This window comes from Tamandua tetradactyla, chromosome 22 (assembly GCF_023851605.1).
Source record: "Tamandua tetradactyla isolate mTamTet1 chromosome 22, mTamTet1.pri, whole genome shotgun sequence".
NCBI classification, from domain to species: domain Eukaryota; kingdom Metazoa; phylum Chordata; class Mammalia; order Pilosa; family Myrmecophagidae; genus Tamandua; species Tamandua tetradactyla.
In genome coordinates, this window is record NC_135348.1 from 15,530,296 (window position 1) to 16,683,728 (window position 1,153,433).

Genomic DNA, 1,153,433 nt, shown 5'->3' on the forward strand with positions numbered 1-1,153,433 from the left:
GGTGCTGCTGAGAGTCCCACTGGGGCACTAGCAATTCCGCATGGAAGTTCCTTCTCTCAGTGTTAGGTCAGTGAGGGGGAGAGTGTGGGCACTGGGCAGGGCTCACAGCAGAACAAGCTGGCTCCAAAGGCACAGCTCTTAGCTTCCCTTCTTTCAGTCAGCATTCACTATCATTCTCCCAACGTGGGCCACCCAAGGTGCCAGGTACCTGAGTCAGTGGACTCTAGCATCGTTCGCTTCCCATGACCTAGGCCTTGGGTTGGGTCTTGGTCCCCAGTCCATTTTCCCTCCCCTGTGCCTAGTGCATTTCCTACATCAATCAGAGTCTCTGTGCAAAATAAGAAAACAGTCCTGTGCCTTTGACAATTCACTTAATGCACATTCCCATTTTTTTACCTGAATGAATGAAAACTTGAACTGTTTTCAATATGACTTGAGTGCATCTCCTAAACCAGGTTTGATCAGGTTGTCTGCCATGATGCCAAGTCTCTGGGCAGCTCATATGCTAGGAATTGTCAGCATACCCTGGAATATCTGCAAGTGTTTGCTCAGGAATCTGGCAAATGCTTAGGTCAGTTTATCAAAGCCAGTCTCTGCCCCTCTTCATGCACCATTTGGTAAAATTGGATAGACATTCATGGCAGCAAGTTAAATCTGAGTCTGGCTCATCATGGAGGATGAGTTAAAAGGCATATAAAAAAAATATGGGTGCTTGTGCCAGTTTTAAGCTGTTATGTACCCAAGAAAAGCCATGTCCTTTTCCCTGATCCAATCTTGTGGGAGCAGCCATGTTTCCTTTAATTCTGATTCAATATTGTGCTGTTTCCATGGAGATGTAACACACTCAGTTGTGGGTGGGACTTTCTGATTGGATTGTTGCCATGGAAATGTGACACACACAATTGTGGGTGGGACCCTTTGTGGAGATGGAGATGTGATTCCTCTTATTCAAGGTGGGTTTTGATTAGTTTACTGGAGTCCTTTAAAAGAGGAAATATTTTCGGAGAAAGCTTAGAGCTGACACAGTTGGAGACATTTGAAGATGCAGATAGAAAATGCCCCCAGGGAAGCTGTTTGAAACCAGAAGCCAAAGAACCAGGAGAAGCCAGTCCCATGCCTTCCCAGCTGACAGAGATATTTGGAGGCCATTGACCTTTCTTGAGCCAAGGAATCTGTTCTAGTTTGCTAGCTGCCGGAATGCAACATACTAGAGACAGATTGGCTTTTAATAAAAAGGGATTTATTTTGTTAGTTCTTCAGAGGAAAGGCAGCTAACTTTCATCTGAGGTTCTTTCTTATGTGGGGAGGCTCAGGGTAATCTCTGCTGGCCTTCTCTCCAGACCTCTGGGTTCCAACAACTTTCCCCGGGGTGATTCCTTTCTGCATCTCCAAAGGCTTGGGCTGAGCTGTGAGTGCTGAGATGAGGCATGCTGAGCTGCTTGGGCTGTGCTACGTGGAACTCTCTAGTTTAAGCACCAGCCAGTTAAGTCAAATGCCATTCATTGCAGCAGGCACACCTCCTAGCCGACTGCAGATGTAATGAGCAACAGACAAGGTTCACGTACCATTGGCTCATGCCCACAGCAACAGAACTAGGTGCCTTCACCCAGCCAAGTTGACAACTGAATCTAACTGCCACAGTATCTTTCTCTGGATGCCTTAGTTTAGAAATTATGTCCTTAGAACTATAAACTTGTAACTTAATAAATTCCCTTTATTAAAGCCAACTCATTTCTGGTATATTGTATTTCCTGCAACATTTAACAAACTAAAACAGGGCTTTTGGCATGAGGCTCTCTTCTGGACTCACTTCTTCCCCATCTGCTTAACCTAGGTCACAGCTCTGCATCTGATGCCCACAAACTCTGATAGTCTTTATTTATCATCTTTAAAAGGAAGTCTTCCCCTCAGCCACAAAGAACATGAAACCAGGCCCAGGTACAGCAGATGGGAAGGTGGGGTGGTCATATATCAGCAGAGCAGTGAAAGTGGAAATGATCACTCTATTAATGTGTATGCCTCATCAAGGTCCAATTTCTATACGTAAGCTCCTCAGGCAGACACAACCGAAGAACTGAGCTTGGAAACAAATGGACCCATGAGGAGAGAACAGTTGTCCAGAGACGCGGGGCTGTGTGCTGCTGGCCTCTACTTCTAAAAATGGAACAGAAAAGCAGTGAGTTATCCTGGAGTCAGAGAGAAAGTGAGAAAATCTGAGAATGTTGCTGAAAGAGAAGAGGCACCTGCAGCTTGCCTGCTTTAACTGCACCTCTCGCACATTTTACAACTGGCCCAGAACCTTCTTCAGTGGTAAGCAGCCCAGGGAAAAAGGAATGACTTGTGTTTGGTGCTTTTTCAGTGGTTTTTCTTAAAAGCAACATGAAACTGAATGTCTGAAATGCTTTTGGATTCACACCCACTGTCTGTAGAACAGCTTGAAGCTGACTAGATTAGCTCATTGAGACACCCGGGGGTGGGTATAGACTGCCCACACAGAAGAGACTGCCACCAGCCAAGCTCAAAGAAACCGGATTTTTGCAAACAGCTCCTTCTCCTTTGATTTCCCCTCCTCATGTCAGTTTGGCCTGCTCATTGCCTTCTTTATCCAGGTCTTGAAAGGAATTTTGTCCATTCTCACCCTCCCAGCTTCCAGGATAGGACAATGTTGCCCATTCTCGGCTTCTTTGGACGAGTCCTGGGAGTCACGCTCCTGTTCTCTCCCCTCCCCCTTGATTAAACATTGCTTGTGTTTTTACGTATCTGAACAGGCTGCTGCACAAGCTTCCCTCGCCTCGCTAGCTCGCTTCCCGCCAGCTCTTGTGTTTGCGCTCCCTCTTCTCTCTCTGATAACCAATCTCTCTGACAGAATGGGCCTTATGTAACACGCCTCCCCCTCACTCACAGCAAGAGGGGCTTCCAAGCCCTGGCTGAAGCACGAACATCTATATACTCCACCTGCAGGAACACGCTTCGGGCTGGGCTCCCTGGCTCAGCTCCAGGCTGTGAGAGCAGGAGAGGCACAGCTGAAGGAAGCACTGTCAGGCCCTGCACCCTGCTTGTCTCTACCTCCACTACCTGGTCAGAGATTACATGAGCAATTGTCACATAATTGCCATTTAATCTCTTCCCAGACATTTCAACTGCCTCCAAATTGTGTGGGCTAATAAAAACTAAGGAGATTTGCAAGAAACTCTAGAGGCATTTGAACGCTGGGGGATTGCGCGGCATGAAGGCAGATGAAACTTAATTCAAATAAACATAAGGTAATGCACATTGGCAAAAGTAATCTAAGCTGCAAGTGCACATCTGTGTGCTCCAAATTTGCAGCCGCCCTGAGAAAGGAGACCCGGAGTAGCTCATAATGGATGAAGTGGGCAGAGCAGCCGAAGAATGCCCCGGGGTCACTGCTTATTGGCCAAGAAAGCTGGATCTCATTTCAGGCAGACTCCATCAGTGACCTAAACTGGAACTTGTGGTTTGGTTCCATCCTGTCATGTCTTATCCTGCTTACTGGTGTGGACAGACAAAGACATCAAGCTGTAGTTCCCAGATTCAAATGATCTCCGTCTTCCCCCACAGCCCCAAAGCCCCCCATGTCATAAAGGAGAAAGGCAGACATTGCCACAAGTGATGGGGCAGGTCCATTTGGCCTCCCCATTGAGCTATGGCCCCAAATCGTTATCTGAAAGGCCAAACTGCGCAGGCCAGGGGTAGCTCTCAGTTGCACAGAGTATAATTTTTAGAAGCTCCAGTTGCATGAAAGCCAGTCACTGAAAATTAGTCTCAAGCACTGAACCCATCTCTCCTTGTCCTCAGTCAGTTCTGACTCTGCCCCAGGGTCCTCTCTCCCCTCTCTGACCATCAGAAGCCACTTTCCAATTCTCTGCCCTGGTGCCACTGAAACAAGCATGTCACTCCACCTTAGGCCTTTAAAAGGTGATTTATTCATAGCAACAGGAAATGGATTCATTCATTTATGCATCAAATACTTAATTCTAATCTATTCTATATAAAACAGTCTATGGAGCAGTGTAGCAGATAAAGATTTAGCAGCCAACTTGAAAAAAGAAACTGCACACAATTTGCAGTGTTTGCAAGAGCAACGAAACACATAAAATACTCAGAACAATTTGTCTTGAGATTAATACTAATCAGGAATTTTTCCTTAGAAGACCTAAGGAGGAGGGGGAACTGAGCAATATGATAAACAAAGAATTAATTGGTGCTTCCATCTTTAATGTACATGCAGATGGCTGGAGGAGGTGATGCAGAAGGTCTGGGGTGGGGCTTAAGAGTCTGCATGGCTCCCAAGCTCTCAGGCAATGCTGCTGCTGGTCTTTGACCACACTTTGAGTAGCCAGGCTCTTGACCCCATCCTGTTTCCACTGGGCTGTTTCTTATATGAGCATTTGTGTTTTAATGCTCTATACCCACATGCTGTAAAAGGACTATGGAAATAATTAGAATAAGCAAATTTATAGAATCAATATCTAGAAACTAGGCTACCAGGGGTTGAAGTTGGGAAGGGAATAGGAGTTAGTGTTTACGTTGTACAGAGTTCCTATTTGGGTTGATATTTAAAAATTCAGTCATGGATGATGGTGATGGTAGTACAACATGGTGAATATAATTACAGCGCTGAATTATATATATGAATGTGGTTAAAGGGGAAATTTTAGGCTGTACCTATATATTACTAAAATAAAAATTTTAATAAGACAGAACTATACTAAACATAGCAAACCTTATTGTACACAATGGACTATAGTTAATGGTGCCCATATTAAAATGTTCTTTCATGAATTGTAACAAAGGTCCCACATCAATGCAAGCTGTTAATAATAGGAGAGTAGATGGGAACCCTGTATCTTATGCATGGCTATTCTGTAGACTTACAACTTCTCTCACAACAACAACAAAAAATTTTTAATTTGAAAACAAGGGAGTATGGGCCAGTGATATCGCAATGAAGAGCAATTAAACCCTAGCGATGCAGGGGGAGGTTAATTAGACACACAGGTAATCATCTCCCAACCAACCTGGCTTGACCCAGGAAGAGTTTTCGGAGTATCTGCAAGAGTGGGCCCATTGAATACATATTTTTAATTCTTCTTAAATATTGTTTTTCTGAGTCTGACTTCTTGCAGTACTTGGTAGTTATAAACTCAGGATAGTTCCTCCCAACAAATGCCTGGAAGGCAGCTTGGAGGCCCCTAGGCTATAGACAGGCCCATCTGCCACAGTACACATCAGCCTCCCAAGAAGCTGAGGAACCTGGAGAGGTTATGGCCTCAATTAAGAAGGACAGGATGTCTGGTAGATGAGGAGGGGGAAAAAACTTTCCAGATGAAACATACAGCTTGCATAAATTCACAAAAGCAGGAGAAAGTATGTAGGATACACCAAAGCCACTGCTTACCTAGAATGCTCCCCGGACTGGAATATGCATGGCTCATTCCCTTCCTTATTGGGTTCTTCTCAGATATTGTCTCTTAAGTCCAAAAGAGCCTCTTGCATTCACCAGACTCGCTATCCCCTCACCCTGCTTTACTGCATTCATCACTACCAGATATCCAATCAGATGTCGAAGAAAATGCATTTTAAACAGAGGTTGCAGTAAATTCTGAGCCCTGAGCTAGGAACAAGCTGCTGGAGCACAGTTATTAAGGATGAGGGTCAGGAAGTGCCATCAGAAAGGATGCTAAAGACCTCGAGGGAGGCTGTGGCAAGGACTTTGCATTCTGCCTCCACCAGTTCTTGCTCACAGCTACTACAGATGCTTTGTGGCATGGAGTAGTATGCATTCTGTTTCTCACACCACATCTGTGGGTCAGTGGAGACAGGGCTCATCCATGTATTTCATTCTAGGGCAAGAGTGGGGGAAAAAAATCAGCTCCTGGGGTATGTTCTGCTCCTAGCAATGGCAAAAGTACAAGAGGACAACCCCAACAGGCACATCTAAAGCATCTTCTGGAGTCAGGCCCACCACCATCCCATTGGCCAAAGCACATGACATGACTAAGTCAACAGGTTCAGAACCTACCACAGCCAACCTGAGTCTGTGGCCACGGTGTGAGTTCTAAGGATGACGGGAAGCCACTGTGTGTGGAGAGGACAGTGGGAGACAGAGGAGTGACAAGACCAGATGTACAGGTTTTTAAGTTCTCAGTGGTTATTGCATGAAGAATGGCCTCTAAGGGGGCCTGGGTAGAAGCAGAGAGACCCTCAGAATTCACCAGTGATGAGAACCAGCTCCCCGAGGCCTGCTGCATGCCCAGCAGCTAAGGGAATTCAAGAGAAATGAAAAGACTCAAGCCTTGTCCACAAAGCTCCAAAAGCCAAGAGAAAAGGGAAGCATGTTTGAGTTTTATCCCCATGTTTCCTAGTTTCCTTGGGCTGTCATAACGAAGTACTACAATGTGGTGCTTATAACCACAGAAATTGATTATCTCACAGTTCTGTGGCTAATAAGTTTTTGAAACCAAGGTGTCAGAAGGGCCACACTCCCTCAGAAACCCATAGTGAGGGACTCCTTCCTTGCTTCTTTCCAGCTTCTGGTGGGTTGCCAGCGATCCTTGACATTCCTTGGCTTGTAACCGCATCATCCCAATCTCTGACTCCTCTCCTGTGTCAGCCTGTGTCCCTTTTCCTCTTCTTAGAAGGGCACCAATCCTATTTGATGACTGCCCCTATTCTGGTATGACCTCATCTTAACTAATTCCATAGCAACAATCCTATTTCCAAATAAGTTCGTATCCACAGGACCTGGAATTGGGATTTATTTTGGTTCATCTCATGGTGGGACAGATGTCTTTATCATTATGATACGTAATGACGAGAATGGCTAACATGTAGATAGAGTGCTGACTATGGGTCAGGCACCATTCCTAGCACTGAATAGATATTAATTTATCGAAGCTACTGAGGTAGGGACTATTATTATCCCCATTTTACAGACAAAGAGACAGAAGTTCAAAGAGGTTACTTAAGTAACTTGCCTAAATTACCTGTCTAGTAAGTGGCAATACTGGGATTCAGATGCAGACAATATGAAGACTTTCTCCAAGAAAGGTTAAGCTACCAGAATGCAATACACCAGAAATGGGTTTTCAATCCATAACACCATGGTACCTCCAGCACTAGCACAGATTGCCTAGATGGGGACAAAAAAAAATAGAAAAAGAAAGCCAGAGACTCTTGCAATAGCGCAAAGGCAACTGATGGAGGCTGCCATGAATGTCATGGGAATAGCCACTTGGACCAGATGTGAACAGAAAATCCTTAACAGTTCTAACTATATGTGCAGTGCTCAGAATGCAGGCAGAAAGGAAGGAGGACAATTTTGCCTCATTTCAGCTGTAAAAATAAGACAGCAGGATGGTGAGTCAAAAAGAAAAAAAAGCATTTTGGCTCCAGAAAGAAATAAAAGTGCTTCCCAACTCATCCCATCCCACTTAAACCCTGTGTATGTCACGTCTCAGATCTCCTGATAGAGAAGGCAAAATGAGATGCTCTCAGAAAGCAGTGTTTTGGAAAGCAGGCTGTTTCATAAAAGGAACAAACAGTAGCCAGGAGTTTTTAATCTCTGGAAAACTGAAGAAGCTTTCTATTAAGGAGCTTCAAGCAGAAGCTAAAGGAAATATTGGGGCACAGAAATTCCTGAATTGGGCAGGGGCAGAGGGGTTTGCTATCTCAGGAATCCTACAGGTCTGTTGGAGGTACCTCTGGATTCTGAACAACAGAATAAAACTAGTCAGCCTTCCAGCTGAACAAACAACAGCATTCATCAAACACCTTCTCTTTGCAGCATTATGGAGGTTTTCAAAAGAAGGAAAGGGTTTTAAGGTCCAAAAAAGGAAATCCATGTTATTCAAGATTGCATATTAACATAAATAGCAAAAAAAAAAAAAAAATGAACACACATAACCAGAAAGGAAATAAAAGGCATAAAATGCATCTGATCAAGTCATAAAATTTCTTTCAACTTTAGTTTCTTTTTTTTCATCCGCAGACTGGGGCATATGAAATTCTATGATCCATGAAAGAACATCTTGCAAGAAACTCCTAAGAACGTCAAAAACAAAAACAAGAAACTGAGGGCCTCATTGGAATGACCTGAGGAATGCAAAGAGGGATTGCATAGTTTGCCTTGTCCTGTACCAAGAAAGATGTCCACCCTTGAAATGGACAGGATGGGACAGTCAATAAAATGGTAGTGAATACTTAACTGACAAACCAGGTATCAATAAATCACCCAGATGGGGTGTGATCCACCTAGGAATTTCGAATGAATGCATGGGCAGAATTGTGGTGCTGTCAGCTATAAAGTGAAACCAGTTGTTGGAACAGCTGCTCTGTTAGAGGACAGGCAGGTTGCCAACACTAGCCTTCTTCTCAGTTACGGGAACCCACCGGCTGGCTGTCTCTCCCTTCCATGTTAGCCAAGCTGGTGGAATCTTTATAATTAAAGCACAGAATTGCAGAGCATTCCAATCAGCACAAGTCCACAAAGCTAAAGGCAGGATAGTTTCTGGCCGGAGGATTCGGGTCCGATTATCAGAGCTCTTTCTGCTGCGTGAAGAAGGGGGAGCAAGCCATTTCTTTAAACTTTGGAAGCTTCTTTGACAAGTGTCCACACCAAAACTAATTTACAAGCCCTACAAACCGTAGGGTTAAGGAACTCTTTGAAATTGGACAAAGAACTGGATTTTAACATATGAAAACCAGGGTAAGATTTGTTATTTCTTTGTCAAGAAGAAAGATTCTCAAAGATCAGGAGAAACTGGTCTAGGGGAATAATTTTATGAAGATATTTGTAGAATGAGGTGCACAGTGAAACTTTCGAGGTAGTAGATGACCCCAAGACCTTCGAAGAGATGAAATGACAGGTCGGGGTGGGGGTGGGGGGTAGAGCCTTTAGAGGCTAAGCAGAAAGTGATGCAGGAATTTCAGTGTGGGCAAGTTCAAGTTAAAGCACCTTGGGAACAAAACAGTTACAGAACAATAACCTAAGAGTCATCCATAAAGCCAAGAGGAGACCTTGGGAGTTACTTGCTTTCCTGAAAACACTGAGCCTAATGTAGGAGAATAGCATAAAAGACAGTAAAACACCAGGCACTTCATAAATATTTGTTTAATGAATGAAATGCTGAACCATCAGGAAGTCCCAAAATAGAAAATTTGTCCCAACCTTGAACAAAACGGTTCTCGGCAGCAGGATGCTAAAAAATGCGACTCTTCTGCTCTTGGTTACGGCTAAAGCATGAAAATAATAGCTGTGATTACCTTCCCAGACCAGACCATCACACAGGACTCATCAAAAAGTGATGGCTGATCATCTTAAAATGATACGTACTGCATGATTTCATTTATATCATTCATGAAATAACGTAATTACAGAGATGCAGAGCAGATGAGTGGTGCCTGGGTAGGGATGAGAGCAGAAAGGGGTGTAAAGGGGTAGTGCATGGAAGCTGCTGATGGTACAGTTAAGTGTCATGACCGTGGCACTGATGACATGAAGCTACACATATGGTGACATTGCAGAGAGCTACATAGCCACATGCATACAAATGTGTCCATGGATAACAGGAGAAATCTGAATAAGCTCTGTGGGTTGTACCAATGTCAGTTTCCTGGTTTTGATATTGCTCTACAGTTATGCAAGATGCTCCCACTGGTAGGGGCTGGTTGAAGGAGGCACGAGGCCTCCCTGTGCATTTCTTTGCAACCTCCTGTAAACCTATAATCGTTTCAAAATAAACAGTTCATCAGTGATGAAAAGAAAGGCACTATCAAGCTGCAAAAAGATATAGAGGAAACTTAAATGCATGGTGCTAAATTAAAGAAACCAGTTTGAGAAGGTTACTTACTATATGATTCCAACGATACTACATTCTGGAAAAGGCTGTACAGATAGTAAAAAGATCAGTGGTTGCCAGGCATTTGGGGAGGGATGATGGATGGAGCACAGGGCACTTTTAGGCCAATGAAGCTATTCTGTATACTGTGAAGGTGGGTACATCGCATTATGCATTTGTCAGACCTGTAGTAACTGTACAAAACGAAGAGTGGGTCCTAACCCAAATATAGGCTTTTGTTAATAGTCAATATTGGTAATAACATTGGTTCATCAATTTTAGTAAGTATACTACACTAATGCAAGATGTTAACAATAGGAGAAGCGAGGGGGAAGGAGGAATGAGGGCTAATATAGAAAATCTCTTGGCTTCCTGAACAATTTTTTATAAACGTAAAACTGCTCTAAAAAATAAAGTGCATTTTTTTTAAAAATGAGGGAGATGGCAAAATACCTGTTTCAACCCTCAGCTGACCACCTACTTCCAGGAGAAACCAAGAAAGGAGAGAGTGGAAGTTGAGAGAATACTTTCAAAGAAACTTCTAGGTGTGTTACGATTCTACTCCTATCTTTTGGGGGTACCACCTCTTATATTAAAATTAGTGCAGGGGCTTCAATAGCAATACCCTGAGAGCATGATCTGTGTCCCCTGCAGTTGAAGGATACATTAAGCTGTGTCTAACTCCCACCTGAGAAATTTCAAGAGCAGGAGTTGGGTTGGCCAACAGCTGACACAGAAGCCAAGAAGAGGAGGCTGTGCTGGCAGCCTACTTTCCTAGAATTTGTCAATGCAAAGAATAAGCAATTGCTTTCCATGAGCCAGATGTGGACCAAGTACAAGAGCCAACATAGGTCTTATCCAAAAAGGCTACCTGGAGAGATGAACAGACTTTAGCAGAGATAAGCCAGAGGTATTGCCGAATGCCCAGGTACTAAGGAAGGATTACCAATGAGCTGGAGAAGAGTGCATTGCCTACCTCAATGAACCACAGAGGAGAGGTCTACAGTGATGACAATGTGCAAAAAAATCCACAAAATAGAGAAGCCCACAAAAGACAAAAATGAAGTTTAAACACAACCCAGGCCCCAAGTGGGCAACACCTCACTCACCATCGTACCAAGCCAGTAAGAACTTTTCTGACCAATGCCATCCCTTCTCCCTCCCGTGCTCCATTCTGGAGGCGTCATAAATCACAGTTAACAAAATGGTGAAGGAAGATGAAAAAGCACAGCTGAACAAAGAGGAAAAAATGACTGCTATTCCCTTTCCATACTGCCAGCTTACCCATTCTGCAATTCTGCATTCCCTTTCCCACCTGCAAATGGGTCACAGTCAGGGAAGGATGAGAAAACCTACAATTGAACCAGTTCAAAGTGTTATCTACTACAGGGGATTGGACTTTTAAATCATTGATTGGAGAGCCTTGTATTATATGGGTGATCAGAAAACCAGCTTGATTTTTCATCTTGGTTCAATAGAAGAACTAAACGCATGCAGTAGATTTAAAGGGATAGTGGGAGACAAAACACTGAATTATGGCTATATACCAGAGTCTGGCTTGTTCAATGCAATGGTTACATTGAGCCTATACAGAGGTACTATGTGCAGTTATATTTTATCAAGAAAGTATCACAGAATTGAAGAGGGACAGCTGAAAAGGCCAAGGGCATAGGGTGGGGGGAGGGAGGTTTGGCATACAAGCAGAAATTTTGAAAGGTGATGACTTCAACATGAAGGCACAGGTTGAAATGGAATTTTTATAAAAATCCATAAAATCAGAAATGACATATATGAGGTCAATAAGGAATTATGCCAGACCCCAGAATATAATACCAGGAGGGCACCACTCAAGGTAAACAAAAGAAAAAATAAGGACAAATAAAAGTACTCTTAGGGAAGACATTAGTTCTCAAGAATTGGTATAGGTTAAAAACATAAATGTACATTTTGAGTCAAAATTCACTTGAATTTGAAAAATGAATATATTTCATACAACACATTTAGGGAAAGGAAAGAATTCAAAATCACATCCACAAGATGAAAAGCCATGAAATGCAACTAGAAGCACCCATACTATACTGATGTGTAATGTAGCTCAATAATTTACTTAAATATTCTAAAATACATCCCATGTGGCATTTTAAGGGAGCTGGAGGTATCTATGAATACAACTACACCAACTCGATTAAGAGGGACACCTTGAAGTGTCAATACCTACCATATGGATAAAAAAAAATGTACTTCATGGATAAGCAAAACATTCACTAATGGAATGTCACTCCTGTTCCTCAATGAATGTACATGGGCTATTTTTCACTTAATTGGAACAGACTACAAAGTGACTTTTAAAGGTTGTGGATCAGTGGTTCTTCCCCAAAGCGTGCATTGCATCATCCTGCCTGAGAAGGGAGCTGCTCCCTCTGCCAAGACATTCTTCCCACCCCAATCACACCCATGAGGATTCCTCAAAGTTCCCCTGCTCAGAAATACCTTTTTATTACCAGATTGAAAATTACCACCTTACCCATCAATACCTGAGAATATAGCCTTTATTTTTTGCTTATTTATTTTCTGTGTCTGTGCTGGAATGTCAGCTCCATAGAGCAGTAACTTCGATTTTCACTGCTGTATCCTCAGGACCTAGAACAGGGCTTGGCACATGGGCTATAGCAAAATCTTCCAGTTTCCCACCCAACATCCATGCTTCTGTTTCTTCTTGGTAACAGAGCCTCTATATTGTCAGGTCCAGCCCTTGTGCCCAGCTATAGAAGTGCATCTGGGGCGGGCCATGGTGGCTCAGCAGGCAGAGTTATCGTCTGCCGTGCCAGAGACCTGGGTTCACTTCACGGTGCCTGCCCATGCGAAAAAAGAAATTACATCTGCAGCCCCTCTTGTCTGTAGAAGTGGTCAAAGACATCTAAGCAGAAGTCATTGTGTGGAGCTCCTTAGAAAACAACTTTAAAGGAAGCTTTCTCTTTAAAGAGGGCCTGCCTTTTTGCTGTTGCCTCTTCCTTTTTCCTACTGTCTGAAACATGGAACATGATGGGTTGAGCTGAAAGAGCCATTTTTTTGTGACCATGAGGTAAGCTTATTTATGGAACAGAAGGGCCTGTGTCTGATATAATGTAGACATTGAACTAAATTGGGCATCCTGGCATCTCACCACTACATAAGACAATTTAGCAGTGCATAGAAGAGCTTGCTATGGTTAAATGTTTAGTTTGATAAATATGCACATCTCAGAAACTGCACACCTGGGATGGACTGAGTCAAAGGGAAAAACAATGTCTCAGGTCAATCTCATTTAAGTTGTAAGAAGACACTTGTCAGAGCTGCTGTCACAAATTGATTTTGGCTTAACAACAGGAATTTATCGGCTCATGGTTTTAAGGCTAGACGAAGTCCAAAATCAAGATAATGGTAAAGCTTGCTTTCTCCAAGAGTCTAGCATTCTGGTGCTGGCTGTGGCAGTCCTAGGGGCTCTTGGCATGTATCTCTGCCTTCCTTCACAGGGTGATTTCCTCTGCTTTCTGTTCTTCCTGTTTCCACTGACTTCCTGCTTCTCCCTGTGGCCCTCCACAACATCTGGCCTCTCTTATCTTCTGTTAATAAGGTCTCCGGGAATATGGATTAAGACCCATTCCCAGTTGGGCCATACCTCAGTTGTATCTTCAAGCGGTCCTCTTTACAATGGATCCAAACCCATAGGAATGCAGGTTAAGACAATGTCTAAATCCATAATTCAGTCTATCACAACTACTTATAGATTGCTCATCCTTCCGCAAGGGCTGGTTCGAAGATGATTTGCAGGCAGTCTCTTGCACCCCTCCTCAACCACAGCTCCCCCTGGGCACATCTTCTTCCTGGTTGAAGGTCTTGCTGGGGTTCAGAGTCCCATTCCCTCCTCTCTCCCACCCCCACAGGCCCAGGATTTGTGAGAGCACACCTCTGTTACTAGTTTCTGAGTGGCCCTTCATCCTTCCCTTGTTCCCCTATCTCCGCCCTCACTTCTGCAAGTCGCTTCCTTTAGAGAGGAAGTATATGATGTGCTGTTCTAGTTTGCTAGCTGCTGGAATGCAATATACCAGAATCAGAATGGCTTTTAAAAAGGGGACTTTAATAAGTTACTAGTTTACAGTTCTAAAGCCAAGAAAATGTCCCAAATAAAACAAGTCTATAGAAATGTCCAATCTAAGTCATCCAGGAAAAGATACCTTGGTTCAAGAAGGCTGATGAAGTTCAGAGTTTCTCTCTCAAGTGGAAGGGCACATGGCGAGCATGAGAAGTCAGGGCTTCTCTCTCATTTGGAAAGGCACATGGTGGACACGGTCAGGGTTCCTCTCTCAGCTGGAAGGGCACATGGTGAACACGGCATCATCTGCTAGCTTCTACCCTCCTGGCTTCCAGTTTCATGAAGCTCCCCAGGAGGCGTTTTCTTTCTTTGTCTCCAAAGGTCGCTGGCTCGTGGACTCTCTGCTTCATGGTCTTGCAGCATTCTCTGCTCTCTCCAAAGCTCCCATTCTCCAAAATGTTTCCTCTTTTATAGGACTCTAGTAAACCAATCAAGATCTGCCCAAATGGGTGGAGACATGTCGTCACCTAATCCAGTTTAACAACCATTCTTGACTAAATCACATCATCCAGGGAGATGATCTGATTAGAGTTTCAAACATACAGTATTGAATAGGGATTATTCTACCTTTACGAAATGGGATTTTGATTAAAACATGGCTTTTCTAGGGTCCACACTTCATTTCAAACCAGCACATGTGCCTATTGTCCTAAGGAGGCAAATAAACAAGTGGCTTCCTGGCTCTTCAGTTTACCGATAGCTTTACCACATGGACCCATGGTAACATTGGGCCTGTGTCACAACTCAGTGCTGGATGGGGGTCTCCTCTGACTCCTCAGCCAAGCCATAGAGCTTTGTCTCTGACCTAGAGCATCCTTGCCTTCGAACATGATGCTTTGGGCCAGGAAGAAGTATCTTTTATAGAAAATACCCTCTATAAAGGTGGCTAAATATGCTTCTAGATGGACCCTCACAGGACTTTTGTTTCTTTATTGACATTGATAAAATCTTATGAGATTCTCGATAGCTGAACTGAAGTCAGGTGTAAGTTTCCCTGTGACATCAACTCCAGGGGAAAGTACCACAGGAAATATTTTGAAGGTAATGCCATTGGTTCTAAGAGATGCTAGAGAATCCTGAATGCAGGTAAAAGGAAGGAGTCCTGTGTGGCATTGCTTTTGGAGAAATGTCAGCTGATGCAGTGACCAGTTCAGTAGAGTGAAACACATTTGGGCTTTGGAGTACGGACCTGGAATTGCACCTTGTCTCTAACCCTTAGGACTTGGAGGGCAAGGGAATGGGAGTGGGAAAGTTCATAATTTCTCTGATTTCTGTTTCCTCTTATGCAAAATAGGTTTATACCATGATATACCACGTGAAGGCTGGCACCAGGCCCAACGCAAAGTAGCATCTCAAATAAATTGCACCTACGGTTGTTGTGGGAAAGTGATTTTGTAGTTGAAATGGCACAAATAAGCATTGGCCTTTCAAAATGTCTTCTCTTTCTCTTAGACATTTTCATCGGCCCACTGTTGTGGGTGAATCTTGATGCCTCCCCATAAGGTATGTTCAGTTCCTAACTCCCAGTTCCTGTGAATGAGACCCTATTTGGAAACAGGATCTTTGAGGATGTGATTAGTTAAGATGAAGCCACACTGGATTAAGGAAGGTCCTAATCCAATATGACTATTGTCCTTATAAGAAGGGGAGAATTGGACACAGACAAACACAGGGGAGAAATCCACATGAAGATGAAGGAGGCAAGGCATTGTATCTTCAAACCAAGGAACACCGAAGGCCATCAGCAAATACCAGGAGCCAGAAGAGGCAAGGAAAGTTTCTGTCCTACAGATTTCAGAGGGAGTATGGTCCCACTGACACTTTGATTTTGGACTCCTAGCCTCTGGAACTGTGAGACAATAAATTTCTGTTCCTTTAAGCCATTCAGTTTGTGGTACTTTGTTATGACAGCTCTAGGAAACTAAAACAGGCATGAAAAATGCTTCATTGGTTGCTGTCTCAGAGTGAAATTGTGAAGACATCTACAGCTGAGTTTCTCCAGTTTTGATGCACACAACTCTGACATCTGGAAAGCTCATAAAACTGCAGATACCTGGACCCATCCCCAGACCTCAGGGCACATAGAACCTGGGACTCTGCATTTTAAACAAACTTTCCAGGTGAGTCTAACATGCAAAAGTAGGAGGATTTCTGGTCTATGTGCTCTGGGTTTTAGAATTCATTAAAATTCTAAACTTCTTTAGTGACTTCTTAAAGGCAGAATTAAAGAGGATGTAATTGTGGTGCTAATTATCTTACTCATAGCATAAATTAAGTTTCCCCCGGTCCCCAGTAGCAGGCAGGGATTGTTTTGATTCTCACAGTTCCCAGAAAAGATGCTCCCCAGCCTAGGAAAAAAATGACCACGTGGCAAGGGGGCCTTCCCAGATCTTAGGTTTCCTAAGATTTTGGAGATTTTCTGAAATCTAAAGTACTTTCTTTTTCTTGGCAATTTGTGAGGCTCACACTACATCAGCAAATTCTTATTGAATAAGAAAGAAACTAGACCAAGGACTGAGCGAAAGTGAGCCCATCTGTAAATAATTTATTTAAAACTTAGAAGTAGGTTGCAAGGTACCACCTGACTGTCCCTTGCCAAAAAGCAAAAGGTATAGAATACGATTTCATTACTTTATTTTAGATACTAGTCAGGAAACACCACAGTCTTGGTATTTTGTGAAATCCCTTCCCGTTCTTGCCTTCCTCGTTTTTTTCTTTCTTTGCCATTCACCCCCAACAATGCTGTGTGCCTTATGCTCTGGACATTAGGAAGCAAATGCTGTCTAAGGCTGTTCAGAACTGGTGTTCTCTCGTACGCAATTTCCCGGCATCTTCCCCACCTTGATTTCCCATCTGCTGTGTGTCCTACTTCTAACACGGAATAACAAGCAGCTTTCTCCTCTGGATGCCTATTTAACTGCCCTTGTCAAACTCATTCAACCACAAGCAACACAAAAGGGTCTTTGTGATCGGAGCCACCGGGATTTGAGAGCCCTATTCTTTGAAAGGACCAGACCTACATCTAACGGAAATGAAAAAATAAAAAGATTTCTTTTGCTGACATGTCTGTTACTATTTACCTGGGTAGCGCTATAAACAATTAATCTTTTAGTTCTTCCCTAATACCTGGCTAAAGTAGCTCATTGTGAGGGAAGCTGATTATAGGATTCAGCCTAAAGAGAGCTTCAAGTTGGCCCTTGGCAGGTGTGTGTCTACTGCCTAATAACGTCTCTTCTGGGTGATTCTAAGAACAATTGCTTCTTAAGTGACCCTTCTTTGGTTTCTTTGCTTTGTCTGAAAAAGAAAAACTGCATATGCTCAGGTAGTAGGGGAGAGTTACAGGTTGAATTATGTCCCCCCAAAAGATGTGTTGAAATCCTAACCCTTAGTAACTCAGAATGTGACCTTATTTTGAAACAGGGTCATTGTAGATCGCATTAGTTAAGATGAGGACATAGTGGAATAGGACAGGCCTTTTATCCAGTATGACTGGTGTCCTTATAAGAAGAGGAGAAAAGACATGGAAGAAACCCACACAAGGAAGAAGGCTGTGTGAAGACCTGATGCATCTACAAGCCAAGGCAGACCAAGGATGCCTAGGAACCACCAGAAGCAAAGAAGAAGCAAACAAGGGTTCCTCTCTAGAATCATCAGGGGGAACGTGGCCCTGCTAACATCTTGATTTCAAACTTCCAGCCTACAGAACTGTGAGAGAATCCATTTCTAGTATTCTAAGCCACCCAGTTCGTGGTGGCTCATTGCAGCAGCCCTACAAAACTAACACAAGCAACATCCCGTGAGGAGCTTGGTGATGAGGCTATGCATCTTCAGAGCTTTGAGTCGCAGCTGGTTGAGTGAGAAGAAGACAAGCTCCCTTCATACGAGCCCTTTGCTCTCACACATGTATATATCTGATGACAAAGGGAGCAGGAGAGAGAGGGATGGGTAACTCAGTCCATGTTCACTGATTCAACAAACAGCCACTGATTACCAATTCTGTGTTAGGTTCTCTGTGAAGCACTGAGGCTATGTGAGCATGGCACAATTCCTGCTCTCAGGAGCTTACAGGCTAAGGGGGAAGACAGACTAACACCTTATTCCCATGAAGTTTAAGTAGAGGAATGATCCAAATTCCTTGAGATGGAGTGAGGAGAATGCCAAAGAGCCTGAGGCAGCTCAGAGGACCAGTCAGGCTGCTGGACACAGAGCTGCAGAGACAGGTTCTATGGCTGATCAACAGAAAAGTATCAATGTAGAATAGTTGTTTGAGTGGCAGGGGAAGAAATAGTTGCTTGTTGCAGTATAAACCCCACCTCACGGCTTGACAGTATGGAGGTTTCGGCCTACTTGGTGCAGATAATTTCTTCCTGATGTGGAAAATTACGTTCCTGTGAATCACTCCACACCCCACAGCCACTAGTTTTCATCACATATGAGCTATTATTCCCAGCTGGGTGCTGACAAGACAAGACTGTTTCCTAATGCTTAAGTAATAGACTGGAAAATAGTTGACACAATATGAAAAGGTTGATTTTTATCATACAGACACTCTGTTAAAAACAAAACGTGTTTGAATAGATGAGTCATTCCTTACAAGCTTGTGAAGTGATTTAGTTAGTTAGTTGGTCATTGAACCGGTGAGTTTTAAAATGACTTTCTTGGTTTTAAACATGCATATTATAAAAAATTCAGGAAATGTACAAAAGCAAAATCATGGCATTACTCAAATCCCACTACCCCAAAATAACTGGTGAATTAATATATGGTAAATATGAATTTAGACATCTCTCTATGCAAATATAAAATTGAAGGGAAGAATGGACCATAATCACCTCATAAGAATGGATTCATATTATATTTCCTTTAAAAATAAAAATATTAAATTTAATTTTACCTGAATTTAATAGAAGACAAAAGAAAACTAAAATGTAAAGAAAGGAAATGCAAAAATTCATAGAACTTTCCTCAGTGACGTATTCATTCTTAAGAACTCACTCTATGGATAAAAGAAAAAGAACATGAAAATCATTAAGAGGCTGTTTTCCTAATTACTTATTTCAATGTTAGACTGTATGAATTGAAAGATTTTGCTATGAAAGATTAGGCAGCCACATGCTTATATTTCCTCCCACCTCTCCTCACGCCATCTGCTGATTTTTTTGTGTCCTTTATTTTGTTTACTTAGTCAGTGCTTTCCAGCAGTTATGTTACAATTCCTAAATTCTTCATTTTGGGTCATCTCTTAATGGAACGGATGTCTTTATCATTACGATACATAATAATGAGGGAGGCTAGCATGTAGATAGAGGGCCGACTACGGGTTGGGCGCCGTTCCAAGCACTGTATAGATATTAATTCATTGAATCTACACGAAAGACCTAATGAGGTAGGGGCTATTATTATCCCCACTTTACAGATGAAGAGACAAAAGTTCAAAGAGGTTAGTTAAGTAACTTGCCTAAATTACCTGGCTAGTTAAGTGGCAATGCTGGGATTCAGATCCACACAATGTGAAGCTTTCCACAAGAAGGGTTAAGCGACCAGAATGCAGCACACCAGAAATGGGCTTTTACAATGGGGATTTATTAACATAAAACGTACAGGTCTTAGGCTGTGAAAATGTCCCAACTCAAGACATCAACAGGACGATCCCATCTCTGAAGGCTGGACCCTGGCTCCCCTGTCACATGGTGACGTCTACTGGTCCTTCTCTCTGGGGTTTCATTCCTTCAGCTTCTGCCTTCTCCACGTGAAGCTTTTTCCCTCTCGGCTTCTGTAGGTGTTTCCTTGCTTCTCAGATTCTCTGGGGCTCCTCTGAGCTCTCTGGACTTGTTGTGGCTTTTATCCTTTCATAAAGGACTCCAGTAAAAGGATTAAGACCCACCTGGAATGGGGTAGATCACATCTCAATTGGATGAACTTAATCAAAAGATCCCATCTACAATAGGTCTGCACCTGCAGGAATGGATAAATAGGATGGCCTTTTCCAGCGTACATCGAAGCTTCAAACTAGTACAGGGACTATATTCTCTGAGCTTTCTTATGTTTGAGAATGAGCTCTTTGATGTCCTTACACATGCATAACAATTTGAATTAAAATATTCTAGATCATGGTTCTTTTCCTGAGTACACATCACCCCCACTGTTTTCCAGCATTGGGAGTTGGCAGGAAGAAGTCTCCAAACCCCCTTGATTTTTCTTCCTTCTGCTTTTTCTGCTGAATACCTGCAGAATTGTTTATCTTTGAGGTTGAATAGCTTAATCATGATACAACTCAAAGTTATTCATTCTATTATCAATTTTGCCCAGTATACAATTGATCTTTTTCAAACTGTCAAGTCAATTCTTTCATCACTTCAGGACAAATTTTCTGTATTATGTTTTCCAATATTTTTTCTATTCATTTGCTGGGTTCTTAGCTTCAGGAATATCAAATATCCTTATATTGCATTGTCTTTGAGTCCTTAACTATTATCTTATATAATTATTTTTTCTCCTGCATTTGCTATGATTATCTCATCTTTCCTTTGCATTCAGTATCATTTTTAGCTATGTCTGTTTTCTACTTCTATTTCTAACACTTACTTAGAATTTTATTTTGTTCCCTTCGTTCTTCTTCATCTTATTTTGATCTTTTGTTTTATTTATGTTCTTATTAAGTTCTTGTAGAGCAAAATGTACTTGCAAGGAATCTGCTTGCTATTTTGGCTTTGGTTTCTACCAGACAGAATTTTTCATGTGACTTTTTTCCATTGATATATTTGTACAGTGACTGTGCCATTTCTTTTTGTCTTATTTATGGCTGAAGGCAATTTTGACTAATTGTCTATTGCTTTGATAGAAGACACTGTGGGTGAATTTTCCTTGACACCTTCCTGGTCTTTTATAAGACCTTTTATTTTCCCCACTCTAAGCTGCAGCTTGAGTCCCAGTGTGATTTTCAGTCCCCTTTTTCATAGCTCAAGTGTGTGGGGAGAAGGAAGGAGAGTTCGTTCAGCTGGGCCCAGTGGAGTCTTTGCTAGAAGCCTGAAGTCTCAATTCTTTCTGAGATGCACTTAAGTATCTTTTTTACTGGAGTCCAGTCCATCTAGCAAGGCTGTAAGTCACTTCCTTGGACTTCAGATTGTTCCTGCAGCTCACACGGACCTGGAAACCCTTCTTGCCTCTAATAAAACCCCAGGGTCAAGCACTGAGGCTTCTTCTTTCAAAGATGTTTCCTGGAATTTTCCCAGAAGAATGTACTCACCTACCCCCACCCCTCAGTCTGCTCTCTTGAAGTTGGAGAATATTAGTGAGAATCCTCAGGATTTTGTTAATTGGCCATCTTTCATCTGTACTGCTTGGCAGGGATGGACAAGGAGTGAAATGAGGTGTCCTGCCCCATCTCTTTTTTGTGGCTATTACTTCTTGATGCTGATGGCATAAAGTTATTCCTCATTCCCTGTGTTTTTGGTACTGGCGAATTTTTCTTCTCTCTCTCTTTACACCTCCGCCCTCCACCCCCACCCCTTCTCTTGAATGCATGTATCATTTTCTGAACATTTTATTAGGCCTTAGGGAAAAAAGAAGCTGGGATTACTACTATAGTCTTTCATTTTTGTTAAGATTTTTAAAACAAAAGAAAACATCTGCCCAGTTCATTCTTTATTTTATTGTTAGTTCTATCAGATTGTGACACTGGTGTAGATTTATAAAACTCTGACCCCCCATTTCCCAAAATATTGCTCATATTGGTTCTTCTGCTAGCCTGACAAAGCCATTCTCTTTCCTCGTATATTTATTTGTTGAGTGAATCAATAAACATCTCTTGAGCACTTATTACAAGCCAGATTCTGATGAGGCATTGGGAGCAGAGGAGGAGAGGGTCCCTGTCTTCAAGTTACTCGTTGGAGAGTAGAAGAGACAGGCATTGTGTTAGTTTCCCATTGCCGCTGTAACATGACCATGAATTTAGTGGCTCAGCACAACACAAATTCATTATCTACAGTCCTTAAGGTTAGAGGTAGCACACAAGTCCCACTAGGCTAAAATCAAGGCATCAGCAGGGCTGCATTTCTTTATGGAGGCTCTAGGGACGAATCTGTTTCTTTTCCTTTTCTGCCTTCTAGAGGCTGCCTGCTAATCTTGACTCATGCTCCCTTCCGCCATCTTCAAAGCCAGCCATGTAGCCTGTCCCTGACCCTATTTCCATTATCTTTCTTTGATCATAGCCCGGAAAAGTTCTCTGCCTTTATGGATTTGTGTGATTAGGTTGTGCCTACCTGGATAATCCAAGATAACCTCCCCGTGTTGAAGCTCTTAACTTAGTTGCATCTACAGAGTTCCTTTCACCATGTAAGGTGACACATTCTGGGGTTTGTATTGGTATATTCTGGTAACAGTCTCTGGGGATTAGAGAGGGGACATCTTGGGGAGGAGACCATTATTCTGCCTACCCTAGGTGTGTAAACAAATAATAATAATTGTCAACATTTATGGGAGAGATTACGCTGCGCCAGGTACCCTTGTAAGAGTTTTACTTGAATTGCAAAATTCCTATGAGACAGAACTATTATTACCTCCATTTATAACTGAGGAAGATACTGAAGTGCATAAAAGTCAGAATGGCTGGTCTTCGGTCTTATAACCGGTAAGTTACAGAGCAAGGATTTTAACCCACCAATGTAACCCCAGAGTTTGTACTTTTAATTACTTCCTTATAAAAATTCCATAATTATAGTATAGGACACAGAGAAAGGATTCACCCAAGTGAAATAGAACTTTGCATCCAAGAAGAAGATGCTTGGACTGGGTTTTGAAGACTGGGTTTTGAGAAGTGAGCAGTTCAGCAGGTAAAAGGGCAAGGAAGAATTCACCAAAAATGCTGAAGGAGCACGCTCAAAAGCCTTGGGATATGAAATGCTGTAAGATATAATGGAGCAGGGGATGGGGCGTGGGTTGGCAGTGGTGGTGAGGACACTTGAGCTGCAGAGGTGGAGAGGGCAGGCTCCATTTGAAACTATGGTTTAACACACACACAGAGCACAAGCCGTTGACCATTAAAAGCATTCATAGAGGGCCATGGTGGCTCAGCAGGCAAGGATGCTTGCCTGCCATGCCAGAGGACCCAGGTTCGATTCCCGGTGTCTGCCCGTATGAAAAATAAAAATAAAAAAAGCAGTCGTAGAGTGCCCTGGCCTTACTTCATCTGTTCTAAATCTGTACTTCTTCCTTTCTGCTTTTGTGTCCAGACCTGACTCCTTGGCTTCAGCGAGCCCTGCTCCTGCCCTTTGGATGCAGAGTTTGAGAATGGTGACCAGGCTTGAGCCTGAGGACCTTCTGAGGGCCTGGACACAGAATTTGCCCGCTGCATCTTCAGGCCTCTGGCCATCCCTTGTGGAGGCCTAATCCTAGTTTGTGCCCAAGAAGCCAATTCATGAGACCACCTCCCTTCCTAGTATTCACCCGGACAGCAGGGTCTAGGAGGGGCAGCTAGAACCGAATGCAGGAACCTGATTGTAAAAAGTCTTTATCATGTAGAGCTGGGAGTCCCAACCTTAATAAGAAGAGGACTTCCTTTTAATGTTAACACTTTGTGAAGTTTGGCATGAGACTTATTGTTGACTTTGTATCTAGTCATTGATTGAGAAAATATGTAATAGCAAAAGGGTATGTTAAATACTGAAATTCATTTAATGAATTTAGCTCCTATTGATCCGTGTATTTGTACCTTTGAACTGAGATAGATCTACAATCCTTTATCTACAGTCTTTCATTCCGTGTAGCACTGAAAACTAGTTTATTTGTAAGTTCGTGACAAATCCATCTGGGGAGCAAAACCTAACCTGAGGCTATTTATGGTCTTTCTTTATTCCAACAGCAGAGCACACTCCTGCATTTAAGTGCAGAAATATTAATGTGTTTGATTACAGGGTGCTGCCCAGACTCTCTAGGAACATTAGTAATACATGGTACACACATCTTATTACCTTCCGAAAAACTGATATATCTGAATTCCAAAACCCATTTGGCTCAAAGGTTTGAAATACGTGATTGTGGACTTGGAGGAGATACATGCAGAAGGTATGTTATTTGGTTAGTCTATAATCAATATCTAGCGTACCGATGGATCCATTGGCACCTTGCAATAAGTTCAGTCAGGTGCACGCCAAGCATTCCTGGCCTGCTTTGCAATTTTATCCACAATTCTTTGTCCTAATTTAAGATGTCGGAGCTTCTGATACAGGAAATGTCTCATCACCTAGATGCTAGCTTCCCTCTGTTTAGAACGCATACCGTATATGACTCCAGTACATTTAAAGGAAATATTTCAAGATAATAAGAAGCTAATATGATATAACTTTAGGATGATATAGAGTGGCTTGTAATCACCGCATGGAATTACAGAGACGAATAAATCACTGCAGATTGTTTATTACAGCATGCTTTAAAGAGAATGACAGTCTCACTCCCCCGCTTAGAAAACTGTCCTAGAAATTCAGGATGTATAAAGCATGCAGAGTCGAAGACAGAAGAGTTCTGGCTCAAGGGACATGAATTCTGAATTCTAGTTCTGCCTCTGCCATCTCACGCTTAAGTGAAGAGTGAAGGCTCACAATTTGCTTTGCCTCTCTAGGCCTCCGTTTTTTGTCTGTGAAGGGCAGTGGGTTGGATTTACTCTGCTCTGCTAGATCCTATGATTCTAAGAGGTGCTCTTTTGGGAGGCAGATATGTGTCCAGGAATAGAACTTAGAACAGCATTCTAGCATCTCACTTTTAACCCATGTCAGCTTCCTGTGCATCTCACTTTTAACCCATGTCAGCTTCCTATTGGATAAAATGCATGCTTTAGATGGATAACATTTAATATTTGCATCGAGTAATGAAAAATATCCATTATGGGCACTTTGTAACTCATAAATAACCAAAGGACTCAACAATTTATCAAAGGTTCTTCTGGGGTCAGTGAGTGGACAGCAACCTCCCACCTCTCCAGGGCCTGGTTAAGGAGTCAGCTCAAGTCATTATTGACCTCAATGATGACCTCATTAATTCAGTACTTCCTGTGCTATGGGCACCTGGCTGAGGAATGGAGAGGGGGAGGAGAAACCTGTGTTTTCTGCGTTTATCAGTTTCGCTAGGTGCTGTGTTGGTATCTAGCTGTTACAGCATAATGATGTCCTTTCCCCCCAACAACCTCTCTTGGTTCTGATGAGAAGGGACCAAATTGTTGATTGACTCATCAGTTGATTCCCACCACTTTGTTTTGTTTTTTTTTTGTATGCTGTGTGATGGGGTCCCATTTCATTATTTTTCCATCTGAGTATCCTGCTATTGCAGCACCATTTGTTGAATTTTTGTTCGTTTTGCTTGCTTGCTTGTTTTTTTGGGAAGTGCGTGGATCAGGAATCGAACCCAGGTCTCCCGCATGGCAAGCAAGAATTCTACCGCTGAATCACTCTTGCACCCCTAATTCCCACCACTTTTTAAAAATGCATCCCAAATAATTAAGGTGTAATATTGATGGCAAGAGGCAGAGGATTGCTTTGGAAACAGGTCTTACTTGTTTATTTTTTTCCCTGACAGAATACTAATTTTTAAACTTAGCATCTAAGCACCTGAATCCAGGCAAACATCACACTGAGATGGCTTCTGCATAAAAAGAGGTGGGCAATGCCCAAGGGTTAAAGCATTAATGGTCAGACCTACTTGCTTGTGCACCTGGTAGCAAGCTCAGGACCTCTTTGCAAGCCAGGGGTGCCCGGGCCCTGATCTCCTTGGCACTAGGTGTGCCCTCCCTGAAATGAGATGCCAACACCAGCTGCCCCAGAACACGCTACAGGAATAACACTGGCACCCTCTGTGCCCACTCCACAACTGTAGAGGAGGGACCAGACAGATGTGATTTCAGCCACATCTACCCAACACACCCCTCTATGAGGCTCCCTCATTCAGAGGAGCAGATGGTGGGTGAGGCAGGCCGAGCTGCTGTCTGTCCTTCTCTCTGAACCTTGTAATTGCTGGTAAGCAGGGACGTGCATGGACCTGTGGGAATGTGCACCTGCTGAGCAGAAGACTAGCCTGCCAGGGCCCAAAGCGTGGAGCCTTTGCTACTGCCTCCCTCAAGGGCTGCCTCTTTCCCCTACTCTGACTTCCCGGGTAAGAGCAACAATGTGACTGGCTCCCAGTACCAGCCCTCTCTGCTAGAAATCTTTTACTGGAAGCTGGGTTGGAATTACCTGGAAAAATCAGGGACTCAGTCGATTTGAGAAGCAGGAAGCTTGCTAGTATGCTTAAGAAACACTCCAAGTACTCACTCCTGAGCCTGTGATTTTTGCTCCTTAGGCTTGGGCTGCTCTCCGAGGTCTGCACTGTAGAAACTTCTGCTGTAGGATCCTGTTACTCCTCTACTGATACTGATCAAAAGTGGGGGGTTCTCTGCCAAATGTGCCCAAATGACCAATTCCTGAGATACTGGGGCTTCAAAGAGAATTTATTGCTGGGTGTGAAGCAAGAGATCAGGTGGCATATTGGCCTAAAAATCTGTCTCACCATACTGTAGTAACTCTGAGAGGCAGGTTTTAGGATAATGAGCACAATGGCTGGAGATGATAAGGTTAGAGATGACCTAATTATAGGGCATGTGCAAACTGAATATAATAACCTGAATAAAGTTTAAGCTACTGCACAAACCAGGCAGACCAATTTTGGTTAGATCCGGTTCTGTTTAGCAAGATAGCTTTGGAATTGGGCTGCATTAGATCTGGGCTGAATAAAGCCCTTCATTAATAAATATTAGGGGCTGTCTTTAGTGATCATTAAACTCCTACATTGAAAAATAGGATAAGAGGTTACAAATAAGTGTAGGTTACACGGTTTTTACAATCACAAGATAAAGGCTAAATAGTTATACAATCATTATCAGAGATCAAGGCAGCTCAATTATAGTTCAGAAATTTCAGGTATTTCCCTCTGTCTATTCTAAACAGTAAAATGAAATATCTGATGCAGATTAGATAGGGGAGGAGAGAGGGGCAAGTGACCCCATAACAAAAGATTCAGCTCAACAATCCCTTATTAGCATAGCCAGAGGGGGAAAGGCCCCTCCAAGTCCTTATAATGCAAGGATCCCAGTCTCAGATGCTTCTCCCCCTTTGGAGAAGTCCCGCGCTCATCTTTGACCCCCTACCTTTGCTACATTCAAGTTTTGAGCTGTCATCACAATCATTTCTTAAATCCTAGGTTCTCAGTCACAGTACCTGTCACTGTCATCCAAGACCTACAACTTCAAACTGTCTCTCTATTCCTTATTTCAGGTCCCCTCTTCCCTCAGGAACCCTGGAATTCTGCCCCAAGAGTGAGCCTCTTGGAGAATTCATTCATTCACTGGAAGGTTAGGATGCCTCCATGCATTCTTCCTCTGAGGAAGATCTGCATTTTATGAGACCCAGGGGAAAGCCACAGCTTACCTCTAAGGAACAAACCACAAAAGGTGGCATTTTGCCTTCCAGAGATGTACCAAAGGGAAATTATTTTTAGATTTGTGCTGCCCTATCTTAAATCAGACCAGTGACAGCACTTTCTTCTCTTCTGCATAAGACTGCTTCTCATTTGCTTGCAAAGTGAGGCATACGGAAATGCAAGTTAAGCCTAAAGCCATTTCCTGCTCTGAGGCTGAGCTCCTGACTGGGTCCCTGAACCTCAATTCCTGTGGCCCTTGGACGTGGCAGTACCAGGTGACAGATCCTGGATTCAGAGAGCTGCCTCCTCCCTCTTCCCAGCACTTTCGCCCTCCATTGTGGCTACTCCAAGCCTGGTTCCTTCCCCTTGCAGTGGAGAGTGTGAGTGACAGAGGCTGGTGTGAAGGATGACTGGGAGGGGCGTGGCAGGGAAAAGCGAGGAGATAAGAGTGGAGAAGAGCTATAAACAGCATCCATTCCCTAGGTATTAGGTCGGTGAAGAGTACAGAGAGAACCCCAAAGAAGGTTCTCCTTCACAATGCCGATTAAAGGAAATCCTGAGCAGGATCTCGTCCCCTACATAGTATTGATAGCATTGAAAAGGTGGGAAATACGCTTTGCTTAGGCATGCCTCTTTTAGTGATTTTAACTAAAGGCAGTGAAACTGACAATGACACTGAGGAAGGCAGAGGCGCCCTGGGCACGTCTCTCTGCACCTCCGCCGCTCATGCTTTCCGCGTGGAAGAGGGCACAGGGGGATCTGGTCCCCATCATCAAGAACCTGACATTCTCTGTCTTTACCCTGGGCCCCCAATTATCCAGCTTGTTACAGAAACAGCCAGGGTCATTTCCTTGCCCCGGTCCCACAGGGGCTAGAGCTCAACGCGGAGCTGAGGGGAAGGGACAGGCAGTGCCCTCCCGGGGCTGAGAACAGTGCCAAGGGCAGACTTCTGTGTGGTGTTTTTGATGGTTTGTTTTCTGCAGGGCTTTTTTTCTCTTCCTATTCCTGTCTTTCCCTTTGTTAAAGGGAGTTATTTTCTGTACTGGATTTATTGTCTATATCTAGAATCTAATTTCTCCAAAGGCGTTGTCAGAGATGCCAGCTTTTCCATTCTATCCCGGGGGATAAAGAGATCTGCAACTGACAAGAAATGGAAGAAACTTAAAACCCAAGAGGGAATGGAGTGAGACGGTACAGGACATTCGTGTTCTTTCTGAATCAGACCTTTCCCACTGCTGGGGCGGCGCTGCGGCGGCGGAGAGAAGGATTTCTTTAATCAATTTCCCTCGCAGTCCTGCAGAAAACCTAATGAGCGAGTCTCTCTCTTATGGGTAATTTTGAAAAATTTCTCCCTCCTCTTTACATAATAGGTTCAGGCCATTTGCAGGAAATTCAACGCCATGTGTATATCAAGGTGGCAAATTTTAGATTTGTGTGATTCCTCTCATTCATTCGGTAAACCTTTTTATGTTCAGCCCTGGAGATATGGAGATGAATATTATGGCTTGCCTCTTGGGATTCGCAATCTAATGAGGTGACTGAACAAAAATCCGTCATATCCAATCCATCATCAAATCCAAAAATTAGCTCCCAAAATAACTCTCAAATCTGTCCATTTCTCTCTGTCTTCACTTAGATTACAATAATAGCCTCCTGCAGTGCACTGTGTTACCATCCATTAAGTATTTCATTTTCCTCCTTGCAGTGCAATGTCCCCTCTCTGTTGAACTCAGGAGTGGCCATATGACTTGATTTGGTCAACAAAATATGGGCAAAAATGATGGTGGGACATCTAGGCAGAGGTTTTGAGAGTTTTCCCAAATGGGTGGTTTCCTATGTCCCCATTCCTGCTATAGCAAACATCAGTGTTCAAGTTAGTTGGCGGCTTGCTCAGCCCAGGGCCTAGAGTGACTGAATGTGAGGTAGAGTCCCTAGCTGACCTGCAGTAGATATATAATATCAGTGAGAAATATAATTTTGTTCATATAAGCCATGAGACTTTGAGAGCTGTTTGTTGTTGTAGCATAACCTATCCTATCCTGACTGGTACACCTCCTCAATGATTTCCCTGTTTCTTCCTTGCCCCACTCCAATCTTCAAACAGCAAACTATCTTTTAAGAACAAACCAACTCGCTAGAAATATTTCAGTGTGTTTCCATGGCATTTACAATAAAATCTGAGCTCCTTAACATAGGTCTGCTCATTTTGGCCTTTGCCCATTTTTTCTATCCATCTTTTATGCCACTGGATGCTCTGCTCCTTTGCCCTTACTCTAGCCACCCACAACTCTCACTGCTCATTTGTTTCAGCTACACTGGCCTCTGTTCTAGTTTACTAGCTGCAGGAATGCAATATACCAGAAATGGAATGGCTTTTCAAAAGGGGAATTTAATAAGTTGCTAATTTACAGTTCTAAGGCTGAGAAAATGTCCCAATTAAAACAAGTCTATAGAAATGTCCAATCAAAGGCATCCAGGGAAAGATACCTTGGTTCAAGAAGCCTGAGAAAATTCAGGGTTTCTCTTTCAAGTGATAAGGCACATGGCAAATACAGTCAGGGTTCCTCTCTCATCTGGAAGGGCAAATGGTGAACACAGCGTCATCTGCTAGCTTCTTCTCCTGGCTTCCTGTTTCATGAAGCTCCCTGGGAGGCATGTTCCTTCTTCATCTCCAAAGGTCGCTGGCTGGTGGACTCTGCTTCTCGTGGCTATGTCGTTCTGCTCTGCTCTCTCTGAATCTCTTATTCTCCAAAATGTTTCTTCTTTTATAGGACTCCAGAAACTTATCAAGACCCACCCAAATGGGTGGAGACATGTCGGCACCTAATCCATCTTAACAACCACTCTTGATTGGGTTACATCTCCAGGGAGATGATCTAATTACAGATTCAAACATACAGTATTGAATAGGGATTATTCTGCTTTTTATGAAATGGGATTTTGATTAAAACATGGCTTTTCTAGGGAACAGACATCCTTTCAAACTATCAAAGCCTCCTTTCCAAATGTTCCTAGTAAGCCAGACTCCTTCTTATCTCTGGGCATTTCCACATGCCATTTCCACTCACTATAACACCGTTTTTTAACCTGGCTGGCTCCTTCTCATCCTTCTGACTTCACTGTAAATGTATTCTCCTCAGAGAGGTTTGCCTTGTTTACCCGATTAAAATTAAGCATCCCTGTTCTTGCCATTAATGTCATGTCTTTTCATTCATAGCACTTATTACAGTCTTTAATCATCTGTTTGCACATTTATTTACTTTTATACTATTCTTTCATCTCCACTGAGATATTAACTGCACGAGGTTAGGGCTCTCGCCTTGTTTGCTCATAATGGCATATCTCGCTCCTTTCACAGCACCAGGCACACACATGTTGAATGAATGAGTGAATGAATGACTACACAAATAGAAGAAGGTATATTTAAGAAAATAATATTTAATGAATACAGCACCGAACATATTTCATAGGACTTTATACAGATGCCCGATTTGCAATGGTGGCTGGGAGGGGAAGGTTCCCTCAATTACTACCCTGGTTTGCTAGGGCTGCTGTGAAAAATACCACACGATGGATTGGCTTTAACAGCAAGCATTTATTGCCTCATGGTTCTGAAGGCTGAAAGTCCAGCATCAGTTTATCTGCAAGGCATGCTTTCTCCGTGGGCCATTCCCCATCACACGGCAATCACCTTCTCCTCTCTGGCTTCTTCTGCCTTCTGCTTCTTCGCACGGACTTCCCTTACCGGCTGCATCCAAATTTCCTCTTCTTTGTAAGGTCTCCGCGTCATTCGGGTTAAGACCCGCCTTGATTCCATTTGGCCACACCTTAACTCATAGTAACATCTTCTAAAGAATGACCAGGAATAGAAAGAGGGTAGAGAATATGCAGATGATGCTTCGGGTGTACAGAATTTTTAAGATGGTTGATCATTATTGTTTGGAAATGGATAGAGGTGATGGCAGCACAATACGGTAATTAAAGCTGAGTGTGAGTGTGGTTGAAAGGGAAAGTCTAGGTTTGTGTACGTCAAGCCAGAGGATAAAACATGGGACATGGCAAAACCTGTTGTGGACAATGACTATGATTGAATGTACAAATGTAAGAAATTCTTACAATAACTAGAACAAAAGTACATCACTATTACAAGGTGTTAATAATAGGGTGGTATATGGGGAAAAATGCATTTAATGCAAACTAAGGACTACACTTGTAGTCACTAACTACAATACAGTAACACTATAATATTTTTTCATCAATTGTAACAAATGTACTATACTAAAGCTAAGCATCAATAATGGGGGCAGGGTTAGGGTATTAGATGTATTTTTTCCAGAGCAACGAGAAAGTTCTCAAATTAACCGTGGCAGTGAATATATAACCCTCTTATTATACCAAGAGCTATTGATTACTCACTTTGGATAGATTGTATGGTGTGGGAATAAAACTGTTAAAAATAAAATAAATAAAAATAATAGAAAAAAAGATCCTATTTACACATGGGTTTGCATCACAGGAACATGGATTAAGATTTGAACATTTCCTTTGTGGGGGGCATGATTCACTCCCAACACTTAACTTGTGATAGAATTTTGGAAAACCGATATACCCCCTCACACATTTTTAAGTTAATGTTTAAATTTTTCGTTAATAGTTTAAATAGTTGCAAACAATGTAATTTTGGGCAGATTGTAAATATTGACATTTCTAAAGAAAACTGTAGCATCACTCTTTGACATCTATCCAACGGAATCAAAATGGTATAATGGTTTGAAACCCTCCATTTTTAAAAGTACATAAATTTGGTGTCCTTTTACATGTTGAAAAGTTTCGTGTACAATAAATAATCCTTCTTGGAACTCATATTTTCATTTCACTTTACCTACTGATTTTAATGCCAATATGAACTTTTGTGCAATCAACTATCAATATATTATAAATCCTGACTAGATGATTATCAAACACACAGTAAAATTTTATTTAAAATGCATCTTTTAATGGGATAGATGAGGCTTTTTAATTAATTAGCTCATGAATTCATGGATGAACACCACTTTTTTGCTAGAATAAGACAGGGTCAGCAACAATTCTCTTTCTACTTATACTGCTTTAAAATGCAATCAACTGAGCTCTCTTCCTCACATAAATATATAGACATGGAAAGCAGATAGGTTTGTTTTAGCAATACCACTCAATTACTGATTTTTACACCAAAAATAACAAGGTGATCTATCATCGCAAATTATTTTTAATGCTTCAGAGCTGACAACTTAATTAGGCCCTCCTTAAATTTTATTGAAAGCAAGGAGTCGAAACCCACTTGATTTATAAAAGAATTTGTTACCCAGTCATTAGAATCATCTACTTTCTCACGTACTGAAAAGCATATGAAAAAGTTTCTGCTAAGACTTATCAAATGGCTATCATTTATACCTTTTACTCTTTTACTTGGGGCACCTTGTTTAAACTGGAATACTTATTGAGGGTTGGCAAATAAGTATTATTGCTAATTTCCAGAGATCTTTACCAATATAATGTTTTTTACTAAATGTTTTAATACAATTTCATGTTTAAGTATATTTAAAACAGCTTCCCTGGAGTTGCATATTTAACTCATTAATTAATGAAAAACTTCTGCCATATATATACTGTCCTATTTTCAAATCGGTCAGCCAAATCATGCTTACTTTCTGCCAGAACATATGTGACTTCATTCATTAATCCCTATAAATATGTTAATACATGCCCCCATGACAACCGTCTAGACAGATAAGACTCCAAGCCTTGCCATGAAGGAAGGCCCTGCCTTCATTATACCTTATTAAAAGTCATGGGGAATCTTTCACAATAAGGAATGTTTCCTTGGCAATACTGGAGTAGGAAAAGACAAAGTCCTAAAAAAAAAAAAGTACTGTGTTTTCAATTGTTGCTTTAACTGATGCCACAGAGGTTTGTACATGCTGGGCGAAGTATAATAGCATTATTTGAGATGGGTATAAAATAAATATTTTTTTCTTTTGTAAAGCAGGAGAAGGAAGACTGTAAAAGGGAACATGGGAAGGGAGAAATAGTCTTATTTTCAGACCACCCTGACTTAATTTTAGGAAAAAGTACATACGAATGTTGAGTATCTGGAAATGGCTCCCTAGAATCTATGCATCCCTGTGTTCCTCTTGGAAAGTCTGCACACCTCCAGATTTGAAGACAGGGACCCTGCTTAGGAAAGGTCCACCTGGGCCTGCAGACTGGACCCAAATTTTCCCCCGTGCTGAATCACAACATCTGGGGAGTTTGAGGGGTTGCAGAGGGTTCCCTCATCCATCTGCTTCTGGACCTGCTTCTCATCTCTCCAATTCCAGAATATCACCAGTGGCTGTAGGAGTGGGTAACGCTACAGTCCATTTACTGCTGCTTTCTTCTGATTTGGGGAGCAGTTTTTTCCGGTCTGATCCACCTTTTTGGGGATGGGTAAAAAGAGGAGCCTACTTGTTTCCTGGCACCTGTATTTTCAGCTCAATCTCGGCCCATGAGATTTTCTAATTTGATGTTCAATGACAGTCTGAATGAATCAAAGAGGTGTGCTTCAACATGTGATCACTTTTACCCAGAAACTAAATCAAAGTGGGGCACAAAACAGAATCCGTGTTTTTCATTTATTTATTCGCTTGTAACAAAGATGTTTTGATATGCCAAACACTTTGCATAATAATGCCATATAATCCTTACAGTAACCCAGCAAGGAAGCTATTATGGACCCTATCTGATAGTTGAGGAAACTGAGGCTCAACGAGGTTCAATATCTTGACCTGTGTCATGTGGCTACAAAGTGCAGGCTCAGAGTCACAAAACCTTGGCAGTGGTCACCATGTTCCGTCTCCTTTGCCCCCTGTTGTCCACAGTTCACAGGAAATACAATTTGAGTAATAGTAGGCAGTTGATAGATCTTTCTTTTCTGTGTTCTATGCCCATTTTCCAGGGCTATGAGTCATGTCCCAATTAACTGTAGACACTAGAAATTTAATATCACACAAAAATCTCCAAATCTCACTTTGGCCAATAATCTTAGCCTCTTCTCCAAAAGGACTTTTTTGAGAAGGGCTCCTATCAAATAGCAATATTTAATGGGTTCTATTTTCACTGCCTTGCTTTTTATCCCTACCCTTGGGTAGAGATAGTAGCATACAGAAGAGAGATTGGAAAGTTAAACAGCAGGAAGAAAGAGGGAAAAGAATCCAAGGGTTCATTAAATTGCATCTGCATATAAACAAGGTGGCTATTTTGATGGTTGTCTTCTCATCGTGTCTGCAAGTTTGTAAATGCCACACCGTTTTCAAGTTTCTCCAATAAACTGCATGGCCAAGAGATGGTTGGATTGCCTTGATCACCACCATGGGGTCTAAATCTCAAAATGCTGGGCACTAACTGAGTTCCAGATAATTGCGCCTCAGTCCACCTCTGACTTACTGTGGCTGCAGTGGACAGTCCCATGTAATCTCAGGCTCTCCTTGCTCTGTCAGTGTCCACCTCAAGTCTGTCCATGGGCTTTTCTGGGGACAGTGGTGAGCAGGACTGTCTAAGCCCACATGCAATTGCAACCTGGACGTGAGGGGACCCTGGTGCAACTTGCAATCAGTACGGTAGGGAGCCAGTGGATAAATGCTCATATCTCACATCCTTCAGAGGGACAATTCTGGGATGCATTCATAAAATTTTCTCATTGAGTCAAGCCTCCGTTGCTCATAGCATGATCTTCATAACACACATACATTGCCTTTTCCTCTTTCCCTATCAGTTTACTCCCTGTTTACTCACTCCTGCTCCCTGGGACCACCTCCCAAATAAACTACCTGCTCCCAAAACCTTGTCTCAAGCTCTGCTTTTGGAGAAACCCAAACTAAGACCAGGCATGATCACGTGTTATTTACTAATAGGCCATTTTCCATGGAAATAGCTAAACAAAACAGAAATTAAATCGCACAGCAGGTCATCCAATAAAGCAGTGATTTTTGACTCACAAGTAGGAAAGCAGAGATATGTTCTCCAGGAGAAGTGTACAGGAGTCGCTAAGGAGGCATTTCAAACTACATTCTAGGAATTCTGATCTATCTTTGTAAGGGACTGTCTAGTGTGTTCTCTCTGAAAGAATCATAGCCACATCCAGTCACTGTCTTGTCACTGTTTTGGATGAGGAAATGTGTAGAGCAGGAAAAGTAGGTTATTACAGTGACAGCTTTTTAGAAAAATATTATTTTAGATACAATCTGATAACTTAGTCAATATTCTTTGTGTTTGTTTATTGTTCTTGAAATTTATTTTTTATTAGAGAACTTGAAAGTTTACTGGAAAATCATGCAGAAAATACTGCATTCCCATATACCCCCACCACACATTTAGCTTTTCTTATTGGTAGTAATTTGCATTAATGTGCTACTTTCATCATAATTGATGAAACAACTTTAGTCTTTAGTTTACATTAGGATTCATCATTTGTATTGTCCAGTCCTATGTTATTTTTTAATTTTTTTATTCTAGTAAAATATATACAACTTAAAATTTTCTCCTTTTAATCACATTCACATATAAAATTCAGTGGTGTTCGTTACATTCAAAACGTTGGGCTACCATCACCACTATCCATTACCAAAACTTTTTCATCATTCCAGACAGAAACTTAAGTGATTAAGCATTGCCTCCCCATTCCCTACCCTCACTGCAGCCCCTGGTAAAAATGTAACTAGATTCTGACTTTATAAATTTCCTTGTTTCACGTCAGTGACATCATACAATATTTGTCCTTTTATTTCTGGCTTATTTCACTCAACATGATGTCTTCCAAGTTCACCCATATTGTGGAATCATCAGAATCTCATGTTTTTACAGTTGAATAATATTCCAATGTATATATATGTATACATTTTGTCTATCCATTCATTGATTGATGGACACTTGGGTTACTTCCATCTTTTGACAATTGTGAATAATACCACTATGAACATTAGTGTAAAAATACCTGTGCCAAGTCCTTGCTTTCAATTCTTTGGGGTATATATCTAGAAGTAGGATTGTTGAGTTATAAGGTAATTCTATATTTAACTTTCTGAGGAACTGCCAAACTGTCTTCCACAGCAGCAACACTATGTTACATCCCCACAATGATGAATGGATATTCCTATTCTTATGCATCCTTTCCAACACTTATTTTCCATTTTTTAAATAATAGTCATTTTAATGGGTGTGAAATGGTGTCTTATGATGGTTTTGACTTGCGTTTTCCTAATGGCTATACCTCGTCATGTGCTTTAGGGACACTCATATATCCCCTTTAGAGAAATGTCTATTCTAGTCTTCGTCCATTTTTAAATTGTATTGTCTTTTTATCATTGAGTTGTAGGATTTCTTTATGCGTTCTGGATACCAAACCCTTATCAGATATATGGTTTCCAATTATTTTCTCCCATTCTGTAGATGTCTTTATAGTTTCATGATGGAGTTATTTGATGCTCAAAAGTTTTTAATTTTGATGAAGTCCTATTTATCTACTTTTGTTGCTCATACTTTTTGTGTAAAGTCTGGGAAGCTACTACCTAACATGAGGTGCTGAAGATGCTTCCCTATGCTTTTTTCTAGGGGTTTTATGGATTTGGTCCTTATACTTAGATCTCTGATTCATTTTGCATTAATTTTTGTATATGATATCCACCTTCATTCTTTTGCATATGGAAATACAGTTTTCCCAGCACCACTTGTCAAAGAACTATTCTTTCCCCATTGACCCTTGTTAAAAATCAATTGACCATAGATGTAAGGGTCTATTCCTGAACTCTCAATTTGATTCCATTCATAAATTTGTCTGTCTGTGTTTCGATATCATGCTGTTTTTGTAACTGTAACTTTGTAGTAAGATTTAAAATTAGGAAGTGTGTCCTCCAACTTTGTTCTTCTCTTTCAGGATGACTGACTATTTGGAGCCTCTTACATTTCCATGTAAATCTGATGATTTGCTTTTCCATTCCTACAAAGAAGGCTATTGGGATTGGGATGGCATTGAATCTATAAATTGCCTTAAGTATAATTGATAATCTAATAATATTGTCTTCCAATGCAAAAAAGTGAAATGTCCTCCCATTTATCTGAGTCTTCTTTAACCTCTTTCAGCAATGCTTTGTAGTTTTCCATGTACAAGCCCTTTACATATGTATTAGTTTGTTAAGCTACTGGAATGCAATATTACAGAAATTGAATGGCTTTTAAGAAGGGAATTTATTATGTTACAAGTTTACAGTCATAAGGCCACAAATATGTCCTAAGACAACCAGAGAAAGATACCCTCAAAGGAAGGGTGATCTGGGAAGGCATGTGGCTGGTGTCTACTGGTCCTTGTCCCTGGTTCCCCTGCTTGCAGCTTCTGATGCCAGTGGTTTCCTCTCTAAGCATCTGTGGGCGTTCTCTTAGCTGCTCTGGGCCAAAACTCTGGGTTTCATCTCTTAGCTTAGCATTTGCCAGTGCCAAAGATTTCTGATCTTCAGATTCTGGCTATCTCCATGAGTCTTTGCTTAGCCCCTGAATTATTACTGTCTTGATCTCCAAATGTCTACATCGGCTCTTTCTGCCGGCTCTGAGCTCTCTCCAAAATGTTTCCTCTCTTAAAGGACTCCAGTAAACTACCTGGAATGGGTGGAGTCACAGCTCCATCTAATCAAAGGGTCACACCCACAATTGGGCATGTCACATCTCCATGGAGATAATCTGATCAAAAGGTTCTGACCTGCAATATTGAATCAGGATTAAAAGAAATGGTTGTCCCCATAAGATTGAATCAGGATTAAAACGTGGCTTTTCTGGGGTACATAATACTTTCAAACCAGCACAACATGCTTGGTTAAATTTATTCTTCAATATTTGATTATTTTAGTTGCTATTATATATGGAATTTTTTTCTTGATTTACTCTTCAGTTTATTTATTACTACTGTATAGAAACCTGCTGACTTTTGTATATTGATCTTTTACCCTGCTACTTTAATGAATTCATTTTTTAGCTCTAGTAATTTGTTGTGGTGTTTTTTGTTTATTTGTTTTTTTTTAGGAATTTCTACATAGGATCATATTATCTGCTAATAGGGAAAGTTTTAATTCTTCCTTTTCAATTTGGATACCTTCATTTCTTTTTCTTGCCTAACTGACTAGAACTTCCAATACAATGTTGAATAACACTGATGATAGTGGGCATCCTTTCCTTTCCCAGATCTTAGAGAGGAAGCTTTCAGTCTTTCACCATTGAGTATGATATTAGCTGTGGGTTTTCCCTATATGTCCTTTATTACATTGAGAAAGTTTCCTTCTACTCCTTGTGTTCTAAGAGCTTCTTTTAAGAAAGTATGTGGCTTTTTTCGAATGCCTGCTTCTGCATCAATTAATGAAGTGATGTTTTGTTTTTCCTCTTTTGTTCTTTTAATATGGTGTATTACATTAATTGATATTCTTATGTTGTACCAGTCTTGCATACCTGGGATAAATCCCACATAGTAATGATGTAGAATATTCTTAATGTCCTGTTGGATTATGCTTGCTAATATTTTGTTGAGTTTCACATCTATATTGATAAGGGATAATAGTATGTAATTTTCTTTTCTCGTGGTATCTCTATGTGGCTTTGGTGTTAGCTTTTCTCATCGTATGTTTGTGTGGCTTTGGTGTTAGGTTGATATTGGCCTCATAGAATGAGTTAGGTAGTGCTCATTCCTCTTCAGTGTTTTGGAAGGGTTTGAGGATGAGTGCTGTTCATTCTTCTTGTGATGTTTAGTGTAATTAGACATCTGGTCCTGGGCTTTTCTTTTTAAGGAGTTTTTGGATGACTGATTCAATCTCTTTACTTGTTATCAGTCTGTTAAGATCTTCTATTTCTGTTTGAGTCAGTGTTGATAGTTTGTGTGCTTTGGAATTTGTCCATTTAATCTATATTATCTAATCTGTTGTGTAATTATATGTGGTATTCAGTTAAAATCCTTTTTATTTCTGTGGAGTTGATAGTCATGTCCCTGTTTCATTTCTGATCTTAATTATTTATGAGTTCACTCTTCTTTACTTTGTCAGAGTAGCTAAAGTTTTGTCTATTTTATTGATCTTTTCAAAGAAACATTTTTTTGTTTTGTTGATCCTCTATTGTTTTTTATTCTGTATTTCATTTATCTCCATGTGTATCTTTGTTATTTCCTTCCATCTGCTCACTTTGAGTTTGGTTTATACTCTTTTTCTAGATTCTCCAGTTGTAAGGTTAGTTCTCGAATGTGAGATCTTTCTTCTTTTTCTTTTTTAACATAAGCATTTAGAGCTATGAATTTTCTTCTCAGTACTATCTTTGCTGCATCCCACAAATCTTTATATGTTGTATTTTCATTTTCGTTCATCTCAAGATATTTCCTAATTTTGCTTGCACTTTTTTCTTTGTCCTAATGGTTAAAGAGTGTGCTATTTAATTGCACATATTTGTGAAATTCCAGTTCTCCCTCAGTTATTGATTTCTAGCTTTATTGCATTGTGGTGGGAGAAGATACATTTTTAAAATTTATTGAGACTTGTTTTGTGCCTCAACGCATAATCTACCCTGAGGAATTACCCATGTGCACTATAGAAGAATGCATACTATGCTGCTTTTGGATGAATGTTCTATATATGCCTGTTAGTGCTGGTTGGTTTATAGCATCATTTAAGTTTTTTATTTCTTTATTGAACTTCTGTCTAGATGTTTTATCAATTATTGAATGTGATGTACTGAAATATCCTACTATTAATGTAGAAACACTGATTTCTCGTTCAAATCTGTCAATATTTGCTTCACATATTTGGGGGCTCTGTCATTAGCTGCATGGGTATTTATAATTGTTATGTCTTGTTGAATTAACCTCTGTATCACTATAATGAACTCCTTTTCCTTCATCACAATTTTTTACTTATAGTCTATTTTGTGTGATAATTGTGTAGCTATCTGAGGTCCCTTTTGATTACTGTCTACATGGTGTTTTTTCTATCCTTTCCCTTTCATCCTACCTGTGTCTTTGAATTTAAGGTGAGTCTCTCGTAAACAGTGTATAGTTGGGCAATAATTTTTTAACCATTTTGCCAATCTCTGCCTCTTGACTGGAGAGTTTAATCCATTTACATTTAAAGTAACTACTGATAATACAGGATTTTCTTCTGCCATTTTGCAATTTGATCCTTGCAAATTGTATACCTTTTTGTCCCTCAATTCTTCTGATAACATCTACTTTAACATTATTTTATTTTTTATTGTGAACTATTTTAAGTTCCTTCTCACTTCCCTCTGTATATATTTTTTCAGATATTTTCTTTGTGGTTACCACTGGAGCTTAAATTTAACACCTTAAATATACAGAAATCATGTTTTATTTGGTATAAATTAATTTCAATAGCATACACAAACACTGTTCCTATACCCCGCCCTCCTCTTACCTTTTTATTGTACTTGTTGCAAGTTAAATCTTTATTTATTGTATGTCCAAAACCATGGTTTATCATTACACTTTATGCATTTGCATTTTAGAACATGTAAGAAGTAAAAAGTGGAGTTACACACAAAAAAATACAATGCAATAGAACTGGAATTTATAATTACCCATACTTGGTTGACTTTACCAGAGGCCTTTATTTCTTTATGCCCTTTGATCCACTGCCTAGTGTCCTTTCCTTTTGATATGAATAACTCCCTTTAAAATGCCTTGTAGGGCATGTCTCATGGTCACCAACTTCCTCAGCTTTTGTTTATCTGGGAATGACTTTAATCTATCCTTCATTTTTGAAAGACAAAGTTACTGGATCTAAAATTCTTTATTGGCAATTGTTTTTGTTTTTGCTTTTCAATGCTTTAAATATTTCATTTCACTTGCCTCCATTGTTTCTGATGATAAACCAACACTTAATCTCATGGGGGCTCTCTTCTACATAACACATTGCTTTTTTCTTACACTTTCAGAACTCTCTCTTTGTCCTTGGCATGCAACAGTTTGTCCACTGTGTGGCTGCACATAGTTCCCTTTGAGTTTATCTGGTTTTGTGTTTGTTGAGTTTCTTGACTGTGTATATTCATGTCTTTCATTAAATTTGGGAATTGCTCTACCATCATTTCATTGAATATTCCCCCTTCTCTCTTTCTTCTCCTCTAGCATGCCCAAAATGCATATTTTGATGTATTTGATGGTGTTCCTTAAGTCTCTTAGGTTCTGTTCACTTTTTTCATTCTTTTTTCTTTCTGCTCTTCAACCCAAATTATTTCAATGATCTTATCTTCAAGTTTACTGATTCTTTCTTCTGCCAGTTCCAATCTACTATTGAAATCCTATAAGGAATTTTTCACTTCAGTTATTGTAGTCTTCAACTGCAGTATTTCTCTTTGGTTCCTTTTTAAAATTTCTGTCTCTTTATTGAGACTCACAAATTCTGCTTTCATTGTTTTCCTGATATCCTTTTGTTCCTTCTCCACATTTTCCTTTTTCTCCTTTAGCATATTGAAACCATCTTTTTTTTTTTTTTTTTAGCATGGGCAGGCACCAGGAATCGAACCCGGGTCTCCAGCATAGCAGGTGAGAACTCTGCCTGCTGAGCCACCGCGGCCCACCCTGAAAATCATTTTTAAAAGTCTTTCCTGGGACGTTCATAGTTAGTTCTTTTTGTTTGACGATTTCTGAATTTTTATGTTCCTTTGGATGGCCATCATTTTCCATTTCTTTGTCTTACAATCTTTTTTGCATACTGTACAATTTAATATTGTAATATATTAGCTCTGGGATTTAATCCCTGAGCTGTCTGTTCCTTTAGTTTGTATTCTGCCAGGGATATGACAGATTTCCTTGAGTGCCAGGGGCTAACAAGAACAAACCAATGCAAAAAAAACACTTTTCAAAGTCTTTGCAAATTGGATTTTCATTGACTGGTGCTTTCCTTAAGAGCTTAGCCCTCCTATCAAGAATATCAGCTTGAAATTAATGTGCAAGCTCCTCTCCCTCTTTTCCAAGTCTTCTTCTTGTCCTGGACTTTTAGGACTTCCTCAGTTTACAGGAACTTGAATGCCTTCTTCACTCCCCCATGGCCCTCTTGGGTGGTCAATTGTATGACTTAAAGCCTTTACTCCTTTGCTCCAGATTGCTTTAACTTAATTGTTTTGGACACTGCTTTAGCTGTCTGCAAACTGCTTCTGATCACAGGGCAAGTTCTGGAAGGGTGAGGCAAAGAGGAGTTTCTTGCTTCAGACGGCCACCCGATAGACTGGCATGTATGTACAGGCACTCCAGTATGCACATAGGGGTTACTCTGCCTGATCTGGAATAGGGGCCAGGTATCCACAATGGCAACACAGGCTGGCTTTACACTATGCTGGGAAGGAGTTGGGGGAAGGGTCAGCAAGGGTGCCATGAACTTCTCCTACAGTTTCTGTACTGGGATTTTTGTTTTGTTTTGTGTACATGGTCCAGGAATTGAACCTGAGTCTCCCACATGGAAGATGAGCATTCTACCACCGATCCATCCATATACCATATTCTCCTACTGTTTATAAAGTTGCATTTTCTTGATTTGGCACTTGCCCAGTTACTGCAACTCTTTAACTGTTTTCTGGAGTTCTGAGGAAGATAGCTCTGCCAGTTTTTGCTAATTGTTCAAATATTCTATGGGGGAACAGCACCCTGGAGCATCTTAAGCCACCATCTTAGTCAGCTGGAACTCAACTATTTTTAATAATGACTTCATTTAACTCTGGTTTTCTGGTCCCCATGTTTGGTTTGGTAAAACTAACTGAAGAGAAAGCCTATGCTTTTCTTCCTAGCATTTGTGTTCAACTTGGAAAGTCCTTTTTCCTCCCCCAGACCTGCCATGCTTTCTCAATGAATCAGAATTTAGCATGTCATATAACAGCTTTTCTACTCTGACAGTAAAAACTCATTACCTGTTTTTCCATTTTGTTCCTTAAAGAACAGCAAAAATCCCCAGCAACTTTCTAGTTAGAATTTGCCAACTAAGTGTAACTTGGAATTTGCATATAATTCTTTTAGCAACTCTCTGGAAACCTGCAAAATTTACAACTGTGCAAGTGAGATTCTCATAAGAAAAAATAAATTGCAGGGAACAATCATATCTCTACTCAGAATAAAATACCCTACACAATAAATTTAAATAAGGCTTTCTGGCATATGGATTTAAATTGGCTTCACAGTAGCCATACATTTCAAATATTTTAATTGAAAGCTAGTAGTTGGAGCAATTGCCTTATTTAAACTGAAAATAGTAAAACCTGGGACTGGCTATGTCTTCCACCAATGCCACAATAGTCATTATTAGTTTATCACAGCACTCTTTGTTAACTGAATCTGGTTGCAGTTTCTGCATTCTTCTAAGTAAAGCATTCTGGTAGACCAGTGTTCTTAGGCGAATGGAAAGACTTCAGAACAGACTTTATAAAAAGACTTTATAATTCTGATAAAGAATTATCAGAAGAGATAAATACAGGAAAACATAAAGATACAAAAATGAGCAAAAGAAAGCCTTTGCCCTTATATTACGGTTCTCTAGAGAACAGAACCAACAGACTATATCTGTAAATATGAGATTTATAAACGTGTCCCACTCAACTATAGGGACATAAAAGTCCAAAATCTGTAGGGCAGGCCACAAGCTGGCAGCTCCAGTGAAGGTCTTCAATGAACTCCCAAGAGAGGTTGGCTGGCTGAAGTGGAAAAAGAGATTATCTCTTCTGAAATCTCCTTAAAAGCCTTCAGGTGATTAGGTTAAGTATCACTCATTGCAGAACTCACTCCCCTTGGCTAACTACAGATGCAACCAGTTATGGATGCAACCAACATGCTCATGATTTAAGTCCATGAAATGTCCTCTCAGCAACACATAGGCCATGCTTGCTTGACCAGACAACTGGGCACCATCACCCGGCCAGGTTGACACATGGACCTGACCATTACAGCCCTCATGGAGCTAGTTTCTAGTGGGGAAAACATACAATAAACCCATAAGCAAATACAGATTTAGAATTTGGAGTAGATTTTGCTAGTTGCCTACTAAGTACCCGTTTTCTGCTTCTCTCTCAGATTAATAGGATAATGTTTTTTTACCTGTGTACCTGACCTTCCAGCTAAAAGACCATATTTCCCAACCACAGAACTAAGTTCTGACCAATGATACATAAGCAGAAATACTTTTTTGGACTTCCAGGAAGTGTCCTTAAGAAGGAGGAAGTACACCCTTCTTCCTGTTTTCTTCCACCCTGCTATTAGAAAACTGGGTGTGATGGTTAGAGACACAGCAGCCATTTCGAGCTTAGAGGATTTGATTCACAACCTGCTCATTGTGCTCTGTAAAGCTGGAATACCCCTTAATCCTCAATAACCATGGCACTACCATACTGGCCCTGGACTGTCCACCTCCAGACTTCTTTTGCTTAATAAAGAAATATATCTCTACCTTATGTAAGTCACTACTTTTCAGATTTCTGTTATTCATAACTAAACCTAATCCCAACTTAAAGATATACACACACATATACTATATATAATATTGAACTGGCAACATAATAGTGAAATAGATTTCCAAAAATGGGTACCAATTTGTCACAGAAGAAAGGCAGATTTCAGTGATCCAACTAGAATAAACAATTATAGATTCAAATGTTGACATTGGGCTGGAGTAAAGTATGTATTTTCTTCTGACGATGTAGATAGTATTTATGGGTGGCATCATTTCTGAAAAGTTGCAGTGTTCACACTGAGTGAATTAATGAACAGTTAAACTACTGCATTAAATTGAAGGATTGTTTTCTGTTTAAAAACAGTTTACAGAGCCATAAATTTCCCAATCGCACTGTATGGTCCAAGGTAATATGTTTCATCTGCATTCTAGCTCTTTATGTCTCCTTTCATTAAAGAAATCAGCACCATCGAAATAATACCAGTGCTGCAATCCTATCTTCCTGTTTTTTAAAGCACCAAAGCCATGCCGATTTGCATATTATTTGGCATAAATTTGAATATTAATTTCAATAGTCATTGACTCTAAATCCAGAAAATAAATATAGCCTGCTGCAATTATACAGATAACCAGTATTTAGGGCACATGAGTGCCTAACATTTAAAACCGGTGACATTTAATTACACTCAGATTATTCTTATACATATTCTCACACAAACTCACACATGCAGTGGTCGAATTACAGGGTGCAAACTTCACAATGAATTTATTCCCTTCAGTCCAAGTGTCCAGATGTGTAAGTCTCCAGTTTGAAAGAAATGATTATCCAATTTCAGGAATATATTGGTCAGGACCACAGTTAGTTAACAGCAACAGGAAACCAGTCTAAAATTGCTTTAAGCTACATTGCAAATTTATTGGCTCACTTAATTTGGAAGTCCGAGGAGTTGTCTAACTTCATGCACAACTGGACTGAGGTTCTGCTCGGCACTTTTTGCTTCATTCATTCGACATGTGGTAGGAAGATACCCCTGCCATCCCAAGCCACTATTGTCCTTGTATCTCATGATCGCAGAAAAATAGAGGATCTCTCTCTCCTTATCAATACCCAGAAAAGCATTGTTCCTGGCCATCCTCAATGAGTGCCCAGCCTTGGGATAAAGAAAACAGAGTCCCTTTGGTTGGCAGCCTTTCCAGAATTGCACACAGTTAGGAAGCAATAGCTCCCAAAAGGAAACAATAGGAGCAGACAGAAAAGGAATATGTGCCCTGAAAGGAAGCCTGATCATTCATTGACATTTGCTCAAAGAAGGAAGAGAGCTTTCTACTGGATTAGAAAAGCTGTGTCCCTTCTCAGCAAGTCCAGGCCACTATGGTGAAAAAAACACTAGGGAGATGAACCTCTGATTCAATAGGTCTGGGGAAGGCTGAAGATTGTACATTTACTACAAGCTCCCGGGTCATGCTGATTCTGCTGGTCCGCAGACCATCTTGTAAGTAGCAAAGGTAGGCTCTCGAGCATTCATGAAAGACTGACCCCAAGGGCACAGCTCTCTGTCTCTCCTCCGAGCTATTTCCACCATCTATACTTTAGCACAGCCTCAGTTCCCATGAATAAAGCTGTCTTTGCTGCTGGTATTTGGGACTGAAATGGTTAAAGTCCCCTCCTCTTTTTAATCCCTGGGAGCAGTTTTAATGGCTTCTGCATTGGGTGTAAAAGAGTCCCTGTTGGGCAAGCATCCTTCTCTGTGAGTGGCACCCTGTCGAAGCCAATGCACTGCGTTGAGCAATTAGACCTTGTCACTGCATGATGCCTTTCAGTTTGCATTCTCCTAAATTATGGAGAGTTTAGGAAAGCTGTATCACTTACCGCGCTTTCTGGACATGCAAAATTACTTGTTTGCATAATTTACAGCAAATTCATAAGTCTTACTCAGCACCTGGGTCTTCTTGTTCATTTAGCATGCAGGTGTATAAAAGATGTATAAGACCTTCGCCGGGAGGCTCTCCAGACATAATACTTCTCACTGCATCCTGAACAAACACGAATGTCATCTGGGCTTTTGAACAGGGACATGAGAATGTGAACAGCGAGTGGAAAGACATCATTTGGCTGAATGCATCACTTCTGTGCCTCCTCCCAGCCTTGTTCCAGACACAGGCTGACACGGCCCCACCCCCTCTTGCACCCTACACCCACATACACGCTTAGCCCACATCCCACACCCCACTCACTCTCTCCCTGAAGGGGAAAGAGCTAAAGGGAAAACCCAGCAGGACTTAAAAAAAAAATCACACAATGCACTTTTCTCCAGATTTTTTTTTTTTGCATGGGCAGGCACTGGGAATTGAACCAAGGTCTCTGGCCTGGCAGGCGAGAACTCTGTCACTGAGCCACTGTGGCAACACCCTCTCTAGCATTTTTAATAGGCAACTTCAGGTGAAAATGACCATGAAGGATAGCCTCAAAGGGGCGGAGAATTCCTGCACCGTGTGTGCTGAAGCTGAGAGAGGCAGTCCCACCCGTTTGACCTGGGAGATTCCAGAAATTCATAGGTCGGATGAGAGTGTGTAGATTTTGTCTGGTGAAGTCACCTTCTTCTCCTGGCTTGCTTCCCTCTCTGCATCACTGCCAGCAGAGGCAGCCATCCTGAAGAGAAAGGGGGAAAGGGAAGACCCAAGAACACAAGGAGTTTACATAAAACCAGCTGATTCCCTGCAGCACAGCGCCCTACCTCCAGCCCTCCAATTCAAAGATCCCTTTGCCACCCTTTTGCAAATGTGTCTCCCAGAGTCATAGCTCAGTACACACTGCCCAAGAAGATGGAAATGTCAGTCGAGTCAAGTGTTTGATTGCAAGCACTTGCTTGAGGTACAGAGCTCAATTTCCTGTGCAGGAAATATGCCATTCTGGGGAATCGAAAATTCATACCACATTTCGTATAAACCTGATGGGAAATTATGTCTGGGGAAATTTCCACAGCTTAAGTTATGCAAACTCTCCATTTGATTGTAATGCCAGCCCATGATCCACTGCTACTATCCTGCCTCTTATATGATGAGAGGCTATAAACACAAGTATATTAAAAACGTATCCACCAAAGAAAAATTAGTGCTCAGCAAGTGCCTATTTTTCTAGAATTTTATTTCTCAGATGGATTGGTAAAATTTTTAGTGGTACATGTTGCCAGCCTATAATAAATATATAAGCCCATCAAAACCTGATAGAAGAAAAGTGCATCTGATAATACACTGTGAACTAGGGATCAATTCAACACAAGCCTCAGGGGATGCATCTGGTGACCTAATAGAATGTTTCCAAATCTAATTTTTCTGATTCTGTGAAATCAATTTTTCTGTAAACTGTAACTAGTACATGAGTGTCTTGCAAAAACTAATCATATTGGTATAATAAGCGTGTCAAAGTGACAGCGTAATGGACATACTATTGTCCTTTTATTAGAACTAATAGTCTAGCACTAAAAGGAACAAAATACTAAAAATGCCAATGGTTTATGACTTTGATTTTTTTCTTGCCTTTTAAATTTGATAATATAGCATATTGGCTCTCAATATACTTTTATGGGTATTTGGAGTTTGACCCCTTTAAAAATGACACAGAAATGGCTAAGAAGAAGCATTTTCCCACTCTCTTACTCTCAGTAGTACAGTGAAGAAATAGCCGTGCTATGGCATCTTCATCTCCGTGGTTCATATGTCAGCTGCTGCTGCCGGAAAAGTTTAACGAGGAAGAAGAGTTACGAGGATAAGCCTCCTGCTTTGTGGTGTTGACAAATTAGCCCATCTCACCTCTTCGTTTCAAAAATACTTCCACCCAAGGAGAATGAGATGAAATTGGAGTTGGTCATGCCAACCCAGGATGACCTTGAATGAAATAGATCTCCCTGTTTACCAGGCATAGAGATTACAGAGGACTCATCAATCAGGAGGCCAGCAGTATTCTAGATGCCTTATTAATCTGACCCATGGGCATCGGAAACTAAACCTTTATTGCTCATTATTGTCATTGTTATTTAATGGGATATGGAAGACTTTCCTAAGACAGATGGACTTTCCTCTTTGACTTTTATCACAATTGCAGCTGATAATTAATTTTGTGATAATAGAGTCAATCCTTGACTCATCTGCGAGGTTATCAGTGCTATCATGTCAGAATTACATGACATGATAGAATGAGGTTGGTCATTCTAACCTCAAAGTACCTCAAAGTACCAGTTCCTAGCACACGTGCTTAATAAGTAGAGGGACTGGACTTTTCAGCAACAGTTTTTCCTATTGTCCTGGCACTGGCATAATTATTAAGATATACAGTCACTTTATTATTAAATAAATATTAGGTGGACGACTGGATGAACGAACACTTGGTCATGTATTGGAAAGCTCAGAGCCAAGAGAAACCACTCAGAGTTCTAGCTCTGCTCTGCATACGTTTTATGGCTTGGGCAAGTGACTTAAGTTCTCTGAAGCTAAGTGTCCTCACTGTGAAATGGGAAAACTACAGATCAAATGCAATGCTTATTAATTATAACTTCTCAATAAGTCTTGCCTTTATTCTCGTCTTCTTCATTTAAGGGTCCATTATCCAAGAGAACTTTCTGCGATGATGGAAATGTTCAAAACCTGTGCTGTCTGATGTCTTCACCAGCCACGTGTGAATATGGAGGACTTGAAATGGAACTAATACAACTAAGGATCTGAATTTTTAATTTCATGTCATTTTAAGTCATTTAAATTCAAACAGTCATGTATTACTAGTAGCTACCATAAGTTGTTTTTTTTGTTTTGTTTTGTTTTTTTGGCATGGGCAGGCACTGGGAAGCGAACCCGGGTCTCCGGCATGGCAGGTGAGAATTCTGCCCCTGAGCCCTACCATAGGTTTTTAAAGACCCAAAATGGGGTGGGGGTGGGGGAGTGTATATGCAAAGATCCATAAAAAATGAGTTTTAATACAGCTCACACTAACTGCCTGGGGCTGTCAGCATCTAGCCTGAATGAGTGCATTCCATTTACTTTTTGAATCAAATTCTGGGGCTGGCCAGTTTGCATTGTTTTAGTGAATAGTCACCCTTGGGTGCTCATTAACTTCTTTATAAGGTGGGACAGTTCTCATCAACATAACACACATTTGGTATGAATTGACTTGGCCTTCTTTTCACCCATGAAAGATCTATACCCACAGAACCCTCCCTGTGCTAAGGGGAACCATAATTTTACAAGACTCTTTGGCTCCCATCAAAATTATGAAGCCAACAAACGTTTCTTTTTTTTTTTTTTTTCAATTTATGAAATAAATAATTTGCAGTTCTTTGGACTTTTTCCTAGCTTTTGTGACTAATATTTTAAGCAATTTTGAATGCCAACCTTTTAAAATGCCCAGTATTTGGGAGTATGTTCTTTTCAGTTAAAACTTCACACTGTTGCATTAGTCCCTGAGTGATGGTTAATTGTATTCTTGCAGGCAGGTGGACAAATGAGGCAGGCAGAGTCGGGGGCTGGTACATTCGCATTGGGCTCCAGAAAAATTAAATGGAAGAGCTATTTTTGACACTGTACCTGGAAAGGGGATATCATTTAAAAACTCAGATGACTTTTCTCTGTAGTTACCTTTTAAACTTGTGCTCATGAGTCATTTGCTTAAAACACAATAGCAGACTGCCCTGCCAGCTATTTTTAAGGCAATTTGTATACATATTAATACCAGAGCCCATGATCACTGGGGAATCAGAGGGGTACTTGTTACAAAATGCTCAGCATTTGCAACTTCAGAAAGCTGAAAAGAGATTGAATATATATTTTTAATTTGTTTAAATGAATCTTAAAAACTGATTTCTCTGGAGATGAAGTAAGTTCTTTTTTCATTGCAACACTGTGAGAAAGGTCCAATAACACCTAATTTTACAGGTTTGCAGGTTGCTGCTCAAAGACAGCAGTATTTTGTCCATTTTGGGTTCCCTTATGCATGTTTTTTTGTTGTTGTTGTTGTTTTTTTAATACATGCCCAGAACGGACCTTTCACAATGTAGCTAGATGAGAAATTTGCTTTGAGTCACTGTCACCACATCTTTGGCTTGAAACCCAGCTCTGTCTCCGAGATCGAGACAAACGAAAAGTATTGGCTTTTAAAGACAAATCCAGTTTCTTATCTGGCTCTCTTCAGAAGCCATTGCACCTGGTTGCCGGGTTCTGGCTGATGGAAAGCCAAGCCAGGAAACCTTGCTAGTAGCTCAGCATACACCAACAGTTAATTATTACTCCAGTGGAGAGTGGTTCATGAGATTATATACAGTTACAGCATGATTAACTCTCTGCTCATCAATTCAGTATTTTTTTATCGGATATGTTGCCGCAAATGTGGCATAAATTTCCTGGGCACAGCATTCAGTTCCACCTTATTATGCAGCACAGCTTTCAGAGATATGAGGTACTACGGCTAATCCTAATTTAACTTTAGAGGAAGAAGTTAGCACTCAGGCTTGCTACAAGCTGAGTTCCATTTCTGATGTTATCCACAATTCTGAGACTTGCTAGAAATACCTGCAGGAATCATGGCACCAAAGAATAACCCTGAATCTAGAATGAAAATACAGAGTCTCAGAAATTTCCTGGCATGATCGAGTCTATACCTGCAACAAAGGTAGCTGGACTCAGCAGCACATTTTACACATGGCTATTGGCATATGTACAGCCCCGAAATCTACTAGTAACAGCGTCATTCCAATCTTCTAGCATCTCACAATTCCCACAACCAAGCCACTGGCCTTTCAGGAGAGAACTCAGCGTTCAGAGAAGTCCCTCTCTATTAGAGCAAATAAATAAGTTGATGCCTTTTTAATCCGAGCAGATGCATGGAATTTCCTATGGGGGATTCTCACAAGGATGTTTATACTTGAAGATTTTTCTGTAAGAGAGAAGGAAGAGCCTCGTGTCCTCCTGGATCAAAAGCACAGACTTTCCATTACCTTGTGATGAATATATATGTGTAAACTCCACATGTGCTTAAAGAGGCAGAAATTACCCTCCTGGCTTATAGGACCAGACAGGGACTATCAGTCTCACTGGTTCTTAACAACAGAGCCTCAATAACTCCATAATTGAAGACATTCTTCCAGGACCATGGACATTATTTAGCCTTTCTATTAGTAAAGAGCCTCACCAGGAAATCTATGTGCAGACACACATCAGATATTCTACTGGGTTTTATTTGCTGAATGTTGCTTGGAGAGAATTCCCACGGCATCAAAATTATGCTTGGAGAAAAATGGAAGTCTCAAAGTGAACCATGCTGCTTTTTGTAAGAACAAAGCAATATAAAAAATAAAGCCTTGTGATGAATTATTTTCCTCCCCACTGCCACTCTCTTATTGGCAGCATCTTCCTTCAGTTTGTTGGTCAGCCTTAGGGTGAAAAAATGCTTCTCAGGCTCACACTGTTACATTTTCTGCTTCTGGGGAATTTAAAAATATGCTGAATTAAAAAAAAAATCTAACTGCAGTAGACTGAATCATGTTCCCCACAAAGACATGTTCAAATCCTAACCCAGGATCCTATGGATGTTTGTAGACTCATTTGTAAACAGGACCTCTGAAGATCCTATTTTGGATGAGACCAAATTGAATCAGGGTGGGTCTTAATCCACAAGGCTGGACTCCCTATAAACAAAAGGAAATTTGAACACTGGAGTATATCACCATGTGAAGGACAGCTATCAGCAAGCTACCACTGGAATGCTGGAGACTTGGGAGAAGGCATGGCCTGGCACACCCATTCCTTGACTTGGGATTTCTAGCCTCCACACTATGAGCCAGTAAGTTTCTGTTGTTTCAGACAACCAATTTGTGGTGTTTGTCTGGCAGCCCTGGCAAAATAAGACATTAACACACAAAATGTCGATCCTAAAATGCATTCATCCAAAAGTCTTTATGTATATCCTTGTGAGTGAGTGTGTGTGTGTGTGTGTGTGTGTGTGTGTGTGTGTGTGTGTGTGTGTGTGTGTGTGCATGCCTGGGCACTGTGAAAATCTCACATAACAATTTTAGGTGGAAATAGCATTAAGGTCGAAGCATCTTAAATTAAAGCTGCCCTTCCACAATTTTAGAAACTCATTACCTAATGATCCAACTGCTTGTCTAGAAAAATAAATATTCATTCAAGGAGAGGTAAGAAAAAGAAAATTTGAAAGAATCAAGGAGAACTTGCTACATTCGATTTTTAAACTTACCATAAAGGTGCAATAAGTAAAACAATGAGGTGCCAGGATAATAATAAATGGCAAGAACGATGGAGCATAATAAAAGCTCACACACACATATGATAATGTTGGCATTGTATGATAGAGTAGAGAAAGTGTGGATTTTAGAATCAGACAAATACAAACCTGGATTTGAATTCCAGTTTGACCACTTACTAGCTGGGTGCTCTTGAGAAAGTTAATGCATTTACTGAATATTAATGACCTAAAATCTAATAGGAGTGGTGATTTGTGTCTTGAAAGGTTGTTGTGAGGATTTGAGAATCAAATGATATACTACATGTATCAATCAAAGTTTTTAGTTACAAGCAATGGAGACATAAAACAGGGAGAAAAAGGACTATATCGAAGGCTTTTGTGTTGCTTATAAAATTGCTGAGAAGCATGGAGAACAAGATTTGGGAAAAGGAGGAAAAAGGGAGCCTGGCAGTAGACAGGTTCACAGCAACTCATAATGCTAAAGAACGTACGAGGACTTCCAGCCCTACCACTGAACACTGGATGCCACAGCTAGTGCTGCCACATTTGCTCCTAGAAAGTGGGCGTGGCTCACATCACACCACAGAAGGGCTTTTCTGAGGTCTACCTTCTTTGGGTTGATAGATGTGGATGTTAAGTCTGGAGTAGGTCTGTTGATTGGTTGCATCTAGATCACATACCCCTAACCAAAGTGCAGAGGGAGTTGGGTAAATAAGTTCTTGCCATCTTCATATTTTATAGTCAAGATGAACTTTTCTTTCTGAGCAAGATTCATATGATAAGGAATTCACCAAAAAAAGGAACTTCAGATTCTGGGCCAGCTAAAAGACAGCACAAGTCCATTATAATACATATCAAAGAACCTAACACATAGCAAGCAGGGAGTCTAGTAACCATGAATGTTTTCACAAATCCATGGGCAAAAAGAACGATCTATTATTCAACCAGTGATGCTGGGACCATTAGTTATTTGGGGGGAAATCTATTATTTTCCTAGATATATTCCAATTGGATCAAAGATTAAAAAGAGAGCTCAATCTTGAAAAGCAATACATACACTGTGCCCATCACTGCCCTGGAAGGATGTTAATTTAAGTGCAGTAGGTTTTCTAATGGTGTGGTGTCTCCCCCAGGTCTGCAAACATGGGAGAATCTTACCTCCCTACTACTCAGAACCAGAGCCACATGCCTCAGTCTTGTTTTAACAATTGGAAACCCTCCACTTTTATTGACTGAAAATAAAACATTGAAATAATTTCTCATGTGCTTAACTTTCAGAAGCCTTCATTAAAGACAATGAAGACATTTTAGTGTCATTGGCAGCATAGCAGATGGAAGCACCAGGAGAGGTCTGGGAGCTCACAGACAAGGGTCTTACCTTCTGCACCTTGTGTCTGTCCTGCTGTATCTTGCACAATGCTTTGAACATAGGAGGCCCTCTATTCATGATTAAGGAAGGAAACAGAATTGGTGGTTGGGCTGGTTTGAAGTTATTATGGACCCCAGAAGAGCCATGTCCTTTAATCCTCATTCAATATTGCTAAGTAGGATCTTTTTTTGATTGTTTCCATGGAGATGTGACCCATCCAGTTGTGGGTAGTAACCTTTGATTAGATGGTTTCCATGGAGATGCGTCTCCACCCATTCAAGGGGAGGTTGCTTACTAGAGCCCTTTAAGAGGGAACCATTTTGGGAAAAGCGTTAGAGCCCCGAGAACCACCAGAACCAACAGAGCCCCAGGGAAGCCGTTGAAGAGAAAGCTAGCAGACATCACCATGTGCCTTTTCAACTGAGAGAGAAATCCTGAACACCATCAGCCTTCTTGAACTAAGGTATCTTTTCCTGTATGCTTTAGATTGGACAATTTCATAGCCTTACCTTAATTTGGACATTTTCACAGCCTTAGAACTGCAAACTTATAACTTAATAAATTCCCCTTTTTTAAAGCCATTCTGTTTCTGGTATATTGCATTCTGACAGCTTTCAAACTAAAACACTGGTTGACTTTTTGAAATGTCTGGTAATAGTTTCAGGCTTGAGCACTAACTCAGATAAAGTTAATCACTCTGATCCTCGATTTTCTTTCCTTCCCAAGAACGAGAACACTTGACATTGTCTTTAATATCCAAACTTCTCATAATATCAAATATTGATCATTTCAGACTCAATGAAACAATTCATAGGTGAGAGTTTTTAAGTTCATAGATAGTCAGTTCTCTGGAATATGGATTACTCTTTTTCCTCTGTCATCTATAATTCTTACTGTTTCCTGTTTCCATCTGCCACTCCTTTATCAATTTAAAAAAGACTAGAGGAAGAGGAAGTCTGTCAGAAATCTTTTTTCTTTCTAGCTGTATTTCTTATTGGCTACATTTATCCTCTTTAATTTACTGCTTTTCACTATTGTTAAAATAGATCTGTGATCTCAGACTTTAATTTTCTCATGACTGAGGTAATTCTTGCTTTTCCTTCAGCTTTCTAAAAGGTTCTGATATTATTGCTTTGAGAGCATTTTGAGATCATTGGATGCAAATAACTGTAAATATGTACATTCTTAATGTTGTTATTATAAAAAAGGGGAAAATTCCATTTCATATTTATAGTTTTTGCATTTTTAAATGTTGAGCAAAAGGACTGTCAGCCCGATACATCCCGAAATAACATATGAATAAAGACTGTCTCTGAAGGACCCTAATCAGTTCCAGGCCTGAAAAAGGGCTACTTGCCTGCTGTCTCCAATTCAGCTCCTAGAATGAAAAGGACCAAAAAAGTCAGTTCCCTTTAGCACAAGCTCCCTGTCATATTTTACTTGCTAATGTACAACTTATTTCTAACTTAAGAACAATGCTTATAAGAAAGGTTAAGAAGTTATTCACTCCAATCCATTAATAAGTCTGTTTTTGATTGAGATTTTAAATAACTTTTGATAAATAGTGCATCTTGCCATTCGGATTTCAAATAAGATGAAAGAATTCATTTTCTTTTTGGTTCAGAATTATGCTAGAATTCACCCAGTCAAGAGATTCTAAAGCTTCTCCCAACGAGACAAACACTTTGAAAAATTCCTTAATTCGCTGAAGGACGATAATGTCCTGATCACATATTTTCATCACCAAATTTCAAATGATCAAAGTGCTGAGACTACATTTGTGATTAGGTCAGGGGTCAGGCAATTTTTTCTTTAAGAGCCACATAGTAAATATTTTAGGCTTTGTGGGCCATGCACTTTATCACAACCTCTCACCTGTACCATATAACACAAAGGCAGCCATAGACACGTCAATGACAGCATGGCTATAGTCCAATAAAACTGTATTTATGAATGCAGAAAGTGGAATGTCATATGATTTTTATGTGACATGAAATATTACTCTTCTTTTGATTTTTTTTTAATGCAAAAACATTCTTAGCCTATGGGTCACATAAAAAACAGGCAGTGGAGTTGGGTGGTGCGACAGTGGCTCAGTGGCAGAGTTTTCTCCTGCCATGCCAAGACCTGGGTTCAATTCCCTAGTGCCTGCTCATGCAAAAAAAAAAAAAAAAAAAAAAAGGAGAGAGAGAAAAAAACAGGCAGCGGGCCAGGTTCAGCCAAAGGACTATAATTTGAAGACCCCTGCTTCAGGTAAGTTGGCTTTGGATTTATTGAGAAGTTCTCATTAAGTAGCATATAATATTGAAACCCAAGCATTGCCACATCGTCCAGCATTCAAGCCCAAATTTACGTTTCATTCATTAAAGGGAAGAATGCAGTCACACATATACAGATATTGGATGTTCCCCAGAGCATGCTAAGTATAGAATGAGTACAGTAGGCTGCATTTGTGTTTAAAATGGAAAACTGTATGTGTTTATATGGCTCTGTATACCAGAAATTTCTAGCAGTGGTTGTCTCCATAGAGGGGAATTAGAGGATGATGGGAGACTTACTTTTCACTCTATGCCATTTTGTGTCTTTTGACATTTGCACCATTTGCATGAAATGGTTTTTAAAATAACTTAATTTTTAAAAATCTCTTCAATGTATATTGAAGGGAATGACTAGAGGAATCCTGAAGTCGATACTTGTACTCTTCCAAATTAAAAGAGCAGGAGCCTGCATTGTCAGTTCTGGACACGTTTTATAAGAGGGCCTCTGGCTGAGGAAAGAAGCTTATAAAAACAGAATAACAGCCTGGATCGAAAGGATGAGAATCTTTACAAGTGTAGAGGATATATAGTATTTCAGAGACAAGAAATCTTTTTAAATAGAGAGGCGATGTTGACCTCAAACAAAATTTTAAAATCTCCTCACAACCTAAAGATTTTTTGTTAGTTTATCTCTATAAGTTTTTAAATTTTTTTATTGTGGTAAAAATATAGATCACATAAAGTTTGCCAATTTAACCTTTTTTTTTTTACATGGGCAGGCACCGGGAATCGAACCCGGGTCCTCGGGCATGGCAGGCAAGCACTCTTACCCACTGAGCCACCGTGGCCCACCCCCAATTTAACCATTTTTAATGTGTACAATTCAGTGGCATTAAAGACATGCACAGTATTGTACAACCATCACCACTATCTATCTCCAAAACTTTTTATCACCTCAAACAGAAACTATATCCAATTAAGCAATAACTCCCCTTTGTGTCTGGCTTATTTCACTCAGCATAGCATTTTCCCAGTTCATTTAGATTGTGGCATGTATCAGAACTTCATTGCTTTTTATGCCTGAATAATATCCTATTGCATGAATAAACCACTTTTTTTTAAATCTAGTCATTTACTGACAGACACTTGTACTGCTGGCTTCCACCTTTTGGCTTTTTAGCCCTTCCTGGGTAGAATAGTGCTGCTATGAAACTTGTTCCAATATCTGTTTGAGTCCCTGCTTTCAATTATTTGGAGAATGCACTTAGGGGTGGCATTGATGGGCCATATGGTAATTCTATATTTATTTATTCATTTGCATGGGGCAGGCGCTGGGAATCGAACCCTGGTCTCTGGCATGGTAGGCGGGAGCTCTGCCTGCTGGGCCACCGTGGCCCGCCCTCTGTTTAACTTTTTTTGAGGTACCGCTAAACTAAAGATTTTTTAAAAGGAAAAATATGCTCACAAACACGCAAAACCAGGCCCCGCAGCACTTCCCAAATCTTGTCATTAATGGGTGTTTGCATACCTGGCAACCATCGGATGAATAGGGCTAAAGAGAATAAAAGTGGCATGGGCTGTCTTGTGCGGATTTGTACGTGGATCTGCTAACATCTGTGGACCCCAAGCCAGAAGACAAATGAAGCCCGGCCTTGGGCCCCCCCGCCCTGCCCCCCACCCCAGCTCCCTGCAGCGCCCCCCGGGTGGGCACTCGTGCACGTGGCCACCACGACCTCACAGCCACAATCCACTCCCCACCCCCGCCCCCCACAGAGAACCTCACGACTCTGCGGAGGGAATATTTGTACATTTGGGGGCAGGGAATTCTGGAAGCTCAAAGCCCAAGAATTTGGAACTTGGTCTAGAAGAGGAGACACTGGACCCCAATGGGACACGTGCCTTTTGGGGAGGAGATTCCTCTAAATAACAGGGCACTGGGGCGGGACCTCTCGTTCTGATGGGACTGCCGGCACCTGAACCAAGTCAGAAGACCAAAGAAAATGGTAGAAAAATATAGTTCCTGTGCACTTGCTAAATAATAAGAAGAAGGAAATAGGTAAGTGAAAGAAAGAGGAAAGGGAGGAAGGTTGGAAAGTAGAGGGAGGGGGAGGAAAGGAAGGAGAAAGAGAAAAATGCTTTTCCAATTTTTCTACCCAAGTCCCCAAACAGCACATACAAAAAAAATATATAGCTTCAGGGGCTTGGGGCTAGGTCCAAAGCTAAATATTCAAAATGTCTTTTAAGTCTTATTTTATCTTAAAAATTTATGTGATTTTTTTCCCCATGCATTTCATAACGTATTTTCATATTTTAAAATATTTGAAATAAGCTTGATGGTTATATTAATTAAAATGTTGCCTAAAACCTTTCATTACAAGTGATGAGCCAGGAAGACACTCAGTTTATCATTTGGCGTCAGGTGCTGCCAGCATTCTATTAAGTCCCCTTGTTTAAAACTACAACGTGACAAGCTATGGCCCATAATGACATCGCACAGTCTCAACTCTGCCTCTTATTGACAGGGTCAGACTCACCTATGAAAATGGGCCACTGGTAACACTGGAGCACAGGACATGTGTGTGTTGTTTTTTTTTTTTTCTTTATTGTGGCTTTACAGAATATATATAAGGTTTTGGACAGGAAAAAAAAGTTAGCTTGTGTCTGTAGTGATTTTATTTAAGCCCCACCATGGCTATTTGATAGGAAAATAATCTTCACATAATGAAATATGACAATATATTTGAAAGTGCCTAGAAGAGTTCTTGGTTTATAGTTGGCTCTAAATGGATGGAGTCCTAATTTGAATCTAAAAGTCTAGAGAAGGACCTTTACCAATGAACATGTCTGTCTCTAGCAGGTTAGAACAGGGGATTGGCAAACCGTAACCCACAGACCAAATCATAGCCAAGGTGTGAGTGGTAAAAAAAAAAAAAGAAGGGAAGGGAAGGGGAAATGAAAAGAACAGAAAAGAAAAGAAGAGAAAGAAAGAAAAATGAGTACGGAACAGAGACCATAAGTGGGTCCACAAAGCCTAGAGTATTTACTATCTGATCCTTTACAAAGTCTGCCAACTCCTGATTTGGAACAACCATGAAGGTAAATGATACTTAGGGATCCAGACCCTGAAAGAAATCAGGTAGCCAACTAAGCGTGTATCAATTATTTATTGCCACAGTAATGCCGCATAACAAATCATCCCAGTGCTCAGTGGACTAAAACAATGACATATTCGTTTCCTATGGCTGATGTAACAAATTACGACCAATTTGGTGGCTTAAAGCAACAGAAATCTATCCTCTCACAGTTGTGGAGGTCAGAAGTCCAAAATCAATTATCACTGAACCAAAGTGTTGACAAGGCCACACGCCCCCATCTCTAGAGGAGAATCACTTCCTCACCACTTTCAGTTTCTGGTGGCTGCCAGCATTCCTTGACTGGGGACCACATCATTCCGATCTCTGCCCCTATGGTCGCATTGCCTCCTCTTCTATGTCTATCATATCTCACCCTGCCTGCTTTTTATGAGGATACATGGGATGTTATTTAAGGCCCACCTGGATCCAGATAATCCATGATGATCGCCCCATCTCAAGATCTTTAACTTAATCACATCTGCAAAGACCCTTTTTTCCAAATAAGGTAATATTTACAAGTTCCAGGGATTAGGACCTGATATCTCTGCAGCCACCACTTAGCCCACTGTAAACAATTTTGAAGCTCATGCGTTGGGAGGTCAGCTGGCCTCAGCTGGAATGACTGCTGATCTTGGCTGGACTCATGCATGCATCTGTGGGTCAGCTGAGGCCAGGTGAGGTGAGTTAATCTAGAATAGGTTAGGCTGGGGCATCTGCTCTACACTGCCAAGCTTGTGGTGAGGGTCTTCGCTAGTGTTTCTCAAACTCCTTGGATCAGTGGGACATCAAGATAGGCTCATCCCATGGCCGTTACAGAGGTCAAGAGAGTGGAAATATGCATGGCCTCTTAGAGGCTAGGCTTGGAGCTGTCACACTGTCACTTCTCCTGAATGCCATCAGCCAAAGCAATTCACATGGCTGAGCCCAAATTGAAGCTGCAGGGAAGTATTCTCCACCCACAGAGGAGCTGCTAGTTACATGACTATGAAGTGAATAAGACAGGTGGAAAACTGGAGCCAATAATGGAAACTGAAATTCAATTCAATACTTACTGAGCATCAACATGAACCAGGCACTCTTCCTGGTGCTGGGGATGCAGCAGCGAGCAAGACTTGCAGCCACCATTGCCCTGTGAGCTAAATTCTAGTGGGACGTGGAAGATTTAATAGTCAATGCTGCCCCTTTCCTAACCTGCTTTTTTCTGTTTGTCTGGGGCTGACTTTGTTGGCCTGTTGGCTCCTAGAATGCGGGGACCATCCAGCTTGGTCAGCCTTAGATTCCTCAGTATCCAACACAGAGCACTGAGCAAGGTAAGTGATCGATAGTAAATGAGTGAGTGAGTGAATGAGCGAGGCATTTTCTAGCTTTCCTTTCTGAGACTCCCTGAATTTCAATCAATTCACATACAGACGGGAAGGAGTGAAATGACAGAAATTCAGATCTCCAGATTAGCAGACTATGTGAAGCTGGGATGCAGAGCAAATGACAAGTGACAGTGAAACTGGATTTAAGAGAATTTGAATCATTTGGGCGAGAGAGTCTGCAGATGGCACAGGCTGTTCAGAGTAGGAAAGTGGGTCATTGCTCCAGACCAATTGCTATTTGGTCTGGAAGGCCTTTGAGAGGCTTTGTGCCGTGGGCTGGTCAGGGAAGGGTTTGGGCACCGTGGACTACACCCTTATGGCAGCACCCAGATGCCGTTGCATGGGAGGCAGACAAACAGGGACCCAGGTCCACAAGAGGTTGGCAAACAAACTCAAGAGGGAGTGCCGTGCTCCACGGGGTTCTTACCTTTAGCCCTCCCTGGGTAGGGCTACACGAGAAAAAAGACCTAGCATGGCTGGCCAGCGGGCACAGCACTGCTGCCACCGCAGTGCCTCGAAAGGATTCCAGTCCCCCATGCTGGGGTGGGCCTGCGTGGCCATGATCCCCTTGGATAGAGGGGAGACCTGCATTCCAGACCTAGTTGTGCCTCCTGGGAAAGGCTCCTTGGCCTTGGTTTCTTCATCTGAGAAATCGGGGTTGAGGACCCATAGCCAACTTCGGTGTAGGAGTCTAGAGAGGATTGAAAGAAATAGTAAAGGTAAAAATAACCCAGAACTGTTGGTCCTCAACCAAAATAAGGCTGACTCAGGAAAGAGGATTTGGTCTCATTTTGAGCAACCAAATGATGCTCTGTGTTTGGGGAGGGGGTGAAATGCATGGGGATTAAAGAAATGTTCAAAGTCATGAGAGTTTTTTTTTTTTTTCAAAGTTGAGAGGAAGCCATCCTTCGTGTTAGGAAAAAAATAACTAACTGGTGAGGAATGATTTTTTCAGAGCTGGAAGAGTGGACATTTCAGAGGCCCAACTCCTCTCAGGAGAGTAATAAATATGGGAGATAAATTACTGCTGAAGGTAATTGAAGCAGAATTGAATGCGTCCAAAATACACCTACATCCCTTTCCAATGACAGGGAACAGAGCACTTAAAAGAAAAAAAAAGGGGGGGGGGTATGAGGAGGCAAAGATCAATGTTAAAAAGGCAAATATGTTCTTTTTCTCAAATGACCATGATCTCGTAACAGGGGGTTAGCGCAGACAGGCATGTCCCCTGCCCAGTAATTCTCCCTCTTCTAACCTGTTAGGGGTGGTCTGCAAAGGAGCCAGTAATTGGAAAGAGCTCTGTGAGTTCTCCTCTAATTTCATCACCGCCCTCCCTAAGGCACTTCGACCCCTGCTTTTATTTCAAGCCCCCCTTGACCAGTGAGTGGGACCAGAGAAGGAAAGAGGGGTGCTCTTGTGATGTGGAAACAACTCTAAACCTCCACTGCGCTGAAAGCAACAGCCACAAAATGGATGTGATCCACGAAAGCACAGAACTGGGTAGTAAAACTGGATAAATCATCTCTCTTTTTAAAACAAACTCCAACCAACTGCCACCCAGATCATAACCTGAGGAGTGCAGCTCTTCACCTGGACGCACCTGCCCCCCTTAAAAATAAAGTACCTCCACTCCTGTGAGAAGTATGCAAGTGCGGGCAATATTTATACATCTGGGTGGTTCATCAAGTATCAGACGGCGTCTGCAGGCATGAGTTACAAGGTCTCTAAAAGCAATGACTCTTTTATGGGGTTTTAGATGATGGTGATTTTCCGTAAATCCTGCCCGAGTCACACAATAGGCCAGGAGCAATTAACATTAATTAAACAGTCCCCATAAAGAGGTTGCTGTACTGACACATTGATAACCTCCAAATGCACCTCCACCGCTAATATTCTTGCACTTGTTTCTTCTGATGTACCCAGGCCTCCACGCAGCCTCCCCCTGCCCTGGGCGGCTGCACACCCGTGTGTAACACCACTCCGCGTGAGCACAGTCCTGGGAACTGATGCTTCTCGCACTGTAATGAATGTATGCGAGTCACCGTCACCGGGGCCGCCTCCTGTCATAATGAGATTCTGAGTAGGGGCGTCTGGGGTGGAGCCTGAGAATCTACATGTCTCACAAGCTCCCAGGGAATGCTGCAACCACAGCGTGAGAAGCAAGGCTGCAGAAAAGCAATGCGAGTGGACACCAGGTGGGGGGGGGGGGGGTGGAAGGAAGAGACTGGAGAGCAATCCAGAACCTCGGGGTATTCCCGATGCACTGGCCTTTATCTCCTCCCCAGGGAATTACAGACAAAAAATAAGCACACGGTATTTTGTGTTAGGCACCCAGTTAACCCCAAAGTCACTCCAGATTCTGGAAGCCTATTCTCCTGGTGCAACCAGCAGACATAAAAAAAAAAAAAAACACCAACTTCTGAGAAAGTCAAGGGCAGCGATGCCTCCATGCCCGGGCCCTCCGTATTTTGCCTTGTAGAGAAATCACCTGGGAAAAGCCAAGCCCCGCCAGGAGGAGGGACTTTGGGGTGAGGATTTCTCAGGGATGGAAGGGATGGGAATCAGAAGATGCACCTCTTTCGTGCAGCCGAGAACCCCTACCCATAGGCAAAGACTCCCTTCTCTGTTTTATACACTGTGGGACACAAGGGAGGAAAGGAGTTTAAGGCTGGCAGGTGGCCAGAACTGAGGACTGGAGCCGGCAGGGGTGGCTGTCTCCAAGACCAGAAGTCCCTGTGGACCCGTGGGTGGCGGGTGCAGCAGGGAATGAACAGGCAGAGATCCAACAATAAAAAATAGCTCGAGGACCTCTGGCTGGGACAGGCTGGCGATGGAGTGGTGACAGGCTTGAGGAGCGGCCCCAAGTGGGGTAAGCAGCAGAAGGAAAGAGCACTGGGTCAGGGCTGGACCGAAAACTAAGAGGAAAAGAGGACAGATAGCAGGAGAGGAAAGTTGGGGAACTCTCAGGGCCCATCTCCGGGAGCAGATGTGAGGTTTGTAGCAGCCCTATAAAATCATAGGCCACTCATAAAATTATATTATGATATTATAACGATGTGGCTGCAGAAAGCATCAGTAACAATGTGCTGTCTGTGGAAGGTTTCCATTTTAATTGAGTAATTATGTGATTGAAATTAGATGCATGCCATGTTTCTGCAGAGAGGGGCTTGTGTACTTTTCTTAAAGTAACCACGCAGCCATTTCCAGATCCAACATAAATGCAAGCATGACAATATTTGGGAAGGAAAAGAGGAATGTTCATTTTGGTGGATGACATCTCAGGGGAAAAAAAGTATTAGGAGAGAAGTGGGGGCAGGGGGAGCCCCCCGGAGGCCTTGTTTTTCACTGACACTTCTTAAGATTCCGCAGACACTGGACTCATCTGACCAAGAAATTTGCCCTTGAGTCTCTGGCCTTTTCTTTTTCTTCTCCCTGACACCCTTGGTCTGTAGCCTTTTCAGCACAACTCAAGCCAAGCCGGCTATTTATAGTGCAAGAACAAGTTTACCGCGGGGCGTGGTGTTTCATTTAAAGTGAAGTGAGAGAGCGAGGGGCAGATGGCTGGGCAGGCGGCGGCCCCCCACAGCACAGCGACCTTGAGGGGGGTCACCCAAACCCTACTGGCGCAATCCTGCAGCTCCTGAAACGTGGTCTGAGCCGTGAACCCTGAACTGATCAAGTGCTAAGGTTGGCAGGATAAATTGATAAGCCAGGCAGCTGCTTATTAACTTCCCACGGATCTGTAGGTGGCTCGTGAAATGAGAAGAGTTATCATTTCTCCATTTGGGCCATCCTTTCTGGGAAGTTGTTACACTCGAAAAAACAATTGCATATCACAAGGTCACTTGGATTTGGAAGATACGGAAAGAGAGAAAGAGTGAGAGAGAGAGAGAAGAAGGGAAGGTGGGAGAAAAATTTTTTAAACTCTTCCTCCTCCATCTGTACTGAGGGAATAACCAATTGTTATTGCTCCCCCACCCCATTTTCCCATCCATTTATTGCAGACCACTCCTGTCCTGTGAACCCCCCTTTTCTTTAATTGGTTATACTGCAACATAGTTCAATTGCACATGCATTGAGCATTTGCTGTTATCTACCATACAGCCAGGTGTGGAGGTTAAGTATGGGTAAGACTGGCCCCCTGCCCTCAGGGACCCCACAATCTGTTGGAGAAGACTATTTATGAGTAATTTCCTTGGCTTTCCTCCCCACCCCCTGGCTGCAGAAGAAAGTTGAAAATATATTGATGTCAGTGATGCAAATGTTATAAAAAATGATCATGGTGATGAATACACAACTATGTGATGATATCATGAGCCACTGATTGTACACTATATATGGGAAGTATGTGTATGAAGATTTTTCAATAAAATATTAAGGAAACAAATTTTATATATATATATATTGATGCCCACACTCTGCCCCAGACCAATGAAACTAGAATCTCTGGGATGGGACCCGGCAACAGTATATTTTAATAGTTCTCAGGTGATTCTGCCATGTAACCATGATCAAAAAATCACAGACAAGGGAATGATTAATTCAGCCTGAGGAGACTTCACAAAAGTCATGACATTTCAGCTGGCCCAGGAAGAATGAGCAGTATTTTGCCAAACAGATGGGGCAGATGAAAGAGCATTAGCAAGGGAAGTAAGACAGAGAGGGTACAAAGAAGGAAGGCGTAATTGGAGATGGAGCTAAAATGGAGGGTTGGGCCCTAATTCTGATTTACTGCAAATGCCATGGCTATATAATATGGGGAATTACTGGAAAGTATGAAACAAGGAGTGACATGTCATATCTACATTTTAAAAAGACAACTCTGAAAGCTGCAGGGACAGGAAAGGAAAGACTCAAAGTGAAGGAGGACCAATTAGGACATACCTGTAAAAGCCCAGGCAAGAGCTGATGTGATCCTGGATTAGAAAAAAAAAAAAAAAGGATGGAGAGGTGCTGATAAGATTTAGAAAACAGGAGGAGAAACATTTTGTGGAGGACATAATAAGCTCAGTTTTGCCATTTAAATTTGAAATGTCACAGGGCATTTGCTTGGAGATGAAAAAAATTGCTTTCTGACCTTCAATAAAGAGATTTTGTTCTTGATAGATAAAGATTTATGAATAATCAGAAAGTAAATGATAATAGAATTAGTGGGAGTGGGTAAGATGAGGCAGGAGGGACATGAAGAGGACTGAAACCAGAAGCCTAGGATTTATAAGTGTTTAAAAGACAAGAGAGGTGGGGGAGTTGCCAAAGAAGGCTAAGAATGAGCAATCAATGAAATAAAAGGAGATCAGAGGAGAATTGTGTCATGGAAGCCATATCAGTCTGGATCCAATCAGAAGACAGAAACCACACATTTAAAAACAGGAGAGGGTTTACTCTGAAGAATTTTTAAGCGATAATAGAGTAACTATAAAGATAGAATTCAAAATGTACTGTAGGGCTGAAAGAGAGTATCCAAGGAAGGACAAAACTGGAAGTGGAGTTCAGCACTCATTGAAAACAAGTGTGGATAGGACAATAGATTCTTCCCATAGAGATAAAAGGGGAAGTATTTAATATCTGCCAAGCGATAATCTAATCTAAAATAAAAGGAGTGACTAATATTGTCAGATGCTTCAAAGATGTCAAGTAAATGGAGGTCAGAGAAGAGAAACTTGGCCATCTCAGGGGTGTGATGAATAATCTGAAACGTTCTATTTTTAAGGGCAATTTTATTGAGATATATTCACACACAAAATAATCCATCCAAAATATATACTGTGAGTCAACAGCTCACAGTATCATCATATAGTTGTGCATTCATCTCTATTTTGTTTTAAACTGGCTGTTAATGTATCATGGAGCAGAAAGAAAAGTTAGCATGAGTTTTAAAGATTAAGAGAATTCCCAGAAATGTTCTTGCAGGGTACATGAACAAAGATGAAGCACCCTGGGAGTTGCATTCTTCTCCTCCACCACTAGGGGCACTGTGTTGGAAATCTGTGCTAGGACATTCATTTGCACAAACTACACACTGAGTCTAATTTCCAAGCTAGGAATTTAGAACAATCATGATAGCCCAATGCCCCTGACCCTTTTTTTTTTTTTTTAAAGAAGTAAAATTTGGGAGGAAATATGGCATTTGACAAGGCTCATGTATCTTTAACTGCTTCCCAGGATTTCTTTTATTTCTTTAGAGAGAAATTACTCAATTAAAAACCTAAATAATTTTAAAGCAGAAGAAACGTACATCTGTTGACTGACTGAGGATTCTAGGTTCTCTCTTCAAGACCCTCCTGTGACTCTTCGATCTGTACTAACCAAGTAGGCTATGTCTAACAATATCCTCATTCTCTGAGGACTGAATATCCACTTAGTTCAAAATTGGCTCCTATCTTTTCAAGAGTGTTTTTCTCTACAAAACAAGTGTGATTTCATAACTTGTCACTTCTTCAACAAAAGGCCTGGAACATTCATGCAGCTCCAATGGACAGTAGTCATTGTTTTCCTCGCTGGGTTGGAGATGCTCTCTTAGGTTCTCTCTCCAAGGATCTCAGAATCTCTAAAGGGATTGCTAGAATGAATGCTGAGCCTTACCTTTTGTGACGGTTCATTGCATCAACGGTCCCTGATAAAACACCCCTCCTGGTATTCACAGCTCCCTATATTTGAGTGACTCCCCTTCCACTGAATCTGGGCCAAGTCTGTGACTTGCTTTAATCAAGAGAATGTGGCAGAAGCGGTGCTGTGCCTATTTAGGACTAAGCCTTAAGATGGCCTGGCACCTAGCTTCCTTGCTGGAGAGGGCATTTGGAGAAATCAAGGCTCTGAGATCGCAAGGAGAGAAAGAGAGAGAGAGAGAGATGCCCAGTCTTGCCAGCATCCCAGCTGAGCCCAGCCCACAGCTGTCCGGCTAGCTAAAGGCAGCCACACGAGTGACTGTTGGCAAGACCACAAAAGAGCCACCCAGTTGAGCTCAGCCCTAACTACAGAAACATGAGTAAATAAAAATGGTTGTTGTTTTAGGCCACCAAGTTCAGAGGTGGTTTGTTAAGTAGCAAAAGATAACAAAAAAACAAATACAATTATGATTATGTAAAACAGAGGTTGGCAAGGGTTGCATGAAATGCCCTTTTCCTTATGTGGATAATAAAACATGGACTTGCCATTTTCCCCAAACTATAACTTTAGTGAGTACAAATGACCAGGTCAAATCCTAGGGCCAGAGTGACTCTCAGAGATGACTGAGATGGGTGAGGCAGGAATGGTCAGGAAAGGCCATCTTGTAACATCATGCTGTTAAAAATAACAACTAGTATATTAGAATGTTTCTCATTAATCCCCAAAATAACTCTGTGAGATGGATTTTATCATCCTCATTATCTAGAAGTGAAAGTTAAGGCTCGGATTAAATAATATGCGGCCAAAAAGAAAAAAAATTAAAAATAAAATAAATGCAATAATAAATATGCCACCAGTAAGTGGAAGAACTAGAATTCAAACCCAGTTTTGCTTGAATCCAAAGCCAGACCTCTTCTCTTAAACTATCCCAACAACCTTTGCTAGGCTTACCATAGTTTGCCAGTTCTTCCTATATGTTGTGTAATATCTGTGTTAATTTTTTAACAAATGAGTTTTATCTATTTTAGTAACCTTTCCTGATTATAAAATTAAACATGATTCACTGACAATATGAAATGTAAAGAAGATATTTAAAGCACTCATACAAGTGCTCTGAGATAAACACTGTAAATATTTTGGTGCAGGCTCCTCCAGTCTTTTCTCCATGCATACATATATTCTACAAAACTGAGATTAAATGCACTCTCTCTTATAATCTATTTTCTTAACCCTAAAATGTACTGTGAGCATTTTACAATGCCATTAAATATTCTCTAAGATATGATTGTTTTGCGTTTTTTTAAAACTTTTTTTTGTGTGTAATATAACATATAAACAAAGCAAAGAAAGAGAAAAGCAATAATTTTCAGAGCACTCTTCAACAAGAAGTTCCAGGACAGATCCCAGAGTTTGTCATGGGCTACCATACCATCCTCTCAGATTTTTCCTTCTAGCTGCTCCAGAATATAGGAGGCTAGAAGGAATAAATATTTTTTTATCATTACAATTGACTTTTTTTTTCTTTTCTGTGAAAAATAACATAAATACAAAAAAGCAATACATTTCAAAACACAGTACAACAATTAGTTGTAGAACAGACTTCAGAGTTTGGTATGGGTTACAATTCCATAATTTTAGGTTTTTGCTTCTAGCTGCTCTAAGATACTGGAGACTAAAAGAAATATCAACAAACTGATTCAGTAATCATATTCATTTATTAAACCCTACTTTCTCTGTATAACTCCACCATCACCTTTGATCTTTCTCCCACTCTTTAGGGGTATTTGGGCTATGGTCATTTTGACTTTTTGATGTTGGAAGGGGCTATCAATCATATGGGGTAGGGAAATGGAAATAGCTAATGTTCTGGAGAGGCTGGCCCTTCGAAATTTCAGGGCCTATCTGGTCCAGGGACCCATCTGGACATTGTAGGTTTCTGGAAAGTTACTCTAGTGCATGGAACCTTTGTAGGATCTTATATAATGCCTTAGGTGTTCTTTAGGATTGGCTGAAATGGTTATGGTTGGGGTTCGGCAAGTCATGCTAGGTAGCAGTGTTTAACTGAAGTTTGTATAAGAGTGACCTCCAGAGTAGAATCTCAACTCTATTTGAACTCTCTCAGCCACTGATACTTTACTAGTTACATTTCTTTTTCCCCCTTTTGGTCAGGATAGATTTGTTGATCCTATGGTTCCAGGGCTGGATTCATCCCTGGGAGTCATCTCCCATGCTGCCAGGGAGACTTTTACCCCTGGATGTCATGTCCCATGTAGGGGGGAGGGCAATGATTTCACTTGCAGAGTTGAGCTTAGAAAGAGTGAAGCCACGTCTGAGCAACAGAAGAGGTCCTCCAGAAGTAACTCTTAGGCATACCTATAGGTAGGCTAAGCTTCTCCACTACCTACATAAGCTTCACAAGAGTAAGCCTCAAGATCAAGGGCTTGGCCTATTAATTTGGGTATCCCTAATGTTTGACACAGTATCAGGGGATTCCCTAGTGGTAAAGTTTAATAGTTCCATATTCTTTTTCCCATCCCTCAAGGGATTTTTGTCTATACCTTTTAAATATCTGCTTACTGTATTCTAGGATGTATCCAGGCATTACAGTAAACTATACAGGATTGAAGGCCCTCATTCTTATTCTGGGCTCCCTGTGTTTTATTTATTCAAATGAGCCATCTAGGATATTATTTAAAGGCTAATTGTTAGTTTCCAAGTTTATAAAACCTTTAGTAATTTATTAATCCTCCATTTATATTGTGTGAGTTATTCATAATATTTTGCTATTAAAAGTTATTTATAATATTTTGCTATTTTGTTATACATCCTTACATATAATTCTTTGTAAGAATCCCTGACTAAATCTTAGAATTCCTAGATGTAGAATTTTTGAGTCAAAAGATATGCACATTTTCAAAACTTTTGATAGTTATTTGTCAAATGTCCCTCCAGAGATCTTGTACCCATTTCCCCTTTACTCCAGAGTCCTTTCCTTTGTTATTAAATATAAATGACTTACTACTACAATTGTCTGTATGTGTGCATGCACCCATGCAACTAAAACACACACATAGGGTCCTTCCATGCTAAATATAAGCGAAGCTTAGTCTTTGATTAATATCTATAATTGGTAAATGAAAAAATCCTCAGACTTGAAGTCTTTATTCCAGAAGAGCAGTTTTGTTTACCAAAGTGAGTCACCAACCAAATAGTTGGGTGACTATTGTTTTTCAGCCATGCAGAACTGTGGCACATGCCTATCTATATTGCCTAAATGCCAGGTTTATGTGCATCCCTCAAAGTTATTTATATTGGAAAAAACCTGTGTATGGGAAATCTTAAGATAGAAGGCCAGCAAGCAGTGCATCTTACTTCAATAAAGGAGGAGTGTCTGGAAAAAAATGGCATTTTATTGGATTATTAAAAAATAGAGAAATACAGCCTCACACAATGCAAATGGAAAGCTACCTCACTCCCCTACATGTAAAGGCAAAAGGGATAGTTCCCTACCTGGTGTGAGCTAAGGTGTCCCCACCAGGCTCAGCCTTTCCCTGTGAGCCCAACATTCTGAGTTGTAACACCTTCAGCTTGAAGATGCAAACAGATGAACTGGAAGGGCTAACACCTTAAACCATTAGTGTCATTAACAACTTAGCTCAATTGAGCTTATCAAGTAGCAAGAGTCACCTAGGAAGGCCCCGAGGAAATGAGATTCCAGTAAGTGATACTACTCCTCGCCCAGGGTGACCTAGGGACAGGATAATGATTCTACTGGCAAAAGGGAGAACAGAAGAATGTTTTTTGAAGACCTTAAGGTGAGAGGCTTCAAGGGAAGTATTCAATGGGGTTCAGGCAATTTATTGAACTGACTGGACTAAAACCTCAAGTCTCATAACCACACTGGGTTCAAAGCAGAGGACATATGTGTGGTTTCTACTTGCTGCCACCAACAGAACTTCCAGCAAACAGATGACTCCCTGCAGTTACACCTCTTCCCTCTTCCTCCTGCAGAGGTGTACATGGTGAGTTTACCCAGGCAGGCCCTGCGCAGACCAGGTCATGTCCATTAACAAGGCACTGTTTAAATGGATGGCAACCCTGGGTAGATTTCTTTCTGCTGAAGGAAGGCACTAAATATAATAGCCTCTTAACTGGCACATTGTTATCAGTCTTATTATGGCTTCCTCTTCATGCCTGTCACTGGATTATGGTAATTTTTTTTCAGTCATGAGTTTTAATCAGAGTTGAAGTCTCTGAGTTACTGACAGCTCAGGAGAGCTGTAACTGCTCTAAGATTGACTTCACACTGTCACAAATCATAACACAAGCAGAAAGCTAGTGGCTCTCACAAGCCTCTTCCCGCCAATTAAAAACAAAGCGACTTTCTGAACAGCTGGCTTCATGCAAGAGGGGTGGGGGAGGCAGAGGGTGCTGTTTCTCCCTTCCTCCTTTCACCAAAGCTCAAAGCAAGAAACAGTGATCCTGTTAAAGGTGGTTCTAGAAGCAGATCTTGTAATTTAGCTAATGATATCTACAGGAAGTCAGAAACCATTCCTTGACATGCTGTGGTACTTAAACAGCATCCAGGCTTTGTTGAGTTCTCCTGACCTTACAGTACCACCCAACAAACGTTGCCTACAGTCACTGATTTGAATAGCTACAACAGACCTCAGAAAATGGGTCAACGTTAACACTCTGCTTTGGCACCTGAGGTGCCTCAGCCTTCGTCTTCTCATCATCACTTATAGTGAAGTTCCTCCCTGACCAATTGGGATCCCAGCTGCAAAGCATGTAGAGTCAGGCCATGTGTTAGGTAGAGACACTACATTTTTTTCTGTCCCTTGGAGAAGCCATAGGAGACCACAGTACAAATCCTAGATATATATATATTCCTTTTGCCTTCAAGGTCCTCCCATTTCCTCCATCTATAATGCTATCCCCCTTCCTAGCACCATTTTCCTCAGAAACCCCATAACCTGCAAAAGTCATTAAGATGTCTAACTTAGTCCTGACCTGTATGACCCTCCAAACCTTCATTTGCTGAATGTCTATCCTCAGGTAGCTATTTCAGGAAGAGAGAGACCTGAATGTGTCAGTCAGGATAGGCTAGGTTATGCTTCAGAGATAAACATCCCCCAAAATCTCAGTGGCCAAAACAAGGGTTTCTTGCCCATGTTGCATATCCATCCTAGGCTGTCGAGTGGCCTCTGCTCCTCAGAGTCACTCATTGAACCTGACCTCCAGCTCAGAAATTGCATCATCATCCCCAAGGAAAAGAGGGCCCTGGAGTCTTGGTTTGCCAATTAAATGGCTCAGAAATGATAAATCATACTTGCTTTCTCAAGTCATTGGCCAGGTTAGTCATAAAGCTCCATCCAACCAAAAAGGGGCCTGGAAGTTCATCTTCCTTTGCACATGAGAAGGTGCAGAGCCAGAAATATGTGGTGAATTGCATAAATGACTCACACACCAATACATTAATTGACATTTAGAAGAAAAATGAAGGTTCACTGACTAAAGAGTTACCCCTCCCAGTGGTTATCTGCCACTTTAGTGAAACTTATTATGTTCAGTTCTCTAGTGCAGGAATGACCAGATCATGGAACCCAAGAAAACATCTCCCCAAGTGCAGACTCTATGTTTGTTTCATTCTCTCAGAGTTCTCATAATAGTTTTCCAGGATGAACCCAAAATTATAAACGTATATGCTGAAGATGAAAAGACAGAAGTGAGAATGTGTACTAAAGAACATGTTAACCAATTTATATTTGGTAGGAGGAGGGATGAGGGCGGGAGAAAGAATTAGATGCCAAAACAGGAATCTAAAAGGGACAATGAGAGAACGAAAAAGAAATTAGATGAGGATAATTTTTGCTACTAGGTGCTGGCTTTCTGGAAGCAGCAGAAAAAAAAAGTTAGCCAGGATGAAGATTATTACATCAGTCTAAACATGAGGCAGTTAAAGCTTGGAGCAGGGTTTGAAGGAGAGAGACATGTGAGATTATGGTGGAGGAATAATTGATGCAATGAGGTAATGGTGTGGGGAAGAATGGAAAAGCGTGTTGTTTTGGATCCTGGAGCACTGCTGAGTATTAGCAGGAACTCAATGCAATGGCAGCAGGAAGCTAACTTTCAGAAACAAAAGGACAGCAGAATGATTTTCTTGTGCCCTATAAAATGTTCTATATGTGCCCAGGGCAAAAGCCAGGGCCCATAGAGAAAAAGCAAACCCCAAATATGACCAATGTTGTAGTATTAAGAACCCATCATCAAAGCCAAAGCAGGATGGAGGTGGACTCACAATGATCTCTCTGAGCTAAGGGGCAACTCCAGGGAAGTGGGGCTGTGGCGTGATCCCACACACAAAGTCGGCTAATTCAGTTGGCTCTACCTACAACCGACAAACCAAAATTGGAATGCATCTTACCACCTCCACCTGCCACCTTCCTCCAAGCCACTCTGATCCTTTGTCTGAAATTTCACAGTAGTATCCCAATCAGCCTCCTGCTTAAACCCTTATCTCCAAATTGTCCATTTTCCATGAAACAGCCAGAATGATTCTTGTGAAATGTAATAATTTCTCTGCCCAAAACTCTCCAATGTCTTCCCAACCTTCTTAGAAACCCAAGGCCTTCCCTTGACCTAGAAAGCCCTAAGGGGTCAGGCCCACCCAGACCTTCTTGGACTCCATCCCCTCGCCTTCTCCCCCCCCGTTGACTTCTGTCACACCAGTGATGCTAGTGTGTGACACCCTTCTCTGCCTTTGCACCAGCTCATCCTCTCTCCAGGATATCGGCACCCAGTCCCTTAGTCCCATGCGTCTTTGGGTCTCTGCTCAAGCGTTACCTTATCAATGAGAACTTTCTTATCCATCCTATTTAAAAGAGCAACCTCCAACTCTAGTCCTGAGGGCCCTCTCCCCCTTAAGCTATCTTTCCTTAACCAGTTTAATAGGAAATGCATTGTAACACCTAAAACCTTTTATAGTCCACCTGCCGACTTTTTGCATAAGTGAGCCCCAAGAGGGCAGAGGTTCTCATCTGACTTGTTCACTGCTGCAACCCCAGCACCTAGAGCAGGACCTGATACATAGTATGAATAATCATGTGTTGATAGAATAGATAGAAATTTATCCCAACCCCGCCACTGCTTGGATCTAAGAAGCCAAGGAGATAGTCAAAGGATATGGCATTCCTTACTCCTGAAATGCCTTGTGAGGACTCAGGGCCTCCTCCTACCTGATATCAGCTACTGTGGATTCGGGTTTCTTTGAGGGGTCAAGGATGGGACAGATGCTTTACATTAGCTTTTATGTCCTCCATAAAATTAACAACAAGCAAACCTTGAGTAACGGAGCTATAATTCTGTCTCGCAATTCTGATCCGATACAGACTGTAAGAGCTTGGCTCTCGAGGCTAAAAGCTGTTTCCAGAACCCTCAATGGAATTATACCTCTGTAATTCATTTACTGTTGTTCATCTTATATATGCTTACAGAGAGAGCCAAAAAATCACACAGCCAACAAAACCAAAGCAAAGAAGAAGAAGACAAAAAGATACCCAGTGATTTTCATTTTTAAATTACAGTCATTATGTATAAGACACAGTATTTTGCCACACTACAGCACTTCTAGGCTAAACACACTTAGTAGGTAAACATAATAAGATAGCTTTTTTTTAAAAGAATGGATATTACCTTGTTCTGTCTTCAGGGATGTTATTTTCAATAGCAATACCAATTCACAAAGAAAAGTCAAGAGAATAATTATGGCTTTTTAGCCAATGTGATGGATACATATAAACAAGATCAGTGAAAACTTTGGGTAATATGCTTCAGGGGCCTCTGAAGTCATTGTCTCACCATAGCTATTTCAACTACATGACCAAAAACAATCCAATAAGCCTTCACCATTTATATCCACTTGTCTAATGAAACAAACCTCATGAAAAATAAAGAATACAGATGGTCTTAGAGAGAACTGACATCAAATCTACCTTCTATCTTTCTTTATTTTAGTTGTTTTCATTTTAAAACCATTTAGGGTATCCCAAAGTGGCATGTCAGAAAGAAACACTGAAAACAAATGAAACATTCCGTGCACAAGACACAACCTAGATAATGAAAAGGCACATACTCTCCTCAGCCAATGAGCTACGACCTCATTTGAGGAGTGTCAAGCACCTAGAAGGTTCTCTTCTATTCACGGGACAACTGACCTTGATCAGATCAGACATAACCTTTCAAATACATAAAAACATACACAGGGGAAAACTGCCCACAAGACTTCTAGAAAAATTCAGCAGATTTACTTCACAGCTATTTTTTGAGCACCTACCACGTGCCAAGCACCAACCTCAGCACTGAGGACACAGTGGTGAAGAAAGATTAAAACTCTCTGCCTTGGTTCAGCTTCTATTCTAGTGCCTGGAGTTGGGGGGAACAGACAATAAATAAAACAAATTTCATATTTTTAAAGTGATAACTGCTATGGGCTGTAGAGGAAAATAAAGTGGGAAAGGGGGATGGGAAGCACCAGGGAAGGTGGGGGGCAGGCTGCAATTCTAACTAGAATTAGAGTAAACTTGACGAGGAGGGTGAGATTTAGGAAATTCTTGATGGATGCCAATATGTAGGAGAAGGACCTTCCAAGCAGAATAAAACAGCAAATGCACACGTGCCTGGGTGGAAGCATGTGTGGTGTGGTGTGTGACTGGAGCTGAATGAGCAAAGGAGAGCAGTGGGTAAAGTCCGGGAGAGAGTGGGCTGGTATCCCATAAAGGTTTTCCCCCACTGAGGGCAGCCATGGAGCAGGGTGCGTGACATGATATGGCCAATGGTTTCAAAGCAATGGGCTGGCTGCTTTGTTGAGAACAGCTGGGGGCTTGAGGGGAGGAGAAGGGAGTTGGGGGGGGGCAGGTTGGGGAAGGAGGGGAAAAAGTAACAGCAAGGAGATCAGTTAGAAGGCTATATAGCATCCATGCAAGCAAGCACAGAGGGAGGCGTGGGCCAAGGCGGTAGCAGCATGTGTGATGCGACGTGCTCAAAGTCTAAATGCATTTTGAAGACATGTGAAATAGATCAGGGACAGCAGAACTGGTCTACTCACAAGGGTTCCTATGACCACTTTCCGTGGACACCATGCTCTCCCAGCTAGGTCTGGGGCCCTGTTATTTACATCATCCACCCCCTCCTACCCAAACCTCACTGGCCTCAGTGAGCTCAGAAATGTAAATTTTGAGGGTAGATTAAGAGCCCACATTAGAATTAAGGGGCTCCTGAGTCAACACAAGGCTCATGACAACTACTGCTCCAAATGAGGATATGTGTAAAGGGGAGAGGATGCTTTTTCTCCCCCCCCACCTCCACCCCATCTCATTTTTCTTGCTGACTCATAACTGTGCTAGTGCTGCAAGCAATGGCTGCACATAACACTATTTCTATGCTCAACAACTCCCAGTCTGGCTGGGGAGGCATATGAAACGACCTCGTCCTTCCTTCGGCAGCTCTTTCCTCTCTCCGTTCTTCTCCTCTGCCTTTGCCCATGCCTGGTCTCCCTGGGGCTCTCCGGGCACCAAAGAAATGCTGTCTCACTCTCACAACAATGGTGGCCTCCAGAGAGACAACCCATTTCCCCCTATTTGCCCATCTGCGGTCTGATGTCCCCTTAAGCACAGCTTCCCTCTCAGGCGTGGCGTGACCTGGCACTGACTTTCTTCTGTGAGTCCCCTTGACTTTCTTCTATGTCTTCCTTTCGCCCCTAGTTGAGGTAAAGCCCCAACCCAAACCAGCCCCATAAACTCCGTGATCAACCTCAGATGATCGACAGTGTGACCTTCCATGTGGCCTTTAATTAGATGCTCAGGGGGCAGCTCCTACCAGGAAGGAGGCGCACTGAATTTTTCGTCTTTGAGTGGCGGTGTTCAGGCTTCCGGTTACTTGGACCTTTTAGGAAATGAGCTCTCCTAGGGCCAATGTCCTGCAGAAGGTCATCAAAGCTTTATTTCCTGATGCCTTTGAAAATAGAGCTAAGGTCTTGTACCGGATCCATGTGGGGCTAGGAAGCCTGGGCTTTACTGTGTACTTAGTTTGTAAACCGTGTCTTTTAAGCATATGCTGTGGCAGATGGCAGGTGCTACCACAGTGTGCTTAGTTAGATAGGCTCCTTGCTGAAGCTCACCTGGGTGAGCTGCATTGCCTAGAGGCCAGGACATTTGGGTACCTATACTAAGAAATCCAGCAACGTCAAGACTTTTGAACTGTTAGGTAATAGTAATGGGCCTGATCTGGGCATGTGCTCATGCAAATGCAGAGCTTCTCCACTCAGAGTGGAAAAAAACCACCTCGATCCCTAGCAGAGATCCTTCCAGCGAGGCTGTCAGCATGATCTGTGATGGCCTATCAAGATGAAATTGGAACCAAATGTACTTTATTCAGAACATCTGTGAGATAAAAAATATATATAATGCCCCTTTTCTATCTTTGTGACATTGTTCGCAAAGATGTGATTTGGCTGTTAAAACCAAACACTTGTACTGTATCTCAAGGCTAAGGCTGACAATGCAAATAAAAGCTCTCTCTCTCTCTCTTTGGTTTGTTATCTGAACTGCAGTTAGTTGTCACGGCTATTCTAAATACCAGGGCACTTGGGGAGGGGGAAAGGATTTGCCTGGTCTGCTTCGACAGCCCGCAGGACTCCACACCACTGCAAGAAGTCTCCTTGCTCTCCATTTAATTTCCTAAAGTTCTAAGAAGTTATTTTTTTATTTTATTTTATTTTTTTTATAATTACCTCAAACCCAGGTACAGTATTAAAAGATACACAATGATGTTTAATATTTAATAATTCTATTGTAGGCACTTTGTAGAAAATTTGGAATAGTCATAGCAATACCAAGAAGAAAATAGGATCTCACCATTTCAGATAAGCACTATCAACATCTCAATGCATTTCCTTCTGATCTTTTTTTCCGTGTGTGTGTGTGTGTGTATGTGTGCGTGCACACACGCATACCTTTGTTGGTTTGGTTTTGTTCTAAAGGAAGGGGAGTGAGTGAACAATTTCGTAAACCCCTCATTAGCAATGTATAACAAACCTTTTTTCTAGCAAACTTTCATTCTCGACAGATGTGGGAACACTACTTTTTGCCATCGTCAGTGATCTGCAAAGGAGAACACGGTTCCAAAGGAGTGTCACTCCAAATTGTCAGACATCACTTTAGAACCTTCATCGAAAGAAACACCTTGAAAGGTGTCTCTCTACCTCCAGAGATAAAATGTCAGAAACTCAGACTCTCACCCACGTTACTCAAACTTCCTTGCCCTTCTTACTCTAATTTGATTAAGCACTGTACCCTTGTTTGCTCAACCTCACTGAGCCTCTGAGAACCCAAGTCTGCCTCACAGTTGGGACCATCTTGGCTTGTAAAGGGCCCCCCACCAGATCTGCCCCTTCTGCCAAGCATGCCTCTGGATTTCTGCAACTCTTACAACTAAACTAAAGGGACTATTTCCTTATAAGAAGTCAACTTGCTACTGGATGCATTTGTATATTTTCGCTTGAAGACATTAGGTTACAGACTGAAAGTCCAGTAAAGGATTGTAGAGCTAAGGGGCTGGGCTGGGCTGGGTTGGGGGGAAGGTGGTATGGGAGATTGAATCATGTGCCCTACAAAAACAGGTTTAAGTCCTAACCCCTGTCCTGTGGGTGTGAACTTATTTGTAAATAGGATTTCTAAAGATCCTATTTGGATGAGGCCAAATTGAAACAGGGTCAGGCTTTAATCCAATATGACTAAAGTCCTTATAAACAAAGGAAATTTTGTACATGGAAGTAGAAGTATGGAGTAAAGAGAGACAGACTGTCGTGGAATTACCAGCAAGTCACCGCCTGAATACTAGAGACTTTGGAGAAAGCATGGCCTGCCATTGCCTTGATGTTGGACTTCTAGCCTCCCAAACTGTGAGACAATAAATACCTGTTGTTTAAGCTAACCAGTGCGTGGCATTTTTCATAGCAGCTCTGGCAAACTAAGAGAAGCAGGTAGGCTAAATCTGGGAAAAGAAACACTGAAAAGTCACTAATTGGGACCAACCATTGGCTGGCAGTTCTCTTAGCCCCCATATTTGATATTCATTGGGCTATTACTGCATCCTGACCATGGCACATTCCCATTGAAGGAAACTTCAGGGGACACTGTTCTGGTTCGAGGAGCAGCATGGCCTCCTTGAAAGAAATTTCACGCTTGGAACAAGAAAATGGTGGGCAGTGTACTACTTATCTTTTGTCCTCTGAACTGACCTTCCATCAAATTCAGACCAACTGGAACACTTGGCCGAGCTTCCCTTCTGGGAGGCACAGTGGGCAGGACTAGCCAGTGGCTACCACATTACTATAGGTGCCAGAAACCAATGCTCACTTGGAAATTGTAGGTAGAGAGATGCTTGCTTATTTTCTTTTTTCCACAGTCAACTTAGACATCTATTTTCAACCACATACAAAATTTTTTTTTTAACATTTTGAGAGGGGACAAAGAAAAAGTAAAGACACAATCGTACAGTGATGGTTTGATTTTTTTTTTTCAGAGCCAGGAACCACAATGTACCACAAAACGACCCTGAAATCTCAACTGTATCAGTAGAAGATGAAGAAACCCTGTTGCATTAAATTACTTCCTTTCCCTTTCCTGGGTGGTAGGTAGGAGAGAGAAGGGAGGGGCCATCAAACTTCATTTGGACATTTAGAAAAAGAATCCCGTTAAGAAGTGGCCAGCTATACCTCAATTATTGCTAATAGAAGTAATTGCCTATGTGTTAAATAAAATGCATAATTGTTTTCTTATTTATGGGCAATCAGGAGCCTGCAATGATTTTCCCACCTCCACCTATGGTTATTTTCCCCTGTTTCTTTAATCATTTTAAGCTATATATAGATAACTACTGCCATCCAATAGGCTAATGCCAAGCTTCTAAGCATCAAGATTAATATATTGCATTAGAACACACAATGGAGTAAACTCATTGATTGTATGGTTAAAAAATCCACAAGCACTAGGGGCAATCTCTTGGTCAATTGATTATTCTTTGGTATGCTAGTTTTCATGCTAAAATTAACTGAAGATACAAGTAAAAATGTCAATATGAGTCGTTGGAGGTGGGGTGGGGAGCTAGAATACATAGCTTCCAAATATAAAATACTGGCTTTCAAATCCAGCACAAAATGAGATAAAATATAAAGAGGATTTCATTTTTCACAGACTAGGTCAGGGCCAAGGCACTCTCACTAAAAATAATACTCTATAAACATGGAAATCAACCAGTGGTTCTCAGAAAATGTTGCTAGAGCTAGGAAGAAACTTGCAGGTGTTGCCATTTTCACTGTAACAAATTCTGACCACCAAAGGAAATAAATCAACAAATCCCTAGCCCAGAGAAAAAGAAAAGGGAAATCTATTAGAGAAAAAGACTCGCTGAGCAGGTCTTGGAAACTGAGAAAGGAGTGGAGGGATGATTGGGAAATTTAAGAAGGAAATCTTAGACTGAATATTTCCACCTGATGGTATGAGAAGGAAAGCAGCCAGGAGAATAGGAAAATGATATGAAACAAGACATCTCGTCCCTACTAATGCACATATTGGAGGGTATTTAAAGGATAATTCATTGAAGGGATTTGCCTGAGAAGCTAAATACAGCTTCACCTTGAGTGTAAGGCAGATTTTAAACTATTCATTGATGCATTTTCATTTCATAAAATCTGCACCTCTGGAAAATTGGGTTCCATAAATTGAGAGTTTTGTTACATTAAGCTTTACTGCTAACTTTCCAGCAGTTTTAGAGGGGCAATTTATCTTAACCATTCAGAAGTCTGGATCAATCTTGTGAGATAAAAATGAATCAAAAGTTTGAAAATTAATTGAATTAATCTATCTGATAAGTAGTCAAACAAACACTGATTTTTAATGAAAAATAAATTACAGATTAATTAATAAGTTTGCGATTAACTGTGGTCAACTTTCAATTATCAATGCTAATGGAGAAAAGGCACACATGAGAAAAAAGATCTGCAGAGAACTCTGAAAACCCTTTTCCATTTCCATCTTTTATCCCATTTCTATTTCAATCTTTTGAGTTTTAAAAGCCTCTCCGTTCTCCTTCTAGTCATTAAATAAATGTTTATCAAGAGCCTACTATGTGTCAAGCCCTTAGTAGGACATGCAGGAGAAAGAGACCAAAGCCACAAATTGGTTTCCATTTCCTTTTTTTTTTTTTTTTTTGCATGGGCAGGTGGCACTGGGAATCGAGGTTTCCATTTCCTTTTCTTCACTGAATGTGAAGTGTAAACTAAAACTAATAGAGAGAAAAAATGTCCTTAGTAAATAAAGTCATTTTTATTTCAATTCTTTTCTAAAATAGAGTGTTCCCCAGCAATCATTCTTAATCCTGAGCTATGTCTGAAGAAGAAATAGTAGCCAGTGGAAATGGCGAAAGAACAAACTATGCTGAAAGCAAGACGTTTAGAAAATTAAGACAAGAGTAGAAGAGCAAAAAGCATAATTCATTTATGAACAATATTGCAATTAATCCCAATTTTTCTTAGTAAATGAAAAGCTATAAAAATGGATTTCGAAATGTGAATATTATGATTGACAAGCTACAGAATTATGTGGTCAGGATAAGACAGAAATGATAATTCATTCCAACAAATAGTCAGGAAGAAAAGGCAGCCAGAGAAATCAGCAAGCAGGAAAGTTTGATCCAACCTCATTACTGGAAAGACCAGACAAGAAGGTCTAGGAAATAAGGAGCAGGTCAGGGCAACTGATAGTGAGCTCCTTCTACAAATCATTTTTATATTTACCATTCTGCAAATACTTGAGAAGCACCTACTGTGGAGTGAGTGGCCACGTGGCACGTCATTGAACCACAGGCTCAGGCACAAAAATGCAGCACATGATGGCTTTATTACTTACACAGCACGAAGGGTCCAAAAGAGCAGGGGAAGATCCCACTGTGGCCGGTCTCCCAGGAAGGCCAACTGCTCAGGGCAGGGTATGTGGATGGCAGCTCTGCAGGCCCCACTGCACACCTGAGGGGGGCGACACCTGTACTGTCTGAGGATGAGGTTATTATGCAATCCCAGGGGAGGGAGCCTTGCCACTGAGAGTCCCCACCCTCATAAGCAGCTGGGGCTGCTGGTTCCTGGTGTCTAGGTTTCAAGTATAGTCAGACCTTCTCATCAGACCTAATATCTTCCTCTGCTGCAGATGGAAACATCTTCACACAATAGAAAAGGAAGTGGAGGTAGGGCTGGGAGATGGCCACTGTAGGGGTAGGGCTGGAAGATGGCCACCAGGTGTGTCCACGACTTCCCCAGCACCTACCATGTGCCAGACACTCACAGCCTATCCTATTCATCAGTGTAGAATAAATATTTATTAAACTTGTGACTAAAAGAAGAAAATGATGAATGATAAGCCAAGGCCTCAGAAAGTCCACACGCTTTTCTTTCGTACCCACAGCCTCTGCTAGAAACTTCCTTTTCCTCGGCTCTTCTTGGAGTCTTTCTCATTTCAGTTGCCACGAGATCAAACTTTCACAGGTCATGCCAGCCAAGTGAACCCGAGTGAATCTGGTCTATGACTTTTTGAGGAATCCAAATAAAAGCAGGCTGTAGAATTCCAAGAAATATGATTAATGATCACATTCTTAATTCTGTCCCTCACAGGCAAATGAAAATATAAACATTAGGTTGCCAAATACTACAGAGACAGCAGACATCTTCCTTGGATCATTCTTATCTCTCATTCGGAGAAGTACCCTGAACTTGAGGCCTCATCCTCGATGCCACATCTTCCTTCCATAATAAAGCAGGTGGTAGCCAAACGATGTGAGCTCACGCATCCACGGGACTGGGTAGGAGGACAATTAACAACTTCTAGTAACACAACTGTCCCTGACTGTCTCATCACGCAGCACAGGCTCAGGCGAAAGTCAGACATTGGGTGCCAGGGGCCGAGAGGAGGGGATGGGAGAGGACTCCAGGCTGCAGAACCTTACTCAAACACAACCCAACAGAGATGGTGTGGCCCAAACTTGATGACAGAAATCCAAAAGGAATTCTTCCAGAATTCAGTGCCTGGGTCAATGCTGGTTCTGGAACCGGGGTTGGGTGGGGGGTGGGGGGAGTAAATATAAGTTCCTCTGTACTGACAGGTTTATTTTTTAAAGTTCCCCAGATGATTCTGATATGCAGAATCATCTGAGGATGATTCTGAGGTTGAGAACGACTGTCTTACCATCCCAAGATTCTAGTTCTTCTTTCACTCAGTTAGTTGCCTCCAAGCTGTTTAAATATAAATGACAGGTGTTTAAACATAAAAAAAAAAAAGTCACTAGATAAGAGGATCTGAGGGTGTCATATGTTTCATCCAGACTAAATGTCCGAGGAACATGTTTGAAATGAACAGGCGAAATCACAGAGTAAAGTTAAGTGGTTGACTGGTCAAAGCAGAGGGCGATGTGCTCCAAGCCTTAAAGAAGAGAATACCATGATCCCTTTGGGGCCCTTCTCCTAAGCTTTTTCCCCCTACAAGACTGTTTGATGGTCTGGAAAGCCCTCTGTGAACTCCCCGCCAAATTACTCTCTCCATGTCATTGACCTGTTTATTACTTCTTCCGCACTTGTCACTAAGTAACCTGTAATTACTTAGTATATTAGGAGAGATACTTTGAAAATTACTTAATCAGCTTTTCCTGTTTACTTTTGTATTAGTAAGCCAGAGTGTTCATCTCCCTGGGGGGAGATTAAAATTTGTTGAAGGAACAAAGAAAAAGGAGAATGATGCTCATTTCTGACATGCAAAATAGGATTATTTGTCAAAATAATAGCTTTATGATTGCCGTGAGGCTTAAATAAGCATGTGCTAAGTGCCTCAGACCTAAGAGGTGTGCTATTAAAATATTTTTCTATTCTTCCTTTCCAAAATTTATTTCCCATTACCACTGGCACAGCCCTAATTATTTTATGCTTTTCTAAAGTGTAATCGCAATATTATTGCTTTCCAGCTCTTCAACAAGCCAAGACCCTCTAAATTCCGAGTGCTTTGTCACATCATTTACATGGATTCAACTCTCCTTGTTGCACTGAATATACACTGCTTGTTGACCACAATTAAGAATCCCTCTATCATATTACCAGTGCTCTCATGTGTGTGTTTAGAAACTGAAAAGTTCAAAAGTACTTTGTACCATGATAATAGAGTTCTTCTATCAATGAGAATCTATCATTATAGCTACAAATCAAAATTTTGGTCCAAGCAATTGATATCACCCATTAAATGAATTGTGAGAATGAAGGCATTTTCAGAAACATTAGCAGCTTTTTATATACTATTTTATCAACAGAAGACTTTTCAATAAGTTCCATAGTTAATAAAATTACATGTGCAGAATTTTTTTAAAAAAATAGCTTTACAAAACCAGGTGTTTGTATCAAAAAGATTTTCTAAATTCCTCTAATATCTACTATTTTTAAGGCCCAGCATAGGAGCTCTTCTTTTCTGGTGAACAGCTATTCCTGGCTTGCTCAGACAGCAAAGCCTTGAGGCTTGTTGCTCAATGGAAAGATGTAATGCAGGAGAACTTAAAACAGAAATCAGCAAAAGCAAAAGTGTAGGGAAAACTTGTGGGTACATATCCAAAAGAAGTGAAAGCTGGGACTCAGATATTTTCCCACCAATGTTCATAGCGGCATTATTCACAATTGCCAAAGGATTGAAGTAACCCAAGTGCCCATCAACAGATGCATGGATAAGGAAAATGTGGTACATCCATACAGTGGAATATTATTCAGTCGTAAAAAAGAATGGATAGTGGTAATGGCAGCACAATATTGTGAATGTAATTAATACTGGATTGTATACTTGAAAGTGGTTAAAGTAGGAAATGTTGTGTTGTATACATCAAGTAAAATGATCACCTGCATTGAGTGTTGCATGAGGGACCCCTTTTTGAGAAAGGATTTTCCAGAAGACAAAAAACAATTGACCTGCAGGAAATTTCCAAAAAAAAAAAAAAAAAAACAATGGGACACACCCTACAGATGTAGGTGTATAGAACAACACCTGGCAATCAACCACTTTCAGTCCAGGAGAGAGAGCTTATCAGATTGGACGGACTATACTAGCCGATGTATATCTGCTCCCCATTCGGTACGCCCCCCCCCCCCCATGTAAAGTGGAAAATTCACATCAGCCTATCAGAGAACTGCCTCACCTGCTGCCACACTATCCTATAGAAGCTTCCCCTGTCCACTTGCTGGCTGGAGAGCACTACTACTTTCTCAATGGGATGCTGCCCCACCCATCAATTACTCAGTAAAGCTCTGAGATCCTGAACTGCATGAAACATTTTTCTTTTAACATATATATGTTACCACAATACATTTTTTAAAAAAAAAAAAGAAAAGAAAAAAATGCCTTGGGAAGAATGGCAGAATGAGGAGGAAAGTAGAGAAAAGGTCAGAGTTGGTAGACCAGCTTTGGACCAGAAGGCTGGGTGCTGTGGAAATATGAGGGTAGTGAGGGTAACACCAAGGTAAATGTGGGCTCTTGTCCCCTCCCTGTGTTTAAGTCTCTGGAAAAGACAACCCAACCTAAGGCAATAACTCAGCTTTTCTGAGCCACTCTCAGAAATAAATTCCGAGTTAAGAGCAAGGAAACTTGACATTTTAGTTATCCTGTGCAGCCTTTCTCGGATTCCTGTATCGTTTCTCTCAGGTTTATTGAACTATTGAAACCAGTTTTACAAAGTGAAGGCGAACTGTATGTACCCACTCCAGTTGACATCCCTCAAGATAAGGAATTCCAGACACCCAAGCAAGAGTCAGGGGCTCTTTGCTGACAAGCACTAGTATTTCCTCAACCCTCACCCCCCAAGCCATTAATTATGACCATGCACAGTTTGCTTATTTATTAATCAGCCACTATTTATTGAGTACCATGATGTACCAGACCCTGGGACATATAAAGCTGATATAGTAACTGGCCTCAGATAAACCTAGCTTATAGTAGCCCAGGAGGCAGGAGAGCTTCCACCGGGTGGGCACCCAGGGCGGGGAGCTCAGGTCCTCACACACAGGGGGAGGCTTTCTTTCTCCTTTCTGAGTGGCAAAGAAGAGGTGGGAGGCAATAGCTGCATGGAAGTTTCTAGCTCAGCCAGAACAACGTGGGAAGCCTGGAAAACATGCTTCCTCCTTAGAAAATGTGTTCAGCTACTGGAGAGGAAACCAGGCACCGGTGGACCAATATGGAACTCAACCTTAAGGTACAGGCAAGAAGTTTTCACATTGTATAGAAAAAGGAAATGAGAAATCAGTGACAAAGCCTGAAAACAGGAGAGGGAACAGGGGTTCTCCAAGCACCAGTGAGTTGCCTCAAGGGCCATAAGTAAAAGAGCCCAAGAAAATGAGGCATCAGGGAGCAATGTAAATTCATGATCTGTAGACGCAGTACAGCTGGCCACTAGTGCTCTGTGAAAAAAAAGAAAATGAACTGTTGCTCAATCTACTTCTCAATGAGACATTATCATCTTTATTATTGTTACTTCAACCAAGCTGACATTTTATCTACCACACTGATATTTTAAGAAAGGCTTTCTTAGTAGAAATGGTCTCCTATCTTCAGCTACTAGATTTTGAAAATAAATGCACAGCCCAGAGAATGTGTATTTGGAATTCCAAGGGCTTTTCTAGGTAAAATCTACTCTGCCATCTTTTAAAACAAATGGGTTTGGTTGCACAAATACATTCACCCCAAACCATTTCTCAAAGAAGTACACTTACACTCCATAGATCATATTTGAGTTTTTATTCCAATATTAGATGTTGTTATAAATCACAGAAAGAATAGGGATGAAAAAGCTTGAGCAATTGTCTCACAATGCAGGAAATGCGTTGGGTTTTTTTTTTCCTTCTAATTCCAGTTTACCAAGGTAGCATGCAGGATTTCAAGATACCGGTAGGAGGACACACGCAAAATTTTCTTAGTAAGACTATTGCTCAGCATCTTCAGTAAGTGGAAAAAAAACATTCTAACTGTCAATTTTTCAGAGACCATTTATCCAGGCTTGTCTTCTTCTCCCTGCTTTTGACTGAAGAGAGTCAAGGAGAGAAGCTGGGTGAGTCAGGAGCGTCCCAGGTCCTTCACAGTGCTTGCTTCTTAATATATTTGCATTTTAAGCTTTACCTCTATTTCAGAGTATTTCCTTCAGAAGGAGCTATTTTATGTGCTAAGGCTTAAAACTCAGTACCCAGTAAGCAACATTCTCCTTCTATTATGGGCAAGGTCTCTTCTGCAACCCCAGAAATAAGTGACATTTGAAGAAAAGTAGCAAAAAGGAAAATTTACATGCATTTAAGGACCCAAAGTCCAATAGCTGGTTATGATTAACATACATCCTTTTCCTAATGCTAATTCATTTGTTCATTTATTAGATTTTAAAATTGCACCCTATGCCCTCCAGCCTCGGCAAAGAAAGACATGATTTAAAACATCAAGACACAAATGTACCATTTGTTACTGTGTAAAAGAGGCATTATTACAGTGACTCATTTTTTTTTCTTTAGGAAACTAGCTCTTTTCAAGTTATTTACCATGTTGTCAATTATTAGCATCATTAATAACGAGAATGATAATCAGTGAGAACGAGCAATGCGCCGAGGGATAAATAGAGCACAGAGCTAATCATGGTGCCAACCCAAGGAAACAATGATGATTTTGTTTCACCACAGATTTCACAAAGTGGGGACAGCAGAACTCAGGAAAGCCCTTAACCATTATTCTCCCTCATCTTTTTTTGTTTCAAAACTCCCCTGCTTGCAATTCCTTGTGCACAGAGAGGGTTTGAATTCACATCAGCCTCTTATACATGACCTGGCACACTGGAAGCCCAGTCTTTGCAATTCTGCAGGCTGACACTAATCTCCAGCTTTCCGCCAGCTGACAGGGACTGGATGTTAGTACCACTGGATGCACTCAGTGGAATCTGTTACCAAGTCACAAGACAAAATGCCAGTCTGGCACTAGTCTACAAACTGGAAATACATGGGGAAAGCACAGACATTCCGTCTGACAATGAATAGCTAAGCTGTGAAGCTAATTGACTGGGCATCTATTAGAAATTAGCCTGTCAAAAGATAGAGCGTCGTGTGTCTGTGTGTCTGTCTGTCCATTTATTAGTATGCATGTGAATCTTTCAGCTTCCATAAATGCACATATTTTAGGAGAATAATAACTGAAATTCTAGGGCAGTCTCTTGCCTGGATTAATGTGTTCTGATAACATTCTGACTATAAATCTAAGTGAAACATTAGAGGTAAGACTAGAAATTGTATAATAGTTCTTTTTCTGAGGAGCAATCCCTTTGGAATAATTTATCCTCTCTATTTTTATGGAGGCCTAGAATGAAATATGTAATTTATTTTGATCAATTTATAGACAATACAAACTTGAAATTTCTCCCCACCCCCTGCCTCTCCAAATTGTTGTACTTTCCATTCCAAGATCCTGAGACTTAATTTTAAACATAAAGATTATAGTTATGGAAAAGAAGTAATGGCTCCTCTTATTCTCCTTCTGCTCTCTCTCGGCTCAGCTCTATAGAACAGGGATCAGAGTGCAAAATAAGCCAGAAGCAAAAGAACAATATGCCATGGTCTCTTTCAGAAAATACGTATAAGAAAATTGGATCCTAGATTGTAAGATCTTATTGCAGCTATACTTAGTCCAAAATTGCATCTCTAGATGCTGAGACACTAAGCTATATGTATATAAGCTGGTATCTCCTTGGAACTTTGAGTAACTCCGTGACACCTCAGATTCAGAGCTGGCATTCTGCAGCTCTGAAAGTCAGCATTGCTACATGCAGTAATAGTTAAAGTAATGGAAAAAGAGATGAGATTTCAACTAGGGATAAAAACAAAGTCGATCTGGTTGGTATTATGGTAAATCAGATTATGTAACAAAAGAAATGATAGTGAATGTACTCTAAAGCTTCACCTACCGCATGAGACCAAAGGCAGAGAGGTTCATGCCTAGAACCTAAATTTTCCGTAACACACAATCTAATCAACCTGTCTGAATAACTCATTTAGACAACCCAAACATATGGAGGCCAGAATGGGAACAAGGCCTTGTAATTCTGTATAGCTTAATACAATACCTGGAGACATCCCAGCCTATGGCAGGCTGGTAATTAAAACGTACTGGTAGAGTCCCTTGAGGAATTGGAAAGAAAATATGGAAATATAAAAGTTTCCCATCTTGGAAAGCCCTGGTGTTCTCTCAAACATTATGGACACCCAAGAACATAGGGCGAGCCCTTGATTTTGAGGCTTGCCCTTATGAAACTTATTTCTGTAGTGGAGAAGCTAAGACTACCTATAATTATGCCTAAGAATTGCTTCCAGAAAACCTCTTTGGTTGCTCAGATGTGGCCTCTTTCTCTAAGCCCAACTCTGCAAGGAAAATTATTACCCTCCCCGCTGTGTTGGTCATGACATTCAGGGATGAAACTCTCCCTGACAACAGGGGCATGACTCCTAGGGTTGAGTTTGACCCTGACACCTAGAGTTGACAATGCCTTCCAGACTAAAAACGGGAAAAGAAATGCAACAAAATAAGGTCTCAATAGCTGAGAGTTCATATGGAGTCAGGGGCGATTCTGGAGGCTATTCTTATGCAAGCTACAGCTATTGCTGTTAACTCTAGGGCTCTAACTGAGACTCCACAAAAGTTTCATGTACTAAGTTTACTTTCCTGAAATCTACAACCTCCAGAGCTGTTCTTAAGCCAGATAAAGCCTGAAACCCAGAGGGGCCAGCCTCTCCAAGAACATCAACTAGTCCCATCCCCCATCCTATATTGTTGACACCCATTTTCAATATGAAAAAGTTAGAATGGGCATAGCCCAAAGACCCCTATAGATTGGTATTAAGATCAAAGGAGAAGGAGAAATTATAACAGAGAAGATAGTATTTTTTAAAAAGTATGACTGCCGAATCATCATAATGATATTTCTGTACAGTCTCCACTGTTTTGGAACAGCTAGAAGAAAAAACCTGATAATGTGGAATGGCAACCCATGCCGAACTTTGAAATCTGTCCTGTAATTACTTGTTAAAATGTACTTTGAAAATTATTGGGGTTTTTTTTTGTACATATGTTATATTTCACAATAAAAAAGTTGTTTTCGTTTTTTAAAAGAGCAAGGATCAGAAAGAAAATTAAGAGATTTATTTTCTGGAAAAAGGATAATGGAAATGTGAGTGGGGGGAAGCCCTGTGGAAAGCACGCTGTTCGATGGCATTTCTATTTCATGGCCCTATTTCTTATTTGCCCCGTTTGCTGGCCATCTACAGAGAATCGAGCATTAGAAATGCCCCACCCTCAAAGGAACCCCTAAAATAAAAACTCTTCTGAATGCCACAGGGCAGTGTCATTTAACGAGAAAGAGAACTCATCCTCTTAGCCCTGATTTGTACCCAGTCATTCTGTTCTCCTAACCTCTCTCTCCATAGGCAGTGGACAGAGACACAGAAACTCAGCACATATACATACGCACTCTATATGGGTACAGAAAACATGCGTGCATGCTAGAAAGATCAACTTCTACCCTGAGAAAAACACACATCATTCTGCAATCCAAATACAGCCCTCAGTTTTGTGTAATTATCTCAGCAGGAGTTATCTATGTGAATCAAAGGGTGAAATTTGGTCTGGGTTAATTAAGTTTGCTTTCCTTTTATCACTTAGACAGTCGAGTGGTATTTCCAAAATACGTTCATCATGCTTTTAGGAAAGAATTTTTCTTGCATACAATTTTAAATTAAAAGTACTATAAGTGCCTAAAGTCAGGACTTAGCTGTAAATTCTTCACGGGTGCTGTAGACCTATATAAAACTTTTTTTTTTTTTGCCGAGGTTTTCTTTTAATTTTTAGAAGAAGGTGGAAAGAGGATTGAGCCTTTTATTTAAATGACCTGAGATTTGTGCCTTTAAACTTCCAATTACAGGGCACAGATTTCCTGCTGAACCCTCTATAAATGTATCAGTTAAGAGCTTGTGTGGTTTTATGGCATGCCACCTATAGCCTCTGATTAGCAAATTGCAGGCCAAGCTAAAACATTTAAGTGATGCCACTGCTTGTCTCATTTTGGAGGACTAGATCATTGCAGTTTAGTAATTTAGATAAATCCTTGCTGTCTATACTTCTTCCCTCTGTAGAGATCTGATGCTCAGATCTGGATAAGGTACTCCAGGCCAAATTACACACTACATTTCTTTATAAAAAAAAATATTCCAAGTAAATTTGCATTGATGGGATTTAAGAGGAGTTTATTGCATTCACTATCAAAAATTATCTTGTTCATTTGCTTCTTTTTTTTTTTTTTGGTTGTCTGTTCCTCTAAAATGTAAGCTCCATGAGATCACAGACCTCATCTGTCTTGTGCACTACTTTATCACAAGATCAGAGCTTGGAGCCCAACAAATATTTGTTGAATGAATAAATTTATTCATTCATGCATTCATCTATTCCTCAAGCATTACAGAAGAGAAAAATGAATCCCCTGAGTCTGACAGCTCACAATCTTTTAGAGGTGACACAGACCCTAAACCACTGTTACAAGTGTCTTCAACCTAGGGAAGGGAAGGAAACTGAAGATAAATAGTAGTCTTAAAAATAAGCTAGATGGCACCTTTATATTTCTATCTCAGATAGATATGAACACAGACATCCCCACTGTATTGCCTATCCACTGAATTCAACAAGTATTCATTGAGCCCCTAGGCAATGCTGCCATCCCCATATTTTGGGACTTTTAAAACATGAGGCTGACATCCTAGGGCAGACCCAGCTCAGAATCAAAGGCAAACTGGGGTAAAGTCAGAGCCAGTGAGGGACTTAGGAGGTCTCCATGGTCAAACTAGGCATCCGTTGGGTAAGCAGCTGGTATAGGGATATGTGAAGTCGATAAGTTCTCATTTTTTTTTTTTTTGTACAAATGGTAAGACCATGATGTCCAAAGTCATTTGGAGGTTCTCATGAATTCCGAGAGGCTGATTAAGAGATAACTCATCCTTCTTTCCTTTGTTGTATCTCTATTTGGGGCTTCTACCTCTTGGAATTGCAATAAGGACTTGACCCAGAGCCCCGGCACTAGAATGTCTTCAAATGTACTCATTCCAGCCACCCCTGTCTTCTTGACCTATGGGTCCAGGAACACAGGAACGGAGGTCTTTTAGACAATGAGCAATGGTAGCAAGACAGTTTATCTCTACTTAATAAACATTTATCATGTGCAAATTTATTTTAGCACACAAATTAAATTCCTTCTGTAACCTTATTTGGACTCTGAATGATGGCTCACTGCACAGTTGAAACAGTTGCTTTGTTGTTAAGTAGCTAATAACAATAATGACAGCTAACATTTATTGAGAACTTATGTACCAGAGACCTGTTCTAGAAATTTTCCATTTACTAACCTGTTTACTATTCACACCCCCCCCCCCTTATGCGGTAGCTATTCTTCTACCCCATCTTACAGATGAGGAAACAGACCCAGAGGTTGAGTAATGCGACCCAAATCATACAACTCATAAGTGGTGAGATGGGACTGAACCCAGACGTCCTGACTTCAGAGTCTGCAAACCTTACACTGTTAATAACTACCATTTACTAAATGCCAGCTATGCTACAGGTGCTTTACATTTATTTTTATTTGTAAGTCTGTTTCTTGCAGCAACACTGCAAGGTGGGCGTTATTTTCATTATTTTGTAGACAAGGACTTATGGGTGACCCAATAAATTCTGAAAGTAGGGAGTGAACCCTGTTCATCTGTCTCTAAGGCCTCTGCTCCATTCAACTGCCCAAGGCTTCCTCTGTGACCCAATGTGTCCCAGCAATCTGGCTACTACCTTACCCGATTCTTACTTTTCTATTCTTGCTTCATTTAGTTTTCCTTGGTCAAAAACAGCAACAACAAGTTCTAATTGAGTGTTCATTAAGTGGCTCTGAGAGTTATAAACTTTCACCTTCACGTATTTCCATATATCTTTCCAATAATGTTAATTTATATGCCCTTATTTGATTGTCACAACAACACTGAGCTATAAAAAGCAGGTATTATTGTCCTTTATTTCTCAGCTAAGTAAACCTCCCAACAGAGAGTGGATGACACGCCCAGGGGGGTTGCACCTGGTCCTGCTCTATTTCCATTTATTTGCCTTTGTTTCTATGTTATGTGAGCATCCTGAAGCAAAGTTTGATAGGTGGAAGAATCAAGCCAACAAAAGAAAATCTAGCTCTCACAGAGACCATGTGGATTTCTATAATAGCTTCCCTACCTGCAATAAAGATATCTGAAAAGAGGTCAAGGGGTTCCAGTTAAATGCAGAGGACTGGATACTTGTACTTACCATCACTTCTTCTTGAAACTATGTCAGCATGACAGAAAATGCATAAAACAGAGCATAAACCCACAATAATGAAGATATTGAGAGAGAAAATCAAGTCTAGGAGGCCTAATATCAGAATAGAAGGAAATCCAGAAAGACAGAACAAATCAGAGAATTACCAAGAGAACTAATCCAAATTTTTTTTTCCGAAATAGAAAGATACAAATTTTCAGATTGAGATGGTCAACAGAATATCCAGCTCCACAGATGAAAAACAGACCCACATGAAGAGACTTGGTTATAAAATGTCAGAAAGCTAGGAATAAAGAGAAGATCCTAAAAGCATCCAAGAGAGAAAAATAGGTGACATAAAAAGGACTGGGAAGCAAAATGGCACAGTACTTCTCTTTAGTAATATTGAAAACTAAAAGGAACAATGCCTTAAAACGTCTGGGGACAGAGAGGAGACAAAAAAGCATGGGAGAAATTATTTATTTCCAACCTAGAATGTTAAACCCACACATATTATTAATCAATTATGAGGTTAGAATAAAGATATTTTCATATATTCATCTAAAAAATATTTACTGCCAATATGTCCTTGCACAGGAAGCTACAGGAGAATGTGCATTACCAAAAAACAAGAGAACAAGCCAAGAGGGAAGCATAGGATGAGAAAAAGGAAATTGGAGATTCATCACATGAGAGAAGTGAAGGAAATCTCCAGGATGGTGATGATGAGATTGCTTGATGTGAGAGTTAGGTTTAGGTGTCAACTTGGCCAGGTGAAGGTGCCTAATTCTATTGCTGTGGACATGAGCCAATGGTATGTGAACCTCATCTGTTGCTGATTACATCCGCAGTTGGCCAGGAGGCGTGCCTGCTGCAATGAATGATGTTTGATTTAATTAGCTGGATGCTTAAATGAGAGAGCTCAACATAGCACAGCCCAAGCAGCTCAGCATACCTCATCTCAGCACTTGCAGCTCAGCCCATGCCTTTGGAGATGCAGAAAGGAATCACCCTGGGGGAAGTTGTTGGAACCCAGAGGCCTGGAGAGAAGGCCAGCAGAGATCGCCCTGTGCCTTCCTGCATAAGAGGAAACCTCAGTTGAAAGTTAGCTGCCTTTCCTCTGAAGAACTACACATTTTAATTAAATAAATCCCCTTTTATTAAAAGCCAATCCATGTCTGGGGTGGGCCGCGGTGGCTCAGCGGGCAAAGTGCTTGCCTGCTATGCCGGAGGACCTCGGTTCGATTCCCGGCCCCAGCCCATGTAACAAAAACGGAAAAACAAAATACAATAAAGCAAGAAAAACGTTTGGAAATGTTTCCCTTTCTTCCTTCCTTCCTTCCTTCTATCCTTCCTTCCTTCTCTCTGTCTTTCCTTTAAAAAAAAAAAAAAAAAAAAAAAAAAAAAGCCAATCCATGTCTGGTATGTTGTATTCTGGCAGCTAGCAAACTAGAACACTTGAGAAGACAGCTGTTACCAAGATCAAAGAGCAAACAGCCAGACTAAATAGAAAATAGAAGTTTTCAGAAGCATGTCTCCAAAACAAAGAAGCAAAACTTCAAAGAAAAAATTTAAATAGCTGCAATTATAGTCAGAGATATCAATACCTATCCCCAGTAATTGCTGGAACTAGTAGACATAAGAGTAGAGATCCAGAAGAGCTGGACAATGCTATACCTGCCAGCCTGACCTAATTGACTTTCATAAAACACACCACCCAGCAACAGCAAATACACATTCTTTTCAAGTGCTCTCAGAACATTTACCATCACAGACCACATTATGGCCATAAAACAAGTCTCAATAATTTTTAAAAAAATTCAAGTCAGACAAAGCTTGTTCTCTGATCACAAAAAAGTTAAAGCAACTTATTTATTTTAGAGAAAGATACCTGCAAATTCATCAATTATTTGGAAACTAAATATCATACTTTTTAATAACCCATCTATCAAACAAGAAATCAAAAGGGAAATTAGAAAGTATTTTGTACTAAATAAAAATAAAATATATCAAAATTTGCTGGATTCCACAAAAGTGGAATTTAGGGGAGAAATTTATAGTCCTAAATGTCAGCATTAGAAAAGAAGAAAGGTATAAAATTGATGACTTTGGCTTTCACTTTAAGACACTCCAAAAAAAGAGAAGAAAATTAAACCCAAAGTACCTAGAAGAAAATAAATAGGAAAGATCAGAGCAGAGATAAATGAAATAGAAAACAGAAAATATGTTAGAGAAAAATCAATGACACTGAAGCTGGTTCTTGCAGAAAAACAATAAAATTGATCATCTGCTAGCCAAAATCATCAGGAAAAAAGAGAGAAGACACAGATTACTAATATCAGGAATGAAAAGGGGGCTATTTTACTACAGACCATGAAAGGATAATAAGATTATAAGATGAACAACTTTTTATCAATAAATTTGACAAGTTAGATGAATTGAACAAATTCTCAGAAGGGGGCGCGCCACGGTGGCTCAGCAGGCAAGGACGCTTGCCTGACATGCCAGAGGACCCGGGTTCAATTCCCGGTGCCTGCCCATGTTAAAAAAACAAAAAAAAAACAAACAAAAAATTCCCAGAAGGATGCAAATTACCAAAGCTCACTCATGAAGAAATAGAAACTTGAATTGCCCTACATCTATTAAAGAGTTTGAATATATAATTTAAAACCTTCCCACAAAGACAATTCCAGGCCCATATGGCTTCACCGTGAATTTGACCAAACATTTCGGGAAGATATCCTTCCAATTCACCACAAACTCTTCCTGAAAATCAAAGTGGTGGGAATGTGTCCCAAATCATTCTGAAGTCAGCATTTCCTTAATACCAAACAAGGTAAAGACAATCCAAGAAAAGAAAACCACAGTTGAACATCCCTCATGAACACAGATGCAAAAATTTTAGACCAAATTTTAGCAAATTGAATCCAACAATATAAATAAAGAAAAATACATCTGGCCCAGGTGGGATTTACCCCAGTAATATACTTCTGGTTTAAAATTTTTGAAAACTCATCAATGTAAGTCATCATGCAAACAACTATAAAAGAAAACCCATATGACCTTTTCAGTAGATGAAAAAGAAAGTAAAAATTCAGCATATATTCCTGTTAAAATCACTCAGAAAACTAGGAATTTTAATTTTAAGGGAACTTTCTCAACTTGATAAAGGGTATCCATGAAAAACCTATAGCTGGCATCCTGCTCTCCAACTAAGACTAAGAACAAAACAAGAGCATGCACTCTCACCACCTGTATTCAACCTTGTCCTGGAGGTTCTAGTCAGTGAAATAAGTGAAGAAACAAACGTGTATTTGGATTGAAAAGAAAGAGGTAACACTGATCTTATTTGCATAGTCCATGCAGAAAATCTGGTGGAAACTACAAAAAGTTACTAGAATAAGTGAGTTTAGCAAGGTTATAGAATGTAAGATTGATATACAAAAAATCAGTTGTATTTCTATACATTAACAACAAATAATTAGCAGCTAAAATGTAAAAAATAACACCATATACAACAGCACCAAAAATATGACATCCCTAGGAATAAATCTAACAGACTATCCAAGACATTCACTGAAAACTACAAAACATTGCTGAGAGAAATTAAACAAGACACAATATTGTTAAGATGTCAGTTCTCCCCATAATTTGAATTTATCCATAGATTCAATGCAATCCCAATCAAGATTCTAGGAGGCTTTTTAAAAATAGAAATTGACAAGCTTATTCTAAAATATGTGTGGAAATTAGAAGAACCAGGAGTTGCTAAAACAACTTTGGGGTGGGGGGAGGAACAAAGTTGAGTGATGAACACTAACCAATTTCAAGGTTTATTAGAAAGCAATAATCATTAACCCAGGATGGTATTGGTGTAAAAGTAGATAATGAAATTAACAGAACAAAATATGTAATCCAGAAATAGAACCACACCACACACAGAAAACTAGTTTTTGACATTTGTGCAAAGGCATTTCAGTAGAGAAAGGACAGACTTTCCCATAAATGGTGCTGGAATGAATGTCCACAGGCCCCCCCCCCCAAAAAGAACCTTGATCCATACCTCACACTATATGAAAAAAATTTATGCAAAATATATCACAGACCTAAATGTAATATCTAAACCTATAATACTTCTAAAGGAAAACATACGAGAAAATCTGTGTGCCTCTATAGTGCAAAGCCCCCTTTGCACATGCAGGGTGACATCTGACTTTCATTGCATCCCCCTAGGCGGGGAGAATGGGATGTGGAGAACCCATGAGTTACAATAAATCTGCCTCTGATCTAGAGACCTCTTGCTTGCCTTCAGGACAACATAAATAAATAAATGCATACATAAAAAGAGTTTTAATCATATTATACATCCCCCCACCAACATGCCGAGTAGCCCCATCATTCTAGTAGTTTTAACCACCACTTATCTTCTGATGACTTCCATATCTATACTTCCAGTCCAGACTTCTCAGGTTTCAGGCCAGTATTTTCCAACTAGCTTTGCATGTTGACTTAGACGTCTCATGGACATCTCAAATTCAATGTGTTCAAAACTGCACTTAGCATCCTCTCCCACAAGCCTGCTTATTTTTCTATAGAAGAAATCATCTCCACTTAGTCTCCCGTGCTAGAAACCTGGTGGCCACCAAACACATGAGATTGAAGCAAGAATCATATATAATTTCAATGTCTATAGCCAGAATGGCTGAGAAAATGGGTTATCATCCACACAAAAAAATGTACAGGCAGAAATATGATGTTCAGGAAGGAAGATGCTGAGATTGTGGACGTGTTGATTTCAAGGTGCTGACAGGGCACCCGAGTGGAGATTTCCAGCAGTCAGTTGGAAATGCCACTGTACATGACAGATTGCTGATCTTGGTTACAGAAATGAAAGCTCAAGAGCTTTTCTGAAAAGTTTAAGCTGTAGTTTGACAGAAATCATACTGTTTCTAAGAGTGAAAACACTCAGAAGCATTCAACTGTGGAGGACGGATCATAAGGGAGAAAGAGGAAGAGAGGAGCATTAAGGAGAAGGAGGAGTGGCATTTCTGCTTTTCTGGCCAGTTAAAGCACAAGTCAGAAATTTGGGGAGGTAGGGCTTTTACTAGAAGGTCCTTAAATATATGACTTCTTTCTATTCTGTCTCACAAAATTTCTTCCATTTCCTGCTTTCTCTCTTGCCCCTACTATTTTTCTAGCCTAGAGGTTGCTGTGCAGGGAAGACAGAGGGTTTTACACTCCACTGCATTAGGAGAGCAAACAGGAAGCAAGAGGTTAGCAGGAAAAGTCTTGAGGCTCTGGCTGCCCTATTTGATTTGTGAATTAGTGCCGTGGACTTGACAGCCTGCCTGGGAGAGGCTGAAGGGATGTATGTTCTGCATGTCTGGAATGTATTCCTTTGGCTCTGTAAGATGTGACACTGCATAATGGCCATGAAGAAGTAATTCTGATCCTGTGAATATCTTGGCAAAAGCTCCAGAAAGACATATGGACATAACCTTCTGGACATTTTTAGAAGAGCTTCACTCTGGGTCTGACTTTGCAGGCTTGCTCTCACTTCTGCTTTTATGACTCTCACCTTAGCTTTATCCTGTTTTTGCTTAGGAGATAAAAAGCTAAATTGTATTCAATTGAAATAACTAAAAATATTAATGTAAGAGCAAGTTACCACCGTGTCACTTATCAATTTCTCACCTCTGAGACAGTGCACAGAGGCAGGGCTCTGGATATTAACCAGTAATGATTAGGGAAAATGATCATTAGAGAAAATCTAATTAGGGAAAATGATCTAGATACACAATGTGGATATAGGAGTTTTCACCAAGCCGACGTCTAGCAACTTCATTTGTACATTTACAAAGAGATGATATTTAAAAAGAAATCTTCCCAAGTATGATAACTTGCTTAAATATTACTGTGCAAAAAAACTGCTCTGTTATCTATAACCCTACATTTCAGGTATATTTTGAGGATTTCTTCATTCCTCATGGAACAGATTTCAATCTATGCATATTTTTATTTAAAAAAATATTGGACATAGCACATAAATCAGCTAAGTTTCTTCTATGTTTCCATGTGCAAGTTGGGAAATAATAACTTATTATTAAATTTAAACTTCATTAACGGGCGTTATTTAACCCTGATGCTGCTTTCTTTCCTTGAACTTAGTCTGACTAATATGGTTATAGAAAAATTCAGAAAATTCTGAAGCCCAGATCCTATTTCATGGGAATTGACTGTGTCCCCAAACTTGTCCTTTAAAACTAGCTCCCAGAAGAATGACAGTCAAGAGATCTGCCTGAAGTCAATCTTTATTCATTCACCAGCATTTTCTGAATCTTCTTTGGGAAAGTTCTTGGGAATTGTATTATTGGGAAAAGGAGAAAAAGACTGACACTATGTAGACAAGAGTCTCCCTGTGGTATGAGGTCTTCCACCCTATACCTCGGGAGCTTTTCCCTTGAGGAAGTACTCAAACAACCTTCCTATTGGAATACTGAAAAAGTTGCTTTGGCTGTTAGCTGGTCTTAAAGAGAGAGACCTCTAATTTCAGTGGCCACTATACTACTGAGGCCTAAACAAAGGACTGTTATATGAAGCTTGGCTAAGAAAAAAGAATACTCAAGGACTTTTCTGCATTTCCACACATATATTATCATAGATGATATCAGTCTTACAGAATCTGATTGTAGACTCAGAGAATTACAGATCTGGAAAATACTCAAGAGGTCATCTGATCCAACCTATTGAGCTTCATGGCCAATGGACAGTAAGTCACAGGTCGGCAGGAACACCAGTAGGGTATATCATCAGGGTCTTACATGGCATTTGGAGCACGTGCAAAAACCTCCTGTACATATCTGAGATGGGATGGAGGGATATGTGTGGTGCATGTCAACAGCTTTCTCTACAAGACTGGAAAAAAACTTTGCTGTTAGGTCCCCAGTTTTACCCAATTGGAAAAAAAAACTTTTTTTTTTCTCAGATCTGGTATAAATATATAAATAACCAAAGAAATGACTCCAATGGTTCTTACTCAGATCAGTCCTTTTTCCAAGACCTGGAAAACGACGGCTGTGTGTGTGAGGGAGGCAGGGAGCAGGGCTGGCTTCGTGACAAGCAGTCACCCAGGGCTCTTCACTTGAAAGGGCCCCATGTTTGGTTTAAAGCTTTGCTGTTGCAATCTTAAAAGTCTTAATTTTTGAAAAGGGACACCAGATTTTAAATTTGCACTGGACCCCACAAATTTGTAGCCAGACGTTGCACAGAGTACAATCTCAGCTTGGCAATTCCTAACATAGCCATGTGGATGGGGGCGGGTGGGGAAGGGAAAATAGTTCTCAGGAGCCATGGTTAGCTGATGGCCAATATAACTAGCATAGTTCTGAAAACTGAAAGGACATTGAAAGACAAAAGATAAAGTTCTCATCCTCAAGAATCTCACAGTCCAGACATATTTTCCTATCAAGAATTTGTTTCCCAAATACCTACATATCAAATGAATATACTCATCTTGCATATGAATGGAAATGTCCAACCACTGTGGAAAAGTGATGAATAGGAAAAAAAAAACAGAATATTCACCATTGCTTATAACATCACAAAGACTAGTGTGATGGTTTGGACTTGTATGTACCCCAAGAAAATCATGTTCTTTGGGCTAATCCATTCTTGTGGGTGTGAACCCATTGTAAGTATCTTTTGATGATGCTATTTCAGTTAACGTGTGACCCACCTTGTTCAGGGGTCCTTTATAAATGGAATGAACACAGACAGAGAAGGAGAAAGCTACAGAAGCAAAAAGCTGAAATCAACAAAACTCAGAAGAGAAGGGAGAGACCATTAGATGCCCTCATGTGTCTTGCCACGTGGCAGAGGAGCCAAGGAGAGTGGACAACCAGTCTTCAGGAAGAAAGTATCACCTTCATGATTTGTACATTTTCCCAGCCTCAAACTGCAAGCCAGTAAATTTCCATTGTTCAAGCCAAACCATTTTATGATATTTTCTTCCATCAGCCTAGGAAATGGAAACAACTAGTTTCTATAAAACCACAAGCTAGTCTATGATTACAGATGAAATTTAGTCTCTTGTACAACAAGAGTGACACCATTCTAGCACCAGTAACTTACTAGTACAAACTGTTAAAAATATATATATTTCTTTTACTGAGATCCACGAAGAATAGGACAAAGTAAGCCCTGGAATGGAGCCGGTAACCTAGAAAGGACTCAGTGAATAAATAAGAATAAAAAGGAGGAGGAAGTGGAATGATGAAGAAAAGGAAGAAATGGAGGGAAGAAAATTGACTATATTCAATTTTTTTTCTGAAGGAGTCAAGTTGTCCAGGAAGATGGTGGGCAAAAATCATAAAATAAGGTATAAGTCATATTTAGAGCAATAAATTTTATGAAATGTTAATTGGGTTTACTCTCAGAACTCTCCCTTTCATTATTATGTTTAATACCAAACACTAAAAAATTAATCAGGAAATTCCATCTGGCCAACAATTTTAATTTATGAAATTCCTTTTACTTCTGAAGATTAAAAGCAATCCTCTGAGTGAACTGAGCATTTAAACAGAGCCCTGAACAGCCAGAATAAAGACTCTGGAGTGTCATTTTCTTTCATACTGCAACATTTTAAAGTCACTTGCAATCTATAAATAAACTTGCATTTTACAGAAATCCCTTTACAAAAAGCAGCACCATGCTGGAATTTAATACTCAGACTATTTTTAAATGTGTTTTGATTTAAATAAAATAATCATAGGCCTTAGATAACATGGAAGTTATAACTTGGCTTATCCACGTTTATGTTACTTAACAACTCTTTAAAATAATCTTTAAGTGCAAGTCAAGATTAATTGAAGATTTTGTTGATTATGGCTGCTCTGACCGTAACGGGGAAAGTGGAATCAGCAATATTCTGAAACCAGTAACAAATATTATCTTAAAAAATATATTTGTTTCTCCTGATTTTAGTTTTCTTAGGTACAATATGAGAAGTTATCTGACACTGAAATGAATCTTTGAAACGTAAGTCCTTCTCTTGAAAATGGGGGAAATTTGGGGACAATGCTTATTTTGTTAAGAATCACGTTCAACTGTAAATCTATAAAACAGTAACATTAAGAAATAATGACCCTAGGGAGGTGTGACAGTGGCTCAGTGGCAGAATTCTCACCGGCCATGCCGGAGACCTGGGTTCAATTTCCGGTGCCTATCCATGCAAAAAAAAAAAAAAAAGAAAGAAAGAAATAATGAGCCTAGATATATGTGTTCACTTGAACTTGTTAGTTGATTCTTTATCAATGGCTAACAGAGAAAAGTCTCTGTGGATGAGACTTACATGAAACCACATGGGAAACATTATGCCTTTACCTGACACAAAAAGGCATATATAGTATGATATGGAATTTGTAATATTTGAAAACTTTAGGTCTCAGAAAATAACATACTAATTGTCTTTCCAAGAATATGAGGTTCAAAAGTATAGGAAGAGAAGAAGCTCTTCAAGGAAGAAATGTATTTTTGCCTCTGTCTAAATTGACAAGAATTAAATGCCTAAGTTCTATAGGGTTTTTGCTCTAGAAGAAAAATCTATGGGTGGTTTTCCCCTAAAAATTTTTTTGGAGAGGAGCAGGCATTAGCTCTGGTAACCAGAGACAGGACGGGGCTTTGGGTATATGACTCATATAACAGAAACTATGTGTTCTAGCTTGCTAGCTGCCAGAATGCAATATAGCAGAAATGGAATGGCTTTTAAAAAGGAGACTTTAATAAGTTGCTAGTTTATAGTTCTAAGGCCGAGAAAGTATCCCAATTAAAACAAATCTATAGAAATTTCCAATCTAAGGCATCCAGGGAAAGATACCTTGGTTCAAGAAGGCCAACAAAGTTTCTCTCTCAAGTGAGAAGGCAAATGATGAACACAGTCACGGTTTTGCTCTTAGCTGGAAGGGCACATGGCGAGCACGGCGTCATCTGCTAGCTTTCTCTCCTGGCTTCCTGTTTCATGAAGCTCTCTGGGAGGCATTTTCCTTCTTCATCTCCAAAGCACTGGCTAGTGGACTCTGCTTCACATGGCTATGTCATTCTGTTCTGCTCTCTCTCAGATCTCTCATTCTCCAAAATGTTTCCTCTTTTATAGGACTTCAGAAACTAATCAAGATCCACCCAAATGGGTAGAGACACATTTCCCAAATACAGCTTAACAACCACTCTTGACTGGGTTACATCTCCAGGGAGATGGTCTAATTACAGATTCAAACATACAGTATTGAATAGGGATTATTCTGCCTTTACAAAATGGGATTATATTAAAACATGGCTTTTCTAGAGGACATACATCCTTTCAAACCAGCACACTATGTAGTTGATTTTCTTGTAATTTAGCACAGGGTGAAAATTACCACGTCCAAGTTTATTGTTTGTTAGCAATTGAAAATGAATAACAGCATTTTTTTTAAAGAAGGAATAAACACATTTGACTCAATGGTGCTGTAGAAATCCAACCAAAAAATACATACTTAGTTTTATTTTTCAACTCCACAGACAACTTCTAATAACGTACATGGTGAGAAGCATGGTTTATTGGACTCACTGCACAATAGAACAATGGCAAAGGGATATTATCACTGTGAAATATGTAATGTTTTATATCTCTTTTGGATAAAGAGAATATAAGGACATAAGAATAAGTCCAGTAGAAGTTTCAAGAAAGAGGTATTAAAACATGTAGGCCAACAACAAAGTACTTTTGATCTCATTGGGGAAATGAGCTACTATTCTAGAAGGCAAAAGACTTGTAAGGATGATCGTTCATATCAGCTAATATTCTCTTGTCATATATTCTAAGAGAAAAGTCCCAGACACCTCACATGGTGGCTGGTTTAGAGAACTAAGTAAAATAAATATTTTCTTTTCAAAAATCAAGATTCTTCATTTTGACTCCTGCTAAGGACATTAAACTCTCAGAGATTGTGAAATGTCAAACTGACCTGCAAAAACTGAAAACATTTGATGAGATCGTGTGAGTTTGGGTGTGGTAAGTGAATGTAATGCATTTATTTAAATAAATTTATATACACTTCTAAAAATCATGGGCTCTGAGTCACTGGAAAATAATTCCAAAGATATTGTACTAAAGTACCTGGCAGCCAAAAAGAGCCAGAAATGTACTATATGTCATCAGGAAGGAGATACAAATTTTAAAAAGAAAAAAATAGGACACATTCTTTACAAACTCTAGAGTGATGGTCCAGTGGAATAATATATGCAGTTTGGAGGTTTGGTTAAAAAAATAAAGATAACAGCTTTAAAGAATGAACAAAGATAGAATATCTGAATAGATGGGCCCTTGTTCTTAGTTACAGTGGCATTTTATATATTCTTACTTTCTTCTGCCTTTTGAAAAACATGGTATCCAGTCTCATTCTTAATACCATTCCTTTTCATTTTTTACTATTTGTGAGAGGAGTGAAAATGCTTTTAGTAGCAAAGCTTATCTAAGTGTGGAATCAACATCAACTTGAATTCACTGTTGGGCCAAGTCACCAAATCTTATTGGTGAATTAGAATCTGGAGTCAGACTCCAAGGAGACGTGAATAATGTCTGTGCTGGTCTTTTCCTTCCTAATTAGTATTCATGGATTGCTGGGAGTATTTTTCTGTCTTTCTCTTTGCATTTATCTCAGTGGCTGTATCATTTGATTGCTAATGTATTTGAATTGAGCTGCTTGATTTTAATTCAACCTGGCACTTCTTCACAAACAGTAAATTTCTTCTCAGTGGCTATACATTAAACTGTGGTGAGCCCCAAAGGCTCTGCCACCAGCAAGATGTCTGCATTTATTGCTTTGTGCAGTCCATCCATTCTTGGTTCAAGGGCAGCCTGGATACAGAGATACCAGGTCAGATACCTGCAGGTAATGACACCGATTAACTGGCAGGATGTGTAAGATAAGCTTTTCTATTCTCTTCTGTACCACCCTGGAGGACTCTGACATATCTTCCCTTCAACTGTCAAGTAGGAATCCATTCGCTGAGAGAAAGCTGTCATCAAAGTTCACGTGTCTTGGTGGTGCTCTTTAACATCAGACTTTTACTCCTAAACACCTTAAATTTAAAAGCCAGCAGAACTATCTGTCAAATAAAAACATTACCTATTTTGAAACCCAAAAGCTCCTAACTATTACTTGTACCTGATCCTGAGATATGATACTGCCTAGATATATGTATACAAGTTTTCCAATTTGAAGGCCAAATACTCAATTATAAAATCAAGAGAGTGCTTCTTAGTGTACAGCAGGAATCTGACCACATGCTAAACAGAACTTATAGGAAGATGGAGTTTGGCAGGTCCACTGCCCATTACCTGCAACCCAGGAGTAACTTCTTTCAAATAAGTGGTGAGTCAAGGGGATGTATAGGATTGAGGAAGGGTTTCTTTCTTATGCATGACTCTTGCATGCTTTCTTGGATTCATCTGATTTCTAGATAAGAAGAAGCCTGGGAAAACAGAAAGTGGTCTCTTGAGATGGGTTAGAAGAGGAAAGACCATCGTGAGATTATAGTTTATGGGCCAGGCAAGCCTAATGGCAGCATTGCCCCAGCCTCGTCTTCCCCAGAAGCCACTTCATCTCCACAAAGACATTGGACAGGCTGTTCTGTTTCCTTGCTTTGGAAAGGAAGAAAAAGTTATAGATTTCTTTGCCTCAAAGCAATCTTCTAGAGAAAGCAATTGTTCCCTCCACACCAGTAATTTATCGGAATCAAGACTTTAATGGTAAAATAAAAGGAAATGAATCCTGTTCTCCCACTTGCCCAGCATGCATATATTCCCACTCTTTCTTTTCCCCCTAATGACACGTAACTGGGTCTTAAAATGTGCTTTTCCTAAGAAAGAATTTTATGTTTTCAGAACGCTGACGACTAAAACTCTTCTAGTTCTGATGTTCTTCCTATATCAAAACGATGGTGTCATTTTTTGTCAGATGTACATCATTTGAAGTTTTGTTTTTATTTTAAAAGATAACTTATACTAACCCAGCTGCCCTTCCTCCCTACACACATGGCATAAAATGTCAAAACAGCTGGCTGGGTTTTACAACCATTGACAGAGAGAAGTTAACAGTCCTACAGAGGGATTAGCTCCTAACTGTGATCTCATTGGAAATATGTTAAGAAATATTGACATAATCATCCACATCCAGCTCGCTTAGATTGCAAGGAGCATTTTGATTTATTAGTCTGCTAAATTTCATTAAAGCATTGTCTTCATTTCTACAGGACAAAAGTGATTAATCAAAGAATGGGCTAGTTAACACAATTCTAAGATTAAAAAATGTATACCAATAGATTTTGAGGTACATTGTCACAAGCATTATTAAAAGGAATAATGAAAACTATCTCTTTAATTTTACTTGAAATTTTAATGTTTCCATTAAAATTGCTCACTTCATTAAAAAAATGGAAACTTAGAACTACTTGCATTATTTCCTCAAATTGCCACGTTACCAAAGAAGTTATCATTTCTAGAACCCCATGTTTTCATATTACTTCCCCATCCCAAACCAGTGAAAAGGACGAGAAAGGAAGTGGGTGCAGTTAAACACAGCTTAGATTTGGGGGAAAAAAATGACTTGTGATCAGAAATCAATGTTTTTATATAGTTACTGGTGATTTTGACTCAAACCCAAAGGTGAGCCAGTCCATTCCAATTCTGACCTTTGAAGAGTCTGTGAAGAATTCTAAACCAAACCAAGCATGTTGCTTTAGAAATACTTTCTAACTCTTGCTGTTTCTAAGTAACAGCTCAAATTCTTCTCTGGCTTACATTCTTTTTAAAGACTTGCTCTAAATCTATTTGTATTGTGTGAACAAAGTGGATAAAATAAAAGCTGAGAAACCCATCCTAAGAAAATGTTTTTGCTAGGATCCCTGTCCTGCTACCTTCTGAGCTCCTTGAAGATGAAAATCTCTGTGTTTTCCAGATGACAGCCACCTTTTGGTAGAACTGAAATAGCTCTGTCAGCTAGAGAGCTGTCTGTCAGGAAGATTCCTGTCAGACAGCAGATTTGGCATGCAGGAGGAAGGCAGGAAATGGTGCCACTGAAGGAGGTTTGGTGGGAGCTCCTGGCTAACTAAGGAGCTAGGCAGTAGGGGTGTTGAAAAACAGTGCATTCATAAACATCAGACCAAGTAGAAAGAAATCCACAGGCATTTCTGAAAATGACAAATCTTCTTGGGAGAGGGGACAGCCAAGGAGATCGATGACAAGTCCCTGGCTCCACTATTAGCTCTTGTGGGATTTTAAAAGGACCATAACTACAAGTAAGATGGATCGAATTGGAAAGTTTCCATTTGTGAAAGGAATCAAATGGAAAAATTCTATGATTTTTTGCATGCATAGGATTTTCTCTCCCTCTAGTGGTGGGGTGGGGGCCTTTGAGGTGACACCTTATCACTGCACAACAGTGCTTCAATAGCAAAGATGAATTTCCAGTAGAGTGTACTTTGGCCATAAAGTTAGAATTTTCATTAGGCGTGCTGCTCTTTCTTACAGTTGTTTTCAAAACACTCCCAATGCTCCTTGTAAGGAAGCAAATTGCCTCCTAAGTAGCTGATTACCAACAGCAAGATAGCAAGGGTCTCCCTCTCCTTTTGGCAAGTGGGTGCCCATTCTCACTTTTGATACACAGGATTCCCCTCTTCATCATAGTGCTATTAAAGGTGAAACCATGCTCTGTTCAGACACAATTCTCCCGACCTCCAACCTCAGCCAGAACAACCCTTAGAACTAAACAAGAAAGCCAAGGGACAACTGCCGAAAGTGAAGGTGGGAAATAAGGGAAATTCAGAGGAGAGAAACTAATAAAGGATCTAAAGAGTTATTTGAACCTGATATAAAGAGGAATAGATAATAGGTTATAGCTATGTAATTGATAAGCTACTGATCAACAACTAAAACCTATCAGTATGAGGTATTCAGGGTATGCAGCTTTTCTCTCTGCTCTACACTCAAAGTTAGGCATCAGTGATGCCTACTTCACTTCTCCTCTTGTATATCTCCAAGGCAACCAAGCTCATGTTTTCCTGCAAGCTTGGCCCTTATTATTAAGATTTCGTGTTAATACATTTTTTATAATTGATGAAGTAATATTATTATAATTATACTCTTAATTATAATCCGTAGTTCACAATAGGGTTTACTATATTGTAGCCCTACGATGTTTTAAAGTTTTTTTATTCTAGTAACACATACACCACTTAAAATTTCCCCTTTCAAACACATCCAAATATATAATTTAATGCTATTATGCATTCACAATGGTGTGCTACCATCACCACCATCCATTATCAAAACTTTTCCATCACTCCAAACAGAAACTCTACTGATTAAGCATTACTTCCCCATTTTCTACCCACACTCTAGCCTCTGGCGAAATGTATTCTAATTTCTCAGTCTATGAATTTGCTTGTTCTAATGATTTCATGTCAGTGAGATCATACAACATTTGATTTGTTTGTCTGATTTATTTATCTTCAAGGTTCACATCCATGTTGCTGTATGTATCAGAATCTTATTCCATTTTACAGCTGAATAATATTCCATTGTATGTATATATACCACATTTTGCTTATCCATCCATTGACTGATGGACACAGTTGTTTACATCTTTTGGCAATTATAAATTATGTCGCTATGAACACTGCTGTGCAAACATCTGTTCAGATCCCTACTTTCTATTCTTTTGGGTATATACCTAGAAGTAGGATTGTTGAGTCATATGGTAATGCTATATTTAGCTTTCTGAGGAACTGTCAAACTCTTTCCCACAGCAACTGCACCATTTTACATTCCCTCCAACATTGAACATGTGTTCCTATATCTCCACATTCTCGCCAATTTTTTTTTTAACAGTAGGCATTCTAGTGGGTATGAAATGGTAACTCACTGTGGTTTTGAGTTGTCTTTCCCTAACGGCTAATGATGTTGAGCATCTTTTCATGCGTTTTTTTTGGCCATTTGAATATTTTATTTTGAGAAACAGCTATTCAAGTCTTTGGCCTATTTATTTTAATAGAGAAGTTGTAGGTTTAAAGAACAATCATGCACAAAATACAGGATTCCCACACCCCACCTGTTCTCATTTGCTAGCTGCTGGAATGCAATATACCAGAAATGGAATAGCTTTTTAAAAAGGGCAAGTTAATAAGTTGCTAGTTTATAGTTCTAAGGCTGAGAAAATGTCCAAATTAAAGCAAGTCTACAAAAATGTCCAAATTAAGGCACCAACAAGAGGTTACCTTCACTCAAGAAAGGCCAATGAAGTTCAGGGTTTCTTTTTCAACTAGAAAGGCACATGGAAAACATGGTGGCATCTGCTAACTTTCTCTCCAGGCTTCTTGTTTCATGAAGCTTTCTCAGGGGCCTTTTCCTTCCTCATCCCCAAAAGTGTCTGACTGGTGGACCTTCAGCCTCGTGGTCCTGCCGTGGTTCTGTGGCTCTCTCCTCATGCTGAAGCCTTTCCCAAAATGCTTATTTTTTTAAAGGTTTCCAGGAAACTAATCAAGACCCATGTGGAATGGGGGTGGAGTCACATCTCCCTCAATTGAAAAATTAATACCCATAAGTGGGTGAGTCATATCTCTGTGAGATAACCTAATCAAGTTTCCAACATATATTACTGAATAGGGATTAAAAGAAATGGTTGCTCCCACAAGATTGATTAGGATTAAAGTATGGCTTTTCTAGGGTACGTAAATCCTGTCAAACCAGCACCCCACCCCACCACCACCATCCTGCAGAGGTGTGGCTCGTCATTACAAGTGATGATAGCACGTTTTTACAACTGTACCATTAAAATGAATGGCTTAACTTAGGGCTCACAGTTTGTGTACCGCAGTTCCATGGATTTTGTTTTAACTTTAATTCTATTACCATATAAACAATCTAACATTTCCCCTTTTAATCTATATAGTTCACTTCTGTTAACTGCATTCACAATGTTGTGTTACCAGCACTATCTCTCATTATCAAAACATTTCCATCATTTCAAACTGGAACTCGGAACATTTTTAAATGGCCCATTTTAAAATTGGGTTTTGTTGTTGATGTTGTTGCTTTCAAATTGTAGAATTTCTTTGTGTATTCTCCATGCTAAACATTTATCAGATATTGTTTTCCAAACATTTTCTCCCATTCTGTAGATTGCCCTTTTACTCTCATGATATAGTTCTTCGATGCACAAATGTTTTTTTTTAATTATTTTGATGAAGTCCCATTTATTTTTTCTTTTGTTGCTCATGTTTTTGGTGTAAAGTCTAAGAAACCATAGCGTAACACAAGGTCTTGATGATGGTTTTCTACATTTTCTTGTAGTTTTATGGTTTGGGTGTTTTATATTTAGTTTTTTAAATCCATTTTGGGCTAATTTCAAGTTTGAAGCAGGAGTCTATCTTTATTCTTTTGCATATGGACATCCAGTTTTCCCCTGTTTCATTTGTTGAAGAGATTATTCTTTTCTCATTAAGCAGACTTAGCACCAATAAGAAAAATTAAAAAAAAATTTTTTTTAGGTGAATACTGTGGTGTAAAGACAGACAAGATCACCATCTTCATGGAGTTGTGGAGACAGAATATAAACATCAGATAATCATAAACACTGCACGGAGAATTAAAATAGGATGATCTAATATAGAATGGTTATTTTAGATTAGTGCTCAAAAACAAAAACTTAGGGGTATGAGTTTTGAAGGAAAGAAAAAAAAAAGTCCCCTGGGATGGTACCTGCCATGAAATAAGACTTTATTGCATATAAGTAAGGAGGGTAGCCAAGAACAAAAAGGAGAATAAGTAAAAATGCACCTGAACTTTCTATCTAGGACTGTTTGTCTCCAAGTACCTCTGCTTATGTTGCAGGCAGCCCCTGTTTGTTAAAGCCATGTCCTGTTGCAGCAGGCAGGCCCCTGTTTATTCAGGCCATTCTCTGTTTGAAAAATCTCTCAGGCCGTGAGGACGGTCCATAGGCAGGATGAGAGAAGTCCCTGTGAAGCCGCCTCCCCCCTAACTGCTCATCTGTTTCTGTAAAACCAGCTTGTACCCTTCCTGATTTAAACCAGCCAATCTTTACTTTGTCTTTTACATGTCATTCTGCCTATAAAAACTGATGTTAACCTTTTGTTTCGGGCTCAGACTGTCAGAGGCTACTCGGCTGAGCCCTATGGCCACAGATCCTAGAAAACCCTACTTCCTAAAACTTCAGAGCCTGGGCCTGGTGTGTTCTATTTCTGTGTAACATTCCAGGAGGCTTAAAGCCTTTGTCCCTTTTTCACACAACACTTAAATATAGCACCTACTAACTATACGAAAGTATCTTATTTGTGTTAACTTTGTTCTTTATTTTTCCTCTTCCTAGAATTTAAACTTCACGAGCTTAAAGGGCCCCGAGCGTATTCCTCATTGCTATATCCGCAGTGCCTTGAAAAACTGTGCCCGTCTTATAGCAAGCACGTGAATAAGTACTTGTTAAACTAATGTTCAAAGATATGTGTGACGAGGGCAAGTAAACGAAAATAATTGAGAGGGTTTGGACGTTCAAAAAAGTCTTCAAGGAGATGTCAAGGTCATTCACTTCAGCCCTCAAGGTTAACTGTGCTGTAGAATCCCAGTCGGGCTTCTCAGCATTGGAGCTAAGCACCAAGCGCACACACTCAAACTCACACACAGGTTCACAGTCACAAACCTCTCCAGGTCCCCGCTAGGAGGAGTCACACCTCCCGACCCAGAAAGCCTTCCTGCCTCTTTATTTCTCTTTCTCTCGGCTGTCCGCAAGAGTTCCGGTGCATCCAGGTCGCAATGCCCACCGGGAATAGTAGTCTTCCGGTCTGAGCCTAGAGAGTTGTTATATATTTCCAGAACTACGCTTCCCAGGGAGCCTCGAGGATGAGTGAGTCTGTGTCACCTGACCAGAACGCTGGAGGCGCAATGGCGGCGCCCGTGCTGCGCTGGCGCTGTACTGGAAGGCGTTGGACTTTAGCCTGCGTTGACCGCGTTTCCTGCCACGGAAGATGGGTTCCGACTGGGTCCACTTCCAGAGGGGTGAGGGGCCAGAGCTGTGTGGCTCAGCAGCCTCTTATCATGGCCCAGAAGCCGAAGAAAGGGTATAATATTTTATGCCATTACACCCCACCTAAGCGTAAGGTGTAACTGCGGAACTGGGGAGATGGTCGATTACAGCCGACCCTTTAGTATAAACGTTTTGGTGAATGGGACGGTGTTGGGCTATATCTGGGAGCCCCGAAATCTAAGGGAAAACAGAAAACAGGTCCGCTATTTGCCCCGCCCCTGCACATAAACCATTGTCTTGACTTAGACAGGCGTATGTAGGGGACCCGCGAAAGTAAAATACCCAAGTGTATTCTTGAATCGAAGGCCGCGAAGACAGAAGAGTGGATTCTGACGTTTTACTAATTAATTGCACCAGCGGCGCGTTCCGTGACACCTGAAGATAGGTCATATTTAGCTGATATTTATTTAGTCAGATGGGCAAGCAGTGTACTAAAAGTAGAAAAGGGACTCTTTACTTACAACCTCTGGATGGTGGTGGTTTAATGTCGTTAGTCAGAAAACACCAGCTGTTTATGGGCGTGCGTCTAGATCTAGGATATGGCAGCTAATGAAAGAGATTTGTCCTCTGATTATGTAAACAGTTTTGCTTATTTTGTTAGTTACCCTCTGAACGGTAGTTTTATGCTTCACTGTGTAAGACAAACATTTTCTTTTTAAATCAGAAACATGACGTTTCTAATATTTTTGTTTATCCTCTAAGAGAGTTAGGCATTATTTTTGCTTTTCAGTTGGAAGGACATAGTGAAAATGTCCAGAAACAGTCAGTTTCTGAGCTTTTCAACGTTATTAAATCATTTTACTGTGAATGAAAAGTATATATTTTTCTCCTGTAATGAAACTGCAAAATTATTTTTGAATAATACTTCAGTGAATACAGAATTTCTCATGAGCTCTTAGTTTAGTTCCTCTCAGTTACAGCCTGTGCTTCCACTCCTTAAAAAGAAAGAATTAATCTTGCAATATTATAGGCATAGAACTTCATGTGTTGAAATTATTGAAACAAAACTCAATACATGTATTTAAACAATCTAGATAATGCACAAAGTTGCTTGGGAAAAGAGCAGGGTAGTGCCAGACAAAATATGGAAATAGCGTGTGCAAATCGACCATCAGGAGATTGTTCAGTATACATGGGTTTCAGAGGGAGTAAGCAGACTTCTAAGAACCTGGAGATACCTTTGTTCAGATCCAACAGAGTAGGAGTGGCCAGACATGAGAAATTATTATAGCTCCTTAGATTTGATAGTAAATATGAACAAACAAGCAAAGAGTCTTCCATTAGAACTTAGGTGTGAATTATTTGGGGACCAAAAAAAACCAAACAAGCCATATCTGATGGTTTAATGCTTTCCTATGCACAGTATTCCCAGGAGGAGTATCATTGAATAGTGATCTAATGTATCTTTGTCACTCTGGTAGTTCTACTTGCAAGCCAGTATTATCAAACATGTATGTATTCACATGATTGAGAATTTCTTTTCCTTTTCTAAGATTGAGATCTAGAGCTATTTATTTACCGTTATTCCTCTAGTAATAGAATCCCAATGTTTATGTTAATTCTAAAAAATGTTTCTCAAGTTCTACTGTCTTCATTTACTAAATGATTAGTTGATAAGGTACAGTTAATTTAGGAAATGCTGCTTTCACTGAAGTCAGCCAAGTAGTTGGCACCTAATACTCATTTCTAAATTGTTTTAAAATGCCAAGTTGTTCCATTCTCTATGACCTTTCTGTTTGTACAGTGAACTCTCCCAGTGCCAAGTTGTAAATGAATTTTATTTTGCCAGTGTTGTTGCAAGGTATTCATAATGTGCTGGTTTTGATTTAGTCACTAATAAAATAGGACACTTTATAAATATAGGATATAAAATTTTAATAGGTAGGAAATTAATATTTGGGGTTTAGGCTCATAGAAATTCATGCATGATGATAGATCTGCTTCTTAACCATTGTATCTTTCTCTTTAGTGAACATGAATGGGCAGCTGTGGTAGGTTTGGAGATTCATGCCCAGATTTCTTCCAACTCTAAACTCTTTTCTGGATCTCAAGTCCACTTTGCAGCACCTCCAAATTCTTTGGTTTCTTTTTTTGATGCATCTCTGCCTGGAACTCTGCCGGTAAGGTTTTTATTTAATTCTATTTTCATTATTAAAATTTGTTTTATTAAATATGAATAATGATTTTCTTGTTTTAATATCCTGACACAGCTCTTAAGAAATACTTGTTTAGACAGTTTTGGATGAAGTGGAATGGACTAAATGATTTCTAAAGACTCATCCCTAAAATTCTGTTTCTATGTCTAAAAGCCATTCATTCATTCATTCATTCATTCATGCATTTATTATTTCACAAACATTTTAGAGTGCTTACTAATACCAGACACTGTACTATGAAATGGAACATAAAAGTGAGTGAAGATCCTTGCCTTTGAGGAATTCACAGAGTACTGGGGAAGGATTCACAGATTAGTCCTGTAAAGAAATAGGGTATATTGTAATTACTTTTGTGAAGGTAATATGCATCAGATGGTTTGGGAACCCAGAGGAGGGACTCCTAATTCAGTAAAGGCAAGGACTATTGTGGGAAATTGGGGGAGGATTAAGAAAGAGATGCTTAAAGAGGTGGTATCTGTGTTTTCTGAGAAGCCACACTGAAGTTAGGCAGTAAATGAAGCAGAAGAGGTCTCGTCAAAGGAAGCCTTGTGTGAAAAATCGCATAAAGTGGCTATTTGTTAGCCCAAACATTTACGTTGTCCCTTCCATCCTTTTCTTCAGAATTTAGCCAAATATATGAAATTATATGCTACAAAATCTTGCTAATAGGTACATTGGACCCAGGTACATTCCCTGCCTTCAAATGAAAATGAGTAGTGATTTTAACTCAGTGCATGTTGTGACTGACTTTTTCTCTCCATTATTGACCGCGTCTTAATTTTCAGTAACCATAATCATTGACCTTATACTGGAATATCGTATATGATCTTTGCTGCTTCCTTTGACAGGACCTCATAAATACAAAAAGCACAAGTATAGATTCAGGACCCATGGTCTCTATGGGATGTGAGATTTCTAGGCCATCCTTGGAGGGAATGTGTATGCATGGTGGTGAAAAGGGAGATAGGGTTGTCATGGCTGAATTCCATATTCTCTAATATTTAAATATAAATGAGAGTTTCCTGGCCCATGCACCCCCCAAATATGTATTTTCACATATGTATTTTATATATATGTAAAATTTGTTTTATTGAATATGAATAATGATATATATATATATACTTGAGAGGTGATTGAACTGAGCACTGGCAAGCTTGGACGGACAGGGATATATTCTCCCTGGAGTCAGTGCCTAGAATGGAAAGTTATGGGCAGTATCTTCAATATGTCTGCTGTATCTGGAGCTTTGCTTTTGGGGTAGCATCTTTGTCTCGTAACGTTTTCCTCACTTGTGCTTTTTTTGTCATGAAGGACTTCCACTCCTACAGGCCTTATCTGGGGTCACCTCTGGTTTGCCGTTGGGTCTTCCTAGGGGAATACAAGTGTAACCTTCTCTCTCTCTCTCTCTCTCTCTCTCTCTCTCTCTCACTCTCATTATCTGCGGAGATTATTTTTGGGAGAAGAGACAGTTTTTTCCATTATAAATCCTTGAGTTCTTTTTTGGGCAATGACTCAGATATAGCAGAAATAATATATATTCAGACAAATGAAATGGAAGGCAATTTATCACATACTTCTCCCTGTTTCCTTCTTTGTTCAAATCTTCCACTATCACCCCCAACTTGATTGTTCATTATCATGAGACTAGACATAAGCTTTGCACTTTTTATAGGTTCTTTTAGTTAGGACTGTGTTATCTAGCAGGATTTTATTGTAGGTCACACTTAGAAACAGACCCATCTGCAGATAGGCAAGTTTTCTGTAAATTTTTAGTTAAGCTTTGCTCAAATGGTCAGATATTAGAGACAATTTAAAATAACCAAATTGTCAACATACTTTGGAAGATTTCTTGTTACACACCAGTAAAGACGTACTTGCCCAGCAACAAGCACGTCAGTAAAGCATGGAGGATGAGTTGTGGAGATTTGAGTTCTGAGAACTTGGCTTACATTAATTGATAGTTACAGGCTACAGATCTGGTTTTTGCTTGAGCTAGGTTTGTTTTTCCTCTTCAGAGCCTACAGCACTTGTGGTTTAAGTAGCCCAAATGTTTTTTTCTCTAGGCAGAGCCCTCTTTTATAGAAACATTTCTGTTTTAAAGGACCTGGTCTAGTATTTGAGCTAAATTATACCAGAACCATTAGAATAAAACATCGTCACTCCCATAGCATTTCAAAACCCTGTAACTTACTTATATATGGATTTAAAATATATTGAAACAGGGTGGGCCACGGTAGCTCAGCAGGCATAATTCTTGCCTGCCATGCTAGAATCCTGGGTTTGATTCCCAGTGCCTGCCCGTGTTAAAAAAAAAAAAAAACTGACACATTTAAACAGTTATCCATCCTTTAGTCCTATGGAGAAGGTGTAAAGATCTCTGCTATCCTGACTCTGCATGTGGTAACTACTTGCAACAAAATCAATACTTTGAGAGTATGCCTCTGTTTCTGAGAATTTAGAGTAGAATATTATGTTACTATTTTGGTATCAGTTAAGCTAAGAAGATGTATGATTCGTGATGATGCTTAAAATTGTGTTTGCCCAAGGCTGTTATTCTCTTTTCACCTGCTCCTCCTACCTCTAATTTGCTGCTCCTCCTTCTCATTGACTGTTTTACCTAACCCAGCCCTAAAATGTGCTTTTTCCTGGTTCATTCCTTGGCTCATTTTTTGTTCCCTGTGTCCTCCTGGGTAATCATGTTCACCTTCAAATAAAACTCCTTTCTCTCTCCTAGGTAACAAATCTGTGCTTCTGATTTCCTACTGGGCATTTCCTTTTGAATAATTAATCAGTATCTCACATATGAAAGTTATAATATTGAGCCTATTATCTTTTTTCCCCTAAGTTTCACTGCCTCCTAACTAAAGAATAAACCAATAGATCAAGGGGGAAAAATAGTTTGCTCAGAGATAAATATAAGGAGAGAAAATATATGTATGTATGTATGTCACACACAGGCACATATATTAGAGAAAGAACAAAAATCAGCAGGAAAAGGATTATTTAATTCATGGTAGTGGGAAAGTGGTTACCTAATTGGAGAAAAATTATATTTAGGGTTCCTCTTATATGGCAAAACAAAATTCAAATATATATATCAAATTAAATATAAAAATTAAACCTGAAAAAACCCCAGAATATTCATTTGTCCTCAGGATGGGGGAGAATCTTTGTGAACATAAAAGCAAAAGAAAAAATTAATAAGGCAAAATGATGGAGATTTGGCTATTTAGACCAATGCAGGTTTATTGACCCACTAATTCTTCTAGTAATTTACCCAGTAAAATAATAAGAAATGTGGGCAAAGAGATATGCTGAGATGGCTATAGCAGGGATATTTATAATAGTGTAAAATTGAAAGCAGCCAGAATTCCCCAGTGATGTGGGCCTGGTTGAGTAAATTATGATACATCTGTACAGTGGAATATTATGAAGCCACTAATAATGCTTATAAATAATATACATTTCAGTGAGATGAATAGAAGCTTCATGTAGGTTACTTAACCCTCTTTTGTAAATGAGAATGTTCTAGTTTGCTAGCTGCCTGGATGCAATATACCAGGAACAGAATGGCATTTTAAAAGGGGAATTTAATAAGTTGCTAGTTTACAAGTCTAAGGCCGAGAAAATTTCCAATTAGAACAAGTCTGTAGAAATGTCCAAGCAAAGGTATTCAGGGAAAGATACCTTGCTTCAAGAAGGCTGATGAAGTTTAAGGTTTCTCTCTCAAGTGGAAGGGCACATGGCAGGCACAGTCAGAGTTTCTCTCTCATCTGGAAAGGCACACCGTGAATACGGCATCATCTGCTAGCTTCTCCTAGCTTCTGGTTTCATGAAGCTCCCTGGGAGGCGTTTTCTTTCTTCATCTCCAAAGGTCACTGGCTCATGGACTCTCTGCTTCGTGGTGCTGCAGCATTCTCTGCTCTTTCCGAATCTCTCGTCTCCAAAATATTTCTTTTATAGGACTTCAGAAATGAATCAAGACCCACCAGAATGGGTGGAGACATATTGTCACCTAATCCAGCTTAACGACCACTCTCGATTACATCACCTCTCCAGGGAGATGATCTAATTACGGTTTCAAACATCCAATGCTGAAAAGGGATTAGAAGAAACGGCTGCCTTCACAAAATGGGATTAGGATTAAACCATGGCTTTTCTAGGAGACACACATCCTTTCAAACCAGCACAGAGGATAATTTGATTCATTGGGTTTTTGTGAGAATTAAATTGATTAATACCTTTAAAACACTTAAAATAGTGATTGCATATAGTAAGCAGTCAGTAAATGTTACCTATTAGTGTAACTTGTAGTGACCGATGGTTTTCAGCTTTACGAAAGTTCTGAGTTATTGAGGACAGTTATGTCGCTAGTGACAGCAAAAGTAAATGTCATGCACAAACAGTCACTAACCTTGATTTCATTAGTTCAGTGACCTTCCCAACAAAAGAACCTACTGTTCTGTCATCTCAGAGATATGTGGAATATTGAGAGAGCGATACAAAGTTAGAAATAGTATAATAGATAAAATGATATCTGATTTAGAATTAATTGCTAAGTTTACAAAAGAAAAGACTAACGAGATTTGTTTTTAAAATTCATTCAATATGTGGAGGTTGTTTTGGTTCAGAAAATGGTGGCCATTTCTTTGTCAGGTACACCAATAAGAGGATAGAAAAAGGCAGTCAAAAGAATTTAGGTTATAATGTTAAGTGTCCTTCCAGTAACCAAATTTGACCTGAATTTAATTGTATTTGGAAATGTCTAAAGAGATTTCCATGATTGCAGAAGCACCAGATACTTACAAGAATGGTCATGTGTTAAAATGTCTCAAGATTAATCAACTGTAAATATTTATTGAATACCTTCAGTATACATGGTATTGCTTCTCGATTTAGAAAAAAAAATAGGATTATTACTTCAAGAAATTATGTCTTTTGAAAGGCATTTTATTCTCCCTGTGTCTCTCTTGGTTTTGTCTTCATTCATTCACTCAGTTGCTATTTATTATATACCTACCATGTGCCAGCCATCATACTAGCTCTAGTGATACAGCTTTGAATAAGATAGAAAATAGAAAGGGTCTTGCCTTTATAAAGCACAGATTATAAGCAGGTGATTGCAGTATCTTTTAATAAACGTGTTGATAGTGAAAATATAATGGGAGCTCATAGGAGGAGCGTTTAACAAAAAAATAGAGAATGGGGAAATTGGCCAAGTGAAAAGTGGATAAAATGTATAAAGACCAGAAGAAAAACATGACATGGCTTACTTCAAGAACTCAAAAGGAAATTCCATATGTCATAGCATAAAACTTGAATATGGTCATTTCAAGAGATGAGGCTGGAGGTGTAAGCATAACCCTTATCATATAAGCCATGCTGAGAAGTTTGTATCTCGCCAACTGGCTTTCAAGCAGCAGAGTGACTGGGTCCCACGTGCAAGGGTATGAGAAGGGATAAAGAGAGTGCAGGGTCAAGGAAACCAAGAGGGAGTGTTTTTTTGTTTTGTTTTGTTTTAATTGAGAAAATAGCATACACATATTCCATACATGGTGAACAATCAGTGGCTCACAATATCATCATGTAGTAGCATATTCATCATCCACATCATTTTTTAGAACATTTGTATCACCCCAGAAAAAGAAAAAGAAAAAATTCATACATACCATACTTCTTACCCCTCCCTCACATTGACCACTAGTATTTCCATCTACCCAATTTATTTTAACATTTGTTCCCACTATTATTTGTTTATTTTTTTATTCATATTTTTTACCATCTGTCCATACCCTAGATAAAGGGAACATCAGATACAAGGTTTTCACAGTCACACAGTCACATTGTAAATGTTATATCTTTATACAATCATCTTCAAGAAACAAGGCTACTAGAGTACAGCTCTACAGTTTCAGGTACTTCCCTTTAGCCACTCCAATACGCCATAAACTAAAAAGGAATATCTATATAATGTGTAAGAATAATCTCCAGGATAACCTCTCGACTCTCTTTGAAATCTCTTAACCACTGACACTTTATTTTGTCTCATTCTCTCTTCCCCCTTTCGATCAAGATTTTCTCAGTCCCTTGATGCTGAGTCCCATTCATTCTAGGATTTCTGTCCTGCATTGCCAGAGAGATTTACACCCCTGGGAGTCATATCCCATGTAGAGAGGAGGAGGGCAGTGAGTTTGTTTGCCATGTTGGCTGAGGGAGAGAGAGAGGCCACATCTGAGCAACAAAAGAGGTTCTTTGGGGTGACTCTTAGGCCTAATTTTAAGTAGACTTAGCCTATCCTTTGTGGGGATAAGTTTCATAGGCACAAACCCCAAGATTGAGCGCTCGGCCTGCTAATTTGGTTATCCCCATTGCTTACAAGAATATCAGGAATTCTCCAAATGGAGAAGTTGAATTTTCCACCTTTGTCCTCATTCCCCCAAGGGAACTTTGCAAATACTTCTTTATTCACTGTTTGGATCACTCTGGGATTTATCGGGATGTCACACTAACCTGACAGACTTATAAAATCTCATGCCCTATTCAAAGTTCCGTGTATTTATGGTGTTCGATTAAACTGTACATATATGTTAAATTAGGAAATACGCTAGTCAAAATGTAAATTTTGTGCTAAATAAACATTGCTTGCTTTACTCTCACACAGAAATTGATGTTTTAAAATACAAATGACCATCTGTTTTCAATACCCTGCAATATTGACATTCCTTTGTTCTTCCTCATGCAAAAACATTTTTTAATTTATGCATTTAGTTACTATCATTGTACACTCTAGTCATTCCTAGTTTATATCATCTTGGTCTTTATTGTCTGTCTTTCCTTCTGGTTTCATATGTGCCCCCAGCCCTCCTCCCCAAGAGAGAGTATTTTAAGAAAGAGAAAGTGCAATAGTATTATGAACCACTGAGAGGGCCAGCTGTCCCATCCCCATAGGAGTGTGGAACTGTAATAGCTGGAGAAATTCAGCTGATGACATATGTCCTCTTGGGCATGCCAGATACAGCAAAAGGTGCTGATAAGGTATCAGTGTCTGCATACTGAACTCTGGGGCCTGCGCAGTCCTTTTCCCTGCCGCTTTTCAGGAGCTTGAATGAACTAGTATGGCCATTCCTTCTTAAATCTGCAAGAACTTCTTTAAAGAAAATAGATGCATTGCTAGAGAGAAGAGCTTCAGATATTACCATTTTGCAGTCCCAATAAAAAGCTCTCTGGCTATCTAATTATCTTAAAGGGAAGCCCACCAATCAGCAAAGCCTGGACATTTACATAGAATGTAAAAATCACCAGGTATTTGAGGAAACCTCCAACATGATGGACAGGGAGTGAAATAGAGAACTATAGGGAATAGACAACAGATAATGCACAGGATAAAGGAATATTTAAAAAATTAAAAGCCTTTATAAGTGCGCTTAGAGAGATAAGAGAAAATATCTATATCCTTGAAATAAGAACTGGGTTCTTTTTTTTTTTAATGATCAGAACAAAAATGAACTCTTGGTATTTAAAATTATGGTGGTGGTGGTGGTGGTGAGGAATATCTAGAGGGATTAGAAGAGAAAGCCCAGAAATCTCCCAGAAAATAAAACAAACACATCGAATTAGACATTAGGAAGAAAAAATAAGAAAATGAGAGAATCGATCCAGGAAGTCCAACATCTGATTAATAGGAGTTCCAGAAAGAGAAAGATAAAAAAAAAAGACTAGTGGAAGCTGTCAAACAGGCAATACAAATTAATTTCCTAGAATGAAGGATACGAGACTCCAAATCAAAAGGGCCTGCCAAAAAGCCAGCACAAGGAAAATAATTTGTCTCATGTCCAGGTGCACCATCATGACGTTGATGACACCAGGGATAAAGATGTAATGATTCTAAAGCTTACAGAGAAGAAAAGAAAAGATAGATCACACACAAAGGGTTGGAATCAGAAAGGCATCAGACTTCTCAGTAGCAGCACTTAAAACAAGTAGAGAATGGACAGTTCCTTAAAAATTCTTAGGAAAAATCATTCTAAACTAGAATTCTGTACCCAGCAATATCAGTCAAGTGTGAAAGTAAAATACTGTTTTCAGACAAGCAGGGGATCAAAAAACTTGTCTTCTGTTATCCAAGGAACCTACTGGGGTAGTGGAGAAATCCCAGGATCCCAACTCTATAGCAGCCTAAGAGGGCCTGATGGAAAAGGAGGATGGGTGGCTCCAGAACAGAGAAGTTTCTAGAAAAAAGTGTAGACGTGGGAGTAGCAGATATCTGATATTTGTGTTGAAAAAGGATTTTGCATATAAAGGAGTCTTTGAGAAGAATGAGCAATAGGTACATTAAGAAAATGAAGCAAATGAAAAAAATGAAAGCCTTATCAACTCTAAGGAAAAGCAGAACATTCAAGAAAGGAAATGTGATCGTAGTATGCTTAATGGCTTAGAAAAACATTTAATAATAATGAAACATCAAATACTAATTTAACAAAAACTATGATAAAACTACGTTGGGGAATAAGAGAACTAAATCCTTAGCTAACATGATTGGAAGTCATGTTTCATATTCGAAAAGCAAGAAAAACCAGTATAACTCCTAAATGTCCTTTAGGAACATTTTTAACTCTAATTAGGGGAGGTCTCTTTTTCCTTTTCAGGCCTTAAGTTGGTCGATTTGTTGTTATTATTGTTATCTGATTTTTGGTTTTGTCTTTTATTTTATTTTTATTGTATTTGAACTTTCTATTGAAATAATTTCAGATTTACAGGATCTTTGCCAAATAATACAGCCCCCATACAGAGAAAACTCCAGCATACCCCCAACCTGAATACCAGAACTACCGATCTTAATATTTTGCTACATTTGCCAAATCATTCAGTCTATCCATCTATAAGTCCATCTGATTATCTATCTCTTGAGCTGTCTATTTATTTACTTTCTGAACAGTTGAGAATAGATTGTATACATCATGTTCTTTGAAGACATTATACCTCCATGTACATTTATTAAGAACGGGGGTATTCACTGTATTGCCACCTTAAGTGCAGTCATCAAATTCAAGAAATTTATCTTTGATATAAAGTTTATAATCTGTATTCCGTTTTTTTTTTCTTATGTCCCAATAATGTCCTTCTCAGCCTTTTCTCCTCCATTATTAGATCCCATCCAGGATCATTAATTCTGATTTCTCTTTAGTAGCTCTTTTATTTTTTTTTTTGCAATTGTGGAAACATGTATAACATGAACTTTCACATCTCAGCCACTCCCAGGCTTACTATTGAGTGGGATTATCAAATTCACAATGTTGTGTCTCCTCACCACCATCCATTTCTGAAATTTTACATTACCCCAAACAGAGACCCTAAACCTATTATGTATTAACGTATTAACTCCCCATTCTCCCTCTCTCTGCTAGACACCCCTAGCAACCTGTTCTCTACCTTCTGTTTCTGTGATTTACATATTCTCTGATATTTTCTTTTTGGTACCTGGGGCTTAAGTTGAACCTCCTTATCTATAACAGTCTTCTTTGCTTTGATACCAGCTTAACTTCAGTAGTGTACCTGTGCTCATTTGAAATGATGTGTATACCCTAGAAAAGCCATGTTTTAATCCTAATCCCATTTTATAAAGGCAGCCATTTCTTCTAATCCCTATTCAGTATTGAATGTTTGAAATTGTAATTAGATCATCTCCTTGGAGATGTGATTTAATCAACAGTGGTTGTTAAACTGGATTAAGTACAGGCATGTCTCCACCCATTTGGGTGGGTCTTGATTAGTTTCTGGAGTCCTATGAAAGAGGAAACATTTTGGAGAAAGAAAGAAAGAAAGAGATTCAGAGAGAGCAGAGCAGAATGACACAGCCACAAAAATCAGAGTCCACCACCAGCCGCCTGTGGAGATGAAGAAGGAAAATGCCTCCCAGGGAGCTTCATGAAACAGGAAGCCAGGAGAAGAAGCTAGCAGGTGACGCCGTGTTCACCATGTGCCCTTCCAGCTGAGAGAGAAACTCTGACTTTGTTTGCCATGTGCCCTTCCACTTGAGAGAGAAACCCTGAACTTCATCGGCCTTCTTGAAGCAAGGTATCTTTCCCTGGATGCCTTAGACATTTGGACATTTCTGTAGAGTTGTTTTAATTGGGGCATTTTCTCAGCCTTGGAACTATAAACTAGCAACTGATTAAATTCCCTTTTTTAAAGCCATTCCATTTCTGGTATATTGCATTCCAGCAGCTAGCAAACTAGAACAGTACACGAACTATATTCTTATACCCCTCCACCCTTCCACCTTTGAGTAGTTCTTGTCACAGATTACATATTTGTATATTATGAGTCCCAGGCCACTGATTTATCATTACTGTTTATGCATTTCCTTTTTAGAGCCTGTGGGAAGTAAAAAGTAGAATTACAAATAAAAAATATAACAGTAATGATTATATTTTCCCATGTCATTACTGCCGCTGAAGATTTTTATTTTTTCATGTGGCTTTGATCCATTGTTTATGACCTTTCCTTTTAACCTGCAGTACTTCTTTAGTATTTCTTATAGGGCTGGCCTAGTAGTGGCACACTTCCTCAGCTTTTGCTTATCTGGGAATACCTTAATTTCCCCCTCATTTTTTTTTTTTTTTTTTTGTATACTGTGTGGCAGGGGTCACGTTTCATTCTTTATCCATGTGAGTACCTTGTTATTGTAGTACCATAATTGAATTTTTGTTATTTTTGGTTTTTTGTTTGTTTGCGTCTTTGTTTGTTTTGGGAAGCACTTGGATCAGGAATTAAACTCGGGTCTCCTGTGTGGTAAACAAGAATTCTACCGCTGAACTACCCTTGCACCCCTTCTTCCTCATCTTCCTCATTGTTTTTTTTTGTTTTTTTTTTTGGGTGCATGGTCCAGGAATTGAATCCAGGACTCCCGCATGGAAGGTGAGCATTCTACTGCTGAACCACCTACCCCCTCATTTTTAAAAGACATTTTTGCCAGATACAGAAATCTTAGTTGGCAGTTTTTTGCTTTCAGCACTATGTCATCCCCCTGCCATCTTGCCTTCATGGTATGTGAGAAATCAGCAATTAATTGTATTGTGTCTCCCTTTTACATGACACATTGCTTGTCTCTTGCAAACTTCAGAATGCTCTTTTGTCTTTGGTTTTTAACAGTTTGATTATAATATGTTGTGATGTGTGTATTTTAGTTTATTCTGTTTAGAGTTTGAGGAGTGTCTTGGATGTATATATTCATGTCTTCCCTTAAATTTGGGATGTTTTCAGCCATTATTTCTTCAAATAGTCTCTCTACCCCTGTCTCTCTTTTCTCCTTCTGTGGCTCCCACTGTGTATTTTGGTATGTTGGGTGTGCCCCAGGTCCCTCAGGCTCTGTGCTCTTTTCTTCATGCTTTCTTCTTTCTGCTTCTCAGATGGAATGATTTCAATGGTTTTATCTTCAAATTCTCTGGTTCTCTCTTTGCCAGTTCCAATCTGCTTTTGAGCCCCTTTAGGGAATTTTTAATTTCTGTTACTGTGTCTTCAGACCTTTTTTGTTCCATCTCTTAATTTTTCTTTATTAATATTTCCTCTTTGTTCATATTAATGCCCTTTAGTTTGTTTACTTCTTTGTCCAGTTTTTCCTTTACGTTTTGAGTACATATAGGACCATTATAAAAAGTAAGTCTTTGTGTGGTATGACCCAGGTCTGGTCCTCCTTACTGATAGTTTCTAATGCTTTGATCTTCTCCACTGTGTGGGCCATAACTTCCTGTTTCTTCGTGTATTTTGTAACCTTATGGTGCCACCAGAACATTTTGATATTTTAAGGTTGTTGTTACTGGAATTTAGACTCCGAGATGTCTGTTTCTTAAGCTTGTATCCATCTAGTGTAACGGCAGAGATATCCTTGAATACCAGCAGCTAACAGAAAACAAAAAAGGAAATACATTTTCTAGCTCTGGCAGAGCAGTCTGTTGAGGTGTTCTGCTTTACAGCATAGCCATATAATGAGTTTAGAAAACAGCCTGTGGCAAAAGCATGAGGACTCTGGTCTTCTCTGCATGTGTCTTGTCCTGGGCATGTGCACATGGCCCTAGGCATTTCTCTGTTCGTGTGCAAACAAATGCTGTCATTCCCCTAAAGAAACTGTTTCTCCACAGTCCCAGGTTCTGCACTGTATGCCCCGTAGCTGGTACTCCTTTGCCCCAGACAGTTTGACCATTCTACAGTGTTCTGTGGGAGAGCTTTGTGAATCACTTCTTAAACACAGGGCAAGTTCTGAGAGTAATCCTGTGAGCTTGCAACAAGTAATCTGGTTCTGTGCTTTAGGCTGCCCCTAGACAGAATAGCACAGATAAACATGCACCTTGATATTACACAAAAGTTATTCTGTCCCTTGACCCAGTATCAGGGACCCACAGTCGGAGCCCATGCCAGCTGTGTGCCGAGCCGGTGTGGGCATGGGGGAGGAGCCAGCCAGGTGCCAGGAGAGCCTACCATTTTTAAGTTGTCTTTATTTTTTATTCAGTGCTTGTCCTGTTAACATAATCATTTAATTGTTTTTTAGAGCTTTATTTTTGCCCATTCTGCTTGTTCAACACTTTGTGGAAGGACTGAGCCTGTAGCATCTCACTCTGCCATCTTGATCAGGGTGGGGGTCCTGCAAACTCCATCTTTTATTTTTAAAGTAAGGCAATTAGTGAAAGATTTGCAGCTTCCCAGACAGATTATTTGTCAAAAGGGTTTCCAACAAGGTTTGGAATATATAATTATAAAATATATAATAATATATAAGATAATATTAAGTAATTATCACTTTACCTGTAGTGTCTAAGCCTTCTGCTGTTGAAATTTCTTTCTTTTTTGTTTTCAAAGTCTAACCAGTGAAGATACCTCTTTTCCTCTGATCTTGGGGGGAATAGACTCATCCACATTCTAAATTCATCCATACTTAAGCTTATGCATGTGATGGGGGTCACTGCTTACCCTGAGGTTGAAGTGACATATCTTCCTTATTAATTATATGTTACTGCTTTTCACTGTGCTACTGTGGTATACATTTGTAAGGTTGGTGAAAATATATATTTTTTAATACTTACGTGTGTGTCCTTGTGATATGTTAATGAATAAGTACAATTCCTTTGGGCAGTTAAAAATGTCAGTGTATTTTATTTTATTTATCTAGCTCAGGAATACTCTGCTTTTAGATATAATATAGTCCTGGAGTCTTTTAAAGCAAAATCCTTACTATAGACAGACATTTTCCTTCGTCTCCTTGCCTTCCTCAGAAGAAAATAATGAATGAACAGATTAAATGCTAATGAAGAATGTAAGTGTCAGATTGGCATGTAAATTTTTCTGGCATACGTAAGTCAACCTACCACAGGTACTGAAGAACAGACTTCAGGCAATGATGAGATATGTGAAGGCCCACAGTTTCAAATGGTTTCCTTTTGATAATGTCATATCTTTGTGAAGATGGGATTTTGACAATTGTTTTTTTTTGGCAATAAAAACAAATCATATGTGAAAATGAATATGGAAAAGAAAATGAGAGTGACAGTTTCCAGTCTGATTCCAAGATTTGAGAAGTTATGGGATATCCCAAAGGTGCTAAACTATGAGGGCCAAGGTGCCTTGGGGTGCCCCAGCATACTCAGGTGGGCATACATAAGTTATATTGTTCGTATTATAGTTTTTAAGTTATAGGATATCAAGTTTAAGAGTGAATATTACCCAAGGACTTGCATCCTATCTGGAGAGATTTAATGTGTTTCCGATTGTATGTAGGGCAGTTGAGTATTGTTTGGTGAGGGAAAAAACGTGTCTGTTATTGTTTCCTATTTAGAAATTAAGTATGGTTTAAAGTGATGTGTGTATAGCTGCCAAGGGGTGGACTGTGATGGTCAGGTTCATGTGTCAGCTTGGCCCGGTGATGGTGCCCAGTTGTTTGATCAAGCAAGCACCAGCCTATCTGTTGCTGTGAGGACATTTCATAGACTTAAATCATGAGCACATTGCTTGTATCCACATCTGATTACATCTCTAGTTGGCTGAGGAGAGTGTCTTCTGCAATGATTGATGCTTAATCTAATCACCCAAGGACTTTTAAGGAGAATTCAGAAGAGAGAATCTCTCCTTCCACTTCAGCCAGTCAGCCTCTCCTTGAGAGTTCATTAACAACCTTCAGTGGAGCTGCCAGCTTGCGGCCTGCCCTACAGATTTTGTACTCTTATATTCCTACGGTTGCATGAGACACTTTTATAAATCTCAAATTTACAGATGTCTCCTGTTGGTTCTGTTTCTCTAGAGAACCCTACCTAATACACCTTCCTTTTTCCTACCTGAGATGGGGAATTCTGTTACCCAATTTATTATTTGGGACACTTTAGGGTGGGCATATTTTTATTTTTGAATACCATAAAGATGCCAAGCATATGTGAATTCTTATGTCATAGAGTAAGATGTAAAAGTATTGAAAACTCTCTCATATTTATATTTTCTCACCTTGTAACATACACTTTCTCTTGGAAGTAGAATGAGCCAAGTCTTGTAGCACCCTGTTCTAGAAACAAGTATACTGTGCTGTTGTGCAGTTTATCAAGTCTGTCTTTTTTCGTAGATTAAAGAAGGATTGTCACATGGCAAATGGCCAATATGCCTTGGCCAGCAGGTGATGGATTTTCCAAAGGTCCCCTGGCACAGCACATTATATGAAAATAGGAAGATAAATACCTACTGGGACAGCTAGAAAATCTGAAAGTGGTTGCCTCCAGGGAACAGGACTAGGTGTACAAAGGGGTTGGAGCTAGGGAAGGGGGGCTGCTACTTTTCTTTATAAATTATTTTAAACTGCATGCATGTAATATAGTTTTTTTAAATTAAAAATTAGGCCTTGGGTGGGCAATGGTGGCTCAGTGGCCGAGTTTTTGCCTGCCATGCCGGAGACACGGGTTTGGTTCCCAGTGCCTGCCTATGCTAAAAGAAAAAAAAAATTAGGCCTTAAAAATAAAGATATAGGGAAAAGGGAATTGTTGCCAGAATCAAGGGCCTGACAAAGCAGGAGAAGATACCTCGAAAGTACAGAGAGAAAGGCAGCTAGCTCTGTAACCTGATGGACAGATTTGCTTTCTTCCCACTGTGAAGGTCAGTTTTTAGGTTTGGTCATGGAGTGTTGAGGAAGCTCCCAATGATGTTTTTCCTTTACTCCTAGACAGTGTTTCACTCCCCCTTTCTGGTGCTGTTTCCTTTCTGTTTTAGTGTCTCTTGTATCCTGGGTCTGTGGGTGGTAAATATGCTTAGTTTCTGTATGTTGCGTTTCTATTTCTCCCTCATTCTTGAATGCTAGTATAGAATTCTAAGTTGACAGTTATTTCCCCTCAGCACTGTGAGGACATTATCCATTATCCTCAGGCGTCTGTTATTGCCGATGAGAAGTCTACATTCTTTGTAGAGCTGTTTTTTCTCTCTGATAACTTTAGCCAGAATGTGCCGAGTTGTGTTTATTTATTCTCCTTGGTCCTCAGTGTGATTTTTCAACTTAAGAACTATGGCCTGGACTGTGGAGGTATCTCTATAGGCTGAATTGCTGGTAGCTTCTGCCAGGGCCCATTGGGCTTCATTAAATAAACCACTTTCTATGCTAATTTCTCTGCCCTTGACTGTCACACAGCTTGGATAGTGCCAGCATTCAGGCCCCATGCCCAAGCCAGGTACAGGACCAGGAGCTGTGATTTCTCAAGGCTCTCTTTTCATCGGTGGCCTCAGGTGGGTGGCCTATTCTATGGCAAGTTCTCCAGGTGGTGGCAGAAGATTTTCTGACTGGATCAGAAATGTTTTGGCTCCCAGCTCTATGCAGGGAGTCATTTCAGCTCCCCATTCTGCATGGGCTTTCAGCCTCCACTTCTACTCCTGAGATGTTTTAAATCACCAGTGTCTGATGTCTTTTCAACCTGGCTAATAATAACGATAGTAAAATCGGCTAACGTTTATCGAATGCTTATGATGTACTATTCTAAGTGCTCTCTATGTGTTAACTTATTTTAACTTCATAACCAACCTCATGAGACAGTTACCGTCATCATTCCAATTAGAAAGTAAGTGGTGAAGTCACAGTTCAAACCCAGTAGCCTGGCTTCAAGGTTCATACTCTAAACCCCTTTAGCAACTGTCCTGCTTCTTGATTACTCCTCCTGGGTAACTCCTGCAATCGTGGGGAGAATGTTTTTCTTGTTTTGGAGCCTCAGTCGCTAGTGTGCGTGTGTGTGTGTGTGCATTTGCCTATTAATATGTGCATGAAAATGTGCGTGATGTAATCATTTTTCTATTTCCATCTCCCCTCCCTCACCAGCGTGTCCACATGACTTAGTTGGTTCCTTGGCCAGTGGCTACACTGCCCTATTCTGATTAGCGACCCTGCTTTTAAATGTTTCTTACAATTACAGGCATTTTACCCTCTTATTTCACCTTTAGTTTTAAAATTATATGGAACCTCTTCATAAATCCTGAGACTGAAAAGGTCATTTAGTCCATTTTCCTGCTTACAGGCAGGATTATAGCAAAATTAAGGACAGCATTCTTTGTTTTTATTAGCAGGGTTCAGCCTCACTCATTATTTTGACTTAGCAAAACTTTTTTCTTACTCTGGTCTTGGGATCCCTTAATTTATGAAACAATGATTCTTCTTCAGAACTATAGACAGAATCCTAGGTTATTTTCTTCACGTTAGTTCTTTTCCTATTTGTCAGTGTCATCTCAATTTCTTTACTTGTCATAGTTTCATGTAGGTATGAAATGAGAAGAAAAACAGGCAAGAAGGAAATTATCTTTGATAAAATGTGAGGGTATTTACAAGTCTGTGTTTCCTAATTTGCTAAATAATATTTCAGTACTAATGGTGAGGTTTCAGCAAGCCATCAAGTTTGTTTGAAATGTATCCATGTGCAAGCCTGCATTTGTGCGTGCACACACACACACACTCACAAACTCTTTGTTATTTGAAATGCTTGTCCCCTCCTTGTGTCCATCCCCTGGGACAAGCGCAAGGGGACAGAACATTGTTGCTTCTGCTGCTGCCGGCTGATAGGAATGCTCAGCTGGGGCTCAGCAGATAACGTCTTCTGATAATCAGCCTGTGCCACAATTAGATGAATTAGAAACTGATGACTCTGCTCTTGTTTTGCTTGTCTGAAATCTCTTATCTGTACATAATACAGAGAACCCCTTGCAACTATGAATGCCTCTCATTTCCATAAAAGGGAAAGAGACTATAAGAGCTTTTCATACATGTTTGCAAGAACAATTTGCTCACTTCTCAGGGTCAGCCTAAGAAAGCATTTGGGGCTTTCTGTATTAGAAGTGTTGGGAATTGACCTTGGCAGCTATGTAATGGAAAACGCAACATTTCTTAGTTGTTTACCACATTTTGTAAATCTTTCTTTTATTCAGAAGAGCACATACTATTATTAACGAGGAGAAGGGGAATTCAGAGGGGAGGGTGAAAGAATAAATATGCTGTGATCCCTGCCTCTGGGAGCTAACAAACAATGCAGATACCCTGCTTTATGCTGGAGCTCTGTTCTTGAACACATGTAAGCAGACTGCACCACTATAGGAAACAATAATATGAAAGCTTCTGTAAAGTCTTTGTGGATTAATTCATTTTCAGAATTTCTCATGACAGATTTATGTAAAGCTAGGTAAATCTTCAATATTCTAGCTTTATGAATGTGGCAGATATTGGTAATAACTTTTGTCTTGGAGGACCTAATAGGCTTAGAAATATTTGACTAGTTCTAGAGATCATCGGGCTGAAATACTTTCCTGATCCTTAATTCTAAATGTAATTATAAAAGTTGTCTTTAATGCAAAACTTAGAAATGACTTAAAAATTCAAGAAAAAACGTTTAAATGCATACATTTATAATCAGATCTATAGTTGCCTCTCTGTCCATTCATACTTAGATGATGTTTAGTTTAGTTAAGACAAAATGTGACAGTTTTCTATTCATTTTTTTCCCATTTCAGTGATAGGCTTAAATGTCATGTAGAATTTGTAAGTACGTGGTGTTCTGCAGACTTTTCTCTAATCTTGCCGGCCACTCTAAAAGTCCCTTGTATAGTTGTCTTTCATTCCTTTCTGCACGATGTGTTCTAGGTGTGAGGTGTTTTGCCCTCTGATCCTTCCCCTATAAAAGAGGGTGAGTAAAAGAAAAAAAAAAAGGGAGTCTTTAAGCTCATGTGCACATGAATGGAAAGGTTCCTGTTTCAGCCCCTCAACTCTTCCTATGGTCCAAACCTGCTTATAATGTCATTAACTGGACGTGCCTCCTGAACCTAAGTGACTCACGGTGACTGGGCTTTCATGTTCCGGAGGCAGCATGAGGTCACCTCCCTTTGTGTGGGAAACATTTGACCCCTGCCCTATCATGTGTCTTCTTTTTCAAGATTTCAGTAGATTCTTGAAAGCCTTCTTCTTCACAGCCCTTTTCACTTCCCCCACCTCCCTGCCAGTCTCACATGTAATATTCCCTGCATGAAATCTGTTTTAGTACCCGATGCTTCCATTTTATATATAAAATATATTTGTTTCATACAGTTGATTGACCATTTTTTTATGTTTGTTGTTTATAGGGATTTCTGTGTTTGATTATGAGGTTCTGGAAAGCAGGGCATGAATCATTCCTGGACCACCTGACACCTTGCTTAGAGCATGTACATAACACTCTTAATAAATTTTTCTGCGTCCTTGCATATACTTACATGCCCATATAAAAGAATTTTCCAGGTGTATAAAACCCTTCTGATATTTTTGGACTTCTTTACAGGAATCTTTCCAAAACTCATTACATACTTCAGTCCATTTAATAGGATATATTGACCATAAGGTAACCTTTTCTTGATTAACCAAAGTTATCATTATCAACATTAGTTATTGCACAGTGTTGTAATAAAATGGTGCCTTTAGGCCTATTGAGGTGTGAAAAGCTATCTGATCCTACAGTAATGACTAAGCACAGCCATTCTGTTTAGGGTTTGTTTTATGGTCTCTTTCATACAGTCTTCTACATCCTTTCTCAAGCTACTCTCAGTATGTCTAAGAACCCCTTTTTGCCCACTTTACACTTCTCAATTATTATTTCTGATCTGCTCTCACCTTGAAAACCAGACTACCACATTTGTTAATGTAAATAAGAACAAGGTTCTGAGTAGAGCCCTATCCTACAAAATAAAGTCCACAAATGGTATGAAAGCTATTTGGTTTCTTGAAACTATAGACCTTGTGTATTTAAAGGTGGAGGAGAGCCTGGAAATCATTCGGGTCAGTCCTTTTAATTTATAAATGAAAGTGTTGTGACTTGTCCACTGTGATACAATTAATGTCCAGGTCAGATTAGTATCCATGTTTCTTACTCTTATTTTAATGCTCAGCTTCCAATTGGTGTTCCATTGTTGTTGGAGTCAATTTATGTAGGTGGTAGTATTTTCCAGGGATGCATATGTGTGAATATTTATCTCAAAACATTAATACCATTAGGGATGCATATGTTACATGTTAATAGATGTCCACATGCTGATATACACACAGAGGCATTGACTGTACAATATTGACACTGATTATACTGTACGTTCAGATATCCTCTGAGTGTGAGATCCAGACCAGGAGAGAGGAAAGAAAAGAAGAGAGCTGATTAAGGAGAAGAAATGGATAAGAGAAGATTGAACCTAATTAGTCACTGATTCAACTTTCCCATGTACTGGATTTTTCCAAACCTACCATTAAAGAGTAGCCCTCATTCTGAGAAGCTCTCAACTATAATATTGCCCTATGAATTGTAGACCCCATCCCCTTGGGTCCTTTTGGATTACTAGGCTATTTTCATTAATCACAGCTCTTTGGTTTACCATCCATAAATCTGGGTTCTAGACCTTGTACTTCTGTGGCAACCTGCTGCCAAAGCCTTCAGCCACAAAGCTTCTTTCATTATATAATAATAATAATAATAACAACAATTGTAATAGCTGTAACTTGTATTTCAAGATCCTTAAGTGCTTTATATACACCATATAATAGTAAAATAGATAAAATTTAGTGAATTTTTATTATGTGCCAGGCACTGCTCTGAGTACTTTACACGTCTTAGTTTATTTAATCCTCACAAAAGCCCCTAAAATAGTGTGCTAGTTTTAAAAGATTTATGTACCTTAGAAAAGCCATGTTTTAATCTTAATCGACTTTGTGGGAGCAATAGTTTCTTTTAATCCCTATTCAGTACTGAAAGTTGGAAACTTTAATTAGCTTATCTCCATGGAGATGTGACTCAGTCAATTGTGGGTATTAAACTCTATTAGATGGAGACATGTCTCCACCCATTCCATGTGGGTCTTGATTAGTTTACTATAAAAGAGAAGACATTTTTTGGAGAGAATGCCTTTTGAGAATAAGAAAGCCACAGCAGAGCTGAGAAGAGCCCCAAGGCCAAGAGAACCAGAGTCCACCAGCCAGTGACCTTTGGAGATTCTGAGAGAGCAGAGAATGCCACAGAACCATGAAGCAGAGAGTCCACCACCCAGCGACTTTTGGAGTGAAGATGGAAAATGCCTCCTGGGGAGGTGGAGCGGAAGTTAGCAGATGGTGCCATGTTTGCCATGTTCCTTTCCAGATGAGAGAGAAACCCTGACCGTGTTTGCCATGTGTCTTTCTACTTGAGAGAGAAACCCTCAACTTCATCAGCCTTCTTGAATTAAAGTATCTTTTCCTGGATGCCTTAGATTGGACATTTCTGTAGACTTGTTTTAATTGGGACATTTCCACAGCCTAAAACTGTTAACTTGCAACTTACTAAATTCCCCTTTTTAAAAAGGCGTTCCATTTCTGGTATATTGCATTCTGGCTACTAGCAAAATAGAACAAGTGAGTACTATTATTATCCTCAAATAATGAAAGAAGAAACTGAAAGACAGAAATTAAGTGACTTGTCCTGGGTACACAACCAGTAACTGACAGAGCTGGCATTTGGCACCAGGCAGTCTGGCATTGGAGCCTGTTCTCTTAACATACTGTCATATTTTCATCAGTCCTCACCATAGGCATGTGAGGTGGGTGCTATTGCTATCCCCATTTGCAGATGAAGAAACTGAAGCCTAGAAAAGTTAACTGAGTTGCTTGACGTTATAGAACTGGCAGGGAAAGGAGCTTGTACTCAAAACTAGGTCACCCTGATGATATCCATTGCATCTTTCTTAACTGATATCATATTGAGCCTCCAGTTGGGTTAACTACAGAGATTACTTTTCTCATCTTGTGGGATGCTGAAGAAAGCTCATATTCTTTGGATGTCTTCTTAGTTCACAGAACTTAAGATACACATGTGAATAGCTGCATCCTATTCCGTGGGGGGTGTTCTCCTTGTCTCAATTGATCATAATGTAAAATTCCTTTAGGACCTTCCATCTTGCTATATTCTGGATAATTTTCTCTACACTTTCTTCCAGTTCACTAATTCTCTCTTTGATAAGTCCACTCTGTTCTTTAACATGTCTGTTGAGTTTTTTATTTCACAGAGAGTATTTGTCATTTACAGAAATTCTGTTTGTTCTCTTTTTAAAAGCTCTCTTGTCTTTTGGGAAGTGCTTTGTTCCTTTTTCATAGATTCAGTGTTGTAGTTTTTAATAATTTTCACTTATAGACTATTCGGTAATTCTACCACCTGTGATTCTTGGGAGATCTTATTCTGCTTTATGTTGTGTCTGCTGATTTTAATGGTGGATGATGTTCTTGTGTAGTTGGATTATGAAGTCATGTTTGACAGGGATTAATGGGAATCTTGTGGCTAGGTTAAGATTGAGTTCTTCCAAAGATCTTCTTCAGTTACTTTTGCCAAATGCCACGAGCCAGGTCCATTTATCATGTTTATCTCTTAGCTTGGAGTTTCAGGACTGTAGCATCAGTAAATTCAAACCCCAAACCTACCTGAGAGTACACTTATGACTCTTAATTCTTAGGACAGACTTTTTTTTTTTAAACTTAAAATCTGGGCTAAACTAGCAAGTTTTGTTGTTTTCTTCTTTTTTCTGCAGAGATTTTTTTCCTAATCTCCTGCCTTACTAAGGGTGAAACCTTACAGGAGAGAACAAAGGGCATGGTCACATAGCTAATGCTGAGGCAGGAATATAGGTGACTCAGGATGGGGCAGGAAAGGCATCTTCATACCTCTCTCGGGGTTTCTTTCCTTCTGCCATTAAGAAATTCCTCCCTTCTCATCATGTTCTTTTATGTTGTTTTGTGTTTATTACAGTTCTTCTTGCCAGTTCAGGCAGAAATCTGTACCCATTCCGATTCAGCTTATCTGTCCTTGTTCTATTTTGTGAAAGCTGCTAGAACTCAATATACCAGAAATGGAGCAGCTTTTAAAAAGGGGAATTTATTAAGTTGTAAGTTTACAGTTCTAAGGCCCTGAAAATGTCCAAATTAAGGCATCCAGGAAAGATACTTTGGTTTAAAAGGCCAATTATGTTTGGCATTTCTCTGTCAGCTGAAAAGGCACATAGCAATGTCTGCTACCTTCCTCTCCAGGCTTCTTCAACAGCTCCCCCAGGGATGTTTTCTTTCTTTATCTTCAGTGGTCTCTGGCTTTGTGAGCTCTGTTGACGCTTAAGATTTTTCCGAAACAGTTCCCTCTTAAAGGGCTCCAGTAAGCAAACCTCACCTTGAACGGGTAGAGACACATCTCCATGGAAACCGTCTAATCAAAAGTTACCCCCCCCCCCCACCCCAGTTCAGTGGGTTACATCTCCATGAAAAAATCAGAAAGATGCCACCCAGCAATATCGAATGAGGATTAAAGGACATGGCTTTTCCGGGATACATAATAGCTTCAAACCAACATAGTCCTTTTCTCATAGACACAGATCAAGTGATTGATCTCTAATCTCTTTCCAGAGTCCTCTTAGATGTGCAAGGATACCCTTTTTCACTCTCTCCCCTCACCTTTAGAGATTATCATTTTCTAAAAAAAAGTCTTATCCTCAATGGATCATTCCCTTAACCTTTGCATTGAAATGATGATGCTATCTTATTCCTCTCAAGGAACAACAAAAAGCAGTACAGTAGGACTGAGAAGAGCAGGTGGCTCTAGTGGGAAGATTAAATGCGGAAATTGAGGTTTGTTTTTCCCACTCCACTCCAACCTTGGGGAACTCAAGGGACTCCATTTGGCTTTCTCCCTGGGTGAGTCTCCTGAGCCTGTACCTTCTCTCTGACCTGAAGGTGTTTCTTGGGAGCTGTGTGCCCCTTTCTTGGTAAGAGAACATCTCAGGCAGTGTACTCATCTCCCAAAGATTCATTCTCAAGCACGAAATCTTCAGTATTGTGTTTGGGAAGGGCCTTCTTGCATTTCCATGTCACCTTATGTTGGTTTGTTTCCACCTCAAAAATATGCATGTGAATGAGATATTGAGCAAGGTAACAAGAAGTCCTTGTCTGAGGAGGTAGCACTACACTTAGAACTTGTCACTGTTTAAAATGAATTTTGTATACTACTGTACCCCAGATTCTCTAATTGTAGGAAGTGGGGTAGACATAGAAAATAAAATGTAAATGCATTACCAAAAATGCCTGCAAGTGTGAAAGCTTAGGGGTCTTTTGTTGGTATAAATATATAGCAGTTAAAAAAGAATAATCTAACAGTGTTCTGTGACACTATTTTTATCTCTGACATTCGGGTAACTCCTATAGGCTTTGCTCTGGTGATTCATAGCAGAAGCCTTCAGTAAAAATGCAGACTGAAATCAGGTGGCTGCGCGCCATTCGTTTTTCTTCCATGGACAGTTCCAGAACTTTAAAAATTGCAGCAGACTTATAAAAGCTTTTCTCTCTCAGGAGTTACACACCATGATAGCTGCTCTCTTGGGTTTCTTCTGCATGATGGTGCCATTGGTGAAGCTGTTGGGGTTTCTAGATTGGGTCTGTGAGTGCTAGAAAAGAGTTTCCAAGAAGATATTATGAGGTCTTAGGGGATGAATAAAAATAACACCCCCTCTCCTTCCTGAGTTTAGAAACAAATTAAGAAGTGGGCATATAAGTCATTTAGACAGAGCTGGAAATACCAGCTTTATCACTGATAAAAGCTTGATTGAAGACTGCTTCTTGTAACATAACAAACAGGCTTCAGGTTCTTTCTTCCTGTGTTGAACTCAACTCCCCAAAGCTGCAGGCCTTCCACTTCTGGGACAGAGCCTGCTTCTGCAGAAAGCTTACCATGTGGATAGAAGCAGTAGAACTGGAACGTACCGTCTCTGTGGGTATGCAGTTCAGAAAGAGCCCTCGTACAAGCTTTGTTCTGATGTTTCTACTAGATGTCTGTGACCAGAAGGGGCCAACCCACATGGGCTCAGTTTCTTTTCCCAAAGTCACCAGTCAGAAAGATCACATTTCCTCCTCGTTTGTATACACAGGAGTATGAACTAGAGTGCAATTCCTGCCATCTAGAAACATGAGGACAGGGCAGTAAAGGTTGCCCAAGTTCAACTTTGAAAGTAGAAGGCTAGTTTTACTGTGTCCATATCATAATTGGAAGCAGATATGAGACACTCTTTATGGTTGGTGCGTTTTGTGGATTATTCTTCCAAATCAAAAGTATGTACACTTGTTTTCTGAGGCCTTTGAGGTGAACCTTTCTTATTTGTCTATTTGTATATGTATTTTCTGCTTCAGGTTTAGTATGGGTTGTGTGTTTTGTTGCCAGTGAAGGTATGGAGGCAGTTGGCCATCTTACATGGCAACTTCTTGGGATTTGTGGTTTCTCTATCTAAAATCTTGGCAAAGTTAGGAAGTCATTTTGCCATTGGCTTCCCAAAGATGACAAGCGTGGGCTTAGTGATTTTGAGATTATGTAGTCAGCTGGGCTGCTCTGAAGAGCATTCTGTTGCTCATGGTAAAAGCTTCTCCCTAGTGAGGCTTTGTGTTTCCCAGCCTTCAAACAGTGAGTGCATATATGCACAGAGTGGAGCTGAGGGAAGGGGAGTAAGGAGGAATGCAAAAACATTATTTCCTGAAGCCTTAAAAGTATTCTATTCCAAATCCTGATGCATCAGTCTCCTTTCACAAGTATAAAAGCAAGAGCCATCATCAGTCAGGAGTCTTTGCCATGCTCTGCAGCTTTCTTAGGGCATGCCCACAGACAGTATTATGTGATCGTCAATAGCATTTTGTATTTTCAGTGATGTTTGCCAACTCATTGGTCACCACAGTGAGCAAGGTCAGGGCCTCTAACCCCAAGTGATTGGGCTAGAAGCTAAGAGCCTCATTGACTTGACCAAGGACAGAGAGAGGTCAGGAGCCCTGATAAAAATAGGAGTGAGAATTGCTTTAACTTAAAGCACCAGACTGTGTTCTGTTCTGCAACATTTGCTAATTGTTCATTTCTGATAAACTATAACAAAATTTTTCCTTTATAGCTTCTTGTAAACATTTAAATGCCTATAGTCACTCATAATCTTTGTTTACTTTCACAGCCAGCTAGCTATCTTGCTTAACTTATTTCCTTATTCTCTTCCATTTTGGCATCTATGCAGGGAAGTTAATGCATATGAAAGCACTCCTTAAACTCCCAAGTGGCACATAAATGTTATTTGGTATTATTACGGTACTCATATCCTTAACTTTGCATCATTAAAATATAACTACAAATACTTCCCTTTCATAGTGGCCAGTAGGATGGGGTAGGGGATGAGAACTGATAAGTACTTGGGTAACATTCAGCTGAAATAACTTAATATGGTACATATTCACAGTGTGGACAACAATTAATATGAATTTTTGAATCATAGGTTTCTTTCGGAGAAACACAAATTGAGAAATGACCTGAACTTTCACATAGTGAGGCAACGAAATGGAAATATTAACAGAAAATAGGATACACATACAACTTTGGGGGAAGCCAAAGGTATTTTCAACTAGGAAAGATATAATTAGGCAACATTATTTTTCTGTAAGGTAAAAGAACAGGTCTTTCTTGCATATTCTTGTATGTATGGTATCCAAATGCAGAATTTATATCCTTACATACATATTGCGGAATTCTCTGTTAACAGGTCTTTCACGTTACTAAGAGGGTTGCACCACACTTTATTCAAAAGGGCCTTAATATGTCTCATAACTTAATTGAATCTATGTCATAGGAAAGTTTTACGTAGATAAATACAAGTTATAAAATGTTTTTTGTAACTTTTTCAGCAACTGAATGAAAGCTCAAGGTCCACTTATGGTTTACGAGTTAGCAGTCAGTTTACAGTTTCTGCCTTCTTTGGCTCTATCTTCCTGTTCTCTTCATAGTTAATATATTCCTCAGGTTTTTGTGGAGGAGGCATTTAACATTTCACCAAACTCTCAAGAGAATTCTCTCTCCGCTACCCCCACTTTTTATTTTGAAAAAATTCCAACTTAAAAGTGTAAAGAATAGTACAATGAATATCCTTCTTGTAACTAGCATTTTTTTCTCCTTTGTATGAGCCATGTAAATGAAGAAGTTGCACACACCATAACCCTTTATCTCTAAATACTTTAGCATCTATATCCTAGGAACAAAACCACTGTATAATTATCACACAACAGGAAAGCTAACATTGATATAATATTATTGTCTAAAATACAGTTCATATTCAAATTTCCACAGTTGCCCCAATATTTGTCCTTTGTTGATTTTCTCCCTATCCAGGATCCAATCAGAGATTACACATTGCATGTAATTTTCAGGTCCCTTTAGTCTAATTTTTTCTATTTAATGCATTTTCCCTTCCCTTTTTCTTCTTCCTTCCTTCCTCCCTTCCTCCCTCCCTCCCTCCCTACCTCCCTCCCTCCCTTCCTTCCTCCCTCTTTCCATGGCAATGACATTTTTTTAAAGTCCAGGCAGGTTTTTTTGTGTGTGAGTTTGTGATTTTTTTAACTTTTTTTTTTATTGTATAATATAAATATATACAAAACAAAGAAAGAAGAAAGCAATAGTTTTCAAAGTATTCTTCAACAAGTAGTTGCAGGACAGATCTGAGAGTTTGTCATGGGCTACCATATCACCATCTCAGAACATTGGAGGTTAGCAGGAATAAATATTTTTTATCATCATAATCAACTTTTTTCTTTTTTGTGAAAAATAACATATATACGAAAAAGCAATATATTTCAGAGCTACAGCACAACGATTAGTTGTAGAACAGGTTTCAGAGTTTGGCATGGGTTACAATTCCTCAATTTAGGTTTTTAGTTCTAGCTGCTCTAAGATACTGGAGACTAAAAGAAATATCAGTATAATGATTCAGCAATCATACTTGTTTGTTGAACTCTACCTTCTCTGTGTAGCTCTACCATCAACTTTGATCTTTCTCTCCCACTCTTCAGGGCATTTAGGCCATGCCCATTCTAAATTTTTCTTGTTGGAAGGGGTTGTAGTAATATGGGGTAGGGATATGGAACTGTCAATGTTCTGGAGAGGCTGGGCCCTCCAGGTTTCAGGACTGATCTGGTCCAGGGATCCATCTGGAGGTTGTAGGTTCTGGAAAGTTACCCTAGTGCATGGAACCTTTGTTGAATCTTATATATTGCCCTAGGTGTACTTCAGGATTGGCTGGAACAGGCACGTTGTTTTGTAGATATCTTATTGTCTACTGTAGAAGCAAACATAATTAAGAAATTGTGTGGTTTTTTCCTGTGAAAGCTTGGACTTTTTACTTTTAATCTCCATGATTTTATGGCTTGCCATGAAGCTGCTAATGAAATGCTATTGGATATGTAAAATTAAAAATTTTTTTTTCCCAAAAATCTTTGTCCTGATAGACTCTTCAGTGTTCCTGGAACTGATGACATAGCAGGTGCACTTTTGATACAATGGCACGTCTGTAGGAATTGCGTTTTTGTTCTGTTTTGTTTTGTTTTTAACTTTTTAAAGAAATATTTTTATTGACAAAACAACAAACTCAAACATTCCATACATGGGGTACAATCAATGACTCACAATATCATCACATAATTATATATTCATCACCATGATCATTTTTTAGAATATTCGCATCACTCCACAAAAAGAAAAAACTCATACATCCCATACCCCTTATCCCTCCCTCTCATTGACCACTAGTATTTCCGTCTACCCAATATATCTTAACCAGGAATTGCATTTTAATATGCACAGACCTCATTCCACCAAATTCCATATCCATCACCAATAGTGTGATGGATGGAATACCTAGAATATATTCACTCTAAAATTTCTTATTTAGAGTTTGGTTGATTCAAGCCAGTTGTGTAGTTTTCTCAGCATTAGCCAAATCTTTCAACTTAATACATCTACTATATGAAGATGAAAAGTAGATCTCATTCTGTTTGGTTAAAGCTTTTTATGCATTGCCTTGGTTTCCTGTACTGCCTTAACAAATTAACACAAACTGGGTAACTTAAAACAGCAAAAATGTAGTGTTTCACAGTTCTAGAGGCCAGAAGTCTAAATTCAAGAAGTTGAAAGGGCTGCACTCTCTCTAGGGGAGAATGCTCTTTAGGGGAGAATCTCTTCTTCACTTCTTCCATCTTCTGGTGGTTGTCAGCTTCTCAGCTTGTGGCAAAGCCTCTCTGCTCAGTTTTCTTATTGCCTTCTCCTCTTGTCCCTTATAAGGATACTAGTCATTGGATTTAGGACCTACCCAAGTAATCTACGATGATCTCATCTCAAGATCCCTAACCTAATTGTATCTGATAACTCACAGATCCCAGGGATAGACATGCACATATTTTTTGGTGGGGGCACCATTTAGTCACGACATTCATGAAAGTAATGTTTCTTATCACTATCACTGTATGCTCTTAAGGTTTCAGGAATATGAAATCATTGGTCATTCCATATGATCTACCCAGGTATAGAGTCACATGAGTGAATTTTAGGACAGGCCAAAAAAGGCTTGGCAGTTTTAGTATGGAGCCAAGTCTAAAATGAATAAGGCTGTGGATTTTAGCCTTTTTAATATAAATATGCTTTTCTTAAAATTTATGGACAGAAGAAAGACAAATATTCAAAGTAAATGTACTATAGAATTTTCATTAAGGATCCTGGCTCCATCTCAAAGTTTTATTCAAAAAGAGCAATGATTTTCTTTTTTTTTTTTTTCACTTGATCCCGTCATGCATCCCTTCTCCAACAGACTCTCATTGAATTTCAAAAGCAGCTACTAGAAGATAAGAAGTCAGATGTGTGGTGGGGAACATTGAGATGGCATAAAAGTTGGCTCAAGTAACTGGTTTATAACTGATCAGCTTGTTAGAAGTGAGTTTCTTTCACTTGAGAATGAAAGATTTTCCAGCCACAAGGCAAGCATACAGTGCTATACAGGAAATTTTTCTTTGCTATAGAACACATAAAATGAAGTAATATAAGCTTCCTGTGGCATTAAGAAATATGGTCTCCATTCCATTGAGGATGACAGACTAATTATCACAAAAGTTACTGGTTATCATACAAAGGGAAAATATTACGTTGACATAATACATAATGTTAGCATATTACTTTGGATTATAAATCCGACTAATGGATCTATGGAGCTGCTTAGACCGTTTTTCATTAGATTCCCTTACCTCCTAGAAAAGTTTGTATATGAAGGATTCAGTTGAGATGGACCCTTGGAATTTATTAATAATTCCATTCTGAAACTAGTATTTACTGAATGCCATCACTGCAGAGTTATTTTATATAATTCACAGAACAATCTACAGACTAACTCTTCACCTAACATTTAAGGACACTGAGACCTAGAGAAACTAGGTAATTTGCACAAGGTCACACAGCAAATAAGTAGTAGAGTTGAGATTCAGGTGCAGGTTAAGAATTCTGACTAAGTTTTGTCCCAGTTTGTCTTTTAGTAAAAGTCTCACCTGTGAGTAATGCCAGATTTCTAACAATTGGGAATGTTTTGGGAAAGAGGAATAGAAACTGGCTAATCTGCAAACCTAATCCTGTCATTTACTGGCTGCCAATCACTATATAACATTTCTGTCTAACTTGTCTAGTTGTATGAGCCGTATATGAGACTCCACAAATAAACACTATAATCATAGGGCCATTGGTCTCCAACCCCAAAGTGAAATCCAAGCAAACCAGGCTGTGTCTTATGAAAATTTTTGGCCTAGAGCTGATTCAGGCCAGGGCTTTTCCTTCCTTTTCCTAAAAGCTCAGATGTGAATCTCAGATCTCAGTGTTCCAGGGGTCCATAGAAAGGCGAGAGTTTGCTCCAGTGTCAAAGACCACACTGATCTGGGCTCTTATCTCTCTAGTGGTGACAGTGGGCCCGGGCCCTGGGCCATCTGAGTGTGCCAGAAGGCAGAGGCAGTAGGGAGAATGGAATCGCAGAGCAGGGGGAACAAACTTCTAAAACTTTGTGCCAAGGAAATATTTTTGCCTTTGATCCTGATTAGTCCTGGGGTGGAATTGAGGGAGAGGTCTGGGAATAGAGAGGAACACTAGATCTGAAGTTCAGCTTTAACTGCCAATGCACAATCCTCTTCTTAGGAACAGGAATTGTTTCCTATGAGATCACTAATTGTTTTCTCTCCTTTGTGAAAGACAGAAGTGAGATTGGAGTGTTCATTTTCTCCCTTTCCCTAGGCAGTGCAGATCTTGAAGCATAAAGAACATATGTATTATGTGTCTAGGTATATAAATGTTTCATATCTATGCACAAAACTTGTAACTTCCAATGGTAAAATTCCACTTTTTAAAAAACTCTTGTCTAAGTGGCCAATTTTAGCAGGCTTGATTGATTATCATAGCTCCAGCGTTTTTGTGTTTGTTTTGGGAGATGATTAGTGGGCTCAGTGGTGAGGAGGAGTGTGGGGGTGAGGAAATGGGGGAACAATTTACTTTACCATAATGAAAATTTATATGTGGCAACTTTGGCTTTGAATGTGAATCAGAGGGCTTTTATGCTTTGAGACAAAATCATGGTTAGCAGTAAGATAAAGGCTCATTTTACTGCCTCATATTTATTTAGTAAATCTTAATTACTATCTCATCATAAATTAAATCATTTACCATGCTATGTCCAAGAATTGGCATATATAGCATTGGTTTCACAGAGTAATTGCCATTTTGGCTTTCTGGGAAATACCACTTGATAGTTTTTGTTTTAATGCTCTAGAAGAACTGGTAACTGGGTTTTTAGTGAGTGCACTAGTCATACATTAAAGAAGATTTTTAAATCTTCCTTGATTTTTAGAGGAAGTACTGATATCATTGGACTAACTTTGAATCTTACAGCATCATGGACTCACTAGTTGAGAGTAAATAGAGGGGGTGAATATGATGTGAATTACAGGCTTTTTTTGAAATTTTATTCCTTTGAAGTGTATTACAAAATATTTCCCAGTGTAAGTCCCAGACACTGACTTTAATGAATAGATTTATTTATAATTAGAAGTTCACATAAATATGTTAAAATTCTAGAAACTATTCTATCAACTTTAAGAGGTTATGCAGTCTTGTTATTGCATTAATTTGCTTAGTGAATCCTTTCCTAACAGTTGATATAGTCTTAGAGTTTAGTTCAGTCCTGGTTGAGTTATCACAAGTGTTCCTTCTAAATTAGCAATATTTCCTAATTCTTGGTTCCTGATAATGGGAAAAAGGAGTCCACAAATGTTCAGATTTATGTTGGTTGGACAGTCTTGAGAGTAGCATCATTTAATTGATTAGCTATTTCCTTATCAAAAGAAGAAGACACAAAAATGAACATGAACACATTTATCTGCTGTGCCAGTTATGGCCTGCGTGGCCGCATCATTTCCCCTACTCTGCTCTGAATTAGGCTACAGTTCCTAGCGCTGGGTCAGATGTGTTCTTGTCAGCCAACAAGAGGCTCCGGTAGAGACTGATAGGTGGGAGGGAAAGAGCAACAGAGTATTTCTCCCTCCCTCCCTGCCCCTAGCAATGCCTCTGCTAGTGGCTGAGTCTTGTCCATGGCTTCCACTTCTGTAGGATAGCTTGCTCATTTCCAACTTCCTCCGGGTGACCCCCGGCCCTGGCTCTGTAATGCCACTGCTCCCCTCCCCTGTGTCCCTCCAGCCCTGGCATAGAAACTGTTTCCTGCTGTCAAGAATCCGTTGCCTCACTCTGCCCTCTTTGGCTGCTCAGCTCCTTTATTTGTGTAGTGAAGCCTCTGCATTAAATTTGTTCTAGTTTGCTTACCAAGAGTGGTTTCCTTTTCTTGACTGATGGATTTTATAGAACAATTGTGCTTTTGTTTCATAGTGTATGGTCTTCTGGGTGTTCATAAAGGGAATGTTAAATTATTGATTACCTCAGTCAATGTTTAATCAGTGGTGGGTTGAAACTGTATTACTCCGGAAAAACGTGCTTCAAATCTAATGCATTCTGGTGGGTTTAAACACATTGTAGGTAAGACCTTTTAATGAGGTTACTTCAGTTAAGGTGTGGCCCATCTCAATCAAGATTGGTCTTAATCCTATTACTGGAGTCCTTTACAAGAGAATGAAATTAGACACAGAGAGAGAAAGCTACAAGAAGCAAGAAGCTGAAATGGAACCCAGAAGAGAAGGGAGAGATCATGCCTGAGTCTCCTCACAAGTAGCTCCTGTGAGGAGACTCAGGCATCATTCCTTCTCTGAAACCTTCCCCTGATATCCATCACCTCTCCCCTCATTTGATTTCAATGCATATTAATTAAGCACCATTAATTTTCAGGGTCCATATTAGGTTTCAGTGATATAAGGGTGAAAAAACAATTCCCTTCCTCATGGAACTTACAGTCCACTATGATATAGGCACAAATGGAAGTGTGTAGAAGATCAGAAGTTATACATAAGAAGTACAGTATGGAAGGCTTCACAGAGGTGGTGGCATCTTAATACAGTTTTGAAGGGAATACAAATAGGTTGAGTCAAAAATATCAGCATGGCCTCTCTTCATGTGGACAGGGGGAATTGTTCAGGGGTTTTAGGGAACAGAATGCCTTAGGATTTGAATTTTAGCAGGATCACTGCAGCAGGCAAACGGAAGACGAATTTGAGAAGGAAGTTGATGATGATGGCAGCTTCATGTCACTACTGCAGATTCCTTGAGGTCAAAGACAGAGTCCTATTTGTCTTTGTATCCCTAATGTCTAGTCCATTAGAGACACTTAAGAAATTTTTTGGAATGAAAACAGCCTAAGTTGAATTTCCCAGTTCTGCATCCTATCTCAGAACATGCTGACCTGGACCTCCATCTGTCATGAGCAGCTTGACTAAAATCATCATAAATACTTTTTTCTTGGCATTCTTTTAACTGGCACTCTCTATTTACTAGCCCCAGCCCTGTTCAACTGTAGTGTAGCAATGATTGATGCTTATAATTCTGACCCTGAGCTGCTTCAAACCTTCTAAATCATAAAAAAAAAAAGATTAAAGTATATTCAATATCACTCGAATGTTTGTGTGTTTTATCACTTTCTCATTCTTTGGAAATTGCTGGTTTATCAAGTGCCTGTGGGCATGTGAGCATGGGCACTATGAGAGTCTGTGACCCACCCTGCTCTGCACTGGCTCACACAGGAGTCTGGCATAAACCCGGGGAGTTGATTAGTAATGTATGTTCAACAATGAACAAACAAAACAAACCTAGATTTCCTTCATGTACAGAGGAGGAAAGGAAGTTGGTCCCAAAGGGGTAGGTTGGACAGAAATGGTGGCTGGAAAAAGAGTGGGAGTGACAAAGTAAGAACTGGTACAGACAAGGCAGTCACAGGGCTTCCAGGCAGTCCCCCGCTGCAGCCCAGTCCCAGCGGGTAGCTCAGGCCAGGACACCAGCTCCACGTTCCTGTGAGCCTTGACCCAAATCGTCACACTTGGATTTGGCAGGATCCTCCATTGGCTTTATTTGTATTGCAGTAACAGCCGTGCAGTGTAATGCCAAACATTAGCAAGCAAAAACATCAATAATTAGAGCATCCTGTTCCCCGCGCATATCTTTTCATGAAAACCGTTAGGACTGCAGAGCTGACAAAATTATTAGGCCCAGAATGAAGAACTCAGAGTGGACAGTGTGAGACTGATTCCATTCTGTAACCTGAGTTCCATAAGAAGGGATGTGGTGGTGGTGTCCCTAGGAGGGAGATGTGCTGTTCAGATTTCTTTTAGCAGTAAGTAGAGATGCCTCTTAGATTTCATCGTACAAATTTGTTCTTAAAATCTGTCTGCTTGATCGAGCTATTCCTGTGCCAGGGCATCATTCACCACCCCAGCCTGGAGAGCCAGTCCCAAAATCGCAGGGGTTCCTGCTTGGCCACCCTCCAGGCAAGAGCAGGCGTGGGCATCAGAACTAGCTTTACCACTTGTCAACTCTGTGAATTTGGGTAAGTCTCTTAGAGTCTCTGGGTCTTCATTTTTTCTGTGTCTTAAATATTGGAATAACACAAATTCCTTTTTGTATGGGTTTGTGTGAGACTCAAATAAAATAGTGGATGTGAAAATGCTTAACTGGAGAGCCCCATATAAATAATAGTACACTAAATATGCTTTTTCTTGTGTTTAGAGTATCGTAAATAATTTAATAAAAAATAGAGATATGTTTCATCAGCAAGCATGACATCCCCCCCAAATGTCATCAAGGTAGAGTGGGAGTAGTGAGCTGTTCATTGACTCTCTACTTTAGGCGAGGCATTCTGAATGTTACTTTTTCTGCTCTAAGAGGTAGAGTTTCAGAGAAGAGGAAACTGAGGCTCCTAGACTAACAGCTAGGAGGCTCCTAGACTAATAATTCCACACTGAGCAGAAGTGGAATTTGGGCCTGTCAGACTCCAGGATTTATGTTCTGTCTTCCATACCATGTTATTTCTCTTTGTGTATTTTGTTTCCCAACCCCCAAAGTTCTTAAAAACTATTTCCTTCCTTTGGAGCTGGGAAGTTCGTTAGCCATTTCTTGGTCATTGCATCCTTCAAGGGAGGTAGGTTGGGTTCAGGATGATCTCCTGAGCTCCAGGTACCCTTGGTGAGGTCAGCAGCCCAGGGATAGTCAGGAATGGCTGGGCTCTCATCAGAGCTCACTTTTAGGGAATGGGCCATGCCCAGACTGAAAGCTAGGTAGATGTGCCACATATACCACTCCCTCAAGAGAACACCTGCAGCTACATAGTTTCCAGAAGTTCAAAGTGCAACAAGCCCCTTCAACCTCTTGGGTCCTGTGTGTGCCTTACCATTCCTACTTCATTGTGGTTCCTTTGGGGAATTTCCTCTTGGATCCTTCTCTTTCAGGAATCAGTGCCTCTTTGTGTTCACCAGTGAGCTCCTTATTCTGCCTGTAGTGGGAGTGAGATGAAGTTTATTCCACATAGTAGCCACTCCACCTTGCTTTTCTGGGACTCTTCCTGTCATCTTTGAAAACACATGTCAAGGAAAAGTTGCCTTGATATGGCTATTTATTAAGTGCCCAGCAGAACCCACGGCTGCATGTGTGTTCTTTTCTAAATGAAGTTTACCCATTTCACAAACAGTTGGCTTATAAACTTGAGCTGCCCACGCAGAGAACCAGAGATAATGCCCGTTGAAGGGCCAAATTGAATATTCACTGAGGCTGTCAGTATGTGGGTGGAGCATTTGCTAGACTGTGGATCTGAGAGGAGCTGTGTGTCATGTTTTTGTAGGTTCTCAACAGGAGATGTGTGGAAGCGGCAGTGATGACAGGCTTGGCACTAAACTGCCACATAAACAAGAAGTCCTTGTTTGACAGGAAGCACTACTTCTATGCGGATCTCCCTGTAAGTATGCTTTGTGATCTGCCCGGCTGTAAGTCCTTAGAGCTGGGCCAGTCCTGCTGTGGGGGGTGAGGGTGGGGGGAAGTGAAGTGAGGGAGGGGGCTGTGCCTCTCATGTTTCCATTCAGTGCTCTGTCCAGCGCAGCAGGAAGTTGTGCCAGGCCCTGATGAAGGCAGGTGCCCCCTGATGTTTACTAGATTGGATGCAGTTGTCCTGATTGCTGACTCTCTGCTTAGCCTCATGCTTCTGGTGGTTCTCTCCTAATTGCATAGAGAGTAGAAGAAGCCAATGTCCTCAGGCTTAGCCCAGCCTGGTGTTTGGTGCTTTATTGCCTGTTAGGACAAAAGCAAACTCTGTGGTTGATGCAATGGCAAATGCATATTGTGGCTCTGTAGACATAGCGAGAGCCTCTCTCTTTTTTTTTTTCTTTCTTTCTTTTTTTTTGTTAATTAAAGAAAAAAAGAAATTAACACAACATTTAGAAATCATTCCATTCTACATATGCAATCAGTAATTTTTAACATCATCACATAGATGCATGATCATCATTTCTTAGTACATTTGCATCGATTTAGGAAAAGAACTAGCAAAACAACAGAAAAAGATATAGAATGTTAATATAGAGAAAAAATGAAAATAATAATAATAGTAAAAAAAGACATAAACAAACAAACAGACAAACAAAAAAAAAAACCTATAGCTCAGATGCAGCTTCATTCAGTGTTTTTTTTTTGAACTTTTTTATTGTAGAGTATAATAATACAATATTGAATCTTTTTTTAATTCTTCTTATTTTTTTATTAATTAAAGAAAAAAAAGAAATTAACCCAACATTTAGAAATCATTCCATTCTACATATGCAATCAATAATTCTTAACATCATCACATAGATGCATGATCATCATTTCTTAGTACATTTGCATCGATTTAGAAGAAGTAGCAAAACAACAGAAAAAGATATAGAATGTTAATATAGAGAAAAAAATAAAAATAATAATAGTACAAAAAAAAAAGGACAAACAAACAAACAGACAAAAAAAAAAGACCTATAGCTCAGATGCAGCTTCATTCAGTGTTTTAACATGATTACTTTACAATTAGGTATTATTGTGCTGTCCATTGTTGAGTTTTTGTATCTAGTCCTGTTGCACAGTCTGTATCCCTTCAGGAGAGCCTCTCTCTTTTAAGCTGAAGTTCCCAATAACAGGAGTGTCTTCTCTGGAGACATTTCTGTCATCTCACTAGGAGCATGTAAGTGGATGATGGTAAGCAAAAGATATGAACCAGAAACCTCAACTAACAACAGTAATTGAGCAGTAAACCCACTATTAACCAGCTTTTCCCTTAAAAATTAGATATTTTTCCTCAAGTGAAGCCTGTTTGAACTAGAGCCAGTTTTTCATAATATTGAGCTGAAACAAAACTGAAATGTTGAATAGGTTTCCCAAAATAATGTTTCATTTGATCTGAACCTCTGATAGTAAATATGGATACCCTTCAGATTTAGGAAAATAATGTGATAGTGTTGCTTTACCCCATTCTCCTTGAACTGAAGAATAGGGTGAGCTGTTTTTTAGTGGGTAAGGACAGTAGAATTAAATAAAGAAATATAAATAGGACCTGAATTTTCCAAATGCTGCTTCTCTTTTCTCTGGCTACCAACTTTTTAGCAAATTTTACTGCTTGGTAGAGTGGAGTGTATTTTTCTTATTTTTTAAGAGTAGTAACCAGTTCAGTTAGCAGGATATGGGCTAAAATGAGATGTTTTGATTATGTATGGCCCAGTTAGCGCAGATAATCCAGAGTTATTTTGCCAAATATTACATGAAACACACTTATACTAAATAGATATATTCATTGTTTCTCCAAAATTCAAATTTAACTGGGTAACCTGTATTTTATCTCTGGTCACCCTAGAGTTTAATATTACAAATTGAAACTTCCTATCTCAACATAAAGAACCGGTTAACCTAGTGCAGAGGTTTTCAACATGTAGCCCTCAGTCTACTAGCATCAGCATCTCCTGGGAACTTGTTAGAGATTTCAATTTTCAGACCCCACCCCAGACCGACTGAATATTGGGACAGGGCCCAATCAATTATCAGTGTTTTAACAAGCCAGCCTAGGTGATTCTGATACAGCTTAAGTTTGAAAACCAGTGGCCTAGTGATTAGGAGCCCTGATGCTGGAGCCAGATCAATCAAGTTGGAATCTGACATCAGTACTTATTAGTCCTTTGGCTGTAGGCAAGGCCATAAACTCTTTGCCCCATACCTACCTCATAGGGTTGTCATGAGGATTGAATGAGGGTGAAGTACTGAGAACAGTGCCTTGGACCTGCGAGTGCTGTAAATGGGTTAGCTTTATTCTTTTTTTCTTCTCCAATTCTCCTGCCATCTCTATTTATTGTATGTTGATACATATGTGCATTTGAAGAAGTTTCTTCTTTTCTAGTTAGAAGGAGGTGAGGGAGTCCTCGCAACATTCCCCAGTATTTTAGTACTGTGAATTCAGTACTAAAATTAGCTGAATTGTGTGTCACAGTGGTTTTTGGCTGGAGGAGCAAAGGAAGTTGGGTCAGCGAGGCAGCTGGCACGATCGATTAGCTCAAAGAGCAGAAACAAACAAGCTTAAATGCACTAGCAACTGCTGTCTGTCCTGTTGAGAGTGGATGGTGAGATGCTTAGCCAGCATCTCCTAATAAGGAGGGTCTGTCAGAAGCCCAGTAATCAGATACAGAGTTTAGGCTAATGAGCTAAATGAAAACAATAAATTCTTTTCTTAGGAGCTCCTGACAATGAGATTATTGTTAGTCCTGAAAATGGCACTTTGCCAAGAAGATAGAATCTGTGTTGTTCATTGCCAGTCATCATTTGGGGTGGCCGAGGGGTGGGGGTGGGGGGGTCATGTATGGAAGGTTAAGAGGGGATGTGAAAGCCAGAAGAGGTCAGGCTAAATTTTGATGCAGTGTGTAAACTCATTTTTCTTTCTTTCTTATTTTTTTTTTTTTTTCTGTTTAGTAAGCCTACAGCTTTCTGATACTAAAAGGAATAGAAAACCAGATCCCAGCTCTTATTTTCAAGTCCACAGACGTGAAACAAACCTGTGTTTGTGTGCAGGCAGGCTACCAGATTACCCAGCAAAGGCTTCCAGTTGCTGTGAATGGGAGCTTGACATATGGCGTCTGTGTGGGGAATAAGCGGAGTCAGATGAGCACTAAGACAGTGAGGATCAAGCAGATCCAGTTGGAGCAAGACAGCGGCAAAAGCCTCCACGATGACCTGAGGTCCCAGACGCTCATTGACCTGAATAGGGCGGGTAGGCTTGGAGTGTTTTCGTTACTTTCCCTTCCTGCTCCTTCGGTTGTTAGGTTTTAGGCATCTCTCTTCTATTCCACTCTAGAGTTTTCCCAAACCAATGAGGAAACAGGCACATTTCCTGTGCCTGACAGATGGAGATCCAACTATCAGCATTACTGTTGGTGTAGTTGCTTAAAGGGCCTGAGACTGTGATTACTGTTGGGCTTGCCAATAATTCACACCTAAAATTAGACAAATGTAGCCACCTAGTTATGGACCCAACAGCTTACTATCTTAAGCAGACATCAAAAGAAGAAATGAACCAACATTAGATATCAAAAAGTGAGAGGAAACAGAAAATTCAGAAATTAGAATCACTTGGAGAGATCCTAAATAATGCAGAGTTTGGCTAAGACTTAAGCCTCGTTTATCTGCTGATCAGATGAGAAAGCTCCAGTCAGACTGACCATCTCTCTTTGCTAGGAGTTGGCCTTCTGGAAGTGGTCATGGAGCCTGACATGTCCTGTGGAGAAGAGGCAGCCACAGCTGTCAGGGAACTGCAGCTGATACTTCAAGCTCTGGGGACCAGCCAGGCTAATATGGCAGGTAGAAGCCTCAGAAACATTGCCCCTCCTTCTTTACCGTCTCCCTCTCTGCTTCTAGATCTCTTCTGACTTGATATCAACTACCTCCGGATTGTTTACATTCTTTTCTCAAACTTTAACACCCTGTTTTTGTTTTTCCTTAGAATTTTCCTTGGATGCTGTTCTAAGCCCCTAGCCAAAACCAAAACAAATCCACAAACAATAACAAATTTGAAGAGACATTGAACCCAATTGGGAGTCAAAGTACTGGACACTTTCTCCTGGTTCTTATCTTAAATGTTCTGAGGACTAATGAAATAATATGTCTGAGCAGTTAAATCTTTCTCAGAAGGAAGACACTGGGTTTATCAAGAATAGTTCTTAGAATTCTGTATAGCTTGCAAGGTTGCATTTAGTTGCTAGCTTCTGCCTTTACTTTGGGTCTCTTTTCTTTCTTTTGTAGCAGCACAGCTGAAGCCAAATTATATTGACTATAAACCAGGATTATGGTTTCACAAAACTTTGACTTTGAGATAAAACCCAAAGTTCCATAGGAATATAGTAGAAAGTTAAGCCAAATAAACGAACTAAAGAAACATATGTACCATTGGGACCAAGCAAGCTGTAAATTTTAAGTGTTTGCAAATTGGACATAGGGATTACACATTTTGGTCGAAGTTGTTTCTTCATGGCTCAACTCCCCTGGCCCCTGCCTAGTGCTGCTTTCCCCACCCTTAAATCCCTGAGGGCTTGTCTCTCCCATGGTTTTCCCCTGTTTTTTGTTCCCAGGGGCTTTTTAAAAAAATTCTGCCCCCAAGAGAGCACTCCTTGACAAGCAGAGAAAGGATACAGTATCCAGTTGCATTCTTCTGTAGCAAGGTACATGGTCATAGTGGGTGCCCAGTAAAAACCATTGATGGTGAAGAGTCATCTCCTTGCTGGGTCTTCATACTGATAATATTATTCACCAACATGATCATGTCACATAATATATCTGCATATTACAAAGGACTTCTGAGCTCGTAATGCCACATTTGTCACCTACAACATCTTACAAGCAGCAGATTGTAACATCAAATCCCCCGTTCAAGTCGTATCTTAAGAAAGAGCTTGCCTATGTACTGCCTTCTCTAAGCTGAAGACTAGAAAAACATAGCCACATGAGTGAGTGCCATAAAGGTTTGCTGCCAACAGCTTTGCTTTATAAAAATGTGGCTCCATTTTAGAGGAAGAGAATTTTTTGTGTGTATTTATCGTTCATGCTGCTTTTTAACTCATAGAACATAAATGAAATATGGGCAGGTTAGCTGGTTATCCATTTATGTGGTAAGTGTTGATATCCTATTGCTTTAAAAAAGTTGTTCTTATCCCATTCTTCCTCAAAATAACTGAGTTCTTCTAAACCTATGGAATAATAAGCAGGCCACCTGTTAGCTGAGAAATAGTCCCATCTGGGTACTTGCCAATAGATAAACCATATCAACAAGAACTCATCTACTCAGTGACAGCTGAGGAGGTTCATTAAATCTTATTTGTTGTGACAATTTTTATTTCTTTTAAATACAAATCCAATAACTTTGCTCACAAGCAAAGCAGCAGAGTGGCTGTGGTTGCTGGAAAGTGCTGTGTGGAGCTAAGGTCTGCCTAGGGTCTGCAGCAGTCCAGCTTCTTGAAGCTGTTGGTATTTTATCAGCCCCCAGACCTTAGCTCATTCCTCTGTCCCACCACCCTGTGACTCATTGGAGAAGCAGCTTGAGACCTCAGGGCCCCCTGGAGAGGTAGCACTAAGGACCGTCAGACGCCCAGGGTGCTTTTGTAATGAAGCATAAATTGTTCTGGCCTGTGATTACATGAGTTCCTGATAGTTTTACTAATGAGGGTGGACCAGCTTAGGCCTGGTTCCCAAAGTCATTTTCTTGTCTCAGTGGACCAGGTTTTGCCACTGCGGAGGAGATCCTCAAAGCAGGTTACTGAGTTGAATGTGTACAGAAGTAGACATACTAAATGCTTCGAATGACAATTACATCTACCAGTTTGAACATTTCACATATAGCTAGTCAGTTCACTAAGCATTTTTAAAAATTAATTTATCATCTGATTTATACTTTATGGCATTTCTGAGAGAGAGGTATTATTCTGCCTGTCATACAGGTGAGGACACTGAGGCTTAGAGAGTTCAGGTTGTCTCTCCCACGCTCACAAGAAGTGGCTGAACTGGGGATTTGAGGCCCTGCCTGACTCCAGAAGTCCTTTCTTTCAGCACTGTGTTGTACTGCTTCCTAGTGGCAGCCACGGCAGTGTTACAAGTGCTGTAAGAAAGAGAGACTGTGTAGCATAGCGTGGTTGCTGAGGGCTATGAAGTCCGGACTGGGTTGGAATCCTGTCCTAACACTTCTAGCTGCAGGAGCCTGAGCAAGTTATTTCCTTTCTCTGAGCCTCAGTTTCCTCACTTATAAAATGAACACCCAAATCATTGTGTGTGAAAAGTGAAAGGTGGAAATCAAGGGGGACTTCAAAGAAAATTGGGGCAATTGCACGAGGACTTACTGAGCTAGGGAAGATTAGGAGAGGAATGACTTTGTGGGAAGGAATTCAGAATTCCATTTTGGATACAGGTTTGAAATGTCTAAAGGATGTCTGTGTCACTTTGCTGTTGAAACTATATTGTAGAGAGTGAATATGATAATACATATAAAACTTAGCATAGCACCTGGCAGCTAGCCTGTGCTCAATAGAAGTTAGGTGCTTTGAGTAACAATAGTAAGCAGTATTACTATTACAGAATTTACCACTCATTTGGATGAATAAGCTTTGTGAAATATGTTGGATGAAATTTGGTCACGTTGTTTTTCATCATACTGTGTTATTTTATTCTAGAGAGTGTTCAGTGATCAGAATGAGATAGCTTAACAGACCTTCTTTCCAAATCCTCTGGCCCCTGCTGTTTACAAAACAGTTTTCTGTCCTGATGTTATATTTCAGATGTGTGAATGTGTTTTAGGGAAAAATATGTAACTGCACCATTACACTGTTCTCAGTGGTATAGGTTTTAGTTTCGCGATTACAAATCTCTACTTCTAGAGGGTAGAAATTGAGCTTGATATCATTTGTGTGATGTGTGAATGCTGCAGAATGCACGGAAGTCAACCTGACTGGTGAGGCTTTTGGGCGCTGGAGGCAATTTAACCTAATTTGTTTAAAAGGTACTTTGTCTTCACTGGATAGAATGTCTTCTGTTAATGTTTGATACTATATTTGAATCCAGGCTAGTGAATTCTCTTTCAACACTGCAGGATGCTAAATGACTCCTCTCAGACATTTATGAAGTTCTATCTTCTTTGGGAGAGACTAAAATTCATGCTTTTTATTCATATGCCAAATTAGAATTTTAAATTTTTGAAAAATGGTTTTGTTTTTAAAAGCAGGTGAGGTGCAATTCATGGTTTCCTGAGTTCAAAAAATGCTGCCTTCCAAGTGTTGAGATTTAGTTGAGCAGAGCTCAGCATACTTTGGAAGTTTTCCTTTGAGCTTGATGGGCCTTTCACATGATTCCAACTGCAGATTAGTTCTATTCAGACAGGATTTTATAATTTATCAGGAACCTACTCTGAGGCCGTCATTCTGCTTACTCATTGCTCAGTCAGTACAAAAGTTTTGGAATTCATCCATTCATTCACCAGGGTATTAATTTATTGAATAATTACCATGTGCTAGGCCCAGTTAGAGGTTCTGAATATAATCGTGAAACAGGCATCATTCTACCAAATGGAGCTCTTATTCATGAAAGATACAAATACATTAACAAATAAAACAAAAGAATTATGGTGATAAGTGCTTTGAGGAAATAAATAGTGCCATGATGTTGGACAGTGAAGATGCTGCTTCACGCCTACCTGGCGAGGTAACACTTATGTGAGACCTGAAGAATCATTCTGGGCCCCAGCCAGCATACAGTGAGGGGTTGGCCCTTCCAGCCAGCAGATAAAGCAGAGGTCTTGAGATGAGCTACAGCTTGGACTGTTTGAGGAGGTACTATAGACCACTGTGGGGAAAGCATGAGATAAGGCTGAAGAGGTAGGCAAGGGATAAATTACAGTTAATAGTATGAAGTTTAGATTTCATTTCAAGTGCAATGGGAAGTCATTGAAAGATTTTTAAGCAGGGGAATGATGTAGTCTGATTACTGTTTTAGAAAACCACTGTGACTGCTCTGTGGAAATAGATTTCAGAAAGGTAAGAGTAGAAGCTTGGAGACCAGTTGAGAGGCTTTTGCAATAGTTCAGATGGAAATTGAGACTTTTTTCAACAGGGCTGGTGGCAGTGAAGATGGGGAGATCAAGATAGATATGTTCAAAATGGTTTTCAGAAGAAATAACATGACTTGTTAATAGGCTGGTGTGAAAGTTAAGGGTTATAACGGAAGAAATCAAGAATGCCTTTAAGGAACTTTGAGGGGCTAAGTGGTAGTGCTACTTACTCAAATGGGACAGATGAGGGCAAGAATGGTTTTGTGGAGGGGAAAATCAGGATTTAGGTTTGGGAATTAAAATTCCCATGAAACCTCCAGGTAAAGGTATCAGATATTGCAGGTAAATGTGTGGCTCAGAGTAGGGGTCTATTCTAGAATGTGATATACCAAAAACAGAACAGCTTTTAAAAGGAATTTATTAAGTTGCAAGTTTACATGTTCTAAGGCCATGAAAATGTCCAAATTAAAGCAAAGCTATAGAACTATCTAATCTAAGGCATCCAGGGAAAGATACCTTGGTTCAAGAAGGCCGATGATGTTCCCAGTTTCTCTCTCAACTGGAAAGGCACATGGTGAACATGGGGACTCTGCTTGCTTTCTCTCCAGGCTTCTTGTTTTATAAAGCTCACCCAGGGCGTTTTCCTTCATCTCCAAAGGTCTTTGGCTGTGTGGGCTCTGAAGTTTTTTCTGAAATGGTTCCCTCTTAAAGGGCTTCAGTAAGCAACCCCACCTTGAATGGGTGGAGATACGTCTCCATGGAAACAATCTAATCAGAGGTTATCACCCACAATTGGGTGGGTCACATCTCCAGGGATAATCACAGTCTCCACCCAGCAGTATTGAGTGAGGATTAAAGGACGTGGCTTTTCTGGGGTACACCACAGATTCAAACCAGCACAAGGTCTAAGCTTAAGAGAGAAGTTTAGAGGAGTTATCAGCACATAGGTGTCATTTAAAAATCATGCACCTCTACAGAGAGAATATAAGTAAAGAAGAGGGTCCTGACTTCCGGAGAAGATGGCGGCTTAGTAAGACGCGCGGGTCTTAGTTCCTCCTCCAGAAAAGCAACTAAAGAAACAGAAACAATACGAAACAGCTCCCGGAGTCACAACAGAGACCAAAAAGACAGCGTACCCCATTCTGGAACGGCTGAACGGGCAGGGAGAATCTGCTGCGGTGAGATACCCGAAGGGCGCGCGTTTTCCCGGCTGGGGCGGCTGGCGACTGGGGTCCCCTCCACGCACGTGGCTCCCCGGTCTGACTGGGAACGTTGGATAGCGGGGCCCTCCCGTCACGCTTGGCGTTTCGGGCCAGCTGGGCAGTTTGGACCAGCACTCCCCCAAGCCGCGGCGGCCGGCGACCCCCCCCTCCACGTGCGGTTTCCCGGGCCGACTGCCGTGCAGACAGACGAGCGCCACGAGCGCCACCTACTGGGCAGGAAAAGAAAAACAGAGCCCAGAGATTTCACAGAAAAACCTTTCAACCAGCTGGGTCCCACACCCAGGGAAATCTGATCAAATGCCCAGACACCAGCAGAAAATAATGGATGACGCTCAGAAAATTGAAGATATGGCCCAGTCAAAGGAACAAACCAATAGTTCAAATGAGATACAGGAGCTGAGACAACTAATGCTGAATATACGAACAGAAATGGAAAAACTCTTCAAAAACCAAATCAATAAATTGAGGGAGGACATGAAGAAGACATGGGCTGAACAAAAAGAAGAAATAGAATATCTGAAAAAACAAATCACAGAACTTATGGGAGTGAAGGACAAAGAAGAAAAAATGGAAAAAACAATGGATACCTACAATGGTAGATCTAAAGAGACAGAAGCTACAATTAGTGAACTGGAGGATGGAACATCTGAATTCCAAAAAGAAACAGAAACTATAGGGAAAAGAATGGAAAAACTTGAGCAGGGGATCAGGGAACTGAATGACAATATGAAGCGCACAAATATACGTGTTGTGGGTGTCCCAGAAGGAGAAGAGAAGGGAAAAGGAGGAGAAAAACTAATGGAAGAAATTATCACTGAAAATTTCCCAACTCTTATGAAAGACCTAAATTTGCAGATCCAAGAAGTGCAGCGCACCCCAAAGAGAATAGACCCAAATAGGCGTTCTCCAAGACACTTACTAGTTAGAATGTCAGAGGTCAAAGAGAAAGAGAGGATCTTGAAAGCAGCAAGAGAAAAACAATCTGTCACATACAAGGGAAACCCAATAAGACTATGTGTAGATTTCTTAGCAGAAACCATGGAAGCTAGAAGACAGTGGGATGATATATTTAAACTACTAAAAGGGAAAAACTGCCAACCAAGACTCCTATATCCAGCAAAATTGTCCTTCAAAAATGAAGGAGAAATTAAAACATTTATAGACAAAAAGTCACTGAGAGAATTTGTGACCAAGAGTCCAGCTCTGCAAGAAATACTAAAGGGAGCACTAGAGTCAGAACCGAAAAGACAGAAGAGAGAGGTATGGAGTAAAGTGTAGAAAGAAGGAAAATCAGATATGATATATATAATACAAAAGCCAAAATGGTAGAGGAAAATATTATCCAAACAGTAATAATACTAAAAGTTAATGGACTGAATTTCCCAATCAAAAGACATAGAATGGCAGAATGGATTACGACCCAGCAATACCACTGCTAGGTATCTACTCAAAGGACTTAAGGGCAAAGACACAGACGGACATTTGCACACCAGTGTTTATAGCAGCATTATCTACAATTGCAAAGAGATGGAAACAGCCAAAATGTTCATCAACAGACGAGTGGCTAAACAAACTGTGGCGTATACCTACGATGGAATATTATGCAGCTTTAAGACAGACTAAACTTATGAAGCATGTAATAACATGGATGGACCTAGAGAACATTATGCTGAGTGAGTCTAGCCCAAAACTAAAGGACAAATACTGTAAGGTCCCACTGATGTGAACCGACATTCGAGAATCAGCTTGGAATATATCATTGGTAACAGAGACCAGCAGGAGTTAGAAACAGGGTAAGATAATGGGTAATTGGAGCTGAAGGGATACAGACTGTGCAACAGGACTAGATACAAAAACTCAAAAATGGACAGCACAATAATACCTAAGTGTAATGTAACTAGGTTGGAACACTGAATGAAGCTGCACCTGAAATATGTTTTTTTGTTTGTTTGTTTGTGTGTTTGTATCTTTTGTTTTTGTTTTTTCTTTTTCCTTTATATATATATATATTATTAGTATTATTATTTTAATTCTCTTCTCTATATTAACATTCTATATCTTTTTCTGCTGTTTTGCTAGTTCTTTTCCTAAATCGATACAAATGTACTAAGAAATGATGATCATACATCTATGTGATGATACTAAGAATTACTGAGTGCATTTGTAGAATGGAATGATTTCTAAATGTTGTGTTAATTTCTTTTCTTTTTTTGATTAATAAAAAAATTGAAAAAAAAATAAATAAATAAAGAACTGCTAACTATCAAAAAAAAAAAAAAAGAAGAGGGTCCTCAGTTTACATAAGAGAGAATCAGAAATAGAGTGTCAGGGAGGTAGGAGGAAAACCAAGAGAGTGACAGATCACAGAAACTGAGAGAGGAAACTATTTCAAGAAAGGATTAGTTGATAAGTCACATGCTGCTGAAGTGTCAAGTAAGATGAAGACAAAATGTGTCCTTTGGATTTGGCAATGAGAAGGTGGCTGGTGACTTTGATGAGGACAACTTAGAGAGGTGGGGATAGATGCCAGACTGTAGTGGGTGAGATAGCAGAGCTAATATGTGCAACATACACACGCAAATTCTTTGAGAAAATTTGTTGAAAAGAGAAACAGAGAATATAGCTGAATAACTGCTAGAGCGAGAATTGGGTTTAAGGGTGTAGGTTTTTCGTTTTTCGTTTTTTTTTAATAGAATCCTACTACATGTGTATATGTCAGAGAGAATACTGAGAAAGAGATATTAATGACTATCGTGGGAGAACGGAGATAAATGAGAGTGAGAAGGCAAAAGGGGTGGGGATTAAAAACCTGGGTCCAGTTCTCTGGGGCCTTTCATTCTAGGTGTTTTTTTTCTCTCTCTCTTTTTTTTCTTTATCTTTTCATTGTGGTAAAATATACTAACATAAACATCATTTTAACCATTTTTAAGTGTACAATTTTGTGACATTAACTACACTGACATTTTCACCACTATCTACTTCCGGAACATTTTCATCATCCCAAACAGAAACTTGTATACCAATAAGCAGTAACTCCTCATTCTCTTCACCTCCAGCCTCTGACAACCACTATTCTGCTTTCTGTCTCTATGAATTTGCTTATTAGTGTCTGGATTATTTCATTCAACCTGAAGTCTTCAAGGTTGTGGCATGTATCAGAGCTTCATTCCTTCTTTTACAGCTGAATAATGTTCTATTGCTTATATATAAATTTTGTTTATCCATCCATCTGTTGTTGGATACTTGGGTTGCTTCCACCTTTTGGCTCTTGTGAATAATGCTGCTGTGAACATCAGTGTATAATATCTGTTTGAGTTCCTGCTTTCAGTTCCTTTGGGTATATACCTAGAAATGGGATTACAGGTAATATGGTAATTCTATATTAAGTTTCTGAGGAGCTGCCAGACTGTTTTCCTTAGTGGTTGTACCATTGTACATTCCTACCAGTGTAGAAGAGTTCCTGTTTCTTCACATCCTCTCCAACACTTGTTTTTCTATATTTAATAATAATGGTTGTGAAGTGGTATCTTATTGTAGTTTTTGATTTGCATTTCTCTAATGACTAATTTGCATTTCTCTAATGACTGATGACCATTTTGTAGGTTGTCTGTTCACTTTCTTGGTAAATGTCCTTTAATGCACAAAAGTTTTTAGTTTTTATAAAGTCTGATTTACTTGTTTTTCTTTTGTTGGCTCATTTTTCAATTTATTATTTAGTTTTGTATAAAATATAAGAATTCATATCCTACTACAAGATCTTATAGTTATTTCTTATATTTACTTCTAAGATTTTTTATAGTTTTAGCTCTTATATTTTGGTCATTGATCCTTTTTTTTTTTCATGGGCAGGCACTGGGAAACGAACCTGGGTCCTTGGGCATGGCAGGTAAGCACTCTTACCTGCTGAGCCACTGTGGCCTGCCCGGTCATTGATCCATTTTGAATTAATTTTTGTATATGATAAGAGATAGGAGTTGAATTCATTCTTTTGCATGTGGATTTCTGTTGTCTCAGCACCACTTATTTAACAAAGTATATTTTCCGCATTGAATGACTTGGTGCAGTTGTCAAAATCAACTGGCCTCAGATTTGAGGGTTTATTTCTAGACTCTCAATTCTATTCCATTGGTCCATGTATCTGTCCTTATGCCAGTACCCCTACTGTTTTAATTATTGTAGCTTAGGTACTAAGTTTTGAAATCAGGAAGTTTGAGTACTCCTGCTTTGTTTCTTTTTCAGGATCATTTTGGTTATTTGGGGCCCTTTGCAATTCCATATGAATTTGAGGATCAACTTTTCCCTTTACACAAAAAAGGATTCTGGAATTTTGGTAGGGATTGCATTGAATTTGTAGATCAATTAAGCTAGTATTGACATCTTAACAGTATTAAATCCCCCAATCCATGAGCATGGACTGATGGACTGTGTTTATATTTTTTTAGTTTATCTTTAATTTCTTTCAGCAGTGTTTATTTATAGTCTACAGTGTACAAGACTTTTACCTCCTCAGTTAAATTTATTTCTAGGCTTTATTTATTTTTATTTGTTTAGATGCTTTTGTAAATAGAATTGCTTCCTTAATTTCCTTTCAGATTATTCATTACTGGTATAATAGAAACACAACTGATTTGAGGGTATTGAACTTTACCCCTGTAACTTTGCTGAATTCATTTATTAGCTCTAGTAGCTTTCTTGTGGATTCCTTCAGATTTTCTATATAAATGATCCTATCATATGCAAATAGGGATTGTTTTACTTCTTAACAATTTGGATGCCTTTTTATTTTTATTTTTACTTTTTTACTATATAACATATATATATACAAAACAAAGAAAGAAAAAAGAAATAGTTTTCAGAACACTCTTCAACAATTAGTTACATGACAGATCCCAGAGTTTGTCATGGGCTACCATACCATCCTCTCAGATTTTTCTTTCTAGCTGCTCCAGAATATAGGATGCTAGAAGAAATAAATATTTTTTTATCATCACAATAGACTTTTTTTTCTTTTTTGTGAAAAATACTAAAAAGCAAAAATTTCAAACCACAGCACAACAATTAGTTGTAGAACAAATTTCAGAGTTTGGTAAGGTCTACAACTCCATAATTTTAGGTTTTTACTTCCAGTTACTCTAAGGTACTGAAGACTAAAAGAAATATCAGTTTAAAGATTCAGCAATCATATGTGTTTGTTAACCCCTGTCTTCTCTGTATAACTCCACCGTCACCTTTGATCTTTCTATCCCTGTCTTTAGGGGTATTTGGAATATGTCCATTCTAACTTTTTCATGTTGGAAGGGGCTGTCATTAATGTGGGGTAGGGAGATAGAACTAGCTGATGTTCTGCAGAGGTTGGGCCCTCGAGGTTTCAGGACTTCTCTGGTCCAGGAGCCCATCTGGAGGTTGTAGGTTTCTGGAAAGTTACCATAGTGCTTGGAGCCTTTGTAGACTTTTATATATTGCCCTAGGTGCTCTTTAGGATTGACTGGAATGGTTTTGATTGGGGTTTGGAAAGTTATGATAGGTAGCAATGTCTAACTGTTGTGTAAGAGTAAATTCCAGAGTAGCCTCTCGACTCTATTTGAACTCTCTCTGCCACTGATATTTTATTAGTTACTCTTGTCCCCCTTTTGGTCAGGATGGATTTGTTGATTCCATGGTACCAGGGCCAGACTTATCCCTGGAAGTCATCCCCCATGCTACCAGGGAGACTTTCACCCCTGGATGTCATGTCCCATGTAGGGGAGAGGGCAATGATTTCACTTGCAGAGTTGGGCTTAGAGAGACTGAGGCCACATCTGAGCAACAAAAGAGGTCCTCCAGAAGTAACTCTTAGGCATGCCTATAGGTAGGCTCAGCTTCTGTACTACCTACATAAGCTTCAGAAGAGTGAGCCTCAAGATCAAGGGCTTGACCTATTGATTTGGGTATCCCTAAGTTTAATAATTCCATATTTTTTCTCCCATCCCTTAAGTGACTTTGCCAATACTTTTTGATTATCTGTTTACCATATTCTAGGATATATCCAGGCATTACATTAAGCTATACAGGATTAAAGGCCCTCATTCTTATTCTGGGCTCCTTGCATTTCAGTTGTTCAAATGATCTATCCGAACAGGTTGATTAGATTATGTGCTAAAGAAAATGTAGGTTCCAAACAAAATAACTTCCTTTGGTCTCAAAGAGTAGGTGTGGTTCTAAAATATAGACGATATCTTCCTTACCCCTGAATTATTTGATTCCATTGGTCAGTGCTTCTATCTTTGTGCCAGTACCATGCTGTTTTGACTGCTGTGGCTTTATAATAAGTTTTAAAGTCAGAAAGTGTTAATCCTCCTAATTCATTCTTCTTTTTTTAGGATGCTTTTAGCTATTCTGGGACTCTTTCCCTTCCAGATGAATTTGATAACTAGCTTTTCCAAGTCTTCAAGGTAGGTTGTTAGAATTTTGATTGGTACTGCATTGAATCTGCAAATCAGTTTGGGTAGAATTGACATCTTAACTATATTTAACTTGCCTATCCATGAGCAGGGAATTTCTTTCCACGTATTTAGATCTTCTTTGATTTCTTTTAGCAGTGTTACTTAGTTTCCTATGTGCAAGTCTTTTACGTGCCTAGTTAAGTTCATCCCTAAGTACTTGATTTTTTTAGTTGCTATTTTGAATGAAATTTTTTCCTTAACTGATTCCTCAGTTAGGTCATTGCTTGTGTATAGAAACGTTAACAGATTTTTGGACATTAATTTTATATCCTGCCGCCTTGCTGAATTTGTTTATTAGCTCAAGTAACTTTGTTGTAGATTTTTCAGGATTATCCAAGTATAGTATCATGTCAACTGCGAATAATGAAAGTTTTACTTCTTCCTTTCCAATTTGGATGCCTTTTTTATCTTTGTCCTGCCTGATTGCTGTAGCTAGAACTTGTAGCACAATGTTGAATAATAGTGCTGACAGTGGGCATTCTTGTCTTAATCTTAGAGGGAAAGTTTTCAGTCTTTCACTATGAAGTGTGGTATTTGCTGTGCTTTTTTTTTTCCCCATAAATGCCCTTTATCTTGTTGAGAAACTTCCCTTTTATTCCTAGTTTTCTGAGTGTTTGTATCAATAATGGATGTTGGATTTTGTCAAATACCTTTTCCTTTTCTGCATCAATGAAATTAGTATGTGGTTTCTATCCTTCATTCTCAATGTCGTGTTTTACATTGGTGTTCTTATGTTTAGTCACCTTTGATTCCTGAAATAGGATCCTAATTTGGCCATGGTGTATAATATCGTGTTTATATATAATTGTATATATAATATGCAAGTATATTTTAATATATGGTTGGATTTGGTTTGCCCATGTTTTGTTGAGAGTTTCTACATCTGTATTCATGAGGGTTACTGGTCTGTAATTTCCTTTTTTCATGCTGTCTTTATCTAGCTTTGCTACCAGGCAATTCGCACCTCATAAAATGAATTGACAAGGGTTACCGCTTCCATTTTTTGAAAGAATTTGAGAAGCATTTGTATTAAGCCTTCTTTAAATGCTTAGTAGCATTCAGTAGTGAAGGTATCTGGTCCTGAACTTTCTTTGTTCAAATGTTTTTAATTACGGATTCAATGTCTTTGTTTGTTATAGTTTGTTGTGATTGTTTATTTCTTCTTGAGTCAGTTTAAGTAATGTGTATGTTTCTAGGAACTTATCCATTTCAATAGGTTATCTGATTTGTTGGCATACAATTGTTCTTAGTATTCTCTTATAATCCTTTTTCTTTCTGTAAGGTTGGTGTGTTAATGTCCCTGCTTTTATTCCTGATTTAGTTATGTGTGCTTTTTCTTTTTTTTCTTGTCAGTCTAGTGAAAGGTTTGCCAACTTTATTGATCTTTTCAAAGAACCAGCTTTTGATTTTGTTGATTCTCTCCATTTTTTCTCATCTCAGTTTCATTTATCTCTGCTCTCATCTTTATATTTCCTTCCTTCTGCTCACTTTGGGTTTAATTTGCTCTTTTTTTTCTAGTTTCTCTCAGTGTGAAATTAGGTTATTGATTTGTGATCTGTCTTCTTTTTTAATGTAAGTATTTATAGCTATAAATTTTCTCTGAGCATGGCCTCTGTTTCCTTATAATCTTGTGTCTAGATAGTCTGTGAATTATTGAAAGTGGTATATTTAAATCTCTATTATTGTAGAACTATTTATTTCTTCTTTAATATATGCTTCATATGTTTTGGGGCTCTGTTGCTATGTTTTTGTAATTGTTTTATCTCCTTGTGGATTGAACCTTTTATCGATATATAATGCCCTTCTTTGCCTCCGGTAACCCTTTTTGACATGAGGCTTGTTTTCTCTGACTATATGGCTTTCTTTCACCTTCTAATTGCATGGATGATCCTTTTCCATACAATTATTTTCAACTTCTTCTTTGTGTTTTTTATCTAAAGTGAATCTGCTGTAGACAGCATATAAATGGACCATGGTTTTTCACCCAATCTGCCAATCTCTGCCCATTATAGAAGAGTTCAATCCTACATTTCAGGTAATAACTGAGAAGAAAGGACTTACTTCTACCATTTAGCTGTTTTCTGTATGTCTTGTATATCTTTCCTCTCAATTACTCCATGATTCCCTTTTTAATGTATTTAGTTGATTTTTCTAGTGTACCTTTTTGATTCCCTTCTTCTTTCCTTTATTACATGTTCTTTAGTTATTTCCTTGTGGTTAACTTCGTGATTACAATAAATATCTTAAACTAATAGCAACCTAGTTTGAATAATGCCAACTTTAGTTTCAGACATGTACAAATGCTCTACTCCTATACATCTCCATCACTCTCTCTGTATAATATTATTGTCTCAGAGGACATCTTTATACATTGTATGCCCTTTAACATATATTTTATTATTGTTTTTCACATTTGCCTTTTATGTCATAAAGGGGGAAAAAGGAGTTACAAACCAAAAGTACAATAATACAAGATTTTATATATACCAATGTAGTTAACTTTACCAGTCTTCTTTATTTCTCCTTATGTTTTGAGTTACTATCTAGTTTCCTTCTATTTCAGTCTGGAGGAATCCTTGTAGCATATCTTATAGGGCAGGTCTTCTGGTAATAAACTCCTTCAGCTTTTATTTATCTATAAATGTCTTAATTTCTCCTTCATTCTTTTTTTCTTTGGATGCTGTATGGTATGGGTCACATTTCATTCTTTTCCCATGTGGGTATCCCCTTATTGAAGTACCATGTGTTGGAATTTTTGTTTGTTTGCTTGCTTGCTTGTTTGTTTGCTAAGTGCATGGGCCAGGAATCAAACCCAGGTCTCCCACTTGGCAGGCAAGAATTCTGCCACCGAACAGTCCTTGCATCCCCCTCTTCTTCATTCTTGAAGGATAATTTTGCTGATACAGAATTCTTGGATGACAGTTTTTTTCTTTACTCTAATTATGTCCTTTCTCTGCCTTCTGGCCTCCATAGTTCCTGATGAAAAATTGGCTGTTAATATTTTTGAGGATCTCATATGTTTTAAGTCACTTTGCTTTTGCTGCTTCAGAATTCTCTCTTTGCCTTTGACTTTGGCAACTTCACCATAATGTGCCCTGGTGTGGATCTCCTTGAGTTTATCCTGCTTGGAGTTCATTGAGCTTCTTCGATGTGTATATTCATTTCTTTCATCAAATTTAAAAGTTTTATTCAAATAGTTTTTCCTTCTCTTTCTCTCTTGTCTTTCTGGGACTTTTATGATGCATATACTGCTGTGCTTTATGTTGTCCCACAGGTCCCTCAGACTGTTCATATTTTTTTTTCATTCTTTTTTCTTTCTGCTCCCCACACTTAGTAATTCCCATTGTCTTGTCTTCAAGTTCACTTATCCTTTCTTCTGCCTGCTCAAATCTTATGTTGAACCCGTTAGTGTTTCTTCCATTTCAATTATTATTCCTTTCAGCTCCAGAATTTCTGTTTGTTTCCTTTTTATAATATCTATCTCTTTATTATGTTCAGACAAGATTTAAAAATTCCCTGTGGTTCTTTGCCCATGTTTTACTTTAGGTTATTGAACATATTTAAGACACTTGATTTAGGAAACTCTGGGCAGTTAAACTAATACTTTTAACCTCACGGTTGGTTTCTGTCATATTTTTTACGTCCTATGAATGGGCAATACTTTCCTGTTTCGTAGTGTGTTTTGTAATTTTTAATTGAAAACTAGATCTTCTGATTATTAAGTTGTTGTAACTCTGAAAAGCTTATTCTTCCACCACTTTTTTACTCTTTGTTTGTTTTTTTTAATTTCTTATTGATAGCCATTAGTTTGTGACTTTTCCATACTACTTTTTTTTTTTTTTTTTTTTTTTTTTTTTTAAAGGAAAGACAGAGAGAAGGAAGGAAGGATAGAAGGAAGGAAGGAAGGAAGAAAGGGAAACATCTTTAAACATTTTCTTGTTTTATTGTATTTTGTTTTTCCGTTTTTTGTTACATGGGCTGGGGCCGGGAATCGAACCGAGGTCCTCCGGCATAGCAGGCAAGCACTTTGCCCGCTGAGCCACCGCGGCCCGCCCTCCATACTACTTTTGCTTCCAGTCAGGGAAAGAAAAGAAAGAGGAGAAAAATAAAGGTACTGTTTATTTAAGATTTCTCTGCCATTCTGCCTGTGATGTATTGAAGCAATGGCCATCCTTCTTGCCACATCCTCCAGTGATCAAAACAGTGATCAGCAGTCAGACCACAGCACCACAGAATTTTTGGAAGACAGGGTCCTTATTGCCCAGTGTGGTATCAGAAACCTGCACCAGCAACACTGGCTGCAGTTGCCATGGTCACCTGCCACATGGTTGGGGGATAGAGGATAGTAGCTGCAACAAGGAAGATGAAATTCACCAGCATTTATTAAAATATACCAGCTTCTTCATCCAGATCTTCCCTGAATGCTGCAAGTGTTTAACAAGACGCCAAAATAATTGATTCAGACAGTTCCTGCCAGTTCAATAGTTGTTTTTGGTAGAAGGGCTGATTTCCGGGTGTTTCCTACTCTGCCATCCTTCCATGCCTGAAGATAAGATTTATTTAAAATACTCTGTAACCATGTGCTAAAATCCAAGGTGTCGGTTGTGCATATTCTTACAGTTCAGAGGAGCCAGCAGTGGAGGCTAGCTTATTGATAAAGGTATCTAGCAAGAGTTAGTGGTAAGATGTATATGAGACCTTGAGGGATGAGCAGAGATTGAAGAGATGAAGGACAGTATCACTGAGAAAGAGAATGTACAGGAGCCAGCAGGTGGACAGGGAGTTGTATGGAGAAAGATCCCCTGATTGGAGAGAGCATTCTCAAGGAGTGAATAATAGAAAAATGTTGGTCATGTCCACTGACATGAGACCAGGCAGAAGAGATGAGATGAGACCAGATGAGGACTCATGAGCCACAGGCAGAAGAGATGAGATGATCTGACAGGAGCTGTTGATAGTCCTGAGTAAGGAACTGCGATAATGACAAGTACACTGCAGCAGGATGAAAGTGGTAGCCACACTGGACAAGGGTGTCTGCTGTGTTGAGATGGAGTTCTGAGACCTCAGGCAAGGCTGGTAGCTGTAGAAATGGAGAGGAAGTGACAGATGAGAGGAATGGGATGTCTGGGAGGAAGAATGTATAGCCTTTAGTTGACAGTTTGGAGATAAAGGGCAAAGAAAACAGAGAAGCAAAAGAGTCTGATAATATCAGGAATAGTCGGGTTTCTTGAGATTCATATAGGCACAGATTGTCTAAAAGGTGATTAAAAATAAGTGGCTACATGACAAGAATTAAGGGGAGGTTTGGATTTCCTATTTGGTGAGGGTGTGTTTATTGGTTATCTTTCTCGTGGGAACAGTGAAATTACCTTAAATTGAGAGTGTTGATTGACTGTGGACTTTGAGCGATATACATGATGCCTAATGAATTCAGGTGACTGAAGGATGCACTGACTGAGAAGTAGATTGGTGAACGATGGTGTAAACATATGGTCGAATGTTGTACTGCTACAAAAAGGAAATGAAGTCATGAGGCATGCAACGATGTGAATGAACATGTGGGACATTTGGTGAGGCAAAGTAGGCCAGAAACGAAAGAACAATTATTGTATGGACTCCATTAGAAAATGCTTGTGGAAAAAAGGGCCTGGATTGTGGGCTCTTGTAGCAGACACATTTAGTTCAAAGGGGTAATTATTATTTCTGGATTTTGAGAGGCTGTTTTATATATGTCTAAAACCTGGTATTCAGAGATAAAAATGAAGCTGATCAGGTTGGGATTGAGGTGATTCAGAACACAGGGGTGAGGAGGACATTGTCTATATTTTAGAACTGCACCTACTCTTGAGACCAAGGGAAGACCAAGGGAAGTTTTGTCCAGAACCTGGATTTTTTTGTAGCACATTTTCTAACTCAACCTTTCTGGATAGCTCTCTGAATAATTCAAGCGATCCCAGAGTAGGAATGAGGGCCTTTGATCCTGTATAGCTTAATGTAATGCCCGGATCCAATCTAGACTATATTAAGCAGATAATCAAAAAGTATTGGCAGAGTCCCTTGAGGGATGGAAGAAAAGATATGGAACTGTTAAAAACTTTACCATCAGGGAATCCTCTGATACTGTGTCAGACATTGAAATTGCCCAAATCAATGGGCCAGGCCCTTGATCTTGAGGCTTGCTGTTGTGGGAGCTTATGTGAATAGTGGAGAAACTTAGCCTACCTATAGGTATGCTAACAGTTACTTCTGGAGGACCTCTTTTGTTGCTCAGTTGTGGCCTCACTCTCTCTAATCCCAACTCTGCAAGTGAAATCATTGCCCTCCCCTCTCACATGGGATGTGACATCCATACCTGGTGGCATGGGAGATGACAGCCAAGGATGAGTTTGGCCCTGGCACCATGGGATCAACTATTCATCCTGACCAAAAGTGGGGAAAGAAGTGTAACTAATAAATTATCAGTGGCTGGGAGAATTCATATGGAGTCGAGAAGCTACTCTGGAGGTCACTTTGATGCAAGCTTCAGTTAGACATTGCTACCTGTCATGGCTTGCTGAATTCCAACCAAAACTATTCCAGTTAATCCTAAAGAACACCTAGGGCAATATATAAGATTCTATAAAGGTTCCATGCACTATGGTAATTTTCCAGAAACTTACAACCTCCAGATGGGCCCCTGGAGCAGAGAAGTCTTGAAACCTGGAGGGGCCAGCCCTCTCCGGAACATCAGCTAGTTCTATTTCTCTACCCCATTTTATTGACAGCCCCTTCCAACATGAAAAAGTTAGAATGGGCATAGCCCAAATACCCCTAAAGAGTGGGATAGAAAGATCAAAGGTGATGGTGGAGCTATACAGAGAAGGTAGGGTTAACAAACGAGTATAATTGCTGAATCACTGTATTGATATTTCCTTTAGTCTCCAGTATTTTAGAGCAGCTAGGAGTAAAAATCTAAAATTGTGGAACTGTAACCCATACCACCCTCTAAAATCTGTTCTACAACTAATTGTTGGCTGTACTTTGAGATTTATTGTTTTTTTTTTTTTTTGCATTTATGTTATTTTTCACAAAAGAGAGAGAAGTGATGATAAAAAAAATACATATTCCTTCTAGCCTCCAATATTCTGGAGCAGCTAGAAGGAAAAATCAGAGATGGTGGTATGGTGGTCCATGATATAGTCTGGGATGTGTCCTGTAACTACTTGTTAAAGAGTGCTTTGAAAACGTGCTTTTTTCTTTCTTTGCTTTGCATGTATGTTATATTATACAATAAGAAAAGTTTAAAAAAAAATAGGTTTTAAAATAAAGCTAAATATATGATGGGGAAAAACAATAAGTGGCTACAGGATTAAATGTTGATAAGCCAGTGATGGAGATATAGTTTGAATAATTTTTGAGTTGAAAGACCGCTCTTCCCTGGCCATCAGCCTAGGAGACAGTGGAGTTGTAAGGGTGGGTGAGCTTTTACCTTTTGCTGAGGGAATAAGAGGAGAGAAGGGCAAGCAGAGGCCTATCCACTGTCCTGAGCATGGTGGAGGATTGAACCCTGACAGCTCGGCAGTGGTGGAATGACAGAAAACCAGTTCCAAGGGTCTCACCACTTCTTGGCATGGAATTTACTTACGCTTTTTTCTTATATTTTTGCTGTGAAATCTTAGAAAATGAATTTCTCTATTTGGCTCATCAGAACACTCATGTTTGGCATATTACTGTTTTAAATTTAAGTAAAATCTAACTAGCAGCCAAGTGAATATCTGGGGGACGTGAATTCTAAGAGGGAACACCAAGCACAAATGGCCTGAGGTGAGCTAGGGTGTGTTTGAAGGCCATTGTGGCTGGTAGGAGAGAGTGAGGTGGAAGGTGTAAAGTGGTAGCCATAAAGAGATGTAGGTACAGGGTGTACAGGGAAGAATTCCTGTTGCCTGGAGCAATCAGGAGAAGTTCCTTGGAGTAGACAATTGAGCTGGCGTATCAGGCAAATTTCTAAAGAAAGCCTAACTAGGAAAATAAAAATACAGAATTTTGGCTGCTCTATTTTAGAGACTGAAAGACTACAAAATGTGGTTATTTGTTATCTCCATCTCTCTATCTGTCTTAGGGTTTTTACATTCTCTTTTCCTCCATAGTCTCTCAGTCCTCTCCACAAATCACCTGGTTGTTTGGGGGTTTTGCTCCTAATCTGAAGGGACTGTCTGGGCCAGAGAAGGTTCTTCCAGAATGGGGTCAGCCCACCGCAGAATCTCCACTTCATAATGGCAGTGTCTTTCTGCTGCAGCAAATCCTTACAGTATAAGAAGGATTCACAATGTTGTTTGTTGAAGGAAGAGATTATTACAGTACCTGGAGGAAGGAGGAGGGAAAAAGCCCAGGTTTCTGGCTCTTGCCCTTGAGCTGTAAATTCTCAAGGACTCTCTTATAAATCTCCCAGAATCACTGTTAGAAATACACATTCCATTGGAGAGCAGTGTAGGGCTATCAGATAATCATTTCTGAGGGCTTCCTACCATCCCAGCTCTGACTCATTGAAAAAACTTTCCGAGTAAAACTGCTGAGTAAATCTCCATTTTTAACAGCATAGTTTCTCTTTTTTAGCACAGAAGAAATTAGAGCCCCAACTGGTATATCTAAAATTTTCCCCCTGTTCTGCATGTGCACAGGTGCAAACATGTATAAACACATATATACATGTACACACCCCAAATGACTCGGGACTATAAGTTCCTTAAGTGGATATCCAGCCGTGTATTTCACAACCAACTGTGCCTTCTCTGAAGTTAGGTAGCTATAACTAAACAACAAGTAGGGTTAGATAGTGCTTACATGGACAGTCTCCTCCCTTAAGAAGACCATGTTGCTTCAAAGAATTTCTAAAGAGATGTCATTTTTTTTCCCTCTTTCCAGAGGGCCAGTTGAGAGTGGACGCCAATATATCTGTGCATCATCCTGGAGAGCCTTTGGGTGTTCGAACCGAAGTGAAGAATCTCAACAGCGCCAGGTTCTTGGCTAAAGCAATAGGTAAATTTCAGCTCTTACTCTTTTTTTTTTTTTTTTCAGCTCTTACTCTTAACATACTTTTTTTACATATATCAGTTGCCTATTGCTGTGTAACAAACTACCCCAAACTTAATATAATAACCAATTTAGTCTTCACAATTTGTGACTTGATTAGTTCTTCTGATAGGTCTTGTCTCTTGCCTGGGCTCACTCATTCGGCTGTATAAAACTAAAGGGACTGAGATGGCCTCACTGATATGTCTGTGCCTTGGTGCTGACCATCTGCTCGGTTTCTCCATCCACATGGTCTGTCTTTATTCATTTGTCTACCCTGGGCTTTCTTATCTGGCAGTTGAAGTGTTCCAGGACAATGAAGGTGGAAGTCTCAAGGCCTCTTGAGGCCTGAACTCTAAAACTTCCACGATGTCGCTTCCAAAGCATTCTATTCAAAGCAGATTGCATTCAAAGAAGATTTAAGGGGAGGAGAACGACATCCCTCTTTATGGGAGGATCTGAAATATATAATGGCCAGCTTTTTCCACTTACCTCATTCTTTCTGACCAGCCTGAGCTTTTAAAAGTTATCAGTTCATCATAGATCAGCCATTGTATTGCCTAATTGGACAATGTTTTTCTGTTTTTTTACTCATTCTACTAAAGGACTACATGGGCTTGTGTAATCAAGTATTGGTCTTATTGGATCATCAGCGATGCTAAATATTTAATAAATACATAATAACTGTATACTAATAATTAAAGTAGAACAGTTGAGTAAGATAAGCATCTGGGGCCATCACATAGAAGTTGATTACTGAATCTGAGGCGAGGACATCTCAGAGGTCTAAAAATATTTTGTCTAAACAAAGATCTCTAGAGAGGGAGAAAAAGCTAGAAGAGGGGTAGAGTTTAAAGAGCACCCTTTCTAGTGTACACAGAGAACAGGGAAGCTGAATGTGTTGCTGTAGCCAAAACGTGTAATGGACTCTTTGGCCTTCCCAAGAAAAATGTTAGAAACGGTGCAGGAAGGATGATTCTAGCCTCATATAAACCCATGATTCCCTTGAAATGATCAGCCAGCCTCAATGAGGACACTCTTGAGTCTACACATTTTCTGGTAAAAGACATTAAAATGGTTTAAAGACTCTCACTTCTGGGAAGGGAAGGGGAAGAGTTCCTGTATGAAGACAGACTAAAGAAGGCAGACTCTTCTGTCTCTAAAAGGGGGCACAATCCATATTTCTAAAGCTATGGAAGGTTTAAGTCACAGCAAACCCTTCATAGCCCAAATTTAAGAAGGAGAAGCTTGGAACAAAGGGAGTAACATTCCACTTTACCTTGTTGGTAGTAAGTGTTCTGGGACTCCTAATTTTAAGAGATAATAATTGTAAAGTAAAAAAAAAAATAGCAACAAGATTTTAGGTAGAGTCATCCCTGGTTAGTTATGAAGGGGACCCCTTCTCTTGTCCTGTGAACAACAGTCTCAGACAGAATTCCAGGCTTGATGGTCTTCTGGTCTAACTCAGGCTGCAAGAACCAAAGCTTTGCTATACGGGCTTAATTCTCCAGGCCTGCTATTTTTCCACTGCATTGGTCTCCCTATAGCAGGCCTTTTAGGCAGCATCTCAGGCCGATCAGAGAGAAAGCAGTGGAGGGGGTGCGGGGTGAGACGGGAAAATGACATATTCTGGTGTTGCTTTGCTGCTTTTTAGCATCTCAGATAAAAGAGTTTAGACTTGGGTTAGGTAAAGTGTTGCATGGTAGGGTAGAGGAGTTGAGGAGGAAGCTAAAGGTATTTTTGCAAAAAAACTTAGGAATCGGTTATGTTTTGATTATCATACCCTGCCTTGTTTTATGACAGAGGGTGGATGGCATGGAGCAGTGATTCTTAATCATTTTGTCATAGATCCCTTTGAAAATATAATGAGAAATGTGGACCCTTTTTTCCAAAAGATGTATATATACCAGTACCTACATTTGTATATAATTTCAGGAGGTGACAGTGTTATGTTTTTAAACGGTAGCCGACTGAAAAATCAGAGGAACTGAGTCCGAGTTTAAAATTTTATTGTCCCAGGGCGAGGTTCCCGGGTCCGGGTGCTCAGGGTGCGGGCTGGGGAAGTCGCGCCCCCCCCCCCCCCCAGGAGCGGCGGGGTTAGATGTAGGCTAGCTAGTGGGGGTGCTGACGATGCCCACCAGGCCTCCTGTGGTAGCTTAGGAGTTTCACTCGCTTTAGGGCGGGGGGAGCATAGCTACAGGCCTTGGCCGGAGGTGGGGGGTGGGGGGGCATAACTACTGGCGGTGTGCAGTGGGCATAGCTACAGGCCGTGTGCAGTGAGCATAGCTATGGGCCGTGTGCAGTGAGGGTCCTTTGTTTGTCACGCCAGGTCCTGATTGGCTGAGTTTGAACAGCTGTATGCCCGGATGTGCACTAGTTTTAGTTCAGGTGGGGGCCTTCCAGCCAGAGGCTACTGGGCCAGGCCTTACAGACAGAACCCCTCAAAGCCAATCCATGGCCAACAGTCCTAGATCTGGGGTCAGTAAACCTATATATTCATTCCAGCCAAGATGTTTAATCTCTCCAAATTTGAGTTTTCTGAAAAAATGAGGGAGTAGAACTGGGAGGATTCCTAAGGCCCTTTTCAGCATCATTATTCTATGATGGTGGTGAGAAGATAATACAGCATGTAAGAGAAGAGTTAGTATAAAACATCCTCTTCCTGATTAAAAGATTGAAAAAAAATTTGTAATTATTGCCTGACTGGATGAAAGGTATAATCAGACTTCCAAATATGATTCTAAATTACTGTGTTTTTCTTAGACTATGAAATTCAGAGGCAAATCAATGAACTTGAGAATGGAGGTGAAATCCTGAATGAAACGCGCTCCTTTGATTACAGGCTGGGGTGAGTTTGCTTTGAGAAGAATCATGAGGCCATGGGGGTCGGGGGGAGCTGGGGCCAGAGGGGCCGGGGCTCCAGCCTGGGCTTCACCACAGAGAAGCCCTGGACGTAAAGAAGAAACTGAGCTTCTCTGTACTTCGCAGTCTGTATTAGTAAAGTTAGGAAAATACTGTCTCCTACTGGCCTATAATGTACCCTCCAGGGATGTGGAGAGGTCTCATCTGTCTCTAAGTGCTTAGTCTTTGATTCTGAAGCTTCTCTTGCTCACATCTTATCTGACATTGTAGAGTACATACAGGAGTGAACCCCTATGAGTGTAAAGAATGGGGGAAATATTTCAGTAGGTGCATAGATCTCATTCAGCGGCAGAGACTCCACATAGGTGAGACACGTTATGAATGTGATGAGTGTGGGAAACCCTTCCAGGTCCTCGAGCCCGTATTCAACATCAGAGAGTTGAAATGGCAAACCAGCTCTATTAATATGGTGAGAGCATGAAAAACTCTTTATATATTTGGGCTTAATTAGCAGAGAATCTGCCTTAGGGATCTTATGAGTTCCCTGAATGTAGGCAAAGCTTCAATCTTTATTAAATTTTCTCTAGTACCAGAGAATCTACCTGAAAACAAACAAACAAAAAACCATTACAATCTAGTTTGCCTGTTTTGCTGCAAAAATTTTTATTTCTTAAATTATCTATTAGACCTCTACCAGCTTAAGCGAGAGGTAGAAGAGAGCTAAGGCGTGGTTATAGAGATACCTTTTTTGTTTGTTTAAATAACTTTGACCCTAATGTTCTGACTCTGAATTTTGAAGATTTTATGCTTTTAGCAGAAGACTGAATACAGCTTGAAAGGCTCCAGTTTCATCTGATTAAAACCTGGAAGCATTGAGGCAATTTTCCTTTTCTTGTTTTCAATTTCAGACATTTCTCTTTCCTTTCCTAAAGAATAATACATTTATTATTTTTTAAATGTATTCATATAAGTATCCCCCTTGGAAGGCTGAACAACTTGAGTGTGCCTGTGTCCTTTACAGGCAGGGGAAACCCCTCTGCATGTATGCTGGTCCCTGTTGTGTGCAATGTGTCTTTAATTTGTTCTCATTTAACTATTTCAGGTGCACCGTGCCAATGAGAGACAAAGAAGGAAAACAAGACTACAGGTAGGTCCTCCTCTTTTCAGAATACCATTACAATGTTGGAATTAGGGGTACATTTCAAATCTGCTGAAAGATCAACATAATGATCCTGGCTAGCTTTTAGGAGTCACTTCTATTTGTTGTTATTGCGTGATGAAAAATTTAGACTCTCTACTTAATGGGTGTACTGAGAGAAGTAACAGTTCCTTGAAGTTGGTAGCCTCAGAGTGGTTTGCTGGATTGGATCCAGTTGTTAGAAAATGCCTGTTCACTCACTTCCATGTCAGAGTTGTTTAAACTGAGCTAAAAGTTTGGCAGCTGAGGTTGGGGCCTAGGCTATTCTAATTCTTATATGCAGGAACTAATTCAGTAAATATGTTGAAGTTCCTTGGGAAGGAATGAGAAAAGAAATGTGTATATTCATAGGCGTTCCCTGCAAACCTCAGGTGATACTGTTTAATTGAGAAATGAATGAGACCCACGAATAAAGCAAATAATGAGGATAGTGTTGAGATTAGGACCCTTTTACCTCTTGGGTTTAGCAGAGGTAACAAAGTTGATGAGATCAGTCCACATTTCCTTTGTGAAGAGCAGGGAAATCTAAATGTAGCTATTGGTCTCAATGAGAAACAAAGGTAGCATGATTCTGTAGGAACAAAGTTCATAAATCATAGAGCGAACTGCACTTGGAAGTGTTCTCTCATGTGTTCTGTTAAGGTCAGGATTATTTCAATTATTGCAGTCTTTGAGATTCCAACTGTTCTTCCCAAGAACCTGCTTTGTTCTTCGGTGTTGCACCCTGCTTTTCTGGCTCCTGTCTTGCTGGGCTTGGAACTTTGCTTTTAATTCAGCCCGTGGCTTCAGCTGGATCCCTCAGGTTTTTAGGTGGTAGGTTTCAGTAAGCCTCACTTTGGTTTCCTTTGGCCTTCAGTGTCCAGCTGAGTCATGGCACAGATTTGACATTGAGGTGATGGGTTGCTTCTGAAACCTATTTCTTTGGAGCCTTTGTTTGTTCTGCATTGTCCTGCGTTTATAGAAGTTCTTTGACAAGCATATGCAGAGAGAAAACAGTAGTGCTGGAGCGGGGGCGGGGGGGACATCTTTGTTTCAGAATAAGATCATATGCAGTAGTGCAGCTTCCACATTTCATTTAGGCAAAATCCGTTTATTTCTGCCACATCTTAAGTAGGGCTGGTTTTTTTTCTTAGACTTTTCATTTATTACACAAACACTGCTATAAAATAGTAAAAGTCAAAATATGGGAAGAAATCAGCTTTCTTCCTAACAGGTGAATTGCTCTCATTTGGTGTGGTTATTTTCCAGCCAGTGTCTGTAAGACTATATATACTTCATCCACATTTATAAATCATAATGTGGTATCACCGCTTTGTTACACTTAGTACGCTCATCATTTCTTTATAAGGATAAGGTGTGGCAGAATTGGTGGCTATGCCCTGTAGAGTGTATCCTGGTGCAAAGTCTAGTTCCTGGAAAACGGGGAAAATTGTTAGTATAGGATATTAGAAATCTTTGCAAGGAAGATGGCTCTAAACACAGAACCATTCATGTTAATAACAGATTATTGTTCCTCACCAAACCAAACACTTCTGATTTGCCGTGGTCTCCTCTCTCTGCCCAGGTTTATGCCAGAACCCAACCTGCCCCCTCTGGTGCTGTATGATGCCACATCTCTGCCTGCAGGTGCAGACTCGCAGCAGGTAATCAACATTGACCAGATTCGGGAGCAGCTCCCGGAGCTCCCCAGCAAGACCCGAGAGAAGCTTATTGAACAGTATGGGATGCTGCCAGAGCACAGCTTCACCTTATTGGTAGGTGCATTGATCAGATGCTAAAATAAACCCAGCTCAACAGTTTGGCTAATGCTCTCCAGAGGCCCCATCACAAATAATTGGCATTTTCCTAGTTGTACCAGAGATGCTCCTGAGAAGAATACTGTGTAATAACCTTTGCTCACTACCCGTTAGGGTAAATGTTCCTCATAAAGCCAGAAGATGAAAAAGAAGTTCATGTTAGTCATTTCATCGGTGTATAAGTGAACAGCTGCTCACAGCAGCCGTTCAGGCTTCTTGAAGGCATTCCAGATGCCGTGGATGAGTATTTTCCCATGTGCCTGTTGGACAAAAGGAAATCAATGTATAGGTTTCTAGATGTCCAGCAGTATTGAACCATGACAGGATCTGGCATGATGTTAGGTTCTCAAAGCCAGTGGTTGTTTTACCGAGTGTAGAAGAAAGCATTTATTCACAGGAAATGCTGAAAACTGACTTAGAGGTATCAGTCCTTTGAGGCTTAAGTATGCATCTAAAGGGGCTGTTAGAGAGTCTAACATGACTGAGACCTGCTTAGGAATTTTCTGTCCTTTTCAAAGCTTCTTGGGGCTTTGTAGTTTTCTTTGTCATGGCAACATTAAAGTGATATGGAATCAGTGTGTGTAGCATTTTGTCACAGTTGTCTTCTAGTTGTCTCTCAGGAAGGAAGTAGAAACTTTTGCAGCTGTATCTTTCAGAGATCAGAAATATGCAGAATGTATAGAAGCTGAGTTTTTACATTTTAGATGAGTAGCAGTAGCTATAAAGGATTCTGTGTGTGTGTGTGTGTGTGTGTGTGTGTGTATGCAGGTCAAAACCAGCAACGTAGCACAGTTTCCAGGGCAAGATAGGTAATTAAATATTTCTTGAATGAATGATTCTCTCTCTCATTCTCTGGAAAATTAGCCAGAGAGTCTCAGTTGAAAACTCCTCTTTTATTGCCAATAATGATTGGGTATGATGCGGTATTTTCTAATACTTCAGGTTGAGTTGACCACCTCCTGTGGGATGTTGCTATATCTTATTCAGATCTCTGTAGTGATGATAGCACTGCATTTTAATTATTTATTAGTATATCTGGTTCAAGACACTAGAGCTCTCAGGACCTTGAAGGTCTGTCTCTGTAGTATATCAACTGTGCTTCATGCCAAATCTTTGAATGTATAAATAGTCATCTTCTTCCCATAAAACCACCTTTTACACTGCAGCCTCTTAGGACTTGTGTTTTTGCTAGGTCAGTTTACCAGGGCTGAGTTTTAGTCTTATAGTTTGTCTCCACAGTCTGGACCACTTGAATTTCCAGCCTACCTTAAATAATTACTAAATTCCAAACCTTCATTTTATTACATGTTGGCCAAATTAAATAAGGAGTGGGAGAATTGAGACTGAGGCTACTTCCCTCCAAGGCATCGGTTATCTACCTCTATTTGAAGTTCTGCCAGCTGGACAGAGGAAACCCTTTAAGACTGTGTCTGATGATCCAAGGTTTCTTGGCCATTTCTTTGCTCAAGACTGCAATTTCAGAGAAAAATCCCCTAAACATAACATTTTAAAAATTTTCGCATGTCAAGCTTTCTCCTAGGAAAAGTACAAGAACATTTCAGAGAGTGATTATTTCTCTTCAAGGCCCGGTCTGAATATATACAGGCACTCCCTTTGGAGCATGTCTCTGTAGAACAGTCATACTTGGCTTCTGATGAGCTGCCTCCTCTCTGAATGTAGTTCTGTTGCTCTGTGAGGGCAAGGACATTTTCATGTTCATGTTTGAATCGCAGCCTCCACTCACTGTTCTCTGCCATGCTGAGAACCAGGAGGCCTTAAATAAATGTTGAGGATTGGCAAATGAATGAGTCTATGTTGTAATAGTTTAAGGCCCCGTTTAGGGAAACCTGTTTTGATGGAATTCATTTCAGCACTTTTATTAATGTCTTATATTGTAGATACTGAGAGAGGAACAAAGGAAAAAAAGAAAAAGATGTTTTCTTTGCATTTTAAGAGTTTATCTCCTACAACACACTACAGCAAGCTAGCGAAGCCCACAGGGCGGATTGCTATGGATAGGGGTGTGTATGGATTCTGGTGGAAACCCAGAGGAAGCAATGATTAACTTTGACTGGAGCAAAAATGGAAAACTTTTAGAAGGAGGTGATTTTTTATCAGATTTACAGGGACTTATTTTTTGATACTTTAAAAAATCCTTATTTTTGTAACTTGCATGTAATATCTTAGGTGATTAGCTACTTTTTTTAAAAAGGCAAGTACTTGAGATTTCCTATTAGAGTGAGAATGGGAATAGAAAGAGAGTGATTCCGACAAATTGTTTTCCTGCAGTTAGGCAGCCTGGGCCCTTAAGATTTTGTAATCACTGGAAGCCAAGTTATGAGTAACATACCCGAAAATTATATCTTCGTGTTGTTTTCCTGCCTCCATCAGAAACACAACAGATTGCCGAGAAGGGCAGATGCACAAATCTAATGAACCATCTTTCAATCTAAAGAGTGCCCAGGAGGATTCATTAGATAAATAGCAGTGGTGGAGGTGTGTTTTGCAGAGCCTCGCCTCCATGCGCCATGTCTTTGGATTGCTTATTAAATCAAGCATTAGGCACATGTCCTGCTCCCACCCCACCCCACCCAACATGCTTTTTACCCACAGCTAATAAGAATTTCAGAATTTAACTCTAGGCTTTAATTTATCTTGTCATTTTATTGTGCAGAAAGCACTGATTTATATATTGCTGACATTATCTTTGATATTTGCATAACTCTGTATCTTGTGTATATCCCACACTGCCAGGCACACAGTAGGCATTCAGTGGATGTTTGTTCTGTGAATGGAGGACAGATATTTTTTTGGATGAGGCAGTATTACAATATACATTTAGGTTCTGGGGGAAGCAGGTATCCATGATAAAAGCAGCCATGTCTTTAATGATCAGCTTATGAATCACTGTTTTGACTTGGCAGCAAATCATGGGTGACCCAAGTGTCACTGAACTCTGGGTGGGAAGACCTGGACTGCTGTTTCGATTAGGCCATGTACTGTGAGCTTACGCAAGTCGTCTGATCTCTCTCTCACTCCTGTTTTCTCAACTGGTTTAGTTAGGACATTGAGTCAAATCTGCATCCTGATTTTCTCTCTTAAACCCTCTTGATGATCACCTCTCAAGAGAAAACCTCTATTATTATCTTTTCCTCTGGCCACATAAGAAATAACTTGCCCCACCTGAAACTTAGCCTCTTCAGCTAACTTTGCATTCCTATCGCATGTCAAATTTAGCCTTGATTTCTGATCTCATTTGTAAGAATTAAGGAACAGAAATGTGGAAGCTGAGCTCCAGGTATTAGGATTCTGAAAGCTGAGAGATTCTAAATTGTATAACAAATCCTCTGAGTCAATATATCCAAGCATATCTAGTAATTATTAGAATAATAAGGATTACATGCATATGGATTTTTCTTGGCAAAATAATCCCAGGCTGATTTCTATGGCGCATCACTTCCTAAACTTTGTATCTGTCTCTTGCCTGACTCAGGAATGCAAATTAATTTTAGCCATTTGCCTAAATAGCACATAAAAAACCTGTTCATGGGTGAGCCTGGGGACTCAGCAGGCAGAATTCTCACCTACCATGCCAGAGACCTGGGTTCAGTGCAAAAAACCTGCTCACTTACAGCATGCTCTGCAGTCCACAGCATAGCACTCTTTTTCCTTATAACAACTCTGTGAAGTAGGTCCTGTTCTCCTCACTTTACGGGTAAGGAAACTTAACTTGGTGTATGGTTTAAATATAAGATATTAAGCAACTTTCCTAAGCACATGGTAAAGCCAGATTCAGACTAATCTGACTCCAGTGCCCTGGCTCTTAGTTTTTCAGCCCTGCTGCCTGCTTGCGTATATAATGTGCCACAAAGCCAAATATTAATAATGCTTTGAATTTATTGCTGCTGGGATCATTTTAGTTTCATTGGTAGGGAAAATAAAGGTTCTACTTTATTATTGTTAATATCAGTGCTTTATACAGTTCCACTAATGCTTCATGAACACAAGTTCATTTAAAAACTTTTTACCATCTCTGTTGGTTTTCAAGATATCAGCCTGCCCTATTAGTAAACATAAAGTGCTCTCTACTAAATTGAATGAAAACCAGCCATCTCCAATGACAATCAGAAATGATCTCCATTTTCCAAGTTGAAAAAATTAAATCAAAGAGCAGAAAAGTGGTTTAAGCTTTCCTTTGTAACCTTATTTTGTTGCTTAAACCTTCTGCTGAAGGGCCTTCCAGCTGAATTGTTGAGAAGCGCGCTGGGTCGGGCAGAGTTGTGGGTTGTGTGGGGTGATGTGGCCTGGAGCCGCCCGGCGCGCACAGCAGCACTTGGTGAGGAATGTCAGGTGCAAGTTCACAGGGCAGCTGGCCAGGTAAGATATTGGTGGGAACAAAGATTTAAACCTTGTTTCTTCTGTCATGAGAGATCTCAGTGGAAGGATGATACAGCCTCCCCGATTTAGTGTGTTTTGAGGATCTACCATTACTCAGCAAGTTGTAAATATCTCTCAGCTTCATTTTTTCCATGTTGCTTTTAAGTCTCCTTAGCAGCCCTGCAGGGTGATGGATTAAAATACTAAGTAAGAGATAGACCTTCTTGATTCCAGATCTCACCTCTGACACTCAACAGCTGGGAGGGCTCTGAAGAAGTTGCCAGATTTATTAACCCTACGTCCTTGCCTCCCAGCTAAAAGAGGAGGGAAATGCTTCACTTACCCCAAAGATGATAGACACAAGCAGAATCTTGATGAATCTTAAAAAAACCTCCTAATGCAGCTGAACAGACTCCCAAGAAGATGCTGCAAGGGAGAAGAACACTGGCACCGAGCAGCTCCAAGACCACATAAGACAGAGGTTTATGGAAACTCCAGCACAGTCCCAGGGAGGCTGTAGAAAAAATGCAGTTGTGAACCCCTGAATCAGTACTCTCTTCTGCCGTATGCATCCGTCTGTATTCAACCTCAAGAAGTTTCATCTTATTTGAAAAATCACTTCATTTTTCCCAACTGGTTATTCCCCAATTTAAGTCATAATCTTTTGTTTCTGACATCATGGAAAAGGTTAGAGTATCTCCAAGGGACAAAGAAACAGAGGCGATATCATGGCTACAGTTAGTTGTTGAATTGTTTTTCAGAGTTTTCCTTTGAATTGCTAGTAAGCTTAAAAGGGCCTGACTTGCTTTCTGGATGAATTGCCTATCAAAGTAATTTCCTGTGATAAATATCTGTTGGTCCCCTATGTAATACTACTTTAAAGGTAAATAATTTGAAAAAGCATCTGAAACCATATTGACTGGCTTTAGACTGCCCAGACTTAACTGTGGTGCAAAGTACTAACCTCCTAACTACTGTTTAAGGAAAATCCATTTGGTCAACATTATCGTTCAACATATTTTCAGCTCTGTGCAATTTTCAAAATTGATTTTATTCTCCATTGTTTGCTTGCTTGAGGGTGCTTTTATAGTTAGTCTGTGCACTGAGGAAATAACCAATATTTTGTTCTGGTAAAGTTAAATGTAAAGATGCATCTTCTAAGTCTTAACCCCGTAAAACCAACAACGCATTTCTTCCACATGCAGTGACTAGGGGCTTTCAGAAGTGAGGCTCCTGGGCTCCAAGCGTCCCCACCACTCAGAGACCCGCCCGTTGGGGTGAAAGTGCAGGGAGGTGTAAAGTCCTGAGTGCCTGGCCATGGGGGTCTGAAGGGGTTCTGTCCCCAGCCCCTCGTGAAGCCTGATGTCCTGTTTGAGGAATGATTTCCCTTTTGGGACAATTTAAAGTGCATTATTCAAGTGTAAGTCAGCTTTTTGGAGTTGCTGAGCAAACCCACACTGACTTCAGGCATTGTTGATGCTTTCAAGCTCCAGCCAGAAAGCTCCTGTGGAGCAACAGAGGTTTTGGATGTTGAGAGTATTTGACAATGATGGTTTTAGGCATGTTGGGATGTGATTATAATCAGAATTCATTTTTAGACAGCACACTTTTTGTGTCCCATTCTAGCAGATGTAGTCTTCTAGCTATGCCTGTCTGCTGTAAACTTTTATTACCTGAATTCTTTGGATTTTGATTATCCAAGGGAAATTCTTATTCCCAAATTGGCTTCCCTCAATATCTCCTGGAGTTAATGTATCTCAGAGAACGTAAAGTCATTTTCACATTAGCCTAAGCCAACTGTAGGTGAGAAAACTCCCTGGAAAGAACTGGTATCCTGAGTTGAACTCAGACAATGTACATTACCTGGCTTTGCTGGGAATATGTCATAGGAAGAAATTGTTGGGACCAGAGTTTTGCTAAGATTTTAGGGGCCACTCTTTCCTTCTCCCCACTGAGGATGCCTCTTTCAAAGAGTACCTTTTCCACTTACTGGAGCATTTGTTGAAAGATTTTCACAGCCACCACCCTTTTCCATGAAAAGCAGAGGGAGGACTCACACCCATGGATCCAGGTCTCCATCCCACCGACTGATCTGGTCCTTTTTCTTGCCATTACTCCTGTTTTCATAACAGGATCATAAGTCCCTCCACTTACCTTCTGTTTCCATCTCCATCACCAGTGGTGTTGTTTTGGGGGGCATTTTTCACAAAGTTCTAGGATTTGTCACTTTATAAGAATGACCAAATTCAGCAGGAGAACGTGCACATAAGAGTCCCCCACTGCTGTGTAGGTTCTGGGCTCTCTTACGCTGTCTGCTGTGACATTCAGGAACTGCTTTGCCCAGCACCCCTGCCCCACAGGGAGTGCAGTTGCAGTTTGTGCCTCTGCAAGTAGAGGGATGATATGTGAGAGACCAGTTGAAACCACTGTAGTTCGGTCTGCAGATGTATGGGTCTCAGTACCGTGAGCTGTCTCTACCGCAGGCACAACCTGCTTAGTGAGGTACAGACACATTCCTCTTACCCACTGTGCTGGTTTAAAAATATTATGTATCCCAGAAAAGCCATGTTCTTTTAATCCTAATTCAATCTCATGGGGGTAGAGATATACCTATTGTTTGGGTGGGACCTTGTTTCCATGGATATGCGGCCTACCCAATTGTGGGTGTAATCTTTTGATTAGTTGGAGATGTGACTCTGCCCATTCAAGGTGTGTCTTAATTAGTTTACTGGAGTCCTTAAAAGAGCTCATGGATATAGAAAGAGCTCAGAGCCGACGACAGGAAGAGCAGAGAAATGAACCAAGACACAGATGTTTGGAGATGCTAAGCTAAGAGATGAAATCCAGACTTTGCCCCAGAGAAGCTAAGTGAAGACCCACAGATGCTTAGAGAGAAAGCCACTGGAAATCAGAAGCTGAAAGCAGCAAACTGGGAAGAAGGAGCAACTGATGCCAGCCGCATGTCTTCTAAGCAGACAGAGGTGTTCCAGATTCTGGCTGCCTTTCCTCCGAGAAGGTGTGCTCTTGTTGGTGCTTTAATTTGAACATTTTCACAGCCTTAGAATTATAACTTGTAACTTAATAAATCCCCTTTATAAAAGCCAGTCCATTTCTGGTATACTGCATTCCGTAGCTTTAGCAAGCTGAAACACCTATGTTAGAGACATTAGAATGCCGTAAGATAAAATATGGTATGCTTAATACCTGTGCCAGTTTGAAAGAATATATGTACCCTAGATAAGTCATGTTTTAATTCTAATCCTGTTTTGTAAAGGCAGCCATTTCTTCTAATCCTTCTAATTCAGTACTGTATGTTGGAAGCTTTAGTAAGATTATCTCCATGGAGATGTGACTCACTCAAGAGAATGTACACCCATTCCAGGTGGGTCTTGATTTACTTTCCTGGAATCCTGTGAAAGAGGAAGCATTTTGGAGAAAGGTAGAGATTCAGAAAGAGCAAAGAAGAATGACAGAGCTATGAGAAAGCCACAACAGAGAATGTCGCAGAACCATGAAGCAGAGAGTCCACCAGCCAGTGACTTTTGAAGATGAAGAAGGAAAATGCCTCCCAGGGAGCTGGAGAGGAAGCTAGCAGATGATGCTGTGTTCACCATGTGCCCTTCCAGCCAAAAGAGAAACCCTGACCATGTTCACCGTGTGCCTTTTTACTTGAGAGAGAAAACACTGAACTTCATCGGCCTTCTTGAATGAAGGTATCTTTCCCTGGATGCCTTAGATGGGACATTTCTGTAGACTTGGTTTAATTGGGGCAGTTGTATGGCCTAAAAACTGTTAACTTGCAACTTATTAAATTCCCCTTTTTAAAAGCTGTTCCGTTCCATTCTGATATATTGCATTCTGGCAGCTAACAAACTAGAACAATACTGAAATGATGTTAGAGGTGGTGGGGTTTGTTCTTAATGTCAGAAGGTACTTCAGAATTGTGCAGCCTTTTGGTTTGGGCATACTCAGTAAATTCTCTGAGGGGGGTGGGGATGCAGAATGGGGGGCCAGGGACTTCTGGCTGCCCTTCCATCCCCTGCTGTGGCCTGAGCAGTGGGCTTGGGAGGCCACAGTGCATCTTTACCCAGAGCTGGGCACAAATGTGTCTTGCCATGTGATTTAGGTGTACCCTGACAAAGGCAGAAAGTGAGCTGGCCATTTTCTCCTTCTAATTTCTAAGCTAATTGCTGGGGCATTTGTAACTTTTTATGTTAAAAACCTTTGCACAGCTGGCAACTATCAACTAAATGATGGAAGTGGTGAGGAAGACCTTCTTTCCATGAGCTAGTTCCTTCACGTTGTGCCTGGCATAGAGTAGGTGCTCAGTTGCAGCCTCCAAGAAGGCTGGGACCTGTGACCTTTTCTTAGTCAGAGACAGAGTTACACAGAGGTGCAGAGCACAGACTGCAGAGGTTCGCATCCTCCTCTGCCACTTTCTTGCTCTGTTACCTGAAACAAGTCCTTTAGCCTCCTAGCTCCTCAGTGCCCTCGTCAGTAGAAGAGTGGTAACAGTAGCTAACTTGTGGTGGTGGTGGTGTTGGAACTAATGAGTTGATGTAGAGAGGAGTCTTAGGACAGTGCCAGTACCCATCGTTGCTGCACTTCTGATTATTATTGCTGTGACCATTGTCATCATCGGCACCGTCAGCCGTATGCAGCCCCGAGTGGGCTGACTGCCGCCCGCCATCTCTCGCAGGCATTCAGTAAACACTCCTTGAGCCTTTTCACTAGCCCAGTGATGTTAGCCTGGGGTTCCTTATAGCTGCCAGCTCATTCCTGGCCGCAGAAGCAGCTGTTCCCCAACTTGCATTTTCTGGGCTTCTTTTTCTTCTCTAATTTCTGCCACTGGGCAGATAGCTGTCTGTATCAGGTTTCATTCTACTTATAAATATCTCCCAGACCCACTTGCGGCCTTTGCAGTGCCCTAATCAGCAGGATCACAGGACATGTGGCTCAGACAGAACCAGAATTGCAGTTGAGAAATCAGCCTTCATCCTATTCCGACTGGATAGGGTCCCTGTGTTTTATCATCTCTGAAAGAAGAATGCAAAAGGTGGCTTTGGAGCAGATAGCTTGGAGCAAGTAGCTTCAAGGGCACGATCAAGGGGAAATAGAGAATTCTTCCCAGGACAGGCAGTAAAGAGGAGGCGAGCCTTGGCTTGGCCTCACGCTGCATTGATAAACCAGTAAAGCCTTAGCAATGCAGGATTCCTGTTAACTTCTGAGAGCTTGATCTGGTATTAGCTCTAGGTATAAATTGAATGCTCTGGGAAATTTGATTAAAATGTGAAAAGATGTTTTCCTCAGTCATAGAGCTACGAAGACTGTCTAGTATTACACAGAAGATAGGACCAGTTGTCCCTGCTGCTTTAGCCGTCTCTGAAGGAAAGCCATAACCAGCCATGAAGCTTGATCACTGTGTAGCTGAAGCTGCAGTTCTGTCCCGTGCAGGGTAAATTAGTGCCGAGTTGAATGCTGGCTTATTGTCTTCAAGAAGGATGTTAAAGGTCCCTTTATGTAGTAGCCTTTCTGCATTGCTCTAAATATGATTTTTATGTAAGGGAATTACTGGCCCCCTGTTTTTCTGAGAACACCAGATGGCTGACACTGCCACGTTAACTAGGGACTTGTGAGATTTGTGCCAAGCTTATTAGCATTTTCCAGTCTCTTAGAAAACTAAGAAGACCTTCCCCAGAATGCCGCATTTTTTCCTGAAAAGCAGACTTTGCTCTGAAGACCCAGAGCAGGCAGCCCATGTACAACTTTTTTTTTTTTTTTTTACATGGGTCCTCTGGCATGGCAGGCAAGAGCTGAGCCACTGTGGCCCGCCCCCACGTGCAACTTTTATTGATCCATCATTCTCTGGGCAGCAGCTGCTCAGCCTCCTCCAGCCCTGCTCTCTGTAGCTCACCCCATCACAACCAGATTTTCATGTCTGCTTTAAATTGGGGACTGAAACCATGTATCCCCTAGCGGAGTACAGTTCCAGCTCAGAAAGGCTTCATCACAGTGCTGACATGAAAAGACAAACAGAAAACTGACTTGCCATGCTATCCATCCAATAAAAGAACCACCCAAGGGTAAAGGAATAGACATTCATCACATCCCAGCAACTCAGCCGGGCCTGTGTGTTCAAATGCAATATTTCTAGGTGGATTTAGAAAAACTTTCCTTAGCAAAGCCAAGAGAGCTCCTCCTTGACAGCTCGCTTCCCCAGTAGGCCAGCCTGTCTGGATGAGAACAAAGGGAATTCTGCCTGTCTGATTTGGGCCGGAGAGTGGTTTTCTCCTTCCCCAGTGATTTGTGTACCGTTATGGAAGTTGGAATACTTTTTCACAAGTTAAGCAGAACTTCCTCTTCATGTTGCTTGACTTTGCCTTTATCTTTAGTCAAGCTTTGGCTGCGTGGTGGACTTTTGCCCTAGTTCAGCATGAGCAGAATGATAGCACCGGCTTGAAAAGAGACTCAAGAGATGATTCTGGGCTAATTCAGCAGGCTTGTCACCAGAGAATTTATCTGTTATAAAAGGGCATGTGGGTTTTTTACTATGGAATTTCTAGTTTAGCGAACTTGTGCCTGTGTGTATATTACAGCATCTACAATAGCGAAACATCCATAGCCCTTTTGTTAGTATGCCTTGCTTCTTCCAGGCATCTTATTTAAGAAAGTTGTTTTGGTTAATGAAGGTTCTGTGCAAGGGGTGGGAGTGGGATCCTTTGCCAAAGTGTGAACTTAAGAGAGAATATTTCAAGGAAAGTGTGGTTTGGTTTGAACTCCAGCAGGCAGGGAAAATCTACTAGTTAAAACTCAGTCCCTGTGCATCTGGGAATTCCAGTCTTCCCTTATGAGAGTGGAACGTGTTTTTATATTTCTTAGTGAAAAACTAGGGAGTAGACTGCTAAATTTCTTGAGTTCTGCCAAATCAAATTGAGCTGGCATCTAGACATAGTTATAAGTTAATGAGTTCTTCAGGGGTTACTGCAATGTGCATTGTGGCAATTCCTATAATTAAAGGTGAACATGGTGTAATAAAGAATGAGAGCTCATATGGGATTCAAAACAGAAACCTGGTGGTGGGAGGCGTTAATTCCGCCCACCCACATTCCCCCAAGCCCAGCTCTGACTTAGGCTGCAGCTTTGGAGTGAAAGGAGAACACTGTGGCCTGTCTCAGGGAGCTCACAGTCCAGCGTGGGAGAAGCAGTCAGGTCTTCATCACACAAGTATCCTGGTGAGCCGGCCCAGCTGGTCCTTTGCAGAGGACTAGGAGCAGGACGAGAGGCCGGATCAGCTGGGCCGAGCAGCCCGTCAGGCCTGGAGACCACTCACCACCTCGGCAGCAAGGACCATGTGTGCCGTGCCCCTCCTCCTGTAAAAGCAGACGTCACCACCCTTCCTGTCTACCTCTTGGGACGATGTGACGACAAGCGCAGTTGCAACCCACTTTTGAGTTTTCAGAAGTAGAATATTCTGTTTGTTGCATCTTGATCTGCTTGCTTTCTCGTTTTCCTAGTCTACCAAACACTAGGATTTCGAGCAGAAGGATCCAGGTTGGAAGTGGCCAGGGTGAGACTGAGAAGACCAGACGAGGCGTTTGGCCATCCCTGGTGCTCAGAGTAGGGCTCTCTAAAGTACATTCACTCCTCTGAGAAAATGCCATTTAAATGCTTGTAGTAGGAGAAGTGGAGTATTTGTTGTTTACCGAAAGTGATCTGAATTTTCTAGTGACATCTCAGCATTTAGCAGAGAAACAGTGGATGTCTCAGTAGAGGCAAAGGGTGACAGTTTCAGACTTGCTTTCAGAATGCTGAGCTCTTGTTTTGGGGGAAGCTTTATATAATAATTTTGTTTGTTTGTTTTAACAGAATGAAGTTGGCCTACTAGAGTTCTTCCAAAATGTCATAAAAGAAACTAGGGCAGAACCAAAAAAGGTGACTAGTTGGGTCCTCAATACTTTTCTGGGTTATTTAAAGCAACAGAACCTTGCCGTCAGTGAGAGGTGAGTAAGATTTGGGGGTTTCTTTTTTTCTGTTATTTTGAACTCTGTATCCAGAATCAGTTAATATAGGGCACACCCAGTTTTTTACTATCCCTTTTCCACCTCAGGATATCCTGACAAAACAACCATCCCTTGTGAATTCCAAATTCTAAAGATTTCCTCTTTCCATATTCTAAAGATAAATGAATAGAAAACTCATTCATTTATTTAAATCTCTGACTGTACATTGTGTCCTTCATACTGTGCTGAGGACTAGGGGGGGCAGGAAGAGAAATAAGACAAGTTTATGCATTTGTGGGAGATGTGGACCAACAAAGAAACAGACCACACCTCCGTGTGACCTTGTCATGCTGGAGCCATGCATGGATGTCACACAAAGGAACCTGAGCTGAGACCAGGGAAATCAAGCAGTGTTTCCCTCAGAAGGTGACACTTGAACCAGACCTGAAGCCCTTGTGGGAGTGGGCAGGTGGTGGGAGGGCAGGGGCAATCCAGATAAAGGAAGCAGGACTCGGAGACTGGTGGGAGTGGAAGGCTCAGGAATCTAGAAACTCCAGGGTGGTCAGGTGGGCTGGCACTAATGAGGGGAGAAAGCTAGACTGATGCCCAGGAGCCACCGGAAGGCCTTGTATGCCTTTGTCAAAAGCCTTTGGAAGCCATAGGTCACACTCTTGTTTCAGTTGGGGGAAATGGGGAGAAAGAAGAGACTTGAGGCAGGGACACCAGCTGGGAGCCTCTTGCAGGAGTGTTAAACTGGCCCAGCCAGCAGGGCTGAAAGAAGTGGACCGAGGTGAGGGTACCTGGCCTCCCACCAGAGGACTTCCTGATGCTCGGGTGGCAGGGTGAAATGGAGGGCCATGCTTTTTCATCTAGTAGGAGGTAAAGGAAGAGGAATAAGTTTAGAGGGAAGTGGTGGAAGGATGAGGTTATATTCCATTTTGGCCATGCTGGGTTGAAGCTGCCTGTAGGCCAGGCTTCCTCCTCACGGGGACAGCCGGGAGGCAGTCAGTGTGTGGATGTGTAGCTTCCAAGAGGTACCTGGGAGTTAGAAATTAGAGAGTTTCCATTTGCTCCTTACTCAGCACATGTTTATCCAGACTTTGCTCTGTGCTGAGCACTGGGGATGCAGTCAACAAGGCAGACATAGTGCCTGCTCCCAGAGAGCTGACAGTTTAGAAGCTGATGGTTAGAAAGCAGGGAGAGAGGTGTTCTGAGAAGGGGGAGAAAGAGCAGCCAAGCTAAGACCTGAGTGGAGCCTGAGAAGGGTTAATCAGGTGAAGGACGAAGGGGGAGAGTTTTCCAGGCATAGGAACAGCTCATGTAAAACTCGAGGACAGACTGGAGTGGTGGGAGTGGATGGGAACTGGGAGGGAGGTTACAGGGTGATACATGGCTGAGGAGGGAGGTTGAGGCTCTCTAGCCCTTAACTAAGAAGTATGGGTCAAGAAGAAGTAAACTGAGAAGAAATGGCAGAGAAATAGGAGGAAGTAGTATCCCAGAAGCCAAAGGAAAGGAGTTTCAAAGAGGAAAAAAAAGCAGCAGCAGTTTCAGTCGTGGGGAATGGAGGAGAAAGACTTCTTTAGGGTCACAGAGGTGGTTGAGGGCCCAGTGAAAGCTGGAGGCCCTGTCTGGATGGGCATGTCATCACCTGAGCAGCATCCCACGGCTGCAGAGGGGTGCAGTGAGAAGATGACATCATATTCATATTCAAACAAAAAGTTTGGAAACTGAACGGTACCAGATTTCTGTTAGTTTTGACCTCAGTATAAATACGCATGTGCTTCTGTAGCTCTGTGGGGTCGGTCACTTCCTTACTTGGCTGCTTAGCAGTAGTGACCATGGTTGAGTTTCCCTCTCTGAACCTCAAGTTTCCTCACAGTGAAATGAAAATGACAGTACCTGCTTCAGAGGGCTTTTGAGAGAAAAATTCATAGTGCCTGGCCCAGAGTGAGCCCTCACGTTAGTTCCTGTCTCTTTGTCACGCTGGTATATTAAATATCAAAACAGTGGCTAGTACTGTATGTAAGTGAATATTTCTTAATAAAAATATTTTTTAAAAAAAAACAAAAAACAGTGACTGTCCTTAGTCTAAAGTGGCTGGACTCCTGAACTGGCATCTCCATCTGTTACTTTCTTGTCTTTCACTCAAGTCCTGCCAGGTTCAGCTTCTGCATTCAGAAACTTATCCAACTACTGTTTACACCCAAAATACTGTGGCCATTCAGTGACGGAAATGGAAGAGTTAGCAGAGGACATACAACTCTGCCTGAGCCTTAAAAAAGAGACAGGATACAGTGAGGGCAAGGGCTGGGTGATGCCAGTGGGGAGAGGATGCAAACCAAGAGCTGGGAAAGACAAAGAACCAGCTTGTTTTTGGAACAGGGAAAAGTATAGCTGGTTAGAGCAGAGAGTGGAAAGTGGCAGAGAAGTCAGGTTGGCTGCGTAAGTGGAGCAGAGACGGAATATGGGCTTCTGGAAAGTCACAGAGGAATTCAGCTGTGCATCCAGTGACTAGGTTAGAGCCCCACTCTGCAGTGGGCTTGTCGAGATGAACAGGAGGACGCAGTCCCAGCCCTCAAGAAGCTGTCAGTGCCCTGGGGAGGATTAGGCGTGTGCATCAGTATTATAATTCAAGTCAGAGAGGGCGCTTCTGGCCTTGGAACTACACACAGCGGGAGGAACAGAGAGGGGAGAGATTAACATCAGCAGAAGAATCCAAGAAGGTGGGCGGTTTGGGTTTCCGGAGGAAATATTAATCTCTTAATTATACATGTGTGGTTTCCACCTTGTTGCCTTTGGTTTATAGAATAGCTGAGTTTTGGACTTAGAAGTTTCAGCCCTTTCATTTATCAGAAGAGGAAGCAAACCCTAAGAGATTGGGTGACTTAGTTCAGGTTGCACAAGTGCTGCGACTAAAATCCAAGTCCCCTGTCTTTTGGTCAGTTTCCTTATACATTGGTCTTTAAAATTAGGGATTTGCCTGACGGCCACTTTAGTAGATTCTAAAGGAGTGAGGCTGATAGGACTGTTGAGTGAGCTTGGAGTCCCTGGTCTTTGCCTTCAAAATTCACAAACACTAGAGCTTTGAAGAACCCAAAGGGTATATCTAGTTCTAAGTAAAAATATTCCTGGTATTCCACAACCAGGGTGAAGAGGAAGCTAAGCAGCAGTTCTGTTTTACACTTTATGTAGAACAAGAGCCAAGGAGTCACAACCAAGTTATAGCAGCTCTTTTCCTACACAGTCCAAAGAGCTTTTACCCTCCTTGCGTATCCCAGCCTAAGGTGGAGCAAGCGGTGATTAACCAGCAACCTCAGCCTTCAGAGTGAAGGTTTTCATCTCTTAGAAGAGGTGACTACAGAGCTAGCAATAATCTCAGGGTGAAACCCAGGCCAGGAACATTCTAGAGATCAAATTGGCAGGGGCTGATTTCTCAAATTAGCATTCATCTTTAAGGGCCTCTCTGAGGACTGGCATTTAAAGGATCCAACCGGAAAAGCTCTTGCTGCACATGGCTTTTGAATTATTTTGAGTTTATTGCCTTGAAAGTTGCTTGTTATTGTTAACAGGTTATTCTAAATCACTGTTAGTAACAGGTTTGACTTTGTTAAGAAAATGGAAATTGCAGATTCCCTAGCCAAGCATTTCATGAAATTCCAGGCTAACTAAGGGGAAGCAGTTGCCAAGGCACTGGGTGGCCAGTGTAGTCTTTTGGGCAAAGAAGAGACATGATGGCGAAAGGAAGATTAGTCCGGCAGGGATTCCTGTGGGACAGCATCCATGAATGGGGGCGCAAGGGTCGGAGACTTGTTAGAAATCATTGTAGACATAGTCATGGCGATGTCAGAAACAATGGTATTGGGAACACAGAGGAAGGGAGGGCTCTAATTAATGTTTTGAAAGAAGGAAGATTTGAAGGAGCTTCATTTCCCTTCATCTTCAGACACCCTGGCCTTGGAAGATGGGAGGGGAGAGAGACAAGCACACAAAGCCTCAGCTTTAACCTGAGATGTCACAGTCATCTTTAATGAAACATTCACTATCCAGAAATCTGAAAGCAACAAGTTATACCTTGTGCCTCTGCTATCAGTATGTTCCCCTCTGAGGGTTTATGAAGCTGATGATTGGGGTCTTTGAGGATTGTTGTGGCAGGTGCTAACCCTTGTCATCCCGTCTTCCTGGGGGTTGGGCCCTGGCATAGCTGGAGTGAGTATATGCAGTAGAGCAGATGTTCCCGCTGGTGGGAGGAATTTAGTGCTGCAGGTATTATCGACCTACTGTGTATCAGACACTGTGGGAACAAAAAGGTGATTGAGAAATCCCAGGTGCTGTTAGGTTAGTAGAGGTGCTTTTTGATGTGCATTTATGACTTAACCAGTGAATTAAGGTCACTGGAAGAATTTCTTTAATGAAAAGTATTTTTAGTTACTTTGGGTTCATTTTCTGTCCTCCGCCCCTACCCCCTACCCCCAGTCCTCAGTGTCATCAGCTCATATGGAGTTGAGGACCCTTTTCTATAAATCCAGCCCAATCTCAGTGCTTGTTATGGCTCTGTGCACAGTCTGCTCTCTTAGATAATTGTCAACTGTATTTTCTAGGATTGCAGAACATTCAAACACCTTGAAAAGCTGATTCCTTATTACTCATTAGTAAGGTTGGAGGTTGAAAAAAAGGATATTAGTTTATAGTTTATTTCCCAACCTGCCACCCCTTCCTGTTTTGAACAGATGTTCAAAATACCAGTTTAATTCTCCAAACCTAATTTCCACTAGGAATTACCTTTTCCCCATATATTGGGATAAACAAACATTTTAAGCATGACAGTCTGCTTCAGTGTTTTGTCTGTTTTGAATGAAAACGCTAATGAAGCTTCACTGTACTGAACTGGAGTACATGGTAAGTCGTATCTTATTAGCTTGGACTCTCTCGGCTTGGGATTCCTGGGAATTGGCATGGGGCTAAGCAGCAGTTTCCATTTTATTATCTAAGGGCTGAGAAATTAATAGTGAGTGATGAGAACGGAGACTTAAAAAGAAGGTATTTTCAAGTGGCATTAGCATTTTAGAAACTTTCATTTACACAGACACACTCATGTGCTATTTATAAGCTGTTTCTATTTAAAACTTGTCATCTAATGGCCTCCGATGCACAGCATTGCTTTAGCCTCATTTCTGTATGTCTTTAGAAGTAATCAAACCACATATTTCAAAAGAAGTAGTCCATAATTCAGTCTTATCACTGATCTAGGCATGCACCCCCCTACCCCTCTCCCCAAATGTAAATTAATGATACTTTACTGTGTTGGGTTGCTCCTTGGCCTTTTATATCAGGGCTCCAATTAAGTCATGTCCTAGAAGTATCGAAACAATGTATTCTGTGTCCAGAATGTTGCTGTGAGCCTGCGGAAGAGAACGGAGCAGGTAAAGAGACCACACAGCCTGATGAAGACCTGAGAGCAATTGTGTTCTCTTAAAGAAAATCTCTTACAGCGAAAAGGAATTTATATTTGCACAAATACACTCAGAAAAATGGCCTTGCTAGCTATTTATTTGAAATAGTTTTTTTAGGCTGATCTTTCATAGAAAATATTTAATTACTGGATTTTTCTGGATTTTTTTTTCTTTCCTTGTCATGGTTCATAAATTTTGCAGCCATTTCCTTTTTTTTTTTTTGACTAATTAAACTGGGCAGTTGTCTGTTGCTACAGTTTCTGCCAAACAGCTGTTATTGTTAGGTTTGTAAAATAAAGAAAAAGCACTAGTCAGAACAATTTGTTATATCCCAAAATACAAAATAAATAATGAAAAGGGAGCCCGATCAGCCTGTCATTTTCATTCCTGGGTATGGATTTAATTATTTAAAGCAACCAAGTTGAGTGTTCTGATTCTGAATTACAATAAAGGGACACACTGACAACTCTGTCTTCTCTCCTTTGGGGCTGCTAGTCCTGTCACGCCTTCTGCACTTGCTGAGCTTCTCACCCTGCTGGACAGGAAGGTAATTTCTTCAGCAGCAGCTAAACAGGTATGTCCCATCTTCCCAAAGCTTCGGAATGCTTTGCCATCCCAGTTGGTTGTTACGTGAAACCCACATGTCATTGCTAAGTACATTTTGTAATTGAAGTAGTAAATGTAAGTGATATTCTTATGCTGAAAAGTAGACACATTTTCTTTAGCAAAGATAAAGATGATGCAATTTGCTTCTCATCTTTTCTGACTGGAGAAAATAGCTCATTGTCTGGCTCTGAAAGTTCCCCCAAACATTTGTGTCTGTATAAGGCTGGGCCCTGCAGCTCCTGGTGGCTGCCTGCTGCCTGCAGCATCCCTGGGCCTCGCCCAGCCAGCCCAGGGGGATGTCACTACTGTGTCACATGGTCGCCCTCTGAAAGTGTGTCCTGCACGGAGGAGCTTGAGGTCAGGCCTGCCGCCTATTGGTGGATAGAATTTTACACACACACCCAGTGTGTGTTGAAAACTCAGAAAAATAGCATCATCTGAGGTGTCCTCCACCTCCACCTGCTGGGCCTGGGGGACAGGAAGATTCCTGGAATCTAGAAAATTCTCTCACAAAAAAGTACTTAGAAACATAAAGAATACCACAGCAGCTGTCTGCTCTCAGCCTCAGCTATCCCAGCTGTCAATGCTTCAGCCAGAAATGTAATGTTATTTTAATGGTGCCTTTTGCATTTAATATTTATACACACTGACAGTAGTGGCAGGTTACAAAGTGAGACTTTGGAAAAGCCACTGCTTTTGGCTAATTATGAGCCACCACGGAGTACACACCAGGTTCTTTCTGTGCGGTGAAACTGGGGACACCAGGAACTAATAGAGGCTCTGTTTACCCACCAGCGAGTGATGCTACATTTGGGAAAGTTTTTTGGTTGCTTGGATGTCAGAGGAATACAAATGTTTATGACATTGCTCAACAGTAACAGAAAGATTCGATGGCCTGAGGGCAGAAAAAAATGACACATACATGTAAGAGCAGATGCATTGGAGCATTTGGAGGAGAAAAAAAATCTTTCTCTTCCTTACCCTTCCTGTCCTACCAAAAAAAAAAAAAGCCCTAAAGCAGTGAATAAGGTGGTTCCAGCATGAAGAAACGGAGGGTGCTGTAAAATGCTGACAGGTGGGTTCAGATATAGCAACACTTGGGATTTTGTCAACTTCTGACATATTTAAAGGAGGTGGGGTGAACTGTGGATTCTGTGAAGCTATCAAGCTGCCATGAAAACCTTATCAGGAAGGTGGTGTATGTGTATTGTATAAAGGAGTCTGTCTTACTTATCATTGCCTTGGGGTTTTAGTATTTTACTTTCTAGTTTTTGTTCCCAGCTTTTAAGAAAATCACTTAATTTTCTGGGGAAAGAAATGTCCATTATAAAGAATTTTATAATGAGAATTATTAAGTGTCCATATTCTAACCACCCAGAAATAACTGCCATTAATATTGGGTGAACATCATCCCAGGTTCCATCTAGGCATATACAGTTGGATGGATGGATGGATGGATGGATGGATGGATGGATGGATGGATGGATGGATGGATGGATGGATGGATGGATGGATGGATGGATGATGGACCGATGGACAGATGGGCAGATATAAGGTTAGAGAGAAAAAAATCTTTCAAAAAGAAGCAGTTGTGGTGTACTTTGTTTTTTTAAGTTCCAGAACATTCTCATCACCCCCCAGAGAAACTCTGTACCCATTAGCAGTGACTCCCTGCTCTGCCTTCCTCCAGCCCCTCATAACCCCTAATCTATTTTCTGTCTCTACGGATTTGCCTCTTCTGGGCATTTCATACTACTGGAATCATATAATATATGATCTTTTGTGTCTGGCTTCTTTCACTTAGCATAATTTTTCAAGGTTCATCCATGTTGTAGCCTGTATCAATATTCTATCCCTTTTTATAGCTGAATAATATTCCATTATATGGATATACCACATTTTGTGTGTCCGTCCATCAGTTGGTTGGATATTTGGTGGTTTCTACTTTTGGGATATTATGAATAATGTTGCATGAACTCGTGTGTAAGTTTCTGTGTGGACATGTTTTTGGTTTTCCTAAGACTGGAAATTGCTGGGTCATATGTTAATTCTATGTTTAACCTGTTGAAGAACTGCCAAGCCATTTTCCAAAGCAGCGACATCATCTTACATTCCTACCAGCAGTGGGTTAGGGTTTCAATTTTGCTTCATCCTCACCCATACTTGATAGTGTCTATTTTAATATAGCCATGCTCGTGGTGGGAGGTGGTATCTCATTGTGGTTTGGACTTACATTTTCCCTAATGGCAAATGATGCTGAGCATCTTTTCATGTCTTTTTAGTATGGTGTAGTTTTTTGGAAAAGAAACAGTTTTACACTTAATATTACTTGAATTTAACAGAAAGAATCCAAGTATGCCTTGGGTTTTGAAACCTCTTGCCAGAAGGGGCAAAGCAGAACATAAAGACTCTGAAACCACAGTCTTGTTGTGGGCGTTAACTCTGATGGAAACTGGAAGGGTTCCTCCGGTGGTTAGACGACCAGGGGTGAAGAAGAAAGCTGACTCCTGGGGATGACAGATATGCAGAAAGAATCATCTTGTCCTCATTTGTTCCAATTTGTTATTAATCGGTCTGTCTCTCCTTACCAGATTGCTCGCTGTTTTCACCCCTTACACATTTCACTGCACTTCCTCCCAAGTGATGTAGCAGCGCTTCTGAGATTTACAAGTGTCATCCCCTCAGCACCCTGGGGTGGGTAGGGGAAGAAAAGAGATTGCTGCCATGAAGCAGCCATTTTTCAGCAATGGAAATAGAAATTAAAAGATTATATAACATTGGGAGAAACCTCCTGGTAACTGTAAACAAAGCATCCTTGGTTTCTCACTGGTTCTCTCTATTGGAGTAGCAGGTGGCAGACCCCATCTCCTCCTTCTCCAAGGACAGGGCCAGCTTGGACACACCAGACTCCCACACTGCCAGTCACTGCTAACCTGCAGATTGCATCCCAGTGAACTCCCAGCCTCTGTTACTCGGACGTCATGGGTGTTTTCCAGACTGCTGGCCAAAGGCAAGGCTCAAGTGGAAATCGTGTGGGGCATGTTCCTATGTCCTTTGTGCATCCTGGAAATAGGTGCATATGATCCACTGTCTCCCCCAGTCTGTGCAGATGATGCTACCAGTGAGAATGGGCAGGAAATTGCACTTTAACATGCAAGTGTGCCATTGAACCAACTTTCTGTTGTCTACTTTGGGGTCTGCTTTAAAGAGAAATCACCGGAAGCCCTTTAATGGAGAAAGTATTATACAGATGATGCATTAAAACTGATAAAATGATTTGATGCCTCCCCCCACCTCCACCCCACGCTTTTAGTGCTATAATTCTTTGCACATTTTACTGTGTCCTGGTTCTTCTAGAGGCTTGGGTTGATGTGGTGCCTTTCCAGAAGAACAGTCTTCTGCCACACCTGCTTTTGATAAAAGAGGGGTCTCCCTTCTCTGTGGTCATTGTGGCTCCCTCTCTGAAATCTGATGCAAATAGGTCTGACCTTCCCACTCTGACCGTGATAGGCAGGAACAGGTTGGGGGGCCTGTGTGCTTGCTTTCCTTCCATATTTTCTGAGATACTTTAAAAATAGCTTTAGCTAGAGGAACAGGTGGGTAGCAGTCAAGAGGAGGGGGTGTGGTTCAGTCCCCACGGAATCATGGCTGCGTTTCTGCCCCATCAGTCAGAGCTGGCTCAAGTGGTTGGGGTGGAGTGTTACCCATACTTTGGCCATTTACTAATGCTGAGCATCCACACTCTGCTAGGAACCCCTTTTTGTGTATTCTTGTCTTGGGTAGGCGGCAGCAGGGCCTGGGAGCTGCGCTTCTGGACAGAAACAATCGCGCTTCCCTGGGTGGTGATTAGACACAAAAGCTGAGGATTTATGTTGTAGCACGAGGCTCAGCAACCACAGAAGCCATTCTGAGAGCATCAAGAGAGCCAGGGGAGCACTTGAGTGCCTGGCCTGGCCTCCACGTGTGCTGGCGGCATGTCCGGCTCCCATCAGGGACTCCTCCCCTGCTGGGCTGGCGCCCGGGCCGCGACTGCCGGCCCTCAGTAGGCAGCAGCAGAGGATCGGGCACCTGGAGTCCAACGTGTCAGCCAGGGAGCTGGGCCTGGCTGTAATACCAGTTCACTAATTTGTACAGTTTGTGAAGTTAATAATCTGATGTACTCCAGCTCTAGACGTCAGGAACACACCAGCCAGTGGTTGCCATTTGTTCCTGGAGGCTGCTGAAAAATGTTTTCTAGTGTTACTCTTCTGTGCCTGTCCCACCCCATCTTCACAGGGAGCGTTCTGGCGCTGCGCTCCTTTTCCTTTTGAGTGGTCTCATTGGCATTTGCCTTCCCTCTGGTTGTCACAGTGCACTATTTGGGTTGTTTGGACGCAGGCAAATCCAGCTATGACAAGCCCATCAGATCTCAGCCCTACTGGGCCCCCAGCAAAGGGGGACGCCCTTGTGAGCCTGCTCAGGGTCTGCTCTGTCCTTTCAGTGCACACAGCACCAGGGGCCAGGCTGGGGAAAAGCGCTTGTGTCTGTGAGTGTGAATGTGGCCGGTCAGGGGACTGCCAGGCCCAGGCTGTGAGGAGTGACCATCTACTCCACCTCCTTTAGCTGTGAGAAAAGCTGTGTAGATTCTTTTTTTTTTTTTTTTTATTAATTAACGGAAAAAAAAGAAATTAACCCAACATTTAGAAATCATACCATTCTACATATGCAATCAGTAATTCTTAACATCATCACATAGATGCATGATCATCGTTTCTTAGTACATTTGCATCGGTTTAGAAGAACTAGCAACACAACAGAAAAAGATACAGAATGTTAATATAGAGAAAAAAAATAAAAGTAATAATAATAGTTAAAAAAAAAAAACCTATAGCTCAGATGCAGCTTCATTCAGTGTTTTAACATGATTACTTTACAATTAGGTATTATTGTGCTGTCCATTTTTCAGTTTTTGTATCTAGTCCTGTTGCACAGTCTGTATCCCTTCAGCTCCCATTACCCATTATCTTACCCTGTTTCTAACTCCTGCTGGACTCTGTTACCAATGACATATTCCAAGTTTATTCTCGAATGTCGGTTCACATCAGTGGGACCATACAGTATTTGTCCTTTAGTTTTTGGCTAGACTCACTCAGCATAATGTTCTCTAGGTCCATCCATGTTATTACATGCTTCATAAGTTTATCCTGTCTTAAAGCTGCATAATATTCCATCGTATGTATATACCACAGTTTGTTTAGCCACTCTTCTGTTGATGGAGATTTTGGCTGTTTCCATCTCTTTGCAATTGTAAATAATGCTGCTATAAACATTGGTGTGCAAATGTCCATTTGTGTCTTTGCCCTTAAGTCCTTTGAGTAGATTCCCAGCAATGGTATTGCTGGGTCGTATGGCAATTCTATATTCAGCTTTTTGAGGAACCGCCAAACTGCCTTCCACAGTGGTTGCACCATTTGACATTCCCACCAACAGTGGATAAGTGTGCCTCTTTCACCGCATCCTCTCCAGCACTTGTCATTTTCTGTTTTGTTGATAATGGCCATTCTGGTGGGTGTGAGATGATATCTCATTGTGGTTTTGATTTGCATTTCTCTAATGGCCAGGGACATTGAGCATCTCTTCATGTGCCTTTTGGCCATTTGTATTTCCTCTTCTGGTAGGTGTCTGTTCAAGTCTTTTTCCCATTTTGTAATTGGGTTGGCTGTCTTTTTGTTGTTGAGTTGAACAATCTCTTTATAAATTCTGGATACTAGACCTTTATCTGATATGTCATTTCCAAATATGTCTCCCATTGTGTAGGCTGTCTTTCTGCTTTCTTGATGAAATTCTTTGATACACAAAAGTGTTTAATTTTGAGGAGCTCCCATTTATTTATTTCCTTCTTCAGTGCTCTTGCTTTAGGTTTAAGGTCCATAAAACCGCTTCCAATTGTAAGTTTCATAAGATATCTCCCTACATTTTCCTCTAACTGTTTTATGGTCTTAGACCTAATGTTTAGATCTTTGATCCATTTTGAGTTAACTTTTGTATAGGGTGTGAGATATGGGTCGTCTTTCATTCTTTTGCATATGGATATCCAGTTCTCTAGGCACCATTTATTGAAGAGACTGTTCTGTCCCAGGTGAGTTGGCTTGACTGCCTTATCAAAGATCAAATGTCCATAGATGAGAGGGTCTATATCTGAGCACTCTATTAGATTCCATTGGTCGATATATCTATCTTTATGCCAATACCATGCTGTTTTGACCACTGTGGCTTCATAATATGCCTTAAAGTCAGGCAGCGCGAGACCTCCAGCTTCATTTTTTTTCCTCAAGATGTTTTTAGCAATTCAGGGTACCCTGCCCTTCCAGATAAGTTTGCTTATTGGTTTTTCTATTTCTGAAAAATAAGTTGTTGGGATTTTGATTGGTATTGCATTGAATCTGTAAATCAATTTAGGTAGGATTGACATCTTAACTATATTTAGTCTTCCAATCCATGAACACGGTATGCCCTTCCATCTATTTAGGTCTTCTGTGATTTAACAGTTTTTTGTAGTTTTCTTTATATAGGTTTTTTGTCTCTTTAGTTAAATTTATTCCTAGGTATTTTATTCTTTTAGTTGCAATTGTAAATGGGATTTGTTTCTTGATTTCCCCCTCAGCTTGTTCATTACTAGTGTATAGAAATGCTACAGATTTTTGAATGTTGATCTTGTAACCTGCTACTTTGCTGTACTCATTTATTAGCTCTAGTAGTTTTGTTGTGGATTTTTCCGGGTTTTCGACGTATAGTATCATATCGTCTGCAAACAGTGATAGTTTTACTTCTTCCTTTCCAATTTTGATGCCTTGTATTTCTTTTTCTTGTCTAATTGCTCTGGCTAGAACCTCCAACACAATGTTGAATAATAGTGGTGATAGTGGACATCCTTGTCTTGTTCCTGATCTTAGGGGGAAAGTTTTCAATTTTTCCCCATTGAGGATGATATTAGCTGTGGGTTTTTCATATATTCCCTCTATCATTTTAAGGAAGTTCCCTTGTATTCCTATCTTTTGAAGTGTTTTCAACAGGAAAGGATGTTGAATCTTGTCAAATGCCTTCTCTGCATCAATTGAGATGATCATGTGATTTTTCTGCTTTGATTTGTTGATATGGTGTATTACATTAATTGATTTTCTTATGTTGAACCATCCTTGCATACCTGGGATGAATCCTACTTGGTCATGATGTATAATTCTTTCAATGTGTTGTTGGATACGATTTGCTAGAATTTTATTGAGGATTTTTACATCTATATTCATTAGAGAGATTGGTCTGTAGTTTTCTTTTTTTGTAATATCTTTGCCTGGTTTTGGTATGAGGGTGATGTTGGCTTCATAGAATGAATTAGGTAGTTTTCCCTCCACTTCGATTTTTTTGAAGAGTTTGAGGAGAGTTGGTACTAATTCTTTCTGGAATGTTTGGTAGGCTGTGTAGATTTTTGTGAGCAAGTCCTTGTAGGTGATTTGCTTTTGAGCCAGGGTTTGTAGTTTCTATGGAAGTTCTTCCTGAATGTTGGACATCTTCAACTAGGAACTTATTTAGGAGTCTCTGCAGATGAACAAAATACATACTGGAAGGAGTCTAAATATTTACCAGCAGGGAATAATTCAGTTAAATTATGATAAATACACTTGATGGCTATTAGATTTTTTTATTAATTTAAAAATTATTTAATAAGTGGAAAAAATAAGATGCAAATCATATATACACTATGATCACGGCTAAGTTTAAAAAGAAAAGAAAAGGGTACACAGCTGGTTCGGTCGTAGGATGTGGGAGACCCAGGTTCATTTCCAAGCCCATGCACGAAAAAAGGAAAAGATGGGGAGGAAAAACAACAAAATATTAACATTGGTTATCTTGAGGGGATGGGAATACTGAAGATTTATTTTTACCTTCTCCATATTTCCTTATTTTTACAGTGAACATATATTAACATTTTATGATTGAAAACAGTTAAGCCAGGAAAATTAAATATATGAGGGAAGGAAGCAGAGAAACTTTTCAGATCTGCTAATGGGGCTTCAGATTTGCTTATGGGGAAGCTCCCTGAGTATAAACCTCCCTAAACACTGTTCAGTTCAACTGTTCATGTGCTGCTGTCACTCCGTTAATAAGTGTGTTGAGAGTGATACTGGACAAAGGCAGTGGCGTCTCTGCCTGATGCTCTCAAATGACCAGTTCCTGAGACACAGGATTGTCCAGGGTTGCAGACAGAGAAAGAGTTTACTGCTAGGTATGAAGCAGGAGATCGGATTGGCTTACTGGCCTAAAAATCTGTCTCCCCAAACTGCAGTAATTTTGACAGTTTTATAGTATCAGAAGATGGGTAGGTTTTAGGATAATAAGCACGATGGCTCCAGATATATTTAGAGATGATTTAATTATTTAGCATGCACAGATTGATTACATGCTTAAGCACAGAACAAATGTAAGAAAATGGCAGCCCTTAATATGATGCTGGACATGATTTTTAGTATTATAATGAGGTATAGGTGACTTGTAAGTTAAAGTCTAAGGTACTGCGTATGTCAGGCAGGCCCATTGTGGTTAGATCCAGCTTCTGTTATCAAGAGAACTTTGGAATCGGCATGGGTTAGTTCTGGGCTTACCCAGTGCCCGTTATTAATAAACACTGGAGGCCATCTTTAGTGGTCATAAGACTCCAAAGTCAAAAAACAGGATAAAATGGGTACAAATGAGAGTCAATCACAAGGTTTTTACGATCATAGGGGCACAAGGTAAAGGCTGTCCAATCATTATCAGAGGTCAAGGCAGCTAGATTATTACAGTTCAAAGATTTCAGGTATTTTCCCTCTGTCTACTCTAATCTGCCAGAAAGTAAAATCGTCACTTAAATCCTAACCTTTTGGTTAGAAGGGCAGGGGAAGTTAACTGGCTTTTCACTCACTCCCTCTTTCAACGCTTTACTCATTGTCAGGTTAATATTAGATGAATTGAGCTAGAGGCATGTATTTTCATTATTTTCAGAGCATGGGCAGATTTCCCATGGGAAGCCAGGGCTCTGTGGCCAGGGGGGTCCCTATTGAGGAGTTCACACAGGATCCCTGCATACACATTTGACCACGTTCTCTGTCCATGTTCTGATGAGCTGAGTTGAAAACACAGTGCTTGGCATGTCCATAGCCTTGATAAATATCTCTGGTTTGTTTTGATTCAGATTGAAGGATACTCTGAGCCCCGCTGAGATGAGACTCAGTGTCTCTTCCCGTTTATTTGCTGTGCTGTATATGTTAACTAAGGAAGAGCTCTGTTTTTCTTAGAGGAATGGCTCCTGGTTGCCCATTCTCCGCCAGAATGACACTGAATGTTCAGTGTTGAGGAATGGCCACAGGCTGAGATGAAGGAGGTACCAGTAAGAAACTAGCAGATGGACCCGCCCCCCCATTCCACCTAACACTAGAATAACAATAGCAATGAGGAAAACAACCACTCTAGGAAATGCCCTTCCTAAAAATGTTTTCCTTTTCTCCAAGTTTGATCCGTTTTGAATTTGTTGTTAGAATTTTTTAAGTAGAAAAATATGCACACTACTAACCATTAATTATCCTAATTCGACTCAGGTCCAGCTCTACCTCTAGGGGCCCCTGTGGATTATAATTTCAGTTTTTAATTGTTTTTCATTTGTATCTTCATTGTGGGGCCACCTTCCTGCTCCCTGAAATAATGTTTCCCAGCAGGCAGTTTTCTAGACTTAATCTCCATGTGCTGATGTGGTCCCATGTGGCCCCATCCTTTACCAAACTGTCACCTCAGTCAACTCAGTGGACATGAGACAGATCTGTCACTGGCCCTCTGACTCCCGTCGGCAGGAGCCCTAAGAGTAGTCATCAGCCCTCACCTCCTGCCCCCTCTCATGTGGAGCAGCCCCCACAATCTGAGTCACCAAGTGGGGAGGAGTCACTTCTCCGCAGGGCCACGTGGGTGCCTGTCGATGAGAACCAGAGTCCTGTCCTCTTCTGGACTGAGAAGGTAGTTGGCATTCAGGAGAGACTCCTCTTATTTACATTCCATCTAGAGTAGCTTCATCCCCTGGCCTACCGTCAGGAATGCTGCAGGACAGTCAGGACACCCAACGGGCAGCAGGGGCTCTTTCCTGCGGGGGCAGGTGCGTGCAGATGGGTGTCAGTTCAGTCTGCTGATTCCTACCAAGGCACACATGACTGTGGTGGGAAGTGGGGCTGGCAGAAGGAGTGACTCCTGACTTCTCTTTCCTCGTCTCCTTCTTCTGGCCTATAGGTGTTTGAAGAATTGTGGAAAAATAAAGAGAAGACTCCAGGGCAGATTGTTTCAGAAAAGAAACTTGAGCTGATGCATGATCAAGAAGCACTGGAACAGCTCTGCCAAGCCGTACTGGAGGGACATCCTGAACTGGTGATTATTGTTGCAGGGTGGAAGAGGGTCTTCATATATACTGCAGGAGAGAGGGTCCACTCTCCTGGCCACCCAAGAGCCTTTCCACTGCTCCCTGTTGCAGCCCAGAGGCTCTTCTTAATAACGGCTGGCCCAGTTTCACAAATGCAGTATTTGTCAGCTTTTTAGTTAGGTCAAAAGAGATGAAATTAGGTGAGTGTTGGACAAATGTAACCTGTTTTCCTACTTCTGGATTTAATTACCATGGAGTTATAATTTAAAGGGGTGTTTATCAAGCTCACTTGATCCAAGTTTTGGCCTCCCAGGCATGTCCCAAGGCTGGCTGTTTGAATCTGTTTTAGTTAGCTCCATAAGGAGGACCTTTCAATAATATACCAGCAGGTGTGTCTGCAGAGGGGGGAAAAGACAGGGAAGCACTTCAGCTTTGTGCATTTACAAGGTGGGAAGAAAAGCAGAAAGGAAAATTATTTGTAAATTAGGGAGCAAATTCTTGATGGGAGCATGGCTGAAAACAAAGCTATTTTGTGTTCTGAGCATCACACAAAATAGAAAAGCTAAAATGAGTAGTACTGCTCCCTCTAATCATATTGTCGAGAGAATTTTTCAGTGGGGAAGAAAACTAGCTGTCTTTCAGAATGATACCCACCTACCCATCAACTTGCTGTGGACACTAACAGCTGTCTATAAAGAGCTCTTGATAAGGAAAATGAGCTTGCACTGGGTTTTGGCAATTTCCATTCTTCCTGCCTCATCTGTAGTGACTGATAAAGTAGTTTCTGACTCATTCTGTGGCACTTGACTGCAGATACCTCAGACGTTACTGCTGATCAAGATGCTGCAGAGCTGGAGGTCAGAGGCAGGTGGGCCCTCCCAATCAGTGGTTATTTGATAAGAATTCAACACCTTTTATCGTCATTCCCACCACATACATTGCACACTCCCCAACCAAACTGCTCTGGAGAAACTGCCATTTCTTTGATTTGTTTTCTAACAATGGATCTTATTGGCAGGGATGGGGTGGAGGAAAGCCATGCATTTCCATTGACTGCTGAAAACCATTGCTAGAGAATTAGAGCAGTATCCTCACTCTGATTAGACTTGATAATTCACCTCAGTGAGATTATTCACAGGGACGGCTCTGAGAAGCTCTGTGTCCTTATGTCATTGTGGCGCCCAGGAGGAGAGCACCCTTGTTCTTCCATGCCAGCTCCACTAACTGTAGGCAATCACTTGTCACACATCAGCGTCCCTGCTCGTTCATTTTAATCAGAAGGCAGAGTAGCAAAAATCTCCTTTGGCAGGAGCCTAGAAGCCTCCTAAGAAGTACCCCCCACCCCTTCCTCCCTCATCTTACATCTAGTACTAACAAAAGAAAATGAATTTAATTTTCAGTAAACTTAAACCTTAGTTTTGGGTTTTCAGGTAGGAATCTATTTTCTTCTCTTGATTTCTATTATTAAAGGTAATGAATGTGAAGAAGGGAAACCTCAAAACTGTAAATAAACTGATGGGATTGGCCCGGAAAGCAACTCTAAACCGGGCAGATCCAGCAGCGATAAGGAAAATACTGGAGAAGAAGCTGTCATCGTGAGATATTTGCAGCTCCTGTGCCCAAGTGAGAGAGAAGAGAGCAGCCATGATCGAGAGCTGGGGCCTGTGAAACCTGCTGTCCGTGTGCCTCTATCTGCCAGGGTCTCTTTTAATCCCTGCTCAAGCCAGGACCCGAAGGCCACACCTTCTCTGTTGTGACATTCTCACACATTCTTCACACATTCTTATCCTCTCAGAACCGGACAAGGGGTACCACCTCCACAGAAGACCAGGAGGCATGACCCTGTTTGCTTCATTGGCATCAGAATGGTTCATTGACTGCTTCAGCAGTGATTTACAAATAGCAAATTCTAATATTTAATAATTCTGAACTAAATCATGTTTCAGGTACTTCCATCATTTTTAAGAAAACTTCTCATTCAGCAATCCATCCAATAAGTATTTCTGAGCACTTTCTGGGGGCTGGGTATTGTTCTAGATCCTGGGGAATGGACAGACAGACTGTAATTTGGATACACTATGCTTTATGCCTAAAAACTGGTGTATGAGATGAGAAAACAAACTAGCATAAACACAGATTTGTTTAGGGAAATCTCATGAGGGCAAGGAAGAAAGTATTCATTGCAATTACCCATCTACCAGTCATACATGATATTGCCTGTTCTACTCTGTAGGGATCCTGGAAGGCATAGGGTTGATAATAAATGATTTTTTTTTTTTGCGTAAAAAGACCACAGACGTTTTCAAATAAATTTAATGGATAAAATATATATTGAAATATCACATAAGAAATTAAGTTATACTTCAAAGACTGTGCAATTTATAACCCGCCCCACTCATCCCATTCTTGAGCCAAAAAAGTTAAAACAACAAAAGCTATAACATTAAATTGATTTTATTTTTCCTAGAAAGAATAAGATTATAAACTAGTAATCAAAATCTTGACCTTTAACAACAATCATAGTGCAGTTAACAGTGTCATGTGGAAGGCCAGGCTGCTGCCTTCACTCCTGTTTTCATGACAATAATACTACTGTCCTCCTTTTGTACTGTGGGCCCCTTTGTTATCTCTGATTCAGATTCACAGCTTACTTTAAAGATGGATTTTACAAATGTTTCTTTCAAAGCATATGCCAAATAAATTATGATATAAGCAAGAGAACAGACTCTGAAGGCCCTGATTTTAAACCATGAATCCTCCAGTCCTCCCAGGAGAACAGGAAAACCTTCCTGTCTGTGGTTCACATTGCTCCAGCGGCACCAGAGGAACTGGAGAAAAGTGCCCCCTTCCACCCTGTCACCAGTTTAGTGGACCACTGCTTAGGGCTCCCCTAACTAAGGACAATGGAGAGGTGTCCCTCTTCCCCAACCAAAAAAGCCAAAACAGAAAGAAAATCACTTGTGTGGTTTATTTTAGACAAGAGTTAGGAAGTAGCCTTTTTAAAATGTTAAAAAAAAAATTTTAATTAGTGACTTAGAATTGTAGAAGAATACATCTCCCAGGAAGCCATGTGCCCCACGTTCTGTTGCAATCCTGAAAACTACTGGGCCTGAAAGTAAAAAGTGCTCTTGTTATTTTTTCTAAACCTTCTCAAGACAGATAAAGATGGAGTCAGTTCTCTTTCCTCCTTCCACAAGTTTCTGGATAGCAAACAGGCAAAGGTCTGAGATTGGAATCTGGAAGGGGCCTTTATTTTATAAGAAATAATAAGGTTCATTTTCACCAAAGAGACTGACCTCTTGGACAATCAAACCTTACAAAACACTGGAGAATTTCCCAGACAATTTTAAATCAACTGCTTACTTAAATGGTACAGCCAGATAAAAGACATTTTACCAAAACTACTATGTCAGGTGTAAACTATATTAGGAACTGCTCATTCCCCAGAGAAATATGCCATTGTTAAAATACTTGCTCCTTAAAAATGTAATTATTGTTCTGAATGCCATGTTCTAGAATCCTGAAAACCAAACTTTTTTATATTGATGTAATTGATACTAGAAAAAAATCAAAGCCATAGTAGCCCTGATATCTTACTTGGAACCCATCTTACTTGGAACCTAACTAGATCTTCGAAAGAGATGTTTATGTAACATCCTAAAGAAATTCACGAAGTATGGCTCCACTTATACATGGGCCTCAATTGAAATATAATTTTAAATATATGTTTTTTTTTAGTCTTGTTCTGTGTGTGTTATTCAGGAGAAAATCTCATTAAAATGTATGAGTAGCTGCGATAGTTTTTTGAAGCCACTGCCCGTCGTCTGTCATTGGAATCTACACACCTGTACACTCAGTGTGTGCCTGCTGAGGCTGTGACTGCGGGGGGAACGTGCGAGGAGAACCGACTCTTTTTTTCCCCCCAGGCCAGCCTGACTGAGCTCCAGCAGACCAGGCCCAAACCACGACTCTTGCATGAGTTGACAGTTGGTCAGTTTGCCCTGTTGAGAAGGGTAGGACTGTCAGCCCAGCACTTGGTACAGGGTATTCAGTAAAGTTTGTTTAATTTATAAAACAAAATTAATAGACGGCCTTCTGTGTGGCTGCTTTGTATGAGAAACTGGTGGGACCAACTACTAGGCTTTATATTCTGGGTCATTTGGGTCTGGGAAGGAGCTGCCTGTCTGTCCAGGCATATGCATCAAGGTGAAATTCTGTTCCTATGTTTCAAGGTGTTAGCTCTCTCAGAAAAAAGAACTTCAAGCATGATTACACCAAGGTAAGGATGTTTTAGCTGAGCACAAACCCACCTCCCCCAAACTTTCTTAGTTAAGTATTGCTAATCTGGAAGAAGTCCATGAAATTTCAAAAATATGCTACAGTTGTATGTACCCTTCCTCAGCTCTGATGCAGTTAAATTTAGTATATTGCTTTTGGCCATGGCACAATTTTTTTGTATTTCTCAATTCTATTAAATTTAGCTTCATTGTTGAATGACTACATAGTGACTTATTAAAACCACTAAATCTGTCTATAATGCCATGTTATTTATCAATTACCAAGTGCAGTGTGGAAGTGGTTACTATACTTCTTTGTAGCACATTATTGGATTATTTGTCAACAGAGCTGATAGACTGTAAGATGGAAAGCATTTGACTGAAACCCTCTCCCTTTGCCTCCCTTGATCAAATGACTTAGGAAAAATCATTTAAGTAAGCTAGTCATCACTAAATTTCCTCTCTTAAAATATCTGCAGGGCAAAAAGAGCCATGGCCACAGGTGGGCTTTGTATACTTGTTCCAATAAAAGTCAGCTGACATACTAAGGAGCACAGACATCTGCGTGAAATTTATAATCTGGCCTAAGAGATCCCATCACCCTGTCAGGTTCTGAAATGACAGAATAAATCTAAACTCCAAAAGATGCCTGAAATGCATATTGAACTCACAGTGAAAGAATCCTAGGTCTTGCTAACCTGTGCTGGTGACAGGTTTACTTACATCTTGCAAGACAGGAACTAAATTCACAGTGATCTGATGGGATAAGAAGGGTCAGTCCGAACTAAAAATCATGATCAGTTCTAGGACTCTAAGAGGCCGAAGAACTAAAGGTCCCCCCCACCCCCCACCTTGTCCTGCCCCATCTACTCACCACAGAACTTCAATGAAAATCGTTCACCAAGACCCTGATTATCCAGTTAATGAGCTGCCAGGATTATCGGTCCTCCCAAACAAGGAAGGCCTAATAAATGCCTGAATGCAGAGAGGATTTACTGAGGCGAAGCTGTCCTGAAAACAATTCTAAAGTCTTCCGAGAGCTCTTTTTCTAAAGCATTAGGTTTATGATGGTCATTCCAAAAAAAGAATCAATTCCATTCTCCTTTTTAAATGTTTCTTCTATGATGTGACTTAAGGGTGAGGTATAAACCTGTTTGACAGTGTTCTGTTTTAAGCAATTATTTGATGGAGAGTTAGTGTCATGTGATTTATAGTCTGACGGCTGAAGCAAGAAGTGGCATGGGAATATCACAATGACCTAAAGCGGATGAAGCCTCAGGGACAAGAGGACTGCTGTTCCCAGAAAGAGTGAATACAACAAAGCTGGCTGAAGTTTGTAGCAAACCACTGTATTTCCAGTGACTTGAAATGATATGTGCAATAATAGCTGTCCTGCTATAGAACATTTCATAAAAATGGCAAGCATGACACCATTTCAATAAATAACTCTTTAAATGAGATCTGGAGCATGTACAGTAGCACCAACAACTGCAGATGTTAGTATCACACCAATGACCCATTCCACCCCTTCTGGGCAGTGCTCCCTAATGAAAGCAGCCTAGACACGCTCCTCTAAACTCAGAATGGGCAGGAAGTCCACAACTCAAACCTCGGAAGAAATGGGGAAATCCACCCAAATGACTACTGCAGCAAAACTGTTTCAAGGCATGGAAAAAAACTCAACATGAGCACCACTGGCTGCCCAAACTGAATAGGCAACACAAATACTCACGTATCCCATTTCTAGATTCTATTATTAAAAGAATGTTTTCCTGACAACACCCTGGCCCCATGATGTCTTGGGAACAGAAAATCAATCAACAAAAGTAACTCGCTTGCTAAAGAAAGGGTTTTCCTGAGGACCTGTAATTGAACCAATTGCATCCCTCCTACACATGGCAGACACAAACTCCAACCTCAGTACAGCAGAGTATTTTCCAAAACAATAATAAAATGGGGGTCAATTCCACAATTCCTGTAAACTGTGGGAAAAGGAAGTATCTAATAAAGAAAATCACATCTCCAATTGGTTGCTCCTACATCCCCGTATCATGGCCAAGAAATTGTAATTCACTCCTTGAAACTATGTTTTAGACTGAACCTAACCTGAAATTTCTTTTTCTTTAATTCTTAAAATATTTACTTGGCCATTTTCAGAAATCATTTTTTAGGAATCCCAGTGTTCTCATATTCTTTGAACAACAAAATCCATTCAGTCTAGATCTTTAAATCAGACCATGAATTATGAGTTGAGGTTAGTGTTATGATACTCCAGGAACCCTTGATTAGCCTTCACTGCTCAGGACCAGTGAGTATGCTAGTCACAGTGACGCCAACCTATAGACTGTACCAAAGGGTTTGCACCACTGCTTCCTTCTTCCCTGTGTTCTCTCAAGTGACAGGAGCCTGTCACCTAGAAAAGCATCCACACTCTTGAAGCACATTTTCAAGAATGCCAAATGTCTTTCAAAAAAATTTTCCCCTTAACTCATTATTTTAAAAAGCTATGGCTGGGTGGTGCAACAGTAGCTCAGTGGCAAGAATTCTTGCCTGCCGAGGCAGAGACCCAGGTTCAATTCCTGGAGCCTGCCCATGCCAAAAAAAAAAAGCTATTGCTAAGGGCTCACCTGTTTACTTTAGGACTAGAATTCTACTCCATTACCATGTTCTTTCCCCCCCCCAAGGAGTTCCCATTGTCATTGACGATTGTACAGTATATCCTCATGCCTGCCTAAATCCCAAATCCTCTCAGGAATTTCTCTTGTCTTATTTACAGCCTCAAGTCTATGTTGTTTTTCCTTTGGCATGTCCATACCATACCATTCCCTGAACCATCCTTATCTAAACCACTCCTGGCTATTTCACTCAACCATAATGGGTTTTCCAGTTCCCTATTTCCAAGTTAGTTTGTTTTGCCTCCCTTTTAAAAAACTGAAGAGCACTCTGAAAGAAGCTGAAATATTCAGAAACATGAACCAGTTTCCAATTCTAAATAGGAAGTTAGGGAGGATTATGAGATGAATTTGCTACCAGCACCACCACCTCCTCCCATGGAAGGTTAAATTTTTCTGTCTCACCCCTGATACCATCATTTCTGTCCTTCTTTAAAGTAAATCTACCTCAATACTTGTTAACAATAATAGTAAGAAATACAAAATCAATCTCTTCCCTAAAAGCAAGGGAAAGGTCCCCTTCCACAAAGGGGACCACAGTGTTCTATTATAAAACAACATGGACTCAAGAAGAAGCTATACCACCACCACCACCAGAAAACAGAGGTGCAAATAAATCAAAACCTGAAGAATAGAGTTTCCAATGTTGCTTTAGCACTTTATGTTCTTGGTAAGTACAAACAGGTAGATAAATACTTGTGCAAAACAGAGGTAAAGGATAATAAATTACAACTGAAATTCCATCCTTAACTGTTCCTTTCTTTCTACCTTAAGCTACCTTCTTTTCCAGGGGAGACTTGTGGGCTATACAAATGCAACTAGGTACCGGAGAGCTAGAGGAGGCCAATCTGCTGACCTCACATTTTGGCTGCTGCACCACAGCTGGACAAACCATTTTTCAAGATAGACAAATCTGAAGTCAGATATACAATGAATTGGTATCTTTGGTTTCTTGCCTAGACTCAGAAATACTGCTAGGCTGGCTCCTTAGAACTCACGCAGCCCATGCCAGATCTCTTGGTGTCTCTATTCTATAGGCTAGCTCTTTCTCTATCAGTTTAAAGCTACTTCAACATTCCTGAAACACATCAGAACTTACTTCACTTCTGCTGTGTTTCAGATGTAATTCTTTTCCTCCACTCTCCTCCTGAAGTAAGGCCCCTAAGTGACATCAAACCAGTGTTCCTAAGGTACAATTCCGTGTGGCTCCAGAGCAGGTGGCCGTCAGTCACCTGACCTGTGGCTGCCCCCAGGTCTGAGCAGAAAACAGAACTGGGACTTCCAATTTCCCTCCTGAACAGGGAAGCACATCCTCATTACCTGCTTCTCACCTACAGAATTGGGCCCAAAAGAGAAGGGAGTGGAATTGAATATTCAAAAACATCAGTTGCTTAGGAGATCATTTTTAGCCCACAATTATTTTGTATTTCCCTCTCTTGGTGGTGACTGTGGCTCTAAGTATAATTATGCCTCTTGGTGCATGCTGAAAAGCAGCAGAAATGTACTAATGCATCATGTTGGGGCCTTCTAATGAACCCCATTACTCAGAAGGTGGAATTTCTGTATGGCTTTGCAGAGCTCCCTGCGACCTGTCTGCATTTGCTTCCCAGCTCCCAAAGTACTATACAGTACCTGTTTCTCTACAAGTGCAAAATATTAGCATAAGCAAACATAATTAAAAATAATTACCAGTGTTTTTACAGATTTCATTTCATTTACCTTTATCCTTTCTCCCCATTCTACTCCCACCCAAAAAAGCCCCACCACAAAATAGCTAAACAAGTTAATTTGTTGTGTTCATAAAGCACTTTAAAAATAACTATAGTTGTCTTCTTACAGAACTATATGACACCATGCTTTATCTGATCAAAGTCCTAAAAACCAAAGTAACTCTGCATAGGTATGTTTCATTTTGTGCAAATCACACTAAAATAAGGCCGTCTTCAGTGTTTAGGTAGTGATGATATACTAATTAAAGAAAATTCTCAAGCAATAAGAAAAATTCCCCAAATTTCAAATTATCTCCAAGACTACACTAACTGCCTACAACTCTCAGGCAGTTAAGTGAGACTAGCAGATTTGCCCGCACCTTAAGGCAATACATGTTGGGTAGAATCCAAGTCCTGGAAGTAAAATTCAAAGGGATATGTAATATGTGCTTGTATAATGAAGGCAAGAGGGGGCTGGGCTGTTTCTTTATTCTTCCCTTTTATAAAATAGAAGCCAAAATGCAGAAGGCAACAGGAGTTGTGGAAGCTGCAAATGTGCAATCCCACATGCTCCTGAAGAACCAGACTTCTGACATGGGCACTTCCAGAAATCACTGAGCCCTAACAGTCACTTGGTGCAATCTGAGCTTAAAGATGAGTGACGGGAAAGGGTAGGAAGAAAACGACCAAAAACTGTGGGGAAAAAAAGCTGAGCAAAGAAAAACCTGCCTAGGGAGCAATCAGCTTATAAGACTTACATTCTGTATAACAAGATGGAAAAGACCTGGCTATAGAGAGAGGAGATATAAAGAAAATCCACTCCCTCCCCAAATCAAGTATTGTCAGGAAATATCAAAGTAGAAATTTTTATAAGCAGCTTTGCATTTAGCATTCAGTCAAAACACTAAAATCTTATAAAACAAGAACCACTTTTAAAAAAAATAGCTAACTATAGGAGTCCTCAAAGTCACCCAGTATCTTGTAGCACAGAATGGAGTGTTCCTGTGCCAAGGCAGCCAGTTCCTTCAGAAACTCTGGGAAGAGGGCAGCGGCCAGCATGGTGTTCCTCACTGGCAGGGGCAGGTTTGGGGGCGCCCCAGCCACCTTGCCTCTGTTGGTCAGGGTGGGCTGAAGCACTCTTGGAGGACCTTCCACCAAAAGCTTCTTGCCACTTCCAGTCCAGGAAGCATCATGAATGGGACCTGAAAGCAGAAACAAGGACTGTCACTGTGACCTTCTGCCCTCTTAAATGAAGAGTGTGTGTGGTAGGGAGGGTTTCTAGTCATGGGTTCAGTTCCTACAACTGACTTAAGTCTGAAGACCTGGCCTTTGAGCATATACCTTATTTCATGTATTTGAAGATACCCTCTGGCACAGGGCATGTGATTTGAGAGTTTTATCCAATACCTCTATGAAGGAGCTCTGCAGAAACCAAGGCAAGAATGAAGGTTTATCAAGAATTCCTGATGCTCAGGATGTAGGATGGGAGAAAAAAAAAATGAAAAAGGCATCTCCTGCCACTGGCAGGAGTGATGACAGCTCACCAAGAAGCATATTTAGGGATGCCTAGTGGTACCACCTGATCCCCAACCTCCCAGTGTTGAGGTGACTGGTTTATCTTTGTTAATTAAGCGCTGGTCACATGGTGTAGCTACAGGAGGGAAGGTGGGTTAAACCAGCCGCATCCAATTCTGTACCATCAACTCTGCGCCTCTAGGGCTCCCTGGTGACCCATGGTTTCCTGGCCAGGGCCTTCAGCCTTTCACTGAGAAGAAAGTGGTAGAAGCCTTTGTTTTCTAATTTTCCCTGAAGTCTTTGATAGCTGGAAATAATGGAGAAGAAGCTATGTTGGACCAAACTGGGAACTTCTCACAGCCATGGAGCTATAGGGGCAGCAAATGGCTTAGATGCCTACATTTAATCAGGGTTTCCAGGGGTTTCAACCTTAATTTAAATAACAGCTCTACGATCATAGGAACCCAAATTTTAACATATTCAAGTGATTTACAGTGTCACATCAAATCAATTTTACTAATTAAAATGTTTGTTCTTCCCTGACTAATTCCTGAACATCTCCAGCACTCATTTATTTGTAGAAATTATCTGCCTTTTTCTGCCTCCTACCCAGTCTCATCATTCTTTAAATATCATTATATTTGAGGTCTTCATTACAGTGGCTGCTTTTTGTAATTCAGTCCTATTTTTCAACACTCTTCTGAGAGTGGGAATTCTTAACTACAGTACTAAAAGTTCTTGACACTTACAGTACTTTCCACATCTCACTACTACAGTCTTTAGTGTTTAAAAAAAAATCTTCCATTTTACTGCCTTAAATATCCCATTAGATTACCTACCACAGTTCATGCCATAAAGAACCAGAACAGACAATGAAAATGTGGTGCTACCACTCAGCAAAAAATCACAACATGCCTTGACAACAGGAGGAAAGAAGTGTTGACATCACTGAGGTACACTAGCAACCTTAGAGGTCACCCCCTTCACCCTGACCCTCAAGCCCTATAACTCTCCAAAGGACCCCCAACAAAGTTTACACAGGAGGTCGATATATATGGATAGCAATGGGGAATGGGATACTCCTGGGTACCAATCGCAGACCAAGGCCTGTGTTATCCATGCCAGCTCCACTGTCTATTCTTCTGCTGACTACACATCCCCTGTAGTTCTGCACACTTAAATCATACCAGCATAACAGGCACTAGGCACAGTGATTAAGAGCACAGATTTTGCCATGTACTGGCTGAGTGACCTTAGGCAGGTTGTTTTACCTCTCTGCACTTCAACTTTCTCTTCTGTCAAAAGCTCATAGAATTGTTGTAAGGATTAAATGAATGCAAAGATATCAAATAACAGACCTTTTGATAAGCATCAAGCCATCATCAACATCATCATCAGTCCACTGACTTTCCAAAGCATTTACTGTTTTCTGCTCCCGTTCTTGCCTCCAAACCCATTTTATCTACACCAACTAAAGCCTGCAGTGAACTTCAGCCTTACACTGTTTATTTGCTTTTTCTCGGTTCCTAGACTTCGGGCTTTCTGAGGGCTAAGGCCCTATCTGATAATGGGTCCTTCACAGCCTCTAGCACAGTTGTTTATTATTCATGGTAGAAGCTAATAAAACAGCTGCTGAACAAATGAGTGAAGGAACCAACCGACACAAGGTTTTTCCTGGAAATGTCTCATATTCCTCCTCATCATACTTCTCTTTCAAATTCACTCTTCCTCTCCCCGCAAAAAAAAAGGGGGTTTCTGTGGCTCCTTTTACTAGCTTGAATCCATTAATAAAGTGTCATCACTAAGGTTCATTTATCCAGCTTGACTCCTAGGATTTAAATTACCTTCACTAAGGTACCCGGAGACTGAGGGCTAGCAGGGGTAAATAATTCTTAAAGCAATTCCAACAGCAGCTGAGGCTTATCAATATGTGCTCACCTCTGGGATACTGGCCTTTCAATGTATCTTGAAGTACCGTCAAATGCAAAGCTAGGAGACCCAAGTTATGCTACCTACCTGGCAACCAGCTTATCAGCTTAACAGTTTCTCAGTTTCTTTTTCTATAAAACGGGATAATACCTGCCTGATCTTCCTTCCAAAATTAGAGATTACTGAGAGAATTCTGAATATAAGCAAATAGAAGTCGTTCTAAGGTTTGGAAGTATTTAAGGGGAAAAATTAAAACCTGGCATGTAGATGACATCAGAAACCAATAGTCTCAAGAATGACAATGTGACAGCTGGCACAGGAAGTCTGCCTACTCTGCAGCAGTGGTCATACAGACATTTCCTTCTGCAAGCACCTGAGTTACACCCATTATAAAAGGCTTCAACAAATGCACAAAGCATCTGAAGAAAAAGGCAGGAAGGAAGGGTATAAATAAGTGGCAGGGCACAGGAGTCATTGCCCTGGGTTTGAAAAACTATATCAGTGTTTTTAAGACTAACACTGGGAAGATTCTAGAAGACAGGAGAGAAATACACTATATACTCATCTTCCTGTCAGTAGTGCTAGGAAAAGGACATACAGACACTGAAAACCCAAATATCTGGCCCATTCATAATTGTAAAATTGCTCTGTGTCCCAGTGAAATGGGGCTCCCACATTCAACTCACCTCCAGCAGTCACATCTCACACCATGCTTCAGAAGTCAACTTTGTACAAGAGGATAGGACCCTTTCTTGTTCTGTTATTTTAAAGATTTTTTAAGTTGGATGGGGGTGCATGGTGTTACTTTGCTAAACTGAAAGAGGTTAGAAAGCTTAAAATGAGAAACTCAATTAAAAGTAAAGTTTTTTATCCTAAGAAAAGCTTCCTACAAGTCAAAATTCCCAGAGTGTCACAGATCTGAAAAGCACTGACTACAGTGGCAACCTTAAGAGGCAGAAACAAGTTCCTCTGGGCGTATATCTGGCAACCAGTCAGGCTGTCCAACCATGTGACCAAAAGCACAGGTGTGAGTGATTCCACCACTCCCCACCCATCATCCCTCACCCTAAAGGGCGCTGGTTAAGGTTCATGTGCAGTCCTGTCCAGGTTGGCTCTGGTCAACAGAATGCGGCAGGAACTGAGCCTGTGTGAGTTCTAAATCTGAGCCTCAAAAGATTTTAGATCCTTCTGCTCTCACTTCTGAAATCCTATACTGTGATATCGGCAAGCATGGGCTAACGTGCTGGATGATGAGAAACTATCATCCCCCACACCCAGATGACAGCCAGAGTGAGGCAATCCTAGACATTCAGCCACTTGCTGACGACAGACACTTAAGTGAGTCCAGACAAGATCAGCAGAATCTCTAGCTAACTGCACAGATTCATGAGCAATCATAAATGTTTTTGTTTTAAAGTCACAGAGTTTATGCAGCGGTCTGTTGTGCACAAAAGCTAACTGACACACCTTCTCTCATAGGGTAGGTTACACCACCATGCTTCCTGTTTAGGAGGTGCACAGCTAACAGACTATCATTGTGGTTAGGAGAGGCCACGTGGGGCCTACAAGTCCACCTTCCCACTGAGATATGGGACTTCTTTTTCTCCATGAATGACCATGCTGGCTCTTTTCAGAATCCAACAGCTTGAAGGCTGACCCCTCATTTTACCAGTGGCATAAAACCCAGCTTTCTTTCAAAATCTGTCTAGTAATACCCTACGGGCTCAGCACATCCAGAGTTCTAGAGTCAGAAAGGACTTGAAAGAAAGAAAACAAGTCTTAAAAGTGTCAAGGCATTTGTGAGGCTTGTGCTTGTAAAACTTATATATGTAATGGAGAACCTTAGCCTTAGGTATGCCTAAGAGTTACTTCTGGAGGACCTCTTTTGTTGCTCAGATGTGGCCTCACTCTCTCTAAGTTCAACTCTGCAAGTAAAATCATTGCCCTCCCCTCTATGTGGGACATGACCTCCAGGGTAAAAGTCTCCCTGGTGGTGCGGGAGATGACTCCCAGGGATGAGTCTGGCCTTGGCACCATGGGGATCAACAATTACATCCTGATCAAAAGGGGGTAAAAGCAGTGTAACAGATAAGGCATCAGTGGCTGAAAGAGTTCAAACAGAGTCAAGAGGCTACTCTGGAGGTCACTCTTATGCAAGCTTCAGTTAGACATTGCTACCTATCATATCTAGCCAAGCCCCAACCAAAACCATTCCTGCCCATCCTAAAGAACACCTAGGGCAATATATAAGATTCTACAGAGGTTCCATGCACTACAGTAACTTTCCAGAAACCTACAACCTTCAGATGGGCCCCTGGGCCAGAGAAGTCCTGAAACTTACAGGGGCCAGCCTCTCCAGAACACCAGTTAGTTCCATCTCCCTATCCCATATTAATGACAGCCCCTTCCAACATGAAAAAGTAAGAATGTATTCCTCAAAAACCCTTAAAGAGTGGGATAGAAAGATTTAAGGTCATGGTGGAGTGATACAGAGAAGGTAGATAGGGTTTAACAAACGAGTATGATAGCTGAATCATTCATTATACTTTTATTTCTTTTAGTCTCCAGTATCTTAGAGCAGCTAGGAGAAAAAACTGTAAGTTGTGGAACTGTAACCCATACCAAACTCTGAAATCTGTTCTACAACTAATTATTGTGCTGTGCTTTGAAATGCATTGCTTTTTTGTATATATGTTATTTTTCACAAAAAAGAAAAAAAAGTCTACTGTGATGATAAAAAAATATTTATTCCTTCTAGCCTCCAATGTTCTGGAGTGGCTAGAAGGAAAAATCTGATGATGGTATGGTAGCCCATGACAAACTCTGGGATCTGTACTGTAACTACTTGTTGAACTGTACTTCAAAAACTATTGCTTTTTTCTTTCTTTGCTTCATATATATGTTATATTATGCAACAAAAAACACTAAAAAAAAAAATAGTCAAGGCACCTGGGGCTCAGTGAGGGAGAGTGACTAAGATCTCACAGCTACAGAGAGGCAGGGTCAAGTCTTCAGATTTCTGGGTTCTTTCCAGCTTCTTTTAAAGGTTTGAAAATTGTCCCCAAGTAACATTTTTGTACCACAGGGGCTCTGCCTCCCACTTCCAATCTTGTTTCTGATTATCCCAGGACTGAGAGCCACAAACAAGCCTGAGGTGTCTGTGTGGAGATAAGTAAGAGTCAGGGCAATTTGGGGCATTGCCTAGTTTATGTTTCCCAAGGCCTAAGTCACATCTCAGAAGACAACTTGTCATCAACTCTGTCCAACCTGAGATCTGAGATGTAAGACAAAGCAACAGAATTTCCTGGGCCTGGCTGGTAACAGGACCATTCTCAGCAATCCCCGTCGGCACCAACATACTACCCCTGTCCACCTGCTTTTACAAGGTCCGGTTTAACCTCCTCCTCTATAGCTGATTAAATGGAAGTCTCAGGAATTTTAGGCTGAGCATAATCTTTACTTCTCCAAGACGAACCAAGAGGTTTTTACCTCCTAGAGTTCTAAAACACATTTATTTTTGGCCAGAGAACCTCTGAAAACATCATAAAAGAACAGATGCCCTCCTCAGGGTAGGACTGGCAAAAAAAAAAAATGGCTTGGGGTGTGCATATAATGCCTCTTTCTGGCCCATATGTGCCAGAGTTATTCACATTTAGCCTGACAACAATCCATACATGAGCTCCTTCCCTGAACCTTAGGAAAATAAATGCTCCACTTGTTCCTTCTGAGTAGGAACAGGCCAGATGTGGAAATGATAGAGAATTCTTTAGGTTTAAGAACACTGAGAAAAGGCCCCTCCCTGATAGGTAAAAATGAAAATAGGCTTAAGCGCTTCTAGGGCCTGGGAAGCAATGCAGCACCTGTGAACCCATACAGGTTACCTAAACCAGAAGGCCAGGAAAACGGAGGAGCAGCAGGTTAAGGAGAGATAGAGTGGAGAAACCTAGGTTACCTTTAGTTAGTGACCCAGGGGTCACACTGGACATGTCCACGCGGAAGAGCAGATATTGCTGGGCTTGTATGAGGAGTCCCGGGAAATCTCTCTCCACAGATGCAAACTGTTCAATTTTGTTTTTAACAGATGCAAGAACCTATCAAAACAACATTAATGATGTTAATGCTTCACAATGGAATTCCACCTTCAGTTATCAAAATATCTTTCAGGTACTTGCAGGAACTATTATGATATCAGACATTTGCTCATTTTTAATTGCTGGGGTTTTCTTGGTGGGGCATCCTTGAAGCATCAAACTAAACGAAGCTTTGCAATTTATCTAGAATAAGCTATACAACTAGCTTAGTAAAACAGGAAACGAAAGTAAATGAATTACAAAAGAGGGCTGAAACAAAAACAACAAAAATAACAAGGGCAAGGAAGATAGCAGTCCTTCAAATTCACATCCACAGAATCCGCAGGTATGAATGTGGGTCCGGCTAACATACCTGATAGAGAGAGCGCACACTGGGCTGGAAGACCATGTTGGTGTTGAGCAGAAAAGAGCGCAGGAGCGGCTGTGGGTAGCTGGCTAGCTGAGTAATGATCCCAATAAGCAGCAGATTGACATGCAAAGAGTTCTCCAGCATATTCTCCAGCTTTGACAGAACCACGCTGATAAATGGGCCTGTAGGAAGGACACAGGGCTTCAGGGCTTGTGGGCACGCAGGGGTAGCTTTCCTCAACAACTCAGGAGGCACTGCAGCGACAGCCTTCCAGGTACAGACTCAGACATGTCAAACACAGTCAGTTCTTCTCCTGACTCAAAACCAAAACGAAAAAGAAAGCACCACCATCACCAACACACACACACACGCACACACACACATGCACACACACATGCGCACACACACACAGCAGAAAAATTAGCCTGGGGACTAATATTTCTACTCCTCAAACACTGTTAACACTTGAAATTATAACAGACCTTCAAAAAAATCAGATCATAAATAATTTAATTTTAAAAATTAAAATATACTTCACACTGTTTCTGTATTTCTTGAAACTGCGGTGCTCAAAAACATGACACGCATCATCTCATATAGGGCCTCATACAAACATCAGAGGCCATAAAAAAAGAATAAAGATACAAAAATCTTTGTATTATTAAAGAATACCAACCGTATATAAGCAATATGTATCCAACAGCAACACTGTGAATAGGGACCGTCTACCTTGAACACACAGGTTGAGAAAGATTCTGCCTTGTCAAGTATCAAAATGTGGAAAAATAGAAAGAAGAGAAAGACAAGGGGTAAGTGAGACCCTGGGCTGTCACATGAGCAGCCCTGGGCAACGTGGTAACCATACTTTAATTTTAAGATAAAACAGAACGGACTCATTTTGGGGAGATAAAATTTGTGTGTCATAGGTTCCTTAAAAAAGAAAAATCCACATGACTATAAAAACAATTCATAAAAAATAGGCAAAAAGGAGCTTCTACTAATTGAGTCACTAGAACATTAATGTGCTTTATACGTGAGTTCACTGAAGGCAGGAAAAAATATGTGACATTAATAGAATTGCTTATAGATGTTTTAAATTTTTACTATAAAAGTGTTCCATCAAGCAAAACCACTGAGAATTTTGTATTTTCCCCAGTGGAGCTACTGATGACACTTCTAAATCACTGCATATTTATAACAAAAGCACTCAGCCCTTGATGAATAACATGCTTTATAAAGACTTCACTAATTCATTAATATGAATTTAACAAAAGCATACTTCATCACAAGAGGCTTCAATCAAAGCCCTAGTGGAATAAGAAAATAAAACCCTTTGCAGGAAAACAGAAGCTACCTGTGAGAATGGAAGCACCAAACTTAAACCTTTTACCAACTCAGAAAAGTAACAGAGTGATGGCACTATTCCTGCCTCTAGTGTAATACAGAGAATATCTCTAAGGGGTCTCAGAAAACATGAAAGGTACCATTCCCTGATATGTCAAGTCATCTGTTGAGCCTCAAATTCCCCATCCTTGGGATGGGTGGCAGAGCTCCTCAGTCACTTTCCATGACACAGGAGACCAATGAACTCTTCCAACAGAGAGCCCTTAGAGAAGCTAACAAAACAAAACGGAGAGTTTGCCAAATACATTCAGAAATTCTACATAGAACCCCAGTTTTAAAGCAACTAATGATTTTCCCATCAAGGACTCCAGAAATGCCACTGGTAACTCTTCTTAAGGCATCACAATACAACTCCGGCTTTCCAGTAGAGTTACTGAGAAAAGGATGCTTCCCCTCACCCTCCTCAAAACTAGACCTAGTCCCTCCCTATCCCCTCTTGCCCAGAGCAGTCCTGGCTCTGCATCTATTTCTTTCTGCTGGAGTTAAAGGCAGGTGAGTGAAGACATATCTAGGTTTGTAGAGTCTTCCACAAAACATATATCCCAAATGTGATCCCTCAACTTCCCTTCTACGTTTCCATACCACCTATGGCCTCATTCAGCCATCCTTCAAACATGAAAGCTGCTCATCATCAGGGACCAGAGGAGACCCCTGCAAAGGGAGGGGCGAACTTGAACCTGGCACTGTGAAGAATAAGGTCTTGTCATCCACTTCTCATTTCAATGACAGAACATTAGGTTGCAGTCAGCAGACCCTCACTATAATCTACTAATGACATTACAATTTCCTAGGCATGTGCAATAAAACACCTATTCAACTCTTTCAAATTGTTTTCTTAGTTGGTTTCTAGCATTTTAAAAAATCATTTAGCAAAAAGAAGTTGTTAAGGGAAACTGACAAGTAGCTGAAAATTGGAGAACTCAGCTACAACTCAGAAAGCCACAGGTGTATAGGTGGGATATAGGGTGTAGTTTTTTCCTCTTCTCCTGGGAGGACAGATAAACTCCCTACCCAGAAATTATTTAAATGTTAGAATGACTAAAATTATTTCCATCACCCCTCTCTGTCTTTCATTTCTCTTCTCTCCCCTTGGATGCCCCTTCCCCTGCCTGAATCAACCCACTCACTCCTCCTTGCTTTTCCTAACTCCCAGAAAGGAGTCCCTATCAATTCTGTTGCATGAAAACATCTTCTGGAATGCAGACTTTCACTGCCATCTTCCCTGCCAGCACTGCCTCAGGCCAGTCTTATCTTTTCTTGTCTGGACTCCAGCACCAGTTTTTCTGTTTTAATTGAGACTAAAACGATTAAGGAAAAATAATTTTGAAACAGTATAAAGGTGTTCAATGAAAAACAAGCCTCCTCATTGGAGGCAACCCTGTTAACCAATTCTAGTGTATTCTTCCAGAAATGTTTTATGTATATAATAAAATAGTAAATAACTGAATTATTATTGAAAATCTTTATTAAGCACTTACTATACGCCAGGCAGTGTTCTAAACACTTTTCACGGATCAACTCACGTAATACAATCCGAGGAAGCATGTTTATTACTTGTGTGCCATTTAAAGACGAGGCATAATGTTAAGTGCGCATAGCTAGTAAATGATGGAGGCAGAATTCAGACAATCTGTCTCCATCATTTGTGCTCTTAACCAACATACTATCTTGCTTCCTAGGTGTGTGTCTTTGAGTGTGCATGTGCACCCATCTCCTGGTACTTTTTTTAAAAAACAAATGACGACAATCTCTACACACTGTTCTGCACGATGCTTTTCCTCTTACTATATCCAGGAGAATGAGCACACAGCTGCCTCATTCGTCTCAGGGCCACAAAATATTAATCATTATGGGCACTACATAAGCTAAACAGTTTCCCCCTGGTGGAAATTTGGGTTATTTCCATTCTTCTTCCATTATAAACAATGCTGCAATGGACATTCTTATATATATATTCTGGCACATAAGTGTAAATACAGCTGTGAAATGTTCCTAAAACAAAACTAGTGGATCAAAGTATCAGTACACTTTGAAAGACTTGTCGTCTTACTGAAATTCATTTACTCTTCCTGGCACCAACCTCTCCCAGCCACAGTGCTCTGCACACTATACTGAGGCTCATTTTTACAAACAGGCTCCCTCACATCACTTCCCAACTTTTAACATTTCTGGGGTTTCTGAACTGCCAAGGGCACAAGGTCCCCATTTCTCAGCTTGGTCCAAAGGCCCCACATAAGCTGCCAAGCTTTCCAGCCTCATTTCCCTCATCTCTGCCCTACATGATCCATGCTTTCTGTCTTCCCCAAATACCCCATATCACTGTCAGACTCTTCTGTCTTCCCTCTTGTTTCCTCTGCCTCCACTATTATTCTCATTCACTTTTACCTGTGAACTTCTATTCACCGTCCATGCCCCTCCTCAGCAAACCTCTCCTGTTCCCTCCACTAGGCTCCCACAGGACCTGGCATACAATGACTAATATGCATTTCTCTCTAACGGAGTACAGTTCCTTGTTGATGTCTCCTTTGTAAGCCTGTGAATTCCTTCATTTTTGTGTCCTTAATGTCTAGCATAGAGGCAGCCAAATATTAGGAGATCAATAAAAGATTGCTGAATGCATAAGTAAATAAAACAAATTAAATAAAAGAATACTTTGATTTTGCTGGGAAGCAAATTCATCCAAGTGGAAATCAGGATTCCCTGGTGGGAAGGGAAGAGCTACAGAGCATACTTAGAAGTCTGGAAATTATAAAGCTCACAGAAATGGAAAAAAGAAAGGATGTTTCCTGAAGCTGTGTACAAGTTTCAAAGGAGGAAAAAAGTAAGGTTTTAGTTAAAAGTACCTCTGTGTATAAAATAATTCACATTACATTTTGCCATATTATGTTTTGCCAGTTCTCAGGCATATCATATGCAAATTATCGATGTTATTTTAAGATGTTACATTCGCTGTATTTTTTTTTTTGCCCTAAGCTATGCTTTTTGTCCTCAATTTACATACTTCCCAAGGATGAAGCTCCTTTATAAAAAAGGTGGCATTCTAGAGACTCACCTTCATCAGCCATGGGTGGCCCTAATATCCTCTAAGAACGTGGAGACAAAGCTTGGGATTTCCTGCTGTGTGGGAGTCCACCGGGCAGGCCTTAGGCAAACCTGTGCTGTGTGCTGGGTTGCTTCTGCCCCTTTGCCTCTGACTGAACACTCCAGCCCTCCTTCAGTCAGCCAGGGACCTTCTGTCCCCAACTTTTATCAAATTGGAAAAGTAAGATTATCTAATCCTTATTATGTACAATTGACTGACTGACTAAATTTTAATTAAAACTCATTCACACTGAAATGTTATCTCAACTACAACCTCAAGTCCTTTAATTGTGGAATTAAAAGCTTTCTCCCTATTTAAATACATTTTCAGGCATCAGTAAATAGATGAATAAATATTGCAGGAGGACAGTGCACGAGCCCCTTGAAACTATATTAGGCCCACTTGGCAGGACCAGAAGGTAATCTGATTTAATCTATTTTGGGTGGCCCAAGTTGGTGGGAGCTTGGTCCCTCCTCACCAAGCTGCTCTCTGCCTAAGGCTGCCTGAAATAACCATAATATGACTTCCACAGTACCTCATTCAGCCCCCACAGGAAAAACAGGGGGTCCACAGCCATGCGACTTAGCCAAAACTCACTCACAGGCCTAACGGCAAGGCCACTGCTGCCCCTTTGTATTGCTAGCTTCTTCCTTTGTTACCTGACCACCACCAAGGGGTCACCCCACAGCCTTCCCTGATCTTAATGAACCTTCTGTACCAATTCTCTCTGTACCAAGATTTGTAGACTTAGATATTTTGGCTAATATTTAGTGACATTTTCTGTCATAATTCCTCACTCCTACCCACTTGTCTGATTTCCTGGCCTACCTCTTTGCCTCTTACATGATTTGTACCTGTTATGGAGGTTTGTCACCGAACACACCTATTCTTTCATAGAGCTATGAGTTTATGTGGGTTTTCTCTACAAATTTTTGAATGAAGACTTTCTGGTTATAAGAAATGAGCTCTCAGACAAAGGCATAACTACCCCCATGGCATCTGATATAGGTATACAGTTATATTAATTCAAAAAGTATTAGTACCTCCTATATACTCTGTTCACTGTTGAGGCGCTGGGGACAGAACAGAGAAAAGAAAAAACCAATATCTTTGCCCTCATGAAACATATTCTAATGGAAGAGAAAGACAATTATCTTTTTAAAATACACGTAAAAATAAGCACCAAAGAAAAAATAAATTACACTAAAGGAAATGAGGCTACTAAATAATGGGACTGGATTGTTTATGTGGCTTAATCAGTCCTATTTATCACAGACATACTAAGGAAGTTACTAAATAGTAAAATTTGACCATAATTCGCTAAGAAACATTCACTGCAAGAATGACAAAATTAAATTAAATTAAAATTAAACCACTGCTCACTGCTCTTTACAAAATACTTTCACACCTCTGTTAGGTAAACTAATAATGTTCCTTATCCCACCTACCTCACTTTTCTGTTCCAATACAGTACAAGGACTTTGAAAAGCAGAAATTACAACATAATTTAAGATCATCACCTGTGAACGGGGTGCCCTGAGTCCTCACTTGATGATGACTGGTAAAAGTAGTCTCATCTCTTGCCCCAAATGGGGAAGGCACAGTTTCTACAGTAGGAGTTTCTGCTATAAAGGAGTCAAAGTAATCCTCATCCTCTTCTAGTTTCTTCTTTTCCTCCTTGTTTTCTTTCTTTGTTTCTTCTTTGTGCTCTTCTTCTTTCCCTTCTTCCTCTTTTGTAAGAAGCAAGGGATCAGGTGTGGGGAAATGCGGTCCTATTAAGCCTTCCGTGTCAGAATCCAGTTCTTTAATGATTTGGTTATACTGGGCAATAAAATCTTCACTCTCTGGGATAATAACCATTGGGTTTGAATTGTGCTCTGCCTCAGAGATAGGGGTTGTTAACTCTGAGTTTGATTCTGGGGCTACTTGAGGTTCATTTTCTTGTTTTGGTTCCTTAGATACAATTTCAAATGGCTCTGCCTTGCCTCTACTATGTTCCTCCTCTGAATCTGTTCCTGGTTGAGGACTGGGAAGGGAGCCGTTGTTCACAGAGGGACCCTGAACCTCGGTCTGGGCTTCAGTTGTTGACCCTGCAGTTTCCTCCTGTGAATTTCTAGTGTCCTCAGCGTCCTTCTCCGCACACAACCTGTACACCATCACATCATCCTGGAAGTCTGACTCTTCGATGTAGGATCCTTTGAAGAGCAGGATGGCATTCTTCTTCATCTCCTGGATGTGTTTGGGAGGATCAATTGGCACTGGGGGGCCTGAATTCTCCAGATCCTCGTAAGGCCCAGGGGAGTTCACGTCAGCTCCTGAGGAGATCCCAGTGTCATAGCTGTCATCCCATTCCAACTCTGTCTGGCTCTTCTCCTTTTTTGGAGCCAGCTGAGAGACCGTCTGACTGGGGAACTGCTGCCTGAACACAGGGTCGGCTGAGTTCATACTGCTCTCCTCTGTCAGACTCTGGAGAAGTGTCCCAGGGTCCGGGGACTCTCCATCGTACAGGGCAGACCACACACGGCAGTCCCTCATGCAGTGGAGGATGTTGGTGTGAGCCTCCCAGAGGTACTGCAGGTAGCTGATGTCCAGGGCTTTCCCACACTCCACAATGCAGGCTGATGGAGAGAGCACCTCGGGGAAAAGCTGGTCCATGGGCCCTGCAACAGAAGGCAGAAACAAGTCAGAGCAAGCCCTTTTCCTACACTTACGGGAGGTGTGGGCACAAATACAGTGGGCAGGGATGTGACTCAGACGGCTAAAACTTTGTCTCATCAGCCACATTAGTCCTAATAGTTTCTGATTAAATGATTTCTGAATAACAAAAATGGTTAGATTTTAAGAATAAAAGATAAGAACAGAAATTCTATCCTAACAGAAAATACAAGACCAATATAGGCAGTCAGATATTGGCTATGGTCAAGGCAAAACTATTATTTGGTATCAGTCAGAGAAATAAGAGCTAAAAATGACAAGCTCTCAGATTGATGAGAGGATTAAATTTGGTTAATATATGAAACATAGTACCTGCCATAGAGGAGATAATAATTAGCAAGTTTTTAAATTTGACTTTAAGGTAGAAGGTCAGTAAGCCATGAATAAACTCTGGGTTTTTAGAAAAGCCTATTAACTCAATATGCCTACCTGGGAACTATCAGGATATTGATAGGTATCAAATGGTGTCACAGTAAAGTCATATTCATTACCAAAATAGACCTTTTAATTTAAAAATGCTTCCTGTGCTACTATATCACACTCTGCCTTTGATGTGAAAAGTTCTCAACCTCCTTACTGAAAGAGGTGTTAAAATAGCTGCATTTAAGTTTATGTTTTCCCTCAAAAACACAACAAAAAAGACAAATAATACATATTCTACCATTTCTAAAACACCTACTACGTGGCCGGTGCTCAATTCTATCTAATTTAATTCTCTCAACAACTCTATGTAGTACATGTGTATTATTTTCCCCATTTACAGAAAAAGAAATTGAGACCCGAGATGAAACCTAACCTAACTACTGAGTGGCAGAGCCACAATTCAAACACAGGTTGTCTCATGCCAACTCCTCTGCTTTTTTTTTGATGCCACACCTTTACAAGCCTCTTGTCTCTTCATTACCTAAATCTCTACCAAACTGAATCAGATTCAAGCCTTAAAGAAATACATATTTTTAGGTCATTAGAGCGGACATAATTTTTACAGCTAACTATTAAAGGATTAATATTTACCCCTCAGCTACTAAAAAGCATCACATACTACAACATTTATTGGGCACTTGCTACATGCCAGCCAGTCTTCTTAGAGCTTTACATGTCTTAACTTACTTATCCTTGTAAGAACTCTTTGAGGAAGGGAGGTACTATTTTACAGATGAGAAGAAAAGGTTTAGAAAGGCTGAGTTACTTGCCCAAGAAAATAGCATACATAGCTCTAGCTCTTAACTACCGCACAATAATTATGTTATCCATCTATCCATCCATTAGGGTATTTATACTCTGTAAGGCAATCCCAGAGGCAGTTATAGTGGAAAGAATATGGAATTTAGAATCAGAGAACTTACAAATTATGCAACCTTGAACAAATAAATTCCTCTCTCTGAGTTTGTTTCTTCATCTGTAAAATGGGAATACTACCTTCTTTAACAGATTAAATGTGATAACACAGGGAAAGGACTTGGCAAGCTGCAGATGCTCAAGAATCATATGTTTAACTTAGATTTTGAACTTTAATATAAGGTCCATCATTCTTGAAGGAAGTTTTTTTTTTTTCGCATGGGCAGGAATCAAACCCAGGTCTCCAACACAGAAGGCGAGAATTCTGGCACTGAGCCACAGTCGCACCACCCTCTTGAAGGAACTTTTACAGTAAGTTCAAAAGATGATAACTTTTCAAATGTTTTTTTAAAAATAACAATTGGATAGGAAAATGTAAGATATTCACAATAGCTTCCTAAAATGAAAATACAGTTAAAATACAGCTTGTTATACTGCCATATAAAATAATTAACATCCATGCATACATCATATCTTTATAAAGATATACTGACAAACAATCAGTAAAACGATAATTTCTAAAAATTATACTTATGTCAAATATACTGGTATTTTTAGCCAAACAGCCAGTTTATGGATATTCTTTATGTAGTTGGGTGGACAGAACGACATCGGTTTTAGAATACAGATTGAAAACACTTGAAATCAATACCGGACTAGATCATTTCTACTGATCACAGGACAAACAGAATCTCCCTGAACTGAAACTGCCATCTGACCACCAAAGATACAGAAATGCCTCCTTGTTTTAGGTGCCTGCCAGGGGGCCAAGGTTGATAGAAATGGCCACTTAAATTTTACTTGTATTAGGGGAATTGCAGATGAGAACTAGCACACAAGTACTATGTCTCATATAAAGATAGAATAATTTATGAAAGCCCCCTCATTAGGCCAATCAAATGAACCAGATACTGCTGCTATAGCACAAATTTCAAATTTTATAACGATATATTATTGATAACCAAATAATTATAAAATAGGTCATTTGGAAATTAAAATAAGGGCTAATTCTATTTTAGCTGTAGCCATCTCTCTGTCCCTTCCCCACTTTGTTTTAGAAGACACTAGTACATGTCTTCATATTTGGATTCTGAGGATGCCACTAGAAAGCACACTTAAAATAAATGCGCAGGAGCACAACTAGGTAGCGGCTGAGCCCTTCAATGAACACTGATCACAAGTGTCCATAAAAACCTTACAAAGCAGAAAAGGACCCCCAAATAGTCATTCATTGAAGACATAGGACTCATTACATTATTTCTTACCTATCCAAATAGACAGTCATCCCAAGGAGGGATGGAATTTGGCATCTTTCTGTTTAAAAACAATCACCAACATGTTCCCACCTGAACTATCATGTGTGCACTTTGACCAGAGAATATAATCTCTCTCTTGGTTCCCAAGCGTCAGAGTGATCCCACTGGAGCAGCAGATGGGGGTCAGTGAGAGCAATTTGGCTGCAGAAACAGAGTAACAGTCTCTCTCCTTCACAGCCCACCTTTGACTCAGCATCATGTGATTGCAGGGGATCAAATACCTGGAACAAGAAAAAGAGCCTACATTTAGTCTCTACAACGACCTTTCACATTTAGCCACCTCCTAAACCGTGACCAGGACTAGTCATGGCCAGGACTAGACGCATACACTCTCTACTCTCCATCCATCCATCCCACCCAGCCACCAGGTTTCATTCCCCTGCTTAAAACCTTTCAATGGTTTCTTTGCAATGAAAGAACCACCCCCTTAGCAGAGTGCTTAAGGGCCTTCACAATTTAACCTCCACCAATTTCCTCATCTCTTAAACTATGTGCTATTTCTTTTTTGCCTCCATACCCTCCCAGTGTAACCTTTACCTGGAATGCCCTTTTCCCATTCTCTGCCAGACAAATAATCTCTCATCCTTCAAAATACAGCATCAGTATCACCTTCTCTGAGAATATTTCCCAACCCCCTGCTCCAAGACAGAGCTAATCTTTCACTCCACTATGCTCACAGTCCTCTAGTAAAGCATTATTGTTTTCTATCACATTTATTTCTGTTTCTGCCTCATCAAAAGAATGAGCTACAAGAGCAAGAACACTACTTCACTAGTTTTGTCTTATAATCCTAGAAACTCTGGCTCATAGTGTGCAATGAATGACAGCGGTTGCATGAAAAGGCAAAGAACCACTCCATACTGTAAACCTCCTCTCACAGTCTCATTAGGGTGATCATGAGAAAATATGGTGGTAACCTGACAAGCACTGGAACCCAAATTACAGTAAATACTTTTGATTAGTGGTCAAAAGCATCTTGGCATCATTTCTGACACACCTAGAGCACATCAGCTGGCTACATAGATAGAATAAACCATGTTTAAATGACTTACTTTCCTAAGAGCAAGAAGGACTATACTAGTCGTGACAGATTGAACTATATCCCCCAACCGAGACATGTTCTTAATCCTAATCAGCATTCCTGTGGTTGCGAAAGCACTGCAAATAGTTAAGGTATGGCCCAACTGAAAGAGGGTGGGTCTTAATCCATTTTACTGGAGGACTTAGAAAGAGAAAAAACTAGAAGCCACATGTCAACGGACACTGGAAGAACTGAAGAAAGAAGAGGACATTGTCATGTGATGGGAGGCAGAGATACAAACCAAGGAACCACAAGGACTCTCAGTAGCAGAAAGCTATAGATTCCAGGAGGAAGCAAGCTTGCCAATATCTTGATTTTGAGCTTCTTCTTGCCTCAAAACCATGGGCCAATAAATGCTTGTGGTTAAGCCAACCCATTGTGCGGTATTTGTTATTATAACCTGGAAAACTAAGACACCATTTATATAAACAAAGATGGAGCAAATGTGATGGATGTCTCATTGCCAGAGCTGGCCACCACATATCTGTGCAAGAGCTAATTTCTGAAAAGCTTAAACACTTACATGAACAACCACAAACTTCAATAAATTGGAATGCTTATGTTTCTGTATTCAGGTTTCCAAAGAGAGGTAGATCAGAGGAAAACAAGCTATGATTAAGAATTCTGTTAACAAGATAAAAAGTACAACTTTCAAGGTATGTCTTGAGGTGTGTAAACATAAAGACATCTCCCACAGCTCCTATGGATCTAACTGAAGAAATCTATTTTATATTAATGTCTGATCCCCTGCAAGGAGCCTGAGTCAAGGAGGAAAATACTGAATTCTTTTCATGGTACTTTACATTCAAGATTTTAACAACAGTTTCTAAGTATGAAATAACAAACTCATCATGTAACCTTCAGTTCTCAAAAACATCAAACATTTCTCAAGTACTTTGAATATCCAGATAGCTAGGGATGGGGTTCTAAATCTCCCCATCCCAAGCAAATAAACATATCTTAAGCATAATCTGCTATCACTAAGGTCCAGGCACATCCCACATGTCTGCTGTGTTGACATCTATTTTCATAAGTTCGATTTCATGAAAGTTGAAGGTTACAAGAACAGAAAGGAAAGACACAGGAGGACAGTATGGGAAAGGGAGCAGATCTGCTCTAATTCTTGGCTCGGCTTCAGGGACTTGTGTCTTAGCCCTATTGGATGTTGCAGGCAGAAAGTGAAGAAACTCTTTTCCATCAGGATCTCTGTAGAGATGCTTAGTTAACCAAGAATGATGCAGGGGAGAAAGGTATTCCCCCATCTCTCTCTAAACAGAACACCAGCTCTGGCCCAGCATGTACCAGGGAATACAGTGCTATGCCAGCAACTTGCTACCTCTGTATTCTCACGAGGTAGCCGGTCTGTGCAGAAGGGATAGAGGTAAGGCAGCACCAACAAAAGGGGCAACCAAAGCAGGTGAAGAGACCATGACAGATGCTGTTGCGGCATCTGTGGTGGGAGACAGACTTGTTCATGAATATATGTAAGACCCCTCAATTGGAGACCCTCAGGAATGATGGTTAAGGTCTTACATGAGGGGCTGGAGCAGAGCTAGGGAAATCTATCTTGTGGTATAGACATAAACTCTTCTGGAGTCAAGGCTGGTGAGGCCTGGAGAAATGCAGATTACACAGGATTTTCTGTATCCTTATTTTGATCATCAATTATTTCAGAAATAAATGACTTCAATGCTTTTATATACTGCAGGAACTCAAATGACTACTTAAAGCTCAAACCAAGCATATTTCATTATTTAAATTGATATAGATAGATTTCTACTCTTTGTTTAAAGAATTATAAAATGGAACACTGGATCAAACCTAATAAACCTATTTATCAAATATCACCAGTAGGTAGCTCCAAAATTATATTAGACTAAAGAGCTACTGGGAATCTGCAACTTTGCATATACATGCTTTCAACAGAAACTAAGAATTTTCTTCAGACTAAATCAAATGAAGGGAAATCCCCTGTCAGCTGAAGAAGAGGTTCCATGAAATTGGAAATGGGGAAATCAGTTCAAATGAATAACTCTTTCATATTCAGAGCAGTAGCTCTGCTGTGCCTTTAAAATTAAGGATCACCCCAGAGGGAAGAGTGGAAAAACTTTACATTGACCTTCTGTCTTTTCACCATTTATAGAGAAAGATTAGGAACAAATGAACACCAGAAGCTCCCTACTCCCAAAGTATCAAAACGAAGTGGCTGTCAAAAGCAGAAAAATCACTTAGGAATTTAACATGGGTAAATACGGTTAAACTATCTTTTAACTTATACAATTTTAATTTTAGGGGATAATTTATTTAAATTCAGAAGCAATAAAAATAATCAAGAGACTAATAAATGTCTGATTTTAAAGGCCCAGACCAAAGCCACCCCCATCATAGCAGGAAAAAGTATGTTGTCCTTTCCTTTTTCATTATTTCCCAAACCTTCTGCAATTCTGGGTCTGTTTTCTATTTTCCTGGATATCACTCATTAAAATAATTCAGTAACAATCAAATGATACCAAAGCACATATACTGCCTATTGCCGCACTGATATTAAAAACAAACAAAATAAAGCAACAAAGTACAATGAGGGAAGCAAGCTGCTTCATATTTATGAGATGACAATAATCCTAATAATGCACCAATAGGAAAAAACCCTAAAAATCTACAAATCAACATTAGTGAATTTTTTTAAAAGATTGTTTGTTTTCTAAATAACTTCTGGCCATATTTCTCCTATTCATCTTTCTCTAGGTTTGCTTGCTTTTTCTTTGCTCTCTTCCAGATACCCAGGTCCCATGCAAAATGGAAATGTTCCTGAAGTACAACTCACAGCTTTTCTTTAAGCAAAACAGCCTCTATCTGAACCCAACAGGCAATGCAGGTTTCATAAACCTGACAATGGACCAGCACTTCTGAAAAAAACAAAACAGAACACTAACCAGAATTTTTAGGAATGGCATTTAGGGTATTAAGCAATTAAGTTTTACCTACTCTGGGAGTGCCAGGAGCATGGGAGTGATTAGTCACTTCACTGTTTGTCATCATTTCCTCCCTACCTTTGGTCTATCATATGTAATGCCGCAGAAGCAGACAATTTTTCCTTGTCTTTTTGCACATTAAAATAGCTTCTCTTTTTGGGTCCTTTTTTCAACTTTTCTGATATTATGCCAAATGAAAGAAACTTGCATCTGTTACAAATGGATTATCACTTTGAAATATTAATATTTAAGAATATTTGGTTGCACAAAAATTGACATTTAATTATTATTTATCCATCAAATAATAACTTCATTAAGAGAATGCACATAATCATCACTGCTTTATTGCCTGTCAGTTCTACGAGTTTAATACGTATATTAGAATGACCACAGTGGCAACAACAAAAAGAATGGACTAGAAATCTACTTCATTTTCTCATGTTCAATAGAAAAAAAGCTTAAATGACAATAAGAATAACGATGTTTCATTGCCCATTGTGCTGGTTTGAAAAGGTTTACATACCCTAGAAATGCCATGTTTTAATCCTAATCAAACTTGAAGAAGCAACGGTTTCTTCTAACCCCTATTTAATACTGTATGTTGGAAACTTTAAATTAGCTTATCTCCATGGAAATGTGACTCAATCAGTGTGGGTATTAAACTTGATAGGTAGAGACATGTCTCTACCCATTCCAGGTGGGTCTTACTGGTATCCTATAAAAGAGAAAACATTTTGGAGAAAGTGGGAGATTCAGAGAGAGCAGAGAATGACACAGCCACGAGAAGCAGAGAGTCCACCAGCCAGTAACCTTTGGAGATGAAGAAGGAAAACACCTCCTGGGGAGCTTGATGAAACAGGAAGCCAAGAGAGAAAGCTAGCAGATAATGCCCTGTTCGCCATGTGCCCTTCCAGATGAGAGAGAAATCCTGTGTTTGCCATGTGCCTTTCTATTTGAGAGAGAAACCCTGAACCTTATTGAGCCAAGGTATCTTTCCCTGGATGCCTTAGATTGGACATTTCTATAGAGTTGTTTTAACTGGGACATTTTCTCGGCCTTAGAACTGTAAACTTGCAACTTATTATATTCCCCTTTTTAAAAGCCATTCTGTTTCTGGTATATTGCATTTCAGCAGCTAGCAAACTAGAACACCCAAGCGTTCAGTAAAAGATTCTAAATCAAGGAATATATAGTTTTCATTAGTGTGTATTTTCTGGAAAATTCCCATCCTTTAAATTTGTGTAGTACTATAAAATGTTTCAAAACATTTCCAAAGACAATTACCACATTTTATCCCCCTAGTCATCTGATAAGGTGGCAAATTCTAAAAGCAGAACAGGTCAAATCAAATTAGCAGTTAAGAAGGAGACCAGGAACTAGAGGTTTCTTGCATATCTATTATGGGCCTGACATTAAATCCTCTTGTCCACTCTTTTCATCAATTTCCCCCAGTCAGTATGGTAGATTAGAAATAAAGGAGACACTTAATAAAGGGCAACTGTGGCTATAGTCATTATCCTCACTAAAGAAGCAAGGAACAGATCAAAGAATCTAGGACAAGGAGGTTAAGGCTGTCTTCTAGCCTCAGGTTGGGCATTTTTTCCATTATTCCATTCAGAACTTGTAATAACATGTCATTCAGGCATTTTCCCAGGAAATTACTATCCTGATCCACCCTGGAAATGACTAGCTCCGACTTGAACATGTAAATCTCTTAGCTATGAGCTTATTTCCTCATCTTTACAAGGTACAGGGCTGGGTCTCAAAACTGTGTTAAAAACTGTCACTAAGGACTGTTTTTAACATAGCAGGTACTGCTTTATGAGTAGACAAAAGGTGCTCAGAGCTCACTTTGTAAAGGTCATTGAACAGCCACTGAATTCTCACCACCTGGGCTAAACGTGATCTAGTGACAGAACTGGGAAGCTCTATATCTTATGACCAAGGCCAGGCTTCCAGGTACACTAAAAAAAGACAGCTGCTGTTCATGCCATCAAAGAAGCAGTATTCAAGAATTTAACATGTGACCACAAATCAGGTTTTGCCCATGTTGAAGACAAAGCTGGCTTGCGGCAATAAAAAGGCTTTAACACCTTGCTTCAGGATTTAATTTAGGCCTTGCTAATGCATTCTGTCATATCAGTAGAGACTTGATGGGGAGCTAAAATAATCCTTTTAGGACAGATAACTAAGGCACTACTCAGAATACCCATGGTGTTCTTTGTGATCAGATTTGTTCTCTGCTAATGCCTAAAGATTAGTTACTGATGACCTGATCTAAACCTTTAAAAAGTTCAAAAACTCCTTTTAAATTTAAAAATTAATAGGTGTTACTCTCTCATAAAACTGTAACTCTGTAAAGCCCTCCACCATATACCATCACCAACTTTTCCTGCCTGTTTTTTTTTATCACTCCTTTTTGCAGGCTGCCCTACCTGCATGGATCCCTTAAACCAGGTGCTCTCAAATTTAGTTGGGCATCACAATCACACCACTTCCTGGGCCCCAATCCCAGAGTATCTGATTCACTGGGTCTAGGGTAAGAGTATGCATTTCTAATTAGTTTCCAGGTGATGCTGCTGCTCTTGGTCCCAGGACCACACTTAGATCCCTTTCTCTTTCCAACATCTACTGCTCTGGACATGCTATTCTATCCACCTGGAATGTCTTCTTGTTGGTAATTTCTACTCAAATCATGTCAAAACCCTAAAGTGGAATAGTGGAATTCCAAGTCTTCCTCCTTCCTCCCCTGCTCTCAGTTTTCCCAAGGAAGGGGTAAATGAGTCAGAAAGTCACCAAGGAAGGAGAAGGGTGATGTATGCCAGAGGACCCTGAGTGTGCCTTGTATTCACAAGCAATTTCTCTTTTTCCTTTTTGCTTCCAACCACCAGAGATGGGAGCGTAAGAGCACAAGCCCTAGCCAACTCTCCCTCTCGAGTATACTAGACCTTCACTTGTTCTCTCACCTTTGGGGCAACATTCTCCCTGGCTCCAGTTTCTGTAGTGCTGAGGTGCTATGCAAGAGCGGTTAATTCCAAGATTCAGGATTTCAGTTTAGCAAAAAGGAAGAATGAGAGGCATAACTGGGTCAAGGCAGGATTTGGTGGTCCTGAGTCCCCCAGCCAAATTGCCAAATTACTGTCATCTTAATAGCACTCCACTGTGACCTATCTTCAAAAACCAGACACTTCATGTAAATTTCCCCACCTGTACTTCTGAAGGACACACCTTTTCTACCTTGTATGTCTTTTTCAATTCCTCTACTCCATGCCTTACTTCTTTCTGAATTTTGCACAGAAATTACTCTTTAATATTTACTGAATTTAACTGAAATCATTCTTTAATATTTACTGAATTTAAATGAAACATACTCACAGGTCAAACAGTGCACACTGTATATGTAACCATTACCAACACAGGAATCAACAGCATCTCATACTTGGAAAATTTGTTTTTGATAACACAGGTCCCCTAAAAATACACTGCAGCAGAAACACATGAGCTATGGACCAGAAGAGCTTTCATAACACTTCTGAAAATTTCCAAAGATTTTAACTACTGTTTTCAGGAGTATATTTTGGATACATGGTGGTTTCGAGCTTTATGAACTCCAGAAAAACATTAAGTTGTAAACTTAATCCATTATTGTGGGTGTGAACCCATTGTAAGTAGGAATTTTTAATGAGGCTACTTCAGTTAAGGTGTGGCCCACTTCATTCAGGTTGGGCCTTAACCCTATTACTGTAGTCTGTTATAAGCAGGAATGAAATCATACAGATACGAGGAAAAGCCACAGGAAGCAAGAAGCTGAAATTCAATGGAACCTAGCAGAGAAGAGAAAGACCAGGAAATGCCACCATACGTATGCCTAGCCATGTGACAAGGACCCAAGGACCAAGGATAGCTAACAGCCAGCCCCAGAAACCCAGTCTTCAGGAAGAAAGCATTACCTTGATGACACCTTGATTTGGATTTTCTCTTAGCTTTCAAAACTGTGAACTAATAAATTTCCAATGTTTAAGCCAGCAATTACTATAAGTTGCATAATATTGTCCTAAGCAGCCAAGGAAGCTTACACAGAATATAATGCATATGACCAACTACAACTTTTAATATTAAAACTAAAATTAACCTTGGAAAACAGTGCAGAAATTAGATTCATGTTCTTGATGATTTTCTCCCTTAGAAGTATGGACACTACTTAGTGTATATTACAAGGTAAAAATAAAATAGCATTATATAGCGTGGGCTTTTTTTAAAAGGGAACAAAAATGGCAACTCACCTTAGAATTAGTTGTAACATCACATCTTCACAATGTAAACCAATGAGAGTTCTGAATAATGCCAGGGACACCACACAAAGCTGGGGAGCAATAAACACACATTGTATTTCAGATACTGGAATAATAGCAATATTCCCCACAGATGGTAAATACAAATCAGAATTACAAAACAAAATGGCCTCTTTTTCAGCAGTTCTGATAAAAAGCATGATGCTACCAGAGAGAATACGTATTCAGGCTATCAATTCTCCTAAAGGATTTGATTAGAAAGCCTATGCCTGGATTTCTGTTATTATGCAACATAACTCTCCTACAAAATGTCTATAATCATATTTCCAACTTTTAAAGATTCACATACCCACCACAACTCCTCAATACAAATAAATACACACACAAAGAAAGGATCCTTATCTTTTTATTTTTTTTACAATTTTAAAATATGATACCAGCTATAAAATATAGGGCTAACAGGCAGGCCACGGTGGCTCAGCGTTTTCGCCTGCCATGAAAGAGACTCAGATTCAAATCCCGGTGCCTGTCCATGCCAAAAAAAAAAAAAAAAGAAAAAAGAAAAATACAAGGCTAACAAAAAATTGCATATATCCTGACCAACTCTCCCTTTAGAGTTCTCAGTCCAAATCTCAGCCCCTCTTTTGGCTTTGGAACAAACATTCTTTTGTTTCATTTCCTATAGTGCTGAGAGTGTGCAAATACATTTTTTTGGGAAATAAATTCAATCTCTGATTCTACAAAAGGAAAGATAAACAACCAAACAGGGATGACATCCAAAATGTATATTATAAAATTATTGTATGCCATACCGGAGACCCAAGTTTGATTCCCGGAGCCCATGCCAAAAAAAAAGTAAAAATCATTGTACCCTTTTAGGAATAATCTCAGATCAATCTACCCTGCCAATTATGAAATTTAGGTTCTTGTTCTACATACAGAAAGTTAAATGCTAATCTGCCTCCTAATTAGGTTAGGTTTAAAATCCGGTAAGTGAAATCCATAATGGTGTCATAAAGAAATAGTTGTACTTGGTATGCCCCCAAACATCTCTGCTTGTTACACCTGTAATTATCCAGAAGCAACATGCGCTGTCCAGCCCAAGCCATTGTACATGTTTTTCCTTTGCTTAGAATGCTTCTTTCTGCCTCCTCCACAAGCTAACTCCTTTATTCTCAGAGACTTAGTTTAGGCATCACCTCATGTAGGAAATATTTCTGCTCTTTCTCCCAGACTTACAGCCCAACACCTCCTTCCTTCAGCCTCTGTTAGATGTCCTTCCTACATACTGTCATAATAACCTCTGCAAATCCCTGGTGAGGGTACCCAGCAAGGTGTATTTATCTTTCTATTACTGAGCTATATAAATTCGTTATTTTACATATAAATACTCTATTAGATGTATGATTTGCAAAAAGTTCCTCCTGTTTTGTGAACTGCCTTTTCAATTTCTTAATGGTGATCTTGAAGCATAACTGTTTTTCATTTTGATGATGTCTAATTTATCTATTTTTTATTTTGTTGTTCATACTTTTGGCATTATATCTAATAAAGCATTGCCAAGTCCAAGGCCATAAGTATTTGGCCCCTGTTTTCTTCTAAGACTTGTATAGTTTTAGTGCTTACATTTCAGTCTTTGAGTTAATTTTTGCATATGGTGTGAGCATGAGGTCCAGCTTCATTCTTTTGCATGTAGCTAAACATTTGTTCCAACATCATTTGTTGAAAAGACTATTCTTTTTCCACTGAACGGAATTGGCACCCTTGTTGAAAATTCACTGACCACAGACACAAGTGTTTATTTCTGGGTTCTCAATTGATTTCTATGTCTGTCCTTATGCCCATATTGCAGTCTGAATTACTGTAGCTTTGGGCTAAATATTGAAATAGGGGCATGTGGGTCCTTCAAATTCATTCTTCTTTTTCAAAGATTATTTTGGCTATTCTGGGACCCTTGCATTTCCTTATGAATTTTAAGATCAGCCTGTCAATTTCCGCAAAAATGGAGGCTGGGAGTTTGATCAGGATCATACTGATTCTGTAAATCAAATTGACAAGTATTGCTATATTAATATTAGACTTTGGATCTATGAACATGGGCATGTCTTTACATTTTTTAGGTCCTCTTTAATTTCTTTCAACAATGTGCATGTTTTGTTGAATTTATTCCAAAGCATTTTATTCCTTTTCATGCTATTGTAAATGGAAATTTTTCTTAATGTCATTTTCGGATTGTTCATTGCTACTGTACAGAAATACAACTGATTTTTGTATATTGATCTTGTATTCTGCAACAATGTAAAATTCATTTATTAGTTCCAAGAGCTTCTTAGCGGATTCCTTAGGCATTTCTATATAGATACGCTTATGTAATCTACAAACAGAATTGCTTCTATTTCCAATCTGGATGCCTTTTATTTCATTTTCTTGTCTAGTTGTCCTGACGAGAACACCAGTATCACACTGACTAGAAGTGGCTACAGTGGACATGCAGCTCTTGTTCCTGATCTTAGAGGGAAAGCTTTCATTACAGTCTTTCAACATTTGGTATCATATTAGTTGTGGAATTATGATAGATGCCCTTTATCAGATTGAGGAAGTTTTCTTCCATTCTGTTTGTTGAGTATTTTTACCATGAAAGGGTGTTGAATTTTGTTTTCTTCATCTTTTGAGATGACCAAATGATTTTTGCCCTTTAGTCTACTGATATGGCATATTATATTAATTGATTTTGCTATGTGAAACCAGACTTATATTCCTGGGATAAATCCCACTTGGTCATTTTACATAATTATTTTTACATATTGCTGGATTTGGTTTGCCAGTGTTTTGCTAAGGACTTTTGTATCTATATACACAAAAGATATTGGTCTTCTTGTTATATCTCTGTCTGGTATTGGTATTAGGGTAGTACTGCCTTCATGGAATCAGTTGGAAAGTATTCTTACCTCTTCTATTTTTTGGAAGAGTTTGTGAAGAATTCACATTAATTCTTCTTTAAATGTTTAATAGAAGTCACAAATGAAGTCATCTGGGCTGGCCTTTTTTATGTTATTGTTGGCAATTTTTAAGTTACTAATTCAATCTCTTTACTTGTTGAAAATCTGCTTAAATTTTCTGTTTCTACTTTCCCCCTAAGATCAGGAACAAGACAAGGATGTCCACTATCACCACTATTATTCAACATTGTGTTGGAAGTTCTAGTCAGAGCAATTAGGCAAGAAAAAGAAATACAAGGCATCAAAATTGGAAAGGAAGAAGTAAAACTATCACTGTTTGCAGACGATATGATACTATATGTAGAAAACCCAGAAAAATCCACAACAAAATTACTAGAGCTAATAAATGAGTACAGCAAAGTAGCAGGCTACAAGATCAACATTCAAAAATCTGTAGCTTTTCTATACACTAGTAATGCACAAGCTGAGGCGGAAATCAAGAAACGAATCCCATTTACAATCGCAACTTAAAGAATAAAATATCTAGGAATAAATTTAACCAAAGAGACAAAAAACCTATATAAAGAAAACTACAAAAAACTGTTAAAAGAAATCACAGAAGACCTAAATAGATGGAAGGGCATACCGTGTTCATGGATTGGAAGACTAAATATAGTTAAGATGTCAATCCTACCTAAATTGATTTACAGATTCAATGCAATACCAATCAAAATCCCAACAACTTATTTTTCAGAAATAGAAAAACCAATAAGCAAATTTATCTGGAAGGGCAGGGTGCCCCGAATTGCTAAAAACATCTTGAGGAAAAAAAACGAAGCTGGAGGTCTCGCGCTGCCTGACTTTAAGGCATATTATGAAGCCACAGTGGTCAAAACAGCATGGTACTGGCATAAAGATAGATATATCGACCAATGGAATCGAATAGAGTGCTCAGATATAGACCCTCTTATCTATGGACATTTGATCTTTGATAAGGCAGTCAAGCCAACTCACCTGGGACAGAACAGTCTCTTCAATAAATGGTGCCTAGAGAACTGGATATCCATATGCAAAAGAATGAAAGAAGACCCATCTCTCACACCCTATACAAAAGTTAACTCAAAATGGATCAAAGATCTAAACATTAGGTCTACGACCATAAAACAGTTAGAGGAAAATGTTGGGAGATATCTTATGGATCTTACAACTGGAGGTGGTTTTATGGACCTTAAACCTAAAGCAAGAACACTGAAGAAGGAAATAAATAAATGGGAGCTCCTCAAAATTAAACACTTTTGTGCATCAAAGAACTTCATCAAGAAAGTAGAAAGACAGCCTACACAATGGGAGACAATATTTGGAAACGACATATCAGATAAAGGTCTAATATCCAGAATTTATAAAGAGATTGTTCAACTCAACAACAAAAAGACAGCCAACACAATTACAAAATGGGAAAAAGACTTAAACAGACACCTACCAGAAGAAGAAATACGGATGGCCAAGAGGCACATGAAGAGATGCTCAATGTCCCTGGCCATTAGAGAAATGCAAATCAAAACCACAATGAGATATCATCTCACACCCACCAGAATGGCCATTATCAACAAAACAGAAAATGACAAGTGCTGGAGAGGATGCGGAGAAAGAGGCACACTTATCCACTGTTGGTGGGAATGTCAAAAGGTGCAACCACTGTGGAAGGCAGTTTGGCGGTTCCTCAAAAAGCTGAATATAGAATTGCCATACGACCCAGCAATACCATTGCTAGGTATCTACTCAAAGGACTTAAGGGCAAAGACACAAACGGACATTTGCACACCAATGTTTATAGCAGCGTTATTTACAATCGCAAAGAGAAGGAAACAGCCAAAATCTCCATCAACAGAAGAGTGGCTAAACAAACTGTGGTATATACATATGATGGAATATTATGCAGCTTTAAGACAAGATAAACTTATGAAGCATGTAATAACATGGATGGACCTAGAGAATATTATGCTGAGTGAATCTAGCCAAAAACTAAAGGACAAATACTGTATGGTCCCACTGATGTGAACGGACATTCGAGAATAAACTTGAAATATGTCATTGGTAACAGAGTTCAGCAGGAGTTAGAAACAGGGTAAGACAATGGGTAATTGAAGCTGATGGGATACAGACTGTGCAACAGGACTAGATACAAAAACTCAAAAATGGACAGCACAATAATACCTAATTGTAAAGTAATCATGTTAAAATACTGAATGAAGCTGCATCTGAGCTATAGGGATTTTTTTGTTTTTGTTTGCTTGTTGGTTTGTTTGTTGTTGTTGTTTTTTACTATTATTACTACTTTTATTTCTTTTCTTTATATTAACATTTTATCTTTTTCTGTTGTGTTGCTAGTTCCTCTAAACCGATGCAAATGTACTAAGAAACAATGATCATGCATCTATGTGATAATGTTAAGAATTACTGAGTGCATATGTAGAATGGTATGATTTCTAAATGTTGTGTTAATTTCTTTTTTTTTTTTCCTTTCCGTTAATAAAAAAAAAAAAAAAAAAAAATTTTCTGTTTCTTCTGAACCAGTTTCAGAGGTCTGTCTCTTTCTTTCTGGAATTTGTCCATTTCTTCTGAATAAATCTGATTTGTTGACATACAATTGTTCAAAGTATTCCCTTATAATCGTTTTTATTGCTGTAAGGTCAAAAATAATATCTCCTCTTTCATTCCTGATGTTAGTAATTTTATCTTTATCTTTTAAAAAAAAAAACCAACTTTGGTTTCATTGATTTTCCACTTTTCTACTGACTATTTCATTAATTTCTGCTCTAGTTCTTATTATTTTTCTCCCTTCTGCTTGCTTTGAGTTTGCGCTTCTTTTTTCCAATATCTTAGGATGGAAGGTTAGATTTTTTATTTGAGGTCTTTCTTTTATAATGTGGGTGTTTTACAACTATACATTTTTCTCTAAGCATTGCTTTCACTACATACCATAAGTTTTGCCACGGTGTCTTCATTCTCTTTCATCTCAAAGTATGTTCTCACTTCCCTGATGATTACTGTTTTGACCCATTACTTCTTTAGGAGTGTGCTGTTTAATTTCCATGTATTTGTGAATTTCACAAATTTATGTCTGATGTTAATTTTGTATTTCACCCCACTGTGATCAGGGAACATACTTATTATAATTTCAATTCTTTTAAATTAATTGAGGTTTGCTTTATGGCCTAACATATTGTGCTGGTTTGGAAGGATGTATGTCCCCTGGAAAGGTTATATTTTAATCTAAATTCCATTTCATAAAGGCAGAATAATCCCTATTCAATACTGTATGTTTGAAACTGTAATCAGATCATCTCCTTGGAGATGTGATTTAATCGAGAGCGGTTGTTAAGCTGGATTAGGTGATGACATGTCTCCACCCATTTGGGTGGGTCTTGATAAGTTTCTGGAATCCTATAAAAGAGAAAACATTTGGGGAATGAAAGAGATTCAGAGAGAGCAGAGCAGAATGATATAGCCACAAGAAGCAGAGTCTACCAGCAAGCGACCTTTGGAGATGAAGAAGGGAAAATGTCTCCCAGAGAGCTTCATGAAACAGGAAGCCAGGAGAAGAAGCTACCAGATGACGCCGTGTTTGCCATGTGCTCTTCCAGATGAGAGAGGGACCCTGACCGTGTTCACCATGTGCCTTTCCAGATGAGAGAGAACACTCTGACCGTGTTTGCCATGTGCCCTCCCACTTGAGAGAAAAACCCTGAACTTCATCTGCCTTCTTGAACCAAGGTATCTTTCCCTGGATGCCTTTGATTGGACATTTCTATAGAATTGTTTTAACTGGAACATTCTCTCGGCCTTAGAACTGTAAATTAGCAACTCATTAAATTCCCCCTTTTAAAAGTCATTCTGTTTCTGGTGTATTGCATTCCAGCAGCTAGCAAACTAGAACAGATTTTGGTACCTGAGGAGTGGGGTGCTGCTGCAGTTTGCAAATACCAAACATGTTGGAATGGCTTTTTAAATGGATAAGGGGAAGAGTCTGGAAGAGTTGTGGGAAGCTTGACAGAGAAGGCCTAGAATGCTCTGAAGAGACTGTTGGTAGAAATGTGGACCCTAAAGATACTTCTGATAAAGACTTAGACAGAAATGAGGCATGTGTTATTAAAGACTGGATGGAAGATGAACCTTGTTTTAAAATGGCAGATAATCTGGCCAAAAGTGGCTTTGGCTATAAGGCAGATTTTAAAAGCCATAAACTTGGATATTTAGCAGAAGAGATCTCCAAATTAAATGTGGAAAGTACAGCCTGGTTTCTCCTTGCAGCTTATAGTGAAATGCGGCAGGAAAGAGATAAGCTGAGAACTGAATTCTTGCGTACAAAGAAACCAGAAATTGATGTTCTGGAAATTTTAGGGCTTCCAGGAAGGGAGACCCCAGAGAATAATGCCCCACATGAGGTCTTGGCCAAACATGGAACTAGTCAGCCATTTCATAGAAAGCCAGGATTGTACACGGAGTTATCCAGGAAGGATTTGTGGAAACTCCTTATGTCTGATGGGCATGATCCAAAACTACTGCATAGAGAGCCAACGAGAGTGCTGTGGGACCTGTATAAATAGAGCTGCTGCCAGTCTGGACTGGGAGGCTCAGAGAAGGGACACACTGGAGGAAAAATAACTTCAGAGGCAAAACCAGGGAGGCTGAGGTCTGAAGTCAAGAAGTCTCGGGCCAGAAGAGCGGACCCACCCAAGCCCGTGAAGAGGGTGAGTTTGCCCCAGAGGCAGAGGATGGGCCTTCCACCTGCTTGCAGTGGAAGAGTCAAGCTGCCTCAGGCCTTGGAGAGGGTGAAGCACTTTCCTTGGGGTTGGGGAGAGCCTGGCTTCCATGACATGGAGGGGTTGAGTATGTGCCCGGAGATGACAGAGAGCCCAGGTGTAGCCCCAATGTTTGGAAAGGGTGGAGCTGAGAAAAAGACGGTCTCCCCAATGTCCCCCAAGGTTGCATTTGGAGAGAGGCAGGCCTCTGCATAGGCTTTTGGAAAGTGTGGGACTGCCACTTTCTAAAGCCCCAAAGATAAATTATTCTCAGACTCTGAAATCTAATGGACTTTGCCCTGAAGGTTTTCGAAACTGTATGAGTCCAGTGACCCCTGTGTTCCTTCCTCCCTATGGAAATGTATGTATGTATCCTATGACTGCTCCTCCTTTGTATGTTGGCAGCAAAAAACTTGTTATGAGTTTTCAAAGGTCCAAAGTCAGAGGATAATTTTGCCTTAGAACAGACCATACATGTAACTAACTTTGATAGGAGTTCGTATGTTTCTAACTTTGTGTTTCATGTATCTTGCTACTGAAATGGTTTAAGGATTTGTGATATTGTTATGAAACGAATGTATTTGTATACGGGGAACACATGTCTTTTTTAGAGTCCTGAGGGTGGAATGTGCTGGTTTGGAAGGATGCATGTCCCCTGGAAGAGCCATGTTTCCAATCTAAATCCCATTTCATAAAGGCAGAATAATCCCTATTCAATACTGTATGTTTGAAACTGCAATCAGATCATCTCCTTGGAGATGTGATTTAATCAAGAGTGGTTGTTAAGCTGGATTATGTGATGACATGTCTCCACCCATTTGGGTGGGTCTTGATAAGGTTCTGGAGTCCTATAAAAGAGGAAACATGTTGGAGAATGAAAGAGATTCAGAGAGAGCAGAGCAGAATGACATAGCCATGAGAAGCAGAGTCCACCAGCCAGCAATCTTTGGAGATGAAGAAGGAAAATGTCTCCCAGGGAGCTTCATGAAACAGGAAGCCAAGAGAAGAAGCTACCAGATGATGCCATGTTCACCATATATCCTTCCAGATGAGAGAGGAACCCTGACAGTGTTCACCATGTGCCTTTCCAGATGAGAGAGAAACTCTGACTGTGTTTGTCACGTGCCCTTCCACTTGAGAGAGAAACCCTGAATTTCATCAGCCTTCTTGAACCAAGGCATCTTTCTCTGGATGCCTTAGATTGGACATTCCTATAGACTTGTTTTAATTGGGACATTTTCTCGGCCTTGGAACTGTAAAATAGCAACTGATTAAATTCCCCTTTTTAAAAGCCACTCTGTTTCCGGTATATCATTCCAGCAGCCAGCAAACTAGAACACATATGATCTATTGTGGAAAATATTCCATAGGTATTTGAGAACACGTGAATTCTGCTGCTGTTAGGTGAAGTACTCCATCAATGTCTATTAGGTCTGGCTAGTTTATAGTGTTGTCCAAGTCCACTACTTCCTTTTTGATCTTTTGCCTAGTTATTTCATCCAATATTGAAAGTGAAGTATTGAAGTCTTCAACAATTACTGCTGACTTGCCTATTTCTCCCTTAAATATTGTCAGTTTTTGCTTTATACATTAGGGTTTTTTTTAATACATGTGTATATTTATTATTGTTATATCTTCCTGATGGATTGATCCTTTTATCATTATAAAGTGGTCCCTCTTTATCTCTACTGACACTTTGCTTTAAAATATTTTGTCTAATATCACTACAGCCATTCCAGTTATCTTATAGCTGCTATTTGCAAGATGTATCTTTGCTATCCTTTCACTTTCAACTATTTGTATATTTGAATCCAGACTGTCTCTTGGAGATAGCACATAGTTGGATGTTTTTTTAATCCAACCTGAAAATCTCTGTCTTCTGATTAGATTGTTTATCCATTCACATTTAGTGCTATTATTGATAAAGGTGGATTTACATCTGCCATTTTATTTACTGTTTTCTATGTATTTTATGTGTATTTTGTTCCTTTATTCTTGCTTTTCTGCTTTCATTTGCTTTAAGTGAAAATTTTCTGTGGTAGCATTTTAATTTCTTTAAAGACTTTTTCACTAAATATTTGAGTTATTTTCTTAGTGGCTGCTCTAGGGATACCATACATATCAGAATCTATAGCATATTAGTGTAGTTAGGCATAGAAATGTTAGTCTATTTAAATAGTTCTTTTCTTTCTCCGCCCACCTTTGTGTTATTATTGTTATAAATATTACATCTATATGTGTTCCACCTTTCATGATACATTGCTATAATTATTATTCTTTTGTTTTAGAACAATAATTTCAATTCAAGAGTGACAGCCAATGAGGAGGATGACCTGAAGGGTAACACCAATAACATAAAAGGATTTTCAACGTAAATCAAAGCTCCAAACTAAAGAATGGTTGCCTAAACTCACAACTTCCCAGACTTTCATTTCAAAATACTCATGGTCATAAATATGTCTCTAAAACCAGACTCGATACACTCTGTTTCCTTGGCTTGACCTGCACATACGCCCATATGTTCCTCTGCATATTGCCTCCTCAGAAGCACATTCTGCTAGTCCTACAGAACAAATTGCCATCCCAGATAAACTTAAAAAAAAAGTCCCATGAAAGGCAACAAATGTCACTTTCCTGCCAGGACTCCTAATAGCAAAACACACTATCAAGTTCATCTCTAACAAAATAGAAGAAAAGGTAACAGCTAAAAGAGAAAAACAAAGAAAGGGTGTATTTATAATTTCATTCCAAAAAGAAGTTCTCCTGCAATCTACTTTGAATTATGAATTCCCTTCCTCTAGAGCTCGCCTTACCCGAAATGGGGTGTTGATTCGGCTCGTGAGAGTGTCCAAAATGTGGACGTTTTCGTGCTGGTGCATCAGGATAAAACGGAGGAAGATCTCAAGCAGTGCTGGCTCAGAGATGCTACGCAGGAAAAGGTCCAAATAGGCAGTTGTGGTCATGACTTCCTCCACAGTTACCTGTGACCAGAGTGAACACAGGTGAGCATCTTCTCGATGCTATGAAACATGCCACCCCAGCGGTCCCCTGGTCTCTCACCACAATGACCCCATCAAAGGAAAAGCATACTTGCTATAAGAACACACTTAATAGCTTCATCTGAAGCCTATAACCTATTGCATTCCTTAATACCTCATACTGCTTCCACCCCTTAATTTAGTAAGTGAAAAGCAAAGGCATAAAGAAGCAAATTCAAGTATTCCAACAACTCTAATCATAAAATTCAGTTCAAATACCATAAAGATTTTAGTGTTTAATCTAAAAGGAGAAAAAAAGATAACAAAATATTTACATGTTCAGTCAAGAATTATTAGAAAGCTCAGTATAACTTGTTTCATTATTAGTCATTCAATAAACATTTATTGGGACCTGCCATGTACAAGGAATGGAAACATAATATGTTTTCTGTACATCAAGAGGATGCTCTATTATTACTAGAAAATAATAACATAATAAATGAGAAATGAGAACTATAGACAGGAAGCAGTGTAGATGTTCAGATGTATTTCTTAAGAGTTGCAAGTCAAATTTTTATAACTGAATAATATATATAAAGTATTATTTATAAAGTGCTATAAGAACTTGATGCTTATAAAGTAACTGTGATTTTTCAATAATACAAATTCATATCTTCTATTTAGTGGGATTTCCCTGCACAGTAAAATACCAATCTTACAGTGAAAAAGAATCTGAAGAGCCAAGTTTTTCAGAGGGCTGAGAACTAATTCCATTAAACATCAAATTTGTAATTTTAAATGTTTTTATTGGAAATATTTTAGGAGCTAGTATACACTTCCTTGTCCTCCTAAAAGGAGAATGCAACATCTTGTGATGAAAGGGGTCATTATCAGGGTCATTGATTGTCTTACTCTCTGTAAGAAACACCCAAACTCAGATGCATGAAAATCATCAGGAAACCAGTTTAAACTTTTATATTCCAACACTGCACCTTAGAAATCTTAGCAACACCCATTCCCTGTGAGTCAAATGCACTTGATACTAAATGAAACAGGTGACAAAACTTAGTGAATAATTATATCTCCTCATTCAATTTCCATCTTCTTTCTTCTTTCCCCTTAAAAGTGTCAGCACTGTTAATGGCTCATTCCTTTTATACTACATTCCTCTTTCCTTATAGTTTTCTCCCTTCAAAATTTCCAGATCAGTTTAGAAACCATATCTCCAAATCTTCTACATAAGTGCAGGTAGGCCCTGAGTAGATGCATCTGTGCATAAGTGTTTGGAGACATCTATTTTGGCTGCTTAAATTACTTTAAAAGAAAATTCTTGCTCGCAGCTATATTCTGGATAGATTTAGCTGAGGTGGGTTGAAGTGGATGAGCCTGGGTGGATAGATATTACCAAATAAGTTTTGTTTGTTTTCTTTATTCTAAGTAAGGCATGTTTATACAATAAATTTGAATCTACTCTCTCTTAGAATCTATTGAAAACTCACATAGCAGTGACCTGAATGGCGGGAGCACAGCATCAGAACACAAACACCCTCCCCCTCCAGTTTAGCACGAATGCTATGAGCCCTCAAACACTCAGCACACTACTGTGTCACCTGACCAATTTTAAAGGACTCTCTGTGCCCCAAATATAGTGAAGAGAAAGAGGCAAGCATTAACCATTTGGCAAATAAATGGCCTTGAGAAGAGTGTCCCTCATGGACTGGCCCTGCTTCTGAAACAAACTGCTCTGTCCTTGTGTTTTGTGGTGTTCTCAAGTCCTGTGCTCATGGCACTGTCCTGGGACACACACACTGTTTTTTTCTTTATTACCCAGTGTGGTATACAGGGACTGGCACATAGAAGGTTCTTAACGTTTCCTGAATAAATGACAGCTCCCAAGGATCTAGCAATTTACATTTTCCAGAGTTGAGCTTAACTTTCAATTCCTCCCTATCCTTCCACATGTGCTGGGAATGCCCCAGAGAATGAGGACTTTTTTTTTTTTAAATATATATAAAGACATATAAAATAACTGATGTCATCCAATACAGCTAAGGGGGAGGTAACTCACAAGCCCGAACATGTAGTTACACTAGCTTACATGCTTTCCACCTTGGCAATCTCAGGATCCTTTAACAGAAACTTAATCCAAAATGGCTTAGGTAAAGTCTATTTCCCTAGCAATCCTGATCACTAATCATTCTAAAAGGGCCATGTGTGTAGTTTCTGGAATTCCATATTTTAAACATATCTATTGAGTACTGCTGTGATGCGTCATGCAGAAATCTAGGAGCTGCGTTTGCACCAATAATGCAGCATCAGCTCCCTCCCTCTTTAAGTTACACATGACCTTAATAAGCTCAAAAGCATAGCGATACACTCTTTAGAATATAGGTCTTGGTCTTTGGGAGCTGACATGAAAGGAGGGCATTAAGCATCTATGGTTTACAACTCTTAGGTTGGATAAATGAAAAGATTTTATTTCTTTTTAGAAATCAGAACTGTCATTTATAAGTAAGAGGTTTTAAGAAAACCCTTGGAGGGGCAGCATTTACATAATGTACTATAAATATTAAAATTACAACTTAATTGAACATCAAGCTGAAGATTCTATAATCACAGTCACACTCACCTTAAATAAATATCAAAACCAGGAAAATTTGGTACCTTTCTCTTTCCCATTTCCGCCTTCCACCCTATCCTCTTAGCTCTTACAAGCCTTTTATCCCAGAAAATCTTTTTCCTGCCCCATTATCTTACTTTTTAGAAACTTCCTCTAACCCCCCCAAATAGGCAACCTTGTTAATGAAGATGAGACCAGAGCCTGCGATCATTTGAAAACAATGAACCACCAGAGAAAAGAAGTTCTATAGTGCAGAACATAAAACTGAAACTAACACCCCAAAGAAGCACTTGTAGAATAAGAAACTAGCATCCTGCTCATGATCCAAGTATGAGGGAACATCAGCTGTTAATTTAAGTAAGACATTTTGCTTTATAGATGATTGCCAATATTTCTTTTATCTTGTTCTATAAAGAATCACAGATAGCTATAAATTTCCATGGAAACAGTAAATGAGGTTCGACTTTACTACCATATCATACATAATAATCAAGTTTAAGAATACAAAAGAATGTTATTTCTTACTAAATGCAGAGCACAATGACCTTCATGACTACAAAGATTTAAGGAAGATTCAGTCCTTGCAAACAAATAATAATTCGTGACAAGGTAAGTATACCCATGACCCTGAAGTATATATCTCCTAGACATTCTGATGTGCTTACTTTTCAGTCAAAGTGCTGACATGGGTACTTGATTTTACTGCTATAAAGTCCAGTTCAGTTCACCCTTTGAAATAATCTCTTTCTTTGCCCACTTTCTCCACCTTCCACTAGCCTTACCTGGGTCTTTTCTTTGTGCCAAGCACACCCTTCACCAGTTCCTGAAACTGGTGTTTTTTCAAACAGTAGTTTAAGGCCCAATAATGGATAGTGAAACCAATTTTATTGTTTCACTACTGATTTAGACCAGATTCAAGTAGAAAATATCAAAGTACAACTGCATATAGTAAGGGTAAGTACTGTTTTGCAAAGTTTTTGCATACATATTTTGTTCAAATGATATATAATACAATATACTATATATATGTTTTGCTTATTAATCAGAAAATACATAAGCAAATATATAAGATTAATTTTTGACTGTGGGTTACAGTCAAAACATCTGAACAACACTACCCTAGCACTGAAATACCCCAAACAAACAATCCTTTCTGCCACCCTTTTGCCCACCCGTTCTCTTAACCAGTTTTTCTATATTTCAGGCTATTCTCCAGCTTGGTCTGGACTGAAAGAAGAGTAAGCATAGTTGAGATCAGTTCTCTGACAAGGATGCCAATCGAATTTACAGTCAATCTACTCCTTTTTATTTTAGCCTAAGAGCTCCAAAAGTGCATTTTTATTCTTTATTAAAATTTCAAGCTTCTCAGAAATGGACAAAATAGTCAGCTTTCTTTAAAAAAGGGGGAAGGTGGAAAGAGAGAAGGTGACACCACATGTCACATTCCACTTCTAAAAACTCAACACTCTGTAAACAAATGAAGACAAGAACCAAGCCCAGCCATAATACCCAAAATAGCAGCAGCACATTAACTTAATGCATAGTGTAGGAGTGAAATCGAGCATATAGACATTCTGACCTTTCAGTAATCACCTCTAATTGGGCAACTCCATTTGCATCTAAATTAGCACGTGAATCCCACCTGCAATGGTAGGTTTATGTGTGTCCTAAAATACAAATTTCACAATTAAATTGTTTTCTGGTGATCCAATCACATTGAACAGATGGATCCTACCTTCTGTTATTCACGCAGGTGGCAGGCAGTGGGGTGACAGGTGTACCCTCTCCAAGTTAGAAGACACCCTTCCTTGCCTTTCCCTTTGATATCAGAGGAGAAAGCTAGTTAAGCACGGGCTCATACAGGTCACCTCTGAGCCTAACTCCAGTTAGGAACAATGAGATTCAGGTGACTCCAGACCACTGCCAGCAGCAGTGGGGAAGAGAAATGACAGAACTAGATCACATGAAACAGGAATGAAAGGGCCCTTTCAGGAAACCCAGCTGCTAGAAAGAAACAAGCTGAGGGACAGACAGGCAGGACGCATGTCTACCAGAGTGCAGCAATTGGATGAACTCTTCACAGTCATCTTCCTTCAAGAGACACAAAGTGCAATGAAGAAAATCCAAGTACAGAAGGAAAGACAGATACCCTGGCTCTCTGTGAGCAGCCCTAACGCTTCAGCCAAAAATTCAGGACTGAAAACATTTAATACTCAAGGTCTGAAAATAACCTTCAGTTGATGACTCAGACTCCCTCCCTCCTGGTCCCTCTCATATCTCCCTTCTGCTCCTCAATCTCTAGGCCACATACTCCTCTGATACCACCCCCAGAGGCAGCTGGAGAGGTAAAAAGAGGTGACTGACATCCAAAGTCAATAAGTTTGGCTACTTACTCCAAAATATTTGAGGAAGAAGGAAATTAAAATCATGATTACAATAAGGATTTCCCCCAACATATTTTGGGGGAAAGATAAAAATGAAAGCCCATTTCTGTCCTTCTTTTCCAACTTTTCTTCAATGCATCTATAGTACTTTTATAATTAAATGTAATAAAACTGTACCTTCTGGGAGGAAAAGGAAAAGAGAAAAACAAATGGTTCACCTGAATGGTGAAGCGCTTTTCCATCTATCCAGCAGAAGGCGGGGTTGAGGTCTCCTGGGGAGAATGGCAGCCAAGCACCTGCGATAGGCTTGGGGAGAAGGTGCCACACTTGCTGCACAGGCACTGGTAACTATCACGGTAGCAAGGGGTCCTTGCCGAGCACTGCACCTTTATGCTGCTCCCAGTACACTCCGCTGGCCCAAAATCAAGGTGTGTGAACGAATATCTTCTTACAATAACCCCAAAATACACTTCATTTCAGATTCGGCTGATTTTTTATTTTATTTTTGATGCTGCTTTTCCCAGTTTCTCATTGTATAGATTACATGGTCATGAATAGTATCAACTATAACGGATGCTGCACCTTTCTAACTTTTCCTGCAGTTCCTGGCAATGGAAACCAATTAGAATCTGTGCTATCCAACAAACTTTTGTGAAAAGCACATGTGAAGCTCTGCACTAGATGGTGGGGATAAAAAGATGAGCAAGACATATTTCTGAATGTTTTGCTATTTTAAGTAGAAATCAAAAGTATTCAGTAATTCTAATTAAGACCTGAACATATGTGAGGTCCACAGCAGGAGTTACCATGTTAGCCTTGCAGAGAAGACGGTTGTCAGCACTGAGTAGAAAATGAGGCTTGGAGGAAGAAGAGAGACCTGTTTACAGAAAGAACACAGGCTTCGGAGCTAGACAGAGCTGAACTCAAGTGCTAGCATCTATTAGCTGTATGACCTTGACTGTGTTACTCAATCTCTCTGAGCTTTTTTCTTCCTCTGTAAAATGAGGATAATCCACAACCTTAAAAAAAAATGAGAAAATTAGAGGTAGTATGCATAAATCTTAATACATAGAAGAAATTCATTCAGGAAAGGGTAGTACTTATTTTCTGATATGGGGCATCCACCTTGAGCTAAATTGGGGCAAGAAAGGACTAAGATGTTGAGGGGAGTTGACTGGTGGTAAAAGAACAAAATGTACCCATCTGCAAATCTAGGGGGAAGTGGCGGGGGCAAAGTATAGTAAGTAACCCTCATAGAAAATGAGCCACCTCTTCTGCTTCTAACACCTCCCTACCCCCACCCCCACCCCACCCCTTGCCATTTCCTTTCCAAGTATTTTGCAGAATCAGAAGATGTTGAGGTGGTCACAAGAGATGGACTAGGCAAGCTTCAGAGAGTAAGTATATCTGAGGACAGGCTGGAGAAAGGGAGGGGACGCTGGAACTCTCTAAAACATTTGTTCTTTGGTAATTGCCAATGTCAGCCAGCTCAAAACTAGTTATAAACCCATAGGCTCAGGTGAACAGTATTTGAGAGCAGAAATAAAGCTGACACTGCCAAAAAGGAATTGTCGTATGTTCCGGGGGCCCATGCTGCAAATGGGTTGGCTAAATTGAAGGGTTACTGTGCTTATAACATCAACCTTCTTTTCTGTTGCCTATCATAAACCTTTCTCTGCTATGAGGATTCAGGAAATGGCTGTTTCTAAATTTGTAATATAACATCATTATAATTTATCGGAGTACAACTGAATATATGATATATATATGAATATATATGTGAACTTCATCCAATAGGGTTTAGTTACTGAAAATACTCCAAATATCACACAAGAAAGCTATTTCATAAAATGGCTCTGAGGTCAGAATTAACAGGGAAATTCAAGGATATTGGAGCTAAGAAGCAAAGATCTGGAGAGTATTTCAAAGATGACCTGATCCATCCATTTTCCTGTTTAATAACTGTTACAGAAAGATTCTTCCTTTTTGACTCAGTCAAGCTCATTAATTTCAAACCCCCAAATAATAATATTAGGAACAATAACAACAATAGCACTTACCAGTTATTGAGTATCTACTGTAAAGTTAAGGAAAGCAAATATATGTTTCAGCGCTGTAAATCCATCCTGTGTTATGAAATCCTACTCAAGATGAACTAAGCAGAAAAGATACTTATTTAAAGGACAATGGGGTGAGCTCACAGAGCCATCAGAAGGCTGGAGAAGCAGTCTTAGAAAATGGACAGAAATGAGGGAGAGCAGGAACAGCTAGGATCATGACCTGAACTATGCAACAGAATCTGTCTGGGAGGACACAGCTTGTACCACCATGGCTATCCCCACTGGATTCTACATGCTGCATCTGACATTGCAGCCACAGTCCATCCTATTACTTGGATGTTTCAGCCACTTGTTTCAATGCAACCTGAGGAATTCTCCACTGTTCCTGCTTCTTTGCGTCATGGGCTCCCAGGTTTAACTTACAGGCTAAGCCTAGGTCTCACAGCCATATTTCTGCTGCAAGAGAGGCTGGGAAAGTGAGTCCATGGCCTCTGCAGTTTTCAAGGTAAGGGTCATGTTCTACCTCCCCAGAACACACACCAGAGGAAAGGAGGTCCGATGCTGTGCAGGCAAAAACACAAACATATACTGCACCCTTCTAAATTTTCCAGATAAGGATTACAGATCTTCCTTTGGCAACACAGCTCAGTTGGTAGCTCACCAGCTTTTTTTTCCCCCACATGGGCAGGCACCAGGAATTGAACCTGGGCATAGCAGGTGAGAATTCTAACATTCAAGGGAGATTCCAGTTGTTACAATTTAAATTTAAATTGTGTCCCACCTTGTCCTCAAGAAGTGGTAATAAAAGAAATGTCACCCAGAAGTCAACTTACTTTCCTATTCTGAAATTCTTATTAAATCCCTCAGTTCCCACTTTTTAAAATCAGTTCCCTTTCTTGATTTTCTTAATGCATTGATCTGGCCTTTAAGATTGCATACTTACTGCAGAAAGGACGATGTCTGACCTACCAAGTGAATTCTCAGAGTACTTGGTGCACTGTCAGGTACACAAAAGCTAATCAAAAGATGTATCAAGGTGGAAACCAGCAGTCCTGTTAACACTCAGTTTTCACAGCCCATGTTGGATATGCCTTTATTAGTAGAGTAAGGTAGATTAATTTGACAATACCTCAACAGCAAAGATAATTTACCTTTTATAATGAATAACATTTCATTGACTGTACGGAATCTAACTCATACCATGTCCTTGAATTAGTGCAACCTAGAAAAGTGATCCATCAGGAGAAAATAAATATTTTCTCAGACTTGCCCCTATTCCTCATCTTGGTTAACTGAATTCTGATGAGACTGGCTTTAAACTAAACAGTAAAGGAAAAATGGATTATGCGCCAAAGTCTCAAACAGTAGCTTCTTTAGGATGAAATGTCAAGAATAGTAACAAGAAGAAAGCATTTAGTGCCACCCCTAACCCCAAATCAATCGGCCTTCTGGGTTAAATATATTATTTGATGGTAGAATTTTATGTGGAAACTAGTTTTCCTAGATACCAAAACTATAAGAAATGCAAGCTCTTGTGACAAAAGACAGGTTTCACACCTAATATATTTTCCACAAGAGATGGAAAGACCTCAACACAATGGGAAGACTCAGAAAACACACAGGTGTCTGTCTGAATGAATTCATTAATTCTACTCATTCTGGTCATTTTCTCTGTTATCCCAAACCTGCCTTTCCAGTAACAGGATATCCAGTGTCCAAACCTGGCACTGGATAATCACAGAGAAGCAACCTGCAAGAATTATTTCTTCTCTATGTCACCTGAAATGCAAGCCAGACATAAAAATGAGGAGAGAACAAGGCATTGAAAAAGTTAGTATAGAGAAAGAGAAAATTACACAAGAAGGTAAAATAAGCAGGGTAAAGTCCCTTTCTTCCTTGCTTTTTGGTTTTCTTATGACTACTTGAAAAAAAAGTTGCAGGACATTTGTTGCTAACCAGTTTTTAATGTTCTCAGATGAGTATAGGGAAAGAATAAAAGATTCACAAGTTTCAGTCCAGATGTTCCACTTCTCCACATTTGCTTCCAAAACAAATACCACCTTGGCTACATTAGATAAAGTGGAGTTTGTGTGAGTTGTTTTTTATATTTCTCTGTGTTGGGTCGGGGAAACCCTTCTTATCTTTTCATAATTCTGAAGCTTAAGAACTGAATCCTCTAGTAGAGCATTAGCTCCCTCATGTACTTACTGGAATTTTAAGAAAAAGAAAGGAGGAAAATTTAACTTGCCCATATCAGACCAGAAGTAAATGTAAGCTTAATTTATAACCCTAATATTCCTATCAAAAAAAGTGAGACAGATGGCATGAGATAGTATAGAAAGATCAGAGATGCAAGGGCAGCACCTGTACACTGGTTCAGACTCAAAAACTTGCTGTTTGTGTGTGTATGTGTATTTTGGGTGGATGGGGAAAGGCGGTATTTAGGGAGCGTATACTGTGATTCACTTGGAATTTGCTTGTGCCGACTTATCCACTCCACTTTACACCACCAAAAGTTACATTTTAACCTTTAAATTTAAAGAAAAACATCCACTGCAATTATTAATTGATATAATTCAAATAGGGTTAAATAATGTGCCTTCCCTTGAAGATACATATGCTCCTGAAGGTAACTGTATAATGAAGCACAAGAGGAAAAAATGCATGAGACTGGACCGACAATAATTCTTGCTTTAATTATATGTTGTTGATACTGAGCTTTGTATATTAAGACACACTGGTGATTTCTTTTCCATATTAGTAAGACAAGGAATGCAGTTTCGTCAGTTAACTTCCATAATTTTAAAAGTAGTAAAACTAGTTCAGAAGAGCTATATGAGAATGGGCAGATCCAAGAATGTCTACAATCAAAAATGGTTTTTAGGGTGGGCCATGGTGGCTCAGTGGCAGAGTTCTCGCCTACCATGCCAGAGACCCAGGTTCGATTCCTGGTGCCTGTCCATGTAAAAAAAAAAGGGGGGGGGGGGAGGTTTAATTAAGATCCCTTCTAGATTACTTGGGACCCAGACTTAGAATCAAAGCTAATCTGCAAATTAGCAAAATGGTTCTCCTGGGATTGTCACCACCCACTCCCCACCTAGGCCCACAGCTTGGTAAGGAGAGGGTTTAGTCAGAGCAGAAGATGCCTTTCTACAATCAGATAAAGGTGTCCCTTCCTTTGGGTGGACACAACCCTATGCCAGGATACATAGTCTGGCAAGCAGACTTTGAATTTCATCTCTCCTATTTGCCTCTCGGCAGAGCGTCCTTGTACAACTTTATGCAGAAGTCCTACCCAGCCTGTGCTTTTTCAATAACAACAAAAATTTCCAGCTTCCTATCAATTATATATTAATACATAATACGTGTTGATGTTTGTGGCAGGCACTGGTTAATTGCCTCCTCAATATTCATTCTCCCTTTCTTCCTTGGGAATAAATCCTAACTTTAAAGCCAAAACAAAAAACAAAAAAAACCTACATTTCCCAGTTTCCTTCTACCCAAGTGTGGCTCTACAACTATGTCCTGGCCAGAGGGCAGTAACCATAAGAGATGTACAGAATGGGGAAGGGGAGTATTCTGATCCAAATCAATACATGGTTTTCTCTGAAAAGAAGACCATGTTTTATAAATAAATTGTTATATAGATTTCATCTCAGTAATTAGAACAGTGCCTGGCAAATACTGGGTACTCAAAATAAATGTGTTGAATGAACGAATAAATAAATGTTTTACACCAAGAGAATTCTTGGTGTAAAAAAATATTATACAATTAATATTTGTAGTCCATGATAAAACAGAAATGTAATGTCATGAATACTCTCATAATTCATTTTCCAAACAATCCTCAAAAGCAACAGAAGTGTTTTTCAAACTTCTCAAAATGATGACCCATCATAAGGAATATATTTTACAATAATAGATAATACCATTACTCATTGCAATGCACTGATACTTTCAATTTTACTCTATTTTTAACTGCGATCCACCAAACTGGCTGTGCTGGTTTGAAAGGATGTATGTTCCCTAGAAAAGCCATGTTTTAATCTAAATCCCATTTCGTAAAGGCAGAATAATCTTTATTCAATACTGTATGTTTGAATCTGTAATAAGATCATCTCCCTGGACTTGTAACCTAATCAAGCGTGGTTGTTAAGCTGGATTGGGGGAAATGTGTCTCCACCCATTTGGGTGGGTCTTGATTAGTTTCTGAAGTCCTATAAAAGAGGGAACACTTTGGAGTATGAAAGATTCAGAGAGAGCAGAGAAGAATGACATAGCCACGAGAACCAGACAGCCCACAAGCCAGTAACCTTTGGAGATGAAGAAGGAAAATGCCTCCTGGGGAGCTTCATAAAACAGGAAGCCAGGAGAGAAAGTTAGCAGATGAGGCCTTGCTCACCACATGCCTTTCCAGATGAGAGAGAAATCCTGACCATGTTCGCCATGTGCATTTCCACTTGAGAGAAACCCTGAACTTCATCACCTTCCTGAATCAAGGTATCTTTCCCTGGATGCCTGTGATTGGACATTTCTATAGACATGTTTAATTGGGACATTTTCTCAGCCTTAGAACTGTAAATTAGCAACTTATTTCATTCCCCTTTCAAAAGCCATCCCGTTTCTGGTATACTGCATTTTGGCAGCTAGCAAACCAAAATGCTGGCTTAGGGATCTATCAATGTGACATGACTCGTTTGAAAACTCTGTTAAAAAAAAAAAATATATATATATATATATGCACTAGCATCTGATAACTAATAAATGAAGTCAATTCGAAAGTTCAATTTTTAATTAAAAATTTATATTTTAATTTAATTGAAAGAATAAGTGATAAAAATATTGAAAACACTGTGATTATTTCATCTTTGATACTTCTGTACTATAGTTAAATATGATGACGGTCTTGGTATCACCACAACATAAAACAAATAATGAAGCAGCACTGGGAAAACCTGCCTCGGACTTAGGGGGAGCCAAGGCCTGGCTAGTTGAGCTGTCTTCCTCCTTTATGAACACTCTTGCTTTCTGTTTCATGCTGGCAAAGGGCAGCATTCCCTCTCTGTATTAATCAGTCATGCTGTGCTTTCTCCAAACTTGATCCATAACTCTCCCCTGGGTGGCTAAGTACCTGTGTTAACTGTTCTTTCTCCCTGCTGATCAGGAAACCACAAGTGTTCTTTCTTTCTAAGCCGGAATTCTCTCAGGGTCTACAGATAACAATGTAAAGAAGTAGAAGACATCACAGGATAGTAAGAAATGGTCCGCATTGGGAATATAAGAACTTGCATCTTAATCCTTTATATCTAGTGACCTTGGACAAATCAAGTAATCTTTTGGTTTAGAGCCAACTACTGTAGCTCTAAAATAAGCATGGTGCCTCTGACTTGCATGCTATATAAACTATCATAGTAACTTTACATATGTCAATGAAAGAGGTTAGCAATGAGATTTGGTGAAAGCTTCTGTGAAAAGCGCTTTTCTTCAAGATTTTGGTGAGAACATAAAAAGAGGTTCTACAAGATACAGAAAAGCACACTGGAACATTTAGAGGACACTCTAATGCAAATATAATGCCTCCACATAAACCTTCTGTGAATAATCTAAAGTTAAAGAATTGTAAGATCATCCATCTGATATTCTCTTATTCTTCTCACAATATTAGGCTCACAGACTCTGAACATTTCTTTTCAAATCATACGCCTTTAGTTTTATCTAATTTAAAATGATGGTGAATCCTCTCAGCTCCAAAAACTGAGATTCTTTTATTCCATGTAAAACACATGAAACTAAGAGCTAATATCAGTTTTTTGTCATGATAATTTTATTTTCCAGCAACTAACACATAACTGTTCTAATTAAGTGATAAAGGTGATAGCCACTTTCTTTTTTAATCAATATATTTTATTGAGAAATATCCACATATGTACAGTAAAACCATATTAAACAATTAATGATTCACATCATCACATAGTTGTGTATTCTTCACCATTATCATTTTTAGAACATTTGCATCACTTCAGAAAAAGAAATAAAGAGAAAAAACCCAAAGAATTCATACATCCCATACCCCTTACCCATCCCTTTCATTGACTCATAGTATTTCAATCTACCCAATTTTTACCCTTTATTTCCCTCTATTATTTATTTATAACCCTTTTTTTTTTTTATTCATCTGTCCATATCCTGGATAAAAAGAGCATCAGACACATGGTTTAAACAATTACACAGTCACACTGTAAAAGCTCTACACTTACACAGTCTTCTGCCACTTTCTTTTGATTAATTTATTTGACCAACTGCATATCTACTGAGTGCTTTTCATGCATACATGACAATAGTAAGTGAATATATACAAATGAAGTATAAGAAACATCCTGTCCTTCCAGGTACTCACAGACCAGTTTACTGATAAAGAGTACATGATTAGAAGTGCTAAGCTACATGATACCAACTGAAATCTCAGTAGCAGTTTAGAGATGAGAGAAATCAATGTGTGCTTAAGCAAAAAGTGCAGCTTGTACTGGGACTTAATGGATGGATAGATTTTAGACAGGCAGACAAGAAGTAGGACAGCGCAGCAAGAATATGGGAAAAAGAATGGACTGTATAGCAGACAGTGAGAACAGTGATCTGATGTCAGATTTGCAATTGAAATCATGAAGTAAAGAAAGGTTAATAGGATGGAACCCAATTAGGAAGAGTTTTCAAAATCAGATACAGAAGCCTAGATTATCTTCTGCAAGTAATAGGGATTTTTTTTGAACCTTTTTTTTTTTTGAATAATAGACATAAAATGCAAAGCAAAGAAAGAAAAAAGCAATAGTTTCAAAGCTCTCTTCAAGTAGTTACAGGACAGATCCCAGAGTTTGTCATGGGCCAACATTCCATTATCTCTGTTTTCCTTCTAGCTCCTCCAGAACATTGAAGGCTAGAAAGAATAAATATTTTTTTATCATCACAATCGACTCTTTTTTCTTTTTTGTGAATAATGACATATATACAAAAAAGCAATAAATTTCAAAGCACAGCGCAACAATTACTTGTAGAACAGATTTCAGAGTTTGATATGGGTTATAATTCCACAATTTTAGGTTTTTATCTCTAGCTGCTGTAATATACTGGAGACTAAAAGAAATATCAACATATTCTGATCAATATATCCTATAAATAACAATTCAGCAATCATATTCGTTTGTTAAACCCTACCTTCTCTGTATAACTTCACCATAAATTCTGTTCTTTCTCCCACTCTTTAGGGGTATTTGGGCTATGTCCATTCTAACTTTTTCATGTTGGAAGGGACTATCAGTATATGGGGTAGGGAGATGGAACTAGTTGATGTTCTGGAGAGGACAGCCCCTCTAGGTTTCAAGACTTCTCTGGTCCAGGGACGTATCTGGAAGAAGCAGGTTTCTGGAAAGTTATCTAGTGCATGGAAGTTTTATAGAATCTTATATATTGCCCTAGGTGTTTTTTAGGATTTGCAGGATTGGTTTTGGTTGGGGTTTGGCAAATGATAATAGTTAGTAAAGTCTAACTGAAGCTTGCATAAGAGTGACCTCCAGAGCAGTCTCTTGACTCTATTTTAACTCTCTCAGCCACTGACACCTTATTTATTAGACTTCCCCTTTTTGGTAAGGATGGCATTGTTGATCCCATGGTGCCAGGGCCAGACTCATCCCTGAGAGTCATCTTCCACACTGCCAGGGAGACTTTTACTCCTGGGTATCATGCCCCACATACAGGAGAGGGCAATGACTTTACTTGTAGAGTTGGGCTTAGATAGAGTGAGGCCACATCTGAGCAACAAAAGAGGTCCTCCAGAAGTAACACTTAGGGATACCTATAGGTAGGCTAAACTTCTCTGCTACATACGTAAGCTTCACAAGAGCAAGCCTCAAGACCAAGGGCTTGGACTATTGATTTGAGTGTTCCTAATGTTTGACACAGTATCAAGGGTTTCCTTGGTATAAAGTTTAATAGTTCCATATTTTTTCTCCCATTCCTCAAGAGACTTTGACAATACTTTTTTATTATCTGCTTAATATATTCGAGGATGTATCCAGGCATTACATTTTAGGCTATAAAGGAGGATTAAAGGCCCTCATTCTTATTCTGAGCTCCCTGAGTTTCAACTGTTTAAATGAGCTATCCAGACAAGTTGAGTTTGATTGTGTGCTACAGGAAATTTAGGTTCTGGACAAAATAAACCTTTTTTTTTCTTTGATATCAAAGAGTAGGTGAGGTTCTAAAAATAGAGACAATTTCTTCCTTATCCCTGTGTTCTGAATTTTCTTAATCCTGACCTGATTGTCTTTGTTATTATCTCTAAATACCAGGTTATACACATATAAAACAGTCTCTCAAAATCTAGAAATAATAATTACCACTCTGGACTAAATGTGACTGCTATAACAGCTTACAATCTAGGCCCCTGCATTCTTGTGAGCATTTCTAAAGGAGACCATACAATAATTGCTCTTTTGTTTCTGGCTTATTTTGTCTCACTCAATGTCCGACAGGCTCATTCACAACGTTGCCTGCCTCACAACTTCACTCCTTTTTGTAGCAGCACAATATTTGATCATATGTATGCACCACTGCTTGCCAATCTACTTCTCAGTCAGTGCATCCTTCGGCTACCTGCATTCATTAGGCATCATGTATAATGCCCAAAGTCCAAAGTCCATCAACACTCTCAATTTTAGAAAATTTCATTGTTTCTAAGAGAAAGATAACCAATAAACACACCCTCACCAAACAGGAAATCTAAACCTCCCCTTAATGCTTGTCTCTACTCCATTATTTCCCCTTGGTGTTGCTGTGGTACTGCTCATGTATTCCTGTTAAACATAGCCCATAGCATGCAATAGCAGTTTTCCCTCTGTACCCTGAATTTAAACACTCTTTGTACAAGAATCATATTTTTGAAGTAGTTCATGCAAGAAATATTTTTTTTTTTACATTTGTAGTGTTAATCAGTGGGACACATAGGTCTATGCAACCCTTTTCAATCATGTTCACCTTCAATATGGTAATATTACTCATAGACCCACTAGTTAACAGTCTTCACTTCTATTTCCTTACATTTGAGTTCAACCAACTTAGCTAAACATTCAGCCATCTTTAGCTTCTATGTATCTCTAAGTTTCCTATACTCTGCACTATAAACCTCCGATTTTACCTTTAAAGTGGAGTCATACAGTATCTATCCTTTTCTGTCTGGCTTATTTCACTCAGCATTATGTCCTCAAAGGTCATTCATATTATCATGTGCTTCAGGATGTCATTTTGTCTTACTGCTGCATAATATTCCATCGTATGTATATACCACATTTTGTTAATCAACTTGTATGTTGATGGGCATTTGGATTGTTTCCATCTTTCGGAGACTGTGGATAATGCTGCTGTGAACATCAGTGTGCAAATGTCTGTTTGTGTCACTGCTTTCAGCTCTCCTGGGTATATACCAAGTAGTGCTACTGCTGGATCACAAGGCTACTTAATATGTAGTTTCCTAAGAAACTGCCAAAATGTCTTCCATAGTGGCTGCATCATTATACATTCCCACCAGCAGTGCATAAGTGTCCCAATTTCTTCACAACCTCTCTGATATTCATAGTTTCCTGTTTGTTTAATAGCAGCCATTCTTATAGGTATGAGTTGATATTTCATTGTAGTCTTGATCTGTATTTCCTTATAGCTAAAGAAAATGAGCATCTTTTCAGCTTTTTGGCCATCTGTATTTACTCTTCAGAAAAATGCCTATTCATATCTTTAGGCCATTTTATAATTGGGTTGTTTGTTCTTTTGCTGTTGTGTTGCATCATTTCTTTACAAAGTATGCAGGATATCAAACCGTTGTGCGACGTGTGATTTCCAAATACTTTCTCCCACTAAGTTGGCTGCCACTTCACCTTTTTGACAAAGTCTTTTGAGGTGCAGAAGTATCTGATTTTGAGGAATTCCCATTTATCTGTTTTATTTTGTTCCTTGTGCCTTGGGTATGAAGTTTAGGAAGGCACCTCCTATTACTAGGTCTTGAAGATACTTTCCTACATTGTCTTCTAGTACCTTTATATTTAGGTGATTAACTCTTATATTTAGGTGATTGAGTCACCTTGCATCAATCATCGTATAAGATGCAAAGTAAGGGTCGCCTTTCATTCTTCTGGCTACTGATAGCCAGTTCTCCCATGCCCATTTATTGAAAAGATTTTGTCCCAGTTTAGTGGATTTAGGAGCCTTGTCAAAAGTCAGTTGACCATAGATTTGGTGGCCTATTACTGCACTCTTGATTTTATTCCATTGGTCAATACTTCTACCTTGTGCCAGTATCATGCTGTTTGACAACTGTGGCTTTAAAGTAAGGTTTAAAATCAGGAAGTGTTAATTTTCCCATTTCATTCCTCCTTTTTAGGATGTTTTTAGCTATTTGGGGTTTTTCCCTTCCAGAAGAATTTGGTACCTAGCTTTTCCAAGTCTTCAAAGTAGGTTGTTGGAATTTTGATTGGTACTGCGTGGAATCTGTAGATCAATTTGGGTAGAATTGACAACTTAACTATATTTAACCTCCCTATCCATGAGCAGGGAATATCTTTCCACCTATTTAGATCTTTGATTTTTTTAGCAATGTTATATAGTTTTCTGTGTTCAGGTTCTTTACATCACTAGTTAAGTTCATTCCTAAGTACTTGATTCTTCTAGTTGCTATTTTGAATGGATTTTTTTTCCTTGACTGACTCCTCAGTAAAGTCATTGTTTGTGTATGGGAACATTACTGATTTTTGCACATTAATTTTATATCCTGCCACCCTGCTTAATTTATTTATTAGCGCAAGTAACTTTACTGCAGATTTCTCAGGATTTTCCAAGTATAGTATGACATCTGCAAATAATGAAAGTTTTACTTCCTTTCCAATTTGGATGCCTTTTATTTCTTTTTCCTGTCTGACTGCTCTTGCTAGAACTTCTAATACAATTTTGAGTAATAGTGGTGACAGAGGGCATCCTTGTCTCATTCCTGATCTTAGATGGAAAGATTTCAGTCTCCATTGAGTATGATGCTGGCTATTGGTTTTTCATATATGCCCTTTATCACACTGAAGAAGTTACCTTTAAGTCCCATCTTTCAAAGTGTTTTTATCAGAAAGGATGTTGAATTTTGTGGAATGTTTTTTCAGCATCAATCAAGATGATCATGCAATTTTTCCCTTTCAATTTGTTAATGTGCTGTATTACCCTAATTGACTTTCTTGGGTTGAGCCATCCTTGCATTCCTAGTATAAACCCTACTTGGTTGTGGCTTATAATTCTTCTAATGTGTTGTTGGATTCAATTGGCTAATATTTTGTTGAGAATTTTTGCATCTATGCTCATTAGGGAGACTAGCCTGTAGTTTACCTTTCTTATAGCATCCTTCCAGGTTTTGATATTAAAATGATGTTAGCATCATAAAATAAGTTAGGTAGTGTTTTTTTTTTTTTCTTCAATTTTTTGGAAAAGTTTGGGCAGGATTGGTGTTAGTTCTTTTTGGAATGTTTGATAAAATTCCCCTGTGAAGCCTTCTGGCCCTGGGCTTTTCTTTGTAGGAAGAGTTTTGATAACTAATTGACTCTCTTTACTTGTGATTATTTGTTGAGATCTTCTATATCTTCCTGAGTCAGTGTAGCTTGTTTGTGGGTTTCCAGGAATTTGTCCATTTCGTCTATGTTGTCTAGTTTGTTGGCATATAATTGTTCATAGTATTGTCTTATGATTTCTTTTATTTCTTCAGTGTCTGTGGTAACGCACCCCTTCTCAGTTCTTATTTGTTTATTTGCATCCTCTCTTTTTTTGTCAGCCTTGATAGTGGCCTATCAATTTTACTGATTTTCTCAAAAAAAAACAAACCTACTTTTGGTTTTACTGATTCTTTCCATTGTTCTTTTATTCTCCCATTCATTTAACTCTGCTTTTAATCTTTATTATTTCTCCCATTCATTTAACTCCACTTCAATCTTTGTTATTTCTCCTTTTCTATTTGCTTTATGGTTAGTTTGTTGTTCTGTCTCAAGTTCCTCCAAGTGAGCAGTTAAATCCTCGATTTTTGCTCTTTCTTGTTTTTTAATACAAGCATTTAGGGCAAAAAGTTCCCTCTCACCATAGCCTTTGCCACATTCCACAAATTCAGATATGTTGTATTCTCATTTTCATTCATCTCCAGATACTACCGATTTCTCTAGCAATTTCTTCTTTGACCCACAGGTTGTTTAAGAGTTTGTTGTTTGATCTCCATATATTTTTTACAGTTCTTGTTCTTTGGTGGTTATTGATATCCAGCTTCATTCCATTGTGACCAGAGAAGGTGCTTTGAATAACTTCAATGTTTTCAAATTTATAAAGATCTCAGCACATAATGTATCCTGGAGAATGTTCCATGAGCCCTGGAGAAGAATGTGCATCCTGGTGTTTTGAGGTGTAATGACCTATTGATGTCTGTTAGGTCTAATTCATTTATCAAGTTATTTAATTTCTCTATTTCCTTGTTGATCTTCTGTCCGGTGTTCTATCTATAGAGGAGAGTGGTGTATTGAAGTCTCCTACTATTACTGTTGACGTATCTATCACTTCTTTCAGTTTTGCCAATGTCTGTCTCATGTACTTTGGAGCTCTATGATTGGGAGCATAAACATTTATGATTGTTATATCTTCTTGGTGAATGGACCCTTTAATTAGTATGTAGTGTCATTCTTTGTCTCTTATGATGTCTTTACATTCAAAGTTTATTTTGTGTGGTACTAGTATAGCTACTCCTGCTTTCTTTTGGTTACAGCTTGCATGGAAAATCTTTTCCCATCCTTTCACTTTCAATCTATTTGTATCCTTGTGTATAAGATGAGTCTCTTGTAAGCAGCAGATAGCTGGATTATATTTCTTAATCCATTCTGCCAATCTGTATCTTTTAACTGGTAAGTTTAGTCTGTTAATATTCAAAGTTACTACTGAAAAGGCATTTCTCAAATCTACCATCTTATCTTTTGGATTTTACTTGTCAGATCTATATATTCTTTTCTTTCTCTTTTTATCCTTTAAGTTACCCTTACTGGTACTCTTCAATTCTGTGACCTCCTCTGGACCTCCCTCTTTTGTCTTTTTTCTTCAACTGACAGAACTTCCTTTAGTATTTTTTGTAGGGCTGGTCTCCTATTTGACAAATTCTTTCAGAATTTGTTTATCTGAAAATTTTAATCTCTCCCTCAGTTTTGAAGGACAATTTGGCTACGTACAGAATTCCTGGATGGAAATCTTGGTCTTTCAGGATCTTAAATATATCATACCCCTGCCTTCTCACCTCCATAGGGCCAGTTAAGTTGTCTGAACTCAGTCTTATGTGGTTTCCCTTTATGCAGTAGATTGTTTTTCTCTTGCTGCTTTCAGGATTTTCTCTTCTCTTCAACATTTGACAGACTGATTAGCCCTTCTTGGGGAAGACCTACTTGGTTTTGTTGTCTTTGGAGTTTGCTGGGCTTCTTTGATTTGCATTTTTATGTCCTTTATAAGGGTTAGGAAGTTTTCCCCCATTATATCCTCAAGTAATCTTCCTAGACCTTTACTCAGCTCTTCTCCTTCTGAGACACCATTGAGTGTTATATTTGTGCCCTTTGTTTTGTCCATCATTTCTTGAGATCCAATTCAAATTTTTCCATCCTTTTTGCTATTTGCTGTTTTGAGCATCTGAAGTAAATTTTTCTTCCTCTGGTTCACTTATCCTTTATTCTGCCTCTTCAAATCTGCTGTTGTGTGTCTCGAGTTTCTTTTTGATTTGGTCTACAGCATTTTTAATCTGTGTGATATCAGCTATTTTTCTACTTACTCTTTCAAATTCTTCTTTATGCTCTTCTAGTGTCTTCTTGATCTCCTTTATGTCATTAGCCATCCCACTTATTTTATTTAGTAGAGTTATATGAACATCTTTGACTGGTTGTTCCAAAGTCTGTATCTCCTCTCGTGTTTTAATTTGGTCATTAAGCTGGGCTATATCTGCCTGCATCATGATATACTTAGTGATTCTCTGTTGTCTTTGAGAACATGTAAATATCTTGGTAGGTTTATTTTAGACGTTGATTTCCTTTACTAGTCTAAAGCTCTGTATTTGCAGGATGCATATGGGGTGCAAGTCAGGGCAAAACTATATGGTGATGCATTGCAGAACAGGTATAGGCATATGTTGGGGATGTGATGCTGGTGTCTGTGAGCATGCAGAGTGGGTTGTGGGATTGTTGAGGTGTGGTGCAGGAGCTAAGGATATGCAGTACTGCTCAGGCAGAACTTGGAGTGTAGGAGCAGGATGTGGCATGGTAGCCACAAAGGTGGAGCATGGTGAGAGCAGGATATGGCATGGGGGCCACAGAGTTAGGGCATCGTGGGAGGCAAATGCAGAGGCTGTGTGGCTACACGGGGGCTGGTGTGCAAGTAGGATGTGTATGGGTGGATGGAGCAGGAGGGGTTGTAGATATCAGGGTGCAGCAGATGGTACAGAGGTCAGGACACGGGGTGGAGCAGGGCTGGGTGTGTTCTTGCGCATGGGGAGTGTGCACATTTGTGAGGCAGGTGGTTGGGGTGCAGGGGTCAAAAAGTCAGTGCATGAATATGGGTGCATGAGTCTGGGGGCAGGGGCCAGTGTGCACTGGTCTAGGGACTAGGACCCTTGTGTTCACATGTGCAAAGCTCAGGGGCTGTGGGTCGGGGTTGTGCCTGCATGGGCTGGGGGAGGGTGTGGCCCGGCTGTGAGGTCAGCGGTTGCCCAGAGCTGGGGGGCATGACTGGGGGCTGTGCACATGCATGGATCTGGAAGTGCCATAAACTGATGTACACGTGCATAGAGCTCAAGGGGTGTGGGGTGGGGTTACGTGACTATATAGACTGGGAACACGTGTAGCATGGGTATGAAGGTGAGCGTCCGCAGCCTTAAAGTGCTGGCGACCACCTAGAAGGGGCAGGGAAGGGAGGTGGGTCTTGGCAGGGGTGGGTAAGATTGCGCTTGCACAGGAGAGGTAGGTTAGGCTGGGGCAGGCATGGGCACATTTGGGGTGTGGTGTGGGTAAGAGCAGGGATGGGGGTAGAGGGGTAGGGGCACCTGGAGAGCAGGGAGTTTGGAGGGGTGATGAGGTTCAGGTGCACAGGGTGGGATGTGGGGTGGGTCAGCGGTTGTGGGGCTGCACTGGTGAGGGCAGCACATTCAAGGAACATGGCTTGGCTTACTTCCTAGTTTCTGTCTCCCCATCTCCCCATCTGTGCACTCCTAAGGGCCCTGGGCTTCTGTCTGGAAAGGCGCACTTTAGGCTGTTTGCACCAGCCAGACAGTCTCCAGTTCTCTCCATCTCAGTTCTTCAGCTTTTGCAACCAGGGTCTCCCTATGTGATACAGATAACCCTCTCAGGACTTACACCCTGGAACTGCCATCTCAATTGCATTCCTGTCCATTCTCTAGCTGTTCCTTTGAGCAGGGCTGAACTTGACCTATCCTATTCTGGTAATAAGGATCATTACAGGTTCTTAGGCATGGGAGTGACATTTAAACCACCCATTTGGTTATTAAATATGAATTATTACTTCCAAATTTGATTGTTTTCTAGGTTGCATTTTTCTAGAACTGATAGGAAAATCAAAATCTCCAATCCAAATGATTACTCTGACATGCAGAATCTCCTAGCAGAGTACTTTTGACCTCTCTTCTTCCCTGAGTAACTCTTCTCCAGAGGACAAGAATTAACTTGTCATTTTGATGAGAGGGGTTGAGCCTGCCCCTTCCCCAATCTCTTTTCACCTGAAGCCAGGCCACCAGCAAGTATATATTTCCTCTGCTTCTTTATGCCACAGGTTCTATAAGGGGAGGGCACAGAAGAATGAGTCTGTGATGGCCCAGTGCTGTGTCTGCGTGGTCTAATTCTGGGGTTCAGTATTAGGAAATCTTGTCCACAGGTATAAACCCTATTCTTTACTCCAGTTTTATTGGTAATAAAGGTGCTATTTTGGTCTTCCATCTGCCTCACTCAATTTTCTTATTTCTCAAGATGGGGAGGAGATTCCTTTTATATACAAATAAGATTACACTGACTTTTTTCTGAAACTGCATTACATGTCTCTCAGCTAAGCAGATTCAGCTGATGCTGATTCACAAAAATGCTTTACATTCCAGACCTAGCACTTCATTAAAACTGTACTTCAGCCACTGCCAACTTATGGTAAATAACAGCGGTGGCACCATGATAAACATATGGCAACACACACGTAATCGTAACAGGGAATGCTGCACAGCAATTCACAACTAAGGGCTGCTGTATTTGGGCCTTTATTAGCCTCTAGTCCCTCATCCTAGTGGCATCTCCTTTTCTCAGCTTCCCAGTGATCCAATGCTTTGTGGATATGTCCAAAGCCCAATCATTCCAAAGCACCAGGTGTGAGTGCTATCAAAGTAATCTGAGATTCCAAAATGTAAAATGGGGTTGGTATTGTACCCTATTCCTAAGTAAACATAAGATGAACCATCAGTGAAATTAACTCTTCTAGGAGTAATTACATTTTAAGGGATTACCATGTGATATGACTCCAAATTATAGCATGTCGATTATGAAGATGAAAATTCTGAGTATACCTTACCCAGCTGGACCTCTGGCAACACCCCTGTTATCCCCACATCTGGCACACCAGAAGGGCAAGGGGACACACAACCCATAAGCTTCCTTTATCCTAGGCACACTTCCAATTCCAAAAGAGAAAAAAAAATAATTTTTTACTATTATTATTATCATCACCATTCTCATTAATTACTACTACTAGTAACAGTAGTTTCCGAAATAGCCACCATTTACAGAGTCTTGGCTCTGGGCCAAGTATTATATTAGGTACTTTACAGTAATTACAACTGAGTTAATTAGGGTATTTTATTACAAATGAGAAACTGAGGCTCAAAAACTTGCCATAAAAGTACAAAATAAGTTGCAGAAATAAGATTCAACCCAGGCCTGCCTCATACCAAATTTCATGTTCTTCGTACTATTTTGAGAAGAACAGACCAAGGCAAGAATTCAAACAATTTCCTGACATTCTTGTCACCTGCCCTCTGAGGACAGAGCAGCAGTCCTTTGAAACTGAATATTTGCATTAACCAAGTGGACTTATTAAGGTCAAAGATATTGTCTCCCATTATAAGAGTTCAAGTTACTGCATTTTAGAGGATTTAAAACCTTCTCCCTGCCTTTTTACCAACAGTGAGGGTTAGGTTCTGGTGTCAAGTTGGCCAAATGACTATGCCCAGTTGTCTGGTCAAACAAGCACTGGCCTAACCATTGCTGCAAAGATACTTCATGGCTGGTTGATAAACCAGAAGGCTGCTGTGGTAGGTCATCAGTCATTTGATTGCATTTGTGGCAGATCACATCTGTGATCAACTAAGGCACACCTCCCACAATGAGATAATCCAATCAGCTGAAAGTTTTTAAGGAAGAAGAGAAACTCTTTCACTGCTTCTTCAGCCAGCAAGCCTCTCCTGCGGAGTTTGTTCAGAACGTTCATAAGAGCTACCAGGTTCACAGCCTGCCTGCCCTATGTAGTCTGGACTCTTCCATTACCATGGTTGAATGAGACACCTTTATAAATCCCATATTTACAGATCTTTTCTGTTGGTTCTGTTTCCCTAGAGAATCCTAACACACCATTCCATCTTTCCTCCAATCAATTCAACTGATTTCAGTGAGAGACCTGGACTCTACTTGAGAGAGCAGCTTCTCCAAAGAACTCACTGAGCACTTTGCTCCTGGAAACCACAGGAACATCTAAAAGTCATCATTAAACCAACAAGAGAAAGAACGCTTTAAGTGAGACACCAACTTTCCTACTGTCAATGGAACCAGAGACACCAATCAATGCTCTCGAATGAGGACAATTATAATAATACAATAAACCGCCACTCACAAAAGCATTAACTTCTGGCCCTCCATGAAAGTAACAAATCCTGCACTAAGACTGACCCCACCAGCACCTCCTAGAGAGGTAAAGATGGAGGGATTTAAATGCAATGGTAACCTTATTACTTCAAATACAATACTGTACATTTCCTGCTCCCAGCCTCAGAGAGAAAACTGACTATCAAATATGGATCTCCAATACCAGAATAATTAAGACCCTTAAAATAAACTTGGCACTACCTAACTTGTTTTGTAATCCAATGATGCACAACACATTTTTAAGGGAATTTAAGTGAAATACATTTTTCACTCCACAATGTTCTCAACCCTGGCTCCACTTGAGAATCACCTGGGAAGCTTTCAAAACATACCCATGGGCAGGCCACGGTGGCTCAGAAGGCAGAGTTCTCACCTGCCATGCTGGAGACCCGGGTTGGTTTCCCAGTGCCTGCTCATGATTTAAAAAAAAAAAAAAAAATACCCCCACTCATGCCCCACCCTAATTCCATTAAATGAGAACTTCCAGGGTTGGGGCCAGGCATCTCTTGATGATTCTGATGTGCACCAGAACTGCTATCATAAAATCTCCTGGTCATTATGAGTATATATTGTAACTATACTAAGCATGTACCAAAGTGCCATTTAAAATATTTCAGCTGATGGCGCAATCAAAGGATTGTTCCTTTGATTTTTACCGAGCTGTAATATTCTGATTCATATGAAGATGACCAATGTCACTCCTTCCATAGGAAACCTGGGCCTGGGAGGTCAACAGCCATTGTCAAAGTCAACAGTGAGATCTCCCTACCCCATGCAGCCAACTCAGTCATCCAGTTACCCTGCTTGACAGATACCACCTACCATCTGCCACATGAGATAAATATTTTGCAGAGATCATAAAAAGATTCAAAATCTCTACTAAAGGAAAACAAAGGAGTAATTTGGAAGCACCTAAAAGTTTCATTTATCCAATTAGGTAGCAAATACTGTACATTCTTGAATAAGTCAATTGCTCAAATGAGCACTAGAGGATTTCCCAGGAATTGACTGATTAGGATGGACTAACCCCCAACTCTGATGGGAAAGTCCATTACAGAGGAGCTAATATTTTGAATTAATGAGTAAAAACAATCCAAGCACTGGTTAAGAAAACAGGGTTGATATATTATCCAGCCCCACTCTCATTTCACCTTGAAAAGAAAAGAAGCATGACCAATCATGTGCCTTGTTTTCAGCACTGTGAAGTACAGTGACTCTACCAACATTCTCTGTGGAAAACCCCACTCTTATAAGAACAAAGGGTTGCACATAATAAACTGCAGATTAACTAAAAAGATTGTTTCTTTCTTCTTCTTAAAGTAAGTCCACTAAAAAATTAAACCTGAGAGTCTCTTAAATTCACTAGATGGTGCAAGCTCTTCTTTTGAGTTGACTCAACATAAAGAGAAACTCAAGAAGGACATTAAAAAATTAAGATAGGGATTGCCAATCAATCCCTGCATTGCAGAGGAGCCTCAAGAGGAAGAGGATTTAACTATTTCTATTTGCTGTTAACAAAAGCAAAGAGAATTTTTTCTAAATTTTGCATTGGGAGATAAACTTATGGCACAGAAGGAATCATGAAACTAGGGTTGACTTCAGAGGATGGTAATGCAAAGAGCATGATACTGAAGCCCCAGGCATCTGAGTTTGTCCAACGTTTACTAGTAATCAATTGTGTGAAATTGAGAAAGTCACATAGCATTTCTGCAAAGAAAGGAAGAGCTGGGACTAGACAATTTCTCAAATTATTTCTAATGCTAAGATTCTATGAATTTTGCTATGAAGTTTACTAATACTAAAATTCTATGTGCATAGCATATTCTGTTTCTATATCTACTTTAATCTTTCCATTTAGATTTGGCAAGAACTTTAAACAGAAAGATGTTTCATGAAATTCATCCAATCCATGAAATTTTAAAAACTGAGATTTTATTAATTCATTCACTGAAAATCATGGATACAGAACTTACTGGGTACCGGGCACTGGGCTAACTCTGCCACGTGATAAGAAGACAAATGAGAGTCCCTCACCTTTGCTCCACACATATCTCCTCTAAGAAATTACAATTTAATGGATTTCAAAGTTCTTAATGCCTAAATCCTGACAAAGAAAATAAGTGAACAGCTAAATCTACTAGTTCTATTAAAACATTTAACATAAATAAAAATAACACAACGCCCATCCAGATAGTTTAATGTCTTGATAAACAACCACAGCAATAACATATTGCCAATTATATTAAACTTGATATCTCACAGGCAACTCAAACTGAAAACATTAAAGAAAAGTTTGCCTACCTCATACAATTTCATTTCTACATACAGTGAGCACATTTCAAATAAGATTTTTAGAACCATCCTGATTCTTCAGTAATTTTTTGTTCATTTTCCTTCTGCTTTGTTCTAGAAAATTCTTAAATCTTCCTTTATATTTTTCTAGCAATATCTGTCTCAATCTGGTAATTTCTCTTCTGGACTTTCACAACAATTCAGAGTTGTCTTATTTTCAGCATTAGCCAGTTCTAGCCAATTCTCAATACCCCTCCCCTCAAAGCACCTCACTTCTCTCCCACTCCATGCCACCCCAGAATGCCACTATCAACCAAACATAAATTCATGAACCTGACTAAACACCAACACTTCTAAATGATTTAATCTCCCTTTAGCTTTCTCCTCTTATTTCCTCACATTTGCAACATTCACACACATGCTATATCCATATTCACACGTTCACTTATTTATTCAAGAAACATCCTAACACTCTTTATGTATGAGGCAGCACGCTAAATATGCTGTTATGATATTTGTTCAGCAAATGGATGAATAAACAAACAGATAACTGAAAAAATGGTCCCTATGCTTATGTTCATCACTTAGTAGAAGAGGTAAGACGTATTAAATCCATAATGATCATAGTTTATGGTAAAAGTACACTTTACATGCCATATGAGTGATACCAACCAAACTCTAGAGAAGTGAAGAGTGATTGCCTATGCCTGGCTTGATAATGGAAGACTTTCAGGAGAAGATGGCATAGTGGTCTGTACATAAAAGGAAATAATTATAACTGGAGGAGAACGGCATCTCATGTGGTGGGAAGGCATCAGCACAAGCATATAAATAGAAGGCTCAATTCACATTCAGGGTACAACAAATAGTCCAGGAGATCTGGATAAGTAAGTCATTGGGTAGAGAAGTGAAAGGAAATTTGGGATTAAGCTAGAGAAAAGATTAGAACATTTGGGCTATACCACGTCTACCTCTCAGTTATTTCTCCTAAACTACTTTGATGTTTACAGTTATCTAGCTACTTCCTCCTCGCAACATGCCAAATTTTATAAATTGCAGAACAAGGAAAGAGCTTTTTAGTTACCTAAAACTGATTTTCTAGCAACTATATAACAACAGAAACAACAGTTAATAGAAACTAAAACATAAGCTTTATTTTGTGCTAGGCACCATTTTAAAATATCAACTGTTTTAATCCTCAACAAATCTTACAAGGTAGGTATTATTATTATCATCCAATTTTACAATGAGGGAAATTGGCTCAGAGAGGTTAAGTGTTCTGTCCAAGGCAACATAGCTAGCAAGTGGCAGAGCTGTAATACCACCCTAGCAGTCTGACTCTGATGTCCATACCATATTAAATCCTTTGCAAATAATTTATTCACTGGATACTGCTATGGCTAGGACTATGTCAATGAATAAATGTGCCTTCTTCTTTGCACTCCAGTTTACATCTATTTATTTGGGGCAGTTTTTTTACTTGAAGTCTCCATGTGTACAAGATATTCAAAGATACAATACTTTATTAAGCTGGAAAATTAGCACAAGACCTCAGATATCAATTATATGATTTTATTTTTTTTACTGAAATGTTCCAATAGCATTTATTATAATCTATTTCCACATTCCCAGAGGCTTTCCACAATAAACAGAAGACAGTTTTTATATTCCATAGTTGGTCCAAAAGTAAACAGCTTTGGAATAAATGATGGACTCTCTTAGGTATTTCTATAAATTGAGACAAGGAGTAGTATAGTTGTATGTGGATCTAAGTGTTTGTATGCACAATCATTATCTTAGCAAATAATACTTCCTAGAATATAGGAAGTAAAAAAAAGTAATAATGATTAGATTCAATTGAAGAGACTCTTACAATCCTTTATGTAATGCAATCTCAAATTATAAGGAGCACTCATTTTTCCTTCTGCCACAGTACCAAGACATATGGAGGGATATAATACTATATCTTCTAATATTTTGTGATAAATATAGCATCAGCAAAATATACGTATATAAAACTTCACTGAGTAGCTGGTACTGCCATTCCCAAGCTAGTAATATTCCTATTTCAAAGGAGTTTTTATGATATTGACATCACTGTCCAGATAATTACACCACGCAGGAAAGCAGAGATGATATCATATAATAATAAACGAAACTGTCCATCATCCTGAACAATGGAAGGTACCTCTCTCTATCAAACACTATATATACATCAGGGGTAGAGACACATTCTTAGAACCTATACTTAAGAAAACAAGAATCTCATTTCTCTATTCACCTTTGACACTATTACTACTAAGTCCTGAAATTATGTAAAATAGTTTGATATAGTTGCCACTTTGATGGCTAAAAGAGCTCCATAGGAAAGCAGGGCAGACTTTATGCCCATTTTAATTCTTTCTCAAAAAACTTTTATCTACCTCATCATCTGATATTCACCAGTTCTATGAGGGTGACAGAAGGGTAATTACTATGGATAAAAAAAACTGGATCCCAGAAAGGTTAAACATTTGAGATTTCACATAAAACTAGAACACATGTCTTTTGACTCCTAGTCCAATGAAATAACATACAGAGGAAAACTATCAACAGAAGGGCATAGATCAGTATTGTCTCCAAGAGTGGCCCTCGGAACACCTGAGAGCTGGCTAAAGTACAAACTACTGGGCCTCAACCTAATCTATTAAATCAGAATCACTAGGACTCAGGAGTTTGCATTTAAAATACTCCCAGGTAACACTCTGCACAATTAAATTTGATAACCACTGGCACTGAGAAAAATGGGAAAATTCATAGAGAGGAAAACAAGTCTATGAACAACTAAAATGACATCACATTCTAAGAGAAATAAGGGAATCCAGTGCTGTGCTATATATGTTAAGGAAAAATAAGTATATTATCTAAAAATGGTATAAAATTCACTGGTTAGTAACATAGTTTCATGCAAAGAATGTCTCTGAAATCTCATTTTAGAGATTCAGCTGTTTAGGTTCATGAATAATAACAGGTAATGTTTATTTAATACTAAGTGCCAGAGACAATGATGAGCACTTTAAATGCATTATCTCATTTATTCTTTGCAAAAACCTGATGAAGCAGGAATTATTACCCAGAGAATATACATATACATAAATGAGTATCCTTGCCTACCATTCCATTGCTAGTCTGAGTTAAGAACATAAACTGAGGATTCTCTAACCTCAAAATCCATGTTTTGAGCTGCTAAGCTACAGACTACTTCCCAAAATTGTATTCATAGAATATAATGCACGAATTGAATATATTAAATGGTATACACTTTCACTTTTCAATTAATAAATCAAGTATTTCCAAATCAAAATCTCTTATAATTCTCACTAAAATCTAAGTTTATTCAATAGCTGGGTCTCAATGGATAGAGCAATGATTAATTTAGTCTGTCTGAAACTGGCCTGCTTAATATGATTTTTCAATCCAAGTTTAATAGCGCTACTGCTACTCCATGTTACATAGCTGCAGGCCCATGGCAGGACTAGGCTTTTTAATTACCTCGTTCAACTGCAATTACTAACTTACTACAGTAATCATTACATCTGGCCTCTCTGCTTCTAAGGTATTTTTCTATGAAGTCCAGAGAAACTGAGGAGGCAGAATGAACGTTTGTCTCCTTCCCCTAATCCTGGCTGAGCTAGGCTCCTTAATTATGTCATTCTTAGTCACAACTTGGATCTCCAGCTTCAGACAAGGACCACAGCACAGCATAACTTTGAGATGGCACCAGATACATCCAGTTTTCCTACTGAGTTCAAGCATGTGCAGCTTACATGGCTTCCCAAGTGCTAGAAGGCCATAAACAAACACCTCCCTGTCCTGGAGTCAGCTGAAGCGTGCCTGTGAGGATGTGGAGACGACAATGCAGCTACCAAGAGGAACAGACCATATCTCTTAGGACATTCTTAAGAGGCCTCCACTCTACACTTGACCAGGGGTCACTAGCCACAGTGGCACACAGATATGCTTTCAGCACAGTGGAGGACAGAATCATTTTTAGTAACTAGTTTATTCCAAGCACGGTAAGAAATAAAGTTCCATATGAACAAGCATAGCTCAATATTATGATAGGATGAGGAATGAGTAATTAGTAAAAATAAGGAAAGATGACATTCTGGAGCCTCAGTGATTATAAAAAAAATAAAGGTCAATATTGTAGAGAATAGGTTTTAGAAACTGAATTATTGAAATGTATAAGTATTAATATGATATGCTGGACAAAAAAATTCTCTCTATATAATTTTAGTATAGTTTGTAACAAGAGCACAGTTTAATTTGAAGGCTAGTTTGGGGCTCTTTAATTCAGGGGAAACTACAAAACATTTAGTAAAGAAACACAAAGTTTGATGAACAAAATCTCAAAATTCCAGGGCCAAGGTGACATTCGAAATTCATGCTTTCAGTTCCTTCTTTCTTCCAATTCTCCACGGAAAGGATGACCTAACCAATGAAAATCTATAGCATTATCGGAACTAGACTTAAAACTGCAAAGCATTTTTCCATTAGGAAGTAGCACAAATGACAAGAGTAATGAAGAGCACCAAAAGGCTAGTCATACAAAAATGCAGCAGGAAATCTGCAAAAAGAACAAGAAAGGGGACTTCTCTCCACCCTCATCCCACCCCAGCATCTGCTCTAGTCTCTCCCAGATTAATAAGGCATAAGTATGGATGGAAAGAAGAAATAGAGCTAAGTAATGGTGAAGTGACAGGCTGCTATGCAGATTACTCACCAGAGACAAAAAACACAATGACATAAAGGATCCGTGTACTCCTATAAACTCGGCACCCAATTATAGGTCATTAATATTTAATAATGGTGATAATAATTTGAAGATGGTAACTAATTGTTCTTCAAATCTTCAGTCATTAGTTTTACGGGGCATAAACGTCCAGAACATGCCCAGTCAGTGAGAGCCCAAGTGGGCTCTAATAGGTTCCCACTCTGCCCCACCACACAGACAATAACAGCAAGTGGATGACTCATAAGTTTTGCTGTTTCCAGACTTTCACAGTTTCCATTTTTTATTCTCTAGTTCCCCAAAAAAACTCCCATCCATCAACCTAAGTCAATAAGCCATGAGTTACTGAGCTTGCTGGATGCAAATCATGAATATGTATGTATGTGTGTGTTTGGAAGACAAGATTGTGAAACAAATGGGCTCCACAATAGCTTATATGAACCCAGCACACGTGCCTTTAAGGCTGAAATTATTCTACCCATGTATGTCGTTTAGCATGTCTTTAGCACACAAGAAATGGTAGGAAAAAAATCAGTTTTTCTGGTAGATATTTTCTTCTGTTTTTCTGAGTGCATTTTGCTTCTGTTTTTTTTTTTGTTTGTTTGTTTTTTTGAGAGCATTTGTATGGAACAATTTGCTGAATGAAAAGCTGACTGTTCTTTGCAAAAACCAAAGGTACAGGCTTTTTCATTTTTTTAATTATTGCCGGCTGCCTGCAGAAAACGATGGTGCATAATTATTTTCCCATCCCTTACTTCATCACACTCCCCACAAGGTCTGTGTCTTGACCCGCCCCAGACAGCCTCAAAATTCTGCCCTAATTTCCTAACAATTTCCAAATAAAGGAGCAAGAATAATCCACAAACCATAAATCCAATCTGGTTCACAAGGCACCTGTCAGAAACAACTGAGCCCAGAGTGCTATTTATACAACCCTATCCCTCCAAACACCCCGCCAGTTCCTTCTTTCTAATTCTGCTGGAACCAGGGCAAGATCTAGAGCCATCATTGGCTGCTACCAATGACTGTCTACTGGTCTCCCACCAGCCCAGGACCCCTAAACAGCACACCCAGACAAAGATTCTTTCAAGCTAATGATAAAGCAAGTCAGTCTGCCTCACTTCTGTCTTTGCTTACTCACCCTGATCACTGCATTAAAATAAAACTTAAAAATATTTGAAAATCCTTTCACTAGGCCATCTCTTTCTACCTGGGGACTTTCTTCTACTATAATCATCATCTTCAAACATGTATTGATCACTTTAAAATATACAGGGCTCTGTGCTACTCTCTAGAGCAGGGGTTGCCAAATCTTTTCTATAAACGGCCAGAGAGTAAATATTTTAGGCTTTGCAGACTACATACATTCAACGTGGTTATTTTCTTCCTTTCTTTTTTGCATTTTTTTAGAGGGGTACGAGAACTGAACCCAGATCTCCAGCATGGAAAGTGAGCAGTCTACCACTGAACCACTTGTGCAACCCTTCTTTTTTTTTAACAGGGCTGGACAGAAACAAGCTATAGGCCAGATCTGGCCCACAAGCTATAGTTTACCAAACATTGCTTTAGAGATACAAATCAGCACACATCATAGGCAAACCTCTTCAGTCCATGACACCTTCAGTGTATCAGTAATTTTTTCAAAGCACTCCAAAACCAAAACAAATAAACCATCCCATTGATTACTTAGGTCCAATACATAGTTAAGTGCTAACAACTTAGCACCTGTTGGGCACTCAAATCTCAGAATCAGATTAAAAACTGCCACTCTCATTCCCTGTCCCACCTTGATTTCCATGTGATACTTATTTTTTTAGCACAACACCCACCAAAAACCCAGTTTTGTAAAGGTACGACCACACTAAAAGGAATGCATGTGATTTATGTTGAAACTTTGACCTATCTCAAAACAGTGGTGTCTGAGAGGTATCATGGGTTTCCCTCATAAATTTAAAATAGTTTGGGAAGGGCAGACATAGACACTTCCAGGATGTGGGTGATAGAAAGGCTCAGCGGCAATATGGTGGTGACAAAATAAGGCAGCTCAATGCTGAATGACTGACATAGGCACTCAAAATCTAGAGAACAGAATTAGCCTTGAACCATCATCTCCCCCACCTCTAGTCAGGGAGGGTGCAGGCTTTAAGTTGGCCCTTAAAAGAAGGATAAGACCTGATAATGGAAGAAAAAGGAAAACAATAGTCTAATCAAAGAAAATAAACTGAATATAGGCAAGAATGTGGATGGCATGGAAGAGGGGGCTGTGGGAGATACAGCAATCTAAAGAGACTGTAGGAAATTAAGTTACTCAAGGTTTTAGAGGAAGGATAATGTACTTATAGAAGTGCTTAAAGTACTTAATCCAATAACTTGAAGAAAGTGATATATAAGACAACCTGAAGAAAGTAGTTGCAACAACAATACCTATTAGCCAAAAATAACCTTAGGGTGTGTAGAGAAGGCCTAAAGTGACACTGTTGGAGAAGAAACAAATGATCAGATTAAACAACCTTTATGAGAAGAATTTTCACACTATATAAGGAGAGAGTAAGAGAAATAATTTATGAATAATCAAGGCTTCTAGGCCAAGTACCCAGAAAAAAACAGTATATCATTCACTAAAAAGGAAGTTTACAGAGGATGAGTTGAGCTGACCTGGGAGAAAAATATTATGAGTTTGGTTTTTGATATCCTAAATTTGAGGGGCACACAGGTCATTTAGGCAAAGAGATCCAATTTGCAGTAAATACTCAAGCCCAGCTGATTTTCAGACTATCTGTGTGGAGTTCATAGTTCACCATGGGGGTTGACTGGCAGGGTACTAAGCCCTGGGGCATGCCCATACTGTGGTATCAAAAAGAGGTCAGGAAGAATGAGGACTAGGAAAACATTCACTTTTGACTACTAAGGCAGGTGAGCATTTATATTCACAGCAAACAGTTTCAGAACAGAGGAGAAAGTCAGATGTTAAGAGGCTCAAGGGCAATCATATTTGGTGACAAAATAAGGCAGTAATGTGTACTGGTATTTTGGGAAGTGTGGTGTGACACAAAGGAAAACTCATAAAGGAAGAAGGGTAGAGTTGAAGGGAAGGGAAAGGAGAATATACAGACAAAAGATATTAATGATTCAAAAGAGAAGGGATTTACCCACTCACCAGCCATAAATGCCTCCCAAACTACCTGTTTCTCCCTTATATACAACTTTCAGTTCTTTCCTCATCAGATCATTAAATGTATTAAAGGTTTGCTTAAATGCATTAGAATTTTAAAGAATCACTTTATTAACAAAAGAAATGCAAGACATGGACAAGTAAACTACACAAAAAGGTGAAATACCTTTTAAAAACCCTAAATAAATGGAAAGACATCCCATGTTCATGGATTGGAATATTCACTATTGTTAAAACAGCACCATCCCCCAAAAGCAATTTATGAATACACAGTCAATACACAGAATTAGGTAGGAACTATAAACTATAAAAAATTAGAATTTCATATATATATTTTTCTAGAAAATTTTAAACTGTTATTTACTTAAGCACTAAACCCAACACTCTATAGGTACCATCTGTACCTGCTAATTAATTAATGCTCTAAAATACTGATAATACCAGTAAATAAGTACCATGGCTTCAATAAGTACTGGATGGCTTTCATTAGCTCCTCCAGTATCTCTTCTATCCTGTGATTTGTATGGATCACTTCATGGCTCCCTTGCTCTATGGTTTCCATTTGGGTTCACTCAAAGGGATTCCAGCAGCAGACCGAAGCAAAGGAGGAGAATGAAGTTTGGTTATTTATTCCTCTGACTCCCTGTCTGAGGGGTTGCCTCATGCTGGCTGTGACTCACTACTGAAGTCCATGGCTCTTATCTGGTGGCCCTCTCCACAGAACTCTCTCTGACCCTCTACACACACATTCAGGTCTAGGGTTGGTAATCATGGTAACCCTGACCACTTACGGTGGATTAACATGGGCATAAATTCTTCTGACACTCTTCCCATCCACAGGTGTGTCTATGTCCTTTCCCTTTGAAGGTGAGTGAGCTCTGTGACTACTATGACCAGTAAAACACACAGAAGTGTCAGTGTTTCAGTTTCCAGGCCCAAGGCATAAGAAACTGGCAGATTCTACCTCCTATCTCTTGGAACACACTCTTGGAGAACTCACCCAACATGTAACAAGTCCACCACAAGTTGCCATGCTGCAAGAAAGCCTAATCTAGCCATTTACAGAAACTGGGGTGGGGGAGGGATCCAGCCCACTGGAATCTGTTCAGGTCCCATCATTGTAGTCATCACCCCAGCTGAGGCCCTAGATATCACAGAGCAGATATACTCTCTCCCCACTGTGCACTTTCCAAATTTGTGAACCAGAAAGTTGTATTTATACAAATAATAAATGGTTGCTTTAAGCCACCAAATTTTGGGGTAGTTTGTTACACAGCAATAGGTAACTGAAACGCCATTCTTGTAACTAGTCCACTTAGTAAACTCTCCTCACTAACCAATTTGCATACCATCTGTTCCTTCTGAGACCCTGACTAATAAATAAATATGACAGTCATTAGGGCTGATAACAAATACTTTAGACTTCTCTTCTTCTGGGAAAAAGGTGGAAATGCACTTCCCCCTAAAGTCAGATCTGACCTTGTAACCAACTTGGCTTAAGATGATGAAATTTGAGCATATATGGTATGCGTATCACTTCCAAACAAAAGCTACAAGAGCCAGTGGACCACGTACTATATTCTCTTTCTTCTCATATTATGACCAAAGATATCAGTTCCAGATACTAAACGGTCTATCAACCTGGAACCCTGAATGAGGGTAATATGAAGAAAATCTACCCACCTCCAAACTGTTCATCACACAAGCCAAGATGTACATGCAATATGAACAAGAAATAAATATTTGCTGCTTAGGCCACCGAAATTTTGTTGTTTGTGACTATGGCATGATTATTGTGACTGATACAATAAACTCCTTTTTTCAGGTCATTCCTGACTAAAATCTATGCATTAGGTATCAATTTGAACTTTGAATGTTCTGCATATGCAGGAGGTCTAAAAATTGAGAAATATATCAGTCCATCATTTTCATATCTACAACCAAAAAACAATTAAAACGGAAGACTTCCAGGAAGATGGTGGAATAGTATAGGCTGACCTCACCCCCGCTCCATGAAACAATAAGAGAAGAAATAGAAAAATGACTGGGACTACAGTTCCAGGCTGCAAACTGTACAGAGGGTCTGGACAAAAAAAGCAGAGAAATTGGGATGGAGAGAACACAGTGACTGTGCTTGGTCATGGCCCCACCATGCACAAGCGGCAGTTGTATGTTAGAAAATATGGGTCCTGAAAGAACAGGGTGTTCTTACACTCCAGCCTACCCCTGCAGCTACCCTGGGAGAACTTCCTTCACAGCTCCACAGCCAGGAGCTTCCGTGGGGAACCCAGAAACCAACAGAATTGGTTCTCCTGTTCCAGTGCAAAGTGGCTGCCTAACCCCTGAAACAGGCTGCTGTGGGGGCTCTTTCCCTGGTAGAAGTGGGGCATGTAGGGCCCCACAACCACTCCCCTTTCCCTAAAGAGGCCTGGAGACCCCAGATATGTAACAATCAGAGAGGAAGTGTGCCCAGCTATGTGCCCTATGACCAGCCACCAAACATTTCCGGGTTGGCTATGCATAGGGACAAATGAAATACCCAGTCCCATGGCCAAAAGTCATCCCCAGCAGGAGCCTGGGGGCCACCACACCCATCGGGACCAAAAGCAGAATCTCTGCCAAAGTGCACACTGCTCACCTCTCAGCCCAAGGGTGGCAGCTTTCAGCATGCACTGAGACCAGCGGTCCTGGCTGGGATGGCACCAGCTCTCCATCCAAATCAACCAGCTGCAGCAGTTAGGGAGAGGTGGGCCTGAGGAGAAGAGGTGGCTCAAAAGCGCCATCTGCTGGGAAGAAGCCAAAAGTGCAGTCTGGCAAACTGCCTATCTGCCTACCTTTTAAAAGATCCTTAAGTAGAGTCAGGTGCCCTGAATGAAGTCCAGGGCTTGATGTGGCGGTGAATTACTGACAAACCAAATGCAAAATGAAAATTTTAACGCAAACCCAAGTACATACAAAACCTTAACAAATGAAGGAATCCACTTTCAAAATAACCTTATCAAGATAATCAAATGCCCTAAAGGCAAGAGAAAATCACAAAGCAAAGAAGGTGTAGGCAGATATGGCCCAGCCAAAAGACCAAGTGAAAACATCAGAAGAGACACAGAATTTGGAACAACCAATCAAAGATGTTCAAACAAGTCTCCTAAATAAATAAATTGGGATGGCTAATGACACAGGCTATCAAGAAGACACTAAAAGAGCATGAAGAAGAATTTGAAAGAACAAATAGAAAAATAGCAGACCTCACAGAGATGAAAGATACTGTAGACCAATTAAAAATATACTAGAAACACACAGCAGCAGATTTGAAGAGGCAGGAGAAAGAATAAGTGAACTAGAGGACAGGACAATTGAATTCAAATGCAAAAAAGAACAATTGGCAAGAAAGATGGAAAAATTAGATCTGAGAGAAATGATGGACAACATGAAGGGCATAAATATAAGAATCACTGGCGTCCAAGAAGAAGAGAAAAGCAAAGGGCTAGGAAGATTAGTTGAAGAGATAATGGGGGAAATTTTACTAACCCTTATAAAAGACATAAATATGCAAAGCAAAGAAGCCCAATGAACCCCAAATAGAATGAATACAAATAGGCTTACTCCAAGACACAAATTCATCAGACTGCCAAGTGTTGAAGAGAAGCAGAAAGACCTGAAAGCAGCAAAAGAAAGCTATTCACCACACACAAGGTGTGCCAGTTTGAAGCTATTATGTATTCCAGAAAAGCCATATCCTTTAATACTCATTCAATATCGCTGGACAGGAGTTTTTTTATTGTTTCCATGGAGATGTGACCGACTCAATTGTGGGTGGTAATTTTTACAAGCTGATGGAATGCAATATACCAGAAATGAAGCAATTTTTATTAAGTTGCAAGTTTGCAGTTCAAGGGCTGTGAAAATGTCCAAATTAAGGCAAGGTTATGAAAATGTCCAATCTAAGGCATCCAGGGAAAGTCTTGGTTCAAGAAGGCCAAAGTTGTTCAGGGTTTCTATCTCAACTGGAAAGGCACGTGGCAAACATGATGACGTCTGCTAGCTTTTTCTCCAGGCTTCATGTTTCATGAAGCTCCCCCGGGGGCGTTTTCCTTCTTCACCTCCAAAGGTCTCTGGCTGTGTGGGCTCTCACGGCTCTCTCCAAAATGGTTCCCTCTTAAATGGCTCCAGGAAAAAAACTCCACCTTGAATGGATGGAGACACAACTCCATGGAAACCATCTATTCAAAAGTTATCACTCACAATTGGGTGGGTCACATCTCTGTGGAAACAATAAAAAAGCTCTCATCCAGAAATACTGAATGAGGATAAAAGGGCATTGCTTTTCTGGGGTACACAACAGATTCAAATCAGCACAGGAAGAAACGTCAATATACCACTCTCCTCTACACATAGAACAATCAGACAGAGGATCAACAAAGAAATAGAGAAATTACACAATGTGATAAATGAATTAGATCATATATATTAGACACATATATAGATCATTACACCCCAAAACACTAGAATAAACGTTCTTCTCTAGTGCTCATAAAACATTGTCTAGGGTTAGATCATATGCTGGGGCACAGTTCCCTGGTGAACTAGAGAAAGAACAGCACTTTAACCCCAAAGCAAGTAGAAGAGGAGAAAAAACAAAGACTAAAGAAGAAATAAATGAATTGGAGAAAAAAAATAGAAAGAATCAGTAAAGCCAAAATTTGATTATTTGAAAAAACCAATAAAATCAATTGACCCATGGCAAGGCTGTCAAAGAAAAAAAAAAGAGGATGCAAATAAACAAAATCACAAACGAGAGGGGGGTTGTTAACATGGACCCTGCAGAAATTTTTTAAAAAATCATTAAAAGAATACAATAAACAACCATATGCAAGAAAACAGGCAACTTAGATGAAATGGACAAATTTCTAGAAACACATAAACAACCTACACTGACTCAAGAAGAAACAGAAGATCTCAACAAACCAATTACAAGTAAAAACATTCAGTCAGTGTATTAGTTAGGGTTCTCTGGAGAAACAGAATCAACAGGGAACACTCACAAATATAAAATTTACAGTATCTCACGTGACCGCAGGAATGCAGAGTCCAAAATCCGCAGGGCAAGCTGTGAAGCTGAAGATTCCGACAGAGGGTCTGGACAAACTCCACAGGAGAGGCTCACCAGCCAAAACAGAAGAGCCTGTCTCTTCTGAATTCTCCTTAAAAGGCTTCCAGTGATCAGATTAAGCATTACTCATTGCAGAAGACACTTCCCTTTGGCTGATTACAAATGTAATCAGCTGTGGATATAGCTGACATGATCATGATTTAATTCTATGAAATGTTCTCATTGCAATAGATGGACCAGCACTTGTCCAACCAGACAAACAGGTACCATCACTTGGCCAAGTTGACACACGAACCTAACCATGACAGTCAGTGAAGAAAATCTTCCCACAAATAAAAGCTGAGGGCCCAGATGGTTTCACAGGGGAATTTTATCATACATTTCAAAAAGAACTCATACCAATCCTGCTCAAACTCTTCCAAAAAATGGAGGGAGAAAGAACACTACCTACCTCTTTTATATAGCTAATATCACTCTAATACCAAAACATGACAAAGATGCTATAAGAAAGGAACACTACAGATAAATCTCCTTGATGAACATAGATGCAAAAATTCTCAACAAAATACTACCAAACTGAATCCAACAACACTTTAAAAGAATACACATCATGACCAAGTAGGTTTTATACTAGGAATGCAAGGGTGGTATGCCAGTTTGAATCTGTTCTGTACCCTAGAAGAGCCATGTCCTTTAACCCTCAGTCAATATCGCAGGGTGGGAGCTTTTTGATTATCTATGGAGATGTGACCCACCAATTCTGGGTGGTAACTTCTGATTAGATGATTTCCATGGAGTTGTGTCTCCACCCATTCAAGGTGGGGTTGCTTACTGGAGCCCTTTAAGAGGGAACCATTTTGGAAAAAGCTTTAGAGCCCATGCAGCCAGAGACCTTTAGAGATGAAGAAGGAAAACACCCCTGGGGGAGCTCCATGAAACAACAAGCCTGGAGAGAAATCTGGCAGACATTCGCCATGCACCTTTCCAGTTGAGAGAGAAATCCTGAACGTTATCAACCTTCCAGAACACAGGTATCTTTCCCTGGATGCCTTAGAGTGGACATTTCTATAGTCTTGCTTTAATTTGGACATTTTCACAGTCTTAGAGCATGTAAACTTAAAACCTATTAAATTCCCCTTGTTAAAAGCTGTTCCATTTCTGGTATATAACATTCTGGCAGCTTTCAAACTAGAACAGGTGGTTTAACACAAGAAAATCCATCAAAGTAATCAGCACATTGACAAATCAAAAGGAAAAAATCACATGATAATCTCGATTGATATAGAAAAAGCATTCGACACAATTCAGCATTGTTTTCTGATAAAAACACTTCAAAAGGTAGGCATCGAAGGAAACTTCAATATCATAAAAATGACATTGAAAAACCCATACCCCAAAGGCTGGGGGGCAAGATGGCAGCTTAGTGACGTGTGGAATTAGTTCATCCTCCAGAGCAGCTAGTAAATAACCAGGAAAAGTACAGAACAACTGCTAGGGGCCATATCAGTGACTGGACACACAGCATACACCAGTCTGGACAAATTGGACTGGCTGAGATCCCACACAGAATTGCAGTCCCCCAAGCCACAGAGGCCAGTGCCCCTCCCCCACAGGATGGGCAAGCTGGTTCCCAGAGGGGAAAGGAAACAGACTTCACTAGCAGCAAGGGCTTAGCTCAGCCAAACTTCAATTGCAGAATTAATAAACAAATTCTGACTACTAAAAATAGGCCCTCAGTTCAGATGAACCTAGAATAAGAGCTAAAGGTACCAAGAGTTTTTGCCCCAGCAGAGTGGGGGCAGGGCTGACAGACCAAAAAAAAAAGAGGCTTTTGAAGTTGGTCAGCACAAAATACTTGAAAAGGGCTAGACCCTAGAAAAAGGGGACACACAGAGCCTGGAGATGTGTAGAGCAACATAACAATTTAAGCTCCTGACTGACAAACTGAGGAGTGTGGATCCTGCTCTGAAAAGGAATTTTTTTTTATTATTTCCACTCCGCGACAGCGCATTAGATAGAACTGGAAGGCTTTTCAGGCTCCAGCACTACCCCAGGCAAGGGTGGAATTAAGCTTGTCTAAGAGACAAAGTAACCAGTTGGATGAAAGGAGTTAATTTCCTAAAGATTGGACCATCCCTAAGAGAAAGGTGGGGCCCAGCTCAAGTGGAATCCCTCCCTCAAGGAATTCAGGGTCCAGGAACTGGAAAACTGAAGCAATTAATGCCAACCTACAACCTCCCCTCTGTCTCAACCACACCCTGGCAGGGAAAGTCTGCTGAAGTTAAAACCACTGTACCATTTTACACTGGTGGGAAGCCACAGGCAGACAAACATCACATGCTGGGCAATACAAGAAAAGCACAGAGTCTAGAGGCTTCACAGGAAAGTCTGTCAACCTACTGGGACTCACCCTCAGGGAAAACTGATGCAGGTGACTCTTTCCTCCTGAGAGGAGACCAATCCAGTCTGGGAAAATCTGATTGGGGTCTATAATATCTGGAGAGAACCTCCTCAAAAAAAAAAAAGGGGGGGGGGGGACTTCACAGAGGTAGGGCAAGAAGCAGAAAAACAAGAACTGAAAAATTCTGATCAAATAGAACCTATGCTAGAGGTTTAATATAGGCTGAACTAACTTTCAAAGAACAGATAGAGAACAAAGCGAAACAGCAAGAAAATCCCAGATGAAAGTGTGAAAACAAACTCCAGAATAAACTAATTAAGGGAATCAAATGCCTACATGCCAGCAAAAAACTGAGTCATACTAGGAAAATCAAAGATATGGCCCGGTTAAAGGAATAAATCAACAATTCAAATGAGGTAAAGGAGTTGAAACAACTAATTTAAGATGTTCGAACAGACATGAAAAATCTCATCAAAAATCAAATCAAAAGTTGAGGGAGGATATAAAGAAGGCACTGGGCAAACAAAAAGAGGAAATTGAAAGTTCAAACAAATCACAGAACTTCTGGGTATGAAAGGGCACAGCAGAAGATATGGAAAAAAAATCATGGAAATCTACAACAGTAGATTGGAAGAGGCAGAAGAAAGGATTAGTAACTAGAGGATTGGCCATCTGAAATCTGACACACAAAAGAAAATAAAGAAAAAAGAATGGAAAAATATGAGCAGGGTCTCAGAGAACTGAATGACAACATGAAGTGCATGAATAAACGTGTTTTGAGTGTCCCAGAAGAAGAAGAGAAGGGAAAAGGATGAGAAAGACTAATGGAGGAAATAATCACTGAAAATTTCCCATCTCTTATGAAAGACATAAAATTATATATCCAAGAAATGCAGCATACCTGAAACAGAACAGATCCAAACAGACATACTTGAAGACACTTAACTACTTAACACAACCTATCTCAGACGTTGTGGATGAAGTAATTCAGTATTGTCCTACTGATGCCAGACGTCTTCTCTACAAGACCATTGTCCTTCCTGGAGGTTCAACCATATTCAGGGACTTTGGACATTTTCAAAGAGATCTGAAAAGGACTGTAGGTGCTAGGCTGAAATTAAGTGAGGAATTGAGTGGTGGTAGATTGAAGCCAAAGCCTACTGATGTACAAGTGATTATACACCACATGCAGCAATATACTCTGGTCTGGGGAATCGATGCTGGCCTCCACACCTCAGTTCTACCAAGTATGCCACACCAAAAAGAATAATGAAGAAATTGGACCTAGCATTTGTTGTCACAAAACAGTGTTTAGACTCATTTAGTAAAATTGATTTCCAGTTATCAGGGATAGGGCGGTGAGGAAGAGATAATCTTTCTGATTATCTGTTTTGCCTGGATGGCTGGTTTGGAAGTTTTAAGCCTGATCTGATAATAATAAGACCAAATATAATTATACAAGAATATTTTAATAAGTATATCAACATGCAAATGTAGAAGAAAGCTAAAATGAATGCTTTTCTTTAGATTGACTATTTGACTCACGTGTAATAAAAAGTGGGTTTTAGTTTTTTCTGTGCCCTGATATTTTGTATATTATTGCGTTATCCAAGATTTGGCAGGATTTATTGGTATGTAAATAGATGTGCAATACTTGAATTGTACACATCTAAGTGTGCAGTGCAAGAGCTTGTTTGTATTTTATACTTTTTATATTTTTGAGGAAAAAGTCAAAGAAAAATTATAATATTTGAGGAAAAAAGTGACCAAGTAACAGATAAATTCTAAAAATGGCCTCATGAGACTTGACATACACACTCATGGGATTCCAGTTATCAGGAACTGGTTCCATCCCCTTCCATCTTCTCAATGATTTTCTTTGCAAGTACTTTTTGAACTAAGAAGCCAATATTTTGGATTAATTGATGCAATTAATCTTAATTAATTAAGAAATACACAAAAAATTGCTAGTGCTTTCTGATTATTTGCATTCTATTTCTTGTTTTAAAAGAAAAGTAAAGACAAGACTGTTGGGTCAATAAAAATAAATAAATGCACACATACATACATACATAACTCAAAGTGAATCAAAGACCTAAATATAAGAGCCAGTACCATAAAACTCTAGAAGAAAATATAGGGAAACATCTTCAAGACCTAGTATTAGGAGGTAGCTTCTTAAACTTTACACCCAAAGCACAAGAAACTAAAGAAAATACAGATGAAAGGGAACTTCTGAATATCAAATGCTTCAGTGCATCAAAGGACTCTCAAAAATATGAAGAGACAGCCAATTCAATGGGAGAAAATATTGGAAACCACGTATCAGATAAAGGTTTGATATCCTGTATACATAAAGAAATCATAAAACTCAACAACAAAAGAACAAACAACCCAATTATAAAATGGGCAAAAGATATGAACAGACATTTTTCCAAAGACCAAATACAAACAGATAAAAAGCATAAGAGATGCTCATCTTCATGAGCTATAAGTGAAATGCAAATTAAGATGACAGTGAGATATTACCTCACACCTATAAGAATGGCTACTATTAAAGAAATAGGAAACCACAAATATTGGAGAGAATGTGGAGAAACTGGAACACATATTCACTGTTGGTGAGACTGTATAATGGTATAGCCACTATGGAAGACAGTTTGGTGGTTCCTCACAAAACCAAATATCAAGTTGCCCTACAATACAACAATATCATACTGGTATATACCCATAAGAGCTGAAAGCAGTGTCATGAACAGACATTTGCATACCAATGTTCACTGTGGCATTATTCACAACTGACAAATGATGGAAGCAATCCAAATGCCTATCAACAAGCAAGCTGATAAACAAAATGTGCTATATACATATGCTGGAATATTATGCAACCTTAAGATGAAATCATGTCCTGAAGCATCACATGGATGAACTTTTGAGAACCTAATGCTGAGTAAAACCAGCCAGACCTAAAAGTACAGACACTGTATGATTTCGCTAATATGACCCTGGTAAACTCATAGGCTTATAATGAAGAATATAAGCCTAAATAGAGATACACAGAAACCCAAGATGGGTGAATGGTTACCTAATAAGGTTAAACTTAAATGTACGTGAAGGGATAGGAGTGACACCAGTTCATCAGTAGGTTTATAAGTAATATTGTCATACTGAAGGTGAGTATGATTGAAAGGGATTGTATAGAGCCATGTATCCCACTGATTAATACTACAAATATAAATAAGTTCTTGCATGAACTACTTCAAAGGTATCAATCTTGTACAAAGATTGAAGGGTATAGGGGGAAAATTATTGTATGCTGATTTAGTTTGCAAGCTGCTGGAGTGCAATAAACCAGAAATGGAAAGGCTTTTACAAAAGGAATTTATTACATTGTAAGTTTACAGTACTAAGGCCATGAAAATGTCCAAACTAAGGAACTGAGAGAAAGATATCTTAAATTCACAGAAAGGGCTGATTAAGTTTGAAGTTTCTCTCTTAGCTGGGAAGGCACATGGGGAGGTCTGCTGGCTTTCTCTCCTGACTACTTGTTTCGTGAAGCTCCCCTGAGAGCATTTTTCTTCTTCATCTCCAAAAGTCTCTCACTGTGTGAGCTCTGTTGGCTCTACAGATTTTTCCAGAAGCTTTTTTTTTTTTTAATTTTTTTATTAATCAAAAAAAAAGAAAAGAAATTAACACATTTAGAAATCATTCCATTCTACAAATGCACTCAGTAATTCTTAGTATCATCACATAGATGTATGATCATCATTTCTTAGTACATTTGTATCGATTTAGGAAAAGAACTAGCAAAACAGCAGAAAAAGATATAGAATCTTAATATAGAGAAGAGAATTAAAATAATAATACTCATAAAATATATATATATAAAAAGGAAAAAGAAAAAAAACAAAAACAAAAGATACAAACACACAAACAAACAAAAAAACCATATTTCAGGTGCAGCTTCATTCAGTGTTCCAACCTAGTTACATTACACTTAGGTATTATTGTGCTGTCCATTTTTGAGTTTTTGTATCTAGTCCTGTTGCACAGTCTGTATCCCTTCAGCTCCAATTACCCATTATCTTACCCTGTTTCTAACTCCTGCTGGTCTCTGTTACCAATGATATATTCCAAGCTGATTCTCGAATGTCGGTTCACATCAGTGGGACCTTACAGTATTTGTCCTTCAGTTTTGGGCTAGACTCACTCAGCATAATGTTCTCTAGGTCCATCCATGTTATTACATGCTTCATAAGTTTAGTCTGTCTTAAAGCTGCATAATATTCCATCGTAGGTATACGCCACAGTTTGTTTAGCCACTCATCGGTTGATGAACATTTTGGCTGTTTCCATCTCTTTGCAATTGTAGATAATGCTGCTATAAACACTGGTGTGCAAATGTCCGTCTGTGTCTTTGCCCTTAAGTCCTTTGAGTAGATACCTAGCAGTGGTATTGCTGGGTCGTAATCCATTCTGCCATTCTATGTCTTTTGATTGGGAAATTCGGTCCATTAACTTTTAGTATTATTACTGTTTGGATAATATTTTCCTCTACCATTTTGGCTTTTGTATTATATATATCATATCTGATTTTCCTTCTTTCTACACTTTACTCCATACCTCTCTCTTCTGTCTTTTTGTATCTGACTCTAGTGCTCCCTTTAGTATTTCTTGCAGAGCTGGACTCTTGGTCACAAATTCTCTCAGTGACTTTTTGTCTATAAATGTTTTAATTTCTCCTTCATTTTTGAAGGACAATTTTGCTGGATATAGGAGTCTTGGTTGGCAGTTTTTCTCTTTTAGTAATTTAAATATATCATCCCACTGTCTTCTAGCTTCCATGGTTTCTGCTGAGAAATCTACACATAGTCTTATTGGGTTTCCCTTGTATGTGACAGATTGTTTTTCTCTTGCTGCTTTCAAGATCCTCTCTTTCTCTTTGACCTCTGACATTCTAACTAGTAAGTGTCTTGGAGAATGCCTATTTGGGTCTATTCTCTTTGGGGTGCGCTGCACTTCTTGGATCTGCAAATTTAGGTCTTTCATAAGAGTTGGGAAATTTTCAGTGATAATTTCTTCCATTAGTTTTTCTCCTCCTTTTCCCTTCTCTTCTCCTTCTGGGATACCCACAACACGTATATTTGTGCGCTTCATATTGTCATTCAGTTCCCTGATCCCCTGCTCAAGTTTTTCCATTCTTTTCCCTATAGTTTCTGTTTCTTTTTGGAATTCAGATGTTCCATCCTCCAGTTCACTAATTGTAGCTTCTGTCTCTTTAGATCTACCATTGTAGGTATCCATTGTTTGTTCCATTTTTTCTTCTTTGTCCTTCACTCCCATAAGTTCTGTGATTTGTTTTTTCAGATTTTCTATTTCTTCTTTTTGTTCAGCCCATGTCTTCTTCATGTCCTCCCTCAATTTATTGATTTGGTTTTTGAAGAGTTTTTCCATTTCTGTTCGTATATTCAGCATTAGTTGTCTCAGCTTCTGTATCTCATTTGAATTATTGGTTTGTTCCTTTGACTGGGCCATATCTTCAATTTTCCGAGCGTCATCCATTATTTTCTGCTGGTGTCTGGGCATTTGATCAGATTTCCCTGGGTGTGGGACCCAGCTGGTTGAAAGGTTTTTCTGTGAAATCTCTGGGCTCCGTTTTTCTTTTCCTGCCCAGTAGGTGGCACTCGTGGCGCTCGTCTGTCTGCACGGCAGTCGGCCCCGGAAACCGCACGTGGAGGCGGGGGTCGCTGGCCACCGCGGCTTGGGAGAGTGCCGGTCCTAATTGCCCAGCTGGCCCGAAACGCCAAGCGTGACGGGAGGGCCCCGCTATCCAACGTTCCCAGTCAGACCGGGGAGCCACGTGCGTGGAGGGGACCCCAGTCGCCAGCCGCCCCGGCCGGGAAAACGCGCGCCCCTCGGGTTTCTCACCGCAGCAGATACTCCCTGCCCGTTCAGCTGTTCCAGAATGGGGTACGCTGTCTTTTTGGTCTCTGTCGTGACTCCGGGAGCTATTTCGTATTGTTTCTGTTTCTTTAGTTGCTTTTCTGGAGGAGGAACTAAGACCCGCGTCTCACTAAGCCGCCATCTTCTCTGGAAGTCCAGAAGCTTTTAAGGTTTCTTCTTAAAGGGTTCCAGTAAGTAACCCCAACTTGAATGGGTAAAGACACATCTCCATAGAAATCATCTAGTCAAAAGTTACCACCCACAATTGAGTCAGTCACATCTCCATGGAAGCAATCAAAAAGTTCCCACCCAACAATATTGAATGAGGATTAAAGAACATGGCTTTTCTGGGGTACATAATAGCTTCAAAACAGCACATACACTATGGCCTATAGGTAATAGGAAGACAACAACAGTACCACAGCAATACCAGGGGTACATAAATGGGGGGGGGGAGGACAAGAATTAAGGAGCGGTTTAGATTTGCTATTTAGTGAGGTTGTGTTTATCTGTTATTTTTCTCTTTGGACTAATTAAAATACTCTAAAATTGAGACTGCTGATGATTGTACAACTAAGTGAGGATACTGTGAGACATGGATTGCTTATTTTGGACATTATTCATGTCGCCCAATGGATGGAGGTGGCTGAAGGTACACTGACTGAAAAGTAGAAAGATGAACTGAGATCTATACATATGATAGAATATTGTGCGGCTACAGAAAGGAACTAAGTCGGCAAAGTCCTCTGAGGAAGGAGAAAAATATGGAACTATTAAACTTTCCCACCTGGGAAAGCCCTGATACTCTCTCTAATACGATGGACTCCCAAGAAAACAGACCAAGCCCCTGATCTTGAGGCTTCCTCTTACAAAACTTATTCTGAAACACAGAAGCTAAGCCTAGCTATAATACGCCTAAGAGTTACTTTCAGAAAACCTCTTTTGTTGCTCAGATGTGACCTCTCTCTCTCTAAGCCCAACTCTGCAAGGAAAATCATTACCTTTCCCCCTACATGAGACATGACATTCAGGGGTGAAAGTCTTCCTGACCATGGGGGATATGATTCCCAGGGATGGGCCTGGCCCTTGTACCAAGGGATCAACAATGCTTTCCTAACCAAAAGGGGAAAAAGAAACACAACAAAATAAGGTATCAGTGGCTAAGAGAGCTCAAATAGAGTCAAGAGGCTATTCTGGAGGCGCTTATGGAAGCTGCAGCTAGATATTGCTAATTGCCGTGGTTTACCAAACCCTAACCAACATTATTCCTGTTAATCCTAAAGAACACCTAGGGTTCAAAAAAGAACCACAACTTTTTTTTCTCCGCCGGCCCGCCACACGGCGCCCACGCCCCGCAGCAGCCGACCCGCCCACCCTCCTTCTCCCCTCTCTTTCTCCGCCGGCCCACCGCACGGCGCCCACGCCCCGCAGCAGCCAACCCGCCCGCCCTCCTTCTCCCCTCTCTTTCTCCGCCAGCCCGCCGCGCGGCGCCCACACCCCGCAGCAGCCGACCCGCCCGCCCTCCTTCTCCCCCCCCTTTCTCCGCCGGCCCGCCGCGCGGCACCCACGCCCCACAGCAGCTGACCTGCCCGCCCTCCTTCTCCCCCCTCTTTCTCCTCCTGCTCCGGCGGCTCTCCAACCACCACGGTGCCCTCTTCCCCCGCCTTCACCGGCTCCTCCGCCACCAGCCTCGACAGCCTTGCCGCCCTCACCTTTCCTCCTCCAGAACAGCTACTGGGGGAGTGGAGATAATACAGAGCAGCTCCAGGAGCCACGACGGAGATCAAAGGGACGGCGTACCCCATCCTGGAACGGTTGACTATCTGGGAGAACCAGCTCCGGTGAGATCACCAAGGGGCACGGGCTTTCCTGGGCGGGAGGGCAAGCGACCGGAGTCCCTCCCTTCCACCTTCCCAGGCCAGCTGGTAGAATTGGACAGGCAGTCCCCTTAGGCCGCGGCGGCTGGTGCCCCCACCACGCGAGGCCCCCCGGATCAACTGAGATAGTTGGGTCGGAAATCCCCAGACTGCGGAGAACAGTGACCGGGGGATCCCTTCCAAACACGTGACTCCCCCGTCCGGCTGGGAACAGTGCACTCTCCCGGGCTGCGACAGCTGGCGCCCTCCCGCCACGCTTGGCGCCCCGGGCCGACTAGCTAATTCGGCCGGACGCTCTCCCGTGCTGCGGCGGCCAGCGACCCTCCCCGCATTCGGAACCCCAGGCCGGCTGGCATTCCTCCAAGACGCTTCGGCTGCCGAACCTCCCCTACGGCGAGAATTTTCCAGAGTTAAAGGACCCACAGCAACTTTCACTGGTGGAACTCGTAGACAAACGTGTGCCACGAGCGCCACCTACTGGGCAGGATAAGAAAAACAGAACCCAGAGATTGCACAGAAAAATCTTTCAACCTGTTGCGTCCAACACCCAGGGAAATCTGACTAAATGCCCAGACGCCAGCAGAAGATAACGGATCACGCTCAGAAAATTGAAAATATGGCCCAGTCAAGGAACAAACCAATAGTTCAAATGAGACACAGGAGCTGAAACAACTAATGCTGAATATACGAACAGAAATGGAAAACCTCTTCAAAAACGAAATCGATAAATTGAGGGAGGACATGAAGAAGACATGGGCTGAACATAAAGAAGAAATAGAAAAACTGAAAAAACAAATCACAGAACTTATGGAAGTGAAGGACAAAGTAGAAAAGATGGAAAAAACAATGGATACCTACAATGACAGATTTAAAGAGACAGAAGACAGAATTAGTGATTTGGAGGATGAAACATCTGAATTCCAAAAAGAAACAGAAACTATCCGGAAAAGAACGGAAAAATTTGAACAAGGTATCAGGGAACTCAAGGACAATGTGAACCGTACAAATATACGTGTAGTGGGTGTCCCAGAAGGAGAAGAGAAGGAAAAAGGAGGAGAAAAAATAATGGAAGAAATTATCACTGAAAATTTCCCAACTCTTATGAAAGACCTAAAATTACAGATCCAAGAAGTGCAGCGCACCCCAAAGAGATTAGACACAAATAGGCGTTCCCCAAGACAGTTACTAGTTAGAATGTCAGAGGTCAAAGAGAAAGAGAGGATCTTGAAAGCAGCGAGAGAAAAACAACCCATCACATACAAGGGAAACCCAATAAGACTATGTGTAGATTTCTCAGCAGAAACCATGGAAGCTAGAAGACAGTGGGATGATATATTTAAATTACTAAAAGAGAAAAACTGCCAACCAAGACTCCTATATCCAGCAAAATTGTCCTTCAAAAATGAGGGAGAAATTAAAACATTCTCAGACAAAAAGTCACTGAGAATTTGTGACCAAGAGACCAGCTCTGCAAGAAATACTAAAGGGAGCACTAGAGTCAGATACAAAAAGACAGAAGAGAGAGGCATGGAGAAAAGTGTAGAAAGAAGGAAAGTTAGATATGATATATATAATACAAAAGGCAAAATGGTAGAGGAAAACATTATCCAAACAGTAATAACTCTAAATGTTAATGGACTGAATTTCCCAATCAAAAGACATAGACTGGCAGAATGGATTAAAAAACAGGATCCTGCTATATGCTGTCTACAGGAAACACATCTTAGACCCAAAGATAAATATAGGTTGAAAGTGAAAGGCTGGGAAAAGATATTTCATGCAAATAACAACCAGAAAAGAGCAGGAGTGGCTATACTAATATCCAACAAATTAGACTTCAAATGTAAAACAGTTAAAAGAGACAAAGAAGGACACTATATACTATTAAAAGGAACAATTAAGCAAGAAGACATAACAATCGTAAATATTTACGCACCGAACCAGAATGCCCCAAAATACGTGAGGAATACACTGCAAACACTGAAAAGGGAAATAGACACATATACCATAATAGTTGGAGACTTCAATTCCCCACTCTCATCAATGGACAGAACATCTAGACAGAGGATCAATAAAGAAATAGAGAACCTGAATATTACTATAAATGAACTTGACTTAACAGACATTTATAGGACATTACATCCCACAACAGCAGGATACACCTTTTTTTCAAGTGCTCATGGATCATTCTCAAAGATAGACCATATGCTGGGTCACAAAGCAAGTCTTAACAAATTTAAAAAGATTGAAATCATACACAACACTTTCTCGGATCATAAAGGAATGAAGTTGGAAATCAATAATAGGCGGAGTGCCAGAAAATTCATAAATACATGGAGGCTCAACAACACACTCTTAAACAACAAGTGGGTCAAAGAAGAAATTGCAAGAGAAATTAGTAAATACCTAGAGGCAAATGAAAATGAAGACACAACATATCAAAACTTATGGGACGCAGCAAAGGCAGTGCTAAGAGGGAAATTTATTGCCCTAAATGCCTTTATCAGAAAAGAAGAAAAGGCAAAAATGCAGGAATTAACTGTCCACTTGGAAGAACTGGAGAAAGAACAGCAAACTAATCCCAAAGCAAGCAAAAGGAAAGAAATAACAAAGATTAGAGCAGAAATAAATGAAATTGAAAACATGAAAACAACAGAGAAAATCAATAAGACCAGAAGTTGGTTCTATGAGAAAATCAACAAGATTGATGGGCCCTTAGCAAGATTGACAAAAAGAAGAAGAGAGAGTATGCAAATAAATAAGATTAGAAATGGAACAGGAGACATAACTACTGACCTCACAGAAATAAAGGAGGTAATAACAGGATACTATGAACAACTTTACGCTAATAAATACAACAATTTAGAGGAAATGGACGGGTTCCTGGAAAGACATGAACAACCAACTTTGACTCAAGAAGAAATAGACGACCTCAACAAACCAATCACAAGTAAAGAGATTGAATTAGTTATTCAAAAGCTCCCTAAAAAGAAAAGTCCAGGACCAGATGGCTTCACATGTGAATTCTATCAAACATTCCAGAAAGAATTAGTACCTACTCTCCTCAAACTCTTCAACATAATCAAAGTGGAGGGAAAACTACCTAATTCATTCTATGAAGCCAACATCACCCTCATACCAAACCAGGCAAAGATATTACAAAAAAAGAAAACTACAGACCAATCTCTCTAATGAATACAGATGCAAAAATCCTCAATAAAATTCTAGCAAATCGTATCCAACAACACATTAAAAGAATTATACATCATGACCAAGTAGGATTCATCCCAGGTATGCAAGGATGGTTCAACATAAGAAAATCAATTAATGTAATACACCATGTCAACAAATCAAAGCAGAAAAATCATATGATCATCTCAATTGATGCAGAGAAGGCATCTGACAAGATTCAACATCCTTTCCTGTTGAAAACACTTCAAAAGATAGGAATACAAGGGAACTTCCTTAAAATGATAGAGGGAATATATGAAAACCCAAAGTTAATATCATCCTCAATGGGGAAAAATTGAAAACGTTCCCCCTAAGATCAGGAACAAGACAAGGATGTCCACTATCACCACTATTATTCAACATTGTGTTGGAAGTTCTAGCCAGAGCAATTAGACAAGAAAAAGAAATACAAGGCATCAAAATTGGAAAGGAAGAAATAAAACTATCACTGTTTGCAGACGATATGATACTATACGTAAAAAACCCAGAAAAATCCACAACAAAATTACTAGAGCTAATAAATGAGTACAGCAAAGTAGCAGGCTACAAGATCAACATTCAAAAATCTGTAGCTTTTCTATACACTAGTAATGAACAAGCTGAGGCGGAAATCAAGAAACGAATCCCATTTACAATCGCAACTAAAAGAATATAATACCTAGGAATAAATTTAACCAAAGAGACAAAAAACCTATATAAATAAAACTACAAAAAACTGCTAAAAGAAATCACAGAAGACCTAAATAGATGGAAGGGCATACCGTGTTCATGGATTGGAAGACTAAATATAATTAAGATGTCAATCCTACCTAAACTCATCTACAGATTCAATGCAATACCAATCAAAATCCCAACAACTTATTTTTCAGAATTAGAAAAACCAATAAGCAAATTTATCTGGAAGGGCAAGTAGCCCCGAATTGCTAAAAACATCTTGAGGAAAAAAAACGAAGCTGGAGGTCTAGCGATGCCGGACTTTAAGGCATATTATGAAGCCACAGTGGTCAAAACAGCATGGTATTGGCATAAAGATAGATATATCGACCAATGGAATCGAATAGAGTGCTCAGATATAGACCCTCTCATCTATGGACATTTGATCTTTGATAAGGCAGTCAAGCCAACTCACCTGGGACAGAACAGTCTCTTCAATAAATGGTGCCTAGAGAACTGGATATCCATAAGTAAAAGAATGAAAGAAGACCCGTATCTCACAGCTTATACAAAAATTAACTCAAAATGGATCAAAGATCTAAACATTAGGTCTAAGACCATAAAACAGTTAGAGGAAAATGTAGGGAGATATCTGACGAATCTTACAACTGGAGGCAGTTTTATGGACCTTAAACCTAAAGCAAGAGCACTGAAGAAAGAAATAAATAAATGGGAGCTCCTCAAAATTAAACACTTTTGTGCATCAAAAAACTTCATCAAGAAAGTAGAAAGACAGCCTACACAATGGGAGACAATATTTGGAAACGACATATCAGATAAAGGTCTAGTATCCAGAATTTATAAAGAGATTGTTCAACTCAACAACAAAAAGACAGCCAACCCAATTACAAAATGGGAAAAAGACTTGAACAGACACCTACCAGAAGAAGAAATACGGATGGCCAAGAAGCACATGAAGAGATGCTCAATGTCCCTGGCCATTATAGAAATGCAAATCAAAACCAAAATGAGATATCATCTCACACCCACCAGAATGGCCATTATCCACAAAACAGAAAATGACAAGTGCTGGAGAGGATGAGGAGAAAGAGGCACACTTATCCACTGTTGGTGGGAATGTCAAAGGGTGCAACCACTGTGGAAGGCAGTTTGGCGGTTCCTCAAAAAGCTGAATATAGAACTGCCATACGACCCAGCAATACCATTGCTAGGTATCTACTCAAAGGACTTAAGGGCAAAGACACAAACGGACATTTGCACACCAATGTTTATAGCAGCGTTATTTACAATTGCAAAGAGATGGAAACAGCCAAAATCTCCATCAACAGAAGAGTGGCTAAACAAACTGTGGTATATACATACGATGGAATATTATGCAGCTTTAAGACAAGATAAACTTATGAACCATGTAATAACATGGATGGACCTAGAGAATATTATGCTGAGTGAATCCAGCCAAAAACTAAAGCACAAATACTGTATGGTCCCACTGATGTGAACGGACATTCGAGAATAAACTTGAAATATGTCATTGGTAACAGAGTTCAGCAGGAGTTAGAAACAGGGTAAGACAATGGGTAATTGAAGCTGAAGGGATACAGACTGTGCAACAGGACTAGATAAAAAACTCAAAAATGGACAGCACAATAATACCTAATTGTAAAGTAATCATGTTAAAACAGTGAATGAAACTGCATCTGAGCTATAGGGGTTTTTTTGTTTTTGTTTGCTTGTTTGTTTGTTTGTTGTTGTTTTTTACTATTATTACTACTTTTATTTCTTTTCTTTATATTAACATTTTATATCTTTTTCTGTTGTGTTGCTAGTTCCTCTAAACCGATGCAAATGTACTAAGAAACAATGATCATGCATCTATGTGATGATGTTAAGAATTACTGAGTGCATATGTAGAACGGTATGATTTCTAAATGTTGTGTTAATTTCTTTTTTTTTTCTTTCCGTTAATAAAAAATAAAAAATAAAAAAAATAAAAAAAATAAAAAAAAAGAACCACAAGAAAAGAAAATAAAATCATTAACGAATGTGATAGTCAGGTCCAGAACGTATCTCCAAAGAACGTAAATGACCTATGGCCCCTGCTACTATACTCCGCAATCCTCACAGCATTTAACAAACTTGACAACACTTCCCACAGGCTACACCCAGCCAATAACCGAGTACAGCAGGTTTACTAAGGCAGACCGGTTCCTGAGAGACACAGGTATCTTCCAATGGCTTTCTTTAAGCTGTAGACTACTTTTAAATCTAAAAGCAACACAAAAATCCTAGTCACACCAACTACCCTAATGGTTTTGGAAAACATGGTCATTATTTTCAAAGTACATAAATAGTAAGAAATGAACATGATGTTCTAAAGTAGAAAACCATCAGCATGTACAGCCAGGCTTCAAAGTTGCCACAATCAGGCATTCCTAGATTCTACAAAATGACAGCGCATGAGAACGGAACTTCCTGACTTAGAAAGGTGGGTATTTCACCAAAACAACATGTGGTAAGGTGCAACTTGCTTCTCTCCTTACCAGAGATGGCAATTACAATAATTCGACAAACTAAGAATCCTCAGAACTAAATACTATATATTTCTCTTTACTTAGTGAATGAAAAAGCTGCTTAAAATTAGAATTCTGTGCCCATGGGTATCTCCCCAATAGCTCACAATGCAAAAAATAGTTGATTTACTATATAAAATGAGCTTCATAAGGAATTCAGAGTGGGGCAGATGAGAAAGCTAATCTCTGCATGAACCTTAACCTGGTTTCACTTGACTCCTGTCACAAAATTCTTGTAATGAAAGAAGTTATGTTCTGCTACATGTAAGATACACAAAAAAGTGAATATCCTTGCTCTTAAGAAATAGACATGGCAGTATTAAGTGTTCAAGGAGCGTGATGTATACAATCTACACTCAAGTGTTCAGAAAATGGATTGGAAGTACATAGATAGACAAACAGCCAGAAGGATAGACTAAGATAAAGGGACTGTTGGACCGATGGATAGAATGATGTGGCAAAACGCTAAATTTGTGGAGTTGGGTATCTGGGAGAATATAAGTATGGCGGAGTTCTCTGTATGGGGTTTGTATTAATTTTGTACCTGTCCTATAAGTTTGAAAGTATTTCAAACTAAAAAGTTTAAAATTTTGTTTTTAAATTAGGTTCTATCAAAGAGATCATAAAACCAAGGACCTATGCTACCACTGCTCCTTACACTATCTACAACAGACCTTGCACTCTTGATGAAACACCTGGCCCCAGAGAACAGCTTAACAGAGAATTCCATGCCTCTACCCTTGGACTGAAATAGGTACAAGAATCAGAGTCTATTTGCCAACCCTAGTTTATACTACCTTACTTTACTTTGCAATGAGATATTCTGTGACACCAAATAAATCCATACCATCAGACTTAAGCTATGGTCATTGTTAAGACCTGTCTTTGATATTGGTAAGAAATATGAATAGAATGAAAAGAAAAATAAAGCTAAAGCCACCGTCAGGTCAATTCATTTTGTTCCCCTTCTGCAGTTTTCATCAGTTGTACTATAAACAGAAGATTACCATTAGCCAATTACTGACCTTATGGAGAGCAGGAGCCAAGACAGGTACCAAGAATCCATTGTAAATGTAATTGACAAGCTGATTGCGAATCAAGGGGTGAGCCACCTAAAATAGAAACAGGTAGTCATGAAAAAGACAAAGAGTTCAACATTTAAGTCTTCGTAAAGGCAAACATTTCAATGTACATTCTGATTTCAAAAGGGAAATCCAAATCTTGGTCATTTATTAAGTGGCTAAAAGAATAATTCAGATCTTAAACTGTTATTTTTTTCAGGTGGTGTACTCCAGTTTAAACAGGTTGGCTAAAATTAGCAAAAGTTGGACTTCCAAATGAAAATATTGGTAATTTTAAAGTTTCTGCTTGAAAAAAGACAATAAATAGATTCAATATGAAGGATTCATGAAAATTAATAAATCGAAAAATATAATTTTTGCCCCATAACTTAATCTAGGTCCTATATTAACTTGTGATTTAAAAAAAAAAATAGAGCTGTCAAAACAGACAATACATTTATTTTGTTAGCAGAAAGCAATTTCTCATTTTGAAGATGCATTTTTCTGATAATTATATGTACTGGGAAGGAAGGCATTCAGAAAATATTTTCATAAAAAATAAACAATTCAAAAGCAAAAAACTATCAGAGCTGCAACACTTTCTATATTTGATTTTCAAAACATGTTTAGCATGGGCAACTCTTTGCTAAAATCCTTTATAAGTAACTTTTTCAATAATACCTCCAAACAAAAACCTTTAAAAGTATATGGCTTCAATTTTCATTATATAGTATGAAATATATCATTTTCTTGTTCTTAACTATGTCCATTAGCTTTCACTTTCTTAAAAAAAAAATAAAGTCAAACAATACAGTAAAAAGCAATTTCTAATGATGTGAGGCTAGATCTTCAAATTACTGATAGTTTCTCTGTGTGTATAAGGGAAAGAACTAAGTAATTTCACATTTTCTTATTTTCATAGACTTCTGCAAGAAATGTTGGTATAAAAGAAAAAAATAACTTAAAATGTAATTCATTTTAAGCTAACCAAGATACCCACTGTGGGTAGTTATGATTTTTATATGCTAATTGCAAAAACAATTATATCTTTATATTTTCCTGAAATACCAAAATTTGAAAATGTTCAGTAACATGGGTCAATACTACAGCAACGTTGATATTTGTAATAACTTTCTGCTTGACACTTTGAGAATAGTCACAGTTTTGACAGCTAATCAAATGGCATTTAAGTTAGTTTAATATTTATAATTTAAGAAATTCTGCTATCTGTATTCGTAGATTTTTCCTTGCCTGCCTTAGTTTTAAACTGGTTTGTTATCCTTATGGTACAAACACAGGCTTTACAATGATTATTAAGATACTTTACTTAAATATGCCTATAGATAAACCAAGATATCCATATTTGGTGGTTCTAAGTGTACTGTCTATTTTCTTAAATAAAAAGATTTAAATTAAAAACATTTAAGGGCGGGCCACAGTGGCTCAGCAGGCAGAGTTCTTGCCTGCCGTGCCAGAGACCCGGGTTCATTTTCGGGTGCCTGCCCATGCAAAAAAAAAAAATAGTAACAAAAAATAAATAAAAACACTTAAAAATGTAGTTCATTTATCTTACATATAAATTACTTCCTTTGAATAAGCAAGAAAAATGAGATGAGAACTAAAGTATTTTACTTGCATATTTTTCCCAGAAGCTATTTCTTTATTTGGTAGATGAAAAGATTTTAACTAACCTTTTTCACCCCATAATTAGCATAAAGAAAATTTGATTTCTTAATAAATCCAAAATTAAGGTAATATTTATGCTGTATAGAAATAAAATCTTTTTGATGAAAACCTACTGTATTCTTAGATATATATAAAATCTGATTTTTATTGATAACAAAAACATTAATCTGAAGGTAAAAATCTAATCAAAAAGCCAAATATATAAGAGTTCAGTGGTTGTTTTTTCCCCAAGCAGGCCAATTACAAAGCAAATTTAATTTGTGTTGCTAAGAAGATATTTAACTTCTTCTAAATTCAATTTGGATAACAATATTCTTTATGTAGTATGCACCATTAAGCAAATAAAGTGTTTTCCTTTGTAGACTACCAAAAAGACCTTGGAGTATAAGTGATACAATTTGGAGAACTTGGATGCTAAAAATATCTACTTAATGAACCAGGCATTGAACTTATTCTTGATGGTTAAGTAGATAATCAAACCAAAATTAACACATTTTATGAAGATAAAGAAAATCTACTAATTTTTTTCTCAATTAAAACTTCCCAGAAAACTATAAACCTAATATTTTCACTCAGTCAAGGACATTCAGCATCCTTAAAGTGAAGTGCAAATATTTCATAACTTTGCTTGTGTCTGATGGTACCATAACAAAGGTTTCTCTTATTGTGATGTGATACCTGTATAACTGCATTGCAAAACTCCAGAGAATTCATGAACTGGACGAGAGAAGGGAGCAGGAGCCAATCATCTTTCAGAAGGCAGTGCCATTCCTCACCTTTCTCTTCTAGCTTTGTAGGTAGCGATGAGTAGAGACCACTGAGCCCAGTTGCAAGCACCTGTGTTCAGTAATAAAAACATAAACTGTTTTACAAAGTTCTTGACCCCCAACAAACAGCTTCCAGGTGATGCCAATGCCACTAGTCCAAACACTGCACTTTAAGCTGCAAGATACTAAAATTACAGGATATCAGCTAGATAGAAAGGAGTCGAGAGGTGGAGAGAATAGGAAAGGGCAATTCCAGCAGAAGGAAGAGCAGCACCCAAAGTATCTGGTGTATACACATGGTTGATATGGGCTGCTCATCTTCCTGTGCCAGGGCTGGGCTGTGCTGGGGATGGGAAGAGTGAGGAAGACATACATAAAGAGGAATAAAACATGACTCCTGACCCAAGGAGTTCAGGAGAGAGACAAAGTCATAAACAAACAATACTTTATAGTACAATACCAAGACTGCAAATACAGAGAAGGCACATACCCCAGTCTACAGGAGTAAGCCTCAGAGAAGTCCAAGACAGAAAGCCTCACCGGTAGGAACTGTGAGTAGCTTTATGAGGAAAAATCCTGGCAGCCATGTGTAAGACAGTACAGAAATTCACCATGGAGTATAAAGGGCAATGATAAATGAACCAGAACACTATAGCATTGGAGAAACCAAGGAATTATACATATTTCTCTGTTCTGTTTCCTGGTGACCTTAATCCACTCATTCGTTAGCTCACATTAAAATAAAAATTACTGAGCACCTACTTCGGGCCAGGCACTCTGTGAGGTGCAGGGCATGCAACAGTAAACAAATAGCACATTTATCTCTTTTTCAAAATCAGAGCATCTGTGATACAAAGGATAATGTCCCCTATTTAAAGTATTTAACTCCTTGTCAACATACCCAAACAAATCACTTTAATTCCAGTTATGAATGTGACCTGGGTGAGTCGCCTGTTATAAATTAGAAACCTCTGGCAAGAGAGAAGAGTGACAGAAAGTTCTCCTTGAAAAGAAATCTAATCTTGATGCCACATTTCAAAAATCAATTACATTTGCTAACTCATGCTAAATTAACCACAGAACAAAGACTTTAATTCTGCATACTCCTGATTCCTTAGCCACTTTTAAGGCTCTGAAGATGAATTCATAAAGACAGGCTTAATTTGTCTGACTGAAAAGCTGGGAATAACTGTTCAGTATATCAATATAATTACAGCAACATTAATTTTCAAATTACATACATCAGTGACAGTAATTAAAAATAACACATACCTAATATGCACTTTTTTTTCTAAGAGTATTCTGAAAAGGGCATGACTGCAATCTGAACAGAAGCCTGCTAGATTGCAGTCCTGCCATGTTCTTGCCCCTATAAAGTGGGGTTAGATGGTGTCTCTGCTGTCTTCTTCAGAATGGCAGAGAAATATGGAAGAAAACACTCTGCAGAATAGAATATTATATAGTCTTAAGAACAAGATTCCAAATCTTTTTACTGCTAAATATTTATATCCTCCCTTCCAAAGCTTTGATCAGAATTCAGATTCATTTACCCAGTTCACATATATTTCTAGAACACAGACTGCAGGCCAGGCACTACGTAAGGTAGGTGAACAAATCAGACCCAATAAAACAGAGAGGACAGACTATAAACTAACAGATGCAAAGAAAATGGTGGCTCCAAAAGGGACATAGAGAGTGCTGTAGGAAAATAACAAGGCAAAAAGACAGGCAATGAGGTGTGAGATGTTTAAGGAACTGAAAAATGACCAGCATGGCCTGAGAGAGGAGGAAATCTAGCTAAAGAGGTGGGCATGGGCCAGCTGCAGAGGACTCTGAGAGCCTTGTTGAGGACTCTGGACATTGCCCTAAAGGAAATCAGAGATAGTAAGAGAGTGACATGATGAGATTAGTATCAGATTGGGATTGAAGGGGCTCCTCAGGCTAAGAAAATCCAAAACCCCAATTCAGATGACAGAAGATTAAACCTAGTAGAGCACAGTAGTTGAATTTGGGAAATGACACACTCACTCTAAAATTTACATTCAGAGAAACTGTTAGGAAAAGCCTTTACTAGTTACTAAACACAAAACATCCTCAAGCGTTTAAAAACTACATTCCTCCTGGAAAAACCTAAATATGGACCATTTATAACAATTTTCCCCTTAAATTAAAAAAAAAAAATCTATCATTACCATTTATTTTGAAAATTAAAAACAACTCTACTCCTTCTTCCAAAGACAGAAAAAGAAAGAAAATATGTACATTGGAGGGAGAGGGAGGGACACAGGGGAAAAAAATAAATACTCATCGTATTCTATGGTAGGACAAAAGAGTAGAGTGAAATGACTTTCTATTGACAAGTAATTATCTGAGTTGAAATACAAATCTGATTCAGATCTAAAGTAGAAATCTACCTTGATGTAAAATGTTCACAAACTCTATATAAAACTTTAGAGAAAAACTTAATTCAGGAGGTTAACTATAATTTAAAACAATTAAACACTCTAACAATAAACCATTTATGTACTCCGAGAAAATATTTAATGGAAAAACCAGACCCTTGAGTATGGGCCCCAATTTTACAGACTAAAGCTTCTTGAAACAGAACTTCAGGTTCAAGCTCCACACTAAGCACAGCTCCCGATGCTTCATTTTCCAGTTTACACCTAGAAGTCATACATTCTTGGATAGCTGCAAATAAAAGTCATTCAGCTCTTCAGATTTCAGCTAAATCTGTCATCTTGTCATGTTAACTCCAAGATACATCAGGTTTGTAGATAATTTTTCCAGGTTCAATAGTTCTATGGCACAACTTATCTATTTACATTTAAATAAAACTTTTTTAACTTAAAAAAATTTCAAATATATCTATGTACTCAACAGCAAATTAAAAGTAAAATGTCCATCCAATAATTTAGCCCTTTAGTAATCGTAACCACAAAAAAAGTGGTTATAAAGCATTATATTCCAACACGTTAGGCATTAACCCAATATTTTTCATTTCTCGTCTTTCCAGAATTCCCTTAAAAGAAACTGATCACCATATAAAACTATACATATAACAACAGAAAAATAAAAAATTAAGAAAACACGTTTTCTGACAACAATACAGCATGGTAGCTGTCAAGCCATGGATTTTAGTATCAGGCTAACATGGTTTTGAATCCAGATTCCAGCCATGTAAAGGCCAGTTTAATTAAAGTTCTCTAATTCTCGGTTTCTTCAATATTATAAGGATTACAGAAAAATAATGCATGTTAAAAGATTAGAATATTGGTTTACAGGTGGCAACGATTCCAGTGAGAAAAAGAAAGATGAGGTGCATAGAGCACTGAACAAGTCAGGAAATGTAGAACTTTTAACTTTAAATAGCAAGCAGTACCCAGTTAGCTTCGGCAAAAACATAAAGATTTTTAGCAGATGGGCTTCAGTATTTAAGCTAGGAGCAAAACACCTGGTAGGGACCATTTGCAACAACTTGCCAAAATAAAAAGCCTCATAAATTTTGGAACTGGGATAAATAACTTTCTACCTGCGGCTGTGTACCTAAAAGTTACTTATTTCAATTTGCATTTCTTGATTTTTATATATGCTATCTTCTACTTTTGCCAATATATTACAATAGACAAGGGCTTAGTCATCAATATTTGGTTAAAAAAAAAAAAAAGAAGTAGTAAGATCAAATAGTCACCAACTATCTGTTGGCACCAAATTGTTCTCCTATTGCGGGAAAGCATATTTTGAGATGAGGGGCAGAGGAATCAGCAAGCTCTTCTATAAACCACAACAAAAGTTTCCAAAAGTGGTCCAATTTCCTGAAAGAGTCATTACTCTTCCAACAGCCTGATGTTAATACACTTTGACAATCACACTAATTAGAGAAAGGTTTTTGTCAATTGTGGTCCTTAGCTGGATGGTTAATAGAGTATGCTTTTATCTTCAACATAAAGAGGTCTTTCTAAAAAATTATGTTGTCAGATGTAATTATAGAAAACTGAGTACAAATGAGATTATGGGGTCTATCCTGAGGGGCAGCTTAATACAACAAAGCTCTGTGTTCCATTCTAGCAAATAAGGTCAGCTGAATATTCTGTTTTCCCTCCAATTTTAATGAACTGTTCAGTGTTTTAAAACACATTTTTATAAAGGCAGTAATTACTCAGTGAAATCTACTTGTAACATAATAAGTGAAAATCTAAACATTAAAAACATGCACCATTCTTATCCCAAATTTTTAAATTATGAAATATTTCAAATACAAAAAATAAATACAATAGAAGCCCATCCCCAAGATTTAACAGACATTAATATTTTTGTCACAATTTCTTCAGAGTGCTTTTTGTTTTTTCAGAAAATAAAGCATTATAAATAGAACTAAACCTACTGCAATCCCATCACCATCCCTTCTTAATTCACCATCAAAAGCACAGTCTTAAACTTGGAACATTTTATTCCTGTTCTTACTTTTATACTTTTAGTACATAGACATATATCCAAAATCAGCATATATTAAGGCTTTGTGTTTTAAAACTTTATGTAAATTTTATGTAAATATCAACAAGTTGTATGTAACCCTTAGCCATTTACACAAAATGTAAAAACAAAAATTTATTGATGTTCATACATGTAGATGTAGTTATATGCTAACACATGATTCCTTCATTTTGAATGCTGCATAGTAAGTATTCCACTGATGTATGAACAAACCAGTTTACTTGTCTTTCCCTTCATAAGCATTTCTATTTTTCTCTTCCTGAAATCACTGTTCTATTGAACATCTCTGAATATGTATCACTGTACACATGTGCCAGATTTCTCTGGTGCAGACATTTAAAAGTGAAGTTGCAAGATCACACAGTATACATTCAATTTTCCTAAGTATCATCACATTGTTTTCCTGAATTATTGTACCAATTTACATCCTCAATAGTTCCTGTCTTTCCACACTCTTGACAACACTTGTTTTTAGATATCTAAAGGTTAGCCAATCTGATTTGTATTATCCACTTTCTCACTTTAGGTTTAATATGACTTTCCCTTATTCTAAGGAAGATGAGCATATTTTCATATGTTTACTGGCTTTGGATGTCTCCTACGAAGTACATGTCCATATCCTGTGTCCATTTTTCTAAAGGGATTTTCATCTTTTTCTTATTAATTTGTAGCACTACAAATATTTTTATATATTCTGGATATCAATCATTTGTAGTTGCGTGCAATATAAATAACTTATCCAGCCTGTGTTTCTGTTCTTAATTCTAGTATTTCTTTATGGCTGGTGCTTTATATGAAGGCCTGATACATTGCTACTTTCATACCAGTTAGTGAGATCAGACTGCCCAGGTTCAAATCCTAGCTCTGTGATGTAAATTTCTAAAAATGATCATGGTGATGAATACACAACTATGTGATGATACTGTGATTGACTGTACACCACGTATGGAATATTTATGTATGATAATCCAGCAATAAAAATATCTTTTTTTTAAATCCTAGCTCTACCTCTTATGAGCCACATGAGCTTGTATAAATTTACTTAATGGCCTTGTGCTTCACTTTACTCATCTATAAAAAGGGAGCAACACTAGTACCTAGAGCTGTTGTGAGGATTAGATGAATTAAGATACGTAAAGCATTTAGAATAGCGCCTGGCACACAGTAATCTCTCAACAAATGTAAGATATCAATGTTACCATTACCCAAAATTATTAGCTATTCTTGGCCCTTTACACATTTTCATACAACTTTTAGGTCCGTGTCAAGTCCCATAAGCAGCACTCATTGGGATTTTCGTTTAAATTGCATTAACACCTCATAAATTACATCTGACAATTAATTACACATGGAAAATTGTACCTCTGCAAAGGAGAAATCTAGGGGTCACAACATTTACCAGTGATCAAACAACCTAACAAATGCCTCTTCATGTATTGCAATAAGAAATGAACGCATCACCTATAAAGTATTCTTGCCAGAAAGGCTTAACCTGCTATTAATCAAGGCTTTAGACCTAATTCTAATTTGCAGGAAATACAAAGGATAAAGATAAGTCAAACTATACCACATGAAAGTCAAACAAACTCAGGATGTGGGGCATTGAACAAGACAATACCTCCATTTCTTAAAAAGTCAATAATACCACAGAGAAGAAAAAGTGGCAGGGCTGTTCTAAATTAGTAGAGACTAAAGATATGACCACAAAATGTGTACCCTGCCTTGGACTCTAGTTTGGGAGAAAAAAACAGCTATTAAAGTCATTTTGGGCAAACTGGATCATATTAAGAAATTACTATGTTATTTGCTTAGGTATAACGGTTATTAGATTTTATGGTTATGTAGGAGAATGTTCTTATTCTTAGGAGATACATACTAAAGTATTTGATGCCTGCAACTTACTTTCAAATTCATAGCAAAAAAATATATATAAACATAGATAAATGATAGATATACCAAAGAATGACAAAGGTTAAAATTTGAATCTAGGTGTGGGTATGTACACAGTGTTCATTTTAGTATTCTTCCAATTTTCCTGATTTTACTTTTTGTTGATTAAAAAAAGGTTATAAAAAATAAATTACATTAACTTTATGGACTGATTGGGAGAAAAGTGCCATCCTTATAATATTCACAAATTATAAAGCTTTCCACTTATTTAGATATTCTCTTCAATAAGCTTTCATAATTTTTCTCAGTAATAGCCTTGCACATATTAGATGTATTCCAAGATACCTTATGATTGTGTTGCTTTTGTAAACATCAACTTTTAAAAACTGCCTTTTTAAACTGAATTTTGCATATTGATCTTATGCACTATCTATATTTGTGAACTACCTGAAAATTCTGAAGATTTGTTTCAATACCTATTCTCCTTCTTTAACAGAACTACCCAGAACAATTCAAATAAGCCAAAACCAAACTTCTAAATATGGTTCTCTCACAAACTGTTTTTTAACAAGCTTCTGCCTTCACAACATCACTCACATCCAGCTCCTCTTTTTCATTCTCATTCCTGCCAACATTTCTGCCAGAACCCTCATGTATCTCCCTACTTCCTTAGCATCTCCAAGCTCATCTATTTAATGTACCCAGAATAAACGTTCCCTCAAATTCTGATTTTGCTGTGTCCCTGCTCATATTCCTTCAAGAGCTCCCCAAACTTGCTACAAGCAACTGTGGTAGGCAGAATAGTGGCCACCCAAAGATGTCCACATCCTAATCCCTGGAACCTGTGACTACGTTACATTACACAGCAAAGGGAAATTAATATTGCAGATGGAATTAAGGTTGCTAACCAGAGATTTTAACATACAGATATTATAATTTTTTTGCTCTCATTTATTTCCAAAAAAAAAATGTTTAAAAACCTACTGGAAATAAGTATTTACCTATAAAAAGATCATAACCAAAAAAATAAGTAAACAAAAGAAGTCCCTGCTGTTGGCTGGAATTAGTAGATGGGAAAGCTTATTACATCATTACTAGCTCTGATCAGCAAGGACATAGGCCTTCCTTTATTTCATTTTATTATTTTTTTAGAATTTTTATTAATAGTCAGTGTTAGAAATGTGAAAGCCGTTGCTTGTGAAGTCACTGCATACTCAAGCTGCAGAGACGCAACATCTAGTTCATTGCTATATATAAGTACAGATTTCCCTCCTGGGTCGTATGTTTCGAGTTTGCTCTCTTTACTAGGGTCATGATAGTGGCCTCATACTGTATCTACCTTTTTGTGTCAGGCTTATTTCACTCAGCACTGTATCTTCTAGGTTCATCCATCTTGTCATATGCTTCAGGACATCATTCATCTTACTGCTGTATAATATTCCATCCTGTGTATATACCACATTTTGTTTACGTGCTCACTGATTGATGGGCACTTGGACTGTTTTCATTATACAGATATTATTCTGGATTATCTGGCTTGGCCCAATGTAATCACAGGATGCTTAAAAGTGTAAGAGTGAGGCAGAAGAGAAAAGTAAGAGGGAGATGTGACTAAAGAAGAATGGTCAGAGAGATGCAATATTTCTGACTTTTGAAGATGGAGGAAAGGGGCCAAGAACCAAGGAACACAAGTGGCCTCTAGAAGCTGGACAAGACAAGGAAACAGATTCACCCCTAAGAGCCTCTGGTAAGGAACATGGTCCAGTCAAGACATTGAGTTCGACCCAATGAAACCTGTTGGACTTCTAAGTTACAGAACCATGAAATAATAAATTTGTTCTGTTTTAAGCCTTTAAGTTTTGTTAATAGTTATAGCAGCAACAGGAAACTAAAACAGCATTATATTCCAAAAATGCTTAGATTCAGGATAAGAAGTCTCATTTTTGCCTAGCACGTTCTTTAAAAAGGGTTTATAAGAAACCCTGCAGGTTGAAGGAAATGAGGAGGTAGGTTTAATGTTCCAGCAAAGATTAATAAAATCAGTTCTCATATCGCATTTGGCTAGCAAAAAATCAGTTCTTTTCTCATCTGACTAGCAATCTTTAGGCAATTCCTTATCCCACTAGTGGACCCAGGGAAAAGGAAAGACACATAGCACTCTGAACCTCTTAAATGAAATTCTACTTTTCAAAATTTTTATTCAACTGTTTGCCCTAAAATAAATATTCACAAGACACTAGACAACCCTGTTCTATCAGTAAAAATAGAAATGCAGTACTATAAAGAAGATAACTGCTTTTGAATCTCAAAGTAAAATGCAATATGTTATATACAGGGTCAATATTGGCTTTTTGGGCAGGTCTATTCTTTGGTATGCAGGACTATCCCGCAAACTACTGGAAATTAACATCCCTGAACCCTGCACACGAAATGCCAAAGTTCTACACCACAGTCACCCTGTGTTCCTATCCCATACACATTTCTAAATACTCACCAGAGGGCACACCATCTCTGGTCCAGAACAGTAAATCTAATCTACCTGTGACAACTTGCCGGAACTGCTCCAACAAAACTCACTTAGTGGTCTAATACTCTATTCCAGCATAATCAGACATACTTAAGGCTATATAGTTTATTAACAAATATAATGGGATGAATAGCAAAAAAAAAAAAAAAAAAAAAAAACTATACACAATGGAAGAGGTTGGTTTGTTCACTGAGCTGGAGATATATAAAGAATTATTACCCAACATATCTAAACTACTGGAAAAATAAATTCATAGATCTATCATTTTAAATCCCCTTTCAAAAGAAGGCACTAACACCAAAAAAAAATTAGAGCCCTATGTCATCTTGTAGAGTCCCAGACTACTCCCATTACTTTCTGGAAATGTGATTAAGCCTGGGCATCAGCAAAGAACCTTGTACTTTATTTCTTACCATTAAGAAACTATACAACAGAGTAGAGTATTTCTTGCTACCTGAAGCTGCAAATGTGTATTTATTTTAAAAAGTGAAATCAATGAACTGGATCTACAACAAGCAGAAAAACAAACTAGTTTGTGAAACCAGTTGTGAGGGGTCTTACCACGCATCACCATTCACTGGCACAAAATCAACCTGTAAACTAGGAGTACAGAAAGTATAGGTTTTACCAATCTCTCAGGATATGCTCTTAGAAAAAAACTAAAACGGTCCCTAACAAAACAAAAATGAGCCAACAAATGATAAAACAAATAGTTTCCTCTGGTAGGTCATCTTAAGCTAGCACTGCTCAGCCAAACAATATGCCAACTTAGATTCCCATGTTCCCTCCAAACAAGTTCCTCTAAACATCTTTCCATGGAAGGTGCCAAACATAACCTGCTGAAAAGAAAGAAACAGAAAAGCATTTAGCATTAACATAGGAGGGGGAAAGAAGAGTAGGTGAGAAACATAACAATGAGAGGAACTCACAGGGCAGAAGTAGGTGTTCTCCACAATGTGATGAGCCACCATGCTGTTCTCAGCAGAGAGAGACATGATGAAAAGCAAAGCATCCCGGGCCTGCTGACCTACTGTCCCCTCCCGATGAATGAAGGGAATCAGGAGAGAGAAGATGAGAAAGTTGGCAGCCCCTTGGTCCTCACTAGTGTGGAAGAAGAGTTCCAGAATGGATGGATCTTTGGCAAGGATGGAACAGAGTTGATTGAGCAGGACAACTAACTTTCCCTCTACAACAGGGGTGGTTGTTCCAGAACAAGAACTGAGCAACATCATCAGAGGCTTCAGAATGGGCTTGTGGTGAAGCAGAGGCTGGTGTGATTGGGTGACCAACATTTCATACATCTTAAGCTGCTCAATTTTAGTCTCATCAGTAAATTCCCGTCTCAAGCTCCAAAGGAAGAGTTTCTCCATGATGTTCTCAGAGACCACAAATTCCAGAATTGGCCCCATTGCAGCATCCTTGGCTTGTTCTTCAATCAGCAAAAAAAGCATGTGCTCTACATAATTCTGCACAGCACTGGCCTCATCTGGAGGAATGGATCCATATTTTGCCTGGGTGTTCTTCAAGGGGTCATGCTTCTCTAAGATTTTCACCACCTGTAACCAAATCAAATATCTGTCAGCCATCTGATGTCTATCATAGTTATGAAAACACCTACCATGAATTTCACCAAAACTTCACTGAAAATGCAAGCGCCATGGCCCAAAACAAAATGTATGTATGTGAGCACTACGACTTTCTCCTTCAGAAGAATAAAATGAAAGTTTTTCCCGGGTCAACAGGGCTGTACCTCTATTGACTCAGTTAAAATTTACATTACATTACATTATAATAGTTACAAATTTTGGCAGCCTAAATATCAAAGAAAGTAGTGATTATGTAAATTAAACTACCTGCATTCCTTAGACCATTATATCCTAAAGAATAGTGACCAACACGAAAAATAGTGAACGACAGAAATTGAGATATTTAGATCCATAATCATTAGCTATGCCAAAAATACATATGTAAAAATATGCAAAAATAGTAATGTGTTGTGTTCAAAGTGGGGACATTTTCTTTTTAAAAAGTTTCTAAATTTTCAGTAATATATTGCTTTTTAATTTTAAAATACTTAAACAAAAGGAAACCTGATTACCTTTGTGTCCTCCTACAAACAGACCTTAGGAGTTATCTAGAGATTTCAGCAGGGGAGCACAGCTACTCAAATGCCCTTGACAGAACAATTATCTTTCCCATCTCTATTTGGATAAGCATCTTCTTCAACCAAGTACGCAGCATTAGGAAGGATCAAAGGACAGAGATCAAAAAGGGGCGTAGACTTTGTAAAAATCAACCCTAATGTATGGCATACGTTGTAGATATTAAAGTGAAGGGTTTGAACTCAGGGTTTCTTCAAACCACAAAAACTTCTGTGATAATCAGCTACAAAATAAATCCCTAAATGGTTCATGTCCACACTCTGGTCTGTTTCTCTCCCTTATCACTGCTGGCATTTGAATGCTTCCTACCTCTCTCTACCTTCTACTTTGGGATTTGGAAATTAAAACAATTTTATATCTCAACTTCCATTTAACTTTATGATGTGAAAAAAACAGTAGAAACCTTAATGTCCATTCCATTTGCTCTAAGATATACACATATGACAATTTTTTTAAAAAGCAAACATTTTATCAGTTGCTTATCTTTGTTTCTTTTTGTCTTTTTGAACTGCATGCTATCTGGGATACATGCACTACCTTCTTTTCCAGTCTTTTGCACTACCTTCCTGGCTCATTTCTGTGATGTGCTGTTACATGTTCTGTATTTGGTTTACAGAAGTTTTACAAGTCACTAGGGAGTTTGGCAAATGTACAACGCCATGTCAGCAAGCTTGAGTAGTGAGGGAAATTTCTCAGGGAAAGGTCTCCCCTGTCAGAAGCAGAGCAAAGGAACTTTTATAGACCAAAGAGGTATATCCCTACAGAATGAATAGATTTCCACAGACTATGATCTCTATTGACTTCCAGTATAAAAGTGATAATTCCATCGCAAAGGGAAAAAAATCACCCCCTCACCTCTGAGTTGACATTTTTAATGATAAGGACCTTCAGCTAGCAGCTACCCAGAGGCACATGGCCCATCGACTTATATCCTAGTGCTGACGCCAGACATTCTCTTTTGTGCTGCATGCCTGATTCAAGAATGCCCCACTATGCCACACCCTCTAACAAGCCCTGCAGAATTCCTTCCAGGCTTAACAACCTCACTGGCAGAAACCCTCAAATCTGGCTCTCCTCTATTACTTTGCCAATCTGGGCTTTGACATTTCACAGCATAGAATCACTGTACCAGACTTGTACAAAAGGGGCCCCCCAACCCAACAAAGCATGTTCTCCAGCCCCAAAAGCTCATAATTTCAAGGCTCCACATTCTGTAGAACAAATGAGCTACATACATACTTTATTACATGTATAATTTCAAAGCCCACACATAGAGCTTACTTATGAGAGGTATCTTCACAGCCTGGGGTAAAATATTATACTTTGGGTAAAAATATACTCTCCAGGGTGCAAGGGTAATTCAGTGGCAGAATTCTGGCTGCCATGCGAGAGACCTAAGATCGATTCCCAGTCCACGCACTTCCCAGAAAACAAACACGCAAAACAAAGAAATAAAATTCAACAAATGGTGTTGCAATAACTGGATACTCACATGGAAAAATGAAATGTGACCCCACCATACAACATACAAAAAAAAAAAAAAACTATATATATATATGTATATATACACACATATATAATTATACTCTCATATGTGTTCAGACTGTCTAAACTATCTAAAACTAAGATTGTGCCTTATATATTGATAGTGGTATGCTAAATTAGAACAATCTTTCTGGAAAGCCATCTGGCAATATGTAATAGAAGCCATGAAAAACATCCTGGCCCTTAGACTTACTCTCATTTTGAAGAATATATTGCAAAAGAATAACCCAAAAATCATTTGTTAAAAAATGTTCAAACCAGTATTTTGCAATAATGAAAAATAAAAACATTATTGGCCCAAATAATCAAAAATAAGGGAATTATAATAAAAATGTTACATCACCATACAAGAGCTATTTAAAATAACATTAAATATCGTGTGCAAATACATATATTAAACAACTTACCAAAACAAATACATAGATGAGTAGATGCGTGATTAGAAGTGAGTTTGGGAAGATGTCAATAAGATTATACTTTTAACCCTGTACGGCAGGGTCACATTTCACTATTTTTCCATGTGAATATCCCATTATTGCAGCGCCATTTGTTGAATTTTTGTTGGTCTGTTTTGCTTGTTTGTTTGATTGTTTTGGGAAGTGCATGGACCAGGAATTGAATCTGGGACTCTCTCGTGGCAGGCAAGAATTCTACTACTGAACTACCCTTGTACCTCTCCCCCTGTCAATAAGATTTTAAGGTTAGTTTTTCTTCCCTTTAAATTGATCTAAGTTTATAATTATAAATAAATAAAAATAGACAAAGTAATTTGTACTGATGCCTTAAATAAAAGAACAAACCACTGAGTTAAAAATAATAATTGGAAATCTCCTAATTTTCAGAAATTACTAATATAAATTTATATATATATGCATATGTATTTGTACTGTAGATGTAGATAATTTATGTATCTAATATATATATATGCAAAATATAATACAACTCTACATTATCACAATTTACATTTTTCTCATGAATTAACCTTCATTTGTATTATTTATCCCTGTACATTCTTTTGCAAACAGACCTACTTTTTCTGACTATGAAAAAACTTTAAAAAGAGAACAGAGATTTCTGTACAAAAAGCAAACTGTTTAACAGCTTTTTAACTGAAGCATCTATACCCTCTTTCTGGTAGCTCCTTTACACTGCCTTCCAAGTTAATTTTCAGAGAAACAAGAGAAGAGAGCTATAATACCCCACAGAGATGTAAGGTTTCCTGATCATCTGGAATGGAGTAAACACATTAAGAGTCCTTTACTTATTCCCAAGCCCCAGTTACTGCCTGGAAGATGGGTGATTTACAACCAGCACTGACTCCTGTGAGTCATGGAATACACAATGATAGGTAAAGTGCTGACTATTCCTGTGTTGTCACTTGTCCTTAAATTCTCTTCGGAGTGCCAGGTCTCTCCTAGGCCACCTCCCTTTTCCTTCCAGCCAAGACACACCTGTGACCTGCTTTTGCAAGCAGGTTCTGGGGACCCACACCCTAGGCCTGGTTCCCACCCTGGCAAGGAATGCCTAAGAAGCTTCTTGGCTAGAGCACAACTTGCATTAAAATGCCAAACAACTTCTGTTGTGTTGTCCCAAGTTTGCTGCCTAGACTGTATCATAGTTCTTTCATTTCTGTAGATTGATTCCTGATGTGGCCTGGAGTTTTTTTATTTTTCCCTTTTTTGCTGTCTGCACACATCTCTCTTACCAAACTCCAATATTCTTGTGTCTTTGACTTCTGTTGCTACCTAGTTTCAGCTGCTTAACAACTCTGACCTTCTAGCCCTATGGATGTCATGATTCCATGCTGCTCACAGTGGCTTCATCGGGCCTGGCCCACTCCTGTGATTTCCTGCTCCTTATACATTTCCCAAATCTGACTTCTCCTCACCTACCCACTCTCCATCTCAGGGACTCAGCTCAGAGAGGAAAAAAAACTAACGTAGGTAGAGAGATCTTAGCAGGGAAGAAGGTTAAAGCAAGCAAAATATGCTTTGTAAATATTTTCTTTACAAAACAAGCTCGCTTTTTCATGCTGAGAATACCATTTAATGAACTAATCAACCCCTGATGAGGCCTACAGTCATTAGGCAAACCAGCTGAGATCAGAGAGAGCAACTTAAATGTTATGCTGATCATACCAGTATTTGTTGATCTACAAAGCTTAACAAACACAGGTTGGAACCATGAACCCAGACCACACGTAGAGCCACATGTAGAAAACCACAATTCTTGAAACATACACACACACACACACACACACACACACACGCAAATCAACAGTGTGGACAATGGTGTTCAAATTATCATCAGATCAACATAGAAAATTTTTAACCAAACTTCAAAGCCATTTAACCTAAAACTGAGGATTTGGGAGCTAAATAAAATGAACAAATAGCACATTTCTTCCATTAGAGAATATCAGATACTCCTGTCCTTAGCCCTAATAATGGCCCCATATCAGCCAATGGCCCTGACTTTCAAGTTTTAACAAATTCTATATAGGAAGCTCAAATGTTTTCAGGATCAAAATTCTATATAAGTAGCATAATCACCCTCAAGCTAACAAATGGTTATCCTTCATGATAAACACAAGTGTTTGTCAGGAGATTAGCTTCATTTCTACTTTTGCTGACTTATTTATGTCTCACATATACACAAATACCAAGAGGTAATTATTATGTTACTTAATACTTATTTCAAGCAAGTCACAAGAGTATAACCTATACCGCCTAATCCTCTGGAATGTTAAAGTGGCATCATGGGGAAAAAACAAGTCACTAAACAACATTTTCCATCACACAGGTTTTCAAAATTTTTATTTCATTCTTTAAAAGAAAGGCAGGATTTAGCTGTCTTAAGCCAAATTCCACTTAATGTACCAAAACTGTTTCCATCCGGTCTTGCTATTAGTTAACAATTGTGTCTTTCAATCTAGGGTATTCCTTGCACACCTATTCCCATAGGACTCCTTTACCAATACATTTATTTTTATATTAAGATAACAGCCTTGTAGTATATGCACACTTGCACCAGTCGCTTAATGTCGACTCCAGTCCTGAACTCCAGTGACATTTTTAAATTTGGGATAAATCAGAATAAAGCAGGAGTTATATCTGCATGCATACCACCTTGGGACTAAAAGGAGTCTGGCAACTACTGCCACACAGACATGTGGTAGGGGTATTGGTCAATAAAATAATGTAATAAATCCCTTAAGTTTAGGTATACTTTTTTAAAAATTGGAATGCTACAAAAAGTACTAAAGAGTAATGATCTATGTAATAATATTCCAGAGAACACTATAATTTCAACTATAGCAAAAATCAGTCTTATCATTGGAAGAGTTCTGACATTTCAACATGCTCAACCTAACAGAAGCACAAGTTAATGACATTTGCTTTATCTTAAGAAGCATGGCTTTTGCTCTGTTATACTTTCTATGGTCAAGATTAGGGCTACTTGTAAAGGTGGGAATGGAAATACAAATTTTAAAAGTAAATAAGACACCAATTTACTAACATATTAAGAAGGCTAATCAGAGTTCTCTAATACTTTTCAAATCATCATCTCTTAAAGGTTTCTCTTAATTTTTCTCTATAATTTGGTCTATGACAAGACAAAGACCAAAATAATGAAGATGCACAGATCAAGGGAATGGGACATTTCAGTAAATGAAATATTGTCACCCAGTTTATGTCTATGTCACATTTCTTATCAGCCTTACAAGTTTTCTGGGATGCCCAAGAGAACCTAGGGGCTGCAGTCACAGTAACCATAGAAATTTCTATCAGATTTCAGTTCATTTCCCAGTCCTCTGCAACTGCTCTTCATCCACATCCAGCATGAACAACTCATAGTAAAACGCTAATGTATGAAGCTTCAGAACAAAAATATTATTTTTTATCAGCTAAAGGTCTCATTCCTATCAGCTGAAGGTCTCATTCAATGCCTCACACATGGCCTTTCTTTGCCTTACCCCTGACTTCCCCACCTTATTTTCACTACTCCAAAAAGCCCAAACTGACCGATTCTTCCAAATACCCCTTGTACTGGTTTGAAACTGTTATGTACCCCAGAAAAGCCATGCTTTTTAAATCCAATCTTGTGGATGCAGACTCATGGTAGGTGGGATCTTTTGATGAGATTATTCCCATGGATATGTGGCCCCACCCATTCAAGGTGGGTCTTAATTAGTTTATTGGAGTCCTTAAAAAGGCCAACACAAAGCACCGATGCCTAGATACAGACATTTGGAAAGGCCTGTAGAGCTAACATAGAAAGCCACTGGAATCAGAAGCTTAAAGCAACACAACCCAAGAGCAAAGGATCAGGGGATGCCAGCCACGTGCATTCCCACCCAACAGAGAAACCTCATACTTGAATGGCCTTTCCTGGTTGAAAGTATCCTCTTATTCATGCCTTAATTTGGACATTTTTATGGCCTTAGAACTGTAAATTGTAACTTAATAAATCCTCTTTGTAAAAGCCAACTTATTTCTTGTATATTGCATTCTGGCAGCTTTAGCAAATAGAAACACCACTGAACCAAATGTTATCTTCCTCTCTGTTCATATGTATCTTCTTTTTCTAGAGCCAAGCTAGCAAAATTGAACTTCCTCTAATTCCAAATCCATTTTACATTCATAAAAGTCCTCTCTCTTGACTTAATTCCTATAATCATTATTATTCATTTTGTAATCTATCTTGCAATGTCATCTCACTTAGCTTATACATTTTTTAAAAGCCCAAACTAAAGTTGATACATTACTATATCCCACCTGCAATGTCAACACTGAAGCACCTGGAGTGCGGGCTGAGTATCGCTCTGCTGAATAACAATCACTCTTAACACCTACAGGAATTACTTGAAGCTGTATTTTCATTCTTCAAGGAAATAAAAGAACCCCAACAGCATTCAGATGTGGAGAGAGTCTGAGGACCTTTTCCTGATTTATTTAATAGGAAAAGTGAAGACTTCTAGTCAACCAAGAGGGTGGCATAAGAAACTCCAGGGTACTATCACCCACAGAATTTTTGAACAACTAACAAAACTGGCAGAACTATTTACCTAGAAACTTTAGCAAACAGTTAAAGCATTGCAGTAACTGGGAAAGTGCCAAATCAAGAAAACAGAGCTTTAAAAATGGCAGGAGCATCTTGTGGCATCTTTGTTATTTTGCATCTACCACCTCCCAGGTGTGGTATGGAGCCGGTCCATACATCCAGTGTGATATAATCCGTCTTAGCATAGTGGGGTGCTTGTATGTCAGTGTCAATGTTTCTGATGGTTGCAGGAAAGCCTTAATCAGAAAATTCTTCTCTGGTATGTCCTTCCAGAACTTGCTCTTCAGGCAGAAGCAGCTTGTAGACAGCTAACATCATAAACATTTATATCACAACAGCCTGGGACAAAAAATAATTGGTTGTAAGACACACAAGAAAGTACAGGGAGAGGGGAAGAATCCATTTTATACGGAATAGAAGAGATATTCAGATTCCTGTAAAAATGGGTATTCCTGAGGCTATCAGGAAGCACAAGAAGCAAGCACAAGTCTGGCATGAGACAATGACTCAAAAAAGATGGCGAGGACCATAGATACTGCTATCACCTCAGGGTGACCATCTTGATTTAAGGGCTAACCTCTGAAGTGAACAGCAGCCAACACAGAGCCAATCTGCAAAGACTGTGAAAAGTATTTTTTTTATTTTAGCTCCTGGCAATCAAGGAAATCTCTGGCATATCCCTAGTTGTATACAAACTTTAAGAAACAGAGCTCAGAGATTAAATAGCAGAGTTAACACTTCAAAATATTAAAACATATAGTGTACAACAAAAGATTACAAGATAAAGAAAGAGGAAATGATGGCCCATCCAAAGGAACAAGATAACAATCAAGAAACCATTGATGGAGAAGACAAGCCTTTGAACAAAACAGACAAATGCTTTAAAAAAAAAAAAAGATCCTAAATATATTCAAGGAGATTAAGGAGAATGTGGGGAAAGATCTAAAGGATATCAGGAAAACAATGAATGAGCAATATGAGAACATCAATAAAGAGAGAAAAATTTAAAAGGAAACAAACAGATATACTGGAATTGAAGAAAACAATAACAAAAATGAGAAATTATCTGGAGGATTGCAACAGGAGATTGGGACTAGCAGAAGAAATAATGAGTGTACTTGAAGACAGATAACTGAAATTATGTAAGTTGAAGAGAAAAAGAAAATAGAATTATAAAAACAAACAGAGCCTTAGAGACTGATGGTATATCATCAAGCATGCCAAAATATGTTTTATGGGAATTCCAAAAGGAGAAGAAAGAGAGAAAGGGGCAGAAGGAATACTGAAGGAAATCATTTTTAAAGACTGGAACAGTACAACTTAGCAATATCTAAAGTGAACAACGATGGTGATTAAAAGTACAATTATAAGAATGTGTTTGTACAAAGAAGAACAAATGAATGTCAATATTGCAAGGTGCTGAAAATGGGATGGTGTACAAAGGAAAATACAATCAGTGCTTACTAGGGTCTACAATTAACGTAACATTGTAATATGCTTCCATTGAGAGTAACAAAGGCAGTATGCCAAAGAAAATGTCAATAAGTGGGGGTTACAGAGGAGGGATATGGGATTTTTTTGTGGAAGAAAAGTCCTCATTTAGATTGTGATGGTAAAGGCATGGCTGTGAACGATACTGGTAACCATTAATTTCTGACTTAGGTTAGACTGCATGACGTGTGAACAAAACTGTTTAAAAATGAACAGAGAGATACAAGTACGGGAGAAAATGTACACAGAGAAATGTAGCTATTCACTGTTGGTAGGGAAGTAGAGTGATGCAGTCCTTCTGGAGGGCAGCATGGTGGCTCCACAGGAGGCTAAGGGTGAGTTTGCCATATGATCTTGCAACCCTGTAGTTAGGTGTACAGTTGGAGAAACTGAGAGCGGGGATATGAATGGACATTTGCACACTGGTGTTCATGATGGCAGTGTTCGCAAATTACATGGATGGAGGTGACTCAAGGGTACATCTACTGAAAACTGGAAGAAGGAACTGTGGTGTTTACATAAAAAGACTCTAGCTTTGAGTCTCAGGTGTCATACAAATACCCCGAGTTCCATGGAAGTAACCAAAAGCTCAGCATCTCAGATTTTAGCAATAGCAGTTATAACTCTGAAATGGATGTGATTGCTGTAAGAGCTTACAATCTAGGAACCGTTACAAAAGGCCTTCACCTATAATCTCTTTTCTCAATTCAATTCTTAGGCGTTTCACATTATATTTTGTCCATATTAGGTAGGCATTATAATATTATTTGTCTTTTCATCTGGCTAATTTTACTCAGACTACTGAGTAGCTGCAGGAAGGAAATAAAGTCATGAGGCATGCAACTAGGTGAATCAACCTTGAGGACAGTAGATTGAGTAAAATTAGCCAGATGAAAAGACAAATAATATTATAATGCCTACCTAATATGGACAAAATATAATGTGAAACGCCTAAGAATTGAATTGAGAAAAGAGATTATAGGTGAAGGCCTTTTGTAACGGTTCCTAGATTGTAAGCTCTTACAGCAATCACATCCATTTCAGAGTTATAACTGCTATTGCTAAAATCTGAGATGCTGAGCTTTTGGTTACTTCCATGGAACTCGGGGTATTTGTATGACACCTGAGACTCAAAGCTAGAGTTTTACAGCTATGAAAGTCAGCCTTATCCCATAAAGCAACAGTAAAAAAGCTGAAAAAGTGATCAGACTTCAGTTAGGGATACGATGAAGCTGATCTGTGTAGGGACTTAGGTAAAGCAGACTAAAGGGTGAAGGATGGTATTAGCTGTATTTTAAAAATTTGGCGCAAAATTTCTATCTTTTTGCACAATATCTAATTTAACTTTTATGGTCAGCTTACTCAAACACCATAATTACATGGAACCAAGAATAGGGAGTGATATCTTGTTGGCTTGTACAGGCTGGTGTGATGCCCGATACATCCCAGAGTAAAATGGACAGAAGATTAAAAAGTCTTTGCAAAGTCCCCTTAAGGGACTGTGGGAAAAGGTAGAAATATTAAACTTTCCCATTTGGGGAAGATCTGATATTCTCACAAGCACTGGGGACTGCCAATTTGAGGGGACAGCCCTCAATCCTGGGACCTCCCCTTAATGAAACTTATTCCTGCAAAGGAGAAGCTTAATCTACTTTCAATTATGACTAAGAGTCACCACTAGAGAATCTCTGTTGTTGCTCAGATGTGGCCTCTCTATCTTTAAGCCAACTCTGCAGATGAACTCACTGCCCTCCCCGCCCCTCCCCTCTAAGTGGGACATGACTCCCAGGAGTGTAAATCTCCCTGGCAATGTGGGACAGGACTCCAAGGGATGAGCCTGTACATGGCATTGTCAGAATTAGAAAGCCTGCTTGATCAACAGTGGGAGGAAAAATGAAACAACATAAAGTTTCAGTGGCTGAGAAATTTCAAATATTCGAGTCAATAGGACTTTCTGGAGGTTATTAATTATAAAGTATACAGATATCCCGTTTCAGTTTTTGGTGTATTGGAGTAGCTAGAGGGAAATACCTGAAACCACTGAACTGTAATCCAATAGTCTCGATAAGTAAAGATGATTGAATAACAGTATAGCTTTTAAGGTATGAACATGTGAGTGTGAAAACCTTGTGACTGACACTTCCTTTATCCAGTGTATGGACAGATGAATAAGGAAAAAAAAGACTTAATAAATACACAATGGGGTGGGGGTGCCACTGCTGGGGGAGCAAGAGCAAGTGAAACACTCAGTCTCAAAGCAGGGGAACCGCTGCTGCTGGAGCAGAGGTGGCAGGGACAACCGGCACCAATCATGCTGAATAAAAAAAGCAAGATGGAGAAAGATTCACCAAAAGCAGGGAAAAGTGGAAAAAATTTTGAGAGAAGGAGAAAGAGAAGACTGTAGAATCAGAGATTCCCAGCAGGAAAAACAGTATTGCTGTTCCCCAGTCTGCAGTATCTAGTAAAAGAAAAGTCCCAGTCCTCAACTCATTGTGAAGAAAGATAACAAAATATGTCCAGGTTTAGAGCCAGGAATAATAGAGAACTTCAAAAATTACATCCTTAAAAGACTGATATGTTCATTCAACAAATATTCGAGGCCCCACTACAGATTAGGCCAGTTTTAGAGGCTGAGGATAAAATGGTGAACAAGACAACATCCTCTTTGAAAATTTATAATTAAGTATCCAGACTGATTAATTTAAGATATTCCTCCTGCTGATCAAGAGAAGCTTTTTATTCAGAAGTTATGTCAGTGTTGCGTCCTCTTTGACTTTGTTTCTGATCCACTCAGTGACCCAAAGTGGAAGGAAGTAGAATGAGCTGCTTTAAGTGAAATGGTAGACTACATCACACACATCAGAATGTGACCACAGAGCCTATTTACCCAGAAGTCATCCATGTGTTTGAAGTTAACATATTTCCAATATTACCACCTTCTTCCAATCCTACTAGAGCAGAGTTTAATCCAGAGGAAGATGAGCCAACATCAGAAGCACCTGGCCTCACCTAAAGCTTGTTTATGAATTTTTCTTAAGACTTTTAGAGTCCCCAGATTTCCAACCTAACATAGTGAAAAAAATATATCGATCAGACATTTGTATTGCAGCTTTTAGAACTCTTTGACAGTGAAGATCCTCCAGAGAGAGATTTTCTTAAAACTACCCTCCACAGAATCTATGGAAAATTCTTAGGCTTAAGAGTTTACATCAGAAAATAGATACATAATATTTTTATAGGTTGTTTTATGAAACAGAACATCACAATGGCATAGCAGAATTAGTGGAAATATTGAGAAGTATAATTAATGGACTTGCCTTGCCTCTAAAAGAACAGCACGAGATTTTCTTATTGAAGGTGTTATTACCATTGCACAAAGTAAATTTCCCTGAGTGTCTATGGCCCACAGCTGATGTACTGTGCAGTTAAGTTTTTAGAAAAGGACAGCACCCTTACCAAGCCAGCGGTAATGGCACTTCTCAAATACTGGCCAAAGACTCAAAGCCCAAAAGAAGTAATGTTCTTAAATGAATTAGAAGAAATTCTAGATGCTATTGAACCATCAGAATTTGTAAAGATCATGGAGCTCCTTTTCAGGCAATTGGCCAAATGCATTTTCAGTTCACATTTTCAGGTGACCAAGCAAGCCCTACACTATAGGAACAATGAGTGTATTATGAGCTTAATCAGTGACAACACAGTGAAGACTCTGCTCATCATGTTTCCATCCTTGTACTGCAACTCAAAGACCCACTGAAACAAGATGATAAATGGCTTGACATACAGTGCACTGAAACTTTTCATGGAGAAGAACCAGAAACTGTCTGATGGCTGTATCCAACAGTTCAAAGCAGAGAAATGGAAAGAGAAGCTAAAGATGAAAGGATGAGAAGGACATGGGTTAAAATAGAAAATCTAGCCAAAGCAAATCCCTAATTGGTCAGGAGAAAAGCACTATGAACCATACAAGTAAGGAAGGTGAAGAAAGTCAAGAAGTGGGAAGTGAAGCTTGTGATGGTCAAGACAAAATTAAAGACATCTGGCCCCTTAAGAAATTCCAATTCATACTGCCCTAAATTAAGAAGCAAAGTTTGTGTTCATTCCTTTAGACAGGAGGAACGCGTGCAGCCTGTGTGTGTCCATTCTGATGTTCTTTTCCGGTTTCCTGTTTACATCCAGCCTTCGAGATGTGCCAGTGTGCTGCCAGCTGCAGGCCCTGCCTCTCCAGGCCGCATCTCCTCCTGGGCTACCTCCTGCTGGTCTGCATCCTCCTAACCAGCCCCACATGTTAGCTGCCAAGCCCCCCACCGAGTGTCACTCATTCAGAGGCATCGTCTGCATGAAGTCTCATTCATTCCTGGCTCCTGTTTTACTGCTTCCCCCACCCCCCACCACTCATCATAGTTTGTAAAATTATTCTATGCTTTACACACAAATTTAAAATACCCGAGCAGGAAGGCTTAGATACCAGCTCTCACAATTTTTGCTCTTCCAGAAGCTCTGATGTCACGTTTGTTTTCTAAATTTGCTTTTATCGGCTCCACCTCCAAGGACTTTCACCATTACCTTTATTTATTAAAATGCTGTTTTCTTTTCTTTTGAATGAATGCCTGTTTCAGCCATAAATATTATATATTAAATATTTCAAGTATAAAAAAACAGTAGGGGGATAGAGGGCATGGGATGTTTTACGTGTTCTTTTATTTTTATTCTTATTTCTATTGTTTTTGGAGTAATCAAAATGTTCAAAACTATATTATTATAATGAATGCACAGCCATATGATGATACTGTGAATGACTGTACATACTGAATGATTGTATCTCAATTTTTAAAAATCACTGAAAAAAATAAAATGAAACATCCCAAATTTTATAAAAGACATGAGTATGCACATTTAAGAATCTCAATAAATCCCTAACAGGATAAACTCAAAGAGAACCTTTGAATTCTCTTTGATAGTCAAACTATCAAATAGAAAAGACAAAGAAAGGGTTCTGAGGCTACAAGAGAAAAACAAGAGAGCCCCAAAAAGATTAAGCAACTTTTTCTCATCAGAAACCATGGGAGCAAAAAGGCAGTGAGATGAAATATTTAATGTGCTGAAAGAAAACAACTGCCAACCAATGATTCCATATGTGGCTAAACTATCTTTGAAAATCAGAGAGAGGGTTTGCTTCCCAGTGCTTGCACATGCAAACAAACAAACAAACAAACAAAAAACAGAGAGATTAAGTCATTCCCAGAAAAAGAAAAGCTGAGGGAGTATGTCACCATTAGACTTACCCTACAAGCAATGCTAAACGAAGTTCTTCAGACTGAAACAAAAGGACACTAGACAGTGGTTCAAAATAGCATGAAGAAATAAAGACCTCCATTAGAGAGAACTATTTGAGTAATTATAAATGTCAGTACTATTGTATTATATTTTGTGGTATGTAAACCCACACATTACTTCTTACAGGTTCTAAAATGAAAATGCATAAAAATTAATTATAAATCTACAGTTTGGGACACACAATTTACTGGGTTATAATATATAACAAATACAACAAAAATGGGGGGGCAGAGGAATATAGGAACAGTGCGTGTGTATGTTATTGAAGTCAAGTTCGTATCAAATCAAATGGGATTGTTTTAGATCTAGGATGTTAAACGTAAGTCCAAAGGTAATCACAAAGAAAATATCTTAAAAATAGATACAGAATCAAATGAAGAGGAACGCAAAATATTACACTACAGAAGCAAATGAGGAGGAATGCAAAATATTACACTACAAAAAAAATCAAATAAACATGAAAGTAGGCATTAATGGAAGAATTGAGGAGAAAAAAGGTATAAGATTTGCAAAGACCAAATAATAAAATGAAGAAGAAAGTCCTGCACTATCAACAGACATGCTAAACATAAATGGATTAAACTCTATAGTCAAAAGGCAGAGACTGGAAGAATGGGCCAAAAAGCATGACCCAACTTCATGTTGTTTACAAGAAATTCACCTTAAATTAAAATACCCAAAAAGGTTGAAAGTGAAAGCATGGAAAAAAACATACCATGCAAAGAGTGACCAAAACAGAGCTGGGGTAGCTATACTAATATTAAATAAAATGGACTTTAAGTAAAAACTGTAACAAGGGACCAAAAAAAAGCACTATATACTGATGAAGAAGTTAATTCACAAGCAGATATAATGATTATAAACATATTTGCACCTAATACAAAGCCCAGAAATACAAGAAATAAATACTGAAAGATTTGAATAGATATTTCTATGCTAATAGTAGGAGATATAAACACACCATTTTCAATAAAGGATAGAATATCTAGAAAGGAAATCAGCAAGGAAATAGAAGACTTGAACAATATAATAAAAACCAACTAGAACTAACAGACATATGTAAAACATTTCACTCAATAGCAGAATACATATTCTTCTCTAGTGTACATGGATCGTTCTCCAGGACAGACCATATGTTAGGAAACAAAACAAGTCCCCCAAAATGATAAAACATTGAAATCATACTATGAATCTTCTCCAAATACAATGGAATGAAGCTAAAAATTAGTAACAGAGGGTGACCTGGAAAACTAAAAAGCATGTAGATACTAAATAAGACACTCTTAATCAATAAGTCAAAGAAGAAACCACAGGGGAAATCAGAAAATATAGTACACGAAAGGAAAACAAAACCCAGCATTTCAAAACATACAGGATTCAGCCAAGGCAGTGCTGAATTCCTCTCAGAGAATTTACACCCCTTTAAATGCTTCATTAAAAAAGAATATAAATCAGAGATATAATCTCACAAGTGGAGGATTTAGAAAAAGAAGCACAAACTAAACTCAAAGCAAGTAGAAGGAAGGAAATAAAGATTAGAGGGATGATAAATGAAATACAGGTCAAAAAATAGTAAAGGGAGCACCTAGAAGGAAAAATATGAGAGGTATTGTAGCCCATGACAAACTCTGGGATCTGTCCTGTAACTACTTGCTGAAGAGTGCCTTGAAAGCTACTGCTTTTTTATTTCTTTGCTTTGTATATATGTCATACTATACAATAAAAAAAAGTTAAAAATAAAAAAAAAGAAAAGAAAAAGCGATATGCATAGCCCAAATACCCCTGAAGAGCGGGAGAAAGATCAAAGGTGATGGTGGAGTTATACAGAGAAGGCTGGGTTTAACAAATGAGTATGATTGCTGAATCATTATGCTGATATTTCTTTTAGTCTCCAGTATCTCAGAGCAGCTATAAGTAAAAACCTGAAATTGGGGAATTCTAGCTCATACCAAACTCTGAACGCTGTTCTACAACTAATTATTGTGATGTACTTTGAAATTTATTCCTTTTATGTCTATATGTTACTTAAGGAGAAGGAGGAATATAGCAGAGACAATAGGATTTAACAAATGAATATGACTGCTGAGTCATTATATTGATATTTCTGTTGATTTCCAGTATCTTGGAACAGCTAGAAGAAAAAACAAAAAATCATGACTTCCGGAGAAGATGGCGGCTTAGTAAGACGCGCGGGTCTTAGTTCCTCCTCCAGAACAGCAACTAAAGAAACAGAAACAATACAAAACAGCTCCCGGAGCCACGACAGAGACCAAAAAGACAGTGTACCCCATTCTGGAACGGCTGAATGGGCAGAGAGAATCCGCTGTGCTGAGATACCCGAGGGGCACGCGTTTTCCCGGCCAGGGCGGCTGGCGACTGGGGTCCCCTCCACGCACGTGGCTTCCCGGTCTGACTGGGAACATTGGATAGCGGGGCCCTCCCGCCACGCTTGGCATCTCAAGCCAGCTGGGCAATTTGGACCGGCACTCCCCCAAGCCGCGGTGGCCGGCGACCCCCCCTCCACGCGCGGTTTCCCGGGCCGACTGCGAGATTCGGATTGGCAAGTTAAAGGAGCCACAGCATCTTTTACTGGTGGGCCCCGCAGACAGACGTGCGCCACGAGCGCCACCTACTGGGCAGGAAAAGAAAAACAGAGCCCAGAGATTTCACAGAAAAACCTTTCAACCAGCCGGGTCCCACACCCAGGGAAATCTGATCAAATGCCCAGACACCAGCAGAAAATAATGGATGATGCTCAGAAAATTGAAGATATGGCCCAGTCAAAGGAACAAACCAATAGTTCAAATGAGATACAGGAGCTGAGACAACTAATGCTGAATATACGAACAGAAATGGAAAAACTCTTCAAAAACCAAATCAATAAATTGAGGGAGGACATGAAGAAGACATGGGCTGAACAAAAAGAAGAAATAGAAAATCTGAAAAAACAAATCACAGAACTTATGGGAGTGAAGGACAAAGAAGAAAAAATGGAAAAAACAATGGATACCTACAATGGTAGATCTAAAGAGACAGAAGCTACAATTAGTGAACTGGAGGACGGAACATCTGAATTCCAAAAAGAAACAGAAACTATCGGGAAAAGAATGGAAAAACTTGAGCAGGGGATCAGGTAACTGAATGACAATATGAAGCGCACAAACATACGTGTTGTGGGTGTCCCAGAAGGAGAAGAGAAGGGAAAAGGAGGAGAAAAACTAATGGAAGAAATTATCACTGAAAATTTCCCAACTCTTATGAAAGACCTAAATTTACAGATCCAAGAAGAGCAGCGCACCCCAAAGAGAATAGACCCAAATAGGCGTTCTCCAAGACGCTTACTAGTTAGAATGTCAGAGGTCAAAGAGAAAGAGAGGATCTTGAAAGCAGCAAGAGAAAAACAATCTGTCACATACAAGGGAAACCCAATAAGACTATGTGTAGATTTCTCAGCAGAAACCATGGAAGCTAGAAGACAGTGGGATGATATATTTAAATTACTAAAAGAGAAAAACTGCCAACCAAGACTTCTATATCCAGCAAAATTGTCCTTCAAAAATGAAGGAGAAATTAAAACATTTATAGAGAAAAAGTCACTGAGAGAATTTGTGACCAAGAGACCAGCTCTGCAAGAAATACTAAAGGGAGCACTAGAGTCAGATACGAAAAGACAGAAGAGAGAGGTATGGAGTAAAGTGTAGAAAGAAGGAAAATCAGATATGATATATATAATACAAAAGCCAAAATGGTAGAGGAAAATATTATCCAAACAATAATAACACGAAAAGTTAATGGACTGAATTTCCCAATCAAAAGACATAGACTGGCAGAATGGATTATGACCCAGCAATACCACTGCTAGGTATCTCCTCAAAGGACTTAAGGGCAAAGACACAGACGGACATTTGCACACCAGTGTTTATAGCAGCATTATCTACAATTGCAAAGAGATGGAAACAGCCAAAATGTCCATCAACAGACGAGTGGCTAAACAAACTGTGGTGTATACCTACAATGGAATATTATGCAGCTTTAAGACAGACTAAACTTATGAAGCATGTAATAACATGGATGGACCTAGAGAACATTATGCTGAGTGAGTCTAGCCAAAAACTAAAGGACAAATACTGTATGGTCCCACTGATGTGAACGGACATTCGAGAATAAACTTGAAATATGTCCTTGGTAACAGAGTCCAGCAGGAGTTAGAAACAGGGTAAGATAATGGGTAATTGGAGCTGAAGGGATACAGACTGTGCAACAGGACTAGATACAAAAACTCAAAAATGGACAGCACAATAATACCTAAGTGTAATGTAACTATCTTGGAACACTGAATGAAGCTGCACCTGAAATATAGTTTTTTTTTTGTTTGTTTGTATCTTTTTTGTTTTTTTCTTTTTGCTTTTTATATATATATATATATTTTTATTAGTATTATTATTTTAATTCTTTTCTCTATATTAACATTCTATATCTTTTTCTGCTGTTTTGCTAGTTCTTTTCCTAAATCAATGCAAATGTCCTAAGAAATGATGATCATACATCTATGTGATGATACTAAGAATTACTGAGTGCATGTGTAGAATGGAATGATTTCTAAATGTTGTGTTAATTTCTTTTCTTTTTTTTGATTAATAAAAAAAAATTTAAAAAAAAAAATCATGGAACCATAACCCATATCAAACTTACAAATCTGTTCTACAACTACTTGTAAAATGTACCTGGAAATTTATTGTTTTTGCATATATGCTATATTTCACAATTAAAAACAACAACAACATTAAAAAAAAAGTTGATTGTGAGGATAAAAAAATATTTAAGCCTTTTAGCCTCCAATGTTCTGGAGCAGCTAAAAGGAAAAATCTGATGATGGTATGGTAGCCCATGATAAACTCTTTGAGGTGTGTCCTGCAACTACTTGTTGAAGACTGCTTTGAAAACTATTGCTTTTTTATTTTTTTGATTTGTATATATGATATACTGTACAATAAAAAATTAATATATATAAAAACAATAAAGAACAAAAAAACAAAACACGGTTCTTCAAAAAATCAAAATCAGCAAACCTTTAGTTAGACTAACCAATTAAAATTAAAAAGCAAGGAATCAAATAACTAAAGTCAGAAATGATATGGGGGCATTACTACCAACTTCACAGAAACAAAAAGGATTTTAATAGGAATACTATGAAAACCTGTATATAAACAAATTAGATTAACCTAAGTGAAATGGACAAATTCCTAGAAACACACAAACTGTCTACACTGGCTCAAAAAAGAAAGAAAAAAGATAAAGAAACCAATAACTACTAAAACAACTGATTCAGTAATCAAAAACCTCCCAACAAAAAAAAGCCCAGAACCACAAAGCTTCAAAGCGGAATTTGACTAACATTCTAAAAAGAATTAACACCAATCCTGCTCATATTCTTTCAAAAAAATCAAAGCAAAGGGAACATTTCCTAACTTATTCTATGAGAACAGCATCACCCTCATACCAAAGCCAGATAGTATAGCAGAAGAAGAAGAAATTATAGACCAATATCCCTTACGAATATAGATGCTAAACTCCTCAACAAAATATTAGTAAACTGAATCTAACCACCCATTAAAAGAATTGTAAAACATGAATAAATGGGATTTAGTCCAAGTATGCAAAGGTGTTCAATATAACAAAATGAGTTAATATAATACACCATATTAATAGAACAAAGGGGATAAACCACATGATCATCTCCACTGACAGAGAGGCATTTAACAAAACCAGTATCCCTTCTTGATAAAAACTTAGAAATCTAAATTCCTCAACTTGATAAGACAATATATAAAGAACCCACAGCTAAATTCATACTCAATGGTGAAAGACTGAAAGCTTTTCTCTAAAATCAGGAAGAAGACAAAGATGCCCACTGTCACCACCATTATTAAACACTGTACTGAGGCTAGCCAGAAATAATTAGGCAAGAAAAAGAAATAAAAGGCATCTAAATTGGAAAGAAAGAAAGAAAACTTTCCCTTTTTGCAGATGAAATGATATATATATATAAAATATATGTATAAATTATATACATATAAAAAACAAAAAATTCACAACAAAGCTACTAAAGGTTTGCTGATTTTACTGATTTTTTTCAAAGAACCATATTTAGTTCTTTATTGTTTTTATATTTTATATGTATATGAAAAATCCACAACAAAGCTACCAGAACTAATAACTGTGGCAGGGTACAAGATCAACATGCAAAAATCTCTAGTATTTCTATACACTAATATACACTAGAGTAAGAAACAATCTGAAGAGGAAATCAAAAGAAAAAAATGCATTTACAACAGTAACTAAAAGAATCAAATATCTATAAATAAAATCTAACCAAAGTCATAAAGGACTAATAAATGGAAAACTACAAAACACGGCTTACTGTAATCTTGGTGGTAATGTAAAATGGTACAGCCACTGTGGAAAACCTCAAATCACAAGCAAATAAAGCCAAGCCATTGCATTTGTATTTGCTTGAGCAGCCAAGAAAACTAAAACAGTTACAATCAGAAGGTACTGTACATAAACAAATAAATAAAATGGGGTCCTAGAGTAAAGAATATGTATTAGTGTGACAGATGTCATTAGCCAAGTGAAGTATCTAAGGCTAAAAATATCCAAAATTCAAAATTATCTGATTGTACATCCCTATCAGTTAGAAAATGAGAACTTTTTTCCAAAATTTGTATACTTACAAATAAATTAATAAACATATATGCACATTATAAACAAAATAGAAATTTTTAAAAGGTAAAGTAAAAAGGATAGAAACAGGCCTTTAAGATATTCTTTCCACACCCAATGGACAATTAGGCACAGCCCTTAGGGTTCACCACCCCACTTTGAAGTCACTGCTTTAAAATACTTCTAAAGTACAAAACCAAGGGTGCTTACTCTTAATTATCTGGAAAACTCCTGAATTACTTCTTTTTCCTTGCTAAAGAAGATGTGCCTTCACTGTCCAGAGCAAACCCATTAATATTCTAACAGTGAAAAGTCACAAAATGGGAAATGCACAAAAATCTTGGAAGCTTTGCATTGGATAGTGGCAAGAACCTACCACGTGTAAATGACCCAGAAGCACAACTGATTTTGTTCATTTTTTATCTAAACTGTTTCCCGTATAATTGCTAAGATTTACACACTCAGTGCTTTAACTCATGTGCTATTTCCAGCCACAGGAAGGAACTGAGTAGTCATTGGAAAACTGTCACATAAATAGCCACTTACCAGCTCATCTGGAGAATGCAATGTTGAGCAAGTAGTAAAGAATGCCAATTTTACTTACTTTACTACTTATAAACTCCCTGAGGAAAGGGTGGGCTAGTAAATTTTCTAAACATTCAACCTTAATTATCCACACAAGAAGATCAGAGGAGTCACAGAGAAGTCAAAATGAATAAACTAAAAAAATTTTATAATCAGCTTTCTAATGGAGACTACATATATTCAGAAATAGCTGAGCATCTTCTTTCCTTAAATTGCACAAAGACCACCAGCTCAAAATTAGTAAAGTACATCAGTTAAATGCATGGACTTGGTATCAAGCAGCTGGCTTGGTAACTCACTAGTCATATAACCTGAAGCAAGTTACTCATCTTTTTTTTCCAGGTCCTTATTTGAAAAATGAGCATGCTAATATTAACTACTTTATGGGTGTGTGGAGAAAATTAAATGATAAAAGGCATTGGAAATAGCCACTCAGCATACTCAGTAAATGTTTAATAAATATATATTTTAGTATCATTAGAATTCAAGGCCTGGTATGGAAATCAGCAGGGAGGAGGAGGAAAAGAAAGCATACTGCAAAGTGATATAAAAGTCACTTTAAAGCCAACTGCTGCTCTTTTAAGAATATTCAAGAAACATGCATGTCTCCTAACTACTTCTGAGAAGATAATGGCTTTTAATCAGATACCTATTCTAGCAAATCAAAAAGAGAAACTTGGTTTTCTTACCAGAAGAAAGGGTTCACTCCCTTTGTTCCCAGAAGTCTAGTTACCTGTCACAGAAGTAAGAAACCCTACTGTGATGAAGGTCACTGGGGCGACCAAGACCAGCAGAGAAGGTGAAACTCATACATTACCTGTGCCCAATGGTTTTTAAATACAATCATGCATGTTTCTGGGTCAACTCCCTGCAGACTAACTGCCTGCTGGAGTCTGCTTTCCGTGGCAACCGATGACATCATAAATTTCATAAATTAATGCTTCTAAGTCATATTTAATTTTCAAGAAAATTTGGTAAGCAGTTGCTAACTTTCAGGTTTCATATTAGAAATGTAACTTCTTCAAATTTCACTGTCACCTTCAGAAACCTGTAAAGACAATAATGAAAAATGCATCTCATTATGTTCTTATATAAAAAGGACACCAAGAAAAAAAAAAGGACAATTATTAAATTTATATCAAAGTATAGACATTTTCAAAGTCCAACACAGAATAAAGTATCTACAAAACTGATAATCCTACTCAATCTAAATGCTTTCTTATTTTCTCTCACCTTGCTATTAAAAATATAAAATAATATGCTACCAAACTACATACATAAACAATAAATGGGTTTATTTCCTTAAAAAACCACCCCCTAGATTATTATTCTAAACTACTCAAGTCTAGTTGCAACTAGACAGATACTAATATAATAGCAAATTGTAAAAAAGAGTTTCATAACGATCAGTAATCAAGCAAGAAACTAACATACCAATCTTTATGGAGTTTAAAAATAAAAACAGTAACAGGAAAGCCATTAGTAAATAATAACAAGCAAATGGCTTGATGCAAGTTAGGGGAGTTATAAACTTTCTGGACCCAATATTATTGAATAGTTTTAAAAAAAAAAAAATAAATGACTGTCATAATGGAATTGAAAACATTCTCATTTTGTGGGTACAAACTAAGTTAGGGTTTCAAGGAAGTTTGAAAAATAATAGAATTTCAAGTGACCCCAACAAATCAGAGAAAAAAATGATACATCAAAAACAATACAGTGTTTATTAGGTGTGAGTACAAGGTACCACACTTAAAAATGAAAAATGAATTATGTGGATAAAATATCAAGAAAGCCTAACTACAACAAAGCCAGTGGGGTGAAAAGATACTGAGGTCATAGAGCATACAGTGATTATGATCCAGCACTGTGGTGCTAACTCTCTAACAAAAGCAATTTGATAGTGGTATTATCTCACTAGTTTCATCAGTCAGTAAAAGGCCTGGGTACAGATGATTAAAATTATTACTATTATTTTCTTAATGTACTGGATAGGAAAGAGTGCAAAGAAAAATAATTACACGACAATTATACAAGTACTGAAAAACTTCATGATGAAGGTTTCCAGACTTATAGTGCCAAAAGGACAGAAAAAAGTATGAAGAAAGTAAACAGGCTTTTTTCAACTGCATGTATGAAGGGTATCACAAGGAGAACCCTCATTCACTATTCTTCTCTACAAACAATAAAATGTGAGAGACAGGGCTTAAGGTGATGATTCAGGTTAGATTTATGGATTAAGTTCTTTGTGGGGAGTGGGTGTAAACACTGGAAAAAAGTTAAGGAACATTCAAAATAAGTATTTTTGTTGAGGGGGGAGAGATCAGTTAATCAACATTAAAGGATCTTTAAAAAAATTTTGGACATATCAGAAAAGTAGCAAGAATTATTTCATAAAAGAAAATTGTTTAAGAAGAGTGGGAAAAGATAAAGTCATGTAGAAAGAGAAAGACCCATTAGAAGAAGGACAGCACATTACATACTTGAAGCAATAGCTTGTGTATCTCTTCTATGGCTGTATTTTAATATTACAATTGGTGAATTTCCCAACAAAGAACTCTTAATAATAAAAATTTATTTTTTTCAATAAAACATTGTCCATTACCACCTATGACCCTGTACCACTGAGAAGCATGTTTTACTAGGTCCACCTGGCATTTTAAAAATCAGGAATGGTCTCCTGACTTATACAGATTATACATTCTCCAGTCCCCACAATACCCACTGATCCCTATCACTTACTATAAGTAAGTGCCAGTCTCCTTACTTCATTTATATTCTCTGTTAGCCTTTACAGACATTACAGTGTGCAGCCCTGTTTTAAGTGATAAGAGATAAAATAAGATTCTGATACAAGATAAAACAAATTCTTCATTGTCTCAAATACTGTTTTTCTATGAAAATGTCAAAGATTTTTATTCAGATGATGTAATGAAAGTAATAAAAAAAATCAGAGAGTTCTAGTTTATCCCAAGGTTCCCAAGGTTGAAAAACTAAATACCCTTTAAAATCCCTTCCACTCCAGGAATCAAAGGTATGAGGGGAATATGTAATCATGTCAATTGCTTCTAAATCAAAATTAGAAACATACGCTGTTTAAGATCTTTATGTTAGTTCTCAAAGGGACCTTAAATATAATCTTATCAGATTATAAAACTGAAGTACAGAGAATAAAATTACAAGTCAGTTTTAATGGAAATCAAATGTAAATCTCTTGATTCCCAGTCCAATGCTCTTTCTAAGAAAGGATATTCTCCTTTCTACTGATTTTTATCCCTGGCCTTATTTTCTTAAGGAATCTGTATCTTCTCAGAGACATCTGAAGTGCATCTCATATGATTTATGCTTATCCAATCCAATACTTTGAGGTATATACCTGAAGAACAAAAATCTGTCATAAAAACAGAAACTACAACACAGAGAAAACCTGGGTAAGAAAAGAGTTTGGCGGCAAGTCAAGCTAGACAAGCGTGAGAAGGGAAAAGCTATGCCAAAAGATCCTATCAATGAAAATACTACCTAAAACATCCAGAGACCAAAGAGTTGGATTTTATAACCTCTCTCTCTCTCTCACTTATAAGCTAAAGTGCTAGCATGCCCAGAGGGCAATATAAAACTTGGAAGAGAGAGCTCCATATTTACGTGATTCTCCAAGGCCATATTTCCTCAAGCACCAAAGTTTTCAATACATTTTCAGCCTGTACTTTGTTTTTCTTTTTGTACCATTCCAAGCTTTTGATTTACCTACTCAGTTCCACAGTCCAGTGAAGAATAGAAGACAAAACTAAGTAAAAACCTCTGAGTAGGTAAAAGGCTACTATAGTCATTAAACTATGTAGCTTGTTTCATTAAGATGGCAATACCAGACATTTCTCTTTTCTAGCCCTCTAACCTCTTCAGCTTAAGAAATCTGAAGCTGGGAATGGTTAGAGCAAAGCTTGCCACTTTTACCACGTGTTCAGCCTGCTCATCCCCTAAATACGCATATACACATCAAATCGAATTCATGCCTAAGAGAGAGTTCTTATAAACTTGTTCAGACTCTCAATAGTGATTCTTTTCCCTTCAAAAAAAACTGCCCTCCACTGAATGAAGCTGAATGTGAGTATGGTTGAGGAGAAGGGCTGGAGGCACATAACACCAGAACAAAAGACAGAGGATAAAGACTGGGACAGTATAACTTAGGAATTTCTAGACTGGACAACAGTGGTGATTAAATGTAAAATATAAAAATGTTTTTGCATGGGGGACAACAAATGAATGTCAACACTGCATAGTGCTGAAAATGGGTAAACAGGGAAAAAATACATCAATCAAGCTAGGATCTACAGCCAACAAAAAACCACTCTCAGCAAAAAAATTTCAAAATGACTCTTTTCCTAACAGTAGTGGCATGTCCTTTTATTCTGTGGTTGTTGAGTTTTCTGATACAGGAGAGTAGAGAAGCAGGAAGAGCTGAGTTGTCAAAATGCATGTCTAAAAGACTGATATTTTCAGCACAGAGTTTATACTGCAAAGGTATGAAAATTGACACTATGATTTACAAAGATACTACTAAGGAGTTACAGTTTTTATTTCATTAAAATCATATATAGGGCGGGCCACGGTGGCTCAGCAGGTAAGAGTGCTTTCCTGCCATTCCCGAGGACCCGGGTTCGATTCCCGGTGCCGGCCTTTGTAAAAAAAATTTTTAAAAATTAAAAAATCATATATAAAACTATTCTCCATCAATGAGGAAATACAGATTGTATTGTACTGCTGGAGACAGAGAAAACAGACATAAGAATCACATGCATTCTTACCTTATATGCTCCCTTTTTTGAAAGTATGTCTTTTATCTGACTATGAAAAAAATAAAAGCACAGGCCTTCACATCACAGATTAAAAATAATACATAATCGTAAAAGTTTAGATTCTACACATCTAAGTTATACCTCCTTTCCAATGTAAAAGTGCTTCAACCTTATTTCCAAACAGATATCTTTATTAATTTCCGACTGTTTTTAGAAGGCTACAATCCTTCAGAAAGCTTTAAATGGATCAAAATCACATTTTTTCCTGAACTACCACTGATCATATTTTGACATAACTCACTTTCACAATCAGACTGTACTTACATTATAAACATTTTAGTATTTAATTATACTATCTCATACCATTCTTCATTGCTTTTATCTATTCAAATATAACATCTAATAATGGATTATAAAAAATTTCTTAAGGGCAAGAAATGGTTCGTTACTTTAAGGGAAAGCAGAGAAAATGAGCATTTTTACTAAAGGAAAAGTAATCTCATTTGCAAGTTTCATGGGAAGGAATCAATTGAATATGGAAAATTTTGAAGATACATGAAAAAAGATTTTGATGGAACAAGAAGAGGAGAAGATGAGGTCAAGAGCACAGGTAGTATTTCTTTTTCTGAATTGATGCAAACGTTCTGGGAAATGATCATAATGATGAATTTGCAACTATGTGATGATATTGTGAATTACTGAGTATATGTGCTGGGAATGTTTGTGTTTCTTTCTTGTAATTTTTTTTTTAATTAACAAAAAATTAAAAAAAAAAAAAAAAAAAGCACAGGTAGCAGTGTAAGCCAACTAGACCTAACAGACATATACAGAACACTTCATCCAACAAGAGCAGAGTATACATTCTTCCCAGGTGCATATGGGTCATTCTCTAGATTAAACGATATATTACTCACAAAACAAGCCTCGATACATTTCAAAAGTCTAAAATCATAAAAGTAGCTTCTCCAATCACAACAGAATGAAGTTAGAAATCAAAAACAGGGAACACTGTAAAATTTTTTCATATATGGAAATTAAACAATACACTCAAACAACCAATGGATCAAAGAAAAAAATCACAAGGGAAACTAGGGAATATCTTGAGATGAATTTAAACAAACACACAATATACAAAAACTTATGGAATGTGTGAAAGGCAGTGCTCAGAGGGAAATTTATAGGTAGGTATACATAATTATGTTAAAAAAGAAAAAACATCACAAATCAGTAACCTAACTTAATACCTGGAAGAACTGCAAAAAGAGGAGAAAACTCAACCAAAAGTAAGCAAATGGACAAATTCTTAGAAACACAAAAACTACCTAATCTGACTCAAGAAAAAATATGACCTCAACAGACCAATAACAAGAAAGGATATTGTTATCAGTAATCAAAAACTTCCAAACAACAACAAAAAAAGAGCCCCAACCTAGATGGTTTCACTGATGAATTTTATTAGGCATTCAAAGAATTTACACCAATCTGAATTCAGCAAAGTGGCAGGGTATAAGTTCAACATGTAAACATCAGTAGTAATTCTGTACACTAGCAATGAACAATCTGAAAAGGAAATCAAGTAAACAATTCCATTTACCATAGCAACTAAAGTATAAAATAATTAGGAATAAATTTAACCAAGGATGTAAAGGACTTGTACGTAGGAAAACTACAAAACATTGCTGAAAGAAACTTTAAAAAGCAAAATAAAAGGAAAGACATAATGTTTTCATGGATTGGAAGACTATTATTAGGATATAAATACATGGGGAAATATCTTCTGAAATGGATCGGGCAATGATTTTAAAACTTTATTATCAAAAGCATGTGCAACAAAAGAATAACAGATAAATTGGACTTTAAAAATATTTGCACAGCAAAGGATATTATCAAGTAAATGAACAGACAACCAACAAAATGGGATAAAATATTTGGAAATCATATATTTGATAACGGTTTAATGTCCAGAGTAAGAAAGAACTTGTAAAACTCAACAACAACAAGGTGAACCAATTTAAAAATGGGCTAAAAACCTGAATAGACATGTCTCCAGAGAAGATATACAATGGTCAATAAGCCTAGAAAAGATGCCCAACATCAATTAGCCATTAGAGAAATGAAAAAAAAAAAAAAACATAATGAAATACCACTTTGTTTTATTATTAAACAAAAATAAATAAACAACAAGTGTTGGCAAGAATGTGTAGAAATAGGAATCCTCATACACTGATGATGCAGCCGCTCTGGAAAACAATTCAGTAGTTACACCAGAAAGTGAAACATAGAACAACATATGTCCTGGCAATCTCACCTGCAGGAACATACCCAAAATAAGTGAAAGTAGGAAATAAAATAGGTATTTGTACACTACTGCTCATAACAGTATTATTCACAACAGTCAAAAAGGAGAGGCAATCCAAGTGTTTATCAATGGAAGAACAGACAGACAAAATATGGTGTGTCTACACACACACTCATAAACACACACATAATGGAATATTATTCAACTATAAAAACGAATGAAGTAAGGATACATGTAGTAACATGGATGAACCATGAAGACATCCTGTTGAGTGAAACAAACCAGACACAACAGGAGAGATATTATATGACTTCAACTGTAAAAATAACTAGAATATCCTAATTCATAGAGTCAGAAAGTAGAGTACACATTTCCAGTAGGCAAGGGAATGGGGAGCCAATACTTAATAGGTAGGTGCAGAACTTCTGTTTGGGGCAATGGATAAGGTTTGTTAATGGATGGTGGTGATAGCAGTACAACACTGTAAATGCCATTACACGCTTCAAAGTGGTCAAAATGGGAAATTTTATATTCTATACAGGTTACCACAATTTTTAAAAAAGGACACAGGTGGCTGAGTCCTAAAGATAAAAATGAAATAAAAATGAGTCTTTTCATATTCACTTATTAAATCAGAAGTAATCTTTCATTTCATAGAAAGACATGGCAATCTCCTTCAACCCTGTCCATTGTCCTTTTTTCCTCCTGATATTTCTCTGGTTGTTTTGTGGTAATGGTTAGAAAGTTAGGCGCCTTAGTTTTCTAGGAATGCAGTTACAAAGTACCACAAATTGGGTAGTTTAAAATCACAGAAACATACTGTCTCAGTTATGGAGGCTAGAAGTCCAAAATCAAGGTATTAGCAGGGCCTTGCTGCCTCTGAAATCTGCAGGATTCTAGCACTGGCTTGCCATCAGTCCATGGTTACTATGACTTGTGGCACAACTCAATCTCTGCCTCCGTCACATGGCTGATTTCCCTCTCTGTGTACAAATTTCCTCCTCTTATAAGACCACCAGTCATACTCAATTAGGACCCACCGTGATCCAGTTTGGCCTCATCTTAAATAACAGCATCCTTCAAAGATCCTCTGTCCAAACAAGATCACATTCACAGGTCTGGGGGTTAGGACTTGAACATATCTTTGTGGGGGACATACTTCAATCCATAACAAAAGGTAAGGGTTAGTAAGAGTTTTAGTTTAATCTTTGAAGCCTGAAAGTCCAACAACTTCAAGTCCCTCCTTGGGGACTTGAGCTTTGCACTGGGAGACCACATTCCAGTACTCTAGTTAGAGCTCTAATCCTGCTTAGAAAGTAATAAGGACTAAATGATTTCTTAGGTCTCCTTCAACTCAAAAGTCATTATTTATTTTATTAAAGAGATATTATAACATGACTAGAGACCAATGACTGCAGCTGAAATACAAGTTGGAGAGGAGAATAATCCTATAATCATTAAAGAAGAATAATGGCCTTTACACAAAAATCTTCGCAATGATTCCAGTTGTAAATGGGATTCTATCTGTATTCTTTTTACTATTAAAGTATATTTTATTTAAGGAATCCACAGCACAGGAATCTACCACTCAAATATAATTTCATGAGTTTTTTTATCTTTTTCTTTCTTTGCCTTTTTTTTTTTTTTTACCCTGAATTATTTTATAATATACTTTGGAATGTCCCGAATTGGGTACTACTAAATACATTTAAAAGTCTATCACTCAAAAAAAAAAAAAAAAAAAAAAGTCTATCACTGTAAATGTTCTTATCACATAAAATTCCATCTAAGGGTAAAAAATTCATATATTGGGAATACGTGAAGAGAGGGGAACCTTGTGCCCTCAACTATAACTAATAGCAGTGAAGGGGACTCATTTTGGGTCAAAGTACCTTAGACAATCTTTGTTAGGAGCCTAATAAAATCCTATTAAACCTGAATTCTTCCTGTGCCCTAATCCTCTCGCCCAGTTTCCTTTTCTCTCTTACCATCATAGCACATGGCAATATTCAGCTGTGAAAAATAAAGCACGGGTTCACAGGGCGGGGCCAAGATGACGGCTTAGTAAGGTACGTGCATCTTAGTTCCTCCTCCAAAGCAACTACTAGGTGAACTGAAACAGTGCAGAACAGCTCCTGGGGCTACGGCAGGGAATGGACACATAGCATACCCCAGTCTGGACTGGCTAGTCTGACTGCGAGACTCGGCTGCAGTGAGATCCCCGAGCAGCGCGCGATTTCCCGAGCAGCAGCAGCTGTGGCAGCCGGAGCTCCTCCCTCCCTCCTTCCCGGGCCGGCTGAGAGTCTCGGAGAGGCAAGTTAACATGATAAAAATCTACTGGTTTAAAGTAGTTTACCACTCAAATATATATATATATCATCACCACGAGTCAGTTTATTTTCAACATAAGACGTCATACTGATAATTAACAGCAGAATCTTCTAGAAGCACTGAAAAACTTCTAGGGAAGTTTTCAATTTCCCTAGATTTAACTCCGAATCTCTCCCTCTTGAGTGACAAATACATAAGCCTTAATAATATAGACTCAAGTTCAAGATTTATACCTATCAAGAGCTTAATGTTATGAGAAGCAAAAACAAACAGCACCTCATACCCCAGGTGGGAACATAAATGGGTGTTCTAAATATAGAGGGCAATTTGGCAACAGTTGGAAATTAAATTTGATGAGCAAAACCACTTCTGTGCATTTATCCTATGAACACATTCATCTTACTAGATGATAAACTGAATAATAGCAAGAGTTGCCATTCATAGATCTTTTGTGCCATTCTAAATCTTTACACTATTAACTCATTAAATCTTCTCAATCGCCTTTAGAACCAGGATTCTCCTCTTTTACAGATAAGGAAACCAAGGCACAGAGAAGTAAAAGGATTTGTCTAATCAAGGTCACGCAGGTATCATGAAGTCTAAATCAGAATGTCAAGTCAGACCTCAGAGCACGTCTTAACCAGTAGGTACTTAACTACAGTTATATCCTTAGGTGTATCATTTAGAAAGATTCTAAATATCCACTATCAATGGTCTGGTCATATATATTACGGTACTTCAACATAATAGAACACAATTGTCTCAGGGGAAAAAAAAAGGAGGCAGATCAAAATGTAATGATATGCAAAGGCTTCCAAAATATATACAGAAAAGTTTGTTAGTATTGTATGCCACCATTTGCATAAGACAAAAAGCAATGTAACGGGGTGCAAGGGTATGTCAGTAGAAGAATTCTTGCCTGCCATGCGGGAGACTCGGGTTCAATTCCCAGCCCTTGCTATTCCCAAACAAACAAAAAAGCAAGTAAGCAAACAAACAAAAACTCAAACAACAAAAATTCAACAAATGGTGCTGCAAAAAGGGACACTCACATGGAAAAAGAATGAAATGTGATCCCTACCATATTGCATACAAAAAAAAAAGCAGCAATATATTACTCTGTATGCTTGTAAATATACAGAATATCCCAAGAAGAGGGCAAGTAGGGTAGGACAGATTCACCCCTGCTCTGTAAAACAAGATAGGAAATGGGGAAAAAATGATCAGGACTGCAGTCCTGAGGGTTGAGTGACTGAAGAGAGTCTTCAATATTTCATATGAAGGAGAGAGAAAGGGAGAACGGGACTATAAGTACAGGGTAGGTATGATTGGCCATGTCCCCCACCAGGGGAGGATGGCAGCACTTTCCCTCTGTACCAGCATGCCACAGTTGCTGGCTGGAGAAACCTTCCCCATGCGGCTCTAAAGCCAGCAGCACCTGTGGATTGCCTGGAGGTGTGCCCAGCTGTTCATCACAAAAAGCCTTGCCCCCATGCACTGGGAACATTCACCTGGCGAGGCACAGCAAACAGCCATTCCATCAGGCATGGTGAATGGCAGTTCTACCAGGCACAAGGTGCTACAATCAGCTGTTCCCTTGGGCACTGTAATTGGCTCCACCCCACCCCACTGCTGTGCACCAGTAGCAGCCACTCCACCATGCACGCCATCTTCCCAGACAACTGCTACAGTTGAGGAGAGGCAGGCCTGAGGGGAGACGATGCCTCTGGAGCCCTATCTTCTGGAAAGTAGCAATAAATGCAGTCTGGCAAACTCCCTATCTGCCTAGGTTTTAAAAAAAAAAAAATTAATATAATTTTCTATATTTTTTATTAGTAATATTATTTATTTATTTATTTTTAAGTTTTCTCACTCTTCTAAGGGCACCAGTCTGAGTTCACTCCCAATATATCTTGGTATGTCTCCTTCTAATTTGGGGGCCTACTACTGCTTAGGTGTGTTGTTTTTTTTTTTTAATTATTTGGGGGAGTGAGTTGCATGGCCCAGGAATTGAGCAGGTAGGCATTCTGCCACTAAACTACCCATGCACTTCTACCAAACTTTTAATAGACCCTCAAGTAGAATTGTATCCCAAACATGAGATCCAGGCCTTCGTTTGGCAGGAATTACTAACAAAGCAAGTGCAAAAGGGAATCTGTGATGAAAAACCAAGTAAATATAAAACTTTAGAAGGAAACTAACTTGAAAATAACCTCATTAAGATAATCAAATGCCCAAACACAACAGAAAATTACAAAACACATGAAGATCCAAGCAGAAATGGCCCAACCAAAAGACGGAATCAAACCACCAGAGGGGACCCAGGATATGGAAAAACTACTCAAGGATATTCATACAGAAATAAAGGACTTAAGGAAAACACTAGAAGAGCATAAGGAATAATTAGAAATATTAAAAAGAAAAATGACAGACCTCACAGAGATGAAAGATACAGTAAGCCAAGGGAGAAATATACTGGAAACACATGATAGTAGACTCAAAGCAGCCTAAGGAAGAATAAGTAAGCTAAAACAGAACAACTGAACTAGAGCGCAAAAAAGAACAAACTGCAAGAAAGTCAGAAAAACTGGATCTGGATCTTGGGGAAATGATGGACAATAAAAGATGGACAAATATAAGAATTAGTGGTGCCCCAACAGAAGAAGAGTAAAGGGTTGGGAAGGTAAGTTGAAAATATAATTGGGGAAAACTTCCCAACCCTTATAAAAGACATAAATATGCAAATCAAAGAACAACAACAAACCCCAAATAAAATAAATCCAAATAGGTCTACTCCAGTACACATGCTAACTGAACTGTCAAATGTTGAAGAAAAGCATAAAGTTCTGAAAGCACCATGAGAAAAGTGTATACTACACACAAGGGAAAACACTTAAGACTGAGTTTGGACAACTCAATAGGCACTATGGAGGCAAGAAAGCAGTGCTATGATACATTTAAAATCCTGAAGGAGAAAGATGTCCTGCCAATAATTCTTTATCCAGCCTAGCTGTTCTTCAAAATTGAGGGACAGATTAAAATTTTCAAAGGCAAAGACTAAGATAACTAGTCAACAAGAAATATGCCCTACAAGAAATACTAAAGGGAGTTCTCTTGGCTGGGGAAAAAAAAAAAAAGACAGGACAGGAAGGTTAGGAGGAAGGCACGGAATTGAAGAATACTAGTAAGGGTAACAAAATATACACGGGGAGGGGGGAAAGAGTATACAGATCTGACACAAACTAAAAGATAAGACAGTACACTCAAGAACTGCTTTTACAGTAATAACTATGAATGTTAACAAACTGGAGGCACAATTAAAAGGTGCAGATTGGCAGAATGGACTAAGAAATATAATCCATCTATATAATGTTTACAAGAGACATATTTTAGACCCAAGGACACAAATAGACTGAAAGTGAAAGAATGGAAAAAGAGGCCCTAAGTGAGCTGTAATCAAAAAGTAGGAGAGGGCGGGCCGCGGTGGCTCAGCGGGCAAAGTGCTTGCCTGCTATGCCGGAGGACCTCGGTTCGATTCCCGGCCCCAGCCCATGTAACAAACAAACAAAATACAATAAAACAAGAAAATGTTTAAAGATGTTTCCCTTTCTTCCTCCCTTCCTTCCTTCCATCCTTCCTTCCTTCTCTCTGTCTTTCCTTCCCTTCCTCCCTCTTTAAAAAAAAAAAAAAAAAAAAAAAAAAAAAAAAGTAGGAGAAGCTATACTAATATGAGATAGAACAGACTTTAAATGTAAAGACACCATAAGAGTAAAAAAAAAAAAAAGGACACTAGATAATAAAAGGGACAAATCACCAAGAAGAAATAGCAATCATAAATGTTCATGTTCCCAATCAAAGAGCTCCAAAGTACATGGGGTAGATATTGGCAAAACCAAAGGCAGCTATACACACTTCAACAACAATAGTACGAGACTTCAACATACAATTCTCCCCTATTGATAGAACAACACCTCAGACAGGGGATCAAAAAGCAAACAGAGAACCCAATCAATGTGATAAATGACTCGGACCTAATGGACATATATAGATCATTACATCCCAAAACACCAGGGTATATAGGGAACCCAAAATAAGAATGAGGGTTTTTAATCCTGTATAGCTTAACATAATGCCTGGATACATCCTAGAATACACCAAGCAGATAATTAGAAAGTATTGGCAAAATCCCTTGAGGATGGGAGAAAAACATGGGACCATTCAACTTCACCATCAGGGAATCCCCTGATACTGTGTCAAACATTAGGGACACTAAAATCAAGCCCTTGATCTTGAGGCTTACTGTTTGTGAAGCTTATGTAGATAGCGGAAAAGCTTAGCCTACCTATAGGTACGCCTAAGAGTTACTTCTGGAGAACCCCTTTTGTTGCTCAGATGTGGCCTCACTCTCTCTAAGCCCAACTCTGTATGTGAAATCATTGCCCTCACCCCTACGTGGGACATGACATCCAGGGGTGAAACTCTCCCTGGAAGCTTGGGAGATGACTCTCAGGGATGAGTTCAGCCCTGGCACTATGGGATCAACAATTCCATCCTGATCAAAAGGAGGAAAAGCACTGTAACTAACTAAAAAAGTATCAGTGACTGAGAGAGCTCAAATAGAGTCGGGAGGCTACTCTGCAGGTTGCTCTTAAACACTAGCTTCAGTTAGGTATTGCTACCAATCATACTCTGTGAAACCCTAACCAGAACCATTCCAGCCAACCCTAAAGAACACCTAGGGCAATATATAAGAGTCTATAAAGGCTCCATTTCCTAGGGCAACTTTCCAGAAACCTACAGCCTCCAAATGGGTCCCTGGTCCAGGTAAGTCATAAAATCTAGAGGATCCAGCCTCTCCAGAACATTAGCTAGCTCCATTTCCCTAACCCATACTATTAGCAGCCCCTTCCAACATGAAAAAGTTAGAATGGACATAGACCAAATACCCCTAAAGAGTGGGACAAAAAGAGCAAAGGTCATGGTGAAGTTACACAGAGATGGTAGGGTTTAACAAACAAATATGAGTGCACAGAGCAGCGGCAGCTGCGGCGGCCGGAGCTACTTCCTCCCTCCTTCCCGGGCCGGCTGAGAGTCTTGGAGAGGCAAGTTTCCCAAGCCGAGGCGGCCGGCGCCCCTCTTTTGCGGGCGGCTTCGAGTCTCAGCTTCGAGTCCGCGGCTACGAGTCTCGGATCAGAGGGCTATCCAAGCTGCGGTGGCCCTCCCCCGCGGGGGGCTTTCTGGTCCGGCGGGGAATTCCACAGGCCGCGGCAGCCGGTGACCGACGCCCCTCCCCTGCGGGCGATTTCCTGGTCCGGTGGCGAATTCCCCCGGCCCGCTGCGGCCGGCGACCAGCCACAGGGTCCCCTTAAGCCGCGGAGGCTGACGCCCCCACCACGCGCGGCCCCCTGAACCAATGGAGAGAATTGGATCGGAAATCCCCAGGCCGCGGAGATCGGTGACTGGGGGGATCCATTCCAAACACGTGAGACAAACGTGTGCCACGAGCGCCACCTACTGGGCAGGATAAGAAAACAGAACCCAGAGATTTCACAGAAAAAACTTACAACCTTGTTGGGTCCGACACCCAGGGAAATCTGACTAAATGCCCAGACGCCAGCAGCAGAAGATAACGGTCCACGCTGAGAAGATTGAGAATATGGCCCCAGTCAAAGGAACAAACCAATAGTTCAAATGAGATACAAGAGCTGAGACAACTAATGCTGAATATACGTACAGAAATGGAAAACCTCCTCAAAAACAAAATCGATAAATTGAGGGAGGACATGAAGAGGACATGGGCTGAACATAAAGAAGAAATAGAAAAACTGAAAAAACAAATCACAGAACTTATGGGAGTGAAGGACAAAGAAGAAAAAATGGAAAAAACAATGGATACCTACAATGGTAGATCTAAAGAGACAGAAGCTACAATTAGTGAACTGGAGGATGGAACATCTGAATTCCAAAAAGAAACAGAAACTATAGGGAAAAGAATGGAAAAACTTGAGCAGGGGATCAGGGAACTGAATGACAATATGCAGCGCACAAATATACGTGTTGTGGGTGTCCCAGAAGGAGAAGAGAAGGGAAAAGGAGGAGAAAAAATAATGGAAGAAATTATCACTGAAAATTTCCCAACTCTTATGAAAGACCTAAAATTACAGATCCAAGAAGTGCAGTGCATCCCAAAGAGATTAGACCCAAATAGGCGTTCTCCAAGACACTTACTAGTTAGAATGTCAGAGGTCAAAGAGAAAGAGAGGATCTTGAAAGCAGTAAGAGAAAAACAATCCATCACATACAAGGGAAACCCAATAAGACTATGTGTAGATTTCTCAGCAGAAACCACGGAAGCTAGAAGACAGTGGGATGATATATTTAAATTACTAAAAGAGAAAAACTGCCAACCAAGACTCCTATATCCAGCAAAACTGTCCTTCAAAAATGAGGGAGAAATTAAAACATTCTCAGACAAAAAGTCACTGAGAGAATTTATGACCAAGAGACCAGCTCTGCAAGAGATATTAAAGGGAGCACTAGAGTCAGATAGGAAAAGACAGAATAGAGAGGTATGGAGAAGAGTGTAGAAAGAAGGAAAGTCAGATATGATATATATAATGTAAAAGGCAAAATGGTAGAGGAAAATATTATCCAAACAGTAACAACAGTAAATGTTAATGGACTGAATTCCCCAATCAAAAGACATAGACTGGCAGAATGGATTAAAAAACAGGATCCTTCCATATGCTGTCTACAGGAAACACATCTTAGACCCAAAGATAAACATAGGTTGAAAGTGAAAGGTTGGGAAAAGATATTGCATGCAAATAACAACCAGAAAAGAGCAGGAGTGGCTATACTAATATCCAACAAGTTAGACTTCCAATGTAAAACAGTCAAAAGAGACAAAGAAGGACACTATATACTAATAAAAGGAACAATTAAACAAGAAGACATAACAATCATAAATATTTACGCACCGAACCAGAATGCCCCAAAATACGTGAGGAATACACTGCAAACACTGAAAAGGGAAATAGACACATATACCATAACAGTGGGAGACTTCAATTCCCCACTCTCATCAATGGACAGAACATCTACACAGAGGATCAATAAAGAAATAGAGAATCTGAATATTACTATAAATGAGCTAGACTTAACAGACATTTATAGGACATTACATCCCACAACAGCAGGATACACCTTTTTCTCAAGTGCTCATGGATCATTCTCAAAGATAGACCATATGCTGGGTCACAAAGCAAGTCTTAACAAATTTAAAAAGACTGAAATCATACACAACACTTTCTCAGATCATAAAGGAATGAAGTTGGAAATCAATAATACGCGGAGGGCCAGAAAATTCACAAATACGTGGAGGCTCAACAACACACTCCTAAACAATGTGTGGGTCAAAGAAGAAATTGCAAGAGGAATTAGTAAATACCTCGAGGCGAAAGAAAATGAAAACACAACATATCAAAACTTATGGGATGCAGCAAAGGCAGTGCTAAGAGGGAAATTTATTGCCCTAAATGCCTATATCAGAAAAGAAGAAAAGGCAAAAATGCAGGAATTAACTGTCCACTTGGAAGAACTGGAGAAAGAACAGCAAACTAATCCCAAAGCAAGCAAAAGGAAAGAAATAACAAAGATTAGAGCAGAAATAAATGAAATTGAGAACATGAAAACAATAGAGAAAATCAATAAGACCAGAAGTTGGTTCTATGAGAAAATCAATAAGATTGATGGGCCCTTAGCAAGATTGACAAAAAGAAGAAGAGAGAGGATGCAAATAAATAAGATCAGAAATGGAAGAGGATAACTACTGACCTCACAGAAATAAAGGAGGTAATAACAGGATACTATGAACAACTTTACGCTCACAAATACAACAATTTAGAGGAAATGGACAGGTTCCTGGAAAGACATGAACAACCAACTTTGACTCAAGAAGACATAGATGACCTCAACAAACCAATCACAAGTAAAGAAATTGAATCAGTCATTCAAAAGCTTCCTAAAAAGAAAAGTCCAGGACCAGACGGCTTCACATCTGAATTCTATCAAACATTCCAGAAAGAATAAGTACCAACTCTCCTCAAACTCTTCAAAAAAATCGAAGCGGAGGGAAAACTACCTAATTCATTCTATGAAGCCAACATCACCCTCATACCAAAACCAGGCAAAGATATTACAAAAAAAGAAAACTACAGACCAATCTCTCTAATGAATATAGATGCAAAAATCCTCAATAAAATTCTAGCAAATCGTATCCAACAACACATTAAAAGAATTATACATCATGACCAAGTAGGATTCATCCCAGGTATGCAAGGATGGTTCAACATAAGAAAATCAATTAATGTAATAAACCACATCAACAAATCAAAGCAGAAAAATCACATGATCATCTCAACTGATGCAGAGAAGGCATTTGACAAGATTCAACATCCTTTCCTGTTAAAAACACTTCAAAGGATAGGAATACAAGGGAACTTCCTTAAAATGATAGAGGGAATATATGAAAAAACCCACAGCTAACATCATCCTCAATGGGGAAAAATTGAAAACTTTCCCCCTAAGATCAGGAACAAGACAAGGATGTCCACTATCACCACTATTATTCAACATTGTGTTGGAGGTTCTAGCCAGAGCAATTAGACAAGAAAAAGAAATACAAGGCATCAAAATTGGAAAGGAAGAAGTAAAACTATCACTGTTTGCAGATGATATGATACTATACGTCGAAAACCCAGAAAAATCCACAACAAAACTACTAGAGCTAATAAATGAGTACAGCAAAGTAGCAGGCTACAAGATCAACATTCAAAAATCTGTAGCATTTCTATACATTAGCAATGAACAAGCGGAGGGGGAAATCAAGAAACGAATCCCATTTACAATCGCAACTAAAAGAATAAAATACCTAGGAATAAATTTAACTAAAGACACAAAAAACCTATATAAAGAAAACTACAAAAAACTGCTAAAAGAAATCACAGAAGACCTAAATAGATGGAAGGGCATACCGTGTTCATGGATTGGAAGACTAAATATAGTTAAGATGTCAATCCTACCTAAATTGATTTACAGATTCAAGGCAATACCAATCAAAATCCCAACAACTTATTTTTCATAATTAGAAAAACCAATAAGCAAATTTATCTGGAACGGCAGGGTGCCCCGAATTGCTAAAAACATCTTGAGGGAAAAAAACGAAGCTGGAGGTCTTGCACTGCCTGACTTTAAGGCATATTATGAACCACAGTGGTCAAAACAGCATGGTATTGGCAAAAAGATAGATATATCGACCAATGGAATCGAATAGAGTGCTCAGATATAGACCCTTTCATCTATGGTCATTTGATCTTTGATAAGGCAGTCAAGCCAACTCACCTGGGACAGAACAGTCTCTTCAATAAATGGTGCCTAGAGAACTGGATATCTATATGCAAAAGAATGAAAGAAGACCCATATCTCACACCCTACACAAAAGTTAACTCAAAATGGATCAAAGATCTAAACATTAGGTCTAAGACCATAAAACAGTTAGAGGAAAATGTAGGGAGATATCTTATGAATCTTACAATTGGAGGCAGTTTTATGGACCTTAAACCTAAAGCAAGAGCACTGAAGAAGGAAATAAATAAATGGGAACTCCTTAAAATTAAACACTTTTGTGCATCAAAGAACTTCATCAAGGAAGTAGAAAGACAGCCTACACAATGGGAATCAATATTTGGAAACGACATATCAGATAAAGGTCTAGTATCCAGAATTTATAATGAGATTGTTCAACTCAACAACAAAAAGACAGTCAACCCAATTACAAAATGGGAAAAAGACTTGAATAGACACCTCTCAGAGGAGGAAATACAAATGGCCAAAAGGGACATGAAGAGATGCTCAATGTCCCTGGCCATTAGAGAAATGCAAATCAAAACCACAATGAGATATCATCTCACACCCACCAGAATGGCCATTATCAACAAAACAGAAAATGACAAGTGCTGGAGAGGATGCGGTGAAAGAGGCACACTTATCCACTGTTGGTGGGAATGTCAAAGGGTACAACCACTGTGGAAGGCAGTTTGGCGGTTCCTCAAAAAGCTGAATATAGAATTGCCATACGACCCAGCAATACCATTGCTGGGAATCTACTCAAAGGAATTAAGGGCAAAAACTCAAACGGACATTTGCACACCAATGTTTATAGCAGCGTTATTTACAATTGCAAAGAGATGGAAACAGCCAAAATGTCCATCAACAGACGAGTGGCTAAACAAACTGTGGTATATACATACGATGGAATATTATGCAGCTTTAAGACAGGATAAACTTATGAAGCATGTAGTAACATGGATGGACCTCGAGAACATTATGCTGAGTGAGTCTAGCCAAAAACTAAAGGACAAATACTGTATGGTCCCAATGATGTGAATCGACACTCGAGAATAAACTTGGAATATGTCATTGGTAACAGAGTTCAGCAGGAGTTAGAAACAGGGTAAGATAATGGGTACTTGGAGCTGATGGCATACAGACTGTGCAACAGGACTAGATACAAAAACTCAAAAATGGACAGCACAATAATACCTAATTGTAAAGTAATCATGTTAAAACACTGAATGAAGCTGCATCCGAGCTATAGGTTTTGTTTTGTTTTGTTTTGTTTTGTCCTTACTATTATTACTTTTATTTTTTTTCTCTATATTAACATTCTATATCTTTTTCTGTTGTGTTGCTAGTTCTTCTAAACCGATGCAAATGTACTAAGAAACGATGATCATGCATCTATGTGATGATGTTAAGAATTACTGATTGCATATGTAGAATGGTATGATTTCTAAAAAAAAAAAAAAAGGACAGCACAATACTACCTAATTGTAATGTAATTATGTTAAAACACTGAATGAAGCTGTATCTGAGCTATAGTTTTTTTTTCTTATATATTTTTGTATTTTTTATTTTTATTTTTTCTCTATATTATCATTTTATTTCTTTTTCTGTTGTCTTGCTATTTCTTTTTCTAAATCAATGCATATGTACTAAGAAATGATGATCATACATCTATGTGATGATATTAAGAATTACTGATTGCATATGTAGAATGGAATGATTTCTAAATGTGTTAGTTAATTTTTTTTAATTAATAAAAAAATGTAAAAAAAAAATATGACTGCATAATCATTAAATTGGTATTTCTTTTAGTTTCCAGTATCTTACAGCAGCTAGAAGTAAAAAAAACTAAATTAAACTAAACTAAATTTAAAACTAAATCTTTATAAACCTAAAATTGTGGAATTGTAACCCATACCAAACTTTGAAATCTGTCTACAACTCATTGTTGTGCTGTGGTTTGAAATTTACTTTTTTGTTTATATGTTATTTTTCACAAAAAAAGAAAGAAAATACATCAATTGTGATGATAAAAAAATATTTATTCCAGATGGACAATGGTGGTGCAGTGGCAAAGCTCTTGCCTGCCACGCCAGAGACCTTGGTTTGATTCTTGGTGCCTGCAAATGCAAAAAAAGAATTATTCCTTCTAGCCTCCTACATTTCTACATTCTGGAGCAGCTAGAAGAAAAATCTGAAATGATGGCATGGTAGCCCATGATAAACTCTGGGATCTGTCCTGTAACTAGTTTTTTTGGGGGGTTTTGCTGCTTTTTTTTTTTTTTTAACTTTTTTATTGTACATAAAAAAGTATAACATATATACAAAGAAAAGAAATAAAAAAGCAATAGTTTTCAAAGCACTCTTCAACAAGTAGTTACAGGACAGATCCCAGAGTTTGTCATGGGCTACCATACAATCCTCTCAGATTTTTCCTTCTAGCTGCTCCAGAATATAGAAGTCTAGAAGGCTTAAATTTTTTTTTCACCACAATAGACTTCTTTCTTTTTTGCGTGAAAAATAACACATATATAAAAAAAGAAATAAATTTCTAAGCACAGCACAACAATTAGTGGAAAACGTATTTCAGAGTTTGACATGGGTTACAATTCCACAATTCTAGATTTTTACTTGTGGCTGCTCTAAGATATTGGAGACTAAAAGAGATATCAATTTAATGATTCAGCAATCATACGCATCTGTTAAATCCTATCTTCTCTGTATAATTCCACCATCACCTTTGATCTTTCCATCCCTCTCTTTAGGGGTATTGGGGCTATGGCCATTTTAACTTTTTCATGTTGGAAGTGGCTGCCAATAATATGGGATAGGGAAATGGAGCTAGCTGATGTTCTGGAGAGCCTGGACCCTCTAGGGTTCAGGACTCACCTAGTCCAGGGACTCATCTGGAGGTTGTAGGTTTCTGGAAAGTTACACTAGTGCATATAACCCTTGTGGAATCTTATATATTGCCCAAGGTGTTCTTTAGGGTTGGCTGGAATGGTCCTGGTTAGGGTTTCACAAAGTATGATTGGTAGCAATACCTAACTGAAGCTAGCATTTAAGAACAACCTCCAGAGAAGCCTCTCGAACCTATCTGAACTCTCTCAGCCACTGATATTTATTAGTTACATTTCTTTTCCCCCTTTTGATCAGGATGGAATTGTTGCTCCCATGGTGCCGGGCGTAACTACTTGTTGAAGAGTATTGTGAACACTATTGCTTTTTTCTTTCTTTATATTGTATATATGTTATATTATACAATTTTAAAAACTTAAAACATAAAAAAAGAAAGAGATGATTTAAGCAAAAATAAATGAATAGGAGAAAAAACAGAAAGAATCAACAAAACCAAAAGTTTGTTCTTTGAGAAGATCGATAAAATTGATGGACCCATAGCTAGACGGACAAAGAAAAAAAGAGGATGCAAATAAAATCAGAAATGAAGGGGGGGGGGTTGTTACCATGGATTCTGAAGAAATTTTAAAAATCATAAGAGAAGACTATGAATACCTATATGCCAACAAACTTGAGAACTGAGATGAAATGAACAAATTCATAGAAACAAACAAACCTACACTGACTTGAGAAGAAATAGAAGATCTCAACAAACCAATTACAAGTAATGAAATTCAATTCAGTCATGAAAAATCTTCCCACAAAGAACAGTCCAGGACCAGACAGCTTCATAGGGGAATTATATCAAACATTTCAAAAAGAACTAACACCAATCCTGCTCAAAGTCTTCAAGAAAATGGAGGAAAAAGGAATGCTACCTAACTCATTTTATAAAGCTAACATCACTCTAATCCCAACCAGATAATGACGCTATAAGGAAAACTACAGGCCAATCTTCCTCATGAATATAGATGCAAAAATTCTCAAGAAAATACTAGCAAATCAATCCAATGACATATTAAAAGGATTATATATTACTACCAAGTGGGGTTTACCAAGAATGCAAGGATGGTTCAACACAAGAAAATCTATATAATACAGCACATTAACAAATTGAATAGGAAGAAATCATATGATCATATCAACTGAAACTGAAAAAAGCATATGACAAAATTCAGCAGCCTTTCCTAATAAAAACACTTCAAAAGGTAGGAATTGAAGGAAATTTCTTCAACTGCTTAACATCTCATGGTAATGTGTGCTGGGCTCCAAACATCCATGTCTCTGTTCTCCATGTGTCCTCATCTGTGTCACCTCTGCTGTGAAGTTTCTGTTGGCCCTAAGCCTTCTGTCATTTCTGACTCTCTCCAAAATTTCCCTCTTTTAAAGAATTCTATAAACTAATCAAGACCCACCTGGAATGGGCGGAGTCACATATCCATTTGATCAAACGGTTATACCCACAATTGGGTGTGTCACATCTCCATGGAAACAATCCAAAGTTTCCAACATATATTAATAAGTCAGGATTAAAAGAAACAGCTGCTCCCACAAGACTGGATCAGGATTAAAATATGACTTTTCCAGGCTACATAATACTTTTAAACTGGCACACTGTTAAGACACAGTTTGCTTATTTTGGACATTCTCCATGATGCTCAATAGATGGAGGGGACTGAAGGGTACAATGATTGAGAAGCAGAATGGAGAACTGTGACACATTTATATGATGGAATATGGTGCAGTTACAAACGGAAGGAAGTCAAGAAGTACACAATGAACTGGGGACAATATGTTGTGCAAAATAAGCCTGAACAAAAGAATAAATATGCTAAGGTCTCTTTCAGAAAATACTTAGAAGAAAATTGGAACCTAGATTGTAAGCACTTACAGCAGTCACCCAGGCATTGCCTAAAGATCCCTACAGAGTGGTAGAAGGATGGAAGAAGTTATGACAAAGGAAATAGGATTTAACAAATGAGTGTGACTACTGAATCACTATTTGATATTTCTTCTAGCCTCTAGGGTTTTAGAGCAGTTAGAAGGAAAAATCTGTAATAGTGGAATGGTAACCCATAACAAACCATGAAATCTGTTCTGCAACTACTTGTTGAAGTTGTTCTAGTTTGCAAGCTGCCAGAATGCAATATACCTGAAATGGAATGAATGGCTTTTAAAAAGGAGAATTTATTAAGTTGCAAGTTTATAGTCCTAAGGCTATGAAAATGTCCAAATTCAGGCACCAACAAGAGGTTACTGTCACTCAAGAAATGTCAATGAAGTCTCGGGTTTCCCTCTCAGCTGGGAGGGCATATGGTGACATCTGCTAGCTTTCTCTCCTGGCTTCTTGTTTCATAAAGCTCCCCCAGGGGCGTTTTCCTTCTGCATCTCCAAAGGTCTCTGGCTGTGTGGACTCTGTTAGTTCTGGTGGCTTTAAAGCTTTTTCTGAAATGGTTCCCATTTAAAGGGCTCCAGTATGCAACCCCACTGAGAATAAGGTGGAGACACAACACCCTGGAAACCATCTAATCAAAAACTACCACCTACAACTAGGTGGATCATATCTCCATGGAAACAATCAAAAAGCTCCCACACAGCAATTCTGAATGAAGATTAAAGGACTTGGCATTTCTGGGATACACAACAGATTCAAACTGGCACAGGAGTATACTTTGAAAATTGTGCTTTTTCTTTTCTTTGTATATTTATTTCACAATAAAAAAAAAGTTTAAAAAAATATAGAAAGAATACAGATTGCCAGGATACAGAATGAGACTAAAGAATGGGGGGTGGTTGCTTACTAAGTGCAGAATGCTTAACTAGGTTGAAATTCAACATTTGGAAATGAACAAAGGTGATGGTAGCATCTTATTGTAAGAACAATTAACAGTGCTGAATGCTGTGTGAATGTGGTGAAAGAGGGAAGTTTAGAGTTATGTGTGATACCAGAAGGACAGCCAGAAGTTAAAACATGGGAATATATAACACAGTGAACCTTGTGGTAGAAAATGACTGTAATTAACTGTACAAATATAAAAATAGTTATCTCATGAACTAGAACAAATGTATGACAGTATTACAAGAAATTAATAATAGAGGGGTACATGGGGAAAAATATACTTACTGCAAACTATGGACTATAGTCAACAGTAATATATATTATAATACTCTTTCATCAACAGTAACAAAGGTACTACACCATTACTATGGGTCAATAGTACGGGTGGATAAGGGGTATGAGAGGATTTGGGTTTTATTTTTTATTTTTATATATTTTCTGGAGAAATGAAAATGTTCTAAAATTGAATGTGATATGAGACTGTGAGCCAGTAATTGTATACTTCAGATGGTTTGTGTGGTGTGTGAATATATCTCAATAAAAATGCATTTTAAAAAAAAAGTATCTCCATGAGATACACGAACTTTAACTTGGCTGCCTCACCACAGGGACACTGGGTGGCTGGAGAAAGGTAAGGAAAGGACACTTACCTTTCACTTTTTGTCCTGTTTGACTTTTTGAATTTTGCACTAAGTATTGCACTACTTAATGAAAACATTTTCTTAATTTAACAAAATGAAATCAGAAGAACACCCTGAACAAAAGGAAATTACCTAAATCCCGCTTAAGTGTAGCAATTACAATGTACTGAAGTCTCTTCTTAGTCACAATATTGAAGGAGAGTGCGTGCACACTAATAACAGCCTCATAGATATGAGTAAGGATGACAGTACCTTAAGATAGATAATACTTGAATCAATTATAATGACCACAAATGTTGAAATTTAGTAAAAAAAAATAAAACATATTTTCCAAAAAGCTATAGAAATTTGTAAAGTTAATGTTCTGCTATAACTTTTGTCACAGTCAAAATCACTGGCTCTCAAAATGTACTCTATTGAACGCTGAGTGTTCCTAGGAACCTTTTCAGGGGCCTCTAAGGTCCTCAAAAATTTTACTCTGTTTAGTCTGCCAAAGCTGCCAGAATGCAACACAACAGAGATGGATTGGCTTTTAATAAAAGGGGATTTATTTCATTAAAATGTATAGTTCTTCAGAGGAAAGGCAGCTAACTTTCAACTGAGGTTCTTTCTTACGTGGAAGGCACAGGGTGATCTCTGCTGGCCTTCTCTCCAGGCCTCTGGGTTCCAACAACTTTCCCCAGGGTGATTCTTTTCTGCATCTCCAAAGGCCTATGCTGAGCTGCGAGTGCTGAGATGAGGCATGCTGCACTGCTTGGGCTGTGCTACATTGAGCTCTCTCATTTAAGCATCCAGCCAATTAAATCAAACATCATTCATTGCAGCAGGCATGCCTCCTAGTCGACTGCAGATGTAATCAGCAACAGACGAGGTTCACATGCCATTGCTCATGTCCACATCCAGAGAACTAGGCACCTTCACCTGGACAATTTGACACCTGAACCTAACTACCACAACCTCTTTTTAAGATAAAATACTGGTCAAAGTAAATATATACAGCTCACTATGAAGACTTCTCATATCCAAAAAAGCATCCTGCTTTTCAAATTAACTGTACTTATACTTGAGCAGTTTCACCACTATTTATCACTACTTTTTTAATTCAGTGACTTTTTTAATAGAATATTTTTTCTACTTGGACAAAGACTATTCTTTCAATAGGCTTTTATTGATCTTTTTCTGAAAACAAAACATCATTATGTATCTGTAAATAGGTTTCGTAAACCTTCTCTTTTAAAAATATTGCACTCATTAACAGCAGATCCCCATTTCTTGAAACCTTCTGCCATAAAGCATCACTGTGTGGAATTCTTAAACAGAACTTGGTAAGAGTGCTTACCCCTGAATGGAGCAGGGCTTTACCTCAATGAGGGGTATATCTTCTCTCTCTTCCTTGTGCATGGACACATATGCAGATTAAGCCTAGTGCTGCACACAGAGGTAAATACTAACCATTGGATGGTGGCTTTTCAAAGACCCTACAATAGAAAAAAGCAATTAACAAAGATTACTGGAAACTCTGTGCTATTAACAAAGAGCACTGGAAGCTCTAACTTCTGCTTGGGAGTCCAGAATTTAAGTTTACGACACTATCTTTCCAAGAAATAAAAGTAAAAGCTAAAATCACCTATAGTAAGCAATTCCTATGTTACAGAAAGGATGGCTTACTGACTAGATGGCTGCCCGATGCCCAAAAGTGACTCACAGAGAGGCTTTCCTCATGTGGAGGCAGGTATTTATTTATCCACAAATGTCCAGAAACAACTAGCAGATAACACTCCTGTATTCTACTTCAATTCTTCTATACTTGCCTCTAGAGTGACTGTCAGCACAGTGCTGGAGGATTTCTGGTGATCTATACTTTCTTAGTTAAAACTTTTCTCCACTAAATTAATACGTGTGTATCAATGTTCTTTGTACAGAGAGGAAAGAAAGAGAAAGCAAGTGGAGAAAAAAAAAAGACCATATTCATAATGAAGTTTTGCTTCAAATAAATTTTGCATTTGGCACTATTTTTCCCTACAGTTGACACTTCAAGTAGGAAATGATGAGCAAGAGTAGACAAAGAGGCATCCTGTACTTTAGAGTTAATTAGTTTCTAAAATCAAAGGAGTTGTCAAGAGGATACGGAAGTAAAAAAGGGGGGCCTGATTAGTTCCATATTTTGAAAAAAAATTATATAATAGTAACATTTATTATAATAATTCATTTCCTCTCTATGTCCTATGGAATTACCAAAACTGATGTATTCTAATCCAATATTATAGAGTGGAGCAGCATCTTATCTTCAGATTAGATTCCAACACCAGCATATAAGGCCAAAAAAGCATGTAGTCAAAATCAATGCTAAATGCCTCCTAGCAAGGCATTTTCTTTTTTGAAAACCACATACTTTTTCTAATTAAGCTAGAGTAAGTTGAATATCCAAGAAAGCAATGAGCAATGAATTGGACATCAGATTGAACAAAAAAATAATGTGTGTTTTCAAATGCAAGAAAAACTTTCAGCACAAAGTAGATTCACACAAGCAAGTCGGAACTGGGACTAAGCAAGAAAACATCAGATGTACACCTGTAATTCCTCAAGAATAAATTTAAAATTATCGGAATCTTTTCATATATTGTTCTCTTTCTTAGAATTTTTTTATTTTTTTAAGAAACAGATCTTTGGCAAAATGGATGAAGTGACTACGCAAAGTTGGCATTTTCTACAGAATAACTATCCTGGAGGAGCTTCACAAATGATTCTACACCAAAATCTGTACAAAGTCCCAAATAAATTATATTTCCTGCTTTCATGGTAAAGGAATCTAAATTCAGGTAAATAATCCAAGAGACAACTCAAGCAGAATTAAAGAAAGACTTTTCCACAGACTAAACATGTCTCTAATTCTGATTTTTTTTTTTTTATTTGTTTGTTTTTGCATGGGCAGGCACCGGGAATCAAACCAGAGTCTCCGGCATGGCAGGTGAGAACTCTGCCTGCTGAGCCAAGGTGGCCTGCTGAAATATTTTAAATTTACACTAGGAATATAGCATAGAAACACTGCCAGTAAGAAATCCAGTAATAAACACCATATACTCTATAGAAAGATTTCTCAGAAGTGAGGAAAAGGATTATAAGAGAATGGAAACCCAAAAAAATGTAGTCATTTGGTAGGTTTTAGGTATAACTGTTCACATTAACACATCAAATAAACTGGTAGGGAAATTAAGAGCAGTAACTTCTATCTCAACCATATAACTGTTAATTTCTAGATTCTCTGAGAAATTTGAGGAAATCTTTGAGTGTTAAATCTAACCATATTTAGTTCTGAGGGATCCAAAAACATGATTATTATCATTAAAATACACTTAAAATATGAGTATTTGCCTTAGCACTACAGAAACCTCACACATATTTATAAATTGTTTATTGAGAGAATAAAAAAGATTCTCTCCAAAAAGTTGCCACAACCTTTTTCTAATGTATGTCCTGGAAATTTAAGTCCTAGAGAAAGAAGAGTAAAGGTCTGCTATGGTGCTGAAGCTAAATTTTCTATTTGATTATATCACAATAACATCCCCTTTAGTCTAGCATAATCAGCATGCTATATTTGTTGCATGCACAAAACGATAATTACTTGCTGATTTGATCAAAATTACTAGTTGAATTGAGCAATTCAGTCTTCCAGCAGACTTCAGGCTAATTAGTCAAATCAACAGTCTATCAAAATGACTAATATGTTTCTGAATCATGGATTAGATTATCTACAAAAAATAAGGCAATTTTTACATTCAGTTACAAAATCTCAGTTCATCTTGTTTAGCTCCATGACTGCTTTTTCATAATTTAATTTATTTTGTAAACAGTTGAGAATTTTTTCTCACCTGCAAGGGAAAAAGGAAAGTGACAATAAAAGCCAAAGTCCAAAATTCAATGAAATCAGACACTCCTGCTTCAAAACAAAAGAGGAGGAGGAAGTGGTGTTTCTGTTATTAGGTGAGTATGGTAAGTATGGTCAAGGAGAGAGAAATAAAAATGGTTTCTTGCCAATCAAACCACCTCTCAGTACCTCAAATTCCAGTGAAGGCCACAATACTACTGATTTGATGCCAAATGCCTCTAATACGTTGTTACTCAAGGATAGTGTGTTTTGTTTTGTTCTGTTTTGAAAGAACAAGGAAAGCAATACATTTAAAGGCTGGAAAAAATATTCTTCCATTTACTTGGGTCAGTGAAACATCCATCACACAGAGGCACAAACACCTAACAGAATAAAAGATCAGAGGAGCTACACTAGCAGAAGACCAAAGAGTCAGTGCCCGTGGGGGAATCAAACAAGTCAGTGAACAAATCCCCCCATGATTTCTCTCCTAAATATAGCTGATGTGATTGCGGTTGGGGGTGGAGAATCACAAAGCAGAATAAACATGCTATTTCCCAAAGAAAATGTAATTTAAAAAATAATCAAATCTAGTTCAGCTCTTTCTCTGGAGAAAAAAATCTTAAAGTCATTAAACAGAATAACTATATAATTAAAGTTTTAAAAAAGCAAAGATGTTCAAATAATCTACACATACTAACTACAAACAAGCCTATAAAATTAGCATGTACTCAGCATAACAGCAGAGCCAGTACAAATGACCGTGTATTCAGTAAGTGGCTGCAAAAGTTTCAAAAGGAACTAGATGCATTTAACAGATGCCCTAACATCTACTTTGACCTGCTTGAGTTAAAGAGTACTTGTCCCCTTCTATCACATGTACAGTTCAAAAATCAAGTTCTCATTAAAAACTGATGGGGTTGGAATTTATAGGGGAAAAAATGTCCAGTATAATTTAGCAAACATTTTCACCATCCCCAAAACTTTTGTTGCCAAGATCAAAACAGTATGCTGAATACCTATTAAGTGCCTTCCTTAAACTTGTCCTATTTTTACATGTATCTCCTCTAAACCTCCTAGGTTAACTATGTCTCCCCTATGGCATTTACCACTTTCTGCTTCATGTGTAATTTTTACGTGAGAACCAGGCTTTGGTCTCCTTGAGGGAAGGGATCACATCTTATGTTATTAATGGGTTGATTCAATAAGCATCTACCTAACACCAAAGCTGTGCAAAATAGGGCATCTGAGTAAGATACAGTCCTGGTCTCAGGGAATATGCAATTCACTGAGGAAAGATGTCAACTAGGGCAAATAATAATAACAGCCCCCAGTAACAGGCTGCTATTTATTGGACACTTATGCTGTGTCAGGCACCACACTAAACTGTCTATTTAATTCTCACAGCCACCCAACAAGGTAGGGGCTATTATCCTCATTTTACAGATGAAGAAATTGGAGCTTAGGAAAAACTGACTGGTCATAGGGCTAGCAAGAAGCAGAACTGGAAAGACTATAGATGGAAAGGAGGAGGAGTCAATTTACAACCATAATCAGGAGAAGGGTTAGGAATGGCTTCACCAAAGAGGAGCTCCTTCATCAATACCATTTTGTATAGGAATATATTTGGAAGTAAACACAAGAAGGCAATTCACCTAAACAAATGGAGAAAAATGTGTTTGATAAAGATATGTGACTCCCTACATTCTAGGCCCTAATGAAATAGCTTCTTTGATTTGTTTGTTTTGCCCTAAGGTCACCAGAACACTGCTGTGGAACTTGTACATATTGCAAATCTAACTTTTAAGAAGATTAAAGGTTTGGGAACTGGCAACTGGCAATTCCTACAATCACAGTGAATTATTCCAACAGTCTAGAAAACTTGGAGTCTTATCCACTGTAGATACTGTTGCATCTCCCTGCTTAAGTAAGGTCTGGTTAAACAAATGAAGGCCGAGTGGTCAGTAAATCCAATACATGTGAGAAAGACAAAACTGATTATTATTTCATCAAAAAGAAGAAAAAAAAACAAAACCCACACTAAATGTTAACCATTTAATATATCCCAATTCAAAACTTTAGTTCTAAGAAAGAGGTGAGGAATAGTTAGTATATTATCATCCAATATTCTATTTCCCAATATACCTATTTGCAATATTATCCAAAATGCTGATTCAAAACATTTTTATATTTTCCTTTTCATCTGGCATGACTGATCAGTAATGTAAGGAATAGCCCATAAATTCAGTTGTATTTATATATTATTACTTATATACAATTATAATTAGCAAGTTAAGATAAAATTATATGTGCTTTTCTGGAATTGTTTATGAAATATAAAACCACACAATTTTTAAAATAAAAATTCAAGCCATTAATATCACATCAATAACCCCTTTAAGTTCCCACTGTGGGGCACTTCTACAATTTGGCTCCTTGTTTTATAAAATTTCTATAGACCATGGCCATCTTCCCCATGCAGCATGGTACCAGATTTTTCCAAGGATAATTATAATACAAAGCACATTGTTGTGCAAGTAATTTAAAGATCTATGATTTAGCCACATTTGGAATTTAATACTGAAATAAATCGCACCATGAATCAGGTAAAACATATAAGAAAAGTGGTTCTATTTTTATAGGGTTATGTGTCAAACCTTTCTAACACATACATATGGATACACACATGGGGGGGGAAATGGATTTGTTAATGGATTACATCACGTACAACTATGCACCTACCTTAAAACCACAGTCATCACACAAATTATCTGGTGACAATCTCTACACCGGTCCCCAACCTTTTACTAAATTTCAAGAGTTAACAGTATTAAATGCTGTGCCATTCCAGTGACTCTCAACTGCTAGGACTGCTGCTGGGAGAGCTTTAAGTCCTCTCCAGAAATTGCCCTCTGCTGAAGAAACCTACTTTGTCCAAGATCATACCCTCACCTTGAGGAAAGCTCATGTCCAATGCCAGAATAACTCCTAACTCTTTTAAGACAACTCAGAATGACTCTGAAGGGCCATCCAAACTACAGAGCTCCTTGTGGGATTGGCCCTGGCCTTTGTTGAGAATTCATCACAGGCTATCATCTAACTCTGCCCAATCCTACTTCCTTCTCTGCCCCAAGGTTGTTATTCAAAGAGTACCACCTAACAAATGTCTGCACACAAATCTCCATCTCAGAGTCTGTACCTTGTCTTTTACTCTGTACTTACGCTACCATCTTAAAAAGCATCTATCCCTAATATTAGGCTGGTAGGTGACTGGGCTAATGAAAGATAAAAGAAATACCAACAACCTAGAGTTCAAGTAATAAATTAATCCAGTTACTAACTTTTTTCTTTCAGAAATAAATACTATTCAAAGACTCTTCAAGTCTTCTGATTACAAGAGGTAGAAAGTTAGGGGGGGAGAGAAGAAGAGATTTTTTTCCTTCTACTTTAACATATGCTCATCATCTTTTCAAAAAGACTCTTTCTAGGTTATATGAAAAGGAGGACATGTTTCCTGTACTACATTTTGCTTTTAGGGAACTATGTTTCAAGGAGACTAGCTTACCTATTAAATATTTATCTGATATTACCAAAGCAACTGGCATATGGTGCAGTACAAAGAACAATGCACCAGGGATCAAAATACCTGGGTTCCAATTTCGGTGCTGGTACTGACCACAAATGTGAGCTCAGGTAGGTCACAATAACGTTCTGTGGCATCTAGTGATGAGATTCCACAAGATTGGTAATTAACGGCATTGACTTGTTAAATCAGGGAGACCCAGGTTCAAATCCTAGTCCCAATCACTTACAGGTGATCTTGAACAGATCACTGAAACCTAGTCTAGTGCCTCATCTGTCAAATGGGGATGATCATTAATGGTGCCTACCTCACAGAGGAGATTAAATGTGATCCTGTGGGTAAGTGCTCAACAAAATGTCTCTCTCATTGCAATCATTAAAATATGTGAGGCTATTACTATTAGCTATTTTCCACTCAGTGTCTGCTAGGCAGACCCAAGAGCTCTGAGATAGGTGATCTTGTAGCTTCAGCCTTAGCATCCTGTGAGTCTGTGTCCTGCTCCAAAGACTGGCTTATCTCACGGAGCTGCCATTTACACATTAGAGACAGGTGACCTGACAGTTTTCAGAGAGACTTCTTTCCAGTATACCACCAGCACTTCTCTCATATACAGGGTGCAGTTGGTGGCCCATAGTCCTTCATGACAACTCTTCAGGGAACAAGATATAGCCAAGCAATGGCACCATTGCCCAAAAACATGTCACAACCATTTTCTCCCAGTTTCTGGGTAGAAATAATCCACTCTAGTCAGAGCTGCCAGTCAACCTAGGGAAAGAATAACTATGTAGTTTTCAAACTAAAGGATCACTGGCAAGACAGAGAATGGCTGGAGCTGCTAAAGCCAATGACATGAAGATCAAAGAGAACGTCTTTCTGATTACAACCTGATACTTGAATTTTCCCCTGGCTCATGAGGCTTGACCACCAGGTGAAACAAACTCTAGGCTCTAAAACCTTCTTATTTTTGAGACAAGGACTCTCTTATCACACCTGAATATTTTCTTGGCCTTTATTCTTTAACATGTCATATGTCTATGTCCAAATTAACTGTCAAACCAAGCATCAACATCCCCACTTTCAAATGGCATTTCCAAATCTGACGACAGTAGGCATATTTTTTGATCCTCTGTAACTAAGATTTCTTCTCACACCACATACCTTGCCTTTGATGTTTTCACCACTAGAAGCTTTTCTGGAAGAACTTTTTTTTTGCCACACTAGACCATAAACTCCATGAAGACAAGGTCTACATTTTGTTCACTGCTTTATCCCCAATGTTCTTATAATGCATGCCATATATGAGTGAACCACTGAATGGGTAAACAAATGAACAAGTTAAAAAAAGGGAAAGCAGGCTATTGAGCCAAAAACTGAAGCAGCCATTTTTACCTGTCATTTCCATAGTGTTTAAACGAACTGGAATAAATTCATAAAAGAGTATAAGATAAATAGGACATAATTATCTTTTAAAAATTCCATTTCTAAGCTTCTCACACAAAAGTACTTCCATAATATGGAAGCATTCACCTTTTACCAAAGGTGAGAGGCTTTTCAAAGCAAATTTCCTTTCTGATTGCTTATTTTTAAAGGGAAATTTTAATTACTCAAGATATCTCTTGTAGTCAATTAATAATATCTTTTGTTCTTTGATAAAGATGGTGAGAAGTGGTATAGTGGTGGGTGACTCTGAGGTTAAGACATGTACGGAAGTTTGCTTTGGTAATCTTAACCAACCTTACTGGCAATAAAAGTGAGATTAACATGCATTTCCAGCCTTGAAGCAGTTAACCTTATTTTATAGCCTAATTATCACAATATCCAAAAGAAAATTTGAACTGCAAAGTCTTTTCATTTACTTTTCATTCATACTATAGCTATGCAACAACATTAATTCATGCTACCCACATCTTCCTAGGAAACCAAGTGCTGTTTAGGGAAATACAAAAATATTGAGGACAGGGAGGACTTCCACACTTCTGAACATGTAGAGAAAGGCTGCATTGTAATGAAGACTCAGAGAATCGATTCCAGGGGCAAGATTAAAATCAGGCTGAATCATCTTCCATGGATTCACCCTGACACCATACCTTTTTTCAACATCATGTTAGGAAAGGCAAAAGGTTACATAGCCAGACATTGCAACTACCACCTAAATCTCTAACACCCAAGGAAATCTATTTCCAAGCATAAAACATGGAACAACCTCACAGAGTCTGAGGGCTCTGACTTTGAGGGACAGGCCATATTTCAGGTCCCCATCTTCACAGTCCTTTCTTTTAATCTAAGTTAAATATCTTCACCTTGGGAGGCTCTAAGTAGGGTAAGGAAGAATTAAATGGTGACGAAACTGGACTGTCTGATTAAGTTAGAATACCTTTACCTTAGCCCCAAAGAATTGAAAACATTGATTATTTTGCTCTATGTTCATAAGCTATACCTCTAAATTTGGCCTGTTATAACTCATTGTAAGGGAAGTCATATGGATAGATTAAGGTAAATTAGAAACAGTGCGACAGTAAAAAATCAGTAAGTTTGAAAATCAGAAATCTGATCCCAGCTCTGCTCCAATCTAGCTTTATGAACTTGGACAAACTACTTAACCTCTCTGTGTCTCATTTTATCTTTGTTACCAGAAAAACGCAGTGGATTCTTCTGCTGGATGTGTTCATTAGGTTTTGTTTTTGTTTTGTCATGGGCAAGCTCTGGGAATCGAACCCGGGTCTCCAGCACGGCAGGTAAGAACTCTGCCACTGAGCCACCACTGCCCACCCCTGATGTGTTCAAATGACCAATTCCTGAGACCAGAATTTCAAAGAGAGAAAAAGTTTATTATTAAGTCACGGCAGGAGAGCAGATAAATGGCTTATTGGCCCCAAATCTGTCTCCCTGAACTGCACTAATTCTGATAGTTCTATAGAATAAAAAGATAGGCAGGTTTTAGGATAATGAGCACAGTGGCCCCAGATGGCATAATTAGAGGTGATCTAATTATCGAGCATGTGCAGACTGATTACACGCTTAGTCACAGAACGTTTATAAGAAAATAGCAGCCTTAACATGATGATGGGTGTGATTTTTAGTACTATAATGAGGTATAGGTGACTTGTAGGTTAAAGGCTAAGCTACTGCACATCTCAGGGGGCCCATTTTTATTAGATCCAGTCTCCGTAATCAAGATAAACTTTGGATTTGGGATGAGTTAGTTCTAGGCTGACCCAAGACCCTATGTTAATAAACATTAGGGGCTGTCTTTAGTGATTATAAGATTCTCAAGTTGAAAAACTGGATAAATGGGTACAAGTGAAAGTTAGTCACAAGGTTTTTAGAATCACAGGGACATAAGATAAAGGCTGTACAATCATTAACAGAGATCAAGGCAGCTGGATTGCAATTTAGAGATTTCAGGTATTTCCTCCTGTCTACTCCAATATACCAGAAAGCAAAAAGGAATATCTATATAATATTTCAGTAATCAAAATCATCCTTTAAATCCTAATTTCCCAATTACATCTCTAAAACATGGGGCTATCTTAAATGAGCTATACAGTCTCTTCCAGTTTCTAAATACTAGAATTCTACAAAGCCCATTAAATAACTACTGAAAAATCAAACAAATAAGTCCTTATGGAGCACCACGTGCTAATTTAATTAATACTATGGGAAGTGCTTTGGGTTCAATGCAATTCAAGCCAAGACCCTTACCCTAGATCATCTATCCCATTACCAAAGACTCATCAGGATATTAGCAGTCAGTGATGACATCAGTACAGTGAAACACCCTGGAGTTCCCCAAAAGAGTGAAAGCAATAAAACTGACACAATCTTTAGAAAGGCAATTTTGCATACATTCCAGAAGTCATTTTTTAAGGCCATAACTTTTGACCCATTTAATTACAGAAGTGTTATAGTTACTAAAAAGTGAAAGTAAACAATGTTAACTACACATTAATTAAACAATTAAATTTTTATTTTTGTTATAAAGTGGTGCCTTTGAATATATAATGACACAGCCAAGTACTCACATTATAATGTTAAACAAGAAAAGCCATTTACACAAGTGTATTCATAGTATGATAACTGTGTATAATGTGTGTATATGGCCCATATTATTATGTGCATATGTATAATATTTGTAAGATTAGGAGGAAAGACAATACCATGAGAATATGTTATCTCCAGATGTATTTTAATTTCTTCTTTGGTATTTCCATATATCGAATTTTCTTTTGTACACATAATAACTTTGTAATCAAAGGATTGCTTTATATATACAGAGCTAAACAATATAAAACAATAAGGGTTTTAGCCACCACTAACTTTATTCTGCCCATAACTGCATTATGTGTTCAGACAGAGATGTCATTATGGGTTGGAATTGTGGAGGAAAGTGTTCTTGAGGGAGTTTACTTAACATGGTCTTTACCACACAAGCTGAATACAGGCTTATAGCATAATGCTTAGGAACACTGCCTCTAGAACTGGATTTTCCAAGCTCAAATATAGCTCTTTCAGGAGCTGCATGAGTTTGAGAAAGTCACTCAAACTCTCTGAGCCTCAATTTTCTCATCTACAAAACAGATCTGATATCAGTTCTTTCCTCATAGAGTTCTTGCAAAGATTAAATAAGATATCATAGGTCAGGATTTTAGGGCACTGCCTTACACACAATAAGTACTACATAAGTACTAACATCATTATTAGAAGAGCATTTTAGGCAACATAAGATAATAAAAATAGCTCACCCTTTTTACATATTCATACTATGTGCCACATACATACACAACTCATATCACACAGCTCTGTGAAGTAAGGACTATCATTACGACTAGTTTATAGATGAGAAATCTACAGCACAGAGAGAGGTTAACGGCTTGTCATGGTCAAGTTCATGCATCAACTTGGACAGGTGGTGGTACCTGTTTGTTTGGTTGGGCAAGTGCTGGCCTGTCTGCTGCTTTGAGGACATTTCACAGAATTTAAATCATGATCACTTAGGCTGCATCCACAGCTGATTCCACTTGTAATCAGCCAAGGGAAGTGCCTTCTGCAATGAGTGATGCTTAATCTAATCACTGGAAGTCTTTTAAGAAGGGTTCAGAAGAGTCAGGCTCTCTTTCTGCTTCAGCCAGGGAGCCTGTCCTGTGGAGTTCATCCAAACCCTCCACAGGAGTTCTCAGCTTCACAGCCTGACCTATGGATTTTGAATTCTACGTTCCCACGGTTTCATGAGGCAGTTTTATAAATTTTATATTTACAGGTATTTCCTGTTGATTCTGTTTCTCTAGAGAACCCTAACTAATACGCTGCCCAAGGTAAGTAGCTGAAACAGAATTTGGTTCCAAGCAAATCTGATAACAGTGCCTATGCTCTTAACCACAGAGTCATCCTGTAGGGAATACTAAACAAGCTAACCCTGGGGCACTGGTTATTTTTGAGAAGTACAAAAACCATCACTGACAAAGTGCTCGGTCCTGGATAATGAAAGCCACACTAGAGTTCATTAGGTAATTGGGAGCTGATAAGAATTCCTGAGCAGTATAGTTAGTTGCAGGACAAAAGAGAAATGTAAGGAAAATTAGTTTGGCAGATAAGCATGGGATAAAAGTTGGCATAATACAAAAGGAGACTGCCACCAAAAAAAAAAAAGAGAAAGAGAAAGATTATAGACAAAGCTGGTGATGTGGGGACAGGATAAGGTAATAGCAAAGAGAATGGAGAGTAGGGAAAATAAAACAAAACCAAAAACAAACAAACAAATAAAAACATACTTTGTAGGACAAAATCAGAGAATTTAGGAACATGAATACCAGGGGGAAAAGTCACATCTGACAACTCGTAAAGGGCCAGTCCCAAAATGTTTGCTCTAATTTGGGTTTCTGTAAATTTTGTTAAATGTGGTTTTGTGCAATTACTTATTTTTTAAGACCTAACAGTAGATTTACATAAAACAAATCACCACTCAACATTGTACTCTGTACAAGCAATGTTTGGTGAATGGAAAGGAATACTGCATGCACTAAGTGACAAAAGTGATTAGTAAGGAATCAAAGAACATAAACACCAATTATGTAAAAGCAAGTAGCTATTTACAAAAGCAAGATAAAGAACCCACTAATGGCTAATACTGACAAAGAGCCCAGTTCTGATAATAACTCCCAGCACAAAAACAAGCTGACTTACCCCTTGTTTTAAAGAGGCAGCAATCGCTTGCCAGCAAAAATATGTGATTGATCTAATTAGCCTATCGAACTGAGAAAAATAGCATGCCAAAATTACATATACTCACAGATTACTCCTTCCAAGATGAAACAGTGTGACATAAAAGCCTATCCTTCAACTTAAATACTCATGCTCATTAAAAGGGACAAAACCCAGCAGTACCCAACATGCAAGAGCTTAATGAGCATTACTGGATGGTGATGACACAGACATAAGTCTCAAAAGAATAAGCTTTCATGGTGGGAAAGAGGAAGAAACATAAAAAGGACTGCACAAATAGTATGTGCTGTGGCTAAAGTCCAATTACCAGCTCAGGCCTGGCAATTTTACTACATTTGCCTACATTAATAGTCCCATTCTTGACTTAACAGTCTATTAATCAAACTGATAACTTCTCCCTTTGGTTTGGATTATTAGCAAATACAAGTGAAGTCTCTTGGGACTAGCAAAGTCATTCAATCAGCAACCATTCTTGGGCACTTACCAGGTGTAGGTAATAAATAGATTATGTTTTCCTCTGTTTTAATCCAGGAGAGGGTTTGAAAAACAGTTTGGTATGCTTAAAAAAAAACAAACAAATAACATTTAGTGGGCAGACATGAGCATCCTAGAGAAAAGAGAAGTGACAATGCAAGTTTCATTTAGTAGTCTGCTTATCACAAAGGGCAGGTGAATCATAGGTTACCTTTAGGGGAGGGGATATGTATATATCCAAACAGCAAATTTTCATCAGGGATGATAATATTCAACTGCCTCTCTTCTAGGCACTCTAGCCAAAGTTAATATATTGAAAAAATGTATGCAGTTGCTCATCCAAATTGTCTTGCCTGCTCTACCTTCAACTATCCGGAGGGAAACTTGGTCCAGGAATAGTAAAAGCTCATATTCCTAGAGCCCTGGGTAGGCTGGGTGTAACCTGAGCAACTAGGCAGCATGGTGAGGAAAGTGGGACTTGCCCAGAGAGGACAGTAGGAGAAGAACAGAATCAGCCATATAAACAGATTGTTAGTATTTTTATTTTCCAAACTCCTTACTTTCAGTGCTAAGATTTTTACCTAAAATTATATACCAGGTTTATATGTGGAATTAGGAAAGTTTATCATACCCAATTTTATGCACTAAAGTATTTTGAACTTGAAAAAGAAATCACCTAAATGGCGGCTTAGCAATGTGCGCGTTTTAGTTCGTCCTCCAGAACAACTACTAAATAACCAGAAACAGTACAGAACAGCTCCCGGAGCCACATCAGTGACTGGACACACAGCGTACCCCAGTCTGGGCCAGCAGGACCGGCTGAAAGCCTCCCCAAAACTGTGAGTTCCCCAAGCCACAGCAGCCAGCACCAGGCGCCTCTCCCCAACAGGCGGCTTTTCAGAGGGAAAGGAAAGTGACTTTAAGCCTGGTCAAGGTGGAGTTCACTCATTGGGCTCATGGAAAAAGAGGAAAGGGGAGGAAACAGAGGTTTTAGTGGCTGTGTTTCTACGGAGACTTGGCAGCCTCTGGATTCAGCGGCAGGACTACTCGGGCTGCAACTGCCCCAGGCATAGGCAGAAACAAATTGCTTTCAGGGCTGTCTCCACCTGTGCCTTCCCCAAGGGAGGGGTGAAGCCCAACTCAGGTGGAATCCCTCTCTCAAGGACTTCAGACCCCAGGGCTTGGCAATTTGAAGTCTTAAAACAAGCCTACAACCTCTCCTCCATCTCCACCATGCCCCCAGCAGGGAGAGTCTTCCAAAGTTAAAAGTGCTGCAACATCTTTTACTGGTGCGACCCGCAGGCAGACGTGCCACATACTGGGCAGCATAAGAAAAACAGAGCCCAGAGACTTCACAGGAAAGTCTTTTAACCTGCTGGGTCTCACCCTCAGGGAAAACTGATACAGGTGACTCCTTCCCCGACAGGAGGACAGTTTAGTGTGGGAAAACCCGGCAGAAGTCTATAATACCTACATAGACCCTCCTAAGGGTGGGGATGGAAAAGGCATCATAAAAGAAGGGCAAGAAACAAGAAAACAACAACTGAAAAATTATCCTCTGTTAAAGAAAACCTAAGCTGGAGGTCCAGAAAAAGCTGAACTGAAGGTCAAAGAACAGAGAGACAACAAATTCATCTAACAAGAAAACCGTAGGAAAGAGAAGTGAAAGCAATCTCCAGAATAAACTAATTCAGGTAATTAAAAGTCGAGATGCCAGCAAAAAATAACAACTCACACCAGGAAAATTGAAGATATGGCCCAGTCAAAGGAACAAACAAATAGTTCAAATGAGACACAAGAGCTGAAATAACTAATTCAGAATGTACGAACAGACATGGAAAACCTCATCAAAATCCAAATCAATGAATTGAGGGAGGAAATGAAGAAGGCAAGGAATGAACGAAAAGAGGAAATGAAAAGTCTGAAAAAACAAATCACAGAACTTATGGGAATGAAAGGTACAGTAGAAGAGATGAAAAAAACAATGGAAACCTACAATGGTAGATTTCAAGAGAAAGAGGTTAGGATTAGTGAACTGAAGGACAGAATATCTGAAATCTGACAGATACAGAACCTACAGGGAAAAAAATGGAAAAATATGAGCATGGACGCAGGGAACTGAATGATAATATAAAGGGCACAAATATACGTGTTGTGAGTGTCCCAGAAGGAGAAGAGAAGTGAAAAGGAGGACAAAAACTAATGGAAGAAATTATCACTGAAAATTTCCCAACTCTTATGAAAGACCTAAAATTACAGATCCAAAAAGTGCAGCATACCCCAAAGAGAATAGATCCAAATAGACATTCTCCAAGACACTTACTACTCAGAATGTCAGAGGTCAAAGAGAAAGAGGCTCTTGAAAGCAACAAGAGAAAACAAATCTATCACATACAAGGGTAACCAAATAAGACTATGCATAGATTTCTCACCAGAAACCAGGGAGGCAAGAAGACAGTGGGATGATATATTTAAATTACTAAAAGAGAAAACAGCCAACAAGAGAATTCTATATCCAGCAAAACTGTCCTTCCAAAATGAGGGAGAAATTAAAACATTTTCCGACAAAAAATCATTGAGAGAATTTGTGACCAAGAAACCACCTCTGCAAGAAATACTAAAGGGAGCACTGGAGACAGATACAAAAAGACAGAAGAGAGAGGTGTGGAGAAGAGTGTAGAAAGAAGGAAAATTAGATATGACATATAAAATACAAAAGGCAAAATGGTAGAGGAAAGTACTACCCAAACAGGAATAACACTAAATGTTAATGGATTGAACTCCCCAATCAAAACAAATAGACTGGCAGAATGGATTAAAAAACAGGATCCTTCTATATGCTATCTACAGGAAACACATCTTAGACCCAAAGATAAACATAGGTTGAAAGTGAAAGGTTGGGAAAAGATATTTCATGCAAATAACAACCAGAAAAGAGCTGGAGTAGCTATACTGATATCCAACAAATTAGACTTCAAATGTAAAACAGTTAAAAGAGACAAAGAACGGTACTATCTATTAATAAAAGGAACAATTCAACATGAAGACATAACAATCATAAATATTTATGCACCGAACCAGAACACCCCAAAATACATTAGGCAAACACTGCAAACACTGAAAAAGGAAATAGACACATATACCATAATAGTGGGAGACTTCAATTCCCCACTCTCATCAATGGACAGAACATCTAGACAGAGGATCAATAAAGAAACAGAGAATTTGAATATTACAATAAATGAGCTAGACTGAACAGACATTTATAGGACATTACACCCCACAACAGCAGGATACACCTTTTTCTCAAGTGCTCATGGATCATTCTCAAAGATAGACCATATGCTGGGTCACAAAGCAAGCCTCAACAAATTTAAAAAGATTGAAATCATACAAAACACTTTCTCGGATCATAAGGGAATGAAGTTGGAAATCAATAATAGGCAAAGCACCAGAAAATTCACAAATATGTGGAGGCTCAACAACACACTCTAAACACCAATGGATCAAGGAAGAAATTACAAGAGAAATCAGTAAATATCTCGAGGCAAATGAAAATGAAAACACAACATATCAAAACTTATGGGATGCAGCAAAGGCAGTGCTAAGAGGGAAATTTATTGCCCTAAATGTCTATATCAAAAAAGAAGAAAGGGCAAAAACACAGGAATTAACTGTCCACTTGGAAGAACTGGAGAAAGAACAGCAAACTAACCCCAAAGCAAGCAAAAGGAAAGAAATAACAAAGATTAGAGCAGAAATGAATGAAATTTAGAACATGAAAACAATGGAGAAAATCAATAAAACTAGATGTTGGTTTTATGAGAAAATCAGTAAGATTGATGGGCCTTTAGCAAGACGCAAAAAGAAGAAGAGAGAGGATGCAAATAAATAAGATCAGAAATGGAAGAGGAGACATAACTACTGACCCCACAGAAATAAAGGAGGTAATAACAGGTTACTATGAACAACTTTATGCCAACAAACAAAACAATGTAGATGAAATGGACAACTTCATAGAAAGGCATGAACAACCAACTTTAACCAAAGATGAATTAGATGACCTCAACAAACCAATCACAAGCAAAGAAATTGAATCAGTCATTAAAAAGCTTCCCAAAGAGGTTCTAGGAGGAACGTCTGGGATTGGTAAGAAATGGAGTCGTGGGAAGCGGCTGTGTAGTTTCTGTAGGATCAGAAGATTGAGCCTCTTCTCCTGGAACCACCAGCGTGAACCCTTCCTCTGTGATAGCCGAATCCTGAGAATCTGCTGGAAGCAGGTCACTCTTTGAGTTCTGGAACTGAATCTGTATTAATCTGGAGGTGACCAGAGAGCAGTGGTCTGGGTTCAAGAACCCAACAGTGATTTTAGAAGGAGCAATGTCTGCCGCTTTTCCTATCCATGTGTTCCAAAATATGTGAAATAGAAATGATGAACATCTTGGACCTGTTCTCAGAAAATGCGGCTCTCCAACCACCACCGTGCCCTCTTCCGCCCTCACCGGCTCCTCTGCCACCGTCCTCGACAGCCTTGCCATCCTCACCTTTCCTCCCCCAGAACAGCTACTAGGGGAGTAGAAACGATACAGAACAGCTCCCGGAGCCACGACAGAGATCAAAAAGACAGCGTACCCCATCCTGGACTGGCTGGGAGAACGCACTCCGGTGAGATCGCCGAAGGGCGCGGGCATCCCTGGGCGGAGCGGCAAGCGGCCGGAGTCCCTCCCATCCTGCTTCCCGGGCCAGCTGGCAGAATTGGGCAGGCGGTCCCCTCAAGCCGCAGCGGCTAGCGCCCCCACCACGCGCGGCCCCCCGGACCAACTGAGAGAACTGGATCGGATATCCCCAGGCCGCGGAGAACGGTGACCAGGGAGGGGGGGTGGTCCCTTACAAACACGTGACTCCCCGGTCCGGCTAGGAACGGTGCACTCTCTCGGGCCGCGGCGGTTGGCGCCCTCCTGCCACGCCTGGTGCCCCGGGCCGACTAGGAAATTCGGACGGGCGCTCTCCCGGGTTGCGGCGGCTGGCGACCCTCCCGGCGTTCGGACCGCTGGGCTGGCTGGCACTCTTCCAAGCCGCTTCGGCCGGCGAACCTCCCCCACGGCGAGAGTTTTCCAAAGTTAAAGGACCCACAGCACCTTTTACTGGTGGGACTGGCAGACAAACGTGTGCCACGAGTGCCACCTACTGGGCAGGATAAGAAAAACAGAACCCAGAGATTTCACAGAAAAATCTTTCAACCTGCTGAGTCCAACACCCAGGGAAATCTGACTAAATGCCCAGACGCCAGCAGAAGATAACGGATCATGCTCAGAAAATTGAAAATATGGCCCAGTCAAGGAACAAACCAATAGTTCAAATGAGATACAGGAGCTGAGACAACTAATGCTGAATATACGAACAGAAATGGAAAACTTCTTCAAAAACAAAATCGATAAATTGAGGGAGGACATGAAGAAGACATGGGCTGAACAAAAAGAAGAAATAGAAAAACAGAAAAAACAAATCACAGAACTTATGGAAGTGAACGATAAAGTAGAAAAGATGGAAAAAACAATGGATACCTACAATGACAGATTTAAAGAGACAGAAGATAGAATTAGTGATTTAGAAGATGGAACATCTGAATTCCAAAAAGAAACAGAAACTATCAGGAAAAGAATGGAAAAATTTGAACAGGGTATCAGGGAACTCAAGGACAATATGAATCGCACAAATAAACGTGTTGTGGGTGTCCCAGAAGGAGAAGAGAAGGGAAAAGGAGGAGAAAAAATAATGGAAGAAATTATCACTGAAAATTTCCCAACTCTTATGAAAGACCTAAAATTACAGATCCAAGAAGTGCAGCGCACCCCAAAGAGATTAGACGCAAATAGGCATTCTTCAAGACACTTACTAGTTAGAATGTCAGAGGTCAAAGAGAAAGAGAGGATCGTGAAAGCAGCAAGAGAAAAACAACCCATCACATACAAGGGAAACCCAATAAGACTAGTGTAGATTTCTCAGCAGAAACCATGGAAGCTGGAAGACAGTGGGATGATATATTTAAATTACTAAAAGAGAAAAACTGCCAACCAAGACTCCTATATCCAGCAAAATTGTCCTTCAACAATGAGGGAGAAATTAAAACATTCTCAGACAAAAAGTCACTGAGAGAATTTGTGACCAAGAGACCAGCTCTGCAAGAGATACTAAAGGGAGCACTAGAGTCAGATACAAAAAGACAGAGAGAGAGGTATGGAGAAGAGTGTAGAAAGAAGGAAAGTCAGATATGATATATATAATACAAAAGGCAAAATAGTAGAGGAAAATATTATCCAAACAGTAACAACAGTAAATGTTAATGGACTGAATTCCCCAATCAAAAGACATAGACTGGCAGAATGGATTAAAAAACAGGATCCTTCTATATGCTGTCTACAGGAAAAGAGCAGGAGTGGCTATACTAATATCCAACAAATTAGACTTCAAATGTAAAACAATTAAAAGAGACAAAGAAGGACACTATATACTAATAAAAGGAACAATTAAAAAAGAAGACATAACAACAATAAATATTTACACACCGAACCAGAATGCCCCAAAATACGTGAGGAACACACTGCAAACACTGAAAAGGGAAATAGACACATATACCATAATAGTGGGAGACTTCAATTCCCCACTCTCATCAATGGACAGAACATCTAGACAGAGGATCAATAAAGAAATAGAGAATCTGAATATTACTATAAATGAGCTAGACTTAACAGACATTTATAGGACATTACATCCCACAACAGCAGGATACACCTTCTTCTCAAGTGCTCATGGATCATTCTCAAAGATAGACCATATGCTGGGTCACAAAGCAAGTCTTAACAAATTTAAAAAGATTGAAATCATTCACAACACTTTCTTGGATCATAAAGGAATGAAGTTGGAAATCAATAATAGGCGGAGTGCCAGAAAATTCATAAATACATGGAGGCTCAACAACACACTCCTAAACAACGAGTGGGTCAAAGAAGAAACTGCAAGAGAAATTAGTAAATACCTCGAGGCAAATGAAAATGAAAACACAACATATCAAAACTTATGGGACACAGCAAAGGCAGTGCTAAGAAGGAAATTTATTGCCCTAAATGCCTTTATCAGAAAAGAAGAAAAGGCAAAAATGCAGGAATTAACTGTTCATTTGGAAGAACTGGAGAAAGAACAGCAAACTAATCCCAAAGCAAGCAAAAGGAAAGAAATAACAAAGATTAGAGCAGAAATAAATGAAATTGAGAACATGAAAACAATAGAGAAAATCAATAAGACCAGAAGTTGGTTCTATGAGAAAATCAATAAGATTGATGGGCCCTTAGCAAGATTGACAAAAAGAAGAAGAGAAAGGATGCAAATAAATAAGATCAGAAATGGAAGAGGAGACATAACTACTGACCTCACAGAAATAAAGGAGGTAATAACAGGATACTATGAACAACTTTACGCTAATAAATACAACAATTTAGATGAAATGGACGGGTTCCTGGAAAGACATGAACAACCAACTTTGACTCAAGAAGACATAGATGACCTCAACAAACCAATCACAAGTAAAGAAATTGAACCACTCATTCAAAAGCTTCCTAAAAAGAAAAGTCCAGGACCAGACGGCTTCACATGTGAATTCTACCAAACATTCCAGAAAGAATAAGTACCAACTCTCCTCAAACTCTTCAAAAAAATCAAAGTGGAGGGAAAACTACCTAATTCATTCTATGAAGCCAACATCACCCTCATACCAAAACCAGGCAAAGATATTACAAAAAAAGAAAACTACAGACCAATCTCTCTAATGAATATGGATGCAAAAATCCTCAATAAAATTCTAGCAAATCGTATCCAACAACACATTAAAAGAATTATACATCATGACCAAGTAGGATTCATCCCAGGTATGCAAGGATGGTTCAACATAAGAAAATCAATTAATGTAATAAACCACATCAACAAATCAAAGCAGAAAAATCACATGATCATCTCAATTGATGCAGAGAAGTCATCTGACAAGATTCAACATCCTTTCCTGTTGAAAACACTTCAAAAGATAGGAATACAAGGGAACTTCCTTAAAATGATAGAGGGAATATATGAAAAACCCACAGCTAATATCATCCTCAATGGGGAAAAATTGAAAACTTTCCCCCTAAGATCAGGAACAAGACAAGGATGCCCACTATCACCACTATTATTCAATATTGTGTTGGAGGTTCTAGCCAGAGCAATTAGACAAGAAAAAGAAATACAAGGCATCAAAATTGGAAAGGAAGAAGTAAAACTATCACTGTTTGCAGACGATATGATACTATACGTCGAAAACCCAGAAAAATCCACAACAAAACTACTAGAGCTAATAAATGAGTACAGCAAAGTAGCAGGCTACAAGATCAACATTCAAAAATCTGTAGATTTTCTATACACTAGTAATGAACAAGCTGAGGGGGAAATCAAGAAACGAATCCCATTTACAATCGCAACTCAAAGAATAAAATACCTAGGAATAAATTTAACCAAAGAGACAAAAAACCTATATAAAGAAAACTACAAAAAACTGCTAAAAGAAATCACAGAAGAACTAAATAGATGGAAGGGCATACCGTGTTCATGGATTGGAAGACTAAATATAATTAAGATGTCAATCCTACCTAAACTGATCTACAGATTCAGTGCAATACCAATCAAAATTCCAACAACTTATTTTTTAGAATTAGAAAAACCAATAAGCAAATTTATCTGGAAGGGCAGGTTGCCCCGATTGCTAAAAACATCTTGAGGAAAAAAAACGAAGCTGGAGGTCTCGCGCCGCCTGACTTTAAGGCATATTATGAAACCACAGTGGTCAAAACAGCATGGTATTGGCATAAAGATAGATATATCGACCAATGGAATCGAATAGAGTGCTCAGATATGGACCCTCTCATCTATGAACATTTGATCTTTGATAAGGCAGTCAAGCCAATTCACCTGGGACAGAACAGTCTCTTCAATAAATGGTGCCTAGAGAACTGGATATCCATATGTAAAAGAATGAAAGAAGACCCGCATCTCACACCTTATACAAAAGTTAACTCAAAATGGAACAAAGATCTAAACATTAGGTCTAAGACCATAAAACAGTTAGAGGAAAATGTAGGGAGATATCTAATGAATCTTACAACTGGAGGCGGTTTTATGGACCTTAAACCTAAAGCAAGAGCGCTGAAGAAGGAAATAAATAAATGGGAACTACTCAAAATTAAACACTTTTTTGCATCAAAGAACTTCATCAAGAAAGTAGAAAGACAGCCTTCACAATGGGAGATAATATTTGGAAATGACATATCAGATAAAGGTCTAGTATCCAGAATATATAAAGAGATTGTTCAACTCAACAACAAAAAGACAGCCAACACAATTACAAAATGGGAAAAAGACTTGAACAGACACCTACCAGAAGAGGAAATACAGATGGCCAAGAGGCACATGAAGAGATGCTCAATGTCCCTGGCCATTAGAGAAATGCAAATCAAAACCACAATGAGATATCATCTCACACCCACCAGAATGGCCATTATCAACAAAACAGAAAATGACAAGTGCTGGAGAGGATGCGGAGAAAGAGGCACACTTATCCACTGTTTGTGGGAATGCCAAATGGTGCAACCACTGTGGAAGGCAGTTTGGCGGTTCCTCAAAAAGCTGAATATAGAATTGCCATATGACCCAGCAATACCATTGCTGGGAATATACTCAAAGGACTTAAGGGCAAAGACACAAACGGACATTTGCACACCAATGTTTATAGCAGCGTTATTTACAATTGCAAAGAGATGGAAACAGCCAAAATGTCCATCAACAGAAGAATGGCTAAATAAACTGTGGTATATACATGCGATGGAATATTATGCAGCTTTAAGACAAGATAAACTTTTGAAGCATGTAATAACATGGATGGGCCTAGAGAATATTATGCTGAGTGAGTCCAGCCAAAAACTAAAGGACAAATACTGTATGGTCCCACTGATGTGAACCGACATTCGAGAATAAACTTGGAATATGTCATTGGTAACAGAGTCCAGCAGGTGTTAGAAACAGGGTAAGATAATGGGTAATTGGAGCTGAAGGGATACAGACTGTGCAACAGGACTAGATACAAAAACTCAAAAATGGACAGCACAATAATACCTAATTGTAAAGTAATCATGTTAAAACACTGAATGAAGCTGCATCTGAGCTATAGGTTTTTGTGGTTTTTTGTTTGTTTGTTTGTTTTTATTTTGTTTTTTTGTTTTTGTCTGTTTGGTTGTTTGTCTTTTTTTTTTACTATTGTTATTACTTTTATTATTTTTCTCTATATTAACATTCTATATCTTTTTCTGTTGTGTTGCTAGTTCTTCTAAACCAATGCAAATGTACTAAGAAACGATGATCATGCATCTATGTGATGATGTTAAGAATTACTGATTGCATATGTAGAATGGTATGATTTCTAAATGTTGGGTTAATTTCTTTTTTTTCTTTTTTCCGTTAATTAATAAAAAAAAAAAATCTGATGAATGCTATGGACTCTTTGCTTTGGAAAATGCACATTTGCTATGGAAAATGCACACTTGTATATGCTGTATACAATATGAGGGATAATAGATGACTTAAAGACCATCCCCAGGTGGTACCTCTTATCGTGGGGAGAAAGCTGAAAATGGATATGAGACCCAGGGAAAAAACTGAAGAGACAGAGACTCCTCCCCTTTTCTCACAAGGATTCATCCACATGTCTTAGGCTGGCATTCAAGGGCTCATTTTATTTTTCTCTTTGAATATCCCACCACATAACATTCCACTTCCTCATGCCCCCACCTTCCGCTCCAGGCAAGCAGGACAACTCACTGTTCCCTGAACACACACCACAGTCCTCCCTGCTTTTGCTGTCTGCTTGGGATGATCTTTGGATTCTTTTCTGCTAAAGAAAATCTTATTTTTGGAGACCTTCTTGATTCTTCTAACTCGATTCCATTTGATTTAACATTTATTTTGATCAAGTCCTTTCCACGTGCTGCATGCTGGGATACAGAAAGGAACAGGAAAGACAGGGCTCTGTGCTCACATGTCCAATAGACAAGTGGGGGAGCAGACAAGAATATAAGTATTTGCAGGTGTAATGAATGTTATAGTAATGAGAAAGCGAAAGCTGCTTTGGGTGCATGCAAAGTGGAGATTTAATTTTGTCTATAATAAAATTTCACAAACTTTGCTCATTTAAATCCCACCTTCACAGTTTTACTGTATCAGTATGCCATCTGTACTATTATTTACTTCTCATTGTTTTCCTTAAATAAACTTTAAATAAGCTCAAAAATATATATATATATTGACTCCAGTCCACAGACCTATTTTTTATTACTATTATCTTCATTTAGAGACCTTTAGGTATGGCAGTCATGTTCCATTTGCCATTGACCCCACCACTCCCTATGTTCTCACACTGCCTGAAAACAGTGAACATGACACTGAACAAATAGTTCCACAATAACCTGATTCTGTATAGAAACTTTAGTCTCTGTCAACACCAGGAGTGTTCTTTAAGGCATTCACCTTGTCAGAAGCACCCAACCACACAACTAAAGAAAGGTCAGAGAGCCATCAACCATGGAGAAACAGAAATAATTGTGAGTCTAAGATAACTGTTCAAAACCTTTAGGAGGCATGGAAGCCATGTGGGGACCTTGCTGAAAATTCTGATTCCTGAGCCCTACTCCTTAAGATTCTTATACAGTAGGATCTGGGAATGGAAATGGAGATATCTGCATTTTAACAAGTACCCACGGTGGTACTGATTCAAGGAGTTTAATAGCAGTAGTAGTAGTAGTAGTAGTAGCAGTAATAATACAACCATGAGCACTTGCCAAGCTATGCTCTGAGAACTTGACATGAAATGATTTAATTCTCAAAACCATCCTTTTAGTTAGGTACTATTATTATTCCCATTTTACAAATGAGAAAACTGAGGCTCTAAGAGATGAAGAAACATGCTTATGTTTATGCAACTAGTAAAGGAAAGAGCCAGGACAAAAACCCTGGCCACATGGCTCCAGCATTCACACTCAACCACCCTGCTGTGCTACACTACATTATTGGCATAAAGGAGCCTATGAAACATAAAACACAAACCCTCAAGATTTGCTGCTTATAACAGTGAAAAAAAAAAGTCTTATTCTTCTTTTAGGGGAATACTTTAGCCCCAAGAATCACCATTGCCATGCTCATCACCACCTTTCATGGAATAGATGATGAGTTCCTTTTACACGTTATAATTAGAGAAACTGTAGAAGAACTAGCAAAAGAGGCCATGACTAAGATAAATGAACAGGTTCAAATGCTCCCATTCTAAAACAAGTCTGCTTTAGAAACTAAAGGGAAATAAATGGGGGCCCTCACATTCTCCCAACTAAAAATAAGAGAAAGGGAAAAATAACAGTCTAGTTTTTAATAAAGCTAAGGATATAACACAACCCAAACACTACAGTTACCTCAAGTTGCAAACTTATGATCAAGATTCAAGGGTCCCTGAGAAATGAGTCAAATGTCCACAATGGTGAGGTCTCACAGACTTCAGCCTAAAACATAATCCATAAAAGGAAAAACTGATAAACTAAACTCAGCAAAATTAAAGACTGTTGTTCTATGAAACACCATATGAAGAAGCTGAAAAGACAAACTACAGACTGGCAGAAAATATTTGCAAACCACATGTCCAACAAAGAATTTGTATCTAGAATATAACTCACAAAACTCAACAGTGAAAAAACAACTCAATTAGAAGATACATAGATGACAAGCACATGAAAAGATGTACAGCATCATTAGTGATTAGAGAAAGGCAAATTAAAAACATAATTAGATATCACTGCACACCTATCAGAACAGCTAAAATAAAAAGTATTGGGCAGGCCACGGTGGTTCAGCAGGCAGAGTTCTTGCCTGCTATGTGGAGACCCAGGTTCACTTTCCAGTGCCTGCCCATGCAAAAAAAAAAAAGTATTGACAACACTAAATATTGGAGAGGATGCAGAGAAACTGAATCACTCATATATTGCCGGTTGGAATGTAAAGTGGTACAAGGACTCTGGAAAACAGTTTGGTAGTCTCATTAAAAACTAAACATTTACGGGCAGTGCGATGGTGGCTCAGTGGCAGAGTTCTCGCCTGCCATGCCGGGGACCTGGGTTCGATTCCCGGTGCCTGCCCATGTTAAAAAAAACTAAACATTTAACCATCATTTAACCCAGTAATTGCACTACTGGGCATTTATCCCAAAGAAATGAAAACTATGTTCACACAAAACCTATATACATATACTCACAGAAGCTTGATTTTCAATAGTCAAAAACTGAAATCAGCCCAAATTTCCTTCTACAAGGAATGGTTAAACAAACTTGATGCAACCATACTATGGAATACTATTCAATAAGAAGGAAAAATTACAATCAGCAACAACTTGGTGAATTTTCAGGGAGCTATGTTAAACGTAAAAAGCCAAAAGCCAATCCAAGAAGACTGCATACTGTTTGATTCCATTTATATAACATTTTTAAGATGACACAATTTTAGAAATGGAGGCTAGCTTAGTGGTTACCAGAGGTTAAATATGGGAGGATGGGGCAGGGATTTGGGAAGGAAGAGGGTTTGATTATAAAAGAGAAATAGGATGAATCTTTGACATGCTGAAACTATTCAGTATCTTGACAACTACACAGTTGATAAAGTTGTATAGAAATTAATTCCCATGCAAGTTAATCCAAGTAAAACTGACAAAGATCTCTGGGTTGTATCAGTAATCAACATACTGGTTGTGACATTATACAATAGTTTTGAAAAATGTTATCAATGGTGGAAACTGGGCAAAGTATAAAAGGGATTTTCTGCATTATTTCTTACAACAGCATGTGAATCTGCAATTATCTCAATAAAAACTTCAGTTAAAAAAATAAAGGTCCAAAAAAAAAAGAAAGAAAGAAAGGTCCATGTGCTCAAATACGGAGGTGAAATCAAGTGTTACATTCTCTTACTGGGAATCTAAAATGGCATAAATTTTCTGAAGGATATTTGGCAATGCTATCAAAAGTGAGAAACATACATATCCTTTGATCCAATAATTCTATGTTTTAATATTAAATGTATTGAGTAACTTATGATACGTCAAATACTTACACATTACAAGTTTACAAAAACTTTTATTTCAGCATTGATTATTAATAAAAACCATAAACAACTAAGTGTGTTACATACACACTATGAGATTCTATATCATCATCAAAATAATCTTTGGGCATAAAACAGCTGATCTAGATGAATGTTCAAGATATACCGAGTGTTCCACAAACTTTTTTCAATTCTTGCTACACATTAGGCACTTTCGTTGCACTGGGAACTTTCATGTGCCAAACAAGGCATGGTCTCTGGGCTCACTAAACTTACAGTCTGGTGGACTGTCCTCTACTGGAAAGTGAAGAAAATACGTGAGAAAGAACTATACATATATATCTAAGTGTGTGATTAAAAACACACACACATATACATGCACAAATATATATGTATATACAGTGTGAATTTTGGAAGGATATAGCCCAAAATATTAACAGCAGTTATTTCTGAGAAATGAGGTTGTGTTTGTTTTATTTAATTTTATTTGCTTGACTTATCTGTATATTCTAAATTTCCACAGCTAACGAATTTCAGTGGCATTAATTTTTTTAATTGTGGGGTAAAAAGGCTGGTCCCCAGACAAGGCATTTTTATTTCCTTTTTCATTTGTTTTATTTCCTATCTAGATACAGTTAGAGTAAAATTCTTCTAAATTCTAGTAAAAATGACTCTAAGACCTCTTCAATTAGAATGCAAACTAACCAAACTGGACTTCTTCAAGACAAGTGTACACATTCATAACAATCATACTTTCTCACAAATTCAGGTTTGTAAGCAATATCTGACCCTTACACTTAGCTATAGTTTCTGTTTCAGGAGGCTTTTACTGTTCACTTTTGTAAAGTTTTCCTTATCACAAAAATAATACAGACTCGTTTTTAAAAAATTTAATGCAGATGTATAACAAAATACCTGTAATACCACTCAATCAGACAAAAATACTATTTTAAGCTTAGGATATACTTTATATGTGTCTTTGCTGTTGTGGTGATACCAAGATGGGCTCACATAGAGCATACACTACTTCTAAACTGTATTTTTTGTTTTTTACTTAACAATACATGCCTTTTTAATGACATATTAAGCATTAATGTTTATATAGCCTATCTGCTAAGGGTTAGATATTTAGTTTGTTTCCAGGTTTTCAGGGTCATAAATAGTGCATAATGAACATCCTGATAATTAAACATTTGTGCATATCCTTGATTTTATCCTTCATTTAAAATCCCAGAAGTGGAAATTATAGCTCAAAGGGAATGCATATCTGAAGACTTTTGATGTAAATGGGCTCCCAAGAAGCTATAAAGATTTATTCTGCCAATACTGAAAGGGAGGGGGATAAAAGTGAGCTATATTATCTACACATAGCTAATGCTGCTAACCAACATTGAGGATTAATTCATTCTTGTATTCTCTAGAATTTCACTTTTGGAAAAAAAATTGTAACAACAAATAGAGGAATCATTTTGTTTTCAGTTAAATTCCAAAATATAATTTGTCAGTTTCACTTTAATTACTGAATTTTGTCAGATCCACTAAAGCAAATGAAAAATCATTGTTGGACTCTATATTCAATTCAATGATCTTTATTTAAATGATCATTGTGGATTCATATTTGACATATCCAAATCTTTAGTCTACAGAGAGCAGCCTCTCCACCAAAAACTCCCAGGCTAAGGGCAGAGGTGGCCTTTGCATAGTATTTACCTCATAGGAGTGATGGAATAAATTAGATTATGCAAGCATATTAAGTACTGTAGCCCAGTGCCTGGCACATGTTAAATGGTACAAAAATGTTGTTTACTATTAGTGTTCTAGTACAAGTAACATGTAACATAGGGGCTTAAGGACTGGCTATATTTCAATTCTTTTTTTTTATATAGCAAAGAAGAAACTGGGGTTCGTAAAGGTGGGCCTAGAACTCACATTTCCTTGATGCCAGTCTACCACTCTTTCTCTAATACTACTTTGCCTTTTTGGCAAGTTTTCTGTGTAGCAACTGGAGGCTAGGGACATCTTAATTCTCACAATTACACTAAATAAGAGCAATCTGCAATTTGAGATTTAAGTCTATACACTCAAAATACACTTGATTTACAGATATCTGTCTGGTTAAATAATTCTCTAAAGCAGATATTTTAAGTTGCAGGCTAAAAGTAAATGGGTTTATGTCTACCTCAGAAGATGATGAATGATTGATTATAAACCTCTATCCTGAAAGTAAGTTACTGATTGCATTAGACAGAGGGCATGAAGACTAATTAAAAACGCTCATACATTCATCAACGTTGATTGTGCATAAACCAATGCTAGTAAGTACAAGTGCAGCACCTTCTCAACTACAGAGAAAACAGATGAATTTCCACTCAGAATTCCCAGAGGCTATGATTTCAGGGTAATTGGGCTTTCTCTAATAACTTAAATCACAAACAGAATGACAATCTAAAAAAAAAGAAAAAGAACCTGAACTAAATTTTACTTGTCTATCTGTGCAGTGGGACTCACCAGGCCTGGTCACATGGTACATGATCAATAAATAATTACAGTTAGATTGGAAAACAGATCTACAGGTATACTTTTGGAATTTTCAAAACTAATTTTTCTATATAATTGGAAGTCACAAAGTGTGTTCCAATGAGCTAAAAGAAATAGATCCTATCTGCCATCCGAAAGAGCTCTTAAACAGGCTTCCTCACATACAGGCTCCAGCTCTATAGAATTATGATTATAACTGGCAGTCAAGAGTACATTCACCCAGGAAAATATCACCAAGGTAAAATTTTAATAGGTGCTTTCTAACAAGGAAAGAGAAGTCCTCACTTCCATCCCTTATGAAAATTGCCACTCAGCACAGCACAACCATAAACAAGTGACCCTGGGCTGAAACGAGAAAAATAAGAAGAGGCTGATCATCAGTCTGTGCCCACCTTCTCCTCATGAAATGCCTGCCCCAACACAACTCCATCCCAGAAGGCCACGACCACCAGCCTCCTCTTTGACATGACCCAGGAATGAGAATCTTTACCTAGCTTCAGGATGCAGGAATAGAAGAGTCACCCTGACTCAAAGTGACCCCCAGCTTAAGGAGCACTGACAAATCTTCCAGGAGGCCTCCGTAGTACCTCCCGATGTCTGCCAGCAGAGGAAGACAGAAGTGGGAGAAGGAACAGAATCAGGTCCACAGAATTTGGACAACAGAGGGAATTCAGAGAACTGCCTTAAAATTCAAAAATCTGTAGGACTAGCTTTTGACCCAACTGATAAATTAAGGACTTCACAAGTGAAAATGGATTAACAACTACATTAAGTGCATTAAGTGCAAGGAAAAGAGTTTTGAAATTAATGGTAACTTAGGCAACTCTAAGCCTAAAGTGGAAAAAAGGAAAAAAAATCAGACTTTGAGCTTGGTTTAAATAAACTAACAAAACCAAGGAAAGAGAACAGACTAAACAATAGCAAAATTGTTATGAAGCTGAATCCCTTTGCTTTTTGAAAACTATCAAATAGCACATATCCACATACTGTATGTACTTTCCATATGAATTATCAGCAAATAAAATTTATATTTTCTATTTTGTAACTTCTTATACATTCCTCTTTTTTTGTTGTTGATATTTTTTATTTCATTTCCTTCTTCATTACACATTTCTCACTGGACCCTGAAGATGCAGACTCTAGCCTAAGCTCAGTCCCTGCAGATACCAAAGAAATTTACCTAAGTGTCAGAGGGCCTCCATTTTCGCACTTTTTTATTCAACAAATTCTACTCTGTACCAAGTTCAGTGCTAGGAATAAGGAACACAAAACTGAACTAGTCAAATATATTCCCTGTCCTTATGGAACTCAGAGTCCATAAAATGAGGGGTTAGATATGAAATCAACAGTCCTTTTCAGTTTTCAAGCTTTTCACTTTACTAATCTCACTCTTCTGAATTTCATGGCACTAACTTCATGTTTTTCATTTACATTATTAACCAGCCTCAACATCCCCAAAGAGTGTTATATGAAAATTTTATTCTCTAACTAGAGATTTAGCCACACTGGATCACAAGGTAAGAAAAAAAAATGCAATAGAGACATTGCAAAAAATTCAAAACTTCAAATATTGTACAACCTCATGTTTTAGATGAACACAGAATGTGAGTAAAGGTTATGAAGAAAAATGTGCAGGGAAGAAGAGGTGATAATAAGCACAGCCTGCTCCTCTTTCTGTAAAATTGGAACGTGATGCACTAAAAGTATGGTCACTGGGTCATTCAATCCTTATTGCTTAATTAAAGTATACAAATCAACAGATATTATGCCTGGGCATTCCGAATGTCCCTAATTATGACCAAGTAGATGAAGGTCTTAAAAATATAACACTTCACCCTATTTGAAAGGGTTGCTGGCACATCATTAATTAAAATACCTCAACTCTCAACTACACTAGAAACATGAAAATTATATTCATATGGAATACAATGTGTAACACTTGAAATGTTTCAAACACAAGGAATATAAACCCAGTAGAATAAAAATTAAAAGACCATGCATTAAAGCTCTTATCCATTACTATTTTGCTGCCCCCCAAAGTTAAGAACTCTCTCCATTGTGAATAAGGAGCACTAATAGTCCTGAAAATGAAAAGCGGTAATATTGTGAATATTATTACAATATTAGCAGCATCAAACTTTCCTTCAGTTGTTACTATGCGGCACAGAATGTAAGTGCCTTTTACATGCTCCGAGCTCAGAAAGACTAACTTGCCAAAGGTCATCTACCAAGACATGTCAGAGGTGGAAACTGAACCCAGGTCTGTCTGGTTCCAAAACTATAATGTTAATTACTACACTGCCACCAAAGAGATAATGTCAAAAGAGGGGGAGAAGTTGACAATTGCAAAAATCTTTGTTTTCCCATAGTACAGTTTATGAGATTAGAAACAGAACCAGAGAAGTTGAATGTTGGACTACTAGGAAAACTCAAACAGAATTGCAACTCCCCAACTAGTGTCAGACATATACATTCTTTTCGGTTTTAGTTTCCTGGATGCTAAAACAAATACCATCCAATGGGTAGGCTTAACAATGGGAATATATTTGCTCATGGTTTTCAGGCTAGAAGTCCAAACCTGAGGTAACAGTAAGGCAGTGCTTTCTCTCCAACAATTGTGAGATTCTGAGACTGGCTACTAGCAATCCTTGGTCCTTAGCTTTTTTGTTACATGGCAATGCACATGGTGGCATCTTCTCCTTTCTCTTCCAGGTTCCACTGGTTTCTAGCTTCTGACTGCTCCCCATGGCTTCTTTTTCTGTGTCCAATATGCTTTGCTTATAAAGACTTCAGCCATGTTGCATTAAAGCTGACCCTTATTCAGTTTAGGCACAATTTAATAGTATCTTCAAAATTCCTATTTACAAATGTCTTTACACCCAAAGGACCAAGGATTGGGACCTGAACGTGCCTTTTGGGGGGAATAAGATTCAATCCCCAACATTTCCCAAGACTGGTAAAATTTAACCAAGAAATGATGAAGGTCATCAAGAAAATCCATCAAGAGGTACACAATGGTACCCATGTTTTACCCAATCACCAACAAACATGTACTGTATGGCTACTGTGTACTAATTGTTAAGTTGCCCCCATCTACACCCTCCAATATAGTCTCCAGCCTCCACGTGTTGGAAAGAAATCACACAACTTTAAATGAGAAAGATAACCTGTGAAGGGGAAACGCGCAGGACGGGTAAGTTTTATTTCAGGAATGCTTGTCCTCGACTGTTCCTCAATTCACATGAAGATTCTTGGAATCTAAAGTGCAAAGATTCCCAAAGCAAGACTTCTCCGGTTGAACACCTCCCAATCTCTAAACCTCAGCCGTACTACAATTAGAATAGTATTGACCCCAAAGCATTGAGGTTTTTTTTTTAGCATTGAGTTTTAACTATTCCTTTTGAATAACTGAAAAACTCAGGATCTTTCTTAGAAACTTTTCCTAAAGCTAGAAAAATGAGAAGCTAACCTGGAAAGAAAGACCATGTTAGGACAAAGTTCTCAGGCACTAAGAAATTACAGTACTGAAATTTTATAGCTTCAATCCTTCCAAGAACAAGTCAGGGCCAGCACTATTCATGAGGTTTCAATGTGGCCCTGTCTCATCTTTGAAGAACATCATGGCCTAGTGGAGTCAAATAAATCTGGCTTCAAATTCCAGCTCTGCCACCTACATAACTTTAAGCAAAGTACTTAATCTCTTTTGGTCCCAATTTTCTCAGTTTCAAAATGGGGATATTAACCTTCATATTACTGGTATCTGGTAAACATTTCACAAGGGTGAAATGCCCTTGTGAATGCCGTGGTGAATGCCCTGCCCACAGCCCCTTCTAAAAGGCAAACAGGTAATATCCCCAACCACTGCTTGGGGGAAGCCTTAGGCAATCATTCTCTGTATCAAAAGACATACACATTATCTACTGGATAGCCATATGAAACAAAATCTGACAAGATCAGAGGAGGGCATCTGATCTAAAAGCAGCCAATCCCTAGGTTGGCCACCAACATGTGACTTGGCTTGAGGTCAAGAGATGATGGCTAATTAGCATAGCCATTCAAATTTTCTCCCTAAAGGATCTGAACTAGGAAGTAAAGTTAGCTGGCAACAGGCAGTGTAGCAGATAAGTCCTCAAATAAGCAACTAAGAGGAGTACCGGGTTACAGTGATAGCAGACACCCAGAATAACGAACTACACTATCTGAGGCTCCTAGAACTGCTGGAGATTCAAACTATTCTGGTTCCAGCCTTTAGATGTCCTGTTCCCCTCAGCCCTTGCTCTTTCTGAATCCTAGCTGTTTTTTCCTAGATTCCCTTCCAAAGCATTCTCACAAATACTGCCTGAAATTACAGAGTGTATCTCTGTAGTTTGTAACCAGAGATAAGACTAGCAGGAAGTCTACATACATCTGTGAAATAGGCAATGAGGGCAAAGAATTATCCACCAAGCTGCTTTCTAGGACTTGACTCAACAAATTAGGAGGAAGAAATGACATCACCCATTCTGGTTAAGTTGGGCTCAAGAAGCTTCTTACAGCCCCAGGCCACCAGATGAAACAACTAGGGCAAAGAGGGGAGAGGGGGTGGGTGGTGGGGGTTAACACCGTGGTTATGATAGTGTATAATATCTTTCAGAATTTCCATGAATTAAAACACCCATTAAGTCCAGAAGCCTTCATACACTCACTACCATTTAAAGTCTTCTTTGAGGGGAAAACAAATACTACTCTAACATTTCTTGAGATTGAAACAAAGCGAAATGTTGCTGGTCTTCTCTTTCAGATGAATTTTCACTAAGGAATTAAAAATTAAAAAGATTATACAATCCTCCTGAAAACAAAACACAAAACAACAAAAAATAACTTTATAGCAAAGTCTCTCTCTGCCCTCCACCAAAATACATAATGGAGAAAACAACAGTCAAAATAACTAGTTGCATCAATCATGCAGGAGCCATTACCTGAAGCCTTCCCCCAATACCCATCTCCTCCCTAGCGTGGCCTCCAATACCATGCCAGCCTTCCAGAACACCTTTGGGGTCCCTTTCCATTTATAATTTATTTTACCACCTGACTTGCAACACAATTTGTTCTACTTCTAGTTTAAATATGTAAGTTCTATATTTCAACAGAATGGGCAATAGGACTTGGCAGACACCCTTGTACCTTTCATAGCTACCTTTTTCAGGGCATTCTCTCAAATCTGCATATAATATAGAAGATTTCTTTACTGTAAATTTAAAATAGGTAGTAGAAAAGCACTCCCGCATAAATCAAACCTAGGGAAGGAGATCAGATATTCTAGCAGGTCAAAGCATAATTTATCCAGATTTTCTTGTCATCAGACCATTATTCAGCAGAGCTTGAAAAGTGTTGTTTCTGATAAAATTTCCTTCATCTAGTAAAAGTACCAGGATCACAAGCAGCTACTATAGGGAGAAAGCATGTGCTTTTCACAGAGGTGACAGAAGAACCCAGATCTAAAGCCACTGGTCTGGATAGATCTAATATAAGACATCTCTGAGATAACAACAGTTAGACTCCTGTTTTGAGCTACAAGGTTTTTATTTTATTCTCTCACAAGAAGTTTTTATTCTATTCTCTCCCCAAACTGTTTTGAGCTACAAGATTCAATGCCTTCCTGGCAGTGAGTGGCAATAGCTCAAAGTGATAAGCAGTGAATCATAACAAACTTCATTGAGTGTTTTCTTGCAGCCTATAAATAAAAGCAGAATTTGTGAAGCTTTCGGTTGTTCATTTCTAAATCTCTTTGGAACAGGTATAAACACAATCAAAAGAAATGTGATTTATCATCAGCAAAATTTCTTAATAAATGAAAATCCAAGTTTTCATTTTCAGGTTATTATACTAAAGCACTGCAGACCTTTAACTTCTCACCTTCTTTGTGACAAAAAAAAAATCACATTCCAATAAATAATTCCTGAATTGAGGAATATAGAAGTGAGCAACAAAATACCAGCTTCAAGGAAAAGGCAGGATTATAAATTGTTCTATAAAATGAAACTCATGCAACGGATAGAATAAATTTAATTCCTCATTGAAACATAAAGAAATTTCAAAATATTTGTTACAAAAGAAAAACAATCTTTAGGAATTTGAGTAACAGAGTGGGGATTTTCAATTTGTTGGGGTATCTGTCCAGATCCTCTTCTCTGAGAAATATTCCCCAGTGTACCCAATTCAAGGGTGGGATCTGACAGCCATTTTGGCATTGCATGAGCCTGGCTGTCCGACCTCTCACTTTTGCCAACTGGACCAAGACAGACACCTAACCCAAACTGAAACGATCACACTTTCTCCCCCAAGGAATTCATAATCAGAACTGAGGTATGCTAAATCTGCTTTTCTAATTGCTTCAAAACTAGGACAAAAACTTTGAAACTACAGAGCAGCCCAGTTTAGTGACAGAAATTAAGAAAATAAGAGTACTGAGCTGGCATTCTAATACCTGGTTTGAGTCACTCCTGAGACCCAGCTGACCCTGAGTTCCATAGGACAACAAAATTCTTTCAATAAATTTCCCTTTTTATTTAATCTAGTAGGCTTCTCTTAATTTCAATCTATTTAAATTTGGGTTGGAATAGGCTAAGTATGGGAAGAAAAGAAATAAGGTTAGAATGATCCTTCAACAAGTGAAAATAAAACAATAAGAGAAACATCAAATAAATACAATAAAGCAATAAGAGAAACATCAATATTCAGAGTCAGAAAATCTATTTCAATCATAAGAGATGAAGCTTATGATAAGTGGACATGATCTACTTGAGTCTAACCTCTGTGAAAACAGGGACCATGTTCACTTTGCTCATGGTGTTCTCCTGTGATGGTTAAGTTCATGTATCAACCCGGCTAGGTCCAGCCATTGGGTCAAACACGCACTGGCCTGATTGTTACCGTGAAAAGATTTCATGGATCTTAAGTCAGTTGACTATATCTATGGTTGATTACATCTACAACCAAGCAAAGAAATTGCCTTCAACAGTGAGAGAAGTCTTATCCAATCAACTGAAGTCCCTAATGGAAGAGCAAATGATTTCAGCAGTCACAAAGAATAATTTCTATTTCTACTTCAGCCAAACAACTTCTCCTGGGAAATGCATCAAAACCTTCTCAGAGTTCCCAACTTGCAGCCTGCACTTCAGAATTTGGATTTGCCAATCCCAGTGGTTGCATGAGCCAATTCCTATCATAAATATCTTCATATTTGCATACACACTCACAAACATATAAAAAGTATATCTCGAACTTCCTGGAAGATGGCGGCTTAGTAAGACGCGCGGATCTTAGTTTCTTCTCCAGGACAGCTACTAGGGGAGTAGAAACGATACAGAAAGCGCCCAAAGCCACAACAGAGATAAAAAAGACAGCGTACCCCATCCTGGAACAGCTGGCTGGCTGAGAGAAGCAGCTCGGGTGAGATCGCCAAGGCGCGCGGGCCTCACCGTGCGGGGTGGCAAGCGGCCGGTGTCACTCCCTTCCCCCTTCCCGGGCCGACTGGGAGAATTGGAGAGGCGGTCCCCTGAAACCGTGGCGGCAGGCGCCCACACCACGCGCAGCCCCACAGACCAACTGAGAGAATTGGATTGGAAACCCCCAGGCCGCGGAGAACGGTGACGGGTGGGGGAGGCCCCTTCCAAACCCGTGACTCCCGGGGAACGTGCACTCTCCCGGGCGGGCTGCTGCCGCTGGCGCCCTCCCGCCACGCTTGTTGCCCCGGGCCGACTAGGAAATTCGGACGGGCTCTTTCCCGGGCTGCGGCGACCAGCAACCCTCCCTGCATTTGGACCCCGGGCCGCCTCAAGCCGCTTCGGCTAGCGAATCCCCCGGACGGTGAGAGTTTTCCAAAGTTTAAGGTCCCACACCACCTTTTACTGGTGGGACCCGCAGACAAACGTGTGCCACGAGCGCCACCTACTGGGCAGGATAAGAAAAACAGAACCCAGAGATTTCACAGGAAAATCTTCCAAACTTTTGGATCCAATACCCAGGGAAATCTGTCTAAATGCGCAGACGCCAACAGAAGATAACGGATCACGCTCAAATAATTGAAAATATGGCCCAGTCAAAGGAACAAACCAATAGTTCAAATGAGATACAGGAGCTGAGACAACTAATGCTAAATATACGAACAGAAATGGAAAACCTCTTCAAAAACGAAATCGATAAATTGAGGGAGGACATGAAGAAGACATGGGCTGAACATAAAGAAGAAATAGAAAAACTGAAAAAACAAATCACAGAACTTATGGAAGTGAAGGACAAAGTAGAAAAGATAGAAAAAACAATGGATACCTACAATGATAGATTCAAAGAGACAGAAGAGAGAATTAGTGATTTGGAGGATGGAACATCTGAATTCCAAAAACAAACAGAAACTATCGGGAAAAGAAAGGAAAAATTTGAACAGGGTATCAGGGAACTCAAGGACAATATGAACCGCACAAATATACGTGTTGTGGGTGTCCCAGAGGGAGAAGAGAAGGGAAAAGGAGGAGAAAAACTAATGGAAGAAATTATCACTGAAAATTTCCTAACTCTTATGAAAGACCTAAAATTACAGATCCAAGAAGTGCAGTGTACCCCAAAGAGATTAGACCCAAATAGGCGTTCTCCAAGACACTTACTAGTTAGAATGTCAGAGGTCAAAGAGAAAGAGAGGATCTTGAAAGCAGTAAGAGAAAAACAATCCATCACATACAAGGGAAACCCAATAAGACTATGTGTAGATTTCTCAGCAGAAACCATGGAGTCTAGAAGACAGTGGGATGATATATTTAAATTACTAAAAGAGAAAAACTGCCAACCAAGACTCCTATATCCAGCAAAATTGTCCTTCAAAAATGAGGGAGAAATTAAAACATTCTCAGACAAAAAGTCACTGAGAGAATTTGTGACCAAGAGACCAGCTCTGCAAGAAATACTAAAGGGAGTACTAGAGTCAGATACAAAAAGACAGAGAGAGAGGTATGGAGAAGAGTGTAGAAAGAAGGAAAGTCAGATATGATATATATAATACAAAAGGCAAAATGGTAGAGGAAAATATTATCCAAACAGTAACAACAGTAAATGTTAATGGACTGAATTCCTCAATCAAAAGACATAGACTGGCAGAATGGATTAAAAAACAGGATCCTTCTATATGCTGTCTACAGGAAACACATCTTAGACCCAAAGATAAACATAGGTTGAAAGTGAAAGGTTGGGAAAAGATATTTCATGCAAATAACAACCAGAAAATAGCAGGAGTGGCTATACTAATATCCAACAAGTTAGACTTCAAATGTAAAACAGTTAAAAGAGACAAAGAAGGACACTATATACTAATAAAAGGAACAATTAAACAAGAAGACATAACAATCATAAATATTTATGCACCGAACCAGAATGCCCCAAAATACGTGAGGAATACACTGCAAACACTGAAAAGGGAAATAGACACAAATACCATAATAGTTGGAGACTTCAATTCCCCACTCTCATCAATGGACAGAACATCTAGACAGAGGATCAATAAAGAAATAGAGAATCTGAATATTACTATAAATGAGCTAGACTTAACAGACATTTATAGGACATTACATCCCACAACAGCAGGATACACCTTTTTCTCAAGTGCTCATGGATCATTCTCAAAGATAGACCATATGCTGGGTCACAAAGCAAGTCTTAACAAATTTAAAAAGATTGAAATCATACACAACACTTTCTCGGATCATAAAGGAATGAAGTTGGAAATCAATAATACGCGGAGGGCCAGAAAACTCACAAATACGTGGAGGCTCAACAACACACTCCTAAACAACGAGTGGGTCAAAGAAGAAATTGCAAGAGAAATTAGTAAATACCTCGAGGCAAATGAAAATGAAAACACAACATATCAAAACTTATGGGATGCAGCAAAGGCAGTGCTAAGAGGGAAATTTATTGCCCTAAATGCCTATATCAGAAAAGAAGAAAAGGCAAAAATGCAGGAATTAACTGTTCAATTGGAAGAACTGGAGAAAGAACAGCAAACTAATCCCAAAGCAAGCAAAAGGAAAGAAATAACAAAGATCAGAGCAGAAATAAATGAAATTGAAAATATGAAAACAGTAGAGAAAATCAATAAGACCAGAAGTTGGTTCTATGAGAAAATCAATAAGATTGATGGGCCCCTATCAAGATTGACAAAAAGAAGAAGATAGAGGATGCAAATAAATAAGATCAGAAATGGAAGAGGAGACATAACTACTGACCTCACAGAAATAAAGGAGGTAATAACAGGATACTATGAACAACTTTACGCTCATAAATACAACAATTTAGATGAAATGGACGGGTTCCTGGAAAGACATGAACAACCAACTTTGACTCAAGAAGACATAGATGACCTCAACAAACCAATCACAAGTAAAGAAATTGAATCAGTCATTCAAAAGCTTCCTAAAAAGAAAAGTCCAGGACCAGATGGCTTCACATGTGAATTCTACCAAACGTTCCAGAAAGAATTAGTACCAATTCTCCTCAAACTCTTCAAAAAAATCGAAGTGGAGGGAAAACTGCCTAATTCATTCTATGAAGCCAACATCACCCTCATACCAAAACCAGGCAAAGATATTACAAAAAAAGAAAACTACAGACCAATCTCTCTAATGAATACGGATGCAAAAATCCTCAATAAAATTCTAGCAAATCGTATCCAACAACACATTAAAAGAATTATACATCATGACCAAGTAGAATTCATCCCAGGTATGCAAGGATGGTTCAACATAAGAAAATCAATTAATGTAATACACCATATCAACAAATCAAAGCAGAAAAATCACATGATCATCTCAATTGATGCAGAGAAGGCATTCGACAAGATTCAACATCCTTTCCTGTTGAAAACACTTCAAAAGATAGGAATACAAGGGAACTTCCTTAAAATGATAGAGGGAATATATGAAAAACCCACAGCTAATATCATCCTCAATGGGGAAAAATTGAAAACTTTCCCCCTAAGATCAGGAACAAGACAAGGATGCCCACTATCACCACTATTATTCAACATTGTGTTGGAGGTTCTAGCCAGAGCAATTAGACAAGAAAAAGAAATACAAGGCATCAAAATTGGAAAGGAAGAAGTAAAACTATCACTGTTTGCAGACGATATGATACTATACGTCGAAAACCCAGAAAAATCCACAACAAAACTACTAGAGCTAATAAATGAGTACAGCAAAGTAGCAGGTTACAAGATCAACATTCAAAAATCTGTAGCATTTCTATACACTGGTAATGAACAAGCTGAGGGGGAAATCAAGAAACGAATCCCATTTACAATTGCAACTAAAAGAATAAAATACCTAGGAATAAATTTAACCAAAGAGACAAAAAACCTATATAAAGAAAACTACAAAAAACTGCTAAAAGAAATCACAGAAGACCTAAATAGATGGAAGGGCATACCGTGTTCATGGAATGGAAGACTAAATATAGTTAAGATGTCAATCCTACCTAAATTGATTTACAGATTCAATGCAATACCAATCAAAATCCCAACAACTTATTTTTCAGAAATAGAAAAACCAATAAGCAAATTTATCTGGAAGGGCAGGTTGCCCCGAATTGCTAAAAGCATCTTGACGGAAAAAAACGAAGCTGGAGGTCTCGCACTGCCTGACTTTAAGGCATATTATGAAGCCACAGTGGTCAAAACAGCATGGTATTGGCATAAAGATAGATATATCGACCAATGGAATCAAATAGAGTGCTCAGATATAGACCCTCTCATCTATGGACATTTGATCTTTGATAAGGCAGTCAAGCCAACTCACCTGGGACAGAGCAGTCTCTTCAATAAATGGTGCCTACAGAACTGGATATCCATATGCAAAAGAATGAAAGAAGACCCATATCTCACACCCTACACAAAAGTTAACTCAAAATGGATCAAAGATCTAAACATTAGGTCTAAGACCATAAAACAGTTAGAGGAAAATGTTGGGAGATATCTTATGGATCTTACAACTGGAGGCGGTTTTATGGACCTTAAACCTAAAGCAAGAGCGCTGAAGAAGGAAATAAATAAATGGGAACTACTCAAAATTAAACACTTTTGTGCATCAAAAAACTTCATCAAGAAAGTAGAAAGACAGCCTTCACAATGGGAGACAATATTTGGAAATGATATATCAGATAAAGGTCTAGTATCCAGAATTTGTAAAGAGATTGTTCATCTCAACAACAAAAAGACAGCCAACCCAATTATAAAATGGGAAAAAGACTTGAACAGACACCTATCAGAAGAGGAAATACAAATGGCCAAAAGGCACATGAAGAGATGCTCAATGTCCCTGGCCATTAGAGAAATGCAAATCAAAACCACAATGAGATATCATCTCACACCCACCAGAATGGCCATTATCAACAAAACAGAAAATGACAAGTGCTGGAGAGGATGCGGAGAAAGAGGCACACTTATCCACTGTTGGTGGGAATGTCAAAGGGTGCAACCACTGTGGAAGGCAGTTTGGCGGTTCCTCAAAAAGCTGAATATAGAATTGCCATACGACCCAGCAATACCATTGCTAGGTATCTACTCAAAGGACTTAAGGGCAAAGACACAAACGGACATTTGCACACCAATGTTTATAGCAGCGTTATTTACAATTGCAAGGAGATGGAAACAGCCGAAATCTCCATCAACAGAAGAGTGGCTAAACAAACTGTGGTATATACATACGATGGAATACTATGCAGCTTTAAGACAGGATAAACTTATGAAGCATGTAATAACATGGATGGACCTAGAGAACATTATGCTGAGTGAGTCTAGCCAAAAACTAAAGGACAAATACTGTATGGTCCCACTGATGTGAACAGACATTCGAGAATAAATTTGGAATATGTCCTTGATAACAGAGTCCAGCAGGAGGTAGAAACAGGGTAAGATAATGGCCAATTGGAGTTGAAGAGATACAGACAGTGTAACAGGACTAGATACAAAAACTCAAAAATGGACAGCACAATTAATACCTAATTGTAAAGTAATCATGTTAAAACACTGAACGAAGCTGCATCTGAGCTATAGGTTTTTGTTTTGTTTTGTTTTGTTTTGTTTTGATTTTACTATTATTACTTTTACTTTTTTCTCTATATTAACATTCTATATCTTTTTCGGTTATGTTGCTAGTTCTTCTAAACCAATGCATATGTACTAAGAAATGATGATCATGCATCTATGTGATGATGTTAAGAATTAATGATTGCATATGTAGAATGGTATGATCTCTAAATGTTGGGTTAATTTCTTTTTTTCCGTTAATTAAAAAAAAAAAAAAAGAGAAGGGATAATTGGAGCTGAAGGGATACAGACTGTACAACAGGACTGGATATAAAAACTCAGAAATGGACAGCACAATACTACCCAATTGTAATGCAATTATGTTAAAACACTGAATGAAGCTGCATGTGAGGTATAGGTTTTTTGTTTTTGTTTTGTTTTTTTTTTCTTTCTATTATTGTTTTAATTCTTATTCTGTTGTCTTTTTATTTCTTTTTCTAAATCGATGCAAATGTACTAAGAAATGATGAATATGCAACTATGTGATGTTATTAAGAATTACTGATTGTACATGTAGATTGGAAGGATTTCTAATTGTTTTGTTAATTCTTTTTTTAATTAATAAAAAAAAAAAAAGTATATCTCCTTTCAGTTCTGCTTATCTGCAGAACCCTAACTCACACAACTCCCAACTCCTTAATGACTTGGGGTTGAACACTCAATAATATTTATTGAAAGAATATGTAAGCATAGTCTGTGCCTTTAAAGACGTATGATTAAAAATTGGGGAATAAAAGAAGAGAGAAAACATGTGCTCCTTTCCCTTCAGAATCCCTAATAAAAATGGTATCAATTTCACTCGTAGGGAGCCCTCCAAGAGATAACAGTGGGAAGAATGTAAATTTTACCCAATAAGCATTTTATACAATAAATGATCAAATTTCACCATGTTAGCAAGTAAACAAAACTGTCACTTAACTCATTCTCGGTGCTGAAACATTAGCTACAAATGAACCTTTTAAAAGAAAAGAATAACTCACTCCACAATGGTAAGCCCAAGAATTCTCAGAAATATATATTAATTTGCTTCAAATGTCACCTCTTCTTAAGTTAATTTTCACCTCTAACTGCCTCAACCACAGGCAATTATGTCACATGCTCCAGATCCATGGGGTCCAAATGACAAACAGCCACTTTAACCAAATGTATTACCATAGCAACCAAAGGACTGCATACGCCATTCTTTACCTACCATGGTCCAATCAATTATTTAGCATGCCTATACTACAGTAACACTGTATAAATGATAATGGTCATTAACAGCAAGAGTAAGCTCTAAGAATACCACAAATGCCAGATAGTAAAACTGATCACAAAACCAAACACTCCCTCAATGCGATGTGAAAAGATAACAATATAAGGAGAAGGAGGGAGGAGAACAAACTGTTCTTAATTCAAAGCTTCTACTTTAGAATTATATGAGCTTACAATTACCCTGATCTTATTTTTTTAAGAATGAAAATACATTAATTGATTTATACATATATAACATACACTATCAAAAGCTGCTGAAAACAGAAAGATTAGAGAACATATTAAAGAACCAAAGGATGGAATGCATCTTAAGCGTGTTTTATAGTTTTTGCTTTTGTTTTTGTTATGTTTCATTTTCTGGCTTATTTCTCATTTGGAGAATTTCCAGCGGTGGGGCTGGAAAATTGGATACTGAAGGGAATATAAGGTAGCCAGAAGCCAGCTATGACAGTCCCACTCACCCAACTTCTTTATTATCTCCACTGACTTCCTAACAGGAGATTCTTCAAAAGAGAATGGCTGAGGATGTTCACACTGGTTCCATGAGAGAGGAGAGCTTCATTCATCAACAATAATCACAGAATGAATTCAAACCAGGTGTCCTGTGATTCACTCTGCGATACACCTTAAACTTTTAAAGCCAATAAAAATAAAACCAACAATTCTATCAAATCGTCCCATGAGTTTACTCCAAGTACAGTCTGGGTTCGAGTAGTCCCCATGTCTCATATCCAAAATGATCCAGTGGCTGGATCAGCAATGAAGGCTGGAATCAGCATTGAAGGAGGAATGGAGTATAAATGGCTTTTTGTCTCTAATTTCTAGACACATGAAAAAGCAGGTATAAAAGTCTGAAGAACCCATTCTTACACAGAGTTCTTATGATATCATTCTAGGTCTATCTAGTTCCATCTTCCTGCTTTGCCAAAATCTAGCATACCACAATCTGCAGCTATCGAACCATGATTACAGACTGCAGAGATGACAAGAATTTATGAAAATTCTGTAGTTTTCTAAGACAATGGTACTTCCCAACACAGATACAAATTTTTATTATGATAAACTCAGACAGTCCTTAAAAGATTACTACATACAGATTCCACTTATATGAAACAGCTAGAAAATACAAACACAGGGAAACAGAAAGTAAAGTACAGGTTACCAGTGGTAGAAGGGAAAGGGTGTGGGGAAGTTCATTCATAATGGGTGTAGGGTTTCTGCATGGAGTGATGGGAAAATTCTGACAACGGATGGTGGTGAGGGTAGCGTAACATCGTGAATGGGATTAATCCCATTCACTGGTAAACCTGGGAGTGGCTGAAATTAGAAACTATATGTTGTACATGTATTTCCATAATTTAAAAAGAGCAAATGAAGAGACAATGGCAATTAAACGCAATGCATGATCCTGAGCAGAAAAGGTGCAAAAGAACATTAACAGGATCTATGAAAACACTGGAATACAGACTGTAAGCTTCATGTTAATGTTAAAGTTCCTGAACTTGATAACTAACTGTATTTAAGGTGATTACAGAAGTGATTATCTTTGTTCTTACAAAACGGAAATGGAAAATAATGTTTTCAAGGAGTATGATGTATATAATCTATTCTCAAATATTTAGAAAATAAATACATATATAAATAGAGAGACAGACTGATAGATTGTTAGATAGATTGTTAGATCTGGATAAACAGAACAATATAGTAAATGTGGCAAAATGTTATAATAGGCAGATTGGGGTCTTGGGGGTGGGGTATGTTGAAATCTCTGGATGGGTTTTATATTATTTTTGCAACAGTCCCATAAGTTTGAAATTATTTTTTTAAATGAAAATTAGACTTATATGTACCATCATAGACAAATTTCAAAATTGCTCATAAAAAAAAGTAATTTTCAAAAACATAAAAAAAGATTATTATATACAATTATTATTTCATTGTCCATATGGAAGAAAATCAAAGTTTTCAAAACAAGGAAAAAATATTAAATATTCATCTAAAATAACTATTTTCTCCTTGAAATCCATCTTCTCTAAGACAAATATCAGAAATACTTAAAATAAAAACTAGGGTGGTCTAAATATACTGCAAATTGCTCTTATGAGTGGATAAATAATCAGTAAAAAGGCTAAGCATTCACAAATACTTCACAGTGGTATAATTTTATTTCCATATTCACATTAAAAAAAAAAAGGAGGGAGGGGCATGTATCTTAGATCGAGAAAGCTTTCTTGACCAAAAGGGGGAAGACAGAAATGAGACAAAAAAGCGTCAGTGGCTGAGAGATTGCAAACAGAATGGAGAAGTTATCCTGGAGGTTTTTCTTATGTATTATTATACATAGCCCATTTTAGTTTATAGTGTATTGAAGTGGCTAGAGGGAAGTACCTGAAATTGTTGCGCTATGTTTCAGTAGCCTTGATTCTTGAAAACGAATGTATAACAATACAACTTTTAGAATGTGACAGTGTGATTGTGTCTGATGCTCCCTTTATCCAGGGTATGGACCAGATGAGTAAAAAATAAGGATAAACATAAATAGTAGGGGGGATAAATGGCAAAAAATTGGGTAGATTGAAATACTGGTGCTCAATGAAAGGGAGGGGTAAGTGATATGGGGCATATGATTCTCTTCTTTTTTATTTCTTTTTCTGGAGTGATGCAAATGTTCTAAAAATGATCATGGTGATGAATATACAACTATGTGATGATATTATGAGCCACTGATTATATACCATGCATGGACTGTAAGTGTGTGAAGATTTCTCAATAAAAACATAATTTTTAAAAAGTGTGCATCTTAAAGGGTTATTTACACAACTAGACATTTATATGCTGACTACCATACAAACAAAACAGAAAACCTCTCATATTTGATGGTACATAGGACATGAGTTACGATCATTGTTCAATTTCCTTAACTGAGTAAATGCTTTTAGACAATTGGTCAAATGTCTGTCTCTCATTTTTGGTCACTCGCATGCACACAAATATACATAACAACAGATTATGATACCCATGAAGAATTCAAGTTTTAATAAAGTCCTTTCGAAGATTTTAGTGTTTATACTTTTCTACTCTAATAACTTTGGTTGACAGTGTAATAGAAATAATCCATAAATGACATTTAGAAGCAAAGTGAATTTCCTTCTCCCACCTGATAAGGACTTCATGGCTGCTGGTCATAGTACTCATTCTACCTTTCTGCTAACAGCAGGTATTTCATTTGTCACAGAACCAAAAATCAGAATATATTCCGTAAAGCTAAACAATAATTTTACATGTGAACATATTTGTTTACAAATTATTTCTACCACACTTACAACTTAAGTAATGAAAGATTAAAACAAAATGAGTAGGGCGGGCCACGGTGGCTCAGCAGGCAAGAATGATTACCTGCCATGCCAGAGGACCCGGGTTCAATTCCCGGTGCCTACCCATGTATTAAAAAAAAAAAAAATGAGTAATGTGAATCGATAGTATTGTTTTTAATAGTAAAAATAATAACTGTTCAACAATGGCAAGGTGGCTCAGAAAATTCATCAATTTACAGCTATGAAAAACGGAGCAAGATAAATCAAAGGAGTGCAGCAACATAAAAAAAAAGATCAAAAAGTAGATCAATAGAACAGTACAGAGAACCCCAGAAATAGATCCTCTCTTATACAGTTATGATTTTCAACAAAGGCACCAAAACAATCCAATAGGGGAAAAAGGATTTTTTCAACAAATAGTGCTAGAATAAATGGATATTCACTTGGAAAAGAAATTAACCTTAACCCCTAACTCAAATCATTCACAAAAACTGATGTGAAATGAAATATATACACAAACATGAAAGTTAGAACCATAAAGCTTTTAGAGGAAAATAAAAGAGAATATCTTTATAGCTTGAGAGCGGGCAAAAGTTTTTTAGGTCACAGAAAATGATAATACAAATAAAAAATAAATATAATTTGGTTGAAATTTAAAGCTGCTCCTCAAAGACATGTTCAAAAATGAATAGGTAAGGGTGGGCCAGGGTGGCTCAGTGGCAGAGTTCTCACCTGCCATGCCTGAGACCTGGGTTCATTTCCCGGTGCCTACCCATGTGGAAAAAAAAAGCAAAAGAAAAATGAATAGGCAAGTCACAGTCTGGGAAAAAAAGATCTGCAAAGTATATATCTCAAAAAGAACTGGTACCTAGATAAATAAAAAAAAACTCCAACAACTTAATAAAAAGACAAACAACCTATTTTTTGTTAAATGGGCAAAAGATTTAAAATCACCTCACAAAAGAAGGCATACAAATGGCCAAAAGCACATGACAAGTGTTCTATACCATTACACCATTTATACAATGACCAAAATTAATGACTGACAATCCAAAGATATGGAACAACAAGAACGCTCATACATTATTGATGGAAATGTAAAAACAACTCAGTACAACCACTTTGGAAACAGATCTGGCAGTTTCCTATACAGGTGAACATATACCTATTATGATAAGACAATTCCACTCCTAGGTATTTACACCCAAAGAAACACATGTATATCCATAAAAAGATTTGCAGAAGAGTACTCACAACAACTTCATTTGTAATAGCTAAAAAACAGAAATAGCCCAGATGTCTACCAATTAAAGAATGGACAAATTGTGGTATATTCATACAACCGAATACTACCAAGCAATAGAAAGAAATGATCTACTAAAACATACAACATATATGAATCTCAAAAACATACTAAGTGAAAGAAGCACTAAGAAAGAAGTGCATGCTTCCTAGAACAGGCAAAATTAACCTATGATGGAAATAATTAAAACAGCGGTTGCTTCAGGAACGATAAGGGATGAAAACTGACTGGAAAGAGTGAGGAAATTTTCTAGGGTAAATGACAATGTTCTCTAATCTATGTTAAAATAGATTACACAGGTATATACATTTGTCAAAATTCAGCAAATATACATTTAAGATGTGTGTATTTCATTGGGTGCAAATTTTATACCAAAAGAAAAACTGTAAACAGGAATTGAATTCTAGTTAATAACAGGCAAGCTGAAGGGGAAATTTCCTAATATCTGCAACTTTGAAATGTATCAAAAATTAAGATGGGTTAATAAATAAAATGATAGATAAATGGATAGATATGTAATAAAGTACAGAAAAATATTAGTAGAATTTAGATAGTGGGTGCTGGATGTTTACTGTAAAATTCCCTCAACCTTACTGTATTTTCAAAAAGTTTTATGATAAAATGTTGAAACACAGGCTGTAAGAAGAATATGTAGTGATATGGACAATCAGTCGATATATATTGTTAATCATAAAAAGGATACAAAAATAGCATCATAAGATGATTTTATTTTAGTTTTTTGAAAAGGAAAAATATGCACAGAAAAATAACTCAAGCGATAACAATCAGCATGTTAGTATGTTTAATGACTATATTTTAATTCTTAAGTCATAAAGGAGCAGTGTATTATCCATTCATAAAATAACAAAGCACTGACCATCTCTTGAATTTACCTAGACCACCTTAATTGTCATTTTTTTAATTCACTGTCTTCAACAATCGCTCTTTCTAGTTGGAGTAGCCTAATCAAAATTTGTCAGATCAAGTTGGGTTTCAGGGGCTATTCCTAGGTGCTTCTACAGCACCCTTTATGTATCTCTACCAATGTATTTTCACATTGCATTGTAATTGTATATTTAAAGATCATAAGTTCCTTAAAAGCAAGGGCTACATATTGAAATTCAACTCGGTATCTTCAGAGATTAACACTGTATTTGGCACAGTTAATAAATGCTGAATAAATCAAAGAACAATAAAAGAATAAATAGCAATGTCAAAACCTCATAAAGGACTTGCAATTCAAAAATATCTCCTTCTGCCAGATTCAATTGTAGATAAAATTCAATCACTAGAAACTGTTACTTTTGGATTCATTATTGTTCTTACCAGAAAAAAAAAATGTTTTAAAATGTAAAAAATCGGGCAGGCCATGGTGGCTCAGCAGGTAGAGTTCTCACCTGCCATGCTGGAGACCCGGGTTCATTTCCCAGTACCTCCCCAAGCAAAAGAAAAAATGTAAAAAATCATGTGAGATAAAACTTCAAGTCACTAAAACCCACTACAAGATTGCTACTCCCTGAAGATAAAAGAAAGGCATCAAGTCATCACTGGATTCCTTAAAAGTCCCTAGCAAACAAGAGAAGTAAAGAAATAGATATCCTCAGTGGAAACTACTTATTCAATTCCTGACAGATTATACAAGAAGTTAACATTAGGGGAAGGTGGGTGAGAGGTACATGGGAACTCTCTGTACTATGTTTGCAATTTTTCTTTAATTTTAAAATTATTTCAAAATAAAAAGTCTTTTTAAAATGGTAACAGTTAGGATTCCAGGCCAAATGTGAAGGGAGGAAGCTAAAAGGAGCAAGAGGGATGCAAGAATGTAGGAAAGGGAAGGGCCAGAGCAGTGAAAACAAACCTCTCATCCCAGAGTTCACAACCTTGTCCTGGACCAGCCATGGTTTAATGATACTTCCAGCCATAAGAAAAATATTTAGGCCCCCCCAAGGGTTTATTCTTCCCAACAAAGAAAGACAAACCATTCCTCAAGAATGTGATGTTTCCAATCCAGAGCATAATAGATCAAGAGAGAGATATACAGTGGTTAAAAAAAAAAGCTCTAGGAGAAGATGGCAGCTTAGTAAGACGCGCGGATCTTAGTTTCTCCTTCAGGACAGCTACTAGGGGAGTAGAAACGATATAGAACAGCTCCCAAAGCCACGACAGAGATAAAAAAGACAGCGTACCCCATCCTGGAGTGGCTGGCTGGCTGGGAGAGCTCGCTCTGGTGAGGTCGCCGAGGGGCGCGGGCTTCGCCGGGCAGGGCGGTGGGCGGCAGGAGTCGCTCCCTTCCCCCTTCCCGGGACGGCTGGGAGAGTTGGACGGGCGGTCCCCTCAAACCGCTGCGGCTGGCGCCCGCTCCGCACATAGTCCCCCGGACCAACTGAGAGAGTTGGATAGGAGGTCCCCAGGCCGCAGAGAACGGTAACGGGGGGATGGCCCCTTCCGAACCCGTGACTCACCAGGAGCGTGCACTCTCCCGGGCGGGCCGCTGCCGCTGGTGCCCTCCCGCCGCGCTTGTCACCCCGGACCGACGAGGAAAATCGGACGGGCGCTTTCCCGGGCTGCGGTGGCCAGCGACCCTCCCCGCGTTCGGACCCCGGGCCGGCTTGCACTCGTCCAAGCCGCTTCAGCTAGTGAACCTCCCTGACGGCGAGAGTTTTCCAAAGTTAAAGGACCCACAGCAACTTTTACTGGTGGGACCCAGAGACAAACGTGTGCCACGAGCGCCACCTACTGGGCAGGATAAGAAAAAACAGAACCCAGAGATTTCACAGAAAAAACTTACAACCTTGTTGGGTCCGACACCGAGGGAAATCTGACTAATTGCCCAGATGCCAGCAGCAGAAGATAACGGTCCACGCTCAGAAGATTGAGAATATGGCCCAGCAAAGGAACAAACCAATAGTTCAAATGAGATACAGGAGCTGAGACAACTAATGCTGAATATACGAACAGAAATGAAAAACCTCTTCAAAAACGAAACCGATAAATTGAGGGAGGACATGAAGAAGACATGGGCTGAACATAAAGAAGAAATAGAAAAACTGAAAAAACAAATCGCAGAACTTATGGAAGTGAAGGACAAAGTAGAAAAGATAGAAAAAAACAATGGATACCTACAACCATAGATTCAAAGAGACAGAAGATAGAATTAGTGATTTGGAGGATGGAACATCTGAATTCCAAAAACAAACAGAAACTATCAGGAAAAGAATGGAAAAATTTGAACAGGGGATCTGGGAACTCAAGGACAATATGAACCGCACAAATATACGTGTTGTGGGTGTCCCAGAAGGAGAAGAGAAGGGAAAAGGAGGAGAAAAAATAATGGAAGAAATTTTCTCTGAAAATTTCTCAACTTTTATGAAAGACCTAAAATTACAGATCCAAGAAGTGCAGTGCACTCCAAAGAGATTAGACACAAATAGGTGTTCTCCAAGACACTTACTAGTTAGAATGTCAGAGGTCAAAGAGAAAGAGAGGATCTTGAAAGCAGCAAGAGAAAAACAATCCATCACATACAAGGGAAACCCAATAAGACTAGTGTAGATTTCTCAGCAGAAACCATGGAAGCTGGAAGACAGTGGGATGATATATTTAAATTACTAAAAGAGAAAACCTGCCAACCAAGACTCCTATATCCAGCAAAATTGTCCTTCAAAAATGAGGGAGAAATTAAAACATTCTCAGACAAAAAAGTCACTGAGAGAATTTGTGACCAAGAGACCAGCTCTGCAAGAAATACTAAATGGAGCACTAGAGTCAGATACGAAGAGACAGAAGAGAGAGGTATGGAGTAAAGTGTAGAAAGAAGGAAAATCAGATATGATATATATATAATACAAAAGGCAAAATGGTAGAGCAAAATATTATCCAAACAGGAATAACACTAAATGCTAATGGACTGAATTCCCCAATCAAAAGACATAGACTGGCAGAATGGATTAAAAAACAGGATCCTTCTATATGCTGTCTGCAGGAAACACATCTTAGACCCAAAGATAAACATAGGTTGAAAGTGAAAGGTTGGGAAAAGGTATTTCATGCAAATAACAACCAGAAAATAGCAGGAGTGGCTATACTAATATCCAACAAGTTAGACTTCCAATGTAAAACAGTCAAAAGAGACAAAGAAGGACACTATATACTAATAAAAGGAACAATTAAACAAGAAGACATAACAATCATAAATATTTACGCACCGAACGAGAATGCCCCAAAATACGTGAGGAATACACTGCAAACACTGAAAAGGGAAATAGACACATATACCATAATAGTTGGAGACTTCAATTCCCCACTCTCATCAATGGACAGAACATCTACACAGAGGATCAATAAAGAAATAGAGAATCTGAATATTACTATAAATGAGCTAGACTTAACAGACATTTATAGGACATTACATCCCACAACAGCAGGATACACCTTTTTCTCAAGTGCTCATGGATCATTCTCAAAGATAGACCATATGCTGGGTCACAAAGCAAGTCTTAACAAATTTAAAAAGATTGAAATCATACACAACACTTTCTCGGATCATAAAGGAATGAAGTTGGAAATCAATAATACGCGGAGGGCCAGAAAATTCACAAATACGTGGAGGCTCAACAACACACTCTTAAACAACGAGTGGGTCAAAGAAGAAATTGCAAGAGAAATTAGTAAATACCTTGAGGTGAATGAAAATGAAAACACAACATATCAAAACTTATGGGATGCAGCAAAGGCAGTGCTAAGAGGGAAATTTATTGCCCTAAATGCCTTTATCAGAAAAGAAGAAAAGGCAAAAATGCAGGAATTAACTGTTCACTTGGAAGAACTGGAGAAAGACAGCAAACTAATCCCAAAGCAAGCAAAAGGAAAGAAATAACAAAGATCAGAGCAGAAATAAATGAAATTGAGAACATGAAAACAATAGAGAAAATCAATAAGACCAGAAGTTGGTTCTATGAGAAAATCAATAAGATTGATGGGCCCTTAGCAAGATTGACAAAAAGAAGAAGAGAGGATGCAAATAAATAAGATCAGAAATGGAAAAGGAGACATAACTACTGACCTCACAGAAATAAAGGAGGTAATAACAGGATACTATGAACAACTTTATGCTAATAAATACAACAATTTAGATGAAATGGACGGGTTCCTGGAAAGACATGAACAACCAACTCTGACTCAAGAAGACATAGATGACCTCAACAAACCAATCACAAGTAAAGAAATTGAATCAGTCATTCAAAAGCTTCCTAAAAAGAAAAGTCCAGGACCAGACGGCTTCACATGTGAATTCTACCGAACGTTCCAGAAAGAATTAGTACCAACTCTCCTCAAACTCTTCAAAAAAATCAAAGTTGAGGGAAAACTACCTAATTCATTCTATGAAACCAACATCACCCTCATACCAAAACCAGGCAAAGATATCACAAAAAAAGAAAACTACAGACCAATCTCTCTAATGAATATGGATGCAAAAATCCTCAATAAAATTCTAGCAAATCGTATCCAACAACACATTAAAAGAATTATACATCATGACCAAGTAGGATTCATCCCAGGTATGCAAGGATGGTTCAACATAAGAAAATCAATTAAAGTAATACACCACATCAACAAATCAAAGCTGAAAAATCACATGATCATCTCAATTGATGCAGAGAAGGCATTTGACAAGATTCAACATCCTTTCCTGTTGAAAACACTTCAAAAGATAGGAATACAAGGGAACTTCCTTAAAATGATAGAGGGAATATATGAAAAACCCACAGCTAATATCATCCTCAATGGGGAAAAATTGAAAACTTTCCCCCTAAGATCAGGAACAAGACAAGGATGCCCACTATCACCACTATTATTCAACATTGTGTTGGAGGTTCTAGCCAGAGCAATTAGACAAGAAAAAGAAATACAAGGCATCAAAATTGGAAAGGAAGAAGTAAAACTATCACTGTTTGCAGACGATATGATACTATACGTCGAAAACCCAGAAAAATCCACAACAAAACTACTAGAGCTAATAAATGAGTACAGCAAAGTAGCAGGTTACAAGATCAACATTCAAAAATCTGTAGCATTTCTATACACTAGTAATGAACAAGCTGAGGGGGAACTCAAGAAACGAATCCCATTTACAATTGCAACTAAAAGAATAAAATACCTAGGAATAAATTTAACTAAAGAGACAAAAGACCTATACAAAGAAAACTACAAAAAACTGCTAAAAGAAATCACAGAAGACCTAAATAGATGGAAGGGCATACCGTGTTCATGGATTGGAAGACTAAATATAGTTAAGATGTCAATCCTACCTAAATTGATTTACAGATTCAGTGCAATACCAATCAAAATTCCAACAACTTATTTTTCAGAAATAGAAAAACCAATAAGCAAATTTATCTGGAAGGGCAGGTTGCCCCGAATTGCTAAAAACATCTTGAGGAAAAAAAACAAAGCTGGAGGTCTCGCGCTGCCTGCCTTTAAGGCATATTATGAAGCCACAGTGGTTAAAACAGCATGGTATTGGCATAAAGATAGATATATCGACCAATGGAATCGAATAGAGTGCTCAGATATAGACCCTCTCATCTATGGACATTTGATCTTTGATAAGGCAGTCAAGCCAATTCACCTGGGACAGAACAGTCTCTTCAATAAATGGTGCCTAGAGAACTGGATATCCATATGCAAAAGAATGAAAGAAGACCCATGTCTCACACCCTATACAAAAGTTAACTCAAAATGGATCAAAGATCTAAACATTAGGTCTAAGACCATAAAACACTTAGAGGAAAATGTTGGGAGATATCTTATGAATCTTACAACTGGAGGCGGTTTTATGGACCTTAAACCTAAAGCAAGAACACTGAAGAAGGAAATAAATAAATGGGAGCTCCTCAAAATTAAACACTTTTGTGCATCAAAGAACTTCATCAAGAAAGTAGAAAGACAGCCTACACAATGGGAGACAATATTTGGAAACGACATATTAGATAAAGGTCTAGTATCCAGAATTTATAAAGAGATTGTTCAACTCAACAACAAAAAGACAGCCAACACAATTACAAAATGGGAAAAAGACTTGAACAGACACCTATCAGAAGAGGAAATACAAATGGCCAAAAGGCACATGAAGAGATGCTCAATGTCCCTGGCCATTAGAGAAATGCAAATCAAAACCACAATGAGATATCATCTCACACCCACCAGAATGGCCATTATCAACAAAACAGAAAATGACAAGTGCTGGAGAGGATGCGGAGAAAGAGGCACACTTATCCACTGTTGGTGGGAATGTCAAATGGTGCAACCACTGTGGAAGGCAGTTTGGCGGTTCCTCAAAAAGCTGAATATAGAATTGCCATACGACCCAGCAATACCATTGCTGGGAATCTACTTAAAGGACTTAAGGGCAAAGACACAAACGGACATTTGCACACCAATGTTTATAGCAGCGTTATTTACAATTGCAATGAGATGGAAACAGCCAAAATCTCCATCAACAGAAGAGTGGCTAAACAAACTGTGGTATATACATACGATGGAATATTATGCAGCTTTAAGACAGGATAAACTTATGAAGCATGTAATAACATGGATGGACCTAGCGAACATTATGCTGAGTGAGTCTAGCCAAAAACTAAAGGACAAATACTGTGTGGTCCCACTGATGTGAACGGACATTCGAGAATAAATTTGGAATATGTCATTGGTAACAGAGTCCAGCAGGAGTTAGAAACAGGAAAGATAATGGGCAATTGGAGCTGAAGGGATACAGACTGTGCAACAGGACTAGATACAAAAACTCAAAAATGGACAGCACAATAATACCTAATTGTAAAGTAATCATGTTAAAACACTGAATGAAGCTGCATCTGAGCTATAGGTTCTTGTTTTGTTTTGTTTTGTTTTGTTTTTACTATTATTACTTTTATTTTTTCTGTATATTAACATTCTATATCTTTTTCAGTTGTGTTGCTAGTTCTTCTAAACTGATGTAAATGTACTAAGAAACGATGATCATGCATCTATGTGATGATGTTAAGAATTACTGATTGCATATGTAGAATGGTATGATTTCTAAATGTTGGGTTAATTTCTTTTTTTCCGTTAATTAAAAAAAAAAAAAAAAAGAGAAGGGGTAATTGGAGCTGAAGGGATACAGACTGTGCAACAGGACTGGATATAAAAACTCAGAAATGGACAGCACAATACTACCTAATTGTAATGCAATTATGTTAAAACATTGAATGAAGCTGCATGTGAGGTATAGGTTTTTTTTTCTCTCTATTAACGTTTTAATTCTTATTCTGTTGTCTTTTTATTTCTTTTTCTAAATCGATGCAAATGTACTAAGAAATGATGAATATGCAACTATGTGATGATATCAAGAATTACTGATTGTACATGTAGAATGGAATGATTTCTAAATGTTTTGTTAATTTTTTTTAATTAATAAAAAAAAAAGGAAAAAAAAAAAAAGCTCTAAATATATTTACACCTAAGGAGTAATTGTACCAAGTATAGTATTTGAAAAATACTCCCAGCAGCTCCATGTTTCAAAAGTACTTCCAGAAGCTCCATGGGAAAGGAAAAAAAAATGGAGTGAACAGAGGAAGAGCCTGTGGTGCAGTTTAGCTAAACGCTAGCTTTCAGTTGGTCACCTTATTCTTTGCCCCAACTACTATTCATTTGTCTGTCAGCTGAGAATGACAACAGAAATAAATTTTACAGAAGAATGAGCTCACAGATGGTGCCCTCGGTCTCCAAGGGCACAAGTCGCATCTGTTAATGTATTTTGTACCATCCATGGCTCAGTGCCTCAAGAGGTAAAGAGCTTAGTAAATGCTTCCATTGATGCTGATATCTGAAAGAATCAGTTTGCTTCCCAACTCATCTATTCTACTTGAATAATATTTATTAAGTATTCATTTGTATAAGGGTAACCCCATACTAGAGCTGTGCAGATACTTCTCAAATAATGACTCATACCTGCTCACAGAGAGGAATTTTACCTAAACCCAACCTGTTTTAGGGTATCCTAGCTTTAACTTGGGGCAGAAATTTTGAAAGGAATGTTCCTTCAAAGTTCTGGGTAGTTTTTAGGATGGAAAGATCTCAGAAGGCTGGCTAGGAGGTTTGGGGGGAGAAATATATAAAAGCTGCCTGGTTGGGGAAATGGGGTTTTGCAACCTCTGAATTACCCATTTGCTCTCCTCCGTCAAATCAAATCCCAAGAGACTGGCTTTACCTGGTTTTAGAATCAGTGGGTTCTACTTCCAAATTATCAGTTTTTTATTAGCCCTTACTCTTGCATGATTTTAAACCTTGCAAGAGTAATAAAGTCATACCTTAATCCTGAGAGCTTTTCCACACAAGCACACTGCTGAATTTTTCCTCAACTTTAATTTCAATGGAGGGCTCAAGTTGTGCTGCTGTTCACTCTTAAGGGTAAGGAGAATACAAACTATTCTTTCACACTGATCCTTTCTTCCAGAGTGGGGGCACGCACAGACACTAACTGAGGAACCCCTAGATGGCCAGATTCTGCTCCAAGGCTAACAACTCTCGAGCCAACAATTTGAAGTAACAACACTGACGTGGGGTCAGATCTCAGTACACATACCTCTGTGTAGAAAAGCAGTTCCCTAAAAGCTTTTTCCCTTAAATTACTGTCTTTCCTATATCTTAGTTCCCAAGAAGCCATTTTAACTTGTGAATGCTTCACCTCTACTAAGGATTACATAAAAATTGAGTTGCTCAAAAGAACAGAACTACATAAAATGATGTAATCCTGTTACATAATCCCTACTTCATTTGCCCGGTTCATTCTCTGTGCCTCTTCCAAACCTTTCATAAACCTGCTTGGGTAAGGCCTGCCTTGACTGCTCAGCCTTCCTTACCACCTCCTCCAGCCTTCATGTCAAAATGGCCTTTTCAGTTTTCATTTCGTATTCTGTTCCTCCAGACTTGAACAGCCTCAATAAAGAGACTCTAAATTCAGTACTACTAGGGCTTCCAGGATCAGCATCATTTACTTTCACAGTTTAAATAATATATAACAATCTCTCTGGTAAGTACCAGCCTATACCATTCTAATACAGCCCCCACTAATCTCTATTTCCATCAACGTTTCCAACTCTCTCCCAGAGGCAAAACTATGGGTCTCAAAGTGTTTAGATTCATCCTGGGGGAGGAGGAAGTAGTGGGCCTTTTCTAAAGGTTGTTATGACTTTGTTAGGTATACACACACATACATAATTAGATGCTCCTTGTTCAGTTAATAGCCTAAGAAAGCATTTCCTAAAAGATATGACAGATTTAAGACGTGCCACACAATTTGATAATGTATAATGATATGAAAATAAAACTCTATTAGTATTTGATAATTAAAGAGCTATCTAATAAATGCCCATATTGAATGGAAGGGGGTAATATGGAGGATTTGGGTTAAAAAATTTAATACATGTTTTTAGCATTTTAACCTTTTTTCTTTTCTTCTATAAGATCTTCACTTCTTCCATCTCACTCACTTCTGTCTTCCCTTGAAAAATTAGATACACCTATCACAGCATAAATAGAGGTACATTTGCTGAATTAAATGTACATATTGCTGAATTAAACAACGCTACTTTGGGTAGGATAGACTAGCTAGAAACAAGTACCTCTTGTTCAAGTCTCATTTTTGCTGTAAACATTAATGGAATGTTATATTTGAGTTCTTTTTTGAGGAGGTGAGAAGATTTGTCCTCTGTCCCAGAAGATAAATTTGGTTTGCTAATAAATTTAAGAAATAATTGCCCTAGTTCTTAATCACTTTTCATATTATATAATTGGTTTCATATTTTTTGTGTTCTGAAATTCAGCACTCATTTAAGGTATGTCTTTTTTCTTAATTTAGTTGAGACACTTCTCTAGGCAAAGGTCATAGAATACTCAGTGAAGCTTTGCAGTCATAGTAAATATTTTATTAACTATTCTGTCCAAAAAAGTCACTCCTATCTACAAAATCACCAGTTCACTTCCCTTCCCCACTTTCCATATACCATGTGAGTTTTACCCCTAAAATGTAAGTAGGTCCTGCCTTAGTTCAAAGAACATGGTTTATTAAGGGATATATACTAGAATCCGAAACCCAGTATTTGGCCTTTTGAGAAAACCATATGGCAAAACACCTTAAACAAAAGTCACTGACCAAGTCTTAGTAGACTATCAGTCTTTTGAATTTAGTGTAATCTGTCCTATTTTATCAAGACAGCTTTTCAAATCTGACCGCTGATTTTTCATACTTACCTCTAGGTAAATGGAACTGGTTTGCAGAAGATCTAGAGCTCAGAAGACAATTCAACTGTTTTACATTTTGGGAACCCCAAATTATCCAGTGCCAGCCATTAAGTACTAAAGCAGACTTTTGCTTGTGGACACCTGGTTTATAATTTAATCACCTTAAACAACATGTAATTTTGTCCTGAGTCCATGCCACCTTAAAACAACTGAAAACACCCTACCAGGTGCACACCAGGGAGTACTGGAGTTTTACCAATTCCCTATTTTAATGCGGTCAATACAAGGATAGCGTCTAGCCACATTTTCAATACAATTGAAAAATTTAAATGCCTCCTATACTGAGACATTATTTTACATTAACTTCATATTCTTGCTCTGAAATTGAACCGTACCCATTCTATTTCTCCAATATTCATCTTTACTTGCCCCTTATTTGTTTTTGAGGAAACAAGTAAAAGTCATAACTCTACTACAATCCCACAGATTTAAAAAAATGCTAAATTCCTTGGCATCCTTATCCTTTCCAGGTTCCATCTAGTTCAGTATACCAGGACAGCTAACAAGTTCCAAGAGCCTACTTGTTTTACTGTGACAACATCAGACTTTTTCCTGCCTCTGGGACTGCCTCTGGGCAGATCCTGACCACAAACCCTCTGTCCTCAGATCCCCAATCAATTCAGTTCATATCTTCTATCCTTCCCAATTAGAACTACACTCAGCTTTGCTCTGAAGGCAAAACAAATTTTGACTTGGTGATGAATTCCTCCTATAGGAATTTTTCCTACAGAGAAACTGAAGGTAAATGTCTTCCACACTGATTATTTGGTTATATATATTTTTATAAACTATAAAGAGTGAAGAGATGATTTCTGACACCAACTCAACCTCACAAAAAGTAACTCAAGATCACCTATTCTAAAACCAAAATGTTTAGTAAGTATATATCTTCCCACATTTATCTGGAATAAGATCTCTTAGGGGCAACCTTTACAATTCACTTATCCTAAAACAATTATCAGGGAAAAGCTGCAGTGCTTAAAAGCGGCCTTAAGTTCCTTCTACAGACATGATGGGTAATTAGTAATTCCAGCTTTGGAAAAATTCTGGGTTAGAATTAGCATGACTGTGCCCTTCAAGCATGGAACATTCAAATTCCAATGGTTCATTTAACCAGGTATTAAAGTGAAAATTCTAAAGAAAAAATCTTAGACTTTATTCTCAGATACTTCCTCAGACCATATATTAATCAAAATGTTTGAAATTACAAGTTACAGAAACCCAATTTGAACAAGCTTAGGCAAAACAGGAAATATTATATAAATAATGAAATTAGCTCATCTAGCCATGAAGAAATTCTGGATAGCGCATAGAATGGAAGAAAAAAATCAGAATCAGTACTCACTGCAGTCAGAAAACTTGTTTGCTCTCCCTTACCACCACCACCCATCCAGTCCTTGCTCATCTTGTCCCAAAACCTATTACGAAAATATCTGTTATGAGAGATAATAGAATTCCTCATTACTAAATTCAAAGAGTCAGAGTTTTCTGCCATTTTGATGTAACAGATTTGGTAAATACTCTCATTACCCAGAATGAATAGACTGGACATTCAATTGTTAATCAAAATAGTTGACTAATCAAGGGAATCATAAAAAATCATTAAAATATTCGTCTATTTTCATTTAAACATATGAATAATACATTCATTCACCAAACTTTTGATATAGGACCAAGTTCTTTTCTTTGCATAAGGGTCTTTCTGATTAGTATTACATATCTTCTTTCTTGTATAAACCATTCTATAATACATACCTTCAATTTCCCACAGTTGGTTTCCTTAATATAGATTAATAACTTAAAAACATTTTAAGCACTCTGAATTCAGAATCCTTATATTATTGGTATTTTTTACAACAGTTTACAGTCGTTTCACTTACACCCAATTCAAAAGCATTTTTTATAAGTATATCTCATCAAGTTTTTCCAAAGTACTCAAACTTCTCATAGAAATGTCTTTTTGCTCTCATATTTAATTGGCTTATGACATTTAATTAAATTATTTAATTACAATATTAAGTACAACTGACATAAATACACACAGCTGTCTATTGGCAAATTAAAAATTCAGCTGGAGAAAGCACAATGCACAGGTCTATTTAATCAGTCACTAGTTCTAGCATTCAGCATGCTGTGGACAGCAGTCACTTTGCTTCGCAGAGAGAATGGAAAGTTGAATTAATCATGAAATTTGGTTAATTAAAGGTCAATTAAGAAAATATCTACTTTAACCTAAGTTGTATCTCTAATTTAAGCCTAACCATCAGAGTTAAATACATCAACCTCACTGCTTTATCTCTTCAAAGTATCATTTCTCCTGAATTTTACTCTGACATTACACGCTTGGCTTGTACCAACCAACATTACAAGAAGCAGCTGTGTGAAAATCAATATTGTAATGATTACAGGGTAGTAGTTGAAAGACTACTGTCTCTCATGTACCTGGAGCCCTCTTCAAAGGACCCACACAAGGACTTTCTCTTGGGTCTAAATTCTTAAAAAAGGTCCTGGGTAACTAATATGTTTTTAAATCTCAAAGACACTATGTGAGTTGTAAATGATTGCACTAAAGGCATTTTGGGAATCTTCTGCACCCCAGCTACCTTCTCATCAATCTTCAGACAGGGCAGCAAACCCTTTGACCAGGAGCCCAACAAAAATTAAGTCTACATGGGGATCAGGGGACACCTGATCTAAGTGGGGGAGATATTTATTGGCTGCCCAGCAAATCATGACTTGGGTAGTCAGACTCAAAACATATGAATTGAACCGATGATTTCCTTCTCAGGTATTTGAAGTAAGACGAAAAGAGAAATCAGAAAGAGCAGTCAAAACTATGTCATACTGACAGAAGAAAACTGGGATGTAAGTCCTCACACTCCAGCAGCTGAGGTCTACACACACCATTTACCCAGAACCACCATTCCTGCCTCAATGAGGCTCAGCCTTTAGGACACCTGCTCTTAGCGCAATGTGAAGTTTTAACTTATGGCACCCTTTATTTGAGCCAACTGTTCCCTATGAAGCTCTTCTTCAAATTTATGGTCACATCTAATAACAGTAGAAGATCTCTTAAAACAGTTATTGCATACCCTGATTTTTACCTTGAGTGTTTCATCTTTCTTTCTTAACCTATATTTCTATTAACCACCTCCCTCTATTTTTTTTAGGAAAAGATGGGATATAAATAATATGAAAATTAAAATGAGGGTCATGTTCCCAATCTGTATGGAAAGTTAGCAATCCAACTAAAGATGTAATTGTAGTCCACCTCTGTGCAGGAGTGAGATGATCCACCATTTGGTAATAATATTTAAGACAAGTTCTTTAACTTTCCTCACAAAATATCAGCTCATTTTTCAATCAACAATAAAAAATTATGGCTCTTTTCAAAAAAATTATTGTAAAATTATCTACTATGCAGTTCCTTCCATAGACCAGGGAAAATTATTAATACTTGAAAGGATTAGCCTTATGATACAACTGTTTTCTCCATTTTTTGCATACTTTTACCCTTATAATAATGGTTTGCTTGTACGTCTATGTGTTTTACTGTTAGGTACAAATCCATTTTTATTTTAATGCAATGTTATTGATATATATTATATATTCACATACCATGTAATCATCCAAAGTGTACAAACAATGGTTCACAGTATCATCATATAGCTGTGAATTAATCACAATCAACTTTTTTTTCTTTTTTGTGGCAAATAACAATAATACAAAAAGCAATAAATTGCAAAGCACACAACAATTACTTGTAGAACAGATTTCAGAGTTTGGTTTGGGTTACAATTCCACAATTTTAGGTTTTTACTATCAAATCCATTTTTAAAATAAGCAGAGTTAAATAACTGGAAAATGAGTCAACTCAATGGCCAATGCTTCTTTCCTTTCTCCTTTTACATCCCCCTTTGCTAGTAGAAGCTCAATGTATATAATTTTTATCAGTGGGTGACAGAATCCTCCCTCCTTGCATCTTAGAAGATGTTTAACTGTATTTGCCAGTTTGAATCTACTGTGCACCCCAGAAAAGTCATGTCCTTTTAACCTCATCCAATATTACTGGGGGGTCACCAACTTCCAGGAAGATGGCGGAATAGGGCAGGTTGAGTTCACCCTTACTTTAAGAACAGCTACAGAAGGGAAAGAAAAAAAGACTTGGAGAGTGATTCCAGAGTGAAAGTAACCTAGGAGAGTCTTCTACACCACACAGGGGGGTCCTGGTTGAAAAAGCAGAAGAACTGAGATGAAGAGATTTGGAGACTGGCCAGCTAGTACAAACAGCCTAGTGTGTGCATTTCCAGATGGAGGTCCAAATCCGTCAAGAGTGCATGAGCAGGGATATGAGGACAAGGAAGCACCAGTGTAGAGCCTCCAATCCATGCATACACGTGCACCACAACCGTTCACCATGTTGTTGTGACCCTCCCAACACTCCATATCCTGCTCCATACCTTTCTCGCAAATACACAGCTTTAGATTACTGAAGGAAATCAACATTCAAAGTAGCCTATCAAGATAGTTCAATGCTGTGAAGACAACAGAAGATCACTAACCATATGAAGATGCAGACAGATACAACACAGTCTAATGACCAAATTAAATGATACACCAAAGGAGACACAGACTTGGAAATAATCAAAGATGCTCAAAATAACTTTACTAAATAAAATCAGTGGGACAGCTAATGACATAAAGGAGATCAAGAAGACACGAGAAGAGCATAAAGAGGAATCTGAAAGAATAAAAAAAAATAGATCTCACACAGATTAAAGATGCTACATACCTAATAAAAAATATACTACAGACACACAGATTTGATGAGACAGAAGAAAAACTAAGCGAACTAGAGGACAGGACAAGTTATTTTGAACATACAAAATGGCAAATGACAAAAAAACATGAAAACATTTGAATTGGATCTCAGGGAAATGATATACAAAACAAAGCACACAAATATAAGAATCATTAGTGTCCCAAAAGGAGAAGAGAAGAATAAAGGGCTAGGAAGATTAGTGGAGGATATAATGGGGGAAAACTTCCCAACCTCCACAAAAGACATAAACATACAAATCAAAGAAGTCCAAAAAACTTCAAACAGAATAAATTCAAACAGGCCTGCCCAAGATACATACTAATCAGTCTATCAAATGTTAAAGAAAAGCAGAAAATCCTGAAAGCAGCAAGAGAAAAACAATCTACTATATACAAGGGAAACCACATAAAACTGACTTTGGACTACTCAACTGGCACTATGGAGGCAAGAAGGCATGGGTATGATATATTTAGGATCCTGAAAGACAAAGACTTCCAGCCAAGAGTTCCATACCCAGTCAAACTGTCCTTCAAAACTGAGGGAGAGATTAAAATTTTCACAGACAAACAAAGGCTGAGAGAATACATCAACAACAGATCCGCTCTACAAGGAATCCTAAGGGAGTTCTGGCAGCTGAAAAACAAAAGACAGGAAACGGAGGTTTGGAGGAGGGCAGAGAACTAAAGAGCACCAATAAGGGTAACCTAAAAGATAAAAAGAGAAAGAGGGAAAAGAACATATAATCTGGCAAATAAAATCCAAAGGATAAGATGATGGATGCAAGAAATAGCTTTAAAGTAATAACTTTGAATATTAACAGACTAAACTTACCAATTAAAAGACACAGATTGGCAGAATAGATTAAGAAATATAATCCAACTGTATGCTGTTACAAGAGACTCATCTTAGACACAAGTATAAAAATAGACTGAAAGTGATGGATGGAAAAATATGTTTCACGTAAACTGTAACCAAAAGAAAGTAGGAATAGCTATACGAATATTAAACAAAATAGACTTTAAATGTAAAGACATCATAAGAGACAAAGGACACTATATATTAGTAAAAGAGAAAATTAAGCAGGAAAAAATAACAATCATAAATGTCTATGCTCCCAATCAAGGCACTCAAAAGTACACAAGACAGACACTGGCAAAACTGAAAGGGGCAACAGATGTTCAACATAATAACAGGAAACTTCAATATACTACTCTTTTCTACAGACAGAACAATCAGACAGAGGATCAACAAGGAAACAGATAACTTAAATAATTTGATAAATGAATTAGACCTAACAAATATATATATAGGTCATTACACCACAAAACACCAGGATATACATTCTTCTCTAGTGTTCATGGAACATTCTCCAGGATAGATCATATGCTGAGGAAAAAAACAGGTTTTATAAATTAAAAAACATTGAAATTATTCAAAGCACTTTCTCTGATCACAATGGAGTGAGGCTGGAAATCAATAACCACCAAAGAACAAGAACTTTCACAAATACATGGAGATTAAATAACACATTCCTAAACAATAAGTGGATCAAAGATGAAATTGCTAGAGAAATCAGTAGCTATCTGGAGAAAAATGAAAACGAGAATATAACATATCAGAACTTAAGGAATGTAGCAGAGGCTGTGCTAATTTATTACCCTAAATGCCTATTTAAAAAAAGAAGAAAGAGCAAAAATTGAGGACTTAACTGCTCACTTGGTGGAATTTGAGAAAGAATAGCAAACTAACCCCAAAGCAAATAGAAGAAGAGAAATATCAAAGATTAAAGCAAATTAATGAATGGAAGAACAAAAGAACAATAGAAAGAACCAATAAAACCAACAGTTGGTTCTTTGAGAAAATTGATGGGCCACTAGCAAGGTTGACAAAGAAAAAAAAGAGAGAGGATGCAAATAAACAAAATCAGAAATGAGAGGGGGATTATTACCACAGCCTTGAAGAAATAAAAAAATCATAAGAGGATACTATGAACAACTATTCTCCAAGAAATCAGACAATTTAGATGAAATGGACAAATTCCTCAAAACACACAAACAAGCTATGCTGACTTAAGAAGAAGCAGATCTCAACAAACTAATCACAAGTAAAGAGATTCAATCAGTGATCAAAATTCTTCCTAAAAAAAAAACCCCAGGGCCAGATGGGTTCGCAGGGGAACTTTATCAAACATTCCAAAAAGAACTAACACCAATCCTGCTTAAACTTTCCCAAAAAATGGAGGAAAAAGGAACACAACCAGTTCTAGTTTGCTAGTTGCTGGAATGCAATACACCAGAGACGGATTGGCTTTTAATAAAAGGGGATTTACTTTGTTAGTTCTTCAGAGGAAAGGCAGCTGGCTTTCATCTGAGGTTCTTTCTTACGTGGGAAGGCTAAAGGTAATCTCTGCTGGCCTTCTCTCCAGGCCTCTGGGTTCCAACAACTTTCCCTGGGGTGATTCCTCTCTGCATCTCCAAAGGCCTGGGCTGAGCTGAGAGATGAGGTATGCTGAGCTGCTTGGGGTGTGCTATGTTGCTCTCTCTCATTTAAGCACCAGCCAATTAAGTCAAACATCATTCACTGCAGCAGTGCCTCCTAGCCGACTGCAGATGTAATCAGCAACAGGTGAGGTTCATGTACCATTGGCTCATGTCCACAGCAACAGAACTAGGTGGCTTCACCTGGCCAAGTTGACAACTGAATCTAATTACCACACAACCTAATTCATTTTACGAAGCTAATATCACTTTAATACCAAAACCAAGCAAAGATGCTACAAGAAAGGAAAACTACTAGACCAATCTGCCTAAAGAACATAAATGCAAAGATTCTCAACAAAACACAAGCAAATTGAAAGCAACAACGCATTAAAAGAATTATATACTGTGGCAAAGTGGGGTTTATACCAGGAATGCAAGTGTGGTTCAACACAAGAACGTAATATAGCACATTAACAAATCAAAAGGGAAAAATCATACGATCATCTCGATTGATGCTGAAAAAGCATTTGACAAAATTCAATATCCTTTTCTGGTAAAAACACTTCAGAAGGTAGGAATCAAAGGTAATATTCTCAACATGATAAAAGGCATATATGAAAAACCCATAGCCAGGATCGTACTCAATGAGAGGCTGACAGCTTTCCCCCTAAGGTGGGGAACAAAACAAGGACGACCGCAATTACCACTATTATTCAACATTCTAGCACTGGAAGTTATAGCGAGAGCAATCAGGCAGGAAAAAGAAACAAAGGGCATCCAAATTGGGAAGGAAGAAGTAAAACTTTCATGAGTTGCAGATGGCATGATACGATACTTGGAAATTCTGAGAAAATCTACAATAAAGTTACTAGAGCTAAAAAAAAAAAAAAAATTCAGCAAGGTGGGAGGTTATAAAATTACTGCGCAAAAATCAGTAATGTTTCTATATATAAGCAATGACCTAACCAAGGAGTCAACTAAGGAAAAAATTCTATTCAAAATAGCAACTAAAAGAATCAAGTATCCAGGAATGAACTTAACTAGGGACGTAAAGCACTTGTACACAGAAAACGATATAACATTGTTAAAAGAAATCAAAGAATATCTAAATAGGTGGAAAGTCATCCCATACTCATGGATAGGGAGGTTAAATGTAGTTGCAATGTCAATTCTAACCAAACTGATCTATAGATTCAACACAGTAGCAATCAAACTTCCAACAACCTACTTTGAAGACTTGAAAAAGCTAGTTACCAAATTCACCTGGAAGGGACAGAGAACCTGAACAGCTAAAAGCATCCTAAAAAAGAAGGACGAAGTGGGAGGATTAACACTCTCTACTACTATTGCATGCTATGGGCTATGTTTAATAGGAAAACATCAATAGTACCACAGCAATTCCAGGGGTACATAATGGGTGGAATGACAAGAATTAGGGGGGAAGTTTGGATTTTCTATTTGGTGAGGGTGTGTTTATTGGCTATCATTGTCTTGGGAACAATGAAATTATCTAAAATGGGGAGTGTTGATGGACTGTTGACTTTGGACATTATACATAAGGCCCAGTAGACAGAGGCAGCTGAAAGATGCACTGATCAAAAAGTAGACTGGCAAATGATTGTGTAAATATGTGATCAAACAAGGTGCTGCTACAAAAAGGAATGAAGCTGTGAGGCATGGAACAATGTGAATGAATCTGTGGGACATTTGGTTAGGCAAAATAAGCCAGAAACAAAAGAGCAAATACTGTATGACCTCATCTAGAAAATAATTATAAGAAAACTGGAGCTTAGATTGTAAACTCTTATAGTAGTCACATTTAATCAGGAGTGGCAATTCTTACTTTTGGATTTTGAGGGGCTGTTTTATACATCTATTACCTGGTATTTAGAGATAAGAATGAAGATGATCGGGTAAGGATTAAGGTAACTGAGAATACAGAGGTAAGGAAGACATGGCCTATATTTTAGAATTTCACCTACTCTTTGAGACCAAAGGAAAAAAGTTTTATTATGTCCAGAACCTAGGTTTTCTGTAGCACATACTCTAACTCAACTTGTCTGGATAGATTATTTAAACAATCCAAATACAGGGAGCCCAGAATAAGAATGAAGTCCTTTAATCCTGTATAGCTTAATGTAATGTTTAGAAACACCCCAGAGTATATTAAGCAGATAATCAAAAAGTATTGGCAAAGTTCCTCAAGGGATGAGAGAAACATTATGAAACTATTAAAGTGCACACTGGGGAAACCTCAGATACTGTGCCAAATATTATGGACACCAAAATCAATAGGCCAAGCCATTGATCTTGAAGCTTGCTCTTGTGAAGTTTATGTATGTAATGAAGAAGCTTAGCCCACCTATAGCCATACCTAAGAGTCACTTCCGGAGGACCTCTTTTGTTACTCAGACGTGGCCTTTTTCTCTCTAAGCCCAACTCTACAAATGAAACTATTGCACTCCCTCCTACATGGAATGTGACATCCAGGGAGGAAGGTCTCCCTGGCAGCATAGGAGATGGGGATGAGCCTGGCCCTGTCACCATGGGATCAACAATGCTATCCAGACCAAAAGGGGGAAAAGAAGTGTAACAAATAAGGTATCAATGGCTGAAGAGAGTTCAAATAGAGTGGAGAGGCTACTCTTGAGGTCACTCTTATGCAAGCTTCAGTTAAAAACTGCTACCTATCATAACTTGCCAAACCCCAACCAAAACCATTCCTGCCAATCCTAAAGAATACCTAGGGCATTATATAAGATTCTACAAAGATTCCATGTATTAGGGTACCTCTCCAAAACCACAACCTCCAGATAGGTCCCTGGACTAGATACGTTCTGAAATGCAGAGAGGTTAGACCTTCCAAAACATCAACTAGCTCCATCCCCCTATCTCATATTATCAATAGCCCCTTCCAACATGTAAAAGTTAAAATGGGAATAACCCAAATACCCCTAAAAACTGAGAGAAAGATCAAAGGTGATGCTGGATTTATACAAAGAGGTTCAGGTTTAACAAATAAGTATGAGTGCTGAATCATTATACTGATATTTCTCTCAGCCTCCAGTACCTTAAAGCAGCTAGAAATAAAAACCTAAAATTGTGGAATTGTAACCCATACCAAACTCTGAAATCTGTTCTACAACTCACTGTTGTGATGTACTTTGAAATTTATTCCTTTTACGTATATATGTTATTTAAAGAAAAGGAGGAGCATAACAGAGAAGATAGGATTCAACAAATGAGCATGAATGTTGAATCAACATATGGATATTTCTGTTGGAGCAGCTAGAAACACAAAAAATCACTGAACTGTAATCTATACCAAACTTTAAATTCTGTTCTATAACTACTTGATAAAATGTACTTGGAAATATATTGCTTTTTTGTATATATGTTATATTTGTGTTTAAAATATTGCTGGGTGGAATCCTTTTTATTGTTTCCATGGAGATGTGACCCACCCAATTGTGGTTGGTCACTTTTGATTAGATGGTTTCCCTGGAGTTGTCTCTCTACTCCCTCAAGGTTGGGGTTGCTTACTGGAGCCTGTCAAGAGGGAACCATTTTGGAAAGAGCCACAAGAGTTCACGCAGCCAGAGAGACCTTTGGAGATGAAGAACAAAAATGCCCCTTGAGGAGCTTCATGAAACAAGAAGCCCAGAGAGAAAGCTAGCAGACATTGCCATGTTCACACATACCTTTCCAGTTGAGACAGAAGAATGTCATGGGCCTCCTTGAGCCAAGGTATCTTTCCCTAGATGCTGTAGATTGGACATTTCTATAGTATTGCTTTAATGTGGACATTTTCACAGCCTTAGAACATGTAAATTTGCAACTTAATAAATTTCCCTTTTTAAAATCCATTCTGTTTCTGGTATATTGTATTCCAGCAGCTTGTAAACTAGAACACTGTCCTAATGAACAAAAAAGCATGTGGTACAGAAGGATGAGAAGGAAGCTTGGATTCAGATGATCTGGGTTTGGCATTCTATTCTGTCACATACAATCTAAATGGCCCGGGGCAAGTCACTTAAGCTTATTTTATCATAACTTTTCCTATGGAATAACATCAAAGAATCAAATGAGATAAAAATGTGCAAACACACCAAATTATACTATTATCCCAAATTAGGAAGTACTAATTCACTGAACAGCAACAATGCTAAACTAAATGCCTCAACAGTCATCAAGATTTACTGAAATCAAGGCAACAGGTTTAATCTCAGAATAGGCTCCACATTCACACTGGAGTTCATGGAAACAAACTGCACCTTCACACCTAAGATGCACAGACAGTAGAGGTACTTGACACAAAATCCTAGAAAAATGACAAAAACTCAGCTCCTGCAAACAGACTGTATCTCTCACATACCACCCATGTACTTGACAATACTGCCATCCTATGCTTTTGAAGAAGCTGCATTTATTTTCCACTAAATGTTCTAGCAGACTGATTTAAGGGGAACATGTTTACATAGCCACCAACTTATTTAAAAAAAAAAAAATAGGATAAAAAAGACACCTACAAAAAAATGTATATTACTCATGGGATACATCACAGTTAATGATAATCAAACCTTGCCCCCTCATGTGGAAAGCCAGCCACATAAATTACTATATCAAGGATCAGTGGAGCATCTATTTCATCTATAAAATAAAAAAAAATCAACTGGTAGAATTCTGCTCAGATTTTCTGGTGCACTTAAAGAAAACCATTTTCAGAAAAAGGAATTGTATTTTTATTTAAGAAAAGTAAACCCATAATCTCCTAAATTTGTTTTCTACCATAATTAATGTTATTGTATATAGGTACAAACATTAACACAGATGCACTTAATTATAAGCACACAAAAAAATAACAGGCTGGAACCACAAAATATGAAGACAGAACTTTAGGAATTTCCTTTGTACCTTAAAGAAAGCAAATTTTATGTGGAAATGTTACTGTATATCTAACTACAATAACATACCTATACTTATAAAAATCGTCTAATCTTCTCTAATCATATTACTGAACAAAATGAGGGAAAACTGCCCCCTCCATAAATGGCCAGCCTATTCTATCAAATGACTTAAATGTGGGTATTTATACTGCTGATGTCACTGGAATTCAAACTATGTATATTTATTTCTCTATCCTCTCCAAAACTAAATTCATAGTTTTATACTGTTCAGCAAATTATTATTTACAGTGAAACTTGTATTTACCTAAGTGCCATTTTAACCAACATCCCTGATAGATACCCAGCTAGCAGCAGCAGCATTTTTCAATGCCTTGACAACTTCTGTCAGCTAAAAATACTTTAAAATAAAGGTATATGCTGATGTGTCCATGGTGAGTAACTTATTTGAAAAATACATTAACACTGCCAACAATTTCATCTATCTTTCTTTGATTTCAGGTATTTCAAAGAATTATGCTTAAACTCTTCTTTTTGGAAATGTCCGAACATAATTCCTCAAATGCCCTAAAAATATCCTTGCCTGAATTAGGTCATACTTCCAAGAATGCAATGAATACTACTAATAATAGCTAAGACTTCAACAGCAGTTACAATGTGGCTGGCACTGTTTTAAACACAATATATGTAAACTAATATATTCCTCACAGCAAACGTTTGAGGTACATATACTGCTATATTTTTCATTTAATACCTGAGGAAACTGAGGCACAGAAAGGTCAAGTAACCTGCCCCAGGTGACAAGGGCACTAAGAGGCAGAACCAGGATTCAAACCCAAGCAGGTTGTCTCCAGTTAGTACTTTCAAACATGCCACTATAATCAACAACAAAGAAAGAAGAGAGAATGCGCTGGACTTCAAAAAGTAACCATGATCACAGAATGGCCATAAAGTCCTTGAACGTGCTCCTTAGTGCATATCTCTGCATTCCTCCCATTCTCCACATTGCACTAGTTACAACAGGTTGTCCCTAGGAATATTAACTACTTTAAGCTTTCGCCCAGATTATACATATCTTCTTAGGGTATATGAGCATGTTTAAAGGAAAACTGGAAGGATTTTATGGGAAAAGAATGGCTTATCTCAATTCAACCAGAAAGATAGGAGATTTTTCTATGTCTACTAACTTAATAACAAATGATAAACTGGTAGGTTCTACCCCCATTACTTAATTTATAGTTGCCTTATTTTATTGAGTTGCTAGTACAATATGTCAAAATAATACATTGGAGGCCTAGAAATAAAAAGAGTGGCTACAAAGTCCCTATGCTGCTAATTTAAAATCTCTTTATGCACCTTTTCTTTCTCTGCACAAACTTTAAATTTTCCACATGTCCTTCTAGACATCATCTTTGTTGGCAATTATGTTATTAAAAGAGTCTCTGATCATGGTGGCCTAATAGTGGTCACAAAATCTCTATGCAATAGATTCCACCTGACAACAGTCAAAAAACCTACAAGCTGGGCCTGCTCTAATAATTTGCAATCATCGAAAGATTTACAGAAGAAAGCGGAAAAAAAAATTACTATCTGTGTGGAGAATGGAGGGGTGTACAGAGGTAAGTTCTAATATATATGCAAGGACTTTGTGACCATTTTTAAAGAACCTGGGCAGGCACAGAATGGTTAAGGAAAATTAAGGATGCAGAACAACCAAGACCATCAGTTGCAGTGGTTTGGCTAATCACTCAGTACAAGTCTAGTGGTCAGGCTAGACTTGCACTGCATAGGTCTGTCCACAGGAAAAGAAAAAAGTTCAGACCAGCAGGTAACCCACAGGATCTAGTGGATTCTGCCCAGAGAAGGAAGCTTTAATTACTATGAAAAGGTTGGCCACATGCCTCACTCTCTTTAAACCCAACTCTGGAAGTGAAATCATTGCTGTGTCCCCTATATGGGACATGACATTCAGGGTGAAAGTCTCCCTGGTAACGTGGGACATGACTCCCAGGGATGAATCCAGACCTGACACCATGGGATCAACAATTACATCCTGACCAAAAGGGGGAAAAGAAGTGTAATTAATAAAGTATCAGCGGGAGAGAGAGTTCAAATAAAGTTGAGAGGCTACTCTGGAGGACTGAAGGACTGCTTTAGATAAGATATAGAAAAACTTTTTTCTGTAAAGGGCCAGATAATAAATATATCAGGCTTTGCAGCATATCTACAATCTGTGTGCATAATCTTTGTTTTTCCCCAACAATTCAAAATTATGAAAACCAATCTCAGTTGGTGGGCTGTACAAAAAGAGGCAACAAACAGACTTTCAGGAAGATGGCCGACTAGAGCAGCTCGAGATAAGCCCTACTCCATGGAAAAGTTAGAGAAGGGACAGGAGGGTGACTGAGGTGGCAATTTGGGAGTGCGGCTGGCCGGGGAGAGCCTTCTGCACCACATGCAGGAGCCCTGGCTGGAGAGGCCAAGGAACTCAGAGGCAGAAAGCTGGAGCCTGTCACGGAGCCGCAGAGCCTGCAGGAGTGCATGGACAGGAGCACGGATCTAAGAAGTAAGCCAAGCCACATTCCTTGGGGGCATTACCTCACCAGGGCAGCTCTGTGACCAGGCACTTATCCATACCCCACATACCTGAACCGTATCACCCACTCACAATCCCTATGCTCCAGGTGCCCCCACCCCACCAGCCCCCAGTGCACATACCTGTCCCACGGCCCCACCCCAAGTGCAGCCCAACCCACCTCTCCTGCACCCCTCCCAAGCACTAAACACCCCCCTCACTCCATTTTCCCTGCAGACTGTTGTCAGCACATAAAGGTTGCAGGCACTAACCTTCATACCTAGGCTACCCCCGCCCCCCCACACACACATAGTGTCACACAGCCTCACCCTGCCCTCCCTGAGCTCAGAACATCCATCTATGGCACTCCTAGGTCCACGCACGCACACAGGCCCCCAATCACATCGTTCAGCTCTGGGAACCTCACTTTATAGCAGTTCTAGAACCGCACAAGTGCAAACCCTCAGTCTCACTTCCCAGCTCTGAGAAAGGGCCGACCTGTGAAGCCAGGTCATGTCTGACCCCAATTCACGAATGCATAATGCCAACCTGCTGTCATAGCTCTACTCATTTACACAAATGGCCCCGTGCCTTAGACAATCGCATACCAGGGTTACGCCCCACAAACCAGTGCACCCACACAGCTACATCCTCCCTGGCTACTGGGCACCCACGTTCACAAGCATCAGCATAACATCGCCAAACTGCACCCATACCAGCCCTGAAACAAATCACTGCATTGAGTGTCCACCCCATGCCCTGCTTCCTGCTGTACAATCATCCCGCAAACACAAGGCCTTAGGTTACTGAAAAAAAAAACAACTTCCAAAGTAAATCAATCCACATATTTATATGCAACAAAGGCAGGAGAAGATCACTAAGCATATCACAATGCAGACAGATACAGCCCTGCCTAAATGCCAAATTAAAACACCAAAGGAGATGCAGATGTTAGAACAACTAATCAAAAATGTTCATAGAACTCTACTTAATAAAATAAGTGGGGTAGCAAACAACATAAAGGAGACCAAGAAGACAGTAGAAGAGCACAAAGAGGAATTAGAAAGAATCGAAAAACAGTGGAAATCATTGAAATTAAATACCCTGTTGATCAAATAAAAAACATACTAGAGGCCCACAACACCAGATTTGAAGAGATAGAAGAAAGAATAAGTGATACAGAGGACAGGATAATTGACTTCAAAGACTCAAAACAGCAAATGACAAAAAAGATGGAAAAAACTGAATGGGAACTCAGGAAAATAATAGAAAAAAACAAGACACACAAATATAAGAATCACTGGTGTCCCAGAAGGAGAAGAGAGAAGTCAAGGGCTGGGAAGAAGAGCTGAGGATATAATGGGGGAAAAATTCCCAACCCTCATAAAGGACATAAACATACAAGTCAAAGAAGCCCAAGAACTCAAACAGAATAAATCCAAATAGGCCTTCCCTAAGGCAGATACTAATCAGTCTGTCAAATGTTGAACAGAAGCACAAAATCCTGAAAGCAGCAAGAGACAAACAATCTACTACATATAAGGGAAATCAAATAAGACTGAGTTCATACTACTCAACTAGCACTCTGGAGGCAAGAAGGCAGTGGTATGATATATCATACCACTGATATATTCACGATCCTGAAAGAGAAAGACTTCCAGCCAAGAATTCTGTACCCAGCAAAATTATCCTTCAAAATTGAAGGAGAGATTAATGTTTTCACAGACAAAGAAGTCCTGAAAGAATCTGTCAACAAGAGACCAGCCCTACAAGAAATACTAAAAGGAAATCTGCCAGGTGAAAAAAAGAGGAGAGGGAGGTCCAGAAGAAGGCACAGAATTGAAGAGTACCACTAAGGGTAATTTAAAGAATACAAAGAGAAAGAGGGAAAAGAATATGTAAATAAAATTTAAAAAAAAAGATAAGATGGTGGAATCAAGAAATATCTTTCCAGTAATCACTTTGAATATAAACGGACTAAACTCACCAATTAAAATACAGAGATTGGCAGAATGGATTAAGAAACATAACCCAGCTATATGCTGCCTACAAGAGACTCATATTAGACACAAGCCTACAAATAGATTGAAAGTGAAAGGATGGAAGAAGATTTTCATGGAAGTTGCAACCACAAGAAAGTAGGAACAGCTATACTAATATCGGACAAAATAGACTTTAAATGCAAAGATATCATAAGAGACAAAGAAGGACACTGTATACTAATTAAAGGGTCAATTCACTAAGATATAATGATCATAAATGTTTACGCTTCCAATCAGGGAGCTCCAAAGAACATGAGACAGACACTGGCAAAACTGAAGGGAGCGACAGATGTTTCAACAATAATAGTAGGAGACTTCAATACCATTCTCCTCTACAGACAGTACAACAAGACAGAAGATCAACAAGGAAATAGAGAAGTTAAATAACTTGATGAATGAATTAGACCTAACAGACATAAATAGGTTATTATACCCCAAGCACAAGGTTATACATTCATCTATAATGCTCATGGAACATTCTCCAGAATAGATCATACGATGGGGCACAAAACAGGTCTTTATAAATTTAAAAATACTGAAATAATTCAAAGTACTTTCTCTGATCACAAGGTGATGAAGCTGGATCTCAACAACCATCAAAGAACAAGAACATTCGCAAATACATGAAGATAAAACACACTTGTAAACAACCAGTGGGTCAAAGAAGAAATTGCTAGAGAAAAGAGTAGCTATCTGGAGATGAATGAAAATGAGAATACAACTTATCAGAACTTATTGGATGTGGCAAACGCTGTGCTGAGAGGGAAATTTATCGCCTTAACTACCTATATTAAAAAACAAGAAAGAGATAGTTGGTTGAATAACATAAGTACATGGAACCTTGGGTAGGACATTAGATTTTATTGGTTTGTCCAGAGTGATGCCCAGATGAATCCCAGAGTGATATGATCAGTGAGTGGAAAAGTATTTGCGAAGTCCCCTTTGGGGAATGGTGAGAACAGGGGAATATTCAACCTCCCCAAGTTGAATTCTTGATATTCGCACAAGCAGACAACCAAAGCTATAGGCTGAGCCCCCAGTCTTGGGGTTTGCTCACATAAAACTTAACCCCACAAAGGATAGGTCATGCCTACTTAAAATTAGCCCTAAGAGTCACCCCCAAGAGAGCATCTTTTGTTGCTCAGCTGTGGCCTCTGTCTCCAGCCAACACAACAAGCAAACTCACCATTCTCCCCCTGTCTACATGGGACATGACTCCCAGGGGTGTGGACCTTCCTGACAATGTGGGACAGAAATCCTAGAATGAGCTGAGACCCAGCATCAATGGATTGAGAAAACCTTCTCAACCAAAAGTGGGAAGAGTGAAATGAGACAAAGTGACAATGGCTGAGAGGTTCCAAACAGAGTTGAGAGGTTATTTTGGAGGTTATTCTTACGCATTAAGTAGATATCAACTCGTTATCCAAGATGTAATGGAGAGGCTGGAGGGAACTGCCTGACAATGTAGAGCTGTGTTCCAGTAGCCATGTTTCTTGAGGATGATTGTATAATGATATAGCTTTCACAATGTGACTGTGTGATTGTGAAAACCTTGTGTCTGATGCTCCTTATATCTACCTTGTCAACAGATGAGTAGAACATATGGAATAAAAATAAATAATAGGGGAAACAAATGTTAAAATAATTCAGTTTGAACCGACATTCGAGAATCAGCTTGGAATATATCATTGGTAACAGAGACCAGCAGGAGTTTGAAACAGGGTAAGATAATGGGTAATTGGAGCTGAAGGGATACAGACTGTGCAACAGGACTAGATACAAAAATTCAAAAATGGACAGCACAACAATACCTAAGTGTAATGTAACTAGGTTGGAACACTGAATGAAGCTGCACCTGAAATATGGTTTTTTTGTTCGTTTGTGTGTTTGTATCTTTTGTTTTTGTTTCTTTTCTTTTTCCTTTTTATATATATATCTATATTATTAGTATTATTTTAATTCTCTTCTCTATATTAACATTCTATATCTTTTTCTGCTGTTTTGCTAGTTCTTTTCCTAAATCGATGCAAATGTACTAAGAAATGATGATCATACATCTATGTGATGATACTAAGAATTACTGAGCGCATTTGTAGAATGGAATGATTTCTAAATGTTGTGTTAATTTCTTTTCTTTTTTTTGATTAATAAAAAAAATTTAAAACAAGTAAATAAAAAAAATAATTCAGTTTGAAATGTTAGTGATCAATGAAAGGGAGGGCTAAGGGGTACGGTATGTAAATTTTTTTCTTTTTCGGTTTTTGTTTTATTTTTCTGTTGTCTTTTATTTCTTTTTCTGAATTGATGCAAATGTTCTAAGAAATGATCATGACGATGAATATGCAACTATGTGATGATATTGTGAATTACTCATTATATATGTAGAACAGAATGAGCATATATTAAGGATGTTTACATTTCTTTCTTGTAATTTTTTTAATTAATAAAAAATAAAAAAAAAAATAAGAAAGAACAAAATTAAGGACTTAATGACAAACCTGGAGGAATTTGAGAAAGAACAGTAAACTAACCCCAAAGCAAACAGGAGAAGACAAATAACAAAGATTAAAGCAGAGATAAATGAATGGGAGAACAAAAGAACAAAAGAAAGAATAAAAAAAACCGAAAGTTGGTTCTTTGAGAAATTCAATAAAATTGATGGGCCACTAGCAAGAATGACAAAGAAAAAAAGAGGGAGGATGCAAATAAAATCAGAAATGAGAAGGGTGCATTACCACAGACCCTGAAGAAATAAAAAAAATCATAAGAGGATACGTTGAACAACTGCACACCAACAAACTAGACAATTTAGATGAAATGGACAAATTCCTGGAGACACACAAACGAGCTACACTGACTCAGGAAGATACAGAAGATCTCAACAAACCAATCACAAGTAAAGAGATTCAATCGGTCATCAAAAATCTTCCTACAAAGAAAAGTCCAAGTCCAGATGGTTTCACAGGGGAATTTTATCAAACATTCCAAAAGAATTAACACCAATCCTGTTCAAACTTTTCCAAACAACTGAGGAAAAAGGAATTCTACCTAAGTCATTTTATGAAGCTAATATCATTTTAATATCAAAACTAGGTAAAGATGCTATAAGAAAGGAAAACTACAGGCCAATCTCCCTAATGAACACAGATGCAAAAAGTCTCAATAAAATATTTGCAAATCAAATCCGAAAGCACATTAAAAGAATTATACACCATAACCAAGTGGGACTTATACCAGGAATTCAAGGATGGTTCAACATAACAAAATCAATTAATGTAATACAGTACATTGACAAATCAAAAGGGAAAAATCACATAATCATCTCGATTGATGCTGAAAAAAGCATTTAACAAAATTCAGCATCCTTTTCTGATAAAAACACTCCAAAAGATAGGAATCAAAGGAACTACCTGTCATGGTCAGGTTCATGTGTCAACTTGGCTAAGTTGTGGTACCTGTTTGTCTGGTTGGGCAAGCGCTGGTCTGTCTGTTGCAATGAGGACATTTCATAGAATTAGATCATGATCACATCAACTGCATCCACAGCTGATTCCATTTGTAATCAACCAAAGGGGAGTATCTTCTGCAATGAGTGATGCTTAACCTAATCACGGGAAGTCTTTTAAGGAGGATTCAGAAGAGACAGCTCTATTCCTGCTTTGGCTGGCAAACCTCTCCTGTGGGGTTCGTCCAGACCCTCCATCAGAGTCGTTGGCTTCACAGCCTGCCCTGTGGATTTTGGACTCTGCGTTCCCACAGTCATGTGAGACACTTTTATAAATTTTATATTTGCGAGTGTTCCCTGTTGATTTTGTTTCTCTAGAGAAACAAAACTAATTAACTAATACTACCTCAATATGATAAAGGGAATATATGAAAAACCAATAGCCAGCATTATACTCAATGGAGAGAGACTGAAAGCCTTTCCACAAAGACCAGGTACAAGACAAGGATACCCACTGTCACCATTATTCAACATTGTGCAGCAGTAAGACAAAATGACATCATGAAGCACCTGACAAGATGGTTGATCCTTGAGGACATAGTGCTGAGTGAAATTAGCCAGACACAAAAGGACAGATTCTGTATGATTTCACTTTTATGACCAGCATAAAGGTATAATCAGAATACAGGGAACTTAGAGATACAGAGAAGCTAGAGATGGTTGAACCGTTAGCTAATGAGGTTGAACTCCAATGTAAGAGAATAGATAGGAGTGAAGGTTATTCTCTAGTGGGTCTAGAACTAGTATTACCATAATGAAGATGAACAAGATTGAAAGGGTTGTACAGACCTAAATATCCCACTAACTCACACTAGAAATATGAATGAGTTCTTGTAAGAATTCCTTCAAAGATATGATTCTTGTATAAAGAGTGTTTAAGTCCAGAGTATGGGAGGAAATGCTATTGCATGCTATGACCTACATTCAAAAGGAAACCATAAGCACTAGCCAGGAACAGCAGTGGTGAATAATGGGGTAAGGGACAAGCATTAAGAGGAAGTTTAGATTTCCTATTTGGTGAGGGTGTGTTTATTGGTTTTCTGTCTCTTGGAAACAACGAAATTACCTAAAATTGAGAATGTTGATGGACTATGGACTTCGGGCTCTCTACGTGATGCCCAATGAATGCAGGTGGCTGAAGGATGCACTGACAGAGAAGTAGATTGACGAACAACGGTGTGTATTTATGAATGAAGGCTGTGCTGCTACAAAAATGAACAATGTGGTGAGGCATGCAACAATGTGACCATGGGACATTTGGTGAGACAAAATAAGCCAGAAACAAAAAAACAACAATGGTATGGTCATATTTTTAAAATGTTTATAAGAAAACAGGGGCCTAGATTGTAAGCTTTTACAGCAGACACATTAAGTTCAGAGTGGTGATTATTATTTCTGGATTTTGAGAGGCTGTTTTTTATATATAACTTGATATTTAGAGGTAAGAATGAAACCAAACAGTTTGGGGTTAAGGTAATTCAGAACATAGGGGTACGGAAGACAGTGTCTATATTTTACAAACACACATACTCTTTGAGACCAATGGAAGAAAGGTTTATTTGATCTGGAACTGAAATTTTCTGTAGTGCATAATCTAATTCAACCTATCTGTATAGCTCATTTGAACAACTGAAACACAGGAAGCACAGAATAAGAAAAAGGTCATTTAATCCTGCATAGACTATGTAATGTCTGGAAACATCCTAGAGTATATTAAGCAGATAATCAAAAAGTATTGGCAAAGTCCCCTGAGGAATGGGAGAAGGACTATGGAACTATTAAATCTTACCATCAGGGAATCCCCTAATACTGTGTCATACTTTAAGGATACCCAAATTAATAGGCCATACCCTCAATCATGAGGCTTACTCTTGTCCAGCTTATGTGGGTGGCAGAGAAGCTTAGACTACCTATAAGCACGCCTAAGAGTTATTTTTGGAGAACCTCTGTTGTTGCTCAGATGAGGCCTCAGTCTCTTTAAGCCCAACTCTGCAAATGAAATCATTGCCCTCCCTCCTACATGGGACATGAGATCCAGGGGTGAGCATCTCCCTTGGCGACATAGGAGAGGACTCCCAGGGATGAATCCAGACATGGCACTGTGGGATCAACAATTACATCCTGACCAAAAGGGGGGAAAGAAGTGTAATTAATAAAGTATCAGTGGCAGAGAGAGTTCACATAGGGTCGAGAGGCTACTCCGGATGTTGCTCTTACGCAAGCTTCAGGTAGAACTTCCTACCTATCACAATCTGCCAACCCCCAATCAGGACCATTCAAGACAATTCTAAAGAACACCTAGGGCAATATATAAAATTCCACAAGGATTATGGGCACTAGAGTAAGTTTCCAGAAACCTACAACCTCCAGATGGGTCTTGGTCCAGGAAGTCCTGAACCCTAGAGGGCTCAGCTCTCCAGAACATCAGATAGTTTCATCTCCCTACCCCATATTAGTGACAGACCCTTCTAAAAAATATCAAAAATTCAGAATTCCCATAGCACAAACAACCCCAAAGAGAGGTATGAAAAGATCAAAGGTGATGATGGAATTATACATAGAAGATATGATTTAACAAATAAATATGAATGCTGAATTATTAAATTGATATCTCTGTTAGTCTCCTGTATTTTAGAGCAACTAGAAGTAAAAACCTAAAATTGTGAAATTGTAATGCATATCAAACTTTAAATATGTTCTACAACCAATTGTGGTGTTGTGCTTTGAAATTTATAGCTTTTTTGTATATATGTTATTGTTCACAAAAAAAAGTCGATTGTGATGATGAAAAAGTATTTAAATCCTTTAGCCTCTTATACTCTGGAGCAGCTAGAAGTAAAAATATGTAGCCCATGACAAACTCCGAGATCTATCCTGTAACCACTTTTTGAACAGTGCTTTGAAAACTATTGCTTTTTTTATTTCTTTGCTTTGTATATATGCTATACTATACAATAAGAAAAGTTAAAAAAAAAACAGGCAACAGGTCAGAGTTGATCCACGGGCCATAGTGTATCAAATTCTGCTTTAGACTAAATATAATTTTTCAAACAGACACACTATATAGACAGGATTATATTTAATAAAATACCTATTTACTTTCAAACTATGATTAGAGTCTTAGTAACTTTCTATCAAAATTATTTCCTTAACTGAGGAATAAGATAATTAGAAGCAGAATCATGTAGGAGTCCACAGTATGTTTTTACATTAGAAAGGTACATTCGTACTCAAATAGCCTGGAGGAAACTTCTCTAAAATGTTCCCATAAATCTACCCGTTACCCTCTAAATATAAACCAACTTTGCATTCCTGTTCTAGGTCCCAAAATCCCAATTATGTTATTGACTTAGGGGTTTGTTTGCTTTGTTATTTTTTAAGCAGACATTATTAATATTTAATATGTTTTCCATACATTATATCCTAATCTAACATTCTGGAATGCATCTCTAAAATTAATCTATTCTAGTTAAACAGTTAAATATGAAAAAGGTCACTGCAACAACTTACTTCTTTAAGGGTCAGTTACATGGAACACGTTGTCCACAATCCTCTCAGCTTTTGCCTCTAGAAACAAAAATATTTAACAGGTTTACCTGGAACAATGACATGTTAAAAGTGACCCTATCACTACATAAAGGCTATGTATCACAATTCAGGGAAAGAATGGGGTGCTATTACAGCATGTAAGAAAAAGTATTTAACCCAAATTTTGGAAAGGTAAATAGGATCAGAGAAGGCTTTCCAAGACATATAACATTAAAATTGAGACATGAAAAAGAAGATGGTTGTTCTAGTTTGCTAGCTGTCAGAATGCAACACACCAGAGACAGATTGGCTTTTAATAAAAGGGAATTTATTTTGTTAGTTCTTCAAAGGAAAGGCAGCTAACTTTCATCTGAGGTTCTTTCTTACATGGGAAGGCTCAGGGTAATCTCTACTGGCCTTCTCTCCAGGCCTCTGGGCTCCAACAACTTTCCCCGGGGTGATTCCTTTCTGCATCTCCAAAGGCCTGGGCTGAGCTGTGAGTGCTGAGATGAGATGTGCTGAGCTGCTTGGGCTGGGCTACTTTGCCCTCTCTCATTTAAGCACCAGCCAATTAAGGCAAACGTCATTCATTGCAGTAGGCATGCCACCTAGCCGACTGCAGAGGTAACCAACAACAGATGACGTTCACATACCATTGGCTCATGTCCACAACAACAGAACTAGGTGCCTTCACCTGGCCAAGTTGACAACTGAATCTAACTACCACAATGGTAGTATTAGCCAGGCAAATAGGGCACTAGAGAAAGATTATTTCAGACAGAGACTAGCATATGAAAAGGCCCAGAGAAAGAAAAATATTATATACTGTAGAGAGTGAAAGTGGTTCAACGTGACTGAAGCACACAACAGGGTGGAAGTGAAGAGTCTTCATCCTAGCGCCTAACAAAACTAAAGATGCCATCCCTTTCTAGCCTAGACCAAATTGTTTTTGTTGTAAGAAAGTGAATGGCTTGGACAAGAGCACATGGCTAATGAACATGTCTAGAGCAGTTCTCATAATAACATGCATCCAAATCACCTGGAGGGCTTGTCAATACAAATTGCTGAACTCCACCCACAGAGTTTCTAGTTCAGTAGGTGTGAGGTAGGATCCAGTAAATTTACATTTCTAACAAGTTCCCAGGTGAGGCTGATGCTGCTCATCAGGACACCACGGGTCTCCTGAAAATCTACACTCTTTAGAGACATTTCCCTGAGTACATCAGTTCAATGTGGTCCTGTACCACTGAAGACCATATACATTTACCTAAGCTGTTCTGGTCACTTGCAAGAAACATAAAGAGTGGCAAAAGATCCAAACTAAGCTAAAATGAAATGATAAGGGTCATGGAACATATTAAGGGGCAAAAATGACGAATAAATAAAAAGACTAAATTCACAAAAAGGCACACATAGATTATTATTAAAATCTGTAAAATTATGAAAAGATGTGTGCAGAATGAACAAATTTCAGAATGTTAGATTTAGGTGCCTGATCTGATTATTCAACTATAGCAAGTCATTTTCAGGTATCTTTTTGTTGTTGTTATTTACTCAGAAATCCTAGTCCCAAACCAGTCTCAAGACTAGGTTTTCATTCAAAATCACTTTCGAAAATAGTTTCACACTGGTTCCACAAAAAGCCAGGGAAGACATAAAGAAACAGTCCTCATTTATCACTCCAATTCAGCATGACTCAGACATTACGTTAGAAAAGAAAGCATACTAATGCTGCTATAACTACTACTCTTTTCTCCTGCAGGCAGCTATTAACTCTGAAATATTACATTCAAATATATAATTCTCTCAACATCTCAAAATCTCTGTAATTGTCTACCAGCTATTTGTCTCACTGTTCTGAGAACACATCCGAAATCCCTAACAGGTAAATTCTACTGACAGCATTTCCTCAGGATGATCATACACATTTTACATTATATTGTCTCCACTGTTTAGACTCTGTTTTCGACCCCATTTTTCACTTGCGGTTCTTGCTGTGCTACCTTTAGTCTCTACTATTATTTCCTCCAAAGAAAGTAATATGCCTAAGTGTTTGATCCTTTGATTATTCAATTACTCCTAGGCTCACTTAAGCCGCTTCCATTCCCTTCTTAGTACCCTTGCCTAGGCCTCTCCCTTAATCAGTTATTTTACTTGCTTTTGTATTCAACACACACTAACCCCAATTCCCTCCTGCCCTCCCAAAAAATCACCTCACTACTAAGGGCACAAAACTGGCTTTTGACTTTTTCAAAACCACTAGAAGTATCATTCTGTCAACAACACATACTAATTTTTAGCTCTAAGAAGCCAGAAGGGGGTTCAAATAATTACTGTTACACAGAGAGATGAATGGTTTGAGCTAGCTATAGATTTTTCTCCAAGATTCACTATTGGCTATTCTTTATCATGACAATGTTGATTCACTAATGGCCTTTAAAAAGCTCCCTAAAACATCAGAGGACCTCTCATTGGTCAGAGTTAACTGGGAAAAGCCCTGTATAAAACCAAAACTCAGAGTTCACCAGAATCAAATTTTAAATTTAAAAAGTCACTGCCCACCAAATAACTAAGATAAAACATGAACATAGACTCTATGCCTAGCTACAACTGATAAATCTTAGTCTAAGGGAAGATTCAAATATATACATCATTCCTCAATATCCTTTTGTTTCCAACGTATCTTCTTAATTAGAAACAAAGCACTTTATGGGAATTCCTAGGTAGAAACAGCATAGATATTTATGAGTCTGCTTTTCTTATCCTTAACACTCTTTAAAAGCATAAGCTTAATGGAAAATTTCATACCAATAAATTAAATAGTTTACTAAGGAAACAAGAATCTGAAGTTAATAGCCTTAACTTATATAGTCACATTTTTATTTTACAAAAATATATTATCTTCCAATATTAGAATTGACAAAGTACTATAATACTATACATATAACTTTTAAAGTAAATGTATAACTTGTTTATATGGTTTAAAATAGCTAAAAAATAACATCCTATATCAAAAAAAATAAATGCATAAGAACAGTTTATTAAAGAATGTACATAGTAATGACATAACTTCATATTAAATGCCACTTCTCCATTTCATAATGATATACTCCCTTTCATATGGAGAATTCAAAGCACTTCACAGTATTTCAGGGCAACAGAGAAAAGTTTTGTCTACTAGAGCTATAAATTGTGCAGCAAAATCCTCATCACATTTACTGAAAAATGATAGACTGGATGTTAACTCTAGTGTAGCATAAAATCCAGGGAATTCCAATGCCTATGCATTCCTCTTTTCTTCAATTTGAATAAGATAACTAAGCTATCTTATGCAAGATTAAGTGATTTAATCTTGAATAAGTGATCTAAGATCACTTAGCATAATGTTTGCATTATGTACCATACATATGGTAGCATGCACCAACTTCATTCCTTTTTATGGCTGAATAATATTGCATTGTATGGATATATCATATTTGTTTACTCACACAGTTTTTCTGAATAGTCCTATCATTTTATTTTTTATTTTTTAAATATTTTTTGAGAAACCTTCACACACAGACAGTCCATCCATAGTATATGATCAATGGCGCATAATATCATCACATAAATTGCATATTCAGAGCCAGGATCATTTTCATAAGATTTGCATTACTCCAGAAAAAGAAAAAACTCATACATCCCATACCCTCCCTTTCACTGACCACTAGTATTGCAATAAACCCAATTTTTTACCCCTTATTCTCCCCACCCCATCATTTTCCCGCCTTATTTTTTTTAGTCATCTGTCCATGCCCTGGATAAAAGGAGTATCAAACACAGGTTTTAATAATCACACGGTCACACTGTAAAAGCTATATAGTTATACAGTATCTTCAAGAAGCAAGGCTACTGGGACACAGTTCAACAGTTTCAGGTACTTCCTTCTAGCCACCCCAATACACTATAAACTAACAAGGGATATTATATAATGCATAAGAACAACCTCCAGGATAACCTCTTGGCTCTGTTTAAGATCTGTCAGCCACTGAAACTCTGTATCATTTCTCTCTTCCTCTACTTGGTCAAGAAGGCTTTCTCAATTCCAAGATGTTAGGTGCCTACTCATCCCAAGAGTTCTGTTCCATGTTGTCAAGGAGATTCACACCCTGGGAGTCAGTCCCACATGGGGGGTGGGAGAGGGCAGTGAGTTCATCTACTAAGTTGGCTTAGAGACTGAGAGGTCATAGCTGAGCAACAAAAGAGGTTCTATGGGGGTGACTTTTAAGCATAATTATAAGTAGGCTTAGCTTTTCCTTTGAAGGCATAAATTTCATAGGGGCAAACTCCAAGATTAAGGGCTCAGCCTATTGCTTTGGTTGTCCCCACTGCTTGTCAGAATATCAGGAATTCCCCAGATGAGGAAATTTATTATTTCCTCCTTTCTCCCTAGTCCCCAAGGGGACTTTGCAAATACTTTTTTATTCTCTGCCCAAATTACTCTGGGAAATATTGGGGAATCACACCAACCTGGATAAACCAACACAATCTCATGCCCTATTCAAGATTCTATGTAATTTCAGTGTTCAAATCAAATGACCATACAAGTTAAATTGGATAATATGCTACCCAAAATACAAATTTTATACAAATAAACATCTCTCCTTTTGGTCTCACACAGATGTTGAAGTTTTAAAATCTGGACTATGTCATCCTTTACCCTGATTTCTGATTTACCTTATTCCTATCCAGATCTGCTTTACATCTCCGGTCGAAGTCGGATCACTTTTTCGACTTTTTTAACAGTTGCTGTATATTCATGCACTGCTGATGGACACTTGCTTTCTTTCCACTTTTTGGTTACCATGAATGACATTGCTATGAACAATGGTGTACAAGTATCTGTTTGCATTCCTGCTTCCAATTGTTTTGATACCTAGAAATGGAACTGTCAGGCCATATGGTAGTTTCATGTTTAACTTCTGAGGAAACACAAACTGTTTTCCACAATAGCTGCACCATTTTCCATTTCTACCAGCAATACATAAGGGTTCCTATTTTACCACATTCTCAACAACACTTGTCATTTTCCAGTTTTTTAATAAATCCATCTTAGTGAATGCAAGGTGGCATATCTCGTGGTTTAGATTTGCATTTTCCTAATGACTAATGATATTGAGCAACTTTTCATGTATTTCTTGGCCATTTGTATATCTTCTATGGAAATAATAAACTGCAAAAATCCAATATAAGTTCCTCTAGCTTTTCCCCCCTCTCATTTACCTCCATTTGTTGTATACTTTGCATTTGTATTTATCATAAAAAGATTATAAGCAAGGAGCAAATTTTATTCAGAAATCTGAATGCTAGCCAAAAATGAGGTACTCCCACTGGACAACAATTCTCCCATCTTCTAAAGAGACAGTAAGTAATTATATGCTTCTTTTAAAGATAAAAAAGGTGAAACCAAATAAATCCATATCTGTGGATCAACAGCATCGTATTAAGATAATGGTAACTTTCAAAAGCATTAAAATAGGAAATTATTTACTAATAATTTGTTTTTCATTGTTATCAGGTTTATAATAGATTACCAAAATAGACAATTATTAAAACAGCAAAGTGAAACAACAAATAACTTTTATGAACAACTATCAAAATACGTGGAATAGTCCCAAAATATTCCTGGTACCTCTGACCTTTCTAGAAACTGACAGCTGAATTGTTCAAGTTTTTCACCACTTTGGTCTTAATATCTATCTCATGTCGTCAGGCTTACCTTGAAAAGATAAGTTTCAAAGCACTAATTCATGGCTGAATGCCTACACTATACAACTAGCAAAACATGAGTTTAAAGACAGCAAACAAAGTGGGCTGGGAAATTATCCTACATGAGAGAAACACACGGAACAAAAGATAGAGATGTCCAAGAGAATAATAAGGGCATCTAAAATGACTAATCCCAAACATCTATAGAGGTACAGAAGACGGAAGCCAATATAAATGCTCAAACAAAACCACAAGAAGCCACTATCCAACATCATAATAGGCAGAGCCTTGATAAAATAAATGTACAAAGTGGAACCCATTTAAATGCCTACTAACTCCGGAATAGTTAAATAAATTTGCCACAACCATTTAACCATAGTTTCATCAGTCATTAAAAATGTTCAAGTTTATTATAAAATGGGAAAATAACTATTTATAACTTAAGAAAGAAAAAGTATGCTACAATATTGTGATTAAATATGATCACAACAGTTATTTTAAAAGCAAGAAACAAGATGCTACATGTTCTGTTACAGTTATAAATATTAAGTAAAATATTTCCCCATCTATGGGTTAAGATGGGTTAAGGTGAGCAATTCAAGTCTGAGATTAGTACAACAGACATGTCTTTTCAAAATCTCTGAATAACAAGGATTTTCCAAACACCAAAGAGTAAGCCATTCACTGATGTAATGTAACTGAGAAGGGTTTAAGAGAGGATTGTGATTACTGAATCATTATAGAGATAACCCCCTTTTTTTAGTTTCTGGTATCTTAGAGTAGACAGAGGAAAATACCTAAAATCTCTGAACTATAATCCAGCTGGCTTGACCTCTGATAATGACTGTATAGCCTTTGTCTTATGCCTTCTGATCATAAAAACCTTGTGACTGGGTGTGCAGGGGTAGTTCAGTGGTAGAATTCTCACCTGCCATCATGTGGGAGATCTGGGTTCATTTGCCAGCCCATGCACTTTCCAAACAAACAAAAAACCAACAAAAACAAATAAAAAATTCAACAAAATGGTGCTGCAATAATGGGATACTCACATGGAAAAAGAATCCGAGATACAGCATACCAAAAAAAAAAACCAACCTTGTGACTGACCTTCGCTAGTACACACTGTATCTGGTTTTTAGACTTTAGAGTCTTATAATCACTAAAGACAGCCCCTGATGTTTATTAATGAAGGGCTTGAGTCAGCCAAGAATCCACCCCAATTCCAAAACTATCTTGCTAAACTGAACTGGATCTAACCAAAACTGGTCTACCTGACATGCACAGTAGCTTAAACTTTGACCCTATCCCTCATTATAATACTAAAAATCATACCCATCATCATATTAGGTCTGCCATTTTTTTTACATACATTCTGTGACTAAGCATGTAATCAATCTGTGCATGCTCAATAACTAGATCACCTCTAATTACATCATCTGGAGCCACTATGCTCATTAACCTAAAACCTGCCCATCTTTTGATATTATAAAACCATCAGAGTTACTGCAATTCGGGGAGACACATTTTTAGGTTAATAGACCATATGATCTCCTGCTTTGTACCTAGCAAAAAACTATTCCTTTCTTTAAAACCCCAGTGTCACTGATGGGCTGTTTTGGAGATCAATCCAGTGGACAATCAACCACTTTCGTCCAGTATGAATAACAATTTTTCTGCAACAGTACAATTAAAAGTTGGTTTCCTAGACTCTGTGAATGTGAAAACCTTATGTCTGATGCTCCTTTTAGCTACTATAACAACAGAAGAGTAGAACATATGCAATAAAAATAAATAATAGGGGGAACAAATGTTAAAATAAATTCAGTTTGAAATAGTGGTAAATGAAAGCGAGGGGTAAGGGGTATGGTACGTATAGTTTTTTTTTCTCTATTATCATTTTATTTCTTTTTCTGTTGTCTTTTTATTTCTTTTTCTAAATCGATGCAAATGTACTAAGAAATGATAAATATGCAACTATGTGATGATATTAAGAATTACTGATTGTATATGTAGAATGGAATGATATCTAAATGTTTTGTTTGTTAATTTTTTTTAATTAATAAAAAAAAAGTTGGTTTCCTAGAAGTCACTGCAAGAGGTTTTTAGGTTTAGTTTCTGTTTGTTTGTTTGTTTTTCAACCTATAAACAACTGCAAAGGCTTGGACTGTAATAACCTTTTTTACAACAAATGTTTCATGAAACAAAAAAAAAAAAAATGAAAGGGAGTAATATGACCTAAATCTTCAAAAGGGGCACACTAGTGTAGTGACAGGGTACAATAAGAATGGAATTCTTAAATATAATATTTGTAAATATTAAATAAAGAATATTCTTAAACATAAAGAATTGAGTTTCACATGCAAATAAACTAATTCTTCAGATGAAAATTTCCTCAGCACCCTCAAGTCTGCTTTCTTCACTATAATCAATTAGTATCTATTATTAAGCATCTGGGACCTAGCAGTATAACCTCAGTCAAATCTCTGGGCATTTAATCATAAGAAGTTTCGCAAGTATCAAAATTATACTTCTTCCCAAACAGTTTTATCATCGTGTACTAGAGAGTTTAGGCTCTTCTGCTACATCTTAAGAATTACAGATTGTTTCCAGATGCTTTTCAGATGATTTCAAGCCTTTCCTCATTCTGAGACTTATGAATTACAAAAGGTCATCTGTAATTCATGAGAAACACTGCTCCCATATTAGTATCTATTACCATATATCCTCCTCTACACTCCACATTTTAGGTACATAAACATACACACACAAACACATGCTTTTATATAAGTAACAAGGCACTGATGTGCATCAATAAGGTTTTTACTGAGATCTACTCTTATGTGTATCAGGAAGGGTTTTACTATAATTTACTCTTACACTCTACCATAAAGATTGCCTGCAGCAATACTTCATGACTTCAAAAGAGGCAGAATCCTTTGACAGTGATTCAAAGAATGACATGGAAAGCAAGGGTAAACGGAACTCAAGTAAAGTGAAAGGACTCTTAAAAGTGACTGGGTTTTGATAATCCTCTTGGTTGTCACCTCATTTATAAACAAAAATACGTCTCCTGCTATTCTAGTTTGCTAGCTGCCAGAATGCAATATACCAGAAACAGAATGGCTTTTAAAAAGGGAATTTCATAAGTTGCTAGTGCACAGTTCTAAGGACGAGAAAATGTCCAAATTAAGCAAGTCTATAGAAATGTCCAATCACAGGCATGCAGGGAAAAGATCCCTTGATTCAAGAAGGCTGATGAAGTTCAGGGTTTCTCTCTCAAGTGAGAAGGCACATGGCGAACTTGATCAGGGTTTCTCTCTTGGCTGGAAGGGCACATGGCAAACAGTGTCATCTTTAGCTAGCTTTCTCTCCTGGCTTCTGGTTTCATGACACTCCCCAGGAGGTGTTTTCCTTCTTCATCTCCAAAGCGCTGGCTAGTGGACTCTCTGCTTCGTGGTACTGCAGCATCCTCAGCTCTCTCTGAATATTCTTCATTCTCTAAAATGTTTCCTCTTTTATAGGATGCCAGAAATTTATCAAGACCCACCTAAATGGGTGGAGTCATGTTGTCACCTAATCCAGCTTAACAACCACTCTTGATTAAATCACTTCTCCAGGGAGATGATATAACTACAGATTCAAACATACAGTATTGAATAGGGATTATTCTGCCTTTACAAAATGGGATTTGATTAAAACATGGCTTTTCTAGGGGACATACATCCTTTCAAAGCAGCATACCTGCTAAAAAAAGGGTGGTGGAGGGGGAGGTGTTGACAGTTAAGGAGCACTCAAACTCTCCCCACGCAAGTGCATTCCTTCTAACAAAACATTCTACCTTCACATAATTAAATCAAATTCAGGCTCACAATCCTTTTGTGTAATAGATATTGTACATCCCTAATTTCAACAGAGGAACAAACTTTTAAGCGAATTTCCAGATGACAAGTGAATTTAGACTTCTACTGTGCCTACTTCAGAAATTTGATAATCAGCAGAGCCTGCACAAAAAGCAGCAAAACTACCAAGTGAACACTATGTTCAGGGATAAGGCTAATTAATTTCTACATCATAGATTTCTGCCCATACCAGTGAAATAAATACAGAAGGTATGGATTTATCCATATACAGCATTAGCTAACATTGATTTAACCCACTGCTTTTCCTTTAAATAAGCCAAAGAAGATAGAAATCTAAAACAATTAAACAAATTTTCAAATACCTAAAGATGACTATGAGCTAATTATTGAATAATTTTATTCTCCAAAGGCTGTATGGTCTGGCTGCTGATCACTGCTTTTGATCAGCTACTTTAGATGCTGAGGGATGGTTTGGGCAAAAGCAGCAAAATAGTCTCAAAGGGAGCTTTATCTCTTTTCTCTTTTCATTGCTTGTTTAGAAGCAAAATCAGTTTATAAAAATCACAATTTGGAGGCTCGAGTCTCAACAACAACAACAACCAAAACTGAGCAATCCAAGAGAAGTGGGAGAATTAGGTTTACAGAGTCACAACAATATAATATTTAGAATGTCCAACTCTGAAAAAAAATTACAAAAAAACAAGATAGTATGGCCCAGTCACAGGAAAAAAAAAAAGAATCTGCCAAAACCATTCCTGAGGAAGACCACACATTGGAACTACTAATGAAAAGTTTTAAATCAACCTTCCTAACATGTTCAATGAACTAAAGGAATCCATATATAAACAAACAACACAAAATTAAGAAAATATTGTCTGAACAAAATTGAGACAGAAATATAAAAAGAAACCAAACAGAAATTTTGGAGCTGCAGAGTACCGTAACTGAAATGAACTCTCTACATATTCAACAGCTGATATGAATAGGCAAAAAAAAAAGATCACTAAAAATGAAGATAAAACTATTGAAATTAGTCAGTGTGAGGAGCAAAAAAAATTAAAATAAAAATGAACAGCATTTATATAACACTGTCAAGCATACTGTGCTGATTTGAAAGGATGTACGGACCCTAGAAAAACCATGTTTTAATCAAAATCCCATTTTGCAAATAATCCCCTTTCAATACTACATGTTTGAAACCGTAATCAGATCATCTCCCTGGAAATGTGATTTAAACAAGAGTGGTTGTTAAACTGGATTAGGTGACAACATGTCTCCACCCATTTGGATGGGTCTTGATAAATTTCTGGAGTTCTATAAAAGAGGAAACATTCTGGAGAATGAAGGAGATTCAGAAAGAGCAAAGCAGAACGACATAGCCACAAGAAGCAGAGTCCACCAGACAGCGATCTTCGAAGATGAAGAAAGAAATGCCTCTCAGGGGGTTTCATGAACAGGAAGTCAGGAGAAGAAGCTAGCAGATGATGCCATGTTTGCCATATGCCCTTCCAGATGAGCGAGGAACCCTGACCGTGTTCACCATGTGTCTTTTCACTTGAGAGAGAAACCCCGAACTTCATCAGCCTTCTTGAACCTAGGTATCTTTTCCCAGATGCCTTTGATGGGACATTTCTATAGACTTGCTTTAACTGGGACATTTTCTTGGCCTTAGGACTGTAAACTAGTAACTTATTAAATTTCCCTTTTTAAAAGCCATTCCATTTCTGGTATATTGTATTCCAGCAGCTAGCAAACTAGAACACATACCAACATATAAATCCTTGGCGTCCTGGAAGGATAAGAGAAAGAGAAAGGGGCAGAAGAGGTATTTAAAGAAATAATGGCTAAAAACTTGCCAAATCTGATGAAGGATATGAATATACAAATCCAGGAATCTCTATGAACTGCAAGCAAGAAATACTCTAAAAGATCAAAAGCAAGACATGTTTTAGGGAAATTTTCAAAGTCTAAAGACAAGATTTTTTTTCTTTTCTTTTTATTAATTTTTTAATTTTTAAAAAAATATAACAAAACACAAACATTCTTAACTTATGATCATTCCGTTCTACACATATAATCAGTAATTCACAATATCATCACATAGTTGCACATTCATCATCATGATCATCCTCTAGAACATTTGCATCAATTCAGAAAAAGAAATAAAAAGACAACAGAAAAAAATTCATACATACCATATTCCTTACCCACCCCTCTCACCGATCACAAGCATTTCAATCTAAATTGATTTTAACATTTGTTCCCCCTATTATCTATTTTTATTCCACATGTTTTACTCATCCGTTGATAAGGTAGATAAAAGGAGCATCAGACACAAGGTTTTCACAACCACATAGTCACATTGTGAAAGCTATATCATACAGTCATCTTCAAGAAACATGGCTACTGGAACACAGCTCTATATTTTCAGGCAGTTTCCTCCAGTCTCTCCATTACATCTTGACTAACAAGGTGATATCTATTTAATGCATAAGAACAACCTCCAAGATAACCTCTCAACTCTGTTTGGAATCTCTCAGCCATTGACACTTTATTTTGTCTCATTCTGAGGAGCATCCTCTTTTCCCAGATCAACATATAAGTGTCTTGTAAACTTTTCTTGATTATGCAGACTGCTGTGGAAAAGAAGATCTCTTTGCTTCCACATTAAATGGCCCCAGGACATTGGGGCTCCTGCCTTCCCCTAAATGCTTTCTTAACAGGCCAGCCCTGACCAGCTACCCTGCCAGCCTTCCTTTGAATCTGCTGCCCACTCCTTAGGGAGAGTTTGCAAAGACAGAATTTTGAAACCACAAGACAGAAGGGACTTTTTACATACATGGGATCCTCATTATGATTAACAGTAGATTTACCATAAGAACTCATGGAGGTTTGAAGACAGTAGATTGACATATTTAAAGCCCTTAAAGAAAAAAACTGTTACCCAAGGAGTCTTTATTCAGAAAAATTATCTTTTAGTTATGAAGGAGAGTATAAGATATTTACAAACAAACAAAAAGCTGAAAGAATTCATTACCAGAAAACTGCTCTACAAGTAATAGTAAAGGGACTACTTCAGGCTGAAATAAAAGGACACTACAGTAACTCAAAACCATAAGAATTAAAAAAGAACATTGGGGAAAGTGTAAATATAAAATCTTGTATTGTACTTTCAGTTTATAATTGATATGCATATATACACAGACTCCAAGACTTATAGGCAAGTGTGTAAAATAACATTTAATATCTATACTACTGGTGATAAGGGCCAAGATGTCGGCTTAGCTAGGTGTGGTGTAAGAATTCGAGAGTTTTGCCACACAAAGGAGGACTCCAAGAGACGTTCTCTCATGCAACACGCAAGGGGTTTATTTACCACACATGCGTGGGGCTCACTGAACACGCAGGAACAGAGAGCCCCGAGCCTGGGTTTGGGGAAACTTTTAAGGGGTAGGAGGAGGGGGGTGAGGGTCGAGCATGGGTCACAGGTGCTGCTTCATGCAAGAAGCAGATAACAAACATTTTGCAAGAAGCAGATAACAAACGTTTTGCAAGAAGCAGATAACAAACATTTTGCAAGAAGCAGATAACAAACATTATTTGCGCATGAGTCATGGGAGCTGCTTTATGCAAGAAGCAGTTGTCTCGTTGTGCAAAACTCCCTTACTCAACCTTCTCAGTTGCATTCTTAGATAAACTTCCTCCGGCAGTTACAACCTTGCATAACCAAGGCAGCAGATAACCGCCCCTGGGAAGTTCCGGGTTGTTTGTCTTAGCCTGATGGGGCCCATAACTCTTTTCTTTACAATTCTTAACTCACACCAAATGCACAGCAGTGAATATAAAATGACACAAATGCTTTTGCTGGATATTTCTATCATTCAGAAGCTAAAATATATGTAAATAGCTAAATTAAGCAGGAAAAATTAGCTATGTTAAGCTTTATAAAATCCTTCTTTACAGTGGGATTTAGTTCATCCTCCAGAGCAGCTAGTAAACAGCCAGGAACAGTATAGAACAACTGCTGGGGCCAGATCAGTCACCCAACACACAGCATCCACCAGTCTGGACCAGCTGGACTGGCTGTGAGCCCACCCAGAATTGTGAGTCCCCCAAGCCACAGAGCAGGCACCCCTCCCCCAAAGGCTGCTTTCCAGAAGGGAAAGGAAAGGGACATTACCAACAGCAAGGAGCTGAGCCCCAACCAAGCTCCAATTGTGGAATTAATAAACAAATTCTGACTATTAAAAATAGGTCCCCAGCTCAGCCTAACCTCGAGTAAAAGCTGAGGTTGCTAGTCGCTGCCCGGCACTGAGGGGCAAAGAAAAAAAAATGGAGGTTTTTTGGATCAGATAGCGCATTAAACTTGAAAGGGTCTGGGCCCTGAAGGAAAGGAGGGAATGTACAGGAGCTGGAGATACACAGAGCAACATACCAACTTAAGCTCTTGATTGGCAAATGGGAAGAACAGGGCTCCTGCTCTGAAAAGGATTTTTTTTTTCTTTTCTTTTTTTGTGGCTGTGTTTCTACTGCTTGACTACTCTTTGAATACAACTGCAGGGCTTCTAAACTTCCGACTGCCCCAGGCATAGGCAGGATTAAGCTTGTCTGAGTGTTTATCTGGAGCCTATGCCTTCCCCAGGACAGGTGTGGGACCCAGCTCAGGTGGGATTCCCACCTCAAGGAATTCAGACCCCAGGGTCTGGAAAAGTGAAGCGATTAAAGCCAGCCTAAAACCTCTCCTCTGTCTCCACAACACTCTCAGCAGGGAGAGTCTGCTGAAGTTAAAGGTACTGCATCTCCTTATGCTGGTGGAACCTGCACGCAGACAAGCGCCACGTACTGGCAGAATAGGAAAAACACAGAGTCCAGAGGATTCATAGGAAAGAAAGTCTTTCAACCTGCTGGGTTTCACCCTCAGGGAAAACTGATGCAGGCAACTCGTTCCCCAAGAGGAGGCCAATTTGGTTTGGGAAAATCAAGCTGGGGTCTATAATATCCAAGCAGACCCTCCTAGCGGCGGTGGGGGGGAAGGCACCATACAGGCAGGACAAGAAACAAGAAAACGAGAACTGAAAAATACTGATCTGCTAAATAAAACCTAAGCTAGAGGTCTAGAACAAGCTGAACTGAATGTCAAAGAACAGACAGACAACAAAGTCATCCAGCAAGAAAATCCTACGTAAAAAGAAGCAAAAATAATCTCCAGAATAAACTAATTAAGGAAATTAAATGCCTAGACACCAGCAAAAAACACAAATCATACTAGGAAAATTGACGATATGGCCCAAAGGAACAAACCAACAATTCAAATGAGATACAGGAGTTGAAACAATAATTCAGAATGTTCGAAAAGACATGGAAAACCTCATCAAAAATCAAATCAATGAATAGAGGGAGGATATAAAGAAGGCAAGGAATGAACAAAAAGAAGAAACTGAAGTCTAAAAAAACAAATCACAGAACTTATGGGAATGAAAGGCACAGCAAAAGAGGTGGAAAAAAAAAGGAAACCTACAATGTTAGATTTCAAGAGGCAGAAGATAGGATTAGTGAACTAGAGGATGGAACATCTGAAATCCAACAAGCAAAAGAAAACATAGGGAAAAAAATGGAAAAATATGAACAGGGACTCAGGGAATTGAATGACAACATGAAGCACACAAATATACGTGTTGTGGGTGTTCCAGAAGAAGAGAAGGGAAAAGGAAGAGAAAAACTAATGGAGGAAATTATCACTGAAAATTTCCCAATTCTTATGAAAGATTTGAAATTACAGATCCAAGAAATGCAGCACACCCCAAACAGAACAGATCCAAATAGACGTACTCCAAGACAATTACTAATCAGAATGTCAGATGGCAAAGAGAAAGAGAGAATTTTGAAAGCAGCAAGAGAGAAGCAATCCATCACATACAAGGGAAGCCCAATAAGACTATGCATAGATTTCTCACCAGAAACCATACAGACGAGAAGACAAGTGGTATGATACATTTAAGATACAAGAAAAACTGCCAACCAAGAATTCTACATTCAGCAAAACTGTCCTTCAAAACTGAGGGGGAAATTAAAACACTTTCAGTCAAAAAAATCACTGAGAGAATTTGTGACTAAGAGACCAGCTCTGAAAGAAATACTAAAGGGAGCAATTAGAGACAGACAGGAAAACACAGGAGAGAGGTGTGGAGAAGAGTGTAGAAATGAAAACTATCAGTAAAGGTAAAAGAAGAAAAATTAGATATGACATATAAAATCCAAAAGACAAAATGATAGAAGAAAGTACTGCCCTTACAGTAATAACACTAAATGTTAATGGATTAAACTCCCCAATCAAAAGATATAGACTGGCAGAATGGATTAAAAAATAGGACCCAATTATATGCTGTCTACAGGAGACATGTTTTAGATTCAAAGATAAACATAGGGTTGAAAGTGAAAGGTTGGGAAAAGATATTTCATACAAATAATCAGAAAAAAGCAGGAGTAGCTATATTAATACCTGACAAATTAGACTTCAAATGTAAAACTATTAAAAGAGCAAAGGACACTATGCATTAATAAAAGGAACAATTCAACAAGAAGACATAACAATCATAAATTTTTATGCACCAAGCTAGAGTGCTCCAAACTACATGAGGCAAACACCGAAAAGAGAAATAGACACATTTACCATAATAGTTGGAGACTTCAATTCCCCACCCTCATCAATGGACAGAACATCTAGACAAAGGATCAATAAAGAAACAGAGAATTTGAATAATACAATAAACAAACTAGACTTTACAGACATTTATAGAACACTACACCCCACAACAGCAGGATCCACTTTTTTCTCAAGTGCTCATGGATTTTTCTCAGGGATAGACCATATGCTGGGTCACAAAGCAAGTCTCAATAAATTTAAAAAGACTGAAATCATACAAAACACTTTCTCAGATCCTAAAGGAATGTAGTTGGAAATCAAAACAGACAGAGGGCCAGAAAATTCACAAATATATGGAGGCTCAATGACACACTCTTGAACAACCAGTGGGTCGAGGAAGAAGTTACAAGAGAAATCAGTAACTATGTTGAGGCAAATGAAAATGAAAACACAACATATCAAAACTCATGGGATGCAGCAAAGGCAGTACTAAGAGGGAAATTTACTGTCCTAAATGCCTATATCAAAAAAGAAGAAAGAGTAAAAATCAAGGAACTAACTGTTCACTTGGAAGAACTAGAGAAAGAACTGCAAACTAACCCCCAAGCAAGCAAAAGGAAAGAAATAATGAAGATTAGAGCAGAAATAAAAGAAGTTGAGAACATGAAAACAATTGAGAAAATTAACAAAACCAGAAGTTGGTTCTATGAGGAAGTTAATAAGATGGACCCTTAGCAAGGTTGAAGAAAAGAAGAGAGAGGATGCAAATAAATAAAATTAGAAATGGAAGAGGAGACATAACCACTGACCCTGCAGAAATAACAGAGGTAATGAGAGGATACTATGAACAACTTTATGCTAATAAACTAGGCAATGGAGATTAAATGAACAACTTCCTAGATAGGCATGGACAACCAACACTGACTCAAGAAGAAATAGATGACTTCAACAATCCAATCACAAGTAAAGAAATTAAATTAACTTCCTTAAGAAGCTCCCAAAAATGAAAAGTCCAGGACTAGATGGCTTCACATGTGAATTCTACCAAACATTCAAGAAAGAACTAGTACCAATCCTGCTCAAACTCTTCAAAAAACATTGAAGAGGACAGAAGGATACTCATTTTATGAAGCCAACATCACCCTCACATCAAAGCCAGGCAAAGATACAGACCAATCTGTAAAGAAAATTACAGACCATTCTCTCTAATGAATACAGATGCAAAAATCCTCAACAAAATTCTTGCAAATCAAATCTAGCAGCACATTAAAAGAATTATACACTATGCCCAAGTACGATTCAACCCAGGTATGCAAGGATGGTACAACATAAGAAAATCATTTTCTACATTTACTACATTTACATTCTACATTTACATTCTACATTACTACATTTAGTACATCATATCAACAAATCAAAGCAGAACACCCATATGATCATCGCAATTGATGCAGAAAAGGCATTTGACAAAATTCAACATCCTTTCTTGCTGAAAACACTTCAAAGGATAGGAACAGAAGGGAACTTCCTCAACATGATAAAGGGAATATATGAAAAACCCACAGCTAACATCATCCTTGATGGGAAAAAACTGAAAACTTTCCCCCTAAAATCAGGAACAAGACAAGGATGTCCACTATCATCATTGTCATTCAACATTGTGTTAGAAGTTCCAGCCAGAGCAATTAGACATAAAAACCAGAAATATAAGGCATCAAAATTGGAAAGAAAGAAGTAAAACTCTGTTTGCAGATGATATGATATGTTGAAAACCCTGAAAATCCACAGCAAAACTACCAGAACTAATAAATGAGTACAGCAAAGTGGCAGGTTACAAGGCCAAAAATCTGTAGTGTTTTTATACACTATTAATGAAGAAATCTGAGGGGAAATCAAGAAAAAAATTCCATTTACAATTGCAACCAAAAATCACAGAAGATCTAAATGAATAGAAGGGCATACCATGTTCATGGACTGGAAGACTAAATACAGTTAATATGTGAATTCTATCTAAATTGATTTACAGATTCAATGCAATACCAATTAAAATCCCAACAACTTACTCTTCAGAAATAGAAAAAACAATAACCAAATTTATCTGGAAGGGCAGGGTGCCTTGAATAGCTAAAAATATCCTAAGAAAGAAAAATGAAGTTAGAGGTCTCACACTACCTGACTTTAAGGTGTATTATGAAGCTACAGGGGTCAAAACAGCATGGTACTGGCATAAAGACAGATCTACTGACCAATGGAATTGAACAGAATGTTCAGATAAAGACCCTCTCATCTATGTACAATTGATCTCTAATAAGGCATCAAGCCAATTCACCTGGGACAGAACAGTCTCCTCAATAAATGGTGCCTAGAGAACTGGACAGTCACATGCAAAAGAATGAAAGAGAATGCATATCTCACACCTTATACAAAAACTAACTCAAAATGGATCAGAAACCTAAACATTAGATCTAAGGCCATAAGATTTTATAAGAAAATGTAGGGAACTACTTATAAATCTTATAATAGCAGGCAGTTTCCTAGATCTTACACCCAAAGCATTGAAGAAAGAAATAGATAAATGGGAGCTCCTCAAAATTAAACACTTTTGTGCATCAAAGAACTCTGTCAAGAAAGTAAAAAGACAGCCTACATGAGAGGCAACATTTGGAAACAATAGTATCCAGAATATATAAAGAGACTGTTCAACTCAACAACAAAAAGACAAACAACCCAATTACAAAATGGGCAAAAGACATGAACAGAAACTTCTCAGTAAAGGAAATACATATGGTCAAAAGGCATATGAAAAGATGCTCAACTTCACAGGCTATGAGGGAATTGCAAATTAAAACCACAATGAGATATTATCACATACCCACCAGAATGGCCATTATCAATAAAACAGAAAACAACAAGTGCTGGAAACGATGTGGAGAAAGAGGCACACTTATCCACTGCTGGTGGGAATGTAAAATGGTACAACCACTCTGGAAGGCAGTTTGGTGGTTCCTCCGGAAGCTAAGTATAGAAATGCCATATGATCTGGCAATACCATTTAGGTATCTATTCAGAAGACATGAGGGCAAGAACACAAACGGACATTTGCACACCAATGCTTATAGCAGCATTATTTATAATCACCAAGAGATGGTAACAGCCCAAATGTCCACTAACAGACAAGTGGCTAAACAAGCTATGGTATTTACATACAATGGCAGCTGTAAAACAGAATAAACTGCCAAACTGCCTTCCAGAGTGGTTGTACCATTTTACATTCCCACCAGCAGTGGATAAGTGTGCCTCTTTCTCCACATCGTTTCCAGCACTTGTTGTTTTCTGTTTTATTGATAATGGCCATTTTGGTGGGTATGTGATAATATCTCATTGTGGTTTTAATTTGCAATTCCCTCATAGCCTGTGATGAAGTGATGAAGTATGTAAAGACATGGATGGACCTTGAGGACATTATGCTGAGTGAGATTAGCCAGAAACAAAAGGATAAACACTGTATGGTCTCACTGATATGAACTAACATTAATGAATGAACTTGGAGAATTTCAGTTAAGAACAGAGACCAGCAGGAGATAGAAATAGGGTAGATACTGGGTAACTGGAGCTGTAGATTGTGGAACAGGACTGGTTGTAAAAATTCAGAAATGGATAATACAATATTACCTAACTGTAACACAATAATGTTAGTACACTGAATGGAGCTGAATGTGAGAATGACAGAGAGAAGAGGGCTGGGGGCACACATGAAACCTGAAAGAAAGACAATAAAGACTGAGATAGTATAATCTAGGAATGTCTAGAGTGTACAATGTTAGTTATTAAATGTACAAATTAAAAAATGTTTTTGTATGAGGAAGAACAAAGGAATGTAATTATTGCAGGTGTTGAAAACAGATGGTCATTCATATTTTAAAACTTCAAATTATGTGTGAGACTAAAGCAAAAATGTTTATTTGGTATAAAATTTGTATTTTGACTAGCGCATCTCCTAATGACTTATACGGACACTTTCACTGAACAACATAGGTACATGGAACCTTGAGGAGGGCATGAGATTTTGTAGGTTTGTCCAGAGTGATGCCCCGATTAATCCCAGAGTGATTTGAACAGTGAATAAAAAGGTATTTGCAAAGTTCCCTTGGGGGAATGGCAAGAAAGGAGGAAAATTCAACTTCCCCAAGTGGAGAATTCCTGATATTCCCATAAGTAGTGGGGACAACCAAAGCAATAGACCGAGCTCTCAATCTTGGGGTTTGTTCATATGAAACTTAACCCTGCAAAGGATATGCTACGCCTACTTAAAATTAGGCCTAAGAATCACCCCCAGAGAACCTCTTTTGGTGCTCAGATGTGGTCTCTCTCTCTCTCAGCCGACACAGCAAGCAAACTCACTGCCCTCCCCCTCTTTACACGGGACATGACTCCCAGGGGTGTAAAACTCCCTGGCAATGTGGGACAGAAATCCTAGAATGAGATGGGACTCAGCATCAAAGGATTGAGAAAATCTATTAGACTGAAAGGGGGAACAGAGAAATGAGACAAAATAGTCAGTGATTGAGAGATCTCAAATAGAGTCAAGAGGTTATCCTGGAGCTTACTCTTACACAGTGTGTTAGTTAGATTCAGTTGTCAACTTGGCCAGGTGAGCATACCTAGTCTTGTTGCTGCGGTCATAAGTCAATGGTACGTGAACCTCATCTGTTGCCAATTACATCTGCAGTCAGCTAGGAGGCATGTCTGCTGCAATGAGTGATGTTAGACTTAATTGGCTGGTGCTTAAATGAGAGATTGCAACGTAGCACTGCTAGCAGCTTGGCATTCCTCATCTCAGCACTAGCAGCTCAGCCCAGGCCTTTGGAGATGCAGAAAGTCACCCCGGGGAAAGTCTCTCCCGGGGGCCTGGAGAGAAGACCAGCAGAGACCATCTTGTGCCTTCCATGTAAGAAAGAACCTCAGTGGAAAGTAAGCTGCCTTTCCTCTGAAGAACCAACAAAATAAATCCTCTTTTATTAAAAGCCCATCCGTCTCTGGTGTGTTGCATTCCGGCAGCTAGCAAACTAGAACACACAGTATACAGATAACCCTTTTTTAGTTTAAGGTATATTAGAAAGGCCAGAGGGAAGTGCCTGAAACTGTAGAGCTGAGTTCCAGTAGCCATGTTTCTTGAAGATGATTGTATAATGATAAAGCTTTCACAAGTGAATGTGTGATTGTGAAAATCTTGTTCTGATGATATTTTTATCTACAATATGGACAAATGAGTAAAAAATATGGATTAAAAAATAAATAATAAGGGGAACAAATGTTAAAATAAATTGGGTAGAGGGAAATACTAGTGGTCAATGAGAGGAAAGGGTAAGGAGTATGGTATGTATGAGTTTTTTTCTTTTTTCTTTTTATTTCTTTTTCTGGAGTGATGTAAATGTTCTGAGAAATGATCATGGTGATGAATATACAACTATGTGATGATATTGTTAGCCACTGATTGCACACCAAGTATGGAATGTTCATATGTTAAAAATGTTCACATTGTATGTTGATTGATTTTATTAATAAAAATTAAAAAAAAGAAAAGAAGAGTATGGTAAACATCCTTGGCCAGAAAAGAGCATTTGCACAGGTCTCCGTTAGTATTTATTTACATATTTTTATACCCCCTGGAAGCTGTGATTCCTTAAAGGCAAGAACCCTTGCTAAATATCACCCTGGCCTGTCAGCCATCAAATTCAAATAACTGAATAAAAATCTCAAGTCAGTTAACCTTTCTTAAATTCTCTTGACAAAAAAATATTCATGGCTTTTATATTGTGCAAATTTTTCAAAATGTGAATAATACAAAAATAATACATGTCTTGAAATACATGTTTTTAATTATTAAGGCAAAGTCTAGTGGAGCTCTAGACAAAAGGTAGTATGTTTATACAATAAACTAATAATCCTTTAAATACACATGTATTTCCCATTCCTACAGATGTCTAGTGTCCTGCTCTAACGAGATGTGCAAGTAAACAACCTCAAAAAATTTATCAGGTGCCTGCCCATGTAAAAAAACATATATATATAAAGCCTACATATAGTTTCTGGGGACTGTTGATTAGCATGTCTTTGAGACTAAGATTTACCTTCTTTATTTCAGATTCTATAATACTAGGTTTCACCAGAGGAAGCCCAGATTCCTGAGTGGTTTTTTTTTTGCCTTGCGGGGGAAAAAAACACACTAAGGTTAAACAAAAAATGACACCAGGAGGGATCCAGTGTTAAAAGAAACTTAAGGGAAATGTGAGGCCTACTTTGGCTTCAGGCTGCCTCCCAAGAATTAAGTATATGAATCTCTTCTGCTCTTGCGGAAAACATAAAGACTACCACCACAGGATGGGGGGCTTATTGTAAGTGACTAGTTCCTGAATCAAGCACCTGCCCCACATCTCCCCTATTCTCCTTTGCATCTATACCTGTTTCTTCCCAAATACTAAGATTCCTCTGAGACTGAAATAAAATGTGACCTTGGGCATCATGCGCTGACTCTGAAAGGTCAAGCCCATGACAGCCAGCATCTGAGGCAATTATCATGACCACTGTCTCTGCCCCACAAATTAAAATCCTGGAGTAAAAACGCAATGTGGCCACATGCCAAAGGAAAGAAATGAAAATTTATGTAGAATTAAGCCACTGCTATTAATTACCCAGTCTAAACTCATAATACTGACACCAACGGCTAGAAGAATAACAGTGCTCTCACATAATCCTTTGGGTTTCACTACAATATAAGAAGGAAGGGGGGGGGTGCATCCCACTTTATTCTCATTATTGTCCAACAAATCACAGATGTCAAACCCTAAAATTATACCTCTCCCCCTCAAAAAAAATCTAAGCATTAATATGCATATTTGTGATAAAAGATGGGGTCACTTGCTAAGAGTTAATTAACATAATCAAAATGCTGATTTGCTGGCAGAAAAAACAGTCACCCCCTCAATAATGTCTTTTCTACCCATTCATCGTCAGTGAACTAAAATAAATGACTTGAATCCTGATATCTTTTCCAGTGACCCCACTGAAGTGAAAGAGTAATCCAAGTCAGAACAAGACTATAAGAAGTTTTCTAAGTACGCATATTCTTTTTGGAAAGTGCTCTGGGCCCAAGGCCTCAGCAAGGCACCTTTTTATATACCAGCCTGCCTTAACATGCATCTCATTATGGAATCACAGATACAATGCATTTGCAAAATAAAAGCAAATTAAATATACAGACATAAAGCTTTCTTTTCTATACTATTATGCAATAACCACAAATGGAATAAATTAAGGCACTGACCTCTGGCTTGAACACAAATGGAATTACCCTACCACGTATTATTTAAAAATGCAAAGCACAATCTCAAGTTAATTTGTCACTTGGAAAAATCATTGTGCTTTTATGATGTGAATTCACTTATGAGAAGCTCTTAGCACAGTTTCCCCCTTAACCTTCTCAATTTATCTTACATTTGCTATTCTCCTACAGCAAACTTTTATGTGCAATTTTAAGGCTGTGTAATATAAGTTACAAGGGCACAAGTCTTTGAAATCCAAAGAACAATCCAATGAAAATGAGGAGATATTACCAACTGCCAATGATATGCCCTCTCCTGACCCAAAGAGCTAAAAAATATGATCAGGTAGGATTTTTCTATGATTTCTGTGGAGAGAAGGAAAGTGCAAGGCTTTTTTTCGACTATGAAGTGGGGAGATACATAAATTCCCCTCACTGAGAACATAATTAGCAGCACTAAAATATAGAACCAAATGTAGTTAAAGGGGAAATGTTAGTTTATATATGTATATATAGTGTTAGAATACAAATTTTTAAAAAATACATGGGACTATACAACACAAACAAGTCCTAAGTTAAACCACAAACTATAGTTAATAGTCCAGTAATAAAAATGTGCTTTTGTCAATTGTAATATGATCACACCAATTCAGGGTATTAATAATAGGCAGTATATGGGAACCTAGAATTTTATTCATAATTGTTCTGTAAATCCACTACTTCTCTAATTAAAAGAAATAAAATTCTTCAAGTAAGGAACAAAAAAAAAGTAACCCACAATTTTAACATAATCCATTTCCTTTAGAGAGAACGATTGTAGGTGACAGAAAAATTAGTCCTTTTAGCCATAATTAACTTTTGAGACGTCTCTAAGTATCATTCAAGCTTATTTAGAAGTAACCAATGCATGGGGCTAGGAGGAGTATTCAATGCTGTCATATGATGCAAAAACCTAATGATACTGTTACACTATTTTCTCTAAGCTTCAGTGTCATCATCTGCGAACAGAGGTAATACCCTACTGTTCCATGTATGTCACAGAGTAATTATGGTATTGAATTTTAAAAAGAAGCTATAGGGATGCAAAATGGTACAGCTGATATGGAAATCACTTTGGCAGTTCCTTAAAAAAAGGAAAGCAAAGCACACCCATATAATCCAGCAATTCCATTCTAGGTTCATACTCAAAAGAACTAAAAACAGGAATTCAGATACTTGTGCATCAATATCCATAAAAGCACTAGTTACAATAGTGAAAAGGTGGAAACAACCCAAATGTTCATCAACAAATGAATGGATAATCAAAATGTGATACACAGTTTTTCCATTAGAGTGTACAATGGAATATTATTCAGCCCTGTAAAGGAATGAGGTTCTGATACATGCTATAACCTGGAAACATGATGCTGAGTGAAATTATTCAAGAATCTAAAGGACAAATATTGTATTATTCCACTTATATGAAGTATCTAGATTAGAAAAAGCATATTCAAAAAGACAAAGTTAATTAGTGGTTACAGAGGCTAGGGCCAGAGGGTCATCTGGATTTACTGGTTAATAAATACAGAGTTTCTCTGCGGGGTGATAAAGTTTTTGATAATGAATGGTGGTGACAGCACAACATAATGAACTTAATTCATAATGTACACATAGAAACTGAACTGTACACTTAAAAACTACAAAAATGTAATATTTTGTGGTATAAATACATATATATTATCACAATAAAATTTAAATTAAAAAGGAGAAAAATAATTCAAATATATAACTAACGGGGCTTGTCAATGTTCAAATGTGTGGGATGAGGGAAAGGGGAGAGGCAAAACAATATCAGAGTTTCTGGATGTTAGCAACTGAGAGGACAATCTTATGATTTATGGTAACAAAGAACACAGGTAAGCGAGCCAACTTAGATGGAGTCAAGAGAATGTGTTTTCTTTTGGACTAGTCATCTTGGATACATCTGTGTATAGCCTATAGGCAGATAGATATATATAAGCCTAAATCTCAGGAAAAATGTTTGGGCCAGAAATGAAATTTTTGTAAAGATGAGAGCACAGGAGGCCATACAAGGAAAACATGTGCTGTGATATAAGCCCTTCTGTCCTTAGTAGAACTAGAATGATACTAAGTTTAAGAAGCAATGGGGGTAGGGAGAAACTTGACCTGAAACTACTCAATAAACTGTCAGGTACTGTCCAAATGCATTATTGTTGTTCACAAACACGTCTATACTATTTCCCAGTACCAAAAACAAAAAAGCAGGACTGCACAAGTATATAACCAGAATTACTGCACTTAATATATATACTAACACTTGAGGAGAGCACACGATAGGATAAAACATGATTGCCCAGGCCTGGCCCCAATCATTATGGCAGAGTGATATATTTAGAGCTCCATACTACCCCAGAAGCTTTGAAAACCAGCAAGAATTCTCAGAAACATCTTTTTCAAAGTTTCAGAAAACAGTTCAAGGACTGCAATAACAGGGCAGGTGCCATAGCAAGGAAAAAACTACTTAAAAGCAGTGGGATCTCCAGGCACCCCAGGTAGCAGCCCCCACCTCCTGCCCAATAACCTCAGTTGCTTGGCATCCAGCCATCCCATGCTCCCAGTGAGGAACCCTGGTCCCAGTTCCAGAGGGGCATGGAGTACCCCTTGTGCACATATAAGCACATATGTCTGGCCGAATCTCTCTGGTGGTGGCCTAAAGGACCTGCTATGCCAAAACTTGTTCTGCATGTAGAAGGAAGTTCACAGAGCTCCCTACAGAATGCTGTGGGAGAGCAGTCAAGTTGTGGGGCTGGGAACAAGGGATTTCTGGCTGTAGGACATGCAGTACACTGCCCAGGACCATGAATAAACTGTTTCTTGGAGAAGGGGGCACATGAGTAATCACGTAAATGGAGGAATTCCTAGGGCCACACTGCATGCTCAAGACAACAGACATAGGCAAAAACAATCAAAGAGGCCCCTACACTTTAGCGTGGAGCTATTCTCTAAAGTCATTGTATGGATAAGCCTTGAAAGTGCACTCACACAGGTCAATCTGCAAAGACTGGAAAGACATCTCTGCTTTTTGTTTTGTTTTGTCTTTGCCTTGTTGTTGTTGTTGTTGTTAGCTCTGGACACTCAAGGAAAGCTCTACCATAATACTAGCTGGATACAAGTTTAAGAACAGATGTCTCAGAACTGAAATTAAAGTAATTATACATTAAAATATCAAAATGCTCATGTTTCAACAAAAGATTACAAAACATCCAAAAAACAGGAAACAATGGTCCAGGCAAGGACAAAATTAAAGCATTAACAAGCATCAATAAGTAGAACCAGACTTAGGACATACCAGACAAAGACTTTTTAAAAGGGTCCTAAATATGCCCAAAGAGCTAAAGGAATACACAAACAAAGGAGTAAAGGAAATCAGGAAAATGATGGATGAACACAAATAGTATATCAATAGAGAGATGAAAATTATGAAAAAGAAGATCACAGTAACAGAAATTTTAAAAATTACCCAGAGGAGTTCAACACTACATTGGAGCTGACAGAAGAAAGAATCAGTAAACTTGAAAATGAGAGGATTGAAATCATTAAGTTTGAGGAGCGGAAATTAGAAAGAATGAAGAAAAATGAACAGAGCCTGAGGAACCAGTGGGCCACCATCAAGTATATCAACATATGCACGGTTGGAGTCCCAGAAGGAGAAAAAAGAATGGGGCAGAGAAAATATTCACATAAATAACAGCTGAAAACTTCCCAAATTTAAAAAAGACATGACTGTACACATACAAGACACTTAACGAACTCCAAACAGGATAAACCTAAGTAAACCCACACTATGGCATATTACAATCAAACTGCTGAATGCCAAAGAAAGAGAATCTGAAAGCTGCAAACAAGAATGTGTCACATACAGGAGAGCCTCAATAACGCTAAGTGCCAATTTCCATCAAAAACCATGGAGTCAAGAAGGGAGCAGGGTGACATATTCAAAGCGCAGTGGGTGACATTTTGAAAAAGCCGAAAGCAAAAAATTGCCAACCAAAAATAGATCCAGCAAAACTGTTTTTCAAAAATGTAGAAGACATTTCCAGATAAGCTGAGGGAGTTCATCACCACTAGACTGGCCGTACAAGAGATGCTAAAGAGAGTTCTGAAGGTTGAAAGGAAAGGATAATAGATAATATTAAAGCCACATACAGAAATAATATTCTTGTTGAGAATAAATATAAATGCCAGTGCTTTATTTTTGGATTGTAACTCTACCTTTTACTTTCTACAGGATTTAAAAGGCAAATTCATTAAACGCAATGACAAATCAGTGGTTTTTATTTGAAATGTATAATCAGATCATTTATGATAAGAACTACAGAAAGGTGAGGAGATGAGAGGTATAGGAACATAGTTTGTATATCCTATTGAAGTCAAATTGATATCAAAGCAAACAAGATTATTATAAATTTAGGATGTTAAATTTAAGCCCCATCATAACTACAAAGAAAACACCACAAAATATACAAACTCATGGAAACAAAAATTAGAGTACAGGTTGCAAGGGGTGTTGGGAAAGGGGAATGAGGAGTTAGTGCATAAGGGGTACAAGGTTTCTGTTTGGGGAGATCAAGTTTTAGTGATAGAAAGTGATGAGGATACTGCAATATTGTGAATATGATTAAAACCATTCAAATGTATGCTTGGTAGTGGTTGGAACGGCAAATTTTAAGTTATATATATGTCCTCACAATTACAGAAAAAAAGAAAGCAGCTGAGAAACAATGACAATTAAATGAAATACATGATCATGGATGGCAACTAACAAGGAGGGAGAGAAAAGGCTCAAAGGGACATTACTGGAATATATTTTAAAACTGGAATATGAATTTCTTCAACTTATTAAGGTATTGCATAAATTGATATTGCTTAAGAACAATATTAAGAAATGTACATGGAAGTATTAGGTTTCAACTAATATTTCAGGTGTTCGACAACCAGGGTATACATAACTTAGAAGTGTTGAGAAAATGAAGATAAACAGAGTTGCCTTACAACCCAGCAATCCCACTACTCGGGATACACCCTGAAGATCTGAAAGTAGGGACTTACACAGACATTTGCACATCGATCTTCTTAGCAGTATTATTCACAATTGCCAAAAAATGGAAAAAAACTCAAGTGTCCATCAAGTGATGAATGGATAAACAAAATGTTAATACAAAATGTTAGTATTCATAAATGGAATACTATTCTGCAGTAAGAAGGAATGAAGTTCTGAAGCATGCAACAACATAGATGAACCTTGAGGACCTTATGTTAAGTAAAATATGTCAGGAACTAAAGGACAAATATTATTTGATCTCACTGATATGAACTAATTATAATAAGCAAACTCAGAGTTAGAAACTAGAATATAGGTTACCAGGGCATAAACTGGGGTTAGAGAATAGGTACTTGATGCTTGCTTTGTATAGGGAGTTTGGGGAATACAGATTCCTTCCAGAATCTGATGAAAGATCCTACCTCACAATTTAGGTTGATTGTAAAGGTTTGGAAATAGATGGTGGTGATGGTAGCATATTATTGTGAATGTAATTAATAGCACTGAATTATTTACGTGAATGTGGTTAAAGGGGAAACTTTACGTTGTCTGTTACTAGAATAAAAATTTTAAAATAAACCACAAAACTGTAAAACACAAGGAACCCTATTGTAGACAATGGACTATAGTTAATAATACAAGTAAAAGAATGTTCTTTCATGGATTATAACAAATGTACAACACTAATACTAGGTGTTAATAATAGGGTGATATCTGGCAAAAAAAAAAATACACCTAATGTAAACTATGGACAACAGTGCTATTTTAATAATCTTTCATCAATTGTAACAATGATAACTACTGTTAAAAACATAGTACAATTACAAAAAAGTGCTTTCATCAAATGTAACAAATGTTTCACACCAATGCAAGGAGGCAGTGGTGGGGTAGTGTATGGGAATCCTGCATTCTATGTATGACTGTTCTGTAAACCCACACCTTCTCTAACAAAGAAATTTTTTAAAAAATAATAATAATGAAGGAGAAAACTTCCAAAAGAACATTATTCGGACCAGTGGGAAAAATGGAATATAGACTATAAGCATCATATCAACATTAAATTTCTTAGAAAACAGATGTGGAAAATATACATGAAACTACCAGGTGTTTAAGAAACAAGATGAATACAACCAACTCTCAAATATTTAGACAATAGATGACAGATGATTAGATAGCTAGACAGCTAGACAGATAATCACATAACAAAATGTGGCAAAATGTTGAAAGTTAGTAAATCTGGGGATCTGGGCAAGGGATATATTGGAGTTCTCTGTATTGGTTTTGTTTTTTTTGCAACTGTCTTTAAGTCTGAAATTATTTCAAAACAAAGTGTTTTAAAAAAAGAATCTGATGAAAGGTATGGGACCTCCACTCATAAAAATTCATAACCACACCTATAAGCAACACTTATTTTTCTGGTATCAATGTTGTTCTTGTATCCCAGGTTAGAAATCCCCAGCTGTGACTGCTTAGTTAATGAGACAGACAAAAGAGAAATAGAATGGGTTTATACTGATAACTATTTACCCTAGATAAAGTGGTCAAGGGTACACAGGTACTGTACTTAGAAAATCCTGCATCAAATCCTCACTAGAGTCAGGAAACCAAATGGTCTGAGATTTTGGAGTTACCTCATCAGTACAGAAATAAATGATGCCCTAACATGTCAAGCAGAAAATGACTTCCTTTGATAAACAACTAGGTTTCCAACTAAGGTAAAATCTAAAAAATGGTGTTCATACAAATCCAGTGGCTGCTTCAGAATTTCCACATCAAAGGGGCTATAGGGAGTGGCAATATAGAGGCTTAAGTAGGCTATCTGTTTTGAAGCTAAAATTATTTAGGACTTCATATACGATTGAGAAAACAAAATTTTGTAGCAAAGCTAGAAGCATGCAATTGGAAGTGTTGGGAGGGGCAGGGCTAAAGCATCCTAGCCAATCCTTGGTACATCACTGGGTTCATCTACGTAGACTAGTGATTTTCCAAACTTTAACATGCAGCAGGCTTCTTAAATATCAATTGCTGTACTCCACTCAAAGTTTCTGATTCAATGTGTCTGCAGTGAAAGCCAAGAATTTGCATTTTTAATAAGTTTTAGGGCATGCTGATGATGTGACCAAATTTTAATAATCATTGATCTATACAATTAGAGCCTATCTTATCTAGGACATCCCAAATTCTTAAGCACTTTCATAGTGTCATACAGATACCATAATGATCATCAAATAAAAAAGCCATTATCACCACTCACCCACATCACCTGTGGTATCTATAGTGAGTGCCTTGGTAGGGATAAACATTTAGGATACACAATAGGCTTTCTTGAAGACTAGTGAGTGTCTGCAAGTAATTTAAACTATAAACAACTGAAGAACTTTCAGCAGCTTTGTTTTCAAATTTTACCCTCAGGAAGCAATAAAGAACAAATTGGTGCTAGGAAGATTTACATAAGACACAGTAATCCATCCAGTACTCTAAAGCAGTGGTTGTCAAATACAGCATCACAGAGCCGCCATGTTATACCTAAAGGGTTAGGGTTAGAGGGAAGTAGAGAAATGATAGAGGCTTTAGATTTCCCATTCCCCACCCTCTCTGAACAATTGCAGCTTTTCTCTGGAAGAAAAGTATGAAAACCATTGGATTTAATTACCTCAAGAATCCCTTAATTTCTCTGATTCTATTTTAATAATATGACAAAATGGTACATTACAAAAATAAAAATTTCAAATCGGACCAGGTGGCTGACATAAGGCTACAAATAGCATCAGAATGAGTGGTTAGAAGTCAGATCACATTTGTGTCTGGTATGAAAGTCTGGCTGTCATACACAGGCTCTTCCAATCTCACTGAAGGCAGCAATTGCATCTCTGTTGACGGAAAGTAAAAACCAAACTCCAGTGATAATTATCTTTACTTAAACTTGCCCTGTCAAGAAGACACCTTATAGGGCGGGCCACAGTGGCTCAGCAGGTAAGAGTGCTTGCCTGCCATACCCGAGGACGGTGCCTGCCCATGTTAAAAAAAAAGAAGACACCTTATAGAAACCAGACTCCTTTCAGTAAGTGTCATAGGGATACTGTGAGATGCCACATTCAGTTTTTTTTATTTCACACATTTATTTTATTTAGTTTATTGTCAATACAAACCAATTCCATAAAATGAGAAGCTATGAGGAATCAAAGCATCATTATGTAAATTCAAAATAGGTAGTCAACAACAAAAAAGCAAGCATAAAAGTGGGTTCGTTCGCACAAACAATTGCAGGAGATCCAACAGATCTTGTTTCAAGGGACGGCAAATACAAGCTTTCTTTCTCGAACACTGTGGCCACATCTAATATTAGTTTATCAGTGTGTGTTTATGGAACCAAAATTTGTTCCTAAAAGCTCACAAGTACCAAACTGGTAAAACTTCACTTTATGACACATATTTATAAGTTATCAAGCAAATCATTCATAAAGGACTAAGATCACTACTACAATCTAAAACTGGATCTCAGTCGAAAGGAACAAAGTGGGAGATGGGTATTAGATGCTTGAATTATAAGTTACTCATAATTCTAGTGTTCAAACTACCTGCAGGGATAAATGAGGAAACAGAATCTTCTAAGCAGCAGGCCATCCATTTCTGAGATGCCAAGATGATTCTAACTATGAAGGTGCATGATGTAATGACTAAGGTGCCTTGTCATGGTATAAACAATAGGATCAATATAAAAAAGAAAGGATAAAAAGAACATCATCAAAGCCACCAGGATCTCATACACATCATCATCTTACTTTCCATCAATCCCCATTGCTACCTTCTTTGTCTAGGATAGCACCTAGAGGCAGGAAGAAATGATATTCTCAGTAAGTCAGTAAATTGCAACCCAGTTGCCACAATCTAAACTATTCAGTAAAATTCATCTCTTCTAAACCTACGCAGCCAGAATATCTCCATATATCTGCTACAGGGACCATGAATAGGGTCGGGAAATATCAGGCAGAAGAGCTATGTATCCATCATTTCATTCACCAACAAATACTTTCAGAGCTCCTTTGACAATGACAAATAACACACAGTCCTGAATCTCAAAAAACTCACAAGGGCCCTAAAAGACCTACTTTCAGCCAACCAACACTGTGGAGTCATACCTAACAGGGCGGAGAACTGGGCTAGAAGAAAATCAAACTCAAAGTGGTAATTGAAAATGGTCAAAACCACCCTTGAAAAAAAAATCCCTTAAATTCCTCATAAAATATACTATATTGTCTCTTAGTAAATTCAAAATAACCAAGTTTTCCTGACTTTTGGAAGGACTGCTACTTCTCTAGGTGACCACAAGATGAAGTAGTTGTCTTGCATTTTATAGACCGCGTAGTTAAACCCAAAATGCTCACATTCTAAGAGGAAACAAAATCGCCAAATAGCAGGTTCACATCTCCCATCTGATGTTCACTCCAGAACTATGTTCATCATATTTCAATTATTTTTTGCCATTTTTTTCTTTTAGTCAAGTGCATTAGTTGAAGTTCCATGAGTAAAATATGTATATGACTCCACTGTAAATTACCATCTTAATATCTATCTAAAAACATGCAAAAAAAATGCCACCATGTCTTTTGGCTAACATAATGTGAAACCTGTTATATATTAATCCTTCCCTGAAAGAATAAATTATATTACCACATTAGCTCCAATTAGGTAGAGAGCCTAGAGACACCAGACAGTGAACAGGTTAAGTTTTGGTAAGTGGAGTAGGAAAAAAAAATCAAGGAAGATTCAGAATAGGAAATACATTCCTAGCAAAGGGATTGACAGAAAACAACGTGAACCCACAGTGCACCTCAGAAAGAGGACTAGAGGGAAGAAGTGGGGATTCTAACAATACATATTCAAAAGTGTTTCACGGCCAGTACTGCCCTCAACACATCACAAAGTGGATCCCATTCCCATAGTCATTCAGGTCAGGAATGAGTCAAGAAAAAGAAATGGTTCTGTAATGATACCCTGATTTAACGCAACTAGTCCCAAACTCCACTGCCTTCCACTATAGCTCCAAACACAATCTTGGAGGCTGATAAAATCGCCTACATTTTTTTCCATTTCTGTTCTCCATAGGTAGTCACAAGAATGAGTGCCATATCCACCATCCCACAGACTCAGCTGCTCAGCATCAACATAGTAAGCCTGCCCAATCTGCTGGGAAACCTGGCCCACTCCCAATCCCAAAGGCTCACGTATGCATTATTTCATCCAAGTGTTTTCTCAGAAAACAAGAATCTCTTCCTGCTTCTCCCTAAACTTCTCTTTACCATGCCTGCTTTATAGCCTTCTTTCCTTTATGTCCTACTGTATACTGTACTGGTATCACCTCCTTCATGTAAATCTTCATGGTTTCTCTTCCTTCATGTAAATCTCATACACATTTTCAACAACTACACAATTTAGGCCTTGTCCCATTCTCCTGGATACAAACACTTCAGAAATCCTCCCCTATCCCTCCACAACGGTCTAAAAATCATCTTTACATTTCTCTCCTTCGATGAATTTCCTGATATGCTTAGAACTTTTGATTGACCTCAGTCCCCACTTAATGCCCTTAAATTCTTCAACTATTTGGGAAATGAAAAATTTTAAGTAGGCAATTAAAAAAGACTTTAATAAACCCATTCTTGACAGGACTAGACTTAACTCTAATGAGACAGAATGACAAGTGCATGGCTTTCTGCCAAGGTATCATGAGCAGTTTAAGAATTGGATCCAAAGTAGCTAATAGAATCTGAAAGACAGAGTGACCTTCTCTATATCACTTTATCTCTTGCTTGGTTTACACTGTGTACAAAATACAAAACTTTAAAAATATTAAAATACCAGTTTAGGAAGAGACCATCAGTTTAAGATTGAGGAATAGATATGAGACAGAGTAGAGTAGGGGTTACAATACTACAGTACTAATTGGATGTGAGTAGCTATTTTTATCTGCAGCAAATATGAGATATATACTATGCAGTTTCCTAAATTTTAAGCTTTGAATCATTGCATTATTTTTTTCTGCCCTGGAGAATAAAATGATCATTTCTTTGCTAAAATACTTAAGACTCATATACAAATATTTTTAACTAATTATAGGAAGACCTTTAATAAAATGGAATCTTAAAAAATCTATTTCAATTTAGAACATATTAAAATCTATCCACATTTTAACAAATAGTATGTCAGCATCCATGTTTTCTTGATAATGCATTTTCAAATGTCATTTTTCACTAGATAACCACAATTTCAATAAGAAATGCTTTGTTTTCCTACTTGGGGACATGGGGTGGGAATTAAACACTTAAAACATGAAAAATTATAAGCACTCAAAAAAGCTGACTTAATATTCTATTTCATTTGTCCATAAAATTAAGAGCACTGATCTTGTGATATGAAAAAACGTAAAAGTTGAATTTCATGTTTAGTCCAAAATCTTTCCTTTATTCTCCTTCCCCACCCCCTACCTCAATCTTAAATTATGGTAAACAGTTACAGTTTTGGTAGCTTTACAACAATATTAATACTTTAAGCCATTCTAGCTTCAACCACTGTTCTTTCTTCTTGTTTCAGAAAGAAAACTGCAGCACACCTTACACTAGATAGAAATAACAGAGATTAAAGCAGTATTACCCTGAAGACACAATTAAAAGAGGCTGAAAGGCATCAACTAAACCTCAAACCATTTGCTCTTTCACAATAGGAAGCTGAAGACAGTCTTGTTTACTAAACATAAATCACTTGAGATTCGGCCAAATTTTTAAAAGGTATTTCAGATGAAAACATCACCAAGACATATGAACTGCTTATGGAACTGCTTACATAAGTATTTATTTCCAACTCTGAAAACAAACTGGACCAGTTTTTCTTGTTGCTTCTAGGAAAGCAATCATTTTAAACCAATGAAGCGATTCAACAGAAGAGGGCTTGCCTAGATCTACTCATGCTCTATTTTTGGTCCCACCCCTAGCCCCCACCCTTCTTCTACCAGTATTAGGTTTCTTTCAACTAAGTTTGCTTCCTTCTCCTTCGGTTTCTATTTAAAACTCTTTCCTCAGCAGGAAGTAAACCTCATTAATCAATCTTACCTTCTCATATACTTTTGTAGTATATTCAGATTTTTCAGGGAAAAAAAAGTCAAGGTGTGGTCCTTTAATCTTTTTCCTATATACATATACGAAAAATAGAAAACACTTTAAAAAAAAAATTCTCGACAGGGCTAGGTGAGGTTTATGTAGACAGGCCTCTCACAGAGGCTGCTGTGTTTCTTTAGGTTCATATTCACAGACAGCCAATTAGGAACAGTTTGGCTTCACTTTTTATTGCCTTTACTTTTTTTTGTCTTTACTTTTAACTGCCTTCTGTTAAAGTCACTTAGAGAGGCTTTGCAATAAGTCACTACATAACTTATTTGCTAACAGATACAATGTCAACAGTCGAAATTTTAATTTTGCTGGTTAATTCAATAAGTAAACATTTGTAAGGGTTTATAACCCTCATGGAAATGCCAACCATCCTGATAGAGATCTACTATGCCCCAGAAAAGCAAATCTGAGTCTTGTGGGTGAGTGCAGATTGAGATAACTAAACAAAAGACAGTGGAGAAAAGTCTGTCCCCTCCGCCCAGACTAAAACCACATTCCGTTTAAAGGGTATTATAATAGGAAGCCCTGTATGAAATCTCTCAGACCCCATAGGTTTTAGCTCTTTCATCCATAGCTCCAAGTAGTTCCCCACACACAGTTAAGAAGCCAAGGGTACGATATATCCTTACCTCTGCCAAAACCTAGTTTAAAAGTTCCAACTATACTTCCATTTATCTGATTTTCCACTCCTACACACTACACACATACACACCCACAAGCCCAACCAACCCCACATGCTTTCTGTACCTTGCAGGAACTATTACTTTCTTCATCCCCTACCAAGGTCATCTCTTTCCAAGGCACCTGATTAAGACTCTACTAGAGCCTGTCAACATTAGATCCAACAACAGACCTCATTCTGCTGTACCTTCTTCCTCTAGGACCAAGAAAACAGTCCTTTCTCCCAAGACTGGCAACAAAGCTGGCCAGAGCCATCACTCTGAATAATTTAACCACAGACTGACAATTTTCTTCCTTTCCAATGCAATTCAAATTTGGATTTTGAATTCATCCATTTCATTCAAAATAGCCTAAAATCAAAACATATTACAAAGCTCAAGACCCAGAGTCAGATAAACCTGGCTATGACTGTGCCACTTACTATTTGTGGTGGTCTGGAGCTATATGCACCCCAGAAAAGCATGTTCTTAAACTTAATCCATTCCTGTGAGTGTGAACCCATGGTAGATAGGATCTTTTGATGAGGTTACTTCAGTCAAGGTGTAGCCCAATTCAATCAAGATGAGTCTTAATCCTATCACTGGTGTCCTTTATAAGCGGAATGAAATTCAGACAGAGAGAGAGAAATGTACAGAAAGCAGGAAGCTGAAGGCCAATGGACCCTGGAAAAGAAGGGAGAGGCCATATACATGGCCATGTGACAGGAGCCCAGGACCAAGGTTCAGCAGCAGCAGCCACAGAATGCCAGTCTTTGAGAAGAAAGCATCACCTTGATGATGCCTTTAGACTATTATAGCCTCCAAACCATGAGCTGATAAATTCCTGTTGTTTAAGCCAACTCATTGCATGGTATTTGCTTTGGTAGCCAGGAAAAACCTAAACACCATCTCTGTGGCCTGAGAAAATAACTTCCCTAGCCTTGGTTTCATATCTGTGATCGGGATAGTAATAGTATCTACCCATATTGTAAAGACAGAATGAGAGAATTCCTGGTACATGATATACTCTCAATAGACGTTATCTACTTTATCATTATTATTATTATAGTTATCATTACTCTCTACTACTGTTACTAGTATAGGGATCATAAATGGTGGGTTCAAGCCAAACATAAGCTTTCTATTTTGCCATCACAACATATTTTTGGTTCTTGTTCTTATAATACTTACAGAGGTGCAAGCATTCTGCAGTCTGCCACAATCACTACCAATCTTCCCTAGAATCTTAATTCTAAAATACTGTATTTTCATTATACCTACCTGGCTCATGGCTCTCCCCCTCCTCACCAAAAAACAGAAGGTCTCCAGGGCATAAGAAGAACTTTTTTAAAAACAAAGACATTATAGAATTAGGGCAGCCAGACATTATATTAAAAACAATTCTTTTAAAAAAAAATTCCTTTTTTTAAAAACCGTATCAAGGAGCCACCAATTTTCAAGAAGGTTAATACCTCTCAATCAGTCAAAAGGCACATATGTGACAGGTGGGAAAAAGGAATAAAATCTACTTTGTAGTTTCATGGTCAGTAATAGCTTCTGGGACATGGAGAATTCATGAGGCTCTTCAAAAACACAGAATTGCACTGCTTCCATTCCTGGTTTGCCACAAAATGGATGAAGCAAAGATAATAATGGCAGAAAACGTACATCAGAAACCAGGGCTCTTTTCTAAGTGTAGAAGGCCATTGCACAGGTTCCAGATGAACCTGTCAATGATCAAGTTCTTAAATTTGTCAATTAGCTTCACATATATCAGAAAAAAAAGTTGTCTGACATTTAATATTTTTCTCTTCTAACTTAGCCCACATAAATTTTTCATTATGATACAAAAGACAACTAATAATTAAGAAACACACACATACTTTCTTGACAACAGACACCATTTCTGGAAAAATTTCATTATAAAAAATACCAAAAAAAGTAAACACTAGAAAACTACAAAGATATTTACCTATTTAGAAGCTTATTGGTATCATAAAGTTAACAACCAGAATCTCTTTAATTTATTAGAAAATCTGTCTCCTTATATCATTCCCCAAAGTCTATCCACTGAAAAGCATTTTCTTTAAAATAAGGTCATATGCTTTCAAAACTCTAAAAAGAAAACAAATGGGCTTTTTAAAAAAATGTTTATAAAAATTTTCAAAATAACTGCAAAGTAAAAGTTAAATAGGGTCAAAATTATCATCAGAACAACGAATCTTATATGAGCCCTATTCATTAATTCTTTATGGAATCTGTACACTCTAGTCTGAGAATACAAAGTAAATATAAAACCATTTGCACAATAGTAAAAAAGGGGGTGGAAGGACATATTCCACAATGTTAATAGTGGTTATTTCTAGTTGTTTGGATCATAAGTGATTTATTTTTCTTCTGTGGGTATTTTACGTGTTTTCCAAATCTCCTCTACAAAAGTGGACACTTTCACTATCAGAAAAATGTTTATATATTTTAACAACATTGTACCTAATCACCACTGGAAGATCAGGGTACATTTTCTAAAGGGCCTAAATGCTTAAGGAGTTGGAAGTGAATGTACAGAAAGTAGCTTGACCTAGTGTTCCTCATTTGCTTTCCTTTCATTTCTTCTGAGAGTTTTAACGAACAATTCTTCTCCTTAGTGTTCCACAGTACTTAATCTCTATCCACACGATGTAATTCTTTCTGGTGCCAGCTAGACATGTTCGCGAATGCTCAAGGCTTCTATAACTGCATATCAGATACTTTCAAACAGGAACTGTATTTTATATTTGTTTTATACACCTCTACACAGCTCACCCCAGCTCTCTCACATACAGCAGACTTTTGATATCTATTTGTTGAACATCAGTGAAACAACTAATCAATCAATTAATTAACAGCAAATAAATCCAGCCTTCTGTCTCTTTGCCTTTCGTAGCAGCTCTGTATCGTGTAATAACAAAGACTGAGATGTGGCCCCAGTGACAGATACCAGGACCACTGATGGGCAGGCTTTCAGAAAACACCCACATTAAAGGAAGAAAGTGGCTTCGGCCTGAGCTAGCTCTAAACTTTAGCCTGAGCTAACGAAGCAAACGTGGGGGTGACACATCAAGAAAACAACGAAATTGACTCCTGCTCCTTGTATTATTCCTTGGAAAACCATGTGATCCAGCTTTACTATTCCAACGAGAATTAAATAAGTAAAGAGTATGACTCCTGCCTTATTTAATGACAGCAGTGGTTAAATCAGTTTACAGAGCCTATGAAGCACTGGCAGGATTTTTATTCTTACACAAGGCACTATTATTATGGTGACACAAAACTGGCCAATAATAGAGGAAGCATTATTATATTCCAGGGCTAAAATAGCTTTAATTATATTTACTGTGAATTCTCAAAACAGTGTGCAAATTACATGAAAAAAGATAAATGTGGTAAATTTTTTTAAAATTAATTTTACTAGGTACGATAATGCTACTATTGATCCTTAAACATTGTGAACTTGTGATTGTTAAACAGAGCCAATTCAGGGTCAAATTACCATATATACAAACTGAAGTTCAAAATGGCAAAGGCAGACAGTGACTAGGGCTTGACCTACCAGTGAGACAGGATGGTACTGTTTGTTCCAAACCACAATAAAGAACAATTTTCATTTTACCATGGTAAGCCACAAAGAATCGCTATTGGGTGAGGAGAAATCCACATGGGTGGATGTCATGGTCAGGTTCATGTGTCAATTTGGCCAGGCGGTGGTACCTGTTTGTCTGGTTGGGCAAGTGCTGGTCTGTCTGTTGCTACGAGGACATTTCATAAAATTGAATCATGATCACACTGGCTGCATCCACAGCTGATTCCATTTGTAATCAGCCAAGGGGAGTGTCTTCTGCAATGAGTGATGCTTAATCTAATCAACAGAAGCCTTTTAAGGAAGATTCAGAAGAGACAGGCTCTCTTCCTGCTTTGGTCCAGGAGACTCTCCTGTGGAGTTTGTCCAGACCCTCCATCGGAGCCGTCAGCTTCACAGCCTCCTCTACGGGTTTTGGACTCTACATTCCCACAGTTACGTAAGACACTTCAATACATTTTATATTTACGGATATTTCCTGTTGATTCTGTTTCTCTAGAGAACCCTAACTAATACAGTGGGCAAGGAAAAAAACAAACTAACAATCTCTTTCATTTTCAATCTAAGATAAAAAATAAGGGCTATATTTAGAAATATCCCTAACTCAACCTCATGACTCTAATCTTTCAGGTGAAGGAAATGTAACATTTACAGCCAAATATACAACTCTTTTATGATTTCAAAAATACACTTTAGGGAAACATCTGTGCATTTCCCAGGCTTTTTGTGTTTTACAACATCCTCTACTTGAGATTTCTAAGACCTAATTTGCCCCAACCTTGCTTCAATTTCTCCATGGACTAATTTTTAGGTACATAACTCTTTTAAACAAATACAGCTGCAAACACTTAGGAATATGAAAAATTTAACCAGAGGGGAAAAAAAGCACAAACTTACTAGCCTCTTTATTTCTGCAAAAGAGCTATTACAGAGTCTCTGTAGTGGGAAATGACTGCATTTTGCCAGAACTAGCCCTGTGTCAAACAAGGAGACCCAAAGTTACCTATAAAAACAATATTCTTGGCTCAAACAGATGGTTCATGCTCCTAAGACAAAAAAAAAAATGGCTGCCAGGCTTTCACACCAATAACTCCAATGTTTTCTTGGGAGCTTCCAAGAAGATAAACCTGAATCAAGAGGTATATGAATCACAACCCTTGGTGAATCAATTCTCTTTGACTTATCCAAGTGATAATGAAAAAGCCATATTTTATAACCACCTTTCCACAATAAAACCAAAGGGCTGTGTATGATACCTGAAAACCTTAACACCTAGTAATACCATTTCCAAGAAATCATTCTAAGGAAATAGAATGTATACAAAGAATTATGCATAAAAATGGCTGTCACAGTACTATATGTAAAAAATCTGGGAGCAAATATCAAAAATTTACTATTGCACATCTATGTGATAGAATACCATGGAACAATTATAAATCCTGTTCTTTAATAAGAATAACACTAAGTGCACATTTGCAACACATCAGGTCTGTTCTAAGCACTAACATGAATTAATTTATTTAATGCTTACAATAAACTTGTAAAGCAGGTATTATTATCATTATTTCCATTACTATCCCCAACACAGATGAGAAAAGTTAGTCACAGAAAGACTGAGTAACTTGTCCAAAGTAGCACAGTTAAGGGGCAGATATTCATAGAATATTTAAATGCATGAGAAAATGCTTACACTACAAGAGTAATGAAAAATTAAAGCTGTATGAAGCCTAGGTCTAATTTTATAAATTAGCAATGTAAGTTTATGCATATGTATATGTTTCAGTGTCTGTAGGCATCCAAAAAAATAAAGAGAATACACCAAAATGCACCAGAAAGAAATACTCCAAAATTCAATGATAGCTATCTCTGACTGATGGCATTACGGTGTTTATTATTTTATTAAAATAAATTCTGTATATTCAAGATGTTCTAGTATAAATATGTATCACTTTTATAACCAGAAAAAAAGTTATTTAAAAAACTAAAAGCTTCACTATGGCCTGAAGACAGTGTCCACATTTTCTTTCACTGATATGCTTCTATAGTTCCCAAGCAGATATGTTTGTCTGTCAGAATATGCAACACTGAAAATCAAAGAATTTTTCAAATGAGCAGTGACAGAAGGCAACATCTTTAAGTTTTACAGTTGATAAAATCTCCTCAGAGAACTTTGCTAAGCAGTCCAATCTACTAATTTTCAGAAAGCTCATTAATAACAGAATCACTACTGCGGTTTGACTTGAAAAATACTTCTAATTTAAATAAGCACTTTATTATAAAAATGACCAAATATTATTTGAACGAATTTTATTGGAATTAATAGCGTAAATATATGTGTCACCTGCTAATTTTAGAAAATAACCATTCAACCACAGGTGGGTCAAAGGATCAGCCTGGAAAAGCTGGGCTCTTAGCTGTACTTTCTGGCTCAATATGCAAAGATTTGGGAGAAGTAGTACATTTTAGGAAGAAAGAAGAACAGAGTAAAGACCCAAAGACCATACACCAAAATAAATTTCTGAATGTTCAATATTTAAATGTTTAAAAGAAAGATAAGAATTCTAAAAATATTAGAAGAAATCAGAAATGGCTCAAACCCCAGAAAACATAAAGGAAAAGACCAATGCATATGACTACATAAAACTTTAAAACAAAAATAAGTAAAGTTAAAAAATAACCTGGGAAAATATCTGCAGTACACAAGGTAAATTTTTTAATGTAAAAAGAACACTAAAAAATCAGTAAGAAACTCTCTCTACATTTCCGCTGTGTGAGCTTCGTGGTGTGACTTGGGAGCTCAGCTGCTCTGGTCAGGCCTGCTGCAGGCCCTCAGCCCTGTCGCCATGTTGCAATTTTTCACCAGTTCTGACAGCAAGTCTGAGTCGTCTCTGTCCAGGCAGGAGCTGGTCACCAAACATGTTGCTGGTAACCACGGCAGACAGCCACTGCTGTTTGAGTGAAGATGAAGAAGATACCAAGAGGGTTGTCAGATGTGCCAAGGACAAGAGGTTCAAGCTGCTGACCAACCTTATCTGGACCATCCTGAATGCCATGAAGATTCGGGATGTTGTGAAGGACCTGGAAGAGTTTGAGCTCCTGGGGAAAGCATATGGGAAGGCCAAGAGTACTATGGACAAGTTCCCTCAATTCAATACCTGGATCCTAGCTGACCTGGAGGACTAGCTTAATGAGCTATAGGAAGATAAGGAAGGGAAAAAGAATAAAAACAATATGAAGGCGCTGAGCACCCTGCACCAGAAGATCCGGAAATATAACCAAGATTTTGAGTTCCAAATCACAAATTACAAGCAGATCCCTGAGCAGTCTGCAGATGAAAATGCTGAGAAGAATGAGGAGGATTCAGTAGGTTCTTTTGATAAGTATGAGGACGATAACAGAGTCAGTGCTGCAGCTTTCCTGAAAAAGAAATCAGAAGCTTCTTCTGGGGAGAGTTGCAAGTTCCTCAAAAAGATAGAGGCTGAAGATGAGGACTCAGAAGATTCAGAAATGATGAAGTCTGGGTCACAGGCCATACCTCTTCTGATTCAGACTCAGAGGAATAAGATGGGCAACAGACTGCACTAGCCTCAAAATTCCTTAGAAAGGCCCCCACTACATAGGGTGTAACAAATTAATATGATTGCTGAATCATTGAACTGATATTTCTTTTAGTCTCCAGTATCTTAGAGCAGCTAGAAGTAAAAACCTAAAATTGCATAATTGTAACCCATACCAAACTCTGAAATCTGTTCTAAAAATAGGTGTGCTGTGCTTTGAAATCTGTTGCTTTTTTGTATATATGTTATTTTTCACAAAGAAGAAAAAAAGTCAGTTATGATGCTAGAAAATATTTATTCTTTCTAGCCTCCTGTATTCTGGAGCAGCTAAAAGGAAAAATCTGAGATGATGTTATGATAGCCCATGACAAATTGTGGGATCTGTCCTGTAATACTTGTTGAAGAGTGCTTTGAAGACTATTGCTTTTCTTTCTTTCTTTGCTTTGTATATATGTTATATTATACAATAAAAAAAGTTTAAAACAAAAAAGGCCCCACCACAGAGGAGGACAAGAGGGCAGCAAAGAAGAAACATGAAGACAAAACCAAAAACAAGCATGATAGGAAATCTAAGAGCCTGACTGAGGAGGAGAAGCACAATGAAGGCGGGGAATGGGAACAAGTCCGGGGTGGAGTGCCCGGAGTGCCCCTTGTGAAGGAGAAACCTAAAATATTTGCAGAGAAAACTGAGATCATCCATGTTGTGGTCATCAAGAAATTGAATTAGATCCTGGAGGCAAGAGGCAAGAAGGGAACGGATCTTGCTGCCCAGATTGATGTGCTGGTTCAGAATGCTTCAGAAGACGACCTAGGAGAGGGGGTCACTGTCAAGATCAAATTCAATATCACTGTCTCTCTGTATGATTGCAACCCCAATCTGGCCACATAAATGAAGCCAGATATGTAGCAGAAGTGTCCAGACTGCATCAATGAGCTGATGGACATTCTCTTTGCAAACCCTAACATCTTTACGGGGGAGAACATTCTTGAAGAGAATAAGAACCTGCACAATCTTGACTGACCACCTCATGTTTGTTGCTGTATCCTAACTCTGGTGGAACAGATGGATGAAGAATTTACCAAAATAATGCAGAATACTGATCCTCCCAAGAGTTTATGGAGCACCTGAAGGATGAGGCACAGGTATGTGCTATCATTGAGCATAAGCAGCGCTACCTGGAGAAGAAGTACACGCAGGAGATCTGCCATGTCTACTTGAGATGCATCCTCCACATCTATTACAAGTTTGATCATAAGGCCCATCTGCAACAGCTTACCCTCCCCCACCCCCACCACCACTCCGCACTCCATGAAGAAGTCCATGAAAGCTCCTCAAAGTCTAGGCAAGACCAGTCAGAAAATAAGGGTAAGGACTCAGCTGTGCTGATGGAGAGACTGTGCAGGTACATCTATGCCAAGGACCACAGAGACAGAATCTACATGTGTGCCATCCTCTGCCACATTTACCACCATACACTGCATTCATGCTGGTACCAGGCCCCAGACCTCATGCTCATGAGTCACCTACAAAACAACATCCAGCATGCAGACCCATCCGTGCAAATCCTGTACAACCACACCATGGTGCAGCTCGGTATATGTGCCTTCTGCCAAGGCCTGACCAAGGTTGCACACAATGCCCCACTGGACATCCAGGCAAGTGGCTGGGCCAAGGAGCTTCTGGGCCAGGATGTGCTGCTGCGCAGCCTGCCAGAGCACAACCAGGAGCAAGAGAAGGTGGAGCGTCACTGGCAGGTGCCCTTCCACTTGCACATCAACCTAGAACTGCTCGAGTGTATATATCTCATATCTGCCATGCTTCTGAAGATTCCCTACATGGCCACCCATGAGAGCGACACCCAAGCAAGCAGTTCCAGCACCAGCTGTGGGTGGGTGAGCAATAGCCCTTGCTGGGTCCCCTAAAATCAATGAGGGAACATGTGGTCACTGCCTCCAAGGCCATGAAGATAGAGGACTGGAAAACCTGCAACAGCTTTATCATCAACAAGAAGATGAATGGCAAAGTGTGACACTTTTTCCCAGAGGCTGACAAAATCCACACCATGATGTTTAGGAAGATTCAGGAAGTCACTGAGGACCTACCTCTTCACCTACAGCAGTGTCTACAACTCCATCAGCATGGAGACATTGTCTGACATGTTTGAGTTAGACCTGTCCACTTTGCACTCCATCATCAGCAAGATGATCATTAATGAGGAGCTGATGGCCTCCCTGGATCAGCCGACACAGACAGTGGTGATACACCCTACACTGAGCCTGCTGGCCAGTAGAACCTGGCTCTGCAGCTGGCCGAGAAGCTGGACAGAATAATGAACGGGTGTTTGACCATAAGCAGGGTACCTCTGGTGGCTACTTCTGAGACCACAAGGATGGCTACCGCAAAAACAAGGGCTATATGCTCTGGGGTGGCTACTGCCAGTAGCAAATCTCAGACAGCTTACTGATCTCTCCACATCTGTTCCTAGGGTTTCAATCACTCAAACTTTAAGTCCTCACCCACACCCGAGTCACTAAAGGTCTATTTATTTAGAGTTGTTACAGTTAAAAAAAAAAAATTAGCAAGAAAAAAGATGAAAAACCTAAAGAATAAAAAACAGACAAAACGGTATAAACACCCCCAGAGAATTTCTTTTGTTGCTCAGATGTGGCCTCTCTCTCTCTAAGCCAACTCAGCAGGTGAACTCACTGCCCTCCCCCCTACATGGGACATGACTCCCAGAGGTGTAAATTTCCCTGGTGATGTGTGACAGAACTCCCAGAATGCAGTATCATGGTATTGAAAAAGCCTTCTTCGCCAAAAGGGGGAGGAGAGAAATGAGACAAAATAAGTATTCAGGGGCTGAGAGATTTCAGAGTTGAGAGGTTATACTGGAGGTTATTCTTAAACATTATATAGATAACCCTTTTTAGTTTATGGTATATTGGAGTGGCTAGAGGGAAGTACCTGCAACTGTTGAGCTGTGTTCTAATAGCCTTGATTCTTTAAGACAACTGTATAACAATACAGCTTTTACAATGTGACCGTGTTATTGTGAAAATCTTGTGTCTGATGTTCCTTTTATCTAGGGTTTGGACAAATGAGTAAAAAAATATGGATAAAAAAATAAATAAATAATAGGGGCTTAAGGGGTAAAATAAATTGGGTGGATTGAAATACTAGGGGTCAATGAGAGGGAGAGACAAGGGGTGTGGGATATATGAGGTTTTTTTTTTTCTTTTTATTTTTATTTCTTTTTCTGGAGTGACACAAATGTTCTAAAAATGATCATGGTGATGAATACAAAACTATGTGATGATATTGTGAGCCACTGACTGTATACCATGTATAGACTAGATTATATTATGTGAAGATATGTTAATAAAAATATTTTTTTAAAAAAGTGAACCAACTGTGGCAGCACGAAAGTGAGAGATGACTAGCAAAAGCTTCTGATGTGAATTTTGGTACCTCAGAGTCAAGTTTTTCCTCATTAGGACATTTCTGGGTTGAAGGGAATGTGGCTAGCAGATACTTCAGAACCTTCCTACTCACTGATCCACCACCCCTCACACACATACACACACACACACACACACAAACACAGCCCAATTAAGAATTCCCACTCCAGTTAAAGGTACAGCTAGGAAAAAAACCTACTTACAGATCTTTTTAAAATAATAGAGGAAATCCTCCCCAGTCCTTCATTCTGAATTACGAATAGGCTGCCAGACCTATAAGGAAAACTACCTAAATGGAAAGAAAAAAAAAAAAACTGACCCTGAGAAGAAACAGAGTTAATTCAGGAAACAGAAGAATGCTTTACAATTCAAAGAGACTCACACAGAGAATGCTACACAATTTAACAAGTCCAGAATACAGTAACAACAAAATGATTTCGAAACAATAAATAACTTCTTAAATATTTTTGAAAAATACGAATGCAAAAAAAAAAAATTCTGTAAGGTAACAGTAAGGAAATATTTCAGAATGTGTAACAAAAAGACCAAAGAATAAAAAACATTCAAGAACAGATTACAAAGAACCAATGCAGGAGGTACAGTACCTAATATTTGTAAGTCCTCCTTCATGTTAACCCCAGCAAATAACTGAACCTAACTTAGCTCTCTGTTTCAAGGAGAAGGAATCCACAGGCTAAATTAAATCAATCAAACTGATTGTTTTGAGGATTTGACTTACAAAAAATATAGGCTCTATGCTGGGCCCAAAATCAAAAGGTCATGTGGATACAGGTGTACAATATGTTGGCCAGTGTGAGAGAGCAGTAAATAGAGAAACAGAGAAAGGAAGAGACACGAAAGGAGGCAGTGTGACCATGTTCCTTGACTTGCTAGCCTCTGGTCCCTAATGGGTCCACTACTGTCACTGACTGTTAAATCCCATCCTTTTATTTAAGTTAATTTGAGTGGGCTTCTGTTCTCTGTAGCCAATAAACTCTGACTAAAACAGCAGGTATCAATTATCTAGAACTACACAGATACCAAAAGATACCACATTATGTGTGCTACAACATGGGAACACCCTGCCTTTCCCCTTGTCAATCAGCTGTGCAACACACTATATTCATTCCCACCACCTGCCATTCTGTCAGCATTCTACACAAATGGGAGCTGTGTGGTATTGTTGAACATTATGAAGATTACATGGGATCAAATACGCTTACTAATAAAAATGTCAAAATCCAAGAGTAACTACATAGCACATTCAATGAAACATTGAATAAAAACTTGAAATTGGGAAACAATTATGAAAAGGAGGAGAATGTTAACTTGCCTAACAATATGGAAGAGAGAACAAAAGTTCACAATTTAGAAAGAAAAGAACAAATTAATGTCTTTTGTATCCTCACTGAGTTCTTAAATCAACCTGAAAATTAAGGAAACCATGCAAAATGTATCCTTTGATAAACTGAATAAAGCTAATTTACTTAGAAAAGGTATGGAATGCTATCATCAAAATTAATCTCTACTGACAAAAAAAAATATTTGGAAGTTAAAAAAAAATGGAAGGAAACTCTCTTTTACATATGGAAGGTAACTTTCATGCATCTTTTATTTGGATAACTGGCATCAAAAACCAGCATGAGAATCTTAAGCCAATGTCTAAGAACTTGAGAAATGATCATTGGAATTGAGCAGGGAGTGAATGGCTACCAGGGTTAAGGTGATAATGTATGTATATGCTCCTGTGATTAACAACCACCAAGAATTTTCTTTTCCAGACTTTCTGATTACACAAACCAGCAAAATTACTTTAAAAACCATATATATATATCTGGGTAGACTGGCTTTCAAAAATGAGGAAGAGATTAAGTCATACCCAGATAAACAAAAACGGAGAGAGTTCATCACCACTAGACTTGCACTATAAGCAGTACTAAAGAGAATACTTCAAACTGAAAGAAAAGGACACTAGACAGTGGATCAAAGTGGCACAAAGAATTAAAGACCTCTGGTAGAGGTAACCATATGGGTAATTATAAATCACAATAAATTTATGTTATAGTCTTTGATATGCAACTTCACTTTTACTTCTTACAGGTCCCTTAACACAAGTGCATAAAAAGTAAGGATAAATCTATGGTCCTGAAAACACAATGTATAAAGATATAATCTGTAACAGGTAAAGCAAAAAGAGGAGGGATGCAGAGGTATAAGAATAGCATTTGTGTATGATGATGAAATTAAATTGCTATCAAATCAAATGTGATTGTTAGAGATTTAAAATGTTAAAGTTAAGCACCATGGTAATCACAAAAAATATATATAAATGAAAAATATATGCAGGAGGAAATGAGAAGGAACTCAAAACAGTACACTACAAAAATATCAAATAAATATGGAAGTAGGCATTAACACAAGAACTGAGGGACCAAAAAAGGTATAAGAAAATTAAAACTAAACAAGAAATGACAGAAAAAAGTCCTCCTTATCACTAGATACTTTAAATGTAGATTGAATGAACTTTCCAGTCAAAAGGCAGAGACTGGAAGAATGGATAAAAAAGCATGACCCAGTCATATACTGTTTACAAAAGGCTCACCTTAAATTCAAATAAACAGGCTGAAAGTGAAAGGATGAAAAAATATATACCATGCAAACTGTAACCAAAAGAGAGCTGGAATAGTCGGGTAACTATACTAATAAAAGATAAAACAGACTTTAAGGAAAAAAGAAATTTATGAGGAATAAGTTACTATATAAGATAAAGGGGTCAATTCAACAAGAAAGCATGACAATTATAAACACACATGCACCTAACAGCAGAGGTCAAAAATATATGAAGCAAATATTCAGATATTTGAAAGAAGAAATAGACAGTTTTACATTAATAGTAGCAGACTTCAATACATCACTTTCAATAATGTACAGATCACCTAGAGAGATCAATAAGGAAATAGAAGACTAAATGATACTAAAAAGCAAACTAGATCTAACAACATATGAGAAACACTTCACCTAATAGCAGCAGAATACACATTCTTCTCTAGTACGTGAGTCATTTTCAACAATAGAACATAGGTTAGAAAGCAAGTCTCAATAAATATAAAAATACTGAAATCACACTGCAAACCTTCTCTAATCACAATGGAATTAAGACAGAAACCAATAAGAGAGGGAGAAAGAGATAATACACAAATATGTGAAAATTAAACAACACACTCTTAAAAAACCAATGGGTCAAAGAAATCACAAGGGAAATACCTTGAGGTGAATGAAGCTGTAGTCAGAGCAACCAGGCAAGAAAAAGAAATAAAAACCATCCAAACTGGAAAAAAAGAAGTAAAACTTTCGTTATTTGCAGATGATAGGATCCTACATAGAAAAAATCCACAACAAAGCTACTAGAGCTAATAAACAAATTCAGCAAAGTGGTAAGATACAAGACCAACACAAAAATCAGCAGCGTTTCTATACACTAGTAAAAACATTTTGAAAAAGAAATCAACAAAAAATTCCACTTATAACAGCAAATAAAAGAATCAACTGTGTAGGAAAAAGTTTAACCAAGGATGCAAGAGATTTATACATGGAATACTATAAAACACTGCTAAAATAAATCGAAGAAGACCCAAATAAATGGAAAGATATTCCATGCTCATGGATTAGAAGACTAAATATTGTTAACATAACAATTCTACCCAAAGTAACCTAAAGATTCAATGACATCCCAACAAAATTCCAACAAATTCCAGCCTTCTTCGCAGAAATGGAAAAGCCAATCATCAATTTCATATGGAAGGGTAAGGAGTCAAATAGCCAAAATCATACTGAAAAAGAAGAAATTGGAGGACTCATACTCCCTGACTTTAAAGCTTAATACAAAACTAGAGCAATCAAAATAGCATGGTATTGGCACAAAAACAGACAAACAGACCGATGAAATCTAATTGACAGTTCAGAGATACCCTGTCACATCTATGATCAAGTGATTTTTCACAAGGGTGCCAAGTCCATTCAATTGGGAAAGAATAGTCTCTTCAGCAAATGGTGTTGGGAAAACTGGATGTCCATATGCAAAAGAATAATGATGGACCCCTGTATAAAAATCAACTTAATGTAAGAACAATAACTATAAAATTCCTAGAAAAAGACATACAGAAGAGTCTTCAGGACTTATGTTAGGGAGTGGTTTCTTAGACTTTATACTAAAAGCACAAGCAACACCCCAAAAAATAGATAAATGGGACCTTATGAGAACATAAAACTTTTATATATCAAAAGACTTTATCATGAAAGTAAAAAGAAACCTACTCACTGGTAGAAAATACTTGAAAACCACGTTTTAGTTTACTGGGTTGTTCAAGCAAATAACATGCACTGGATAGACATAAACAAAAAGAATTTACTAGCTCATGGTTTTAAAGCTAAAAGAAAGTTCAGATCAAGGCATGATTAAGGCAATGCTTTCTTCCTGAAGACTGGCATTCTGGGGCTGGCTGCTGGCAGTTCTTGGTCCTTGTCTCCTTTGTTACATGGGAATGCATATGTCAGCCTCTCTTTGCCTTTTCATTCTCTTCTGGGTTCTGTTGAATTTCAGACTCTGGCTTTCTCACCTTATCTGAATTTCACTCTGCTTATAAAGAACTTCAGTAATAAGATTAAATTCATCCTGATTGAACTGGGCCATACCTTGAATGAAGTAACCTCATTAAAAAGCCCTACTTACAATGGGCTCATACTCACAGGAATGGATTATGTTTAAAAACACGTTTTTCTGGGGTATATATAGCTCCAAATCACCACATCACATATCCCATGAGGGTTTAATATCCAGAGCATATAAATAAATCCTACAGTCCAACAATTGAAAAGACAAATTAATTTTTAAAACAGGCAAAAGATTTGAATGGACATTTCTCCAAAGATATGCAATGGCCAAAAAGCACATGAAAAGATGCTCAAAATCATTAACTATTAAGGGAATGCAAATCAAAACCACAATGAGATACTATTTCATACCCATTAGAATAGCTACTATTTAAAAAAAAATTAAGTGTTAGAGAGGATATAGAGAAATAGGAACCCTAGTACCTTGCTGGTAAGAATGTAAGATGGCACACCCACTGTAGAAAACAGCTGGCAGTTCCTCAGAAAGTTAAGTAGAGAATTATCATATGTCCCAGCAATCCCACTTCTAGATTATACCCAAAAAAATTGAAAGCAGGGACTCAAACAGATATTTACACACCTATGTTCATAATAGCACTATTCACAATTGCCAAAAAATGAAAGCAACTCAAGGGGTTATTATCAACTGACAAATGGATAAATAAAATGTGATATGTACATACAATGGAATGCTATTCAGCCATAAAAGCAGTGAAGTTCTGATACATGTGACAATATGGATGAATCTTGAAGACATCGTTTTGAGTGAAATAAGCCAAACACCAAAGGAAAAATATCATATGACCTTACTGATATGAAATAAGTAAAATAAGAAAATTCATAACCTAGAATATAGGTTACCGGGGGCCAGGGTAGAGGTAGGGAATAGAAGTTAATGTTTAGAATGTACATATTTTCTATTTGAGATGGTGGAAAAGTTTTGGTAATAAATGGTGTGATAGTAACATTGTGAACATAGTTAAAAGCACTGAATTATATATTTGAATGAGGTTAAAGAGAAGAGTTAAGGCTGTATAGTTGCTCCTAAAATAAAAATTAAAAAACATAAGACTGTACAACACAGTGTACCCTATTGTAAACAATGGACCATAGTTAATAATACAACTATAAAAATGTTCTTTCATGAACTGTAACAAATGTGCCACACTAATGCAAGGTGTTAATATCAAGGCGGTATATGGAAACTCTATTATTTTATGCATGATTTTTCTGTCAACTTCAACCTGGGAAAACAAAAGTTTTGGAGAGTGTGCCAGTTTGAGACTGTTGTGTACCCCCAGAAAAACCATGTTCTTTAATCTTCATTCAATATTTCTGGGTGGAATCTTTTTATTGTTTCCATGGAGATGTGACCCACCCAGTCGTGGATGGTATTTTTTGATTAGGTGGTTTCCAGGGAAATGCATCTCCAACCACATAAGGAGGGGTTGCTTACTGGAGTCCTTTAAGAGGGAACCCTTTTGGAAAAAGTTTTAGAGCCTCCAGGGCCTACAGAGCCCACACATCCAGAGACCTCTGGAGATGAAGAAGGAAAATGCCCCTGAGGGAGCCTCATGAAACAAAAAACCAGTAGAGAAACCTAGCAGATGTTGCTATGTGCCTTCCCAGCTGACAGAGATGTCCAGAAGTCAAAGACCCCAGCAGATGCCAGCCACGTGCCTTCCCAGGTAACAAAGGTGTCCCAAACAACATCCTTTCTTGAATGGAGGTAACTTCTTGTTGGTGCCTTAATTTGGACATTTTCAAGGTCTTAGAACTGTAAACTTGCAACTTATTAAGTCCCTTTTAAAAGTCATTCTATTTTTAGTATATCACATTCTGGCAGCTTTAACAAACCAAAACAGAAAGGATGTGAAAAGTAAGCATATTGATTCATTCTGTGTGGTAACATAAAATGGTTCAGCTGTTGTGGAAAACAGTTGAACAGTTCCTCAGAAAGTTAAGTACAGAATTACCATATGACCTGGCAATCCCACTTTTAGCAATATACCCATAAGAACAGATATTTGCACACTGATATTCATAGGGATCTTATTCACAACTGCCTAAAGATGGAAGCAAATCAAGTGTCCATCCACAGATGAGTGGATAAACAAAATGTGATATATACATACAATGGAACATTATTCAGCCATAAAAAGAATGAAATTCTAACACGTGATAATACAGATGAACCTAGAAGATATCCTGTAGAATGAGATAAGCCACACATGAAAGGACAAGTATTAAGTGATCTTACTGATATGAAATAATTAAAATAAGAGCAAATTCACAGAGTCTGAAACGAAATCACGGGTTACCAAGAGGCCAGGATGGGGGTAGGGAATAGGGAGTTAATGCTTAATAAAAATACACTAACTGTTTGGGATGACAGAAAAGTTTTGGTACTAGATGGTGGTGATGGTAGCACAACACTGTGAATATAATAAACACCACTGAATTATATATTTGAGTATGGTTAAAAGGGAAAATTGTAGGTTGTATATATCTTACTAGAATAAAAATTAAATAAACAGTACTGTACAACACAGTGAACTCTAATGTATAAATATATGTATACTATAACTAGATGTATAATATAAGATTGTTTCCATCAATTATAGCAAATGTACCACACTAAAGCAAAGTATTAATAACAGTTAAAACTGAATGCGGGGAAGGGAGTATATGGGTACTCCGTATTTTCTGCATGTTTTTTCTGTAAACAAACAACTACTCTAATAAATTTTAAAATACCAAAAAAAATATGCTTTAGAAAAAAAGATTATAATAAAGATTGATGCTAATCCACTATTAAAAAAACATTAAATGATGCTCAGAGAATGGATGAATTCTCCAGACTAATAAAGTGTTTGATTAATATTCTATCTTGTTCTAAAATTCTACCATTCCAGATCAAGCATTTTGACACAAGTAACATCAACTTTCTTGGTTAAGTAGGCAGCAAGATCAAAGAAGCACAGAACTGTTATGGCTTGAAGAGGTATCAAAGATCTCATCACCTTGGAAGGAGGACACAGTCATCTTCAGATGAGGAAATAAAGGCCCACAGAATTTCAGTAGCCTCACCTTAGAGCAAAAGAACACTGCAGGCAAACGCACAGTTCCAAAACTCTCTAGCTTTTTAGTGATGTCTACTTATATCAGCAGCCACTTCTGAGACCTCAATTCCTTTGGGGAGGGAGAAAATAAAAAATTACTTTTTAAAATTACATTAAACAAATGTCTTAAGCTATCTATATCAACAATAATAAAAACACTAAATATACATAGCAATTACTTTGTGCCAGGCACTATTCTGAATCCTTGTCATGAGTAATAAACCATTTAATTCTCACAATAACCCTATGCAGCAGTTCGACCCCAGAGTTGGTCATTTTAACACCATGCAACCCCTTCTAATTACCTACACATAGCTTTATAAACCATAATCTTCATCATTAATTAGGAAACTAAGTTCTAGGCTTTTCTTTTGGGTCTAAGAGAATTAGAACAAATGTGTATGTATGTTGGAAATGCAATTATTTAAGCTTCATTTGAACAAAATACACTCGAAGTAATAAAAATTTTAAACTATATATTATAATGCATATTAGGCTTAATAAATTGGTGTTTCATTAATTCAGCAAAGGATTCTTAAAGGTATATTTTCAACCACATACTACCTCAAAGAAACTCAAGACTCTAAAGTGAAGTTTTAAAATAATGAAATTATGATAAGGGTCGTTTTTGCTTTGTTTTGTTTTGTTGAATTAAACAAATCCTATGCTTTGGTTTTCAGGAAGGGAAGAGAGGGAGAGATATAATGAAAAAAATTGAACTGTTTCTCTAGCTGGTATGTTTCTAAGCATCTGATATTTAAAGTTTTACTATTAGAATCATCATATTTATTGATAATGTATAATGTGATAACTGATAAACTATTACATTTTTTAATTAAAAGAAAAAGCAAAGGCTCCTCCTTCTCAACACAATCAAATATAGATTTTGTGAATTTCATTATAAAATGGTGTTCCCAACTGTGTCTAAAATTGATGATCCTTCCCTTCAGTTAACTAGGTTCATTTTCATTCCAGTGGATTTCCCTATTAAAATGTTTTGACTGTGTGTCACATACCATTACAATTCACTGCATGGGTCTGTCCACATTCTTTAGTTGTATTGGAATATAATCATATAGAATAATAGTTGAATACATGGATCATTGGCTATGGCTCACAACCATTATATTACAAAGATTTTAGAAGTAATGTAATCTACATTACATAGTAGAAATGTTCTTCATTATTTATATACATAAATCTTAAAGCAACTTTCACTGATTAAATTGCTCTTCTCCAAACAAGCTTCTTTTTTCTATGAGAGAACAACTGATCTTTCTTATTGGAGCAAAGTTGAGAGATGCCAGACTCCCCATTAAGATACTACAGTACATACAGATTGGCAAAATACCATATATTGGCTCCTATATTCAGTATGCTTTTCCCATCCTTAGGAGTATCCTGTCTCACTGTATCATATTTTAAAACATACAACCCCTCTGACCATCAGCACATTTCAACCTTTACTGGCATACTGCTTATTTATTTCTCCTTAATTCACCATGAAAGGCCCAACATGGAGGCATTTTTGAATAGCCTATTAATATTGAATTCAGCCATTACTTGAGGACCAAATATGTGCAAGGAACTATGATAACACTACAAATATAAAGAGTGGCATTCTTGTCTTCAAAGAACTTTTAAACTAATAGGATAAGATGTGTGCCAATAGCTGTAGTCACAAAATACAATGAGATTCAGAAGAGAAATACCATAGACATTTACAGATGAGGGTAGGGCAAGGGAGAGAGGGAAGAAGAGGAGTAGAGAGAATGAACTAGAAAACTAACAAACCAGATGGTGGGGCCAAGATGGCGGCTTAGCAATGTGCACGTTTTAGTTCGTTCTCCAGAACAACTACTAAATAGCTAACAGAACAGCTCCTGGGGCCACGTTAGTGGCTGGACACACAGCACACCCCAGTCTGGACCAGCTGGATCGGCTGCGAGCCCCTCCAGAACCGTGAGTTCCCCAAGTCACGGTGGCCGGCGCCCATCCCCCACAGGCTGCTTCCCAGAGGGGAAAGGAAAGAGACTTTACAAGCAGCAGGGGCTGAGTCCAACCAAACCCGAATTGTGGAAGTAATTAATGAATTCTGACTACTAAAAATAGGCCCGCAGCTCAGGTGAACCTGGTAAAAGCAGAGGTCGCTCATTTTTGCCCCGGCGCCACAGGGGCAGGACTGACAGAAAAAGAATAAAAGAAAAGAAACAGACATTTTTGAGGCTGTGTTTCTATACAGGCTTGACTGCCTTTGGATACAGTGGCAGGACTTCTCAGGCTGCAACTGCCCCAGGCATAGGCAGAAGAAAGATCCTTTGAGGACTTGTCTGGAGCCTGTGCCTTCCCCAGGGGAGGAGTGAAGCCCAACTCAGTTGAAATCCCTCCCTCAAGGAATTCAGACACCAGGACTTGGTAATTTGAAGCCATTAAAACCAGCCTACAACCTCTCCTCTGTCTCCAACACACTCACAGGAGGGAGAGTCTGTCAAAGTTCAAGGTACCATATCACTTTATGCTGGTGGGACCTGCAGGCAGACAAGTACCACAAACTGGGCAGGATAAGAAAAACAGAGTCCACACACTTCACAGGAAAGTCTTTCAACATGCTGGGTCTCACCCTCAGGGAAAACCGACACAGGTGACTCTTTCCTCCTGACAGGAGGCCAGTTTGCTCTGGGAAAATCTGGCTGGGGTCTATAATACCTACGTACACCCTCCTAAGGGTGGGGAGGGAAAAGGCACCATACAAACAGGGCAAGAAACAAGAAAACAAGAACTGAAAAATTCTCCTCTGTTAAACAAAACCTAAGCTAGAGGTCCAGATAAAGCTGAACTGAATGGCAAAGAACAAATAGACAACAAATTCATCCAGCAAGAAAACCCTAGAAAAAAAAAAGTGAAAATAATCTCCAGAATAAACTAATTAAGGAAAGTAAATGCGTAGACACCAGCAAAAAATAACAACTCACACTAGGAAAACTGAAGCTATGGCCCAGTTAAAGGAACAAACCAACAATTCAAATGAGGATACAGGAGCTGAAACAATTAATTCAGAATATACGAACAGACATGGAAAACCTCATCAAAAACCAAATCAATGAATTGAGGGAGGATATAAAGAAGGCAAGTAATAAACAAAAAGAAGAAATCAAAAGTCTAAAAAAACAAATCACAGAACTTTTGGGAATGAAAGGAACGGTAGAAGAAATGAAAAAACAATGGAAACCTACAATTTTAGATTTCCAGAGGCAGAACACAGGATTAGTGAACTGGAGGACGGAACATCTGAACTCCGACAAGAAAAAGAAAATATAGGGAAAAAAATGGAAACATGTGAGCAAGGACTCGGGGAATTGAAAGACAATATGAAGCGCAAGGATGTCCTGGAAGGAGAAGAGAAGGGAAAAGGAGGAGAAAAACTAATGGAGGAAATTATCACTGAAAATTTCCCAACACTTATGAAAGACTAATTACAGACCCAAGAAGTGCAGCGTACCCCAAAGAGAACAGATCCAAACAGACATTCTCCAAGACACTTACTAATCAGAATGTCAGAGGTCAAAGAGAAAGAGAGAATCTTGAAAGCAGCAAGAGAAAAGCAGTCCATCACACACAAGGGAAGCCCAATAAGACTGTGTAGATTTCTCAGCAGAAACCATGAAGGCGAGAAGACAATAGGATGATATATTTAAATTACTAAGAGAGAAAAACTGCCAACCAAGAATTCTATATCCAGCAAAATTGTCCTTCAAAAATGAGAGAGAAATTAAAACATTTTCAGGCAAAAAATCACTGAGAGAATTTGTGACCAAGAGACCAGCTCTGCAAGAAATACTAAAGGGAGCACTAGAGACAGATACGAAAAGACAGATGAGAGGTGTGGAGAAGAGTGTAGAAAGGAAGACTATGAGTAAAGGTAAAAAGAAGGAAAATTAGATATGACATATAAAATCCAAAAGGAAAATGGTAGAAGAAAGTACCACCCGTACAGTAATAACACTAAATGTTAATGGATTGAACTCCCCAATCAAAAGACATAGACTGGCAGCATGGATTAAAAAACAGAACCCATCTATATGCTGTCTCTACTTAAAGGACATGAGGGCAAGGACACAAACGGACATTTGCACACCAATGTTTACAGCAGCATTATTTACAATTACCAAGAGACGGAAGCAGCCAAAATGTCCATCAACACACGGTTGGCTAAACAAACTGTAGCATATACATAAAAGGGAATATTATGCAGCTGTAACACAGAATAAAGTCATGAAGCATGTAACAACATGAATGGACCTTAAGGACATTATGCTGAGTGTGATTAGCCAGAAACAAAAGGACAAGTGAGTATGGTCTCACTGATATGAACTGACATTAGTGAATAAACTTGGAATATTTCGTTGGTAACAGGGACCATCAGAAGATAGAAATAAGGTAAGATATTGGGTAACTGGAGATGAAGGGATACAGATTGTACAACAGGTCTGAATATAAAAACTCAGAAATGGACAGCACAATATTACCTAACTGTAATACAATTATGTTAAAACACTGAATGAAGCTTCATGTGAAAATGATAGAGGACGGAGGGCTGGTATAATCTAGGAATGCCTAGAGTGTATAATGATAGTGACTAAATGTACAAATTTAAAAAATGTTTTTGTATGAGGAAGAACAAAAGAATGTCATTATTGCAGTGTGCTGAAAATAGATGGTAAATACTATTGTAAAATTTCAAAGTATGTGTGAGACTAAAGCAAAAAATGTTTATTTGGTACAAATTTATATTTTGACTACTGCATCTCCTAAATATAACTTATGCAGATAGTTGGTTGAACACCTTAAGTACATGGAACTTTGGGTAGGACACGAGATTTTGTTGGTTTGTCCAGAGTGATGCCCTGATGAATCCCAGAATGATATGATCAGTGAGTGGAAAAGAATTTGCAAAGTCCCCTTTGGGGAATGGTGAAACGGGGGAAAACTCAACTTCCCCAAGTTGAATTCTTGATATTCTCACAAGCAGCGTGGACAACCAAAGCTATAGGCTGAGCCCCCAGTCTTGGGGATTGTTCATATAAAACTTAACCCCACAGGGGATAGGTCAAGCCTATTTAAAATTAGGCCTAAGAGTCACCCTCATGAAAACCTCTTTTGTTGCTCAGATGTGGCCTCTCTCTCCAGCGAACACAGCAAGCAAACTCACCACCCTTCCCCTGTCTACATGGGACATGACTTCCAGGGGTGTGGATCTTCCTGGCAATGTGGGACAGAAATCCCAGAATAAGCTGAGATTCAGCACCAAGGGATTGAGAATCACTCTAGAATGAGCTGAGACCCAGCATCAAGGGATTGAGAAAACCTTCTTGACCAAAAGGGGGAAGAGTGAAATCAGACAAAGTGTCAATGGCTGAGAAATTCCAAACACAGTCGAGAGGTTATCCTGCAGGTTATTCTTATGCATTAAGTAGATATCACCTTGCAATTCAACATGCAATGGAGAGGCTGGAGGGGACTGCCTGAAAATGTAGAGCTGTGTTCCAGTAGCCATGTTTCTTGATGATGACTGTATAATTATATAGTTTTCACAATGTGACTGTGTGATTGTGAAAACCTGGTGTCTGATGCTCCTTTTATCTACCTTGTGGACAGATACATAGAACATATGGAATAAAAATAAATAATAAGGGGAACAAATGCTAAAATAAATTTAGTTTGAAATGCTAGTGATCAATGAAAGGGAAGGGTAAGGGGTATGGTATGTAAAATTTTTTTTGTTTTTGTTTTATTTTTCTGTTGTCTTTTTATTTCTTTTTCTGAAAATGTTCTGGGAAATGATCATGATGAGGAATATGCAACTATGTGATGATATTGTGAATTGCTGAGTGTATGTGTTAGGAATGTTTTTAAAAAACTTAAAAAAAAAAAAGAAGAAAGGGCAAAAATTCAGGAATTAACTGTTCACTTGAAAGAACTAGAGAAAGAACAGCAAACTAACCCCAAAGCAAGCAAAAGGAAAGAAATAACAAAGATTAGAGAAGAAATAAATGAAACTGAGAACATGAAAACAATTGAGAAAATCAATAAAACCAGAAGTTGTTTCTGTGAGAAAATCAGTAAGACTGATGGACCCTTAGTAAGACTGACAAAAAGAAGAAGAGAAAGGATGCAAATAAATAAGATCAGAAATGGAAGAGGTGACATAACCACTGACCCCACAGAAATAAAGGAAGTAATGACAGGATACTATGAAAACTTCATGTTAATAAATACAACAATGTAGATGAAATGGAAAACTTCCCAGAAAGGCATGAACAACCAACTTTGACGCGAGAAAAAATAGATGACCTCAACAAACTGATCACAAGTAAAGAAACTGAATCAGTCATTAAGAAGCTCCCCAAAAAGAAAGGTCCAGGACCAGATGGCTTCACATATGAATTCTACCAAACATTCCAGAAAGAATTAGTATCAATCCTGCTCAAACTCTTCCAAAAAACTGAAGAGGTGGGAAAGCTACCTAATTCATTCTACGAAGCAAACATCACCCTCATACCAAAGCCAGACAAAGACATTACAAAAAAAGAAAACTACAGACCAGTCTCTAATGAATATAGATGCAAAAATCCTCACCAAAATTCTAACACATCGAATCCAGCAACACATTAAAAGAATTATACATCATGACCAAGTAGGTTTCATCCCAGGTATGCAAGGATGGTTCAACATAAGAAAATCAATTAATGTAATACACCATATCAACAAATCAAAGCAGAAAAACCACATGATCATCTCGATTGATGCATAAAAGGCATTTGATAAAATTCAACATCCTTTCCTGTTGAAAACACTTCAAAGGATAGGAATAGAAGGGAACTTTCTCAACATGATAAAGGGAATATATGAAAAACCCACAGCTAATATCATCCTCAATAGGGAAAAACTGAAAACTTTCCCCCTAAGATCAGGAGCAAGACAAGGATGTCCACTATCACTGCTGCTATTCAACACTGTGTTGGAAGTTCTAGCCAGAGCAATTAGACAAGAAAAAGAAACATAAGGCATCAAAATTGGAAAGGAAGAAGTAAAACTCTCACTGTTTGCAGATGATATGATACTATATGTCAAAAACCCCGAAAAAGAGCAGAGCCACAGCCGCCACCAAGCGCCGCCACCACAGCCTCCTTTCGCTTCTTTCCCTTAGCAGGCCCTGCCAAACCATCCTCCCTGCGCCACCGCGTTCCCTCGCACCTCGCCATACCGCTCTACTCCATTACTGTAAAATGGGGAAAGGAGAAATTTGAAGGTGTAGAGTTGAATACTGATGAACCGCCAATGGTGTTCAAGGCTCAGCTTTTTGCACTGACTGGAGTCCAGCCAGCCAGACAGAAAGTTATGGTGAAAGGAGGAACGTTGAAGGATGATGACTGGGGAAACATCACAATAAAAAACGGAATTACTCTGTTAATGATGGGATCAGCAGATGCTCTACCTGAGGAACCATCAGCTAAAACTGTCTTTGTTGAAGACATGACAGAAGAACAATTAGCATCTGCTATGGAATTACCATGTGGACTGACAAATCTTGGTAACACTTGCTACGTGAATGCTACAGTTCAGTGTATCAGATCTGTGCCTGAACTCAAAGATGCCCTTAAAAGGTATGCAGGTGCCTTGAGAGCTTCAGGGGAAATGGCTTCAGCACAGTATATTACTGTAGCCCTTAGAGATTTGTTTGACTCCATGGATAAAACTTCTTCTAGTATTCCACCTATTATTCTACTGCAGTTTTTGCACATGGCTTTCCCTCAGTTTGCAGAGAAGGGTGAACAAGGACAATATCTTCAATAGGATGCAAATGAATGTTGGATACAAATGATGCGAGTATTACAACAGAAATTGGAAGCCTTAGAGGATGATTCTGTTAAAGAAACAGATTCTTCATCTGCATCAGCAGTGACACCTTCTAAAAAGAAAAGTTTAATTGATCAGTTCTTTGGTGTTGAGTTTGAAACCACCATGAAATGTACAGTATCTGAAGAAGAAGAAGTAACAAAAGGAAAAGAAAATCAGCTTCAGCTTAGCTGCTTTATCAATCAAGAAGTCAAGTATCTTTTTACAGGACTTAAATTGCGACTTCAGGAAGAAATCACTAAACAGTCTCCAACATTGTAAAGAAATGCTTTGTATATAAAATCGTCGAAAATAAGCCGGTTGCCTGCTTACTTGACTATTCAGATGGTTCGATTTTTTTATAAAGAGAAGGAATCTGTGAATGCCAAAGTTCTTAAGGATGTTAAATTTCCTCTTATGTTGGATGTATATGAACTGTGTACACCAGAACTTCAAGAGAAAATTATCTCTTTTCGATCAAAATTCAAAGATCTAGAAGATAAAAAAGTGAATCAGCCAAAGACAAGTGACAAAAATAGTAGTCCCCAGAAGGAAGTTAAGTATGAACCCTTTTCTTTTGCTGATGATACTGGCTCCAATAACTGTGGATACTATGACTTACAAGCAGTGCTAACACATCAAGGAAGGTCTAGCTCTTCAGGTCATTATTTATCATGGGTGAAAAGGAAACAAGATGAATGGATCAAGTTTGATGATGATAAGGTCAGCATCGTTACACCAGAAGATATTTTGCGGCTTTCTGGTGGTGGAGACTGGCATATAGCTTATGTTCTACTCTATGGGCCTCGCAGAGTTCAAATATTGGAAGAAGAAAGTGAACAGTAATCCTCATTTTAGCTATTTATGCTTAGGTGTGAAAATAAATGTTACTTGTTGATAATTTCTATAATCCAGAGCTTTAGAAGAAGATATTTAGGTGGTTTTTGTTTCCTCTCATGTGAAACAAAAGAGGGCAGAAGCCGACTTGAAAGTCACTCTGTGTATCAACCTAAAAAATTACAGAAAAGATAAAATTATCTTTGAACTGTGCTGCCCTGTATCAAGTGTCAGGAAGACATTTTTAAAAGGCTTATTTCTTGCATATTAAAAAAAAAAATTCTGGGTTGAAATATCTTTCAACCGTTACCTTCTATGACTTTTTCCCCTGCTTTTCTCAGCCCAAGATTCAGCACTCAGGTGTTTAATACACACCTGTTACCCTACTATTTGTTCTTGCATGGTTCAAACCACCATCCGTAGCTGCCATCCTTTCCCTTACCTAACAAAAATTTTGCCAGGAAAGTGGAATAGACAAGTGTTGCTCTCATTGTGTAAACTCCGTGCTGCTGTTCTACATCCCATGGAAACATGGGTACAATCAAGTATTTTTCCAGCCTGATCAGCTGACTCAGTCTGTTCTGTTGCTGGCTTTTTATGATGAAAATAAATTGTGATCAATAATAGTACATTTGATTATACATTTATTAAGCCTCTCTCTGATGTACTATGGTTTTGTAGTAATCAGCCTTAAAAAAAAATGTTGACAAGCTCTGGTTGCTTATTTTTTAGAAAATGAGGATCTTTAATAAAAAAAGAGGGAGTAACAACAACAAAAAAAAAAAACCCGAAAAATCCACAGGAAAACTACTAGAGCTAATAAATGAGTACAGCAAAGTAGCAGTTACACGATCAACACTCAAAAATCTGTAGTGTTTCTACACACTAGTAATGAACAATCTGAGGGGGAAATCAAGAAATGATTTCCATTTACAATTGCAACCAAAACAATAAAATATTTAGGAATAAATTTAACTAAAGAGACAAAAGACCTATACAAAGAAAACTACAAGAAATTGTTAAAAGAAAAGAAATCACAGAAGACCTAAATAGATGGAAGGGCATACTGTGTTCATGGACTGGAAGACTAAATATAGTTAAGATGTCAATTCTACCTAAATTGATTTACAGATTCAATGCAATACCAATCAAAATCCCAACAACTTACTTTCCAGAAATAGAAAAAGCAATAAGAAAATTTATCTGGAAGGGCAGGGTGCCCCGAATTGCTAAAAGTATCCCGAGAAAAAAAAATGAAGCCGGAGGTCTCACACTACCTGACTTTAAGGCATATTATGACGCTACAGTGGTCAAAACAGCATGGTACTGGCATAAAGACAGATATATTGACCAATGGAATAGAATAGAGTGTTCAGATATAGACCCTTTCATCAATGGACAATTGATCTTTGATAAGACAGTCAAGTCAACTCACCTGGGACAGTACAGTCTCTTCAATAAATGGTGACTAGAGAACTGGATATCCATATGCAAAAGAATGAAAGAGGACCCGTATCTCACACCCTATACAAAAGTTAACTCAAAATGGATCAAAGACCTAAACATTAGGTCTAAGACCAGAAAACAGTTAGAAAATGTAGGGAAATATCTTATAAATCTTACAATTGGAGGCGGTTTTATAGATCTTAGACCTAAAGCAAGAGCACTGAAGAAAGAAAGAAAGAAATGGGAGCTCCTCAAAATTAAACACTTTTGCGCATCAAAGAACTTCATCAAGAAAGTAAAAAGACAGCCTACACAATGGGAGACAATATTTGGAAACAACATATCAGATAAAGGTCTAGTATCCAGAATTTATAAAGAGATTGTTCAACTCAACAACAAAAAGACAGCCAACTCAATTACAAAATGGGAAAAAGACTTGAACAGACACTTCTCAGAAGAGGAAATACAAATGGCCAAAAGGCACATGAAGAGATGCTCAATGTCCCTGGCCATTAGAGAAATGCAAATCAAAACCACAATGAGATATCATCTCACACCCACCAGAATGGCCATTATCAACAAAACAGAAAATGACAAGTACTGGAGAGGATGTGGAGAAAGAGGCACACTTATTCACTGTTGGTAGGAATGTCAAATGGTGCAACCACTGTGGAAGGCAGTTTGGTGGTTCCTCAAAAAGCTGAATATAGAATTGCCACATGACCCAGCAATACCACTGCTAGGTATCTACTCAGAGGACTTAAGGGCAAAGACACAAACAGACACTTGCACACCAATGTTTATAGCAGCATTATTTACAATTGCAAAGAGATGGAAACAGCTAAAATGTCCATCAACAGACGAGTGGCTAAACAAACTGTGGTATATACATACGGTGGAATATCATGCAGCTCTAAGACAGAATAAAGTTATGAAGTATGCAACAACACGGATGGACCTTGAGGACATTATGCTGAGTGAGACTAGCCAACAACTAAAGGAAAAATACTGTATGATCTCACTGATATGAACTGACATTAGTGAATAAACTTGGAATATTTCGTTGATAACAGAGACCATCAGGAGACAGAAATAGGGTAAGATATTGGGTAATTGGAGCTGAAGGGATACAGACTGTGCAACAGACTGAATATAAAAACTCAGAAATGGACAGCACAATACTACCTAACTGTAATACAATTATGTTAAAACTCTGAATGAAGCTGCATGTGAGAATGATAGCGGGAGGAGGGCTAGGGGCATAAATGAAATCACAAAGAAAGATAGACGATAAAGATTGAGATGGTATAATCTAGGAATGTATAACAATAGTGACTAAATGTACAAATTTTAAAAATATTTTTGCATGAGAAAGAACAATGGAATGTCATTACTGCAGAGTGCTGAAAATAGATGGTAATTACTATTTTAAAATTTCACCTAGTGTGTGAGACTAAAGCAAAAAATGTTTATTTGGTACAAAATTTATATTTTGACTAGTACATTTCCTAATATAACTTACCTAGATAGCTTGATTGAACACCATAAGTACTTGGAATCTTGGGTAGGACCTGAGATTTTATTGGTTTGTCCAGAGTGGTGCCCCGATGAATCCCAGAGTGATTCGTTCAGTGAGTGGAAAAGTATTTGCAAAGTCCCCTTCGGGGAATGGTGAGAACAGGGAGAAATTCAACTTCCCCAAGTTGAATTCTTGATATTCTCACAAGCAGTGTGGACAACCAAAGCTATAGGCTGAGCCCCAGTCTTGGGGTTTGTTCATATGAAACTTAGCCACACAAAGGATAGGTCAAGCCTACTTAAAATTTAGGCCTAAGAGTCACCCCCAAGAGAGTCTCTTTCGTTGCTCAGATTCGGCCTCTCTCTCCATCCAACACAACAAGCAAACTCACCACCTTACCCCTATCTACGTCGGACATGAGTCGCAGGGGTGTGAACCTTCCTGGCAACGTGGGAGAGAAATCCTAGAATGAGCTGAGACTCAGCATCAAGAGATTGAGAAAACTTTCTCAACCAAAAGGGGGAAGAGTGAAATCAGACAAAGTGTCAATGGCTGAGAGATTCCAAACAGAGTCAAGAGGTTATCCTGGAGGTTATTCTTACGCATTAAGTAGATATCACCTTGTTATTCAATATGTAATGGAAAGGCTTGAGGGAACTGCCTGAAAATGTAGAGCTGTGTTCCAGTAGCCATGTTTCTTGATGATGACTGTATAATTATATAGCTTTCACAATGTGACTATGTGATTGTGAAAACCTGGTGTCTGATGCTCCTTTTATCTACCTTGTGGACAGATTCGTAGAACATATGGAATAAAAATAAATAATAAGGGGAACAAATGTTAAAACAAATTTAGTTTGAAATGCTAGTGATCAGTAAAGGCGAGGGGTAAGAGGTATGGTATGTATAATATCTTTTTTTCTGTTTTATTTCTTTTTCTATTGTCTTTTTATTTCTTTTTCTGAATTGATGCAAATGTTCTAAGAAATGATGAATATGCCACTATGTGATAATATTGTGAACTACTGATTATATATGTAGAACGGAATGATCATGTTAATGTTTTTGTTCGTTTACTGTTAAATTTTTTTTAATTAATGAATAAATAAATTTAAAAAAAAAAGAAAGAAAACTAACAAACCAGATTATAAAGAACCAGGAAGAACTCTATGGAAGATAAACATATTTTATGTCCACTTCCGGGATTTTTATTGCCTGGGAGGACAACGGTAAAATTCGGTATCACTGAAATCCGGACAAAACTCAAATGTAAACCCATCAAATGTGGTGTCTCTAAGAATGGGAAAAAGATTAATGTACCCATATTGCCCAAAAGGTATTTAAAATATCAATCTTAAAATAAGTAAGAAAAATGAGACCAAAAGGAAAGACAAACAGGAAAAGTAAGATGGATTGAGAAGTGAGATTAGTACACACTATGCTATGAAATCTTAGCCTCTTACTAGAAATGAGCCACAGATTTTGCTCTAAGCTTTGCTAGAACCAACATACAGAGGGAAACATGATCTGTTGAAAGATTCAGTGTCCGCAGGGTAAAAATAAACCAGTTGCTCAGAGAAAGAACAACTATTTTTTTTACATTGAGATCAGAAAAAAATTATCTTGTGACTGCTGATAGAGATACTGTTTGATGTAATAAAATCTTAAAAGTTTTTTTCTTTTTAATAAAAAACAGTGATAAGTATGAGAGGGTTGATTCTTTTAATATCTCAAAACATTAAGAGTAGCAAACAAACCAAAATTCTGTACAAACAGCGTTCTGGGGGGCCAAGTTAGTTTGGCCTATCCAGGAAAGACTTTGGAGTAGAAAACAGATGGACTGTGTGTGATCCTTTAGTCACTCCAGATACGCTATTTTTCTTTCAGCTACACTTCTAAAGGGTGTTAAGAAAAACCTTGAATATAACTGTTCTGCCCTATTAGAAAACAAGGGATTAGCCATCAGTGGAGCTGCAGTAGGACTGAGAAGCTCTAATGAAAACCAAGAAATATAACACAGATATAAGAAAGATGAGGAGGCCTGGTTCTAACACAACAGAAAACCTCACACCTATAGCATCCACAGAGATGATACTAAAGCATTACTGCTACATTTAGAATAACTGCATTTCTTTTTGTGGAATGAGATGGGATATAAATAAGTAAATACTACATATTATATAACCAAACCATTTTTTTCTTAAACAAATTAAATCACAAAGACATTGTGATGTCAAAATTTTGAAACTCCTTTATAATGGAAACTAGGACATCAGTCTGAAACAAACAAAAGTGATTTATATCTAGGAATTACAATTTTTAAAACAAAATTTCTCCCCAAAACCCATTTGTTGTTCATTTGATTTTACAAAGACTTTTGTAAATCCTTTTAAATTTATATTCATATCAGCACAAGTTCATATTCTACTCATTTTATAAGAACTGACAGGTTGGTCTGAAGGATGGATGGTACTGTGTTAAGTTTAAGACTGGAGGAAAACTTTTAATGGAGACTAAACAGGGCAAAGCCAATAATCACTGATATAATTATTTAATCATATATTAAATAATAATTTAATTAATTAATTAATAATATAATTTGGCTACTTTAATTTAAAAGACTTTCGTTATAAAGGAGTCCAATTCTTCATCTGGTCATGGAAAGCAAAGGTCTCTTCCTTCTGTAGAGGGGAGAAGAATAAATCTTTCTTTACACAAAGTATCTGGGAATGATTGGCAGGAAGACATCAGTTCTTTTTACCTAACCTAGTGAGGGACCTACTCATTACTCAACAGCAAACAACACACAAATATAATACAGTCTTCTAAGGCAGGACTGTTATAAACTGATTGGAAATAAAAGGACTTCTAGATCAGATTAGCTCAAATTCCAATGATTACCCCCAGGCCAATAACAACATCAACTCCAAGTTTCCAAATGAACTAACTATTAACATTTATCATGGCTGACGTAAAAAAACCCAATTCTTATTACAAAAGATTCATATACCTGGGGCCAATAATTGACCAAAAGACAGAGAAAATTGGATTGATGTGCAAATATTTACTCATAAACTTGGCTCTCACCATTGCATCATTTTCATTTAGTTTTATGTTTTGTGATTGTAGGTACCACTTACCTAAAAATTGATACTGATGAAAACAAAGAACATAGAGAACAAAGAGTATGTAAACTTAAAGTATAAGTCCTTATATATGTATACTGACCCAGAACATTCTAAATTATATCTCATTCATACAGTAAATAAAATTATGGCGTTATCTGCTTAGTCCTACCTTATCCTACAGAGAATTTGATATGGCTTGTGAAAATGTATTTATTAAAGAGGAAAAATAAAAATCATGATCAAGCAAAGTATAAGCTAGAAAAAAAAATGAAGACTGGGCCAGGTTAAGAGAAACCATACAGTAGAGCTCAAATATGGAAACCATAAAGTCCTAGACAATTACTAAAGTTGAACAGAGAATTTGATTCTGTGCTTCCTAGCAGCCTAAGTAAAAAAGCAAATGTAATTAGTTATATGATTTTCCATGAAGAGCAAAATTTTGAACTCCTCCAGGGAAGTGTATCTTTTCCTATCACTTACCATGAGAAGTTGCTCTAGGAGAAACTGAAAAATGTGATGGAAAATTTACTAATAGCATCTGTGTTAAGGTTCTCAGGAGACAGAGAACCAACAGAAGAGATCTGCAAATATGAGATTTATAAAGGTGTCTCATGAAACTGTGAGAATGGAAGAGTCCAAAATTCAGAGGGCAGGCTGTGAAGCTGGCAGCTCAAATGAAGGGTCTAGATAAACTCCGCAGGAGAGGCCTGCTGGCTGAAGAAGTGAAATTTCGAGTCTCTCTTCCTTCTTCCTTAAAAGCCTTCAACTAATTGGATTATCTCCTTGTGGGAGACATGTCTTAGTTACTCATGGATGCAATCACCTGACACCATCCTTTGGGTTTATCAACCAGCCACAAAATATTCTTGTAGCAACGGCCAGGCCAGTGCTTGCCTGACCAGACAACTGGGCATAATCATTTGGCCAAGTTGACATCAAAACCTAACCATCATAGCATCCCAATAGCAATGAGGTAAAAATGCTACTTTTCATGTCGTCTCTGAATAAAACCATATTCTGCAATGGAGTTACAATAGCATGGCCCAGGTACACAATTTTTCAGGAGATAAAGTTCCAGTCTGAGCCTGGAATGGAGGGCTGGAAATTCAATAGTGTAATCTGATTAAGAGATTATTGGCATAACAGTGTAAGAATAAAATAAATAGCCAAAATTATAAAGTTTCTAAATTTCCATCCTCAACTCCCTTCTCCCTTTGAACAAGTTCCTGGCTATGCTGATTTGAAACTGCTATGTACCTCAGAAAATCCATGTTCTTTAATCCTCATTCAATATTGTCTGGTGGGATCTTTTCAATTAAGTTGTTTCCCTGGAGATGTGACCCAATTGTGGGTGGGACCTTTTGATTAGGTAGTTTCCACGGAGATGTATCTCCACCCATTCCAGGTGGGGTCACTTACCAGAGTCCTTTAAGAGAGAATCATTTTGGAAAAAGCTGTAGGGCTGACAAAACTCCATGGCCAGAGACATTTGGAAAGATGCAGAAAGAAAATGCCCCAGGGGAAGCCATTTGAAGAAGCTGAGAGAGAAAGCTAGCAGATGTCACCATGTGCCTTCCCAGCTGAACTTCATAGGCCCTTTTTTGAGTCAAGGTATCTTTCCCTGGATGTCTTAAGTTTGGACATTTTCATAGCCTTAGAACTGTAAACTTGCAACTTAATAAACTCCCTTTTTAAAAACTATTCCATTCTACATATACCATTCTACATATACAATCAGTAATTCTTAATATCATCACACAGATGCATATTCATCATTTCTTAGTACATTTGCAACGATTCAGAAAAAGAAATAGAAAGACAACAGAAAAAGAAATAAAACGATAATAGAAAAAATAAAATAAAAAAATAAAAAATAAAAAAACTATTCCATTTCTGATATACTGCATTCTGGCAACTTTAACAAACTAAAACACTGGCCAATGTCATCTACCCCACAGCTTCTACTCCCAGGACAGTTTAATTATCACCTAATCTACATCCTCTAAGCCAGAGCTAAAATCCCATTTGCATTTAGTGGCTTTACACTTTTATTTCAAGGCCCCACCAGAACCATTAATTCCATAAGTCCCAAACTAATGAAGGAATCTGCTTTCCAAATTCATTTTTCCTTCTGCCTTCCCTAGTTTGTCAAATGGAAACTCTATTTTCCCAGTCATCTGGGTTTACATTCTTGGAGTCACATTTTTCTCCCTCTTCTCCATAACTTCCCACATCCAATCACTAATTGGCCTTACTCCTTCTACCTCCTCATCTTCCATTTGATCTCCACTCCAGCCCCAACCCACCATTCTAGATGACATCTCCATGATCTCAGGGCCATTGCAACAGCCTCCTGAGTTATCTCTCAGCCACCTCTCTCTCCCCACTCCAATTTATCTTATATACTACTGCAAAAATAATAATCCTAAAGCTATGATTTCATCAATTTACTCAAAAATCTCAGCAGTTTCCATCTGCTCATCTGATGCAAACCCATATGTGATGGTTAATTTTATGCGTCAACTTGGACAGGCTGTGGTACCCAGTTATTTAATCAAAAACTAATCCAGATATCACTGGGAAGGCATTTCAAAGATGTGGTTAACATCACAATCAGTTGGCTTTAAGAGAAATCATCCTTGATAACGTAGGTGGGCCTCATCCAATCAGCTAAAGGCCTTAGAGGTTTCCCGGGGGGAGAAGAAATTTTTCCCCAAAATTATAATAAAGCTTTGAGGCCAACATGAATTTCCAGTCTGCCAACCTGTCCTATGAATTTCAGATCTACCAACTCCCACAATCATGAGCCAAGACCCCACAATCACATGAACCAAGCCCTTAAAATAAACCTCTTTATATACATATAAATTTTATTGATCTATAATAAACACACATGCACACCCATCTGGTTCTGTGTCTCTGGAGAATCCCGATTGACTCACCACATTTCAGGCCCTAACCCTTACTGCCTTCTCTCTCACACAGTCATCCTCTAGCCTGTCCATATGTCTAGCCATTCCCAAAATGTGCTATATCTTTCCATTTGTGTTTATTTTACTATAACCATGGATGCCCTCATCTTTCCATGTTAAAAGATCAATTTTAAATATTACCTCACCCAAGAAACCTTCCCCAATTGTCTTGGTAACAAGTTGACCACTACTTCTCTCTCCTCAGTCTTAATAATTGACAAGGGGTATAATTCCATAAGTAATCATCATATCCTTTTATTAGTCTCTCTTCCATCAAAACTGACTTCAAACTGTGTCACAATCACCATCTTAAACACACATACTGGTTATGGTCATCTCTTAGTTTCCTCATGAAGGCACACAAGGCCCTTCACAGTCAACTTCACCCACAATACTTTTTTATACATCTATCACTGTACATATCACATCACACTTTAATTAGCATCTTATATGTCTGTCTCCTCCAGGGTAAGAAACAAGTATTACTTACCTAATATAAGTACCCAGTCACTCTATGCACATCATCTTATTTTAATTCTCTGCAGAGCCCATCTTTCTGGCTTAATTGTTTACTTATTGTCTGTCTCCTTCCCACTAGCATGCATACCAATGAGAATATGGATCCTGTTTGCTTTGTTCTCAACTATATTCGCAGAATCTAAAACAGTCCCTGGCATATAATAAGGTAAACAAAAGTTGACAATGAATCAATGAATATATGAATGATTCTCAGTGTATAACCCAGTTCTGGAATGAATTCTGTATTGTATAAAAGTTCTTTTTACACATGTTTTACAAGCTCTGACAGCTGGCAATCTTGATATCCTCCCTTGCACCTAGCATAGGGCTGTACACAAACTAGGTTTTTGATATACTGCTATTAAATTGAATTACTGGTTCAACAAAAGCCCAAATAATTTACTAATTTATCTTCTAAATCTGAGTTTGAGAACTCTGCCTTATTTCTTATGCCACATAATGCCTCCCTCCAAGAGGAAAGGCAACAGAGCAGTATTTAAGATCACCAGCTGGGTAGTCTAAGATGCCTGGGTTCAGATTTGTCATTTATTACCTATATGATTTGGGGCATATTATTCAACCTCTCTATGCCTCAGCTTCCTTCTTAAAAGAAGGTTATTAAACCTGCCATACAAAGCAACCTATTTACTTCACAGCTAAATGAATAGTCAGTCTTAAATCCTTTATTACCCTTCTTTACCAGTTTTAAATTATCCAGCTCATACCAGAATATTTTAATATATATTACCTGAACTTCAGTAGGTCATTATTTTAAATAGCAGGGGATTATGTTTACAAGGTATTAACTCTCCATTAACTTTTCATGATCTTATAGCATTTCAGTGCTCACCCAGTGAACACGGGTGACTTGAGCTCACTACTGCCAACATTCCTAAGAGTTCCTGGAGTTACAATAAAATAATGTCCCAGGATAACACTTTCTCACCAAGAAGAGTAATTCTTCCTTTAACACTCCACCCAGGAAACAGCCAGCCCAATAATCAAATAAGTGATGAGCATAAAAACTGGACCTATTAAATACATTACATAACATGACTCCAGCTGAAGAAGGGATTGTTTAAAAAAAATGGCAATAATAAAGGGCATAATACTAATATAAGTACATCTCAATCAAAGTGCATTTGACAGTATTCAAATCCCTCTGGGGGACAATTCTGTTTGGAGGTAGGGAGTGGATGGCCAGGGCTCACATGGATAAATGTCACTGACTGAGGTTAAGAGGTTGTGGCTCAGCTACAGACAGACTCCACTGAGATTAACACAGACAGTGTAACACAGTAAAAACACGGTAAGACTTCTGCACAAACACTGAAAGATCTTTCTCCACCAGACTTGTTTACCAAAAAGCAGCGACCTACCAAAGAAGATATTTAGCATAGAACTACTCTTTAAAAGACCAGATTCAAAAGCTCATTCTCTCACAAATCTGGGTATTATAAAAATACATTTGCATAAGTAAATACTGTCAGCACTGAGGCAGACTGAAATGTAAGCCTGTATTGGTGAGAAATAAAGCAAGCACAAAGCAAATTGAAAGACAGATCTCTGTGGCCCAGGTGCAAACAAGAACACTTGAGAATAAAAGGTCAATAGAACTTTTGTTACACCCACATAACCAAGGCTTACCAACAAAATTTTAGCTTACAGAGCTGTTTACTATTCTGAGAGCATCTATATCATGTTTAGTGAGGATACGTTCTTAGCTCTGTACTTGAAACTTGTTCACCTTTGAGAACATGTGAACAAGGTGAACAAGTTTCAAGTACAGAGCTAACAGTGACCTGAAAAGAGCTCTGGCAAATACCCTGCTGGAAGAAAAAATCTTCAATATCTGCTGTTATCAGTTCAGCATAACCAGACTTAAAGGCAAAGACATCTACGTTGAGATTTTAAACTCAGTTACTCCTGCTTAAAATCATTACTGATTTAAGCTACTGGAGAAAAGTGGGACATACAGCAACTTTCTTCCAAAATCAGGAGCTAAAAAGGCAGTACCTAGCACAAAAAAAATAAGTTACTTCAACAATAAAAATCTCTGAGACCTTTCAGTGAAGAAATGTGGTCCTGGTTGGGTGATCTTTCACACTAATGGAGAATTTTCCTAAACACAGAACTCAAAACCTGAGGAATTTAGATTACTTTAAGATTGCTAATGCAATTTCCTATTGCATTTCTTTTTAGTTAAAAAAAATTTTCAAGATTGATTTTGCCCAAGGAGAATGAAAAGCAGAGATGAAGTGAATGATTTAAGAAAGTAAACTATATTCCTCCACTTAACGACCAGAAGTAAAACTGGAACATTCTCAATGCATAAAGAGTGACATCATGAAAGATTTTGAAAGAAACATACCAAAACCCACACATTCACAGGAGTACTAGCTGCATTAAAAGCTACATGCTTACTACAAAAATGCCACCAATGCTCAAAGGAAAACTCTTTTAAGGTTGCCTTTCAGTATGTAACATTCTTTAGAATTTTTCAACTGCGGCAAATTTGGTTCTTTAAAGTAGAATTTGATATCTGTATATTGGAAGAACATTTAGAAAAAAAAGAGAATCGCCAGGCTGGATTTTTTTTTTTTTCATGGGCAGGCACCAGGAATTGAACTCACATCTCTGGCATGGCAGGCGAGAACTCTGCCTGCTGAGCTATTGTGGCCCACCCCTGGATATTATTTTTAATCAAAAGGATGACTGCTTTAATTATATGGCTTGTAAACTACTTGTAAAGATAATCATTTAGGATTGTTCCAAAATTCCTGTTTAACAACAGCAGCTATGTAATAAGCAGGGAATCTGCCCAGATGACCCTCTGACAGGCATATTTCACTCCATGACCTTGGTACAGGCATTGTGAGTACATTTAATCAACTGGACAACACCTAAATCTGATTCCATTTTCTTCAAGTTATTCAATCATTCAGTAAATACTTATGGTGCACCTAATATGTGCCAGGCACTGTGCAAAATGCTGGGGATATAATGGTGAGCAAAAACAGGCTCATGACTTGTCCTCATGGTGCATACAGTCAAATGGGAAGACAATTACATAAGCATAAATTACAACTGATAAGTTCAATGAAAAAAAGATACACGGTGACATAAATTCCTATAATAGTGAGACCCAATCAATGTACAGAGGCTTCCATAAGGACATGAGATTTGAGCTGAAGATAAACAGAAGTTAACTAACAAGGCAAAGGAGACTAAGGGGAGAAGTACAGAGATGGCAGGGATGCCGATGGGAGAGGAATGGTGTTTCAGGTAGACTAAGCATGGGCAAAAACTTCATGGCTGAAAAGGGTATATGGCACATTCAATGAACTGAAAGAAAGCCAGTGATGCCTAAGTACTGACAGTTGAGAGAGTGGTATGACATGAGGCTGGCGAGATACCTGAGACCAGATTCCACAGGACCTTGTACACATTAAAGCTCATTATTTACCTGATGAGAAGTCCCAAATGCATTTTAAACTGGGAGTAGGGGGAATAAAGGGAGAATGACAAAATGAGATCTATATTTAAGTATCACTAAAGTCAGGATAGAGAATCCATAGGAGAGTAACCAGCATAGACGCAGGAAGACCTATTAGGAGGATACTGTAATAATTTAGAAAAGAAAGTGGAGTTAGAAAATATAGAGAGAAATTAATGGACTTGAGGAATACTAAGGATATAAAATTTAAAAAGAATCAGATGGAGTTCTATATTCTTTACTTACTCAAAAGTAATGCTTTGGTTTTTTCTCTTTTGTGGCCATTGCTGAAGGCAGCAGCCAAAATGAAGTTCAATCCTTTCATAACTTCTGATCGGAGCAAGAACCATAAAAGGCATTTCAATGCACCTTCCCACATTCACAGGAAGATTATGCCCTCTTTCCAAGGAGCTGAGACAGAAATACAACGTTTGATCCATGCCTATCCAAAAAGATGATGAAGTTCAGATTGTGTGAGGACACTACAAAGGTCAGCAAATTGGCAAAGTAGTCCAGGTTTACAGGAAGAAATATGCCATCTAAACTGAACGGATGCAGTGGGAGAAGGCTAACGGCACCACTGTCCATGTGGGCATTCACCCCACAAGGTGGTTATCACTAGACTAAAATTGGACAGAGATCACAAAAAAACCCTCAAACATAAAGTCAAATCTCACCAAGTAGGAAAGGAAAAGGGTAAATATAAGAAAAAAACAATTGAGGACATGTAAGAATAAAAGAATCTTATATACAGTTTCCATTAAAAACTGCTAAAATGAAGGAAAATAAAGTAATGCTTTGGTTTTGTCTAAAAGCTCCTTATTTGTTAATTATTGGCAAGTTGAAAAAAATCACACAAATGTTAGGGTTCTTTTTAAATCAGCTTTCTGTATCATATTTATGGTATTTCTGTAGTATATCTGAGATAACAGAAAAAAATAGCAAAGAAAAAACAAAACTTTAAAAATACCTCATTTTATGTAAAAAGGTATGTCACTGAAAATCTGTGCTCCAGCTGGGTAATAAAAGAACCTATACCTTGAAGAATATTAGTGACTAAATCTTTCTTCCTTGCACTAAAGTATACACTAAAACATGCAAGTTATCACGATTCTATAGCAAGTGAAATGTAAGCCACTATCTTGATTATTTCTATACATCATTTCCCCTTTATTACAGGCAACATAAATTGGGTGATTTTACAACTGTAAAAAAGATGGCATGGCTCAGAAATTTAATAATCATCATCAAGTTTCATAACAAACCATTTACTAAGCAACTAGAATGCCCAAAAAGCTTGCAAGGATTTAGATCTATTCCTTCACACATGATTTTGCCCACAAGGAAACGTTATTTTTATCACTATATTACTACTGTATGCCTTCTCTTTCCCATACCCTCCAGATAAAATAGTTTTACTAAAAGCCTAAGTTAAATGTCATAGGAATGCAACAAGTTCAAAATGTAGTCAGCTTTATAGAGTATAGGAACACATACTCCACAAAAAAAAGTCTAATTTTGAACTGAATTGGCCACCTGTTTTTGTGTAGGACCAACAGAGACCCATTTGTCTCTATTGGCTCAGAACATACATAAAAGAGCTGGGTTTTATTAGTCTCATATATCAACAACAAATGTACCAGTTAATTCTGTGATCTATAAATAGACAGTCTAATTTTGACATTTTGCAACTAGAGTTTATTATTCTACCTCTTGTGCAGCTTTTGACTTGATAAGAAACAAATTCAATGTGAAAATTGCTAAGCAAAGAATATATAAGTACAGTATGTCCATAAACTGACTTACAAAGGCTAAATGCACTTTTAAATAAGATGATTTTGGCAATTTAAATTACAACCTAGACACTATCCAAACATCCTTCTTATGAATTTGTGTTCCTTCTTAAAAAAAATCATTAAGGTTTAACAGTGGAATGATTCAGTCATACTCATTTGTTGAATCCTATCTTCCTGTTACAACATCTCCTTTTCCTTTGATCCTTCTCCCAATCTTTTCGGATATTTGGGCAATGACCACTCTATCTTCTTCAGGTTGAAAAGGGGTGTTAACATTAAGGAGTAGGGGGATGCAACTGGTTAGGGCTCTTGGAGAGACTGCTAACTTATCTGGTGTAGGATAAAAAACTTAGTGAATGAAATTACAGTCTCAGATAGGGCCCTGGATATTCTTTAGGGTTTACAAGAATACCATTGGTTGGGGTTTGGCATACCATGGCAATTAGCAATATCCAGCTGAAGCATGCATAAGAGTTAACCTCCAGAACAGCCTCTCCATTTGAAATCTCTTAGCCACTGATACCTTATTTTGTTAGATTTCCTTTCCCCTTTTGGTCAGGTAGGCATTGTCAATCCCAGTGCCAGGACCAGGCTCATTCCTGGAAATCATGTCCCACGTTGCCAGGGAAACTTATACTCCAGTATATCATGTCCCACATAGGGGGGGTAGGGTAATGATCTTCCTTAAAGAAGGGCAGGCCACATCTGAGCAATAAAAGAGGTTCCCTGGAAGTAACTCTCAGGCATAATTATAGGTAGGGTTAGCTTCTCCATTACAGAAATAAGTTTCATAAGAGCAAGTCTCAAGATCAAGGGCTAGGCCTATTAACTCCTGAGTCCCTAATGTTTGAGAGAGTATCAGGGATGTCCCAAGTGGGAAAGGTTAATAGTTCCATATTTTTTCTCCAATCACTCAAAGGACTTTGCTGATATTTTTTAATTATCTGCCCAACATACTCTGGAATGTATCCATTAAATTACATTAATTACATTAATTACAACTTAATTACATTAAGTTACAGAGAATTGCAAGACCTTGTTTCCAATTCTAGGCTCTGTGTGTGTAGGTTGTTTAATTTAACTGGCCTGACAGGTAAATTTACATTGTATGCTACAGAACATTAAAGTTTTAAACAAAATAAATGACTCTTCCTTTGGTCTCATACCAAAGGTGAAGTTCTAAAATACAGACAATATCATCCTTTATCCCGCATTCTGATTTACCTAAATCCCAACCAGATCTGCTTTGTTCTTAACTCTAACTGAAGCCTGGTATCTTTTTCAGCTTCTTTAACAGTTGCTTTATGTAGCAATGCTGATTTACACAGCTGCAGAACTCCAACCCTGAGTCTTAAGTGTCACACAAGTACTCAAAGTTTCAGGGAAATACCAGGTTATACACATATAGAATAGCATCTCAGAATTTAGAAATATACTTACAACTCCGGACTAAATGTGACTGCTATTAAGAGCTGACAATCTAGGCCCCAATTTTCTTATAAGTATTGCCTAAAAGAGACCATACAGTATTTGTTCTTTAGTTTCCCCAAGGTTCATTCACTTTGTTGCACTACTCACAACTTAGTTCCTTTCCATAGCCACACAATGTTCCATCATATGGATACACCACAGTTCACCCTACTGTTTCTCAATGTACCTTCAGCCACCCCCATCTACTGGGTATCATGAATAATGTCTCCATAAACGTCAGCGTGCAAATGTCTATTCAAATCCCTATATTTAGTCACATACCTAATTTTTATGAACAGAAAAAAATGGGTTTTATATTTATCAGAATTAACAGTATTTTCCAGATTCTGAGAAGAACTGATTACTAAAGAATTTTGGTATACACCTTTTGCTGCTTCATTTTTATTATTACAGAAATTTTCCAACATACACAAATGTACAGAAAATAACACAATGAACCATCATCACCCAGCTCAAAATTAACAATTTAGGGCGAATTTGATTCCACTAGTCATAATCTCCCAATTCCACTCCTTGTTCCAGCTGGATTATTTTTAAAAAGCAAATCCCAAATGTCAAATCTGATGTAGATAGAAAAGAGGCTCCCCTGCAAAACCGTATTCAATTTCTAATCCTGGAACCTGTAAATATTACCTTATCTGGCAAAATATATGATTAAACTAAGGATTTTAAGAAGATTAGACCCAGACATAAGAGAGCGAAGGCAAGGTGAAGATGGAGCAGAGATGCAACCACAAACCAAGGAACAGGTGGAGCCACCAGAAGGCAGAAGAGGCAAGATTCTTCCCTAGTGTCATCACCTCAGGGAGCAAGGCCCTGACAACATTTGATTTCAGAACTGTGGCCTCCAGAATTCTGAGAGAATAAACCTCTGTTAAGCCACACAGTTTGGGGTAAATTGTTATGACAGTCATAGAAAACTAATACACTATAATATAATTTGTAGAAACTTCAGTATCTTTAAGAAATAAGGACCTTTTTAAAAGTTTATAACTTCCGTCCTGCAAAAATATCCTTAATTATCTAATATCTAATGTTTAAATTCCCCAGATTATCTCATCATTTTGTATTTATGACATATCCAAATCAAGATCCAAACTTGATTGAAATGCCTTATCTTTTTTTTTTGGTATGCTATATGGCAGGGGTCACATTTCATTCTTTTTCCATGTGAGTATACCGTTATTGCAGTACATTTGTTGAATTTTTGTTTATTTATTTTTATTTCTATGTTTGCTTGTTTGTTTGTTTGGGGAAGTGCATGGGCTGGGAATCAAACCCGGGTCTCCTGCATGGCAGGAGAGAATTCTACCACTGAAGTACCCTTGCACCCCCTTCTCAAGTCTTTTAATCAATAATTCCTCTTTTATTTTTGTTTTGCTCTTTCTTTATTGCACAAACTGGGCAGTTGTACTATAAAAATCTTAACATTCCAGATTTGGGTAGTTACATCCCCATGGTATTGTTTATGATTCTCTTTTTCCCGTATTTCCTGTAAACTGGTAGTTAGATCTAAAGGCTTGATCAGAATCAATTCAATATTTTGACCGAAACTTTAAGGTAATTCTGTATATTTCCTGTTACTTAAATTAGGAGATAGGTAATGTCAGCTTCTCTCTCTCTTTGTAATATTAAGATTGATCTTTGGGTTCAGGGGTTATGAGCCTGACCTATTAATTATAAAGTTTCCCATCAGTCTTTCACCTAATGGCTTTAATAGCCATTGGTGATCACTGCCTAAATCTGTTATTTCAATAGGGTAATAAAATGGTATTATTTTATTTCTATTATTCCTTCTGATTTACTAGCTAGAATTGTTCTAAAAACCAGATCTTATCCAAATCACCTGTTTGATTACTCTGAAATAGTTTCTGAAAGGAAAGGTGAGATACATGATTGATAGCATCTACTTTTTATGGTAGTCATCTACCTCTTAATTACAAAAGACACTCATCTATAGTCTGTGAGTATAACTTTTCAACTACATTCATCTCAGTCTTCATGTTATCAATTCAAATACTCAGCCTAAAATATGAAACCAATTTTTTAAGAATAAAAGTCAGGCTCCAATACAACTATGTCAATTTGATATTAGTTCTTAGGACTTATGCCCTATCAGATCAGACCAAACTCCCCAATCAACTACTTCACTCAGAGACTACCTTACCTTATTTCACTAACACAAACTATCTTCTCATTCTAAACTCCGTGACTTTGTTTCCAAGTTCTATGAGAACTCTTCCTGCATCACTCTCTGCAACCAGCTGAGGCTCTCCTTCTCAGGAGACACACCATTTTTCTGGGAATAGTGCAACCCTTCTTTTAAGAAACTGCTCCTCTTCCCTACCCCCAATCACAAATTTCTAGAGAAGGATGCCAATTATTAAACAATTTGTGTCCCTGACCACAAGGATGGGCACGTTACCCAAACAAGGCCTATCAGAGGCTTTCCTAGGATTTTGAGAATTTGGACTAAGGAAAGGTCAGGTCTTTGGGTGATCTAGGGCTTGATGGCAACCATATGGAGGAAGCTGATGCAAAGAAAAAAGAGATAAGAGACAAAGAATCTTGATGGTATAGGAGTTTCCAGTTCTGACTTCCCTGAGACCCACCTCATTTCTGCCGGGCTGCATAAATCATAAATCTCCCTAATATACAGTTTAAGAGTTCTAACATTTGCAACTAAAGGAAGCATAATACAACCTCTATCATGATTCTAGTTGGCAGACACTGTAGTGACAATTATCTTTCTGGCTCTGTGTACTTACTTTCTGTACATTACAGACCACCCTAATTTTTTGTACAGCAAATACATATTTGTCTCCATCTTCTGTGGCTTTGCAGACACACTTCTTCTGAAGCTCCCACAACCCCTGGAATAGTGCTAGTAAAGACCCAGTACATAAATAACATTTAGTATTTATTTATTACTATGTCCATGTTAAGCACTTTACATATGTTATCTTATTTAATCCTCACAGAAACTCCCTGGAATGGGCCTTATTTTCTCCATTTTATAAATGGGGAAGCTAAGGTTTATCAAAAGAAAGTAATCTGCCCAAGATCCCATATTTATTAAATGGCTGAACAGGGATTTGAACCTGATTTGAATCTAGATTGCATTCTCTTTCCCCTATGCCACGTGGCCTTACACTACAATAAATACTTACTAAATAACCTACCAGAGAGCATAACTGATAAAAAAGAATTTAACCCCTGAATTTCCACTAACTTCAGTGTGCATGTTCCTCCATCATTAAAAAAAATGCTAATGTATGAATGTATAAATATATAAGCTATATGAAAATCAGTTTCTTGAAAAAGTTATAGTCCAATTTCTCCAAAATTGTTAGTGGCAGCCTAAAGACTAAATGCTGGCATTTCTCTTAAATAATGGGCAAAAAGAATTAATATTTAAGACCACTCTGTCAGAACAAGTTGTATACAACTCCCCTGCCAGTAATATTTCAAAACAACACAAAAAGATTTGTGAGCACCTGTCAATGTGTGACACGCCTACAGCTCCCCAATTGCTCAGCGGAATATTCCTGTGTCATCATTAGACACTAACAATTATTGAGCACCCCCATGGCTTGCAGACAAGAACAAAAGGCCTTTAGGAAGAAAATGGTTCCATCTACATAGCACAGCAAGGAAACAGGCCAGGAAGAGTGTGACAGCACTTTACTGGCAGAGAACCTAAGGTTACTAGCTCTCATCTTTATACAGTCAACAACCTTCATAACTAACCTCTCAGTTCCAGCTTGCATCTTCAACTCCTGTTGGACAGGTCTACACTGAGGTCCTGCCATCAAATTAACTTTGGAGCTATGTGAGTTTTATATTTCTGTGTAACTTCAGCATCTACCTGGGTACCTTCCATTAAGAATCACCGCTGAAATGTTTATTGGTGATGGTCCATTTCTTTTTTTCTTTTTCCCATTTTCATCACTTTACTTGAGGAAATTACTAACATAAAGGTACTCCTGAGTAATCTAATGATTGTTCCTAGAGGTCCAAAAGGAGTTTTCAAGGAGGCATGTTCCTCATACTTAATTTGGCAACACCACAGACAAAGGGAGGCTGTGCCAGGAATGAAGTGAGGAATGGTTGCATTCTTTAGTGGGACAAGATATCCCTAATCTATATACTATGGTGAAAACATTCCCTAAAGAATATAGTCACTTTCACAGATTCAAGAATACCTCAAATGAGATTATATATGTCAAAGTGCACTGTAAACCATAAAGTGCCAATAAAATGTAAATAACTTCTGCTAATAATGTGGCTATTACAAAGGAACAGACCTGGGAAGCAGGTAGTGTGTGACTTGAAGGTACTAACCAAATCTAGATAGTAGGGGTCTTCAGCACCAACAAGGAAAAAAATAAGTGAGATTCCAGAGGATACAAAAGAAAACCTGGGCAACAAAAGAAAAGTCAGAGAGCAAACTCCACTCAATTCAACAAATACTTACTCTCAGTCAAGCACTGTCTATGACATGGTATATACAGTCCACGATACCCAAAGTAAATATAGCCAAGATCCCTATTCTTCATGGAGCTCTATATTTTCACCTCTGGAGACAGTCAAAAAGCAACAGACAAAAGAAATAAGCAAATGTTAATATGTTAGAAAATGACAAATACAGCAGCGTAAAGAGGACAGGAAGGGGGCGTTTGCAATACTCTGTGCTTAAAAGATCAGCCAAATGGCAGGATGAGTTAAATGAGTTTCCCCAAAAACTGCATTCAATTGCATGAAAAAGAAAGCTACAACTGCGCTTGAAAGAAATTTGCATAAAATTTGACAAACCCAAATTGCCTAGAAACAGACAGCCCACTTTCCATATTTCCTTTCCTTCAACCTTGTTCAAAAGTACTGACCCAAACGTGCTAAAAAATATTTATGGAAAAAGATATGAAGACTTAGCCAGAGAAAAAGCAAAGGGAATTACAAGAGTCAAAAGCAAAACACAGCAGTAGAATGCTCGGACCATGCACCTAAAAGAAAAAAAAACACAGATGACAACAAAAATAGTCGCAGACCAGAACCTCAAGAAAGGACAAATACAACAAGATTTTTAAATGATTAAATCCTTCTTCTCTAAGGAAAAGCTGGCTCTAGGTTAAGGGTGATTTCATTTCTAGTAACAACCCCAAAAAACTAGCAGGGCAAGTTCAATGAATTTCTAATTAGAAATTAGAATTACTAATTCAATGAATTAGAAATTCCTGCCATGGGCTTAAGATGGGGGAATGCAGACATGCAAGCACGATATTTGTCTCTCTTTCCCTAGGTAGATCTTAGTGGTTTAAGCAATAAGCAAACAATCACTGGTGACCAACTAAGAGAAAGGCACCACAGGGAACAGTGCAGAATTTGGAAGTATAGCACTTGATCTCAATCCTAAAGGAATTTATAATCTAATTGGGAAGACAAATGTAGTTGGGAAGATAAAAGATAACACTGGAAGGCAGCAAATGCCAGAAAGTTGCTACAGGAAAAGACAGACAAGAAAGGCTAATGGAGGACACAGTTCCAAACTGGGCTTTGAAGAATCCACATCTCTGAAGCAGAGATGGGGAAGAAGAAATAGGAAGAGTGGGTTCAGGAATGAGAAAAAGACCAGTATGGCAGCCAAAACAGTGGCTCTATACAGGACACCAGATCACAGATGCCTTGTATTGATTCATTAACCCATGGGCAAGAGGGCCCATGAGCAAAGCCATATTTTATCAAATTAAACTGCCATGCAAAAAGGATTACAGTAAGAAAAACTGGTAATAGAAACAAGATTTTAAAAACACTATAATTTTCTATGTGATAAAAAGAGACAGATCATCAACAACAAACATTTACAGAATTCTACTCACTATAAGGTAGTCAGTTGATGTGGCCTCTCTCTCTCTCTCTCTCAGCCCAACTGTGCGAGTAAAATCATCATTTGACACTAACAGTTATTAAGCACCGCCATGGCTTGAAAGCAAGAACAAAAGGCCTTTAGGAAGAAAAGCAGTCCTCCGCTACAGGGGACAAAACATGCAGGGGTGAGGCTTCCCTGGCAATATGGAATATGTCCCAGGGATGAGCGTCAGCCTAGTCCTGGCACCATGGGATCAACAATGCCTTTCTGACCAAAAGGGGGAAAAGAACTGGAACAAATAATGTTTCAGTAGCTAAGAAAGTTGAAATAGAGTCAAGAGGCTACTCTTACACAAGCTTCAGCTAGATACTATTTATCATGGTTTGCCAAACCCCAACCAAAACCATCCCTGCCAACCCTAAAGAGCACCTAGGGCTTTATGTGAGATTCTACAAAGGTTCCATGAGCTATGATTACTTTCCAGAAACCTACAACTTCCAGATGGTTCCTAGGCCAGATAAGTCTGAAACTCAGAGGGTTTATCAACAGTCCTTCCCAACACGAAAAAGTTAGAATGGTCATAGCCCAAATACCCCCCTAAAGGGTGGGAAAAAGATCAAAAGAGAAGGCAGAGTTATAACAGAGAAGATAGGATTTAACAGTGATTATGACTGCAAATCATTATATTGATATTTCTTTTAGTCTCCAGTGTCCTGAAGCAGCTAGAAGGAAACACCAAAATTGTGAAGCTATAGCCCATACCAAACTCTGAAATTTGTTCTATAACTAACTGTTGCAGTGTGCTTTGAAATTTACTGCTTTTTTGTATATATGTTATTTTTCACAATACCAAAAAATAAAAGGTAGTCTGCTAAGTGCCTAAGATGTAGAGCTACTCTTGCCTAAAGTTTAATTTGATGTCAGGATCTAAATGTAGATCTGTCCAGCAGGAATTAGAGAAACAAAGATTGAGAAAATGAGCAATGAGGATACAGATTTAGGAATTATCCACATAGGGAGGAGGGCAAAGAGTCCAAGTTTAGCATTTGCTCTTGTTCTGCCTAGACCGACAGAAGCTTGGAGTATGGCAGGTTGAGTCAGTCAGGTTGAGTCAGGAAATCTCATCAAATCTACTCATTTTGTGATTCACTATGAAGAAATGACCACTTAGGAGTCTTTAAACAAATGGAATCATCAAGAGGTGGGATCACTGAAGGGAAAGGAGAAAGGAGGACAACACAACCAGTCCAAGACATCTAAACACATGTTGCAAGCCGGTTTTTACCATCTATACCAACTCCAGGGTCTACTTTTCAAATAAGATATGCAAGATCCTAGAGAGTCACACAGTGGAGAAGTAAAGGGAGGAAAAATTCAGAGAAGGTCAAACTTAATCAAGCTGATAAGAAATTGGCCTTAGCCATTAAGTTTTTAATATAGCCCTTAGGTAAACAGCAGCAATCTTATAGTTTATGAAGCAAATCAAGGTCACTAAAAGGTCCTGTGGTCAGAATTTCCAATAAGCATTTAAGCTACTACTTATTGTATAAAATAAGCCTAAAGTATTTCATTACTAATTAGAGATTTGAAATATTTATCAAAAAAATGATTTAGTGTTAGAGAATAGATAATAATCAAGAAAAATCATTGGACGTGTTACATCTTCCCACAAAACAATCAAAATATGAGTATATACAAAATATAAAGTCTCCTCTATGTCTCTAGAAACTCTTACTATATTAAGAAAATTTTTCTTAAATTTTGAATTTTAAATTTAAATTTAAATTTTAAAAAAAATTTAATTCTTAACAAAAAAGTCAAGAAATCTTTTTTCCTAAGGAAAAAAAACATAGGCAGGCATCACCTTCATTTTGAGGTTGCACAAAGTTTTCACGTTACATGACCTGCTGAAGATCATATCTTTTAAGCATACTTTGTATCACCATAAACTTAATTATGAATAAGTTTGAGAGTGCAGCTATATATACATGTGTATAAAGGATTTTTTGTTTATACATATATGTATATATAGATTTATATATATAAATGCAATTTTCTCTACTTGTTCAAACACATTATAAAGAAACTCAACCTGACAAGAACGTAAATTCCAAGTAAAATTTCATGAACCAAACAAAACAGCCAACACTCAGTTTGATGAATGAAATATAATCCTCTCAATGGGATGGTTATGAACTAAGCTTGGACTCAATAAAAATATTGATCAGTTCTCTAAGCAGGTCAATAAAAATTTGCCACAAGAATTCCTGAAATGCTCCTGATTCCATGAGCCTAAGTCATGAAATTTAGCCAAAGGATCCTATTTCACATTTACCACTCACATAAGAGGAAAAGTCAGTTCCCAGCACTTTGTACAATTCTAAACATATTAAAATTGACCTACAACAAATATTGTTAGAGTGATAAACTCTAACAATATAAGAAGAGTAGCTAAATACACTCATTCTGCATTCTGCAAAACCCAGTAGATTCTCCAAACTCAATGGCATGTTTTTATAAAAAAAGAAAAAAAAGTTAAAAAAAAAAAAGAATTAGCTGCCATAAAAGCTAATTAACAGCCCATCCAACAATTGTGGAGTATTTTTATAGCTGTTATCAATTACTGTCTTCTATTGGGAAAAACATTAAAACCAAAAAGAATCTGAAACGTTAGGCAATGAGGTGAGCCTTTCCTAAAAGCTCGATATTTTTTGCCACTATGAATGCATGACTGTCCGGTCATAATTAATCATTTCTGTATTTTACTCTTGTGCATTCAGAAAGAAAAAGGGTATTGATATAATTTAAAGTAGAGAGGCTCTATTAAATAAAATGTAAATTAGAGAAACAATATTTTCTTGAGACTCTTTCACAACTGCTTCCTACTGAAAACCCTCCCATAAGTCTTCAAAAATACTTGTGTATGGAGTTCTCTGAAGTACTATTCTTAATACGGAAAACTAGGAAACAACGCAAATTCCTAACAATGGGAAATTGTTTAAGTAAACTGAAATATCCATTCAATACAATTCTGGCTGTATACAGTATTCTTTAAAAAAAATTGAGAGTGACCTATCTTACGTGTGGTTATGGACGTTTTTAAGATGAAATGTTAAGTTGAGAAGGAAAAATCGAGAAGGAAGTTATAGAGTAAAACCCCAGTTACTATTAATACCCACAGTCATAATAAATGTTTTTCTACAGAGAGAAATCTTTGGGGGGAAGAATACATACCAAACTACTTACGATTCTCCAGAATATAAGATTACAGTGCATTTCAACTTTGAACAGTATATATTTCTGTAATATCTGAATTTTGAATATATGTTGCTTATAATCAGAAAACAAATAAGGTTTTCTTTTACCTCAGTGATATAACTGGAGGGAAAGTAAGGGAAAATCTTATTTATAGAGAAAAGGGGAAATTTAGAGTGCTAACTTTTCTACAAAAACTCTAAAATATCTGTCTTTATCTCTCTTTTGGAAGGCAGTAGTATCCTTTACTCTCAGAACTTCAAAATAAAGCAACACACACAAATATTGGAAAAGCCCCTTTAGTATCTCCTCTTATTAATAGTTGTCCAGGATTAATCCAAATGTCAGTATTTATCAAATTCAACTGAACCATACTGTCATCTCCTAATACTTAAGTATCTCTAATTCTAAGTAAAAGTTATTACAAAATTAACCCCAAGAAAAAACATAGATTCTTCACACTTTAGAGATATTTGAAGCATGTTCAAAATGGTTAATATGATGAATTAGATCTAACTACTTTTGAATCCATGATCCTGTAACCTATTTGAACACCGCAAAAACTAGATAGAAGGAGAAAATAATTGACTTGAAAGGTAACTGAGAAATCACAACTATGGGAAAATTTTCCACTGTTTAGGGAAAGATGTGAACTTGTACTGAGATACATTTGTCTCTACAGTTATGTGACCTTAGGCAAAACATTAAACTCTTAAATCTTGATCTCCTCACCTGCAAAATGAAAGAATTGGGAATAAATTTTGTAGTCCTTTTCCAGCCCTAAAAGTTCTGACAACAGACCTCTAAATCCCTGCCAACAGATTATATATATAATATATACTTATATATATATATAATATAAAATGTTATTTATTATAAGGCTTATAGCCAAAAATAGCCTCCTGTCTAGATATGCCTCACCCCAACTTCTACTCCCTAAAAGAAGCTCATTCAACTCTTTTGGTTGTTTCTTCTGTTAATTACGTCTCTCTTTCTAAATCATATGCTCATATTACTATTTCCTGATATTTTTCAATTTTACCAAAAAGATCTTCATTCAATTTATTGGGACATTTATTCTCCCCATGAAATCTCCCTCCCAAATTTAATGGATATTAATTCAATTTGGGGGGTAGCTGCCCTGCTGAAATGCCAAAGATACAAAGATTAAAAAGGTATAGTCCTGACCCCAATAAGCTCACATTTGGTTAATAAGAAACAAGATCCCATTTCACATCCAACCATTTTACAAAATGTATGAGGGGAATACCCTAAATGAGACATGACATCGAGGGGTGAAAGCTTCCCCAGTAGCGAGCGAGATGACTCCCAGGGATGAGTCTGGCCCTGGTACCGTGGGATCAACAATGCTAAAAGGGGGGAAAGAAGTGGAACAAATATGGTATCACTGGCTGAGAGAGTTCAAATAGAGTCGGGAGGCTACTCTGGAGGTCACTCTTATGCATGCTTCAGTTAGACAGTGCTACCTATCATAACTTGTCAAACCCCAACCAAAATCAATTCTGCCAATCCTAAAGAATACCTATGGCATTATATAAGATACTACAAAGGTTTCATGCACTAGGGTAAGTTTCCAGAAACCTACAACCTCCAGATGGGTACCTGGACCGGGTAAGTCCTGAAATGCAGAGGGGCCAACCTCTCTAGAACATCAACTAGTTCTATCTCCCTATCCTATATTATTGAAAGCCCCTTCCAACATGAAAAAGTTAGAATGGGCACAGCCCAGATACCCCTAAAGAGTGGGAGAAAGATCAAAGGCGATACTGGAGAGGACACAGAGAAAGGAGTTTAACAAATGAGTATGAGTGCCAAATCATTTTATTGACATCTCTTTTAGTCCCCAGTACCTTAGAGCAGCCAGAAGTAAAAACCTAAAATGGTGGAATTGTAACTCATACCAAACTCTGAAATCTGTTCTACAACTAATTGTTGGAACATGCTTTGAAATTTATTGCTTTTTAGTATATATATTATTTTTCACAAAATATATATATATTCCTTCCAGCCTCAGGTGTTTTGGAGCAGCTAGAAGGAAAACTCTGAAATATGTAATGATAACCCATAATAAATTCTAAAATCTGTTCTCTATCTACTTATTGAAGTGTACTTGAAAATCATTGCTTTTTTATTTCTTTCCTTTGTATATATGTTATATTTAACAATAAAAAAATTTCAAAATAATGTACAGGGGAATATTTTAAAGCATGAACTCTAAATCAGAAATCCTGAATTCAGATCTGAGTCTACCACAGGATCAAAATATCCACAGAAAAATCCCTTACTATCATGAACCTCGTCATTTTTCCTTCTATGTAATCTGAGAATAATACCAACAACCACAAAGTGATTAAATCACAAACATAAATATGGTACAAGTGAAAGCACTTTGTTAATCATAAAGCACTACACAAATGTTTTTGCTGTTGTTGTCTTTATTAAGAGATCCCATAAATAAAGTTCTGAGAGTCACTCATCACTCTTGAATAGTGTTCTCCTACCTGGGCTAGAAACTAAGAGTTGGAAGTCACTGAGAGTAAGAGTAGAGTAGATGTAAATTATATTCTAAGGCCAGAATCCGAATGTCCAATTCTCCAAAGGGCTTAGGTACCAAAGGGCTTAGGTACTGTCCTATGAAATGTTCACAGAAAAAAGTCAAGCAGGAACAGTTCAGAGAAAACCAGTGTGTTTTATATTTTTTTCTAGGGAGGATTCTTTACCAAATTTTTATTTTTCAAGTAATACAAGAACATGCAAAACCCAAAAAGTCACTCCTTATAGGCAATTAGCTTCTTTCATCTACATATGCCTCTATATTTCTAGAAAATATGCTTGTAATTCTATTTCTTTGATTTATAGACATTATCTACTGACTACGTATTATAGTAGAAAGAATTTTGCAGACAAAGTGTTTTGAAGCAAACCTGGGGTGTAGAATATATAACTATCTAGAAATACATTACTCTTTTTTTCTAATCTCCTTCATTTCTAGTTAGAAAAAGACTACATTAAAAGTAGTATAGTCCACAGTACCTCTATTTTAGAGGTATGAAGGAAGCTAGCTGGGTAGTTGAGCCTAAATTATCAGACCATTCTACTAAATAGAAATCTCTTTCTGAGTCTATTTTGGCACGCTCAGCTTCTCTTGCCCTCTCCACTCACCACACAGTTTAATCCTCTTCCTAAAGCTCCAGGAGCAATTGCAAACGGGAACACAAACTTAATTTCACACAGGCATGGACACAACAATTCTTATGAGCTTTGTGCAGAAGGGTTAACTGGTGCCAAAAGAAATCAAGCCTTTAATTATCTGAAAAGTTATCTAAAACCAGTAAGTATTCTGCACCAAAAGGGTAAATTTACAGATTGAATCTCCTGCCCAATTTCTCTTCAGAGAAGATTTGTTGAAATTCTCCACATGTGAATCGTGGTTGTGGTTTGCTAGGTTTGGGCAGCTTCAGGACCAGCACCCTGTCTAATGCGAGTTGAACTTGAGGTCAGACAGGTGACCATGGCAAGCAGGCACGGCATATTAAAGAGAGAAAACCTTTTCTCTCCCTAATCAACAGGATAAAGGTGATTATGCAGGAATTATTTTTCAATGACCTATATAATTTCATCAGGGCTGTTCTGGCTATTAGCAGAAAATAACTGACTTCCTAACAAGATGAATTTGATAGCAAAAGCTTTCAGAGTAGCCAGGGAGTAGACCCAATTTATAGGGAAGCAACAATTGGTATAGTCTCGTTTACTACTCCTGAGGGCAGTTTCCATCTCTGATGGATGGGGCTGCAGCACCTGCCCAATTGTGGAAGCTGGATATGTTTGGAATGGATGGGTCCAGGCGGCTGGAAGAGACTAGGGTTGTTCCTCAGATCTACTCACCAAGTCCCCAACAAACACGACTGCCGTCGCCAACACCTTGCTAGGGCCAGGCCTGAAACAGGAGAGCACCTAGTTTCACTCCAACATAAGTTGGGTGAACAAGGGAGCTTTGTCCAGACTGGGGGAAAACACACACACACACACCCCACAACCACCACCGATAACAACCACAACTCGAATCCTGTTTCACGAAAGAATTTATGAAATTGAGCAACAGCCACCAGACAAGTAAGTCACTACACCCGGAACGTGCTACAAACCAGAAGTGGCACCGCCTATGTCTCCTGTATAAAGCAGAAAGGTCTGTAGAGGAAACCAAGCCCCCTGCGCTTTCTTGCCTGTCCCTCCCGAAGGACCCATGCTCTCTGGCTCCAGGGATTAGAGCGAGGAGCCCAGAGGACATCTTCCTCCGTCAAAACAAGTTGGCCATATTTTCCCAGGGGTCAGCATCAAGGATCGCCCCCTCCCGGTACCCGCGGTCCTGGGAAGCCACCTCCACCCCTCAGGGCCCCACCCGACGCAGCGATCCGACTGGGGCCTACCCCGTGAGCCCCTCGCCCCAATACCTGTTTCTCCTACCCAGTTCGGGGATGCAGGGAAAACATTTCTGCTCTCCCTCCTCCCTCACTCCCTATAATAAGACTCCCTCAGGTGCAAATCTCAGGCCAGGTCGCCACGTACCTTTCGGCGGCTGCGACAGCTGCTCCCCGCCCGTTCCGGGACTCGCCGGACAAGTGTCCTCGCACAGTCTAGAAAGTCTGGGCCGGGACCCCGGGGACGCAGGTCCCGGGACGGCCACCCGCGCTGCACACCGCGAGGAAGGGGTCCCGGCTCCTCGCCCCGTCTGGGATAAGACGCTCCGCGCTCGGACCAGCAGCCGCTCGCAGCTCCCGCCCGGCGTCTTCCGGGCCCGCCTCAAGCCCAACAGGGGGGCCCGCCGAAGAAAGTTGGGACGGAAACGGGTCCGAGAGCAACTTTCCGACGGCGCGTCAGGCGAGGGGGTGGCTGAGGCGAGTCGGTCGCTGGCTGGCCCCCCACCCTGACGCCCTCGGGAGAGGGGGCGGAGCCGAGCCGGGGCGGGGCGGGGGCCAACCTGCCAAGCCCGCGGAGGGAGTCCGCCGCCAACCCCGCCCCCACCGCCAGTCCCGCCCTCACCGCCTCGCGGCCGCCAGGTACGCAAAGAGCGCGGAGTGGCCGTGTGCGCCGCGCGCCCCGCCCCGGCGCCGGTTTCCAAGGTGAAGGAGGCGGAGCCTCAGAGAGTTTCCACCGAAACTTAAGCTGGGGCTGCGCAGAGGACGCCTCGCCCTTGGGGGTTTGCCTTTCGCCGGAGCTACATCCCTGCGCACCTGTCCTCGCCAAAATAAATTAATAAACAAACGAACGTTTGCAGTAGGCCAAATGGTTTATTTCTTGGGTTCTGTCTAGGGTGCGGGTCAGAGAACTCCACGCATCGCGAAAGTGTTAGATTTCTCACTTTCCGAAGGTTTGACCGCAGCCTTATGCGTCCGGCCCACTCCCAATTTCTTTCTGTGACGCCTTCCCCCCCGCCTTGAGGTTTGAATTTTTTTAATGCTAAAACAGTCCCAGCAGAGCTGGATCAAGTAGTGAAAACATTCGCCTGTTGATCTACCGGCAAACTCCCTGAAGTGGGCGAAGGGAAATTTGGTCTCAGCTGATGTTAATGATGTACACGGATTGAACGGGGGGCGGTGGGTGGGGAACGGGATTGCGGCTTTGTTATGCTTTCTTTCTTTGTTTTTTGGGGGTAGTCTTAATTGTCGCGGTTGTTTGTGCGTTTGGGGAGTATGTATATGTGTGAGTCACACGTTCACTGGGGATTTTAAAAAACAAAAAACTAAAGGTGCTTTGATTTCAGTAGTTCCACGACATGGATGAAAACTTCAACTCACAGCTCCCCGGAGGTGTGGCCTTTGGCACTGCGAGGTGCCTCCACACCCTCCTCAGACCTCCCAGCCGGGATCGCCCGGCATTTGTCGGCGGCTCAGACCTCAGTCGCTACACTGTGCGCTTTGCCAAGCGGGGCCGCGCCGCCTCCCTCCGGGTTCCTCCTCTCCTACGCCCCTAGCGTGCTTGGGCGGCGAAGTCGGTACTCTGCTTGAACTTTAAATCCTGGAAGAGTTATCAGCAGCTGTTTAGTTAGAGGTTCTCTTGACATTTTCAAAGCCCGGTGGTTAGTGTGTGCTGAAATTTGAGGTGAGCACAATGCGAGCAGGTGGGGCTGCACCACAACTCGCAAAGACGGATGTGGAAGTTTTTCCACCACTGCAGTACCCTGCTGGCGCCTCCCCACATTCTCCTGGGTGGCCAGTATCCTTGTTTCATTCTCAATGACCGGCGTCTGGAGATAACCAAATTCAGGTATGTCTAGCTTCAAGGTTTCTCTTGCAACCTTGGTAGTGGCGGGATGAAAATTTCACACTGCCTCCTGTCTGTCCCCACTGCGGTGCCCGTGAAAGGCAGCAGGAGTCCAGTTTGCAGGCGACGCGACTACCTCTCAGGATTCACCAGTCTTTTCACGTATGACAACGGCAGTCAAGGAGAGGCTCTAAGTAAAGTTGGGGGAGGACAGGGGAGACTCAAAGTACAAATCAAGGGATTCTGCACAGCGGGTTACCTTAGTCTGCTCCAGCAACTGGAATGTGGGAGAATCATTCATTTATTCAACCATTATTTCATTTTTTTTAATATTTTTATTATAAACAACAAACATACAAACATTCTTGACATGGTTACAATCAATGGCTCACAATATCATCACATAATTGTGTATTCATCACCACGATCATTTTTTTGAACGTTTGTATCTCTCCAGCAGAAGAAAGAAAAAGGAAGACTCATAGGTGCCATACCCATTACCACTCCCTTTCATTGACCACAAGTATTTCAATCTACTCAATTTCTTTTAACCTTTGTTCCCCCCATTATTTGTTTATTTCTTATCCATAGTTTTTACTCATCTGTCCATACCATAGATAAAAGGAGCATCAGGCAAGGTTTTCACAATCACAAAGTTACATTGCCAAAGCTGTATCATTGTACATTCATCTTCAAGAATCGTGGCTACTGGATTATTTTATTGAGTGGGTTTTTTGTTTGTTTGTTTGTTTTTCAGGCTAGGCACTGTCCTAGGGGTTGGGGATACAGCAGAGAGAAAAAAAACATAAAAATCCCTCCCCTCATGGAGCCTACCTCTCCCAGGTAGGGGGGAAAGATGATAAATCAATAGAAAAAAAATGTGGACTGCCTTATGATGAGAAATATTATGAAGAAAGACTAAGCATAGAGGGGAGATAAGGAGTACTGGGGTGGAGGTGCTCTTATAAATAAGATGATCATGGAAAGCGTCTGGAGCAGGTGTCCTTTGAGCAAATACCTGAATGAGGTGAGGGAACAGAAATCTGGGCAAAGAGTTTTCAAGGCAGAAAGCCCTGCAAGTCCTGAGGCAGGAAAGTGCCTGGGTGTACCACCAACAACCAAGAACCAGAGAGGCAGTAAGGAGAAGATAAAATCAGAAAAGTTAAGTAGTCTGGATGAGCCATAACAGGCCTGGCTTTCGCTGTGAGTTTTGGGGAGTCTTTGGCGGGGTTTGTGCAGAAAACTAACATCTTCTGATACATTAGAATCAGATCACTTTGCTGGATTGAGAATAGACTATAAGGGCAAAGCCTGAAGCAAAGAGACCGCTTTCTTTGCTGAAATCATCCAGGAGAAAGAAGATAGTAACTTGGACCCAGGTGATAGTGGCGGAGGTGAAGAGAGAATGGATTTCCTGGCAGACAGGATGTAGGCTATGAAGGAAAGAGAAGAGAAAGGATGATGAGGCCTGAGGAACTGGAAGGATGGATACAAAGATGGACAAGACTTCAAGTATAGCAGTTTTGGGGTTAAATCAAGAAGCAAAAAGGAAAATAGGAAAGAAAGGGCATATACCTTGAATGAGAATGTAAGAAATGAAATCCAATAATACATAGTACAATACAGAAAGGACCTATAGCAAAATTCTCTTCTTTGTTCTTTTCTCTATTTCCAAGTTTTCTGCCATAAGCCAGTATCACTTTCTTTTAGGAGTGGAATGGCTGGGTGATAGGCTATATAATGATGAACTTAAGTTCATACTATTAAAATGTTTTCCAAAATGGTTGTACCAAGTTACACTGCTACCTGCAATATATAAGCTTTCTGGTTGGGAGCAATACATTTTTAACAGCACGCATACAGAAAAGGCCATAAATTTGTCGCGGGCCACAGTGGCTCAGCAGGCAGAGTACTCACCTGCCACGCTGGAGACCCGGGTTCGATTTCCGGTCCTGCCCATGCAAAAATAAAAGAAAAGGCCATAAATTTGAACCTTCTGCTCTAGAAGTTACAATAATGATTAAGCAAAAATTAGAAAGAAATACAGTTGTGAAGGGGGAAAAGAAATGTAATAAATAAGGTATCAGTGACAGAAAACTCAAATAGAGTGGAGAGACTACTCTGGAGGTCACTCTTATACATGCTTCAGTTAGACATTGCTACCTATCATAACTTGCCAAACTCCGATCAAAGCCATTCCTGCCAATCCTAAAGAACACATAGGGCATTATATAAGACTCTACAAAGGTTCCATGCACTACGGTCAGAAACCTACAACCTCCAGATAGATCCCTAAACCAGATAAGTCATCAAATGCAGAGGGGCCAGCCTCTTTAGAACATCAACTAGTTCTATCCCCCTGTCATAGTCAGGTTCATGTGTCAGCTTGGCCAAGTTGTGGTACGTGTTTGTCTGGTTAGGCAAGTGCTGGCCTGTCTGTTGCAATGAGGACATTTCATAGAATTAGATCATGATCACATCAGCTGCATCCACAGCTGATTCCATTTGTAATCAACCAAAGGGGAGTGTCTTCTGCAATGAGTGATGCTTAATCTAATCATGGGAAGCCTTTTAAGGAGGATTCAGAAGAGACAGGCCTATTCCTGCTCCGGCTCAAGCCTCTCCTGTGGAGTTCGTCCAGACCCTCCATCAGAGTCGTTGGCTTCACAGCCTGCCCTGCGGATTTTGGATCTGCATTCCCACGGTCACATGAGACACTTTTATAAATTTTATATTTGCAAGTGTTCCCTGTTGATTCTGTTTCTCTAGAGAACCCTAACTAATATACCTCCTACTCCATATTATTGACAGCCCCTTCCAACATAAAAAAGTTAGAATGGGCATAGCCCAAATAACCCTAAAGAGTGGGAGAAAGATCAAAGATGGTGGTGGAGTTATACAGAGAAGATAGGGTTTAACAAATGAGTATGATTGCTGAATCATTATATTGATATTTCTTTTAGTCTCCAGTACCTTAGAGCAGCTGGAAGCAAAAACTTAAAATTGTGTAGTTGTAACTCATACCAATCTCTGAAATCTGTTCTACAACTAAGTGTTGTGATGTACTTTGAAATCTATTGCTTCTTTGTATATATGTTGTTTTTCGAAAAAAAGAAAAAAGAGAAAGAGTAGTATAACAGAAAATAAGTTTTAAAAAAATATGTGTGACTGGGCAGTGCACTGGTGGTTCAGTGGCAGAATTCTCACCTGCTGTGCCGCAGCCTGCCCATGTTTAAAAAAAAAAATGTGTATAACTGCTGAATCATTATTTTGATATTTCTTTTGGTCTCCAGTGTCTTGGAGCAGCTGGAAGAAAAAAAATGACAAATTGTAGAACTGTAACCATACAAAACTTTAAAATCTGTTCTATATCTACTTGTTAAAATGTACTTGGAAATTTGTTGCTTTTTTGTATATATATTTCTCAATAAAGAAAGTTTTAAAAACTACTTAAAAAGAGAATTTGTGATTCAAACCATAAAAAAGTAATAAAACCCATGGGTATATGAAAAGTTATGTGCACCAAACTTTATTATAAAATTCTTTGCATTTGAAAAAAAAAGTAATATGATGGTTGTGAACCCGTATGTTAGTAACATAATGTCAGCCTTTCCTAAATTGTATTTTTAATTTATCTCATTTTATTTATTTGTACCCTTTCCAGTGGTGATAAGTATAGTACTTCAAAGCACTGAAACTAGATTTCCTTAATGCTATAAGCCAGAAAAGACTGCTTTCTCTTTTTTCTTACTCCTTATATTCCCACTTAAAATGTAATTATATCTTATATTGTATTACATATTTCTCAAATTAATAAGTGTAAATAATAATCAGATCAAGAGTATGAAAAAGAATATTGAACAAAAATCCAAGTATTATATGAAAAAAAGAGAGCAACAGTTTATCATTTACATACACATACAACAACCCATACATATGTTCTTCTTTCTCAAAGCTTATAGGCCTCTAGATCTCAGCATCTCTATTAGGAAGTGTACAAATGCAGAAGCCAAGGGGAGGGCATCAAAATGATTCCTTCATTGCCCAGGTTCCCTGAAATCTAAACTAAAAAGGACTCTAAAACATTATAATTTGTAACCAAATCAAATCTAAATTTAAATTATCCCCCAAAGATACTTCTCCGAAAAGAACTCAGAAATGAATAATGTGCATCCTGTTAGAATATTCATCATACTGTCAAGAAATTCTTCTTTCTAACAAATAAAAACCCATTGCTTTTGAATAGTCTGGTCTCCTATGGAAATTATCAAACAATCAGGTCTATTCCACTGATGACAGAAATTTATGTATTGATCGGAAAATTTTTCTCAAATCCATCTACCTTCTCCTATAAAGTGAAGCACTATAGCATTTTTTAAACATTTTTTAATGTGAAATATAACATAAATACAGGGCAGTGTGACGGTGGCTCAGTGGCAGAGTTCTCACCTGCCATGCCGGAGACCCAGGTTCAATTCCCAGTGCCTGCCCATGCCAAAAAAAAAAGAAAAAGAGAGAGAGGATAACATATATTAAAAAAGCAATAAATTTCAAGGTAGATTTTAACAAGTAGTTACAGAATAGATTTCAGAGTTTGGTATGGGTTAGTGTTCCACAATTTCAGGTTTTCCTTCTAGCTACTCCAAGACACTGGAAACTAAAAAGAAATATCAATATAATGATTCAGCAGTCATACTCATTTGTTAAATCCTATCTTCTCTATTATAACTTCTTCTCTGATCCTTCTCCCAGTCTTTCGGGGTATTTGGGCTATGCCCATTCTAACATTTTCACGTTGGAAATGGGTACCTATAATATGGGATGGGGGATGGAACTGGTTGATATTCTTAGAGGTGCTGGACCCTCTGGATTTCAGGTTATCTGGCCGAGGAATCCATCTGGAGGTTGTAGGCTTCTGGAAAGTAATCTTAGTATGTGAAACCTTGGTAGAATCTCAGATACAGACCTAGGTATTCTTTAGGGTTCACAGGAATGGTTTTGGTTGGGGGTTGGCAAACCGTGGTAATTAGCAATATCTAGCTGAAGCTTACCTACGAGTAGCCTCCAGAATAGTCTCTGGACTCTATAAAGTGAATCGCTGTAGCATTTAAAAGCCTTGTGTTCAAATCCTAGCTCTACCCTTTTCCAGCTCTGTAACTGTAAGAGTAACTTCCCTGTTTGTGCCTCAGTTTTCTCTGTAAAAAATAGATAACAATATTATTTAACACACAGGATTGTATTGATGATTAATATATATACATTTCTGAGCACAGTAGAGGGCATATAATAAACACTTGGTAAATCTTGTTCTCAGGATAATTTCCATAAATTTTCATAAAGAAATAATTATAAATGTGCAGAAAGATTTATGTACAAGTGTTATCATCCCAGGCATATTTTATAAAAACAAAACTCTGGAAACAACTGTCCAATAGGGGTTGACTGAAATATGTTATGGTCTACCCAAACATACTAAATAGTATGATCTGTTTTATAGAATATATAAAATAAAGCCCGTGTGTGTATTCAGAACTATAACATATGGTTATTAAAGTTGTTTACTGCACAGGGGTACGTGCCCTTGGGTCAAGTAGGATCTGAAATCTAGCTGTGCTCTGCCAGCTAAGCCACACATCCTGGTGCAGCTCTGTAAACACCTAGAGAACAGGATGCCTTTTCTAATTTGCACAAAGGGACAGTGTCTGCAAACATGGGCCATGAGTATATATGGACAGGAATCAGATTGAAAAGATGCAGACCAAAGTGTTAACACCGATTATCTTGAAGTGCCAGGATTCCAAGAGATAAATATTTTCCTTAATTATGCTTTTCGGTATTTTTCAAATGTTCTACAATGAACATATACTGTTTCTATAATTATAGTAAAAGAACATAGATTTTACTTTTAAAAGGTAAATTGGTGGGTGGGCCACAGTGGCTCAGTAGGCAGAAGTTCTTACCTGCCATGCCAGAGACCAGGGTTCGATTCCTGGTGTCTGCCCCTATTAAAAAAAAAAAAAAAAAGTAAATTGGTGTGGGGTGCAAGGGTAGTTCAGTGGTAGAATTCTCACCTGCCATGCAGGAGACCCAGGTTCAATTCCTGCCCCATGCACTTCCCAAACAAACAAAGAAACCAACAAAAACAAACAAACAAATAGTTCAACAAATGTGTTGCAATAACGGGATATCCACATGGAAAGAAGAATATAACATGGCCCTGCCATACAGCATACAAAAAAAAAAAAAATTAAATTGGTAACCTGAATTGGATATGATCTTTTTAACAAGAGCACTAAACCAGCTCTGACTGGTTACCCCTCTAACTGCAGTGATCTGTTGTTAAAAGTGTGGTATGCTTAATGGCATTGTTTATGAACCACTACTATTTCTGAAGTCTTCCCCCAACATTTTATACTGGGCTATATCTCTAAAGCACTAGATCACTTTGAACTTTATTCCCATCTTCTCAATAGACAACAACACTACATATTCTCAACGTACTAAAGGAGTCCACTCTGAATTCTTTTACTCAGGCCACAGGCAAACTCATTAACAATTTTGGCCTTGCGACTGAGCGCTTTGAATACAACATTTAATAAACCCTGTAAATTGTTGTTAAGCTTTAGGCATTGGGTTTGCTGTGATGTTGTGTTAAATGTGTGGAGTTATAATAGTATAAGTTTAATAGTATAAGCTAGTATACCATAAATCTCATTCTATTTACTATTTATTAACTCAACATTATGTTTTCGAAATCTATCCACAGTGCTATAGGCTGACTTAGTTTATTCTTTCTGTCTACTAATAGTATGGCACAGCTACTCCCAAACCTTATATGACATAATTGTATTTGTGTGATACAAAAAAATGGAATGCAGTGAATATGTGGTGTGCCGGAACCATGCCCTCTACCACTGGTCCAAGTTTGAAGTTCTCCTGGCCCCCCAAAATGCTGACAGTACTGGCAGGAGTAATACCCACTTCGCAATAGCCCCCAATTCTTCCAACATAGTCAACAATTATGCACATTCCTGCATGTAATCTCTTAGTTCTGTGCCTTTGTTATCTTTCCCCAAGGGTGACTTTGTCAGAAGTTATGCCCAGAGGACAGATATTAAGAAACAATCAGCTTTGTCAGCAACTATGCACATATATTCTCTTGGCTCCATGCTTTCTTTGTCCATTCCCACTATAAAACCCTGCTTCTCCTCTGGTCATTGTAGACCATTATCCCAAGGAATTGCTTTCTCTCATCCAGGGGTTGTGGACCAGGACCCCAGAAAAGCCCCCAATAAACGCTTGCAAAGCTGAACTTGTCGCGGTGGTTTGTTGGTCTGTCATACCCCTCACAGTTTGGTGGAAGGCTGTCTTATTACAAAGCCCCTCACCTTACTTGGAACAGCAGCTGACAATTTGGCCATTGCCATCAGCTAAAGAGAGCTACGTCACCAAGGAACATGTCTCCTTCCTGAAACAGCTTGCATCCAATGACTGGTCTATGCAAAGAATAAAGGTTTGGCCCTCTCATGCCAACTCAGAGGTGCTATCTTGGTTCCAGAGTTCTCTGTGAGATCAGCTGAGGCCTTTATTACCCTGTCCCATGCTTCAATTTCTCCCTCAGCCCAATTCTGCTTGCTTCACTCCTCCACAAATATTGATCCTGAGAGCATATCTACTCCAATAAACTTCCTGCATGTAAATCTCCTTCTCAGAGTCTGTTTCCCAGAAAACCAGACCTGTGACACTTATTAAAGAAATTCTTTCCTGATATTCTCCTGTATTTTCTTCTTTAGTTTATACTTGATCCTTAGATTTTTAAAACACATTTAAGTTTATTTTTTATGAAGAATGACATAGAGATCTGATTATATTTTTAGCCATCATTTTCTCACTGATTGGTGATGTCGTTTCTCGAATATATAACAAATTCCCATATATATGTGGATCTGTTTCTTGACTTTCTACACTGTTCTCTTGGCCTAATGATCTGATTTTGAGACATTTCAATTGCTTTGACTCATTTTTCAAAATTGCCTTTAGCTAGTCACCAAATGCTTTTCAGAATCACTTTATTGATTTCTCTCCAAGATTTTTCTGGAATTTTGGTTAGAATTACACTGCATTTACAGATTACTTTGGGAGGAATTTAATGTTTAAAATGTTAAATCATCATATCTATTAACATGGTATTTTGCTTCATTTATTCAGGTACTTTTATAAATGTCCTTTAGTAGAGTCTTAACTATTTTTTCCATAACTTTTTGCATTCTTTTTTTTAGCTTAATTTCCAAATATTTTATGGGTTTTTTTTTTTTGCTATTACAATTTTCAATTTTTATTTTCTATAAAATTTCCTGGTTGGTTATTGTTGGTATGGAGGAATGCTATTTACTTTTGTAGGTTGACCATTGTTCTAGTTTGCTAGCTTCCAGAATGCATTATACCAGAAACAGAATGCCTTTTAAAAGGGAAATTTAATAAATTACAAGTTTATACTTCTCTAAGGCCATGAAAATGTCCCAGTTAAACCAAGTCTATAGAAATGTCCAATCTAAGGCATTCAGGGAAAGATAACTTCATTCAAGAAGGCCAATAAAGTTGAGTTTCTCTCTCAAGTGGAAAGGCACATGGCAAACACGGCATCTGCAAGCTTCCTCTCCAGGCCTCTTGCTTCATGAAGCTCCCCTGGAGGGGTTTTCCTTCTTCATCTCCAAAGGTGGCTGGCTGATGGACTCTGTAGTTTTCTAGTCCTTTTGTTGTGGTTCTGTGGCTCTCTCCTCATTCTCAAAAATGGAACTCTCTCCAAAATGTCTTCTTTTATAGGATTCCAGTAAACTAAATCAAGACCCACATAGAATAGGTGGAGACACATCTTCATCTAATCAAGTTTAATACCCAAAATTGATTGAGTCACATCTCCGTGGAGATAACTAATCAAGTTTCCAAACTATAGTACTGAATAGGGGTTAGGGAAAAAACTGTTGCTCTCACAAGATTGATTAGGATTAAAACATGGCTTTTCTAGAATACATAAATCCTTTCAAGCCAGCACAATAAAAAATCTGTCTCTCTCTTTTTAGTTCTAAATCTGTAGAGTTATTTATGTAATTGATCACCATCTGAAAATAATGGTAATTTTTCCCTTCCTTTCTAATCCTTATGTTTTGTGTTTTAGTTTCCTTGGCTACTGAAGTAAATATAATGCAATGAGTTGGTGTAAACAGTGAGAATTAATTAACCAATGATTTTGAGGCCAGGAAAATGTCCACATCAAGGTATCATCAAAGCGATGCTTTCTTCCCAAAGACAAGCATTGTCGGGCTGTCTGCCAGTGATTCTTGGTCCTGGGCTCCTCTATCTCCCAGCAATGCACATGGCAGCCTCACCTTTCTATTTGGGTTCCATTGACCTTAATCTTGCTTTCTATGGCTTTCTTACTTTCTATCTGGATTTCATTCCATTTATAAAGGACTCCAGCAATAGGATTAAGAACATCCTGATTGAGTTGGGCCACATCTTAACTGAAGGAACCTCACCAAGAGGTGCTATTTACAATGGATTTGCACCCTCAGGAATGAATTAAGTTTAAGAACATGTTTTACTGGGGTACATACAGCTTCAAACCACAATAGATTATATTTGTTATTTGTAATTCTTTCAATTACCTGGCATATTTAGATATCCTTCTCTGGCATTCACTGAAGTTTCACTCCTTGTAAGTCCCCACCTCCCATCATAGAAGACAGAGACATGTTTTTTCCTAGGCTCCTGTGCAATCAGAGCAGACTTTGGAAGGGATATTGATAAAATAAAGAAAGAGACACTATGCAGAATCATTCTAAAAGAAAGGTGGAAGATAGAGAGGTGGTGGTAGCAGAGATTCTGGTATTAGTCCCCAGTGCTCAGATTGGTGGATCTGGCAGTACATGCTGCAGTATCTTTGCCAGATAGAGGTCATAGTGTTGTCTCTGCTGGAGCACTTCTGTGGTGTGATTTGAGGTGCTGTTCCTAGCTAGATAACCTCCGAGTCTGTAGCTATGGCCAAGTTTATAGACTCTGAAAACTATGTAATATTGTTTAATAAATTATTTTCTTTTAGACCAGTTAAAGGTGACTTCTGCAGTTTGCAGAACTCTGACAGAATTATAAGTTACATTTACTTTTGTCTTTTTTCACTGGCCAAGACATCAAGAATTATGTTGAACAGCAATGGTCATAGTAGGAATCACTGTATTCTCGAACCTAAAGGGAATTAGAAGCAGGCAGTCTTGACTGACTACGCAATTACCATTCCCTAATTTTTCCTTCCTACTAGAACCCCAGTTAGTTTGTCGAGGGAAAATGTAGCTGGTGTTACCACTAAAGGTGGTTTTGTGACACAGTCCAAGCCAATGGGATGTAAGAGGACAACCCTGTGAGGACTTTCAGAAAACCCTGCTGGTTCCTTTCAACATCTCTTTGTCCTTTACCTGCACCCTTCTTCCTATCTACACCTTGCTTATATAGAGACGCAGATGCCACCTGGGACATGACGCCTAGAGATGTAAACCTCCCTGGAAATGCGGAACAGAAATCCTAGAATGAGCTGGGTCTCAGCATCAAGGGATTGACTAGAATGAGCTGGGTCTCAGCATCAAGGGATTGACAAAACCTTCTCGACCAAAAGGGGGAAGAGAGAAATGAGACAAAATAAAGTGTCAGTGGCTAAGAGATTTCAAACAGACTTAAGAGGTTATCCTGGAGGTAATTCTTATGCATTATATAGATATCCGTTTTTAGTTTATAGTATATTGGAGTGGCTAGAGAAAAATACCTGAAACTGTAAAACTGTTCCAGTAGCCATGTTCTTGAAGATTATTGTATAATGATACAGCTTTTGCAATGTGACTGTGTGATTGTGAAAACCTTGGGTCTGATGCTCCTTACAACTAGTGTATGGAGAGATGACTAAAAAATATGGATAAGAAATAAACGAATAATAGAGGAAACAAAAGTTAAAATAAATTGGGTAGGTTGAAAAACTAGTGGTCAATGAAAGGGAGTGGTAAGGGGTATAGCATGTATGAGTTTGTTTTTTTCTTTCTTTTGCTGGAGAGATGTAAATGTTCAAAAAATGATCATGGTGATGAATACACAACTTGTGATAATATTGGGAGCCATTGACTGTAACCATGTCAAGAAGGTTGTATGTTTGTTTGTTGTTTATAATTTAAAAAAAGGAAGAGACTTTTCGTTGAAGATCTCTACAAATTACATGTTAAAAAACAATCTTATCACTCCCTTTGGTCCAACTACACCATTTCTCATTCTTTCTAGCTCCGTATCATTGTTGATATTATTTTTAACAGGAAATATCTTCTTTTCCAATCCAAAAAGGAGTGAAAAACAAACAGCTGTGCAAGAGACCATATAGATCATGAGCATCCGGCTATACATGTGTTGCTGTCTCCATGTTCTAGCCTACATATATGTAAGTCTCTCAACTTGTAAGATTGTTTTTCATTGTTTATGGTCCCAGTTCCTACATAACAGTCAAAAAACCCTGTGCCCTGTTTCTCATTAAAGGAAGATAACTCTTTAGTCCATGAATGTTGGGCCCCTTTCCCCAGATGATGTCTTCAAGATCCTTTATCCAGTCAGCTGACAAGATATGATCTCTGTCAAAAAGAGAAGAGGGTGGGCCACAGTGGCTCAGCAGGCAAGAATGCTCGCCTGCCATGTCAGAGGACCTGGGTTCGATTTCCGGTGCCTGCCCATGTGAGAAAAAAAAAGAGAAGAATCCAGCTACCCTAAAACAAATATTTAGATATTGCCTTTCTTTACTCAGCCTGTAATTATGATAGAAAATGTTTAAATCAGTGACCCAGTTTTCTTCTCAGAAAGCTAAGTAGATTGTTTCCCAGTGCCTTGCACATTTCTTGATTATTAAGCTATGGTTGAGACAAATTCACTTCTCTTTCTAAGCATTTAATATCTTAATTTATTATTAGGCGAAAATCACAAGGCCAATTCTTTCCACCCTTGTTTAAAGATGGATATGATATCTGCTCTTTCCCAGGAATGATTTATTTTAATTGTTATTGGTGGCTCTGCTGTCATGTACTCCAGTTTTTTAAATGTCCCCTCCTCCTAGACACTCCTGACATTATGGCCCAGTTTTTACTTTTAATATTCTTCAAACTTTAATGATATCTGAGGGGCATTTCCTCCACTCTTTGCAATTGACACCCGCTTTAAGTGGTCAGAGATAAACAGTTTTCTTCAAAATAGAGGTGAAAAACTTGAGCAAGTTTACATTCATCTACCCTTCCGTTTGTTCTTTTCCCTGTTTTTCTACAGTTTGCCATTTATCTTTTAGTTTTCTTGCAAAGTGCGTTATCTTTATACCTCATTACACATATTTGTACGCTGGACCCTTTATCTTCAGTCCTACTCTACAAAATGACACATTATGCTCTTAGTTATTCAGGAGACTCACAGGCAGTTTCAACAGCTTTATCTGAAAAGGTAGTGAGACATTATAATTAAGCCTTTGAAAAGGAAAATTCCAGCAGAAAATTATAGCCACAGTGAGCTCTTGATTATTCATAGGATAAAATTGCATGAATAATTGAAATCCACAGGTTATGCTAATAAAATTTCCTTCCTTCTAGGCCATCAGCCCTCATTTCCTGCCAGCCACTCCCACTCCTGTAATTCACAACTCTGATCATCCAAAATTTGTAAAAGTGACAGGACCATAAAATTCACTATTGTAGTTAGAAACATCATTATTATTTATAAATAAAATGGATCCGTTACAGGAATTCGCATTAGAACAGAGCCACATATCCAAGTATGTGACTGCTGAGAGTTATTTGGTAGGAATTTTTACTGAGTTGTAAAATAAGAGCAGATATGAGGTTAAAATTATGCTAAAATGAAAGCACAAAAAAAAGCCAAGCATCCATCAAATACCAAACTCAGTTTGAAAAATATGCTGGAAGATCAAGGTTCAGGAATGAAATAAGGCATCCATGGCCACTGTGGCTAAGTATTAACCACTCAGCATCAACTGGGAATTTATTGGAGATTTGGGGGCCTGCCTCAGCTTCACAGTCAGAAACATCGGGATGATGCTGAGCAATCCATTTTTTAACAAGCACATTAGGTAATTCTGATGCACAGTAAAGTTTGAAAAGGGCTAATGTAATAGAAAAATCCAGGGGAAAAATCTTTAAAGGACAACGCTTGATTATACCGGAGTTACATTCCTCTAATTCTAAATAACGATAGAACTTAGTCGTCCTCAGCCTATCCATGACTTTGCAAAGTGAAAAATAAAAGTTATAGCGCCAAAAAAGACATGTATGATGTCCTGTTATCAAAATAATTCCTAAACTAAGCATATTATGTTAGCTGTTCTTTGATTCAGTCCGCTGAGCTTAACTCTATAACATAAAAACAAGCATCTTTTCTTATTCCTCTCTTTATTCTCAACTCCTTAGCTCCTCTCCAAGCTTCTCTGTGTCCCAGTCTTTGACACTGAATTTGAATTCCTAATTATTTTCCTGTCCAGAATTTGGGAAAATATAATTGATGAGCAGCAAAGTTTCCAAAATTAAGTAGCCTAAGAACAAATAGGAGGCCCCAGTATATTCAGTTCTGAAATATGAGAAGTTACATTTTTATTCTAGGCATGCTTACAGTTCTTCAGTATATTTCATTTGCCAGTGTTTTTGCTTGTGAATAGATTTCATGGAGTCAGAAGAGGATGCTATAAAGACAACCTAATTGCCATTTAATCAAAGGGGTATATGATACAGTTATAAAATAATAGCATAAGCAGTTCATAATTCAATAGCTCTTTTAAAATGTATAAATCCGTGTAGTTGGGTTCCCCTAATATTGCTCAATATTGGCGAAAGTAATACATTGAATTAGAATTATATTGGAACACATCTCTTTTTTCCCTCTTCTTAAATCTACATGCTGTCTTTTACTATAAAAGTAAAGCAAATAAACATTTGTGATTATCATGCAGCAAACTGCAATAGTGGAAGTCTACAATATAGTGGTTCTCAACTTTGGCTGCATATTAGAATCATCCAGGGAGCTTTTAAAAGTGCCAATGCCCAGGCTCTACTCCAGAACAATTAGATCATAATCTCTGGGGGTGAAACCCAGATATCAGTACTTTTTTAAGCTTCCTCTAGTGATTCCAGAACAGCCAAGGTCAAAACCCTGCTCAAGTTGATCAAGGTCCCGTTTACAGAAAGGATTATATTTAGCATGATTAGCACATAGAATCCATGGACCTGAAGGAGTTATCTATTGGTTATTATCAGTTACTAGATTACTCACTATCATTTCATATCACTCCTTTTATTCAAAACCTTCAGTGAGTTTCCATTGCCAGCAGTTAATTCCCAATCTTTTTTCGTCATGACACACAGAAAATTATCTCTAGGACACGAAGGCAAATGGGTAGCAAGGGTCTTTGGCCATCTATGGCCCCATGTGGTTGCTCCAAGGTCTGCAAAATCAATCCCTTGACCTTTCAGTAACCCATTCACCATGGGTTGGGAATATCTGGTTACAGAATGTAGTTCACATTCTTCAAGCTAGAAGACTTTGCACAGTCTGGCCCCACTGTGTCTTCTTATGGCAATTTCAACTTGCATGTAACTGAAACAAATCTGTTTTAAAAAAAAAAGCAGACTTATCGACTTACATAACTAGGTAACTGGTTACAGGCAAAGATGTTTCGAGGATTCAAGCAATATTGGTGGGACTTGTGGTTATCTGTCATTTGACTTTGCATCCCAGTGGGTGCCAGCTTCATTTCACGGAAATGCTCTAAGTTAGTGATTAGCAGTCAGAAGTGGAACCACATTGCAAAACATTTAGTATTTCTAGTCTAAACAGTTTTGTACATTTCTCCTGGTGACATGTACAAAATGTCATTTTTTGGAAAGTTTCTTGAGGGAAATAGCTTTGAAGAGGTGGCTTCACTCTGCTTACAAATCACCTGAGACCTTGTTAAAGTGCAGATTCGGATTCTGCTTTGAGATGAGACCCACCTCTTACATTTCTAATAAGTTCCCAGGTGAAGCTGACGCTTCTGGCCTAAGGTCCACATTTTGGGTATCAAGGCACTAGGGCACATTGGAGAAATGGATTGTCACAATGACTGGAGAACACTCCAGGCATTTAATGGTGGGAGAGCAGGGACTTTTAATATCCTACAACGTGCAAGAGAGTTCTCTACATAATAAGAAACTATCCCACTCAAAATACCAATAGCTCCCTTCTTAAGAAACAGTGTCCTCATGCCTAGTGGCACCCATGGATGGGGGCACTGAGAAGTAAAGGGATAAGGGAGTAGCCATGCAAGGGTATATCAGGAAGAACATAAGGTATTAAGGATATGGAAGTGGAGGAGGCAGGCAAAGGAGGCAGCCAGTATATTGGAGGATTGGTTACTTTAAGCAAATATGTTGAACCAATAAGTAAAACAATCAAATGGATAAGAAAACATATTGAAAACACTGGAAAAGACATCTGCCAACATGGAAAGATAGACCAGAGAGTATTGCCCTGAAATTGGAGGTATCATATAAACTCACTTTTTAAAGTGTATATAGATAGATTTAAAAATAATTATAGATGTATATATATGTGTGTGTATGTGTGTGTATGTGTGTTGTATGTATATACATATACTTCTTGGCTCTGTTCACTGAGAAGCCCTAAAAGCAATGACCCCTCCCTCCAGTAGCAATGAGCACACTAAATCCCCAGACCATGGTTTCTAAATACCATCATCCACTGAAAAGAACTAGAGTTTATTGGAGGAATGAGTAAGCCTAGGGCTGAGGGCAGAAAGGGTACAAGATGAACCTGGAATGTCTTGTGCCAGAAAGCTAGAAAATGCTGAAAAGTCATGGGAACATATTGAGACGATACAGGAAGGGGCTCACACTGGGTCAATCTGAATCAATATAAACATTAAAAGCATTTTTAAAAGATAGGAATGAAATACATTGAGTAAAATAAGAATACATGAATCCATACAGATATAAATGAACGAGTGAATGGATAAATGAATGAATGCGTGGAAAGCCTTTTCTTACAATAGAATGCTCAATGATAAATGTAGAAGAAATGATGAAGATAGAAAAATCTCTATTTGGCAGCCATTATAGTGGTGATTGATTCAGGGGAGAGTCCTCAGAGGATACTAATGTTGGTGGGTAGAGATTTGATAAGGAACAGGGTACTGATATAATCTCGGAATATCACTCCACACAAGTCTGATCAATTAGAAAGGGGAAAATGACTTTTTGCTGAGAAACTTGATAGATGCCGACATGATCAAGATAACACAATGAGCCAACATCCTGTGCCTTCTGATGTGATAACACTGAGAGGCACATCAGCCAAGAAAGCATGACCTGCGCCTGACTGTGTGTGGGGAAACTCTGAACCCAAGTTGAGGATCATCCAACGAATGTAATGCCTGTACCTTTAAAAACTGTCGACATGAAAGAGAGGAAAAACTGAAGAAATGTTCCAGATCAGAGGAGGCTGAAGAGCCGTGACAACCAATGCAATGTACATTTCCAGATAGAATTCTAGGCCAGAAGATAAAATGAGATATTTTGGGGATGGTTGGTGAAATTTGAATGAGATCTCCAAATTAGATTTAGTATCAATGGTTGGTATCCTGACCAGGAGAGCTGGAAGGTGGTTATGTTTTGGGATTATGGGGTTTTATGTCTGTGCTTGCTGTGAAATGGTTCAGGAAAAAAGCCTCCTGATAATGGAAATATACACCCCTCCCAGATATATATATATACACATATATAAAAAAGAAGATAATGAAGGAAATGCAGAGAAATCTTAACAATTGGGAAGTCTGGTGAAAGGAAGGTGGGAGTTCTTTAAATATGGGGCTATAAATATGCAGAGGAACATAACGAAACATCTGGGAATTCCTCATGAAGGAGCTCAGCTTGCATTAAACTTGAAGAATGGCTAGTATTTGGAAAATAGGAAAGGAAGAGGACAGCATTCTAGTAGAGACCAACATGAGCTTAATCTTATAGTCTTGAAGGAACATGGCATGATCTGGGAAAAAGAGACTGACTTGGCTGAGATCATTGCATTGAGTTTCATATTGGGGAGGAGCTGAAGATAACATTAGTATTAAGGTGGAGTCAATAATTGCAGTTTCTAATGTCTCCCACCCCTGTTTCCTTTGAGGAATTGCCTATCCTTTATTTCATGTGGTACAGACCTAGACAGGGCCCATCATAGCAGCCCATCTTTTTGGTAAAAGTGGTTTGTCCAGGGATAGTTACATGATATGAACAGGACAAATCAGAGTACTTCTGTGGATTGATATAAGGATGCTGGGAGAGGCAGGCATGCGTCTTTCTCTTGGGACTGCTAGGCTGGAAGGATTAGAGTCTGAAGTTGCCAGCAGTTGTGTTGCCCACCACTGAGAGTAATAAAATGTTTCTCCTTTTTTTTTTTGAAATTTCAAACTTACCTAAAAATGCCTTTCCTCATTGCAATACTATTCATTCTTCTGGCCTAACACGAGTTGACCTCCTTCAGAAGAATTTCCAGCCATCTGAATACTCCATTCTCCTTTCCTTCTGAGTTCCAATAAGTTTTACTGTTTTTGTTTCTCCTACATTTTTAGACTCTTAAGCATATCTGGCCTTGTATTATTATTTAAATGTTTTGTATGTGTATGCTTTTTTCCCAACTATATTATAGATTCCTAGAAAGTGGTCAGTAAATATATATATATATATATATATATATATACTTTTTTTTTTTTTTTTACATGGGCAGGCACCAGGAAATGAACCCGGGTCTCCAGCATGGCAGGCCAGAACACTGCCTGCTGAGCCACCATGGCCCGATCAGTAAATATTTTAACATGAAAACTCACTAAATCTTTCATATCACATGAAAATGGAATGTGACTCTCAAGAAAAGTTAAAATCACAGTAAATGTTTAAAAGTCACAATTAAGGATTTTTGGTTTTGTTTTGGATTTGTTTTACACCATTACAGTTTTAGGTTCTATTTTCCATGTCCTTAGGTCAGAACTCAACCTGATTCCAAGTCCTGCATTTAATCTCAAAAAAAAAAAAAAAAAAGGAACCAAGAAGCCAGATTCTTCCTCCAAATTTCATATGGAAGCTCACCTTTTATTGATGTAAATATAAATGACTGTGTATATAGCTGAAGCATGTGCCTAGAGGTATTTGAGATAAAATAAGGATTCTGTGTTTCATAGATAACATGCCAGGTGCAGATTAGACTACCTTCCCTACATCCTTTTCTCTCTTTTCACGTTGTCTTTTGTTGGACATTTGGATGCACAATCCATTTTACTAGATTATGAACATTAAGTCAAAAGGGCATGGTCTGTGTTTTGTGGACTATGTGTAATGGTGAATCAGATTCTAGTTCCAGACTTCCTGGGTTCAAACCTGGCCCAGCCAGACATTTACTACTTATGTGACCTTGAGTAACTTACTAATTACTTAGATTCTCATCTGTGAAATTGGATAATACTGGTACCTACTTCCTGGAGTTGTTATGAGTAATTAGCAGATGAAAAGCACTTAGAATAATGCCAAGCACAGAGTAGGCATTCAATAGATTTTCATTATTACCAAAATGAACATTTGATTTTGTTAATAGGTATGTTTTATGGTCTACATTAGGAGGATAGAAGCATCATAATACAGAGAGCATTGTTTTACATAATAAACGTGATATGGTCCACAAGATAAACAAATTGGGGTGTTTCTCTATAACTGATTACTATTAGATAGTTTAGATCAGTGGTTCTCAACCTGAGTATACATCAGAATCACCTGGAGTGTTTGTTAATTTGTAGATTCCTGGGACCCATCCGCTGAGTTTCTGATTCATTAGATCAAGGGCAGAGCCCAAGAATTTGCAGTCTGACAAATTCCCAGGTGATCCTGATTCTGCTGGCCAGGGATAGCATTTTGAGAATCACTGGTTTAGATCAGGGTTTCTCAACTTTCAGCATTAATATGTCGGGCCAGTAGTTCTTTGTTGTGGGGGACTGTCCTGTGCATTATAGGATGTTAAGCAGCCTCCCTGGCTTCTACCCACTAGATGCCAATATCACACCCCTGTCCCAGTTGTGGCACCCATAAAGGTCTCCAAATATTGCCAAATGTTTCCCGGGGAATAAAATTGCTGCCCAGTTGAGGACAACTGATTTAGATGAATGAATTTGCGAAAATGTACCAATCTTTAGAATATGTAATTTAAAAAGCAAGGTACAAAAAAGACATATAGGCAGTGTACTTCCATTTAATCTAAAGTTTAGAAACATTACACAATATATTTTTATGGATACAAACATATGTATTAAAATTACCATAAAACATAGAATGAAAGGACACAGCCAAACCATGAAAGTTATTGCCTAAGTTTGAGAGGAAAGGCAATGGGCCTGAGGCGGCATGTTGTATCAGTAACGTTTGAGTGTAATGTTTTTTACTTACATATTTTTAAAAATCAGGAGCTCATTTGAGAACATAATGCCCAATCCAAAAAAATTCCAAAATATTTAGCAAGTAAAGGAATGACATTAATATTTGTGTGACTTACATACTGGTTAGCGTCAGAAAGACTAGAGTTCACCTCCTAATCCTGCCACTGATTAGTTTATGACCTCTTTAAACCTCAGTTTTTTCCATTATCAAGTGGAGACGATAATGGGACAGTTGTTATTCTAAAGTTTGGTAGCAGCAGGAAAGCAATATACCAGAAATAGAATGGCTTTTTAAAAAGGGGAATTTGTGGGTGGGCCACGGAGGCTCAGCAGGCAAGAATGCTCACCTGCCATGCCAGAGGACCTGGGTTTGATTCCCGGTGCCCGTCCATGTAAAAAAAAAAAAAAAAAGGTGGGGGTGAATTTAATAAGTTACAAGTTACAGTTCGAAGGCCATGAAAATGTCCCAATTAAAGCAGGTCTATAGAAATGTCCAATCTAAGGGAAAGATACCTTGATTCAAGAAAGCTGATGACATTGAGGGTTTCTCTCTCAGCTGGAAAGGCACGTGGCGACATCTACTAGCTTCCTCTCCAGGCCTCTTGTTTCATGAAGCTCCCCAGGAGGTGTTTTCCTTCTTCATCTCCAAAAGTCACTGGCTGGTGGACTCTCTGCATTGTGATTCTGTGGCTTTCTAAGCTTTCTCCAAAATACTTCTTCTTTTATAGGAGTCCAGTAAACTAATCAAGACCCACATAGAATAGATGGAGACACATCTCCATCTAATCAAATTTAATACCCACAGTTGATTGAGTCACATCTCCATGGAGATAATCTAATCAATTTTCCAGCCTATGATGCTGAATAGGGATTAGGAGAGACCATTCTTCCTGCAAGATTGATTAGGATTAAAACATGGCTTTTCTAGGGTACATAAATCCTTTCAAACCGGCGCAGTTGTTATAAGCATTACCTGAGATAACACATTTATAATGCTGTATTAGTCCGGGTTCTGTGAAACTCAGACACCACCAAGATGGGTTGAATGTTCAAGGAATTTTAGGAAAAACCCCTGGGAGAGAAAATGGAAAGGGCTGCAGAGCCCTCGGGCTGCTATGAAAGTCTGATGGTGAGTGAAGTGGAGAAGGAAGGCAGGTAAAGAAGGTTTGACAAGACCACTGGCCTCCAGCTAGTTAGTTACTCATCAAGAGTTCTGTGTTTCCCAGGAATGAAGCTGTCATGTTCAGGCTTGGCTGGATGCAGTCCATGGGAAGTGTGGCCTCAGGCCAAATAGGACATGGTTCTAGAGCACAGAAGCTAAAACTCAGTCCTCTAGTGGTTGATGGTACAAGAGGTACACCTGGGATACCACAGGAGTATAACTTAGTACTAAGCAAAATAGTGAACACTTAATAAGTATTAGGTGTTTGTATAGCTTAATATAATGCCTAGATAAATCCTAGAATATATTAAGCAGATAATAAAAAAGTATTGGCAAAGTCCCTTGAGGGATGGGAGAAAAAATATGGAACTATTAAACTTTATATGGAGGAAACCCCTGATACTGTGTCAAACATTAGGAACACCCAAATCAATAGTCCAAGCCTTGATCTTGAGGCTTGCTCTTGTGAAGCTTATGTATGTAGCCGAGAAGCTTAGCCTACCTATAGGTATGATTAAGCGTTACTTATGGAGGACTTCTTTTGTTGCTCAGATGTGGCCTCACTCTCTCTAAGCCCAACTCTGCCAAGTGAAATCATTGCCCTCCTCCCTGTGTGGGACATGACATCCGGGAATGAAAGTCTCATTGATGGCATGGAAGATGACTCCTAGGGATGAGTCCGGCCCTGGCACCATGTGATCAACAATGCCATCTTGACCAAAAGGGGGAAAAGAAATGTAACAAATAAGGTATCAGTGGCTGAGAGAGTTCAAGTGGCATCGAGAGGTTACTCTGGAGGTCACTCTTATGCAAGCTTCAGTTAGACATTGCTGCCTATCATAACGTGCCAAACCCCAACCAAAACCATTCCAGCCAATCCTAAAGAACACCTGGGGCATTTATAAGACTCTACAAAAGTTCCATGCACTAGGATAACTTTCCAGAAATCTACAACCTTCAGATGGGCCCCTGGACCAGATAAAGTTCTGAAATGCAAAGGGGCCAGCCTCTCCAGAGCATCAACTAGTTCCATCCCCTTATCCCATATTATCAACAGCCCCTTCCAACATGAAAAAGTTAGAATAGGCATAACTCAAATACCCTTGGAGAGTGGGAGAAAGATCAAAGGTGATGGTGGAGTTATACAGAGAAGGTAAAGTTTAAAAAATGAGTATGATTCTTGAATCATTATCTAATCTTGTTTTTAGTTTCCAGTACCTTAGAGCAGCTAGAAGTAAAAACCTAAAATTGTGGAATTGTAACCCATACCAAACTCTGAAATCTGTTCTACAACTAATTGTTGCAATAGACTTTGAAATTTATTACTTATATATATATGTGTGTGTGTGTGTTATTTAAAGAGAAGTTCATATTGTACATTGATTGGTTTTATTAATAAAAAAAGAAACCTAAATAAAAAATAAAAATATAAAAAATATAAGATTCTCCAAAGGTTTCATGCATTAGGGTAACTTTCTAGAAACCTACAACCTCCAGATGGGTCCCTGGACAAAATAAGTCCTGAAACCTAGAAGGCCCAGCCTCTCTAGAACATCAGATAGTTCCATTTCCCTACCCCTTATTAGTGACAGCCCCTTCCAACATGAAAAAAATAGAATGGGCATAGCCCAAATACCCTTAAAGAGTGGGATAGAAAGATCAAAGGTATTCGTGGGGTTATACAGAGAAGATAGGGTTTAACAAATGAGTATGATTGCTGAATCATTATATTGATATTTCTCTTAATAGCCAGTATAAAAACCTAAAATTGTGGAATTGTAGTCCAGAGCAAACTCTGAAATCTGTGCTACAACTAATTGTTGTAATGTGCTTTGAAATTTTTTGCTTTTTTTGTATGTATGTTATTTTTCACAAAAGAGAAAAAAAGTTGATTGTGATGATAAAAAAATATTCTTTCTAGCCTCCAATGTTCTAGAGCAGCTGGAAGGAAAAATCTGAGATAATGGTATGGTAGCTCATGACAACTGTCCTGTAACTACTTGTTGAAGAGTGCTTTGCAAACTGTTGCTTTTTTCTTTCTTTGCTTTGTATATATGTTATATCATACAATAAAAAAGTTAAAAAATTATTAGGTGTTATTAACAACAAAAATACTCTTGGGTTTGCCATGTACTCAGATTATTTCTGTTATCAAGATAGAACTATAAACCTTGCTACCACTTTGTCCCATTTACTTAACTTGGAAACCAGACTTAAATTAACCCCACAAAGCAAAGCAAAGTTCATTTTCATGAGGTTAAGATGAGTAGGGATTGCTGCTCCCTCCATCCAAAAGGGTAGCAAGTTTACCAGCTTATCACAGAGGACTTTTCCTGTTTGTTCTACCACACTCTGGGGAAGTCCATTTGCCATCTTGCCTTTCTCTGTAGCTCCTGCTTATTTTCACATTCAAGATGTGAAAAAAAAAATTCTTAACATCTCTAGAACTTTGCCTTGAATACTGTCTTAATTTTGATTATATGCATATGCTTCTGCCTGAAGCTTATTCTCTAATTGCCACTTCAAAGGCTCTGAAATTTTTAGGGCCAGATAATCTGGTCATTATGGTCCAGTGGCTAATCTGAAAAAAAATGTCTTTAACTTGCACACTACACATTCCAGTCCTTTCAACCAACAGCCTTCGATTCCTTTGTAAAGGCAGTTACTTCCCCCTCTTGTATAATGCGTCATATGAAATCTCCAACTAATCACCAACATTCTCTCTCTCTCCAATGGGGCATCATAGTTTCAGAAAGAGGCCATGTTGTAAAATAAATTCACCCACGTACATATTTATACATAGGAAAAAGACTAGAAAAGTATATACCAAAAGTTAGCAGTGGTTAACTCTCTAATATTTTAAATTTCTTTTTGCTTATGTGTATTTTCTACAATAGATACATATTTTGATTTTATAAGAATAAAGGTACAATAGAGCTATTATTATTGTTTTTTAAAAGACAAGAAATAAAGTTTCCATCCTAAAAAGTAATTCACTGTTGCTGCCGGATGTGTTTGTTTAGAAGAAGCTGAAGATTGAGGTGAACCCTATACAAATGCCTGATGCAATGCATTGCCCATGGGAGAAATAGAGCTCGCTTGTTTTCATTGAACCCATGAGTCTCCAAATTGATACAATAGTAAGTAATAATTTTTTCCTATGGGAAACTTCAGTCTAATAGTTCTGTTCAAGTCAAGTAGAAATTTCCTGATGGTTTCAGTGAAAGAGCCTGAAAAAACTACTTAACCAAAAAGCTGTCAGGTGTCCAATTTATCCTGTTCACTGGTTTCTGTATTTGATAGGAGGTAGTAACTGTATGAATCAAAACTGTATGACTCAACATACAGAATAGAGTTTGATTTAGAATCTGTATTCCCATATTCTACTTGATGGATTTTTTATGACAACTTGCAACCTTATCCTTCAAAAATAAGTATTGCATTCATTTTCAACCCTTAGAGGGCCAGTTTTATTTCCTCTTTCATCAATAAAGGAATAACATTTTTCTCACATGAGGATTCATAGTTAATGCCTTTATCTCTAGAGTCTCGGAGACAGTTACCTGTGAAAACTAATGAAGTGCTCTTGGAAGAGTTGGTTGTTAATTTTTTTGGCTAATGGACTGGTTTGTGATCACTCTGTTTATAGGGTGGCAGGATAAGAGAATGCATTTAATAGGCACCAAATTCTCCCCATTGGCTGGATCTTTATCTTCCTCTATGCATTTACAATATTTACCATGGATGAAAGAAGCTTATTAAACTGTGCACAAAACCGGAAAGCCTTATTGAAAAGAAAAAAAAAAGCTGAACACAGGTCAGTGTTCCAAAAGTACTTGTTATGATTCCTACCATCATTTTTGGAAACATATAATTATTTTATCATCTATAAAATAATTAAACTTGATGGATTTCAATGTGCATTAGAGCATATTCAATTCAAACCATGATAAGATAGAGAGTTTTACATTTGCAGTTCTGAGTAGGTGTTTTAACTTTTGTCCTTAATGTTCATTAATTACTATAATTTTTGATAACTTTTCTTTCATTTAAACATTTCCTAAACTTCTAGAACTTGTAACAGCAAGCTATTATGAGTAAGCTTTCCCCGGTAGAAGCCTTTAAAATACACATAATCCTTTCCTAATATTAACCTTTAAAATAGTCCTATCCAAGATCTTGGAGTACAATGACTCAGTAAACTAAAAAAATTAATTTATTAAACATAATTGGTAAATTTACCAAAGTTAAGCATTTTTTGACATTGTGTTCCCATGTTTCATTATTCAGTGTTCTTAAAATCTTGTCAGAGCAGAAATAAAATTTAAGCCTATATTATATATGGCTTTTATATAGCATGGAAAGCAAAACAATAATGATAATTAGCAACTGTATAGAGCTTTACAGTTTAAAAAGTGTTTTTCACAGAGTACATAATGAGGTCTGATTGTTTTCAAAATAATTTCATAACAGTTCTCCTTACATAATTTACTGTTCAAAAATATGTAGAATCTGCCAAATGTATATTAGGAATTTAGGGACTACTCAAAGGAACACTTTTTGCTATGAAGATATAAAAACACCGTAAGAAACTTCTACTTCTGCACAAGGGAGAGTAAAACAGGGACCAGGAAATAAAAAGAAAAAAAATTAAGAAACAATGATTTTCAAGACAATGGACAACAGACAATCAACAAGAATTATCCCTGAGAGATGAGCAGTAAACAAGGTGAGTCCTTAGGTTGCTGCCGCTTACTGCTTTCACAGAGCTTCCAGGTGGCAGTACAGGGAGGAAGAAACCAGGCAGAGGCCATTGGACTCCCTGAGTTTCCTTTTCCTTAATGGAGCTAATATTCCAAGGAACCAGGATGTCTAGAATTCATAGAACAGAGTACCCAAAGATAAAGGGCTGCATAGAGAGAAAATGCTGGAGATCTGCAAAGAACATCTCTGCAGAGGATATTCAGTGAAATATATCTAAGGTGGAGGGGGAAAAAAGTATTAGAGGTAGGCACTCACACAGGGCTTGGAATAGTGCCTGTGTCTACCAGTCAGACTGGAAAAATTCATATTCATGGATCATTGAGTAGAATACTTAGGATTGCCTGAGTAGCGATGGAATAAGAAGCCCTTGACTGAGCACTTCTCTGGCCCTGCCTAATTAATCATAAAAGCAGGATACACAGATCAAAACTATTTCCAAGTAACTTAACTACATGCTATAAAAAAGGTCAATAATTACTGTAAAATGCAAAAATATCCAACATCAACAAGGTAACATTCACAATATTTGCAATCCAATAAAGATTATTAGGCATGTAAAGAAGCAGGAAAAGAGGACCTGTAATGAGGAGAATAATCAAACTGTTGAAACTGAACCAAAGCTACTGCAGATGTTAGAATTATCAGATAAAGGACATTAAAACAGTGATGATAATTGTATTCCATATGTCAGAAAAGTTAAATAGACATATATAAGATATAAAAAAGACAAATCAGATTTACAGAGATGAAAATTACAATGTCTCAGATGAAAAACTCATGGGATGGGATTATGATAGATTAGATGGGACAGAAGTAAAGAATAATGAATTTGAAGACTGTGAACTGTGGGACAATTTCAAGGAGCCTAATGTAGAGAAATTGGAGTAACTAGAGGGAGAGATTTAACAAGAAATTAGGATTTAAGGGATGATTTTGATTACTGAATCATATAGATATTCCTTTTTGCTTTCTGGTATATTGGGGTAGACAGAGGGGAATACCTGAAATCTGTAAATTGTAATCCAGCTACCTTGATCTCTGATGATGATTGTATAGCCTTTATCTTCTGCCCCTGTGATTGTAAAAACCTTGTGACTAACCTTCATTTGTACCCAGTTATCCAGGTTTTCGATTTAGAGTCTTGTAATTATGAAGACAGCCCCTAATGTTTATTTATGGAGGATCTTGGGTCAGCCCAGAACTAACCCACCCCAAGCCCAAAGTTATCTTGATAACCAAGATTGGATCTAATAAAAAATGGGCCTGCCTGACATGCATAGTAGCTTAGACTTAACCCACAAGTCAGCTATATTATTATAATACTAAAAATCATGCCCATCATCATATTAAGGCCGTTATTTTCTTACATATGTTCTGTGACTAAGCATGTAATCAATCTGCGCATGCTCAATAGTTAGATCACCTCTAATTATATCATCTGGGCCCACTGTGCTCATTCTCCTAAAGCCTGCAGTTCAGGAAGATAGACTTTAGGCCAATAGAACACCTGCTCTCCTACTACATACCTAGTAATAAGCTTTTTCTCTCTTTGAAACCTGGTGTCTCAAGAATTGGTCATTTGAACACAACGGTGAAAGAATCTACAGCCTTTGTAGGGTAACAGAGAGACAATGGAACAGAAAAAATGTTTGAAGAGATAGCAGCCAAAAACATTCAAAATTTAATGAACACTATAAATAAATAAATCCAAGAAGCTCAAGAAATCCAAGCAAAACAAACATGGAGAAAATTATGCCAAGACGTATCATAATAAAATTGCTCGAAACCAATAATAAAGACAAAATCTTTTAAAGGACATTTTATATACAGAAGATAAAGATAAAGATGACAGATTTCTCATCACAAACAATGCAAGTAATTAGACAATGAAACAACATCTTTAAAGAACCAAAAGAAAAAAGCTGTTAACCTAGAATTCTATACCCAGTAAAAAATATCTTTTAAAAAACAAAGGTGAAATAAAGATGTCTTCAGACATACAAAAGTTGAAAAATTAATCACCAGCCAACCCACATGTCAAGAAAAGTAACAGGAAGTGCTTCAGGTAGAAGGAAAATGACACAAAGTAGAAATACAGACTCACACAAAGAAACGAAGCATACTGAAAATGGTATTTACATGAATAAATTTATAATATCTTTTTCTTATTGTTTGAATCTCTTTAAAAGACATTAAGCTATTTAAACAAAAATAACAGCAATATATTATGGGGTTTATAACATTTGTATAAGTAAAATTTATATGACAACAATAGCATAAAGTTCAGAATGGAAGAAATGGAAGTATACTATTACAAGGTTCTTATGTTAAACATGTTATCCCTTGAAAGTAAACCATAAGTTACATATGTATACTGCAAACCCTAAAACAACCACTAAAATAGCAAACTGCAGAGTTATAGATAATAAACCAACAAAGGAGAGGAAATGGAGTGATAAAAAAACCCTCAATTAATGCAAACAAGGCAGAAAAGGAAACAAAGAACTGAAAGAAACAAAGCAACATGATAGACTTAAGCCTAATCTTATGTATAATAACAATACATGTATATGGTCTAAACACCATGTTTCAGTTTGCTAAAGCTGCTGGAATGCGATATACCAAAAATTTACAATGGGAATTCTTTAGTTTACAAATTTACAGTTCTAAGCCCACGAAAATGTACCAATTAAGGCATCAACCAAATGATACCTGGACTCTGAAGACAGGCTGCTGGCATCCGGGACATCTCTGTCACATGGGAAAGGCCAGAGTCTGATGGTCCTTTGCTCCCAGGTCTCATTGCTTTCATTTTATCATTCCAGTAGCCTCCTCTCTGAGCTTCTTTGAGTCCTCTCTTAACTATTCCTCTCTCAGTTCTCTACAAACTTCTCTAGGTTGTTCTCTTTCAGTGAGCACTCTCTCTGGGTATTTCTCTGAGCTCTCTCCAGACTTCTATGGGTGTTTCTCTAGAGCTCTCTCTAGGCTTTTTTCCATCTTTTATCCTCATAAATGATTCTAGTAACAGATTAACACCCACCTTGGCTTGGGTGGGGCTCATCTCAATTGAAATAACATAACCAAAAGCTTCCACTCACAACAGGTCTGCACCCACAGGAATGGATTAAAAGAACGTGGCATTTTCTGGAATACATAACAGCTTCAAACCAGTACACACCCAAATTAAAAGGCAGAGATAGCCAGATTGCATTAAAAAGTAAGATGAAACTGTATGCTACCTAGGAAACATGCTTTAAATAAAAGCATGAATAGAATAGGTTAAAAGTAAAACAATAGAAAACTTCCAGGGAAGATGGCAGAGTGAGGAGCTGGACAAATTCCTGCTCTGAAACCAGCTAGGTGACTGGCAGAAACTGTCTGAAACAACAGTCCTGGGGTTCTGGAGGCTAAGGCAGCATGGTACAGCTTCCAGGAATGACTGAGATGGGGAGACTGAGAAGCTGCAGCAAATAAGATGTAAGTGAATTGCTCCCTGGCAGTGGCCGGCACCCATCCCCCACCCAGAGGCAAACAGCCTCGAATACTATCTGTGGCTGGCTGCTGTGGATGGAGAAGGGAGTAGAGATCTTCCTCCCTGGGAAAAGGGGGTGGACACAGCTAAGGGCAAGAGTGGCTTCTGATCAGCGAGTTTGGAACACTGGGTCCCAGCTCTGAATTATGGTTCCAGCCTGTCCCAACAGGGTACATTGCAGACATTATTTCAATACTGCAACCGCCAGGAGGTTGAAAAAATACACTCTCTCCTTAAGGCTGTAGGGAATAGCTTGCCAAAGGGTACCATCTGCTAGGCAGGCCAGGAAAATTCATCTTTGGGAAGCTGACAAAATAAAGGCTTTGTGGCATCTTTTCTGACTCTCACACCAGGACCCATTGAAACTGGGTTACACCCACTTCAGGGTCCCTGGACCTGTTTGGATCAGTTAAACACAGGCAGTTCTAAAGATTTAGAATAAGTTGAAACAAGTATCAAAGATGAGATTTAACACAAAGCCAATATACATGAAAACCTAGGCAAGAGAGAAAGCCTGTCCATAAGTGAGATGAAGGGAAATGAGCCTAAAGAGATAAAGGACATTAAGAAAATGATGAATGGGCATAATGAATTTGAAAGTATGCAAAGTAAAACAACAGAATTTATGGGAATAAAGACACAAGAGATGAGATTAAAAACACTATAGGTGGGGTGCAAGGGTAGTTCAGTGTAGAAATCTCACCTGCCATACAGGAAACCAGGTTCGATTCCTGGCCCATGTACTTCCCAATCAAACAGACAAGCAAACAAACAAATGAAAAACCAAACAAACAAAAATTCAACAAATGTTGCTGCAATAAGGGGATATTTACATGGAAAAAGAAGGAAATGGGAACCCCACCATACAGCATATATATATAAAAAAAAAACCACTATAGGCAAACAACAGCAGATTTGAACAGTCAGAAAGAAAGAAATGGTGAACTAGAAGATAGGACATCCAAAAATCTTATAACAGAAAAACAGATAGAGAAAAGAATGGGAAAAAATTGAGCAGGATCTCGGGGAATAGAATGACAGCATGAAACAAATGCATCACAGGTGTCCCAGAAGGATAAAAGAAGGGAAAGGGGGCATAAAAAATATTTGAGCAGGAGGTGGGGCAAGTTAGTGGCATAGCGAGGTATGGGATTTAGTTTGTCCTCCAGAGCAGCTAGTAAACAGGCATGAACAGTACAGAATAGCTGCTGAGGGAACACCAGTGACCAGACACACAGTGTACACCAGCCTGGACAGGTGTAATGGCTGAGATCCCACACAGAACTTGAAAACTGAGGGTCACTACTATTGCATCCTGAGATGTGGGCCTTATAAACTAGGGTCTATAATATCTGAGGAGAACCCCCTTCAAAAAAAAAACCAAAGGCTTCATATAGACAGGGCAAGAAACAGAAAAAGAAGAACTAAAAAATTCTGATCAGTTAAACAGAACCTATGCTAGAGGTCTAGAATAAGTTGAACTGAATGTCAAAGAACAGATAGTGAACAAAGCCATCCACCAAGAAAATCCTAGGTAAAAGAGTAAAAACAACCTCCAGAGTAAACTACTTAAGGAAATCAAATCCCTAGACACCAGCAAAAAATGTCATACTATGAAAATTCAAGATGTGACCCAAAGGAACAAACCAACACTTTAAATGAGATACAAGAGTTGAAACAACTAATTCAGTATGTTCAAACAGACATGGAAAATCTCATCAAAAATCAAAATAACAAGTTATGGGAGGGTATGAAGAAGACACTGAGTGAACAAAAAGAAGAACTTGAAAGTTTGAAAAAACAAATCACAGAACTTATGGGAATAAAAGGCACAATAGAAGAGATGAAAAAACAATGGAAACCTACAATAGATTTGAAGAGGCAGAAGAAAGAACTAGTGAACTAGAGGACTGGACATCTGAAATCTGACACACAAAAGAAAATGTAGGGAAAAGAATGGAAAAATATGAGCAGGGTCTCAGCGAATTGAGTGGCAACATGAAGCACATGAATATACGTGTTGTGGGTGTCCCAGAAGGAGAAGAGAAGGGAAAAGGAGGAGAAAGACTAATGGATAAAATTATCACTGAAAATTACCCATCACTTATTATAGACATATGATTATACATCCAAGAAGTACAGCATACCCCAAACAGAATAGATCCAAGGCACTTACTAATCAGATTGTCAAATGTCAAAGACAAAGAGAGAATTTTGAAAGCAGCAAAAGAAAAGCAATGCATCACATATAAGGGAAGCCCAAGAAAACCATGTGTGGATTTCTCAGCAGACACCATGGAGGTGAGTAGGCAATAGTACGATATATCTAACATTCTAAAAGAGAAAAACTGCCAATCAAGAATCCTATATCTAGCAAACTTGTCCTTCAAAAATGAGGAGGAGATCAAAATATTTTCAGGCAAACAATCACTGAAAGAATGTGTGATTAAGGACCAGCTCTGCAAGAAATACTAAAGGGAGCATTACAGGCAGCCAGGAAAAGGCAGGTGAGAGGTCGGGAGAAGAGTATAGAAATGAGGCTATTAGTAAAGGTAAAAAGAGAAAAAAAAAATAGATATGACATATAAAATCCAAAAGACAAAATGGTGGAAGAAAGTACTGCCTCAAAGAGTGAGAATCTAGAATATAGAGTACGAGGAGATAGAGTAGTGGTACAGAATGGGGAGCTAATGCTTAATTTGTGCAGAATTTCTATTTAGGTTGTTTGGAAATGAATAGAGGTAATAGTAGCACCTTACTGAGAGTATAAATAAAAGCACTGAATGATGTGTGTGAATGTGAATGAAAGGGGTTGGTTTAGGTCATGTATGTTACTGTAAGGGAAGCTAGAGGATAAAACATGGGGCTGCATAACATAGTGAACCCGTGGTGAATGACATCTTTCATGAACAGTTCACATGTAAGAATATTCTATCAAGAACTACAGCAAAGATGTATGTCACTGTTACAAGGTGTTAATAATAGGGGCGGTAGGTGTGGAAAAATATGCTTAGTGAAAATTATGGACTATAGTTAATAGGAATATTTTAATATTCTTTAAATATAAATGAATCTATAGAGTCAGAATTAGATCAGAAGTTATATAGGGCTGGGGAAAGTGAGGGATTAAGGGGTGACTGCTAAGGGGAATGGAATTTTTCTTTTTGGAGTAATGAAAATGTTATAAAATTGATTGTGGTGTTGAATGCACAACTCTGTGATTATTCTAAAAGCCATTGATTGTTACACCTTGGGTGGATTGTATGGTATGTTGATATGTCTCAATAAAACTGCTTAAATACAATGGTTAAAAAAAGTAAAATGATAGAAAAAGACATACCATGGTAACACTAGTCAAAAGAAAGCTTGCCCTTTTTATGTTCCAGTTTCCAATCCAGAATAACATATTAACTTAGGTAAATCATTTTTTAACTGCAATTTTATTAAGGTATATTATATATAAGCATATATATAAACATACCATATTATCATCCAAAGTGTAAAATCAGTGGCTCACAGTATCGTCATATAGTTGTGCAGTTACCACCAGAATCAATTTTTGAACATTTTCATTACCCCCCAAAAATAAAAATAAGGATGAGAATAGGAATAAAAATTAAGGACACCCAGAACATCCCATACTCCATATCCCCCTATTATTTTTTCATCCTTATTTTTTTACTCATCTGTCCATACACTGAATAAAGAAAGTGTTAATCCAAGGTTTTCATAATCACACAGTCACACCATAAAAGCTATATAGTTATACAATAATCTTCAAGAATCAAGGCTACTCTATTACATTCAAAAGTTGCACATATTTCCCTCTACCTACTCCAAAACACCAAAACCAGAAAACATATCTATACAATACATAAGAGTAACAGGCAGAATTGACCTCTTGGCTCTATTTGAAATCTCTCAGCCACTGAAACTTTATTTTGCTTCATTTCTCTTCCTCCTTTTGGTCAAGAACACTTTTTTCAATCCCATAATGCCAAATCCAGGGTCATTCCTGGGAGTCATGTCCCACGTTGCCAGGGAGATTTACACCCCTTGGAGTCATCCCATATGGGAGGCGGGGGGAGGGCAGTGCATTCACCTGTAGAATTGGTTTAGCGAGACATGCCACGTCTGACAACAAAAAGGGTTCTTTGGGAGTGACTATTAAGCATAATAATAAGTAGATTAACCTATCCTTTGCAGGAATAAGTTTCGTAAGGACAAGCCCCAAGATTAAGGGTCCTGTTTATTAAATTGGTAGTCCCCAATGCTTGCAAGAATGTCAGGTCTTCCCTTAGGTGGGAAAGTTTAATATTTACTCCTTTTTCCCCAGTCCCTCAAGGAGACTTTGCAAATGCTATTTAAATTTCTGCCCAGATTATACTATGATGTATCAGGGAATCATATTAACCTGTACAAATCAATAAGATCTCCTACCTTAGTAAAGATTCCATGTAACTATGGTGTTCAGATAAAATGACCAAACAAGTTAAATTAGACAGTGTGCTACAGAAAATATAAATTTTGCACCAAAATAACATTTTCTCCTTTGGTCTGATAAAGAAGTTGAAGTTTAAAACACAGTCAAAATAATCCTTTATCTTTTAGTCTGATTTATCTTAGTCCTAACTAGATTAGCTTCATTCATATCTCTAATTGAAGACTGATCTCTTTGTTCAATGCAATTTTATTGAGATATATAATATATTCACATATCATATAATCAGCCAAATAGTACAATCAGTGGTTCATAGTATCATTATATAGCTGTGCATACATCATCACAATTGATTTAGGAACATTTTCACTAATGTCCTCAAGGTTCATCCACATTGTTGCATGCTTCATGACTTTATTATGTCTTACAGCTGCATAATATTCCATTATATGTATATACCACAGTTTGTTTATCCACTCATCCACTGATGGACTTTGGGGCTTTCCATCTCTTGGAAATCATGAGTAATGCCACTATGAATATGTGTGCAAATGTCTGTTCATGTCCCTGCCTTCAGTTCCACTGAATAAATACCTAGTAATGGGATTACTGGATCACATGGGTATTAGCTAGGGTTCTCTAGAGAAACAGAATCAGCAGGAGATATAAGTAAATATAAAATTTATAAAAATGTCTCACATAACCATTGGGATGTAGAGTGTAAGGTCTATAGGGCTGACCACAAGCTGGCAGCTCCAATGAAGGTCCTCAATGAACTCAATGAACTTGCAGGAGAGGCTGGCTGGGCAACCATGGGGATGTAAGAGTCCAAGGTCTGTAGGACAGTCCAGAAGCTGGCAGCTCCAATGAAGGTCCTCAATGAACTCTCAGGAAAGGCTGGCTAACTGACGCAGGAAGAGTGATTGTCTCCTCTGAGTCCTCCTTAAAAGCTTTTTGGTGGTTAGATTAAACATCAGTCATTGCAGAAGAAACTCCCCTTAGCTGAATGCATTTGCATTTACAATCACCTGTGGATGCCGCCAACATGGTCATGATTTAAGTCCATGAAATGTCCTCATAGCAATAGACAGGCCAGTGCTTGCCTGACCAGAAAACCAGGCACCACCACCTAGCCAAGTTGACACATGAACCTGACCATGACGTATAGTAATTACTTAACTTCCTGAAGAACAACCAAACTGCCTTCCAGAGTGGATGCATTCTACATTCTCACCAACAGTGAATAAGTGTGCCTCTTTCTCTACATCCACATCACCACTTACAGTTTCCTGGTTTTGTTTTGTTTTTTATAATGGCCATCTTAGTAGGTGTGAGATTATAGCTCATTGTAGTTTTGATTTGCATTTTCCTGATAGCCAGTGAAGTTGAGCATCTTTTCATGTTTTTGAGCCATTTGTATTTCCTCTTCTGAAAAATGTCTGACCAAATCTTTTGCCCATTTTTAAATTGGGTTATTTGTCTTTGTGTTGTTGAGTTATAGGATCTTTTTATATATTCTGGATATTAAACCCTTGGTCTGAAATATGGTTTCCAAATACTGTCTCCTATTTAGTCTGCTTTTTTATTTGCCTGACAAAGTCTTTGATGTATAAAAATGTTCAGTTTTGAGAAGATCCCATTTATCCATTTCATCTTTCATTGGTCATCTTTGTGTGTAAGATCTAGGGAACCACCTCTTATCACAACACAGTTAAGATGTTTCCCTACATTTTCTTCTAAAAGTCTTATGTTCTTAAATCTAATGTTTAGGTCTTTGATCCACTTTGAGTTAATTTGTGTATAAGGTGTGAGATAGGGGTCCTCTTTCATTCTTTTGGATATGGATATCCAATTATCTAAACACAATTTATTGAAAAGGTTGCTGTATTCCAGTTGAGTTGACCTGACCACCTTATCAAAGACCAACTGTTGTAGGTGAGAGGGTCTATTTCCAAACACTCAATTTTATTGTATTGGTCAGTATATCTGTCTTTATTCCGGTACCATGCTGTGCTGGTTTGAAATTGTTATGTACTCCAGAAAACCCTTGTTCTTCTAATGCTGATTCAATTTGGTAGGGTGGGACCTTTGGATTAGATTGTTTTCATGAAGATATAATTCACTGAATTGTGGGTGTGACCTTTTGACTGGATTGTTTCCATGGAAATGTGGCACTCCCAAATGTGGGTGTGGCTTTTTAATTAGATGGAGATGTGACTCCGCCCACTCAAGATGTGTCTTGATTAGTTTACTGGTGTCCTTTAAAAGGGGAAACATTTTGGAGAGGGTTCAGTGCTAACAGAAGCAACACAAGACCCAGACATTTGGAGATGTAGAAGGAAAATGCCCCCAGGAAAGCTGTTTGAAATCACACACCAAAGGACTAGCAAATGCCAGTCATGTGTCTTCCCAGCTAACAGAGGTGTCCTGGACCTATTGGCCTTTCTTTTTATAAAAAATATTTTTATTGTGAAATATCCACACACATTTAAGTACAAGGATATCATACAGTCAACGGCTACAATATCATCACATAGTTTTGTATACTTCATCATGATCAATTTTAGAACATTTGCATCACTCCAGAAAAGGAAATAAAAAGAAGAAAAAAGAACTCATACATCCCATACCTGTTACCTCTCCCTCTCACTCACCCACAGTATTTTAATCTACCCAAATTTTACCCTTTATCTCCCCCTATATTTGTTTTTTATCCTTATTGTTTTTTTTTACTCATCTATTCATACCTAGGATAAAAAGAACATCAGACACAAAGTTTTCATAATCACGTAGTCACACTGTAAAAGCTATATAGATATACAGTCTTTTTCAAGAATCAAGACTATTGGAACATAGTTCAACAGTATCAGGTACTTCCCTTTTGCCACTCCAATACCCTATAAACTAAAAAAGGATATCTATATAATGTGTAAGACTAACCTCCAGGATAACCTTTTGATACTGTTTGAAATCTCTCAGCCACTGAGACTTTATTTTGTCTCATTTCTCTCTTCCCCCTTTTGGTAAAAAAAAGCTTTCTCAATCCCATAAAGCCAGGTTCTGGTTCATCCTAGAAGTTATGTCCCATGCTTTCAGGGAGATTTACACTCCCTTGGACTCATGTCTCACATAGTGGGGAGGGCAGTGAGTTCACCTACCAAGTTGGCTTAGAGAGAGAGGCCACATTTAAGCAACAAAAGAAGTAGTGGGGGGTGACTCTTAGGCATAATTATCAGGAGTTCTAGCTTCTCCTTTGCAGGAATAAGCTTCACAGGGGTAAGCCCCAAGATTGAGGGCTCAGCCTGTTAAATTGGTTATCCCAACTGCTTATGAGAATATCAGGAATTACCCATATGGGGAAGTTGAATATTTCCTCCTTTCTCCCTAGTTTACCAAAGGGACTTTGTAAATACTTTTTTATTCTCTGCCCAAATTACTTTGGATAGATCAGGGCATCACACTAACTTGGCAAACCAACAAGATCTCATGCCCTATTCAAAATTTCATATGATTATTATGTTCAAGTAAACTGACCATACAAGTTAAATCAGATAATGTACTACCCCAAATATGAATTTTGCACCAAATAAACATCTCTTCCTTTGGTCTCGCACAGAGGTTGAAGTTTGAAAACATGGACCATATCATCCTTTACCAAGTATTCTGATTTACCTTAGTTCTATCCAGATCAGTTTCATTCACATCTCTAGATGAAGGCTGATCAGTTTTTCAGGTTTTTAGAAAGTTGCTGAATGAGGTAATGCTGAGGTGTCACATGAATACCCAAAGTTTCAGGTAATGACCAGGTTATATATAAATAGCTTAGTAGCTCAGAATTTAGAAATATGAGTAACAATTCCTAAATAGATGTGGCTGCTGTAAGAGCTTACAATCTAGGAACCTTTATAATAGCCCCAATCTGATAACTCATGCTCTCGACTTCAATTCTCTGAGTTTGTAAATTATAATGGGTGAGGCATGATAATATTTATCTTTTTGTTTCTGACATTTATTCAACATACTGTCCTTAGGTTTCATTCACGTAGTTGCATGCCTGACAACTTCATTCCTTCTTGCAGCCATCAGCCTTTCTTGAGTCAAGGTATCCTTTCCTGGAAGCCTTAGCTTGGACATTTTTTTAGCCTTAGAAATATGAGCTTGTAATTTAATAAATTACTTTTTTAAAAGCTGTTCCATTTCTGGTATATTGCATTCTAGCAATTTTAACAAACCAAAACAGATTCTGGGACCAAGTGTGAGATGCTATGGTTTTCAAATACCAAATTTGTTGAAACAGCTTCATAAATGGGTAAGAGGAAGATTCTGGAAGAATTGTGATATACTTGACAGAAAAGGCCTAAATTGCTTTGAAGAGACTGTTGGTAGAAATATGGACTCAAAAGATACTTCTGGTGAGGCTTTAGACAAAAATAATGCACGTGTTACTACAAACTAGAAGAAATGTGAGCCATGTTTTAAAGTGGCAGAAAAATTTGGCCAAGTTGAGTACTGCTCTGAGGTGGGAGTTAGAACTTAAAAGCAACAACCCAGGACACTTAGCTAAGGAAATTTCCAAACTTAATGTGGAAAATGTAGCTGGGCTGCTCCTTGCAGCTTACAGTAAAATGTGACAAGAATGAGATAAGTTGAGAACAGAAATCCTGGGTACAAAGTAAACAGAAATTGATGGTCTGGAAATTTCTGGGCTTCTAGAAAGTAAGACCCCAAAAAGTGAATAGGGCCCCACGTAAGGATTTAACGTAACATGGAAGCAGTCAGCCATTACAGAACAAGTGAGGATTTGGAATGGAGAATCCAGAAAGGATTGTGGAAAGTCCTGTTGTCTAATGGTTATGATCCCTGCATAAAGTGTTATGAGATTTGTATAAATGGAATCACTGCCAGTCTGGACTAAAAGGGAAAGAAAAGGGACAAATTAAAGGAAAAATTACTTCACAGGTGGAACCATGGAAGCTAAAGTCTAGAGCCAGGAAATTTGGGGCCAGGAGAGCAAACACACCAATACATGTGGAGAGGGTGAGTTTGCCCTGGAAGCAGAGGGTGGTCTTTCTGCTTTGTTGTTCAGGAAGGGTTTCAGAGCCCCAAGTATTGAGAGGGTGGAGCACATAAATGGGGGATTGGGGAGAGCCTGGCAATCATCCCACCTTTCTAATGGGGTTAAGTATGTGCCCTGGAGATGACAGAGAGCCCGGGTACTGCCCCAATGTTTGGAGAGGGTAGAGCCAAGAAAAATGCAGTCCTCCCAACAATCCCCAGTGTTGCAACCTTTACCCCAGTGTTTGTAGAGAGCAGGGCCACTACACAAATCCTTGGAGGGGGTGGGACTGCCATTTTCTAAAGCCTTGAGGATGAATACCCTCAGACTTTGAAATGTAATGGAATTTGCCCTGCAGGTTTTGGGAACTGTTTGGGTCCACTGACCCTGGTTTTCCTTTCAATTTCTCCCTATGACATTGGGAACATGTATCCTATGACTATTACTTCTTTCGATATTGTCAGCATATAACTTGTTCTGAGTTTGACTGGTCCACAGCCAGAGGAGAATCTCTTACCTTAGAATAGAACATGCTTGTAACTTACTTTGATGAGATTTTGTAGTTTGTTTGTTTGTCTAACTTGGTGTTCTAATTTGCTAGTCGCCAGAATGCAATAGACCAGAAACAGAATGGCTTTTTTAAATGGGGAATTTATTAAGTTGCAAGTTTATAGTTCTAAGGCCATGAAAATGTCCCAATTAAAGTAAGTCTATACAAATGTCCAAATTAAGGCATCAACAAGAGATTATCTTCATTCAAGAAAGGCCAGTGAAGCTCAGGGTCTCTCTCTCTCTCTCTCTCAACTGGAAAGGCACATGGCAAACATGGTGATGTCTGCTAGCTTTCTCTCCAGGCCTCTTGCTTCATGACACTCCCCCAGGGGCATATTCCTTTTTCATCTCCAAAGGTCTCTAGCTGCATGGGCTCTCTGCTTTGTGGCTCTCTCATCATTCTCAAAAGGGATTCTCTCCACCCAGTGCCTGCCCATGCCAAAAAAAATAAAAGGGCAGGGTGGGGGCGACTCTCTCCAAAATGCTTCCTCTTGTAAAGGATTCCAGTAAACTAATCAAGACCCAAGTGGAATGGGTGGAGTCACATATCCATCTAATCAAGTTTAATACTCACAATCGGGTGAGTCGCATCTCCATGGGAATAATCAAAGAAGCTCCCAGCTAGCAATATTGAATGAGGATTAAAGGACATGACTTTTCTGGGGCCCACCACAGATTCAAATCAGCATACTTGGTATGGTATTTGTATTGTTATGGAAATGGTTTAAGGCTTTTGTGATATTGTGATTGAAAAAATGTTTTGTTTTTTTTGGCGTGGGTAGGCACCGGGAAATGAACTCTGCCACTGTGCCACTATTGCCTACCCTGAATAAATGTATTTTATTTCTGGGAAGAACATGTCCTTTGAGGGGTCCAGAGGGTGGAATGTACTGGTTTGAAATTGTTATGTACCACAGAAAAGCCTTGTTCCTGTAATCCTGATTCGGTATTGTAAGGTGGGACATTTTGATTAGATTGTTTCCATGGAGACATAATTCACTCAGTTGGGGGTGTGACTTTTTACTGGATTGTGTCCTTGGAAATGTGATACTCCCAACTGTGGGTATGACTTTTCAGTTAGATAGAGATATGATTCTGCCCATTCAAGGAAGCTGTTTGAAACTAGAAGCCAAAGGACCAGCATAGGCCAGCTACATGCCTTCCCAGGAGACAGTGGGGTTCCAGGCCCAATGACCTTCCTTTTCAAAATATTTTTATTAAGAAAAATCTACACACATACAGTCCAACCACATTATACAATTAATGGCTCACAATTTCATCAGATAGTTGTGTATTCTCCACCATGATCATTTTCAGAACATTTGTATCATCCAGAGGAAATAAAAAAGGAAAAAAGAATAACATACATCTCATACTCCTTACCCCTCCCTCTTGTTGACCCACAGTATTTCAATCTACCCAATTTTTATGCTTTATCTTCCCCATTATTCATTTTTTTATCTTATTTTTTTTTTCATTTACTCATCTGTCCATACCTTGGATAAAAGGAGAACCAGACACAAGGTTTTCACAATCATGCAGTCATAGTATAAAAGTTATATAATTACACAATTGTCTTCAAGAATCAGGGCTACTGGATCCATGAGCACTTTAGAAAAATGTGTTGCCTGCTTTTGTGAAATATAATATTCTGTAAATGTCTGTTAAGTCTAGTTTATTTATCATACTATTCAAAATCTCTATTTTATTGATCTTCTGGCTAGATGTTCTATTCATTAATGAGGACAGTTTATTAAAGTCTCCATCTATTACTGTAGAGGTATCTACTTCTCATTTCAGCATTGTCAGTGTGTGCCACGTATTTTGGAGCATTATGGCTTAGTGCATAAATATTCATGTTTATGTCTTCTTGATGAATTCTCCCTTTTATTAATATATAGTGTCCTTCTTTGTCTCTTTTAATTAAGTTACATTTGAAGTCTAATTTGTCAGATATTAGTATACCTACCCCTTCTCTTTTCTGTTTGTTGTTTTTATGAAATATCTTTTTTCCAACCTTTCATTTTCAACCTGTTTTTGTCCTTGGATCTAAAGTGAGTCCGTTGTAGACAGTATGTAGATGGGTCCTGTTTTTAAATCCATTCTGCCTTCTATGTCTTTTGATTGGGGACTTTAGCCCATTAACATTTAATGTTATCACTGTAAAGGCAGTACTTTGTTTTTTTTATTTGCTATTTTGTCTTTTGGATTTTGTATGGCACATCTTATTTTTTCTCTTTCTCTCTTTTTACCCTTCCTGATAGTCTTCATTTCTACACTATTCTCCAAACCTCTCTCTCCTGTCTTTTCCTATAGTCCTCCCTTTAGTATTTCTTGCACATCAGTTCTCTTATTCACAAACTCTTTTGTAGTGTCTGTCTGAAAATATTTTAAACTCTTTCTCAATTTTGAAGGACAGTTTTACTGGGTATAAAATTCTTGGTTGGAAGTTTTTCTCTTTCAGTATCTTAAATATGTCAAACACTGCCTTCTTCCCTCCACGGTTTCTGTTGAAAAATCTACACATAGTCTTATCAAGCTTCCCTTGCATGTGATGAATTGCTTTTCTCTTGTTGCTTTCAAAATTCTTATTCTAGTTTTCTTGCTATTTCTACCACATCTGCAGTTACTTCCTCCACTGAAGTCCTAAACCCCACAAAGTCCTCTATAAGGGCTGGAATCAACTTCTTCTAAACTACTGTTTATTTTGACCTCCACCCATGAATCATATATGTCCTTCCTGACATCTAGAATGGTGAATCCTTTCCACTTTGCCCAGACCCATCAGAGGATCACTATCTATGGCAGCTATAGCTTTATGAAGTGTATTTCTTAAATCATAAGACTTTGATCCGTGTGCTGCAGAATGGATATTGTGTTAGCTGACATGAATATTAATCTCACTGCACATCTCCATCTCCAGAGCTCTTGGGTGACCAGGGGCATTGTCAATGAACAATCATCTTTTGAAAGGAGTCTTTTTTTCTGAAGTAGTGCGTCTCAACAGTTGGCTTAAAAATATTCAATAACCATGTTGTAAACAGATATGCTGCCATCCAGACCTTGTCTGCCCATTTATAGAGTCCAAGCAGAGTAGATTTAATGTAATTCTTAATGGCCCTAGGATGTGCAGAGTGGTCAGTGAGGATTGGCTTCAACTTCAAGTCAACAGCTCCATTAGTCCCTAACAAAAGAGTTAGCTTGTCCTTTGAGCCTTTGAAGCCAGGCAATGACTTCTCCTCTCTGGCTAGGAAAGTCCTAGATAGGATCTTCTTCTGATAGAGGGCTGTTTCACCTACATTGAAGATCTGTTGTTTAGTGTAGCTACCTTCATCAATGATCATAGCTAGATCTTCTGGATAATGCTTCAGGTTCTACATCAACACTTGCTTTTTCACCTTGTACTTTTATGTTAAGAAAATGGCTTCTTTCCTTATGAACCAATCTTAGCTCGATTCAATTTTTTCTGCTGCAGCTTTCTCACCTCTCAGCCTTCATGGAATTGAAGAGTGTTAGGACCTTGCTCTGAATTAGGCTTTCGTTTAAGGGAATGTTGTGGCTGGTTTGATCTTCTATCCAGACATTAAAAGTTTCTCCATATCAGAAATAAGACAATTTTACTTTCTTGTTATTCATGTATTCCCTGGAGTAGCACTTTTAATTTCCTTCAATAACTTTTCCTTTGCATTCACAACTTGCCTAATTATTTGGCACAAAAGGCCTAGCTATCGCCGTTCTCAGCTTTAACATGCCTTCCTCTCTAGACCATTGTAGGGTTATTAATTGGCATAATTTCAGTATTATTTAGTCTCAGGGAATAGGGAGGCCTTCAAAAGAAAGAGAGATGAGGGAATGACCTGCCAGTGAAGCAGTCAGAACACACACATTTATATATTAAATCTGCCATCTTACATAGGCATGGTTTGTGGCACCCCTAAACTGTAATAGTAACATCAAAAACCACAGATCACCATAAAAGATAAAATAATTAGGAAAATTTTGAAATAGTGTAGGAATTACCAACATGTGACACACAGATAGGAAGTAAGCACACACTGTTGCAAAAATGGTGCCAATAGACTTGCTCACACAGGCTTGCCACAAACCTTCAGTTTCTAAAAACACAATAACTGCAAAGCACAATAAAGAAGCAAGGTGCAATAAAATGAGGTATGCCTGTACTACACTTCCATATTTGAAAGAAGGGCCTCAAATCAATGCCTCCAGTTTTCACCTTTAGAAACTAGAAAAAGAAGAACAAAGTAAATCCAAAGTAAGCAGAAGAAAGGAAGTAATACAGATCAAAGCAGAAATATTTGAAGAAGAAAATGAGAAATAGAAAAAAAACAGTGAAATCAAAAGTTAATTGAGAATATCAGTTAAGTTGATATACCTCAAACTAGACCAATCAAGAAAAGAGAAGACTCAAATTATCAATAGCAGGAGTGAGAAAGGGATTATCACCACAGGTTCTACAGATTTTTAAAGGATAATCACATACAACTTTATGCCTGTAAGTACAACAACTTAGATGAAATGGACAAATTCTTTGAAATAACACAAACTACAAAAGCCCTTACTAGATAGCACTTATTAACGTAAATAACGCCTTATTTATTTATTTAAAATTTTAACTTTTATTTATACATATGTAATTAGAATGAGCATACAACAAAAATATCAGGTTAAAATGTCACTGCCATTTTGTTTGCAGGGTGGAGTCAGGAAATGGAACAATGACAAAATTCTAAGACAATTCCAAATTAGCTAGTTTATTTGATGTTAATGTAAGAATGCCAAACATGATAACTGGAAAATCTCAAATACAACTAAATAGCTCTGCTATAGCTCAATAAGTACCATGAAACTGTTAGTGTATGTTTCAGTTTACTAAAGAACTACATTTTGTATTTTATAAAGGCAGCAATTAATTATTGGCTTTTATTCTAGATGCTTAATTAACATGGTTAAGGTGACAGTTTTAAATGAAGGTAATAATAATCATCACAATTCTTTGCAATCTACACCAACTGTGTAGATTCCATTAAATGCTTAAATGGAATGAAACCAGTGTTTCTTAATTGGCATTTTACACTTACCCACATAAACAGAACTAGGTAAAAAACTATCAAAGGTAATCATTGTAAATGTAAAATGGCAACACATTAAAAATGCGGTTTACCATAGAAACAAAGTAATAGGGCCAGCACTCACTATATAAAGGTGGCTGGTTATACCATGAAGCTGAAAAAAAGAGAGAGACTGTATCAGTCATCTTGATCATACTAGCTTGTAGAAAGCATCAAGTTTCCAGGAGATAATCGATTCTAGGAAGGTCTATCTTTTGAAAGTTTCACATCTGTAAAACCAGGATAAGGCTACAACTATCAGATCTTACAAGAAGATTCCCAGCCATATGTAAAATGGAAAGATCTTCATGCAGTGTATGCATAGTTGTTATTGTAATTACAGTCCCAGATGTCGGCAGTGTGTCTGCAAGTTTAGAGTCCTCCAATCCAATGACATTCTGTCCATTGATTTCACAGATGTTGTGACTGTGAGACTGTTTCTGACTGCAAAGCTATCTTTCACTATGGATGCAATTTTTCCATTTTTTGAAGATAAAGCCAACATGTCCACTACAGCCTTATGCATGCAATAGTCCATTCAAAGGACTTGTCATGAATAATCATAGTAATCATTTCTCCAAAAGCCTGTTTGAGCACTTTGTGTGCTTTTTCAGAACTCCAGCCTGCACAGTTTTCACCGTTAACCTGGAGTACTTGATTGCCAAATCTCAGCCCAACCTAGCTGGATTAGCTGGATAAATACACCGTTATCTACTGATTTAAATGTGAGGCCAATTTTCCCATCTTGATCCTTACATAAAATAATTTCACAAATCCCTTGCTTATTTTCTTCTCTTTGAATTCCAACATTATTAGTAGTTACTGGAGCCACCATATTGTTCACACTGGAAGGTCTTGCTACTAACCCCTGCACAGGTTCTCCAGGGACTGTGGCCACATTTGCACAGATTCTTCCTATTTAGACTTGGGTCCATGTATTGAGAGAGCTCAGCACACAGTGATGGAAGCAGTAGCTTCCAACAAAACTGCTGGATTGGCAGGTGTTCTAGTTTGCTAGCTGCCAGAATGCAACACACCAGAGAGGGATTGGCTTTTAATAAAAGGGGATTTATTTTGTTGGTTCTTCAGAGGAATGGCAGCTAACTTTCCACTGAGGTTCTTTCTTACGTGGAAGGCACAGGATGGTCTCTGCTGGTCTTCTCTCCAGGCCCCTGGGTTCCAACAACTTTCCCCGGGGTGACTTCTTTCTGCATCTCCAAAGGCCTGGGCTGAGCTGCAAGTGCTGAGATGAGGAATGCCGAGCTGCTTGGCTGTGCTACATTGTGTTCTCTCATTTAAGCACCAGCCAATTAAGTCAAACATCACTCATTGCAGCAGACACGCCTCCTAGCCGACTGCAGATGTAATTGGCAACAGATGAGGTTCACGTACCATTGGCTTATGTCTGCAGCAACAAGACTAGGTATGCTCACCTGGCCAAGTTGACAACTGAATCTAACTATCACTGCAGGGTTGGCAGAAAAAGCAGCTTGAGCCTGAATTACGTTGTCTACTTTCAGGTCTTCAAGAGATGAATACACAGACATTTCTGCAGGATGTTTCTGGGCCGCAGGATGGCTGGCTGCCACTCTCTGGGTGCAGACTTGGAAACCTGAGGGAACAGAGGTGGCATGAGCCGGGGAGCCCTGCTGCCTGGGTGTCACAGTGCCACCCAGCACTATATTTATTAAAAATATTTAATGTGGAGTTAAAAACCTTGCCATGGAGAGAATTCCAGGGCTACATGGCTTCACTGGTGAATTCTATCAAACATTTAAGGAAGAAATAAATTCTAAACAAACTCTTCCAGAAAAGTTAAAAGGTGGAAATATTTTCTGACTCACTCCATGAGGCCTGCATTCCCCTCATTCCAAAACTAGACAAACATTAAAAGAAAACTATAGACAAATATCCCTCATGAACATAGATGCATTAATTCTACACCAAATTTTAATAAATCAAATCCAGCATTATGTAATGATTAAGTGGGGTTTATGTCAGGAATGCAGAGTTGGCTTAACATTTGAAAATGAATCAATGTAATTCACCTAACAAAGTAAAAAACGAAAATTTAAATGATCATCTCAGTAGATGCAAAAAAGTCACTTGGCAAAATCCGATATCCATTCTCTTAGCAAACGAGGGAACTTCTCTCAACCTGTTAAAGGGTATATAAAAAGGGATATAAAAAATATCTACACCTGGTACTCCTGGGAAGATGGCTGACTAGAGTAGCTCAAGATAAGCCCTGCTCCACGGAAAAGTTAGAGAAGGGACAGGAGGGCAACTGAGGCGGCGATTCGGGGAGTGCAGCTGACCTGGGAGAGCCTTCTGCACCACATGCAGCAGCCCTGGTTGCAGAGGCCGAGTAACTGAGAGGCAGAAAGCTGGAGCCTGGTGTGGAGACATGGAGCCCTTGGGAGTGCATGGACAGGAGCTGGGGATGAGGAAGTAAGCCAGTCACTTTTCTTGGGTGTGCTACCCTCACAGTACAGCCCTTTGACCAGCGACTCACCTCACACCCCACAAACCCAAACCCTGTCACCCGCTCCCAGTCCCCGTGGTCCAGGCACCCCTACCCCACCAGCCCCCAGTGCTCATACCTGCCCCTCACCCCCCACCCCAAGTGCAGCCCAACCCACCTCTCCTCTACCCCTCCTGAGCACTACCTCCCCCTCCCTGTTCCCTGCAGACTGTTGCCAGCACATAAAGGCTGCAGGTACTAACCTCCAAACCTAGGTGACCCCTGCCCCCCCACACACACTCATAGTGTCGCACAACCTCACTCACCCACTCCCCAACCCCCACCCCTGAGCTCTTCACATCAGTTTATGTCACTCCCAGGCCCACGCATGCACACGAGCCCCCAATCATATCATACAGCTCTGGGAACCACACTTTACAGCAGTCCTAGAGCTACGTATGCACACAGCCCTCAGCCTCACTTCCCAGCTCTGAGAAAGTGCTGACCTGCGCAGCTGTGTCACATCTGACCCCAATCCATGAAGGCATAACACCAACCTGTTGCCACAGCTCTATGGATGCACACAAAGGGCCCCATGGCTTAGACCAGTGCACACCATGTTTATGACCCCCCAGACCAGTGCACCTGCACAGCTAACTCCTCCCTGGCTGCTGGGCACCCAAGATCACAAGCATCAACCTGTGCCCATACCTGCACTGAAACAAATCACCGTATTGAGTGCTCCACCCTGTTCCCTGCTCCCTCCTGTACAACCATCCCACAAACATAAGGCCTTAGACTACCAAGAGAAATCTACTCCCAAAGTAAATCAATCAAGATATTCACATGCCACGGAGACAGCAGATCACTAAGCATATTACAATGCAGGCAGATATAGCCCTGCTTAATGACCAAATTAAAACACCAGAGGAGACACAAACATTGGAACAGCTAATCAAGGATGTTCATACACTTCTATTTAATAAAATAAGTGGGATAGCAATGGCAAAAAGGAGATCAAGAAGACAGTAGAAGAGCATAAAAGTGAATTTGAAAGAACAAATAGAAAAATAACAGATATTACAGAGATTAAAGACTCTGTTGACCAAATAAAAAACATACTAGAGGCACACAACAGCAGATTTGGAAAGACAGAAGAAAGAATAAGTGATATAGAGGACAGGATAACTGTCTTCCAAGACTCAAAACAGCAAATGGCAAAAAAGATGGAAAAAATTGAATGGAAACTCAGGGGAATGATAGATAGAACAAAGTAAGCAAATATAAGAATCACTGGTATCCCAGGAGAAGAGAGGATAAAGGGCTAGAAAGAGTACTTGAAGATATGATGGGGGAAAACTTCCAAACCCTCATAAAGGATATAAATATTCAAGTCAACGAAGCCCATTGGTTATGTCTCCTCTTCCATTTCTGATCTTATTTATTTGCATCCTCTCCTTTCTTCTTTTTGTCAGTCTTTCTAAGGGTCCATCAATCTCATTGATTTTCTCATAGAACCAACTTCTGGATTTATTGATTTTCTCCATTGTTTTAATGTTCTCAATTTCATTTATTTCTGCTCTAATCTTTGTTATTTCTTTCCTTTTGCTTGCTTTGGGGTTAGTTTGCTGTTCTTTCTCTAATTGTTTCAAGCGGACAGTTAATTCCTCGATTTTTGCCCTTTCTTCTTTTTTGATAAAGGCATTTAGGACAATAAATTTCCCTCTTAGCACTGCCTTTGCTGCGTCCCATAAGTTTTGATATGTTGTGTTTTCATTTTCATTCGCCTCAAGGTATTTACTAATTTCTCTTGCAATTTCTTCCTTGACCCACTGGTTGTTTAAGAATGTGTTGTTGAGCCTCCACATATTTGTGAATTTTCTGGTGCTCTGCCTATCATTGATTTCTAATTTCATTCCTTTATGATCTGAGAAAATGTTTTGTATGCATTCAATCTTTTTAAATTTCTTGAGACTTGTTTTGTGACCCAATATATGGTCTATCCTTGAGAATGATCCATGAGCACTTGAGAAAAAGGTGTATCCAGCTGTTGTGGGGTGTAATGTTCTATAAATGTCTATTAAGTCTAGCTCATTTATTGTAATATTCAAATTCTCTGTTTCTTTATTGATCCTTTGTCTAGATGTTCTGTCCATTGATGAGAGTGGTGAATTGAAGTCTCCAATTATTATGGTAGATGTGTCTATTTCTCTTTTCAGTGTTTGCCTCATGTATTTTGGAGCATTCTGATTAGGTGCATAAATATTTATGATTGTTATGTCTTCATGCTGAATTGTTCCTTTTACTGATACATAGTATCCTTCTTTGTCTCTTTTAACTGTTTTACATTTGAAGTCTAATTTGTTGAATATTAGTACAGCCACTCCTGCTCTTTTCTGATTCTATTTGCTTGAAATATCTTTTCCCAACCTTTCACTTTCAACCTATGTTTATCTTTGGGTCTGAGATATGTTTCCTGTAGACAGCATGTAGAAGGATCCTGTTTTTTAATCCATTCTGCCAGTCTATGTCTTTTGATTGGGGAGTTCAATCCATTAACATTGAGTGTTATTACTGTACGGGTAGTACTTTCTTCTACCATTTTGCCTTTTGTATTTTATATGTTATATCTAATTTTCCTTCTTTTTACCTGTACTCATAGTCTTCCTTTCTACACTCTTCTCCACACCTCTCTCTTCTGTCTTTTAGTATCTGTCTCTAGTGCTCCCTTTAGTATTTCTTACAGAGCTAGTCTCTTGGTCACAAATTCTCTCAGTGATTTTTTATCTGAAAATGTTTTAATTTCTCGCTAATTTTTGAAGGACAATTTTGCTGGGTATAGAATTCTTGGTTGGCAGTTTTTCTCTTTTAGTAATTTAAATATATCATCCCACTGTCTTCTCGCCTCCATGGTTTCTGCTGAGAAATCTACACATAGTCTTATTGGGCTTCCCTTCTATTTGATGGATTGCTTTTCTCTTGCTGCTTTCAAGGACCTGTATCTCACACCCTATACAAAAGTTAACTCAAAATGGATCAAAGATCTAAACATCAGGTCTAAGACCATAAAACAGTTAGAAAATGTAGGGAAATATCTTATAAATCTTATACTTGGAGGCAGTTTTATAGACCTTACACCTAAAGCAAGAGCACTGAAGAAAGAAAGAAAGAAATGGGAGTGCCTCAAAATTAAACACTTTTGTGCATCAAAGAACTTCATCAAGAAAGTAAAAAGACAGCCTACACAATGGGAGACAATATTTGGTAATGACATATCAGATAAAGGTCTAGTATCCAGAATTTATAAAGAGATTGTACAATTCAACAACAAAAAGACAGCCAATCCAATTACAAAATGGGAAAAAGTCTTGAACAGACACTTCTCAGAAGAGGAAATACAAATGGCCAAAAGGCACATGAAGAGATGCTCAACGTCCCTGGCCATTAGAGAAATGCAAATCAAAACCACAATGAAATATCGTGTCACACCTACCAGAATGGCTATTATCAATAAAACAGAAAATGACAAGTGCTGGAGAGAATGTGGAGAAAAAGACACACTTATCCACTGTTGGTGGGAATGTCAAATGGTGCAACCGCTGTGGAAGGCAGTTTGGTGGTTCCTCAAAAAGCTGAATATAGAATTGCCATATGACCCAGCAATACCATTGCTAGGTATCTACTCAGAGGACATAAGGGCAAAGACACAAACGGACATTTGCACACCATGTTTATAGCAGCATTATTAACAATTGCAAGGAGATGGAAACAGCCAAAATGTCCATCAACAGACGAGTGGCTAAACAAACGGTGGTATATACATACGATGGAATATTATGCATCTTGAAGACAGAATAAAGTTAAGAAGTATGTAACAACATGGATAGACCTTGAGAACATTGTGCTGAGTGAGACTAGCCAAAAACTAAAGGACAAATACTATATGGTCTCACTGATATGAACTGACATTAGTGAATAAACTTGGAATATTTCATTGATAACAGAGACCATGAGGAGATAGAAAAAGGGTAAGATATTGGGTAATTGGAGCTGAAGGGATACAGATTGTGCAACAGGACTGGATACAAAAGCTCAGAAATGGACAGCACAATACTAACTAACTGTAATACAGTTATGTTAAAACACTGAATGAAGCTGCATGTGAAAATGATAGAGGGAGGAGGGCTGGGGACATAAATGAAATCAGAAAGAAATATAGATGTTAAAGATTGAGATGGTATAATCTAGGAATGCCTAGAGCGTGAAATATACAAGGTACAATTTTAAAGATGTTTTGGCATGAGGAAGAACAAAGGAATGTCATTATTGCAGGGTCCTGAAAATAGATGGTAATTAATATTTTAAAATGTCACCTTCTGTAAGAGACTAAAGCAAAAAATGTTTATTTGTTACAAAATTTATATTTTGACTAGTGTATTTCCTAATATAATTTATGTAGATAGTTTGATTTAACACCATAAGTACTTGGAATCTCAGGTAGGACATGAGATTTTGCTGGTTTGTCCAGAGTGATGCCCCGATGAATCCCAAAGTGATTCGATCAATGAGTGGAAAAGTATCTGCAAAGCCCCCTTCGGGGAATGGTGAGAGCGGGGAGAAATTCAACTTCCCCAAGTTGAATTCTTGATATTCTCACAAGCAGTGTGGACAACCAAAGCTATAGGCTGAGCCCCCAGTCTTGGGGTTTGTTCATATGAAACTTAACCCCACAAAGGATAGGTCAAGTCTACTTAAAATTAGGCCTAAGAATCACCCCCAAGAGAACTGTTTTTGTTGCTCAGATGTGGCCTCTCTCTCCAGCCAACACAAGGAGCAGTCTCACCACCCTACCCCTCTCTATGTGGGACATGACTCCCAGGGGTGTGGACCTTCCTGGCAACGTGGGACAGAGATCTTAGAATGAGTGGAGACTCAGCATCAAGGGATTGAGAAAAAACCTAGAATGAGCTGAGACAGCCTCAAGGGAATGAGAAAACCTTCTGGACCAAAAGGGGGAAGAGGGAAATGAGACAAAGTGTCAATGGCTGAGAGATTCCAAACAGAGTCGAGAAGTTATCCTGGAGGTTATTCTTTTTTTTTTTTTTTCATTCTACATATGCAATCAGTAATTCTTAACATCATCACATAGATGTATGATCATCGTTTCTTAGTACATTTGCATCAGTTTAGAAGAACTAGCAACACAACAGAAAAAGATATAGAATGTTAATATAGAGAAAAAAAATAAAAGTAATAATAATAGTAAAAACAAAACAAAACAAAAACCTATAGCTCAGATGCAGCTTCATTCAGTGTTTTACCATAATTACATTACAATTAGGTAGTATTGTGCTGTCCATTTTTGAGTTTTTGCATCTTGTCTTGTTGCACAATTTGTATCCCTTCAGCTCCAATTACCCATTATCTTACCCTGTTTCTAACTCCTGCTGGTCTCTGTTACCAATGACATATTCCAAGTTCATTCTCGAATGTCCGTTCACATCAGTGGAACCATACAGTATTTGTCCTTTAGTTTTTGGCTAGACTCACTCAGCATAATGTTCTCTAGGTCCATCCATGTTATTACATGCTTCATAAGTTTATCCTGTCTTAAAGCTGCATAATATTCCATCGTATGTACATACCACAGTTTGTTTAGCCACTTGTCTGTTGATGGACATTTTGGCTGTTTCCATCTCTTTGCAATTGTAAATAATGCTGCTATATACATTGGTGTGCAAATGTCCGTTTGTGTCTTTGCCCTTAAGTCCTTTGAGTAGATTCCCAGCAATGGTATTGCTGGGTCGTATGGCAATTCTATATTCAGCTCTTTGAGGAACCGCCAAACTGTCTTCCACACTGGTTGCACCATTTGACATTCCCACCAACAGTGGATAAGTGTGCCTCTTTCACCGCATCCTCTCCAGCACTTGTCATTTTCTGTTTTGTTGATAATGGCTATTCTGGTGGGTGTGAGATGATATCTCATTGTGGTTTTGATTTGCATTTCTCTAATGGCCAGGGACATTGAGCATCTCTTCATGTGCCTTTTGGCCATTTGTATTTCCTCTTCTGATAGGTGTCTGTCCAAGTCTTTTTCCCATTTTGTAATTGGGTTGGCTGTCTTTTTGTTGTTGTTGAGTTGAACAATCTCTTTATAAATTTTGGATACTAGACCTTTATCTGATATGTCATTTCCAAATATTGTCTCCCATTGTGTAGGCTGTCTTTCTACTTTCTTGATGAAGTTCTTTGATGCACAAAAGTGTTTAATTTTGAGGAGCTCCCATTTCTTTCTTTCTTTCTTCAGTGCTCTTGCTTTAGGTTTAAGGTCCATAAAACCACCTCCAATTGTAAGTTTCATAAGATATCTCCCTACATTTTCCTCTAACTGTTTTATGGTCTTAGACCTAATGTTTAGATCTTTGATCCATTTTGAGTTAACTTTTGTATAGGGTGTGAGATATGGGTCTTCTTTCATTCTTTTGCATATGGATATCCAGTTCTCTAGGCACCATTTATTGAAGAGACTGTTCTGTCCCAGGTGAGTTGGCTTGACTGCCTTATCAAAGATCAAATGTCCATAGATGAGAGGGTCTATATCTGAGCACTCTATTTGATTCCATTGGTCGATATATCTATCTTTATGCCAATACCATGCTGTTTTGACCACTGTGTCTTCATAATATGCCTTAAAGTCAGGCAGCACGAGACCCCCAGCTTTGTTTTTTTCCTCAAGATGTTTTTAGCAATTTGGGGCACCCTGCCTTTCCAGATAAATTTGCTTATTGGTTTTTCTATTTCTGAAAAATAAGTTGTTGGGATTTTGATTGGTATTGCACTGAATCTGTAAATCAATTTAGGTAGGATTGACATCTTAACTATATTTAGTCTTCCAAGCCATGAACACGGTATGCCCTTCCATCTATTTAGGTCTTCTGTGATTTCTTTTAACAGTTTTTTGTAGTTTTCTTTATATAGGTTTTTTGTCTCTTTAGTTAAATTTATTCCTGGGTATTTTATTCTTTTAGTTGCAATTGTAAATGGGATTCGTTTCTTGATTTCCCCCTCAGCTTGTTCATTGCTAGTGTATAGAAATGCTACAGATTTTTGAATCTTGATCTTGTAACCTGCACTTTGCTGTACTCATTTATTAGCTCTAGTAGTTTTGTTGTGGATTTTTCCGGGTTTTCGACATATAGTATCATATCATCTGCAAACAGTGATAGTTTTACTTCTTCCTTTCCAATTTTGATGCCTTGTATTTCTTTTTCTTGTCTAATTCCTCTGGCTAGAACCTCCAACACAATGTTGAATAATGGTGGTGATAGTGGACATCCTTGTCTTGTTCCTGATCTTAGGGGGAAAGTTTTCAATTTTTCCCCATTGAGGATGATATTAGCTGTGGGTTTTTCATATATTCCCTCTATCATTTTAAGGAAGTTCCCTTGTATTCCTATCTTTTGAAGTGTTTTCAACAGGAAAGGATGTTGAATCTTGTCAAATGCCTTCACTGCATCAATTGAGATGATCATGTGATTTTTCTGCTTTGATTTGTTGATATGGTGTAATACATTAATTGATTTTCTTATGTTGAGCCATCCTTGCATACCTGGGATGAATCGTACTTGGTCATGATGTATAATTCTTTTAATGTGTTGTTGGATACGATTTGCTAGAATTTTATTGAGGATTTTTGCATCTATATTCATTAGAGAGATTGGTCTGTAGTTTTCTTTTTTTGTAATATCTTTGCCTGGTTTTGGTATGAGGGTGATGTTGGCTTCATAGAATGAATCAGGTAGCTTTCCCTCCACTTCAATTTTTTTGAAGAGTTTGAGTAGAGTTGATACTAATTCTTTCTGGAATGTTTGGTAGAATTCACATGTGAAGCCGTCTGGTCCTTGACTTTTCTTTTTAGGAAGCTTTTGAATGACTAATTCAATTTCTTTACTTGTGATTGGTTTGTTGAGGTCATCTATTTCTTCTTGAGTCAAAGTTGGTTGTTCATGTCTTTCCAGGAACCCGTCCATTTCATCTAAATTGTTGTATTTATTAGTGTAAAGTTGTTCATAGTATCCTGTTATTACCTCGTTTATTTCTGTGAGGTCAGTAGTTATATCTCCTCTTCCATTTCTGATCTTATTTATTTGCATCCTCTCTCTTCTTCTTTTTGTCAATCTTGCTAAGGGCCCATCAATCTTATTGATTTTCTCATAGAACCAACTTCTGGTCTTATTGATTTTCTCTATTGTTTTCAATTTCATTTATTTCTGCTCTAATCTTTGTTATTTCTTTCCTTTTGCTTGCTTTGGGATTAGTTTGCTGTTCTTTCTCCAGTTCTTCCAAGTGGGCAGTTAATTCCCGAATTTTTGCCTTTTCTTCTTTTCTGATATAGGCATTTAGGGCAATAAATTTCCCTCTTAGCACTGCCTTTGCTGCATCCCATAAGTTTTGATATGTTGTGTTTTCATTTTCATTTGCCTCAAGGTATTTACTAATTTCTCTTGCAATTTCTTCTTTGACCCACTCGTTGTTTAAGAGTGTATTGTTGAGCCTCCACGTATTTGTGAGTTTTCTGGCACTCCGCCTATTATTGATTTCCAACTTCATTCCTTTATGTTCCGAGAAAGTGTTGTGTATGATTTCAATCTTTTTAAATTTGTTAAGACTTGCTTTGTGACCCAGCGTATGGTCTATCTTTGAGAATGATCCATGAGCACTTGAGAAAAAGTTGTATCCTGCTGTTGTGGGATGTAATGTCCTATAAATGTCTGTTAAGTCTAGCTCATTTATAGTAATATTTAGATTCTCTATTTCTTTATTGATCCTCTGTCTAGATGTTCTGTCCATTGATGAGAGTGGTGAATTGAAGTCTCCAACTATTATGGTATATGTGTCTATTTCCCTTTTCAGTGTTTGCAGTGTATTCCTCACGTATTTTGGGGCATTCTGGTTCGGTGCATAAATATTTATGATTGTTATGTCTTCTTGTTTAATTGTTCCTTTTATTAGTATGTAGTGTCCTTCTTTGTCTCTTTTAATTGTTACATTTGAATTCTAATTTGTTGGATATTAATATAGCCACTCCTGCTCTTTTCTGGTTGTTATTTGCATGAAATATCTTTTCCCAACCTTTCACTTTCAACCTATGTTTATCTTTGGGTCTGAGATATGTTTCCTGTAGAGACAGCATGTAGAAGGATCCTGTTTTTTAATCCATTCTGCCAGTCTATGTCTTTTGATTGGGGAGTTCAATCCATTAACATTGAGTGTTATTACTGTACGGGTAGTACTTTCTTCTACCATTTTGCCTTTTGTATTATATATATCATATCTGACTTTTCTTATTTCTACACTCTTCTCCATACCTCTCTCTTCTGTCTTTTTGGTTCTGACTCTAGTGCTCCCTTTAGTATTTCTTGCAGAGCTGGTCTCTTGGTCACAAATTCTTTCAGTGACTTTTTGTCTGAGAATGTTTTAATTTCTCCCTCATTTCTGAAGGATAATTTTGCTGGATATAGGAGTCTTGGTTGGCAGTTTTTCTCTTTTAGTAATTTAAATATATCATCCCACTGTCTTCTAGCTTCCATGGTTTCTGCTGAGAAATCTACACATAGTCTTATTGGGTTTCCCTTGTATGTGATGGATTGTTTTTCTCTTGCTGCTTTCAAGATCCTCTCTTTCTCTTTGACCTCTGACATTCTAACTAGTAAGTGTCTTGGAGAACGCCTATTGGGTCTAATCTCTTTGGGGTGCACTGCACTTCTTGAATCTGTAATTTTAGGTCTTTCACAAGGGTTGGGAAATTTTCAGTGATAATTTCTTCCATTAGTTTTTCTCCTCCTTTTCCCTTCTCTTCTCCTTCTGGGACACCCACAACATGTATATTTGTGCAGTTCATATTGTCCTTGAGTTCCCTGATACCCTGTTCAAATTTTTCCATTCTTTTCCCTATAGTTTCTGTTTCTTTTTGGAATTCAGATGTTCCATCCTCCAAATCACTAATTCTGTCTCCTGTCTCTTTAAATCTATCATTGTAGGTATCCATTGTTTTTTCCATCTTTTCTACTTTATCCTTCACTTCCATAAGTTCTGTGATTTGTTTTTTCAGTTTTTCTATTTCTTCTTTTTGTTCAGCCCATGTCTTCCTCATGTCCTCCCTCAATTTATCGATTTCATTTTTGAAGAGGTTTTCCATTTCTGTACGTATATTCAGCATTAGTTGTCTCAGCTCCTGTATCTCATTTGAACTATTGGTTTGTTCCCTTGACTGGGCCATATTTTCAATTTTCTGAGCGTGATCCGTTATCTTCTGCTGGCCTCTGGGCATTTAGTCAGATTTCCCTGGGTGTTGGACCCAACAGGTTGAAAGATTTTTCTGTGAAATCTCTGGGTTCTGTTTTTCTTATCCTGCCCAGTAGGTGGCGCTCATGGCACACGTTTGTCTGTGGGTCCCACCAGTAAAAGGTGCTGTGGGTCCTTTAACTTTGGAAAACTCTCGCCCTGGGGGAGGTTTGCCAGCCGAAGCGGCTTGGAAGAGTGCCAGCTGGCCCGGGGGTCCGAATGTGGGAAGGATCGCCGGCCGCCGCAGCCCGGGAGAGCGCCTGTCCGAATTTCCTCGTCAGCCCGGGGCGCCAAGCGTGGCGGGAGGGCACCAGCCGCCGCGGCCCGGGAGAGTGCACCGTTCCCAGCTGGACCGGGGAGTCACATGTTTGGAAGGGACCCCCCCCGTTCACCGTTATCCGCAGCCTGGGGATTTCCGATCCAATTCTCTCAGTTGGTCTGGGGGGCTGCGCGTGGTGGGGGCGCCAGCCGCCATGGCTTAAGGGGACCGCCTGCCCAATTCTGCCAGCTGGCCCGGGAAGGAGGAAGGGAGGGACTCCGGCCGCTTGCCGCCCTGCCCGGGAAAGCCCGCGCCCCTCGGCGATCTCACCGGCGCCAGTTCTCTCAGCCAGTCAGCCGTTCCAGGATGGGGTACGCTGTCTTTTTTATCTCTGTCGTGGCTCCAGGAGCTGTTCTGTATCGTTTCAACTCCCCTAGTAGCTGTTCTGGAGGAGGAACTAAGATCCACGCGTCTTACTAAGCCACCATCTTCTCCGAAAGTCCCCTTGGAGGTTATTCTTATGCATCAAGTAGACATCATCTTGTTATTCAAGGTGTAATGGAGAGGCTGGAGGGAACTGCCTGAAAATGTAGAGCTGTGTTCCAGTAGCCGTGTTTCTTGAGGATGATTTAATAATGATACAGTTGTCACAATGTGACTGTGTGATTGTGAAAACCTGGTGTCTGATGCTCCTTTTATCTACCTTGCCAACAAAGGAGTAGAACATATGGAATAAAAATAAATAATAGGGGGAACAAATGCTAAAATAAATTTAGTTTGAAATGCTAGTGTTCAATGAAAGTGAGGGGTAAGGGGTATGGTAGGTATAATCTTTTTTTTTTCTTTCCCGTGTTCATTTTATTTCTTTTTCTATTGTCTTTTTATTTCTTTTTCTGAATTAATGCAAATGTTCTAAGAAATGATGAATATGCAACTAAGTGATGATATTGTGAATTACTGATTATATATGCTGTTTTATTTTGTTTCTTTATTTTTTAATTAATAAATAAATTAAAAAAGAAAGAAAGAAAAAGAATATTAGCACCATAGAGCTTCTAGAAGAAAATGTGAGGAAACATCTTCAAGACCTAGTTATTGGAGGTAGCTTCCTAAACTTTATACCCAAAGCACAAGCAATAAAAGAAAAAATAGATAAATGGGAACTCCTCAAAATAAAAATGCTTCTGTACCTCAAAAAACTTTGTCAAAAAGGTGAAGAGGCAGCCAACTCAATGGGAGAAAATATTTGGAAATCACATATCAGAGAAAGGTTTGACTTCCTGTATATAAAAGGAAATTATACAACTCAACAACAAAAGAATAAACAATCCAATTATAAAATGGGCTAAAGATATGAATAGGCATTTTTCCAAAGAGCAAATACAGATGGCTCAAAAGCACATGAAGAGATACTCATTTTCACTGGCTATAAGGGAAATGCAGATCAAGACTACAATGAAACAAACGAGTAGAACATATGGAATAAAAATAAATAATAAGGGGAACAAATGTTAAAATAAATTTAGTTTGGAATGCTAGTGATAAATGATAGTGAGGGGTAAGGGGTATGGTATGTATAATCTTTTTTTTCTGTTATCATTTTATTTCTTTTTCTGTTGTCTTTTTATTTCTTTTTCTAGATCGATGCAAATGTTCTAAGAAATGATGAATATGCAACCATGTGATGATATTAAGAATTACTGATTATATATGTAGAATGGAATGATATCTTAATGTTTTTGTTTGTTATTAATTTTTTTAAGTTAATAAATAAAAATTAAAATTAAAAAAAGACTACAATGAGTTACCACCTCATACGTGTAAGAATGGTTGCTATTCATCAAAAGGAAACTATACATGTTGGAGAGGATGTGGAAAAACTGGGACACTTGCGCACTGCTGGTGGGCATGTATAATGGTGTAGCCACTATGGAATACTGTTTGGCACTTCCTTAGGCATCTAAATATCAAGTTTCCCTATGACCCAGCTATAGCACTACTTGATATATACCCAGAAGAGGTGAAAGGAACGATGGAAACAGACATTTGCACACCAGTGTTCATAGCAGCATTATTCACAATCACCAAAAGATGGAAACAAACCAAATGCCCATCAACAGTCAAGTGCATCAACAAAATGTGGTGTATACATACGATGGAATATTGTGCAGCAGAAGACAAAATGACGTCCTGAAGCACCTGACAAGATGATATAAGTCTTGAGGACATAATGCGGAGCAAAGTTAGCCAGATATGAAAGGATAGATATTGTATGATTCCACTTTTATGACCAGCATAAAGATATAATCAGAGGCTTAAATACAGAATATAGGGGACTTAGAGATACATAGAAGCTAGAGATGGGTAAACCATTAGTTAATGAGGTTGAATTCCAATGTAAGGGAATAGATAGGAATTGCAGGTGGTTCTCTAGTGGATCTAGAAGTAATATTACCATATTGAAGATGAACAAGATTGAAAGGGTTTGTATAGACCTATGTGTCCCACTGATTAACACGAGAAATTTGAATTAGTTCTCACAAGAATTACTTCAGAGATACGATTCTTGTACAAAGAGTGTCTAAGTCCAGGGTACAGGGGGAAAACTGCTATTGCATGCTATGAGCTATGTTCAAAAGGAAACCATCAGCACTATCACAGCAACAGCAGAGGTAAATAATGGGGGGAGGGATAAGAATTAAGAGAAGGTTTAGATTTCCTATTTGGCGAGGGTATGTTTATTGGTTTTTTCTCTTTGGACAATGAAATTATCTAAAATTGAGAATGTTGATGGACTGTGGACTTTGGGCCCTCTCTATGACGTCTGATGAATGCAGGTGGCTGAAGGATGCACTGACAGAGAATTAGATTGGCGAACAATGGTGTATACTTATGAACGAAGGCTGTGCTGCTACAAAAAGGAACAATGCTGTGAGGCATGCAATGATGTGAATGAACATGTGGAACATTTGGTGAGACAAAATAAGCCAGAAACAAAAAAACAACAATGGTATGTTCACCTTTAGAAAACGCTTATAAGAAAACAGGGGCCTAGATTGTAAGCTTTTAGAGCAGCCACATTAAGTCCAAAGTGGTCATTATTATTTCTGGATTTTGAGAGGCTGTTTTACATATATAACCTGATATTTAGAGATAAGAACGAAGCCAAACAGGTTGGGGTTAAAGTAATTCAGAACATAGGGGTAAGGAAGACAGTGTTTGTATTTTAGAACCACACATACTCTTTGAGACCATTGGAAGAAATATTTATTTGGTCTGAAACTGAAATTGTCTGTAGTGTATAGTCTAATTCAACCTTTCTGTATAGCTCATTTGAACAACTGAAACAGGGAGCACAGAATAAGAAAGATGTCCTTTAATCCTATATAGATTATTGTAATACCTGGATATATCCTACAGTATATTAAGCAGACAATTGAAAAGGATTGGCAAAGTCCCCTGAGGGATGGGAGAAAAAATATGAAACTATTAGACCTTACCATCAGGGAAACCCCTGATACTGTGTCAAACTTTAGGGACACTCAAATCAATAGGCCATGCCCTCGATCATGAGGCTTACTCTTGTGAAGCTTATGTAGGTAGTGGAGAAGATTAGACTACCTACAGGCATGCCTAAGAGTTACTTCTGGAGGACCTCTGTTGTTGCTCAGATGTAGGGCCTCAGTCTCTCTAAGCCCAACTCTGCAAGGGAAATCATTGCCCTCCCTCCTACGTGGGACATGACATCCAGGGGTGAAAGTCTCTCTGGAGACGTGGGAGATGACTCCCAGGAATGAATCCAGACCTGGCACCATGGAATCAACAATTCCATCCTGACCAAAAGAGGGGAAAAACTGTAACTAATAAAGTATCAGTGGCAGAGAAAGTTCAAATAGAGTCGAGAATCTACTCTGGATGTTGCTGTTATGCAAGCTTCAGTTAGACCTTGCTACCTATCATAACCTGCCACACCCCAACCAGGACCATTCCAGCTAATCCTAAAGAACACCTAGGGCAATATATAAGATTCCACAAGGGTTCCATGCACTAGAGTAACTTTCATGAAACTTATAACCTCCATATATGTCCCTGGTCCAGAGAAGTCCTGAAACCTAGCCCAGCCTCTCCAAAACATCAGATATTTCCATCTCCCTACCCCATATTAGTGACAGACCCTTCCAATATGAAACATTTAGAATTGCCATAGCCCAAACATCCCTAAAGAGAGGGATGGAAAGATCAAAGGTGATGGTGGAGGTATACAGAGAAGATAGGATTTAACGAATGAATATGAATACTGTCGTTAAATTGATATCTCCTTTCGTCTCCAGTATTTTAGAGCAGCCAGAAGTAAAAACCTAAAATTGTGAAATTGTAACCTGTGTCAAAGTCTGAAATATGTTCTACAACTAATTGTGGTGCTGTGCTTTGAAATTTATAGGGTTTTTTGTATATATGTTATTTTTCACAAAAAAAGAGAAGGAAAAATAGTTGATTGTGATGATAAAGAAGTATTTAAGCCCTCTAGCTTCCTATATTCTGGAGCAGTAAGAAGGAAAAATATGAGAGGATCGTATGGTAGCCCACGACACTCTGGGATCTGTCCTGTAACTACTTGTTGAGTTGTGCTTTGAAAACTATTGCTTTTTTATTTCTTTGCTTTGTTTATATGTTATCCTATACAATAAAAAGTTAAAAAAATATATGTCCACACTTAACATTATACTTTTAGTGAAACACTGAATGCATTTCCCCTAAAATCTGTAGCAAGGGATAAAATCTGTGGTCAACCTTTATTTTCAGCATTACATTGGAGGTTCTAGAAGGGAAGAAATAAAGCTGTTCTTTTTGCAGACAATATGATCATCTATGTGAAAAATCCAACGCAGTCTATAGAAAAGCCACTAAAACTAACAAGTGAGTTTAGCGAAGTGATAGGATACACGATCAATATAGAAAAATCCATAGTATCTCTATATGCTAGTAATAATCTAACATTGAAATTGGAAAACATACCATTTACAATACCAAAAAATACAAAATAGGGATAAATATGAAAAAAGATACAAAAAGCCTATGCAATGAAAACTATAAACATTGCTGAGAAAAAAATAAAGAAGACCTAAATAAATTGGAAAAATGTTTTGTTCATGAGTTGAAAGGCTTGGTATCAATAAGATGTCAAATGATCTTAGAATGATTTATAGATTCAATGCAATCCTAATCAAAATCTCAGCAGATTTTTTAGTAGAAATTGATGAGTTGATTCTAAAATTCATATAGAAATGCAAAACATCTAGACTAGCTGTTCTAGTTTACTAGCTGCCAGAATGCAATATGCCAGAAACAGAATGGCTTTTAAAAAGGGGAATTTAATAAGTTGCTAGTTGACAGTTCTAAGGCCGAGAAAACTTCCCAATTAAAACAAGTCTATAAAAATGTCCAAGTTAAGCCATCCAGGGAAAGATACTTTGGTTCAAGGAGGCCAATGAAGTTCAGGGTTTCTCTCTCAAGTGAGAAGGCACATGGCGAACACGGTCAGGGTTCCTCTCTCATCTGGAAGGGCACATGGCGAACACAGCATCATCTGCTAATTTCCTCTCCTGGCCTCCTGTTTCATGAAGGTCCCCCGGAGGTGTGTTCCTTCTTCATCTCCAAAAGGTCAATGGCTGGTGGACTCGGCTTCTTGTGGCTATGTCTTTCTACTCTGCTCTCTCTGAATCTCCGTTCTCCAAAATGTTTCCTCTTTTATAGGACTTCAGAAACTAATAAAGACCCACCCAAATGAGTAGAGACATGCCTTTACCTAATCCAGTTTAACAAAACCACTTTTGATTAAATCACATCTCCAGGGAGATGATCTAATTACAGTTTCAAACATACAATACTGAATAGGGAACAGCTGCCTTTACAAAATGGGATTAGGATTAAAACATGACTTTTCTAGGGTACATACATCATTTCAGACCAGCACACTAGCCAAAACAACTGTGAAAAAAGAAGAGTATATTTGAATAATAACTCCCTATATGATTTCACAACTTTTCATGAAGTACAACTTAACATGATGTTATAATGGAAACAGAGTCTACCAAAGAGAATGTAGATCAGAGCATCCTTTCTGAGTGCCATTTGGCATATGGATGAAAAATCTTTGGTCCAGCAGTTTAATTCTAGCAATTTGTACTAAGAAAATACACTCGCAAGCACAAGCAATAATATTAATCTCACTTATTTATAGTGGCTAAAAACTAGAAAATAAACAAATATTTAGCAAAAGAGACTGTTTGAAAGAGTTGTGGTACACACTTAAAATAAGTATGAAATCAACCATAAAAAAAATTATGTATTTAAGCCATGTGGGAGACCCAGGTTCAATTCTGGGTTCATGTACAACACACGAAATTATGTATTTAATGACATGGGGAGAAAGTGCGGGATAGTTACGTAAATTAAGTAATTCACAAAATAATAGGCTCCTATTTTGTTTTAAAATATCTGTTTATATATATATGAATATGTAACAAAATGTTGACTCTTCTAAGTAAAGAGATTACCAATTATTTTCCCACAAAAATCACATGCCTTTGTAATTTTTAAAAAGTTTTTAAAGTGTAAAATTTTTGAAGTTTTACTATTTCAGAGATATATTTATCAAAATTGTCATTTTTTTAGCATGAAAAAAATATGACTATATCAACTGATATCTGAAAAGATCTTGTTTCACACTGGAGAGGGAAGAGCTATCTCTAACGAACTGCAAGAGAGGTCATCAAATTTTTGATTCTTCCTTCCTTTATTTTTGTATGTTTTTCATTTTTTAATGTCTGTACCTGCTATTATCTTATATTTTAAAAGTTGTACATGCTTTCTATAAGAAAATTTAAAGATAAAATACTCAGAACAAAATTTTAAAATTATCCATAATCACTATTAATAGATTAGCGCATTTAAATCTTCTTTCAAGGACTTGTGAGTATACATCTCAATCCCTGGTCTGTATCAGGGGAAGATCTTGTTACCATGCAAACATGTGACAAGTCCCATCAGCCAACAAAGCATCATATAAATCGGTCATCCTTTTGCAGATGTTGGGTGGATATTTCTTTACGTGTTTTGCTGTTTCCTTCACATAACTTTCTCCTATGTAAAAAAGCACTCATATTCATTATAATCAAAGTCATTACTTTGTTAAATACAAAATCTGTGAAGAAGAAAATAAAAATCATCATCCATTCTAACATCTAGAGATTATCACTGGTGACTTCCGAGGGCTTTTATGATGTGAAGAAAAATAATGATAATTTCACTTAACATTTCACCGTGATTATGTCCCCCACCTTTAAATAATCTCTGGAACAGATGTTTTTCCATCGCTGCATTGTATTTCTTTATATGAACAAACCACAAATCCCTTAGCCAGGCTTCTGTCATTGAACATGTTGATTATTGGGAGGGATGGGGGACATATAAGCACGTCCTGTAGGGACCATCATTTTAGAAACATTTTTGTGCTGCACTCAAATTATTTTACCTTAGAGGTGTGTGTGTGTTTGGGTTTTTTTTGTTTGTTTGTTTGCTTGTGTTTGTTGGGGGAAAGGATAGAGGATAAAGAAAGGAAGTGTAGAAGGGTAAAAGTGGGGGTACAGTGTTCCACCTAGGTCAGGACTGCCGTGTTTGCCTGCTGCTCTAGGGGTGACCCCCGAAGCCACCGAGATCATCTCTCAGCCAAATGGGCTCAGGTTCCCGCTGTCTGCTAAGCTGCAGTGCACCCCTGTGGCGCCCCTAAGGCACTGCACGGGAGCTCCAAACCACAGTCGTCTTGGGAAAGCCATCCGAGTTCATGTTTTGACAGATTTTTAAATCCAATTAAAAATCATAATCCTAGTCTTCAACTCAAAAATAGGAAATGTACAAGCTCAGAATGTGTGAGATGTTGGTCTGTAACAAACACTTTAGTGGACCCCTGAGTAGTTTAATAATAATATAAAAAGAACATACCAAGGAAAAAGAAGAAATAAAAATAAAAAATAAAACATTCTATTTCAGTCCCTTGCTCCTTGGTCCAGCTTCAGCCCTCATCACTCTGCCCTTATGCACAATTCTCTACCCATAATTAATGCAAATCCCCAAATGAGCCATGCTCTTCTTGCTTCCTGGGCATTATGTATGCTAAGCAAACCCACCCCTTCTTCTCTGTCTGCCTTGTGAACCTCGATTGAGTTGGTCTTTTGATTCCCTAAGGTGGGGTTGGCTGTGCCCTCATTATGCAACCACAGCTCTGAACAGTGATATCTATATCCTTCTCTCTTTGACCATCACTTTTCTTGCCTTGGAGACAGTAAGTTGCAAACAGAAGGAAAGACCTAGTATGTTCAAAGGAGGAAAGCATATAATATGGATAGTATAGTATAATATATTCTCTCAATTCAATTCTATTTACATTCAATTTGGCCAACTCCATCAGAGCATTCTCATAGATAGCAAGGAAGGAGAGAGAACTATGGGGTGAGGAAATGACTAATATCTCCTACTATTAGTTTTGCACAACTTATTATTCCTTTCAAACATTTAACAAATAAACAAAGCTTAGAGGGCTGAGGAAGGAAAGGAGAACAGGGCAGCAATAGGAGGAGATGAAGCGATTTCACTTCCAATGGTGTGGGCATCCAGATAAGAAAGTCACTGTCAGAAAAGCATAGAAACAATCTCAATACAAAGTTCAGAGAAATAATTAATAAATAAAATGGCTTCAGAAAGCGGGGGAAAATGGGATTGGGAGAGTTGGTTGGTGTCACACAACGGAAGGCTTTAAATGCTAAATGAAGGATTTAACTTAGGCTTTGTTTCAGGCAATTGGGAATTTTGGAAGATTTTTGAGCACAGAAGTATAAGCTGTGCCCTTGAATGGTATGAAAGAGATGTCCTTTCACAAGAACTATGCCCATTGCAGTAATTCAGGTACAATGTGCAATGACTAGAAAAGTGAAGGAAGCAGACCCTGAAGATCTCATGAAGAAAGAATCAAGAGAATTTGGTAACGGACTGGATTTGGAGATATGAGAACTAGTGGGGAAGTAGAGCCTATTACCTACTGCATAGGCAAAGAGGCACTCAAGGAACAGTAATACATGATAAATCCTGGAGGAATCTGCCATTCGATCTGGCTTCAAAGACTAGGGCTCCAGACCAAATGATGTTCTCACTGTCTAGAAATAGGGTAGTCTGTTTCCAGAAACACAATTAAGACAATTAAGTTGTTTGGCTCTGGTGCCTTCTACTTCTCCGGTCTATATGTTTCTCCTTATCGGTACCACTCTCATTTTCATGCTCCTAGCAATCTCCCACCTCCCCCCAAAGCCTTCCTCAGTGTCCACAATTCTAATGCTGAACCCTGGATTACCCTCCCAAGAATTCAACATCTCTCCCAATTCTCCAACAGAACTCATTTTGTCTTAGTTCTACTTCCTGTTAATCAATAATTATCTCAATTAAATGGTAATGACATGTAATGGAATAATACGATATTATCAGTGGTTCCCAACCATGGCTACTGTTTTAGTTTGTTAAAGCTGCCAGAATGCAATATACCAGAAAGGGAACAGCTTTTAAAAAGGGAATTTATGAAGTTGCAAGTTCATAGTTCTAAGGCCATGAAAATGTCCAAGTTAAGGCAACAATAAGAGGTTACCTTCACTCAAGAAAGGCTGGTACTGTCCGGAACCTCTCTGGAAGGTACCTGACTGGCATCTGCTACGATCTCTGGCTTCTGGACACCTCTGTTGGCTGGGAAAGCACATGGCGACATCTTTAGCTTTCTCTCCTCATTTTATAAGGGTTCCCTGGGGACATTTTCCTTCTGCATCTCCAAAGATCTCCGACTGTGTGGGCTCTGTCAACACTAAAGCTTTTTTCTGAAATGGTTCCCTCTTAAAGGGGTCCAGTAAACAACCCCACCTTGAATGGGTGGAGCATATCTCCATGGAAATCATCTAATCAAAAGTTACCACCCACAATTGGGTAGGTCACATCTCCATGGATAATTTTAAAACTCTCACCCAGAAATACTGAATGAGGATTAAAGGACACAGCCTTTCTGGGATCCACAAATTCAAACCAGCACATATGGTAATTGTATATTCAACTTTCTGAGGAACTGAAAGACCTTATTCCGCAACGGCTACACCATTTTACATACCCACCAGCTATGAGTGAGTGTTCCAATTTCTCCATATCTTCTCCAACATTTGTAATTTCCTATTTTTTTTAATAGTAGATATTCTAGTGGGTGTGAAATGTTATCTCATTGTGGTTTTGATTTGCATTTCCCTAACGGCTAATGATGTTGAGAATCTTTTCATGTGCTTTTTGACCAATTGTCTATCTTCTTTGGAGAAATGTTTGTTCAAGTCTTTTGCACATTTTAAAATTGGGCTGTTTGTCTTTTTGTTGTGAGTTGAAGGATTTCTTTAAATATTCTGGATATTAAGCCCTTATCAGATATGTGGTTTCCAAATATTTTCTCCCTTTGTGTAGATTGTTGTTTTACTTTCATGATAGTCTTTTGATACATGTGAATTTTTAATTGTGATGAGATCCAATTTAACTTTTTCTTTTGTTGCTTGTGTGTTGGGTGTAAAGCCTAAGAAACCATTGCCTAACACAAGGCCCTGAAAATGCTTCCCTATGTATCCTCCAGGAGTTTTATAGTCTTAGTTCTTATATTTAGGTCTTTGATGATCCGTTTTGAGTTGATTTTTTTTATATGATGTGAGGTGGGGGTCCACTTTATTCTTTTGCATATAGAGATCCAGTTTTCCTGCACCAATTGTTGAAGAGACTTCTTCCCCAATTGAGTGGCCTTTACCTTCTTGTCAAAAATCACTTGACCATAGAGATATGTGGATGTATTTCTGAGCTCTCAATTTGATTCCTGTGAACTATATGTCTATTTTTGTGCCATCATGCTGTTTTGATTTCTGTGACTTTGTATTAATTTTAAAATCTGCATGTGTGAGTCCTCCAACTTCTTTTCAAGATGGTTTTGGCTATCCAGGCTCCTGACCCTTCCATATAAATTTGATGATTGGCTTTTCCAACCATGTTGTTGGGATTTTTATTGGGATTGCATTTAATCTTGTAAATTGCTTCGGATCAAATTGACATATTAACAATATTTAGTCTTCCAACCCATGAACACAGAACGACATTCCATTTATTTAGGTCTTCTTTGATTTTTTAATTCCTTTTAGTAATGTCTTATGGTTTTCTGGGTACAAGTCCTTTACAACCTTTTTTTCCATAAATTTTTATTTCTAGATATTTGATTCTTTTAGTTGCTGTTGTAAATGGAATAGTTTTCTTGATTTCTTCTTCTGATTGTTCCTCGCATTGATACTCTGGCACTATGGACAATGGTGGGGGGAGGGCAGATGGAGAGGAAAATCAAACAAAACTAATAAGCACTACCTTAGCCCAGTGATTAAGGGCAACATCAATAGTAGTAAATAACACTGATGGCATGTACTAATGGTATGATGTGATGGAAGTAGCACTTTACCTCTGTCATCTTCCTCCCCCAAACCCATAACTTCAGTCTAATCTTGAGAAAAACGTGAGACAAATTCCAATAGAGGACATCTTACAAATACCTGACCAGTACTCCTCAAGACTATCAGATGATAACAAAAAAAATTAGAAAGTGTGAGAAACTGTCAGAACCAAGAGGAATGAATCTTAAGAATCGTGATGGCTAATTGCAATGTGGTATCCTGGATGGGATCTTGGAACAGAAAAAGACACTAAAAAAAAAAAAAAGAAGTATTGATAGAGTCCCATGAGGGACTGGAGAAAAAATATGGAACTACTAAACTTTCCTTCCTGGGAAACCCCTGATAATCTATCAAACATTAAGTACTCTTCCCAAGAAAATAGGCTAAGCCTTGATCTTGAGGCTTGCCCTTGCAAAACTTATTTTTGTAGCAGGGAAGCTAAGACTACTTATAATTATGCCTAAGATTGGCTTCCATGAAATCTCTTTTTTGTTGCTCAAATGCAGCCTCTCCCTCTCTCTCTTTCTAAGCCCAGCTCTGCAAGGAAAACCATTACCCTCTCCCCTACGTGGGACATGACATTCAAGGGTTATAAACTCCCTGACAATGTAGGACATAACTCCAAGGGATGAGCCTGGCCCTGACACCATGGGATTGACAATGCCTTCCAGACCAAAAGGGGGAAGAGAAACAACAAAATAAGGTATCAGTTGCTAAGAGAGTTCAAATGGAGTCAAGAGGCTATTCTGGAGGCTACTCTTATGCAAGCTTTGGCTAGATATTACTAATTGCCACAGTTTGCCAAACCTCAACAAACATCATTCCTGTTAACCCCAAAGAACACCCAGGATTCTATCTAAGATTTTACAAATGTTTCATGCAAGAAGTTTACTTTTCAGAAACCTAAAACCCAGATAGTTCCTAGGCCAGATAAGTTCTGCAACTCAGAGGTGCCAGTCTCTCCAAGAACATCAACCAGTTCCGTCCCCCTATCTATATTGTTGACACCCCTTACCAACATGAAAAAAGTTAGAATGGGCATAACCCAAATACCCCTAAAGATTGGGAGAAGGATCAAAGGAGAAGGAGGTGTTATAACAGAGAAGTTAGGATTTAACAAATGTATATGACTGCTGAATCATTATATTGATATTTCTTTTTGGTCTCCAGTATCTTAGAGCAGCTAGAAGGAAAAAAAGCTTTGAAATGTGTTCTATAACTACTTGTTAAAATATACTTTGAAATTTATTGCTTTTTTGTGTATACATAATATCTCACAATAAAAAAACTTTTGCAAAAAAACTAAAGAGAATAATTGCTTAATGGATGCCAAGCTTCTGATTGAGGTGGTTGAGTGTTAGTGGTTGTTGGTGAAGGTATACAGTATTGCAAATATAATAATGCCACTGAATTGTACACTTGAGACTGGTTAAAATGGGAAATTTTTAGTTCTATATATGTTAATATAGTAAAAAGGTTAAAAAGAGAACTAAGGAAATTTGAATAAAGAATGGGTGTTAGTTAATAATAATGTGTCGATATTGATTGATTAATTGTAGTACACAAACTATACTAATAGAATAAGTAAATAATAAAGGAAACTAGGTGAGAAAGTATGTTGGAATTCTCTGTACTATCTTCTCAATATTTCTGTAAATCTAAAATTTTTCTAAACAATAAACTCTATTGGGTGGGCAATGGTGGCTCAGTGGCAGAGTTATCACCTGCTATGCCGGAGACCCGGGTTCAATTCCCGGTGCCTACCCATACAAAAAAATAGTAATAATAAAAATAAACTTTATTTAAAAACACCGTATTCTGGAAATACTGCATTTTAACCCAAGAATCCTCAAGAAAAAAAAATAGATTAAGCTTAAGGAATGAATTGATAACGGCAAAAAATTCAAGTTTCTAAAATAATCTGGTAGGGTGAAGTTTGATTAGGGTCTCTTTATCACTCAATATGGGTAATCATCTACTTTGAGTAAGAGTAAGTCTGCATAGGAGGATAGCCAAACTATAGGCAAAATTATAAAAAAAACAACAACTCAAAATGCTCTTTTCTCTGATGTCTCTTGCTCTTCTCTGACAACCTCCCTTCTGAGGGGACTCAGGCTGCTGCTTTGTTGCCCACGTTTCAGTTCCGTTCCTCACCCTGAGAAAAATGGCATTACGTATAGGTAACTCCCTGTGGTCAGATATTTCTGACTCTGTTGCTTCCTGACCCGTGGGGATTTGTTCCCTAAATAACTGCTAATTTCCTAATTAATTAAACAAATATCCGTGCCAGTTTAGCATGTGAAATGTACTGTACCCTCCACATTATCTTACCCACACCATTAGTTCTCAAACCTGACTGTACATTAAATCACCTGACAGGCTTTTTAAAAAAATGTCGATATCTGGACTCCTCTCAAGGGATTAGAGTCAGGCATTCATACACTAAGAAGCATTTTTTTTGCCACCAGTGTGTAGCCAGAGTTGAAAACTTTTTCATCTTCATAGGAAACTTTCTGAGACCAGAAAGCTTACAGGAGTAGTTCCAATGGTGAAAATTTCAGGAAAGTTGGTGAAAGCATTAGTGGAGTACAAGAGTAATGTTTGGAGGTCTGTTGGTTTTACCTGCTCAGCAGCCATTGCACTTTCTCCTGTTAGGAGCACTTTGATTTTCCTTTGGAGAACAACCCCTTCCTTACTCTCTTTCTTTGCAGTTGAAGGAGGGCTGAATCTCAGCCTCAACCCTCTAACCCCACAATACACACACACACACACACATGCACACTAGCTCATTCGAGCTCTGGATTTGCTTTATCAGTTAGAATTGCACTTGGATGCAATCATATCTGAACCTTTACACTGAACTTGCATCCTTGGCCTTTTAAATTACTGAGCCAATAAATCTCCTGGCCATTTTTCCTCCCTAAATGAGTTTGAGGTGGGTTTCTATTATTTGCTACAAAAATTTCCTAATGCACACAGAAATTTATGAGACTTTCAAATGAGATAAGCAGCTTTATACTCCACTTATAGGAAGAAGATAGATGTCTTCATATTTTGAGATCTTTTCTTGTTCTTAGCAAAGCTTAAGTTTACTAAACATGAAAAGCCCATTTATTTGGTCTAGTTTAGCATTATGCAATGTGTTTGCTTTTGACATGGGTTTTTTAAAGCTGCCCACACATATGAAATGGAGATAATGGTATTTACTTCACAGAGGTGTTAAAGGTCAAGTGAAATAACACATGTGAAATCATTTTATGTTATACAACTATTGGATATTATTACTCTGGGATCATTATCATCATCTCATCATCTTTCACTTTCTGTCAGCAAAGTCTTAGATAGTTATTTATTAGAAGTAGTTGTACAAATGCAAACTGTAATTGAGCAAGCAAATGGTGAAAAGAGGGAATTTGATTCCTTTTAGGCTACAATCATCCCAGGAATGCTGTAAATATCAGTTGAAATAATATATTTGCAAAATGCTTTGAAAACAAAAATGCTCCATGAGTATAGGGTACGGTTATCTCAGCCCTGCAGATCGCTGAATTTTGATGTTGTTCATTTGCATATATACTTTGTCTGAGAGCTTATTAATATCTTAGACTTTTCATTGAATTTTAAAACCAAAACCCACAGGCTGTTTCATAGAGTACACTTTTATACAATGAATGGCTTTATCTTGGTTTTCATTCTTCGGCCTCTCTGTGGCATTTAACCGCTCTGACAACCCACTCCTTGAAATTCTTTCCTCCCTTAGATCCAGTGACACTACATTTCTCTAGTTCTTCTTGACCTTTTCAACTACTTTTGATTGCCTTTTCCTCCCCAAGGCTCTGCCTTCTGATCTTTCTCTATTCAATACCTAGAGAATCCATCCATTCTTATCTATCTCGCATCAGTTCATAGTTCCATCCCCCTAGTGTTTATTTCAGCTTGTATGTTCTGATGCTATCTCACTTTCAACCTCTTTTAAAAACACATAATCCCTGCTATTCCAACTGGCTGCTTTCGCAAGGTACCCAGTTCAGTGTGTGGCTCCACCATTGTTCCCGTCTCCCTGCCCTTTGTATTGCTTCCCTCTCTTCGGTCCCCCTTTCCAGGCTTTATGCACTTGACTGCCTTTCACGCTGGCTTTTCTTCTGCTCTCTGGAGAACAGTAGTCCAGTCTTCGTCTCCCTATCCCATCCTTGTAGCCGGTCTTCTTAGTTCTGGACTCTCCCCATTTCTGTTCAAACTATGGACTGTGACCAAATCGATTTTATGAAAGAGATCCTGTGAACTCTATACATGCAGCAAACATATACAGGTTAGTTAGGTGCCCCGGTGTCTGCTACACATTTTCCCTTGCCCAGGCAAGTTGCTTCAGCATGTGTGTTCTGTGTGTGTGTGTGATCAGTTTTATACTTCTTAGCTTAAATATTCCTCCCTAATATAAATTATTCACCCCATCTTATTTCCCACTAATTCACAGAATGGTTTCATTTACTCAAGCCAATCTGGTTTTTCCTTTTATAAACTAATACTGCCTTGATAATTAAGACCAAATTATTTGGCACTCATTAATTCTCTATCAATGTAATTTGTCTTCCTAACTAGATTATGATATTATTGAAGCCCAAAACTCTATTAACTGACTGTGGTAGAACAATCTTTTGATCCACCCCCTACTAAAATACCCCTTCATCTGCCTCTGACCTAATAAAGTAAAAACATCTGATACTTTCCCTTCCTTTATTTATTTATTTCTACTTTTATATGTATAGACTCATAACACATATTTATATCTTTCAAAGCACCTAACACATGCTGAATACCAGCGACCACTCATTAAATATTTGTTGATTGGTATACAGAGAACTGAAAAACATTTTTCTTCAATTCGCGTCTTGTCCTGTAAGACCATCAACCACAAAAATAGCATTTTAATGACCTTGTTAAAAACTTCTTGGGATGTAAGAACATAACCTGTCACTACAGAGGAAATTGTCCTTTAATACTAGGAGGACAGAACCCCAAATGTTTATTTTAGCTTTAAAAAAAATCCGAAGGGAAATCAATAATAGCAGCTAATCAGCATGACGGTATAAACCGTGGGACTTGCCATGAAAGGCTACCTCTGCGTTGCTGCAATGTAAAAAAAAAAAAAACCAAAAAACAGAGAGGCAGTGGTTAGGTCAAGGAACCTTTACCAGTCCAGGCTTGTATAATTCCTGATTTTCTTTTTCCTCTCACAACAGGAGTGACCAAATGATCACCTCATAGTCTAAAAGAATTAATGGGCCCCTTTTAAACTCCTAACTCAAAGCAAGGGAGTTATTTCGAGTAGTCAGTAGACTCTAACGCCTTACATTAATGCAGGAAGGAGTCTCAGAAATGGAGTCTTTAAGGCTGTATAATTCTGCATGCATTTGAATAATTGAAACTTGTGTTCCCCCTTCCCCCAACCATCCTTTTATTCCTAGCACACTGCAGACATTAATGACATGAAGCAATAGTGCATTCACATACTTTCTGAAACAATTGCTCTAATTGTGCACTTGCCAACTCCTAACAAGAATGCTAGTGTGCATCACTCTGCAATTGTGCCCAGCTCCATCAGGAGATAGCAACACTTTTGTCTCCAGTAGCCAAGGCTCACAGATGGGTCACTCGGCTGAGGCAGAAATGGGCTATGCTCTCGGCAGATGTGTTGGAAATTTGGCTGACTTGTTCAGAAACCTGACGTCCTGAGGGTCTCCCACCACTGCAGAAGGACTCTTAAGACACATGGTTCAGCCACAATGCCTCCCCTCCAAGTATCAGCGTTTACTTGGGCGAAATCCTTTTTTACTGTCTAGAACACTTTCACTCTATTTCTTTAGTGACTAGACTTTTGCATGCCCATCATGAATGCATGTATTATGTGTGTATGTGCATAATTGGGGAGAGAGAGAGAGAGAGAGAGAGAGAGAGAGAGAGAGAGAGGGAGGGGGAGGGGGAGGGGGAGGGGGAGGGGGAGGGGGAGGGGGAGGGGGAGGGGGAGAGGGAGAGGGAGAGGGAGAGGGAGAGGGAGAGGGAGAGGGAGAGGGAGAGGGAGAGAGAGAGAGAGAGGGAGAGAGGGAGGGAGAAAGAGTGAGTAGCAGGTTTCTCAATCTTCACGTTACTGACATTTTAGTCTGGATAACTCCTTGTTGTGAAGGGCTGTCCTGTCAGGACAAACAAAAAAATGTCTCCAGACATTGCCACTGTTTCCTGGGGGACAAAACCACCTCTGGTTGTGAACCACTGATATAACGTTGAGTGAAATGCTTGAATTAAGGTCTTGATTGGCTACATATACATAGGCACAATCCTCTATCAAGTACAACCATGAAAAATTCATTGGTGCTAAAGTATTTCCAACTGAGACTTATTTTAAGAAATACCAAATGCAACATAGAGGATTAAAAAATTAAATGGGCCCTTAAAAGTTGTTGCAATTTATCTTATTATTCAAATACATTTGATATGCTTGGCTGTTATTCAAAACATCTGAATAAGGAGGAAAAGTGTTTCAGTAAGCTGCCCCCCTCTCCTGAGCTGCCTTACTAGTGGAAGAGCTACTCTTTACTGAGTTTTAGTAATACTAGATCCTACCCTAAGCACTTAAAAACATTTTTAAATGAATTGGCTCATGTAGCAAAGTATCTTGCACATAATTGTTAATAATAAATTTGAGCAATTGTTATTATTTTATTTTAATTATATAATTATTTTTATATAAAAATTATAATTATTTAATCATCATAGCCCTGTGAAATATAAGCTATTATTCCTGTTTTATAAATGAGGCTCAGAAGAAGTTAAGGAACTTCCATAAGGTCATACAACCAGAACACGACAAAGCTCGTTCTAGAACCCGGATCTTTCTGACCTCAATTCCTATATTTTAAACAATTTTTGCCTTCTATTATGAGAAACAAAGCCAGGAGCATAAATGAACTATTCAAAATTCCCAGAGGGATTGTTTTAATAGTCCCACTGTGGTTCGGGCCTCTCTCAATCAGGGTTGACTCTTGCCGCTGTGGCCTTGGAAATGTCACCCCATTGCTGCTGCCTCAAGGAACTTTTCCTCTAAGTACCTTCTGGGAGTGCAGCAAGATACCACCCCAGAGTTCACCCCATAACAGGAACAGAAGAACTTCTGAGTTAGATTTTGATGTTTGAGGAGGTGGCCCAGAGAGGGTTACTGTCACGACTGGCAATGGGGAGAATTCAGGGACTCACTGAACACAGTCAGAGAGCTCAGGAATGGGGGGATCACAGGGAAGGCAAAAGACGGGGAGTAAAGTTTGGATGGAGAGGTAGGAAGAGAACAAGGCTGGGGGTGGAGTGAAGATATGTGGCCCCAAACTAGGCATGTTTACAGGCCAGAGAAGGGAGAAACTGTACCCCAAAATAGGTATGTTTCTGAGCTCTGGGGGAGTTAATTAATTTACATGACTGTTGCAAGGGATCCAAGTGGCATTGGATGCTACAGAATGAGAAATTCGCCTGGCTCTTTTGTTGAGAACCACCCCCTCCATCCCTCTTCAGCTCTGGCCAAGCATGGGTGACTCCAGTGCTCCTTCTTCCAGGTTCAGACACTGGAAGGGCTGCTGTAGACCAGTGGTTGGTGAGTCATGGCCAAACTGCTGCCTCATTTTTTGGGAAAAAACCCACATAACCTACTATGGGTGTCTTTTAAAGCATAAGCATGGCTGTTAGACATTGGAAATTCCATATCTGAGCTAAGGAAAAATTTTAAAAAGATGACTTTTAAGATAAACAGAGATTAGAGGTAAAAAGGAATGCCTGTTAAACAGCTTGAAGGACTTAAACCATGTGTCAGTGACCCTAAAGTAATTAAGACATAATTAAGGTACATTGAAGTATACAGACAGAGATAATTCATACTCAGTAGAGTGGAACCCAATCATAATTTAAGCCTTTGGAGCATGAATCAGGAAATCCTTAGAGTTCTAGCCAAAACCAACTCAGCATCTACATGAGGTTTTTAGTCTTTGCAGAGTAGCCGTTGCCTTTGTCTGCTCTGTGCTCTTCCATACTCCTTCTGACAATTTCAAACTGCCCAACTACAGAGGAGGGCATGTAACTGTGCTGAGTCAATCATGATGCTCCATCCTATCACGTCCATCATCCCATTATCTGGATGCAATAAGCCCGAGATGCACACGTGAATCAAACCAACTCGTTTCAAGCCCCTATCCAGAATTTTCTACTGGAGCAGTAGGGAGAGACTCACTCATGCCTCTTGGGTAAGGATGCTGGAAGGAAGTGAATTGGGGCCATCAGCAGCCATATTCCCCAACAGCAAGGAGGAATAAAGAAAAGGGTAAATAGAGGGATTTGAGCCCATTTATTCTCCAAGACTCCAGAGCTGCCTGGTTCTGGCTTGTCTTCAATTCTGTGAGTCACTCCAGTATATATCCAATAAATTTAATTCTGTGAATAAGCTGGTTTTGGCTTTCTGTCACTTACAATCAATAGAATCCTGAGTAACACACTTGGGTTCTGTTCCAAGACTAGAGAAGAAATTATTTTTCCCTTAGTCGAATATCTATACATGGGCTAACATTAACTGAGGGTTTAATATGTGCTAGGCACTGTTAACTCAAACTGAAAGTTTCTAGAGTACTTTTGCTGTAGGCTACCCTGACTCCATGATCAAAGAGGACCTACCCAGGAGGGTGAGAACCTACCATGTTCTCAGTCTGTTGTTATTTGTCCTAGCTGACGTCTGTCTTAGACTGCTAAGCAAAGATAATGACAGTATCTGGTGTAATGAAAGGGCAGAATGAGAAGAACAAGTTACTGTGTAAAAACCTCAGAAACTGTCTCAGCATTTGACACTTAATTATAGAGTAAAATCTCAGGTAGCCCTGTCAAAAAGATTCACCTTCCCTTAGACCCAGGGTTGGACTGACAGTACTCTGTGCCCATGGTAATTAGCCCTACCTGAGCAGGCAGCAAGTCATCACAGTTCCCTAACATATCCGGATAGAGAGTGCCTTAAGGTCCTACACAGTCTCACCCAACCTCTCCTTATCTCTTTGTCTTCTGCCTCGCCTCTCTGCTTCCGATTTGTTCAGCCATAAGGAGCCATTCTCAACTCCCCACCACTCTTTACACAGTTCTGCTTCTGCTCCCTTACTGATGCCACATGTGCTGGTTTGAAAGGAAGTATGCCCCCTAGAAAAGCCATGTTTTAATCAAAATCCCATTTCATAAAGGTAGAATAATCCCTACTCAATACTATATGCTTGAAACTATATCAGATGGTCCCCCTGGATGATGTGATTTAGTCAGGAGTGGTTGTTAAACTGGATTAGGTGACAACATGTCTCTACCCATTTGGGTGAGTCTTGATCGGTTTACTGGAGTCCTATAAAAGAGGAAACATTTTGGAGAAAGAGATTCAGAGAGAGAAGAGAATGACATAGCCACAAGAAGCAGAGAGCCCTCTAGCCAGCGACCTTTGGAGATGAAGAAGGAAAATACCTCCCAGGGAGCTTCATGAAACAGGAAACCAGGAGAGAAAGCTAGCAGATGACACCTTGCTCACCACGTGCCCTTCCAGCCAAGAGAGAAACTGTGACTATGTTCGCCATGTGCCTTCTCACTTGAGAGAGAAACCCTGAACTTCATCGGCCTCCTTGAACAAAGGTATCTTTCCCTGGATGCCTTAGATTGGACATTTCTATAGACTTGTTTTAATTGAGACATTTTCTCAGCCTTAGAACTGTAGTCTACCAACTCATTAAAGTCCCCCTTTTAAAAGCCATTCTGTTTCTGGTATATTGCATTCCAGCAGCTAGCAATCTAGAACACCACATCTTCTGCTGGTCTCTCCTGCTCATCTCCTTCCTTGAAGGCCAACTCAAATGCTTTTCTATCAGTGACAGCAAAAGTGATTTATTAATCCTTACATTGCCAGAGCTTCTTGATTGTGCCTCTTACCACACTGGCCACCCTCTGCCTTTAAGAAACAAATTGTGGTAACATGTATCAATACAAAATGCTCCATTTGAATCACTTTCATGTGTACAATTCAATGATATTAATTACATTCTCAACTTTGTGCTACCATCATGGTCATCCATTACTAAAACTTTTTCATCACCCCAAATAGAAACCCTGCACCCATTACTAAAACTTTTTCATCACCCCAAATAGAAACCCTGCACCCATTATACTTTAACTCTCCATTCCCACTCCAATCCCACTGCTACCTTCCGACTCTATGAATAGTTTTCTTATTCTAATTGTTTCAAATCAGTGAGATCATGCAATATTTGTCCTTTTGTGTCTGGTTTATTTCACTCAACATGATCATCATCAAGATTCATCCATCTTGTAGCATGTATCAAACTCATTCTGTTCCATGGCTAATGTTCTCTTGTATGTATATACCACATTTTGATTATCTATTTCTCCTGCTTACCCATTTATCCTATCTGTTGACAGACACTTGAGTTGCTTCTACCTTTTGTCTATTAAGAATAATGCTGCTATGAATATAGGGTACAAATATCTGTTGAGTCCGTGCTTTCAATTCTTTTGTGCATAAACCTAAGAGTGGAATTGCTGGTTGAAATGGTAACTTTATCTTTAACTTTTTCAAAAACAGCCAAATGGTTTTCCACAATGGCTGCACCATTGCACATTTCTCCCAGCAAGGCACAAATGTTCCAATTTCTCCACTTCCTCTCCAATACTTGTTATTTTCAGTTTTTATAAGAATAGCCATCCTAGTGGGTATGAAGTGGTATTTTTTTGTGGCTTTGATTTGTATTTCCCTAACAGCAAATGATGTTGAAAATCTTTTCATGTGCTTTTTTACCATTTACACACCTTCTTTGGAGAAATATCTATTCAAGTCCTTTGCCCATTTATTAATAGAGTTGTTGGGTGTTTTTTGTTGTTGGGTTATAGGATTTCTTCATATGTTCTGGATACTAAGTCTTTATCAGATGTATGATTTCCAAATATTTTCTCCTATTCTATAGGTTGTCTTTTCATTTTCACTCCCTGCCTTTTAATGTAGCTCTCGTGAGAGTCTCCTTTCCTCCTCAATTTGTATTCTGTAAGGGTAGAGACTGTGGCTTTGTATCATCCACCAAACAGAGTTTTCAGCAAGTTTTTTTTGAGCCTATGAAGAAAAAATAAAGGAATATTTCTTTGTATTCAAGGCCTTCCATTATCTAGCCTAATTCGAACTCATTTTCTTTCTGCTTTCTTACAACATGCAGATGCTTCTTGCCAATGTATACTCTGTTGATGTGAAATCATCATTCATAGAACCTCTTCATGTACCCTTTCACTTATTCCATCACTTATCCATCCATTCTTTATCCACTCATCTGGTCTCTCCTTCATCCTCAAAGATTAAGTGTGCAAAGGCACTGAGGACACAAAAATGTTGAGGACATCCCCCCGTCTTCCAGCAGCCCTGAATATGGTAGGAGAAGCAGATGTGGAAACTGAGCACTAACAGATACTGTGGGGTAGGGTCCCTGAGAGAGAAAAATACCCAACACAGTGTGATGGCAGAGCTTCCTCTAAGTGGTTAACCCAACTGGGAGTGGAGGAAAGGATCCAGGGAAACTTTGAAGAGGAGATGTGCCTGCAAACCCACCCTCATGCAAGAGGTTGTTGCTAAGCATGGCCACAGCAAAAAGTTGATGCAGCCCTTCCAGGTCCCAGTGATGCCCTGTCTACAACTGGGAATCCCTCCACAGTGAACAGCGTTTGGGTCACTTCTCACAATGGGGTTAGAAACCAAAGACCTGCTCAGACTTACTGTTTCTGTCCTAACTTGCAACTGCTTCCAACTGGCTAATAAATTCTTTGTTTGTTTAATATCTCCTATTCTGCCTTAGAGAAATCATGTGTCTGGCCTCCAAGTCCTTCTTTCCCTTTAAGGTGACACGTCCAATGTCATCCACTTTGTGTGTCAAATTCTCCGAGTTCAAAGAGCAACTCACTGGCACACCCTACATTAACTGTTTTCTGTGCAAGGTTCTTCCTCCAGCGCTAGGATTGTAAACTCTCTAGAGATGTACAGCCTAGTTTTCTTATCTTTATATCCCCCATAGCACCAAATGGGCTTGGCCTATGATAAGCACCAGTGTTTATTAAACAAATAAACCCTTTTCTCTCTTCTTCCCCTAAAGTAGTTTCCATTTCTCTCCCTTCCTCTCTGACTCTCCACAGGCTTTGAGAGGCAATCTACTATCTAGGAAATGGAAAATATTTTCTGGAGAATTTGCAACCTTCCCCTGGGAGATGATATTTGAATGTACACCAAGGTGAGTTGGAAGTTTGAGCTAGCTGACCTGTAGCATTCCTCTATCGTTGAGATTTTATGATTCTATCCTACGGATTGCTTCCAAGCTTCAAGCAGATCACCCTTGTTTGCTATGGCTCCTTATTCTTCTGATACTTTTTCAGGTGCAATTATGAGAGATGGGGATTTTCCATACCTCTAAATCAAGATTAGGAAATAACTGGTTGATAAAATATGTTCATCTTTAATCATTAACGAATTTGCAGTATAATCTTTGAATCACGTAGTTATAAATCAAGGAAAATCAAGTGCACGCTATTTAAAGGAAATTGTGTGTGCAGCGATACTTTGCAACTTCCAAATCCTAAGCAAAAATAAGATGCTATTATTAATATCATTATTATTATAGCTGTCCTAAATGTGTGATTTTCCTGACTCAGTGTGCAAGATAAAGAACTCCAGAGGTCTTTTGGTTATTTGCAAATGTAGGTTACCAGGAACAAGCAGAAATCATTTTCTCTCTTTCTCAATTCATCATTATTCAGATCTAAAAATTTAAAATGATGAAATACATTCAAACTTAGGCTATGTCATCCTTTCAATGACAGGTCGAAGTTTTAGGGCTAAAAGAAAGTGTTCTCAAAGAAAAACCTTGTCACCGGTAGACATTCGTGTTTCCAGCAAAAACAGTAGCTACTGGTAGAACTTATGAGATTGGTCCCAAAGGGAGCTTGTCTGGCATCTTTTTGTTCCACAGGTGCCCCATAACCTGCCATCAATATGGCTGAGTTGTTTTGCTGGATATATGCACTTCATCTCTTGAAAATATAAAAACAGGGTGAACTAAGGTTATTAACAAATCCTGGGAACACTCCCTCATATGCGCATGATTTGCATTAAAATATCTGTTTGGCTTCAAGAGCTCTTGTAAAATGGAATTCAGAAATGTAGAACAGGTATGTGAATTCTGAGTGAGGAGGAGATTGAAAAGAAAGTGACAGGTGCTTGAACTATTTGTATTGTTCCAGGGGAATTGTACTGTGCTTATGAATTTATTATGGAATAACATTAAATTAAATGAAAAACTAACTGTGAAGTACCAATACCACTGCCTAGCTCATAGTAGGTATTCAACAAATGTACGCTTTCCTTCCTGTCCTTTTTCTACCATTGCTATCACTGAACTCACTGCCAAGTTTGGAGGATAAGCTCTAGAATAAATTGCCACCAGGAACAGAGCCACAATCAGGGGCTTATCAGGATTCCACTAAGTCTACTGCCCACTCTTCACTCTGTGCCTAAGAGCACTGATCTTGGCTTCCGCAGTATTCAGAATGAACCGCCTTGAAGGCAAATCAGTTCTGACACATTAGGCAGTCTTAGAACTATATATTAGCCCCATTAACCCACAGACACTCAGAAACAGAGCCAGGATGGGTCTCATCAGAAATGATCCAGGGCTCCTAGATGTGGTTTCAAATTGAGACAATTTAGGAAGCTGCCCTCACCCCAAATAACCTCCAGCATATAACAATCACCATAAAATAAAATTCTTTCTTCAGGATGGTGGCAAGGAAAGGGACATCTTTCAAAACACTACTTAAGTGCATTAGTCATCATGATTAAAGATAAATCATAGTTCATCTCCAGCATTTACCAAAACATTGTAGGCACTCAGTATTTATTAGATAAGTGAATTGTAGTTTTTTTTAAATGCTTGTCAGTTGCTTCCAAGTAGAGATGATGAATTGAACAAATGCATCTAACCTGACCCCCTCACTAAAACCACCAGGATGCAGAAAGAGGGAGAAGAAGCAAAAGTGAGAGAATTTGAAGGCTAGAGGACAGTGATAAAGGACTTAGTAAACCTGAGAAAACTAAATGTTAAGCAAGTGGCATTGCAAAATCATCTGAATATGAAGTGAAGATGCAAGAGGGTTAAAATAAGGAGAAATGCTGCAGACTGTTAAAGAAGCAGTAGGACTTTATATCCTTTTCCTCCATTCTCTTTCACTGGGTGACAGTTTCTCTAACCCTAAAAGAAGTTTATCCACTTTTTATCCATAGCTGAAGAGGGCTAGGAACTCTAGGGAGAAAATAAGGATTAGCTAGTGCAGACATTCTAAATCCTGAGTTTCCTCCCAATTCCTGAAATGCTGGAAGGCAATCCTTACACTCGAAGGCAAAGGATGACAGAAGACTTGTCTAGGAAATATATTACCAGCCCAAGATAAAAAAACAGAAAGATGATAAGATGGGGTGAAGTAGGGCCAGAATTCCCCAACGAAGAGCCTGCTCAGATCACACAGTAAAATTCAAGGCCAAAAAAACAAACAAAAAATTTAAAAACCAAATAAATAAAAAGATTAAAAAAAAAAAAAAATTCAAGGCCAGGAAGTCTTCCCCAAAGCTCAGAACTTCCTTTCAGCTTTAAATAACAAAAGACTGTGTGTGTTTTTTTAACATTTTTTTATTGTGAATTATAACATCTATGTACAAAATAGCAATAAATTTCAAACTACAAGTAGTACTTTTTTAACAAGTAGTTACAAAACAGATTTCAGAGTTAGGTGTGGGTTACAATTTCACAATTTCGAGTTTTTCCTTCTAGCTGCTCTAAGATACTGGAGACTAAAAAGAAATGTTGATATAATGATTCAGCAGTCATACTCATTTGTTAAATCCTAACTTCTCTGTTATAACTCCTCCTTCTCTTTTGATCCTTCTCCCAATCTTTATTGAATTTGGGTTATGCCCATTCTAACTTCTTTCATGTTGATAAGGGGTGTTGACAATATAGGATGGGGAATGGAACTGGTTGATGTTCCTGGAAAGACTGGCACCTCTGGGTTTTGGGGCTTATCTGGCCTACTCCGAAGGTTTTAGGTTTTTGTTTTGTTTTGTTTTTAGGTTTTAAGTTTTTGAAGTAAACTTGGTGCGTGCAACTTTTGTAGAATCTCAGATAGAGTCCTGGGTGTTCTTTAGTATTAAGAGGAATATCAATCAGCTTTTTAAGACTTTTTTTTATTATAGAAATTGTTGGTTTGTAGAAAAATCATGCATAGAATACAGAATTCCCATATACCACCCTATTATTAACACCTTGCATTAATATAGTACTTTTGTTACAATAATGAAAGAACATTTTTATAATTACACTATTATCTATGGTCTATGGTTTGCATAAGGGTTCACTGTGTTGTATAGTCCTACGTTTCTTTTTGTTTTTTTGTTTGTTTGTTTGTTTTTATTAATTAAAAAAAATTAACTAACACAACATTTAGAAATCATTCCATTCTACATATGCAATCAGTAATTCTTAATATCATCACATAGATGTATGATCATCATTTCTTAGTATATTTGCATCAATTTAGAAAAAGAAATAGCAAGACAACAGAAAAAGATATAAAATGATAATATAGAAAAAATAAAAATAAAAAATACAAAAAATATATTAAAAAAAACTGTAGCTCAGATGCAGCTTCATTCAGTGTTTTACCATAATCATATTACAATTAGGTAGTATTGTGCTGTCCATTTTTGAGTTTTTGTATCCAGTCCTGTTGCACAGTCTGTATCCCTTCAGCTCCAATTACCCATTATCTTACCCTATTTCTAACTCCTGATGGTCTCTGTTACCAATGACATATTCCAAGTTTATTCTCTAATGTCGGTTCACATCAGTGGGACCATACAGTATTTGTCCTTTAGTTTTTGGCTAGTCTCACTCAGCATAATGTTCTCTAGGTCCATCCATGTTATTACATGCTTCATAAGTTTATCCTGTCTTAAAGCTGCATAATATTCCATCATATGTATATACCACAGTTTGTTTAGCCACTCGTCTGTTGATGGACATTTTGGCTGTTTCCATCTCCTTGCAATTGTAAATAATGCTGCTATAAACATTGGTGTGCAAATGTCCATTTGTGTCTTTGCCCTTAAGTCCTTTGAGTAGATACCTAGCAATGGTATTGCTGGGTCGTATGGCAATTCTATATTCAGCTTTTTGAGGAACCGCCAAACTGCCTTCCACAGTGGTAGCACCATTTGACATTCCCACCAACAGTGGATAAGTGTGCCTCTTTGTCTGCATCCTCTCCAGCACTTGTCATTTTCTGTTTTGTTGATAATGGCCATTCTGGTGGGTGTGAGATGATATCTCATTGTGGTTTTGATTTGCATTTCTCTAATGGCCAGGGACATTGAGCATCTCTTCATGTGCCTTTTGGCCATTTGTATTTCCTCCTCTGAGAGGTGTCTGTCCAAGTCTTTTTCCCATTTTGTAATTGGGTTGGCTGTCTTTTTGTTGTTGAGTTGAACAATCTCTTTATATATTCTGGATACTAGACTTTATCTGATATGTCGTTTCCAAATATTGTCTCCCATTGTGTAGGCTGTCTTTCTACTTTCTTGATGAAGTTCTTTGATGCACAAAAGTGTTTAATTTTGAGGAGCTCCCATTTATTTCTTTCTTTCTTCAATGCTCTTGCTTTAGGTTTAAGGTCCATAAAACCGCCTCCAATTGTAAGATTCATAAGATATCTCCCTACATTTTCCTCTAACTGTTTTATGGTCTTAGACCTAATGTTTAGATCTTTGATCCATTTTGAGTTAACTTTTGTATAGGGTGTGAGATACGGGTCCTCTTTCATTCTTTTGCATATGGATATCCAGTTCTCTAGGCACCATTTATTGAAGAGACTGTTCTGTCCCAGGTGAGTTGGCTTGACTGCCTTATCAAAGATCAAATGTCCATAGATGAGAGGGTCTATATCTGAGCACTCTATTCGATTCCATTGGTCCATATATCTATCTTTATGCCAGTACCATGCTGTTTTGACCACTGTGGCTTCATAATATGCCTTAAAGTCCGGCAGTGTGAGACCTCCAGCTTCATTTTTTTTCCTCAAGATACTTTTAGCAATTCGGGGCACCCTGCCCTTCCAGATAAATTTGCTTATTGGTTTTTCTATTTCTGAAAAATAAGTTGTTGGGATTTTGATTGGTATTGCATTGAATCTGTAAATCAATTTAGGTAGAATTAACATCTTAACAATATTTAGTTTTCCAATCCATGAACACGGTATGCCCTTCCATCTATTTAGGTCTTCTGTGATTTCTTTGAACAGTTTTTTGTAGTTCTCTTTGTATAGGTCTTTTGTCTCTTTAGTTAAATTTATTCCTAAGTATTTTATTCTTTTGGTTGCAATTGTAAATAGAATTCATTTCTTGATTTCCCCCCAGCTTGTTCATTGCTAGTGTATAGAAATGCTACAGATTTTTGAATGTTGATCTTGTAACCTGCACTTTGCTGTACTCATTTATTAGCTCTAGTAGTTTTGTTGTGGATTTTTCCGGGTTTTCGACATATAGTATCATATCGTCTGCAAACAGTGATAGTTTTACTTCTTCCTTTCCAATTTTGATGCCTTGTATTTCTTTTTCTTGTCTAATTGCTCTGGCTAGAACCTCCAACACGATGTTGAATAATAGTGGTGATAATGGACATCCTTGTCTTGTTCCTGATCTTAGGGGGAAAGTGTTCAATTTTTCCCCATTGAGGATGATATTAGCTGTGGGTTTTTCATATATTCCCTCTATCATTTTAAGGAAGTTCCCTTGTATTCCTATCCTTTGAAGTGTTTTCAACAGGAAAGGATGTTGGATCTTGTCAAATGCCTTCTCTGCATCAATTGAGATGATCATGTGATTTTTCTGCTTTGATTTGTTGATATGGTGTATTACATTAATTGATTTTCTTATGTTGAACCATCCTTGCATACCTGGGATGAATCCTACTTGGTCATGATGTATAATTCTTTTAATGTGTTGCTGGATTTGATTTGCTAGAATTTTGTTGAGGATTTTTGCATCTATATTCATTAGAGAGATTGGTTTGTAGTTTTCTTTTTTTGTAATATCTTTGCCTGGTTTTGGTATGAGGGTGATGTTGGCTTCATAGAATGAATTAGGTAGCTTTCCCTCCACTTCAATTTTTTTGAAGAGTTTGAGTAGAGTTGGTACTAATTCTTTCTGGAATGTTTGGTAGAATTCACATGTGAAGCCGTCTGGTCCTGGACTTTTCTTTTTGGGAAGCTTTTGAATGACTGATTCAATTTCTTTACTTGTGATTGGTTTCTTGAGGTCATCTATTTCTTCTTGAGTCAAAGTTGGTTGTTCATGCCTTTCTAGGAACTTGTCCATTTCATCTACATTGTTGTATTTATTAGTGTAAAGTTGTTCATAGTATCCTGTTATTACCTCCTTTATTTCTGTGAGGTCAGTGGTTATGTCTCTTCTTCCATTTCTGATCTTATTTATTTACGTCCTCTCTCTTCTTCTTTTTGTCAATCTTGCTAAGGGCCCATCAATCTTATTGATTTTCTCATAGAACCAACTTCTGGTCTTATTGATTTTCTCCATTGCTTTCATGTTTTCGATTTCATTTATTTCTGCTCTAATCTTTGTTATTTCTTTCCTTTTGCTTGCTTTGGGGTTAGTTTGCTGTTCTTTCTCCAGTTCTTCCAAGTGGACAGTTAATTCCCGAATTTTTGCCCTTTCTTCTTTTCTGATATAGGCATTTAGGGCAATAAATTTCCCTCTTTGCACTGCCTTTGCTGCGTCCCATAGGTTTTGATATGTTGTGTTTTCATTTTCATTCGCCTCGAGCTATTTACTAATTTCTCTTGTAATTTCTTCCTTGACCGACTCGTTGTTTAAGAGTGTGTTGTTGAGCCTCCACGTATTTGTGAATTTTCTGGCACTCTGCCTATTATTGATTTCCAACTTCATTCCTTTATGATCCAAGAAAGTGTTGTGTATGATTTCAATCTTTTTAAATTTGTTGAGACTTGCTTTGTGACCCAGCATATGGTCTACCTTTAGAATGATCAATGAGCACTTGAGAAAAAGGTGTATCCTGCTGTTGTGGGGTGTAATGTCCTATAAATGTCTGTTAAGTCTAGCTCATTTATTGTAATATTCAAATTCTCTGTTTCTTTATTGATCCTCTGTCTAGATGTTCTGTCCATTGATGAGAGTGGCTAATTGAAGTCTCCAACTATTATGGTAGATGTGTCTATTTCCCTTTTCAGTAATTGCAGTGTATTTCTCATGTATTTTGGGGCATTCTGATTCAGTGCGTAAATATTTATGATTGTTATGTCTTCTTGTTGAATTGTTCCTTTTATTAGTAGATAGTATCGTTCTTTGTCTCTTTTAACTGTTTTACATTTGAAGTCTAATTTGTTGGATATCAGTATAGCTACTCCTGCTCTTTTCTGGTTGTTATTTGCATGAAATATCTTTTCCAAACCTTTCACTTTCAAACTATATTTATCTTTGGGTCTAAGATGTGTTTCCTGTAGACAGCATATAGAAAGATCCTGTTTTTTAATCCATTCTGCCAGTCTATGTCTTTTGATTGGGGAATTCAGTCCATTAACATTTAGTGTTATTCCTGTTTGGGTAATACTTTCCTCTACCATTTTGCCTTTTGTATTATATATATCATATCTGATTTTCCTTCTTTCTACACTTTACTCCATACCTCTCTCTTCTGTCTTTTTGTATCTGACTCTAGTGCTCCCTTTAGTATTTCTTGCAGAGCTGGTCTCTTGGTCACGAATTCTCTCAGTGACTTTTTGTCTGAGAATGTTTTAATTTCTCCCTCATTTTTTTTTTTTTTTTTTTTTTTTAAAGGAAAGACAGAGAGAAGGAAGGAAGGATAGAAGGAAGGAAGGAAGGAAGAAAGGGAAACATCTTTAAACATTTTCTTGTTTTATTGTATTCTGTTTCTCCGTTTTTGTTACATGGGCTGGGGCCGGGAATCGAACCGAGGTCCTCCGGCATAGCAGGCAAGCACTTTGCCCGCTGAGCCACCGCGGCCCTCTCCCTCATTTTTGAAGGACAATTTTGCTAGATATAGGAGTCTTGGTTGGCAGTTTTTCTCTTTTAGTAATTTAAATATATCATCCCACTGTCTTCTTGCTTCCATGGTTTCTGCTGAGAAATCTACACATAGTCTTATTGGGTTTCCCTTGTATGTGATGGATTGTTTTTCTCTTGCTGCTTTCAAGATCCTCTCTTTCTCTTTGACCTCTGACATTCTAACTAGTAAGTGTCTTGGAGAACGCCTATTTGGATCTATTCTCTTTGAGGTGCGCTGCACTTCTTGGATCTGTAATTTTAGGTCTTTCATAAGAGTTGGGAAATTTTCAGTGATAATTTCTTCCATTAGTTTTTCTCCTCCTTTTCCCTTCTCTTCTCCTTCTGGGACACCCACAACACATATATTTGTGCACTTCATATTATCATTCAGTTCCCTGAGCCCCTGTTCAAATTTTTCCATTCTTTTCCCTATAGTTTCTGTTTCTTTTCGGATTTCAGATGTTCCATCCTCCAGTTCACTAATTCTAGCCTCTGTCTCTTTAAATCTGCCATTGTCAGTTTCCATTGTTTTTTCATCTCTTCTACTGTATCCTTCATTCCCATAAATTCTGTGATTTGTTTTTTCAGACTCTCCATTTCTTCTTTTTGTTCATCCCTTGCCTTCTTCATGTCCTCCCTCAATTTATTGATTTGGTTTTTGAAGAGGTTTTCCATTTCTGTTCGTATATTCAGCATTAGTTGTCTCAGCTCCTGTATCTCATTTGAGCTATTGGTTTGTTCCTTTGACTAGGCCATATCTTCAATTTTCATGGTGTGATTTGTTATTTTTTGCTGGCGTCTGGGCATTTAATCAGATTTCCCTTAGTGTGGGACCCAGCAGGTTGAAAGACTTTCCTGTGAAGTCTCTGGGTTCTGTTTTTCTTATCCTGCCCAGTATGTGGTGCTTGTCTGTCTGTGCATCCCACCAGCAAAAGATGTTGTGGCTCCTTTAACTTTGGAAGACTCTCGCTGCTGGGTGTGTGGTGGAGGCAGAGGAAAGGTTGTAGGTTGGTTTTAATGGCTTCAAATTGTGAAGTCCTGGGATCTGAATTCCTTGAGAGAGGGATTCCACCTGAGTTGCGTTTCACCCCTCCCGTGGGGAAGTTTCAGAGGTTAGAGAGCCCTGAAAGCAGCCTGTTTCTGGATTCAGGGCAGTTGCAACTTGTGTAATCCCAGCGCTGAGGCCAGAGGCAACCAAGCCTCTGTAGAAACAGCCGCAGAAGGCTCTGTTTCACCCCCTTTCCTTTTTTTCATTAGCCCGATAGGCAACTTTCACCTTGATCAGTTTTGCCTGAGCTGAGGGCCTATTTTTAGTAGTCAGAAGTTGTTCATTAATGCCACTACTGGTGTTAGGTTGGACTCAGTCTCTACTACTGTTAGAGACTCTTTCTTTTCCCTCCGGGAAGTCGCCTGTGGGGGAGGGGCTCTGGCCGCCATGGCTTGGGGAACTGCTGATCCGAGGCTCCCAGCCAGCCCGGGAAACCGCGTGTGTGGGAGCGGCGCTGGTCGCCGGCCACCGCGGCTTGGGGAACTGCTGATCCAAGGTTCCCAGCCGGCCCGGGAAGCCGCGCGTGGGGGCGGGGCGCCGGCCGCCGCGGCTTGGGGAACCGCTGATCCAAAGCTCCCAGCCGGCCCGGGAAGCCGCCTGTGAGGGAGGGGCATCGGCCGCCAGCCACCGCAGCTTGGGGAACTTGTCTCTCCGAGTCTCTCAGCCAGACCGGGAAGGAGGGAGGGAGGGGCGCTGGCCACCAGCCACCGCAGCCCGGGGAAACACATGCCACTCAGGGACCTCACTGCAGCGGAGTCTCGTAGCCGGTCCAACCATTCCAGACTGGGGTACACTGTGTGTCCGATCTCTGTCGTGGCTCCGGGAGCTGTTCTGTACTGTTTCTAGTTATTTAGTAGTTGTTCTGGAGGAGGAACTAAGACGCACGCACCTTACTAAGCCGCCATCTTCTCCGGACTAGTCCTACGCTTTTAAATTACATTCTAGTAACACAAGCATCTTTTTACTGCCCCACCCTTAAATATGGACAGACCACCATGATTATCAAACAGCTAAGGAAATCCTCTAATATGAAGTTAACTGAAGAACCTAAGTTGCCAGATTGAAAGGATACATTGAGCACTCAGCTCTGTGGATGCAAAGACCCACATCGAGCATATTATTAAATTTTAGAGCATCAGGCACAAAGACAAAATTCTCAAAACTTCCAAAAATAAAAAGCACTGACAAAGGCGTAGGATCACAGTGGCATTGGACGTCTCAATAACCCTGAAACTGGAGGATTAGAGAGCAATGGTTCCAAACTTCTGAAGGAAAATGATTTTTAAACTAGAATTCTATATCCAGTCAAACTGTCCATCAACAATAAAGGCAGAATGTAGAATATGCAAATGCATGGAGACAGAAGGTAGATTTCAGCAATGGAGAGGGAATGTTTAGTGAGTGTTCCGAGGCTTGGGACGGGACAGCCCAAAGACCAAAGGACACACTAGGCAGAGAGTTAGACATGAATTTTAATTAGGACTTACAAGCAGGAGAAGGTCTTCTACAGTGGTGGCCAGCCACGGAAAATGAAGATTGGTGCTCCACAAAGGGGGAGTGCAAGGGCTTATATGGATTTAGAACAAAGATATAAGAACTGAGTTTCAGCAAGGTCTTGTGACACAGGAGTTTGTTATCCACAGTGATCAAGAGAGGGGAGTTACAATGCCTTGTGCACCATATTTGTATATTCTTTTCCCCCCGAGGAGGATTGATGACCTTTAATGTCTGTCCCAGTCATGGGGTGGCTACATGCGATGACCTGTTCTCAATATGGAGGGGAATCCCAGACCCTGGGGCCTTACAGAAAATTTCTGGGGTGATGAAAAAGTTTTGATAATGGATAGTGGTGATGGTGGGACAACACTGTGAAGGTAATTATTACCACTGAATTGTATACTTGAAAGTGGTTAAAATGGGAAATTTTGTGTTGCATATATATTAACAAAAAAGATTTTTTTTAATTAAAAAAGGAACAAAGGTAGAGTAAACACAAATTTTCAAAAATATCACAATCCCAGGTACCCTTTCTCAAGAATCTATAGGAGGATATATTAAATCAAACAGAGAGAGTAAACCAGGAAAGTAGGTATAGATCCCAGGAAAACAGAAAATCTAACTAAGATAATAGCTGAAGTGAGTCCTCAGGATGTTGGTATACTGACTGTATACCAGATGTAAAGGGCATCGCCAGTCCAAATTGGAGCAATGTAGCTCGAGAAACTGGTATGTCAAAAGAGGTGATCTCTGAGATACCAACTGCTGTCGTACCACTTTTAAATATCTGAGTGTGGTGGGGTGCAAGGGTAGTTCAGTGGTAGAATTCTCACTTGCCATGCAGGAGACCAGGTTCGATTTCCAACCCGTGCACTTCCCCTGCCCCCTTCCCCCCAAAAAATCAACAAATGATGCTGTAAAAGAGAATGAAATGTGATCCCCACCATACAGTATACAAAAAAAAAAAAAAAAAAAAATCTGAGTGTGAACTGGCTGACACCACTCCATATTCTTATTTGGACTTGATTTGTCTTATCCATGTTATGATGGGTTTCTGCCCCCCACCCCCCAAACCAACTGCTTAGGATACTTATTAAACCCCACAGAAGTTTTCTGCTTTGACCCGCTCTAGAAATGGAGACAGGTCCAGGTGAACTTAGAAGCAGAAAGCACAAAGCAGCCCTCTCCCACACCATAGTTTTGAAAGATGTCCTGTATTTAGGCCACCTGCCAATTGCTCCACCTGAGTTTAAGTTCTCTGTTTTCCAGGTCTCACTCAGGACCTTGCTCACTGATTTCCCCAGAAGTAGCTCTTATGCACTTTCACTGAAGCTGAAGCCAGGTTACAGCCCAGAAATTCTGTTCTGTTTACCATCATTGAGCTCTTTATCTAACAGTACTTTCATCTAATACTGCCTTTTTCTTACCTGGGTTTGTACTTGCTCCTTGGTTTTTCTATATTAACCCCATAGAGTTGTTAACTAAAAAAAAAATATATTCTTATATGTGCTGGTTTGAAATGATGTATGGACCCTAGAAAAGCCATGTTTTAATCCTATACCCATTTTGTAAAGGCAGCCGTTTCTTCTAACCCCTATTCCATATTTTATCTTTGAAACTGTAATTAGATCATCTCCCTAGAGATGTGATTTAATCAAGAATGGTGGTTAAGCTGGATTGGGTAGAGGCATGTCTCCACCCATTTGGGTGGGTCCTGATAAGTTTCTGAAGTCCTATAAAAGAGGAAACATTTTGGAGAATGGAGATTCAGAGAGAGCAGAGCAGAATGACATAGCCACGAGAAGCAGAGTTCACCAGCCAGCAACCTTTGGAGATGAAGAAGGAAAATGCCTCCTGGGGAGCTTCATCGTGCAGGAAGCCAGGAGAAGAAGCTAGCAGATGATGCCATGTTCACCATGTACCCTTCCAGATGAGAGAGGAATCCTGACCGTGTTCACCATGTGCCTTTCCAGATGAGAGAGAAACTCTGTTTGCCATGTGCCCTTCCACTTGAGAGAAAAACTGTGAACTTCATCGGCCTTCTTGAATCAAGGTATCTTTCCCTGGATGGATGCCTTAGATTGGAGATATATATAGACTTGTTTTAATTGGAACATTTTCTTGGCCTTAAATCTGTAATCTAGCAACTTATTAAATTCCCCTTTTTAAAAGCCATTCTGTTTCTGGTATTTTGCATTCCAGCAGTGAGCAAACTAGAACATTCTATATTTCAATTACATCTTCTCCTGGGACTTTGAAGAAGGGATCCTGCGTGTTGAACCAATGGGCTCTGAGCCTGGAGTGGAGAGAAGCTATGATGTAGGGAAGCATCTTGGGCATGAGCAGCCTGAGAAAGTGTCCAACTTTTCAGTTTCACTCATCTCCCATTCTAACTCCAAAAACTCTGCAGTTAGTACCTTAGTTTGCCTTAGTTGCTGTCACAGATATATCTTAGAAGGAAATGATGGTGTTACAGAGAGGAGAGGTACATTTTCAAAATACTCCAAATACCTTTCCCAAAGCTGGCTTTTTTTACCCTTTTCCAGGAAAACCCTGGAATGTAAAAAGTTAAGCAGGCTGTTACTGTGTTGTTGCTTTTCTCCTGTAGCAGCTTTGTAAGAACTCCCTTCATAGTCAGCCCCAAATGAAGTGGGGCTTGCTGACTAGTGGATCTATTGGTCAAGGAATGGCCAAAATATAAAGGCCAGTGGTTGGAGTATTACTGTGTGGTTAGCTGTTGTGGGGGTTAAAAGTGAGACATTGTAAAGGAATAAGGTGTCAAAAATCAAGAGACATAAATGAAAGAATTGGGTATCAAAACCAGAGGCAGACTTCCTCTCTCAGTCAACACGACAAGCAAACTCACTGCCCTCCCCATCTCTACGTGGGACATGACTCCCAGGGGTGTGGACCTTCCTGGCAACGTGGGACAGAAATCCTAGAATGAGCTGAGACTCAGCATCAAGGGATTGAGAAAGCCTTCTCGACCAAAAGGGGGAAGAGCAAAATGAGGCAAAATAAAGTGTCAATGGCTGAGAGATTCCAACAGAGTAGAGAGGTTATTCTGGAGGTTTTTCGTATGCATAACATAGATATCACCTTGTTAGTTAAGGCGTAATGGAGAGGCTGGAGGGAATTGCCTGAAAATGTAGAGCTGTGTTCCAGTAGCCATGTTTCTTGAAGATGATTGTATAATGATATAGCTTTTGCAATGTGTCTGTGTGGTTGTAAAAACCTTGTGTCTGATGCTCCTTTTATTTACCTTATCGACAGATGAGTAAAACACATGGTTTAAAAATAAATAAATTTGGTAGATTGAAATGCTAGTGATCAATGAAAGGGAGGGGTAAGGGGTATGGTACGTATGAATTTTTTTCTGTTTTCTTTTTATTTCTTTTTCTGAATTGATGCAAATGTTCTAAGAAATAGCCATGATTATGAATACACAGCTATGTGATGATATTGTGAGTTACTGATTATATATGTAGAATGGAATGATCATATAGTAAGAATATTTGTGTTTGTATGTTGGTATATTTAATAAATAAAATTAAATTAAATTAGAAAAAAAACAGAGGCAGAGTCACTCTGCAAAGATTCTTATTCGTTAAAGCAAATGCAGGGCTACAAACAGTAACAGAGGAGAATGCTACATGCGAGTTGAAACCCATTTTCAGTCACAGTTCAATTTTTTAAGCAGTGCAGAGATAACCAAAAGTAATGCCATAATATTAACCAATTACATAAGCATTCATTGAGCACCTATGTGTCAGGAATGTGTCTATCCAAGTTGAAGAACAAGAAGACAATAATTTCCTAGTCCTGGAAGAGTTAAAAATTTAGTGTATAAGACAGGTTTTTTTAAAAACCTTATTTTACTGCATGGAAAGGCCTATTAAAAGGCTAAGTATTCTGTCGGTATGAGAATTAAATCAGATAATGTAGGCACTTCTCACAATGTTGCCACATGAGTACTCATTACATGCTAGCTATTATTTTTATTTCATTTTATCCTTACAACAGTCCTTAATTCTGGATATTATCTCTACTTCTCTGATCAATACACAGTTCAGAGTGTTTAAAAAACTTGTTCGAAAATCACAAGAAAAGGAAGGGACCCTGGGTTTGCCCGAAGCCGCTGTTCTCTCTGCGTTTCTGCTGTCTCCAATACTGGCAGAAATAACATCAGGCCCCGAGAGGGAGACATGAAAGAGAAGAGTGTGTTGGACACGGTGACAACCTGGGCAGGGTGGAAGGGAGCAGTGGGTGGTGAAAACCCATCCCAGCTGGGCCACGAAGTGCCTCCAAGCACTGGAGTGCATAAAATGTGTCAGTTCCACCAATTTGCCCATGATATTTCGCGCTAAGAACTGCTGAAGCTGAACATTCCTTTCGGAGTGCAGGAAATAAGACAAGCTCTGTGTACGACATTTTTGGCCTCACGAAGGTCAATGTCGTGGGCTGGTTGCTGAGGGAGGGTTCTGACAATTGCTTTGGAGACACTACATAAGCAAATACAAGCAAAAATGTTTGTCTTCCAAAACATGAGTAGGGGAAGCACAGTAAACCAAGATTTCACTTATAAGAAGTTCAAAGAGGAACTTCAGGAAATGAAATTGAAGTTGACCAAGGCCAGATCTTCACTGAAGTCCCCATTTGCCCTCTCTTCCTGTTGGTTGGACTACTTGCATATGGGGGCAATTCCTTTTATCATCAAATGACTTTTTATTTTGAAAAATGGAAATAAGTTGAATTCACCTTTGATCTCTATTAAACCCTTTATATAGTATGCTTTAAACTGAAAAAGCTGCATGCTATTTATACATTTCTCCTCTCTTTAGCTCCCATGCCACTTTCCACTTCCTCTTGTGAACATTTCCTATTTGTCTGGTCTTATAATTGCCTATAGATACATCTCTTTCACCCACATGATATTACCAAGTGGTCTACACCCCAAGAAAAGAAATTAAGTAAATTAATTAATTAATCAGTTTTTATTGAAGACCTACTATGTGCTAGGGTTGGCACTCAACACTAAGAATACAGTAAGGAACAAAGCAGACACAGTCCGTGCCTGGGTAGAGCATATGGTCTAATGATACTAGAAAACTATAAACAATTGTATCAAAGGATTAAACTTAGATTTTTTATTGTTCATCATTGCAAGAGGATTGTACTGGTGAGTGACTAGAACAGTGCTTTTTAAACTTGACCGTGCATTCAAGTCACCCGGGGTCTTGTTAAAATGCAGATTCTGAATTAGGAGGTCTGGGGTGGGGCCTGACGTCTGTACCTATAACAGGCTCCAGGGAGATGCTGATGCTGCTGGTCCACAGACCACACTATGCATCAAGGGCACAGGATACTAAAATGAGTAAGATTAAGGGGTATTTTCTTTTCTTGGGGTGTAGACCACTTGGTAATATCATGTGGGTGAACGAGATGTATCTATAGGCAATTATAAGACCAGACAAATACGAAATGTTCACAAGAGGAAGTGGAAAGTGGCATGGGAGCTAAAGAGAGGAGAAATGACATCCAGATTGGGGAGCTCAGGAGATAATTCCTAAGGAAGTTAGAGTCTCTAGGGGAGTCAGGAAAATGTGGAGGACTTCCACTGGTGGAACAGGGCAGGATGGTGCTCCAGAATGAGGGGTGCTTTGGTGTTCTTGCAGGTCAGCTCAGGGCATATTCAGAGACCAGCCCGTGGTCCTATTTGGTGGCATGTCCATGCAGGGAAGCAGGAAAGTTAAGACTGATAAAAGTCCATCCCCAGCAAGGCCAACCCCAGCATTCTGAAGAGTGGATCCAAAGACCCCAGGCCTCTCTTTTTATTCATTTTCTCGGCCTCCATAGCATATTATACCTTCCTTTATTGCTTAGGACTCTGTCTGGTGTCCAATTAAGGTATCCTTGTATTTCAGTTCCTCTGGATGTTGACTGATACCTTCCCTGCCTCAATTATTTCCCACTTTAGTGCTTTATTCTTCCTCTCTAGCGTGACACATTTTGAAAGATTATTTTTAATTGTAAAATAGATATAACATAAAAACCATTTTAAGTGGACAGTTCTTTGATGCAAAGTACATTGACAATACTGTGTTAGTTTCAACACTATTATCTATTTCCAGATTATTTTCATCATCCTAAATCTAAATTCATACTCATTTAGCAATAACTGCCCCCCCAAACCACTCTTCGGCACTCTGTTTCTAAGTACTTGCTTATCTTAAGTATTTCATATAAAATAAATCATATATTTGCCTTTTTGCATCTGGCTTAGTTTTCTTAACATGATGGGTGTGGCAGATTCAGGTGTCAACTTGGCTAGGTGATGGTGCCCAATTGTTCTGTTGCAGTGTACTTAAATTATCAGCATGTAAAATTCATCGATGGCTGATTACATCGGCTGTTAGCTAAGGGGAATGCCTTCCACAATGAATGATGTTTAATTTAAATAGCTGGAGACTTAAAAGAGAGAGGTCTGAAGAGAGTAGCTCAAACCCAAATGTTTGGAGACACAGAAAGGAACCGCCTGGGGAAAAGCCATTTGAACCCAGAAGCCAAGAGAGAAAGTCAGCAGACGTTGCTATGTGCCTTCCCATGGGACAGAGAAACCCAGATGAAGCTGTCTTTCCTCCAAGGGACTGTAAATTTATAACTAAAGAAATCCCTTCCTAAAAGCCGATCCATACCTGGTGTGTTGCATTCCAGCAGCCTTAGCAAATACAATGTCTTTGAAGTTCAGCATGTTATAGCGCCAGACTTCAGTTCTTTTGAGGGCTGAGGACATGCCACAGTTTGTTTATCCATTCATCTGTTGAAGGACACTTGGGTTGCCTTTTGGCTTTTGCTAATAGTGCTGGAATATTGGTGTACAGATAACTACCTGAGTGCCCGCTTTCAATGGTATGGAATTGCTCAGTCACAATGTAATCTGTGTTTAACTTTCTGAGGAACTGCTGAACTTTTCTCTACAGTGGCCACACTATTTTACATTCTGGCCAACAATGTACAAAAATTCCTTTTTTTCTGCATCCTTGCTAACACTTGTAATTTCTGTTTTTTTTTTTAATAGTAGCCATCCTGGTGAGTGTGACTCGTATCTGATTGTAGCTTTAATTTACATTTCTCAAATGGCTAAGGGTGTTGAGCACACTTGTATTTATTAGCCATTTGAGTGTCTTCTTTAAAGAAATGACTATTCAAAGCTTGGCCATTTTTTTTCTCTATTAAAGAATCTGTGATTTACAGAACAATCATGCATAAGATAGAGAATTCCCATATACCACCCCACAACCAGCTCCCTGTATTGGCAAGGAAGATTTGTTACAATTGATGATAGCACATTTTTATCATTGTCCTATTAAAATAAAGGCGATGGTTTAATTTAGGGTTCGCTGTTTTTGTAGTGTAATTCTATGGATTAAAAAAAGTTTATTCTATCACCAAATATACAATCTAATATTTCCCCCTTTAATCACATCCAGATATATATTTCAGTGCTGTGAATTGCGTTCCTAATGCCACCATCACCACCATCCATTACCAAAACACTTCCCTCATTCCAAATAGGAACTCTGTATTTTAAACCTTTACTTCCCATTCCCTACACCCACCTGTCTCCTGGTAAACTATATTCCAGATTCTGATTTTATGAATAGTTTTCTTATTCTACTTACTTCAAATCAGCGCTCTCATACAACATTTGACCTTTTGTGTCTGGTTTATTTCACTCAACATGATGTTTTTAAGGTTCATCCATGTTGTCATATGTATCATGACGATTCTTTTTATGGCTGAGTAATATTCTATTGTGGGTATATACCATATTTTATTTATCCATTCTACAGTTGATGGATACTAGGTTGCTTCCATCTTTTGACAATTGTGAATTATGTCACTATGAACACTGGTGTGCAAATATCGGTTTGAGTCCCTGCTTTCAATTATTTTGATTATTAACTAGAATTGGGATTGCTGGATCATGTGGTAGTTCTATACTTAACTTTCTGAGGAACTGCTCAACTGTCTTCCACAACAGCTGTACCATCTGACATTGACAACAGAAAAGAATGAATGTTCCTATTTCTCTACATCCTCTCCAACACTTGTTATTTTCAGTTTTTTAAATAGCAGCCATTCTAATGGCTGTGAAGTTGTAACTAAGTATGTTTTTTATTGCATTTCCATGATGGCTAATTCTGATGAGCATCTTTTCATGTGTTTCTGGCCATTTGTATATATTCTTTGGAGATATCTGTTGGAGTTTTTGCCCATTTTTTAATTGGGTTGTTTGGCTTTTTGTTGCTAAGTTGAAGGGTTTCTTTATATGTTCTGGATAGTAATCCTTTATCAGACATGTGATTTCCAAATATTTTCTCCCACTGTGTAGGTTGTCAATTTACTTTCATGGTAGAGTCCTCTGATGCACATAAGTTTTTAATTTTAATGAGGTCCTATTTGTCTATTTTTTTTTCTTTTGTTGCTTGTGCTTTGAGTGTAAGATCTAAAAACCATTGCCTAACACAAGGTTGTGAAGAAACTTCTGCATGTTTTTCTTCTAGGAGTTTGATAGTTCTAGCTCTTATATTTAAGTCTTTGATCCATTTTGATTTGATTTTTGAATATGTTGTGAGGTAAGAATCCTTATTCTTTTTTTGCAAATGGAGATCCAGTTTTCCCAGTACCATTTGTTGAAAAGACTATTCTTTCCCAATTAGGTAGTCTTTGCCAATTTGTCAAAAATAAATTGAGGGTTGATTTGAACTCTCAATTCTGTTTCCTCGATCTATATGTCTGTCCTTGTGCCAGTACCATACTGCTCTTTTTTTAATTGAGAAATCTTCAGAGAGGTATATTCTATACATGGTGTATAATCAATGGCTCACAATATCATCACATAGTTGTGTATTCATTGCCATGACCATTTTTAAAAACATTTTTTTATTTCATTTTCTCCAGAAACAGAAATAAGAAGAAAAAAGAAAAGACTCATACATATCACACACATTACCCCTCCCTTTCATTGACCACTAGTGTTTCCATCTATCCAATTTATTTTATCCTTTGTCCCCCATTATTTATTTATTTATTTAATCGATATTTTTTACTCATCTGTCCATACCCTGGATATAAAGAGTGTAAGACACAAGGTTTCCACAATCACACAGTCACAGTGTAAACATTATATCTTTATACAATTGTCTTCAAGAATGTAGGCTACTGGCACACAGCTCAACGGTTTCAGATACTTCCCTCTAGCCACTCCAATACACCACAAACTAAAAAGGGATATCTATATATGCACAAAAATAACCTCCAGAATAACCTCTTGACTCTGTTTGAAATCTCTCAGCCACTGAAACTTTATTTTGTCTAATATTTTCCCTTCCCCTTTTGGTCAAGATGGCTTTCTCAATCTCTTGATGCTGGGTCCTGACTTATATCAGGATTTCTGTCCCATGTTGCCAGGGAAATTTATACCCCTGCGAGTCATGTCCCATGTAGGAGGGAGGTGAGTTCACCTGGTGAATTGGCTTAGAGTGAGAAGCCACATCTGAGCAACAAAGGAAGTTCTCTGGGGGTGACTCTTAGGCCTAATTTTAAGGAGGCTTAGTCTATCCTTTGCAGGAATAAGTCTCATGGGGGCAAACCCCAAGACTGAGGGCTCAGCCTATTGATTTGGTTGTCCCCACTGCTTGCTAAAATATCAGAAATTGTCTACATGGGGAAGTTGAACATTTCTTCCTTTCTCCCCAGTTCCCCAAGGGGACCTTGCAAATATTTCCTTATTCACTGCCCAAATCACTCTGGGATTTATTGGGGCATCATACTAACCTGGAGAAACCAACAAAATCTCATGCCCTATTCAAGATTCCATGTACTTATGGTGTTCAACTAAATTGACCATACACGTTTAATTAGGAAATGCACTACCCAAAATATAAATTTTGCACCAAATAAATATCTTTCCCTTTAGTCTCACACAGAAGTTGAAATTTTTAAAATGGAAAATATCATCCTTTACCCAGTCTTCTGATATACCTTAGTCCTATTCAGAACAGCTTCATTCATATCTCTACTCAATGCCTGATTACATTTTCAACTTTTTAAACAGTTCCTGTATGGGGTACTGCTGACTTTCGTAGCTTCAGAGCTCTAACTTGTAGTCTCAGGTGTCACATATACACCCAAAGTTTCTGGGAAAGACCATGTTATATACAAATAGCCCAGTATCTCAGATTTAGAATCAATAGTGGCATCTCCTGAATATACATGACTGCTGTAAGAGCTTACAATCTAGAATCCTACACAATAAGCCCCAACTTGATAATCAATGCCCTCAATTTTAGTTCACCGAATTTTAGTTCATATGGTGGAGGCATGATAATATTTGTCTTTTTGTTACTGACATTTTATTCAACATGTAGCTTTCAAGTTTTATTCACCTAGTTGCATGCCTCACAACTTCATTCCTTCTTATGGCCACTCAGTAGTCCATTGTATGTACACACCATAGTTCCCCTTTCCATTCCTCAGTCGTTGTACCCTTAGGCCACCTCCATTCATTGTGAATCAGGAACACTGCCACCAGAAACACCAGTATGCAAATGTCCATCGTGTCCCTACCTCAGCTCTTCCAGGTATATACTCAGCAATGGTGTTTCAGAATCATCTGGCAACCCCACCCCTAGCCTCCTGTGGAATCACCACACTGCCCTCCAAGAAATGAGATCTCTCATTTCCCTACCAACAGTAAATGGGTACATCTTTTTCCCACATTTTCTCTAGCACTTATTTCTCTGTGTTCATTTTTAAACAGTTTTATTCACACATCATACAATCCAGCCTAATTGTATAAACATGCCTTCACTACGATACTGTATCTGAAGACATTTCCTTTTCTTCCACAAAGAATCCGTACCCCTTTCTCTATCCCCCCACCTGTTGACACTTAGTTTTGGCATAATGTCTTTGTTACATTCAGTGGAAGCATATTACAACGTTACTGTTTACTATGGACTCTAGCTTACATTGATTGTACTTTTTCCCGTATACCATCTATTTTCAGTACCATACTGTTTTGATTAGTGTGACTTTGTATTAAGTTTTAAGATCAGTTAGTGTGAGTCCTACAACTTCATCCTTCTTTTTCAAGATGACTGAGGCTATTCAGGGCACCTTACCTTTCCATATAAATTTGATGGTTGGCTTTTCCATTTCTGCAAAAAGGGTTGTTGGAATTTTGGTTGGGATTGAATTGAATCTAGAAATTGCTTTAGATAGTATTGACATCTTAGTCATATTTAGTCTTCCAATCTATGATCATGGAGTATCCTTCCATTTATTTCCATCTTCTTTAATTTCTTTCAGTAATTTTTTTGTGGTTTTCTTTGTACAAGTCCTTTACATTCTTGGTTAGAATTATTCCTAGATATTTGATTCTTTTAGTTGCTATTGTGAATGGAATTTTTTTCTTGATTTCTTGTTCTGATTGTTCATCACTTGTGTATAGAACCACTACTGATTTTCGAGTGTTGATCTTGTACCCTGCCACTTGGCTGAATTCATTTATTAGCTCTAGGAGATTTGTTGTGGATTTTCAGGATTTTCTGTATATAGAATCATCTGTGCATAGGGATAGTTTGACTTCCTTTACAATATGAATGCCTTTTATTTCCTTCTCTTGCCTAATTTCTCTGGCTAGAACTTCTAGTACAGTGTTGAATAATGATGGTGGCCATGCACATTCTTCTCTTATTCCTAATCTTAGTGGGAAAGCTTTCAGTCTTTCCCTTTTCAGATATTTGCTGTGGGCTTTTCATAAATGCCTTTTATCATGTTGAATAAGTTCCCTTTTATTTATAGGTTTTTGCTTTTTGCCATGAAAGCATGTTGGATTTTATCAAATGCTTTTTCAGCATCAATTGAGGTGATCATGTGTTTTTTTCCCCATCATTCTATTAATGTGGTATACTACATTAATTGATAATATTATGTTGAACCACCCTTGCATTCCTGGAATAAATCCCATTTGGTCATGGTGTATAACTCTTTTATATACTGTTGGATTCAGTTTTCTAGTATTCTGTTCAGGATTCTTGCATCTGTATTCACATGTGATATTGGCCTATCATTTTTTTTTTCTGACATGGTACACTTTTGACAGCCTTATTTAGTGTTAGACTTTTGGGTTGACCCTCAAGGCCCTTTTGGGGAAATGATGCTTTGGGTACTTGGTTGGATTCTGCTCTCATCATGGGATTACATGACAAGATGGTCCCACATCCCTGTGGGGCAACAGTCACCTGAAGCTGAGATGCAGCTGCCCCTGTTGGTGGGTGTGACCTCTCCCATTCACTTCAGTCTCCCCAGCTTCTTATTGTCTTACTCATTTATGTTAGTCACTTCATTCTTCAACTGCATTTGAAGTTGCAGTTGGATTGAACATGGGGGACAAAGGTAAAGGAGGAATCAAAGACAGAGAATTTTGAGGAGGAGCTATTAGGAGCTGCATCTACCTTGTTCTTTTTTGGGTTCCCAGTGCCTACAACAGTGCCTGATCCAAAACAGAGGTTCCACAAATGTTTGATTTTAAATATAGATTTTGTATAATCTTATTTCACCAATTTTCAAGACATTATGTATCCAAAAGTTATCCTATTTAGGAAACATTTTAGGTTGAAGAACTTTCTCAACTCACATATATTTTATATCTTCAATGATTTTAAAGATAGATGAAACAGTGTTTGCAGAAGAAAAAAATCTAAGATGACTGTAAAATCCCTCGCCTTTGTATAACTCCTCCCCTTTGTGGATGGGTGGAAAATGTAAATATAATGAGATATCGCATCTGAGATTACGCTATGTTATAAGGAAAAAGGGAGATTAGTCTAAATCGACCTAACATGATAATATGAGCCCTTTAAAAGCAGATAGATTTTTCTGGCTGATTGCAGAAGAGGAAGTCAGAGAGTCCAAGCAAAAGGATTCAAAATGCCATTACTGGCTTGAAGATGGAGGTGCCATGTGGAAAGAGCCTAAGAGCAGCTTCCAGGAGCTGAGAGCAGACCATGACTGACAGACAGCAGAAAAATGGGAGCTTCAAGTCCTACAACTCAATTCTGCCAACAATCAGAAAAAGCCTGGAAGCAGATTTTTCGCTACAGCTTGCAGATCAGAGACCAGCCTGGCTTACATTTTAATTTTAGCTTTGTGAGACCCTCAGCACAAAACACAGTTGCCTGAACTAACTTACAGAACTAACTAACTTACAGAAATATGAGTTAACAAATGGGTGTTGTATTAAGCTGCTAAATTTGTGGTAATTCGTTATGTGGCAATAGAAAATAGTTTTATACCTCAAGAAAGTTTAAAATATATAAGAACCAACATAAGTATAGATTTATAATGTGCTTACATATGCACATTTAACTTGTACTTAGTCTACTGTATGCATTGGAGAAAAAAATATTTTAATAGCGTGTGAAATACTCAGCCCCACTTTGATTATTCCATTCAGTAAGCTATCAGCACAATCTGGTACAGCTGCGTTGTCTTCTTGCAAGACATGCTTCACATGGCCTTCTGGATAACCCTCCTTTTTGACTCCAAGCTCACTGAACCCTCCTTTCCAGTCCTTTGCAGGTTTCTATTCATCTTTGCTAACTCTTAACATTCCTATATCCATTACACATACATATTTTTGTACAGGGTGGTGCAAACAAAACATACATTTCTTTTTTCAAAAAAATTTTTTTTTGCTTGGGCAGGCACTAGGAATCAAACCCAGGTCTCCAGCATGGCAGGAGAGAACTCTGCCTGCTGAGCCATGGTGGCCCACCCTTAAAATATTTTTATTGTGATATCTTCACATACTATACAAAGTATACAATCAATGGCTCACAATGTCATCACGTAGCTGTATATTCATCACCATGTTCATTTTTAGAACATTTGCGTAACTCCAGAAAAGAAAATAAAAAGAAAAAAGAAAAAGCCCATACACCCCTTACGCCTTGCCTCTCCCTCTCATTGACCAATAGTGTTGCAATATATCCAATTTTTTTAACCCCTTATCCCCTCCCCCATTATTTATTTATTTATTTTTGACTTTATTTTTTTACTCATCTGTCCATACCCTGGATAAAGGGGGCGTCAACCACAAAGTTTTCACAATCACACGGTCACATTGTAAAAGCTATGTAGAACTGTAGTTATACAATCATCTTCAAGAATCAAGACCACCAGAACACAGCTCAACAGTTTCAGGTCCTTCCCTCCAGCCACTCCAATACACCAGAAACTAAAAAGGAATATCTATATAATGCGTAAGAATAACCTCCAAGATAACCTCTACTCTGTTTGAAAGCTCTCAGCCACTGAAACTTCATTTTCTCTCATTTCTCTCTTCCCCGTTTTGGTCCAGAAGGCTTTCTCAATCTCATCACTCTGGGTCTCGACTCATCCCTGGAAGCCAGGTCCCCCGTTGCCAGGGAGATCATACAGTTCTTTATAGAAATGTAAAGCTATTTAAGAATCATTTTTATTATCCTCTGCTTAAAAAGAAACTTCACTCTATTAACTTTTTTTCATCTAAAATTGGGAGCTATTTTAGTTTGGAGTCAAGGGGATTCATGAGTTAATTTATTATCAGGTCCGATCTCTTCCTAAGCTCTGAACCTGCTCTGTCCAATATGGTAGCCACTCGCCATTAAAACTGAGTAAAATTTAAAATTTAGTTCCTCAGTCACACTAACCACATTTCAATTGTTCGATAGCCAGTGTGACTAGTGGCTACCACACTGAACAGCACAGACATAGAACACCGCCAGCATCACAGAAAGCTTTGCTGCTCAGCAAAAAGACCCATCACTTTGCAGTTTGATTCACTCCACTTAAATATCCTAACCTCATGGCTTTCTCGTAAAGAGGATCATGCAGAGCAGTGATTTGAGAAGTGCATTTTTTGTGGAGAATCAAATTGTCTGAGTTTGAATTCTGGCTTTACCATTTGCAGGTTCCGTGCCTCAGTTTCTTTATCTATAAGTGGTGATAATGGTTATAACTATCTCTCAAAGGAGTGTGTGCAGGTTAAATGAGTTAATTCATACAACTGTACCTATAATAGTGCTTAACGCTAGGTACTTAATAATTATAACTGTAACTATTATTATTTGTATTAGTATTGCTTCAGAGACCTACTGGATTTATTGTATTTCATTAATCCAAAGATTTTATTAGCCTGAACCATTTTCAGCAGTTATCTCTTTGAATATGGGCTTTCCTCAATTCTTTTCTCTTTCCTTTTCCTAGACTTCTGATTAGACACCAATTGTACCTTTTTTAACTGATATAACCTTTATTTGCTCCAGTTTCCTTATCTATAAAATGGGGATAAAAATAGTATCCACTTCACAGGGTTATTGTAAAGTTTGAGTGAGTTAAGCTATGCCTAACACTTAAAATAGCATCATATGTGTGCCAGCTATTATTAACGTTCTGGCTTTACCTCCTTATTCATTTTAGACCTTAGAGATTTCCCTTAACTTAATAGAGGTGTTTTATAATAAGAAGGTCTTTTCCCAAATTCACAATCTATTGTGAAATCAGAAGTTATCCCAGACGCTCCTTCACTTGCAAGGCTTAACACATACTGTTTATTTTGCTTGGAATACTTTCCTTCCCTCTTCTTCTATGACTGTTCAAGACAAAGTTTAATGTCTGTGTTAGTTTGAATTACATGCACGGTGTGACAGAAAACCCCACATAATCACAGCTTTAAAAAATAGAAGCTTCTTTCTCTCACACGTAAGTGAAGTCTAGAAGTATGAGGTTGATGGCAGGTCTGGCTTCTCCAGGATGAGCGGGGCCCAGGCATCCTCCAGGTTCTGGACATCCGGCTTCCATCTTGTGGTGCAGATGGCTGTTCCAGCTCTGGCCATTTCATCCAGATTTCCTCTAGTTAATAGAGGAAAGGGGTGGAGAATGGCATGCATCTTCCCTTTATTCCATTTTTCTAAAGTTGCACACCCTATTGCCTAGAACTTAGTCTCATGGCCACGATTAGTGCCGTGGCACACTGGAAAATATAGTCTCTATTCTTGACCACCAAATGCTAAGAGGTAAACAGATACTGGGGGAAACCAGCAGCCTCTGCCACAGTACCTCTCCTATGTTCCCTCTTGGATTCCACATCCTCCCCACTCTGTACACCTCTGGGGTGACCAACTTGGCCTAGTTTTGCCTAGGACGTTTCTGGTTTTAGCACTGAAAGCTTTGCGTCCCTAGAATCCCCTCTGCCCTGGGCAAACTGGGGTGATTGGTCCCCCTACTCCACCTCCCCCATTGCTCTTAAAGCACTGTGAGCTCCTTGAGGGACAGAACTGTGTCCCATTCACTCTTACACCCTTGGTACCAAACACAGTACCTCACGCATGGCATGCACTCAATAAATAGCAAACACTTATATAGTGCTTTTAACATGCCAGGCACTGTTCTAGGTGCTTTTTTTTTTTTTTTAAACATATATTAACTCATTGTAATCTTCCCAGCTTCCTTGTGGGATAGCTAGCATTATTATCCCATTTTACAGATGAGAAAACTGAAGGCACACAACAATTAAGAAGACCAAAGACAGTGTCAAGGAGAGTAAAGAGAAAGAGGTACAGATAAGCTGAAAACAAGAATACAAAGAAGAAAAAAGGAAAATTTTTGAAAAGTTAAAATGTGGCAGGAATATGAAAAAATAAAAAAAAAGTGGCAAAGGGAAAGGATTAAAACTTTGGAAGCTCTAGGTATATAAACCATGCATATTTTTCTTTTCCAAATATGTCAAAGTTTGAATAAAAATGTCCTCTTTTCAGGAAATGAACTCTTATTTTTGACAATTCCATGTATTTTATTATATTTTGAATCTGAGGCTACAGTTTCTGAGAGCCCTGGTCTTAATTTTGCAATATAGCTTCAATTTATTTGAAGAGAAGAACCAATAATAATCGCTTGTTCCATGAATGTGACTTTGAGAGATTTGAATTTTATGCTCACATGTTTATGGATCTGTTTTCGATGGGTGAAATTTACTTACTTTAAAAAACTATTATGTATTGTGCTTCTTAACTCTAGTTTCATATATATTCATGAAGTAGTAGCTGAAGTGCAGCCTCACAGGCAATACTCTGCAAAAATGGGGTTTCATTCTCCAAAATGTAGCATACACTTCACATCAGAGAACTTAGATATTACTTTGTCTCCAGCTGAAAGAATACATGTATCTGGAAATCAAGGGGTGAAAACACTTACTATCACTCCCAATAACCCACTGGGGACTTTGTGGTTCCTGGGCTCTACAGGCTTAGAGGTCCTGGTGGTCAACAGGGGTACCATCTTGCTTGAGGACCCAACAATGGTCCAACTGAATTACAAACTATGGCTGCCACTTGGGCACTTTAAGCTCCTTGTTGCCAGACCCTAGCAGATGAGAAGAGTCATCATATTCCCGGGGATAATTAATTCTGATCAGCAAGAAGACATAAGGCTGATTTTACACCACGGGGCAGGGAGGCATATGTGGGGATCTCAGGTGACCCACTTGGGTGCCTCCTAGTTCTCTCTTGCCCAGTTTTAACTGAACAGACTAGTTAAGCAACCCTAGCCAGAGAACGATATGGTTACTAGACACCTTATAATGAAGGTTAGTAAGCCATTAAGTAAGCCACTGTTCTAGTTTGCTAGCTGCCAGAATGCAATATACCAGAAACGGAATGGCTTTTAACAAGGGGAATTTAATAAGTTGCTAGTTTACAGTTCTAGGGCCAAGAAAATGTCCCAATCAAAACAAGTCTATAGAAATGTCCAATTTAAGGCATTCAGGGAAAGATACCTTGGTTCAAGAAGGCTGATGATGTTCAGGGTTTCTCTCTCATCTGGAAAAGCACATGGCGAACACAGTCACAGTTTATCTTTCAACTGGAAGGGCACATGGCAAGCAAGGCATCATCTACTGCTTTCTCTCCTGGCTTCCTGTTTCATGAACTTCCCCGGGAGGCGTTTTCCTTCTTCATCTCCAAAGATCGCTGGCTTGTGGACTCCGCTTCGTAGTGCTGCAGCATTCTCTGCTCTCTCTGAATCTCCCATTCTCGAAAACATTTCCTCTTTTATAGGACTCCAATAAACCAATCAAGACCCACCCAAATGGGTGGAGACCTGTCATCACCTAATCCAGTTGAACGACCACTCTTGACTAAATCACATCATCCAGGGAGATGATCTGATTAGTTTCAAACATACAGTACTGAATAGGGATTATTCTACCTTTATGAAATGGGATTTTGATTAAAACATGGCTTTTCTAGGGGGCATATATCCTTTTAAACCAGCACATTCCACCCTCTGGCCCCTAAAAAAGACATGTTTTTCCCATATACAAAATGCATTATTTGCATAACAATATCAGAAATCCTTAAACCATTTCAGTAGCAATACAAATGAAATATAAAGTTAGAAACAGTACAAACTCCTATCAAAATTAGTTACAGGCATGGTCTCTTATAAGGCAAAATTATCCTGTCTCTGGACCTATAAAAACTCAAAACAAGTTATTTGCTGCCAACATTCAAAGGAGAAACTATCATAGGATACATATACCCATTTCCATAGGGAGGAAGGAACACAGGAGTCACAGGACCCAAGCAGTTTCGAAAACCTGCAGGGCAAAGTCCATCAGATTTCAAAGTCTGAGAGTCATTTATCCTCAGGGCTTTAGAAAGTGGCAGTCCCACCCTTTCCAAGGGCCTACACAGAGGCCTGCCTCTCTCTGAATGCAACCTTGGGGGATACTGGGGAGACCACCTTTTTCTCGGCTCCATCCTTTCCAAGCATTGGGGCTGAACCCAGACTCTCTGCCATCTCTAGGACACACACTCAGCCCCTCCATGTGGTGGCAGCCAGGCTCTCCCCAAACCCCAAGGAATGTGCTTCACCCTCTCCAAGGCCTGAGGCAGCATAACTCTTCCACTGTAATGAGGTGGAAGGCCCATCCTCTGCCTTTGGGCCAAACTCACCCTCTCCACGGGCTTGGGTGGGTCCACTCTCCTGGCCCGAGGCTTCTTGACTTCAGACCTCAGCCTCCATGCTTTTCCTTCTGAAGTTATTTTTCCTCCAATGTGTCCCTTCTCTGAACTCCTCAATCCAGACTGGCAGTGATTCTGTTTATACAGGTCCCACAGCACTTTCATTGGCTTTCTATGCAGTAGCCTCGGATCATGCCCATCAGACGTAAGGAGTTTCCACAAATCCTTCCTGGATAACTCCATATCCAATCCTGACTTTCTCTGAGATGGCTGACTGATTCCACATCTGTCAAATCCTCACATGGAGCACTATTCTTTGGGGTCTCCTTTTCTGGAGGTCCAGAATTTTCCAGGACATCAATTTCTGGTTTCTTTGTACCCAAGAGTTCAGTTCTCAGCTTATCTCTGTCCTGTCGCATATGACTACAAGCTGCAAGGAGAAACCAGGCTGCACTTTCGACATTTAATTTGGAGATCTCTTCTGCTAAATATCCAAGTTCATGGCTTTTAAAATCTGCCTTCCAGCCAAAGCCACTAGTCAATTTTGCCAGATTATCTGCTATTTTAAAACAAGAGTTGCCTTCCTTCCAGTCTGCAATAGCACACACCTCATTTCTGTCTAAAGCCTGGTCAGAGGTATCTTTAGAGTCCACATTTCTATCAACAGTCTCTTCAAAGCATTCTAGGCCTTCTCTACCAAGCTTCTCACAACTCTTCCAAAATCTTCCCCTTATCCATTTAAAAAGCTGTTCTAACATGTTTGGTATTTGCAAATTGCAGCAGCAGCACCCTATTTTCCGGTACCAAAATCTGTTCTAGTTTGCTAGCTGCCGGAATGCCAGAAATGGAACAGTTTTTAAAGGGGGGAATTTAATGAGTTACTAGTTTACAGTTCTAAGGCCGAGAAAATGTCCCAATTAAAAGAAGTCTACAGAAATGTCCAATCTAAGGCAGCCACCAAGACCAGCAGAGGTGGTAGCTGATGGCAAGTGGAATTTAGAATGCACAGTGAATAGACCGTGGGGAAGGGAGATGATGAGTCTAGTGGAGGCCCTGAGACATACTTCAGTGATGGGGCTAACATCTCTATTCGAAGCTTCCCCTCAGGAAGAGAGGCCTACAAGAGCCTTGGAGGAGCTATTATCTGAACATGTAAAGAGAAGCAAATTTGCATGGTCCAAGGGATGGACTGTGGCAGACACAGAGATGCGTCACTAAGATCTCCCTTCAAGAAAGGACTTGCTGCCCAGATGCAAAAAATGTAGTAAGCCAACAGTCTCATGCTGTTAGCTTCTTCAGGGTCTGTCTCTGCTTTTGAACAGTCTTAGCCAGTGACTCAGCAAGGGGGTGGTGGTTGAGGTTACACTCTTTCTGGATAGCTTCTAGCCAATAAATGATCAAGGTAGTGATTCAAGGGCCTACCCATTTACACTAAAAGTGGGGTTCTTTTTTTTAAATTTATTTATTAATTAAAAAAATTTAACAAACCAAATAAAACACCAACATATATAGTCAGTAATTCACAATATCATCACATAGTTGCATATTCATCAGTTTTTAGAACATTTGCATCAATTTTTTATTTCTTTTAAATAAAATAGAAAAAGAAAACGAAAACAGAAAAGAAAAAAAAAAAGATTTACCTACCATACCCCTTACCCCTCGCTTTCACTGATCACTAGCATTTCAAACCGAATTTATTTTAGCATTTGTTCCCCCATTATTTATTTTTATTTCATATGTTCTACTCCTTTGTTGACAAGGTAGATAAAAGGAGCATCAGACACAAGGTTTTCACAATCACACAGTCACATTGTGAAAGCTGTATCATTATTCAATCATCCTCTAGAAACATGACTACTGGAACACAGCTCTACATTTTCAGGCAATTCCCTCCAGCCTCTCCATTACATCTTGAATAACAAGGTGATATCTACTTAATGCATAAGAATAACCTCCAGGATAACATCTCAACTCTGTTTGGAATCTCTCAGCCATTGACACTTTGTCTCATTTCACTCCTCCCCCTTTTGGTCCAGAAGGTTTTCTCAATCCCTTGATGCTGAGTCTCACCTCATTCTAAGATTTCTGTCCCACATTGCCAGGAAGGTCCACACCCCTGCGAGTCATGTCCCATGTAAACAGGGGGAGGGTGGTGAGATTGCTTGTTGTGTTGGCTAGAGAGAGAGGCCACATCTGAGCAACAAAAGAGGCTCTCTTGGGGGTGACTCTTAGGCCTAAATTTTAAGTAGACTTGACCTATCCTTTGCGGGGTTAAGTTTCATATGAACAACCCCCAAGACTGGGGGCTCAGCCTATAGCTTTGGTTGTCCACACTGCTTGTGAGACTATCAAGAATTCAACTTGGGGAAGTTGAATTTCTCCCCATTCTCACCATTTCCCAAAGGGGGCTTTGCAAATACCTTTAAAGTGGGGTACTTTTAATGGGCAGTTTTGATTCCGGAGCTTCCTGTTGGGCTGGCAGAGAATTTGCCATGACTGCCTAGTAGTATAACAGCTCCCCTTGAACAATATTTCTTCCTCCCCCATTCCTTTCACAGATACTACTCCCTAATAAACTTTTTTTAAAAACATTTTTTATTGTGAAATATAACATATATACAAAAAAAAGCAATAAATTGCCTAGTACACTCTAACAAGTAGTTTAGAACAGATTTCAGAGTTTTGTATAGGTTACAGTTCCACCATTTCAAGTATTTCCTTCTAGCTGCTCTAAAACACTAGAGACTAAAAAATATCAGTATAGTGATTCAGCAGTCATACGCATTTGTTGAAACCTATCTTCTCTGTAACAACTCCTCCTTCTCTTTTGATCCTTCTCCCAATCTTTAAGGATATTTGGGCAATGACCATTCTAACTTTTTCATGATGACAAGGGGTACAATTGGTTGATGCTCTTGGAGAGACTGGTAACTCTGGATTTCAGGGCTTATAGGGCCAGGAACCACCTGGAGATAATAGGTTTCTAAAAAATAAACTCAGTGAGTGAAACTTTTATAAAGTCTTAGAGTCCTGGGTATCCTTTAGGGTTTATAGGTACACTATTGGTTGGGGCTTGGCATACCATGGCAATTAGCAATATCCAGCTGAAGCTTGCATAAGGTAACCTTATGCAGAATAGCCTCACAACTCTATTTGAACTCTCTTAGTCACTAGCACCTTATTTTATTACATTTCTTTTCTCCCTTTTGGTCAGGTAGGCTTTGTCGATTCCAGAGTGTCAGGGCTGGGCTCATCCCTGGGAATCATGTCCCACATTGGAGGTGCAGGGGGGTGGGCAGTAATTGTTTCAGTTTGCTAAAGCTGCTGGAATGCAACATATCAGAAATGGATTGGCTTTTACAAAGGGTCACAAATTAGGTCACAAATTTACAGTTCTAAGACCATGAAAATGTCCAAATTAAGGCATCAACAAGAGGATACCTTCTTGGAGGAAAAGCTACTGGCATCCAGGGTTCTTCTGTCACACGGGAAGGCACATGGTGATGTCTGCTAGTCTCTCTCCTGGGCTCTGGTTTCAATGGCTCTCTCTCTCTCCTCTGGAGACTTTCTCTGGATTTCATCTCTTAGCTTCTCTGTCAGCTCTGAGCTTTCTCCAAAATGTTTCTCCCTAAAAGGTCTCCAGCAAGCAGATTAAGACCCACCTTGAATGAGCTTGGTCACATCTCCATGGAAACAACCTAATCAAAAAGTCCCAGCAAACAATAAGTCTGCCCCCACAAGACTGGATTAAAAGAACATAGGCTTGGAAGCATATCCACTTTTGTCCTCTTCTGTTCAAGCTGGTGGTGTTCAGGGCAATTGGCAGCCTCAGCCGCTTCACTGTCCTAGGACTCTACTCCCCAGGTTATTTTTGCTACAACTTTACAGGATCCCCTGCTTTGATGGGAAGAACCCATGTTAACGATGGCATCAAAGGGGATGGCGGTTGTTTGAATTAACTCAACCAATACAGAGGGAAATACACTGCATAAAGAACTGCAGTCAGAGTTCATAGAGGTAATGAATGAAATCTGGGCAAGTGATCAAATCAGAAGTGCAAAGGGGATGGCGGTTGTTTGAATTAACTCAACCAATACAGAGGGAAATACACTGAATAAAGAACTGCAGTCAGAGTTCAAATCTGGGCGAGTGATCAAATCAGAATCACTGTCCTTATCTCATCAAAGCCAGGCTGCTTTATTGCAGGTGCTGATAATAACATGCCAATCATTTGCAAGACCCCTCAAGAAGTAACACAAATATCACAGGAAGGAGGGAAAGTGAGAATCTTGAGAAATCTGCAAAGCCTATTGTGGCTGCCATCAGTGGGACCTCCTTGGGAGGAGGACTTGAGTTTGCCATTTCACACCAATACAGAATAGCAACGAGAGAGAAAAATAGCATTAGGTGCCTCTGAGGTTCTGCTGGGGGTATTACCAGGAGCAGGAGGCACACAAAAGCTCCCCAAAATGGTGAATGTGCCTGCTGCTTTTGACATGATGCTGATTGGCAGAAATATTCATGCAGACAGAGCAAAGAAAATGGGGCAAGTCGACCAATCGGTGTAACCCTTATGGAACGGACAATTAAATACCTAGAAGAAGTTGCAGTTACTTTTGCCAAAGAACTAGCGGATAGGAAGATTTCTTCCAAGGGAGACAAGGGGTTGGTGGAAAAACTGACATTGTATGCAACAAATATTCCATTTATCTGGCAATATATTTACAAAAAGGTGGGAGAAAAAGTATGAAAGCAGACCAAAGTTCTTTATCCTGCACCTCTGAAAATAACTCATGTGATAAAGACTGGAATTGAGCAAGGAAAAGAGGCTGGCTATGTCTCTGAATCTAAGCAATTTGGAGAGCTTGCAATGTCCAAAGAATCAAAGGTGTTGGTGGGACTTTACCATGGCCAGGTCTTGTGCAAGAAGCATAAATCTGGAACTCCTCAGAATGATGTTAAACATCTAGCTGTTCTTGGTGCAGGGCTGATGGGAGCTGGCATTACCCAAATCTCCATGGATAAGGGGTTAAGGACTGTAATTAAAGATGCTACACTAGCCGGGGTCGGCTGAAGACAGCAACAAGTGTTCAAAGGATTGAATGATAAAGTGGAGAAGAAAGCTCTATCATTTGAAAGGGAATCCATTTTCAGTAACTTGACTGGGCAGCTCGATTACCAGGGTTTTGAAAAGGCAGATATAGTGATTGAAGCTGTGTTTGAAAACTTTCGTCTCAAGCACAGAGTGCTAAAGCAGGTAGAAGCGGTGGTTCGAGATCACTGTGTCTTTGCCAGTAACACATCTGCTGTCCCAATCAGAGAAATTGCTGCTCTCAGAGAAGGTGATTGGCATTCACTACTTTTCTCCTGTGGACAAGGTGCAACTGTTGGAGATTATCACAATTGAAAAGACTTCTGTGGACAAAACTGCTTCAGCTGTAGCAGTTGGTCTCAAGCAGGGGAAGGTCATCATCATGGTTAAGGATGGACCTGACTTTTATACTACCAGATGTCTTACCCCCATGATGTCTGAAGTCATACAGATTCTCAAGGAAGGATTTGACCCCAAGAAACTGAATTTCCTCACCACAAGTTTTGGGTTTCCTATGGGTGCTGCCACACTGATAGATGAAGTTGGTGTGGGTATAACTAAACATGTAGCCAGACATCTAGGCAAAGTCTTTGGGGAGCTGTTTAGAGGTGGAAGCCTAGAACTGCTGCAGCAGATGGTATCCAAAGGCTTCCTGAGTTGCAAGTCTGGGAAGGGCCTTTACATGTACCAGGAGGGTACAAAGAATAAGAATTTGAATTCTGACATGAATGGTATTCCAGCAAGTCTGGATGAAGACATGCAGTTCCACCTGGTGATAAGATTTGTGAATGAGGCAGTCATGTGCCTGCAGGAAGGGATCTTAGCTACACCTGCAGAAGGAGACCTTGGAGCAGTCTTTGGGCTTGACTTCCCGCCTTGTCTTGGAGGGCCCTTCCCCTCTGTGGATCTGTATGGTGCTCAGAAGATTATGGACAGGCTCAGAAATACGAAGCTGCCTATGGGAAACAGTTCACCCATGCCAGCTGCTAGCAAATCAAGCACAAAACAGCCCTAACAAGAAATTTTACCTGTGAGCGGGTCTTGTGTCTTGCTCAGTAAGTGCACTAATCCCTAGCTACAGGCAATACTAGGTCTCCATCAGAGTGGTGTCTAGATACCTCCGAGTAACCAGAAGGGGAACAAACTCTGGCATCAAGTTTATTCCTTGATTAAAGTTCCTTTAGCTATGACCATCTCTTACTCCTAGTGAAGTCTGACTGTGAATTAGATTTTGTACTTCCTCTTAGTAGGTGGAACCCTCTGTGCTTATGATTTTATGAGTCCCAAAGCCCAAGTTGTCAGCATCCCTGGGGCCATCTTTGCTGCCTATTCCTTCCCAGGAGGCTGATGCTGCCAAGGGCAATCCTGCACCCAGCCAAACACATAGTAATAATAAAGCTAAACTCTTTTATCAGCCAAAAAAAAACAAAAAACAAAAAAAACATAGGCTTTTCTGGGGTACAGATTCACACCACCACAGTAATGATTTTACTTACAGAGTTGGGCTTAGAGAGAGAGCCAGGTCACATCTGAGCATTGAAAGAGGTTCCTTTGGAAGTAACTCTTAGACATAATTATAGGTAGGCATGGCTTCTCTTTTATAGATAAAAGTTTCATAAGAGCAAGCCTCAAGATCAAGGGCTTGGCTTATTTGCTTGGGAGTCCCTAATGTTGGAGAGCATATCAGGGGCTTCCCAGGTGGGAAAGTTTAATAGTTCCTCCCTAGTAAACTTTTTGCACTCCTAACTCTATCTCAGCAACTGATTTCCAGAGACTACAAACCAAAACATGTTGCATAATAAACAACCACAAAACCTCAATAACTTAAAACATGAAGCATTTCTTATTGCTTATGAGTTTATAGCTGCTCTAAGCAGCTGCTGTGGTCTCAGCTGAGTCACTCCTGTCTCTGGTCAGCTATTGTTCAGATAAGTAGCTCTGCTGATGTCTGCAGGGTTTTCACAGGGGGAGGGATTCGCCATAGGCTGGTCTACATGGCCTCAGTGAGGACAACTGGTCTCTCCTTCACATAGTTTCTCATTCTTCAATAGGCTTGCCTTGGCTTGCTCACGCTGGGGTGGAAGTCTTCCAAGAGAATAACCTGAATCAAGCAAGGTCTTCTTGAGGTCATTTATGCTATATTCTATTCACCAAAGCAAATCCCAAGGCCAGGCCAGATTCCTGAAGTGGGTTACCCCCTCTTAGGAGAGGTGTAAAGTCGCATTATACACATATATAGCTAGAGGGAAGTATAAAGAATTGGGGATGTTTGTAAGCAATCCAGCACAGGGAAGAATTCCCTAAAGTGAAGTGCACTAGGCAAACAGAGATTATAGCTATTGCTGAGTACATACTCTGCTTTTTATTTGCTTTTTTAAAAAGCATAATTAAAATTTTAAAACATAGAGGAAGTATGGGGAATGACATATTAACTACTCATGAACCCACCATTCTACTTTAATAAAGCTTAAAATTTGGTCACATTTGGTTCAGATATTTTATTTTAAGGAAAAACCTCTGCAGATCCTTTTGAAATCCACTAGAGTGTTCCTCTCCATCCTTGCTTATTCTTTTCAGAGGTTTTCAGTTGTAAACTTTTAATTCCAGTTAGTTACTTTTCATTTAAGTTAAAGGATTTGAGACTCATGGCTTCTGGTGTTTCAGCAGGCAAAAAATGGAATTATACTCATTCAGTCGCTTAAATATTTATTGCTTCTTTTATTTGCCAAGCACTGTATCATATATGTATTTGCGTAATATATTCTTATATTATTGTAGTGCTCTATTTGTACGTTATTTTGCCCCAGGTTATGTATCTAAAGACACGAAAAGCAAAGAACATTTTTCCTTACAAAGGCGGCCCCTTTTCAATATCTCTTGCAGATTTATATTTAATAGCAAAGTTCTGAGGGTTAATCTTGATCTACGTTTTCACTCTAAGATTCTTAACATTTTCCTTTTATGGGTTTGGCTTCTTGTTGCGTCACTTGGGTGAGTAGGATGTTTTGGCATGTTTATTTAGTTGCTAGCTGGCCACACCTTTGGTTTTCTTTCATATGATTAAATTGTTATTGCTTGTAACTCCTACGGGATTTCTCTGCTTAAATATGATGACTTTACAGTGCAACCATCTCTCTGGACTTTGTTTCTGGGCTTTTATGAGTTGGTTATATGTATTAATATATTTTTTAATTACAGCTCTATTAAGATATAATTCAATAGAGTATTAAAATATACAGTTGAAGAGTTTCAATATATTCACAGAGTTGTGCAACCATCCCCACTACCTGATTTTAGAACACTTTCATCACCCCAAAAAGAAACCCTTGTACCCATTAGCAGTCCCTCCACATTCCCCCCTGCCCGGACAACCAATAAAATACCTTCTGACCAGGAGTGGAATTGCTGGTTCATATGGTAACTTTAACCTTTTGAAGAACCGCTAAACTGTATTTCAAAGTGGCTGTACCATTTCACATTCCCTTTGGCACCATAGCCTCCAGTTTTCCCACATCCTCACTAACACTTGTTTTTTTTTTTTTATTTTGACATTTGTTTCCCCTATTACTTATTTTTATTCCATATGTTCTACTCGTCTGTTGACAAGATAGATAAAAGGAGCATCAGACACAAAGTTTTCACAATCACACAGTCACATTGTGAAAGCTATATCATTATTCAATCATCATCAAGAAACATGGCTACTGGAACAAAGCTCTACATTTTCAGGCAGTTTCCTCCAGCCTCTCCATTACATCTTGAATAACAAAGTGATATCTATTTAATGTGTAAGAATAACTTCCAGGATAATCTCTGGACTCTGTTTGGAATCTCTCAGCCATTGACACTTTGTCTCATTTCACTCTTCCCCCTTTTGGTAGAGAAAGTTTTCTCAATCCCTTGATGCTGAGTCTCAGCTCATTCTAGGATTTCTGTCCCACGTTGCCAGGAAGGTTCACACCCCTGGTAGTCATGTCCCACGTAGACAGGGGGAGGGTGGTGAGTTTGCTTGTTGTGTTGGCTGGAGAGAGAGGCAACATCTTAGCAACAAGAAGAGTTCTCTTGGGGGTGAATCTTAGGCCTAATTTTAAGTAGACTTGACCTATCCTTTGCAGGGTTAAGTTTCATATGAACAAACCCCAAGACTGGGGGCTCAGCCTATAGCTTTGGTTGTCCACACTGCTTGACTAACGCTTGTTTTTGTCACTCCTTTTTATCTGAGTCATCCTAGGAGGTCTGAGGCAGTATCTTATTGTGGTTTTCATTTTCATTTCCCTGATGGCTAATGATGTTGGACACTTTTTCATGTCTTATTGGCCATGTGTATATCTTTGGGAATGCCTATTTTTAAATTGGGTTAGCTGCCTTTTTTTAAATTAGATTTTGTTTTTTTCAGAGCAGTTTTAGGTTTACAGAAAAATTGTGCCAAAATTCTAATTTCTTCTATTATTAACATCTTATATTAGTGTGGTACATTTGTTCCAACTGATGAACCAATATTGTTGCACTATTATTAACTAAAGTCCATAGTTTACATTAGGGTTCACCCTTTGTGTTGTTCAGTTCTATGGATTTTGACAAATGCATGTTATGTATCCACCATTTCAGTATCATACAGAATAGCCTAACTGCTCTAAAAATGACCTGTGCTCCACCTATTCATTTCTCCCCACCTCCTCCTGAACCAGTAGCAATTATTGGTCTTTTTACTGAATCTATAGTTTTATCTATTTATAGCTAGAATCATACATAAGTAGTATTTTCAGACTGGCTTCTTCGCCTTAGCAATATGCATTTAAGGGCCTTCCATGTCTTTTCATGGCTTGGTAGCTCATTTCCTTTTTTTTTTCTTTTTTGCATGGGCTGGCACCAGGAATCGAACCTGGGTCTCCGGCATGGCAGGTAAGAACTCTGCCTGCTGAGCCACTATGGCCTGCCCAGCTCATTTCTTTTTAAAAGTGAATAATACTCCATTGTATGAATATACTACAGTTTATCCATTCATCTATTGGAGGACATCTTAGTTGCTTCCAATTTTTGACAATTATGAATAAAGATTCTATAATCTTTGATCTATAAACATTAATGTCCAGGCTTTTGTGCGGACACAAGTTTTCAACTCATTGTGGTAAATATCTAGGAGCATGATGCCTGGATCATGTGGTAAGCCTATGGTTAGCTATGTAAGAAACTTCCAGACTATGTTCCAAAGTGGCTGTACCACTCTGCATTTTCTCCAGCAATTTAATCCTTTTTATGGATTGAGTTAAATTCTTTATATATTCTAAATACAAGTCCTGTATCAGATATATGATTTGCAAATATTTCCTTCTATTCTGTGAATTGTCTTCAACTTTTTTTTTTCCAGTGAGTGAACTTTAGTTCGTGTTAACCATGCAACAACTCAAAGCGCGTTTCATATTGTTCTCATTTGTGATTTTATGAGGAGGTCACTTTTAGAGAACATGTGCATCCCAAACAGCTTCTTCATTATATTCTTTTTAAAAGTATATATTTTTTGAGAGCTCCTCATGCACCATACAGTCCATCCAAACTATACAATCAGTGACTTACAATAGCATCACATAGTTGTGTATTCACCACCATGATAATTTTTAGAACATTTATATTACTCCAGAAAAAGAAATAAAAAGACAAAAGAAAAAACCCATACCTCCCATACCCCTTACCTGTCCCTCTCATTGACCACTAGTATTGCAATATGCCCAACTTTTGTTACCCCTTATCCCCACAAAAAATAATTTGTCCTTATTTTTTTACTCATCTGTCCATACCCTGGATAAAGGGAGTGTCAGCCACAAGATTTTCACAATCACATGGTCAAACTATAAAAGCTATTTAGTTATACAATTGAATAGGGAATGAGATCTTATTAGTTTGTACAGTTCAGTGTGATGTCCTGATACTTATGAATCTTGAATATCTTCAAGATTCGAGGCTACTGGAATTCAATTAAACAGTTTCAGATCTTTCCCACTAGCGACTCCAATTCACCATAAACTAAAAAGGGATATCTATATATTGCATAAGAATAACCTCCAAGATAACCTCTCAACTCTGTTTGAAATATCTCAGTCATTGAAACTTTATTTTGTCTCATTTCTCTCTTCCCCCTTTTGGCCAAGAAGTCTTTCTCAATCCCACAATGCTAGACGCTGGCACATCCCCAGGAGTCATGTCCCATGTTGCCAGAGGGATTTATACCCCCGGGAGTCATGACCCATGTGGAGCAGGGGAGGGCAATGAGTTTATTTACCAATTTGACTTAGAAAGAGAGACCACATCTGAACAACAAAAGAGGTCCTCTGGGGGTGACTCTTAGGCATGGTTATAAGTAGTCTTAGCTTTTCATTTGCAGGAATACATTTCATAGGGGTGAGCCCCAAGATTGATGACTCAGCCTGTGAAATTGGTAGTCCCCAATGCTTGTGAGAATATCAGGAATTCCCAAGGTGAGGAAGTTTAATATTTCTGCTTTTTTCCTCAGGCCCTCAAGTGGGCTTTGCAAATACTTTTTTTATTCTCTGCCCAAATTACTCTGGGATGTATCGGGACATCACACTAAACTGTACAAACTAATAAGATCTCATTCCCTATTCAAGGTTCCATGTAATTATAGTGTTCAAATAAACTGACCATACAAGTTAAATTAGATATTGTGCCACCAAAAATATAAATGTTGTGCCAAATAAACATCTCTCCCTTTAATCTTACACAGAAGTTGAAGCTTTAAAATAGAAATCATATCATCCTTTACCCTGTATTCTTATTTACCTTAGTCCTATCCAGATCAGCTTCACTCATATCTCTAGCTGAAGTCTGATAACTTTTTCAACTTTTTGAACAGTTGTATAGGGTAGTGCTGACTTTCACAGCTTCAAGTGTCACACAAATACCTAAAGTTCTAGGGAATGACCAGTTTATACACAATGAGCTCAGCATCTCAGAATTTAGAAATAACAGTTACAACTCTGGAATAGATGTGACCTTTGTAAAAGATTACAATCTAGGAACCTTTAAAATAGGTATTAATCTGATAACCTAAATTCTCGATTCCAATTCTCCGCAGTTTGTATATTATAGTTAGTCCATATGAATGAAGCATAATAATATTTGTCTTCTTGTTTCTGACATTTCATTCAACATATGTCTTCAAGATTCATTCATCTAGGTGCATGCTATACTTTCCCCCTTTTTATGGTGTTTTTTTGAAAAACAAGCAGCTTTAATTTTGGTGAGACCTAATTTTTTTTCTTTTGTCACTGTGCTTTTGATGCTGTATTTAAGAAATCATTGTGTAATTAAGGTCACAAGGATTTACTCCAATGTTTTATTCTAACAGCCTTATAGTTTTAGCTCTTACCTGTAGGTCTGTGACCCATTTTGAGTTAATTTTTGTATATGGTGTGAGGGAGAGGTTCAAATCCATTCTTTCACATTTGGATATCCAGTTGTCCCAGCACTACTTGTTGACAAGACTCTTCTTTCCTCATTGAGTTGTCTTGATACCCTTGTCTAAGCTTTATCTTTATTATAGGACTTGCCTTGTTTGGTGGTAAACTTGAGAGATCTTTCTTTGCAGCACTTATGTTGGAGGATAGGGAGCATGATTTGTTTATTTAAAATGAAAAAAAAACTATGTGAAACACATCTCTTATAGGGCCTGACTGTTAAATATTCTTTACTTATTTTGAATCTCTCCAACAGACTTAGTTTGGTACTTGGCACACAGTAGCTACCCCAATGTTTGCTGCACTTGTGCTGGGCTTGAGCACGCATGCTTCTGAAAAAAGAGGTGTGGACTCCCAAAGTTCTTATTGAATAGGAGATCCAGAACAACTTTCAGTCCTTTCCAAAATAAGAATTTGAATAATAGTAGAGACTGACTCCAAAAGTGGGGTGAAGTTGCACTATAGTCAAGGTAGCATCCTCCAAATAATTCCTCTACCTTGAAGGTACGTAAGTGATACATATGGTGCCACTTTCAGTGTCTACAAACACTTAAAAGAATCAAGTTTTTTTCTTGCTGGTTTATTTTCAAGTTCTTCTGATGTCTACTTATTTAACAGCTTATGCAGAAACACAGGTTTTTTTTTGAGATGTAAATATTTTTATTGAGTAACTAACAATGCCACTGTGAAATTTCTGTATAGTTTAAAATATGATATTGACTGTTATTTATTAAGTTGAATGCATATATGTTATGTGGATTCTGTCCAGTGGATAGGAATGTTTAATTTTTATGAAAATAGTTGTAAGAAAGTCTATGGGTTATAATCAAATCAAATTATGTGTCTCAAAATCAGGCCCTGTGTACACTCAACAACTGTTCATTGATAGTCCACTATTATCTAGGCAATTGACAAGTGCTTATGGTAATGCAGGTTAATCAAATGATAAATAAAAATTTCACAAATTATAACTGAAATTTGATGGCCTATAAAGAAATATAATGTGCTATGAGAAAGAACAGAAGTGAAGTATGGCTTGGCCAGGGGGCTACACAGGGTGTATTAGGGTTTTCCAGAAAAACAGAAATGATAGGATTTACATCTATACATGCACAAATATAATATGTAAACATTAAGAAATTTATTACAGGAATTAGCCCATGCAACCATAGGAATTGGTAAGTTAGAATTCTGGACAATAGCTCATACATTGGAAACTCCATGAAGGTGAAATTGAATTTCCTCAAGAGGCGCCTCAATTTGCGAACTCTGATGAAGGTGATGTTAAATTCCCCAAGGGCAGCTGACTGGCTGAAGTGAGAGATGAAAATACTTTCAGACTGCCAAAATCCTTAAAGTCCTGCAACTGATCCAATGAGGAGATTCCTCTCATTGCTGAAGGCAATCTTCTTTGTTGTCTGTAGAGGTCATCAGCCATAGTTCCATGATTTAAATCCCTCTTGACTTTGAAGAAAGGCTGTTGGCATCTGAAACGCCTCTGTCAGCTGGGAAGGCATGTGACTGGCATCTACTGGTCCCTGCTCCAGGTGCATTGCTTTCAGCTTCTGATTCCAGTGGCTTTCTCTCTAAGCATCTGTGGATCCTCACTTAGCTTCTCAGAGTCAAAGTCCGGGTTTAATCTTAGTTTAGCAACTCCAAACATCTGTGTCTCTTGGTTTCCTCTCTCTGTCCCGTGTAATAGTTTTAACTTGCGGATTTGACCTCAATTCCATGAATCAACTGTGGTTCTTATTGGCTTAAAAGCTGGCTGATTTTCTAAGGCAGCAACAACCAGGATTGAAAAGGCAAAGAAACTTTATTTAGGTATGGCAGGTAATTCTATTTTTAGTGACCCTTTTCTCTCTCTTTTTTTCTCTTTTACACTCTGAACATCAGCAGCTGTCACAATTTCTTAGAAATAAAGAGGCTGGAAATAAAGGCCTGTTCGTCCCTCGCAGTTGTTTCCTATCGTTTCATGTCCACGCAATGTTCCTACCTGCTGCTTTAGGTATCTTTTTTGTGAGATCTCAGAGTCTGCCCCTTCCTGTGTATAAGTGTGTATGTCTGAGTACTGAACCTAAGATGTGTATTATATAGATACATACAACTTTCGTTGTACAGCTCTTTCCAGCTTCTAAAAACTTTTACACGGGTAGGTCCCAAAGCTAAGTACTTCAAATTAAGGGTTCTGATTCTAAAGCCATTACTCCCTTCATTTTCATCAAATTGCCTTTCTATAAAATAATCAGATATGGGCTTCCTTAAAAAAAAAAAACAAAACTTTTTTCCCTGACCTTCTAGGGATTGTGGCCATTTCCTAATCCTTAATTAGCTGGGATACAGCAAGGCTCGATTTTTCAAAACTTTTTTATCATATGGTATAACATATATACAAAGCAAAGAAAGAAAAAAAAATCGTTTTCAAAGCACTCTTCAACAAGCAGTTACAGGACAGATCTCAGAGTCTGTCATGGTGCAAAGCTCGATTTTAAGCAGCGAAAAGACAGAGAAGGAAAAAAAAAAAACGTGCAACGCAAGGGCTCGAACAAACTCCAAGCTAGATTGGTTCCGAAGTTCAGCGGCTCACAGCCGACGTGTCCCATCTCTCCAAAGCCCAGCTTGGGACGGATTCCTCCTCCTCCTTTTGTTTCAATGTCAAGCAAATGGGTTTCCTGTTGACACCGGAATATCGTGAAGGCGCAGGAAGAGTCCAGGCCCCCTCCTCTCTCTCCCCTTCCAGCCCCGTTTATTTATTTTGTGCACGTTTGTTTGGGTGCCGCGTGTGTGACCGTGGGGCGGCCTCAGGCCGAAACCCCTCCCCGAGGAGGCGAGGCCCGGCCAGAACCCGCCCGATCCCTGGCTGGAAATCTGCGGGGCCGGGAAGGGAAAGAGGAAGAGGGAAGAGGGTGGGAAAGAGAAAGCAAAGGGAGAAGGCGGCCGCCGGTGCGCTGCGAGGAGGCGGGTATAAGGCTCGGCCGGGCCTCGCAGGTGGAGCCCCGCAGGTGGAGCCCCGCAGAGGGGGCCGTTTACGCAGCCGCCGCCGCCACTTCCTCTCCTGGGGCATCTTCCTGACCCCGAGGGCTTTGGCGTGGGGCGCCCGGGGCTTGCGGCTCGGGGCGCCGGGGCCCGCAGCGGGTCCGCGGTTCCCCCGGCTGCGCCTGGGTGCGAAGTCCATGGCTGAAGGCCGGCGGCGGGAGGACGAGGGGGAAGAGCTGCGCGAGCGCCGGGAGCTCGGGGGCCCGCGCCGCGCCCGGGGCCGTGCGCTCTCGGGCCACTCGGCCGCAGGTGAGGGGTGCGGGGCGCGCAGGCGGGGACGGGGGCGACCCGCGGTGCGGTGGGACCTAGGGCTGGCGGTCCCCGGCGGTGCAGGGCCTGCCCGGGAAGGCGGCGGCGCCCTCGCCTCCAGGGACCGGCACCTTTAACTCTCCCAGGCGCGGGGGTGGGGTTGTGGTGGGTGGTGGTGAGAGGAGCCTTTCCATCCTCATCCTCACTTTCGGCCCAAGCCGGAGGAAATTGAAACCGGTTCTTTACCTGGTAGCGGCCTTGGAGCAGGTGCGCCAAGTTTTTCGTGCACGATAAATCTAGGACCTGCTGGCTTAGAACTTGTGAGCCGAGTGATTACATATCTCTGGGTGAGTCAGAGGCTGGTGGACGATTCACTGGGTCTGGCCGTCTCGGTCACCCTCCCGATGGGTTTACCTGCGCCACCGCAGCCAGACCAGAGCACGCGCTAGTAACTGAGTCCAGTCGGCCATCGGTGCCCCGTGAACTTAGGACTTGTGACCTTTCCCCCTCGCCTTCCCCTCCCTCCCGTCGAGCCTCAATCACATTTCTGCAGGAGTTGCCTTAGAGTGATTTTGTGAGCCCCCAACCTGTAGAAAGACCGGAATATAACACACGGGAAGGTAACTCACTGTAGATGGAAAAGCTCTTCTGGGCCTATAAACACTTTTATGATCTTGTGGTTTTTTGATGCACAGAAGCGCCGTAGACAGATAGTATGGCGCGAAGTGGAAGAGAGATCAGCTCTTCACCCCTTCTCTCTTCCCGGGGGCGGTTTTTCAGTCATACATAATAGAGAGGAAATTCTTTGTCCTTTGGGTCTAACTGGATAAGCCAAGTTATCAGAAAACAAAAGGGAAGAACACACCAGGGGGATAGCAACAAAAGGGGGTTAGGGAAGTGAAAAAGATTGGGATGAGAGCAATCATTAATAGCCTTTTTAGGAGATGGAATATAATGAACATTCCATCCAGCCGCAGAGAAACTTCTCTTTGAGGCTTCCTTAATTGCTAAGAGAAAGTTGCGAAAGAAGATAGTGGGTCTGTGGCGTAAAAATGGAGGGTAGAAAATGGGCTGAAAGGAAAGATCTTGAGCAGAACATGAAGAAATAGTTAATTTGATACTCTTGATATATTCTTGGGACTTTAAAAATCATTTCCTGTGCTCATTACTTGAACTTTTCATGAGAATAATGTATTTGATTACCTATAATAACAGCCGCTTTGAAAATAATTGATGATTCTGTTCAGTGTAAACTCAGACTTCATAAAAATAGGCTAGTTATTGCTGGGTATGAGTAAATATTTCTTACAAACACAATGAAAAAACTTTGCAAAGACAGGCTTCCATTGAATTATTGATTTAAATAGTGTAGACTACCTTGGATTGCTATTACATCTAGCAAAAAGCTTCACTCTCTCTTACAAGAGATTATACTGTGAAGAGCTATATTGGAGTTCAAACTAGGTATGATCCAGATATATGTTTATCATTTAGTTGCAATATGTGTATTTATTCCAAGGCTGGTGAAAATAGCATTTTGTAACTTGTTTTCACCAGTTCCTTAGTTTTCCAAGGCCAGGGGAGGCTTTTCTAGGTTCTGTGATAATTTTTTTGCTGAGACATGACATTTGGTACTTTTTGCATTCAGAAATTGGTGCTTGCCAATTCTAACCATTTAATATGTGCTCACCAAGGACTGAGAGACATAGATGTTACGAAATGGATGGAGGGCTAAACTAGCAATTTTTGGTTTTATTTCTTTTGAGATAAATTATTTAGTAGTTTACATTTCTTTAGTGCGCTTCTTTCCCCTCACTAGTTAAAATGTCCTTCAGACACCATTGCATTCCTTACCAAGCTTGGACTTTTGTTAGTTATATCTGTGCTAGATTTTAGTCTTTTTCCAAGTGAGAGAATATAAACTGATTGAGAGAATATAAACTGATCGAGAGAATTATGGGCTTCAGAGAGTCTGTGAGCTCCTTTTCTCCAGGCTAAATTTAGGTGTGATTGTGTAAGTGCATTTTTTTTTTTAAATAAAGAGAAGAGTACATAAAGCCTATAAATTATAAAGTGAAAACTCCTGTAACCACCACTCAAGTAAAGAAATAAAATATTGTTGCAGTTCCATACAAGCAAACTCCTGTCCTTCCCAATCATAGCTCCCTCTGACCCCTAGAGGTAACCACTTTTTTGACTTTTGCAATTGTTTTTCCTTGCTTTTCTCTATGGTTTACCATATATATAGGCATCTCTGTGCAGTGTTACTTAGTTTTACCTGTTTATAGAAATGGAATCATCCTGTATATATATCCTGTATATATTCTTTAGTGCTATGCTTTTTCCACTTCGTACTCAATTTGTAAGATTTATGTATATTGCCACATGCAGCTGTAATTTATTTGTATAAATACACCATTCTTTTGTCTGTTTTTTTTATTGATTTGTAGAAGTTCTTTATTTACACAGGAACCTCACCTTTTGTTGTTTATATATGTTGCAAATATCTTCATCCACTCTAGCAAATTTTGTTTTAATATTAAAAGATTCAATTTTTTAGTTTTTATGTTTTAAGTTTTTATTGTAGTAATATGGACTGCACATATTTCCCATTTTAACAACTTTTGTGTTTACAATTAAATGATATTACTTACTTACATTCACAATATTGTTCTGCCATCACCCATCATCTATTACCAAAGCTTTTTCCTTACCCCGAACAGAACCTTAGTCCCATTAAGCCTCTGCCCCCTAGTAATCTCTTATCTGTTTTCTGTGTCTATGAATTTGCCTATTCTAGGTATTTCATATAAGTGGAATCATACAATATTGGTCCTTTTGTATCTGACTTATTCCACTAATCACGATGTCTTCAAGGTTCATCCATGTAGTAGCATGAATCAGAACTTCATTCCTTTTTATGGCTGATTAGTTTTCCATTGTATGTATACTGTATTTTGTTTACCCATTCATCCACTGATGGATATGTGAGTTGCTTCCACTCCTTGGCTAGTGTGAGTAATGCTGATACCAACGTTGGTGTACAAATATCTGTTCAGGTCCCTGCTTTCACTTCTTTTGGGTATATAACTAGAAGTGGGACTGCTGGGTCACATGATAGTTCTATGTTTAACTTTTTGAGAAGCTGCCAAATTGTTTTCCACAGTGGCTGCCCCATTTTGCATTCCCACCAGCAATGTGCCAAGATTCCTATTTCTCCACATGCCGGCACTTATTTCCCATTTTAAAAATAATTGCCATCCTAGTGGGTATGAGGTAGTATCTCATAATTTTAATTTGTATTTCTCTAATGGCTAATGATATCGAACATGTTTTCATAAATTATTTGCCATTTGAATATCTTCTCTAGGGAAATGTCTATTCAAATCCTTGGCCAATTTTTAAATTGGGTTGTTAGTGTTTTATTGTTGAGTTGTTAGGAGTTCTTTATATGTGCTGGATATTAAACCCTTATCAGTTATTTTTTCAAATATTTTTTCCCATTCTGTCATTGTCTTTTCACTTTCTTGATAATATCCTTTGATGCACAAAAGTTTTGAATTTTGATGAAGTCCGTTCTATCCAGTTTCTCTTATGCTTTTGGTGTAAAATCAAAGACTGTTGCCTAATGCAAGCTCCTCAAGATATTTCCCTGTGTCCTTTTCTAATAGTTTTAGCTTTTATTTTTATTTGATTTTGAGTTAATATTTGTATATGGTGTGAGATAAGGGTCCGCTTTCATTCTTTTGCTTATGGCTATCCAGTTTTCCAAGCATCTGTGTCAAAAATCAATTGACCATAAAAAAAAATCAATTGACCATGTATGTATGGGTTTATTTCTGTGTTGTCAATTATATTCTGTTGTTGTGCCCTTGTGACAGTGCCACACTGTTTTGATTACTTTAGTTTTGTAATAAATTTTGAGATTAGTATTTCCAACTTTATTCTTTTCAAGATGGTTTTGGCTACCTGAGGTTCCTTGCCCTTCCATATGAATTTGATGATTAGCTTTTCCATTTCCGTAAAGGAATGCAGTTGGAATATTCATTGTTATTGTGTTAAATATGTAAATTGCTTTAGGTAGTTTTGACATTTTAATGATATTAAGACTTTCAGTCTTTGAAAGAAAGACTTTCCACTTATTTAGATCTTTCATTTCTTTCAATAATGATTTATAATTTTCTGTGTACAAGTCCTTTATATCCTTGGTTAAATTTATTTTTTGGTTAAATTTATTCCTAGATATTTGATTGTTTTAGGGGCTATTATAAATGGAACTTTTTTTCCTGATTTCCTTTTTTTGGATTGCTCATTGTTGGTATGTAGAAACACCACTGATTTTTATGTATTGATCTTGTACCCTACCCCTTTGCTGAATTCATTTGTTAGCTCTAGTAGCTTTCTTATTGATTATTTGGAATTTTCTATATGTAGGATTGTGCCAGTTTGAATCTGTGGTGGACCCCAGAAAAGCCATGTCCTTTAATTTTCATTCAGTATTGCTAGCTAGGAGCATTTTCATTGTTCCATGAAGATGTGACCCACCCAATTGTGGGTGGTAACTTTTGATCAGATAGCTTCCATGGAGTTGTGACATCACCCATTAATTGTTTGAAAGGGGAAACATTCCAGAGAGAGTCCCTTTTTAGAGCCGCAAGAAAGCTACAGCAGAGCCGGTCAGAGCCACAAGGCTGAGAGAACCATCGAGTTCACCAGCAGGAGAACGCCCCTACAGGAGCTTCATGAAACAAGTAGCAAGGAGAGAAAGCTAGCTGACTGTTGCCATGTTCACCAGGTGCCTTCACAGTTGATAGAGAAACACTGAACGTCATTGGCCTTCTTGAATCAAGCAAGTATCTTTCCCTGGATGCCTTATATGGGACATTTCTATAGACTTGCTTTAATTGGACATTTTCTCGGCCTTGGAACTATAAACTAGTAACTTATTAAATTCGTCTTTTTAAACGCCATTCCATTTCTGGTATATTGTATTCTGGCAGCTAGCAAAGTAAAACAAGGATCATGTCATCTGCATTTGGCATTTCCTAGGCCATAAACATTATTTTAACATGGCTTGATAATGTTTAGCTTTTCTTCAGCATCACACATGAAAAACTCATTCTTGTGATATAAGCGGTTATGTTCAAAGAGGTAAGTTGACACTCTTACAACCTACTTTTTTTTTATTGTATAATATAACATATAACAAAGCAAAGAAAGAAAAAAGCAATAGTTTTCAAAGCACTCTTCGACAAGTAGTTATAGGACAGATCCCAGAGTTTGTCATGGGCTACTATACCATCATTTCAGATTTTTCCTTCTAGTTGCTCCAGAATACAGGAGGCTAGAAGGAATAAATATTTTTTTTTATCATCACAATCAACTTTTTTTTCTTTTTTGTGAAAAATAACATGTATACCAAAAAGCAATAAATTTCAGAGCAACATCCCAACAATTAGTTGTGGAACAGATTTCAGAGTTTGGTATGGGTTACAATTCCACAATTTTAGGTTTTTACTTCTAGCTGCTCTAAGATACTGGAGACTAAAAGAAATACCAATTTAATGATTCAGCAATCATATTTGTTTGTTAACCCCTACCTTTTCTGTATAACTCCACCATCACCTTTGATCTTTCTGTCCAACTCTTTAGGGGTATTTGGACTATGCCCATTCTAACTTTTTTCACGTTAGAAAGGGCTGTGAATAATATGGGGTAGGGAGATGGAACTAGCTGATGTTCTGGAGACGCTGGGCCCTCTAGGTTTCAGGACTTATCTGGTCCAGGGGCCCATCTGGAGGTTGTAGGTTTCTGGAAAGTTACCTTAGTGCATGGAACCTTTGTGTAATCTTATATATTGCCCTAGGTGTTCTTTAGGATTGGCTGGAACGGTTTTGGTTGGGTTTTGGCAAGTTATGATAGGAGCAATGTCTAACTGAATCCTGCATATATATATATATATGTATATATATATATATATATATATATATATAAATCCCCCTCTCCCCCTTCAAGGGACTCTTACCAGTACTTCTTAATTATCATCCCACCATAGTCTGTGATGTATCCTGGTATTACACTAAGCTATAAAGAATTACAAGGCCTTATTCCTATTCTGGACTCCAGGAGTTTGGGTTGTTTAAATGAGCTATCCAGGAAGGTTGATTTAGATTATGTGTTACAGAAAATCTAGGTTCTGAACATAATAAGCCTCTCTGCCTTTGATCTTATAGTAGCTGAAGGTCTAGACTACATACACTATCATCTTTTACCCTGTATCGAATTTACGTTAGACCCAGCCAGACTGACTTCGTTTTAAACTCTAATTGAGGCCTGATCTCTTTTTCAGTTACTTCAACTGTTATTGTACATAGCTATGCTAATTTTCAGGGCTGCAGCACTCTATTTCTGGGCCTTAGGTGTTACAGAGTTACTCAAAGTTCCAGGGAAATACCAGCTGATATACATATAGCTCAGTGTCTCAGAGTCTAGAAAGACATTTACAACTTCAGACTAAGTCTGGCTGCCTTAAGGGTTTACAATCTAGACTCCCATTTCTTTATTAGTATTTTCTGAGAGAGACTTCAGCATTTTTGTTCTTTTGTTTCCAGCTTGTTTTGCACAATGCATTGTCCCCAAGGTTTATTCAGCTCATTGTGTGACTTTCAGCATCCTTCCTTTTTGTAGCCACACCATATTCTATCATATTAATGTGTCACCGTTTGCCGCTGTGCTTCTCAGTCATTGTATCCTTCAGTTGCCTCCATCTATTGGGTATCATTGATAAGGTCCAAAATAAACAAACCATGTCTTGACAGTTTCCTCACTTCGTTGTATAATAACCAGCACTCTCAATTTTAGATAATGTCCATTGGTCCATAATGATAAAGAACCAGCAAACACAACTCACCAACTATCAAATCAGAATTACCCATTATCACTTGTCCCTCTCCCCCAATTAGTTGCCCCTGCTAGTGCTGTGTTGGTACTGTGATGTCTTCCTGTTAACTCTTGGCCATAGCATGCATTTTTAGTTTTCCTCCTGTATCCCTCTACTATTGACTATTTGTCTACTGTCTAACCATTGAAATAGTTCATATGAGAACTTATTTATAATCAAAGATTTAATCAGTGGGATACATGGCACTATACTTCCCTTTTCAATCATATTCACCTTCAATATGACAACGATACTGATAAACCTGATCATTAGTTACCATCACCTCTATCCATTCTTTTGTCTTTAGATTCAACCTCTTTGGGTAACCTTTCCTCCATCTCTAGCTTTTGTGTACTTCTAGGTCTTCTATAGCCCACAGTGTAACCTCTGAGATTACCTTTACCAAAGTCATAATAATGAAATCATACAGTATATGTCCTTTTGTGTCTGGCTTATTTCACTCAGCATTATGTCCTCACAGCTCATACAACTTGCCTTGTGGTTCAGGATGTCATTTGTCTTACTGCTGCTTAATATTCCATTGTATGTGTATACTTCATTTTGTTTATCCACTTGTCTCTTGATGGGCATTTGGATTGTTCCCATCTTTTGGCAATTGTGAATAATGCTGCTATGAACATCAGTGTGTAAATGTTTGTTCAGTCACTGCTCTCAGCTCTTCTGGGTATATACCTAGTATTGGTATTGCTGGGTCATAGGGCAACTCAATATTTAGTTTTCTAAGGAATCACCAAACTGTCTTCCATAGTGGCTGCACCATTGTACATTCCCACCAACAGTGAATAAGTACTCAATTTCTCCACATCCTCTCCAACATTTGTAGATTTCTGTTTGTGTAATAGCAGCCATTCTTTATAGGTGTGAGGTGATGTCTCATTTCCCTTATAGCTAATGAAAAGCATATCTTTTCATGTGCTTTTTAGCCATTTGCATTAGCTCATCAGAAAAGTGTCTATTCATATCCTCTGCCCATTTTATAACTGGGATTTTGTTCTTTAGTTGTTGAGCGGCATAATTTCTTTATGTACACAGGATATCAAACCTTTATCTGCTATGTGGTTTCCACGTATTTTCTCCCATTGAGTTGGCTGCCTGTTCACCTTTTTGACAAAGTTCTTTGAGGCACAGAAGCGCTTGATCTTAAGGAGTTACCATTTGTCTATTTTTAATTTCGTTGTTTGTGCTTACTGTATAAAGTTTAAGAAGCTACTTCCTGTTACTATTACTCGATCTTGAAGATGTTTCCCTGCATTTTCTTCTAAAAGTCTTATGGTGCTGGTTCTGATGTTTAGGTCTTTAATCCATTTTGAATTAATTTTTGTATAGGATTTAGGTTAGGGATCCTCTTTCATTCTTTTGGCTATTAATATCCAATTCTCCCATGCCCATTTAATGAAAAAAACTATTCTATCCCAGTTCATTGGATTTGGGGGCCTTGTTGAAGATCAGTTGTTCATAGATTTGGTGGTCTATCTCTACACTCTCGATTCAATTCCATTGGTCGATACTTCTATCTTTGGGCCAGTACTATGCTGTTTTGACCACTGTGGCTATACAGTAAGCTTTAAAGTCAGGAAGTAATAGTTTTCCCACTTCGCTCTTCTTTTTAAGAGGTGCTATTCAGGGTCTCTTTCCCTTCCAAATAAATTTTTGATAACCAGCTTTTTCAAGTTTTCAGAGTCAATTACTGGGACTTTTATTGGCATTGCATTGAATCTGTAGATCCCCTTGGATAGGATTGGCATCTTATCGACATTCAACCTTTCTATCCATGAGCATGGAACGTCTTCCCATCTATTTAGTTCATTTTTTATTTCTTTTAGCAATTTTGGTGTAAAAGGCCTTGACATCTCTGGTTTAGGCTTATTTTCTTCATTCTCTTTTGTTTTTCCTCTATGCTGTTCACCCGGTACTTCCATAACTTCATTGGTGCATTCTATTCTGGGGGCAACATGTTCATTTTGTTTTCCCTCATCTTTTCAGCTTTGCATTCTGTGGTACTTAGAAATTAATCCTCTGGACACTTGAGTTCTAATCCTGTCTCTCTTTCAATTAGGCTTGTAGCCTCCAGCCATCTATATCATCTTTCTGGTATTTGCATTATTAAATGAAGGGATGAGGCCTACAACTTTACATTTTATGATTCTAGTTGATGAGAAGTAAAATGTCTGGCTTGTTTTACATAAGTTCGCCTATGTTCTAAGTTAAAACTGGGGTGGTAGTGAGAAGTATTCCTGGACTCCCTGTGAAGTGCACTATTGCCAAGGGAGGAGCCAGAGGGGAGGGAGAAGCCAGAAGTGCCAGTCTCAAGATATTTCCTTCCCTCGAGAGGGAAGTTCCATTGGCATAAGTCAGCCTCTCTTCAAGGTGTTGCATTTCATCAATAGAGGACATGAGACGTGTTCTATGGGAAGTTATGGCACTGAAGGGATGTATAAGGGACATGTCATCAGGTCAGTGCAGGACAAAAATATGTGCCTAGTAGCTTCAGAGCATAGAGCAGGGATAAAGTTGAGGAGGAAGAGAGGAGAGGTTGGCCGGGCACAGGGTAGGAGGAGAAGGAGGCTGTTTAGGAGGTCTAGCCCCTGTGTTTAGAAGAAATGGAGCATCACTTCTTCCTCTCAGGAGCTCTGTAGGATTGCCCTTGGGGTGGGTGCATGGGGAGGGGGTAGACCATTCATTTCCTTTTTAATAAACTTTATATTTTAGAACTGTTTGAGATCTGCAGAAAAATAGAGCACGTAGTACAGTGAGTTCTCATATATCCCTCCCTGTTATAATTAATGAACTAAGGTTAATATGTCTTTACTAACTAAAGTACATATGACTTCAGATTTCCTTAGTTTTTACCTAATGTCCATTTTCTGTCCCAGGATCCCATCCAGGATTTCACAGTACATTTAGTCATCATGTCTCCTTAGGCTCTTTTTGACTGTGACAGTTTCGTAGACTTTCCTTGTTTTTGATGATCTGGACGATTTTGAGGAGCACTGGTGAGGTATTTCAAGGATGCCCCTCTATTGGGATTTGTCTGATGTTTTTCTCATGGCTGTACTGGGGTGATGAGATTTGGGGAGGAAGAGCACAGAGGTAAAGTGCCGATCTCATCACACGATGCCAAAGGTGCATTTTCTCAGCAGGACTTCCTATTGATTTGACATTGATCACCTGGCACCTGTAGTGTTTGCCAGGCTTCTCCACTGTGTGGGTACTCTTTTTTTCTCCCTTTCCTTATTGTACTCTTTTAAGTGACTATGCACAGCCTACATCGATGGAGTGGGGAGTTATGTTCCATGTCCTTCAGGGTAGTAGAGTATCTACATAAATTGTTTGCAGTTTTTCTGCATAGGAGAGACCATCCTTTTTTACTTCCTCCTTAGTTTCTTCAGTCTCTTGAAAGATCTATATTGAGATTGCCAACAGGCCATACCTGTTGGAGAGTGTAAGTTCAATTCCTCCACCATAATTCTGTCCAGAATATCTTATGGGTATGGCTGTCTGACACATCATTTCATTTTCTAATTAGAAGGAAAGGCATAAATACATTGGCCTGGTTGGGATGACTTACTGACTGAAATTCATTCACACTAGAGTATCTGTCAACAGGTGGAAATGACTCATCTAAATTCGAGGAAATTAGAGTAGGAGAGGAATTAGGATAATCAAATAATAATGAGAAAATTGTTGTAGCTGGTGCCAGGCAGTATTCTACTTGTTGTACATGTATTTTTCTCATTTAGTACTCGCACCTATTGTGTGATGTAGGTGTGACTATTTCGTTCATTTTAAGGATGAGGAGACTAAAGCCTAGAGAGGTAAATAATTAATCATAGTCACACAGCTAATGAATGAAGGAATGAGGACTCTGTCGTGGACTCCTAGTTGTCTACCCAATATTCATTCTTTCTTTCTTCCTTAGTAAGTGGAGTTACTACATTGCTGGTTGTAGCCCTGTGCCCACCTATGAAACTATTTCTCCAAGCCTGCTAATGATGCAAGTGAAAGCTAAGTGGAGTTTCCAGGAAAATTACTTAAAGGGAACTGACTGAGCTGCACAGAATACCCTGTTCTGTCACCTTCCTTTCCTCTTCTACAAAAACAAGTATGTGCTGACTGGAGTTCTAGCAGCCATTTTGGACTATGAGGCAATCCTGAGGCTGGAAACTGCACTGAGAAGGGTGAAACAGAAAAACAGAATTCTCAGCTCTTAATGATAATAGAGTAAACATATGAGCTTTTAAAAATTTTTTGGCATCTCTGGGTGGGCACGAACCACGTAGGAGCTTTTGATTGTAGCCTCCTCTTTCCTTTACTTGAGCAAAGATAAGCTCTGTCTTGATTAAGCCCCTGCTACCTTAGGCCTCTGACTAGCCACTGAATGCAATTCCTAATTGATGTAGATTCTAATTCGATTTTATTGTTTCCAAAACTCCTCCTCCTGCCCACCAAGCTTAATGCATTTTGTTAACAAGGTTACCTAGGATACCTAGATTCTTGTTGCTATTTTGTACTGTCTTATAGTGTGTCCTTGGACAAATCGCTTAGTTTTTTTGAGCTTCCCCTTCCCCCTGGTTCCTTCAAGTGGGTGCTGTTCATTCTCTACATACTGAACTGGTTCATTATGGAGAGGGTGCTTGTAAGCTTGAAGGTCCCGTATGTGACGTATAGTTCCTGAGGGGGTCCATCGTCATCCTTGGACAGGTTTGAATGTATCAGAGAGGAAACCTTAGAAGCTGTAAACAGATTATACAGATTTTCTCATTTTCCATAGTGCTAGCCCTGAGTACTTCTCAGGGTGTGAATAAATAGAAGCTGGGAAGGGATGTGATTTTGCCCTCTGCACTGATGCATATGAACAGGTTAACAGTTGCATTGCTGATGAGTCCTCTAATGCACGCCAGGGCTGCTGCTTGGGATTCAGAGTTGTTTATTTTCAATATGGCTGCTTTCAGTGTACTGGAGCTTTGTTTCCAGAAGATTTATTAATCAAGGAATCACTCTACCGGAAGATAGCTAAATGCTTTTTTTTCTCTGAGAGCTGGCCAAGAACAAGGGGCACAGAAGAAAGTGTTTGCACATGTGGAAAATTAGTTTTCCTAGCAGTAAATATCACCATTCCCAACAGTGCTTTGAAACTTGTTCAGAGCTGTTCATGTAACACTCGAAGATTCACCTGTAAATCATCCATTCTTGTCTTGCCACCACACCCACTTGTTTCTTCATTCCCTCACAAGGATTCCCGCTCGGTACACGTACACAAGCTCATACCTGGAGATCTTTGCCAGGTAGATTTGTATGACTCAGTAGAGGTGTGATTTCCGCCAGAGGAGGGTGTGGTCTGCAGTGGAATTCATTTGGACTAAGCAGTGGTATTGTAAGTCTTAAAATGTGGAGACTTGTCTTTGACTAGTACTCCTAATTAGATGCTTAATAATGTGGGATGTCTTAATATCATAGACAACGTTTCATTTTATCCCCTATCCTGCTGCATTTCTTTTTTTCTTCTTCCTAGAAGATTTCATGAGGTTCTCAACTTTGTAACGGGGTGTGGTATTTCCCACATTTCTGTAGCAACGAGAACCCTAAAAAGTACTTCTTAACCACATCGCCTGAGGGTCTTGTTACACTGCAGACCCTGATGGAAGAGGAGTGCAGTGGGACTGGAGGTTCTGCATTTCCCACAAGCTCCTGATGATGCAGGGGCTGCTGTTCCAGGAGACTTGGAGCCTTGGAGCCTTGGAATATTGAGTCCTCAGGTATCTTCACCTTAGGTCCAGCTGTGGCTGGATGCCCCAGTCAGCTGTTAAGCTTTAAAAAAGGCCTGTGCTCATGACCCCACACTCGGATTTCCTGCTTAATTATGTCTGAAGTAGTTGTTGAGGAGCTGGATTTTTGAAATCTGATATGAAGTTTAGAATTCCTGAGAATCACTGACCTGGTGTCCTATTGCAAAACAGGCTATTGAATGGTTTCATTGTGATTTCTTGTAATTGGAACTATTTTTCCGTCATCAGGAATCATGTTGTGATGACTTTTAGTCAACAAAATAAGCAAATGGAATCAACTGTACATTTTATGCATATATTTTATTCAGTCTCTCTGATATCTTGTAACCTAAGAATGCTCATCTCAGCTGATGGACGCTTATTCTTAGGATATACGAGTAAGCTGGAAAAATACAGGAAGTAGTCTCGGAAGGCGTTTGGAAATAAGAGTAGCTCTGGGAAACCAGTGCTGCTCTGCAGAACATTCCTTGGTAGGTTGAGATGACTGTTTCTCTGAATGTAGTGACACCACCATTTTTTTTAACATGGGCAGGCACCAGGAATTGAACCCGGGTCTCTGGCATTGTGACCCGCCAGACACCACCATTTTTATAACTCATTTGAGCTCCTTTTCATGGCTTCTGAAGTTATTAACTGGCTTTGTCTGCTTTTCTCAGAGTCAGTCTCCCCCTGTAAATGGCTCTAAATGGGTTGGAAGCCACTATTTTGCTTTTCAGCTGGGTTCTTGTGCCTGTTACCTCAGAGGCCTATGGCAAATCTGCAGATAGCTGCCTTTTCAGATCCAACCTGGTCCCAACTGCTGGGGGACAATGGCAGGATCTTGAGTTCCCCATGTGGCATGTGAGAAGCTACCTGCAGTTGCTTCTGTCACGTGGGGCCTGTAGGCCTGAGGTGCCGACGGATGGAGAGAGGGTAAAGCTGGCAGGCCCCATGCATAACCTGAGCACTCTGAATTTGAATATTGTGAGTTCCACGAAGAAAGAAATTTATTTTATTTATTGTTATTTCCCCAAAACTCAGAAACAGTGCCTGTCACACAGTAGGTTGTGCAATACCTGTGACATATCTGCTGCATAGAACTGGATTTTAAAGTTCAAATGTAGGTTTGGATATTTGGCCAAGAAAAGGAGGCTAGTTTCCAGTTTTGGAGGGAGTTGCTAGGAAGATATTTAGGAGTAGCTGAAGACGGTTGCTGCTTTTTAAAAATGCCCCCAGCCCCATATTTTGTGTGGAAAATTTGGGGAGGGTGACGTTAAAGATATATGCGAGGAAAAATTGACTTGAGCTAGTGACAGTGGGATGTAGGCATCAAAGTGAGGACAAGTCAATGTTGCTCACATTTTGTGTCCTAGGAAATAAATGGTAATCGTCATTCGACGATCTCTCTAGGAAATGATACAAAACATTTAGTATGAAGCGTTAATTAGGGTGTATTTACTGTTTATTAATTTGAGCATACTGTGAGTACTTTTGTAGCAACTAGAACAAACCTTTCAATAGCACCTTGAGTGCAGGGATTTTGTAAACCTGTAGAATGTAATTTGATACTGATCACCTCACTGGTTTCCAATGAATGTTTAATGCAGATAATAAAGAATTAGGGGCTCTGATTCCACTGTTCTTTTCCTAGATTTCTTGCTTCTGCAGTAAGTTAAAAACAAAAAGTACCAACTTTTTAACATATCTGAATAAAATATTTTATACATCAATCTCTTATTCATTGTTTAGTGTGTGTTAGGAACTCATGTAATCCCAACAACCCTAGGATGTAAGTGCCTTTATCGCATTTTTTTCCCCTTCAGAATTAAAATAGATGTATATGAATAGAAAACTTCAAACATAGTTGAAAGTAGAATGGGTATTGTAATGAACTCATGTACCTGTCACCAGGTTCAGCAATTACGAACTCTTGTTTCATCTTGTACCCCCACCTGCTTCCTTCTTAAAAATTTTAAAGCATTTTTACGTAGTACATTTTATAATCACAACATATAGTGCTGATCCTCTTGTTACTTTTTGTAGGACAATAGAGATAATCAAATAATGTGCGCTTCTCTGGTTCCTGAACTCTCCTAAAACACTGTGGTTGAAACTTTTTTCTTTTTCCCAAGACCCGACCATTTGTTCACATCTTGCATGGTTTGCTTGTTTTCTCAGTTTCAGTTCAAACAACTCAGGAACACCTCTGTTACTTTTTAAAACATAATTTCCAAGAAATATCTGGCCCAGGGAACTCCATATTCCTCTTTATTTGCTGAAAGAGTAGCCCATAGAAAGTAGCTTTGCTGCCCTGCTCTGATGTAAATCAGTCATTACAAAAATTATCTATGGCTAACATGCAGGGAAGTGGAATTGAGGAGGGCATGGAGGGTCATTTTATATGCATCTTTATTATTTGATAAATAAGTATAACTTTGAACATTAAAAGAAAAGAAATCTAACAGAACATGGGAAATAATTGCCTAAGTCTAGTCTATTTGTTGCTTCGATTATGGGATTTTTTTTCAAATCTGTTTTTTCCCTATACAGTGAGCTACTATAATGATCACAGCAAATGCCATCTTGTTGACAGAAGAAATGATTGCTAAACTGAGGAAATTACACTTGGAAGGAGATATACAATTGTGTTTCCTCTGAAGATCATTTTTCGAAACACTGGCTAATTTATCATTGGTTCACCTGTTAGGGCTTATGACTTCAGTTGGCTTTCTGAAAGCCAAAATCGTTTGAAAAGCAAATCCTCATAACAAATTGTGAAAGCTGCTTAACACAATCATAACCTATTCTTGGCACTCCCTGCCTTTTTTGCTTTTTTCCTGTATTTCATGTCCATCCTATGATCCGATAGAACCTATTCTAGAAGACTAGATTCAAGAGATCTGGATTCTAATGCTTGACCTGCCACTAACCAGCTATATGACTTTGAGCAAGATTTCAGATGCCTCATCAACAGTATGAGGGATTTAGACTAGGAGTGTTAGGTCGGGGGAACGGGGATGGGCACTGCAACTGGAGCTGCGGAGGCTGTGTCGCCACTCCCAACATGGCTTCTGGAACCGCCCCTTCTGGACACCTGACTTCCGGAACTGGTGAACCGCCCCTTTCGGACACGACTTCCGGAACCGGTGAACCGCCCCTTCCGGACACCTGACTTCCGGAACTGATGAACCGCCCCTTCTGGACACCTGACTTCTGGAGAACCACCTGTTCTGGATGTCACCTGACCCCCTTGCTTAAAAACTGCCCACGCCATCACCCAGGCGCTGACTCACCTCCCTCCATCTTGGATTCGGTGAACTCAGCCCCGGAGCGCAGAAATAAACCCGCCCGCTTTAAATTTCTTGTTCTACCTTCCTTCTTTCTCACCCTTTCGCCTCCTAAACCTTTCAAGGGGGTCAGTAAACTACAACCTATAGGCTAGATTTGCACCTGTTTTTGCAAATAAAGCTTACTGGAACACAGCGATGGTCATCCATTTAAGTATTGTCTACGGGTGCTTTTGTACTACATCAGCAGAGTTGAGTAGTTGTAACAGAGGCAGAGTAACCCACAGAGCCTGAGATATTTACTGTCGGGCCTTTTACAGAAAAAGCTTGGTGATGCCTGTCAAGTTTGTTTTCCGATTCATAAATTTTTGTTCTAATTTTGGGATGCTCTGGCGAACTTTTTTTTTTTTTCCCCAATCAGGTTGATTTTTAGCAAATCACCAGAAAACTTGAACTTTGGAGCAGAAAAACACATAAATCACACTGTTACTTGTTAGATACCTGTGTTGGGCAAGTTTCGTTGTTATTCTGTGGTCACAAACAACCCCCACTGCTTAGTGTCTTCTAGGAATTATATTCAACTGCTGAGCCACAGCTCAGCTTCACTTGTCTGCCTTCTGGGATTCTGGCTGAAGGAGCAGTCCCTCTCTGGGGGGAAAAAAAAGCAAAGGACGAACTATGCCAGCTTTTAAAACGTCTGCTCAGGACTGGTGTAGATCACTTTTGCTCACATTTCATTGGCCCAAGTAAGTCCCTTGGCTGACCTGATGTCAGTGGCACAGGGAAGCGTAATCCTTCTGCAGGGAGACACTGCAAGTCTGCCTCCAGAGGATGGATCAGCTTTCTGTAGGAAAGGCGGGGCCTAGTGGGGAGCAGCGGCACATGCCACATCTCCTCAAAAGTTTGCCAGTTTGAGCAGACTGAAATTAATGGCACAGCTTAATTTTGGAGTTGTTTGTGTATTTTATTTCTTTGTGAACACCGTGCAACTACGATAACTACAGAGTGGCCTGTTGAGCTTTTGGAATATATTTTTGTTCTCTAAACTTGCTTGGTTAAAAAAAAATGCTCTATATAAGATTATATGTATCTGTTTGGATTCCCCCTTTGCGGAGTCTTGATGTCTTTAAGCTTTTTACCCCTCATCTGCTTCTCCTCCAAGGTTCCATGTCTCACAGAATGGTACCCGGCGAGTTGCCCAAGCCAGAAACCTAGGTGTGGTTCTTGACTTCCGCCCTTACCATAATTACCTGTATCTAATGAGGCAATCACCAGATTCTATTGAATCCATCTCCTTTGTAGCTCTTGACTCTGTCCTCCTCTCTCCATCCTCATTGCCACCGTCTTGACCCAGGTTGTACTCTCTCAACTTTGCAGCAGTCTCATAGCTGGTCTTCTTGCCTCCCGACTATTCTCTCCAGTCCATTCTCTATACAACAATAAAAGTGATTTTTCTAAGGTGCAAACTGATCATGTCATTCCTCTGCATTAAAAAATCTTTGAATGACTTTGTGCATTTGTATCCTCCCTTTAAAGGTCAAACTTATTAACGTGGCCTTGCACCTTTTTTCCCTTAATTTTTCTGGCTATTCCTAGCACTGTTCTATTATGCTGAGCTTACTCTCTTAGCTATAAATATAATCTTTCTTTTATAATTTTTTTCTAGAGCATGTTTTATGAACTCAGAGTATTTGGAAGATGTTTTTCACTTATTGCGACTTAAAATGCTTGATATAAAACTATTGTGCGATGTCGACTGCAGTATAGAGCAGATTGTTGCTGTCCTCATGCTCAATGGATTAGAAGAGCTTGGATAAGCTAAAGGGTAGCCCTTGGGCTCCTAAGAAAGCCAGGTTGACACTGTTTTTTTTTTTTTTTTTTTTTTTTTTACTTGTGCTGCGACATGATTTTGAAACTAGTCATTTATTGGGCCTCTTTAAATGGGTTAACATATTTTTCCTGACCCAACTCAGCAGTCTCTGGACCAAAAAGAGTGTGACATACTAGTGCATTTCTTTTTGAGTACTGTCTCCTGGAGGTCTTTCATGTTAGCCTTCTATTTTAAAACAGAAATAGCTTCATTGAACTCATGCAGGCTAGGAGATATTTCCTAAAAATCTAAATATTTGCCTTTGAAGATGCTCAATCTAAATATTTGCCTTTGAAGATGCTCAATCTTAATTTTTAAGGACAAATATTTTCATTATTAAAAAAGCATTGACACAGAGTCAAGGTCTCATGAACCAAGATGGCAGGAAAGGCTTTGTGGGGGGGCTATTCCCCCATAGAATCTTTGAGCAACTAGAAAAAACTGGCAGAGCCATCTTCCTCAAAGCTCTGAAAAACAGCTGAAAGGTTGCCATAATGGGAGAGGGCTGAATCAAGAAAATGCAGCTTTTGAATCAGGAAAATACAGCTTTAAAAACTATACAAGTTCACGGAGCCCTTGCTGGCCTCTCCCCACCCCTTCCCCGGTGCTGTGTGGAGCCAGCTTGTGTTCTAGTTGTGAGTTCCTGGGCCTGTTTAGATGGGGGACAATAACCCCTGTTTGCTTAGTGAGGAAAGTTTTCTCTGGCTTACCTTCTGAGAGCTTGTCTTAAAAGCAGAAGCAACCTACAAACAGCTAATGCAGTATAAAAACCAGTTAAGTGGAGCTAGCCTGAGACAAAGGAAGAGTCGCAGTCCTGTAGGAGGGGAGTTTTAAATGCCCCAAGCAAGCCTAAACCCAGAATAAGAAGCAGGCTCAGAAAAGATGGAAACCTTGGATTTTACTTTTCCTTTGGGCTGATCTTCTTGATAGAAGGGCGAAACTCTGATGGAGAGCACCAGCCAAAGCAGAGCCAATTGGCAAAAACTGTAAAAGGTCTCCACATCTTTTTGTTTGTTTTTGTTAGCTCCTGGCCTTCAAAGAAATCTGTCATATCCATAAGTTTGGATACAAACTTAAGGAACAGAGCTCAAGGACTAAATCAGAGTTAACACTTTAAAATATTAAAATGTTCAGTATGCAACAAAAATTATAAGACAGAGAAATAGGAAGAAATGATGGCCCACCCAAAGGCACAAGATAATCCAGAAACCATCAGTGAAGAAAACCGAATTTTGGACATACAGAACAAAGACTTAAATAAATGATCTTCAGTATGCTCAAGGAGATAAAGGAAACTGTAGAGAAAGAACTATAGGATGTCAGGAAAACAATGAATGAACACTATGAGAATCTCAATAAAGAAATAGAAATTTTTAAAAGTAACCTGTCATCGTCAGGTTCATGTGTCAACTTGGCCAAGTTGTGGTACCTGTTCGTCTGGTTGGGCAAGTGCTGGCCTGTCTCTTGCAATGATGACATTTCATAGAATTAGATCATGATCATGTCAGCTACATCCACAGCTGATTCCATTTGTAATCAGCCAAAGGGGAGTGTCTTCTGCAATGAGTAAAGCTTAATCTGATCACTGGGAGCCTTTTAAGGAGGATTCAAAAGAGACAGGCTCTTCCTGTCTGGGCTGGTGAGCCTCTCCTGTGGAATTCGTCCAGACCCTCCTTTGGAATTGCCGGCTTCACAGCCTGCCCTGCGGATTTTGGACTCTCTGTTCCCCACGGTCACGTGAGACACTTTTATAAATTTTATGTTTGCGAGTGTTCCCTGTTGATTCTGTTTCTCTAGAGAACCCTAACTAATACATAACCAAACATACATACTGGAGTTGAAGGCTGCAATAACTAAAGTAAAAAATTCCCTAGAGGTTTTCAATAGCAGATTAGAGCTGGAAGAATAAAAAATCAGTGAACTCTAAGACAAGACAATTGAAATGATTCAGTCTGAGGAGCAGAAAGAAGAGAGAATGAAAAAATTAAACACAATATAAGAATCCTGTGGGACACCATCAAGCATACCAACATACACATTATGGGTCCAGAAGGAGTAGAAAAAGAAGAAAGGGGCAGAAGGAGTAGTCAAAGAAATAATGGCAGAAAATCTCCCAAATTTAACAAAAGACATTAATATGCACATTCAAGAAACCCAACCATCTCCAAGCAGGATAAACTCAAATGAACCATGCACAGACATGTAGAAGTCAAACCATTGAATGCCAAGGACAAGGAGAGAGTTCTGAATGCTGCAGCCACATACACTTGCTTAAGAAGAAATAGAAGATTGTAATAGACCATAACTAGTAAAGACATTGAATCAATAGTCAAAATCTCCCAGCAACAACAACAACAAAACAAAACAAAAAAACCCTCCCAACAGAGACTACTCCTGGACCAGATGGTTTCAGTGGTGAATTTTACCTAACATTGCAAGAAGAATTAGCAAAGGTCCTGCTCCAATTCTTCCAAATAATTGAAAAGGATGGAACCCTTCCTAACTTATTTTGTGAGGTCAACATCACCCTAATACAAAAGCCAGGGAAAGATAATGGGTGGAAGTGATAGTAGCACAACCTTGTGAATGTAATTAACTCCAATGAATTATATATTTGAATGTGGTTAAACGGGAAGACTTGAGGTTGTATATATGATGCTGGAATAATGTAATAAAAAAAAAACCATAGTACTGTATGACACAGATAGTGAACTTTAATGTAAACCGTGGACCACAGTTATATCTTCCACGTGACGACTTTTCCTGTCGTGGTTTCCATATATCGCAGGTCAGCATAAGAAATTAAATGGGAATTGTTTGGGAGTTTTGCAGAAGCCACAGACGACACGTGAAAAAAATCTGCGAAGCCATTGCTGCAGCTACACCAGCAACCACAAAGCTTGTGCGTAAACCACAAGATCAGCACCTCTCTCATGTAGGAACTGCAACTTCTTTTGGTGCAGGATTGTTAGAAAAAGGGCATTTGGTAGACTTTGGCATCTCGAAAAGGCTAAGTCTGTATCTGATTCCCTGAAGGAAAATGAAGGTGAAGGGTCTACCCCTATAGACTTTCAGGCCAGCAAAGGCTGGTTTGAAATTTTTTTAATGTTTTAGCCTACGCAATGTAACAGTAATGGGAGAAGCAGTGTTCCTGATCAAGAGGCAGCTAGGGCGTTTCCTGATTGTGGGGTGCCATGCTCCTAACCCCCCACAATGTGGAAGGGATAACTGTTTATTTAAGAGTATAATTATAATGTTATGTTTTCATCAGCTGTAACAAAGGTTCCACATTAATATGAAGTATTAATAATAGGGAAAACTCTGGGGCACAGGTATATGGTGACTCTATGTTTTCTGCATGATTTTTCTGTAAACCTACAATTTCTCCAAAAAAGAAGACTTAAAACAATTCATTGACACAAAATTTCTTTGCTTAACCAACTGCTATGCTTTCTTTTTTTTTTTTTTTAGTTGCAAAATATATTGAATAAGGGCTTAATATCAAGGATAATATAAAAATTTTTACAATACAGCAACAGATAAACAATCCAGTTGAAAAAATGGACAAGGGACTTGAATAGACATTTCTCCAAAGATATACAAATGTACAAAAAGCACATAGATGAAAAGATGCTTGATGTCATTAGCTTTAAGGAACTGCAACTCAAAACAAAAATGAGCTACCACTTCACTCTCACAAATATGGCTAATTTTTTTTTATTTGTTAAATCCTATCTTATCTATTATATTCCTCCTCTTTAACATATATACATAAAAGCAATAAATTTAAAATACATTGCAACAATTAGTTGTAGAACAGATTTCAGAATTTTGTATGGGTTGCAATTCCACAATTTTGGGTTTTTATTTCTAGCTGCTCTAAGATACTGGAGACTAAAAAATCAATATAATGATTCAGCAATCATACTCATTTGTTAAATCCTTCCTTGCTGTATAACTCTACCACCACCTTTGATCGTTCTCCCACCCTTTAGGGGTATTTGGGCTATGCCCATTCTAACTTTCTCATGTTGGAAGGGGCTGTCAATAATATGGGGTGGGGAGATAGAACTAGTTGGTTTTCTGGAGAGGCTGGCCTCTCTGCATTTCAGGATTTATCTGGCCTGGGACCCCATCTGGAGTTTGTAGCTTTCTGGAAAGTTGTCATTGTGTATGAAAATTTGTAGACTCTCAGATAGAGCCCTAGGTTTTCTTTGGAGCTGACAGGAATGGTTTTGGTTGGGAGTTTGGCAAACTATGGTAATTAACAATATCTAGCTGAAGTTTGCATACGAGAAGCCTCCAGAATATCCTCTCAGCTCATTTTGAACTCTCTCAGCCTTTTATTTTGGTACATTTCTTTTCTCCCTTTTGGTCAGCAAGGCATTGTTGATCCCATGGTGGCAAGGCCAGGCTCATCCCTGGGAGTCATGTCCCATGTTGCCAGGGAAACTTTTACCCCTGGATGCCATGCCCCATGTAGGGAGGAAGGTAATGATTTTACTTGCAGAGCTGGGCTTAGTGATAGAGACTGCCTCCCTCTTATAATGATCCTTGTGATTATACTGGATGCTCTTGGTTAGTCTCGTCTCCTTAATTTTTCTACAAACTATTTTACCCCAATATCCTTAACACATCTGTATAATCTCATGTAATAATGTAAGGTAACATATTCACAGGTTCTGGGGATTAGGTCAAAGACATATTTGGAGGGGGGGGTCATTACTCAGCCTACCATTTCATTTAATAGCCCTGCAAACTTGGTCCTCCTCCAGTCTAACTCATTTCATTTAATGGTACCACCATTCGTAGGCCATCCTTTCATCCTGGTCACCACTTCCTCTCCCACCACTACATCCAGGCCATCAAATCACATCTATAGCCAATCAGAATGGTCACTCATTTCTCCTACCAAACTGTGTCCAGAATATATTCTTGCTATTTACATTAAAGTCAATGTCTTCAGCATTCTGGAGCCTTCGACCTTCATCCCATCCTTCACCTTTCATTCCTGGGTGTTCGAGGCTAATTGTAGTAGAATGCGGTGTGATAAGAGTGGGCCAGAGTGCCATGGGACTAGATCCCAGTTCCTTTATTCCAACCACATGGAGATGGGAAGTGAAGGTTTCTACGGCTCTTGGATGAATTTGGTGAGTTAAGGATAGTTATCCTCACAGGCAATTAGAATTTCAATCTCTCTTTTTTAGAAAAGTTGTGGGTTTACAGAACAATGATGAATAAAATACAGTATTCTCATATAACCCTATTATTAACACCTGGCATTGACGTGTTGCTTTTGTTACAACTGATGAAAGCACATATTTATAATTATGCTATTAACCATAGTCCATGGTTTAACTTAGGGTTCATTGTTTGTGTAGTACAGTTCAGTGGATTTTTTTTTTTTTTAAGATTTCAGTCTTGTTTATTCTTCTGACAATGAAAATTTTCACTCAACTATCAGTAGTGGGGAATAAATTAATCTACCCTCTGGTTATCTGGAACGGCTTCTTTCCCTTCTCTCTTTCCTGAAGAAGGAACATGTTTAAAGAAATTCCCAGGCAGCTGATTTCCAGTATGTTAAATAAGCTAAATGTAATCATACTTGGTGGGGAAAATGTTATAGCTTCGGTATGAGGTCAAACACTTAAAAAGATAAATTATCTACTGTTGATGAAATAAATCAAATTTAAGTTTCTCATTTTATTTTTCTGAATCCTTTCTCTGTAACATTGCCACATTTTTGATGGCTTTATAATTTAGTGAAATAAATGAAAAATGAGTGATTACTTGAAGTAACCTGTTATATGAAGCACAAATCTAGAAATAACTAAATGTGCAATGTTTTCTCCATTTTTAGAATAAAAAAATTCTGGTTTGGATATTTAGCTGTCTTAGCATAATCATATAGCCTTATTCCTTAAATATGTATTTAACAAATCCCACATTAATTAAAATGCCTCAAAACATGTTAAGATGAAAATTGGTGCATGTTACAATCAGGTATTCCAGGGAATAAAGTATTTTGCAAGTAAAATAGATTTTTAAGGCAGAAATTCTATGTTTAGCCCTCCTAAAATATAGTGTAAAATTTATATCCTCCTCATTTGGTTAGTTGTGGTATTTCTGACTAAAGTAGTTATAAGTAAGTACTTGACATTGGAGTTTTGTAAATATAATTGTTTTTCTCTTCTAATGTATTTCCAGGTGCTATATTTCATATATTGGGTTAAGTTTCACATTTTGTGTTTAAGCATTTGAAACAAAAGAACTAGTAGTTATATTGTTTGAGCCATTTGTGGAAATACAATCACAAGAATTGTTTAAAGTATCTTTAGATACCTTTTTTTTTTTTTTTGCCTCCTTTTCTAATAATTAGGCAAAAATACATGGGCTGAGGTGTTCAAGAGAAGGGTGTTCCAGGTGGAGAGGAATGCTGAAAGAAGGCCTACAAATGGAGTGGGATAAAGGGGCGAGGATATTAATCTGGGTAACAAGGGGAAAAAACAAACTGGAAATAAGGTAGGGACCTGTTTTAGTTTGTAAAAGCTGCTGGAATGCAATGTATCAGAAACGGTATGGCTTTTAAAAGGGGAATTTATTAAGTTGCAAGTTTACCGTTCTAAGGTTGTGAAAATGTAAACTATCCAAAGTAAGGCATCCAGGGAAAGATACCTTGATTCAGGAAAGGCTGATGGGTCCAGAACACGTCTGACAGCTGGGAGGGCACATGGCGATGTCTGCTAGTGTTCTCTTCTCATTTCATAAGGCTTCCTCAGGGGTGTTTTCCTTCCGCAGCTTCAGAGGTCCCTGGCTGTGGGGGCTCTCTTAGCTCTAAAGCTTTTTCCAAAATGGTTCCCTCTTAAAGGGCTCTGCTAAGCAACTCCACCTTGAATATGTGGAGACACATCTCCATGGAAACCACCTAATCAAAGGTTACCACCCCCAATTGGGTGGGTCACATCTGCATGAAAACCAAAAGATCCCACCTGGCAATATTGAATGAGAATTAAAAAGCATGGCTTTTCTGGAGTACATGACAGTTTCAAACTGGCACGGGGCCTTAGTGATGAATTAAAAAGGAGATGGTAAGAAACTTGGGCTGGTGCCTTTCTTGGGTTACCTTGATTAAATGGGACATATTGTAAGGACAGTGCAGATGGCGAATAGGAAGACAAAATACAGCGCACAGCCACATGGAAACCAAACCTTCTCTCACTGATGTTCGGGATATAGCAGCCCTCTGGAGTGTTTTGCTGTGATCTACTTTAGCACCCTGGTATCTGATTGTCTTTCTGTGCTGCTGGTTCCAACTGCCCTCTACCGGACTAGCCGCCCCCCCCCCCCCCCATACTCCTTTGAGCAGTGGTGCGGGATTCTCTACATTTGCATCACTCTTTTGTTCTTCCATCATTTCCCTGCTCTCAGCCCTCCAGTTGCTCCTCAATTCATTGAGAGTAAAAATTTGAAGCCTGATTAGTACCTACAAAGCCTACAGGACCTGGCGTCCAGCTCCCTCTGGTCTCAGTTCCTACCTCTCTTCCGCTTTGCTTACAGTGTTTCAGCCCAGTGGACCTCCCAGCTTTTCCTCACACGCTCCCACTTCACACCTTTGTATCTACTGTTCTCTCTACCTGGAGTGCCCTTTTCCCAGGTATTTTCTTGCTTCACTCCTTCATTCAGGCCTCTATCAAATGTTACCTCCTCAGAAAGGCTTCCCCAACCCCCTTTAGAAAGGCTACTAAAGTGCAGAGTTACCCTGTTACTCTGTCTCCTTGTTTTATTTTTCTGTATTTGACTTTTCCCCTCCACTAGAATGTAAACTCCTTGAGGGTAGGCTGTGGTGCCTGGTATGTAGGGCTGTATTCTCACTGCCCGGAGCATAGTAGGCGATACTGTTCAACGGATGTTGACGTAGTGTGTGGCTCGCATTCAGACTTCCCAAGAAGTCCGTTGGGTTGCGCAGTACGGAGTGTTATCTGTTGAGTAAGATGCTAGGCCAACTTCACCAGAGTCCCCTGGACACTTTCTTTAAGATAAGGAGGTCCTACAGTTCTCTTCTCTCTGTATCCCTTTCTTCTGCTTGGCGTAAGGTGGGTTCTTCCAAAGGTTTTGAATTTCAACTTTTGGCTCATGAGAAAAACCCTGCCAGACCTCATGCTATGGAGCAGTAGCCTCCTATTTTGAAGTGAAGGGTCTAGAGAAATGATGGGAAGCAGTATTTTTGGTTTTCTTGGCCTTCTTTATGTCTTTTTGTGTATGTCGTCCTGGCTCACATATTTGTGTGCTTTCTCTTCCTGTTTGTTCCTTTCTGGTTCTTAGTCTGTCCTTTCTCCTCTGTTCTCCTTTCTTGTCTCTCCTTCTCTCTCTTACTCTTGCCCTTTTTCTTAGCCCTCTGTCATTCCAAAGCCTACTTAGCTTGAGTTTCTGCTTTTGAGAAACCTTCCAGTTTACCTCTTTGTGTATTCATTTCTCTTCTTTTTTTCTTATGGATTAGGAGGTGTGAGGAAGAGAACTGGGTTGGGGCATTGTGCTGGTTTGAAAGGAGGTATGTCCCCTAGAAAAGCCATGTTTTAATCTAAATCTCATTTCATAAAGGCAGAATAATCCCTATTCAATACTGTATGTTTGAAACTATAATCAGATCCTCTCCCTGGGGGTGTGATTTAACCAGGAGTGCTTGTTAAGCTGGATTTGGTGACGACATGTCTCCACCCATTCTGGTGGGTCTTGATTAGTTTCTGAAGTTCTATAAAAGAGGAAACATTTTGGAGAATGGCAGATTCAGAGAGAGCAGAGCAGAATGGCATAGCTACGAGAAGCAGAGTCCACCAGCCAGCAACCTTTGGAGATGAAGAAGGAAAATGCCTCCTGGGGAGCTTCATGAAACAGGAAGCCAGGAGAAGAAGCTAGCAGATGAAGAAGCTAGCAGATGACGCTGTGTTCGCCATGTGCCCTTCCAGATGAGAGAGGAACCCTGACTGTGATCACCATGTGCCTTCTTACTTGAGTGAGAAACCCTGAACTTCCTCGGCCTTCTTGAACCAAGGTATCTTTCCCTGGATGCCTTTGATGGGACATTTCTATAGACTTGTTTTAATTGGGACATTTTCTCGGCCTTAGAACTGTAAACTAGCAACGTATTAAATTCCTCTTTTTAAAAGCCATTCCGTTCCTGGTATATTGCATTCCGGCAGCTAGCAAACTAGAACAGGCATTTTTTCCTTATATTTGAAAACCTATAGGCATTGTGCCAGGTGCTGGGCTACCAGGTAAGCAAAACACGTAGATGCTCAGTTGGGGAGATGAACAAGTCTAATTCATTCATTCATGTAACAAGTATTTATTGAGATTGTGGTATTGTGATGGATGAAAAAATTATTCTGACTCTCATGGAACTTGCAGTTTGATAAGACAGAAACACATTAATTAGTCAATTATGTAAATGAATGGTAATTCACAGCTGTGTTGATTCCTATTAAGGTGGGCTCCAGAGTGCTTTGAACATATCTATTAGGGGGATTTGTTCTCTTCTGTAGTGTGAGGGATGGCTTCCTTGTAGAAAGGAACATTAACAGATTTTAAGGCACACAGTAAAAATTAAGCAAAGGAGGGAATAGCAGGTGCAAAAGTCTGGTGCTGAGAGGATGCTTGGAGCAGTTGTGGAAGAAGAAGCATAGAAAGCTTATAGTATGGAATGAGGCCAGAGAGGCAGGCTGGGACCTTGCAGTGCTTTGTAGGCCATGTTGAAGTCTTCAGTCCATAGACAACAGGATGCCTATGAAGTGCTGTAAGCACGGGAGGAAGGGGGGAGGGTATAAAAATATTTTTTGTTTTTAAAACACTAGTCTGAATGCTCTGAAAAATAAATGGAGCTGGATGAAGATGTAAGATGTAAGAAAGGATATGGGGATGCCAGTTAGGAGACTATCATGGGAGTCTAGATAAGAGGTGAGGTTGATGATTAGTAAGGATTTTTATTTTCTTATTTTTTATTTTTAGCAGGGATTTTAAGTTTCCAAATCTACCTCACTTCTTATTAAATGTATTTATTTATCCAGAAAATATTTTTCTGAAAGTTGGCTTACCATAAGAGATGCAGATACAATACGCTTAAATCCGTTTAAATGAGACTTAAATGAGTGGAATTATAGCAATAAATCTAAAGGAAATGACTGCAATTGTGTATAAAGGTTAGCTCTGATCTCCCAGTAACCTAAGCACAGAATGAAATAGGAATGATTGTCTAATAACAGGAAGCAGGCTAGTTAAGTAAGATAGATACCTTTTCCTTGCACTAAACATTTAAAGGACTTTATTACACAAGTGGCAGTAAATAACCTGGCTAAGTCCAGATTGTTGAGACCCGAGACCACAGTTCTTGAGCTCATAGCATTATTCCATTTTTGGTTGCATTGTATTCTCAAAAATAAAGATTTCAGAAAAATACAGAGCTGAGCTATGTACATGTATTCCTTTTTAGACCTCATGCTCAAGTTTGGGCGAGGGTTGGAGGGGAAGAATAGGGTAGTAGAGGAGGTAAGAAATATAGATCAGGTAAGAAGCCTGTAATGCAACCTGTGGACATGAAGTAAACACTTGGTATCTTTCCTCAAAGACCTCTTTTGTCATCACAGATGCTTTTTTGCCTTGCCTGTTTCTCCAGAAGCCATTCAGTTGTATCCACAAGTACTTATTCATAGAGGGGCTCCTTCCTGCCCTATCAGGCTCGTAATCAGAAACAAAGAATGCCATACACAGAAGCGACAGCCTTATTTCTCAGCTGTTTACTTTCCATCTACAAAAACACACTCTCAGAGTCAAGAACATTAAAAAAATCATTTCAATTTTTTTTAATGAAGTCATCTAAGATTCCCACAGATTCTCCTGTGAATTCTCTGCCTTTAGACCTTGTTCTCCAGGTCCTCTCCTCAATGCCCTGTACTCCATCCGTGGCTTTGGCTATACTGCTACACTTTGTGGTATTATGTTAGTCCCCAAGGGCACAGGAGGGTCCCAGGAAAGCCAAAGAGAAGAGTACAATTAGGAAGAAGAAATCAGGTAGGTCCAGATTGTTGGGATCCAGGACATCAGCTCTTGAGATGGTGGCATTAATCCATTTCTGATAATAGGTCACATTGGTGTAGACTCCAGGAAGTTTACCACACTCTGCTCCCCAGCTTACCACTCCTATCTGAATCCATAAATCATCAATGTGACATGACAGAGGGCCTCCAGAATCACCCTAAGGAAGAGATAAAGGTCATGAGCATGTAAATGAACCATGAAGAAAACTGGCCACAAGGAATTAAGAGTTCCTTAGAACCAAGCAGTGCAACCCATGGAGTACAGCGCTCTGGAGGGAGCTAGTCTTCCCATTGCATTAGGGGGAGATTAATGGGAGTTCTGGAATTATAGAATTTGGTGTTGGCAGGTACCTTAGCTCAACACTACCAGTAGTTTCAAAATGCTCATCTGTGATCAAATTTTCACCAGTAAATGGTGAAATAACACTAATGATGTGATAAGGTTTTCATTAAAGCAAAATTTATTCAACTACCCTTTTTAAAAGACAAAAAAAAAAAAACCCACCTGTTCTTAGGTTCTTCATGCCTTTTTTTTTCTTTCTTTTTGCAAGTTGTGGTAACATATATATACAGTCATATAATTTTGCTTACCAATAAAATTTGCCATTTTAACCATCTGTAAATGTCCAAATTGCTGGTACTAATTACATTTATAATATCATGCTACTCAGTACCATCATCCCATTACCAACGTTGTTACATTACCCAAAATAGACACTCTATACCCATTAAGCAATAACTCTCCCACCTCTTCCCCTCCCCTGGCCCACCAGCCTCTGGAAACCAATAATCTACCTCCATATGAATTTGCTTATTCTAAACATTTTATATAAGTAGAGTTATACAATATTTGTCCATTTGTGTCTGATTTATTTCACTTAGCATAATATCTTCAAGGTTCATTCATGTTTAGCATGTATCAGAACTTCATTCCTTTTGTGGCTAAGTAATATTCCACTGTATATATATCCACTTTTTTTTTTTTAACCCATTCATATGTTGATAGGCACACTTGTTTCCACTTTTTGGCTATTATGAATAATGCTATGAATATTCAAGTGCAAGTTTCTGTGTGGACATCTGTTTTCATTTCTCTTGGGTATGGAGTAGAATTGCTGGGTCCTAAGGAAATTCTGTGTTTAGCATTTGGAAGAACTACCAGATTGTTTTCTAAAACAGCTGTACCATTTTATGTTTCCACCAGGAGTGTATAAAGATTTCAGTGTCTCCATATCCTAATCCTAATAACTCTTATTATCTTTTTATTATAACCATCATAGTTGATGTGAAGTAGCATAACATTGTGGTTTTGATTTGCCTTTCTCTAACGATTACTGATGTTGAGCATTTTTTTCATGTCTACTGGCCGTTTGTATATCTTTGAAGACTGTCTATTCAGATTCTTTGTCTATTTTCTAATTGGGCTATTTCTCATTTTATTATTGAGTTGTAAGAGTTCTTTCAATACAGGTCCCTTTTCAGATACATGATTTGCAAATATATTCTGCCAGTCTCTAGGTTAACTTTTCACTTTCTTGATGGTGTCCTTTGAAACATAAAAGCTTTTAATTTTGATGAAGTCTACATTATCTCTTGTTTCTTTTGTTTGTGCTTTTGGTGTTATATCTAGGAATTCATTGCCTAATCCAAGGTCATAAAGATTTACCCCCATGTTTTCTTCTAGGAGTTTTATAGGTTTAGTTCTTATAGTTAAGTCTTTAATCCATTTTGAATTAATTTTTGCAAACGGTGAGGTAGGTATCCAAGTACGTTTTTTTTTTTTTTGCGTTTGGATATCCAGTTGTCCTAGCATGATTGGTTGAAACTATTCTTTCCTCAGTGAATTGTTTCGGCACCAATGTTGAAAATCACTTGTCATGAAATGTGAGGATTTATGTCTGGATTCTCAATCCTATTACACTGAACTATTCTAGCATATGCGAATACTACACTGTCTTGATTACTGATGATTATTGTTGCATCATAGTAAGTTTCGAAAGTATGACTCCTCCAACTTTGCTTTTTTTTTTCAAGGTTATTTTTGCTCCTCTGGGTCCCTATAATTTCCATATGAATTTTAAGATCAATTTATCAATTTCTACAAAGAGACCAGATGGGATTTTGATAGAGATTGCACTGAATCTATGATCAATTTGGGGAATATTGCCAACTTAACAATACTGTCTTCTAATCTATGAACATAGGATATTTTTTCATTTATTTCTTTTATTCATTTCAACCATATTTTGTGGTTTTAAAGTTTAAATTTTACACTTCTTTTGTTAAATTTATTCCTAAGTATTTTTTTCTTTTTGATTGTATTATAAATGGAATTCTTTTCTTCATTGCACTGTTAGATTTTTCTTTGCCAGATTATAGAACTAGAATTAAGTATTGTATATTGATCTTGTATCCTGCAACCTTGCTGAACTTATTACTAGTTTTAATAGTTTTTCGTGGTTCCTACAGATTTTCTACATATAAGATATCATCATATATGAATAGAGATAGTTTTTTGTCTTCCTTCTAATGTGGATGCTTTTTTTTCTTTCTTACTTGCCTAGTTGTCCTGGCTAAAAACCTCCAGTATCATATTGAATGGAGGTGGTGAGAGCAAATATCCTTTTTCCTAATCTTAGGGGGGAAAGCTTTCATTCTTTCACCATGACGTATAATGATAGCTGTGGGTTTTTTGTGGCTGCACTTTGTCAGGTTGAGAAGGTTCCCTTCTATTCCAAGTTTGTTGAGTGTTCTTATCATGAAGGTGATCACAGGATGATCATGTGGTTTTTATTATTTATGCTGTTAATATTGTACATTACATTAACTGTCTTTGGATGTTAAACCAAACTCACATTTCTGGTATAAATCCCACTTGGCCATGATGTATAATTCTTTCTGTGTGTTGCTGGATTTGGTATCTAGGATTTTGTTGAGGAATTTTGTGCCTGTATTTATAAGAGATATGGTTTGTAGTTTTCTTTTCTTGTGATGTGTTTTTTTGGTTTGGGTAAGAGGATAATATTTGTTTCATAGAATGAGTTGGGAAGTTTTATTTCATCTTCTGTATTTTAGAATAACTTGTGAAGAGTTGGTATTTTTAAAAATATCGGGTGCCATCTTGGTGGTGTTTTCTTTACTCAACAAATCCATCTTTTATTATAGATCTATTCAGAAATTCAGTTTCTTCTTGAGTTATAGTAGTTTGTCTTTCTAGATATTTGTCTATATCATCTAATTTATTTAATTTATTATATTATTTAATAAATATTTATATTATTACATTTTAAATATTACCTTATGCTTATTTCTGTATAGTTGATATTAACATTTCTTTTTTATTTCTATTTTAGTAACTTGAATCTTCTCCCTTTTCTTTTGATCAGTCTAGTTTAAGTTTCTTTCAATTTTGTTGATCTTTTTGTAAAAATAACTTTTGTTATTGATGGTTTTCACTACTGTTTATCTGCTCTCTATTTCATTAACTTCTACTCTAATCCATATTATTTCCTTCTTTCTGCTTGCCTTTGGTGTAGTTTACTCTTCTTGTTCTAGTGTCTTAAGGCTGAAGGTTAGGTTCTTGATTTGAGATCCTTATTTTTTAGATTTATTTTTAATGTAATTTTATTGAGATATAATCACATACCGTATAATCATCTGTTCTATTTTGTAAGCTGCTGAAATGCAATATACCAGACTTGGAATGGCTTTTAAAAAAGGGGAATTTAATAAATTACAGGTTTGCCATTCTAAGCCTATAAAAATGTCCAAAGTAAGGCATCCAGGAAAAGATACCTTAATTCAACAAAGGTTGATGGGTCCAGACATTTCTGTCAGCTGGGTAGTCACATGACCAGCATCTGCTGGTCCCTTGCTCCTGGGCTTCATTGCTTTCAGCCTCTTTCTTCAGGCGTTCTTCACTTTGTTTCACCAGGTCCGGCTTTTATCTCTTGGCTTTCCTTGGCTTTCTCCAGGTTCTGACTTTCTTAACATCTCATGGTGTGGTCTGCTGGGCTCCAAGAATCTCTAAACAGCCATGTCTCTGTTTTCTGTACTCCTTCAGCATCAAATGCCCAATCTCTATCTTCTTTCTATCTCCTGAAAACCTGTGTTTTCAACTTTAACGCTCAAAGTTCACTCATTAATGTTAGTTTATATTAGTGTGATCATACAGTATTTTGTCCTTTTGTTTCTGGCTAATTTCATTCAATGTAATGTCCTCAAAGTTCATTCACATTATTGTGTGGTTCATGACTTTATTCTGTTTTACGACTTCATAATATTCCATTGTATGTATATACCACAGTTTGTTTATCCATTCATCTATTGATGGATATTTGGACTGTTTCCATGTCTTGGCAGTCATGAATATGCTGCTATAAACATCGGTGTGGAATTGTTCTTTTCTATCACTGCCTTCAGTTCCGCTGAATAAATACCTAGTGATGGGATTGCTAGATAATATTACAGTTTCTATATGTAGTTCTATATGTAGCTTCCTGAAGAACTACCAAGCAGCCTTCCAGAGTGGTTGCACCATTCTATATTCCCACTAACATAGAGTGAGTGTACCTCTTTCTCCATATCCTCTCCAACATTTGTAGTTTTCTGTTTTTTTGATATTGGCCATTCTAGTAGGTGTGAGATGATACCTTATTGTGGTTTTGATTTGTATTTCTCTAATAGCCAGTGAAGTTGAGCATCTTTTCATGTTTTTGGGCTATTTGTATTTCCTCATTGGAAAAGTATCTATCTGTCCATGTCTTTTATCCATTTTTAATTGGGTTGTTTATCTTTTTGTTGTTGAGTTGTAGGATCTCTTTGCATATTCTGGATATTAAACCCTTATCTTTAATGTGGTTTCCAAATATTGACTCCCATTGCATAGGCTGCTTTTTTACTTTCCTGACAAAGTCCTTTGCTGTACAAAGTGTTCAGTTTTGAGGTGATCCCATTTTCTATTTCTTTTTTCATTGGTCATGCTGTGGGTGTAAGGTCCACCTTCCTATCACAAGATCTTTAAGATACTTCCCTACATTTTCATCTAAAAGTTTTATGTTCTTAGCGCTAATGTTTAGGTCTTTGATCCATTTTGAGTTAATTTGCATATAGGGTGTGAGATAGGGGTCCTCTTTCATTCTTTTGGATATACATATCCAGGCTGCTCTGTCCCAGTTGGGTTGGCTTGACCTTGTCCATAGATGAGAGGATCTGTTTTTGAACACTCAGTTTGATTCCATTGGTCAGTATATCTATCTTTATGCCAGCACCATGCTATTTTGACCACTGTAGCTTTGTAATGCTTTAAAGTCAGGTAGTGTAAGACCTACCATGTAATTTCTTTTTCTCAAGATACTTTTAGCTATTCAAAGCACCCTGCCCTTCCAAATAAATTTGGTTTTGATTTTTCTATCTCTGCAAAGTAAGTTGTTGGGATTTTAATTGGTATTGCATTGAATCTATAAATCAATTTGGGTAGAACTAACATCTTAACTATATTTTGTCTTCTAATTCATGAACACAGTAATGTCCTTCTATTTATGTAGGTCTTCTTTGATTTCTTTTATCAATTTCATGTAGTTTTCTGTGTATAGATCTTTTGTAGCCTTGGTTAAATTTATCCCTAAATATTTGATTCTTTTGGTTGCTATTGTAAATGGAATCCTTTTCTTGATTTCTTCCTCAGACTGCTCATTACTATTGTATAGAAACACTAGTGATTTGTACGTGTTGATCTTGTGTCCTACAACTTGCTGTATTCATTTATTCACTTTAGTAGCTTTGCTATAGATTTTTCTACATATAGTATCATGTCATCTGCAAACAGGAAAGTTTTACTTCTTCCTTTCCAGTTTGGATGCCTTTTATTTCTTTTTCTTGTCTAATTACTCTTAACTGGAACTTCCAGCACAACGTTGAATAACAACAGTGATAGTGAGCATCCTTGTCTTGTTCCTGATCTTAGGGAGAAAGCTTTCAGCCTTTTTCTCTATTGAGGATGATGTTAGCTGTGGGTTTTTCATATATTCCATTTACCATGTTGAGGAAGTTCCCTTCTATTCCTATCCTTTGAAGTGTTTTCATCAAAACAGATGTTGAATTTTGTCAAATGCCTTTTTCCATCAGTTGAGATGATCATATGGTTTTTCTGCTTTGATTTATTGATGTGGTGTATTACATTAATTGATTTTCTTGTGTTGAACAATCCTTGCATACCTGGAATAAATCCCACTTGGTCCTGGTGTTTAATTCTTTTAATGTGCTGTTGGATTTGATTTGAAAGTATTTTGTTGAGGATTTTTGCATCTATATTCATTAAATAGTTTGGTCTGTAATTTTCTTTTCTTTCTTTTTTTTGCATGGGCAGGCACCGGGAACCTAACCCAGGTCTCCAGCATGACAAGCAAGAATTCTGCCACTGAGCCACTATTGCACCCCCCTTTAATTTTCTTTTTTTTGTAATTTCTTTGTCTGACTTTGGTATTAGGGTAATGTTGGCTTCAAAAAATGAATTAGGTAGTGTTCACTGCTTTTTAGTATTTTTGAAACATTTAAGTAAGTTAGTACTAATTCCTTCTTGGGTGTTGGTAGAATTCACATGTGATGCCATCTGGTCCTGAACTTTTCTTTTTGCAGAGCTTTTTGACCACTGATTCAATCTCTTTAGTTGTAATTGGTTTGTTGTGGTCATCTATTTCTTCTTGACTCATTGTTGGTTGTTCATACTTATCTAAGAAGTTGTCCATTTTATCTGTGTTGTCTAGTTTTTAACGTATAGTTGCTCATAATCTCCTCTCATTATCTCCTTTATTTCTACTGGGTCAATAATTATGTCCCCTCTCCCATTTTTTATTTTACTTATTTGCATCCTCTCTCTCTCTCTCTCTCTCTTTTTGGTCAGCCTGGCTAAGTGTCCATCTATTTTATTGATTTTTGTTTTTAAAGGATCAACTTCTGGTCTTGTTGATTATCTCTATTGTTTTCATGTTCTCAATTCATTTATTTCTGCTCTAATCTCTGTTATTTCTTTCCTTCTGTTTGCTGTGGGGCTAGTTTGGTGTTCTTTCTCTAGTTCCTCTAGGTGAACAGTTAATTCCTTAATTTTTGCTCTTTCTTCTTTTCAAATATAGGCCTTTAGGGCAATAAATTTCCCTCTCAGTGCTGCCATTGCTGCATCCTATAAATTTTGATATGCTTTCATTTGCCTAAAGATGTTTACTGATTTCTCTTTTATTTCTTCCTTGACCCACTGGTTGTTTAAGAGTGTGCTATTAAGCCTCCATATATTTTTGAATTTTCCAACCTTCTGCCTGTTGTTCATTTCCAACTTCATTCCATATGATCCATCCAAGAATGTGTTTTGTATACTTTCAGTCTTTTAAAATTTATTGAGACTTGCTTTGTGACTCACTGTGTCACTTGGAATGACCCATGAGCACTTGAGGAAAATTGTATTCTGCTTTTGTGGATTGTTGTAGTCCATAAATATCTGTTAAGTTTAGGTGATTTATCTAGTCTATAAATATCTGTTAAGTTTAGTTGATTTATCATACTATTCAACATCTCATTTCCTTATTGATCCTCTGTCTGGGTTTCCTGTCCAGTTATGAGAGCCGTGTACTGAAGTCTCTAACTATTGTTGTAGAGGTGTCTACTTCTCCCTTCAGTGTTGTTAGTGTGTGACCTGTGTATTTTGGGGCACTCCAACTTGGTGCATAAATATTTGTTATTGTTATGTCTTCTTGATGAATTGTTCCTTTTATTAATATATAGTGTCCTTCTTTGTCTCTTGTTATTGTTTTATATTTGAAGACTAATTTGTCTAATTTTAGTACAGCTACTCCTGCTCTTTTCTGGTTGTTTGTGTGAAATATCTTTTTCAACCTATTTTTGTCCTTAAGTCTAAAGTGAGTCTCTTATAGACAGCATATTGACAAGTCTTGTTTTTTAATTCTTTCTGCCAGTCTGTGTCTTTTTATTGGTGAGTTTAATCCATTAATATTTAATGTTATTACTGTAAAGGCAGTACTTTTCTACTATTTTTTCCTTAAATTTTATGTCACATTTTTTTCTCTCTCTCTCCTTTTACCTTTTGTGATAATCTTCATGTCTACACTCTTCTCCAAATCTCTCTCTCCTGTTTTTTCCTGTCTGCCTGTACTGTTCCCTTTAATATTTCTTTTAGAGCAGGTATTTTGTTCACAAGCTGTCAGTATCTATCTGTCTCAAATATTTTATTAACCTCATTTTTGGAGGATAGTTTTGCTGGATAAAGAATTCTTGTTGTCAGTTTTTCTCTTTCAGTATTTTAAATATATCAGACCATTGCCTTCTCATCTCCATGGTTTAAACTGAGAAGTCCTCAGATAGTCTTATTGAGCTTCCCTTGTATGTGATGAATCACTTTTCTTTTGCAACTTTTAGAATTCTCTCTTTGTCTTTGGCATTTAACAGTCTGACTAGTAAGTATCTTAGAATAGGTCTGTTTGGATCTGTTCTATTTGGGATATGCTGTGCTTCTTGAATCTGTAACTTTATGTCTTTCATAACAGATGGGATATTTTCAGTGGTTATTCCTCCATTATTCTTTCTGTCTCTTTTCCTTTCATTTTTCCCTTCTCTTCTCCTACTGGAACACGTATAAAATGTATGTATATGCGCTTCACATGTCATTAAGTTCCTGTAACCTCACTCATAGTTTTCCATTCTTTTCCCTCTGTTTTTTTTTTTATATGTATAGTATGTTTTTTAAGAGAGGCGAGATTATACAATACATGCTGTTGTACAACTTACTGATTTGTTTGTTTTAACAATATCAAAGACATCTTTCCACACCAGTACATGTTGATCTATTACATTTTTTCATGACATTCTTTTTGATGGCTGCATAGTATTCCACTGCATGGCTGGATGAACTATGATGTATTTAACCAACCTCTAATGGGCAAGTTTTTTTTTTTTTTATAGCTCAGATGCAGCTTCATTCAGTGTTTTAACATAATTACATTACAATTAGGTAGTAGTGTGCTGTCCATTTTTGAGTTTTTGCATCTAGTCCTGTTTCACAGTCTGTATCCCTTCAGCTCCAATTACCCATTATCTTACCCTGTTTCTAACTCCTGATGGTCTGTGTTACCAATGACATATTCCAAGTTTATTCTCTAATGTCAGTTCACATCAGTGGGACCATACAGTATTTGTCCTTTAGTTTTTGGCTAGTCTCACTCAGCATAATGTTTTCTAGGACCATCCATGTTATTACATGTTTCATAAGTTTATTCTGTCCTAAAGCTGCATAATATTCCATCGTATGTATATACCACAGTTTGTTTAGCCACTCGTCTGTTGATGGACATTTTGGCTGTTTCCATCTCTTTGCAATTGTAAATAATGCGGCTATAAACATTGGTGTGCAAATGTCCGTTTGTGTCTTTGCCCTTAAGTCCTTTGAGTAGATACCTAGTAATGGTATTGCTGGGTCGTATGGCAATTCTATATTCAGTTTTTTGAGGAACCGCCAAACTGCCTTCCACAGTGGTTGCACCATTTGACATTCCCACCAACAGTGGATAAGCGTGCCTCTTTCTCCGCATCCTCTCCAGCACTTGTCATTTTTTGTTTTGTTGATAATGGCCATTCTGGTGGGTGTGAGATGATATCTCATTGTGGTTTCGATTTGCATTTCTCTAATGGCCAGGGACATTGAGCATCTCTTCATGTGCATTTTGGCCATTTGTATTTCCTCTTCTGATGGTGTCTGTTCAAGTCTTTTTCCCATTTGGTAATTGGGTTGGCTGTCTTTTTGTTGTTGAGTTGAATAATCTCTTTATAAATTCTGGATACTAGACCTTTATCTGATATGTCGTTTCCAAATATTGTCTCCCATTGTGTAGGCTGTCTTTCTACTTTCTTTTTTTTTTTTTTTTTTATTTATTTTTTATTTTTTTATTTTTTTTTATTAACGGAAAAAAAAAAAAAAGAAATTAACACAACATTTAGAAATCATACCATTCTACATATGCACTCAGTAATTCTTAACATCATCACATAGATGCATGATCATTGTTTCTTAGTACATTTGCATCGGTTTAGAGGAACTAGCAACACAACAGAAAAAGATATAAAATGTTAATATAAAGAAAAGAAATAAAAGTAGTAGTAATAGTAAAAAACAACAACAACAAACAAACCAACAAGCAAACAAAAACAAAAAAAACCCTATAGCTCAGATGCAGCTTCATTCAGTATTTTAACATGATTACTTTACAATTAGGTATTATTGTGCTGTCCATTTTTGAGTTTTTGTATCTAGTCCTGTTGCACAGTCTGTATCCCTTCAGCTTCAATTACCCATTGTCTTACCCTGTTTCTAACTCCTGCTGAACTCTGTTACCAATGACATATTTCAAGTTTATTCTCGAATGTCCGTTCACATCAGTGGGACCATACAGTATTTGTCCTTTAGTTTTTGGCTGGATTCATTCAGCATAATATTCTCTAGGTCCATCCATGTTATTACATGGTTCATAAGTTTATCTTGTCTTAAAGCTGCATAATATTCCATCGTATGTATATATCACAGTTTGTTTAGCCACTCTTCTGTTGATGGAGATTTTGGCTGTTTCCATCTCTTTGCAATTGTAAATAACGCTGCTATAAACATTGGTGTGCAAATGTCCGTTTGTGTCTTTGCCCTTAAGTCCTTTGAGTAGATACCTAGCAATGGTATTGCTGGGTCGTATGGCAATTCTATATTCAGCTTTTTGAGGAACCGCCAAACTGCCTTCCACAGTGGTTGCACCCTTTGACATTCCCACCAACAGTGGATAAGTGTGCCTCTTTCTCCGCATCCTCTCCAGCACTTGTCATTTTCTGTTTTGTTGATAATGGCCATTCTGGTGGGTGTGAGATGATATCTCATTGTGGTTTTGATTTGCATTTCTCTAATGGCCAGGGACATTGAGCATCTCTTCATGTGCCTCTTGGCCATCCGTATTTCTTCTTCTGGTAGGTGTCTGTTTAAGTCTTTTTCCCATTTTGTAATTGGGTTGGCTGTCTTTTTGTTGTTGAGTTGAATAATCTCTTTATAAATTCTGGATACTAGACCTTTATCTGATATGTCGTTTCCAAATATTGTCTCCCATTGTGTAGGCTGTCTTTCTACTTTCTTGATGAAGTTCTCTGATGCACAAAAGTGTTTAATTTTGAGGAGCTCCCATTTATTTATTTCCTTCTTCAGTGTTCTTGCTTTAGGTTTAAGGTCCATAAAACCGCCTCCAATTGTAAGATTCATAAGATATCTCCCTACATTTTCCTCTAACTGTTTTATGGTCTTAGACCTAATGTTTAGATCTTTGATCCATTTTGAGTTAACTTTTGTATAGGGTGTGAGATACGGGTCCTCTTTCATTCTTTTGCATATGGATATCCAGTTCTCTAGGCACCATTTATTGAAGAGACTGTTCTGTCCCAGGTGAGTTGGCTTGACTGCCTTATCAAAGATCAAATGTCCATAGATGAGAGGGTCTATATCTGAGCACTCTATTTGATTCCATTGGTTGATATATTTATTTTTATGCCCATACCATGCTGTTTTGACCACTGTGGCTTCATAATATGCCTTAAAGTCCGGCAGCTTGAGACCTCCAGCTTTGTTTTTTTTCCTCAAGATACTTTTAGCAATTCGGGGCACCCTGCCCTTCCAGATAAATTTGCTTATTGGTTTTTCTATTTCTGAAAAATAAGTTGTTGGGATTTTGATTGGTATTGCATTGAATCTGTAAATCAATTTAGGTAGGATTGACATCTTAACTATATTTAGTCTTCCATCCATGAACACAGTATGCCCTTCCATCTATTTAGGTCTTCTGTGATTTCTTTTAACAGTTTTTTGTAGTTTTCTTTGTATGGGTCTTTTGTCTCTTTAGTTAAATTTATTCCTAAGTACTTTCTTCTTTTAGTTGCAATTGTAAATGGAATTCGTTTCTTGATTTCCCCCTCAGCTTGTTCATTGCTAGTGTATAGAAATGCTGCGGGTTTTTCAATGTTGATCTTGTAACCTGCTACTTTGCTGTACACATTTATTAGCTCTAGTAGTTTTGTTGTGGATTTTTCCGGGTTTTCAATGTGTAGTATCATATCGTCTGCAAACAGTGATAGTTTTACTTCTTCCTTTCCAATTTTGATGCCTTGTATTTCTTTTTCTTGTCTAATTGCTCTGGCTAGAACCTCCAACATGATGTTGAATAATAGTGGTGATAATGGACATCCTTGTCTTGTTCCTGATCTTAGGGGGAAAGTTTTCAATTTTTCCCCATTTAGGATGATATTAGCTGTGGTTTTTTCATATATTCCCTCTATCGTTTTAAGGAAGTTCCCTTGTATTCCTATCCTTTGAAGTGTTTTCAACAGGAAAGGATGTTGAATCTTGTCAAATGCCTTCTCTGCATCAATTGAGATGATCATGTGATTTTTCTGCTTTGATTTGTTGATATGGTGTATTACATTAATTGATTTTCTTATGTTGAACCATCCTTGCATATGGTTCATATGTTTAAGTGGGATGAATCCTACTTGGTCATGATGTATAATTCTTTTAATGTGTTGCTGGATTCGATTTGCTAGAATTTTGTTGAGGATTTTTGCATCTATATTCATTAGAGAGATTGGTCTGTAGTTTTCTTTTTTTGTAATATCTTTGCCTGGTTTTGGTATGAGGGTGATGTTGGCTTCATAGAATGAATTAGGTAGTTTTCCCTCCACTTCGATTTTTTTGAAGAGTTTGAGCAGAGTTGGTACTAATTCTTTCTGGAATGTTTGGTAGAATTCACATGTGAAGCCGCCTGGTCCTGGACTTTTCTTTTTGGGAAGCTTTTGAATGACTGATTCAATTTCTTTACTTGTGATTGGTTTATTGAGGTCATCTATTTCTTCTTGAGTCAAAGTTGGTTGTTCATGCCTTTCTAGGAACTTGTCCATTTCATCTACATTGTTGTATTTATTAGCGTAAAGTTCATAGTATCCTGTTATTACCTCCTTTATTTCTGTGAGGTCAGTGGTTATGTCTCTTCTTCCATTTCTGATCTTTTTTATTTGCATCCTCTCTCTTCTTCTTTTTGTCAATCTTGATAAGGGCCCATCAATCTTATTGATTTTATCATAGAACCAACTTCTGGTCTTATTGATTTTCTCTATTGTTTTCATGTTCTCAATTTCATTTATTTCTGCTCTAATTTTTGTGATTTCTTTCCTTTTGCTTGCTTTGGGGTTAGTTTGCTGTTCTTTCTCCAGTTCTTCCAAGTGGACAGTTAATTCCCGAATTTTTGCCTTTTCTTCTTTTCTGATATAGGCATTTAGGGCAATAAGTTTCCCTCTTAGCACTGCCTTTGCTGCATCCCATAGGTTTTGATATGTTGTGCTTTCATTTTCATTCGCCTCGAGCTATTTACTAATTTCTCTTGTAATTTCTTCCTTGACCCACTCGTTGTTTAAGAGTGTGTTGTTGAGCCTCCACGCATTTGTGAATTTTCTGGCACTCTGCCTATTATTGATTTCCAACTTCATTCCTTTATGATCTGAGAAAGTGTTGTGTATGATTTCAATCTTTATAAATTTGTTGAGACTTGCTTTGTGACCCAGCATATGGTCTATCTTTGAGAATGATCCATGAGCACTTGAGAAAAAGGTGTATCCTGCTGTTGTGGGATGTAATGTCCTATAAATGTCTGTTAAGTGTAGCTCATTTATTATAATATTCAAATTCTCTCTTTCTTTATTGATCCTCTGTCTAGATGTTCTGTCCATTGATGAGAGTGGGGAATTGAAGTCTCCAACTATTATGGTAGATGTGTCTATTTCCCTTTTCAGTGATTGCAGTGTATTCCTCACGTATTTTGGGGCATTCTGATTCGGTGTGGAATATTTATGATTGTTATGTCTTCTTGTTTAATTGTTCCTTTTATTAGTAGATAGTATCGTTCTTTGCCTCTTTTAACTGTTTTTACATTTGAAGTCTAATTTGTTGGATATTAGTATAGCTACTCCTGCTCTTTTCTGGTTGTTATTTACATGAAATATCTTTTCCCAACCTTTCACTTTCAACCTGGGTCTAAGATGTGTTTCCTGTAGACAGCATATAGAAAGATCCTGTTTTTTAATCCATTCTGCCAGTCTGTGTCTTTTGATTGGGGAATTCAGTCCATTAACATTTAGTGTTATTACTGTTTGGGTAATACTTTCCTCTACCATTTTGCCTTTTGTACTATATATATCATATCTGATTTTCCTTCTTTCTGCACTCTTCTCCATACCTCTCTCTTCTGTCTTTTCGTATCTGACTCTAGTGCTCCCTTTAGTATTTCTTGCAGAGCTGGTCTCTTGGTCACAAATTCTCTCAGTGACTTTTTGTCTGAAAATGTTTTAATTTCTCCCTCATTTTTGAAGGACAATTTTGCTGGATATAGTATATAAAACTGCTTGGTTGGCAGTTTTTCTCTTTTAGTAATTTAAATATATCATCCCACTGTCTTCTAGCTTCCATGGTTTCTGCTGAGAAATCTACACATAGTCTTATTGGGTTTCCCTTGTATGTGATGGATTGTTTTTCTCTTGCTGCTTTCAAGATCCTCTCTTTCTCTTTGACCTCTGACATTCTAACTAGTAAGTGTCTTGGAGAACGCCTATTTGGGTCTGTTCTCTTTGGGGTGCACTGCACTTCTTGGATCTGTAATTTTAGGTCTTTCATAAGAGTTCGGAAATTTTCAGTGATAATTTCTTCCATTAGTTTTTCTCCTCCTTTTCCCTTCTCTTCTCCTTTTGGGACACCCACAACACGTATATTTGTGCGCTTCATATTGTCATTCAATTCCCTGAGCCCCTGCTCAAAGTTTTCCATTCTTTTCCCTATTTTTTCTGTTTCTTTTTAGATTTCAATGTTCCATCCTCCAGTTCACTAATTCTATCCTCTGTCTCTTTAAATCTACCGTTGTAGGTTTCCATTGTTTTTCATCTCTTCTACTGTGTCTTTCAATCCCATAAGTTCTGTGATTTGTTTTTTCAGACTTTCCATTTCTTCTTTTTGTTGATCCCATGCCTTCTTCATGTCCTCCCTCAATTTATTGATTTGGTTTTTGAAGAGGTTTTCCATTTCTATTCGTATATTCAGAATTAGTTGTCTCAGCTCCTGTATCTCATTTGAGGTATTGGTTTGTTCCTTTGACTGGGCCGTATCTTCAATTTTCCTGGTGTGATTTGTTATTTTTTTGCTGGCGTCTGGGCATTTAATCAGATTTCCCTGAGTGTGGGACCCAGCAGGTTGAAAGACTTTCCTGTGAAGTCTTTTGGCTCTGTTTTTCTTATCCTGCCCAGTATGTGGTGCTTGTCTGTCTGCGGGTCCCACCAGCAAAAGATGTTGTGGCTCCTTTAACTTTGGAAGACTCTCGCTGCTGGGTGTGTGGTAGAGACAGAGGAAAGGTTGTAGGTTGGTTTTAATGGCTTCAAATTGTGAAGTCCTGGGATCTGAGTTCCTTGAGAGAGGGGTTCCACCTGAGTTGTGTTTCACTCCTCCCGCGGGGAAGGTTCAGGTGGTAGAGAGCCCTGAAAGCAGCCTGTTTCTGCGTTCAGGGAAGTTGTAACCTATGTAATCCCAGCGCTGAGCCCAGAGGCAATGAAGCCTCCATAGAAACAGCTGCAGAAGGCTCTGTTTCACCCCCTTTCCTCTTTTTCACTTAGCCCAATCGGCGATTTCTGCCTTGATCAGTTTCACCTGAGCTGAGGGCCTATTTTTAGTAGTCAGAAGTTGTTCATTAATGCCACTATTGGTGTTAGGTTGGGCACAGTCTCTACTACTGTTGGAGACTCTTTCCTTTCTCTCCAGGAAGTCGCCTGTGGGGAAGGGTCGCCAGCCGCCGTGGCTTGGGGAACCGCTGTTCGGATGCTCCCAGCCGGCCCGGGAAGCTGCGTGTGTGGAAGGGGCTGCGGTCGCCAGCCACCGTGACTTGGGGGACCACTTTTCCGAGGCTCCCAGCTGGCCCCGGAAGCTGCGCGTGGGGGAGGGGTGCCAGCCGCCACGGCTTGGGGAACCACCAATCCAAATCTCCCAGCCATCCCGGGAAGCCGCGTGTGGGAGGGCCTCTGCTGCTTGGGGAGGTTCCCAGCCGGCCTGGGAAGCTGCGTTTGTGGAAGGGGCTCCGGTCGCCGGCCACCGCGGCTTGGGGGACCGCTGCTCCGAGGCTCCCAGCTGACCCGGGAAGCCGTGCGTGGGGAGGGGCGCCGGCTGCGCGGCTTGGGGAACCCGATCCAAAGCTCCCAGCTGGCCCGGGAAGGAGGGAGGGAGCTCCGGCCGCCAGCCACCGCGGCCCGGGGAAGCACGCGCCTCTCGGGGACCTCACCGCAGCGGAGTCTCTTAGCTGGTCCAGCTGGTCCAGAATAGGGTACGCTGTGTTTCTGGTCTCTGTCGTGGCTCCGGGAGCTGTTCTGTACTGTTTCTAGTTCTTTAGTAGTTGTTCTGGAGGAGGAACTAAGACCCACGCGCCTTACTAAGCCGCCATCTTCTCCAGAAGTCCCCCTCCCTCTGTTTTTTGAGTGTGGAATTTCAGATGTCCTGTTCTCTAGTTCACTAATCCTTTCTTCTGCCTCTTCAAATCTGTTGTTGTAGATCTCCATTGTGTTTTTCATCTCTTCTATTGTGCCTTTCCTTTCCATAAGTTCTACCATTTATTTTTCAAACTTTTAGTTCTTCTTTATGTTCGACCATTTTCTTCTTTATATCCTTTATCTCTTTTGCCATATCTTCCCTCAACTCATTGATTTGATTTCTGATATGATTTAACATGTTTATTTGAACATCTTTAGTTAGTTGTTTCAACTCCTGTATCTCATTGAAATGTTAGTTTGTTCCTTTGACTGGGCCATATCTTTGTTTTTCCTAGTAAGAGTCCTAAGTTTTTGCTGGTGTCCAGACATCTCATTTCCTTGGTTAGTTTATTCTGGTGGTTGTTTTCATTCTTTTACCTAAGGTTTTCTGGTTGGTTGGCTTTGGCCACTTTTCTTTCATGTTCAGTTCATCTTATTCTAGACCTCTAGCATGGCTTGTTTAACCGATCAGAATTTTCCAGCTCTTGTTTTTCTAGTTCTTGCCCTGCTTGTATGGAACCATTTTTTGAAAAGGTTGTCCCCAGATGTGATTGATCTTAAGACCAGACAGGCCCTGGTCTCAGGAGGAGGGTGTAATCAGTATCAACTTTCCCTGAGTGTGAGACCCAGCAGGTTGACAGGGTTTCCAGTGAAGGCTCTAGACTCTGTGCTTTTCCTATCCTGCCCAGTATGTAGTGCTTGTCAGCCTACAGCTCCCCACAGGCATAAAGTGGTGTGTTGCCTTTAACTCTCAGCCTGCCAGGGCCTGGTTGGGACATATGCTGAGATGAAAGGCAAGCACTAAGCACTAATTCTTGGAAGGAGGTCCACCAAATGAGCTGGGCCCTGCCACTCTTTTTCCTGGGGAAAGATATGCCCTTTAGGGAGTTATGTCCCCCACTTGACTCATTACTTTGTCATTCAGACCTATCTTAACTCAGCTCTCAATTGAAAATACCTGAGACCTTCTCTATGAAGTTACTTAGAATAGTTTAAGAAAAGAAGATAAAAAAAATAAATCCCTTTTCAGAGCCAGTTCCCAGCCCCCACATTTCACCAGTTAAGAGCAAGAGTTGATACCTGGCTCCATGTGCCCCCTTCTTGGGGTACAACTCCTTTCCAGTATTCAGAGCTCAGCTGACTCAAAAGGCCCCCATCCTTATTTTATTTTATTTTCTTCCTTCAGTGCTGCCTCCTCTCGGCCGGAATTAAAACCACGGTTGGCACCTGGCTGAGCCATCTTTCCTTGTGCCCAGTAGAGGCTACTTAAACATACACCTTTCAGATAATTATCTCACTCGCCTGACTAGTTACTTGTCTCTCGGACGTACTTTAATTCCTCCCTTGCCTGAGGTGGTGCTGAAGCCTGAGAATGCCTGAAGCCCTACTTTTGGGCTGTTAAGAAGTAAAAACAACCAAACAACCAAAAAAGGTAGAGGAAAAGAAAAATCTGTTTCAGAGCCAAACCCTAGCCCCCTGGGTTTGCCAGTCAAGGGCCGGAGTTGGCACCCGGCTCTGAGTGCCCCTTTTGTTGGGGTCCAGCCCTATTCTAGTATTATGAGCTCATCTAACTCCAAAAGCCTCCGATTTTTTTTTTCCATCAGCCCCACTTCCTCTCTTCCAAGGCAAAACCTCCCAGTTGCTATAGTGCTTGTTCCAGGTTTATCTGTGCTCAGAGCTTGTATTTGGCAGTCCGAATTTGTTAATTAATTCCACAGTTGGTGCTTTGTACCTTCCTTGCTTCTCATAGAGAGGGCCCCTTTTTCCCTTGGGAAACCAACTTCAGGACAACCTGCTGTGCCAGTGGGGAAGGAGCAGCGTGGGAGACTTACAGTTCTGCATGGGTTTTCAGCTGTTCCACCTGTTCTAGACTTTTGTATGTTTGTTTGGTCACGGCGATGTCCCCCTAACAATTGTTCCAGACAGTTCCTGAGCATTTACTACCTGTCCCAGAAGACTAACTAAATTCCATACCTCCCTCTGCCACCGTCTTGCCCCTTATTTTTAAAATGTAGGTGTTTATAACTATAAATTTCCCTTTGGGCACTGCTTTAGCTGCATCCCAAAAGTTTCAGTATGTTGTGTCTTCATTTTGATTCCTTTCAAAGTATTTTCTAATTTCCCATGTGATTTCTTCTTCAATCTGTTGATTGTTTAGTATTGCATTGTTTAATTTCCACAGATATTTGAGTCTCTGAAGTTTATCTCTCTTGTTGATTTCTGATTTCATTCCATTGTGGCCAGAGAGCATTCTTTGTTTTTTTTCTTTCTTTCTTTCTTTTTTCCCACATGGGCAGGCACTGGGAAACAAACCCAGGTCTCCAGCATGGCAGGTGGGAACTCTGCTGCTAAGCCACCATTGCCCACCCATTTTGTTTGATTTTAATTCTTTAAATTTAGTGACTCTTGTTTATGGCCTAGCATATGGTCCATCCTGGTGAATTTTCCATGTCCACTTGAGAATAAGTGCTAATTGGAGGGCTAATTTTCCATGTCCACTTGAGAATAAGTACTAATTCTTATGGGATTAGATTACCTCAGATTAACTCTGCTACAGATAACAGTTAGAAATTGTTTAAAATTGTAAATTTTAAATTATAAACCTGTGGAAAGCCCAACTCTCTATAAAGTTCTGGAGAGTGACCAAAAGTAGGCAGAAATTGGTGAGGAATTAATCCTTAGAGGAACAGAATAGTACTGGGTTTTTTAAATGTCTTTTTTTTTTCCTCCCTCATGGAGCTGGCCCAGTCTGTCATCCTAGATGGTGACTGGAATGTAAATAGAAACCCAGTCTTGCTGGCTTAAAAACTCACAAGACAGAGTTCAGGGCTACCATAGCAGTTGGAAAGTAAAGAGAGAAATCCCAGAAGGGAGAGATCCACAAAGGGAGTGTGCTGGTTTGAAAGGATTATGTGCCTTAGAAAAGCCGGGTTTTAATCCTGATCTGTCTCATAGAGGCAGCTTTTTCTTCTAATCCCTATCCAGTAACCGTAGGTTAGACACTTGATTAGATTATCGCCACAGAGATATGGCTCCACCCATTCCAGGTGGACCTTGATTAGTTTAATGAAATCCTTTAAAAGAGGAAACATTTTGGAAAAAGCTTCAGAGCCACCAGAAGCAGCAGAGCTCATGCAGACAGAGACCTTTGGAGATGAAGAAGGGAAAAGCCCCTGGGGGAACTTTATGAAACAAGAAACCTGGAGAGAAAACTAGCAGATGTCACCATATTCACCATGTGCCTTTCCAGTTGAGAGAGAAACTCTGAACTTCAACCTCTTGTTGGTGCCTTAATTTGGACATTTTTATAGACTTGCTTTAATTGGGACGCTTTCCCAGCCTTAGGACTGTAAACTTGCAACTTAATATATTCCCCTTTTTAAAAGCTGTTCCATTTCTGGTATATCTCATTCCAGCAGCTAGCAAACTAGAACAGGGGTTAAGGGACAAATTCTCTATATAAACTGCTCAAATCTCTGGCTCACTGCTAAACTACAAATAAACAGGCAGGTTAAACTCCATGCAGCCCAGCTAAGGCTTAAAAGAACTGAATAGAGATTTTAGTTGCTGCCTACTACAAGAAAAACGCAGTTTGGAGTTTGAGTGTAGCGAAGTTAGCTACCTGTGAAAAGAGAATATCAGCTTTATTCAGAGAAATATGACAATCCATGTTCTCTATTATTTATCACTGACAATATCTGATATAGAATCCAGAGTCACTGGATATTCAGCAGAACGGGAAAATGTTTTCCAAGATAAATCAGAAAATGTTACAGAAGAGAAAAAGCAATCAATGGAAAATAACCCTGACATATCTCAGATTTTGGAATTAGCAGATAAGATTTTAAAGCAGCTATTATAACAGCCGCTATAACTGTGTTCAACTGATGTAAAGAAAAATATGCTCATAATGAGTGCACAGATAGGAAATTTTGGTGGATGGATAGAAAAATATGTGTGTGGGTGTGTATATAAAGCTAAATGGATATTCTAGAACTCAGAAATAAAATATCTGAAAATCTCACTTTTGGATGAACTTGAAATGTGGATGACGGGAGAAAAGAGCTTTAATAAAATCAATAAAAAGAATCCAATTTGAAGAACAGAGAGAAAAAAAGGTAAAAATGGACAAAGCATCAGAGTCCTATGTGACAAAGGTATACTTTCAAGTTTCTGATTTCACCTGGCAGGGAAGAAGAAGGAGATGAGATAGAACAATGTTTTAAGAAATAATGAAAATTTCCTAAATTTGAATAATGAATGACTAGATTAAAGCAAACAAACAAAAACTCAGTGAACACCAAATAGAATATACAAAGAAAATCACACTTAGCGTATCATGTTCAAGCTGCTGACAATCAAAGAAATAGTGATTTTTTTCTCAAAAACTTAAACATAGAACTACTATATGCTCCAGAAATTCTATTCCTAGGTATATACCCAAAAGAATTGAAAATAGGGACTTAAACAGATAATGGTACATCAGTGTCAAAGTAGTATTTTACTTATTTGTTCTAGTTTGCTAGCTGCCGGAATGCAATATACCAGAAACGGAATGGTTTTCAAAAAGGGGAATTTAATAAGTTGCTAATTTACAGTTCTAAGGCTGAGAAAATGTCCCAATTAAAACAAGTCTATAGAAATGTTCAATCATAGGCATCCAGGGAAAGATACCTTGGTTCAAGAAGGCCGATGAAGTTCAGGATTTCTCTCTCAAGTGAGAAGGCATATGGCGAACACAGTCAGGGCTTCTCTCCCAGCTGGAAGGGCACATGGCGAACACAGCGTCATCTGCTAGCTTTCTCTCCTGGCTTCCGGTTTCATGAAGCTCCCCGGGAGGTGTCTTCCTTCTTCATCTCCAAAGGTTGCTGGCTGGTGGACTTTCTGCTTCATGGTGCTGCAGCATTCTCTGCTCTCTCTCAGTCTCTTTCTCCAAAATGTTTCCTCTTTTATAGGACTTCAGAAACTAACCAAGACCCACCCAAATGGGTGGAGACATGTCGTCCCTTAATCCAGTTTAACAACCATTCTTGACTAAATCACATCAACCAGGGAGATGATCCAATCACAGTTTCAAACATACAGTATTGAACAGAGATTATTCTGCCTTTATGAAATGGGATTTATATTAAAACATGGCTTTTCTTAGGGGACATACTTCCTTTCAAACCAGCACATTATTCATAGTAGTCAAAAGATGAAAACAACCCAAATGTCCATCAACAGATAAATGGATAAACAAAATGTCATATATTCTTCCAATAGAGTATTATTCAGCCATAGAAAGGAATGAAATTCTAATACTTCATATGTGATGAACCTTTAAAACAAGCTAAGTGAGATAAGCCAGACACAAAAAGACAAATATTATATTATTTCAGTTACATGAACTATCCAGAAGACTAAATTCATTGAAACAGAAAGTAAAGTAAAAGTTACCAGGGACTGGGAGAGGGAGAAATGAGGAGTTACTGCTTAATGGGTAAGGAGTTTGTGTCTGGAGCAATGAAAAATGTTGGAAATAGGTAGTGGTAGCAGTTGCCTAACATTGTGAATGTACCAAATGCCAATGAATTGTACACTTAAAAATGGTTAAAATGGCAAATTTTATGTTACATATATTTTGCCACAATAAAAAAATACACAAAAAGAAAAATAAGGAAAGCAGATTGAGCAGAACAATGCATTGCACATAATGTAATAAAGATTAAAATGATGGCTGACTTTTCATTCCAATGTTATTAGAAAACAATGGAATGAAATTTTTATGTGCAGAATGAAATGTCCTTACTTGAAAAAAAAATTTTTTAAATAACTCAATGCAACCTCTCAATAAATTTATGAAATTTTACATGTTTGTAAAAATCCAGTGACCATGGTTAGCATTTTTCTAGATCAACAATCTTAGAGTTGAAGAGAATAAATTCATCAATATAGGTTAAGTCAGTTATACAGGATAACACAAAGAATTTGTTGTCAGAACGCTCATCTCCTGGCTTGCAATCTACTGATGTTTACAGACAGGGAAACCTGAATCCAAATTAAGATCTCATGTTAAAAAGAAGACTCATGAGCAAAGCCTAACCTTGCAACTATCCTTCCTTGTTGCAGTATCACCAGCACAAATCATGTTGTCCTTGATGACTGGCTCCACTGACGTTACAGTACTTGCTGGATTATAGAGATGTTCGCAAACCTGATGATTAATGATGGGCACTTCTGCTTCCTGGAGGGTTGAAGGGTAATCAAATTCTATAGAGGTAGACAGGAATGGAAGGTTAAAGCAAGCTGGAAAGTTGTGGGCTATCTTTCAAGCATAATATGCCAAAGTCTGAATGGGAACCCAAAAGTGGACTATAATCACTCTTCAATCATCTTTGCTAATGAAAGGATATCTAGATCTAGCTGATCTAAAACAGTGAATAATTCAGAATTATTTGTTCGACTTTGGAATATTTGACATTTTTATAATATGCAAAAATGTGATATTCAGCATTGTGAGTGTATTTAACAGCACTGAATTATGTATGTGAATTATATGTGAAGTATTCTTTCATCAGTTGTAGTAAAGGTACCACACTAATGCAAGATAATAATAAGGGGACAGATATATGGGAACACTGTATTTCCTAAATGATTTTTCTGTAAACCTGCAAGTTCTTTAATTAATTTTTTTAAGTGAGGAAATTCCTAATATTCTACATAAATAGTAATTCTGATAAAGTTGTGACTTTTAAAATATTCAAACCCCTCCCCCTTTTTTCTCCATTTTTCTGCTCTCAGATCAATTCCTATCTTGTCTTTACTCTTCCTGGGAAAAGAGGTGACACAACACTTCAAAAACGTTCAAAACACTAGGAACTCCAAACTTTGTATCAGGTTTATTAGCCTCTGTTTGAGAGAGGTAATTATGTGTTTAGATTGCTGATATCTGCTCTTCCAGCTATAGCTGGGATCTAGGCAGAGTATAAGAGTAAATAAACATATAAATGTCAAAAAGGGCATTTTGTTTGCATGCATAGAGATTATGAATAGGTTGCACTGGTTTTGATGGAAAATACTTGCCATGGTAATGATATGCCTAGAAGGCAAATATTCTGGAGAGTGTATGTGAGGGTGAAGTATGAAACAACCCCTCTGTCTGCCCATTCTCACCTTCATATTCATAGTTATCAGTTCTTCCCCATCCAGTCACCCAACAAGTGGCTGGAATTTTCAACTCGTTTTTGATAAAGGGCAAGCAGATGGGCCTGATGAAAGAACTGAAGGTGACTGGGGAGTAGAGCTTCAACAAGGCAATGTCTGCTTTTAATTCATTAAAGTCAGGATGGATGACGATTTGGGATACATAGTACTGCTCGCCTTCAGTTGAATAATCCATACTAGTTGTTCCCAGCCACACAGTATATGGAGTAAGAGTCCAGCTCCTAAAGGGAAGAGAAGGAGGAGATTAAAAGTGAAGTATAGTTGTTTGCTATACCTGGACCAGAACAAACTGCCTATTACGTAGCACTGCATCTCTAGGCAAAAAGTTAGGGCGCTTCTAATTTGGACTGGTGTTAGTTTGCACCTTCCCTCCCTCCTTCTCTCTTTCTCTCCCTCTCTAACCTTTTCTTTTTGTTGTTTTCTATTTCTGTGGTCTACTCCTGTATGCTTAAGGCCAGGGCTTGGTCTTGCATTCTATCCCTGGTCCTCTCATTCACCTCTCCCATTCTCCAGGGTTTCAGCTCTCACCTGTATGCTTAATAGTTGTCATTCTTTATTGCCAGCTCTGATTTCTGTTCTGAGGCTTTTATTTCCAAATCAATTATAAATCAGATTAATACATAAACCCAGTTTAAAATGTCAGATACTTTGATATGATGTATAAAATAATGAAATAAATGAAAAATAATTTCTCTGCCCCCATACCTCAATTCACACTATGAGAGGCAATTACTTTCCACACTTTTCACACTTTCTTTCAGTATTTGCCCTGGTATTTTCAAGAAGCTGGATATTGCTATTTCTTGATTTTTTTTTTTCTTTCAATTTTAGTCTGTTGGCTTTCTCCTGTGGAAGGTGAGGATTGAGCTTTCTTTCTTATGTCACCCCTGTTCCCCTTCCCGACTTCCATTCCACCCATCTTTCCAAACTCACGTGATAATTTTTTTCTAAGATCAGCAATTAATGAGAATGTTCTTGTGACTACATAAATATTAATCACAGTACTACATACTGGGAACTGGGATATTTCCTTTCTTGTAAAGTTTTTGCTTCTCCTGGAATTAGAATGTAGTCTCACGTCTTTTGTGTTCTTAGTTTTCCATATATCCATCACTACTAATTCGTTATTCACTCCCAAACCTCTCTATCAGAAGTGTAAATCTCCTTTCAATATGTTCAGATATGTCAGGCATTCCATCAATACTTTATTTTTCAGAACCTTTTTCTTCTTGCTCCAATCTAGGCTGCTACAGAACTATCATCTTCCCATTTCCCTGAATGATTTTCTTGGGGATTCTCTTATATTTGGTATTCCCTCCTTCCTGGATCCTTTTCTTTTATGCCTACCCCCCTTATTTTGTTGAAATACATTTTCCTGTGGCTTTCTGGAAAACATGCATGAGAGGTAACATTTTTGCTACTTTGCCAATGTCTTATTTCTACCGCACACATGATTGATCGTTTGTATATGGATAAAATTCTAGGTTGGAAATAATTTTCCCTCAACATTTTGAAGTCATTTCTCCCTTTTCTTTGAGCTTTCAGTGTTGTTACTGAAAAGTCCTTTCATTTTGATTTCTGTATGTATTAGTTATGCACTGTTGCATACCCCAAAGTTTGGTGGCAAATTACCCCAAAGTTTGGTGGCTTATCTCCCGGTTCCTGTGGGTCAGGTGTCAGATGCCTCTGACTCAGGAAGTCTCATGAAGCATAGTCAAGGTATGAACTGCGGTCTCGTCTCAGGGCTCAAGCTGGGGAGAATCTGCTTCCAAGCTTATTTATATGATGGTTTGGCAGGCCTTGGGTCTTTACTAGTAAGTGGCTCGAGACAAAAGTTCCTTCCTATTTGGGCCTCTTCATGGCACTTCTCATCACTTGGCAACTTGTGTCCCTCATAGTAATGACTCAGAGAGCCCAGTTTTTGTATTTGTGACCCAAAAAAGCTGAAGACAGAATCTCCTGATTGGTATTTAGGTCTGCTGGCAAAATGTAAGAGAAGCATCTAACACAGTGCCTATCTCCATAATTTCTTTTTCTTTATCTATGCCCCGTCCCTAGTTGCACCTAGTTCTTGAGTCCAAGGTAACCTAGGGTTAGGTTGCCTGTCTTATCCCTTTCATATGTCTGTTGGTCCATTCATGAGGTTGTGTGAATATTTATTGAGACCCTGTCTATGTGCTCGACACTGGCTAAAACTCACGTTGATAAGCAGTGCGCTGCCGTCAGTATCCACCTGTAATGGATGAGGGACCCTCCACAGATGTGGGTCTGCCCCAAGCGCAGGCTCACTTGCCAAGGCCAGTGTCCCACGGTAGCATCCTGGCCACTGGTAATGCGACTTGTGGGTGTACGTCGCCCACATGCTAGAGAAAGAGCAGAGAGGGAAACATGGAAATCTCAAAGTCCTGTTCTTCTAGACCCCACCTCCAAACTCCCATCCATCCCCAGGGTGGGACCACATCCAGACCACCTCCTGTTCCAGTTCCAGGGGGCGCAAGTGGAAACTACTTACCTAACTCCAGCACTTTATCCCTGGGAGATGTGGTCAGATAAGACTCTAGGAAAGACACACCAGATTATTACTATGTAATGGAGAACGCATCTTATAGCTAGATTCCCTGGAGAATAGGCCACTTATTTAAATTTCCCACACGGATGTCAAAGGTCAACTTTTTACAAATGTTAGTTCATTAGTGGGCATCTTGATAACTATATACTTACCTGCCTTCTTCAGAAGCATACATACAACATAGTTTAACTTTTACTTCATGATTCAAGGTCATCATCAGGAGTGTCGAATATGTTAGGTTATAAATACAATTTCTTCAGAGGCTTTTGAGGTTTATAACCCATTTATTTTTGTGCTGTTTTGTTTAACTGGCATGGCATTTTGCAGTTATGTGACTTCTTCTTTGCTAACTGTCCCCCCCCCCCCTTTTTTTTTAATTACTTTCAGCCTAGCTTGCTTTTAAATTGTTGTGGACCAGAAATATAAATGAACAAACTTTTGCCTGAAAGCATAGAACAGTACCTGTACTTCTGGTTCTCTCTGCCTGGAACACTCTTTCCCTTTATCCTCATAGCTAACTCTCTTACCTCCTTCGAGTTCTTGTTCTAATAATTTGTTCTTAGCAAGGCCTTCCTTTACTCCCCTATTTGAAATTACAGCTTGCTCCCTGTCCCTGTACTCTGGATGCCCCTTGCCTTTTGTAGTATTTATCACTTCTAACATGCTTTATAATTTACATTTTTAATATGTTCATTAATTACTGCCTGCCTCCCCCTTATAGCTGTAAACCCACTGAAGGCAAGGGTTTTTGTTTTGTTTACTGCTATATCCAACCAAGAGACTTGGAATGCTGCCTCTCAGGACTATCTCAGGTCACCCTCTTCAAAGTATCATTCCACTGGTGAGATGTCAAATTATTCTATATGATGCTTTTTTAAAAAATATTTTTATTGAAAACTGTTCACATATGGAGTCCAACCATATTATACAAACAGTGGCTCACAATGTCATCACATAGGTGTGTATTCTTTATCATGATCATTTTTAGAACATTTTCATCACTCAAAAAAAAAAGAAATAAAGAACTCATACATCCCATACCCTTTACCCCTCCTTCTCATTGACCATCAGTATTTCAATACATCCAGTTTTTAACCTTTATCTCCCCCCTATTATTTATTTATTTTTTTATCCTTATTTTTTTTTAATTCATCTGTCCATACCCTGGATAAAAAAGAGCATCAGACCCAAGGTTTTCATAATCACACAGTCACATTGTAAACATTATACAGTCATCTTCAAGAATCAAGGCCACTGCTACACAGCTCCACAGTTTCAGTTACTTCCCTTTTTGCCACTCCCATACATCATAAACTAAAAGGGATATCTATATAATGCATAAGAATAACCTCCAGGATAACCTCTCGACTCTGTCTGAAATCTCTCAACCACTGAAAGATAATTTTTTGTCTCATTTCTTTCTTCCCCCTTTTGGTCAAGAAGGTTTTCTCAATCCCATGATGGCAGGTCCTGGCTCATGCCAGGAGTTCTGTCCCATGTTACCAGGGAGATTTACAACCCTGGAGTATGTCCCACGTAAGAGGGGAGGGCAGTGTGTTCACCTTCCGAGTTGTCTTAGAGAGAGAGGCCATATCTGAGCAATAAAAGAGGTTCTCTGGGGGTGACTTTTAGGCATAGTTATTACTAGGCTTAGCATATCCTTTGCAGTAATAAACTTCATAAGGGCAAAGCCCCAAGATTGAGGGCTCAGCCTATTGAATTGGTTGTCCCCACTACTTGTGAGAATATCAGGAATTCCCCAGATAGGGAAGTTGAATATTTCCTCTTTTCTCCACAGTCTACCAGGGGGACTTCGGAAAAACTTTTTTCTTCTCTACCCAGATTACTCTGGGAAATATCGGGGCGTCACACTAACCTGGACAAACCAACAAGATCTCATGCCCTGTTCAGGATTCCATGTACTTACAGTGTTCAAGTAAACTGACCATACAAGTTAAATCAGATAATGCACTACCCAAAATATAAATTTTGCACCAAATAAATATCTCTCCCTTTAGTCTTATGCAGAGGTCGAAGTCTGAAAATATGGAACATATCATCCTTTACCCAGTATTCTGATTTACCTTAGTCCTGTCCAGATCTCCTTCATTCATATCTCTAGCCTTCCTGAGCTAGAAACTGCTGTCTCTGCCCACCCCACCACAGGGGCTCACCTGAGATCCCCAGCAAAAGGGACAGCAGGAAAGCCTGGCCAGCAGGGCACATGTCTTCCAGGCTTGGGACTCAGAGAGGAGCTGGCTGTGGGGCAGCAGCAAAAGGGGCAGGGCGGGCTTTTCCTCCTTAAATGGACTCCTGGGCTTCACCCTCCTCTCCTTCAGTCTTTGCCTCTGCGCAGATACTGAGGAGCTCAGACTTCAGAAGCCTCGCTGCAGACCACAGGAAGAGCTTGCTCCTGGGGCGCCCCCTGCTGTCTGGGGAGACCAGGGTGTCTGGGCTGCCTGCCTGGGGGTGGGGGATGGGAGGCGGCGAGAGGGGCAGGTGGGGGAGGTGGTAGAAGATGAAATATGAAAGGAGATGAAATATGAAAGGTAGACAGGATTCTTCAAGAGCAAGAAAAATGTAAAAAAAAAAAAGAAAGGAACGTAGTTTCAGGCTAATTTTCCTACTTTCTTTGTTTTTATTTCTGTTACAGTGTGAGCCATAGAATATACTTCCAGACAGATTTCCTGGGAAATAGGCACTAAGACAGAGATTTGGGTGCAGGAAGTTTTTTTCTTTTTTTTTTTCGGGGGGGGGTGGTGGTGGTGTCAGGATCAACACCTAAGAGGAGAAAGAAAGGGAAACAGGGTGGGCAGAGAACTGTGACCTACTTAGAACAGAGGCCTCAGCCTATTGCCCAGGGAGCTGTGGAGCTGGCCTGTGCTTCTGCAGCATTTGATGTATGCCCCTCCAGGGAGGGCATTCATTGCCTCTGGTGAAGTGGCTCTGCCAGGAGTTCTTGGGATAGGACTCAACTGTTTACTGACAGCAGCCAAGGGTCCTGGCTGCTAGGGGCACAGATGTTCCCATCCTGAGTGGGCATCGAGCAGTGAGCCACAGCTTCCGTTACAGAATTCTCCACTGCGCCTCTCATCAGTCTCAACTTCACTGAAACTGGGACAAGCCAGACTTTGTGCAGCTCCTGGTGTGACATAGTAACAAGCACACAGTACCTCTTATGAAGTACTTTTGTTAAAAAAAAAAAAAAGTAGAACTGAACTAAAGCTAACTTCCATTTACAGCAAATACAGGAGATAAAGGAGTCTGTTGAATTACAACATAAGGAAGCCAATAGTCAAATCCAAAATGTGGGACATTTTATAAAACAACTGGCCTCGTTTCCGTAACATGTCAAGTGTATGAGGGTAAACAAGGAGGAATGCTCTAGATTGTAAGAAATTTAAGATGCTAACGTATTCTGCACCTTGTTTGGATGCTGATTGAACAAAGCAACTCTAAAAAGAGATTTTGATACAATCAAGGAAACTGGATTTTAGATGTTCTGAAGGAATTATTATTAATCTGGTAGGTGTGAAAATGTCATTAATTTTTTAGGGCAATTGGAGATTTACAGAAAAATCATGTAGAAAGAAGGGTTCCTATATAATACCCCCCTTTCCAGCATATGTAGGTTTCCCTGTGAAATGTTCATCTTTAAAGAGAGAACTAGAAACCTATGAGTTCTTATACCCAAATTCTTTTATCATTTTAGGGAAATTTCCTCTGGTTTTTAACCCATAGTTCTTACTGTCTTTGTCATGGGGATGACCTAAGCCATACCTTAAGCAAGTAACCTTTCCCCTTAAGACCTGCCTTTTCCCTGTTTTCACACAAAAGTGGTGGAATAGATTGCTTCCAGATGTAATAATGAATTATGCATTACTTGTTTATCAACGTACTCCATCTCTTTATCTTTGTCTATTACCTATATTATACTCCACACATATGTCTTTATTTCTGATTCAGCAGTCAAGGAACATGTTCGCCTGCCTTTTTACTGCTCCCCTCTGACTCAAAGATAAGAAGAAACTAAGAACCACGGAGTTGGAAGCGAGAGTTGGTGCATAATGCCCACTCCAGGGACTTTCCTAAAGAAGGTCTAGGAAAAAGTTTAGGCAGGCTTTCTGCCTGTCTCATTGTGTGCCCTGTCTCCAGGTCTTAGATTCTCCATTCCTAGATCATTATTCTGTTATCTTTAAATACCTCTGCTTTACACCCTAACTTGCTTTGGAAAGTGGTAATATAGTGCTCGTGGTAAAAGCTGTTACTCACTCACCTTGTAGCCACAGACAAGTTACTTACCTGACCATCTTTGTGAAATGGGAACACTATTTTCCTAAAAGTTTTTTTGTTTGTTTGCTTGTAAGGGTTAAATGAGATATTATTTGGCAAGTAAGGAGCTCAGGTTTGGCCTCTTTAGACAATGTGCTGTTTTTATGATCATAATTGTTGTTTAATTAATAGCTTGGTTTTAACTATGAATTTAATTCTGGGCATGCAGGTCATCTTGGTGGTGGTTTAAATTGATGTTGATGGTTCCTGTAGACTTGTGTTTTTCATCCGTAGCCGTATTGACATTTTAGACAGGATAATTCTTTGTGGTGGGTACTGTCCTGTGAACTATAGGATTTGTAGTGGCAACTCTGGCCTCTACTAAATGCCAGTAGCATTTTCCCACAACAAAAAAATGTCTGCAGCCATTGCTGTATGTCCTCCTGAGAAGCAGAATCATCCAAGGTTGAGAAGCAATGCTGTACAGCAAGGCTGCCACTGTAGGGATTAAATCTTCTCTTGACCTCCTTGAGGATAGAACAGGTACAATAGATATGCAGGTTTTGTAGCTATTTATCTGTATTTTCAGGAAGAGCAAATGGACTCCATTGTCTCTTTTTATTCAGTGTATCAGATCAGTCCATTATATTGAAAAATGAATAAATCTTCTGATAAAACAGTCTCCCAAATAATTCATTTCTTTAGCTGATCCTAGCTTTCGCCTTTTTTTGTCTCTTTGCAGCAATAGATACCTGTGCCCTCTTATTATTGGTCCAGTCTGGTCTTCATTCTTGACTTGGAAATGAAATTTTTAATTCAGCTTTAGCTCTACTAGGCAGTAAGTTCCAGAACTAGTCCATATATTCTGACCAAGCCCTGGGCAGCCTTGTTCCTTCCCCTTCCCCCTGCTCTTTGCCTTATTGTCCAAAAGTCTTTTGTTTCCGTGGTCTACACTCACCTTTTCATGGGGGCTGATCCTGCCCTGAGCTCTGGCCTACTTGCCTGTGGTCCTAACAGCTTTTCACCAGCCCCTCTTTCCAGGGACTGGTCAGGTTCCTTTGGTCACTGTAAGAAAAAGTATTTCCCTTTTTCTGTTTATTTGCTCTATTCATACGAAAGCAATTCTTCCTTATCATTATCACAGCTGGCTTTCTCTCTATAGTCTATAGCTTTCATATTTTTATTGAAAAAGATTTGGTACCTTCTCTTGGCAAGACACCAAACTAGATGCTGCTAGATGCATGGTGTCACGGAGCTATGAACCCCAAAAAACATGTTCTTAAATCTCATTCCTGAAGGTGTGAACCATTATAAATAGGAACTTTTGATGTGGTTATTTCAGTTAGGTTGTGGTCTGACTCAGGCTGGATTTTAATCCTATTACCAAAGGCCTTATAGGGAGTCCACAGAGAGAGAAGAAAGCAGGAGGGAGCAGCCAGAAGCTGAAAGTCAACAGAACTGGGAAGAGAAAAGAGAAGCCAGGAGAGGCTGCCATGTGCATTGTCACGTGACAGAAAAGCCAAGGACCAAGGATTCACTGTCAGCCAGCCCCAGAATGCCACAAGTCTTCTGGGAGAAAGCATTGGTTTAATGATACCTCTTGATTTTGGATTTCTAGCTTCACAACTGTGAGCCAATAAATTCCCCATTGTTTAAGCCAGCCTACTGCATGGTGTTTGCTTTTAGCAGTCAGAAAGCTAAAACAGTCAAGAAGATGAATGACAGCCGTTTCTCTTTTCAAGGTGGTTCCCATCTATCCAGAAAGAAGTAAATTGTGTGCACTGAAATAACTGCAAACAGAAAGAGGGAGTTTGAATAACTAGGACCAAATAAGAGATACAAATAATAAGAGGTATGTGTTAGTTAGATTCAGTTGTCAACTTGGCCAGGTGAGCATACCTAGTTCTATTGCTGTGGACACAAGCCAATGGTACGTGAACCTCATCTGTTGCTAATTACATCTGCAGTTGGCTAGGAGGCGTGTCTGCTGCAATGAGTGACGTTTGACTTAATTGGCTGGTGCTTAAATGAGAGAACGCAATGTAGCACAGCCAAGCAACTCGGCATTCCTCATCTCAGCACTTGCAGCTCAGCCCAGGCCTTTGGAGATGCAGAAAGAAGTCACCCCGGGGAAAGTTGTTGGAACCCAGGGGCCTGGAGAGAAGACCAGCAGAGACCATCTTGTGCCTTCCACGTAAGAAAGAACCTCAGTGGAAAGTTAGCTGCCTTTCCTCTGAAGAACCAACAAAATAAATCCCCTTTTATTAAAAGCCAATCCCTCTCTGGTGTGTTGCATACCGGCAGCTAGCAAACTAGAACAAGGTACAAATAACTAGGTCCAAAGGATAGATGTTTTATGGCATAGTATGAGGAGAACCTTTCACTGAGCCTCTCAACAATGAATGGGGTAATCTGGTTTAGCCGAAAGAGTCAGAGAGTACTAGATTAAAATGTCTGTTTAATCAAATACCAGGTGTGTGATCTTGAGCAAGCTACTTAACTTCTTTGAGCCTCAGGGGGTGTGGGGGGTTGTTTATTTCATATGGTAAAAGTGGGATAAATAATACCTTCTTGAATTGTTAGGACTAAATAAGATAATATTTAATGTAACCAGTGTTACAACCCAGCTTGGTCTTAAAACCAAAGAATATGCCTGACATGGAATTAGGTGTGAGTTTATTAGGATTGACAGACAGGAGATCTTCCATGGTGGTGGCTGGCCAGGGAAAATGAAGATTAGTGTTCTGCAAAGGGGGTGGGGAGTGCAAGGGCTTATAAGGGTTTAGGACAAAGGTATGAGAACAGTTTCAGCAGGGTCTGGTGACACAGAGGTTTGGAGGTTTATCAGCAGTGATGGGGGAGGGGAGTTTGAATGCCTTGTGTACCATACCCTTTGTATATTCTTTCCCCCCAAAGAGATCCGTTGACCTTTAATGTCTGACCTGGTCATGTAGGTGGCTACGTGCAATGATCTGCTCTCATTATGGAAGGGAGTCCTGGGCCCTGGATCCCCACAACCACCTGTTATGGTTGAGTTCATATGTCGACTTGGAGAGCCTGTGGTATCCAGTCGCTTGTCAAGCAAGCACTGGTCTGATTATTATTGTGAGGCTGTTTCATGGATTTAAATCATCAGTGAGTTGATTGCATCTGTAGGTGATGACACCTGCAATCAACTGAGAAGATTGCCTTCAACAATAAGAGATGTTCCATCCGATCAGTTGAAGGCTTTAAAAGGAGAAGTGATGATTTCAGCAGTCTGGAGAGAGAATTTCCATCTCTATTTCATCTACACAGCTTCTCCAGGGGAATTTATCAGAAACCTTCATCACAGTTCCTAGCTTGTGGCTTGACCTATAGAATTTGGACTTGCCCATCCCCACAGTCATGTGAGCCAATTCCTACAAAAAAAACCTCTCTTGTCAGTTATGTTTCCCTAGAGGACTCTGACTAATATAGTACCTGATATGCAGGATATATTTGCTTATAAAGTAAATAAGAGTTACTGCCATATTTAGATAGGAGATAAAGATGTCATGTCCTCGGAGAAGCCACTTAGGCAGATCTTTCGCAGGCAGCATGACTTGGCTCTAATCCCCTCAATCCAGGATCTGAGTCCTTAGCTTATTAGCTTCTGGAATTCAGGAGCTATCAGAACACCTAGCATAGATCACATTCAGGAGACAATTCACTAAATTTTAAGACTTGTGTAGGAATTAGAATGTTGATTCACAATGATTGTTATTTATTTTCATTGCTTGGAATCATAATTTGTCCCAACCAGGGCACCCCTTATTGATATGAACAGGGAAGCCAAATTTGTCATCAGGTTGTGGTTTGACGAGACTTAGAACCAGAACAAGTGGAGGGAGCTAATCTTCAAAAGCATTTCATTTACTAGAATGAAATATCCCTTCTTCACAAAAACTGGATACAAAAGCACTTCTCCATAATGAAATGTGTTTTTCTAAGTAAATTGAACTTTGTTTTCATCATACTCAAGGTTTTCATGTTTACCATCTCCTTTCTTAATACTACTTTTCTTTACTCAGCCCATTAAACTGTTGATTTTAAGTTTAAGCTTTCTTAGGTGTGATCTTTTCCTGATATGTTGCCTTCAGATCATGCCCAAGTCTTCAAGTTAGCTTATTACCAAAATTCATGGGGCATGCATTTACTGAAATGTTTTGGGCTTTTTGCAGGCGACTTATCTCATCTATCATGTGTGTATTTTACTTAAGTTTATGTTTTAGAGAATTCTAGTGGACAGGAGATGGGGCAGTGCTGTATAGTAAAAATGTTTCTCATTCCCTCCATTCTCAACAATGAACAGTTAATTTTCTGGTGCTAGTATATTAAGATGTTTAAGCTTCATCCAGTGGGTCTATTAAACAGCAAATTATGCCTTGATCTGGGAGTTGGTTCAGATGACTTGCAAGGTGCTTTTTAACTGTTTTATTATTCTGATTCTGAAAATTTATTTTATTTCCTTTTTGGATTTCTTGTCTCTAATATCTAGATTCAACATGGTATTAGCTAAGGTTCTCTAGAGAAACAGAATCAGCAGAAACTATCTGTAGATATAAAATTTATAAGTGTCTCACGTAACCATGGGAACGAAGAGTCCAAAATCCGCAAGGCAGGACGCAAAGCTGATGACTCTGATGAAGGGTCTGGACAAACTCCACAGGAAAGGCTCACAGGCCAAAGTAGGAAGAGAGAGTATCTCTTCTGAATCCTCCTTAAAGCCTTCCAGCGATTAGATTAAGCCAAAGACACTCCCCTTGGCTGATTACAAATACAATCAGCTATAGATGCAACCGTTGTGATCATGATTTAATTCTGTGAAATGTCCTCATAGCAACAGACAGGCCAGCACTTGCCCAACCAGACAAACGGGTACCACCCACCTGGCCAAGTTGACGCATGAATCTGACCATAACAGTCCACCCCTTGTCAACTTGGCAACTGTACACATCAACTTAAACCATGCTTAATTTCTAAATAGAAAACAATAAACAACACATTCTTTCCCTCACCTAGCAGTACTTATTTGTCCTGCATACAATTGGAAACACATTAAATCTCCCCAGAGTAGGGTGCAAGTCCTTGGGTAATATTCATTCTTAAACTTGATACCTTACAACTTAAATACTATAACATGAACAAAACAGCATTACAGTCCTTGTTTCTGTAACTGATCACATGATCACATGATCGTAGTTCATATTTATCACTACCTTCTTCCACTACCCATTCCATGTTCCCATCACCCTCAGCAAGCACTTCAGCTGGCCATGGTTCTTTGCCTGCTGGGGTGACTCAAACCTTCATTCCTGAAGTTTCAGAGCCATTGGTAGTTCAGCCTGGATTGGGTTGTTGCAGTTTTCCAGACTAGTTCCAAGTTGCATATCTCTCACTGACCAATGCAAGGACCGGACAACGCAAGGTCCAACCAACTAGTTAACTTCTCTGGACCCCAGCTTCTTCTATAGAGTATGGGGATTGGTCAAGCTGGGTAATGTCTAAATTCCTTCTAGCCCCAAAGTTCTGTGATTCTGTATTTTCCCAGGCTGTGTTTCTAGTTTCATCAAAATGATTATGAGAACTAAAAGTTAGAATCAACCAAACTTTATTCACACTGGGGATTTCGCTTTCCATGTTGACCTGGGGGAAAAAGGCAGGAAATCGGTTAGGCTTATGGGCGCCGCGGCTAGTAAAAACAGACTGCATCTGCTTGCTGAATCTTCAAAACTCTCCGTTCAAAATCCTCAACTTCTGGGTTTTTTCCCCTTTCTCCCTCATTCTCAGTTGTCACTTCATCCTGGCCACACTCACCTTAGCCTATTAGGATGGCCCCCAGGGGTATCAGAGGCAGAAGCATAACAGGAAGAAGCCTAAAAAGGCCAAGACTGGTAGTGGCAGAGAATGCAGTAGTTAAGGTGGCAGATTTCTCAATCCAAGATTTGTAGAAACTGATGTTTCTATATAGTCTAGGCTCATTGGTTTGAGTGCAGTTTGATTCCCAGCTCATCACTCCTGCCAGGACCCAGAAATCCTTGACTTGACACACCAGGGGATCTCCTCTGCTGCCCTAGGGGAGAGAGGAGAGTTGGTTAGGTGGTTTGCAGGACACCGGAAAGACAGTTGCGATTTTCCAAGGGTTTATGTAGGGCTGTGGAGTTAGGGCTATCTGTCCAGGTGGCTCTGAGTACACCAGGTGGCTCTGAGTACACCAGGTTTCTCCAAGTGTATGAGACGTGGAGAAAGAACATGTGGTAGAGAAGGGTAAAAAGGTAGGGCTCTGAAAGGCGCCTCAGGGATGGATTCTTACGATACAGGGATCCATCTGCTCCACTGGAAGCTTGGAGCAGATCATGTCTTCACTGATGATATACTTGACTCCATAAGGCAAGCTTTCATTCTGATAGTAGTCATTGCAGGTCTGAAGATCAATGAGGGGCACTCTCAGCTCCTTCATTGTATAAGATGGCTTGATATCTGTAGGGTTAAAAGAGGTTGAAGCTGCCTTGAAGAACTGGGATACAAATTTCAGCTATGGATACAGATTTTATGCCTCTGTTTTTCAGGGATTGCCTGGTTTTGACTATTGTGTTCCTGTTAGACAACATTCTGATTTTTTTGCTTGGGAAATAGCCTAAAGAGTCTGGTCCTGGCTCTGATCAAAGCTGAAGGCAGTTACTCCTACTCAAATGGCACAAATGACTAACTGAACAATCTTGTGATTCAGGGAAATCCAAAACAACAAATGATGTAGAATTACTGTTTGGCTCTGGGATGTATTTTTATTCTCACATAGAAATAAGGGGTAGATCTAATATGTTGAGAAAAATGAGACTGTCAACACAGAAATGAACTTGACTCTCATAGTCTGACTCAGGGACTTCTAAATGGCCTTACTTTGTGAGCACATCTTCATGTCTCACCTACCAATACGCATTCCATCCTGGTACAGAGAGAGAACTGTGTTACTTTTCAGACTAAGCAGAACTATCCTCTCTAAGTTTAATACCCTTTTCACTTTTAATGTTTTAGCATGATTTCTAAACAGAAGCAAAAGCAGGTATAAATAAGCAAAAAAAAATTTATCAGAAGAAATATGAAGGCATAGGGAAGGCACAGGATTAAGGAGAATTTGAAGTCTACAGTACCTACAGAGTAACTGCCTTGTGAATGCAACACATCTGGTGCTGGGGGGAAAGAATGTTAGTTGAGGAAATAGAGCTCAAAAAATCTACTTATCCTCACTTTTGTATCTCTCAGAATAGCCCCATCCAGTCACCCAGCAGGAGACGATGTTCTTCAGCTGGTCTGCAGATGAGGGGAGGCAGATGGGCAGGACGACGGGGCCAAAGGAAACTGGGTGGGCCAGTTTCACCATAGCAATGCTGCTGAATGTGTTTCTCTGTAAGTCTGGGTGAAGAATAATCCTGGACACTGGTATTGTAACCATTTTGGAGCTTGGGCGACCAACAACCTGAAGTGACCCCACCAGTACATCGTACTTTCTGACATCTTTAGAACTGAAAGGAAGAGAAACAGAATAGGTACCATGGATTTCTTATGACTCTGCCTTGGAGTGTCATAGCAGAGCCCAGTGTTCTGGAGTCTGTATCTTTCCTCTAGCTCTTCCTAAGGACTTGTTCCCTCATTAATTATTGAACAGCTCCTGAGGACAAAAATGAGACTGAGATAGACTTGAATTTGCCTTCATAGGCCTTATAGGTTACAGGGGAGGTTTTGGAGGAGTGGGTGTATGAGGGAAAACGAGGAGAGGGATGAGACAAGCAACAAACAAGCAAACAAGATTTAAAATTGTGATACATGTTTTGAAGAAAACAAACAAGATCTTAAGATAGAGAATTGAGGAAAGGGCAAGAGTCTTTGGATTTGGTGGTCAGTTAACCGAAGAGCTAACTTTTCAACTGTGTTCTCATAGAAGAAAGGAGACAGCGGTGCAAAGAGCCGTTAAAAAGAAACATTCTAAAAGACAGAATAGCATGTGCAAAGGCCCAAAGGATGAGAAAGAATTTGACTCCGGGAACTGAAAGAAAAGCTGGAATCGACTGGGACGAGGTTGGAAAAGTAGGCAGATAACCTGATAACTCATGGCATGTATGCCATAGTGAGACGTCTCGGTTTTATTCTAGATGCCTGGGTATCCAGTGGGAGAGTTGAAGGAACGAGTGATGTAACCTCATCTCTGTCTTTAAAAAAAAATCACTTTGTTGGGTGGCAGATGGACTAGAGGGATCAGAGTGAAAGGAGCAAAAGCTGTTATACTATTGCAGTGGTCTGGGGCAGCTACACTGGGGTCCTATTTTGGTAGCAGAACTGGCAGGACAGGTTTATACATTGGATGTGGAGGGTGAGGGAAGGGGAGGCAGCATATTTCTGGCCTGAGCAGCTGGTTATGTGGTTGAAGGAGATGGGGAAGACAGAAAGTAATACGTCTGGGCTAATGAGGATAATGGTGATGGTAAAATTAAAGTTCTGTTTTGGCAACATTAGCTTTGAGATGCCAGTGAGACATATTTGGGCTAAAGATAAAAATTTGATGTTATCAGCAAATATATAACATTTTAAACTCTAAGAATGGGTGAGTTCACCTAAGGAGAATAAAGCAGACTCAGGACTGAGCATCCAAAGAGTGGTGTGAAGTTATGGGCATGCTGGAGAAAGAGGGGTACTCCCTGGGGGGTAGAGGCTTGGCTGGGGGGGGGGGGTCTCTATTTTAGACACTCATTTCGTTGGAGGAGACTGTCATATTAGAAGTTGGCGAGTTGGAGAGTAGTTGCTTTGAATTGAGAGTTGTGGCAGGAATTATTTAGACCCACTTCGAAGGCAAGGCGTTCTGTCACCTGGGTCCCGCATAGTTCTCCCCTCGGCAAGGCCAGCACTCACTGGAAGCAGCTGGCCACCGTCAGCACCCACTGGTCTGAGATGAGGGTGCCTGCACACTCGTGAAGCGAGCCCTTCCGGATGCTGACTTGCCAGGGCCACTGCCCCACGCTGGCTTCCCTGCCCGAGGCGATGCCGGATGTGACTGCGGGTCGCCCACAGACTGTTGACAAAGAGGAGAAAGGCCTGTGGGACCCACCCCAGAACCCTGCCCCTCCGCCCGTCCCTTCCCTGTTCTGCCGTCCCAAACTGGTGTCCTTTCTCCTCCTGGGGACGGATTCTCCTCCCTTGGTTCTCCCAGGCTAGACAGTCTTACTTGTCTTCAAGAGATCCTCTGGCTCCTCCTCATGTGCGCCTGGAGAAAGAAGGCAGGATGTGGGGAGCAGCCGTGATGGCTCTGGGGGACCCACGCCCCGTGCCCTGCGAAGCCTGCCCTCTCCGCATCCCATCCCAGGGGCTCACCGGAGATCCCCAGGAGAAGGGACAGCAGGAAGGCCTGGCCACCAGGGCACATGTCTCTCTCCTCAGGGGTGGCACTTCTTGCTTCGGGGATTGCACCTCAAACAGGGGGGGTGGGGGTGGGGACAGCAGGAAAAGGGGGCAGGGCTGGCTCCTCCTCCCACACGGGTCCTGGGATTCGCTCCTCCCTCTCCTACGGTTTTCACGTCTGCGTCCGCCTGGGTCGGGGCAGATACTGAAGAGCCCGGACTTCAGAAGCCCCGCTGCAGACCAGAGGAGGAGCTTGCTCCTGGGGCGCCCCCTGCTGTGTGGGGAGACCAGGGTGTCTGGGCTGCCAGCCTGGGGGTGCCGCCGGGGATGGGAGGTGACAAGTGGGGCAGGTGGGGAGGGTGCTGGGAGGGGCAGGGCTCGCTCAGTGCCTGGTGAGGTGTGCGTGCATGCGCGTGTGCGTGCACACGAGTCCAGGCTCGCCGGCATTTTCTCCTCCATCTGCCCGTTCTGTTACCTGTCAGGGACCTACCTACCTTAGTTGCTCTCATCTAATTTCTCCCTGACTGAGGGTGAACCAACCCCAGCACCCCTGAGTTAGGATCTCAGAGCTGTGCAGACTAAGATGTAAAACTAAGTTACAGGGCAAGCAGAAGAAAATTTAAAAGAGGAAATAAGCCATTCCTGAGCTGTGATTTCTGCTTCTGTCTTTCCCTTTTTGCTTCCATTTGTACTTACTAGAATCTGTTCTTTGCCCTGTGTGCCGGTTTGAACCTGCGGTGAACCCCAGAAAAACATGTCCTTTAATCCTCATTCAATATTGCTGGGTGGGAGCATTTTGATTGTTTCCATGGAAAGGTGACCCACCCAGTTGTGGGTGGTAACTTCTGATTTGATGATTTCCATGGAGATGCGTCTCCACCCATCGAAGGTGGAGTTGCTTACTGGAATCCTTTAAAAGAAGAAACATTTTGGAGACAGTCCCTTTTGTAGAGCCACAAGAAAGCCGGCAGATGCCGCCATGTTGGCCGTGTGCCCTTCCAGCTGAGAGAGAAACATTGAACTTCATTGGCCTCCCTGAGGTATCTTTCCCTGGATGCCTTAAATTGGACATTTCTATAGACTTATTTTAATTGGGACATTTTCTTAGCCTTAGAACTGTAAACTAGCAACTTATTAAATTCCCCTTTTTAAAAGCCATTCTGTTTCTGGCATATTGCATTCCGGCAGCTAGCAAACTAGAACATCCTCCTTAGCCAGTGAATGTATTTGGGGCGTTAACTTGTGAACAAGGCATCGTACTAAGCGTGGAGCAGGCTGTGGAGAAACATGAACCATGGAGCTGCCATCAAGGGATTCACAGTCTAGTTGGAAGGAGGAAGAATGAAGAAATGACTCAGGAGTTTTTTTATTGATAATTTATATCCTGTTCATTAAAAAAATGAAAGGGTCGAGGGCTATGGAAGTTGATTGGCAGGGCCTTGTCTGTATGGCACATGCAGTTCAGCCTTCCTTTCCAGCTCCCATGGATAGTTTGAGAACTTAGTCAAGATACATAACCTAAGTGCCGAGTAAATGCTGGTCGCTGTTTTTAAGACCATGATGATGATGAAACAGTAATTGAGAGTCTTTAATATTCCAGACGCAGTGATTGGCACAGGGGAACATTATGAGTAAAATAAAAATGAATGAGTTTAAAAGTCCTGTAGAAAAGAGAGGAGATTATCCTTCTAAAAATCAAGGATGGGATTATTGAAAGTATTGCAATTAAGAGTTAATTTAATTTGAAGCTTTCTAGAGGTCAAGGCAAAGCAAAGCAAAACAAAACAAAAAAAACCCGCAAAAAACTAGGATGGACTATTTAGTTCACACTGTGTGATAATAGGAAGTATACTCTTTAGTCCAGAGATAAGTTTCTCCCCCTTGGCAATACATTCACTGAGTTTGTCACAATATTGTAAAAAGCAGATTGGTTAAACTAATTTGTAAGGGACTGGGAAATATTCCTGGCTTTTTACATTGTCTCAGTAAATTCTGATGCCTTCATTTTGAATCATGATTAAGCCATTTCTGTAAAGAGATAAACTAATTTAATTGAAGTATTTATATTTCTTATTACATGACTTGAAACGAAATTTGAACTTAGAGAAGAGGCCTCTTTTGCTCTTTCAAATACTGCTCTTTCCAGTCTTTTGCAGTAAGGTAGGCAGAGAACTGGGAGTGGTTTTCTGGAAGACAAGTAGAGAAAATGTTTTGAAGAGGACAGCGTGATGGACTGTCAAATGCTGTAGACCACTGAGAACTGACCCTTGGACTGAGCATTGTGGCAAGTGTTCAAGAGAGAATTAAAAGGGGAGGAATTGGAGTTAGCATATACAGACAATTCTTTTAAGTAGTTTTTCTGTAAAGGGAAGCAGAGTGGCAGCCAGTAAAAGAACCGGGTAGGACAATTTTGTTGTTGTTTTGTTTTAAAATGAGAGATGTTCCCTCATATTTTTGTGCTCATGGAGTTACTCAGTGAATAGGGGAAATTGATGATGCTGGAGAGAAAGTGGGAAAATTGCTCAAGTGGTGCCCTTGGGCAAACAGGAGACTGAATCTAACTCACCAACTCGGGGGTAAGGATGCTTGGCTTACAGACAGGGCATTTATATGGCAGGCATTGCAGCAAGTCACAGATGCCCGTGGGTAGAGATGATGTGGTGGAAGTTCTCTGCTGATTCTGCTTCCTCAGTGAAATAGAAAACAAATCATCCATTGAGAATGAGGTTGTCGGAGGTTTAAGGAGGAGTGAAACAGTCATCTAGAGTTTGGGAGAGAAATGCACTAGACAAGTACAGGCAGGCATGGAGAGAAATCCTAGAGTTAATAGTTACTGTTAAAATATTAATGGACCTGGCTCCCTCTTCTGCTGCTGCCTGCTAGGTATAATATATGATAATTTTTTTTTCTTTACGATGGTTGAAAAAATTTAAATAGTAGACAAGTATATTAAGTAAAAGAAAGTTTCCTACCTCATCCTCTCCACTTCTAGTTCCTCATGGATTGTTTTGTAGATATCATTCCAGATTTCTCTTCCTGCCCCTGCTTATATATACATATATGCATACACACATATATCTGTTTATTTACAGAAAAAAATGGAAATATTCTATATGTCATTTTATATGCAACTTGTTTTTCTCCTTAAAGTCTTCCATGCTAGTACACAACAACCTGATTCCTTTTTTAAAAAAACAGGTACATAAAAAAAGCAAACAAAAAAAAAAACAGCTGCATAACAACCCACAATACAGAAGTCATATCACTGTAAAAGCATGCCCGTGTTGATGGACATTTGGGTTTTCTTTATTTTGTGCTATTATGATAATGCTACAATACATATATTATTTTACATGTGTTTTTGTGCACTTGCTTTGACCTGAGAGATTCTTTGTGATGGAATTACTAAAGTTAAAAGAGTATATGTTTTAGGCTCTCATTTGTATTGCCAAATTGTCCTTCGAAAAGATGGTCCCGATTACAGTGATTGAGAGTGCACCTTTTCCCACATCTTCATTCATACAGGCTGTTTTTTATTTTTCTTTCCCTCCCTTTTGGCCAATCTGATAGGACTGTTTGGAGGAAACATTCTAACCAAAGCATAGTGCACTAATTTGGGACAAATAACTGAAATTGGGGAATAAGAAAAAGTAAGAGATAGTTCATTCTTATTTTTTATGTAGAGTATGGAATATGAATTCTTTTTAATTCTTGGCTGAACAGGAAGGGTCTTAACTAACTTAGAGGAAAGTGAGCGTATCAGAGGCAAGGATGGAGAGTGATGAAAGTCATCAAGATAGAAGAGGGCAGACCTGATTTCTTTTCTTTTGTTCATGAAAATTCTGTTTCATATCACCTTTTTATCTCAAGTCTGCAAAGATTTCAAGTTTTATGGTGAACCCTTATGAGGTCTTGAGTTCAGATTTTATCTGAGTTTAAATCTGAACTTCTGGCTACGAAATTAGAAATTTTCTATCAGTGGTCAGGTTTTTTGATCTTTAAACTTTTACTTTTGGGGGAATAGCACATATTTGGTATATAATAGTTTATTCTGGTAGTGCTTTTCATTTTCTCATGCTTATTTTATGTAGAATCTTAATATTTATGCTCTCCAGTTAAAAGTCACATCTCTTATTCATGATTTGCTAACACATTTTTTCCCAGAGAAACGTTTGAAAACAAGTCTTAGGTTTTGGATTACAAGAGGCATGTGTTCTTTTTCTTTTTATTTACGGAAGTATTTTTTAATATCGTGACTTTTATAAGCTATAATGAATATATACCTAGAAGGGGTATGTGTGTTTGTACAGACTAGGTGTTTCAAATACCTTTATTTTGAACTTATACTTGTTAGCACAGCAATTACACCCCTTGAGTGCTTAATAGTCAGGCGTTCATGTAAGTACACATCTGTTTAAAACTCAACAGTCTTGCAATATGCACTTAAATGTTTTGAGGCTCACTTTATATCTTTGAGGATAAGATGACAGAATAGGAGCAGATGGCCAACAAAGATATTGAGATAACAAAGGAGCAACATAATTTAGTTGCTTTAGTTCTGGAATTAAAAAATAAATTAAATCAGTATAAACACACTTCAAAAAAGTCTTGGGTGCATGTTTTCATTGTGGAGTTTTGTTTTGTTTTTGAAGGGTCTGCCAGGCAGGCAGAAGGGAGAGAGAGAGAAAGGGGTGGGGGCAATAGATACCCTCCTAGAGCTTGGCAAATTCAGATTGGAACCAAGTTCTGGTTCCAAAGTTCATACTTTTTCCTCTTTTCCACAAGTCTGTTTTCTGTTGACCTTTATAATTGGAAGAATTTTTCCTAATCTTAGATCCTAAATGCTACTGATTGGATTACATATGTTTGGACATGTAAAAATATTTTCTTGTTAAATTAAGATTAATGCTTATACTTAATGTTTCCTATTGTTTAGGAGAACTTTGAAGCAAGGATCAGAAATCAAATGACACTGATCCTTCCTAGTTAGAGAAATCTCTGTTCAGTGCTAAATAAAAAGTATTGGCTGGTCGTCTAATCAGCTGTGCTTAATTCTAAGCAGTAGATTCCTGGGCATTATGGGTAAAACACTTTGTTCAATTCATAAATAGCCAGACTTATCCAGACTCTCATTAGGAAAAATAGAAAGAGAAAAATAAAGGAAAAGAAAGCCATTTTAAAGTATCTTACAGACAGAAAATATGGTTAACACTAAGTTTTTTTAAAAAGGCAATTTCCAATATGTCTGAAGGTCAGTATTCTTAGGATCTTACTTTATATTTAGTTCTTCTTGCTTGCGTCAATGGGGCTGTTAAGAATACTTTTTTATAAAGTCTTGGTACTGCACATAGGAAAATGAGAACAGGCATCCTGTTTGATTTTTCCCAGAAGTAACCAGGTAGCTGTAATGAGCTATAAGAAAATTACATCACTTGTGCATAGCACCATATTAATTTCTTAAAGGTAAATAATCTTTGTTTTATATAATGTAATAACACTCTATGAAAATGTCCAAGATTTAACTCTACTATCTCATTCTATTCATACAAAACATAATGGAAGGGATTTCTGGGAAGGAGCCGCAGAATTCAGTCCTTCAACAAAAATACCTGTTAAACAGGCACTGTCTGTCTGAAACAACTATTTTGAAACTTCAGAGGCCAGAAAAAGACTGTACTGCATCCAGGGCAGAGCAAAAGGAAGAGGCTGATAAGTTGTGGTAAAGAACTTGAAATGGCTCACTCTGCACAGCAGTTACTGGTGCCGTCCCCACCCTCATGGCAGAGCACCATGGGGTCCAGTCTATACTAGCTACTGCTAACAGAAAGGGACATAAAAAACCCTCTTCCCCGAGAACAGGGATGAGCACGACCAATTTCTGATTAGCGTATTCTGATTGCTGAATTCTGGCTCTAAGGACAGCTATTGCTTTAACCCATGGACAAAGGCAGCAGCAGCCATTGTTTCAACCCTCCCCAGACAGGGGCAGAGACAGTGAGTTTTAAAGATGCAGAGTGTCCTCTCTGCAGGGGACAGTGAACCCAAGGGCTGCACTTGCTGAGCAGGCCTGGAAAGCTCTACTTTGGGGAGCCATTGGAGAAGTTTTTGGCACTCTTTGTGACCCTCTCCATAGAACACTTTAGAGCCAGTCTGTGCCTCCTTCGAGGGTCCCTGGCGCTGTTTTGGGGTGGGAAAGATTGAGTTGGGAAAATCCTCCCCAGGGTGACTCTCTGTGCTGTTTTGAAATGATGTATGCCCTCTAGAAGAGCCATGTTTTAATCAAAATCCCATTTCATAAAGGTAGAATAATCCCTACTCAATACTGTATGTTTGAATCTGTAATTAGATCATCTCCCTGGAGATGTAACCCAATCAAGGTGGTTGTTATGCTGGATTAGGGGAGATGTGTCTCCACCCATTTGAGTGAGTCTTGATTGGTTTACTGGAGTTCTATAAAAGAGAAAACATATTGGAGAATGGGAGACTCAGAGAGAGCAGAGCAGAACGACATAGCCACGAGAAGCAGAATTCACCAGCCAGTGACCTTTGGAGATGAAGAAGGAAAATGCCTCCCGGGGAACGTCATGAAACAGGAAGCCAGGAGAGAAAGCTAGCTGATGACGCTGTGTTCGCCATGTGCCCTTCCAGATGAGAGAGGAACTCTGACTGTGTTTACCATGTGCCCTTCCATTTGAGAGAGAAGCCCTGAACTTCATTGGCCTTCTTGAACCGAGGTGTCTTTCTCTGGATGCCTGTGATTGGACATTTCTATAGGCTTGTTTAATTGGGACATTTTCTCGGCCGTAAAACTATAAACTAGCAACTTGTTGAATTCCCCTTTTTAAAAAGCCATTCCATTCCTGGCATATTGCATTCTGGCAGCTAGCAAACTAGAACACCCTCCTACTAGAATCTTCCCTCCAGGTAAAAGCAGCCTAGGACAACAAAAGGAGTGTAAAAAACTATGGAGGTGAGCAATCTGGGACAAAGGCTTGCCAGCTTCACGTACCCAGGAGAGGGAAGTTTGTCCCCTGGGAAGCAGAGAGGACAATGAAACTCCTGTAACAAGGTAACTCCAAAACCACTAACAAGCAAAAGCCCAGGATATGACAGAGGACTTGTAAGGGAGGGAAAAAACCTGCACAGTGCATTCACCTTGGACAGACCTACCTGTTAGGAAGGCTGAACCTCAAGAAAATCTGTCTTATCACCCGCTGTTTACTGAACCAGGAAATAAACATCATAGGGAGTAAATCCCAGAAGCAACAGTTCAAAATATTAAAATATGCAATGTACAACAAAAGACTACAAGACAAACAAAGAAACAGGAAATGATGGTCCATCCAAAGGAAGAAGACAAAAATACAGAAAATACTAATGAAGAAGACAAGAATGTGGGCATACCAAACAATACTTTTTAAAAAAATGATCTTAAAAATGCTTAAGGAGAGGACGTAAAGTACAGTGAAAGAACTACAAGATATCAGGAAAACAACGAATGAACAATATGAGAGTTGAAACAGAAATTTTGAGAAGGAACCAAACGGAGTACAGGAGTTGAAGGCCACAGTAACTGAAATGAAAAATGTCCAGGAGGGTTTCAAGAGCAGAATGGAGCTGGCAGAAGAAAGAATCAGTGAACTTGAAGACACAACTCTTGAAATGAACCAGGCTGAGGAGCAGAAAGAAAGAAGACATGTTAAAAGTGAGAATAGCCTAAGATACCTCTGAGATACTATCAAATGCACCAATATATGCATTATGGGAGTCCCAGAAGAAAGAGAAAAGGGCAGAAAGAATAGACAAGAAATAATGACAGAGAACTTCCTAAATGTACTGAAAGATATGAATATGCACAGTGAAGAAACTCAAAAAACACCAAACAGGATAAACGTGAAGAAAAATATATTGATTACATTATCAGTATACTCTCACATATTGATTACACTATCAAATGTAGAAAACAAGGTAAGAGTTCTGAAAGCTACACAAGCAAAGGAACATGTTACATGCAAGGAATCCTGATCAGATCGAGTGTCAATTTCTTATCAGAAAGTGTGGAAGCAAGAAGGCAGTGGGATGAAATACTTAAAGTGCTGAAGGAAAACAATTGCCAGCCAAAAATTTTATATCTGACAAGGCTCTCTTTCATAAACAAGGAAGAGATAAAGACATTTTCAGATAATAGGTGAGAGATTACATCACCACTACCCTTGCCCTACAAACAATGCTAAAGGGAGTCCTTCAGATTGAAATGAAAAGATATTAGACCATGGTACAAAAAGCAAACATAAAGAAACAAAGACCTGTGATAAAGGAAACCACTTGGGTAAATAACTAAATGCCAGTGTTATTGTATTGGATATAATTCCTCTTCTTCCTACAGGTGTTAAAATGCAAATGCATAAAAAGTAATGATAAATCTTGGGTTTTGGACAGCAATGTACAAAGATGTAAGCGGAAATAATAAAGACAAATGGTAAGGGAACAGAGGAGTATAGGAAAAGTATATTGCATGTTATTGAAGTTAAATTGATATCAAACCAAATATAATTTTAACCTTACGATAACCATAAGGAAAACAGATGAAAAATATATCTGGATAGAAATGAGAAGGCACTTGTTTTGGTTTGCTAAAGCTTCTGGAATGCAATATACCAGAAATGCATTGAATTTTACAATGGGGATTTATTGACTTACAATTTACAGTTCTTAAGCCATGAAAATGTCCAGCTTAGGGCATCAACAGGACAATACCTGGACTATGGAGACAGGCTGCTGGCATCTGGGGCTCCTCTGTCACAGGGCAAGGGACATGGTGATGTCTGCTGGTCCTTCTCTCCTGATTTCATTGCTTCCAGCTTCTGGCTTCAGTGCTTCTTCTCTCAGCTTCTGTGGTTGTGTCCTTGTCTCTCAGCTTTTTCTGAGACGTCTCTGAGCTCTCTGGGCTTTTTCTGTATATCTTTTATTCTCTTATAAAGGACTTCAGTAAGGGAGTAAGACCCACCTTGAATGGAGTGGGACGCATCTCAATAGAAGTAACCTAATCAAAAGGTCCCACCTACAATAGGTCTGCACGCACAGGGATGGATTAAAAGAATGTGGTCTTTGCAAAGTCCCCTTGGGGGAATGGTGAGAAAGGGGGAAAATTCAGCTTCCCCAAGTGGAGAATTCTTAGTATTCTCACAAACAGGGGGACAACCAAACAATAGGCTGAGCCCCCAATCTTGGGGTGTGTTCATAAAAAAAAAAAAAAAGAAAAGGAACATGGTCTTTTCTAGGGTACATAACACCTTCAAATTTGCACAGCACTCGATATGCTACAACACAAGAAAGCAAATAAATATGAAAGTAGGCTTTAGTGGAAGTGAGGGACAAAAAAGGTGTAAGACTTACAAAGACTGGGTAGCAAAATGACAGAAGAAGGTCCATTTGTGAATCTTGCCAAATAACAATATTCCCTCACTTTTTCCCTAAAATGCAAATTAGTAGGAAAGCAAATTGGGTTGCACTCTTTAATTAAGATTTGAACAAAGTAGTTAGTATATCAGTGATGTTAAAGGCTTTATGGTAGAAACATCAGCAGCGGTACAGCTCATTAGATTCCACACAATAGAGATTGTTCATATTTACCTATCAGGCTTTGTTTTAGAGACAGCCACAGTCATTGGCACTTGTTAATTTCAGTATTGGAAACATGTTTTCTGCATGTATAAATTATTTTAAATGGACTGGTACAACTGAGAGGCTACCGTGGCACTGATGTGCATTAACATCTTTTTTTGTTGTTAAATTTTTATTGTGGTAACATATATACAACTCAGACTTCTCCATTGAAATCTCTTTCAAGTATACAATTCCATGGTGTAAATTACTTTCACAATGTTGTGCTACCATCACCAACATCTATTACCCCAGTTTTTCATCACCTCAAACAGAAACTCTGAACCCAGTAAGCAGTCACATTCCCTTCCCTTCGGGCCCCTGGTAACTTGTAATCTAGTATCCATCTCTATGACTGTACGTATTCTAGGTATTTCATATAAGCAAGATCACACAGTGTTCCTCTGTTTGTGCCTGACATGTCCCTCAATGTATCATCAAGATTCATCGATATTGTAGCACTTATCAAAACGATATTCCTTTGTACGGCTGAATAATATTCCATTGCGTGGATAGACCATATTTTACTTATCCATTTATCTTTTGATGGACACCTGGATTGCTTCTACCTTTTGGTGATTGTGGATAATGCTGCTATGAACATTGGTGTGTAAATATCTGTTGAGTCTACAGTGACATCTTGGGCTCTTTCAGAATATACATTTCACTTGGCATGTGCTTTACAGTCTCTGACTATAGCATGGCATAGCCGAGCTCTCTAAAAATGAACCTTGGATTTACATTTAATTCTCAGTTTTAGTCTATTGCTTTTTCTTATTTAAAGAACAGTTCTGGGGGAAAAAAAAAGTCATTCCTGTGATCCCTAGAAAGAAACAATTTGGAATCAAGTGTCAGCATCTTCCTTTCTTGACTTTGTTGCAAATTGTGTTTTCCTTGGGCTAACATGAATTTTTAGCATTCTTCCTAGATCCAAACAAGATTTTGAATAAGATTCCTAAAATCTTCAGAGTTCCTGAAGCTCATGTACTAGGGTGTCTTTGAACTACAGAAAACCGTGAACAAGTTCCATTTTACTGGAGCTGTAAACAGATTCTGGGACGTTGCAGTAAGCTATCCATGCTTGACCCTAGAGGTCAAATCAGCTTTTATTCCCTAGTTCTTCATTTCAGGGGCTGATAGCCATTTCATTAAGCCACAAAAAATCACTCAGCCTTCCTACCAATGCCTGCTAATATCTTTAACAAATGTACATACATACCACTTTGGGAACTAAATTTTAAGTGAGTTTTCAAAATCCACTGAGTTATATTCACTCTTGAAGAGGACACACTGTTTGGAGATATATTGCCTAGTCATTTCTTGTTTTAGCAAGGATTTGAAAATCTCTCTATAGTTTGTCTTCTTATTAGCAGCAATTCTAAAATTATGTTACTTAGTCTTCCCTAGACTTATATCAAAGAAAGGCGGTTTTCCTCAGTACTCAGGGGGGAAAGAAAAGAAATTAATAGAGCTTTTTTTCATGTTCATCCTTTCTCACAGGTGTCATGCTTTGACTTAGGAAATAGCCTTTGAAACATATGGTACAGATTTAGTATCTTATGCTTTGTTTCAGTCTTTCAAATTAATAATATTCATAATTATTATTGGTTATGAAGAACTTCTAGACACATTATCTTGCTTAATTTCTCTTCCATTTATAACAATTTCTGCCAGTAGGCAACATAATATAAATGCCTACAATAGTTGATGACTTCAGGTTGTCAGAGACATTCTTTTCTTTCCTTTCCAGAGACAGAAATCTCTTGTATTTACTCCCATGTTTATTTTGAGCATCTACTTCACAGGCTAATATAATTTCTCTCCCAGATCTTACTGGTATTTTTGGAGGAAGTAGAGAAAAAGGAAAAGACATTTCTTCTTCCATTTCATAATATAATGGCTTACATTTTTATTGATTATTTATTGTATTTTTTGTTTGATGGTAACAGAGTACCCGCTTAACTTAAGTAACCCGCTTAAGTGATTTTTTTCTTATAAATATTTGAACTCGCATTATTCAGGAAGTATACAAATTCTTGATTGCAGCTTTATTTATGCTAAATTGGTTCACATCATCAAAAATGGGGAGAGACAATCACTAGAAGGTCTGACTTCTTTACTATGCCATTTGTTTCTGGAGAAATGGAAGAAAATTTTGAGGATATTCTGTCTACATCTTTTTGCAACTTTCTAATAGAATTACCCTATGGAGTTATCAGTGTGTCTTTTACTTGGAGTTATTATTGGGAAGTTTCTTCTGCTTGTTCTGTTTCCCCGTTGAGTCATAGAGCTCATTTAGTTGTACTATCAATGCCACATCTATATTTAGCTTCTTTTCTGTATCTGCAGGGATTTTCTTACAGCATTTTATTGAAAGATCATTTATCTTTTTTATTTCCCATGTATCATGTTTAGAAGTTTTTAATCTTATTGCTCTGGTTAAATATAATCCCCTTTATTACTGAAGCCCTCATACCAGGGGTTTTACGTGTAGAATATTATCATTAATTCCTCAATCAACTGTTACTCCAGAGTATAAAGAATTGCATAAAGTCGTGTAAAACCTATCTTTCTAAATACACCTTCTCTTTCCCATTCCATTGAGTGTTCTCTTTTTACTGATTTATTAATAGAAATGTGATACTTCTATCTTCTTTCACTGTCTATTTAGAAAGACACAGCAGGTTGCGTGCTTCTGAAAAGATAACCTGAGCAAGGGGCCTCCTCTGCTCTTGTGACCCAGGGCAAGTTACCTAAATTCTGTGAACTTCAGATTTGGCATTTGTAAAATGGGAATAATTGCAGGGCAGTGAGGGTTAGAGTTGATGCACGTGCCATGCAGAACGGAAATCAATAGATGACAGCTCTAATTCCTTCCATTTCAATTTGGCATAGATCTGGTTGGTGAGTCCGTTGTGCAAATTCCTAAAATCTATTTCTTAAAGAACTGGAGATCCAATTCTAGAATGCTAATTGAAAATTTGAACTTCTAAAATTTGAATATACCAGAGTATATCAGTTAAAAATGTATTTATTTCATAGTTCCATTTGTGGGGTTTTAAAGGTAGTAAAGTGAACACCTCAGCGCCATTCACCCTATCACTCATTTAATCAGGGTTCTCTTTCTTAGCAACATTCTTTTTTGAGATATAATTCACATACCATATAATCCATCCATTTAAAGTATGATGAAGTTGTTTAGTATATTCACATGGTTGGGCAGTCATCACCACAATAAAATTTACAACATTTTTGTCACCTCCCCCCAAAATCCCATACCCTTTAACTGTACCTTTCTCCCCACCCCCATCTCTTCATCCCCTGCCTCCCAAGCAACCACTAAACTACCTTCTGTCTATAGATTTCTTTTCTGGACATTTCATATAAGTGAAATCATACAATATATAGCCTTTATAACTGGCTTCTTTTACCTTTTCTAATGTTTTCAGGGGTTATCCATGTTGCAACACTTACCAGTACTACATTCCTTTTCATTGCTGAATAATATTCCATTGTATGGCTCTACCACTTTATTTATCCATTCACCAAATGATAGACATTGGGTTTCTTTCAACCCTTTGGCTATTAATATTGGCATAAAATATCTGTTTGAGTCTCTGTTTTCCATTCTTTAGGGTATATACCTAGGAATGGAATTGTTTGGTCATATAGTAACTGGATGTTTAACTTTTTGAGGAACTGCCAGACTATCTTCCAAAGCAGGCTGTGCTGGCTTGAAAGGATTATGTGCCCGGGAAAAGCCATGTTTTAATCCTGATCCAACTTGTGGATCTTTTAATCCCTATTCAACACTGTAGATTGGAAGGTTGATTAGATTATCCCCACAGAGATGTGACGTGCCCATTTGTGGGTGTGACCTTTGATTAGAGAGAGATGTGACTCCACCCATTCCAAGTGAGACTTGATTAGTTTACTGGAATCCTTTAAAAGAAGAAACAGTTTTTGGAGGAAGTGAGAGAGCCATGACAGAGTCATGAGAATCACAGAGTCCATGCAGCCAGAGACTTTTGGAGATGAAGAAGGAATATGCCTCTGGGGAGCTTCCTGAAAGAAGAAGCCTGGAGAGAAAGCTACAGAGGTCTCCATGTTTGCCATGTGCCTTTCCAGTTGAGCAAGAAACCCTGAACTTCATCAGCCTTTCTTGAATGAAGATAACTTCAGAAAGACGGGCTTGCTTTAGTTGGGACATTTTCATGGCCTTAGAACTGTAAACTTGCAACTTAATAAATTCCCCTTTTTAAAAGCCACTCCATTTCTGGTATATTGCATTCTGGCAGCTAGCAAACTAGAACACAGCCATACCATTTTTATGTTCTCCATAGCAGTATGTGAGGGTTCCAGTTTATTATTAGGTGTCTTTTTTATTATAGCCATCCTAGTAAGGGAAGTGGCAACATCACTGCAGATTCTTAGCAGCCTTTTGGAGGAGAATATCACATTACTTGAGAGATTCCAGGAAAGATGGCAGAGTAGGGGGCTCCAGGACTCACTTCTCTTCCAGAAAACAACCACTACAGGCAGAAACTGTCTGAAACAACTGTTCTGGGCCCAGTATCCAGGGAAGAGCAGGACAGAGAAACTGAGAAACTGTTAAAAAAAAAAATGTGGGTAACTCAGTCTGTGGCAGCTGCTACCGCCCATTCCCCACTCTTCAGACTGCTGGCTGCTGCAGACAGAGAGGAGAGTGGAAGCCCTTTTTCCTAAGAACAGGGTGAAGCATGGCTGAGCACTGATCATGGCTTTTGATGGGCAAATTTTGATTGCTGGGCCCCAGCTCTTGCTATCTTAGCCTGCCTGGGGCAGGGACTTCCATGGCCATTGTTTCAACCCCACCCCTGAGAGAAGTGAAGGCCGTGATGCCTTAAAGACGCCTGGCCTCCCTAGGGCTGTGGGGAAAAGTTTGCTGAAGAGTGCCATCTGCTGGGCAGGCCTGGAAAGTGCAGCTTTGGGGAGCCATCAGAAAGGCTTTAGGTATCTTTCCTGACCCTCTCAGCAGGCTCTTTGGAACTGTTCTGCACCCTCTTTGTGGGTCCCTGCCCTGCTTTGGCTGGCAATACTGACTTAGGAAAGTGTTCTCCGGGGTGAGCTTTTTCCCAGAATTTGCCCTCCAGGCAACAGCAGCTACAGGCAATGAAAGGAGAGTGAGAGAAAATAATAGAGGCACAGCTAGGATGGAACAGATGAAGATTCCTAGAGAAGGAACAGTAGAATGGAATCTTTTTCCTGGGGATGACACAATTGCACAGATAATACAATCTTAAAAAATTGTACCATGTATCCAGGGCAAGAATCAGATGAAGAAGCTCTGAAAAAAATCTGAACAGTTAGACATAGGCAATTCTGAAAGACTAAAATAAGGTGACCCAAGTGTCAGCCTAAACACAAAGCCAATCAACAATGAACACTAGGCAAGAGAGAGGAGCTGACTTTGAGAGTAAACTGATCAAGAAAATTAGATGCCTAGACATCAGCAAAAAATTACAGGCTTCCTATTAAGACACAGGAAGATATGGCCCAGTCAAAGAAACAGATTAAAACTTTGGAGGAGACACAGCATTTGGAACAACAAAGACATTCAAATAAATCTCCTAAATCAATTCAAAGAAATGAAGGAAAACATGGCTAAAGAGATAAAGGATATTAAGAAGATACCAGGTGAGCATAGCAGAATTTGAAAGTGTGAACAGAAAAGTAACAGAATTTATGGGAATGCAAGGTGCAATAGAAGAGATTAAAAATATACTAGAGGTATACAATAGCAAATTTGAACAGACAAGAGAAGGAATCCACAAACTGGAAGAGAATACAATCTAACTCTCACTGACAGAAGACCAGTTATAGAAAAGAATGGAAAATTTTGAGCAGGGTCTCGGGATTGAATGACAACACAAAACGCACAGATGTGCGTGTCATGGGTGTCCCCAGAAGGCAAAGAAAAGGGAAAAGGGGCAGAAAGAATATTTGAGGAAATAATGGCCAAAAATGTTCCAGCCCTTATCAAAGACATAAATATGCATATCCACGAAGTGTAACATACTCCAAATAAAATAAATCCCAGTAGATTTACACTGAGACACTTACTAATCAGGATGCCAAATGCCAAAAATAGAGAATCCTGAAAGCGACAAGAAAAAAGCCATTCATCACATACAAGGGAACAGTAATAAGATTAAGTGCTGATTTATCATCAGAAACGATGGAGGTAAGAAGGCAGTATGGATTGAGAAAGAAAAACTGCCAGCCAAGAATTCTTTATTTGGCAAAAAGGTCCTTCAAAAAATGAGAGAGAGTTTAAAATCTTCACAGATAAGCAGAAACTGAGGCAGTTTGTCAACAAAGAACAGTCCTATAAGAAAAGCTAAAGGGAGTTATGCAGGCTGAAAGAAACAGGCAGGAAAGGCAAACAACCCAATTTTTAAATGGGAAAAAGACTTGAATAGACATTTTTCCAAAGAGGAAATACAAATGACTAAAAAGCACATGAAAAGATGCTCAGCATCACTATTAGGGAAATGCAAATAAAAATCACCACGAGGGTAGATTGAAATGCTAGTGATCAGTGAAAGGGAGGGGTAAGGGGTATGGTATATATGAATTTTTTTCTGTTTTCTTTTTCTTTTTTTTTCTGAATTGATGCAAATGTTCTAAGAAATGATCATGATGATGAATATACAACAGTTGATGCAAATGTTCTAAGAAATGATCATGATGATGAATATACAACTATGTGATGATATTGTGAATTACTGATTATATATGTAGAACGGAATGATCATATGTTAAGAATGCTTATGTTTGTATGTGGATATGTTTAAGAAATAAAATAAATTTTAAAAAATCACAACAAGCCATCATTTTCCATCTACTAGAATGCAACTAATTTAAAAACAAAACAAAACAGGAAGCTACAAATGTTGCAGAGGATGTGAAGAATGAGGAACATTCATTTACTGCTGGTGGGAGTGTAAAATGGTGCAGCTTCTGTAGGACACAGCTTGGCAGCTCCTCAGAAAGCTAGGTTTAGAAATGCCATATGATCTAGCAATCCCGCTACTAAGTATGTACTCAGAAGAACTGAAAGCAGGGACTCGAACAGACATTTGCATACCAATGTTCATACTGGAGTTATTCACAACTGCCAAAAGATGGAAGCAACCCAAGTGCCCATTACCCGGTGAATGGATAAACAAGATGTGCCATATACGTACAATGGATTGCTCAGCAATCAGGGGAATGAAGTACTAATGCATGTGACAACATGGATGAACCTAGGGGACATGGTGTTGAGTGAAATAAGCCAGACACAAAAGGACAAATAGTGTATGATCTCACTGATATGAACTAACTGTAATAAGTAAATTCATAGAGGTAGGAGCTAAAATATAGGTTACCAGGAGATAGTATGTAGGTAGAGAATGGGGAGATGGGGATTTGATGCCTAATTTGTGCAGAATTTCTAATTAGGTTGATTGTAAATATTTGCAAATGGCTAGTGCTGATGGTAGCACATTACTGTGAGTGTAATTAACAGTGCTGAATTATGAGTGTGAATATGGTTGAAAGGGGAAGTTTAAGTCGCGTTAAAACTGGTGTATAACAGTGAACTCTGTTGTGAAAGATGACTGTGGTTAATAGTACAAATACAAGAATGCTCTTTCATGAATTAGAACAAATGTACATCACTATTATAAGGTGTTAAAAATAGGGTGGTATAAAGGAAGAATTGAAACTATGGATTATAGTTAACAGTAATATTTTAATATTCTTTCATTATTTGTAACAAAGATGCCACACCAATGCACTGTGTCAACAGTAGGGGGTATATGGAAATGTTATAGTTTTTGCATGATTTTTATGTACACCTCAACTTACATAAACTTACAACATTATGTGAAATGAAAGAACCATACACTAAGTACTACATATTATATTATTCCATTTGTATAAAATATAAATACAAATAAATCTGTAGAGACAGAGTTAGATAAGTGGTTATATAGGGCTTAGGAAGGATAGAGAGATGGAAAGGGGTCTGCTAAAGGGGGTGTGGGATTTTTCTTTTTGGAGTAATGCAAATGCTCTAAAGTTGATTGTGATGATGAGTGCACAACTCTGATTATACTAAAAACCGTTGATTGTACATTGTGTATAGATTGTATGGTATGTGACTATATCTCAATAAAACTGCTTTTTAAAAAAAAAAAAACAAAAAAAAATCTTATTACTCATGCTTTGGTAATAGCCTGTCAATGGTGAAGGTGATTGAACAGTTAAGCCACGTATGTAGAAGCTTCTTATTATTGACACCTTGTAAAAACACTTTTCCTAGATTGTTTTCCTTCATGAACTCTATTTTGTGTTCCCCTGATTTGCAATTTTCCTTTTCCAGCAGTTATCTTGGGCTTATCAGTTCTCTCCTGCAACATGCCTCTATAGATACATTACCAGGGTGAACAGATCCATAACACCCTTTCTTCTCATCTTTCCATTATCTATCCTTCCCCTTGAGAGATTTTTCTCCTGACAGAATTTTAGAGCATATGCCAATGATAGATCTCCTTCTGAACAAACTACCAAGTTCTCAGGGTGGAATATTTCCTGTTCATAACTTTTCTTTGGTCCTTTCTTTGAGCACCTCATCCTCCCTTTGATCTCTAGCATGTCCTTCTGAAATGCTAATTACATGAATGATGTTGACCTCCCAAATCTATTCCCCATGGCTCTAAATATGTATATTTTCTCTTTGTTGTTTGATTTGTTTTCTTTAAAATTATCTTGACTTTGTGTTTAGATTATGATTTCAGTTTTTAGCCTTGTCTATTCTATTATCCAGTATGTTTGCTTAAGCTTTTTATTGACAGTCATATATTTAATTTCCAAGGTCTGTTTTTTGCTCTCTAGTTGTTCCTTTTTCATGATTGACTCGTCTTGTTTTATAAATGTAATATGCTACTCATCACCAAGAGACCACTTAGAATATTTTAAATATTTCCTTTCATTCCCTGAATTCTCTTTCTGCTTGATACAGAATCAGTTGTACAATTTGGTCTTTCTCTTTTATACTGTTGGCGTTCTTCAGGTGATTGGTTATCTTTGTTTATAGATACATGTTTATGAATGCAGGTCTAAGTTGACTGATATAGGTGATGGGTTTGTCCCTCTAAAAAGGCTTTCCCTTGAATGATGTAACTGACTGGTCAATGGGTATGTTAGTGGAGCACGCCAGTAGGTAAGCTTCCCTGTTAAGGGAGCAGGCAGGCTAGCTGGGACTCCCAAGACTACCAACAATAGGAAATTACTCTAGGGATAAAATATATCTGGAGACGAGATGCTCTACTGGACCTATTTTTTCCTCTAGGAGCTGCCTTTTCTCCCTTTCTCCCAACCATTTCTGGATTTCCAATTACTTCAAATCCTAAATTTTCTTACACTTGATTCTTTCCTCTCAAGCCTCAAGTACCCTGCTAGAAACCCTCCTGGGCAGGTCAATAAATTGAATCAATAGCAGTTTTGGGCCTTTAGCTCAAAAGGGAAACTTTGCTTCCCTCTTCTCTAATTGGTTGCGGTGTGGACTGGGCAGTGCTGAGTACCTGGATCTGCTATTCTAAATGCAGGTCTTTAATTAATTGTCTCCATGGGAGTCCACAGCCCAGTTTTTATTCTTTAACTCAGAGGGAGCCTCTAAGGAGAATTCATGCTTAACTCTGATATCTTAGACCCAGATTTGTAATTTCTCAGTCTGTCTGGTCCATTGATGTCCCCCGTTCTTATTTTTCAGTGTTCTTATTGTTCTATTCAGATTTCTATTTAATTTTATTGTCACTTTTAGAGGGAGGGAAGGTTCTTTCATGAATTAGAACAAATGTACATCACTATTACAAGGTGCTAAAAATAGGGTGGTATAAGGGGAAAATTGAAACTATGGATTATAGTTAACAGTAATATTTTAATATTCTTTCATTCAGCCATCTTAAGTGAATCAAGTAAATACTTCATATGATTTTCCACCTAGAAGCCTCAAACTTAATGTATCCCAGACATAATCTGTTTTCACCTACTCCCTCAGCTTGCTTCGTTCACAGCCTCAGTTAATGGCATATTCCTGTGCCATATTGTACCTTCTGCTCACTCCCTCAACGTTTTTTCTATTTCCTGATCCTGTCAGTTTTACATCCTGCTCTCTAGCCACGCCTCCTACTTTTATTTCTTCTGACTCTTGTTTTAGGTCAGGTTTTTAATCCTGTTTTATACGGTTGTACCTTGTCTCTCTGCTTCCATCCTCTATTCCTCCACCCTCCAGATTAACCTTTGTCCATGGCCTGCAGAAAAGTGCAAACACTAAGGCATAGCATTCCAAGTTTGCCCCAGTATGATCTTGAATTACCTTTATAATGTCGTCTCCCAATGTATTTTCCTCACACCCTGTGCTCCACCGATACCTGGGTTACGCAACATCCCTGTCTTTGGAATTTTCACACTTTTGTGCGTACGGTTCTCCTAAACTCAGGTGCTCTTCATTCTGCCTCTGCTTCTCAGAATTACCAACCTAAATTTATGCTTAGGTCAAATGTTACCTATTCTGGGAAGTCTTCAATGATTTCCTAGTCACAATTAAACCTTCCCTTATAATTCCATATTTTAGTAGCTCCTGAACAGTCATTTGTTTGATCTTCATGATTTGATTATTCACCAGAAGCCCCATAAGTCCAAGACTTACAATTTGTCACCTGATACAGGATTTTTTTTTTTTTTTTTATATGCTGTATGGTGGGGTCACATTCATTCTTTTTCCATGGGGTATCCCATTATTGCAGCACTATTTGTTGCATTTTTGTTTGCTTGTTTTGTTTTTGGGAGGTGCATGGGCCGTGAATTGACCCCAGGTCTCCCAGATGGCAGGTGAGAATTCTACCACTGAACTACCCTTTCACCCCGTAGAATTTTTTTATTTCTTCTGCAAGGCTGTTAGACCAGTCCAAATGATTGATAAAACTTAAGTGGAAGTTGAAAATTCAGTTAACTCACACCATAAAATATGCACAGGAAACACATGGATTTGGGTGAAATTGTTATTTGAGAAGTAGTCTTGGAATTTGTGTAAATATTTTTGCCATTAGAGAATTTGGAAATTCTTAGAATTTTCCAGACATATCAGTCAAGAATGTTAAGATTTTTCTGTACTTTTTGTATGTGCAGTATGCATTCAAAATTGTTTGCTCTTGTTTCTCAACATAGATATTAGTTTGTTGAAAATAAATTGTGTTTTATACCAACTGTATTCTCCAACCCACTCTTCTCCCATCATTCAGCGCTATCTCTGAACCTTTTTTATCTGGGTCAGAGCTGGGGAGGGTCCACCCTGTCCAGGAGCGTGCTGAGCTAGAGGTTTACCAAAAAGGATTTCCCTCACCCACATCTGCAGTTGTTTCATCCATGGCTTTGTAGGAAGAAAGCACATGGCATGTTGCTTTGGTTTCTGATAAAATAGAAAAATCTTATATTTCTTCTCTCTATTGCCAGAAGTATTCCTGACCTGTTTATCAGACATATTTTTAAGTTCCCTGTGTTACATGGGCTAATCCATGGGTGATGCAAATAAATATATTCCATCTTGTGTCAATGAGTCTGGGTATAGAGTAGTCTGGAAATATTCGTATGGTGATGACAGGCAAACCCAAAGTATCTGAAAGTCTGGTTTATAGAAACAGCACATAAGCTTCCCCAGAGTTTTTGTATTTGGCTAATATTTCTTATAGTTTGCCCCCTTTTCCCATTGTTTGTGTGTTTTAATTATCTTTATTAAAAGTGGACTTAGTGGGGGTGCAAGGGCAGCTCAGTGGTGGAATTCTCGCCTGCCACGCGAGAGACATGGTTTCGATTCCTGGCCCATACACTTCCCCCCAAAAAACAAAACAAAACTCAACAAATGATGCTGCAATAATGGGATACTCACATGGAAAAATAATGAAATGTGACCCCTGCCATATAGCAGACAAAAAAAAAAAGGAAGGGGGGTGGGATTTAGCATTGCAAGAGTGAACTCAGCAGTTCAATAAAAGGATAGTTAATTATATCTGAAAAGAAAATCAGAAGACACCCAGATTATTCTTGTATTGACTTTGGTATCCTATAAAAATATAACAGTTCTCCCAGGTCACTTTATTCTTTTTTGTTTTTTTAATTTTCACTCTGGGGCACAGAAATGAACAATTAAGAAGGAAAAAAACCCATTTCAACTGGTATCAAGCAGTCTCACTGTCTGTTAATTTTAGAATGAATTATTATGACTAAACTGCCCCCTTCCTGCCACCGTATACCTGTATCCGTCCTCTGTTGAGCCCATTAACCTAATGTTAGGAGCATAAGATTATTGGTAGCAGGAGGTTAGAGAATTGGAGCTGTTCTCCCTGCTCAGCCATTGTGTCATAAGATGCCCAAGTCAAAATGTTCTATCTTCTTAGGAATTTACAGGAAGGTTTTTGTTTGTTTTGTGGAACTAAAGAAAACTTCAGAGACAGTGTCAAGGAATGGAGACCCTAGACCCAGTCTCTCAGCAGTACACTAGCTGATAGTGAGATACAAGTGTGTCTTAAACAGCATCTCTACACACTGACCTGGAGCCCATCAGAAAGCGACCTCTAGCCTTCTGCTATGGTGGAAAGAGCAGGGGCTTTGGGGTTCTTTAGATCCAGGTTTGAAAAATTCATATTCCCTTTTTACTTACTACCTCCTCTGAGCCTTTGCTTTCTCGGTAACGTGGAAAAGACATCCATCGTGGGACTTCTGTGAAGATTAAATGAGAATGTCTTCGGGACACCTCTAACATAGTAAACATTTGATGAACAATAGCTGTCGTTGCTATTGTGTGGATAGTTCATTCTTGAAATTCTCTACAGTTTTCTGTGACCTCGAAGCCACAGAAATGAATCCCTTGTGTAGCTTCCTGTCCTCTTTTTGATAATCGCATTGCTTCCCCCTGCTGAAACAGTGCGTTTTTCACTACATGAATACAATGTTTTTACTAATTCTCCAGTTCTGAAATAGCACTCCAAAGTGGTGTCTTTCCAAATCACAATTACTTGAAGACTTTACTTGGTATTGTCAGTTTCTTCTCTATCAATTTATAACCCTTGCCCTCCAAAAAGAAGCACAGAGGCTTTTTGCTTAGCTGTTTGGAGGTTTGGAGAGTTCCCCTACGTATGTATTCAAGGGCAGATACTTTTTTTTTCATTTTTAAAAAATTTATTTATTAATTAAAAAAATTTAACAAACCAAATAAAACATTAACATATATAACCAGTAATTCACAATATCATCACTTAGTTGCATATTCATCATTTCTTAGAACATTTGCATCAATTCAGAAAAAGAAATAAAAAGACAATAGAAAAAGAAATAAAACAGAAAAGAAAAAATATTATACCTACCATACCCCTTACCCCTCGCTTTCATTGATCACTAGCATTTCAAACTAAATGTATTTTAACATTTGTTCTCCCTATTATTTATTTTTATTCCATATGTTCTACTCGTTTATTGACAAGGTAGATAAAAGGAGCATCAGACACAAGGTTTTCACAATCACACAGTCACATTGTGAAAGCTATATCATTATTCAATCATCCTCAAGAAACATGGCTACTGGAGCACAGCTCTACATTTTCAGGCAGTTCCCTCCAGCCTCTCCATTACATCTTGGATAACAAGGTGATATCTACTTAATGCGTAAGAATAACCTCCAGGATAACCTCTCCACTGTGTTTGGAATCTCTCAGCCATTAACATTTTGTCTCATTTCCTCTTCCCCCTTTTGGTCCAGAAGGTTTTCTCAATTCCTTGATGCAGAGTCTCAGCTCATTCCAGGATTTCTGTCCCATGTTGCCAGGAAGGTCCACACCCTTGGGAGTCATGTCCCATGTAGACAGGGGGAGGGTGGTGAGTTTGCTTGTTGTGTTGGCTGGAGAGAGAGGCCACAGCTGAGCAACAAAAGAGGCTCTCTTGGCGGTGACTCTTAGGCCTAAATTTTAAGTAGACTTGACCTATCCTTTGTGGGGTTGAGTTTCATATGAACAAACCCCAAGACTGGGGGCTCAGTGTATAGCTTTGGTTGTCCACACTGCTTGTGAGAATATCAAGAATTCTCCACTTGGGGAAGTTGAATTTCTCCCCGTTCTCACCATTCCTCAAAGGGGGCTTTGCAAATACTTTTCCACTCATTGATTGAATCACTCTGGGATTCATCGGGGCATCACTCTGGACAAACCAACAAAATCTCATGTCCTACCTGAGATTCCAAGTACTTATGGTGTTCAATCAAACTATCTACATAAGTTATATTAGGAAATGCACTAGTCAAAATATAAATTTTGTACCAAATAAACATTTTTTGCTTTAGTCTCACACATAAGGTGATAATTTAAAATATTAATTACCATCTATTTTCAGCACCCTGCAATAATGACATTCCTTTGTTCTTCCTCATGCAAAAACATTTTTTAAATTCGTACATTTAATCACTATTATTATATACTCTAGGCATTCCTAGATTATACCATCTCAATCTTTAACATCTGTCTTTCTTTCTGATTTCATTTATGTCCCCAGCCCTCCTCCCTCTATCATTCTCAGATTCAGCTTCATTCAGTGTTTTAACATAATTGTATTACAGTTAGGTAGTATTGTGCTGTCCATTTCTGAGTTTTTTATTCATTCCTGTTGCACAGTCTGTATCCCTTCAGCTCCAATTACCCAATATCTTACCCTATTTCTATCTCCTGATGGTCTCTGTTACCAATGAAATATTCCAAGTTTATTCACTAATGTCAGTTCATATCAATGAGACCATACAGTATTTGCCCTTTTGTTTTGGCTAGACTCACTCAGCATAATGTTCTCTAGGTCCATCCATGTTGTTACATACTTCATAACTTTATTCTGTCTTAAAACTGTATAATATCCCATCATATGTATATACCACAGTTTGTTTAGCCACTCGTCTGTTGATAGACATTTTGGCTGTTTCTATCTCTTTGCAATTGTAAATAATGCTGCTATAAACATTGGTGTGTAAATGTCTGTTTGTGTCTTTGCCCTTATGTCCTTTGAGTAGATACCTAGCAATGGTATTGCTGGGTCATATGGAAATTCTATATTCAGCTTTTTGAGGAACTGCTAAACTGAAGGGCAGATACTTTTGTTGAAACTACTTTGTATAAGGCACTTAACCAGGCATATAGGGGCCCTATCTTTAGGAACTATACTAATAGCAGTAAGTTATTAGTATAGTGAGAATCATAATGTAAGTCAGAATGTGCTAAGTGCTGACAGTGGATAGGCATTGTATAATGGGGGGGGGGGGGGACATTATTTCTGCCGGTGGGAAACCAAATAAGGCTTTGAAGCAGAGGTGGCAGATGACACTCGGGTCTCTTCTCACTCGAAAGATTCTGTGAAAAATCAGAACTGAGCACTGGCTTTGGAGGCGTTCTGCAGGGTGAAAAATTGGCCTTCATCCTTCAGGGTGAAGAATTGGACATTCCCCTTGCCCTGCGTTCCTGTAGCCTTTTCAAACTGGTTGCATGGATGGGAGTTTGTTACATCAAGTGGGGAGGAAGGAGAGCAGTGAGTCTGAATTTGCAAGAAGCGATGTGTTGTATAGGGAACATATTCACTATCCCTGGGTAAGCTGGTTTGGCTGGGCCTAGCTGTGGCTTTACCTTTTCTTGGTTAAAAGAAAAAAAAATTAATTGCCATATATTAGAGACCAGGACTGCCCCTACTGTGGATAAAAGGCTCAGTGTGGAGACCTGGATCAGACAGGTCCTCATCCATTTATGAAAGATGTACAGAGCCCAGAGTTCTTATACTAGAGCGAGGTCCCTGGTGTTTAGAATAACATTGTTTTCTTTTTTTCTGACTTCTTCTTAGGTGGAAGAATCTCTTGGTGACAGTGTTTTCTGATATGTCTTATTTTGCAGTTGGCTGTACACAATTAAAACCTTATGTTACCTGATCTGTGAATTAATTAGAACTTGGGAAAGAAGAGACAGTAAGAGTGGGTCTTTTGATTCTTAAAGAAAAATCATCTTTACTTTTACTCACAGCTTTAAAAAGCAACTCTGGTTCAGATGTTGTTCACCCTTTAGCACCTGAATAGCAATTTTAATCTTTGTTTTCTGGATCCTTGCAAAAGAAATGTATACCACCCTGAAACAGAGAGGCAGAGTGGGCTAAAGAAAGTAATTTCATAAATAGATAAAATATTTATTTTTCGTTAAAATAAATTTAGTTTGAAATGCTAGTGATCAGTGAAAGGAAGGGGTAAGGGGTATGGTATGTATAATTTTTTTTCTGTTTTCGTTTTATTTCTTTTTCTGAATAGATGCAAATGTTCCAAGAAATAATCATGATGATGAATATGCAACTATGTGATGATATTGTGAATTACTGATTATATATGTAGAACGGAATGATCAAAATAGGAATGCGTTCATTTGGTGTTTTTTTTTGGTATTTAAAAAAATAAAATAAATTATTTAAAAATAAATAAATAAATGGGAAAAAATTATTTTTAACCTATTTAGTTCCTTTCTTTATACCACTCATTCATCCGATTCACGAAATTCATTTTAGGATTCTTGCATCTTAAAAAATGACTGCAAGGGTTTAATATCCCATAGGATGATTTAGGGACGGGGAAAAATGTTAGGACTGCAAGGAACAGGAAGGGTGGTGGTTGCTGCTTGGCACAGTTTTTTATCATAAGGGAACTCCTGTCTACCTTTTAGTTCTTGTTCTCCCTTTTTCTGCTTACGTTTAAGGATTATTTATCACATCTGCCAAAGGCTATAATGGGAAAGTGGAAATCAGATTTATTAATTTTTCATAGTAGCCTTGGTTCCAAAAGGCTAGGAAAGAAAAGAGGCTGAAACCATTGGATTAGGAGACTTTGGAAATATTTATTAGTACATTCCTGTCCTTTTGACCAGTAATAAGAAATAAAAGTTCCTACAGAATTAAAAAAACTCTGTGCCGGACAGAGGATAATTAATCTTTTAGATAATTCTACCCACGATATTATAAACTCTATGAGTTTTCTATATCCCTGATATCATCTATCATAATGATAGTAAACATTTACTGAGCACTTATCATAGTCAGCAACTGTACTATGCTTTAATGCTTTTCTTTGTTTAATCCTCACTCAACTTGATTAGATGGGTGCTACTATTATCTCCTTTTACAGATGGGACCCTGAAGCTTGCAGAGGTTAAGTAACTCACTGTGGGCATACAGCTAATAAGTAGTGAAGCAAGAACTCAAAACAAGGCCTGTCTGACACAGGGTTTATGCTTTCAACCTTCACCTAGGTTGTCTGTGCTAAAAATTGAATTGACTTCCCATTGTGGGCACAAACCAGTAGTAGGTACCTGGAGCCACTTAGTAATCAGCACCCACCTTTTTTTGTGGAACCATCTAAAATGCATGAATTAACCTAAATAATGCAGAATAAATAAGTAATGGAATTAAAGAAAGGACATGTTCAATATAATCTTAATGATCAGGATTTGACCTGATTGAATTGGAAAGGAAATTCATTGTTATCCCTTCCCTACTTACTGCCTTTTGTACTTGAAGCCTGGTCCTATGCTAGTTGGAGTTTAGTGCCTTTGAGAAGTGATACCTGCAGGTCAGGCCTGGCGGCTGGACGAGAAGATAACTAAAATTAAGTTCTGTTTAAGGGACATTGGTTCTGGGTGAGGGGTTGGTGATAATGAGATAACATTGTTCCAGCTGAGATCTGGTCTATCTGATTTTGTAAGAAATGTTTCATGCTCAAATTAGTTTGTGAAAGGCTATATTAAGGTTAAAGAAATTTTCTTCATGCAGGATTTCTCTGAGCCTTTTACATGCTAATAACACTTTGTGACTATCTGAGAGATTATTATAATTTGGGAAGCACTGAAAACAATCCTGTTATTAGATTACCTTCTCAGATTCCTCTATCTTGGAACATATCTTAGTGCAGGTAAAATTTATGACTCCTTTAGAAAAACTCTTAGGAATGGCCTACTATTTTGAATTTGTGTTATTGTGGCAACTAAGGGAATGGAGGATTTTCTTTTGTTTTGTTAACTAAAAGGTCTTTTTAGGCCTACTTGAAGTTCCTTTTGCTGGAAAAAAAAAGACTGTGTAACAAAAAGAGATATGACTCTCTCTCTAAGCCAACTTGGCAAATGAACTCACTGCCCTTTTCCCTACGTAGGATGTGTCTCCCAGGGGTATTAGTCTCCCTGGCTGCATGGGACAGGACTCCTGGAATGAGCAGGGACCTGGCATCTAGGATTGAGAAAGCCTTCTTGACCAAAAGGGGGAAGAGAGAAATGAAAAGAAGTTTCCATGACTGAGAGATTTCAGAGTCAAGAGGTTGTCCTGGAGATTGTTCTTATGCATTATATAGATAACCCTTTTTCGTTTATGGTGTATTGGAGTGACTGGAGGGAAGTACCTGAAACTGTAGTGCTGTGTTCCAATAGCCTTGATTCTTGAAGGCGATGACATAATGATATACCTTTTACAGTGTGACTGTGTGATTGTGAAAACTTTGTGTCTGATGCTCCTTTTGTCCAGGTTTGGACAGATGAGTTAAAAAAAAATACAGATAAAATTAAATAATAGTGGGGAAGGGGGTAAAATAAATTGGGTAGATGGAAAAACTAGTGGTCAATAATAGGGAGGGGTAAGGGGTATGGGATGTGCGAGTTTTTTTTTCTCGAGTGATGCAAATGTTCAGAAATTGATCACAGTGATGAATACACAACAGTGCCGTGATATTATGAGCCATTGATTGTATGCTATGGGTGGGCTGTATGTATGTGAGGTTATCTCAATAAAAATAAATAAAATTTTTTAAAAAGAGCTATGAAAGTAATTGCTACATAAGAGAATCAGTGGTTCTGGAACTTGAAGTGGGAACAAGATAGTTGATGATGCTCTGTCCCCAGCCTGCTTCCATTTCTGTTCTCATCACTTGGTTTCCCAAAACGTGAACACCACTGATGAAATATCTGTCTTCCCAAAGTCTCTGCCACTTGGTGTGAAAAGGGACAGAGCAGATAGTGGCTCTGATTTTTCATCTTCAAAGCAACTGACACGTAAAGTCCAAAGTATTTTTTTTAAAGCCTGAATTCAATTGTCAGTTGAATTCAGCAATCAAATTGATTTAATAGAATCATTTTAAAGAATTATTAAAACGAAGCAGGAGCCTGTAACCAGATAGCTGGTTCCTCTTCCAGTTCACATGTGTTATAGTTTTTCTTTTACATGTGGTTTGGTTTGGAGAGGGCTACTTTGAGGCAGAAGGAGAAACCAAATGTGGGTCATTTTAGGAGAGAGGTGACTGTTAAATCACCGTGTTCATAAAAAGTAAAAAATATATGGGACTTCTTAATGTACATTTTTTTCCAGCAGTATCAGGTAGGTCAATGAACCAAGTGTAACTTAGGAGCAAGAAAACAAAATGGGAGGTGTTCTAGTTTGCAAGCTGCCCAAATGCAATATACCTGAAACAGAACAGCTTTTGAAAAGGGAAATTTATTAAGTTGCAAGTTTACAGTTCTTAGGCCATGAAAATGTCCAAATTAAGGCATCCAGGGAAACACACCTTGGTTCAAGAAGGCTGATGATGTTTGGGGTTTCTCTCTCAGCTGGAACGGCACATGGCAACATCTGCTGGTTTTTTCTCCAGGAAACTTCAGTGGCCTCCCCGGGCTCTGTCTGTTCTATCGTCAGTTCTGGTGGCTCTCAAGCTTTTTCCAAAATGGTTCCTCTTAAAGGGCTCCAGTAAGCACCCCACCTTGAATGCATGGAGACGCATCTCTGTGGAAACCATCTAATCAAAAGTTACCACCCACAGTTGGGTGGGTCACGTCTCCATGGAAACAATCAAAAAGCTTCCACTCAACAAGTTGAATGAAATTAAAGAACTTGGCTTTTCTGGGGTACACAGCAGATTCAAATTGGCACAGTAGGGCATTGTATACTACTATTATTAACAAACAATTACCCAGGGCTGAATGTGGGACATAGCCTAAGACATAGCCTGTCTTCATCAGATAAGGGGACAGACATGCCTAAAACCTTAAATACTCATACACTATATTATATACTAAGTGTCAAGTGTGTAGCACATACAATATGAGTGTTGAGAAAGAATGTTGAAGGGAAAGAGGAATCAAGGACAACTTCATGGAGGAGGAGGTACTTGAGGCAGGCGTTAAAGATAATAAAAATAATAACAGAATTAGAGTTATAGAATTTATGTTCTAAGTACTGAGCTAAGCTTTTTTTTTTATTATTAATTAACGGAAAAAAAGAAATTAACCCAACATTTAGAAATCATACCATTCTACATATGCAATCAGTAATTCTTAACATCATCGCATAGATGCATGATCATCGTTTCTTCTGAGCTAAGCTTTTAATATTCCTTAGCTTGTTTATCCTTGCTACTACTCTATAAAAACAGTATTCTTTCCATTCTGTAGATGGGAAAACTGAGGCTGAGAGAGGTTAAGTAACTTGTACAGTCTCACCTCTAGTTAATAGCTGGTCTTTTAACAACACAGTAACAGGCTGCTTTTACTGAGTGTTGATTGTGGGCCCACACCTGCTAAGGATGTCACTGGTGTCATCTCATTTAATCCTCTCAAGGTCTCTAGTATGTTGGATTGGAGAAGAAGAGACAGGAAAGAGAAAAATAATTAAAAAATAAGAATCTAAAATGAGGGAAGCGGGAAGAAACAGTGGGCATGGGAAGGAGGAAAAAAAAATTGAGACGAATCTGCTCCTTTGTTGAAACATAAACCTTGCACTGAAAAGGGCTACCCTTCCATCTTAATCCTTCTCCCTATGTCATTAGCATGTTGCATTTTAATAAGTTTAGGCACTTTATAATTAGAATTAATGAGAGGTGTCAGTATTACCAAAGCTGTAGACCAAACTTTTCTACTATCCACAGAAGCCTGGGCAGCAGTGGAGTACACCTCTCTATAATATGCCTCATTTTCCTCTTGCAGTGGGAACTCACAGAATTGCCTTTAATTTCTTGGCTTATTTTCACCATGTAGGAACTTTCTTACTAAGTTCAACAGGTATGTTAGTGCAACAACAACAAACGTATTTATTGAAAACCTACCATGTACTAGTGTCTGTGGGAGTCTCAAAAGTGAATAAACAACAATTTGCAGACATACTTGAACAAAGGTGGTCTCAGTGAATTAGAAGAGGTGGGTAGGAATTAGCCGTAGTCTGTAATTTTGTAGAATGAACACTCATTTTCAAATAGACATATATATTTGCATTTTTCTTCCTTAAACATAAGAACCATTTAAAGCTCTAAGAAAAGCCTTTGAAACTCTATCAGATATATAAAATTCCACCCCCATTCTACTTGAGTGGAACCAGTTTTGCTCTCTTTTAAAGAGTCACCAACGTGAGATTCATGAACCTGTTATCTTCTATCTTATAATGGATGGGCTGTTTCCTTATTCTGCTTATCATAGGAAGTAATAACACCGATGTTGCAAATAATTATTTTGTGGACTGTATGGGTCCTTTAGTGTTTTCTGAATAACACAAAGTATTTATGCAGGTTTGATATGTGTTTATAAAATAACGTATACATTATACATTCCCAAGCAGGAACTTGACAATAATGCTCGGGAATATACTGTGGAATCCCTTCATAGGTCATAAAAGGAGATTTTGGAACTCCAATAAAGATACAAGACAGGTTCCCTTCACACCACTTCCTTCTCTATACTGATGTTTCTGTGAATGTATGTGGGGGTATCTGTGTGTCTTAGACGGAGTCCTCACCCTCCACCCCCCACCCTCCTACCCCCCAGTTTCAAAGAGCGATTTAAGACATTTCACTGCCAAGTCAAATTAATAAAGTAAGTTCTTACCCATGAGGATTGATTTTCTGTCCCATTAAGTGATCAAAACCAAAGTCTCAAAGCCTGAATGCCTTACAACAGATGCTAAGAAGTTCTTAGTTGGCCCTTCTTGTTTGTGGTAATCAAAGCAAAACAGGATATTTGCATCTTTGTCGTCTCCATTTCAAAGTGTTTGTCATTTTATTAGATTCCGAATCACCCTGAATGGTTCCCTATCAGTGGGATCTGTCTAGCCATTCCCAAAAAACTGTTTCCACCAGATCGGGGTTCATTCCTACCTAAGGGGTATAACACTTAAATACTGAAACGTCTGGATCACATTTTGCCCAGATTACTTACAACCAGAAGTCATCATGATAGGAAAATGTGGATAATCTGGAGTTCTCACAGAGTCCCTGACCCATGGTAATTTCCTGTATCCCCCCCAATCCATCCACAGTCCCCTTGATGCCCCAAGGCTCCCCCCTTGCCTCCCTTGTGTCTCCCCCATCAGGTATACACACAGGCATAAGCAGCCTTTATACCAGCTCTGTTTTGCTTTTCCCCTTCCTTCTGCTATAGGGCATTCTTCCATTTCGTCAGTCGGCTTTATGAACCAGGAAACATGGATGGGTAGGCTGGGAATGCGAGCTGTGTGTGTGTATGTGAGAGAGAGAGAGAGAGAGAGAGAGAGACACCTATAAAACCCACAGACTGACATGGGCGTTCAGCCCCACTGACCCTCCCGTTGAGAGTTCTGCTGATATTCCTGGGAGACCTAAGTCATTATGTTCTCTCGGTGGACCTCTGGGGCTTGTACATTATCCACAGCAAATGTGCAGCATTTGACAAATAAATGTTGGAGTTAGAACATTCATATTTTTCATAACTTACATAGAAATTGTAAGACTTTGGGCTGCAAAGTATGAATGACTTCTAAGTATGCGTAAGTTCAGGAAGATTTTGCAAGTATATTCTCTCCTAACTATTTAAAAACTAGAAACTTAAAAAAATCAGGAGATGTATCAAAGAGTATTTGATTGATTTGAAATAAACAGAATCCACATTAGAGCACTGTGTATAGCCAAGATGAAATTTCCATGTTTGCTATAAATCTGTCCTCATTCTTCTTAAGGGGATTTTATTCAAATGTCTTGTTGTTATTGGCAAGGAAGCAGATCCCCAAGTCTGCCCTCAGTGCTTTGTTTTGTTCAGTCTTGGCTTTTGGGCCAAAATAATAACTAGTTGTTATTTTGCCAGAAATCCAGCATTTCCACTAACATATTTCTTCACAATTGCACAATATTCTTGGCTCTTGTAAATATCACTTTGCTTTAATTATAACTAATAAAAATATGTGTGGACACACATGAATACACAACAACACACACACGTACATACTCAAGTGAATAGATGGCTATATGGCAAAATATAAAATCCAGTTATCTGTATGTCATTTGTATATTTGGGAGAAAAAAAAACAATCAAGCCAAGAACATGTGTTTCAGTTTGTTTTCTCTTAGCAAGGGTTGGGGTGTATGGAGGATATTGTAAGTAACAGATCATTTAAACCTATCCCAAAATGATCAGCCATGGGTTCTTAGGAGTAACTGTGTGTGTTACATAGGAATGTAATATATATGAAAGTAAGAGTGAATTTGGAGGAGGGAAAGACGTTTAAAACAGCCTTCAGCAGATAACCAAGGTATTTTCCTGGTTTTAACTACTAGTTCCATAGGAGAGTACTGTGGAAAGCCACTTGTATTTTCTTAGAGAAGAGAGTATAAAAGTGAGGGTAGAATTTCCTGTTTAGCCAAGTAGGAAGGAGAGCTCTGAGCCCTTAGCTTCCTGAGTGGTTGCATTCCAGCTGTGCAGACTGGTCATAGCACATCTGCCAATCAGCACTGGCCCGGGAGGGAAGCCCTCAGATGCTGTCTTGTTTACATGTGCCCTGACTCTGTTTCTCCCCTCCTCCTGTGTGCTGTACCACCAGAAAGATTAGTGGGGGACTCGCTGTTACACACCCAAGTAAACTACGAAACCAGGAGCACAGCCACAGTATGTGACATCACGAGCAGGGTTTTAGCTCTTCTTTAGCCACAGGTAAGAGCTGTTGCTTTGTTATGTGAGGACGGTGGATCTGCCTCCGGTCTGGATTTACTTGGAGACATCGTACGTTGGTTGGCAGACCTATAGCAGGCTAAAAGCTGGAGAGGAGCTATTGAACAGTTGATTAAAATGTGCTCTGTATTGCTATGACTTAAAATTCTTAGTACTCAACAATCAAAAAAACAAGATATTTTTATTTAAGAGAGGGGTAAAACCACGTTAAAATAAAACAGAATGTTTTGAAAGTGGCCTTGACATTAAATCACTGTGTGAAGAAATTGGAACTAAAAATGTATTAATTTTGGACAGCATGATGCCTAAAAAACAAACAAATATGTTTTATTGTGAATCTTTCTACTTCGTAGTCTTTCAGGAAATATAGTGTCTTCATGCGTGCTACGAATCCTTTGGCTTTTAAAAAACTTCCTTTTTATTATGAACCTATTCAGAAAGAGTGGGTACATATATTTCACTGTATAAATCCTACTCCTTTTCTTCCAAACTCTAGAAGTTTTAGAGTCTGTGCTTTGCTATTCTCGTTATACTGCCCACCACCAACAAAATTAAGAAGAAATAGTTCTTGTCTTTATTTTGCCATAAAATTCTATCTTGTTAGTATTAATTCAGAAAATACTTTAGAAAAATGTATTTTCACAGTATTGCATAAAATTTTTAAAAAGGTTATTGCATAGGACTTTATCGTGGTTTATAAGTTGCTTTCTATTATTAGTTTTTCCGTAACCCTGGGGAATTTTTACTTCACTAATTTTTAAGTATTTCTTTTTAAAAATCTTTAAAGTCAGAAAACAAAAAAGACAGCCTGTGGGTTTTCTGGCTCATTTCTCTCGTACGTGATAGTCTCAGGTTGCTTAACAGCTTTTTCCAGCCATCTAGACAGGCGCTTTTGGCCGCTGTGCTCTTGTTTTTTACCCCATCACAGGGTTTCTCAATCTCAGCCCCACTGACATTTTGGGCTGGATAATTCTTTGTTGTGGGGGCTGGCCTATGCATTAAGCATGTTTAACAGCCTCTCTGGCTTCTGCCCACTAAATCCAGCAGCTCCCTCTTCCCCAGTGTGACAACCATAAAGGTCTCTAGATATTGTCAAATGCCCCCTGCATGGCAAAACTGCCCCTGGTTGAGACTGTGAAATCCAACCTCTGAAAAGCTCTGGTCGCTAGAGAGTTAAGGACGAAGCTGTACTGGTTAATGTGTTTGCAGATGTAGCTATAGCCAACTACTAATTTTTTCTCCTCCCTATCCTGTTAGAAGCTTCTGCCAACCGTGATTCATGGACTGATGTTTCTGAGCTGAGTAATCTGTGGCTTTCCAGTTCCCTTACTTTCCTTCCTTAGTTAAGTCTGTTTGGGTTTTAGAAGAGTGCTTAAAACAGCAAAGATCTTTTAAAATGAATTAATACATGTAATATATTTTCCAAGTAGCTGATTTTAACAAACCACAAATACTTTAAGTGTCTGTTCCTTGTTATATCTCTTCTGTCAAACAAATCCTCTCCTCACCTCTGATAAAAAAACTTTGTACAGAGGAAAACACAGCAACCTTTGAACAGACCTTTGTGAGATCTAATGGTATGGCAACTGGTATTTGAGAACTTCTCCAGGACTTCTAAAGAGCATTTTGACATGTCACTGTCTTCTTTCTTCACAGATCGCAACGAAAGAAATAAACCAGAGCATCGTTCCTCAAGGTATGAATTTATAGTATTTAATAACTCTGTATAAAGCTGCTTGTTTGAAAAATATTGTTTGGAGGCAATGCAAGTGTCCCTTTCAGAGTTACTCTCTGTTTGAATCTTCTTCTGAGGCATTCAGAGAAGCTTCACAGGGGAAATCGTGTTCATTCTCTGAATAAAATCTCTATATAATTATTAGTACCTGAGAGACCTGTTTTATTTTGAGAATACCTATAAGTGACAGATAAATTTTCATAAAAATATATATTTTATCCCTATTTCCTTCCGTTTGTGACTTATTTTTCTCCTTCCTCATGTAGTATTTCTTAAAAATACATTTTTCTTAATTATAAAACAAATATAGGTTTATTGTAGAAATTTAGAAAATATGAAGAATACAAAGTATTAAAAATTAAAGAACAGCCTGTCTTTCCATTACCCAGAGGTGGCTAGCTACCACTAAAATTTTGGTATATTTCCTTCTAGATTTTTTTTATCAGTATATATGTATTCAGATGTGTGCTTCCCTTTATCTTCACCAGCACTGAAGAGTATTTTCAAAAATCCTTGCAGACTTACAGGTGGAAAATTGTCTGACTTCCACATCTAGGCAAAACGGACAGACTTTAATTATTAACCCTGTTCTATGAAAGCAGCTAAAACTTGGGCAAAAAGTTTTGCTGAGGAACAGATATTCACACTGCTTTTTCTAACATTATTTTCTCCTTAATCTTGTTCCTTTGCTTTTTTCTTTGTACTTTGTGTTCTTTGTCACTTCATTTGGTTGATCGTTCTAATACATCAAAGCCTGATGATTTATCAAAGGTTTAAATCCTAAAATGCATTGACTTCAATGAATAAAAATACGAAATGTATGAAAACTCCCTTACTTAGACTAGCAGTATGTTTTGCAGAAGTTATCAATCAAAGTAAAATAGTGAGACCTAATCTGGAAGAACACAGCTGAGTATTTAGAATGTAAGACTGATAATGTCAGACTTCTTGTAAGTCACAAGAAGACTGACATGAGGGATTGGGTAAACTTAGCCGAGGCATGGGAATTTGGGGAGATGCATGAGACAGAAATGATAAGTGTCTTCAGACACTGGGGTTGCCGTGCACATGAGACTTGCAGAATTATGACAGAAAGCTCGGAAGTGCCCAACTAATGGGATCGTGTCTAAAAGGCGTAGAGAGCAGCTCCAGAAGGCTCCTACTGGCTAAACTTGGGACATTTTGAATATCAAAAAATGATAATGATAGTGGACATTGAATATTTAAAACTCCATGCAGAAAGAATGATACATTTGTCAGTTTAGAATTAGAAATTGGTCAGTGTACAAATAATTAGTGTAATAGTTGACTGAGGCAAAAATCATCACTCGTGGCTAATATGAACAAAAAGTTTTGTTGGGGGTCAATCATATGCCTTAAAATATCACCCTACATTCACAATGTGACTGTGTGATTGTGAAAACCTTGTGTCTGATGCTCCTTTTATCTACCTTGTCAACAGACAAGTAGAACATATGGAATAAAAATAAATAATAGGGGGAACAAATGTTAAAATAAATTTAGTTTGAAATGCTAGTGATCAATGAAATGAAAGGAAGGGGTAAGGGGTATGGTATGTATAATATTTTTTTTCTCTGTTTTCATTTTATTTTTCTGTTGTCTTATATCTTTCTCTGAATTGATGTAAATGTTCTAAATGATCATGATGATGAATATGCAACTATGTGATGATATTGTGAATTACTGATTATATATGTAGAACGGAATGGGCATATCTTAAGAATGTTTGTGTCTCTTGTAATTTTCTTTTCAATTAATAAAAAATAAATTTTAAAAAGTCAAAAATATATATATATCACCCTACATATGTAAGTGCTGAGTTTTTTTAACTTGATAATTGTACTTAAGGTGAATATCCTTATTCTCAGGAGATATACCTAGAAGTGTTAAGTATTAGAGGAGCAATGTATGAAATCTGTTCTTAAATGTTTAGATAATAATGGGGGGGAATATGATATAATAAATGCCACAAAATGCTGAAAGTTGGTAAATCTGGGTATCTAGGTAAGGGGAATATGTTAGAGTTCTTTTGTGTGTCGTTTTTGTTATTTTTTACAGCTTTCCTCTAAGTTTGAAATTATTTCAAAATGAAAGTTTTTAAAAAAATATATATCACCCTCCAGGTTAGTTTTTAATTACAAGGGGAAAAATGTTTCTTTTCAGTGGAGAGATCTGGTGATCACCATTTTAATCAAGGAATTAACTCATATGTCATCACTAATGAGACTGGCGATATGTGCCTCCTGATAGTTACCAACTTGTGTTGTCGTCCTGACAAACAAAATTAGTGTCATAAAAACATAAAAAAAAAAAAAACCAAGGAGAATATTTCAGATCAAAGAAACTGAATTTTTTCTTTTAATCTGGAATTTTATCCCTATTTCCTTCCTTTGTGGCTTTAAATTATTTCTTTAAATTATTAAAAAAATTATTTCTTTAAAATGTGCATTGCTTTTTTCCTAATTATAAAACTAATATGGGCTCAGTGTAGAAATTTAGTCAATTTGGAAAAATACAAAGCATAAAAAAAAAAACAGCCTTTCATTCCATCATTTAGAGATGGTGTTAAAAAAAGACTTTTTTTAGGAGATTTAATCAACATTACTTTTTTTTTTTTAGGTAAATAATAGGAATGTTGTATAGGGGAGTATCCTTATTCATAGAAGATACATGCCAAAGTATTAGAAGTGATATAGGTAGGAACTATTGTAAGTTCCCTGGCTTCCCACAACCCAGAATATGCATCCGTTGGTGGAACTTTGAGGAAGGGGGATTTCTACACCATGGGAGGAACAGTTTCCTGACTGACCTAGTAAGAGATGGAATGGGCCATTCTGTGAAGCAACAGGTTCAAGGAAAAGCTAGACAGGCAAGTGTTGGAAATAAACTAGAGAGGATTCATGCACTTCTAAGTCATAATTATAGATGCCTCCCACCCCTCCTTCGTTCAATAGCCAATAAATATTTGTTGAGAGGCCCTATTCTAACCTTGGGACCAATAGAAAAGAGAAGTCTCCAGTTTTGTGAAGCTTCCATTGCTTTAGACTCAGGCTCTCCACCTCTGAGATCCTTTGCTTCTCTGTTTACCCCTAAAGTCAGGATCCAAGTCTTCAAGGTTCTATTTCGGGCAGCGCTTATGCTCTACTCTTGAGGATATTCTGAAAGTGTTCTGATGATGCTTTAAAGTCCAATTTATACTATAAGTTCTTAAGAACTGCATTTCTAGTCTTGGTAACCCACCACTTGGTATAGTACCTACTACACAAAACACGCCTAATAAATGAATGCTAATAGCAGTTGGGGAAGAGAAAGGGAAATCTGTGTACAATAGCATAAGAAAGGAGAAGTAAGTTTTCAGGGAAGGTATTGTTTCCCAGCCAGGGATCTACCGAGATGGGTACCCTGCTCTTCCCCTGCCATCCTGGCCACCCCCTGCCCGTCTCGCAGGTTAATACCTGCGGCCTCAACAGAGCATGAAAAGGAAAATATCAATAAAAAGTCACTTAATTTTGGTATGGTTGTGGCTTCTCAGGCCGCTTGACAGCAAGAATGATGGATTCAAAGCCCAGCAAGCATAACAAAAATGCATTCCTCTTGTGTTTTCACCAGGCTGAGCACTCCCATAGCTTTCTCAGTGAGAGGTGAATAAATCTGGGTCTTCTGCCTTGTTCTTTCACTTTGGTGATGATATAAGAAGGAAAGCATAACTCTTAAGTTCAAGGAAAAAATTTGTATCAGGTATAGGCCAATACTACTCCAAACAAAAGAAAAGCAGCATCTACGCATTTTTAAGGGGCTCATTCTCAACTTTTTGATTAGCTTGTTTAGTTGTTGGCTTTGTGTGTGTGTGTGTGTGTGCACGCACGTGTGTGCTTGTGGCCAGTTGATTAATGTGAAAGTCAGAAACATCTGAATTTTTCTTGTCTTAGTCTTTTTGTTTAAATACCCCATTTCCCAAACTGATGTCTCATGCAACAGTCTTCTATAGGATATTAGTCAGTATATCAAGAAATAAATATTACAAAAAAAGTTTGTGAAATAGTGAGTGAAACAAAGTTAGACGTATTTCTTTACTGCGACACGACTCAGAGTCTTTGATACACTAAAGTGCATTATAAAACTCCAGGTGAGAGATACTTAACAGCATTTTAAAAATGTGTTTGAATATGTAACCTCCTTTCCCAGACATGCCTATTAATATGGCTAGAAAAAGATACCACAAAATGGCAGTTTGGGAAACTAATTGAGAGTCAAGTGAGAGCTAAAGATAATAAAAGTTAAGCCCTCTGGCAGTCAGTGCCTTGAATGGAAAATTAGGAGCGCTTTTTTAGCCATCCCACCACCTCTGGATAAATAGATCCAAGTGACTTATGGATGCTGAAAAAACAGCTCCTTGATCTCAAATGTTAAACCTGCTTTAAGGGAATAATCATTCATAGCACCAAAACAAGGAGGAAAACAAAACACCCTAAATCTGGTTCTTAAAAATGCCTATCATAATTCCCTTTGATACCTATGTATGAAACTCAGGATATTTCCATAAAAATCACAATAGGATTTTCTTGTGGAACTTGAGAAAGTGATTGTAAAATTCATAAGGAAAAGCAAGAATAACCAAGGCAATTTTGAAGATTAAGACAGGGAAGTAGACTCATCCTGGGTCATTAGCAGTAAGACAGTATTTTGTAAACAGAGAATAGGTCAATGAAACAGACTAGAGAGCCCCAAATACACAGAGGTGGATAGATACAGTTCTCTGCCATGTGGTGTGACAGAGGTGGCATTATGGATCAGTGGGAGAAAGTGGTTGTGTGAACAAATGTTGCTTGAACAATTATCTGTCCTTTTAAAATCCCTATGGAATTGGTTTGTTTTATGCAGTAAGGATCAAAGACATAAAAGCAAAATAGTAAAACGGAAACAGTCTAGAGTAGTCTATGAGACTATCTTTATGACTTTGGGGTAGAGAATGAGTTCACAAGGCAAGTACAAACCATAAAGAAAAAGATTAAGAATTTGACTGTATTAAAGTTTAACACTTATATATAGGAAGGCATCAAAAGCACGTGAAAAGACAGGTGATGACTGTGCAATGACATAGGTAACAAAGGATTAGTTTCCTGGATACATTTAAAACTATATATCAGAAAAGAAAAAGACAAATGAACTCAGTAAAATATGAGCAGGGGTCTCACAAAAGATGAAACCTAAGTAGCCAACAAATGCAAGAAAAGATTCTTCACTTTGTTAAAGTTTTAAGATGTGTGCTAACATTATAATGAAACTCCATTTCATTTTCATTGAGTTGACACAGAAATTATAAGGATTGGTCATATCAAAAATGCATGGTAATTCTCATACACTGCTGATGGGAGTGTAATTTGTATAATGTATTTAGAAAGCAATGCCTGGCAAAGCTGAAAATGCTCAGAGCTTACAACCCAATAGGTGTGTATGCCTTAAGAAATTCTATCACATGTGCTCAGAGTATTGTACAAGAATGCTCAGAGTAGCACTGTTTGCTTTAAGGGAACTACAGCTATATGTCAACATAAATAAATCTCAAAAACATGATTTAGGGGTTCTAGTTTGCTAGCTGCCAGAATGTGATATACCAAAAATGGAATGGCTTTTAAAAGTTGCAACTTTACAGTTCTAAGGCTGTGAAAATGTCCCAATTAAAGCAAGTCTATAAAAATGTCCAAATTAAGGCACCAACAAGGGGTTACTTTCACTCAAGAAAGGCTGATGAAGTTTAGGGTTTCTCTCTCAACTGAAAAGGCACATGGTGAACTTGGTGATGTCGGCTAGCTTTCTCTCCAGGCTTCTGGTTTCGTGATGCTCCCCTGGGGGCGTTTTCCTTCTTCATCTCCGAAGGTCTCTGCGTGGACTCTTGTGGTTCTCATGACTCTGTCACGGCTCTTAGGCTTTCTCCAAAAATATTTCTTCCTTTAAAGGAGTCCAGCAAACTAATCAAGACCCACCTGGAATGTGTGGAGTCACATCTCCCACTAATCAAAAGGGTATGTCACACACACAACTGGGTATGTCCCATCTCAGTAGAGATAATCTAAACTGGTTTCCAACCTACAGTGCTGAATAGGGATTAAAAGAAATGGCTGCTTTCACAAGATGGATCAGAATTAAAACATGGCTTTTCTAGGGTACATTATCCTATTATGCACAGATGATAAAAAGCAAATTGTAGGAAGGATGGATATAGTTGGATATCATTTTTATACAGCAGAAATCAACAAACTGTAGTCCGAGGGCCAAAGCTGGCCTGCCATCTGTTTTTGTAAATAAAGTTTTATGGGAACACAGCCATACTCATTTGTTTGCATCTCGTCTGTGGCTGCTTTCCTACTATATCAGCCGAGTTGAGTAGTTCCAGCAGGCACCTTGTGGCCCACAAAGCCAAAAATATTTATTATCTGGACCTTTTTAGAAAAAGTTTGCCAAGTCCTGATACAAAGTTTTATCACAGGCAAAACACAAACAATATGTTGTTTATTATTTATTATTAATGAGTGCGTTTATATGTAGTAGAGCATTAAAAGATACAATAATTTTTAAAAGACTCTCAAGAAAATCTTTTACTGATAGCATTTAGGTTGTTTCCAATTCATTATACTCAGAAATGATGTTGCAGTGAACATCTTTGTTCATATCTTTGTGTATATATGTATAAGGAAATCTTCTTTACTTCTTCCAAAATAGATTTTTCTCAAATTTCTGTTGAGCTTCTCTTCTCTTTCACAAATATTTTTAAGTTTTGAACTTTTAAATGACGCCCATTTCTGTTTTCTTCTCAAATCTCAGTTAACTTCATGGTGTTTTAGTGCTGTTCCAGTTTCAGTAGGGCCCATTACAACCCCTCCCTGAAATTGTTCTGAAATGTCAGCCAGCAAAGAAAGGGACTTAAACTCAACATGCAGAATATTTGAAGGACAGGGTTGAGTATGCTCAGAATTAATAGTTGATGTTAAAACTCACGGCAATGACTTTGTCATTAAGAATTTAAATGGGTCTTGTTTCTCAGCATCGTTACCCTGGTTTGACTCTTATAAAGATTTTGAGGATTTTATTTTGACATTTTACCATCACATTATGGTTTAAACATATTCACTAAAAGCAAAAGATTTAACTTGTTTTTTCTTTTCTCCTTTCTAGATATATCTATTAAAATGTCATATTCTGTAGGGCTTAGTTAAACTCTAATTCTGGAGCATTCCCTGCCCATATGTTTTGATTCCTGAACCTCCATAAACTATAGCTTGTGTGTAATTACTTCCTGGCATTATGTTTTCTGAGCTATAAGAGAAGCATTACTTCTGCTCTAGCATCTGTAATGCTATAACAAGGTGAAAAATTAAAATGTGTGCAGGTTTTGTGGGGGGAAAAAATCCCTTTGCAATGGGAGACATAAAAGGATTATTAACATTTCATGTCATCCTAGAGGGAATATATATATTATGTTGTTTTATTGTGGTTTTAAGAGTTGTGACTTTAGCATTTTCCCCTAGTGTGATGGGATTGGAAGTGAAGCATTTATATGGTGACTCAGATGTGTAATTCAAAAGTTTTATCAGCTAGCCTACCACTGCTGTAGTACTTAGTGGGGGCTTCTGTGAAGCTGTTTCAAATTAAACTGTCAGCAGGCAGTTCACTTTGAAACAGCAGCTGGTCCTGTATTTATTACTTTTTCTCAAGATGGGCTTGTGTGGCCACCCAGTTCTCAGCAGTCCAGGGAGCACGTGGAATTCCTGGTCCTTACATGTTTTCATCCTAATTTTCCTCTCTCTTTCCTTTGGGTTACCTTTTATATTAATTCTTTACCTTCCTGCAGTCAGGATTATTTAGAAGCAGTTATTTACACAGTTCTATAAAATCTATAATAAAGGGCTTTTAGTGAAGAGAACTTTGTATACATCTTTGTGGATTTCAATCTGTCCTTAGGTTGTGACCTTACCCCAGCTAATAAATGTCCTCGTACACCAGGACTTTAAAGTTTTATTGAAATATTTTCACTAACTGGCACTAATTCCTAGAAGAATGTTAATGTGGACAGAATTGCTAAACAACCATTCAGTAACCCAGTTACCTTCCATCTCATTAACAGTAGACTGCTGTTGCTCAGATTCAGTCTTGTCCACCTAAAGCACAGGCAGCAACAAAAAAATATAGATAAATGGCATTTCATCAAGTTAAAAACTTTGTGCACGACTTCCGGAGAAGATGGCGGCTTAGTAAGACGCGTGGGTCTTAGTTCCTCCTCCAGAAAAGCAACTAAGAAACAGAAACAATACGAAACAGCTCCCGGAGTCACAACAGAGACCAAAAAGACAGCGTACCCCATTCTGGAACAGCTGAACGGGCAGGGAGAATCTGCTGCGGTGAGCTACCCGAGGGGCGCGCGTTTTCCCGGCCGGGTCGGCTGGCGACTGGGGTCCCCTCCACACACGTGGCTCCCCGGTCTGACTGGGAACGTTGGATAGCGGGGCCCTCCCGTCACGCTTGGCGTTTTGGGCCAGCTGGGCAATTAGGACCGGCACTCTCCCAAGCCGCGGCGGCCAGCGACCCCCACCTCCACGCGCGGTTTCCCGGGCCGACAGCCGTGCAGACAGACGAGCGCCATGAGCGCCACCTACTGGGCAGGAAAAGAAAAACAGAGCCCAGAGATTTCACAGAAAAACGTTTCAACCAGCCAGGTCCCACACCCAGGGAAATCTGATCAAATGCCCAGACACCAGCAGAAAATAATGGATGACGCTCGGAAAATTGAAGATATGGCCCAGTCAAAGGAACAAACCAATAGTTCAAATGAGATACAGGAGCTGAGACAACTAATGCTGAATATACGAACAGAAATGGAAAAATTCTTCAAAAACCAAATCAATAAATTGAGGGAGGACATGAAGAAGACATGGGCTGAACAAAAAGAAGAAATAGAAAATCTGAAAAAACAAATCACAGAACTTATGGGAGTGAAGGACAAAGAAGAAAAAATGGAAAAAACAATGGATACCTACAATGGTAGATCTAAAGAGACAGAAGCTACAATTAGTGAACTGGAGGATGGAACATCTGAATTCCAAAAAGAAACAGAAACTATAGGGAAAAGAATGGAAAAACTTGAGCAGGGGATCAGGGAACTGAATGACAATATGAGGCGCACAAATATACGTGTTGTGGGTGTCCCAGAAGGAGAAGAGAAGGGAAAAGGAGGAGAAAAACTAATGGAAGAAATTATCACTGAAAATTTCCCAACTCTTATGAAAGACCTAAATTTACAGATCCAAGAAGTGCAGCGCACCCCAAAGAGAATAGACCCAAATAGGCGTTCTCCAAGACACTTACTAGTTAGAATGTCAGAGGTCAAAGAGAAAGAGAGGATCTTGAAAGCAGCAAGAGAAAAACAATCTGTCACATACAAGGGAAACCCAATAAGACTATGTGTAGATTTCTCAGCAGAAACCATGGAAGCTAGAAGACAATGGGATGATATATTTAAATTACTAAAAGAGAAAAACTGCCAACCAAGACTCCTATATCCAGCAAAATTGTCCTTCAAAAATGAAGGAGAAATTAAAACATTTATAGACAAAAAGTCACTGAGAGAATTTGTGACCAAGAGACCAGCTCTGCAAGAAATACTAAAGGGAGCACTAGAGTCAGATATGAAAAGACAGAAGAGAGAGGTATGGAGTAAAGTGTAGAAAGAAGGAAAATCAGATATGATATATATAATACAAAAGCCAAAATGGTAGAGGAAAATATTATCCAAACAGTAATAATACTAAAAGTTAATGGAGTGAATTTCCCAATCAAAAGACATAGAATGGCAGAATGGATTACGACCCAGCAATACCACTGCTAGGTATCTACTCAAAGGACTTAAGGGCAAAGACACAGACGGACATTTGCACACCAGTGTTTATAGCAGCATTATCTACAATTGCAAAGAGATGGAAACAGCCAAAATGTTCATCAACAGAAGAGTGGCTAAACAAACTGTGGCGTATACCTACGATGGAATATTATGCAGCTTTAAGACAGACTAAACTTATGAAGCATGTAATAACATGGATGGACCTAGAGAACATTATGCTGAGTGAGTCTAGCCCAAAACTAAAGGACAAATACTGTAAGGTCCCACTGATGTGAACCGACATTTGAGAATCAGCTTGGAATATATCATTGGTAACAGAGACCAGCAGGAGTTAGAAACAGGGTAAGATAATGGGCAATTGGAGCTGAAGGGATACAGACTGTGCAACAGGACTAGATACAAAAACTCAAAAATGGACAGCACAATAACACCTAAGTGTAATGTAACTAGGTTGGAACACTGAATGAAGCTGCACCTGAAATATGGTTTTTTGTTTGTTTGTGTGTTTGTATCTTTTGTTTTTGTTTTTTTTCTTTTTCCTTTTTATATATGTATATATTATTAGTATTATTATTTTAATTCTCTTCTCTATATTAACATTCTATATTTTTTCTGCTGTTTTGCTAGTTCTTTTCCTAAATCGATGCAAATGTACTAAGAAATGATGATCATACATCTATGTGATGATACTAAGAATTACTGAGTGCATTTGTAGAATGGAATGATTTCTAAATGTTGTGTTAATTTCTTTTCTTTTTTTTGATTAATAAAAAAATTAAAAAAAAAAAAACTTTGTGCACTAAACAATGCTATCAAGAGAGTGAAAAAACAACACACAGAATGGGAGAAAATATTTGTAAATCATGCATCTGATAAGAAATTAATATCCAGGATAAAGAACTCGGATCCAAAAAAAAAAAACAACACCCAATTAAAAAATGAGCAAAGGACTTGAATATGCATTTCTCCTAAGAAGATGCACAAATGGGCCATAAGCACATCTGATACTCAGCATCATTAGTCATTAGGGAAGTGCAAATCAGAACCACAGTAAGATACCACTTCTCACCCACTAGGCTGGCTAGTCTCAAAAAAAATCAGATAATATCAAGTGTTGGTGAAGTTGTGGAGAAACTGTGCATTGCTTGTGGAAATATAAAATGTTGCCATTATGGAAGACAGTTTGGCAGTTTTTCAGAAAGTTAAATATGATATTGCCATGTGACCCAGCACTTCTACTCCTACGTGTTTACCCAAAAGAATTGAAAACAGGTACTCAAATAAAATACATCGCATTTTCTTTCTTTTTTTTTTTTAGTGTTTTAGCAATTTTATTATAAACTAGACAATATAGGATCTTAGCATTCTATTAATATTTTCTCACAAAAAGCATATTTATTTTTTATTTTTTATTTTTATTTATTTATTTTGAGTGCATGGTCTGGGAATCAAACCCAGGTCTCTCACATGGAAGGCAAGCATTCTACCACTGAACCACCATGCACTCTATTTTTTTTTTATATTTTTATTGAGAAAAATCTTCACACACATACCTTCTATACATGGTGCACAATCAGTGGCTCACAGTATCTTCACATAGGTGTTTATTCATCACCATGATCATTTTTTAGAACATTTGCATCACTCCAGAAAAAGAAATAAAAAGAAGAAAGAAAAAACTCATACATACCATACCCCTTTCCCCTCCCTCTCATTGACCACTAGTGTTTCCATCTACCCAATTTATTTTACGCTTTTCCCCCTATTATTTATTTATTTATTTATATCCATATTTTTTTTACTCATTTGTCCATACCCTGGATAAAAGGAGCATCCGACACAAGGTTACAATCACACAGTCACACTGTAAACATTATATCTTTATACAATTGTCTTCAAGAATCAGGGCTACTGGAACACAGTTCAGCAGTTTCAGGTACTTCTCTCCAGCCACTCCAATACACCATCAACTAAAAAGGGATGTCTGTATAATGCATAAGAATAACCTCCAGGATAACCTCTCAACTCTGTTTGAAATCTCTCAGCCACTGAAACTTTAATTTTTCTCATTTCTCTCTTCTCCCTTTTAGTCAAGAAGGCCTTCTCAGTCTCTTGGTGTTGGGTCCTGGCTTGTCCCAGGCTTTCTGTCCCACATTGCCAAAGAGATTTACACCCCTGGAAGTCATGTCCCATGTAGGAGGGAGGGCAGTGAGTTCTCATGCTGAGCTGGCTTAGAGAGAGAGGCCACATCTGAGCAACAAAAGAGGTTCTCTGGAGGGTGACTCTTAAGCCTAATTTTAAGTAGGTTTAGCCTATCCTTTGCAGGAATAAGTTTTATAGGGGCGAACCCCAAGATCAAGGGCTCGGCCTATTGATTTGGTTGTCCCTGCTGCTTGTGAGAATATCAGAAATTCTCCAAATGGGGATGTTGAACACCTCCCCTCTTCTCCCCATCCCACAAGAGGGGTTGGCAAATACTACTTTATTCACTGTCCAAATCACTCTGAGATTTATCAGGACATCACATTAACCTAGACAAACCAACAAAATCTCACCTCCTATTCAAGATTCCATGTACTTATGGTGTTCAACTTAACTGACCATAAAAGTTAAATTAGGAAATGCACTACCAAGATATAAATTTTGCACCAACTAAACATCTCTCCCTTTATTCTCACCCAGAAGTTGAGGTTTTAAAATATGGATGATATCATCCTTTACTCAGTCTTCTAGTATACCTTAGTCCTATCCAGGTCAGCTTTATTCATATCTCTAATTGAAGTCTGATCACTTTTTCAACTTTTTAAACAGTTCCTGTGTGGGGTACTGCTGAATACATAGCTTCAGAGCTCTAACTCTAAGTCTCAGGTGTCACCTAAGTACCAAAAGTTTCTGGGAAAGACCATGTTATATACAAACAGCTCAGTATCTCAAAATTTAGAATTAACAGTTACACCTCTTAAATATATGTGGCTGCTATAAGAGCTTACAATCTAGTACCCTTTGCAATAAGCCCAACCTGATAACCCATGCTCTTGACTTCAGTTCACCAAATTTTTATATTATAGTTAGTCTATATGATTGAGCCATGATAACATTTGTCTTTTGTTCTTAGCAGCACATTCACAATAGCCAAAAGATGGAAATAACCCAAATATCCATTAACAGATGAACTGATAAACAAAATGTGGTCTATCATAGCTTAGAGTATTATTCTACCATAAAAAGAAATGCTGTTCTGATACATGCTATAGCATGGATGATCCTGGAAAACATTATACTGAGTGTAATAAGCCAGGCACAGAAGGACAAATAGTGGATGATTCCACTTATATGAGATATCTAGAATAGGCAAATCCATAGAGACAGAGAATAGAGGCCAGGGGTTTGGAGTCAGAGATGGGAGAAATGGGAAGTTACTGCTAAATGGGTACAGAGATTTTGGAAAGATGAAAAAGTTCTGGAAATAGTGGTGATGGTTATACATCATTGTGAATATACTTAATGCCACTGAAATCGTACACTTAAAAATGCTAAAAAATGGTAAATATTAAGTCATATATATTATATCACAATAGAAAAGAAAGAAAAATTCAGTTTTGTCCTTATATGTAAAACCCTTCTCAAATAGAAAAAGAAGTCCTAGCCCCATGCGTACAGGGTTGGAGCTTCCTTGCTGATTAGGAGTTCCTCTCGATAATAAATCAGGGCATTGAATTTGTCCTGATAACTAGTTATTCCCACCTTGATCTTGTTCTAGTCATAGCATAACTCTCCAAAGTTGCCGAGTGAGCAAACCCACCCTTCTAAATGCCCACAAAAAAATCCTGAAAAAGGATTTACTTGTGTGCAGCACTCTCTCTTTTTAGACGGGAGGGTTGAGAATCAGTCTAAATTTCCCTTTAGTAACTAGGGAAGAAAAAGAATGAAAGGAATATATGGATTATCTAAAGGTTTCAGAGTAACAGTGTGTCTAAAATGCAGATATCTGTTTCCCATTGTCCTTAGCACATTGCCAAACACAGGAAGTCCAGGAATGTTATCCAGGGATGACAAGTAGAACATAAAGCTTAGTACCATCTCTTGCCCAGTTGTATCTCTTGGTTTTACACAGTGAACAGAAACTCCAGGCACAAAAATTCCTTATAAACTGAGCTACATGAATTTTTCTATATGGTGAAGTCCTAGCTTTAACAAGATTGCTTTTTGTGTTTTTTATTTTATTTTAAGTGAAATTATATTAATTTGTCTGATTATAAAGCAGAATATATTAACGAAAATTTGGGGGGAAAGAAGCATATAAAAGAAAAGAAAATCATATATCGCTCCATTTCCCCATTAGTCAATCATTATTATATTTTCAGTATTTCTTTCTGATTTTTATCCTTTCAAATAGATATACAATTTTAACACAGAGGTTCATGAATAGATTGCTTTTAAATTATTTGTTCATTAACATATGTTATGAACATTTTTCCATTTTAGTAAGTGGTCTTATAAAGTATAATTAAAATTTTTCTGAAATATAAAACAATGCATGTATATAGGAAGTTTGGGAAAATACAAAACAGAAAAAAGAGAGAGAAAAAATCTAAAATCACTCATAGTCCAACCACTGAATGTTAACTATATATAGGTGGTTTATTCTTTTTTCTGTGCTTACTTGGTATATTTTTAAAAATATAATTGGGATTTCACTGTAGATAGTGTTGTATATAACCTGCTTTTTTTTGTTGTTGTTATTCACAAAGCAATAGTTCGTACACGTTTTCCCATGACATGAGTTTTAATGGTATTCCATCATGTCAATACACCATAATTTATTTCATTATTTTTCTTTTGTCAGGTGTCTAGGTTGATTCCAATTTTTTACTGTTATAAATAACACTGTAATGAAGATCCTTATACCTGTAATTTTATAGACTGTCACTGGTTATCTCCTTGTGATAAATCCCTAGCAGTGGAATTAATGGATCAAAAAGTATATAAACGGGCAGTGCTACGGTGGCCCAGTGGCAGAGTTCTCACCTGCCATGCCAGAGACCTGGGTTTGATACCCGGTGCCTGCCCATGCAAAAAAAAAAAAAAAAAGTATATAAACGTTTTAAGACTTTCCTTTCATATATACTATCAAATTGCCTGCATAAAGTGTAATAGTATACTGCCTTCACCAGTATAACAAGTATAACATCTTTTAAAGGTCACCCCTGGCCCTGCTCGGCTTATGGATAAATCAGAAGAAAATAACCAATAAGAATTTTCCTTCTTTCTGCTTAACTCATATTTTTGTGTTAGAATACTCATATTTATTAACTAAGACCCATTTCCCAATTTTATTTCAGGCCTCAGGACAATACTTTCCAAGGGCAATCTATATTCAGTGAATTGGGTTATGTCATTCTGCGCACTATAGGGTGGGCAGCCAGGAACGCTTCTATGTACACCTGAAACTGCTGTCCCAGGCAGAATCTCTTCTTCATCAGGGAAGCCTCAGCTCTGCTGTTAAATTCTCTCAACTAATTGAATCAGGCCCCCCCCCCCCCAGTTTATCTAGGATAATTTCCCTTAAAGTGATATGATAATGGACCTCAATCACATCTATAAACTACCTTCTCAGCCCTACCTAGATTAGCATTTGCTTGGCTAGCGGGACAGTAGCTTAGCCATTGGCACATCAGCTTGACCATCACTCTTCATCTGAGCCTGAGTCAAGCCAGTTAATCCCACTTGGGAATGCATTTCAGAACCTGTGTCTCTGCTTTTCAAGATCAGGGCTCAAGTCTGCCTGTAACTGGAAGTTCTTTCTGACAGGTCTGTTTGATATTTGTTGTTTTCCTTAGTGTTAGTCCTAAGGAGCTATTCAGTTGTGTTATGCATGGTCCTAGAGGGGTCTCTCAGCTCCGGCAAGGCTGGCTGGCCATGGCAAGAATCTACATAGAAACAGCACAGCATCTGCAGAACCCTGACCTGGCCAGTGTTTGCCCTTACACACTCTTGGTCCCCTCGGTGCTTCGATAAGCACCCTGCTGAGTGTGCCTGCTCTGTACAGACTGTTCAAGTCTGGGAGGTGGGTACCAGGAACTTTTGATATATGGTGATGAATTGCTATCTTGGTTACTTAAGAAGAGGTACAGATCTGGGCCTCTCCTTTTACTTGTGCAGATTTTTTCACACTGAGGATGAGCTTCTTTTTGGGAAACTGATGGCATTCTCTTGAGCATTATAAACACTAATCTCCTTTCAGTCCAAATATAAGGTATCTTCTTTGTCCCCTCTAATTAGAAAAGGACAGGCCACTCAGAAGTAAAATAGCTAATAGAATAAAGCACAATTGATGTTGTTAGGATACTTCCTGATGGCTGGGGTTTCAAGGCCCTTAACGGCTGCTTTGGAAGCAACCCCTTTAACTGGTCCTCTTGTGGCACCTCTAGGCTTCCATTTCCATTTTGGGTTTCTTTCCTCAGCTCTGAACAGTGTGGGGACAATGCACCATGCAAAATGTCCCTTGCCTTTTTCTCTGGGAATCCCCATTCCCAGCTGAAGGATAGGCCCCGTTAAATTGCATCTCCCAAAAAGGTATGTTGAAGTCCCAACCCCCAGTACCTGGGCCTGTGACCCTATTTGGATATAAGGTCTTTGCTGATATATTCATGTTACGATGAGGACATACTGAATAGAATGGACCCTAACCCAATGTGACTGGTGTCCTTCTAAGGAGGGGAGAGGGAGCACAGACACACAGAGGAGAAGCCCATGTGGTATCAGAGGCAGCAGGCAGGGTGCTGCAGCCACAAGCCGAGGAGCACCAAGGATTGCCAGCAAACACGAGAAGCTAGAAGAGGCAAGGAAGGATTCTCCCCTGGAGGTTTCAGAGGGAGCACAGCCTTGCCAACACCTTGATTTCAGGTTTCTAACCACCATACTGTTTCAGTGGCTTTCAGCTGCCCAGTTTGTAGTACTTTGTTAGGACAGCCCTAGGAAACTAAGGCAACCCCTGTTGCCATGTAGTTCCCCATTATCTATTTGACCACTGCTGGTGAACCCCTGGACCATGAGCTCTTTCTTTCTCATGAAGGTTTAAACTATAAGACCTAGGGTTGAGAGTCATAGCTTCTGGAACTTGACTGTTATCTAGCTTTGAACTTGGAGGGCCATGTATATTGATGTACAGTGGCCAGGTATGCCGATGAACAAGCAGAAAGAGGCTGACTCTGTGACAGGAGACATGGAGGGAGACGCAAAGATGATGTGATCCCAGAGAAAAAGTGAGGATGAGCGAGAGCTTGGGAGAGTGGCCACCTTGTTTCCCGGTGCCACGCAGAGTTCAGCTGTACTTCCTGCTGTAGGAGATACCGTTGTATGCTCATAATAAAAACCCCTTTATTTAATACGAGTTTGGGGGTGGGGGGAGTTTCTTTTAACCTCACAAGATAATATAATATCATTGGAAGAAATAATGGGAATATAATTTAGAAATAAAAATTGCACACTTAAACATTGTCTTTGGGACTATCTCAGTATATACCCTTAGTTCTAGGATTTATTTCCACATTGGTTAGGGTACCATGAATTGTGAAAAAATTCAGGAGAGTAGTACATTAAAACATTTACGTACAAACCAAATCCTTGCCATACAATATGTTGTGTGAAGAGGGAAAATATTGTTCCTCTTAGGAACACAGACACTAGATCTGTGCCTTAATGAGCAAATGAAACCTTTATTTTTTGTCCTGTTCCACCAACAAAAGGCATAAAGATCCCAAACAAAACACTCTTTGACATGGAATCGCCTAAAACAAAATATAGCCAGACCCATGAATTTCCAATCACTTATTCATACAAACTCCTGATTCCTAGATTTTATTTATAAATAAATCCCAGAGGTGATAGAAGTCTTAAATCATTTCCTTCTGGATACCTTTCCCTTCCTCCATCATTGCCACTGGTACGTTCAGTTGAAGACGATAAGTTCTCAAAGTCCCTTAATAATTCTCAATTCTCATGTAGTTAATGTGCATGTACCATGTTTCAGGTACATGAAACACCTGTACCTCTCTCTAGAGAATGAGTAAAGTGTATTTAAATACCTGTTATGCTTTCCTTTCAGCATCTGGCTGTAGGTGAACTTTTTCCAAGGCAGTGAAGTATTAGTTAAGAACTCAGACCAAGGAGCCACATGGTTGAAATTCAAATCTTGGCTTCCTCCCTCCCTCACCAGCTGTGCAGCACTGGGTATTTAAATTACATACACTCTTTTCTCATCCCATTTAATTGGGATAATAAAAGTACCTTTTTCCAAGGGTGGCTGTGTGGATTAAATGGATTAAAAGAGATAAAGCAATTAGAAAAGTGCTGTTAGGGTTAGCTACTATTTCATTATTGTTGGAATGGATTAAATATCAAGAACAACCTCCTTTTCTGCAGCTAGAGTTTGTAATAGATTCTCCTTAAGTGTTTTAATTGTAAGCGTGGAGTTTTTTAAGTGTCACATTTTAGAAGTTTTAGAGCTAGGAGGTAAAACACAAATCATCCAATCCAGTAACGTGGCGTTATGAGTGAGGAAACTGACATTAAATGATGCGATCCCACGGTGAGTGGCGGCGGAGCTGCCGCTGGCTCTCAGACCTGGGCGTACCTCTGTCTGTCTCATGACCACCAGGACCATGCTTGGTCCGAAACCCTACAGTCCACGTGTCTGGGAAATCATAGCCTTAAAGCAGACTCACGCTTTATAGTCCCAGGGTGAATCACCTCTCCGTAGCCCACTATTTCAGTGGAGAAGAGACTTGACCTCAGCATTTAAATAAAGTACATTTTGTTTATGTATTTTTAATACTGATGGTTGAGGAGGAGCCATGAAATCTCCGCTAGATTTGCTTCACTTAACCCTAAGGCAAAAATCAAACTTGCATTTACGGTGGCCTGGTGTTGGAAGGGCTTTGAAAATAACACTCCGCGGCTCCCGCCCCGCTGCAGCGCCTCAGGCTGGCGCTAGGAAAGGCAGCGGCCAGGGTCGGGAAGCGGGTGGGAAGCTTCTCGGTTCCAGTCTGGGCATTGCTGAGATGCAGCCGTGCAGCTGTGGCCTTACCGACCAGGCTGCCCTCCATTGCTGCTCCAAGGCGGCCCCCAGCGCCAAGGATTTTCTATTGCAGCAGACCATACTACGGATGAAAGTTCCTAAGACGTCATTGAATTGTTGTACTAGAATACTTGGGATGACGCTACTTCAAAAATTAGATTTTCCCACTAGCAAACTTTCACTCTTTCTTGGCTTGTGAGGATAAAAGTGACGTCCCCAAAGATAAAGATGGAAAAGCAGCATGGATATTCTCCGGAAAAGCTACCCCTTGAGCTCACGCACAATTGGAGTACTGAAGGTGATGCAATTCAGAGTTACCACAATGATTTGACTGTAGCAAGCAGGCTTTTAAGCAGGCAGGCCGCTCCCCTCCTTCTTCTTCTGGGTCAGTTGCCTTCTCTGTAGAAAATCCCCAAACCCCCTCTCCTGACCTTTAGGAACAGATAAAACTGCAGGCAAGGAAGATAAGACACATTCCTGGAATAGAAACCCTCTCCCCTAGCCTTCAAGACTGGGTAAAACTGCAGGCAAGTGAGATAAGACACCTGGAGTGGGGACCCTCCCGTAACAGCTCATCTGCTTCTGTAACCCGCTTTGCTCCTTAAACTGACCAATTGTTTGTCCTTTCACATACCCGTCGCCATATTAAGCTTACCTTATCTCTAGCATGTAATACAGTCTATAAAAGCTAAGGTTGCCTTATGTTCGGGGCTCAGACTTTCAGAGGCTACTCGGCTGAGCCCTATGGCCATAGAAAATAAAACCTGCTTCCTGAAACTTTGGAGCCTCAGCCTGGTTTATTCTATTTCTGTATAATGTTCCCCGAGGCTTAAAGCCTTGTCCCTCTTTTCGCCCAACATGGTCACACTGGAATTACTTTTCCCGATGTACATCGTGTTTGTAGACGATTTGAAGAACTGGGAGTCAAATTTGTAAAGAAACCTGATGATAGTAAAAACGAAAGGCTTCGCATTTATTCAAGATCCTGATGGCTACTGGGTTGAAATTTTGAATCCTAACAAAATGATAGCTATTATTTAGTTCTGTGAGAACAGTTCTTTGTGATTTCAATGAAGACATTGTAGAGAAAAGAAGGAAACAATGTGATTCAAGATAACCATGTAACAAACATCAAGGACGGATGGATCCTTATCCCAATTCAAATTATACTTAGGTCCATTTCCGTTTCCTATTTCACCTAACTGTTCTGGCTTTAAAGTAGTGCTTTATCTTATGGCTTCTAAATAAGACATCTTTTCAAGCCTGATTAAAAATAATAATAATAACAATAATAATAATATTTCCATGAAACATTGATGGATGCAAATGTGAGATCAAGCATAAATCTTTGAGTTTTTGTACTCTGATATATTTGAAAATGAAATTCATTTACATTCAACAAATATTTATTGTGTGTGACAGGCATTTTGTCAGGCACCATGGTACTTTACACTAAATCTAGGGAATTTTTACAGAAATTTTCTCCCCAACCTGATTTAGTAGAAACTCTACAAAGGGTGAGCATTTTCCTGTGTCTTGATTTTTCTTCCTTCTAGCACTGCTCTTCTTTTGAAAACAATACCCCAAATGCTCCTGTCTTTACTTTTCTTTAGAAAACAGTAGTTTACAAACCACACATACATAAATATGACAACTGTACCATGGTAATATAATGTAGTAGGAGAAACTGGGTGTGCATGCGTGGAAACTCTCCTTACTATCATTGCAACTTTTCGGTAAATCTAAAATTATTCTAAAATAAAAAGTTTATTTAAAAACAAAAGACCCCTCCCCCGAAATCTCACATATAAAATTATAAAATAAGTTGCAGCAATTCAGTATTAGAATGTGAGCAGCTCTTATTCTGCTTCACCGAATAATGCAAGACGAAATGATTGAGGCTAAATTATTTCAGTAAAGCAAAACTGTTCAATTGTATTATAGAAATATTTGTATTGTACTTACAGAAATTCCTAGTTTGAAAACAGATCTCTCTTATAGAATGTTAGAGTTAGAAGGGAATACAGTACAAACTTCTTGTGTTGAAATTTAAAAACTGAAGCTTAAAATTTCTACTTGAAACATTTGGAAACTGCAGAGACAAAAACAAAAGACTACTCCCCATTTAATTCAGCATGCCATACTTCTATCTGGAGCATGAATCACTTTGTAATGTTGTTCATAATTATGCGTTTATGAGTCTGACTCTCCTACCCGAAGACAGTTGTTCATCTTTCTATCTCCAGGGCGTGGCGCATAGCAGGTGATCAGTTAATTTATGTTTCCTGAATTGAGTGAGAGGTGATTCTTTCAAGTGAATGAGAAACACCTAGATTCAAAGGACCTCTAAGAATGTATTCCCTCTTTAAGCTATTTGCAAAAATAAGTAAATGAGCTAAAGAGCTAAAGAAAACCTTTCTGGTTTCACGTGGGGTTTTGCATTTGTACCTTGGCTATCTTCACACGCCATTATCTTCTTCACAGGCTGCTAAAACCAGCCAATAGCCCTGCTTACCCCACGGTCAAGGACAATTCCACACTAGCTGGCTCTTTCTGGTGAAGATGCTCTGGCAGTGATGAGGAGCTGGTGATGCAGCTGCTATTGCAGGTTGTTCTGACCCAAGAATTCCACCCCCGTTTTTCAGATCCTTCGTGTTGGGGTTGTGGCCTATGGAAATGAGGTAGAATTAGGAGCAGAGCTTGCAAGCAAGCCTCAGCTTCTAACCCTACCACCAATAGTTACTTTTCTCCTTCCTCTGTTTTTCTGACTATAATTTTGATTATCCCATCTTCTGTCTCAGCAATTCTTCTTCCTGTTCAAATCTGCTATTGTATGCCTGTAGTGTATTTTTTTCATTTCATTGTGTTTCTTTTTATTAAACTATATTATATATTCTCATATGATATAATCATCCAAAGTGTACAGTCAGTGGTTCACAGTACTATCATATAGCTGTGTATTTATCATCCCAATCTATTTTTGAGCATTTTCATTACTCCAGTTTTAAATAATAAATTTGAAAGAATAAAGTAAAATTTTAAATAATATATAAGTAAAAAAGAACACCTAAAATATCCCAAATTCCACATCCCCTATTGTTTATTTATTTTCTTTTTTTCTTACTCATATGTCCAGACTCTAGTGTATTTTTAATCTACATTATTGTGCTTTTCATCCCCATAATTTCTTTTATGTTTCTTTTATTTTTCTTTACAAGAAAGACCAATGTATTTTAATGTAACATACAAAACATTCATGGATATAGTTCAGATTCCACATCATAATTTAACATTTAAGAAACTAACATTTGTCAAGTTTTAGTTTAACATCAAAGAATACTCAAAATTGTCTTTAAAAAAACATTAAAATTTATCTACCTTTTCTAAATACATATAGGTATAAGGGTATATATATCTTTCATATACTTCAATCAAAGCAACATGGAACAACAGGTTGAATGCAGAAGCAGATATCACAATTCAGGGGTCTTCAATTAAACTAGATATTTAATTTGCAAAATTGTAAAACAGTGCCAGACTTTTCACTATTTTTTTTTGCTTGTTTGGTAAAATATATTTATGTTTTATAAAAAAGATGTTTATGTCAAGATTAAAGACACAATTATGTAAATGAACTAATAAATATTTTTAATGTTCTCCATTTTAATTTCTAATATAGATTAAAATAAGTTATTTGAGTCTTCAGTAATTTTAAGAGTGTAGAGGACTCTTGAGATTAAAAAGCTGGGAATTACTGCCATCGAATTTTAAGCATGCTGTCCCACCTCCTGGAATGGTGATTTCTCAGTTGCAATCCATTTGTCCTGCCACTGCTACCTTGTCCCCCTATAGCGCGGCTCTGATTACGTCACTCTTATGGGTCACCAATGATCAATACTCTTTCTTCTCTGCTATCTAAGTCCATGTTGTGTTTCTTTTTTAAAACTTTTAAATTCTTCTTTATGCTCACACATTCGCTTCTTAATATCCTTTAGCTCTACATCCATATTTTCCATCATCTCCTTGAATTGATTTAGCAGATTTGCTTGAACTTCTTTGATTTGTTGTTCCAAATTCTGTCTGTCCTCTGAAGTTTTCATTTATTCCCTTGGCTGAGCCATGTCTTCCTGTTTCTCAGAATGGCTTGCAAGTTTTTCCTCATGCCTGGGCATCTGATTATTTTTATTTTTATTTATTTATTTATTTTTTTCAGTTTTTTTTTATTAATTAAAGAAAAAAAGAAATTAACACAACATTTAGAAATCATTCCAATTATTTTTATTTTAATGTGTTAACTCTAAATGTCAGTTTCTCCCTCTTCTCTAGGGTTTTATTGTTGATTGACTTTGTGTTAAGGCTCATTGACACTTGGTCCAACTTATTCTGGACCTTTTTATCTGAATAAAAACTGTTCAGATTTTCACAGCTTTGTCATCTGATTTTTTAAATGCAATTTTATTCACATACCATGTAATCATCCAAAGTGTGCAATTAGTGGTTCCTAGTGTCATCATATAGTTGTGAATTCATCATCGCGGTCAATTTGAACATTTTCATTACTCCAAAAACAATAAGAATAAGATTAAGAATAAAAATAAAAATGAATGTAAAAAAAAAAAACCCAAAACTTCCTATACCCCCGTACCTCTTAACCCCCTCTATTATTTATTTATTTATTGTCCTCATTTTCTTACTCATCTGTCTATACACTGGATAAAGGACTGTCAGTCACAAGGTTTTTTTTTTTTTTTTTTTTTTACATGGGCAGGCACTGGGAATCGAACCCGGGTCCTTGGGCATGGCAGGCAAGCATTCTTGCCTGCTGAGCCACCATGGCCCGCCCAGTCACAAGGTTTTCACAATCACACAGTCATACTGTAAAAGCTATGTAGTTATACAATCATCTTCAAAAATCAGGGCTACTGGATTACAGTTCAGTGGTTTCAGACATTTCCTTCCAGCAACTCCAACACAGCAAAAATTGAAAAAGGGATCTCTATATAATGCATAAGAATAACCTCCAGAATGACCTCTTGATTCTATTTGAAATCTCTCAGCCACTGAAACTTTACTTTGTTTCATTTTTCTTCCCCCTTTTGGTCAAGAAGTCTTTCTCAATCCCACAATGCCAGGTCCAGACTCATCCCTGGGAGTCAGGTCCCATGTTGCCAGGGTAGATTTTACAATCTCAGGCTTTATCTTACATCTTTTCTTCTGGTGTTGTGCATGCCCCTAGCCTTCCTTTTTCAACCATACTCATATTCAGCTTTGTTCAGTGCACTTACAATATTGTGCTACCATCAGATAGTATTGTGTTGTCCATTTCTGGATCTTTAAAATCAATCCTATTGTATCATCCTGTACTCCTTCGGCATCCAGTGCCCAATTTCTACCCTCTTTCTATCTCCTGATAACCTGTGTTCTCAACTTTAACTCTCAAAGTTCACTCATTAATTTAGTTCATATTAGTGAAATCATACAGTATTTGTCCTTTTGTTTTTGGCTAATTTCGCTCAACATAATGTCCTCAAGGTTCAGACACATTGTTGCATGCATCATGCCTTTATTATGATATATCTTATTTTTTTCTCTCTCTTTTTACCCTTACTGATAGTCTTCTACACTCTTCTCCAAACCGCTCTCTCTCCTGTCTTTTCCTATCTTCCAGTCTTTCCTATCCGCCTGTTCCCTTTAATATTTCTTATAGTGCAGGTCTCTTGCTCACAAACTCTCGGTATCTCTCTGAAAATATTTTGAACTCTCCCTCATATTTAAGAACAATTTTTCTGGATATAGAATTCTTGGTTGGCAGTTTTTCTCTTTCAGTATCTTATAAAAAGCACTGCCTTCTAACCTGCATTGTTTCAGGAGAGAACTCCCCACATAGTCTTACTGGGCTTCCCTTGTATGTGATGGATTGCTTTTCTCTTGCTGCTTTCAGAATTCTCTCTTGTCTTTAGTATTGATAATTCGATTAGCAAGTACCTTGGAGTAGGTTTATTTGGCTCTGTTCTCTTTGGCATATGCTGTGCGTCTTGGATCTGTAATTGTATGTTTTTTGTAAGAATGGGAAATTTTCAGTGATAATTTCCTCCATTGTACTTTCTGCTCCTTTTCCTTTCTCCTGTCCTTCTGGGACACCCATCACCTGTATATTCGTGCACTTCATGTTGTCATTCAGTTCCCTGCAGCCTTGCGCATAGTTTTCCATTCTTTTCCCTATCTGTTCTTTTGTGTGTAGGATTTCAGATGTCCTACACTTTAATTCATTAATCCTTTCTTGTGCCTAAAATCTGCTGTTGTAGGTCTCCATTGTGCTTTTCAACTCTTCTTTTGTGCCTTTCATTCCCATAAGTTCTGCTATTTGGTTTCTCAAGCTTGTGAGTTTGTCTTTCTGTTTTCCCAATGTCTTCTTTATATCCTTCATCTCTTTTGCCATATCTCCCCTCACCTTGTTGATTTGACTTTTGAATTAGTTTAGCATGTTTGCTTGAATATTAATTAGTTGTTTCAACTCCTTTATTTCCTTAAAGTGTTAGTTTGTTCTTCTGCTTGGGCCATATCTTCGTTTTTTTCTAGTATGACTCAATTTTTTGCTGGTGTCTAGGCATCTGATTTCCTTGATTAGTTTGCTCTGGAGGTCATTTTAATTCTTTTACCTAGCGTTTTCTTGTGGGTCGACTTTGTTCTCTATTTTTTCTTGACATTCAGTTCAGCTTATTCAGAACCTCTAATGTAGTTTCTGTTTAACTGGTCAGAATTTTCTGTTCTTGTTTTTCTAGTTCTTGCTCTGCCTATATGGAACCTTTTTTTGAGGAGGGTCTCCCAAGACATGATCGGCCCTGATTAGATTTTCCCAGACAAGGCTGACCCAGGTCTCATGGAGAGTGTATAATCAGTATTAAGTTTCCCTGGGGGTGAGACCAGGCAGATTGTCTGGCTTTCCCGTGGAGCCTCTACACTCTATGCTTTTCCTATCCTGACCAGCAGGTGGCAGTCGTCAGCCTGCAGCTCCCCACCTGCTTAAAGTGGTGTGGAGCCTTTAATTCTCAGCCTGCCAGAGGCGTGCTTAAGAAAGAGATGAGGTGGTAGACCAGGTTAAGGTGTTTCTGGTTCCCAGTACCTGGGTTCTGAATGCTTTTAAGGCAGGTGGCCCCACCCCTTCCCCTTTTCTTGGGGAAGATATACCCTTTAGGAAATTATCTCTTTCACTTGACTTGTTACTTTTTATTTCAGACCTATCTTAACCTCTCCCTTGCTTGGGTCAGTGCTGACGATTGAAAATGCCCAAGGCTTTCTTCAATGAGCTACTTGAAATATTTAAAAAAAAAAGAAAGAAAGAAAAAATAAAATCCCTTTTCAGAGCCAGCCCCCAGCCCCCAGGGTTTGCTATCAAGAGCTGGAGTTGTACCCAGCTTCCTGACTTTATGTGCCCTTTATTTTAGGGCACAGCCCCTTTCTAGCATTCTGAGCTTGGCCAACTCTGTTTCTTTTTTTCTTCATCAGCCCCATATCCTCTCTGCCAGGGCTACTTTCCTGCTTTTTCTGTGTTTATCTGTCTTTGGAGCTTGTATTCAGCAGTCTAGATTTGTCCATTAAAAAAACAGAGCTTTGTTGAGCTGCCTTCCCTTGTTCCTAGTAGAGAGGGATTCTTTCTCCCACTGGGAAGTGTCCCCAGCAGCGTGTTGTGCCAGTGTGGAAGGGGTACAAGCCTCCGAAGATTGGGGGCTTTACTGATAGTAGTGCTATGATCTCAGCCTTTACACCTGTTCCAGACTGGTGTACGATATGTGCCCAGCTACAGATGTCCCCCAGACAGTTATTCCAGACAGTTTCTGACTGTTTTCTAGCTACTCTAGAGAACGAACTAAATTCAGTCCCTCCCTGTGTCGCCATCTTGCCCTGCCACCATCTGATTCCTGCCTTCAATATGCAGTACAATGTTTAAGATTGCACTTTTAATACAATTGTTTTACCTCCAAGACAGAGATTCCTTTTCTCTGTTGCTTCTCTGGGAGTCTTTATTTGTTCTGTTTGTTTTTGTGCAGAATTTTCTCCCCAGCTCCTATGATTTGTTTAAATTCTCTCTCTCACTCAGTGCCCTCTTCTTTACACTTTTAGGTTTGGAGATCTATCCTGTTTTTCAGCAGTTCAGTTTTGCCCACTTTTTTTTTTCTGTAAGGCTTTTCTGCTTCCAGTTTCTTCCCTGTTAAGGTATCGCACCCTGGGAACCCAGATGGGGTTAATATACAAAGATCTGTTCTGGATTTAGGTGGTCCAGCACACAGATAATGGATCAAGTGTGCACACCTCTTGCAAGAGTTCTGCGGTCCCTCTCGCCCCCCACCTCCCTCTCCTCTTTATGTGGCACTCCTCAGCTCCTTGTGTCCTCGGTCCCTGCAGACTGGGATCCCTGTGCCTGGTTAGGCTTGGGGTTCTAACTCACTGCTGTGAATGGCTCTATAGTATACCTCCAAGGTAGGAGGGAACTGGCTGTGCTGCCTCTGTGTGACTCACCTCCCAAGCTGCACGGGACCAGGCAATGGGGTGAGGGGTCCAGGACAGAAATTTCCTGCCTGATCTTGGAAATCATTTTTCTTTTTCTTTGGTTCACAGTTTGTGGAGTTCAGTCCTCCAGCATCCCAAACAAGTGGGATTTGTCCTTTTATTTGTTGATCCTGAGCGGAGACTTTTCCAGGGAATGTCTTACATTGCCATGTTGATCTCAGTTGATTGCTATGTTGAGAATTCCTACAAAAGGAAGAGGCACGGCCCCAGAAACACTTAGAATATCTTATACATTCTTATGGAGACAATAGCAAGTCACAAGTGTAAGCAAGTTGATCTTGAGTGCAGCTAGAAGCTAAGATTAGGAGTGTCATGCCAACCCAGTTCTAAAAAAGCCAGCTCTGGATAAGCTAGGAGTTTGACAAGTGACTCTGGCTTTGGCTGCTGCAAGGAGGTAAATGTTACTGTTCATCTGTTTACAATCTTACCATTGAAAATCCAGTTTATTATTTTTTAAAGTTAGTTGAGTTAATTATTTTTGAGTTCCAAATGCTTATGTTTATTTAATTTGATTTTTAACTCCTTATGCTTTTATTTTAAACTGGAGCAATAGGGTATAAAGATGTACCTTCAATTTGCTATTTACTGAAATTAATTGATTAGTTGGTGGTTTGAATGTAGTCTTAATTTTTCAAAAAATCAGGCATTTGACATGTACCAATGTCAATTGTTTTGTTTTTGCTGTAGAAAATCTCTTTTTAAAAAAATAACTTTTGGGTGAGCATTTTGGAAAGAGTTTCAATTCATTCATAAATTATGAGCAAATTCTCTGTTGATTTGGATAATAGTTTTCAAAACTAGCAGAATGTTTCCTCAATCCTCGTGTTATTCATAATGTATCAATTGTAAACAAAACACCCTTTTTAAGTGACTCTGTATTATTAATATTTTTTCTTTCACTTTGATCAACAAAACAATAAATAAAGACCTGATTTACCAGTTTTTATGGTATAAATTCTTCCAGCATGGCCAATTTCAAGCTACCAATGTGACAGCACTGAAGGCCGAGTTGGGGAGAAATGCACAGTGGCCCCCATTACATAGGACATCCATGAGTTCAAGAGATAGGTAATAATATGTAGTGAAAGAATTAGGAAATGATGAAATTTGAGTATTTAGTACCTTGGCTTTTATATAATTTATCTGATTGTAAGGTTATATAATTTAATTTAATTTTTAAATTCCTGAAAATGTAATAATCAGTTCTCATGAGCCTATATGAGCCGGTTCTAGCACACCACTGGTATACTGGCTTGCTATACTGCCAGAATGAAATATATCAGAAATGGAATGGCTTTTTAAAATGAAATTGTAAGTTTATAGTTCTCAGGCCATAAAAATGTCCAAACTAGGGCATCCAGAGAAAGACACCTTGATTCAAGAAAGACCAATGGGTCCAGAACACATCTGTCACCCGGGAAGGCGCATGGCGTCTGCTGGGATCTTTGGCTTCTGGTTTCAAACAGCTTAACCAGGCGCATTTTCTTTCTGCATCTTCAAACATCAGGGCTCTCTCAACTCTTTCTAAAATGCTCCCCCTTTTAAAAGGACTCCAGTAAACTAATCAAGACACACCTTAACTGGGCAGAGTCACATCTCCGTCTAATCAAAAGGTTCTGTCCACAGCTGCGTGTGTCACATCACCGTGGAAACAATCCAATCAAAGTTTCTGCCCCACACTATTGAATCAGGATTTAAAGGACATGGCTTTTCTGGGGTACATAACAGCTTCAAACCAGCACAACTGGGTCACTGGTTCCTTTGGTTTTTACACACACGCACAATTTCTAGAGTAAGATTTTACATGATCATATGAACTTTGCTTTTGTGATCTGTTTCATCCACCCAATAGAACTGGATTCCAGATTCACTCGGTTGTGCTCGGTTGCTTTGGTGCAGCAGATGGCACTTCAGGTCATCTCAGAGGGTCTAGCTGGTCACCAGGGGGCTAAGTGAAAGCAGCTAAATAAAATGTGTGGGAGGCAATGTGACTGTGATTGTGAAAACCTTGTGTCTGATGCTCCTTTTATCTACCTTGTCAACAGATGAGTAGAACATATGGAATAAAAATAAATAATAGGGGGAACAAATGTTAAAATAAATTTAGTTTGAAATGCTAGTGATCAGTGAAAGGGAGGGGTCAGGGGTATGGTATGTATACATGTTTTTTCTGTTTTCATTTTATTTCTTTTTCTGAATAGATGCGAATGTTCCAAGAAATGATTATGATGATGAATATGCAACTATGTGATGATATTGTGAATTACTGATTATATATGTAGAATGGAATGATCAAAATAGGAATTTTGCATTTGCTTTGTGTTTTTTGGTATTTAAAAAAAAAATGTGTGGGAGGAGCAGAGGAGAGAATGAATGGGATCAGACAACACTTTCCTCCTTGGCAGGCCAGTTCTTTCAGGGCGTGGTGTGCAGCGTGAGCTCCCTCATTCCTCAGGCAGAGTCCACACCTCCTCAGCATTTGGAAACCCAGTTGCCTTCATCCACGGGACAGCAACCTGTTCTGGACCCCGTGCTTCCCATTCTGTCTGGCGTTACCTTCTACATCTTCTTGCTTCCTTCCCTTCTGCTTCTTTCTGATGCTTAGAGAAGGCAGAGTTTGTCACTGTGGATCTTTTAAAAATATCTGTAAAGACAGAACTGCGTGCCTGGGGACACAATCGTGACCCTTAAATGAAGGTCTCCTCAAATGCAATAAAATGGTATCCTAAAACTTGCTCTTCTGAGGGATCTGCAATCCAAAAGTTGGATAATTTTGTAGTCTATTGGTAGTCATAATTTCAAGTGACTTCAAAGTCCCTTGGTTACCAAGTATGTTCTTGGTTATGGCATGGAAAAGTTTTCCAGTAGCTTTGCAAATATATATAAAATGATGGGAGGGCCGCTTCTGATTCTTGTGTAATGGAGAGATTGCTGAATATTGCAGCAAAAGTTTTGTGCCTGCTCACTGCTGAAATTTCTGTTGCAATTCCCAAAGGAGAACAAATCCAAGTGTTGTTGGAATGAACTCAGCTGTTTCCACGTTCCATTTATATCCTTGGTCAAAGCCTTGAGTTTTGCACAAAAACTGTAAGAATTGCCTGTTTGTGAGAGCTTGGTTAAGTGAAGTTTTCAGAAAGTATTTATTTTTATTAGTATGTGGTTTTTAAAGATCTTTAATATATGAAATTACTTGATTATGTTTTGCTCTTTTGTATATCTTTGTTGCTTCATTATTTTCTCCACCATCTATTGAACCTATTTTATTCTGACTTAGATATCTAAGATTTGGTGAAAAGATAGAAATATAATGCTATAGGAAGCTCTAAAAGGGTAAAAGAGAGAAGTTAGCCAATCTAAAACCTTTGTTTAAGGATCTACAAAGCTAAGAGATGAATGAATAGAGAATTTACGTTTAGAAGTTATTTTTAAGTAAGGGCTTTTTTGTTTGTTTGTTTATTTTTGGCATGGGCAGGCATTGGGAATCGAACCCGGGTCTCCGGCATAGCAGGTGAGAATTCTGCCACTGAGCCATCATCGCACTGCCCATTAGAAGATATTTTTTAAAAAGTTATTCGGTGTAGAAAAATCTTATAGTGGCCTAATTAATTAATTGTTGTTTTTATTAATAACATTTACACTTAGCTTTTTTAAAGAGTGTCAGTCTCACAAATTCAAATCAATAAATGAAACTAATATTTTAGAAGTAATACCTTTTTAAAATTTAAGTTTGGGTTTCAAACTGACCTAATGTCTTTCTAACTTGCCAGAAGCATTGGTTAATTAATATTTTTTTCAGTTTCAGATGCTTAAAATGTGTGTTTGTTTTGTTTTTATACTGAAAAACAATGAACTATCATCCCTCACAGCAATTTTATTTTAATTCTATAAAGAATGAAGAAACACAAAATCACATTTCTCACCTGTCTTCCTTCCCTTCTTCTTTCCTACTGTAGTCACTAATTTTTTGTGTGTTTTTATTAATAGTTGAGGCTCTATTTTTTACAGGGGAATATTGCATTGGCTAATTGAGATGAATTTGGTCTCATTTGAAAAATACCACATGCTGAGATTAAGGCATCTTCCCAAATATTCGTATGCATATTTTTTTGTGACATATTTTTTGTGGTTGACATATTTTGCTGCCTGCCCAGCTCCAAATATTAGCTGCTCTGGAACTTTTCCATTTTGGTGCTGATTTTGCTTGCCACATCCTCAGTAGACACAGGGCACTGCTGCCATGCAGTGATGCCTCCCAGATCTCAATCCTGAATGATTCAAAGTGATGTAGTAATTTTATGTCAATACAAACATCAAAGACAGCAGTCTGCACTAATTGTGCCCCCACTAAATCATTAATCCCCCCATTTTAACTCTGATAGACTTATCAGGTTGTGTATAGACTCTAATTCCTCTCTTATTCCTTCTATCCTTTATCTTTTATATGATCTAAAATTCAAATAATCAATTAATCAAATACTGTCAATTACTTGTCTACATATGTGTTCCTTTGATTTGCAATGTCTCCAAAGGATTAGAGTTAATCTAGGTTGTTTAAAAAGTGCTACATCTTTCATGCACTGAGGAAATAAAAAGATAACTAAGAAGCTATGGCCAGAGATGTTAGCATTAAGAGCTATTCTCCATAACTCTGACATCAAAAACTGGCACCAGGTGGATCCCTGAGTCTACCACAGTAAGTGTGGGAGGTGGTACCACTGCCAACCAACCTATCTTTTGCATAATGGGACCAAAAGAGGAAAAAAAAAATTACATGTTCTGAGGAGAACCAAAAAAAAAGCATATTGGAATGTTTAGTATATGTTTTAGTAAAAGACAAACTAATGGGCAGTGCAACGGTGGCTTAGTGGCAAAATTCTCACCTGCCATGCCAGAGACCCTGGTTCAATTCCTGGTGTCTCCCCATGATAAAAAAACAACAAAAATCTAACACACCATAGAGCAGATCTTTCCAGGTAGGTGATAAACTAGTATGTTATGAGAAACTTTTTTGCCTTCCCATTTCTCCTTAAGTATTTTTCCCATCTCTGAATAGAGGGCTTTTACTTGGTGCTTCTTATTATATTAGAGTTAAGATTCTAAATGTGGATTGTGATGTAGGGACTTCTGCCTTTAATTTTCCTTCTCTGGTGTGACCAAGTGATTCCCCACTGGATTTCCACCCAGCTTCCTGTGTCCTAATTTCTCTTGCCAAGCAGTGTCTCCTGCCTATTTCATGTCTGTCATAGGAGGTTATACCATGTTTCCCCCAAATGTACATAAGGAAGTGACCAATGGTATGTTACCCCTCTTGCATTCAAGCACTGCTGCATATAGTTTTTGAAACCAAGATGTAAGGTTTTAGGGAGAGTGTCGTTTTTCTATTCTTTTTTTTTTTTTTTAAGAACTTCTCTGCCTATCCTTTAAAAGTCTTTGTTAAATGGGGTGTAACTGGGTGAGTCAGTTGTTTTTAGGAGACTTGTTCTTTACATATGATCTAAAGTATTTCATGGCATGAAATCTCAGCATGTTGAGAGGACTTTAAAGACTACTTTAATTTTAAAAGTTACCTTCAATTTTTTTTTTTATTTTAGATTTGTATGCAACATCATGTATACATTTATTGAATAGCTGTACTGTGCGTATCTGGAGTAGAAGCTTATGGTTTTATGGAGTAAATGATACACAAAAATACACCTAGTAAAATGTTAAAAAAAAAAGAAAAAAAAAGGAAATTCTAATTTTAAGAGAAGCAGAAATATACCAAATTGTAAAAGTTCTTCTCTTGTCTATTAGCTTTTTTTTTTTTTTTTTATACATGGGCAGGCACCGGGAATCGAACCTGGGTCCTCTGGCATTCCAGGCAAGCGTTCTTGCCTGCTGAGCCACCGTGGCCCACCCGTCTATTAGCTTTTGACTAGACTGTTAGTACCTTATGGGCAAGGACCATGTCTTAGCTGCTCATTACCTTTGTATTGTTTAGATTGAATTATACCTCCTGTATTAGTTAGGGTTCTCTAGAGAAACAGAATCAACAGGGAACACTTGCAAAAATAAAATTTATAAAAGTGTCTCACGTGACCACAGGAGTGCAGAGTCCAAAATCCACAGGGCAGGCTGCGAAGCCGACGACTCTGATGGATGGCCTGGATGAACTCCGCAGGAGAGGCTCACCAGCCAAAGCAGGAATGGAACCTGTCTCCTCTGAGTCCTCCTTAAAAGGCTTCCCATGATCAGATTCAGCATCACTCATTGCAGAAGACACTCCCCTTTGGCTGATTACAAATGGAATCAGCTGTGGATGCAGCTGACGTGATCACGACCCAATCCCATGAAATGTCCTCACCACAACAGACAGGCCAGCGTCTGCCCAATCAGACAAACAGGTACCACAGCTTGGCCAAGTTGACACGTGTCCCTAACCATGGCAACTCCCAAAAAGATATGTTCAAGTCCTGACCTCCAGTCCTGTGAATGTGAACTTACTTGTAAATGGTGTTTTTGAAGATGTTATTTGTTAAGATGCGGTCAAACTAGATTATGGTGGGTCATAATTCCAATATGACTGGTGTCCTTATAAGGAGGAGAAAATTGGGACAGGGACAGAGAGAGATGGCCCCGTTACAGAGGCAGAGATGGGTGAAGTCATAAACCAAGTAGCACCACAGATTACCGTCCACACACAGGGGGAGAAGCGAGGAAGCTTTAAGCAGAAGCATGGTCCTGCTGGCACCTTGATTTCGACTTCTAGCCTCCAGCAGTGTGAGATGATAAACTTCTGCTGTTTAAGTGAACTAGTCTGTGGTATTTCATTACTGTGGCCTTGACAAACAAAGTCAGGTACTGTATTAGTTTGTCAGTGCTGCTAGAAATGTAATATACCAGAAATGCATTGATTTTTATAAAGAGAATTTATTAAGTAACCAGTTTATAGTTCTAAGTCCATAAAAATGTCCAAACTAAGGTGTCCAGATAAAGATACCTTGACTCAAAAAAACCTGTTGTCTTTCACATGGGAAGGCACAAAGGCTAGTACCTACTGGTCCTTATTACCAGTTCCATTGCTTTCAGCTTCGCCTACCAGTGATTTCCTCTCGAAGTATCTTTGGGCCTTCACTTAGCTCCTCCAGGACACATCTTTGGGTTTTGGCTTGCTTAACATCTCTTGGTGTCATCAGATGGTGACATCTGCTGTGCTCTGCATTTCCATACGTCCCTATCTAGCATGTACCCTTTCTGTCAGCGTTCCAGGAATCTCCAAATGTCTGTGTATCTGTCAGCTCTGAAGTAATTGTTCTCCAAGTGTATGACTCCAAAATGTTTCCACTTTTAAAGGACTCCAGGTCACTAATCAAGTCTCGCCTTGAATGGGTTGAGTCACAACTCCTTCTAATCAAAAGGTCGCACCCACAACTGGGTGTGTCACATCTCCATGGAAACAATTCAAGCAAAGCTTCTACCCTAAACAAAAGGTCTGCCCCTACAAGATTGGATTAGGCAAGAAAACATGGCTTTTCTGGAGTACATAACAATTTCAAACCAGCACATATACTTAGTATAATGCCTAGAACAGCATAGCCATTAAACTTCTTGGTTCAAAAATTAAAATTTACTTTCATCCATCAATTACACACTTACCTTATGGTAAAAAATATAGATCCCTTCAGCTAAATGAGACAAAAGTTTAAAAAATCAGTCTCTGGACATTGTAGATATATCAGGCTGAAACAGCCATATATTTGTTTAATATTTTATTATAACACCATTTTGTCTTGACAAACAATGGGTACTCCCTTAGAACTCTGCTATCCTTTTATGCCATTTACCAACAAATAACTCCTAATCATAAAATATAATCCTACTCTATTGCTTTACATCTAGAACAGAGAGGTTTAGATTTTTGCCCTTTTTGTCTTTTTAGGATTTTTATATAAACTCTTTCTATAGATCACTTTAGGTTCACTGTGAAGGACAGATATGACCCCAGAAAATATTTATCTTATTTATTCCTTAGTTCATTCAGTAGGTATTAACTGAACATAATTATGCATCAGATCTATAGTTCTCAATGTTTCTGTGTTTGTATTTGAAGAGGTTATAGATGCTATTCTCACGTGTTGCAATAAATGTCATCTTTCTTATGTGCCAGCTTGATTTACACGCTGCACTTCTTCTCAAAGAAAATTGTACCTGCCCCACATATTATAAACATAAATCCACTTAGACGAAGTTCCATCTGATCAACATCACTGTATGTTATTGTATATTGTACATTGTTTGAAATTGATTAGGATATGGATGAAGAGTATATGCTTCCTGCTGGTTAAGGGCCCTCAGAATCATAACTCAGGAAGGGACAAGATAGTGTATAATGAAAACTGTGAATACACACAATTAGCTCTGCAATTCCAGCAGAGTACACTCTTTGTTGCCAAATTGTGTGTGGTGTTAAAAGTCAAATATACCATATCTCCATAAGACCAGCCTGGCCTGTTTTCCATCCAGTCCTGGAAAAGAATACTGTTCTTCAGTGAATACCAGATGCTCATCGGGTCAACATTTCGTATGAAAAATACCTATTTTTCAACATTAGATCCAGACACTTGGCAAGATGCACATACAACAAGATGTAACTGAGACTCGAGGCCAACAGAACGAAACTAGCAGCAAACACATCTCTTGCTAATTGCTAGGGATGTACAGAAAGAATCGTCTGAGCTATTTAAAATGATTTCTCTCTCGTAGTAGGATTGAGTTCACATTAGTTTACTGATCACATACGATTCCACTGAGTCATACTGCAAAAATGATGGTCTAATAGCCTGTTCATTTAATCAGAGTAAAGGTGTGCATGTGTGAAGAAGAAGAAAACAACAACAACAAACAAAGAATTGGGAAGGACAGGGCAAAACTTTCTAATTTCAAATGTACTGTAGTCATAAATAACATTATAGTTGAAAGCCTCTTCCAGTATCTTTGAACTTGTTTGTGTGATTTCTCCTTTAAGAGTTAAAGAAATAGGAAGCAGTCTACAGAGCAACTGATCACCTTGCCTATTATATGATGAATATCCTGGGAGGGATAACCTAAAGAAACGGAGATCTTTGTTTTCAACGCGGATAATACAGTGCTCACAAAGGCTTGTCCGTGCATTTTGTTCTCAGCTTTGCTGCGGCCTCAGCTTCATAGAGATTGGGTATATGAGAAGCATGCATTGTGAAACTCAGAGTGGTTGTAAGTAATGAATAATAATCCCAACTGAAATGTGAATGGTCAATTATTTGAATCTATAAGGTAGGATAGTATGATAACTATAACACCGACTCATCTGCGGTTGGCAGGATAGTTCCAGAAATTTCAGCCTCATACGTGATAGGTGCAGCAGTTCGTGCATGGGAAATAGAGTAGGAAACAGAACATTTTTTTCAGAGTCTGAGATGCGCCAGGCACTGTGCTGTCTATTTTACATAGTTTTCTCATTCAGTCTTAGCAACAAACCAAACGGTAGATATTAGCATCCTTATTTTACAAGTAAGGAAACAATTCCAGCAAGTAAGTAAATCAGCTGAGGTCATGCAAGTAGGAAATAAGGTCTCTGGCTGATTCCAAATCTGTGTGCTTTCCCCCACAGCTGTGCTGACGCACTAGCTCTTCCTACATCCTGTTTGGTTTCTCTCTCCCTATCCTCCATACTCTTTGTTGTGCCCACAGCTATCACTGTGTGTAGAACTCATTTCACAAGCTTTATATTAGGTAGAATGTGTTAATAAAACTGATTTAAACGTACTTAGTAGCTTTATTCGCCCAATAACTAAATGTGTTAAGTAATGGTGACATACAAGATTTGCTTGTCCTTGAAAAAGATTAGGTAGAAAAACACATGATGTTCACATGATGTCATATTATAGATCTTAATGATCATAGTTGGGTTGTCAGTAGTGATGAAAAAGTAAGTGAACTCAGAATTCATATAACTTCTCACCCCCCCAAAAAATTTCAGACTATAGTCTTGTTACAGCTTTTAACTTTAACAAATGCCATTCCAGTTGGATCTCAATTATTCTTCTTTACGAATCTTTATTGTATAATTCTCACAGAAGGAATTTTAAACTGTGGAGACTCATCAACATTTTAGAATTATAAAACTAGTAGTTTCAAGCAGCTACAGTTATTCTTTTTCTGTTACTCATAGTTGATCAGATCTGGTCCTATACAATGTGCAGGTGATGTTAATTTAGACACTATTAAAATGACAGCTATAAATTTGTGTCAGTGGCAGGTGCTAACTCATACTTTATTCTCTTCATTACATAATATATTTCCTTAGTCAAGGAGGTAATATAGGGTAATACAAGTTATGGCTGTGCACCTGTAACATGAAAACAGAGGTATTTCTGTAATTCTGTAATACACTATTGCTTTAGGTTTCAGGAAGCAAATCAGTGTTAGCCCAAGACTTTGTTTTAAAAAAGTTTATGTTGTGATGTGTTTTTTGTTTTCTGAAAATGAGTAAGTTAAGGGCTTTGGTTTTAGTTTTATTGTGATATAGACATTTGAGTTCTAAGCCCTATTTATTATTTATCTCTTACCATAGCTTCATCACATACTGTGCTCAGATGGCACTGTCCCCTCACCCCTGGTGCTTTTGTACTTGCTTTCTGAAACCCCTTCTTCAGAACCATTCTCCTAAAATTTTTCAGATCTTATTTGAGATATCTGTCACTTTTTTGGATGTCTTTCCTAATACCCCAAGATGGAGTAGCATACACATTCTGCATCCTTAACACTTTATCTCTAAGCCTATAATACTATAAATGAAGGGCAATGTAATATTTGTCCTTTCCATTGATGGCAGAGTCTGCTTTCAAGGCATTTCTGGTGCCTGGTACTTATTATACATATAATAAATATTGAATGTATAAGGAAATGGATGGGTAAATCTTGGTGAGAAAATACTTCTTCTGATCTGCAAAAATCACACCAGCCTGGAAAATTCCCTTTTTACAGGACATGGGGATGAGTCCATCCAAATGTGGGGAGCTTTTGGGAATAAACCTTTTATTGACAGGTGGGTTATCATATAACCTTTTATATGACTGGAGGGCTGCTCTCCCAAGTCGCATTATCTTAACTCCTTTGTTAAGCTGCTGGCTTTACTAAGGGGCACTTTAATAATACGCTTCTGGTCTTTATTGAGGGTTTTTACAAGGAATGCATTTTTAACATATTCAGTTGCGTCCTCAGGGAAACTCCAAAATCTCCCCACTGTGTGGGGACATAGGCAGGACACCTAACTCTCTGCTCCACTTCCCCTGTGTGTTCAATGAAGCAGGTATGTGGCACCCAAACAATTACAAGCTGCTCTCCTCATGTTCACAACTGAAATCACTCTTTAAAAAGTCATTTCAGGGGCGGGCCGCGGTGGCTCAGCGGGCAAGAGTGCTTGCCTGCCATGCCGGAGGACCCCGGTTCGATTCCCGGCCCCAGCCCATGTAAAAAAAAAAAAAACAAACAAACAAACAAAATATAATAAAACAAGAAAATGTTTAAAGATGTTTCCCTTTCTTCCTCCCTTCCTTCCTTCCATCCTTCCTTCCTTCTCTGTCTTTCCTTCCCTTCCTCCCTAAAAAAAAAAAAAAAAAAAAAAAAAAAAAAAAAAAAAAGTCATTTCATTAGGTTAAGAAACTCTTTTAAAATGTAATTTTCTTGGGCGGGCGATGGAGGCACAGTGGCAGAGTTCTCACCTGCCGTGCCAGAGACCTGGGTTCGGTTCCTGGTGCCTGCCCATTCAAAAAAAAAAAAAGTAATTTTTTTTTAATAAAAATGCCTTCCTAACAACTAGCTAAGTTAATATGCAACTACAGTGTTAGAAAATGTTAAATTTAGAGTGAAATGCTGGTGATCGGTGAGGGGGAGGGGTGGGGGGTATGGTATGTATGAATTTTTTTCTGTTTTCTTTTTATTTCGTTTTCTGAATAGATGCAAATGTTCCAAGAAATGATCATGATGGTGAATATGCAAGTATGTGATGATATTGTGAATTACTGATTATGTATGTAGAACGGAATAATCAAAAGTTATGAATATTTGCGTTTGTTTGGTGTTTTGGGGTATTTAAAAAAAATTAGAAATTAATAAAAAAAAAATACGGTGTTAGAGAGTGATCCTACAGAAAGACTAACAAGGGCTCATTGTGGGCCATAGGAAGAAGGGATAGAAGGAAGGTGGCCATTACTATAACCTCACTGAAATAAAAAGAACTATAAGAGGATAATATGATCAATTGTATTCCAACAAATTATATAATCTAGATGAAATGAACAAATTCCTAGAAAAAAGACAAACCACCATCTTGAGTTCTTTCTGACTCTACCTCAAGAATAAATAGATCTCAACAAACCAATAACTGGTAAAGAGATTGAATCAGTAATTTGAATCCCAAAAAGAAAAACCCAGGACCACATGGCTTCACAGGGGAATTCTACCGAGCATTCTAAGAAGACAATTCCAATTCTGCTCAGACTCTGGCAAAAAATTGAAGAGGAGGGAGCACTCCTAATTCATTTCACAAAGCCAATATCACCGTCATACCAAAACCAGATAATGATACCACAAGAAAACTACAGACCAGTATCTCTTAGGAAAGCAGATGCAAATATCCTCAACAAAATACTAGCAAACTCAATCCAACAGCATATTAAAAGAATTATACACCATGATCAAGTAGCATTTATCCCTGGTATGCAAGGTTGGTTCAACATAAGAAAATTAACTAACGTAATAAACCGCATTAACAGGATGAAGGAAAAAAAAACCACATGCTCATCTCAGTCAATGAGAAAAGGCATTTGACAAAATACAGTATCTTTTTAATTAAAACGATTAGGACATTGAGAAAAACCCTAGAATGAGCTGAGACTCAGCATCAAGGGATTGAGAAAACCTGGACCAAAAGGGGGAAGAGTGAAATGAGACAAAGTGGCAATGGCTGAAAGATTCCAAACAGAGCCGAGAGGTTATCCTGGAGGTTATTCTTACGCATTGAGTAGATATCACCTTGTTATTCAAGATGTAATGGAGAGGCTGGAGGGAACTGCCTGAAAATGTAGAGCTGTGTTCCAGTAGCCATGTTTCTTGATGATGATTGAATAATGATATAGCTTTCACAATGTGACTGTGTGATTGTGAAAACTTTGTGTCTGGTGCTCCTTTTGTCTACCTTGTTGTGCTGGTTTGAAAGGATATATGCCCCCTAAGAAAAGCCATGTTTTAATATAAATCCCATTTCATAAAGGTAGAATAATCCCTATTCAATACTGTATATTTGAAACTGTAATGAGATCATCTCCCTGGTTGATGTGATTTAGTCAAGAATGGTTGTTTAACTGGATTAGGGGATGACATGTCTCCACCCATTTGAGTGGGTCTTGATTGGTTTATTGGAGTCCTATAAAAGAGGAAACATTTTGGAGAGAGAGACTCAGAGAGAGCAGAGAATGCTGCAGCACCACGAAGTGGAGAGTCCATTGGAGATGAAGAAGGAAAATGCCTCCCGGGGAGCTTCACGAAATAGGAAGCCAGGAGAGAAAGCTAGCAGATGACGCCGTATTCGCCATGAGCCCTTCCAGCCGAGAGAGAAGCCCTGACTGTGTTCACCATGTGCCGTCTTACTTGAGAGAGAGACCCTGAACTTCATCGGCCTTCTTGAACCAAGGTATCTTTCCCTAGATGCCTTTGATTGGACATTTCTTTAGACTTGTTTTAATCGGGACATTTTCTAGGCCTTAGAACTGTAAACTTGCAACTTATTAAATTCCCCTTGTTAAAAGCCATTCCGTTTCTGGTATATTGCATTCCAGCAGCTAGCAAACTAGAATACTTGTTAACAACATATGGAATAAAAATAAATAGTAGGGGGAACAAATGTTAAAATAAATTTAGTTTGAAATGCTAGTGATCAATGAAAGGGAGAGGTAAGGGGTATGGTATGTATATATATTTTTTTCTGTTTTTGTTCTATTTCTTTTTCTTTTGTCTTTTTATTTCTTTTTCTGAATGGATGCAAATGTTCTAAGAAATGATCATGATGATGAATATGCAACTGGGTGATGATATTGTGAATTACTGATTATATACATAGAACGGAATGATCATATGTTAAGAATGTTTGTGTTTCTTTCCTGTCATTTTTTTTAAAAAATCAAAAAATTAATTAAAAAATTAAAAAAAAAACGATTAGGACACTAGGCTCAGATTCCATCTGCACAGTAGAAACCAGAGGGGAATAAAGTACATCTCAAAGAAAAAGTCATTTTGAAACCTAACCAGCAATTTAGGTTTAGTGTCTGTATGATGTCAAACCCAGAGTGGGAACTCCTTAAGGGCTGTGGCTGTGAATGCTGTTAAGTGTTTTGTGGTACCCCTAAGGATTATGAATAAACATGCCTAACAATAATAGCAGCTCACATTTATTGAACACACGGTTTGTACCAGGAACTATGTAGAGGCTGTAGTGGATTCTCCCCTTTACTCTTCACAGCAACCTCAGGAGGGCTTGTAGAGTTATCTCTGCATTTATACATGAGGAAACGAGAGGCTTTAGACAAAGCAAGCAAACCCTCTGTACAGCTTTGTACAAAGTCATACCAGCTAGCTAGTGAAGAGGCCAGGAGTGAATACAGGCAGATGGACTCCAGAGCTGTCTCTCTGAGCCAACAGTTTCTACTGCCTCCTGTGGAGGCATCTCTGACCAGGTCGCCTGGAGGCCTTCAGCTGAGACGAAGCTCATGTCGAGAGAAGAACCCCGTGAGGTTTTCCCTCAGGACTGTGTCAGATCTAGAGGATTGTGTTCGAAACCACAGTTTGTGCACCTATAGCTACATTTGAGCTATAAAAATGGTCTGTCCTACACAGCAAGGGGCCAACTCCAGTAACTCCAAAACTGCTTCCCATGGAGATGTATTGCAACACCAGCCTCCTTTTTTATTTTCCCACCACAAAACCCTCTAACCTCTAAAGGAAAACTTTAAACTTAAGAGTTTGGGAAATACTATTCTAGACATAGATATACATTTTTGTTTTTTTATAGATCCAGCCTAAACAGGGTGTGCTGGTTTGAAGCCGGTATGTTCCCCAGAAAAGCCATAGTCTTTAATCCAGTCTTGTGGGGGCAGAACTGTTGTTGGGGGGCCTTATGATTCGGTTGTTTCCATGGACATGTGATCTGCCTAATTCAAGGTGGGTCTTAATCCTTTTACTGGAGCTCTGTATGAAGAGAATAAAAGGCAGGAAACATGGAGAGACTTCAGAGCAGCTACAGAGACCAGACAACTAGACATGGACATTTGGAGATGCAGAAGCAGGATGCCCTGGGGGAAGCCAGAAAGACCCACAGAAGCTGAAAGGGCCATTTGAAACCAAAAGCCAGGAGAGAAGGATAGCAGAAGTCGCCATGTATGTTCCCATGTGACAGAGAAACACTGGATGCCATTGGCCTTTCTTCAAAGTCAAGATCTATCTCTGGATGCCTTAATTTAATATTTTCATAACCTTAGAACTGTGAGTTTGTAACTTAATAAATCCCCTTTGTAAATACATTTCTGGTATATTGCATTTAGCAGCTTTAGCTGACTGAGACATATGGTATCGCCAAATCTTGGGAATTGTACAACCAGGGCTGACCTAGTCAAAATTCAGTTTTGTTGTGGTCTCTCTCTAAGCCATCTCAGCAGGTGAACTCACTGCCCTCCCTCCTAAATGGGAAATGACTCCCAAGGGTGTAAATCTCACTGGCAACATGGGACAAAACTTCTGGGATGAGCCAGGCAGGACCTGGCATCATGGGATTGAGAAAGTCTTCTTGACCAAAAAGGGGAAGAGAGAAATGAGGCAAAATAAAGTTTCAGTGACTGAGAGATTTCAGAGTCAGAGGTTATCCTGGACATTATTCTTATGCCTTATATAAATATCCCTTTTTAGTTCATGGTGTACTGGAGTGACTAGAGGGAAGTACCTGAAACTGTTGGGCTGTGTTCCAGTAGCCTTGATTCTTGAAGACAAATATAGAAAGGTCTGTCTTTTACAACGTGACTGTACAATTATGAAAACTTTGTGTCTGTAGCTCCTTTTATCCAGGTTATGGACAGATAAGGAAAAAATGTGGATAAATAAATAAATAATAGGGGGGCCAAAGGGTAAAATAAATTGGGTAGATGGAAATACTACCACCCACCATCATTGGTGGTCAGTGAGAGGGAGGGGCAGGGGTGTGGTGTACATGACTTTTTTTATTTCTTTTTCTGGAGTGATGCAAATGTTCTGAGAAATGATCGTGGTGATAAATATACAACCATGTGGTGATATTGTGAGCCATTGATTGTACTCCATGTATGGAATGTATGTGTGGGAAGAGGTCTCAATAAAAATATTAATAAATAAATAAATAATAGGGAGAGATAAAGGGTAAAAATTTAGGTAGATTGAAATACTAGTGGTCAGTGAGAGAGAGGGATAAGAGGTATGGTATGTATGAGTTTTTTCTTTTTTCTTTTTATTTCTTTTTCTGGAATGACGCAAATGTTCTAAAAATGATCACGATGATGAATACACAACTATGTGATGATATTGTGATAAGCTGATTGTATACTGTGGATGGCCTATGTGTGTGATGATTTCTCAATAAAAATACACATTTTTTAATTCTATCATGTGCCAAGGTCTCCCAACTTTTTATTGAAGTAGAGCTTACAGAAAAGTACACAAAATTTGGAGTTTGATAACTTGTCATAGCATGTAACTAGCACTCACACTTCAGAAGGCTCCTTCATATTCCATCCCTAATACTATGCACTCCTTCTCTCCAAGGGTAGTAAAGAGTGTTTTCAAATAATAAGAAGTCACCTAAATTGGTAGTGGTATAAGCAGGGAAATTATGAAGCATATACTCAATAACATACTTCTGCCCTGCTTAGGTACAGAGAAGGAACTTTGGCTTTCTAAATACTGGTTTTCATTCTCCTAATTCCTAGTACCTGAGATAACATTAATTTACAAATTTTATTATTGTGCCGAGGACTTTCTCCTACAGCCCTCAGTCACTCTATTTACTTTGAAGTGCTATTACCTTGTCTATACAATCTTATACTAACTTTTTTTCAATTAATTGTTTTATAGAAAGCATTAAATAACATGTTTTCTCCAAGAACTTAAAAAAAAATCAGTATGGCTGAAAACAAGTCCTTATATTACTGTCCTTTCTTCATGCTATTGGAGAATCCCACAAGCTTAATTTTCTTTTCTTCCTGTATGGCAGAATAGTATGTTCTTAAAATGCCCCCCACTTAAAAGAATAATATATCGTTGTTTCTTCCTGAAGTTTTAGCTTATTTACCTAAGTAATAGCAAGAGGATTTATAAGGATTTATAAATTAGAAGAGAACATAAATTCATAAATAAATAAAAATTTAAAAATAGCATTCTGAGAAAAGGAAAGAATTTTATAAACATATAGTTCTGGTTTTGATTTTTGTCCTAGATCAAATCGTGAAACTTTCAGGGTCGTTTCTTTTTCTAAGATTTCAAAACAGTCCAGCTAGTTTGAATAAAGACAGAATAAAAACCTCACAAGCTAGTAGCAAAAACCTTTATAGCTAGAGGGTCTTGACCAATTAAAATCAGAGACTCAGAAGGGTTCCATGACTTACCCAAGGTCACAGTTAGAGGTAAAGCCAGGACAGCCAGCTATTAAACAAAATCCACAGCAAACAGAAGAGTGTTTTATATTTAGGTGATGATATCTGTCATTGTATTTATAGGAAGAAGTGCTCTTGGTCCTCAGGTCAAATTGACTATACAAGTGAGCTGTTTTGATATGATATGAGAAGAAAGGAATTCCTATGTCAAACCCAAAAGAGAGACATAGGGAGTCAGTGCTCTTTCAAGCTTTTGCTACCTGACTTCAAATGGTATCTAATATATTTTCCCTGGAAAACACAGTATGTGGGCAGCTGTGTAGGCAATTTTAAGGTGAAATTTTATTTACACTGCAGAAACATTTCACCAGCCTCCCTCATTTCCCATAAAACATCTTATATATCAAAGCCAATTTTTTAAAAGATTTATTCAATTTTATTTTGTAAAAAGGATAAGCCAGTGGCTGACATATGATACTTGCAGCATGGTGCCATATTGAGTCCCAGAAATCAAAATGGTATTATGAATAACTCTTCTTCGAAAGTATGATGAATGTATAATAAGTTTTCTTTCTTTCTTTTTCTAGCCAAGGACCCTTGTCATCCATTAGAGCGGTAATCAAGAGATGTAAGTTTGTTTTTCTTGCTCTCTATTTTCCTCTAATAGTAATTTTAAATAAATATGAGATTTCCAGCAAGTAGTTGTATTTGATGAATCTTACAAAGAACCCGATGAGAGTAGCTTCTCCTAAGGAATAATAAACCATTTTCAGACAAGCAGCTAGTTTTTTATTTCCTTTTAAAGTTTCATTTATTGATAAGCCAGTTTCTCAGAACAATAATTTTCTCTTACAGAGCTAAACTGTTCTTTTTTTTAAATCTGGACTATCTAGTAAATTTTTATGATCTAATTTACGTTTTACATAACCATTTTCTGCAGGTAGAAATATCTGAGGAGTTTGTGAAATAGCAAATCCTGTCCTTTTTAGTTCATTTGCTTCCACAGGTTCTCACCACAATGTTTTTAAATGCACAGATGCCTAGAAGATAGGTTTCACACTATCATATGCAAGAGAGAACTGCTGGGAGTAGAATACTCTGCAAAATGATCCTCTCATACTTTCTGTCTCTGCCTCTTGGTGAACAGTCTTTTTAATAAATGGCTCTGGAATGGTCTCTTTTGCAAATAGGACATGGATTAGCTATTTTGGAGGTGGGAGGAGAAAGGATTTTAGATGTCTTAAGATATATGTCACATTATTTGAGTTCTAAAGTTACCACCCTGAGGAGAAGGTGGCCTATTTTTAGAAACATAATTTGTAATATTTAGCATGAATTTAAGATATCCTAAATTGACAAAATATGAACAGCATGCATTTGAACCATTCCAGTGAAAAGTTTATAAGGTAGCAGTACAGAATTATATTCCATGTTGGCCCAATCTGATTTTTTTCTTTGTTGGTGAAGTTATAAGGATGTAGGAATACCATAGTGTATGATAAAGGGAATTCACATGGAAAAATGAAAAATTTATGCCAGCTTTCAATGCCTTAGAACCATTGGGGGAAAGAGGAGGGAGGGAGGGCCTTTAAGGTAGGAATTAGGGTCTGGAATTTAGGCAAGAATTTCTTGCTGAAACTATAATTTGGGGAAGAATCAAGGTTATATGTAAACACCTGGGAGTAGCTAAACATTTAGGAAGTGTAGAGAATAGAGAACATGACAAAGGGCAAAATCTCGGACAACACTGAAATCTGAGACCAGGCTTTGACGTGTCCATAGGACGAAGCTCTATGGCCCAGTGACCCCAGCCCTGTTGAAGGGGAGGCCCCCCTTAGACTGAGGGTTGTCTGCTCCTGCCTTCTTCCCCTGGCTTCTCACTTTACTTCCCTCTTGTATTTCAAAACCTATTTGTTAGGGACCATATTCTATACCCGACTTCCCTAGGTCCTCCCAAATGTATCATCTTTACCTGAGGCCATGGCACGCAAAGTTTAAGAAGAAGGCAGCTAAGGAGGGGTCAACAAAGAAAGCCGAAAAACAGTATTTTGAGTACTGGAAAACTAAGAGACAGTTGCATGTTAGAGGTCAAAAGAGGAAAGTATTTTGAAAGGAATGGATGAATCGCAAATAGCTCTTAATGGTACAGCAGGATCAGGCAGGAGGCTAAGAATAGGTCACTGTAAGTAGCACTCAGTGGTGACCTTTGAGACAGCAATTTCAGTGGAACATTGAAAACCAGACTTCAGTTTGAACAGTGAATGGAATATGTGGAAGTGGGGGCAGCTGACTCATGAAATTTGGTGGTCTACAAATTCCACCATTTTGTATGGTCAAGGAGGGAGAAGGAGAGATAGAAGTAGCTTGGGAAGGGAGCAGGGTCAAATGAAAGGAGATTTGAACATGTTCCGATCTCTGGGTGAGGAATCTTGGAGACATTTGTAGGCAACAGAGGAATGAGACCAGAGGAGAGATGGGACTGGAGAACGAGAGAAGAGAAAATTGTCAAAGTAGGCCCCCTGCAGTGAGTGGGAGGAGGTGATATAAAGGGAAAACACTTTTTTTTTGAGGGGTCTGTTTTAATTTTATTGACTGAGTTGTCTTTTAATCCTTACATATCAGTCACTCTGTAAACACTAAAGAAATATTTATTGATCGTGTTAATGTTTAGGCAAGCAGGCCAAACAGACCTCACATGGTGCCATGTAAGACAGAATGAGGTGTAATTGTGCCATCCCCTTTTTTTGTTTTCCCTTTTTGCCTCTTCTCTGAGAAAAGGTTGTAAACAGCTTTTATGTTACCCAACCGCTGAATTGTCAGCTTTCCTATCAGATGTAGTCATCCAGCCCTGGTAAGAAGAAAGACCATCATATTTTATAAGTGATTTTCTGTAAATCAATTGTATTTCACATTCTTTCAGAATGATACTGGTTCCAGGCAAGTCTGGGGGTCCTTCTTTTTTGCTAAAGTGCCCTAACTCGATGTATCTGGAATTTCATGGGTTTCTTTTCATTAATTTTTTCAGGAAAATTGTCCTCTGAAATTCAGGTTTAACTCACACTGATTGCACATATACTGTAAAGTAACACTACAAAGTAACACTGCACGATCTCGCCCCATTTTACAGATGGGTGGAAAACTGAGTCTCAGAGAGGTAAAATGACTGGCTACAAGGTAGAGCTGGGAGGAGAACCTGTCCTTCCACACCCCAAGGCCACTGAGGTTTCTGCTCCGTCCCAGATGCCCTTGCTGCCATGTCAGGTGCATCTATCTCATCTCCTGTCCCAAGCCAATGCAGTTAGGGAGTTATTTTCTAACTCATAAGATTTGTATTGATTTGTTTTATCATTACTGTAATATAATATTCCTTCTATGTGTTTATTTCTTCTGCTCATCATTTAATCATTAATTTTGAATTACTTAAATCAGGACAATCATGCAACTTTTCTGGCACCAGGAGGTATTAAACCCCTCCAAAAAACAGAACTGCTCCCAGCCCTGCACCTAATGGCATTGGGATAATTCACTAACCCTCTCTGGCTCTCAGTTTCCTCACCTTTGAGCAGGCTGACCTCTGAGGGTCCTTCCAGACGTGGGATGCTGCTGGAATTGGGAGTATTCTTTATTGTGCTAAAATTGTAAATCCATGTCTCAGCTCTTTTCTAAACATGAATATGTCTTGTGCATATTGCATTTAACCATATGAATCAGGAAAGTTTGAAGTAGTTCTATGAAATGAAAGGATAACTGAAAATATCGCCTTCATCGGTGGCATTAACCCAAAATGCATGAAAGACGAACAGCTTGGGGCGGGGATGAAATGGGCTGCCGTGGTCCATGAGGGCGCTGGTTAGCAAGACACGCCATAAAACTCCACAAGGAAATCTCAAGTGTCTCTAGCTATTAAGCTTGTTCAGCATTGACAGGCGGTGTCAGTCATTCTGTAAGGGTCAGGAGACACTTCCTAGAGGGTGAGGGAATGGAGAAAGAACATCAGACAGCAGGAGAGGGGAAAGCAGCAACTCTTGGGACTTGGGGAAGGAGGTCTGCAAGCATGGCGGCCACACACCCCTCCCCTGGTCTGTTACTCAGGGGGAGTGGTCCTTGCTGATGACCTCTGATGTGAAGGGGCAGGAACAGGTCAAAAGAATTTAAAAGAATGTAAATTAATTTGATTTAAAAGAATTGATTTAAAAGAATGTAAATTGACAACCGAATTGCCTCGGTTTTTCCCACTATAAAACTGATCCCTTTTAAAGCAGCACATTGATTCTGCAAAATGGGTTCCAGATTTTTTGGTGCCGTTGTAATGAGTATAGAGCATCTGTGCCGAGGGCCCGGTCTGAACAGATAGCTCTTCCTAGCTACAGGTTTCTTTGCTCTACATGGCTATGGCTCATCAACTTTTCTTCTCCCTCAAGAAAGGGTCAAAAGCAGCGGTAAGTCAAGGTAGTCTGGCTTCAGATTCCTTTTAGGAAATAGGCAACTACGTTCACTCTTTTTTTTCTCCCTTTCCTCTTCTATAACCCCTTCTTTTTTTCCTTTAGCACTCATGAATAGTGCACAGCAAAAATGCCCCGTGGAAGAGGTATGTTTGTGACAATAACATGATGTCTTTGTAAAGTGCTCTGTCTGCTGATTCTGGCGTTAGCGGTGGTGGCGATGTGACTGTGGCACACCCGGGTGAGCCTGTGACTTAATGACACCACCCTTCCAAATCCGACGCGCCCTCAGAGCTTTAGCCTCTCTGCCCTCTTACTACAACAGACAAAATGTACCTCAGCTTGGTTTAGCTCTTGATCAAAATCTAACCGTCCTCCAGAAAAGGTCGGGTTTTAACGAACGAGTATGATTGCTGAATCATTATACCATTGTGTTTCTTTTAGTCTCCAGTATCTTAGAGCAGCTAGGAGTAAAAACCTAAAATTGTGGAATTGTAACCCATACCAAACTCTGAAATCTGTTCTACAACTAATTGTTGTGCTGTGCTTTGAAATTTATGGCTTTTTTTGAATACATGTTATTTTTCACAAAAAAAGAAAAAAAGGGGATGATAAAAAATATATATATAGCTTCTAGCCTCCTATATTCTGGATCAGCTAGAAATAAAAATCTGAGAGGATCGTACGGTAGCCCATGATAAACTCAGGGATCTGTCCTGTAAATATTTATTGAAGAGTGCTTTGAAAATGATTACTTTTTTCCTTTCTTTGCTTTGTATATACACTAAAAAAAAAAGTTAAAAAAAAAAAATCTTAGCAGTCAAACCAGCTGATGATAAGAATACAGGACATCCTCCCACTCCAGATGGAGGGGTTTGGGTTTCAGATGTTAGATGTTTGTTTCGCCAGCCCAGCTTAGGTTCAGCTGTCGCTGCCCCCATCCCAGACTAAGTTTCATTTTCCCCTCCCCTACTCCCTTCCCTTTCCTACTTTAGCAGCTTCCTTCTTTGTTCAGAGAGAATCAGAAGTCAGTAGGAAACAGAAAGAAAAGATTCCCGCTTTCAATCCTTTCAAATCAGAAGAGTTGAAAAAAAACAGTATTGGAGCGATATGAAGGCAACTGGCAGAAATAGTTTATGGCTGAAACAGATTCCCCTTTGTGCACACATTTTTACAATATTTGAAATTTTTTTTCTTTCTTTTTTTTTTGGTTGAGTCTTTAGAATATGTTCCTGAAAATTGGAATAATGTCGTCTGTTACACAAAATTTGCCTCCATATGTGATATATTTTCAAGATTGTCTAAGTTTGATTCATAAAGTAAAACTTGGAAAAAACTTCAACTGTGTAGTTTTTTAAATTTGAGCCTTGAGGGAAAAGTCAGTCCTGCATATGCAATATTATTTGCTATAAATGTATTTTTTTTAAGTGACTTGATAATTTTTTCGCATGTTTAATTTTCTCTTACTTTAATAAAACAATTTAAAGGCTGTAATGTTCCAGAAAAGATAGAAAATAATAGATGAAAATTTGACCACTTCCACTCTCTTGACAATAGAGTTAAAAACAAATATCACAAAAGTATAATCATAGAGATTAGAATAGGTATTCTTAAAATTTTTCTGCCCATTTTTATTTCATGTCATTGTCTTAATGCTCTTACTAGGCAATTTATATTTAATAGCTGTCTTCTTTTCTCTCTTCTTTCTTCAAATTATTTTCAGAATCATAAAATGTACTTCGGGAAGTTTTTGAAATCTCCATTTTCTTATGCAATTCAAATATATAACCATAATTAATTGTATACCATAATAGAAAGAGTATTTTGATTTACTTTAAAAAGCCTATTTTGATTTAGTTTTCTACTTACTGATGTTAAAATTCATACATTCTATATGATGTCAACCATATGCTAAGTTTTCCCAGTAGTGTACTCTATAAAAATGTAAACCTTTATCGAATGTGTTTATTCTGTGCTATATCAATTTATTCTTCCTTCTCTAGCTTCTCGGACTTCTATTCAGAGTGACCTTCATCGAGATAGAAGGTATGGTGATATCTATAATGGAGAGCATATATTCTGTTAATAATTGAAATAAAAGTGTCATCAATTAGCAAGTTAAATAGTCCTCTTTCATAAGCAAAGTATAACTGTTTTCTGCCTCCTCAGTACATTTCCTGAAGTAATCTGTGTTTGAAGGAGTGAATATAGGCCTGAAAATATCACCACATTTACTGAAATCAATTTTTTTAATTTATTAAGCACCTGCTATATGTGAAGCATTGGTCCAACTGCTTTTAAGAAAAGAATGCTTTATATTTCATAGCTACTTAGTATATGTTGCATGAATAATTGGATGGATGATGGCAGAAAATTGGATGAAAGAATGAAAAAGGAAAAGAGGCAGTGAGGATATATAGATGACTGGATAGATAAATGGCTGGTTGGAGAGAGGAAGAGAAAGAAAGAGAAGTGATTAGCTGGATAGAGAGAAGGAAGGACATTTGATAGGCAGATAGGTAGAAGAATGGATGTGCAATAGAAGGATGGAAGGGTGGACAGATGGATATATGGATGGATAAATGTTTTGAAGACATGAAATCTGCTTTCAAGTTTTATACAGTATGGTATAGAGTAATTTAAAGCAAAGACCTTAGAACCAAACAGAACTAAATTCAAATCCTGACTTTGCTAATTTCCTACCATGAGACCTTGGCAAGCTGCATAATCTCTCTTAGCTTTTGTATCGGTATCTGTAAAATGGGGCTAATTATACTGTCTCATAAAGTTGTCATCAGAATTAAGGCATGTAAAGTATTTAACACTGATTAAATACTAATTCATATTGTTGTTACTACTTAAAAGCTATAAGTAGAGGTTCTTAGGGAAGGCAATTCAGGCTTAAGCAAAGATTAGGTTTTAATATTTCACAAAACAAAATGTGAATGTGTGTGTGGATCATGTTTTGGATAATGACGGTGCTTTTTTATTCTGAAAATCTCATTTGATTTTCCTTTGAGTGCTATAGAGAGGCAGCACAGATATCGTCAACCCTATTTGTCAGATGAGAAAACTGAACTCAGAGAGATTGTTTAGTTTCCTCAGGGTCACACAGTTGGTGTTTCCTAGAAAATCTTGCTGAAGGTGAGCCTGGAAATGGAGAATCAGGTTAAGAAAACGATGAAGGAGGCCATGCCTAGAACATTCCTCCCCGTCAGCATCAGTTTTTTGTCATATGCAAAATTAATCAGGAATATAGATACTTCAGGGTCTCAAAGTGAACCTGGAAACTCTAAACACTTAAAGAGAACTTGGGGCAGAGGTGCAGTCAAACTGAAGAGGACATTCTATTTTTTTTTTAATTTATTTATTAATTAAAAAAATTTAACAAATGAAATAAAGCATTAACATAGATATTCAGTAATTCACAATATCACTCAGTTGCATATTCATCATTTCTTAGAACATTTGCATCCATTCAGAAAAAGAAATAAAAAGACAATAGAAAAAGAAATAAAATGAAAACAGAAAAAAAAAAAAGATTATACCTACCATACCCCTTACCCTCGCTTTCACTGATTGCTAGCATTTCAAACTAAATTGATTTTAACATTTGTTCCCCCTATTATTTATTTTTATTCCATATGTTCTATTCGTTTGTTGACAAGGTAGATAAAAGGAGCATCAGACACAAGGTTTTCACAATCACACAGTCACATTGTGAAAGCTATATCATTATACAATCATCCTCAAGAAACATGGCTACTGGAACACAGCTCTACATTTGCAGGCAGTTCCCTCCAGCATCTCCATTACATCTTGGATAACAAGGTGATATCTACTTAATGCATAAGAATAACCTCCAGGACAATCTCTCGACTCTGTTTGGAATCTCTCAGCCATTGACACTTAGTCTCATTTCACTCTTCCCCCTTTTGGTCGAGAAGGTTTTCTCAATCCCTTGATGCTGAGTTTCAGCTCATTCTAGGGTTTTTCTCAATCCCTTGATGCTGAGTCTCAGCTCGTTCTAGGATTTCTGTCCCAAGTTGCCGGAAGGTCCACACCCCTGGGAGTCATGTCCCACGTAGATAGGGGGAGGGTGGTGAGTTTGCTTGTTGTGTTGTCTGGAGAGAGAGGCCACATCTGAGCAACAAAAGAGGCTCTCTTGGGGGTGACTCTTAGGCCTAAATTTTAAGTAGACTTGACCTATCCTTTGTGGGGTTACGTTTCATATGAACAAACCCCAAGACTGGGGGCTCAGCCTATAGCTTTGGTTGTCCACACTGCTTGTGAGAATATCAAGAATTCAACTTGGGAAATTTGAATTTCTCTCCGTTCTCACCATTCCCCGAAGGGGGCTTTGCAAATACTTTTCCACTCACTGACCAAATCACTCTGGGATTCATTGGGGCATCACTCTGGACAAAACAACAAAATCTTATGTCCTACCTGATATTCCAAGTACTTATGGTGTTCAATTACATAAGTTATATCAGGAGATGTACTAGTCAAAATATAAATTTTGTACCAAATAAATGTTTTTTGCTTTAGGAAGACATTCTTTTTATATGCTGCTTTTCATTTCAGGGTTTGTACTTTATAATAGCGCAAAACCAAACAATTCCAGTGGCCCAGTGCATTTTTCTGCTTCACAATTCTGTTTGTGCTGTGGGCCAGGAGATAGTAGAACACTGGACCAGAGAGATTCTGTGGGGTTTTACTTAGTCTTTACCCTTATCAACCAAGGCAGGGCCCTTTGGCTGCTATGCCCAGGGCACGGCTCTAACTTTGTAAGGCCAATGTCATAGGACTGCCTTTTGCTCCCTTGCACTGTTAGAGGCTGCCCAAGCTGGACAGGTCATTTCAGCCAATGTGGCAGTTCTTATATAACTTTTGGGGGGTGGTGGTTGTTTTTATGAATCTCTGAACATTTGCATAGACAGTAGCATGTTTCCAGCCTACAAACCTCATCAAGTCTTCTGTCCGTAGGCGCCCAGAGATCACCATTGTGGCAGCTGAGCCGTTGAGGTCAGCCTCTTGGTTTCCTGGAGCTCCGCCCCCTGCCTTGGGGTTTCCCTCATCCCCTTCAACAGGCCCCTGGAGGCCCAGTGAGCTGGTTCCTGCCGAGGTGAATAAATAGCACACTCTCTCTTTAAATTTCATTTTTAAAACAAAATTTAAAGCTAGAACCATGAACTGCCAACCCCTTGGCTACTTGCCCGTAAATGTCTAAAATCTCCATTCTTCCTTTATGTTGCAGCTCCCACCATCTTACGAACAAGTCATAAAAGAAATCAACCAAGTTCGAATTAATACTACCAATAATAATAATGCTGCTGCCACTCCCAGGAACACTATCACTTCTGCAACTCAGACTGACTTTTCAGAAGAAATAGACAAACCTCTGCCTCAAAGTAATGCAAATAATTTGTCCTTCCTGATTCTGACCTAGTTCTGGGGAAGTAATCAGTAGGCTTCCAGCCTTTAAAATAATTTGCAATTTGTGTGCATAATTCATTGAGCTCCGCTTCCCAGTCAGTGTGATTGCTATGTGTTTTCTTTATTTGGGTGTGCTGTGATTGTTATAATAAATCATTCTCACGAATCACAGTTAATCCCCTGGGTTCACCCTGTCCATATCACAAAAACATCATCTGTTTAACTCATGGGGGACAATACTGCCGATGCCCTTTATTCCCACTGAGTAGGATGTTATATTTAGCAACTTAAACTGAGTAGGATGCCAAGGATGATTTGTCCTGTTAGGCTTTAAAAAGCAGTGTGTTAAGGCAACAGAGATAATGGTTGCTTTGGAAAAGAAAAGCAAGGAATTTTGGAATTTTGACAACCAAGAAGGATTGGTTCAGATGAGACATCTAGTGAGCATCAAAAATTCCATGGCATTGAAAATGGTGTAGTATGAATATTTGCTATGTGAGCACATCTAACTGTAGGAACACTCCTGCAAGAAATTGACTATAATCATTTCCCCTGGGGTTTTGGAATTACTTTTTACTAAAAACTAAGAAAATCTGAAAAAATCCACACATCTTCTTCTTTTTTTCTCTCTCTCTCTTAAATTATAACATTGCAACCTCTTTTTCATGGTTTTTGGTCTCAGCAGCACTACCGGCACCTCTCAAGCCTCTTCAGCCTTCCCCAGTGGTCTCACCTGGTGACCCCCTGACAAACGTGGCACCCTTGATTGTCTTTGATATTTGTGAAGAACAAAATAGTTCAGAAAATCCCAGTGCTACAAGATGTCCAGTGCCAAGGCCAAGATCAAAAAGCAACCTCAGACCGGTAGCCAGAGAGTCGCACATTAAAAAACAAAGTCACGTGGAAATTAGCCCAGCGGCCTTGGAAGAGGACGCATCCCCGAGCCGGCCCCACGCTCTGTGGTCCACCAGCGACGTGGACAGTCCTTCAGAGATCAGCATTATGAACACAGAACGAAGCCAAAACAGTATTGTTTCAAGGATCAAAGCATTCGAGGGTCAGACAAATGCAGAAACCTCGGGGCTGCCCAAGAAACCAGAAATTGCTCCCCGCACGGTCCCCCCAAGGCCTGCTGTTGCCTCAGGGAAACCCTCGGTGGCTCCCAAACCAGCTGCTAACAGAGCTTCTGGAGAATGGGACTCCAATGCTGACAGCAGACTCAAGGCAGCCTCCAGGGAAGGGCTCCTCCCACACGTGCCATCTCCTGAAGCAGGGGGCATCCCGGTCACTAAACCCGAATTGCCAAAGAAACCGAATCCTGGCCTTACACGAAGCATTAGTCATGAGGTTACAGGGGGTGGACCCTTGGCCGAGAGCCCTGACGGGGGAAAGAAAGCCCCAGTCCCTGCTCCGCGCCCTTTGCCTCCGAGGAAATCAGTGTCCTCAGAAAACCCTCCCTGCCCTTCTGCTTTGCTGAAGCCTGTCTCTGTCCCACCCCGACTCTCAGTGGCATCCCAAGCCAAGGCCTTCCGGGCTCTGGGAGAAGCGCCCCCGGCCCACCCCCCAGTCCCTGTTCTGCAGAACCAGCCCCCAGGAGATGTCGACCTGATCAGCTTTGATGATGACGTTTTACCCGCCCCTTCTGGGAACCTGGCAGAAGAATCTGTCAGTTCGGAGATGGTTCTGGGTGAGTAAAAATCAGAAGTGGTGGAGAATCTAAACTCATCACAGGTTCCCTTAAATACAGCCCATCACAGGTCACCTCAAACATTTGCCGTTTCAGTTTTCAGTTATTGAAGGGGGTGTGTGTATTTGCATGGCGTGTGTGTGTAGAGACAGAGACAGATAGGGGGGGACAGAGAGAGACACAGAAACATGGAGCTAGGTCCGGGAATGGGGAAGACCTCAGCTCACGGGGGAGGGAAGCTGAGAGAAACAGGGAGATATACAAAGGAACAGACACACCGAATAACTATAGAAATGCTCCATCTGGCAATTCATACGTAATTCATTGATCACTGTCATATGAGTCCAGGGAGAGGCGTCTGGGACCAGGCACCAAGCGAGATGTGAGACAGTCTCCCCTTACTAAGGCAGCTGCCGATTCAGGCTTCACATTGAGAGGACCCAGGGAGACACTGGGATGTGGCATGAGGAGAAGGCACAGGGAAGCTTCTCAGAGTTGGGGAGTCGTGCACAGGCCCCAGACAGACTCCGCAGAGGTAACTGGCCCCAGCTGGGAGAACCCAGACAGGGGCCAGTCCCTGGGGAAGATTCCGGAAAGGCAATGTAAGGAGTGAGGACCCTGCCAGATGTTTTAAAATTTTTTTCCCTGTGATCTTTGTGGAACATCATCCCTTGGGGATGCAAACTTTTTGTAAACAAAATGCAACAGTTGTAGGTTTGCTACCAAGATCAGGACAATTAAATTTCCCAAGAGGCAGAGAGTATGTTTTCTTTCTCACGCTGTTCGGATGGGGGATGTGATGGTAAAGCTGATCTTGATTCGCTAAACTTAGCTGCTCAACTTGTCATTGATAAGATTCCTTTTACTGCTGTTTGCTTATTTGGGTAGAATATGTGAACACGTAAGCTTAGTGATATTTTCAGAAAGTTAAGTGTCATCTTATAAATTGGTCAAAATTATTAAAATGGCACAAAATGTGATTTCAAATCCAGATTTTGCACAGCGCAGGTGTGTTTTAAATGATAAATATTTATTAAATATTCATCCCATGCACAACATTGTAACTGGCTATGGCTTATAAATGGAAAAGATATGCCTCTTGTGGAAGGAAAAACGCTAGCATATATTACGGTGCTCCAAGCCCCCTGCTAGGTACTCAGACACACATTATCTCATTTAATACCTGCAGTAACTCTCTGCAAGGTTATCATCTGCCCCAGTTTGCAGGTAAAGAGAGTGATGGAGAGAGATCAATGGGTAATTTGCCCAAGTTATGAAGCTAATAATTTTCCAAACCAGGATTCAAACCCAGTCTTTCATCCCAAATCTCGTTGATTTTTCACTGTATCACGTTGCCACCCAACGTTTTTGTGAACTGTCTGCCAGGCAACCCTTCAAAAACTTGTCAACACTTAGTTAACTTCATTTTCTTCTTTAAAAGTTTTCTGTGTTAAAAGGTTCCAGGTAGGACAAAGAGGGATATGTCCAACAGCAGCAAGTTAGGGATTGGAAACAGGTCAGACTGAAAACAATCACCTTTGTGGGACCTGCTAGTTCTAGGGGATGGCACCCTGGCTAATAGCTGGAGATTTTGTTTGTGTCACCAAGCAGATAATTATAGTTGTCTTCAAAGAGGAAGGGCAACAGTATACTTTCGACATGAGTACAGTTTCATACTTCATACTTAGCCTTTTCTGTTTCCTGATTTCTGCCACCTCATTGCAAACATTTCATTATCAGGGAGGTCTTTTAGTAAAATGTGTAATTTGCTTGCCCTGCCTGACTTTAATCATTGCCCTTGACTTTTTTGTGATTACTCAACTGAACACTTTATTCCATTTTTAAACCTGCTCCTCCTCCTATATTCTGTACCTCATTAGGTGACACCCGCACAAACCTTAGTGTCTCTAGAGAAACCTAGAGAGCATCCCCGGATCCTCCTTCAATATTGCACTCCTCCCTGGTCCTCCCACCACGTGGCCCACCTCCCGGGTCCCCCTACCATGTCGCCCTCCTCCCGGATCTTCCCACCACGTCGCCCTCCTCCCGGGTCCTCCCACCACGTCGCCCTCCTCCTGGGTCCTCCCACCACATCGCCCTCCTCCCGGATCCTCCCACCACGTTGTCTTCCTCCTAGATCCTCCCACCACGTCGCCCTCCTCCCGGGTCCTCCCACCGTGTCACCCTCCTCCCGGGTCCTCCCACTGGGTCATACGGGGATTAGCTGCTGCTTGGACTTGTAGTTGGACAGGCTGGGGTCTGCCATTTATTTGCTTTGTGACCTTGGGCAATTACTTAACCCACAGTGCCTCAGTTCCTTCCTCTCTAAAGCAATGATACTCCTCCGGCAGTTATTGCAAGGATTAAATGTGCTGAGGCAGGAAAGCCCCCTCACGTGGTCTGAACCATGCTAAGTGCTCATTAAGTAGTAATTAGTGTTACTTCTTGTCCTTCACATCCAATTAGCTGCCGACTCCTGCTAGTTTTATCTTCTGAATAGTTCTTGAATCTGTCTTCCCATCCCTTCTGCTACTTCTTTCCCCCCTGGAGGCCCTTTATCATCTCTTGCGGGGATCACTGCAGCCGGCCTCAGTTGAACCTCTGCTTCTGCCCCAGGCTGTCCTACGTGCTGGGGTGCACTCCGGCCCCCCTGCGCCTGCACCCCACCCCAGGGGCCCGCAGGATCCCCTCTGAGCTCCGCTACACGGAAGGATTTGGGGTTTTATTGATTTGTTTGGGGGCTTTGCAGCTTTTTGATGGTATACCAGTGCATTCTTTATAAATAAATAAAGGTTATGGCCTCCTGATGAAACCTTACGTGATCATGCAAGCCATCAGCCCGAAACTGGGAGAGGAACTGCAGACAGGTCTTCCCTTCTCCTCTGCCCTCCCAAATAAAGAAGATCTAATGAGATAGTGTTCATAAAATGAAGTTGCCTTATTAATCTGAGGAAATAGAGATCAGAAAATACCGAGGCTACGAAAACACTGTAAAGATTAGAAAAATTATTAAAGGAAAACTCATAAAACAGGCAGTTTAATATTGGATTCATTTCTTGGGTAGAATGCCTCCAGGTTAATGTAATGGAGCTGAGAAATATCAGCAAGCCTTCTTCACGCCTTTACAAATCATACCCACTTGTCAAAAAAGCAGAATGCTTCTGCTGTCAGCCCCATTACACAGACCAGAATAATAGTTCAGCAGCCAATTTCTGCTATTAACAGAACTCAGGGGAAAGAAATGACAGGAAAGCAAGCCAGGGATGGTGAAACCAATTATGATGGCAAGCACATTTTCATAGACAGGTAATGGGCAGAAAACTCCTTATCATCAGTGTTTTTCTCTGCATGGTAATAAAGACCATGCAGATATAGGTGTAAAGAGGCCTGTTTGTTTTCCAGCAGGTACAGATTAATTGGTGCTGACGTGAGATGCTGGAAGGAGGGCAGAGTAAACACTGTAAGAAAAATAGAGAAGAGTGCCATTAGCTATCGTTAGGTTTGGATAGGAGATTCTTCTGGAGGTGAATTGTGTTTTTTTCTGTAGAAGCAAAAGCAGACCATCTGCAATAGAGGGAACTGTAGCTGTGAAATCCTTTACTATTTCTGGGTCAGAGACCCCTTTGAGAATCTGACGCAGCCTGCGAACCTTCCATCTCCCCTGAAATGAGCTCCAGGACACCTACATTTGTGAAAATTCAAGATATAATTTTCAGAGCTTCAGGGATCCACGCTGGGCCTTAGTATAAGGGTTCCTACTATAACTTATTGGGATAATCGTGAATGGACTGCTTAAATTAATTACAGTGCATCCATACAAAGGAGTATTGCATGATAATTAAAAAGGTGGCAGATTTATCATTTTACACTATGAACCAAACTCCTAGAAATTATTGACTGAGAAATGGAAAACACAGAATAGTATTCATGGTCTTTTAGTTGCTGTTAGTGTTGAAACTCACACATGTACACAATTATACAACAGTTTAGGAAAGATGTACAAAAGGTTGTCTTTTGTAAGGGAACAGGGTAGGAGGAAGGGATGGGAAACCTGGGCTTCACTGTGTACCTTTTGACCCCTTTTGAGTTGCACACCACGTGCAAGTATCACCTTTCACAAAACAATGAATGAATGAATAATATATATATATATATATAAGTCTCCAGAACTCGAACCCAGGTCTTCGGCATAGCAGGTGAAAATTCTGCCACTGCACCACTGTTGCACTGCCCTGAAAGAATAATTTTTTGCTAAATAGCTGAACACAAGCAGAATTAGGCTGAAAGAAACTGGGAGAGTTATGCCTCGTGGTCTTTGCCACAGAAAGAGGATGCCTTTTCCATTGCTTCTCAGCATTGTGATAAGTAGAAATTTAAAAATAATAAAATAGTGATTTAGTAAAGTTATAGTGTTCAAGACTACAAAATAGGAGCTAACGATTATGAACCACATATGTGTAAAACAGACAGATACAAAAACATTTGTCTGCATATTTCCTACTAGGTAGAATTTCTGAGGAATGGCATCAAAAAAGTTTTTTTCTGATTATTTCATGGAAAATTTTATGGCCATTATTGCTTTGAAAAACAACTAAAGAGACAAGAACCCCCCTCCCCCTCCCCCTCCCCCTCCCCTCATCTTAAAGTGGTTCTTGTTTCTTTTTGTTTGGCGGGGGTGTTATTTTTGCTTTATCTTGTAGCTTCTTTCTTGGATTGAATTTATTTTATTGGATTGTTTCTTTCAGTTACAAAAGTAGCAAATATTCACTACAAAAAGTCAAACAATAAAGAGATTTAGTAAAAGCAAAAAAGCAATGCGAAGGAAAAAAAGTTAATTTCCCACCAGTCCGTCCAAATCCCCACAGTCTTGCTGTATCACTTTCTGTCCCTTTGCACATGTCCAACCAAAGCTCACAAACAGGCATATACATAGACTGTTTCCCTACTTCTTACCAAAAAAAAAAATCATACTATACTCATTACTAAGCTGTGCATTTTTCCTTGAACAATATTTTACGGACTTCTGCAGGCTAGTAGGTCTAACCCATTGTTTCCTCATTCCTGCCTAATGTTGACTCAATTACAGTACCTCATAGGAGGAAATGTTGAAAACATTCAGGTTGTTTCATTAGTTTTTGGCTTAATATTCTGAGTTTTTCCACTACCAAAAAAAAATGTTGTAATAAGCATTCTCTTAGAGAATAGATTCCAAAAGTGGGATTCTTGCGTCAAAGGTTATGAGCTTTTTTATATGTGAACTATTACTCATTACCTAGTAGTCCGGCCTGGCAGTGTCTAAAATGGAGTTCCCAAACATGAGGTGCCTTCCTTGCTTTATATGTTGTCCACTTATCATTCTGGTGGATAAAAATATTCTCTGAAAAGACCTAAGGAATGAACTTCATACCGTGTAGCCAGAGAGAGACTTGCACACCATAATCAAGACAAAAACCAGGCAGGCCTCTGACTCCACCATCTCACTAAGTCATGCTGTTTGTCCTCCCCACAAATCTGCACTCGCATGGATTACAGCCTGTGACACTATGCAGACAGAGAACAGATGCAGCGTCCCTGTGACTCAGTGAGCACAGCTAGAGTAGATAATTCAGCAGACCCACTCCTGCCAAATGGCCACAGTGGCATTCCTTGCCTCACTGCATTGAGAAAGAAAAGATATTTTTTTCCAGAGACATGTATGCTCATGATCGGAATGCAGATTATTAAAGATCAAACTGGTGGGATTGTCTTAGTCTGCCGCGGCTGCTGTAACAAAGCAGCATGGACTAGTTGGCTTAAGCAACAGAAATGTATGATCTCATGGTAGTGGAGGCTGGAAGTCCACAATCAAAGTGAGGACAGGGCCATGCTTCTTCCTAAAGGGGAAAATCTCTTCCCTGCCTACCCCCTGGCTTCTGGCAGGTGCCCAGCAATCCATCATGTCCCAGCAATCCATCGTGTCACATGGCCGTCTCTCTGACTACTTCTTATCTCTTACTGACTGTGCCCAAATTCCTTCCGCTTATAAAGACACCAGTCAGATTGGATTAGGACCATCCTAATCCATTTTGGCTTCATTTTAACATTTTAAATACTTGGTATTTAAGTAGTAGATATGCTACTTTGATTAAAATCCTTCTGGTTTAGGGCGGGCCGCGGTGGCTCAGCGGGCAAAGTGCTTGCCTGCTATGCCGGAGGACCTCGGTTCGATTCCCGGCCCCAGCCCATGTAACAAAAACGGAGAAACAGAATACAATAAAACAAGAAAATGTTTCCCTTTCTTCCTTCCTTCCTTCCTTCTATCCTTCCTTCCTTCTCTCTGTCTTTCCTTTAAAAAAAAAAAAAAAAAAAAAAATCCTTCTGGTTTAAAAAAAAAAAATGATGGGGTCACCTTTAACCCAGTAGGTGAGACCTTCCTATACTGCCTGCAGGATTCGGGGCCGTCTTTCCTGAGGACAGTCCCCACAGCAGGTACATTTAAGGTGCCCCCTGTGCCCAGGCCCTCTAGGCCAGCAGTTGGCCTTTTTTTCTCTTCCACACTCCCCTGACCGTGCCCCCCGCTCCTGGATTCAGAGAGAGACAGTGTAGGTGGTGTGCTGGTGCAGAATTTAATATGGATTAGGAAGCCAGTAAATCCCATGCTCAAGATTTTCTTCTATCCTCCACATTCTTTCAAAAGTATTCCCAACTAAGAACCAATACTTCAGTGACCAATAGATAATAGGTAGCGAAGGCAGCTGTTAAAGGAGAAATGCCGCCAAGAACACAGGGATCAGTTATCAGCCTTAATCTCTTTCTTGTATTTTTGGTCCTTTTCCCAGCAGAAAACAACCCTGAGAGAATGGGCTGTGACAGCCAAGTGGGCAGGGGTGGGGTGGGGGGGGGTCAAGTCTGGTGCAGCAGCACAGGAAGGAAGGCTTGAGGTCCTTGGAGGTCACTGAGCCCCAAAAAGGGCCATAGGCAATGGCAGGGAGGAAAAGCTGCACTACAGCAAAGATATGCACAAAAGGGAAAAGATACTATGTTTCTATGTTTGAATAAAATGTATGCCATGATTCCATGGGATCTTCAGATTCATTTGAGCTCATATTGCTCATGGGAACCATTTGGGGGAGTTCAGATTTGGTCATTTTTGCAATAATGGGCTTTTAACACAAGAGCACCTACCTCTTGTTATCTGTTGGCACAGCTGTTTCCCAAGGACCAGATGTACCTTGTTCAAGTTGGAAGATTTATTAGAATACCTAAAAGCCAGTTGTTGGACATAAAAAAGTTAGAATGGGCATAGCCCAAATACCCCTAAAGAGTGGGATAGAAAGACCAAAGGTGATGGTGGAGTTAAACAGAGAAGGTAGGGTTTAACAAATGAGTATGATTACTGAATTATTATATTGACATTTCTTTTAGTCTCCAGTATCTTAGAGTAGCTAGAAATAAAAACCTTAAGTTGTGGAATTGTAACACATACCAAACTCTGAAATCTGTTCTACAACTAATTGTTGAAATATATTGTTTTTTGTATATATATTATTTTTCACACAAAAAAAATCAATTGTGATGATAAAAATATATATATATTCCTTCTAGGCTCCAATGTTCTGGAGCAGCTAGAAAGAAAAGTCTGAGATGATGGTATGGTAGCCCATGACAAACTCTGGGATCTGTCCTGTAACTACTTGTTAAAGAGTGCTTTGAAAACTATTGCTTTTTTTTTTTCTTTGCTTTGTATATATGTTCTATTAGACAATAATATGTCTAATATGTTCTATTAGACAATAAAAGAAGACAAAAAAAACCCCAATTGTTGGAAAGACAGTCAAACAGTATCCTTAATGGAGCCTGAGTTTACGACCTCATTAATGGAGCCTCTTGCCTGGAAGCTGATACTCCCGTTTCTTACTGCACCCTGCCTTCCTTCAGCCCACTCCTAGGTTTCCTCACCCTTATATACTTTTTTCCTTTTTCCATAGTACTTCTCACCTTCTTACATACCACATCAATTACTTATCTCTCATCTCCACCTCCCTTCTGGAATGTAAGCTCCATGAGGGGCAGGGATTTTTAGTTTGTTCACTGATGTATTCCCAGCACCAAGAATGGTGTTTGACACGTAGCAGACACCCAGTCAATATTTATTCGATATTTATGGAATGAACCATGAAAAAGTAAATTACACAGAAATTGATATAAAATGATCCTGTAGAATATTACATGAAATATTTATTTTAAAAATCTGTAAATAGATGCGATAGATTTTAGACAATAACTGGAGGGGTGCAATTACAGATTTCCTTTTTCTATCTTATGTATTTCTTAATGTTTCCATTTTTTACAATAAGTCTTTTGAAATAAAAAATAATGGCTTTAACAAAATAAGGAATTAACTGAAGGAATTTGGTTAAACCTAAAAGCAAGAACTTTGTTTTGCAGGGATATAGGGTACAGTGGAAGAACACTTTGGTATTCCAGACGTCTTTCTTTTTTTCTTTTTTTTTTTAAGTCTGATGGTGTTGTTTTGAGAGTCTTCTATTGTTTTTCTGAACTTAAACAGGACTTGCCTCACCTGTGAAGTGACTGGTTTCCACAGAGGACTCATCTAATTTTTTTGTTGTCAGTAGCCTAATAAAAATGATTTTAGCTGGCATGACATCTGGGGACCCTTCTTAGGTGGTAGATATCAATCTTAAACTGGAATGTCCTTCACCATTGAAGTACAATTTCCTACCCAGCACAATTACAGGCACGTGATAGACACAGATGAGCGCAAGGGAGTGAGTGATGACTTTGGCAAGATATATGACGGTGGGCTTCGCTGAAGGGTGGATGGAGGGAAAGGGGAAGTATTAGGGAACTGAAAGCCCTCCTTACTCTGGGCTCAGCTTGTCACATATCCTGTAAAAAGCTGGTCAGCAAAAGGTGCTTACTGACCTGCAGATCATAACACGGCCAAACGTGAATGCTGTTCCTTACACGGGAGCTGTGGAGTGCATTGTGGTATAGGCAGCAGCTCCCCATAAGCTGGATCCACGGAACAGGGGCTGAATCACAGCACACAGGCATCCTGCCTCTTGTTGAACAAAGCAGAGATGGCCTCATGAGAGCCCGTGTGCTGCCTGCTGTGTCTGATATACAGCATTTGACTTCAATTTTGCTTGTCTCTTTATTTTGTTTTCTCATCTTTTTTAAAAATGTTATGGTCATTTTGCCAAACCAGTGCTTTTTCTGAGTGCATACTGTCCATTGAAAATAAATCAGTTAAAATGGAGATATTCGGGCGGGCCGCGGTGGCTCAGCGGGCAAAGTGCTTGCCTGCTATGCCGGAGGACCTCGGTTCGATTCCCGGCCCCAGCCCATGTAACAAAAACGGAGAAACAGAATACAATAAAACAAGAAAATGTTTAAAAATGTTTCCCTTTCTTCCTTCCTTCCTTCCTTCTATCCTTCCTTCCTTCTCTCTGTCTTTCCTTTAAAAAAAAAAAAAAAAAAAATGGAGATATTCCAAGTCATGTATCATTGTCCTGACATTAAATATTTGATGGTAGGTGTCTCATTTTATTTCTGGAATTAAGTGTTCTTCTGTTTTCATGTTTTTGGCGGGTAGTTTTACCAAGCTACTTGTTGTAGTTTCCTGGCTGCTAAAACAAATAGCATGCAATGGGTTGACTTAAACCGTGGGAATTTCTTGACTTGCCGTTTGGAGGCTAGAAGAGCAGGTCAGGCATCGGCAAGGCAATGCTTTCTCCCTGAAGACTGCGGCTTTCTGGGGCTGACTGCCGCTGATCCTTGGCTTTCCATCACATGGCAGTGCACATGGTGGATCTCCTCCTTTCTCTTCTGAATCGCATTGACTTACAGCTTCTGGCTGCTCCCCCTCGCTTCTTTCTGCGCTCAGTTTCTTTGGCTTTTAAGGACTTCAGCCATATTGGAATAAGACCCACAATCATTCAGTTTAGGTTCACTTTAATGACATCTTCAGAGGACCTGTTTTCAAATGGGTTCACACCCATAGGATCAGGAGTTTGGACCTGACCGGGCCTTCTGTGGGGGACAGGTTCAACTCCCAACAGTACTGTAACTGAGTCTGCTGAGCCCCTGTCCTAGATAAGACATGGTGAGGGTAGGATGAGCGAGGATGAGAGTGAGCCCCTAGGGGTGAGTATTCTAGTGCAAGCACAGGAGAGAAGGGGATCCGTCCTTCCTGGGGGGTCTAGGAGGTTTCACAATGAGGGAAGCTTGGTGCCTCATTTCAGTTGCCTCTTTTTCAAGTGGACACTTAGGAAATGACTGCACTCCCATGCAAAGTAACTTCTCCATAATTCAAGATCATCCTGGCTTTCTCTCATCAGAGAGGAAGAAAAGCCACATGAATTATTTACAGAGCACTAAGTTATTTCCTTTCATGAGCTTCAACTTTGTTTTTGTCTCTGCAAACTGAGATTTTGTTTATCCATGAATTGTTTCCCCTGGGGCATGAAAAATATGGCTCTTTAATTATGAATGAGATTTTTTGTTCGAGTCCATGTTAACTAAAACATGCAGAATAAACTGTGTTTTTCATTAGATCCCTTTCAGCTCCCCACAAAAACAGAATCAACAAAAGAACAAGCAGTTCAACCAGCACCCAGCAGGAAACCCACTGTGATTCGAATTCCAGCCAAACCAGGAAAATGTAAGCACATCCCTGCTTTCTTTTTTTTGTTTCTCCAAAAGCCTGGAAAAAAATATATGCTAATTTATTGGTGTCTTCTTTTGAAATTATGTATACTCTGCCATTTATTATTATGCGTAATCTGGAGGAAACCAGTTGTTTTTTCACAGTTCTCTAAAGAATTAGTTCAGTAACTTTGGATTTCATTTCTCTTTAATGTCATTAGGCAGAAAGGAAAGAGGGAGACTGTGAGACTCAGAACTGTAGTATCCCGTGATAGTACCACTGGCAAAGATTTGATAGGGAAGTAAATTGAAACTAATAACAAATAAGGTTGTGTACATCTGTGAGAAGTAAATTTTTCTAATAAGCATAATCCAAGTATGGCTCTGTGGGAACTGTATAAGGCCAAAAATTAAAAGCTTTAAAAACAAGTGCTGTGTAAGAAAAATGTTTCAATTAGTATATACTACATTTTGGTATATTTTTTTATTTTTTTAATAGTAAAATAAATGACATTTTATATGAGCTTTAATAAGTATTCCCCCCCCAAAAAAAAAATCTAATATTTATTGTAAGGGAGAAGGACAAGCAAGACAGAACTATTTTATTCTGGACCCCAGACATGATTTTAAAATGTAGGGGGAGGGGTCCCGAGCAGTTCCTGGGCTTTGCTCAGAGTGATCCCACAGCTTTCTCCATGGGTCTCTGGTTTCATTTCTATCTACAATGCCTTTGCATAGCCCGATGCATCCTTTCCTCTGTCTAGCAAGAAATTCTGCCCACTCTATTTCCACTAACAGCAGAGCAAGCAACCCAATCTTTACTTATAGTACTGTACGATTATATTGCAAACCTACCCTGGAATGCCCTAATAATCCCTTCATTTTAGCCATTTGGCTTCTCTATAAAGCACTACCCAAAAGGATCATGTTGATTTTAGTCTCATGATGGTTTTGTTATTAAGTGATGGCTCTCGGCCAAGTAGCAAGAAGATTGAACTGAGCTGCTATGAAGAATGAGCAAGAGGAAAGGTCAAGGTAGCAAATTCTGTGGATTTTTTCTTCTCAGGAGGTCACATGGTAGCATTAAAGAACTGGTATAATTTTCTTTGGACAATATTATATGGCCAACAAAGCAGTGTAATGCAGGTTCCCAGATACTAGCCAAGGCCAACCTTGTAATAAGCCTTTCTAAAGAAAGTAATTTCAGGCCTGCTAGGTTAACTTTTTCAGAACTTCTGTAAACTGGAATAGTCCTGAACTTCTCAAAAAGATGTGCTGAAGAATCACTTTTAATTATTATCCTGACAAGCTGCAGCCACTGTTAGGAAGTTGCATTCTATGCTGCTAGATGTGAGAGAACTGAAGTGCCAAAACAGTTTTTAGAGAGTTGTTCCTATTTATAACAAAAAACTGTTCCCCAGAATTTCATTACTACAATTATTGAGCAACACATATATGCGGTGGAGAGAAAAGAATGCAACTTTTGGTGTTGGAAAAACTTAGTATGGACCAGTGAAGAAAGGAACAACTTTATGATGTAAAACTCTTTGCTGTTCTTTGAATCTTCCCTCTTCCTTCTGCCAATAATGTCCTTTTCCCAGATATCTGCACAGCTCTTTCCCTCACTATTCCTTCAAGTCTGTGGGGTTTTTTTTTATTTTTTTTTGCCTGGGCGGGCACCGGGAATTGAACCTGGGTCTCTGGCAAGAACTCTGCCACTGAGCCACCATCACACCGCCCCAAGCCTGTGTTTGAATGCCACTTTTTCCAGCAAGACCTTCCTTGATTGCACTATTTAAAATTGGAAACCCCCTACCACAAGCTTCCATCCCAAAAAAACCCTCTCCCCCATAACCACACAATTAATACCCTCTGTGCCCCTTCCAGCCAGGAAGCTAGCCCCTCTGTATTTCCTTAGTATTACTACTTTGTGCTTTTAAATATTTGTCACAACAATAGTATTTCCTAGATGGCTCATCATTTCCTTGTAAGAATAAGGAAACTGCAGCACAGAGGGAGCCTCTAGGATACCCACCGAACTGGAATGCTCTTGCGTGTATTTTAATTCCCACAACCGCCCACCCCTCACTGAGACCGCCCGCCTGTCTCTCATTCATTGTCTTCCTAATAGCTGGCCTGGGTATTTTCCTCCCTTTGAGAGTGTTTTCCTTTCTGTGGGTAAAACAGGAAGTCCTGACAAATCGTCCTCTTGTTAGAGGTTTTTCATGTGAAATGGAAGCAGGGGATGTTCATTGGAAAGGAATAGAAAATTCTCATCTCCTTTCAGTGCCCAAGCCAAACAGTTTATAAAAGGTCACTTTGGCCTTCAACTGCATGTGGAGGTTCTTACTCCAAGTTTTTTGTGTGTGGATTTTTTAAAATTAGCGGTCACTAATTAAATATGATCACCTTTGATTTCTTTTTAAAATAAATTGGAGGTGGGCTATCACTGAGGCACGGATGAGGTTGGGCTGTAAAGTTGTTATTATTATTTCATTACTACAATTTTTCCAGGTTTACATGAGGATCCACAAAGCCCTCCTCCCCTCCCTGCTGAAAAACCCATTGGAAACACTTACAGCACAGTATCTGGAAAACTCATTAATGTTGACAGAGCTAGAAACTTGGTAAGTAGTCACTGCAGACCGACTCAGGTTGGAGACTGAGCAGTGTGCTAATTCGAAATACTCAGCCAATATCTAAATTATTATACTGTCAGATAAAAAAAAAATCTTTATTTACAAACCAATTTCCAAGCCCTATGTCCTTATGTAATATGATGTTCAATATTTTTAAAACCTCTATAGAGCAAAAGAATTAGGCCAGTTCATTGTACTTCATTGTAAAATAATTTGTTCTCTGCCAATGTAATGACATTGTCTTAAATGACACTAATAATGCAAAAGTTATTAAAAATCTCTTAAAAACCTTTACATTTATGGAAATAAATTTAGTCAATTCAGCAGTTTTTATTAAACTACCCAATTAGTGGCATATTAATATAAAAATTTATTAATTTGAAATTTAATTTTTTTAATTTAAAAATAGTGCTTTATGGTATACTTATTGACAGATGGTGACCAAAGAGTTTTAAAAAATATTTTAAAATTTCAATCTTGACACCATATCCCCATACTATTTTTTTAAGTAATTAAATCATTTACATATTCTTGAGTCCCCTATGGAGATAATCTTTAAAGTCTGTTTTAGAGGAAACCAGTTCTTAAAGTCTTTGAACCAAATTTTCTGTTCAAATTTCATAATAGCTTTATATTGTGCATTAAATATATTTATTGCACAGGCAAACCCATGTAATCATCTGGTGAAGATAAAATTCTTTAAAGGAGGCATTAAATTGAATTAGCCAGTATCATCTTAATGATATTTTCCTGCAAGATGAGTTAAAATTGAGGGACCACTTGTATTTTCAAAGTACTTGATAATTTTTTATTAATCTTTGTCAAGAAAGCCCAAAAAAGGATAATAGAGCCCCTGCCATACAGTCTTTGAATAGGAAAATCCCAAAATTCCATAGAGGTAAAGTCACTTTAGAAGGTCACTGGTTTCTACTCTCAAAAGTTTGTAAAATAGAGTAAGAGGGAACAAAAAAAATACTTACCGTGCATTAAGTGATATCATGGCCGTGAATTACAAAGCAGGTCTGCAAAGCAACTCCCACGTTTTAGAAAAACATGAAAAGGAAATTAGACTAGACACTAAGAGATAACTATATTCATTATTGTGTGTGTGCCTCGCATGAAAAACAGGAAAATCCTGTCCTGTCTTGTTTACTAAGTCAGAGCTTTCTGCCAGAAAGGACACTGAAGAAAGAAGAGATGAGGGTACAGACCCACGAGGTCACACGTTTATGTTTCCAGGGCCAGAAAGTCAAATCCACACTGAGAAATTCCTTCTGCTTGAGAATCACAATTATTGAGTGCATCTTAGACCAGAGGCTGCAAAGAACATTTTACCTGTCTAGTTGCCAGTGAGGATGGTCTTTGCAAAGTATGCTTCCTGCCTCGAGTGCTGGGAAACTTCTATCTCAGGACAAGATAGCTGCAGTCGCCAATCCTCAATTCCTTCACTTAAATGATGGGGTCTCTGGGGTGAGGAGACCAGGAGCCCTGGAGCTACCTTGTCCTGAAACCTAGAGGCCCAGCCTCTCCAGGACATCAGCTAGTTCCATCTCCCTACCCCTTATTATTGACATCCCCTTCCAACATGAAAAAGTTAGAATGGCCATAGCCCAAATGACCCTGAAGAGTGGGATAGAAAGATCAAAGCCGATGGTGGAATTATACAGAGAAGGTAGGGTTGAACAAATCAGTATGAATGCTGATTATCATGTGGATATTTTTTTAGTCTCTAGTATCTTAGAGCAACTAGGAGTAAAACCCTAAAATTGTTTTTTAGGTAATGTAACCCATACCAAATTCTGAAATCTATTCTACAACTAATTGTTGTGCTGTGCTTTGGAATGTATTGCTTTTTTGTATCTATGTTATTTCTCACAAAAAAAAGGAAAAAAAAGTGATGATTAAAAAACATATATTCCTTCTAGCCTCCTATGCTCTGGGGCAGCTAGAAGGAAAAATCTGAGAGGGTGATATGGTAACCCATGGCAAACTCTGGGATCTGTCCTGTAATTACTTGTTGAAAACTATTGCCATTTTCTTTCTTTGCTTCGTATATATGTTATCTTAAACAATTAAAAAAGTAATATATATATATATATATAAGGAACTGTTCCAGTGCAGAGGAACAAAAAGATGGCATCTTCAGGGACTGTACAGCAGAAAAACCAACTTCACCAAAAATTAAAATGCTTATCCCAACACATCGAAAGCCAGAGTTAACCGATGCCAGAGGTAGAGGAAAACCACCAAAAAGCAGATGCAGAGAGGCCCCTAGTTGTGTATGAAATATTAAAGAGAATGAAGCCCCTGATCAATAATCTTCCAAAGATTAACCTTTCCATGTTAAATTTATGCATCTATATTTTTAAAACTTTATCTTTAATGGTTAAGGTATCTAACTATCATTTTAAGAAAAGCAATAAAGGTTCTTAGCTAGAGTTGTTTGTTTGTTTAAAGTTTAAAGTTGGCCAAAGAATTAAATGAGTTTTTCAAATATCATAGCAGTATTTGTCAGGGGTGGGGGGAAACAGACGGCAGCATATTTATAAGGCATGGATTATATTCTAGAATATTACAGGGTTTATGAGCTGATGATTTGTCTCACTACATTAACTGAACTCATTAGTGAAACCAAGTTTTAAGGGCAAGCTTAATTTGTTTTTAAAGATGGGATTTTTAAAAACTGGAACATGTTTAAATGAGGGCAGTTATTGGCAGTTAATCATTTGGTATTTAAAGAAAAGTCATAAGTATTCAGTATGAATGAAAAATCATGGAAGTGAGTTTTAACTTGTTCATAAGATGAGGAGGAAAACAGTCTGAATTGGTGCAAAGATTCCCAATATAGTTAAACCCCTTTACACAAAAAAGAAAAAGAAAAAATGCAGTGTAATTTTAAAGGGCTGGCATTGCCGCCCCCTCACCCCCCCCCAACCCCGATGCCCTTATGAAGTCATGGAGAAATATTATTCACAGGGTGTCATGTTGGGGGTTAGAAAACAGAAAAAGTGAGGAAAAAAAGAGACTTGATCAGAATTAGAAATTTAATGAGGACTTTCCCCCCCAAAAAATGGAAGTTCGGGCTTTGAGATCCTTTGACTTCCCAATCAACAGAAGACCTGAAAATATTTTCCATAGATTATACTCGTTTCCCAATCCATGGCAAGTGAATTCCAGTAACACAGTCTTAATCCCTGTCCCTAGAGAAACCTTGCTATCTATGGCTACAATTCTAATTTCTTTTATCCACAGTTAGACTAAAGCATTCCAACTGTCTTTTCTCATATAATTCTCCTTTATTCTTTCCTTCAAAACTCTTTTTCCCAGCGCATCCAACCCCTCTTCTTTTATAGGCCTTTTCTATTCCCCCTTCTTGCCTTCCTTTCATATGCTCCCTTAAGCTTCTTTTATGTACCCACCTCCTTCCAGTTCAAAACGATATCTAAGCCATTCAATAAGATCTGCCAGTTCAAAGCAAAGCAAACTGATAACCCCTTGGGGTTTTTTTTGTTTGTTTTATTTCTCTCTCTCTCTCTTTTTTTTTTTTTGTATAGGCAGGCACCAGGAATAACTCCTTGTTTTTAACCATTGTATTTTCAAACTAAGCAACAGCACTTGTCTTATGTGTTATCCTAGGATGAGTATAGACCGTATCTTTTTTTTTATTTCCTTCTGGGCCTGTTTAAATTGTTTCTCTGTAACCTATCACGACTGAGCAGCATCCTGAATATCTCCAATCCTCTGGGTGCAGAGCCCTGAAGTGGGATGGGTGGAGCTGTGATCCGCCATAGGGAACACCTGGTCTTTTCCTCACACTGTTTTCACCTGTACTGGCACGTGGACAATTTAGGTAGGAGCCATATTGTTTAAGATTAAAAAAAAAAAAAGCTCTTTTTTTAAGCTCCTTTCTAAAACTCAACTCTTTTCCATGCATCTATCCAACTAAAAACTTGTCCCATATTCCTCTTGGCAAACTCCCGTTTTGGACTAACCTTAACTAAAAAGCATTCTCCAATTCTTGCAGGAATCTGAGCAAGCTGGTCAGGCGGGAGGCTCGGGGCACGGGGCCCCCAGGTTGCCACCAAGGTACGTAATTATGGGGACACCTGGAGACCTAACTCTCCTCTTTGTCACAAGACCGAGTTCTCCTCTTTGCTCTTTTAGCAAAAAAATCTGTATTAAGCTCACAGATTTACCCTGGCCACCAACCCCTAGTCTGCTCCTGATCACTGGTGTAGGAGATGGTCCTCCTTCCTTTTAACACAACCCAAATCCTCATAGAGCACAGGCATGGATCTGTACTGCTTTTTCTCAAACAAACAAGCAAGGCTCCCTCCTGAACCTGGAACAACTCTGCTTCTGCAATATCTGCATGCGCGCACGTGCGCGCGCGCACAGACACACACACACACACACACACACACAGCCTCCTATTGTGAAAGACTTGGCATTTCCCAAGGGAAACAGACAGTGTGAATGCAGAGGTGGTCTGCCCTCCTGAATTCCAGAGCTGTTCAGACAAAAGGCTGTGATGCTATCAGAAGATGTTACTATGTTCGGCCTTATTTGTTGTCACAGGGAATGGCTGTTATATTCCGTTTCCAGAACTAGCTTTTTATCTGTTAATCTAAATTAGAATTTTAACAATAACTCCTATAATATGAACTTTAGGGGTTTTTGATGTTCCTTTTCTAATTATGTGCAAGACCCTACCTAGCCCGTATGCCTTATATCTTATTAGAAGCGTTTCATCTCAGACCTCGGTAGAAAGTGCTTCGTTTCCAGTAATAGTCATGGTGTGTTTAAGAGCAAATGGGGCCTTAGAGAGCTCATGATAGTAAATGCTTGTTTGTCTTGAACTAATGAATCTCTAGTGCAAGATAAGAGGAAACTGGAACATCATGGCATTTCCTCTAATAATATAATGTTTAACGCAGCAGTCCTTTGCTCAAAAATAGCATACCCTGCATGTTTCAGTAAATTGTGTTACACAAGCGGAAAGCTGAGCTTGTGCATGTGGCTGAGTGTGTGCATGTGTGTGTCTGTTAAAAAAAAAGGACAGAATCTAAAGGACAGTCAAAAACTGACTCCTGGTCAAGAGGTTATCCTTGAGTTTATTCTTTTGTATTATATAAATATCCCCTTTTTCGTCTAAGGCATATTAGAGAGGCTGGAGGAAAGTGCCTGAAACAGTAGAGCTGTGTTCCTGTAGCCATGTTTCTTGAAGATGAATGTATAATGATACAGCTTTCGCAGTGTGACTGTGTGACTGTGCAGCACCTTGTGTCTGATGCTCCTTTTATCTACGGTGTAGACAGATGAGTAAAACATATGGATTAAAAATAAATAAATAATAGGGGGAATAAATGTTAAAAAAAATTATAGATGGATACATGGGGGAATGTACATATTGCAAACTATGGACTATGGTTAACAGTAATATTTTAATATTCTTTCATTAGTAGTTAACAAATGTGCCACCCTAAACCTATCGGTCAGTGATGGGGGGGGAGAGATAAGGGGTATGGGAGGATTTGGGTTTGATTTTTAATTTTTTTTCCTTTCTGGAGTAATGAAAATGCCCCAAAATTGATCATGGGGATGTATGCACAACTATGTGATGATACTGTGAACCAGTGATTGTATACTTCAGATGGTCTGTATGGTGTGTGAGTGTATCTCAATAAAACTATGTTAAAAAAAAAAAAAAAAGCAGATTCATGGCTTCTGCTCTGACTTTCAGACCTGCAAATGGAAAAGTCGTACCAGTTCAACAGCCTCCTGCCAAGGTGGCCCCTGAAAGACCACCGCCTCCCAAACTTCCGGCAACCAGAACAGCAAGTAAAAAATCGCCCTTTGGTCGGTCCTCTTCTGACATGGATCTTCAGAAAAAACAAAGTAACTTGGCATCTGGACTCTCAAAAACCAAGAGTCAAGTCTTAAGAAATCAAGATCCAGTGCTACCCCCTCGCCCCAAACCAGGACACCCTCTGTACAGGAAATACATGGTAAATGTAGATTTGAACATATTTGTGGTCAAGAGGTGTATTCTAAAGTATAGATATGATGCCGTTGTTCCTTAGGAAAAAGATGATGAAACAAATAGAGAATTACCACTTGCCCCTAAGAGTGCTTTAGAAATAACTAGGCCAGAGTAAAACCTACGCCTTTTACATAGAGTTTCATTATTAGGAGAAATATAGGGAAAGGAAGCAGGGCAGACAAAGAATTATAAGCTGCTATCTGGATTAACCAAACAAACTCTGAAAGACCTAGCCCGGTAGATTATAGTAATGGGAATAACTCTGACAGATGTTATAATTTACTGTTGCTACCTTGCCACTAGATAAAATTTAATAAGAACTGGGAAGTTCTCATCAAGATGGTTTTTCCTCATTGTCCCCTTTCTTAAGTCTAATTATCATGGTCCATTTAATAGTTATCATTTAGACATTTTCATCAATAATTGAGATAGTTGAATATTAATTTTGTTCTCTTTAAATGTTTTTCTCATCATATGACCATAAACCTTTGTGTCTATTTGCCATAGTTGAAAAACAGAGTTGATGCACTTTCCACTCTGGTCAGGTTAGTCTGGTAAAATCTAGAACAAATAAAAACAATAAAGAGAGCAAAACAATTGTATGACAGAATCTTTTAAGGAGAGCAGCAATTAATAGTTTTATATTGGTCTACATTTCCATCATTGAGCCCAGAAGTTCTTTTTATTTTATACCATCTAGAGTCTTTTTTTTTTTTTAATTCTCCTTAGAGAAGGGTACAGATGAAAAGGAAGAGTTATATTCTTTTGCATTCATATTCATTTAAACAGATAAAACTTCAATTGCTAAAACCCAGGGAGCTCTTTGGGATAGGTTACTTAAATATAAAAACATGGAGCTGATGTTTTTATTGAGTATTAATTATTAGGCACTGTTCTAGGCACTTTATATAGATTAAACAATTTATATAATATACACACCAACTCTGTGAGGTAGAGACTGTTGTTATTCCCATTGTACAAATGAGGAAAATAAGATGCAGAGTAACTTGCCCAGGATCACAAAGCCTGTTCCTGATGGGGTTAAGATTTGAACACAGATCTGTGGACTCTGGGCCCACACTCTTAGCCTTTATGCCGTAATGTGAAAATAATGTTACTACTTGTAAAGTCTCTGCTTGCTTCATCCATTCCATGTTGAGAACCTAATTCTGGGGAACCAGACTTTGCTTACTATTCTTAGCATAGCTGGATAATGTCAATATGGCATTTGAGGAACTCTAAGAAATTAATAGATTCAGAATGATGGTGTTTTGAGAGTCAGATGTCTCATTATGAAATCATTATTTAAGTCCCTCGTTTTTCTCATGGCTACGCTTCATTAAATGCTAGCCTAAATGGGGAAGCCTAGCCAAGAATCTGGGAGCAGTGGGAGCCCCAGGACTCTGACACATGCTGGTAAGCAGCATCACCCGTCTCAGCTTTAAGAGTCACCCCCCTGCCCTCTGATTCTTGGCCCCTGGATGATCCAAGGGCCCACTACTTCCTTTTCCTTGTTGGACTTGAGCTTGTGTGGTCCCATGCCCTGTGCATACCTTTCATACCGTGTAAGCCCTCTGACCTGCCCTAACTGGCCAAAACCAACCAGGGTGGGGTGCGGGTGTAAAAAAATTCTAAGGTCAGCATGAGTTTAGTGGACCAGGAAGGAGCTGGGGTCGGACAGTGAAATGGGTTTAAATAGACACTTAGTATCAGAAAGACTCTGGGAGATTAGAAGATTCCACACAGATGACTCCCGTCCACCTTCAGCTTTCAAAAGGCAGCAGCTGAGAACTCTGTGCTAAAGCTATTCCTTGACAGGCTATGAGGTCAGTTACTGAGTATCTTTCAGGGGTCCAGGGGACTTGATGGGCCTTGCCCGGCAGAATGGAACTTTCTGGCTGTGGTTTGAAGAGGAGCCTGATGCCATATTCAGGCTGTGTGGTCTGTGGGTTCAACCCTACACCAGCAGATCTTTTAGAATCTGTGCAAAAGAGTCAGGCCTCACTGGCTCTAGGGCATGAAGAAGCTACATAGAGAGGTGAACTGCTGGAAGATTTGCCTTTTTGGTGTGCATGCCACATCCCCCTGGTGATCAGCAGTTAATAAGGATAGTATTTGAGAATAATGGTTTCATTGGATTATATTTAAGCTGTCTTTGCCTCCTGGAATTGCCAATGAAGACATTGTCTCACAAAACCCCAGAGAACTCTCTTATAAGGGGAAAGAAGGACTCTTTCTTTACTGACTAATGTAAAAAATTGCTGGCCTCTGTTACTGCTATTGCACATTATTAAATGCTTTAGGCTCCAAAGATTAAAATGTGAAAAAAAGCAATAATGTTTTATTAAATAATAATTGCTTCAGAGAGTGGTATGTTACCTTACAGCGTGGGGACATACTTGGGACGCCGGAGCAGGCTCAAAATAATTACTTGGAATGCCAAAAGGGAGAAGATGCTGGCCGAGTTCACCTGTCTCAGATGAAGATTATCACCCCAGTTGATGAACATCTTAGAAGCAGACCAAAAGTAAGGAATTAATATTGTACAGCCCTTATATCACACATGGCAGTACGTTTCATTGCACTATTAATTATATCTCATCCCCAGGTTTTTATTATCACATTTATTTTAGTGAGAGTAAAAATTACAGTAGCATTTTATTCCATTTTAAGAATAAATTACTTTAAGGAGACTTGCCTCTGCCATCCTAATGACTTTGATACACAGAGTGACGATCATGTGTTTTGCCTTCTTTATATCGACTTATAACAACCAGAACGCTCAGTCATTAATTTTCAACTACAAGAGCTGTTTATTTTTAAAATAATGTCAACATGTTTACCAAAGTGTGAGAGATTAGTTTCCTAGCAGAATGGATAATTATTTTTAAAGGGGGCCCTATAAATGCTATGTCTGGCATAAAAAAGCACTTCCCTTTAAGATGAAACTTAGCGTGAACCTAATTTCTCTGATTATAGCTTATAAAATAATGAAATGCAATGTAATCCAATGACTTTACGAATTTGTGGAGTCTGCCAGAATATAAGGTCTATTGAAGGTCATTTGTTTATCAAGAAAAAGTCCAGTTATAAATTTGTAGAGGTATATTTTTAAGAGTTTCCTAAGTTAGCCAGTACGATATCACTCTCTGTTAGTTAATGTAGGAAACATGAAAAATAATACCCACCAGTACTTTAACGTAAGTAAAATATTTGATTTGCTATTTATCTTACTTTTCATAGTCTAGTCCAGTTCTTTCTTCTTAGAAGGCAGTTTCTCTTACGAAGTTTGCTAAGAAACTAAAAATTTGTATTTTAGAGACCAAAGAAGATATGTTAAGCTAGTTGCACCTAGGATTCTGAAAAGTCTAATTTTAGTTCACATGGGTAAAATTCTTCTATTACTCATTTTCTTTGTGTTTTGATATAGTGTTATCCATGTGTCACAGCTGTCCTTCTGTTCTCAGAGCACACTGATGGGTAACAGTGGGAGTTAAACTCCCTAAAAGCTTTCCATTGTTAAAAATAGAAACTAAAAGTTTAGAAGTTATTCTTTTACAACAGTCCAGTATTGTTTCCCCTTTAAGCATTATCATACTCAGCTTGTACTGTAGACTTACGGAGTTGGCCTCCTAGGGTCAACCAGGGGTGATGCTGAAATAAAACCTATAGGCTTCTAGACCAACGGCTGTCATTACAGTTTTTAGAAAAATGAGTCTTACCTATTTGAAGCCTAATTATTTTTTTGACAAGCAAAAATTTTATTACTGTTTTACAAATATCTATTTTCCTCATGTTAAGCAGATTCCCAACGAACATCCTTTACTCTTTCTATATATATATGTATATTTTATTGCCAAATCTTCACGCACATACAGTCCATACATGGTGTACAATCAGTGGCTCACAATATCGTCACATAGTTGTCTATTCATCACCATGATGATTTTTAGACCATTTGTATCACTCCAGAGAAAGAAATAAAAGGAAGAAACTCATACATCTCATACCCCTTACCCCTCCCTCTCATTGACCACTAGTATTTCAATCTACCAATTTTAGTTTACCCCTTACCCCACCATTATTTATTTATTTTAAATCCTTATTTTTTTTTACTCATCTGTAAAAAGGAGAATCAGACGCAGGGTTTTAACAATCACACAGTCACACAGTAAAAGCTGTATAGTTACACAGTCTTCTTCAAGAGTCAAGGCTACTGTGAGGGCCAAAGGGGAAGAAATATAGATAGAGAGAGAGATACAAAGAGAGAAAAAGAGATGTGCAAATATTAAGTTCTCCTATCTGGGAAACCCCGGGTACCCTCTCAGCCTTTGAGAACACCCAAGAAAAAGGCCAGACCCTTGATTTTGAGGCTTGCCCTTATGAAGCTTGTTTCTGCAGGGGAGAAGCTAAGACTACCCATAACAAGGCCGAAGAGTTGCTTCCAGGAAGCCTCTTTTGTTGCTCAGATGTGGCCTCTCTTTCTCTAAACCCAACTCTGCAAGGAAGGTGATTATCCTCCCTCCTACCAGGGATATGACAATCATGGGTGAAAATTGCCTTGATGATATGGTGTGTGACTTCCAGGGATAAGTCTGGCCCTGGCACTGTGGGATCGACAATACTTTCCGGACCAAAAGGGGGAAAAGAAGTATAATAAAATAAGGCATCAGTGGCTAAGAGAGATCAGATAGAGTCAAGAGACTATTCTGGAGCTACTCTTATACAAGCTTCAGTTAGCTAGTGCTGATTGCCATGGTTTGCTAAACCCCAACCAGCATCACTCCTGTTGACTCTTAAGAACACCTAGGGGCTCAAACTGAGACTATCAAAGTTTCATGCACTAAGTTTGCTTTCCTGGAATTTATAATCCCCAGAGAGTTCTTAGGTCAGATAAATCCTGAAACCCAGAGGGATCAGCCTTTCTAAGATTATCAGTTGATTGCATCCCTCTGTGCTTTAGTTTTGACACCCTTCTCAACATGAAAAAGTCAGAATAGTCATTGCCAATAGATCCCTATCTATTGGGAGAAGGACCAGAGGAGAAGGGGGGGGGGGGTATAACAGAGAAAACAGTATTTAACAAAAGAGTATGACTGCTGAGTTACCATATTAATATTCCTTCTAGCCTCCAATGTTTTAGAGCAGCTAGAAGGAAAAATCTGAGATGATGAAATGGCAGCACCTGACAAACTCGGTGATTTGTTCAGTAACTACTTATTGAAATGTGCTTTGAAAATTAATTTTTTCTTTCCTTGCTTTGTATATGTGTTATATTTTACAATAAAAATCATTAAAAAGAAAAGAAAGAATCAAGGCTACTAGGATACAGCTCAATCATTTTCAGATACTTTCCTCCAGCCACTCCAATACACCATAAACTAAAAAGGGATACCTATATAATGCACAAGAATAACCTCCAGAATAACCTCTTGACTCTGTTTGAAATCTCTCAGCCAACTGAAATTTTATTTTGTTTCATTTCTCTTTTCCCCCTTTTGGTCAAAAAGATTTTCTCAGTCCCATGATGCTGGGTCCCAGCTAATACTGGGAGTTCTGTCCCATATTGCCAGGAAGATTTACACCCCTGGGAGTCATGTCCCACATAGAAGGAAGGGCAGTGAGTTTACCTGCCAAGTTGGCTTAGAGAGACAGGCCACATCTGAGCAACAGAAGAGGTTCCCTGGGGGTGACTCTTAGGCATAAATATAAGTGAGCTTAGCTTAGCCTTTCCAGGAATAAGTTTCATAGGGGCTAACCCCAAGATTGAGGGTTCAGCCTATTGATTTGATTGTCCCCACTGCTTGTGGGGATATCAGAAATTCTCCAGGTGAAGAAGTTGAATATTTCCTCCTTTCTCCCCAGTCCCCCAAGAGGACTTCGCAAATACTTTTTTATTCTCTTCCCAAATTATTCTGGGATCTATCAGGACATCACACTAACCTGGACAAACCAACAAGATCTCACGCCCTATTCAAGATTCCATGGAATTATGGTGTTCAAATAAACTGTCCATACCAGTTAAATTAGGTAATGCGCTACCCAAAATATAAATTTTGCACCAACTAAACATCTCTCTCTTTGGTCTCACACAGAAGTTGAAGTTTTAAAATGTGGACCATATCGTCCTTTACCCTGTTTTCTGGTTTACGTTAGTCTTATCCATGTCAGCTTCATTCATATATCTCTAGTCAAAGTCTGATCTCTTTTTCAACTTTTTAAAAGTTCTTGTATGGGGTGCTGCTGACTTTCATAGCTTCAGAGCTCTAACTCTGAGTCTCAGGTGTCACCTAAATACCTGAAGTTTCTGGGAATGACCAGGTTATATACAAACAGCTCAGTTCTCAGAATTTAGAAATAGCAGTTACAATTCCTGAATATATGTGACTGCTGGAAGCGCGTACATTCTAGGACTCTTTACAATAGGCCCCAACTTTGTAACTCATGCTCTTGACTTCAGTTCACCAAGTTTTTATATTATAATTAGTTCATATGAGTGAGGCATGATAATTTTTGTCCTTTTGTTTCTGACATTTCAATCAACATATACAGTCCTTAAAGTTCATTCACCTAGTTGTATCCCTCACCACTTCATTCCTTCTTGTGGCTGCTCAGTAATCCACTCTATGTATACACCACAGTTCCCCCTTCCTTCCGTCGGTCATTGTACCCTGAGGCCACCTCCACCCATTGTGAATTGTGAACACTGCCACCATAGATACCAGTGTGCAAATGTCCATTCGTGTCCCCACACTCAATTCCTCTAGGTATATACTGAGTAACAGGGTTTCAGGATCATATGGTAACCCCACCCCTAGCCTCCTGTGGGACCACCACACTGCCCTCCAAGGGGCTGCGCACCTTTCAGCTTCCCTACCCACAGTGAGTAGGTACATCTCTCTCTCTGCATTTTCTCTAGCACTTGTTTCTCTTTGTTCATTTTTAAACAGTTTTAGTTACACATCATAGAATCCAACCTAAGTAAATAGGCATGCCTTTGCCACCATACTTCAAATGAAAACATTTCCTTTTCTTTTCACACAGAATCCATACCCCTCCCTCATGCCCCCCATCCCACCTGTTAACATTTAGTTTTGGCATAATGCCTTGGTTACATTCACTGGAAGCATATTACATTGTTACTGTTGCCTCTAGACCCTAGCTTGCATGAATTGTCCTTTTTCCTGTGTACCATCCTTTTTCTACACCCTGCAATATTGACATTCATTTGTTCTCCGTCATGCAAAAAACATTTTTATATTTGCACATTTAATCACCATCATTGTCCACTGTAGGCATTCCTAAGTTACACCATTTCAATCTCTATCCTCTGTCTTCCCTTCTGGTTTCATGCGTGCCCCCAGCCCTTCTCCCTCAGTGATCCTTGCATTCAGCCTCATTTAGTGTACTTACACAATGGATAGTACTGTGCTAAAATTTCTGAATTTTTACAATCAGTCCTCTTGTAATCTGTATTCCTTCAGCACCAAATGCCCAATCTCTGCCCTATTTCTATCTCCTGATAAACTGTGTTTTTAACTTCAGTCCTCCAAGTTCACTCATTAATGTTAGTTCATATCAATGAGACCACACAGTAATTGACCTTTTGTTTCTAGCTAATTTCACTTAGCCTCATGTCCTCAGGGGTCTTCCACCTTGTTACATACTTCATGACTTTGTTCTGTCTTACGGCTGCAGCTTGTTTAGCCATTCGTCTGTTGATGGACATTTGGGTTCTTTCCATCCCTTGGCAATTGTAAATAATGCTGCTATAAACATGAGTGTGCAAATGTCTGTTTGTGTCCTTGCCTTCAGTTCCCCTGAATATATACCTAGTAATGGGGATTGCTGGATCATGTGGCAATTCTATACTTAGCTTCCTGAGGAACTGCCAAACTGCCTTCCACAGCAGTTGTACTATTTTGCATTCCCACCAACAGTGGATAAGTGTGCCTTTCTCCACATCCTCTCTAGCACTTGTCATTTTCTGTTTTTGTTTTTTTTTTAATGGCCATTCTGGTGGATGTGAGATACCACCTCCTTGTGGTTTTTGATTTGCATTTCCCTAATAGCCAGGGAAGTTGAGCATCTTTTCATGTGCCTTTTAGCCATTTGTATTTCCTCTTCTGAGAAGCGTCTGTTCATGTCTTTTGCCCATATTTTTTAAACTAGGATGTTTGTCTTTTTGTTGTTGAGTTGAAGAATCTCTTTATATATTCCAGATACTAGACCTTTCTCTGTTATGTCATTTCCAAATATTGTCTCCCATTGCGTAGGCTACCTTTTTATTGAAAGCCTAATTTTAAGATGAAAATTTCTAAAAATATGTGAACTTTCCCATACCTTAATAAACAGAATATTGGATTTTATCAACTGAAGTTGAATCCCTCAGACCTGGGATTGCCTAGTGCAAGGGGAGAGCAAAGACTTGGGTTTCATGGAGCTGGGTTGAGCTCCCTTCTACCACCTTAAGCAGTGCATTAATCTTTCTTCACTTCTTTTATATGTGTGTGTGTGTGTGTGAGATCATTCCTCACAAAGTTGATTTTAGAACTGAATAGCATATTAATGATCCTCTTCCTATGAAAAATCCAGAATAGGCAAATCCTTAGAGATAAAAGTAGATTAGAGGTTTGCTAGGGCTGGGGAGGAAGAGAGAATGAGGAATCACTGCTTATGGCTAGGAGGTTATGTTGGGGGGTGTTAAAAATGCTCTAATGTAGTAACGCTCGTACAACTCTGCTTATACTAAACTATTGGAGTTCACACATTTAAAATTTTAAGGGTAAATTTTATAGTAAGTGAATTAAATCTTAGTAAAGCTGTTTTAAAGATTAAATGAGCTAATAAAAAAGGTAAATGAGCTAATACATTTAAGGTATTTAATACAGTGAATAGCATATAATGAGTGAACAATAAATATTAGCTATTCTTATTAGTGCCCATTTGTATTACCAGTTATATTCATGTGAGAAAGAGCTTTGAAACATATTCGATGTACATACCAGATACCTACCTAGGCAGTGTGGTCTAAACACTGCCAGTCCCTTGCAGACAGCCGTGTCTAGCCTGTCCCTCTTGCCCTTCATCTGCCAGGCTGGGGTGATGGGCAGCCGGGGATATCCATACATGGAGGCGGAGAAGGGAAGCCATGTGATCGGGGAGTACAAGTCACAGCTGTCCCCTATTCTCTCCCATTCTGGGCTTTTTTTTTTTTTTTTTAACATGAGACATTATGGGTTTACAGAAAATCATGCAAAAAATAATGCATAAAAATCATGCAAAGGGCGGGCCACAGTGGCTCAGCAGGCAGAGTTCCTGCCTGCCATGCCAGAGATCCGGGTTCAATTCCCAGTGCCTGCCCATGGGGGGAAAAAAAATCATGCAGAAATAAAATACCACCCTATTACTAACTCCTTCCATTGGTTTGATATGTTTCTTACCATTGATGAAAGAACATTTTTATAATTGTACTATTAACTGTAACCCATGAGTTAACTTAGGGGGTCACTGTTTGTGTTGTACAGTCCTGTGTTTTTTTTATTGTTGTTGTTCTAATAACATATATACAACCTAAAATTTCCCCTTTTAACTACATTTAGATATATAACTCAGTGCTGTTAATGACATTCACAATATTGTGCTACCATCACCACCATCCATTACCAAAACTTTTCCATTAACCTGAATAGAATCCTGTACCACTTAAGCATTAGCTTCCCATTTCTGCCCCCACCACAGCCCCTTTATTCTAGTTTGTAACTATGAGTTGCTTATTCTAATTATTTCATATTAGTGAGCTCATACAATATTTGTCCTTTGGTGTCTGGCTTGTTTCACTCAACATGAAGTCTTCAAGGCTCATCCATGGTGTTGCACCTCTCAGGACTTCATTCCTTTTTGTAGCTGGAATAAAATCCTATTGTATGTACATACCACATTTATTTAGCCATTCATCAATTGATGGACTCTTGGGTTGCTTTCATCTTTAGGCAACTGGGGATTGTGAATAATGCCACTATTAATATCAGTGTTCAAATACCTGTTTGAGCCCCTGTTTTCAATTCTTTTGGGTATGTATCTAGAAATGAGATTACCCAGTCTTAGGGTAATTCTTTATTTAACTTCCTGAGGAACCACCAAGCTGTCTTCCAAAGTAACTGCCATTCTACATTCTCACCAGCAGTGAATAAGTTTTCTTATTTCTACACATTATTTCCAGCACTTGTAGTTTTCTGTTTTGTTTTGTCTGTTTTTTAATTTTTTTTATTGTATAGTATATCGTATATACAAAGCAAAGAAAGAAGAAAGCAATAGTTTTCAAAGCACTCTTCAACAAGTTGTTACAGGAAAGATCCCAGAATATGTCATGGGCTACCATACCATCCTCTCAGATTTTTCCTTCTAGCTGCTCCAGAATATAGGAGGCTAGATGGAATAAATATTTTTTTATTATTACAAATGACTTTTTTTCCCTTTTTTGTGAAAAATAACATATATACAATAAAGCAATATATTTCAAAGCACAGCCCAACAATTAGTTGTAGAACAGAATTCAGAGTTTGGTATGGGTTACAATTCCACAATTTTAGGTTTTGACTTCTAGCTGCTCTAAGATACTGGAGAATAAAAGAAATACCAATTTAATAATTCAGCAGTCATATTCGTTTGTTAAAACTCTACCTTATCTGTATAACTCCACCATTACCTTTGATCTTTCTATCCAACTCTTTAGGGGTGTTTGGGCTATGGCCATTCTAACATTTCTGTTTTGTTTTGTTCTTTTTTTTTTTTTATAATGGCCATGCTAGTAGGTATGAAATGATATCTCATTGTGTTTTTGATTTGCATTTCCTTGATAACTAGCAATATTGAACATCTTTTCATGTGTTTTTTAGCCACTTGTATTTCCTCTTTGGAAAAATGTATATTTAAGTCTTTGCCCAAATTTTAATTGGGTTGTTTTATTATTGCATTGTAAGATTTCTTTATATATTCTGGATATTAAAATCTTTTCAGACATGTGATTTCCAAATATTTTCTCCCATTTACTAGTCTGCCTTTTTACCTTTTTGACAAAGTCCTTTGATCCACAAGTATTCCATTTTGATGAGATTCCATTTATCTTTTTTTTTTCTTATGTTGTGTGTGTTTTGGGAGTCAGGGCTAAGAAACCTGCCTAACACAAGATCTTGATGATGCTTCCCTACATTTTCCTCTACAAGTTTTATGGCCATATCTCTTATAGTTGTCTTTGATCCATTTTGAGTTAGTTTCTGTATAAGGTGTCAGATAGTGGTCCTCTTTCATTCGTTTCCATGTGAACATCTAGTTCTCCAGACGTCAGAATGTTGGTAGGTTTCTGATTACTAATCCAGTCTCTTTAATAGTTACTGGTTTGTTTATATTTTCTGTTTCTTTTGAGTCAGTATAGGTAGTTCGGGTGTTTCTATGAACTTGTTTCATCTAGGTTATTTAATTAGTTGGTGTACAGTTATACATAGTAACCTTTTATATTCCTTTTTATTTCTGTGATGTGGTAATAATATCCCCTTTTTCATTTCTGATTTTAGTTATGCCTTCTCTCTCTCTTTTTTTTTTTGCCAGTTCAGGTAAAGTTTTGTCACTTTTTTTTAAAAAATTTATTTTTTATTATTGATATATATTATATATTCACATACTGTGTAATCATCCAAAGTTACAATCAGTGGTTCACAATATCATCATATCACTTACATTTATCATCACAATCAACTTTTTTTTTCCTTTTGGTGAAAAATAACGTATATACAAAAAAGCAATAAGTTTCAAAGCATATCACAACAATTAGTTGTAGAACAGATATCAGAGTTTGGTATGGGTTACATTTCCACAATTTTAGGTTTTTACTTATAGCTGCTCTAAGACACTAGAGTCTAAGAGAGATGTCAATATAATGATTCAGCACTCTTACTCATTTATTAAACCCTGCCTTCTCTGTATAACTCTGTATAACAAGAATTATTGACGCAGATGAAAGTACATGAAGGGGCACAAAAAAAATCTGCTTTCATTATTTCACAGGTTTGCCAGTGCCAAAGAGTTCTAAGTTGTAACTCCAAATAATATCCTTCAATCAGATTTTATGATGATGATGATGATTTGGATAAGCCTGTCTCTTCATACAGAGAAACTAGGAAGAACAACTACCTGTCAATTACAAAAGATCACTCTTCAAATTTACCCTTTCTCTAGCCACTGTAGGCAGTTGGCTAGATGGATGGAGAATATTGGATTCTCTTTGCTGATTTACACAGAATTACTATTGAATAAACTGTTCATCTTAACTGGAATATCCAGGCCAGGCATGCGAGGTAGTATTGCTTTCAAATTAGGGAAGGCATTCAGATGTTATTACCATTATTAAGTAGTAATACATGAAATGAATCTTTTTGTGAATCTTTATGGGAAATCATTAGCACCTTCCAATATGAAAGGCGAAAGCATAAATTGCAGAACTTTCTTCTTTTCCCACCCTATTGAACAGGAGCAACTTTAAGGCTTTGTCCTCCAGGTTTAATCATGATCACAGTTTAAGGAAAAGGCAACCCTTGACATGGAAAGAGGCCAAAAATGCCTAAATTCAGGGTAAAATAGTTGCTGTTCAAAAAAAAAAAGTTAACGTTCCTTTTTTATTTTTTTCAACTTTCTCAGTTAAAAAAATAATAATACATGCCAGGGAATGTGGATAATTAAAGTTATTTCCTTCCTCCCTAGGCAAATTCCATTTCAACTTGATAATGCTTCTCTTGTTTGGCTCGACTGTATGGTTTGCTTCTTGTACTCATAATATGACTGTATCAGGAGGACTCTAGGGAAGAGGGAAAATCCATCCTGGACACGTCATTCACAGCTCTGTTTTCCCCCTAAGGATCCCAGCTTTGCTCCGAAACCTGTAGTTGACAGCAGTGTACCTCATGCGGTTGTTCTTCATGATTTCCCAGCAGGTAAGGACATGACAGTCACGTGGTAGAGCCCGGGACACAGGGTGGGCACCCCCCTCGGGTTCGCCTCTCAGGGGTGCCCTGGCCAGCAGAGGTCATCTTCTCCATCACTCTGCCTTCAGGAAGAATTGATTGCACCCGCCCTTCCCAGGGGGCTTACCTGAGACCCTTGCCTTTGAAATGCACTGAGAGAGGAGAGAAAGAGAGAATCATTTCCCTTTTAAATAAACAAATAACAAATTGCCTGCTAGTTGTAGACTTTTTTTTTCAGCATGGGCAGGCATGGGGAATAGAACCCGGTCTCTGACATGGCAGACGAGAACTCTGCCGCTGAGCCACTGTGGCACTGCCCCAGCTGTAGGCTTTTTAACTCTTTCAAAACAGAGGTTACCAATTAATAACTGTAATGAAATTGATCCTAAGTATAATAAATGATGTTATTTTGTCCTAAGAGTGGTAAAACCTACATACATATCTCAACTGCTACTTGTGTGATCAAAATATAAATTTGTTTTGCAATCATTTATTTTGCTAAATAAAGTCCTAAGTTATTTACAACTTAGGACTAAGTTGTAAGATAAGTCTATCTGTGTGGTGGACTGGTTTTTATTTTAGTGTGGGTAAATGTACTTGCTGACGAGCTGAATAGAGTACTTCCTTAGCTAATATTTTTAAATTGGTATGATTTTTAAGCAGAATTGAGAATAAACATAACAATACTATACCGTGTTCATAAACCCATTCAGCTATTCCATGTGTATTAAGTCAGACTGGCAGCAAGGGGTTTATATTGGCACAGTAGGAATCACTGGCCAAGCACAGTGCTGTTTTAACCATTTCCCACAAATCAGAACATGGTTAATATATTTAGTTTGGTCTTAAAAGAAGGAGCTTATAAAAATCTATTAAAAAATAGGATAGTAATCTTTCAGTCTATTTGATTAGTATAATATTTATTTCCTCAGAGTCAACAGAACATACTGTCTTAGCAGACAGAACTGAATGCTACTTTAAGCTCTACTTTAATCAAATCAGCAACCAGGAGAACTCATCATATATAATTATAATTTTATATTACAGAGCAGGTCGATGACTTGAACCTCATTTCTGGAGAAACTGTTTATCTTCTGGAAAAAATAGATACAGATTGGTATAGAGGGAAATGTAGAAACCAGACTGGCCTATTTCCTGCCAACTTCGTCAAAGTAATTGTAAGTGGGTCATGTTCATTTTAATAGATCATATACCCAGTGAAAGAGGAGAGTAGGTTTTATGTGCATGTTAGAAAAAATAACCCAGAAGTCTAGATTCTTGGGTTGCAGTTCTCTTCCCCCTTGATTTATAAGCTGTTTGGAAAATTCAAAAAAATAGTAGTTTGACTCGATAATGGTTAATTTTAAAACTTTTATTCTGAAATAATTTCAGACTTATGGGGAAATTGCAAAACTAATACAGAAACAATACATAGAACTTCGACGTAACCTCCACCCAGATCTAGATTTACCAACTGTTAGCAGTTTGCCACGTGTTATATCATTGTCTATCTAACTACCTATGTTCTAAATATTTGAGAATAGATTACATATCATCCTCCTCTAACATTTAACACTTTCATTTACAGGTAATGGTTAATTATTATTATTATTATTATATTGTTGGGTGTTATAATTTAATACCTAAATGCTATCTGAAATACTAAAGTAAAAAACCACCGCCAGTCAGCTAGTAGATCTTAGAGGTTAAGCACTTAAAGACATACTTTAATTCTTTGAGACATTTAGCAAACATGCATTATATGCTACTAACTCATCCTCAGAGAATGTTCTCTGAGGTCATGCACTTTCTTTGGAGTGCATTTTATTTTAGTATTGGTTTCTTTTATCCTTTCCATTCCCATTTTACTCCATCTATAAAAATATGTATTTGGAAATGCTAAAGTACTTTTATGAGAGGTAGTGGTCCATTGATGGTTTTTCACTTAATTTCAAAACTGATTGGGAAAGATCATATTAAAGCAGCAGAATTTTATACACCACCAGCCTCATTTGTGAAAGCAGACTGGTGTGATAGATACGAGTACTAAGTGCAAGCGACTGTTAAACACGGGACAAAAACACACTGCCACTTGAACATTTAGATCCACAGAGAGTATGGGACTCAGTCCTTGACATAACTTACTAATGCTGGAAAATATCAATAAAGGTAGCTTAAAGAATTGAGCATTAGCAGCTTATTTGGGGAAAAAAGCAAATGTTTTTTCCATTACATCAAAAGCTTAGAAAACAATGTAATAGAGGAACCTCTATTTTTCAAATATAAATGAGTCTAATTCCCTTGGATTACAAAAAATGTGGGTTTTAAAAATTTTCCAGTATATATATATATATGCCGTGATCTTTGGAGAAATCCAACCAGTGTAAATTAATATTAAGAATAATGTTAGTTTTCACTCTCTTCCTCATTTTTCTTCTGCCCAATGTAGCAGTACTGTAAAAAGCACAATTATAAGACCAAAATCAATCATACTGAATCTGCCACAAAATTATTGGTATAAGTGTTCTTTCTAAGCCTACATGTTTGAAAAAATTGAAGTTTTTCAAACTTTTTAAAAACTTTTAGAATTCATCAAGAAGGGCACTAATTTGTTTTACTGTAAACCTCAGAGCTTTTGGTTTATTAGTTTTTAGGTTGTGTGCATATGGCCATGTATTTTATTTTAACCCAGCTCTACTGGACCTTGTAAATGAGATACATTACATAAAAGGCTTGCCACTTAGTAGATGTTCACTAAGCACTAAATCCTTTTTCCTTCCCTGTTAAATTTAAAAAAACTGTTCCAGAGTTAAGAATATAGAGAATCCCTAAATTTGATTAAATGTTTGATATAGGGTGAGGGAAGTATAGTATAATCCTACCAACACTTTTAATTAAGTGTGGTGGTGCTAGTAGGTGGCAGATTAAATGCCTGTTGCTTGGTTTCTTTCTTTTTTTTTTTTTTTACATGGGCAGGCACCGGAAATTGAACCCAGGTCTCAGGGCATGACAGGCAAAAACTCTGCCTGCTAAGCCACCATGGCCCACCCTGCTTGGTTTCTAACTTAAGTCTTTCTCCTTTGAAGTTTTCAACTTGGAGGACATGGGTAGAGAAATCTCAGCCAGGGGTAGAATGATATTAACATGTTTGTTCCAGCAAATGAAAGAAGGATTGATTGGCTCCATGAAGAGGTCTACATCACTAGTTAATGCATTTTCTTCAAAGCCAAAATTCAGGATTTCTTACATCTTAGAGTGTATGGTACCACTTAATCAGTTTAGTACCTAGTTAAACTGTTTGATTTCAATGCTACATTTCTTAAATTATTTAACCTTAGGTTTATCTTATTAAAATTTGAAAAAAAATATGACTGATACTTTGATTTTGTCTTTGCTAGATTGATATTCCAGAAGGAGGAAATGGAAAAAGAGAACTGATTTCATCTCATTGTGCTAAGTAAGTAACTTATTACTTACTTATGGGGTAACTTATTTAAAGAGACATAGACGATTAAAATGCTGATGAAACTGCAGCATGCTGGGAGAAGGTGACGTAAGGACGATGTTTTGTCAATAGAGGACAAGCAGCTGCACATCAGTCTTATCAACAGGGTTCCATAGGCTTGTCTCAGTTTGAGCAGAGATGCCTTCATCTTCCAGTGCATTTTATTTTGCCCTTGTGGTGTTGATCTACCAACTAGGTTTTAGAAGGTTCAAATATATATGTTACAGAAAGTTCAAACTTGATAGAAATAATTCTGTAAATTCTGCTAGACATTTTTTATTGTTTGCTTTTTAAGAGGAATCAGAAGAAAGTGAAGGAAGAATAATGTTGGAAAGGTCTTCCCTTATGTCAGAGGACCTTTCCATGAATTTCACCCTTTTATGCATCATCATAACTCTTTTGTGATTTAAAGCATTGCCACATTGAAAGTTTGTATTCTCGTTAAATGAGCAAATTAATAGACTTCACTATGTGCTGGAGACTGTAAACCTGTCTTTGGATAGGTCAGACATAAGGAGATGCTCCCTGAGGACTCTAGAAAAGAAATGCAAAGGTTATCACAAATAAGAAAACTTCTGATGCCAAAATAGATGAGTTCTATTTCAGGTTCAATTTTTCTCCTCTTGTTAAGCAGTGTTTACTGTGTCAGCAGGTTGAATTTAAAAATGGCTTTCAGGGGACTTCCGGAGAAGATGGCGGCTTAGTAAGACGCGCGGGTCTTAGTTCCTCCTCCAGAAAAGCAACTAAAGAAACAGAAACAATACGAAACAGCTCCCGGAGTCACGACAGAGACCAAAAAGACAGCGTACCCCATTCTGGAACAGCTGAACGGGCAGGGAGAATCTGCTGCGGTGAGATACCCGAGGGGCGCGCATTTTCCCGGCCGGGGCGACTGGCGACTGGGGTCCCCTCCACGCACGTGGCTCCCCGGTCTGACTGGGAACGTTGGATAGCGGGGCCCTCCCGTCACACTTGGCGTTTCGGGCCAGCTGGGCAATTAGGACCAGCACTCTCCCAAGCCGCGGCGGCCAGCGACCCCCGCCTCCACGCGCGGTTTCCCGGGCCGACTGCCGTGCAGACAGACGAACGCCACCTACTGGGCAGGAAAAGAAAAACAGAACCCAGAGATTTCACAGAAAAAGCTTTCAACCAGCTGGGTCCCACACCCAGGGAAATCTGATCAAATGCCCAGACACCAGCAGAAAATAATGGATGACGCTCGGAAAACTGAAGGTATGGCCCAGTCAAAGGAACAAACTAATAGTTCAAATGAGATACAGGAGCTGAGACAACTAATGCTGAATATACGAACAGAAATGGAAAAACTCTTCAAAAACCAAATCAATAAATTGAGGGAGGACATGAAGAAGACATGGGCTGAACAAAAAGAAGAAATAGAAAATCTGAAAAAACAAATCACAGAACTTCTGGGAGTGAAGGACAAAGAAGAAAAAATGGAAAAAACAATGGATACCTACAATGGTAGATCTAAAGAGACAGAAGCTACAATTAGTGAACCGGAGGATGGAACATCTGAATTCCAAAAAGAAACAGAAACTATAGGGAAAAGAATGGAAAAACTTGAGCAGGGGATCAGGGAACTGAATGACAATATGAAGCGCACAAATATACGTGTTGTGGGTGTCCCAGAAGGAGAAGAGAAGGGAAAAGGAGGAGAAAAACTAATGGAAGAAATTATCACTGAAAATTTCCCAACTCTTATGAAAGACCTAAATTTGCAGATCCAAGAAGTGCAGCGCACCCCAAAGAGAATAGACCCAAATAGGCGTTCTCCAAGACACTTACTAGTTAGAATGTCAGAGGTCAAAGAGAAAGAGAGGATCTTGAAAGCAGCAAGAGAAAAACAATCCATCACATACAAGGGAAACCCAATAAGACTATGTGTAGATTTCTCAGCAGAAACCATGGAAGCTAGAAGACAGTGGGATGATATATTTAAATTACTAAAAGAGAAAAGCTGCCAACCAAGACTCCTATATCCAGCAAAATTGTCCTTCAAAAATGAAGGAGAAATTAAAACATTTATAGACAAAAAGTCACTGAGAGAATTTGTGACCAAGAGACCAGCTCTGCAAGAAATACTAAAGGGAGCACTAGAGTCAGATACGAAAAGACAGAAGAGACAGGTATGGAGTAAAGTGTAGAAAGAAGGAAAATCAGGTATGATATATATAATACAAAAGCCAAAATGGTAGAGGAAAATATTATCCAAACAGTAATAATACTAAAAGTTAATGGACTGAATTTCCCAATCAAAAGACATAGAATGGCAGAATGGATTACGACCCAGCAATACCACTGCTAGGTATCTACTCAAGGGACTTAAGGGCAAAGACACAGACGGACATTTGCACACCAGTGTTTATAGCAGCATTATCTACAATTGCAAAGAGATGGAAACAGCCAAAATGTTCATCAACAGACGAGTGGCTAAACAAACTGTGGCGTATACCTACGATGGAATATTATGCAGCTTTAAGACAGACTAAACTTATGAAGCATGTAATAACATGGATGGACCTAGAGAACATTATGCTGAGTGAGTCTAGCCTAAAACGAAAGGACAAATACTGTAAGGTCCCACTGATATGAACCGACATTCGAGAATCAGCTTGGAATATATCATTGGTAACAGAGACCAGCAGGAGTTAGAAACAGGGTAAGATAATGGGTAATTGGAGCTGAAGGGATACAGACTGTGCAACAGGACTAGATACAAAAACTCAAAAATGGACAGCACAATAATACCTAAGTGTAATATAACTAGGTTGGAACACTGAATGAAGCTGCACCTGAAATATGGTTTTTTGTTTGTTTGTTTGTGTGTTTGTATCTTTTGTTTTTGTTTCTTTTCTTTTTCCTTTATATATATATATATATATTATTAGTATTATTATTTTAACTCTCTTCTCTATATTAACATTCTATATCTTTTTCTGCTGTTTTGCTAGTTCTTTTCCTGGGTCGATGCAAATGTACTAAGAAATGATGATCATGCATCTATGTGGTGATACTAAGAATTGCTGAGTGCATTTGTAGAATGGAATGATTTCTAAATGTTGTGTTAATTTCTTTTCTTTTTTTTGATTAATAAAAAAAATTAAAAAAAAAAATGATCATGGTGATGAATATACTACTGTGTGATGATACTGTGAGCTGTTCATAGTACACCATGGATGGAATGTTTGTTAAGAATCTTTGTGTTGGTGTGTAGTTTTGTCAATAAAAATATTTTTAAAGAGAAAAAAAAAAAATGGCTTTCACAGTTGTTGATCCATTGACCTGACTTAAATCAGAATTTGATTAGAGCTAGAACTAACCTTTTTTCTTCAGGAAATTCCTTCTCCTTAACCTGATGCGATTGAAACTTCCTTTCTAAAGCCTGTGTTCCTCAGATTGAAGGTCTGGTGTTAAAGCCTCCCTTCTGGAGACCTAGTTTTATCTTTGCATTTATCTTAGTTTTAGTAGAAATTACAGATCATTTAAGGATCATTCCAATTTTTCAGAAATGGAGCCTTTTTAAAGGAGATACAAAAACCATTTTTCAGAGCAGTGGTGTTAGGTATAATATTAAGTGTTATGATATACAAAGTTTCCATTTTGTTCGTACCTTCTAGTTTTGAAGGCCGTTCATCTGTACATTCAACTGGTTGATCAATTCAGTATGTGCTGAGCATCTACGCTCTGCCTGGCCAGTGCCTGTTGTGTTCTGCCATGGCAGTTTAATCTTTTTGCCCTGAGATTCATGGTACTCCTAAACCCAGTGCACTTAGGCTTGAGATGGGTTGAGGCTGGGCTATGGATTGCTGTGGCCCAAGGATACAAAGACAGCGAGACAAAGGCGATGCTGACGAAATAAAGGTGATCAAAGACATGGATTACCCATCTGCTTATCTGGAGTTCTGCGTGAACTCTGTGACCTTGAGCTTTCTCAGTGAATAGGTTCTTTCTAAAAAGTCAGGACTGTCATTTAGAACTGTATCTTGTTCTTATTTCATGGGAAATTATAAATTATGCCTAACATATTTGTTGAAAGACTAGATGAAGGGTTTAAAGCATTTTGAAAATTGTTTTCTAGTTTAACCCACAAATGTGTTCTTCTCTGTTCAGAGGCCTGAGATGTGTTGCTCGGTTTGAATATATTGGAGACCAGAAAGATGAGTTAAGTTTCGCAGAGGGAGAAATCATTCTTCTGAAGGAGTATGTGAATGAGGAATGGGCCAGAGGAGAACTTCGAGATAAAACTGGAATATTCCCTCTTAACTTTGTGGAGCTTGTTGAAGATCATCCCACCTCTGATAGAAATATTTTAAGTGAGTATAGAGAATATAGTCTATGATTATATCATGTCCTAGTTCAAAGAAACCTAATACGAGGCTAGATAATGCTGAAGCTGCACAATAATCCATGTTGCCATATTTTTTTAAGGTAGAAGGAAAATTGATTTAAAATGGTGATTAGTATGGAGTAGTCATTATTGTGGTAATCTCTCCAAGAGCTGGGTTTTGATGTTTTAGGTAATAAGCAGTAGCTTCATATCAGAAAAGTCAGAGAATCATAGATTCTTTTTTATATGTTCTCATTTATTAAATATACATACATAAAGATTCAATATATACTATATAGTTGTCTGACATGTAAGAATCATAGACTTTTAACCACAAATGGAATATAGGATTTAACTAATATATATCCCCTTCACGTACAGTTAAGGAAACAAGCCAAGACAGGGTGGTACCAGGTCAGGGTCACGTGACCAGTACACACATTGTCTGGTCCGAGAGCCCAGGCTTTTCACTTTGCATCCTGTTTTTCTCCAATATGATATGGTCTTTACCTCTGATGTCTCGGCTTTTTTTTTTTTCCTCCTAATATAGGCACAAAGGTACCACCAAAGACCAAAAAAGAAGATTCTGGCTCAAATTCTCAGGTAGGCTGTTTGAACAGATAACTGTAGTGACAGCCAGTTTTAAACTCTGGGAGGAATATTAATCATAATTATCGAGAGAAAGTATTATGAAGTCATTTTTCAATGCATATAACAAATGTTTGCAGTTTTTCAAAGTTAGATAGTTAATGTCTTTACCAAATATAGAGTTTATTTGAATAGATAAGAAAGATACTCAGACCCTTTCCTAGAAAACTAAGAACAAGACGTGTATTAGTTAGGGTTCTCTAGAGAAACAGAATTAACAGGGAACACTTGCAAATATAAAATTTATGCAAGTGTCTCACGTGACCGTAGGAATGCAGAGTCCAAAATCCACAGGGCAGGCTGCGAAGCCGATGACTCCGATGGATGGCCTGGATGAACTCCACAGGAGAGGCTCACCAGCCAAAGCAGGAATGGAACCTGTCTCCTCTGAGTCCTCCTTAAAAGGCTTCCCATGATTGCATTTAGCATCATTAATTGCAGAAGACACTCCCCTTTGGCTGATTACAAATGGAATCAGCTGTGGATGTAGCTGACGTGATCATGACCTAATCCTATGAAATGTCCTCATTGCAACAGACAGGCCAGTGCTTGCCCAATCAGATGAACAGGTACCACAACTTGGCCGAGTTGACACCTGTCCCTAACCATGACAACATGATTCGAGAATTTATACAAGAGATACTATACAAGAGATACTATAAGTGGATAGTATTGAAAAAAATATTTAACCTTACTAGTAATCAAGGAAATGCATACTAAAGCAGCAATAAAACACTACTTAACCTATCCAGTAACAAAAATTCAGTATAACTCAACACTAAACAAATAATTACAAGTATTGTGAGTGTTAAAATGGGGAAAGTAAGGTTACTATTATTTCTCACCTCAAGAAAAGAATTTAAAAATAAGATGAAATTTTAGTCACAAAGATGGTCATAGTGATGTTATTATACTAGGAAAAAATTGAAAACACCTTAATTATGACCATTACTGTGATTATATTCTGAAGCCATGAAAAATTATAAATAAATGTATGGGAGGAAAGGATATATCATAGGGAGAGGGATACGGAAGTGTATATGTAACATAATCACATGTAATTGTATAGAAAAACAGGAGGGGAATATATTTAAATTGCTACCATTCAGTTGCCTCTAGGTGGTGGGATTAAATGTGGGTGGTTTTTTTCCCCATTTCTTTGTACCTTTCTAAACTTGCCAAATGTTTAGGAACAACTTGTATTATTTTCATAACGGGAGGGAAAAAAAATACTGGATTAAGATTTTTACAGTGTATAACACAACTTCAAAATTGTTTAAACTGAATAGGAGTGTGGTTAATGTCCATTGTTTTGGGGGGGGCATAGTTTAGAAAAGTAAGTTACTGTGTTTGTCAGAATGTCAATGGAAATTGGGCTGTGTGTTCTTAATTCTTTCATCCGTACCCACTGATAGTCAAACTGGAAAATAACAGACTGCCATTCTCCAAAAGGAAATACTCACCCGGTTGCCTCCATTTCTTGGGAGTGAAAAATACCTTACCTTAGGGTTGGATATTAAAGTCCAGAGGCAAGAGGGCTAAGGTTAAGGTTCTTTCTGTTTTATAAGCCATCGGTCACTGAGAACTTGCTATGTGCCAGCACTGTCATGTGTTTTACGGGTATTATCTCATTTAATCCTCACAACAGCACTAAGATGGAACCGCGGTTCAGAGGAGAGAAGCGTCTTGCCCCGTGTCACACAGCTGGGGCTGGAACCCAGGCCCGTCTGGTCGCAAAGGCTTCGCTGTTATCGTTCAGCCTCTGTGGCCCTCCTGAGCTTCTTGGGCCTCTTGGGCATTGGGTTCTCATCCCACACAGGCAGACGTGCTGCTTCTCAGGGCAAACCCTTCCTCTGATGTAGCTGTGAAAAAAGCGTGCTTGTTGGAATGCTCCATCATACAGACTCACCAAATTTGGGTGGTTATCCGGCCGGCCTTAGATCTAACTATGCCTCATAAAATTAAAACTGAATTAATGAAGTCCTAAATATGCCACGGAATCAGATAGTCTCTGAATCAAGTAAAGACGTGGACATTAACACACTGTCCCATTCTGATCCTTTAGATAAAGAAGAGCTTCAGTGAAAACTAGATGCTTTACCAGAATTCTTTCATAGTGTCATAAATACTATTCATAAATATTGTATGCTTTTCTTGTAACTATAATATAATAAATCACAATGAGAAAAGTTTTTGCTTAAGCAGTATATAACCCTAACAAGCAGAAAAGCCACAAATTCTATCATACTTGTCATTTAGAATTATATTTAAAAAAAAATTATTGACACTTGATATTTCTGAAACTTAATAGTAACATAAATTGTTCCATGATTTAAAGAAGCCCCAACCTTGAAATCTTGCGGCCCCTTAGCTTCTCTTCCACAACTTTTTAAGCTTTGTAGAAATCAATTTCAAATAAAACTGATGTTTCTTACCAAACTCTATGACTTGTAATAGGATAACCATCTCTCTGGAGAATGGTGTGAAGCTCTTCACAGTTTCGCAGCAGAGACAAGCGAAGACTTGTCCTTCCAGCGGGGAGACCGCATCCTGCTTCTGGAGCGTCTGGATGCTGACTGGTACAAGGGCAGACTGCGCGGCAGGGAGGGCATCTTCCCGGCAGTTTTTGTGCGGCCCTGCTCAGGTATGACAAGCAATGAATTGTACTCTTCAAGGGGAGCCCAAGACTTTTGAAACTAATATACTGTTCTAGTTTGCAAGCTTCCAGAATGCGATATATCAGAACTGGAACGACTTTTAAACTGGTCGTTTAAAAGTTTAAGTTTCAAGTTCACAGTTCTAAGGCTATGAAAATATCCAAATTATAGCAAGGCTATAGAAATGTCCAATCTAAGGCATCCAGGGAAAGATACCTTGGTTCAAGAAGACCAGTGACGTTCAGGGTTTCTCTCTCAACTGGAAAGGCACATGGTGAACATGGTGACGTCTGCTAGCTTTCTCTTTAGGCTTCTGGTTTCATGAAGCTCCCACAGGGGCGTTTTCCTTCTTCATTTCCAGAGGTCTCTGGCCGTGAGGGCTCTAAAATGCTCTCCGAAATGGTTCCCTCTTAAAGGGCTCCATCCAGCAAGCAGCTCCACCTTGAATGGGTGGAGACACATCTCCATGGAAACCATCTCATCAGAAGTTACCTCCCACAAACTGGGTGGGTCACATCTACATGAATAATCAAAAAACTCTCTCCCAGCAATACTAAATGAGGATTAAAGGACATGGCTTTTCTGGGGTCCACAACAGATTCAAACAGGCATATATATATATATACACATATATATAAACAGGCATATATATATACACATATATATAAACAGGCATATATATATATATACATATTATACACACTCCTCTTATTCCTCTTCCCTCTAGCCATGCTCAGTGTAAGTTGTTTCCCTGTATGCTACATTTTAAGATGTTGATTCATAAAGTTACGTAACTCATTCATATACTTTGCTGGAGTTATGGAAAAAGAAATATTAAAATGCCTTCATTTAATAATAGCTAATTTTGTCTATTAAATATATTTTGCATAATAATTTTCCTACTAAAGAACTTCCTTCATCTTTTTACAAGTAAATAATTTCAGCATTAATCAAAAATATTCTGTTCTAGAGAAATGAGACACAAACAAAATCTCAGTGGTTGAGATATTTCAAACAAAGGCAAAGGTTATTCTGGAGGTTATTCTTACGCATTGTATAGGTATCACTTTTTAGTTTATGATGTATTGCAGTGCCTGGAGGGAAGTACCTGAAACTGTTGAGCTGTGTTCCAGTAGCCTTGATTCTTGAAGATGATTGTATAACTATATAGCTTTTACAGTGTGACTGTGTGATTATGAAAACCTTGTGTCTGATGCTCCATTTATCCAGGGTATGGACAGATGAGTAAAAGTATATATATATAAGTATAAAAAATAAATAAATAATAGGGGGAGATAAAGGGTAAAAACTGGGTAGATTGAAATCCTGTGGATCAATGAGAAAGAAGGAAAGGGGTATGGGATGTATGACTTCTCTTTTTTCATTTCTTTTTCTGGAGTGATACAAATGTTCTAAAAATGATCATGGTGAAGAATACACAGCTATATGGTGATATTGTGAGTCACTATATAGTTGTGGTTGGACTGTACATGTATGGATATTTCTCAATAAAAATATTTTAAAAATAAAAAAGGACAATGTCATATCCATTTATATACTATCTTTGATTAAAGTCCAGTCCATAAATAATAAATACTTGTTGAATAGGATGGATGTAAATTTTGTCCCTGTTATAAGAGTAAACTTATTGGAATATTTTCCTATGTCCCCCCCATTCCTAAGCACCTAGTCCGGTGCCAAGCATAAAACAGCCACTCAAAGATAATCAACAAATATAAGTAAGCCAATTGTAATTTAGTTGTACATGATGTTCAGTGATCTCTTTGAGTTGTTCTGATATCTGAATAAACGTGTCTGATCAAAAAAAAAAATTCCATTCTGGTAGCGACAAGAGGATTTCTTTAAATGTTTGATTTGTGTTTCAGCCAAATGTTTTTCTATATATTCGAATTCTTTTGTGTCTTCACAGCTGAGGCAAAAAGTCTGTCTGCTATATCACCAAAGGGGAGGAAGGCCAAAGCCTTATATGATTTCCGTGGGGAGAATGAAGATGAGCTTTCCTTCAAGGTCAGAAAGTGCATCTAAAGCAATTACACTGTATAGCGATATTAAGCAGCTGTAAGTTTTGAAATGTCTTCTCTGCACTGAAGAGTGCAACAGTGGGTGGAGTATTGATCATTAATTAAGAATGAAAGTATCTCAGACCCTAATTCTAGAAGAAGAGATTAGAGAAAGCAATCCTTATTCCTTGGTCTTGTATCAGCTAATCCCAGTAATATCAGGGGTTTAATCATTATCCCTAATAAAAGGCACGCCTCTACATGGCCCTGACAGCCTGCTGCATCAAGTCTGTGAAACAGATGAAAGAATAAGATGGCTCTGCTACAAGTGGCCACTTCTGCAATGTCTCATAAAATGCTGGCCACTGTCTACAAAGACATTGACCAGTGCTTTGGGAAAATGGTCCCAAAAGTTAAGCCACTTTGCAAAGGCTTTTTAAGATGCCTACAACTTGATCGTCACTGAGGATGTGATCCTGTCCCCCAGAGTAAAAACAGAACACTTCTGTGATCCAGTTTCCCCAGTCCTTACCTGGACCATGGTCAGAGGAAAGCACCCAAGATAGTTCTTCAGACTGTGCTGTCAGACAGGGATAAATCCCCCATCACTGGAGATGCTTAGTCAGAAACAGGAATGCTGTAGAAAGCAGTAAAGCATCAGGTAGGTGATTAGATGAGATGAGGCTTAAAACAGTGGATGTCCACAGGTTTCACCTATCTACAGCAGAGTGAGGAAAACAGGGCAACATTGGGTATATGCAGGCTTTGGGAGGAGTAAGGGAGTGGAGGGGACATGCCAAGATTTGGCAGTAGAATGTTGCTAACTTTCCTATTTTGGGGTGGAATTTTCCTTTATTCTGAGAATACTCTTCTGTTTTTTTAATATTAAAAAGTTCTATTATAAAATATTAATGTATCTTAATAATGGTGTGTATTTTTATTCCCTAGATATGCAAAATTAAAAATTGGTAATCCTAGATCAATTCCTTTTGCTTAAAATTTTTTGGTCATTAGAACACAAAAGTTTAGAGCCTTATGTTAGTCCTTTTCTGTCTTAAGAGTCAGTATTCAAAATTCAATCCTTTTATCTTTACATAAAATGGTACAATGGGTACATGGGTAGTTCAGTGGTTAGAATGCCCGCCTTTCATGCAGGAGACCCAGGTTTGATGCCCAGACCGTGCACCCAAAAAAAGAAAAAAAAAATGGTACATGTGAAGAACCTGGATTCAAAACTTTTAGATGTGATTTTTGACCTTCATTTAAGTTATGTCAGTATAAATAACAGAATTCACAGTATCTTCCATAAAATAGGTTATCCTCGTTTTACAGATGACTGCCTGTTAGCAAGATAATTTTTTTAATGGCCTAGTCCTCAGAAAACTAACATGGAATATGTACATATGGACCAGAGCATTAAAAAAAAAGTTTTAGTTGATCATTGTTACCTTTATAAACCAGAGGGACACCCAAAGCATGAGCATTGAAGAGAGAAATAAATGGAAACTCCTCAAAATTAAATATTTTTGTGCATCAAAGAACTTTGTCAAGAAAGTAAAAAAACATCATATGAAAGACAATATTTGGAAATGATATATCAGATAAAGGTCTAGTATCCAGAATATATAAAGAGACTGTTCAACTCAACAACAAAAAGACAGACAAGATAATTACAAAATGAGCAAAAGACATGAACAGACACTTCTCAGAAGAGGCAATACAAATGGTGGGCTGCTCACCATGCTTACACTCCACAGAAACCAATAATTATTTCTAATTATTCTCTTTTCACAGGCAGGAGATATAATAACAGAGCTGGAATCTGTTGGTGACGACTGGATGAGTGGAGAACTAATGGGAAAATCTGGTATATTTCCAAAAAACTACGTTCAATTTCTACAAGTCATCTGAGGGGAAAGCTTGACTGTTTCTTGGCACAAAAACTCACTTGAACTATCACTTTGACTATCAGATATGTTTTTGCACTATTTTTTTTAACTGAAAGAAATGTCTACGCTGTACATGGTACACTAGAATTTTCTGGAAGCAGAAAACTTCTAGTTTTTATATTTAGCTTTCATTCACAGTAGAAACGTGCACACGGAAATCCATGAGCCAAGGATTCTCCCAAGGAAAACATCAGGCAGGATTAGCAAGGCAGATACACAGCTCCCCCAGAGAAAGCATCTGGTAACATGGTAGCACAGGAAGGCTCACATGCAAAAGTTACACTAGGATATCTATTGTAATCAGCACATGTGAATTAACCAGGCTTCTTCATTTTTTACTGCAGTATAAAAAGAGAACATTTGACATTCTACATACTATCACCATCAGGATATGGCTGATTATCTAAATCTCACTTTTGATATTCAAATTAATTCCAGCAGCTGGAACACATATCATTACTACCAGGGCAAATCTCTGCTCCAAGAGAGGGACAGTTTATTGAATAGTTGGAGCATTTGTAAACACGTGGTGAAATCAACTCATGCTCACCAAATGTTCCTTTTGTTAATAAGTGTTTCCCATTTGTTATAGGATTTGAAGGGGGTCAAAATTTGATGTACCTTGCTTAGTCAAAGGTCCAAAACCATCCCCAAAATGCTTTGTTAATATAACTAACCCTCTCCTATACCTGCCATACTTATTTCTTTCTTCAATGTATACTTTATATAACAGGGTTATTACAAAGCACATTTTCTGAATCCGCAATCATTCCTTTGACAATTACTGGTACCCAAAGAAAAATTCATTTTCTTTGCATTATGCCAGTAGTATATAAAATCTGTTTCTTGTTATAGTGGTACATTATGAATCACATATAAACTCTTAGCAACTGTTAAGATAGAAAACAATGCCAACCACCACAGCTCATTTCTTCCCAATATAATCAGAGTGACAAATAATTTAGGAGGACTGAATAGGCGGACTGAAGGCTGGTACTATTTTTTCTTTTCGTTCTTTCTTTGGCCAGCTCATCCCTGCACAATTATTAGAGTAAATTAAAAAAGACTTTCTTGCTATCCATTGTTATACATTGCAGGCTTAACATAAAAGTCGTCCTTTACATGACTGAACCAATTACAGCTTATGGGCTAAAGCCAAATAGGTTGAAGACAATCTTCCAAACAGATCAATGGAATAGAATTTCATTGGAAATGTAAAACACTTTCCCAACAATGTTTATGGTTTTCTTCTATTTTTGAGAAGAGTTTCATATGCTGGGTCACTTTTGAACTTTTTTTATTATTTCCCACTGTCCAAAATAGTTAGAGAGCTATTGGTCATATTGTATGTGAACACTACACGATATTTAACTTTATCTTTGATTAAAGTTCTTCTCCCATTTGGTTTTGGAATATGGGAGCTGTTTTTTCTACATATTTTAGGTAAAGAAGACATATAAGGAAAACTCTTGACAAATTTCACTCAAAAGTAACTTCATGAGAAACAGATGACTTAAAGCATTATCCCAATTCAATTCCCCTTTGCAGCAAGGTGTACAATAGCAAGGAAGGAGGTATGTGCAATGGGGACATGAGATATATATCTTTGCCGATGTAATTTTAACATTTTAAATTGAAGATTCTGAAAAGCTAGCTTTATTGGAGAAAAACATCCTTAAATTTTGGCCTTCTGTCAACATAATAAGTGCAATAGTTGTAAATCTACTTGACACTATAATAAACTGAACTGAATTTTTCAATACTCCTTTCTAGACTGTTTTTTGAGAATGGAGAAGTGTCTTATTTATGTTTGTATTCCCAGCCCTTTGCACCATATAGGCTCAATAAATGTTAGTTGCTTGCATAGATGGATTGATGAATGGATGATGGATGGATGGATGAATTAGTAACTTTCACATAGAACAATATTATCATAGATCATCAAATTTTCCCCTCTAATTTGTTGACACGGTCTATATTGAAAAAAAATCAGAGTTCTATAGGATATCATTTCATTTTGTCATGCTCTATTTTTGGCTTGCCCCATTTATTACCCACTCAGCTAACAAGAAACCAAACTATAGTATATGCATTATTGTTACTTTCTTGTTCTGTGTATTGCCCTGTTTAAGGAAGATCATCATTTTTGTATTCAGTGGATTTCACAGGAGAGAAATAGGAATACATTCTGTTTCCTTTCAGGAATTTTAGGTGAAAATCTGATATTCATCTAATCCTCCTCAAAACTAGGATCTCTGAGCCCTTTTGCTTTGCTGGTTAGACTTGAGAAGCCATTTACTCTATTATCCTTACCCTTATGCACACCAGACAGCAGATGTCTTTAAAAGATGCCCTTGTTTAAGTGGCTGAAGAGGTAGAGGGATAATGCGATATTCAGTCATTGTGCCCCTGGAAACCATCAAAGGTTTTGAATACAGCATGGAAAATTCAGAATTAAAAATTCAGTGCATTTATCCAAATGTATTATTAGAAATTGCATTTGAGTATCATCTTTCTAGCATTTTTCAGTTTTATTCAGTTTCTTAAATTTACGTAAATATACCTAGAGAAAATAGCGATGCATATATGGTGACATTATAGAGATACGTTCATTTTGATATAATCATTAATGGTTTATTCCTTTTAATTAACGTCAGATGCACAAGAGCCATATGATTAATAATCCAGTGCTATTTAGAATGCAGTGAAAGAACTCTTAACAGTGATCTTTTTTCAGAAGTAATGGGAACTCATTTTCTAACCTATGCTTTTTCACTTCACCGAATTGAGAGGAAAAAAATACAAAGCTTAACTCAGAACAATAGCACCATCTAGGGGCTTCTCCCCTAATTGCAAGTTTGTCCTCATAAACCACCAAATAAAGCCCTTGGAAGACCATAGCTCAACCTGCAGAGGTTAAGGAATTTGCCTGTCACATAGTTTATGGCAGAACTTAAAGTAAAACCTAGCTCTATGATTCCCAATCCAGCATTTTTTCTATTTATTGTGCTAAAGTGATGCATTTCTCTTTAGCAGTTAAACAAGTAAAATTCATCTGTTTTACTGGTCTGTAAAAAAGAGTTGTACGAATTAAATTAAAGTCTTGAATGTATTTCTTTAAAGAAGAAAAGTCCTGCTTAGCTTTTAAATTTTATTCAAACAATTTATATTATTACCTAGAAACTCAAATATGAACTGATCTGTTTAATGGGGACTCCTTTTTCTGTTTAATAGAGAATATTCAAATTCTTGGTATCCCAGATATCGTAAAGGTATGTCTATAGGACTGTGCTTTTAGTAACAAAACAAAGTCTTAAACCTAATTTTTCATATAAATGTAGCATAAAACACTGCTAGTAGTACTTTGGAGCCCAATAGATTAACTATATCACTTTTAAGCTATTAAATTTATAGAATCTGGGACACATTTTAGATTTTTTTATAAAAGAATCTCAATTGTTCCTAAACCATGGACTGTTTATTTAAATACTGTATATTAGGCAGTAACTGAATGGAATATTTTTCAGAAGAAGTAACGATTCAAATTCATAATTCAGAAAGGGGTATTACCTACCAGTTGTTTATCCACTTTTGACAGAAGTTAACTGACAGTTTTAATACCAAAAGATTGGCTTATTGTTGTTATTTACTATTAAACAATAAATGAACAGCTACATTTGTTTCTCCAATCAAGTATCTAAGTGCTTTATTGGATAGAGTGTTGACTCAAGGGGAATTGAGACTCCCAATGTGGCAACAGCTGAAAAGCAGTTGTTTCTTGCAAAATAGCCTCAGATCATTTGGCTAACCCTCCTGTACAGTCCTCTACCTGATATTACTGTATGGTAGGGAGACAGAGGTCTCTTCTCTTTAGATATGAAAAGATAAAAACTATTTTTAAAAAAAAGCATGCAATGATAAAAAATTTTTAAATGAATTCATCCTTATATACAGAGCACTCTAAGGGTAGATGAATGTGGGGAAGCAGGCAGAGGCCTATGTTTTTGCTGATCAAAGGAACCTGGTTGGGCCAGGAGAAGACCCAGATTGTACACTGCAATGAGGGACTGGAGGACAAGGTTAGAGAGCAATAGACAAATAGGACAGTAAGACACTGATCTGTCAGACTGACTACCAAGTAGGGCAATTAATTTCCCCCTACAAATGTGTCAGGCTGCTCCTGCTGGATGAAGAGATGGATGGCCTCTACAACAGATTCTGGTTAGTAGACACAGGGAGGGACTGCTGTAGAAAGAGAATGAGGGCGATGTTGAGACCATAAAAGCTGAGTACCTCAGGTCAGGGGAGGTAAGAATCAGCATCACATTCACAAATAGGGCTGCTGAGCAGAGCCCCCACGAAACCAGCAGTAAAATCGCTGAAGTTGGTACCCAGCTAAAGAAAGGAATTCTCTTCTTGAGGACTTGGCAATGAGGACCACATGCACAAGGCCACAGAGGACAATAATATTGACCATGACCACTGGCCATGGAATGTTGGACATCATGATCAGAGCTGGGAACGTGATGGCTGTAGATGATGCCCAGGCCATTTGCTGAGTCATATTTGGAGTCCAAGTCCCGACTACTATGGTAACCAAGAAGTCCATGACGGGGGGAAATGGTGTCTTTAGGTTTGGTTCCAAAGTGCATACCCCAGAGTGAAGCAGAAAGACACCAAAATGCAGCAAATCCTTAACTGAACTGGCCAGACCCATTTTTTTAATTGAGGTTTAGTTTACGTAGAATAAATGTAGATAAGAAGTATACAATTCTATGAGTTTTGACAATCATATACAGTCACATAATTATCAAGATATAAAACATTTCCATCACTCCCAAAAAGTTCCTTCATACTGTTTTTCAATCACAACACCTCCTTCCTGCAGAGGCAATCTAGAAATTACCGATTTATATCATGATAGATTAGTTTTACCTGTTCTTGAACTTCATAAAAACAGTATCATATAGCGTCTACTCTTCTCTTCAGGTTTCTTTTGCTTAATGTAATATTTTTGGGATTTATCCACACTGTGTGTACCAGGAGTTCACTTTTATTCCCTTTTATTTCTGAGTACTAGTTCTACATATGAATATACCACAATTTGTTTGTCCATTCTCCTACTGGGTTGTTTCCAGTTTTCAGCTCTTATAAATAAAGCTATGAACTGTTTTGTTTTATTTTTTTTTGTTAGTTTTGTTTTGCTTTGAATATTTTTAAACAATTTTTTTTTGTGGATGTAGGATTTCATTTCTCTTGCATAAATACCTAGGATTAAAATTATTAGGTCATAGAATACATATAATTAACATAAGAAATTTTCTGTTTTCCAAAGTGGTTGTACCATTTTACACGCTACTAGCAATGTTTGGGAGTTCCAGCTGATCCACATCCTTACCAACATTTCTTGTCTATTGATAGTGATATTGTCTGTTTCAGCCGATGTTAGTATGTTACATTTCTTTTGACAAAATAATTACATTACAGGCTGTTGTAGTTTGCTACCTACCAGGATAAAATATACCAGAAACAGAACGGCTTTTAAAAGGAGGAATTTATTAAAATGCAAGTTTACAGTTCTAAGGCTGTGAAAATGTCCCAACTAAAGCAAGCCTATAGAAATGTCCAATCTAAGAATTCCAGGGAAAGATACCTTGGTTCAAGAAGGCCAATGACGTTTAGGGTTTCTTTCTCACCTGGAAAGGCACATGGTGGTGTGTGCTAGCTTTCTTTCCAGGCTTTTTGTTTCATGAAGCTCCTCCAGTGGCATTTTCCTTCATCTCCAAAGGTCTCTGGCTCTGGCTCTTTCCAAAATGGTTCCCTCTTAAAGGGCTCCAGTTAGCAACTCCACCTTGAATGGGTAGAGACACACCTCCATGGAAACCATCTAATCAAAAGTTACCACCCACAACTGGGTGGGTGACATCTCCATAGATAATCAAAACACTCCCACCCAGCAATACTGAATGAGGATTAAAGGACCTGGCTTTTCTAGGGTCCACAAATTCAAACCAGTCCACAGGCTTACCTTGGAGATTATTGCAGGTTCAGTTCTAGACCACTGCAATAAAGCAGATATCACAATAAAGCAAGTCACATGAGTGTTTTTGGTTTAAATGTGCAATAGCATTATGTCCAAAAAATATACATACCCTAATTTTAAAATACTGTATTGCTAAAAAATGATACCCATCTCCATCTGAGCCTTCAATGAATAGTAATCTTTTTGCTGGTGGAGGGCTTTCCCTTGATGTTGATGGCTGCTGACTGGTGGTTGCTGAAGGTAGGGGTGGCTGTGGCAATTTCTTAAAATAAGAAAACAATGATGTTTGTCAAATCAATTGACTCTTCCTTTCACAAAATATTTCTCTGCAGCATACAATGCTGATTGGCAGTATTTTACCATACTAGAACTTCTTTCAAAATTGGAGTCAATCCTCTCAAACCCTGCTGCTGCTTTATCAACCAAGTTTATAGAATATTCTAACTACTTTGTCTTCATTTCAACAAGGTTCAAATCATCTTCACCAGAAGTAGATACTATCTCAAGAAACCAATTTCTTTACTCATCCATATGAAACAATTCCTCATCTATTCAGGTTTTATCAGGAAACTGCAGCAATTCGGTCACATCTTCAGGCTCACTTCCCATTGTTTTTCTTACTGTTTCCACCACATCTGTAGTTACTTCCTGCACTTAAGTTGTGAACTCCTCAAAGTCATCCAAATTCCGGTTCATGTTGATATTTTGATCTTCTCCCATGAATCATGAATGATCTTTATGGCATCTAGAATGGTGAATTCTTTCCAAAAAGTTTTCAATTGATTTTGCCCAGATCCATAAAAGGAATCACTATCTATGGCAGCTATAGACTTATGAAATGTATTTCTTAAAATAATAAGACTTGAAAGTCAAAGTAATTCCTTGCTCCATGGGCTGCAGAATGGATGCTGTGTTAGCAGGCACGAAAACAACATTAACCTTGTACATCTCCATCAGAGCACTTGGATGACCAGATGCATTGTCAACGAGCAGTAATCTTTTGAAACGAATCTTTTCCTGAGTAGTATGTCTCAACAGTGGACTTAAAATATTCAGTAAGCCATGTTGTTAACAGATGGGCTGTCATCCAAACTGTGTTCTTCCATTTATAGAGTACAGGCATTGTAGATTTAGCGTAATGAAGGGCCCTAGTGTTACAGGACAATGGCCATGGATTCTTCTGCCCGATGTGCTCAATAACCAATTTCTGAGACGTGGGGTTTCAAAGAGAGTTTGTTACTAGGTGCATAGCAGGAGAGCAGATGGCCTGCTGGCCCAAAATCTGTGTTCTAGTTTGCTAGCTGCCAGAATGCAATATACCAGAAATGGAATGGCTTTTAACAAGGGGAATTTAATAAGTTGCTAGTTTATAGTTCTAAGGCCGAGAAAATGTCCCAATAAAACAAGTCTATAGGCATGTTCAATTTAAGGCATCCAGGGAAAGATACCTTGGTTCAAGAAGGCCGATGAAGTTCAGGGTTTCTCCCTGGGCTGGAAGGGCACATGGCGGACACAGCGTCATCTACTAGCTTTCTCTCCTGGCTTCCGGTTTCATGAAGCTCCCCAGGAGGCGTTTTCCTTCTTCACCTCCAAAGGTCTCTGGCTGGTGGACTCTCTGCTTCGTGGTTTGCAGCATTCTCTGCTCTCTCTGAATCTCCCATTCTCTAAAACGTTTCTCTTTTATAGGACTCCAGTAAAACAATCAAGATCCACCCAAATGGGTGGAGATATGTCATCACCTAATCCAGTTTAACAACCACTCTTGACTAAATCACATCATTCAGGGAGATGATCAATCAGTTTCAAACGTACAGTACTGAACAGGGATTATTCTACCTTTATGAAATGGGATTTTGGATAAAATGGATTTTCTATGGGGCATACTTCCTTTCAAACCACACAATCTGTCTCTCCAAACTGCAGTAATTCTGACAGTTTTATTAGAGAAAAAGATGGGCAGGGGTTGAGATAATAAGCCCAGTGGCCCCAGATGTTATTAGGGGTGATCTAATTTTTGAACATGACCAGATTGATTACATGCTTAGTCACAGAATGTACGTAAGAGAATGGACTGATAGGTAACATCTAAGCTGCGCGTGTCAGTTGGGCCCCCTTTGGTTAGATCCGGTCTCGGTTATCAAGATAATTTTGGGCTTGGGGTGGGTTAGTTCTGGGCTGACCCAAGACCCTTCATTAATGTTCCTTTTTAAACATTAGGAGCCATCTTTAGTGATTACAAGACTCTAAAGTTGAAAAACCGAATAACTGGGTACAAATGAAGCTTGGTCACAAGTTTTTTATAATCACAGGGGCAGAAGATAAGGGCTAACCCAATCATTATCAGAGATCAAGGCAGCTGGACTACAATTTAGAGATTTTAGGAATTTCCCTTTGTCTAGTCCAATATAACAGAGAGCAAAAAGGTATATAATGATTCATTTATCAAAATCATCCCTTAAATCCTGATTTCTGGGTTACACTAACATTTTCAGGATGGTCAGTGGAGCATTGTTTCAACTTCAAGTCACCAGCTGCATTAGTCCCTAACAAGAGAGTCAGCCTGTTCTTTGAAGCTTTGAAGCCAGGCATTGAATCCTCTTTAGCTGGGAAAAAGTCCTAGATGGCACCTTCTTCCAATAGAAGGCTGTTTTGCCTACACTGAAAATCTGTTGTTTAGTGTAGCCACCGTCATCAATTATCTTAGCTAGATCTCCCGGGTAACTTGCTGCAGCCTCTACATCAGTACTTGCTGCTTCACCTTGCACTTTGATATTATGACAGCAGCTTTGTTCATACAGTTTTCACACCTGTATGCTTATCACAGCACTACATGCAACAGGGAATTAATCACCCATTAAATTGGTATGATTGGATATTTAATATTAAGAAATTATTGAAATCTGGAGATGTGGTAATGATTGTGGTTATGACTTGTTCAAGGAATTATTTTAGGGATACATGCCGAAATATTTACATTTGCTATCTGGGATTTGCTCCCAATAATTACAAAGGAGAGAGGGTCACGAACTGTGCAGTGTTTGAAATTTTACTCAACTTGTAAGCTAAAAAGTTAGCCTAGCACTTTCATGGATGCTGGCAGAATACATGAGACTCCTAAGTGAGAAACAAAGGACTTCATTACTTTATAACAAAAGCAATAGCCAGAGCTTCATGTTCATTAGTGTCAGTTTCTCATGTCCCCCAGGTCTCATGGTGGTGATGCAAAGGCCCCATCATGCAGTGTGTTGTGTTACAGGAGAGAAATGCAGATTTACTACTTTTATAACAAGTGGAAGCAAACTTGCTCTTTTTCCAAGGCAAGACGTTACCTCATTCCTCAAGGTTGGTCACAAGATTACAAGCACAAACTTGAGAAACAGCCCAGGAAAAGAGCAGTCAGGGCTGTATTCTTGACATATCCATCAAGACCATGCAGGGATACTCAGGGTCTATGGCAGATTGTTCCTCCCATAATTCACTCCTCAGCCTGACACGTTCTTGGCCAAACTCAAATTTTCACATGAGTATTACACTCCGTCAGCCACTAGATTGATTAATCTAACCAATGAGACTAGAACCAAATCCATTCTATTTGTCTCCTACAGCATTTAATTAAGGCTACTATCAAAATAAGACTCAAAGCAATGTGATGGTAGCACAATACTCTTAAGTGTAGTTAACATTTACTGAGTGTGAGTATGGTTGAAAGGGGAAGGCTAGGGTCAAATATGTCACTAGAAGGAAAACTAGATGATAAAACCTGGCATTGTGTAACAGCGAAACCTATAGTGGACGATGACTGTGGCAACTGTACAAATGTAAGACAGTTCTTAATGAACTAGAACAAACACACGTCACTATTACATCACAGTATATGTGAAAAAATACAATTAATGCAAACTAAGGTCTTTAGTTAACAGTAACATTGTAATATTCTTTCATTAATTGAATGAAAGCACTACACCAAAGTTAAATGTCAATAATAGGAATTGTGGGACTTTTTCCCAAAAGAAATGATAGTGGTCTCATATTGATTGTGGTGGTGAATTCATAACTATGTAATTATACCAAGCCACTGATTATACACTTAGACTGGATTGTATGGTGTGTGAATATAAAACCGTTAAAAAAAAAAAAAGCAAGCCATGTTTAAAAGCAAGAAAAAAATGCCATTAAAGATGCCAAAATAAAAAAAAGACTCAAAGCAGCAGGATGAAGTCAACCTGCACAAAAGATGCCAAAATAACAAAATCAAAATTAAAAATTAAAACTCAAAGCAGCAGCATGAAGTCAACCTGCTTTATTGACCTCTCATGTTCTCCAGTGTCCCAGACTTAGCTAACTATGAATAAATCCTGAGGGGACCAGTAGGTCTTACCTAGACAGCCAGAATGTAGTCTAAAGCCAAGCTACTATTCATTATGACATGTGCAAGGCACTTTAGACTGACCTGCTGATCTTTGATGTCATTGTCAATAATTACAGGAGGAAAGATGGGTCAAAAAGCAACCTCTGTCCAAATGGAGATATCTCATGGCCCATCTTCTCCCACTTACAAAAATAAAACTTGAAGGGTCAAAGTTCACTTCAATTAATTCAGGACAAGTTATTAAACCTAATTTGGATCATTACATCGGTTTGGTTAAGTTACAAGGGTAGTGTCACCAAAGTGTTGAAGCTTCGATCACCATACCTATCATAACCTAAAGCCACCCAGACATCAGAGGCATATGGTTAGATGGGAACACGATAGTGTCGATCCGCATGTTTGTACACATTCCCACTGAGAGTTACCATTGATGGCATCAGGAGGAGCAAAATAGTTCAGAACTAGCCATATCCACACGAGGTTTTCTGTTTTCATACCATGCATAGGACAGCAGAGCAGACAGTTAGCCACAGCTGCCAGTTAATTTAGGTGGCAATTTTGATCCAAGGCAGTTCTCAACTGAGGGCAATTCCCACCTCACCCCAGGATATTTGGCAATGTCTAAAGACATTTTTGGTTGTTGCAACTTGGGGGAGGGTGCCACTCGCATCTAATGGGCAGAGACCAGAACACAGCTAAACATCCTATAATGCACAAGACAGCCTCTCACAACACAATTACCCAACGTAAAATATCAGTGGTAGCAAGGTTAAGAAACTATGATTCAGTAACAGAGCATTGTTCTCCTTCCCTCCTGGGGCCTAAGGTATTTTCTCCCCACCTGCCAGTATTATTGCCTTCCCTCCACTGCCACAAAATTTGTGTGACCCACCCAATACCTATTTCACTTTTTCCCCAATCATCCCTTGTTTCACCCAGATCTTTTCTCAATTATTATGCAGACAGTCAAGAGATGATCCCTTTCTGGAGACTGCCATATTCAATGATACACTATTTTACACAAGTGTGTAGAAAAAGAGGTTAGAGTGGTAGAGTCAGAAATCTTTTTAATGTTCAAAAATGCCAGATCTGTAGATGGTAAGTCTAGTGGACACCTGTGAATATTCTATCAGTAACACCAATACCAAGACATATTTTAGGAAAATTATTAGTTGTTAAAGAAAAGAAAGTTGGGTGTTTAGCCAACACCAGGAAGTGACTTTTCATTAGCAATGCTTTATGCATGAAAACGTAGTATATTTAAGATGTTCAAAGAAAGTAAGTGTAAACCAAGCATTTTACATCCAGAAATGGTTTTCGGTTATAAAGGGTACTGACAAACTATTCAACATGCAGGAACTCAGGGAATATTACTGCCATAACTTCCTGAGAAATCTACCAGAGAACAAACTCTGACAACCAAAATAACTCGAGTCAACTTAAGGACTGGTATTGAGCATTAAACATATAGTTACTTGTATAGCACTAATGCTAAATGATGGCTAAGTGGAGAGTATAAGTAACGGCTGTATGCTCAAGCAATGTACACACAGTACAACTATAAAAAGTTAGTGGAGAACGGGGAAAGCATATGGCAAAAATTTTTAATTGTCCTCAATAATTATATTGGTGATGGTATTAGTTTGAGACTATTATGCATGTAATGGATGAAATTAGTAATTATGGGATATTCCAGTTCTAATCATCCACTGTGTCCTTCAGAACTACATTTCCAATGTAGAAGGGGACAGCAGATGAAATACACAAATTATGTAAACACTGTGGTCTGGAATTTGAAACAAATATTAGCACACACGATGTATTTAACCTTGATGTTATGTTTTCACCTTAAAGTACACACATACACATGCATTTATTAAGTACTCTGTCCCCTAAAGAGGCCTAGAAATAGAGTATCCTTACTGCCTGGATTGTGGTCTCAAAATACCACTTCCCACTAAAAAAACCTGATTCTTCTTGATTCAGGTATAATGAGACTGAAATACCATGTCATACCAAAAAGCAAAAACCTACCAAATATTAATAGCATTTTATCTTTTATGCTGTATGGAAAGGGTCACATTTCATTCTTTTTCCATGAGTATCCTTATTGCAGGACCATTTGTTGAATTTTTTTTTCTTTGTTTGTTTTTTCATTTGTTTGTTTTGCTTGTTTGTTTATTTGGAAAGCACATGGGCTGGGAATTGAACGATTAATAGGATTTTAAAAAAACACTTGGGAGCCAACCTGAAGAGGCTGTCATTAGTCAAAGATAAAACAATCAGAGAATCAGAAAAGAAAACTGCAAAGGAAAGAAGCCCATCAAATATATTTAAATCTAAGTTCATGATACTAAAATAACTGGTCGCCTATGGAGGAAATGAAGGATCCAACTCTTTATTATAAAAGGGGAAGACTCAAGCACTTCTCTTGCCTTTCCTATCTGATCAATATCATAAAGGGATAACCAAACAGCAGAGATTTTTTCGTCATAGAACTCATTCAAATAGATGAATGAAACATCACCATTTTGCAGCCTATAACGAATTAAGAATCGAGCACCAATGGACTATTAACACATAAATGTACCCCTTGGAGAACACAAGTCACCTAGGAAGATTTCATCACAAGATCAAAAAAAAATCTAATGATTCATCAATCAATTTGCAAGAAATAGAGGTGTTCTAGTTTGCTAGCTGCCGGAATGCAACACACCAGAGACGGATTGGCTTTTAATAAAAGGGGATTTATTTCATTAGTTCTTCAGAGGAAAGGCAGCTAACTTTCCACTGAGGCTCTTTCTTAAATGGGAAGGCACAGGGTGATCTCTGCTGGCCTTCTCTCCAGGCCCCTGGGTTCCAACAACTTTCCCTGGGGTGACTTCTTTCTGCATCTCAAAAGGCCTGGGCTCAGCTGCGAATGCTGAGATGAGGAATGCCAAGCTGCTTGGGCTGTGCTACATTGTGGTCTCTCATTTAAGCACCAGCCAATTAAGTCAAACATCCTTCATTGCAGCTGACACGCCTCCTAGCTGACTGCAGATATAAATCAGCAACAGATGAGGTTCACGTACCATTGGCTCATGGCCACAGCAACAGAACTAGGCACCTTCACCTGGCCAAGTTGACAACTGAATCTAACTACCACAAGAGGGCAAAGAAAAATGGTAAACTATGCCACCAGAGAACAACCAATAAAATTCCAACCAAAAGAAACTCTAAGACAAAATCCCTAGTATGTTCAAGAAAGTGAAATGCAGGCAAACTATGTGGATTAAATTTAAAAGTCACAGAAAATTTAATGGGCAAAAATAAACTTTATACCTAGGAATGTAAAAGGGTGTGATAAAACTCATAAAACTGCAAGAAGGGATAATTATAAAAGGGTATTGATTTTGAGGAGAGGGAGTGCAGGCAACAGAATGGCCATCCCACGAAGATGCCTAAATCCTAATCCTTGAAACCTGTGAATGTTAATTTATACGGCAAAGGGTAATTCAAGTGAAGAAGGTAGGAAATGGTTTTATAATAGTTACTAAATACAATCACAGGAGTATGGAAGTAACAGAATCAGCATCAAAAGCTCAAGTCCAGACATTACATGAATTGCTCTTTTTCTCTTTTCATGAGTATGCACGTTCATAATATGTGGTGCTGCTTAATTGCAAAAACTAAAGCAAAATTCTGTTTTTAATTGTAAAAACTAAGAAGCAAAATCCTCTTTCAAACCAACTGTTAGTTTTGCTATGTATTTCAGTCATGTCTTTGCACAAAGCTTTGATAATCTGTTTCTGAAAGATTCATAACCCCTAAGTTTGTGTGAAAGACCAACAAAATAGTTCCAGTAGAATCAAGTAGAGAAAAACCATTTGTGAATACTTAATATCCACATATTAAGTATATGCAAGACTTAAATGAGAAATGTATAATTACCCCTTAGTTTAAATTCTATTCAAAGATTAGCAGATGAGTGCTTGATTATGGATCATATCATCTAACTACATGATACCCAGTCTCAAAGCATCAAGAGAAAAACCACTTATTCAACAATTCATTTTCTCCATCCTCAAGCCACTGCTCTTCAGAACAAACTTCTTCCATACAAAGCCTAAAGCCCTGTCATTTGAATCTACAACTAAACCAGCCTTCAATAGGACATTAGGGCATCTGGGAAATGGGGAGAAACATTTCATTCCTTTATTCAACAAATATCAAAGTTCTAAGCAATGGAGATATAGTGGTGAATGAAAGTAAAAAATGACTTCTTATAGGGTTTTTCTAGTAAGGACAGACAAGTGAAACAAAGTATGGGAAAACAGGGAGTGCTGGGGGATGGGTACAGTCAATAGGATGAAACCATCAACAACACAGTCTAAAGACGAGACATTAGAACAGAGACTTAAAGGTGGTGGAGCAAGCCCTGTGGTCATCTGTATAAAGAATCTTTCAGATGGAAAACAAGTATAAAAGCCCTAAGAAATATATCTAGAATAGTTAAGGACAATTGGGTAGAAGGGTGAGAAAGGGAGTAAGATACAGATAGAGCTAAGATCACAGGAGATTTTATGGGTGAACTGAACCCCTAAAACAGACTTCCACAGGAGGGGAAGCAAGGAGAACAGATACAAATCAGGAGGTAGTAGCAGCCTTTCTCTAAAGTGACAGCAATGGAGCTGTCAAGAAACATTCTGAATGAACTGCAAAAGACAGAGGATAACCACAAATGATTTTGGCCTAAACAACTTGAAAGGTGGGTAAAACTGTACAGATCAGGAATACTATTTTAGAATTGCTAATCTTGAAATGCCTATTTGATACCCAACTGGAGATATCAAATAGGCACCCAGAGAGACAAACCAGGAATTCAGAAGGTAAAGGTGAAGAGTATCCAATAGACCCAAGATGGCAGCTTAGTGAGGTGTGGAATTTAGTTCGTCTTCCAGAGCAGCTAGTAAATAGCCAAGAACAGCACAGAACAGCTGCTGGGGCAACGTCAGTGACCAGACACACCAGTCTGGACCAGCTGCGAACCCCCCTAGAACCTGAGTCCCCCAAACCGTGGCAGCCAGCGGCCCTCCCCCACAGGCTGCTTCCCAGAGGGGAAAGGAAAGGGATTTTACCAGCAACAACGCAACCAAACTCCAATAGTGGAATTAATTCACAAATTCCGACTCCTAAAAATAGGCCCCCAGCTCAGCTGAACCTCGGGTAAAAGCGGAGGTCGCTGGATTTTGCCCCCAGCACAGAGGGCACAGGGCTGACGGAAAAAGAAAAAAAAAACAGGTTTTTTTGGACATCACAAAATACTTGAAAGGGTCTGGGCCTTGAAGGAAGGGAGGGGGCACATAGGACCTCGAGATACATAAAGCAACTTACCAACTTGAGCTCTTGATTGGCAAGCCTGAGGAACAGGGAGGGGTCCTGCTCTGAAAAGGATTGTTTTTTTTCTTTTCTTTTTTCTGTGGCTGGGTTTCTACGGCTTGAGTGCTCTTTGCATACAACTGCAAGGCTTCTCAGGCTCCAACTGCCCCAAACAAGGGCTGAATTAAGCTTGTCTGAGAGGAGAGCCTGATGAGGTGAAAGGAGTTAATTCCCGGAAGGCTGTGCCTTCTCCAGGAGAGGGATGGGGCCCAGCTCAGGTGGAATCCCTCCCTCAAGGAATTTAGACCTAGGGACAACCTCTCCTCTGTCTCAACCACGCCCCCAGCAGGGAGAGTCTGCTGAAGTTAAAGTACCACATCACTTTATGCTGGTGGACCCGCAGGCAGAAAAGCGCCACATACTGGGAAGGATACAAAACACAGACTCTCTAGAGGCTTCATAGGAAAGTCTGTGAACCTGCTGGGTCTCACCCTCAGGGAAAACTGATGCAGGTAACTCTTCCCACCTGATAGGAGGCCAGTCTGGTCTAGGAAAATCTGACTGAGGTCTATAATACCTAAGTAGACCCTCCTAAGGAAAAACAAAAAAAGGCACCATACAGGCAGAGCAAGAAAGAAGAAAACAAGAACTGAAAAATTCTGATCTGTTAAACAAAATCTATGCTAGAAGTCTGGAATAAGCTGAGCTGAATGTCAAAGAATAGACAGAGAACAAAGTCAAACAGCAAGAAAATCCTAGGTAAAAAAGTGAAAACAATCTCCAGAATAAACTAATTAAGGAAATTAAATGTCTAGATGCCAGCAAAAAATAACAAATCATACTAAGAAAATTGAAGATATGGCCCAAAGGAACAAACCAACAATTCAAATGAGATACAGGAGTTTAAACAATTCAGGATGTTTGAATAGATGTGGAAAATCTCATCAAAAATCAAATCAATGAATTGAGGGAGATATAAATAAAGCAAGAGATGAACAAAAAGAAGATATCAAAAGTCTGAAAAAACAAATCACAGAACTTAAGGGAATGAAAGGCACAGCAGAAGAGATGAAAAAAGAAAGGAAACCGAGAGTGGGGACATCTGAAATCCAACAACACAAAAAAAGCAAAAGAAAAATAGGGAAAAGAATGGAAAAATAAGAGCAGAGACTCAAGAAATTGAATGACAACATGAGGCACACAAATATGTGTTGTGGGTGAGGCAGAAGAGAGGGGAAAAGAAGGAGAAAAATTAATGGAGGAAATTATCACTGAAAATTTCCCAACTCTTATGAAAGACTTAAAATTACAGATCCATGAAGTGCAGCACACCTCAAACAGAATAGATCCAAATAGACCTACTTCAAGACACTTGCTAATCAGAACATCAGATGTCAAAGAGAAAGAGAGAATTTTGAAAGCAGTAAGAGAAAAGTAATCCATCACATACAAGGGAAGCCCAATAAGACTATACATAGATTTCTCAGCAGAAACCATGGAGGTGAGAAGACAGTGGTATGATATATTTAACATTCTAAGAGAAAAATTGCCAACCAAGAATTCTATATCCAGCAAAATTGTCCTTCAAAAATGAGGGGAAAATCAAAACATTTTCAGACAAACAATCACTGAGAGATTTGTGACCAAGAGACTGGCTCTGCAAGAAACACTAAGGGGAGCACTAGAGACAGATAGGAAAAGACAGGAGAGAGTGGTGTGGAGAAAAATGTAGAAACAAAGACTATCAGTAAAGGTAAAAAGAAGAAAAACTAGATATGGCATATAAAATCCAAAAGGCAAAATGGTAGAAGTAATGCCTTTACAATAATAACATAAAATGTTAATGGATTAAACTTCCCAATCAAAAGACACAGAGTGGCAGAATGGATTAAAAAATAGGACCCATCTATATGCTGTCGGCAGGAGACATATTTTAGACCCAAGGATAAAAATAGGTTGAAAATGAAACGTTGGGAAAAGATATTTTATGCAAACAACAATCAGAAAAGGGCAGGAGTGGCTATATGAATATCCAACAAATTAGACTTCAAATGTAAAACAATTAAGAGACAAAGAATACTAATAAAAGGAACAATTCAACAAGAAGACATAAAAATTATAAATACATATGCACTGAGCCAGTATGCTACAAAATACATAAGGCAAACACTGAAAAGAGAAATAGACACATCTACCGTAATAGCTGGAGACTTCAATTCCCAGCTCTCCTCAATGGATAGAACATCTAGAGACAGGATCAATAAAGAAACAGAGAATCTGAATAACAAAATAAACCAACTAGACTTAACAGACATTTATAGAACATTACACCCCACAACAAAAGGATATAACTTTTTCTTCGAGTGCTCATGGATCATTCCCAAGAATAGCCCATATACTGGGTCACAAAGCAAGTCTCAATAAATTTAAAAAGATTGAAATCATACAAAGCACTTTCTCGGATCATAAAGGAATGAAGTTGGAAATCAATAAAAAGCAGAGGACCAGAAAATTCACAAATATATGGAGGCTAAACTACACAATCCAAAACAACCAGTGGGTCAAGGAAGAAATTACAAGAGAAATCAGTAAATATCTCGAGGCAAATGAAAATGAAAACACAACATATCCAAACTTATGGGATGCAGCAAAGGCAGTGCTAAGAGGGAATTTCTTGCCCTAACTGCCTATATCAAAAAAGAAGAGAGAGCAAAAATTGAGGAATTAACTGTTCACTTGGAAGAACTAGAGAAAGAACAGCAAACTAACCCCAAAGCAAGCAAAAGAAATAACAAAGATTAGAGCAGAAATAAATGAAATTGAGAACATGAAAACAATCAACAAATTCAACAAAACCAGAACTCCATTTTATTAGAAAATTAATTAAGATTGATGGGCCATTAGCAAGGTTGACAAAAGAAAGAGGATGCAAATAAATAAAATCCCAAATGGAAGAGGAGACATAACCACTGACCCCACAGAAACGGAGGAGGTAATGAGAGGATACTATGAACAACTTTATGCTAATAAATACAATAATGTAGATGAAATAGACAACTTCCTAGAAAGGCATGAACAACCAACATTGACTTGAGAAGAAACAGATGACCTCAACAAACCAATCACAAGGAAAGAAATTGAATGTCATTAAGAAACCCCCAAAAAAGAAAAGTCCAGGACCAGATGGCTTCACATGTGACTTCTACCAAACATTCAAAAAAGAATTAGTCCCAATTCTGTTCAGACTCTTCAAAAAAACTGAAGAGGAGGGAAAGCTACCTAACTCATTCTATGAAAAAGCATCACCTTCACACCAAAGCCAGACAAAGATACTACAAGAAAATTACAGCCCAATCTCTCTAATGAATACAGATGCAAAAATCCTCAACAAAATTCTTGCAAATTGAATCCAGCATTACATTAAAGGAATTATACATCATAACCAAGTAGGATTCAACCCAGGTTTGCAAGGATGGTTCAACATAAGAAAAATCAATTAATGTAATACACTATACCAACAAATCAAAACAGAAAATCACATGACCATCTCGATTGATGCAGAAAAGTCATTTGACAAAATTCAACACACTTTCTTCTTGAAAGCACTTCAAAGGATAGGAATAGAAAGGAACTTCTTCAACATGATAAAAGGAAGATATAAAAAACCCACAGCTAACATCATATTCAATGGGGAAAAACTGAAAACTTTCCCCCTAAGATCAGGAACAAGACAAGGATGTCCACTATCACCACTGTTATTTAATATTTGTTAGAATTTCTAGCCAGAGCAATTAAACAAGAAAAAGAAATACAAGGCATCAAAATTGGAAAGGAAGAAGTAAAACTCTCACTGTTTGCAAATGATATGATACTATATATCGAAAACCTCGAAAAACTCACAGCAAAACCACTAGAGTTAATAAATGAGTACAGCAGAGTGGCAGGTTACAAGATCAACACTCAAAAATCTGTAGTTTCCTATACTCCAGTAATGAGCAATCTGAGGGGAAAATCAAGAAAAAAACTCCATTTACAATCACAACTAAAAGAATAAAATATTTAGGAATAAATTTAACTAAGGATACAAAAGCCCTATACAAAGAAAACTATAACAAATTGCTAAATCACAGAAGACCTAAATAAATGGAAGGGCATACCAACTTCATGAATTTTAAGACTAAATATATTTAAGATGTCAATTCTACCTAAATTGATTTATACATTGAATGCGATAGCAATTAAAATCCCAAAATCTTCTTTTCAGAAATAGAAAAACCAATAACCAAATTTATCTGGAAGGGCAGGGTGCCCTGAATAGCTAAAAATATCCTCAGAAAGAAAAATGAAGTCGGAGGTCTCACACTACCTGACTTTAAGGCATATTACTAAGCTACAGTGGTCAAAACAGCATGGTACTAGCATAAAAATAGGTGTACTGACCAATGGAATCGAACAGTGTTCAGATATAGACCCTCTCATCTACAGACAATTGATCTTTGATAAAACACTCAAGCCAACTCACCTGGGACAGAACAGTTTCTTCAATAAATGGTGCTTGGAGAACTGGATATCCACATGCAAAAGAATGAACGAGGATCCCCATCGCACACACTATACAAACATTAACTCAAAGTGGATCAAAGACCTAAACATTAGATCTAAAACCTTAAAACGTTTAGAATAAAATGTAGGGAAATATCTTATAAAACTTATTATATAATAGGAGGCGGTTTCCTAGATCTTTCACCCAGAGCATGAGCATTGAAGAAAGAAATAAATGGGAACTCCTCAAAATTAAATACTTTCGTGCATCAAAGAACTTTGTCAAGAAAGTAAAAAAACATCCTATGCAATGGGACACAATATTTGGAAATGAAATATCAGATAAGGGTCTAGCATCCAGAATATATAAAACAGATTGTTCAACTCAACAAAAAGACAAACCCAATTACAAAATGGGCAAAAGACATGAACAGACATGTCTCAGAAGAGGAAATACAAATGGCTAAAAGGCACATGAAAAGATGCTCAACCTCCCTGGCTATTAGGGAAATGCAAACCAAAGCCACCATGAGATATCATCTCACACCCACCAGAATAGTCATTATCAATAAAACAGAAAATGACAAGTGCTGGAGAGGATGTGGAGAAAGAGGCACACTTATCCACTGTTGGTGGGAATGTCAAATGGTACAACTGCTGTAGAAGGCAGTTCAGTGGTTCCTCAGGAAGCTAAGTATAGAATTGCCATATGATCCAGCAATACCATTGCTAGGTATCTATTCAGAGGACATGAGGGCAAGGACACAAATGGACATTTGCACACCACTGTTTACAGCAGCTTTATTTACAATTGCCAAGAGATGGAAACAGGCCAAATGTCCATCAACAGATGAGTGGTTAAACAAACTGTGGTATACACATATGATGGAATATTATGCAGTTGTAAAATAAAGTCATGAAGCATGTTACAACATGGATGGGCCCTGAGGACATTATGCTGAGTGAGATTAGCCAGAAACAAAAGGACAAATACTGTACGGTCTTACTGATATGAACTAATATTAATGAACTTGGAGAATTTCAGTTAAGAACAGAGGCCATCAAGAGGTAGATACTACCTTGTGTCTGATGCTCCTTTTACCTACCATATCAACAGACGAGTAGAACATATGGAATAACAATAAATACTAGGGGGAACAAATGTTAAATTTAGTTTGAAATGCTAGTGATAAATGAAAGCGAGGGGTAGGGGGTATGGTATATATAATCTTTTTTTTTTCTGTTATCGTTTTATTTCTTTTTCTGTTGTCTTTTTATTTCTTTTTCTAAATTGATGCAAATGTTCTAAGAAATGATGAATATGCAACTATGATGATATTGAGAATTGCTGATTGTATATGTAGAATGGAATGATATGTTAATATTTGTTTGTTAATTAATAAATAAAAAGAATTTTTAAAAAGCTGAGGAAATAAAAATTCTTTGGGCTGTCTAACCAAAAAAAAAAAAAAAGAGGTAGATACTGAGGAATTGGACCTGAAGAGATACAGATTATGCAATAGGACTGATTGTAAAGATTCAGAAATGGATAGCACAATACTACCTAATTGTAATACAATAATGTTAGTACACTGAATGAAGATGAACGTGAGAACGACAGAGGGAGGAGGGCTGGGGGCACAAATGAAACCAGAAGGAAAGATAGACGATAAAGACGGAGATGGTATAATCTAGGAATGCCTAGGGTGTACAATGATAGAGACTACTTGTACAAATTAAAAAGTTTTTGCATGAGGAAGAACAAAGTAATGTCAATATTGCAGTTAACTTATGTGTGAGAAGCAAAAAATGTTTATCTGGTACAAAATTTATATTTTGACTAGTGTATTTCCTAATATACCTTACATGGACAGTTTAATTGAACACCGTGTACATGGAACCTTCAATAGGGCATGAGATTTTGTAGGTTTGTCCAGAGTGATGCCCTGATAAATCCCAGAGTGATCTGAATAAAAAAGTATTTACAAAGTCCCCTTGAGGGAATAGCAAGGGGGAAATTCAACTTTTCCATTTGGAGCAGGCCTGATATTCTTACAGTGAGGACAACCGCATCAATAGGCCAAGCCCTCAGTCTTGGGGTTTGTTCATATGAAACTTACCCCACAAAGGACAGGCTAAGCCTACTTAAAATTGGGCTTAAGGGTCACCCCCAGAGAGCTTCTTTTGTCGCTCAGATGTGGCCTATATCTCAGCCAATATGGCAAGCAAACTCACTGCCCTTCCCCTCTCTATGTGGGACATGATTCCCAGGGGTCTCAACCTCCCTGATAACATGGGACAGAAATCCTAGAATGAGCTGGTACTTAGCATCAAAGGATTGAGAAAACTTTCTCGACCAAAAGGGGAAAGAGAGAAATAAGACAAAATAAAGTGTCAGTGACTGAGATTTCAGAGCCGAGAGGTTATCCTGGAGGTTATTCTTACACATTACAGATATCCCTTTTAGTTTAAGGTGTATCAGAAAGGCTATAGGGAAGTGCCTGAAACTGTAGAGCTGTTCCAGTAGCCATGTTTCTTGGAGATGACTGTATGATATAGCTTTTGCAATGTGGTATGGGCAGATGAGTAAAACATGGATTAAAAATAAATAGGAGGGACAAATGTTAAAATAAATCAGGTAGAGAAATACTAGCAGTCAATGAGACAGAAGGGTAAGGGGTACGGTACATGCAAGTTTCCTTTTTTTTTTCCGGAGTGATGCAAATGTTCTAAGAAATGATCCTGGTACTGAATATACAACTATGTGATGGTATTGCGAGCCACTGATTGCACACCAAGTACGGAATGTTCATGTTTGTATATTGTTTGATTGTATCAATAAAAATTTAAAAAAAAAAGACTAGAGTCAGAATTTGGGGGGAAGACTATTAGTTGGCATAATTTTCAAATCTATGTTCAGCACTAAATGCTTAAAAAAAAAATTTCTTAAAAATAAAGAGTATCCAACAGAGTATCTATCTATGGAGAGTACAAATATTCAAGGCCTAAGCTCTAAGCTTTAGGGCCCTTCAACCCCAACTGAATGTCTGAGATCAAAAACTAGCACATGTGGCCAGTGAAGTGGTAGCAAAACCTGAGGTGAGATCCAGGAAGACAGAAAAACAGGGAAAAGGAAATAACCTTCAAACATTGCTAATAGAGGTCAAGTAAAATAAAAGCTGGGACTGGACCATATACTCAGGAAAGAAGTCAGCAAACATCTTGAGAGCAGAAGCTTCCTTGGAGTGATGTGAGAAAAAGCCCAACTGCAGTGGATTCAAAAGAACAGGATACAGAAATATAGATGAACTCCTTTCAGCTTTACTATGAGGCTAGACAGGGTGATAATCTAGAAGGGTAGAGGATTTCAGTTCTTACGATGGAAGGGAGCCCTAGAAGGGAAACAATGTAGGTGAGAACTGCTGAAGCCATGAGCTTGACTAAGAAAGAAGAGATGGGATCTAAAGGTGGGAGATAGTCTCCCCACAATTCATCCAATGACAGGAACACAGGCAAAGATCACAGGGTAGAATTTGTGAAGTCCTTTTCTCATCCAGAGATTACAGCATACAAGGTCATCAGCTGAGCAATTATGGAGGAAGTTGGAGGTTTGAAGGGGTATAAAACAGAAAGGAAAAGTTTAACTGGAGAAGGAAACACTTGGTGGTGGGCAGCACTAAACACCCAACTGTAGTTAATAGGAAACCAGTAACCATTGTTGTTTTCTCCAGCCAAGTTCAGCTTCTCTGTGCCACATGCACAGCAGGATATTTTATACATATATAGGATTTATTTTCAATTTATCACTTTAACTAGGGCCAGAGGCAAAAAGAAAGCACTTGCCTAGTACAGTGGTTCTTAAAATGTGGTCCCGGAATCAGCAGCCTACAGTACAGACTAAGAACTTAGAAATGCAAAAATTTAGCACCCCCCATCCCAGACCTATGGATCAGAAATGCTGGGGGCAGAGGCCAGTCATGTTTTAATAAGCCTCCCATCATTAGATCCAGGTTCAAATTTGGATACTGTGGTAGATTCCGTTGTCAACTTGGCCAGGTGAAGGTGCCTAGATCTATTGCTGTAGACATGAGCCAATGGTGTATGAACCTCATCTGTTGCTGATTATATCTGCAGTCAGCTAGGAGGCGTGTCTGCTGCAATGAATGATGTTTGATTTAACTGGCTGATGCTTAAATGAGACAGCTCAAGGTAGCACACCCCAAGCAGCTCAGTACAGGCCTTTGGAGATGCAGAAAGGAATCACCCTAGGGAAAGTTTGTTGGAACCCAGAGGCATGGAGAGGCCAGTAGAGATCACCCTGTGCCTTCCCACGTAAGAAAGAACCTCACTTGAAAGTTAACTGCCTTTCCTCTGAAGAACTAATGAAATAAATCCCCTTTTATTAAAAGCCAATCCATCTCTGGTGTGTTGCATTCCGGCAGCTAGCAAACTAGAACAGATACCATCTAAAAATTTAAGTCATGTAAAGGAAGCGTTTCATTAACCATCTGCTTAACACCTCTAAATTACAAGATGGCAAATGGTATTCCTTTCACAACTATTTACCAAAAGGCAACAGATAAAATCCATACACCAGTTCAGAAGTTTCACTATCAAATCACATCTGATTCACCAAGCTGTCCAGATTATTTTAAAAGAATATTCAGAAGCAACCAATCACAAATAAGACTTTTTATTTGTCACTTTTAAAAGTCCGAATTTTAAACAGATTCTTGGACTGGTGGCTCATATCCATCAGCTCGCTCCACTTTAGCACCTGTCTCATCTCCAGTTGCTTTTCCAGAACTACTACCTTCACCATGAAGCTCCATGAGTTTTCCCACTAAAAAGGAGAAGAAAACGTTAGGCATATCTTGTCTCTAAACAATTGTGTTTGATATTCTGTAAGCATGACAGGAAAAGCACATGGGCAGAAAACACATGGCCATCACTTGGCTTTAAAAACCCTAATCCATTTGTTCCCACCATTTTTACTTTCAGGAATCTCAAGATTTTCACTTACATTCAAACTTGGGCTTCTTCAGCATCTTTACTTTTCTAACAAACACATCATGAAGAGGATAGATAGACTGGCAAGCCTTTTCTATGTCTTTACCAATGCTGTCTGGAATCCTGCAAATCATTAGTAAATACAGATTAAAAAAAAAAAAAGCCCTAGTGTTCAGGTGTTCATACAGAAGCTAAAAGCCATCTTCTCTACAAGAAGCCTTTAGAATAAATGTATATATAACACCTACATCACTTAATCCACATAAATCCTGATGTAACATTTGTTGCCCCTACAAGGTTAAATGAAGTGAATAGCTAGTTAGTGGCAATGATAAGTATATGAGCCTTCCAACTCCCAGCCTTATGCCCTTTCCAATACATCCTCTTAGTCAACTGCAGATTGCATGGGAACATCAGAAAAACGCAAGTTATCACTGGATATCAGCTGGGACCGAAACATTTTCTCATCACTTATTCCCATACATTACTGATTGTGGAAGGTTTAGTCTATTCAGTGTATCCTCTAAGGCAAAAGCGCTTCCTGTTCTTCAAAGTCTCACTAATTGCCAAAAGAGATATCTTCATTAAAATAAGGAAACTGCACATAACTTACTGTGCACTTAACACTTTCACTTAAAGGGAGTATAACTAGAAGTATTGAGACAGGATTTAGACATAGGGCAAGTCTATCTTGTCTTGCGTCATTCCCTCACCTGAGGAATAATGAGATTCAAGGTTGTGCTGTGCAAGGAAAAACAGAAAATGACACTTACAGCTTGTTGACCACTTCTTTCAAGTCATTTGTCTGCACCTCTCGGGTCATGATTTCCATCATCTTCTTCCGGATTTGACGGACCTGTTGGTGCTGAGCATAAGAGGTCTTCCGAATCTGATTATTGCGTTTTTTTGTAAAACCAACACAGAACAGACGAAGCAAATAACCATCGGTAGTTTTGACATCAACATGAGCTTCAATCATGGTCTAGGGAAAAAGAAACACTGTCAGATAAAAAACTTTTTAATTTTACCAGTTTTCATCCTTCAAGTCCTAATACAGAAGAGCTGGAAATGTCTAATATTCCTTACATAATACAAAGTATTCAATGTTACAGAATTAATACTTCTTTGAAGTGAACTTATGAAGTTATCCCAAATTCTCACCATTCCTCACTTCCAATTAAATAACAACGTCCTCTCAACTGTCTCCCTTCCCTAATATCCCCATTATCACAACTGCACCCCACACCTTTAGCATACAGGCATACACGGTAAGTGGAAGGGCAGGCCACGGTGGCTCAGCAGGCAAGAATGCTCGCCTGCCATGCCAGAGGACCTGGGTTCAATTCCCAGTGCCTGCCCATGTAAAAAAAAAAGAGATAAGTGGAAAATAGGTTCTAAAATAAGATCCATAGGACTCTGATGTGGACTTGAGCATCTATTTACTACTTCATCTTTTAAAAACATATGTTCTGGAAAAAGTTATAAGTATAGTTGTGATAACACTAAATGCACCTACTTTTAACTGTCCTTTATGTGCCACAAAACCATGCCAAGGATTAAACAATTCATAATTAAAATACAATTAAAATTCGTAATTAGTAGTCATATTACCTCAATTTAAGAAACAAACTGTTAGATAATGACAGAAACTAAATGTCTTCCTTGCATTTTGAAAATCTTATATACTTTAATTTAAAAATTCAGTCATACCATTACAGCAAAGGGACTTTAAAATAGTTCAAAAAATGCAACCAAAAAACCTTAGAGGAATGTCAGAAACAAATGTAACGGTATAATCAGTATGTATCATTTGGGACCGAAACATTTTGTCATCATTCATTCCCATATAGAATATAACCAAACTGGATGGTTAGCCAGACCAATAAACATCTGAATTAACAGGATTAGTTCTTGTGGTAATATTAATGTTTACTGAGTGCTGTGTCAGACACTGTGCTAAAAACATGTTTATATGGCTCTTTAAATGTAAATCAAGGCTTAGCAAGCTTAAATTACTCTGCCAAGAGAACACAATTGGGACATGGAGAAAAGATTTCAAGCTGACAGCAGAGGCTCTGCCACTCTTATGCTATACTGACTGAAATAATAATCAAAAGACTAGTCCAAATCAACTATAAAATTCAGTATTACTTGAGGGCCACAACAACTTGCTTGCACAAGAGGTTCCTCAACCAACAACTAATCCATGCAACAAAAACTCACTCTGAAGATAACCCAGTATTAAATCTGCAATTTAATGTAAAGATAAGTAAAATAACTTGCTCACTGTTGTTACTATTGCTCAAAGTCAGCAGTGCTTTGCCCAGACTTAGCATTCAAAACCAGCAAGAAGCATCACGGATACACCATAACATTCTTGGTCACACACTTCCAAAGCACCACACCCTCTTCTAAGGGACTTTTGGACTCACCTGCCATTTTTTGACCATGGAACACATTTTGTCACGGGTAAGATCCATGCCATGGAAGTTAGTTAGGCAGTTTTTGCCCTGCACATCCTCAGTAATCAGCTTGAATTTTCTAAATGCAACTTCATCATTCTGCAGATCAGCAAGGCTCACTTCAAAAACACGACCCTTAAGGCCATCAGATGCAATTTCTACAAAACAAGGATCAATTATCATTAACATTACTAACCACATAAGGTCAAGCCTACAAAGATAATTCTCACACATAAAAAGCTTAGGTGAATAACTTAACTTTTGTTAGTAAACCTACATGGCCATCAATGACTTTCTGATAGCGCTGGTTAGAAACTTGAAGCTGCTTATGCATTTTCTTACTAAACCTAAATTCTAAAAAATTCTAAAACCTTGCTTCCACAACATCACAGAGCCAGGAGTTGCAACCAAGGGCTGGTATTTCCCTAAATCCTCCCACCACAGGATCAAATGTATCTCAACAGACATGGTACAATATACATGTCCCAATTTAATGAAAATATAAATCAAAGACAAGATACTCACTGGTTCCTTGAGTCCTTGTAACTAGTGTTTTCCCAATATTTCTTATATTAAACATTGCTGGTGCTTTCACATCATACCAATCTTTCTTAGAAAATGGATCAACCCTGGATTTAAAAAAAAAAATCCATGCTTAAGTTTCACGACAGATCATGACATTCTTACTGTCAATTTCTTTTCATCTTCCTCATTCCAAAAAGGCCGTTAATATTTCCTCTCTAAGTATTTAAAGACAAGCTGAAATAATCTCTCAGTGGATAAGGGGCGCATATGGTAATCTAGCTCTTCACACGACTTCTCTACAGACCAGACCCTGTTAGGCCACAAACACACACACACCCTCATCGGTCTTTCCACTACCTAAGCAGCACTGCCTGTTAACTAATATGTACATCTATCTCGTCAATTTTACCAGTACTTGACCGCACATACCCATACCAGACCTCACCCGAGCCTATTAGGAGTGCCCAGATTGCACCGGGCACAAGATGAGTCCGGGTGCAGGATTCGGGAGAGAAACAGTGCTTCCCAAAACTCCAAAACTTGGAGCGGTACCAAACACCGGACCATTTTACATAGCCCTGCAGTCCACAATACAAAACACGCCGGCCTCGAGTCGTAGCGGCAATCCGGCTCTAACGCGGCGTGTGCAGGCGAAGGCAGCCAACTCGCCCCAACCAAGCGCGCAGATTCGCCCGGCTGCGGGCCGAAATGCACCAACCCAATACGGACGGCCCGCGCAATCCGCTGGGTATCAGCGACATCTGACCCACGCCACAACCTAGAAACAACCCGCCGAGTCCATCAGAACCCCGAAAGGCAGTGCTCATGACAACCGCCACTTACACTTTCTTCTTGGCTCCTTTCTTGCCACCTTTTGTAAGGCGCTTGTTCTTGCCAACCGCCATGGTGCCGCGCCGAGAGCCAAAAGGGCGGAAGTGGAACTCGCGCGAGAACTTAGGCGTACGGGGGCAGTGTGCGCGGTTTGCGTGACCTTCGATCTGGCGCTCTTCCTGCCTGAAGAATATCGCGAGAACAGAGAGACCCACACTTCCGGCTGTAGCTGAGACAGCGCCCTCGTGTGTGAGGAGGCCAGGCAGTATCGGAGACTGCGCTGGGGAGGTGTGGCTGCTTGCGGCCTGAGAAGGCAGCTTCTGCAAACTGCCCTGATTCAACGCTGAAATCGCCGTCTAATCCTCCGAACTTGATTCTTCTGAAGAGACTGGGCTTTGGAATTAGAGTAGATCTAGATTCAAATGCTGGCTCCAATTATATTTAGCCTTGTGACCACCCTTCGCTTCAGTGTTCTTACTTGTAAAACAGGGATAACATTAACTACTTTATAAAGTTGTTAGGATTAAATTATTGTAACTTCTGGGATACTGTGATGTTCTGTTTGTTGATATGGGTTCTGGTTAGTTACGTATGCTCACTTTCAACCAGTTTATACACTTATGTTTTTTGCACTTTTCTGTACGTATGTAGAGAGAAAGTTGTGGTTTTTTGCCTTTTGTGTGTGTGTGTGTGTGTGTGTGTGTGTGTGTGTGTGTGTGTGTGTGAAGTGAACGCTGCTGATTGCTGCCCTGAGGCACCATGTATCCAGTGTTCCCAGATATTTTGATTTTTTCAAGAAAGACTGGAAATGCATATTTTTTTGTGAAACCTCCAAATTTTTCAGTTTTGCAGCTAATATGAAAAACACATTTTTAACTAAAAACTACACGGGTTTAGCAAAACACATCCTGGCTAAACGTACCAGGGTAGCTCAAGTGTACAGCCCCTGGAAAGCTTCTGTTCCATAACGGCTTATGAGTGATATATGAGCTCCCTTCTCTAACATCCTTTCCGGCAAAAAAAAAAAAGATAGTCCACCCCAGCGACCAAGCCAGAAAATAACTCCTGCTCCCACCACCGCCAGCAAACCTTTCCATCCTACAATCCCTTCCAGTCCTTTGAGCCTCCACCCCTACTACACCCACCCTCCAAGACATTCTTCCTAAATCTCTAATTTCATCCTGAAATCTTTCAATCCTTCCATAAATCTCATTTGCTTACAGGATGAAGTCAAAGCCCTTAGATGGGCCTACTCACTTTTCCTGTCTTCATTACATTTCCAGTCTCTATCTGGTACCCTCATCCCAGCCGTTTAGAACTATTTATAGTTCCGTGCACTAAAACAGGCTTCTCTTGCCTTTTCCTTCATCAGCAGGCAAATACTTGCACATTTTCAAGCCAGCTCAGCTTTGTTTCTTCTTTTGATAAAGGATTGATTCCCTAGGCAAACAAGCTTCGCCTCATTCTACTCCCAGAACTCTGAACGTGTTAGTAACTTGAGTATCTTCCTTTCTTTCGGTGAGCAGGACAGCAGTTTTTTCCCTCATGTGTGCCCCATCTCTTATATAGTAGGCCCTCAAAATATTTGTTAAATGAACTACTAAGAGGTCAGGCTACATCAGCGATGGTTCCCTAACTTTTGATTTTGTGGGTGGGTCCAGATTTACAAAATAATTTTGAGAACTAACAGGACTACTTTTTTTTTTTTTTTTTTTTTTTTTAACATGGGCAGGCACCAGGAATTGAACCTGGGTCCTCTGGCATGGCAGGCAAGTATTCTTGCCTGCCAAGCCACCGTGGCTTACCCCAGGGCTGCTTTTTAAATTTTGTCTACCTATAAAAAAAAAAAACAACTCCTGTTTACTGTCAGCACTTTCTCATTTTAGATTATATTTTCACTCCTAAAATAAAAAAATAAAAATTACAAACATATTCTCTAAAAAGTCCTTTTAAATGAATAAATTTGATTTATGAAAAATTATAAAGACCTTATTTTTCTCATGCCATTGCAGGCTGGTAAATATTTCTGACTAGGGGAAAACAATTGGTCCTTCCAGATATATTGAGTATAATAAACTCAATGTAAATCTCTACTTATAGTAACCTTGACTAAATTCACTTCATAGATGGCAATTCACTGGTTTAAAACTTTCCCAATGGAAAATGTTATAGATTCACAGACAACAAACACCAGAGTAAAAACCAAACTTGCCTTCTTCCTAGTCTGATTTTCTTTCTGCCCAAGAGTTGAAAAAGCCACAGGGGAGGCATTAAGGAAGTCAGCTGCAGCTGGTTTATTCTAATGATAATAGCACCTAAGGGATTTGTCAGACTTACATATTTCAAACCTCAACTTTGTTTTGTAGTAAAAGCTTTATTTAAAAAAGGATTCATTTTTTCCCCCAAAACCATTTCATTAAATAGTGCAGTTATCAGTTTTAATTATATTGACTAAAAGACAGCATAAGGGTGTTGAAATCTGTTAGTTGGGTCTCAACCATCATTTTAAAAATTCAGATAGAATAAAATAGAAGAGAAAAATATCAGGAAGTATCAAACCTAGTTAGGTATAATATTATTTCATTAATTTTCTCTTCATCTTTATCTAACCTATAATCCATCCATTGAATTTAAATTTTGAGTACTATGTTTTTTATTTTATAGACATTAGAGTTGGTTCTTTTTCAATGTTATGTCACTTTTTAATAGTTTCTTATCTTCTGTAGGCATCTTCAAGTTTTCCTTTTATATATTTAAACCCAGTAAGCAAATGTGTTTTACAGTCACTGTCTGATAGTTTCAGTAGTCTCTGCCAGTCTCTTTCTATCGTCTTACCTTTTGTAGACAGGTTCTCCATCATGCAATCAAGTTTCCTTGTGTTCCTGCTTATCTTTGTGTACCAGTCATTGCGTTTGAAAGGTTATTTGCAGGAGTAATTTGAGGTCTAGGATGAAAGTATTTTTCTACAAAAAGGATTTTCATATCCCTCTAGCCAGGCTTTGCAGGCTTACCATTCCAAGATTACTTTAAACCAAATGTAGGCATTAAGCTTCCTGGACAATCCAAGCTATAGTTCCTTTTTGGGGCAGTTCCATTCTGGATCCAGTTCTTATGCTGAGAACGTAGCCCTTTGAGGTCACAGCTGATTGAGGAGAAGGTCTCCTGTTAGACTTCATACTTTCTATGGACCCAGGGATTGAATTTCTGTCCCTATAGCCCAGGGACAGGCTGTCAATACATTTTCCAGTTTTCTGGAACCAAGAAATACTCTTAGGGCAAAAGTAGCTTGGTGTTTGTTCATCTTATTTATTTCCTTTTATTCTCTTCTGTTTTGGCCAGGTAATTCCTTACGAAAACAACAGCACTTTAAATAGTGTTTTGGTTTGGAAAACAGTAGGTTATTTATTTAGCTGATTGTGCCAATTTGAAAATATATACCCAGAACAGCCATGTTTTAATCCTGATTCAATGTTGCGGAGACAGCCATTTCTTTTAACCCTAATTCAGTATTGTAGGTGGAAGCTTTTGTTCAGATTATATCCACGGAGATGTGACACACCCAATTGAGCATGATTTTGATTAAGAGATGTGACTCCACCCATTCCAGGTGGTTCTTGATTAGCTTACTGGAATCCTTTAAAAGAAGAAACGGAATGACAGCTGACAGAGAGAGAGAGAGCTGACAGAAACTTCAGACAGAGCTGACACAGATGCTGACACGTGGAGAACAGAGACACAGATGTTTGGAGATGCTTGGAGCCCAGAAGAAATCACCATGAGATGGTTTCTTTAAGATGACAGTGTAATGATATAGCTTTCACAAAGCAGCTGTGTGATTGTGAAAATCTTATTCTGATGCTCCTCTTAGCTATGGTATGGACAGATGAGTAAATTATGGATTAAAAATAAATAAATAATAGGGGGAACAAATATTAAAATAAATTGGGTAGAGGGAAATACTAGTGGTCAATGAGAGGGAGGGGTAAAGAGTATGTTAGGTATGAGTTTTTTCTTTTTATTTCTTTTTCTGGAGTAATGCAAATGTTCTAAGAAATGATCATGGTGACTAATATACAAGTATGTGATGAAAATAAATAAATAAATAAAATATTGCAGCCCTCAAAAAAAGAAATCACCATGAGATATTAAGCAAGCCAGAACCTAGAGAGACCCAAGGGAATTCAAGAGATGAAAGCCATTCCTGGAGAAGCAAAGTAAGAAACCCCCACAGGAATAGAGGCTGAAAGCAAAGGAGCCCAGGAGCAGGGACCAGCATATGCCAGCCGCATGACTACTCAGTTGACAGTGGCGTTACAGACCCATTGGCCTTTCTTGAATTAAGGTATCTTTCCCCTGCATTCTGTCAGTATTTAAGACACTAATACGCTGATGGTTAGAAGTTTTTTTAAAGAGGCTGCTCTTATGCAAGTTTCAGTTAGATAGTGCTATTGCCATAGTTTGCTAAACCCCAATTAACATCTCTCCTGTTGACTCTTAACTCCTAGGGCTTGAAATGAGACTCTTTAAAGGTTTCATGCACTGTTTGCCCTCCTGAAACATTTAATTCCCAGAGGGTTCCTACATCAGGTAAATCCTGAGACTTGGAGGGACCAGCCTCTCCAGGATTATCAATTAACTCCATCCCCTTATCCTTTAGTGTGGACACCCCTTCTCAACAAGAAAAAAATCAAAGCAGGCATTCCCCAAAGATTGGAAGAAGGATTAAAGGATAAGGAGAATGTATAACAGAGAAAACGGGATTTAACAAGTGAGTATGGCTGTTGAATCAGTATATTAATATTCCTTCTTGCCTCCAGTGTTTTGAGGCAGCCAGAAGGTTTTCCTGAGATGATGGGATGGTAGCCCATGACAAACTTGGGATCTGTTCTGTAACTACTTGTTGAAGTGTGGTTTGAAAAATTATTGCTGTTTTATTTCTTTGTTTTGTATATCTGTTATACAATAAAAAACATTTAAAAGACATATTTTGAAATATTGTTTACTGATTACATTATCTAAAATGTTTAAATGATATTACTAAATCCTATCTAGATTGTAGTGAAACTACTGCTCTCTCATTTGCACTGCTATATTTAACATTTAGAAACCATTTGAAAAGTAACTTATCAATATGATTCAAAAGCCATAAAATATTTGATGACATTGTCTGGAAATATGTCAAAAGGAAATAATCCAAATGTGTAAAGATAATATTCAATCAGAAGATTAGAAATAACCTATTTAAATAACATTTTAAAAATATGTTTTGAAATAAGGAAATTGTTAAATTTAAATACATCCACTTGCGAGACCTTTATGCAGCCCTGATAAATTATGGATCTGAATATTCTTAAGACACGTGGAAATGTTTATGATAAAATAGTCAATGCAGGATATAAAACTTTATGTATGCTTGGATTATAACTATGTAATGGACAATACAGTAGAAAAAGACTGAAGGAGAAGTTTCAAATATAACAAACATTACCAATTTAAAATCTCCCAAATTGTTTGGTAAGCCCACCCATTTCAGACTCAGAAGAAATCAACATAATTGTACTAGGGTGTTACCAATTTTTTTCTTCTGTACTTGTCAAGCTTCCTATCATATTGAGTTTTAAATTAATAATTTAATTTAATAATTTTAAAATAAATATAAAATTACTTGTATATTGATGTTGGTTGCACAGTTCTGTGAATAGTTTCAAACCTTCTGATTCTTTACTTTAAACTTTATACTCATATACTTTAAAAGGGTGAATTTCATGGTATGTCAGTTATATCTCAATAAAGCACTCATTTTAACAAATTAAAAATATAACTTCTAAGGTAAATATTCTTTATGAGATACGCCAGTATTTGCATTTTTAAAATTATTGAATATCTAAAAGATTAACACGATCACCTATTATTTAATTTTTTAAATATTTTTGATTGTTCAATTTAACATGTGTACAAAGAAAGAAAGAAAGAAAAAGCAATGATTTTCAATGGATACTTCAACAAATAGTTACAGAACAGATCTCAGAGTTTGTTATGGATTACCATTCCACTATTTCAGACTTTTGCTTCTAGCTGCTCCCAAACAATGGAGGCTAGAAGAAAATTTTTTTTTCTTTTTTCTGAAAAATAGCATGTATACAAAAAGCAATAAATTTCAATTACATGGTAACAATTAGTTGTAGAACAGATTTCAGAGTTTGGTATGCGTTACAATTCCACAATTTTAGGTTTTTACTTCTAGCTGCTCTAAGATACTGGAGACTAAGAGAAATATCAATATATTCAGCAATCATAATCATTCGTTAACCCCTACCTGCTCTGTATAACTCCAGCATCACCTTTGATCGTTCTCCCGCTCTTTAGGGGTGTTTGGACTACACCCATTCTAACTTTTTCATGTTGGAAGGGGTTGTCAATAATATGGGATAGGTGGATGGAGCTAGTTGATGTTCTGGAAAGGCTGGGCCCTCTGTATTTCAGGACTTATCTTGTCCAGGGACCCATTTGGAGGTTGTAGGTTTCTGGAGAGTTACCCCAGTGCATGGAAACTTTGTAGAATCTTATATAATGCCCTGGTGTTCTTTAGGATTGGCAGGAATGGTTTAGGTTGGGGTTTGGCAGGTTATAATAGGTAGCAATTTCCAACTGAAGCTTGCATCACAGTGATCTCCAGAGTAGCCTCTCAACTCTATTTGAACTCTCTCAGCCACTGATACCTTATTTTTTATACTTCTTTTCCCCCTTTTGGTCAGGATGGCATTGTTGATTCCATGGTGCAAGGGCCAGACTTATCCCTGGTAGTCATCTGCCATGCATCCAGGGAGACTTTCACCCCTGGATGTCTTGTACCACATAGTGGGCTTAGAGAGAGAGAGAAAGAGAGGCCACATCTGAGCAACAAAAGAGGTCCTCCAGAAGTTACTCTTAGGCATAGCTATAATAAGCTAAGCTTCTCCACTACATACATAAGCTTCACACCAGTAAACCTCAAGATCAAGGGCTTGGCCTATTGATTTGAGTGTCCTTAATGTTTGACACAGCATCAGGAGTTTCCCTGGTGGTAAAGTTTAATAGTTCCATTTTTTTTTCCATACCTCAAGGGACTTTGCCAATAGCTTTGATTATCTGTTTAATACACCCTGGGATATATCCAAGTATTACATTAAGCTGTACAGCATGAAAGGCCCTCATTTTTACTCTGGGCTCTCTGTGTTTGGATTCTTTAAGTAATCTATCCAGACAGGTTAAGTTAGATTATGACTGCACTTTTAAATTGTCAGGCCTGCAGTCTTGTAATCAGATAATACACTCTCTGGCCACATCTTTTGTTTTTTCAACTCTCTCCATTGCTACCAACACACCTGTCCTTCTATCTCATGGAGATTTCCATTCTCATTAGTGATTCATCCTGCCCAGTCTATAGCACTGTCTAATCTCACTTCCTTTCCTTCCTAATCTGAAGTCCTCGGCTGTTCATCTCAATACCATATTTTCTCACCAAAACTCTTCTTTGAAGCCTTCTGCTTCTCCAATCTAGCCCAGGAAACTCTACACCTAGTTCAATACTCAATCCACCTTCTGAGACTTCCTATCCTAATTTTTTTACCTCCTTCATTTCACATCCCCTTGTGTAGACTTCTCCTACCCTGACTCTGGGCCTAATTGCATGACTTGCTATGACCAAAGGATTTTAGCAACTAGAACTCAAGCACAGGCTTTAAAAATGTTGGCACACTAGAGCTTGCCACCAAGTGAAAATGACTGAACTAGCGACTAGCATTTGAGTAAGACCACCCTAGACTACTTGGCCCACCTGAGCTGACTCAGAAGAACCACCCAGCTGATCCACAGAAACATGAGAAATAATAAACATTTGTTGGTTTAAGTCACTAAACTTTGGGGTAATTTGTTTTGCTGCAAAAAATAACTACTGCACTTTTTTCTCCCCTTCCACCAAGTAGCCTTGCATAATTAAATAACCGCACAAGTTGCAAACTGACACTACTACAAATTAATGGTATCACACCTAAGTTTGGTCTTTGGGGTCACAGTTTATGAAAGGAAGGCTTTTCTGTGGAACCTGGGATTGGATTTCTGCATCTCCTCTCCCTGTTAATCCTTTTACTTGTCAGTTTCCCTCCCTATGCCTCTCAAAGACTGACTATCCCAATCCTATATCATGCTCCACCCATCCTCTACTCAAAATTACTCTCTGTCATTTTTAGAAAATGGCCTTATAAGTTAGGCTAAGGGTTTTGGATGTTTTCTACATAGAATGGGGAGACATTGGAGGGTTCTGAGTAAAGGAATGACACTCTGGCTTCCTGGGTGGAGAATACATTGTAAGTGGGGCAAAAGTGGAAACAAGGAGAAGTTAGCAAAGATGATGGTAGCTTGGCCTAGGGAGGTAGATGTGGCAATGCAGATGGTGAATAATAGCAGAAGCAGGGCACCATAAAAACTCAGAGACACACTATTCACAGATATCAAATGTGAATGGCATCTTCTGGAATTATATAATGCAGTTGCCCTGGGTGGAGTGAAAGTTTTGGCTATATTTTGAAGATGGGCACCAATAGGATTTGCTGATGCATTGGTTGTGGCAAGACAAAGAGGAATGAAGGATAATTGCATTTTATTAAAATGCATTGTTTTAATGAAATCAGAAAGGAAGATAGACGATAAAGACTGAGATGGTATAATCTAGGAATGCCTAGCGTGTATAATGATAGAGACTAAATGTGCAAATTTTAAAAATGTTTTTGCACGAGGAAGAACAAAGGAATGTCATTACTACAGGGTGTTGAAAATAGATGGTTATTAATATTTTAAAATTTTAACTTATGTGTGAGACTAAAGCAAAAAATGTTTATTTGGTACAAAATTTATATTTTGACTAGTGCTTTCCTGCTTATTTCTACTTATGTAGACAGCTTAATTGAACACCATAAGTACATGGAACCTTGAGTAGGGCATGAGATTTTGTAGGTTTGTGCAGAGTGATGCCCCAATAAGTCCCAGAGTGATTTGAACAGTGAATAAAAAAGTACTTGCATAGTCCCCCTCAGAGAATGGTGAGAAAGGAGGAAAATTCAACTTGCCCAAGTTGAATTCTTAATATTCTCACAAGAAGTGTGGACAACCAAAGCTATAGGCTGAGCCCCCAATCTTGGGGTTTGTTCATATGAAACTTACCCCCACAGAGGATAGGTCAACCCTACTTAAAATTAGGCCTAAGAATCACCCCCAGAGAACCTCTTTTGTTGCTCAGATGTGGCCTCTCTCTCTCCAGCCAACACAACAAGCAATCTCACCGCCCTCCCCCTGTCTACATGGGACATGACTCCTAGGGGTATGGACCTTCTTGGCAACGTGGGGCAGAAATCCTAGATTGAGCTGGAACTCAGCATCAAGGGATTGAGAAAACCTTCTCGACCAAAAGGGGGAAGAGCAAATTGAGACAAAATAAAGTGTCAGTGGCTGAGAGATTCCAAACAGAGCCAAGAAGTTATCCTGGAGGTTATTCTTATGCATTAAATAGATATCACCTTGTTAGTCAAGATGTAATGGAGAGGCTGGAGGGAACTGCCTGAAAATGTAGAGCTGTGTTCCAGTAGCCATGTTTCTTGAAGATGATTGTATAATGATGTAGCTTTCACAGTATGACTGTGTGATTGTGAAAACCTTGTGTCTGATGTTCCTTTTATCTACCTTATCAACAGATGAGTAAAACATATGGAATAAAAATAAATAATAGGGGGAACAAATGTCAAAATAAATTTAGTCTGAAATGCTAGTGATCAATGAAAGGGAGGTGTAAGGGGTATGGTATGTATGAATTTTTTTCTGGTGTCTTTTTATTTCTTTTTCTGAATTGATGCAAATGTTCCAAGAAATGATCATGATGATGAATATGCAACTATGTGATGATATTGTGAATTACTGATTATATATGTAGAACGGAATGATCAAAAGTTAAAAATGTTTGTGTTTGTTGTTATATACTTTTTAAAAATTAAAATAAATAAATAAAAAGAACTGAGTGCTAAAAAAAGGGAATGTTTTGCTTTGTGTTGTTTCTGCATTGCTTTTGCACCTCTCCCCCTTCTGGGCCAAATACAGAGACTCTGTTCTAAATACATTTGTATCACAGTATTAATAAATGATTCAATCAATCATGTCTAATCCTGATTTATTTTTACTTTGTAGGACATTCCCATTTGGGGAGAATGGGATTTAGCTTTTCTATTTAGAAAATGAAAGTAGTATATAATACTGTGAGTTCTCATTGTAGATGTGTTCTAGATAGGATTACTGAAACGTGCCAAATGCCAGTGCTACCCAAAACTCAAGTCTGCTGAACAGCTAATGGTCAAAAAAATAGTTTGTTAATGAGATAAGGAGCTTTGGCTAGAAAGAAATCAATTATGTTACCATAAATAGTGTTAGTTCAGCTGACATTTTTTTTTTAGCAAGACTTTTTCGTTTAAGGAAGTGGTTTGTTGATTTCCATTCTGGGGGAAGCTCCTTATCATGTTGCTGACTGGCACTTTTTGTTGCACTGCCCTAAGCTGGTCCAAAGGATCAGTTAGATTCCCAAGTGCTGTAGAATATCTCTTTAGGCATGCCAAATGTATTAAAGACTTGGAAAATTTCTTAAAGTTCCAGGACAATCTTCAGAGTTTTTGAATTTCTAGAACTTTTACACATTGAAGGGAGATGATTTAATTGAAAATTAGAAAATAAAGTTTGTGAAAAGACTTTAAAACATCAAAGGTAGCATGGAGTAGTGGAAAATGTATGGGTAGTGCTTTTTTTTTCACTCTTTTTGTTATGTGTTTTATTGAGATATCTTCACACATCATACAATCCATCCAAAGTATACAGTCAATGGTTCACAGTATCATCATATAGTTGTGTATTCATCAGCATGATCATTTTTAGAACATTTGCATTACCCCAGAAAAAGAAAGGTAGGCTTAGACACCTGGGAGTCATTTCCCATTTAGGGGGGAGGGTAGTGAGTTTATTTGCAGAGTTGGCTTAAAGAGAGGGGCCACATCTGAGCAATAGAAGAGGCTCTCTGGGGGTGACTCGTAGACATAATTACAGCCAGATTAGCTTCGCCATTGCAGCAATAAGTTTCATAAGGGCTGAGCCTCAAGATTGAGGACTATCATAGCTTGCCAAACCCCAACCTATCATAGAACTGTAAACCATATCAAACTTTAAAATCTGTTCTATAACTACTTGTTAAAATGTACTTGGAAATTTATTGATTTTGGGTATTTGTTATATTTCACAATACAAAGAAACACTTAAAAATAAAAACAACAAACGAAAAACAGCAGAATATACCTTCTTTCAGTTGCACATGGAACATTCCCCAAGATAAACCATATGCTAGGCCATGGTTTTAACTTACTTACTTAAACCTCAGTAAGTTTAAATAGATTAAAGTAATATAAAGACCACAATGGGATGAAATTACAAATCAATAACAAAAAGGAACTTGGAAAACTCACAGATGTGGAAATTAAACAACACATTCCTAAATAACAAATGGTCAAAGAATAAATCAAAAGAGAAACTAGAAATTATTTTGACATGAATGAAAATCTATGGAATTCAGCTAAAGCAATGCTTAGAGGAAATTAATAGCTGTCAATGCATATATCTAAAAAGGAGAAAAATCTCAAATTAGTAGCCTAACCTTCCACCATAATCTACTAGAAAAAGAGCACAAACTAAATGCAGAGAAAACAGAAGGAAGTAAATAATAAATATTACAGAGGAAATTAACAATTAAAGAAAAGAGAAAAGAAATAAAGTACATCAGTGAAACCAAAACCTGTTTCTTCAGCATGAGATTTTCCTGGTTTGTCCAGGTTAGTGTGATACCCCAATAAATCCCAGAGTGATTTGAACAGTGAATAAAGAAGTATTTGCAAAGTCCCCTTGGGGGAATGCAGAAAAAGGGGGAAAATTTAACCTTCTCATTTGGAGAATTCATAATATTCTCACAAACAGTGGGGACAACCAAATCAATAGGCCAAGCCCTAATCTTGGGGCTTGCCCCTATGAAACTTATCCCAGCAAAGAATAGGCTAAGCCTACTTAAAATTAGGCCTAAGAGTCACCCCCAGAAAACCTCTTTTGTCGCTCAAATGTGACACCTCTCTCTCTCTTACTGACACGGCAAGTGAACTCAATGCCCTCCCCCCTCTACGTGGGAAATGACTCCCAGGGGTGTAGACCTCCCTTGCAATGTGGGACAGAAATCCTAGAATGAGCTGGGACTCAGCATCAAGGGATTGAGAAAACCTTCTCGACCAAAAGGGGAAAGAGTGAAATGAGACAAAATAAAGTGTCAATGAGTGAGAGATTCCAAACAGAGTTGAGAGGTTATCCTGGAGGTTATTCTTACGCATAATATAGATATCATCTTTTTTAGTTAGAGTGTAATGGAGAGCTGGAGGGAACTGCTTGAAAATGTAGATCTTGTTCCAGTAGTTGTGTTTCTTGAAGATGGTTGCATAATGATACAGCTTTCACAGTGACTGTGTGATTGTGAAAACCTTGTGTAAGATGCTCCTTTTATCTACCTAATTGACAAATGAGTAAAACACATGGATTAAAAATAAATAAACAATAAGGGGAACAAATGTTAAAATAAATTCAGTAGATTGAAATGCTAGTGATCAATGAAAGGGAGGGGTAAGGGGTATGGTATGTATGAATTTTTTTCTGTTTTCTTTTTATTTTTTTTCTGAATTGATGCAAATGTTTTAAGAAATGATCATTATGATGAATATAAATGTAGAATGGGATGATCATATGGTAAGAATGTTTGTGTTTGTACGTTGGTATGTACAATAAAAAACAAATTGATGAGAAAGGGGAACAAAATCAAACATTCAAATAAAAAGTATTGGAATCTGGAGACTTCCTGGAAGATGGCGGCTTAGTAAGACGCGCGGATCTTAGTTTCTTCTCCAGGACAGCTACTAGGGGAGTAGAAACGATACAGAAAGCGCCCAAAGCCACAACAGAGATAAAAAAGACAGTGTACCCCATCCTGGAACGGCTGGCTGGCTGAGAGAAGCAGCTCGGGTGAGATCACCGAGGCGCACAGGCCTCACCGGGTGGGGCGGCAAGCGGCCGGAGTCACTCCCTTCCCCCTTCCCGGGCCAGCTGGGAGAATTGGAGAGGCAGTCCCCTGAAACCGCCTGGTGCCCACACCACGCGCCGGCCCCCCGGACCAACTGAGAGAATTGGATCGGAAATCCCCAGGCCGCGGAGAACGGTGACGGGTGGGGGAGGCCCCTTCCAAACACGTGACTCCCCGGGAACGTGCACTTTCCCGGGCGGGCCGCTGCCGCTGGCGCCTTCCCGCCACGCTTGTCGCCCCGGGCCGACTAGGAAATTCAGACGGGCTCTTTCCCGGGCTGTGGCGGCCAACAACCCTCCCTGCGTTCGAACCCCGGGCCGGCTCAAGCCGCTTCGGCTAGCGAACCTCCCGGACGGCGAGAGTTTTCCAAAGTTAAAGGTCCCACAGCACCTTTTACTGGTGGGACCCGCAGACAAACGTGTGCCACAAGCGCCACCTACTGAGCAGGATAAGAAAAACAGAACCCAGAGATTTCAGAGAAAAATCTTCCAAACTTTTGGATCCAATACCCAGGGAAATCTGTCTAAATGCGCAGACGCCAACAGAAGATAACGGATCACGCTCAAATAATTGAAAATATGGCCCAGGCAAAGGAACAAACCAATAGTTCAAATGAGATACAGGAGCTGAGACAACTAATGCTGAATATACGAACAGAAATGGAAAACCTCTTCAAAAACGAAATCAATGAATTGAGGGAGGACATGAAGAAGACATGGGCTGAACATAAAGAAGAAATAGAAAAACTGAAAAAACAAATCACAGAACTTATGGAAGTGAAGGACAAAGTAGAAAAGATAGAAAAAACAATGGATACCTACAATGATAGATTCAAAGAGACAGAAGATAGAATTAGTGATTTGGAGGATGGAACATCTGAATTCCAAAAAGAAACAGAAACTATCGGGAAAAGAATGGAAAAATTTGAACAGGGTATCAGGGAACTCAAGGACAATATGAAGCGCACAAATATACGTGTTGTGGGTGTCCCAGAAGGAGAAGAGAAGGGAAAAGGAGGAGAAAAACTAATGGAAGAAATGTTCACTGAAAATTTCCCAACTCTTATGAAAGACCTAAAATTACAGATCCAAGAACTGCAGCGCACCCCAAAGAGATTAGACCCAAATAGGCATTCTCCAAGACACTTACTAGTTAGAATGTCAGAGGTCAAAGAGAAAGAGAGGATCTTGAAAGCAGCAAGAGAAAAACAATCCATCACATACAAGGGAAACCCAATAAGACTATGTGTAGATTTCTCAGCAGAAACCATGGAGGCTAGAAGACAGTGGGATGATATATTTAAATTACTAAAAGAGAAAAACTGCCAACCAAGACTCCTATATCCAGCAAAATTGTCCTTGAAAAATGAGGGAGAAATTAAAACATTCTCAGACAAAAAGTCACTGAGAGAATTTGTGACCAAGAGACCAGCTCTGCAAGAAATACTAAAGGGAGTACTAGAGTCAGAACCGAAAAGACAGAAGAGAGAGGTATGGAGAAGAGTGTAGAAAGAAAGAAAGTCAGATATGATATATATAATACAAAAGGCAAAATGGCAGAGGAAAATATTATCCAAACAGTAATAACACTAAATGTTAATGGACTGAATTCCCCAATCAAAAGACATAGACTGGCAGAATGGATTAAAAAAGAGGATCCTTCTATATGCTGTCTACAGGAAACACATCTTAGACCCAAAGATAAACACAGGTTGAAAGTGAAAGGTTGGGAAAAGATATTTCATGCAAATAACAACCAGAAAAGAGCAGGAGTGGCTATACTAATATCCAACAAGTTAGACTTCAAATGTAAAACAGTTAAAAGAGACAAAGAAGGACACTATATACTAATAAAAGGAACAATTAAACAAGAAGACATAACAATCATAAATATTTATGCACCGAACCAGAATGCCCCAAAATACGTGAGGAATACACTGCAAACACTGAAAAGGGAAATAGACACAAATACCATAATAGTTGGAGACTTCAATTCCCCACTCTCATCAATGGACAGAACATCTAGACAGAGGATCAATAAAGAAATAGAGAATCTGAATATTACTATAAAGGAGCTAGACTTAACAGACATTTATAGGACATTAAATCCCACAACAGCAGGATACACCTTTTTCTCAAGTGCTCATGGATCATTCTCAAAGATAGACCATATGCTGGGTCACAAAGCAAGTCTTAACAAATTTAAAAAGATTGAAATCATACACAACACTTTCTCGGATCATAAAGGAATGAAGTTGGAAATCAATAATAGGCGGAATGCCAGAAAACTCACAAATACCTGGAGGCTCAACAACACACTCTTAAACAACGAGTGGGTGAAAGAAGAAATTGCAAGAGAAATTAGTAAATACCTCGAGGCAAATGAAAATGAAAACACAACATATCAAAACTTATGGGATGCAGCAAAGGCAGTGCTAAGAGGGAAATTTATTGCCCTAAATGCCTATATCAGAAAAGAAGAAAAGGCAAAAATGCAGGAATTAACTGTTCACTTGGAAGAACTGGAGAAAGAACAGCAAACTAATCCCAAAGCAAGCAAAAGGAAAGAAATAACAAAGATCAGAGCAGAAATAAATGAAATTGAAAATATGAAAACAGTAGAGAAAATCAATAAGACCAGAAGTTGGTTCTATGAGAAAATCAATAAGATTGATGGGCCCTTAGCAAGATTGACAAAAAGAAGAAGAGAGAGGACGCAAATAAATAAGATCAGAAATGGAAGAGGAGACATAACTACTGACCTCACAGAAATAAAGGAGGTAATAACAGGATACTATGAACAACTTTACGCTAAAAAATACAACAATTTAGATGAAATGGACGGGTTCCTGGAAAGACATGAACAACCAACTTTGACTCAAGAAGACATAGATGACCTCAACAAACCAATCACAAGTAAAGAAATTGAATTAGTCATTCAAAACCTTCCTAAAAAGAAAAGTCCAGGACCAGATGGCTTCACATGTGAATTCTACCAAACGTTCCAGAAAGAATTAGTACCAATTCTCCTCAAACTCTTCAAAAAAATCAAAGTGGAGGGAAAATTGCCTAATTCATTCTATGAAGCCAACATCACCCTCATACCAAAACCAGGCAAAGATATTACAAAAAAAGAAAACTACAGACCAATCTCTCTAATGAATATAGATGCAAAAATCCTCAATAAAATTCTAGCAAATCGTATCCAACAACACATTAAAAGAATTATACATCATGACCAAGTAGGATTCATCCCAGGTATGCAAGGATGGTTCAACATAAGAAAATCAATTAATGTAATACACCATATCAACAAATCAAAGCAGAAAAATCACATGATCATCTCAATTGATGCAGAGAAGGCATTGACAAGATTCAACATCCTTTCCTGTTGAAAACACTTCAAAAGATAGGAATACAAGGGAACTTCCTTAAAATGATAGAGGGAATATATGAAAAACCCACAGCTAATATCATCCTCAATGGGGAAAAATTGAAAACTTTCCCCCTAAGATCAGGAACAAGACAAGGATGTCCACTATCACCACTATTATTCAACATTGTGTTAGAAGTTCTAGCCAAAGCAATTAGACAAGAAAAAGAAATACAAGGCATCAAAATTGGAAAGGAAGAAGTAAAACTATCACTGTCTGCAGACGATATGATACTATATGTCGAAAACCCGGAAAAATCCACAACAAAACTACTAGAGCTAATAAATGAGTACAGCAAAGTGCAGGTTACAAGATCAACATTCAAAAATCTGTAGCATTTCTATATACTAGTAATGAACAAGCTGAGGGGGATATCAAGAAATGAATTCCATTTACAATTGCAACTAAAAGAATAAAACACCTAGGAATAAATTTAACTAAAGAGACAAAAAACCTATATAAAGAAAACTACAAAAAACTGTTAAAAGAAATCACAGAAGACCTAAATAGATGGAAGGGCATACCATGTTCATGGATTGGAAGACTAAATATAGTTAAGATGTCAATCCTACCTAAATTGATTTACAGATTCAATGCAATACCAATCAAAATCCCAACAACTTATCTTTCAGAAATAGAAAAACCAATAAGCAAATTTATCTGGAAGGGCAGGGTGCCCCGAATTGCTAAAAACATCTTGAGGAAAAAAAATGAAGCTGGAGGTCTCGCGCTGCCTGACTTAAGGCATATTATGAAGCCACAGTGGTCAAAACAGCATGGTATTGGCATAAAGAGAGATATATTGACCAATGGAATCGAATAGAGTGCTCAGATATAGACCCTCTCATCTATGGACATTTGATCTTTGATAGGGCAGTCAAGCCAACTCACCTGGGACAGAGCAGTCTCTTCAATAAATGGTGCCTAGAGAACTGGATATCCATATGCAAAAGAATGAAAGAAGACCCATCTCTCACACCCTATACAAAAGTTAACTCAAAATGGATCAAAGATCTAAACATTAGGTCTAAGACCATAAAACAGTTAGAGGAAAATGTTGGGAGATATCTTATGGATCTTACAACTGGAGGCAGTTTTATGGACCTTAAACCTAAAGCAAGAACACTGAGGAAGGAAATAAATAAATGGGAGCTCCTCAAAATTAAACACTTTTGTGCATCAAAGAACTTCATCAAGAAAGTAGAAAGACAGCCTACACAATGGGAGACAATATTTGGAAATGATATATCAGATAAAGGTCTAGTATCCAGAATTTATAAAGAGATTGTTCATCTCAACAACAAAAAGACAGCCAACCCAATTACAAAATGGGGAAAAGACTTGAACAGACACCTATCAGAAGAGGAAATACAAATGGCCAAAAGACACATGAAGAGATGCTCAATGTCCCTGGCCATTAGAGAAATGCAAATCAAAACCACAATGAGATATCATCTCACACCCACCAGAATGGCCATTATCAACAAAACAGAAAATGACAAGTGCTAGAGAGGATGCGGAGAAAGAGGCACACTTATCCACTGTTGGTGGGAATGTCAAATGGTGCAACCACTGTGGAAGGCAGTTTGGCGGTTCCTCAAAAAGCTGAATATAGAATTGCCATACGACCCAGCAATACCATTGCTGGGAATATACTCAAAGGACTTAAGGGCAAAGACACAAACGGACATTTGCACACCAATGTTTATAGCAGCGTTATTTACAATTACAAAGAGATGGAAACAGCCCAAATCTCCATCAACAGACGAGTGGCTAAACAAACTGTGGTATATACATACGATGGAATATTATGCAGCTTTAAGACAGGATAAACTTATGAAGCATGTAATAACATGGATGGACCTAGAGAACATTATGCTGAGTGAGTCTAGCCAAAAACTAAAGGACAAATACTGTATGGTCCCACTGATGTGAACCGACATTCGAGAATAAATTTGGAATATGTCCTTGATAACAGAGTCCAGCAGGAGGTAGAAACAGGGTAAGATAATGGCCAATTGGAGTTGAAGGGATACCGACGGTGTAACAGGACTAGAAACAAAAACTCAAAAATGGACAGCACAATAATACCTAATTGTAAAGTAATCATGTTAAAACACTGAATGAAGCTGCATCTGAGCTATAGGTTTTTGTTTTGTTTTGTTTTGTTTTGATTTTACTATTATTACTTTTATTTTTTTCTCTATGTTAACATTCTATATCTCTTTCGGTTATGTTGCTAGTTCTTATGGGCCAATGCAAATGTACTAAGAAATGATGATCATGCATCTATGTGATAATGTTAAGAATTACTGATTGCATATGTAGAATGGTATGATCGCTAAATGTTGGGTTAATTTCTTTTTTTCCGTTAATTAAAAAAAAAAAAAAAAGAGAAGGGGTAATTGGAGCTGAAGGGATACAGACTGTACAACGGGACTGGATATAAAAACTCAGAAATGGACAGCACAATACTACCCAATTGTAATGCAATTATGTTAAAACACTGAATGAAGCTGCATGTGAGGTATAGGTTTTTTGTTTTTGTTTTTTTTGTTTTTTTTCTTTCTATTATTGTTTTAATTCTTATTCTGTTGTCTTTTTATTTCTTTTTCTAAATCGATGCAAATGTACTAAGAAATGATGAATATGCAACTATGTGATGTTATTAAGAATTACTGATTGTACATGTAGATTGGAATGATTTTTAATTGTTCTGTTAATTCTTTTTTTAATTAATTAAAAAAAAATTAAAAAGAAAAAAAGTATTGGAATCTTCCTCCTGAGCTCCCGCCCCAAGTGGGAGAAACGAGAAGGATTGTACCAAGGCCATTTTTAAGGGAAAAAAGAAATCTTGGGATGAGCTGGGGCTTGGCATCAAGGGATTAAGGAAATCTTCTCAACCAAAAGAAGGAAGAGAGAAACGAGAAAAAATTAGTGTCAGTGGCTGAGAGATTTCAAACAGAGTCAAGAGGTTATCCTGGAGGTTATTTTTACGCATTATATAGACATCCTCTTTTGTAGTTTATGGTGTATTAAAGTGGCTGGAGAGAAGTACCAGAAACTGTACAGCTGTGGCAGTACTCCCCAAACTGATCTCCAGATTCAGTGCAATTCCTATTAGAATCCCAGGCTGATTCTAAAATCAATATGCAATTGCAAGAAGCCCAGAATAGCCAAAGCCATCTTGAAAAAGAAGAACAAAATTGAAGAGCTCACACTTTATGATTTCAAAATTTACTACAAAGCAACAGTAATCAAGACAGTGTGGTACTGGCATAAGGATAGACAGATAGAGCAATGAAATACATTTGAGAGTTCAGAAATAAACACATGTGCATATGGACAACTGATTTTTAAAAAGGGTGCTAAGACATTCAACGGGGGAAAAGAATAGTCTGTTCCCCCAAAATGGTGCTGGTACAACTGGATAGCTGCTACATGCAAAAGAAAAAAGTTACCACATATCAAATACAAAAATTAACTCAAAATACATCAAAGACCTAGATGTAAGAACTAAAACAATAAAACTCTTAGAAAAAGAGATAGGGCAAATCTTTATAACCTTAGATTTAGCAATGAATTCTTAGAAATGACACCAAATGCAAAAGCAACAAAAGGAAAAATAGATAAATTAGATTTTATCAAAGTTAAAATCTACCATACTTCCAAGGACACCATGAAGAAAGTGAAAAAACACCACAGAGAATGAGAGAAAATATTTGCAAATCATATATCTGATAAGGAATTGTAACTGGAAAGTATAAAGGACAATTAAAAAATAATAAAAAAAAAGATAACTCAATTTAAAAATGGGCAAAGGATCTGAATAGATATTTCTTCAACAAAGATATTCAAATAGCCATAAGCACATGACAAGATAATCAACATCATTAGTCATAAGGGAAATACAAAACCATAGTGAGATACCATTCAAATCCACTGGGGTAGACAATAACAAGTGTTGGTGAGGATATGGAGAAGTAGGAACACTCATACACTGCTGTTGGGATTGTAAAAATGGTGCAGCCATTTGGGAAAACAGATTAGCAGTTCCTCAAATGGTTATGCATAGAGTTACCACATGACCCACCATTCCATTCCCAAGCATATGCCTAAGAGAAATGAAAACATATGTCCACACAAAAACTTGTATAGGAATATTACAGCAGCATTATTCATAATAGTCCAAAGACAGGAAAAAACAACTGTTCATCAGCTGATGAATGCAGAAACAAAATATGACATATCTATCCTGTGAAAATGGAATGGTTAATGGTTTCACTAACCATCTTGATTTGGTTGAGCTTCCTTTTTATCCAGGGAATGACAAAGAAGAAACAGAAAACAGCTTGAGTCAGGCTGACATACCAATAAAACTTCATGGCACTGGACTACTGGGTCAAAATGGTGGCTTAACAACCTGCGGATTTTAGTTCGTCCTCCAGAACAACTACTAAATAACCAGAAACAGTACAGAACAGCTCCCAGAGCCACGATAGTGACCAAACACACAGCGTGCCCCAGTCTGGACCAGCTGAACTGGCTGCGAGCACCCCCCAGAACCATGAGTTCTCAAAGCTGTGGCAGCCAGTGCCCCTCCCCCACAGGCCACTTCCCAGAGGGGAAAGGAAAGGAGTTTACCAGCAGCAGGGACTGGGCACAATCAAACTCCAATTGTGGAACTAATTAACAAATTCTGACTACTAATTAAGGTAATTAAATGTCTAGACGCCAGCAAAAAATAACAAATCACACCAGGAAAATTGAAGATATGGCCCAGTCAAAGGAACAAACCAACAATTCAAATGACATACAGGAGCTGAAACAATTAATTCAGAATCTATGAACAGACATGGAAAACCTCATCAAAAACCAAATCAATGAATTGAGGGAGGATATAAAGAAGGCAAGGAAAGAACAAAAAGAAGAAACTGAAAGTCTGAAAAAACAAATCACAGAACTTATGGGAATGAAAGACACAGGAGAAGAGATGAAAAAACAATGGAAACCTACAATGGTAGATTTTGCGAGACAGAACATAGGATTTCAAAACTGGAGGATGGAATATCTGAAATCCGACAAGAGACAGAAACTATAGGAAAAAAATGGAAAAATATGAGCAGGGACTCAGAGAATTGAAAGACCATATGAAGCGCACAGATATATATGTTGTGGGTGTCCCAGAAGGAGAAGAGAAGGGAAAAGGAGGAGAAAAACTAATGGAGGAAATTATCACTGAAAATTTCCCAACTCTTATGAAAGACTTAAAATTACAGATCCAAGAAGTGCAGCGTACCCCAAAGAGAATAGATCCAAATAGACATACTCCAAGACATTTAATTGATTTAATAATCAGAATGTCAGAGGTCAAAGAGAAAGAGAGGATCTTGAAAGCAGCAAGAGAAAAGCAATCCGTCACATACAAGGGAAACCCAATAAGACTATGCACAGATCTCTCAGCAGAAACCACGGAGGCGAGAAGACAGTGGGATAATATATTTAAATTATTAAAAGAGAAAAACTGCCAACCAAAAATTCTATATCCAGCAAAATTGTGCTTCAAAAACGAGGGAGAAATTAAAACATTTTCAGACAAAAAATCACTGAAAGAATTTGTGACCAAGAGACCAGCTCTGCAAGAAATACTAAAGGGAACACTAGAGACAGATACAAAGACAGAAGAGAGAGGTGTGGAGAAGAGTATAGAAAGGAAGACTATGAGTAAAGGTAAAAAGAAGGAAAATTAGAGATGACATATAAAATCCAGAAGGCAAAATAGCAGAAGAAAGTACTACCCATGCAGTAATAACACTGAATGTTAATGGATTAAACTCTCCAACCAAAAGACATAGTCTGGCAGAATGGATTGAAAAACAGGACCCATCTATATGCTGTCTCTACTCAAAGGACACAAGGCCAAGGACACAAATGGACATTTACACACCAATGTTATAGCAGCATTATTAACAATTACCAAGAGATGGAAACTGCCAAAATGTCCATCAACAGACAGTTGGCTAAACAAAGTGTGACATTTACATAAGATGAAATATTATGCAGCTATAAGACAGAATAAAGTTATGAAGTATGTAACAACATGAATGGACCTTAAGGACATTATGCTGAGTGTGATTAGCTAGAAACAAAAGGACAAATACTGTATGGTCTCACTGATATGAACTGACATTAGTGAATAAACTTGGAATATTTCCTTGGTAACAAAGAACCTCTGACAATATTTGTTGTCAATGAAAAACTTAAACCTTTGAAGTGGAAATCAGAATTTTGGACAACTTAGGTCGATATCCTCGAGTCAAAACTACCACAAACTAGACCACGTAAGTCCTGAAACTCAGAGGTGACAGTCTCTCCAAAAACATCAGCCAGTTCCATTTACATATTGTTGACAGCCCTTTTCAACATGAAAAAAATTAGAATGGGCATAACCCAAATATACCGAAAAACAGGGAGAAGGATCAAAGGAGAAGGAGGAGTTGTCAGAGAAGTTAGGATTTTACAACTAAATACTACTGCTGAATCATTATATCAATATTTCTTTTTAGTCTCCATTGTGTTGAAGCAGCTAGAAGGAAAAACCTAAAATTGGGGAACTATAACCCATACTAAAGTTTGAAATCTGTTCTATAGCTACTTATTAAAATGTACTTTGAAATGTATTGCTTTTTTGTATATGTTATATTCCACAATAAAAAAAAAAAAACAAAAAAAAAACTTCATGGCACTAACTAAGATCTCTGCCCCTGCAGAGAGGAAACAAGCCATGCTGACATCAGCAAGTTTGCATATTTCCACTAGTTAGCCCCATTCCTGCAGAAGCGTCCTACCTGTTCAGTTGCAAATTGATGAAACATAGGCAATGACATCCTACCCCAGGCAACTCACATAGCTCACTCTCCCTTGCTCCTCTTCCCCTTTCCCCTATATCCTCCCCTTGTTCCTAGCAGCCGTATAAACTGCTTCCCCAAAGCTTGCCTTTGAGCAGTGACTTTTGTTGCTGCTCCACATTAATGCTACATTAGTTCAATAAACTTCTGTACTTTGGTTTTCAGAGTCTGTTTTCAGCATTAACGATACAAAGGAATATTACTCAGCCATAAAAAAGAATGAAATACCAATACGTACTAAAACATGGATGAAATTTGAAAATGTTATGCCAAGTGAAAGTTGATTCTCTTTATATGAAATATACAGAATAGTCAAATCTAGAGAGGCAGAAATCAGATTAGTGGTTGCCTAACGACAAGGATGGTGTGGGCAGCGGGGTTGGGTAGTAGAGTTAATAGCTAAAGCATTTCTTTTTAAGGTGAGGAAGATGTTCTAAAATTGACTGTGGTGATGGTTACACATTTCTGTAAATATACTAAAAATGATGGAATTGTATACTTTAAGTGGGTGAATAGTATACTATGTGAATAACATATCAATAAAGCTGTTTTCTTTTTAAACAAAGACTTTTATTTCATACAGTATATCAGATGCCAAAATCTAGAGTTTAGGGTTCCTGTGGTAGTTACTGAGTGGCAAAATGACGCAATTTGAACTCTGTTAGAAGAACTCTATTTGGCATCATAGGTTTGATTGGAGACACAAGACATTCTATAGTCCAAGTCCCTTGAGATCCTAAATTACAGTGGTCACGGCAGGAATGAAAAGAAATGTATAGAAGCCTGTATTTGCATTTTTATCTTTTCTTCTTGGCATGGGCAGGCTCCCGGAATCGAACCCGGGTCTCCAGCATGGTAGGTGAGAACTCTGCCACTGAGCCACCGTAGCACCACCTTTTGCCTTCTCTTATTTCCAGCCTACCCATACCAGATTTCATCTGTAACAGGAGTTAGCAGATCAGAAGATATGTAGCAGTAACCTTCCATATGCAGGTATTATCTAACGCTTTCCCCAGAAAGATATCAGACCAAGAAATATCAAGCAGCCTAACACGCTTTGGGGATTGTTGCTAAGCAAGGAGTTTATATTATTTTTTCCTAAGCCTATATCTGTCTGGCCTAAGATAAACAGCAGCTGTCATTACTGATCATCGGCTAAGTAACTTATTTTATGATTGGCTATTAAATCCTCTTTACAACCTTGTGAAGTATTACTTATGTCCATTTTGTGAATGAGTAAAATGGGACTCAGAGAGATTAAAAAACTTGCTCTTAAGGGAGTGGGGAGTTGGACCTCACACTGACTCCAAAGTCTGTGCTCTCAAGAAGGAAAAAGAAAAAAAAAATAAATTAAAACTGAGAGGCATGGAGCGTTTGCCGCTCTAATCTATGGGAGCTTTTCATAGTCTTCCTCAGAGTGATTAGTATAAATCTAGAAGCTTTCTGTAAGTTTGAAGGTATTTATTTTGATCGTTTTTTTAGGGACTCACAAAAAGACTTTTCTAAATGTGTATCTCTTCTAAAAATATTAAGCTTGTTCATTATGGTCTGAGACAGATAAAACCACAGAGAGAGACCACATCCTTAAGGCTGGGAGTGAGGGCTCAGCCAGAGGTCAACTTTTACTGTATAAACTATTACAGAAGAGGTGGGCCAGGAGTGGGGACTGCAGTTATTTGGCTAAAAGTCACTCTGTTACTCTCTTGAGAATTCATTTTTGAGGCACTTTGGAAAGGAAAAGAAAAGATCATTTTTTGTAGTGTGGAGGCAAACAAAGCTAGGCACCAAAGAGGAAGATGAACGAGCCTTACCATAAAGAAAACCTTGGTTCATGAGCCTCTCTTTGTTCCTGTCTCTCGTTACCCCTTGGCCTTTGGTAAAATCTTATCTAAACGCTCAGCCTGATTTAACTAGGCCACAGGGAGTTTAGAGAAGAGCTCTGTCCACCTTTGACCAGACACTAAAGGGTGAGTAAGTCCCCATGAGGCCAACTTACTGGTAGCAACATTTGTGAGCAATTCCCAAAGGGAAAATAAAACTCAGGAAACTAAATTAGGACTCCAAATTTGGGGGTTCAGCAGTTTAACCACTTCTCACCATTGTCCACAAGGGCATTCTCCCTCTCTCTTTCTCCCCGCAGTGCAGGAGCAGAGGCTTGGTTGTTATTAAGGAAGCCAGCAGTTCCTTTTGATTTTTGTTAAGGAAGCCAACAGTTCCTTATCCATTTACCTTAGAACAATGTTTTGCAAACGGCGGGTCAGAGCCATTAGTGGGTCATGAAATCAATTTAATGGATGTCAGTCAGCACTTGTTTTTAAATGAACTCAAGTAGACTAGAAACCAGGTAGTTTCTATTACTTAGAAAGTTTAATGATAGTTTCACAAAACATTAGAGTTTCATTTTTAAAAAAAGTGTGTATGTGTGCTGGGTTAACAAATAAAATGTGTTCCTTACTATGGGTTTTGATCAGATAAGTTTGAAAAACTGCTAGAAATATAAATCTAACGAAATTAATTAGCTAAAAATCAGAATTATCAAGGAAAAAATGGGGTGTTTACATATATATTTTTTCACCTTAGGATTTTTACACCCAGAGATTTTGCTCTTTGACATGTGTTAAAAAATACCTTCCCTTACAAAATACTTTTGGGTGCTTTCATCCAAGAATTTTACATTAGTTGATCGTTGCAACTCTTGTCAACAACTTTTGTTTGGCCTACCAGGTATCAAGACACAAATGTGCTGGTGCATTTAGGTGCCTGGAAACAGTGATCTTGGCGGGACTTGAACCTCTTTATGTCTTTCAATAGTAAAAGATTTAGGCCTTTGCTTGTTTAATTGAGTCACAATTTACCCAAGTATGCCGATGGATAGGGACAGTGCGAGTCCGCAGGTGTCAGCTGGAATCTCTGAGAAAATGGAATACTACTCATTATCACTTACTTCTTGGTCCTTGTAGTCTTTATTGTGATGTAAGATAAGCCCAAGTGTCAATTTACATTGTACCTAATGTCCCTGCACAGCACACACACACACCCTGCCCCCTCTAAGCTCAAGTAATAGTATTTATAGAATTAATTTTGAACCTTAATCACACTAAATTACATGTGACTAAACTGTTTCGTGATTAATGTTAAATCACTTACCGCCCAGATATTTTTCATCATTTTTGTTTATTAGCGAAGTTGTAAGTTTTCAGAAAAATCGTGCATAAAATGCAGTTTCCAAATAAACTGTATTATTAATTTCACCACTTATAAAGTTTGGTTTATAATTTAAGTATTAAAATATCCATTTCCTTCTAGGTTATCAATGGCACTCTCATAACTTTCTGGCTTGAAAAAAAGTCACTTTTTTTTTTTTACCCAAACAGATAAACAAAAAGGTTGACTGATATTTCTTTAGTGTTGTCAGTCAACATTTAGTATGTTAGAGACAACAAAAAGGAAAATTAAGGCGATCCCAACCAAGTGAAATTAGATCTCAATGAGTATAAATAATTGACTTTCTGACATTTAATCCACCCTACACGACTAGTCTAAACCAATGATGACTTTTTCTACCCCCTTGCCAGTAACTGATTCCAGAGTAGGCATGTGACCAATTCTGTCTGGGTTCTTAGAAATACTTTCTCATTCTCAAGAATGGTCTTCTTTCTTCAAGAATTTCTGCAATTATCTTGAGGATAGAGCTGTCACCAAGAATGTCAGAGTGAAAGGATGGAAGAAATCTAGAACCTTGATGACACTTTTATGAAACTCCACCTAACAACCCTGCCCTACCTCTGAACTTCTTTGTTATATGACATAATTAATTTCCTCATTGTTCGAGTATTCTCCATAGTTTGAATCGGTTTTATTAGTATTTATAACCAAAGCATTCAAACTGACCTACTGACTGTTAGTACTACTTGGCAACACTGATTTTCCCCATATGCTGGTAAAATGCTTTCTTTAACTCATCCTATATTTTCCAGCACAGAATGTTCTTCCAGCCTTTGGAGAATATATATGGTTCCAAAATTTTAGAAATTACCAGGTGCCAAGTCCTTGATCACTTGTTAGAATTAGTTGTGTTTCCTCCACTGACCTCCAATGCAGACTGGTGCCAAGTTTGAGAATTTAATTTTTCCCTTAACAGGAAGCACAGAAAAATTTCCGGGTATCTGCCTTGTATCTGTTAGCTAAACTATGCTTATGTTCTGAGCTCTTTTGACAAGACTGCTTGAATCGGTTTTCAAGCCCACTTTGCCCTCCTTTTTACCTCTATTTCTGATCCTGGTTGAACAGGTTACTTCCAAAGTTACTTTCAAAAACGCCCCAGTATTTAAGCCTCACCTGCCCACCTGAATCCCTGACCTACTGCTTCTATGACTTTCATTTGGCATTTTCATGGGTCTTCAGTTTTGCTGTTAGCACAGTAATATATATTTACAAGAAGAAAATGAATAGTCCAAAATAATTGGAGAAGTATTTTAGCAGGAGTGACCACACAGTGTTTCATAGTTTCCTACATCCTTTTTTCTTTCTTGAAGTAAGGAGAATTTATACGCTGTTAATGCTATATGTTCTGCATGAACTGTTGTAAAACTCTCAGATACATATTTAATTTAGTTTTTTAAGTACCAAAGATTCTGAGGAGAGAGGAGAAATTAACCAGAAAGGCTTATTTCAAGAGTAACTTTTATTAATTAAAATATCATTTCAAATAGTTCAATATATAATGTTAACTTCTCTAATAAAGCCGTTTGTCATTTATAGACAGCAACCCATTAACCTGAATAATCATCTCTGGTTTTCTTTCTGTTCCACTTAGCCAGGTTTAAGGGTAAGCACAGATTTTTCTCTGGCTTATGTTTTGTACAAATAACATCTTGCAATCTGCTTTATGTATATTTGCACATATACAAAGAAGCCAGCTAAATGTATATTACTGGGCCTTTATTCTTAGAGATCAGCTATGTGAAATTTAAATTCTTACCCATCAAAATTTTATTCCTTTTAATTAATTATCAATTAGATTTCCTTGTTCCTCTTGAAACATACCCTTGAGTTACTTTCCCACTTGTTATAAAATTCTATGAAACTATTTAGTATGTGTTATTAAAGCATTTTCCTGGATCCAGAACTCCAAAGGCTCTTTTAAAAAGCAATTTATTGTTAAAATTTTTAAAAAACTTTTGATCTTCAAAGGGCACTATTAAGAAAGGAAAAAACAACGAACAGTATGGGGAGAAAATATTTGCAAATCATATAGCTGATAATGGACTTTTATCCAGAATACATAACAAATTCTGAATAATAAAAAGACAAGTAACCAATTTTAAAATAGGGGAAGGACCTGAATAGATATTACCCTGAAGAAGACATAGAAATGGCCACATGCATGTGAAAAAATAATCAACAGCATGAAGTCAATAGGAAAAAGCTAATCAAAACTATAGTGAGATACTACTTCACATACACTAGGATGGCTATGATAAACAAAAGACAGCATGTAATAAGTGCTGATAAGGATGTGGAGAAATAGGAACATTTGTACACTGCTGCTCAGATTGTAAATTAGTGCAGCCACTTAGGAAAACAGATTAGTCATTTTCAAATGGTTGTACTAGAGTTAATGTATGGCCCAGTAATCCCACATATGTCAACACAAAACTGGTACAGGAATAGTTATAGCAGCATAATTCATAATATTCCAAAGGCGGAGACAACCCAAACGTCCATCAACTGATGAGTGCATAAATAAAATGTGGTATAGGGTGGCAACAGTGGCTCAGTGGCAGAGTTCTTGCCTGCCATGTCGGAGACCCAGGTTTGTTTCCTGGAGCCTGCGCATGTGAAAAAAAAAAAAGAAAAAAAAAAGTGGTATATCCATACAATGGAATATTATGAGGCAGTAAAGAGGAATGAAGTTCTGAAACATACTGAAACATAATGACTGTTTAAAACCTTATACTGGGCGAGCCACGATGGCTCAGTTCTTGCCTGCCATGCTGGAGACCCGGGTTTGTTTCCCGGTGCCTGCCTATGCGTAAAAAGACAAAACAAAACAAAAAACCTTATGCTAAGTGAGAGAAGCCAGACACAAAAGATCATACAGTATATGAATCTATTTATATTTAATGTCTGGAACAGCAAGTCTATAAATACAGTTAGTCATTGACAGTCAATGGGGAGTGAGTTCTAATTGGTATGAAGTTTCTTTTGGGGGTGATAATATTCTGGAATTAATATTCTGTGATGGTTGCACAACATTGTGAATATCTAGAAACCACTGAATTATACACTTTGAAAAGATGAGTTTTATGATGCATTAATTCTATCTCCTTGAAAAAATCAAACAAATTTTTCATTCATTTAGGTTATGTTGCAGTGATAAAATTTTAATTCTAGAAATATATTCAGAATTAAGGTAAGAAGGCTATAGAAAAATATCAGAAGTCAACAGTGACAAGTCATAATCATATTCACATTTTATCTTCTCAAATATTTTGCCTATGATTTACACACAAGTATCCCCAGAAATACTGCTCTTTGCACCAAAGTAACAACTTGACTACCCCTGAAGAGCTCTCTAAATATACTTGAGGAGATAAAGGATACAATTAAAAAGCAATAAACCATCAATTGCCACCGAGTGGGGGTGGAGTCAAAATTAGCAATTATTTTTATCTGCTCTAGTCAATTTATTTCCAAACCTTCAAAGAGATTTCAAAAAAGGAACGAGGTCTAAGTGATCATACGCAGTAAATCTCTGTCTCTTTTCTAATTGAGACTTTAAAATAGGATGACATTTTTTGAGTTTTAGATTCCAATTAAATTTACCATTTATTTGTTTTGTCCCCACTCCTCAGGTTGTGTAGATGAGAACCCCAGAGATGATGAATCATAGAAGAAACAAAATGGGTATATGAAAAGATGTTAAGGAAATGCAAGTTTGATATAAAAATGAGATTTTTACAAGTTGACAAAAATTTAAAAGATTGATACTATCCAGTGAGGGAGAAAGTGTTTGGAAATAAACACTCTCCTTTTATTGGTGATGGGAGAATAAAATGGCATGATAATTTTGGATAGCGATTTGCAATGTTGATTGTAATTTTAAATATGCATGACCTTTGACTCAGCAATTCCATTTTAAGATTCTATTTTGGAAAAATATTTTCACAAATACATTAATGTATAAGCACAAGGATACCTATTGAAAGTTTATTCATAATAATGAAAAATTGGAAACAACCCGATTATCCATTGGTAGGATGACAGAACACCATATGGTATTCTAAGACATATAAAGTGAAAATAGGAAGTGGCATGTATAGAATGCATTAAGTGAATAATATGAATACATTTCTGAATAATTATTAATGTGAGCTTATATCATAATAGCACATGGTAGGTGTTCGTCAAATATTTGTTGAATTAATATATAGGTAAGAATGTACATTTAAATCCGGAAATTTAAGTAAAACACTTCTTAGAAATTTCTTCTAGGGGTAATTAAGTAGACTTTCACTTTTAAGTTGCACATTTCTAAAATACTTGAATTTTTTTGTAACCAAGAAAATAATACTTTCTAAAATACTAATGGAAATTCCCAGGTATGAAATAGACCCGGCTGCTCACATAATTTTGCCTATGCATCCCTTCTCCACAACCCCCACAATTTTGGATTGAAATTATTGGGGAGGGCAGTGGCAACAGTAGAAAAGCCATAGAATCATAAACTTTGAAATCTGAAAGGAACCTTGGCCTAGCCAACTCCTTTTACAGCCCACAACCAAGATATAGAGCAGTCAGGGAAAATGGCAGAGCAGGGTGGGCTAACTTCACCCAGCCTCCATGGAACAACAAGAATAGCATCAAAAATATAATAATAAGGGACTTCCGGGTCAAGATGGCGGCTTAACAACATGCGTGTTTTAGTTCGTCCTCCAGAACAACTACTAAATAACCAGAAACAGTACAGAACAGCTCCTGGGGCCACGTCAGTGACCAGACACACAGCGTACGTCTGGACCAGCTGGACCGGCTGGACCGGCTGCGAGCACCCCCCCCAACCGTGAGTTCCCAAAGCTGCGGCAACCAGTGCCCCTCCCCCACAGGCTGCTTTCCAGAGGGGAAAGGAAAGGACTTTACCAGCAGCAGAGACTGGGCACAATCAAACACCAAATTGTGGAACTAATTAACTAATTCTGACTACTAAAAATAGGCCCCCAACTTAGGCGAACCTGATCAAAGCGGAGGTTGCTCATTTTTGCCCCGGCACCAAGGGGGCAGGACTGACGCAAAAAGGGGGAAAAAAAAAAGAAGGAAACAGAAGTTTTAGTGGCTGTGTATCTATAAAGGCATGACTGACTCTGGATACAGCGGCAGGACTTTTCAGGCTGCAACTGCCCCAGACATAGGCAGAAGTGAGCTCTTTTGGGGGCTTGTCTGGAGCCTGTGCCTTCCCCAGGGGAGGGGTGAAGCCCAACTCAGGTGGAATCCCTCCATCAAGGAATTCAGAAACCAGGGCTTGGTAATTTGAAGCCATTAAAACCAGCCTACAACCTCTCCTCTGTCTCCACCACGCCCCCAGCAGGGTGAGTCTGCCAAAGTTAAAGGTACCGCATCATTTTATGCTGGTGGGACCTGCAGTCAGACAAGCACCACATACTGGGCAGGATAAGAAAAACAGAGTCCAGAGACTTCACAGTGAAGTCTTTCAATCTGCTGGGTCTCACCCTCAGGGAAAACCGACGCAGGTGACTCTTTCCTCCTGATAGGAGGCAAGTTTGGTCTGGGAAAATCTGGCTGGGGTCTATAATATCTAAGTAGACCCTCCTAAATGTGTGTGGGTGAAAGGCACCACACAAGCAGGGCAAGAAACAAGAAAACAAGAACTGGAAAATTCTCCTCTGTTGAACAAAACTTAAGCTAAAGGTCCAGATAAAGCTGAACAGAATGTCAAAGAACAGATAGACAACAAATTCATCCAGCAAGAAAACCCTAGATAAAAGAAGTGAAAGCAACCTCCAGAATAAACTAATTAAGGTAATTAAATGCCTAGACACCAGCAAAAAATAACAAATCACACCAGGAAAATTGAAGATATGGCCCAGTCAAAGGAACAAACCAACAATTCAAATGACATACAGGAGCTAAAACGATTAATTCAGAATGTACAAACAGACATGGAAAACCTCATCAAAAACAAAATCAATGAATTGAGGGAGGATATAAAGAAGGCAAGGAAAGAACAAAACGAAGAAACTGAAAGTCTGAAAAAACAAATCACAGAACTTATGGGAATGAAAGACACACAGTAGAAGAGATGAAAAAAACAATGGAAACCTACAATGGTAGATTTCAAGAGACAGAACATAGGATTTCAAAACTGGAGGATGGAACATCTGAAATCCGACAAGAAACAGAAACTATAGGAAAAACAATGGAAAAATATGAGCAGGGATTCAGAGAATTGAAAGACAATATGAAGCGCATGAATATATGTGTTGTGGGTGTCCCAGAAGGAGAAGAGACGGGAAAAGGAGGAGAAAAACTAATGGAGGAAATTATCACTGAAAATTTCCCAACTCTTATGAAAGACTTAAAATTACAGATCCGAGAAGTGCAGTGTACCCCAAAGAGAATAGATCCAAATAGACATACTCCAAGACACTTAATAATCAGAATGTCAGAGGTCAAAGAGAAAGAGAGGATCTGAAAGCAGCAAGAGAAAAGCAATCCATCACATACAAGGGAAGCCCAATAAGACTATGTGCAGATCTCTCAGCAGAAACCATGGAGGCGAGAAGACAGTGGGATAATATATTTAAATTATTAAAAGAGAAAAACTGCCAACCAAGATTTCTATATCCAGCAAAACTGTCCTTCAAAAATGAGGGAGAAATTAAAACATTTTCAGACAAAAAATCACTGAGAGAATTTGTGACCCAGAGAAGAGCTCTGCAAGAAATACTAAAGGAAACACTAGAGACAGATACGAAGACAGAAGAGAGAGGTGTGGAGAAGAGTATAGAAAGGAAGACTATGAGTAAAGGTAAAAAGAAAGAAAATTAAATATGACATATAAAATCCAGAAGGCAAAATAGCAGAAGAAAGTACTACCCATGCAGTAATAACACTGAATGTTAATGGATTAAACTCTCCAATCAAAAGACATAGACTGGCAGAATGGATTAAAAAACAGGACCCATCTATATGCTGTCTCTACTCAAAGGACACGAGGCCAAGGACACAAATGGACATTTTACACATCAATGTTTATAGCAACATTATTAACAATTACCAAGAGATGGAAACAGCCAAAATGTCCATCAACAGACAGCTGACTAAACAATCTGTGACATTTACATAAGATAGAATATTATGCAGCTGTAAGACAGAATAAAGTTATAAAGTATGTAACAACATGAATGGACCTTAAGGACATTATGCTGAGTGTGATTAGCTAAAAACAAAAGGACAAATACTGTATGGTCTCACTGATATGAACTGACATTAGTGAATAAACTTGGAATATTTCCTTGGTAACAGAGACCATCAGGAGATAGAATTAGGGTGAGATATTGGGTAATTGGAGCTGAAGGGATACAGATTGTGTAACACGACTGAATATAAAATCTCAGATATGGACAGCACAATACTACCTAACAGTAATGTAATTATGTTAAAACACTGAATGAAGCTGAATGTGAGAATGATAGAGGGAGGAGGGCTGGGGACATAAATGAAATCAGAAAGAAGGATAGATGGTAAAGATCAAGATGGTATAATCTAGGAATGTCTAGCATGTATAATGATAGTGAAATGTACAATGTACAAATTTTAAAAATGTTTTTGCATGAGGAAGAACAAAGGAATGTCATTATTGCAGGGTGCTAAAAATAGATGATAATTAATACTTTAAAATGTCACCTTATGTGTGAGACTAAAGCAAAAAATGTTTATTTGTTACAAAATTTATATTTTGACTAGAGCATTTCCTAATATAACTCATGTAGATAGTTTGATTGAATGTCATAAGTACTTGGAATCTCAGGTAGGACATGAGATTTTGTTAGTTTGTCCAAAGTGATGCCCCGATGAATCCCAGAGTGATTTGATCAGTGACTAGAAAAGTGTTTGCAAGCCCCCTTTGGGGAATGGTAAGAGTGGGGAGAAATTCAACTTCCCCAAGTTGAATTCCTGATATTCTCACAAGCAGTGTGGACAACCAAAGCTATAGGCTGAGCCCCCAGTCTTGGGGTTTGTTCATATGAAACTTAACCCCACAAAGGATAGGTCAAGTCTACTTAAAATTTAGGCCTAAGAATCACCCCCAAGAGAGCCTCTTTTGTTGCTCAGATGTGGCCTCTCTCTCCAGTCAACATGAAAAGCAGTCTCACCACCCTCCCCTTCTCTGCGTGGGACATGACTCCCAGGGGTGTGGACCTTCCTGGCAACGTGGGACAGAGATCCTGGAATGAGCTGAGACTCAGCATCAAGGGACTGAGAAAAACCCTAGAATGAGCTGAGAATTAACATCAAGGGATTGAGAGAACCTTCTCGACCAAAGGGGGCAGAGTGAAATGAGACTAAGTGTCAATGGCTGAGAGATTCCAAACAGAGTTCAGAGGTTATCCTGGAGGTTATTCTTATGCATTAAGTAGATATCACCTTGTTGTTCAAGATGCAGCAGAGAGGCTGGAGGGAACTGCCTGAAAATGTGGAGCTGTGTTCCAGTAGCCATGTTTCTTGATGATGATTGAACAATGATATAGCTTTCACAATGAGACTCTGTGAATGTGAAAACCTTGTGTCTGATTCTCCTTTTAGCTACTATATCAACAGAAGAGTAGAACATATGGAATAAAAATAAATCATAGGGGGAACAAATGTTAAAATAAATTTAGTTTGAAATGCTGGTGGTAAATGAAAGCGAGGGGTAAGGGGTATGGTATGTATAATCTTTTTTTTCTCTGTTATCGTTTTATTTCTTTTTCTGTTGTCATTTTATTTCTTTTTCTAAATCAATGCAAATGTTCTAAGAAGTGATGAATATGCAACTATGTGATGATATTAAGAATTACTGATTGTATATGTAGAATGGAATGATATCTTAATGTTTTGTTTGTTAATTTTTTTAATTAATAAAAAAAGTTAAAAAAATAAATATATAATAATAATAATAATAAGCAACCAGGACCACAGCTGAAGTGAAGAGACTGGGATGGAGAGATGGGTGAGTGTCCTCAACAGTGAGGACATAGCCCTGGGGTAGACTGGGGGCAGGGTGAAGAATACAAGTCCTGAGGGAGTGGTGTGCTCTGGCCTGCTCCTGCAGCAGGTTTGGGAGGTCTTCTCTTGCAGCCCCACAGCTGGGAATTTCCATGGGGAGCTCAGAGAGTGGGTAGTAGACTTGCTTTCCCTGTGAACAGACACTGGTAGGTTGGTACACGGTGTCTGGTCCCCACCCCTGAGGTGGGCAGCCATGGGTGCCTGGTTTGGGCAGAGATGAGGTGGTCTCCTTCCTGGGAGGAGAGAGGTGGTTGAAGCAGAACGACCCAATGGCTGACATGTGAAGGAGCTTGTGAGGTTGCAGTCCTGCTCTCCTTTATCCACAGAGGCCTAGGGATCTTAGGCATGAATGGACAGAGAGGCAGGGCCAAGGAGGCTGGCCAATCTGTACACCACCATCTTTTTATTTATTTATGTTAATTTATTTATCTGATGCACAGCTGGGAGTCAAAGATGGATCTCCTGCATGGCAGGCATGCTTTCTATCAGTGAACCACCTGTGGACTCATTTCTGACTAGTTTTTAACAGACCCTCAGGTACTTTTTTTCTTTTTCTTTTTTTTTTTCTCTCTCTCTCTCTCTTTTTTCTTTCTTTGGTTCAAGGGCTGGGAGTTGAACCCGGTCTCCCATGTGACAGGTGGGCATTCAGCCCTTGAACCACCCATGCATCTTTTAAGCATAGCTTTAAATAGACCCCTAGGTAGAACTGTACCCCTTACATGACATCCAAGCCTTGGTTTGAGAGGGAATTACTGGCAAACCAAGTGCAAAGGTGACCTGCAATGCAAACCCAAGTAAATACAAAACTTTAGATGAGTGAAGGAAACCATCTTTCAAAATAACATTCTTAAGATAATCAAATGCCCCAGATGCAACAGAAAATCATAAAGCTTGTGAAGATACATGCAGAAATGGCCCAGCTAAATGACCAAATCAAAACACTAAATGAGATAAGGAATATGGAACAAATACTTAAGAATATTTACAAAAAAAAAAAATGAAGGATATCAAGAACACACTATAAGAACATAAAAAAGAATTCAGAAGATTAAATAGAAAAATAACATATCTCACAGAGACAAAAGATACTGCAGACCAAGTAAAAAATATACTACAGACACACAACAGCAGATTTGAACAGGTAGAACAAAGATAAGTGACTAGAAAATAGAACAATTGAACTCAAGCACAAAAAAGAACAAATGGCAAGAAAAAAAGAAGAAAATGGAATTGGATCTCAGGGAAATGATAGACAACAGAAGGTGCACAAATATAGGGATCATTGGTGTCCCAGAAGAAGAGATAAGGGCTGGGAAGGATAGTTGAAGAAATAATCAGAGAAAACTTCCCAACCCTTATAAAAGACATAAATATGTAAATCAAAGAGGCCAAATGAACCCCAAATAGAATAAATCCAGATACGTATACTTCAGAAAACATACTAATCAGACTGTCAAATGTTGAAGAGAAGCAGCAAGTCTTGAAAACTGCATGAGAAAAACTACTATGTAAAAGGAAAATCACATAAGACTGACTTTAGATGACTCAACAGGCACCATGGAAGCAAGAAGACAGTGGAATGATATATTTTAAAACCTTAATAAGGAAGGCTTCCAACCAAGAATACTTTATCCAGCCAAGTGTCCTTTAAGGTTGAAAGAGACACTAAAGTCTTCAAGGACAAACAAAGATTGAAAGAACTAGTCAACAAGAAACCTGTCCTACAAGAAATACTAAAGGGAATTCAACTGTCAGTTGAAAAAAAAACAGAAAGGAGAGGGAAGTCAGGAGAGGGAGATCTGGAGGAGGGTACAGAATTGAAGAGTACCAGCAAGAATAATTCAAAGGATTAGAAGAGAGAAAGGGAAAAGAATATACAGATCTGACAAATTAAAACTAAAGGATAAAATAGTAGATTCAAAAACTGCTTTAAGAGTAAACTTTGAACATCGATGGACTGAACTCACCAATTAGAAGATACAGATTGGCAGAATGGATTAAAAAACATTGGGCAGATTAGAGAAATGCAAACCAAAACCACAAATGAGATATCATCTCACACCCACCAGGATGGCCATTATCAACAAAACAGAAAATGACAAGTGCTGGAGAGGTTGTGGAGAAAGAGGCACACTTATTCACTGTTGGTGGGAATGTCAAATGGTGCAACCGCTATGGAAGGCAGTTTGGCGGTTCCTCAAAAAGCTGAATATAGAATTGCCATATGACCCAGCAATACCATTGCTAGGTATCTCCTCAGAGGACATAAGGGCAAAGACACAAACGGACATTTGCACACCAATGTTTATAGCAGCATTATTTACAACTGCAAAGAGATGGAAACAGGCAAAATGTCCATCAACAGACGAGTGGCTAAACAAACTGTGGTATATACATACAATGGAATATTATGCAGCTTGAAGACAGAATAAAGTTATGAAGTATGTAACAACATGGATGGACCTTGAGAACCTTATGCTGAGTGAGATTAGCCAAAAACAAAAGGACAAATACTGTGTGGTCTCACTGATATGAACTGACATTACTGAATAAACTTGGACTATTTCGTTGGTATCAGAGACCACCAGGAGACAGAAATAGGGTAAGATATTGGGTAATTGCAGCTGAAGGGATACAGATTGTGCAACGGGACTGAATATAAAACTCAGAAATGGACAGCACAATACCACCTAACTGTAACACAATTATGTTAAAACACTGAATGAAGCTGCTTGTGAGAATGATGGAGGGAGGAGGGCTGGGGGCATAAAGGAAATCAGAAAGAAAGATAAACGATAAAAATTGAGATGGTAAAATCTAGGAGTGGCTAGAGTGTATAATAATGGTGACTAAATGTACAAATTTTAAAAATGTTTTTGCATGAGGAAGAACAAAGGAATATCATTACTGCAGGGTGCTGAAAATAGATGGTAATTAATATTTTAAAATTTCAACTTATGTGTGAGACTAAAGCAAAAAATGTTTATTTGGTACAAAATTTATATTTTGACTAGTGCATTTCCTGATATAACTTATGTAGATAGTTTGGTTGAACACCTTAAGTACTTGGAATCTTGGGTAGGACATGAGATTTTGTTGGTTTGTCCAGAGTGATGCCCCGATGAATCCCAGAGTGATTTGATCAGTGAGTGGAAAAGTATTTGCAAAGTCCCCTTTGGGGAATGGTGAGAACGGGGAGAAATTCAACTTCCCCAAGTTGAATTCTTGATATTCACACAAGCAGTGTGGACAACCAAAGCTATAGGCTGAGCCCCCAGTCTTGGGGTTTGTTCATATGAAACTTAATCCCACAAAGGATAGGTTAAGTCTACTTAAAATTTAGGCCTTAGAGTCACCCCCAAGAGAGCCTCTTTTGTTGCTCAGATGTGGCTTCTCTCTCCAGCCAACACAACAAGCAAACTTACCACCCTCCCCCTGTCTACGTGGGAATGACTCCCAGGGGTGTGGACCTTCCTGGCAAGATGGGACAGAAATCTTAGAATGAGCTGAGACTCAGCATCAAGGGATTGAGAAAACCTTCTTGACCAAAAGGGGGAAGAGTGAAATGAGACAAAGTGGCAATGGCTGAAAGATCCCAAACAGAGTCGAGAGGTTATCCTGGAGGTTATTCTTACCCATTAAGTAGATATCACCTTGTTATTCAAGATGTAGTAGAGAGGCTGGAGGGAACTGCCTGAAAAGGTAGAGCTGTGTTCCAGTAGCCATGTTTCTTGAGGATGATTGAATAATGATATAGCTTTCACAGTGTGACCGTGTGATTGTGAAAATCTTGTGTCTGATGCTCCTTTTATCTACCATGTCAACAGACAAGTAGAACATATAGAATAAAAATAAATAATAGGGGTAACAAATGTTAAAATAAATTTAGTTTAAAATGCTAGTGCTAAATGAAAGTGAGGGGTAAGGGGCATGGTATACATAATCTTTTTTCTTTCTCTGTTATCATTTTATTTCTTTTTCTGTTGTCTTTTATTTCTTTTTCTGAATTGATACAAATGTTCTAAGAAATGATGAATATGCAATTATGTGATAATATTGAGAATTACTGATTATATATGTAGAACGGAATGATATGTTAATGTTTTTGTTTGTTTGTTCTTAATTTTTTAATTAATTAAAAAAAAAAAACATTGGGCAGGCCACGGTGGCTCAGCAGGCAGAGCTCTTGCCCGCCATGCTGGAGAACCTGATTCGTTTCCTGGTGCCTGCCCATGCAAAAAAAAATGATCCACCTCCATGCTGCTTATAAGAGATGCATGTTAGACCCAAGGATACAAAAAAATTGAAAGTGAAAGAATGAAAAAATATGTTCTATGCCAATTGTAATCAAAAGAAAGTAGGAGTAGCTATACTAATGTCAGTTGTAATATACTTTAAATGTAAAAGATATTATAAGAGACAAAGAAGAATACTATATGCTAATAAAAGGGACAATTCACCAAGAGGAAATAACAATCATAAATGTTTATACTCCCAATCAAGGTGCTCCAAAGTACATGAGGCAAACATTGGCAAAAATAAAGGAAGCTATAGATAGTTCAACACTAATAGTGGGAGACTTCAATATACAACTCTTTTCCATAGATAGAACAACCAGACAGAGGATTATAGAGAACTTAAACAATGTAATAAATGAATTAGACCTAATAGACATATAAAGATTTGTACAACCTTAAACACCAGGATATATATTTTTCTCCAGTGTTCATGAAACGTATGATAGATCATATGCTGGGACAAAAAAACAGGTCTTTATGAATTTAATACAGTTGAAATTATCCAAAGCAGTGACCACAATGGAATCAAGCTGGAAATTAGTAACCACCAAAGGACCAGAATTTTCACAAATATATGGAGATTAAACAACATACTTTAAATAATCAGTGAGTCAAAGAAGAAACTGCTAGAAAAATTGCAATCCAGCTAGCAATTAGCTGGAGCCAAAAGAAAATGAGAATACAACATATTAGGACTTTTGGGATATGGCAAAGGCAGTCCTGAGTGGAAAATTTATTGCCCTAAATGCCTATATTAAAAAACAAGAAAGAGCAAAAATCGAGGACTTACCTGCTCACCTGGAGAAATTAGAGAAAGAATAGTAAATTAAGCCAAAAGCAAATAGACAAGGAGAAATAAAGATTAAGGCAGAAATAAATGAACTAAAGAACAACAAAAAAATTAGACATAATCAACAAAACCATTTTTCCTTTGAGAAAAATCAATAAAATTAATGGACTCTAGCTAGACTGACAAACAAAGAAAAGAGAGTAGATCCAAATAAGCAAAATCAGAAATGAGAGTGGGGTTTTTATCATAGATCCTGAAGAAATTTTAAAAATCATAAGGGGATATTATGATAAACTGTGCATCAACAAACTAGACAACTTGGATGAAATGGATGAATTCCTAGAAACACAGGAGCTACCTACACTGACTCAAGAAGAAATAGAAGATCTCAGCAAACCAATTACAAGAACAGAGATTCAATCAGTCATCAAAAATCTTCCTATAAAGAAAAGCCCAGGACCACATGGCTTCACAGGGGAATTTTATCAAACATTCCAAAAAGAACTAAAGCAAATCCTGCTCAAACTCTTCCACAAAATTGAGGAAAGAGGAATGCTACTTAACTCATTTTATGAAACTAATGTCACTCTAATACCAAAATTAGATTAAGATGCTACAAGAAAGAAAAGCTACAATCTCTGTAATGAGTACAAATGCGAAAATTCTCAACAAAATACTAGAAAATTGAATCCAATGACATCATGACCAAGTGGGGTTTATACAGGAGTGAATATGCTAATTAATTAGAATATACTAATTAATTAGAAAGCAGAAGTAGTAGAGGATAAATCTCCAAGTGGAGACTATATCTAACATTATGTTTATTTCAACTGGATTAGAAAAGTAAGATTATTTTATATCAAAAATAAACAGTAGGGTGGTGTGACGGTGGCTCAGTAGCAGAATTCTCGCCTGCCATGCCGGAGACCTGTGTTCGATTCCTGGTGCCTGCCTATACAAAAATAAATAAATAAATACATAAATAAATAAATAAACAGTAATTTAAAGTAACTTGAAGAAATATAAAACTGAATAGATATTAGCTTTTGTACATTTCCTGCAAGTCTTGTGTACATAGTGATTGAAAAGGCTCTTAGAGACCAACATAGACTTAATCATTTATTTAAAGTCTTCTGCACTAATTCAATAAAGAATGTTTATCAAATTTTTAAAGTGACCTCCAAGGCTTAATAAGATATTGCATTTACTCATGATACCACTTTAAACACTAACTCTCAGGAGAAAACACAGTAATTACTGAAAGTATGTTGGTCAACATCTGAAAAAATATGATTTAGCAGACTCCTTATTGTCTCTATAGAGATCTATATTATATAGTATGAGGAATTTTTTTTTAATTAGAGACAAAGATATTAGAGATAAATACAGTAATCTCTTGCACTTAGCTTCAAAGGGTTAATTACAAAATCAGTGGCTTTGCAAAAAAACAAACAAGCAGTTTTTTTGTGTTTCAATTGACTAGATGCTAAATATGAACCAATGCACCCAAAACCATAAGGCAACGTGGGCTTTAATAGAAGGGGGGTTTTGAGGACCAAGTTGGTCAGACTTTAAGATGACCCAGTTACTCCTGCTTTCTGATGTTCATGCCCTTGTGTTATCTCCTCCCCTGAGTGTGGGCTAGACCTATTGACTCATTTCTGACAAATAGATTATGGCATGAGTGATGGGATATTGATTCTGTTTAGGGTCTCTCTCTATTTCCTTCTTTCTCCCTCTTGGATCACTTGTTCAAGAAGCAGGTTGTCGTGGTACATGATGTGAGCAGTCCTTACAGAAAGGCCCACAAATGTGGTGAGAAACTGAAGCCTTTGGTTCCACAGCCTGTGAGGAATTTAAGCCTATTAACAACCATGTGAGTGAGGTTAAAAGAGGATCCTTCTGCCCAGTTTAAGTCTGGAGGTGGCTATAGTTCCAAACAGACTCAGCTACAGCCTCATGAGTCACCTTGAGCCAAGATCATTCGGCTAAGCTATTCCCCAATTCCTGACTCGTAGACTTGAGAGATAATAAACATTTGTTGTTGTTTTAAGTTGCTGAATATGGGGATATTTGTTACATAGCTAAAGATAACTAATACCAGGGCGATAGAGTGCTAGGACCATGGACCTCAGCAGCCAGACTACATTTGGGACATTCATTTGTTCAATTTTGAGGGCTACCCTCTAAGTATGTTGATTGTTTGGAGAGCATCCAGGGTAGAGCAATTAGGATTGTGAAGGAACTAGAAATTATATCGCATAAGGAATCCTTGAGTGAATTTAGGATATTAGTGTGTAAAAAGCAATCATAAACGGAACATGATAGTTACTTTCAGGTTCATAAGGTCCATAGAAGAGCTAATGGAAATCTGGCATTTAAGAGCTACAAGAAGCATGCAAACCCCTCATTTTAGTGACAAGAAAAGTGATGCCCAGAGTTGTTATGATTCTGATTAAGGTCACATGGCTAGTTCCTGGCTGCCTTGGGAATATAATCCTCAATGTCTGACTCCAAGTTAGTTGTGCTTTCTGTAGCTCCAGTAATAGACGGATAGAAGCTATAGGAAGGCCAACTTCAATTAGGTATGAGAAAGAACTTTCTAGAAGTTAAGCTTTCCAAAAATGCATGACTGTCATGTAGTGTAGGTCCTCTGAAACTGGAATGTTTAAAAAAACAAGCTGGAGTAGAGTATAATTACATATTATAGTGAAACAGATTACTTCCAAGCTTCCAACCAATTCTAACATGTGATTTTACATTAATTTTGAGGTCAGCAAGAATGTAAAAACAGGCCAAAATTTTTCATGGCAGTGAAAATAGAATTCCAGAATCTTAAAAAATAAACAAACAATCAAAAAACATTTCACTTTATAAAAATAAACAACGCATTTCCATTTTTAAAAATACTGGATTAAAATGCAGCCACAAACAGAAATCCTAGAATGAGCTGTGACTCAGCACCAAGGGATTGAGAAAACCTTCTCTACCAAAAGGGGGAAGAGTAAAATGAGACAAAATAATGGCTCATTATTGGCCGAGAGATTCCTAACAGAGTCGAGAGGTTATCCTGGAGGTTATTTTTATACATTAAATAGATATCACCTTGTTAGTCAAGACGTAATGGAGAGGCTGGAGGGAACTGCCTGAAAATGTAGAGCTGTGTCCCAGAAGCCATGTTTCTTGAAGATGATTGTATAATGACATAGCTTTCACAATGTGAGTGTGTGTTTGTGAAAACCTTGTGTCTGATGTTCCTTTTATCTACCTTATCAACAGATGAGTAAAACAAATGGAATAAAAATAAATAATAGGGGGAAAAATGTTCAAATAAATTTAAATTGAAATGCTAGTGATCAATGAAAGGGAGGCATAAGGGGTATGGTATGTATGAATTTTCTTCTGTTGTCTTTTTTATTTCTTTTTCTGAATTGATGCAAATGTTCTAAGAAATGATCATGATGATGAATATGCGACTATGTGATGATATTATGGATTATTGATTATATATGTAGAATGGAATGATCACAATAAAAAATACTATTAAAAAAATGCAGCCACATATCAAAGCAAGAGTAAAATTTTGAAAGTGAAGAATTTTACTTTTCAGAAAATGAAAAGGGAAAAGAACATATCTCTGTAGATTTAGACTATGAAGAAATAAAAAGGGATACAATGAAATATACCCTATGAAATTGAGTAGAGAACATATTCTTGTCCTATTTATATGATAATGAACAGGTTAGGAGTTATCAGTAAGGAGCAATGGGTAATCATTGTGGAAATACTACACATAATCCTTCCTAACGATAATTAAAAATTGGAAGATGGAGAGGCTAAGAGATAATTCCTACAATTAAAGTGCCAGATAGACATCTCTGAATGTACCCCCAGTACTTTAACACCCACAATGAGTCAATGAGGACTTACGCACTCAACTAGAGCAGAGATTGCAAGCTATGCTGAACAATTATATAAAAAGCCCTTTTCAAAAGAACAATTGTGAATGCTTTTTCATTTACCAGATCCTCGGGAATACATAATCATAGTCTGACTCAAGTTGCTTTTGCCGTTATAAGTAATTATCTCTCACCATAAAATACTTTGATAAGTATTTAGAAATATATTCACAACATTTGCAAACCCAGAGACTAATCCTCACAGGATGTGGCCTTCCCCATCTCAGAAATAGCAACTGAGATGCTATTTCTCATCTCAGAGAAGATGCTTGCTTGGACTTAAAACTTTAGAATTATCTTCAACTTTTCTCTTCCTTTCATTTTCCACATCAAGTCTACCTATCAGCTCTACCTTCAAAATATACCTAGAATCTGACCACTTCTTATCGCCTCCTTTGAAAATACCCTCTCAAAGCCACAGTCATCTCTTGCCTGGATTCTTTTAAATGGCCTTTCCATTTAGGCACTTGCCCTCTCTTCAGTCTATTCTCAACCTAGCAACCAGAGTGACTCTTAAAGTATTTGTCAATCATGTCAGTCCTCTGCTCAAGACCCTCCAATGGCTTCCCATCATGCTCCTTATAGTCCTACGAGGCTGTAGGTGATCCTCCCCTCTTTACTTCTCTGACCTCACCTGTAACAATCTTCTTCACTCACTCCACTCTAGTCATACCAGCCACCTTATTGTCCCACAAACATACCAGGGATAGTCCATATCAAGGTCTTTGAACTTGCTTTTCCTTCTGCCTTTTAAAATGTTCTTCTCCCAGATAAACTTATGACTCATCTCCTTAAAGTCTGTCTGTTCAGAGAGTTTCTTCTCAGTGAAACCTTCCTTAACTATCCTATTTAAAACTGCAATCTTCGCAACATGCACGTGCCTTGTCTACTATATATCTTTTTCCTTGCCTGTATATTTTCCCCCAAATTTCTTCTCACCTTCTTACATGCTATATTATGTGCCTAATATATATTTTTTTCATCAGTTACCCCCAGGAGGTCAGAGATTTTGTCTGTTTTCTTCACTGATACATCAAAAGCACTTTGAACAGTACCTGGCCATTGGTAGATGCTCAGTAAAAATTTTTTTAATAAAGTAATTAATGAATTAGCAACATCTAGCTTTTTATAGTAAGGACTTTATATGAAAAGTGTTTATACTATTGAAAACTAGAGCAAATGACCTATTTTAAGATTTAGATTGACACACGCCTTAAGGCAATGCATGTTAGAAAAAGGAGATATGATTAGCATTTTTCAGGTATAAGGTGAATTGCTGTTTTGTTGAGTGCCTAATCAAACAGCCCCTAGCATAGGTAAAAATACGTATTTGCCTGAGGCAATATGTACAGATGAAAATTTAAATTTTCTTAACCATAGCTTTAACTTAGTCGTGGCAAAAAATATTTATTTTATGAACCTTTGTAAAATTCCTTGACCTGACCTCAGCAATGACTTGAAGATTAAAAATAAAACAAACCTTCTTGCCTGCCATGCGGGAGACCCGGGTTCAATTCTCTGACCATGCACTTTCCAAACAAACAAACAAGCAAACAATGAAAAACCAAATAAGCAAACATTCAGCAAATAGCACTGCAATAAGGGGATACACACATGGAAGAAGAATGAAATGTGACCCCCCCATATAGCATATAAAAATAAATAAATAGATAAAATAAAAACAAAAATAAAAATAAACAAAATCCAAAAAGTATAAAAAATATCTATATCTCACAACCAGTCTAAAAATCAAAGATAAGCATACCTATTTAAAGTTGCTTTAATAGGGTGCATGGGTGATTCAGTGGCAGAATGTTTGCCTTCCATATGGGAGACCCACGTTCAATTCCCAGACCATGCACCCACCCACCCCCCAAAATTGCTATAATTGATTTAATGAGTAAAACTGAATATTTACTTTTGTGTAGATCTTTGGATTTTTAATATATTTTAAATGCTATTTAAATAATATTATTAAAATATAGCTGATATTTACTTGAAGAGCTTATTAAATAACTTACAGAATGCTTACTGATTCATCATGAATATTGAGCAAATACTCTCAAATTTTTATACTTGTAATATAACCAAGTATATTGCCATTTATGAGAAAAATTACATAGTACAAAAGCTTGTTCTGTTATGCTTATTTGGAAAAAAGTTGTTTTCTGTTTTGTTCATAGTAACAATATTGTATTATCTGATTTCTTTTGAATAGAATGCTCCATGAGTACAGGAGAGATGAGGGTTCATAAAAAAAATTGAATTTGTTTATGACCTGAAATTAAAGTTGGCAACAAATAGAAATAAATTTTTTTAAAAATCAGTTAAATAATTTTAATAAAATGCTTATTTTATTTTTAAAATGTTTTATTATGAAATGTATCATTCATATGGGATAGTGTTTAAAACATATATATGTTAATATATTATGTATATATATATATATAAATTATATAAATAGTTATGATAAATCTATGTACCCATCTAAGAGAACATTACCAGCACCAGTGCTCTGTGTGTCCTTCCCTTCTCATCTACGCCCCAGAGGCAATTATTGTCTGATTTTGTGCCCACCTTTCACTTGCCTTTCCCCAAAGCTCTACCAACCCCAAAGCCTCTTGTTCCTAAAGAATATATAGCTTAATTTTGAAAACAGGAGTAGCAACTGCAAACCTAGTAGCCATTGCAAACCCTGTACAAGGAAGAGGCAATATCAACTCCATGCATTGAAGGCTGTCAGGAGAAAGAATGCTGAGTAAAGGCTCAGGATCATAGTTTGGCTTCAGCTTTTCTGAAGTTTACAAGATGCTTCTGGAGATGTCAGCAGGTAAGGTCTGAAGTAAATGGAAAACTAAGACCTTGTTAGAATCCACCCAATCTGATAGGGCTGTAATGTGGACCTGTCCTGGCCTCACAGCTGAAGTTTGAGCAGATGAGAGAAGAGCAGACACTTCATCAACATATGGTCAAGACAAGACAAGCACAGATAGAATCTGGACCAGGTACTCTATCCTCAAGCTAAAAGAGAATATAATGGTTGAAAGAGAGGATCTTGGTGGTGACAGGGATGAACATATCGAACTCTTGAATGCAACTCCTCCACCTGGGCTGGTCACCTCTATGTGTGGAGCCCAATTGTCATCTTGGGATTTCCTCTCTCCTGCATTGGATCTCTTACTCCGAGTGTTAAACTTCTTCCTCTGTCTTGATTTACCCACTTATTTTGGTGAAGAACATTCTCTAATAGTTTCTTAAGAAATGGCACATGGGATATGCACTGCTGGTGGGAATGTATAAAGGTGCAGCCACTATGGAAGACTATTTGGCAGTTCCTTAGGAAACTAAATATCAAGTTGCCCTCTGACCCAGCAATAGCACTACTTGGTGTAGACCTAGAATAGCTGAAAGCAGTTCCACAAACAGACATTCGCACGCTGATGTTCACAGCAGCGTTATTCAGTCACCAAAAGATGGAAACAAACCAAATGCCCATCAATAGATGAGTGGATCAACAAAATGTGTGTGGTAGTTAGGTTCAGGTGTCATCTTGGCCAGGTGAAGGTGCCTAGTTCTGTTGCTGTGGACATGAGCCAATGGCATGTGAAGCTCATCTGTCGCTAATTACATCTACACTGGGCTAGGAGGCATGCCTGTTGCAATGAATGAAGTTTGATTTAATTGGCTGGATGCTTAAATGAGAGAGCTCAACGTAGCACAGCCCAAGCAGCTCAGCATACTTCATCTCAGCACTCACAGCTCTGCCTGGGCGTTTGGAGATGCCAAAAGGAATCAATCTGGGGAAAGTTGTTGGAACCCAGAGGCCTGGAGGGAAGGCCAGCAGAGATTGCCCTGTGCCTTCCTGTGTAAGAAAGAACCTTGGTTGAAAGTTAGCTGCCTTCCCTCTGAAGAACGATACATTTTTAACTAAATAAATCCCCTTTTATTAAACGCCAGTCCATCTCTGGTGTGTTGCATTCTGGCAACTTTGTTAGACTAGAACAACGTGGTATATGCATATAATAGAATATTATGCAGCAGTAAGACAAACTGATGTCTTGAAGCACACAACAAGATGGATGAGCCTTGAGGACATAATGCTGTGTGAAATTAGTCAGACACAGAAGGTTAGATACTGTATGATTCCACTTTTATGACCAGCATAAAGGTATAATCAGAGGCTTATAATAGAGAATATAAGGGACTCAGAGATACCTAGAAGCTAGAAATGGGTGAATAGTTAGCTAATGAGGTTAAACACCAGTGTAAGAGAATAGATAAAAGTGAAAGTGGCTCTCTAGTGGGTCTATAAGTAATATTATCATATTGAAGATGAACAAGATTAAAGGGGTTGTATAGACCTATGTGTCCCATCGATTAACACTGGAAATATGAATTAGTTCTAGCAAGAATTACCTCAAAGATATACTTCTTGTACAAAGAGTGTTTAAGTCCAGGGTACAGAGGGAAAACTGCTATTGCATGCTATGTGCTATGTCCAAAAGGAAACCATCAGCACTACCACAGCAACGGCAGAGGTAAACGATGAGGGGAGGTACAAGAGTTAAAAGAAGGTTTAGATTTCCTATTTGGTGAGGGTGTGTTTATTGGTTTTCTTTCTCTTGGGAACAATGTAATTATCTAAAATTGAGAATATTGATGGACTGTGGACTTTGGGCCCTCTATATGATGCCCGATGAATGCAGGTGGCTGAAGGTTGCACTGACAGAGAAGTAGATGGGCGAACAATGGTGTATACTTATAAACAAACATTGTGCTGCAACAAAAAAGGAACAATATCACGAGACATGCAACGATGTGAATGAACATGTGGGACATTTGGTGAGACAAAATAAGCCAGAAACAAAAAAATAACAATGGTATGGTAACCTTTAGAAAATGCTTAAAAGAAATCAGGGTCCTAGACTGTAAGCTTTTAGAGCAGACACATTCATTCCGGATAGGTGATTATTATTTCTGGATTTTGAGAGGCTGTTTTATATATATAACTTGATATTTAGAGATAATAATGAAGCCAAACAGGTTGGGGTTAACTCAGAACATAGGGGTTAAGAAGACAGTGTCTATATTTTACAACCACATATACTCTTTGAGACCAATGGAAGAAAGGTTTATTTGATCTGGAACTGAAATTTTCTGTAGTGCATAATCTAATTCAACCTATCTGTACAGCACATTTGAATAACTGAAGCACAGGAAGCACAGAATCAGAAAGAGGTCCTTTAATCCTGTATAGATTGTTGTAATGCTTGGCAACATCCTAGAGTATATTAAGGAGATAATCAAAAAGTATTGGCAAAGTCCCCTGAGGAAAGGGAGGAAGACTATTGAACTATTAAACCTTACCATCAGGGAATTCCCTGATACTGTGTCAAACTTTAGGGATCCCCAAATCAATAGGCCATGCCCTTGATCATGAGGCTTACTCTTGTGAAGCTTATGTAGGTGGCAGAGAAGCTTAGACTACCTATAGGCATGCCAAAGAGTTACTTCTGGAGGACCTCTGTTGTTGCTCAGATGTGGCCTCAGTCTCTCTAAGCCCAACTCTGCAAGTGAAATCATTGCCCTCCCCGCTATGTGGGACATGACATTCGGGGTGAAAGTCTCCCTGGTGAAGTGGCAGAGGACTCCCAGGGATGAATCCAGACTTGGCACCATAGGATCAACAATCACATCCTGACCAAAAGAAGGAAAAGAAGTGTAATGAATAAAGTATCAGTGGCAGAGAGAGTTCAAATAGAGTTGAGAGGCTACCCTCGAGGTTGCTCTTACACAAGCTTCAGGTAGACCTTGCTACCTATCATAACCTGCCAACCCCCAACCAGGACCATTCCAGCCAATCCTAAAGAACATCTAGGGCAATATGTAAGATTCCACAAGGGTTCCAGGCAGTAGAGTAACTTTCCAGAAGCCTATATATATATATATATATATATATAATCTCCAGATGGGTCCCTGGTCCAGATAAGTCCTGAAACCTAGCCCAGTCTCTCCAGAACATCAGATAGTTCCATCTCCCTACCCCATATAAGTGACAGACCCTTCCAATATGAAAAATCTAGAATTGCCATAGCCCTAACACTCCTAAAGAGAAGTATGGAAAGATCAAAGGTGATTGTGGAATTATACATAGAAGATAGGACTTAAATGAATATGAATACTGAATCATTAAATTGATGTCTCTTTTAGTCTCCAGTATTTTAGAGCAACTAGAAGCAAAAACCTAAAATTGTAAAATTGTAACACATGTCAAACTCTGAAATATGTTCTACAACTAATTGTGGTGCTGTGCTTTGAAATTTATAGCTTTTTTTGTATATATGTTAATTTTCAAAAAAAGATGGGAAAAAAGTTTGTTGTGATGATAGAAAATATTTAAGCCCTCTAGCCTCCTATATTCTGGATCAGCTAGAAGAAAAAATATGAGAGGATAGTTTCATAGACCATAGCAAACTCTCGGGTCTGTCCTGTAACTCCTTGTTGAAGAGTGCTTTGAAAACTATTGCTTTTTTATTTCTTTGCTTTGTATATATGTTATACTATACAGTTTAAAAGGTTACAAAAAAAAAAGGGACATGGGAAATAAATTTTTTGAGACCTAGAATGTCAAAAAACACTTTGTTCACCCCCCAATCTTTTTTTATATATTTTTATGGACACATCTTCATACACATACATTCCATACATGGTATACATGCAGCGACTCACAGTCTCATCACATAGTTGTGTATTCATCACCATGATCATTTTTAAAAACATTTGCATCACTCCAGAAAAAAGAAATAAAAAGAAAAAAGAAAAAACTCATAAATCCTATACCCATTACCCATCCCTCTCATTGACCACTAGTATTTCAATCTACCCAATTTATTTTACCCCTTATCCCCACTATTATTTATTTATTTTTTTACCCACATTTTTTACTCATCCGTCCATACCCTGGGTGAAAGGGGCATCAAACACAAGGTTTTCACAATCACACAGTCACATTGTAGAAGTTATACATTATACAATCATCTTCAAGAATCAAGGCTAGTGAATACAGATCAATAGTTTCAGGTGCTTATCTCCAGCCACTCCAATACACCATAAACTAAAAATGGATATCTATATAATGCATAAGAATAACCTCCAGGATAACCTCTTGACACTGTTTGAAATCTCTCAGCCACTGAAACTTTATTTTGTCTCATTTCTCTCTTCCCCTTTTTGGTCTAGAAGGTTTTCTCGATTCCTTGATGCTGGGTCCAAGCTCATTGCGGGAGTTGTGTCCCATGTTGCCAGGAAGATTTACACCCCTAGGAATAATGTTCCATGTAGGGGGGAGGGCAGTGAATTCACCTGTTGAGTTGGCTTAGAGAGAGAGAACACATCTGAGCAGCTAAAGAGGTTCTCTGGAGGAGACTCTTAGGCCTAATTTTAAGTAGGCTTAGCCTATCCTTTGGAGGAATAAGTTTCACAGGGGCAAACCCCAAGATCAAGGGCTCGGCCTATTGATTTGGTTGTCCCCATTGCTTGCAAGAATATCAGAAATACTCCAAATGGGGAAGTTGAATATTTCCTTCTTTCTCCCCAGTCCCCCAATGGGATTTTGCAAATATTTTTTTATTCACTCTCTAAATCACTCTGAGATATATTGGAGCATCACACTAACCTGGACAAACCAACAAAGTCTCACACCCTGTTCCAGACTCCATGTACTTATGGTGTTCAACTAAACTGACCATACAAGTTAAATTAGGTAGTACATTACCCAAAATATAAATTTTGGAATGCATTTTTCTTGATCCTTGGAAGCATATCTTCTTGTTTCAAGTATTGCTGCTGAGAAGTCCAAAGATATTTGTTTTATTCATCCTTTGTGTGTAATCTGTTTAGTTTTTTTTAACTTTCTTTTTATGTATAGTATAACGTATATACAAAGCAAAGAAATAAAAAAAGCAATAGTTTTCAAAGTACTTCAACAAGTAGTTACAGGACAGATCCTAGAGTTTGTCGTGGGCTACCATATGATCCTCTCATATTTTTTCTTCTAGCTGATCCAGAATATAGGAGTCTAGAGGGCTTAAATATTTTTTTATCATCACAATCAATTTTTTCCTTCTTTTTTTTTTTTTTTTTTTTTTTTTTTTACAGAACATTGCTGGTTTATTACAAGAGATTAGTACTCAATTGTGTCAATATCATTTTGTATTGGACCTTGTTCATCCATTCTTTTTTTTTTTTTTATTTTAAAATTTATTTATTAATTAAAAAAATTAAGAACAAACAAAAACATTAACATATAATTCTGTTCTACATATATATTCAGCAATTCTCAATATCATCACATAGTTGCATATTCATCATTTCTTAGAACATTTGCATCAATTCAGAAAAAGAAATAAAAAGACAACAGAAAAAGAAATAAAACAATAACAGAAAAAACCAACCCTTTACTTTTTTTTTTTTAAAAGATATAGAATGTTAATATAGAGAAGAGAATTAAAATAATAATACTAATAATATATATATATAAAAAGGAAAAAGAAAAAAACAAAAACAAAAGATACAAACACACAAACAAACAAACAAAAAACCATATTTCAGGTGCAGCTTCATTCAGTGTTCCAACATAGTTACATTACACTTAGGTATTATTGTGCTGTCCATTTTTGAGTTTTTGTATCTAGTCCTGTTGCACAGTCTGTATCCCTTCAGCTCCAATTACCCATTATCTTACCCTGTTTCTAACTCCTGCTGGTCTCTGTTACCAATGATATATTCCAAGCTGATTCTCGAATGTCGGTTCACATCAGTGGGACCTTACAGTATTTGTCCTTTAGTTTTTGGCTAGACTCACTCAGCATAATGTTCTCTAGGTCCATCTATGTTATTACATGCTTCATAAGTTTAGTCTGTCTTAAAGCTGCATAATATTCCATCGTAGGTATACACCACAGTTTGTTTAGCCACTCGTCTGTTGATGGGCATTTTGGCTGTTTCCATCTCTTTGAAATTGTAGATAATGCTGCTATAAACACTGGTGTGCAAATGTCCGTCTGTGTCTTTGCCCTTAAGTCCTTTGAGTAGATACCTAGCAGTGGTATTGCTGGGTCGTAATCCATTCTGCCATTCTATGTCTTTTGATTGGGAAATTCAGTCCATTAACTTTTAGTGTTATTACTGTTTGGATAATATTTTCCTCTACCATTTTGGCTTTTGTATTATATATATCATATCTGATTTTCCTTCTTTCTACACTTTACTCCATACCTCTCTCTTCTGTCTTTTCGTATCTGACTCTAGTGCTCCCTTTAGTATTTCTTGCAGAGCTGGTCTCTTGGTCACAAATTCTCTCAGTGACTTTTTGTCTATAAATGTTTTAATTTCTCCTTCATTTTTGAAGGACAATTTTGCTGGATATAGGAGTCTTGGTTGGCAGTTTTTCTCTTTTAGTGATTTAAATATATCATCCCACTGTCTTCTAGCTTCCATGGTTTCTGCTGAGAAATCTACACATAGTCTTATTGGGTTTCCCTTGTATGTGACAGATTGTTTTTCTCTTGCTGCTTTCAAGATCCTCTCTTTCTCTTTGACCTCTGACATTCTAACTAGTAAATGTCTTGGAGAACGCCTATTTGGGTCTATTCTCTTTGGGGTGCGCTGCACTTCTTGGATCTGTATATTTAGGTCTTTCATAAGAGTTGGGAAATTTTCAGTGATAATTTCTTCCATTAGTTTTTCTCCTCCTTTTCCCTTCTCTTCTCCTTCTGGGACACCCACAACACGTATATTTGTGCGCTTCATATTGTCATTCAGTTCCCTGATTCCCTGCTCAAGTTTTTCCATTCTTTTCCCTATAGTTTCTGTTTCTTTTTGGAATTCAGTTGTTCCATCCTCCAGTTCACTAATTGTAGCTTCTGTCTCTTTAGATCTACCATTGTAGGTATCCATTGTTTTTTCCATTTTTTCTTCTTTGTCCTTCACTCCCACAAGTTCTGTGATTTGTTTTTTCAGATTTTCTATTTCTTCTTTTTGTTCAGCCCATATCTTCTTCATGTCCTCCCTCAATTTATTGATTTGGTTTTTGAAGAGTTTTTCCATTTCTGTTCGTATATTCAGCATTAGTTGTCTCAGCTCCTGTATCTCATTTGAACTATTGGTTTGTTCCTTTGATTGGGCCATATCTTCAATTTTCCGAGCGTCATCCATTATTTTCTGCTGGTGTCTGGGCATTTGATCAGATCTCCCTGGGTGTGGGACCCGGCTGGTTGAAAGGTTTTTCTGTGAAATCTCTGGGCTCTGTTTTTCTTTTCCTGCCCAGTAGGTGGCGCTCGTGGCGGTCGTCTGTCTGCGGGGCAGTCGGCCCGGGAAACCGCGCGTGGAGGCGGGGGTCGCTGGCCGTGGCTTGGGGGAGTGCCGGTCCAAATTGCCCAGCTGGCCCGAGACGCCAAGCGTGACGGGAGGGCCCCGCTATCCAACGTTCCCAGTCAGACCGGGGAGCCACGTGCGTGGAGGGGACCCCAGACGCCAGCCACCCCAGCCGGGAAAACGTGCACCCCTCGGGTATCTCACAGCAGCGGATTCTCCCTACCCGTTCAGCCGTTCCAGAATGGAGTACGCTGTCTTTTTTGGTCTCTGTCGTGACTCCGGGAGCTGTTTCGTATTGTTTCTGTTTCTTTAGTTGCTTTTCTGGAGGAGGAACTAAGACCCACGCGTCTTACTAAGCCGCCATCTTCTCCCCGAGCAGCCCTTCTTTTTTTTATGAAGAATAACATGTAAACAAAAAAGCTATAAATTTCAAAGCACAGCACCACAATTAGTTGTAGAACATATTTCAGAGTTTGACATGAGTTACAGTTTCACAATTTTAGATTTTTACTTCTAGCTGCTCTAAAATACTGGAGACTAAAAGAGATATCAATTTAATGATTCAGCAATCATATTCATTTGTTAAATCCCATCTTCTCTTTAAAATGCCACCATCACCTTTGATCTTTCCATCCCTCTCTTTGGGGGTGTTTGGGCTATGGCAATTCTAAATTTTTCATATTGTTAGGGTCTGTCACTAATATAGGGTAGGTAGATGGAACTATCTGATGTTCTCGAGAGGCTGGGCTAGGTTTCAGGACTTATCTAGTTGGGTTTTTTTTTAATCTAGTAGAATCATTTCACTGTCCAGGTGTCCTGAAATTTTGTAAGGGGCTGTTTTAGCAAATCCTTTTAATCTGGAAACTCAGGTCTCTATGTTCTGATAATTTTTCTTGAACTATTTTGATAATTTCCTTTGTTCCAGTTTTCCTGTTCTCTTTTTATAGTTCTTCAGTTTTCTTATTTTTTTCTCCTATTTTTCATCTCTTTGATCTGTTTGATCTGTCATGTTGATCTCTTTGAGATGAAAAACATATATATAGAGAGAGATTATATAGTAATGATAAATCTATGATCTTATCTATACATGTAGTTTGTTTGATTGTTTTTCTTTTCCCCAAATAGATTTTTCTTTTCTTTTTTTTTTTTTTAAATATGGAACGCTTCATGAATTTGCTGGTCATCCTTGTGCAGGAGCCATGCTAATCTTCTCTGTATCATTCCAATTTTAGTATATGTGCTGCTGAAGCGAGCACCCCAAATAGATTTTTATTCCTCCAGAACATTTTTTTTTACTGTTGTTATTAATTTGTATCTTCCACATTATAAGTGTTCTTCATGACTGGTAATTCTTGATGATGTTACCCCACGATTAAACATAGAAGACTAAAAAAACTCATTGGAAGCGCTGTATTTGGAGCTTCTTGACTTTACACTTCACCGTAAAGTGGCTTGAATGGCATGCTTTTAGGGAGCATTAAAATTTAGATATTAACTCTTGGGTTAGTTAAATTCACCAAGGGAGAGACTTCCGATTTCCTTCCAGATAAGTGAGTGCCTGATTGCTAGCATTTTGGGAGGTAACTGAGGGAAGAGAGCTGGGAGGGGTGGGTGGTGATGTCTCTGCATCCAGCATTTGATATGCATAATGTCAGAAAGTCCTAGTTGAGGTATAGCACTGATGTCTTCAACTATACCAGGCATTTTTCATAGTTCAGGGACCTTAAATTTCTTTCTTTCCGGACAATAAATGTCCAGACTACCACTAATCTTGAGGAAGAGCAATCGCTCAGCAGTTGAAATTGAGGAGGGATTCAAGGAATCCATCTTCGTTGTAGGCCACTTTTAGCCTAGTCATCTGAACGGCAAGTTCCTACCACCTTCTCATGTCTTTTGAAAACCCTGTAAGAATTACAGGTTAGCTTTTAGTTTTTCTAATGCTGTATTTTCTATTCAGGCTTCATGGTCTAAATCAGTTACCACTGGGTTTTTTTGGTTTTAGTTTCCAAAATTGTGTTCAGGCTATCTCTGCTTTCCCTGTCCTTCTGTAGTTTTAGTAGTATTTGGGGAAGGTGTGAAATGAATGCCTCTGTTTGATCTGTCATGTTGATGTAGAAATCCAGGAAATTATTTTTTTACCTTGTCTCACTAGTTGTTACATTACAGTATACTTTAGATCTGAACGAAATCTTTGCCTCTTTTGAGCTATAAGTGGAAATGAGATTTATATTTTAGACTTATCACTTAGCAAGATATATGTGCTAGGTTTGACCAATGCTGCTACATTACCTCTTTCCCAAACCAAAGTCACTATTCTTGAGAGCAGAACTGGTGTATAGAAGGATGATGAAGCATTAGTACCTAACCTGGCTCTCTACTTTGGTATATAAAGAGGGATGGCCTATTTTCTCTAGCAAAAGCTTTTCTCGTGAAAATATACCTGTTATATGAGCCATTTCTTCAGGGCCATGTTACTCTATAGACGACAAGAGTCGTGTTGAATTCATAGATAAAATTAGCAGACTCACTTAATGCAGTTAAGAATTTGCATACTAAGAAAACCTTTAGTGACTGATCCCATTGCTAGCTTTTTAGGTGTGGTAAAACACCGATGGGGAGCTGATTTTGGACAGGTTACATCACATCACATGTATGTAGGCTCAGCATTTATTAGGCGTCAGTATAACATTTCTATTTGTCAAAGTATTCCGAGCATCGCAAAGAAGAACTGAAATTATTATTTTTATTATTATTATGTTTTTCATGGCAGGCACCAGGTGAAATGATTTTTAACATAATTTTATTGAGATATGTTATATATTCAGATACCATATAATCATCCTAAGTGTACAATCAGTGGTTCATAGTATCATCATATAGTTGTGCATTCATCATCACAATTGATTTTTGAACATTTTCATTACTAAAAAAATAAATAAAAGTTAAAAAGAACACCCAAAACATTCCATAACCCCCCATATGCCCCTATTATTTATTTTTGCCTTTTTTTTCTTATTTATCTGTCCATACACTGGATTGAAAGTATTTTATCTTTTTACATTTTATACACATATTCATATACGCACCCATTTAAAAATCATTAGTAAATTTACTTTTATTGCAAGATAACATATAAATAGTACCAAATGTTTTTGCCATCCCTCTCCATAGGAAAGCTCATAACTTTAAAAAGGTGAAAGTACTTAATTTCACAAAGCTGGGTTTTTGTGATAAGTGAGAAATAGTAACTGAAAAATGCTTTCTGGAAGTCTACACTCAGAGACAAAGACAAATGCCTCTGCAAGGTGGCTTCTAAATATACATGGGGCACACAGTTATTAGTGACTATCTGAGCAAGCTTAATTCAACTGAAGCTAATGAGGAAAAGGGCAAAGAATTGTTAAGTAGAAATTTGTGCATTTCACTTTTTTGGATTTGGTGCATCTATTTCTGGATCTATCAGGAAGGAAATTATTTTGAGATAGTACACATTTTATACTTAACACATTTTTAGACACAGAAAAAGATGTACCCTTCATTCTTTAACCCAGAACTACCACCAAATTTCATCCCTCTCAAAAACCCATTTATAAAAGTCTGAATAAAATATAAATTAAAAAATATTTTTTAAAAATCTAAGTAAATTTTAGTTTCAATTTAGTAAAAGCTTCCGTTCAGAGCTTCCCCCAATAATATTTATTTTTGCCTCGTTCTTTTTAATTCTGTGAGAAAAAGTATTGGTCCCAAAAAATTAAAAATTAAATATTATTATTATCACTATATTTGAACTTAAGACAAAATAAGATTACATAAAAGTATACTCACCTGTTATATGTGCCATTGCAGGTGTAATAATGATCAATGGCCAAAACAAAATATAGAGTTTTCTTCCTATTTTCTAAATAAAAACTTCCTGTGATAATCAAGGAGAATGATGTTCAAATTATTTCAAAGGATCAAAAAGTTAAAAACTAAAAGAATTGTGAACTGTTTAGAAAAATTGGCTTTGTTTTTATTTTATGCAGTATTTTGCTTTGCAAAGACATTTACAGGAAACCCTCCTAAAATAAAAGATGTGCAGGGGTCAAAAACAAATTAGAGTTAGAAAATCTGTCAATCAGTAATACTTTTATTTTTTAGGAGCCAGAAACTGTTCTGGGAGCAGTGAGTTCAGTGGGAACAAGATGGAGGCCATGACTTTGAGTAGATATCCTTTCAAGTGAGGGAAGGTGGCATTCTTAGGATTCCTTCTCTCATTAATCAGGAAACCATTTATGAGCACCTACTAAGTGTCTGGCCTAGCAAAGGCCTGGATGCGCCGAGATTAAAGGCATAGTTCTTGCCTTCAAGGAGCTCATTTGCTATGGTTGAGCCATAAATAATGCAATAGACTGAAGAGATGGGACTGGAGACCTTTCAAAATCTGAAGGCCCTCTAACTCTACTCCAATTTATGATTTCAGGAAAGTTTTTATCTGTAAAATGGGGAGAGTATTACTTAATCCATAGCTTCGTTGGGAACCTTAAAGAACATCATGTAGAAGAAATGTGGGTCCTGGGGAGCTCAGCTCCTGACCAGCTCAGTGGCTGCATCTCAGCAGGAAAAATCCTATTTCATGCCTCAGTAGACTGACAAATTACTATGTGTCATGGAGTTTCAGGGCCACTTGTGATATTTAAACCTGACATGTTAAATTGTGGGATGCTAGATCCATGTGGTAAGTACTATGTTCAAGGTAAAAGCAGGTTGTCATGGGAGCACATAGAAAGGACACCTGGGGAAGGGGTGGGCCGGGAATCCTGAGGTAAAGGAGTTAGTCTGAGGGTAGAGAGAAGAACTGGCATTTAAGGTAGAAGAGCTCAGACAAGTAGGTGGAGGTTAGAGAGAAGAGTTTGGTACTTTAAAGGAGCCCCAAGTATTCCAACAGTATAGAGCCTGAGCAGGGATTCTGAATCATTTTTTGTGGCGCAGTCCATTTTGATAATCTGGTAAAGCCTGTGAACCCTCCTCAGAATAGTGGTTTTTTTTGTGTGTGAAAAAATAACATGTATACCAAAAAGGCAGTAAGTTTCAAAGCACACTACAACAATTATTTATAGGACAGATTTCATAGTTTGGTGTGGGTTACAATTACACAATTTTAGGTTTTTCCTTCTAGCTGCCCCAAGATCCTGGAGAAGATAACGTTTTTAAATGTAGAAAATAGGAAAGATTATATTGCAGTGTAGTCATCAGAATTTTTAAAGCATAAGTGCAATATATACAATCTTTATTAATCCATTAAATAATGAGGTTTAGCAGTGAGTTCAATAACTACTGTAATTTCGCAGTAGCAATGAGGAGAAATAATGTTTTGAGGTATCAGGGATATCTGTAATGTGCTATGAAAGATAATGATATCTACTGGCTGTACTCATAGGTGTTGCCAATACTACTATGGTTTGTTCCTACACTCATAATTGGAGGAAACCCTAATTTTCAATTAGAGATTAGTTAAAATGAAGATGTAATTTTTTTCCCCATGCAAATTCAAGCTATCACAGGTTCCACGCTATTGACATCTGGTTCTGGGCTCCTTGCCTTCTTCAGATCTCACCTCTAATTCACTGTTTAGTTTGAGAATGTAAATACCTGATCAAGCCAATTCCCCCCTTAAAACTCTTCACTGATTCACTTGATTTCTGGGATTAAATCCTTCATTATGATTTTCAAAACCCTCTGGGATGACAGTCTCTCTCCAGTCCCTTAGTTCTGCTCTCCTTCCCAGCCATGCAGAATTTGTCAAACACAATTCTCTCTTGCTTCATGTCTTTCCATTTATGTTGCTTCTGAATGGAATCCCTTTCCTTGACCTTACTGCTTCTCTGCTTGGTAAACACATTAGTCATTACCACCTGCAATCTGCCTTAGCGTTTTTATGTTTCCTGACCTCAAAGTGCTTATAGCCCACTGCAAGAAACTGATAAGTAAACAGATTATTTACAATACAATGTGAGATCTGCTTGGTTTACTGTTGTATGTCCAGGGTATACGTAGTAGCTGAAACAGTATCAGCACAGAGCCTAGTTACACAACTCCAGAGGGCACCTCATTGTCAATCAAGGCTTGACCCATAATATGAATTCAATAACTATTTTATTGATGAATGACAAAGTGGCCTCAGCTGAGTGAAGGACTGAAATTTGAGCAGGAACCATACTTTGGATTGCGTGTGCTCAATTTTTAAAATAAATGATCGTGATCTTTTCTTGTATATTGACTTATAGTCCAAAAGAGGTGTATCTCTTGGGCTAAACAAAAATCCCTTTAAAACTTATTATTATATTGCTTTGTATAAGACCTTGTCAAGAGTTTGAAAATAGAAATTATAGACTGGAAAAAATACTTGCAAATCACCTGACAAAGGACTTGTATCTAGATTATATAAAGAACTCTCGAAAACATAATCCAATTAGAAAATGGGCAAAAGAGATGCACAGACATTTCACTGAAAATAATATGCAGATGGAAAATATGCAAATGAAAAGAATTTCAACACTAGTCATTAGACAAATGCAAATAAATATCACAGTGTAATATCACACCACATTCCACACCTATCAAAATGGCTACAATAAAAAGTAGCAATCACACTAAGTGCTGGTTAGGATGCTAAGATACTGAATTTCTTATACATCACTATTGGGAATATAAAATGCTAACTGCCACTCTGAAAAAGTTTGACAGTTCCTTTTAAAGTTAAAAGAGGACTTAACATATGGCCCAACAGCTGTGTTCTTGGGCATTTATGCCAGAGAAACAAAACTTCTTTTCACATTAAAAAAAAATGTTATTATAGAAGTAATCCTTCATCTATAGGAAACTTGGAAAATATGGCAAAACATACAAAAAGAAAATTGAAGTTCCCATAAACAAGTCCATGACTGGATGGAACCATTTTGGAATGTATCAGTGACATTTGAAAATGATTGTAACCCTTATTGAACATATATTTGGACACTGATTTCTTGATTCTAAAAGTATATAAATTATGTCAAATATTCAGAATATATACTTGTCATTCTGATGTGATTTTTCCTTTGTTAATTCTTTCATTGAGCAAATATTTACTGAACAGGGGGTAAGACACTGAGCTTGACACTCCTGAGAACATAAAGATAAATTGGGCAGTGGTTCCATTACCCAGACTATTGAGGAGATCAAACATTGAGAACCTTAATACAAAGTGTCAGGATAAGTACCATAAGAAAGTTGCAGTCAGCCAGAGTGAACTTTTTAAAGGTAAATTAAGTCATGTGACTTTCTTGTTTAAAACCATCAATGAATTCTCATTGAATTTATTTTATTTTAAATAAATAAAATGCAGTCATTTCATTGGATTTTTATCTAAAATCCAAAACCATTAATCATGATCTATAGCCTTGTTTGGCCTGGGTCCTACCTACCTCTTCAATTTCATCTCATGGCATATTTGCTTTTGCAGTTACTTTTCCCTTACCCTAGAATCCTCAAATAGAATGAATTTTCTACTAGCAATTCAAACAGCTGTCTTATTCTCAGGATCTCAGAGGAAATAATACCTCCTCAGAGAAGCTTTTCCTGAACACAGTATTCAAAATAGCTCTCCTTCCACCAAGCTACACTCTATCATATTATCTTTGTTTTCTTCACCACATTTAATTTGTAAATAATTTTGTATCACTTACTTGTTAGTCATTTATTGTCTGGCTTTCCATTACCATGTAAGTTCCATAGGACAGGGATATATTTTTTTCAGCTCTTTATTTAAAACATCTCCAACTTTTTATTTTAAAATATTTCAAGTCTACAGAAAAGTTAAAAGAATACAATGAATACCCATGTATCTGTCACATAGTTTCCAATTGTTAACTTTTTGCTGCATTTGCTTTAGTTTACTCCTTATGTATACATATATATACTTTTCTGAACTATTTGGAAATAAGTTGTGCATATCATATATAAGCCCTACACTAAATACTTCAGCCTGAATCTTCTAAGAATGAGGAATTATTCCTGCAAAATTACAATACCATTATCATACTAAGTAACATAATATTGGCTACAATAATGTTATCTAATATATAGACCATATTCAAATTTCCCCTGGCATCCTGAAATTCCCTGATGGCTATTTTTCCCAACACAGGATCTAATTAAAGATCACTCATTGTATTTCCCCACCTGCCTTTTAAAATAAATCTTTCATAACATTGACCTTTTTAAAGAGTTGAGACCCCTTGTTTTATAGAATTTTCTACAATCTGGATTTGTCTCATTGTTTCTTCGTGACTAAATTTGGTTAAATATTTTTGGCAAGAATATTAACATAAGTGATATAATTCACAAGACATCCTATCAGGAAACACATAACATCAATTTTGAGTCATTCTTGGTTATATTGTTTGATCACCTGGTTAAGGTGGGGTCTGTCAAATGGCTCCATTGTAAAAATAACTTTTTCCTTTGTAGTTAATATTGACATTTAGAGAACATGTGAATATTCAGTTCTCCAACAATCTTTCACCCATTGCTTTTAGCAACCTTTAATGATCCTCGAGTCAATTTAAAGTGGTAGTTACAAAATGGTGAATTTTCGAAGGGCAGTCATCTTTTCTGATCTCTTCACAGCTATATCCACAATGCCTGGCACAGAATTTAGAGTTGGCACTGAGTGAATATTTGTTGAATAAATGAATTAAAATCTACCTTATATAGGTAGGATAAAGCAAAAATACTGTCAAAATGGTGGCAATGTACTGCAGAGCGGACTATCCGCCCATTCTTTGGACCAGGGATGTACAAACTATGGCCCATGGGCCAAATCCTGTTCGCAATCTATTTTTGAATGACCCACATGCTAAAAATTTTTACATTTTTAGGTCATTGAAAAAGAAATTAAAAGAGGAACAATGACCTTCTCGACCAAAAGGGGAAAGAGTGAAATGAGACAAAGTGTCAATGGCTGAGAGATCCCAAACAGACTCGAGAGGTTATCCTGGAGGTTATTCTTACGCATTAAGTAAATATCACCTTGTTATTCAAGATGTAATAGAGAGGCTGGAGGAAACTGCCTGACAATGTAGAGCTGTGTTCCAGTAGCCATGTTTCTTGAAGATGATTGTATAATGATATCGCTTTCACAATGTGACTGTGTGATTGTGAAAACCTTGTGTCTGATGCTTCTTTTATCTACCTTGTCAACAGATGAGTAGAACGTATGGAATAAAAATAAATAATAGGAGGAACAAATGTTAAAATGAATTCGGTTTGAAATGCTAGTGATCAATGAAAGTGAGGGGTTAGAGGTATGGTATGTATAATCTTTTTTTTTCTGTTTTCATTTTATTTCTTTTTCTGTTGTCTTTTTATTTCTTTCTCTGAATTGATGCAAATGTTCTAAGAAATAATGATTATACAACTATGTGATGATATTGTGAATTACTGATTATATATGTAGAACGGAAAAAAAAATGGCCCCAATTCAAAAAAAAAAAAAAAAGGAGAACAATGATTCATTACATGTGAGAATTATAAAACTCAAATTTCAGGGCTCATTAACATAGTTTTATTGGAACATAGATACCCTCATTTGTTTTGGTATTGAAGAGGGCTGCTTTCATACTACAATGGTAGATTTGAGTAATTCTATCAGGGACTATATGGTCCACAATATCTTCTGATCCTTTATAAGGAGTATTTGCTGACCCCTGCATTAGATCTTTTTAAAAATATTTGAATTGTGGTAGCATATATATAAAACATGAATTTCTCCATTTAATCCATTGAACTAAATGTTCAATTCAGTGCTATTAATTACATTCACAATGTTGTCCTACTGTCACCACCATCCATCACCAAAACTTTTTCATCACCTCAAACAGAAATTCTGAGTGTATTAAGCAATAACTCCCTATCCCCTTAGAACTCTCAGAGAGGGAAGTTGTGGTGGTATTAGAATTAGGCCTAGGGCTGTGGCTGGCTGATTACCAAAGGGCAAATTCCAAAAGCAATTAGGGTCCAAGGAGAAAGAAATCTCTGAGAAGAACAGCAGTAAAGAGCATCTGGGGACCTGAGTGAGTCATCTATGGTCAGATATCAATGAAGAAAGAAAAAGCTAGGGCAGTAAAACAGTTCATAAAATGGAACAAAAATCTGTGATAGCAGATTGCTCCTCATTGCTGCGGCCTCTTGTCTCTCACTTTTCTTCTCTTGTGAGAGTGCCTACATGTTCTTTCACATGCATTCTTAATAGACTTTCTGCCTGCTTAAAACAGAATAAAAAGCCAAAACAACAAAGAGACTAAAAAAGATAGTTTTTCCTTTCATTTTTAAACAATTGAGATTTAATTAATATACAATGAAATGCATAGATCTTAGTAGATTTTATGTATGACAGTTTGATTAGTTTTCATGAATGCAAAAACTAATGTAACCCTCACCCCTGTCAAGATACTGAGCATTTCCATCATCCCACGGAGCTCCCATTCCACAGATGATCACTGTTCTGGTTTTTCACCTTAGATTAGTATTGTCTATTTTCTTTTTTTAATGCAAATTTATTGTGATATATTATATATTCACATACCATAGAATTATCCAAAGTGTACAATCAGGGTCTCACAGTATCATATAGTTGTGCATTCATCATCACAATCAATTTTTGAACATTTTTATTTCTCCAAAGTAAAAAAAAAAAGAATAAAAATAAAAGTGAAAAAGAACACCCAAAACTTCCCATACCCCCGTGCTGGTTTGAAACTATTGTGTATCCCAGAAAAGCCATGTTCTTTTTTTTTTTTTTTTTTTTGCCTTTATAAGAGGAAGTTTTATTGTTAATTATTTACCTTAATAGTGTCAGAAAGAGGAACAGATTAGCTCAATCCAACATGATTGGTAGTTGCCAAAATCTAATGAAGCAAGTGTTCTGATTGCTAAGGATTTAATTTGGATGCTTTTAATACTTAGCTATGTAATGCTTCAAACCTAATCCAGAATAAATGTATCATCTCCCTCCCTTTTCACTTTAATACCTTACCTTCCTCACTTCAATATGGAAATAACTTCATTAAATGATTCCCAGAAGAGTATAGCTATGAGGACAATGAACAAAAAGAACTCAAAATAAAACTCTGTACGATAACTTGCTAGTCTAAGGAACCAAAACCTTCTAATATATTAAGAATAAATCCAGTTACAAATGCATTAATAGGTTATGTGAAGAGGCTCTGTAATAACTGAAAATGGCTGGCTATTTGCAAGATACACAAGCAGGAACAGTGCATCTAACCCAGCACCGGCCCTCAGATGCCAAAAGTTATTCTCTCCACTGTAGGCCACATACAAGAATCCATCTTCATCTTTTGCCTTCTCGTAGAGCTGTCCCATGGCTAGACTGGACTGTGGAACTGTCTTATCCACAAACAGAAAGATCACCTTTTCAGAAGGAAGCTGGATCCTTTTCCTGATGATCCACATGAATTGAGCCACAATGATGTCAGATGGAACCAGGTATTTGCTGACTTTCTATCCTTGTTTTCTTAAACTGTACATAAGTGAAACAGTCTGTTATGTACTCTTGTTTCTGGCATCTTTCGTGTAGCATGATGTCATCTTGTATGGTAAAGAACAGTGACTAGTTCTTTTTCATTTTTGAGTAGTTTTATGCTGTATTAATATACCACAATGTGTTTATCCATTGACCTCCTGATGGACATTTGGGCTACTTCCAGTTTTCAGCCATTCTGATGGAGTTACTGTGAACATTCTGTGCAAGTCTTTTTGTAGGTATGTGTGTCGCTTTTTTTTAGGAAACACCTAGGAGTGGGATTTCTGGGTTACCACGTAACTATAGGTTGAACTTGGTAAAACTGATAAGCCATTTTCCATAGTGGTTTAGATTTACTTTCCTGTGACTAATGCATGAGAGTTGCAGTTACTCTGCAACTTTGCTAATATTTGGTTAAAAATATTTTTTAAAATTTCAGCCCTTCTGAAAGGGTGTGATATATCATTGTGGGTTGAATTTTCATTTTCCAATGATTAATGGTCTTATAATTGAATTGTAAAATTCTTTTGCCAAATACATGTATTTCAAATATTAAAAAAAAAGTGATTACTATATCCAGTGCTGAATCCTTATCTTGCTTAATCTGTGCAATAATTCTGTCTGGTAGATATTCCTAGCCCTATTTTACAGATGAGAAAAGTGAAACTGAGAGGAATTAAAAAAGAATGTGGGAAATTGTGTTAAAATAGAATTAAACTCTCTTATTTTTCTTATTATTTGAAATAAATTCTTAAGAGAACTGGTGTTAAAATATTTACGTATATTCCCTTTTTTGGTACTACTAAATAGGGAACCTAAATGCCAGCACTTAAATTAAATGGACTGGCAAGTCACTGGATTTAGTACCTTTTATTTAACTCAGGAGACTCTTACGTTCTTCATTGTCAAAGTGACCCAGCAATCTGTTAGATGCTTGGGAAAATAACAGCTCTTTCAATCCAAGAGGGTACAATAAAATCTGTTAAGTTGGTAACAACAGCATAGCTCTCTAAACCTGTGTTAACGTGGCAGAGTGAAAATGGTTAAAAAGGGAAAAGTATATTAGTAAGTTTCTGCAGTCCCCCCCCCCCCCCCCCGGATTTGATTTCAGCCTTGGGAAATACAAAGGTTGACTTTATTTTGTATGTTTCTTTCTTTTTTTTTTTTTTCTAAAATATGGGGTTTTCAGCCATCTCCAGGCAGTCAAACCAGTTTGATGGGTACCCCTCCCACTTCCCCCATCAGATATTGGCTTCAGACCTTACTGCTTTGGTTGATGATTAGAGTTGGACAGGTGTGGCAGTGAAAAAAAGAAGGAAAATAAAAAACCTTTGCAAACTCCACAGAGAGATTTTGTAAATAAATGTGAAGGCTGTGCAAACATAATACCTATACTTTCTCTAGTTTCAATGGCATACTCTGAACCCAAAAGAAAGAGGAAGAAACAACCCACGATCCACAATACAGCCTTTTAATTTTATTTTGTTATTATTTATTTTATTTTTTAAAGGGGAAATGTGTCTGGCCAAAATACATGGTGATTAAAATTTTTATTTAAATAGCTTACATTTAGGAACCCTGGAGAATTTTCAATGGTTAAAAAAATGACAAAGACATAAGTGAGAACTCAGTTTACTTCAAAGGAAGTCAGAATAATTCTTTGTTGACTTAGGAATAAAAGGATCAGCAGGGTTGTGTTCCAGCACAGCTCTTAGTTGGCTTGAGCTGGGGCAGCACGAAGTTAAATATGAATTTTAGTTAGGATTTACAAACAGGAGAGGATCTTCCACAGTGGGGCCAACCACGAAAAATCTAAGCTAGTGCTCAGCAAAGGGGCCAGGGGGAGTGCAAGGGCTTATAAAGATTTAGCACAAGGTGTGAGAACAGAGTTTCTGCAGAGTCTTGTGACACAGGGGTTTAGAGATTTGTTATCAACAGTGATCAGCGGAGGGAAGTTAAATGTTTCATTTATGATACTATCTATACATTCTTTCATCCCCCTCCTCCTGAGGAGCTTTGATGCTTTAATTTCTTTCCGGGTTCATTGTAGGTGGCTACATGCAGTAACTTATTCTCAATATGGAGGAGGGGCTCCAGCCCTAGGTCTCCCCAGGTGGGGAAACTAGTGAACTTGGTTGTCTCTGAACAGTTGGAGGAGGGTTAGAGGTGGGTCTAGGATGATGGACCTGCCTTACTGAGAAGATAGGAGCTGCAGTAACTCCATTCTTCTTCCTAGATGCCCTATGAACTCCTCTAGCATTCTCTTTTCATTTCTTAGAATAAAGTGTCAAGTGGCAGAGAGGAAATGGGCAACAGCAGGAGAGCAGGCAGCAGAGGTGTGTATCAGTTTGTTGTGTTTAGTCCTAGATTCTTTTTATGATATTTTACAGATTATTACTTTTTTTTTTTTACATGATTTGAAAGAATAGCAGAGATTCTGGTTCTGAAGAAATCAATTAAGTCATTTGCTTCATGGACTTCTAATGGTCCGAGGGAGCAAAGTAGAACATCTTTGTCAAGAATTACCTCCTTTGCTCCAAGAAACTAATAGAATTTGTGACTGATTCAAAAATTACATGGATGTCCCAATCGCTAACTAGATCAGTTGGTAAATATACACTAGACAGCCAGATTGAGCAGAAAAGCTTTCATAAAACTTTTTCAAAAAATTTAAAATATGGCCATCTAACATATGGTTTAATTATTACAATGGCTTCATTTATTAAGCACTAATTGCTTTGGAGACATATGCTAAGTGCTTTACCTGTAATCTTCACAATAAGTATTATTATTATGGTCATTTAACAGATGAGGAAACTTTATACTTCAATGATTTGTTCAATAATTTTTCAAGAGCACATAGCCAGCTTGGCATGGAAATAGCATTAAAGCTAGATGTATTAGGTGCCAAAGCCTATCCTCTTAACTGGTGCACAATTTTATGTCAGTTATAACAGAAAAAATTAGAAACAACTTGAATTTAAACAATAGAAGATTGGCTAAATTATGTTCTAGTCATACAGTATAATATTATGCAGTTATTAAGGTCATGTTTAAAAGACTAGTTAGTGACATGGGAAAATGTTGAAACATTTGTAAGTGATAAAAGCAGGCTATAAAGCAATATGTTTCACATGATCTCAATTTTGTAAAACACATTCATTTAGTGGAAATGCATACACTAAATGTTAGAGATAGTATCTTCGGGTGTTGAAATTACAGGTGTGTTTTTCTTTTGTTTTTGAACTTTTCTACATTTCTCAAACTTTCAACAACTAACATGTCTTACCTTCATAATTATATGACCCCTCAATATTATTTAAAGTAGAAGAGAGATATATAGTAAGAGGAATAACAAGTGTGCTATCATCAGTTTCATGACTGATAACAGAAATTTTGTGGGGAAAGAAGGGTGGGGAGCTCTGAGCATGTGAATGTCTTTCACAGGTGCAGTCATCAGTGCAGATATGTCTCATAATTTTCCATTAAGCTGACATCATATCTACCAGGGTCATGAGTAAGCACAAACATATCCTGATCATTTTCCTCCTTCTTGAATTGCTTTCCTCAGTTTACTTGACTCCATGATTCTATTTTCCATCTATTTCATTTGCCTCCTCTTTCTCAATCTCCTTTTCTAGTTCCTTTTTCTCTTCTCACTCCCCTTTACATTTTAGAGACTTAAAAGAGGCTCTGGGTCTCCTCCTTACCATCTACTTCAGAGGAAAAAAAATTCAAAATCTTCACGACCCAGTCAGAAACAAGGAGAGTGAAGTTAAGTCCTTGATTTCACTGCCACCCTTCTCCAGTCCAACCCCGCATTTATATGTCAATCAATTGACTATCCACCCTATTGCTCAAGTCGAAAGCCTAGAAACCATCTTTCATTTGTCTCTCTTTTTTTTTTTCTTTACTTGGGTTGTTGGTCTTTTTATTGTTGAGTTGCAAAATTTCTTTATATATTCTGAATAGAAAACTTTTATTGGATATGTGGTTTCCAAATATTTTCTCCCATGAGTAGGCTGCCTTTTCACTTTCTTAAGTCCTTAGAAGCACAATATTTTTTATTTTGAGCAGATTACATTTACCTATGTTTTTCTATCATTGCTTGTGCTTTGGGTGTCAAGTCTAAGAAACCATGGCCTAACACAAATCTTGGAGATTCTTCCCTACAATTCTTCTAGAAGTGTTATAGTTCTGGCTCTTAAATTAGGTCTTTGATTCATTTTGAGTTAATTTTTATGTTACTTGTGAGATAAGGGCCCTCTTTCATTCTTTTGGATATGGATATCCAGTTTTCCAGATGAGTGGTCTTGGAAGCCTTGTTAAAAATCAATTGACCAGGCAGGCCACAGTGGCTCAGCAGGCATACTTCTTGCCTGCCATGTTGGAGACCCGTGTTTGATTTCTGGTGCCTGCCCATGCAAAAAAGAAAAAAAAAAAAAATCAATTGACTGTAGGTGTAGGGATCTATTTCTGAACTCTCAATTCGATTCCATTGATCAATATATTGCTCTTTATGCCAGTACTATGCTGTTTTTATTCTGTAGCTTTGTAATATCCTTTGACGTCAGGAAATGTGAGTCTTCCAACTTCATTCTTCTTTTTCAAGATATGTTTGGCTATTTAGGCATCTTACCCTTTCAAAGAATGTGATAATTGACTTTCCCATTTCTGCAAAGTAGGCTGATGGAATTTTTATTGGGATTATGTTGAATCTGTAAATCAATTTGGGTATAATTGACATCTTAATGATATTTAGTCTTCTGGTCCATAAACATGCAATGTCCTTCCATTTAATTAGGTCTTTAATTTATTTTAGTAAAGTTTTGTACTTTTCTGATTACTGGCCCTTTATATCCTTGGTAAAATTTATACCTAGGTATTTGATTCTTTTAGTTGCCATTGTAAAGGGAGTTTTTCCTTGATTTCCTCCTCAGATGGCTCCGTACTAGAGTATCATTTGCCTCTTTTTTTCATCTCCAACGCCCTTACATCTGACATATCAGTAAGTCCTGTTGGTTCTATTCTCATAATGTATCTTAAGTTCTTTTTTTTCCCTTCTCAGCCTCCATCTCGTAACTGAAAAATCAGGATTTAAGGGATACTTTTGATTGCTGAATCATTATATAGATATTCCTTTTGGCTTTCTAGTATATTGGAATAGATAGAGGGAAATTCCTGAAATCTCTAAATTGTAATTCAGCTGCCTTGATTTCTGATAGTGATCCTATAGCCCCTTATCTTCTGCCCCTGTGATTGTAAAAACCTTGTGACTAACCTTGATTTGTACTCAGTTATCTAGTTTTTCAACTTTAGAGTCTTGTAATCACTAATGACAACCTCTAATGCTTATTCATGAAGGGTCTTGGGTCAAGTCCAAAGTAATCTTGATAACCAAGACTGGTTCTAACCAAATGGGCCCACCTGACAGTACAGTAGCTTAGACTTTAACCTACAAATCACCTATTCCTCATTATAATATTAAAAATCATACCCATCATCATTTTTTTCTTTTTTTATTAATTAAAAAAAAATTAACTAACACAACATTTAGAAATCATTCCATTCTACATATGCAATCAGTAATTCTTAATATCATCACATAGATGTATGATCATCATTTCTTAGTACATTTGCATCGATTTAGGAAAAGAACTAGCAAAACAACAGAAAAAGATATAGAATGATAATATAGAGAAAAAAATAAAAATAATAATAAAAATAAAAAATAAAAAATATATAAAAATGAAAAAAACGAAAAACACAAACAAACAAAAAAACTATAGCTCAGATGCAACTTCATTCAGTGTTTTAACATAATTACATTACAATTAGGTAGTATTGTGCTGTCCATTTTTGAGTTTTTGTATCTAGTCCTGTTGCACAGTCTGTATCCCTTCAGCTCCAATTACCCATTGTCTTACCCTGTTTCTAACTCCTGATGGTCTCTGTCACCAATGACATATTCCCATCATCATTTTTTAAAGCTGCCATTTTCTTATACAAGTTCTAGGACTAAGTATGTAATCAATTAGTGCATGCTCAATAATTAGGTTACCTCTAATTTTTTCATCTGGGGTGCTCTGCTTATTTTATTTAACCCTGTCCATCCTTTTCCCTAATAAATCTATCAGAATCACTGCAGTTTGTGGAGACAGATTTTGGGTTGCTAGGCCATCTGATCTCCTACTATGCGCCTAGTAATAAACTCTTTCTCCCTTTGAAACCCAGGTGTCTCAGGAATTGGCTATTGAGCACGACGGACAAAAGGATCCATGGCCTTTGTCTGATAACAGTCTTGCCTAAACCGTTTAAATGTTTTCCTCACTGGTCTCTGTTTTTATTTTTGCCTTGCCACCACCCATTCTCCACACAAAGCTACTTACACTAATCTCTGGATTTGAGGCTGAAACGTCAAAGGATGTGGCTCTGGACTTCCTTCATTCTTCCTAGAATGCAAAGGTGATTTACCTAGCTTGCCTGAATTATCAACAGTCCCGAATTAACTCAATAGTGCTAAAAAAAAAAAAAGTTGAATTCATTTTGGTTTCCTATCAGTCAAATACTTGACAACTTAAAAAAGGAACAAAAACATTTATTAGCTCAATTGCTCTGATCCTCTTGTATGACACCCTATTGGTTACCACTGGTTGAGGAAGAAATGAAAAAAAGAGGGAAATTAGATTTCTTAAAAAATTCTCATCCAGGTTGAATAAAAGGTGTATTGTAGTCTGTGGTTTACCAAATTTGTTTCCGTTTAAGTTAGTCTTTTTTGTTCATTTATATAAGTTAGTGTTAACCTCAATTTTTCCAGGACCTCAATTCAATAGGTACTTTTTATTTTATTTTATTTATTTTTGCCTCCTAAGCTTCTACAACTATGACTCATAGAACTAGAACAGCACTGCTATGTGCTAGTTTCTGTATTAGATTTTTCTCAACTGCTTAAAATGACATAAGCAAAGTACACTTTTTAAAAAAAAGCTTAAACATAAAATTAAACTAACAACCTCCCATTAAAAGAAATTGGACTTAGCAGAGGAATAAAGACCTTCTAATTTTACTATACAACATAAACTGATTTTCCCCAGCTATGTCTTCCATGGTTGCCAATCTCAGAACTACCATTAATCTCATTTACACTCTGGAAATTAGAGCACATTTTCCACAGTGATAATTTTTTATTTACTAACCACATTTTGCTTTAGAAATAAACAATTTGAAAGCTGACACGTTTCTTTGTTGCCTTTAACATAAAATGTAGCAATAGTCTGTCTGTTATTTGCTTTTCCTTAGACAGAACTCTCATTTCTTCTCCCTTCTGATTTAGAAGCCTGCTGCTTTGGAATAAAATACATAATTTAAATTGTTCACATTTGGGAACATTCTAGGTTATTTCCAATAATTTCCAAAAATCTTATAGAAGTTAATTTTAATTAATGTTAACTTATTAAATACAAGTCAAGGGAGTATTTTGAAATCAAATAATTAATTAGGCCAATGACTATAAATGTTGGCCCTGCATTGGAATTACTTGGGAAGCTTTACAAAATGCAGATTAAATTAAATCAGCTCTGGAGATGCTGATTTAATTGGACCCAGTATAAAAGGCTCAGGTGATTCTAAAGGGTGGCCAAAGTAAAAGCTACCAAATCAGGCAATTACAAGTATAAAATGTCAATTCCTACTTTTGAGTCTGGCTGCATGTATGACAAAGGTTGCAATAAATTTTTCTAAGACTGTGCCATATCAGTTTAACCATGATGACATCTATCTTCCAAATGTTTCAATTCAAATATTTGCTTAGCAGCTAAATAATATTTATGCACCTCCAGAGTCCCTCAGTAAATAAAGTGCGATATCAGTGGAGAGATAATCTAGGACATTTTTTCTTTACCTTCAGCTTCTTGACATTTTGGAAAAAAAGGCCTAATATTAAGTACCCTCCTGCAACAAATATGTTAATCGCCTCATTATCCCAACACTGGATTTCACCAATACTACGCAGTGGAGGATTCCATCAAAAATCGCCAACCCTGAATAGTTGGAGAGCTGCTAGTAATTTTCTTAAGAGGCTAATGAAAGCCTATCACTCTATTGTTTAAAATCCCTTAAACACAGCAAATTAACTTCAGGCTAGTCTCAAAGTCCTTAACCTGGTTTATCATATTCCACCCTACTTCTTCATCTTCATCTCTAGTCAACCTCCCATTAACAACCTACTTGATATTTGTAGATTCACTATTCACTGTTATGGGCAGTGCTTTCTTCTAATATTTTGCTTTTTGGATTTTATATGTTGTATCTAATTTTCCTTCTTTTTACCTTTACTGATAGTCTTCATTTCTACACTCTTCTCCATACCTCTCTCTCCTGTCTTTTCATTTCTGTCTCTAGTGCTCTGTATTAGGTAGGGTTCTCTAGAGAAATAGAATCAACAGGGAACATTCACAAATATAAAATTTATAAAAGTGTCTCATTTGACCGTGGGAACGCAGAGTCCAAAATCCCCAGGGCAGGCTGTGAAACTGACGATTCCGATGGAGGGTCTGGATGAACTCCACAGGAGAGGCTCACCAGCTGAAGCAGGAAGAGAGCCTGTCTCTTCTGAATCCTCCTTACAAGGCTTCTAGTGATTAGATTAAGCATCACTCATTGCAGAAGACACTCCCCTTTGGCTGATTACAAATGGAATCAGCTGTGGATGCAGCTGACATGTTCATGATTTAATTCTATGGAACGTCCTCATCGCAACAGACAGGCCAGCACTTGCCCAACCAGACAAACAGGTACCACCACTTGGCCAAGTTGACGCATGAACCTGACCATGACATGCTCCCTTTATTTTTCTTGCAGAGCTAGCTAGTCTCTTAGTCACAAATTCTCTCAGTGATTTTTTTTTTGTCTGAAAATGTTTTAATTTTTCCCTCATTTTTGAAGGACAATTTTGCTGGATATAGAATTCTTGGTTGGCAGTTTTTCTCTTTTAGTAATTTAAATATATCATCCCACTGTCTTGCCTCCATAGTTTCTGCTGAAAAATCAATGCATAGTTTTATTAAGCTTCCCTTATATGTGATGGATTGCTTTTCTCTTGCTGCTTTCAAAATTCTCTCTTTTTCTTTGACATCTGACATTCTGATTAGTAAGTGTCTTGGAGTACGTCTATTTGGATCAATTCTGTTTGGGGGACACTGCACTTCTTGGATTTTTAATTTTAAGTCTTTCATAAGAGTTGGGGAAATTTTCAGGGATGATTTCCTCAATTAGTTTTTCTCCTTCTTTTCCCTTCTCTTCACCTTCTGGGACACCCACAACATATATATTTGTGTGCTTCATTTGTCATTCAATTCCCTGAGTCCCTGCTCATATTTTTCCCTATATTTTCTTTTTTTTTGTCAGATTTCAGATGTTCTATCCTGCAGTTCACTAATCCTATCTTCTGCTTCTGGAAATCTGATATTGTAGGTTTCCATTGTTTTTTTCATCTCTTTTACTGTGCCTTTCGTTACCTTAAGTTCTGTGATTTGTTTTTTCAGACTTTTGAATTCTTCTTTTTGTTTCTTCCTTGCCTTCTTTATATCCTCCCTCAATTCACTGATTTGATTTTTGATGAGGTTTTCCATGTCTGTTCGGACACTCTGAATTAATTGTTTCAACTCCTGTATCTTATTTGAATTGTTGGTTTGTTCCTTTGACTAGGCCATAGCTTCAATTTTCCTAGTATGATGCGTTATTTTTTGCTGGTGTCTAGGTATTTAATTACCTTAATTAGTTTATTCTGGAGATTTTTTTCACTTTTTTTACCTAGGATTTTCTTGCTGGATGACTTTGTTGTCTATCTGTTCTCTGACATTCAGTTCAGCTTATTCTGGACCTCTAGCTTAGATTTTGTTTAACAGATCAGAATTTTTCAGTTCTTGTTTTCTTATTTCTTGCCCTGCCTGTATGGTGCCTTTTTTGCCCCCTTAGGAGGGTCTACTTAGGTATTATAGAACCCAGTTATAGACCAGATTTATAATTATAAACCCCAATTATAGACCAGATTTTCCCAGACCAAACTGGCCTCCTGTCAGGAGGAAAGAGTCACCTGCATCAGTTTTCCCTGAGGGTGAGACCCAGCAGATTGAAAGGCTTTCCTATGAAGCCTTTGGGCTTTTCCTCTTCTGCCCTGTATGTGGCATTTGTCTGCCTGCAGGTCCCATCAGCATAAGGTGATGCGGTACCTTTAACTTCAGCAGACTCTCCCTGCTGGGGTGTGGTGGAGACAGAGGAGAGGTTGTAGTCTGGTTTAATAGCTTCATTTTTTCCAGACCCTGGGGTCTGAACTCCTTGAGGGAGGGATTCCACCTGAGCTGGGCCCCAACCCCCTCCTGGGGAAGGCACAGGCTCCAGATAAACACTCAGACAAGCTTAATTCTGCCTGTGCCTGGGGCAGTGGAGCCTGAGAATCCCTGCAGCTGTATCCAAAGAGCAGTCAAGCCATAGAAACACAGCCACCAAAATGAAAGAGAAAAATTCTTTTCAGAGCAGGACCTCTGTTTCTTGGGTTTGCCAATCAAGAGCTTAAGTTGGTACATTGCTCTATTTATCTCCAGGTCCTATGTGCCCCCTACTTTCCTTCAGGGCCCAGACCTTTTCAAATCCAAAAAAACCTCTGTTTTTTTTGTTTTCTTTTTCTGTCAGCCCTGCCTCTTCTGCACCGGGGCAAAAACCAGTGACTTCTGCTTTTACTCAAGGTTCAGCTGAGCTCGGGGCCTATTTTTAGGAGTCAGAATTTGTTAATTAATTCCACAATTGGAGTTTTGTTGCGCTTAGTCCCTGCTGCTGATAAAGTCCCTTTCCTTTCCCCTCTGGGAAGCAGCCTGTGGGGGAGGGGCGCCAGCTGCTGCGGCTTGGGGGACTCAGGTTCTGGGGGTCTTGCAGCCCGTCCAGCTGGTCTAGTATGCTGCTTGTCGGGTCATTGATGTGGCCCCAGCAGTTGTTCTGTACATTCCTGGCTATTTAGTAGCTGCTCTGGAGGACGAACTATATCTCACACCTCGCTAAGCCACCATCTTGGCTAAGACCCCCGTAGCTTCATTATTTTCATGAAACAATTATAAGTTAGGGATGAAGTCTTGCTTGCTTATGCTAACATAATTTTCATTCACAGTAAAACCAAGAATGGACTGTAACCTTTTTTTTTGGCATGGGCAGACATTGGGAATCAAACTCGGGTCTCCGGCATGGCAGGCAAAAGCTGTTTTCCCCCTTTGTGCAGGGACAATAAACACTATAATGACATTTTAAACAATCACAGTATTATTTAATGTCATGGGATGCAAGTTACCCAAATTTATGTTCCTCATACATAAAATGTATCTATAAAAAGGGTGTGATCAAAGTGAGTGATAGAATGCATTTTCCAATTTTTATTAATAGAGCACATCTTTACTGTTCTATAAGCATCACCAGAAGAAAAAATCTCCTACTTAAGAGTGACGATTGGGAAAAAAAAAGACTGGCTTTACTTGTCTTCTAAGGTCAAAATGTCCAACCATTCTGAAGACTTTATATCCTGGAATAACCTTCCCTAACTTCTTCACCTGGCTTATTTTTATTTATCCTTCAATGCTCAGTTCCAGTAACACCTTCTTTGGTCGTTGCTTTTAGGTTTTCATAGGCTTAACATACTGTACTGTAGTTTTTTGCTTAAGTGACTGGACTGACTCTTCAAGGAAGGAAATTGATTTTTCACTTTTAACCTAAATGTCTAATGAAGTGCCTCCTGCATAGGCATATTCTAAAAATGTATTTTGGAATGATTGAATATAAATGAATTTCCTCTTGCTTTAAATATATTTGGTCCTATTGGGTCTTTATTTTTTTTTTGAAAAATTTCCAAATTTGATGACATTTATTAACCCATATATCTGATAATCCCAATGAACTACAAGCAAGATAAAACCAAAGAAAACCACTCACAGGCACTTCATAGTGAAATTGCTGAAAACCAAGGGTCAAAGAGTCTTAATAGCAGTCAGCGTAAAGAGACCCAACATAATGCTGACTTCTCAACCAGCCAGAAGACAATGGAATAACATCTTTAAACATTGAAAGAAATAAAATATGTTAAGTTAGAATTATAAATCCAGCAATAAGATCCTTAAAAAATGAAGCCCCCCTGTTCTAGTTTGCTAGCTGCGGGAATGCAACACACCAGAGATGGATTGGCTTTTAATAAAAGGGAATTTATTTTGTTAGTTCTTCAGTGGAAAGGCAGCTAACTTTCCACTGAGGTTCTTTCTTATGTGGAAGGCACAGGATGGTCTCTGCTGGTCTTCTCTCCAGGCCCCTGGGTTCCAACAACTTTCCCCGGGGTGACTTCTTTCTGCATCTCCAAAGGCCTGGGCTGAGCTGCGAGTGCTGAGATGAGGAATGCCGAGCTGCTTAGCCCCAAATTGCCAAATAAACAAAAGGTGAGAAAAATTGTCACTAATAGACATGTACTACAAGAAATGTTGAAGGAATTTCTTCAGGCTGAAAGAAGGCATACCAGATGGAAACTTAGATCAACATGAACAAAAATGAAGAGTACTATAAGTGGGAAAATATGCGTCAATATAAATTACTGTTTTCCTTGTTTATTATTGAGTGAAACAAACTAATAATTACAGAGCTGAATTCTTGGTACATTACAATAGTTTGGGAGTCAGGACATCTGGGATCTGTCCACAACTATAATCTTAGATAAATGACTTATTCTGTTATCTTGTTTTGATTATGGACCAAGTAGGATTCTAATATTTGATAGTCCTCTCTCATTGGTAAACATTCAATAAATGTTTTCTTTTATCACTGCCAAACCCTTCAAGTGTAAATATGCACTCCAGTCACCTCGGATCTTGTTAAATTAGAGCAATAATAATAAAGACAGTGTGATACTGGTAAGAGGATAGTAAAATAGATCAATGGAATAGAACAGAGATTTAACTTTTTCTTTCTTTTTACTTCAAACCTATTATATCTTTATACTTATACTTTATATTTAAAGTGTCTCACTTGTAAACTGTGTAGAGTTGGTTCTTGCCTTTTGATACAAATTGACAATATTCCTTTTTTTTTTTTTTGCATGGGCAGGGACAATATGCCTTTTAAGTTGAGCCTTTAGTCTAGTTACATTTAATAATAATTATTATTTCAATATTTTTATTGTCAAACCTTAGCTAACAAACATCCTATTTGGTCTTCCATCAGGTTTTCAAAGTGGTACATGACTCAAAAAGGTAAAGAATTGCTTGACAATAAATCCTAAAAAATTTCTTTGTCCATTAAATATTTATTTCCAATGATATTTTTAATGATTACATAGAATTCCACTAGATGGAAGTACCATAATTTCTTTAACCAACTCCTCTTTCTTTTTATATTAGCCTTTTAGATTGTCTCTAAGCTTTTGAGATTCTTAATAATACTAAAATGAACATGGTTTTATCTCTATCCTGAGCTGCCTGTTTTAGCACTAGTGGTTGTGCAGTATATCGCTAAAATGTTCCTCAGAGATTTTATGCACGTGCAGTAAGTGAGTGCATATTTCTCCTTTGCCAACACAGGTAACTATAAATATTTGCAATGAGAAGCAAAAATGTTACCTCAATAATCTTAATTTGCAATGCCTTAATTATAGTGGAGTTGAACATTTTTCCCCTTTATATTTAGCAAAGTGGTTGATGGAGGCTCTGCAGAATCTAATGCAGGGTTTATTTCATTTAAGCTTGAGTATGTGCCATGTGTAACAATATATTTCCCAAGGTTGTGCCAAACCAATTTAGCCAAGAAATTATTGTTTCCACGATCTTTCAGATCAAGCATATGTTATACAGCCACATGACAGGGATGCTCACCTATGGTTGTTGCACATGTTTTTTAAAGGAAGTGAATGATCACTTTAATGAAATTGAACTGAGATCTTCACAGCAACAAAGGAGAAACTTGCTTGGAAAATTCCTAAATGTGATCCTCCAAATTCCCCTTTCCCTTGAGGATCTTTGGCTAAATGTAGTGCTACCACCCTCTTGAATACTCTGGCCCAATTATGAGGATTCTCAACTGCAGAACAGATAACACCAGGCTGGAATATTTTTAAAAGTTTTTACTCTGGATAAATAACAGTGATATGGTGTAGTATTCAGGATTTTCCAGGGAAACAAAACCAACACTATACATATTTATAATATTTATTATATATTTATATTTGTGATATATATTTATTTTATATACTATTTATATAATAAATGAGATTTATTGTAAGAATTGGCTCACATGACTGTGAGGATGGGCAAGTCCAAATTATCTACTGTAAACTGCAAGCTGGGAACTCCGATAAAGGTTTCTGGAATTCCCCAGGAGAAGCAGCTGGCTGAAGAAGTGAAAAAAATCTCTTTCATATCTGCTGAAACCATCACTTCTCCCTTTAAGGCTTTCAGCTGATTGGATGAGACTTCTCTCATTGTTGAAGATGAACGAACTCCTTGGTTGATAGTAGATGTAATCAGCCACAGATGCAATAGATTTACTGATGATTAAGTCCATGAAATAGCTTCACAGTAACCTTCAGGCCAGTGCTTGTTTGACCAAAAAACTAGGCATCATAAACTGGCCAAGTTGACACAAGAACTTAAGAATCACTTGTGCTTAGGGAGAGGAACCTAAAACAAGATAATTTGTTTTACCTTGGGTTTTCTATGTATTGCTGTATAACCAACCAGTATTTATTATCTCCCGTCTGCTTGAAGTCAACCTCCTCGTGTCTCATTTCCTATGTGCACTCTTCCCCAACCCCCATTCTGATGACTGAAATGGCAGCTTACCACTTTCAGGGAACAAACTGACCTCTTAGAGACATCAACTGGACAGTAATTTAGAATTTAGTTGACCAATGCCAATAGTCATTTTAGTTATAGGCATTTAAATAGATTGCAAAGGTGGGGTAAGGTGATGTCATAGTCTTTTATCGTAGTCTTATGGCAATTACCATCATATCATAACAGAAAACTGCAAATGAGTTACATGTTACATATTACATGGGAAGAGAGTAGAGATAGGAAAAGATGAATCAACCAACCTAGTTCATTCCCATATCAACTACACTAAAAACTGCAATAATATTTTGTTTTAAAAAGTGTACTTTGGCTAGCATACTTGCTGAAGGGAGGGTGGCCCTTTTCAGTTTCTACACTTTATGTGACATAACAAAGGGAAAAATAATTTAAAGGATGCTCAAAATATAGTAAGCTGAGATGGCTCACTTTGACTTGCAGACATTGAACAATCACATGAACTTTTAATCTTAAAACTTTTGAATTCCCACCTATAAGAGTAGGCAGTGCCTTTTTCCCTTAAAATTGTAATTGTTTTCACAGTCTAATGCCCAATAAAAACGTCATTAACAAAGGCTACTAAGGTTTGAAGTTTTATTTAACATCAGTAAAACTTTGTTGACTTTCTTACAAAGAGGCAGCTACAAACTAAGGCCATGAATTTCTAGCCTAAGATATCATAAGCTATGCCAAAGAACAAACTGAAGAAAACTCCAAATTCAGGGATACATACACAGATGCATAGCAAAATTATGTACGTGGTGCTTTTCTCCTATATAATTTAATACATACCCTAGTATGTATTAAATTATATACATACTAGAAGTTAGAAATTGAGTGGCTTGGGTGGTCTTTCTGGTAGAAAAATAATTTTATCCAGTCTTTGTTTTTCTTTGTATATAGGTAAGTGTTTGCAGATCAATAATCTTCTTGATTTCAGCATGAAATTACATTCTCTTTGCTTGAGTTCCTCTGAATTATGCACAAGGTTTCCTGTTCCGAATACACTGTGTAATTCTTTCTATGATAGTTGCAATGCATGGCTAAGGCAAGTAAATTTATGAAAACCTTAGTCCTTAATTCTGTCAAGATGTTGACTATCAGAGAAAGAAGATACAAAATTGATGGTGATACGAAACTTGAGTCTGGCTTTACAGGAAGTAATCTTTTAAATTTATTTTTTGTATATGTAGAAAGAAGTTGCGTGTATGCTACAGGGATAAAGGTAAGGGGGTCCTTTAAATTTATTTGCTGACAGTTCAATTGATGACTTTTGACAAGAAAATTTCCATTAAAAGGACCCAGGGTATAAACAAATAGCTGTACTTGTTTCAACCTACAAGTTATCGTTTTAACTCATCTGAGAACGTGGCGAACCTAACTTTCACATTGGAAATTTCCGATAGGAAAGAAAAACCCTTCAGATTAACACACAAAATTAACCCCGCCTCCACGCTGTGTTTGGAGCAGCTGTCTCAGGAATCTTCCCCTCCTTAGAATGTGGGAGAGGTTTGGTGGGGCGGCAGCTGCAAAGCCAGGAATCCCGTTTCTCGTTGAGGCGGCCCCTCCCTCCTCCCCTTCCGAGTGATGGCAGCTGCCCGGGCGTCCCGGTGGAGATCTCTTTCCAAGCGCTCGCCGAGCGCGGAGGTTGAGCTGCAGCTGAAAGCAGTCAGGGGTGGGGAATCATTGCTCCCTTTAGACAGGGTCTGTAGCCTCGCCAGCTCCAGCGGTGCCGCCTCTTTGGCTTGTAGAGGTCCCCCAGGTGTCCTTCTTCAAGTCCAAGAAGACACCCTGGCAACGTAGGGCGGCTTCCCTCCGCGCCAGAACCTCGGGTAACTTAACAACAAAAGGAGCGTCAGAATCACCGCCTCAGCACTTGCTCAGACCACCTTCCCAGGTAGAGGGTTTTGGGGATCGGGCAGTCCCTGGAATGTCTCTTCCTGCCCGGCGGGGGACACACCCGATGCTACCTATCAGCGAGCCCGCCGGAGTGCGGGGCCTCACACCCTCCGTCCTCCCAGGGAGTCCTCGCCTCGCGCGGGGATAGTTCTCCGCCCTTCAGGCCGCCCGCGGTTTCCCACCCCGCCGCGCGGCCGCCTCCGCCTCGGCACCCTCCCGCCCCACCGCCCCGCGCGTTCGCGCACGCGCACGCCGCGCCTGGCTGTCTTCGGCGCTGTCATGGCGGCCGAGAGCTGCTTCAGTGCGCACAGGGGCGGCCGCGTGAGCCGAGGCGGGGCGAGCTGTGGTAGTAGCATCCTCACCACCGGCAGCAGCCTCTGCCACGGCGTTCCTAGCGGCAGCAGCGGCAGTGTTTGCAAAGGCTGAGAGGAGGGGTGGGGCGGGCCAGGAAGCTTTGGAGTTCTGTGCAAGCGCGGACTCCGGGGGAGCGGACTAGGGAAACTTGGAGGCTGCGACCAGGTGCACTGACCTCTCTCTCCTCCCTCCTCTCCCAGCTGTCGTCGCTCGGGCCTCCCCGGCTGCCTCTTCTCCCCTCCTCCCACAACAGACACCTTCCGTCCTCTCCTCGTCAAACCTCAGGTGCCAGAGAGAAGGGCTCCACTCCTCCTGGGCCGAGCGTTGAGAATAATCACCGCCCCCTTCCCCCGCCTTTTCCTGCCCTGGATCTCCGCGGCCACCTCCGTTTCGCTGTTCCTTGGCGGGGGGTGAGGACGAGTCCGGAGTGTCTGGGTGAGGAGAAACTTTCTACGTCTGTTGTAGGTTGGGGTCCCCCTCGTCTTCTTCGACCCCGCTCTTTCGACAGTTTCTCTTTCCGTGCACCTGTGAGAGAGGTACCCTGCGCCCAGAACCTTGCGAGAGAGTTGGGGGGAGGAGTGAACCTGTTCAGGGGCCTCTTGAACCCGCCTTCACCCGACGTCCCGCTCCGTGAGCCCGGGAGAAGCGGAAGGCTAGTAGTGGGGTCTCTTTAGGAACTTATTTGGCCGACAAGATCTCTTTCACCAAGTCCCCCACTCTTCACCCCCTAAAAATAAAACCTAGCCTGTTTAACATATATCTGATCTTCCAATAGGGTTTGGCGTTGTTGTCAGCCTCGTTGAGAGAGATTGGACAAATATTCTCCGAGAGGAGGAGGGCGACGCCAAGGACTTTCCACATCAACGGCTTTTGGGGTTTCTTCATAAGTTGGAAGAGAGACCCTTTTCGTTTTGTGTTGTGTACTGTGCTTATTACTAGTGCAGCGACTGCTGTCCCAGGGTGACTCTGAGGTGTTCTTCTCGCGAACTAGCAATGGCTAGTGAAGACAACCATGTCTCTTCCCCGTCACCAACAGGTGATGACGGAGGAGGTGGAGGGAAAGAAGAAACCCCCACGGAAGGGAGAGCATTGTCCCTGAAACCGGGGGTCCCGATCAGGGGCATCAGAATGAAATTTGCCGTGCTGACGGGATTGTTAGAAGTTGGAGAAGTCTCCAATAGAGATATTGTAGAAACTGTCTTTAACCTGGTAAGTAGATATTTTAAATATATAGTCTTCTCAGTGGGTTGGGAAAGAGTAAGTTAAAACTGTAGCCACGAGCTTTACTCAGACTTGTTGGCTTTTTCCATGTTTAGAAACACAAGATTCTACAGACATAAATGAAATGGTTTCTTGTAGTTTTCAATTTAAGGGGAATTAGGCAAACCAGGATGCCCCAAGTTTTGTGAAAGTGACCAGATCATTTTTATGCTAAGGAAATAATTGTTGCTATGTAATTTGGGGGAATTTTCTGATGGAAGAGTTATCTGTAAATATTCTTATGGAGGGGGTCTGTATCTATGTCAGTATTTTTAACATTTTAAGTAAGTTCTTATGTCCTTTTTTTTGGACTTGAGAAGTAACATAAATGAATAGTCATACGGACTCTTTGGAGGCTGCCTAAATTATGTTCAAGTGACTTTGCTTTGATAAATTTTAAAAACAAAATTTTTGTTTTTAAACAAAATGCTGATGAAAAATGAATTTTCTGCAAAGTTTTAATTTTGAATAGTTTTGTTTGTAAACATAACATAAAAGTTAAAATTTAGTATGAATTTAGGGATACATTTATGGTATTCTTGTGAAAATTGAGTGGCAATTTGAAAAAAGGATAGTGGCATTACAGTTTAGTTTTATTTCTTTTGTAAATTCATATCAAGCAGTAAGGCATACTTGATTCATTGGAAATTGCTGATTGTGCTACTGTGAGCTGTGTTTAAAAAATGTAGAAATGAAATAATTTCATTTCTACAAATGTATATCATTTCAAGACTTTATCATTTCTAATGAGGGACTTTTTAGAGTTCTTTTTACAACCCTATTGCCCATCAATTTAAAGAATCAAAAATAAATTTGGCCTTGAAATTGCTTATTTTCCCCATCCACTTATGTTACAGAATAATAATGAAATCAAATATAAATATACAATGTTGTAATAACTAGCACCTTTCTCCTTTGCCTCTACATTTTCAAGTTTAGATTTGTGTTTATTCCAGGTGTTATTGTATGCTTCTCTAGACCTTTACTAATAGTCTGATCCCCTACAACTTCTAGAATGAGAAAGGAGCTGGGTGAAGTTCACTTCTTTTAGACTATGAGAACTTTGAACAAATAGGGCATTTCTCTACTAATTTGTTGTGTTGGGGGTTTATAAATATCTACAGACTAACATGTATATGTGTGTATTTTTAACTTTATATTATGGAAATGTTCAAATATACACAAAAATAGAATAGGATAATTAAAATGAACTCTGGTATCCATCACCCAGCATCAAAACTTACCAGTTTTTTTTTTTTTTTTTAGATCTTATGTGAGGAGGTTTTATTTTTATTTATTTGTTTAAAAATATTTTTATTGAGATATCTTCATGTACCGTACAGTCCATCCAAAGTATACAATCAGTGGCTCACAATATCATTGCATAATTGTGTTATTCATCACCATTATCAATTTAGAACATTTGCATCACTCCAGATAAATAAGAAGACAAAAGAAAAAACCTATACATCCCATACCCTATACCTTTCCTTCTCACTGACCACTAGTATTGCAATCTACCCAAAATTTTTACCCCTTATCACCCCCCCATTATTTATTTATTATTTGTCCTTATTTTTTTTTACCCTGGATAAAGGGAGCATCGGCCACAGGTTTTCACAATCACATGGTGAGGGGGAGATTTTAGAAGTTTGTGAGTTTTGAGGAGATAAAAGGTAAATTGATGTGTTCCTTTACCTCAAAATAGAGGGATGTGAAAACTTTTTCAAAAAGTTTTTTTCTAAACCTCATATACATTGAGCAGAACGTTGTGGTAGTGAGTCCATAATTAGTTTGTTTGGAGATAGACAACGCTCCTTTGATAGAAGGAGGATCTGAACTCCTCTCTTTAGACTGCGCTTTGTGTGGGTGTATAATCAAAGATGAGTTGTGTGCATTTTTATCATTAAGGAAAATCCAAATTTTGTAGTAATACTTTGCTTTTATCTTGCGTAGAATTGTAGGTCCGGTAAAGATTTTAGAGCCTTTGAATAAGTCCTTCACAGCTACGGATTTGCAGGATAAGTGTCAGGAAAGAAGGAGAGGGAAACCATTCGATTACTACACCTCTTCCTCTTTGCCATCATTCTCTTTTCATTACAGCAGGGAAAGTTGGTGAGAGGAGTAGTTGATGAGAGGAGTAGTTGATGAGAGGAGTAGTTGATGAGAGGAATAGATGACAGTTTTCTTTTCTTCCATAACTATCTCCCTTACAAAACTTTTAATGCTCTTTTGTGGCTATCTGGGGTCTTTTGAAAATCTTGGGAACTGAAATGTTGTGAACCTAGTAAGCATGTCCATCTCAATGTTTTTGTACTGCTGCATCTAAGTATATCTTGATTAATAGTTGTCAGCGTTAGTCTTGATTTTACTGAAAGAAGTAAATTAATTAGACTAACTAATACATATGATTTTTAAAAGATACTACAGTCTACTTTTTGTCAGGCCAGGTGTATTACATATATTAGTTAATCCTCTAAATAACTCTGAATATATATATATATATCCTATTTTATAGCTAAGGAAACTGAGGCACCCAAAGGTTAAATACTGCCTAAAATTTGGTTGTTCTTAGAATGGCAGCCTTTTCAGAAATACATCTGTCTCATGAGTTGATGTAGTATTACTTGCTTTCCTAAGCAGGTATTTGTAGCTTAGGCATAACTTTCCCGGACATGAGAACTGAAAAAATCACAGGTCCTACTAAATAGTAATGGCGAAAATCTACATCAGATTTTTTTTTTTTTTTTTTTTAGTTAATAGTAAGAAAAATTGCTTAAAAAAGACCTTAGGAGTTAGAAACATTTTCAGGTCACGCAGATAATTTTTTTCACTCAGAATTTGTATCTAGAAAGTTGATTATTAACCTTTATTATATTTAGTACACTGGATTAAGACTGTGAAAATTGTGAAAACTGGATACAAACAGCACATATGTAACATGTAAATAATGAGGTATCATAACAATGTAAGACCAGTGAAATTTCCATCTAACTTAAAGAACTAGGGTATTATGGATATCACTGAATTATAATTTTATATTCAGTTTTAGTGCCAGATTTATACAGGATATTATGAATATTATTGATAGGAATTTGTGAATTTGTGCTCCTCCTTTAGCTATCTCTGTTGGATTTTTTCATTAGTATATTGTCACTACATAGCCATAATAAGTTTTTCCTTTTTTTAGGCATGTTTTAAGCATAAAATCACTTACTCTACTGGTTCTTTTCTATTGATCATAAATTAACTACTTTAAACAATAAAGTTGATATTATTAGAATAAAGAACCCTCCCTTTGCCCAATGTTATTCAACAAGTAAGTGGTAGGGTCATGTAACTACCAGAGTCTTTACACAGTGCTACCTTCCAGTTTAGCTAATATAGCATGACCTTACTCTATTATCAATCCCTTTGAAATTTACCATGTCTCTTGCAATTTCTTTGTGAATATTTTTTATGGATATGTTTTTTAAAATGTTTTTTTACTGTTAAATATAACATATATACAAAGAAAAGGAAGAAAAGCAATAATTTTCAAAGTACACTTCAGCAAATAGATAAAGGACAGATTTCAGAACTGGTTATGGGTCACCATTTCACTATTTCAGATTGTTCCTTCTAGCTGCTCCAAAACACTGGAGGCTAGAAAAAATATATATTTTTATTTTTTGTGAAGAATAACATGTGTACAAAAAGACAATACATTTAAAATTAAATCACAACAATTAGTTGTAGAACAGGTTTCAGAGTTTGGTATGGGTCACAATGGGTCACAATTCCACCATTTTAGGTTTTTACATCTAGCTGCTCTAGGATACTGGTGACTAAAAGAAATATCAATATAATTATTCAGCAATCATACTCGTTTGTTAAACCCTACCTTCTCTGTATAACTCCACCATCACCTTTGATCCTTCTTCCACTCTTACGGGGTATTTGATCTATGCCCATTCTAATTTTTTCATGTTGGAAGGGGCTGTCGGTAATATGGGATGGGGGATGGAACTAGGTGATGTTCTGAAGAGGCTGAACCCTTTACATTTCAGGAGTTATTTGGTCCAGGGACCCATCTGGGGGTTGTACATTTCTGGAACATTAACCTAGTGCATGGAACCTTTGTAGAATCTTATATAATACCCTAGGTGTTTTTTAGGCCTGGCTGGGAAGATTTTGGTTGGGGTTTGGCTAGTTATGGTGGGTAGTAATGTCTAACTGAAGTTTGTGTAAGAGTGACCACCAAAGTAGCCTCTTGACTCTATTTGAACTCTCTCAGACACTAATACTTTATTTGTTACACTTCTTTCCCCACTTTGGTCAGGATGGCATTGTTGATCCTATGGTGCCAGGGCCAGACTCATCCCTGGGAGTCATCTCCCATGCTGCCAGGGAGACTTTCACTTCTGGATGTTGTTTCTCATGTAGGGGGAGGACAGTGATTTTACTTGCAGAGTTGGACTTAGAGAGAGACCACATCTGAGCAACAAAAGAGATCCTCCAGGAGTAACTTTCAGGCATAGCTATAGATAGGCTAAGCTTCTTCACTGCATACATAAGCTTCACAAGAGCAAGCCTCAAGATCAAGGGCTTGGCCTATTGATTTGGGTGTCCCTAATGTTTGACATGGTATCAGGAGTTTCCCTGGTGGTTAAGTTTAAGGGTTCCATATATTTTCACCCATCCCTCAAGGGACTTTACCAATACTTTCTGATTACCTGCTTAATATACTTTGGGATATATCCAGGCATCACATTAAGCTATACAGGATTAAAGGCCCTTATTCTTATTCTGGGCCCCCTGTGTTTGGATTGTTTAAATGATTTATCCAGACAGGTTGAGTTAGATTATGTGCTACAGAAAATTTAGGTTCTGGGCAAAATAAACCTTTCTTCCTTTGGTCTCAAATTATAGATGAGGTTCTAAAATATAGACACTGTCTTCCTTACACCTGTATTCTGAATTACTGTAATCCTGACCTGATTGACTTTGTTCATAACTCTAAATATCAGGTATGGATACATTTTGATTAGCAATATGCCTGTGATTCAAACTCCTGGTCAATGTTAACAGATACTTTTCTTGTTGCAATTCACAACCATTTTCTTTTGTCTTCATCTGTGTGCTTAAGTAATTTGTTAAACTTTTGGGCCAAGAATAATTAATATATTGGTCTATTTTTAGGAGTTCCTGCTGAATTTAAGGTTTCAGATAGGTATTTAAAGGTATTCAATGCTATTTAGTTTAAGTCATGTTTCCTGTGGGCTGTGAGAATTATATGATTTCACAAATTTTTTTTGTTTTAAAAAATAATTTAAAAATATTTTAATTAAACATTTAAGTAAATGTTTAAAAATAATTAAAAAAATATTTTAATGAAAATATTAAAAGAGGGAATATAATTTTCATTACTGATTACATGGTATTTGATATAAATCCTGTTAAATATTAATGATGCAAAGCTCACCCATAGGAATTGAGCAGATTGCACAAAGATTGTTCACTCTGTGGGCAGAGGGTATGTATGTAGACTTTAAAACAGCCAGCTGCTATTCCATTCCTAGTGATTGTTGTCTTACAGTAATCTGGGTCCAATGGTGTCATGCCTTCTGATTTTTCAGGAAGAATTGTAAATCTGTATTTAAAAAAAGTGATATTTTAACATGTCAAATTAAAATATTTAATAATACCTTCTGAGCCATATAAAATTGCATTCGGCTACTTTCAAGTTCTTATATGAACCTTTATTAGAAAGTTGATCATTGAACTGTTTTTATTTTGATCATATTTAAGGGTTAAGAGTAATCCATTCTAGAAATATACTTGCTGATGAGCTCCCTCGCCTCTCTAATATCAATTTGAACGTCATATTGTAAATAATAGAAAGTTTGACCTGGGGTAAACACAGTAAAAAGAATTTATAGGCTTATTTATCTGGAAGTCCATAGGTTGGGCAAGAGTTATAGTTAGTTGATCCAGCAACACATTGATATTAAAAACTCACTTATTTCCTTTTTATGTTTTGTTTTCCATGATGGTAACTTGAGTCTGTTACTCCTCTAATAGTGTAGGATTATGGCCAGTCGCAGATGGGACCACATGTATTCCTGTTCACATCTCTTGAGCAGTGATCCTCTGTCCTAACATTACAAGCAAGAGTCCTAATGATAGCTGAAACAATGACTATAGCCAGTGAAATGAGCTGATTGGCGTAAGGCTACCAGGTCCAGCTGCAACAGCTAAGGATAGAGTCAATTTTCTCTGAATATACGGCTTGTATGGGGAGGGGTGATACCCAGAAAAAATCTGGGTAAGCAGTTGGAATGGCAAATGGATGCTGAATAGGCAACTAACAATGTCCACACTTCCTTTCTTTTAAAATGCATAAATAATGGTAATGTTAAAGATATTTACATAAAGGGGGAAAATCATCCATTATTCCAACATGCTGTTATGACCTTGAGCAAGTTTTTTAACTTCTTTGTATTTTAGTTTCTTCAGTTGTACGAAGGAGAAATTGTATGTTGCAGCAAGGATTAAATGAGTAAATGCTTGTAAAACACTTAAAATAATGCCTGGCACAATAAATAAGCATCATTTATAACTATTTATTATTATTATAATATGTGCAATTTTAGATTGTTGCACTTGTCATGTTCCAGTCTTTTAAAATATGTTTTAATTCTTTTTCTGTATCTACATGGCCATTGTTAGCCTAATTGGTCTATGATAAACTACCTAATTCTTATATTGGAGTTTAACAGTTATGCTCTTTTAGAGGTGACATTTTAAAAACAGTTTTATTGACACACAATTTGTATGCCATAAAATTTATTCATTTTAAACATACTTTTTTTTAAAGTAAATTGAGAGTTCAACCATCACTACGATCTAATTTTAGAACATTTACATCCTGTATTTTCTTTGGGAGGTTTTTGTTTTATGATTTTAGGTCTTACATTCAGGTCTACGGTATATTCTGAGTTAATTTTCGTATGGTATAATATATGGGTCTAAATTCATCTTTTTAAATGTGAATATCCAGTTGTCCCAGTGACATCTGTTGAAAAGGCTATACTCTATTTAATTGTCTTGGCTCTTTGTAATAAATCAGTTAATGATGAAAGTAAGGGTTTGTCTGGATTCTCAGTTCCGTACTATTGATCTATATGTCTATACTAACACCAAACTCTCTTAATTATTGTAGCTTTATAGTAAGTTTTGAAATAGATAATGTATGTTGTCTTGCTTTGTTCTTCTTTTTCACTATTATTTTGGCTGTTCTAGGTCCTTTGCATTTCCATATGAATTTTAGGAACTGCTTCTAAAGTCCAGCCAAAAAGCATGCTGAGTTTTTTTTTTTTTTTGGAAGAAAAAGAAGAGATTTTAATTTTCTCTGCATATCAGAAGGAATAATAAAGTATAACAATTTATGTTATACCAAAGAAAATGTGTCTTTTAATATCACAGCATTTTAAAATATATATTTTTAAATTATAGTAGTTGTAGGTTTACAGAAAAACCATGCAGAGAAAACCTGGAGTTCCCATATAACCCCCCCACCATTATTAACATTTGGCATTAGTGTGGTACCTTTCTTAGAATAGATGAAAGAATAGCATTATAATTGTACTCTTAGTCCATAGTTTATACCAGGGTTCAGTGTGTTGTATAAACTTATGTTTTTAAAAATTTTGATCCTGGTACCAATATACAACCTAGAAATTTCTTTTTAACAGCAGAATCTGGAGATGGGAAATCTTGGGTCAGGAGAGCGGATCCACATATTCACGAAGAAGGGTTGTGTTTCTCCTTGACGTAGAGGACAGGCCTTCTAACTAGATATTCAGGAATAGTTTTGGAGCAGATTCCCCTGGGATGGATGGGGTGGAATTGAGCCTGGTGACCACTCCATTGTTCTGAAGGGGTTGAGTGTGTGCTCCAGAGATGGCAGAGAATCCTGGTATTGCCCTGATGCTTCAGAAGGTGGAACCGAGAACAAGTTTGTCTCCTCAGTGCTTGGATATATTAAAACCTTCGCTCTAATGTATGGAGAGAGAAGGGCACTGTGTAAATCCTTGGAAAGGGTGGGACTACCACTTTCTCAAGCCCTGAGGAGAAAATGCCGTTCTTTAAATGATTCTCAGACCTTAAAATCTAATGGGGTTTGGCCTTTTGGTTTTTGGAATTGTTTGGGTCTGGTGACCCCTGTTTTACTTTCAGTTTCTTCCTCTGGCAATGGGAATATATTTATTTAATAACTGTCCCTCTTTTGTATATTGGAAGCTGATAACTTTTTCTAAGTTCCACAGGTCTATAGTCAGAAGAAAATTTTGCCTTAGACCCGAATGTGCCTGTAACTGACTTTGGAGATTTTATACAGTTTTTAACATTGTATTGTTACTGAGATGGTTTAAGGCCTTTGTCATATTGTGATGGAATGAATGTATTTTGCATATGGAAAGACCATGCCTTTTTGGGATCCAGAGGGTGGAATGTGCTGGTTTGAAACTGTTAAATACTTTAGAAAAGTCATGTCCTTTTTAAAAAATATATTTTTATTGATAAATCTTCACACACATATATTCCATACATGGTGTACAATCAGTGGCTCACAATATCATCACATAGTTGTGTATTCATCACCATGATCATTCTTTAGAACATTTGCATCACTCCAGAAAAAGAAATACAAAGGAAAAAAAACCCCTCATACATGCAATACCCCTTACCCCTCCCTCTCATTGACTACTAGTATTTCCATCTATCCAATTTATTTTAACCTTTGTCCCCCCTATTGTTTTTATTTTATTTTATTTGTATGCTGTATGGTGGGGGTCACATTTCATTGTTTTTCCTTGTGAGTATCCCCTTATTGCAGCACTATTTGTTGAATTTTTTTTTTTTTTCATTTGTTTCTTTGTATGTTTGTTTGTTTGGGAAGTACATGGGCCTGGACTCGAACCTGGGTCCCTCGTATGGCAGGTGAAAATTCTACCACTGAACTACCTTCGTACCCCTGTCCCCCTTATTATTTATTTATTCTTTATCCATATTTTTTTGCTCCTCTGTCCATATCCTGGGTATGGAGCAACAGACCCAAGGTTTTTCATTCCCTCGGTCACCTGGTAAAGGTTGTATTTTTATACAGTCATCTCAAAGAATCTTTAAGAACGCAATAGTTTTAGGTACTTCCCTCCAGTCACTCCAGTACACCATAAACTAAAAAGGGGTATCTGTATAATGCATAAGAATAACCTTCAGGATAACCTCTCGATTCTGTGTGAAATCTCTCTCATTTCTTTATTCCCCTTTTGGTCAAGAAGGTTTTCTGGATTCCTTGATGCTGGGTCCTTGCTCGTCCTGGGAGTTCTGTCCCATATTGCCAGGAAAATTTACACACCTGGGAGTCATGGGTCAGTGAGTTTACTTGCTGAGTTGGCTTAGAGAGAGAGAGAGAGGCCACATCTGAGCAGCAAAAAAGATTCTTTGGGGGTGACTCTTAGGCATAATTTTAATTATGCTTAGTCTGTCCTTTGCAGGAATACATTTTATAGGGGCGAACTCCAAGATTGAGGGCTTGGCCTATTGATTTGGTTGTCCCCACTGCTTGCTAGAATATCAGAAATTGTCTACATGGGGAAGTTGAATATTTCTTCCTTTCTCCCCAGTTCCCCAAGGGGACCTTGCAAATACTTTTTTATTCACTACCCAAATTATTCTGGGATTTATCGGGGCATCACAGAAACCTGGACAAACCAACAAAATCTCATACCCTATTCAAGATTCCATGTACTTATAGTATTCAACTAAACTGACCATACAAGTTAAGTTAGGAAATACACTACTCAAAATATAAATTTTGCATCAAATAAGCATCTCTTCCTTTGGTCTTACACAGAAATTGAAGTTTTAAAATATGGACCATATCATCCTTTACCCTGTATTCTGATTTACTTTAGGCCTACCCAGATCAGTTTGATTGATATCTCTACTTGAACTCTGATCACTTTTTCAACTTTTTAAATAGTTTCTGTATAGGGTACTGCTAACTTTCATAGCTTCAGAGCTCTAACGCTAGTCTCAGGTGGCACATGAATATGACCAGGTTATAAACAATTAGCTCAGTAGCTCAGAATTTAGAAATAATAGTTACAACTTCTGAATATATGTGACTGCTGTAATCCTAATCCAATATTATGGAGGCAGACACATTGTTTGGGTGGGACATTTTCTTTATTTCTTTTTTTAATACTTTTATTGATAAAACTTAACATACAAACATTCTTAACATACAAACATTCCATACATGGTGTACAATCAGTGGCTCGCAATATCATCATATAGTTGTATATTCATCACCATGATCATTTTTTTGTTCCCCCTAGTATTTATTTATTTTTAATCCATATGCTTTACTCATCTGTTCATACCATAGATAAAAGGAGCATCAGACGCAAGGTTTACACAATCACACAGTCACATTGTGTAAACTATATCATTATACAGTCATCTTTAAGAAATGTGGCTACTGGAACACAGCTCTACATTTTCAGGCAGTTCCCTCCAGCTTTTCCAATATACCTTAACAATAAACGTAATATCTACATAATGCGTAAGAATAACCTCCAGGATAACCTCTGGACTCTCTCTCTCTCTTTTTTTAAATTTATTTATTAAAAAATAAAACATCAACATACATAATCAGTAATTCACAATATCATCACTTAGTTGCATATTCATCATTTCTTAGAACATTTGCATTAATTCAGAAAAAGAAATAAAGACAATAGAAAAAAGAAATAAAATGAACACAGGAAAGGAAAAATAAAAAAAAAGATTATACCTACCATACCCCTTACCCCTCGCTTTCATTGATCACTAGCATTTCAAACCGAATTTATTTTAGCATTTGTTCCCCCTATTATTTATTTTTATTCCATAAGTTCTACTCCTTTGTTGATAAGGTAGATAAAAGGAGCATCAGACACAAGGTTTTCACAATCAAACAGTCACATTGTGACAGCTGTATCATTATTCAATCATCCTCAAGAAACATGGCTACTGGAACACAGCTCTACATTTTCAGGCGGTTCCCTCCAGCCTCTCCATTACATCTTGAATAACAAGATGATATCTACTTGATGCATAAAAATAACCTCCAGGATAACCTCTCGACTCTGTTTGGAATCTCTCAGCCATTGACACTTTGTCTCATTTCCCTCTTCCCCCTTTTAGTTGAGAAGGTTTTCTCAATCCCTTGATGCTAAGTCTCAGCTCATTCTAGGGTTTTTCTCAATCCCTTGATGCTGAGTCTCAGCTCATTCCAAGATCTCTGTCCCCCGTTGCCAGGAAGGTCCACACCCCTGGGAGTCATGTCCCAGGTAGAGAGGGGTAGGGTGGTGAGACTGCTCGTTGTGTTGGCTGGAGATAGAGGCCACATCTGAGCAACAAAAGAGGCTCTCTTGGGGGTGACTCGTAGGCCTAAATTTTAAGTAGACTTGACCTATCCTTTGTGGGGTTAAGTTTCATATGAACAAACCCCAAGACTGGGGGCTCAGCCTATAGCTTTGGTTGTCCACACTGCTTGTGGGAATATCAAGAATTCAACTTGGGGAGGTTGAATTTCTCCCTGTTCTCACCATTCCCTGAAGGGGGCTTTGCAGATACTTTTCCACTCACTGATCGAATCACTCTGGGATTCATCGGGGCATCACTCTGGACAAACCAGCAAAATCTCATGTCCTACCTGAGATTCCAAGTACTTATGGCATTCAATCAAACTATCTACATAAGTTATATAAGGAAATGCACTAGTCAAAATATAAGTTTTGTACCAAATAAACATTTTTTGCTTTAGTCTCACACACAAGGTGACATTTTAAAATATTAATTACCATCTGTTTTCAGCACCTTGCAATAATGACATTCCATTGTTCTTCCTCATGTAATAACATTTTTAAAATTGTACCTTGTACATTTCGCTATTATTATACACTCTAGGCATTCCTAGATTATACCATCTCAATCTTTAACATCTATCTTTCTTTCTGATTTCATTTATGTCCCCAGCCCTCCTCCCTCTATCATTCTCACATGCTATTTCATTCAGTGTTTTAACATAATTGTATTACAGTTAGGTAGTATTGTGCTGTCCATTTCTGAGTTTTTGTATCCAGTCCTGTTTCACAGTCTGTATCCCTTCAGCTCCAATTACCCAATATTTTACCCTATTTCTATCTCTGATGGTCTCTGTTACGAACAAAATATTCCAAGTTTATTCACTAATGTCAGTTCATATCAGTGAGACCATACAGTATTTGTCCTTTAGTTTTTGGCTAGTCTCACTCAGCATAATGTTCTCTAGGTCCATCCATGTTATTACATGCTTCATAAGTTTATTCTGTCTTATAGCTGCTTAATATTCCATCGTATGTATATACCACAGTTTGTTTAGCCACTCGTCTGTTGATGGACATTTTGGCTGTTTCCATCTCCTTGCAATTGTAAATAATGCTGCTATAAACATTGGTGTGCAAATGTCCGTTTGTGTCTTTGCCCTTATGTGCTCTGAGTAGATACCTAGCAATGGTATTGCTGGGTCATATGGCAATTCTATATTCAGCTTTTTGAGGAACCACCAAACTGCCTTCCACAGCTGTTGCACCATTTGACATTCTGAATGGGACATTTTCATTAGGTTGTGTCCATGAAGATGCAGCCCTCCCAGTTGTGGGTGGAACCTTTGTTAGATAACAATATGGCCCCACTCATTCAGGGTGAGTCTTAATTAGTTTACTGGAGGCTTTAAAAGATCTCAGGAAGATACAGAGTGGTCAGAGCCAATGCACAGAGCAGACACCTAAACACAGCTGGAGATGTAGAAGGAAAGCTCCCTGGCAGAAGTCAAAAGGACTGAAAGTAGCTGAGAATCATTTTGAAATCACCCCAGGAGGGTCAGTAGATGTTACCATGTATCTTTGTATGTGACAAATGAACCTAGATGCTGCCTTTCCTCTGAGAAGGTATCCTTTTAGTACCTTAATTTGGACATTTTCATGGCCTTAGAATTGTAACTTGCACTTTAATAAATCCTCTTGATAAAAGCCAATCCATAATCTGGTATGTTGCATTCTGGCAGCTTTAGCAAACTGAAACATTGGACATACATTAATTTCTGAGAGAGAACATTTTAAAAGCCAATCTAAGGTGTAGCTTTATTTATTTATTTATTCATTGTTTTAATATGGGGGAAATGTTTTTTTTTTTTTTTTTAGTTTTTCTTCTGTATTTTCAGCTTCATTATATAATTAATATAGTGGAAAAAGCATAGTGGTTCTTAAAGTCTTTTTTTTTTTTAATTTTTTTATTAATCAAAAAAAAGAAAAGAAATTAACACAACATTTAGAAATCATTCCATTCTACAAATGCACTCAGTAATTCTTAGTATCATCACATAGATGTATGATCATCATTTCTTAGTACATTTGCATCGATTTAGGAAAAGAACTAGCAAAACAGCAGAAAAAGATATAGAATGTTAATATAGAGAAGAGAATTAAAATAATAATACTAATAATATATATATATATAAAAAGGAAAAAGAAAAAAAACAAAAACAAAAGATACAAACACACAAACAAACAAAAAACCATATTTCAGGTGCAGCTTCATTCGGTGTTCCAACCTAGTTACATTACACTTAGGTATTATTGTGCTGTCCATTTTTGAGTTTTTGTATCTAGTCCTGTTGCACAGTCTGTATCCCTTCAGCTCCAATTACCCATTATCTTACCCTGTTTCTAACTCCTGCTGGTCTCTGTTACCAATGATATATTCCAAGCTGATTCTCAAATGTCGGTTAACATCAGTGAGACCTTACAGTATTTGTCCTTTAGTTTTGGGCTAGACTCACTCAGCATAATGTTCTCTAGGTCCATCCATGTTATTACATGCTTCATAAGTTTAGTCTGTCTTAAAGCTGCATAATATTCCATCGTAGGTATACGCCACAGTTTGTTTAGCCACTCGTCTATTGATGAACATTTTGGCTGTTTCCATCTCTTTGCAATTGTAGATAATGCTGCTATAAACACTGGTGTGCAAATGTCCGTCTGTGCCTTTGCCCTTAAGTCCCTTGAGTAGATACCTAGCAGTGGTATTGCTGGGTCGTAATCCATTCTGCCATTCTATGTCTTTTGATTGGGAAATTCAGTCCATTAACTTTTAGTATTATTACTGTTTGGATAATATTTTCCTCTACCATTTTGGCTTTTGTATTATATATATCATATCTGATTTTCCTTCTTTCTACACTTTACTCCATACCTCTCTCTTCTGTCTTTTTGTATCTGACTCTAGTGCTCCCTTTAGTATTTCTTGCAGAGCTGGTCTCTTGGTCACAAATTCTCTCAGTGACTTTTTGTCTATAAATGTTTTAATTTCTCCTTCATTTTTGAAGGACAATTTTGCTGGATATAGGAGTCTTGGTTGGCAGTTTTTCTCTTTTAGTAATTTAAATATATCATCCCACTGTCTTCTAGCTTCCATGGTTTCTGCTGAGAAATCTACACATAGTCTTATTGGGTTTCCCTTGTATGTGACAGATTGTTTTTCTCTTGCTGCTTTCAAGATCCTCTCTTTCTCTTTGACCTCTGACATTCTAACTAGTAAGTGTCTTGGAGAACGCCTATTTGGGTCTATTCTCTTTGGGGTGCGCTGCACTTCTTGGATCTGCAAATTTAGGTCTTTCATAAGAGTTGGGAAATTTTCAGTGATAATTTCTTCCATTAGTTTTTCTCCTCCTTTTCCCTTCTCTTCTCCTTCTGGGACACCCACAACACGTATATTTGTGCGCTTCATATTGTCATTCAGTTCCCTGATCCCCTGCTCAAGTTTTTCCATTCTTTTCCCTATAGTTTCTGTTTCTTTTTGGAATTCAGATGTTCCATCCTCCAGTTCACTAATTGTAGCTTCTGTCTCTTTAGATCTACCATTGTAGGTATCCATTGTTTTTTCCATTTTTTCTTCTTTGTCCTTCACTCCCATAAGTTCTGTGATTTGTTTTTTCAGATTTTCTATTTCTTCTTTTTGTTCAGCCCATGTCTTCTTCATGTCCTCCCTCAATTTATTGATTTGGTTTTTGAAGAATTTTTCCATTTCTGTTCGTATATTCAGCATTAGTTGTCTCAGCTCCTGTATCTCATTTGAACTATTGGTTTGTTCCTTTGACTGGGCCATATCTTCAATTTTCCGAGCGTCATCCATTATTTTCTGCTGGTGTCTGGGCATTTGATCAGATTTCCCTGGGTGTGGGACCCAGCTGGTTGAAAGCTTTTTCTGTGAAATCTCTGGGCTCTGTTTTTCTTTTCCTGCCCAGTAGGTGGCGCTCGTGGCGCTCGTCTGTCTGCACGGGTGTCGGCCCGGGAAACCTCGTGTGGAGGTGGGGGTCGCTGGCCGCCACGGCTTGGGAGAGTGCCGGTCCTAATTGCCCAGCTGGCCCGAAACCAAGCGTGACGGGAGGGCCCCACTATCCAACATTCCCAGTCAGACCGGGGAGCCACGTGCGTGGAGGGGACCCCAGTCGCCAGCCACCCCAGCCGGGAAAACGCGCGCCCCTCGGGTAGCTCACCGCAGCAGATTCTCCCTGCCCGTTCAGCTGTTCCAGAATGGGGTACGCTGTCTTTTTGGTCTCTGTCGTGACTCCGGGAGCTGTTTCGTATTGTTTCTGTTTCTTTAGTTGCTTTTCTGGAGGAGGAACTAAGACCCGCGCGTCTTACTAAGACGCCATCTTCTCCGGAAGTCCCTGGAAGTCTTTTAAGGAGGGATCAGAAGAGACTGTCCTTCTTCCTGCTTTGGCAAGCCTCTCCTGTGGAGTTTGACCAGACCAGCCTGCCCAATGGATTTTGGACTCTATGTTCCCATGGTTGCATAAGACACTTTTATTAATTTTATATCTATGGATATTTCCTGGTGATTCTGTTTCCTTAGAGAACCCTAACTAATACTGCTTGGTAGCAGGAGTGCTGCTCTGCCACTTAGACCATATGATCCAGCAGATCCAATGGTGGTGGAATGCCAGTGGCAAATGCAGATGCTGCCTGGAGCCTTTGGCAGGCCCCTTTTGTAGCAGCATGATATTTGATCATATGTATCATTCACCAACATACTTCTCAGTCAGTGCATCCTTCAGCCACCTGTCTACGCAACGACATTGTAGATTTCTCTGGAGCAAGAGGTGTCTGTTAAGGCTCTCTCCCCATTCCTTGCACAGAGACGTAGTATCGAGGCCACCCCGTGGCAGTGCGACAGTATCCGATCCCTCAAAAGGCTCTGGAAGGGATTCAAAGCCACTTGGTGTGGTTAGAAGCACACCGAATCATCTGACCGTGCAACTCTCCATGGAACACTCCACTGCTGCCCATGAAAAAGCTCAAACCAGGGAATTCTGCCCCGTCCAGGACCTGCGAGCAGTTAATACAGCCGCAGAAACGATCTATCCTGTGGTTCCAAATCCATACACACTCCTCAGCCTGGTTCCAGGGAAATCCTTAAAGTCTTTTTTGTTGTTTGTTTGAATTTTTTTTTTAATTGAGAAATAGCCAAACATGTACAGTCTAACCATATTATACATCAGTGGCTCACAATATCATCACCTAATTGTGCCTTCTTCACCATGATCATTTTCAGAACATTTGCATCATTCCAGAAAAAGAAATAAAAAGAAAAAAGAACTCATATATTCTCATGCCCCTTACTCCTCCCTCTCATTAATCCACAGTATTTCTGTCTACCCACTCTGCCGGTTTGAAAAGATGTATGTACCCTAGAAAAGCCATGATTTAATCCTAATCCCATTTTGCAAAGGCAGCCATTTCTTCTAATCCCTATTCAGCATTGTATGCTCGAAACTGTAATTAGATCATCTCCCAGAAGATGTGATTTAATCAAGACTGGTTGTTAAGCTGGATTAGGTGGAGGCGTGTCTCCACCCATTTGGGTGGGTCTTGATTAGTTTCTGAAGTCCTATAAAAGAGGAAACATTTTGGAGAATGAGAGAGATTTGGAGAGAGCAGAGAATGCTGTAGCACCATGAGGAAGAGTCCATGAACCAGCGACCTTTGGAGATGAAGAAGAAAATGCCTCCCGGGGAGCTTCATGAAACAGGAAGCCAGGAGAGAAAGCTAGCAGATGACACCGTGTTCGCCATGTGCCTTTCCAGCCGAGAGAGAAACCCTGATTGTGTTCGCCATGTGCCTTCTTACCTGAGAGAGAGAGAGAGAGAGAGAGAGAGAGACCCTGAACTTTCATTGGCCTTCTTGAACCCATGCATCTTTCTCTGGGTGCCTTTGATTGGACATTTCTATAGACTTGTTTTAATTGGGACATTTTCTCGGCCTTAGAAATGTAAACTAGCAATTTATTAAATTCCCCTTTTTAAAATCCATTTCGTTTCTAGTATATTGCATTTCAGCAGCTAGCAAACTAGAACACCTACTTTTTACTTTTTATCTCCCCCTGTTATTTATTTATTTTTAATCCTTTTTTAAAAAAAAACTCATTTGTCCATACTCTGGATGAAAGGAGCATCAGACACAAGGTTTTCACAATCACACAGTCAAATTGTAAAAACTATGTAGATATACAGTCTTCTTCAAGAATCAAGACTATTGGTTTATCTAGGATATGGACAGATGAGTAAAAGATATGGATAAAAATAATAGGAACAAAGGTTAAAATAAATTGTGCACTTGGAAACACTAGTGGTCAGTGAGAGGGAGGGTAGGGGTAAGGTATGTATGAGATTCTTCTTTTTTGTTTTTTATTGCTTTTTCTGGAGTGATGCAAATGTTCAAAAAAATGATCATGGTGATGAATACACAATTATATGATGATATTGTGAGCCATTGATTGAACCCTATGTATGGAATGTTGTATGTTAAGAATGTTTGTATGTTTGTATGCTGTTTTATCAATAAAAATATTAAAAAACAAATCAAGGCCATTGGAATACAGTTCAACAGTTTCAGGTACTTCCCTCTAGCCTCTCCAATACACCATGAACTAAAAGGGATATCTCTATAATGTGTAAGAATAACCTCCAGGATAACCTCTCCACTCTGTTTGAAATCTCCCAGCCACTGGTACCTTATTTGTTACACTTCTTTCCCCCTTTTGGGCAGGTAGGCATTGCCGATCCCACTTTGCCAGTGGGATCATCCCTGGGAATCATGTCCCATGTCATGTTGCCAGTGAGACTTATACCCCTGGATTTCGTGTCCCATGTAGGGGGAGGATAATGATTTTACTTGCAAAGTTGGACTTAGAGAGAGGCCACATCTAAGCAACAGAAGAGGTTCTCTGGAAGTAACTCCTAGGCATAATTATAGGTAGGCTTAGCTTCTTTGTTACAAAAATAAGTTTCATAAGAGCAAACCTCAAGATCAAGGGCTTGACATATTAACTTGGGAGTCCCTAATATGTGAGACAGTATCAGGAATTTCCCAGGTGGGAAAGTTTAATAGTTTCATTTTTTCCCTCCAGTCTCTCAAGTGAATTTGCCAATACTTTAAAATTATCTACTAAACATACTCTGGAATGTATCTAGTTATTATATTAAGCTATGTATAATTGCAAGAACTTCTTCCCAATTCTAGACTCCATATGTCTAGGTTGTTTAACTGAACTGGACTGACAGGTTAAATTAGATTGTGTGCTACAGAAAATTTAGGTTTTTGACAAAATAAACCTCTCTTCCTTTGGTCTTGTACAAATAGGTGAAGTTCTAAAATACAGCCACTGTCATCCTTTACCCTGCTTTCTGATTTACCATAATCCTGACCAGGTTTGCTTTGTTCTTTTTTTTTTTTTTTTTTTTTTATAAATTAAAAAAAGAATTAACAAAACAATTAGAAATCATTCCAATCTACATGTACAATCAGTAATTCTTAATAACATCACATAGTTGCATATTCATCATTTCTTAGTACATTTGCATCGATTTAGAAAAAGAAATAAAAAGACAACAGAATAAGAATTAAAACATTAATAGAAAGAAAAAAAAAAACAACAGAAAACCTATACCTCACATGCAGCTTCATTCAGTGTTTTAACATAATTGCATTACAACTGGGTAGTATTGTGCTGTCCATTTCTGAGTTTTTATATCCAGTCCCGTGCTTTGTTCTTATTTCCAGTTGAAGCCTGATCTCTTTTTCAGCTTCTTTAACAGCTGCTTTATAGGAAATGCTGACTTTCAGAGCTGCAGAACTCCAACTCTGTGTCTTAGGTGTCATACAGGTACCCAAGGTTCCAGGAAAATACTGGTTTATATACAGATAGCACAATAATAATTATAAATTAAATAAATAATAAAAGTAAAAATAAATAATACTTAAAGCTCAGGAATAAATGGAACTACTGTAAGAGCTTACAATCTAGGCCCCAGTTTTCTTGTATTTTTAAAGAGATCCTAAAATATTTATTTGTCCTTTTGTTTCTAGCTTATTTTGCTCAATTTAATGTCATCATGGTTCATTCACCTCATTGCATGCCTCCTGATTTTGTTCCTTTCTGTGACTGCACAATATTCTATCATATGTATACACCACAGTTTGCCCTTCTGCTTCTCAGTCAATGTACACTTTGGCCACCTCCATCTTTTGGGTATTGTGGATAATGTCACTGTAAACATCAGTGTGCAACGTGTAGTTAATATTGTAATGAGTCTGGAAAGATATCTTGATTGTTTAATGCTTGCCTAATGTAATCAGGATTTGCTTCATGGAAGGAAGTTTTTTTTTTTTTTTTTTTGCTTTAAATAACCTAAAATACGTATCAGGGAAAGTGAGGTTTTAATGAATGTGCTAGTTAGATTGGATGGAATTAATGACATAGTTCATCATTATACAAGCTCCTTGAGTTTCTTCTTTACTCTCGTGGTTTAGGATTGTAGTTGCTTTAGCTTCCAAGATTGAAATGGCGTAGTATATTGATATTGTATGAAAGTGAAATCCTAATCAGACTTTTGATGACTTTTTTCTTTTTACTTTTTTTTTTTGTGGGTGAGATTTTTGGTGAATTTTATATACTGACCACATTGAGCACATTAATAGGGGAAGATGATGCTTTTATTAATTGGTTGCAGAAGAGAATGCCAGATATCTTCTTTAGTATTTATCAAGATGTATTAATGGGTCTCCAATATTAAATGACATTTTCCTGGAGTTGATTTTTTCCATGGAAGAGTTACCGAATAAAGGTCCCATAAATTCAGATTTATGGGGCAAGATTATTCTTTCTTCTCTATAAATTAGAGTATTAATTTTACTAGGGCTTAGCATTAAATTTTCAAGTAAGACAGTTATTTTAAGTCAAAGAATCAGCTATGAGTAATATTTTAAATTGGAACAATTTTACATATTACAATTTTGACAAGAGCTCTCTTTTTTAATGATTTAACAACATGATACTACTTCCTTTTATGAAACAAGTAAATATCTGTTTATTGCTTATGCTATTGGTCCATTCATTCATTCAGTGAATATTTATGGAGGAAAAATGGTGTGCCTGGCATGGTGTTGGGAATAAAACAATGAATAAGACAGATGCAGACCGTACCTTCATGGAACTTATACTGTAAATTCTTTAACCTCTGAATATTCCATTTCTTCAACTGTACTCATGCCCTCCATTTTATTTAGATTTATTTCCTAGTATTCCACACATACACTCTGCTTTTATTCCTATCTGTTGATCCTCTAAGAAAGTGGGATGTTAATTTTTTTTTTCAGTTTTTTTAAAACCGTTGTTTTAGTTGTAAAATGTAACGTGTATACAAAGAATAGAAAGAAACTTTCAAAGCCCACTTCAACAAGCAGCTATGAACAGTTGCCAGAGTTTGTCGTGGGCTACCATATCCTCAACATGGATTTTTCCTTCTAGGTACTCCAAAACACTGGCGGCTTTATCAGAGTCATAATAATAGAATCATACAGTATTTGTCCTTTTGTGTCTGACTTATTTCACTCAGCATTATGTCCTCATCCACATTGTCATATGTTTCAGGATATCATTTTGTCTAAATGTTGCATAATATTCCATCGTATGTACATACCACGTTTTGTTTATTTACTCATTTCTTGATGGGCACCTGGCTTGTTACCATCTCCTGGCAATTGTGAATAATGCCACTATGAACTTCGGTGTACAAATATCTGTTTGTGTCACTGCTGTGCTGATTTGAAATGATGTATGTACCCTAGAAAAGCCATGTTTTAATCCTGTTCCCATTTTGTAAAGGCAGCTGTTTCTTCTAATCCCTATTCAGTATTGTATGTTTGAAACTATGATGAGATCATCTCCCTGGAGATGTGATTTAATCAAGAGTGGTTGTCAGGCTGGATTAGGTAGAGGCATGTCTCCACCCATCTGGGTGGGTCTTGATTAGTTTCTGAAGTCCTATAAAAGAGGAAACATTTTGGAGAATGAGAAATTCGGAGAGAGGAGAGAATGCTGCAGCACCACGAAGCAGAGAGCCCACAAGTCAGTGACCTTTGGAGATGAAGAAGGAAAACACCTCCTGGGGCACTTCATGAAACTAGAGCCAGGAGAGAAAGCTAGCAAGTGACGCTGTGTTCACCATGTGCCTGTCCAGCCCTTTCCAGAGAGAAACCCTGACTGTCTTCGCCATGTGCCTTCTCACTTGCAAGAAAAACCCTGAACTTCATTGGCCTTCTTGAACCAAAGTATTTGTCCCTGTATACCTTAGATTGGACATTTCTATAGACTTAACTGGGACATTTTCTTGGCCTTAGAACTATAAACTAGGAAGTTATTAAATTCCCCTTTTAAAAGCCATTCCATTTCTGGTATATTGCATTCCAGCAGCCTGCAAACTAGAACGACTGTCTTTGACTCTTCTGGGTATATACCGAGTATTGATATTGCTAGGTCATGGGGTGGCTCAGTATTTAGTTTTCTGAGGAATCACCAAACTGATTTCTACAGCAGCTAAACCATTTTACATTCCCACCAGTCTGATTAAGTGTTCCAGTTTCTCCGCATCCTCTCTAACATTTGTAGTTTCCTATTTGTTTAATAGCAGCTATTCTTATAGGTGTGAGGTGATATCTCATTGTCGTCTTAATTTGCATTTCCCTTATAGCCAGTGAAGATGAGCAACTCTTCATGTGCTTTTTAGCCATCTGTATTTGCTCTTCAGAAAAGTGCTTATTTATTTCCTCTGCCCATCTTATAACTGGGTTGTTTGTTCTTTTGTTGGTGAATTGTATAATTTCTTTATGTATATAGAATATCAAGCCTTTATCTGATATGTGGTTTCCAAATATTTTCTCCCATTGAGTTGGCTGCCTCTTCACCTTTTCAACAAAATCCTTTAAGGCACAGAAGTTCTTGATCTTAAGGAGTTTCCATTTGTCTATTTTTTTCTTTCACAGCTTATGCTTTAGGTTTGAAGTTTAAGAGGCTGTCCCCTATTGCTAGATCTTGAAGGTGTTTCCCTACATTTTTTTCAAGAAGTTTTATGGTACTGGCTGTTACATTTAGGTCTTTGAACCATTTTGAATTAATTTTTGTATAGGGTGTGAGGTAGGGGTCCTCTTTCGTTCCTTTGGCTATTGAAATCCAGTTCTCTCATGCCCATTTATTGAAAGGACTATTATGTCCCAATTCAGTGATTTGGGGGCAATATCTAAGATCAAATGTCCATAAATTTGGTGGTCAATTTCTGCACTCTTGATTCTATTTCACTGTTCAGTCCTTTTGCCTTTGTGCCAGTGCCATGCTGTTTTGACCATTGTGGCTTTATAGTAAGATTTGAAGTCAGAAAGTGATAGACCTCCCAGTTTGCTTTTCTTTTTTAGGATATCTTTAGTTATTCAAGGTCTCTTTCCTTTCCGTATAAATTTGATAACCCAGTTTTTCCAGGTCTTCAAAGTAGGCTGTTGGGATTTTTGTTAGTATTGATTTGAATCTGTAGATCAGTTTGGGTAGGATTGACATCTTGACAGTATTCGACCTTCTAATCCATGAGCATGAAATATCTTTCCATCTATTTAGGTCATTTTTTAAATTTCTTTTTTTTTCTTAATTTTTCTGTGTATAAGTCCTTGACATCCCTGGTTAGGCTTATTCCTAGATACTTAATTTTTCTGGTCGCTGTTCTGAATGGAATTTTTTTCTTCGTTGTCACCTCAGATAGGTTATTGCTTGTGTATAGAAACATTACTGATTTTTGTATATTAATCTTGTATCCTACCACTTTGATGCATTTTTTTTTAATGCATTTGTTTTTTTGATGCATGGCCCTAGAAAAGCCATGTTTTAATCCTAATCACATTTTGTAAAGGCAGCCATTTCTTCTAATCCCTATTCAGTAGGCTGGTTTTTGATTAGTTTACTGGACTCCTATGAAAGAGGAAACATTTTGGAGAATGTAGGAGATTCAGAGAGAGCAGAGAAGAATGACGTAGCCACGAGGAGCAGAGAGTCTACCAGCCAGTGACTGTTGGAGGTGAAAAAGGAAAATGCTTCCCAGGGAGCTTCATGAAACAGGAAGCCAGGAGAGAAAACTAGCAGATGATACCGTGTTCACCATGTGCCCTTCCAGCCAAGAGAGAAACCCTGACTGTTTGCCATGTGCCTTCTCACTTGAGAGAGAAAAACTGTGAACTTCATGGGCCTTCTTGAACCAAGGTATCTTTCCCTGGATGCCTTAGATTGGACATTTCTAGATGCTTTAGTTTGGACATTTTTATAGACCTAAAAACTATAACTTGGCAACTTATTAAATCCCCCCTTTTAAAAGCCATTCCATTTCTGGTATATTGCATTCCAGCAGCTAGCAAACTAGGACAATTTCTCAGGATTTTCTAAGAGTCGGATCAAGACATCTGCAAATAATGAAAGTTTGACTTCTTCCCTTCCTATTTGCATGCCTTTTATTTGTTTCTCCTGCCTAATTGCTCCAGCTAGTACTTCTAATACAGTGTTGAATAATAGTGGTGACAGTAGGCATCCTTGTCTCATCTGCGATCTCAAGGAGAGTGCTTTCAATTTCTCACCATAAAGTGTGATGCTGATTATGGGTTTTTCATATATACCCTTTATGATATTGAGAATGTTTCTATTGATGTCTGACTTTTGAAATGTTTTTATCAGGAAAGGATGCTGGATTTTGTTGAATGCTTTTTCAGCCTCAATCACTATGATCATGTGATTTTTTTCCCTTTTGATTTGTTAATCTGCTGTATTATGTTGATTGATTTTCTTATGGTAAACCATCCTTGTATTCCTAGTATGAATCCCCCTTGATCGTGTTGTATAATTCTTTTAATGTGGCATTGTATATGATTTGCTAGTATTATGTTAGGAATTTTCGCACCTATGTTCAATAGGGAGAGTGATCTGTAGTTTTCTTTTCTTGTATTGCCTTTATTCATTTTGGTATTAGAGTGATGTTAGCTTCATAAAATGAGTTAGGTGATGTTCCCTTTTCTTCAGTTTTCTGGAAGAGTTTGAGCAGGATTGGTATCAGTTCTTTTTGAAAAGTTTGATAAAATTCTCCTTTGAAGCCATCAGGTCCTGGGCTTTTTTTTGTGTGGGAAGATTTTTGTTGACTGATTGGATCTCTTTACTTGTAATTGGTTTCTTGAGATCTTCTGTTTCTTTTTGAATCAGTATAGGTAATTAGTGTGTTTCTAGGAATTTGTCCATTTCATCTAAGTTATCTAGTTTGTTGGCATATAAGTTGTTCATAATATTCTCTTATAATTTTAAAAAATTTCTTCATGATCTGTGGTATCAACCCCCTTCTCATTTCTGATTTTATTTATTTGTGTCCTCTCTCTTTTCTTCTTTATTAGTCTAGCTATGGAACCATCAATTTTATTAATTTTCTCAAAGAACCAACTTTTAGTTTTGTTGATTCTTTCTATTGTTTTATTGTTCTTTAGTTTGTTTATTTCTGCTTTAGTCTTTATTAGTTCTCTCCTTTTTGTTTACTTTGGGGTTAGTTTGCTGTTGTTTCTCTAAAATCTCCAGGTGAGCAGTTAAATCCTCAAGTTTTGCTTGTTCTTGTTTTTTAATATAGACATTTAGGGCAGTACATTTCCCTCTCAGCACTGCCTTTGTCGCATCCCATAAGTTTTGACATATTGTATTCTCATTATCATTTGTCTCCAGATATTTACTGATTTCTCTAGCAATGCTTCCTTGTCCCACTGATTGTTTGAGTTTGCTGTTTAATCTCCATATATTTGTGAAGGCTCTTATTCTTTGGTGATTATTAATTTCTAGCTTTATTCTGATATGATCAGAGAAAGTGCTTTGAATAATTTCAATCTGGCTAAATTTATGGACACTCGGTTTATGTTGCAGTATATCCTGGAGAACATTCCATGTGCACTAAATAAAAATGTGTATCCTCTGAATGAAGCTGCATCTGAGCTGTAGTTTTTTTTTGTTTGTTTGTTTGTGTTTTTTGTTTTTTCCTTTTTTATATATATTTTTTATTTTTATTTTTATTTTTTCTCTATATTATCATTCTATATCTTTTTCTGTTGTTTTGCTAGTTGTTTTGCTAAATCGATGCAAATGTACATCACATCTATGTGATGATATTAAGAATTACTGATTGCATATGTAGAATGGAATGATTTCTAAATGTCGTGTTAGTTAATTTTTTTTTAATTAATAAAAAAAATGTGTATCCTAGTATTTTGGGATATAATGATCTATATATGTCTGTTAGATCTAATTCATTTATCTTATTGTTTAGGTTCTGTATTTCCTTATTGATCCTCATGTGGTTGTTCTGTCTATAACAGAGAGTGGTGTATTGAAGTCTCCCACTATTATTGTTGATATATCTGTTGCTTCCTTCAGTTTTTCCAGTATGTGCCTCATGTACTTTGGAGCTCCTTAATTGGGAATATACCCATTTATTATTGTTATTTCTTCCTGGTGAATTGTCCCTTTTATTAATATGTAGTGACCTTCTTTGTCTCATAATGTCTTTACATTTAAAGCCTATTTTTTCTCATAGTAGTTTATTTTGGTTACAGGTTGCATAGAAAATCTTTTCACTTTCAATCTAACTGTGTCCTTGAGTCTAAGATGCATCACTTGGAAACAGCATATAGATAATGTGGTTTTTTTTTTACATATATACAAAACAATAAATTTCAACACATAGCACCACAGTTAGTTATAGAACATATTTCAGATTTTGATATGGGTTACAGTTCCACAGTTTTAGGTTTATAGTTCTAGCTGCACTAAGATATTGGAGACTAAAAGACATATCAATTCAGTGATTCAGCATTTATATTCATTTGTTAAATCATATCTTCACTGTATAACTCCACCATTATGTTTTTGATCTGTTTTGTCAGTCTATATCTTTTAATTGGTGAGTTTAGTCCATTAACATTCAAAATAATTACTGTAAAAGGAGTTCTTGATTCTACAGTCTTGTCCTTTAGTTTTTGTCAGATCTGTATATTATTTTCCTTCTCTCTCTCTTTTCCTTTAAATTATCTTTACTTATATTCTTCAATTTGATGCCCTCTCCTCCCTCTCCTGTCTTTTTTTTTTAATCAGCTGACAGGACTCTCTTTAGTATTTCTTATAGGGTTGGTCTCTTTTGACTAGTTCTCTCAACCTTTCTTTATCTTTGAAGATTTTTATCTCTCCCTCAATTTTGAAGGATAACTTAGCTGGATAAAGAATTCTTCATTGAAAATCTTTCTCTTTGAGGATCTTACAAATGCATACATGGTGCCTGTTGAGTAGTCTGAAGTCTTTCCTTACGTGTTTTCCTTTGTATGTAGTAGATTGTTTTACTCGTACTGCTTTCAGGACTTTCTGTTTCTCTTCAACACCTGACAGTGTGATTAGTATGTGTCTTGGAGTGGACTTATTTGAATTTTTTCTATTTGCTGTTTGCTGGGCCTCTTTGATGTGCATATTTGTGTCTTTTACAAGGGTTGGAATATTTTCTCCGATTGTATCTTCAACTAACTTTCCCAACCCTTTACTCTTCTCCTTCTGGACACCAATAATTCTTATATTTTTGTATCTCTTGTTCTTCATTTCCCTAAGATCCATTTGTATTTTTTTTTCCATCTTTCTTGCCATTTGTTCTTTTGTGTGTTCCAGTTCTATTCTATCTTCTAGCTCACTTATTCTTCCTTCTGCTTCTTTGAATCTGCTATCGTGTGTCTCAAGTATATTTTTAATTTGATCTCCTGTATCTTTCATTTCTGTGAGATCTGCTATTTTCCTATTTAACCTCCTGAATTATTCTTTATGCTCTTCTAGTGTCTTCCTGATATCCTTTATTTCTTTATAAATATCCTTGAGTAGTTGTTTCAAATTCTCTGTCCCCTCTGGAATAACATATATATAAAACTATAAATTTCCAAGCGCAGTACCACAATTAGCTGTAGAACATATTTCAGAGTTTGACATGGGTTACAATTCCACAATTTTAGGTTTTTACTTCTAGCTGCTCTAAAATTCTGGAGACTAAAAGAGATATCAATTTAATGATTCAGCATTTATATTCATTTGTTAAATCCTATTTTCTCTGTATAAGTCCACTATCACCTTTGATCTGAACTGTGTACAGTTTTGCTATGCTGAGCGGTCTATTGCCTATGATTTGGATTTTTCTTTGATAATTTTGGGACATTATTTTGAATGCTGGTGTTTGGGAGGTGACTTGGAATATTGAATATTTCTGTAAGCTTTTCTTCTTTCTTTATCTTTGTCTAAAGATATCTTTATTCTCAGATTTTAATTTCAATGACTATTTTTTATTTTTAGAAGATCGTCAAATCTGCACAGTCTTTTTTCATAGAATCCTTTTTTTCTTGCAGCTTTGATTCTTTTACATCTTTAATTATGCAAACATATCATTTTTGTACTCTAATAGTTAAGATATATGATCTCCATTGACGGTTGTTTACAAGGGTACCTTTGTAATTTTAGATTTTGAGTTCATTTTTGTGGGACTTTATTTTGTGAAAGTCTGTGTAGACTGGTTTGTGGAAATTGAACATCTTTCTAGAATTCTCTCTCCTTGTCCCCCATGATACTCTGTAACCTCTTTTTCTGATCTATTTTTTCTATGGATTCATCTTCTAATATGTAACTTAAAGTATTTTGTTTATTGTTGGTTTTTCCTCATTATATATTCCATAAGAATAGGGATTTTTATTCGTTTTGTTCATTGTTGTAACTTTGCACTGAGAAGAGTTATTTGTTATATGCAGGTGCTCAAGAAATATTTAGACCTGAATGTATGTATTTTATCGAGGGTATGTTATATCTGGAATCCTTTTTTTGTTCGTTTGTCAGTCTGCGATTTCTAGTTCCACACCAGTAGGGTAAATTTGGATTCTCTGAACTCATGTGGAGAGGTTTTTTTTTTTTTTTTTTAATCAGCAACCCGTTCAAAGACTAGACTGTTGTCATTTTTGTCAGCCAGTGGATGGATTTTTTTTTCGGGGTTGGGGGAACAGGGTCTACTTTTTCACTAAGGGTATAACCTTTTTAAGGTCTCATATTTATGTGAAAATTTCATTTCAAGTTCTTTGCCTTGACTGGACACATATTTTGCGTTTCTATAACAGGCATTAAAATTCAAGTTCCTAGTTACTAGCTTCCTCTCCCTTACCCCTTCAGCAGTTGTAGTAGTATTTCAGATACTTACTACTTTTTGGTTTCTTCATTTTGGCCTTTTTTGGGATTGCCCTTATGAAAACAAATTTATTTCCACGTTGAAAAGTAGTTTTTGCTGTTTTACCTAATATTTGTGGGTGTTGTAGAGTGATGGCTGTTAGGTTACCTTAGTCCACTATCTTGTTAGAACTGTAAGGTATAGCAGAGTGATAGTCATATAATAGCTGGTGAATAAATATGGAACCAATTTAAGATAGAATAGGTCATGTCATTTCCTGCCTAGATAGTTACAGATAATGCAATTCTAGTATGGATCAATGAAAAATAGTATAGGTAAAGAAAATTTATCATGTCTCTTCTTTTCCAGATGCTTACATTTTTGTATACAAACAGATGAGCAATTTTCATTTAGAATGTTGTAACCATATATTACCGAAACATAATACAGATTTCTTCATGGGAAATTTTGTGTGAAGGTAGTGTTTTTAATTAAATGGTTGGTAGATGAGTGTTCTGAGCTTTTAGAATTGTAGTATGTTAACATCATGTGTGAATGATAGAAAGGAAGCCTTATTTTTTTCTAGCTCTTACCTACTTAAAACAAGTAACTTGGAACAGAATACTTGTGTTCTTTGAATCTTAATTCTTCATTTTAATTCTTAGTCATCTAGATGTTATGCTAATAATTTTCATAGTAATCTCACTTGTATTAATAGGTGACTTTACCATTTATAATGAAGTGTACTACCTTTAATATTTTCACCTGCTCAGGTTTGAATTTTGAAACAAAATAATGGTGAGTCAATTGATGATCACTTGTTAGTTTCTTAAATAACAGTTAAATTGACAAGATGCCTTTTTTTGTATATTGTATGGTGGGGGTCACATTTCATTCTTTTTCCATGTGACTATCTTGCTACTGTAGCACCATTTTGTTGATTCTTTTTTGTTTGTTTGGAAGTGCATGGGCTGGAAATTGAACCTGGGTCTCCCACATGGCAGGTGAGAATTCTACCACTGAACTATCTTTGCACCCTTATCTGGTTTAAATGGATTTATGTACCCTAGAAAAGCCATATTTTAAGCCTGATCAATCCTGTGGGAGTGATGGTTTCTTCCCAATTCAGCCCTACTGGTCAGAAACTTGATTAGATTATCCCCATGGAGATGTCACTCAATCAATTGTGGGTATTAAGATTGATTAGATGGAGGGGTGTTTCCACCTAAACTACGTGGGTCTTGATTAGTTTACTAGAATCTTATAAAAGAGGAGACATTTTGGAGAGAGTTCCTTTTTGAGAATGAGGGGAGAGCTACAGAACCATGACAGAAGGGCAAGAGAACCAGAGAGTCCACCAGCCAATGACCTTTAGTGATGGAGAAGGAAAATGCCTCCTGGGAAGCTTTGTGAAGCATAGCTGGAGAGAAAACCAGCAGATGCCACCATGTTTGCCATGTACCCTTCCAGCTAAGAGAGAAATGCTGAACATCATCAGCTTTCTTGAACCAAGCTTTATTCCCTGGATGCCTTGGATTGGACATGTCTGTGTTTAGTTTTGGACAATCTCACAACCTTAGAACTGTAAACTTTCAACTTATTAAATTCCCCCTTTTAAAAGCCATTCCATTTCTGGTACATTGCATTCTGGCAGCTAGCAAACTAGAACACACCCTCAGAAAAGATGTCTTTTGACATGAAAATTTCAGGAGCCATTTCTATTTGAAGGGACTGTTCTTTGGATTTATTTCGTATTAGGTGTTTGAGACACTAAAGTTCCACATTGCTTAAATATTTTTCTAATTTTTTTGTTAGATGCTGATTTTTTATTCTGTGGTGCTGAATATACTCTGCATGAACAGTTGCATGAGATTATTCAAGCAGTACTTCAGAAGTAAAGTTTGAAATTAATACTTTACCCTCTGATCCCTTTGTGATATAATTGATGCTAGATATTTGCCAGACTGTGTGATGAAGTCTATTGATTACATATAATCAGCATTTCCTTGAGGGCTTCTTATGTGCTAATTATGATTCTAAGTGTTTTACAAGGATTATCTCATTTATCCACACAACAGCCCCTTGAAGTGTAGGTATTATCATAAAAAACATGATCATAGAGGTTAAATGAAGATCAAATCCTATAGTTAATAAGGTGAAATTTGGCCAAAGGTTGTTTGACTTCAAATCCTATGTTCTTATACACTCTTCAGTGTGACTATTGATATAATGTGTCTTTTTGACATAAATTGATATACATTGTGTATATATTAGAATTGTGGAAAATAGCCACTTGGCTAAATACCTCAAAACTTGTATTTATTGAATTATTAGTTTATGATAATATTGTTGAGTGGTAAGCTTTGAAAGCATGATTTTTTTCTTAAAACTTTGTTTAATCCTTTATACTTTAGTTTATTCATTTGACTTTTTGTATCAGTTTCCTGATGTATAAAGTGATGCATGATAGTTTGTATGTATTTAAAATACCTACCAATAAATCTTCTTTTATTTTCATAGCTAGAAAAAAATTGAAATGACCGACTATTATGTATGCACTGATCATACATCTAATTTGTGGTTTATTCTTAATCTGTATTCCTTGTATTTTGTTCATGGAACTTTTTTTTTTAACCTTTTAAAAACATTTTTATTGTGGTGACATATCTACAACATAAATTTTCCCATTTTAACCACTTTCAGATATATAATTCAGTGGTATTTACAGTGTGAGTAATTTGTTTTTCAAGTAAGTTATAGTTGGTTTCTTGGTATCTTTTTTTTCATTTATTTTTTGTTCATGGCACTTTTAAAAACTATTTTTGTTGATATAACTTAACATACATTCTTAACATACAAACACTTCATACACGGTGTGCAATCAGTGGCTTACAGTATCATCATATAGTTGTCCATTCATCACCATGACCATGTTTTAGAACCTTTGCATCACTCCAGAACAGAAATAAAAAGGAAAAAAGAAGAAACGCATACATACCATAACCCATAACCCTCCCTCGCATTGACCGCTAGTATTTTCATCTACCCAATTTATTTTAACCTTTGTCCCCCCTATTATTTATTTGTTTTTATTTATTTTTTTACCTATATTCTTTTCTCATCTGTTTATACCCTCAATGAAATGGACATCAGACACAGGGTTTTCACAGTCGCATAGTCACGTTGTAGAAGCTGTATCGTTATACAATCATCTTCAAGAAATATGGCTACTAGAACACAGTTCTGCAGTTTTAGGTACTTCCCTCTAGCCACTCCAATATACCATAAACTAAAAAGGGGATATCTATATAATGTGTAAGAATAACCTCCAGTGTAACCTCTTGACTCTATTTGAAATCTCAGCCACTGACACTTTATATTTTCTCATTTCTCTCTTTCCCTTTTTGGTCTAGAAGGTTTTCTCAATCCCTTGATGCCAGGTCTTGGCTCATCTTGGGATTTCTATCCCATGTTTCCAGGGAGATTTACACTCCTGGGAGCCATGTTCCATGTAGGGGGGTGGGCAGTGAGCTTGTTTGCTGTGTTGGCTTAGAGAGAGAGAGGCCACATCTGAGCAACAAAAGAGGTTCTCTGGGGGACTCTTAGGCCTAATTTTAAATAGTTTAGCCTATCCTTTGCCAGAATAAGTTTCATGGGGTGAACCACAAGATAGAGGGCTTGGTCTATTGATTTGGTTGTCCCACTGTTTGCGAGAATATCAGGAATTCTCCAAATGGGGAAGTTGAATTTTTCCCCCTTTCTCCCCATTTCCCTAAGGGGCTTTGGAAATACTTCTTTATTCACTGTCCAAACTGCTCTGGGCATAGGTCTCCAGAAGCCAAAGACCCCAGCAGACACCAGCCACTTGCCTTCCCAGCTGACAGAGGTGCCTTCTTGAGTGAAGATAACCTCTGTTGGTGCCTCAATTTGGATGTTTTTGCAGCCTTAGAACTTATAAACCTGCAACTTAATAAACTCTCCCTTTAAAAGCCATTCTGTTTCTGGTATATTGCATTCTGGCAGCTTAACAAACTAAAACAAGCTCTTCCGGGTATATACTGAGTAATATTGCCAGGTCATAGGGCGACTTGATATTTAGTTTTCTAAGGAACTGCCAAAATGTCTTCCATAGTGACTGTACCATTAGACATTCTTACCAGCTAATGCCTATGTGTACCAGTTTCTCCACATCCTCTCCAACATTTGTAGTGTCCTGATTGTTTAATAGCAGCCATTCATACAGGTGTGAGGTGATAGTTTACTGTAGTTTTAATCTGCGTTTCCCTTGTAGCTAAATAAGGTGAGCATTTCTTTGTGTGCTTTTTTTTTCATTTTTTAAAAATTTATTAATTAAAAAAATAAAACAAAATAAAACAACATACATAATCAATAATTCACAATATCATCACTTAGTTGCATATTCATCATTCCTTAGAACATTTGCATCGATTTAGAAAAAGAAAAAGATAACAGAAAAAGAAATAAAACGATAACAGAGAAAAAAGTTATACATACCATACCCCTTACCCCTCGCTGTCATTGATCACTAGCATTTAAACTAAATTTATTTTAGCATTTGTTCCCCCTATTTATTTTTATTCCATATGTTCTACTCCTTTGTTGACAAGGTAGATAAAAGGAGCATCATACACAAGGTTTTCACAATTCTTTGTGTGCTTTTTTAAACAAATATTTGTTTTGAGATATCTTCACATACATACAGTCCATCCAAATTATACACTGTTTTCCTTTTTATTTCTTTTTCTGGAGCAATTCAAATGCTCTAAAAATGATCATGGTGATGAATACACAACAATGTGATCATATTGTGAGACATTCGTGTGTTTTTAGTCGTATCATTTAGCCCATTTTTTAATTGGATTGTTCTTTTGTTGTTGAGTTGTATGATTTCTTTATATACACAGGATATCAAACCTTTATCTGATATGTGATTTTCAGATATTTTCTACCATTGAGTTGGCTGCCTCTTCACCATTTTTGACAGTTTTTTGAGGCACAGAAGCATTTGATTTTGAGGAGTTCCCATTTATTTTTTTCTTTAGCTGTGTGTGCTTTGGGTGTAAAGTTTAGGAGGCTACATCCTATTACTAGGTCTGAAGATGTTTTCCTATATTTTCTTCTAGGAATTTTATGGTACTGGCCCTTACATTTAGGTCTTTGATCCACTCTGTGTTAATTTTTATATAGGATATAAGGTAAGGGCCCTTTTCCATTCTTTGGCTATTGATATCCAGTTCTCCCCCTGTGCATTTGTTGAAAAGACTGTCAGTGGATTTGGTGATCTTATTGAAGATCAGTTTACCATAGATTTGGTGGTCTATTTCCGCAATCTTGATTTGATTCCATTTGTCAATACTTCTTTGTGCCAGTATCATGCTGTTTTGACCACTCTGGCTTTTTAAAAAGCTTTAAAATCAGGAAGTGTTAATCCTCCCTCTTCATTCTTCTTTTTTAGGATCTCTAGCTATTTGAGGTCTCTTTCCCTTCCAGCTGAGTTTGATAACTAGCTTTTTTAAGTCTTCAAAGTAGGTTGTTGGAGTTTTGATTGGTATTACATTGAAGCTATAGCTGAGTTTGGGTAGAGTTGATGTATAACTGCATTTAACCTTCCTATCCATGCCCAGTAATGTCTTTCCACCTATTTAAATCTTTGATTTCTTTGAGCAATGTTATATAGTTTTCTGTGTACAGGTCCTTTACATTCCTGGTTAAATTATTCCTTGATGTTTTAGTTGCTATTTTGAATGGGAATTTTTCCTTAGTTGTCTCTGCAGGTCATAGCTTGTGAACAGAAACATTGCTAAATTTTGCACATTATTCTTGTATCCTGCCACTTTGCTGAATTTATTAGCTCAAGAAGCTTTGCCATAGATTTCTCAGGACTTTCCAAGTATAATATCATATCATCTGAAAATAATGCAAGTTTTATTTCTTCCTTTCCAAAATAGATGTATTTTATTTCTTTTCCTGCCTCGTTTCTCTAGTTAGAACTTCTGTTACAAAGTTGAATAATAGTGGTGATAGAGGGCATCCTTGTCTTGTTCCTGATCTTAGGGGAAGGCTTTTGGTCTCCTACCATTGAGTACAATGGTGGTTATTTTTTTTCAAATAGGGAAAAAAAAATTTATTTCCCTGTAAACACCAAACCAATCTGTTTCAAAATACTTAGCTATATCATCAATCGCAGTCACTGCATTAGTTCAAATGTTCACCAAGGAAATAGTCAAGCAACAGAAATTCATTGTGAGATATCTTCTGGAGAAAACAGCTATGTTACTATGTAATTTATTAATTTAGTAGTTTAGCCTCTCAATACTTAGCAAGTTTGTTTAAAAATTATTATTCCTGTTGGTTTATACTAGCATTCATATAAATGCATAATTTCAAAGTCAACATTCCTTTCACTGTGAACACAAAACTTCCAAAAGATAGTAGTGGGCTGGGTCACAATAATGAATGGCTGCTGGGATAGCACTATTCAAAGCCAAATAAGCTGGTAGGTTTAGAAAGGCATAAATATTATACACATTCACAGTATGCTACTATTTTTTACATTTTCTGCTGTACTTACCTGTCTTATATTGTATAAATTATTTTTTCACATTCAATTATGATGAATACATTTTCATCTTCATTTCAAAATAAGTCTTTTATCAAAGAAAAATGAAATTAAAAATGAAAAAGAAGTTCCCTGTGTTTGTTAAATCTGTTCAAGTGATGGATTTAAATATTTTCTTCACTATATGTTTAATTTGTTATCTTCTCTGAGTGCCTCACTATAGTTTGGCAGCAAACCTCAAGTGCCTTTTTAAAAATTGCATCCAACAGATTATTAGACTGTTCAATTTGCAGTGGAATCGTTCTTAAGATAATGAATTATGGATAGATTATAGATAGATGGTCATTCATATTTTAAAACTTCAACTTCTGTGTGAGACTTAAACAAAAAAAAAAAAAAAAGAAGGGCAATGAATTATAACAGTGCCTAAAAAAGATATGACCATTTATTAACACCCTTAGAACCTAAAAATTATTGCAAAAAAATCTCACGTGCATATAATTAAAAAATAATCTTTGTGGGGAGCAGGTACAAAATAAATACTGCAATATTCTTTCAATTCTACCTAAATGCTGCCTCAGTGGTTAGATGAAAAGATTAATGTTACTAAGAGGAAGAATTAAACTATTTCAAAGACTGTTTTCCAAGTAGTTAGAACAATTTTACAAAACAAAGGTAAGAGTCCATGTTAATACATTTTTTCCTGTAGTATAGTGTAATTCCTAATATGAGATATAATTTGTAAGCAGTGAGTACAAGTATAAATAGGTATAAGTTACCACTAATCATCATTTGATGAAAAGCTTCTCAGCTAATGCAGTTCAGAGAGGGGATTATAAGGGAATTTAGGAGGGACAGATAGGGGCTTTCCAGTGGGAACATCATTTTCGTGCTTTCTGGTTATCATCACTTCACTTGTAACATCCATAGTTGCAGAGAGGTTCTTTTCAGATATGCTGGCTAAGAATATGCTTTATATAGCATAGTAAAATCATTTAAGTATTACTAATACTTTATTTGCATTTAAATTTGGATATACACATACATATTATGCATATTGAAAACTATAAACAGAATTTTAAAATACTTTTTTCTCATTTTTGAAAAGTTAAGATTGAACTATGTATTACAGAGTTTTCTAGACTATCTAAACTCAGGGATAAAAACCAAGGAAAACTTAACCATTTCTTTAGTAAATGGTTTGTGTTAAAAGAAACCTCAGGCTCACTCATCTTTTTATAGATATTTGATGGGGATTATGATCCAGTTATTATTTAGCAGCAGATTTTACCAAACTTTAAATTTTTTATAAACAGGCATTATAAAGAAATAATACTAATTGTATTTAAAAACCTTAAGTGCCACACTGGTGAATATACAGTTCATGAATAACTTAAAAAGTATTTCCCGTTTTAAAAGACTACGCATATATGTTTATATATATATATATACACACACACACACACACAAGTATATATACAAATATATATATTTGTATAGCATACAAATACCTATACTAAACAAAAGGCTTTAATATGTATTTATGAATAATGTGTCTGAAATGATATATATATATATACAGTACATAATTAATGTTAGTTATGTATTCAATACATTTTTCTCTGATTCCCTTCATGTTTCACTTTTTTCTAAAAACTGAATTCTGTGCTTCCTCTTCAACCTTGGTACAATCAGGTTGTCCCTGGACATCAAATTATATTTCATCACAAATTTAATAAACTGATGACACAAAAATGTTTCATTTTCATATTCATCAAATATCTGCTGGTGATGAAAATAAGCATATGAAAATATTCTGTAAATCCTATTGAAAATTGATTCAGTTTTGCTACAGATGATTCCTTTATATTGACTCTGCTGAGAAGATATTTATTGCTATTCAGAAGACATGCAGCACCATCAAGTGTGTGCCTAGTGAGTCTATGTCAGGATCCTCTTTTGGAGTTTTATGAGCTGCAGAAAGAAAAATCCATTGTTCAGTTGCTGTCATCTGAGTATACATATTTTGATAACATTTAGTCTGACATTTGACAGCAAGTCCATTTAGCTCAAGTCAGAACTGCCTTAATGTTCATTCTTCCATACACTTTCATCTTGACCTTCAGGTGACTCAAGACTTTTGTCAGTATTGGAGACATCTGCCCTCATGTTCCATTGAATATACTGCTGTCCATTTCATCAAAGGATTCATCAGACCAATTATAGAAAACCTTGATGCCTGACCTGTTCCGCATCAGCAGTACAATCCTCTCTGCCATGACCATAGTGGCTATGGTTTTTTTTTTATATTTATCATATTGAAGAAGTTTCCTTCAGTTACCTACCTTTTGAATTGTTTTTGTCAGAGAAGTCTGCTGAATTTTATTGAATGGTTTTTCAGCATCTGTTGAGATGATCATGTTATTTTCCCTTTTGATTAGTTAATGTGAAGTATAACATTTACTGATTTTCTTGTGTTAAACCACCCTTGCATTCCTGGTATAAATCCCACTTGGTCGTGGTATATAAATCTTTGTGTGTGTCACTGGATTCAATTTGCTAGTTTTTATTGAGGATTTTTGCATCTTTATTCATTAGTGAGATTGGCCTGTAGCTTTCTTTTCTTATAGCCTCTTTACTTGGTTTTGGTATTATGGTGATATTAGCTTCATAGAATGAGTTAGGTAATGTCCTTTTTCCTCAGTTTTTTTGGAAGAGTTTGAGCAGGATTGGTGTTAGTTCTTTTGGAATGTTTGATAAAATTCCCATGTGAAGCATTTGGCCTTGGGCTTTTCTTTATAGGAAGATTTTTGATGACTGATTGAATCTCTTCACTTGTAATTGGTTTGTTGAGATCTTGTATTTCTTCTTAAGTCAATGTAGCTTGTTTATGTGTTTCGAGGAATTCATCAGTTTCATCTAAGTCTAGTTTGTTGGTGTATAGTTGTTCATAGTATTGTTTTATGATTTTTTTTGTTTCTTCAGTGTCTGTGGTAACTAACCCTCCTCTCATTTCTGATTTTGTTTGTTTGCATCCTCTCTCTCTCTTTTTGTTTGTCAGCCTGCCTGGGGATCCATTGATTGTATTGATTTTCTCAAAGAACCAGCTTTTGGTTTCATTGATTCTTTCTATTGGTTTTTTTTTCTTCCCTTAATTCATTTAATTGTACTTTAATATTTATTATTTCTCTTCTATTTGCTTTGGGTTTAGACTGCTGTTCTTTTTCTAGTTCCTCTAGGTAAGCCATTAAGACCTCAGTTTTTGCCCTTCTTTTATAATATTGGCGTTAGGGCAATAAGTTTCCTCTCAGTGCTGCCTTTGTTGCATCCTGTAAGTTGTGATATGTTGTGTTTTCATTTTCATTCATCTCCAGATATTTACCGATTTGCCTAGCAATTTTTTCTTTGACCTCCTATTGTTTCCAAGTATGTTAATTGCCATATATTTGTGAAAGTTTTGCTTCTTTGGTGGTTGTTCTAGTTTGCTAGCTGCCAAAATGCAATATACCAGAAACAGAATGGCTTTTAAAAAGGGGAATTTAATAAGTTGTTAGTTTATAGTTCTAAGGCCGAGAAAATGTCCCAATTAAAACAAGTCTATAGAAATGTCCAATCTAAGGCACCCAGGGGAAAATACATTGGTACAAGAAGGTCGATGAAGTTCAGGGTTTCTCTCTCAGCTGGAAGGGCACATGGTGAATATAGTCAGGGTTTCTTGCTCATCTGGAAAGGCACATGGCAAACATGGCATCCTCTGCTAGCTTTCTTCCTGGCTTCCTGTTTCATGAAGCTCTCCAGGAGGTGTTTTCCTTCTTCATCTCCAAAGGTCGCTGGCTGGTGGACTCTCTGCTTCATGGTGCTATAGCTTTCTCTGCTCTCTCTGAATCTCCAGCTTTCTCCAAAATGTTTCCTCTGTTATAGGATTCCCATAAACTAGTCAAGACCCACTTGAATGGGTGGAGACATGCCTCCACTTAATCCATTTTAACAGCCACTCTTGATTGAGTCACATCTCTGGGGAGATGATTAATTACAGATTCAAACATACAGTACTTAATAGGGATTAGAAGAAATGTCTGGATTTATAAAATGAGATTAAGATTAAAACATGGCTTTTCCAGGGTACATACATCCTTTCAAACTGGCACAGTGGTTATTGAATTCCAGCTTTATTCTGTCATTATCAGAAAAAGTGCTTTGAATAATTTCCATCTTTTTAAATTTATAGAGACCTGTTTTGTGCCACAGCATATGGTCTATGCTGGAGAACATCCCATGAGCACTAGAGAAGAATGTATATCCTGGTGTTTTGGTGTGCAAGCGAATAATTTGATAATTCACTTATCAAATTATTTAAATTCTCTATTTCCTTGTGGATCCTTTGTCTCATTGTTCTGTCTGTAGAGGAGTGTGGTGTATTGAAGTCTCCCACTATTATTACTGTGCTGGTTTGAAAGGAAGTATGCCCCCTAAGAAAAGCCATGTTTTGATATAAATCCCATTTCTAAAAGGTAGAATAATCTTTATTCAATACTGTATATTTGAAACTGTAATGAGATCATCTCCCTGGTTGATGTGATTTAGTTAAGAATGGTTGTTAAACTGGATTAGGGGATGACATGTCTCCACCCATTTGAGTGGGTCTTGATTAGTTTCTGAAGTCCTATAAAAGGAGAATGAGAGATTCAGAGAGATTCAGAGAGAGCAGAGAATGCTGCAGCACCACGAAGCAGAGAGTCTACCAGCCAGTGACCTTTGGAGATGAAGAAGGAAAATGCCTCCCGGGGAGCTTCATGAAACAGGAAGCCAGGAGACAAAGCTAGCAGATGACACCATATTCGCCATGTGCCCTTCCAGCCCAGAGAGAAGCCCTGACTGTGTTTGCCATGTGCCATCTCACTTGAGAGAGAGAGCCTGAACTTCATCGGCCTTCTTGAACCAAGGTATCTTTCCCTGGATGCCTTTGATTGGACATTTCTATAGACTTGTTTTAATTGGGACATTTTCTCGGCCTTAGAACTGTAAACTTGCAACTTATTAAATTCCCCTTGTTAAAAGCCATTCCATTTCTGGTATATTGCATTCCAGCAGCTAGCAAACTAGAACAATTACTGAAACATCAGTTGGTTTCTTCAGTTTTCCCAGTGTTTACCTCATGTACTTTGGAGCACCTTGATTGGAAGCATGAACATTTATGATGGTTACTTCTTGGTGACTTGTCCCTTTAATTAATATGTAGTATTTCTTTTTCTCTTATGATGTCTTTGCATTTAAAGTCCATTTTTTCTGATGTTAGTATAGCTACTCCTGCTTTCTTTTGGTTGCAACTTGTATGGAACACCTCTTGCCATCCTTTCACCTTTAATGTATTTGTATCCTTGGGTACAGATGAGTCTCTTGTAAGCAGCGTATAAATGGATCATATTTATTAATCTGTTCTGCCAATTTGTTTCTTTAAATTGGTAAGTTTAGTCCGTTAGCTTTCAAAGTTATTACTGTAAAGGAATTTCTAGACTCTACCATTTTATCCTTCGGTTTTTATTTGTCAGGTCTGTATATTCTTTTCCCTCCATCTATTATTATCTTTTAAGTTACCCTTATTGGTAATCTTCAATTCTGTGCCCTGTATCAGAACTCTCTCTCTCGTTTTTTTCTTTATCTGGCAGAACTCCTTTTAGTATTTCTTGTAGGGCTGGTCTCTTGTTGACAAATTCTCTCAGCCTTTGTGTGTCTGAAAATTTTAATCTCTCCCTCATTTTTTGTTTTAAAAATATTTTTATTGAGAAATGTCCATACTCATACGGTCCAACACAGTCACTGGCTCACAATATCATCACCTAGTTGTGTATTCTTCACCATGATCATTTTTAGAACATTTGCATCATTCCAAAAAAAGAAATAAAAAGAAGAAAAAAGAACTCATACATATCATACCCCTTACTCCTCCCTCTCACTGACCCACACTATTTCAGACTATCTAATTTATACCCTTTATCCCTCCCCTATTATTTGTTTTTTTTTTTTGTCCATATTTTTTTTTTTACTCATCTGTTCATACCCTGGATGCATTAGACACAAGGTTTTTACAATTACACAGTCATACTGTAAAAGCTATATCTATATTCAATTGTCTTCAAGAATCAAGGCTACTGGAATACAGCTCAACAGTTTCAGATACTTCCTTCCAGTCACTCCAATACACCATAAACTAAAATGGGATATAATTATTATGCATGAAAATAACCTCAAGGATAACCTCTCAACTGTTTGAAATCTCTCAGCTACTGAAACTTTGTTTTGTCTCATTTCTCTCTTCCCCCTTTTGGTCAAGAAGTCTGTCAATCCCATGATGTTAGGTTCTGGAAGATCCTGGGAGTTCTGTCCCACTTTGCCAGGGAGATTTCCACCCCTGGGAGTCATGTCCTATGTGGTGGGGAGCGCAGTGAGTTTACCTGCTGAGTTGGCTTATAGAGAGAGGGCACATCTGAGCAGCAAAAGAGGTTCTCTGAGGGTGACTTTTAGGCATAATTGTAAGTAGGCTTAGTTTCTCCTTTATAGGAATACGTTTTGTAGGGGCCAATCCTAAGTTCAAGGGCTTAGACTATTGATTCAGTTGTCCTCACTGCTTGCAGGAATATCAGAAATGCTCTTCATGGGTAAGTTGAATATTTCATTCTTTCTCCCCATTCCCCCAATGGCACTTTGCAAATACTTCATTATTCACTGCCCAAATTAGTCTGGGATATATTGGGGCATCACACTAACCTGGACAACCAACAAGATCTCATGCTGTTTTCAAGATTCCATGTACTTTGGTGTTTAGCTAAACTGACCAGTTAAATTAGGTAATGCAGTAACCAAAATATAAATTTTGCAGCAACTAAACATCTCTCCCTTTAATTTCACACAGAAATTGAAGTTTTAAAATGTGGACGATATCGTCCTTTACCCTGTATTCTGATCTACCCTAGTCCTATCCATGTCAGCTGCATCCATATCTCTAGTTGAAGTCTGATCCCTTTTTCAGCTTTTTAAACAGTTCCTGTATGAGGTCTTGTTAACTTTTATAGCTTCAGAGCTCTAACTCTGAGTTTCAGGTGTCACATGAATGCCTGAAGTGTCTGGGAATAAACAGGTTATGTACAAATAGCTCAGTATCTCAGAATTTAGAAATGACAGTTACAACTCCTGAATGTATGTGACTGCTGTAAGAGTTTACAATCTAGGATCCTTTACAATAGGCCCCAACCCATAACCCATGCTCTTGACTTCAGTTCACTGAGATTTTATATTATAGTCAGTCCATGAGTGGGTCTTGATACTATTTGTCTTTTTGTTTCTGACATTTCATTCAACATACGGTCCTTAAGTTGCATGTGTCACAACTTCATTCTGTCTTGCAGCCACTCAGTGGTCCATTGTATGTATAAACCACAGTTCCTCTTTTCATTCCTCGGTTGTTTTACTCTTAGGTCACCTCCAGCTATTGTGAATTGTGAGCCAATTCTTTTTTTTTCTTTTGAGCCAATTCATTTTTAAGTTTGAAATTAAAATTTAAGGATCAGAATTATACCTGAGCTATTTCCATGGTTGAAGTGATGCTCTCTTCCAACTCTAAAATATGTATCAAAAGTAATAAACTACCCAAATTTGTTGTTAACATAATTTTGTTTTCTTGTAGGATGTGCATTTAGTCAGTCAATTATTGAAGATGGTCTCTAATTTTTCCCCTTTAGGTTTCTATCATTAAAATGTTCCTTCCTTGATTTTTCCTTTCTGGTCCTTAATTTTTCCTCTTTTTCTTAACTAGCTGTAATGTGGCTGATGTTTTATTTTTGTTTTTAACTATTTGTATTTCTTATCATGTTATGGTTGTATAGTTGAAAGGAACTTTAGAGTTAACCCAGGTTAATATTACCTGTCAGTTTTTTTTGAGGAAAAAATTGAAGGTCAGATACATGCCCGAGGTGGGCCCACTGGTTAAGGCCAGGAGTGGTTCTAGAATCCAGCTTGCCTAAATTCTCATCCATTTCATTTTCATGGAGAACTTGATCACTTTCAGTTTAGAGAGTCAAATTTTATAAATCCTTTTTTTCATTTTAGGCAACATGTTTGTATTTTTCTTTCTTCAAACTTACCCACACTCAAATAAAAAAGCCCACTCTTATTTTGGTTCTTGATTGGCAGTTCCCATTTATTATTTTCTTCTGAAGATTAGTGGTCCACAATAAAATTAATATTTTCCAATTCTGACACTATATATACAAATTAAAGAACTAGGTTTTTTTTTCAGTTGAAATGTAAATAAGGAAATTAGCATTTTAATCTTTTTTTAATTGTGAGATGCAGCATATATATGAAAAAGCAATAAATTTCAGCATACAATAAGTAGTTATTGAGCAGCTGTCAGAGTTTGCTATGGGTTACAGCGCCACAATTTTAGATTTTTCCTTCTGGCTGCTTGTTCTAGTTTGCTAGCTGCCGGAATGCAATATATCAGAAATGGAATGGCTTTTTTAAAAAGGGGAATTTAATAAGTTGCTAGCTTACAGTTCTAACGCTGAGAAAATGTCCCAATTACAACAAGTCTATAGAAATGTCCAATCAGAGGCATCCCGGGAAAGATACTGTAGCGTGAAAACCAGGAATGAGGCCGCAGGCCTCCAGGAACGTTCCGTGAAGTTAGAACAGGCTGAGACTAAGGATCCGCAGTTTCGGGAAGCAGGTTTTATTAGCTCGTGCGCACGAGGGTCCAGCTAAGTCACCTCAAAAGTCTGAGCCTCGAGCAAAAGGCAACCTTAGCTTTTATAGACTTTTTGACATGATAAAGACAAGGTACACAATTGGCTGATTTAAATTGAGAATGGCCCAGAGCTGAACCGTTGAGGAGCCCCCACCCCAGGAATGTCTTCTTTTGCCTATGTGCATTTTTACCAGTTCCTGAAAGCTAGGGGAGGGGGTTTCTGTACCAGGAAATGAACCTTATCTCACTTGCCTGCAAGGAGAGGGGGTTTGGGGATTTTCCACAGAGAGCACAGCTAAACCAGAAAGAGGGCAAGGTCTGCCTGCTACAATACCTTGGTTCAAGAAGGCTGATGAAGTTCAGAGTTTCTCAAGTGAGAAGGCACATGGCAGTTTCTCTCTCAGCCAGAAGGGTACATGGCAAGCAAGGCATCATCTGCTAGCTTTCTCTCCTGGCTTCCCGTTTCATGAAGCTCCCTGGGAGGCATTTTCCTTTTTTTTTTCTTTTTTTTATTAACAGAAAGAAAGAAAAAAAGAAAAAAAAAAGAAATTAACACAACATTTAGAAATCATACCGTTCTACATATGCACTCAGTAATTCTTAACATCATCACATAGATGCATGATCATCGTTTCTTAGTACATTTGCATTGGTTTAGAGGAACTAGCAACACAACAGAGAAAGATATAAAATGTTAATATAGAGAAAAGAAATAAACGTAGTAATAATAGTAAAAAACAACAACAAAAAAACCCTATAGCTCAGATGCAGCTTCATTCAGTGTTTTAACATGATTACTTTACAATTAGGTATTATTGTGTTGTCCATTTTTGAGTTTTTGTATCTAGTCCTGTTGCACAGTCTGTATCCCTTCAGCTCCAATTACCCATTACCTTACCCTGTTTCTGACTCCTGCTGGACTCTGTTACCAATGACATATTTCAAGTTTATTCTCGAATGTCCGTTCACATCAGTGGGACCATACAGTATTTGTCCTTTAGTTTTTGGCTAGATTCACTCAGCATAATATTCTCTAGGTCCATCCATGTTATTACATGCTTCATAAGTTTATCTTGTCTTAAAGTTGCATGATATTCCATCGTATGTATATACCACAGTTTATTTAGCCATTCTTCTGTTGATGGAGATTTTGGCTGTTTCCATCTCTTTGCAATTGTAAATAACGCTGCTATAAACATTGGTGTGCAAATGTCTGTTTGTGTCTTTGCCCTTAAGTCCTTTGAGTAGATACTGAGCAATGGTACTGCTGGGTCGTATGGCAATTCTATATTCAGCTTTTTGAGGAACTGCCAAACTGCCTTCCACAGTGGTTGCACCATTTGACATTCCCACCAACAGTGGATAAGTGTGCCTCTTTCTCCGCATCCTCTCCAGCACTTGTCATTTTCTGTTTTGTTGATAATGGCCATTCTGGTGGGTGTGAGATGATATCTCGTTGTGGTTTTGATTTGCATTTCTCTAATGGCCAGGGACATTGAGCATTTCTTCATGTGCCTCTTGGCCCTCCGTATTTCCTCTTCTGGTAGGTGTCTGTTCAAGTCTTTTTCCCATTTGGTAATTGGGTTGGCTGTCTTTTTGTTGTTGAGTTGAACAATCTCTTTATAAATTCTGGATACTAGACCTTTATCTGATATGTCATTTCCAAATATTATCTCCCATTGTGTAGGCTGTCTTTTTACTTTCTTGATGAAGTTCTTTGATGCACAAAAGTGTTTAATTTTGAGGAGCTCCCATTTATTTATTTCTTTCTTCAGTGCTTTTGCTTTAGGTTTAAGGTCCATAAAACCACCTCCAGTTGTAAGATTCATAAGATATCTCCCTACATTTTCCTCTAACTGTTTTATGGTCTTAGACCTAATGTTTAGATCTTTGATCCATTTTGAGTTAACTTTTGTATAAGGTGTGAAGTGCGGGTCTTCTTTCATTCTTTTACATGTGGATATCCAGTTCTGTAGGCACCATTTATTTTTTTTTTTTTTTATTTTTTTTATTTATTTTTTTTTTTATTAACGGAAAGAAAAAAAAAGAAATTAACACAACATTTAGAAATCATACCATTCTACATATGCACTCAGTAATTCTTAACATCATCACATAGATGCATGATCATTGTTTCTTAGTACATTTGCATCAGTTTAGAGGAACTAGCAACACAACAGAAAAAGATATAAAATGTCAATATAAAGAAAAGAAATAAAAGTAGTAGTAATAGTAAAAAACAACAACAACAAACAAACCAACAAGCAAACAAAAACAAAAAAAAACCCTATAGCTCAGATGCAGCTTCATTCAGTATTTTAACATGACTACCTTACAATTAGGTATTATTGTGCTGTCCATTTTTGAGTTTTTGTATCTAGTCCTGTTGCACAATCTGTATCCCTTCAGCTTCAATTACCCATTGTCTTACCCTGTTTCTAACTCCTACTGAACTCTGTTACCAATGACATATTTCAAGTTTATTCTCGAATGTCCGTTCACAACAGTGGGACCATACAGTATTTGTCCTTTAGTTTTTGGCTGGATTCACTCAGCATAATATTCTCTAGGTCCATCCATGTTATTACATGGTTCACAAGTTTATCTTGTCTTAAAGCTGCATAATATTCCATCGTATGTATATACCACAGTTTGTTTAGCCACTCTTCTGTTGATGGAGATTTCGGCTGTTTCCATCTCTTTGCAATTGTAAATAACGCTGCTATAAACATTGGTGTGCAAATGTCCGTTTGTGTCTTTGCCCTTAAGTCCTTTGAGTAGATACCTAGCAATGGTATTGCTGGGTCGTATGGCAATTCTATATTCAGCTTTTTGAGGAACCGCCAAACTGCCTTCCACAGTGGTTGCACCCTTTGACATTCCCACCAACAGTGAATAAGTGTGCCTCTTTCTCCGCATCCTCTCCAGCACTTGTCATTTTCTGTTTTGTTGATAATGGCCATTCTGGTGGGTGTGAGATGATATCTCATTGTGGTTTTGATTTGCATTTCTCTAATGGCCAGGGACATTGAGCATCTCTTCATGTGCCTCTTGGCCATCCGTATTTCTTCTTCTGGTAGGTGTCTGTTTAAGTCTTTTTCCCATTTTGTAATTGGGTTGGCTGTCTTTTTGTTGTTGAGTTGAATAATCTCTTTATAAATTCTGGATACTAGACCCTTATCTGATATGTCATTTCCAAATATTGTCTCCCATTGTGTAGGCTGTCTTTCTACTTTCTTGATGAAGTTCTCTGATGCACAAAAGTGTTTAATTTTGAGAAGCTCCCATTTATTTATTTCCTTCTTCAGTGTTCTTGCTTTAGGTTTAAGGTCCATAAAACCACCTCCAGTTGTAAGATCCATAAGATATCTCCCAACATTTTCCTCTAACTGTTTTATGGTCTTAGACCTAATGTTTAGATCTTTGATCCATTTTGAGTTAACTTTTGTATAGGGTGTGAGAGATGGGTCTTCTTTCATTCTTTTGCATATGGATATCCAGTTCTCTAGGCACCATTTATTGAAGAGACTGTTCTGTCCCAGGTGAGTTGGCTTGACTGCCTTATCAAAGATCAAATGTCCATAGATGAGAGGGTCTATATCTGAGCACTCTATTCGATTCCATTGGTCGATATATCTATCTTTATGCCAATACCATGCTGTTTTGACCACTGTGGCTTCATAATATGCCTTAAAGTCCGGCATCGCGAGACCTCCAGCTTCGTTTTTTTTCCTCAAGATGTTTTTAGCAATTCGGGGCACCCTGCCCTTCCAGATAAATTTGCTTATTGGTTTTTCTAATTCTGAAAAATAAGTTGTTGGGATTTTGATTGGTATTGCATTGAATCTGTAGATCAGTTTAGGTAGGATTGACATCTTATTTATATTTAGTCTTCTAATCCATGAACACGGTATGCCCTTCCATCTATTTAGGTCTTCTGTGATTTCTTTTAACAGTTTTTTGTAGTTTTCTTTATATAGGTTTTTTGTCTCTTTGGTTAAATTTATTCCTAGGTATTTTATTCTTTTAGTTGCGATTGTAAATGGGATTCATTTCTTGATTTCCCCCTCAGCTTGTTCATTACTAGTGTATAGAAAAGTTACAGATTTTTGAATGTTGATCTTGTAGCCTGCTACTTTGCTGTACTCACTTATTATCTCTATTATTTTGTTGTGGATTTTTCCGGGTTTTTGACGTATAGTATCATATCGTCTGCAAACAGTGATAGTTTTACTTCTTCCTTTCCAATTTTGATGCCTTGTATTTCTTTTTCTTGTCTAATTGCTTTGGCTAGAACTTCTAACACAATGTTGAATAATAGTGGTGATAGTGGACATCCTTGTCTTGTTCCTGATCTTAGGGGGAAAGTTTTCAATTTTTCCCCATTGAGGATGATATTAGCTGTGGGTTTTTCATATATTCCCTCGATCATTTTAAGGAAGTTCCCTTGTATTTCTATCTTTTGAAGTGTTTTCAACAGGAAAGGATGTTGAATCTTGTCAAATGCCTTCTCTGCATCAATTGAGATGATCATGTGATTTTTCTGCTTTGATTTGTTGATATGGTGTATTACATTAATTGATTTTCTTATGTTGAACCATCCTTGCATACCTGGGATGAATCCTCCTTGGTCATGATGTATAATTCTTTTAATGTGTTGTTGGATACGATTTGCTAGAATTTTATTGAGGATTTTTGCATCTATATTCATTAGAGAGATTGGACTGTAGTTTTCTCTTTTTGTAATATCTTTGCCTGGTTTTGGTATGAGGGTGATGTTGGCTTCATAGAATGAATTAGGTAGTTTTCCCTCCACTTTGATTATTTTGAAGAGTTTGAGAAGAGTTGGTACTAATTCCTTCTGGAATGTTTGATAGAATTCACATGTGAAGCCGTCTGGTCCTGGACTTTTCTTTTTAGGAAGGTTTTGAATGACTAATTCAATTTCTTTACTTGTGATTGGTTTGTTGAGGTCATCTATGTCTTCTTGAGTCAAAGTTGGTTGTTCATGTCTTTCCAGGAACCCGTCCATTTCATCTAAATTGTTGTATTTATTAGCGTAAAGTTGTTCATAGTGTCCTGTTATTACCTCCTTTATTTCTGTGAGGTCAGTAGTTATGTCTCCTCTTCCATTTCTGATCTTATTTATTTGCGTCCTCTCTCTTCTTCTTTTTGTCAATCTTGCTAAGGGCCCATCAATCTTATTGATTTTCTCATAGAACCAACTTCTGGTCTTATTGATTTTCTCTATTGTTTTCATGTTTTCAATTTCATTTATTTCTGCTCTGATCTTTGTTATTTCTTTCCTTTTGCTTGCTTTGGGATTAGTTTGCTGTTCTTTCTCCAGTTCTTCCAAGTGGACAGTTGATTCCTGCATTTTTGCCTTTTCTTCTTTTCTGATAAAAGCATTTAGGGCAATAAATTTCCCTCTTAGCACTGCCTTTGCTGCGTCCCATAAGTTTTGATATGTTGTGTTTTCATTTTCATTTGCCTCGAGTTATTTACTAATTTCTCTTGCAATTTCTTCTTTGACCCACTCGTTGTTTAAGAGTGTGTTGTTGAGCCTCCATGTATTTGTGAATTTTCTGGCACTCCGCCTATTATTGATTTCCAACTTCATTCCTTTATGATCCGAGAAAGTGTTGTGTATGATTTCAGTCTTTTTAAATTTGTTAAGACTTGCTTTGTGACCCAGCATATGGTCTATCTTTGAGAATGATCCATGAGCACTTGAGAAAAAGGTGTATCCTGCTGTTGTGGGATGTAATGTCCTATAGATGTCTGTTAAGTCTAGCTCCTTTATAGTAATATTCAGATTCTCTATTTCTTTATTGATCCTCTGTCTAGATGTTCTGTCCATTGATGAAAGTGGTGAATTGAAGTCTCCAACTATTATGGTATATGTGTCTATTTCCCTTTTCAGTGTTTGCAGTGTATTCCTCACGTATTTTCGGGCATTCTGGTTCGGTGCATAAATATTTATGATTGTTATGTCTTCTTGTTTAATTGTTCCTTTTATTAGTATATAGTGTCCTTCTTTGTCTCTTTTAACTGTTTTACATTTGAAGTCTAATTTGTTGGATATTAGTATAGCCACTCCTGCTCTTTTCTGGTTGTAATTTACATGAAATATCTTTTCCCAACCTCTCACTTTCAACTTATGTTTATCTTTGGGTCTAAGATGCGTTTCCTGTAGACAGCATATAGAAGGATCCTGTTTTTTAATCCATTCTGCCAGTCTGTGTCTTTTGATTGGGGAATTCAGTCCATTAACATTTAGAGTTATTACTGTTTGGATAATATTTTCCTCTACCATTTTGTCTTTTGTATTATATATATCATATCTGACTTTCCTTCTTTCTACACTCTTCTCCATACCTCTCTCTTCTGTCTTTTCGGTTCTGACTCTAGTGCTCCCTTTAGTATTTCTTGCAGAGCTGGTCTCTTGGTCACAAATTCTGTCAGTGACTTTTTGTCTGAGAATGTTTTAATTTCTCCCTCATTTTTGAAGGACAATTTTGCTGGATATAGGAGTCTTGGTTGGCCGTTTTTCTCTTTTAGTAACTTAAATATATCATCCCACTGTCTTCTAGCTTCCATGGTTTCTGCTGAGAAATCTACACATAGTCTTATTGGGTTTCCCTTGTATGTGATGGATTGCTTCTCTCTCGCTGCTTTCAAGATCCTCTCTTTCTCCTTGACCTCCGACATTCTAACTAATAAGTGTCTTGGGGAACGCCTATTTGGGTCTAATCTCTTTGGGGTGCGCCTCACTTCTTGGATCTGTAATTTTAGGTCTTTCATAAGAGTTGGGAAATTTTCAGTGATAATTTCTTCCATTAGTTTTTCTCCTCCTTTTCCCTTCTCTTCTCCTTCTGGGACACCCACAACACGTATATTTGTGCGGTTCATTTTGTCCTTGAGTTCCCTGATACCCTGTTCGAATTTTTCCATTCTTTTCCGGATAGTTTCTGTTTCTTTTTGGAATTCAAATGTTGTATCCTCCAAATCACTAATTCTATCTTCTGTCTCTTTAAACCTATCATTGTAGGTATCCATAGTTTTTTCCATCTTTTCTACTTTATCCTTCACTTCCATAAGCTCTGTGATTTGTTTTTTCAGTTTTTCTATTTCTTCTTTATGTTCAGCCCATGTCTTCTTCATGTCCTCCCTCAATTTATCGATTTCGTTTTTGAAGAGGTTTTCCATTTCTGTTCGTATATTCAGCATTAGTTGTTTCAGCTCCTGTATCTCAATTGAACTATTGGTTTGTTCCTTTGACTGGGCCATATTTTCAATTTTCTGAGCGTGATCCGTTATCTTCTGCTGGCGTCTGGGCATTTAGTCAGATTTCCCTGAGTTTTGGACCCCACAGGTTGTAAGATATTTCTGTGAAATCTCTGGGTTCTGTTTTTCTTATCCTGCCCAGTAGGTGGCGCTCGTGGCACACGTTTGTCTACGGGATCCACCAGTAAAAGTTGCTGTGGGTCCTTTAACTCTGGAAAACTCTCGCCGTAGGGGAGTTTGGCAGCCGAAGCGTCTTGGAAGAGTGCCAGCCGGCCCGGGGGTCCAAACTCAGGGAGGGTCGCCGGCCGCTGCAGCACGTGAGCGCGCCCGACCAAATTTCCTAGTCGGCCCGGGGCGCCAAGCGTGGCGGAAGGGCGCCAGCTGTCGCAGCCCGGGAGAGTGCAGTGTTCCCAGGCGGACCGGGGAGTCGCGTGTTTGGAAGGGACCCCCTGGTCACCGTTCTCCGCAGTCTGGGGATTTCTGACCCAACTCTTTCAGTTGGTCCGGGGGGCCTTGCGTGGTGGGGACGCCAGCCGCCGCGGCCTGAGGGGACTGCCTGCCCAATTCTGCCAGCTGGCCTGGGAAGGAGGAAGGGAGGGACTCCGGCCGCTTGCCGTCCCGCCCAGGAAAGCCCGCGACCCTCGGTGTTCTCACCGGAGCTGGTTCTCCCAGACAGGGGTACGCTGTCCCATTGATCTCCGTCGTGCCTCCGGGAACTGCTCTGTATTGTCTCCACTCCCCCAGTAGCTGTTCTGGAGGAGGAAAGGTGAGGCCGGCAAGGCTGTCGAGGCTGGTAGCGGAGGAGCCCATGAAGGCGGAAGAGGGCACCGTGGTGGTTGGAGAGCCGCCGGAGCAGGAGGGGGAAGAGAGGGGAGAAGGAGGGCCGGCGGAGAAAGAGAGGGGAGAAGCGGCATTTTCCTTTTTCATCTCCAAAGGTTGCTGACTTGTGGGCTCTCTGCTTCTCGTGGCTATGTCGTTCTTCTCTGCTCTCTCTGAATCTCTCATTCTCCAAAATATTTCCTCTTTTATAGGTCTCCAGTAAACCAGTCAAGACCCACCCAAATGGGTGGAGACACACCTCCCCTAATCCAGTTTAACAACCACTCTTGATTGAGTTACATCTCCAGGGACATGATCTAATTACAGATTCAAACATGCAATATTGAGTAAGGATTATTCTGCCTTTATGAAATGGGATTTTGATTAAAACATGGCTTTTCTAGGAGACATACATCCTTTCAAACCAGCACACTGCTCCAAGACACTGGAGACTAATGAAATATCAATATAATAATTCAGCAGTCATAATCATTTTTTAAATCCTGTCTTCTCTGTTACAACTCCTTTGTCTCCTTTGATCCTTTTCCAAGTCTTTAGGGATATTTGGGTTATCCCCATTCTAACTTTTTCGTGTTGGACAATGCTGTTGATAATATGGGATAAGGGGATGAAACTATTTGATGTTCTTGGAGAGGTTGACCCCTTTGGGTTTCAGGACTTATCTGGCCTAGGAACCCATCTGGAGGTTGTAGCTTTCTGGAAAGTTATAGTGCATGAAACATTTGTAGAATCTCAGATAAAGCCCTAGGGTATTCTTTAGAGTTGACAGGAATAGTTTTGGTTGGGGTTTGGCAAACCATGGTAAATAGCAATATCTAGCTGAAGCTTGTATAAGGGTAGGCTGCAGCATAGCCTCTCGACTCTGTTTGAACTCTCAGCCACTGATACCTTATTTTGTTACATTTCTTTTCTCCCTTTTGATCAGGAAGGCATTGTCGATTCCACAGTGCTAAGGGCAGGTACATCCCTGGGATTAATGTCTCATGTTGCCGGGGATATTTTCACCCCTGGATGTCATGTCCCATGTACTGGGGAGGTAATGATTTTACTTGCAGACTTAGGCAGAGAGAAACCGAAAGAGAGAGAGAGAGAGAGAGAGATTAACGCTGGAGGGTTGATATCCTAATATTGGAATAATGCATTTATACTTGGTCTTGAAATATAATGAACGTATACTAAATTCTTTTGAATTATAAATGTAAAATATGTGTGTTACAAGATTTTTTAGAGCTCCTTTTAAACTTACTCTAACTTATGGGAAAGGAAGGTCAAAGATAGCTCCATTAAAGTTTAGAGAAATTTTGATTTAAAAAATTTTTTAGGGGTTGCAAGAGTAGTTCAGTGGTAGAATTCTCACCTGCTGTGTGGGAGACCCAGGTTCGATTCCCAAAAAAAAGAAAAGAAAACAAAAACCAACAACTGGTGCTGCAATAACCTGATAGCACATGGAAAAAGAATGAAATGTGACCCCCGCCATACAGTATACAAAAAATATTTTATGTAAACATATATTAAAATTTTTTTTTTAGCTGGTTAGCAGCATGGCTGACAATAAAATTTCTTCTTTTGGATTCTAATTCAACATCTCCTACACCTTTACAGTGTAGATATTAAAGAGGTTGCTAGAGAGTACATTTCATAGGTTCAGGATTTGGTATGTTGGAGCTAGAGCAAAATAGGCAATAGTTAAAAATACAGGATAAATACAAGTTTTTAAATACAGTTGTATTTTTGTCTTTTTTTTCTTGAATTTTTTCATTGAATAATTGTATAAGAACCTTTTACTTATGGTGTTCTCTAGAAATTGTACTTCTCTAATGTTATGTTTAATATATTAGTGCAATGTTGGGTTTTCTCCTTTAACCACTCTATTGTCTTATTTCTTTTATTCCTCCTTCCCTCCCTCCTTCCCTTTTGGTTGTCAGTTCAGTGTCTGTGTGAATTTGGGCCAGAAAATTTACCCCCCATTGTCAATTTTATTTTATGTAAAGTTGGGCTAATTCTTTGTGTCTCATAGAATTGTTGTTATTAAAAGACCTGATAGGCACTTAGTTAATGATAGTTACCATGTCTCACCCTCACAATTTATAAACAACTTAAACAAAAATTCCCTCTTTTGTGCTTTAATAATTGACCTACTCTTAGTTGAACCTCATTAAAAAGAAAAAATATATATTATCTTGGAAAATTTCAAACATATAAAAAGCATAAAAGAACTCCATATACTTATCAGCCAGCTTTAACTATTATTAACTTTATTCCATTTTTTTGTGTGTGTGTCATTTTAACTGATACTTTTTATGGTTTCTATGTGTTTGTTTTGATTGGTTGTCCATTATTTGTTCTGTGGAATTGTAATACTTTGAATAAAGATGCTAAAGTTGGGAAGCAATCTTCTAGGAGCTTTAAGTCTACTGCCCAAGTTTACAAGAAATTAATGAAAGAGTATCCATAGTTGGTATGTTGAATAGTAGTACTATATTTAATAATAGGATACAGAGTGTGCCATACTCTTTTGTTTTGAGAGTGATGACATTTTGGTTTTTTTTTTTTTGGACTTACAGTTGTCTGGGGGTCACTATGAGTTTATACATAGGGTTTAACTTTATTTTATTGGTATGTTTTTGTATATTTGAGAGAGGAGTCTAATGTAATTTGAGATAAGGTAATAGGTGGTAATTGGGGTTTGATATTAAGGGGACAGTTGAGTAAAGTTGAATTGCCTTTTGTCCTACTGGCTGAAGATTTAAATGTATTATTTTGTAAATACCTTATCTTTAATAACCTTAAGGGAATGAGCACAATTTCCCCAGTACCTTATTGAAATTCTGGTTTTGAGAAAGACTTGGTGTATTTTTGTTCTAACTTCTGACATTACTGGGAGTGGAAAAATATTCTTAATTATAATTCATAAGACTGTCATAGTATGGAGAGCCTGTAATCTTTGGGACTATTGCTTAATAATTTAAAATCTTATTTCCATTAGGAGTTGCCAATTAATTGGTATTAATTGTGTATGAGGAAAACCCTTTCTGTATAGATCTGAAGACATAAGATTGGTTTTGGAACAAACTTTTAAAAATATTTTTGTCTGAGGCAAGTCAGATTTTTGCTCTAATGAGCATGTTTTCAGCTAGCTTCTTTGCTCTCTGGCCCCAGAGGGTTTATTGTTTGTTGATCTGGTACAAGCTATTATTTTTTTTCTGTAGGTGAAAATTTCCACAAAGATCCTATTTTTCTTCCTCTATGGCAAGTAAAAGTGTCCTTTCCCTCCCATATCTTGGATTGCCTCTTCTTTTCCTTGGAATCTGTATTCTTTTCTTTTGGAATTGGAAGTTTTCTTGGCATCCTAATTGAAGTGGAAAGGCCTGTAAAATCTTTCTTTTCAGTTATTACTAGGTGAGTAAATCTTTATTTTGTTTTTGTAATATGTTTGCTTCCTCCAGGGGAATAAAAAATTAGCATTGGTGGCTTTCACTGTTTGGTTCAGACAGTTGCTATACAGTTGCCCAGGTTCTCCTCCCCACCATCTAACTGGGTTTATCAGATCTGCGTATATTCTATTTAAGATAATGTTTTAGCATTTTCTGCTGATTAAGAAGATAGCTGAAGCTTATATTTATAGTACCATAGGTCTGCATATATAATAGGGGTGGTCTCAGTTATGAATTACTGTCATAGATTGGGAAATAAAAGAAAAAATGCCACATTACATTTGTAATTATAGCATGCTGGTTACTTAGGAAACACTGTTTTGGAAAGAATTTTTCTCAGTCTGTTTTACATGACATCTTGTAAGTTGATGTTTTAAAAAGTTAATTTCTATTTTAAATAAGTTTCAATTAAAGTTTGAGAATTATTAATTTCTAATCCAAGTTTTGTGCTCTTGAGAAAAGCAAGTAAAAAGGGTTAAGGATTGCAAAATCAATACTCTTCCTTGTTCTTGGTCCAATAAAATGAATTGGCCAAAAGATCATAAAATTAATACAATTTGTGTAGGGGCTGTGAGTATAAATTCTCATCTTTACAGTCAGCTTTACAGCTCTTACCTAGGATTTTCTTGCTGGATGGCTTTGTTCTCTGTCTTTTCTTTGACATTCAGTTCAACATATTGTAGATCTCTAGCACAGGTTCTGTTTAATTTATCAGGGTTTTTTTCAAGTTCTTGTTTTTCTGTTTGTTTTCCTGCCTATATGGAGCCCCCATCCTTTTTTTTGAAGAGGGTCCCCTTGGCTATTATAGACCCCAGTTGAGATTTTCCCAGCATCAGTTTTCCCTGAGGGGGTGAGATCCAGAGGTTGTCAGCCTTTCCTGTGAAGCCTCTAGACTGTTTTTCCTATCATGCCAGCATGTGGTGCATTTCTGCCAGTGGCTTCCCACCAGCATAAAGTGATGCAAGGCCTGTGACTTCAGCAGACTCTCCCTGCTGGAGGTGTAGTTGAGACAGAGGTGAGGTTGTAGGTTGGCATTAATTGCTTCTGTTTTCCTGGCTCTCTGGGGCCTGAATACTTTGAAGGAGGGATTCCACTTGAGCTGGGCCCCACCTTTCTCTTGGGGAAAGTACAGCCTTTAGAGGAATTAACTCCTTTGACCTGACTAGTTACTTGGTCTCTCAGAAAAGCTTAATTCCGCCCTTGCCTGGGGCAAGGCTAGAGCCTGAGAAGCCTTCTAGTTCTATCTAATGAGCTCTTAAGGAGTAGAAAAAAAGAAAGAGAAAGAGCCTTTTGTCAATCAAGAGTTTAAGTTGGTATGTGGCTGTATGTGGGTCCAGCCTTTTCCAGGATTTTGTGCTGACTCAAAAGCCTCTTTTTTTTTCTTTCCCTGTCAGCCCTGCCCCCTCTCTGCTGGTACAGAAACTCCTAGTGCTTTTAGTAGCCTATTTTCAATAGTCAGAACTTCTTAATTAATTCTGTGATTGGAGCTTGGTTGATCTAAGCTCTTTCTATTAGTAAAGTCTGCTTCCTTTCCATTAGGGAAATCAGCCTGCAGTGCCTGTTGGGGAGGGGTTTTGGCCTTAGTAGTTTGGTGGTCTTGTGTGAGTTCTCAGCTGGTCCACCTGGTCTAGACTGGTGAACGCTGTATATCTGGTCACTGATGGAGTTCCAGAAGTTGTTCTATACTGTTTGTGACTATTTCTCTCCCTCACTTTTTTTTTTTTTTTTAAACATGGGCAGAGACCTGGAATGGAACCTGGGTCCTCCGGCATGGCAGACAAGAACTCTGCCTGCTGAGCCACCGTGGCCCACCCTCTCCCTCACTTTTGAAGAACAGCTTAGCTGGATAGAGAATTCTTGGCTGGGAATTTTTCTTTTTCAGAATCTTTAATATATTGGGTCACTACCCAATGAGTAGTCAGTGCTTAGTCTTACATGGCTTCTCTTTTATATGATGAATAGTTTTTCTCTTTCTGCTTTCAGGATTCTCTCCTTCTCTTCAGTATTTGACAGGCTGATTAGTATGTGTCTTGCAATGAGTCTGTTTGGATTTATTCTATTTGGAGAATGGCTGACTTGTTTGATTTCCATATTTATGTCTTTTACAAAGGTTAGGTAATTTTCCCCAATTAATTGGAAAATAATCTTCCTAGTCCTTTTCCTTTCTCTTCTCTTTCTGGAAACCCATGATGCATATATTTGTGTACTTCCTGTTGTCACTCGTTTCCCTGAGCTCCAATTCAGATTTTTCCATGGTTTTCTCCATTTCTTCTTTTATCCATTTTAATTTGGTTGCTCTGTTCTGTAGTTCGTTTATTCTTTCTCTACCTCTTCAAATCTGCTGTTTGTGTCTCTTGTTTATTATTATTATTTATTTAAAAAATATTTTTATTGAGAAATCTTCTCATATATACTATCTGTACATGGTATATAACCAATAACTCACAATATCATCACATAGTTGTGTATTCATCATCTTGTTTATTTTTATTTTTTTAAATTTTCATCTTGTTTATTTTTAATTTGATCTATTATTTCTTTCATTTCCAGAAAATCTGGTATTTTTAAATTTATTCTTTCAAATTCTTTATGTTCTTCTACTGTCTTCTTAATGTCCTTTATCTCTTTAACCATCTCAATGAGATTATTTAGGAGATTTTTTTTTGAACCTCTTTGATTAATTCTAAATTCTGCGTCTCCTCTGACTTTTTTCATTTGATCATTTGATGGGCATATCTTGGTTCTTCCTGTGCCTTCTGATTTTTTTGCTGGTTCCTTGGCACCTGGTTATTTTGAAAGTTGGTTTTTGTTGCCTGTCTGAGATCTTTTTGTTTCTTAAGTTTGCATTGAAGTTGTCCTTTGGTACTTGATTTGTCAGTAATTCCCAGCCAAACCTGGGTCGGAGTCTTGTGCATGGGTTGCAACCCCTTTTGGAAGGCTGTTAGAGGCTGCACAGAAAAGCAGCTTGCCAGGCTGCACTTTCTCAGTCTTTCCAGCAGGTGGTGCTTGTGGGCCATTCATTTCCCACAGCTCCACCTCTCATTGCCTGCACTGGCCAGCTGTGCAGGGGTCCAGACCAGCTGAAAGTCCAGTTACTACTGCAGGCCCCAGAGGATTGCCCTTTCTGGCCAACTATTAGCCTAGTACTAATCTGCTTCTACCTCTTTTTCTGAGGGAAGGGCTTCCCTGTCTCTCCCAGGTCTGGATACAGTGGAAGCCACTAGCTCTGGGGGTGGGGGTTGGGCACTGAGTAGCCCAGCAAAGACTCCACTTGTGGGTACAGTGAGTGGATCTAGTGGTTCCCAGATTCTTGCATAGAAAGACTCTGGACTGAGGGACTGAGAGGTTTAACTTTACCACCCAGCTTCCAGTCCAGGTCTGTGTTCCGCTCATGGGCAAGACCCAGGCCAGTGTATAGCTGCTGGCCTCTGGGATGTGGGAAGGGTGCCTGGTGTTGCAGTGCAGTTCCCTCACTCACCCTCACCTGCTTGCTTGTGTATGCAGCTGAACTGTGAGTGCCCTGGTCCCTATGCTAAAATGATCAAGGTTGTGGGATCCAGAGTGTCTTCTTTTTTTTTTTTTAATTTTTGTTAATAAAACCAATCAAAAAACAATATGAACATTTTTTTCATCACGTAGTTGTACATTTATTATCATGATCATTTCTTAGAACATTTGCATCAATTCAGAAAAAGAAGTAAAAAGAAAACAAAAAAATTCATATATACCATACCCCTTACCCGTCTCTTTCATTGATCACTAGCATGTCAATCTACTAAATTTATTTTTACATTTGTTCCCGCTATTATTCTTTTATTTTTAATTCACATGTTTTACTCATCTGTCCATAAGGTAGACAAAAGAAGCATCAAATACAAGGCTTTCACAATCACACAGTCACATTGAGAAAACTGTATCATTATATAATCATTTTCAAGAAACATGGCTACTGGAACACAGCTCTACATTTTCAGGCAGTTCCCTCCAGCCTCTCTGTTTTGCTTTAACTAAAAAGGTGGTATCTATCTAATGCATAAGAATAACCTCCAGGATAACCTCTTGACTCTGTTTGGAATCTCTCAGCCATTGAACTCTATTTTGCCTCATTTCTTTCTTCTTCCTTTTGGTTGAGAAGGTTTCTCAATTCCTTGGTGCTGACTCCCAGCTCATTCTAGGATTTTTGTTCCATGTTGCCAGGGAGGTTGATACCTCTGGGACTCACAGCCCATGTAGAGAGGGAGAGGGCTGTGAGTTTGCTTGCTATGTTGGTTGAGAAAGAGAGCGAGGGGCCACATAGCCTATCCTTTGAGGGTTTAAGTTTCATATGAACAAACCCCAAGATTTTGCTTTGGTTGTCCTCATTGCTTGTGAGAATATCAAGAATTCTCCACTTGAGAAAGTTGAATTTTCCCTGTTTCTCACCATTCTCCCAAGCGGACTTTGAAAATACTTTTTTATTCACTGTTCAAATCCTTCTGGGATTTATCGAGGCATCACTCTGGACAAACCTACAAAATCTCATGCCCCACTCAAGGTTCCATGTGCTTATGGTGTTTAATTAAGCTGTCCACATAAGTTATATTCGGAAATGCACTAGTCAAAATATAAATTTTGTACCAAATATTTTTTGCTTTAGTCTCACACATAAGTTAAAGTTTAAAAATATTAGTAACCATCTATTTTTAAAAATATTAATAACCATCTATTTTTTAAAATATTAATAACCATCTATTCAGAGTATCTTCTTTCCTAGCCAACTGTCAGTTCAGCACTGCCGTGTGCCCCCTTTCCTCTCAAGGAGAGGGCTTCCCAGTGTTCCCCAAATCTGGGTACCTGCAGTGGCCAGCCTCAGAGATGGGGGTTGGACACAGGGCACCGCAGCGAGCTCTTTGTTTGTGGATATAATGAGTCTGTTGGCTCCCGGGCCCCCATGTGAAAAAACTCTAGGTGCAGGACTGAGAGGATTGATGCCTCCAGCCATCAGTTGAAGTTGGAGTGTTCCACTTTTTGACTGCTTGGTCTGGCTGGTGCACAGCTAGGCCTCAGCGGTTGCTGTAGAGTACACTCATCCCTGTTTCTCTTTTATAGTTTCTCTACTTTTTCATCCAGTTCTTCCTTATATATTGCAGTGATCCTTTTCCAGTTCCTTGAGTCCCAGAACTGCTGCTTTCTACAGTTTCTACAGTTTCTGCGTGTTGACTCATTTTATGGTGAAGGAGTGAGTTCTGCCTTTCCTTATATTCCCATCTTCCTGGAAGTTCTTTCTTTAATTGTTTTGATGCTCAAAATATCCTACATTTGGTTCTGGGAGCCCCTTAAATTTGGTTGTTTCCTCTTGGACTTGCACCATACCTGTTTCACTTTTCTGGGTTCTTCTTTATTTTCTTTGCTCATCTTCTGTCTGTGTATAAATTATCCATTTTTCTGAGGAAATAAGGTTGCTTTGTAGGGTATAGTCTTAGAGTCCAAAGAGTGTCTAGGTTTTTTTCGTTATTTGGGAGGTGTCTTTATTTCTTGGTTCTTTCAGTGGACAGAGGGAGGAAAAATAGCATGTATTTATGTATATATACATGTTTTAAAACTCCTGAATTTACTTTATCTCCAAATCTCATCCATCCCAATGTGGTTTTTTTCCTTCCCTTCCCCCATCCACAGTGAGTACTCTGGCTCCCAACAATGTCTCCATATCTCATTTATTCAGTTCTAAAATACTTCTAAAATTGCTTCAAAATTATTATGCCTGTTCAGCTTCTAAAAGAAACAAGCAAAAATCTGCCATCTAAAATGAATCAGGATTTGTTTGCCATTCAAACTCTACTGGCGACTGAGTATGTATATAGAGTCAAATATTGTGCTTATAAATTGTTCAGGTTATCTCATTTTTCCCCTTCTATATGATTGTGGCATTAATTTGAAATTGAATTATTGCTTTCAGTTTTAATTTTTCCCTCTTTTAAAAAAATATTTTTGAGAAATATCCACGTACATACAGTCCAACTATGTTATACAATCAGTGGCTCATAGTATCATCACTAGCATTTCACTCTACCCGATTTTTACCCTTTATCTCCCCCTATTATTTATTTTTTATCCTTTATATTTTTCAACTCTTCTGTCCATACCCTGAATAAAAGGAGCATCAGAAACAAGGTTTTCACAATCACACAGTCACATTGTAAAAGCTCTATCGTTATACAGTCTTCTTCAGGAATCAGGGCTACTGGAACACAGTTCCATGCTCAGGACTTCACTCCTTATTGCTGAATAAATACCCCACTATATATATTGATCATGTTTTGTTTATCCACTCATCTGTTGATGGACACTTAGGTTACTTCTACGTTTTGGCAATTGTAAATAATGCCACTGTGAATATCAGCTTGAGAATGTCTGTTTGCATCCCTGCTTTCAGGTCTTCTGGTTATATTCTGAGTAGCAGAATTGCCTGTTCTTAAGGCAGCTCTATACTTAGCTTCCTGAGGAACGGCCAAATGCCAAACCACCCTCCACAGTGTCTGTAATGTTTTACATTCCCACCAGCAGTGAATAAGTTTTCCAATTTTCTGCACATCTCCAACACTTGTAGTTTCCTGTTTGTTTAATAGCATCCGTTCTAGTAGGTGTGAGATATCTCAGTGTGATTTTGATTTGCATTTCCTTAATAACCAGTGAAGCTGAGTATCTTTTTTTATTAATTAAAAAAAATTAACAACAAACAAACAAAACAATAACATATCATTCCATTCTACATATCATTTCTTAGAACATTTGCCTCGATTTAGAAAAAGAAATAAAAAGACAACGGAAAAAGAAATAAAATGATACTAGAGAAAAAAAAGTTATACATACCATACCCCTTACCCCTCACTTTCATTTACCACTTGCATTTCAAACTAAATTTATTTTAACATTTGTTCCCCCTATTTATTCATTTTTATTCCATATGTTCTACTCTTTTGTTGATATGGTAGATAAAAGGAGCATCAGACACAAGGTTTTCACATTCACAGAGTCTCATTGTGAAAGCTATATCATTGTTCAATCATCATCAAGAAACATGGCTACTGGAACACAGCTCTACATTTTCAGGCAGTTCCCTCCAGCCTCTCCACTACATCTTGAACAACAAGGTGATATCTACTTAATGTGTAAGAATAACCTCCAGGATAACCTCTCAACTCTGTTTGGAATCTCTCAGCCATTGACACTTAGTCTCATTTCACTCATCCCTGTTTTGGTCAAGAAGGTTCTCTCAATCCCTTGATATTAATTCTCAGCTCATTCTAGGGTTTTTCTCAGTCCCTTGATACTGAATCTCGGCTCATTCCAGGATCTCTGTCCCATGTTGCCAGAAAGTCCACACCCCTGGGTGTCATGTCCCACTCAGAGAGGGGGAGGGTGGTGAGACTGCTCGTCATGTTGGCTGGAGGGAGAGGCCACATCTGAGCAACACAAGAGGCTCTCTTGGGGGTGACTCTTAGGCCTAAATTTTAAGTAGACTTGACCTATCCTTTGTGGAGTTAAGTTTCATATGAACAAACCCCGAGACTGGGGGCTCGAAGCTGAGCATCTTTTCATGTACTTTTTAGCCATTTGTATTTCCTGTTTGGAAAAATGTCTATTCATGTCTTTTGTTCAATTTTTAGTAGTTTTTTTTTATCTTTTTATTGTTGAGTTTTAGGATTTCTTTATGTATTCTGGAAATCAAACCCTTATCAGATATGTCAAATATTTTATCCCTTTTGACAACATCCTTTGAAGCACTGATATATTTGCTTTTGAGAAGTTCCCATTTATTCGTTTTTTTCTTGCTTGTGCTTTGGGTGTAAAGTCTCAGTAATTATTGCTTATAACTAGGCCTTGAAGTTGTTTCCCTATATTTTCTTCTAGGAGTTTTATAGTACCAGTTATTAGATTTAAGTCTGTGATCCCATTTGAGTTAATTTTTGTATTGAGTGTAACATAGGGGTCCTCTTTCATTCTTTTGGTTATGGATTTCCAGTTAATCCCAACAACATTAGTTGAAGAGACTATTCTGTCTCAGTTCATCAGACTTGGGAGCTTTGTCAAAAATCAATTGACCATAGATCTGAGAGTTTGTTTCTGAATTCTCAGTTTGATTCTATTGATCAGTATATCTATCTTCATGCCAGTACCATACTGTTTTGACCACTGTGGCATTATAATATGCTTTAAAGTTAGGAAGCATGAGTCCTCCCACTTTATTCTTCTTTCCAAGATGTTTTTGGCTGTTCAGAGCACCTACCCTTCCAAATAAATTTAATAATTAGTTTTTCCATTTATGCAAAGAAGACTGTTGAAACTTTGTTTTTTCATTGACTGTGTAAATCAGTTTGCATAGAACTGACATCTTAATGACATTTAGTTTTCTAATCCATGAGCATGGAATGTCTTTCTACCTATTTAGGCCTTCTTTGATTTCTTTAGCAATGTTTTGTAGTTTTCTGTGTATAAGTCCTTTGTATTCTTTATTAAGTTTATTCCTAGATACCTGCTTTTTTTTAGTTGCTGTTGTGAATGGAATTTCTTCTTTATTACCTCCTTTGATAGTTCATTACTAATGTAAAGAAACACTACTGATTTTTGCATGCTGGTCTTGTATCGCACCACTTTTTTGAATTCATTTATTAGTTGAAGTGGCTTTTTCATAGTTTTCTTGGGATTTTCCAAATGTAGGATCATGTCACTGGCAAATAATGAGAGTTTAACTTCTTCCTTTCCAATTTGGATGCCTTTTTCCCTTTTTCTTGTCTAATTGCTCTAGCTGTATCTTCTAGCACAACGTTGAATAACAGTGGTGACAGTGGTCATCCTTGTCTTGTTCTTAATCTTAGAGGGCATGAAATTTACTTTTGCAAGAAGTAAAATTTCCATTATTTATAGGCATGATTTCTAAAGTGGGACAAAGAATGGAAGTAACAGAACTTCTCTCTATATTTTAAAAATTTCATGCTTTTAAATTTAAATTTTAGTACGTGTTTGAATGTATAAATATTATTTGTAAAGTAAAATATATTAGTATACTAGATGTATTAGCTGGGGTTCTCTAGAGAAACAGAATCAGCAAGAAATATTTGTGGATATAAAATTTATAAGAGTATCTCACATAACTGTGGGGCTATAAAGTTGAAAATCTATAGGGCAGGTTGTGAAGCTGGCGACTCTGATGAAGGGTCTGGATGAACTCCTCAGTAGAGCCTTGCAAGCCAAAGCAGGAAGAAACTGTGTCTTTTGAATTTTCCTTAAAAGCCTTCCAGTGATTAGATTAAACATCACTTATTGCAGAAGACACTCCCCTTGGCTGATTACAAATACAGTCAGCTATGGATGCAGCTGATGTGGTCATGATTTAATTCTATGAAATGTCCTCATAGCAACAGACATGCCAGCACTTGCCCAACCAGACAAGTGGGCACCCCCACTAGGCCAAGTTGACGCATGAACCTGACCATCATACTAGACCACTGATATAGAGGTCAGACTTTGGGCACCCTTGGCATTTTGAAGAACAGCCCTGATGCAGATAGTATTTTCCAACAATGGCTATAACAGTATTGTTATATCCATCTCACATGTTCTTAACAGTGTGAGTAAGAAGTAAAGTCTATGTCCCATTCCCTTGAAATGGGCAGGGTATTTGTGGCTTTCAACTTATATGGTATGGCAGAAATGACTTGAGCCTAGTTGGAAACTTTTGCCCTGAGCTGCAGTGTAAGCAGTTCAGCTGTTTGAGACCACCTATTGATTGAACTTTAAATTTTTTTGTTTTTATTGATTAATTTCATATATCATAAAATTCACCCTTTTTAAAGCATACAGTTTAGTATATGGTTTTTAGTATATTCGCAAGATTGTGCAGCCATCACCACAATCTAATTCCAGAACATTTTCATCATCCCCAAAAGAAGCTCCTTACCTATTAGCAGTCACTCCTCTATTCCCCTCTCCTCAGCCTCTGGCAACCATCGATCTACGTGTTTGTCTCTATTATTGACTCCAATTTAACATTTAATTTTTTTTTATTAATTAAAAAAATAAATTAAAAAATTAACAAAACATTATTAACATTTAATTTTTAAACTTGGTTGTCAATTTCTTTCTTAGCACATTTAAAATAAACTAGAAATGAACTAGAATTATCTTGAGAGTGCTTTAGACTGGTTAATGATAGCAGAAGTGACAGCTGAGAGTGTGGCAGTATGGATGAATGAGAGTGAATAAAAAACCTACAGTACTTCATTATCCCAATAATATTAATGGTATGATTAATGAGAACATTTGTCATTAAGAAAAAGTTCTACTTAGTTGTCTACTTAGGAACCTGGGAATTCTACATTCCCTGTTAGAAAGTATCTGGGGAAAGCATTGAAAATAAAAATAGCAAATACGAAAAGATATTTTTTCATATCCCCAAAATGAAAGAAAGTGGATATTAATGTCTACCTGTCAGGTTTATTAATGTTAAATGAGGCCCTGTTCGTAAGAGATACATACTATTAATTATTCAGTAAAAGTGCCTGTAAATTTAATTCTACTTTTAAATAAATATACATTACTTACCCCTTCCCTTAATTTGGAGAAAGGTATCCAAACACCTGTATAGTTTCCACAGGGAAGGCTAGGACTTGCTAAAATTTGGAATTATAAATTCAAATTTAGAGACAATCATTCATTTTCTAATAAAACGTGGTAGCAGTAGTCGAGTCCAAAGGTGGGGGGCTACTTGAGATGACTTATTTAAGTACATGAAGAAAGTTTTAGAATTTTTTTTCAAATAAAAAAAATTAGCTTTACCCTGGTGCCCCTCATTTTTTCAGGTGGTCAAGTGAGAGTTATAGCTTGTACAGCATCCCAAGGACACCTGGAGGTGTTGATAATAGAACTCTCACTTATGTGTTTTCTTTCAGTTATCATGGTGTCTTTACTTGTGCCTGGGTAAGTTATTTAAAATAGTCAACTATTACTTTAAATAGTCAACTTTCGCAATATTTTGTAATGATATGGGGAGTGATTATAAAACTCTTTTGAATGCTCAAAGGTTCACTGTTTGTGTTATTAATAAAGTATTTAAGAGTTGAACTAAAGATGAGTTGGGCATTTTTCCCTTTTTTTTCTAAACAATTAACAAACATACAAACATTCTTTTTTTTTTTTTTTTTTAATTTTTATTTATTTATTTATTTTACATGGGCAGGCACTGGGAATCAAACCCGGGTCCTCTGACATCGCAGGCAAGCATTCCTACCTGCTGAGCCACCGTGGCCCGCCCCAAACATTCTTGACATGGATACAGTTAGTGGCTCACAATATCATCACATAGCTGTGTATTCATCCCCATGATCATTTTTTTGAAGATTTGCGTCTGTCCAGCAAAAGAAAGAAAAAAGAAAAAACTCATATATGCCGTACTCCTTACCACTCCCTCTCATTGACCACTAGTATTTCAGTTTACTCAATTTATTTTAAGCTTTTTCCCCATTATTTATTTTTTATCCATATTTTTTACTCATCTGTCCATACCATAGATAAAAGGATCATCAGACACAAGGTTTTTACAATCACACTGTCACACTGCAAAATCTTTATCATTATAGTCATCTTCAAGAATCAAGGCTACTGGAACACAGCTCTACAGTTTCAGGCACTTCCCTCTAGCCACTCTAATATACCATAAACTAAAAAGGGAATATCTCATCCTGGGATGAGAGGGTTCTCCAGGAGAACCTCTTGATTCTATTTGAAATCTCTCAGCCACTGACATTTTATTTTGTCTCATTTCTTTCTTCCCCCATTTGGTTGAGAAGCTTTTCTTAATCCCTTGATGCCAAGTCCCAGCTCCATTCCAGGATTTATGTCCCAGGTTGCCAGGAAGGTTTATACCCCTGGGAGTCATGTCCCATGTTGAGGGGGGAGGGCAGTGAGTTTGCTTGCTGTGTCAGCTTAGAGAGAGAGAGATACCATATCTGAGCAACAAAGGAGGTTCTCTAGGAGTGACTCTTAGGCATAATTTTAAGTAAGCTTAGCCTATCCTTTGCAGGAATAAGATTCATAGGGGCAAACTCCAGGATTGAGGGCTCAGCCTATTGATTTGGTTGTTCTTACAGCTTGCGAGAATATCAGGAATTCTCCAAATGGGAAAGTTGAATATTTCCCCCTTTCTCCCCATTCTCCCAAGGGGGCTTTGCAAATACTTCTTTATTCACTGTTCAAATCACTCTTGGGATTTATCGGGGCATCACACTAACCTGGACAAACCAATAAAATCTCATGTATCCTTGCTTTCATGCCCTCTGAATAGATACCTAGCAACGGAATTGCTGGATCATATGGCAGTTCTATACTTAGCTTCATATGGAACCACCAAAGTGCCTTCCAGAGTGGTTATACCATTTCACATTCCCACCAACAGGATAAGTGTGCCTCTTTTTCCATATCCTCTCCAGTACTTATTGTTTTCTGTTTTTTTTTTTTTTTTTTATAATGGCCAACTAGTGGGTGTGAGATGATGTCTCACTGTGGTTTTGATTTACATTTCCTTAATAGCCAGTGTAGTTGAGCATCTTTTCATGTGCCTTTTAGCCATTTGTATTTCCTCTTCTGAGAAGTCTGTACATGCCTTTTGCCCATTTTATAATTGGGTGGTTTATCTTTTTGTTGTTGAGTTGAAGAATCTCTTTATAGATTTTTGATATTTAACCCTTGTCTGATCTGTGGTTTCCAAATATTGTCTCCCATTGTGTAGGCTGCCTTTTTATTTTTTTGACTAAGTTCTGTGATGCACAAAAGTGTTTAATTTTGAGGAGTTCCCATTTATCTGTTTCTTTCTTCAGTGCTCATGCTTTGGGTGTAAAATCTAGGAAACTGCCTCCTAATACAGGTTTTATAAAAAATTTCCCTACATTTTCTTATAAAAGTTTTATGGTCTTAGCTCTAATGTTTAGGTTTTTGATCAGTTTTGAGTTAATTTTTGAATAAGGTGTGACATATGGATCCCTTTTCATTCTATTGCGTATGGATATCCGCACCATTTATTGAAGAGACTGTCCTGACCCAGGTGGGTTGGCTTGACTGCCTTATCAAAGATCAATAATTCATAGATGAGAGGGTCTATATCTGAACGCTCTATTCTATTCCGTTGGTCAATATATATATTTTTATGCCAGTACCATGCTGTTTTGACTACTGTAGCTCCATAATATGCCTTAAAGTCAGGTAGTGTGAGACCTCTGTCTTCATTTTCCTTTCTCAAGATATTTTTAGCTATTCGGGGCACCCTTCTCCTCCAAATAAATTTAGTTATTTGTTTTTCTATTTCTACAAAGTAAGTTTTTTGGATTTTAATGGATATTGCATTAAATATATAAATCAATTTAGGTAGAATTGACATCTTAGTTATATTTAGTCTTACAGTCCATGACACGGTATGCCCTTCCATTTATTTAGTCTTCTGTGATGGCTTTTAGCCATTTCTTATAGTTTTCTGTGTATAGATCTTTTATATCCTTAGTTAAATTTATTCCTAAATATTTTATTCTTTTGGTTGCAGTTGTAAATGGAATTTTTTTTCTTGATTTCCTCCTCAGATTGGTCATTACTGAAACATTACTAATTTTTGCATGTTGTTCTTATACCCTACCACTTTGCTGTATTCATTTATTAGCTCTAGTAGCTGTTTTGTGGATTTTTTTGAAGTTTCACCCTATAATATCATGTTATCTACAAACAGTGAGAGTTTTACTTCTTCCTTTCCAATTTTTTTTTTAACATGGGCACCAGGAATTGAACCCGGGTCCTCTGGCATCGCAGGCAAGCATTCCTGCCTGCTGAGCCACCGTGGCCCGCCCTTCCTTTCCAATTTTGATGCCTTGTTTTTCTTTTTCTTGTCTAATTTCTCTGGCTAGAAATTCCAGCACAACTTTGAATAATAGTGGTAATAGTGGACATCCTTTTCTTATTCCTGATCTTAGGGGGAAAACTTTTAGTCTTTCCTTTCCTCATTGAGGATGATGTTAGCTATGGGTTTTTCGTATTATTCCCTTTATCATGTCAAGGAAGTTCCCTTCTAATCCTATCCTTTGAGGTGCTTTCATCAAGAATGGATGTTGAATTTTGTCAAATGTCTTTTCTATGTCAATTGAGATGATCATGTGATTTTTCTACTTAGAAGAGTTTGAGCAGGATTCGTACTAATTCTTTCTTGAATGCTCTGTAGAAGTCACATGTGAAGTCATCTGGTCCTGGAATTTTCTTTTTTGGGGAGCTTCTTCTTTTTTTTTTTATTAAATTTTAAATTAAAAAAATTACAAGAAAGAAACACAAACATTCTTAACCTATGATTATTCCATTCTACATATATAATCAGTAATTCACAGTATCATCACATAGTTGCATATTCAGCATCATGATTGTTTCTTAGAACATTTGTATCAGTTCAGAAAAAAAATAAAAAGACAACAGAAACATAAAATGAAAACAGAAAAAAATATATACATACAATACCCCTTACCCCTCCCTTTCATTGATCACTAGCATTTCAAACTAAATTTATTTTAACATTTGTTCCCCCTATTATTTATTTTTATTCCATATGTTCTACTCGTCTGTTGACAAGGTAGACAAAAGGAGCATCAGACACAAGGTTTTCACAATCACACAGTCACATTGTGAAAGCTATATCATTATTCAATCATCCTCAAGAAACATGGCTACTGGAACACAGCTCTACATTTTCTACATTTTCAGGTAGTTCCCCCCAGCCTCTCCATTACATCTGGAATAACAAGGTGATACCTACTTAATGCATAACGATAACTTCCAGGATAACTTCTCGACTCTGTTAGGAATCTCTCAGCCATTGACACTTTGTCTCATTTCCCTCTTCCCCCTTTTGGTCGAGAAAGTTTTCTCAATTCCTTGATGCTAAGTCTCAGCTTATTCTAGGGTTTTTCTCAATCCCTTGATGCTGAGTCTCAGCTCATTCTAGGATTACTGTCCCACGTTGCCAGGAAGGTCCACACCCCTGGGAGTCATGTCCCATGTAGACAGGGGGAGGGTGGTGAGTTTGCTTGTTGTGTTGGCTGAAGAGAGAGGCCACATCTGAGCAACAAAAAGAGGCTCTCTTGGGGGTGACTGTTAGACCTAATTTTAAGCAAGCTTGACCTATCCTTTGTGGGGTTAGGTTTCATATGAACAAACCCCAAGGCTGGGGGCTCAGCCTATAGCTTTGGTTGTCCACACTGCTTGTGAGAATATCAAGAATTCAACTTGGGGAGGTTGAATTTTCCCCCGTTCTCACCATTTCCCAAAGGGGACTTTGCAAATACTTTTCCACTCACTGATGAAATCACTCTGATATTCATTGGGGCATCACTTGGACAAACCAACAAAATCTCATGTCCTAGCCAAGGTTCCATGCACTTATGTTGTTCAACCAACTATCTACATAAGTTATATTAGGAAATGCACTAGTCAGAATATAAATTTTGTACCAAATAAACATTTTTTTACTTTAGTCTCACACATAAGTTGAAATATTAAAATATTAATTGCCATCTATTTTCAGCACCCTGCAGTAATGACATTCCTTTGTTCTTACTCATGCAAAAGCATTTTTTGAATTTGTACATTTAGTCATTATCATTATACACTCTAGGCATTCCTAGATTTTACTGTCTGTCTTTATTGGCTATCTTTCTTTGTGATTTCATTTATGCCCCCAGCCCTCCTCCCTCTATCATTCTCACATGCAGCTTCATTCAGTGTTTTAATATAATTGTATTACAGTTAGGTAGAATTGTGCTGTCCATTTCTGAGTTTTTATATTCAGTCCTGTTGCACAATCTGTATCCCTTCAGCTCCAGTTACCCAATATCTTACCCTATTTCTATCTCCTGATGGTCTCTGTTACCAATGAAATATTCCAAGTTTATTCACTAATGTCAGTTCATATCAGTGAGACCATACAGTATTTGTTCTTTTGTTTCTGGCTAATCTCATCAGCATAATGTCCTTAAGGTCCATCCATGTTATTACATACTTCGTAACTTTATTCTGTCTTACAGCTACATAATATTCCTTCGTATGTATATGCCACAGCTTGTTTAGCCACCTGTCCTGTTGATGGACATTTTGGCTGTTCCCATCTCTTGGTAATTGTAAATAATGCTGCTGTAAACATTGGTATGCAAATGTCCATTTGTGTCCTTTCCCTCATGTCCTTTGAGTAGAGACAACATATACATGGGTCCTGTTTTTTAATCCATTCTGCCAGTCTATGTCTTTTGATTGAGGAGTTTAATCCGTTAGCATTTAGTGTTATTACTGTGCGGGTAGTACTTTCTTCTACCATTTTGCCTTTTGGATTTTGTATGTCATATCTAATTTTCCTTCTTTTTACCTTTACTCATGGTCTTCCTTTCTACACTCTTCTCCATGTCTCTCCCTCCTTTTCATATCTGTCTCTAGTGCTCCCTTTAGTATTTCTTGCAGAGCTGGTCTCTTTGTCACAAATTCTCTGTGATTTTTTTTGTCTGAATATGTTTTAATTTCTCCCTTGTTTCTGAAGGACAATTTTGCTGGATATAGAATTCTTGTTTGGCAGTTTTTCTCTTTTAATAATTTAAATATATCATCCCACTGTCTTCTCACCGCCATGGTTTCTGCTGAGAAATCTATGCATAGTCTTATTGGAATTCCCTTGTATGCGATGGATTGCTTTTCTCTTGCTGCTTTCAAGATTCTCTCTTTCTCTTTGACCTCTGACATTCTGATTAGTAAATGTCTTGGTGTACATCTGTTTGGATCTATTCTGTTTGGGGTGCGGTGCACTTCTTGAATCTGTAATTTTAAGTCTTTCATAAGAGTTAGGAAATTTTCAGTGATAGTTTCCTCCATTAGTTTTTCTCCTCCTTTTCCCTTCTCTTCTCCTTTTGGGACACCCACAACATGTATATTCATGCACTTCATGTTGTCATTCAATTCCCTGAGTTCCTGCTCATATTTTTCCATTTTTTTCCCTATATTTTCTTTTTCTGGTTGGATTTCATATGTTCCGTCCTCCAGTTCACTAATCCTGTGTTCTGCCTCTTGAAATCTACTATTGTAGGTTTCCATTGTTTTTTCATCTCTTCTACCTTGCCTTTCATTCCCGTAAGTTCTGTGATTTGTTTTTTCAGACTTTCAATTTCTTCTTTTTGTTCATTCCTTGCCTTCTTTATATCCTCCCTCAGTTCACTGATTTTTTTTTTGATGAGGGTTTCCATGTCTGTTAGTATATTCTGAATTAATTGTTTCAGCTCCTGTATCTCATTTGAATTGTTGGTTTGTCCCTTTGGGCCATATCTTCAATTTTCCTAGTGTGATTTGTTATTTTTTGTTGGCGTCTAGGCATTTAATTACCTTAATTTGTTTATTCTGGAGATTGCTTTCACTTCTTTTACCTAGAGTTTTCTTGCTGGATGAATTTGTTGTCTATCTGTTCTTTGACATTCAGTTCAGCTTATTCTGAACCTCTAGCTTAGGTTTTGTTTAACAGAGGATAATTTTTCAGTTCTTGTTTTCTTGTTTCTTGCCCTGCTTGTATGGTGCCTTCCCCCTCCTCCCCCCACCTTTAGGAGGGTCTACTTAGGTATTATAGACCCCAGCTGGATTTTCCCAGCCCAAACTGGCCTCCTATCAGGAGGAAAGAGTCACCTGTGTCGGTTTTCCCTGAGGGTGAGACCCAGCAGTTTGAAAGACTTTTCTGTGAAAGTCCTGGGCTCTGTTTTTCTTAACCTGCCCAGTATGTGGTGCCTGTCTGCCTGCAGGTCCCTCCAGCATAAGATGATGTGGTACCTTTAACTTTGGCAGACTCTCCCTGCTGGGTGTGTGGTGGAGACAGAGGAGAGTTTTCAGGGTGGTTTTAATGACTTCAAATTAGTAAACCTTGGTGTCTGAATTCCTTGAGGGAGGGATTCCACTTGAGGTAGGCTTCACCCCTCTCCTGGGGAAGGCACAGGCTCCAGACAAGCCTTCAAATGAGCTTGCTTCTACCTATGCCTGGGGTAGTTGCAGCCTGAAAAGCCCTGCCACTGTATCCAACGTAGTCAAGCCTTTGTAGAAACACAGCTACAAAATCCTCTGTTTCCTTTTTCTGTCAGCCCTGCCCCCTTGGCACCTGGGTGAAAATGAGTGACCTCCACTTTGACCAAGTTCACCTGAGTTGGGGGCCTATTTTTATTAGTCAGAATTTGTTCATTAATTCCACAGTGTGTGTTTGGTTGGGCTCAGCCCCTGCTGCTGTTAAAGTCCCTTTCCTTTCCCCTCTGGGAAGCAGCCTGTGGGGTAGGAGCGCTGGCTGCCCCGGCTTGGAGAACTCATTGTTCTGAGGGTTCTCACAGGTGGTCCAGCTGGTCCAGACTGAGGTACTCTGTGTGTCTGATCACTGACGTGACCCCAGGAGCTGTTTTGTACTGTTTCTCATTATTTAGTAGTTGTTCTGGAGGAGGAACTAAAATGTGCACGTTGCTAAGCTGCCATCTTGCCCCAGAAGTCTCCATTTTGGGAGCTTCTTAATGACTGATCAGTCTCGTTACTTGTCTTTGGTTTGTTGAAGTGTTCTATTTCTTCTCGAGTCAATGTTGGTTGTTCCTGCCTTTCTATGAACTTGTCCATTGCATCTATGTTGTCTAGTTTATTATCATAAAGTTGCTCATAGTATCCTCTCAGTTCCTCCTTTTTTTATTTTTCTTTCTTTTTTTTTTATAAATTAAAAAAAGAATTAACAAAACAATTAGAAATCATTCCATTCTACATGTACAACCACTAATTCTTAATAACATCACATAGTTGCACATTCATCATTTCTTAGTACATTTGCATCGATTTAGAAAAAGAAATAAAAAGACAACAGAATAAGAATTAAAACATTAATAGAAAGAAAAAAAAACAACAAAAAACCTATACCTCACATGCAGCTTCATTCAGTGTTTTAACATAATTGCATTACAATTGGGTAGTATTGTGCTGTCCATTTCTGAGTTTTTATATCCAGTCCTGTTGTACAGTCTGTATCCCTTCAGCTCCAATTACCCCTTCTCTTTTTTTTTTTTTTTAATTAACGGAAAAAAAGAAATTAACCCAACATTTAGAAATCATACCATTCTACATATGCAATCAGTAATTCTTTTATTTATTTATTTATTTATTTATTTATTTTTTTATTAACGGAAAGAAAAAAAAGAAATTAACACAACATTTAGAAATCATACCATTCTACATATGCACTCAGTAATTCTTAACATCATCACATAGATGCATGATCATCATTTCTTAGTACATTTGCATCGGTTTAGAAAAACTAGCAACATATCCGAAAAAGATATAGAATGTTAATATAGAGACAAAAATAAAAGTAATAATAGTAAAATCAAAACAAAGCAACACAAAACAAAACAAAACAAAAACCTATAGCTCAGATGCAGCTTCATTCAGTGTTTTAACAAGATTACTTTACAATTAGGTATTATTGTGTTGTCCATTTTTGAGTTTTTGTATCTAGTCCTGTTGCACAGTCTGTATCCCTTCAACTCCAATTGCCCATTATCTTACCCTGTTTCTACCTCCTGCTGGACTCTGTTACCAATGACATAGTCCAAATTTATTCTCGAATGTCTGTTCACATCAGTGGGACCATAGAGTATTTGTCGTTTAGTTTTTGGCTAGACTCACTCAGCATAATGTTCTCTAGGTCCATCCATGTTATTACATGCGTCATAAGTTTATCCTGTCTTAAAGCTGCATAGTATTCCATCGTATGTATATACCACAGTTTGTTTAGCCACTCTTATGTTGATAGAGATTTCGGCTGTTTCCATCTCTTTGCAATTGTAAATAACGCTGCTATAAACATTGGTGTGCAAATGTCCGTTTGTGTCTTTGCCCTTAAGTCCTTTGAGTATATTCCCAGCCATGGTATTGCTGGGTCGTATGGCAATTCTATATTCAGCTTTTTGAGGAACCGCCAAACTGCCTTCACAGTGGTTGCACCTTTTGACATTCCCACCAACAGTGGATAAGTGTGCCTCTTTCTCCGCATCCTCTCCAGCACTTGTCATTTTCTGTTTTGTTGATAATGGCCATTCTGGTGGGTGTGAGATGATATCTCATTGTGGTTTTGATTTGCATTTCTCTAATGGCCAGGGACATTGAGCATCTCTTCATGTGCCTTTTGGCCATTTGTATTTCCTCTTCTGATAGGTGTCTGTTCAAGTCTTTTTCCCATTTTGTAATTGGGTTGGCTGTCTTTTTGTTGTTGAGATGAACAATCTCTTTATAAATTCTGGATACTAGACCTTTATCTGATATATCATTTCCAAATATTGTCTCCCATTGTGTAGGCTGTCTTTCTACTTTCTTGATGAAGTTCTTTGATGTACAAAAGTGTTTAATTTTGAGGAGCTCCCATTTATTTATTTCCTTCTTCAGTGTTCTTGCTTTAGGTTTAAGGTCCATAAAACCGCCTCCAGTTGTAAGATCCATAAGATATCTCCCAACATTTTCCTCTAACTGTTTTATGGTCTTAGACCTAATGTTTAGATCTTTGATCCATTTTGAGTTAACTTTTGTATAGAGTGTGAGAGATGGGTCTTCTTTCCTTCTTTTGCATATGAATATCCAGTTCTCTAGGCACCATTTATTGAAGAGACTGTTCTGTCCCAGGTGAGTTGGCTTGACTGCCTTATCAAAGATCAAATGTCCATAGATGAGAGGGTCTATATCTGAGCACTCTATTCGATTCCATTGGTCGATATACCTATCTTTATGCCAATACCATGCTGTTTTGACCACTGTGGCTTCATAATATGCCTTAAAGTCCGGCATCGCTAGACCTCCAGCTTCGTTTTTTTTCCTCAAGATGTTTTTAGCAATTCGGGGCACCCTGCCCTTCCATATAAATTTGCTTATTGGTTTTTCTATTTCTGAAAAATAAGTTGTAGGGATTTTGATTGGTATTGCATTGAATCTGTAAATCAATTTAGGTAGGATTGACATCTTAAGTATATTTAGTCTTCCAATCCATGAACACGGTATGCCCTTCCATCTATTTAGGTCTTCTGTGATTTCTTTTAACAGTTTTTTGTAGTTTTTTCTTTATATAGGTTTTTTGTCTCTTTAGTTAAATTTATTCCTAGGTATTTTATTCTTTTAGTTGCGATTGTAAATGGGATTCGTTTCTTGATTTCCCCCTCAGCTTGTTCATTACTAGTGTATAGAAATGCTACAGATTTTTGAATGTTGATCTTGTAACCTGCTACTTTGCTGTACTCATTTATTAGCTCTAGTAGTTTTGTTGTGGATTTTTCCGGGTTTTCGACATATAGTATCATATCGTCTGCAAACAGTGATAGTTTTACTTCTTCCTTTCCAATTTTGATGCCTTGTATTTCTTTTTCTTGTCTAATTGCTCTGGCTAGAACCTCCAACACAATGTTGAATAATAGTGGTGATAGTGGACATCCTTGTCTTGTTCCTGATCTTAGGGGGAAAGTTTTCAATTTTTCCCCATTGAGGATGATATTAGCTGTGGGTTTTTCATATATTCCCTCTATCATTTTAAGGAAGTTCCCTTGTATTCCTATCTTTTGAAGTGTTTTCAACAGGAAAGGATGTTGAATCTTGTCAAATGCCTTCTCTGCATCAATTGAGATGATCATGTGATTTTTCTGCTTTGATTTGTTGATATGGTGTATTACATTAATTGATTTTCTTATGTTGAACCATCCTTGCATACCTGGGATGAATCCTCCTTGGTCATGATGTATAATTCTTTTCATGTGTTGTTGGATACGATTTGCTAGAATTTTATTGAGGATTTTTGCATCTGTATTCATTAGAGAGATTGGTCTGTAGTTTTCTTTTTTTGTAATATCTTTGCCTGGTTTTGGTATGAGGGTGATGTTGGCTTCATAGAATGAATTAGGTAGTTTTCCCTCCACTTCGATTTTTTTGAAGAGTTTGAGGAGAATTGGTACTAATTCTTTCTAGAACGTTTGGTAGAATTCACATGTGAAGCCATCTGGTCCTGGACTTTTCTTTTTAGGAAGCTTTTGAATAACTAATTCAATTTCTTTACTTGTGATTGGTTTGTTGAGGTCATCTATGTCTTCTTGAGTCAAAGTTGGTTGTTCATGTCTTTCCAGGAACCCGTCCATTTCATCTAAATTGTTGTATTTATTAGCGTAAAGCTGTTCATAGTATCCTGTTATTACCTCCTTTATTTCTGTGAGGTCAGTAGTTATGTCTCCTCTTCCATTTCTGATCTTATTTATTTGCATCCTCTCTCTTCTTCTTTTTGTCAATCTTGATAAGGGCCCATCAATCTTATTGATTTTCTCATAGAACCAACTTCTGATCTTATTGATTTTCTCTATTGTTTTCATGTTTTCAATTTCATTTATTTCTGCTCTGATCTTTGTTATTTCTTTCCTTTTGCTTGCTTTGGGATTAGTTTGCTGTTCTTTCTCCAGTTCTTCCAAGTGAACAGTTAATTCCTGCATTTTTGCCTTTTCTTCTTTTCTGATATAGGCATTTAGGGCAATAAATTTCCCTCTTAGCACTGCCTTTGCTGCATCCCATAAGTTTTGATATGTTGTGTTTTCATTTTCATTTTCCTCGAGGTATTTACTAATTTCTCTTGCAATTTCTTCTTTGACCCACTCGTTGTTTAAGAGTGTGTTGTTGAGCCTCCACGTATTTGTGAATTTTCTGGCATTCCACCTGTTATTGATTTCCAACTTCATTCCTTTTTGATCCGAGAAAGTGTTGTGTATGATTTCAATCTTTTTAAATTTGTTAAGATTTGCTTTGTGACCCAGCATGTGGTCTATCTTTGAGAATGATCCATGAGCACTTGAGAAAAAGGTGTATCCTGCTGTTGTGGGATTTAATGTCCTATAAATGTCTGTTAAGTCTAGCTCCTTTATAGTAATATTCAGATTCTCTATTTCTTTATTGATCCTCTGTCTAGATGTTCTGTCCATTGATGAGAGTGGGGAATTGAAGTCTCCAACTATTATGGTATTTGTGTCTATTTCCTTTTTTAGTGTTTGCAGTGTATTCCTCACATATTTTGGGGCATTCTGGTTCAGTGCGTAAATATTTATGATTGTTATCTCTTCTTGTTTAATTGTTCCTTTTATTAGTATATAGTGTCCTTCTTTGTCTCTTAACTGTTTTACATTTGAAGTCTAACTTGTTGGATATTAGTATAGCCACTCCTGCTCTTTTCTGGTTGTTATTTGCATGAAATATCTTTTCGCAACCTTTCACTTTCAACCTATGTTTATCTTTGGGTCTAAGATGTGTTTCCTGTAGACAGCATATTGAAGGATCCTGTTTTTTAATCCATTCTGCCATTCTATGTCTTTTGATTGGGGAATTCAGTCCATTAACATTTAGTGTTATTATTGTTTGGATAATATTTTCCTCTACCATTTTGCCTTTTGTATTATATATATCATATCTGACTTTCCTTCTTTCTACACTCTTCTCCATACCTCTCTCTTCTGTCTTTTTGGTTCTGACTCTAGTGCTCCCTTTAGTATTTCTTGCAGAGCTGGTCTCTTGGTCACAAATTCTCTCAGTGACTTTTTGTCTGAGAATGTTTTAATTTCCTCCTCATTTTTGAAGGACAATTTTTCTGGATATAGGAGTCTTGGTTGACAGTTTTTCTCTTTTAGTAATTTAAATATATCATCCCACTGTCTTCTAGCCTCCATGGTTTCTGCTGAAAAATCTACACATAGTCTTATTGGGTTTCCCTTGTATGTGATGGATTGTTTTTCTCTTGCTGCTTTCAAGATCCTCTCTTTCTCTTTGACCTCTGACATTCTAACTAGTAAGTGTCTTGGAGAACGCCTATTTGGGTCTAATCTCTTTGGGGTGCGCTGCACTTCTTGGATCTGTAATTTTAGGTCTTTCATAAGAGTTGGGAAATTTTCAGTGAAAATTTCTTCCATTAGTTTTTCTCCTCGTTTCCCTTCTCTTCTCCTTCTGGGACACCCACAACACGTATATTTGTGCGGTTCATATTGTCCTTGAGTTCCCCGATACCCTCTTCAAATTTTTCCATTCTTTTCCCGATAGTTTCTGTTTGTTTTTGGAATTCAGATGTTCCATCCTCCAAATCACTAATTCTATCTTCTGTCTCTTTGAATCTATCATTGTAGGTATCCATTGTTTTTTCTATGTTTTCTACTTTGTCCTTCAGTTCCATAAGTTCTGTGATTTGTTTTTTCAGTTTTTCTATTTCTTCTTTATGTTCAGCCCATGTCTTCTTCATGTCCTCCCTCAATTTATCGATTTCGTTTTTGAAGAGGTTTTCCATTTCTGTTCGTATATTCAGCATTAGTTGTCTCAGCTCCTGTATCTCATTTGAACTATTGGTTTGTTCCTTTTACTGGGCCATATTTTCAATTATTTGAGCGTGATCCGTTTTCTTCTGCTGGCGTCTGCGCATTTAGACATATTTCCCTGGGTATTGGATCCAAAAGTTTGGAAGATTTTTCTGTGAAATCTCTGGGTTCTGTTTTTCTTATCCTGCCCAGTAGGTGGCGCTCGTGGCACACGTTTGTCTGCGGGTCCCACCAGTAAAAGATGCTGTGGGACCTTTAACTTTGGAAAACTCTCGCCGTCCGGGAGGTTCGCTAGCCGAAGCGGCTTGGAAGGGTTCGAGCTGGCCCGGGGTCTGAATGCAGGGAGGGTTGCTGACCGCCGCAGCCCGGGAAAGCGCCCGTCCGAATTTCCTAGTCGCCCGGGCGACAAGCGTGGCGGGAGGGCGCCAGCGGCAGCAGCTCGCCCGGGAGAGTGCACGTTCCCTGGGAGTCACGTGTTTGGAAGGGGCCTCCCCCACCCGTCACCGTTCTCCGCGGCCTGGGAATTTCCGATCCAATTCTCTCAGTTGGTCCGGGGCGGTCGCGCGTGGTGTGGGCGCCAGCCACCATGGTTTCAGGGAACCGCCTCTCCAATTCTCCCAGCCGGCCCGGGAAGGGGGAAGGGAGTGACTCCGGCCGCTTGCCGCCCCACCCGGTGTAGCCCGCGCGCCTCGGCGATCTCACCCGAGCGGCTTCTCTCAGCCAGCCAGCCGTTCCAGGATGGGGTACGCTGTCTTTTTTATCTCTGTTGTGGCTTTGGGTGCTCTTCTGTATCGTTTCTATTCCCCTAGTAGCTGTCCTGGAGAAGAAACTAAGATCCGCGCGTCTTACTAAGCCGCCATCTTCTCCGGAAGTCCTCTCACTTCCTTCTTTTATTCTGCAGGGTCAGTGATTATGAATCCTCTTCCATTTCTGATTTTATTTATTTGCATTCTCTCTTTTTCTTTCTGTCAGCCTTGCTAACGGTCCATCAGTTTCATTGATTTTTCCAAAAACCAACTTCTGGATTTGTTGATTCTCTTCTATTCTTTTCGTGTTGTCAATTTCATTGATTTCTGCTCTAATCTTCATTATTTCTTTCCTTTTGTTTGTTTTGAGGTTAGTTTGCTGTTCCTTCTCTAGTTCTTCCACGTGAACAGGTAATTCCTCGATTTTTGTTCTGTTTCTTTTTTGATGTAGGTGTTTAAGGTAGTAAATATCCATCTTAGCACTGCATTTGCTGCATCCCTTAAATTTTGATATGCTGTGTTTTCACTTTTATTTGCCTTGAGATATTTACTAATTTCTCTTGTAATTACTTCCATGACCCACTGGTTCTTTAAGAGTGTATTTTTAGCCTCCATGTATTTGTGAATTTTCTTGCGCTCTGCCTGTTATTGATTTCTAACTCTGTACCTTTATGATCTGAAAAAGTGTATTGTATGATTCTGATTTTTAAAAATTTATTGAGACTTGCTTTATGACCCAGTATATGGTCTATCCTTGAGAATGATCCATGAGCACTTGAGAATAAGGTGTATCCTGCTGTTGTGGGTTGTAATGTTCTATAAATTTCTGTTAAGTCTAGTATGTTTATTGTATTATTCAGAATCTCTGTTTCTTTATTGATCCTCTGTGTAGATGTTCTGTCTGTTGATGGGAACGAGGAATTGAAGTCTCCAAGTATTATGGTAGATGTGTCTGTTTCTCTTTTCAGTGGTTGCCTCATATTTTGGAGCACTCTGGCTGAGTGCATAAATATTTATGATTATTATGTCTTCTTCTTCAGTTGTTGTTTTATTAATACATGATGCCCTTCTTTGTCTCTTTTAATTGTTTTACATTTGATGTCTGATTTGTCAGATATCGGTATAGCTAGTTCTGCTCTTTTCTGATTGTTGTTTACATGAAATAGTATTCCCCAGCCTTTTACTTTTAGCCTATGTTTGTTTTTGGCTCTTAAACGAGTCTCCTTAGACAGCCTATAGATGGGTCTTGGTTTTTAATCCGTTCTGCCAATCTGTGTCTTTTGATTGAAAGTGTAATCCATTAACATTGTTTTGGAGAAAATTTTGGAGAAACATTTCTCCAAAAATGTTTTGGAGAAACATTTCTCCAAAAATGTTTTGGAGAAATGGTAGGAGAAAGTACTGTGAGGGCAGTATTTTCTCCTACCATTTTTTGATTTTATATGTTTTATCTAATTTTTTCCCTCTTTTTACCTTTACTGATAACGTTCTTTTCTATACTCTTCTCCACACCTCTCTCTCTCCTGTCTTCCGATCTGCTCTACTGCTCCCTTTAGTATTTCTTGCACAGCCAATCTCTTGGTCACAAATTCTTGCAGTGATTGTTTGAAAATATTTTAATTTCCCTCTCAGTTTTGAAGGACAGTTTTGCTGGATATAGAATTCTTGGTTGACAGTTTTCCTCTTTTAGAATAATAAATATATCATACCACTCCCTTCTTGCCTCCATGGTTTCTGCCAAGAAATCCACACGTAGCCTTATTGGGCTTCCCTTGTATATGATGGATTGCTTTTCTCTTGCTTCTTTCAAAATTCTCTCTTTCTCTTTGACATCTGATAGTCTGATTAGTAAAGTGTCTTGGAGTATATCTATTTGAATCCCTTATGCTTGGGGTATGTTTCACTTGTTGGATCTGTGATTTTATGTCTTTCATAAGTGATGGGAAATTTTTAGTGATGATTTCTTTCATTAGTCTTTCTTCTCCTTTTCCGTTCTCTTCTCCTTCTGGGACACCTACAACATGTATATTCATGCATTTCATGTTGTCATTCAATTCCCTGATATCCTACTTGCATTTTTCCATACTTTTCCCTATATTTTCTTTTGCATGTTGAATTTCTGATGTATAGTCTTCTAGTTCACTAATCTTTTTTCTGCTTCTTCAAATATGTCATTGTAGATTTCTATTTTTTTCATTTCTTTACTGTGCCTTTCATTCCCATGAGTTCTGTGATTTGTTTTTTCAGACTTTCTGTTTTTTCTTTTTGTTCATCCAATACCTTCTTTATATTCTCCCTCAACTCATTGAGTTGATTTCTGATGAGATTTTCTATGTCTGTTTAAACATCCTCAATTAGTTGTTTTAACTTCTGGATCTCATTTGAATTGTTGGTTTGTTCCTTTGACTGGGCCAGATCTTCAGTTTTCCTGGTATGACTCCTTATTTTTTGCTGGTGTCTAGGCATTTGATTTCCATAATTAGTTTATTCTGGAGATTGTTTTCACTCTTTTACATAGGATTTTCTTGCTGAATGGCTTCGTTCTCTGTCTGTTTTTTGACATTCAGTTTAGCTTTTTCTGTATCCTCTAGCATAGGCTTTTTAATTATTATTTTAAATTTATTTTGTTTTATCAAACCAAAACAACATACAGACATGAACATTCTTAACATACAAACATTCTGTGTATGGTGTGCAATCAATGGCTCACAATGTCATCACATAGTAGTATATTCATCAGTGATACTTAGTTGTGGGCTCTTCTGTCATGTGACAGTGCACATGGCAGCTTCTCTTGACCTTTACCTTCGCTTCAGTGTTCCAATGATCTTCAGCTACTTGCTTCCAGTGACTTTCTGTCTTAATTGCATTCTACTTATAGAGGATTCCAATAATAGAATTACAGCCCATCCTGACTGAATTTGGCCATACTTTAACTGAAGTAACCTTATCAAAAGGTCCTACTGATGATGGGTTCACACTCAGAAATGGATTAAGTTTAAGAACATGGTTTTCTGAAGAACAGAGCTCCAAACTACCACGTATTTATATCTATCCTCTTACTACCTCACTTTTTACTGATTAGAGTATAAGAGCATGCAATCATAGGTTTGGAAACCATTAATCCAGAGGTGATTGCATATTATTCCTGTTACTGCAGGGAGAAATTCAAACTCTGCATAACTTAGTAAGTGCTTTTGCTTAGAGCACCACTATTCCGTTAGTGTGTTTGAAGTTCTAGCTCATGGTGATGCTTTGGTGGAAAAATCTTTCGTCTTTCGCCACATTTTGGAAAGTTTTGGCAAAATATATATTTATTTGCCTCAGTCTCTTTCTGGTCTCCTGGGATTCACTGACATGCATGTTAGACATTTAGCCATTTTCCTGTCAACCTGAGACTGTTCATTTTTTAAATCTCTCTCCTCTCTGTCCTTGAATTAGGTAATTTGTGTTTGTTTATCTTCTGGGAATTTTTCCCTAGTAGTTGTTTCTTCCTTGGTAGTGTTCTCATTCTCTCATAATGCCTGCCTACTTAAAATTCATGCACATACTGAAGGGAACCACTTTTCAGGTTTCTAGAGCAATTTCTCAGGTAAATTTCTCATCTAGTACTCTGCTTCATGAATTCTAGGCACCATAGCCTTCCTAAGATTGTTGTTTCCTCAATTCAGTGACACTGACATTTTTTACCTCATCAAGACAGCTATGCCCTGCTTGGATTCTCCATCCTATGTTGTAATTTGAAAAGAGCCTCTAGGCATAAAACTGGGGTGATCTTACTTCATTTGTTTCCCTTCTCTCAGTGATCACAGTCCAGTTTTGCTTCTTAGTTTTCCAGTTGTCATGGTGTGATATTGAATCTGGTGTAAGTTATGGCAGAGTGTTTTCCAGTTTTATGTATTTATATATATATTTCTTTTATTAGGGCAGTTATAGGTTTACAGAAAAATCATGCAGACAATGCAGAGTTCATATATACTTCCCCCGAGCTGTTCAGTTTTCACTGTTATTATTAACACTTTGCTTAGGTGTGGTGTCTTTGTTATAATTGATGAAGGAGTATTATTATAATTGTACCATTAACTATAGTTCTTAGTTCATACTAGGGTTCACTGTGTTGTATAGTTCTTTTTTTTTAATTCTGATAATATATATAAGCCTAAATTTTTTTCTTTTAACCACATTCAAGAATATAATTCGTTAGTATTAATTGCATTCACATTGTTGTGCTACTATCACCACTATCCATTACTAAAACTTCTACATTATCCCAAACAGAAATTCTTTGCCAATTAAGCATTCACAATTTACACCCCAGCCAGATAATCTACATTCTAATTTCTGAACCTATGAATTTACTTATTTTGATTATTTCGTATCAGTAAGCTTATACAATATTTGTCCATGAAATTTGAGATTTTTAAGGCAAGCAGTCAGTAAGAGAAGATGGATATAAAGTGGGGAAGAGCAGGTAAAAGCATAAGTTGTAGCCCGCAAGGATTGACTGAAACCTGCATCATAACTTGCTTGTTGTCTTTGAACTTGATAGCATGAATATCCTGCTGAAATCAGGATACAAATAAGCCACAATGGATGTGAGCTACAATATGGCAGCTGCCTCACTTCTAGCATCGAATTCTCCCGAAAGAATGCCTCTTGTGGTTTACCCTAATCAATTATAATTGCATGGGAAAAGGAAATTCTGGAAAATGTCGTTAAGCCTAGCCAATTGATACAATATAATACCACCCAGTGTTAGGTGTCTAAGTTGTTTGTTGCTTTGTTACAAACATTGCTATAATTTAACTAGTATGGGCAAAGTACTTTTCATATTTAGGTTAATTTACTTGGGACAGATTTCAAGAAGTTGAATTGCTGGACCAAAGGATTATGAAAGTTTCCTTAAGGCTTTGAGGCTTTTATTGTTACATTTTCTTGCAAAATGTTTGTATTTATACATGATCTCATATATTGCTACTTGTGTATCAATTTCATTGTATCACATACATGTATGCATTTATACATTCATTAAAATATTGTTTCTTGATCATCTATGTTTAAATAGATATAAAGAATACACAATTCATTAAGATGTTGCCTGTCTTCAAATTTTCTCAAATATTGGCAGTGAAGACACGACTTATACCATTGCTTTACTACAAATAGTAAAGTATGTTTTCAGTGCTATGGGTTTTTTTTTTTTTTTTTTTTTTTTTTTGTAGTACTTTTCATATACCTCATTGTCAGTTTTCCCAGTTGACATGAATAGTATCTGTGCTGGTTTGAAAGAATGTATGCCCCCTAGAAAAGCCATGTTTTAATCTAAATCCCATTTCATAAAGGCAGAATAATCCCTATTCAATATTGTATGTTTGAAACTGTAATCAGATCATATCCCTGGATGATGTCATTTAGTCAAGAGTGGTTGTTAAATTGGATTAGATGATGACATGTCTCCACCCATTTGGGTGGGTCTTGAGAAGTTTCTGGAGTCCTATAAAAGAGGAAACATTTTGAAGAGTGAACATGATTCAGAGAGAGCCAGAGAAGATCGACATAACCACAAGAGCCCACAAGTCAGTGACTTTTAGACATGAAGAAGGAAAACACGTCCCAGGGAGCTTCATGAAACAGGAAGCCAGGAGAGAAAGCTAGCAGATGATGCCTTGCTTGCCATGTGCCCTCCCAGCGAAGAGAGAAACTGTCACTGTGTTCTCCATGTGCCTTTCCAGATGAGAGAGAAACCCCGAATATCATCGGCCTTCTTGAACCAAGGTATTTTTCCCTGGGTGCCTTTGATTGGACATTTCTATAGACTTGTTTTAATTGGGACATTTTCTCGGCCTTAGAACTATAAACTAGCAACTTGCATGAATTAAAGAGTGCTTCTTATATTTGATTTTGTACATAATTGCTGCTTGATTAATGCTTATTCATAGGACTGTTTGTGGTGATCCATTCTTCTGGTTCAGTTCTTTTAAACATTTCATCACTGCTGATTTTTTTTTTACAGTTCAATGTTATTTTTCTTTTAATTTGTCTTTTTATATAAAATATTTTATTTACAAATCTTCACACACATACAGTTTATATATGGTGTGCAATCAGTGGCTCAAAATATCATCATATAGTTGTGTATTTATAACCATGATAATTTTTTATAACATTTGTATCACTTCAGAAAAAGAAATAAAAAGTGAAAAGAAAAAACTCATACATCTCATATCCCTTCCATCTACCTCTCATTGACTACTAGTATTTCCATCTACCCAATTTATTTTACCCCTTAACCCCCCTATTATTTATTTACTTTTTATCCATATTTTTTACTCATCTGTCCATACCCTGGATAAAAGGAGCATCAGACACAGGGTTTTTACAATCACGCAGTCACATTGTAAAAGTTCTGTCATTATCAAGAATCAAGGCTACTGGGACATAGCTCTGCAGTTTCAGGTGCTTCCCTTTAGCCTCTCACATACGCCATAAACTGAAAAGGGATGTCTATATAATGCGTAAAAATAACCTCCAGGATAACCTCTTGACTCTGTTTGAAATCTCTCAGCCACTGATGCATTATTTTTTCTCATTTCTCTCTTCCCCCTTTTGATCAAGAAAGTTTCTCAGTGATTTGATGCCAGGTCCCAGCTCATCCCGAGAAAAACAATTGGTTATAAACTTTCAAAAAACCTTTGTATTCTACAAATTTTTTGTTTTGTTTTAAATATAGTTGGTTCGTTCAAATCATGAAGCAAATAAGGTGTTCATCTTACATTTGGTTTATGCATGGCCTCAAATCTTTTTTCAGTTTCCCTCACTCCCTTTTTTTCTTGCCATTAATTTTTTTGAAGGCATTGTTATTATTATTTTTCTGTAGAATCTTCCACATTCTAGATTATTTTCTATGAACTTTTGGGTAGAGGCTTGATTAAATTCAGATTCAGGTTTTTTTTTTGGGGTGATAATTCCTAATAGGCAGCTGAGTACTTATTTTTGCATCCTATCAAGAAGCACATAAGTCTGGTTGTGTTTCTTTCTGTGATGTTAGTATCAGTAGGCATGTGATTAGTAATCCAGTGGGTTTAGATATTATTATTGTGATCTACCTATTTTCAAGTTCCCTGCCAACCTATTACCTAATGGTTTTGGCAGTCATTAATAACCATTGTCTAAATCTATTATTTAATCAGGGGTTCCAAGTGATGATCACCTAAATATATATATATATATATATATATATTTAAAAAAAATTTTTTTGCTTTCATTATCTGGAATCCTTCTATAATGAAAAATTTTACCAAATCAACTGTTTGGTTACCCAGTAGTGTAAGTTGTACACAAAAGGCAGGGTAAATGCTTGATTGATTTGTTTTCCATTTTTCAGAATTAACTGGTTGCTTTGGGCCTATTTGTTTTACTAGCTCTAATATGAAAAGAGAATTGAGTAATAGCCTTTCATGGCAGAAATTCACACAGATGTTCATTCATATATAGTTTTAATCATATGTACCATTACTTACTTATTAGAACATAGTTATTCATTTTTACTCTATTATACAAAATACTGATTTTGTACACTTTTTTCCTTTTTTGAAATGTTAATGCACAATAAGATTAGAATTGACACTCAGACCAGTTATTGATAAATTTTAAGAATTATAGTTTTTGTTTTCTGAAGTTTGCCATTCCTTCTAACACTGTAAGAAGATACTTGATCAAACTATTAACTTACAGAATGTGAGTCCATGTAATCTGAACCAAGAGACAAATGTGACATTGAAGTGCTTCTGTGAGTGTATATTACTACTGGGTGAAATTTCACATAGGAAATAATGGCATTGTTTGGCATCAGATAGTCAAGCTAGTATATTCCACTTAATTGCTTTTAGAAAAAAAGCTTTTATTTTACATGAAGGACCAGAGAAACCAGTAAAAATTACTTTAGTCTTAAAGTGCTTTTTTTTTTGTTGTGGGAAATGCTTTTATTTTTTAATGTGCAATGTTGAAGAAAATGTGAAATGATCATTTTTTTCTGTTTCTTCTTTTTTTAAATGGGAAATCTATTTTATGTATGCTACTTTCAGAGTTATCAAACCCATCTTAAAGTCTGTTTCATCTTGTTAAAAATTGATGTTTTATTTTATTTTTCCCCAGTATGTTTAACCTGGTTTGAGACTTTGCTTCTATTTAACTCTTTTACAGTGTTTGTTTTATATTTAGTCATGGAGAATCATTTTTAAATCTTTTATCCTAATATTTGTTGATGCTATTTTATTACTGAATTAACATTATTTCTCCTTTTGTATCTTTCATTTGTTAGCTCATTAGGATTTTGTACAAAATTTGAGTTTTTAAAAGAAGGTTTATAATTAAAACTTTTCTAATTATTCTGGCTCTTTTTAAGCTATTGGCAAGGGTGGTTTTACACATATTTTTTCCAAATGTCCATGAGATGATGATCATTAGTTTCATTTTTGTAACATTGATGTTTTCTAAAATGCTTTTAACAGAATCTATAAATATATTATGCTGTAATCTTGCATTGTTTTCTGAGTAGTTATAATGTATATTATGCCAGCATGATATAAATGTACCCTTCTTATTCTAATCATGTTTGTTGCTGAATGTTTGAGTTGGCTAATATAATAAATTGATTTTTGGAGAGTCTTCAAATGAATGATGCATTAAATGCATCTCAGTTTCGATCTGTAACATAAACTGCAAATTGCAGCTCTCTTTTTTTTCTATACTATGTGGCAGGGTCACATTTCATAATTTTTCCATGTGAGTATCCTGTTATTGCAGCACCATTTGTTTGTTTTTTGGGTAAGTGCATGGACCAGTAATCGAACCGGGGTCTCCCGCATGGCAGGTGGGCACCCTTGCACCCCCCATTTTTTTTGATGTTTTTTTTTATTGTGAAATATAGCATATTTAAAAAAAAAAACAGTAAATTTCCAAGTACATTTTAAGAAGTAGTTACAATGCACAGATTTTAAAGTTTGGGATGGATTACAATTCCACTATTTTTCATTTTTTCTTATAGCTTCTGTAAGTCACTGGACACCAAAAGAAACATCAGTATAATGATTCAGTAGTCATACTCATTTGTTAAATTCTATCTCTTTTTGTGTACTTCCCCTTCTCTTTTATTTTTCTCTTTTGTGAAAAATAACATATATACATAAAAGCAATAAATTTCAAAGTTCATTGCTACAGTTAGTTGTAGGGCAGATTTCAAGTTTGGTTTGGGTTTCAGTTTCACAATTTTAGGTTTTTACTTCTACCTGCTCTAAGGTACTGGAGACTAAAATATCAGTATAATGATTCAGCACTCATATGCATCTCTGTTTTTTATAACATGTGAATTCTTTACTCCTGCTTCCTTGATCAGGCTAGTAATTTTTTCACTTTCTATAGATATTTGCTTAATAAATTTCGGTTTATGTTGTCATTAGAAAAGGAATGGTATTTTGTGATCTCGGTACTCTAAACAAAACATTGTAGTAGTTTTAAACTTTTTTTTTAAAGTATATATTTTACTAATTTTTATTAGTTTTAAATATTTTATTATACTATTTCATTAGTAAAACCTAAGTAAGTTTTAATATACATACATAAATTCATCATATATCTATATGTGTGTATATTTGCAATATGCATATAGCTTTATAAGTACATACATATTATGCATGTCTATAATGTAACTTTTCAATTGTAGTTTATAGATCACCTAGTGAAAAAATATCTGACAACATACCAACAATAAATTTTGTTCACATATAAAAATTCTATACTGTGTTTTGAGTAGAAAAAACTGTAGAAAAGCATTATTTTTAAATTATAAAACTGAACAAAATTATCTAAAATAGTATAATTTAAATATCAAGTGGATAAAATGTTTGTGTATTGTAAGGGAATAAACAATTGATTGGATGTATATTTATCAACCATAATAAAAAAGATTCAGTTCTCATTCATTCTGAGGTTAGCAGCACTTAAAGAAAAGTAAACATGCCAGAGATTTCCTAAAGCCTCTCCCATTTTCAATGATACATTACTCTTTTCTACTCTACGTTTCCATGCTTGGTGATCAGTTACTCGTTCTCCTTGGGGAAGTCTTCAACTTTGCAGAAAGTTTATCTCAGTATTGTTTGTAGTTTTAAACTTTTTTTGTATATAGGTTTCAGTCAGACATGAGGAACCAAGTATATCTCTAGATTGTCACCCTTTTGCCAAATTTTCCTTCCCGAATTATTGCGCTTTTATCAAATTTGTGTGGTATTGGGTTTGGAAAAGTGAAAATAACCTGGATAATGTAGAGGTTGTGTCATCAAGAGCCTCAGACGTGGCTTGGGACAATAAAGATTTATTAAGAAAAAAGTACCTTCTGTAGATCTGAGGCATACATTTTCACTGAAGAAGTTTGAGTGCAAGAATTTGACTTTATTGAAGAAATTATTTGGGTGGAGTATGTATTGAGTTGGTTTTGCTGTTTCCTTCATCTTGTCCCCTGTATATCTGATAGTCCCTGGTATAGATACAACAGATTGTTGGGACAAAGAAGTAGGGCATCAGAGATGGTTTTAAGTTGTTGTGAGAGGGTATACCATTATGTAGAATTGATTCATGGTTTTGGCTTGGCTTTCTTTTTTTTAACTTTTTTTTTGTGTGTGTAGTATAACATATATGCAAAGCAAAGAAATAAACAAGCAATAGTTTTCAAAACACTCATCAACAAGTTGTTATAGGACAAATCCCAGAGTTTGTCATGGGTTACCATATGATCCTCTCATATTTTTCTTTCTAGCTGCTCCAGAATATTGGAGGCTAGAAGGCTTAAATATTTTTTTATCATCACAATCAACTTTTTTCCTTCTTTTTTTGTGAAATATAACATATATACAAAAAAGCAATACATTTCAAAGCACAGCACCACAATTAGTTGTAGAACATATTTCAGAGTTTGAAATGGGTTACAATTCCACAATTTTAGGTTTTTACTTCTAGCTGCTGTAAGATACTGGAGATTAAAAAAGATATAAATTTAATGATTCAGCATTCATATACATTTGTTGAATCCTGTCTCACTGTATAACTCCACTATCATCTTTGATCCTTCTATCCCTCTCTTCAGGGGTGTTCAGGCTATGGCCATTCTAAATTTTTCATATTGGAAGGGTCTGTCTGTAATATAGGGTAGGGAGATGTAACTCTCTGATGTTCTGAAGAGGCTGGGCCCTCTAGGTTTCAGGACTTTTCTGGACCAGGGACCCATCTGGAGGCTGTAGGTTTCTGGAAAGGCTTCTAGTACATGGAACCCTTGTGGAATCTTATGTATTGCCATAGGTGTTCTTTAGGATTGGCTAGAATCGTCCTGGTTGGGGGTTGGCAGGTTATGATAGGTAGCAAGGTCTAACTGAAGCTTGCAAAAGAGCAACCTCCAGAGTAGCCTCTCGACTCTTTTTGAACTGTTTCTCTGCCTCTGGCCTTCTTTTAAAAATATTTTTATGGGTAATGTTTAATGTAATAGAAAAGACTGCTTTTACCTAAATTTCTTTTAAATCAATCAACAAGTACAAGTGCTAATGAACACATTTTAAAAAATGGAAGAACCCATTTTAGCACAAGAACTAAGTAATTACTTTCTTTTGTAATTATTGTCAAAGCTGTACAATATTTAGTTGTTATATTTGTATAGTCAGACATATAAAAATTGTTTGGTAATGTATCTGCTGTGGTGTAATTATATGCTATATAACTATAAACAATCCTGTATTCATAAAAAATTTCCAGGGTGCATACCTTAAAACTCATATGCTGCCTGCTACTTTGTGGATATTGTTCTAGCTGTTGTTTGGTATTTAGCACCAGAGGATTGTTACAACACTTAAGATATTTAAAAAAAACTCAAAATAAGTTACTTATGCAAGATAGATGTTTCTCTCTCATATAAAGAATTTTGAGGTTAGGTAGTACAGTGCTGGTAGGGTTACTGGGATTCCCAGGCCTCTTTAATCTTTCTGCCTCATTATTCTGGCTTGGTGTGACTTTCTACTTTAAGATCATCTTAAGGATTCAAGTTGGCTTCTTGTTCCAGGTAGTAGAAAAGTGAGTGTAGAAGAATTACACTTTCAAAATAATTTTCCTGGAGGTTTTATCCAGCAGCTTTTGCTTATGTGCTGATTTGAAACTATTATGTACTCCAGAAAATCCTCATCCAATCTTGTGGGGCTAGACTCAAGGTGAGAAACTTTGATTGGATTGTTTCCATGGATATGTGCACTCAGTTGTGGGTGCCACCTTTTGGTTAGACTACTTCCATGGAGGTGTGACATGCACAATTGTGGGTGTGGCCTTTTGATTAGATGGAGATGTGACTCCACCCATTCAAGGTGGGCCTTGCTTAGTTTACTAGAGTCCTTTAAAAAGAGAAACATTTTGGAGAAACCTTAGATGTAGACACTTGGAGAACAGTTGCTTCAGAGCTGACAGAGACACAGATGTTTGGAAATGGTTGGAATGCTGACCAAAGAGATACAGGTAGAGCCCAGCAGATGTCGCCATGTATCTTCCATGAGATGCTAAGCAAGCCAAAACCCAGAGTTGTGTCCTGGAAGAGCTAAGTGAAGTTCCACAGATGCTTTGAGAAGAAACCGCTGGCATCAGAAGCTGGAACCGATGGAACTGGGAACAAGGGCCAAGCAAACACCAGCCATGTGCCTTCCCGTGTGACAGACATCGGCCTTTTCTTGTGACAAGGTGTCTTGTCCTGGATGCTTTAGTTTGGACAGTTTTCTGGCCTCAGAACTGTAAACTTGTAACACAATACAATCAGTTCCCTAATTTATTTTACCCTTTGTCCCCTCTATTATTTATTTATTTTTGTATCCTTATTTTTTTACTCATTTGTCCATACCCTGAATATAAGGAGCATCAAACACAAGGTTTTCACAATCATACAGTCACATTGTATATGTTACATCTTTATACAATCATCTTCAAGAATTTAGGCTTTGGGAACATAAGTCGCCAGTTTCAGGTACTTCCCTCTAGCCACTGCAATACAGTATAAACTAAAAAGGGACATCTATGTAATGCATAAGAATAACCTTCAGGATAAACTCTTGACTCTGTTTTAAATCTCTCAGCCACTGCAGCTTTATTTTGTGTCATTTCTCTCTTCTCCCTTTTGGTCAAGACGGCTTTCTCAGTCTCTTGATGCTGGGTCCCAGCTTATGCCAGCATTTCTGTCTCACATTGTCAGGGAGATTTATACCCCTGGGAGTCATGTCCCATGTAGGAGGGAGGGCAATGAGTTCACCTACTGAGGTGGCTTAGAGGAAGAGGCCAGATCTGATCAACAAAAGAGGTTCTGTGGGGGTGACACTTAGACCTAATTAAGTAGGCTTAGTCTATCCTTTGCTTGAATAAGTTTCATAGGGGCAAACCCCAAGATCGAGGGCTTTTGGTTTGTCCTATTGATTTGGTTGTCTACTGCTTGCAAGAATATCAGGAATTCTCCAAATGGGGAAGTTGAATATTTTCTCCTTTCTCCCCATCCCCACAAGGGAATTTTGCAAATACTTCTTTTTTCACTACCCAAATCACTCTGGGATTTATTGGGACATCACACAAACTTAGACCAACTAAATCTCACACCTTATTCAAGATTCCATGTACTTAATGGTGTTCAACTGAACTGATCATACAAGTTAAATTAGGAAATACGCTGTCCAAAGTATAAATTTCTCACCAAATAAACATCTCTCCCTTTAGTCTCACCCAGAAGTTGAAGTTTTAAAATATGGAAGTTATCATCCTTTACCCAGTCTTCTGATTTACCTTAGTCCTATCCAGATGAGCTTTATTCATATCTCTACTCAATGTCTGATCACTTTTTCAACTTTTTAAACAGTTCCTGATGGAGTACTGTTGATTTTCATAGCTTTATAGCTCTAGCTCTGAGTCTCAGGTGTCACATAAATACCTGAAGTTTCTGGGAATGACCAGGTTATAAACAAACAGTTCAGAATTTAGAATTAACAGTTACACCTCCTGAATATATGTGACTGCTGTAAGAGTTTACAATCTAGGCCCCTTTACAACAAGCCCCAACCTGATAACCCATGCTCCTAATTTTTATATTATAGTTAGTTAGTATTGTTGTTAATCCATATGATTGAGGCATGATAATATTTGTTTTTTTGTTTCTGAAATTTCATTCAAAGTATATCACTTAAGGTTCACTCACCTAGTTGCATGCCTCACAACTTCATTCCTTCTTGTGGCTGCTTAGTAGTCCATTGTATGTATACACCATAGTTCCCCTTTCCTTTCCTCAATTGTTGTACACTTAGGCCACCTCAATTCATTGTGGATTAGGAACACTGCTGCCAGAAACACCAGTGTGCAAATGTTGATTTGTGTCCCCACACTCAGTTCCTCCAGGTATATATTGAGCAACCAGATTTGAGGATCATGTGGCAAACTAACACCCAGCCTCCTGTGGAATCACCGCACTGCCCTCCAAGGGCTGCACCTGTCATTTCCCTACGGACAGTGATAAGACATCTTGTTCTCTGCATTTTCTCTAGCACTTGTTTTTCTCTGTTCATTTTTAAGCAGTTTCCTCTTCTGAGAAGTGTCTGTGCATTCTTTTGCCCATTTTTAAATTTGGTTGTTTGTCTTTTTGTTGTTGAGTTGAAGAATCTCTTTATATATTCTTTTTTTTTTACTTTTTTATCAATTAAAAAAATTAACAGACAAAACATTAAGATATCATTCCATTCTACATATACAATCAGCAATTCTTAATATCACATAGTTGCATATTCATCATTTCTTATAACATTTGCATCGATTTAGAAAAAGAAATAAAACGATAACAGAGAAAAAAAAAAGATTATACATACCATACCCCTTACCCCTCGCTTCCATTTACCACTAGCATTTCAAACTAAATTTATTTTAACATTTGTTCTCCCTATTATTTATTTTTATTCCATATGTTCTACTCTTCTGTTGATATAGTAGCTAAAAGGACCATCAGACACAAGGTTTCACATTCACAGAGTCTCGTTGTGAAAGCTATGTCATTGTTCAGTCATCCTCAAGAAACATGGCTACTGGAACACAGCTCTACATTTTCAGGCAGTTCCCTCCAGCCTCTCCACTACATCTTGAACAACAAGGTGATATCTACTTAATGCGTAAAAATAACCTGCAGGATAACCTCTGAACTCTGTTTGGAATCTCTCAGCCATTGACGCTTAGTCTCATTTCACTCTTCCCCCTTTGGTCGAGAAGGTTCTCTCAATACCTTGATGTTGATTCTCAACTCATTCTAAGGTTTTTCTCAGTCCCTTGATGCTGAGTCTCAACTCGTTCCAGGATCTCTGTCCCACGTTGCCAGGAAGGTCCACACCCTTGGGAGTCATGTCCCACTCAGAGAGGGGGAGGGTGGTGAGACTGCTCGTCATGTTGGCTGCAGGGAGAGGCCACATCTGAGCAACAAAATAGGCTCTCTTGGGGGTGACTCTTAGGCCTAAATTTTAAGTAGACTTGACCTATCCTTTGTGGGGTTAAGTTTCCTATGAACAAACCCCAAGCCAGGGGGCTCAGCCTATAGCTTTGGTTGTCCACACTGCTTGTGAGAATATCAAGAATTCAACTTGGGGAAGTTGAATTTCTCCCCATTCTCGACATTCCCCGAAGGGGGCTTGCAAATACTTTTCCAATCACTGATCAAATCACTCTGGGATTCATTGGGGCATCACTCTGGACAAACCAACAAAATCTCATGTCCTACCTGAGATTCCAAGTACTTATGACATTCAATCAAGCTATCTGCATGAGTTATATTAGGAAATGCTCTAGTTAAAATATAAATTTTGTAACAAACATTTTTTGCTTTAGTCTCACACATAAGGTGACATTTTAAAATATTAATTATCATCTATTTTCAGCACCCTGCAATAATGACATTACTTTATTCTTCCTCACGCAAAAACATTTGTAAAATTTGTACATTGTACATTTCACTATTATTATTATACACTCTAGGCATTCCTAGATTATAACATCTCAATCTTTACCATCTATCTTTCTTTCTGATTTAATTTATGTCCCCAGCCTTCCTCCCTCTATCATTCTCACATGCAGCTTCATTCAGTGTTTTAACATAATTACATTACAGTTAGGTAGTATTGTGCTGTCCATTTCTGAGTTTTTATAATCAGTCCTGTTGCACAATCTGTATCCCTTCAGCTCTAATTACAAAATATCTCACCCTATTTCTATCTCCTGATGGTCTCTGTTACCAAGGGAATATTCAAAGTTTATTCACTAATGTTAGTTCATATCAGTGAGACCATACAGTATTTGTCCTTTTGTTTCTGGCTAATCACACTCAGCGTAATGTCCTTAAGGTCCATTCATGTTGTTACATACTTCATAACTTAATTCTGTCTTCAAGCTGCATAATATTCCATCTTATGTAAATGTCACAGTTTGTTTAGTCAACTGTCTGTTGATGGACATTTTGGCAGTTTCCATCTCTTGGTAATTGTTAATAATGCTGCTATAAACATTGGTGTGTAAATGTCCATTTGTGTCCTTGGCCTCATGTCCTTTGAGTAGAGACAGCATATAGATGGATCCTGTTTTTAATCCATTCTGCCAGACTATGTCTTTTGATTGGAGAGTTTAATCCATTAACATTCAGTGTTATTACTGCATGGGTAGTACTTTCTTCTACTATTTTGCCTTCTGGATTTTATATGTCATATCTAATTTTCCTTCTTTTTACCTTTACTCATAGTCTTCCTTTCTACACTATTCTCTACACCTCTCTCTTCTGTCTTCATATCTGTCTCTAGTGTTCACTTTAGTATTTCTTGCAGAGCTGGTCTCTTGGTCACAAATTCTCTCTGATTTTTTGTGTGAATATGTTTTAATTTCTCCCTCATTTTTGAAGGACAATTTTGCTGGATATAGAATTCTTGGTTGGCAGTTTTTCTCTTTTAATAATTTAAATATATCATCTCACTGTTTTCTCGCTTCCGTGGTTTCTGCTGAGAGATCTGCGCATAGTCTTATTGGGCTTCCCTTGTATGTGAAGGATTGCTTTTCTCTTGCTGCTTTCAAGATCCTCTCTTTTTCTTTGACCTCTGACGTTCTGATTATTAAATGTGTTGGAGTATGTCTATTTGGATCTATTCTCTTTGGGGTATGCTGCACTTCTCGGATCTGTAATTTTAAGTCTTTCATAAGAGTTGGGAAATTTTCAGTGATAATTTCCTCCTTTAGTTTTTCTTCTCCTTTTCCCTTCTCTTCTCCTTCTGGGACACCCACAACACGTATATTCATGTGCTTCATATTGTCTTTCAATTCCCTGAGTCCCTGCTCATATTTTTCCATTGTTTTTCCTATAGTTTCTGTTTCTTGTCGGATTTCAGATGTTCTGTCCTCCAGTTTTGAAATCCTATTTTCTGTCTCTTGAAATGTACCATTGTAGGTTTCCATTGTTTTTTTATCTCTTCTCCTGTGTCTTTCATTCCCATAAGTTCTGTGATTTGTTTTTTCAGACTTTCAGTTTCTTCTTTTTGTTCTTTCCTTGCCTTCTTTATATCCTCCCTCAATTCATTGATTTGGTTTTTGATGAGGTTTTCCATGTCTGTTCGTACATTCTGAATAATTGTTTCAGCTCCTGCATATCATTTGAATTGTTGGTTTGTTCCTTTGACTGGGCCATATCTTCAATTTTCCTAGTGTGATTTGTTAATTTTTGCCGGCGCCTAGGCATTTAATTACCTTAATTCATTTATTCTGGAGATTGCCTTCACTTCTTTTATCTAGGGTTTTCTTGCTGGATGAATTTCTTGTCTATCTGTTCTTTGACATTCCATTCAGCTTTATCTGGACCTTTAGCTTAAGTTTTGTTTAACAGAGGATAATTTTTCAGTTCTTGTTTTCTTGTTTCTTGCCCTGCTTGTGTGGTGCCTTCCCCTGCACACACACTTAGGAGGGTCTACTTAGATATTATGTACCCCAGCCAGATTTTCCCAGACCAACCTGGCCTCCTATCAGGAGGAAAGAGTCACCTGCGTCGGTTTTCCCTGAGGGTAGACCCAGCAGGTTGAAAGACTTTCCTGTGAAGTCTCTGGACTCTGTTTTTCTTATCCTGCCCTGTGTGTGGCACTTGTCTGACTGCAGGTCCCACTAGCATAAGATGATGCGGTACCTTTAACTTTGGTAGACTCTCCCTGCTGGGGGCGTGGTGGAGACAGAGGAGAGGTTGTAGGCTGGTTTTAATGGCTTCAAATTACCAAGCCCTGGTGTCTTAATTCCTTGATGGAGGTATTCCACCTGAGTTGGGCTTCACCCCTCCCCTGGGGAAGACACAGGCTCCAGACAAGCCCCCAAAAGAGCTCACTTCTGCCTATGCCTGGCAGTTGCAGCCTGAAAAGTCCTGCCGCTGTATCCAGAAGCAGTCAAGCCTTTGTAGATACACAGTCACAAAAACCTCTGTTTCCTTCTTTTTTTTCCCCTCTTTTTCTGTCAGTCCTGCCCCCTTGGCGCCAGGGCAAAAATGAGCTTTGATCAGGTTCACCTAAGCTGGGGGCCTATTTTTAGTAGTCAGAATTTGTTAATTAGTTCCACAATTGGCGTTTGATTGTGCCCAGTCCCTGCTGCTGGTAAAGTCCTTTCCTTTCCCCTCTGGGAAGTGGCCTGTGGGAGAGGGGCGCTGGCCGCCACAGCTTTGGGAACTCACAGTTCTAGGGGGTGCTCGCAGCCAGTCCAGGTGTTCCAGACTGGGGTACGCTGTGTGTCTGGTCACTGACGTGGCCCCAGGAGCTGTTCTGTACTGTTTCTGGTTATTTAGTAGTTGTTCTGGAGGATGAACTAAAACGCGCATGTTGTTAAGCCGCCATCTTGACCCAAAAGTCCCTCTCTTAATAATATTCTTGATACATAACCCTTGTCTGATATGTGGTTTCCAGATATTGTCTCCCATTGTGAGGTTGCCTTTTTAGATTCTTGACAAAGTTCTTTGATGCACAAAAGTGTTTATTTTTGAGGTGTTCCCATTTATCTGTTTCTTTCTGTGATGCTCAGGCTTTGGGTTTAAGATCTTGAAAACTGCCTCGTATTACAACTTTTATAAGATGTCTCCCTGTATTTTCTTCTAAAAGTTTTATGGTCTTAGCTCTAATGTTTAGGTCTTTGATCCATTTTGTGTTATTTTTTTGTATAAGTTGTGAGATATGGATTCTCTTTCATTCTGTTGCATATGCATATCCAGTTCTCCAAGCACCGTTTATCGAAGAGGCTGCTCTATTCTAGGTGAGCTGGCTTGAACACCTTATGAAAATTGTCCTTAGAAGAGAAGGTCTATATTTGATTATTCCATTAGATTCCGTTGGTCAGTATTATGTATCTTTATGCCAGTACCATGCTGTTTTGACCACTGTCCGGATGCTGATGTGTGCATGTGCAGTGCTCAGGTGGTTGGGTGGGGTTGAGTGACTGTATGGGCAGGGTGATGGCCTCCAACACTGATGTGCAGGTGATTCCCTGCAGGGGCCAGGGAGTGGGAGGTGGGGGTTGAGGGGCTGGACCCAATTGGCAGGTCTCAGGAGGGGCAGGGCAAGACTTTGAGCTTTTGTGGGAGAGGTGGGTGGGGTTAGGACAGGCTTATGGGCTTGTATGGGGTGGTGCTGTCGGGTGGGGATGCATGGGGAGGCAGGTGAAGGTGGCTGTGCTTGGAGCTCGGTGGAGTGGGCTGATGATGGGTTCAAACGTCTGGGGTGTGGGGGGGTCGCGGGGTGGGGGTGGCGTGCATGAGTGTAGCGCTTTCGAGGAACACAGTTTGGCTTACTTCCTTTTCCTGGTCTCCATGTCTGTACACTCCTGAGGGCTCTGAGTGTCTGTTTGGAAAGGGGCACGTTAGGCTGTTTGTACTAGCGGGATGGTGTCCAGTCCTCTGTGTCTCAGTTCTTCTGCTTTTTCAACCAGGGCCGCTCTATGTGGTGTGGAAAACTCTCCCATGTCATTTGCATCCTGGAATTGCTCTCCTGGTTTTGTGTCACTTCTCTAGCAGTTCCTTGAAGCAGGGTAAACTGGATCTATTCCATTCTGCCATCTTCCTGGAACTCCCTGGCTGTTTTTAAAATGGAGTTTTATTGAGGTAGATTAAAACACCATATAATCCATCCAAGCGTGCATTCAGTGGCTCACAATATCATCACATCGTTGCACCTTCATTACCATGATCCAATTTAGAACTTTTCATTACTGCAGAAAAAGAGATAAAAATAAAAACCCTATAACATCCATTACCACTTATAACCCCTTTTATTGACCCCTAGTATTGGTGTGGTACATTTGCTAATGTTGATCTAAACATATTACGATATTACTGTTAACTATAGTTCATAGTGTGCATTAGGTATATTTCATCTCATATACTCTTTTTTTAATTAATTAAAAAAAATTACAAGAAAGAGACACAAACATTCTTAAGATATGCTCATTCCATTCTACATATATAGTCAGTAATTCACAATATTATCACATAGTTGCATATTCATCATCATGATCATTTCTTAGAACATTTGCATCAATTCAGAAAAAGAAATAAAAAGACAACAGAAAAATAAAACGAAAACAGAAAAAAAATTTATACATACCATACCCCTTACCCCTCCCTTTCATTGATCACTAGCATTTCAAACTAAATTTACTTTAACATTTGTTCCCCCATTATTTATTTTTATTCCATATGTTCCTCTCATCTGTTGACAAGGTAGATAAAAGGAGCATCAGACAAAAGGTTTTCACAATCACACAGTCACATTGTGAAAGCTCTATCATTATACAGTCATCATCTAGAAACATGGCTACCTGGAACACAGCTCTACATTTGCAGGCAGTTCCCTCCAGCCTCTCCATTACATCTTGGATAACAAGGCGATATCTACTTAATGCGTAAGAATAACCTCCAGGATAATCTCTCGACTCTTTTGGGATCTTTCAGCCATTGACACTTTGTCTCATTTCACTCTTCCCCTTTTGGTCTAGAAGGTTTTCTCAATCCCTTGATGCTGGGTCTCAGCTCATTCTAGAGTTTTTCTCAATCCCTTGATGCTGAGTCTCAGCTCATTCTAGGATCTCTGTTCCACGTTGCCAGGGAGGTCCACACCCCTGGGAGTCATGTCCCACCTAGACAAGGGGAGGGTGGAGAGTTTGCTTGTTGTGTTGGCTGGAGAGAGAGGCCATATCTGAGCAACAAAAGATGTTCTCTTGGGGGTGACTCTTAGGCCTAATTTTAAGTAAGCTTGACCTATGCTTTGTTTCTGGGAAAGACCATGTTATATACAAACAGCCTTGTATCTCAGAATTTAGAATTAACAGTAACACCTCCTAAATATATGTGATTGTTGTAAGAGTTTACAAACTAGGACCCTTTACAATTTTGCCCCAGCCTGATAACCCATGCTGTTGACTTTATTTCACTGAATTTTTATGTTATAGTTAGTCCATATGATTGAAGCATGATATCTCTTTTTCCTCCTGACATTTCATTCAACATACAGCTCTTAAGGTTCATTCAACCAGTTGCATGCCTCACAACCTCATTCCTTCTTGTGGCTGCTCAGTAGTCCATTGTATGTATACACCATAGTTCCCTCTACCATTCCTAATCCCTGAACTCTTAGGCCTACTCCATTCACTGTAGATGGGTAACACTGCCTCCAGAAATACCAGTGTGCAAATGTCCATTCCTGTCCCATCTTGGTTACTCCAAGTATATAGTAAACAATGGGTTTTCAGGATCATGTGGCAAACCCACCCCTAGCCTCCTGTGGAATCACCATACTGCCCTCCCAGGGTCTAGTCCTCTCTTTTTCCCACCAATAGTGAGTAGGTACGTCTCTTTCTTCACATTTTCTGTAGCACTTGTTTCTCTCTCTTCATTTTTACCCAGTTTTATTCACACATCATACAGTCCAGCCTAATTGTATCGACAAGCCTTTGCTACTATACTCTTTTTGAAGACATTTCCTTTTCTTTCATAAAGAATCCATAGCCCTGTTCCAAGCCCCCTGCCAGTTGACGTTTAGTTTTGGCATAATGCCTTTGTTACTTTCATTGGAAGCATATTACAATGTTATTATTGACTATAGACTGTAGTTTACATTGATTGTACTTTTTCCCATATACTACCTATTTGGAATACCCTGCAATACTGACATTCATTTTTTCTCCCTCATGCAAAAACATTTTTAAATTTGTACATTTAATCACCATCATTGTACACTCTAGGCATTCCTAAATTATACCATTCTTCAGTCTTTATCCTCTATCTTTCCTTCTGCATTCATATGTGTGCTGCCCCTTCTCCCTACTATCATATTCCTATTCAGCCTCATTCAGTGTACTTATGTTATTGTGGTACAGTCACTATCATGCTATCCATTTCTGAATTTTTATACAATCCTGTTGTACAATCTGAATTCCTTCAGCACCAATAGCTTCAACAACAATTGCCTGATCTCTACCCTATTTGTATGTACTGATAACATGTGTTCTTATCTTCAGTTCTCAAAGTTCACTCATTAATGTTAGTTCATATTATTAAGACCATACAGTAATTGTCCTTTTGTTTCTGGCTGATTTCACTCAGCATAATGTCCTCAAGATCAATGTCCTCAAGATCCATCCATGTTGTTACGTGCTTCATGACTTTATTCTGTCCTATAGCTGCATAATATTCCATTGTGTGTATATACCACAGCTCGTTGAGCCACTCATCTGTTGATGGGCATTTGGGCTATTTCTGTCCCTTGGCAATCGTAAATAATGCTGCTATAAACATAGGTGTGAAAATGTCTGTATCCTTGCCCTCTTGTCCTCTGAATAGATACCTAGCAGTGGGATTGTGGGATCATACGGCAGTTCTATACTTAGCTTTATGATGAACCACCAAACTGCCTTTCAGGGTGGTTGTACCGTTTTACATTCCCCCCAACAGTGGATAAGTGTGCCTCTTTCTCCTCATCCTCTCCAGCACTGGTTGTTTTCTGTTTCATTGATAATGGCCAGTCTAGTGGGTGTGAGATAATACATCATTGTGGTTTTGATTTGCATTTTCCTAACAGCCAGTGAAGTTGAGCATCTTTCCTTGTGCCTTTTAGCCATTTGTATTTCCTGTTCTGAGAAGTGTCTGTACATGTCTTTTGCCCATTTTTTAATTTGGTTGTTTGTCTTTTTGTTGTTAAGTTGAAGAATCTCTTTATATATTCTTGATTCTAAACCCTTATCTGATATTTGGTTTCCAAATACTGTCTCCTATTGCTTAAACTACATATTTGCTTTTTTTTGACAAAATTCTTTGATGCACAAAACTGTTTAATTTTGAGGAGTTCGCATTTATCTCTTTCTTTCTTCAGTGTTCATGCTTTGGGTATAAGATCTAGGAAACTGCTTCCTATTATAAGTTTTAAGATATTTCCCTACATTTTGTTCTTAAAGTTTTATGGTCTTAGCTCTAATGTTTAGGTCTCTGACCCATTTTGATTTAATTTTTGAATAAGTTATACGATATGGATCCTCTTTCATTCTTTTGCATATGCATATCCAGTTCTCCAAGCACAATTTATTGAAGAAACTTGTCTGTCCCAGGTGAGTTGGCTTGACTGCCTTATCAAAGATCAGTTGTCCATAGATGAGTCTATATCTGAACACTCTGTTTGATTCAACAGGTCAGTATATCTATCTTTATGTCAATACTATGCTGTTTTGACTACTGTACCTTTGTAATGTGCTTTAAAATTTGGTAGTGTGAGACACCCCACTTCGGTTTTATTTCTCATGATATTCTTAGCTATTCGGTGCTCCTTGCCTTTGCAAATAAATTTGGTTATTCATTTTTCCATTTCTGCAAAGTAAGCTTGGGATTTTAATTAGTATTGCATTGAATCTACAAATCAATTTGTGTAGAATTGACATCTTATCTATGTTTCATTTTCCAATCCGTGAACATGGTATGCTCTTCCATTTATTTAGGTCTACTGTGATTTCTTTTGGCAATTTCTTATAGTTTCCTGCGTGTAAGTCTTTTGTATCCTTACTTAAATTTATTACTAATATTTTATTGTTCTGGTTGCTATCGTAAATGGAATTTTTTTCTTGATTTCTCCTCAGAGCGTATAGAAACTATTGATATTTGCTTGTTGATCTTGTAACCTTCCACTTTGCTGTACTCATTTATTAGCTGTAGTAGCTTTGCTGTGGATTTTTTTTTTTATTAATTAAAAAAAAATTAACACAACATTTAGAAATCATTACATTCTATATATGCAATCAGTAATTCTTAATATCATCACATAGATGTATGATCATCATTTCTTAGTACATTTGCATCAATTTAGAAAAAGAAATAGCAAGACAACAGAAAAAGAAATAAAATGATAATATAGAGAAAAAAATAAAAATTAAAAATACAAGAAAGATATAAAAACAAAAACAAAAACAAACAAACAAACAAAAAAACTATAGCTCAGATGCAGCTTCATTCAGTGTTTTAACATGATTACATTACAATTAAGTAGTATTGTGCTGTCCATTTTTGAGTTTTTGTATCCAGTCCTGTTGCACAGTCTGTATCCCTTCAGGTCCAATTACCCATTATCTTACCCTATTTCTAACTCCTGATGGTCTCTGTTACCAATGACATATTCCAAGTTTATTCTTGATTGTTGGTTCACATCAGTGGGACCATACAGTATTTGTCCTTTAGTTTTTGGCTAGTCTCACTCACCATAATGTTCTCTAGGTCCATCCATGTTATTACATGCTTCATAAGTTTATTCTGTCTTAAAGCTGCATAATATTCCATCGTATGTATATACTACAGCTTGTTTAGCCACTCGTCTGTTGATGGACATTTTGGCTGTTTCCATCTCTTTGCAATTGTAAATAATGCTGCTATAAACATTGGTGTGCAAATGTCCGTTTGTATCTTTGCCTTTAAGTCCTTTGAGTAGATACCTAGCAGTGGTATTGCTGGGTCGTATGGCAATTCTATATTCAGCTTTTTGAGGAACCGCCAAACTGCCTTCCACAGTGGTTGCACCATTTGACATTCCCGCCAACAGTGGATAAGTGTGCCTCTTTCTCCGCATCCTCTCCAGCACTCATCATTTTCTGTTTTGTTGATAATGGCCATTCTGGTGGGTGTGAGATGATATCTCATTGTGGTTTTGATTTGCATTTCTCTAATGGCCAGGGACATTGAGCATCTCTTCATGTGCCTTTTGGCCATTTGTATTTCCTCTTCTGAGACGTGTCTGTTCAAGTCTTTTTCCCATTTTGTAATTGGGTTGGCTGTCTTTTTGTTGTTGAGTTGAACAATCTCTTTATAAATTCTGGATACTAGACCTTTATCTGATATGTCGTTTCCAAATATTGTCTCCCATTGTGTAGGCTGTCTTTCTACTTTCTTGATGAAGTTCTTTGATGTACAAAAGTGTTTAATTTTGAGGAGCTCCCATTTATTTATTTCTTTCTTCAGTGCTCTTGCTTGAGGTTTAAGGTCCATAAAACCGCCTGCAATTGTAAGATTCATAAGATATCTCCCTACCTTTTCCTCTAACTGTTTTGTGGTCTTAGACCTAATGTTTAGATCTTTGATCCATTTTGAGTTAACTTTTGTATAGGGTGTGAGATACGGGTCCTCTTTCATTCTTTTGCATATGGATATCCAGTTCTCTAGGCACCATTTACTGAAGAGACTGTTCTGTCCCAGATGAGTTGGCTTGACTGCCTTATCAAAGATCAAATGTCCATATGCTGTGGATTTTTCAGGTCTTTCACCATATAGTATCATATTATCTGCAAATAGTGAGAGTTTTACTTCTTCTTTGGCTAGAAATTCCCACGCAATGTTGAGTAACAACGGTGACAGTGGGCATCCTTTCTTGTTCCTGATCTTAGGGGGAAAACTTTTCAGTCTTTCCCCACTGGGGATGATGTTAACTGTGGGTTTTTCATATATTCCCTTTATCGTATTGAGAAAGTTCCTATTCCTATACTTTGAAGTGTTTTCACCAAAAAAGGATGTTGAATTTTGTCAAATGGCTTTTCTCCATCAATAGAGATGATCATATCATTTTTCTGCTTTGATTTGTTTCTATGGTGTATTATATTAATTGATTTTCTTATGTTGAACCAGCCTTGCATACCTGGAATAAATCCCACTTGGTCATGATGTATAATTCTTTTGATGGGCTACTGTATTTGAGTTGCCAATTTCATTAGAGAGATTGGTTTGTAATTTTCTTTTCTTGTAGTATCTCTGTCTGGCTTTGGTATGAGGTGATGCTGACTTCATAGAATGAGTTAGGTAGCTTTCCCTACTCTTCAACTTTTTAAAGGGTTTGAGCAGGATTGATACTAATTCTTTCTTGAATGCTTGTTAGAATTCACATGTGAAATCATCTGGTCCTGGACTTTCCTTTTTTGGGGAACTTCTTGATGACTGATTCATTCTCTTTACTTGTGATTGGTTTGTTGAGGTTGTCTATTTGTTCTTGAGTCCATGTTGATTGTTCATATCTTATAAGGAAGTTGTCCATTTCATCAACATTATCTAGTGTATTAGCATATAGTTGCTCGAAGTATCCCCTTATCACCTCCTTTATTTCTACAGGGTCAGTGGTTATGTATCCTGCTCCATTTCTGATTTTATTTATTTGCATCTTCTCTTTTTCTTTTTGTCAACCTAGCTAAGGGTCCATCAATTTTATTGATTTTCTCAAAGAACCAAGTTCTTCTTCTTTTTTTTTTTTTGACAATCTTGATTGTTTTCATGTTCTCAGTTTCATTTATTCCTGCTCTAATCTTTGTTCTTTCTTTCTTTTTGTTTGTTTTGGGGTTAGTTTGCTGTTCTTTCTCTAGTTCTTCCAAGTTAACAGTTAATTCCTCGATTTTTGCTCTTTCTTATTTTTTTAATATCGGAAGTTAAGGCAATAAAATCCTTCTTAGCACTGCCTTTGTTGCATCCCATATATTTTGATATGTTGTGTTTTCATTTTCATTTCCCTCAAGATATTTACTGATTTCTCTTTTGATTTCTTCCTTGACATGTTTGTTGTTTAAGAATATGTTGTTTAGCCTCTATGTATTTGCAAATTGTATTGCCTTCTGCCTTTTATTGATTTCCAAGTTCATTTCATTATGATTTGAGAAAGCGTTTTTATGATTTCAGTCTTTTCAATTTATTGAGACTTGTTTTGTGACCCAGCATATGGTCAATCCTTGAGAATGATCCATGAACATTTAAAAAGAATGTTTATCCTGCTGTTGTGAGGTGTAATATTCTGTAAATATCTGTTAAGTCTTAGTCATTTATTGTGTTATTCAAATTCTGTTTCTTTATTGATCCTCTATCTAGATGGTCAATCCATTGATGACAGCGGGGAATCGAAGTCTCCAACTCTTATGGCATAGGTGTCTATTACTCCTTTCAGTGTCGTCTGTGTTTACCTCATGTATTTTGGAGCACTTTGGCTCAGTACATAAATATTTATGATGGCTGTTTTCTTGTTGAATTTTTCCTTTTATTAGTACATAGTGTCCTTCTTTGTCCTCTTAATTGATTTACATTTGACGTTTAAGTTATTGGATATTAGTATAGCTGCTCCTGTTCTTTTATGATGGTTGTTTGCCTCAAAGATCTTTTTCCAATCTTTCATTTTCAGTCTATTTTTATTCTTGGGTCTGAAGTGAGTCTCCTATCCCATATAGATGGGTCCTGTTTTTTTTTTTTTTAAACCCATTTTGATACTCTGTGTCTTTTGATTGAGGGGTTTAATCCATTAATATTTTACATTATTACTGTAAAGGCAATACTTTCTTCAGCCATTTTGTCTTTTGGATTTTATACGTCATATCTATTTTTTTTCTCTCATTTTACCTTTATTGATATTCTTCATTTCTACACTCTTCTCCAGACTTTTCCTATCTGCTTGTAGTGCTTCCTTTAGTATTTCTTGCAGAGTTGGTCTCTTGGGCACAAATTATCTCTGTGATATTTTGTCTGAAAATGTTTTATCTCTCTCATTTTTGAATACAGTTTTGCTGGATAAAGAATTCTTTGTTTCAGTTTTTCTGTTAGGTTCTTAAATATATCATACCACTGCCTTCTTGCCTCCATGCTTTCTGCTGCGAAATCCACACATAGTCTTATTGGGCTTCCCATGTATGTGATGGATTGCTTTTCTCTTGCTGCTTTCAGTATTCTCTCTTTCTCTTTGACATCTAACAATCTGATTAGTGAGTGTCTTGGAGTATGGCTATTTGGATCTGTTCTGTTTGGGATAAACTATACTTCTTGGATCTGTAATTTCAAGTCTTTCATAAGAGATGGGAAGTTTTCAGTGATAATTTCCTCCAGTAGTCTTTCTCCTCCTTTTCCCTTCTCTTCTCCTTCGAGGACATTTGGAACGTATATTCGTGTGCTTTATGTTGTCCTTCAATTTCCTGAGAACTGTTCATATATTTCCGTTCTTTTCCCTCTGTTTTCTTTTGTGTATTGGATTTCAGATGTTCAGTCTTCTAGTTTAGTAATCCTTTCTTCTGCCTCTTCACATCTATGATTTTAGGTTTAATTGTTTTATTCATCTCTTCTGTTGTGCCTTTCATTCCCATATGAAAAAGAAATCCATGATTTCTTTCTTCAAACTTTTGATTTCTTCTTTTGGTTCACCCTTTGCCTGTTTTATATCCTCCCTCAAAAATCCTTTGATTTTTCATGAGATTTTCCATGTCTGTTCACACATCCTGAATTAGTTGTTTTGACTCCTGTATCTCATTTGAATTTTTGGTTTGTTCCTTTGACTGGGCCGTATCCATTTTCCTAGTATGGCTCATTATTTTTTGCTGGCATTTAGACATTTGATTTCCTTAATTAGTTTATTCTGGAGATTGTTTTCACTCTTTTACCTAGGATTTTCTTGCTGGATGTGCATGTTCTCTAACTGTTCTTTGACATTCGGTTCAACTTATTCTAGAGCTGTAGCGTAAGTTCTGTTTAACAGATCAGATTTTTTCAGTTCTTATTTTCTGTTTCTTTTTTTTCCTATATGGAGCCTTTTTTTTTTTTTTTAAGGATGGTCTCCTCAGATATTATAGACCCCAATCAGATTTTGCCAGATGGGCCCATGTCTAAGAAGGAGAGAGTAGCTTGTGTCAGTTTTCCTTGAGGGTGAGACCCAGAAGATTGACAGACTTTCCTATGAAGCCTCTAAACTCTGTGCTTTTCCTGTTCTGCCCAGCATGTGGTGCTTGTCTCCCCATGGCCTCCCACTGGCATAAAGTGATATGGTGCCTTTGATTTCAGCAAACTCTCCCTGCTTGGGGCATGTGATTGAGACTTATGTGAGGTTCTAAGTTGGCATTAATTGCTTCAGTTTTCCAGTCCCCTTGGCCTGAATTTCTTGAGGAAGAAATTCCACTTGGGCTGGGCCATACCTTTCTCTTGGGAAAATTGTACCCTGAACTTCCATGGTTCTCACTCTGCAAACTCCAGTCTCTCCCTTTTGTGTCCTCCTTTGTCAAGATTGGCAGTGGTTTCATTTACACCTACAGTCTCTTCAAGCCCTCCAGGACTTCTCCATCATTCTCTTCACGGTTCCTCCAAAATCTTCCCCTTAAGCCATCCAAAACACCGTTCAAATATATCTGGCATTTGCAAACCGCAGCAGCACCCCACTCTCCCGTACCAAATCTGTTCTAGTTTGCTAGCTGCCGGAATGCAACACACCAGAGACGGATTGGCTTTTAATAAAAGGGGATTTATTTTGTTGGTTCTTCAGAGGAAAGGCAGCTAACTTTCCACTGAGGTTCTTTCTTATGTGAAAGGCACAGGATGGTCTCTGCTGGTCTTCTCTGCAGGCCCCTGGGTTCCAACAACTTTCCCCGGGGGTGACTTCTTTCTGCAACTCCAAAGGCCTGGGCTGAGCTGCTAGTGCTGAGATGAGGAATGCCCAGCTGCTTAGCTGTGCTACGTTGCAATCTCTCATTTAAGCACCAGCCAATTAAGTCAAACATCACTCATTGCAGCAGACACGCCTCCTAGCTGACTGCAGATGTAATTAGCAACAGGTGAGGTTCACGTACCATTGGCTTATGTACGCAGCAACAAGACTAGGTATGCTCACCTGGCCAAGTTGAAAACTGAATCTAACTAACACACATATATATAGCCTAACATTTCCTCTTTTTAACCACGTTCAAATATACTTCAGTGCTGTTAATTACATTCACAATGTTGTGCTACCATCATCATCATCTATTAAGAAAATTGTTCCATCATTCCAACTAGGAACTGTGTACATTTTTAAACATTGATTTCTATTCCCTATCCCACTCTGTCCCCAGGTAACCTGTTGTTCTAGTTTGCTAGCTGCTGGAATGCAACACATGGGAAATGCGATTGGCTTTGTGTGTGTGTGTGTGTGTGTGTGTGTGTGTGTGTGTGTGTGTGTGTGAGTGTGACCTTTTTTTTCACATTTTTTTTATAAATTAAAGAAAAAAGAAATTAACACATTTAGAAATCATTCCATTCTACATATGCAATCAGTAATTCTTAACATCATCACATAGATGAATGATCATCATTTCTTAGTACATTTGCATCGATTTAGGAAAAGAACTAGCAAAACAACAGAAAAAGATATAGAATATTAATATAGAGAAAAAAATAAAAATAAAAATAATAATAAAAAAAAGAAAAGGAAAAAGAAAAAAAACAAAAGACACAAACAAACAAAGAAACAAAAAACTAGAGCTCAGATGCAGCTTCATTCAGTGTTTTAACATAATTACATTACAATTAGGTATTATTGTACTGTCCATTTTTGAGTTTTTGTATCTAGTCCTGTTGCACAGTCTGTATCCCTTCAGCTCCAATTACCCATTATCTTACCCTGTTTCTAACTCCTGCTGGTCTCTGTTACCAATGACATATTCCAAGTTCATTCTCGAATGTCGGTTCACATCAGTGGGACCATACAGTATTTGTCCTTTAGTTTTTGGCTAGACTCACTCAGCATAATGTTCTCTAGGTCCATCATGTTATTTCATGCTTCATAAGTTTATTCTCTCTTAAAGCTGCATAATATTCCATCGTATGTATATACCACAGTTTGTTTAACCACTCATTTGTCGATGGACATTTTGGCTGTTTCCATCTCTTTGCAATTGTAAATAATGCTGCTATAAACATTGGTGTGCAAATATCTGTTTGTGTCTTTGCCCTTAAGTCCTTTGAGTAGATACCTAGCAATGGTATTGCTGGGTCATATGGCAATTCTATATTCAGCTTTTTGAGGAACCGCCAAACTGCCTTCCACAGTGGTTGCACCATTTGACATTCCCACCAACAGTGGATAAGTGTGCCTCTTTCTCTGCATCCTCTCCAGCACTTGTCATTTTCTGTTTTGTTGATAATGGCCATTCTGGTGGGTGTGAGATGATATCTCATTGTGGTTTTGATTTGCATTTCTCTAATGGCCAGGGACATTGAGCCATCTCTTCATGTGCCCTTTGGCCATTTGTATTTCCTCTTCTGAGAGGTGTCTGTTCAAGTCTTTTTCCCATTTTGTAATTGGGTTGGCTGTCTTTCTGTTGTTGAGTTGAACAATCTCTTTATAGATTCTGGATAGAGACCCTTATCTGATATGTCGTTTCCAAATATTGTCTCCCATTGTGTAGGCTGTCTTTCTACTTTCTTGATGAAGTTCTTTGATGCACAGAAGTGTTTAATTTTGAGGAGCTCCCATTTATTTCTTTCTTTCTTCAGTGCTCTTGCTTTAGGTATAAGTCCATAAAACCGCTTCCAATTGTAAGTTTCATAAGATATCTCCCTATATTTTCCTCTAACTGTTTTATGGTCTTAGACCTAATGTTTAGATCTTTGATCCATTTTGAGTTAACTTTTGTATAGGGTGTGAGATACGGGTCCTCTTTCATTCTTTTGCATATGGATATCCAGTTCTCTAGGCACCATTTATTGAAGAGACTGTTCTGTCCCAGGTGAGTTGGCTTGACTGCCTTATCAAAGATCAAATGTCCATAGATGAGAGGGTCTATATCTGAGCACTCTATTCGATTCCATTGGTCAATATATCTATCTTTATGCCAATACCATGCTGTTTTGACCACTGTGGCTTCATAATATGCCTTAAAGTCAGGCAGTGCAAGACCTCCAGCTTCGTTTTTTTTCCTCAAGATGTTTTTAGCAATTCGGGGCACCCTCCCTTCCATATAAATTTGCTTATTGGTTTTTCTATTTCTGCAAAATAAGTTGTTGGAATTTTGATTGGTGTTGCGTTGAATCTGTAAATCAATTTAGGTAGGACTGACATCTTAACTATATTTAGTCTTCCAATCCATGAACACGGTATGCCCTTCCATCTATTTAGGTCTTCTGTGATTTCTTTTAGCAGTTTTTTTGTAGTTTTCTTTATATAGGCTTTTTGTCTCTTTAGTTAAATTTATTCATAGGTATTTTATTCTTTTAGTTGCAATTGTAAATGGGATTCGTTTCTTGATTTCCCCCTCCGCTTGTTCATTGCTAGTGTATAGAAATGCTACAGATTTTTGAATGTTGATTTTGTAACTTGCTACTTTGCTGTACTCATTTATTAGCTCTAGTAGTTTTGTTGTGGATTTTTCCGGGTTTTCGACGTATAGTATCATATCGTCTGCAAACAGTGATAGTTTTACTTCTTCCTTTCCAATTTTGATGCCTTGTATTTCTTTTTCTTGTCTAATTGCTCTGGCTAGAACCTCCAACACAATGTTGAAAAATAGTGGTGATAGTGGACATCCTTGTCTTGTTCCTGATCTTAGGGGGAAAGTTTTCAATTTTTCCCCATTGAGGATGATATTAGCTGTGGGTTTTTCATATATTCCTTCTATCATTTTAAGGAAGTTCCCTTGTATTCCTATCTTTTGAAGTGTTTTCAACAGGAAAGGATGTTGAATCTTGTCAAATGCCTTCTCTGCATCAATTGAGATTATCATGTGATTTTTCTGTTTTGATTTGTTGATATGGTGTGTTATATTAATTGTTTTTCTTATGTTGAACCATCCTTGCATACCTGGGATGAATCCTCCTTGGTCATGATGTATAATTCTTTTAATGTGTTGTTGGATTCGATTTGCTAGAATTTTGTTCAGGATTTTTGCATCTATATTCATTAGAGAGATTGGTCTGTAGTTTTCTTTTTTTGTAATATCTTTGCCTGGTTTTGGTATGAGGGTGATGTTGGCTTCATAGAATGAATTAGGTAGCTTTCCCTCCACTTCAATTTTTTGAAGAGTTTGAGAAGAGTTGGTACTAATTCCTTCTGGAATGTTTGGTTGAATTCACCAAATTGTGAAGCCGTCTCGTCCTAGACTTTTCTTTTTAGGAAGCTTTTGAATGACTGATTCAATTTCTTTACTTGTGATTGGTTTGTTGAGGTCATCTATTTCTTCTTGAGTCAAAGTTGGTTGTTCATGCCTTTCCAGGAATCTGTCCATTTCATCTAAATTGTTGTATTTATTAGCGTAAAGTTATTCATAGTATCCTGTTATTACCTCCTTTATTTCTGTGAGGTCAGTGGTTATGTCTCCTCTTCCGTTTCTGATCTTATTTATTTGCATCCTCCCTCCTCTTCTTTTTGTCAATCTTGCTAAGGGCCCATAAATCTTGTTGATTTTCCCATAGAACCAAGTTCTGGTCTTATTGATTTTCTGTATTGTTTTCATGTTTTCAATTTCATTTATTTCTGCTGTAATCTTTGTTATTTCTTTCCTTTTGCTGGCTTTGGGGTTAGTTTGGTGTTCTTTCTCCAGTTCTTCTAAGTGGACAGTTAATTCCTGCATTTTTGCCTTTTTTTCTTTTCTGATATAGGCATTTAAGGCAATAAGTTTCCCTCTTAGCACTGCCTCTGCTGTGTCCCATAGGTTTTGATATGTTGTGTTTTCGTTTTCATTCGCCTCAAGATATTTACTAATTTTTCTTGCAATTTCTTCCTTGACCCACTCATTTTTTAAGAGTGTGTTGTTGAGCCTTCACGTGTTTGTGAATTTTCTGGCACTCCGCCTATTATTGATTTCCAACTTCATTCCTTTATGATCCGAGAAAGTGTTGTGTGTGAAATCAATCTTTTTAAATTTGTTAAGACTTGCTTTGTGACCCAGCATATGGTCTGTCTTTAAGAATGATCCATGAGCACTTGAGAAAAAGGTGTATCCTGCTGTTGTGGGATGTAATGTCTTATAAATGTCTGTTAAGTCTAGCTCATTTATAGTAATATTCAAATTCTCTATTTCTTTATTGATCCTCTGTCTAGATGTTCTGTCCATTGATGAGAGTGGTGAATTGAAGTCTCCAACTATTATGGTATATGTGTCTATTTCCCTTTTCAGTGTTTGCAGTGTATTCCTCACGTATTTTGGGGCATTCTGGTTCGGTGCAGAAATATTTATGATTGTTATGTCCTCTTGTTTAATTGTTCCTTTTATTAGTAGATAGTGTCCTTCTTTGTGTCTTTTAACTGTTTTACATTTGAAGTCTAATTTGTTGGATATTAATGTAGCTACTCTTGCTCTTTTCTGGTTGTTATTTGCATGAAATATCTTTTCCCAACCTTTCACTTTCAACCTATGTTTATCTTTGGGTCTAAGATGTGTTTCCTGTAGACAGCATATTGAAGGATCCTGTTTTTAAATCCATTCTGCCAGTCTATGCCTTTTGATTGGGGAATCCAGTCCATTAACGTTTAGTGTTATTACTGTTTGGATAATATTTTCCTCTACCATTTTGCCTTTTGTATTATATGTATCATATCTGATTTTCCTTCTTTCTACACTCTTCTCCATACCTCTCTCTTCTGTCTTTTTGTATCTGACTCTAGTGCTCCCTTTAGTATTTCTTGCAGTGCTGGTCTCTTGGTCACAAATTCTCTCAGTGACTTTTTGTCTGAAAATGTTTTAATTTCTCCCTCATTTTTGAAAGACAATTTTGCTGTATATAGAAGTCTTGGTTGGCAGTTTTTCTGTTTTAGTAATTTAAATATATCATCCCCCTGTCTTCTAGCTTCCATGGTTTCTGCTGAGAAATCTACATATAGTCTTATTGGGTTTCCCTTGTATGTGATGGATTGTTTTTCTCTTGCTGCTTTCAAGATCCTCTCTTTCTCTTTGACCTCTGACATTCTAACTAGTAAGTGTCTTGGAGAATGCCTATTTGGGTCTATTCTCTTTGGGGTGCGCTGCAGTTCTTGGATCTGTAATTTTAGGTCTTTCATAAGAGTTCGGAAATTTTCAGTGATAATTTCTTCCATTAATTTTTCTCCTCCTTTTCCCTTCTCTTCTCCGTCTGGGACACCCACAACACGTATATTTGTGCACTTCATATTATCATTCAGTTCCCTGATCCCCTGTTCAAATTTTTCCGTTCTTTTCCCTATAGTTTCTGTTTCTTTTTGGAATTCAGATGTTCCATCCTCCAATTCACTAATTCTAGCTTCTGTCTCTTTAAATCTACCATTGTAGATATCCATTGTTTTTTCCATCTTTTCTACTTTGTCCTTTACTCCCATAAGTTCTGTGATTTGTTTTTTCAGTTTTTCTATTTCTTCTTTTTGTTTAGCCCATGTCTTCTTCATGTCCTCCCTCAATTTATTGATTTGGTTTTTGAAGACCTTTTCCATTTCTGTTCATATATTCAGCATTAGTTGTCTCAGCTCCTGTATCTCATTTGAACTATTGGTTTGTTCCTTTGACTGGACCATGTCTTCAGTTTTCTGAGTGTGATCCGTTATCTTCTGCTGGCATCTGGGCATTTAGTCAGATTTCCCTGGGTGTGGGACCCAGCAGGTTCAAAGACTTTTCTGTGAAATCTCTGGGTTCTGTTTTTCTTATCCTGCCCAGTAGGTGGTGTTCGTGGCGTTCGTCTGTCTGCGGGTCCCACCAGTAAAAGATGCTGTGGCTCCTTTAACTTTGGAAAACTCTCGCTGTAGGGGAGGGTCACCAGCTGAAGCAGCTTGGGGGAGTTCCAATCTGAATCTCCCAGCTGGCCCGGGAATCCACGCGTGGGGAGGGTCGCTGGCCTCCACGGGTTGGGGGAGCGCCTGTCCAAATTTACCAGCCGACCCGGGGCACCAAGCGTGGTGGGGGCGCGCCGGCCTCCACTCTTGGGCGAGCGCCTGTCCAAATTTCCCAGCCTGCCTTGGTCGCCAAGTGTGGCGGGGGGGCGCCGGCCACTGCGGCTTGGGGGAGTGCCTATCCACCGTTCCCAGCCGGACCGGGAAGCCACGTGTTTGGAAAGGACCCCTGTCCCCGGTTTCCGCGGCTTGGGGGGGTCTCCGATTTAATTCTCCCAGCTGGTCCAGGAAGGAGTGGGGGAGGGACTCCGGCCGCCTGCCTCCCCGGCCCGGGGAAGCTTGCGCCCCTCGGTGATCTCACCGCAGCGGATTCTCCCAGCCAGTCAGCCGTTCCAGAATGGGGTACGCTGTCTTCTTGGTCTCTATCGTGGCTCCGGGAGCCGTTCTGTACCGTTTCTACTTCCCTAGTAGGTGTTCTGTAGGAGGAACTAAGACCCGCGTATCTTACTTAGCCGCCATCTTCTCCGGAAGTCTCGTGAGTGTTGGATTGGCTTTTAATAAAAGGTAATTTATTTAGCTATAAGTGTATAGTTCTTCAAAGTAAAGGCAGCTGACTTTCAACTGAGGTTTTTTCTTACATGGAACGGCACAGGGGATCTCTCCTGACCTTCTCTCCAGGCTTCTAGGTTTCAAAAACTTTCCCTGGGGTGATTCCTTTCTGCATCTCCAAAGGCCTAGGCTGAACTGCAAGTGGTGAGATGAGGTATTGCTGAGCTACTTGGGCTGTACTGCACTGAGCTCTCTTATTTAAGCATCCATCCAATTAAATTAAACATCATTGATTGCAGCAGGCACTCCCCCTAGCCAACCACAGGTGCAATCTGTGTTAGATGAGTTTCACATGCTAAAGGCTCATGTCTGCAGCAGAAGACCTAGGCACCCTCACATGGTGAAGCTGATACCTGAACCTAACTATCACACCTATATTCTAGATTCTGATGTTATGAGTTTGCTTATTCTAATTACTTCATATCTTTTTAAACATTTTTATTTTTATTTTTAGGGAAGGAAAGAAGGAAAATAAAGAAACAGAGAAAGAGAAAGAAAGAGGAAAAGGGATAAGAGAAAGAAGGGAGAGAAGAAGGGGGAAGGAGGGAGGGTAATGTGGACAGGAGAGTACCACATTCCCTATCTGTCCCCCAAATCTTCATCCAGATCATACTAGAGCAGAATATCAGAGAAAATTGCATTGAGTTTCCTTCTGGGATCCTATCACTTATTGGCCCATTATTCAGAGTAACTCATATTTGATTTGCCTGCACCTTGACATTGTCATCTTTACAGAGTCATAATATCAAAATTATACAGTATCTATCCTTTTGTGTCTGGCTTGTTTCCCACTGAAGGCTGGCTCCCAGTCATCCTTTGCTCTTCTGTCTCATGGCCAGACACATGGTGATGTCTACTGGTCCTTCTCTCTCGTGTTTTGTTGCTTTCACCTTCTGACTTCTGTGGCTTCCTTTCTGTTTTCTTTGAGTCCTCTCTCACCTTCTTTGGAGACTTTTCCTCTAAACCTCTCAGGGTCTTTTTCTGCATTTTATCCTCTGTTAAAGAGGTGGGCCACATCGCAAATGAAATAACCTGATTGAAAGCTTCTGCCTACAGTAGATTTATACCTACAGTAACAGATGAAAAGAACATATTTCTGGAGTACATAACAGCTTCAAACCAACAGACTATGTTAATGGACATACAGTGTTTAAATAGATGTAATTTGTGCAATAATAACATAAGGGAGGTGAGGTGTATAGGAACTGGCAATTGTAACCCCAAAGAAACTGCTAGAAAGTATACAGAAAAGGAAATGAGAAGGTAATTCAAAAGGAATTAAGGAAAAATCAATCGAGTGCAAAAGGTGGCAGTATTTGAGGAACTGAGGAACAAGAGGATAAAAGACATGTAAAACAAATAGCAAAACAGCCAAAGTTTAACCCCTATCAGTAATTATTTTAAATGGATTAAACTCTCCAATTTAAAGGGAGGGATTGACAGAATGGATTAAAAAAGAAAAATGATCCATCTATGTACTGTCTACAATAGACTTACTTTAAATGTGATGACAGAAATAGATGGAAAGGAAAAGGATGGAGAAAGATATTCCAGGCAAATCGTAACTCAAAGAGAGCTGTGCTAGCTAGGCCGATATCAGACAGAATAGATTTTACACCAAAAATTTTTGAAAGAGACATAAAAAGTCATTATATATTGATAATGGTGTCAGTTTATCAAGAAAATATAACAAATATAAACATATGTACGATACAAAAACATCCCAAAACGTATGAAGCAAACATAGAAAGAACTGAAGGGAGAAATATATAATCCTATGGTAATAATTGGAGACTGCAGTGCTCTAATTTCAATAATGAATAAAATACCTAAATAGATAATCAAAAACAAAATTGAGGCCTTGAGTGACACTATAAACCAACTTGCTCTAATGGACATGTATAGAACGCTCCATCAGCAACAGCAGAAGACACATTCTTCCTAGGTACACATGAAAAAATCTCCAAGTAGACAATTTGTTAAATTATAAAACAAGTCTCAATAAAATATGAAGAGTGAAATCATATACTGTGTCTTCTAGGACCACAGTGGAATGAAGCTAGAAATCAGTAACCAAAGAAAAACTGAAAAATTCACAAATATGTGGAAATTAAAGGACAAATTCTTAAACAACCAGTAAGTTAAAGGATGAAGCACAAGGAAAATAAGGAAATATTATGTGATGAATGAAAATGAAAAACACAACAAACAAAAATCTATGAGGTTTTGTATTAGAGTTCTCTAGAGAAACAGAATCAACAGGAAACACTTGCAAATATAAAATTTATGAAAGTGTTTCACGTGACCGTAGGAACGCAGAGTCCAAAATCCACAGGGCAGGCTGCGAAGCCGATGACTCCGATGGATGGCCTGGATGAACTCCACAGGAGAGGCTCACCAGCCAAAGCAGGAATGGAACCTGTCTCCTCTGAGTCTTCCTTAAAAGGCTTCCCATGATTGCATTTAGCATCACTAATTGCAGAAGACACTCTTCTTTGGCTGATTATAAATGGAACCAGCTGTGGATGTAGCTGACGTGATCATGACCTAATCCTATGAAATGTCCTCATTGCAACAGACAGGCCAGCGCTTGCCCAATCAGATGAACAGGTACCACAACTTGGCCAAGTTGACACCTGTCCCTAACCATGACAGGTTTTTTCTTGATTATCTCCTCTGAGAGCTCATTACTAGGGTATAAAAACACCATTGATTTTTGCCTGCTAATCTTGTAACCACTCGCTTAGCTGAAGTAACTTTGCTGTCATTTTTTTCTTGATTTTCTAAATATAAGATCATGTTATCTGCAAATAGTCTAAGTTTTACTTCTTCCTTTCAGATTTGGATGCCTTTAATTTCTTTTTCTTGCCTGATTGCTCCAGCTAGAACTTCTAGTACAGTGTTGATTAGCAGTGGTGACAGTGGGCATCCTTGTCTTGTTCCTAATCCTATAGGGAAAACTTTCAGTCTTTCACCATTAAGTACAATGTTAGCAGTGGGTTTTTCATATATTCCCTTTATCATGTTGAAGAGGGTCCTTCAATTCTAACCACTCAAATTTTTTTTTTTTTAATCAAGAAAGAACGCTGGATCTTGTAAAATGCTTTTTCTGCATCAGCAAGATGCTCCTATGGTTTTTTCCCTTTGAATTTGTTAATTGATGTATTACATCAGTTGATTTTCTTGTGATTAACCACCCTTGCATACCTGGAATAAAACCCACTTGTCCATGATGTATAATTTTTTCCAATAACCTGTTGGATTTGATTTGTGAATATATTGAGAATTTTTGCATCTGTATTCATTGGAAAGATTGGTGTGTAGTTTTATTTTTGTGTTGTGTCTTTATCAAGCTTTGGAATTAGTGTGATGTCAGCTTTATAGAATGAGTTAGGTAGTGTTTCCTCCTCTTCATTTTTTTTTGGAATAATTCGAGCAAGATTGGTATTAATTCTTGGAATGATTGATAAAATTTACCTGTGAAGCCATCTGGGCCTGGGCTTTTCTTTGTTGGGAGGTTTTTGAGGACTACTTGAATCTACTTGTAATTGGTTTGTTGAGGTCTTTTATTTCTTCTTGAGTTAGTATAGTTGTTTGTATGTTTCTAGGTAGTTGTCCATTTCATCTAAGTTGTCTAGTTTATATGCATACATTTGTTCATAGTAACTAGTTGTTCTAGTTTGCTAGCTGCTAGAACATGATATACCAGAAATGGTTTTTAAAAGAGAAAATTTGTTAAATTGTAAGTTTACAGTTCTGTGGCTGTGAAAATGTCCCAGTTAAAGCAAGTCTATAAAAATGTCCACATTAAGGCACCAACAAGAGGTTACCTTCACTGAAGAAAGGCTAATGAAGGTCAGGGTTTTCCTATCAACTGAAAAGGCACATGGAGAACATGGCAGTCTACTAGCTTTCTCTCCAGGCTTCTTGTTTCATGAAGCACCCTCAGGGGCATTTTCCTTCTTCATCTTCAAAGGTCTCTGGCTGTGTGGGTTCTTGTGGTTCTCCTGGTCTAGCCATGGTTCTTCTACTCTCTCCAAAATGTTTCCTCTTTTAAAGTTTTCCAGTAAAGTAATCTAGACCCACCAGAATGGGTGGAGTCACATCTCCCTCTAATCAAAGTTAACACCTTGGGCAATTCACATCTATGGCAGATAATCTAATCAAGCCCCCAACCCATAGTGCTGAATAGGGATTAAAAGAAATGGTTACTCTCACAAGATTGGATCAGGATTAAAGCATGGATTTTTCTATGCTACATAATCTTTTCAAGCCAGCACAATAGTTATGACCTTTTTTATTTCTTCAGGGTCTATGGGAATGCAATGCCCCCACTTCCTTTTCTGAATTTATTTATTTGCAGCTTCTCTCTTTTTAAATTTGTCAGTCTAGCTAATAGCTTGTCATTTTTGTTGATCTTCTCAAAGTATCAACTTTTTTTCAAATTCTCAATTCATTAATTTCTGCTCTAATCTTTCTTTCCATCTGCTTACTTTGGAATTAGCTTGCTGTTTTTTTTTTTCTCTAGTTTCTCCAGATGTTCACTTGGTTCTTCAGTTTTAGCTCTTTGTTCCTTTTTCATGTAGGTGTTTGAGCGTATAAATTTCCTTCTCGGCACTGCCTTTGCTGCATGTGTACATTTTAATATACTGTGTTCTTGATTTTGTTTGTCTTGAGGTATTACTGCCATTGCCTGCAGTTTTTTTTTGACCTACTGTTAAAAGTGTATTGTTTAACCACTGTGTATTTGTGAACTTTCCAGTTCTCTGGCTATTATTGACTTACAGTTTTATTCCATTATAATCAGAGAAAGTGCTTTGTATAATTTAATTTTTTTTAAATTTACTGAGACCTATTTTGTTTCCCAGAATGTGATTAATCCTGGAAAATGTTCCAGGAGCACTTGAGAAGAATGTATAGTCTGCTGTTTTGGGGTGTCATGTTTTATATATGCCTATTAAGTCTAGTTTATTTTTATTATTTAAGTTCTCTATTTCCTTATTGATCCTCTGTTTAGATGTTTTATCTATTGAAGAGAGTGGTGTGCTGAGGTCTCCCACTGTTATTGTAGAAATGACTATTAATCCTTTGAGTTTTGCCTGTATTTGCCTTATGCATTTTAGAATACCTTGATTAGGTGCATAGTTATCTATATTATTATTTCTTTTTAGTGAATTGCCCCTTTTATTAATAAATCATGTCCTTCTTTGTCTCTTACAGCATTTTTGTATTTAAAGTATATTATTATATACTTTATAAATATTTTTCTGTAGCTTTGTTTGGGTAACTGCTTGTGTGGAATATCTTTTTCAACTCTCAGCCTATTTGTGTCTTGGGATCTAAGATGAGCTTCTTGTAAACAGCTTATATATGGATCATATATATATATATATTTTTTTTTCCATCCATTCTGCCAATTTTTGCTTTTGATTGGGGAGTTTAAGCCATTACCATTCAATGTTATTATGTAAAAAGCAGTACTTAGTGATAATCTTCCTTTCTGTATTCTCCACCAAGCGTCTCTCTCTCCTTACTTTTCATTTCAGCCAACAGAACTCCCTTTAGTATTTCTTGTATGGCAGGTCTCTTATTATCAAACTCTCTCAGCTTCTGTTTATCTGTGAATATTTGAAACTCTCCCATTTTTAAAGGACAACTTTTTGAATAAAGAATTCTTGGCTTGCAGTTTTTCTCTCAGTATCTTAAATATATTGTACCACTGCCTTCTTGCCTCCATGGTTTGTGATGAGAAATGAGCACTTAGTCTTGTGTGGCTTCCCTTTATGTGGTGAATCACTTTTCTTTTTGCTTTTAGAACTCTTTGTCTTTGGCATTTGACAGTCTTTATTGTCATGTATCTTGGGGTGGGTCTATTTGAATTTATTCTGTTTGGAGTACTTTGGGCTTCTTGATTTGCTTATTTATGTATTTTATAAGGTTTGGGAAATTTTCGGCCATCATTTCCTCAGCTATTCTTCCTGGTGTTTTTTCCTTCTCTTCTCCTTCTGGAACTCCATGATGCATATGCTTTTGTGCTTTTTGTTGTTAATCATTTCCTTGCGACCTTGCTCAAGTTTTTGCTTTCTTCTCTCCAGCTCTTCTTTTGTCTGTTTGAATTAGGATGCTCTGTCTTCTAGCTTGCCAATCCTTTTTTCTGCCTCTTCAAATCTGCTATTGTATATCTATAGTGTATTGTTAATTTAATCTACAGTGACTTTCATTTCCATAAGATCTGTTATTTTTCTGTGTATTCTTTCAAATTCATCTTTATGATCACCCATTGTCTTTTTAATATCCTTTAGCCATCTTTTTAAATTGTTTGAACAGCTTTGTCCCAAATTCTGTTTCTACTCTGAGTTTTTAATTGTTCCTTTGAGTGAGTCATATCTTCTGGATTTTTAGTATGCCTTATGATTTTTTTGCTGATATCTGGTCATTTCATTATCTTAGTGAGTTTATTTTGAAGGTCAGTTCCTCTCCCTTGTCTAGAATTCTTCGTTAGTTGGGTTTTATATTAAGGTACTTCTTTGACAGTTGGATGTCAGTATATCCCAGCCACAATATGGCCAGGTACCCATGCAGCGGGTATGGGAGACCCAGTGGTCCCTGGGAAAGTTTCTGGAAAGACCCTTCAAAGCCCTGCTTTTCCCCTGCCCAGCTGATCACACTTTTCGGTTACCTATTTTCCTCAGCCTTATGAAGGCTGGCTGTTAGGGCTTTTCTCCAGATCTTGCTTCAAGCAGTTCTAACAGTGGTGCCTGGTGGCATCTGACCAGGAGGTGCTGAAACTGTGGAACCCCATGTTCTTTCTTTTCTGTCCAATATCTGGTTCAGTGTTGAGCTGTGTCCCTCTGTACTTGGGGCAGAGGTTTCTTTCAGCTGTATCAGCCTACAGCTGCTCCCCATAGGCAGTGATCGGGCCACTTGTTGCTTCTTCCCCAGAGGGTGTGGGATGGGCACTAGGAGCTTTGTTGGGATTACTCATAGTCTCTGATCACGGTTTCTCAATCTCTTTGTCCCACACTTTTCTGGGCATTATACTGATTTCTGGTCCCTGAAACCCAAGACAGTTGATTTGGACTGTTTCTTCTTGGATATTTGCTACAAAAAAGAGTTTTGCTGTTTCCTTCCTACTCCTTCATTTTAGAAGCTCCCTTGCCATGTTTTAATTGGCTTATTTGTTTTTCTTTTTTCTTTACTTTTCTTTTTCACATGGGCAGGCACTGGAAATTGAACCTGGCGCTCTGGGAATCAAACCCGGGTCTCTGGCATGGCAGGCGAAAACTCTGCCACTGAGCCACCGTGGACCATCCGGTTTGTTTGTTTTTTTATTATTAAAATCAATAATAAAAAGGGTTATTTTTATAGTCTAAATACAAGTCCCTTATTATGTATATGGTTTGCAAATATTTTCTATCATTCTGTTCCTTGACTTTCACTTTCTTGATAGTGACCTTGCACAGTAGTTTTAAATTTTTATGAAATCCAGTTTATCTATTTTTTCTTTTGAGGATTGTGCTTATTGTGTCATATCTTAGTATGTATTATAAAATCCAAGGTTTTGAAGTTTTACCCCTATGTTTTCTTTTAAGAGTTTTGTATTTTATCTCATATTTAGATCTTTGATCCACTTTGATTTAATTTTATAAATGATATTAACAAAGGATCCAATTTCATTCTTTTTAATGTGGCCATGTAAAAATTTATTTTTCCTCAAAATTGGACCTTGAGAGTCTTCAGAGCATATACTAAATTTTACTATTTTAGCTTTCACTGATTTATCTATGTTTCAAAGTAATTTTAAAGCATTGAATGAATGAGAAAGCTAGGGATACTAAAGTAATAAGTTAAATTGTATGTGATGCTGTGGTTTTAAACAGTTATAAATACATGATGAAACTCAAATATTGAAGTAATTTATTCAAACATGGAATGCATGACATTTTGCTAACTCTTTCATATCTTATGATGTTTTGATTCCGAGTAATGTAAGTTGAGTGGGCTTTCTGACTGGTTGTAACATAGTGATAGATTTCTGAGTTTTAAAATATGTAACTGCTACAAATCACTAGCTTGCTAGATTGAACTAGCAAGGCAGTATTTACTGTATATGCAGATTTTAAAAGGTTCTATGTTTGAAGGTTTCAGTGATTTATTAGGCTTCGGGGAACGCATGAATCTGAACTTGTAATGGATTTAGAGAATTTCATTTCCTGTTTGACGTTTCAGGTTTGCATATTTATCCTATAATGGGAGAATTAGATCTGATTCAATAGGGCATATGGTTAGCTTTATTTGTTATCAATATATGCTTAATCATTTTTAGTTATGTGGCAAACTTTTAGGTGTAGGGTAAGAGATTTAATATACCACTATTCTTTTATTATTTTTGCCTGGGGTAGGGATTGAGAGAGTGTTAAAGAAATTGGTACTGTGTGTTTTTAGTTGAATTCAGAATTTATTTTTGTTAGGGTTGCCTTACCCTTCAATTTGGCTTTCATTTTCTACCAAGTAGAGTTTCATTTAGTTTAATATAATCTTCTTTTCAAGGACAAGTGACCTTGAAGAAGTGGAAGAATTCTTCTTATTACTAACTCACACTTCATATGCAGTTATTTTCTTTAGTATTTAACTTATTTGAGATAATAACAAATTCACATGCAGTTGCAAAAAATATGCAGAGACCCTTTTTACCCTTTACCCAATTTCCCTAAGGAAACATCTTGCAAAACTATAGTACAGTGTTGACATTGATACAATCAATGTACAGAACATTTCCATCATACAGAGATTCTTCATGTTGTGCTTTTATAGTCATACCCATTTGCCTCTTACCCTCAGCCTTCCTTAAACCTTGACAATCATTAATTTGTTCTTCATTTCTATAATTTTGCCAATTTAAGAACCAGAACCACCTCTTGAGACAGTTTCTGCCTATTCTCTCTGGGTGCTTTTGGTGGACATTTGAATTTTGCTGTCCTTAGCCCGCTATCTTCCTGGATATTCTCCCTTAAGAATTTTGTATAAATGGAATCATATAACCTTTTGGGCTTCTTTCACTCAGCACAATTTACTGGCGATTCATCTGGATTATTGTGTGCATTAATAGTTTGTTCCTTTTTATTGTTGGGTAGTATTTCATGGTATGGATGTATCATAGTTTGTTTAACCATGGGTTTGTTGAAGACCATCTCTCTTTTCTGTTTTGTTAGCTACTATACATAAAGCAGCTATGAGTATTTGTGTATAGGTTTTTGAGTTGGTAAGCATTTTTGTTCCCACTAGCAACATATGAGTGATTCAGTTTCTCCATACTGCCATTGCACCTTTATTTGGTGTTGTCACTATTTTTTATTTTATCCATTCTGGTAGATGTGTAGTGTGATCTCATCTGGTGTTAATTTGCTTTTCCTAATGGCTAATGATGCTGAACATCCTTTTATGTGATTATCTGTATATCCTCTTTGGTAAAATGTCTCTTCATGTCTTTGGTACATTTTCTAATTGAACTGCCTTTTTTTTTTAAATCTCATTTTGAGAATTCTTTATATGTTTATTCTTTATACTTTTGCTTTTTTGAGTCTGTGGCTTGCAACATTTTTCTCCCAGTCTATAGCTTGTCTTTTCATCCTCTTTTTTTTTTTGACCTGAGACTAATTTATTAAGAGCCTTTCCTCCCTACCCTCACAGTCTTGGGTCACTTTTTCCACTTGTAGATCTTGTTCACCAGCCCCAAGAAGATAGTCGGGGGCAGGGGCTCAGAAAGCTGCTTCATGAGACCCAGAAAGTGGCTGTAACTATCTTCCTCATACTGCGTCAAGACAACTGGCAGCTCCAGCTTTGTGTGCAGTGCCTTCACCTGTTCCACCTTCTCAGTCTCCTTTTGCTTGTGATTCTCCTGTAGGATCTGGTGCTGTTCCAGAGAGGCCTGTTGCAGACATTGAACCACCAGCCAGTTGCACTTGTCTTGGATGTCAGTACCAAACTTGGTAGTTACACTGGGGTCCCCAAAAAGGTCAAAGTAATCATCCAGAATCCCAAAGAACTCTCCCATCTCCAGAAGGATCTTCTTGGCATTGGCAAACTCTTTCGCCCTGTCATTGCCCACCATATACATGGCATCAACTACAGGAAGATAGAAGGAGTAGAAAGCTGTCTTGTACTAGACAATAGATTTGAACCTCTCTTCAGAGACTCTGCCAAGATCCACATTGTTCTGACGGACTGTAATGAGGTCCAGAGTTTATCTGATCTAAGTCTGATAGAAAACCTACAGGAATAGCTCAGTCAGGTTCAGATAATAGGGCTGCTCCCTGCAGTAGAGCTTCAGCAGACTGTAGGTACATGCTTCCAGCAACATGGTGTAACTAATGGAATCCAAACCTATGCCTGGCTTCTGATACCAGCAGGACTGTCCCTTTTGGGTAAAGGATGAATCCATGATGTTCTCTGACACCAGGAAAAAAGCTTGGAGCAGTTTCATACACCAGCCCTCGGTCAGGGCCCACTGGAGACTGTCAACATCCTGCTTCTTTGGCTCTTCCATCTCCTGGAAAAGTGCCAGCACTGCCAAACCCTGATTGTACTTGCCTCCAATGGCACTGTACTCTAGGATCTCCCTGAGCTGGGCAATAGCATCTCCTGTGTCTGGGTGCCCCATATCATCCTTGGTTAGCACCTTGAGAATCTGGGAGAAGTGCTGGATGAAATTCTGCTTTTCTTGGGCATAAAATCAGATTTCTTGTCTCCGTTCATTCTGAGAGAGGGGTAAAGTGCTCTGTTCCTAGATTCTGGTTCTTGCTTTGTCTTTTCATCCTGTTAACAGGATCTTTTGGAGTGTAAAAGTTTTAAATTTTGTTGAAGTATAGTTGATCAAATTTTCTATTATGGGTCATTCTTTGATGTTGAGCCCTAAATAATAGAGATTTTCTAGGTTTTCTTCCCTAAAAGCTTCATAGTTTTATACCTTACAGTTAAATCTGTGACCCATTTTTAGTTAATGTTTTTATAAGGTGTGTGACTTAGGTTTGCCTATGGATGTCTAGTTGCTCTAGCACCATTTGATGAAAAGTACCATTCCTTTATTGAATTTCTTTTGTACCTTTATCAAAACTCATTTGAGCATGTTTTTGTGGTTTTATTTCTGGGCTGTATTCTGTTTCATTGATTTATGTGTCTAGTTCTCCACTGATACCTTACTGTCAGGTTTCTATAGCTATATGTCTTGAGATCAAACAGGCTGATTCCTTCCCATTTATTATCTTTCAAGATTGTTTTAGCTGTTCGAATTCCTTTGCCTTCCCATATAAGTTATCTGTAAATTATCTTACTAGAATTTTTCTAGTATTTGTGTTAAATTTGTATATTAATTTGGGGAAGATTGATGTCTACTGTATTGAGTCTCTCAATTGGTGAACACAATATCTCTCTCCATTGATATGATCTTTGATTCTTTCATTAGAATTTTGTAGTTTTCAGGAGACAAGTCCTATCTGTACATGTTTGCTTAGATTCACACCATAGTATTTTTTTTAAGCAAATATAAATGGTAGTATAGTTTTACTTGCATTGTCCACATGTTCATTGCTAGGATATAGAAATACAGTTGGTTTTTATATGTTTACCTTGCGTTCTGTGGCCTTGTTGGACTCACTTATTAGTTCTAGCTTTTTTCCCCCAATTCCTTCAGATATCCTTTGTAGACAATCATGTTATTTGCAAGTGGGCACAGTTTTATTTCTTCTTTTCTGACCTGCATGACCTTTATTTCTTTATTTTGCCTAATTGTCATGGCTGGAACTTTCAGCACTGTGTTGAATAAGACTGTATACATCCTTGCTTTGTTCCTGATCTTATGGGAGGGAGCATTTAGTTTTTCATCCTTAAGTGTGTTAGCTGTAGGTTTTATGTAGATGCTTTTTATTAAGTTGAAAAAGTTTCTCTTTATTCCTAGTTTATTCCTAGTTTTCATTATGAAATGGGTGTTGGTTTTTGTCAAATGCTTTTTCTGTACCAATTGAGATGATCACCTGGTTTTTCTTCTTTAGCCTGTTAATATGGTGGACTACACTGATTGATTTTTGAATATGGAAACTGTTGCATCCCTGGAATAAAATCCACTTGGGCATGTTGTTTAACTCTTTTTATGTATTGCTGAATTTAATTTGCCAGTATTTTATTAAGGATTTTTCTGTCTGTCTGTTTTTTTTCAAATTAAGTGTTTTAAATAGCGCCTCATATTCCTTGTACTTAATTCCCCACTCACCCTTGATTTTTTGGTTTGACTTTTTAAAATGATGTTTATTATTAGGACTAGTGTTTCCATGGGGTGTTACATTAAAATGACACCCCCCCCCACACACACACAGCAGAGGTAAAATGTTTCATTGTAATTTTAGTTCCATACCCAAAACACATCTTTGTTTGATCTGTGGAAACTGATTCCATTGTTGAATTTTTTTCTTTACATAGCATATGTTCTTTTCTTCTGGTTTGACATATACATGTTTCATTAAATGCAGCATATACTGTAAATTTCTGACAGGGTCGTGTAGGAACATCAGGTAAGAAACCTTGAATAATAGCTTTCAAATACACAATGGTAGTTCTCGCTATTGAGTATTTCTCAACTTTTGATTTCCCTCTGACCTGTGTAAACAGTGTTGCCATCTTTGAAGGTTTGTAAGCATTTGACTTTCTAGGTCTTTACCCTGTTGTTGGTTACTCTTTTCTTCTAAGTCTTTTATCTGTCTTTTCTGGATGTCTTTTTTATCTTCTAAGTCTCAAATTCTCTGATGGGCTTCCAGTAGGAGCTCCATTCTCTCCTGAAGAATCTGACAGTTATATTCTCTGCTCTTTCTCATCATCTATCACTGTAACTGCTGTCCTTAGCTCCTCTTGCAGTTTTTCACTTAACAGTTCACTAAACTTCTTAACAGTTCACTTAAACAGTTTTTTTTGCTGCAGAGTATTGTACAAATTGGCTTCCAGTTCCTGGATTCTCATGTATGCTTGGTTGAGTGCTTATTTTCTATAATCTAGTTCTTCCTCCAGGTAGCCTTTGATTTTGCAGAATTACCTATTAACGTTCAAAGTTATTACCATCTTATCCTTTGGTTTTTATTTGTCAGATCTATTTCTCTCTCCCTCTCTTTTTATCCTTTAAGTTACCCTTACTAATACTTTTCAGTTCTGTGCCCTCCTCCAGATCTGTCTCTCCTGTCTTTTCTTTTCACTTGGCAGACCTCCCTCTAATAGTTTTCAGCAGACTGGTCTCTTGTTAATAATTTCTCAGCTTCTATTTATCTGTGACTATTTTAAACTTTCTGTCATTTTTGAGAGACAAGTTTCCTGGATAGAGAATTCCTTCCTGGCTGTTTTTCTCTTTCAGTACCTGCATGATGTCTGATGAGAATCATTACTTAGTCTTATTTGGCTTCCCTCGTATTTGGTGAATGGCTTTTTTCTCTTGCTGCTTTCAGAATTTTCTCCTTTGGCGTTTGACAATCTGATGAGAACTACTAAAGGGATTTATAAAGCTATATGTTTTAGGGTTGTGTCTGTTTGGATTTATTCTGTTTGAGTACGTTGGTCTTTTTGGATTTGCCTATTTATATCTTTTATAAAGATTGTGAAATTTTCAGCCATTATTTCTTCGAATATTCTTCCTGGCCCTTTTCGCATTGCCTTCTCCTTCTGAGACAACTGTATGCATATGTTTGTGTGTTTTGTGTTGTCAGTCATTTCCTTGAGACTCTGTTAAAGTTTTTCTATTTTTTTTTCCATTTATTCTTTTGACGGTTTGAATTTGGTTGATCTGTATTCTAGTTGGCTGATTCTTTCTTCTCCCTTTTCACATCTGCTGTTGTGGTCTCCAGTGTGCTTTTAATTTCATGCACAGTGTCTTTTTTCTCATAATAGCTGTTATTTTTTTATCCTTTCAAATTCTTATTTATGATCTTCTAGTGTCTTAATATTCTTGATCTCTTCATACACATTTTCCTTCATTTCTTTTAATTGATTCAGGAGATTTGTTTGCACATCTTTGATTAATTGTCCCAGATTCTGTCTCTCCTTTGACTTTTCAATTTGTTCCTTTGGGCCATTTCTTCTTGAGTTTTGGTATGCTTTGTGGATATTTTGCTGATATCTGGTTGTCTGATTATCTTGATGGGTCTGTTTTGAAGGATGGTTTATCTCTTTTGTTTAGTATTTAGTTTTTACCTTGGTTAGTTTAAGATACTGATTTGATAGTTGGACCATTCTGTGTTTGTCAGCCAAAACAGGGTCAGGTACCTGTGTAGGGGGTATAGACTAGCTTTCATGGGCCTGGGGTAGTATCTAGAGAGGCTCTGAAAAATCCTGCAATTTCCCTTGCCCTTTCTGGCTTGCTTAGCAGATGGCACTGTTAAATGACTTCATCCTCAGAAGCTGTTCACCTCGTCCAACTCTTTTGCATCAGATCTGGCAGGGCTGAACCTAAGGGGTTCACATGCTCTAATTTCACCACCAAAATCTGGCACAGTGTGAGCTTCTATCCCCTCCTGTACTTGCAATAGAGGATTCTCATAGCTGCCCCAGTTGTAGCTTTCTCCCAGGCAAAGATCAGGCTGCCCAATGCACTTTCCCCCACAGGTGTGGAATGAGCACCAGGACCTACGGCTGGAATTATAATCTCAGTTCACATTTTCTCAAACTCTTTGCCCTCGCTGACCTGGGCTTCGAGATATTCTCCTCTGTCCCTGGGGTCCCTGGGGTCCCCTAACAGTTGTTCTGGTTAGTTTCTGACTGGCTATTTGTGCTTTGGGAAAGATTCTGTTGTTCCCTCCCTAATCCTCCATTTTGGAAACTCCCCCTTATTGCTCTTTTACATTCTGCCCTCCCCAGCATTTTAAGTCCTTTTAGGTCCCTGGGAATTGTTTCTGTGTCTGGATATAGGCTGGGATCTGTCTCACTGCTGGGAGAGATTTTATAGTCTGTGTTTCTGTGCCAGGTCGGTGGGATCCCAACTGCTGCCTCTGGGCACTACTCAAGTTGAGTGAGACTGAGGTAGGAGAAGGGTAGAGGATCACCTGGTGTGGGATGGAAATTTCTAATCTGATATTTTTCTTTTTCTTTGATTCAGCATTTGTGGGATCCGCCAATCTTTACCTTTCTCCAGAGTTTTGAACCAGTGAGAATTGTTTTTTTGCAGTGCATCTGGGGAGAAATTTCTAGTAGCTGTTTTACAGTGCCATGTTGATTCTTTTTTTTTAATCTTGTCTTTTTTTCCCATGTCTATGACATGAAATAGCTTCTGAATCATCTATCTTATAATTTTATAGTATCATGTTCTTGAGGACCTAATGTTACTGTTAGTGTTTCTTAAGCGCTTCTGTGTTTTTTTTTCTCATATGTTGTAATTTTGGATTGTGAGTTTCTTTTCATTGGGATATTATTTGAGATAATCTTGTGCTTCTTGTGACCCTCTAGACTAATTTTACCTATCCTTCTGCTAGCTTCTCTATCTTTAACATATGACCATTTACAGTTTTTTGTTGTGAAATGCATCAGATATACTGGAGATATATGTATGCAAATGTCCTTTAAGAATATATATCCATACAGCTAACAAAATATCAAGATTTTAGAAGCCCTTTCTCCCTTTCAGAAAAATTATCTTTATCCTTAATTTTGTGTGTCTCATACCTTTCTTTTCAAGCAAATCGTTTATGACTTATGTTTGTATCCCTGAACAACTTATTGTTTATTTTTATAAAAATTGAGTACCAGTAACAAACCTATTTTTGTGAGGAAAGTGCACTTTGTTGTCTCTGTTAAGTGAAGGCTCTGGGAGAAGGTAAGCTGAACAGAGAATCTCTGTATAATGGTCTGACTTTTCTAAGATATGTTGTTTTGTTCTAAAGAAGATTTGTTTTTGTTCTGTAAATAATTTTTCATCGTTATTGTACATGTACAGATATAGCTATATTTGAGGTATTTTATTGATATTCCTAAAAGAATACAAATAAACTTTAACTTTTAAACATTGAAAAACAAAACTAAGCAATGTTCAGCCAATCCCTGATCCATTTTGTGAACTTTGCTCTCCAGAATGTTGTTATATAAGGAACAATGGTGATAGTCCTTTCTGGTTTTTTTTTCTGTGAAAAATAACATGTATACAAAAAAGCAATAAATTTCAAAGCACATCACAACAATTAGTTGTAGAATAGATTTCAGAGTTTGGTATGGGTTGCAATTCCACAATTTTAGATTTTTATTTCTAGCTGCTCTAAGATACTGGAGACTAAAAGATCAATATAATGATACAGCAATCATACTCATTTGTTAAACCCTTCCTTTGCTGTATAACTCTACCATCACCTTTGATCTTTCTCCCACTCTTTAGGGGTATTTGAGCTATGATGGTTCTAACTTTTTCATGTTGGAAGGGGTGTCAATAATGTGGGGTAGGGAGATGGGATCTAGCTGATGTTCTGGAGAGGCTGGGCCCTCTAGGTTTTAGGAGTTGTGTTGTCCAGGGACCCATCTGGAGGTTGTAGGTTTCTGGAAAGTTACCCTAGTGTATGGAACCTTTGTAGAATTTTATATATTGCCCTAGGTGTTCTTTAGGATTGGCTAGAATGGTTTTGTTGGGGTAGCAGTGTCTAACTGAACTTTGCCTAAGAAGGACTTCCAGAGTAGCCTCTTGGCTCTATTTGAACTCTCTCAGCTACTGTTACCTTATTAGTTACCCTTCTTCTCCCCCTTGGTCAGGATGGCATTGTTGATCTCACGGTGCCAGGTCCAGGCCCATCCCTGGGAGTCATCGCCCATGCCTCCAGGGAGACTTTCACCCCTGGATGTCATGTCCCACATAGCAGGGATGCCACTGATTTCACTTGCAGAGTTGGATTTAGAGAGAGAGAGAGGCCACATTTGATCAATAAAAGAGGTTCTCTGGGGGTAACTCTTAGGCATATTATAGGTAGGCTAAGCGTCTCTGCTGCATGGCTAAGCTTCACAAGAGCAAGCCTCAAGATCAAGGACTTGGCCTATTGATTTGGGTGCCAGTAATGTTTGATGCAATATCAGGGTTTTCCCCAGTGATAATGTTTTTTTTTTTTTGCATGGGCAGGCACCAGGAATCGAACCCAGGTCTTTAGCATGGCAGGCGAGAACTCTGCCTGCTGAGCCACTGTGGCCTACTCTCCCGGTGGTAAATTTTAATAGTTCCATATTCTTTCTCCCATCCCTCTAGAGACTTTGCCAATACTTTTTGATTATCAGCTTAATATATTCTGAGATATATCTAGGCGTCACATTAAGCTGTACAGGATTAAAGGCCCTCCTTCTTATTCTGGGCTCCCTGTGTTTGGATTGTTTAAATGTTCTCTCTAGATAGTTTGCTTTTCTAAGATTTTATGAAAACTCTTCCTTGGAAAGTTAGTGTGCATTCTCAAAAATCAACCACAGAAACTGGTGATACAGACCAGTTACACGGCAAGAATACAGTCAGGGGAGTCGGCTGCTCTGAGACTTTTGTTTCTAAACCTTTTCAGACCCTACCTCCAGCTTTCAGAATTTGGTGGATTAATACCTGCTCTAGTAGTAGAGGTGGGAATGTGGATAAGTAACTTCAAAGGGTTTTAATTTTTTTCAGTTTCTGAAATAATATTCTGTTAATATTAACATACATATATTGGTCACGATAGAGGTTTTCAGTGACATAATAGACCCCCAGTAACAGTTGTTTAATCAAGGTAGAAGTATATTTGTCTTTCAGTGAAAGTCTGGTTAGTTAAGTAATCTTGGGCTACTGTAGCAATTTTATAATTGTCAGGATTCATGTTCATTTTGCTCCTTTATCTTCAACATGAGGCTTACAGCTTTAATTTGAAGATGACTGCTCCCACTTTTGACATTATTTCTGATGGAGGAAAGTTGCATAGATGGGTCACATTCCTTCCTTTAAAAGGAAATACCCAGAGGTTGCACACATTACTGCCTGTTCTGAATGGTCCCAACTTGGTCACATGGTTAGTGAATTCAAGGGAAGCTAGGAAGTGAGGTCTTTTTCCTGGAACCCATGTGCCCTGCTAGAAACTGTATGACTTTGGAAGAAGGAGAAAATATGAATTGGGAGACAGTGCAGTCTGTGCCACAGCATTATAATTTCTCCCTAACATAATCCTTTTACTATGTTTCTAGTGACTGTAAACATGTTCAGGAACATAGTCATTTAGAACCAAATTCTTAGGGGAAAATTGGATACTTTGGGATTGGAATGTTAAGAAAATCAGTATTTTTGAAGAATTAAGGTAAATTAAAAAACTTATTTTTTATTTAGTTCATTTTCTCATTTTTACAAATGAATAGCCATGTACAGAGAAAAAGTGGCTTGTCTCAAAAAATAGAATATATCTATCTTGGGACAGAAACTATATATTTGTATTGTGCTCAATGTTTTTATACTATTCTTTCTCTTACCCCATGTTAGTAGAAAAATTTTGCAAGTTCTCACTGTGTTTGCAAGTTCACTGTGTGAAAATATAGGTCTCATTTGAAGAATTAGAATTTCCTGAACTACGTCTTTCTAGTTTTAAAAATTTATAAAGAGAATTAATTTGTTCTTTGCGTGTTTTTTGGTGTTCTGAAAATACAGTTTAGGTTTGGTGACTAATTTAAATTTATTTGATATTTTATTAATATATACCAGAAGAAAAACAATCATTATACCCAGTTAAAGACCTAATATAGAACTTGTGAAAGTTTATTTGAATTCTTTGAATAATATGCTTTAAAATTTCTATACTCTTGTATATTAAACTGTAACCTGTAGAAAACATGTTATGCCACCCTGTAGGTTGCTATAAAAATTGTTTATGAAATTCAGGCCAAGACTAAAATATGTTGAAATGGAGATCTTTGAAAAATGTTCTATATAGCAAAGGAGACCAAATCATGCTAAAATGCAGAAAAAGACTATACATCAGTTTCCAGGCTACATTATTCAAAAAAATACAACCATAAAAAAGGTAATAAGATTACACTTTCACATTTCATGGCTAGTAAAGTGCATTAGACTGCTCAGATATTCATAACTTACTGTGACATTTGGGAAGATTACATTTTGTAGTGCAGAGCCATTACTATAGCTCAGATAATAACTAGCCAATGTCTGAACCTGTATTATGATCCTTGTCATTGAAAACAAATTTGTATTTTGAAGGTTGATCAGCTTCAAATAACTATTAGAAAGGGTTAACATGACATACGGTAGACCCTGTGCATGGTTTTTAGGTATAATAGATATGCATACATATAGTATATCAAATATGTCACACATTTGTATGTACCGATTTCTGTCATCAATTTTCTCCTTGAAAGGCATATTTTATGATATTTAAAGCAATGAAGAAATATTTAAAACACCTATCTGGATGCTGCTCTTACAATATAAACTCAATTTAAAAGCTGATGAAATATTTGGGATATTTTTGGAAATTACTTTCAAAAATTAATTCGGTAACTCGTGCAGGGGTGGTTATTGATGGTGATACACACAGATCAAAATGAAGGATTGGTGTAAGTAATATTAAGGTGAAGGTAAGGTCTCTTAAGTTAGTTGCAGCTACGTTTTTGACCTATTTAGATATGTATGAAGGATATATAATTGTTGGAAGACATTTTCACATTAATACTCTCTCCTGATTTTATTTTCTTTGCAGTAAACTACTCTAAATAAATTGCTCTAAAATAAATTGCAGCTGTGTATATGTATTTAAAAGAGCATCTAATTGTATTCACTGGGAAAGGATTGCCTCTGTCTTCTCTAAAATATTCCTGAAGAGTTTGTATTTGCTATTTGAACCTAAATAACTTTCAAAACATATTTTCCCTCTCAGCTTTTCCTTCACTAGCAAGTTAACTATTTTACATTTACTATGTATTATCATATATTGTATTATGAGATTCTTCGTGTATTATGGCATTGGAGCATTTTTTTTGCATGTGGAGGAGTATTGTTTATTTCTCTACTTTTCTGAGTGTTTGCAAATCTTTCCCACACCTTGTCAGTTTTCTTTATGCCTGAGGATTTTCTCCTTAATTTTACATTCTACCTCCTCTGTGGACTAGTGGCTCTCCCAAATTTTCTTCCAGAGAATATTGGTATTCTTAGAGCTGGACCAGAATTTTTTTCTGCTAAAATTGATTAAAAATTATGTTTACCAATTTTTCAAAGTTAAATTAATGGAAAGGATTATCTCAGTTTTGATTTTTTCCCATTAACTTTACTTAAATCTTTGGCATCTGATATTGATGGTTTCTGTCCAAATTTAATAAAAGATAATGTTCACTTAACACAATTATATTTTTAACTAGATTACCATATTGCATTCTGGAAACATATTATCAAGAATATATGAAATTCACATGTAATTTGTACATTATATTTTAAAAATAACTGAATTTTGTATAGTAAATATTTTATTTAGTAAATTTCTTCCATTTATATTATTCATCATTTGTACTTCTTTTGTGAATTAACTGTTCACGTCTTCCTAATATTTTTCTTTCCCCAAACGAAAATACCTTAATAATTTCCTCATACACTTTTTATTTCTGTAAGCTATTATTGATTTTTTTCCTCATTGAGAATTTCTTATATCTTGTTGCTTCAAATTTAACTTCAGTTCTTTTGACTTATCTGGAGTTTATTTTGTCATATGGTATGAACTAAGGATATAACCCTAATTTTTTAAAAATAAAAATTGTCATAGATCTATTTAATGATTGAGATGCCAGTTTAATCGTGTTTTGAATTTATTTTTCAACTTTTTTTATTATGAAATATATATACAAAAAAGCAACAAATCTCCAAGAACATTTTAACAAGTACTTATAGAACAAATTTTAAAGTTTGGTATGGGTTACAGTTCCACGATTTTTTGGTTTTTCTTCTAGCTCCTCCAAGACACTGGAGACCAACAGGATTGATTCAGTAGTCATACTCATTTGTCAAATCCTATCTTTTCTGTTACACTCCTCCTTCTCTCTAAATAAAAATATATATAAAAGTAGTAGATTTCAAAGTATATCACAACAAATAGTTGTAGAAAAGATTTCAGAGTTTGATATGGGTTACATTTCCATAATTTTAGGTTTTTATTTCTAGCTGCTCTAAGATACTGGTATTTATTTCTAGCTGTTCTAACATACAAGTAATTGTTATGTTAGTGTCCCTGATTTTTTCTAATAGCTCACAGTTTTCATAATTAATGTTTTACTATTTTCTAAAATGATTCTTTACTTGCCCCATACTTCCTTTTGTATAGAATTTTCTTGGGCTATTTTCACGTGTTTAATTTCCCAACTGAAATGTAAAACGTTCAAGTTCAGAAAAAATCTCACTGGGATATTTAATAGTATTGTTCTGAATTATATATTAATTTTTGGAAAATTAGCAACTTAACAGGATTTGATATTCCTCTCCAGACAGGATATGTCTCTGCATTTATCAAAATCTTTCTTCAGGCACCTTAGAAAAGTTTTATATTTCTTGTGTATATGTATATGTGTGTGTGTGTGTGTGTGTATGTGTAGATGCACATTATTATTTTAAAGTTAGATTTATTGATGTATAATTCAATACAGTGAATTTTACCCTTTTTTGGTATACTCTTCCATGAGGTTTTTTTTTTAACTTTTTATTTTGAAATACTTTGAAATTTGTAGGATAGCTACAACTACAATAAAAACCCCATACAGATAACTCTATTTACCCCTATGCCCAGAACCACCAATTTTAACATTTTGCTGTCTTTGCTGCTATCGTTCCTTCCTTCCTTCCTTCCTTCCATCCGTCCATCCATCCATCCGTCTGTTCATTCATCAACCCATTTTCTGACCAGTGGAAAGTGGGTTGTTACGTTATGCTGCTTGAACACTTCATACTGCTCTGTATATTTCTTTAGAACAAGGATATTCACTTATGAAGTCACCTTTAGTGTAATTAACAAGTTCAAGAAATTTTAAATTGATGTAAAACTTATGATCTATATTCCAATTTTTTCCTGATATATCAATATCATCCCTTTGAGGCTTTTCTCCTGATGCTAGATCCCACCCAGAATCATCTGTTACGTTTAATTGTCACAATATCTTTAATTGCATTTTCTTTCTTTTTTTTCTAATTGTGCAACATATATAGACAAATTTTCCCATATCAACCACTTCCAAGTCTACCAATATGTAGTACTCTCACCACCTTCCATTATTAAAACTTTTCCATCTCCCCAGACAGAAACTCTATGTGCATTATGCATTAACTCTTCATTGTCCCAGCCCCCTGCCCTGGCAACCTTTAGTCTACTTTCTGTCTTTATGAGCTTGCATATTCTCTGATACTGTCTTTGTAATTACTATGGTGCTTAAATTTAACATCCTAAATGTGTAATAATCTCATTTGTTTTGATAACAATTTAACACCAGTAACACGTTCAAACTATGCTCCCATATTCTTTTGTCTCCCATTATTGTAGTTAGATTCAGTTATCAACTTGGCCAGGTGAAGGTGCCTAGTTATGTTGCTGTGGACATGCACCAGTGATACGTGAACCTCATCTGTTGCTCATCACATCTGCAGTCAGCTAGGAGGTATGCCTGCTGCAGTGAAGGATGTTTGATTTAACTGGCTGGTGCTTAAATGAGAGAGGGCAATGTAGCACAGCCCAAGCAGCTGGGCATACCTCATCTCAGCACTCGCAGCTCAGCCCAGGCCCTTGGAGATGCAGAAAGAAAACACCCCGAGGAAAGTTGTTGGAATGCAGAGGCCTAGAGAAAAGGCCAGCAGAGTTCACCCTGAGCCTTCCCACATAAGAACGAACCTCAGATGAAAGTTAGCTGCCTTTCCTCTGAAGAACTAATGAAATAAATCCCCTTTTATCAAAAGCCAATCCGTTTCTGGTGTGTTACATTCTGGCAGCTAGCAAACTAGAACAACCATCTTGTAATTCTTGTCACAGATTACATGTTCATACATTATGAGTCCAAAACAACTGATTTATTGTTACATTTTCTGCTTTTGCCTTTTGAGTCCTAAAGGAAGTAAAAAATGGAGTTACAAACTAAAAATATAGCAATACTGGCATTTATATTTACCTATTTCATTTTCCTCACTGGACAATTGTGTTTCTTTTCATATGTTTAAAGTGCCATTTTTGTTATTTCCTTTGTCATTCATTGCCCTTGCCCATTTTCTTTTTTTAAAATTTACTTTCAAGAAGTAATGTGATCATCATTTCTTAGTACATTTGCATCGATTTAGGAAAAGAACTAGCAAAACAACAGAAAAAGATATAGAATGTTAATATAGAGAAAAAATAAAAATAATAATAGTAAAAAAAAAGAAAAGGATAAAGAAAAAAAAAGACAAACAGACAGACAAAAAAAAAGAAGTAATGTGTACCTATATTATGGTATGAGTTGCAAATAGTTTTTCTTAGTGTATCATCTATTTTTGATTTTATGATTTTTTTGCATATGTAAATTTTCATTATTATATAGTCAAATTTATCAATTCAGTATCCAGAGGTCTTAAAAAATACATTAGTTTTGAAAGGTTTTCCTACTTCAGGTTATAAAATATTTTTTCTGTGGCTTTATCCATTGCTTTTATGATATCAGTTTTACCTTTAAATCTTTGATGTACTTGGAAATTTATCAATGTGAGGGATGGATCCAATATGCAGTTTTTTCCAGATGTTTTAACTAACACTCTTTAAACTTTTAATTATATAATCTAATTTTGCCCTCTTAACATACCACTTTTAGCATGTAATACATAAAATATAGTATGAGTATTATAATAACAATGACAACAGCCTCCCCAGGCATCGTTAGAAATACCTTATATAAAAATTTTCCTCACTACTTTACAAAGTAGCTACCCTCATTTAAAAAATTTTTATCCACAAGGAAACTTGGGAATAATGAGGCTAAGTCACTTGTCTATCATAATGCAGCTAAAAAGTGATGAAAGCAAAATTTGCACCTAGGTGATCTTGCTCCATGCCTCACCCTCTTAACCATGATGCTATTAGTAACTCTCTGTACTCAGTTATAGTCTATTCTGTTGATCTCCCCATTTGGTGATCTCACCATTACCATATTATTTTAATTATTGTAGTTTTATAGTATGTTTTAATATTCTGTAGTGGTACTCCCTATTACTCTTTTTCAGAAAAAAAATTCTTTTTTTCTATGAATTTAGAAGTACCTTCTTCTGTATTCCTAAGTTACCTTTTTCTCTCCATTAAAGGTCTTATTTGCTTTTTCCCCCCTCATTTTTCTGAATTATATTAAATGCATAGGTTCACTTTCAGAAATATGAGTATTTCTTTATGATGCTTATTTTTGCTCTCCAAGAAGATGGTATGCCTGTTCGTTTGTTCAGATCTTCTTCACTACTCATTTTTTGTAAAGTTATATTTGTTTAGATAAAATTTACATACAGTAAATTTCACTCCTTTGAGGTTTATAATATGGGTTTTTACAAATGTATATACTCATATAACTACCACTAGAATTGAGATATAAACTTTTCCATCCCTTCAGGGCGTTCCCTCATGCCCCTTTGCAGTCAGTTCCTTTCCTTTACCCTTTGTTGCCACTGATCTAATTTCTGTCCCTATTGTTTTACTTTTTCTGGACTCTTATGTTAAAATAATTATTTATAACCATTTGTGTCTGGCTGTTTCTATTTATCATGATACTTTTGAAATTGATTCACATTATTAATTGAAACAGTAGTTCCATGACTAAATTCTTCTCTCATTTATAGTATTTTTCAGTTGAATCTCTTGGGTGTTTCAGGAATATATCATATATCACATCATATGATCTGAAAATTGATAATTTTAAATCCCTTTTTTCTGATTTCTTTATACCTTGCCTTCTTTTTGACTAAATGTTATTTCGATATCTCTGATTAATATTAAATGATGGTACATCCTAATTTTATTCTGGACTTTCATGATAATTATTCTAATTTTCTTCTTTGAGCCTGATGCTATCTTTTCTGGTGTGATAGATTTATTTTATTACTTAAGTCTTTTCCGGTTAGTGAATGTAGAAAGAATGATGGAAATATAAAATTGTTGTTTAGCAATAACAGTTGCAGTTAGGATCCATCAATGGATGCTTAAAAGTATGATGAAAAACACGTTATTTGTTATAGTCTCAAAGTATTTCCCTACAAGATACTTATTTTAAAATGAAAAATAGTAACTTTATTGTGGAAAATCTGGCAGACAGCAGAATTTTACGAAGTTAAGTTCACCAGTAATGAGACATTTGGGTATCAGGTTCCACCTGATATGATACACGAAGAAGGGCACACATCACTTCTGGGCATTCTTGCCAAAAACATATAATCTCAATTTAAACATGAGGAAACACCTCATGTTTGCATCTACAGAGCTCGAATGTTGTAGATTCGAGACATTCTACAAATAACTGGCAAGCACTTCTAAAAAGTGACAGAGTCATCAAAGTCAAAGAAAACCTGTGCAACTGTCAAAGCTTGAAGGAGTTCTACTAAGGGGAGGCTGGATCTAATCTTGGATCAGAAAAAGGACATTAGTGTGACCAGCTGAAATATGAGTAAAAGACATACAGATTTGCTAAAATAGTATATATCATTGTTGATTTCCTGATTTTAATGATTATACTATAATTATGTGAACCATTAAGCTGGGTGGAAAGTATACAATATAGAAACTCTTCTATTTTTGCAACTTTGTCTTAAATTATTTTAGAATATAAAGTTAAAGACCAAACATTTGCATAACTAAAAAGAAAAAAAGTCTGTATTGGTAAAGGCTCTTATTTTCAAGTAATGTAATGTGTTTCAGTTAACTTAAGTAGAATGGGATGTTTCATAGAGTTTTAGGTATGATACACTTTCTGGGAGAACTGTGGAACCAAGCATTGTACATCATAGCTAAGAGAACTAGCCCAACTGTTCTAGTTTGCTAGCTGCTGGAATGCAACACACCAGAGACGGATTGGCTTTTAATAAAAGGGGATTTATTTTGTTAGTTCTTCAGAGGAAAGGCAGCTAACTTTCCACTGAGGTTCTTTCTTACGTGGAAGGCACAGGGTGGTCTCTGCTGGTCTTCTCTCCAGGCCCCTGGGTTCCAGCAACTTGCCCCGGGGTGACTTCTTTCTGCATCTCCAAAGGCCTGGACTGAGCTGCAAGTGCTGAGATGAGGAATGCCCAGCTGCTTAGACATTGTATTCTCTCATTTAAACACCAGCCAATTAAGTCGAATGTCACTCATTGCAGCAGACATACCTCCTAGCTGACTGCAGATGTAATTAGCAACAGATGAGGTTCATTTACCATTGGCTTATGTCCGCAGCAACAAAACTAGGTATGCTCACCTGGCCAAGTTGACAACTGAATCTAACTAACACACCAACGTACCACGAGACAATTATAGCAGAGACCTAGGTTTCATCTCCTGGGTACTGCTGATTCTAAGAATTGTATACTTATACAGTTCAGCACTTATACAGTAATGATGCTGCTTGGTTGCGATGATTCTAAGAATTGTATACTAAATCTCGGCTAAAATCATACTAGAAGAACCAAATACCTTAACTACTGTGCTTGCCAGTTCTTAGTTTTCCTGCATGCAGATGCTGCCTCATCTTCATTTCCATTTTTTTGGTCTCATACCAGTGTATATTTTTGGCAAAATCTGGGACATGGGCCAATCTCTGGCTGTAAGGAGTCTAAATTGATTTCCAAATTCCTTGCTTTCCTGGAGTAAATTCCACTTAATCATATCCATTCTTAATTAACGAGTTGTTAGATTCTGTTTTGTAAAGTTGGATTCTGTTTTGTAAATTTCACTTTGTCCTCATTCTTGTCCACTTTTTGGGTTTAATAGTGCAGAATAAAACACAATGTGTTCATATGGACCGAAATGTAGGTGAACTATTTCTGAGAGAGATTTTTTTAAATGTAGTTTAAAAAGAATAGCTCTGTAGATGCAATTTAAAAGGATTTAAAATCCTCTAAAGCAATTGAGATTTGTTTAAAATTTATAAACCTTACGTTTTTCGAGAAGGGATATGTGAGTAAGATGGCAAGGTGAGGATAGGTCAGTATATCCCTCTCTGGAAGGATTTTCTGATAGTACAATGAAATACATTTTCTTGATTACTGACTCATGTGAGGCTGATTATGTTTAAGTTATTCTGATTATTGACAAGAAGGGATCAAAATAATAAGTCAGAAATTTGATAAATATAAGCTGCAAGTTTTATGTTTGTTCTGAACCTCTTTTGAAGATTTTCATTTTTGCTATGAGCTCATACCTTGTTTAGGTAGTAAAGCAGTACCTTTAAGTTGCTGTGGACAGTCCACAGAGTTGATAATTCGTTACTGAGATATTGCATTAGAAGCAATTACAGGACTGGCAGAAGATACTGATTTACTTAAGACTGTGTTTGTTTTTGTTGAAAGATATTTCCATTTTTGTATTCTTAGTCTTATTTAATTGTTGCGCTTTTTTTAATCAAAACAGTTTTTTTTTTTTTTAACGTGGGCAGGCACCCGGAATCGAACCCGGGTCCTCTGGCATGGCAGGCGAGCATTCTTGCCTACTGAGCCACCGTGGCCCACCCTCAAAATAGTTTTTAATTGACACTTCACAACAATTATTTAACACATAGTACAGTTAGTTTTGTTTTAGTGAAAGATGACCCGCTTACTATTGTTCTAAAAATATTTAATTTTTGTGTACCAAGTTCATATAAGAAGAAACATGGTGAAAATTGTAAAAGAGATTATTGTGTGAGTATATATATGAAGGTTGTAATTTTTAAATTAAGCATCTTATGATATATAAAGCAAGAACAAAGATGAGATTTACTTTTTTAACAATACTTCTTGATTACAAATTAAGTATTTATTAATATATATCAAATCTATAAGAATTACAGTTAATATACTTCTTTTGGTAACTTTACTTTTTTTACTTTAAAGACAAGCAGGAAATAAAAATCTCTAAATTTATAATCTTAAACTTGAAAGAATTAAAAAATGGTTGTAATTTAAAATAGTATCAATAAAGCAGATGTTCTCATGAGTATTAATGGATGATATCGAAATAAAGGATAAACATCTTGTTTTGTTCTTAATTTGAAGTTGCCAGTGAAATCAATTACAAATATTTATTCTGAAGGATGCTACCATGAATTCAGGCTGGACTTTCAAACGTTGATAATGACTACTCAAAATTAAATTTATGGAATACCTAGAAAATGGATTTACTTGAAACCTGCAGGCAGATTTATAATATTCATTTACAATGATTTTTTAAAGACTTAGAGGCCACTATTTTAATATAAACTAGCTTTAAAATCATCTTCCTTTAGTGTTTTCAGTTGTCACATAGCCATAAACCAAACAACTAAATAATGTCAAATGATCACTGATAATATTTAGGCAAAAATTCTTATATCAGTACTTTTAATGTTGTGTATATCAAATTATAGTAGAAAGACAACTATAAATAAGATGCAGTCACTATTTTCATTAACAGCGCAACTGTATTACAGTAAACCAAGTTTATATTCAACCGATAAGTGTGGTTCTCCCTTTACTTTACTTTGTGATGGATCACTAAGAATATCTTGAAATCCTTTAGTCTTATCATTACCCCTCAAAATATCCAGTGAAAAGTTTGAGCTCAGAAGAAATGGAAGCCGCTGAGCCTGCTACACTGCTTTGAATTCCATCTGTAATTTTAGCAGAGCAGACTGACCCTGGATGTTTCTCAGTGTGGAAAAATTCATTTTATCTTTGTTGAGCTGGAAATTCTTTTCTGCTAGTTCAAGAGGATGACTGGGCAAAAGTTCATTTTTCGTACGAAGAAATCCTTTCTGAAAAAGATCTTGATTTCAAAAGGGCCACTTGCTGAAAGTTCAGTAGCTGGAATATTGTCCTTTAGCTGAGATCCAAGTCCTCTGGAATTCGTCTTCAGCCTGCTGTCCACACTATTCGGCCCTGTTACCCTCAGTCGTCCCGCTGCTCACTTCTGTTTCTGTCTTGTTCTATCTTAACTTGAAGATTTCTTTATAGTCTTTACTATTTTAGAACTTTTTTAAAATTAGTTTTTAAAAGTTGTTGGTAGGGGGCAGTGCAACAGTGGCTCAGTGGCAGAATTCTTGCCATCCATGCCAGAGACCTGGGTTCAATTCCTGGAGCCTGCCCATGAAAAGAAAATGTTATAAGAGTAAAGAAATATGTGCATGATTAGCTTCACAGTGTGCTGCACTGACATTAAAGAAATAGTAATGCTTTTAATTTTCTTTTTTTTTTGAAGCTGGTAGGAGGACAATTTGATTTAGAAATGAATTTCATTATCCAAGAAGGTGAAAGTATCATTTGCATGGTGGACCTATTGAAAAAATGTGACATTACTTGCCAAGCAGAAATCTGGAGCATGTTTACAGCCATTCTGAAAAAAAGCATACGAAATCTTCAAGCCTGTACTGAAGTAGGCCTTGTTGAAAAAGTGCTTGGGGAAATTGAAAACGTTGACAATATGATAGCAGGTATGACTTTTTGTATAGTAATTTCATGTGAAGAAATTGATTGTTAACTGTATTTTTCTTATTTCATTGAGCAACATTTAAGAAATATTTGAGTTTCTGTCTTGTACCTGGCACTTAAGTGTCCAAATCCTTAAGTAAGCATAGTATATCTTAATATCTCAAGAAATATAATTGGCTTAATTATTTTGTTTCTAGATCTTTTAGTTGACATGTTGGGAGTGTTGGCTAGCTATAATTTGACAGTTCGGGAACTAAAGCTGTTCTTCAGTAAACTTCAAGGAGATAAAGGACAATGGGTAAGAATATCTATTATTCTTTGGTATTAGAAAGTATCCCCTATCCCAAGCACATTAGTAACTTTGTAAGTAAATTATGTTAGTACACATATGGTAAATCTTAAAATGAGGGGAGGAGATAGATTAAAATAGCAATTAGAGTTATATAGCTACTTTAACCGTGATTAAACACAAAGGTAGAGTAATTAGAACTGGGTGTTCTAGGTTAGGCTCATAATTTGGTTCTTCTTCAAACTGTAATTCTTTACATATATATTCAAAATTTATTTAGAGTAAAGGGCAGAGAAAGAAGACTATGTAGGTAGTAGCACCTAGCTTCTTTTTCTGTTGATCTGAGTAGTTTAGCTGTGGCCCTTATACTTGAATCACTGACTTGGTGAACAGAAGCTCTCAGCAGTTAATTCCTTAGATGCAATTTAGTGGGTTTTTGCAAGGAATGTTGGTGGTGGTGATAGTAGTGGACTCATTGTGCACTCCACATAGTTTATGACATTCCCCTCTAGTCAAATGTTAATACCCACAATTGGGTGAGTCCCATCTCTGTGGAGATATTCTAATCAAGTTTCCAACCTACAGTACTGAGTAGGGATTAAATGAAACGGCTGTTTCCATAAAATGGACTAGGAATGGATTAGGATTAAAACATGGCTTTTCTATGGTATATAAATCCTTTCATACCAGCATACTCTCTAATTTCTGTTTGGTTCTTCTCATGTTTTTTATTTCTTTGTTTACATTTTACTTTAAATCCTTGAGAATATGTCATGTTTATAATAGTCATTTTAATGTTCCTGTTTATTTGTTCTATAATCTGTCATTTTCTAGTTCTATTTTTACTCACTGATTTTGTTCCTACGTATGGATCACATTTTCCTGCTTCTTATGGCTAGTGATTTTAGATATAGTGATGGCAGACATAGTGAATTGTTAATTGTCGAGTGCGGTGTTTTGTCATTTTCCTTTTAAGAATGTTAGCCTTAGGGTGCACGGGTAGTTCAGTGGTTAGAATACCAGCCTTTCATGCATGAGACTTGGGTTAGAGTCCTAGGCCATGCACACCCACTCAAAAAAAAATAAAGAAAGAAAGAAAAAAGTTGTTAGATTTTGTTTCAACAGGCAGATACTTTTTATGACTTTGTCCTTTCCTGGGACTTTTTTTTTTGGTGGAGTCTAGTGTAGCTGTTACTAGAGGACTAATTTAGCTTTACTAATCAGGCCTGGCCCTTCTAGGGTCTCTACTAAATGACCCTAAGTCTCAACTATGGAGCAAGAGGTAACACAGGATTGTGGTCTCTCCACAGTGCCTAGTAGGGACTTAAAACAATTCCTGGCCTTATGTTAGCTCTGGGAATTCTTTGGCTTATAACTCTCGATATCTTGGCTCTACCTTGTCAAGTTTTATCGTAGCCATGCACAGTTTGGTATTGAGTCAAAGATTAAATACAGGTTTCTGGACTTCTTCTCTATATACCTCCTTCCTCTGCAATATTCTGCCCTTCATAGCCACTTCAGACTCCCCGTATTTCAATCTCTGTCTCTTCAGCTCAGTGAGACCTCCAAGTTATGTTTACTTTTCCTCTTTCTGTGCAGTGGTATGGAATTTGCCTCTCATTAGGAAACCATGATAGTCATATAGCTCATTTGTTTGTTTCCCTTTTCTTAATGATCAGAGTTCTTTATTACTTCTTGTTCCATATTTGAAAACAATTTTTACTTCATACATCTTGTCCAGTTTTCTAGTTTATGTTGAATTGTTAAGTCCATGTCCTGTTAATATGTCATG

At 38.3% G+C, this 1,153,433-nt stretch overlaps 7 protein-coding genes, 2 long non-coding RNA genes, 3 other non-coding genes and 10 pseudogenes across 54 annotated transcripts in view; 10 read left to right on the forward strand and 12 right to left on the reverse strand.

Moving 5' to 3' along the window:
- Positions 1-882: 882 nt before the first annotated feature.
- On the forward strand, positions 883-8,234 carry LOC143666053 (uncharacterized). The gene is made up of 3 exons (XR_013167337.1): positions 883-953; positions 2,049-2,310; positions 8,012-8,234. It is a non-coding gene; the product is annotated as an uncharacterized LOC143666053 (long non-coding RNA).
- Positions 8,235-113,305: 105,071 nt separating this feature from the next.
- GATB (glutamyl-tRNA amidotransferase subunit B) lies at positions 113,306-214,798 on the forward strand. 3 transcript variants are annotated; one of them, XM_077139817.1, is made up of 13 exons: positions 113,306-113,523; positions 115,459-115,609; positions 151,292-151,405; positions 154,522-154,720; positions 155,185-155,307; positions 176,139-176,252; positions 179,049-179,133; positions 180,250-180,294; positions 181,910-181,988; positions 194,385-194,518; positions 200,464-200,542; positions 210,859-210,993; positions 212,456-214,798. In XM_077139817.1, the coding sequence occupies exons 1-13, from the start codon at positions 113,306-113,308 to the stop codon at positions 212,582-212,584; spliced, it is 1,605 nt and encodes a 534-aa protein (XP_076995932.1). In that variant the 3' UTR covers positions 212,585-214,798. The 3 variants fall into 3 exon arrangements, with proteins under 3 accessions (XP_076995932.1, XP_076995933.1, XP_076995931.1); XM_077139816.1 differs by having other exon boundaries at positions 113,307-113,523; positions 181,910-182,099; XM_077139818.1 differs by lacking the exon at positions 176,139-176,252 and having other exon boundaries at positions 181,910-182,099.
- LOC143666239 (uncharacterized) lies at positions 152,179-156,836 on the reverse strand. The gene is made up of 3 exons (XR_013167468.1): positions 156,136-156,836; positions 154,506-155,811; positions 152,179-152,643 (listed from the first exon to the last, which is right to left on the reverse strand). It is a non-coding gene; the product is annotated as an uncharacterized LOC143666239 (long non-coding RNA).
- FHIP1A (FHF complex subunit HOOK interacting protein 1A) lies at positions 198,358-552,983 on the reverse strand. 27 transcript variants are annotated; one of them, XM_077139811.1, is made up of 17 exons: positions 552,871-552,980; positions 514,031-514,132; positions 459,125-459,181; positions 388,235-388,309; positions 375,423-375,561; positions 349,695-349,925; positions 326,900-327,526; positions 316,971-317,129; positions 314,571-314,657; positions 256,282-256,449; positions 245,719-245,798; positions 237,413-237,603; positions 233,534-234,673; positions 227,531-227,709; positions 227,040-227,178; positions 199,816-199,917; positions 198,358-198,809 (listed from the first exon to the last, which is right to left on the reverse strand). In XM_077139811.1, exons 6-16 carry the CDS (start codon positions 349,806-349,808, stop codon positions 199,862-199,864), a joined length of 2,940 nt encoding a protein of 979 aa, XP_076995926.1. In that variant the 5' UTR covers positions 349,809-349,925; positions 375,423-375,561; positions 388,235-388,309; positions 459,125-459,181; positions 514,031-514,132; positions 552,871-552,980; the 3' UTR covers positions 198,358-198,809; positions 199,816-199,861. The 27 variants fall into 27 exon arrangements, with proteins under 27 accessions (XP_076995926.1, XP_076995904.1, XP_076995906.1 ...); XM_077139789.1 differs by lacking the exons at positions 198,358-198,809; positions 199,816-199,917 and adding exons at positions 213,935-220,845; positions 374,216-374,335; XM_077139791.1 differs by lacking the exons at positions 198,358-198,809; positions 199,816-199,917 and adding exons at positions 213,935-220,845; positions 506,473-506,558.
- On the forward strand, positions 339,055-340,246 carry LOC143666238 (serine/threonine-protein phosphatase 2A 56 kDa regulatory subunit gamma isoform pseudogene; annotated as a pseudogene).
- On the forward strand, positions 502,097-505,253 carry LOC143665985 (eukaryotic translation initiation factor 3 subunit C pseudogene; annotated as a pseudogene).
- Positions 521,228-523,219, forward strand: LOC143666237 (ubiquitin carboxyl-terminal hydrolase 14 pseudogene; annotated as a pseudogene).
- LOC143665986 (large ribosomal subunit protein uL24 pseudogene) lies at positions 536,181-536,606 on the forward strand (annotated as a pseudogene).
- Positions 552,984-565,987: 13,004 nt separating the features above from the next.
- Positions 565,988-891,667, forward strand: SH3D19 (SH3 domain containing 19). Of its 13 annotated transcripts, none has more exons than XM_077139827.1 (21): positions 635,574-635,695; positions 785,538-785,577; positions 831,451-831,491; positions 835,411-835,451; positions 837,309-837,351; positions 840,295-840,433; positions 840,566-840,719; positions 841,427-842,431; positions 852,990-853,097; positions 855,596-855,708; positions 859,745-859,806; positions 861,464-861,728; positions 864,150-864,290; positions 874,674-874,749; positions 875,827-875,957; positions 878,178-878,236; positions 882,416-882,618; positions 883,183-883,235; positions 885,738-885,924; positions 887,868-887,965; positions 889,753-891,667. In XM_077139827.1, exons 4-21 carry the CDS (start codon positions 835,436-835,438, stop codon positions 889,867-889,869), a joined length of 2,970 nt encoding a protein of 989 aa, XP_076995942.1. In that variant the 5' UTR covers positions 635,574-635,695; positions 785,538-785,577; positions 831,451-831,491; positions 835,411-835,435; the 3' UTR covers positions 889,870-891,667. The 13 variants fall into 13 exon arrangements, with proteins under 13 accessions (XP_076995947.1, XP_076995942.1, XP_076995936.1 ...); XM_077139830.1 differs by lacking the exon at positions 635,574-635,695 and adding an exon at positions 782,915-783,863 and having other exon boundaries at positions 841,430-842,431; XM_077139826.1 differs by lacking the exon at positions 635,574-635,695 and adding an exon at positions 782,916-783,863.
- Positions 598,966-600,288, reverse strand: LOC143665987 (syntenin-1-like; annotated as a pseudogene).
- Positions 655,651-671,614, forward strand: LOC143665988 (trifunctional enzyme subunit alpha, mitochondrial pseudogene; annotated as a pseudogene).
- LOC143666242 (serine protease 48-like) lies at positions 709,812-738,856 on the reverse strand. Its single transcript, XM_077139837.1, has 6 exons — positions 738,630-738,856; positions 736,399-736,443; positions 736,087-736,249; positions 733,836-734,107; positions 732,766-732,932; positions 709,812-710,206 (listed from the first exon to the last, which is right to left on the reverse strand). Exons 1-6 carry the CDS (start codon positions 738,679-738,681, stop codon positions 709,952-709,954), a joined length of 954 nt encoding a protein of 317 aa, XP_076995952.1. The 5' UTR covers positions 738,682-738,856; the 3' UTR covers positions 709,812-709,951.
- On the reverse strand, positions 746,424-750,378 carry LOC143666241 (serine protease 33-like). 2 transcript variants are annotated; one of them, XM_077139835.1, is made up of 6 exons: positions 750,112-750,378; positions 749,966-750,004; positions 749,653-749,812; positions 747,997-748,271; positions 747,062-747,228; positions 746,424-746,821 (listed from the first exon to the last, which is right to left on the reverse strand). In XM_077139835.1, the coding sequence occupies exons 1-6, from the start codon at positions 750,161-750,163 to the stop codon at positions 746,567-746,569; spliced, it is 948 nt and encodes a 315-aa protein (XP_076995950.1). In that variant the 5' UTR covers positions 750,164-750,378; the 3' UTR covers positions 746,424-746,566. The 2 variants fall into 2 exon arrangements, with proteins under 2 accessions (XP_076995950.1, XP_076995949.1); XM_077139834.1 differs by having other exon boundaries at positions 749,966-750,117.
- On the forward strand, positions 796,321-808,851 carry LOC143666243 (lactoylglutathione lyase-like; annotated as a pseudogene).
- A 23,227-nt stretch (positions 891,668-914,894) lies between the features above and the next one.
- RPS3A (ribosomal protein S3A) lies at positions 914,895-919,197 on the reverse strand. Its single transcript, XM_077139838.1, has 6 exons — positions 919,063-919,197; positions 918,220-918,323; positions 917,665-917,852; positions 916,006-916,214; positions 915,246-915,355; positions 914,895-915,065 (listed from the first exon to the last, which is right to left on the reverse strand). Exons 1-6 carry the CDS (start codon positions 919,122-919,124, stop codon positions 914,944-914,946), a joined length of 795 nt encoding a protein of 264 aa, XP_076995953.1. The 5' UTR covers positions 919,125-919,197; the 3' UTR covers positions 914,895-914,943.
- LOC143666428 (small nucleolar RNA SNORD73) lies at positions 915,642-915,708 on the reverse strand. The gene has a single exon (XR_013167626.1). It is a non-coding gene; the product is annotated as a small nucleolar RNA SNORD73 (small nucleolar RNA).
- Positions 917,001-917,073, reverse strand: LOC143666427 (small nucleolar RNA SNORD73). The gene has a single exon (XR_013167625.1). It is a non-coding gene; the product is annotated as a small nucleolar RNA SNORD73 (small nucleolar RNA).
- Positions 919,198-975,423: 56,226 nt separating the features above from the next.
- On the reverse strand, positions 975,424-975,530 carry LOC143666403 (U6 spliceosomal RNA). Its single transcript, XR_013167604.1, has one exon. It is a non-coding gene; the product is annotated as a U6 spliceosomal RNA (small nuclear RNA).
- A 26,750-nt stretch (positions 975,531-1,002,280) lies between these two features.
- Positions 1,002,281-1,153,433, forward strand: part of LRBA (LPS responsive beige-like anchor protein) — a 1,037,640-nt gene continuing 886,487 nt past the window's right edge. The window contains exons 1-5 of one of the 2 annotated variants that reach the window (XM_077139839.1): positions 1,002,281-1,002,601; positions 1,003,158-1,003,392; positions 1,003,733-1,004,166; positions 1,151,123-1,151,354; positions 1,151,550-1,151,650. In XM_077139839.1, the coding sequence (XP_076995954.1) occupies positions 1,003,951-1,004,166; positions 1,151,123-1,151,354; positions 1,151,550-1,151,650 (549 nt within the window). In that variant the 5' untranslated portion in view covers positions 1,002,281-1,002,601; positions 1,003,158-1,003,392; positions 1,003,733-1,003,950. Of the gene's footprint in view, positions 1,002,602-1,002,866; positions 1,003,393-1,003,732; positions 1,004,167-1,151,122; positions 1,151,355-1,151,549; positions 1,151,651-1,153,433 lie in introns of those variants that run through there. The other variant, XM_077139840.1, reaches the window with a different exon arrangement.
- Positions 1,041,132-1,041,784, reverse strand: LOC143665924 (MOB-like protein phocein pseudogene; annotated as a pseudogene).
- Positions 1,131,436-1,132,493, reverse strand: LOC143666245 (farnesyl pyrophosphate synthase pseudogene; annotated as a pseudogene).
- Positions 1,150,350-1,150,828, reverse strand: LOC143665925 (proteasome maturation protein pseudogene; annotated as a pseudogene).

Coding starts and splice junctions, on each gene's coding strand:
- GATB (XM_077139816.1), top strand. CDS start 113,348: ATGGCGGCGCCCGTGCTGCGCTGGCGCTGTACTGGAAGGCGTTGGACT. Junction 151,406..154,521: donor ACTTCTATGCGGATCTCCCT/GTAAGTATGCTT, acceptor GTTTGTGTGCAG/GCAGGCTACCAGATTACCCA. Junction 210,994..212,455: donor TGGAGGGACATCCTGAACTG/GTGATTATTGTT, acceptor CTATTATTAAAG/GTAATGAATGTGAAGAAGGG.
- FHIP1A (XM_077139801.1), bottom strand. CDS start 349,808: ATGAAATTTATGATGTCATCGGTTGCCACGGAAAGCAGACTCCAGCAG. Junction 327,527..349,694: donor TTAAAAACCATTGGGCACAG/GTAATGTATGAG, acceptor ATTTGGTTACAG/GTGGTGAAAATCTTAGAGAA. Junction 234,674..237,412: donor GTGCACACATGATAGTTCAG/GTGGGAACATGT, acceptor CTTCTGTTGCAG/GGCCCATGGACCAGCTTTTC.
- SH3D19 (XM_077139820.1), top strand. CDS start 680,967: ATGGCTGAAGGCCGGCGGCGGGAGGACGAGGGGGAAGAGCTGCGCGAG. Junction 837,352..840,294: donor GACCTTCATCGAGATAGAAG/GTATGGTGATAT, acceptor TTCTGTCCGTAG/GCGCCCAGAGATCACCATTG. Junction 861,729..864,149: donor CTCTGTACAGGAAATACATG/GTAAATGTAGAT, acceptor GTTACCTTACAG/CGTGGGGACATACTTGGGAC.
- LOC143666242 (XM_077139837.1), bottom strand. CDS start 738,681: ATGTGCCCTGCTGGCCAGGCTTTCCTGCTGTCCCTTTTGCTGGGGATC. Junction 734,108..736,086: donor GCAGCGCACTGCTTATCAAC/GTGAGTTTTAGC, acceptor TCTTCCCTTTAG/GAGCTGGACTCTTACTCCAT. Junction 732,933..733,835: donor TGATAACTATGAATATGAAG/GTGAGAATGGGC, acceptor CTACCTCTATAG/AATTTGATTACCCTTCAACC.
- LOC143666241 (XM_077139834.1), bottom strand. CDS start 750,098: ATGGGATGCGGAGAGGGCAGGCTTCGCAGGGCACGGGGCGTGGGTCCC. Junction 749,813..749,965: donor AGAGGATCTCTTGAAGACAA/GTAAGACTGTCT, acceptor CTTTGTCAACAG/TCTGTGGGCGACCCGCAGTC. Junction 746,822..747,061: donor AGCAGATGGATCCCTGTATC/GTAAGAATCCAT, acceptor TCTCTCCCCTAG/GGCAGCAGAGGAGATCCCCT.
- RPS3A (XM_077139838.1), bottom strand. CDS start 919,124: ATGGCGGTTGGCAAGAACAAGCGCCTTACAAAAGGTGGCAAGAAAGGA. Junction 918,324..919,062: donor AAAGGAGCCAAGAAGAAAGT/GTAAGTGGCGGT, acceptor TTTTAAATCCAG/GGTTGATCCATTTTCTAAGA. Junction 916,215..917,664: donor CCATGGTCAAAAAATGGCAG/GTGAGTCCAAAA, acceptor CTTTTTCCCTAG/ACCATGATTGAAGCTCATGT.